Source organism: Plecotus auritus (genome assembly GCF_963455305.1).
Source record: "Plecotus auritus genome assembly, chromosome: 3".
Classification (NCBI taxonomy): Eukaryota; Metazoa; Chordata; class Mammalia; order Chiroptera; family Vespertilionidae; genus Plecotus; species Plecotus auritus.
The window spans coordinates 109,142,354-110,295,786 of NC_137772.1; the positions used below are offsets into that span (position 1 = coordinate 109,142,354).

The 1,153,433-nt window shown below is 40.0% G+C and overlaps 3 protein-coding genes and 4 pseudogenes across 12 annotated transcripts; 4 read left to right on the forward strand and 3 right to left on the reverse strand.

Moving 5' to 3' along the window:
* The first annotated feature begins 6,906 nt into the window (after positions 1 to 6,906).
* LOC308243798 (jun dimerization protein 2-like) lies at positions 6,907 to 7,376 on the forward strand (annotated as a pseudogene). Its single transcript has one exon. The product of its transcript is annotated as a jun dimerization protein 2-like (transcript).
* Positions 7,377 to 94,998: 87,622 nt separating this feature from the next.
* On the reverse strand, positions 94,999 to 96,489 carry LOC308244616 (nucleus accumbens-associated protein 1-like; annotated as a pseudogene). Its single transcript has one exon. The product of its transcript is annotated as a nucleus accumbens-associated protein 1-like (transcript).
* Positions 96,490 to 312,508: 216,019 nt separating this feature from the next.
* TRPC4 (transient receptor potential cation channel subfamily C member 4) lies at positions 312,509 to 809,586 on the forward strand. The gene is made up of 11 exons (XM_080659641.1): positions 312,509 to 312,635; positions 443,836 to 444,243; positions 503,126 to 503,644; positions 618,680 to 619,016; positions 649,173 to 649,312; positions 742,871 to 743,184; positions 751,539 to 751,734; positions 756,558 to 756,752; positions 806,844 to 806,885; positions 807,011 to 807,100; positions 808,560 to 809,586. The coding sequence occupies exons 2-11, from the start codon at positions 443,866 to 443,868 to the stop codon at positions 809,277 to 809,279; spliced, it is 2,931 nt and encodes a 976-aa protein (XP_080515767.1). The 5' UTR covers positions 312,509 to 312,635; positions 443,836 to 443,865; the 3' UTR covers positions 809,280 to 809,586.
* LOC308243297 (Y-box-binding protein 1-like) lies at positions 519,507 to 520,287 on the reverse strand (annotated as a pseudogene). Its single transcript has one exon. The product of its transcript is annotated as a Y-box-binding protein 1-like (transcript).
* On the forward strand, positions 565,154 to 566,182 carry LOC308244630 (riboflavin kinase-like; the record flags this gene model as incomplete). The annotated part of the gene is made up of 2 exons (XM_080660771.1): positions 565,154 to 565,294; positions 565,937 to 566,182. The coding sequence occupies 2 exons, from the start codon at positions 565,154 to 565,156 to the stop codon at positions 566,180 to 566,182; spliced, it is 387 nt and encodes a 128-aa protein (XP_080516897.1).
* Positions 809,587 to 902,808: 93,222 nt separating the features above from the next.
* On the reverse strand, positions 902,809 to 906,203 carry LOC308244538 (mitochondrial nicotinamide adenine dinucleotide transporter SLC25A51-like; annotated as a pseudogene). The gene is made up of 2 exons: positions 905,421 to 906,203; positions 902,809 to 902,913 (listed from the first exon to the last, which is right to left on the reverse strand). The product of its transcript is annotated as a mitochondrial nicotinamide adenine dinucleotide transporter SLC25A51-like (transcript).
* Positions 906,204 to 917,599: 11,396 nt separating this feature from the next.
* On the forward strand, positions 917,600 to 965,815 carry POSTN (periostin). Of its 6 annotated transcripts, XM_080661005.1 has the most exons (23): positions 917,600 to 917,794; positions 919,075 to 919,173; positions 921,551 to 921,615; positions 923,247 to 923,404; positions 925,736 to 925,900; positions 926,974 to 927,120; positions 927,641 to 927,782; positions 929,356 to 929,568; positions 930,166 to 930,300; positions 931,720 to 931,868; positions 941,277 to 941,413; positions 942,002 to 942,132; positions 942,506 to 942,636; positions 942,732 to 942,834; positions 942,937 to 943,004; positions 943,708 to 943,753; positions 949,334 to 949,414; positions 951,807 to 951,896; positions 954,338 to 954,427; positions 955,683 to 955,760; positions 956,134 to 956,208; positions 963,320 to 963,361; positions 965,012 to 965,815. In XM_080661005.1, the coding sequence occupies exons 1-23, from the start codon at positions 917,676 to 917,678 to the stop codon at positions 965,047 to 965,049; spliced, it is 2,502 nt and encodes an 833-aa protein (XP_080517131.1). In that variant the 5' UTR covers positions 917,600 to 917,675; the 3' UTR covers positions 965,050 to 965,815. The 6 variants fall into 6 exon arrangements, with proteins under 6 accessions (XP_080517131.1, XP_080517132.1, XP_080517133.1 ...); XM_080661006.1 differs by lacking the exon at positions 956,134 to 956,208 and having other exon boundaries at positions 965,012 to 965,190; XM_080661007.1 differs by lacking the exon at positions 949,334 to 949,414 and having other exon boundaries at positions 917,655 to 917,794; positions 965,012 to 965,787.
* The last annotated feature ends 187,618 nt before the right edge of the window (positions 965,816 to 1,153,433 follow it).

The following is a 1,153,433-nucleotide window of genomic DNA, read 5'->3' on the forward strand; positions in this document are numbered from 1 at the left end:
GACTTTAGGGAAACAATGAATGATCTCAGTGAGAACTTAAACAAAGAGATAGGAAACATTTAAGAGGACATAAACATCATTAAAAAGAATCAATAAAAAATGAAGAATATAATATGTGAAATGAAGAATACACTAGAAGAAATCAACAGCAGGCTAGATGAAGCAGAGAACTGAATAAGCAATTTAGAGAAAAAGATAACAATAAGCACCTAGACAGAACATCAAAAAGAATAGATTTTTTTTTTAATTGAGGAAAGTCTAAGGGCCCTCTGAAACAGAAAACATAACATCTACATAACAGGGATAATAGAAGGAGAAAAGAGTAAGGAAAGGATGAGATCCTGTTTGAAGAAATAATGGTTGAAAACTTCCCTAACCTTCAAAAGGAAAAGGCACAGAAGTTCAGAAAATACAGAGAGTTTAAATCAAGATGAACCCAAAGAGGCCCATACCAAGATACATCATACCTAAAATGTCAAAGGTAAAAGACAAACAGAGAATCTTAAAAGCAGCAAATTGGTTACTTACAACAGAGCTCACATAAAACTATCAGATGATTTGTCAACAGAAACATTTCAGGACAGAAGTGAATGGCGTAAAATATCCCAAGAGAGGAAAGCAAGGACCTACAACCTAGACTATTCTATGCAGCAAACTTATCATTTAAAACTGAAGGTGAGATCTTGAAGAGGGGAGCAGAGGAGGCCAGGAGCGTGACCAACCCAACACCCATACTGCCTTCGGACATCACCCTGAACCCGAGCAGTGATCCACTTACCATCCATAACTCATAAGGGACCACCACTGGGTCCTGTAGTGAGTGGCATCCTACCTTTCCACTGGCTCCAAGATACCCGCAGTGACCGCAGGCCAGAGAGACTTCTCACACTTCACCTCCCCACCCAGATCCTGGACCTTGCACTTCTAGACCCGGTGCTCCTCCACCCTGTGCTCCCAGACCTGGTGTAGTGAGTGCAAGTCAGAGAGACCCCACACACCACCTCACCCACCTCCAAGGTTTGGGCCCATGGTGCAGGTTGGGGACCTCCAGCCTGGAGCCCCACCCAGTTCCAAGGACTGTGTGAACAGTGATGTCTGGGGGCACTCAGCCTGGCACCCCACTCAGCTCCAAGGACTGTCTGACAGGGCAAGCCAGAGAGTGTTAGGGCACAACCTTGTCATAAGCACTGGGGCAGCACAGTGAGTTGCATGCCAGAGGGCTCTGGGACCTCACAAGGAGTCACACACCAGAGGATCTGTGCAGGTGACCTTGCCAACCCTGAGTACCTTCAGTGGGCAAAGGAGGAACCAGAAGTATGGAGGAAGGGAATACAAGTCAGAGCAGAGACATTAAAGGCATGAGACTCAAGGCAGACTCAGTCTCTGGGATATGCAGTACTGGACCATTAGACTACTAGAGGCTTCAGTTTCTCAGAACTCAAGCAGGTTGCCCAGACCTAGGAAGTTTCAGCAACTCACATTAAATAGAAACAAATACAAAGGGACAGCAATAAAGGAAGACAAAGGAACAATGTCCAAAGGAAAGAAGATGAGGAATCACTAGAGAGAAAATTAAATGAAATGGAGACAAGCAATTTACCAGAGAAAGAATTCAGAGTAGTGGTTATAAGGATGCTCAAACATCTGAATGAGAAATTCACCAACATGTGTAAGAATCAAGAGGAAATGAAGAATGACATAGCTGCAATAGAGAACAAAATGGAAATTTCAACAGTAAACTAGAAGAAGCTGAGGACCCAATCAGTAAGTTAGAAGACAAGGTAGAAAAAAACAAAAAACAAAAAAAAACCAAAAAACAACAACACTCAATCTGAACAGCAATAGGGAAAAATAAATAAAAAGCAGGGATAAAGTTTAAGGGAGATTTGGGACAACATGAAACAAAGTAACATCTGCATACTAGGGGTGGAAGAAGGAGTTGAAGCTGAGCAAGGAACAGAAAACCTATTTGAAGAAATATTGACAGAAAAATTCCCTGTTTTGTGGAAAACAATAGTCACACAAGCACTGAGAGTCCCAAACAAGAACCCAAAAAGACCCATAACAAGACAAGTTGTTATTGCAATGGCAAATGTTAATGAAGAAGAAATAATCTTAAGAGCTGCAAGAAAGAGACAGAAAGTTACCTAAGCCTTAGGTATCTCCCATTAGACTATCAAATACTTTTTCAACAGAAACACATCAGGTCAGAAGGGAATTGAATGAAGTATGCATAGTAATGAAAAGCAAGGTACTGAATCTAAGAATACTCTATCCAGCAAGGCTATCATTCAAAATTGAAGGGCAAATCAGGAGCTTCACAAACAACAAACAAACAAACAAACAAACAAACAAACAAACAAAAAAGGCTAAGGGAGATTATAACCATCAAGGCAGCAATGCAAGAAATCCTAAAGGAATTGATGTAAGAAATAGGAATAGAAAGAGATGGAGAAACACAGACATAAAGGATAAAAATGGCACAAACAATATTATCAATAATAACCCTAAATGTAAATAGATTAAATGCTCCAATCAAAAGACATAAGGGGCTGAATGGATAAAAATACATGACCCATATATATGCTGTCTACAAGAGACCCACCTCAGAACAAAGCACTCACAGACTGAAAGTGAAGGGATGTGAAAAATAGTTTCAAGAAAATGAAAAAAAAAAGCTAGGGTAGAGATACTTATATTGGACAAAACAGACCTCAAAGTGAAGACCATAACAAGAGATAAGGAAGGCCACTTCGTAATACTAAAGGGATTGACATACAAGAGACTATAACTCTGGTAAACATATATGCCCCCACTACAGGAGCACCCAAATGCATCGAAAAGCTTCTGGAAGATATCAAAGGAGTGATTGACAGCAATACAATCACAGTAGGGGACTTTAATACCACATTAACATCACTGGATAAATCTTCCAGACAAAAAAATCAGCAAAGAAACTGCAATACTAAGTGACTCAGTAGATCAGATGGACTTAATTGACATCTTCAGAATATTTCACCCCAAAGCCATGGAATATATATTCTTCTCAAGTTCACATGGTACATGTTCAAAGATAGACCTAATATTAGGACACAAGCTAAGTCTCTACAAATTCAAGAAGATTGAAATCATATCAAGCATCTTCTCAGATCACAATGGCATAAAGTTAGAAATCAACTACATTAAAAACAATCAAAAATTATAAAACACTTCAAGGATAAATAGCATGCTATTAAACAATGACTAGATTATAAAAGAGATAAAAGAAGAAATAGAAAACACCCTGGAAACAAATGACAATGAAAACACAACAATCCAAAATCTGTGGGACACAGTGAAAGCAATCCTGAGAGGAAAGTTATTAGCACTATAGGCCTACCTCAAAAAAAACAAAACAAAACAAAACACACACACACACACACACACAAAACAAAACAAAACAAAACAAAACAAAACAAAACAAAAAAACACCAAAAAAAACCCCACAAGAAAAACTAGTAATAAGTTATCCAAATATATGACTTAAAGAATTAAAAGGAGATCAAACAAAATAATAAAGATCAGAGCAGAAATAAATGACAGAGAGATTAAGAAAAAAAATACAAAAGACCAATGGACCCAAGAGCTGGTTCTTTGAAAGAATAAACAAGATTAATGAACCTTTAGCCAGGCTCACCAAGAAACAAAGAGGGAGGACCCAAATAAACAAAATCAGAAATGAAAGAGATTAAGTGAAAACGAACAAAGATTGTGAAATACAAAGGATTGTGAAAAAATAATTGAACAACTCTATTCCAACAAACTGGACAACCTACACAAAATGGACATATTCCTAGAAAAATATAATCATCCAAAACTCAATAAGGAAGAATCAGAAAATCTGAATACACTGATAACAACTAATGAAATTGAAGCAGTAACCAAAAAACTTCCAGCAACAAAAGCCCTGGTCTGTATGGCTTCATAGGGAAGTTTTACCAATCATTCAAAGAAGAAATAAAACCTACCCTTCTCAGACTATTCAAAAAAAAAATGCAAGAGGAAGAAAAACTTCTAAGCTCTTTTTATGAGGCCAGCATTATTCTAGTTCAAAAACAAGATAAAGACACTACAAAGAAAGAGAAACTCAGGGCAATATCACTGATGAATATAGGTGCTAAATTCCTCCACAAAATATTAGGAAATTGGATTCAGCAATACATTAAAAAGATCATATACCATGACCAAATGGAATTTATATCGAGGATACAAGGATGGTACAATATTCACAAATCAATCAATGTAGCACATCATGTAAACAAATTAAAAGACAAAAATCGTATGGTCAAATATATCACTTGATGCAGAAAAGACATTTGACAAAATCCAACACCCTTTTTAAAATAAAAACTCTCAGCAACGTAGAAATAGAGGAATCAAACCTCAAAATAATAAAAGCCTTATATGACAGACCTACAGCCAACATCATACTCAATGTGAAAATACCAAAACAATTTTACCTAAGAACAGGAACAAAACAGGGATTGTCACTTTCACCACTCCAGTTCGATATAGTACTAGAAATGCTAGCCATTGCAATTAGACAAGAAATAGAAATAAAAGGCATACAAATTGGAAAAGAAGAAATAAAACTGTAATTATTAAAGAAAGACATGACATTGTACATAGAAAACCATAAAGACTCCATCAAAAAACTAGTAAATTTAATAAATGAATTCAGTTTAATACCCAGAAAACTATGCCATTTTTATACACCAGCTAGAAGCCCGATGCATGAAATTCATGCAAGAGAAGCCCTTCCATGCCCCAGCTGCCAGCACCAGCCTTCCCTCTGGCATCCGGGACCCAGGCTTCCCTCACAGCCCCAGCTTCGTCCGGAAGCTCATCTGGAATATTTTCTGGAAGAACGTCTGGTCTAATTAGCATATTACACTTTAATTATTATAGGTAATGAGCTCACAGATGATAAACTAAAAAATACAATCCCATATACCATTGCCACAAAAAATTAAGATACCTAGGAATAAATTTAACTAAGGAAGTAAAAGACCTGTACTCTGAAAACTACAGGATTTTTAAAAGAGAGAGGGAAAGATATTAATAAGTGGAAGAATATACCTTGTTTATGGATTGGTAGAATCAACATCATTAAAATGGCCATACTACCCAAAGCAATCTGTAGATTCAATGCCATCCCCATTAACATACCAACTGCATATTTCACAGACCTAAAACAAACTCTCCAAAATAAAAAAAAAGACCCCAAGTAGCCACAGCAATACTGAGAAAGAAGAACAAAGTTAGAGGGATCACAATATCAGATATCAAGTTATATTACAAAGCCATTGTTATCAAAACAACCTGATACTGGCACAAGAACAGACATATAGATCAATGGAACAGAACAGAGAACCCAGAAATTGACCCAAGCCAGTATGCTCAATTAATATTTGACAAAGGCGGTAACAGCATACAACAGAGTCAAGACAGTCTCTTCAAAAAATGGTATTGGGAAAATTGAGCAGGTAGATGCAAAAAAATGAAACTAGACCAGAACAGAGAACCCAGATAATTGACCCACTGGAATATTACTCACCAGTAAAAAATAAAGGAAATCTTACTTTTTGTAACAGCATGAATAAACCTGAAGAATATTATGCTAAGTGAAATAAGCCAGTCTGAGAAAGACAAATACCTTATGATCCCACTTACATGTGGAATCTTAGGAGCAAAATAAACTGACTAACAAAATAGATGCAAAGGCATGGATACGTGGAACAGACTCACAGTTGTCAGAGAGGAGGTGGGGCTGGATGAATGAAGGTGAAGGGAGTAAGCAAACACACACACACACACACACACACACACACAACATATCTATACTAATAATAGCTTAGGTGGCATCACGCCCTCATGTCATCACAAGATAGCCGTCACAAGATGGCTGTCACAAGATGGCCTTCACAAGATGGCCATCACAAGATCACTAAAGAGGAGGCAGGTCGCAGCAGGGGAGGGCAGTTGGGGACAATCAGACCCTGGCAGGGGAGTGCAGTTGGGGGTCATCAGGCCAACAGGGGAGGGCAGTTGTGGGCCATTAGGCTGGCAGGGGAGGGCAGTTGGGGGCAATCAGGCCAGCAGGGGAGGGCAGTTGGGGGCGATCAGGCTGGCAGGGGAGCAGTTAGGCATCAATCAGGCCAGCATGGGAGCAGTTAGGGGGCAATCAGGCTGGCAGGGAGAAGCGGTTAGGGGCAATCAGGCAGGAAGGCAGGCGAGCGGTCAGGAGCCAATGGTTCTGGATTGTGAGAGGGATATCTGGCTGCTGGTTTAGGCCCGGTCCCTGTGGGGCCCCATATTGGAGAGAGTGCAGGCTGGGCTGAGGGACCCCTCCCGTGCACGAATTTCATGCACTGGGCCTCTAGTATATATATATATATATATATATATATATATATATATATATATATATATACACATACATACATACACACACACACATACACACACAGTAATAAAAGGATAATATGCTAATTAGACCAGATAGACCAGACATCTTCCAGAAGTCATTCCAGATGTCCTTCCAGACTAAGCTGTGGTGGCGGGGACTGAGGCAGAGGTGGTTAGGGGCAATCAGGCAGGCAGGCAAGCAGTTAGGGGCAATCAGGTAGGCAGGCGAGTGATAAGGGGTGATGAGGCAGGCAGGCAGAGCCCTGTAATCGATTGCCACAACGAGGGAGACCCAGGCCACCTGCCACAGCCTGTGGGAGGGATGTTTGGTGACTGGCGGCTGGGAGGCGATGGCTGCGATGGAAGGTACTGGCAGCAGTGGACACTGCAGGGTGGGTCTGGTGCCATGGCAGCTCCTGCCAACAGCTTCTGTAGGATTTGACTACCACTCCCTCTGCTATGATACCTGGGCAGATCCCCGACCCTTCCATGACTAATGGCTCCCTGCCAGAGCTTGGCCCCCTGACCGGATTCCCCAGCCTGGCCCTGACTGCAGAGGAGCTGAAATATGCTGACATCCACAACATTGAGGCCATGATCACCCGTTTTCACTTCCTGGAGGTGAAACTGGGCAAGAGGCCTCAACCTGTGAAAAGTGAGCTAGATGAGGAAGAGGAGCGGAGGAAAAGAACAAAGTGGTGGCAGCCCGATGCCAGTACAAGAAGAAGGAGCGGACAGAGTTTCTGCAGCGGGAATCTGAGTGGCTGGAGCTCATGAATGCGGAGCTGAAAACCCAGATGGAGGAGATGAAGCAGGAGTGGCAGCAGCTCATCCTGATGCTCAGCTGGCATCACCCCACATTCATCATCAGGACCGACAGCATTAAGACCCCCGACTCAGAAGGCAACCCACCACTGGAGCAGCTGTAGAAGAAATGACCATGGACTAGGAGGCAGGACAGAGGCTCTGGGCTGGAGAGATGCCCAACCAGGTAGCTGTGGGCACTTCTCTGGCCTCTCCGCCAGGGCACCCACCCAAAGGACCTCCGAGCAGCCAGGAAAAGCCATGAGTTTCAACCAAAATTAGGCTGAGTATAGAACTCAGAGTGAAACTGCAATCTGCCTGCCCCCAGCCCTGATCCTGACCCTGACCCTGATCCTGATGCAAGGGTGGAGAAAGGCACAATGCCAGGCCCTGCTGTACCCACCCACTGTGGTCCAGCTCAGTTCTGCCCAGAGTGGCAGTCAGGGCACACCCTCGCTGGCCCTGCTGGAGTTGCTGTGGGCATGAGGCACGGGCGCCCTTCCAAAGCACATACTCATTGAATGTTTACAGACTGGATGTCCTGGCAGGGCTTTCAACTGCACATGTTTTTTATATTTTCTTTTTTGTTTAATATTTTTTACCAAAAAAAAAGATTTTACACAAGAAATATATAAATGGATTTCTATAATCATTCAATGTGTTACATACAGTATAAATATGCTATAGTTTGTTTGTTATGAACAGATATTCAGCAGTTATGGCCATTGTGTGTAACTACTAAGTACTGTAGTCTCTTGGTATTGGGGGTGGCAGGGGCAGGGGTGCGGTGCATTTCCATCCTGGTAAACCCTTCATAGTACTCAGTTCTGTATCACTTAGTAAACATTACTCTTACTTAAAAAAAAAAAAAAAAAAAAAAAAAAAAAGGAAGAAAGAGGGAGGCCCAGGCTACCTGGCTGGTGGCACTGTAGCAGGTGGGTGAGGCCTCCCTCTGCAGGGTGATCGATCTGGGGGCCCCACCATCAATTGCCCCACAGTGGGAGGCCCAGGCCACCAGCCAGCGATGCTGTGGCAGGTGTGTGAGGCTGGCCAGAGATCGCCCCACAGAGGGAGACCCAGGCCAGCCAAGCAATCGCACCTCACACCTGTTGCCTGCAGAGGGAGGTGACTGGTGGCAGGGGAGGGGGAAGTGCTGCACAGATGGCAAGCAATGGCAGCAGGGGGGTGGGGACAGCTGCCAGCAGCCAGGGGAAGGAAAGCCCTGATAGGCCCTGATCTCAGGCCAGGCCTAGGGACCCTACTTGAGGGTCCTGGATTGGGAGGGGGTGCTGGCTGGGCTGAGGGGATGCCCCCCCCCCCCGAAGTGCACAAATTTTCATGCACTGAGCCTGTAATATATATATATATATCTCCAGAGGGAAATTGGTTGATAGGTTGGGAGCAGGTGGAGGTGGGCAAAGGGAGAATAAATGTATACAGAAAGAAACTGCTTTGGGTGATAGGTGCACAATGGAGTGTGCAGATAGTGTTTTATTGAGTTATACACTCAAAACCTGCATGGCATGCCAATGAGTTCAGTTAAAATTAATAGCTAAATAAAACTTACGAATTGTTAAAAAATTCTATGTCACATATCACAAGTATTACATTAAAATGATCTATCATAATTTGTCATCATTTATTAAGCCATCACTTATCAGCTATATAAAACAACTTTAGTATAAATTTACTAATAATATTCTTCAAAGAACCAAAGAAAAGAATATACTCTGAGGGGGACCAAAAATGTGAGAATATTTGCATATTTAGCAAGGAGGCCATTTCTTTTTTTTTTTTTTTTGTTTTGTTTTGTTTTGTTTTGTTTTGTTTTTTATTAAATAAATCTTTATTCAGATTATTACAATTATTTCTCCTTTTTTCCCCCATAGCTCCCCTCCACCCATTTCCCACCCCACCTTCTGCCCTTACCTACCCCCCACTGTCCTCATCCATAGGTGTATGATTTTTGTCCAGTCTCTTTATGAACCCCCCCATACCCCTTTCCCCCTGAGAATTATCAGTCCACTCCCTTTCTATGCCCCTGATTCTATTATATTCACCAGATTATTCTGTTCCTCAGGTTTTTAATTTACTTGATTTTTAGGTTCACTTGTTGATAGATATGTATTTGTTGTTCATAATTTTTATCTTTCCTTTTTTCTTCTTCCTCTTCTTTAAGAATACCTTTCAGCATTTCATATAATACAGGTTTGGTGGTGATGAACTCCTTTAGCTTTTTCTTGTCTGTGAAACTCTTTATCTGCCCTTCAATTCTGAATGATAGCTTTGCTGGGTAGAGTAATCTTGGTTGTAGGTTCTTGCTACTCATCACATTGAAAATTTCTTGCCACTCCCGTCTGGCCTGCATAGTTTCTGTTGAAAAGTCAGCTGACAGTCGTATGGGTGCTCCCTTGTAGGTAATTAACTGTTTTTCTCTTGCTGCTTTTAATATTCTCTCTTTGTCTTTTGCTCTTGGCATTTTAATTATGATGTGTCTTGGTGTAGTCCTCTTTGGATTCCTTTTGTTTGGGGTTCTGTGGGCTTCCTGGACTTGTAAGTCTATTTCTTTCACCAGGTGGGGGAAGTTTTCGGTCATTATTTCTTCAAATAGGTTTTCAGTATCTTGCTCTCTCTCTTCTTCTGGCACCCCCATAATTCTGATGTTGGTACGCTTGAAGTTGTCCCAGAGTCTTCTTAGATTATCTTCAACTTTTTGGATTTTTTTTTTTGCTTTTTGCTTTTTCGGTTGAGTGTTTTTTGCTTCTTTGTATTTCAATTCTTTGACTTGATTTTTGTGTTCCTCTTGTCTGTTTTTGGGTCTCTGTATAATATTTTTTATTTCAGTCAGTGTATGTTTAATTTCTAGTTGGTCCTTTTTCATCTCTTCGAGGGTCTCGTTATATTTATCGGCCTTTTCTAGGATATTCTTAAAAAGCCTTATAACTGTGGTTTTGAATTCTATGTCCAGTCGTTTGTTTTCCTCCATTTCTTTTGTTTGTGATCTGATTCTTAGACGCCGCATTTTCACTGCTTCCCTGGGTTGGTAGATTTGTGTGCTAGGTTTCCAATTTGGCCTAGTGGGTCTGCCTCCCCAGTTAACCTGAGGTGGACACTCTTGGTGCACCCCTTTGTGGACTGTGTGTACAGCCTTGTTGTAATTAAGTCTTGATTGTTGTTGGTGTAACTGGGAAGAATTGACCTCCAGGCCAGTTGGCTGTAAGGATCAGCTGTGTCTACGCTGGGAGAAGTCCGGTGCTGGAGACAGCCTTATAGGATTAGACTTGCCAAATTGCACTAGCCTCTGTGCTCAGCTTGGATGGGGTGGAGTCTCAGTCTTGGCTTCCCGACAGCCTTGCCCTTGCGCCTTCAGTCCTCTGCCTTCCCGGCTCCCGATTCTCCGCCCGAGAGTCCAGACTCCCCCCACAAGAGCGTGGGTCCCCAGGGGCTCGCCTGGAACTGGGGTTCACTGCAGTCAGAACTGGGGCTCACTACAGTCAGAACTGAGGTTCAGTGCCGTCAGGAGCCTCTCACTCCCTTCCGCTAGGGAAAGCCTGTGGCAGCCTCCGCAGCCTTTGTGCGCACTGGCGCGCGCGCGGACTTTCAGTCCTCCGCCTTCCCCGGCTCCTGAGTCTCCGCCCGAGAGTCCATACTCCCCCCACAAGAGCGTGGGTCCCCAGGGGCTCGCCTGGAACTGGGGTTCACTGCAGTCAGAACTGGGGCTCACTACAGTCAGAACTGAGGTTCAGTGCCGTCAGGAGCCTCTCACTCCCTTCCGCTAGGGAATGCCTGTGGCAGCCTCCGCAGCCTTTGTGCGCACTGGCGCAAGCGGACTTTCAGTCCTCCGCCTTCCCCGGCTCCTGAGTCTCCGCCCGAGAGTCCAGACTCCCCCCACAAGAGCGTGGGTCCCCAGGGGCTCGCCCGGAACAGGGTTTCAGTGCAGTCAGAACCGGGGTTCAGTTCGGTTGGGGGCTCCCTTCCCCCTTCCGCCAGAGAAAGTCAGCCAGGCTCTCAGCCGCCCTTCCTCTCTGCGCGCACAAAGACCCTTTGCCGTACCTCCAATTCTCTGTGAGCTTTTCTCTATCCTTCTAGTTGTAGAATTTTCACTCAGTCAGCTTTCCTGCGGTTCTGGATGGTGTCCGTTCTGTCTTTTAGTTGTAGTTTTGAAATTGTTGTGTGAGGCAGCAGTTTAGGTGTTTACCTATGCCGCCATCTTGGTTTTCCCAAGGAGGCCATTTCTTGAAAATACTAGCCCTTGTCTCTATTCTATCTAATAAAAGAGTAATATGCAAATGGACCATACCTCCACTACACCCACAGGCCACACCCACCAGCCAATCAGGAGTGAGTATGCAAATTAACCCAACCAAGATGGCTGCGGCCCCGGAGCTACAGCAAGCAGGAGGCTTGGGTTTCCCTGGCAATGGAGGAAGTCAAGCTTCCCTGCTGCCCTGGCCGGCCCAGGCCTCCACTCAAGGCTACAAAGTTTCAATTATAGAAGATAAATAAATCCCAACAAAAATGGCTGTGGTCATGGAGTGAGCAGGAGGCTTGGCTCCACTCCAGGCTACAAAGTTTCAATTGTAGAAGATAAATAAACCCCAGATACCAGGGCCTTCACTTGGGTCGCTGGGGGGCATGGCCAGCCTGCAAACCACCACAGGCCCCTCACCCAGGCCGCCCCATGCCCCAAGGGAACCCCCACCCTGATCCAGGACACCCTTCAGGGCAAACCAGCTGGCCCCCACCCATGCACCAGGTATCTCCTATCTAATAAAAGAGTAATATGCAAATTGACCATCATGTCAACACACAAGATGGCTGCCCCCATGTGGACACAAGATGGCTGTGACAAGATGGCCAGCAGGGGATGGCAGTTGGGAGGGACCAGGCCTGCAAGTGAGGGCAGTTGTGGGTGATCAGGCCAGCAGGGGAGGGCAGTTAGGGGTGACCAGGCTGGCAGAAGAGGGAAGTTGGGGGTGACCAGGCCTGCAGGGAAGGGCAGTTTTTTTGGGGGGGACCCAGGCCTGCAGGGGAGAGCAGTTGGGGGGGGGACCAGGCCTGCAGGGGAGGGCAGTTAGGGGCAATCAGGCTGGCAGGGGAGCAGTTAGGCATCAATCAGGCTGGCAGGGGAGTGGTTAGGGTGTGATCAGGCTGGCAGGCAGAAGCAGTTAGGGGCAAGCAGTTGGGAGTCAGCAGTCCTGGATTGTTAGAGGGATGTCCGACTGCCCGTTTAGGCCTGATCCCAGTAGGATCGGGCCTAAACGGGCAGTCGGACATCCCTTGAGGTGTCCCAGATTGGAGAGGGTGCAGGTTGGGCTGAGGGACATCCCCCCCCCCCCGTGCATTAATTTCATGCACCGGGCCTCTAGTATTAAAATAATAGCACTATAGCCTTAGGCATTCAACCTAAATGCAGACAGTTTTAATGCAAGTATTTTATTGCAAAATAAGTCAAAATGTGTAAGTTTCTCTCTCTTTGGAAATAATTCATGAAGAACTATCATTATTTGTGTAGTCTGTTGGGCAGCCAAGGTGTGTAAAAGTAGGCACCTTTATGTATCATCAATTGAGTGTATATTTTATCAGTCTGTATAGGAAGCAATTTGGCAAAGTACTTTAAATGCCTTACAAGGTCATTAATTTTCATTGAATTCAGTAATAAAATTTTAAGGCAACTTTCTAAAAAACGATATGTATAAGGAAAATCATCACAATTTTTAATTTTAAAAAATCTAAATTCTAACACTTGATCATTGATAAAGTTATGGCAAAAGTTAGCAATAAATACTCTGATGATATTCCAATATTAAAAATAATCATAGTGAGAAAAATACAAAATGACATGAAAGTGTTCATTATACAATTATAAGTGAAAAATAAAATATATGAAAAATATGATAAGAAAATACTGAAAATATAGATGTCAAGGTTTATGAGTAGATAATTTTCTGTGTTACTTTATCTTTGCATTATCTAAGTTATTCATACTGAATGTTTACTACTTCTGTATTTAAAAATGTTTTAAAGTTTTAAAAAGAACAATATTTATAAAGAGTTTAAATGACATAGAGGATACTTATGATGTAATGTCAAATGAAGAAAGCAGGTTTGCACAATTTATAGACACAACATTACAATGCTAAGAGTACCATTGTGGACCCCTATCTTGGTACAACTGAGCAACACATTCTTGTTCTCAGCCATTATTTCTCAGAGATAAGTGGGGTGCTTATAGGAAGACGTTGACCTGGCTCTTAATACCAACTATAGGGCAACTACAGGAAGTTGATAAAATGGAGGCACTAAAAGTAAAGAACACAGAATAAAAGTCTAAGAAATAAACCTGAAACCTCCAGTTGAGAATAAAAACTAAATGAGAAGCTCCCAAATTTTGTTACTTACAGATCTCTATAAAGATGATGTCTGCATGGAAAATTCAAAAATTAAAAAGGCAGGTTTGTGCTTAAGAACTTGGGGGATTATTATGTAATTTATTATGACTTCATTTTTTTAAAAAATGTATATAACTTGTGCATGGACAAATGCATTTTCCTAAGATCTGAATATCTACAATAGTTTCCTAATGAACATAGCTTCAAAATATGGGATTTGGGAATGGCACCAGATCTTGAGAATCTATTGAAGGCTACTAAGCTACTTGATGCATGACTCCTCAAAAAACTTATATAGCTTGTAACACACAACCCCTATAAAGTTATACATAAATACTGCATCTATGAGATGTGTATTTGGAACATGAGGTACTGTGTTTAGGAAATACTTATCTTCCTGTCAAATGTGCTGGCATCCAACTATCACATTGATACATGGCCCTGCTTTAGGTATTGCAAGTACCTTTCCCCTGAAGACTCACTCCTCACCTATCTCAAGCCACTGTTCATAAATCACCTTGAAAGCCTTCCCCAACCTCCTCCAATTTACCTTACCCTCACACTCCCTGCTGCAACCCCCATTCTACTGTTTTTATCAGTTTGACTTTTTTTTTTTTTTGAGATTTCACATATAAGTGATAATATGAAGTTCTTTCTCTGTCTAGCTTGTTATATTTAGCATAATGACCTCCAGGTCCATCCATATTTTCTTTTTTTAAGTATATATATATTTTTTATTTCAGAGGGGATGGGAGAGAGAGAGAGAGGTAGAAACATCAATGATGAGAGAGAACCATCAATTGGTTGTCTCTTGTATTCACACACTGGGGATAAAGACCGCAACCCAGGCATATGCTCTGACTGGGAATCAAACTGTGACCTCCTGGTTCATAGGACAATGCTCAACCACTGAGCCATACCAGCTGAGCCATTCATATTTTGCAAAGGGCAAGATTTTCTTTGTTTTTAAGGCTGATAATATTCCATTATATGTAATCACATTTTATTTTATACATTTACATTCCCACAAACAATGTACAAATATTCTCTTTCACCCATATCCTTGATAAATTTTATCTCTTTTCTTTTTGATAATGGCCATCCTGAAAAATGTGAGGTGATATTTAATTGTTTTGATTTACATTTTATTAATAATTGATAATTTTGAGCACTTTTTCATATACCTCTTTGCCATTGTACATGTTTTTAGAAAATGTCTATTCAAATATAACTAATGGACAGTCATCCTGAAAACCAACAAAAGACCAGCTGAAGAGGAGTCTTATAATCAAGGATTTACAGAAACTGCATCAAGACTATATTAAACTGAGGGTCAGGAACAGAAAGCATCTAACATGAGTCTGAACCAGATTCCCTCCCAAGGGTCCCAAACAAACCTATCAAGTGGCAAGCTTCAGAAAACATCAGAGCAGAATCCAGTAATTTCACAAATAGCATATCAAAAGAAAAATTGTAGCAGGCACTAAACTCTGCTGAGGCAAATTCTGCTTATTTATTTATTTATTTATTTATTTATTTATTTATTTATTTTCATTTTTTTCTTTCCCTTTTCTTTTTTCTCTTATTCTCCTTTCTTTGCATATTTATTTTCATTCTTTTTCTTTCCTATATTTTTTCTTATTATTTATTTTTTGGTCAGCACCTGCATAGCTATTTGCACACTGTTGTTGGGATTGAGCATCTGAGTCGAATAAAGTAAAAGCATACAATAAATGTTATTGGGGAAATTAGACAGGTACATTCAAAAAGAAAAATGAAACTAGACCACCAACTTATACCATACACAAGAATAATCTCCAAATGGATAAATACTTAAAAACCATAAAAAATCTTAGAAGAAGCCATAGGTAGTAAAATCTCAGATATCACTGGTAGCAAAATTTTTTGCTGATATATTTTGTAGGACAAGGGAAACAAAGGAAAATAAAAAAATGGTACTCCATCAAACTAAAATCTTCTGCACAGCTAAGGAAACCATCAACAAAATGAAATGGGAACCCATACTATGGGAGAACATATTTGCCACTGAGACATCTGATAATGAGTTAATTTTCAAAATATATAAAGAACTTATACAACTCAATACCAGGAAGAAAAACAATCCAATTAAAAAATGGGCAAAGGGAGAATGGGAAGATGGCTGCCAACAGGAAGGCAGATTGCAAGATAGTGCATAAGTGAGAGAACGAAAGGAGAGTGTGTGGTCACACGGGGAGTGTTTATTTGTGAGTTGAGGGACAGCTATACTCCAAGGGACTGTTGGGGATTGCCAGGCAAGCTTCCCCTGACTGAGGAGCCTCCAGTGCTGCTGAAATCCCTCCCGGAGCAAGCGGCTCTGACATGGAGACCATGCCATCTTGAAGGGGAGAGAGGCTGTTATTGGAAGCCTAAAAATCCTGGGAATCTACAACATCAACTCCCAGGGAACAATTGCGAACCCAGGAACACCAGACCCCAAGCAATGTGAATACGCGGACTCGGAGGAGCTCTGCACCTTCTCACGGAAAGGTCAGATTTTGCCTAGGAAAAGGTGAGGTCTGTGACCCAGGCAGGAGAGAGAAATGCACACAATGGGAGCTAGAGGATACAGGGATGTCTGCACCCCCCCCAAAATCCATGGCAGTTAGGGATAGCATGACCCACGAATGTGGAAGGGGATCTATAGGGCTGCTAACAGAAGGGAACTCTAAATAGCAAACCATAGCTGAACTGGGGAAAAAAGGGCAGCCTAAAAATTTTAACAGTGTGCTGGCAGCTTAGAGCCAGGGGGAAAAAAGACTGCACAGACTTGCACGCAGAACCGGAGGGTAAAAGCCACGAGTTCGCACACTTACTCTGGCTCTTTTTTTGTTTTTCTTTTTCTCTTTAAATCCTTGCTTTGGATTACTAAGCCCAGAACATAGGATCACCCAATTGGGGACACTCTAAGAGCCTGCAGGGGAAAGTTGTTTTTGTGGAACCTGGGGATCAGAGTGGGGAATAATGATCAGAGCAGGGAATAATGATCAGAGCAGGGAATAACAATCAGAGAACCAGCTCTGGGGCAGCCCATTCCCCAAAACCAGTATTAAGTATGACAGGGAAAACAAAATCTAAGCACTAGTTAGAGAGGACTTATAGACCTAGAGGTCAATCCAGAAACACTGCCACCCAGGGGTTGAAACACAAATTGACTCTTATGTAAACACAAATTAAGGAGTATAAGAAACAAAGAAATATTGGCTGCTGGAAAATCAGGACTGTGGTTTACAACATGTAAAGCAGTGGAACACAGTGAACTTCAATACTGTCCTGACTAGGAAACAGGCATGCCAAACAGTACAGTAGAGGAAGTGAATGACCTTCACTACTGCACATTTTTATTTTTATTTATTTTTTATCTTTTACTTGAAACTATTGTTTTTCTTTTTTCCTCACTCGATTTTACCTTTTTAATTATTACATTTTTATTTTTAATCAGTATTATTACTACTACTATTTTACTATTTTTTTTAAAAAATGTCATTTTATTTTCTCTTTATTTTATTTTGGGATTAGTGTTCTACATTCTATTTTCATCTTCCTTTGAGCATAATTTTACTCTATCTCAACTCTACCTTTATGCCAACACTCTCTTCCTCACTTCTCCCCTTGTGTTGTCTTGTTTCTCTTACCCTATTCCTGCTTTAGATTTTCCCTATTCCTTCTTTTTACACTGTTAAAAATTCATCCTACTTATATATCTAATTTCCATCCCCTGCTCTAAGTCCATACACACCTCTCTCTTCTCTTTCTTCACTATCCAAATTTTTTTCCTCTCTGTCCTTTTGTTGTTGTTTGCTTGATTACTGATTATATTGTTTTTTATACTTGTTTGTGAGATTGTTTTGATTCTTTTTGTTTATTTGTATTATTTTTGTTTGTTTTTTCCTTCTGTTTTTTCCTAGCCTCACTTGATATTAGTTGTTGTTTTTAGTTTGCATTCATCTCTAGGTATTTGTTGCTTGCATTTGTTGGGATTACTGGCTGTTCTATTGGAGTTTTCTCCCCATATAAATAGGTTTTTTTCCTCTTCTTTTTTATTCTCTTTCTTTTCTCCCTTACTTTTTTCCTTTTCTCAATTTCATTTTGGCACTCCCTTTTTTTCTTCTTTCTTTCTTATCATCTAATACTCTTTTCTCTGGTGGTCACCTTTATTTGGGGTTGTTAGTATCATGAATACATTTGTGCTCAGTGCCTTGTGCATTGTGCCTTGATGTTGTCTTTTGTGCCTTTAAACCAACACAGGAGAGATGGAACTACATAACCAAACACCCGGAGAAGAGATATCATGGGGAAACAAAGAAACAGCTGGCATATGAAAAAAAGGGAGGCGTCAACAGAAAAGGAAGAAAATGAAATAGAGGCAAGCAACGTGTCAGAGAAAGAATTCAGAAAAGTGGTCATAAGGTGGCTGAAAAGAATGCAAGACAAATTCAACAATGTGGTAAGAATCAAGAGGAAATGAAGAAGAATCAAAAAGAAATGAAAAATGACATCGCTGCTATAAAGAACTCAATAGAAAGCATCAACAGTAGACTAGAAGAAGCAGAGGACTGCACCAGTGAGCTAGAAGACAAGGTAGGAAAAAATACCCAAGCAGAGCAGCATCTAGAAAAAAACTTAAAAAACAGGAGGAGAGCCTAAGGGAACTTTGGGACAACACAAAATGAAAAAACATCTGCATAATAGGGGTGCCAGAAGGAGAGGAAAATGAGCAATAAATAGAAAAACTGTTTGAAGAAATAATGACAGAAAACTTCCCTAATATAGGGAAGAAAAAACTTACACAAACCCAAGAAGCTCACAGAGTCCCAAACAAAATGAACCCCAAAAGACCGACGCCAAGGCACATTATAATTAAATTGGCAAACACCAACGACAAAGTAAGAATCTTAAAAGCGGCCAGAGAGAGAAAGACAGAAAGTTACCTACAAAGGATCCCCCATCAGACTAGTGACTGATTTCTCAACAGAAACACATCAGGCCAGAAGGGAATGAAATGAAATATACAAAGTCATGCAAAGGAAGGGTCTGAATCGAAGAATACTGTACCCAGCAAGTATTTCACCCTCAAAATTGAGGGTGAAATCAGGAGCTTCACAGACAAAAAAGGACTAAAGGAGTTTATTACCACCAAACCAGCAATGCAAGAAATCCTAAAGGGACTGGTGTAAAAAGAAGAAATAGGAAGCGAAGAAGGAATACAGGCGTAAACATTAAAAATGGTGACAAACAAGTACCTATCAATAATAACTTCAAATGTAAATGGATTAAATGCCCCAATCAAAAGACTTAGGGTAAATGAGTGGATAAGAAAACATGACCCATATATCTGTTGTCTACAGAAAACCCAACTCAGAAAAAAAGATGCACACAGACTGATGGTGAAGGGATGGAAAAAGGTTTTTCAGGTGAATGGAAATGAAAAAAAAAGCTGGGGTAGCAATACTTATATCTGAAAACTTAGATCTCAGAGTGAAGGACATAAAAAGAGATAAGGAAGGCCACTTCATAATACTAAAGGGAGCAATCCAACGAGAAGAAATAACTCTGGTAAACATATACACACCCAATACAGGAGCACCCAAATACATAAAAAAAAAACTTCTGGAAGATATCAAGGAAGAGATTGACAGCAATACAATCATAGTAGGGGTCTTTAATACCCAACTATCACTATTGGACAAATCCTCTAAATAAAAAATCAGCAAAGAAACATCAATCCTAAATGACTCACTAGATCAGATGGAATTAATTGACATCTTCAGAACATTTCACCCCAAAGCCACAGAATATACATTCTTCTCAAGTGCACATGGGTCATTTTCAAAAGTAGACCATATATTGGGTCACAGGCAAAGTCTGTTCAAATTCAAGAAGGTAGAAATTATATTAAGCATCTTCTCAGATCACAATGGCATAAAAGTGGAAATCAACTAATATAAAAACTATCATTAATATAATACCTGTCATAATGACTACTATCAATAAATCAACAGACAACAAGTGCTGGTGAGGATGTGAAGAATTGGAAACACTAGTTCATTGTTGGTGGAAATGCAGACTGATGTAGCCACTATGGAAAGCAGTATGGGGTTTCCTCAAAAACAAAAAAAAGAGGGGGAACTGTCTTTTGAACCAGTGATATCACTTTGAGGAATATATCCTAAGGAGCCTGAAACACCAATTACAAAGAATATATGCACCCCTATGTTCACAGCAGTGTTATTTACAATAGATATGGAAACAGCCCAAGTGCCCATCAGTAGATGACTGGATAAGAAAAGCTCTGGTACATTTACACAATGGAACACTATGAGGCTGTAAAAAAAGAAGGAACTCAACTTTCGCCACAGCATGACTGGACCTGGAGATTATCATGAAATAAGTCAGACATAAAAAGACAAATACCATATTATCTCACTTATATGTGGAATCTAATGAACAAATTAAACTGATGAACAAAATAGAAACAGAGGCATGGATACATAGAGTAGACTGATACCAGTCAGAGGTGAGGTGGGAGGGGTGACTAGATGAAAGAAGGTAAAGTAATTAGCCAAAAGAACATATATACATAACCCATATACCCAGACAATAGTTTGGTGCTGGCTAGAACAAACTGGGGACAAGGGCCTGGTGGAGGTATGCAAAGGTACAAAAAAAAAAAATGGAGACATTTGTAATAGTGTCAACCATAAAAACAAGGGTTGAAAAATGTCTAAGTCCTTTGCCCATTTTTAATTGGATTATTTTTGTGGTGTTGAGCTTTAAAAATTCATTATATATATATATATATATATATATATATATATATATATATATTAAGATATGGAATACTTCACAAATTTGCGTGTCATCCTTGCGCAGGGGCCATGCTAATCTTTTCTGTATCGTTCCAATTTTAGTATACGTGCTGCTGAAGCGAGCACTCATTGTATATTTTTTATATTAACCCCTTATCCAATATATGGTTTGCAAACATTTTTCCCATTCCACAGATCACCTTTTTGTTTGGTTTGATCAAATAATTGAATCAATACCTCTCACCTGGGAACTGACCTTTAGGACACTTCACAACAGACATTCTCTTTCACATAGACCACATTCCACTTGATAAGACCATTGTCCTTCCCCTCCAAACCTTCCCAGGATCTGGGCCTGAACAGAGAATTCTCTGCCCAGAAAATAGCTCACCTAGAGTCCTTTAAAATCCCTGACTCCCCATCCCTGGGTGCTGGCACCATTTTGGGACAGCCCATCTGGTATTCAGATGACCTAATAAATTCATAATCATTCACCACTTCGGCTTCATGCATTCCTCTTTCGACAACCCTAACATTTGGTGCTGAAACCCGGGAGGGTTCCACAGAGAAGGGGAACCATCTCCTTGGCTTTGGTCACTCCAAGTTTGCTACTCAGAGATCAGTAGGCAGCGGCAGCTGGTCCTGGGCTTACCTCCGAATCCTACTCTGGTGACTTGATTGCCAGCCTCGATTAGACCTCCCTCCCTGACAGGCCCTCTCGAACCAGTCAACAGGGATTCCAGATCAGGAATCTCTCTTTCTCCTTTGCTGACCCTCCATCCCACACTGTCCAGTCTTCTCTAGGTGAGTGACATTCCACAATTTCCCTTGTCTTGAGTCTTCTGCCCACTCTCACTGACTTCTCGAAAGTCTCTCATCTTGAAAGTCCTAGCGCTAGGCTAAAAGACTCCTCAGACATTTGGCTTTGGGTCCTTCTGGATTGGGGATGCCCAGTCCAGAGGGTCACCTCTTCATTTCTCATGGTGATTTGTTTAGCAGTGAGAATGCCTGCCCTAAATAGTCACCTTTGGATTTGTGGTCTGTCACTCAACCTTTCTCTCTCATGGGCCACGTTACAACTTCCTCTGCACACTTACGGGGAGATCAGGCCCAAGCACCTCATTTTCTTTTGTAACACAGTTCGGTCACAATATAAACTAAATAATAAGTCTCAATAGCCTGAAAACTGAACTTTTCAATTTTAACAAATTGTGCAATTAAGATAATTGCTGTCACTGCAATGGAAAATGGTCAGATTACCTACATCCAGGCTTTTTTAACTTTTTTTAAAAAACAAAAATTAACATATTTATTGCCAGGCAAGGCTACCTGTGTGTCTCCTCTTTTTTTCCCCCATAGATCCCCTCCACCCGTTCCAACCTCAGTCTCTGCCCTTCCCCCCTCACTGTCCTCATCCATAGGTGTACGATTTTTGTCCAGTCTCTTCCTGCAACCCCCACATCCCTTTCCCCCCAAGAATTGTCAGTCCACTTCGTTTCTATGCCCCTGATTCTATTATATTCACCAGTTTATTCTGTTCGTCAGATTTTTTATTCACTTCATTTTTAGATTCGCTTGTTGGTAGATATGTTTTTTTGTTACTTTGTTGTTCATAATTTTTATCTTTACCTTTTTCTTCTTCCTCCTCTTCTTAAAGAATAACCCTTCAGTATTTCATATAATACTGGTTTGGTGGTGATGAACTCCTTTATCTTTTTCTTATCTGTGAAGCTCTTTATCTGACCTTCAATTCTGAATGATAGCTTTGCTGGGTAGAGTAACCTTGGTTGTAGGTTCTTGCTATTCATCACTTTGAATACTTTTTGCCACTCCCTTCTGGCCTGCATAGTTTCTGTTGAGAAATCAGCTGACAGTTGTATGGGTACTCCCTTGTAGGTAACTAACTGTTTTTCTCTTGCTGCTTTTAATATTCTCTTTGTCTTTTGCTTGGCATTTTAATTATGATGTGTCTTGGTGTGGTCCTCTTTGGATTCCTTTTGTTTGGGGTTCTTTCGTGTATTTGTAAGTCTATTTCTTTCACCAGGTAGGGGAAGTTTTCTGTCATTATTTTTTCAAACAGGTTTTCAATATCTTGCTCTGTCTCTTCTTCTGGCACCCCTATAATTCGGATGTTGGTACGCTTGAAGTTGTCACAGAGTCTCCTTGCACTATCTTCATATTTTTGGATTTTTTTTTTTTTTTTTTTTGCTTTTCCAGTTGGGTGTTTTTTGCTTCTTTGTATTTCAAATCTTTGGCTTCATTCTTGGGATCCTCCAGTCTCCTGTTGGATCTCTGTATATTATTCTTTATTTCAGTCAGTGTATGCTTAATTTCTAGTTGGTCCTTTTTCATATCCTTGAGGGTCTCACTATATTTCTCGGAGGTTTCTAGAAGATTCTTGAGTAACCTTATAACCGTGGTTTTGAACTCTATATCCAGTCATTTGTTTTCCTCCATTTCTTTCATTTGTGATCTGTTTCTTTGTCTCCGCATTTTGGCTGCTTCCCTGAGTTGATAGAGTGGCTTTGTGTGCTAGGTGTCCTATAGGGCCCAGTGGCTCAGCCTCCCTAATTACCTGAGGTGGACACTCTTGGTGTACCCCTTTGCGGGCTGTGTGCACAGTCTTGTTGTAGTTAAGCCTTGATTGTTGTTGGTCTGAGGACCGGTTGTGTCTATAATGGGAGAACCTCTGCACTGGAGACATGCTTATGGGGCAGGACTTGCTTCAGTGGGGCTTTGGTGCTCACTGAGTCTGCCCCCTGAGTGTGTCTCTTATGGATGTGAAGAGTTGTAATTTGGATGGTCTCACTCTGACCCCTGGGTACACTGGCTCTTGGATCTCCAAGGAGGTGCAAAGTCAGCCACTGCCTGAGGCCACCCAGCAGGAGCTACAGAGAGATCTGCAGATTCCTCCTCTTTGTTTGGGGTTTGGAGGTGCCCAGATGGGGCCCAGCTGTGAAGCAAAGCAAGCTGCTGTGGAGCCTTGGGCCTTCTTTTGGAAGCTGTGGGGCTCTCTGACCCAGCTGCAGTTTGTTAGGTAATTTTGGATTGCAAAAGGCCAAGCCATTCATATGCAAAAGCTGCTGCACACAGCTTGGGTGGGGTTGTCAATTGGGTGGGGTCGGGTCTCAGGGAATCACCAGGGTGGAGCAAACCACAATGGCTGGCCGTCAGCCTTGCCTCACAGAGGTCCCAGGGCCTCTGTGTCCCACAGCACTGTGCAGGAACAATGATCGCTGCAAGCACCTCTGAAAGAAAGCCACCCTTGCATTCCGGCCCAATGTCAGACAGTCCAGTTTCTCCTGGTATGAGTCTAGGTCCCCACAGTCTCTTCTGGAACTGGAGTTCAGAGCAATCGGGAGCTTGTATCTCCCTCGCAATTGAAAAGACAACAGTGTACTCAGTTGCCAGCCCTTTTCGCATGCGCCTCCATACCTCTGCACTTCACTCCCGCATCTCCTAGAGGACTCAATGCGCTTTTCTCTTTCCTTCTAGTTGTAGAATTTCCACTCAGCCAGCCTTCCCGTGGTTCTGGATGATATTTGTTTTGTCTTTTAGTTGTAGTTTTGATATGGTTGTACGTGGCAGCAAGTTCAGGTGTTTACCTATGCTTCCATCTTGGTTCTCCCTTTTTAACCTTTTGGTCCTGACCCTCTCTCAGTCAGTCCTGCTTTACCCATCAGATCCTTCTCCTTCATGCAAAACATCATACCCCCAATACTTCTGATTCTGCATTTACTTTTGACTCAGTAGACCACTGACTGCCATTCCCTTATGCACCCCTTCCCTCACCTGCAGTAGATTCCCAAAACCCAGTCCCTCCTAACTAGTCTCACAACCATTATCCACCTCACCTCACCTCACCACTGCATTTTACTAAACACCCCCTTTATACACTCTTTTATCATTCCACCTCAGTGCCCAACCGGAGCTACTGCACATCCCCTTATAAAGCCCAGTTTCCCCGAACCACTGTCACTTACCTCATTTTAACTCTCACCCCACAAAGCCGAGCCATTACCTTGGACCATAAATGCCTTATCTCCTCCATGACTGTCCCCTCATCTAGACAAGAAATATTCTCCTTTCTTGGGCTTGCTGGGTACTTTTGCCTTCTTATCCCCTTTAATGCTCTGAAAACTACTCTCACCTCAGCATCTTCTCACCATCCCTTCCCGAAGAACAACTCTCTTTACTACAAAACTGCAAACCTTTACTTACCAGTCCTGTTACTATCTGAAGCTAAACTCATTATCACCCAAACCTTAACATGTTATATCTAAGTGAAAATGTGGCAGTTTTAAATGCAAGAAGCTGCAGTCTTAGAACACGCTGCAGGGTCTGCTCCTTCCTCCCCCTGCCTTTTCTCCAGCCTTATAGGCCATTACATAATTTTCCAAAGTCTTTGATAACTTGGAGCATTGCTTGAAACATCTAAATGTTTTAAAATTACATAAAATACTGAAACATTGATAGCTAGACAAGTTTTAAATTTGCCTGCTTTTAGTTTTTATTACAGATGGTCTCTTGTACTTTGTTGAAGGTGTATTTTCTTGAAAGTAAGAGTGTGTTTATAAATGTAAATGCTGGTTGTTTACTAAACTGGTTATTTGTGATTGAATAGGTTTGTGGAAGTTGTATAAAATTTTGTCCTGTGAGTCAGGACCTGATCACCCCTGATGTCTGAAGGGACCCCTTCTCTCCTAGTAAGCTAAAGCAGCCCTGCCCAGGCTCTCTCCTGTTGCTTACATCCTTAGATTGGCGTCTAGACTTTCTTTATTTCCAATGCTCATTCACAGTCCTTGAGACTATCATCGAAAGCCTCAACAGGTCTTCTTGCTTGGTATTTAGAAACTTCTCTCACCTTTTCTATTCTAGCCTCCAAGTAGGGAAAGAGCCCATAATACAGGGATATAACAAAGCAGACCAGGAGGCCAAGGGAGTGACTCAGAGGAAACCTCCATCTCCCCAACTCTTAGCTCTGCCTTATATAACACCCAAATACACTCCAGAGGAACTTCAGTCCATATTAGCTCTTGGGGCCACTTGGGAAGATCCACTGTTAAAATTTCAGGGAAAATATATCCTTCCCCAAGGATAGGCCTGCAGTATCTTACAGGCTATTCACAATTCCCTACATATAGGATACAGACCACATTTACAACTCCTAAAACCCCTGATAATATGGCCTGGCCTAGCCTCCCTACTGCAAGATATATCAAAACCTGTACTACTTGTTACTCAATATCTCCTTAAGGACAGGTTAGACCTCCTTCTTTCCCCACTCCTCAGACAAGGGGCCAAAACCTTGGACAAGACTTCATTTTCCTGCCCTTTATCAAAAAACACAAATATCTCTCTTTTATTTTATTTTATTATTTTACTAGAGGCCCGGTGCATGAATTCATGCACCAGTGGGGTCCTTGGGCCTGGCCTGCAGAAATGGGCCAAAACCAGCTCTCCGACATCCCCTGAAGGGTCCCGGATTGTGAGAGGGTATAGGCCAGGCCGAGAGACCCCACCAGTGCATGATCGAGGCCAGGGAGGGATGCAGGAGGTTGGCCAGCAAGGAAGGGACCACGGGAGGGCTCCAGGGTGTGCCTGGCCCATCTAGCTCAGTCCCGATTGGCCGGACTCCAGCAGCAATCTAACATACAGGTTGGAGTATCTGTCCCCTGGTGGTCAGTGCATGTCATAGCGAGTGATTGAGCAACCTTAGCATATTATTAGCATATTACGCTTTGATTGGTTGAATGGCCAACCGGACGACCGGAACTTAGCATATTAGGTTTTTATTATATAGGATTTTTAATTATTTAAAGTATTACATACATCTCTTTTTTCCCTGATTGAACTCCCCCAACACTCCTACACCATAGGACAAGCCCTCTCCGACCCAGTGTCCATGTCCATTGGTTATGTTAATATGCATGCATACAAGTACTTTGGTTGATCTCCTACTCCCTGCTCCCGCCTTCTTTCTGAGGTTGGAAGGTTTATTCAGTGTTTCTTTGTCTCTGGATCTATTTTTCTTCATCAGTTTGTGTTGTTCATTAAATCCCACCTATGAGTGAGATCATGTGATATTTATCTTTCTCCAGCTGGCTTATTTCACTTAGCATAATGCTCTCCAGTTCCATCCATGCTGTTGCAAATGGTAAAAGTTCCGTCTTTTTTAAAGCAGTACTAGAGGCCTGGTGCATAAATTCGTGCACAGGTGGCGTCTGGCCAGCCTGCCCCGATTGGGGCCAATTGGGCCGGGCTGACCAGGCGGGGGGAAAGGGGGGGAATAGACAGTTAGCCAGCTGGCCCTGTCCCCTGGTCAAACTCAGATGCGAGGGGACAATTTGCATATTAGCTTTTTATTATATAGGATAGTATCCCATTGTGTAGCTGTACCACAATTTTTAATCCACTCATCTCCCGAAGGGTACTTAGGTTGTTTCCAAATTTTAGCTATTATAAATTGTGCTGCTATGGGCATAGGGGTGAATATGTCCTTTCTGATTGGTGTTTCTGATTTCTTGGGATATATTCATAGAAGTGGGATTACTAGGTTGAATGAGAATTCCATTTTCAATTTTTTGAGGAATCTCCATACAGTTTTCCACAGTGGATGTATCAGTCTGCATTCTAACCAGCAGTGCACAAAGGTTCCTTTTTTTCTTCACATCTTCTTCAGCACTTGTCATTTGTTGATTTGTTGATGATAGCTATTATGACAAGTGTGAGATGGTACCTCATTGTTGTTTTGATTTGCATCTCTTGGATGATTAGTGACTTTGAGCATGTTTTGATATGTCTCTGGGCCTTCTGTATGTCCTCTTTCAAAAAGTGTCTATTTAGGTCTTTTGCCAATTTTTTTTTATTGGATTGTTTATCTTCTTTTTCTTAGGTTGTATGAGTTCCCTGTAAATTTTGGAGATTAAACCCTTATCTGAGATAGCATTGGCAAATATGTTCTCCCATGCAGTGGGCTTTCTTGTTGTTTTGTTGGTGGTTTCTTTTGCTGTGCAGAAGTTTTTATTTTTATGTAGTCCCATTTGTTTATTTTCTCCTTAGTTTCCATTGCCCTAGGAGCAGTATTGGTAAAGATACTTCTATGAAATATGTCTGTTATTTTTCTGCCTATAGAGTCTTCTAAGATTTTTATGGTTTCCCGTCTTACATTTAAGTCCTTTAACCATTTCGAGTTTATTTTTATGTATGGTGTAAGGTGGCGATCTAGTTTCATTTTTTGCATATATCTGTCCAATTTTCTCAACACTATTTATTGAAGAGACTGTCTTGAACCCATTGTATGCTCTTGCCTTCTTTGTCAAATATTAATTAAACATAATGGCTTGGGTCTGTTTCTGGGTTCTCTGTTCTGTTCCATTGGTCTATATGTCTGTTTTTGTGCCAGTACCAGGCAGTTTTGAGAACAGTGGCTTTGTGATATAACTTGATATCTGGTATTGTGATCTCTCAAACTTCGTTCTTTTTCTGAATTGCTATGGCTATCCAGGGTCTTTTTTTATTCCAGATGAATTTTTGGATACTTTGTTTTAGGTCTGTGAAATATGCAGTTGGTATTTTAATGGGGATTACATTCATCTATAAGTTGCTTTGGGTATTATGGACATTTTAATTATGTTGCTTCTACCAATCCATAAACATGGTATGTTCTTCCATTTGTTTATGTCTTCTGCTATCTTTTTTTCAATGTCCTGTAGTTTTCTGAGTACAGGTCTTTTACTTCCTTAGTTAAGTTTATTCCTAGGTATATTAATTTTTTTGGTGTATGGGATTGTTTTTGTAGTGTCTGTTTATTTGAGTTTATTATTGGTGTATAAAAAAAGCCATAGGTTTCAGGGTGTTAATTTTGTATCCTACTGCATTGCCAAATTCATTTATTTAGTCTAGTTGTTTTAGATGGAGTTTTTAGGGTTTTCTATGTACAATATCATGCCATCTGCAAATAATGACAGTTTTATGTCTTCTTTTCCAATTTGGATGCCTTTTATTTCTTCTTCTGGTTCGATTGCTATGGCTGGCACTTCCAGTACTATGTTGAACAGGAGTGGTGAGAGTGGGCATCCCTGTCTTGTTCCTGTTCTTAGGGGAAATGGTTTTAGTTTTTGACCATTGAGTATGATGTTGGCTAATAAGGCTTTTCATAGAAGGCTTTTATTATGTTGAGGTATGATCCCTCTATTCACACTTTACTGAGAGTTTTTTTTAATCAAGAAAGGGTGTTGGATTTTGTCAAATGCTTTTTCTGAATCAATTGATATGATTAAGTGATTTTTGTCTCTCAAGTTGTTTATGTGATGTATCACATTTAATGATTTGTGGATATTGTACCATCCTTGCATCTCTGGAATAATATCCCACTTGGTCATAGTGTATGATACTAATCTAATGCTGGATCCCATTTGCTAGAATTTTGTTGAGGATTTTAGCATCTATGTTCATCAGGGATATTGGCCTGTAGTTCTCTTTCTTTGTGGTGTCTTTATCTGGTTTTGGAATTTGGGTAATGCTGGCTTCATAGAAAGAGCTTGGAAGTGTGCCTTCTTCATGAATTTTTTTGCAATAGTATGAGGAGGATAGGTTTTAGTTCTTCTTTGAATGTTTGGTAGAACTCCTCTGTAAAGCCTTACAGACCAGTGCTTTTCTTTGCTGGAAGATTTTTTTTTTTATTATAACTTCAATATCATCAGTAGTTATCACATGTTCATGTTTTTTTCTTCTTCCTGATTCTGTTTTGGGAGCTTGTATTTTTCTAAGAATATGTCTATTTCTCTAGTTTGTACAGTTTGTTGGAATAGAATTGTTCATAGTATTTTTTTTTAACTATCCTTTTTTATTTTTGTAAGGTCTGTTGTTACTTCACCTCTTTCATTTCTGATTTTGTTTATTTGGGTCCTCTCTCTTTATTCCTTGGTGAGCCTTGCTGGAGGTTCATCAATCTTTTTTTTTTTTTTTAAATATATATTTTATTGTTATTTTACAGAGAGGAAGGAAGAGGGATAGAGAGCTAGAAACATCGATGAGAGAGAAACATCGATCAGCTGCCTCCTGCACACCTCCCACTGGGGATGTGCCCGCAACCAAGGTACATGCCCTTGACCGGAATCGAACCCAGGACCCTTCAGTCCGCATGCCGACGCTCTATCCACTGAGCCAAACCGGTTTCGGCTGGAGGTTCATCAATCTTGTTTATCCTTTCAAAGAATCAGCTCTTGGTTTTGTTGATCTTTTGCATTTTTTTTTTTTTTTGGTCTCTATGTCATTTATCTCTGCTCTGATCTTTATTATTTCCTTCCTTCTACTTACGCTGAGCTTTTCTTGTTTCTCTCTAATTCTTTAAGTTGTAGTGTTAGATAATTATTACCAGTTTTTTTGTTTGTTTGTTTTTTGAGGTAGGCCTGTAGAGCTCTGAACTTTGCTCTCAGGACTGCTTTCACTGTGTACCATAGGTTTTAGTTTGTTGTGTTTTCACTGTCATTTGTTACCAGGATGCTTTTTATTTCCTCTTTGATCTCTTTGGTAACCCAATCATTCTTTAATAGCATGCTATTTAGACTCCAAGTGTTTGATTTTTTTCATTGATTTTATTGTAGTTGATTTCCAATTTTATGCCATTGTGATCTGAGAAGATGCTTGATATGAGTTTAATCTACTTGAATTTGAAGAGACTTTGCCTGTGTCCCAGTTTGTGGTCTACCTTTGAAAATGTCCTGTGTTCACTTGAGGACAATGTATATTCTGTAGCTTTGGGGTGAAATGTTCTTAATATATCAATTACATGGAATCTAGTGAGTCATTTAGCATTGCTGTCCATTTGCTGAACTTTTGTTTAGATGATTTATCAATGGTGTCAATGGGGTATTAAAGTCCCTGACTATGATTGTATTCCTGTTGATCCTTCCTTTGATATATTCCAGAAGATTTTTTTATTTATTTGTGCACTCCTGTATTGGGTGCATACAAGTTTACCAGAGTTATATCCTCCTGTTGAATTGCTCCCTTTAGTATTATGAAGTGGTCTTTCTTATCTCTTGTTATGGCCTTCACTTTGAGGTTTATTTTGTCTTATATAAGTATTGGTACCCCAGCTTTTTTTTTTTTTTACTTTCCATTCGATTGAAAATATTTTTCCCATCCCTTCACTATCAGTCTGTCTGAGTCCTTTGTTCTGAGGTGAGTCTCTTGTAGACTGCAGATAAATGGGTCATGTTTCCTTATTCATTCAGCTACCCTATGTCTTTTGTTTGGAGCATTTAATCCATTTACATTTAAGGTTATTATTGATAGGTACTTGTTTGTCACCATTTTTATTCTTTATGCCTGTGTTTCTTCTTCCCTTCTTATTTATTCTTTTTATATCAGTTTCTTTAGCATTTCTTGCTTTGTTGGCTTGGTGGTAATAAACTCCCTTAGCCCTTTTTTTGTCTGTGAAAATTCTGATTTGACCTTCAATTTTGAATGATAGTCTTGTTGGGTAAAGTAATCTTGGATTCAGTCCCTTGCTTTGCATCACTTGGTATATTTCATTCCATTCCCTTCTGGTTTGATGTGTTTCTGTTAAAAAATAAGTTGATAGTATAATTGGAGATTCCTTGTAGGTAACTTTCTGTCTCTTTCTGACAGCCTTTAAGATTTTTACTTTGTCATTTGTGTTTGCAATATAATAATGATGTGTCTTGGTGTTGGTCTTTTTGAGTTCATCTTTTTGGGACTCAGTGTGGTCCTTGAACTTGTGTGACATTTGTCTTTCCAATATCAGGGAAGTTTTCTGTCATTATTTCTTAAAACAGGTTTTCTATTCCTTGCTCAGATTCCTCTCCTTCTGGCACCCCTATTATATAGATGTTGCTCCAAAGCTCCCTTAGGCTCTCCTCCTTCTTTTTAAATTTTTGTTGTTATTGTTGCTGCTCTGCTTGCGTGTTTTCTTTGATCTTGTCTACTATCTTGCTGATGTGGTCCTCAGCTTCTTCTAGTCTACTGTTGATGCTTTTTATTGTGTTCTTTATTGCAGCTATGTCATTCTTCATTTCCTCCTGATTCTTCTTCATTTCTCTTTATATTGTTGACTTTGTCTTCCATCCTTTTCAGCATCCTTATGTCCATATCTCTGAATTTTTTCTCTGACATTGCTTACCTCCATTTCATTTACTTCCTTTTCTGGTGATTCCTCTTTTTCTTTCGTATAGGGGCTCCTTCTTTATCTTCCCATTTTTGCTCCTCTCGGGGTTTCTGGTTACGTGGTTCACTTTCTACCATGTTGACCAAAAGTCACAAAATAACACTCTATAAGACACAACGCAGAGGGAACAGAACACGAATGTATTCATGACACCAATAACCCCAATAAAGGTGACCACCAGAGAAAAGAGATTAGGGGAAAGAAAAGAGTGCAAAAATGATATTGAGAAAAGAAAAAATATAAGATATAAAAGAAAAAGAAGAAAAAAAGAAGGGGGGAAATATATGTATATTGGGAGAAAACTCCACAAAACCAACAAATAAACAAAAAAATGCAAACAACAAACACCCAGAAAAAAAAGGGGTGGGGAGTGAATCTTAAGAGGCAGAGGTTATTTCCAGAAAGTAAGGTAAAGGAATTGAATGAATGAGGGAATGGCCATTGCTGGGAACCAATTCCAACATGTTATAATTACAAGAGTTTCACCAAAAGGTTGGTGAAGCTTGGGCGGCTCAACAAGAGTGAGCCACATATGTAGTTTACCTGTTGCAAATGGCTAAAGAACACTTCCCCCAAACCTGAATAGGATTGTTAACTGCCAGACAGCTCAGGGCATTTTATTGCCTCCTGTTGGCCAAATACCTGAACAGCTGTAAGCTATTCCCCAAACTGACAATGCTTCTGTATACCCTTTCAAACCTTACCCTTTGAAGTGTATTATCTCCACCTTGCCTTAGGACAAATTGTGTTAATAAAAGCAGGGTCCTGAGTCAAGGAGGAGAGTCTTCAGTTCCTTTAGCTGAAGATTTTCTGACCCCCAATGCCTTTCAAAATTATCTTTCATCCTTGGACTCCTTCTTAATCATCTACGCATCAGCCCCTTTCTCCAGAATGCAGAATCCTTTGTAAGGCTGGGACAAGTACCCCGGCATTATGGCACCTGAACGAGGGACGCTAATGGAAAGCTTCTGGAGAAAGAAGGATTCGCCTGAGTGGAAAACACCAGAATGGTGGTAAAGGTAACTATGGATAGAGCCCATGTCAACTTTGGAATGCCATGGATCTGTAAGTGCTTGGGAAATACTTTGTGTTTAAGTCAGATTATAATGGTGAAAAATTTGGTCAAAAGGCAAAATTATAAAGAAATTGGAATATCAAAAGGTACTTTTTAAAATCAGGCTGAAAAAAGAGTGACGTGGTCATCTTTAATGTGGTTTCTTGTTCAAATTAAAATCTTAATTTGTATTTGAAATCTAAAATCTATAATAAGAAATGAAACCTCGATGCCAAAACCGCCTCTGGTGCGGAGAAATTCAAAGGCAGCAGGAGAGGGCAGAGCTATAAACTCTCCTGCAGAAAGTCTACTTAAAGTTTTGTTTAAAAATTATAGAAAAACATCTTATGATAACCAAATTTTGGCTAAGATAAGCTTAGGTGCTAGTAATTACTTTGGAAAGTGAAAAAGGAAAAAAAAATTAAGATCTGTCTTTATTAAGCATGAAAAGATACACAGCCAGGTCTGTTACTGAAAACTTCCCAGAAAGCAAGCAGGATGTGGGGGAAGGGAGACACGTGGCAAGCCAACATGGCTGCCCACTCTCCCAGCATGCTAATTTAAAGTATCCTTTTCGCCATGAAAACTTTTACAAGATTTAGAAATGCGTCTGGGATTTCTGTGCATGTGTAAAGAGAAAAGCTAGCTTAAGACAAAATGCGCACACAGTCCGATTTTGGATTTTAATAAAGTCTTGAACTAAGCTTAATTCTCTTTATGGATGGTGTAGAAAGACCAAGACTTTTTCCTAAGAAAGATGGCGTAAAGGAACCAAAAAAAAAAAAAAAAAAAAATTCAGGCTAGGTTCTAGCAGTGAGATTGGCATTTCCATAATAAAGAGTAGTTTTTAAAATGCTAATGAGGTGTATTAAAAAGTTAAATTTAAGGCCTTCAAGAAAATCAGTAAATTGTCTGTGTTACAAAAATTTGCCAAAGAAAATGCTTTAAAATAATTAAAATTGACTCTAAATCTCAAAGAAATTGTTGAAATATAGATAAATAATGTATTAATTATAAAGATCAAGTAGCCCAGGTAAAGACTGGATACACCCTTTGTTAATGGAGGAAGGGGCTGCTTGCCCTTCCCACAGCAGACAGGTAGGCCGGTTCCCGCCAGTAGCCATCTTTAAGGAATGTGGTAATTTGCATTTGAATACCTGCAAGCTTGCTACTCAACTTCCCTGGGCAGAAAAAACATGGTTGGTTTAAAGTTAATTATTATATTTTTGAAATTTATTCTTAAAAATAAAAGTGTTACTAATCCAAGAAATGCTAAATATTTGACTTGCCAGCTCTAAAACTTCAACGTTCAAATTAAATTAGGAGGAATTATATAGTTGTGGTAATTAAATGCCTAAAGTATAAAAACTTATTTTTGAGAAAATAAAATGTTGTGTTTTTCTGGTAATTAGGAATTCAAAATATGTTGTTTATTGGTCTAATTAAATAAGAAGGATTAATTCTGTGGTCTGAACCAAATTTTTAATATAAAAACTAGTTTAAATTTAATTGATATCTTAAGATAATGATAAAAAGTATTATAATCTTTAAATCATACACACACACACACACACACACACACACACACACACACACATATACATTTGATGTTTTTTTCCAAGTTAAAATTTCAAGGCTTTAACTGAGAGATGATTCTTGGAAGACTCCAAGGGCCTGGAGTGATTCAAAGAATTTGTACTCTCTTCTTGAAGGAAATATTTTAAATTTAACCAATTTAATGTACTTGAAATTGCATGGAAAACTTTATCAAGTAATAATTAATAACTATACTTTACTTATAAATGTTATGGAGGTTTTGACCTCTAAGGAGGGAAAAATATTTCTTAAAATCAAACAGGAAAATTTTAAGATGAATTTTAAAACAAAAGCCTCTAGCTGCCTGCATTTTTAAATAGGCTGGAGGTGGCGCAAACTTGGCACCTTGTGAATCAGACGTAAACATTTACTAAATTTACTTGCTTTGTTTTTTAATTAAAGATACCTGCTTAAATTACTTAATAAATTAGCTTTTTAAAATATAATCGAGGTCTCATATAAATTAAGTTAAATGAAAAGCCAATATTTTTATAAACAATTAAATTCTAATAAAGCCACCAGAAACAGCTAGTAAGATTTCTGTTTGTCTGCAATATAATTTTGACTGTCTATCTTTTAGGGATTTTGGTTTGCTCTTCCCTTGTTTATTGTGAGAATAAACAAACCATCTTTTCTGTCAAAGAACAATTTAGACAGCCACCATGTTGGCCACATGGCTTGCTGCTCCCCTGGGGGCCGCCATCTTGAAACAGCAAAGGCCAACCCCTCCCTTTGAATTAGCCAATGTTTTTGTAAGCAATTTGATTAAGTCTCCTAAGAAACTTACTGAGACCTTGCATGATCCCTCTGTATATGCAAATAAGCCTAAGGGGATACTCTCTAAAAATATAATTCTAAATTTAATAAAAAGGAGAAATTTGAAAATTTTGAAATCTCTTTCACTAATATTTACAGGGTAAACTAAGATTGTTCTTAAAGTATTAAATCTGACAGCAAATAGTAGTCAACCTTAATGTAAAGTTACTTGTAATATAGCTAGCCATTTGGCCGGATGCATAACCATTAAGCAGCGGCCTTGTAGGTTGTTTGGTGTAAAGAAAGATAAAGATTTTAAATGAAACTCTCTGTAACCTGAAAATTATTTTGGAAGGAAATAAAGAGAGGTTTCCTTCAAACATCTTGAGAATTGTAATTGAAAGTCAATATATTTGACCTCATAAACTAAAGTAAGTAATTTATGTTTTTGACTCCCTGGCAAAGTTTGTGTAAAGTTACTCAAAGACTAATTGCAGAAATTTAATTAATGTCATTTATTGTCCATAACCTAGGACAAATGAAGCTACAAAATAAACTTTATTTCAAATTACTTAAATTGGCTAATTGAAATAAGTGAATATTCATGAAAACTTAATTGTACTGGGCAGGAAACTGTTCCTGAAGTATTAACTAAAATTCTTATTGATGGTTCATCTCACAGTGGAATTGCTTAACATGCAATGAATCCAAAGCAGTCATATTTCTATGCAAAAAATTAAAATCAAAAGTTATCAGGACTGCATTGTAAAATTTCCAAAAGCCTCCTAATATTTAAATCAAAAAAGGGGGGATAGTAGAATAATATCCTGTAGGAAAAATATCCTGTAAGTAAATTACATCAATAAATTTTTTATTTTGAAAATTATTCTTCATTTATAATGCTAATAGCAAGGCACCCATGAAAGAAATCACATGGTGTCAAAATAAGCCAAAGGAAAATTGTTTTGGAAAAAATGAAAAAGGATCGCAAGTCCAATTTATAGAAAAAATTTCTTTATTAACATTTGGTTGAGAATATGTTTGTATATTTTCAGAAAACTCCAAGCCCATGTGGATTCCTGCAACAACGGATCCCAGAGAGGAATTGATAGGACTGCTCCAGCCACAGAAATAGCAGTGGACCCCAAGAACAGAGGAGAAACAGTCCAGAAATGAAGATGGTAAAGACGTCTTGCCATGCTAGCAGTCAGCAGCTGTGCATCGCTGCAGGTTTCCCAGGACCAAACCAGAGAGGGTCAAACCTGCATTGCCACTGTTTGTCCACCATCCAGAACTGAAATATCATTGCTGACATGTACACATAAGGAACTGTTGGATATTGGAATTGGGACTCAAAACTATTGGACATTGAAATTGGGACTCAATGAATTGTTAGCCCAAAAAGAAACTTACAGTAGGCTAATTCCTTTAATGCCTGACAGCAATTTAAAGGGGCTTGATAGAACTCTGTCCTTTCCATTGAATTTAAAAATCTTAAAACATACATTCTTGTTTAATTTAAAAAATCAAAAAGGGTGAGATACCGGGAACCAATTCCAACATGTTATAATTACAAGAGTTTCACCAAAAGGTTGGTGAAGCTTGGGTGGCTCAACAAGGGTGAGCCACATATGTAGTGTACCTGTTGCAAATGGCTAAACGGTACTTCCCACAAACTTGAATAGGATTGTTGCCAGACAGCTCAGGGCATTTTATTGCCTTCTCTTTGCCAAACACCTGAACAGCTGTAGGCTATTCCCCAAACTGACAATGCTTTTATATACCCTTTGAAACCTTACCCTTTGAAGTGTATTATTTCCACCTTGCCTTAGGACAAATTGTGTTAATAAAAGCAGGGTCCTGAGTCAAGGAGGGGAGTCTTCAGTTCCTTTAGCTGAAGCTTTTCTGACCCCCAATGCCTTTCAAAATTATCTTTCATCTTTGGACTCCTTCTTAGTCATCTATGCCTCAGCCCCTTTCTCCAGAATGCAGAATCCTTTGTAAGGCTGGGAAAAGAACCCTGGAAGCCATTGTTCAGTATACAGGAGGTATAAAGAGAATGAGTGAATAAGAAGAAAAGTAAAAAATGAAATAAAAAATCCACTTTCTTTAGTCTATCTATCTATATATTCATCTATTTTTAGAAAAGGAGAATAGAGTAGAGAGCAAATAGGTTTCAGTTTCGTGTGTGAGACTGATTAAGCAATTAGGAGAAGAGAACAAGCAAGGAGGGGCGGGGAGAAGCATAAAAAAGTGGCTAGTGAAGAAAGAGAAAAGAAAATGGTGCATGGACTTGGAACAGGGGAGAGGAAATTAGATATATGAGTAAGCCAACCAAGACTACTTTAATAGTAATGCATCAATAAAGCAGATAAAGAAGATCATTTTTTAACAAGGAGTAAACAAAAAAGGAGAGAGAAAAAACTAAAGCAAAAACAGAAGAAAAACAGGATGAAAAAGGGAGAAGTAAGGTAGAAAGGGTTGGCAAAAAGAATAAAATTACATAAAGTAAAATAATGATAACAAAAATAAAAATAGAATGTATAACACTAATCCAAGAAAAATAAAAGGTTAAAAATAATAAATAAAAAAATAAATAAAATAAAATTTTTCTTTTTGAAGTAAAAGATAAAAAATAAAAAAGTGAAGTAATGAAGTGTCATTCACTTCAGCTTTGTTTTAATGTCCCATGGGGGCTGGTTTAAGACCCCTCTCTACTGTTCTCTCTGCCACTTCTCAGTTTCCTGTTTGGTATTCAGCACCATGTTGAAGTTCCAAGCAATCCACCACTCCTCTATGTCTGTCTCCACAGCCTTGGTTTCTGGCAGGCAGGACCAATCTGCCCACTTTGTTTGCCTGCTTTCAGTCATATTTACACAAGTGTCTATTTCACACACGGGCTCTAGTCGGAGGTGTTGCTGTATTAGTTTCTGGGACCAAATGGCCCCTCAACCCAGTCCTTGAGGACTCCCTGGGGGTATTCAGAATGCTTCTTTCCCTGCAGAGTTCGAGGCTGGATGTGGCTGCGCTGCTAGAAGGGGCTGGTTCTTTAGGAGAAAAATGGCTATTTAGGGTTGGAGGGACTGAACTGTCCCTGAGCTGGATTCCTGGTCACCTCTCTCTGTTTTGCTCTCCAGCATCCACAAAACCACCTACACCTGCACCACAGCCTCAGTGAGTGTTTGTAATTGAAAGATCATATGTACTGGGTTTAGTGAGTAAAAGAAAGAAAAATATAAAGACAGGGCAACTTCACCACTGCGTGTTTCTCTCCCCCTGGCACTGCATGGCCAGTATAGAACTTCAGGCTGCCTTTCTGGGCGCAGCCTTCCACAGCTGTCGACTTAGATCTGGATTTCTGACTGCCAGAAGCCCTATGGACCCCATTCTACAGTCTAGTGTTAGGTGTGTCCCCAAGGGATGCAGACTTGGTGTAGTGTATTTTCCTTCTGACCTTCTAGTCCCAGTTGCATGCGTCTCTCTCTCCAGCCCAGATCCCTGATCCTGCCATTCTCCAGGCATCCTCTGTCCTTTCCAGCCATGGATTTTATCACCAGCTGTGTTTAATTTGCCAATTCCAGGTGGATGTTATTCCATTTAGTTGTTTCTTTGATCTGCTCCATGAGAAGGTGCAGGACATGTCCGCCTATTCAGCTGCCATTATATCTCCCTCCAGACAAACTTTAGGAGCCAGTGCCTGGGGAGGCTGGAGTCTCAGTGTTCATGGGTTCACAGCCAAGGCAGCAGGTCCCTGGCTGGTGTGGCTGTAGTGTCCTGGGTGGTGTCTGAGGGCTCCCCAAGTGGAGGTGAGGTTGGGCTCCCCATCACAGCAGCTCTCCCCTTCAAAATGGCGCAGCTTCTGCAGCAGAGCCAGCTGCCCCAAGAGAGATTGCAGCGGTAGCAGAGGCTGCCTGGCTAGGGGAGCCTGGTCCACCAGTCCCCAACAGTCCTGAGGAATATAACTCTCTCTCTCTCTCTCTCTCTCTCTCTCTCTCTCTCTCTCACACACACACACACACACACGTCTATTCACTCCCCTTTCACTCCCTCCCTCACTACTCACACTCTCTTCCTCACTGCCATTCTGTCAGCTGCCATCTTGGATCTCTCCTTATCCCTAATATCTTTTAACCCTAGTAGATACCTTCTCAGGCTGGGTAGAAGCATTCCCCGCTATGTCTGCAAAATCCTCTGAGGTCACTCAAACTCTCATTCAGCATTTCATTCCCAGATTCTACCTCCCCACCTCATTACAATCAGATAATGAACCTTCTTTCATATCTCAAATAACTCAACAAGTCTTCTCCACTCTGAACATCCAGTGAAACTTACCACCCCCCCCCCCCCATTTACTGGTCCTAACCTTCAGACAAGGTAGAAAAGACAAATTTATTAAGTCTCACCTAACTAAATTAACAGCTGAAACTAAAAATCTTTGAACTACTCTCCTACCTCTAGCCCTTATGAACATCAGAGCAACCCCTCCCCTCATGCACCCTCATTTCTTAGTCATTTTGAACTCATATATGGACGACCCTTCTTATTAGGAAATATTCTTTCCGTAGAGACCCCTCTAGGAGACTATGTCCCCATTTTTAAATCTCATCTGATAATTACTGAGAGAACATGCAGATCAGGTCCTCCCTCAACCTTTTTATGGGAGACATCCCCCTATTCTTCTCCAGCCAGGGGACTGGGTCCTCCTAAAGGAAATCCATCTGTCAAATAATTTATACCCCAATGGCAAAGCCCTTATCAGGTACTCCTAACTACCCCAACTGCAGCTAAACTATCAGAGCAAACTCCATGGTTCCACCTTTCCAAATTAAAAACTAACCCACGAATACCTCTATCACATGAGCTGGAGTCTCCTAAGTATTACAGCCACCAGATCAGGCTCATCAGACTCCTCTTTACCCGCAACCCAGAAAACCAGAATAAAATGAATGAGGATCCCTGCATGTGCTCCCTATGTGCTGACCCTATCAACCCTGACTTCCCTGAAAGCTCACTTCCTCTCCCAATACAAAACCTCAAGGTCGTAGATACTGCCCCCTCTCCCTCTGCATCAGGATTCTCACCTTTAGTCAAAAGTAAACAACCAGCATTTACATCTATGAACACACTTTAAACACATTCTTACTTTCAAGAAAATATATCTTCAACAAAGCACAAGAGACCATCTGTAATAAAAGCTAAGAGCAGAAAAATTTAAAACTTGTCTAGTTATCAATGTTTCAGTATTTTATGTTATTTAAGTCCCTTCTACAAGAGAACTTTGATTACCCATGGGACAAGATTTCCTTTTTTCTTTTTTCTTTTTTTTATTGCTTAATGTATTACATGTGTAAATATCTTCCCATTCCCCCTCACCCCACTCTCATACATGCCCTCAGCCCCCAGTGTCTTGCATCCATTGGTTATGCTTATATGCATGCATACTAATCCTTTGGTTGATCTCTTATCTCCCACACCCCTCCCCAAACTTCCTGCAGTAATTTGACAGTCTGTTTGATGCTTTACTGCCTCTGTATCTATCTTTCTGTTCATCAGGTTATAATGTTCTTTATTATCCATAAATGAGTGAGATCATGTGGTATTTTTCTTTCATTGACTGGCTTATTTCACTTAGCATAATGCTCTCCAGTTCCATCCAGGCTGCTGCAAATGGTAAGAATTCCTTCTTTTTTATAGCAGCATAGTATTCCATTGTGTAGATGTACCATAGTGTTCTGATCCAGTCATCTGCTGATGGGCATTTAAGCTGTTTCCAAATCTTAGCTATTATAAATTGTGCTACTATGAACATAGGGGTGCATATATCCTTTCTGATTGGTGTTTCTAGTTTCTTAGGATATATTCCTAGAAGTGGGATTACTGGGTCAAATGGGAGTTCCATTTTTAGTTTTTTGAGGAAACTCCATACTGTTCTCCACTGTGGCTGCACCAGTCTGCATTCCCACCAGCAGTGCACGAGGATTCCTTTTTCTCCGCATCCTCGCCAGCACTTGTCATTTGTTGATTTGTTGATGATAGCCATTCTGACAGGTGTGAGATGGTATTGCATTGTCGTTTTGATTTGCATCTCTCAGATAATTAGTGACTTTGAGCATGTTTTCATATGTCTCTTGGCCTTCCATCTGTCTTCTTTTAACAATATTCTATTTAGGTCCATTGCCCATTTTTTTTATTGGATCATTTATATACCTTTTATTAAGTTGTATAAGTTCCCTATAGATGTTGGAGATTAAACCTTTATCAGTGATAACATTTGCAAATATGTTATCCCATACAGTGAGCTTTCTTGTTTTTTTGTTGATTTTTTTTTTTTTTTGTGGTGCAAAGCTTTTCATTTTGATGTAGTCCCATTTGTTTATTTTCTCTTTAGTTTCCATTGCCCTAGGAGTGGTATCGGCGAAGAAATTGCTTAGGTATATGTCTGAGATTTTGCTGCCTGTGTATTCCTCAAGTATTTTTATGGTTTCCTGTATTATGTTTAAGTCCTTTATCTATTTTGAGTTTATTTTTGTGTGTGGTGTAAGTTGGTGATCTAGTTTCATTTTTTTTGCATGTATCTCTCCAATTTTCCCAACACCATTTATGGAAGAGACTGTCTTGACTCCACTGTATGTTCATGCCTCCTTTGTCAAATATTAATTGAGCATAGTGGTTTGGGTTGATATCTGGGTTCTCTATTCTATTCTATTGGTCTATATGTCTTTATTTTGGGCCAGTACCAAGCTATTTTGAGGACACTGGCCTTGTAATACAGCTTGAAATCGGGTATTGAGATCCCACCTACTTGGTTCTTCTTTCTCAGATTGGTGCAACTATTCAGGGTCTTTTTTATTGCAGATGAATTTTGGACAGTTCTTTCTAGGTCTGTGAAATATGGCGTTGGTATTTTAATGGGAAGTGCATTGAATCTATAGATTGCTTTGGCTAGTATAGACATTTTAATGATGTTGATTCTACCAATCCATGAACACGGTATGCTCTCGCATCTATTTATGTCTTCCTCTATCTCTTTTTTAAATGTCCCGTAGTTTTCTGATTAGAGGTCTTTTACCTCCTTAGTTAAGTTTATTCCCAGGTATCTTAATTTTTTTGGTATGATGGTAAATGGGATTGTTTTCTTAGTCTCTCTTTCTGTAAGTTCACTGTTGGTGTATAGAAATGCCATAGATTTCTTGGCATTAATTTTGTATCCTGCTACATTGCCAAATTCATTTATTAAGTCTAATAATTGTTTGATGGAGTCTTTGGGGTTTTCTATGTACAGTATCATGTCCTCTGCGAATAAGGAAAGTCTTACTTCTTCTTTTCCAGTGTGGATGCATTTTATTTCTTCTTCTTGTCTAATCGCAATGGCTAGTACTTCCAGCACTATGTTGAACAGGAAATGGAATTGAGTTTTGGAAGGTTATGTTTTTCTAAGAATATGTCCATTTCCTCCAGATTATGAAAGCAGGCATCCCTGTCTTGTTCCTGTTCTTAGGGGAAATGGTTTTAGTTTTTGCCCATTGAGTATGATGTTGGCTGTGGGTTTGTCATATATGGCTTTTATTATGTTGAGGTATGATCCTTCTATTCCCACCTTGCTGAGAGTTTTTTTTTTATTATTATAAAAAATGGGTGTTGAATTTTGTCAAATGCTTTTTCTGCATCAATTGGTAAGACTATGCGGTTTTTATCTCTCAATTTGTTTATGTGATGTATCACTTTTATTGATTTGCGGATATTGTACCATCCTTGCATTCTTGGTATAAATCCTACTTTGTCATGGTGTATGATCTTTCTGATGTACTGCTGGATGCGATTTGCTAGAATTTTGTTGAGGATTTTGGCATCTATGTTCATGAGGGATATTGGCCTGCAATTCTCTTTCATTGTGTTGTTTTTATCTGGTTTTGGTATTAGGGTGATGCTGGCTTCATAGAATGAGCTTGGAAGTGTTCCTTCCTCTTTAATTTTTTGGAATAGTCTGAGGAGGATAGGTTTTAGTTCTTCCTTGAATATTTGGTAAAACTCCCCTGTGAAGCCATCTGGTTCTGGGCTTTTGTTTGCTGGGAGCTTTTTAATGACTGCTTCAATTTCTTCCATAGTTATTGGCCTATTGAGATTTTTATTTTCTTCCTGATAGAGTTTTGGAAGGTTATATTTTTCTAGGAATATGTCCATTACCTCCAGGTTGTTCAGTTTGTTGGAATAGTGTTGTTCATAGTTATTTTTAATAATCCTTTGTATTTATGTGGGATCTGTCGTTATTTCACCTCTTTCATTTCTAATTTTGTTTATTTGGGTCCTCTCTCTTTGCTTCTTGGTGAGCCTGGAGAGAGGTTCATCAATCTTGTTTATCCTTTCAAAGAACCAGCTCTTGGTTTTGTTGATTTTTTGTATTGTTTCTTTGGTCTCTATGTTGTTTATCTCTGCTCTGATCTTTATTACTTACTTCCTTCTGCTTACACTGGGCTTTTCTTATTGCTCTCTTTCTAACTCTTTGAGTTGTAGGGTTACGTAATTTATTACCATTGTTTCTTGTTTTTTTTTGCAGTAGGCTTGTAGAGCCATGAACTTCCTTCTCAAGACTGCTTTCGTTGTGTCCCAGAGATTTTGGATTGTTGTATTTTCATTCTCATTTGTTGCCATGATGTTTTTTATTTCTTCTTTGATCTCTCTGGTCACCCAGTCATTGTTTAATAGCATGCTATTGAGATTCCAGTTGTTTGATTTTTTATATTGTTTTATTGTAGTTGATTTCCAGTTTTATGCCATTGTGATATGAGAAGGTGCTTGATATGAGTTCTATCTTCTTAAATTTGAAGAGACTTTTCCTGTGTCCTAATATGTGGTTTATCCTGGAAAATGTTCCGTGTGCACTGGAGAAGAATGTATATTCTGTAACTTTGGGGTGAAATGTTCTAAAGATGTCAATTACGTCCATCTGTTCTAGTGTGTCCTTTAGGATTGCTGTTTCTTTGCTGATTTTTCGTTTAGTTGGTTTATCCAGTGGTGTCCCCTACTATGACTGTATTGCTATCAATCTCTCCCTTGATATCTTCCAGAAGCTGTTTTATGTATTTGGGTGCTCCTGTATTGGGTGCATATATGTTTACCAGAGTTATATCTTCTTGTGGAATTGCTCCCTTTAGTATTATGTAGTGGCCTTCCTTATCTCTTGCTATGTTACTTTGAGGTCTATTTTATCAGATATAAGTATCGCAACCCCAGCTTTTTTTTCATTTCCATTTGCCTGAAAAATGTTTTTCCATTCCTTTGCTCTCAGTCTGTGTGAATCCTTTGCTCTGAGGTGGGTCTCTTGAAGAGAGCAAATATATGGGTCATGTTTTCTTTTCTTTTTTTTTTAATATATTTTATTGATATTTTACAGATAGGAAGGGTGAGGGATAGAGAGCTAGAAACATCGATGAGAGAGAAACATCGATCAGCTGCCTCCTGCACACCTCCCACTGGAGATGTGCCTGCAACCAAGGTACATGCCCTTGACCGGAATCGAACCCGGGACCCTTTAGTCCGCAGGCCGACGCTCTATCCACTGAGCCAAACCGGTTTCGGCTGGGTCATGTTTTCTTATCCATTCAGCTACCCTATGTCTTTTGATTGGTGCATTTAATCCATTTACGTTTAATGTTATTATTGACAAGCACATGTTTGTTTTCATATTTTTCCTTAATGTTTGCTTTTCTTCTTGCCTTTCTCTTTCTTCTTTTTACAGCAGTCCCTTTAGCATTTCTTGCATTGCTGGCTTGGTAGTGATAAACTCTCTTAGCCCTTTTTTTTTTTTGTCTGTGAAGCTCCTGATTCCACCTTCCATTTTGAATGATAGCCTTGCTAGGTATAGCATTCTTGGGTTCAGTCCCTTGCTTTGAATCACTTTGTAAATTTCATTCCATTCCCTTCTGACCTGGAGTGTTTCTGTTGAGAAATTTATTGATATTCTAATAGGAGAACCCTTGTAGGTAACTTTCTGTCACTCTCTGGCAGCCTTTAAGACTCTTACTTTGTCCTTGGTGTTTGCCAGTTTAATTATGATGTGTCTTGGTGTTGGTCTTTCAGGGTTCATCTTGTTTGGGACTATGTGCTTCTTGGACTTGCATAGTTTTTTTCTTGCCAATATCAGGGAAGTTTTCTGTCATTATTTCTTTGAACATGTTTTCTATTCCTTGCTTCTCTTCCTCTCCTCCTGGTATCCCTATTAAATGAATGTTGTTTCGTTTTGTGTTGTCCCAAAGCTCCCTTAGGCTCCCCTCTTGCTTTTTAAGTCTTCTTTCCAGTTGCTGCTGTGTTTGTGTGTTTTTTCCTACCTTGTTTTCTAATTCGCTGATGCGGTCCTCAGCCTCTTCTAATCAACTGTTTAGGCCTTCCATTGTGTTCTTTATTACAGCTATGTCGTTCTTCATCTCCTCTTGGTTCCTTTTCATGTTGGTGACATTCTCATTCAGCTCCTTATACTTCTCACTTAGTTGTGTTTATTTGTTATCTAGCCATTTAAACATCCTTATAACCATTACTCTGAATTCTTTCTATGATAAGCAGCTAGCCTCAATTTCATTTAACTCTCTTTCTGGTGATTCCTCTTTTTCTTTCCTTTGTGGATTGCTTTTTTGTCTTTCCATGTTTTCCTGTAAATTTTTAATTGTAGATCCAATTGCTTTGCTACCCAGGTTCCTTTGGGGATGGTGCTACTGGTGTAATCTCTCAGTTCTCCTGGGCTTGGTAATCTAGTGTAGCTCCCTAACTTGAGCTATTTGGGTTCTCTTGATGTAGGCCTGCGAGCTTGAGAGGCACAACTGCGGTGTCTAGAAGTCAGCCGCGTGGAGGGGAGTGTCCCAATTTTTTCTGTCTTGCACCCTTAATTGAAATCACACGTGCCCAGTGGGGACTCACTGTGGCACCCAGGAACCGTCTTCTGGGGTGATGGGGCTCAGGGGACCTGCACTCTAGAAAGGCATGATTGTGGTGTCCAGAGTTCTGTAGTTGTGGGGTGGGCCGACTCAGCTTTTGCTGTTGCACCTGTGGTGGATAGGTGCTCACTCCCAGTGGCGGCTCACAGGGGCTCCCGCAGTATGTTTGCCTGCGAGGCATACTGAAGCACTCTGAAGGGCCCTGGTAGTGTAGCTGAGTATTTGAGGTGTCTGTGGGCAGGTATCTAGGATGAGTGAATTCAGAATTTCTACTGCCTGGGGGGAGTGTGCCCTTTTCTGTGCAGAATCACACCCAGGGAGAGCTCACAGTGGCTCCCATGAGTGCCCTGTGGGTAGATGGGCTCAGGGTGCCTGCCTGTTGGAAATTCACATCTGTGGAGGTGTGTTTGCTGGCGCAGAGCTCTGAAGCACTCTGAGGGGCCCTGGCACTGAAGTTGCACAGCTGGGATGTCCATGGGCAGTTATTCAGGAAGAGGGAGTTCAGAATTTCTACTGCAGGGCCGCATGCCCTTGTCTGTACAAAATCACACCCGTGGGGGCTCCCAGTGGCTCCCAGGCGCTGCCTATGGAGTGGTGTGGCTTGGATGCCTGTGCGCTGGAAACGAGCTAATGTGGTGTCCTGAGTTCTGCTGTTGGGGAGGGGGAGGCTGCACTTACTGCTGCTGAGCAGTGCACCTTTGGATGTGGAGGTCCCAGGGTCTGCGGGTCTGTGGGTGGAGCAGCAGGATTTTGGCTGGAGTGGTTGCTGGGTCGCTGGGAGGTTCCAAGGCCTGTCTGGGTGGTGGTGCTGATGTGTTCCTAGAAAAGGCTGTTCTCCCCTTCAAGATGGCGTGGGCTCTATGCTGGAGTCCCGCAGTCTGTGGAGTGCCCACAGTGGTGGAAGTCTCTCCTTGTCCAAGAGAGCCTGGTCTGCCAGCCCCTGCTGCTCCTGTAAGATTTAACTGTCCCTTACTCACTCACACACACACCACACATCCATACACTCTCCTTTCATACCCTCACTCACTCACTTCCTCTCCCTCACCTCCATCCTGCCAGTCGCCATCTTCTCCAACAATCGAGATTTCCTTCTTTTTAGATTCCGAACATACCCTTTCTCCACTTGGAACAATCCCAACCCTAGAAGTTGGTATTAGCTCTCCTTCTCATCCTATTCCAACCCTCCTCTCCCACACCCATAAGCAACTTTCTCATCTCTACTCATCTCAAATGAACACTTAACCTCACCCATCCCCTCCTAAACCAGAAATTTCTGGCTCTGCCTTTACCCCACCTCTTCAGCACATATCACCATTCTTATACCAATCAAGAGATGGAATCAGGCAAAAATATCTCTAGCTTGTGAAAAGGGAACTATGTTTCTCAAAAAAGCAGACACACTTCTAGGTAATTATCTTACAGCAAAGGAAAATAAAGCTTCCCCTCTTTTTTGTACTTATATTCAATCTCTTACTAAGGTAGCTCCTTCCTCCATCCCAGTCACAGGTCCTATCACTCTACACACACCCCTAATCACCCAAGCCCTTTATGCTTTACAAGGTCACAGGGCAATATAACACTAGACCATATCCCATCATCAGCTTTCAACACCACAATTAACCTAGAACTACCACATGACTATTGGTCCCAAAGGGTTGACTACCAGATGTCCCCCAAAGCCAATAATTATTTCCTACAGCTGGTCCATTTTACTCTTTATCCAACTATCGAGGCCCAAGTCTTCAACTGCTCTTTTTCTTCCCTTTAACTTTTCCCTTAGATAACAGCCCATTCTAGCATTTCTACTCACTTTCACTGTAATAAAATCTCAACCACTCATCTGTCACCCCTTATCATTAGTGCCATGGTAACTACCCTCTCGATTTGGATTGCAGAACTGGGGAAAGGAACCTCATACTCTTTAGTCCACCTCTTCTCCCTACACCTTTCACCTTGTCTCCATGATCAGGGAATTTTCTTTCTCTGTGGGGAGAACACATATATCTTCCCCCTGATCATCTGGACAGCAGCCTGTACTCTTGTCTATCTCTCACCCAATAGCTATAACCTCTAATAATAAATCTTTACCTGTCCCCATAACCTATTATATCTGACACAAAAGGGAAGTCCAGATAATTCCTCTCCTAATAACCCTTGGCATCAAAACAAGGGTTGGAACAGGCATAGGGGGCCTAACCACTGCTCCATCCTATTTTAAAATCCTGTCTCAGTACCTACAATAAAGCTCCGGATGCCTAGCAAGGGGCAAAACTGGTTAAACAGGAACCTCACCCCCAGAGTGACCTATCCTCCCCTTTCATATCACTAGTCAGGTAACTCAGATCCCTGATATTTTTCTCCCTAAAGATAACATCTACAAGATCCAAGATGGTGGCCAATGGGATGGCAGTAAGCAAGATAGTGTGAGTGAGTGATAGAGCAAAGGAGACTGAGTGGATGTGTGTGGAGTGTGTATATTTGTGAGTGATGGACAGTTATATTCCACATGACTGTCAGGGACTGGCAGGCCAGCATCCCCTGGCAGGGCAGCCTCTACTACTACTGAAATCTCTCCTGGAGTGGCCAGCTCTGCCACAGAGACCACTCCATCTTGAAGGGGAGAGTGGCTGTAATCAGAAGCCCAGCCTTACCTTCACCTGGGGAAACCTTGGATACCTCCCAGGACCCTATAGCCACAATGCCCAGGGACCAGCTGCCTCAGCTGCGAACACACAAACACAGACTCTGCACAGTGGAAGGAATTAAATCCTTTCATGTCCTTTTTAAATTGCTGCCAGCCATTCAAAGAATTAGTTTGTAAGTTTGTTTGGGATAATTGTACATTATGCTGTTGTAATTCTAAAACATTAAGAGATGTGTTACCTTTGTCTCCAAGCACCAAAAAGATGATTTTTTATTGATTCCCAAGGGTGCGAGGTACTATTATAGGTAATGGGGAAAATTATAATGACATTGTAGAATAATATCATGTAAGGATCTTCTTTGCTCTAGGCCATGGCAATTCCATTTCAAACTGGTTGTCAATTTCTTTTTGTATAGACAAGGTCTTAGTTACATTTTCTGCACCTCTCCCAGGAGCAAGTAGTGATAGTCCCTTCCTTTGGTGTCCATGCAAGCCAGAAACCTCTCTTTAATTTTACACACAAAGGAGCAGTGGTTTGATTTTGTGTCATACAAAAGGGAAGCTAGGTGGCGACCCCTGTGTAATTATACTTCCTTGCCCCACCCATGGTCCTCCTGGATGAGCAAGGTGTTTGATATTATTGGTGACAACATTAGGCATTAGGCATTAGGTGGGGGATCCGCCCATGTAAGGGCTCTTACCCATGAAGGGTCAGGAACATAAGTCCAAAATACTTCCCCATTTTCCCCAAGTAATATTACCGTACAGTTGATGACTGCTAGCATGGCAAGAAGGACTTTCTCAGGCGTTCTTGGGGTTCTAGTTACCTCACAATTTCTTTTCTATTTTATTTTTATTTTTTAATTATTTTTATTATTATTTTTTTAATATGTGTCCATATTCCCCCATTACCCTCACCCCCCACTCATGCCCCACCCCCCTGTTGTCTGCGTCCATTGCTTAGGCTCATATGCATGCACACAAGTCCCTTGGTTGACCTCCCCCTTACTCCCACCGACCCCCTCCTTCCCTGAGGTTTGAGGTTCTGATCGACATTTCTCAGTCTCTGGATCTGTTCTTGTTCATCAGTCTATGCTGTTCATTATATTCTACAAATGAGTGAGATCATGTGATATTTATCTTAATCTGCCTGGTTTATTTCACTTAGCATAATGCTCTCCAGTTCCATCCATGTTGTTGCAAATGGTAGGAACTCCTTCTTTTTTACCGCAGCATAGTATGCCATCGTGTAGATGTACCACAGTTTTTTAATCCACTCATCTGCTGATGGGCATTTAAGCTGTTTCCAAATCTTAGCTATGGTGAATTGTGCTGCTATGAACATAGGGGTGCATATATCCTTTCTGATTCATGTTTCTAGTTTCTTGGGATATATTCCTAGAAGTGGGATCACTGGGTCAAATGGGAGTTCCATTTTCAGTTTTTTGAGGAAACTCCATACTGTACTCCACAGTGGCTGCACCAGTCTGCATTCCCACCAGCAGTGCAAAAAAGTTCCTTTTTCTCCGCATCCTTGCCAACACTTGTTGTTTGTTGATTTGTTGATGATAGCCATTCTGACAGGTGTAAGATGGTACAGCATTGTTGTTTTGATTTGCATCTCTCTGATGGTTAGTGACTTTGAGCATGTTTTCATATGTCTCTTGGCCTTCCTTCTGTCTTCTTTCGAAAAGTATCTATTTAGATCAGTTGCCCATTTTTTGATTGGGTTGTTTATCTTCTTTTTGTTAAGTTGTATGAGTTCCCTGTAAATGTTGGAGATTAAACCCTTATTGTTGATATCATTGGCAAATATGTACTCCCATGCAGTGGGCTTTCTTGTTGTTTTATTGATGGTTTCCTTTGCTTTGCAAAAGCTTTTGATTTTGATGTAGTCACATTTGTTTATCTTCTCTTTAGTTTCCATTGCCCTAGGAGCAGTATCAGTGAAGAAGTTCCTTCAGCATATGTCTGAGATTTTTCTGCCTGTGGATTCCTCTAGTATTTTTATGGTTTCCCGTCTTATGTTTAAGTCCTTTATCCATTTTGAGTTTATTTTTGTGTATGGTGAAAGTTGGTGATCTAGTTTCATTTTTTTGCATGTATCTGTCCAATTTTCCCAACACCATTTGTTGAAGAGACTGTCTTGACTCCATTTTATGTTCATGCCTCCTTTGTCAAATATTAATTGGGCATAGTGGTTTGGGTCGATTTCTGGGTTCTGTATTCTATTGCATTGATCTATATGTCTGTTCTTGTGCCAGTACCAGGCTGTTTTAAGAACAGTGGCTTTGTAATACAGCTTGATATCTGGTATTGATATCCCCCCTACTATGTTCTTCTCTCTCAGGATTGCTGCAGCTATTCGAGGTCTTTTTTTATTCCAGATGAATATTTTGAAGGTTTGTTCTAGGTCTGTGAAATATGCCATTGGTATTTTAATGGGAAGTGTATTGAATTTATAGATTGCTTTGGGTAGCATGGCAATTTTAATGATGTTGATTCTACCAATCAATGAACATGGTATTTTCTTTCATCTGTTTATGTCTTCCTCTATCTCTTATTTCAGTGTCCTGTAGTTTTCCACGTATAGGTCTTTTACCTCCTTAGTTAAGTTTATTCCTAGGTATCTTAATTTTTTTGGTGCGATGGTAAATGGGATTGCTTTTTTAGTCTCTCTTTCTGTAAGTTCATTATTGATGTATAGAAATGCCATGGATTTTTTGGCATTAATTTTGTATCCTGCTACATTGCCAAATTCATTTATTAAGTGTAATAATTTTTTGATGAAGTCTTTAGGGTTTTCTATGTACAGTATCATGTCATCTGCAAATAAGGACAGTTTTACTTGTTCTTTTCCAATTTGGATGCCTTTTATTTCTTTTTCTTGTCTGATCTCAATGGCTAGTACTTCCAGCACTATGTTGAACAGGAGTGGTGAGAGTGGGCATCTCTGTCTTGTTCCTGTTCTTGGGGAAATGGTTTTAGTTTTTGCCCATTGAGTATGATGTTGACTGTAGGTTTGTTATATATGGCTTTTATTATGTTGAGGTATGATCCTTCTATTCCCACCTTGCTGAGAGTTTTTATCAAGAAACGGTGTTGGATTTTGTCAAATGCTTTTTCTGCATCAATTGAGATGACTATATTATTTTTATCTCTCAATTTGTTTATGTGATGTATCAGGTTTATTGATTTGCAAATATTGTACCATCCTTGCATCCCTGGGATAAATCCTACTTGGTCATGGTGTATGATCTATCTGATGTATTGCTGGATTCAATTCACTAGAATTTTGTTGAGGATTTTGGCATCTATGTTCATGAGGGATATTGGCCTGTAATTCTCTTTCATTGTGTTATCTTTATCTGGTTTTTGTATTAGGGTGATGCTGGCTTCATAGAATGAGCTTGGAAGTGTTCCTTCCTCTTGAATTTTCTGGAATAGTCTAGGGAGGCTAGGTTTTACTTCTTCCTTTACTGTTTGGTAAAACTCCCCTCAAGCCGTCTGGCCCTGGGCTTTTGTCAGCTGGAAGCTTTTTGATGACTGCTTCAATTTCTTCCATAGTTATCAGCCTATTGAGATTTTTAGAATCTTCCTGAGTAAGTTTTGGAAGGTTGTATTTTTCTAGGAATGTGTCCCTTTCCTCCAGGTTGTCCAGTTTGTTAGAATAGAGTTGTTCATAGTATTTTTTAACAATCCTTTGTATTTCTGTGGGGTCTGTTGTTATTTCACCTCTTTCATTTCTGATTTTGTTTATTTGGGTCCTCTCTCTTTGCTTCTTGGTGAGTCTGGAGAAAGGTTCATCAATCTTGTTTATCCTTTCAAAGAACCAGCTCTTGATTTCATTGATCTTTTTTTTTGTTTTTTTGGTCTCTATGTCATTCATTTCTGCCCTGATCTTTATTATGTCCTTCCTTCTGCTCACTGTGGGCTTTTCTTGTTGCTTTCTTTCTAATTCTTTGAGTTGTTGAGTTAGATGATTTAGTACCATTTTTCCTTGTTTTTTTGTGGTAGGCCTGTGGAGCTATAAACTTCCCTCTCAGGACTGCTTTCATTGTTTCCAATAGTATTTGCAATGTTGTGTTTTTATTGTCATTAGTTTCCAGGACGTTTTTATTTTCTTCTTTGATCTCATTGATAACCCAATCATTGTTTAGTAGCATGCTATTCAGCTTCCAAGTGTTTGAATTTTTTGGAATGTTTTTACTATAATTTATTTCTAATATTATACCATTGTGGTCTGAGAAAATGTTTGATATGATTTCAATCTTTTTGAATTTGGGGAGACTTTGCTTGTGACCCAATATGTGGTCTATTTTTGAAAATGTCCCATGTGCACTTGAGAACGTATGTTCTGCGGCTTTGGGGTGAAATGCTCTGAAGATGTCAATTAGGTCCATCTGATCTAGTGCGTCATTTAGAATTGCTGTTTCTTTGCTGATTTTTTGTCTACAGGATTTATCCAGTGATGTCAGTGGTGTATTAAAGTCTCCTACTATGTTTGTATTGTTGTCGATCTCTCCCTTGATGTCTTTTAGGAGATTTTTTATGTATTTGGGTGCTCCTATGTTGGGTGCATATGTTTACCAGAGTTATATCTTCTTTTTGAATTGCTCCCTTTAGTATTATGTAGTGGCCTTCCTTATCTCTTATCATGGCCTTTACTTTGAGGTCTATTTTATCAGATATAAGTATCACAACCTCAGCTTTTTTCTCATTTCCATTTGCCTAAAAAATATTTTCCATCCCTTTGCTCTCAGTCTGTGTGAATCCTTTGCTCTGAGGTGGGTCTCTTGTAGAGAGCAAATATATGGGTCATGTTTTCTTATCCATTCAGCTACCCTATATCTTTTGATTGATGCATTTAATCCATGTACGTTTAATGTTATTATTGACAAGTACATGTCTGTTGTCATGTTTTTCCTTAGTGTTTGTGTTTCTTCTTGCCTTTCTCTTTCTTCTTTTTACAGCAGTCCCTTTAGCATTTCTTGCATTGCTGGCTTGGTAGTGATAAACTCTCTTAGCCCTTTTTTGTCTTTGAAGCTCCTGATTCCACCTTCAATTTTGAATGATAGCCTTACCAGGTATAGTATTCTTGGGTTCAGTCCCTTGCTTTGCATCACTTTGTATATTTCATTCCATTCCCTCTGGCCAGGTGTTTTTATGTTGAGAAATCAGTTGATATTCTGATAGGAGACCCCTTGTAAGTAATCTTCTGTCTGTCTTTGGCAGACTCTAGGATTCTTACTTTGTCATTGGTGTTCGCCAATCTAATTATGATGTGTCTTGGTGTCGGTCTTTTGGGGTTCAACTTGTTTGGGACTCTGTGTACTTCTTGGACTTGCATAGTTGTTGTTTTTTGCCAATATCAGGGAAGTTTTCTGTCATTATTTCTTCAAACAGGTTTTCTATTCCTTGCTTCTCTTCCTCTCCTTCTGGTAACCCTATTAAATGAATGTTGTTTCGTTTTGTGTTGTCCCAAAGCTCCCTTAGGCTCCCCTCTTGCTTTTTAAGTCTTCTTTCCAGTGGCTGCTGTGTTTGTGTGTTTTTTCCTACCTTGTTTTCTAATTCGCTGATGCGGTCCTCAACCTCTCCTAGTCAACTGTTTAGGCCTTCCATTTGTGTTCTTTATTACAGCTATGTCGTTCTTCATCTCCTCTTAGTTCCTTTTCATGTTGGTGACATTCTCATTCAGCTCCTTATAGTTCTCATTGAGTTGTGTGTATTTGTCATCCAGCAGTTTAAACATCCTTATAACCATTACTCTGAATTCTTTCTATGATAAGCTGCTAGCCTCGAATTAATTTAACTCCCTTTCTGGTGGTTCCTCTTTTCCTTTCCTTTTGGGATTGCTTTTTTGTCTTTCCATGTTTTCCTGTAACGTTTTAATTGTAGATCCAATTGCTTTGCTACCCAGGTTCCTTTGGGGATTGTGCTACTGACGCAATCTCTCAGTTCTCCTGGGCTTGGTAATCTAGTGTAGCTCCCTACTTGAGCTAGTTGGGTTCTCTTGATGTAGGCCTGCGAGCTTGAGAGGCACAACTGCGGTGTCTAGAAGTCAGCCGCGTGGAGGGGAGTGTCCCAATTTTTGCTGTCTTGCACCCTTAATTGAAATCACACGTGCCCAGCGGGGACTCACTATGGCACCCAGGAATCGTCTTTTGGGGTGATGGGGCTCAGGTGGCCTGCTCTCTGGAAATGCGTGACTGTGTTGCCCCTGGTTCTGCAGTATTGGGGTGGGCAGACTCAGCTTTTGCTGTTGCACCTGTGGTGGATAAGTGCTTACTCCCAGTGGTGGCTTCCAGGAGCACCTGCGGTACGTTTGCCAGCGAGGCACACTGAAGGACTCTGAAGGTCCCTGGCAGTGTACCAAGCAATTGAGGTGCCTGTGGGCCAGTATCCAGGATGAGTGAATTCAAAACTTCTACTGCTGGGGGGGAGTGCATCCCCGCTTGTTCTAGATAGCACCTAGGGAGAGCTCACAGTGGCTCCCATGAGTGCCCTGTGGGTAGATGGGCTCAGGGTGCCTGCCTGTTGGAACTTCACCTCTGTGGAGGTGTGCTTGCTGGGCGCACAGTTCTGATGCACTCTGAGGGGTCCTGGCACTGCGGTTGAGCCACTGGGGTGAATGTGGGCAGTTATCCAAAAAGGGGGAATTCAGAATTTCTACTGAGGGGCTGCGCGCCCTTGTCTGTGCAGAATCACACACTCGGGGGCTCTCAGTGGCTCCTAAGCTCTGCCTAAGGAGTGGAGTGCCCTGCGTGGCTGGAAACTGGATTCCGGATACTAGCGAATCTGGAGTTCTGCCGCTGGGGAGGGGGAGGTTTCACTTACTGCTGCAGAGTGGTGCTCCTTTGGAAGTGGAGGTTCCAGGGTCCGTGGGTCTGCAGCTGGGGTAGCAGGATTTTGGCTGGAGTGGCTGCTGGGTCACGGGGCAGTTCCAAGGCCTGTCTGGGTGGTGGTGCTGATAAGTTACTAAAAAAGGCCGTTCTCCCCTTCCCCTTCTATTTTCTTCTCTTTCTTTTCTCTCTTACGTTTTCCTCCTCTCAATATCAGTTTTGCACTCTTTTCTGTCCCCTAAAGACTTTTCTCTAGTGGTCACCTTTATTTGGGGTTATTGGTATAGTGAACACATTCATGTTTGGTGCCCTCTGTGTTGTGTCGTGTCATGTTGTATTTAGTGCCTTTAAGTCAATGCAGTAGAGAATGAGCTACAAAACCAGACACCCTGAGAGGAGTGAAAATGGGGAGACAAAGAAACAGCTTCTATATGCAAGAAAAGGAGGAATCACCAGAAAAGGAAGCAAACAAAATGGAGGTAAGAAATTTGTCAGAGAAATAATTCAGAGCAATGGTCATAAGGACACTGAAAAGGATAGATGACAAATTCAATAACATGTGTAAGAACCAAGCAGAAATGAAGAAGAACCAAAAAGAAATGAAGAATGACATAGATGCAATACAGGACACAATAGAAAGCATCAAGAGTAGACTATAAGAAGTAGAGGACCACATCAGTGAGGTAGAAGACAAGGTAGTAAAAAATACCCAAGCAGAGCAGCAACTGGGGGAAAAAAAAAACAACTTAAAAAACAGGTGGAGAACACAAGGGAGCTTTGGCTCAACACGAAACAAAAGAATATCTGCAAAATAGGGATTCCAGAAGGATACTAAACTGAGCAAGGAATAGAAAACCTGTTTGAATAAATAATGACAGAAAACTTCACTGATATTGGGAAGAAGACACTCAAACAAGTCCAAAGACCGACACCAAGACACATTATAATTAAATTGGCAAACATCAACAACAAAGTAAGAATCTTAAAGGCTTCCAGAGAGAGACAGAAACTTACCTACAAGGGATGTCCAATTAGACTATCAACTGATTTCTCAACAGAAACACATCAGACCAGAAGGGAATGGAATGAAATATACACAGTCATGCAAAACAAAGGTCTGAATCCAAGAATAATATACCCAGCAAGGCTATCATTCAAAATTAAAGGTGAAATCAGGAGCTTCACAGACAAAAAAGGGCTAAGAGAGTTTATTACAACCAAACCAGCAATGCAAGAAATCCTAAAGGGACTGCTGTAAAAAAAAAGAAAAGAAAAGAAATAGGAAGGGAAGAATGAACACAGGCATAAAAAATAAAAATGGTGATAAACATGTACCTATCAATAATAACTTTAATTGTAAATGGATTAAATGCCCCAATCAAAAGATATAGGGCAACTAAATGAATAAGAAAACATGACCTATATATCTGCTGTCTACAGAAGACCCACTTCAGAACAAAGTACTCACACTGACTGAAAATGAAGGGATGGAAAACAAAATTCAGGCGAATGGAAATGAAAATAAAGCTGGGGTAGCAATACCTATATCTGACAAATTAGACCTCAAAGTAAAGGCTATAACAAGAGATAGGAAAGGCCACTTCATAATACTAAAGGGATCGATACAATAAGATAATATAACCCTGATAAACATATATGCACCCAATGCAGGAGCACCCAAATACATAAATAAACTTCTGGAAGATATCAAGGAAGAGATCAATAGCAATATAGTCACGGTAGGGGACTTTAATACCCCACTAACACCACTGAATAAATCCTCTAATAAAAAAATCAGCAAATAAAGAGCAATCATAAATGGCACACTAAATGAGATGGAATTATCATCTTCAGAACATTTCTTCCCAAAGCCACAGAACATATATTCTTCTCAAGTGCAGATGGGTCATTTAAAAAGAATGACCACATATTAGGACATAGGTAAAGTCTCTTCAAATTCAAGAATATTGAAATCATATCAAGCATGTTCTCAGATCACAATGGCATAAATAAGAAATTAACAACAATAAGAACAATAAAAAATCAAGCACTTGGAGGGTAAATATCATGATATTAAACAATGACTGCGTTACCAAAGAGATTAAAGAAGAAATAAATAGCATCCTGGCAACAAATGACAATGAAAGCACAACAATCCAAAATCTGTGGGACTCGGTGAAAGCAGTCTTGAGAGCGAAGTTCATAGGTCTACAGGCTTACCTCAAAAAACAAGAAGCCCTAACTGGTTTAGCTCAGTGGATAGAGTGTCGGCCTGTGGACTGAAATGTCCTGTGTTTGATTCCGGTCAAGGGCATGTACCTTGGTTGCGGGCACATCCCCAGTGGGAGGTGTGCTAGCCATAGTGATCAGACAAGAAGAAGAAATAAAAGGCATCCAAATTGGAAAATAAGAAGTAAAAATGTCCTTATTCACAGATGACATGATACTATACATAGAAAACCTCAAAGACTCCATGAAAAAACTACTAGACCTAGTAAATGAACTTGGCAATGTAGGAGGATACAAAATTAACACCCAGAAATCTATGGTCTTTTTATACACCAATAATGAACTCACAGAAATAAAGACTAAAAAAAAATACCATTTACCATTGCACCAAAAAAATTAAGATACCTAGGAATAAATTGAACTAAGGATGTAAAAGACCTGTATTCAGAAAACTTCAGGACATTGAAAAAAGAGCTAGAGGAAGACATAAACAAATGGAAAAACATACCATGTTCATAAATTGGTAGAATCACCATCATTAAAATGTCCATACTACCCAAAGGAATCTACTACAGATTCAATGCAATCCCCATTAAAATACCAACAGGAAACTTTCCAAAAATTCATATGGAATAAAAAAAGGCCCAGAATAGCCACAGCAATCCTGAGAAAGAAGAACAAAGTTGGAGGGATCAAGTTATATTACCAAGCCACACTTCTCAAAACTGCCTGGTACTAGCACAAGAACAGACATATAGACCAATGGAACAGAAGAGAGATCCCAGTAATTGACCCAAGCCATTATGCTCAATTAATATTTGTCAAAGGAGGCAAGAGCATACAATGGAGTCAAAACAGTCTCTTCAATAAATGGTGCTGGGAAATTTGGACAGATACATGCAAAATAATGAAACTAGACCACCAACTTACACCATACACAAAAACAAACTCAAAATGGATAAAGGACTTAAACGTAAGATGGGAAACCATAAAAATCCTACAAGACTCCATAAACAGCAAAATAGCAGACATATGTTGTAGCAATATCTTTACAGACACAACTCCTAGTGCAATGGAGACTAAGGAGAAAATAAACAAATGGGACTACATCAAAATAAAAAGCATCTGCACAAAGAAAGAAACTGTCAACAAAACAACAAGAAAGCCCACTGCATGGGAGGAAATATTTGCCAATGATATTTCAGATAAGGGTTTAATCTCCAAAATTTACACAGCACTTATACAACTTAACAAAAGGAAGATAAACAATTCAATCAAAAAATGGTCAAAGGATGTAAATAGACACTTTGCAAAAAGGACATACAAAAGGCCCAGAGAGATATGAAATCATGCTCAAAGTCACTAATCTTCCTAGAGATGCAAATCAAAGCAACAATGAGATACTATCTCACACCTGTCATAATGGCTATCATCAACAAATCAACAAATGACAAGTGTTGGGGAGGATGTTGAGAAAAAGGAACCCTCTTGCACTGCTTGTGGGAATGCAGACTTGTGCAACCACTGTGGAAGACAGTATGGAGTTTCCTCCAAAAGTTGAAAATGAAACTCCCATTTGACCTAGTGATCCCACTTCTAGGACTATATCCCAAGAAACCAGAAACACTAATCCGAAAGGATATATTCACCCCTACATTCATAGCAGCAGAATTTACAATAGCTAAGATTTTAAAACAGCCTAACTGCCCATCAGCAGATGAGTGGATTGAAAAGCTATGGTACATCTACACAATGGAATACTATGTCACTATAAAAAAGAAGGAACTTTTACCATTTGCAACAACATAGATGGAACTGGATAGCATTATGCTAAGTGAAATAAGCAAGTCAGAGAAAAATAAATATCACATGATCTCACTCATATGTGGGATATAATGATCAACATAAATTGATGAACAAAAATAGATCGATCTAGAGACAAATGGTAGGGGAGGTGGGGTTAGAGAGCAACTAAAGGACTTGTATGCATGCATATTAGCATAACCAATGGACACAGAAACTGGAGCATTGGGGGCTTGCCCAGGGTTGGAATGGATGGGTTGGGGGGGTCAACTGGGGAAAAAGAAGACATATGTAAAACTTTAGACAATAAAAAAAGGAAAAAAACTAAATTGAAATAAAAGGGAGAAAGAGCAAGAATCATAAATAATGGTTGGGTGTAAAGATTATTTTACATTGTGTAACAGATGTAAGAGAATTAGGGGTGGTGGAGACAGAAGATACAAAAAAAACCCCACAGACCCATTTTGGGATAAAATATTCTTTGGAACTCATTAATGAGTTTGAGACAGGTTTGGGGGTAGTGACAACTATTTCTGTGGAGGATATAATGTGTGGCACAAATCTCAGTAAAAGATAAAATTGTGTGTTTTCCTGGAAATTATAAAAGCATGCTTCTCCCCTAGATTAAAAGTTGAATTTTCTCTACATTACATTATTTTTAGAAACAGTGTTCTCTCTTCAAATCCATAGTTTATAGGGATGATTACATATTTGAATCACATGCTCTATTAGTTATGCTCTATTTTAAATTCATATAAAAGAAAATATAGCAATATCAAAAGAAGTCAGGAAAGGGGATATGGGGTTAAAGTTCAGAGCACAGAAACACTTAATTCTCTGTTATGAAAAATAAGTCCAGAGGTATGCAGTCCTAAATGGTTTTGGAAAATCTAGATATATCAAGGATTGGATTGAGGCTGCTTCTTCCTCCCTCTTCTAGCATACTAGCAGTAACTGTAACTCCAGTCACAATAATCTCATTTCAGACAGAAGGAAGGGATAGACCTGGCATGCACCTTCCCTTTTAGGTAACCCTACTAGAATTCCTATTCAAAGCTTATGATATCATTTAATTGGAGAAATCTATTCAACATGAGTGCACTTCTGTAAGTAAAACTGAAGCATCTAGTCTTTATTCCAGGAGGCAAGATGCTCACCTAAGAATTAGGGTTCAGTTTCTAAGATAAGAGCTAACAGATCTTTAGTAGATAACAGGTTGATTCTGCTACAGATGGGCAAACCTGAATCATTATCTCTCCTATTCTCAAAGTGACTTTTCTAACTTTGGTCCTATCTTAAGAAACTACTCAATTGCTCATGGCAAAATCCCAGGAATTATCACTGGTTAACTTTGTATTATCCATCTTCATCACTCCTACATCCAATTAAGCAGTATGACTTATTCAATATCTCTCTCCATATTCATTCTTCATTATAATCATTAGGTCATAATACCTATTATCTCATCTAAATTTAGAATGTAAGCTTTGAAATTGAACTTTGTGTTTGTGGATTTGGCCTTCCTCTCTCCATGCTCAAATACATCGTAAATACCACAGACCCTGTGCCTTTATATAAAGCAAATCTGATCAATTCCTGATTGAGTTTTAGAAGGTTATATTTTTCTAGAAATATGTGCATTTCCTCCAGGTTGTCTAGTTTGTTAGACTAGAGTTGTTCATAGTATTTTTTAACAAACCTTTGTATTTCTGTGGGGTCTGCTGTTATTTTGCCTCTTTCATTTCTGATTTTGTTCATTTGGGTCCTAGCTCTTTGCTTCTTGGTGAGCCTGGCTAGAGGTTCATCAATCTTGTTTATCCTTCAAAGAACCAGCTCTTGGTTTCATTGATCTTTTGTATTGTTTTTTTGGTCTCTATGTCATTCATTTCTGTTCTAATCTTTATTATCTCCTTCCTTCTGCTCACTCTGGGCTTTTCTTGTTGCTCTCTTTCTAATTCTTTGAGTTGTAGAGTTAGATGATTTATTATCATTTTTTCTTGTTTTTTTTTTTTTTTTGAGATAGGCCAGTAGAGCTATAAACTTCCCTCTTAGGACTGCTTTCATTGTGTCCCTTAGATTTTGGATTGTTGTGTTTTTATTGTCATTAGTTTCCAGGATGTTTTTAACTTCTTCTTTGATCTCTTTGGTAACCCAATCATTGTTTAATAGAATGCTATTCAGCTTCCAAGTGTTTAATTTTTTTAAATTGTTTTTTTATTGTAGTTTATTTTTAATATTATGCCATTGTGGTCTGAGAAAATGCTTGATATGATTTCAATGTTCTTGAATTTGGGGAGACATTGCTTGTGACCCAATATGTGGTCTATTTTTGAAAATGTCATATGTGTACTTGAGAAGAACATATATTCCATGGTTTTGGGGTAAAATGTTATGAATATGTTAATTAAGTCCACCTGATCTAGTGTGTCATTTAGGATTGTTGTTTCTTTGCTGATTTTTTGTCTAGAGGTTTTATCAAGTGATGTCAGTGGGGTATTAAAGTCCCCTACTATGATTGTATTGTTGTCAATCTCTCCCTTGATATCTTCCAGGAGTTTTTTTTTTTAATGTATTTAGATACTCCTGCATTGGGTAAATCTATGTTTATCAGGGTTATATTATCTCATTGTATCGATCCCTTTAGGAGTATGAGGTGGCATTCCTTATCTCTTGTTAGGGCCTTCACTTTTTTTTTTTTTATATATTTTATTGATTTTTTACAGAGAGGAAAGGAGAGGGATAGAGAGTTAGAAACATCGATGAGAGAGAAACATCGATCAGCTGCCTCCTGCACACCTCCTACTGGGGATGTGCCCGCAACCAAGTTACATGCCCTTGACCGGAATTGAACCCGGGACCTTTCAGTCCGCAGGCCGACGCTCTATCCACTGAGCCAAACCGGTTCCGGCAAGGGCCTTCACTTTGAGGTCTATTTTGTAAGATATAAGTATTTCTACTCCATTTTTTTTTCATTCTCATTGGCCTGAAAGATATTTTTCCATCCCTTCACTTTTAGTCTGTGTGAGTCCCTTGTTCTGAGGTGGTTCTCTTGTACACAACATATTTATGGGTCATGTATTTTTATTCATTCAGTCACTTGATGTCTTTTGATTAGAGCATTTGGTCCATTTACATTTAAAGTTGTTATTGAAAGGTACTAGTTCATAGCCATTTTTATTTTTTGTGCCTGTGTTCATTCTTTCCTTTTATTTCTTCTTTTTACACCAGTCCCTTTAGCATTTCTTGCATTGCTGGCTTGGTAGTGATAAACTCCCTTAGCCTTTTTTTGTCTGTGAAGCTGAAGAAGATTCTAAAAATCTCAATAGGCTAATAACTAAGGAAGAAATTGAAGCAGTCATCAAAAGACTCCCAGCAAACAAAAGCCCGGGGCCAGATGGCTTCACAGGGTAGTTTTACCAAATATTCAAGATAGAACTAAAAGCTATCCTCCTCAGACTATTCCAAAAATTCAAGAGGAAGGAACACTCCCAAGCTCATTCTATGAATCCAGCATCACCCTAATACCAAAATGAGATAAAGATAACACAATAAAAGAGAATTACAGGCCAATATCCCTCATGAACATAGATGCCAAAATCCTCAACAAAATTCTAGCAAATCAGATCCAGCATTACTTCAGAAAGATCATATACCATGATCAAGTAGGATTTATCCTGGGAATGCAAGGATGGTACAATATCCACAAATCAATAAATGTGATACATCACATAAACAAATTGAGAGATAAAGATCAGAATAGTCATATCAATTGATGCAGAAAAAGCATTTGACAAAAATCCAACACGGTTTCTTGATAAAAATTTTCAGCAAGGTGGAAATAGAAGGATTATATCTCAAAATAATAAAAGCCATATATGACATACCCACAGCCAACATCATACTCAATGGGCAAAAAGTAAAACCATTTTCCCTAAGACCAGGAACAAGACAGGGATGGCCACTCTCACCACGCCTGTTGAACATAGTACTGGAAGTATTAGCCATTGCAATTAGACAAGAAGAAGAAATAAAGGCATCCAAATTGGAAAAAAAGAATTAAAACTGTCCTTATTTGCAGATGACATGATACTGTACATAGAAAACCCTAAATACTCCATCAAGAAATTATTAGACTTAATAAATTAATTTGGCAATGTAGCAGGATACAAAATTAACGCCAAGAAATCTATGGCATTTCTATACACCAATAGTGAACTTACAGAAAGGGAGACTAAAAAAGCAATCCGATTTACCAACACATCTAAATAAAATTAAGATACCTAGGAATTAACTTAACTAAGTAGGTAAATGACCTATACACAGAAAACTACAGGACACTGAAAAAAGAGATAGAGGAAGACATAAACAGATGGAAGAACATACTGTGCTCATGGATTGGTAGAATCAACATCATCAAAATGTCCATACTACCCAAAGCAATCTATAGATTCAATGCACTCCCCATTAAAATACCAACAGCATATTTCACAGACCTCGAACAAACTCTCCAAAAATTCATCTGGAATAATAATAATAATAAAACAACAACAAAAACCCGAATAGGGGCAGCAATTCTGAGAAAGAAGAACCAAGTAGGTGGGACCTCAATAACAGATATCAAGCTGTATTACAAAGCCACTGTTCTCTAAACAGCCTGGTACTGGCACAAGAACAGATATATAGACCTATGGAATAGAATAGAGAACCCAGAAATCAACCAAAAAACACTATGCTCAATTAATATTTGACAAAGAAGGCATGAACATAAAATGGAGGCAAGATAGTCTCTTCAATAAATGTTGTTGGAAAAATTGGACAGATACATGCAAAAAAATGAAACTAGACCACCAACTTACACCATACACAAAAATAAACTCAAAATGCATAAAGGACTTAAACATAAGATGGGAAACCATAAAAATACTAATGGAATCCACAGTTAGCAAAATCTCAGACATATGCCGTAGCAATTTCTTTACCGATACTGTTCCTAGGGCAATGTAAACTAAAGAGAAAATCAACAAATGAGACTATATCAAAATAAAAAGCTTCTGCACAGCTAAAGATATCATCAACAAAACAACAAGAAAGCCCACTGCAAGGGAAAACATATTTGCCAATGTTATCTCCAATAAGGGTTTAATCTCCAACATTTACAGGGAACTCATACAACTTAACAAAAGGAATATAAACAACCCAATCAAAAAATGGGCAACTGACCTAAATAGATACTTTTCTAAAGAAGACAGAGGGAAGGCCAAGGGACATGTGAAAACATGCTCCAAGTTGCTAATCATCCTAGAGATGCAAATCAAAACGACAATGTGGTACCACCTCACACCTGTCAGAATGGCTATCATCAACAAATCAACAAAAGACAAACGCTGGCAAGGATGTGGAGAAAAAGGAACCCTCATGCACTGCTAGTGGGAATGCAGACTGGTGCAGCCACTGTGGAGAACAATATGGAGTTTCCTCAAAAACCTAAAAATGGAACTCTCATTTGACCCACTGACCCCACTTCTAGGAATATAATCCAAGAAGCTAGAAACACCAATCAGAATAGATATATGCACCCCTATGTTCATAGCAGCACAATTCACCATAGCTAAGCTTTGGAAACAGCCTAAGGGTCTATCAGTTGATGAGTGGATTAAAAAACTGTGGTACATCTACACAATGGAATACTACTCTGGGGTAAAAAAGAAGGAGTTCTTACCATTTGCAACAGCATGGATGGACCTAAAGAACATTATGCTAAGTGAAATAAGCCAGTCAGAGAAAGATAAATATCACATGATCTCACTCATTTATGGAATATAATGAACAACATAAACTGATGAACAAAAACAGATCCAGAGACAGAGAAACATCGATCTGACCATCAAACCTCAGAGGGAAGGTATGGGAAGATTCGGGTAATGGGGAGAGATCAACCAAAGGACTTGTATGCATGCATATAAGCCTAACCAATGGACATAGACAACGGTGTTGAGGGCATGAATGGGAGGTTGGGGAAGTATTGGGGGCATTAGGACACATCTGTAATACCTTAATCAATAAAGAAATTTTTAAAAAAGAAGATTGAAATCATGTCAAGCATTTTTTAAGATCACAGTGGAATGAAATTAGAAATCAACTACAGTAAAAACAACTATCCCAAAATATTGAAACTCATGGAGGCTAAATATCATGCTATTAAATAATGAATTGGTTACCAAAGATATCAAGAAAGAAGTAAGAAACTTCCTGGGCACACCACCACCCACAATGTCTGGGACACAGCAAAAGTAATCCTGAGAGGCAAGTTCATAGCACTACAGGCTTACCTCAAAAAAAAAAAAAAAAAAAAAAAAAAAAAAAAAAAAAAAAAAGAGAGAGAGAGAGAGAGAGAGGGTGAGAGATTAAGAGAGAGAGAAATTAAGAATAAACTATTTCACTCTACAACTTAAAAAACTAGAAAGAGAAAAATAAGAAAAGCCTAGGGTAAGTAGAAGTAAAGAAATAATAAAGACTAGAGCAGAACTAAATGACGTAAAGTCTAAAAAAATTTATACAAAAAAATCAGTGAAACCAAGAGCTTGTTCTTTGGAAGGATAAACAAGATTGATGAACTGTTAGCCATACTCATTAAGAAACAAAAAGAGAGGACCCAAATAAATAAAATCAGAAATGAAAGTGAAGAAGTAATCACTGACATCACAGAAATACAAAGGATTGTTGAAAAATACTATGAACAACGATTTGCCAATGAGCTGGACAACTTGGATAAAATGAAAAAATTCCTAGAAATATACAATCTCCCAAAACTGAATCAGAAAGAATCAGAAAACCTGAATAGACCAATAAAAACTGATGAAATACAGGCAGTAATAAAATTTTAAAAATCTCCCGGCAAACAAAAGCCTGGATCTGGACGGCTTCACAAGGGAGTTTAACAAACATTCAAAAGAGAACTAACATCTCTACTCCTCAAATTATTCCAAACAATCCAAGAGGAAGGAATACTTCCAAGCTCCTTTTATGAGGCCAGCATTAACCTAATTCCCAAACCATATAAAGACACTACAAAGAAAGAGAATTGCAGGCCAGTATCCATGATGAACATAGACTTGAATTATGCATTGTGCTAAACGAAATAAGTCAGATGGAGAAAGATAAATATCACATGATCTTACTCATTTGTGGAATATAATGAACAACATAAATTGATGAAGAAAAACATCCAGAGACAGAGAAGCATCGATCAGACCATCAAACCTCAGAGAGAAGGTAGGAGAGGGTGGGGGGAAGGGAGAGAGATCAACTAAAGGACTTGTATGCATGCATATAAGCATAACCAATGGACACAGAGACTAAGGGGGTGAGGGCATGAAAGGGGGGATGGGGGGCAATGGGGGGGATAAGGACACATAAGTAACACCTTAATTAATAAGGAAAAAAAAGAAAATCCTCAACAAAATATTAGCAAATCAGATGCAGCAATGTATTAAAGAGATTGTACACCATGAACAAGTGGGATTTATTCTAGGGATGCAAGGCTGGTACAATACTGGTGAATCAATAAATGTGATATATCATATAAACAAATTGAAAGATAAAAATCACATGATCATGTCGATATAGGCAGAAAAAGCATTTGTAAAAATCCAACTTTTTGATAAAAAGTCTCAGGAATAGAGGGAGCATATCTCAACATGATAAAAGCCATATATGACAAATCTACAGCCAACATCATACTCAATATGCAATTAACTAAAACCATTTACCCTAAGTACAGGAACAAGACAGGGTTGTCTGTTCTCATCAGTCTTATTCAACATAGTACTGGAAGTTCTAGCCATAGCAATCAGACAAGAAGAAGAAATAAAAGGCATCCAACTTGTAAAGGAGAAAGTAAATCTCTAATTATTTGCACATGGTATGATATTGTACAGGGAAAATAGACCACACCAAGAAACTATTAGATTTAATAAATGAATTTGGCAATGTAGAAGGATACAAAATCAACACTCAAAAATTGATGGCTTTTTTATATACCAATAATGAATTCTCAGAAAGAGAAATGAAGAAAAAATCCCATCTACCATTGCAACAAAAAATTAAGATATTTAGTAATAAACTTAACCAAGGAGGTAAAAGACTTGTACTTGGAAAGTTACAAGATTTTGAAAAATAAGATAGAAGATGTGAACAAGTGAAAGAATATACCGTGTTCATGGAATGGTAGCATCAACATCATTAAAATGTCCATACTACCCAAGGCAATCTACAGATTCAATGCAATCCTTATTAAAATACCAACAGCATATTTCACAGATCTAGAACAAATACTCCTAAGATTCATATGGAACAAAAAGGACCCCAAATAGCTGCAGCAATCTTGAGAAAGAACAATGTTGGAGGAATCACAATGCCAGATACCAAGTTATACTACAAAGCCACTGTACTCAAACATCCTGGTACTGACAGAAGAACAGACATATAGATTAATGGAACAGAACAGAGACCCCAGAAATTGACCCAATCCATTATGCTCAATTAATATTTGACAAAGGAGGCAAGAGCATACAATGGAGTCAAAAAAGCCTCTTCAATAAATGGTATTGGGATAATTGGACAGATATATGCAAAAAAATTAAACTAGACCACCAACTTACACCATACACCAAAATAAACTCAAAATGGATAAAAGACTTAAATGTAAGTTGGGAAACCATAAAAATCCTAGAAGAAACCATAGACAGCAAAATTGCAGACATCTCTCATAGCAATATGTTTGTGGATACATCTCCTAGGGCAAAGGAAACTAAGAAGAAAATAAATTAATGGGGCTACATCAAAAGTAAAAGCTTCTGCACAACAAAAGAAACAATCAACAAAACAATAAGAGAGCACATAGTATGGGAAAACATATTTGGCAATGGTATATTTGATAAAGGGTGAATATCCAAAAATATAAGGAACCCATACAACTTAACAAAGGGAAGACAAACACTCCAATTTTTAAATGGGCAAAGGACCTAAATAGACACATCTCTAAAGTGGACACACAGATGACCAAGAGGCATATGAAAAAAATGCTTAAAGTCACTGACCATCAGATTGTTTAAAATTAAAATGACAATGAGCTATCACCTCTCACGTGCCAGAATGGCTACCATCAATAAGGTAACAAATGACAAGTGCTGGCGAGAATGTGGAGAAAAGGGGACCCACCCTAATACACTACTAGTGGGAATGCAGACTGGTGCAGCCATTTTGGAAAACAGTATGAAGTTTCCTCAAAAAATTAAACATGGAGCTGCCATTTGTCCCAGTGATCCCACTTCTAGGATTATATCTTAAGAAACCCAAAACACCAATCAGAAAGAATGCATGCACCCCTATATTCATAGCAGCACAATTTACAATAGCTAAGATCTGGAAACAACCCAAGATGAATGGCTAAAAAGCTGTGGTACATTCATAACATAGAATACTATGCGGCATTAAAAAAGAAGACTCCCTTATCCTTTGAGACAGCATGGACGGACCTGGAGAAGATTATGCTAAGTGAAATAAGTCAGTCAGAGAAAGACAAGTATCACATGTGTGGAATCTATTAACAAAATAACCTGATGAATGGAGTGGATCCAGAGACATGGAAGCATGAAACAGAGAGCAGAATCTTAGATGGAAAGTGGGGCAGGGTAGGTAGGTGGGAAGTAATCAACCAAAGACCTTGCATGCATATATACATAGCCCATGGACACAGACAGTGGGGTGGTGAGGGCCAGAGGTGGGCTGGAGGGGGGAAAAAAAGGTGACATATGTAATACTTTCAACAAAAAAGATTTTTTTAAAGAAAAAAGATAAACTATTAAAAACAAACAAACAAACAAAAGCAAATCTAGATGGGAAGCATTCAGTTTTTCAACATTAACTGTGATGTTAGCTGGAACTTTTATTTTTAATAGAGGATTTTTATCATATAAAGAAAGTTCCCATTTATGTATACCTTACTGAGAGTTTTTTTCATTAATGGATTTTTAATTTTCTCAAGTCCATTTTATTTTTGCATTTATCTAGATGATCTTATGTTTTTTTTTTCTTTTTTAACTTATTATTTTGGCAAATTACATTAATTATAATCCAGAATTTGGGTAAGCATTGCACTACCAAAATAAAAGCAACTTGGTCATGATGTGCTTTCATTAATTACTAGAGGCCTGGTACATGAATTTATGCATTCATGGGGTCTGGCTGGTCTGCCCCGATCAGCCCAATAGGGCTGGGGGGAGGGGATGCGGGAGGTTGGCAGGCTGGCCCTGCTCCGGATCCGGTGGAGCGGGCTGATCAGGCGTGGGGTTGGCCTGGGGAAAGGGGCAGTGGGTGGTTGGCCAGCTGGCCCCGCCCCCTGGTAGAACTCCTAGTCAAACTCTTGCCCGAACTCCCAGTCGAGGGGACAATTTGCATATTAGCCTTTTATTATATAGGATTAAATGAATTCAGTTCCTGGCTTAATTTACTCATATGTTTTTAAGTATTCTTATATGTGTGCTCTTGAAGGCTGTTGCTGTATTGTATTATTTTCTCTTTTTTTAATTAAAATTTTTGGGGTGGTATTGGTTAATATGATCATACATGTTTCAGGTGTAGATTTCTATGTTACAATATTTGTATATTATATGGTGTGCCCACCACCCAAAGTCAAATCTCCCATCACCATATATTAGGATCCCTTTCTACCCCTACCCCCTTCCCTTGGGCAATCACACTGCTGTTTGTGTTCATGAATTTTAGTTTTATGTCTCACATATGAGTGAAATCTTATGGTTCTTAGCTTTTCCTGACTGATTTATTTCACTTAGCATAACATTCTCCATTCATGCTGTGACAAATAGTAGAGTAGTATTCTATTGTGTGTATGTGCCACATCTTTTTTATCCAGCCCTTTATTGCAAGACACTTTGGTTATTTCCATGTTTTGGCCACCATGAATAATGCTTTATTGAACATAGGGGTGCATATATCTTTACAAATACATGTTTGTTTGTTTTTAGTTTTTTGGCTATATACCCAGGAAAGGGATTGCTGAATCATATGGTAGCATTATTCTTAATTTTTAAAGGAATTGCCAGGATGCTTTCCATAGTGGTTATGCCAGTATGCATTCCCACTAGCAGTAAATGAGGGTTCCCCTTTTTCCACAACCTCCCTAACACTTGTTATTGCTTGTCTTGTTGATAATGGACACCCTAACAGGTGTGAGGTAGTATCTCATTGTAGTTTTGATATGCATTTCCCTAATTGCTAGTGAGGTTGAACATCCTTTCATAGATCAATTGGCTTTTTGTGTCTTCTTGAGGGAGGTGTATTTTTAGGTCCTCTGCTGAATTTTTGATTGAGTTGTTTGTTTGGTGTTGAGTTTTGTGAGTTGTCTATATATTTTGGAAATTAAGACTTTTCAGAGCTTCTTTTTGCAAATATTATCCCCTATGTGGTTGGCTGCCTTTTTGTTTTGTTATCAGTTTCTTATGTTGTGCAGAAGCTTTATAGTTTGATATAGTCCCATTCATTTATTTTTGCCTTTACTTCCATTGCCTTTGGGGTCAAGTTCATAAAATGTTCTCTATGATCAAGGTCCATAAATTTGGTACCTGTATTTTCTTCTAAGTAACTTATTGTTTCAGGTCTTATATTTAGGTCTTTGATACATTTTGAATTAATTTTTGTACATGGGGACAAACTATAATCCAGTTTTATTTGTTTGCATGTGGCTTTTCAGTTTTCCCAGCACCATTTATTGAAGAGTCTATCTTTACTGCACTGTGTTTCTGGCTCCTATGTCAACAACTGTCCGTTCATATAGATATGGTTTTAAAATCTGTGTGTCTGTTTCTCTGCCAATATCATGCTGTTTTAATTATCATAGCTCTGTAGTAAAATTTGAAGTCAGGTAGTATGATACCTCCAGCTTCATTCTCTTTTATCAGTATTGCTTTGGCTATTTGGGGTCTTTCTGGTTCCATACAAATCTGATAATTTCTCATTCTATTTCTTTAAAAAATGACATTGGGATTTTGATGCGGATTCCATTAAAACTATCTATACTAATAAAAGGCTAATATGCAAACTGGTCATGATGCCCTCACAGTAACAACTGAACAGCAGGCTGCGTGGGGCGACCAGGCTGGCAGGGGTGGCAGTTGGGGGTGACCAGGACAGCAGGGGTTGTAGTTGTGGGCAACCAGGCCAGCAGAGGGAGCAGTTGGGGGCAACCAGGCCTGCAGGGGAGAGCAGTTAGGGGTGACCAGGTTGGCAAGGGAGGGCAGTTAGGGGTGACCAGGCTGGCAGGGAAGGGATGTTAGGGGCAATGGAGCCAGCAAGGGAGCAGTTAGGCATCAATCAGGCTGGCAGGGGAGTAGTTAGGGGGTGATCAGGCTGCCAGGCAGAAGCAGTTAGGGGCAATCAGGCAGGCAGGCAGGCAGGCGAGCGGTTGGGAGCCAGCAGTCCTGGATTGTGAGAGGAATGTCCAACTGCCTGTGGGATCGGGCCTAAATGGGCAGTCGGACATCCCTTGAGGGGTCCCAGATTGGAGAGGGTGCAGGCTGGGTTGAGGGGCACAGACCCCCTCCCCATGCACAAATTTCGTGCACTGGTCCTCTAGTATATATATAATTTTTAATCCTGGTCTTTTTTGTTTGTTTTACAATTTTTCTGTTTCCTCTTTCCTGTCTTCTTTTGAATTATTTGAATATCTTAGTATCCATTTAAATTAATCTATTGAGTTTTTAAAATCACTTTCCCTTTGTATTATTTTTAGTGGTTGAATTAGGGTATTATAATATACATACTAACTTATTCCAATCTATTTAGAATTATAATTCTCCTGTATGTAATATGTTATTTATTTATTTTCAATGCTGTTAATGTATTAGTGTTGTTGGTAATGTAGCTGGTCATGGTTTTCTTTGAGTTCATCATATTTAGGGTTTGCTGAACTTCTAAAGCCTAAAACTTTCAGTTTTTTAACAACTTCTGGAAATTTTTTTGTCATTATTTCCTCAAACATTTTTTTCTGACCAAATTCTATCTCCTTCACTTCTAAGCTTCAATTTAACAAATATTACACAGTTTGATATGGTCTCACAAATCTCTGTTTATTTTCCTCTTTCTGTTCTTCAGATCTCATTATTCCTCTTGATTTATGTTCAAGTTAACTGATTCTTTCCTCTCTTGCTTTTTATCCTGATAAACATCAAATAAATTTTTGTTTCAAATATTGCTTTTTTATTTCTAGTATGTTTGTTTGATTATTTGGTATAGTTTTTAATATCTAGGATGAAGAATTTTTGAGAGAATGAAATAATTGTCCAATAACTGGAAGCTACATGCCCTTGCTCCCAGCCTGAGACTGGATTTACAGCAAAAATACTGCATAATGAACTTGAAAAATCAAAAGAATTGTAGCTGATTAGACATTAGAATAATAAAAGGCCAGAGGCATCACGACCAAAACGACCAAACAACTGGTCACCATGAGATGCATGGAGCACCTCTCGGTCCCTCCACCCAGCTGGCAGGATCCCAGGAACCAGAGCCATTCTGCCATCGGACTGGCCTCTTGGTCCCTCCCCCAAGCCCACAGGCCCAGGGAACCAGAGCCATGCTGCAATCTGACTGGTTTCTTGGTCCCTTCCCCCGGCCCACAGATCCGGGGAACCAGAACCATACTGCCATCAGACTGGCCTCTTGGTTTCTCCCCCTGGCCCACAGGCCTCTGGGTCCCTCCCCCCGACCCCCAGGTTCCAGGGAACTGGAGCCATGTTGTAATCGGACTTGCCTCTGGGTCCCTCCTCCTGGCCCGCAGGCCCTAGGAAACCAAAGCCATGCTGTGATTGGACTGGTCTCTTGGTCCCTCCCCTTGGCCCCCAGGCTCCAGGGAACTGGATCCATGCTGTGATCCGACTGGCCTCTTGGTCCTTTCCCCTGGTCTACAGGCTTCAGGGAACCAATGAATGCATAAATAAGTGGAACAGCAAATCAGTGTTTCACTTTCTTTCTTCTTTCCGCTCTCTATCTAAAAATCAATTTTTAAAAAAGCTTTCATATATTGAATGGTAATTATAGTGTTTTTTTTAATGAATAGAGAACTAAAATCATATAATGAAGAGCTGAGAAGGAGTGGATGGGCACTAAATATTAAGACTTAAATCCCTGGATATATATTTGATATAACATTGACTCATCATGAAAATTTTATGTGATTGGCATTTTACAAGTAGTGTGGAGGAAAAGGTGCTGGGAAAAGAACAAAGTGGTGGCAGCCTGATGCTGGAACAAGAAGGAGTGGAAGGAGTTTCTGAAGTGGGAATCTGAGTGGCTCGAACTCATGAATGCAAAGCTGAAAACTCTAATGTATGAGCTGAAGCAGGAGTGGCAGGAGCTCATCCTGATGCTCAGCCAGCATGGCCTCACCTGCATCATCAGGACCGACAGTGTTAAGACCCCCACTCAGAAGGCAACCCACTGCTGGAGCAGTGGGAGAAGAAGTGACCATGGGCTGGGAGGAGGAAGAGGAGGAGGAGGAGATGAGGAGAGGGAGAAAGAGGACAGTCCCAGAGGGCTCTTCCTTGCTGCATGAAAAACTCTTCAAGGAGGCTCAGCAGAGCCAGCATTGGCCAGGCTTTTTTGTGAAACTCAGATCAGCCACACCAGGGGAAGAAACCCAGGCTGATGAAACCCAGGACCAAGCACTGAGACCATAGTCCTGAAGGTGGACTGTTCTGCCTGGGGCCAGGCTTGCAGGAGGCAGGGCAGAAGCTCTGGGCTGGAGAGATGCCCAACCAGGCAGCTGTGGTCACCTCTCCAGCTTCTCTGCCAGGGCACCCACCCTAAGGACCTCCGAGCAGCCAGGAAAAGCCATGAATTGCAACCAAAATTAGGCTGAGTATGGAACTCAGAGTGAAACTGCAATCTGCCTGCCCCCAGCCCTGCCCCTGCCCCTGCCCCTGCCCCTGATCCTGATGCAAAGCTAGAGAAGAGCACAGTGCCAGGCCCTGCTGTACCCACCCACCGTGGTCCAGCTCAGTTCTGCCCAGAGTGGCAGCCAGGGCACACCCTAACCAGCTCTGCTGGAGTTGCTGTGGGTATGAGGCACAGGTGCCCTTCCAAAGCACATACTCACTGAATGTTTACAGACTGGCTGTCCTGGCTGGGCTTTCAACTTAACATATTTTTTATACTTTCTTTTTTTTTAAATATATTTTACAAAAAAAGATTTTATACAACCAATATATAAATGAATTTCTATAATCACTCAATGTGATACAGTATAAATATGCTATGGTTTGTTTGTTACTAACAGATATTCAGCAGTTATGGCTATTGCATGCAACTTCTAAGTACTGTAGTCTCTGGGTGTTGGGGGTAGCAGGGGCAGGGTGTTGTGCATTTGCTTCCTGGTAAACCCTTCAGAGTACTCAGTTCTGTATCGCTCAGTAAATATTACTCTTACTTTTTTTAAAAAAAAAAAAAAGAAAGAGGGAGGCCCAGGCCACCAGCTGGTGATGCTGTGGTAGGTGTGCAACCAGCCAGCAATTACCCCACAGAGGGAGGCCAAGGCCAGCCAAGCCATCACACCCCATGCCTGTTGTAGAGGGAGGTGACTGGTGGCAGGGGAGGGGGGGCAGCACTGCACAGATGGCAAGCAGTGGCAACGGCGGGGGTTGGGCCAGCTGCCTGCAGCCAGGGGAAGGAAAGCCCCGATAAGCCCTGATCTCAGGCCAGGCCTAGGGACCCTACCCAAGGGGTCCCTGATTGTGAGAGGGTGCAGGCCGGGCTGAGAGATGCCCCCTGAGTGCACAAATTTTCATGTACTGGGCCTCTAGTATTATGTATAAGGATCATTGAGGAAACAATAATAGTATGGAAGTCATGGAAAGGCGGAGCTCCCCTGTAACAGTTTCTTGGCTAGGAGGCCTAGCGATATTGGTTGCAAATATCCCTTTGGTAAGGGGTCTAAACCCCATGCGGGGTCCCAAACACAGAGCAATAAACACTAGACAAAGACCTGGTGAAGCACTGGGCAGAGGGAACCAGGGGAATTCTATCTGCCTGGCAGACTAGGACTGCCCCTTCCCAGTGAAGGAGCACTCATATTGTTAGCTGCCTTAGAATAAGAAGTTCACTCTGAGGTCTGAGTACTGGAAAGGCTGTCCTGCTGTGTTTGGGTCCAACAAAGGGGCTCCATGGCAATACCCAGTAGTGACTTTGAAGGACCTTCTACTTTTTTTAGTTTATGTCATTTGTTTCTACTCCAATCTTTACTATTTCTGTTTTTCTATTTACTCAGGACTTTTCCTGCTGTTCTTTTTCCAATTATTTTAGGTGTAGGGTTATACTGTTTAAGAGAGATTTTTCTTGCTTTTTGATATAAACCTGTAAAGCTATAAAATTCCCTCTCAGGGCTGCTTTTACTCTGTTCCATGTATTTGGGGTGAGGAGTGCACACTCACAAATGGGAAAAAAAAAACAACCAATAAAGTCCCATTTACAATAGGAGAGCCCAAATAACCCACAGGAGTCACTCTTTGAGCATATACTTCAGTAGTACTGGGAGACTAGACAATTGGGTACTACAAGACATTTATTAGAAAAGCCCACACCACAAAGGCAGGATGTCATAACAAGTATATCTAAAATATAGTTACACAAAGAGGCAACTAAAATGGGTAGACAAAGAAATGACTTCCAAATTAAAGAAAAAGACTGAAATCAGATGGAGGTAAGCAATTTATAAAACAGAGTTTAGAGTAATTCTTACAAAGATGCTTAGGGAACTAAGTGAGAATTACAATGAATTTAATGGAAGCTACATTAGCATGAAAAAAGACCTAGAGATGATGAACATCAAGCAGAAATTAAGAATAGTATATCTGACATTAAGAAATATGCTGGAAAAAATTAAAAGCAAGATCAATGAAGCACAGGATTGAAAAAGTGAATTAGAAGACAAAGTAAAAAATAATTCAATAATAGCAGCAAAATGAAAAAAAAATACTTTGAATGCATGAGGAAAGCTTAAGGGAAATTTAGGACAACAGGAAATGGAACAACATCTCCATAATATGGGTACCAGAGGGAGAAGAAAGTGAGCAAGGGATAGAAAACCAGTTTGAAGAAATAATGACAGAAAACCTCCCTTACCTGGTAAAGCAAAAAGCCACTAAAAACACTAGGCCTTCTCACCAGCCCACTGGGATCCAGCGTCCCAAAAGCAGGCTCCAAGAACCCACAGTGAGTGCAAGCCAGGGGGAACCCTGTGCCCCATCCCACCCCAGATCCCAGAACCATGCTGCTAGCCTGACCCAGAGCCACCCAGCACTCGTTCCACCCCCAGCCTTAGGACCTGCTGTCAGGGAAGCAGGAGCAAACCAGAGCATGCCCCAGTCTTGGCCACAGGGGAGTTCTGACTGTGCAACCCAGAGCAACCTGTGCCTGACCCACTCTGCCCCCTGGGACAGTACTGTGGGTCCATTTGGAGCAACTCAATGTGCACCTCACCCAGGGAGAGAAGGGAGCACAGACTGAGCTAACCAGGGCAACCCTCCCCGCTCCAAACTGAGGAGGGGTGAACTGGAGCAACCAGCATACATCTCACTCCAAGCTACCAGAAAGCAGGGAATGTGTGACCCAGAGAAACCCATGCACACTCAACCCAAAGCCCAGGGTCTGCTTCCAGGGCAATCTGGAGTAACCCAGCATGTGCTCCACTAGGGCCACAGAGGAGTTATGACTATGAAACCCAAGCAACCTGCATCTGCTTCTCCCCAGCCCCTGGAACAATCCTGAAGGGGCTACCTGGAGCAACCCAGCACACACCTCACTCCAGGCCATAGGAAAGTGCTGATGGGGCAACCTGAAGCAAAACAGTGTGCCCATCCAGGGGCCACAGGACTGTGCCACAAGTGCACTTCCAGAGGGACCTAGGGTCCCAACCTGCCGTGGGTGTGGGGCCTCACAGCAAATTGCAAGCCAGAGGGCTCTGGGTCCTCACAGGGAGTCACACATCAGAGGAACTGTGCAAGTGCCCCCACCAACTCAAGCATATGAAGCAGAAAATTGAGGGACCAGATCCATGGTAGAAGGGGATACAACTAAGAGCAGAGACAATAAAGGCATGAGAATCAAGGAAGACACAGTCTCTTGGCTAATAATTTCTGTACCATTTCCTTGATAAGGTATTCAACCTCTCAAACCCAAGCAGGGTAACCAGGACCATAAATAGACAGCAAAAATGGGGAGACAAAGAAATAACCTCCAAGGAAAGGAGTCCCAAGAAATCTAACTAAATGAAATGCAGGCATGCAATATGTCAGAAAAAAGAATTCAGAGTAAGGATCATACAGTTCATAAACCAGATGGATGAGAAAGTCAAGAACTTACATAAAAATCAAAAGAAATTAAGAATGATATACATACATTAAAAAACAAAATGGAAAGTTTCAACAGTAGACTAGAATAGTGGTCACCAACTGGTGGTCCACAGACCACTGGTGGTCTTTGAGGTCTGAAAGGTTGGCAACTGCTGGACTTGAAGAAGGGGAGGACTGAATTAGTGAGTTAGAAGAGAAGGCAGAAAAACACATCCAATCTGAACAGCAATTGGGAAAATAGAAAGCAGGAGGAGAGCCTAATGGAGCTTTGGGACAACATGAAATGAAGTAACATACGTATAATAGGGGTGGCAGAAGCACAAGAGGAGCAAGGATTAGAAAACCTATTTGAAGAAATAATGACGGTAAACTTTCCTGATTTGGGGAAGGAAAAAAGTTACACAAGCATAGAGAGTCCCAGACAAGATGAAACCAAAAAGACCCACACCCAAACGCGTCATAATAACAATGGCAAACATTAAAGGCAAAGACAGAATCTTTAAGGCTGCAAAAGAGAGACAGAGAATTACCTAGAAAGGAATTCCCATTAGATTATCAAATGATTTATCAAGAGAAACTCATCAGGCCAGAAGGGAATGGAATGAAGTATACAAAGTGATGCAAAGTAAGGGACTGAATCCAAGAATACTCTATTCAGCAAGGCTATCATTCAAAATTGAAGGGGACATCAGGAGCTTTGCAGACAAAAAAAAAAAAAAAAAAAAAAAAAACTAGAGGAGTTTATCACTACCAAGACAGCAATTCTAGAAGTGCTAAAGGCACAGTTGTAAAAAGAAAAAAAATAGAAATAGACTAAGGAACACAGGCATAAAGAATAAAAATGGCTACAAACAAGTACATATCAATAATAACCTTAAATGTAAATTAACTAAGTACTCCAATCAAAAGACATAGAGTGGCGGATTGAATAAAAATAACATGACCCATATATATGCTGTCTACAAGAGACCCACCTCAGAAAAAGGGACTCACACAGACTGAAAGTGAAGGGATGGAAAAATATGTTTCAGGCAAATGGAAATGAAAATAAAGCTGGGGTAGCAATACTTATATCTGACAAAATAGACCTCAAAGTGAAGGCCATAAGAAGAGATAAGGAAGGCCAATCATAATACTAAAGGGATTGATCCAACAAGAGAATATAACTCTGGTGAACATGTATGCACCCAACACAGAAGTACCCATATACATAAAAAAAGCTTCTGGAAGATATGTAGGGCAATATCAACAGCAATACAATCATAGTAGGGGACTTAAATACCCCATTGACATCACTGGATAAATCCTCTAGACAAAAAATCAGCAAAGAAACAACAATCCTAAATGACTCACTAGATAAGACAGACTTAATCGACATTTTCAGAACAATTCACCCCAAAGTTACAGAATATACATTCTTCTCAAATGCACATGGGATATTTACAAAGACAGACCTCATATTAGGTCACAGGCAAAGTCTTTTCAAATTCAAGAAGATTGAAATCATATCAAGCATCTTCTTAGATCACAATGGCATAATATTAGATATCAACTACAATAAAAACTATCTTAAAAATTCAAACACTTGAAGGGTAAATAGCATGTTATTAAACAATGATTGGGTTGTCAAAGAGATCAAAGAAGAAATAAAAAAAAAACATCTTGAAAGAAATAACAATGAAAACACAACAATACAAAATCTATGGAACGCAGTGAAATCAGTCCTGAGAGGCAAGTTCATAACATTACAGGCCAACTTCACATAACAAGAAAAACTGGTAATAAATTATCTAACTCTACAACTTAAAGAATGAGAATGAGAGGAATAAGAAAATCCCAGAGTGAGCAGAAGGAAGAAAATAATAAATATCAGAGCAGAAATAAATGACATAGAGTCTAAAAATCAATACAAAAGTTCAATGAAACAAAGAACTAGTTCTTTGAAAGGATAAATAGGATTGATGAACCTCTAGCCAGGCTCACCAAGTAGCAAAGAGAGAGGATCCAAATAAACAAAATCAGAAATGAAAGAGGTGAAGTAACAACTGACCTAACAGAAATACAAAGTATTGTAATAAAAATACTATGAAAAACTCTATTCCAACAAACTGAATTACTCAGATGACATGGACATTTTCCTATAAAAATACAATCTTCCAAAACTCAATCAAGCCCTAACTGATTTGGCTCAGTGGATAGAGTGAATTTTAAGATATCTTGATTCAATGATTAGTTGACCACTAAACTAATGCACAGAGACTTCAGTGGTGAGAAAAGAAAAATAATACAGCCTTTACAAAATTGGTTTTTAAAAAAAACCTTGATAATCAGATAAACAGCTACAACTATAACAAGCAGCAAGAGAAAATCCTTGGAAGGGAAGAGCATATATTTTCAGAGTTCCTACATGGGACTGTTCAACTTTCAACAAAGAAATTGTGATGCAAAAATAAATTATGGCCTAGAAATAGGGGAAAGAAGCAATCAATAGAAACTGTACCTGAGAAAACCCAGATATTGGGCTTACCAAATAAATACTTTAATTTAGCTATAAGGATGTTCAAAGAATTAAAGGGAACTATGTCTAAAGAACTAAAGGAGCCCTGGCTGGGTGACTTAGCTGGTTGGAACATCATTCTGTACACCAAAAGGATGCAGGTTCGGTTCCCAGTCAGGGTACATACCTAAGCTGTGGGTTCTGTTCCCAGTTGGGTGAGTACAGGAGGCAACCGATCAAAGTTTCTCTCTCCCTTCCTCTATCTCTCTTTAAAATCAATAAAAATTTCTTCAGGTGATGATTTTTTAAAAGACTAAATGAAAATTGGGGTGGCAATGAATCAAAATAGAAAATATCAATAAAGATGAAGAAATTATTTTTAAAAGAAAAAATTAGAAGCCCTGGGGTTGAAAAATACAATAACTAAAAATAAAAAAAATAAAAAATAAATTAAATTACTGGAGTCACTCAATAGCATTTTTGAGCAGGTCAAAGAAAGAGTCAACGAACTTTGAAGTAGATTGATTGAAATTATACAGTCTAAGAAACAATAAAGAAATAATAAAAATTTAGAGAGTTTAAGAAACCTGTCAAGGATGTCATACAACTTAACAAAAGGAAGATAAATACTCCAATAAAACAATGGGCAAAAGACCTCAATAGACACTTTTCAAAAGAGGACATACAGAAGGCCCAGAAACCTATCAAAACATGCTCAAAGTCACTAATCATCCAAGAGATGAAAATCAAAACGAAAATGCGGTACCATCTCACTCCTGTCAGAATGACTATCATCAACAAATCAACAAATGACAAGTGCTGGCAAGGATGCAGAGAAAAAGGAACCGTTGTGCACTGCTGGTGGGAATGCAGACTGGTGCAGCCACTGTGGAGAACAGTATGGAGTTTCCTCAAAAAACTAAAAATGGAACTCCCATTTGACCCAGTAATCCCACTTCTAGGAATATATCATAAGAAACCAGAAACACCAATCAGAATAGATATATGCACCCCTATGTTCATAGCAGCACAATTCACCATAGCTAAGATTTGGAAACAGCCTAAGGGTCCATCAGTTGATGAGTGGATTAAAAAACTGTGGTACATCTACACAATGGAATACTACTCTGGGGTAAAAAAGAAGGAGTTCTTACCATTTGCAACAGAATGGATGGAACTGGAGAGCATTATGCTAAGTGAAATAAGCCAGTCAGAGAAAGATAAATATCACATGATCTCACTCATTTGTGGAATATAAAGAACATCATAAACTGATGAACAAAAATAGATACAGAGACAAAGAAGCATCAAACAGACTGTCAAACTTCAGTGGGAAGCAGAGGAGGTTTGCGGGGGGTTGGGGGGTAAGAGATTAACCAAAGGACTTGTATGCATGCTTATTACTAGTAACATAAAGAATGGATACAGACACTGGGGGCGGGGGGATGAGGGCATGTGCTGGGGTGTGGGGGAGGCTGGGGGGAAGTCAATGGGGGAAAAAGGAGACATATGTACTACTATTTGTAATGATTTAAACAATAAAAAAGACAAACCTTTCACATCAAGCATATCACTACACACATAATAAAAGTCACAGTAGGAGGGGACAAAGTTAAAAGGACAGAAAGAATATTTGAAGAAATAATGTTAAAAAAACCCCACAAATTTGATGTAGAACATTGATCTGTACACCCCAGAAGCTCAACAAACTCCAATTAAAAATAAAGAGATCACAGTAAGAAAAGACATAATCAAATTTTCACTTTGAGAACTGTCAGTTTGTGCCATGCTTCCATGCTTCTGGACCTATATTGTTTGTCAGTTAATTGTGTTCATTAGATTCCATATAGAAGTGAAATCATGTGATACTTGTATTTCTCTGACTGGCTTATTTCTTTAAGCATAATACACTCCAGATCCCTCCATTCTTTTTTACAGCTACAGTGTTCCATTGTATGAGTGTACCATAGCTTTTTGATCCACTCATATACTGATGGGCACTTGGGCTATTTCCACATCTTAACTATGCTAAATTGTGCTGCTATGAACATAGGGGTGCATATATTCTTTCAGATTGGTACTTTGGGCTTCTTAGGATATATTCCTAGAAGTAGGATCACTGGAGCAAAGCTTAGTTCTAGTTTTAATGTTTTTGAGCAAACTCCATACTGTTTTCCATAGTGGCTGCACTAGTATGCATTCCCACCAGCAGTGTACTAGGGTTTCTTTTTTCTCCACATCCTCACCAGCACTTATTTGTTGATTTATTGATGGTAGCCATTCTAACAGGTGTGAAGTGATAATTCATTGTGTTTCTAATTTGCAACTCTCCTATGATTAGTGACTTTGAGCATTTTTTCATGTCTCTTGTCCATTTGTATCTCCTCTTTGGAGAAGTGTCTATTCAGAACATCTGCCTATTTTTAATTGCATTGATTGTGTTTCTTTTGTTGAGTTGTATGAGTTTTTTATATATATTTTGGAGATTAACCCCCTATCAGATGTATCATTTGCAAATATGTTCTCCCATACAATGGGTTCCCTTTGCATTTTGAGGATGATTTCTTTTACTGTACAGAAGCTGTTTAGTTTGATGTAGTCCCATTTGTTTATTTTTTATTTTGTTTCTCTTGACTTAGAAGACACATCTCTGAAAATTTTGCTGCATAAGATGTCTAAGATTTTGCTGCCTATGTTTTCTTCTAAGATTTTCACGACTTACAATTATTTTTTATCCACTTTGAGTTTATGCTTGTGTGTGGTGAGTTTTCAGTCTAGTTTCGTTTTTTACATATACATGCCCAATTTTTCCAACACCATTTATTGAAGAGACTGTGTTGACTCCATTGTATGCTCTTTCCTCCTTTGTCAAATATTAATTGAGGGTAATGACTTGGGTCAATTTCTGGGTTCTCTGTTCTGTTCCATTGCTCTGTTTGCCTATTCTTGTGCCAGTACCAGGCTGTGCTGATTACAATAGCTTTGTAGTCTACCTTGATGTCTGATATTATGATCCCTCCTTTTTTTGTTCTTCTTTCTCAAGATTGCTGTGGCTATTTGTGGTCTTTTTTGTTCTATATAAATTTTTGGAGTATTTGTTCTAGGTCTGTGAAATATGCTGTTGGTATTATAATCAGGATTGTTTTGAATATATAGATTGCTTTTGGTAGTATGGATATTTTAATGATGTTAATTTCTCAAATCTATGAACATGGGATATGTTTCCATTTATTTGTATCTTCCTCTATTTCTTTTTTCAATGTCTTATCATTTTCCAGTTCAGGTTGTTTACCTCTTTGGTTAAGTTTATTCCCAGGTTTCTTTTTGTTATTATTATTACAATAGTAAAAGGTATCTACACTAATAAAAGAGAAACATGCAAATTGCCCATCACTCTGCTATGTCCACCAGCCAATCAGGAGGGACTATGCAAATTATAAGCACAAAGATGGCGGCCGCCCAGCTGCTCCAGGCATGGAGTGGCTGGACAGGGCAGGATGCCTGCTATGAGAGGGAAGGCGAGGGGCGAAAGGATCTATAAGAGTGGCTCTCTGGCCGCAGCGAAGACTGCAGACTCCAGAGTCTGCAGTGAAGATGAAGATGGCAGACTCCAGCCAGAGTCTGCAGCAAAGACGAAGACGGCAGTCTGCAGCGAAGATGGCAGACTCTAGCTGGAGTCTACAGTGAAGCAGCAAAGATGGAGATGGCAGACTCCAGCCAGAGTCTGCAGCGAAGACAAAGGTGGCAGACTCTGGCCAGAGCCTGCAGCAAAGATGAAGAAGGCAGACTCTGGCTGGAGTCTGCAGCAAAGGCGGCAGACTCAGGCAGGAGTGAAGGCCTGGGTCCCGGGTGAAGGAGGAAAAGAGGAAAACTGGTGCTGGAAGCCAAGGGAAGGAAGGCCTATTGCATGAATCTATTCATGCAATGGGCCTCTGGTATATATATATATATATATATATATATATATATATATATATATTCTAATAAAAGGGTAATATGCAAATTAATCATCACTCTGACATAAAGATGGTAGAGCCCATAGCAGCTGGGGTGGGACACTGGTGTCCTGAGCCCTGGCCATGGAGGGAGGGAGGGCTGCAGACACAACACAGCCCAGCGGACACAACACAGGGCTGCTGGGCTGGGGGCATGCTCCCAGCAGCCTCCGCGCAGCTCAGGACATGCCCCTAGCCCAGTGGACACAACACCTGGGGTCCTCTGTGCATGAGGTGCAGAGGAAATACCTTTTCTGACCTCTTATTGGCTAAGCTCCCTGTATGCCACCACTTACAGTGTTCTTGGTAATGTGGGTAATAAGAAGCCAAGAAGGTGATCTAGGGTATTTCCACCACACTCCTGGAGGAAAAAACTAAGGTCCGCTGCTGGAGGGGCTAAGAAATGTCATATCCTGCCCTAGCCAGTTTGGCTCAGTGGATAGAGCCTCGGCCTGCCAACCGAAGGGTCTGGGTTCGATTCTGGTCAAGGGCATGTACCTAGGTTGCAGGCTCCTCCCTGGACAGGGCCCAGGTCAGGGCTCATGCAGGAGGCAACCAATTGAAGTGTCCCTCTCACATTGATGTTTCTCTCTGTCATTCCCTCTCTCTTCCAAGCTCTCGAAAAATCAATGGAAACATATCCTCAGGTGAGGATAAAAAAAAAAAAAAAGAAAAAAAGAAATGTCATATCCTATGAAAGACTCATCTTGAAAATGCCTAAAGAAAGTTGTCATTTTTTCATGGTGAAGGGACTGGAGTCTGTGTTGATGAAAACACCTTGGCGACTGCGGCAGTGGCAGCAGCAGCAGGGTGATGGGGCTGGTGCCTACCTCTGATCAGCCCAGTCACCTCCTGCAGAGGGAGGCCAGATTGCAGCTTAGGCCCGCTTTAAGCCATCAGTAGGACATCCCCTGAGGGCTCCCAGTCTGTGAGAGGGGGCAGGCTGGGCTGAGGGAACACCCCACCCCCAGTGCACAAATTTTGTGCACCGGGCCTCTAGTATATACAGTATATATTAGATGTATCAGTTAATAATGCAGATTTTTTTCAATAGATGGAGTTACACATATGTTGATACATATGCGATTTAATATGTATGATATTTTGTTGCATTGACAGCAAGCTTCAAAACTTCATATGTCAAATTTGTTGAAGGTGTTAACATCATAGATATTTTTATGCTTAAAAATGTCAAATTTCATGCCAACAAAAGAGCATTTGTGGGAAGTTTTGATTCATTACTTTATTTTGAAGAAAAAGTTATCGTATACTTTGGGAAGCTTATGGTCAACATGCTCCATCTCAAGATACTTGTGAATGCTGGGTTAAATCCATTAAAAGTGATAATTTCAATGTGAAAGACAAAGAACGTCCAGGTCAACCGAAAAAGTTTGAAGACCAACAATTACAAGCATTATTAGATGAAGATGCGTGTCAAAGTAAAAAACAACCTGCAGAAAGATTAAATGTTGCTCAGCAAACAATTTCCAATTGTTTACAAGCAATGGAAAAGATTTTAAAGGAAGGAAAATGGGTGCCACGTCAACTGAATGAAAGACAAATGGAAAACCGAAAAGTCATCAGTAAAATGTTGCTTCAATAGCACGAAAGAAAGTCTTTTTTGCATTGAATTGTGACTGGCGATGAAAAGTGGATTTATTTTGAGAATCCAAAACTCACAAAATCATGGGTTGATACAGGTCAACCATAAACATCAACTGCAAGGCCAAATCACTTAGGAAAGAAGACAGCGCTCTGTGTTTGGTGGGATCAGGAAGGTGTGGTGTATTATGAGCTTCTAAAACCAGGTGAAACCATTAATTCTAATAGCTACTGACAACAAATAATCAATTTGAACCATGCTTTGGTCGTGAAATGACCAGAATGGGCCAGAAGACATGGCAAAGTAATTTTGCTTCATGATGATGCACCATCACACACTTCAAAATCAGTTAAAGACACGTTAAAATATCTTGACTAGGAAGTATTAACCCATCCGCTATATTTACCAGACCTTGCAACTTCAGATTACACTTGTTCCAATTGATGGCACACACACTTTCTGAGCAGCCCGTCAAAACATATGAAGAAGTGGAAAATTGGGTCTCTGAAAGATTTGACTCAAAACAAGAAAAGTTCTATTGGCACAGTATCCACAAATTACCTGAAAGATGGGGGAAATGTGTAGCTAGCGATAGACATTACTTTGAATAGAGCACTTTTTTTTTTAATTTAAGAAATTTTATTTTTTTATTTATTTTTATTTTATTTTCTTATTTTTTTATTAAGGTATTATATGTGTACATATCTTACCATTGCCCCCCCCCACCCCACTCCCATACATGCCCTCACCCCCCAATGTTTTGCATCCATTGGTTACTCTTATATGCATGCATGTAAGTCCTTTGGTTGATCTCTTATTTCCTCCACCTCTCCCTAACCTTACCTCTGTAATTTGACAGTCTGTTTGATGCTTTACTGCCTCTGTATCTATCTTTTTGTTCATCAGTTTATAATGTTTCTTATTATCCACAAATGAGTGAGTTCATGTGGTATTTTTCTTTCATTGACTGGCTTATTTCACTTAGCATAATGTTCTCCAATTCTAGCCAGGTTGCTACAAATGGTAAGAATTCCTTATTTTTTTACCACAGCATAGTATTCCATTGTGTAGATGTACCATAGTTTTCTGATCCAGTCATCTGCTGATGGGCACCTAGGCTGTTTCCAAATCTTAGGTATTGTAAATTGTGCTGCTATGAACATAGGGGTGCATATATCCTTTCTGATTGGTGTTTCTAGTTTCGTAGGATATATTCCTAGGAGTCGGATTATTAGGTCAAATGGGAGTTCCATTTTCAGTATTTTGAGGAAACTCCATACTGTTCTCCACAGTGGCTGCACCAGTCTGCATTCCCACCAGCAGTGCACGAAGGTTCCTTTTTTTCAGCATCCTCGCCAACATTTGTCGTTTGTTGATTTGTTGATGATAGCATTCTGACAGGTGTGAGATGGTATCTCATTGTTTTTTTGATTTGCATCTCTCGGATAATTAGTGACTTTGAGTATGATTTCATTCTGTTTTCTTTTGAAAAGATTCTATTTAGGTCCGTTGCCCATTTTTTTATTGGATCATTTATCTTCCTTTTATTAAGTTGTATAAGCTGCCTGTAGATGTTGGAGATTAAACCTTTATCAGTGATAACATTTGCAAATATGTTCTCACATACAGTGCGGTTTCTTGTTGTTTTGTTGATGGTTTCTTTTGCTGTGCGAAAGCTTTTTATTTTGATGTAGTCCCATTTGTTTATTTTCTCTTTGGCTTCCATTGCCCTAGGGGCAGTATCAGTGAAGAAGTTCTTTCGGCATATGTCTGAGGTTTTGCTGCCTGTGGATTCCTCTAGTATTTTTATGGTTTTCTGTCTTATGTTTAAGTCCTGTATCCATTTTGAGTTTATTTTTGTGTATGGTGTAAGATGGTGACATAGTTTCATTTTTTTGCATGTATCTGTCCAATTTTCCCAATACCATTTGTTGAAGAGACTTTCTTGACTCCCTTGTATGTTCATGCCTCCTTTGTCAAATATTAATTGAGCATAGTGGTTTGGGTCGATATCTGGATTCTCTATTCTATTCCATTGATCTATATGTCTGTTCTTGTGCCAGTACCAGGCTGTTTTGAGAACAGTAGCTTTGTAATACAGCTTGATATCTGGTATTGAGATCCCTCCTACTTTATTCTTCCTTCTCAGGATTGCTGTGGCTATTCAGGGTCTTTTTTTTATTCCAGATGAATTTTTGGAGAGTTCTTTCTAGGTCTGTGAAATATGTCATTGGTATTTTAATGGGGAGTGCATTGAATCTATAGATTGCTTTGGGTAGTATGGCCATTTTAATGATGTTGATTCTACCAATCCATGAACACGGTATGTTCTTCCATCTGTTTATGTCTTCCTCTCTTTTTTCAGTGTCCTGTAGTTTTTTGAGTATAGGTCTTTTACCTCCTTAGTTAAGTTTATTCCTAGGTATCTTCATTTTTTTGGTGCAATGGTAAATGGGATTGCTTTTTTTAGTCTCTCTTTCTGTAAGTTCACTATTGGTGTATAGAAATGCAATAGATTTCTTGGCGTTAATTTTGTATCCTGCTACATTTCCAAATTCATTTATTAAGTCTGTTAGTTTTTTGATGGAGTCTTTTGGGTTTTTTATGTACAATATCATGTCATCTGAAAATAAGGACAGCTCTACTTCTTTTTTTCCAATTTAGATGCCTTTTATTTCTTCTTCTTGTCTAATTGCAATGGCTAATACTTCCAGTACTATGTCAAACAGGAGTGGTGAGAGTGGGCATCCCTGTCTTTTTCCTGTTCTTAGGGGAAATGGTTTTAGTTTTTGCCCATTGATTATGATGTTAGCTGTGGGCTTATCATATATAGCTTTTATTATGTTGAGGTATGAACCTTCTATTCCCATCTTGTTGAAAGTTTTTATCAAGAAAGGGTGTTGGATTTTGTCAAATGCTTTTTCTGCATTAATTGATATGACTATGTGATTTTTATCTGTCAATTTGTTTATGTGATGTATCACGTTAATTTATTTGAGGATATTTTACCATCCTTGCATTCCTGGGATAAATCCTACTTGGTCATGGTGTATGATCTTTCTGATGTACTGCTGAATCTGATTTGCTAGAATTTTGTTGAGGATTTTGGCATCTACGTTCATGAGGGATATTGGCCTGTAATTCTCTTCCATTGTGTTATCTTTATCTGGTTTTGGTATTAGGTTGATGCTGGCTTCATAGAATGAGCTTGGAAGTGTTCCTTCCTCTTGAATTTGTTGAAATAGTATGAGGAGGATAGGTTTTAGTTCTTCCTTGAATGTTTGGTAAAACTCTCCTGTGAAGCCGTCTGGCCCTGGGCTTTTGTTTTACGGAAGCTTTTTGATGGCTGCTTCAATTTCTTCCATAGTTACTGGCATATTGAGCTGTTTAGATTCTTCCTGATTGTGTTTTGGAAGGTTATATTTTTCTAGGAATATGTCCATTTCCTCCAGGTTGTCCAGTTTGTTGGAATAGAGTTGTTCGTAGTATTTTTTTAACAATCCTTTGTATTTCAGCAGGATGTGTTGTTATTTCGCCTCTTTCATTTCTTATTTTGTTTATTTGGGTCTTCTCTCTTTGCTTCTTGGTGAGCCTGTCTAGAGGTTCATCAATCTTGTTTATCCTTTCAAAGAACCAGCTCTTGGTTTTGTTGATCTTTTGTATTGTTTCTTTGGTCTCTATGTTGTTTATCTCTGCTCTGATCTTTATTATTTCCTTCCTTCTGCTTACACTGGGCTTTTCTTGTTGCTCTTTTTCTAACTCTTTGAGTTGTAGGGTTATGTAATTTATTACCATTGTTTTTTGTTTTTTGCAGTGGGCTTGTAGAGCTATGAACTTCCCTCTCAAGACTGCTTTCGCTGTGTCCCATAGATTTTGGATGGTTGTGTTTTAATTGTCATTTGTTGCCATGATGTTTTTTAGTTCTTCCTTGATCTCTCTTGTAACCCATTCATTGTTTAATAGCATGCTGTTTGGTCTCCATGTGTTTGATTTCTTTGGATTGTTTTTATTGTAGTTGATTTCCAGTTTTATACCACTGTGGTCTGAGAAAATGCTTGATATGATTTCTATCTTCTTGAATTTGAAGAGACTTTGCCTATGTCCCAACATATGGTCTATCTTTAAAAATGACCCATGTGCACTTGAGAAGAATGTATATTCTGTGGCTTTAGGGTGAAATGTTCTGAAGATGTCAATTAATTCCATCTGGTCTAGTGAGTCATTTAGGATTAATGTTTCTTTGCTGCTTTTTTGTTTAGAGGATTTGTCCAATGGTGATAGTGGGGTATTAAAGTCTCCTACTATGATTGTATTGCTGTCAATCTCTCCCTTGATATATTCCAGGAGTTTTTTTTTAATGTATTTAAGTGCTCTTGTATTGGGTGCTTATATGTTTACCAGAGTTATTTCTTCTTGTTGGATTGCTCCCTTTAGTATTATGAAGTGGCCTTCCTTATCTCTTGTTATGTCCTTCACTTTGAGATCTAATTTGTCAGATATAAGTATTGCTACCCCAGCTTTTTTTTTAATTTTTTTTCGCCTGGAAAACCTTTTTCCATCCCTTCACCCTCAGTCTGTGTGTGTCTTTTTTTCTGAGGTGGGTTTCTTGTAGACAGCAGATATATGGGTCTTGTTTTCTTATCCAATCTGTTACCCTTTGTCTTTTGATTGGGGCATTTAATCCATTTGCATTTAAAGTTATTATTGATAGGTACTTACTTGTTGCCATTTTTGTTCTTTACCCCTGTGTTCCTTCTTTGCTTCCTATTTCTTTTTTTTACAGCAGACCCTTTAGCATTTTTGCATTGCTGGTTTGGTGGTAATAAATTCCCTTAGTCCCTTTTTGTCTGTGAAGCTCCTGATTTCACTTTCAATTTTGATTGATAGCCTTGCTGGGTACAGTATTCTTGGATTCATACCCTTCCTTTGCATGACTTTATATATTTCATTTCATTCCCTTCTGGCCTGATGAGTTCCTGTTGAGAAACAGTTGCTAGTCTGATAGGGGTTCCTTTGTATGTAACTTTCTGTCTCTCTCTTGCCACTTTTAAGATTCTTACTTTGTCGTTGGTTTTTGCCAATTTAATTATAATGTGCCTTGGCATTGGTCTTTTGGGGTTCCTTTTGCTTGGGGCTCTGTGAGCTTCTTGGATTTGTGTGGGTTTTTTCTTCCCTATATCAGGGAAGTTTTCTGTCATTATTTCTTCAAACAGGTTTTCTATTTCTTGCTCAGTTTCCTTTTTTTCTGGAACCCCTATTATGCGGATGTTGTTTTGTTTCGTGTTGTTCCAAAGTTCCCTTAGGCTCTCCTCCTGCTTTTTAATTTTTTTTTTCTAGAAGCTGCTCTACTTGGGTATTTTTTCCCATCTTGTCTTCTCGCTCGCTGATGCAGTCCTCTGCTTCTTCTAGTCTACTCTTGATGCTTTCCATTGAGTTCTTTACAGCAGTAATGTCATTTTTCATTTCTTCCTGGTTCTTCTTCATTTCCTCTTGGTTCTTACTCATATTGTCGAATTTGTCTTTCATTCTTTTCAGCCACCTTATGACCATTTCTCTGTATTCTTTCTCTGGAAGGTTGCTTGCCTCCATTTCGTTTACTTCCTTTTCTGGTGATGCCTGCTTTTCTTTCATATGCAGGCTGTTTCTTTGTCTCCCCATGGTCTCTCTTCTCCGGATATCTGGTTATGTAGTTCTCTCTCTCCTGCGTTGATTTAAAGGCACAAAATACAACACAACCAGGTACAACACACAAGGCAATGAACAGAAATGTATTCACAATATTAATAACCTCCAATAAAGGTTGCCACTAGAGAAAGGCAAATTAGGGGATAGAAGAGAAAGAAGAAGAGGAAAAAGAAAGAAAGAAAGAAAAGGAGTGTCAAAATGAAATTGGGAAAAGGAAAAAAAAAGTAAGAGAGACAAGAAAGATACTAAGAGAGGAAGGGGAACAAACTATATATATGGGGAGAAAACTCCAATAGAATAACCACTAATCCCAGCAAATGCCAGCAAGAAGTACCTGGGTATTAATACAAAGTACAACACCAACTAATATCAAGTGAGGCAAGGGAAAACAGAAGCAAAAAACAAACAAAAACAAATCAAACAAAAAAACAAACTAAAAAAAGAATAAGCAAAACAATCTCACAAAAAAAGCATAAAAATTTGATATAATCAACATTCATGCAAACAACAACAGTAGGTCAGAGAGAAAAACAGTTTTTTGGATAGGTAAGACAGTGAAGAGAGAGGTGTGTATGGACTTGGAGCAGGGGGTTGGGAATTAGATATATAAGTAGGGTGAAATTTAACAGGGGGTAAATAGAAAGAATAGGGAAAATATAAAGCATAAAAGGGGTAAGATAAACAGCACACCAAAAGGGGAAAGGTTAGGAAAAGAGTGATGGCATAAAGGTAGAGTTCAGATAGAGTAAAATGATGCTAAAGGAAAGATGAAAATAGAATGTAGAACACTAATCCCAAAGTAAAATAAAGATAAAATAAAATGATACTTAAAAAAAGGTAAAATAGTAGTAGTAATTATTCTGATTGAAAATAAAAATGTAATAATTAAAAAGGTAAAGTCAAGTTTGAAAAAAAGAAAAAAATTAGTTTCTTTAGTAAAAGATGCAATAAAATGAAAATAAAAAAATAAAAATAAAAAATAAAAAAATAAAATGTGCAGTAGTGAAGGTCATTCACTTCCTCTGTTGTTCTGTTTGGCACGCCTGTTTCTCAGTCCAGACAGTATTGCAATTCCCTGCGTTCCACTGCTCCTCTGTGTTATAAGCCAGTCTTGATTTTTAAGCAGGTGGTGTGTCTTAATTTCTCATATTCCTTTATTTTTGATTACACAAGAGTCACTTTGTGATTCAGCCCCTGGGTGGCAGTGTTTCTGGATTGACTTCTGGATCTCTTCGGCCTCTCTAGCCTGTATTTAGATCCTTCTTTCCCTGTGGCACTCAATACCGGTTTGTGGAAGTGGGCTGCCTCAGAGCTGGCTCTCCGATGGTCACTCCCTGCTCCGATCCCCAGGTTCCAGAAAAACAACTTTCCCCTGCAGTCTCCCAGGGTGTCCCCAACTGGGTGATCCTATGTATTGGGCTTAGTAATCAGAAGCAAGGATTTGAAGAGGAAAAAGTCCAATTGTGCGAACAATGCATCTGCACGAAAGTCTAAGCAGCCGGCACACCTTTGAAATTCTTAGGCTGTCCCTGCACGTCAGATCAAAATGGGTTGCTTTTTAGAGATCCCTTCTGTTAGCAGCTCTGAGGACCCCTTTCCACATTCACGGATCACGCCAGCCCCAACAGCCACAGATTTTTGTAGGCGCAGACTTCCCTGGTACTCCAGCTCCCACAAAACCTGTGTTTCTCTCTCCAGCCAGGACCAGAGACCTCACCTTATCCCAGGCAAAATCTGACCTTTCCGTGGTGGAGTGTAGAGCTCCTCTGAATCCGCGTGTTTGTGCCAATTGGGGGCCGGTGTTCTGGGGCTCGCAGCTGTTCGGTGGGTGCCACAGTTGTGGATTTTCAGGCTTTCGATAAGTTCCACTTTCCCTTTCAAGATGGTGCAAGCCCATAGCTCTGGGAGGGGACTCAGCTACAGTGGAGGCTGCCCAGTCAGGGGAACCCTGTCTAGCAGTCCCCCACCTTCTCCTGGAGTTTAGCTGTCCCTTAACTTGCGAACAAACACTCCTCGTGCGACCCTCAGCTGTTCTTTCTTTCTGCTCCGGGACAAGGCTCAGAACACGTCTGTCTATTCCGCAGCCATTTTTCTCCCTCTCTGAATAAAGCACTTTTGATGTTCCTCTTGAAATTATTGTGTTTTCTTTGGTTACAAAGTCCGCCATTATTAACCAGTACACTTAGTATATATTTATCATATATATTTATAATGTATTATATTTATATATTTAAAAATATTATATATATATATATATATATATATATATATATTAGTTTCTCTTCTGAGCATTCATTGTTAATATATAAAAATGCCATCAATTTTTGGATACATGTTTGTATCCTTCTACTTACACAATCCACCTCATAACTACCAGATTTAATAAGTGAATTTGTTCACATTCACACACACACGCACCTGTGAAACTCCAAAACCTCTCCTCCTATCCTCAGAAACTCTGGGTGTGTACCCTGACTCAGGACTTGCCCCACTCAGGTCTGAGGGGCCTGATAGGGCAAGAGAGGCTGAGTACAGGGTTGGGGAGAGAGAAAGGTGCTGGGCTCACCACCGCCTCCCACCTTAGGTCGGCTTAGGTCAGTCGTGTAATTTCTCTGAGCCTCAAATTTCCTCAGCTGTCACAAGAGCAGTCCCCACAGCCTCACCTACCCCAGCCCCAGATGCAGGGACAGACAAAGGAGACAGGAAGGCGCTTTTGTAAACATGGAAACACTGGGAGGTGGTGGCAGGAGGGGTCCTGAGCAACCGGGAGCCCCTGTGAGTCCCATGGGGCTGCAGTGAAGGGTGGAGCAGAGGACTGTCCCTAGACTGCCCCTCCCCTGCAAGGCCTGGTTGAGTGGAATGGGAAAACAATTGCTAGGGGTTAGGAGAGGGGGGAGCGAGTACTCCCTGACTGCACGAGTGTGTGTGTGTGTGTGTGTGTGTGTGTGTGTGTGTGTGAGAGAGAGAGAGAGAGAGAGAGAGAGAGAGAGAGAGAGAGAGAGAGAAAGAGAGAGAGAGAGAGAGAGAGAGAGAGAGAGAGAGAGAGAGAGAGAGAGAGAGAAGGCCACGCAGAGCTCGCACCACTGCCACCCTCTCCAAGCCCACTCGGATTGGGTTCAGGGACTGGAGGCCGAGGGGCTGGAGCATGCAGCACACCCTGCGGGTCCTGAGGAGGGAAAGACAGTAGTAGCTCTTGACCAAGATGGTGGGTGGGTGGGTGACAGGAGGGGGAGTGTGATAGCCTCATGGGGCTTGGTGGGGGTTACTGGAGGGCCTCGGCTGAGAGGCCAGCCTCACCATCATGGCTGGCTGTTTCAAAGCTGAGCTCCACACCCATCTTGTCCCGCTCCAGCTTGCCTGTGTCACTGATGAAGGTGGTGTAGGTATCATCCTCATGTGGCTTCCCCTTGGGAACCCAGCTCTTCTGCACGACGCGTCGGGCATTGGTGCACACGTCGGCCACAATGGCATTCATTTCGCTCTCCTTGAAGTTCGGAACAAAGTTCTGGCAGTAGTACTTGACAGCATGGAGGATGCGACTATCCAGCCGTTTGCGTCTGGGATCATTGGTGGAAAAGCGGATGACAGTGCCACAGCTGTTAGCCAGTGTGTTCCGGTCAAAGAAGGAGGCCAGGAGGGGCCGCAGCAGGACCTTGTACCGTGTGCCTGCACTGACATGGCAGTTCATGAGCTGTGTCCTTGTGATGTACACATTGGTGCCTGTCACCAGCTCTAGCTTCTCAGAGGGGTCGGCCTCATCATAGAGCTTGGAGTTGGCAGCGGTTACCGATCTGGTTGATGAGTTCGGCTGGGAGAGATGCCAAGTCTTGCCGCACTTGGACGCGATTCTGGGATTCAGGGGTCACTTGCTCAGGGAGGGCCTCCAACTTCTCGGCCAAAGACATTCATCATGCTATACATGGTGTACATGTTGCAGATCTGCCGGTATTGCTGGTCTGTGCCCTCCTCGTCCGCATCCTCCTCCTCATCCTCCTCTTTATGATAGGAGCCTGGGCTGCCGCTAGTATAGGTACCAGGGCTGGTCAGCTCCGACATGCTGGGCCCTCTCACCACGCCCCCTGCTGTGGCTGCTGCTGCAGCAGCCAAGGCCTGCTGAGGTGGCCGGCTGGCAGCCAGGTCTAATGTGGAGAACCTGGCCATTTTTTGGCTACCATTGCCACCACTGCTGCGGCCAACCCCAGCCTCCTTCTGGCTGCTGTCCCACAGCCGCTTGGCCACAGGCGTGCACTGCAGAGTCCGACTCCTTCTACTGTCTTGACATGGGACATCAGGGGCAACGGGGTGCTGCAGGCTGTCCAGCTCGATGTATGAGAAGATGGAGCCTCCTTGGCATGTAGGCCCTGGGAGTCACAGCTGGGAGAGCTCACCTTAAGGAAGAACTCAATGCCCTTCTCCATGATCTCCTGGATCTGCAGGAAGCCAGCCATGTACATGAGCAAGAACTGGTCACCCATATTAATGCTCAGCCAGCCTGTGTAGCAGAAGCTGAGGATTTGTTGGAAGGACTGGGACTGCACAGCCGCCAGCAGCTCTACCATAGTGCTCCGGCTGCTGCTGAACACATCCCAGAAGTAGGAGCTGCTAGCAGCAAGTTAGGCTTGGTGGGCCTTGAAGGCATAGCTTTTGACCACCACTGACACATCACAGTACAGGCCCTGAAGCCACTGCACATTCAGGCAATCCAGAATGCTATTGTGCAGTTTGGGATCTCCATCTGCAGGGTCTGGGCCATGGCCGCACTACGGGGGCTCCTGGCAAGCTCCATAGAGGTAGCTGGGGCCCAGGGCCCCAGGTGCAACCCCCTGCGCTGGGACCTCTGCCGCCCCTTCAGCAGCAGCAGCAGCTGCTGTGGCCATTCATTCTCTGTACCACAGTTTTCTAGTTCACTTATCTGCTGATGGGCACTAAGGCTGTTTCCAAATCTTGTCTATTGTAAATTGTGCTGCTTGAACATAGGGGTGCATATATCCTTTCTGATTGGTGTTTCTGGTTTCTTGGGATATAGTCCTAGAAGTGGTATTACTGGGTCAAATGGGAGTTCCATTTTTAACTTTGAGGAAGCTATACTATCTTCCACAGTGGCTGCACCAGTCTGCATTCCCAGCAGCAGTGCACAGGGTTCCTTTTTCTCCATATCCTTGCCAGCATATGTTTTGATTTGCATCTCTCAGATGATTAGTGACATGGAGCATGTTTTCATATGTCTCTGGGCCTTCTGTATGACCTCTTTCGAAAAGTGTCTATTCAGATCCTTTGCCCACTTTTTTGATTGGAACATTTATATTCCTTTTGTTAAGTTGTATGAGTTCTCTGTAAATTTTGGAGATTAAATTCTTATCAGAGATATCATTGGCAAATATGTTCTCTCATGCATTGGGCTTTCTTGTTGTTTTGTTGATGGTATTTTTGCTGTGCAAAAGCTTTTTATTTTGATGTAATCCCATTTGTTTATTTTCTCCTTAGTCTCCATTGCCCTAGGGGCTGGGTCTGTAAAGATATTGTAACAACATATGTCCGAGATTTTGGGGCCTATGGAGTCTTGTGGAATTTTTATAGTTTCCTGTCTTGCATGTAAGTTCTTTATCCATTTTGAGTTTGTTTTTGTGTATGGTGTAAGTTGGTGATATAGTTTCATTTTTTTGCATGTATCTGACAAAACTTCCCAACACAATTTATTGAAGAGACTGTCTTGATTCCATTGTATGCTTTTGCCCCCTTTGTCAAATATTAATTGAGCATAATGGCTTGGGTTGATTTCTGGGTTCTCTGTTCTGTTCCATTGGTCTATATGTCTGTTCTTGTGCTAGTACCAGGCAGTTTTGAGAACGGTGGCTTGGTAATATAGCTTGATATCTGGTAATGTGACCCCTCCAACTTTGTTCTTCTTTCTCAGGATTACTCTGGCTATTCCGGGTCTTTTTTTTTTTAATGTTATTTATTTATTTATTGTTTGAAGTATTACATCGGGTCCTTTTTTTATTCCAGATAAATTTTTGGAAAGTTTGTTCTAGATCTTTGAAGTATGCCATTGGTATATTAAAGGGGATTGCATTGAATCTTTAGATTGCTTTGGGTAGTATGGACATTTTAATGATGTTGATTCTACCAATTCATGAACATGGTATGTTCTTCTATTTGTTTATATCTTCCTCTATCTCTTTTTTCAATGTCCTGTAGTTTTCTGAGTATAGGTCTTTCATGTCCTTAGTTAAGTTTATTCCTAGGTATCTTAGTTTTTTTGGTGCAATGGTAAATTGTTTTGGTTTTTTTTTTTCTTTTTTTTCATTTCTCTTTCTGTGAGTTCATTATTGGTGTATAAAAAGGCCATAGATTTCTGGGTGTTAATTTTATATCCTGCTACATTGCCAAATTCATTCATTTATTTATTTATTTATTTATTTAAATATATTTTATTGATATTTTACAGAGAGGAAGGGAGAGGGATAGAGAGCTGGAAACATCGATGAGAGAGAAACATCGATCAGCTGCCTCCTGCACACCCCCCACTGGGGATGTGCCCGCAACCAAGGTACATGCCCTTGACCGAAATCGAACCCGGGACCCTTCAGTCCTCAGGCCGACGCTCTATCCACTGAGCCAAACCGGTTTCGGCCAAATTCATTTATTAAGTCTAGTAGTTTTTTGACGGAGTCTTTGTTGTTTTCTATGTATAGTATCATGTCATCTGCGAATAAAGACAGTTTTACTTCTTTTGGATGCCTTTCCATTTTGGATGCCTTTTATTTTTTCTTCTTGTCTGGTCACTCTGGCTAGCACTTCCAGTACTATATCAAACAGGAGTGGTGAAAGTGGGCATCCCTGTCTTGTTCCCATTCTCAGGGGAAGTGGTTTTACTTTTTGCCCATTGAGTATGATGTTAGCTGTAGGTTTGTCATATATGGCTTTTATTATGTTGAGGTATGATCCCTCTATTCCCACATTGTGAGAGTTTTTATCAAGAAAGGGTGTTGAATTTTGTCAAATGCTTTTTCTGCATCGATTGATATGATTATGTGATTTTTGTCTCTCAGTTTCTTTATGTGATGTATCACATTTATTGATTTGCAGATATTATACCATCCTTGCATCCCCAGAATAAGTCTCACTGGTCATGGTGTATGATATTTCTAATATAATGCTGGATTTGATTTGCTAGAATTTTGTTGAGGATTTTGGCATCTAGTTCCTGAGGGCCTTTAGTTCTCTTTTTTAGTAGTGTCTTTATCTGATTTTGGAATGAGGTTAATTTTGGCTTCATAGAAAGTGCTTGGAAATGATGCTTCCTCTTGAATTTTTTGGAAATGTCTGAGGAGGATAGGTTTTAGTTCTTCTTTGAATGCTTGGTAGAACTCCCCTGTAAAGCCATCCAGACTAGGTCTTTTGTTTGCAGGAAGATTTTTGATCACTGCTTCAATTTCTTTGGTAGTTATTGGCCTATTCAGGTTTTTTATTCTTCCTGATTGAGTTTTGGGAGATTGTGTTTTTCCAAGAATATGTCCATTTCATCTAAGTTGTCCAATTTGTTGGAATAGAGTTGTTCATAATATTTTTTCATAATCATTTATATTTCTGTGAGATCGGTTGTTATTTCTCCTCTTTCATTTCTGATTTTGTTTATTTGGGTCCTCTCTGCTTCTTGGTTCATCAATCTTGTTTATCTTTTTAGTAATTTTTTTACAGTGTTGAGAACTCACTTCCCCAAATACTTTTAGTTCATTGTTCCTAATTTCCCCACTGCCTCTGTGGTTTCTTTTTCAAGTACTTTCTTTCTCTACTTGTATGTCCTAGGTCCACTTATCATGCCACACACTCTGCCTAATAAATTTCACCTAGTCTAGATATAATATATTCAGAAAAACATTAATTATAGTCCTCATAAAAACATTGAAGAAAGTAATGTGTATAATTTCCTGAACTGAGGATCATGTTTTTCAATAAGATAAAATGCCTTTTTTTGTTTCTAATATAGTTTAATCTCCATATGAATTTCAAACAACTCTACCCACCAGTATGTTGTAAATATATTCAAATAGTAAGATATATAAAAGTTAAAAATTAAAGTTGTCTTCCTATTGTATTATCAATAGGTTAATAACAAAATTGTACCTAAGATCTTTTAGAACTGCCACACAATTAATTGTTTTTATTTGGTTTAAAACAGCTGGATTAAATGTATTGCATTACTTTTATTTTTTGACAATGACTATAATGTGACAATGTATTTTCCATTCCTATTATTGTTCTAAGTAATCTGCCTTCCAAATGATCACCGCTTTATTTGTTATGGAACTGATTCAAATTTTATCTTCTACTCAAAATTTTTCTTATTTTTCTCCTTTAGAATAACATATTTCTTATTTACCTATGAAAGAGAAAATAATACCCAAACACATGAATGAGATGTATGAGAGGAACAAAAGTGCAGCTTTCACATTTTTGAAAAAATGCAATGTAACTTTTATGAGAAAATAAATTAACAAAATTTCTTATTACTTTCATAATTTGGGGAGCTGAGAGGGAATGAAGGTTCATGCTATTGAGTGCATATTTTTAAGCAATTAGTGGGGGAATCTGAGGCCTACAAATATTTTAGAGTTCTCACTAAAATCTTACACTATTTTCAAAATTTTACCATTTAAATATCCAATAGAATATTGGAAAATTACTTTTTTAAATCATAAAGATGGTGGATATTGAGTGTAATTACCAATAGACATTTACCCTTAAGTGAACATTTTCAAGTGTATAATTAGTTGAAAGAGCAATTTCCATTCCATTTGGGTGAATTTAAGTAACTGAATCTTGATGGAAAGAAAAGATTCATTTTCCTAAAAGCAACTACTTAACAGCAGGCATGTCAATCATTTTCTTTGTATGTGTAGCTTGCAATCTTTACTAAAAACTCTGAAAGGAGGCAGTCTTACATGAACAACAAATTAACAGCAAGAAAATTCTGTTAAAGGCAATTGAACAATGTGAAGTGCAATCTAGACATGTATTGAAGGCATCTTTGGAATTCTGAAAAAAAAAACACAAAACACTTGACTTCATTTTTATAAAGAAACACAATAGTTTAATATAAGAAACCAGATCAATATATGTGCCCAAATCATAGGGTGATATATCAGTACTCATAAGCATTATGATAAAATGAGACAATTAAAATGTATGCTCTTTTCCCATGAAAAGTGCTTACTATAATGAAAGATAAAAAATAGGCTTTTCAACAGTGTTCCATAGACTATTATAGTAGCTACAAATTGTATTAAGCTGTTAGTAACAAAGATCAGAAACTAGACTGAATTTATTTTTTTCTCAATCAAATTTAAAGGTGAACAGTCTGAACTGGTATGGTAACACATGATTATGGTTATTGCTTCCTATCTTGACCAAATTACCTTTATTATAAAGTCATTTCATAGTCAAAGATAGCATCTGGATCTCCAGCCATTTGTATTAGGGAGCAAGAAAATAAGAAAATGAAACATAAAAAAACATGTGCCATTTTTTCCCCTTACTCTTAATGAGCTTCTCCAGAATCCACATTCAACAATTTCTTCATACATCTCACTGGCCAGATGTATTCTCATAACCACACCCAGCTACAAAAAGACTAGAAAATATAGTCCTTAAGCTGGAATATTTTTTCTCTAATAAAATCAGTTTTGTTTTGTTTTTGTTTTTTGCTTGAGAAAAAGAGAATAGATATCGAATGGCCAAACTTTTATTGATAATAACAAACTTCATCCAGCAGTCTCGGCCACAAAAAGAACAAGGAATGTTTCTGCAGTTATTCATTAACTCATCCATATATCCTTTCAAAAATGCATATTAGTTATTGAATAGCCCTAGCCAATGTGGCTTAGTGTTCAGAGCATCTGATTCCTGATCAAGGGCATGTACCTGGGTTGCAGGTTCAATTCCTGCCCCTGGTTGGGGCATTTGGGGGAGGCAACCAATCAATGTGACACATTGATTTCCTCTCTTTTTCTCTCTCCCTTTCTCTGCCTCTCCTTTACTCTCTCTCTCTTTCTCTCTCCCTCTCTCTCTTCCTTCCTAGTTTCCACTCTCTGTAAAAATCAATGGAAAAAATATCCTTGGTTGAAGATTAACAACAACAAAAAGTTAAATATATATAAAGTACTATGATAGAATCCTATATAATAAAAGGGTAATATGCAAATTGACCTTAAAGGTGGAATGACCAGGAATAACCGGTCACTATGATGTGCACTGACCACCAGGGAACAGACGCTCAATGCAGGAGCTGCCCCTGTGGTCAGTGCACTTCCACAGGGGGAGCGCTGCTCAGCCAGAAGCTGGCTCATGGTTGGCCAGTGCAGTAGCGGTGGCAGGAGCCTCTCCCGACTCTGCATCAGCACCAAGGATGTCCGACTAAGGGCTTAGGCGCCCTAAACCATTAGTCAGACATCCCCTGAGGGCTCCTGGGCTGCCAGAGGAATGTCTGACTGCCAGCTTAGGCCTGATCCCCCAGGAAGCTGGCAAGTGGACATCCCCTGAGGGGTCCTGGACTGCGAGAGGGCGTAGTCCGGGCTGAGTGACTACCCCGAGTGCACGAGTTTTCATGCACTGGGCATCTAGTGGAAATATAAAGACAAATTATTGCAAGGAGTGTATAACATAGAGATAATAAAAAAATAGAGAATGACAATAAAATGTGCAATCATGTGTGTGATATAGATAAGCACAGATAGCTAAATTTATTCATTTCATCATACCAAGATATTTAATAATTGTCCCCAAAGTGTCAGGTTTTATTATGTACTGGTAATAGTCCACAACTAAGATAGAGATCTTTCTTTTGTGATTAATACAAGCTAAGTGTATTTTTTCTTTTGTCTTATTCTTTATTTTGAATCCTGATCAAGTTTCATCTCAAACACAATCAATTGAAACAGACTCTCCTAAGACAGCATGATAGAGATTCATTTTTCTGTTGTAGTGATTTTCAACCAGGATCAATTTTCTCCCCAGAAATATTTGTCAATGACTAGGAATTGATTTGGATGTCATAATAAGGATGAAAGTAATTGCTTCCAGCATCTAATAGTTAGAAGCCAGGGATACTGCTGAATATCCTATAATGCACAGGCTAGTTCTCCTTTTACCTACACAAATTAAGATCCACCCAATCCAAAATGTCAATAGGGCTGAAATCACTGAAAATCACTGATCTAGGGAGTCAATCTGGCAAGTTAAATGCAATTACAAAATAGGGATTTATGTTCTAGTAGGGGAAGTATTTGATGCTGCTGGGCATTGTAGAGGTGCATGACCACAACAGGCTTCTTAGAAGACTTGAAATCTAGTTAATAGAAGTTAGCCATGCTAAAGTGTGAAGAGGACAAATGGAGAGAAATAAGTGTTAAAGGCCAGGTGCCAGTGTATTTATAGGACTAAAGGAGAAAGAAAGCAGCAAAGTAGTGCCATAGGAAAGATTACTTAAATGGATGGAGTAGGGTTACCTATGGAATGGTGACTTTGGAGGGAAAAATAGCTAGAATTGACAATGTTGTCATACTTATCTTAAACTTAGAGTTCGATAGTCCCTTTGATTTTGTTAATTATTGAATCAAAAGAATCCATCAGGATAAATAGAACACGAATACTTTAGCTTTAATAGATTTTCCTTGGAGTAAAAGCCAATAGGAGTTTCCTTTCAACAATTCATCTATGGCCATGTCTTTGTAAAAATTATATTTTATAGTCCATGGTATTCTGCTTTTCAAATATTCTATTTTAGAATTTTTACCACTTTGTTCATAATTCTAGTAATAATGTCATTAACATTAATACTTATAATGTCATTAACATATTTTTAGTATTATAATGTGATAAACTCTTCACTTGTATAATGCTATTTAATCTTCACCAAAAATAAATAAATAAAAAGGCAACAATAACAACATCAAAAAACAATAACTGCTAAGAGGGTTAAATAATTTGTCATGTTTATATAGTTAGTAGGTGATAAAGTCTAAATAAGAATGGCACCTCCAAAGTTTAAACATTTAGAGCCTGTGTTATATTGTTGCTGATTCAATAAAACATAACTATAAAGCAATTAACAAAATGTATTAAGGAATTTACTTAGACCCCATTTTATTTAGAGTCAACTCAAGGAATTCATAGCTATAATGTAGAGATTATATTGTTGTTCTCCTGCTGCTGTTTCTCTTAACTAAGCCCATATGGTTCTAATAGCTTGCAAGAGTTACATTTCAAAGAACCACATTCAGAGAATCTCTTATTCTCATCAGAGATATACAAATTGTGTTTATTTACCTCCTGCCAAATTCTATTATATTCTTATTTTTTACCCAATTTCCAAACCACAACAGTCATTCTATTCAAATATAATGGTTATATCAGACCAAATTTTATGCATTTGACTTTTATTTAAATACTAGAGGCCCAGTGCATGAAATTTGTGCACGGGGGTGTGTGTCCCTCAGCCCAGCCTGCACCTTCTCCAATCTGGGACCCCTCTCACAATCTAGGACTGCTGGCTCCAAACTGCTTGCCTGCCTGCCTTCTTGATTGTCCCTAACTACTTCTGTCTGCCAGCCTGATCAACCCCTAACCACTCCCCTGCCAGCCTAATTGATGCTTAACTGCTCCCCTGCCAGCCTGTTTGGTCCTAACTGCCCTCTCCTGCAGGCCTGGTCACCCCTAAATGCCCTCCCCTGCAGGCCTGGGTCCCCCACAACTGGCCTTCCCTGCAGGTCTGGTCGCCCCAACTTTCCTCCTCTGCCAGCCTGGTCACCCCTAACTGCCCTCCCTGCAGGCTTGATTGCCCCCAACTGCCCTCTCTTGCAGGCCTGGTCCCTCCCAACTGCCCTCCCCTGCTGGCCATCTTGTGGTGGCCATCTTGTGTCCACATGGGGGCAGCCATCTTTGACCACATGGGGGCAGCCATCTTGTGTGTTGACGTGATGGTCAATTTGCATATTACTCTTTTATCAGATAGGGTAGAGGCCTGGTGCTTGGGTGGGGGCCAGCTGGTTTGCCCTGAAGGGTGTCCTGGATCAAGGTGGGGGTTCCCTTGGAGCATGGGGGGGCCTGAGCAAGGAGCCTGTGGTGGTTTGCAGGCTGGCTATGCCCCTCAGCAACCCAAGCAGAGGCCCTGGTATCTGGGATTTATTTATCTTCTATAATTGAAACTTTGTAGCCTTGAGCAGAGGCCAAGGCAGGCCAGGGTTGCGGAAACTTGGCTTCCTCCATTGCCGGGGCAACTCAAGCCTCCTGCTCTCTCCAGCTCTGTGGCTGCCGCCTTTTTTGTTGGGATTTATTTATCTTCTATAATAGAAACTTTGCAGCCTTGAGTGGAGGCCTGGGCTGGCCAGGGCAGCAGGGAAGCTTGGCTTTCTCCATTGCCAGGGAAACCCAAACTCGCTCCATAGCTGCAGCCATCTTTGTTGGGTTAATTTGCATACTCACTCCTGATTGGCTGGTGGGCGTGGCTTGTGGGTGTAGTGGAGTGATGGTTAATTGCATGTTACCCTTTTATTAGATAGGATTTTAATAGATGCTGTCAATATCTATTTATATAAAGAGCCAGGGTCCTTAATGACCAAAGGCTCAACTAAGTGTGCAGGGACTGGCCAGCAGGCTGAACTCTGCGAGGTTCCTGGTGGCCCAGGGTGCAGAGTGGGAGTGCGGGCGTGTGGGTGTGTGCATGAGTGTGGTCCCGAGTGACACACACTCACACGCCCCCACCCACACAGGGCCCTCGGCAGTGCCACCCGCACCTCCCTGGACTTCACCCTCCATCTCGGATCCTCCAGGTGCTGTGCCCCCAGGTTGCTCAAGTTCAACAAGAGTTAGCAATTTGCCCAAGGCACATTGAACAGTTATCTCTTAACCCATTTTTGAGAGTGTAATCTGATTTAAAACCAATGAATTAAACAAACAAAAGCACTTTCTAGAAAGTCAATTTAGAAATGTGGATCAAAATTCAAATGAATTATCTTTGCGCCAGGCGTTCCATGTCTGTGAATGTGTCCTAAGTAAACAGTCAAATAAGCAATTATGTTTACTGTAGTTGTTGATGCCAGAGGAAACTGGAAAAAACCTGCCCCACAATAAAGGGTTAGTGAAGTAAACCATAGTAATGTCAAACAGTCAGGGATAACACTGTAACCATTAAAAATTATGTCTGTACATCCAATTCGTTGACATGAAAAGAAGGCCATAGCCATATATTAAGTGGAGGGCAGGGTAAGCTCAGAAGAGGGCATGTATATTTATATGTATGTATATTTTATATGTCAGGGAAATAATAGTTTTAAAAACAGTGATTCTAGGGCACGGAGACCACGCCATTTTGAGAAACAGAGCTGCTTGAGACTAGGATCCTGGTCTCAGACACAAACCAGGACCCTGCAGCCACTGAGGACAGAGAACTGTGACCACAGCTTCAGACCAAGGGACAACAAGAATCCAGACTTCCCGGCAGTAGATTTCTGTGAGTCAAAGAGCCTATCCCCCTCCCAGCAGGCTCGTGTATTGCGCCATAGTAACTGATAGACCCACCCCTCACTTGAGCCACAGCACCCCTATGGGAAATTGAGCTTGAGAGTGTGCAGGATGCAGCTTTGCAGGCCACAGCACCCCTATGAGGAATTTGAGCTTGAGAGTGCGAGCGTGGGACTCAGTGCCCCTACGGGGAATTTGAACTTGAGAGCGTACACGTGCAGACTGCAGTGCTGCTACTGGAATTTGAGAGACTGGAATCTTCTCCCCGCAACACAATCGGGTGAACAAAACTGAAGCCCACGCAGGACGGCAGTGCCACCTGATTTTGATTCTGGGCAAGCGCACACGGAAGTCAGGCACGCCACAGAGCTACTATGCAACCCAGTCCCCCATGGTGACCTGGACCCAAATTCTCCCAGCAAGAGGCAGCACTGAGCACCACCGACTTGACTCTGTTTCTTACCACGTGGGCCTGGGTTCCCTGACTCACAGAGCATTTACACTAAGAGCCAGTGACTCCAACTCTTGGCGCATGTGCACATGGGGACCCTGATTCTCAGCGAGAAGCTGCATGAGGCAACAGAGACTCTCATACTTGATTCTTGGTGCAGACACAGGGAAACTCAGATTTGTGGCATGCACCAGGGGACTCATTTTCAGCAAACGCCAACAGTGCGGTGCAGGCAGGGTCTCTGATTCTAGGTGCACACACGAGACCACACTGAATGCTGGTAACACTGACCCTGGGCAAGCCTGGTTCCCACCAACCCACGGAAGCCACACGTCCTAGTGTAGGAGCACTTCAGTGAAACTCGGGTGGTGCGAAGTTTCCACAGCACATGGCCCAGGTCCACGCAACTCGAAGTTTGAACCTTCTGGTGATAGTCAGAATGGGGAGATGACACAATCCCCAGAGGAAAGAAAATGAGGCGTCACCAAGAAAGGAAATTAGTGAAATTGAAACATGCAACATGCTCGAAAAAGAGTTCAGAGTAATGGTCATGGAATTTATACATTGGATGGATGAGAAAATCAACAACCTATGCAAGTAACAGGAAGAAATGAAAAGTGATATAGCTACAATCAAAAACACCATGGAAAGTTTCAACAGTAAACTAGAAGAAGCAGAGGACCGAATTAGTGAGTTAGAGATCAGGTACAGAAACAAGCTCAATCTGAACAGCAATTGGAGAAAAAAATTAAAAAGCAGGAGGAGAGCCTAAGGGAGCTTGGGGACAACATGAAACAAAGTAACATATGTATAATAGGGCTGCCAGAAGGACAAGAAGAGCAGCAAGGATTAGAAAATCTATTTGAAGAAATAATGACAGAAAACTTCCCGAATATGGGGAAGAAAAAAGTTACACAAGTACAGACAGTCCCAAGAAGGATCAACCCCAAAAGACCCACACCAAGACACGTCATAATTTCAATGGCAAATATTAACGAAAAAGAGAGAATCTTAAATGCAGCAAGAGAGAGACAGAAGGTTACCTACAAAGGATCCCCGATCAGATTATCAAATGATTTCTCAACAGAAACACATCATGCTACAAGGGAATGGAAGGAGGTATAAAAGTGTTGAAAAGCAAAGGACTGAATCCAAGAATACTCTATCCAGCAAGACTATCAATCAAAATTGAAGGGGAAATCAGGAGCTTTGCAGACAAAAAAAGGCTTAGAGAGTTTATCACTACCAAACCAGCAATGCAAGAAATGCTAAAGGGAATACTGTAAAAAGAAGAAATAAAAAGGTAAGAAGGAACACAGACACAAAAAAAGATATGACTACAAACAAGTACCTTTCAGTAAAAACTTTAAACGTAAATGGAATAAATGCTCCAATCAAAAGACATCAAGTGGCTGAATGGATAAAAAAAACACGACCCATATATATGCTGTCTACAAGAGACCCACCTCAGAACAAGGGACTCACACTGATTGAAAGTGAAGGGATGGAAAAATATCTTTCAGGCAAATGGAAATGAAAAAAAAAAAAAAAGCTGGGGTAGCAATACTTATATCTGACAAAATAGACCTCAAAGTGAAGGCCATCACAAGAGATAAGGAAGGCCACTTCCCTAAAGGGATCGATACAACAAGAGGATATAACCCTGATAAACATATATTCACCCAATGCAGGAGCACCCAAATACATAACAAAACTACTGGAAGATATCAAGGGAGAGATCGACAACAATACAATCATAGTAAGGGACTTTAATACACCACTGGATAAATCCTCTAGACAGAAAATCAGCAAAAACACAGCAATCCTAAATGACTCACTAGAACAGAAGGACTTAACTGACACCTTCAGAACATTTCACCAGAACGCCACGGAATATATGTTCTTCCCAAGTGCACATGGGACATTTTCAAAAATAGACCACATATTGGGTCACAAGCAAAGTCTCCCCAAATTCAAGAAGATTGAAATCATACCAAGCATCTTCTCAGAACACAATGCCATAAAATTAGAAATAAACTACAATAAAAACAATCCAAAAATCTCAAAAACTTGGAAGCTCAATAGCATGCTATTAAATAATGACTGGGTTACCAAAGAGATCAAAGAAGAAATTAAAAGCATCCTGGAAACTAATGACAACAAAAACACAGCAATCCAAAATCTATGGGACACAATGAAAGCAGTCCTGAGAGGGAAGTTTATAGCTCTACAAGCCTACCTCAAAAAAACAAGAAAAAATGGTAGTAAATCATCTAACTCTACAAATCAAAGAATTAGAAAGAGAGCAACAAGAAAGCCCAGGGTGAGCAGAAGGAAGGAGATAATAAAGATGAGAGCAAAATTAAATGACATAGAGACCAAAAAAACAATACAAATGATCAATGAAACCAAGAGCTGGTTCTTTGAAAGGATAAACAAGATTGATGAACCTTTAGCCAGGCTCACCAAGAAGCAAAGAAAGAGGACTCAAATAAACAAAATCAGAAATGAGAGAGGCAAAATAACAGCAGACAACACAGAAATACAAAGGATTGTTAAAAAATACTATGAACAACTCAACTCCAACAAACAAGACAACCTAGAGGAAATGGACATATTCCTAGAAAAATAACCATCTAACACTCAATCGGGAAGATTCTAATAATCTCAATAGGCTGATAACTATGGAAGAAATTGAAGCAGTCATCAAAAACCGCCCAGCAAACAAAAGCCCGGGGCCAGATGGCTTCACAGGGGAGTTATACCAAACATTCAGGGAAGAACTAAAACCTATCCTCCTCAGACTATTCCAAAAAATTCAAGAGGAAGGAACACTTCCAAGCTCATTCTATGAAGCCAGCATCACCCTAATACCAAAACCAGATAAAGACAACACAATGAAAGAGAATTACAGGCCAATATCCCTCATGAACATAGATGCCAAAATCCTCAACAAAATTCTAGCAAATCGGATCCAGCAGTACATCAGAAAGATCATACATTATGACCAAGTAGGATTTATTCCAGGGATGCAAGGATGGTACAATATCAGCAAATCAATAAACGTGATACATCACATAAACAAATTGAGAGAGAAAAATCACATAGTCATATCAATTAATGCAGAAAAAGCATTTGACAAAATCCAACACCCTTTCTTGATAAAAACTCTCAACAAGGTGGGAATAGAAGGATCATACCTCAACATAATAAAAGCCAAAAAAGAAAAACCCACAGCCAACATCATACTCAATGGACAAAATCTAAAACCATTTCCCCTAAGAACAGGAACAAGACAGGGATGCCCCCTTTCACCACTCCTGTTCAACATAGTACTGGAAGTACTAACCATTGAAATCAGACAAGAAGGAGAAATAAAAGGCATCCAAATTGGAAAAGAAGAAGTAAAACTGTCCTTATTTGCAGATGACATTATATTGTACATAGAAAACCCTAAAGACTCCATCAAAAAATTACTAGACTTAATAAATGAATTCGGCAATGTAGCAGGATACAAAATTAATGCCAAGAAATCTATGGCATTTCTGTACACCAATAGCAAACTTACAAAAAGAGAGACTAAAAAAGCAATCCCATTTACCATCGCACCAAAAAAAATAAGATACCTAGAAATAAATTTAACTGAGGAGGTAAAAGACCTATATGCAAAAAACTACAGGACACTGAAAAAAGAGATAGAGGAAGACATAAACAGATGGAAGAACATACCGTGTTCATGGATTGGTAGAATCAACATCATCAAAATGTCCATACTACCTAAAGCAATCTACAAATTCAATGCACTCCCCATTAAAATATCAATGGCATATTTCACAGACCTAGAAAGAACTCTCCAAAAATTCATCTGGAATAAAAAAAGACCCCGAATAGCTGCAGCAATCCTGAGAAAGAAGAACAAAGAAGGTGGGATCTCAATACCAGATATCAAGCTGTATTACAAAACCACTGTTCTTAAAACAGCCTGGTACTGGCACAAGAACAGACATATAGATCAATGGAATAGAATAGAGAACCCAGAAATCGACCCAAACCACTATGCCCAATTAATATTTGACAAAGGAGGCATGAACATAAAATGGAGTCAAGACAGTCTCTTCAACAAATGGTGTTGGGAAAATTGGACAGATACATGCAAAAAAATGAAACTAGATCACCAACTTTCACCATACACAAAAATAAACTCAAAATGGATAAAGGACTTAAACATAAGACGGGAAACCATAAAAATACTAGAGGAATCCACAGGCAGAAAAATCTCAGACATATGCTGAAGGAACTTCTTCACTGATACTGCTCCTAGGGCAATGGAAACTAAAGAGAGAAGATAAACAAATTGGACTACATCAAAATAAAAAGCTTTTGCACAGCAAAAGAAACCATCAACAAAACAACAAGAAAGCCCACTGTATGGGAGAACATATTTGCCAATGTCATCACTGATAAGGGTTCAATCTCCAACATTTACAGGGAACTCATAAAACTTAACAAAAGGAAGATAAACAATCCAATAAAAAAAATAATCAAAGGACCTAAATAGACACTTTTCGAAGGAGGACAGAAGGAAGGCTAAGAGACATATGAAAACGTGCTCAAAGTCACTAATTATCCAAGAGATGCAAATCAAAACAACAATGTGGTATCATCTCACACCAGTCAGAATGGCTATCATCAACAAATCAACAAGGGACAAGTGCTGGCGAGTTTGCGGAGAAAAAGGAACTCTTTTGCACTGCTGGTGGGAATGCAGACTGGTGCAGCCACTGTGGAGAACAGTATGGAGTTTCCTCAAAAAACTGAAAATGTAACTCCCATTTGACCCAGTGATCCCATTTCTAGGAATATATCCCAAGAAACTAGAAACACGAATCAGAAAGGATATATGCACCCCTATGTTCATAGCAGCACAATTCACCATAGCTAAGATTTGGAAACAGCCTAAGTGCCCATTAGCAGTTGAGTGGATCAAAAAATTGTGGTACATGTACACAATGGAATACTATGTTGCAGTGACAAAGAAGGAATTCCTACCATTTGCAACAGCATGGATGGAACTGGAGAGCATTATGCTAAGTGAAATAAGCCAGTCAGAGAAAGACAAATACCACATGATCTCACTCATTTCTGGAATATAATGAACAACATAAACTGATGAACAGGGACAGGTCCAGAGGCAGAGAAGCATGGATCAGTCTGCCAGACCTCAGAGGGAAGGTAAGGGAGGGTGGGGGAAAGGAGGAGAGATCAACCAAAAGACTTGTATGGATATAAGCCTAACCAATGGACATGAACACCAGGGGGGAGGGCATGAAAGGTGATTGGGTTTGGGGGGTTAATGGAGGGATGAGGACACATATGTAATACCTTAATCAATAAAAAAATTAAAAAGCCAAAAAAACCACATTGATTCTTCCTGAGCTCTGAAATTATGAGTGTTAGCAAATTGTGTTTCAGTTGTGACAGGTGTCCTTTGGTGTCCCATACACACAGACATCCTTGCCTATGGACAGCCTGAACCTTTGCCGCACTTGCCCATCTCTGCTGTGCAATGGCCCAATCAGACATTCCCTTTTATTGGGCTGATTTCCTTTTCTCCTTTGCCCAAACCACACCTTTCCAACAAAAGAATATTAACCAAGCAATCCTAACAACAAGTTTTGTTGCCCCACTGCAACTTATGCCCTTTTACAAAAATGTTGTTGCTTTCCAGCCTACCAGGTTGTATTTCAAACTTTTATTTTTGTGCAACTTGACCATTTTTATATTTGCTTAAAATATTCTGGAGTATTTTAATTACATATAGAAAAGTGGGGAATAATATGACAAATACTTATCTATACGAATAAAAGGGTAATATGCTAATTAGACCAGACATCTTTCCAAACATCCTTCAGGAAAAAGCCACGGTGGGGGTGGGGGGGTGCGAGGCAGAGGTGGTTAGGGGCAACCAGGCAGGCAGATAGGTGAGTGATTAGGAGCCAGCAGTCCCAGATTATGAGAGGGATATCCAAAATGAAGATGGTGAAGGCTGGGCTGAGGGACTCCCCCCTTGCACGAATTTTGTGCACCGGGCCTCTAGTATCTAACTAAATAAAGCAATGTTTTTATTTAATCGGCTTACTCAAATTATTTTAACATGATTAAATTAACAAAAAAGTATATCTTGGAAAATTAGAATATATTTCTTTAGTTTATTTGAAATAAATTTTAACTATTCTAAGGCCTTCTTTTCCCCTTCTTATGAAATGTGACCATGTGATGGGGGACATTAACCTGGATAATATGAATGGGCCTAATGTATTCACAAGGGTCCTTATAAGTGCAAAGGTAGTGGTAGAATAATGTGACGTAAGCAAGACCAGGTATTGTTTCCTTTGAATAGGAAAGGAGGTCATGTGCCAAGAAATGGACTCTGGAAAAGGTAAGGAAATGAATAATCTTATATAACCTCTAGAAGAAAACACAGCCAGGCCAATATTTCAGTTTTAGCCAATTCAGACCCATTTTGGACTTCTGACCTTTAGAACAATAAGATAATAAATGTATGTTGTTTAAACTTACTAAGTTTACAGTTATTTTTTTTTTACAGCAGCAATAAGATATAAATATGCTATACACATATATGTCCTTGTTTTTACAGCTGAGATGGCCTGAAAGCAACCACACTCCACTAACATACCTACTGCATAGATCTTGGTTTCTAATACCATTCTCCATTAAAAGGAACCAGGGCTCTTTGGAAAAAAAAAAAAAGCTAATCCTAGATCAGGAAATACACAAAATGAATCTGGGTGCATTTTATAGTGCCAGAAACTAAATAAGTGCTCTAACAAGTTTTAAAAATTCCACAATGTAGGGCATATGACAGAAACACCAAAGTGGAACAATTTGAGAAACAAAATAAATATGAAATATTTTATTATAATGTGAAATGTAAAATAATATCTATAAGTTCATATGTATAAAAATAAATGATTAAACAAAATAAATGGGAAATAAGGGACACAACCCTGGGTAGAAGAATTCCAAATAATTTGCATAGAAACTCCATTCTTGAGGTAGAGCATAACTGCCCAGTCCTTAAGTGTGGGATGTAGGTAGTAACTTTCCCCCCAGAGTACAGTATGGAAAGGGGCTAGGAGGAAGGGTAACTTTATAATGGAGGAGCACTGCATTAATATCAGCAATGATAGCATATTGATAGTATGTATCCTTGATATGATATGTTGAAAATTTACCTTATGTGGTCTTCCTATTGCAAAATCATAACTTCAGTCTAATTATGGGGAAAACATTATAAAAACCGTTATTGAGAGACATGCTACGAAATACTTAACCAGTACACTCTATAAATGTCAAGGCCAGGAAAAACAAGGTACCACTAAAGAGCTTAATAAAACATGATGAATAAGTATAATGTTGCATCATGGATGGTATCCTGAAACGGAAATAGATATTACATTAAAACTAAGGAAATATGAATATAGTATACCTTTATCTAATAATATTATATCAATATTGCTCCATTAATTGTGACAAATCTATCATAAGATTTTAACATTAGGGGAAAATGGACTTGAGGTATATTGGGAACCCTCTGAACTATCTTGGCAATTCTTTTGTAAATCTAAAAGTTTTGTGAAACAATAAATTAATTTAAGCAGATGTGTAATTAGTAAATTAGAAAGTGAAAGGGAAAATGGACATTATAGGCAAAGGTGATACTAATCATAATATGGCCAACACTGAGAGTTTTTGTATAAATAGAGTACAGAGTACAAACTGCTTAAAGTTTAGTGTGAGAACATAACAAATTTGTGGCTTGATTTTGAAAAGTGTCACATTAAAAAAAAAGTGCAATGATGTCAATAAAGGATTATCCTAAAAGGAGAAATGGGAGACACAACAAAGTGAACAGAATAACTAATCACGAATACTTCCATTATAGCCTAGAAAAGACTAGTGAGAGCCCAAATCAATGAAACAATATAAGGTGACTAGGAATTCAGAAGATATGCATTTTAATGTCTCTTTCAACATTTCTCAGGCTAATAGAGTTATGTTTAAGAATATTTAAGCTACTAAGTTTATGGTAATTTTATAACAGCAATAAGAAATTAATATAGTATACACAGTCAACTTGTTTTGACAGTTGAGATGACCTGAAAGCAGCCACACTCCACTAACATATTTAATGCAGAGATCTTGGTTTCTAATACTATTCTCCATCGGTTTTCAATTTTGGATGTACTCATCCCAGTTCTGAAATTTAATTGAAGCTCATAATGTACTATATTTCTGTCTTTAAAAAATTACTATATGAAGGTAGATGCAAGTTGTATTTGAACATGACTTCTAGCTTTTGAAAGTAGAATTATTTTGTGTTTATAGTAAAATAGAGTTTCTAAAAGGAATACATTTTTTATAAATCTAGGTTTCTAGTATTAAAAAATGAGCTCTGTAAAAATCTCATTCAAAAGAGAAAACACAGGGATCCAAATGACTGCAGAGTAGGTGGAAGCTATAGCCGCCTCCTTCTGACACCAAGCCAGATTTACAGCTAAATTATAAAGCTATTAACCTGAATGACCAACTGAAGGACAGTGGAACAGGAATATTACATCCAAGGATTTGCAGAAGTAGCTATACAGAGACTGGTAAGAAGGGCAGAGATGGACAGGGTTGGCCACTGCATCCACATGCAGTGGCGAAGAAGCTGGAGGTATAACTTGGCTGCAAACATCCACCCTGAGAAGTGTTTGCTTTCAACTCCATGACAAGACCCCCAAACCAGAGCAACATGGCTTGGAAGAGGAGCCTGTGTAGCATCTGGCTGAAAATATTAATAAGGACTCTGTCTGCTAATAAGAGGAGGAAGTCTGATAGAATCTCAGGTACTCTCCTAAAGGGTCATTGCACAGAATCTTGCTCTTGGACACTCACCTGGGGCTCTGATAGAGGGAAGGTGACTCAGAGCATTTGGAAGTCTAAAGAGAAGATCTGGGTGGTGTGGCTATGAAGAGAGATCTGGAGGGTTGGCTAGTGAGGTTCTGGTCCTGAGTAAACATCTCACACCACCTTCAGAGGCCATATTCTAGGGTGGAGCATTTTTATTCTTACAGCACCAGCTGGGGAAGTGAACTAACTTGGTCCTCCAAATACTGGTGACACCACCCTGCCAAGCTTGAGTCAACAGATAGGACTGTTGACTGTACACAACAGGAACATGTAGTGTGCACTTTTTCTGGAGAAAATATAGGCTGACTCTAAGACATTCATTGAATTGTATGACTTTGAACAAGAGCCAATTTTTCACCCACCTGTGGGTTTGACAGGCACTACTCCAAACTGAAGATTCCCTTGTCAGATTCTCAGATGGTATGGCTGCAGAGCTAGTGGGAGACATGCAGCTTTCTCCTTTCCCATGGGCCAGTATCAACCTCCAGTGGAAGATTGCCTTGATCTGTTTTTACAAGTCCTTTTGGTCCCATCCTACTGGGATCAGTTCCATGGGGATAAGGAATGCAGTGCTTAGTTTATATCTTCAGAGTGCAGCTCTGTAGGGGTTTCTGTTGGTGTGACAGCAGCACTAGTGGGAGGCGAACAGCTCCACCATCCAGAGGTCTAACTCGTGCCATCCCTAAAGGAAGACCTTCTTGATCTATTTTCCCAAATCTTGGTGGTCCTGCTAACTCGTGTCATCCCTAAAGGAAGACCTTCTTGATCTATTTTCCCAAATCTTGGTGGTCCTGACCTGCAGAGCTTGATCCTACAGTAAGGATAGCCAACTGCACCAAACCTAAACATGTGGTGCACTCCTCCTGCAGGAGCTACACTGAGTGGCCAGATTATTATGATCTCTGAACATATACATATATATGTGTGTGTGTGTGTGTATGTATATATATATATATATATATATATATATATATATATATATATATATATATATATATATGAAACATGCAAATGACCATCACTCCACTCCACTACCAGCCAATCAAGAGTGAGTATGCAAATTAACCCAACAAAGTTGATGATGCCCATAGCAGCCAGGCAATGCTGGAGCTGCTGGGGGCCGAATCGGAGACACAAACCTGCAGTCCGGGCACCCAGCAGCCCCAAGGCCCACCACCGCGGTGCTGGGCTGCTGGGGAGTGGGGGACAGTGGAGACACAAACCAGCAAGAAACCTGTGGAAAGGGAGATAAACTATCATAACTTTATCTCCCTTTCCACAAGATGAGAAAACTGACCCCGGTTTATTTAGTGATGTGGCCCACACCTTTCTACAAGCACAGGGTATGTTATGACCACTCCCAGGAAGGTCTGGTCAGAATACTGTCTCCAGGGAATAATGCTACTGTGGCAAATCATCTAAGAGAAGAAACAAGCTTTTGTTTGGTTTATTCTGAAGGTCAGAGAACATGCCACCCCAACATATGCTGTGTTGTTATATTGATGATCTTGAGCTGCAGATGCTTGAAAAACAGCAAATTCATGCAGAGGCTTTCACTGAAGTCTCCTGATCTGCCTAAAATCGGAGGCCCCAAAAGGAGCTTAAATGTCATAGCTCCCCTTGACGGGAGAAGTGTCATCAGGCAAAGAAGACTGACTCCTTTCACAGGACAGGAGAGTAGAAGTTGACATCACACCCAAACTTTGTTACAAACTATTTCCCCCACCCCCATTCATCTTTCCTAAGAATCATTTACTCTTCTCTAAGAGGCCTACATCTCCCATCCCCTTTCCCTAGGAAGAAGGTATTTAAAGCTGAATTCTAAGCCACCTTGGGGAGTTACTCATTTTTCCCTGGGATCTCCCACATATACATGAGGTACACATGTTAATGAACTTTTGTTTTTCTCTTGGTGATCTGTCTTTCATTACAAGGGCCTCCACGAAGAACTCAGAAAGGTAGAGGAAAACTATTTTTCCTCTTCCATAATTCTATCTCGGGAAATCAAGTCCCCAGCTGAACACTGAGGTTGGCCCAAGTACCAAGCAGTCCCAGCGGACAGGAGGGAAGCTTCTAGGGAGAAATCAATGATATTGGCATCAAAGTGGGACAGAGGACACACACATGGTTGTTGGTGGAAGTTAAAAATGGTTCAAAATTTTTGGAGGATGATTTGGCAAATTCGATAGAAATGTCCAAGGTACATCCAAGAATCTTCTTCTAGGAATCACATCTGCTGAGATAAAGCACAAGTGCGTAAGCCCTGGTCAGAACCCAGGATGCTACTGCGGGATCCCCTTCCACGATAAGAAAACTTGGGAACAACCTGCATTTTTAGGACAAGGTGGCATCTATACTAATAAAAAGGTAATATGCTAATGAGACTGAACATCTTCCGGATGACCTTCCAGACGTCCTTCCAGACAAAGCCATGTTGTCGGGGCCAAGGCAGAGGAGGTTAAAGGCGATCAGACAGGCAGGGGAGAGCAGTTAGGGGGATCAGGCTGGCAGGCAGGTGAGTGGTTAGGAGCCAGAGGTCCTGAGGGGTCTCAGATTGGAGAGAGTGCAGGCCAAGCTGAGGGGACGCTCTTCCTGTGCACAAATTTTAGGCACCGGGCCTCTAATATATATATATATATATATATATATATATATATATATATATATATATATATATATATATATTAGAGGCCCAGTGCATAAATTTGTGCATGGGTGGGGTCTGGCCAGCCTGGCCAGGGGGAGAGGACATGGGCAGTTGGCTGGCCTGCCTGCTGGTTGAACTCCTGGTCGAGGGGACAATTTGCATATTAGCCTTTTATTATATAGGATATACACTGAGTGGCCAGATTATTATGTGTTCAGAGATCATAATATTCTGGCCACTCAGTGTAGAGACTCTAGCAGAGACTGAGTGATATGACTCTGAAGTAGAGGCCACACTCTCCCCATTGAGTGCCTGACAATGCTGTCTCCAAGTAGGAGATAAACAAGCCCAACCTCCTGACCTGTGTTGCCCTGATCTATTGAGCCTGAGCCATGTGGAAGAGTCAGTTGGGCACTTCTAGCTTATGTCTACTCTACAGCCTTTCTTCAGTAGGCTCTGGAGAAAGTCCAGGCAACCTCAGGGAGGAGGGGCGGAGCAGACAACAAGTGGATGTGGACCTCAGGGAACATTGGACTTTAAGTGATCTCCCTCTAGCTCAGACCTTCAGGAAGCTCATCCTGGTATACAGCCTGTCCCCTCACACACACATGCAGACCCAGTAGACACAGTCACAAACAATGAATAGCATGGTAGCTTAGAAAAGTAGCCAAAAGTCAGTTACACACAATGTCTGAAATTGTCATGTCCCGGAACCTCAGCCAAGTAGACCCAGAACCAACACAACCAGTGGTGGGCTTCAAACTACATAAAATCTCAACCCAACTAGCCACACAAATGGCAAAGAAAAAGGAGGACTCTGGCAGACTCCAGACCCTGCCAGAAACAATTCTGCCTTGGGGATCAGCCCCTGAACAGCAAGTCATACAGAGTGAAAGAGGTCTATCCTTATAGTACACCAACCTGATGGTTAACTCTACCCACAAATGGGCCAAAAGCATTCAATACTAAATTGAATACAAAAGGAAAGGACACATAACCTACACAATAATAAACTTCAGGAACACCTAGTTCAAGTGATCTGGGAGATTGTGCCACTCAGACCTAAAGGCAACTACAGCAAAAAGCCCTTATAACAAGCTTGGGAGTCATAGCAGATCTATCTAATACACAGAGACAAAAACAAAAAAGGCTGACAAAATGGAGAGACAGAGAAATATTCCCCAAATGAAAGAACAAGAGAAATCCCCAGAAAAAAAATGAGTTAAATAAAATAGAAGCAACTTACATACCATATGCAGAGTTTAAAACAATGGTGAAGAGAATATTTATGGACCTTAAGGAAAGAATGGATGATCTCATTGAAAACTTAAAGAGATAATAAACATTAAAGGGGACATAGAACCATTAAAAAGATCCAGTCAGAAGTGAAGAATACAATGTCTGGAAAGAGAAATACACTAGAAGAAATAAGCAGCAGGTTAGATGATCAAAGCAGTGATTTTGAGGACAAGAGGACAGTAAGCATCCAAGCAGAACAACAAAAGAAAAAGAGAATCAATAAAATGAGGAAAGTCTTAGAGAAAGTCTTAGAGAAAGTCTGGGACAACATCAAATATAAGAACATCCACATTATAGGGGTACCAGGAATATAACTGTGTGAACACGGGATAGATAACCTGTTTGAAGACATAATGACTGGAAATGTTCCTAACCTGGTGAAGTAAAGTATTGCACAAGTTCAGGAAACTCAGAGAGTCCCAATCAAAATAAACCCAAAGAGGTCCACACCAAGACACATCATAATCAAAATATCAAATGTCAAAGACAAAGAGAGAAACTTAAAAGCAAGGGAGAAACAGTTACCTACAATGGAGCACCCATAAGGCTGTCAGCTGATTTCTCAACACAAACACTTCAGGGCAGAAGGGATTGGCATGCAATATTCAAAGTGCTATAAAATCAAGAAGCTACAGCCAACACTACTCTATCCACCGAGGCTAACACTTAAAATTGACAGCTAAAGAAAGAGCTACCCAGACAAAAAACAAAACAAACAAAAAAATGAACAAAAAATATTAAATTAGTTTATTACCAGCAAACTAGTATTTCCAAGAAAATTTAAAGGGCCTGCTTTAATAAGAAGAAAAAATGTATTAAGAGAGAGAAGAAGGTAGGTATAAAGAAATAAATGGCACTAAATAAGTACCTATAAATAATCATTTTAATTATAAATAGATTAAATGCTTCATATAGGGTACTCAAGCTCTGTCATAAACAGCATCTGACATTAACCTGCACCAGATCCCATGAAGAGGCCCAAAAGCAATAAACCCAGGGGCCAGCTTGAGACAACAGCAGAACAGGATCCAAAAAGATTCACAAGCGAGAAACCAAGATGGTGGCATAGGTAAGCACCTAAACTGCTGCCTCGCACAACAATTTCAAAACTACAACTAAAAGACAGAATGGACATCATCCAGAATCACAGGAAGGCTGGATGAGTGGAAATTCTACAACTAGAAGGAAAGAGGAAAGCTCACGGAAAATCAGAGGAGTGGCAAAGGAGGGCTGAGGTATGGAGACACGCGCAGAGAGGAAGGGCGACTGAGTGCCTGGCTGACTTTCTCTGGCAGGAGGGGGAAGGAAGCCCCTGACTGCACTGAACCCCAGTTCCTACTGTACTGAAACCCAGTTCCGGGTGAAACCCCTTGGACCCAGGCTCATACAGGGGGAGTCTGGACTGTCAGGTAGAGAGAAAGGCACATGGAGACTCAGAGACTCGGAGACCCAGGGGAGCCGCGATGGGTCTGGAGGCACGCGCGCGCACTTGGGAGTTCTCACAGAGAAAGCTGAATGTGGAGGTTGCCGCAGGCATTCCTTAGCAGAAGGGAGTCGGAAGCTCATGACTGCACTGAACCCTAATTCCAACTGCACTGAACCCCAGTTCCGGGCGAGCCCCTGGGGACCCATACTCTTACAGGGGGAATCTGGACTGTCAGGCGGAAACTCAGAGGAGTTGCTGAAGGCAGAGGACTGGAGGCACACGCACAAGGGCAGGGCTGATGGGAAGCCAAGACTGTCTGCTCCATCCTGAGACTTCGCCCCATCCAAGCTGAGCACAGAGGTTTTTGCAATTTTGCAATTCTAATCCTATAAGGCTGTCTCCAGCACTGAACTTCTCCCAGCATAGATACAGTTGATCCTCACAGCCAACTGGCCTGGAGGTCAATTCTTCCCAGTGATACCAACAACAATCAAGACTTAACTACAACAAGGCTGTATACACAGTCCACAAAGGGGTGCACCAAGAGTGTCCACCTCAAGTTAACTGGGGAGGCCGACCCACTGGGCCATATAGGAAACCTAGCACACAAAGCTACCCTACCAACTCAGGGAAGCAATGAAAATGCAGAGGCAAAGAAACAGATCACAAATGAAAGAAATGGAGGAAAACAAATGACTGGATATAGAATTAAAAACCACAGTTATAAGGCTTTTCAAGAATATCCTAGAAAAGGCTGATAAATTTAGCGAGACCCTTGAGGATATGAAAAAGGACCAACTAGAAATTAAACATACACTGACTGAAATAAAAAGAAATATTATACATAGACCCAACAGCAGAATAGAGGAACGCAAGAATCAAGTCAAAGATTTGAAAAACAAAGAAGCAAAAAACACTCAACCGGAAAAGGAAAAAGAAAAAAGAATCCAAAAAGTTGAAGATAGTGTAAGAAGCCTCTGGGACAACTTTAAGCATACCAACATCAGAATTATGGGGGTGCCAGAAGAAGACAGAGAGCAAGATACTGAAAACCTATTTGAAGAAATAATGACCGAAAACTTCCCCTACCTGGTGAAAGAAATAGACTTACAAGTCCAGGAAGCGCACAGAACCCCAAACAAGAGGAATCCAAAGAGGACCACGCCAAGACACATCATAATTAAAATGCCAAGGGCAAAAGACAAAGAGATAATATTAAAAGCAGCAAGAGAAAAACAGTTAATTACCTACAAGGGAGCACCCATACGATTGTCAGCTGATTTCTCAACAGAAACTATGCAGGCCAGACGGGAATGGCAAGAAATATTCAAAGTGATGAAAAGCAAGAACCTACAACCAAGATTACTCTACCCAGCAAAGTTATCATTCAGAATTGAAGGGCAGATAAAGAGCTTCACAGATAAGAAAAAGCTAAAGGAGTTCATCACCACCAAACCAGTATTATATGAAATGCTGAAGGGTATTCTTTAAGAAGAAGAAGAAGAAAAAAGTAAAGATAAAAATTATGAACAACAAATACATATCTATCAACAAGTGAACCTAAAAATCAAGTGAATTAAAAATCTGAGGAACAAAATAAACTGGTGAATATAATAGAATTAAGGGCATAGAAAGGGAGTGGACTGATAATCCTCAGGGGGAAAGGGTATGGGGGGTGCAGGAAGAGACTGGACAAAAATCGTACACCTATGGATGAGGACAGTGCGGGGTAGGTAAGGGCAAAGGGTGGGGTGGGAACCCAATGGAGGGGAGCTATGGGGGGAAAAATGAGAAACAATTGTAATAATCTGAACAATAAAGATTTATTAAACTAAAAAACAAAACAAAACAAAAAGATTCACAAGCAATAAAACCACAGAGATATAGTGACAGGTTCCAAAACCCCCTGAGGCAAAATCTGTTTCATGGCATCAGCACCTGCATAGCAGCCTACATGGTGCGTTGGGAATTGAACCTCACTGTAAGCCAGCCTGAAGGTAGAACCCATGCAGAGATGAGCCAATAGCAGTCAAAACTAAATTACAACATGAACACCCACATAAGGTACACAAGGCATATTAGTAAAGCACCCAGGTCAGGTGATCAGGGAGACTGTACTACTGGGTCCCACAGATTACCTACTATATAAGAACACTCTACCAAAATTGGTGGTGATAACAAATATACCTACTGCATAAATACAAGCCCAAACAGGTAGCCAAAATGGGAAGACAAAGAAACAAGACAAAAATGAAAAAACAAGGGAATTATCTAGAGCAGTGGTTCTCAACCTTTCTAATGCTGCAACTCTTTAATACAGTTCCTCATGTTGTGGTGACCCCCAACTATAAAATTATTTTCGTTGCTACTTCATAACTGTAGTTTTGCTACTGTTAATGAATCATAATGTAAATATCTGTGTTTTCCGATGGTCTTAGGCTCTATAGCAGTGGTTCTCAACCTGTGGGTCAAGACCCACAGGTTGAGAACAGCTAGCAGGGTCGTCTAAGACCATCGGAAAACACAGATATTTACAATACGATTCGTAACAGTAGCACAATTACAGTTATAAAGTAGCAACAAAAATAATTTTATGGTTGGGGGTCACTACAACATGAGGAACTGTATTAAAGGGTCGCATCATTAGAAAGGTTAAGAACACTGATCTAGAGGAAGAGCCAAATGACATGGAGATAAGCAATTTATCAGATATAGAGATCAGAGGAATGATTATAAGGATGCTCAACAGCATGAAAAAATATATAGAAACAATGAAAAGCAACCCGTCAGAAATGAAGAATGACATAGCAGAAATAAAGAATACACTGGAAGGAATAAAAAGCAGATTAGCAGAAGCTAAGTATTGGGTAAGTGAATTAGAAGACAGAATACCAAAAAAAAAAAAAGAATCACTCAATCAAAGAATCAAAAAGAAAAAAAAATAAACACAGGACAGCTTAAGGGAACTGTGGGTAAACAAGAAACTTAACAATATCCACATTATGGAAGTACCATAAGGAGAAGAAAGTGAGCAAGGGATACAGAACATTTTCAAAGTAATAATGGCAGAAAACTTCCCTAACCAATTGAAGGAAAAATTCACACAAGTTCAAAAAGCACAGAGAATCCCAAGCAAGAACCCAAAGAGACCCAGGCCCAGACACATCATAATTAAAATTCCAAAATTTACCTAGCTGGCATGGTTCAGTGGTTGAACCTCAACCTATGAACCAGAAGGTCACAATTTGATTCCCAATCAAAGCTTATGCCTAGGTTGTGGGACATGTAGGAGGCAGCCAATCAATGATTCTCTCTCATTGTTGATGTTTCTGTCTCTATCTCCCTCTCTCTTCCTTTCTGAAATCAATAAAAATATTTTTAAAAAATAAATAAAATAAAATGCCAAAATAAAAGACAGAGAATCTTAAAGGCAGAAAGAGAAAAGAAATTTGTCACCTACAAAGGACCTCCCATAAGGCTCTCAGTTGATTTATTGACAAAAACTCTACAGGCCTGAAGGGAATGGTGTGAAGTATTCAAGGCAAGGATCTGAAACCAATACTAATCTATCCAGCAAGGTTCTCACCTTTCCCTAGGTGATATCTGACCTGCGTTTAGTTTGCCAATTCCAGGTGGATATTAATTGATTCAGCTGTTCCTTCTCTCTGCTCTGTGCAGACTCATCCATGTATTTGCTCCGCTTTGTCTCCTTCTGGACAGATTTTTTGGAACCTGTGGTTGGAGAGGCTGGAGTGTTGGTGTTCCTGGGTTTTCAGCTGAGGCAGCTCATCCCTGGGGGTTGTGGTTGTAGGGTCCCAGGAGGTATCCAAGGTCCCCAGTTGAAGGTAAGGCAGGACTTCAGATAACCGCCACTCTCCCTTTCAAGATGGCGTGGTCTGTGTGGAAGAGTCAACCACTCTGGCAGATATTTCAGCAGCAGTAGAAATCCCGGTCCGGCAGTCCCCAACAATTCCTTGGAATATAACTGTCCCTCACTCACAAATACAGACACTCCACGCACATCCACACACTCTCCTTTCATTTTTTCACTCACACACTATCTTGCAACTTGCCATCCAGTTGGCAACCATCTTGGATCTCTATGCAATTGTTTTTAATCACATAAAACAGTGAGGTTTCTAGTTCACTTTCAGATTACAGATCATTTTATGATCTGTAATCATATATTTATTTTATTTATTTTCATTTATAACATCTAAGTGTTTACTGTTTAAAGGGATAATCAATAATTTAAAAGTGATATTTAGAAGAAAATTGGAAGATTTTTTTATAATATGACTTTAAAATTTTTATGCATTTAACACTAGAAATAATTCAGTAAGCTCCTCAGGGTAAGTTATTTAGGAATAGAAATGAAAGGAATTCCAACAATGCAAAGTGATTTAATAGATCAGAGCACAAAAATAAAAATAAAACAATGTTATGTAATTTCTTATCTTTAATTTTATTCTTTCTCTCACTCTCTAAGGGTTTTACGATCCTTTTCACATCTCAAATAATTTCTCCTGAGGCCCTTGAATGTAATAAGTTTTAAAATAATTACTGATAATTAGAAACTACTCAGCCTTACATTTTTTTTATTGAATTATTATTAACTAGAGACCTGATGCATGAAATTCATGCAAGAGTAGGCCTTCCTTTCCCCAGCTGCCGGCACTGGCTTCCCTCTGGCACCCAGTACCCAGGCTTCCCTCACAGCCCTGGCTTCATCTGGAAGGTAGTCCAGTGTAATTAGCATATTATGCTTTTATTATTATAGATTTTTGGCCATTTGATACATTTTCACTTCCTTCCATAGTCATTTTATTCCTTATAAAAGGAACAAATAGCATGCAGTGATTTATAAAAGATTTGACAATGAGACATTCTACCATCTACTAATTCATCTTTCAACATTGCAGAAAATGGATACATGTATTTCTTGATGATTATATAGGACTAGAGGCCTGGTGCACGAAATTTGTGCATGTGTGTGGGGGGGGTGTCCCTCAGCCCAGCCTGCACCCTCTCCAATCTGGGAACCTTCGAGGGATGTCTGACTGCCTGTTTAGGTCTGATCTTTGTAGGATCGGGCCTAAATGGGCAGTCGGACATCCCTCTCACAATCCAGGACTGCTGGCTCCCAACTGCTCGCCTGTCTGCCTTCCTGATTGCCCCTAACCACTTCTGCCTGCCAGCCTGATCACCCCCTAACCACTCCCCTGCCAGCCTGATTGATGCCTAACTGCTGCCCTGCCAGCCTGTTTGCCCCTAACTGCCCTCCCCTGCAGGCCTGGTCACCCCAGACTGCCCTCCCCTGCAGGCCTGGTCCCCCCCAACTGCTCTCCCCTGCAGGCCTGGGTCTCCCCCAACTGCCCTTCCTTGCAGGCTTGATTTCCCACAACTTCCCTCCTCTGCCGGCCTGGTCCCCCCCCCAACTGCCCTCCTCTGCCGGCCTGGTCCCTCCCAACTGCCCTCCCCTGCTGGCTTGATCGCCCACAACTGCCCTCCCTTGCAGGCCTCGTTCCTCCCATCTGCCCTCCCCTGCTGGCCATCTTGTGGTGGCCATCTTGTGTCCACGTGGGGGAAGCCATCTTGTGTGTTGGAGTGATTGTCAATTTACATATTATTCTTTTATTAGATAGGATAGAGGCCTGGTGCATGGGTGGGGGTGGGGGCCAACTGGTTTGCCCTGAAGGGTGTCCCGGATCAGGGTGGGGGTTCTCTTGGAGCGAGAGGCAGCCTGTGCGAGGGACCTGTGGTAGTTTGCAGGCTGGCCATGCCCCCCGACGACTCAAGCAGAGGCCCTGGTATCTGGGATTTATTTATCTTCTATAATTGAAACTTTGTAGCCTTAAGCAGAGGCCAAGGCAGGCCAGGGCTGCAGAAGCTTGGCTTCCTTCATTGCTGGGGGCAACCCAAGCCTCCTGCTCTCTCCAGCTCCGAGGCTGCCACCATTTTTGTTGAGATTTATTTATCTTCTATAACTGAAACTTTGAAGCTTTGAGCGGAGGAGGCCAAGGCAGACCAGGGCTGCGGGAGCTTGGCTTCCTCCATTGCCGGGAGCAACCCAAGCCTCCTGCTCGCTCTGTGGCTGCGCCATTTTTGTTGGGATTTATTTATCTTCTATAATTGAAACTTTGTAGCCTTGAGTGGAGACCTTTGCTGGCCAGGGTTTACGGAAAGCTTGGCTTCCTCCATTGCCGGGGAATCCTAAGCCTCCTGCTTGCTCCGTGGCTGCAGCCACCTTAGTTGGGTTAATTTGCATACTCACTTCTGATTGGCTGGTGGGCATGGCTTGTTGGTGTAGCGGAGTGATGGTTAATTTGCATATTACTCTTTTATTAGATAGGATAAGCCTCAGTTCTTGGTCACATATATTACCCAAGTTAATGATGATAGTTTAATTTTCTTGAGCTCTTACCACCTGTTAAATTCTACTCTAAGCATCTTTCATACTTTGCTTTTTAACATAACAAATGTAATGAAGTTGTGTTCTTACAGCACTCATTTTAAACGTGGTAACTGAAGCTCAGAATGCAAAACGCATGCAGCGGAAACTAAAGTCTCAGAGGAAGACTGCACCCTGTAGCACTTGAATGTGGAAGGGGGTCCACAGGGATGCTGGCAGAAAGGGACTATATAAATTAACCCACAGCGGGGCTGGGCCCAGAAATGCAACCTGAAGTTCTACTGGTATACCTGCTGTGGAGTGCCAGGTGAAAAAAGATGCGAGTCTGTGCGCATCCTGTGGCACTTTTTTTCTTCTTCTTCTTTTGCTTTTTAAATCCTTGCTTTTGATTGCTAAGTCCAGTACATAGGATCTTCCAATTAAAAAACACTCACTGAGACTGCAGGGAAAAGCTGTTTTTGTGGAACCTGGGGTTCAGAGTGGGGAGAGATGAGCAGAAAACCAGCTCTAGGGTGGTCTATGCCCCCAACTCAGTATTGAGTGCTTCAGGGAAAGCAATCTAAATACTGGTAGGGGAGGGGCCTTTTAGCACCGGATATCAATACAGAAACACTGACACCCAGGGGTTGTATCAGAAATTGACTCTTGTGTAAACACAACTAAAAGCAGGCTGAGAAACAAAGATCTCCCTACTGCTTGAAAATAGGACTGTGGCTTATGACACAGAGGAGAGGTGAAGTGCAGTGAACTTCAATACTGTGCTGTCTACCAGACAGAAAACAGATCTGCCAAGCAGAAAAGTAGAGAAAGTGAATGTCTTTCACAACTTCACATTTTTATTTCTTATCTTTTACTTGAGAAACTGAATTTTTTCTCACATAATTTTACCTTTTTATTATATTTTTATTTTTAATTATTATTATTATTACTATTATTTTACCTTTTCCTAAGTTTTATTATATTTTTTCTTTATTTTATTTTATATTATTTTGGGATTAATGTTCTACATTCTATTTTTATTTTTCCTTTAGCATTATTTTACTCTATCTCAATTTTTCCTTTATGCAAATGCTCTCTTCCTCACTTTCCCCTTTTGTCTTGTTTCCCTTACCGTGTTCCTGCATTAGTTTTTCTCTATCCTTTCTGTTTACTCCCTGTTAAAAATTGATCTTACTTATATATCTAATTTCTGCTCCCCTGCTCCAAGTACATACACACTTCTCTCTTCTCTTTCTTCACTATCCAAATTTTCTTTTTCTTCCTATCTGTCTTGTTGTTATTTGTTTGATTGTTGATTAGTTTGGTTTCTATTGCTTGTTTGTTTTTGTTCTTTTTGTTTTGTTGGTTTTTTTATTACTTCTGTTTTTCTTCTCCTCACTTGTTCTCTTCTCCTACTAATAGCTTAACTAATTCCAATCACAAACTCAGGCCTATCTACTCTCTATTCTCCTTGTCCAATAGTAAATGAAAACATAGATAGATATATTAAAGAAGTGGAAAAGTTATATATATAAATTTACTTTTGTATATATACTTTAATATATAGTATATAAAAACCATGGGCCACCAAAACCGGTTTGGCTCAGTGGATAGAGCGTCGGCCTGCGGACTGAAAGGTCCTGGGTTCGATTCCGGTCAAGGGCATGTACCTTGGTTGCGGGCACATCCTCAGTGGGAGGTGTGCAGGAGGCAGCTGATCGATGTTTCTCTCTCATCGATGTTTCTAGCTCTCTATCCCTTCCTCTCTGTGAAATATCAATAAAATATATTTAAAAAAAAACAAAAAAAAAACACAAAAAAAAAACATAGGCCTTGACCAGTAACGACTAAGGCTCGACCAACCAGAAGTCAGTACTGCAGGCGCGGTGCCCCAGCACTGACTGCTGAGCGGATGCAGATTAGGGCCAGAGAGAGGCCTGAAGAGAGAAGCAGGGAATGATCCATTGCCTCTGTGGAAGCTTTTGATCATCACTTGCTTCTCTCTTTCTCTCCCAGTCTGGCCAGCAGCTGCGCCTCCATTTCTCTCCAGGCCTCCACTGGGGCTGCTGATCAGCCCCTTTCTGATCAGGCCCCATTGACAGGCCTAGAGACACTGACTGGCATAGGATCCGACCAATCAGAACCAAATCTGGGTGCTGTGGGGAACCAATAGCTGCCTAGCAGACGGAGCTTTTGATGCTGACTGGCATAGAAACCAACCAATCAGAACCAAATTGTCCAGCAGAGGAGGGCAGTTGGGGGCGAGATCAGGCTATCAGGGAAGGGCAGTTGTGGGCAACCAGGCCAGGAGGGATGGGCAGTTGGGGGCAAGATCAGGCCGGCAGCTAAGGGCAGTTGGAGGCAACCAGGCAGGCAGGGGAGGGCAGTTAGGAATGATCAAGCTGGCAGGCAGAGGCAGTTAGGGGTGATCAGCGAGGCAGGCAAGTGAACAGTTAGGATACAGAGGTCCCAGATTGCGAGAGGGATGTCCAACTTCCAGTTTAGGGATCGGGCCTAAACCAGCAGTCAGACATCCCCCAAGGGGTCCACAATTGGAGACAGTGCAGGCTGGGCTGAGGGAGTCCCCCCTCCATGCATGAATTACATGCACTGGGCCTCTAGTATACATATTTCTTTTTTTTTTATTTAATTTTTTACTTTTCTTCTTATACACTCATTCTCTATCCACCTTCTCTATACTGAATTGTGGCTATATCCCCATTCATTCAATTCCTTGACCTTACATTCTGGAAATAAGCTTTGCCTCCTCAGATTTATCTGGGTGTTTGTTGTTTGGGGGTTTGTAGTTTACATATTTTTGATTAGTTTTTCCTTTATAGTTTTCATTCATCTCTGGGTGTTTGTTGTTTGCATTTTTGGGATTAGTTATTGTTTTGTTGGAGTTTCCTTTCCATATACATATATTTTCCCCCTTTCTTTTTTCTTCTCTTTCTTTCCTCTCTTACATTTTTTTTTCTTTGCTCAATATCATTTTTGCACTCTTTTTTATACCCTAACTATTTTCTCTGGTGGTCACATTTATTTTGGGTTATTCATATCATAAATACATTTGTGTTTGGTGCCCTGTGTGTTGTGTCTTGTTGTGTTGTATTTTGTGCCTTTAAGTCAATGCAGGAGAGAGAGCTACATAACCAGACATCCAGAGAGAAGTGATCATGGGAAGAAAAAGAAAGAGCCCACATACGAAAGAAAAGGAGGAATCATCAGAAAGGGAAGTAAATGAAATGGATGCAAGAAATATGTCAGAAAAAGATTTCAGAGCAATGGTCATAAGGTCACGGAAAGGATGGACAAAAAATTCAAAAACATGTGTAAGAACCAAGAAGAAATGAAAAATGACATTGCTGCAATAAAGAACTCAATAGAAAGCAACAACAGTAGACTAGAAGAAGCAGAGGACCACATCAGTGAGCTAGAAGACATAGAAGACAAGGTAGAAAAAAATACCCAAGCAGAGCAGCATTAAAAAAAAAAAACTTAAAAAAAGAGTAGAAGAGCCTAAGGGAACTTTCAGACAACACAAAAATGAAACAACATCCGCATAATAGGGATGCCAGAAGGAGAAGAAACTGAGCAAGGAATAGAAAACCTATTTGAAGACAGAAAACTTCCATGATATAGGGAAGAAAAAACTCACACAAATCCAAGATGCTCACAGAGTGCCAAACAAGATGAACCCCAAAAAGACCGACACCAAGGCACATTATAATTATATTGGCAAACAGCAACAACAAAGTGATAATCTTAAAGGCTGCCAGAGAGAGACAGAAAACAACTGTCATCTCAACAGAAACACATCAGGCCAGAAGGGAATAGAATGAAATATACAAAGTCATGCAAAGCAAGGGTCTGTATCCAAGAATACTGTACCCAACAAGGCTATCAATCAAAATTGACGGTGAAATAGGGAGCTTCACAGGCAAAAAAGGACTAAGGAAGTTTATTACCACCAAACCAGCAATGTAAGAAATGCTAAAGGGCCTGCTATAAAAAGTAGAAATATGAAGGGAAGAAGGAACACCAGCATAAAGAATAAAAATGGAAACAAACAAGTACCTATCAATAATAAATTTGAATGTAAATGGATTAAATGCCCCAATCAAAAGATGGTAGCTGAGTGGATAAGAAAACATGACCCATATATCTGCTGTCTACAGGAAACCCACCTCAGAACAAAGGACTCACACAGACTGATGGTGAAAGGATGGAAAAAGGTTTTTCAGGTGAATGGAAATGAAAAAAAAAAGCTGGGTTAGCAATATTAATATTTGACAAATTAGACCTCAAAATGAAGGCCATAACAAAAGATAAGAAAGGCCACTACATAATACTAAAGGGAGCAATTCAACGAGACAATATAACTCTGGTAAACATATATTCACCCAATATAGGAAAACCCAAATACATAAAAAAACTTCTGGAAGATATCAAGGGAGAGATTGATAGCAATACAGTCATAGTAGGGGACTTTAATACCCCACAAACACCACTGGAAAAATCCTCTAAACAAAAAAATCAGCAAAAAAAAATCAATTCTAAATGATTCACTAGATCAGAATGAATTGACATCTACAGATCATTTCACCCCAAAGCCACAGAATATATATTCTTCGCAAGTGTACATGGGTCTTTTTCAAAGATAGATCACATATTGGGACATAGGCAAAGTCCCTTCAAATTCAAGAAGATAGAAATCATATCAACCATCTTCTCAGATCACAATGGTATAAAACTAGAAATAAACTACAATAAAAACAATAAAAAAATCAAACACCTGGAGGCTAAATTGCATGCCACTAAACAATGATTGGGTTACCAAAGAGATCAAAGGTGAAATAAAAAACATCATGGCAACAAATGACAATGAAAACACAACAATCCAAAATCTATTGGACACAGTGAAAGTAGTCTTGAGAGGGAAGTTCATAGCTATCATATGCCTATCTCAAAAAATAAGAAAAAATGTAATAAATTATCAAACCCTACTGCTCAAAGAGTTAGAAAGAGAGCAACATGAAAAGCCCAGCGTAAGCAGAAGGAAGGAAATAATAAAGACCAGAGTGGAGATAAATGAAATAGAGACAAAAAAAAAAATACAAAAGATCCACAAAACCAAGAGCTGGTTCCTTGAAAGGATAAACAAGATTGATGAACATCTAGCCAGGCTCACCAGGAAGCAAAAAGAGAGGACCCAAATAAACAAAATCAGAAATGAAAGAGGAGAAATAACAACCGATCTCACAGAAACACGAATGATTATGAAAAAATACTATGAACAACTATATTTCAACAAAATGTACAACCTAGATGAAAAGGACAGATTCTTAGAAAAATACAAGCTCCCAAAACTCAATCAAGAAGGATAAAAAACCCTGAATAGGCCAATAACTACCAAAGAAATTGAAGCAGTGATAAAAAATTTTCCTGCAAACAAAAGCCCTGGCCTGGATGGCTTTACAGGGGAGTTCTACCAAGCATTCAAAGAAGAACCAAAACCTACCCTTTTCAGACTATTCCAAAAAATTCAAGAGGAAGGCACACTTCCAAACTCTTTGTATGAAGCCAGCATTACCCTAATCCCAAAACCAGATAAAGATACCACACAAAAAAGAGAACTACAGGCCAATATCCTTGATGAACATAGATGCTAAAATTCTCAACAAAATTTTACCAAATCAGATGCAGCATTACATTAGAAAGATCATACACCATGACCAAGTGGGATTTATTCCAGGGATACAAGGATGGTACAATATTCACAATTCAATAAATGTGATACATCACATAAACAAAGTGAGAGACAAAAATCACATAATCATATCAATCCATGCAGAAAAAGCACTTAACAAAATCCAACACCCTTTCTTGATAAAAACTCTCAGCAAAGTGGGAATAGAGGGATTATACTTCAACATAATAAAAGCCTTGTATGACAAACCTACAGCCAACATCATACTCAACGGGCAAACTAACCTCATCCCCTAAGTACATGAACAAGACTGGGATGCCCACTATCACCACGCCTGTTTGACATAGTACTAGTAGTGCTAGCCATATCAATCAGACAAAAAGAAGAAATAAAAGGCATCCAAATTAGAAGAGAAGAAGTAAAACTCTCCTTGTTCGCAGATGACATGATACTTTACAGAGAAAACAACAAAGGCTCCGTCAAAAAACTACTAGACCTAATAAATGAATTTGGCAATGTAGCAGGATACAAAATTAACATCCAGAATTCTATGGCCTTTTTATACACCAATAATGAACTCACAGAAAGAGAAATGAAAAAAAACAAAACACAACAATCCCATTTACCATTGCAACAAAAAAATTAAGATATCTAGGAGTAAACTTAACTAAGGACGTAAAAGACCTGTACTTGGAAAACTTCAAGATATTGAAAAAAAGAGATAGAGGAAGACATAAACAAATAGAAGAACATGCCATGTTCATAAATTGGTAGAATCAACATCATTAAAATGTCCATGATACCCAAAGCAATCTATAGATTCAATGCAATTCCCATTAAAATACCAACAGCATATTTCAAAGACCTAGAACAAACTCTCCAAAAATTCATCTGGAATTAAAAGAAGACCACTAATAGCCACAGCAATCCTGAGAAAGAAGAACATAGTTGGAGGAATCACAATAACAGATATCAAGCTATATTACCAAGCCACGGTTCTCAAAACTGCCTAGTACTGGCACAAGAACAGACATATAGACCAATGAAACAGAATAGAGAACCCAGAAATCGACCCAAGCCATTATGCTCAATTAATATATGACAATGTAGGCAAGAGCATACAATGGAGTCAACACAGTCTCTTCAATAAATGGTGCTGGGAAATTTGGACAGATACATGCAAAAAAATGAAGCTAGATCATCAACTTACACTATAAACAAAAACAAACTCAAAATGGCTAAAGGACTTGAATGTAATATGGGAAACTATAAAAATCCTACAAGACTCCATAGGCAGCAAAATAGCAGACATATATAGCAGCAATATCTTTATAGACACAGCTCCTAGGGCAACAGAGACTAAAGTGAAAATAAACAAATGGGACTACATCAAAATAAAAAGCTACTGCACAAGGAAAGAAACCATCAACAATACAACAAGAAAGCCCACTGCATGGAAGAATATATTTGCCAATGATATTTTTGATAAGGGCTTAATCTCCAAAATTTACAGAGAACTCATACAACTTAACAAAAGCAAGATAAATGATCCAATCAAAAAATGGTCAAAGGATATAAATAGACACTTTTCGAAAGAGGACATAAGGAAGGCCCAGAGACATATGAAAACATGCCCAAGGTCACTAATCATCTGAGAGATGCAAATCAAAATGAGATACCATCTCACACCTGTCAGAATTGCTATCATCAACAAATCAACAAAGGACAAGTGCTGGTGAGGATGTGGAGAAAAAAGGAACCCTTGTGCACTGCTGGTGGGAATGCAGACTGGTGCAGCCACTGTGGAAGACAGTACGGAGTTTCCTCAAAAAGTTAAAAATGTGCCCTAACTGGTTTGGCTCAGGGGATAGAGTGTTGGCCTGTGGACCAAAGGGTCCCGGGTTCAATTCCGGTCAAGGGCACATGCCTGGGTTGTGGGCTTGATCACCAGTGGGGGGCGTGCAAGAGGCAGCTGATTCATGATTCTCTCTCATCATGGATGTTTCTCTCTCTCCCTCTCCCTTCATATCTGAAATCAATAAAAATACATATTTTAAAAAAAGTTAAAAATGGAACTCCCATTTAACCCAGTAATCCCACTCCTAGAACTATATCCCAAGAAACCAGAAACACCAATCAGAAAGGATATATACATCCTTATGTTCATAGCAGTACAATTTGCAATAGCTAAGATTTGGAAACAGCCTAAGTGTCCATCAGCAGATGAGTGGATTAAAAACTGTGGTTCATCTACACAATGGAATACTATGCCACTATAAAAAAGAAGGAACATTTGCCATTTGCAACAACATGTATGGAACTGGACAGCATTATGCTAAGTGAAATAAGCAATCAGAGGAAGATAAATATCATATGATCTCACTCATATGTGGCATATAATAATCAACATGATTTGATGAACAAGAATAGATCGATCTAGAGACAAATGGGAGGGGAAGGGGGTTAGAGAGCAACTAAAGGACTTGTGTGCATTCATATTAGCATAACCAATGGACATAGACACTGGAGCAGTGGGGGCTTGCCCAGGGTGGAATGGCTGGGGGAGGGTCAATTGGGGAAAAAGGAGACATATGTAAAACTTTAAGCAATTAAAAATAACAATTGCATGTGTTTGTATTTTGAGAACATACATGCATATCCCTTGGACAGGGACAATAGAATGGTGAAGGCCAAAAAAGGGAGGCATGGGGAGGTGGAGGTCAGCAAATGGGGAGGGGTGGGAGAGAGTATGCAATACTGTTAACATTAAGAATTTTAATAAAAAATAAAGAAAGGATTTCAATCATACTGTAAAAAATTTACAATATGGAAGATTTCTATACTATCTGTTCTAATGATGGTATTCTGCTTAAGGCCACATTCATGCACTTTTAGTCAGAACTCAGAAAATACTCTTATCAATGAGGATTTTCAGAATACAATTGAAACTGACTTAGAGAATAAAATAATGACAAGAAATCTGTTTGACTTATGTTGTAAGTATCAATGTCAGAATGTTCTAGGCCATGATCAAATTACATTTAAACACTTCAACTCTAATGCTGTCGGAATTTAGAAGGCAGCCTATTGATCTTCAATATCCACCACATTGTACTTTTATTTTTTACATGATATATGTATATGAAACTAATATGTACTAATTTCACTAAGTTTTAAAAATCTTTTTCAGAACTAGGATGTCTTATCTAAATGTCATTTAACTTGAAATAATTATACTTATCAGAAGTCTATTACATTCATATTGCTATGAATTTTACAGACCAAAAATTTACAGATATATTTAAAGCAATGAAAGAAAGGAGCCTATAACCTAGAACAGTGCTCGTCAAACTCATTAGTCAACAGAGCCAAATATCAACAGTACAACAATTGAAATTTCTTTTGAGACCCGAATTTTTTAAACTTAAACTTATTCTAACACCACTTCTTCAAAATAGATTTGCCCAGGCCGTGATATTTTGTGGAAGAGCCACACTCAAGGGACAAAAGAGCCACATGTGGCTCACGAGGCACAATTTGCTGACCACAGACCTAGAATATTATGTTCAGCAAGATTATAATTCAGAAGTGAAGGAGTGATAAAGAGTTTCCCAGGCAATCAAAAACTAAACGCGTTCACAAACACCAAACCAGTTTTATAGGAAATATTAAAGGGTTTTTTTATGCATAAGTATAAAAGCTATACCTATAAATCAGAAAATGCAGGGAAGAAAAAGAAATCTTAGTGGTAAAGGCAAATATACAATAATCACAGTGAATCAACTACTTAAAAAGCCAATATGAAGGTTAAAAGACAATAGCAGCAAAATTAATTATAAATACAATAATTAATCAGGGATGCACAAAACAAAATGATGTAAAACATGATGTCAAAAACATAAAGAGGGGTGGAGAGCTGAAAATGTTCAGCTTTTAGAGTGCAATTGAACTTAAATGCCTATCAGCTTAAAATGACCACTATAGATATAGATGGATATATATGAACTGCATGGTAAACATAAACAAAAAAATTATAAAAAATAAAGAGTAAGGAATCAAATCAATGCACCTAAGAAAATAAACAAATCAAAAGGAAAGAGAGCAAAATAAGAACCAGCAAAAAACCCAAAAACAAACAAACAATAAAAACAACCAAAAAATTACCAAAATGACAATAATCACATACCTATCAGTAATTTCTCTAAATGTACATGGACTAAATTCTCCAATCAAATGACATGAGTTGGAAAAGTGGGTCAAAAATCAACAATAAAAACAACAAAATATGACCCATCTGTATGCTGTTTATAAGAGACTCACTTTAGATAGAAAGACACAGAGACTGAAAGTAGTTAATGTGCTAATAGAAACAAAAGAAAGCTGGGGAAGCAATAATAGCAGAAATAATAGACTTCAAAACAAAGAATATGAAAAGAGACAAAGAGAGATATTACATATTTTTAAATGTGTAAATCCAAGAAGAGGATATAACAATTGTAAATATCTACATACCCAAAATAAGACCACCCAAGTATAGAAAGCAAAGGATAATAAACATAAGCCAGAAATGAGCAATCCTATCTAATAAAAAAGTAATATGCAAATTGACCGTCGCTCCAACACACAAGATGGCTGCCCCATGTGGTCAAAGATGGCTGCCCCCATGTGGACACAAGATGGCTGCCGCAAGATGGCCAGCAGGGGAGGGCAGTTGGGAGGGATCAGGCCAGCAGGAGAGGGCAGTTTGGAGGGACCAGGCCTGCAAGGGAGGGCAGTTGGGGGTGATCAAGTGTGCAGGGGAGGGCAGTTAGGGGTGACCAGGCCGGCAGAAGAGGGAAGTTGGGGGCGACTGGGCCTGCAGGGAAGGGCAGTTGGGGGATCAGGCCTGAAAGGGAGGGCAGTTAGGGATCACCAGGCCTGCACGGGAAGGCAGTTAGGCATCAATCAGGCTGGCAGGGGAGTGGTTAGGGGTGATCAGGCTGGCAGGCAGAAGTGGTTAGGGGCAATCAGGAAGGCAGGCAGTTGAGCAGTTGGAAGCCAGCAGTCCTGGATTGTGAGAGGGATGTCCGACTGCCCATTTAGGCCCGATCCTACTGGGATCAGTCCTAAACAGGCAGTCGGACATCCCTTGAGGGTTCCCAGATTGGAGAGGGTGCAGGCTGGGCTGAGGGACACACCCCCAGTGCATTAATTCCATGCACTGGGCCTCTAGTAATTCTATAAGAGTTGGGGGCTTTAGTAATACACTTACCTCCATAAATAGATCATACAGATAGAAAGTTAATAAGAAAATAATGGCCTTAAATACCACCTTAGACTGGTTTGATTTAGTAGAAATTTAAGGATTATTTCACCCCAGACTGCACATGGAACATCTTTCAGGATAGATGGCATAGTAGGCCACAAATGAGCCTCCATAAATTCAAGAAGATTGAAGTCATATCAAGCATATTTTTGATCACAACAGCATGAAACTAGAAACCAATTACAGAAAGAAAAATTGGGGTTAAAAAAAAAACTCAACTTGAAAAAGGCTAAATATAACAACCCCACAGCTAACCTATTTAATGGTTAAAAGCTGAAAGCTTTTACTCTAAGATCAGGAATAAGATAAGAATATTCATTGTCACAACTATTATTCAATACAGTACTATAAGAGTCCTAGCCACAAACAATCAGCCCCCACACCCCCCCCAAAAAAAAGGAATGAAGGAAGGAAGGAAGGAAGGAAGGAAGGAAGGAAGGAAAGAAGGAACAAAAGGTATCCCACTGGAAAGGAAGAAGTAAAATTGTCACTCTTTAAAGATGACATGATACTATATATAGAAGAATTTTAGCTAATCCACTAAAAAGTTAATAGTTAAAAGTATTCAGCTAAGTAGCAAGATGCAATATTAAATATACAGTTATCCATTGTTTTCCTGTACACAAATAATGAACAAGCAGAAGGATAAATTAAGAAAACAATTCATAATTGCATAAAAAAGAATAAATAACTATGAATAAATTTAGCCCAGGAGGTGAAATAACTATACTCTGAAAACTATGAAGCATAGAAGAAAGAAAATGAAGAGGACACAAATAAATGAAAAGCTATATCATGCTTATGGATAGGTAGGATTAATATCATTAAAATGACTATATCACCCAAAGTAATTGACAGATTTAATGCAATTCCTATAAACATGCTTATGACATTATTTGCAGAACCAGGATAAATTATCCTAAAGTTTATACCGAACTACAAAAGACCACAATTAGGCAAAGCAATCTTGAGAAAGAACAAAGTTGAATGTATCATGCTCCCTGATTTCAAACTATACTACAAAGCTATAATAATCAAAACAGCATGATACTGGCATAAAAGCAAACCCATAGAGCAATGGAACAGAATAGAGTCTAGAAACAAACCTTCAGTGATATGGTAAACTAATCAACAACAAAGGAAGTAAGAATATACAATGGAGTAATGAAAGTTGCTTCAACAAGTGGTGTTGGGAAAACTGGACAGATACATACTAAAAATGAAACTCAACTACTGTCTTATATCATATACAAAAATAAATTCAAAATGAATTAAATATTTACATTGTAAGCCATGAAACCATAAAACTCCTAGAAGAAATCATAAGTATCATAGGTAGTAAACTATTTGACATCAGTCTGAGTGATACTCTTTTTTTATATAGCCCCTTGAGCAAGGGAAACAAAGGCAAAACAAATGAATAGGACTTCATCAAACTATAAACCTTCTGCACAGAGACACCCTACTGCAGGGGTCCTCAAACTTTTTAAACAGGAGGCCAGTTCACTGTTCCTCAGACCGTTGGAGGGCCGAACTATAGTTTAAAAAAAAAAAACTATGAACAAATTCCTATGCGCACTGAGGGCCTGGGACGAGTCAGCTGCTAAGCAGGACAGGCAGCGGCACCCGGCGGGCCGGATAAATGTCCTTGGCGGGCTGCATGTGGCCTGCGGGCTGTAGTTTGAGGACCCCTGCCCTACTGAATGAGAGAATATATTTGCAAATGATATATCTAATAAGCAGTTGGTATACAAAACATATTAAAACACTCATAGGATCTAATGACAAGTAAATAAGTAATCTGATAAAAAATGGATGGAGAACATGAGAAGACATTACTCCAAAGAAGACATACAGATCCCCAGTAGACATATGAAAAGATGTTCAATATTACTAATCATTAAGGAAGTACAAATCAAAAGCTCAAGTTTCCAGAAAATATGAAATACAAATGGAACTTGCACTCTCAGCACACAGTATCTTTAATGTGCAAGAAGGGGTCTTTGTTTTGCCCTTGATATTGATATTGAAAGGTTGTATTTTCAAATGCACAGAAAAGAAGCCCAATAAAGTATGTAGTCATGATATTCCAGATCAGATGAATTTAACTGATATTTACAGAACATTTCATCCAAAGCAGTAGAATATACATTCTTCTCAAGTGAACATGGAACATTCTCAATGATACACCACAACAGAGACTGAAAGAAGACCCTGTATAACATCAGGCAAAGGGAACCAGTGGAATTCTGTCTGCCTGAGAGACTGGGACTACAGCTTCCCAGTGAAGGATTTCTCCAATAGTTAGCATCCCAGGCTGAGAAGTTTGCTCTGGGCTCTGACTACTGGAAAGGTGGGACCACAGTGTTTGGGTCCAGCAGAGGGCTTGTGAACTTCACACAGTAATGAGTTTGTGGGACCCTCTACTTTTTCAAAAGGTATTTTGCAGAGTCCCAGTTAGTGACTAAACTGTTTGGCTTGGGGAAATGATTCTTCTACCCCTAGTGTGGTGTTGGAACCCCTCCCCTGACCTGTGAAGCCTCCTGGATTGCTCTGTCCTGTGGGGATAGCAACACAGAGGAGCAGAGCAGGTAGGGGCTTTTTGGCCCAAACTACAGAGAGTTGAGAACATGAGAAGAGCTGGAAATTTTGCTGGTACCAGCCACACAGAGAGATTTAAGTCTGGTGTGGGGATGATTTTGTATACCCTCCTACTAGGACCTGTGGCCTGAAGGTGCCGGTTCTGGGCAGAGCTGAGATGTTTAGACTGCATCCCCGGGAAGGTTTATATCAGAGAGACAGATGAGTGCTAGGCTTTGTGACTGAATTATGGAAGACTGATCTGAGTTCCCTGTGAGTTTAGCCAGGCAGCCATGGAAGGAGAGGTAGAGCCCAGATGCCCCTTCTGTAGGCTGATAACAGCACCATAAATAGGACACTGTTTGGTACAGCTCTGTGAAGTCCCAGATACCCCTTCCAGGCACAGTTCTGGGGGAGATGGAGAATGGTTCAGAGCAGGACATTCCAAGTATGAGACTTTTAGAGGCTATTTTATGGGACCAGGAGGAAGTGCCTAGCCCTTTCCTGAGGGCTGGGACAGCACATTCTCAACTGGAGATTTTTTTTTTTACCAATCCCATTGAGCCCAGGGTGGCTGAAACTGTTCCTGCAGAGAAGACTGCAGGCTGTACCCAACCTGAACTTGCAGCAGGCCACCTTAGGAGGAACTAAAGTTGGAGTCTCTGGTAAAGAATGAGGAGTTTGGCTTTGAAGCAGAGACCAATTTCCCCTCATTGAGTGCCTGACTGTGTAACCTCTATTAACGGAGCCTACTTGTCTGAGCTAGACTATCCTGGGTCTACCTCACCCTGGGGAGCCTCTGCACAATGCCTCATACATCGTGATAAAGGTTTATCTCTATAGATACCCCATCTGAATGGTTAACAGTTGTACCTCTGAGCCTCTAAAGACATCTCAAGAATGCACCTGCACAACAGTTTGCACACCATGATTGGGGTTAAGACTCATAGTACACCAGCCTGAGGGTCAATCCCAATTACTATAGGAAGGTCCAAATAAGGCACACAAGGGATCTTCCTAAAATATTCAGCTCATGAGATCAAAGAGACTGTACCACTGGGATCACCTATGACAGAAGGTCACTCCACCAAGATAGCAGCCCTATCTAATATATAGAAAAAAACACAAAGAGACAGCCAAATGGATATACAAATCAACAATGAAAGAACATAATAAAATGCCAGAAAAAGAGCTAAATGAAATGGAGGCAAGAAATCTATTAGATATTTTAAAGTAATGGTTATAAGAATGGTCAAGGAACTTAGTAAGAACAACAATACCAAGAAGAAGGATATAGAAACCATGAAAAATAATCAGGTGTAAATGAATAATACCATATCTAAAACAGAATGCACTGGAAGGAATTACCAGTTGACTGGACAAGGCAGATGATTTAATCAATAAATTATAAGACAAAATAGAAAAAAATTACTCATATTCCAAACATAAAATGACAAAATAATTAATAAATAGGGGGATAATTTAAGGGAACTTTGGGATAACATACAATGTAAATACATCCACATCATAAGGGTCACAGAAGGAGAAGAAAGTGAGCCAGAGATACAGAACCTGTTTGAAGAAATAGTGAGAGAAAACTTCCATAGCCTAGTGAAAGAAAATGTCACACAGTTCAGAAAGCACATGGAGTCCCAAACTAGATAAATACAAAAAGATCCACACCAAGACAAATCATAATTAAAATGGCTAAAGTTAAACACAAAGAAAATATATTTTAGGTAGCATTTTATTTTTTATTTTTAAAATTTCTTTATTTATTAGTGTATTATATGTGTGTCCTTATCCCCCCAATTACCTCCCCCCCCCCCGCCACTCATGCCCTCATGGCCCTGTTGTCTGTGTCCATTGGTTAGGATTATATGCATGCATACAAGTCCTTTGGTTGATCTCTCCCCCTTACCCCCACCCTCACCTACCTTTCCTCTGAGGTTTGATGATCTGATTAATGCTTCTCTGTCTAAGGATTTCATTTTGTTCATCAGTTTATGTTCATTATATTCCATAAATGAGTGAGATAGTGTGATATTTATCTTTCTCAGACTGGCTTATTTCACTTAGCATAATGCTCTCCAGTTCCATCCATACTGTTGCAAATGGTAAGAACTCCTTCTTTTTTACCACAGCCATAGCTAAGATTTGGAAACACAATGAAAATCTTAAAGTCAGCAATAAAGAAACTCAGTTACCTACAAGGGAGTCCCCATAAGGCTGTCAATTATCTCTCAACAGAAACACATCAAGCAAGATGGGTTTGGCATGAAGTAATCAAAGTAATAAAATGCAAGAAACTGCAACCACGACTGCTCTATCATTTAAATAGAAGGCAAAATGAAAAGATTCTCAGAAAAAAAACACACACAAAAAAAAGTCTACAGGAGTTCAGTACCACCAAATCAGTATTGCAAGAAATACTAAAGGAACTGCTTCAAGACAAAGAAGAAATATATAGAGAGAAACATAGGGAAAAAGAAAAAATTGCAATAAATAAATATCTATCAACAATAACCTTAAATGTAAGTGGATTAATTGCTCTAATCAAAAGATACAGGGTAGCCGAATGCATAAGAAAACATGACCCATATATATGATATATATAAGAAACTCACCTTAGAACAAAAGATAGACACAGATTGATAGTGAAGGGATGGAAAAAAATATGGTGGCTGGCAGGATGGAGGTGAGGAAGAGGATGTAAGTGAGTGAGGGTATGAAAGGAGAGTGTGTGGTGTGTGTGTGAGTGAGTGAGTGAGTTGAGGGATACTTAAATCTGGCAGGAGCAGCAGTGGCTGGCAGACCAAGCTCTCTTGGACAGGAAGAGACTACCACCACTGTGGGCACTCCCTGGACTGTGGGAATCAGGTACAGAGCCCATGCCATCTTAAAGGGGAAAGTGGCCTCTTCTAGGAACTCATCAGCACCACCACCCAGACAGGCCTTGGACACTGTCCGTGACCCGGCAGCCACTCCAGCCAAAATCCTGCTGCCCCACCTGCAGACCTGTGGACCTTGGGACCTCCACCTCCAAAGAAGCACGGCTCCTGTGGCAGTAAGTGCTACTTCCCCCTCCCAGTGGCAGACCTCCAGACACCAGAGTCACATGCATGTTTCTAGCATGCAGGTCTCCAGGGCACACCACTTCACAGGCTGCTTTTGAGAGCTACTGTGAGCCTCCGCTGGGTGTGATTCTGTACAGACAAGGGCATGCTGCCCCACAGTAGAAATTCTGAATTCCCTCTTCCTGAATAACTTCCCACAGACACCCCAGCTTTGCACTTCAGTGCCAGGGACCCTCAGAGTGCATCAGAGGTCTGTGCCAGCAAATGCACTGCCACAGTGGCGCATTTCTAACGAGCAGGCACCCTGAGCCCATCTATCCACAGGGCACTCTGGGGAGCCTTTGTGAGCCCCGGCTGGGTGCAATCTTGGACAAATAGGGTACACTCCCCCAACCGTAGAAATTCTGAATTCACTCATCTTGGACACCTGCCCACAAATGCCTCGATTACTCAGCTTCAGTGCCAGGGCCCTTCAGAATGCTTCAATGTGCTGCACTGGCAAATGCACCATGGGTGCCCCTGTGAGCTGCCACTGGGAATGTGCGCCTATCCAACCACAGGTGCGACAGGAAAAACTGAGACTTCCCAACCCACAGCTGCAGAACGCTGGACACTACAGTCACACACTTTTCTAGCGTGCAGGCCTCACAAGCCCACCACTCCACAGGCAGCCCATATGATGTTTTTACATTGTATGTTGTCCCAAATATACTGGGCATGCACTTATACAAACAGGAGCACACTGCTGGGCTGTAGAAACGCTGAATTCCCTCTTCTGTGATACATGCCCACAGACACTGCAATCTCGTGGCTTCAGCGCCAGGGCCCTTCAAAGTGAGTCAGTACACCCTGCTGGTAAATGCACCATAGGTGCCCCTGTGAGCCACCCTGGAGGCACGTGTATTCAACCATAGGAGCAGCAGCATAAGCTGAGTCTGCCCACCCCAAAACTACAGAACCCTGGACACAACAGTCATACATTTCCAGAGCACAGGCATCCTGAGACCCACCACAACAACAGACAGTTCCTGGGTGCCACTGTGAATCTCTGCTTGGTACGCGTGATTTCAACCAAGGGTGCAAGACATCAAAAATTGGGACAGCCCACTCCATGGCTGCTGACTTCTAGACACTGCAGTTGTGCCTTTCAGCTCTCAGGCCTACATCAAGAGAACCCAATAGGTCAAGTAGGGAGCTACGCTATATTACCAAGCCCAGGAGACTTGAGAGGTCACCCCAAAAGAACCTGGGTAGCAAAGCAAACGTATCTACAATTAAAATGTTACAGCAAAACATGGGGAGACAAAAAAGCAATCCCCAAAGGAAAGAAAAGAGGAATCACAAGAAAGGGAGTTAAATGAAATTGAAGCTAGTAACATATCAGAGAAAGAATTCAGAGTGATGGCTATAAGGATGCTCAAACGGCTGGATGACAAATACACACAACTCAATGACAAATTCACACACCTCAGTGAGAATTATAAGGAGCTGAATGAGAATGTCACCAACATGAAAAGGAACCAAGAGGAAGTGAAGAACGACATAACTGCAGTAAAGAACACAATGGAAGGCTTAAACAGTAGACTAGAAGAGGCTGAGGACCACATCAGTGAATTAGAAGACAAGGTAGGAAAAAAACACACAAACACAGCAGCAACTGGAAAAAAATTTAAAAAGCAAGAAGAGAGCCTAAGGGAGCTTTGGGACAACACAAAACAAAACAACATTTGCATAATAGGGACACCAGAAGGCGAGGAAGAAAAGCAAGGAATAGAAAACCTGTTTGAAGAAATAATAACGGAAAACTTCCCTGATATTGGCAAGAAAAAACTATGCAAGTCCAAGAAGCACAAAGAGTCCCAAACAAGATAAACACCAAAGGCCAACAACAAGACATCATAATTAAATAAGCAAACACCACCAACAAAGTAAGAATCTTAAAGGCTGCCAGAGAGAGACAGAAAGTTACTTACAAGGGATCTCCTATTAGAATATCAACTGATTTCTCAACAGAAAAACACCAGGCCAGAAGGGAATGGAATGAAATATACAAAGTGATGCAAAGCAAGAGACTGAATACAAGAATACTATACTCAGCAAGGCTATCATTCAAAATTGAAAGTGGAATCGGGAGCTTTACAGACAAAAAAGGGCTAAGAGAGTTTATTACCACTAAGCTAGCAATGCAAGAAATGCTAAAGGAACTGCTGTAAAAAGAAAAAAAACAGAAAGGCAAGAAGAAACACAAACATTAAGAAAAAATGGCAAAAAATAAGTACTTACCAATAATAATATTAAATATAAATGAATTAAATGCTCCAATCAAAAGACATAGGGTAGCTGAATGGATAAGAAAACCTGTACCATATATTTGCTGTCTGCAAGAGACACACCTCAGAACAAAGGATTCACACAGACTGATAGTGAAGGGATAGAAAAAAATTTTTTTCAGGCAAATGGAAATGAGAAAAAAGCTGGGGTTGCAATACTTATATCTGACAAAATAGACCTAAAAGTAAAGGCTATAACAAGAAATAAAGAAGGCCACCACATAATACTAAAGGGAGCAATTCAACAAGAAGACATAACTCTGATAGACATATATTCACCCAATACAGGAGTACCCAAATACATAAAACAACTTCTGGAAGATATCAAGGGAGAGATCAATAGCAATACAGTCATAGTAGGAGACTTTAATACTCACTGATACCACTGGATAAATCCTCTAAACAAAAAATCAGCAAAGCAACTGCAATATTAAATGACTCACTAGATAACATGGACTTAATTGACATCTTAAGAATATTTCACCCCAAAGCTACAGAATATACATTCTTATCCAGTGCACACAAGACATTTTCAAAGATAGACCAAATATTAGGACACTGACAAAGTATCTTCAAATTCAAGAGGATAGAAATCATAACAAGCATCTTCTCAGATCACGTTGGCATAAAACTAGAAATCAACTACAATAAAAATATCAAACACTTGGAGGCTAAATAGCATGCTATTAAACAATGATTGGGTTACCAAAGAGATCAAAGAAGAAATAAAAAGCATCCTGGAAACAAATGACAGTGAAAACATAACAATCCAAAATCTATAGGACACAATGAAAGCAGTCCTGAGAGGGAAGTTCATAGCTCTACAGGCCTACCTCAAAAAACAAGAAAAACTGGTAATAAATTATGTAACCTTGCAACCTAAAGAATTAGAAAGAGAGCAACAAGAAAAGCCCACAGTATCCAGAAGGAAGGAAATAATAAAGATCAGAGCAGAAATAAATGACTTAGAAACAAACAAACAACAACAACAACAAACATACACACACACACACACACACACACACACACACACACACACGCAATTCAAAAGATCAATGAAACCAAGAGCTGGATCTTTGAAAGGATAAACAAGATTGATGAACCTCTAGCCAGGCTCACCAAGAAACAAAGAGAGAGAACCCAAATAAACAAAATCAATAATGAAAGAGGCGAAATGACAACAGACCACACTGATGTACAATAGATTGTAAAAAAAATACTATGAACAACTCTATTCCAACGAACTAGACAATCTCAACGAAATGGACACATTCCTAGAAATATATAACCTTCCAAAATTCAATCAAGAAGAATAAAAAAACTTGAATATGCCAATAACTACTGATGAAATTGAAACAGTAGTCAAAAAGCTTCTAGCAAACAAACGCCCTGGACCAGATAGCTTCACAGGGGAGTTTTACTGAACATTCAAAGAAGAACTAAAACCAATCCTTCTCAGACTATTCCAAAAAATTCAAGAGGAAAGCACACTTGCAAGCTCTTTCTATGAAGCCAGCATTACCCTAATTCCAAAACCAGATAAAGACACCACAAAGAAAGAGAATTACTGGCCAAAATCCATGATGAACATATGTTCTACAATCTTCAACAAAATTCTAGCAGACCAGATCCAGCATTACAATCATACACCATGACCAAGTGGGATTTATTCCAGGGATGCAAGCTGGTACAATATCTGCAAATAATTTATTTTATTTTATTTTATTTTTAATTTTTATTTTTTTAATTGTTTGAAGTATTAAAAATAGTAGTACATATGTCTCTTTTTTCCCCCATTGACCTCCCCCACCCTCTCCTTCCCCCCAGTACATGCCTTTACCTGCCCACCCCCCAGTGTCTTTTATCCATTGGTTATGCTTATATGCATGCGTACAAGTCCTTCAGTTGATCTCTTACAGCCCCCCACTCCAAAACCTCCTCTGCCTTCCTGCTGTAGTTTGACAGTCTGTTCAATGCTTCTTTGCTTCTGTATCTATTTTTCCCCCTTTTCTTTCCTTTAAAAAATCTTGCCTCTGCAGACTAGAAATAAACATATAATAACAAAAAATGTTTGAGTCCCAATTTCAATGTCCAACAGTTCTGATTCCCCGTTTCAATGTCAAACAGTTCCTTATGTGTACATGTCAGCAATGATATCTGGATGGTGGGCACATGGTGGCAATGCAGGTCCAACCCTCTCTGGTTTGGTCCTAGGCACGCTGCTGCGTCACACAGCTTCTGACTGCTAGCGTGGCCAGGCGTCGTCAGTGTCTCCCATCTCTGGACTGTTTCTCCTCTTGTCTTCGTGGTTGGAGCAGACCTGTCAATTCCTCTCTGTTGCAGGAATCCACATGGTCTTGGAGTTGTTTTCTGAAAATATACAAACATATTCTCGACTGAAAGTTAATAAAGGAATCTTTTCTATATAATTGATTTGGGATCCTTTTTATTTTTGCCCAAATGATTTTCCTTTGTCTTATTTAGACACCATGTGTGTTTTTCATGGGTGTCTTGCTGTTAGCATTACACATAAAAATTAATTTTGTAAAGTAAAAGTTTTCTAGATGTAATTTACTTATAGGATATTTTTCCTTACATGATATTACCATACTATCCCCCTTTTTTGATTAATGGAGGCTTTTGTAAATTTTATAATGCAGTCTTGATAACTTTAAATTTTAATTTTTTGCACAAAAATATGACTGCTTTAGTTTCATTGCATGTTCAGGAATTTTACCATGAGATGAACTACCAATAGAAATTTTAGTTAACACTTTAGGAACAGCTTTTTGTCCAGTACAATTAAATTTTCTTGAATATTCACTTATTTGAATTAGCCTATTTAAATTAATCTGAAAACTTGATTATTATTTTACTGTCAAATTTAATACTCTACCAACAATCTTAGTTTACCCTGTAAATATTAGTGGAAAGGATTATTTGCATTCTTGAGTAGGCCCTGAGCATTCCTGGTGCTAGGCTGGATTTAGATATAGGGCAGCTGGTGTCAGCCAAGTCTCTGTCTGTTACCTGGGTCCCAATCTGAGCTGGGCCAAGTCACACTGTCTGTCACCTGTGTCCCGATCTGAGCTGGGCGTGGGAAGCAAAGCAGCCATGGGAGCAGGAGACCTCCCTCAGACGGGGCGAGGGTTCAGGCCCCTACAAGGTTGGGAGGGTGGGGGTCTGTGCCCCACCTCTGATGATCCCCAAGTTCTCTCCTGATGGCCCCTCTGCGACTGTGCCTGTCTTAGGTTGTTCCTTCCCTGAGGAATCTTACCCATCTCTGGCTAACCAGTCATCCTCCGGGGCCAAGCAGGGTGATGTGAGGTTCAGTTCTGTCTCCTTGGTAGCCTATGCCCCCGTGGCCTCCATGCCCAGCACCTGCCTTGGGATCCCCTGGCCTGCTGGCGGGGCCCCAGAACTGATCTCGGGGAACTCAGGTTTCTTCTCCAGGGAGGGCCCAGCTCACACAATTGGGCGAGAGACAGATCCATGGTACCAGCCACCACGAGGCTTCAGGCTCAGCATGAAAAGAAAGCTCAGGCAACAGCTGAGGGCAATTGGATTGTGAGAAGAGGGTCCCTCTTGGCACAAAAAGCAAGAGGGGCCAATATAGAATGCTCAAGTGCCTTCCCAGTGCCTTAATTCCTTCTGAAAGGGATTAAATCCTTTCATGTCCTCTTTTTTTTTTTTTTTAAATTGCCAAACATTCCAAGAATAGTTTGTAAGTTTGTTTGGGATAATTGTACAATATGCTGTTGTAAAATATCTAAAATTATAATGACATTGTAGAATAATATCATGTAAGGATATTCTTTGCTCTAGGCCATGGCAATTCAATTTCAAACTGGCTGACAATTTCTTTTTGTAACTTTATATAAACTTTGTCAGGGAGGCAAAAACACAAATTATTCCCCCATAACCCCCCACCCCCCACTTATGCCCCACCACCTTGTTGTCTGTGTCCACTGACTCGGCTCACATGCATGCACACAAGTCCCTTGGTTGATCTCTCCCCCTTATCCCCACCCTCCCCTACCTTCCCTGAGGTATGACGTGCTGTTCGACGTTTCTCAGTCTCTGGATCTGTTCTTGTTCATCAGTCTATGCCGTTCATTATATTCCACAAATGAGTGAGATCATGTGATATTTATCTTTCTCTGCCTGGCTTATTTCACTTAGCATAATACTCTCCATCTCCATCCATGTTGTTGCAAATGCTAGGAACTCCTTCTTTTTACCTGCAGCGTAGTATTCCATTGTGTAGATATACCACAGTTTTTTAATCCACTCATCTGCTGATGGGCATTTAGGCTGTTTCCAAATCTTAGCTATGGTGAATTGTGCTGCTATGAACATAGGGGTGCATATATCCTTTCTGATTCGTGTTTCTAGTTTCTTGGGATATATTCCTAGAAGTGGGATCACTGGGTCAAATGGGAGTTCCATTTTTAGTTTTTTGAGGAAACTCCATGCTGTTCTCCACAGTGGCTGCACCAGTCTGCATTCCCACCAGCAGTGCACGAGGGTTCCTTTTTCTCCACATCCTCGCCAGCACTTGTCATTTGTTGATTTGTTGATAATAGCCATTCTGACAGGTGTGAGATGGTACCGCATTGTCGTTTTGATTTGCATCTCTTGGATAATTAGTGACTTTGAGCAGGTTTTCATATGTCTCTTGGCCTTCCTTCTGTCTTCTTTCGAAAAGTGTCTATTTAGATCAGATGCCCATTTTTTGATTGGGTTGTTTATCTTCTTTTTGTTAAGCTGCATGAGTTCCCTGTAAATGTAGGAGATTAAACCCTTATCGTTGATATCATTGGCAAATATGTTCTCCCATGCAGTGGGCTTTCTTGTTGTTTTATTGATGGTTTCCTTTGCTGTGCAAAAGCTTTTTATTTTGATGTAGTCCCATTTGTTTATTTTCTCTTTAGTTTCCATTGCCCTAGGAGCAGTATCAGTGAAGAAGTTCCTTCAGCATATGTCTGAGATTTTTCTGCCTGTGGATTCCTCTAGTATTTTTATGGTTTCCCGTCTTATGTTTAAGTCCTTTATTCATTTTGAGTTTATTTTTGTGTATGGTGTAAGTTGGTGATCTAGCTTCATTTTTTTGCATGTATCTGTCCAATTTTCCCAACACCATTTGTTGAAGAGACTGTCTTGACGCCAATATATGTTCGTGCCTTCTTTGTCAAATATTAATTGAGCATAGTTATTTGGGTCAATTTCTGGGTTCTCTATTCTATTCTATTGATCAATATGTCTGTTCTTGTGCCAGTACCAGGCTGTTTTAAGAACAGTGGCTTTGTAATACAGCTTGATATCTGGTATTGAGATCCCACCTTCTTTGTTCTTCTTTGTCAGGATTGCTGCAGCTATTCGGGGTCTTTTTTTATTCCAGATAAATTTTTGGAAAGTTTGTTCTACGTCTGTGAAATATGTCGTCGGTATTTTAATGGGAAGTGCATTGAATTTATAGATTGCTTTGGGTAGTATGGACATTTTGATGATGTTGATTCTACCAATCCATGAACATGGTATGTTCTTCCATCTGTTTATGTCTTCCTCTATCTCTTTTTTCAGTGTCATGTAGTTTTCCAGGTATAGGTCTTTTATCTCCTTAGTTAAGTTTATTCCTAGGTATCTTAATTTTTTTGGTGCGATGGTAAATGGAATTGCTTTTTTAGTCTCTCTTTCTGTAAGTTCATTATTGGTGTATAGAAATGCCATAGATTTCTTGGCGTTAATTTTGTATCCTGCTACATTGCTGAATTTATTAAGTCTAGTAATTTTTTTATGGAGTCTTCAGGGTTTTCTATGTACAGTGAATAAGGACAGTTTTACTTCTCCTTTTCCAATTTGGATGCCTTTTACTTCTTCTTCTTTTCTGATCGCAATTGCTAATACTTCCAGCACTATATTGAACAGGAGTGGTGAGAGTGGGCATCCCTGTCTTGTTCCTTTTCTTAGGGGAAATGGTTTTAGTTTTTGCCCATTGAGTATGATGTTGGCTGTGGGTTTGTCATATATGGCTTTTATTATGTTCAGGTATGATCCTTCTATTCCCACCTTGCTGAGAGTTTTTATCAAGAAAGGGTGTTGGATTTTGTCAAATGCTTTTTCTGCGTCAATTGATATGACTATGTGGTTTTTATCTCTCAATTTGTTTATGTGATGTATCACGTTTATTGATTTGCGAATATTGTACCATCCTTGCATTCCTGGGATAAATCCTACTTGGTCATGGTGTATGATCTTTCTGATGTACTGCTGGATTCGATTTGCTAGAATTTTGTTGAGGATTTTGGCATCTATATTCATGAGGGATATTGGCCTAAAATTCTCTTTCATTGTGTTATCTTTATCTGGTTTTGGTATTAAGGTGATTCGGGCTTCATAGAAGGAGATTGGAAGTGTTCCTTCCTCTTGAATTTTCTGGAATAGTCTGAGGAGGATAGGTTTTAGTTCTTCCTTGAATGTTTGGTAAAACTCCCCTGTGAAGCCATCTGGCCCTGGGCTTTTGTTTCCTGAAGGTTTTTGATGACTGCTTCAATTTCTTCCATAGTTATAGGCCTATTGAGATGTTTAGATTCTTCTTGATTGAGTTTTGGAAGGTTATATTTTTCTAGGAATATGTCCATTTCCTCCAGGTTGTCCAGTTTGTTGGAATAGAGTTGTTCATAGTATTTTTTAACAATCCTTTTTATTTCTGTGGGGTCTGTTGTTATTTCTCCTCTTTCATTTCTGATTTTGTTTATTTGGGTCTTCTCTCTTTGCTTCTTGGTGAGTCTGGCTAGAGGTTCATCAATCTTGTTTATCCTTTCAAAGAACCAGCTCTTGGTTTTGTTGATCTTTTGTATTGTTTTTTTTTGGTCTCTATTTCATTCATTTCTGCTCTGATCTTTATTATGTCCTTCCTTCTGCTCACTGTGGGCTTTTCTTGTTGCTCTCTTTCTAATTCTTTGAGTTGTTGAGTTAGATCATTTATTAGCATTTTTTCTTGTTTTTTGAGGTAGGCCTGTAGAGCTATAAACTTCCCTCTCAGGACTGCTTTCATTGTGTTCCATAGCAATTGCATTGTTGTGTTTTTATTGTCATTAGTCTCCAGGATGTTTTTAATTTCTTCTTTGATCTCGTTGATCACCCAATCATTGTTTAATAGCATACTATTCAGCTTCCAAGTGTTTGAATTTTTTGGAATGTTTTTATTATAGTTTATTTCTAATATTATGCCATTGTGGTCTGAGAAAATGCTTGATATGATTTTAATCTTTTTGAATTTGGGGAGACTTTGCTTGTGACCCAGTATGTGGTCTATTTTTGAAAATGTCCCATGTGCACTTGAGAAGAACGTATATTCCGTGGCTTTGGGGTGAAATGCTCTGAAGATGTCAATTAGGTCCATTTGATCTAGTGTGTCATTTAGAATTGCTGTTTCTTTGCTGATTTTTTGTCTAGAGGATTTATCCAGTTATGTCAGTGGTGTATTAAAGTCTCCTACTATGATTGTATTGTTGTCGATCTCTCCCTTGATGTCTTCTAGGAGTTCTTTTATGTATTTGGGTGCTCCTGCATTGGGTGCATATATGTTTACCAGAGTTATATCTTCTTGTTGAATTGCTCCCTTCAGTATTATGTAGTAGCCTTCCTTATCTCTTGTTATGGCCTTTACTTTGAGGTCTATTTTATCAGAGATAAGTATCGCAACCCCAGCTTTTTTCTCATTTCCATTTGCCTGAAAAATGTTTTTCCATCCCTTCACTCTCAGTCTGTGTGAATCCTTTGCTCTGAGGTGGGTCTCTTCTAGACAGCAAATATATGGGTCATGTTTTCGTATCCATTCAGCTACCCTATGTCTTTTGATTGGTGCATTTAATCCATTTACATTTAATGTTATTATTGACAAGTACATGTTTGTTGTCATATTTTTCCTTAGTGTTTGTGTTTCTTCTTGCCTTTCTCTTTCTTCTTTTTACAGCAGTCCCTTTAGCATCTCTTGCATTGCTGCCTTGGTAGTGATAAACTCTCTTAGCCCTTTTTTGTCTGTGAAGCTCCTGATTCCACCATCAATTTTGAATGATAGCCTTGCTGGGTATAGTATTCTTGGATTCAGACCCTTGCTTTGCATCACTTTGTATATTTCATTCTATTCCCTTCTGGCCTGGTGTGTTTATGTTGAGAAATTAGTTGATATTCTAATTGGAGAGCCCTTGTAGATAACTTTCTGTCTCTCTCTGGCAGCCTTTAAGATTCTTACTTTGTCGTTAGTGTTCGCCAATTTAATTATGATGTGTCTTGGTGTTGGTCTTTTGGGGTTCAACCTGTTTGGGACTCTATGTAGTTCTTGGACTTGCATAGTTTTTTTCTTGCCAATATCAGGGAAGTTTTCTGTCATTATTTCTTCAAACAGGTTTTCTAGTCCTTGCTTCTCTTCTTCTCCTTCTGGTATCCCTATTATTCTAATATTGTTTTGTTTTGTGTTGTCCCAAAGCTCCCTTAGGCTCTCCTCTTGCTTTTTAAGTCTTCTTTCCAGTTGCTGCTGTGTTTGTGTGTTTTTTCCTACCTTGTCTTCTAATTCGCTGATGCGGTCCTCAGCCTCTTCTAGTCTACTGTTTAAGCCTTCCAATGTGTTCTTTATTGCAGCTATGTCGTTCTTCATCTCCTCTTGGTTCCTTTTCATGTTGGTGACATTCTCATTCAGCTCCTTATAGTTCTCACTGAGTTGTGTGTATTTGTCATTGAGTTGTGTGTATTTGTCATCCATCCATTTAAACATCCTTATAACCATTACTCTGAATTCTTTCTCTGTTAAGCTACTAGCCTCAATTTCATTTAACTCCCTCTCTGGTGATTCCTCTTTTTCTTTCCTTTGGGAGTTGCTTTTTTGTCTCCCCATGTTTTCCTGTAATATTTTAATTGTAGATCCAATTGCTTTGCTACCCAGGTTGTTTTGGTGGTGGTGCTACTGGTGTAATGTCTCAGTTCTCCTGGGCTTGGTAATCTAGTGTAGCTCCCTACTTGAGCTATTTGGGTTCTCTTCATGTAGGCCTGCAAGCTTGAGAGGCACAACTGCGGTATCTAGAAGTCAGCAGCAGTGGAGGGGAGTATCCCAATTTTTTCTGTCTTGCACCCTTAATTGAAATCACGCTTGCCCAGTGGGGACTCACAGTGGCACCAAGGAACTGTCTGTCGGGGTGATGTGGCTCAGGGGGCCTGCAGTCTGGAAAGGTGTGACTGTGATGCCCAGAGTTCTGTAGTTATGGGGTGGGCAGACTCAGCTTTCACTGCTGCACCTGTGGTGGATAGGCGCTTACTCCCAGTGGCTGCTCACAGGAGCACCCGCCGTAAGTTTGCCAGCGAGGCACACTGAAGCACTCTGAAGGGCTCTGGCAGTGTAGCTGTGTAATTGAGGTGCTTAACTTCTAAAGACTTCTCTTTAGGGCAGATCCTATGGCCTCAGGGAGTATTGAGATTCCATGGAGTTAATCAGGGTGGGATCTGGGTGTGGCTATATTGGTTGCCTGGAGACTGGAGGGAGGGGCTATCTCTCAAAGAAAATGGCGACAGGGCCTAGATATGACTCAGCACCAGACTCCCTTCCACCTCTCCTGGACCATCTGCTGCCTACTCTCCCCAGATTCCACAACCCCACTCCCTCTTCTGCACCTCAACCACAGGTAAGCATCTGTATCCTAAGGGTCCTATGAACCAGGTTTAGTGGAGAAAGGCGCAGGCCCCTGCGCGAGGAGGGACCGCGTCTCTGCAAGTTCCTTTCTTGTGGGCACTGTGTGGTCCGGCAGCTCTTCAGGGCTGCCTTAGAGCTCAGATCCCAAATCCAGACTCCAAGGTCTAAAATCCCCTACCTCCCGCAGTCCCGTGGACCCTTTTTTTTTTTTTTTTCAGTCAGACGCTTTGCCTGTCCTCAGGGACGCGGCTTGGCGCTGTGTAGTTTCTCCCTGACCTGGGCTCAGAGGTCCAGCAGATTCTACTGCCTAGATCTTTGACTTTACCTTTATCAGGGGATCTCTGCCCTTTCCAGCTGCAAACTGTCTCACCAGCTGCGCCTCCTTCGCCAATTCAGGCTGGATTCCACTCGTTTCAGCTGCTCCCTCTATCTGCTCCGGGACAAGGCTCAGGATGCGTCCGTCTATTCTGCCACCATTTTGTCTCCCTCATCTGCAAATAATTAAATGTGATATATCACATAAACAAATTGAGAGACAAAAATCACATAATCATATCAATTGATGCAGAAAAGGCATTTGACAAAGTCCAACCCCCTTTTCTGGTAAAAATGCACAGCAAAGTGGGAATAGAAGGATCATACCTCAACATAATAAAAGCCTTATATGACAAACCTACAGCCAACATCATACTCAATGTGCAAAAACTAAAACCATTTCCCTTAATAACAGGAACAAGACAAGGATGCCCACTCTCACCGCTCCTGTTCAACATAGTACTGGAAGTGCTAGCCATCGCCATCAGACAAGAAGAAGAAATAGAACGTGTCCAAACTGGAAAAAAAGCAGTAAAATAGTCATTATTTGCAGATGACATGATACTGTACATTGAAAACCCTAAAGACTCCTTCAAAAATTATTATCTATCTATATAAAAGCCTAAGTGACCATCGCAACTGAACGAACACTGAACAGGCTGCATTGGGCGATGAGGCCAGCAGGGGGATTAGTGAGGGCCAACCAAATGACTAAGCAGCAGGCTGCATGGGGCGACCAGGATGGTAGGGGAGGCAGTGAGGGGTGACCAAACGACTGAACAGCGGGCTGCATGGGGCGACCAGGAAGGTAGTTGGGGATGATCAGGCCAGCTGGCAGAGGCAGTTAGGAGGGTTCAGTCTGGCAAGGGGGCAGTTAGGGGCAACCAGGCTGGCAAGGGGGGCAGTAAGGAGCAATCAGGCCAGCAGGCAGAAGCAGTTAGTAGTGATCAGGCTGGCCGGGGGGGGGGGCAGTTAGGGGCGATCAGGCAGGCAGGCATGTGAGCGGTTAGGAGCCAGGGGTCCAGGATTGTGAGAGGGATGTCTGACTGCCAGTTTAGGCCTGATCCTCAGCCTAAACTGGCAGTCGGACTTCCCCTGAGGGGTCCTGGATTGGAGAGGGTGCTGGCTGGGCTGAGGGGACCCTTTCCTCCCACCCCCCAAGGGCACTAATTTCATGCACTGGGTCACTAGTACTTAATAAATAAATTCAGCAATGTAGCAGGACACAAAATTAATGCCAAGTAATCTATGACATTTTTATACACCAATAGTGAACTTACAGAAAGAAAGATTAAAAAAAACAATCCCATTTACCATTGCACAAAATTAAGATACCTAGGAATAAACTTAACTAAAGAGGTAAAATACCTCTATTCAGAAAACTACAGCAAGTTGAAAAAAGAGATGGAGGAAGACATAAACAGATGGAAGAACATACCATGTTCATGGATTGGTAGAATCAACATCATTAAAATGTCTATACTACCCAAAGCACTCCCCATTAAAACACCAATGGCATATTTCACAGACTAGAATAAACTCTCCAAAAATTCATCTGGAATAAAAGAAGACCCCAAATACCTGCAACAATCCTGAGAAAGAAGAACAAAGTAGGAGGGATCTCAATACCAGATATTAAGCTGTATTACAAAGCCACTGTTCTCAAAACATCCTGGTACTGGCACAAGAACAGACATATAGATCAATGTACTAGAGTAGAGAACTGAGAAATCTACTCAAACCACTATGCTCAGTTAATATTTGACAAAGGAGGCAAGAACATACAATGGAGTCAAGACAGTCTCTTCAATGAATGGTGCTGGGAAAATTGGATAGATACATGCAAAAAAAAAAAAAATGAAACTAGACCACCAACTTACACCATACACAAAAATACACTCAAAATGGATAAAGGATTTAAAGGTAACATGGGAAACTATAAAAAATATTAGAGGAATCCAAAGGCAACAAAATATTAGGCATATGCCAAAGCAATTTCTTCACTGATACAGCTCCTAGGGCAATGAAAACTAAGAGAAAATAAACAAATGGGACTACATCAAAATAAAAAGCTTTTGTACAGCAAAAGAAACCATCACAAAACAACAAGAAAGCCCACTGCATGGGAGAACATATTTTCCAATGTTATCTATCACCAATAAGGGTTTAATTTCTAACATTTACAGGGAACTCATACAATTTAACTAAAGGAAGATAATCAACCCAATCAATAAATGGGCAACAGACATAAATAGATACTTTTTGAAAGAAGACATAAGGAAAGCCAAGAGTCACATGAAAACATGCTCCCAGTAGTTGAAGTGGGTTGGAGCAGGGGAGGGCAGTTGGGGCAATAAGGCTGGCAGGCAGGCGAGCGGTTAGGAGTCAGCGGTCCTGGATTGTGAGAGGGATGTCTCACTGCCAGTTTAGGTCCAATTCCACAGGGATCAGCCCTTAACGGCAGTCATACATCCCCCGAGGGGTCCCAGATTGGAGAGTGTGCAGGCCGGGCTGAGGGACATCACCCCCCCACCCGTGCACAAATTTCATGCACCGGGCCACTAGTGTGTGTGTGTGTGTGTGTATATATATATATATATATATATGTATATATATATATATATATATATATATATATATAAATTTATATATGTATAAAAAATTTTCCCCTTTCTTTAATCTAGCTATCCATGTATTTGTTTATTTTTGGAAAAGGAGAATAGAGAGTAGATAGGACTGAGTTGGTGATTGGAATTAATTAAGCTATTAGTAGAAGAAGAGAACAAGCATGGAGAGGAAAAACAGAAGCAAAAAAAAAAAAACAGAAAAAAAATTAACAAACAATCAAACAAAAAACAACAAGACAGAAAAAAAGAAAAAGGAAAAATGGGAAAAAAAGCTTGGATAGTGAAGAAAGAGAGAAGTGTGCATGGACTTGGAGCAGGGGACAGGAAATTAGATATATGAGTAAGTCAATTTTTATCAGGGAGTAGAAAGGAGAGAGAAAAACTAAAGCAGGAACAGGGTAAGAGAAGCAGGACGAAAAAAGGACAAGTGAGGAAGAGTGTGTTGGCATAAAGGAAAAATTGAGATAGAGTAAAATAATGCTAAAAGAAAAGTAAAAATAGAATGTAGAACACTAATCCCAAAATAATATAAAATAAAGAATAAAATAAAATAAAACTTTTTAAAAAGGTAAAATAATAGTAGTAATAATAATAATTGAAAATAAAAATATAATAAAAAAGTAAGATCAAGTGAGAAAAAATTAGTTTCTTAAGTAAAAGATAAAAAATAAAATAGTGAAGTAATGAAGGTCGTTCACTTCCTCTACTGTTCTGCTTGGCACATCAGTTTCCTATCAGGTAGTCAGCACAGTATTGAAGTTCCCTGGGATCCACTGCTCCTCTGTGTCATAATCCACAACCTTGTTTTCAAGCATTTGGGATCTCTTTGCTCACTTTGTTTCTCAGGGTGGCCATCTTTGACCACATGCGGGCAGCCATCTTGTGTGTTGGAGTAATGGTCAATTTGCATATTACCTCTTTATTATATAGGATAACAATCTGATATAAACTATTTTTAATAAAAATGGATAGGTGTCATTTTGGGTTTCATTAACATTTAAGAAAGGGAGTATTTTGGGTTTTAAGAAACACAGGGATCTACCAGTGTGGAGCAAGCAGGGTTCAGGGGAGCTGGCTGTCACCAGATGTACAATAGAGGAACAAATCATAACCAAATGCCTATGATTTGTTATACTGGCTGAAAAATTTATGGAAAGCCTTGTACAAATGGCATGTGTACAGTATGCTAAAAATAAAATCTTCAATAACAGAATAGTAGTAATTGTAGAATAAGACCACCTGCAACTTCTGTCAGCTGTCTGTCTGAATAGTTACAGTTCAATGCATAGATGGCAATGTCCCAGAAGCTCAGTCAATGTTAGGCTCTACATATTCATCTATGCAGCCAAGCCCTATATCAATTCAGTCACTTTTATCAGAATCTATGGTGTCTTCCCAAGTGGACAGTACATCTATGGACAAAGCGGTATAGCAACCATCATAAAAGCAAAGCAAGGCTTTTGAAAAAAGCAAAACAGAAAAATAATTCCTTTCATGTGCAGAAAAGTGGGACTTACTCGGTTTGAATGCTGTCATGCAAATGTTTACTATAATGTACACCATTGCTCAGATGTACACAATTTGCTCTTACAATTACAAAGCCAATGCTGCTGAAAAAATCAAATGTTGCTGGTGAAAATACCCAGAAGGCTGGAACTCCTGCTGGAATACAAAGTCATTTTATCATCTGCAAACTAAAAATTGACTTGAGTTCTTTGTGTGTTTTTTCCCCTAGTAATTGGGAATAGAGAGCATTGCACCTTTTTATTGTTGTTAATCCTCATCCCAGGATATTTTTCCCATTGATTTTTAGAGAGATGGGAGAAGGGGTCGGGGAGAGAAACATCAATGTGAGAGAGTCACGTTGATTGTTTGCCTCCCACACATACCAGAGCTGGGATCAAATCTGTTACTCAAATACATGCCCTTAACCGGGAATCAAACTTGTGACTCTTCAGTGCATGGGAAGGCTCTCTCATTACTAAGGCAGTAGATATTTTTAATTGGATTTATTGGGGTGTCATTGGTTAATAAAATTATACAGGCTTCAAGTATACAATTCTATAGCACATCATCTGTATATTGAAATTTGTGTTCATCAAAGTCAAGTATCCTTTCATTGTTATTTATCCCCCCTTTACACTCTTCTATACTTCTACCTACCCCCCCACATCATCTTCCCTTTGGTAATCAATGTACTGTTGTCTCTATGAGTTTCTTTTTTAGTTTAATCCCTTCACATTTTTTAACTTGCACCCCAAAATGCCTATCATCTAGCAGCTGTCAGTCTGTTCTCTGTATCTATGAGTTTGTTTGTATTTGGTTTGTTTGCTGATTTGGGTTGTAGTGAAAATAAAATAAAATAATGTACTTAGTCTAAAACAAGAACAAAAAAATTCAAACACATTCATAGAAAGTGAACTGGTAATTGCCAGAGGGGATGGGGGTTAGGGCCTGGGTAAAAGTGGTGAAAAGATTATGTACAAATTGGTAGTTAAAAAATAGTCATGATGATGTAAGTAAAGCATAGGGAATATAGTCAATAATATTGCAATAACTATGTATAATGCCCAGTAAGGTATTAGAAATATCAAGGGAAACTCTATGTAAATGATTGTCTAACCACTAAGATGTACACCTAAAGCCAATACAAAAATAAAATGTAATAAACTGCCCTTACCTAAGAATTTCATATTCCAAATTCATTTCTTTGGCACTAGTATTAATATTCTTATCTGTACATCTGGGAAGGCAGATAACACAGTGGCCAAATATACAACCATAAATTGCTAATACAGAAATGGTCATTAGAGGTTACTTAGACAAAATCCTAAGTTTATAGATGAGACAATTGAAGGCCAAAGGAGAAACTGATTTATACTATGCTACAAAGGAAGTTAGTCACATCTTGAAATTCAACTCTTCAGAGCTTATTGCACTTCCTGCCACATTTTTCCTGAAAACAATCTATTATAGCAGATTTATTTCTGAAATAAAACCCTCCCACTGGCTGGCAATTTAAGACACATAAAAGATATTTAAATAATAAAACACTACTAAAGCCCTTAGTAATGTGGCATTATTTACACTAGATGACTAGAGCATTTGTCCATAAAGAGCAAGCCCTTGCTGCTTCACTTTATTCATGATTCTATTAGAGCATTTATCATGCTGTATATAATATTTCATCATATTATTTTTCTAAACTTGACTGCTATCATTAAAGGTATAAGTTATTAATTTATTAATATCTGATGTCTAACACAACAAGGGCATATGTATTCAATATATGTGAGTTACATAAATGAATTAATAGATACATGCATAAATGCATGAAGGGTTTGAGAAATGAAGTTGTATAAGGACATGGATTTATGTTATTAGCAGCAATAAAAATCACCCATGTGCTTGAATTTGATGTACCAAGACATATAATGTCACTGAGGTTTTGAAGTAATGAAAAGAGTTGATAAGGATAAGAAAATGGCAGCCAAAATGGTAGACGTGTCATGCACCTTGTCCTGGGGCCAGAATGGAAAAGCAACTAAATCAGAGAACATCCACCAGGAATTAACAAATTAGACACAACTGAATAGACAATTCACAAAACATGCCTGGAGAATGTTTTAAAGTTTCCATTCATTTTACTCCTTTTTAGAAATTGATTTTCTTTAATGGCTTTATTGATGTGCTATTATTATTGTACTCTCTGCTGCCTTATTCATATATCTAATTTTCTCTTCCCTGCTCTTACTCAATTTCCCCTTCTCTTTTCCCTTTCTTTGCTACTCAATTTTTTCCATTCCTCTCTTGCTCTTTGCTTTTCCTAATTTTTAAATTAGTTTCACTTCCTAAATTCAGAACTATCTGCTCTCTCCTCTATTGTCCTTTTCAAAAGTAAATAAATAAATAAATAAATAAATAATTTTTATTTTTTCTTCATATCCATTCATTCTCATTCTCCCTCCTCTATACTAAACCATGGTTCTTCTGAATTCATACAATTTCTTAACCTTATTTTCTGTATTTAAGCTCTGCCTCTATAGATTCTGTCCCTGTTTTTTGGGATGTTTTTGTTTGTACTTCTTGGTTTATTTGTTTGATTTCTTGTGTTTTTCTCCCCATATTCTTAAAAATTATTTTTTTTTCTTTTCTTGCTATCATTTTCTTTCTCTTTTCTCTCTCCTAATTCCCTTTTCTCTGCTGGTCATTTTTATTAGGGTTATAGGTGTCTTATGTACATTCTTATGCTATTCCCTTTGTGTCGTGTCTTGTCATGTTGTATTTTCTCTTGTTTGGTCAGCACCTCCACAATGGTTGGCACAACATGGTAGAGAACAAACCACATAACCAGACACCCTGAGAGGAGACTACATCCATGAATGGCACAATAATATTCAAGACCAAACTGCATCAAGAGAACCAAAATATCTTAACTAGGTGGCATCCCTAGAATACCCAACCAAAAACACCTGAGATCATACACCACTGGGTCCCACAAAACATTTACAAATTAAAAAAACCTGGATGATATAGCAGTTAGATTCAATGCATAAAAACAATCACAAAGGAATAGCAAAAATGGGGAGACAAAAAACAACCCCATATGAAAGAAAAGGAAGAATCACACAAAAAAATCTAAATGAAATGGAGGCAAGCAATTTGTCAGAGGAAGAATTCAGAGTAATGGTTATAAGGATGCTCAAACGTCTTGATGAGAAATTCACCAAAAAAGTGTAAGAATCAAGGTGAAATGAAGAATGGCATAGCTGCAATAAAGAACACAATGGAAGATTTCAACAATAGACTAGAAGACGCTGATGACCAAATCAGCAAGTTAGAAGACAGGTAGAAAAAAACACACAAGCAAAGTAGCAACTGAAAAAAAAAAAAGCAGGAGGAGGAGAATCTAAGGGAGCTTTGGGACAACACAAAGAAAACAACAACATCCTAATAATAGGGGTGCCAGAGGAGAGGAAACTGAGCAAGGAATAGAAAACCTGTTTGAAGAGATAATGACAAAACTTCCCTGAGTTTGGGAAGAAAAAAGGCACACAACTCCAAGAAGCACAGAGTCCCAAACAACACAAACCCAAAAAGACTGACAGCAAGACACATCTTAATTAAATTGGCAAACGTCAATGACAAAGTAAGAATCTTTTATTTTAATTCTTTATTGTTTAAAACAGTGGTCATAATGTTCTTCAGTTCCATCCATGCTGTCACAAATGGTAAGAATTCCTTCTTTTTTACAGCAGCATAGTATTCCATTGTGTAGATGTACCAATGTTTTCTAATCCACTCATCTGCTGGTAGTCACTGAGGCTGTTTCCAAATCTTAGCTATTGTAAATTGTGCTGCTATGAACATACAGGTGCATATATCCTTTCTGATTAGTGTTTCAGTTTTCTTGGGATATATTCCTAGAAGTGGGATTACTGGGTCAAATGGGATTTCCACTTTTAGTTCTTTGAGGAAATGCCATACTGTTCTCCACAGTAGCTGCACCAGTCTGCATTCCCACCAGCAGTGCACGAGGGTTCCATTTTCTCCACATTCTCTCAAGCATTTGTCGTTTGTTGATTTGTTGATGATAACCATTCTGACAGGTGTGAGATGGTACGTCATTGTTGTTTTGATTTGCATCTCTCAGATGATTAGTGACTTTGAGCATGTTTCCATATATCTCTTGGCCTTCCTTATGTCCTCTTTCGAAAAGTGTCTATTTAAGTTCTTTACCCATTTTTTTAATTGAGTTGTTTATCTTCCTTTTGTTAAGTTGTATGAGTTCCCTGTTAATTTTGGAAATTAAACCCTTATCGGAGATAACATTGGCAAATATGTTCTCCCATGCAATGGGCTTTCTTGTTTTGTGGATGGTTTCTTTTGCTGTGCAGAAGCTTTTTCTTTTATGTAGTCCCATTTGTTTATTTTCTCCTTAGTTTCCATTGCTCTAAGAGCTGTATCAGCAAAGATATTGCTATGACATACGTCTGCTATTTTGCTGTCCAAGATTTTCTAAGATTTTTATGGTTTCTCATCTTAGGCTTAAGTCCTTTATCCATTTGGAGTTTATTTTTTTGTGTGAATGGTGTAAGTTGATGTTCTAATTTTATTTTTTGCATGTATCTGACCAATTTTTCCAACACCATTTATTGAAGAGACTGTCTTGACTCCATTGTATGTTTTGCCTCCTTTGTCAAATATTAATTGAGCATAATGGCTTGGGTCAATTTCTGGGTTCTCTGTTCTCTTCCATTGGTCTATGTCTGTTCTTGTGCTAGTACCAGGCATTTTTAAGAACAGTGGCTTTATAGTATAGCTTGATATCTGGTATTGTGAACCCTCCAACTTTGTTCTTCTTTCTCAATATTGCTGCAGCTATTCAGGGTCTGTTTTTATTCCAATTGAATTTTTGGAGAGTTTTTTCTAGCTCTTTGAAGTATGCTGTTGGTATTTTAATGGGGATTGCACTGAATTTATAGATTGCTTTGGGAAGTATGGACATTTTAATGATGTTAATTATACCAATCAATGAACATGGTATATTCTTCCATTTGTTTATGTCTTCCTCTATCTCTTTCTCCAGTGTCGAGTAATTTTCTGAATACATGTACCTCTTTGGTTAAATTTATTCCTAGGTATCTTAATTTTTTGTTGCAATGGTAAATGTGTTTGATTTTTTAGTTTCTCTTTCTATGAGTTCACTAATGGTACATGAAAAAGCCATAGATTTCTGGGTATTAATTTTGTATCCTGCTATATTGCTGAATTCATTTATTAGTTCAAGTAGTTTTTTGATCGAGTCTATAGGGTTTTCTATGTACAATATCATGTCATCTGTAAATGATGGCAATTTTACCTACTTTTTTCCAATTTGGATGCCTTTTCTGTCTTGTTCTTGTCTGCTCACTATGGCTAGTACTTCCAGTACTATGTTGAACAGGAGTGGTGAAAGTGGGCATCCCTGTATTGTTCCTGTTCTTAGGGGAAATGGATTTAGTTTTTGCACATTGAGTATGATGTTGGCTGTAGGTTTGTCACATAAGGCTTTTATTATGTTGAGGTATGATTCCTCTTCCCATTTTGCTGAGAGTTTTTATCTGGAAAGGGTGTTGGATTTTGTCAAATGCCTTTTGTGCATCAATTGATGTGATTATGTGATTTCTTTTTGTCTCTCAGTTTGTTTATGTGATGTATTATGCTTATTGATTTGCGGATATTGTACCTTTCTTGCATCTCTGGAATAAATCCCACTTTGTCATGGTGTATGATCTTGCTAATGTAAGCTGGATCAGATTAGCTAGAATTTTGTTGAGGATTTTGGCATCTATGTTCATTAGGGATATTGGCCTGTAATTCTCTTTCTCTGTAGTGTCTTTATCTGGTTTTTGTGGTTTTTCGATTAAGATAATGCTGGCTTCATAGAAAGAGCTTGGAAGTGTGCCTTCCTCTTGAATATGTTGGAATAGTCTGATAATGATAGGTTTTATTTTTCTTTGAATGTTTGGTAAAACTACCTTGTGAAGCCATCTGGCCCCAGGTGTTTGTTTGCTGGGAGTTTTTTGATGAATGCTTCAATTTCCTCCTTAGTTATTTGCCTGTTGAGATTTTTTTATTCCTGTTGATGGAGTTTGGAAGGTTGTATTTTCTAGGAATATGTCCATTTCCCCTAGGTTGTTTAGTTTCTTGGGATAGCTTTGTTCATAGTATTTTTTTTTTTAACAATCCTTTGTATTTCTTTGAAGTCTGTTGTTATTTTACCTCTTTCATTTCTGATATTGTTTATTTGGGTCCTCTCTCTTTGTTTCTTGGTGAGCCTGGCTAGCAGTTCATCAATCTTGTTTATCCTTCCAAAGAACCATCTCTTGGTTTTGTTGATGTTTTGTATTGTTTTTTTTTTGTCTCTTTGTCATTTTTTTTCTGCTCTGATCTTTATTATCTCCTTCTTTTTGCTCACTCTGGGCTTTTATTGTAGCTCTTTTTCTAATACTTTAAGTTGTTTGTTTGTTTTGTTAGGCCTGTAATGCTATGAACTTCCCTCTTAGGTCTGTTTTTAGTGTGTCCAACTGGTTTTGGATTGTGTCATTTGTTGTCATTTTATTGTCATTTGTTTCCAGGATGTTTTTAATTTCTTATTTGATTTCTTTGATATCCCAATCTTTTTTTTATAGCATGCTATTTAGCCTCCAAGTATTTGCATTTTTTATTGTTTTTATTGTAGTTTATTTCTAATTTTATGCCATTGTGGTCTGAGAGGATTCTTGATATGATTTCAATCTTCTTGAATTTGGAGAGACTTTGCCTGTGACCCAATATGTGGTCTATCTTTGAAACTGTCCCATGTGCACTTGAGAAGAATGTATATTCTGTAGCTTTGTAGTGAAATGTTCTGAAGATGTCAGTTAAGTCCATCTGATCTAATGAGTCATTTATGATTGCTGTTTCTTTACTTATTTTTTTTTTCTAGAGGATTCATCCAGAGATTTCAGTGGAGTATTACAGTTCCCTACTATGAATTCATTGCTCTTGATCTTTCCCTTGATATCATCCAGAAGTATTTTTATGTATTTGGGTGCTTCTGCATTGGGTGCATATATGTTTACCAGAGTTATATCCTTTTTTTTTTTTTTTTTTTTTTACTGATCCCTTTAGTATTATGAAGTGGCCAACTTTATGTCTTGTTATGGCTTTCATTTTGAGGTCTATTTTGTCAGATATAAGTATTGTAACCTCAGCTTTTTCTTTTTCACTTTGTTTTGTCTGAAATATAATTTTTTATCCCTTCACTTTCTGTTTGTGTGAGTCTCTTGTTCTGAGGTGGGTCTCTTATAGACAGCATATATATGGGTCATGTTTTCTTATCCATTCAGCAACTCATTGCCTTTTGATTGGAACATTTAGTTCATTTACAGTTAAAGTTATTATTCATAGGTACTTGTTTGTAGCCACTTTTATTTTATGTGCCTGTGTTCTTTCTTTCCTTTTTTCCCCTTCTTTTTACAACAGCCCCTTTAGCATTTCTTGAATTTCTGTCTTGGTAATGATAAACTCCCTTAGCCTTCTTTGTCTGTGAAGCTCCTGATTTCCCCTTCAATTTTGAATGATAGCCTTGCTGGATAGAGTATTCTTGGATTCAGTCCCTTGTTTTGCATCCCTTTGTATACTTCCTTCCATTCCTTTCTAGCCTGATGTGTTTCTGTTGAGAAATCATTTGATAATCTACTGGGAGATCCTTTGTAGGTAACTTTCTCTCGCTCTCTCTTGCAGCCTTTAGGATTATCTCTTTGTCATTAACATTTGCCATTGTAATTATGATATGTCTTGGTTTGGGTCTTTTGGGGTTCATCTTGTTAGGGCTCTCTTTGCTTGTGTAATTTTTTTTTTTCTTCCCCAAATCAGGGATGTTTTCTGACATTATTTCTTCATATAGGTTTTCTAACCCTTGCTCCTCTTCTTGTCTTTTTGGCATGCTTATTGTACATATGCTGCTTAGTTTCATGTTGTTCCAAAGCTCCCTCAGGCTCTCCTCATGTCTTTTGATTTTTTTTCTCCAATTGCAGTTTAGATTGGGTGTGTTTTGCTTCCCTGTGTTCTAAATCACTAATTTGGTTCTCCGCTTCTCCTAGTCTACTGTTGAAAGCTTTTATTGTAGTTATATCACTCTTTATTTTTCCCTGATTTTTACATAGGTTGTTGATATTCTCATCCACTGGTTTAGGAATTGTCTAAAACTTATTCTAAATTTCTTTTCTGAGATATTGCATGCCTCTGTTACATTTAGTTCCTTTTCTGGTGGTGATTTCTCTTTTTCTTTCCTCTGCTTGCTTTGGTTTTTTTTTTTTTTTTTTTTTTTTTTTTTTTTTTTTTTTTGGTTCTTCCCATTTTTTGCTGTCTCATTCTGGCCCTGGGCTAACTGCTTTGGGTCCAAGGTTTTGAGGTCCCTTGCAGTCCTATGGTCCTGGACTCACTAGCCCTTGGGGCTGGTCTGCCTTGAGTTTCACACCTTTACTGCCTCTTCTCTGAATTGGACCCCCTTCTCTCACATTTCTGGTCCCTGAATTGTCCATTTCTTGGGGTTGGTGAGGGCAGGTGCACATTAACTCTAGTTTGCGACTCTCTGTGAGGGCCCAGAGCCCTCTGGCACACAGTTCACTGTGCTGCTTCAGCCCCTAAAGCAGGATGGTGCCCTAGGTCCCTCTGGCAGTGCACTTATAGCTTGGACCTGTTGTCTGTGGTTTGGGACACCAGATCACACCAGTAGCTGTGACCAGTGCTATGGGTAGGGCATGTGCCTGGTGACAGCTATGTCTGTGCTGGTGGCAGAGTGTGCTCTGTTTTTGTTGGGGTGCATTGTGCTCACCCAGCGAGATCTCTGTCTGCCTGTGGAGCACACTTAGTCTGTGCAAGGGGCTCTGCCTGAGCTAGTGGTGGAGCATGCTCAGCCTGTGCTAGAGGCGGGATTCTCACCCTGCAAGGGCTCTGCTTAAGCTGGCTGCAGAGTGCGCTCAAGTCTGTGCCAGGGGTGGGGAACTCGCCTGGGTAGGGCTCTGTCTGGACAGGAGTATAGAATACACCTGGTTGAGGTTCTGTATTGGGATCAAGGATGGATCGGGGAGTGGGGAAGCCATGGCTTGCACTCACAGCACGGGAATCTGAGCATGGGAGCCTAGGATGCTGGGTTTGGGCTTCAGTTAGGAGGCTCAGCTCTGGAGGTTTCTCACTGAAGACATAAGGGACCCATGTCTCAGTACTGTGTTACTCATTGCTGGAGCATGGTGGTGGTTCCACGCAGGTTATGGTTGGCAAGCAGCTCCCTGCACAGTTCTGGAGTTGCTGTCTGAGGTCAGTTCGGATGTTGGTGTGGCAGCACTCCTGGCCTTTTCTCCCCTCTACAAGATGGCGTGCTTTCCATGCCAAAGCTGAGCCAACGTGGGGGTGCCCATGGTGGTAGCAAGGGCTCCCCATCTAGGTGAGCCTGATCTTCCAGTACCTGGGACTCCTGAGATATCTATCTGTCCCTCACTCAGCCACACACACACCACACACATCCACACATGCTTCTCTCGCTTCTTTACTCTGTCACACTCTCTCCCTCCCTGCAATTCTGTTGTCCACCATCTTTCTCCCCAAAATAAGAATCTTAAAGGCTGACAGAGAGAGACAGAAAGTTACCTCCAAGGGATCTCCCATTAGACTATCAACTGATTTCCCAACAGAAACACATGAGGCCTAAGTCTCTACAAATTCAAACAGATTTAAATCATTTCAAGCATCTTCACAGATCACAATGGCATAAAATTAGAAATCAAATACAATAAAAACAATCAAACACATGGAGGCTAAATAGCACACTATTAAACAATTATTGGGATACCAAGGAGATCAAAGAAGAAGTAAAAAACATTCTGGAAACAAATGAAAATGAATACACAACAATCCAAAATCAGTAAGACACAGTGAAAGCAATTTTGAGAGAGAAGTTCATAGATCTACAGGCCTACCTCTTTGATTTTCTAAATAAATGTTCTCTTTTAGTTTGAAGGAAAAATGTCCATACTACCCAAAGCAATCTATATCTTCAACACAATCCATATTAAAATACCAATAGCATATCTCACATTGTTCTAGAACAATATTCCAAAAATTTGGTGTAAATGCAACTGATGCAGCCACATGAAAAATAGTATGGAACTTCCTCAAAAACTTAAAATTGGAATTGTCATTTGATGCAGTGATCCCATTTCTGGAAATATATCCTACAAATCCCCAGACATCAAAAAGAATATGTGCACTCCTATGTTCATACTAGTGTTATTTACAATAGCCAAGATCTGGAAACAGCCCTAGTGTCCATCAGTAGATGAATGAAAAAAAAAAAAAATGCTGTGGTGAATTTACACAATGGAATACTATGCCCTGTGAAAAGGAAGGGTGTCTTACATGTTGGTGCATCACAGGTGTATTGGTGGTGCTGGGGATCAGCAAGATTAGATTCTTGCTGTTTGGGCGAAGGATTTTAACATGAGAGACAGAAAATTGAAGCAAGCAGCAAAGTTTTATTTAAAAGCGAGAGTAGCCCTAGCTGGTTTGGCTCAGTGGATAGAGTGTCGGCCTGCAGATTGAAGGGTCCTGGATTCAATTCCAGTCAAGGGCACATGCTTGGGTTGTGGGCTTGATCCCCAGTAAGGGGGCATGCAGGAGGCAGCCAATCAGTGATTCTCTTTCATTATTGATGTTTCTATCTCTCTCTCCCTTTCTCTCTGAAATCAATAAAAATATTTAAAAAAATAAATAAAAGTGAGAGTACTTCTAAGGGACACTCAGATGGGCAGCTTGAGTAGGGTTCCAGGGCCTTAAATGGGTCTAGCTCCTGGTTTTTATAATATTTTTGTCTCTCCAATATTCTGTCTTAAACCTTTTGTACTATGCATCCTTTAGCTGGTGGGCTTCCTAGAACACTGTTTGTCTGCTTAACTGATGGGCTTGTAAGATTTGCCTTTTTGGTACTGAGTCTCTTTAACTGTATTTCTTTCTTCTTATTTTTTATCCAATTATGATGGTTGTTTTTAACTTCCCAGCCCTCTGGATTTTTAAATTTTTATTTTATTTTATTGTTGACAGAATTATAGGTGTCTCCCATTTTCTCCTCCTTTACTCCCCTCCACCAAGCCACTAACCCCCAGGTCTTCACTACCCTATTGCCAATGTCCATGGGCTATGCATATCCTAATATATAAAAACCCAGGGTCTGTAACATCCACAATGACCAGAGGCTCGACTAACTGGAAGTCAGTGCTGGGTTGCCACAGCCTTGGCTGCAGGAGCCCGGACCCAGCACTGACTGCCGAGGGGGCTGCGGATCAGGCCTGGAGAGAGAACTGGAGAGAGAGAAGCAGGGTCTGATCCTTAGCCTCCGTGGCAGCTGTTGATCAGTACTTGCCTCTCTTTTGCTCTGGGCCTGGCCAGCAGCCACACCTCTCTCTCTTTGCTGATCAGCCCCACCTCTCTGATCAGGCCCGTTGATAGGCCTGGAGATTTTGACTGGCATAGAAACCAACCAATCAGAACCAAATCTGGGTGAAGTGCAAGGAGCCAATGGCTGCCTAGGAGGCAGAGCTTTTGATGCTGACTGGCATAGAAACTGACCAATCAGAACTTAATCTGGGTGAACTGCAAAGGTAGAACCTAAGGTGGGGGCTGAGGAGGGATTTTAAGGGCAACAGCTGTTTGGTGTAAGGTGTAAGAAAGTGGTTCAATTTTTTTTTTTGGTATTTTTTTTCTATTTTATTTTATTTATTTTATTATTTTTTTATTATTTTTTAATTGTTTGAAGTATTACAAATGGTAGTACATATGTCTCCTTTTTTTTTTCCTTCCCCATTGACCTTCCCCTGGCCTCCCCTTCCACCCAGTACATGCCTTTACCTGCCCCCTCCCCCCAGTGTTTTTTATCCATTGGTTATGCTTATATGCATGCATACAAGTCCTTCAGTTGATCTCTTACAGCCCCCCCCCCACCTCCCCTGCCTTCCCACTGTAGTTTGACAGTCTTTTCAATGCTTCTTTGCCTCTGTATCTATTTTTTCCCCATTTCATTCCTTTAAAAAATCTTGCCTCTGCAGACTAGAAATAAACATATAATAACAAAAAATGTTTGAGTCCCAATTTCCATGTCCAATAGTTCTGAGTCCCCATTTCAATGTCAAACAGTTCCTTATGTGTACATGTCAGCAATGATATCTGGATGGTGGGCACATGGTGGCAATGCAGGTCCGACCCTCTCTGGTTTGGTCCTAGGCAACCTGCAGCGAGGCACAGCTGCTTTGGCAGTATAGTGCATATGGCTGGCTATCAGTCCAGATATAAGGATTATGTATTTTTGTCTACCAAGGGCATCTCTTCCTGATGAAAAAGGCTTTTCCTCCCCATTTAAGCAATCTTATCCTATATAATCTATCTATACTACTAAAAGGGTAATATGCTAATCAGACCAAGTTGACTGGCCATATTCCGGATGTCTAACTTCCTTCCAGAAAAAGCCATGGTGGTGAGGGCTGAGGCAGAGTCCATTAGGGGCAATCAGGCTGGCAGGGGAGGGCAGTTGGGAGCGAGATCAGGCTGGCAGGGTAGGGCAGTTGGGGGCAAATTCAGGCTGGCAAGGTAGGGCATTTGGGTACTAGATCAGGCCAGCAAGGGAGGGCAGTTAGGGGTGATCAGGCAGGCAGGCAGGCAGAGGCAGTTAGGGGTGATCAGGCAGGCAGGCAGGTGAGCAGTTAGGAGCCAGCGGTCCCAGATTGCAAGAGCAATGTCTGACTGCTGGTTTAGGCCTGAACTTGTGGGATCGGGCCTAAACTGGCAGTCGGACATCCCCCAAGGGGGTCTCTGATTGGAGAGGGTGCAGGCTGGGCTGAGGAAACCCCCGCTCCATGCACGAATTTCATGCACCGGGCCACTAGTAAGTATATAAGTTCTTTGGTTATCTCTCCCCACCCCCACACCCTCACATGGAGGTATGTCCTCTGTTCCATACCTCAATGCTTCTGGTCTTGTCTTATTGGTCAATTCATTTTGTTTATTAGATTCCACAAATAAGTGAGATGATATGATCTTTGTCTATCTCAGATTTCTTTATTTCTTTATTTCACTTAGCATAATAGTCTCCAGGTCCATCCATGCTGTCCCAAAGGTTAAGAAGACCCCTTATAGTTGCATAGTTTTATTGTGTAAATGTCCCACAGTTTTGTATCCATTCATCCATGGATGGGTACTTTGGCTCTTTACAAATCTTAGCTATTGTAAATACCACTGCTATGAACATAGGGGTGCAAATATTTTTTTTCTGATTGGTGTTTCAGGGGTTTTAGGATATTTTCCCAGAAGTGGGATCACTGGGTCAAATGGCAGATCCATGTTAAAAATTTTTAGGAAATGCCACACTGTTTTCCATAGTGGTTGCACCAGCAGGGAACTACTGTTCCCTTTTCTACACATTCTCTCCAGCACTGTTGTTTGTTAATTTATTGATGATAGCCATTCTGGCAGGTGTGAGGTGATACCTAATTGTGATTTAATTTGCATTTCTCTGATGTTGAGTGACCTTGAGCATTTTTTTATATATCCTCTTTGGAGAAGTGTCTATTCAGGTCCTTTGCCCATTTTTTAAATTGGATTGTTGTCTTTCTTTTGTTGATTTTCTGAGTAATTTATATATTTTGGAGTTCAACCCCTTATCAGATGTATCATAATTAGCAATTATGTTCTCACAGTGTGTTGGTTCGCTTTTCACTTTGATGGTGGTTTCCTTTGCTGTGCAGAAGCTTTTATTTTGATGCAGTCTCATTTGTTTATTTACTTGTTTGTTTGTTTCTCTTACAGTAGGAGATGTATCAGCAAAAATTCTGCTACAAGCTATCTCTGAGATATCATGGTTTCATGACGTACATTTAAGTATTTTATACATTTTGAGTTTATTCTGGTGTATAGTGGAAGCTGGAGGTCTAGTTTCATTTTTGTTTTTCACCTGTGCCTGCCCACTTTCCCAAGCACCATTTTCCGAAAAGACTGTCTTTACTCCATTGTATGTTCTTGCCTCTTTTGTCAAATATAAATTGACCATAATGGTGTAGGTCAACTTCTGGGGTCTCTGGTCTGTTCTGTAGGTTCTATATGCCTGTTCATGTGCCAGTACCAGGCTGTTTTGATTACAGTGGCTTTGTAGTATATTTTGATATCAGGTATTGTGATCCCTCCAACTTTGCTCTTCTTTCTCAGGATTGCTGACACTATTCAGGGTCTGTTTTTGTTCCATATAAATTTTTGGAGCATTTTTTCTAGTTCTGTGAATTATGCCATTGGTATTTTAAAATGGATTGCATTGAATCTATAGATTGCTTTGGGTAGTATGGCCATTTTAATGATGTTAGTTCTTCCAGTCCATAAACATGGTATTCTCTTCCATTTTTTTCTTTGTCTTCTTCTATTTTTTTTTCAATGTCCTATAGTTTTCCATGTACAGGTGTTATACCTCCTTGGTTAAATTTATCCCTAGACATCTTATATTTTTGTTGTTGCAATGGTAAATGGGATTGTTTTTTAAGTTTCTCTTTCTGAGTGTTTATTATTGGTAGATTAAAATGCCATCAATTTCTGGATGTTGATTTTGTATCCTGCTACCTTGCCAAATTCATTTATTAAGTCTAGCAATTTCCTGGTGGAATTTTTAGGATTTTCTATGTACAATATCATGTCCTCTGTGAATAATGACAGTTTTCCTTCCTCCTTTCCAATTTGGATGCCTCTTTTCTCTTCTTCTTATGGGGTTGCCATGACTAGGATTTCCAGTACTATGTTAAATAAGAGTAGTGAAAGTGGACATCCTTGTCTTGTTCCTGTCCTTAAACGCTTTTAGTTCTTCCCATTGAGTGTGACATTGGCTGTAGTTTTGTCATATATGGCCTTGTATGTTGAGGTACAGTCACTATATTCTCACATTGCTGAGACTTTTTATCAGTAGGGGTTCTAGATTTTGTTGAATGATTTTTCTACATCTATTGATATGATCATGTGATTTTTAACTTTGATTTTCTTTGTGTGATGTATCACATTTATTGATTTGCAAATATTATACCAGCCTTGCATACCTGGAATAAAACCCACTTGATCATGGTATATGATTTTTTAATATACTGCTGGATCATATTTACTAATACTTTGTTGAGGATTTTATTATCTGTGTTCATTTGGGATATTGACCTCTGGTTCTCTCTCTCTCTCTCTCTCTCTTTCTCTCTCTCTCTCTCTTTCTCTCTCATTCATATTGTCTTTTCTGATTTTGGAATTAGGATAATGCAGGCTTCTTAGGAACAGCTTGGATGTGTTCCTTTTGAAATTTTTTTGGAATAGTTTTTGGAGGATAGGTGTTAGTTCTTCTTTGAATGCTTGGTAGAATTCTCCTATAAATCTATTTGGTCCAGGACTTTTGTTTGCTAGAGGTTTTTAAATTATTGCTTCAATTCCACCATTGTTATTGGCCTATTCAAGTTTTCTGATTCTTCCTGATTAAGTTTTGGAATATTGTATGTTTATGGGTATTTTTTTCATTTTGCCCATGTTGTCCAGACTGTTGGCATAGTGTTTTTTACTATCCTTTGTATTTCTGAGGTTCAATTGTTACTTCCCTTCTTTTGTTTCTGATTTTATGTATTTGGGTCCCCTCTCTTTGCTTATTGATGATTCTATCTTTTCAAATAACCATCTCTTGGACTTATGGATCTTTTGTTTTGTTTTGTTTTTATTTTGTAGTCTCTATGTAATTTATTTCTGCTGTGATCTTTATAATTTTCTTCCTTCTATTTTCTTCCTTCTGGGCTTTTTGTCCCATTATATTTCTAATTCATTTAGTTGTAAGTTTAGATAGTTTATTAATGCTTTTTCTTGTTTCATGAGGTAGGACTGTAATGCCATGAACTTCCCTTTCAGGACTGCCTTCGCTGTGTCCCATTTGTTTGGGGTGGTTGTGTGATCATTTTCATTTGTTTCCAGGAAGTTTTAATTTCTTGCTTAATCTATTGGTAATTCACTGATTTTTAAAAATAATATGATAATTTGCCTCCATGTATTTGAGTGTTTTGGGGGGTTTTTTTTGTTTGTTTGTTTGTTTTTTTACTGTAATTGATTCCTAACTTCATGCCATTGTGATCTGAAAATATGCTTGGTATTATATCAATTTTGTTGACTTTGTATATATCTGATTTATGTCTTAACATATGGTCTATCTTTGAGAATGTTCATGTATGCTTGAGAAAAAGGTACATTCTGTTGCTTTGGGGTGAAATGTTCTGTAAATATCAGTTAGATCCATCTGATCTAGTGTGTTATTTGAGGCCTCTGTTTCCTAGTTATTTTTTTTTTCTGGAAGATCTATCCAGTGATGTCAGTGGGGTGTTCAAGTCCCCTGTTATGACAGTATTGCTGTCGATCTCTCTCTTAAGGTATACAAAGAGCTTTTTACATATTTGTGAACTACTTTATTAGGTGCATATATGTCTACAAGGATTATATTTTCTTGTTGAATCATTCCATTTAGTAATATGTACTGGCTTTCTTTGTCTCTTGTTATGTCCTTTGTTTTGAAGTCTATTTTGTCATATATGAGTAATGTCTCCCCAGCTTTTTTTTCTTTCTTTCCATTTTCCTGGAAAATGTTTTTCCATCTCTTTACTTTTATTCTGTGTGTATCTTTTGTTCTGAGGTAGTTTTCTTGTAGGCAGCATATATATGGGTCATGTTTTATTATCCATTCAGTCACCCTATGTCTTTTGATTGAAGCATTTAATCCATTTAAATTTAATGTTACTATTGATAGGTATTTATTTATTGCCATTATTATTTTCTCTATGCCTACGATTCTCTCTGTCTTTTTCTTCTTCTTAAAGCTGTCCCTTAAAATTTTTTTTTTGGTATATCTAGTTTAGTAGTAATGTTCTCCTTTAGCCATTTTTTTTGGGGGGGGTCTGAAAAGCTTTTCATTTCACCTTTAATTTTAAGTGATAGCCTTACTGGATATGGTGGTCTTGGGTTCAGGCTTTTGCTTTTCATTACTTGGAATATTTCATGCCATTCCTTTCTGGCTTGAAATGTTTCTATTGAGAAATCAGATGACACTCTAATGGGAACTCTTTTGTAGGTAACTTTATGTCTCTCTCTTGCTGCCTTTATGATTATTTTTTCGTCGTTATCATTTTTCCTTTTAATTATGATGTGTCTAGGTGTGTATTTCTTTGGGTTCATCCTGACTGAGATTCTCTGTGCCCTGGACCTACTAGAAACCGCTTCTGCCTGCCAGCCTGATCACCTCCTAACCACTCCCCTGCCAGCCTGATTGATGCCTAACTGCTCTCCTGCCAGCCTGTTTTTCCCTAACTGCCCTCCCCTGCAGGCCTGGTCACCCCTAACTGCCCTCCCCTGCAGGCCTTGTCACACTTAACTGCCCTCCCCTGCAGGCCCGGTCACCCTAACTGTCTTCCCCTGCAGGCCTGCCCACCCCCCAACTGCTCTCCCCTGCAGGCCTGGGTCCCCCCCAACTGCCCTCCCCTGCAGGCCTGGGTCCCTCCCAACTGCCTTTCTCTGCAGGCCTGGTTGCCCCCAACTTCCCTCCCCTGCAGGCTTGATCACCCCCAACTGCCCTCCCTTGCAGGCCTGGTCCCTCCCAACTGCCCTCCCCTGCTGGCCATCTTGTGGTGGCCATCTTGTGTCCACATGGGGGCAGGATCTTTGACCACATGGGGGCAGCCATCTTGTGTGTTGGAGTGATGGTCAATCTGCATATTACTCTTTTATTAGATAGGATAGAGGCCTGGTGCATGGGTGGGGCCAGCTGGTTTGCCCTGAAGGGTGTCCCAGATCAGGGTGGGGGTTCCCTTGGGGCATGGGGCGGCCTGGGCCAGGGGCCTGTGGTGGTTTGCAGGCGGGCCACGCCCCCTGGTGACCCAAGCAGAGGCCAAGGTATCTGGGGTATATTTATCTTCTACAATTGAAACTTTGTAGCCTGGAGCAGAGCCAAGCCTTCTTCTTGCTCGGTGGCGGCAGCCATTTCTATTGGAATTTATTTATCTTCTATAATTGAAACTTTGTAGCCTTAAGCGAGGCCTGGGCCGGCCAGGGTGTGAGGAAAGCTTGGCTTCCTCCATCACCGGGAGCAACCCTAGCCTCCTGCTCTTTCCAGCTCCGTGGCTGCCTACATTTCTGTTTGGTTTTATTTGTATCTTCTATCATTGAAACTTTGTAGCCTTGAGTGGAGGCCTAGGCCGGCAAGGGCAGGTGGAAAGCTTGGCTTCCTCCATTGGCAGGGAAACCCAAGCCTCCCTCTTGCTCTCTATGGCCGTAGCCATCTTGGTTGGGTTTATTTGCATATTTGCTCCTTATTGGCTGGTGGGCGTGGCTTGTGGGTGTAGCGGAGTGATGGTTAATTTGCATATCACTCTTTTATTAGATAGGATATATGTATATCACACTCAGTGGTCAGATTATTATGCGTTCAGAGATCATAATAATCTGGCCATTCAGTGTATGTCCTATATAATAAAGAAGTAATATGCAAATTGACCATCACTCCAACATACAAGATGGCTGCCCCCATGTGGACACAAGATGGCTGCCACAAGATGGCCAGCAGGAGAGGGCAGTTGGGAGCAACCAGGCCTGAAGGGGAGGGCAGTTGGGAGGGACAAGGCCTGCAGAGGAGGGCAGTTGGGGACATTTGAGCCAGCAGGGGAGCAGTTAGACATCAATCAGGCAGGCAGGCAGGCAAGCAGTTAGGGAGCCTGGATTGTTAGAGGGATGTCCCAGATTGGAGAGGGTCAGTCTGAGCTGAGGGACAGCGCCCCCCCCATGCACAAATTTCGTGCACCGGGCCTTAGTCCTCTAATACACACACACACACACACACACACACACACACACATATATATGTATGTATATATATATATATATATATATATATATATATATATATACACATATACATATACATATACATATACATATACATATACATACATATACATATACATATACATATATATATATATATATATATATATATATATATATATTCTTGATTTCAGAGAGGAAGATAGAGGGAGAGGGAGATAGAAATGTCAATGATGAGAGGGAATCATTGATTGGCTGCCTTCCTGCATACCCCCTACTGGGGATAGAGCCAGGAACCTAAGCATCGGACCATGACCTCCTGGTTCATATATTGCTGTGCAACCACTGAGCCTCACTGTCTGGGCCTCTCTATTTTATTTAAGTGTGGTCCATACATCCTGTCTCTTCCTAGTGTATACCTATCTAACTACCTTCTCTAATATCCCCCTTCAAGAGTTTGAGATCCAATGCTTTGGAGATTATGGACAATCACCTCCTGATAAGTGGGCAAAGTTGGGGATTTGGTTTCATTATCTTGTTATCTGCCTGGGCTGGTTTGATCAAAGGATCTGTTTATTTATGTAAGGAGAATAGGTTGAAAACCTTGGTGAACATCATCTGGAGGTGGAATTGCTGTACTCTAGAAGAAACAATTTTGAAAGTAGGTTAAATAAGTAGGGACCAAATAGCATTATTTCTAATATGATGAGGAGGGTGATTGCATGGGGTCCAAGGAGAGACCATAGGTGGTTTTTCCAATTCCAAGAAAGCAAGGTTTCCATGCTAGATGAAAGTTAGGTTTCTCTTAGGTTTTTGAACCAGGTTGCATGGTTTAGAATTTCATGTATTCTTATTTCTACCTTAGCAGAGTTATTATTGTAGGCACAGTATATACAGTTTTGGATAGCACCGACTCCTCCTTCTGCAACTAAGAGACAATCTCTGGCAACATGATTGTCTAAGACTATATTGGCTAATAAGTTGAGGGACTGTTGTATTTATTCAGGATTCTTCCTGTTTCATTTGAGAGTTTTTTTTTTTTTTTCTAATTCAGATGTGAGATTAGAAAGGATAAATTCATGTTCTATGTATCCTGCCCAAGGAATGAGGAAAGTAAAGGCTTTTCTTCCCCAAGTTAAGATGTTATCTCAGAGTCCTAATTTATTCCAGGGAAGTGTCGAAGTATCATTGTAGATGACCAGACTAGGAATTAAGTAGCTTAAGTTACATGTTCCATAAATAAAAAAGGGATTTAGGCATGAGGTAGCTTTATATCTGGTGGGGGGTAGAGTGTATTGGGCCTATTGTTTTATTAATGGAGGACCCACATATGTAAAACATTCCCTCAGATGCACTGGTATGTTAGAGATACTAGTTAAATCCATATGAACAATGGAATTACACAAGGAAATGTTTTCTGGCCACCATACAGAATCATATAAGGCTATAAGTTTATATAGAGTAGTCATAGTTTTGTCACAAACAAGAAATTCCTTTCCCTTGTGAGCAGGCTTATGTTTAGATGTAGCGGTGTATAGGTAGGTGGATGGAGATATAGTTATATTAACTAGAGTGAAAAGGGTCACATATGTACTAGGTTTAGAAATATATGCTAGCTCTGAGCGCCAGGTTTTATTATTGAATCTACTTTCTGGACCAGTTAAATATGGTGTGGGGCCTACAGATTGTGGGTCTTTATGACAGACCTAACAATTAGTAACCATTCCCGATGCTATAGCCTGGTTAATCTTAATTAATTAATTTTGATTCTCTGGTTGTGCTTTTAGAATGATATCTATTGTGCTTAATCCTGAAGGGATTTGTGAAGCCAGGAGTAGGAATAGAAGAAAATGATTAATTCTGTATGATTATAGAAAAGTTTTAAGCAAGCCTCATATGCAGTGCCAGCTGGTGCACAGGTAAATAAGTAAGCATGAAGAAGAGTTATACTGTTCTGATAAAGAGTAATTCTGAGAAAGGTTTCAACAGGGAGGAGGGAGGAATTTTAAGATAGCAGAGGAAAGGCAATCCAAAAGAATATTAAGAAATTTATAAACAACAACAGAAATTGAGACATACACTTCTGTTTTGTTGTTGTTGTTTTCTTGAAACTTCCGTTGACTTGCAGTCCCATTTGTTGCTCAATCCCTCAGGTTCAAATGGGTTGGTAGAGTTACAGAAAGGTTTTACTCATGTGTGATGTATCCAGCTAGAGATGCCAGCAACTTAGACTGCTGTGAGAGTGGAGAACAGGATAGTATATGGCCCTTTCTATGGGGGTGTTAATTGTGATCCTGTGGTCTCTTCTTTCTAGGTTTTAATTTATATTTGTGATCCTGGCAGATACAGAAATGGAAGGTAGTTTGTTCCATTCCTGGAGTTCTTTTATATCCAAAGTCTTGTTCTTTCTGGAATTTAGCTAGGTAGGTGACATATGATAGGAGTTTGGTAGATTTAGGATCTGTTATGAGATCAGAGTATAGAAATGACCACTAGTATAATGACTCAAAAGAGCTTAGTTATAGTTCAGTTGTGGGGTAGTTTGGATTTGGAGGAGGACTATAGGTAGTATATCTAACCACTTAAGGGCATTTTCTTGGCAAAGCTTGCTAAGGGTTTTCTTTATGGTTTGATTTGTCCTTTCAACCTTTTCAGAAGACTGTGAACTGGGCAGAGTGAAGGTGACATTTTATTCCCAGGATTTTGTTAATATGATGTGTGACCTGTGAAGTAAATGCAGATTCATTATTGCTTTGTAGGGATTGGGGGAGTCCAAATTGGGGAATTATTCAAGAATGTTTTTGCTACCTCTTGTGCCCTTTCAGTCCTGGTGAGGTAAGCCTCAATCTACTCAGTAAAGATATCTACAAAGTCTAGTAAGTATTTAGAGCTTTTGCATGGAGATAGTTGAGTAAAATCAATTTGCTAATCTTTCCTAGATAGGTGCCCCTTCTTTGTACAGGTTGGATTAGTGCTAGTGGAGATTTAGATATTTGAGGCTTATTTTGGGTGCATAGTGAAAAAGCCTAAAAGACCAGTACAATTTTCTTATTTAAGCCTTTAACAGTGAAGAGTTTCTTGCATATTAGTATCATATTATCTCTCCCTAAGTGACAAGAATCTTGGAGGTCTTTTATGATTTTCCTTTGTAAGACTGAGGTGACATAAAGAGGTTCCTCTGATTGGAATCTTCCTGTTGGTCCCTTGGTGTACCCATGTTGGTATGTCCATTGTATTTCTTCTTGGGTATATTTAGTATACCCAAGGCGTTGGTAGTTCTGTAGGTAAGAATGGAATTAGTGCTCCCAAGAATATATCCTCAGAGGTGGCGGCTGCCATTGTATTTGTTTTCTTGAGTTACTTTGTCTTGGCCTTCTTGATGTCTCTTGATGTATATAACTGCTATTTCTTTAAGTAAATGAACTGCCTGTAATAATTTAAAATTTGATACCCATAATTAATAGTTATCCTTTGCTATTAAGTATCCCCTTTCCTTCCAGATAGACACATGACCATGAAGTATTAGACAAACATATGTAGAGTCTGTATATATATTTAATCTTTTACCTTGTCTTAATTCTAGGGCCCTGGTGAATCTTATTAATTCAGCTAGTTGTGCAGAAGTTCCTGAAGGAAGAGTTTTGGCCTCTGTAATTTTATGTACAGAAACTGTAGTGTACCCCACATGATGGGTCCCATCTAGTACAAAATTGCTTCTATCTGTGAATCAATTTTCCTCTGGATTACCTAAAGTCTGTTCCTTAAGATCTTGTCTACTTGCATAAATTTGTTCAAGAGTTTCACAACAGGAATGTATAGGTTGATCCTTATTAGAGAGTGGCATCAAAGTAGTGGGATTTAGGGTGTTACATTTTTCTATTTTAACCGGGTGATTTTCTAGTAATAGTACCTGGTACTTGAGTATTTAACTATCTGTGAGCCAATTAGGTCCTTTGAGGTCTAGAACGGGACCTACTTGATGAGTAGTATAAAGGAAAAGCTGTTGGCCTAAGACATTTTAGAGGCTTCTTCTACTAGTAATGCTGTGACTGCAATTATTCTAAGACAATACAGTCATACCTCTGCTACTGAACTTAAATCTTTTGATAATAGCCTACTGGTCTTTTGGTTGGGCTGAGGACCTGTGTTAGGACTCCCAAGGCTATTCCTTTTTTCTCTGTTACATATAGTTGGAATGGCTTATCTAGTATTGGGATAGGGCCTGTTTTAGTTGCCTAAAGGCCTGTCTTTGTTCTTGGTCCCAGGGCAGGGGGTCAGTATATGCCCCTTCCCTTAGGGCAGAGTATAGGGGATTTGCAATTTCTCCATATTCTAAAATCCAGAGTCTGCAATACCTGGTTAACCCTAGAAAGGCCTGAAGTTTTTTCGGGTTGTCATGGTAAGTATTTGGGTAATTACTTTGATTTTCTCTCAAGGAGTAGCTATGTCCTCTCAGTGTCAAAATGAGTCCTAGATAGTTTACTTTTGATTAAGTAATTGAGCCTTGATCTTAGATATTTTGTATCCCCTGTCTACCAGAAACTTCAAAGTCCTAACAGCCAGTTGTATTCATTTTTCCTTGGAGGGGAAGTAAATGAGTAAATAGTCTACATATTCCACCCTCCTCAAGAGTCAGATCCCTGAGACATTTGGCTAGTGCCTATCCAAATAAGTGAGAGCTACTCTTAAAGCCCTGGGGTAGTATAGTCCAGGTTAGTTGTTGACTTGTATTGTCCTCATTGGTCCATTCAAAAGCAAATAAATATTGAGAGCAAAGGCTCAGAGGAATGCAAAAGAAAGCATCCTTCAGGTCTAATACTGAAAATCCTTGGTTCAGAGAAGCTATTTCTCCTAGGGTAGGATAGGGGTTAAAAAACTATAGGATGAATGGGAACAAAAGCCTCATTTACAATTTGTAAATCTTGGACTAATCTATATTCTTCATTTGACATTTTAACAGAAAGAATAGGGGTGTTGCAGAGCAAATTAGTAGGAATTAATAGTCCATGCTCTAGGCATTTATTAATTATTATTTGAAGTCCTTTTCCTCTTTAATAAGATATTGTTTCCTATGAGGAAAGTTTGTAGGGTCTTTTAGTTTTATATTTACAGGTATTGCTGTCCTAGCCTCTCCTGGTATTCCCTTGGCCCAGACCTCTGGGTTAATGGCCACATTTATGGAGTAATCTACAATTCCTCAGTTTCAGGGACCCTTTCAGAGAAAAAAAAATATTGCCTTTGCTTGGTATTGATATTTATGTTCCTACTTTACTGAGGATGTCCCTCCCTAAAAGCAGGATAGGGCATTCTAATATTACCTGGAACTGATGGGAAGAGACTAGTTGGTTCCAAAGGCTGCAAATGGGAGGAGTAAATCTCCTGATGGTGGATTGTCCACTAACCCCAATTACTTGGCAGGAGTTGGAAGTTAGAGGTTCAGAGAAATTATTTAGTGCAGAGTAGGCAGCTCCTGTATCTAAAAAAGAAAAAAAAATACATTCCTACCTTTCATATCTAGGGTGACCCTTGGCTCTGCCCCATTCTAGTGGATGGTCCTGTTGGGAGCTGGCCAGAGAGAAGGGCCTCCTCAATCAAGAATCATGAATGGTTATGGCTCATGTCCCTTGGGACCCAAGAAAGTTACTGGCCCAATGACCATGCTCCTTACATTTGGGACAAGGCGTTTTTAGCTTCACCTAACAGTCCCCTTTCTAATGGCCAGGCTTCCCACAGGATGACAATTGCCTTTCGATTCTTTCCTTTTTGAAAAAGCTGTGCCTGAAGTGTAGCAAGGAGTTAAGCCTGCCTTTTGTCTTTGCACTTTTCTTTCTCTTTTCATCCTTTATTTCTCTATTATAGTAAACTGAGGATGCTACCTTTAGGATCTCAATCATTGGTGTTCCTGGACTAAAGCTAGTTTTTGTAATCTGGGGCAGCCGGAGTCAGGAAGTGATTCTTTAAAATTAGTTGATTGTTTATTATAACTTACTAGAGGCCTGGTGCACGAAATTCGTGCACGGGGGGGGGGGGTGTCCCTCAGCCCAGCCTGCACCCTCTCCAATCTGGGACCCCTTGAGGAATGTCCGACCACCCGTTTAGGCCCGATCCCACGGGTGGTCGGACATCCCTCTCACAATCCAGGACTGCTGGCTCCCAACTGCCCTCCCCTGCAGGCCTGGTCCCCCCCAACTGCCCTCCCCTGCAGGTCTGGTAACCCCCAACTGCCCTCTCTTGCTGGCCTGTTCACCCCCAACTGCCCTCCTCTGCAGGCTATCTTGTGGCGGCCATCTTGTGTCCACATGGGGGCAGCCATCTTTGACCACATGGGGGCGGCCATGTTGTGTTTTGGTGTGATGGTCAATTTGCATATTACTCTTTTATTAGATGGGATGGGTTTTCTTTTAATTATTTTAATTCCTTCTATTAAGCAATGTAAAAAGTGTTCTCTAAGATTCCTTCTCATTGGTTGTGATCGTCTCAATAGGGGCCCACATTTGGGACTGCAATAGCTCCTACAGGAGCTATTTGGAGCTGAGCTAGGTGGGTGTCATTCCCAAATATTTGAATCACTTCAGTTATTTGGCTTGTTCTAGTGAGGGTATCTGTGCCATAATGTCTGCAGTGTCTTTCCATGTAAAATCAAAGGTCCAGTTTAGTTTTAGGAACTTGTTAATGTATGTCTTGGGATCATCTGAAAAGTTTTCAAGGTCTGATTTTACCTGCTTATGATCCTGAATGGAGAATGTGACCTGGGCAACCTCTTGTAATGGGCATAGTCAGGGAATTGAGGCTCCTATGTAAGGAGGGCAGTATCATGAGTAGGGTACTTGGAGTCATAGCCAGGGATCCCAGCATCTATTGGGGCTTAGAATCTAAAGTGTTCATTGCTTTAGATTGGGGGACCTGACTAATACTCTTAATGACAGCTGGATCTAATTTAAAAGAGCTGCAGAGTTTAGGATTGTCTCTGAGGGCCATAAAGGCTTGCATGTATGGGACCTCAGTCCATTTTCCTTTCTGGTGATGAAGCAGGTCTAATTGAATAATAGTAATATAATTTGTGCTTCATTATGGGGCCAGACTTCTTGGCCATCTAATGTATATTGTGGCCACAACATATTACAGAAAAAGATTAATCTTCTCTCTATGAGGGTTTGGGGGTCAAATTTATCTCAGTTCTTGAGAATACATCTTAGTGGTGAAGCCTGTGGTATAGAGGTGGTGTTGTTCATCGGGAAAATAGAAAAGAGAATTCTGGGCAATGAGGCTATGGAGGAGAATGTGGATGTGCCAGACTATCCTCATGACCTTGTTCAAATAACTAGCATGGGTCCTCAAACTATGGCCCACAGCCACATGCGGCCCGCCAAGGACATTTATCCAGCCTGCCGGGTGCCACTGCCTGTCCTGCTTAGCAGCCGGCTCGTCTGGGGCCCGCAGTGCGCATAGGAATTTGTTCATAGTTTTTTTTTAAAAAACTATAGTCCAGCCTTCTAACTGTCTGAGGGACAGTGAACTGGCCCCCTGTTTAAAAAGTTTGATTGCCGAAACCGGTTTGGCTCAGTGGATAGAGCGTCAGCCTGCGGACTGAAAGGTCCCAGGTTCGATTCTGGTCAAAGGCATGTACCTTGGTTGCAGGCACATCCCCAGTAGAGGGTGTGCAGAAGGCAGCTGATCGATGTTTCTCTCTCATCAATGTTTCTAACTCTCTATCCCTCTACCTTCCTCTCTGTAAAAAAAATCAATAAAATATATTAAAAAAAAATAAAAATAAAAAAAATAAAAAGTTTGAGGACCCCTGAACTAGAGAGTGTGGACAGGGTCAGGTGTCCCCTCTGCCATGTCCTATCTGTAGAATATTTCTGAAACTCTTTAGGAATTCTCTAAAGACTTGCTCTTAGTGCACCTTACCAAAGCTTCCTTAAGGACTCAAATTATCCAGGTTTTGGATTTTTGGGGCCTTATATTGTCATATCTCTAGTCACCAGTTCCCCTCCCTGGAGTGCCCATTTTTTAGCTAGTATATCTAACCACTGAAATATAGGCTCATGAGCTAAAAAGCAGGATAGCATTTTTAGGAGTCAAATTCCTGCTAACTCTTTAGGTATGAATGGCTTGCTGTGTCTTCTGATTTGTCTTTAATAAAGACATTTGAAAAATATGACCCAGTTTACTAATTCTCTGAGTCTATGTAGGATCCTCGTTGGTATATCCCAGTGGTCGGCAAACTCATTAGTCAACAGAGCCAAATATCAATAATACAACGACTGAAATTTCTTTTTAGAGCCAAATTTTTTAAACTTAAACTTCTTCTAACACCACTTCTTCAAAATAGACTCACCCAGGCCATGATATTTTGTGGAAGAGCCACACTCAAGGGGCCAAAGAGCCGCATGTGGCTCTCAAGCCGTGGTTTGCCAATCCCAATCTCAATAGGGTCTAAACCTGGACCTATGAAATGTTTAAGTAGGCAGGGGAGAGCCTTCCAGGTAAAGAAAGTCAGTGGGAAATTTGACTGATCCCAGTAGGGGTGGTGACAGAGACAGCAAAGTTGCTCTCAGGAGTTAAGGTCTGAAAATTATACATATTTTAAAATGAGGATTCTTGACTCTAAAGAGGAGCAGAGTTGGTTAATAAGCTGACTAAAAAAGGTACCCTGCCACTAATAAACAAAACGTCAACCCTGGGGGATGGTAGACCTGGCTGGATAGAAGTAGCCAAATGTGACTAATTGAGAAAAATCCTTCAGGAGTTATTGGTGTGATAAATGGAGCTCTATCAAGTCTCTGGGCAGTTATAAAACCAGAAATAAATAATGAGCCAACTCATCACAGAATTAGGCAAGTGTTCTCTCCTTATGTGGTATAACAGACAAGGAAAAGGAGGAACATCTCCCTTTGTCTGAGTAACTAGAAAGCCTGAGGGAAAATGCTGATCTGACTCTTGACATATACAGCAGGAACCTTGTCTGCAGATTAAAAACACTTGTGAGGGATGAGACACAAAAGAAAGAACATCAGATGGGTAAACAAGATTCAAGATATGAAATGTAGGGACTTCTGAAAGAGAATGTATAGAAGAAGCTGGTCATCTGGGTGGAGGCATGATTGAATGATAAATTTATTGAGTCTGAGCAAAGTCCCTCAGTCATGGGTCAGAGTGTGCTGCTTGTGGGAAGGTCCTCCAGGGGCCATTACCTCCCTTGCCATTCCAATCCCTTTCATATACATCAGTTTCTTCCTGGCATTTTTTTCCATTCTTTATTGATTAAGGTATTACATGTGTCCTTATCCCTCCATTGCCCCCCAAGTCACCCACCCCCCACTCATTCCCTAACCCCACTGGTGTTTGTGTCCATTGGTTATGCTTATATGCATGCATACAAGTCCTTTGGTTGATGTTTCCCCTTTACCCCATACTCCCCAACCTTCCCTCTGAGGTTTGAGCATCTGATCTATGTTTCTGTCTTTGGATCTGTTTTTGTTCATCAATTTATGTTGTTCATTGTATTTCACAAATGAGTGAGATCATGTGATATTTATCTTTCTCTGACTGGCTTATTTCACATAATGCTCTCCAGTTCCATCCATGCTGTTGCAAATGGTAGGAATTCCTTCTTTTTACCACAGTGTAGTATTCCATTGTGTAGATGTGCCACAGTTTTTTAATCCACTCATCTGCTGTTGGGCACTTAGGCTGTTGCCAAATCTTAGCTATGGTGAATTGTGCTGCTATGAACATAGGGGTGCATATATCCTTACTGATTGGTGTTTTTAGTTTCTTGGGATATATTTCTAGAAGTGGGATCAGAGTCAAATGGGAGTTCCATTGTTAGTTTTTTGAGGAAATTCCATACTGTTCTCCACAGTGGATGCACCAGTCTGCATTCCCACCAGCAGTGCATGAGGGTTCCTTTTTCTCCGCATCCTTGCCAGCGTTTGTCATTTGTTGATTTGTTGATGATAGCCATTCTGACAGGTGTGAGATGGTACCGCATTGTCGTTTTGATTTGCATCGCTAGGATGATTAGAGAATTTGAGCATGTTTTCACATGTCCATTGGCCTTCCCTCTGTCTTCTTTCGAAAAGTATCTGTTTAGGTCCATTGCCCATTTTTTGATTGGGCTGTTTATCTTTTGTTAAGTTGTATGAGTTCCCTGTAAATGTTGGAGATTAAAACTTCATTGGTGATAACATTGGCAAATATATTCTCCCATGCAGTGGGATTATGTGTTGTTTTGTTGATGGTTTCTTTTGCTATGCAAAAGCTTTTTATTTTGATGTAGTCCCATTTGTTTATTTTCACTTTAGTTTCCATTGCCCTAGGATCTGTATTGGTGAAGATATTGCTTCGGCATATGTCTGAGATTTTGCTGCCTGTGGATTCCTCTAGTATTTTTATGTTTTCCCTTATGTTTAAGTCCTTTATCCATTTTGAGTTTATTTTTGTGTATGGTGTAAGTAGGTGGTCTAGTTTCATTTTTTTGCATGTATCTGTCCAATTTTCCTAACACCAATTATTGAAGAGACTTTCTTGACTCCATTGTATGTTCTTGCCTCCTTTGTCAAATATTAATTGAGCATAGTGGTTTGGGTTGATTTCTGCATTCTCTATTCTATTCCATTGGTTGATATGTATGTTCTTGTGCCAGTATCAGGCAGATTTCAGAACAGTGGCTTTGTAATACAGCTTGATATCTGGAATTGAAATCCCACCTACTTTGTTCTTCTCAGGATTGATGGAGCTATTCAGGGTCTTTTTTATTCCAGATGAATTTTTGGAGAGTTCTTTCTAGATCTGTGAAAGATGCTGTTGGTATTTTAATGGGGCACATTGAATCTATAGATTGCCTTGGGTAGTATGGACATTTTGATGATGTTGATTCTACCAATCCATGAATACAGTATGTTCTTCCATCTGTGTATGTCTTCCTCTATCTCTTTTTTCAGTGTCCTGTAGTTTTCCTGAGTACAGGTCTTTTACCTCTGTAGTTAAGTTTATTCTTAGGTATCTTATTTTTTTTTGGTGCTGTGGTAAATGGGATAGTTTTTTTAGTCTCTCTTTCTGTAAGTTCACTATTGGTGTATAGAAATGCCATACATTTCTTGGTATTAACTTTGTACCCTGCTACATTGCTGAATTCATTTATTAAGTCTAATAATTTTTTGATGGAGTCTTTAGGGTTTTCTATGTACAGTATCATGTCATCTGCGAATAAGGACAGTTTTATTTATTTATTTATTTATTTATTTATTTATTTTGTAATTTAGCTGCCTTTTATTTCTTCTCCTTGTCACATCGGTATGGTTTGCACTTCCAGTACTATATCGAATAGCAGAGGTGAGAGTGGGCATCCCTGTCTTGTTCCTGTTCTTAGGGGAAATGGTTTTAGTTTTTGCCCATTGAGTACGATGTTGGCTGTGGGTTTGTCATACATGGCTTTTATGATGTTGAGGTATGATCCTTCTATTCCCATCTTACTGAGAGATTTTATCAAGAAAAGATGTTGGATTTTGTCAAATGCTTTTACTGCATCAATTGATATGACTATGTGATTTTTATCTATCAATTTTTATTTGATGTATCACGTTTATTGATTTGCAGATATTGTACCATCCTGGCATCCCAGGAATAAATCCCACTTCGTCATGGTGTGTGATCTTTCTGATGTAATGCTAGATCTGATTTGCTAGTATTTTGTTGAGGATTTTGGCATCTATGTTCATGAGGGATATTGGCCTGTAATTCTCTTTCATTGTATTGTCTTTATCTGGTTTTGGTATTAGGGTAATGCTAGCTTCATAGAATCAGCTTGGAAGTGTGCCTTCCTCTTGAATTTTTTGGAATAGTCTGAGGAGGATAGGTTTTAGTTCTTCCTTGAATGTTTGATAAAATTTCCCTGTGAAGCAATATGGCCCCAGGCTTTTGTTTGCTGGGAGCTTTTTGATGACTGCTTCAATTTCTCCCATAGTTATTGGCCTATTGAGATTTTTAGATTCTTCCTGATTGAGTTTTGGAAAGTTATATTTTTGTAGGAATATCTCCATTTTCTCCAGATTGTCTAGTTTGTTTTAATAGAGTTGTTCATAGTATTTTTAACAATCCTTTGTATTTCTGTGGGTTTTCTTGTTATTTCCCTTCTTTCATTTCTGATTTTGTTTATTTGGTCCCCTCTCTTTGCTTTCTTGGTGAGCCTGGCTAGAGGTTCATCAATCTTGTTTATCCTTTCAAAGAACCAGCTCTTGGTTTCATTGATCTTTTGTATTGTTATATTTTTTTTGGGGGGGGGAGGGGGTTCTATGTCATTTATTTCTGCTCTGATCTGTATTATCTCCTTCTCCTGCTCTTCATGGGCTTTTCTTGTTGCACTCTTCTAATTATTTAAGTTATAGAGTTACATGATTTACTACCATTTTTCCTTATTTATTTATTTATTTTTTTTTGTGGTAGGCCTATAGAGCTATTAACTTCCCTCTCAGGACTGCTTTCATTGTTTCCCATAGATTTTGGATTGTTGGGTTTTCATTGTCATTCATTTCCAGGATGTTTTTAATTTCTTCTTTGATCTATTTGGTAACCCAATAGTTGTTTAATAACATGCTATTCAGCTTCCAAGTGTTTAGATTTTTGATTGTTTTTATTGTAGTTTATTTCTAATATTATGCCATTCTGGTCTGAGGAAATGCTTGGTATGATTTCAATCTTCTTGAATTTGGAGAGACCTTGCTTGTGATCTAATATGTGATCTATCTTTGAAAATGTCTAATGTGCACTTGAGAAGAATGTATATTCCATGGCTTTGGGGTGAAATGTTCTGAGGATGTCAATTAAGTCCATCTGATCTAGTGAGTCATTTAGGATTGCTCTTTCTTTGCTGATTTTGTCTAGAGGATTTATCTGGTGTTATCAGTGGGATATTAAAGTCCCCTACTATGATTGTATTGTTGTCGATCTCACCCTTGATATCTTCCAGGAGTTTTTTTTTTTTTTAATGTATTTGGGTGCTCCTGCATTGGATACATCTATGTTTATCAGGGTTATATCCTCTTATTGTGTCAATCCCTTTAGTACTATGAAGTGGCCTTCCTTATCTCTTGTTATGGCCTTCACTTTGAAGTCTATTTTGTCAGATATAAGTATTGCTACCCCAGCTTTTTTTCATTTCCTTTTGCCTGAAATATATTTTCCATCCCTTCACTTTCATTCTGTGTGAGTCCCTTGTTCTGAGGTGGGTCTCTTGTAGGCAGCATATATATCAGTCATTTTTTTAATCCATTCATCCACTCAATGTCTTTTGATTCAAGTATTTAGTGCATTTACGTTTAAAGTTATTATTGATAGGTACTTGTTTTTAGCCATTTTTATTTTTTGTGCCTGTGTTTCTTCTTCCCTTTTTCTTTTTTTTTTTTACACCTTCATTTTAGCATTTCTTGCATTGCTGGCTTGGTAGTGATAAACTCCCTTAGCCTTTTTTGTCTGTGAAGCTCCTGATTTCCCCTTCAATTTTGAATGATAGCTTTGCTGGAGAGAGTATTATTGGATTCCGTCCCTTGCTTTGCATCGCTTTGTATATTTCCTTCCATTCCTTTCTAGCCTGATGTGTCTCTGTTGAGAAATCATTTGATAATCTAATGGGAGATCCCTTGTACATAACTTTCTGTCTCTGTCTTGTAGCCTTTTAGATTCTCTCTTTGTCCTAAACGTCTGCCATCATAATTATGAAATGTCTTGTTTTGTGTCTTTTCAGGTTCATCTTGTCTGGGACTCTCTGTGCTTGTGTGCATTTTTCTTCCCCACATTCATGAAGTTTTCTGACATTATTACTTCAAATAGGTTTTCTAACCCTGGTTCCTTTTCCTGTCATTCTGTCACCCCATAGTATTCGTATGTTGCTACGTTTTATGTTGTCCCAAAACTCCCTTAGGCTCTCCTCCTGTTTTTTAATTTTTTTTCTCCAATTTCAGTTCAGTTTGGGTGTGTTTTGCTTGCCTGTCTTCTAATTCACTAATTTGGTCCTCCGCTTCTCCTATTCTACTGTTAAAACTTTCCATAGTGTTTTTTATTGCAGCTATATCACTCTTTATTTTTTTCTTGATTCTTACATATGTTATTGATTTTTTCATCCATCCGGTTTATGAACTGTATGACCCTTATTATGAATTCTTTTTCTGACATATTGCATGCCTCTGTTTCACTTAGATCCTTTTCTGGTGATTCACCTTTTTCTTTCCTTTGGGGGTTTCTTTGTCTCCCCATTTTTGCTCTCACTGAAGGACATAGGTTTTGAGTCATGCCGGGGCTGCTCCTTGGGTGGCAGTGGCTCCTCAGGTGGTGGCTGCTCCTCAGTGGGCGTCTGCTCCTCTAGTTGGTGCTGCTCGCACAGCTGCTTGCTTCATTGGTTGCTTTTCTGGCTGTATGGGGTGGGCTGCACCCCCAGATGTTTCTCCTCAGATGTGGGCTGGCTGTGTGGGGCTGCTGCTCCTCGTGCTGTTGCTGCTTGGGTGGTTGTGGTGCTCTGAGCTAAAGCATTGGGCTGGCCAGAGGGAGCATGTTTCAGAACTCACAGAAGCCTGTGGCCTGGGTAGCTGAATTCTCGGTGACAATGGGACTGCAGCCAAGGCAGCAGGTTCCTCCTGGGGTAGCTGTAGAGTCCCAGGTCATTTCTGAGGGCACCCTGGGTGGAGGTGAGTCTGGGCTCCCAATCACAGCAGATCTCCCCTTCAAAAAGGTGTGGCCTCTGCGGTAGAGCCAGCTGCCCTGGGACTGTTTGCAATGGTAGCAGAGGCTGCCCAGCTAGGCGAGCCCAATCTTCCTGCCCCCAAATGTTTTGCAGGATCTAACTGTTCTTCACTCATGGACACACACACAAACACCCCACAGGTCCATACACTGAGAAAAGAGGGTGAGGGCAGAATCTGTAGAGGCCAAGCTTATATACAGAAAGAAAGGTTAAGAAATTGGATGAATAAGGAGAGGACCTCAGTTCAGTATAGAGGAAGTAGAAAGAGAATGAGTGGATAAGCAGAAAGAGAAAGAGAAAGAAGAAATTTAGAAATTAATTTTAAAATAGGATAAAATTAAAAATAAAATATAAAAAATAGAAATAGAATGATGAAAAATTAATGCAAGAAGAAGTAAACATACAGAAACAAACAAAAAAAGGAAATTCAGAGAAAAAGAATAAAAAAAAGAGAGATAGCAAAATAATAATAAAATAAAAATATAAATGAAAAAGTGAAGTGTTTGCCAAGTTTAATGCCCCATGGGGGCTCATTGAAGATCACACTCTTCTGTACTGTCTGCCACTTCTCAGTTTCTTGTTAGATTGTTGAAGTTCCAAGTGGCCCACCACTCCTCTGTTTGTGTCTATCTCCACAGCCTTGACTGACTACAGGCGGGATCAATTTTCCCACTTAGCTTATCTTCCCACTTTCAATCTTAATCTCTCAAGTGGTTGTTTCTGACAGGGCTATAGTTGGGGAGGTTTCTGGGGCTGAACAGCCTCTCTTCAGCCCAGTCCCTGAGGGCTATCAGAAACTATTCAGTTTTTGTTTTTTTGTTTTGTTTTTTTTTTTTTGTATCCTTTGTACCACTAAGGGTGTAGTCTGGGTGTGGCTGTATTGGTTGCCTGGAAACTGCAGAAAATGGTTGCCTAAATCCAGCTTGTCAGGTATGTCTCAGTGCCAGACACTCAGCCACCTCTTCCTGAGTTGCTCCTCTCCCCAGCCTCTCCCAGACTCCATAAGTCTGCACCTCTACCTCACCTCTGCCACGGGTAAGTGTTTGTATTTGAAAGGTCCTATAAACTGGGTTTAGCGAATAAAAGCAAAGAACAAAGAAGGGAAATAGCTGCACCACTGCGAGTTTATCTCTCCCCTAGCACAGCATGGCTTGGGCAGTTGTTCAGGCTGCCCACTCCGGGCTCAGCCTCTCATGGCTATGGGCTTATATATAGAATCCCCTGCCACCAGCCACCCTGTGGACTTCCTTTCCACAGTCAGATGATATGCCTGTCCCAAGGGATGCTGCCTTGGTGCCATGCAGCTTCCTTCTGACCCCCTGGGCTTGGAGGTTTTGTAATTCTCTCCAACCCAGATCCCTGATTTTACCATTCTCCAGGTGTCCTCTGCCCTTCCCGGCTGTGAATTGTCTCACAAGCTGTGTCTACTTCGCCAATTCAGGGTAGATGTTATTTGATCTAGTTGTTCCTTCTATCTGTTGCAGGACAAGGCTCAGGACACATCTGCCTGTTCTGCTGCCATTTTCTCTCTCTCTCTCTCTGGCCTTTTAAGATGGCTGGGAGGACAGAGTGCTGCATGACCTACTCTTATACCTGCATCCCTGGATTAGTCAAATTTTAATTACAGGTGACATTTAACTTTCTTGTTTGCCCTTAGGACCATTTCCAGAGCTTCAAATTGATGTTTTTAAAATAATCTTCATTTTTACTGGGGAGTTTCTCATACTTTCCTGACTCACTGACTTGCTATAAATTGATCACCAATGCATTATTTCTTACAACTGTATGTGAATTCATAATTATCTCAAAATAGAAGGTTTATTTAAAATATCACAGAATAACAAGTGTCAACTTAAGAAATGTCCAAACCTATAGAGAACTTTTATGATTTTATTTAAGCCAAACTGATGACAGTTGCTAGGAAACAAAATCTCAACAGGTTAAGAAAACTCAAGAATGGCAGTTTTGCAGCTTATTTTATACATTACAGTCAAAAGATGAGATGTAAGGAAAATTACATGAAATCTGTTGGTGGTAGAAAACAAAACTTGAAGCTGAGATTGGATAAAAAGTAAAATGGAGAGACACATACATTTTTTTTTAGGTTGGTGAGTATAGGATAGTTAACAATGAACACTTACAGCACATATTTTAGCAACAAGACAACAAAGGATTTGGGGGGCTATAGTGGGAAATTGTGCCCTGGAAGGTCTGGAAAAAAAGGGGGATTATACTGACATTCCAAAGATAATGTCATTGTAGATACAAAAAGATAATAGACAGGCTCATTTAAGGTAAATATTGATCTTTGTCACAGAAAATACCAACCTAGGACATGATTACCTGCCATGGCTTACTTTTAGTTAGGAAATTTCAATTTCAAACTATCCTATGTAGTTATTTTCTATTGTGAGCAATGGAGCATCCCTGAAAGAACTCACGCATATTTGTATCTTTCCACAATGCCAGTTTTATTAGGGGAAACTTCCTCAATAAGCCAATAGAGTCATATACAGGTTATACACAGAGAGGAGGAGTTGCACAATAGAAATGAGCAGAGTGAGCATCCACTGTGAAGTCCTGGTCACTGGCAGCATATGCAGGTAGAGAGGCAGGAATTGGTCTCAAGGCAGGTGGTTACAGTGGTGACATGTGTCTGGTGTAGTGGAAGTCCAGCAAGGCTCCACAAGTGATTTGCTTGAATGTTGGGTGATTGGAGCTCTGAGATTTATAGCCTATAAGCATGGAGGTCCCACTCATGTCATGTTTAGATAGAGTCCTTATCCAAATGTTCAGACCTGTGTTTTGGGATATTCCAGGCACTTCCTAAGGGCATTCTTTTTACATCCCATTATTTTAGTCTTGTCATAGCACTTGACATAACTGTCATGGCTGACATTAATTCCATTTTGGATTATCTAAGGCAGTGATTTTCAACCTTTTTCATCTCATGGCACACATAAACTAATTACTAAAAATTCTGCGACACACCGAAAATATATTATTTTTGCTAATTTGATGAAAAAAAAGATATATTTTTGATTAATTCACACAGACAGCTATTGTTGTGTTGGCTGTTGTCATTTTTTAAAAAATTTGACAATCTATTGGAAAAGAGGTCAGTGACCCTTGCTAAATAGACAGGTACTGCATATCTTAAAAATTCTTGCAGCACATCAGTTGAAAACCGTTGGATTAAGGTGTCTAAAACATCTGCTCTGCTGTTTCTCTATACACTTTCAGTCTCTGAGTTTGTAAGACCTGCCATGAAGGTCTCCACTGAACTTGTTTGTTCTAATATATGTATTTTGTTTACACAATACAAGTAGCTATGCAGAATAATTATTCAGTTGATTTTTCTGTTTCTAAGAAAGATTTACATAGCCAAGCGAACTAATTTTCCTCTTCTGGAATCTCAGCAGAGAAAGAAGGTATTGTTCCACTTTCTGCATCAACATATTGCAAAAAGCAAGTTACTTTTTTGGGGGTAGTGTAAATAGGATTAGTATTGTTACCATAGAAAACCATCAGTCAGAGCACAGGGCTGGCTGGCCACTTCAGAGGGGCAGACAGGGTGGGGGCTGCACAGAGATGCAGGGGCTCTGGGACCCATCAGTGCCCCACAGACTCTATCTGGCTCCCCTGGATGTACAGGTACTGTATCCAACATCAGGAGGTGAGATAGAGATTGGGGCATCTTCAGGTTTCCTGATGGGGAATCCTGCAGGTCTCCCCACCCCACTACTCTACACTATCAGGGACCTCTGGTGATTGTCCCCCATTGGCCAATATGGTGCAGAGGGTCTATACCCAGTGTGCTATAAGCAGGAAAGATGAATGGACAGGACCCAAATGCCCTGAAAGCTAGACAGTTAAGTGGATAGGACCCAAGCTTTTTAAAAGCAAGAGAGATGAATGCATAGGACCACAACATGCCAAAAGCTAGCAAGATAATTGGATAGAAAAAAAAGCCCTCCCCTCCCTATCCCTATAAAAGCAGTGGGCTTGAGCAGGAAGGGGGGTGGTGTCTCTGAGACATCCTCCCAGGTTGCCTGACACCTGAATAAATACTCTTTCCCTTTGTACCACCACCTGCCTCATGAGTTTGACTTTCATTGCAGCAGACAGCTGAACCTGAATTTTTTGGTTACAGTATGATAAAGCTTATTGATGACAGGTTAAAGGAGAAGATTAAAGTATATATACTGAATTGCAATATTTAATATTTTCATTATTTTTTAAAGTGAATAATAGTATGTGCAATTAAAGAAATAGAGTAAATCTAAGACAGTATAGGGCTAACACTGGACTTCATCTTGAATGAAACAACTTCATCTTAGAGGCCTGACTGTGACTCCTTGCTTTCAATAAAATTCTGTAGTTGAAATTAACCTAACTGCATCCTTAAAGGAAAGAATATATGATGATATCATTCTTATGTTTTGCAAAATATTTATTTTGTAACCAGACTAGTTTTGTGCTGGGGGATGGCTCTGCCCCAACTCCAGCCAGGATCTCCAGACTCTTGACTCACACAGGAAAGAATTCAAGAACAAATCCAACAAATGCCGAAGAGGAAGATGGCGACCAGCAGGAAGGTAGGGAGGGAGAGAATGTGAGAGAGTGAGGGAGCAATAGAGGAGTGTGTGGACATGTGTGGTGTGTGTGTGTATGAGCTAGGGACAGTTAGATTATGCAGGTCTTCCAAGGGGCTGCCAAACTGGGAAGTCTTAGACGGTGGAGCCCCGCTCCCACCATGGACACTTCAGGGCAGCCAGCGCAAGCACAGAGACCATGCCATTTTGAGAAACAGAGCTGCTTGAGACTAGGATCCTGGCCTCAGCACCACCCAGTCTGGTCTCAGACTCAAACCAGGACTTTGCAGCCACTGGGGACAGAGACCTGTGACCACAGCTGCAGACACACAGACAACAAGAATCCATACCATACATCCCCGCCGCAGATTTCTGTGAGTCACAGAGCCTATCCCCCTCCCCGCAGGCTTGTGGGCAGTGCCATAGTAACCGATAGACCCACCCCTCACACCAGCACCACTACAGGAGTTTGAGCCTGGGAGTGTGGACACTGGAAATCTGTTCTCCACAACGCAATTGGGCGACCAAACCTGAAGCCCACGCAGGGTGGCAGTGCCACCTGACTTTGATTCTGGGCAAGCGCACATGGAAGTCTGTTTTCTGCAGCGCAGGAATGGACCTCCTACCAACACAGTGCTACTGTGCAACCCAGCCCCCAAGCTGACCGGGACCCTGATTCTCCAGGTGGGAGGCAGGTCTGAGCACCAGTGACTTGACTCTGTTTCTTATCGCGTGTGCCTGGGATCCCTGACTCCTAGTGCATTCACATTAAGAGCCAGTGACTCCAATTCTTGGTGCATGCCCACACAGGGATTCTTATTCTTAGCACTAGGCCACATGAAGTAACAGAGACTCTGATACTCAATTCTTGGTGCAGGCAAGGAGAATTCTGACTCCTGGCATGCGCTAGGGGATTCTGATTTTCGGCACATGCCAGCAGAGTCTCTGTTTCAGCGTGGTGCTGGCGGGGTCCCTGATTCTAGGTGCGCACAGGAGGCCACACTGAGTGCTGGTAATGCTGACCCTGGGCGAGCCTGGTTCCCACCAACCCATGGCAGCCACACGTCTTAGTGTCGGAGCTCTTCAGTGACACTTGGGTGGTGTAAAGCTCCCGCTGCACATGGCCCAGGCCCATGGAACTCGATATTTGAACCTTCTGGTGATAGTCAAAATGGGGAGATGACACAATCCCCAGAGGAAAGAAAATGAGGAGTTGCCAAGAAAGGAAATTAGTGAAATTGAAGCATGTGACATGACAGAAAAAGAATTCAGAGTAATGATCATACAATTCATACCCCAGATGGATGAGAAAATCAGCCATCTCTGCAAGAATCAGGAAGAAATGAAAAGTGATATAGCTATAATCAAAAACACCATGGAAGGTTTCAACAGTAGACTAGAAAAAGCAGAGGACCAAATTAGTGAGTTAGAAGATAAGGTAGAGAAACAAGCTCCATCTGAACAGCAACTGGAGAAAAAAAAAATTAAAAAGCAGGAGGAGAGCTTAAGGGAGCTTTGGAACAACATGAAACGAAGTAACATATGTATAATAGAAATGCCAGAAGGACAAGAAGAGCAGCAAGGATTGGAAAATCTATTTGAAGAAATAATGACAGAAAACTTTTCAGATATGGGGAAGAAAAAGTACAGAGAGTACAGAGAGTCCAGAGCAATACAGAGAGTCCCAAGCATGATGAATCCCAAAAGACCCACACCCAAGACATGTCATAATTACAATAGCAACTGTTAGCAACAAAGAGAGAATCTTAAAGGCTGCAAGAGAGAGACAGAGGGTTACCTACAAAGGATCCCCCCATCAGATTATCAAATGACTTCACAACAGAAACACATCAAGCTAAAAGGGAATGAAAGGAGGTATAAAAAATATTGCAAAGCAAAGGATTGAATTCAAAAATACTCTATCCAGAAAGACTACCAATCAAAATTGAAGGGTAAATCAGGAGCTTTGCAGACAAAAATAAGGCTAAGGGAGTTTATCACTACCAAGACAGCAATGCAAGAAATGCTAAAAGGAATGTTGTAAAAAAAAAAAAAGAAATAAAAAGTTAAGAAGGAACACAGGAACAAAAATAGAAATGACTATAAACAAGTACCTATCAATAATAACTTTAAATGTAAATGGACTAAATGCTCCAAACAAAAGACATCGAGTGGCTGAATGGATCAAAAAACAAGACCCATATATATGCTGTCTACAAGAGACCCACCTCAGAACAAGGGACTCACACAGACTGAAAGTGAAGAGATGGAAAAATATCTTTCAGGCAAATGGAAATGAATAAAAAAGCTGGGGTAGCAATACTTATATCTGACAAAATAGACCTCAAAATGAAGGCCATAACAAGAGATAAGGAAGACCACTTCATAATAGAAAAGGGATTGATACAACAAGAGGATATAAGCCTGATAAACATATATGCACCCAATGCAGGAGCACTCAAATACAAAAAAAAACCACAAACACAACAACTCCTGGAAGATATCAAGGGCAAGATCGACAACAATAATATCAGAGTAGGGGACTTTGATATACAACTGATATCACTGGGTAAATCATCTAGACAAAAAATCAGTAAAGAAACAGCAATCCTAAATGACTCACTAGCTTAGATGGCCTTAATTGACAACTTCAGAACATTTCACCCCAAAGCCATGGATATACGTTCTTCTTAAGTGCACATGGGACATTTTCAAAAATAGACCACATATTGGGTCACAAGCAAAGTCTTCCCAAATTCAAGAAGATTAAAATCATACCAAGCATCTTCTCAGACCACAATGGCATAATATAAGAAATGAACTACAATAAAAACAAACCAAAAAACTCAAACACTTGGAAGCTGAATAGCATGCTATTGAATAATGATTGGGTTACAAATGAGATTAAAGAAGAAATTAAAAACATCCTGGAAATGAATGACAACAAAAATACAACAATCCAAAATCTATAGGACACAATGAAAGCAGTTCTGAAAGGGAATTTATAGCTCTACAGGCCTGCCTCAAAAAAGAAGAAAAAATGGTAGTAAATCATCTAACTCTGCAACTTGAAGAATTAGAAAGAGAGCAGCAGGAGAAGCCCAGAGTGAGCAGAAGGAAGGAGATAATAAAGATCAGAGCAGAAATAAATGACATAGAGACAAAAAAACAAACAAACAAACAAAAAAAAAAAAACAAAAAACAAAACACACACACACACACACACACACACACACAATATAAAAGATCAATGAAACCAAGAGCTGGTTCTTTGAAAGGATAAACAAGATTGATGAACATCTAGCCAGGCTCACAAAGAAGCAAAGAGAGAGGACCCAAATAAATGAAATCTGAAATGAAAGAGGCAAAATAACAACAGACCCCACAGAAATACAAAATATTGTTAAAAAATACTATGAACAACTCTACTCCAACAAACTAGATAACCTTGAGGAAATGGACATATTGCTAGAAAAATACAACCTTCCAAATCTCAATCAGGAAGATTCTAAAAATCTCAGTAGGCCGATAACTATGGAAGAAATTGAAGCAGTCATAAAAAAGCTCCCAGAAAACAAAAGCCCAGGGCCAGACAGCTTAACAGGGAAGTTATACCAAACACTCAAGGAAGAACTAAAACCTATCTTCCTCAGACTATTTCAAAAGATTCAAGACGAAGGAACACTTCCAAGCTCATTCTATGAAGCCAGCATTATCTTAATATCAAAACCAGATGAAGACAACACAATGAAAGAGAATTACAGTCCAATATCCCTTATGAACAGAGATGCCAAAATCCTCAACAAAATTCTAGCAAATAGGATCCAGCAATACATCAGATAGATCATACACCATGACCAAGTAGGATTTATCCTGGGGATGCAAGGATAAATCAATAAACGTGACACATCACATAAACAAATTGAGAGATAAAAACCACATAGTCATATTAATTGACGCAGAAAAAGCATTTGACAAAATCCAACACCCTTTCTTGATAAAAACTCTCAGCAAGGTGGGAATAGAAGGATCATACCTCAACATAATAAAAACCATAAATGACAAACCCACAGCCAACATCATATTCAATGGACAAAAACTAAAACCATTTCCCCTAAGAACAGAAACAAGACAGTGATGCCCACTCTCACCACTCCTGTTTGACATAGTGCTGGAAGTACTAGCCATTGCTATTAGACAAGAAGAAGAAATAAAAGGCATCCAAATTGGAAAAGAAGAAGTAAACTGTCCTTTTTCAAGGATGACATGATACTGTACATAGAAAACCCTAAAGACTCCATCAAAAATTATTAGACTTAATAAATGAATTTAGCAATGTAGCAGGAAACAAAATTAATGCCAAGAAATCTATGGCGTTTCTTTACACCAATAGTGAGCTTACAGAAAGAGAGACTAAACAAGCAATCCCATTTACCACAGCACCAAAAAAATTAAGATACTTAGGAATAAACTTAACTAAGGAGGTAAAAGACCTATATGCGAAAAACTGCAGGACACTGAGAAAAGAGATAGAGGAAGACATACACAGATGGAAGAACATACCGTATTCATGGATTGGTAGAATCAACATCATAAAAATGTCCATACTACCCAAAGCAATCTATAGATTCATTGCAATCCCCATTAAAATATCAACAGCATATTTCAAACAAACTTTCCAAAAATTCATCTGGAATAAAAAAAGACCCCGAACAGCTGCAACAATCCTGAGAAAGAAGAACAAAGTAGGTGGGATTTCAATACCAGATATCAAGCTGTATTAGAAAGCCACTATTCTTAAAACATCCTGGTGCTGGCACAAGAACAGACATATGGATCAATGGAATAGAATAGAGAACCCAGAAATCGACCCAAACCAGTATGCCCAATTAATATTTGACAAAGGAGGCATGAACATACAATGGAGTCAAGAGAGTCTCTTTAATAAATGTTGTTGGGAAAATTGGACAGATACATGAAAAAAATGAAACTAGACCACCAACTTACACCATACACAAAAATCAACTCAAAATGGGTAAAGGACATAAACATAAGATGGGAAACCGTAGAAATACTAGAGGAATCACAGGCAGCAAAATCTCAGACATATGCTGAAACAATATCTTCACCAATACAGCTCCTAGGGCAATGGAAACTAAAGTGAAAATAAACAAATGGGACTACATCAAAATAAAAAGCTTTTGCACAGCAAAAGAAACCATCAACAAAACAACACATAATCCCACTGCACGGGAGAATATATTTGCCAATGTTATCACCAATAAAGTTTTAATCTCCAACATTTACAGGGAACTCATACAACTTAACAAAAGGAAGATAAAGAACCCAATCAAAAAATGGGCAAAGGACCTAAATAGATACTTTTTGAAAGAAGACATAAGGAAGGCCAAGAGGCATATGAAAATATACTAAAAGTCACTAATTATCCTAGAAATGTAAATCAAAACAACAATGCATTATCATCTCACACCTGTCAGAATGGCTATCATCTACAAATCAACAAAGGACAAGTGTTGGAGAGGATGCGGAGAAAAAGGAACCCTCATGCATTGCTGGTGGGAATGCAGACTGGTGTAGTCACTGTGGAGAACAGTATGGAGTTTCCTCAAAAAACTAAAAATGAAACTCCCATTTGACCCTGTGATCCCACTTCTAGGTATATTATCCCAAGAAGCTAGAAATACCAATCAGAAAGGATATGTGCACCCCTATGTTCATAGCAGCACTATTCATCATAGCTAAGATTTGGAAACAGCCTAAGTGCCCATCAGCAGATGAGTGGATTAAAAACCTCTACACGATGAGTACTATGCTGAGGTAAAAAAAAAAAAAAAAAAAAAGGAATTCTTACCATTTGCAAGAGCATGGATGGAACTGGAGAGCATTATGCTAACTGAAATAAGCCAGTGAGAGAAAGATAAATACTACATGATCTCACTCATTTATGGAATATAATGAACAACATAAACTGATGAATAAAAACAGATCCAGAGACAGGGAAGCATTAATCAGACTGTCAAACCTCAGAGGGAAGGTAAGGGAGGGTGGGGGTAAAGGGGAGAGATCAACCAAAGGACTTGTATGCATGCATATAAGCCTAACCAATGAACACAGACAACAGGGGGTGAGGGCATGAGGGGGGGTGTTGGGGGGTTAGTGGGAGGATAAGGACAAGTATGTAATACCTTGATCAATAATGAAATTAAATAATAATAATAATAATAATAATAAATAAAAATATAAAAATAAATTTAAAAAATAAATTCAAAAATATAACAAAACAAAACAAAAAAGAACAAATCCAAGTGATGGTCCGAGTAAGAGCAAAAGTAAATTGCATTCAGGTAGAGGAAAAGACACTAGGACTGCTACTGTGAAAGAAGAGAAAGTACATGTCCTAGTGAATGCAGGCGACTGATTAGTGAGTTGGCTGATGGGTCAGTCAGTTCTTGGGATTTTATGATTTTTTCAGGTGTGGGTTGTTTCTGAACTTTGTGGTGCCAAATTCTGACTCCACCTTCTGTTTTGGGGAGGAGGGCACGTAGTGTCATGGCATTCATCCCCCTTTGACCCTCCTTCTACTTGTGGTGTTACTTTTCATTATAATGATGGTATAATCACCTTTGGGGTCATTCTGTGGTTAACTTTTCCTTTATCTCTGATTGATCTAGTTTTAGCCAGTCCTTGTTGTTTTTTACTTCTGTGACCACGACAGATGTTTCTTACCATAAACTGTTTCCTTTTGATCATGTGTGGAGGTGGGGCCTCTGGTGAGAAGACCTAGCAGCTTATTAGCCTGTGATGTCCATTGCTATTTCCTCATTCCACTTGTCAGGACTTTTCTCTAGCTTCTTTCTATCCTGCTTTAATTTTGTTAATTAAGTGGTAGCTAGATTATTTGTGCAAGCTTTATTTTACAGGCCCTTTGAGTGATCCAATGACCATGGAAAACATTCTCAGGTTTTCTTCACTACCACTATTTTACTCTTCCTAATTCCTCACCTCTATAATCATTTAAATATTATTTAAAATAACATAAATATGACATTGTGCTACAGTCACTCAGAAACATTCAGAGTTGATGTTGCTGAGAAGGTTGTCAAGGTCTGTTTTATAAACATACTATATGAAATGAGCATGAGAGAGGTGCTATTTTTTAGACTTTTATTCAATGCCTTTTGTGCCTGTGACAATCTGATTTTCAAAGATTTTTATTTTATGTTTTTTAATTTTTTTCCTCTGATAAGGAAGACAAGGGCTAAGCAGATGTGGAAAAGTGCAGAGGCATATTAGACACTGAATGTGACCTGAGAAGTCACTAAAGCAAGGAGGAGGAGCCTAGATATGATAAACACAAGAGAGTTTGGGACTTGCTAACTGTTGCCTAATCAGAATGTGAAGCCTTTGCAATGCCTCCTGTCCTTTTGCCTTTTTAAAATGTTGGGAAAAGCCTATTTTGCTTTTTAAAATAAAACATTAGCATTCTTAGGACATTACACCATAATACCACATGTGGATGGCATGGGAGGAGAGAGCAAACAAACAAGATACAAGACTAAATACTTTCTAACTCATAAGAGAAAGCTGATTTGAAAATGCAGACCACTAACACTGAATAATTTCATCTCCCTATAAATAGTACATTAACTGAGAAATCAAATCTGCCAGGCAATGACTAAGAAATGCTTTAGAGTGCTTGCTTTATCTCTTTTTATGGAAATATGTTCTTTGACTGCAGTAACTAGTGAATTAAATGAAGTACTGACTATGGAAATTCAGCACATATTGAAGATATTTCTTGGTTGCCTTATTTGTTTAGTACAAAAAATAAAGTTGGAAAATGCAGGTCAAACGTATTTTTGTCCTAAGACTCAAAAGAACTTCATTGGATATTCACATAAAATAAACTAGATAATCCCCAAATCTAATTTTGTTCTCCACAGACAAATCAAAAATCATTAGAAATAGTTTCAACTAGAACAGTAATACTTCAGTGTATTAGAAGTTTCTAGGAAATACTTTTTAGCTAACAAACATAAAAAATACTTTGTATATGAAACATTATGAGAATAAAAATGCATGAAACATAACAACATAAGATATTCTTATAAAATAAGAAAAGGTATAAAATTTAATGCCCTTATTATTTATTCTTAGGGTATTTTGCAAAGTTGAGATACAGATGTTAGTATAAATATGTACTAGCACTAATAAAACATTTTAAAATGTATATAATAATAAAATAATAATTAAAGAACTTGTTCTTTGGCATGAATAATTCAATTATTAAATCTTGGTTTAATTGTATGTTTTATATAGCACTGAGAAAAATTTTAGGTTATTTATTTATTTTTTTTTACATCATTTGCAGCTGACTTGAAACAAATGGGTCTGGTCACTTCTTTGCTATTTTTTCTCTTTTTCCTAAACTAAATTCCCAGGAATTCTAATATCCAGTAATTATTAACTATAATAATAAAAATAATAATACACATCCTAATATACAATATTAACAACAGTGATATCTCATTTATTTTGCACTTTAGTTTCATTAACTCATTTATATCCCATGACAACCTGATGAGGTAGCTGAAAATTTTTATCAAAAATGGATGCTGGGTTTTGTTTATAATTCTTTTTTATTTATAATGATTAGAAACTGAGTCACAAAGAGCCTTCTGAATGATTTATCATAGACTTGCTCTGTCTTTTAGACTTTCTCCTGCACTTGCTATGTCAGCTCCAGATCATCTGTCCCCACTCAATAGAACAAAAAAATGAAGTATGTAGGATTTGGACTCAGCACAGCAGCACTGTAATTCATGCTCTAACAGGTACTAGCTATCCTCATTCTAAAATGAGGAAAAAAATCAATACAATTGGGCCTTTGTGATAATTAAATAATCTATAATAATAAAAGCATAATATGCTAATTAGACCAGACAGCTGAATGATCTTTCAGACGTCATTCTGGATGTCCTTCCAGATGAAGTCACTGCAGCAGGGCGGGCTGAGGCCGAGGCTGTTAGGGGCAATCAGGCAGACAGGCAGAGTGATTAGGGGTGATCAGGCAGGCAGACAGAGTAGTTACGGGTGATCAGGCAGGCAGTCAAGTGGTTAGAGGCAATCAGGCAGGCAGGCAAGCAGTTAGAGGTGATCAGGCAGGCAGGTGAGTGGTTAGGGGTGATCAGGCAGGCAGGCAGGGAGCAGTTAGGAGCCAGTGGTTCCGGATTGCGAGAGGGATGTCTGAGGGGTCCTGGATTGCGAGAGGGTGCAGACTGGGCTGAGGGCTCTCCCCCGACCCATGCACTTATTTTATGCACTGGGCCTCTAGTATGATATATATTAAGCACTTAGCTCAGTGTCTGCCAAACACAAAATTCTCAATAATTTGCATCAATTATAAATTCTTACTTCTCAGCTATTAAGAATATTGAGGATATGATGAACTATGCTGATTGCTGCTATAGTAAACTACTACTATGTAATTACAACAAACTTTGTGCTATCCTCCATGTACTATTTAAGCTATTGGTTAAAGGTTAAATCAGTATTTCAAATGTTATTCATACTGAAGCCTATGTTAGATATTTAACTCAAAAGTCCAAAGTCATATAGCATGATATTTTTCATCTGCAACATATAAATTGATTGAGTTTACAAAAAGATAAGATGTAGAGGTCAAGAGCTCAGCTTTTGGAATCAGATTCCCCAGTTTAATCCAAGCCTTGCCACTCTCTATACTTATTTTCTCATTTCATAATCCTTGATAGGTTTGTTTTGAGTCTTGAATGCATAAATATATAGAAAGTAATTTGAAAAGTGCCTGCCTCACACTTAGTGTTTTATAAGTTTTACTAGTATCAATCAATCAATCTTTATTTGATATCAGCTATGACCTAATATGCTGATGCTTAGGATTTTAAAAAGGTTATAATCTATACATAAATTTTACTCTCAAATAATTTAAAGTCTTTTAGTTATGAAAAAGTTAGATATGCTAATATCTAGAATACCAGGTCATAGGTACAACAGAAAAAGATGTACAAAAAGTTCCAAGGAGGCAGTATAGTGTACTACGTATAATAGACAGTAATATTATTCCGATTTTCTGGAAAGAGAAATAAAAACTTAGGAGGATGAAGTAGTCATGCATTTACTGAGTATTATAGAAGAAACTTGAATCTAAACTTCTAACTTTGGACCCCAATGTTTCCACTATATCATACTCTCTAATTTCCCCCCTTTATTTCTCCTTTTTCACTTATAATTTTTTATCTGATTAGTCAGAAAAGAAATTCAAAGATAATTTTCTCATCTTGCCACCAAAGTAACCAACCTATTTATATTTGAAATCATTCATTCTATTAACAATTCATCCGCTATGTAAGGTCAGCTTCTTAGACATTTGATACTGTTTTTTTTCTGAACCACTTAAGTTTTTTAATCCTGAAATTCTACCCTTACTCCCCTGCACTATTGTTTTCTCTCTCTCTTTTTTTTTTTTTTTTGGTTGTTCTTATTGTCATATTAACATGCTACAAATTATATCCCCTCCAGTTTCTGCTCTATTTTATGGAACAATTAAAAAATATCGTCACTTCCCCCAATTCCTCATCTTCCATTTCCCACTGCTCTAATCAAAATGCTTGTTGATGTCATTTATGAACTCTATAGAGCCAAATCCATTGGTTACTTTCCAGTATTTATCTCAACAGAGTGGAATAAATTGATAAATGAATGAAGAGTCAGAAGCCCTGGAGGCTACTAAGACACCAGGGTTCACAAAACTTTATAAACAAAAGGAACATAATCTTAATGAGGTATTAGTATGACTCAAAAGGGGAATTTAGAAATGGGTACTTCTAGGGCTTGGGTTTTGAAGTTAAATGTAGGGTCTTCATAAAGTAGAAATTGGTTAAGTGTGGTGTAGATATGAAAGTCAGATCTGGGTGAGTTGAGGATCCAGGGGTAGGAGAAAGATAGTGGTCATATCTTTGGATCATAGGAGTTCTTTCAGAGTTTATCTCTGGTCTGGTTTGGAAAACATGTATCTCAAAGAGCTGCTGTTAAAACTTCTGACCTTAGATAGTTTTCTTTGCATTTATGCTTTAGTACAGGTTATCTCTTTTGAAAATCACAGTACAGCCGGAACCGGTTTGGCTCAGTGGATAGAGCGTCGGCCTGTGGACTGGAGGGTCCCGGGTTCGATTCCGGTCAAGGGCGTGTACCTTGGTTGCGGGCACATCCCCCGTGGGAGGTGTGCAGGAGGCAGCTGGTCGATGTTTCTCTCTCATCGATGTTTCTAGCTCTCTATCCCTCTCCCTTCCTCTCTGTAAAATATCAATAAAATATATTTAAAAAAAAAAAGAAAAGAAAATCACAGTACAATTTGTTTTGCAAGTTGGGGCTTCTATTTAATTTCTCAAAAGAATGCTTAGCTCAGTTAATAAAAACTAATAAAATTAAAGCAGTAATAATAAAAAAAAAAGCTCCCATCAAACAAAATTCCTGAACCAGATGACTTCACAGGCAGTTATTACCAAACATTCAAAGAAGAACACCCACCCTCCTCAAAATATTACAAAAAATTCAAGAGATTCAAGAGGAAGGAATACTTCCAAGCTTTTTTTTTTTTTATGAGGACAGCATTATCCTGATTCCAAAACCAGATAAAGACACTACACAAAAAATGTAAATTACAGGCCAATGTCCTTGACAAATATAGATGCTAAAATCTTCAACAAAATACTAGCAAATTAGATTGAGTAATATATTGAAAAGATTATACACCATGACCAAGTGGAATTTATTCTGGGGATGCAAGGTTGGTACAATATTTGAAAATCAATAAATGTGATATATAAATATAATGTGAAAGATAAAAATTCACATGATCATATCAGTGATGCAGAAAAAACATTGGACAAAATCCAGCATCCATTTTTGATAAAAACGTTCAGCAAAGCAGGAATAGAGGGATCATACCTTAAGATAATGAAGGCCATATATAACATACCTCAGCAAACATCATACTCAATGGGCAAAAACTAAAAGAGTTTCCTTAAGAACAGGTGTCAGGAACACAGTTCCTTGATCCTGTCCACCAGTTGTCAGAGCAAGGTCTAATTCTTGGAGTACTTACTCTTAAATCCTGCTCACAGTGCTAATTGTGAGAGCAAGTTCCTCCTTGAACCCTGTTCGCTGTACCACTGTTGGAAGCACAGGCCCTTCATCGTGCTCTACTACACCAACTGTCAGGTCTGAGCCCCTCTGCCAGGGGCTGGACCTTCTTGGACGCTGGATGGTAGATGGAGAAGCCATGAGACGTTGTAGGTGTATCAAAGAGTCTTTATTATAGAAGACAGTGGCCCTGTAGCCATTGCTAACAAGGTGCCATTAGACAAAGCAGTTCTCCAAAGTATAGTCCCATACAGTAGGTAGCTGCACACTGGCTAATTAACAATATATTTTTCCCACTAAGTAGCAGCAGCCTCTGTCTCTACAGCTGCTATTTGAGCAGCCATGTACTGCCTCTAGACCTATAGACTAACACAGTAATTGTAGCCCTTTCTCTGTAGCTGTAGTAACATACTTTAATACTACTTAGACAAAAAAAAGGCTTTCCATCAAATAGTGACTTCAATCATTTGGGTTTTGGAAGGGCACCATTGTGCAGTCTAAATTGCTGCATCATTGCACCTGCGTATAGCATCGCAACTTTGAACACTTTGATTAGGAGACCCACGCTCAGAGTGGCCTTGAACATCAGGCATATTCTAAACAAGGCCTCTACACTCAACTGGCTTTGGCCATCCAGCGTACTCTGTCATGGTTCCCACAATAGGAACAAGACAGAGATATCCACTTTCATCACTCTTATTCAACATAATACTGGAAGTCATAGCCACAGTAATCATACAAGAAAAATAAAAAAAATAGAAGCCATCCAAATTGGAAATGAGGAAGTAAAACTGTTATCATTCACAGATTCCACCAAAAATCTACTAGATATAATAAATGAATTTGGCAAAGTAGCAGGATACACAAATCAACATCCAGATATTGATGGCATTTTGAAACACCAGCAATGAACTCTCAAAAAAAGAAACTGAAAAACACCATCCCATTTACCATTGCAACAACAACAACAAAAGATACCTGAACAGTGATTACTAAATATCTATCAGCAGAGGATGATGGAAGAAAAACAAAAAATCTAAAATGCTAATAAAAACATATTTGCCTTTCTAACATGCATTACATATTTTATGACATAATTTATATGGTTGCATATAATGTAACTTAATATTATCTTGATGATTCACAGTTATCATTTTAATTGTTACAATACACTGAAGACTTCAGAATCTTGCTGAAAGTTTTACATGACCACAAATAACTATCTACCAAAGGAGTCACTGCACTGTGAGAGTGTAACAATAAACAAAAGTCATAGAAAAATGGGATGTATTTTAGAAATATTTTAATTATCTATATGTATAACAGGCTAAGCAACCATCCTACCGTCTGAACAGTAGCTATGGCATGCAATGACCACCAGGGGGAAGACACTGGGAATGGTAGCTATGACACGAACTGACCACTAGAGGGCAGATGCTGCCTAGATGCAGTGACTTGGCAACAGTGGTTCTTGGGTGATGCACCTCGGAACCAGAGGGGAGAGAGACCCATTCCAGGGTGCATCACCTAGGAACTACCCTCTTGCAATCCAGGACCTCTTGGGGGATGTTGGAGAGATGGTTTCAGCCCGATCCCTGCAGGCCAGGCAAAGGGACCTTACCTGCTGGAGAGAGGGACCCCCTCATTCTGCAGATGCCCATTGAGCCATGGTGCCACCCCAGGTGAGGTGGCCTGGGAGGGATCACGGGAGGTTGGCTTCAGGGCATGTCTGGCCCATCTTGCCCAGTCCTGCCCTGCCGGCCACCCTCTAATTAATTTACTTTCCATGTGCATGAATCTGTGCACTGGGGCACTCTTAATAAATATAATTTTAAAACAGACAAATATCAGGACTTAAAGAATCATTTACATTGGTTATCTGGAAACTTTTCTGGGGATTAAACCTTCATCTGCCTGTGGAGTCAGGAAACTGGCTCTCTGTCTAATTACTTAAATGCACAATGCAGAAAATAAAAAATGTAGTATTGGGTTATCGTCTTTTATTATAATCTATCTTGGTCTATCCAATAGGGCTGTTATCATCTTCCAGTACTTTGGATATTATTACACAGGTTCTACACATAAATAGCTATTATTTTAATGCAATTCTAATTGTAGCATTTGTCATCATGAGCTATGTAGGCTAGAATATTCTCAACAAAGATGCTAATAAGATGATTATAGTAACCACTTTGTTTTAAGATTTTTAACAGCTATTCTGCAAGTTAACAGACATGTGGCTGTCATGATCTTTTTTTGCCAGTGTACTCTCTGAAGGACAATAAATAACATGAAAAGAAGAGCTACACATCTTCTTTTGCTACAGCTGTGCTTTGTTTAAAGTTTACAAATTTATGCTGCTGCTTCACACTATTCTTCCCCTCTGTACCTGGTGGAAATACTGCTACTCCGAGTTAAATAGGATATCTTACTTTTCTTTCAACATTTCATAAGCATGCCCTGACATGCTATTTCATAACTTATTGCTAATACAAATTTTTCAAGCTCAACATTGAATTCATATTTTTCTGTGATAACCCTTTCTTTGTCTATAAACCATATTTTGACTGCATATTATTTTGATTCTTCACATATTTGTGATTTATCAAGTGGTCATTACCTGTAATTATACAACAATATAATTTTATCATCTACATGGAAGAATACTCTCAAGAACTGGCCTGATCTCTTTTACTAGCATCCATTAAGAAATATAAATATGGACAAAATAGCACTGATTCAAAATTATAAACATTCTTGTGCATTGTATTTGATAGGAGAAAAATTAACTGACAATTCATCCTTTAGAAATAAATTAGGCAGTATAAGAGAAACATTAATGAAATGAAATAAAAATTTATTCTTGTGGTATATATTAAAGCAGTGCTTTATTTAAGAAAAAATATTACATGTCAGGAAAAAATATTACATTTGTGAAAATATAAGTCTACAGTTATGTTTATATGCAATTACAAAATACGCTGTTTTTAAATAGGCATTTTTTTTTCCTGAGCAAAGTTAACAGTCATTCTCTGTATGATCAATTAGACAGATCTGTAGTGTGAGCAACTCTGCATTTATAGTGACAAATAAATGACACACTTTTTGGCTTGGTCATTAGATAAAGTCATAAATTAAGCTAAAATCTTCTTTGGAGATCTGAATAGTGTCTGCAGCTAGATTGTATCTAAATATTTCAATGTACATCATAAATATTAAATATATTTTCTTTGAAATCACATAAGCTATAGATTAAGAAGGCTCTACATATAGTCGAAACATAAACCCTGAGAAGTATGCCAAAACCTAAAAGAAATCCAGGGGTGAAAATGAAATTACAGAGCTTATCTAATAGGTAGTACTATATTGTGTCATGCCTAGATTTATCTGAATAGAAATTCTTGTCAGCTTCAACTGGGAGAAAAAGTATAGGCACCATAGCTTGGGCTTGACCTTTGACATCAGAGCCAGTAAATACAACTGTCTTCCAACTTCCCTCAGTGTGTCTGACCTTAAAGATCTTAACCATCCCACTATAAAGTTACAAAAACAATTATAAAGACAATCATAAAGACAAAGAATACATCCACTAGTCTCCATTCCCACTGCTTTCCTAGCATCAAAGTTTTTTATTTAATAGTATGTCTAAACAGCTATCTGTGGTGCAAATAAATGTTTGCAAGGTTGATTCTGAGGTACTGTAAGATCCTGAAGGATTTGGGAACATAACAACATGTAGGAATTTTTGTAAAATACACTGTATGCACCTCTCCTTTTAAATATAATTTCACACATGCCCAGTCAGCAAGGCTCAGTGTTTGAACTTCAACCTGTGGACCACAAGTCATGGTTCCATTCCAGGTCGGGGTGCATGCCTGGATTGCTGACTCCATCTCCAGTGTGGGGCGTGCAGGAGGCAGCCAATCAATGATTCTCTCTCATCATTGATATTTCTATCTCTCCCTCTCCCTTTCCTCTCTGAAATTAATAAAAACATAGTTTAAAAAATACAATTTCACATATAACTCAATTGTATAAAACAAACAAAAATAGATATTCCATGGTAGAATCACAGATGTCAGCTTTTGAATACCTCGGAGGAACTGCTGGGCTCCCTAAAACTATGCAAAAATAGCGCAAACGAGGTGACATGGTGCAGAGATTAGGAGAATAATCTCTGGAATTAGGTTGTCTGGTTTTGAACCCAAGCTCCACCATTTTCTAACCGTGTGAGGCCATTTAACGTTTGAATTCTCTGTCTTGGTTTTCTCAACTGTAATATAGAGTTATGAGAATTAAATAAGTTAACATTTGTAAAACATTTAGAGTAATCATATACAAGTGTGTTTTTTAAGTCTTCCTTCATTCATTTTAATTTTTTTTAATGAGCAGTATAAGCAATGTGGTTTTATAGGGAAAAGTTTTATTGCCTAGGATATTGTATTTTCTAACCAGATTATTACTCCTCAATCTACTGTTCCTTAGTTGGTGCTATCCTGGAGAGATCGATGACTGCAGCCATGTCAGCAATCTGTAGTGCAAATAAATGCTTGCACTCATGTTTTATGTATTCCTATTTGATCTTTCCCCAGGTGGGACATGCCACATTACATTTATTTTTGAGGGTTAATGAAATTTTCAAAATAATGATAAAAATAATTATTTATAATTTAAGATCAGCTTCCTCTATCTGCTCTTCTTTGACTTTCTCTACATATTAATTTAACTAACATCTAGACTAATATAGCTTCATAATCTCTCAAAAGAAAATCCCAAGACATTTTTAATGGCTCCAAAATTATTGTAGAATTTTCGTTTAGTCTGAAGTAGAATATGGCCAAGTAATAGTCCTTTACCAATGAAGCTGTTTTCCTATTTCTTTAAATAAAATCTGAAGAAAGCCATCATAAATCAGAAATGATTAAAATTTAGGAAGTGATCATAATACTAGTTTTCATTAGTTGTTTTTTTTGTGTGTTTTTTGTTTGTTTGTTTTGTGGTAACTTGTAAGCTATTTAGTTAAATCTAAAATTAAAACAACCAGATTCAACAGGAGAGATGAAGGATGACAATGCCAATCACAGAGAAATAGTTGCTTGCCACTACTAATTATTTGCTGCATACTGGAAGTCTCACTTATTCCTAGCTGACAACTTTGGCTACTTGGGGTTGTTATTTCTGGTTTACATGTAGGTTTTTAATTTTGAAAAAAATACAGCCAATGGTGGGGTACAAAGTTTCTGACAAAAGAGAGAGAAATAGGCCATTTAATAGCATTTATTTCTGGGGGAAATTACAAGTATTTGCATTCAATTGGAGAAAATGACTATAAAATAGAGAAAACACACTGTGCTACAGAAAGCAAATAGCACATTCAGTTCTTGTACATTCATTACCCACTGAGTTCAGATGGAATGCAATTCTTTCTACAGAGCCACCTCCATGATTAGGACTTTAAAGAATGGGGGCACAGTAAAATAAGAAGCTGATTGGGAAAATTGCTAGTTAGAAGAATGAACTTTTTTAGACACATTGCAGATAATGGGCTTATATAATGCCATCATTACCTGTGACTATAGCCACATATGTTTAGTTAGAAAAGGTCATTTAATTTGAATCTTCTATAAAAACTGGTTGAAAGAATAAGATATATGAATTGCTGAAATAATGTCACTAGCTTTTGAAAACTGCATGCTTTCAGTTACTTTAATATGTGCATTCTGGGCTCAAAACAAACATTTCCCATTTCATCCCATTTAAAAGAATATTTCATGTTGGAAATAAGCCAACAGGGAAAAAAAACACACAAATACAGAAAAATGTTACTTTTAAATTGTCATTTTATAAAATACTTTTCTGATTACTAAGTGGTGTATACATTGTATGAGACGTGAAAAAAAGTATAATCATTATGAAATAAAAGGGGGTCAACAGAGGTGGGGCACAGACCCTCACCGCCCCCAACTTTTCAGGGGCCTGAAACCTCACCCCTTCTGAGGGAGGTCTCCTGCCTCCATGGCTGCTTCGCTTCCCATGCCCACATCAAATCGGGACCCAAGCAACAGACAGAGACTTGGCCGACAACAGCTGCCCTCTCACTGCAACAAGACTTTTTGAGTTGTCTTGTACCCATGGTGTGGGGAAGTGGGTTTTCGATATCTAAATCCAGCCTAACACCAGGAATACTCAGGGCCTACTCAAGAAGGCAAATAATCCTTTCCACTAATATTTACAGGGTAAAATAAGATTGCTGTTAGAGTATTAAATTTGACAGTAAAATAGTAGTTAAGTTCTCAGACTAACTTAAATTGGCTAATTGAAACAAGTGAATATTCTAGAAAAATTAATGGTACTGGACAAAAAGCTGTTCCTAAAGTGTTAACTAAAAATTTTATTGGTAGTTCATCTCATGGTAAAATTGCGTAACATGTAATGAACCTAAAGCAGTCATATTTTAGTGCAAAAAATTAAAATTTAAAAGCTATCAAGACTACATTATAAAATTTCCAAAAGCCTCCTAATATTTAAATCAAAAAAGGGGTGTAGTAGAAGAATATCATGTAAGGAAAAATATCCTGTAAGTAAATTACATCTAGAAAATTTTTACTTTAGAAAATTAACTTTCATTTGTAATGCTAACAGTAAGACACCCATGAAAAACACACATGGTGTCAAAACAAGCCAAAGGAAAATCATTTGGGCAAAAAATGAAAAATGGTCCCAAGTAAAATTTATAGAAAGGATTCCTTTATTAACTTTTGGTCGAGAATATGTTTGTATATTTTCAGAAAACGCGTCCAAGACCATGTGGATTCCTGCAACAGAGAGGAATTGACAGGACTGCTCCAGCCATGAAGACAGAAGAGAAATAGTCCAGAGATGGAAAATGCTAATGTCGCCTTGCCATGCTAGCAGTCGCAGCTGTGCCTCACTGCAGGTTGCCCAGGACCAAACCAGAGAGGGTCGGACCTGCATTACCACCATTTGTCCACCATCCAGAACTGAAATATCACTGCTGACATGTACACATAAGGAACTGTTTGACATTGAAATTGGGACTCAAAAGATCTGTTGGCCCAGAAAGAAACTCACTACAAACTGATTCATTTGCCTCTCAGCATAACCATTATTGCTTGTCTCATTTTCGGTTCTTTTAAGTGTATTTCTAGTATCACATGATCTCACTCATCTAGGGGAAATAATGGACAACATGAACTGATGAACAAAAACAGACCCAGAGCCCTAACCAGTTTGGCTCAGTGGATAGAGCGTCGGCCTGCAGACTGAAAGGTCCCAGGTTCGATTCCGGTCAAGGGCATGTACCTTGGTTGCGGGCACATCCCCAGTAGGAGGTGTGCGGGAGGCAGCTGATTGATGTTTCTCTCTCATCGATGTTTCTAACTCTCTATCCCTCTCCCTTCCTCTCTGTAAAAAAACAATAAAAAAAAAACAAAAAAAAAACTGCTCAGAGACAGGGAAGCGTCGATCAGACTGTTAAACCTCAGAGGGAAGGTAGGGGAGGGTGGGGGTAAGGGGGAGAGATCAACCAAAGGACTTGTATGCATGCATATAAGCCTAACCAGTGGTCACGGACAACAGGGGGGTGGGGGCATGCTTGGGGAGGGGTTTGGGATGGGAATGGGGGATGAGGACAAATATGTGATACCTTAATCAATAAAGAAATTTATAAAAAAGAACTATTAATGTATTAGTGATATTTAAAGCAGATACTCTCCCCTTAATTTTTGTGTGTGCATGTTGTGTGTATGTATTGGGGGGATATGAGAACTAATATTTCTACATTTTTTTAAATTTTACTTAAATTATACCATAAGACATCCTCACAATATATACTGTATATTATACACACACATATATTTCATTATCTATTATATTTATGGACATACTAAGATTTATTTATTTAGCTTATTCTGCAATTATGAGCATATACATTAAAATAGTATTATAATAAATATTGATACACAACTCTTTTGTACATAATTTATTTCTCTAAGATACATTAAAGTGGTTGAGCACGTATAAGTCTCAATAACTTGATACCACTTTCCAGATATTGATCAATTTCTACTAGCACCAACAATGTATGCCACAATTTCACCATATAGGCCAACTATTATTAAAAATATATATTTTCTATAGGACATATTTATTTTCCATTTTGAATAAACAAAAGCCAATATCATCTTGTCTTAATTGGTACTTGATTTATATCCTGATCTTTATTTCTCAAGCTTAGGTACTATGAACTCTGGAGCTATCACAGGCAATCTGGTGAGTAACATGGAGTCTTTCTTGGTTCATGTAAGATCTTAGTAACCACTAGTGTCCATGACATAAAACTGCTCTATCTGAGGTGCATTTGACATACAATGGTGACATTGCATGGCTTTGTGGATGATATAGCTCAACTGAATGTACTTTCATTCACACAAGAATTACATTCTGAGAACTTGTACAGTGATTGCATATTTTTTAAGCACATCACATTTTAAGTCTCAAAGTAATGCCTAAAGTAAATAAACTTAGAAATAAAGCTTTTAAAATTTTTCAGAAAATCTAAGAAATAATAATGTTACACATAAGTAATCTAGTGTTAGCCTTACAAAAACATTATGAGCAACCACTTTAGAATATATTTCTATTATTTTCATTGTATAATGAGTAAACTGAGGCTTGTGATAAGGAATGATAAAATGATTGGGAAATTAATCATCTATTACTAACTTGTCCCACATCACACAGATACTGGGTACTGTGTTTCTCTCTCATACACACAAACACATACACACAGACACACATATGCAGCACATATACATATATATTAACTCAATTATATATACAAACATCTACACTAATAAAAGGGTAATATGCTAATTAGGGCAGATGTCTTCCGGATGTCCACCCGGACAGAGCCACAGTGGCTGCGAGGGCCTAGGGCCGGCGCCATGCGGAAGAGGCAGGCATGTCTGGCACTAGCACAGGAGGAGTGGGCCGGTCCGGAGCCATGGGTCCAGTGCCATGCCCCCTTCCGCAATGGTGGAGTGGGAGAGGCTGCACCGTGGCCCGGTCCCAGTGCTGCAAGCAGCCACAGAGGCAGCAGTATGGGCCTGGTCCGGGTGCCACGCCTCCACAGAGGCTGGACGGGATGCAACCTGCTGTGCCTCAACCTCCCACAGCCCCTCCCCCAACTGGCCTGGTCCCAGATTGCCCCCCCCCCACCAGTGGGCGGGGGCGGGGCCAGCACTAAGAAGCAAGGGCTGAGGGCCTGCAGCTGCAGTGGCCAGCAGTGGCAGCAGCAGAGGGGTGATGGGGGCAGTGCCTTCCCCTGATCAGCCCAGTCACCTCCTGCAGAGGAGGAAATCCCCTGAGGCCTCCTGGACTGTGAGAGGGGGCAGGCCAGGTTGAGAAACCCCCTCCCTCCCATGCACGAATTTCATGTACCAGGCCTCTAGTATGTATATATTTGACTTAAGTGTTTAATGAATTCAAATGTGTATGTGTTTGTGTATTATACGTGTGTATTTCTTAAAAAATAGTACTTCAGAGCTCCAGGATATTCAAGCATTCATTAAAGACTAGATATGATAAACAAAATTCACTGCTTTTTTATTCTGTCCAGTTTTCTAAGCTATCTGTGATTCATCTTCAAGATAAGTTTTCTTGTCCTTCATAAGTTCCAGAATAAATACGTATATCCAAATCCAAGAAAGTCTATCCTGATGTCTCCTTGCATGTTGGGGAATATACCAGGCAGATATTTATGCTTAGAGTCTATGCAGTTTAACTTCACTTTTAGTAGATCTAGACAATTGCATTTACATAATGAACTCTTTGTGCTGTCTTTAAAGCCTCTGCCAACAAAGGATTATTCCTATATCCATTTCAGTGAGCTCTCAGATGCTGTTCACTATGAGCTCAATTGCTGATCCCTAATTTGAGGCTAAATGAGTATGAGTGGTTTACTAAAAGATCTTAAATGTCCTAAGCTTTAGTTATCTCATTGACACATGAAGAATAGATGCCAGGAAAACAAGATGAATCAAACAGGTGAGGAATTGAACTACAATATTCTATAAATATTTTTAAATTCCGATATAAGAATAATTTTGCCAAGTAGATTTGAAAAGGAAAAATTAGTAGAGATTGACTAAAATCCCAATTTTTAATGCTATTAGAACTACTTTCATCATGTAATCTAATGATCCCAAAGATCATTTGAGTAACAAAGATACCAAGAGATATTTACAGGTAAATAAAATCTATTATTTAAAAAACTATTTGAGCTTTTAATGAATGTAAAGTATGTGTGTGTAAATACAAACAGATAGAGAACTATAAAATAGAAAGTCAAACTTTTCTTCCTTAGAGTAAAAACTTCCTTGACTATTTTTATTTTAATACTCCTAGTTGTAAATTCAGTAACTCTAAATAATGTATTAAGTCATTAATTTTTATTTATAACTATTTAGCAATATTTATTATCAATTATAAAAAATACACTATCTCTTGTAGTCATTTCTCCTCCCAATGTCTTTTAAAATACACATATTGTTTTAGTTTGTTAATTATTGTCTAAATTTTTAAAATAACCTTAATACTTATTTACTGGTTCCTCAGGACCTTTAGATAATATCTCAATTTCCCTCTGTGTAAGAAGAAATATTATATTTCTACTTTGATCTACCTCTTATGAGCCCATCACCCAATTTCTCTCACTTGTACCCCTACTGTAACATATTCAAAATTTATATAATTCCTTTGGATTAAAAAAATACATCCATGCTTTGTATAGAAAAGAGATTCTCAGCCAGGAGCAACTTTACCACTTTCCTGTGAAAAGACATGTAGTGATGACTGGAGACATTTGAGATGGTAATGACTGGAGTGCTAAAGACATATAGTGGGGGAAAACCAGAGATGCTGCTAAACATCCTGCAATGAACAAAATAGCAAAGAATTACCTAACACAAATGTCAATAGTGCTACATTTGAGAAACCATGGACTCTCTAGGTTTATTCTGAACAATTTTTAAAGTATCATGCAGTAGAACTAATTAAAAGTTCTGTGCTGTTTAAAGGAGAATCTTGAAGGTACCAAAGTTGAAAAACATCTATTAAAATTAATCACTCATTAGAAATCATACCTCATTGCTTCCTACTTGGGTCATGAATTTTTATACATTTTTGTAATTCATGGAATTTTTAACTGCTTACTTTAATCTCATCACAATAAGACATATATGCTTCTTTATCACTGCACTTATGATTATGCAGCTTCTTGATAAAAGGTCAGTTTTGGACAAACTAAATTTTATGACTAATGCATAATTGTCATTCAGGGATTTTATTTTCTCTCTCTCTTCCATATGCCTACTCAATCTTTCTTAGGTTTGACATCTTACATCTTAGAACTAGAAATATTTGAATACCTTTATAATTGACAGTTTAGAACAGCCTTGGGCAAACTACGGCCTGCGGGCCAGATCCGGCTGTTCTATCCGGTTCTCTTGCTCTCCCCTCCGCTCCTTTACTTTGAATTTATATTAGTTCACACAAACACTCCATCCATGCTTTTGTTCCGGCCCTCCAGTCCAGTTTAAGAACCCATTGTGGCCCTCGAGTCAAAAAGTTTGCCCACCCCTGGTTTAGAAGCTATAAAATCCCAGGTTTAAATAAATAAAAATTTATAATAATCAATTTTTAAACTTTAATAAAATTTATAAAAATAGTATTCTATGGTCATCAAGTATTTAGAAGTTTCATTTTCATTCTTTTGGGGATACTACCCTTTCAAAACTTTTGGAGCTTCTAAGTCTTGTTTGTGCTTATCTGGTTATTTTTGATGGCAGCTAAAAAATAAAATAACATGAGGTGTTTGTATTTGTAATGTAAAAGAAAATATAAAGATAGGTGCTTCTGGACTTGATTTGAGGGTTTTAAGTAAGTTTTTCTGAGAGCCTCTAGGCTGTATCCTATGGTTACAAGTCAACTGCAGCAACCATAAGCAACATGGCCTCCTGAGCATGCTTGAAAGCATGAAACACTTCTCTTCTTCATCCTTCTTTTCTCTTCCTTTTCCTCCTTTTTCTTCCTCATCTTCTTCATTTTCCATATCATCTTCCTTTATCCTCTTCTGTACCACCTCTCTCTTTCTTTTGATTAGAAAGAAATTTCCCCTCAAAGCTTCCCTTAGCCAACTCCCTCTTATTTTATTGGTCATAACTGGCAAACATCTACACTCAATCAGTGATCAAGTGGGCAGTATGTGGCTGATCTTATGTGGTTGGGAGATTTCAACCTTCTCTTATGATATTGCCTTCCAAGAAATATCTGAAGGTATTCAAATTCCAGTGAGTGAAAAGGAGCAGACTACCAAGTGAATAAATGGCAATGTCTGCTGCAAAATATTTTGTAATTTCACCAATAACATCATGAATGAACTAAGTGTTTTTGCTGTTTTGCCTTGGTTTTCCATTTAATCTAAAGAGATGTTTTTATTAGACTTGGAATTTTTTTTTTCTATAATCAACCTCCCTATAAGTTCTTTCTTCTCTTTTTCAGAAAAGACTAATAGAGAGATGTTGAACTTCTTAGCCTAATTATTTTTGACTGTTATTTTTTTTTCTCAAATTGTTTTTGTCTCTTTGGTTCTGAAAAAGTTTTAAAATTTTTTTCTTACTTTCTCAGATATTTATTTATTTATTTTCAATCCTTTATTGTTTAAAGTATTACATATGTCCCCTTTTTCCTCTATTGGCCTCTCCCATCCTGCCCCCACAGACCAGCCCAGGACATCACCCCCCTTTTGTCTCTGTCCTTTGGTTTTCATTATATGCATACAAGTTCATTGGTTGATCTCTTTCCTCCTGCCCACCCTACCCAGCCATCCCTCTAGGTTTGACAGTCTGTTTGATGCTCCTATAACTCTGGATCTATTTTTGTTCATCAGTTTATGCATTATATTCCACACCAGGGGCCCAGTGCATGAATCTGTGCACCTCAAGGCTGTGGTGAGCACAGGGACGGGCCTCAGCCCATCCCCTGTGCCCCCATCCGGCCCCTCCCACAGTGGCCCCTGGTCCCTGTCTGACAGCAGCCCCATTCCTGCCACCGCCACTCTCACCTGCTAATGGCGCAGAGCAATTGGGGCCGGTGCCATCAGCGGTTGCGAGTGGCATCTGCAGCCCAGATCACCTCTCAGGAGCAGGGGGAAATGGAAAAGCCCTCAGGGGTGATAGGGGCTGGCAGCCACCACTTGCACCCACTGACCTGATGGTGCTGAGTGATCAGGACCGGTGCTGGGCACCAGCTGCATGCAAGTGGGACTGGCAATGGGCACTGGCAGTGGGTGCAAGTTGGACCAGTGCCAGCAGCAGGTGTGAGCGCCCCTAGGGACCGTGGCATGCGAGAGCAAAGAATTTTTCAGTAACCACCAGAGGCTCACCCAGAGGACAGTGACCAGTGCCCCACCTTGGTCTGGCACCCCCACTCACCTGCTCCACCATCCCACAGCGGCAGATGCCCTCCATGTTCTGCGATCTGCCACCTGCTGCTGAGGCCATGTTCCACGTGCACCCCCTGGTGGTCAGCGCACATCATAGCAACCAGTTGTTTGGTTGTTCTGCCTGCCGTTCAGTCTATTTGCATATTAGGGTTTTATATATGGACTAGAGGTCCGGTGCACGGAATTCGTGCACAGGGTGTGTGTGTTCCTCAGACCAGCCTGTACCCTCTCCAATCTGGGACCCCTCGAAGGATGTTCGACTGCACGGGCAGTCAGACATCATCTCACACACCAGGACTGCTGGCTCCCAACCGTTTGCCTGCTTGCTTGCCTGATTGCCCCTAACCACTTCTGCCTGCCAGGGTGATCACCCCCTAACCACTCCCCTGCCAGCCTGATCAATGCCTAACTGCTCCCCTGCAGGCATGGTTCCCCCCAACTGCCCTCCACTGCCAGCCTGGTCGCCCCCAACTGCCCTCCCCTGCTGGCCCGGACACCCCTAATTGCCCTCCTCTGCAGGCCTGGTTTCCCCCAACTGCCCTCCCCCACCAGGCTGGTCCCCCCCAACTGTCCTCCCCTGCAGGCATGGTCACCACTAACTGCCCTCCCCCACCAGGCTGGACCCCCCCAACTGTCCTCCCCTGCAGGCCTGGTCCCCCCCAACAGCCATCCCCTGCAGGCGTGGTCACCACTAACTGCCCTCCTCTGCAGGCCTGGTCGCCCCCAACTGCCCTCCCTGCAGGCCTTGTCCCCCACAACAGCCATCCCCTGCAGGCGTGGTCACCACTAACTGCCCTCCTCTGCGGGCCTGGTCGCCCCCAACTGCCCTCCCTGCAGGCCTTGTCCCCCCCAACAGCCATCCCCTGCAGGCGTGGTCACCACTAACTGCCCTCCTCTGCAGGCCTGGTCGCCCCCAACCCCCCTCCCTGCAGGGCTTGTCCCCCCCAACTGTCCTCCCCTGCAGGCATGGTCCCCCCAACTGCCCTCCCCTGCTGGCCTGGTCACCCCTAACTGCCCTTCCCTGCAGGCCAGGTCACCCATATCTGCCCTCCCCTGCAGGCCTGGTCTCCCCCAACTAGCCTCCCCTGCAGGCCTGGACTCCTTCAACTGCCCTCCCCCACCAGCCTGGTTCCCCCCAACTGTCCTTCCCTGCAGGCCTGGTCTCCCCCAAATGCCCTACCCTGCAGGCCTGGGTACCCCCCCTAACTGCCCCCCCCACAGGCCTGATTGCCCCCAACTGCCCTCCCCTGCCGGCCATCTTGAGGTGGCCATCTTGTGTCCACATGGGGGCAGCCATCTTTGACCACATGGGGCGGCAATTTTCTTTGTTGGAGTGATGGTCAATTTGCATATTACTCTTTTGTTAGATAGGATATGAGTGAGATCATGTGATACTTATCTTTCTCTGACTGGCTTATTTCACCTAGCATAATGTTCTCCAGGTCCATCCACGCTGTTACAAATGGTAAGAGTTCTTTCTTGTTTTACAGCTGCATAGTATTCCATTGTTATGCTATACCACAGATTTTAATCCACTCATATGGTGATGGGCACTTAGAAGGTTTCCAAATATTAGCTATTGTAAATTGTCCTTCTAAGAACATAGGGTTGCATATATTATTTATGATTAGTGTTTCTGATTTCTTGGGATATATTTATAGAAATGGGATTACTGGGTCAAAAGGGAATTACATTTTTAATTTTTTTATATTTTTAATCTTTATTGTTCAGATTATTACAGTTGTTCCTCTTTTACCCCCCATAGCTCCCCTCCACCTGGTTCCCACCCCACACCATCTGCTTACCCCCTCCCCCACTGTCCTCATCCATAGATGAATGATTTTTGTCCAGTCTCTTCCCACACCGCCCACACCCCTTTCCCCCCAAGAATTGTCAGTCCACTCCCTTTCTATACCCCTGATTCTATTATATTCACCAGATTATTCTGTTCATCAGAATTTTTATTCACTTGATTTTTAGATTCACTTGTTGATAGATATGTATTTGTTGTTTATAATTTTTATCTTTACCTTTTTCTTCTTCCTTTTCTTAAAGAATACCTTTCAGCATTTCATGTAATACTGGTTTGGTGGTGATGAACTCCTTTAGCTTTTTCTTATCTCTGAAGCTCTTTATCTGACCTTCAATTCTGAATGATAGCTTTGCTGGGTAGAGTAATCATGGTTGTAGGTTCTTGCTATTCATCACTTTGTATATTTCTTGCCACTCCCATCTGGCCTGCATAGTTTCTGTTGAGAAATCAGCTGACAATCGTATGGGTGTTCCCTTGTAGGTAACTAACTGTTTTTCTCTTGCTGCTTTTAATATTCTCTCTTTGTCTTTTGCTCTTGGCATTTTAATTATGATGTGTCTTGGTGTGGTCCTCTTTGAATTCCCCTTTGGGGTTCTCTGTGCTTCCTGGACTTGTAAGTCTATTTCTTTCACCAGGTGGAGGAAGTTTTCTGTCATTATTTCTTCAAATAGGTTTTCAGTATCTTGTTCTCTCTCTCCTTCTGGCACCCCCATAATTCTGATGTTGGTACACTTGAAGTTGTCCCAGAGGCTCCTTACACTATCTTCATATTTTTGGATTCTTTTTCCTTTTTGCTTTTCTGGTTGGGTGTTTTTTTGTTTCTTTGTATTTCAAATCTTTGACGTGATTCTTGCGATCCTCTAGTCTGCTGTTAGATCTCTGTATATTATTTTTTTTATTTCAGTCAGTGTATGCTTAATTTCTAGTTGGTACTTTTTCATATCCTTGAGGGTCTCACTAAATTTATCGGCCTTTTCTAGAAAATTCTTGAAAAACCTTATAACTGTGGTTTTGAACTCTATATCCAGTAGTTTGCTTTCCTCCATTTCTTTCATTTGTGACCAGTTTCTTTGTCTCCACATTTTGGCTGCTTCCCTGTGTTGATAGAGTGGCTTTGTGTCCTAGGTGTCCTATAGGGCCCAGTGGCTCAGCCTCCCCAGTTACCTGAGGTGGACACTCTTGGTACACCCCTTTGTGGGCTGTGTGCACAGTCTTGTTGTAGTTAAGCCTTGATTGTTGTTGGTATCCCTGGGAGGAATTGACCTCCAGGCCAATTGGTTGTGAGGATCAGCTGTGTCTACGATGGGAGAACTTCTGTGCTGGAGACACCCTTATGGGGCAAGACTGCTTCAGTGGGGCTTTGGTGCTCACTGAGTCTGCCCCCTGTGTGTGTCCCTTATGGATCTGAGGAGTTGTAATCTGGATGGTCCTACTCTGACCCCTGGGTACACTGGCTCTTGGATCTCCAAGGAGGTGCTAACTTAGCCTCTGCCTGAGGCCACCCATCAGAAGCTATGGAGAGATATGCAGATTTTTCTTCTTTGCTTGGGTTTTGGAGGTGCCCAGATGAAGCCCAGCTGTGAAGCAATGCAAGCTGCTGTGGCGCCTTGGGCCTTCTTTTGGATGTTCTGGGTCTTTCTGACTCAGCTGCAGTTTGTTAGGTAAGTTTAGATTCCAAAGGACCAGGCCATTCATATGCAAAAGCCTCTGCACACAGCTTGGATGGGGCGGAGTCTAAGGGCAGAGCAAACAGCAATGGCTTCCTGTCAGCCCTGCCCTAAGAGGCCCCCGGGTGTCAGTGTCCCATGGTAGTTGCTACAAGCACCTCTGAGAGAAAGCCACCCTCAAGTTCCGCCCGCTGCCAGGCAGTCCAGTTTCTCACCGTATGAGTCTGGGTCCCCACAGTCTCGCCCGGAACTGGAGTTCAGAGCAATCGGGAGCTTGTGTCTCCCTCTGGCTTGAAAAAGCCAGCCAAGTATTCAGTTGCCAGCCCTCTGCGTGTGAGCCTCCATATCTCTGCACTTTACTTCCACAGCTCCTCTGAGTGTCAGTGTGCTTTTCTCTTCCCTTCTAGTTGTAGAATTTTCACTTAGCCAGCCTTCTTGTGGTCTGTTTTGTCTTTTAGTTGTAGTTTTGAAGTGGTTGTGTGTGGCAGCAAATTCAAGTGTTTACCTATGCCACCATCTTGGTTTCTCCACATTTTCAATTTTTTTGAGGAAACTCCATACTGTTTTCCACAGAGGCTACACCAGTCTGCATTCCCACCAGTAGTGTATGAGGGTTCCATTTTTACCAAAGGCTCACCAGAACTTGTCATTTATTGATTTGTTGATGATAGACATTCTGACAAGTGTGAGATAGTACCACATTGTTGTTTTGATTTGCATCTCTTGGATTATTAGTGACTTTGAGCATTTTGCCATATGCCGCTTAGTGTTCTGTATATCCACTTTGGAGAAGTGTCTATTTAGATCCTTTGCCCATTTTTTAATTACATTGTTTATCTTCCTTTTAAGTTTTATGAGTTCCCTATAAATTTTGTAACTCGTTGTTGGATGTACCATTGACAAATATGTTCTCCCATGCAGTGGGCTTTCTTGTTGTTTTGTTGATGGTTTCTTTTGCTATGCAGAAGCTTTTTATTTTGATATAGCCTCATTTGTTTAATTTCTAATTAGTTTCCATTGTCCTAGGAGATGTATCGGTAAACATACTAAGAGGGATGTCTATTATTTTGCTGCCTATGCATTCTACTAAGATTTTTATAGTTTCATTTATTACATTTAAGTCTTTTATCCATTTTGAGTTTACTCTTGTATATGTTGTAAGGTGATGGTCTAGTTTCATTTCTTTTGCATGTATCTGTCCAATTTTCCCAACACCATTTATTGAAGAGACGGTCTTGTTTCCATTGTATGTTCTTGCCTCATTTGTCAAGCATTATGGCGTAGGTTGATTTCTGGGCTCTGTTCTGTTCCATTAGTCTATATGTCTGTTCTTGTGCTACTACCATAAGAACAGTGGCTTTGTAGTATAACTTGATGTCTGGTATTGTGATTCCTAAAACGTTGCTCTTCTTCTTTCTCAAGATTGCTACAGCTATTCCATGTCTTTTTGTATTCCATATAAAGTTTTGGAGAGTTTGTCCTAGGTCTGGGAAATACGCTGTTGCTATTTTAATAGGGATTACATTGAGTTTGTAGATTACTTTGGGTAGTATAGACATTTTAATGATGTTAATTATACAATCCATGAACAAGGTATATTCTTCCACTTTTTTATATCTTCCTCTCTCTTTTTTCAATGTCCTGTAGTTTTCTGAGTACAGGTATTTTAACTCTGTGTTTAACTTTAATCCTAAGAATATTTTTTTTGTTGTTGTTACAATGGGACAGTTTTTTCAATTTCTCTTTCTGTGAGTTCATTATTGGTGTATAAAAAAGCCATAGATTTCCGGGTGTTAACTTTTTATCCTGCTACATTGTGCAATTCATTTATTAATTCTAGTAGTTTCTTGATGGTGCCTTCCGGGTTTTCAACGCAAAATATCATGTCATCTGCAAATAATGACAGTTTTATTTTCTCTTTTTCAATTTGGATGCCTTTTATTTCTTCTTTCTGATCCCTATTGCTAGCAGTTCCAGTACTATGTCAAGAACAAGTGGTGACAGCGGGAATCACTGTTTTGTTCCTGTTCTTGAGGGAAATAGTTTTAGTTTTTGACCACTGAGTATGATGTTGGCTATAGGTTTCTCATATAAGGCTTTTATTATGTTGAGGTATGATCCCTCTATTCCCACTTTGCTAAGAGTTTTTATCAAAAAAGTGTGTTGGATTTTGTCAAATGCGTTTTATACATCATTTGATATGATCATGTGATTTTTTTTCTTACAGTCTGTTAATGTGCTGTATTACATTTATTGATTTGCAGATATTGTACAAGCCTTGCATCCCACTTGGTCATGGTGTATGATCTTTCTAATGTATTGCTGGATCCAATTTGCTAATACTTGTTGAGGATGTTAGCATCTATGTTCATCAGTGATATTGGCCTGCAATTCTCTTTCTTTGTAGTGTGTTTATTTGCTTTTGGGATTATACTAATACTGGCCTCATAGAAAGAGCTTGGCAGTGTTCCTTACTCTTGAATTTTTTTGGAATTGTTTGAGGAGGATAGGTGTTAGTTCTTTGAATGTTTAGTAAAACTCCCCTGTGAAGCCATCTGGTCAGGGTTTTTGTTGGATGGAAGTTTTGTTATTACTGTTTCAATTTCATCAGTAGATATTGGTCTATTCAGGCTTTCTGATTCTTTCTGGTTGAGTTTTGGTAGATTGTATTTTTCTAGGAATATGTCCACTTCATCTAGGTTGTCCAGTTTGCTGAAATAGAGTTGTTTGTATTATTTTTAAAAATCCTTTATATATCTGTGGCGTTTGTTGTTATGTCACCTTTTCTGTTTCTCTCTGTTTCTTGGTGAGCCTGGCTAGAGGTTCATCAATCTTGTATAGTCATTTAAAGGACCAGCTCTTGGTTTTATTGATCTTTTGTATTATTTTTTGTTTGTTTATTTGTGTGTTTCTATGTCATTTATTTATACTCTGATCTTTATTATTTTCTTCCATATACTTACTCTGGGGTTTTCTTATTGCTCTCTTCATAATTCTTTAAGTTGAAGAGTTAATTGGCTTATTACCAGTTGTTCTTATTTTTTGAGGTAGGCCTGTATTGCTATGGACTTCCCTCTTAGGATTCCTTGCACTGGGTTCGATAGATTTTGGATTGTTGTGTTTTGTCATTTGTTTCCAGGATGTTTTTTATTGCTTTTTTTTTATCTCTTTGGTAGCCCATTCATTGTTTAATAGCATGTTTTTTAGTGTCCACGTGTTTGATTATTTTGGGGTGTTTTTATTGTAGCTGATTTCTAATTTTATAACACTGTGATTTGAGAAGATGCTTGATATTATTTCAATCTTGAATTTGTAAAGACATAGCCTATTTCCTAACATGTGGTCTATTTTTGAAAATGTCCCAAGAGCACATTAGAAGAATTTATATTTTATAACTTTGGGGTGAAATGTTCTGAAGATATTAATGAGTTCCATCTAATCTAGTAAGTCATTTAGGATCACTGTTTATTTTTTGTCTAGAAGATTTAACCAATGATGTCAATAGGGTATTTAAGTCTCCTACTATGATTGTATTGCTTTCAGTCTCTCCTTTGATATCTCCCAGAAGATCTTTATGTACTTGAGTACTCCTCTATTGGGTGAATATGTTTGTCAGAGTTATATCTTCTTATTTTATCAATCCCTTTAGTATTCCGATGTGGCCTTCATTATCTTTTGTTATGGCCTTCACTTTGAGGTCTATTTTTTCAGAAATAAATATTGCTACCCCAGCTTGTTTTTCATTTCTACTTGCCTGAAAGGTATTTTTCCATCCCTTCACTTCCAATCTGTATGGGGTCAGAAGGAAGCCACACGCTTGGGACAGACATTGCATCTGATTATGGAAAGGAGGTCCACTGGACTACTGGCAGCAGGGGATTCTAGATCTAAGTCAATAGCCAAGAGAGACTGAGCCAAGAAGGAGCAGCATGAATGGATGCCCAAGCCACACTGAGGGGAGAGGGGCTCGCAGTGGTGCAGCTCTTTCCCCTCTTTTTGGTCTTTGCTTTTATTTGCTAAACCCAGTTCATAGGACCTTTCAAATACAAATGCTCACCCATGGCTGAGTTGCAGGTGGAGGTGCAGACCTGTGGAGTCTGGGGACAGGCTGGGGAGAGGAGAAGGTCGGAGAGAGGTGGCCACGAGTCTGGTGCTGAGTCATACCTGACATTCCAGACCTAGGCAGCCATTTTATCCTGAAGAGATAGCCCCTCCCTGCAGTCTCCAGGCAACCAATACAGCCACACCCAGACTACACCCTGAGTGGTACAAAGGATACACAAAAAAGCTGAATACTCACTGAGAGTCCTCAGGGACTGGCCTAAAGAGAGGTCATTCAGTCCCAGAAAAAGGAAGCTGAGAAGTGGCAGACAGTACAGAAGAGTGGGATCTTCAACCATCCCCCATGGAGAATTAAAACACTGTGAAAAGGAACGACACTTCACTTTTTCATTTTTATTTTTATTTTATTTTATTATTATCTTATTATCTCTTCTTTTCTTTTTTCTTTATTTTAATTTTTATTTGTTTATTTATTTTCTATTTCTTTTCACCATATTTTTCATCATTCTAATTTTTTTATCCTATTTTTAAAATTTTATCATTTTTTCTTCTCTTTCTTTTTCTTCTTATCCACTCATCCTCTTTCTTCTTCCTCTATATGGATCTGAGGTCCTCCCCATATTCATCTAATTCCTTAACCTTACTACTATTTTCTGTATATAAGCTCGGCCTCTACAGATTCTGCCCCCACCCTTTTTACTGGGTATTTGATGTTTGTATGATTTGGTTTACTGTTTGTTGTCTGGTGTTTTCTCCATACACACACACACACACACACACACACACACACACACACACACATATATATATGTTTTCTAGTAGCCCTGCACATGAATCCGTGTGCCACTAGGTCACTGCTGCCCTCCTGTAGCTCTCTGCATGCTGCCCCACCCTCCTGTAGCTCCCCTTGCCCCCCCATAGCTTGCTGCCCTGCCCCATCTTGTAGCTATCCACCTCCCATTTGCTTGCTGCCCTGCCCCCTCCTGTAGCTCTTTGCCACCTGTTTATAGTTCACTGGCCCACCCTCCTACAGATCTGTGATCCAGTCGTTACATGGTCAGTTGTTACACCTCACAGCATAACGGAGGCATAACAACTGACCCTTTTCTTCCTTATTCTCCTTTTTCTTTTCTCTCATACCATTTTTTCTCTCTTCAATATCATTTGTGCTCTATTTTCTCTCTGCTAATTCTCTTTTCTCTGGTGGTCACTGATATTGGGGTCTTTGGTGTCATGAGTACATTCGTATTTTGTTCCCTTTGTGTTGTGTCTTGTCGAGTTGCATTTTGTCCTCTTTGGTCAATATAGTTGAGAGCAAGCCACATAACCAGACACCCAGAGAAGAGACTCCATCCACGAAGAGGTCAATAAAACTCCAGACCCAACTACAGAGGCAGGAAGATGGCAGCAGTGAGGGAGAAAGCATGAGTGAGTGAGGGAGTGAAAGTGGAGTGTGTGGACCTGTGGGGTGTGTGAGGGTATGTGTGAGTGAGGCACAGTTAGATCCCATAGGACATTCAGGGGCAGGCTGACTTGGGCTCGCCCAACCAGGCAGCCTCTGTTACCATGGCAAACAGTCCCAGAGTGGCTGGCTCTTCCACAGAGGCCATGCCTTTTTGAAGAGGAGAGCTGCTTGACTGGGAATCCAGCCTAACCTCCATCCAGGGTGTGCTCAGACAAAACCCAGAACACTACAGCCACCTGCACAAGGGACCTGCTGCCTCAGTTGTGGCCCCACAGTCACCAAGACTCCAGCCACCCTGGACTCAGGCCCCTATGAGTTCCAAAGCATGCTCCCCTCTGGCTAGCTCAACACTTTAGCCAAGGGCACGGCAACCACATGAGCAGCAGCCATGTGAGCAGCCTACCCCTGTCTGAGGAGCAGCAGAAGCCTGACCAGCCCGCCCCTATCGAAGGAGAAGCAGCTGCACACAGCCCACTACCATCTGAGGACCAACAGCCTTGTGAGCAGCCCACCCCTGTCCGAGAAGCAGCAGCTGTGCAAGCAGCCTGCCCCTGACAGCCAGAAGAGCAACCACTGCTATAAGCAGTGCCCACCAGAGGAGCTGGAGCCAAATGAGGAGCCACAGCTGCTCAAAGAGAAGCCACCCTCAGAGGAGCCACTGCTGCCAGAGGAGCAGCCCCCGCACAACTCTAGACTTAGATCCTTTAGGAAGAGCAAAAATGGGTAGACAAAGAAACCCCCAAAAGGAAAGAAAAGGACTCACCAGAAAAGCAGCATGGTGAAACGGAGGCATGCAATATGTCAGAAAAAGAATTCAGAATAAGGGTCATACAGTTCATAAACCAGATGGAGGAAAGAATCAACAATTTATGTAAGAATCAAGAAGAAATAAAGAGTGATATAGCTACAATAAAAAACACCATGGAAAGTTTCAACAGTAGACTAGGACAAGTGGAGGGCCTAATTAGTGAATTAGAAGACAGGGAAGCAAAACACACCCAAACTGAACTACAATTGGAAAAAATAAATAAAAGACAGGAGGAGAGCCTAAGGGAGCTTTGGGACAACATGAAATGGAGTAATATACAAACACTTGTGGTACCAGAACGACAAGAAGAAGAACAAGGTTTAGAAAACCTATTTGAAGAAATAATGTTAGAAAACTCTCTTGATTTGCAGAAGAAAAATCACACAAACACAGAGAGTCCCAAAAAAGATGAAACTGAAAAGACCCACATCAAGACACATTGTAATTACAATGGCAAATGTACAGGACAAAGAGAAAATCTTAAAGGCTGCAAGAGAGAGAGACAGAAAGTTACATAGAAGGGATCTCCCATTAGATTATCAAATGATTTTGCAACAGAGACACATCAGGCCAGAAAGGAATGGAAGAAAATTTACAAAGTGATGCAAAGCAAGGGACTGAATCCAAGAACACCCTATCCAGCAAGGCTATCATTCAAAAAAGAAGGGGACATAAGGAGCTTCACAGACAAAAAAAGGCTAAGAGAGTTTATCACTACCAAGACAGCAATGAAATAAATGCTAAAGGGACCGGTGTAAAAAGAAGAAACATAAGGGAGAAGGAACACAGGCACAAAAAATAAAAATGGCTACAAACAAGTATCTATCAATAATAAATTTAAATGTAAACTGACTAAATGCTACAATCAAAAGACATTGAGTGCCAGAAAGGATAAAAAAAAATGACAGATATATATGTTGTCCACAAGAGACCCACCTCAGAACAAGGGACTCACACAGACTGAAACTGAAGGAATGAAAAAATATATTTCAGGGAAATGGAAATTTTAAAAAAGCTGAGGTAGCAATACTTATATCTGACAAAATAGACTTCAAAGTAAAGCCCATAACAAGAAACAAGAAAGGCCACTTCATAATACAAAAGGGATTGATACAACAAGAGGATATAACTCTGGTAAATGCACCCAATTCAGGAGCACCCAAATACATAAAAAAACACCTCCTGGAAGGCATCAAGGGAGATATTGACAACAATACAATCATAGAAGGGGACTTTAATACCCCACTGAGATCACTGGATAAATCCTCTAGACAAAAAAAACAGCAAAGAAGCAGCAATGCTAAAGGACTCACTAGATCAGATGGATTTAATTGACATCTTCAGAACATTTCACCCCCAAAGCTACAGAATATACATTCTTCTCAAGTACACCTGGGACATTTCAAAGGTAGACCACATATTAGGTCACAGGGAAAGTCTCTCCAAATTCAAGAAGATTGAAATCATATTAAGCATCTTCTCAGACCACAATGGCATAATATTAGAAATAAATTACAATTAAAAAATCACACAAATTTAAACACTTGGAAGCTGAATAGCATGCTATTAAACAATGATTGTGTTACCAAAGACATCAAAGAAGAAATTAAAAATATCCTGGAAACAAATGACAATGAAAACACAACAACCCCAAATCTATGGGACACACTGAAAGCAGTCCTGAGAGGAAAGTTTATAGCTCTACAAAAAAACAAGAAAAGATGGTAATAAATCATCTAACTCAACAACTTAGGGAATTAGAAAGAGAGCAACAAGAAAAGCCCAGAGTCAGCAGAAGGAAGAAGACAATAAACATCAGATCAGAGCTGAAATAAATTATATAGAGACAAAAAACAAAAACAAAAACAAAAAAACACAAAAAACAACAACAAACAATACAAAAGATCAATAAAAACAAGAGCTGGTACTTTGAATGTATAAACAAGATTGATGAACCTCTAGCTGGGCTCACCAAGAAGCAAAGAGAGAGGATCCAAATAAACAAAATCAGAAATGAAATAGGTGAAATAACAGCAGACCCCCCAGAAATACAAAGGATTGTTAAAAAATACTATGAACAACTCTATTCTAACAAACTAAACAACCTAGAGGATATGGACATATTCCTAGAAAAATACAACCTTCCAAAACTCAATTAGGAAGAATAAAAAAATCTCAATAGGATGATAACTATGGAGGAAATTAAAGCAGTAATCAAAAAGCTTCCAGTAAACATAAGCACTGGGCCAGATGGCTTCACAGGGGAGTTTTACCAAATATTCAAAGAAGAACTAAAACCTATCTTCCTCAAACTATTCTAAAAAATTCAACAGTAAGGAACACTTCCTAGCTCATTCTGTGAAGCCAGCATTATCTAATACCAAAAATCAGATAAAGACAACACAATAAAGGAGAATTACAGGGCAATATTCCTCATGAACATAGATGCCAAAATCATCAACAAAATTCCAGCAAATTGGATCCAGCCTAACATCAGAAGGCTCATACAACATGACTAAGTAGGATTTATCCTGGGGATGCAAGGGTGATACAATATTTGCAAATCAATAAATGTGATATATCACATAAACAAATTGAGAGATAAAAATCACAGTCATATCAATTGATGCAGAAAAAGCATTTGACAAAATCCAACACCCATTCTTCATAAAAACCTTAGCAAAATGGGAATAGAGGGATCATACGTGAACATAATAAATGCCTTATATGACAACCTACAGACAACATCACCCTCAATGGGCTAAAAGGTAAACCATTTCACCTAAGAACAGGAACGAGACAGTGATGCCCTTTTTCACCACTCCTGTTTGACAGAGTACTGGAAGTGCTAGACATAGCAATTAGACAAGAAGAAGAAATAAAAGATATCCAAATTGGAAAAGAAGAAGTAAAACTGTCATGATTCACAGATTACATGACACTGTACACAGAAAACCCTAAAGACTCCATAAAAAAATGATTAGATTTAATAAATAAATTCGGCAATGTAGCAGGATACAAAGTTAATCCCAAGAAATCTATGCTATTTTATACACCAATAGTGAAATTAAAGAAAAAGAGATTTAAAAAACAATCCCAGCCTAACTAGTTTGGCTCAGTGGATAGAGTATCAGTCTGTGGACTGAAAGGTCTCAGGTTTGATTCCGGTCAAGGGCATATACCTTGGTTGTGGGCACATCCCCAGTAGGAGATGTGTAGGAGGCAGCTGATCAATGTTTCTCTCTTATCGATGTTTCTAACTTTCTCTCCCTCTCCCTTCCTCTCTGTAAAAAATCAATAAATTTTTTAAAAATAAGCAATCCCATTTATCAATGCAAAATAAAATTAAGATAGCTAGGAATAAACTTAACTAAGGAGGCAAAAGACCTGTACTTGGATATGTACAGGACACTGAAAAAACAGATAGAGGAAGACATAAACAGATGAAAGAACATACTGTGTTTATTGATTGGTAGAATCAACATCATTAAAATGTTCATACTACCCAAAGCAATCTATAGATTCAATGCACTCCCAATTAAAAGACCTATGGAATATTTCACATACTTAGTACACACTCTCCAAAAATTTATCTGAAGTAGAAAAAGACCAGGATTAGCTGCAGCAATCCTGAGAAAGGAGAACAAAGTAGGTGGGATCTGAATACCAGATAGCAAGCTGCATTACAAAGCCACTGTTTTCAAAACTGCCTGATACTGGCACAAGAACAGACATATCAACCAATGGAATAGAATAGAGAACCCAGAAATCGACCCAAACCACTATGCTCAATTAATATTTGACAGAGGAGGCAAGAACATACAATGGAGTCAAGACATTCTCTTCAATAATTGGTGCTGGGAAAATTGGACAGATACATGCAAAAAATGAAACTAGACCACCAACTTACACCATACACAAAAATAAACTCAAAATGGATAAAGGACTTAAACATAAGAAGGGAAACCATAAAAATATTAGAGCAATCCACAGGCAGCAAAATCTCAGACATATTCTGAAACAATTTCTTTACCAATACAGCTCCTAGAGCAATGGAAACTGAAGAGAAAATAAACAAATGGGACTACATGAAAATAAAAAGCTTCTTCACAGCAAAAGAAACCATCAACAAAACAACAAGAAAGCCCACTGCATGGGAGAAAATATTTGCCAATGTTATCTCTGATAAGGGTTAATCTCTACCATTTACAGGGAACTCATACAACTTAAATAAAGGAAGATAATCAACCCAATCAAAAAATGGCCAAAGGACCTAAATAGATATTTTTCAAAAAGGCATATAAGGAAGGCCAAGAGACATATGAAAATATGGTCCAAGTCACTAATCATCTGAGCGATGCAAATCAAAACAACAATGAGGTACCACCTCACAACTGTCAGAAAGACTATCATCAATAAAGCAACAAACAACAAGTGCTGGTGAGGATGTGGTGAAAAAGGAATCCTTGTGCACTGTTGGTGGGAATGCAGACTGGTGCAGACACTGTGGAGAACAGTATGGAGTTTCCTCAAAAAACTAAAAATAGAACTCCTATTTGACCCAGTGATCCTACTTCTAGGAATATATCCCAAGAAACTAGAAACACTTTCAGAAAGGATATATGCACCCCTATGTTCACAGCGGCACAATTTACCATAGCTAAGATTTGGCAACAGCCTAAGTGTCCATCAGCAGATGAGTGGATTAAAAAACTGTGGCACATCTACACAATGGAATACTACACTGAGGTAAAAAAAGGAGGAATTCTTACCATTTTCAACAGCATGGATGAAACTGGAGAGCATTATGATATGTGAAATAAGCCAGTCAGAGAAAAATAAGTATCACATAATCTCACTCTTTTGTGGAATATAATGAACAACATAAACTGATAAACCAAAACAGATCCAGAGACAGAGAAGCATTGATCAGACCATCAAACCTCAGAGGAAAGGTAGGGGAGGGTGCTGGTCAGGTGGAGAGATCAACCAAAGGACTTGTATGCATGCATATAAGCCTAACCAATGGACACAGACACCAGGGGGGTGAGCACATGAGTAGGGAGGTGGGGGGAAATTGGGGGGTAAGAACACATATGTAATACATTAATTAATAAAGAGAAAAGATCAGAAAAGAAATAAATGACATAGATACTAAAAAAAAAAAATACAAAAGATCAATGAACCAATAGCTGGTTCTTTGAAAAGATGAATAAGATTGATTAACCTTTTGCCAGACTGATCAGGAAACAAAGAGTGAGGACCCCCCAAAAAAATCAGAAATGAAATATGTGAGGGAACAATTGACATCACAGAAATACAAAGGACTGTAAGAAAATACTATGAACCACTATATCCCAACATATTGGACACCCTGGGTAAAAATGACAAATTCCCAAAAACATACAATCTTCCAAAATTCAATCAGAAAGAATCAGAAAACCTGAATAGACCAATAACAACTAATATAATCAAAGCAGTAATAAAAAAATACTCTCAGAAAACTAAAGCCCTGGACTGGATAGCTTTGCGGGAAAGTTTTATGACACATTCAAGGAAGAACTAACCCATCTTCTGCTCAAACTATTTTTAAAAATCAAGAGAAAGAAAGATGCCTTAGCTTCTTTTATGAGCTCAGCATTAACCTAATTCTAAATCCATATAAAGACACTACACAGAAAGAAAATTATAGGCCAATATCTCTGATGAACATAGGTGCAAAAATCCTCAACAAAATATTAGCAGATCAGATCCAGCAGTAAATTTAAAAATCATACACTATGAACAAGTGGGATTTATTTTGGGGATGCAAAGTTGGTAAAATATCCTCAAATCAATAAATGTAATACATCACATAAACAAATTGAAGGATAAAATCTCATGATCATATCAATAGACACAGAGAATGAGTTTGAAAAATTTCAGCACCATTTATGATAAAAACTCTAAGAGGGAAAAGATGGATCATACTTCACAATAATAAATGCGAAACATGCAAACCTAAAACCAACATCATATTCACGGGTCAAAAAGTAAAAGCATTTATCCTAAAAACAGAAACTGACAAGTCAAGGATACAAAATTAACATTCAAAAATCAATAGCATTTTTATATACCAACTAGAGGCCTGGTGCACGAAATTTGTGCATGGATATGTTCCCTAGGCCTGGCTGGCGATTGAAGTGTGAGTGTCTGGCATGGAAAGGCAGGTCCCAGCAGACTTCTGGGCCCTGGGCAGCACCTGGCCCTTGGGCCCCCACTTACCCCCCTCTGCCTGAGTCACAGTGCCCGAGTCCCCACACAGAAATGTGGTAAGCATGGCTAGACAACATGGGCTGGTGTGCAGCATGGACCTCTGTGTCGCCCAGTGATGCTGCATGGAAGCCAGGCAGACAGCGTGCTCTCTCCCATCTGGCCTTGGCCGATGGGATCCTGCCGAACCCATGGTGAGCCCAACCAGCCCCTGTGATCTCAGAAGACCATTGGGGCCAGCAGCACCTCCACTGCCATCCACTGCCAGTGCCTCGTCGCTGACGCCCAGCATGTTGTGCACTGCCCCCTGATGGTAGCGCATGTCATTGCAAGTGGTTGAATTCCCGGTCAAACTCCTGGTCGAAGGGACAATATGTATATTAGGCTTTTATTATATAGGATATCTTCCATTGATTTCAGAGAGGAAGGGAGAGGGCAAGAGAGAGAGAAACATCAATGATGAGAGAATCATGGATTGGCTGCCTCCTGCACACCCCACACTGGGGATCAGAACCACAACCTGGGCATATGCCCTGACAGGGAGTCAAACCTTGACCTCCTGAGTTATAGGTCCACTTTCAACCACTTATCCATGCCTGCCGGGCTCTTGTTCTTATTTTAAAGGAGAGATAATTAACACTCCAGAGGTTGACTTGCCCCAAACAGCCAAGTTTTGCAGTGACAGAGTCAGAAGGAGGGAGGTGAACTGGTTCTAAACATGCACTCATGAGACAATGTCTCTGGCTCTTCAAGTGGTGCTTCCTTGAGGCCCTCAGATTTGTTGCATCACCCCCCACCCTCCCTACTTGCCATCAGAGCTAAGGAGACTGGAGGATGGGAAGGGCCATCTGTGGTTCACCTGGGAGGGCTGTGGGAGGGGCAGAGCTGGGAGCACTTGGTCACATGCAGCTCTTTGGCCCCTTGAGTGTGGCTCTTCCACAAAATACCATGGCCTGGGCGAGTCTATTTGAAGAAGTGGTGTTAGAAGAAGTTTAAGTTTAAAAAATTTGGCTCTCAAAAGAAATTTCAGTCGTTGTATTGTTGATATTTGGCTCTGTTGACTAATGAGTTTGCCAACCACTGCTCTAGTATATATATATACACTAGAGGCCTGGTGCAGGAAATTCATGCACGAAGGGGGGGGGGGTTGGTCCTGCAGCCCAGCCTGCACCCTCTCCAATCTGGGACCCCTCAAAGGATGTCCTACTGCCAGTTTACAGGAATTGGGCCTAAACCAGCAATCGGACATCCATTTGCAATCCTGGACTGCTGGCTCCTAACTGCTCACCTGCCTGCCTGCCTGCCTGATTGCCCCTAACCACTCTGCCCCCAAATTCCCCCCTTGCCAGCCTGATCACCCTCAACTGCCACTTGTGCCAGTGTGCTCACCCCCAACTGCCTCCCCTGCCAGCCTGCTCACCCTCAACTGCCCCCCCTGCTGGCCTGATTGCCCCTACCTTCCCTCCCCACAACCCAAGCTCCCAGCCCTTTCTTGAGTGGAGGCCAGGGCCGGCTGGAAGCAGGTATCTGGGATTTATTTATCTTCTATAATTGAAACTTTGTAGTCGGACCGGCTGGAAGCCTGGGTTGCCCCTGGCAACCCAAGCTCCCAGCCCCTCCTTGAGCGGAGGCCAGGGCTGGCCAGGGTGGGCAGGAAGCTTGGCTTCCTCCATTGCCGGGGGCAACCCAAGCCTGCTGCTTGCTGCAGGTCCGTGGCTGCCACCATATTTGTTGGGTTAATTTGCATACTCGCTCCTGATTGGCTGGTGGTGTAGCAGAGTGATGGTTAATTTGCATGTTTCCTCTTTTATTAGTGTAGATATATACACTAATAAAAGAGGAAACATGCAAATTGACCGGACCTCCATAAGCAACACCCACCAGCAAATCAGGAGCGAGTATGCAAATTAACCCAACCAAGATAGTTGCGGCCATGGAGCGAGCAGGAGGCTTGGGTTTCCCCAGCAATGGAGGAAGCCAAGCTTCCCGCCCACTCTGGCTGGCCCTGGCCTCGGCTCAAGGCTACAAAGTTTCAATTATAGAAGATAAATAAATCCCAACTAAAAATGGCAGCAGCCATGGAGCTGGAGAGAGCAGGATGCTTTGGTTGCCCCTGGCAATGGAGGAAGCTAAGCTTCTCGCCCCCCCTTCCCTGCCCTGGCCTCCAATCAAAGCTACAAAGTTTCAATTATAGAAGATAAATAAATCCCAGATACCAGGGCCTCAGCTTGGGTAGCCAGGGGGCATGGCCGGCCTGCAAACCACCACAGGCCCCTCACCCAGGCTGCCCCATACCCCAAGGGAACCCCCACCCTGATCTGGGACACCCTTCAGGGTAAACCAGCCAGCCCCCACCCATGCACCAGGCCTCTATCCTATCTAATAAAAGAGTAATATGCAAATTGACAGTCACTCCAACACAGAAGATGGCTGCCCCCATGTGGACACAAGATGGCTGCCACAAGATGGCCAGAAGGGGAGGGCAGTTGGGATGAACCAGGTCTGCAAGGGAGCACAGTTGTGGGTGATCAGGCCCCAGGGGAGAGCAGTTGGGGGGGACCAGGCCTGCAGGGGAGGGCAATTAGGGGCAATCAGGTTGGCAGAGGAGCAGTTAGGCATCAATCAGGCTGGCAGGGGAGTGGTTAGGGGGTGATCAGGCTGGTAGGCAGAAGTGGTTAGGGGCAATCAGGAAGGCAGGCAGGTGAGCAGTTGGGAGCCAGCAGTCCTGCATTGGAAAGGGTGCAGGCTGGGCTGAGGGACACCCCCCATGCACGAATTTCGTGCACCAGGCCTCTAGTATATCTAAAATTAGTTCTCATAAAAGGAAACCAGAAAAAAATTACCATTGCAACAAAAATAGAAGGCACCTTGGAATAAACTTACCAAAGGAGGTAAAAGTCATATACCTGGAAAACTATAGGACATTGAAAAACAAAAATGGAGGAAGGTGTAAACAAGTAGAAATGTATAACATATTCATGGATTAGAAGAATTAACATAATTAAAATGTCTATATTACTCAAAGCAATCCATATATTCAAAGCAATCCACATTAAAATACCAATGGCATATTTCACAGATATAGAACAAATATTCCAAAAATTTGTGTGGAACCAAAAAAAAAAAAAAAAAAAAAAAAAAAAAAAGACCAAGAATAGCCTCAGCTATCTTGAGAAAGAAGAACATAGTTGGAGGGATCACAATATTGGATACCAAACTATACTACAAAGCCATTGTAATCAAAATAGCCTGGTACTGGCACAAGACTGGCATATAGATCAATGGAAGAGAAAAGTAACCACAGAAATTAATAAATAGTGTTGGGAAAACTGGACAGTTGCATGCAAAAGAATTAAATTGAAATACAATCTTACACCATATACAAAAGTAAATTCAAAATGAATTAAAGACTTCAGTGTGACTTCTGAAACCATAGAACTCGTAGAATAAAACATAGGCAGTACCCTTTTTGAAACAGGTTTTAGTGATATTTTTTGAATCAGTCTTCTCAGGCAAGGACAATAAAAATAAAAATAAACAAATGGGATTACATAAAATAAAAAAGTTTTTTTAGGGCTAAAGAAGCCATCAACATCAGCAAATGGACACCATCTAAATGGTAGAAAATATTTGCAAATTTTACATCCAATAAAAGTTAATATCCAAAATATATTAAGAATCTATACAATCCTATATAATAAAGAGGGAATACGAAAATTGACCGTCACTCTGCCACAAAGATGGTGGCGCCCACAGTGGAGGTGGGGGCAGGGGTTTCTGTAACACAAGATGGCTGCACCCACAGCTGAGGCCCAGTTCCCATAACGAGCCTTAACAAGCAATCAGCAGGGACCTGAAGCTATGCACCCCCTGCCCCTACCCCCATGGGGCTTGACAGGGGATCTCAGGCCATGCCCCTGCCCTGGCACCAGGCCAGGTGACCTCAGGCTACGCCCCCTGCCCCAGCACCAGGCTGGGAGACCTCAGACCGTGCCCCCTGCCTGGCGGGGCTTGACAGGGGACCTCTGGACACGCCCCCTGCTCCAGCACCAGGCCAGGGGACCTGAGGCTGCGCCCCCTGCCCAGGAGCTAGGCTGGGGACCTAAGGTCGTGTCCTCCGCCAGGCGGGGCTTGACGGGGGACCTCAAGTTGTGCTCCCCACCCCAGTGCTGGGCTGGGGGACCTCAGGCCATGCCCTCCACCCAGCGGGGCTTGACAGGGGACCTGAGGCTATGCCCCCCACCAGGTGGGACTTGACGGGGACCCTGAGGCTGCGGCCTCCACCCAGTGGGGCTTGACGGGGGATCTCTGGCTGTGTCCTCCACCCAGCAGGACTTGACGGCAGACCTCAAGGCATGCCCCCTGCCCCATCCCAGGCTGGGTAACCTCATGCCACACCCCCCACCCCAACGCTGGGCCAGGGGACCCAGCAGGGCTTGACAGGGGACCTCAGGCCATGTCTCCCACCCCAGTGCCAGGCCAGGGAACCTCCGGCCATGCCGCCCACCCTGGTGCCGGGCCAAGAGACCTCAGGCTGTACCCCCCGGCCCAGCACTGGGGGACCTGATGATGCGCTGGGGGACCTGAGGCTGCACCCCCCACCCCGCAGCGGGGCTTGATGGGGTTGTGGCCAGCCGGGACTGGGTCACGTATGATTTTGAGGCACAGCAGGTGGGCCGGGACTTGACTCTAGGTCCCACGGCACACCCCAGACTCTGACAGGAGGAAGATTTTCGTATACATTTTACTAATTTTCTTTCATCTCTGACACTTCTATTATAGAGAAAGGCCAAATAACAATATTAAAATATTTCCTTTAATTAATCCCCTTTTAATATGTACAAATTTTGTGCACTGGGCCACTAGTTTAATGTAAAAAAAAACAACCTAATTAAAAATGGACTGAGGATTTGAATAAATACTTTTCCAAAGAAGGCATACAGATTGCTAACAGGCACATGAAAAGATGTTCAACATCACTAATCATCAAGGAAATGCAAATCAAAAATAACACCTGTCAGAATGACTATTATCAAAAAGATAAAATTATTTAATATTTGTGAGAATGTGTAGAAAAGCCACTCATACACTTTTGGTGGAAATATAAATTGGTGCAACAAACAATTATGAAAACATATAGAGCTTCCTCAAAAATAAAACTACCATAAGATTCAGCAATTTCATTTATGGTATTTATCTGAAGAAAACAAAAAACATTAATTCAAAGAGATATATGCACCTCTATCTTCATTGCAGCATTATTTACAGCAGCCAAGATTTGGAAACAACTTGTGTCCATTGATAAATGAATAGATAAAGAAAAGGTGGTATGCACTCACTGTTTAATAAAACATTGAATTTATTCTAATTCCTAAGATTATACAAGTTTATTGCAGAACTTTATAAATACTGACTGTATTTATTTCCTACTGCTACTATAAAAACCCACCAACTTAGTGGCCTAAACTTAGGAGGTCAGAAATCTGAAATCAATCTTACTGAGCGAAAAATCATAAAATTATTTTTCTTTATTTCAGAAAATTATTTTTGAACTCTGTGTCCATTAGAGCTCTCCTACTATATTGGATTGATTGATTGAACACAATATGCCTCTTTTAAGTTGTATGATTTAAACAATTTTTCTCATTCTTTTTGAGTGATATCATAGAGTCTGGCCATTGCCTTGTTGTTGTTTTTTGTTTGTTTGTTTGTGGTTTTTTTTGCCTTTTTTTTTTTAATAATACCACATTTTAAAGCTTTTATTTTAAATGAGGTTCAGCCTCTACGGCAGACAACTTCCTCCCTTTCTTTCTCTAATAAGATAACACATCACTCCACTTGACAATTACAAACCTAAAAAAGTTTACTGTGTTTGTTTCTTTTTATTCATCTGAAAAAAATTATCATCAAGCCAAGCTCACAATTAATGAAATGTTCTCCTTTTAGTGAAATTACATTTTTAAAATATATTTTTAAAATTAATTTCAGAGAAGAGGGGAGAGGGAGAGAGGGATAGAAACATCACTGATGAGAGAGAACCATTGATTGGCTGCTTCCTGCACGCCCCCTACTGGAGATCAAGCCTGCAACCCGGGCATGTGCCCTTGACCCAAGTGGAACCTGGGACCCTTCAGTCTGCAGGTCGACGCTCTATCCACTGAGCCAAACTGGATAGGGCTGAAATTATATTTTGCACTGATGAGCAATTTTTTTTCTTGCTTAAAAAAAAGATAAAGAAGAGTAGGTTATCCTACTAAAATCTTTCTCTCTCATTCATCCTAACTGCTTGTTTCTGACACCTGCTTTTTTTTAAAAAAAAATCTTTATTGTTGAAAGTATTACACATGTCCCCTCTTTTCCCCCATTGAGCTCTTCTAGCCTGCCCGCATCCTCCACCCTAGGCATTCAACACACTATTGTCAGTAACCATGGGTTATGCATACATGCATACAATTTCTTTGGTTGGTCTGACACTTTCTTTTGATGCCAACCCCTGATATACAAAGCATCTGTCAACTACAGAAATTTCCTGAAAACTGACCTCACCATCTTCCCCTTTTATAAATTAGCACTGGTATAAACTATTGTTTTACATTTTAAATCTGAACTCTAAGTAGTAACAAACAGGCTCAAATTAACTTTCTTAGGGAGGTCTTTCTCAGACCATCAGATCTAAAATAGTTTTCTATTCACCTCAGTAACTCCCAATTCCATGGCCCCTTGTGACCTCCATAACACATACAATCTTTAAAAATAATTTTAAATTTTTGTTTACTTGAATATTTCTGTTCACCCCATGGGAAAGCAAGTATCTTATCTGTCTTATTCAACATGTGACTCTGGTGCTAGAATAGTGCCTGGTACACAATTAAATATTTAATACATATTTGTAAAATAAATTTTTAGCCACCTCCCCACACAGAGAATCTTCCATATAACTATTTTTTTTTATCCTCACCGGAGAGTATGTGATATGTTTATTGATTTTAGAGGGAGATGAACGTGGGTTGAAAGGAGAGAAATAGAGAGAGATTGATGTGAGAGAGAAACATTGATTGGTTGCCTCTTGTGCGAGCCCTGACAGGGATCGAACCCAGCAACCTTTTGGTGTAAAGGATGACACTCCAGCTACCTGAGCCACTTAGTCAGGGCTCATATAACTTTTAAAATGCCATTAATTTCCTTTCTTGCTAACGTATAAACAGTATAAATGTTCTTCATTATTTCTCCCACAAAGAAGTACTCGATTTCCATGTCTATTGCCCATATATTTCTTTCATTTTGGTTTACTTTCTTTATCACTGTTTCTTCCCAGAAATGGGCAAATTTCATTCCATGATGCTGTTTAATCTGACTCCAGTATTTCAAGGCCTCACTATTTAATTTATTTATTTTTCTAAAGGAATAGATTATTTGCTTGCTTGAATACCAATAATGTGAAGCTGTGACTTTCTTTTTGTTTGAGCTCATTGTGTGAACACCAGGTATATGGCATTAACTTAAATATTACAGCTGAAGCTTAAAATACAATTTAACTAAGGTTTGGATATTTTTGCTGGGAGGACTGTGCCTGGAGATATAACTGTTAGTGTCTCCTGAACTAAGAGGCAGGATTCTAACTAAGTTTGTGTGAAACAGATGTCCTGCAATAAATTCCTAATAGATTATTTGGTTTTAGCTATATTATTAATTTGTTCTTTAGGAGTCTGAGAAAGAACAATGTAAAGCCTAATGAAAATTTACTAGGTTCAGCAACAGAGACCAGATCTGCTGGTTTGTAATTGAATTGAACCGTTGAGAAAAAGGGAACAAACTATTCATTATTGCATCTATAAAAGGAGTTTTACTCTCTAGGCTTCAAAAACTAAAGTCACCGCTAATCTATTTACTTGTCCTCATCTATTTATCCAAGTTAAGGGAATTTTTAAAATGTTAACAAAATTTTTTTACAGGCCATTAGACATTTTCAAAATTTTCTATTGATTTTAAAGACTGCTTTGCTAGGTGTCAGAATCCAAATTCATCTTATTGTTTCACATAACCACTGAAAGTGAGGAATGCCTGTGTATATTTCTTGAACATAATTTTCATGTAACCAATCAATCAAATTATTGTCATCCATGTTAACTTCTTACACACTTCTCATTTACACATTAATAGTAAGGAGTTAAAAATACTTGCATATAAAATTATCCATACTTGGGATCAAGCAATTCAAAAGTCAAATTATATGATTCTGATATGTGTTTCTTTTTATTTTCTTTTTATTCTGTTTCTTTTATTTTCATTTTATTCTGATATGTTTTATTCTTTTCTTTCTTTTCTGCCTTTTTATTGAATTTATTGGGTGACACTGGTTAACACAATTATACACATTTCAGGACAATTCCACAGCACATCATCTATACTCTGTATTTACCACCCCAGGTAAAGATTCTTTCCATTACTATTAACCCCCCTATAACCTCCATCCCCTGGCAATAGCCACATTGTTGTCAGTGTCCATGATATTTTTCTTTTTTTCTGGATCCCTCCATCCCCCCACCCAGCCACCCAATGGCCTAGAATTCTAAAGTAAATACATTGCAAAACTGTATTAGAAATCCAGTGTTCTGCCTATTCAATCCATTCTAATAAATTGCTTGTTGTTTTAGTGTTTATTTTTATGTCAGTTTTTCTGTGTACCAGAGATTTTGTAAGCATTCATGTGTTCATTCATTGATTAATACATTTAATTCTCTCAAGAACACAATGAGATAGCTACTGCAGATGCATTTTGCAAATGAGAAAACCCAGTCACACAAATGTTAAGTAAATTACCAAAAAACATTCATCTAGTGAGCACAGTAACCCAGATTTAAATGCAAGCACACCTCAATTAAAGCCCTTGTGCTTGACTACCTCTCAAATATTCTATGTTAAATTATGTCTCTCTAATATCTTTTCTATGTTATGTCTGAGATTTGCCAGGTAGCAATATGATTATTTGAGACAGAAATAATTTCTTATTTAAAGGATTCATTTAATATTCACAAAAAATATGAAAAAAGACCTGATTATAATCCTCATAGATTTCAACTGCTATTTTAAACTAGCTTGTCACTGAAGTATATGTTGTTCTGCAGCTTATTAGCCATTATATAATTTTCTAACATATAAATATGATGAAGCATTTGAACATAGTAATTTCAAAATATATACAACATTCTGAACTTTCAAAATTATGTGCTATGTAGCTCTTAGAACATTATATTTCTCCACTTTTGGTATTCAGAATAGAATATATCTATATGTCAGTTTTATACTAAATTGATGAGGGTTTTCAGTTAACTAGAGAATAAATATATAACACTTTCATTGCTGTTTCAATTGTCTTAAGATTAATTTTTACTAGTTTACTCTAAGGTAAATTTTTAAAGAAATACATTTGTTTCCTAGACTGAATAATGAACTGGCCTTATTATGTGGCAGTCACCTAATTAAAAAAAAAAAAAAAAAAAACACAAAAAACAACTCATTAATGTGAAAACACCATGACCCACCTCCTTAAAATTGATTAAGGAAAGATGGCTCTCTCTCCAACATGCTACCATTCTTCCTGCTCTTCTTTAAGTTTGCATGTCCAGATTGTAACTCATAATCCATGCCCTGAAGATCCCCTAGCACCCAATGTTTTCCCCAGGTACCAGGATAATTGCATTGTGAGACCAATCCTCAGAGATAGATCTGGCTGGGTTGTTTTTGAGAAATGTCAATATTTCTATGCAAACTATAATAAAAAGCCTGATGTGTAGCTTTGAGTGCATTAGTCTAATGTCCTATATAATAAAAGCATAATATGCTAAGTGTCTGGTCGTCCGGTCTGCTGTGCAACCAATCAAAGCGTAATATGTTAATGATATGCTAAGGCCACTCAACTGCTCTATAACGTGCATTGACCACCAGGGGGCAGACGCTTGGAAGAGTAGGTTAGCTTGCTGCTGGGGTCTGGCCGATCAGGACTGAGCAAAACAGGCTGTACACACCCTGGAGCACTCCCATGGTCCCTCCCAAGCTGGCCAAGCTCTCATGACCCTCCCCAAACCCCATACATGCACTACTGGGGTCCCACGGCCTAGTCTGAGTCCTCTCACAATTTGGGACCCCTTGGGGAATGTCAGAGAGCCAGTTTCCGCCCATGACTAAATGACCAGTCGCTATGATGTGCACTGACCATCAGGGGCAGACGCTCAATACAGGAGCTGCCCCCTGGTGGTTAGTGCACTTCTCTGTCTCTGGATCTATTTTTGTTCATCAGTTTATGTTCCTCATTATAGTCCATAAATGAGTGAGATCATGTGATATTTATCTTTCTCTCACTGGTTTATTTCAATTAGCATAATGCTCTCCAGTTCCATCCATGCTGTTGCAAATGGTAAGAATTCCTTCTTTTTTACCGCAGGTAGTATTCCATTGTGTAGATGTGCCACAGGTTTTTAATCCACTTATCTGCTGATGGGCACTTACGCTGTTTCCAAATCTTAGCTATAGTAAGTTGTGCTGCTATGAACATAGGGGTGCATATATCCTTTCTGAAAGTGGTTCTAGTTTCTTGGGATATATTCCTAGAAGTGGGATCACTGAATCAAATGGGAGTTCCACTGTTAGTTTTCGAGGAAATTCCATACTGTTCTCCACAGTGGCTGCACCAGTCTGCATTCCCACCAGCAGTGCACGAGGGTTCCTTTTTCTCCGCATCCTTGCCAGCACTAGTCATTTGTTGAATTGTTGATGATAGCCACTCTGACAGGTGTGAGATGATACCGCATTGTTGTTTTGATTTGCATATCTCTGATGATTAGTGAATTTGAACATGTTTTCATATGTCTCTTGGCATTCCTTATGTCTTCTTTCAAAAAGTATCTATTTAGGTCCTTTGCCCATTTTTTGATTGGGTTGTTTATCTTTTGTTAAGTTGTATGAGTTCCCTGTAAATGTTGGAGATTAAAACTTTATTGGTGATAACATTGGCAAATATATTCTCCCATGCAGTGGGATTATGTATGGTTTTGTTAATGGTTTCTTTTGCTATGCAAAAACTTTTTATTTTGATGTAGTCCAATTTGTTTATTTTCACTTTAGTTTCCATTGCCCTAGGAGCTGTATTGGTGAAGATATTGCTTCGGTGTATGTCTGAGATTTTGCTGCCTGTGGATTCCTCTAGTATTTTTATGCTTTCCCTTCTTATGTTTAAGTTCTTTATCCAGTTTTAGTTGATTTTTGTGTACGGTGTAAGTAGGTGGTGTAGTTTCATTTTTTTGCATGTATATGTCCAATTTTCCCAACACCAATAATTGAAGAGAATGTCTTGACTCCATTGTATGTTCTTGCCTCCTTTGTCAAATATTAATTGAGCATAGTGGTTTGGATCGTTTTCTGGGTTCTCTATTCTATTCCTTGGTTGATATGTCTGTTCTTGTGCCAGTATCAGGCAGTTTTGAGAACTGTGGCTTTGTAATACAGCTTGAAATCTGGTATTGAGATCCCACCTACTTTGTTCTTCTTTCTCAGGATTGCTGCAGCTATTCAGGATCTTTTTTTTATTCCAGATGAATTTTTAGAAGGTTTTTTCTAGATCTGTGAAAGATGCTATTGGTATTTTAATGGGGAGCACATTGAATCTATAGATTGCCTTGGGTAGTATGGACATTTTGATGATGTTGATTCTACCAATCCATGAACATGGTATGTTCTTCCATCTGTGTATATCTTCCTGTATCTATTTTTTCAGTGTCTTGTAGTTTTTGGAGTACAGGTCTTTTACCTCCGTAGTTAAGTTTATTCCTAGGTATCTTAATTTTTTTGGTGCTATGGTAAATGGGATTTTTTTTTTTTAGTTTCTCTTTCTGTAAGTTCACTATTGGTGTATAGAAATGTCATACATTTCTTGGCATTAACTTTGTATCCTGCTATATTGCTGAATTCATTTATTAAGTCTAATAATTTTTTGATGGAGTCTTTAGGGTTTTCTATGTACAGTATCATGTCATCTGCAAATAAGGACAGATTTACCTATTTTTTTGCAATTTAGATGTCTTTTATTTCTTCTCCTTGTCAGATTGGTATGGCTTGCACTTCTAGTACTATGTTGAATAAGAAAGGTGAGAGTGGGCATCCTTGTCTTGTTCCTGTTCTTAGAGGAAATGGTTTTAGTTTTTGCCCATTGAGTATGATGTTGGCTGTGGGGTTGTCATAGATGGCTTTTAAGATGTTGAGGTATGATCCTTCTATTCCCATCTTGCTGAGAGATTTTATCAAGAAAGGATGCTGGATTTTGTGAAATGTTTTTTTTCTGCATCAATTGATATGACTATGTGATTTTTATCTATCAATTTTTTTTATGTGATGTATCATGTTTATTGATTTGTGGATATTTTACCATCCTTGCATCCCTGGAACAATCACACTTCGTCATGGTGTGTGATCTTTCTGATGTAATGCTAGATCTGATTTGCTAAAATTTTGTTGAGGATTTTGGCATCTATGTTCATGAGGGATATTGGACTGTAATTCTCTTTCATTGTGTTGTCTTTATCTGGTTTTGGTATTAGGGTAATGCTGGCTTTATAGGATCAGCTTGGAAGTGTGCCTCCCTCTTGAATTTTTGAAATAGTATGAGCAGCATAGGTTTTAGTTCTTCCTTGAATGTTTGGTGAAATTTCTCTGTGAAGCTGTCTGGCCCCAGGTTTTGGTTTGCTGGAAGCTTTTTGATGACTGCTTCAATTTCTCCCATATTTATTGGCCTATTGAGATTTTTAGATTCTTCCTGATTGAGTTTTGGAGGGTTGTATTTTTCTAGGAATATGTCCATTTCCTCCAGTTTGTCTAGTTCGTTGGAGTAGAGTTGTTCATAGTATTTTTTAACAATCCTTTGTATTTCTGTGGGTTCTCTTGTTATTTCACTTCTTTCATTTCTGATTGTGTTTATTTGAGTCCCCTCTCTTTGCTTTCTTGGTGAGCCTGGCTTATCCTTTCGAAGAACCAGCTCTTGCTTTCATTGATCTTTTGTATTGTTTTTTTGTTTGTTTTGTTTTGTTTTGTTTTTGGTCTCTACATCATTTTTTTTCTGCTCTGATCTTTATTATCTCCTTCCTTCTGCTCATCATGGGCTTTTCTTGTTGCACTCTTCTAATTCATTAAGTTGTAGAGTTACATGATTCACTACCATTTTTTTTTTTTTTTTTTTACGGTAGGCCTGTAGAGCTATAAACTTCCCTCTCAGGACTGCTTTCATTGTGTCCCATAGATTTTGGATTGTTGTATTTTCATTGTCATTCATTTCCAGGATGTTTTTAATTTCTTCTTTGATCTATTTGGTAACCCAATAATTGTTTAATAACATGCTATTCAGCTTTCAAGTGTTTAAATTTTTTTATTGTTTTTATTGTAGTTTATTTCTAATATTATGCCATTCTGGTCTGAGAAAATGCTTGATATGATTTCAATCTTCTTGAATTTGGCGATACTTTGCTTGTGACCCAATATGTGGTCTATCTTTGAAAATGTCCAATGTGCACTTGAGAAGAAGGTATAGTCCATGGCTTTGGGGTGAAATGTTTTGAGGATGTCAATTAAGTCCATTTGATCTAGTGAGTCATTTAGGATTGCTCTTTCTTTGCTGATTTTTTTGTCTAGAGGATTTATCAAGTGTTATCAGTGGGGTATTAAAGTCCCCTACTATGATTATATTGTTGTCGATCTCACCCTTGATATCTTCCAGGAGTTTTGTTGTTTTTTTAAATGTATTTGGGTGCTACTTCATTGGGTACATCTATGTTTATCAGGGTTATATCCTCTTGTTATATTGATCCCTTTAGTACTATGAAGTGGCCTTCCTTATCTCTTGTTATGGCCTTCACTTTGAAGTCTATTTGGCAGATGTAAGTATTGCTACCCCAGCTTTTTCTTCTTTTCTTTTTGCCTGAAATATATTTTCCATCCCTTAACTTTCAGTCTGTGTGAGTTTCTTGTTCTGAGGTGGGTCTCTTGTAGATAGCATATATATCAGTCATTTTTTTTATTCATTAATCCACTCAATGTCTTTTGATTCCAGTATTTGGTCCATTTACATTTAAAGTTATTATTGATAGGCACTTTTTTGTAGCCATTTTTATTTTTTTGTGCCTGTGTTTCTTCTTCCCTTTTTACTTCTTCTTTTTACACCAGTCCCTTTAGCATTTCTTGCATTGCTGGCTTGGTAGTGATAAACTCCTTTAGCCTTTTTTTTTTTTTTTCCTGTGACGCTCCTTATTTCCCTTTTAGTTTTTAATGATAGCCTTGCTAGATAGAGTATTCTTTAATTCAGTCCCTTGCTTTGCATCACTTTGTAAATTTCCTTCCATTCCTTTCAGGCCTGCTGTGTCTCTGTTGAGAAATCATTTGATAATCTAATGGGAGATCCTTTGTATGTAACTTTCTGACTGTATCTTGCAGCCTTTAAGATTCTCTCTTTGTCTTGAACATTTGCCATCATAATTATGACATGTCTTGGTGTGGGTCTTTTTGGGTTCATCTTGTTTGGGACTCTCTGTGCTTGTATGACTTTTTTCCTCCCCACATCAGGGAATTTTTCTGATACTATATCTTCTAATAGGTTTTCTAACCCTTGTTCTTCCTATTGTTCTGGCACCCCTATTATTCTTATGTTGCTTCATTTCATGTTGTCCTAAAGCTCCCTTAGGCTCTCCTCCTGTCTTTTGTTTTTTTTTATCCAATTGTAGTTCAGTTTGGGTGTGTTTTGCTTCCCTGTCTTCTAATTAGCTAATTTGGTCCTCCACTTCTCCTAGTCTACTGTTGAAATTTTCCGTGGTGTTTTTTATTGTAACTATATCACTCTTTATTTCTTCTTGATTCTTACATAAGTTGTTCATTTTTTCATCCATCAGTTTATGAACTGTATGATCCTTATTCTGAATCCTTTTCTGACATATTGCATTCCTTTGTTTTACTTAGCTGCTGTTCTGATGATTCCTCCTTTTCTTTCTTTCAGGGGTTTCTTTGTCTACACATTTTTGTTCTCACCAGAGGATCTAGTTGTCAAGTCATGCAGGGGTGCTCCTTTGGTGGCAGTGGCTCCTCAGGTGTTGGCTGCTCAGTTGGCAGCAGCTCCTCTGTTGGGTGCTGTTTGCAGCAGTGGTGGCTCCTCTGGCTGGTGCGGGGAGACTGCTCATGCAGTCTGCTCCTCGGATGGGGCTGGGCTGCTCACAAGGCTGCTGCTCCTTCATTGGGGGCTGCTGCTCACACGGCCACTGCTCTTTGCATGGCGGTAGGCTGCTCATAAGGCTGCTGCTCCTCGGATGGGGGTGGACTGTGCATGGCTGCTGCTCCTCAGACGGGGCATTATATCTGGTGTTATCTGAGGGTACCCTGGGTGGAGGTGAGGCGGGGCTCCCAGTCACAGCAGCTCTCCCCTTCAAAGAGGCGAGGCCTCTGAGGAAGAGCCGGCCACTCTGGAATTGTTTGCATTGGTAGCAGACGCTGCCTAGTAAGGCGAGCCCAGTGAGCCTTCCCCTGAAGGTCCTGAAGGATCTAACTGTACCTCACTCACACACCCCCACACACACCCCCACACATGACCACACACTCCTTCACTCACTCACGCTCTGTCCCGCACTGCTGCCATCTTTCTGCCTCGGTAGTTGGGTCAGGAGTGTTATTGACCTGTTTGTGGATGGAGTCTCCTCTCTGGGTGTCTGGTTATGTGGCTCACTCTCTAGCACATTGGCCAAACAGGATAAAATTCACCTCGACAAGACACGACATAAAGGGAACAAAATATGAATGTACTCACCACACCAATAACCCCAATATAAGTGACTATCAGAAAAAAAGAGAATTAGGGGAGAGAAAAGAGCACACATGATATCAAAGAGAGAGAAAAATGGTATGAGAGAAAAGAAAAAGAAGGAAAAGAAAGAAAAAGGGAAAAATATCTATACTAATAAAAGGCTAGTGGCCCTCGTGTCCTCACAATCATCACAAAATGACCGCCCCATGTTGTCACAAGATGGCTGCCCCACATCATCACAAGATGGCCACCACAAGATGGCTGTCCCCATGTCAATACAAGATGACCGCTTCCATGTCATCACAAGATGGCCACCCCTATGTCATCACAAGATGGCCACCACAAATGGCCACCAAAGATGGCCACCACAAGATGCCCACTACAAGATGGCTGCCACAAGATGGCCTCCACAAGATGGCCCGTAGAAGAGGGCAGTTGGGAGCAACCAGACATGCAGGGGAGGGCGGTTGGGGCCCATCAGGCCAGCAAAGGAGGGCAGTTGGGGGCGATCAGGCTGGCAGAGGAGAGCAGTTGTGAGTGATCGGGCTTGCAGGGGAGCGGTTAGGGGGCGATCAGGCTGGTAGTCAGAAGTGGTTAGGGGCAATCAGGCAGGTGAGTAGTTAGGAGCCAGCAGTCCCGGATTGTGAGAGGGATGTCTAACTGCTGATTTAGGCCCTGCAGGATCGGACCTAAACCGGCAGTTGGACATTCCCCTAGGGCTGTCATATTGGAGAGAGTGCAGGCTGGGCTGAGGGACAACCTCCGCCCAGTGCATGGATTTTGTGCACCGGGCCTCTAGTATATATATATCAAGAAAACACCAGAGAACAAACAGGTAAACCAAAACATACAAACACCAAATTCCCAGTAAAGAGGGTGGGGGCAAAATCTTATACACAGAAAGTAAGGTTAAGAATTAGATGAATATGGGGAGAACTTCAGTTCAGTATAGAGGAAGTAGAAAGAGGATAAGTGGATAAGAAGAAAGAGAAAGAGAAGAAAATAATAATAATAATAATAATAATAATAATAATAAATTTTAAAAAGTTGATTAAAATAGGATAAAAAATAAAATATATTAGAATGATGGAAAAATAATGCTAAAAGAAATAGAAAATAAAGAAACAAACCAAAAAAGGAAATAAAGAAAAAAAGAGATAACGAAATAAGAATAAAATAAAATAAAAATGAAAAAGCGAAGTGTCATTCCTTTGGTTTGTTTAAAGTCCCACTCTTCTGTACTGTCTGCAGCTTCTCAGTTTCCTGTTTCTGGGATTGAGGGTCTCTCTTTAGGCCAGTCCCTGTGGAGTCTCACGGACTATTCAGATTTTTATTTTTTCCTTTGTACCACTCAGGGCATAGTCTGGGTGTGGCTGTATTGGTTGCCTGGAGACTGCAGGGAGGGCCTATCTCTTTAGGAAAAAATGCCTACCTAGGTCCCACGCACATCAGGGATGACTCTGTGCCAGACTCGTGGCCACCTCTCCTCACCCCGGACTCTCCCCCAAATCCATAAATCTGCACCTCCACCTGCACCTCAGCCACAAGTGAGTGTCTGTATCCAAAAGGTCCTATGAACTAGGTTCAGCAAAGAAAAGCAAAGACCACAAAGAGGGGAAAGAGCTGCGCCTCTGCGAGTCCCTCTCCTCCTGGCACCACGCGGTCTGAACAGCCGTCCTGAATGCCCCCTCTGGGATCAGTCTGTTGTGACTGTGGACCCAGATCTAGAATCCCCTGCTACCAGCAGTCCTGCAGACATCCTTTCCACAATCAGACACTGTTCCTGACCAAAGGGACACGGCCTCAGTGCCGTGTGGTTTCCCTCTGACCCTCTGGGCTCAGAGGTCTTGCAATTCTCCCCAGCCCAGATCCCTGATTTTACCGTTCTTTAAGTGTCCTCTGCCCTTCCCGGCTACAAATTGTCTCACCAACTGTGTCTACTTTGCCAGTTCAGTGGAGGTGGATGTTATTCGATTTAGATGATCCTTCTGTCTGCTCTGGGACAAGGCTCTGGACACATCCGTCTATTCCACTGCCATTTTGTCTGTCTCTGCTCTTGGTTCTTATGTGGTCTTGGAGACTTTATCATTTAGTCTTTCAGAGTTTATTTATATATAATTTAAGAAATACGTTAGCTTCTATTTTTACTCTCTTTAATATTTCACAATTTGCCCCCATAGGTTTTGTTAATTTCTTTTTAATTGTATTTGTACATATTTCATCATTTTTGTTGGTACAGATGATCTTCAGCTTATGATAGGGTTACATCCTGATAAAACCATCATAAGTTGAAAAAATAATTAAGTTGGAAACATTATAGCTTAGGGAAGCCTTCTTTAAATGTGCTCAGAACAATTAACATTTGCCCACAGTTTGGCAAAATCATCTAACACAAAGCCTATAAACTGTTGGCTATATAATATAATTTATTATGCATATTTCTTTTGCACCATCATAAAGTTGAAAAATCATAAATTGAGCTATCAAAGGATGAAACTGCCTAATTTGAAATGGTCTTGTCTTTCATTATATGTTCTATATAGATGTTATTTATATGACTACTATAAATTACTGTATATCAATTCTGTACCTTACTAATTCACTGAATTGCTCTTTAAATAAGTCTTAATAATTCATTTTTATTATTTCTTATACAGCAATAATATTCTATGCAAATTAAAATATTGTGCCTTCTTATTTTCTAAACTTTTAAATGTTCTCTGGTAGAATAGTACCTACAAGTCTTATTGAGAGAACCAAATAAATTTAAATATACAATCTTACCTGGCAATAGTAAGTGCTATATAGCAGTTTGCTGTTATTTTTACCTTTGTCACTTGCTTCTATACTAGTTTAGGTATCTTCTGTCATCCATACTAGTAGTTGTCCTTCCTTTCTTATCAGGACTTTTACCATATTTATAGAAAATTCTCAGTATCTCCTTAGAATCATTTATTTAGTGTCTGTTATATACTAGTCACTATGTTAAATTCTTTGGATACATGTTATGGTGAGCAAAGATGGCCTTAATGGAATGTGCAACCTGGAAAAGATACAGAAAGGTGTGCAGATAATTGTTTTATTAATGCATCCATCTTTTTTATTACAAGATGGCTAGAAACATCGATGAGAGAGAAACATCGATCAGCTGCCTCCTGCACACCCTCTACTGGGGATGTGCCCGCAACCAAGGTACATGCCCTTGACCGAATCGAACCTGGGACCCTTCAGTTTGCAGGCCAACGCTCTATCCACTGAGCCAAACCAGTTAGGGCTGTATCCATCTTCTTAATCAGATACTAGACAAATCAATGTATTTATAGAATCTAAGAGTTTTTTGTCTTTTTCATCTATAAATACCCTGCCACTACAACTTATTACCCAGAAATACCTTTCTTATTTATGTGTAGTCAGGGTTGAAGTTAAATAGATTGCCCTTTGTTTTGGAGAATGAGTACAACTTCCAGGTTAAGTCATATCTAAAAAGTATTTGCTTGCTACATTGAGATGTAGTAGAATGGGGCTTTATTATTTTACTCTGTAATGCCCACATGGTGTTGGGCAATATTGGCAGATGGAGTATTCAATAGTGCAACTTAGATTGTTGTCTTGATGGACTCCTTTATGTGACTTGATAACAAAACACTAGATTATCTATAAAATTTTAAAATCATATAATTGAATAAACTCTCTCCCCTTACAGTTGGTGATTGTATTTTTCTGCTTTCCATTTTAATTTTATCCTTACTAGAATAAAAAGAGACATAGAGCAATAACCAAAGAAGCCTCTCTTGATTATCTTTGAGCAAAGGTTCACAAACCTGGGTGATCACTAGCATCATCTGTTGACACTTTGTGCCCAGACTTCACCAACAAAGATTCCAACTTAGTCATTGGTGGGGTCTTATCTGGAAGTTTTTGCATTTTATTTTAAGACTAGAGGCCCAGTGCAGTTTTCCTCCTTTTTCCCCCATAGCTCCCCTCCACCCAGTTCCCACCCCACCCCATGCCCTTACCCCCCCCCACTGTCCTCATCCATAGGTGTAAGATCTTTGTCCAATCGCTTCCCGCACCCCCCACACCCTCTTCCCCCAGAGAATTATCAGTCCACTCCCTTTCTATGCCCCTGATTCTATTATATTCACCAGTTTATTCTGTTCATCAGATTTTTTATTCACTTGATTTTTAGATTAACTTGTTGATAGATATGTATTTGTTGTCACTTTGTTGTTCATAATTTTTATCTTTATCTTTTTCTTCCTTTTCTTATAGAATACCCTTCAGCATTTCATGTAATACTGGTTTGGTGGTGATGAACTCCTTTAGCTTTTTCTTGCCTGTGAAGCTCTTTATCTGACCTTCAATTCTGAATGATAGCTTTACTGGGTAGAATAATCTTGGTTGTAGGTTCTTGCTATTCATCACTTTGTATATTTCTTGCCACTTCCGTCTGGCCTGCATAGTTTCTGTTGAGAAATCAGCTGACAGTTGTAAGGGTACTTCCTTGCAGTGCTTCATTTCTATGAGAGAATTGTAAAGATATTGTAGTTACTTGAGCAAGACGGATTCCCAATGCTTCCCAGGAGTGTTCATTCTTAAAAATGACTGGCATCTTTACCAAGGTAGCCAGTAGCATGTTAACAATCAATCAATTAATCCATTCTTTCTTGTCCTCCACTGTGCTTCATTTCTAGTTCAGTTTTCTGACTGAAAATTTAAAGTCTGGGTAGACTTTCCAGTTCAATTTAGAACAATTAGATTTCCCTCCCTCTTTTACAATTTAAAGAGGTTTTGGTAATAATTATATTAGCCTTTCTCTTCCCCCCTTATCACTCTATTCACACCATTATTTCTAATGTACCCTCTGTCTTTTATTATTCTCTCTAGATACTTTTAAATATACTTACCAAGTGTTCATCTGTCTTGCTTTTCCTGTGATATCTGAAGAGATTTAAGATCTCATGTGATTTATCCTGACTAAGACACAAGAGTCATTATGGATGATTTGGTAGACATTTATTTGAATCTAAATTTAAATTCCAAAAGAAATCTTTATACTTGTCTGGTTTCTTAGAGGGGAAAGAATATATGTTGAAGAATCTAGCTAAAATACTGTTTTGTTAGATTTCCCTGTTTGATACCCTTCATGTTGAAAGGGCTCATTAAAAATAAGGGAAAAAGTCTAGAGCAAGATGATTTTGGAAAATAGTAAAAGTCTGCAAACTGAATGAGGAAAGCATGAATAGTGTTTTGTTTTGAATATGAATAGAACACAAATTAGTAGATATGCCCTTTTAGGATTATCTCATGCACTTATGAATCACCATGCTGATAGAAAAGTCAGATAGATCATAAATTCTATAATGCTAACATGTCTCTCCTAAAACTTGTATAAAAGTAATTTGATAGTGGTAGGGAAAGCAGGAACGGAGATAGCAATTTAAAAAAATGAGCATATTATATTTTTTCCATTTTACTTTTCTTAAATTATTGTTGATATGGTCAAGGGAATCCACCTGTGCTATATAGAATGGTTCTCTGTATCTCAGCAATTTCCACATTACTCTTTCATTAATTACTAGTGGCCCGGTGCATGAAAATTCATGCACTGGAGGGGGGTCCCTCAGCCCTGCCTGCCCCCTCTCACAGTCCAGGAGCCCTCAGGGGTGGGAGGTGACCCAGCAATCAGGGGAAGGTGACACCCCATCACATTTCTGCTGCTGCCACTGCTGGCAGCGCAAGCCTTGGCCAACCCTGGTTATCTGAAGCTTGCCTGTACCTCGGGCCAGCTAGGGGACTCCAGAGCAAGGTGTGTGGCAAGGCCAGGCCTTCCTTGAGGGGACTGGGTGCCCCCATCTTGTGGTTGTGGGTGCTGCCATCTTTGAGGGTGTGGCTGTCAATTAGCATATTCCCTCCTTATTGGCTGTGGGTGCCACCATATTAGTGATGGTGTGAGGGTCAATTAGCATATTCCCTCTTTATTAGATAGGATATTTTGTAATTAAGTATTTCACACCAGCTTAACTTATTTGTTGCTACTTTTGCTCTCATATGTCTATCCATTCATAATTTGCCAGAGGAGTTTTTCCATTTCAGAATTTATCTTAGGACATTTTATAGCTGATATATTTTTAATTCAATGATTTCTATTACTTTTTGGGGTGTGTATGGAAGTGTGGTGTCAGGACATAAAGGACTAAATCTTACAAATTTTTTTCACAGCACCATTTATAGGCCTATTGAACCTATCCTCATGCCATGCTATTCCACTCCTTTTTCACAGTGTTAGTTAACTAGAAGAAATAATTTTTGTTTGCCATTAACATTTTTAATTTCCAATTTTGAAAATTAATAAAAGTATTGGACAAATAATAATGACATGATTTGAACTTCTCTATCTCACAGGAAAGCCAGGTATACAAACATGTGTATACCTCAAATGTATATCTCTCTTTTCCTGGTATTTCTTTCAATATATAGCATTGTTTTTTATTAGTTTCTATTTGAAACAACATTGTAACATTCAGTGTGAAAATAGAAAGATTTTCATACCTATATTCAATAATTTGACTCATTAAATTTCAATTGATTATTTTGATTGACTCCTACATATACATAAATATGTATATATGCATACAAATATATATGGTATCCCAAAAATGTATACACATGTTAAATGATTATGAAGTCAGTGTTATTAACATATAATTCATTTTCAAAACTTAAAAGATCTACAGAAATTAGTAATTATTTTTTGTCAACACGTTTTCAGAATGATGATCATTCTGAAACAGGCACTGCTGATGATGCAAACGAATGGAATTACAAACATCAATAATCATTTTGTGATTTTAGTCTTTGCCTGAACTAATTCAGGGCCTGGGGCTAGGAAAAGCAGACCCTGATGCACATATTTGTCCTTTCCAAAGGAACCCAGCTGAGTAGAGGGAGCCACAAGCTGAGGATTACTGGTACATCCAAACATGGTACTCAGGACCAGTCACACAAAAAATCTGAAATTGCCCAACACTAGAAATTGAGAGGCATAGCAGATCTATCTAATACAAAGACACAACCCCCAACAGGCAGCCAAAATGGGTAAACAAATGAAAAAGGAAGATAATTCTGGAGATGAGTTAAATGAAATGGAGATAAGAAATTTATCAGACATAGAGTGCAGAATAATGATAGTAAAGATGCTCAACTGCATGAGAAAAGATATAGAAACTATGCAGAATAACATAGCATTTATAAAGAGCACAGTGGAGCCTAGACAGCATAGCTAAGTGGTTGAGCGTTGACCTATGAAACATGAGGTCATGGTTTGAATCCTGGTCAAGGCATATGCCTGGGTTGTGGGTTCCATCCCCAATGTCAGGCATACAGGAGGCAGCTTATCAATGATTCTCTCTCATCATTGAGGTCTCTCTCTCTCTCTCTCTCTCTCTCTCTCTCTCTCTCTCTCTCTCTCTCCTCTTTCCTCTCTCCTCTCTCCCTCTCCCTCTCCCTTCCTCTCTGAAAGCAATAAAATTAAAAAAATAATAAAAAATAACACAGTGGAAGGAATATACAACAGATTAGGGGAAGCAAAGAATCTGATCAGTGAAATAAAAGACAGAGTAGAAAAAGCACTCAATTAGAGAACCAACAAGAAAAAAACAGGAGGACAGCTTAAGGGGGCTGTGGGACAATAGGAAACGTAATAATATTTGCAAAATGGGAGTGCCAGGAGAGGAAGAAAGTGAGCAAAATATAGAGAATGTGTATGAAGAAATAATGGCATAAAACTTCCCTAATTGGTTAAAGAAAAAGTCACACAAATTCAGGGAGCACAGAGAGGCCCAAGCAATAAGAACCAAATAGGTTCACAACCTGAAACATAATAAGTAAAATGACAAAATTAAAAGTAAAGAGATAGTTTTAAAAGCAGCAAGAGAAAAGCAATTAGTTACCTATAAAGGTGCTCACACAAAGATGTTATCTGATTTCTCATCAGAAACTCTACAAGCCAGAAGAAAATGGCAAGAAATACTCAAAGTAATAAAAAGCAAGGATCTGAAACAACATGAAACCATAAAAAGCTTAGAAGAAACCATAGGCAGCAAAATCTCAGACATCTCTTGTAGCAATATGTTTACAATAAAAATATTAAAAACATGCCAATGCAGAATTTGTGGATAGTATTAAATCTATATTGTGAAGGACACTACCACTTTTGAAGAACAACTCTTTTGGTTATTCATACATATACTCCATCCCTTTAAAAAAAAAAACAGCAAAAGTTTGTATTTTAATATATTCAACCAAGGTTATATTTTCTTTGAAAGAAAAAGATGCTTTTTCTTCATAATAAGAAGCAAAAAACATCAATATAACATTTCTCTTCCTAGAGAAGCTGAGATGCTTTTTTTTGCTGTCCACTATAGCAAAGATTTATTTCTCAACAACAAGCATTTCACTGATGACACCAGGCTGTGATAGGACATGACAGAGGTCATGTTTACAAAAACTAACTTGAATTCAACTCAAGGGACCTCTGGAACAAAGGTCCCATTGATATGAAACCACCATTACATGGTCAAAGAATAATAATATAGATCAATTCAGTGAAAACAAAGAATAGTTTTATCTATTATGTTGTTAAAGAGTTCAGGGAGTTAGACTCACTAGACAGGGGTAAACTATGTCTAGGACCTAAAGACCAGGTCTTTCCCTCCACCACCCCGCCCCACCTCCCTCTCTACCTTCTTTCCTCTCGCCTGTTTTCTTCTCTTCTGTTCCTTAGAGGCAACTAATAACTACTATATTTTCTTCCAAATGAAAGACTAGTACTATCAAAATAACTGAACTAACACTAGGAAGAGCTACTTTGGCATTTAATATAGCTTTCTGCACAACTACAATAGCATGTATTTCAATTGAATCTTTGTTTCATTTTCATTTGTATCTCTCAATTTATAACTTAGAAAAGAAATAAATATCTCACAGTCCTTATGTATCTTTAATATTATACATCGATGTTAAGAGTTTTCTTAATCCCAATTTATTAATTTTGATTAATAAAATAAAATATAGAATCTAGCAAATTAATCTTAACCTCAATCAATGCAGGACATGGGTGCTATAGAGTTCACCAGTTAGAGTCATCAGTAAAAATAAATAAATAAATAAATAAATAAATAAATAAATAAATAAATAAAGACAAAGAAATACAATACAAATGTCATTAGGAATATGTGCTTATAATTTGTGTACAATAACATTGTAAATTAGTCTTATATTATTAAAAACATGATATGTTGGAACCCAAGATGGTGGCCGATGGGATAGCAGTGTGGAAGAGAATGTGAGTGAAGGAGCAAAAAGGGAGTGTGTGGACGTGTGAAGCATGTTTGTGTGTCTGTGAGGGAGGGAATTTATATTCCGTAGAACTGTTGGGGACTGGCAGACCAGGCTCCCCTAGCCAGGCAGCCTCTGCTACTGCTGAAATCTCTCCCCAAGTGGCTGGCTCTGCTGCAGAGGCCACTCCATCTTGAAGGGGAGAGTGGCTGTGACAGGGAGCCCAGCCTCACCTCCACCTGGGGAGCCCTCGGACACCAGCTTGGACCCTACAGCCACACCAGCCAGGGACCTGCTACCTCGGCTGTGAACCCACAAACACTGAGTCTCCAGCCTCCTCGGCCATGGGCTCCTAAAAAGTTTGTCCAGGGGGAAACAAAATGGCGGCCAAATAGGTGGACATGTCTTGTGCCTTCTCACGGAGCATATAGAAGAAACAATTAAAAGGAATAGCATCCACTTGGATTTGGCGAATTAAACATAGCTGGTGAGACAATCCATGGCTGGAGAGGACAGAGGACACCTGGAGAATGGTAGGATTGGGGAACTGGGCTGGAAAGAGAGACACACTACCACAGGACTAGAGGGTCAGAAGGAAACTGCACTGCACCAAGTCTGCATCCCTTGGAGACACGCGTAACACTTGACTGTGGAAGGGTGTCCACAGGGATGCTGGCAGCCAGAGACTCTAGATCTAAGACCACAGCTGTGGGAGGCTGCACCCTGAAAGGCAGCCTGAAGTTCTGCACTGGTCGCACAGTGTCAGGGGGAGAGAAATAAGCAGTGGCATGGTTTTCCTGTCTTTGTATTTTCCTTGGTTTTCCTCACTAAACCCAGTACATAGTATCTTTCAATTACAAACACTCACGAGGCTGCTGTACAGGTGGAGGTGGTTTTGTGGAGGCTGGGGAGCAAAACAGGGAGAGGCAACCAGGAATCCAGCTCAGGGACAGCTCGGTCCTTCCAACCCTAAACAGCCATTTTTCTCCTGAAGAGCCAGCTCCTCCTAGCAGCACAACCACACCCAGCCTCAAACTCTGCAGGGAAACAAAGATTTTGAATACCCCATGGAGCCCTCAGGGACTTGGTTGAGGTGCCATTTGGTCCTGGAAACTAAAACAGCAACACCCTCACCTAGAGCCCATGTCAGAAATAGATGCTTGTGTAAATACAACTGAAAGCAGGCAGACAAACAAAGCTGGAAAATTGGTCCCTCCTGCCTGTAACTGAGGCTGTGAAGACAGACACAGAGGAGTGGTGGATCACTGGGAACTTCAACACAGTGCTGACTACATAACAGGAAACTGAGAAGTGGCAGACAGAACAGTAGAGAGGGGTCTTAAACCAGCCCTCATGGGACATTAAAACACAAGTGAAGTCAATGACCACTACTTCACTTTTTTATTTTATATCTTTTACTTAAGAAAGAAAAGGAAATTTTATTTTATTTATTTTTATTTATTTATTTATTTATTTATTTATTTATTTTAAACTTTTATTTTTTTGGATTAGTGTTCTACATTCTATTTTTATTTTTGTTACATTATTTTATTTTTTTTCCTTTTTGCCAATCTTTTCTTCCTCACTTCTCCCTTTTCATCCTGTTTTTCTTCTCCTGTTTCTGCTTTAGTTTTTCTCCCTCCTTTCTTTTTACTCCTTGTTAAAAATTGATCTTCTTTATCTGCTTTATTGACATGTCACTATTATCATAGTCTCTGTTGTCTTACTCATATATCTAATTTCCTCTCCCCAGCTCCAAGTCCATGCACCCTTCTCTTTTCTCTTTCTTTGCTAGCCATTTTTTTCTTTTTTAAAATGCTTTTGATTTTCCTCTCCTTGCTTGCTCTCTTCTCCTAATTTCTTAATTAGTTTCGCTCACCAAACTTAAGCCTATTTGCTCTCTATTCTCCTTTTCCCAAAATAGATGAATATATAGATACTAGTAGATAGATTAAAGAAAGGGGAGATTTTTTTACTGATTATTTCATTTTTTACTGTTCTTCTTATCAATTCATTCTCTTTCTATCTCCTCTATACTGAACTGTGACCATTCCCCCTTTCATTCAAATACTTTACCTTACTTTCTGGAAATAATCCCTGCCTCTTCAGCTCCCCACCCCTTTTTTTCCTGGGTGTTTGTTGTTTTCATTTTTTGGTTTATTTGTTTGTTTTGTGGAGTTTTCTCCCCAAACACATATTTTTTTTCCCTTCTTTTTTGTTCTTTTTCTTTTTCTCTACTACCTTTTTTTCCGTTTTTCAATAATATTTTTGCCCTCTTTACTCTCCCTTAATGATCTTTTCTTTGGTGGTCACCTTTATTGGGGTTGTTGGTGTTGTGAATACATTGGTGTTTTGTTCCCTCTGTATTGTGTCTTGTCTAGTTGTATTTTGTGCATTATGGTCAACATGGTAGAGAGTGAGCTACATAACCAGACACCCTGAGAGGAGCAAAAATAGGGAGAAGAAACAGTCCCCATACAAAAGAAAAGGAGGAATTACAAGAGAAGGAGGTAAATGAAACGGAAACAAGCAATTTTTCAGAGAAAGAATTCAGAGGAATGGTCATAAGAACACTGAAAAGGATGGAGGATAAATTCAACATGTTTAAGAATCAAGAGGAAATGAAGAAGAACCAGGAGGAAATGAAGAATGACAGAGCTGCAATAAAGAAAAAAATAGAAAACATCAAAGTAGACTAGAAGAAGTTGAGGACCACATCAGCATGCTATAAGACACAGTAGGAAAAAACACCCAAGCAGAGCAGCAACTGGGGGGAAAAACAAAACAAAACAAACAAACAAACAAACAAAAAAACTTAAAAAGCAGGAGTAGAGCCAAAGGGAGCTTTGGTAAAACACAAAACAAATCAACATCCACGTAATAGTGGTGCCAGAAAGAGAGGAAACTGAGCAAGGAATAGAAAACCTGTTTGAAGAAATAATGACAGAAAACTTCCCTGATATTGTTAAGAGAAAACTCACACAAGTTCAAGGAGCACACTGAGTCTCAAACAAAATGAACCCAAAAAGACCAACACCAAGACACATCATAATTAAATTGGCAAACACCAACGACAAAGTAAGAATCTTAAAGGATGCCAGTGAGAGATAGAAAGTTACCTGCAAAAAGTCACCTATTACAATATCAACTGATTTCTCAACAGAAACATAACAGGCCAGAAAGGAAAGAATGAAATATACAAAGTGATGGAAAGCAAAGGACTGAATGCAAGAATATTAGACCCAGAAAGGCTATCATTCAAAATTGAAGGTGAAATCAGGAACTTCACAGACTAAAAAACGTCTAAAATATTTTATCATGACCAAGCCAGCAATGCAAGAAATACTAAAGGGATTGCTGTGAAAAGAAGAAAGAAGAAGAGAAGAAGGAACACAGACATAAAGAATAAAAATGGTGACAAACAAGTACCTATTAATAATAACCTTAAGTATAAATAAATTAATTGTTCCAATCAAAAGACATAGGGTAGCTGCATGGATAAGAAAACATGAAATATATATCTCCTGTCTACAAGAGACCCACCTGAGAACAAAGGACTCACACAGACTGATAGTGAAGGGATGGAAAAAAAATTTTCAAATGAATGGAAATGAAACAAAAGCTGGGATAGTAATATTTATATCTGACAAATTAGCCCTCAAAGTGAAGACCATAACAAGAGATAAGGAAGGTCTCTACATAATACTAAAGGGAGCAATTCAACAAGAAGATATAACTCTGGTAAACATATATGCACCCAATGCAGAAGCATCAAAATACATAAAAAAACTCCTGGAGGATATCAAGGGAATGATTGACAGCTTTCCAGTCATAGTAGGGGACTTTAATACCCCATTGATAACACTGGATAAATCCTCTAAAAAAATCAGAAAACAAATATCAATCCTAAATGACTCACTAGATCAGTAGGAATTAATTGACATCTTCAAAACATTTCACCCCAAAGCTACAGAATATACATTCTTCTCAAGTCCACATGGGAGATATTCAAACATAGACCACATATTGTGACACAGGCAAAGCCCCTTCAAATTCAAGAAGATAGAAATCATATCAAGCAACTTCTCAGATCACAATGACATAAAATTAGAAATCAACTACAATAAAAACAATAAAAAAATCTAGCACTTGGAGGGTAAATAGCATTCTATTAAATAATGATTGTGTTATCAAGAATATAAAAAGACTGAAATTTATTGAAAAAAATCATCTTCACTTTGATAACTTTGGCATCATGTGGGAAAAATATCCTACTCTTAATTTTTTTCAATAAATTTCAGTATTTAACTCTAAAAAAAAAGAATATAAAAAATAATAAGCATCCTGGTAACAAATGACAATGAAATAACACCAATCCAGAATCTATGGAACATCATGGGACATTGTGAAAGCAGTCCTAAGAGGGAAGTTTATAGCTGTGCAGACCTACCTCAAAAAAAAAAAAAAAAAATGGCAATAAGGTATCTAACCCTAAAATTTAAAGAATTAGTAAAAGAACAACAAGAAAAGTCCAGAGTAAACAGAAGAAATTAAAATAAAGATCAGAGCAGACATAAATGACATAGAGACAAAAAAATATATACAAAAGATCAATAAAACCAAGAACTGGTTCTTTGAAAGGATAAAAAAGATTGATGAACCTCTAGCCAGGCTCACCAAGAAAAAAAGACAAAAGACCGAAATCAACAAAATCAGAAATAAAAGTGGTGAAGTAACAACAGACCCCACAGAAATACAAAGATTATTAAAAAAATACTATGAACAACTCTACTCCAACAAACTGGACAACTTAGATGAAATGGACATTTTTTTTCAAAACATACAAACTTCCAAAACTCACACAGGAACGAGAAAAAAACCTGAATAGGCTGATAACTACTGATGAAATTGAGCAGTAATCAAAAATCTTCCAGCAAACAAAAGCCCTGGTCGGGATGCTTTACTGGGGAATTCTCCTAAACATTTAAAGAAGAGCTAAAACCTATCCTCCTGAGACTATTCAAAAAAATTCAAGAGGAAGGCAGACTTCCAAGCTCTTTTTTCTATGAAGACAGCATTACCCTAATTCCAAAATCAGATAAAGACACCACAAAGAAAGAGAACTACAGGCCAATATTCTTGATGAACACAATGCTAAAATCTTCATCAATATTCTAGCAAATCAGATCCAGCATTACATTAGAAAGTTCATACACCATGACCAAATGGGATTTATTTTGGGGATGCAAGGATGGTATAATATCCACAAATCAATAAATGTGATACATCACATAACAGTGTGAGAGACAAAAATTACATAATATATCAATCAATGCAGAAAAAGCATTTGACAAAATCCAACACCCTTTCTTGATAAAAACTCTCAGAAAATTTGGAATAGAGGGATCATACCTCAACATAATAAAAGCCTTATATGGCAAACCTACAAGCCAACACCATACTCAATGGGCAAAAAGTAAATTAATTTCCCCTAAGAACACGAACAAGACAGGAATGCTCATTTTCACCACTCCTATTTGATATAGTACTGGAAGTCTAGCCATAGAGATCAGACAAGAAGAAAACATAAAAGGCATCAAAATTGGAAAAGAAGAAATAAAACTCTCCTTATTCCCAGATGACTTGATACTATACATAGAAAACCCCAAAGACTCCATAAAAAAAACTACTAGACCTAATAAATGAATTTGGCAATGTAGCAGGATACAAAATCAAGGCCCAGAAATCTGTGGCATTTTTATACACCAATAGTGAATTTACAGAAAGAGAGATTAAAATACAATCCCATTTACCATTGAACCAAAAAGATTAAGATACTTAGGAATAGACTTAACTAAGGACGTAACAAAACTGTACTCAGAAAACTTCAGGACCTTGAAAAAAGAGATAGAGGAAGATATAAACAAATGGAAACACATACCATGTTCCTGGATTGGTAGAATCACCGTTATTAAAATGTCCATACTACCCAAAGCAATCTACAGATTCAATGCAATCCCCATTAAAATACCAACTGCATATTTCACAGACCTACAACAAACTCTCCAAAAATTCATCTGGAATAAATAAAAGACCCGGAATAGCCACAGCAATCCTGAGAAAAAAGAACAAAGTTGGAGGGAACACAATACCAGATATCAAGCTATACTATAAAAACACCATTCTCAAAACTGCCTGGTACTGGCACAAGAACAGACATATCGACCAATGGAACAGAACAGAGATCCCAGAAATTGACCCTAGCCTTTATGCTCAATTAATATTTGACAGCCGAGGCTAGAGCATACAATGGAGTCAAGACAGTCTCTTCAATAAATGGAGATGGGAAAATTGGTCTGAAACATGCAAAAAAAATAAAACTAGATCACCAACTTACACCATTCACAAAAATAAACTCAAAATGGTTAAAGGACTTAAATGTAATGGGAAACCATAAGAATCTTAGAAGACACCATAGGCGGCAAAATATCAGACATATGTTGTAGCAATATCTTTACCTATAGAGCTTCTACGGCAATGAAAACTAAGGAGAAAATAAACAAATGGGACTACATCAAAATAAAAAGCTCCTGCACAGCAAAAGAAACCATCAACAAAACAACAATAAAGTCCATTGCATGGGAGAACATATTTGTCTGGGGTATCTCAGATAAGGGTTTAATCTCCAAAATTTACAGAGTACTCATTCAGCCTAACAAAAGGAAGATAAATAATCCAATCAAAAATGGGCAAAGGACCTAAATAGACACTTTTCTAAAGAGGACATACAGAAGGCAAAGAGATATATGAAAACATGCTCAAAGTCACTAATCATCTGAGAGATGCAAATTAAAACAACAATAAGGTACCATCTCACAACTGTCAGAATGGCTATCATCAACAAACAACAAGGGGGGCAGCCACTGAGAGCGGGAAGCGTGAGCAGGGGAGGAATGCTTGCCTCATCACCGTGGTGATGGCTTTTATTATGTTGAGGTATGATCCTTCTAGTCCCACCTTGCTGAGAGTTTTTATCAAGAAAGGATGTCGGATTTTGTGAAATGCTTTTTCTGCATCAATTGATATGACTATGTGATTTTTATCTCTCAATTTGTTTATGTGATGTATCACGTTTATTGACTTGCAGATATTGTACCATCCTTGCATCCCTGTGATAAATCCTACTTGGTCATGGTGTATTATCTTTCTGATGTACTGCTGAATCTGATTTGCTAGAATTTTGTTGAGGGTTTTGGCATCTATGTTCATGAGGGATATTGGACTGTAATTCTCTTTCATTGTGTTGTCTTTATCTGGTTTTGGTATTAGAGTGATGCTGGCTTCATAGAATGAGTTGGAAGTGTTCCCGCCTCTTGAATTTTTTGGAATAGTCTGAGGAGGATAGGTTTAAGTTCTTCCTTGAATGTTTGATAAAACTTCCCTGTGAAGCCATCTGGCCCTAGGCATTTGTTTGCTGGAAGCTTTTTGATGACTGCTTCAATTTCTTCCATAGTTATTGGCCTATTGAGATGTTTAGATTCTTCCTGATTGAGTTTTGGAAGGTTGTATTTTTCTAGGAATATGTCCAATTTCTGCAGGTTTTCCAGTTTGTTGGAATAGAGTTGTTCATTGTATTTTTTAACATTCCTTTGTATTTCTGTGGGGTCTGTTGTTATTTCTTCCCTTTCATTTCTGATTTTGTTTATTTGGATCCTCTCTATTTGCTTCTTGGTGAGCCTGGCTAGAGGTTCATCAATCTTGTTTATCCTTTCAAAGAACCAGCTCTTGGTTTTGTTGATCTTTTATATTGTTTTTTTTTTTTTTTTTGGTCTCTATGTTGTTTATCTCCACTCTGATCTTTATTATTTCCTTCCTTCTGCTTACACTGGGCTTTTTTTTGTTGCTCTCTTTCTAACTCTTTGAGTTGTAGGGTTAGGTAATTTATTACCATTGTTTCTTGTTTTTTGTAGTAGGCTTGTAGAGCTATGAACTTCCCTCTCAAGACTGCTTTCACTGTGTCCCATAGATTTTGTGTTTTCATTGTCGTTTGTTGTCATGATGTTTTTTATTTCTTCCTTGATCTCTCTGGTAACCCAGTCATTGTTTAATAGCATGCTATTTAGTCTTCATGTGTTTGCTTTTTCTGGATTGTTTTTATTGTAGTTGATTTCCAGTTTTATGCCATTGTGATCTGAGAAGATACTTGATATGATAAGATGCTTCTATCTTCTTGAATTTGAAGAAACTTTGCCTGTGCCCCAATATATGGTCAATCTTTGAAAATGACCCATGTGCACTTGAGAAGAATATATATTCTGTGGCTTTGGGATCAAATGTTCTGAAGATGTCAATTAATTCCATCTGGTTTGGTAAGTCATTTAGGATTGATGTTTCTTTGCTAATTTTTTGTTTAGAGGATTTGTCCAATGGTCATAGTGGGGTATTAAAGTCCCCTACTATGATTGTATTGCTGTCAGTCTCTCCCTTGATATCCTCCAGGAGTTTTTTTTAATGTATTTGGGTGCTCCTCTATTGGGTGCATATATGTTTACCAGAGTTATCTCTTCTTGTTTGATTGCTCCCTTTAGTATTATGAAGTGGCCTTCTTTATCTCTTTTTATGTCCTTCACTTTGAGATCTAATTTGTCAGATATAAGTATTGCTACCCCAGCTTTTTTTTTCATTTCCATTTGCCTGGAAAACCTTTTTCCATCCCTTTACTATCAGTCTGTGTGCATCTTTTTTTTTGAGGTGGGTGTCCTGTATACAGCAGATATATGGGCCATGTTTTCTCATCCACTCATTTACCCTGTGTCTTTTGTTTGGGGCATTTAATCCATTTACATTTAAAGTTATTATTGATAGGTACTTGTTTGTCACCATTTTTATTCTTTACCCCTGTGTTCCTTCTTCACTTCCTATTTCTTCTTTTTACAGCAGACCCCTCAGCATTTCTTGCATTGCTGGTTTGGTGGTAATAAACTCCCTTATTATTTTTTTGTCTGTGAAGCTCCTGATTCCACCTTCAATTTTGAATGATAGCCTTGCTGGGTATAGTATTCTTGGATTCAGTCCCTTGCTTTACATCACTTTGTATATTTCATTCCATTCTCTTCTGGCCTGATGAGTTTCTGTTGAGAAATCAGTTGATATTCTAATAGGAGATCCCTTGTAGGTAACTTTCTCTCTCTCTCAGGGAGCCTTTAAGATTCTTGCTTTGTTGTTGGAGTTTACCAATTTAATTATGATGTGTCTTGGTGTTGGTCTTTTTGGGTTCAACTTGTTTGGGACTCTATGTACTTCTTGGACTTGCATAGTTATTTTCTTGTCAATATCAGGGAAGTTTTCTGTCATTTCTTCAAACAGGTTTTCTATTCCTTGCTTCCCTTCCTCTCCTTCTGGTACCGCTATTATGTGAATGTTGTTTCATTTTGTGTTGTCCCAAAGCTCCCTTAGTCTCTCCTCTTACTTTTTAAGCCTTCTTTCCAGTTGCTGCTGTGTTTGTGTGTTTTTTCCTACCTTGTCTTCTAATCTGCTGATGCAGTCCTCAGTCTCTTCTTATCTACTGTTTAAACCTTCCATTGTGTTCTTTATTGCAGCTATGTCATTCTTCATCTCCTCTTGGTTCCTTTTCATGTTGGTGACATTCTCATTCAGCTCCTTATAGTTCTCATTGAGTTGTGTGTATTTGTCATTAAGTTGTGTGTATTTGTCATCCGACCGTTTAAACATCCTTATAACCATTACTCTGAATTCTTTCTCTGATATGCTGCTAGCCTCAATTTCATTTAATTTCCTTTCTGGTGATTCCTCTTTTTTTTTCCTTTGGGGATTGCTTTTTTGTCTTCCCATGTTTTGTTGTATCGTTTTAACTGTAGGTCTGATTTGTTTGATACTCAGTTTCTTTCGGGGATGGTGCTACTGGTGTGATCTCTCCGGTCTCCTGGGCTTGGTGATCTAATGTAGCTCCCTACTTAAACAATTTGGGTTCTCTTGATGTAGGCCTGTGAGCTAGAAAGATATAACTGCAGTGTCTAGAACTCAGCAGCCGTGGAGGGGGGTGTCCCAATTTTTGTTGTCTTGTGCCCTTGATTAAAATTGCATGTGTCCTTTAGGGACTCACAGTGGCACCCAGGAACCATCTGTTGGGTTGATGGGTCTCAGGAAGCCTGCGTTCTGGAAAGGTGTGACTGTGATGTCCAGAGTTCTGTAGTTGTGGGGTGGGCAGACTCAGCTTTTGCTGCTGCACCTGTGGTGGATATGCGCACGTTCCCAGTGGAGGATCACAGGGGCACCCTTGGTGCATTTGCCAGCGAGGGGCGCTGAAGTACTCTGACGGGCCCTGGCACTGAAACCTTGTAATTGAGGCGTTTGTGTGCAGGTATCCAAGATGAGTGAATTCAGAATTTCTACTGCCAGAGGGAGTGCATCCCTGTTTGTCTAATTTCACACCCAACCAGGACTCACAGCAGCTCCCACAAGCACCCTGTGGATAGATGTGCTCAGGGTGACTGCCTGTTGGAAATGTGTGCACAGATTGGTGATGCGTTTGCCTTCACAGAGCTGTGACACACTTTGAGGGACCCTGGCACTGAAGTTAAGCAGCTGGGGTGTATGTGGGCAGTTATTCAGGAGGAAGGATTTCAGAATTTCTACTGTGGGGCAGCTCGTCCTTGTCTGTACAGAATCATGCCCAGCAGGGGCTCAAAGCAGCTCCTCAGAGGACCCTGTGGGTATATAGGTTCAGGGTGTCTGCCCTTTGGAAATGTGCACGTCTGTGGCAGTGAGTTTGCTGGCACAGAGCTCTGACACACTTTGAGGGGCCCTGTCACTGAAGTTACACTGCTGGGGTGTCTGCGGGCCGTTATTCAGGCAGAGAAAATTCAGAATTTCTACTGTGGGGCAGTGCACCCTTGTCTGTAGAGAATCACACCAGCGGGGGCTCCCAGTGGCTCCCAGGTGCTGCCTATGGAGTGGTGTGCCCTGGATGCCTGAGGGGCTGGAAACGCTTGAAAGAAAGCGGTGTCCGGAGTTCTGCCACTGGGGAGGTGGAAGATGCACTTACTGCTGCGGGAACGGTGCACCTTTGGAGGTGGAGGTCCCAGGGTCCACGGGTCTGCAGCTGGGGTAGCAGGATTTTGGCTAGAGTGGCTGCTGGGTCACAGGCAGTGTCAAAGTCCTGACTGGGTGGTGGTGCTGATGAGTTCCTAAAAACAAAAAACAAAACAAAACAAAAACACATTTTTAAAATTGATTTTAGAGAGGGGAGGGAGGGAGGGAGGGAAAGAGGGGGAGGGAGAGAGAGAAGAGAAGAGAAAAATAGACAAATCCAGTTTATTCAACATGAAATTTGTCTTTCACTTCTGAGTTTCTTGAATTTGTTCTTTTTTTCTGCTTAATTCACTGACAAATTGATCATTTCTACTTTTTTTCTGCACTGACACATTGCAAGAATTTTATCAAAATAAGCCTTAACTTTCTTGAATACACCATATTTCTGTTATCATTTGGGAAACACCTTTACCCACTGTGTAAAATCAGAAAGTGAACATATTTCTATGCAAAGTAAAAAACAAAGCAATATGTAACACTTGTAATGGTAGGTACTATAAGTAATTTACAATTACTAATTTATATTTAAACACACGGGTTTCTAAAACAAATCTATGGAGGAAGTGCTAATATATTTTAGAAATAAATTAACTGAGTTAAAGAAGTTAATTGGTATACCCCAAATCATATGACTAGTAAGAGGCAGAGCTTGTGCTCAAACCTAGACAGTCTGGTTGAAGAATATATATCCTTGCCACTGTGTTATATTATCCATTTCACCTACATTTAAAAAATCTATATTGTTGAGGGTATTACTGATACCCCCTTCCCTCCCCCCATTGACTCTCTCCACTGGTTCCCATAACTCCCCAGGCCTTTGCCACCCTATTGTCTGTGCCCATGGGCAATTCATATACACGTATAAGTTCTTTGCGACCCCTTCCTCTGAGATTCTTCAGTCTGTTCCATGTTTCCATGCTTCTGGTTCTATTTTATTCATCAGTTTATTTTGTTCATTAGATTCAACACATAGGTGAGATCATGTGATATTTGTCTTTTTCTGACTGGCTTATTTCACTTAGCATAATCCTCTCCAGGTCCATCCATGCTATCTCAAAGGGTAAGAGATCCTTCCTTTTTGCAGCTGCATATTACATGGTATAAATGTACCACTGATTTCTTGTTCACTCATCTACTGATGGGCACTTAGGCTGTTTCCAGATCTTAGGTAGGTATACTATATAATAAAAGCATAGTATGCAAATTGTCCCCTCAGCCTGAGTTCTTCCAGGAGTTCCACCAGAGGGTGGAGGCATGGCCCGCCAGGGGAAGAGAGGGAGGCCCTGGCCAGCAGCTGGCAGCTGGCAGCTGCTAGGAACCCTACCAGGGTACTGGGCCTCTAGTTGTAAATAACACTGCTATGAACACTGGGGCGCATATATTTTCTCTGGTTGGTGCTTTGGGATTCTTGAGATTTATTCCTAGAAGTGGCATCTCTGGGTCAAAAGGTAGAGTTCCATTTTAACTTTTTGAGGAAACTCCACACTGTTTTCCACAGTAGCTGTACCAATCTGCATTTCCACCAGCAGTATATTAGGGTTCCTTTTTCTCCACATCATTGCCAGCACTTGTTTTTTGTTGATTTATTAATGGTAGCCATTCTGGCAGGTGTGAGGTGGTACCTCATTGTCATTTTAATTTGCATCTCATTGATGGTTAGTGACAGTGAGCATTTTTTTCACATGTCTCTTGGTCAATTGTATATCCTCTTTGGAGATTTGTCTATCCAAGTCCTCTACCCATAAAAAATCTTAGAAGAAAATGTAGCCAGTAAAATTTCAGACATCTCACATAGCAGAATTTTTACCAGTACATCTCCTAGGGCAAAGAAACAAAGGAAAAATAAACAAATGGGACATTAAACTAAAAAGTTTTTGCATAGCAAAAGAAACCATCATCAAAATGAAAATGGAACCCATTGTATGTAAGAACATAGTTGCCAATGATACATCTAATAAGGGGTTAATTTCCAAAATATATAAAGTACTCATTAAACTCAAAGAAAGGAAGACAAACAATCAAATTAAAAAATGGGCAGATGACCTGAATAGATACTTCTCCAAAAAGGAGATACAAAATGGCCATTTCACCTACTTTTAAAAGTTATTTGATTAATTGATGTATTCTATTTTTAAATTTTCTATTAAATGTATTCGTATGACATTGGTCAATAAAATTATATATGTTTCAAGTACACAATTCAACAGTACATTATGATGGGTAGAGAGAGATAGAAATATTGAGAGAAACATCATTGAATGGCTGCCTCCTAGAACCGTCTGCTGGGGATACAGCCAGCAACCTGGTGTATAGGTCAATGTTCAACCACTGATTAACACCAGCCAGACAAGATTTCATTCTTTTTAAGGAACAGTAATATTCCACTGTATACATATACTATAGATTTTTATCCACTCATCTATTGATGGGCACATGGTTTGTTTCTATATCTTGGTTATTGCAAATAATGCAGCAATAAACATAGAAGTGCATATACCTTTTCAAATTAGTATTCTAGGTTTCTTTGAATATATACCCAGAAGTGGAATTGTTGAGTTATAAGACAGATCTATTTTAAATTTTTTGAGGAACTTCCTTCCATTCTGTTTTGCACAGTGGCTGCACCAATCTGCATTCCCACCAACAATAGATGAGGGTTCCCTTTTATACACATCCTGGCCAACTTCTGGTGTTTGTTGATTTATTGATGATAGCCATTGAGACAGCTGTAAGGAGAAATTTTATTGTGGTTTTAATTTGCATTTCTCTGCTGATTAGTGACATTGAGCATCTTTTCATATGTCTATTGGCCATTTATATGTCCTCTTTGGAGAAGTGTGTAGTCAGGTGTGTTGTCCATTTTTTAAAAATATGTATTTTTAAATATATTTTTATTGATTTCAGAGAGGGAGAGAAAGATAGAAACATCAATGATGAGAGAGAACCATTGATTGGCTGCCTCCTGCAGGCCCCCTACTAGAGATTGAGCCTGAAACCTGGGCATGTGCCCTTGACCAGAATCAAAAGCGGGACTTTTCAGTCCACAGGCTGACACTCTATCCACTGAGCAAAACCGGCTAGGGCTGTTGTCCATTTTTTAACTGGATTGTTTGCTTTTGGTGTTGAGTTGTAAAAGTCTTTAAAATTTTGTATATTAACTCCTTATTAGATGTGTCATTGGTAAATTTGTTCTCCCATTCATTCAGAGAGATGTCTTTTCATTTTGTTGATGGCTTCCTTTGCTGTGCAAAATCTTTTTAGTTTGATGCAGTCCCATTTATTTATTTTTTCTTTTGTTTCCATTGCCTGAGGAATGTATTTCTATGATAAATGTCTGGGATTTTACTGTCTCAGACATTTATCATAGAATGCTATCTTCCAGAACTTTTATGTTTTCAAGTCTTATGTTGAAGTCTTTAGTCCAATTTGAGTTTCTTTTTTTTTTTTTTTTTTTTTGCTAATACCTATCCAATTTTCCCAACACCATTTGTTGAATAGACTTTCTTTACCCCATTGTATGTTCCTGTGTCTATTGTTAAATATTAATTGACCATAAAAGCATGGGTATACTTCCGGACTCTCTATTCTGTTCCATTGATTGATATGTCATTTTTATGCCATTATCATGCTGTTTGGATTACTATGTCCCTTGTAGTACAGTCTGATATCAGGTAGCATAAATCCTCCAACTTTGTTCTTCTTTCTCAGGTTTGTTGTGGCTATTTGGAGTATTTTTTGGTTTCATATAAATTTTTGGACTATTTGTTCTAGTTCTGTGAAATACACCATTGGTGTTTTGATAGGAATTATGTTGAATTTATAGATTTGGGTAGTATGGACATTTTTAATACATTGATTTTTCCATGAACATGGTATATGCTTCTACTTATTTTATTTTCTTTAATTTCTTTCTTCAGTGTCTTATGATACTCCAAGTATAGATTTTTTACATCCTTCATTAAATTTATTTATAGTTATTTTTTATAAATTATAAATACGATTGTTTTCTAATATTTTCTTTCTGATAGTTAATTTTTGGTCTATAAAAATGCAACTTATTTCTGTATATTTATTTTGTAATCTGCAACTTTACTGAGTTCATTTATCCACTCTGGTAGTTTTCTGGTGGATTGATTCTGTTTTCTACATACAGTATCATGTCATCTGCAAATAATGACAGTTTTACTTCTTCCTTGCCAATTTGGATACCTTTTTTTTCCTTCTTATTCCACTACTATGTTGATTAAGAGCAGTGAAAACAGACATCACTGTCTTGTTTCTGATCTTAAGGGAGACACTTTTAGCACTGCCTGTTGAGTATGATGTTGGCTGTAGGTTTGTCATATATGGCCTTTATTATATTGAAGTATGGTCCCTCTATTCCACTTTGCTGAGAGTTACATCATAAATGGGTGCTGGATTTTATCAAATTTTTTTACATCTATTAATATGATAACATAATTTCTATTCTGCAATTTTTAGGTGGTGTATTATATTAATTGATTTCCAAATAGTGTACTAGCTTAAATCCCAAGAATAAATCCTAGTTGATCATGGTGTATGATCTTTTCAATTTATTTCTGGAACGAATTTGCTAATATTTTGTTAAGGATTTTAGAATCTATGTTCATCAGGAATATTAGCCTATATTTTCTATCTTTGTAATGTCCTTGTCTGATTTTAAAATTAGAATAATGCTAGTCTTGTAAAAAAGCTTAGAATTCTTCCTGCCTCTTGAACTTTTTGGAATAGTTTGAGAAGGATAGATGTTAGTTCTTTGAATGGTTGGTAAAATTTGCCTGTGAAACCATCCAGTCCAGAGCTTTTGTTTGTTGGAATTATTTTTTATTGTTGCTTCAAATTCATTAGTTGTAATTAGTCTGTTTATATATTTTTTTGTTTGTTTTTTCTTGATTCAATTTTGTAAGACTGTATGTCTCTTGGAATTTATCATATTCTTCCAGATTTCCTAAAATTTTTGGCATATAGTTGTTAATTATATTTTTTCTAATCCTTTGTGTTTCTGAGGTGTTAGTTGTTACTTCTCCTCTTTCATTTCTGATTTTATTTATTTCGGTCCTCTCTCTCTCTTATTCTTGATGAGTCTGGTTAAAGGTTTGTCAATATTGTTTATCTTTTCAAAGAACCAGCTCTTGGTTTTATTGATATTTTGTATTTGTTTACACTATTTTATTTATTTCTGCTGTTATCTTTATTATTTCCTTTCTTCTACTTATTTTGAGCTTTGATTGGTGTTCTTTTAATAGTACATTTAAGTACAAAGTGAATTGTTTATTTGATATTTTTCTTGTTTCTTGAGGTATGCCTGTGATGCTATGAATTTGCCTTTTAGGACTGATTTTGCTCTGTTCCATAGATTTTGGGTGTTTGTGTTCTCATTTTTATTTGTTTCAAGTTATCTTTTGATTTATTCCTTAATCTCATTGTTTACCTCTTCATTGTTTAGTAACATGCTATTGAACATTCAGTGTGGGAAACTGCCCATTGTCTTCACTAGCAGAGAGGTGTGGACAAGGAACCCGGAAGGCTGAAGACCTTGAGCTCTGGCAAAGGTCAGAGCCATACACCCACTGTCTAGTTGAGACAAAGGTAGCTGAAGCAACTTCCACCTTTTAGTCTTATATAAATCCTTGCTGATAGGCTATCACCAAGCTATTACTGGAATTGCCTGCCTAAGGGTTATGGGTGTATCCCAAACCTGAATAAAAGGGATGGCAAGGCCAGAGCAAAGCAGAGTCCTTCCTTGGGCTTCCGCCTGGTCCCCAATTTCCAAATTATTATCTTGTCTTGTCTCTTTCATTTGCACATGGCCTCCTCCAGAGCCTGAACCCGAACCCTGAACCTGAACCCTGAACCTGAACCCTGAACCCTGCGGTACGTGGGACACTCGCAACTGGTGCCTTCGACATGGGACCTCTGAAGGGGATGGTTTCACCTAGAGCGAAGAAAGGAAGATTTCACTGAATAGGTGGGAAAGAATTCACCATATAGGTGAGGAAAATTCACTGCACACAAAGCCCACAATCAGCTGCAGAATTCACAATCTGTAAGTAGGGTGGGATCGTATCTTTCCTTTAACCAGGCTAATGGGGCAGAATTCGATTATAAAGTAAACTTTATTATAGACTTTTGGTTTGCATGCTTAAGGAATTAAAGTTTCATAAGGTATTCTCTTACAGTTTTTGCTTGATGTTATAGAATATAACCCTTGGTTTCCTGAAGAAGGTACATTAGATCTTGAATGTTTGGCAAAAAGTTGGTCAAAATTTGAAAAAAAGCTCAGCAGCAGAGGAAAAAACTTGCCTCCAAACTGTTTCTCCTGTGGAACACGGTATTGGTATTTCATATGCTAGAGCCTTTTAGAGAGGCTAAGGAGGATAAATCTCCTCCCCTTGCACCCTCCGCTCCTAGAGAAAAAAAAAAAATTGGAGGAATGGCCTTCATGGCCCTCTCCACCTCCATGTCCTAATCCTGAACTGTTTAATTCACCGTTAATAGTATCACCTGTGCAAAGAGCTATCCGAGAAGGATTACAGGAGAAATTATGAATAATATTTCTTAGCTCCTTATGATTGGTATTCTCTGGCTTGTGCAACTCTGGATGGAGGAGATCATTTACTATGGAAGGGAGAATTTTTGGAGAAATCATTAGAGGATGTCAGAATGTGGGGTCAGGTACTTTTCAAGCAAATTTACTCGCTGCCGCTATAACAGTGGGGAATAAAAGGTGTTATAATTGTGGAAAAACAGGACATTAAAAAAAATTACTACGTTTTTTGGTGATCTTGTAAAATAGGCGCCCACTCTCAAGAGTGTTATTAAGTCTCATTTTTGCCATGTTTTTATTTTGCAATCCATCATTTAAAATTTAGACAAATGAAACATTTCCCCAAATTTAGGGATGCATCTGGGATTTTTGTATCCGGGAATAGAAAAGCAAGCTTAAGAAAATGCTCACGCTCCGCCTGAATTTGGGTGACTTCTTGAGCCCCAATCTTTTCACAGATGCTACAGAATAAACCAGACTGTTTTTCCTTTAAAAAGATGGCAAAAATGACACAAGGAAAATATACAGGCTATATTTAGGCAATAGGACTAATGCTTCCATAATAATGATAGTTCTTGAATATGTATGCATTACAAGGTTGCCTCCCAAATCTTGGAGGCACTCCTGTTTTTATAAAATAAAATAATACTTTAGCATTGAAGCCACTAAAGATCAATAAGTTATCTCTGTTACAAAAATTTACCAAAGAAAATGCCTTAAGATAATTATAATTGGATTTAAATCTAAAAAAATTATTGAAACATAGATAAAAAATATATTAATTATAAAGGTCCAATGGCCCAGGGGGAAGGCTAGCTGTGCCTCTCTAATGGCGGAAGGGGCTAGTCGCCCTTCCCCCAGCAGAAAAAAAAAAAAAAAAAAAAGGCGTTTTAAAATCAAGCAGCTAGGCCCTCGCCAGCCAAAAACATAAGTTTCCTGCTGGTAGCAACTTCTAAAGATAAGCTTGCTTCCTGGCTTCCCTTCCTTGGGGCTGGTCACATTTCCCACAAAAAGAATGTAACTAATTTGCATTTGTATGGCTACCGAACTCTAGCAGCTTAATCTAAGAAATGCTAAATATTTGACTTGCCAGCTCTAAAAGTTTGAGGCTCAAATTAAATTGGGAGAAATTATGTAGTTTTGGTAACTAAATGCCTAAAGTATAGAAATTTATTTTACATATATTTGATGGTCTTTCCAAGTTAAATTTCAAAGCTATAACCAAGGGATAATTTTGGAGCATTTCACGGGCTCTGAAATGATTCAAAGAATTTGTTCTCTCTTCTTAAAGGAAATATTTTATATTTGGCTAATCTAATATACTTGAAATCACATGGAAAGCTTTATCAAATGAAAATTGATAGCTATATTTTACTTATATACATACATTTTAAATGTTATGAGGGTTTTGGCTTCTCAGAAGGGCAAAATAAAGTAACAAATATTTCTTAAATACACCCAAATTTTTCAACAGCAGAATTTTAAGATGGAATTTTAAAGACAAAAAGCCCATAGTAGCCTGCCTTGTAATTAGGCTGGAGGTGGGGCAACGTTTGTGCCTTGTGAATCAGATGTATAAGTTTACTAAAATTTACTTTCTTTGCCTTTTTAATAAAGATACCTACTTTAATTAATTTTAGCTTTTTAAATTATAATCAAGGTTTCATATAATTTCAGCTAAATGAAAAGCCAATTTTTTTATAAACAATTAAATTCTAATAAAGCTACCAGAAACAGCTAGTGAGATTTCTGTTTGTTGCAATATAATTTTGACTGTCTATCTTTTAGGGATTTTGGTTTGCTCTTCCCTTGTTTATTGTGAGAATAAACAAATCATCTTTTCTGTCAAAGAACAGTTTAGACAGCCGCCATTTTGGACACATGGCTTGCTGCTCCCCTCGGGGCTGCCATCTTGAGACAGCAAAGGCCAAGCCCTCCCTTTGCATTAGCTGATCAGGAAAGACCATGCACCTGAGCTCCAATCAAGAGCAAGGGACAGTTCATGTGCATTGTTAAGGCACTCTGCTTCAAAAAGGAACTTGCAAAGATTCAGAGCCAAGTTCAAACAGGAAACTTACAGGGGGTAGCATGTGTCCAGTCAGGAACACCGGGCAAGCCAAGAGTCATGATTACCTGTTGGGGGGTGGGGAGAGGGTCTGACAGTGATACTCTGGGTATTTGTGTTTCACAGTTTGGGAGTTTATGAGTTATTTTCAATGCTCAGTACACTGCTTGTAATAAGCCATGTGCCTCATTTTTAAATCTTACATATTATTTATTCTTTATATGCTGAAATTATAATTGAATCCAAGTAAAGTCTAGGAAAATTACTGAGACCTCCCATAATCCCTCTGTATATGCAAATAAGCCAAAGGGGATACTCTTTAAAAATAAAAGTCTAAGCTTAATAAAAAGGAGAAATTTTAAAAATTTGAAATTTCTTCCACTAATATTTTTTTTATATTTTCCATTCTATATTTACTTGTTAGTTATCTTTATTTTTTTAAATAAATCTTTATTCAGATTATTACAATCGTTTCTCCTTTTTCCCCCCATAGCTCCCCTCCACCCGGTTCCCACCCCACCTTCTGCCCTTACCTCCCCCCTACTGTCCTCATCCATAGGTGTATGATTTTTGTCCAGTCTCTTTCTGAACCCCCCCATACCTCTTTCCCCCTGAGAATTATCAGTCCACTCCCTTTCTATGCCCCTGATTCTATTATATTCACCAGATTATTCTGTTCCTCCGGTTTTAAATTCACTTGATTTTTAGGTTCACTTGTTGATAGATATGTATTTGTTGTTCATAATTTTTATCTTTACTTTTTTCTTCTTCCTCTTCTTTAAGAATACCTTTCAGCATTTCATATAATACTGGTTTGGTGGTGATGAACTCCTTTAGCTTTTTCTTATCTGTGAAGCTCTTTATCTGCCCTTCAATTCTGAATGATAGCTTTGCTGGGTAGAGTAATCTTGGTTGTAGGTTCTTGCTATTCATCACTTTGAAAATTTCTTGCCACTCCCGTCTGGCCTGCATAGTTTCTGTTGAGAAATCAGCTGACAATCGTATGGGTGCTTCCTTGTAGGTAATTAACTGTTTTTCTCTTGCTGCTTTTAATATTCTCTCTTTGTCTTTTGCTCTTGGCATTTTAATTATGATGTGTCTTGGTGTGGTCCTCTTTGGATTCCTTTTGTTTGGGATTCTGTGCACTTACTGGACTTGTAAGTCTATTTCTTTCACCAAGTCAGGGAAGTTTTCAGACATTATTTCTTCAAATAGGTTTTCAGTATCTTGCTCTCTCTCTTCTTCTGGCACCCCCATAATTCTGATGTTGGTACGCTTGAAGTTGTCTCAGATTCTTCTTACACTATCTTCAACTTTTTGGATTTTTTTTTTTCTTTTTGCTTTTTCGGTTGAGTGTTTTTTGCTTCTTTGTATTTCAATTCTTTGACTTGATTCTTGTGTTCCTTTAGTCTGTTGTTGGATCTCTGTATAATATTTTTTATTTCAGTCAGTGTATGTTTAATTTCTAGTTGGTCCTTTTTTATATCTTTGAGGGTCTCGTTATATTTATCAGCCTTTTCTAGGATATTCTTGAAAAGCCTTATAACCGTGGTTTTGAATTCTATATCCAGTCATTTGTTTTCCTCCATTTCTTTCGTTTGTGATCTGTTTCTTTGACGCCGCATTTTCATTGCTTCCCTGAGTTGGTAGGATAGATTTGTGTGCTAGGTTTCCTATATGCCCAGTGGGTCGACCTCCCCAGTTAACCTGAGGTGGACACTCTTGGTGCACCCCTTTGTGGACTGTGTGTACAGCCTTGTTGTAGTTAAGTCTTGATTGTTGTTGGTATCACTGGGAGGAATTGACCTCCAGGCCAGTTGGCTATAAGGATCAGCTGTGTCTACGCTGGGAGAAGTTTGGTGTTGGAGACAGCCTTATAGGATTAGACTTGCCAAATTGCAATAGCCTCTGTGCTCAGCTTGGATGGGGTGGAGTCTCAAGGTGGAGCAGACAGTCTTGGCTTCCAGTCAGCCTTGTCCTTGCGCGCGTGCGTGCCTGCAGACCTTTGCCTTCCCCGGTACCCGAGTCTCCGCCCGAGAGTCCAGATTCCCCCCACAAGAGCGTGGGTCCCCAGGGGCTCGCCTGGAACTTGGGTTCAGTGCAGTCAGAACTGGGGCTCAGTGCAGTCAGGAGCTTCTCACTCCCTTCCACTAGGGAAAGCCTGTGGCAACCTCCGCAGCCTTTGTGCGCACTGGCATGCACGCGCCTGCAGACCTTTGCCTTCCCCGGCTCCCGAGTCTCTGCCCAAGAGTCCAGATTCCTCCCCGTAAGAGCGCAGGTCCCCAGGGGCTCGCCTGGAACTGGGGTTCAGTGCAGTCAGAATTTGGGTTCAGTGCAGGAGCTTCGGACTGCCTTCTGCTAGGGAAAGCCTGTGGCAACCTCTTCAGCCTTTGTGCACACTTGCATGTGCACACCTCCGGAACCCTGCCCGCCGGGGCTCCCCCGGGTCTTCCCCGGGTCTCCGAGTCTCCGGGTGCCTTTCTCTCTACCTGACAGTCCAGACTCCCCCTGTATGAGCCTGGGTCCACGGAGTTTCGCCCGGGACTGGGGTTCAGTGCGGTCGGGGGCTTCCTTCCCCCTTCTGCCAGAGAAAGTCAGCCAGGCTCTCAGCCACCCTTCCCTCTGAGCGCACGAAGACCCTTTGCCCTACCTCCAATTCTCTGAGCTTTTCTCTTTCCTTCTAGTTGTAGAATTTTCACTCAGCCAGCTTCCCTGTGGTTCTGGATGGTGTCCGTTCTGTCTTTTAGTTGTAGTTTTGAAATTGTTGTGGGAGGCAGCAGTTTAGGTGCTTACCTATGCCACCATCTTGGTTTCTCCTTCTCTTCCACTAATATTTACAGGGTAAACTGAAAATTATTATTCAAGCCTTAAATCTGATCATAAATAGTCAACATAATGTAAAGAGAGTCATTGTAATATAGCTATTTGGCTGCATGACTCAGTATCCAATCAGCAGCCCTGTAGGCTGCTTGGTGAAAGAAAAAAAAAAAAAAAGACAAAAACTTTTAAGAGAAACTCTCTAAAAACTGGCCTGGAAATTATTCTGGAAGGAAATAAAGAGATTTCCTTCAAATGTCTGGGCAACAGTAATTAAAAAGTCAATGTATTAGGCTTTGAAAAATAAGTAATTTGTATTTTTGCCTCCCTAGACAAAGTTTATGTAAAGTTACTTAAAGACTAATAGCAGAAATTTAATTAATGTCATTTACTGTCCATAACTTAGGGCAAGTAAAGTTAAAAAATAAATCTTATTCAGATTGATTTAAATTGGCTAATTAAAATAAATGAATATTCATAAAAACTTTGTTGTACTGGGCAGGAAACTGTTCCTGAAGCATTAACTAATTTTTTTTTTACTAATGGTTTATCTCATAGTTCAAAAACTTGCTTAACATGCAATGAATCCAAAGCAGTCATATTTCTGTGCATAAAATTAAAATTAAAATGTTACCAAGACTGCATTGCAAAATTTCCAAAAGCCTCTTAATATTATTTAAATAAAAAAAACACACAAAAAAAGTGGGGATAGTGGAATAATCCCCTGTGAGTAAATCACATCAAGAAAATTTTTTATTTTTATAAAATTAATTTTTCACTTGTAATGCTGAAGACAAGACACCCATCAAAACACACATGGTTTCAAAATAAGTCAAAGGAAAATGGTTTGGGCACAATGAAAAGAAAGGATCCCAAGTCTAGTTTATAGAAAATATTCCTTTATTAACCTTTGGTCAAAAATATGTTTGTATATTTCCAGAAAACTCCTCCAAGCCTGTGTGGATTCCTGCAACAATGGATCCCAGAAAGAAACTGACCAGATTGCTCCAGCCATGAAGACAAGAGGAGAAACAGTCCAGAGATGGAAGATGGTGTAGTTGCCTTGCCATACTAACAGTCAGCAGCTGTGCATCACTGCAGCTTGCCCAGAACCAAGTCAGAAAAGATCGGACTTGCATTGCCACCATTTGCCCACTATCCAGAACTAGCATATGGTTGCTGGCATGTACACATAAGGAACTGTTGGACATTGAAATTGGGAATCAAAAAACTGTTGGCCCAGAAAGAAACTTACTACAGACTGATTCATTTGCCTCTCAGCATAACCACTATTGCTTGTCTCATTTTTGTTCTCAAATGTTTATTTCTAGTCTGCAGATTCAGAATGAGGAGTCTTAAAAGGACTCAAAACCTTTTAGGTGGCATTCACTTTTCAAGATTTTTTAAGGAAAAGAAAAGGAGGAGATGTGAGAAACCACCCATTGTCTTCACTAGCAGAGAGGTGTGGATGAGGAACCGGGAAGGCTGGAGACCTTGAGCTCTGGCAAAGGTCAGAGCTATGCACCCACTGTCTAGTTGAGACAAAGGTAGCTGAAGCAACTTCCACCTTTTAGTCTTATGTAAATCCTTGCTGATAGGCTATCACCGAGCTATTACTGGAATCACCTGCCTAAGGGCTGTGGGTGTATCCCAGACCTGAATAAAAGGGATGGCAAAGCCAGAGCAAAGCGAAGTCCTTCCTTGGGCTTCCACCTGGTCCCCAATTTCCAAATTTCCAAGACAAGTACTTATATCTTGTCTTGTCTCTTTCATTTGAATGCGGCCTCCTCCAGAGCCCGAACCCGAACCCTGAAACTGAACCCTGAACCATGCGGGACGTGGGACACACAATTTAATTCGTTTGAATGCTTCATAATTTTTTAAATTTTAATTGATTTTAAGTCTTATACCATGATGGTTAGAGAAGATGCTTGATATTATTGCAATCTTAATAAATTTATTGAGACTTATTTTGTGTTCTAACCTGTGTTATATTTTAGAAAATGTTTCATGTGCACTTGAATAGAATGCATATTCTGCTTCTTGTGGGAAAATGCTCTGAAGATATATCCATTGATGTCAACTGGGTGTTAAAATCCCCTACTATGACTGTCCATCTCTTCCATTATGTCTATCAAGATTTATTTATATATTTAGGTGCTCCTGCGTTGGGTGTATACATATTTACAAGGATTATGTCCTCATGGTGGATTGATCCCTTTATTATTATATTGTGTCTTTTTCCCTCTTATTTTAGCTTTTGTGTTTTTTAATAATTTATTGTATTGTTACAAGTATTACCAGAGGTCACTCATTTACCCCTCTTGCCCTCCTCCACCCATCTCCCACCACATGCTTGGCCTTTATCTGTCTATTGTCTGTATCCATGAGCTATGCATATATGGTGATAAGTTCTTCGGTTAATCTTTTCCCACCCTCCTTCCTGCCTTCACTTAGGTCTGTCCGTCTGTTTCAGACTTCAATGTCTGTGATCCTATCTTGTTTGTCAGTTTATGTTGTTCCTTAGATTCCACATATAAGTGACATCATGTGATATTTGTCTTTCTCTGACTGGCTTATTTCACTTAGCATAATATTCTCTGGGCATCTCTATGCTGTCTAAAATAGTAAGAGCTCCTTCTTTTTACTGCTACATAGTATTCCATGGTATAAATGTACTGCAGCTTATTTATCCACCCATCTACTGAAGGGCATTTGAGCTGTTTCCAGGTCTTAGCTATTGTAAATTGTGCTGCTATGAACATAGGAGTGCATATATTCTTTCTGATTGGTGTTTCGAGTTTCTTAGAATATATTCCTGGAAGGGGGATCATAAAGTCAAATGGCAGTTCCTTTTTTAATTTTTTGGGGAACATCCATACTATTTTCCATAATGGCTGCACCAATCTGCATTCCCACCAGTACTGTACTAAGGATCCCTTTTTTCCACAACCTCAGCAACACTTGTCATTTGTTGATTTGTTGATGGTAACCCCATTCTGTCATGTGTAAGGTGATGCTACAAAAAAAGAGAATGACAGGCTGATGAACATAGGTGCTAAAATCCTCAACAACATATTAGAAAATCAGATCCAGCAATATATTAAAAAGACCATACACCATGATCTAGTGAGATTTATTCTAGGGATGCAAGGCTGGTACAATATTTGCAAATCAATACATGTGATATATCACAGAAACAAAATGAAGAACAAAAGTCACGTGATCAGATCAATAGATGCAGAAAAAACATTAGATAAAATCAAGCACCCATTGTGGAGAAAAACTCTCAGTAAAGTGAAAATAGACAGGACATACCTCAAAATAATAAAGGCCATATATGACAAACCTATAGATTGCTTTGGGTAATATGGACATTTTAATGATTTTAAGTCTTCCATGAACATGGCATATTATTCCACTTGTTTGAATCTTTTTTTTTTTCAGGGTCCTGTATTATTCTGAGTTCAGGTCTTTTACTTCCTTGGTTAAGTTTATTACTAGGCGTCTTATTTATTTTTTGCAACGGTAAATTGTTTTTTCATTTTCTGTTTCTGAGAGTTCATTATTTGTATATAAAAATGCCATCAATTTTCTGATGCTAATTTTGTATCCTGCAATGTTGCCAAAGTCATTTGTTAAATCTAGTAGTATTTTGATGAAATGTTTAGGGTTTTCTGTGTACAATATCATGTCACCAATGAATAACAACAGTTTTACTAACTCCTTTCCAAGTTGGATGCCTTTTATTTTTCTTTTTGTCTGATCACTGTGGCAAGTACTTCTAGTACTATGTTGAGTAAGTGGGGAAAACAGACAAACCTGTCTTGTTCCTGTTTTTAAGGGAAATAATTGTATTTTTTGCACATTGAGTATGTTGGCTATTTATAGTTATTGTAATAGGAATATTGTGTTTTCTTTGTGGAGGCTAATAACTTTTTAGAGTATGAAACTAAATTACTTATATGAAGGATTAGAGTGGAATATTTAGGAAATTTATTACTATTTAAATTAATTTTTAGCATTTAATACAATAAGTGTAATATTTGTATATTTTGAGGGTATTATTGTTTAAATAAATTTGTAAATTTTTAGGTGAATGTAAAGAGTTACTGTTTCTTTGTTCTTGAAATGTTGAAAAAAGTCATTACATTAATTTATTTTTGAAAAATATTGTTATAGGTATGGTTGATAGTAAGGTATGTAGATTTGGAATCATTGGATTTCAAATCCTATGTTTTGGAATCATAGGATTTCAAGTCCTATGTTTTGGGATAATTAGTTTATCTATAGTTTTGAGATTTTGTATAAATTACCATTTTTATTTTTGTTTATTGAAAGGATAGGAGAATTACAGAGGTTTGTATATGGAATTATAAGATTTTAAATGGTAATTTTAATTTAAAAATATTAATAAGGAGAAGAGAAACATCTTTTTGTAGTCTTTAGTCCTATGTTTGCTTGTTTGTTTTTAAATTTTATTTTAGTTTTAGCTTTCTGTGAATTTTATTTAATAATTCTGTTGTTTTGTTTTTAGAACTTAGTACTTATATTAATTGGATTAGGTGAGAATAATCAGAATTATATGTATTAATAGTTAAATTTATTTTGTGGATGTATTTATTAGGTTTCCAGAGAAAACTGGGAATTCTTTTGGGTTTTAATTATATGTATGTATATGTATGTTTTATATTAGTTCTTTTTCAAAGAGAGTATTAGAATTATTACAAGTAAGTAGGGAATAGTAGTGGAAGGGATAAAGCAGAAGAATGAAAGGAGGAGAAGGGTAAATCTGGACAAGGAAGCTTACAGAGCAAAGGATATAGTGGAGGAGTTGTAGAAGGGGAGAGGAATGGGGTGCAGGCATTTATTAGTTTTAGAAGAGTTTAGAAATAGTCTTCATATTTTAAATCAATTTTGTAAAAAAGAATTTGCTTTTCTAGAAGTTTTTCATTTTAAATAAAGATATGCTTTTTTTTTACTCATTTAGTTTAATTTTAGAGTTGGTATTTTAAAAAATATTTATATGTAAAAAATAATTTACTTATTAATAGACAATTGCAATTTAGCGATTTAAGTTTATATAATTATTATTACTTTTTTTATTGTTTAAAGTATTATATCTGTCTTCTCTTTCCCGGCCACTCCTACCCCCCAGGACAAGCCCCCACTGCCCCAGTGTCTATGTCCATTGGTTATGCTAATATGCATGCATACAAGTCCTTTGGTTGATGCCTAACCCCCTGCCCCTCTCTACTCTCTGATGTTGGACAGTGTGTTCTGTGTTACCTTGTACCTGGATCTATTTTTGTTCAGTTTATGTTGTTCATTATATCCCACATATGAGTGAGATCATGTGATATTTATCTTTTTCCAACTGGCTTATTTCGCTTAACATAATGCTCTCCAGTTCAATCCATGCTGTTGCAAATGATAAAAGTTCTTTCTTTTTTATAACGCTATAGTATTCCATTGTGTAGATTTACCAGTTTTTTTAATCCACTCATCTGCTGATGGATACTTCAGCTGTTTCCAAATCTTAGCTTTGTAAATTGTGCTGCTATGAACATAGGGGTGCATATATCCTTTCTGCTTGGTGTTTCTGGTTTCTTGGGATATAGTCCTACAAGTGGAATTACTTGGGCAAATGGGAGTTCCATTTTTAAATTTTTGAGGAAACTCTATACTGTTTTCCACAGTGGCTGCACCAATCTGCATTCCCAAAAGAAGTGCATGACGGTTCCTTTTTTCTCCACATCCTCCCCAGCACTTGTCATTTGTTCATTTGTTGATGATAGCCATTCGGACAGGTGTGAGATGGTACGTCATTGTCGTTTTGATTTGCATCTCTTGGATAATTAGTGACTTTGAGCATGTTTTCATACGTCTCTCGGCCTTCTTGTAAGTCCTCTTTCAAAAAGTGTCAATTTAGGTCCATTGCCAATTTTTTTATTGGGTTGTTTATTTTCCTTTTGTTAAGTTGTATGAGTTCCCTATAAATTTTGGAGATTATCTGATATAGCATTGGCAAATATGTTCTCCCATGCAGTAGGCTGCCTGGTACTGGCACAAGAGCAGATATATAAACCAATAGAATATATAGAGAACCCAGAAATTGACCCAAGCCATTATGCTCAATTAATATTTGACAAAGGAGGCAAGAGCATACAATGGAGTTCAACACAGTCTCTTCAATAAATGGTGCTGGGAAAATTGGTCAGTTACATGCAAAAAAGTGAAACTAGATCATCAATTTATACCATACACAAAAATAAACTCAAAATGGTTAAAGACTTAAATGTAAGACAGGAAACCATAAAAATCTTAGAAGACTCCAAAGGCAGCAAAATATCAGACATATGTTTTAGCAATATCTTTACCAATACAGCTCTGAGGGCAATGGAAACTAAGGAGAAAATAAACAAATGGGACTACATCAAAATAAAAACCATCAATAAAACAAGAACTTGGTATTATTTTTAATTAATTTTTTAAAATTTTTTATATATTATTTACAGTTAAAGGCTTTTATTAAGAGTATAAAGGAGGGCTGAGGTTTGGGAGATAATGGCCTTTGAGGCATATTTTTATGTTAATCATATTATTATTTTTTTAGACATTTGTAGAGTCTGAATAAATTTTTTAGGGATGTTATACAGTGGATTAAAGTGTGTTGTTTATGATTTGAGTTTTATAAGGCTTTTATTCCTTGAGTTGTATTTAATTCTTTTATGTGTCTTTGTTTTTGTTGTTATTATTGTTTGATTGTTTTAAATATTTGGAAGGGCTTTCAAAAAATTAAAAATGGGACTGTTGTCTGAACCAGTGATCCCATTTCTAGGATTGTATCCTAAGAATCCTGAAACACTAACCAGAAAGAATATATGCACCTCTATGTTCATAGCAATGTTACTTACAATAGCTAAGATCTAGAAACAGCCCAGGTGCCCAACAGTAAGTTGTGGATAAAAACAAACAAACTGTGGTACAGAAATCTACTACAATAAAAACAATGAAAAAATCAAACACTTGGAGGCTAAATAGCATGCTATTAAACAATGATTGGTTTACCAAAGAAAACAAAGAAGATATAAAAATCATCCTGGCAACAAAAAACAATTAAAACACAACAATCCAAAATCTATGATACACAGTAAAAGCAGTCTTGAGAGGGAAGATCACAGCTTTATAGGCCTACCTCAAAAACAAGAAAAATGGTAATAAATTATTTAACCCTACAATTCAAAGAGTTAGAAAGAGAGCAACAAGAAAAGTCTAGCTTAAGCAGAAGGAAGGAAATAATAAAGATCAGAGTGAAAATAAATGACATAGAGACTAAAAAGATAATAAAAAATCAATAAAACCAAGAGCTGGTTCTTTGAAAGGATAAACAAGGTTGATTATTCTCTAGCCAGGCTCACCAAGAAGCAAAGAGAGAGGACCCAAATAAACAAAATCAGAAATGAAAGAAGTGAAGTAACAACCGATCTCACAGAAATACAAAGGATTATGAAAAAATACTATGAACAACTCTATTCCAACAAAATGGATAACCTAGATGATATGGAGATATTCTTAGAAAAATACAAGCTCCCAAAACTTAATAAGGAAGAATAAAAAAACCTGAATAAGCCAATAACTACCTAAGAAATTGAAGCAGTGATAAAAATCTTCCTGGAGAGCATTATGCTAAGCGAAATAAGTCAGTCAGAGAAAGATAAATATCACATGATCTCACTCATTTATGGAATATAATGAACAACATAAACTGCTGAACAAAAACAGATACAGAGACAGAGAAGCATCAATCAGACCATTAAACCTCAGAGGGAAAGAAGGGGAGGGTGGGGGTAAGGGGGAGAGACCAACCAAAGGACTTGTATGCATGCATATAAGCCTAACCAATGGACACAGACAACAGGGGGTGAGGGCATGAGTTGGGGGGGGGGGGTGCTGGGAGGGAATGAGGCGATAAGGACACATATGTAATAACTTAATCAATAAAGAAAAACATTTTTAAAAATCATCCAGCAAACAAAAGCCCTGGTCTGGTTGGCTTTACAGGGGAGTTCCAGCAAGTATTCAAAGAAAAAGTAAAACCTATCCTCCTCAGACTATCCCCAAAAATACAAGTGAAGGGACACTTCCAAGCTCTTTCTATGTAGCCAGCATTACACTAATTCCAAAACCAGATAAAGATACCACAAAAAAAAAAAAAAAAAAAAAAGAAGAAGAAGAAGAAGAAGAGAACTACAGGCCAATAGCCTTGATGAACATAGATGCAAAAATCCTCAATAAAATTTTATCAAATCGGATCCAGAATTCCATGACAAAGTGGGATTTATTCCGGGGATGCAAGGATGGTACAATATCCACAAATCAATAAATGTGATACATCACATAAACAACTTGAGAGACAAAAATCACATAATCATATCCATTGATGCAGAAAAAGCATTTGACAAAATCCAATGCCCTTCTTGATAAAAACTCTCATCAAAGTGGGAATAGAGAGATCATACTTCTATATAATAAAAGCCTTATATGAAAAACCTACAGCCAACATCATACTCAGTGGGCAAAAACTAAATCCATTTCCCCTAAGAACAGGAACAAGACAGGAATGCCCACTTTCACCACTCCTATTCGATATAGCACTGTAAGTGCTAGCCATAGCTATCAGACAATAAGAAGAAATAAAAGGCATGCAAATTGGAAAAGAAGAAGTAAAACTCTCCTTATTCACAGATGACATAATACTGTACATAGAAAACCCCAAAAACTCCATCAAAAAACTACTATCCCTAATGAATGAATTTGACAATGTAGCAGGATACAAAATTAACACCCAGAAATCTATGGCCTTTTTATACACCAATAATGAACTCACAGAAAGAGAAACAAACAAACCAAAAATCCCATTTACCACTGCAACAAAAAAATTAAGATACTTAGGAATAAACTTAGCTAAGGAGGTGAAAGACCTCTACTCATAAAACTACAGGATGTTGAAAAAAGAGATAGAGGAAGACATAAACAGATCAAAGAACATACCATGTTCATGGATTGGTAGAATCAACATCATTAAAATGTCCATAATACCCAAAGCAATCTACAGATTCAGTGCAATCCCCATTAAAATACCAAAGGCATATTTCAAAGACCTAGAACAAACTTTCCAAAAAATTCATCTGGAATAAAAAAAGAACCTGAATAGCCAAAGCAATCCTAAAAAAAGAAGAAGAAAGTTGGAGGGATCACAATACCAGATATCAAACTATATTACCAAGCCACTGTTCTCAAAACTGCCTGGTACTGGCACAAGAGCAGACATATTGACCAATGGAACAAAACAGAGAACTCAGAAATTGACCCAAGCTATTATGCTCAATTAATATTTGACAAAGGAGGCAAGAGCATACAATGGAGTCAAGACAGTCTCTTCAATAAATGGTGCTGGGAAATTTGGTCAGATACATGCAAAAAAAAAAAAAAATGAAACTAGATCACCACCTTACACCATACACGAAAACAAAATCAAAATGGCTAAAGGACTTAAATGTAAGACGGGATACCATAAAAATCCTACAAGACTCCATAGGCAGAAAAATATCAGACATATAGCAATATCTTTACTGACAGAGCTTCTAGGGCAATGGACACTAAGTAGAAAATAAACAAATGGGACTAGATCAAAATAAAAAGATTCTGCACAGCAAAAGAAACCATCAGCAAAATAACAAGAAAGCTCTCTGCATGGGAGAACATAATTGCCAATGCTATTTCAGATAAGGGTTTAATCTCCAAAATTTACAGAAAACACATACAACTTAACAAAAGGAAGATAACCCAATCAAAAAATGGGCAAAGGACCTAAATAGACACTTTTCAAAAGAGGATACACAGAAGTCTGATAGACATATGAAAACATGCTCAAAGTCACTAATCATACTCAATGGTGAAAAAACCGAAAGCTTTTCCTCTAAAATCAGGAACAAGAAAAGGATGTCTATTCTCACCCCCCTTATCCTATACTAGACGCCCAGTGCACGAAATTCGCTGATGCCCATTCTTCCTTAGTTTGATTTGCAATTACTCGTTGCACTGCTTCCGCTCCACGAGTACAACGACCTTGGTTTCATCTTCTGCGAGGCATTATTTGGATACTCACGAAATGAACGCTATGGTAAACGACACAGCTCAATTCCAACGCAATGTCACATGAAATAATTAAATCTAAATAAATAAAAATCTATGAAAATTCAATTTAATAATGCAATCGGAAACATTGAAATGGAATCGTAAAATATTTAGTATAGCGTGTGTTGCTTTTATGTCCAACAGATGGCACTGTTTTTCAAAAAAGCATGTTTTTGCCTGTCACAGGTGTGACATCTATATAATAGTAGGTATAAGGTATTTAAAAACACGTGCATATTCGAATGCAACGTTGTGTCAAAATTTCAAAGCAATTGGTGAAGAACTTTCGGAGATTTAAGATTTTGAACAAACGAACATTTACATTTTTATTTATATAGATTGCCTTTATTATGTTCAAGTACTTTCCTTTTATACCAATTTATTGTTTTTTAAAATCATAAATGGCTGCCTTATCTGCATCTATTGTTCTGATCATATAATTTTTATTATTTATTGTGTTAATATGGTATATTACATTAATCAATTTGCCTACATTGAAGCATCCTTGTGGCCCTGGGATGAACCCCATTTGATTGTGATATATTGTTTTTTTAATGTATTGTTATATTCAATATGTTAGTATTTTGTTTAGGAGTTTTGCAACTTTATTCATCTGAGATATTAGTAACATACCATATTAACACAATAAATAATAAAAATTATATGATCATAACACCAGGCCTCTATTTTAACATAATACTGGAAGTCCTAGCTAGAGCAATAAAGCAAGAGAAAAATAAAATATATCTAAATTGGGAAGGAAGAAGTTAAAGTGTCACTTTTTGCAGGTGACAAGATTCTTACATAAAAAAGCTAAATACCACAGCAAAAATCTATTAGAAAAAATAAATGCATATAGTAAAGTTTCAGGATATAAAAACAATGCACAAAGATCCTTTGTATTCCTATATACAAACAATAACATTTCAGAAAAAAAGTAGTGAAAAAAATTCTTTTGTAATTGTAAGAAAAAGGCTAAAACACCTAGGAATAAACTTAGCAAAGAATGTGAACAACCTATACATAAAAAAAGTACAGGACACTATTAAACAAAAATGAAACCCTGGGAGGGTGACTTGGTTGGTAGGAGCATCATCCCATGCACCAGTGGGTTGTGGGTTTGATTCTTGCTCAAGGCACCTTCCCAGGTTGTGGGTTCAATCCCCAGTTAGGTCACATACTGAATGTTTCCCTCTCACATCAGTGTTTCTCTCTCTCTCTGTCTCTGTCTCTCTCTGTCTCTCTCTCTCTCTCTCCTCACACCCTTGCTATGTCTTTAAAATAAAAGTTAAAAAAATAAAAGATTGCTGAGACTATCTGGGGCCCTAACAAAAAGAGAAAGAAAGAAAGAAAGAAAGAAAGAAAGAAAGAAAGAAAGAAAGAAAGAAAGAAAGAAAGAAAGAAAGGAAGGAAGGAAGGAGAAAGGAAGGAAGGAAGGAAGGAAGGAAGGAAGGAAGGAAGGAAGGGAGGAAGAAAGAAAGAAAGAGAGAGAAAGAGAGAGAAGAAAGGAAGGGAAGGAAGGAAGAAATTATGTATTCATGTATTACAAGACTCAACATAGCTAAAATGGATATATTACCAAAAGCAATATACAGATTCAAGGCAATCTTCACTAAAATACCAGTGGCATTTATTTTTAGATTAATAGAACCAAAAAAAAAAAATCATCAGATTTGTTTGGACCCACAAAAGGCCCCAAATAGCCAAAGCAATACTGAAGGGGTTAGGGAGAACTGGACATATCACCCTCCCTGACTTCAAATTACACTCCAAAGCTACAATAATCAAAACAGCCTGGTGTTGGCAGAAAAACAGGCACACAGACTAATCCTATATAATAAAAAGGTAATATGCAAATTGACCATCACTCCAACACACAAGATGGCTGCCCCATGTGGTCAAAGATGGCCGCCCCCATGTGGACACAAGATGGCCACCACAAGATGGCCAGCAGGGGAGGGCAGTTGTGGCCGATCAGGCCAGCAGGGGAGGGCAGTTGGAAGGGACCAGGCCTGCAAGGGAGGGCAGTTGGGGGTGATCAGGCCTGCAGGGGAGGACAGTTGTGGGGACCAGCCCTTCAGGGGAGGGCTGTAGGGGGCAACCAGGCCTGCAGGGGAGGGCAGATAGGGGTGACCAGGCCAGCAGGGGAGGGCAGTTGGGGGTGACCAGGCCTGCAGTAGAGGACAGTTAGGGGCGACCAGGCTGGCAGGGAAGGGCAGTTAAGGACAATCAGGCCAGCAGGGGAGCAGCTAGGTGTCAATCAGGCTGGCAGGGGAGTGGTTAGGGGGTGATCAGACTGGCAGGCAGAAGCAGTTAGGGGCAATCAGGCACGCAGGCAGGTGAGCGGTTGGGAACTAGCAGTCCTTCATTGTGAGAGGGATGTCCGACTGCCCTTTAGGCTTAATCCTACCGAGGGGTCCCAGATTGGAGAGGGTGCAGTTTGGGCTGAGGGACACACTGACCTGCCCCCTATGCACGAGTTTTGTGCACCGGGCCTCCAGTAGAACATAATTGACAATCCAGAAATCTATACTAATAAAAGCATAATATGGTAAATAGACTGGACATCTTCCGGATGTCATTCTGGACAAAGCCAAGGTGGCAGGGGCTGAGGCAGAGGTGGTTAGGGGCAATCAGGCCAACGGGGGCAGGGGGGCAGTTAGAGGTGACCAGGCTGGCTAGGGAGGGCAATTGGGGGCGATCAGGCTGGCAGGGGAGCATTTTAATAGTTGGCATGAGGTTAGCAATCAATAATTACATGAAACTTTTGAAAATGTGTCTCACTGTTCAATAGAACTTTCTTCTTCTCATGGAAACACAGCCTACTCAGAGGGTTCCCCTCACTGTTCCTTTCTCTTTTGTATTTATTGTAGATTCACAGGCTATTTCTTATGGTGAAAATAATAACTTATGGAAATAGACAAAAATGCCTCTCACCAACATCATGACAGAGATGGTGTTTGTTATAAAGAACATATCCTCAAAGAAGCAGGAAGGCATATATAATTTGGACAGATTCTAAGGTTGTAAAAAGTAAAGTTGTGTTTTGTTTTGTTTTTTTCTCTAAAGGGTGTGTATTGTCACTGTAGTATTTCCTTTTGAATGCATTGTAAAATGTATTATAAAGACATATATGCATCTCAGTATGTGGAATTCTCTTAGGGGTTTACTTTTAAAGGTACATTCAAACAGAATATGTAGAATATTGTTTATTAGAGTGAGACAAAACATTACATCAGTAAATGTTAGCTTTACATTTGCTTAATAGGCATTAAAATATTTCAGTTACTGATCACTAATTGGAATATGTTATTTCATGAAAAATACAAAAATATATTTGCATTGTATACAATAGATTTTCATATATATTGCACTCCTACCCTTGTTAGAAAGTGGACTTACAGCCTTAGCCAGTTTAGTTCAGTGGATAGAGCATTGGCCCACAGACTGAACGGTTCTGGTTCAATTCTGGTCAGGGGCACAAACCTGGGTTGCAGGCTCAATCCCTGGCGCTGGTCAGGATGTGTGTGTAAGGCAACCAATCAATGTGAGACATTGATTTTTCTCTCTTTGTGTCTCTCCTCCTCCCTTCCACTTTCTCTAAAAATCAATGGAAAAATATCTTTGGGTGAGGATTAACAAAACAGAACAGAACAGAACAGAACAAAACAAAAAATTAAAGGGCACTTACGTGCATTATAAACTTCATTACTATGTTTGCAGATAGATGTGTTCTCACATATTTTATAAAAGCCATTGTTTAACATTAAGAAAATCTGAAAAGAGTTTAGAGATGTTAATGTAATTTGTAGTGAAGAATAAAAAGAGATTCAGTGAAAAAAAGGAAATCATTTGTTCTCTTTTTGGTTGTTTTCTGGAGAGATATTATAGGAGCCAGCTTTACTTCAGTTTGCCTCAGCATTTTGGAGAAGATGATCTAAAAGTAGTGATCCTAGAAGTTTATAACCCAGCTCAAGGCTGGGCTTGAGATAAATCCATGAGAAAAGCAGTTGGCTAGATAGAAAGATAAATTTAGAAATAAGAAAAGTGGGGGGACATCAGAGGAATGTCTGTGAGAGAGCACCTTGTCCTCTCTTCCTGAAATTTCAATAAATTAACCAACCATAATTCAACAAAGAAATCACTGCTCAACACAGATGCATGCCTGAGAGACCCATACATTGAAACATCTAAACGTGGGCAACCAGGAATAAACAGGGAGACACAGAAGAGAGGGGAGTGCAGATGGCTCACAGACTCAGTCCTGTAGCCTGGAGCTCACAGCTCAGCTGGGAATGGGGAGAAAGCTGGTGGTAGCAGGTGCTTCCTTTGGCCAGGAGGAACAGAGAGCTGCTTAGAGGAGGAAGTAAGAGGAGGAGCAGCCCAGGAGAATGAGCAGTAAGTGGAGCAAACAGGGTCTGAGTTAGCAGACACCTGACAGAACACAGGGTTCTGCCATGCATCTCTCCGCTGTTGAGCAGGGCAGTGATGTTTCAGACAAAGAAATGGAACCACAGAGCACTGCCACTGCTTAGACTCCCAAAACTCACTTCCTTTGCCCTTGGAGTCAGGTTCAGGAACATATTATCTGTAAACCAAGATCTGTTGGTGATTCCCAGGAGGGGTACTTGGGGAGACACTCCACAGAGGTAGAATTCGCCATTACAGTGAGGCAAAACAAACCCCATGCCCAGGCAGCACAGTTGTACTTTCTTAGGAAGCCTTGGAGGTCAAGTCTGGGAAATCACATAGGTAAAAAAAAAAACCAACCTTGCAATTTTTCATCTACTGGAAAATAACAGAAAGACCTCTTCAGAGAAAGCTACATGCCTGGACAAAGAAGAATAGCAAATACCATAAGTAACCACAGTAATAAGGATGATCAGAAAGAAAATTAAAACTTCCCAGGAAACAAACTGGAACACATGGAAATATGATATATAAATGACAGGGATTTCAATATTGCAGTTCTGAAAATACTCAACAAGATGTGAGAAAATACAGACAGGCAATTCAATGTACTCAGAAAACAAATCAATGAATGAAACAAGTACTTTACCAAAGAGATTAAAACCTTAAAAAAGAACGAATCAGAAATTCTGGAAATGAAGTATGCAATTAAGAAGATTAGGAATGAACTACTGAACATGGAAAACAGAGCCAACCACATGGAGGAAAGAATTAGTGATAGTGAAGATAAGAATCAAGAAATGACACAGAGGGAAGAATAAAGAGCTCTGAATGTAAAGAAAAATAAGAGTTCTATGAGAACTATCTGATTCCATCAGAAAAAGCAATATTAGAATTATAGGCATTGCAGAGTAGCAAGAGAGGGAGCAGGGAAAGGAGAGTCTGTTCAAACAAATGGTGGATGAGAACTTAACCAACCTATGGAAAGAGCTAGATCCCTGAAACCAAAAAGCAAACAGAACATCTAGTTACCTAAATCCAAAGAGGCTCTCTTCAAGGCACTTGGTATTATGTAAAACTATAAAAAATTAATGACAAAGAAAAAATTCTCAAAGCAGCCAGGGAAAAGAAGGAAGTGATCTACAAAGGAAAACACATCAGAATTTCAACAGACTTTTTTTCAGCAGAAAGTCTACAAGCCAGAAGAGAGAAGAAACAAATATTCAAATGTCTGAAAGAGAAAAATAACCAGCCATAAGTAACATACCTGGCAAAAATTATCCTTTAAATATGAATGAGAAATAAAGATATTCCCAGGCAAACAGAAGCTGAGGATTTTATCACCAGAACACTTCAATTGCAGGAAATACTCAAGGGAGTTATTCTACATGAAACAAAGAATATAAGGCCACAACACTATGAGTAAAATCACCAAAACATTTACATCATAAATATGCATAATTTGTGACAATAAACACATAAAAGGGAGGGCTAAAAGTCTGAACTGGCAAAGAAGCATGAATATCAGATGCACTCCAAAGAAAAAAAAACAAACATTTTTTAATAAACCTAATGGTAACCACACACAAAAATTCCCAAACCAGGAACATAGCTTAATAAAAGAGGTAAAAAATGAAAAGAAGTATGGAATACCAACAGAAACACAAAAGAAAAGAACTAATGGAAGCACAAAGCTACCAGAAAACAAAAGATAAAATGGCTATAGGAAAGCCTCATATATCAATAATTACTCCAAATGTAAATGGTCTGAATTTACAATAAAGATACACAGAATAGCAGAGTGGATCAAAAAGCAAAACCCAACCATATGCTACCTACAAGAGACACATCTAAGCTGCAAAGACAAAGGTAGATAAAAAGTAAAAGGGTGAAAAATGATTATCCAAGAAAATAACATCCACAGAAAAGAAATGTAGCCATCCTTATATCTGACAAAATAGATTTCAAGATAACAAAAGACAAAGAAGCACACTTATAATAATGGGAACACTACATCAAGAAAACATAACACTTCTTAATGTACACTGAGTGGCCAGATTATTATGATCTCTGAATGCATAATAATCTGGCCACTCAGTGTATATTCTATATAATAAAAGGCTAATATGCAAATTGTCCCCTCAACCAGGAGTTTGACCAGGAGGCAGGCCGACCAACTGCCCATGTTCCCTCCCCTTGGCCAGGCTGGCCAGACCCCACCCATGCACAAATTCATGCACCAGGCCTCTAATATATATATATATATATATATATATATATATTCAGAGATCATAATAATCTGTCCACTTGTATATGCACCCAACCAAAATATATAAAACAACTACTCACAGCACTAACAGGAGAAACAGATATAAACACAATAATAGTTGGAGACCTTAATACTGTATTGACAGCTCTAGACAGATAACCAAACAGAAAATCAATGAAGAAATACCAACATTAAATGAACATAATTGACATGTATAGAATCTTTCACCCCAGAACATCAGATTATACACTCTTCTCCAGTGCACATGGAGCATTCTCAAGGATAGACCATATATTGGGTCACAAAATTAGTGTCAACAAATACAAAAGGATTGAAATCATACCAAGCATCTTCTCAGACCATGTTGCCTTGAAATTAGAAATAAACTACAAAAAGGAAGTAAAGAAACTCACAAATATATGGAGATTAAACTACATATTACTAAAAAGTGACTGGGTCAAAAAGGAAATAAAAGTTGAGATTAAAAAAAAATATAGACAAATGAGAATGACAATACAGCATTTCAGAACTTACAGTGAAAGCAGTAATAAAAGGGAAGTTTCTATCATTATAGGTCTACCTCAAGAAACAAGAGATATCCAAAGTAAACAACCTAACATCACATCTTAAAGAAGTAGGAGAAGAAGGACAAAAGAAACTCAAAATCAGCAGAAGAAAGGAAATAATAGCAATTAGATCAGAATTAAATGAAATATTGATGACAAAAAGACTATACAAAAATTAATAAAAAATACAACACAATCAAGTGGCGTCATTCCAGGGGCACAAGGATGGTTCAACATATGCAAATCAATCAATGTAATATGTCACATTAACAAAAAAAATGATAAAATGATATTATCAATATATGCAGAAAAAGCATTTGGTAAGATAAACATCGATTTATGATTAAAACACTCAATAAAATAGGAGGAGGAAAGTATCTCAACATAATAAAGGCCATCTATATATATAAAACCCTAATATGCAAATAGGCCAAATGACTGAACAACTGAACAACCGAAAAACCGGTCACTATGATGTGTGCTGACCACCAGAAGGTGCGCATGAAACATGGCAGATGTCAGCAGCAGGTGGCAGAGTGTGGAACATGGTGGGTGTCAGCCACAGTGGGATGGTGGAGCAAGAGAGCGGGGGTGCCAGACCAAGGCGGGGTGCCGGTCGCTGTCACGGGGGCGAGCCTCTGGTGTTTACTGAAAATTCTTTGCTCCCACGTGCCGCGATCCCGCCCGGTGCTTGCACTTGCTGCCAGGGCCAGCCCTGCTTGCACCCGCTGCTGGTGCCTGGTGCTGGCCCCAATTGCTCAGTGATGTCAGTGGATGCGAGTGGTGACTGCCGGCCCCAATTGCTCCTCAGGGCTTCTCCATCTCCCCCTGCTCCTGAGGGGCAATCAAGGCCGGCAGCTGCCTCTGGCACCTGCTGCCAGCAATAGCCCTGCTTGTACCTGCAGCTGGCACCAGAGACACCACTTGGCACTGTTAGCCAGTGTGAGAGGCAGCTGCTGGCCCTGATCGCCCCTGAGGGTTTCTCCACCTCCTCCTGCTCCTGAGGGGTGATCAGGGCAGCAGCCACCGCTCACACCCGCTGATGGTGCTGGCCCCACTTGCACCCACTGCTGACACCAACCCCAATCGCTCTGCACCATCAACGGGTGTGAGCAGGGCCGGCGTTGTCAGTGTGTGGGAGCAGCGGGAGTGGGGCTGCCAGCAGACAGGAAACCAGGGGCCATGGAGGGAGTGGCCAGGCAGGGTCACAGAGGATGTGCCAAGACCCACCCTTGTGCCCACTGCAGCCTTGTGGCCCACAGTTCCTTTCAAGGTGCACGAATTTGTGCACTGGGCCCCTAGTATATGATAAACCCTCAGCTAATATTATACTCAATGGTGAAAAACTGAAAGCTTTTCCTCTAAGATCAAGAATAAGACAAGAATGTCCACTCTCATCACTCTTGTTCAACATAATGCTGGAAGTCCTAGCCAGAGTAATAAAGCAAGAGAAAGAAATAAAATGCATCCAAACAGGGAAGGAAGAGGTCAAACTGTTACTTTTTGCAGACAACATGATTATCTATACTAATAAAAGCCTATGTGGCCCTCGTGCCTTTGTGTGACCCCCTCATGTCATCACAAGATGGCCACCCCCATGTTGTCACAAGATGGCCACCCCTACACCATCACAAGATGGCCACCCCCATGTCGCCACAAGATGGCCGGAAGGGGAGGGCAGTTGGGGGCAAGATCAGGCCAGCAGGGGAAGGCAGTTGAGGGTGACCAGGCTGGCAGAGGAGGGCAGTTGGGGGTGATCAGGCTGGCAGGGGAGGGCAGTTGGGGGCATTTGGGCTGGCAGTGAGCAGTTAGGCATCAATCAGGCCAGCAGGGGAGTGGTTAGCAGGGTGGGCAAACTTTTTGACTCGAGGGCCACAATGGGTTCTTAAGCTGGACCAGAGGGCCAGAACAAAAGCACGGATGGAGTGTTTGTGTGAACTAATATAAATTCAAAGTAAAGGAGCGGAGGGGAGAGCAAGAGAACCAGAAAGAATAGCCGGATCCGGCCCGCGGGCCATAGTTTGCCCATGGCTGGGTTAGGGGGTGATCAGGCTGGCAGGCAGAAGCAGTTAGGGGCAATCAGGCAGGAAGGCAGGAGAGTGGTTAGGAACCAGCAGTCCCAGATTGTGAGAGGGATGTCTGACTGATGGTTTAGGCCCCATCCGGCAGTTGGACATCCCCGGAGAGGTCTCAGATTGGAGAGGGTGCAGGCTGAGCTGAGGGACATCTTGCCAGTGCATGAATTTCATGCACCAGGCCTCTAGTCTATACTAATAATAGAGAAATATGCTAATTGGCCAGGACGCCATCATGCAACAACCAATCAGGATGGGGGCGGCGCCGTGGCAGAGAGCTTGCCTGCACCAGGGTCCAAAGGGTGTGAAGAGGAAGGGAGAGCCGATAGGCAGTTAGGGGGATCAGGACCAGGAAGAGAGAGCAGTTAGGTCCATCAGGCTGGCAGAGGAGCAGTTAGGGGCATCAGGCAAGCAGGCAGGTGAGTGGTTAGGAGCCAATAGTCCTGGATTGCTAGAGGGATCCCGGATTAGAGAGAGTGTGGGCAGAGTTGAGGAACCCCCCCCCCCCAAACCCCATGCATGAATTTAATGCACCGGGCCTCTAGTATATATAAAAGCCAAGTGACCATAATGACTGGAATGACCAGAATGACCTGTTGTTATGATGCACACTGTGCCTGGCCAACTGGCTCAATGGGGGGTGGGACCAGCCGGCCAATCTCCTGCATCCACTCCCCCTGGTCAGCCACTCCAATTGGCCCTGATTGGGGCGTGCCAGCCAGACCCCACCCAGACACAATTCATGCACCGGGCCTCTAGTGTATATAGAAAACCCTAAAGACTCTGCAACAAAATTTTAGAAACAATAAACAAATACAGTTAAGTTGCAAGATACAAAATCAATGTGCAAAAATTCATTGCCTTCCTGTATACTAAGAACAAAACTTTAGAAAAAGATATGAAAAAAATAATTCATTTTGCAATTGCAAACAAAAGAATAAAGTACCTAGAAATAAACTTAAGGAATGTGAAAGACCTATGTACTGAAAATTACAAAGCATTATTAAAAGGGATTGAAAAAGACACAACAAAATGGAAAAATATTCCATGTTTATGGATTGGAAGAATTAACATAGTTAAAATGACCATATTACCAAAAGCAATATACAGACTTAACCCAATCCTCATCAAAATCTCCCAATGTCATTTTTTAAAAAAACATAGAACAAAAAATCATCAGATTTTTATGGAACCACAAAAGACCCCAAAGAGCCAAAGCAAGCTTGAGAAAAAAAGAAGGACCTAGAGGTATCATAGTAACTGACTTCAAATTTTACTACACAGCTATTATAGTCAAAACAGCATGGTATTGGCAGGAAAACAGACACACCGATCAATGGAACAGAATAGAGACCCCAGCTATAAAATCACATGTATATGGACAGATAATTTTTGACAAAGGAGCCAGAAACATACAGTGGAGTAAAGATTGTCTCTTCAAAAAATGGTGCTGATAAAACTGGAAAGCCATATGCAAACAAATGAAATTATATTACAGTTTGTCCCCATATACAAAAATTTATTTAAAATGTATCTGAGATCTAAATATTAGACCTGAAACAATAAATTATACAGAAGAAAATATGGGGACCAAACTTATGGACCTTAGTCATAGAGGACATTTTATGAACTTGACCCCAAAGGCAAGGGAAGTAAAGGTAAAAATAATTATATCAAACTAAAAAGCTTCTACACAGCAAAAGAAACTGACAACAAAACAAAGAAGCAGCCAACCAGATGGGAGATGCTATTTGCAAACAGTAGCTCTGACAAAGGTTTAATTCCAAAATAGATAAAGAACTATAAAACTCAACACCAAACAAATTAACAACTCAATTAAAAAGTGGGCAGAAGACCTAAAAATACACCTCTCCCAAGAAGACATACAAACAGCCAATCCTATATAATAAAATCCTAATATGCAAATCTACCAAACTGCAGAACAACCCCGGTGCACACTGGTTCATGCACACTGACCACAGGGGGCAGACGTTCAATGCAGGAGCTGCCCTAAGCCTGCAGGCCCCAGGCCAGCCAAGGCGGGTGCCAGTGGGGGTCCTCTGATCACCCCACTGATTGCCCCACAGATCAACCCTGATCTCTGGCCAGGCTTAGGAACCCTACCCATGCATGGATTTCGTGCACTGGGCCTCTAGTAGATATATGAAAAGATGTTCAACCTCACTGGCAATTAGGAAAGCAGAAATCAAAACTAAGAGGTAACACCTCACACCTATTAGTGTTGCCATTATTAACCAGACAAGCGATAACTAGTGTTGGAGAGGTTGTGAAAAAAAGGGAACCCTCATTCCCTGTTGGTGAGAATGTAGACTTGTACAGCCGCTATGGAAAGCCATCCAGCAATTCCTCAAAAATTTAAGAATAGAACTACTTTACAACCCAGCAATCCCTCTCCTGGGTGTATACCTAAAAATCTTGAAATAATTTATTCTCAAAGATATATGCATCCCTATATTCATTGCAGCATTAATCATGGTGGTCAAGACATAGAAACAACCAAAGTGTCCTAAGAATTAAGACTGGATAAAGAAGATGTGGAACATATACTCAATGGAATACTACTCAGCCATAGGAAAGGATGAAATATTGCCATTTGCAGCAACATAGATGGACCTTGAAAATATTATACTAAGTGAAATTAAGTCAGTCAGAAAAAGCTAAGAACTGTATGATTTCACTCATATGTGGAATATAAAACTGAAACTTGTGAACACAAACAGCAGTGTGGTGGTTGCCAGAGGGAAGATGGTGGAGGGAGAAGGGGGTCCTAATATATGGTGTCAGGAGAAGATTTGATTGGGTAGTGGGCACAAGGTGCAATATACATCTTGTAACAGAAACCCTCACCTGAAACCTGTATACTCATGTTGACCAATATCACCCCAATAAATTTAAGTAATAAGAAAATAGATTTAATAGAACAAAAAAGCAGTGTGCACATCAAACCAGTAATTTCTAATGATATCTCCTTTATTCATGTAAAAACTCCCCTCCAAAACACACACACACACACACACACACACACACACACACACACACACACATCCTCGACCCATTAGAACAAAGAAGGAGAAAAAAAATAACCAAGAAGAAAATTCATTAATTTTGCACTTTGGAGTCTCTGTGTGGATGCGGGCTTACCACCTCCCTTGGGGAAATATTTTTAGGAAGAAATTGATCCCCCTCACACGCACCCCCTCCCCCCAACACATCACTGATTCCAGAAGGTGTAACAATGCCTTCCTGAGACCAGGAGAAAGGGTTGTCACTCTTCTGTTGCACAAGCAGGAAGCTGGAACAATAATCTGCTCAGATGCCATTGGCAACTAACTGCTTTCCAGGGCTTTAGGAAAATAAAGAAAATCAAGTAGAAACCAAAGATTCTTGAATCGGATACTCACTGACTAAGATTGCACATGGCCACCACTCTGGATTTTACAATGGTCTAGCAAGCCATAGGATCTAGACCAACCAAGCCTCTGTGAGTGACAAGCTGGGAATCATAGTGTTGCAGTTACTGCAAGTTAGTGCCAACTTTGCTATTATATAGATTTACCTCTCTGCACTTTAATCTTATTTTCATCTGTGAACACCAGAGATTGGCCAGGAGATCACTTTTATCCTGAAATTTCACTAGCTATGGGAGCATCTCTCTCTTTCACACACACACACACACACACACACACACACACACCAATTGACACAGAACGTCCAATTCCTAAGCTGGTGAGCGTTTTGCATTTTATTTAATAATTTAATATTTGGAAACTTACTGATTTCCTATGCCTGTTGGAAAGACCAAGCTGAGTGAGGGTGGGAGAAACGCTGTGCTTCATCATTTGTTCATTGCGGCTGTCTCCATTGTTGACTTTAGAGGCAAACCTTGTAATCCTGCTCTTGCAGGGGAAGTCTGACACCTTGAGGACTGGAGAGGGGGTGCGGGAGCCCAGAGGAGCAAGAGTGGGAGAAGCTTTGAGAGTTGCCAAGTGGGGGTGAGGTTACTCTTTCAAGTCTGGAGGCCTGCCTCCTGGATGCTTGTTTATTGGGGTAGGAGCAGGGATTCTGAAGCAGAGTCCTGGCACGAACTGAAGTCGGACATCTCAGCAGAGCTCGCCTAAGCCTGAAGGTGTGGCTTGCTTCCAGAACCACTGGCTGGATTCTGGCCACCAACTTGCTTGGATGAAGACTGGCCTGTGGTGAGCTCCCTACTCAACTGGCTGCCTCGAGGCCCCGTTGAGATAATTCCGGGCCAGTGGAGCTAGGAACCAGGCGTCAGCTTTTGCCAGTACGCTGGTGTCCTCCACAGACACGCAGTGCCGTGCGTGGGACGCGCATCTTCAGGGACTGTCCCTTCCAAGACAGTCTGTGTGGACGCGGAGTCAGAGCCCCCAGGCTCCGAAGGCGGGGTTCCTTCCTCTGTGCTCATCAGCTGTCTTTCGTGGGAACACTAATTCTGTCCCTAGGGATCGGTGGGGGCGGGGGTGGGCGAGTTCTGCTTCCCTGGTGCTCACCTACCGCTCCAGGGCCACCCCTCCCCCACCTCTCAAGGCGTCGCTCTGTGAGCATTCTCTCTCCGCCCAGTTCTGTGCCAGCTGCGAGGGCTCCAGCTTCCTGCGTCTTCCTTTAGAATGCTTTGAAACTCCGCAGAGACTAAGGAATTCCATTAGAATTTTCCCGGCGCTCGCCTTGGACTGAACCCCTTTCAGCCAGAAGATTGCAACTTTGCAGGTAAAGAGGGTGTCGCCTCATACAGCTCCATTTGACCTGAGTTGCACTTAGTCTCCTTTCTGGGATCTCGGTTAAGTTTCTCAAGCTGCCTGGGAAGCCAGCTCTTTCCTGGGAGGCGGATTGACATCTCTGGGGGATTAGGAGTTCAAAAGGCTCCCGCTGCATGGTTTCTCTTTAAAACTCTACTGGATTTGTGAAGCTTTCTGTGGCTGACCCGTGCTGAGCAGGAGTTTGGGGATGCTTCTTAGCCTCTCACCACACCCTGCTATAATGCAGGGGAGAGGGCTAAGAATGAACCCCCGGTGTGATTTATAAGGTAAACAAAGCAGCTGCAACCAAGCCTCGATGCTGGGAGGAAAGCTGTTTTGTTGTTTGTGTGTGTGTGTTTTTTTTTACCCTTTTATGCATTGGGAGAAAAGAAAGATCTTGGTGGCCACTGGGAGTATATAAGTGAGCCCTTCCTAGCCACTCTGGGTACCTAAACTGGGGGAATGAAGAAAGGATAGTGATCAATATCCTGTCGATCAGTTACACTCTGCGTCATTTTTAGTCTCTGCGTCATTTTTAGTCTCTATCAAGAAACAGAAACCCCTGTTGCTGGACCAAGTCTTGGGATTCCTAGTACGTTTGGCAACTGTAATTCCAATGACTCTGTTTACTACTTAGGTAAATCACTGAGCTTCACAGCACAACTTGTTCTAGCGGTGAACGCTCCTGCCTTTTGTTACTAGAGGATACTGGAAGAGAATAGAGTTTGAGAGAGTCAGAAAGGGAGCTCTTGTCTGTATCCACTATGTTGTATCCCTGTTCACAGGGTTTCTTATGGAACCTTCCCTATTAAATTCCCCACCTATAAAATGCAGCAGGTTGCTTATTGAGTAAGCACAAAGCCAAATGAGTGAGAGAAGGCAGAAGCAAGGTTTACTTGTTTTATTAAAAAGAATTTTAGAACATTCTTATAAAACGGAAAATAATTTCAGGTATCTTATCTTTTTTAACTCTCCTATCATATTATACATTACAAAATCTTTAATAGAAAAGGTTAACTAGAATTTTTAAAAAAGTAAACCTTTGAATTAAATAATGAGAGTGAGTGGGTGGATTTGTTAAAACATTGCAATCATTATCATAGTGGCATGGTTGTATTTACTCTTACATTTGTAATATTTGTTACACCTACTTCTATTCACCTGGACAGTAGTTCAGGAAATACTCCCCGTTCCCCTTAAGTATTTAAGGCAAAAAAATCAAGATATAGGGATAACTAGTACTTAGATATTAAGTCAAAATTTAATAAGACATAGTTAAAGAAACACTTAAAAACTATATGAATTAATGCAGTTAATGCAAATCAACACATCAGTAGACTTTAAATGGACTTTATCAAAGTAATATATGAAAATATCTTTGATTAATAAAGCTTAGCACAGACAGACAGAAAGAAAGTTCTTACATTGTTTATGTAAGGTTCAAGGTGCAGGAAATGGGAGTTGGAGACCAAGACATGTTAAAGAGGAAGTTTATTCTGCACTAATGAGTGAGATTCTGCACTAATGAGTGAAGAGGGTAGAAAGACCAGGATTAGAGGAGAGGGAGGAGAAGAAGGAGGACCTCAGCTGGGCGGGGAGAGACAGCAACACGTGTAGAGGTGGAGACGCCTTCTGAGGGGAGGAACAGGAAGGGGTGGGCCCCAGGGCACTCAGCATGCAATTATTGGTGGTTTAATGTCTCGGGGATGTCCTGGCAGATGCAGGTTACATCATACTCCACCTACCAGTTGGGGGAAGGGAGGATCTATCATTCCAGGCTTTTGGTGATATTAAAAAAAATTGAGAGTCCAGGCAAGGTCAGGGGGTGAAGGTCCATTTTCTGTAGCTACTTCCTGCTGAGAGGGGGCATCATTAGGGGCGTCTACCCGGGGTCTCAAGGATTTTGGTGAATTCAAGGCCAGATAGATCTCTCCCACCTTCTGGTTGGTGAATGCATGCATTCTGTTCTGCAAGAATCTAGTGAAACAGCACATGAGACAGGGGCCAAAGAGCAAGATTAAAGGAACAGATACCAGTGGGCCTAATGATGGGAGGAGCCATGGGGTTAGTGAGCGAAAAACAGGGAGTGTTTTCTGTGCTGGACGAGGGTGCAGCAGCATGGTTTCCCCAAGGGACTGGTTGGTAAAGTCTTGAGAGCGATCCTGTTGAGTCACTTGGGAGGTAAAAGCTGGTCCTGAGGCTGCCACAGCATCACTTGTCTGGTTTTGCTGCTCTTCTGGGCCTGGAGCTGAAATACAACCTGGGGGTAAGGTTCTTGAGGAGGACTGAGTCCCCCAGCTGGAGGGCTGGTCCTCAGGAGTCTTGGTTGGCTGGTTCTGGCCTGGGCAGAAACTTGTCAGCATGTTCCCGGAACTTAAGAAGGTGAGGCTCCTTGGTGTTGCCCGGATTCTGGTCAGGGCCATGGGCAGGAGGTCCAGCCAGGAGCTGCGAATTTCTAGAGAGAGTTTAGTTAGATGGCCTTTAAGGAGGCTGTTGATCCTCTTGATCTTACCCGATGATTGTGGGCGGTAGGGTATGTGCAGTTTAGTTAAGTCAGGGTTAGAGAGAGGAAAATCTGAGAGTCCTGCCCGAGGTTGAGTGAGGGCCTCTGATGACCTCGGGGCAGGAGTGCATTGCCGCAGGTTGGGTTGAGGCAGTGGGAAGGAGCGTGGCTGGGTTCAGGGCTGGGGACTGAGTTAGGGAGATGTCAGGACTCTCAAGGAACAGAAGATGGAGTTCTGCACGCGAGAGGAGGCAAGGAGAGATAAGGATCAGTGGGACAGAAGATCCTATAGTCTATGGGTGGAGAAGACCTGTAAGGGTTGCTGGAGGCAGATCTTCTGGGCCTCCTTGGTGAGAATGGTGGCTGCAGCCAGAGCCCGGAGGCAGGGCTGCCATCCCCGAACCATGGGATCAAGCTGTCTGTACAGGTAGGGTACAGGGGTTAAGGCTGACCCTAGAGGCTGGGTAAAGACCCCCATAACTATTCCTGTCTTTCATCAGTAAATAGTTGGAAAGGCCTAGACATGTCCAGGAAAGAGAGAGAGAGAGAGAGAGAGAGAGAGAGAGAGAGAGAGAGAGAGAGATGCCAGAAGGGTATCCCGGAGCTTAGAAAAAGCCAGGTGAACGAGGGAGGGTGAGGAGAGGGGGCCTACTGGTGTTTCTTTAGCGGCCTGGTATAGGGGCTTAGCTAGGAGAGCAAAGTTTGGGACCCAATGGTGGAAGAATCCTACCAGCGGAGGCCAGCTGTATGACTCTGAGACATGTCCAGGGAGGGGCTGCAGAGAAGGAGATCATCTACATACTGGAGAAGAGTGCTGGGTTCTAACGAGCATTGTCGGAGGTCTCTGAGTAAGGCCTGGCCAAACAGATGAGGACTGTCTCTGAACCCCTGGGGCAGGACCGTCCAGTTGAGTGGGTCCTTTTACAATTCTTGTCAACAGTTAACTTTAGAACTTCTTTCTTTCCCCTTCCTTCCTTCCTTCCTTCCTTCCTTCCTTCCTTCCTTCCTTCCTTCCTTCCTTTCTTTCTTACTTTCAACATACCTTCCATTAAATATTTCTAAACATGTCTAGCAATTAATGTTTCAGTATTGTATGCTATTTAAAATATTTAGAAAAGGCAGGGGGAGGAGGGAACAGGCCCTGAAGCCTGTTTCCAGGCCTCTAACCGCTTGAATTCAAAACTGCCACTTTTTCCTAGAGATAAAGATCTAAGTTTCTGATAAGCCTGTGCCAGCAAGAAAGTTGTTCTCTAGGAAGGGTGGATTTGGGGAGAGGGTGGGGTGAGAAGGCGCTGAGGCCAGAGCAGTTTTCAGAGCATTAAAAGGTGATTTGCCATCAATACCCATGACCGAGATTGTGGAAGGGAAGAGTGGCCCGGAAAAAGGAGGGCAGGACAGAAAAGGTAGCCCCAGTATCTACCAGAAAGGAGACCTGTTTACCCGCTACCTTGAGCATTACCCTGGGCTCGGCGAGGGTGATGGGGGTCGTTGAGTCCGGGCATCTTCAGTCTTCAGCCAGTCCCAGCATAGCCAGTGGCAGATCATGACCTGGAAGGGCGGCCCCTCTGTGCTGAGATGCAGAGGGCCCGTCACTTTTCCAGGGGCAGTCACTTTTACTGCATGCCAGGCAGGGCTTGGTTGGAGCCAGGGGCCTGGAAACTGCTTTGCCCAGTGGCCTTCATTTCCACACTTGAAGTATCTTCCAGGTGGCGTTCGTCCTCTCGTTGCATCCCCACCATGCACAGTCCCCTTTGGACCATGCATGGCTGCCGTCTGCCTCAGAGCTGCTACCAAGGCTTGGGTTCGCAGATTCACCTTTTGTCGAAGGTGGGCTTACTCTGCCTGCTCCTCACAGGCATTAAAACCTTAAATGCAGTATTCAGATCTCAGACTTGGGTCTGAGAAGGCATTAGGGGAGGGGTTGGTGGAGCAGGCGGTGGGCTGTGGCCGGAGGAGGAGGAGGAGTGAGGCAGCGGGTGGCCACACCAGGCAGGGCCTGCAGGGGCAGGCTGTGGGAGGTCTCAGTAACCATTTAAAGAGAGGGGTTGGACTTGTTATTTCAAGATGGCAGCCCCCATGGGAACACCAAGCCATGTGGCCAACATGGCGGCTGCTCACAATACACAAGGGAAGAACAACCCAAAACAGAAATCTGACTTAGCTGTTTGGAGCAGCTGGCGGGATGGCGGGCAGGTGTATCTTGCACTGCGTGGCAGCCTCTGCTTGGCTCACGGCCTGAGGCAGCGACGGCAGCTCCCGCAGCAGCGGCTGCCAGCCAGAAAAGGGGCAGCCGCTGCCAAGAAGGAGGAGGAAGAGAGGGAGCAGAAAGTGGGGCAGCAGGAGCAGGAGGGGTGGAAATGAAAGAGCAGCTGGGTCGAAAGAGTCAGAGACAGAGAGAGGGCCTGAGGACCAGTTTGAGTGGGTTTCTCATGAGCTAGAAGAACCTGGGCTGTGGAACAGAAGGAGCAGAGGGAGGGACGGGAGCGCAGATAGAAAAAAAGCCTGGACATATGGGACCTTGGGCCACTTCCCGGCTTTCCGGCAGAAATTACTGAGGTCAGTGAGGATGTTAAGTCCTGCTTTTGGGTCATCTGGACCCATTCCAGTTCATACTGAGGCCATGCCACGTTACAGAAGTAGCCAGATTGGTGAGGAGACCCCCTAGAGGTGTCTTTGGTGATTGCCCATTCCAATTCCTGGGGTCGGGTAGTGAAAGGCTAAGGACCAGCATCCCAGTCTTTGAGCCAAGGTTATGAACAGGGAACCCGAGGGACAGTAGAGGATGTCTCCTCTACTTCCTGGGGTCCGGACGGAGGCCAAAAGGCCAGAGAACCGAGGGGGGGCAGGAACGTCTTCGCTGCCTCCCCAGGTTCGGAACCCCTCCTGGAGGGGCCCGGAGGGCTATGCCCGGAAGGCAATCTCTGATGCAGGCTGCGGTTTACGGACAGAGATGCCAGAAAAACTGCCAGGAATTAGCACGGGCTGGGACTTACCACTGACACTGCCGAGCTGGGGGAAGGAGGCTGAGGGTCCCAAGCCATGAGGAGAGAAGAGGGGAGAAGTGGGGGGCACCCCGGACTGTGAAAGGTCAAATGGGATGCTCTCACCCACCCAGGTTTTTGGCACCAGATATAAGGTTTGAGGCGCAGGAAACGGGAGTTGGAGACCAAGACATGTTAAAGAGGAAGTTTATTCCACACTAACGAGTGAGATTCATTATGGAGGAGGGTAGAAAGACCAGGATTAGAGGAGAGGAAGGAGAAGAAGGAAGACCTCAGCTGGGCTGGGAGAGACAGCAACACGTGCAGAGGTGGAGACGCCTTCTGAGGGGAGGAACAGGAAGGGGTTGGGCCCAGGGTGGAACGGGAAGGGGTGGGCCCCAGGGCATTCGGCACGCACTGATTGGTGGTTCAATGTCTCGGAGATGTCCTGGCAGACTCATATTACGTCATACTCTGCCGACCAGTTGGGAGAAGGGAGGATCTATCAGTTTAAGAGTCTAGAGCAAGTAAAGGAGCGGAGGGGAGAGCAAGAGAACCCTCCGCTCTTTCGGCTCCGCGGGCCGGATAGAACAGCCAAACCGGCCGGATCCGGCCCATGGGCCGTAGTTTGCCCATGGCTGGTCTAGAGAGCTGGAGAGCCTTTCAATGTAACTGTTCAGAGCTCAACCAGTCTGCTAAGCTTGTGGGTGTGAAGACGTCACAGATTTATGCCAAGAAAATGATGCACAAAGAGAAATACAGGTCAAAGAGATTGATCCATAAGAGACGCTTAATATTCATTGAGTGAATAAATATATATGTTCAGATAGAGAGACAGATAGTTAAAATAAGGCATAATGAGAAGATGTGTAATTGCAAATTTAGAAAATTTCTTCCTCTTAGGTAAGAACTTGTATATGGGCATTCATCAAAACTCAGTATCTAAGCTCCACAGATACAAGAAACTTGTCTCTTTAGTAAAACCTGTCAAACATTAACAATGTTTCTAAAAAATCTTTGCTATTGAAAAGTAAAATAACTTTCAATTTACTTGCTTAATGGTCATTCTCAAAGATTTGTAAAGGGTGAATACATTTCCCTTATTTATAACCTTTAAAATTTTCCATTTTTATGTTGCTCATTTTTCTGTTATAGTTATTATTGGAAGGTCAAGATAAAATGGACAGAGAAAACTATGAAAAAATTAAAGTTCTCTATGAATTTCATGCCCATTTTGATTATTAAAATAGCAAGAGACCAAATAACTTTCCATATAAGATAACATTAATTAATTCATACTTTACATAAATAGGAAACACCAGAAACTTTGCTTTTATTTTTTCTCATTAGGGGAAATTTGAATATCTTGTTAAAGACACATATTTTAAACTTTTAAACCCTGTTATTAACATAATTAAATGTTTATCAAAGTATAATAATAGCCCATGTTTACTGATTTACCCTACAGAATTAAAAAAAAAATCCTTTTATAAATATATTGTTGAAAATATTGTCATATTTTTATCTGCATGTTTAACTGCCCAGATAAATGATGGCAATACAGATTATCAACATTACATTTAGCAGCTGAAAACTGAAATTATCTACATTTTCTAATTGATGCATATCTCAGAACAAAAATAAATATATGCACATATTTTTTCAGTATTTAATAATGTAAATATCAGTGCTTTAAAGAGATGAAGGATTTTGTTAATGAAGACAAATACATAAAAAATGCTAAACAGTACTAGGACAGTAAAACTGGGGACTGAAAATTTTCTCATAAAAATGTTATTGTTTCATTTTAAAAAATAAGCTCAAGCTTGGTAAAGAAAAATATAATAAACTCTTAAATTTTCTGTTCCCAAAATTATAATTGCTAAACATTATACAAGGTCAGATGTAAGGTGCATTTGACTTTCTACATTGTGTTGTATAGACTAAATTGATATCAGTGTGACTCAACTCTTTAAGATCTATGGAAAGCCCTCCATAAGCATTTTGGTTCTCATTAAAAATGGAGACAGATCAAAACAAAAAAGTTATCTTATCTCTTAATTTATGCCCTGTCACCTCCCATACCAAGTAAATATTAAAACTGGTTAATTCAACCAAACTTTAATTGGACATTTACTTCTATCTAGTTGTGACTTAAAAAAAAAAATGCTTTAGAACTCTTTCCTCTCCTCTCATCTGCATTTAGACCTCAATATTTGAAAAAATTTGAGAATATTTTGATCAGGGGTATAATTTCAGGAATATACCTTTTTAATCACCACAAATATAGACCTGGTCTCTGAGAACATTAGTACTACTAAATAACTCTATGATGAAAATGAGTTTAGGAAAATATGTCATTCATCTTTGAAAATGAAAATTAAAGACATTCATTAAAAATATCAATTTAAAACTACATTGTTCTATGAACAGTTTGGTAAATGAAGTTGTCTATTTAAATTTTTAAAAAGTCTAATGATCCTTCTGAAAGTTCAGTTTTACTTAAATAAGCTATGAAAGATAATAGTTTCAGTACTTGACCTGCTTTTTAAATTGAACTGTAGATGATATCCCACTAATATTAGTGTATGTTTTGTCTCCTTTTTAAAAAAAGCTTTCTTTGAAATACAGCATGATCTCACTCATACATGGAATCTAATGAACAACATACACTGATGAACAAAAATAGATCCAGAGATGTAGAAGCATCAAACAGACTGTCAAACCTCAGAGGGAAGGCAGGGGAGGGTAGGTGGGTGGGAAGAGATCAATCAATGAACTTGTATGCATGTATGCATAACCCATGGACACAGACAGCAGTAAGGTGGTGAAGGCCTAGGGTCGGGGACTGGGGCAGGCTGGGAGAGATCAATGGGGGAAATGAGGGAGGGCATATGTAATACTTTCAACAATAAAGATTAAAAAAAAGATGTCTGAAAAAAACAGCAGTGTCATAGAATCATTAAGAGGTAACAGATGACACATGGACATAGTTTTACATTTAAAAATCAGAAATGCTAATTAAAACATTAATTTAAAAATATGCCTTGATGGCTTTATCTAGCATACTGCATTCTTTTTTTGAGAAATGGCAGGTGCAGTGAGATGAATCAGATATGCATTTATTATATTCTGCTTGTAGTTTGCTCTTATATTTTTATATATGTTGAAAAATCAATATAAGTAATTTGCTTGAATAAGTAGAATTAAGAGTTAAAGTTTATTTAAGACAGGAAAACAGGAGCTAAGATGAAAAAAAAAGAAAAGAATAAAAGGAGGGACTCAATATTTGTAGGTACTTAATCTATGCTAGTCACTATGCTAGAAACTTAAAACATTTTTTTTCATGTTTATCTTCACATCTACCGTAAAACTGAAGTATTATTACCATCTTTTAAATAATCTGAAATATTAAATTTCTAAAAATTCACAAAGCAATTGGAGATTCAGGATTTGAACTTATATCTACTTCTACCTAAAGACAATACATGTTGTACTTAATTCTAATAGTTTCAAAGATAAAATTAGCAAACTTTTAACAAGATTTTTAATTCCATTGGATCCTTACAGCTATTCATTTCTTTAATTTTTAAGTTAATGTAACATTGGGACATAAATCCATTATGAGACTACAATTTAGAACAATATTCTGTTAACTAAAACTCCATAAGTTTTGAAACACAGCAGGAGATATACTACTCAATCAGAGGAAGGTTGTTTTCAAAATTCTCTCCTTTCTTATTCTTGAATATAAATGTAATATATGTGGGAAGGGAAACAAAGGTTTATTCTCATAGATAAGATTCAAGGCTATATATTTTTCTTTAAATAATTATGATATAATTTATAAATTGAAAGTTTTCATTCAAACTTTAGAACTTCTGTAGGCTGTTAATAAAATATCTTTGTTTATAAAAATAGCAGTCATGTTAAGACATGTTAGGTTAATACTGCATCTTAACAGTGTCATATAAATTTTCTCCTCATGTGCTTTTGTCTTAATTTTATCTGAATTTTCAATTGCTTATTTATTTTTAATGTATGTTGATATTTAATGAGAGTAGCTCTCATTCATATATTTCTGAAGTCATCTATTACCTGACAGCACATTTTTAGAAGTTTGCCATATTTTTTAAACCTATACCTGCAGTTGAAACTGATATGGTTATGTCCAAAAACCTATTGATATTGAAGTAGTATAGAATTGTTGGATATATGTAATACCATTACAAAAAAGAGCACTGAAGTGATAGCCATTCAGTAAATATTTGTTGAATAGTGTTAAATGAATAATTGAATATACGGATTAATGATATTTGAGTAAGATCTTCATTTTTGCATTTTTTGGCAAAGCGCCTTTTGCATTTTTTTCCTCTCAAAATGTTCTCCAAGCACTTAAGCCTAGCTCCAGGTGTCACAAGTAAAACAAGCAAAACCCTTGTTATATGCTGTCTGGCAGGTGGGTAGAGGACTATCTCCTGAACTAGGCAGTAACCCCCTTCAAGAAACCCAGAGGATGCTAAAAAATGCAGGAGTTTTTACCTGAATTTGAACATATTTATTTATATAATGAAGCCAGCTATAATAATAAAATTGCACTTTGGTGATGTATAGAGAACTATATTATTACCTATATTTCAAAAATAATTAACAGTTACTCAAAGGACTTAACTTCCAGTCAATTACTCCATAATGCTTATTTTTCACAGGATTTATAGAACCAGTTATTAATGTGTTTTAGTTAAGTGGTGCTGTGCTGGAAATCTTAGAGAAGAGGTTTTCTTCCATTACACTGTGAGAAGTGTGGGTAGAGTTAAAAGAGGACAGATACAAGTATTCTCAGAAATACCTACTGAAGTAAAGAAAGCCATAGACTTTTGTTGTTGTCATTGTTGTAATCCTCACCAGAGGATATTTTCTCCATTGCTTTTCAGAGAAAGTGGAAGGGAAAGAGGGAGGGCAAACCAGCAACCCAGGTACATGGCCTTGACTGAGGGAATCGAAACTGGGTTCCTTCGGTGCATGGGCCAATGCTCTGTCCACTGACCACTGAGCTACACAGGCAAGGGCAGCCATAGACTTCTTTTTTTAATTTTTTTTTTATTAAGCTATTATATGTGTACATATCTTACGATCCCCCCCCATACATGCCCTCACCCCCCAATGTTTTGCATCCGTTGGTTACTCTTATATGCATGCATATAAGTCCTTCAGTTGATCTCTTATTTCCCCTACCTCTCCCTAACCTTCCCGCTGTAATTTTACAGTCTGTTTGGTGCTTTACTGCCTCTGTATCTATCTTTTTGTTCATCAGTTTATAATGTTTTTCATTATCCCCAAATGAGTGAGATCATGTGGTATTTTTCTTTTATTGACTGGCTTATTTCACTTAGCATAATGTTCTCTAATTCCATCCAGGTGCCTACAAATGGTAATAATTCCTTCTTTTTTATGGCAGCATAGTATTCCATTGTGTAGATATACCATAGTTTTCTGATCCAGTCATCTGCTGACGGGCACCTAGGCTGTTTCCAAATCTTAGCTATTGCAAATTGTGCTGCTATGAACATAGGGGTGCATATATCCTTTCTGATTGGTGTTTCTAGTTTTGTAGGATATATTCCTAGGAGTGGGATTACTGGGTCAAATGGGAGTTCCATTTTCAGTTTTTTGAGGAAACTCCATACTGTTCTCCACAGTGGCTGCACCAGTCTGCATTACCACCAGCAGTGCACGAGGGTTCCTTTTTCTCCGCATCCTCGCCAACACTTGTCGTTTGTTGATTTGTTGATGATAGCCATTCTGACAGGTGTGAGATGGTATCGCATTGTCGTTTTGATTTGCATCTCTCGGATAATTAGTGACTTTGAGCATGTTTTCATGTGTCTCTTGGCCTTCCTTCTGTCTTCTTTCGAAAAGATTCTATTTAGGTCCGTTGCCCATTTTTTTATTGGATCATTTATCTTCCTTTTATTAAGTTGTATAAGCTGCCTGTAGATGTTGGAGATTAAACCTTTATCAGTGATAACATTTGCAAATACGTTCTCCCATACAGTGGGATTTCTTGTTGTTTTGTTGATGGTCTCTTTTGCTGTGAAAAAGCTTTTTATTTTGATGTAGTCCCATTTGTTTATTTTCTCTTTGGCTTCATTTGCCCTAGGGGCAGTATCAGTGAAGAAGTTCTTTCGGCATATGTCTCAGATTATGCTGCCTGTGTATTCCTCTAGTATTTTTATGGTTTCCCGTCTTATATTTAAGTCCTGTATCTATTTTGAGTTTATTTTTGTGTATGGTGTAAGTTGGTGATCTAGTTTCATTTTTTTGCATGTATCTGTCCAATTTTCCCAACACCATTTATTGAAGAGACTGTCTTGACTCCATTGTATGTTCATGCCTACTTTGTCAAATATTAATTGCGCATAGTGATTTGGGTCAATATCTGGATTCTCTGTTCTATTCCATTGATCTATATGTCTGTTCTTGTGACAGTACCAGGCTGTTTTGAGGACAGTGGCTTTGTAATACAGCTTGAAATCTGGTATTGAGATCCCTCCTACTTTATTCTTCTTTCTCAGGATTGCAGTGGCTATTCGGGGTCTTTTTTTATTCCAGATGAATTTTTGGAGAGTTCTTTCTAGGCCTGTGAAATATGCCATTGGTATTTTAATGGGGAGTGCATTGAATCTATAGATTGCTTTGGGTAGTATGGACATTTTAATGATGTTGATTCTACCAATCCATGAGCATGGTATGTTCTTCCATCTGTTTACATCTTCCTCTATCTCTTTTTTCAGTGTCCTATAGTTTTCCACGTATAGGTCTTTTACCTCCTTGGTTAGGTTTATTACTAAGTATCTTAATTTTTTTGGTGTGATGGTAAATGGGATTGCTTTTTTAGTCTCTCTTTCTGTAAGTTCACTATTGTTGTATAGAAATGCAATAGATTTCTTGGCATTAATTTTGTATCCTGCTACATTTCCGAATTCATTTATTAAGTCTGTTAGTTTTTTCATGGAGTCTTTTGGTTTTTTTATGTACAATATCATGTCATCTGCAAATAGGGACAGCTTTACTTCTTCTTTTCCAATTTGGATGCCTTTTATTTCTTCTTCTTGTCTAATTGCAATGGCTAATACTTCCAGTACTATATTGAACAGGAGTGGTGAGAGTGGGCATCCCTGTCTTGTTCCTGTTCTTAGGGGAAATGGTTTTAGTTTTTGACCATTGAGTATGATAGCTGTGGGTTTATCATATATAGCTTTCATTATGTTGAGGTATGATCCTTCTATTCCCACCTTGTTGAGAGTTTTTATCAAGAAAGGGTGTTGGATTTTGTAAAATGCTTTTTCTGCATCAATTGATATGACTATGTGATTTTTCTCTCTCAATTTGTCTATGTGATGTATCACCTTTATTGATTTACGGATATTGTACCATCCTTGCATTCCTGGGATAAACCCTACTTGGTCATGGTGTATGATCTTTCTGATGTAATGCTGGATCTGATTTGCTAGAATTTTGTTGAGAATTTTGTCATCTACGTTCATGAGGGATATTGGCCTGTAATTCTCTTTCATTGTGTTGTCTTTATCTGGTTTTGGTATTAGGGTGATGCTGGCTTCATAGAAGGAGCTTGGAATTGTTCCCGCCTCTTGAATTTTTTGGAATAGTCGAAGGAGAATAGGTTTTAGTTCTTTCTTGAATGTTGGGTAAAACTCCCCTGTGAAGTTGTCTGGCCCCAGGCTTTTGTTTGCCGGAAGCTTTTTGATGACTGCTTCAATTTCTTCCATAGTTACTGGCATATTGAGCTGTTTAGATTCTTCCTGATTGAGTTTTGGAAGGTTATATTTTTTCTAGGAATATGTCCATTTCTTCCAGGTTGTCCACTTTGTTAGAATAGAGTTGTTCATAGTATTTTTTAACAATCTTTTGTATTTCGGCGGGATATGTTGTTATTTAACCTCTTTCATTTCTGATTTTGTTTATTTGGGTCCTCTCTCTTTTCTTCTTGGTGAGCCTGGCTAGAGGTTCATCAATCTTGTTTATCCTTTCAAAGAACCAGCTTTTGGTTTTGTTGATCTTTTGTATTGTTTCTTTGGTCTCTATTTCATTCATTTCTGCCCTGATCTTTATTATTTCCTTCCTTCTGCTTACACTGGGCTTTTCTTGTTGCTCTTTTTCTAACTCTTTGAGTTGTTGGGTTAGGTAATTCATTACCATTGTTTCTTGTTTTTTGTAGTAGGCTTGTAGAGCTATGAACTTCACTCTCAAGACTGCTTTCGCTGTGTCCCATAGATTGTGGATTGCAGTGTTTTAATTGTCATTTGTTGCCATGATGTTTTTTATTTCTTCCTTGATCTCTCTGGTAACCCAGTCATTGTTTAATAGCATGCTGTTTAGTCTCCATGTGTTTGATTTCTTTGGGTTGTTTTTATTGTAGTTGATTTCCAGTTTTATGCCACTGTGGTCTGAGAAGATGCTTAATATAATTTCTACCTTCTTGAATTTGAATAGACTTTGCCTATATCGCAATATATGGTCTATCTTTGAAAATGACCCATGTGTACTTGAGAAGAATGTATATTCTGTGGCTTTCGGGTGAAATGTTCTGAAGATGTCAATTAATTCCATCTGGTCTAGTGAGTCATTTAGGATTGATGTTTCTTTGCTGCTTTTTTGTTTAGAGGATTTGTCTAATGGTAATAGTGGGGTATTAAAGTCTCCTACTATGACTGTATTGCTGTCAATCTCTCCCTTGATATCCTCCAGGAGTTTTTTTATGTATTTGGGTGCTCCTGTATTGGGTGCATATATGTTTACCAGAGTCATTTCTTCTTGTTGGATTTCTCCCTTTAATATTATGAACTGGCCTTCCTTATCTCTTGTTATGTCCTTCACTTTGAGATCTAATTTCTCAGATATAAGTATTGCTACCCCAGCTTCTTTTTCAGTTCCATTTGCCTGGTAAACCTTTTTCCATCCCTTCACCCTCAGTCTGTGTGCGTCTTTTTTTCTGAGGTGGGTTTCTTGTAGACAGCAGATATATGGGTCTTGTTTTCTTGTCCAATCCGTTATCCTATGTCTTTTGATTGGGGAATTTAATTCATTTACATTTAAAGTTATTATTGATAGGTACTTATTTGTCGCCATTTTTATTCTTTACCCCTGTGTTCCTTCTTCGCTTCCTATTTCTTCTTCTTCTTCTTTTTTTTTTTTTTTTTTTTTTTTTTTTTTTTTTTTTTTTTTTTTACAGTGGACCCTTTAGCATTTCTTGCATTGCTGGTTTGGTGGTAATAAATTCCCTTAGTCCTTTTTTGTCTGTGAAGCTCCTGATTTCACCTTCGCTTTTGGTTGATAGCCTTGCTGGGTACAGTCACCTTGGATTCAGACCCTTCCTTTGCATGACTTTGTATATTTCATTCCATTCCCTTCTGGCCTGATGAGTTTCTGTTGAGAAATCAGTTGCTAGTCTGATGGGGGTTCCTTTGTATGTAACTTTCTGTCTCTCTCTTGCCACTGTTAAGATTCTTACTTTGTCGTTGGTGTTTGCCAATTTAATTATGATGTGCCTTGGCGTCGGTCTTTTGGGGTTCCTTTTGCTTGGGACTCTGTGAACTTCTTGGATTTGTGTGGGGTTTTTCTTCCCTATATCAAGGAAATTTTCTGTCATTATTTCTTCAAACAGGTTTTCTATTCCTTGCTCAGCTTCCTTTCCTTCTGGAACCCCTATTATGAGGATGTTGTTTTGTTTCGTGTTGTCCCAAAGTTCCCTTAGGCTCTCCTCCTGCCTTTTAATTTTTTTTCTAGAAGTTGCTCTACTTGGGTATTTTTTCCCATCTTGTCTTCTAGCTCACTGATGCGGTCCTCTGCTTCTTCTAGTCTACTCTTGATGGTTTCTATTGAGTTCTTTACAGCAGCGATGTAATTTTTCATTTCTTCTTGGTTCTTCTTCATTTCCCCTTGGTTCTTGCTCATATTGTCGAATTTGTCTTCCATTCTTTTCAGCCACCTTATGGCTATTTCTCTGAATTCTTTCTCTGGAAGGTTGCTTGCTTCCATTTTGTTTACTTTCTTTTCTGGTGATGCCTGCTTTTCTTTCATTTGTGGGCTATTTCTTTGTCTCCCCATGGTCTCTCTTCTCTGGATGTCTGGTTATGTAGTTCTCTCTCTTCTTATTTCAGGCGAAATCTGACCTTTCCGTGGTGGAGTGTAGAGCTCCTCTGAATCCGCGTGTTTGCGCCAACTGGGGACCGGTGTTCTGGGGCTTGCAGCTGTTCCGTGGGTGCTGCACTTGTGGATTCTCAGGCTTCCGATAAGCTCCACTTTCCGTTCAAGATGGCGCAGACTCCGTGTCCAAGCCTGCAGCTCCGGGAAGGGACCCAGCCGCATTGGGGGCTGTCAGGTCAGGGGAACCCCATCTAGCAGTCCCCCATCTTCTTCTGGAATTTAGCTGTCCCTTCACTAGCCAACAAACACTCCTCGTGCGACCCTCAGCTGTTCTTTCTTTCTACTCTGGGACAAGGCTCGGAACATGTCTGTCTATTCCACCGCCATTTTTTCTCCTCAGCCATAGACTTCTTTGGAGTGATTATATTTGGCAAATTAAGTTGAAAATTTATGTCAAAGTCTTGGCAGTACAAGGTACACAATTGGAATTAAAACACAACAAAACATTGGTTCTTGTTGGAAGAAATTCACATGTATCCTCCTTGCCTCAAATTATTGTTTCCTATAAGAGTAGGATTTAGGTTTTCCAACTATAAATCAATGTTAAATTTAAATAGCATTATTGATGGTATTAATGATGCTGTTTTTGTATATATAGATATTACTAAATTACCTTTCAGAGGCAATGCATTTTAGGAGATAGGTTTTTTTCCTAAGTCTTGATGGATTTATATTGATACATTCACATTTTGCCCAATTCCCCTTGTAACCAATCAAGCAAACCTAAGAGAAGAAGCCTGTTTCAGAGCTAGGGATGTAGTGACTTGGATTCTACCCCCTACACCTTTTCCTTGGGATCTAAAAGATGTTGAATCTAGATATTGTTGGAAATATCCATTCTTCAGTCATCTAGGTATTCTCAGTATCCACTGTGTATGTTCTTTAGTCAGCTCTTCTGTCTAGAGCTAAGAATATTTTGAAGACTTAAAAATAGGCCATATTTTCATGATATTAAATATTGTGAACAAAAAGAGACTGAACTAGCTACATTGATCTTTGTAAAATCATTTTTTGGGACCTGTATCCCTAGGACTACCCATACTTTGCCAGAAGTTTTGCTTTCTGAGAGTTATGTGAAATAATTAGAATGCCTACTTCTAAGCCTCTGAGAACCTTTATAATTAAGAAGAAATAAATATTTCTAAATAAAACTCAAATTTTAGGGTTATTGTTGTTCTGTAGGATATTAAATAGCCTTGTATCTAAAAAAAAAAAAAAAAGTATGTCCCTCTGCATGTGCTATATAAGAAAAAAATGATGGCAGGGAGAAAGACGTATTTGCTTATTCAGGGGTCCTCAAACTTTTTAAACAGGGGGCCAGTTCACTGTCCCTCAGACCATTGGAGGGCCAGACTATAGTTTAAAAAAAAACTATGAACAAATTCCTATGCACACTGCAGGCCCGGGACGAGTCGGCCAGATAAATGTTCTCAGCGGGCTGCATGTGGCCCGCAGGCCGTAGTTTGAGGACGCCTGGCTGGTTCATTTTAACATCACAGCTTAACATTTTGATTTGTAATGAGCAAGTATAGAGAGCTGAACTGCATATTTTCATTTTCTTGCAACACAGTGAACCAGCAAATAATTTTGCCCTTTCATGAATAAAAGAAGATTTAATGAAAAAATATTTCATTATAATAGTAGTTATAAAAAAGAATTTTTCTAACATGTAAACTATCAACAACTTTAACTTGGAGAATAAAAATTGTTTTGTGTTCTGTTATACGTAGCAGTGAACCATTAATATCTGAACTTAAAGCACACTTTTTAACATGCTTAAATACTTTCTTACCAATTATCTCATAGTTGTAATTGAAATATTGGATACAATTAAATATTGAAAATTCACCCTTTCAGAATAATATTTAGTAGTATTTTTTTAACAACAAAAATGCAAAGGATTTTTTTATAATGTAATATTTTTAAAAATATCATAGATATTTACAATGTAAAACAGGGGCAAGAGACAAACTGATTGAGAAGATCTAAACAAATTAGGTATTTGAAATGACCTATCATTGACTAATCTAGATATATTTGAAACATAACTTTGATTCATTTCAGTTTATTCAATGAATGTTATATGAAAGATGAGCTACATTATTATAATGCTATTATTTGTTTTATTAGTCAAAATAAGATCTCATCTATAAAATATACGAGTATTATGTGTGAAAATTAATGTGATTAAAGTGAATCTCTACTCATAAAATGAATTGGTATTCATTAGCTTTCAGAGTGTGTCAGGATCTGTCAGATTTTATTTTGATTATTTTAACCATAATAAAATGAATATATACAAGTATAGTAAAAAGAGTGACTGCTCAAAGGCTTTCATTTCCAATGCAACATTAAAAAATATCTACTGCTTGCACTCTATTAGTCCTCTACTTACAGATGGATATATTCAATTGTCTACATTGGTCCTGGGTTTAAGGCTCTCCTCTCATGGACTGGAGGGAGGCTATGACAGGAGTTGCCATATATAAATCCACATTCGCTGATCCCTTCATCAGAGCAGGGCTCTTACACATGTAGATGGCAACAACGATGATAGTTTATTTTTTCTGAACATTGGTAAAATTGTGAGAAATTTAATAGAAAACTCTACTAAATTATGATTTCTGATAAAATACCATTACGAGTTTCTATTCTTTAGGTTACAAGTAGAAGTGTTTTGTTTTTTTTCCTAACATATTTAAGAAATTAAACCAATAATGGCTTAAGAAAAGAATTATAAGGAAGGTTATTTAGTCTATTGTATTAAAGAAAAATTATCACTTGCACTCTGCTTCATTAAAAGGAAAAAAATCATTACAGGGTCAATTGCTGGGATTTGGGGCCATTTTTGTATTTTAAACTAAAATGAATGCTCGCTATAATTGTAAGGTAAGTACTAAAAATATTCACTACATATATAATATTGTCAAATACCTTTCCTGAAACAGTATATTATTTATCATATATTACTGATTTATTAATCATAGGTAACTATTTTTAAAAGTTTAACATTTTAATTTTAAATACATTTTTCCTAAAAATTTTAGCAATGCACTGAAAGTGTTTGCCAATTATCCTATATAATGAAGATGTAATATGCAAATTGACCATCACTCCAACACACAAGATGGCCACTCCCATGTGGTTAAAGATGGCTGTCCCCATGTTGACACAAGATGGCCACCACAAGATGGCTGGCAGGGGAAGACAGTTGGGGGCGATCAGGCCTGCAGGGGAGGGCAGTTGGTGGGGACCAGGCCTGCAAGGGAGGGCAGTTGGGGGAGATCAGACCTGCAGGGGAGGGCAGTTGGGGGACCAGGCCTGCAGGGGAGGGGAGTTGGGGGCACCCAGGCCTGCAGGGAAGGACAGTTAGGGGCAACTAGGCCTGCAGGGGAGAGCAGTTAGGGGCAGCCAGGCCGGCAGAGGAGGGCAGTTAAGGGTGACCAGGCCATCAGGGGAGGGTAGTTAGGGGCAATTGGGCCAGCAGGGGAGCAGTTAGGCATTGATCAGGCTGGCAGAGGAGTGGTTAGGGGTGATCAGGCTGGCAGGCAGAAGCGGTTAGGGGCAATCAGGCAGGCAGGCAGGTGAGCAGTTGGGAGCCAGCAGTCCTGGATTGTAAGAGGGATGTCCGACTGCCCGTTTAGGCCCGATCCCATTTGGATTGGGCCTAAATGGGCAGTCGGAGATCCCTTGAGGGTCCCAGATTAGAGAGGGTGCAGGCTGGGCTGAAGGATACACCCTCCCCCCCTGTGCACGAATTTTGTGCACCAGGCCTCTAGTTTGAAATATAAATGTAAGACTAACTGATACAAAATATTTACCTAACTTTTGATTAGCTATTTTTACCTTTATTTCTTACACTAGAGTAGGCTGAATTAAAGTTGAGGGACAGTACATTCATCTTTAGAAAAATAAAATTGTATACATGTCCACACACATGCATTCTTGGGGACAGTAGACTGAAGTGAAAAAGTTAGGCAGAATGTTTTCTTTAAAGAGATTATACTCATATGGCACAGTATAGGTACATAATTATACCCATAGAGAAATAAAAATAGCAACTACAAAAGTGTTTTGGAATATATTTTAATTTTTAAAATATATTATTATTGATTTCAGAGAAAAGGGGAGAGGGAGAGAGAAGCACCAGCAATGAGAGAGAATCATTGATGAACTGGGTCCTGAACAACCCTGACTGGGGATCAGGCATGCGCCTTGACCAGAAATTGAACTGTGAACTCCTGGTTCATAGGTTGATGTTCAATCAGTGAACACCAGTTGGACAACCTAATTTTTTATTAGCATACTAATGGCCTGGTGCGCGAAATTCATGCATGGAAGGGGCACTCCCTCAGCCCAGCCTGCACCCTCTCCAATCGGGGACCCCTTGGGTGATGTCCAACTGCCGGTTTAGGCCTGATCCCTAAACTGGCAGTCGGACATCCCTCTCACAATCTGGTTCCTAACCACTCACCTGCCTGCCTGCCTGATCGCCCCTAATTGCCTCTGCCTGACTGCCTGATTGCCCCTAACCTCTTTGCTTGCCTGCCTGATCACCGCTAACTGCCCTCCCCTGCCGGCCTGATCTTGCCCCCAACTGCCCTCCCCTGCCAGCTTGATCTCGCCCCCAACTGCCCTCCCCTGCCGTCCTGATTTTGCCCCCAACTGCCCTCCCCTGTAGGCCTGGTTGCCCCCAAATGCCCTCCCCTGTCAGCTTGATCTCGCCCCCAACGACTCTCCCTTGCTGGCCTGATCTTGCCTTCAATGGCCCTCACTTGCTGACCTGATCTCATCCCCAACTGACCTCCCCTGCAAGCCTGGTTGCCCCCAACTGCCCTTCCCTGCTGGCGTGATCTTGCTCACAGCGGCCCTCCCCTGCCAGCCTGATCTCGCCCCCAACTGCTTTCCCCTGCTGGCCTGATCGCCCCAACTGCCCTCTCCTGCCAGCCTGATCACCTCTAACTGCCTCTGCCTGCCCGATCACCCCTAACTGCCTTCCCCTGCCAGGCCTGATCTTGCCCCCAACTGCCCTCCTCTGCTGGCCAATTTGGTTCTGATTGGTCAGTTTCTATGCCAGTCAGTGTCAAAAGCTCCGCCTCCTAGGCAGCCATTGGCTCCTCACAGTTGACCTAGATTTGGTTCTGATGGTCAGTTTCTATGCCAGTGTCAAAAGCTCCGCCTCTTAGGCAGCCATTGGATCCTGGCACTTCACCCAGATTTGGTTCAGATTGGTCAGTTTCTATGCCAGTCAGCATCTCTGGGACTATCATCAGGGCATGATCAGAAAGGCAGGGCTGATCAGCAGCCCTGGTGGAGGGCTGGAGAGAAATGGAGTCATGGCTGCTGGCCTGGCCTGGAGAGAAAGCAAGAGGCAAGTGCTGGTCAACAGCTGCTACACAGGCTAAGGATCAGACCCTACTTCTCTCCTCAGGCCTCTCTCTGGGCCTGATTCAAAGCCCCCTCAGCAGGCAGTGCTGGGTCACCATGCCTGCAGCCACAGCAGTCAATGCTGGGTTGTCATGGCAACCCAGCGCTGACTGCAGGACTGACTTCCAGTTGGTCGAGCCCCAGGTCGTGATGGACCCAGGATTTTTATATATTAAGACTAGAGGCCCAGTGCATGAAATTTGTGAATTGAGGGGGTGTCCCTCAGCCCAGTCTGCACTCTCTCCAATCTGGGACCCCACGAGGGATGTCCAACTGCCTGTTTAGGCCAGTGGGATCAGGCCTAAACGGGCAATCAGATATCCCTCTCACAATCCAGGACTGCTGGCTCCCAACCGCTCACCTGCCTGCATGCCTGAGTGCCCCTAACCGCTTCTGCCTGCCAGCCTGATCACCTCCCTATCTACTCTCCTGCCAGCCTGATCAATGCCTAACTGCTCTGCTGCCAGCCTGATTGCCCTTAACTGCCCTCCCCTGCAGGGCCGGTCCCCCCAACTGCCCTCCCCTGCAGGCTTGGTCACCCCCAACTGCCCTCCTCTGCAGGCCCGGTCCCCCCCACAACTGCCCTCCCCTGCATCTGAGAAACACCATAAAACACTGTAAAGTTCCAGTATGGTGATAAACTTGTCCATGTATTCTAAAACATCATGGCCCATATCCTGATGGTGATGCAATATTTGTACCCATGGAAACAAAATCAAAAGAACTATTTATGGAACAAATATTTTCCATTAAATTTTTACTGTCAGAATCTTCGTTTGTCATTAATCTTTTTAAATATGCTGAGTATTCTGGAAAATGTATATCATTTGGACAGATTTTACCTTTGCTACAACATCGAGTAAATTTCCCATCAGATGGGTTTTCATCAGAGAAATTTAGTGATAGGCAAAATTGATATCTGACAATCATTCCACCACAACTATGTTGGAGAATCGCATCCTAATGTACTCCATTTTTGCTGAGAAGGCAGTTCCTACCAGTATTGGTAGTACTTGTTGATGACTGTTCTTTAGACATATTCTGTCGTCACCACCGCCTGCTTTCAACTTCAAAGGCACATTGGTCTTTAGACATTTTCTGTTGATGATGCTGGCTTTTTTCAGCTTCAGAGCTACATTTTGCCAATGGTAGCTTTTCAGATACATTCTGTGGCAGGCTCCGCCTTCTTTCAACATCAGATGCATGTTGGTCTTCAGACATTTTCTGTTGATAACACCAGCTTCTTTTGGCTCCAGAGCTATGTTGTATCAATAGTTGCTCTTTAGACATAGTCCCACCTCCCTGTTGTCACGGTCTGAGATGCAGGTGAATGAGAGTCCTGGCTTTCAGGCAGCTGAGAGCTGTCTGACCAACGGCTGATTCTGGCTGATTCTGAGGGGGTGGGACTTCCTCCTCCCTGCTGTCAGAGTCTCCGGGGCATTGATGATGAAACAAACATTGCACCCTGCCTCTCTGGGCCCAGCCTGACCAGAGATCCTCTGCAGCCAGGAGGGAACACTTGCCTCATCGCCGGGGTGATGAAGCAAGTGTTTAGCTCTGGCCGCTCTGTGCCTTCTGGCCAGAGGCCCTCCATGGCCGGGGTGAAACGCTTGCCTAGTCGCTGCGGCAATGAAGCAAACATTCTGCCAGGCTGCTCATGTTTCCCCCCCTACCCCCCCGGGACTGGGAGACTCCAGTGGGGCTGAGAGGAGTGGGTGCCGCCATCTTGTGGCTACACGTGCTGCCATCTTTGTGATGGAGTGACAGTCAATTTGTATATTCCCTCTTTATTAGATAGGATAGGTAACATTATTCTTGATAAACTACCAACTCTTTGACATTGGAAACTAACCAACCACTTTAAAGCTATTTTATATCAAATAATAAATTCTAAATAAAACAATATTAATGTGGCACAAATCAATTGCAATTAAATTCCAACTAATAGCTCTTCCTTATTGAATAGTAAACACACTATTAATGAACAAAAAGTAGAGGCATTATAATGTGGTAGCAGTTTGACCTCTGTCATTGAGGTGAGATTTTTTTTTTCAGTCCTGTGGTTTTTCTGAGTAATCTTAATTTTTCCCATTTGAAGTACATTATACAGGGATGGAAAAGTGCTACCACGCACTGCTGTTTGTATTACACTTATAACTACTATTGCTAAACTTGCCTAAAGCTTGATAGAATGCATATCCTTAAAGTTTCTCTGCAGATGTGCCTAACACTATATTACACTAAATCATAACTTAAGACATCATCCAAACCTGTCAATGAGAGAGAAATCCTTTTTAATTTTATCATCTGTATCATTGCAGCATATGATTAATAGATCTGCTCATTGTTTTATGTAATCCAAATCAGACTTATTTATCTTGATATGTTCATTACTTGTCTTTTCAAATATATATAAACATTGTAGTTTTTAATCAATGCAAAAAGGATGTAGAAGTGGATGAGTGGTATACTATTTTCCCATTGCTGAACCTCATAAAAATCTATCCTAAAGCCATACTTCCCTTCCAGTGGAACATTTTGTCTACCAACCTCGAGATTCATCTAAGTATTGTGTGTATTAATAGCTTGTTCCTTTTTTTATTTCTCAGTAGTATTTCATGGTGTAGATGAAGTACAGTTTTTATATCACCGGGGACAGCAACATGGAAAAGCTGGAAGGCATAATGATACACAGTCTCACTTAACCCCGCCCAAAGCTTCCTTTCTATCAAGTACTTGGGCCTCTGTAGCTGCACACCCAGTCTCCAACCCAGGAAGCCCATAAATTTTATTTAATTATGCGAATCCAGGCCTTTGTAATAGGCTGTGAGCAAATCTCCTGGTACATCTGGATAGAGATAACTAGGCTTTCCCAAAATTTGTGAGGTGCCATCTAGGGAATTTTGAGGAATCCCACATACCCAAGTTAGTCCTTGAGGAAAAGAACAGATGTTTGGTGTTTCTCAATCCCATCCCAAACAGTCATCTCATTTCTACTCCAAATACTTTGTCCCTAATTCTTCCTGACTTGAGCACTTTTTTTTCTTTTTCACACATCATATAGATTTGCCAGAAAGCCATCATGCCACTTTTCTCTCACTAGTACTATTGACCAAGAGCACCTTTTCACAGATCTCCCTAATCCATTTGAAGGCATTCTTGGATAATGACTTCACTAAACTTTTAATTATCTCACAGCTAGATCTGTTTTTCCCCAAACGATGAGATGGGGAAGGGGGTATAACTGTCTAAACATTTTCCACTTTATTGAAAAATAATTTACAAAGAAAATTGTAAGATATCTAAGATGTACATTGTAGTAATTTGATATATGCATTGTGAAAAGATTACTCCCATCTAGTTAATTAACATATCTACATATATCATTTTTATGAGAACATTTATATTCTACTCTTTTAGCAAATTTCAATTATACAATACAATTTTATAAACTATATCCATCATTAGATCATCAGACCTTACACATCTTATAACTGAAAGTTTATACTTTTTTACCCACATCTTCCTATTTTCTCCACCCCTACTCAGCTCCTGGCAACCATTTTTATACTCTCTATTTCTATGAGTTTGACTTTTTTAGATTTCACATATAAGAGAGAACACATAGTATTCCCTTTGTTTTTATCTGTTGGGTTAATTTCACTTAAGCCCTCATGGTCCAACTGTATTATCTCAAATGGCAGAATTTCCTTCTTTCTCATGGCTAATATTCTGGTGTGTGTGTGTGTGTGTGTGTGTGTGTGTGTGTGTGTGTGCACGTGCACATGCACATGGATGCATGTGTGTATTATCTTAATTATCAATTGATTCATTAACAGATATTGGTAATTTCTATATCTGGGCTCTTGTGAAAAATGCTGCAATAAACATGAAAGTATAGATATATCTTTGAGATCCTCTTTTCATTTCCTTTAAACATGTATACCCAGAAGTGGTATCCTGGATCATATGATAGTTCTAGACTTCCGGTGTCTGTTTAGAATAGTAGTCCCATTAAATATTTTTAATTTTTAATAATCATCTTTATATAAAGCATTGTCTTTTAGAAAAAGGTCCATTGTCTGAAACAGCTGAAAATATATTTTTCTTATAGTAACAGATACCTGACAACAGTAGCAATGAAAAAGTAGAATTAAATAATTTATGTTTTTTCTGTAATCATCCTCTATTCTGTTGATTTGATTTATATTCCCAGCATCTTCACTGATATAACCTGTTAACAAAGTTGTACAGTGCAACATTAAAGCACAAGAAAATACATCTTATTTTCTGCTTGCAAAAATTCTGCTGAAGGTAAAATTTGTATCTGAAAACTAATTATTGATTATCTGACTAATAAAAAGGTCACATTTCAGACTCAAATGTAACGGTTTTTACAGTAAATTACCCTGGAAGTATGGAATATTATGGTTGATAGGATACTATGGTTAATCACATTTGAGAAAAATGATAGCATGATGATATACTTTCACGATGTCTGTCATTTGAATTGTATTAAATTAGTTAGGTGGGAGGCAATGATTAAAGTCTCAGATTTAGAAATTAACCCCTTATCAGATGTATTGTTGGCAAATATGTCCTCTCATACAGGGGTTTCCTTTTCATTTTCATGCTGATTTATTTTGCTGTGCAGAAACTTTTAGTTTCATGTAGTCCCATTGATTTAGTTTTTTCTTTGTTTCTCTTGCCCTAGGTGATGTTATCAGTGAAAATTCTGCTATATGATATGTTTGAGATTTTGTTGCCTATGTTTTCCTCTAGGATTTTTATGGTTTCAAAATTTTGGGCTTATTCTTATGTATGGTGTAAGTTGGTGGTCTAGTTTCATTTCTTTTTTTTGCATGTACCTGTCCAAGTTTCCCAACAACATTTATTGAAGAGACTAGCTTTACTCCATTGTATGTTCATGCTGCCTTTGAATATTAATTGACAGTAATGGCTTGTTTCAATTTCTGGGTTCACTGTTCTGTTCCACTGATCTACATGCTTGTTCTTGAGCCAGTACCAGGCTGTTTTGATTATAATGGCTTTGTAGTATATTTTAATAACTGGTATTATGATCTCTCCTATTTTGTTCCTTTTTCTCAAGATTGCTGTAGCTATTCAGGGTCTTTTCTTGGTTCATTTGGCACATTTCTGTAGTATTTGTACTAGATCTGTGAAATATGCTATTGGTATTTTAATAAGGATTTCATTGAATCTATCAATTGCTTTGAGTAGTATGCTCATTTTAATGATGTTAATTCTATCAGTCCATGAACACAGTATATTCTTTCACTTGTTTGTATCTTCACTTTTTTCAAAATCCTGTAGTTTTCTGAAGACTGGTTTTACCTCCTTGGTTAAGTTTATTTCTAAGTATCTTAATTTTTTTGTTGCAATGGTAAATGGAATATTTTATTTTTGTTTCTTTCTCTGAGTGTTTATTATTGATATATAAAAATGCCATCAATGTCTGGATGTTAATTTTGTCTCCTGCTACATTGCCAAATTCATTTATTAAATATAGTAATATTTTGGTGGAGTCGTTGGGGTTTTCTGTGTACAATATCATGTCATCTGTGAAATGACAGTTTTATTTCCTCCTTTCTAATTTGGATACCTTATATTTTTCTTCTTGTCTGAACATTGTGGCTAAGACTTCCAGTACTATGGTGTATAAAAGTGGTGAAAACAGACATTCCTATCTTATGCCTGTTCTTAAGGGAAATGCTTTTAATTTTTGCCAGTTGATTCTCATGTTGGCTGTAGGTTTGTCATATGTGGCTTTCATCATGTTGAGGTATGATCCCTCTATTCCCAATTTACTGAGAGTTTTTATTTAAAAATGGATTTCTATAATGTTTTTCTGTATCCATTGATATGATCAAGTGATTTTTGTCTTTTATTTATTTTATTTTTTTTTTCTGGTCTTAGAACCTGTGCTTTTATTTTATTTTTATTTTTTATTTTTATTTTTTTGAAATTTCTTTTGAGAGCCAAATTTTTTATTTTTTATTTTATTTTATTTTTTTGCTTTTTTATTTTTTTAAATAAATCTTTATTCAGATTATTACAATTGTTTCTCCTTTTTCCCCCCATAGCTCCCCTCCACCTGGTTCCCACCCCACCTTCTGCCCTTACCTCCCCTGCACTGTCCTCATCCATGGGTGTATGATTTTTGTCCAGTCTCTTCCTGAAACCCCCCCCATACCCCTTTCCCACTGAGAATTATCAGTCCACTCCCTTTCTATGCCCTTGATTCTATTATATTCACCAGATTATTCTGTTCCTCCGGTTTTTAATTCACTTGATTTTTAGGTTCACTTGTTGATAGATATGTATTTGTTGTTCATAATTTTTATCTTTACTTTTTTCTTCTTCCTCTTCTTTAAGAATACCTTTCAGCATTTCATATAATACTGGTTTGGTGGTGATGAACTCCTTTAGCTTTTTCTTATCTGTGAAGCTCTTTATCTGCCCTTCAATTCTGAATGATAGCTTTGCTGGGTAGAGTAATCTTGGTTGTAGGTTCTTGCTATTCATCACTTTGAAAATTTCTTGCCACTCCCGTCTGGCCTGCATAGTTTCTGTTGAGAAATCAGCTGACAATCGTATGGGTGCTTCCTTGTAGGTAATTAACTGTTTTTCTCTTGCTGCTTTTAATATTCTCTCTTTGTCTTTTGCTCTTGGCATTTAAATTATGATGTGTCTTGGTGTGGTCCTCTTTGGATTCCTTTTGTTTGGGGTTCTGTGCACTTACTGGACTTGTAAGTCTATTTCTTTCACCAGGTGGGGGAAGTTTTCAGACATTATTTCTTCAAATAGGTTTTCAGTATCTTGCTCTCTCTCTTCTTCTGGCACCCCCATAATTCTGATGTTGGTATGCTTGAGGTTGTCCCAGAGTCTTCTTACACTATCTTCAACTTTTTGGATTATTTTTTTTTTATTTTTACTTTTTCGGTTAAGTGTTTTTTGCTTCTTTGTATTTCAATTCTTTGACTTGATTCTTGTGTACCTCTAGTCTGCTGTTGGATCTCTGTATAATATTTTTTATTTCAGTCAGTGTATGTTTAATTTCTAGTTGGTCCTTTTTCATATCTTCGAGGGTCTCATTATATTTATCGGCCTTTTCTACGATATTCTTGAAAAGCCTTATAACTGTGGTTTTGAATTCTATATCCAGTTGTTTGTTTTCCTCCATTTCTTTCATTTGTGATCTGTTTCTTTGATGCCGCATTTTCACTGCTTCCCTGAGTTGGTAGGGTAGATTTGTGTGCTAGGTTTCCTATATGGCCCAGTGGGTAGGCCTCCCCAGTTAACCTGAGGTGGACACTCTTGATGCACCCCTTTGTGGACTGTGTGTACAGCCTTGTTGTAGTTAAGTCTTGATTGTTGTTGGTATCACTGGGAGGAATTGACCTCCAGGCCAGTTGGCTATAAGGATCAGCTGTGTCTACGCTGGGAGAAGTTCAGTGTTGGAGACAGCCTAATAGGATTAGACTTGCCAAATTGCAATAGCCTCTGTGCTCAGCTTAGATGGGGTGGAGTCACAGGGCGGAGCAGACAGTCTTGGCTTCCAGTCAGCCTTGCCCTTGTGCGTGTGTGCGCCTGCAGACCTCTGCCTTCCCCAGCTTCTGACTCCCTTCCACTAGGGAAAGCCTGTGGCAACCTCCGCAGCCTTTGTGCACACTGGCATGCGCATGCCTGCAGACCTTTGCCTTCCCCGGTTCCCGAGTCTCCGCCCGAGAGTCCAGATTCCCCCCACAAGAGCGTGTGTCCCCAGGGGCTCGCCTGGAACTGGGGTTCAGTGCAGTCAGAACTGGGGCTCAGTGCAGTCAGGAGCTTCGGACTCCCTTCTGCTAGGGAAAGCCTGTGGTAACCTCCACAGCCTTTGTGCACATTGGCATGAGCGCGCCTCAGGAACCCTGCCCACCAGGGCTCCCCCGGGTCTCCCCCGGGTCTCTGAGTCTCCGGGTGCCTTTCTCTCTACCTGACAGTCCAGACTCCCCCTGTATGAGCCTGGGTCCACGGGGTTTCGCCTGGGACTGGGGTTCAGTGCAGTCAGAACTGGGGTTCAGTGCTGTCGGGGGCTTCCTTCCCCCTTCCACCAGAGAAAATCAGCCAGGCTCTCAGCGCCCTTCCCTCTGCGCACATAAAGACCCTTTGCTGTACCTCCAATTCTCTGTGAGCTTTTCTATTTTCTTCTAGTTGTAGAATTTTCACTCAGCCAGCTTTCCTGTGGTTCTGGATGGTGTTCGTTCTGTCTTTTAGTTGTAGTTTTGAAATTGTTGTGCAAGGCAGCAGTTTAGGTGCTTACCTATGCCACCATCTTGGTTTCTCTCTGATTTTTGTCTTTTAATTTGTTTATGTGATTTATCACATTTATTGATTTTCAAATATTGTACTTACATCCCTAGAATAAACATGACTTGGTCATGGTGTATGATTTTTTAATATATTGTTGGATCCAATTTGCTAATATTTTGTTGAGGATTTCAGCATCTATGTTAATCAGGGATATTATCCTGTAATCCAAAATATATAAAGTACTCTTATGACTCAAGAATAGGAAGGCAAACAATCCAATTAAAAAATGGGCAGAAGATTTGAATAGACACTTTTTCCAAAGAGGAGATACAAATGGCCAAGAGACATATGAAAAAATGCTCAAGTCACTGATCATTAGAGAAATTCAAATTAAAATGACAATGAGATATCACCTCACACCTGTCAGAATGGCTACCATCAACAAATCAACAAATAACAAGTGCTGGAGAGGATGTGGAGAAAAGGGAACCCTAGTAAATTGCTGGTAGGAATGCATAGTGGTGCAGTCATTATGAAAAACGGTATTGAGTTCCCTCAAAAAATTAAATATGGAAATGCCATTTGACCCAATGATCCCACTTCTAGCAATATATCCTAAGAAATCTGAAACATCAATTAGAAAAAGTGTATGCACCCCTATGTTCATAGCAGCACAATTTACAGTAGCTAAAATCTGGAAACAACCAAAGTGCCCATCAGTAGATGAGTGGATAAAAAAGCAGTGGTGCATTTACACCATGGAATACTATGCAGCTTTAATAAAGAAGAATCTTTTACTCTTTGAGACAGCATGTAAGGACCTGGAGAGCATTATGCTAAGCAAAATAATCCAGCCAGAGAAAGACAAGTATCACATGATCTCACTCATATGTGCAATCTAATGAACAAAATAAACTGATGAACAAAATAGATCTAGAGACATAGAACCACAGTACAGACTATGGAATCTCAGAGGGAAGGTGGGGGTGGGTTGGTGGGTGGGAAGTGATCAACCAAAAAACTTGTATTCATATATGCATAGCCCATGGACACAGACAATAAGGTGGTGAAGGCCTGGGATAGTGGGTGGAGGGAACAAAAGGATATATGTAATATTTTCAAAAGTAAAGATTTATTTTTTTTAAAGAAGGGTAGTGGAACTGAATAAACATTTTTCCAAATAAGGCATCCAAATGACCAACATAACAGATTCTAACTTATGCTTAGGTCAGTAAGGACTTAATCTAAATATTACCAGAACTGAAAAACTATCCTATGTGGATCTTGTTCCCAACTCTGTACACTGCTAGTGTGATTATACCAATTCACCATTTAGAGTTAGAGAGAATTCAAAGCTAAAATATTATTCCCTTTGAAAAAAAGTGACATCAGAGGAATGGTGGCATGAGAGAGTGCATTGTTCTCTACCCTTGAAGCTTCAATAATTTGAATAACTATAACTCAATTACGAGTTCCCTGCTCAACATACCAGGATGCCTGGGAGTGTCCACATGTAGGAGCTTCTAAAGCTGAATAAGTGAGAACAAACAAAAGTGGTGAATAGGAAGAAAGGCTAACAGGAACAAGGAATGCAGCCCTGCATCTGGGAACTCATGGCTGGTGTCATCCTGGGGAGGAGAAAAATGCAGTTGTGGCTGGCACTCCTTTCAACCTGGAGGAGCAGAGAGATTCAGTGGGCATTCCTGCAGGAATGGGCAGTACAAACTGTGGCTAAGCTCAGAGACCGGGGCAAGGACTCTGCCCTGGGGTGCTGCTGCATTTGTAGGGCAGTGAGCATTCCAGAAAGAGCAACAAAGCCACAGAGCCCTGCCACCCTTTAGACTCCAGGAGCTCACCTCCCTTCACCATTGGAGTTGGGTTTCAGAGCACATTATCTGCAAACCTGAGAACTGGTACTATAGAATCACAGTTTTCTTATTACTGGTCCTGAGTTTGGGTGCAACAGGGACCACACAGAGGTCTAAAGTTGCTATTACTGGGAGGGGAAACAAAGAAGGTGACCAGGTTTCCCCAGCAACCCCAATCCCATGCATGCAGCTACACTGAAATTTAGCTAATTTCAGAGCTAAAAAACTTTTGATTCAGTGCCATCTACTGAATTATTATTATTATTTTCCAGAAAGCAGTTAGGGCCATCAGGCCAGCAGGGGAGAAGTTAGTATAGACTAGAGGAAAATATACTACTGGAAAATAATAGAAAGACCCCTTTTTATTAATCAGAGAAGTGCCACTCATATATAGATACCTAAACACAGAAGGCATCCATCAAATAGCATGAATAACCAAGGGAGCAAGGCAACTCAGAAAGAAAATTTAACATCTCCAGAAAGCACATATAAATACATATAAATAAATGATAAATATGGCATAAAATTCAAGATTTGTAGTTCTGAAAATACTCAATGAGATGTGAGAAAATACAGACTGGCAATGTAATGTGTTCAGAAAACAAATCAATAAACAAAATGAGTACTTTACCGAAGAGATGAAATTTTAAAAAGAAACCAAATGGAAATTATGAAGGTGAATAACTCAATAAAAGGCATCAAGAATGAAAACTAGTGAGCATAGGAATCAGAGAGGATCAGATGGAGTAAATAATTAGTGATATTAAAGATAGAAATCTAGAATTGTGCAGAGGAAAGGAAACAGTCTGATCATTAAAAAAAGAAAGAGCTCAACAAGAACTATTGGACTCGATTAGAAAAAGCAATCTATACTAATAAAAGCCTAGGCGGCCCTTGTGCACAACATTGTCACAAGATAGCTGCCACAAGATGGCCACCACTAGATGTCAGCCACAAAGATAGCTGCCACAAGATGGCCGCCACAAGAAGGCCACACACACAGTGGAGTTGGGGTCCGGTGGCCCGGTGGCAACTCCGTGTGGTGAAGCCTGGGGAGTCCCATGGCTCCGTGCAGCACAGAGGAGGCCGGTTATGACGTCTCTGCTGCCTCACGTGGAGGAGGTGGGTCCTGGCAGAGGAGGCAGGTCTCAGCAGGGGAGAGCAGTTGTGGGCGATCGGGCCAGCAGGCGAGGGCAGTTAGGGGTGATCGGGCTAGCGCGGGGGGGCGGTTGTGGGTGATTGGGCTGGCAGGGGAGGGCAATTGGGCCAGCAGGGGAGGGCAGTTAGGGGCAACTGGGCTGGCAGGGGAGTGCAGTTGTGGGTGATCGGGCTGGCAGGGGAGGGCAGTTGGGAGCAATCAGGCCAGCAGGGGAGTGGTTAGGGGGTGATCAGGCTGGCAGGCAGGTGAGCGGTTAGGAGCCAGTGGTCCCAGATTGTGAGAGGATGCAGGCTGGGCTGAGGGACAACCCCCCATGCATGAATTTCATTCACCGGGCCTCTAGTCTATACTAATAATAGAGGAATATGCAAATTGGCCGGGACACTGTCACATAATGACCAATCAGGACGGGGGTGGGGCCATGTTAGAGAGCTCTCAGCACGCTTGCGCCGGGGGTCCAAAGGGCATGGAGAGGAAGGGAGAGCAGATAAGCATTAGGGGGATCAGGCCAGGAGGGGAGAGCAGATAGGCAGTTAGGAGGATCAGGCCAGGAGGGGAGCACAGATAGGCAGTTAGGGGAATCAGGTAAGGAGGAGAGAGCAGATAGGTAGTTAGGGCCATCAGGCCAGCAGGGGAGCAGTTAGGGGCATCAGGCAGGCTGGGAGGTGAGCAGTTAGAAGCCAGTGGTTTCGTATTGTGAGAGGGATCCCAGATTGGAGAGGGTGCAGGCAGGGCTGAGGGCCCTCACTCTCCCCGCCCCCTGTGCATGAATTTCATGCACCAGGCCTCTAGTATAAGAATAATAAGCATACCAGAGGAAGAAGAAGAGAGGGAGAAGGGAATGCAGAGCCTTTTCAAACAAATTGTTGATGAGAACTTCCCAAACACATATAAAGAATTAGGTCCTTAAATCCAAAAACCAAGCAGAACATCTAGTTACCACATACCAAAAAGGCCTTCTCCAAAGCATATTGTATTAAACTTGTCAAAAATTAATGACAGAGAAAATTAATGATTAGAAAGAATTATCAAGGCAGCCAGTGAAAACAAGTAATTTTAAAGGAAAAACCATTAGGTTATCATCAGGCTTCTCAGTAAAATTCCACAAGTCAGAAGAGAATGGAACTAAATATCCAAACTACTGAAAGAGAGAAATTACCAGACAATCATAATATATCCAGCAAAGTTATCCTTTCAATATGAATGATAAATAAAGACTTTTCTATACATACGGAAGCTGAGAGAATTTAGCACCAGAAGACCTTCAGTAAATACTCAAAGGGTAATTCTACCTGAAACAAAGAACAAAAGGTCACAAATCTGGTCTATGTTACATCTCCAACAAACTTACAGCACAAACAGGGTAATTTGTGACAACAAAAATATAAAAGGGAAGGGGGTAAAGGTCTGAATTTGCAAACGACGATGGAGATTAGATACAGTAAAAAGAAAGAGGACTACTGTATACATAACACTTTGTTTTTCATAAAACTAATGACAACCACACATAAAAAGCCCCAAACTGAGATACATAACTTAAACAAGAGGAACCAGAAAAAAAGTATGGAATACCACCAAAAACAACAGACAGAAACATAAAGGAAAAGAACCAATGGAGGCACAGAGCTATCAGAAAACAAAAGATAAAATGGCTATAAGAAATCCTCATACATCAAATAACTACCTTAAATGTAAAAGGACTGAATTTACCAATAAAGAGGCACAGAGTAGCAGATTGGATTATAAACAAAACCCAATTATATGCTGCCTTCAGAAGATACATCTGAGCTGTAAAGAAAATGTCAGACTCAAAGTGAAAGGGTAGAAAATGTTTATTCAAGCAAATGTCCACAGAAAAGCAGTTGTAGCCATACTTATATCTGTCAAAATAGATTTTAAGATAACAAGGTTAACAAGAAACAAAAATGGACATTTTATGATGATAAAAGGGACACTACATCAAGAAGACATATATACACCCAATCAAGGAGCACCAACATATATAAAGCAACTACTAACAGACCTAATGGAAGAAACTGACAAAAACACAATCATAGCCTGGCCAAAGTGGCTAAGGTGGTTGAGCACGGCCCTGTGCATCCAAAGGTTGTGGGTCAATTTCCAGTTGGGGCATGTATGGAAGACCAAATGATACCTCTTTCTCACATTGATATTTGTTCTCTCTCTCTCTCTCTCTCTCTCTCTCTCTCTCTCTCTCTCTCTCTCTCTCCCCATTCCTCTCTCTAAGTATATCCTTTAGTGAAGATTTAAAAAAAAGAAATCAAAACTCAATCACAGTTGGGGGCCTTAATATTCCATGGAAATCTCTAGATATATAATCCAAACAGAAAATAAAGAAATGTTGACCTTAAATGACACATTAGACCCGTGGTTGGCAAACTGCAGTTCTTTGGCCCCTTGAGTGTGGCTCTTCCACAAAATACCACGGTCTGGGTGAATCTATTTTGAAGAAGTGGCATTAGAAGAAGTTTAAGTTTAACAAATTTGGCTCTCAAAAGAAATTTCAATTGTTGTATTGTTGATATTTGGCTCTGTTGACTAATGAGTTTGCCGACCACTGCATTAGACCAAATGGACATAATTGACATTCATAAAGACCTTTATCCCAGAACATCATATTATACATCTTCTCCAGTGCACATGGAACATTCTCAAGAATAGACCATATGTTGGGTCACAAAACTAGCCTCAACAAAGAATATTGAAACCATACCAAGCATATTCTCTGACCACAATACTTTGAAACTGGAAATCTACTGTAGAAAGGAAGTAAAGAAACCCATAAATATGGGGAGATTAAACCACGTACTAATAAAAAAATGACTGGATCAAAGAAGAAATAAAAGGTGATATCAAAAGATAAATATAGACAATATATATGAGAATGACAATACAATATATCAAAACTTCTGGGATGCAGCAAAAACAGTAATGAGAAGGAAGTTTATATCATTGCATGCCTTTTTCAAGAAACAAGAGAAATCTCTCTTAAACAACCTAACGTCACATCTTAAACAATAGAGAAGAACAAAAGCCACCCAAAGTCAGCAGAAGATGGGGAATAATAAAAATTAGAGCAGAATTGAATGAAATAGAGAACAAAAAGACTATACAAAAAAATCAATACAACAAAGAGCTGATTCTATGAAAAGATTGATAAAATTGACAAACCCCTGGCTAGACTCACTAGGGAGAAAGAGAAAAGACTCACATAAATAAAATCAGAAATAAAAGAAGAAAAGGTACCACAGACATCAGAGATATACAAAAGTTCATACTAGAATAGTATGAAAGGCTATATGCACCAAATTCAATAACCTAAAAGAAATCCATAAGCTCCTAAACTATATAACCTTCCTATACCGAATCATGAAGAACTGGAAAATCTAAATAGACCAATCAATAGTGAGGAAATTAAAACAAGCATAAAAAAACCTCCAAAAAATAAAATTCCAGGACCAGATGCCTTCACTTGTGAATTGTACCAAACATTGAAAGATTTGATACCTATCCCTCTCAAACTCTTCAAAAAGATTGAAGAAAAGGCAATACTTCCCAACACACTTTTGGAGGCCAACATACTAGTAACCCTGATACCTAAACCTGGCAAGGATAACACACAAAAATAAAACTACAGACCAATATCTCTGATGAATATTGATGCAAAAATCCTGAACAAAATACTAGCAAATCAAAAAGGGGGACATATGTGGTACTTTCAACAATAAAGAGTTAAAAAATAAAAAATATAGTACATTATGATCAAGTGTGATTCATGCTAAGGGCACAAGAATGGCTCAACATACACAAATTGATCAATGCAATACACACATTAACAAAACAGAGGATAAAAATCTTGATATTATCAATAGATACAGAAAAAGCATTTGATAAGCTACAACATCTACTTATGGTTAAAATACTAAATAAAATGGGTATAGAACAAAAGTACTTCAAAATAATAAACACCATATTTGACAAACCCTCAGCTAATATCATACTCCATGGTGTAAAACTTCAAGCTTTATCTCTAAAATCAGGAACAAGACAAGGATGCCCACTCTCACCACTCAAATTCAGTATAGTTCTGGAATTCCTAGCCAGAGCAATCAGGCAAGATAATAAATAAAAAGCATCCAAATTGGGAAGGAATAAATAAAAGTGTTAATCATACTTCTGTAGATAGAAAACCCTAAAGACTCCACAAAAAATATTATTAGAAACAAAAAACAAATACATAAAGTTACAAGATACATCAATGTTAAAAAATCCATTGCTTTTGTATATACTAACAATTAAACTGTAGAAAAAGAAATGGAAAAACACACACACGCAACACAAAACAGTCTCTTTTGCAGTTGCAACCAAAAAATAAAATACGTAGGGATAAACTTCACAAAGGATGTGAAGGACCTATACCCTGAAAAATACAAAACATTATTAAAAGAGATTGAAAAAAAAAAACAACAGAATTAAATGGAAAGCTATTTCATGTTCATGGGTTAGAAAATTCAACATACTTAAATGGCCATATTACACAAAGCAATATATAGATTTCATGCAATTTAAACCCCATCAAAATCACAATGTCTTTTTCAAAAGAAATAGAGTAGCACTGGACATGTGGCTCAGACAGTTGGAACATCATCCAGTACAACAGAAGGTTGTGAGTTTGATTCCAGGTCTGGTGGCTTATAGGAGTCAGCTGATTGATGTATCTTTCACATTGATGTTTCTCTCTCTCTCATCTCTATCTCTATCTATCTATCATCTATCTATCTATCTATCTATCTATCTATCTATCTATCTATCTATCTATTTATCTATCTATCATCTATCTCTATCTCTATCTCTCTCAAAATCAGTGGAAACATATCCTTAGGTGAGTATTTTTTTTTTTTAAAAAAAGAAGAAATAAAATTCTAAAAATTGTTAGATTTGTATGGAACCACAAAAGACCTTGAATAACCAAAGCAATCCCAAGGGAAAAAAAGAAGGAAGCCATAGGTATCACAAAACCTGGCTTCAGATTATACTACAGAGCTACAATAATCAAAGCAACATGGTGTTGGCAGAAAGAGACCAATGGAACAGAATTGAGAGCCTTAGAATTAAAACCACATGTATATGGATATATATATTTTTTTTTCCAAAGAAGCAAAGAATGCACAATGGAGAAGATAAAGCCTCTTCAATACATGGTGCTGGGAAAATTGGAAAGCCACATGCAAAAGACTGAAACTACATTACAGTTTTTCCCATGTACAGAAATCAATTCAAAGTGGATCAAAGTGGATCAAAGCATAAGATTTGAAACAGGAAATTCCATGGAGGAAAGCATTAAGTGCTATATTTATGGACCTTGGTCATACAGAACATTTTATGAATTTGACACCAATGGCAAGGGAAGTAAAGGCAAAAATAAATGAATGGGACTATATTAGTCTAAAGAGCTTTTGAACAGCAAAAAAAAACTGACCACAAAGGCAACCAACTAAATGGGAGATGATATTTGCAAGCATCAGTTCCCATAAGGGGTTAAATACCCAAAATATATCAAATCTCATACAACTCAAAACAAAACAAACAACCCAATTCAAAAATGGGCAGCTGACCTGAACAGACACCTCTCCCAAGAAGACATACAAAAGGCCAACAGATATATGAAAAGATTCTCAACTTCACTAGCTATGAGTAAATACAAATAAAAACTACAATGAGATACTACTTCACACCTGTTAGAGTGGCAATTTTCAAAAGACAAGTAATAACAGATATTGGAGAGGTTGTGGAGAAAAGGGAACCCTCATTCAGTGCTGATGGGAATGTAGATTGGTATAGCCACTTTGGACAATTGTCCTGCAGTTTCTAAAAAAAAAATAAAAATAGAATTCCCATGTGACCCAGCAATCCCTCTCCTAGTTATCTACCTGGAATGTTTAAAACATTTATTTGCAAAGATATATATACCCCTATGTTCATTGCAGCACTATTTGTGGTGGCAAAGATAATGAAGAGAACCAGTGTCCTTTGATAGAGAAATGGATAAAGAAGACATGGTACATATATACAATGGAATACTACTCAGCCATAAGAAATAGGTGAAATACTGCCACTTGCAATGACATGAATGGACCTTGAGAATATTATGCTAAGTGAAATAAGTCAGTCAGGAAAAGCTAAGAACCATATTAGTTCACTCATATGTGGGATATAACACTGAAACTCATAGACACAGACAACAATGGTGGGAAGTATAGGTCATATAGGGGGCCAAATATTTGGTGATGGATGATTATTTGACTGTAGGTGGTGGGCACACAATGTAATATATAAGTCATGTATCATAGAAATGTTCACTTGAAACCTATATGAACCTATTAACCAATATCACCCCAATAAATTTAAAAATATATATAAACTGAAGATTAAAACCTTTAACAAAGCTTTCTTATTATCTGACTTTAATTAAAATTGGATAAACCTATTATAAGAGAAACAAGTTATATGAATTATGAAACACTAGGGGCCCAGTGCATGAATTTCATGCACCTTGAAAGGAACTGTGGGCCGTGAGGCTGTAGTGAGCACAGGGGTGGGTCTTACCCCATCTTCCATGCCTCTGCCTGGCCCCTCACACCATGGCTTCTGGTCCCCTGTCTGCAGGCAGCCCCACTCCCACCACCACTGTTCCCATGCACTGATGGCACCGGCCCTTCTCACACCCGCTGATGGTGCAGAGCAATTGGGGGCAGTGCCAACAGTGGGTGCGAGCAGGGTTGGTGCCATTAGCAGGAGCAAACAGCGGCTGCTGCTCCAATTGCCCCTCAGGAACAGGGGGAGGTGGTGAAGCCCTCGGGGGTGATCAGGGCCAGCAGCTGCTGCTCACACCTGCTAGATGCTGAGCGATCAGGACCGGCACCAGGCGCTGGCAGCGGGTGCAAGCAGTGGCTCTGGCACTGGCTGCAGTGTGAGCGGGGCTGGCGTCGGCAGCGGGAGCAAACTCCCAGTGGGACTGCGGTGCACGGGAGCAAAGAATTTTCAGTAACCACCAGAGGCTCGCCCTGATGACAGCAAGTGGTGCCCCTCCTAGGTCTGGCACCCCCACTCACCAGCTCCACCATCCCGCCACAGCTGATGCCCACCATGTTCCACATTCTGCCACTTGCTGCCGATGCCCGCCATGTTTCGTGCGTGCCCCCTGGTGGTCAGCGCATATCATAGTGACCAGTTGTTCGGTTGTTCAGTTGTTCCACTGTTCCACTGTTTGGTCTATTTGCATATTAGGGTTTTATATATATAGACTAGAGGCCTGGTGCACACAGCCCGACCTGTACCGTCTCCAATGCGGGAGCCCTCGGGGGATGTCCAACTGCGGGATCAGGCCTAAACTGGCAGTTGGACATCCTTCTTGCAATCTGGGACCTCTGGCTCCTAACTGCTCACCTGCCTGCTTGCCCTAACCACTCTGCATGCTGGCCTGATCTCCCTAACTGCCCTCCCCTGCTGGCCTGGTTGCCCCTATTAACTTTTTTTTTTTTAAATCTTATCCCCTTCACACACATTGTATTTGACTTCCTTATTGGCTTCTCCCTGTCACACAATTTTTCTCTCTCCTTTATGTAACACTTTTTCCTACTGACTCATCATTTATAATCTTTTCTTTCCTCCTAATTTCCTACTTCTGTTCCATCATCCTTCTTCCCATCTTTCTCCTACCCTTGCTCCCTCCCTCCCCACACTCCTTCTTTCCTTTATCTTCACCCCCACCCTCCCTCCCCTTTTCCTTCCTTCCCACCTTAATTTTTTCTTCACTTCCTCCCTCGAATCTGCTTTGCTCCCTCCCCCATTTCTTCCTTCTTCCCATTCTCCTTTTAAGCTCTAAAAGCTCCCCTTTAAAACTTTTCTTCCCTCCCTCTTTCTCTTATTCTACATTTCCCATACATTCTTCTCTACATACTCCTACTCTTTTAATAACTATCTACCTGCCTAATTATTTACTATCATTTATCATTTTTCTTTTCTGACTCCTACTTTTAAAATCTGTCCCCAGTACACAACTATAATTGATTTTCATTATAGCTCCTACAGTTCACTCATACATCCTCTTTCTTTAACTCTGCTCTCTACTGATTCCTTTATAAAGTTCTTCCCTCCCTTCTTCCCCATCCTCCCCCCTCCTCCCTCACTCTTTTACTCTTTTTACAGGCTAATTAAAAATTCTATGCTTTTCGTCCTTAGTACTGACTGCTTTCCTCTCTGGGACCTGTAGCCACCTCTGTTTGGGCACTCGGGCTCCTCTCCAACCAGCTTTGAGGGGCCAAGCGATGATTCAGCTGTGTCTTGCTTACCATGGCCCATGCCTCCCCTCTGAGTTGGGGAAGGGTCCTGCCTGGCTGGGGCCAGCGTCCATTGCGGAACCACTGCATTACGTGCCCACGCTTGTGCATTCATGCACGTGCCAGGCTTTTCTCCAGTTGAGTGCCAAAGAGGGGGGATGCGGAGGCCTTTCCTGCCCCCTGGCGTGCCTGCTCCCATGCCTGGAGCAGCTCTCAGTCCACTCCCTTCCGGAATTCCCAGGCAACTGGCATGCTTGCACAGTCAGGGTTTGGGCCTGGCTTGTCCTCAGGGGGCTTTCTGCCCAGGATGCGAACCCCCTTCCGGGTTGGACAGGGCAGATGAATGGATGGACGGCTGAAGAAAGCCCCGGCAGCTTCCCTGTGGTGTGAGGGTCGCCTGTGGTCTCAATGGTGGCGGGGCCAGGTCAGCACCGTGGGAGAAGGCTTCGAGGCTGTGCACTTGGGAGGATCGTCCAGCATCCCAGGCATTGCGGGGCCACCCTGTGTGTCTGTGGCAGTGGGATCCCCGCGTTGTTTACCCCAGTGGCCTGTCCAGGTCCAGTGCCTTACCTCGACATCCAGTCTCTGTCGTCGCACCCGGGCCCTTCCTTCATGTTGGGTCCACAACCTCTCGATTTGCGTGCACGACCCCTCCTGATGGTCACTGCCGATGCGCGCACACCCCGGTTGGTGTCTTCTGACTGCCCGCCCCCCCCCCCCAGCCTTCTGCCATGCGGGTGTTGCCCCTCGCTCCCCCCCCCACCTCAGCAGGGGGGGTGTTGGTGGCATTCCCAGGCAGGGTGCTCTTGGATGGGGTGCAGTGTGGCAGGGATGTATTTTGGGCATGTGCACCCGAAAGAAAAGGAGGACTCCGGTGCTGGCGGCAAGGAAGCAAGCTTCTTGCAAGCCCCCCTGCTGCATGTGCAGCCTCCTGCTGGTCTGTCAATATGCAAATTGGTTACTGTGACACCATTAGGACCAATTTGCATATTACCTCTTTATTATATAGGTAAGTCACTCATCTTCACCATAATAAAAACTGTATAGGCTTATGGTAAAAGTTCCTCCTTTTTTATAGCAGTGTAGTATTCCATTGTGTAGAGGTACCACATTTTTTAATCCACTCATCTGCTGATGGGCACTTAGGTTGTTTCCAAATCTTAGCTATTATAAATTGTGCTGCCATGAACATAGGGGTGCATATATCCTTTCTGATTGGTGTTTCTGGTTTCTTGGGATATATTCCTAGAAGTGGTATTAATGGGTCAAATGGGAGTTTCATTTTTAACTTCTTGAGGAAACTTCATACTGTCTTTCACAGTGGCTGCACCAGTCTGCATTCCCACTGGCAGTGCACAAGGGTTCCTTTTTTCAGCATGGATGGAACTGGAGAGCATTAGCAAAATAAGCCAGTTGGAGAAAGACAAATATCACGTGATCTCACTCATGTGTGGGATATAATGATCAACATAATTTGACGAACAAGAATAGATCCAGAGACAAATGGCGTGGGGGAGGGGGTGGTGGTGGTGGTAGAGAGCAACCAAAGGACTTGTATGCATGCATATTAGCATAACCAAAGAAAACAGACACTGGGGTGGTGGGGGCTTGCCCGGGGTGGGAATGGCTAGGGAGTTGGTCAATTGGGGAAAAAGGATACATATGTAAAACTTTAGACAAGAAATAAAAAAAATAAAATAAAGTGTATAGGCTTAAAACCTTTGTTTTTAAAAAGGAAAGAACACTTCACATTCTACCTTTACAGTTATGAAGTAGCAACAAAAATAATTTTATGGTTGGGGGTCACCACAACATGAGGAACTGTATTAAAGGGTCGTGGCATTAGAAAGGTTGAGAACCACTGCTCTAACAGATACTTTTTTGAGAGTCTAACAACTCTGGTGGATGAAATTCACCCAACTTGAACAGCTCTTGTAGGTTGTGTTCTCTGAAAGGGAGGTTGTAGAGAACAGTGTAGGTTATGCATAGTATGAAATGGAGGTTATAGCATGGTAGATATTTACTAAGTCTCTTTGGAATCTACATCAGAGGAAGGAAGAGAACGGAAGCAGGATTAGCAAGAGCACCAAGCCTGTAGTGCAAGCAAAAATGTAACTTTGACTGATCCCATAGGGTACTGATGGGCTAGCCTGACTCCAGATGTACCTGACTCTGGACAGGATGACTGGACTTTCTACTTCTACTTTAATTAATCATTTGATGTGCCCCTACCACAATAGCTGTAACATTTGGTGAGGCAGTTCTCTGCAGCTGAGTCAATCCCTGAAGAGGTTGAAAACTGAATGCTGTCTCCTGTCTACATTATCAATAGCTGAGGAATAAAGCTGTTCAATAAAGGGGAATCTGGATGGTTCATTACAGTGCTGTCAAAATGTTTTACCCAAACTCTAGCTACATTTATGGTGATCTCTTAGAGTTATTTAATTGTTAATCTGGGACATCCCTTTTTTTCCTAAGTTGGTCATTGCACTAGAAACCATTTCCCCCACACCCCAAAATCCAAAAAGCAAATACTAATGTAATTCTCTGAGACAGGCCTGCCAATGTTTTCATATTCACTTCAGTGTCATTAAAAACATTTTAATTAATTTGTTTATTTTGTTAATCCTTACCAGAGAATATTTGTTCCCCTTGCTTTTCTGAGAGAGTGAAAAGGAGGAAGGGAGGGAAGGAGAGAGAGACAGAGAGAGAGAAAGAGAGAGAGAGAGAGACATTGAGTGGTTGCCTCCTGCATGCACCCGACCAGGAGCAGGGAGCAAACCTGCAACCCATGTATGTGGACTTGACCATGAGTTGAACCCTAGATCATTTGTTGCACAGGCCGACACTCTAACCCAGGGGTGGGCAAACTTTTTGACTCGAGGGCCACAATGGGTTCTTAAACTGGACTGGAGGGCCGGAACAAAAGCATGGATGGAGTGTTTGTGTGAACTAATATAAATTCAAAGTAAAGGAGCGGAGGGGAGAGCAAGAGAACCCTCCACTCTTTTGGCTCCGCGGGCCGGATAGAACAGCCGAAAGGGCCGGATCCGGCCCACGGGCCGTAGTTTGCCCACGGCTCCTCTAACCACTTAGTAACCTGACCAGGGCTTTTAATTTATTTTTGTAGTACAGTTGACATACAATATTATGATATACTAGAGGCCCGGTGCACGAAATTTGTGCACTGGGGGGGTTTCCCTCAGCCCAGCCTGCACCCTCTCCAATTGGGACATCCCTCTTACAATTCGAGACTGCTGGCTCCCAACCGCGCCTGCCTGCCTGATTGCCCCTAACTGCTTCCTCCTGCCAGCCTGATCACCCCCTAACCACACCCCTGCCAGCCTGATTGACACCTAACTGCTCCCCTGCTGGCCCAGTTGCCCCCAACTGCCCTCCCCTGCCAGCCTGGTTGCCCCTAACTGCCCTTCCTTGAAGGCCTGGTTCCCCCCAACTGCCCTCCCTCCCCTGCTGGCCCGGTCGCCCCCAACTGCCCTCCCCTGTTGGCCTGGTCGCCCCCAATTGCCCTCCCCTGCTGGCCTGGTCACCCCCCAACTGCACTCCCCTGCTGGCCTGGTCACCCACAACTGCCCTTCCCTGCCGGCCATCTTGTGGCGGCTATCTTGTGACCACATGGGGGTAGCCATCTTGTGCGAGGGTGTGGCAGTCAATTTGCATATTACCTCTTTATTATATAGGATTAGTTTTAGGTATACAACATAGTGATTAGACATTAACATACCTAATGGAGTGATCCTCTTGTTGACACTACACATAGTTATTAAATATTATTGACTATATCCCCTATCCTGTACTTTATATTTCTGTAATATTTTTAAGACTGCACATTTATACTTCTTAATGATTTTACTGTTTCATCCATCTCCTACTCCCATCTGGTAACTATCAATTTGTTTTCTTTATCTCTGAGATTGTTTCTGTTTTATATGTTCATTGATTTGTTTTTCAGATTCCACATATAAGTGAAATCATATACTATTTGTCTTACACTGTCTGACTTATTTCACTTAGCATAATACCCTCTAGGTTCATCTGTGTTGTTGCAAATGGCAAGATTTCATTTTTTTAAAAATATATTTTATTGATTTTTTTACAGAGAGGAAAGGAGAGGGATAGAGAGTTAGAAACATCAATGAGAGAAACATCGATTCAGCTGCCTCTTGCACACCCCCTACTGGGGATGTGCCCGCAACCAAGGTACATGCCCTTGACTGGAATCAAACCTGGGACCCTTCAGTCTGCAGGCCGACACTCTATCCACTGAGCCAAACCAGTTAGGGCAAGATTTCATTTTTATGGCTAATATTCTATTATATATTTGTACACATCATTTTCTATTCATCTATAGATGGGACACTTAGGTTGCTTCCATATCTTTGCTATCTATACATATAAAGAGGTAATATGCTAATTTGTCCGTGATGGTGTCCCCATAACGACCTATTGATGCGTGTGCAGCAGCGGGTGGGCAGTTGAAGCCAAGTTCCCAGGGGTTTGAGGAGATTGCCTGACAGGAGCCCGGACTGCAAAGAAGGAAGAGGAAGTGGCCATGGGGAGTTCTTCCAATCCTCCTGTACAGACACCCTACCCCAGCCCCACACTTCCGGGGGGATGGGGAGGCTGACACGATGGGGAGAAGACCCAGCCTCGGGGGTAGCTGCAGCCCTCACCTCTGACTCCCAATCTCTTCCCCTGCCACCCCTGCCAGGAGTGTCCATAACAATAGCATGCTGATGACCACCCGTCAGTGCCCCTGGGGCCTGCAGCCTGCCACTGCTGGACCCCCTCCACTGGGGCCGGGCACACCTCTCCTCCCTACAACTCCAGACCTGGGTAGCTTCCCCCAGGGTCAGACCCTTCCTCCCTCCCCCCCTCCCACTGACAGCAGCAGCGCTGTCTCGCAGAGGAAGCACACTGAACCTTGCTGGGGGCGTGGCTAAACCCATCCTCCTAGCCTGCCTGGCTCCACCCTGGCCCGGCCCCCACCCCAGTCCAGGAGATTGGAGCCCTGCCCTGAGCAGGTACAGCTGCAAAACAGCCACTTACAATTTAAAGAATGGCGCCAAGCAGGAAGGTTTGACAGTTACTTCCCCTTCAGCCTCACCGTCCCCCTAGCGCCTCCTAATGTCCCGCTCCCAGCCAGTGCCTCCAGGGACAACCACTGCTATAGGGCTGCTGGCCAGAACCCACCTCTCCGAGGCCTGCAGAACTCTCTGCAAAGCTTCCATAGCTACAGTGCTGGGAAATAATCATGCCCTCCTCCCCTAATCAACACCCGCTACCTGCAAGGGTACCCGTGGGCTTAAAAATAACAATCTCTTCAGGTTTAGACATCACTTACTTGATGAAACATTTCTTGGTGTATTAGCTCAAAACCTCCTCATGACAACCCAATGAGGTAGGCAGAGAAGAGATTACAATTCCCATGGTATATGTGTATGTATTCAGAAATGAAGCTCAGAGAGGAAAAGTGTCAAGCCCACTGGTTCCCAAGGTGCAACACATGCCCCACAGTGGGTGCAATTTGATTTTAAGTGGGGGAAATTCAAGAATGAGTTAACAGTGAATTTTTTGCATTTCTTATGGTTCTAGGTGGCCTCATTTACAGCATATCCTACATGATAGAAGGCTAATATACAAATGACCGAATGGTGGAATGACAGGTCTCTATGATGTGCGCTGACCACCAGGGGGCATACACTCAATGCAGGAGCTGCCCCCTGGTGGTAAGTGCACTCCCACAGGGGGAACGCCACTCAGCCAGAAGCCGGGTTTATGGCTGGCAAGCACAGCGGCAGTGGTGGGAGCCTCTCCCGCCTCCGTGGCAATGCTAAGGATGTCTGACTGATGGCTTAGGCCCACTAAGCTGTCAGTTGGACATCCCCCCAGGTCTCCCAGACTGCAAGAGGGCACAGGCCAGGCTGAGGAAACCCCACCCCCCCACAAGTGCACGAATTTCGTGCACTGGGCCTCTAGTCTATACTAATAAAAGAGTAATATGCTAATTAGACCGGGAGACCTTCCAGATGTCCTTCCGGAAAAAGCCATGGTGGCAGGGCCAAGGCAGAGGCAGTTAGGGGTGAGCAGGCTGGCAGGGGAGGCAGTGGGGGTGATTAGACTGGCAGGGGGGGCAGTTGGGGGTGATCAGGCCAGCAGGGGGGCAGTTAGGGGTGATCAGACCGGAATGGGGGCAATCAGGCCAGCAGGCAGAATGGTTAGGGGCAATCAGGCAGGCAGGCAGGTGAGCAGTTAGGAGCCAGTGGTCCTGAATTGTGAGAGAGATGTCCGACTGCTGGTTTAGGCCCTATCCAACAGGGACTGGGCCTAAACCAGCAGTCAGACATCTCCCAAGGGGTCCCTGATTGGAGAGGGTGCAGGCTGGGCTGAGGGACACTCCCCCCCCCCCATACATGAATTTTGTGCACCAGGCCACTAGTTGTAAATAATGCTGCAATGAACATAAAGGTGAAACTATTTTTTAAAATTACCTATTTAGATGTATTAGCTAAATACCCAAAAGTACAATTGCTGGGTCATATGTTAATTCCAATTTTTGGAGGAACCTCCATACTGTAATCCATCTGGTTGCATCAATTTAACATTCTACCAACATTTCTCTTTTCTCCACATTCTTGCCTTTTAAAGCAAAGAACACTTGTTTGTTGTTTTGTTGATGACTAGAGGCCCAGTGCACGAAATTCCTGCACTGGGGAAGGGGTACCCTCAGCCTGGCCTGTGCCCTCTCACAGTCCAGGACCCCTCACTCCTTACCGCAGTCAGACATCCCTCTCATAGTCCGGGGCTCTCACAGTCCAGAACCCCTTGCTCCTTACCGCCTTCCTGCAGTGGAGGCAGGAGAGGCTCCCACCACCACCGCTGCACTCACCAGCCTTGAGCCCGGCTTCTGGCTGAGCAGTCTCCCCCTGTGGGAGTGCACTGACCACCAGTGGGGGGAGTCTTCCCCCTGGTGGTCAGTGCAAATCATAGCTGCCAGTCGTTCTGCCTTTCGGTCACTTTGCATATTAGGGTTTTATTATATAGGATAGCCATTCTGACAGATCTGAGGTGATATCTCATGGTGATTTTAATTTGAAATCCCTTGATGATTAGGGTTGTTGAGCCTTGTTTCATATGTCTGTTGGCCATCTGTATGTCCTCTTTGGAGAAGTATCTATTCAGGTCTTATGTCAATTTTTTAAATTAATTTTTTATCTTTTTGATATTAAGTTATTGATTTCCTTATATATTTTGGAATTAATTCCTTATTGAATGCATCATTGGAGAATATCTTCTCTCAATAAATAAAATGTCTTTTTGCTTTGTTGTTAGTTTTCTTTACTGTGCGAATTTTTTTTTGTTGTTTGATATAGTCCCATTTGTTTACTATTATTTTTTTATTTTGCTTGCCCAAGGAGACATATCCAATATAGTGTAGATAATGGCAATGTCAGTTTATTGTTTAGGTTTTCTTCTAGGAGTTTTATGGTTTCAAGTCTTACATTTAGGTCTTCAATACCATTTTGAGGGTTTTTTAATATGGTGTAATGAAGTGGTCTAGTTTCTCTCTCTCTCTCTCTTTCTCTCTCTCTCTCTTTCTGCATGTATTTTAAACTTCATCATTTATGGAAGAGATCATCTTTACCCAATTGTGTATTCTTGCATCATTTGTCATGAGTTAATTGAGCACTGGGTTTCTTTTTGGGGCTCACTGTTTTGCTCCATTGATCTATGTGTCTGTTTTTATGCTAGTACCGTGATGTTTTGATTACCATACCCTTGTAATATAGTTTGATACTTCCACCTTATATTTTTTGATAGGAGAACCTACTTCATTTACACGTGAAGTAATTATTGACAGGTATGTAATTTTTGCCATTTCATTGTTTCCTTGTTGTTTTTGTAGTTATTTACTGTTCATTTTTTATTTTCTTGCTCTCTTTTCTTGTATGTTGATGACTTTCTGTATTGTCTTATTTGGATTCATTTCTCATAACTTTTTGTATATCTAACAGAATTTTGGTTTCTGATTACCATGTGCTTCATATATGACAAGATTTGTTTATAGCAGTGTATTTTAAGTTGATGGTCTAATGATGAACACATTCTTAAATACCTACTATTTGTATCCACCCCCTCCACATTTACGTTTTTATCTTTAATTTTTATTTCCTTTGTGTGTATGTGTGTTTGTAATTATTCCTGAATTAATTGTTGTAATTATACATTACTCTTCTTACCTTTCTTTCTTAACCTTTGTACTCACTACATAGCTGGTTGATCCACTGCTTTTACTAAGTGTTTGCCTTTGTCAGTGAGAATACTTTTTTTTTCTATAATTTCTTATTCATATTTTTCTTTGTACTCAAAGAAGTCCCTTTAACATTTCTCATAGTACTTGTTTAATGGTGATGAATTCTTTTAGGTTTATTTTTTTTTCTGGGAAACCCTTTATCCATCTTTCATTCTTCATGAAAGCCTTGAAGGTTTTGCCTTTCATCACTGAATATTTGGTGCCATTTTCTACTACCTTGCATAATTTCTTTTGAAAAACCAACCGATAATGTTATTGGAGCTCCCTTGTAGATAACTAACTGCTTTCTCTTGCTACTTTTAAGAACCAATTTTTATCTTTAACCTTTGCCATTTCCTTTCCTTTCCTTTCCTTTCCTTTCCTTTCCTTTCCTTTCCTTTCCTTTCCTTTCCTTTCCTTTCCTTTCCTTTCCTTTCCTTTCCTTTCCGTTCCCTTTCTCTTTCTTCTTCCTTCCTTCCTTCCTTCCTTCCTTCCTTCCTTCCTTCCTTCCTTCCTTTCTTTCTTTCTTTCTTTCTTTCTTTCTTTCTTCCTTTCTTTCTTTCAATTAAGGTATTGTATATGTGTTCTTATTCCCCTATTGTCCCCCACCCCCTTCTTATTCCCTCACTCCCTCAGTGTGCCCATTGGTTATGCTTATATGCATGCATATAAGTCCTTTGGTTGATCTCTCCCCCTACCCCCACCCTCCCCTTCCTTCCCTCTGAGGTTTGACGGTCTGATCAATGCTTCTCTGTCTCTGGATATGTTTTTGTTCATCAGTTTATGTTGTTCATTATATTCTACAAATGAGTGAGATCATGTGATATTTATCTTTCTCTGACTGGCTTATTTCGCTTACCATAATGCTCTCCAGGTCCATTCATGCTGTTGCAAATGGTAGGAGTTCCTTCCTTTTTACAGCAGCATAGTATTCCATTGTGTAGATGTACCACAGGTTTTTAATCCACTCATCTACTGATGGGCACTTAGGCTGTTTTCAAATATTAGCTATTATAAATTGTGCTGCTATGAACATAGAGGTGCATATATCCTTTCTTATTGGTGTTTCTAGTTTCTTGGGATATATTCCTAGAAGTGGGATCACTGGGTCAAATGGGCGTTCTATTTTTAGTTTTTTGAGGAAACTCCATACTGTTCTCCACAGTGGCTGCACCAGTCTGCATTCCCACCAGCAGTGCATGAGGGTTCCTTTTTCTCCGCAACCTTGCCAGCACCTATCATTTGTTGATTTGTTGATGATAGCCATTCTGACAGGTGTGAGATGATACCTCATTGTCATTTTGAGATGCATCTCTCGGATGATTAGTGACTTTGAGCATGTTTTCATATGTCTCTTGGCCTTCTGTAAGTGCTGTTTCTAAATGTATCTATTTAGGTCCATTGCCCATTTTTTGATTGGGGTGTTTATCTTCCTTTTGTTAAGTTGTATGAGTTCCCTGTAAATGTTGGAGATTAAACCCTTATTGGAGATAACATTGGCAAATATGTTCTCCCATGCAGGCCATTTTAAATATAACATGTCATGGTATGGGCCTCTTGGGTTCATCTTGTTTGGGACTCTCTAGACCTCCTGGACTGGAATATATGTTTCCTTTTTCAGCTTAGGGAATTTTTCAGACATTATGTATTCAAGTAGATTTTCATTTCTTTGTTCTCTCTCTTCTCCTTCTAGTACCCCCATGATGAGAATGTTGGTATACTCAGTGCTGTACCAGAGGTCACTTAAACTATCCTCATTTATTTTTATTCCCATTCTAATTGGGTATTTTCTCCTACCTTATTTTCCTGACCACTCATTCGATCCTCTGCTTCATCTGCTGTTTATTTTCTCTAATGTATTCTAAATGTAGTTATTGTATTTCTTAGTTTTGACTGATTCAATGTTTTTTTTTTTATATTCTTTCAATAAAAGTATTCCATATGTTCTCTTATTTTCTTCATTGACCTCTTCTAGCCTGCCCCCACTCCCAGTCCCAGTCCTTTACCACCCTATTGTCAGTGACCATGGCAATGCATATATTCATACAAGATCTTTGGTTGATCTCTTCCTACCCACCCTCCCATGCCTTCCTTCTGAAGTTCAGCAATCTGTTCATTGTTTCTATATCTCTGGATCTATTTTGTTCATCAGTTTATTTTATTCATTAGAGAGATCATGTGATACTTATCTTTCTCTGACTGGCTTATTTTGATTAGCATAATACTCTCCAGGTCCTGCCATGCTGTTGCAAATGGTAAGAGTTCTTTCTTTTTTACAGCTGCATAGTATTCCATTGTGTAAATGCATCACAGCTTTAAAATAAAACTTTGTTGTTGAAAGTATTACATATGTCCCTGTGGGAACCATACCAGGTCCCCAGATAGTCAAGGCCAGTGGGAGCACAAAGGCCTTGTTATCAATACACCAGAATGACCAAAGTCTGCTCTGGGCATGTACCTAAATGGGATATTCAAGGACTCTGAGCCTGGGAATCCTAATCAGGCCAAAATACCATGAGCGGGTGCAAGGACATAAAGTACACCGTGCCCTTCAGTAGCCAATATGGTTGATGTAACTATTGGCATGAAGCCTTCTTTGTCTAAATGGTATAAAAGTAGGTTACTGACCAGCAAGTTAGCTGGAGTAGGCTGAGGCGGGAATGAGAAGAAGTCTGTTGGAGTATGGAGAGAGAGCAGCTAGGATGAAGTGTGTAAAGAAGTTTGCTAGAGGGAGCAGCTGAGCAGGAGGGAAAGGAGAAACTGATGAGCCAGAGAACTAAGATACCACTACAATGTGAGGTGGTGAGTCTAGGAGGCAGCGTGAAACTGCTCAGATAATAGCTGTGGGTACAGAGACTGATGCTTCTTTGTGGGAAAGATATATGTTCACCAGCAGGTGTCTGGATGCCTGCCTGTATGGACTTCACTGTGAGGGCTGTTTTTGTCTGATGGCTATATGGCCACTGGTTTCTGCAATAAAGACTCATTCTTATATAATCACAACCTCTCATGGCTTCTCCATCTAAAACCCGGCATCCTAGGAGGTCCAGCCCCAGGCAGAGGGGCTCGGACCCAACACCTGTTACTAGTGAGCAGAGGATAAAGGAGGAACTTGGATTAAGTTCCCAACAGTTAGTACAGTGGGCAGGGTTCAAGAAAGAACCAGCCCTGGCATAGTCAGATAGGGGAATTTAGGAGAATACATGGACTCACAGCCACTCAGAGCCAGTCAGACCAGCGGAGCTGTGTGGTGCTCTTGCTGCTGGCTCTGACAGTCCCCTTCCCACCCCCTACATTGAACTTTCCCATCCCACTGCCGCCTCCCATCCCAGGTCTTCACCACTCTATTGTCTGTGTCCATGGGTTATGCACATACACATATGAGTTCATTGGTTGATCTCCCCCACCCCAACCCACCCTCCCTTGCCTTTCCTCTGAGATTTGACAGTATGTTTGATGCTTCTATGTCTTTGGTTCTATTTTTGTTCATCAGTGTATTTTGTTCATTAGATTCCACATATGAATGAGATCATTTGATACTTATTTTTCTCTGACTGGCTTATTTAGCTTAGCATAATGTTCTCTCTAGGTCCCTTCATACCCACTCATCTGTTGATGGGCACTTGGGCTATTTCCAAACCTTAGCTATTGTAAATTGCACTGATATGAACATAAGGATGCATGTATTCTTTCTGATTGGTGTTTCTAGTTTTCTTAGGATATATTCCTAGAAGTTGGATCACTGGGTCAAATGGGAGTTCCAGTTTTAAGTTTTTGAGGAAACTCCATACTGTTTTCCACAGAAGCTGTACGAGTCTGCATTCCCACCAGCAGTGTACTAGGGTTCCCTTTTCTCCACTCTATATTCTTTATCTGTTGAAGTTTTCACTAGTTCAGCTGTTCTCCCCTAAGTTTATTGAGCATCCTTATAACCAGTATTTTTAATTCTATGTCTGGTGGATTGTTTATCTCCATTTTGTTTAATTATTTTTCTGGAGTTTTGTCCTATTCTTTCATTTGGGACCTGTTTTTTTTTTGTTTTGTTTTGTTGTTGTTGTTGTTTTTTTTTCTCTATTGTGTTCTCATTTCGCTGCCTCCTTGTGTTTGTTTCTATCATTACATAGGTCTGCTATGTCTCCTGATTTTGGCAGATAGCCTTATGTAGTATCTGTCCTGTGGAGCCCCAATGTACAGTCTCCCAGGTCACATGAACTGGGTGCTACAGGGGTGTCCCATGTGTAGGCTGTGTGTGCTCTCTTCTTGTAGTTGGTTCTTGATTGCATGTCAGTGGGTGTGCTGACTGGCTGTGAAGACTGGCAGTGACTACAGGGGACAAGCTGCTTTTCGGGGACTAACTCCAGGGAACAGGATTATCTTTAATGGGGCTCAGGTGCAAGTTGACTCTGTCCTTGAGGTGCCATTTGTGAAGCTTGTTGGTTGGGTTGTGGTATGGTCTCATGTTAGCCAGTGGGTGTGTTGATTATAGGTTTCTTGGGAGGGGCTCTGGTATTGACCAATTTTAGCCACCACTTGTGCCAGGGTTGTGGCCAAATAGTAGAAACTACAAAGTGATCTGAAGTTGATTGCCTTTGTGCTAGATTTCAAGTTTCTTGAAAGAGGTTATGGCCCAGCCAGCATGGCTCAGTGATTGAGCATTGACCTATGGACCAAGAGGTCAAGGTTCAATTCCCAAACCTGCCCAGGTTGCAGCTCCCAATCAATGATTTTCTCTCCTCATTGATGTTTCGATCTATCTCTCCCTCTTCCTTTCTCTCTGATGTCAATAAATTTGGAAAAAAAAAAAGAAGGAGGCTATGCTACTAAGTGAGGCTTTTTGCTACTTGTGCTAGTTACCAGCCAAGACTGGTTTCTATTTATGCCAGGTTTGGGGCACTCTGATTGGAGTTACACCAGTTTAAATGGGTCACTACTTATAATGGGGTTGCAGCTGATTGGCAGGACCTACAGTGAGTGTCCAGACCAGTCACTAATTTTTTGGACTTGTGCACCTTTGGGAAAGTCTGCAGTGCAAGCCTAGAAAAGCCACCACTTGTATGGTGTTTGCCATCCTTTGAGTGAGTCTGTACCATGAGTGGAGGAACTATTGGAAGAGGCTTAAGTGAGGTAGGCACATTGGGTGGGGTGGGAGGTCTCAGGGAATCATCAGGGTGAGGAAACGGGGCTATCCAGATTAACTAGAAAGCACATAGTTATTGCTTGCCTATTCAGGGCCAGCTAAGTGGGAAGAGGATTACAACAAGGAAACAAATGGCATCCACCAGTACTTCCATCCCTGGAGAGAGTTGCCCCAACCCCTGCCCCTTCATCCCTTACCTTTAATTTAGTAAATTTATTTCCTCCTCATATGTCCCTGGTGATTTTTGAACTGATGCACCTGAGCTGAACTAAAAGTGACTAAGCTTGTGCATGTTTTTTAAGAGTAGCATCTCCGTCTCTAGCATACCTTTTTCTTTCTTGGACACAATCCTACTTGTTTTCACAGCCAGATGTTATGGGGATTCCTCTTCCTGAAACTGTCGCCCCTCATTAAAGACATTTTAAATGGCCATGGACTTTTGCTGTTTCAGTGAATATTTTAAACATAACATTGAGATTATAATTTGATAGAATAACTTTGAATTCAAAGAACTTAATTCCTTCAGAGTTATGTTCATTTCTGCTTTTGATTTCTGAGGAGAGAAATCAAATCTTAGAAATGTTCATATAAATAAAGAGTATAAGAAGAAAGGAGATAGATTCAAGAAGATCAAGGCTCTTTAGCACCCATGAGACTGAAAAGGGGCTGTAATCAGAGAATCTGTGGCTCTTTCTATGACCAAAAGTGTGTCAGAGTCTTCTTTGAAACATAAGTAAAATTCACATTTAAAATCAACAATTTATAAAACTAGATTTACAACATTTAATTGAAGATCTGAACATATGATATTTAAATTTTTTTTTAACATTTATGCTACGTGGTTTTTCCTACTTTAAAACAGTTTATCTCTTATTTCAGATATAGAATTGCAATCAATCTCAGGATTCATCATTGAAGGATAAAGGGATCTTTTTAGATTTCTATTTCTCCTTAGATATAGCAGTTCAGTGGACATCTATTGGGCTAGCATAAATTGATTAATTTCCTTTACACTGTACTTATATTTTATAGTGGGTTCAGAACAGAGCCTTTTTCACAGCAATATGGGTATGACAGAGGAAGAGGAACCCAAATGTCTTGTCCTCAAGTAGTTTGTAATATTTCACATTTTATATTGCTAATTTGTTTTTCTTAAAAAAATACCAAAAGTTATGATTATGACTCAGGTATAATTAGTTGCAGTTCTTAATTTTCAACAAATAAAAGCAACATTACTGCTAACATGATGATGATGATGATGATGATGATGATGATGACGACAATGATGACAATGATGCCTTCACTGACAGAGACTGTAAAGGGAGTGTGACACTTAAATATTCACATTTTAAGGGACTGTTTGCTTTTGATTGCACAAATGACATTTACATAAGGATCTTTAGTGCAGATACAGAAGCTGTTATGGTCATTGATGGCTATCGGGAAGAAAGTGTTTTGAGGACCTTGAGAAATTATTATAGCACATTGACAAACTTTACATGTAGAGAGAGAGAGAGAAAGGGAGAGGGAGAAGAAGTAACAGAAGTGTGTTTGGTTCAGTTTGAATTCTTAATCAAATATGAAGAAAAAGTATGGGAAGAAGTTGGCACATGCAATAATGATAATAGAGTATCCTATATAATAAAGAGACAATATGCAAATTGACCATCAAGCCATCACTAGATGGTGGTATCCACAGCAGGGGCAGGGCTGGCTGCTCTGTGCACCTGCCACTGGAGTCCCCTCAGCCCTTCTGGGGGCCTTGGGTCCTCCTGCACCCCGCACTGACTGACAGCTCATCCAGGCTCCTCCAATGAGCTGCCCATCCCTCTCTTCCTCCCTCCCCCGAAACTGAAGCCTGACTGTGGTGTCCAACAAATTGGAAGTTATAACTCATGTCATTGAGAGTATCCTCCATTCCTCAGCCAGGGCCAGCCATTCTGAGCACCTGCTACTGGAGTCCCCTCAGCCCTGCTGGGGGCCTCAGGTCCTCCTGAACCCCCCACTGACTGAGGTGCAAGCAAGCCTCGGATGTTGGCTGCCCACCTGCCCAGGGCTGGCCCAAGGCTCAGGTAACTAAGGCCGGCTGAGGCTTGCACTGCTGGCAATGGCAGCAGCAGAGGTGTGATGAGGGTGTTGCCTTCCCCTGATTGCCTGAGTTGCCTCCCACCCCTGAGGGCTCCCGGACTATGAGAGGGGGGCAGGCCAGGTTGAGGGACCCCCATATCCAGTGCATGAATTTTCATGCACCAGCCATCTAGTCTAAATATAAAAGGTGCCCTATAAGTAGTTTTTCTATGAACTGACTTATACAATTTTCTTTTGTTTTCTTCATGGACATTGCTAAAGTTGGAGTTTTGATTAGACTAGTGGTCGACAAACTCATTAGTCAACAGAGCCAAATATCAACAGTACAACGATTGAAATTTCTTTTGAGAGCCAAATTTTTTAAACTTAAACTTCTTCTAATGCCACTTCTTCAAAATAGACTCACCCAGGCCGTGGTATTTTGTGGAAGAGCCACACTCAAGGGGCCAAAGAGCAGTATGTGGCTTGCGAGCCGCAGTTTGCCGACCACTGGATTAGACAGTTCTTTGGGTATACAGACTTAAAATGCTAGCTCTCTTGCAGTTTAAGAGTAGTGTGTTGAAATGATCTGCTGCTCCAGAGTCAGAAGAGGTGAGCAGATACAGTAAAAAGGGTCCAGAGGCTGGTGGAGCAACATGTAAGAAAAAATGCCAAGGGTTTTTTAGACTCAGCACTAGTATAACTGAAGGACTTGTATGCATGCATATAAGCATAACCAATGGACACAAGACACTGGGGGTGTGTGAGAGCATGTGCTGGGGGGGAGGTAGGGGAGGCTGGGAGAAAGTCAATGGGGAAAAAAAAAGAGACATATGTAATACTATTTATAATACTTTAAACAACAACAACAAAAAACAGATTCCATTGTCTCCCTCTCCCTGATTAATCAAGAAAACGTGAGATGAGAGTAATGCTTACAATTATCTTGCTGACCTCACACTTTAACTCTGAATACCACTCAGTCTAAATAAATCTCATGTTACTTCCAAACACAAAATCTTTCATAGGTTAGGTGCACTGATTAGAGAGGTTAATAGAGAAAAGGGTAAGGTTTTTTTTAGTTACATGAATGTCATTACAGTTGCCCAAAGAATTGTTCACTAGTTGTGTTTTAAATGCCCAGCATATACAGTACTAGTGGCCTGGTGCACGAAATTTGTTCATGGGGGGTGGGGGTAGAGGGGTGTTCATCAGCCCAGCCTGCACCCTCTCCAATCTGGGACCCCTCGAAGGATGTCCTATTGCCAGTTTACAGGGATCGGGCCTGAACCGGCAGTCAGACATCCCTCTCACAATCTGGGACTGCTGGCTCCTAACCGCTCACCTTGCCTGCCTGCCTGCCTGATTGCCCCTAACCACTCTGCCTTCTGGCCTGCTCACCCCCAACTGCCTCCCCTGCCAGCCTGCTCACCCCCAACTGCCACCGCTGCTGGCCTGCTAACCCCCACCAGCCCCACCCCCACCAGCCTCATCACCCAAACTGCCATCCCATCCTGGCCTGATCACCCACAACTGCCCTCCCCTCTTGGCCTCTAACCACCTCTACCTCGGCCCCGCCACCATGGCTTTGTCCAGAAGAACATCCGGAAGGTCTCCTAGTCTAATTAACATATTACCCTTTTATTAGTATAAATAGAGGACTGGTGCATGGGTGGGGGCTGGCTGGTTTGCCCTGAAGGGTGTCCCAGATCAGGGTGGGGGTTCCCTTGGGGTGTGGGGAGGCCTGGATGAGGGGCCTGTGATGGTTTGCAGGCCAGCCATGCCCCCATGGGGTGAGGGTCCCCGCTGGGGGGACGTGGCCATCCTGGGTGAGGAGCTGAGGGCTGTTTTCAGGCTGGCCACACCCCTTTCAGGGTGGGGGTCCCCACTGGGGTCCCTGGCCAGCCTGGGTGAGGAGCTGATGGCTGTTTGCAGGCTGGCCATGCCCCCCAGGGACCCAAGCTCCCAGCCCCTCCTTTTTTTCTTTTCTTTTTGTGCCTCCTTGAGCGTAGGGGGGCCTGCTGGAAGCAGGTATCTGGTATTTATTTATCTCCTATAATTGAAACTTTGTAGTCTTGAGTGGAGGCCAGGGCAGGCCAGGGCAGGTGGGAAGCTTGGTTCCCTCAATCGCCGGGGGCAACCCAAGCCTCCTGCTTGCTCCAGCTCCGTGGCCACTGCCATCTTAGTTGGGTTAATTTGCATACTCGCTCTGATTGGCTGGTGGGTGTAGTGGAGGTGCAGTCAATTTGCATGTTTCTCTTTTATTAGATAGGATATCTCAGCTTCTTTGGTATCAATAAAGGTTTGGTGAAGTACCAATTGATCCATGGAATATGATAACAACAAACCTCCCAAATTTTACATTACAGTTTCTTTTGTCTTTAATTACACTCAACAAACACCTTGTTCTGTAAAGTAATATTAAGAGGCCACCTTTGGATTTGTACTAAAATTATAGTTAATATATAGAGATCACACTGCATAAAATATTGCTATCAGTGGTGAAAAATGCTCAGGAACTTAGTGAGAACTTCAACAAAGAAATAGAAAACATAAAAAAGCACATAGAAACCATACAAAAAGAACCAGCTAGAAATGAAGATTAAAATGTATGAAATGAAGAATATACTAGAAAAGAAAATCTTCTGCATAACAAAAGAAACCATCAACAAAATAACAAGAGAACCCACTGCATGGGAGAACATATTTGTCAAAGACACATCCAATAAGGTGTTAATCTCCAAAATTTATAGAAAACTCATACAATTTAACAAAAGGAAGATAAAAAATCCAATTAAAAAAAGGCAAAGGATCTAAATAGACACTTCTCCAAAGTGGACATACAGAAGGCCAAGAGGCATATGGAAAAAGGCTCAAAGTCACTAATCATCCAGAGTTGTAAATCAAAATGACAGTGAAGTACTACCTCAAACATGTCAGAATGGCTATTGTCAACAAATCAATAAATGGCAAGTGTTGACCAGGATGTGGAGAAAAGGCAACCCTCATACACTGCTGATAGGAATGCAGACTGGTGCAGCTTCTGTGGAAAACAGTACAGACTTTCCTCAAAAAATTAAAAATGGAACTACCATTTGACCCAGTGATCCCACTTCTAGAAATATATCATAAGATATAAGAAACACCAATCAGAAAGAATATATGCATCCCTATGTTCATAGCTGTGCAATTTACAATTGCTAAGATTTGGAAACAGCCTAAGTGCCCATAAGCAGATGAGTGGATAAAAAACTGTGGTGCATCTACATAGGGGGATACTACCTTAAAAAAAGGTCTAAAAGAAGAAAGAAATATTACCATTTACAACAGCATGGATGGACCTGAAAAGCATTATGATAAGAGAAAAAAGCCACTCAGAGAAAGATAAGTGTTGCATGATTTCACTCATATGTGGAATCTAATGAACAACATAAACTGATGAATAAAAATAGATCCAAAGACATAGTGGCACCGAATAGACTATAAAACCTCAGAGGGAAGGCAAGGGAGGGGGACAGGTCAGAAGAGATAAACCAATGAACTAGTATGCATATATGCATAAGCCAGGAACTCAGACAATAGGGTGGTGAAGACCTGGGGTAGGGGGTAGGGGCTGACTGGGAGAGGTCAATGGGGGAAAAAGGGGACACATGAATGCTTTCAATAATAAAGATTTTTTAAAAAAAGAAAAAAATAACAGGAGAAGCAGAGGATCAGATCAGTGATTTAAAACACAAGGTAACAGAAAACACCCAATCAAACAAGCAAAGAGAAAAAATAATTTTAAAAAAAAGAATAGTTTAAGGGACATCTGGGACATCAAGCATAACAACATCCACATCATAGGGTTACCAGAAGGAGAAGAGATAAGAAGAAATAGTAACTTAAAATTTTCCTAACCTGGTGACGGAAAAAGGCTATTTGAAGAAATAGTAACTTAAAATTTTCCTAACCTGGTGAAGGAAAAGGTACACAAGTCCATGAAACACAGAGATTTCCAAACAAGTTGAACCCAAAGAGGCCCACACCAAGACACATCATAATTAAAATGGCAAAGCTTAAAGAAAACTATTTTTAAGAGTAGCAAGAGAAACATAGTTAATTAGCTACAAGAGAGCTTCCATATGACTAACAGCTGATACCTCAACAGAACTTTGGATTGGCACAAAATATTCATAGTGATAAAAAGCAAGGAACTACAAACAAGACTACTCCAACCAGCAAGGCTATCCTATAAAATTGAAGGAGAGATAAATATCTTCTCAGATAAGTAAAAGCTAAAGTAATTCATCTCCATAAAACAACAGAAAAAAGAAAAAAAATGTATATGAATAAAAATGACAGTAACTACATACCTATCAATAATCACTTTAAATGTAAATGATGAAAATGCTCCAATCAAAATGGGGGGAAGAGGGTCATCTGTAATACTTTCAACAGTAAAGATAAAGTTTTTTTTTTAATGCATAAAGTAGCTGAATGGATAAGAAAACAAGACTCATATGTATGCTGTCTATAAGATACCCAATGGAAATCAATAGACACACAGACTAAAAGTAAAGATATGGGAAAAGAAAAAAAAAATCTGAGGTACAATACTAATGTCAGACAAAATAGACTTTAAAATCAAGGCTATAATAAAAAACAAAAAAAGGATATTACATAATGATAACAGTATCAATTCAACAAGAGAATACAAATCATAAGCATTTATGCACAAAGCCTCGGTGCAATGAAACATAAAAGTAAACATTGATTTACATAAAGGAAGATATTGATAGTAATACAATCAGAGCAGGGGACTTTAATTCCCCATTCATATCATTGGGCAGACAAAAAATCAATAAGGAAACAGCAGCTTTAAATGACACATTAGACCACATGGATTTAATTGATATTTATAGAGCATATCACTTCAAATTAACAGAATATTCATTTTTTTCAAGTGCACATGGGACATTTTCTGGGATGGACTACATGTTGGGCCACACAATAAGTCTCAATAAATTTAAGAAGACTGAAATTCTATCATGTATCTTCTCTTTTTACTCTCAAATGATCTTAATGGTAGAAATTAATTACAAGAAATAAAAACCTGAGAAACACATAAATATATTTGCCATAACCTTTTATGGTGGGGTTTCAGGATCTGAAGAAGGGGCCGCGCACAAATGAAAATGCTATACAAGAAATATGAATTTAGAAGGCATAGGGGGCCAGGTGAAAACCTCTCCCTTAGAGAGGCACACTGACTTCTTGCTGGTCTGCTTTTTATTTACTTGAATACACATTTGCCCTTAGCAATGCATACAGCATATCAAAGGTAAAGTTTGGTAAACAGTAAAAGGTTCATCAGATTAGGGAATTGCCTTCAACCATTGAGCCCACAGCAGGGCAATATTATGCCAATTTCCAGCCCTGCTGAATATCAAAGTCCATTGGTCTTTCAATGGGTCTTTTTGAATTAATATGCTAACTACTGTTGGTTTTAGCCTCCTGCATATATTGATGATAAATAACATGTTACTAAACAATGAATGGGTTAAACATGAGATCAACAAAGAAATCAAAAGTTATCTTGAGACAAATGAAAATAAAAACACAGCAACACCAAATATATGGGACACAGTGAAAGCAGTCCTAGAGGGAAATTCATAGCAATACAGGGCAATCTCATGAATCAAAAAAATTCTGAAATAAATAATCTAAATGTACCTAAGATAATTAGTAAAAGAGCAACAAACAAAGCCCAGAGTGAGTAGAAAGAAACAAACAATATAGATCAGAGTGGAAATAAACAAAACAGAGTCTAAAAAAAAATCAATGAAATCAAGTGCTAATTCTTTGAAAAGATAAACAACATTAGTATCCTTTAACTAGACTCATCTATTTAAAAAGTCAGAAATGAAATACATGTGACTACGAATACCACAGAAATACAAAGGATTATACAAAAGAAATACTACAGTAATATGCCAGCAAATTGGACAATCTGGAAGAAATGGATCATTTCCTAGAAACATACAATCTTCCTAAACTGAATAAAAAAGAAACTGAAAACATGAGTAGACCAATTAATTACAACCAACAAAAGTAAGTCAGTAATCAAAATACCCTAACAAACAAAAATCCTGAACCAAATGGCTTCACAGGTGAATTTTATCAAATGTTAAAGAAGACTTAATACCTGTTATTCTCAAACTATTCCAATAAATGCAAGAGGAGGGAAGATTCCAAAGCTCATTTTGGAATCTTCCCTCCTCTAATTTCAAAACCAGATAAAGACATTACAAAGAAAGAAAATGATAGGCTAATATTCCTGATGAAAATAGATATAAACCTGCTCAACAAAATAGCAGCAAACCAAATGCAGCAATACATTTTAAAAATCACACATTATGATCAAGTGTGATTTATTCCTGGAATACAAGGTTTTGTTCACTATACTTAAACCAATTAATATGATATTCCACATAAACAAAATGAAGGGTAAAAATTATATGACTACATCAGTAGATACAGAAAAAGGATTTGACAAACTATATATCCTATCTAATAAAAGAGTAATATGCAAATTAACCATCATTCTGCTACACCCACAAGCTATGCCCACCTGCCAATCAGGAGCAAGTATGCAAATTAACCCAACCAAGATGGCTGCAGCCATGAAGTGAGCAGGAGGCTTGCGTTTCCCCAGCAATGGAGGAAGCCAAGCTTTCCGCCTGCCCTGGCGGGCCCAGGCCTCTGCTCAAGGCTACAGAGTTTCAATTATAGAAGATAAATAAATCCCAACAAAAATGGCTGCAGCCACGGAGTGAGCAGGAGGCTTGGCTCCGCTCAAGGCTACAAAGTTTCAATTATAGAAGATAAATAAATCCCAGATACCAGGGCCTCCCCTTGGGTCTCCAGGGGGCATGGCTGGCCTGCAAACCACAGGACCCTCACCCAGGCTGACCCACGCCCCAAGAGAACCCCCACCCTGATCCAGGACACCCTTCAAGGCAACCAGCTGGCCCCCACCCTCACCCGTGCACCAGGCCTCTATCCTATCTAATAAAAAGAGTAATATGCAAATTGACCATCACTCCAACACACAAGATGGCTGCCCCCATGTGGTCAAAGATGGTTTCCCCCATGTGGACACAAGATGACCACCACAAGATTGCCAGCAGGGGAGGGCAGTTGGGAGGAACCAGGCCAGCAAGGGAGGGCAGTTGGGGGTGATCAAGACTGCAGGGGAGGGCAGTTGGGGGTGACCAGGCCTGCAGGGGAGAGCAGTTGCAGGTGGACCAGGCCTGCAGTGTAGGGCAGTTAGGGGTGACCAGGCCTGCAGGGGAGGGCAGTTAGGGGCAATCAGGCTGGCAGGAGAGTGGTTAGGGGGTGATCAGGCTGGCAGTCAGAAGCTGTTAGGGGCAATCAGGAAGGCAGGCAGGTGAGCAGTTGGGAGCCAGCAGTCCTGGATTGTGAGAGGGATCCCAGATTGGAGAGGGTGCAGGCTGGGCTGAGGGACACACAGGGGTGTGTGTGTTCCTCAGCCCAGCCTGCACCCTCTCCAATCTGGGACCCCTCAAGGGATGTCCAACTGCCCATTTAGGCCAGATCCCAATGGGCAGTCGGACATCCCTCTCACAGTCCAGGACTGCTGGCTCCCAACTGTTTGCATGCCTGCCTGCCTGATTGCCCTTAACTGCTTCTGCCTGACAGTCTGATACCCCCCTAACCATTCCCCTGCCAATCTGATTGATGCCTAACTGCTCCCCTGCCAGCCTGTTTTCCCCTAACGGCCCTCCCCTGCAGGCCTGGTCACCCCTAACTGCCCTCCCCTGCAGGCCTGGTTCCCCCCAACTGCTCTCCCCTGCAGACCTGGGTCCCTCCCAAGTGCCTTTCCCTGCAGGCCTGGTCTCCCCCAACTTCCCTCCTCTGCTGGCTTGGTCACCCCTAACTGCCCTCCCCTGCAGGCTTGATCACCCCCAACTGCCCTCCCTTGCAGTCCTGGTCCCTCCCAACTGCCCTCCCCTGCTGGCCATCTTGTGGTGGCCATCTGTGTCCACATGGGGGCAGGATCTTTGACCACATGGGGGAAGCCATCTTGTGTGTTGGAGTGTTGGTCAATCTGCATATTACTCTTTTATTAGATAGGATAGAGGCCTGGTGCACGGGTGGGGGCCAGCTGGTTTGCCCTGAAAGGTGTCCTGGATCAGGGTGGGGGTCCCCTTGGGGTGTGGGGTGGCCTGCGTGAGGGGCCTGTGGTGGTTTGCAGGCCGGCCATGCCCCCTGGCTACCCAAGCTGAGGCCCTGGGATCTGGGGTTTATTTATCTTCTATAATTGAAACTTTGTAGCTTGGAGCAGAGCCAAGCCTTCTGCTCGCTCCGTGGCAGCAGCCATTTCTGTTTGGATTCATGTATCTTCTATAATTGAAACTTTGTAGCCTTAAGCGGAGGCCTGGGCCAGCCAGGGCTGCAGAAGCTTGGTTTCCTCCATCGCCGAGGGCAACCCTAGCCTCCTGCTCTTTCCAGCTCCATGGCTGCTGCCATTTCTGTTTGGATTTATAAACTTTGTAGCCTTGAGTGGAGGCCTAGGCCGGCAAGGGCAGGCAGAAAGCTTGGCTTCCTCCATTGCCGGGGAAACCCAAGCCTCCCTCCTGCTCTCTGTGGCCGTAGCCATCTTGGTTGGGTTTATTTGCATATTTGCTCCTGATTGGCTGGTGGGCGTGGCTTGTGGGCGTAGTGGAGTGATGGTTAATTTGCATATTACTCTTTTATTAGATAGGATATCTCTCTCTCTCTCTCTCTCTATATATATATATATATATATATATATATATCTTATCTAATAAAAGAGTAATATATATATATATGTATATATATATATACACACACACACACACACACACACACACACACTGAGTGGCCAGATTATTCTGACCACCTGACGTTTGTAGGCAAATTAGGTATAATTTCGTGCTGAACTTGCTAGAGGGCCAGACCATTATAAATAAGGAAGCAGGTTGTTTATCTGAAGATATGGGCAAGCAACGCAATTTAACAGCCTTTGAACGTGGGATAATTCTTGGCACTAGGAGTTATGGAGTGAGCATCAGCAAAACAGCTGAATTGATTAAATGTTCAAGAGCAGCTGTTGTTAAAGTGTTTAAAGACTGGACTGTCAGCCGAATATCTGGGTCTGAACTTGCGAATCGTGGCCTTCAGCGACTAGTCAATGTTAGGGCAGAACAGAGAGTGGCAAGACTGGTACAAAACAACAGAAGGGCAACAATGCATCAAATTACTGCAGATCTTAATCAGGGATCCTCTCAAATGATCTCTGAATGCACTGTTCACCATACACGGCATCATATTGGTTATGGAAGCTGAAGGCCTGTTCAAACACCTTTGTTGTCTGTAGTTAACAAGATAAAATGTCTCCAATTTGCACAGGAACACAAGGATTGGACAGTGGAGCATTGGAAAAAAGTCACGTGGTCCGATGAATCACGTTTCCAGTTGCATCGTGCAGATGGTGGGGCAGAGTTATGGTTTGGGTCATGTTTTCCTGGCATGATTTGTGCCCTTTAATTCATGTGGAACAACATCTGAATAGCACAACATACCTAAATATCATTGCTGATCAAGGTCATCCTATCATGTTGATGGTGTATCCCAATGGAGATGGCTTCTTCCAACAAGACAATGCGCCATGCCATGGTGCTTGTATTGTGCAGGAGTGGTTTCAAGAACATGAGGTAGACTTTACCTTGCTTAGGTGGCCCCCACAATCACCAGATCTCAATCCAATTGAGCATTTGTGGGACGGAGTTAAAAGAGCCATCAGGCAACTGGTTCCACAACCATCAAATCTCACAGAAATGGACAGTGTTATTCATCAGGTGTCAGATTCCTCACATCAACATCTCGTGTAGTCAATGCCAAGAAGAATTGCTGCAGTATTGAAGGCAAAAGGTGGCCCAAATGAAGTACTGATGGAGTGGTCATAATAATCTGGCCACTCAGCTATATATATATTAGCAAATTGAGGGGACATAAGTCAACATAATAAAGGCCACATAAGACAAAAACACATCTCTCAGCTGAAAGCATTTTCCTTAAAATTGGGAAAACAAGGCTGTCCATTTTTACAACTCTCATTCAACATGGTATTGGAACTCCTAGCCACAGCAATCAGAAAAGAGGGAGAAATAAAAGACACCAAAATTATGGGGAAAACTAAACTATCATTTTTGTAGATGGCATGATACTATATAGAGAGAGCATTAAAGATTCCACCAAAAATCATGACAACTGATGAAGAAATTCAGTACTACATAATAAATATTGCTACATAATAAATACTCAGAAATCAATTGCTGTCCAGCTGGAGTGGATTAGTGGTTGAGTGTCCACCTATGAAACTGGAGGTCACAGTTCAATTTCAGGTTAAGGTACATGCCCAACTTATGGGCTTGATCCCCAGTTGGGGGGCATGCAGGGGGTAAATGATCACTGATTCTCTCTCATCATTGATGTTTCTATCTCTCTCTCCCCCTCCCTTCCTCTCTGAAATCAATTAAAAATATATTTTTTTAAAAAAAGAAAACATTTGAAAAAAAATAAATAAGAAATCATTTGCCTTTTTATACACCAATAATGAACTATTAGAAGGAGAAACTAAGAAAACAATCCTATGTACAGTTGCAGATTTGTACTCAGAAATTATCAGACACAAAATTTAGTAAGATACAAATAAGTAGAAGTGTATACCATGTTCATGGATAGGAAGAATTAACATTATTAAAATGTCTGTTCTACCCAAAGCAATCTACAGATTCAATGCAATTCCTATCAAGATACCAATGGCATATTTCACAGAACTAGAAGAAATGTTTCAAAAATTTATATGGAACCACAAAGACCTCAAATAGCAACAGTGATCTTGAGAAAGAAGAACAAAGTTAGAAGAATCACACTACCTGATAACAGATTATAATACAAGTCCATAGTAATCAAAACAGCATTGTGCTGTTATAAAAACAGACATATAAATTAATGGAACAGAATAGAGAGCCCAGAAATAAACCCATGCCTTTAGTCAATATTTAACAAAGGAGGCACAAACATACAATGAACAAAAGAGAGTCTATTCAATAAATGGTGTTGGAAAAATTGGACAGATACATGCAAAAAAAAAATTAAACTACAATTACATTTAAAAAAAATAAAACACCTAGGAATAAATTTAACCAAGAAGGTAAAATATCTGTACTCAGAAAATTATAAGACATTGAAGAAAGAAATTTAAGAAGATACAAATAAATGGGAGCATATACTGTGCTCATGGATAGGAAGAATCAACATCAATAAAATGTTCTTACTACCCAAAAGAATCTATCAAGTCAAGCAATCCTTAACAAAATCCTAATGGTATAGAACTAGAACAAAGAATCCAAAAATTTATAAGGAATCACAAAAGACTCTTAAAATCCACACAATTTTGAGAAAGAAGAACAAAGTTGGAGGTATCATGCTACCTGATATCGAACTATACTACAAGGCTCTAGTAATAAAAGCAGCATGGTCCTGGCATAAAAACAGATACATGAATCAATGGAACTAAATAGATAACCAGAAATAAACCAACACTGATATGGTCCTTAATCTGTGACAAGACAAAAATATACAATAGGGTAAGGATAGTGTATTTAATAAATGGAAAACTGAACAGATGCCTAAAAAAATTAAACTAGACCAATCACCTTAAACCATATACAAGAATAAACTCAAAATGCATTAAAGTCTAATATGTAAGCTTTAAAACCATAAAACTCCTAGAAGAAAATATAGGCAGTAAACTCTCAGACAATTCTCTTAGCAATATTTTTTTCTGATAGATCTCCTCCGGCAAAGGAAACAGAAGAAAAAATTAGCAAATAGGACTACATCAAACTAAAATATTTTTTTTGCACAGCAAAGGAAATTACCAACAAAACAAAACAAAAAAAAACATTCTATTGAATTGAAGAAGATATTCACCAATGATATATTCATTAAGGTGTTAATGTCATGAATTTATAAAGAACTCATACAACTAAAAATAATTACTTAGAAATAACTTACCTTACGTGTTTCTTTTAAATTAAAAAAAAAAAACACACACACCACACAATCCAATTAATAAATAGGCAGAGGACCTCAATAAACACATCTCCAAAAAGGTCATACAGAAGGTTAATAGATATATGAAAATATGTAAATTAAAACCACAATGAGATATCACCTCCCACCTGTCAGAATGATTATCATCAATAAATCAACAAACAAGGGCTAGCAAAGATGTGAAGAAAAGGGAACTCTTGTACACTGTTAGTGGGAATGTAGATTGGTGCAGCCTTGATGCAAAGTAGTAATGAGTTTCCTAAAAAATTAAAACTGGAACTGCCTTATGATCCAGCAATTTCACTTCTGAGTATACAAGGCAGCCTCCAAAAATGTATACATATTTTAAATAATTACTAATTCAAACGGGTTAAATCTGAAAAGAAAGAAACATCAATTGAACTATCAAAAATATATGTGTATACATTTTCGGGGGGACACCCTATATATTCAAAGAAACTGAGAACACTAATTCGAAAAGATATATGTACCTGTATATTCATTGTTGCATTATTTATAATAGCCAGGTATGGAAACAACTCATGTGCCCATCAGTAGATAAGTAAATACAAAATCTATGGTATATGTGTACGTGGAATATTACTGGTCCTTAAAAAGAATGAAATCTTACCATTTGGGACAGCACAGATGGTCCTAGAGTGTAGTAAGTGATATAAGTCAAGCAGAGAAAGATAAGTACCATATAATTTCACTTATATGTGGAATCTAAAGAACAAAGTAAGTGAACAAACAAAACAGAAACAGACGCGTAAGTGCAGAAAACAAACTATGGTTTCTAGAGCCAGGTGGGGTGTTAGGATCCGGGTGAAAAAGGTGAAGAGGGATTAAGAAGTACAAATTAGTAGTAACAAATAGTCATGGGCATGTAAGATATAGCACAGGGAATATAATAATATTGTACTAATTATGTATGTTGCCAGGTGGGTATTGAAATATCAGGAGGATCACTTTGTAAATGAAATGCGGTACACCTGAAACTAAGATAAAATCATTGAATATCAGCTATAATTTAAAAATTAACTTAAACATATTTCTATTGGCAACAGTAAAATATATCAAAGATGGAAGAAAAAGTAAACTTTTAAACTGAATTACAATATTCTTAATTGTTTGATATTCTCATATAATAGCAAAATTGTATGGTTTATTCCTCAGGTATCTTCTCCAGAATTTTTTCATATTTCCTATTTATAAGGTATTTTTTGTTTTGTTTTGTTTGTTTGTTTCTGTCCAGGTAAAATGTCCATTAGGCTTGTAACTGGATTCATTGAACCCAATAAATGTATCAATCTTTCTATCAAGCTTCTCTTATTTTTTTAATGTTATTCTTCTTCTACCCTTGTTTCAGTGACATTTCTCATTCTTGCCAATTTTACTTAGAAATAATTTACCTTATGTATTTCTTTTAAATTTTTAGAAAAAAAATTACTTTCTTTTCTCTTATTTATTTTTGTTGTTGTTGTTAACCCTCACCCGAGGATATTTTTCCATTGATTTTTAGGGAGAGGGAAAGACAGAAACATTAATTAATGTGAGAGAAACACATTGGTTGGTTGCCTCCTGCATGAGCCCTGACCAGGGCCCAGGATGAGTCTGAAATCAGGGTATGTGCCCTTGATGGGAATCAAACCCGGGACCCTTCAGTCCACAGGCTTTATCCTCTGAGCCATACTGGCTAGGGTGATATGCTTTCCTTTATATTTCTCAGTAAGACAGTGTTTAAACAATGGGATTTCTCACAACTAAGGACATCAAGATGAACTCTATATGTAGAAACTAACTGTAAAAGTTCATTCTTAGGGCATTTCAGCTGACATTTATTTTTATCATGATGTTCATTGTAAAATACAAAGTGAAATCTCTTGACAGCAAATTTTAAGTCATAGGTTTCAGAATTTAGGATGTATTTATAAATATCCAGATTACTTGACCAATATCAAGTCCCCCTCAAAGCATAATCTTCTAAAAAGTTGCTAAGCATACCCTACAGAATAAAGAACTTCAGGGTCATATACTATTGAGATACATGTTTCTCTCTCACAGGCAATAGAGCCTTGTGTCTGCTGGAGGTGTTTTATACTTAGGCATTCCTACTGTCAATGGAAAATAATTTTTTTTAATATATTTTATTAATTTTTTACAGAGAGGAAGAGAGAGGAGAGGGATAGAGAGCTAGAAACATCGATGAGAGAGAAACATCGATCAGCTGCCTCCTGCACACCCCCTACTGGGGATGTGCCCGCAACCAAGGTACGTGCCCTTGACCGAAATCGAACCTGGGACCTTTCAGTCCGCAGCCTGATGCTCTATCCACTGAGCCAAACCGGTTTCGGCGAAAATAAATTTTTAAGGAATAAATATACCAATTCAAGAATCTCCCAGTGCAGGCTTTACTGCAAGGAAATGCATGGTAGCAGCAGTAAAATCATGCTTAATTTATTGTATAAGTGGGTGTGTAATTAGCCATTGATGGAAATAGGTTGCCTATATATAGTGTATTTGTATTGCCAGAGTTCATAATATTAAGTTACACACAATCCAGAGACAATAACCTCCTGCCTGTAAAATAGAAATCAGTATATTTTAGGAGATACAAATATGCTTTGTATAATAAAAGTAATATAAAACATTTTCAGTAAGAGCTATATTAGGAATCTGAATTCTTTCCCACAGAATATTGTAAGGGGATTGGATATGTTAACTTCTAGATCAGAAATTCTATGATTTACTTATTATATCATAAAATATCAACACTTAGAGAATATTAAAGCATTTATTGAAAGAATCATGTAGTTGATTTCTCATTTATAATTTCTTAATATAATTCTTAGTTGTTAAGACATGTCCTTATGGAAATATTTTAATTATCTCTTATGTGTCTTTATCTGTGAAATCATTTGGACACATTACGCCCAAACCTTTTCCCTCACCTTTTTTTTTTTTTGAAGATAAACCTTTTTATTGAAAAAACAAAACAGACACAGAAAACCACACAAAATAAATGTATAACTTGATGAGTTATTAAGGCAAATACTTTTGTAACTACCATCAAGGCCAAGAAATAGAACTCTGCCAATCCCAATTCCCATACAGAAGCCCCTCCATAATACTGATTCCAAAGATAACCCCCACTTTCCCCAAAAGTAACCACTATTCTGAGTATTACACCAAGCTGGCTCTTTTTATAATATTAACACCCCAGTGTAACAAAACATCCAATTATGCAACCCTAGACCAGTGGTTGGCAAACTGCGGCTCGCGAACCATATGCGGCTCTTTGGCCCCTTGAGTGTGGCTCTTCCACAAAATACCACGTGCGGGCACGCACGTACAGTGCGATTGAAACTTCGTGGTCCATGCGCAGAAGTCGGTTTTCGGCTCTCAAAAGAAATTTCAATCGTTGTACTGTTGATATTTGGCTCTGTTGACTAAAGAGTTTGCCAACCACTGCCCTAGACTATTGTTTAATCTTATCTGTTTGTTAGGAAAGTTTTTCCTTTTAAATCTCTTTTAATCTATAGGTTCCTCCTCCAACTCTTTTCTTTACACCCTATCTGTTGAAGAATCCAGACCATTTAGCCTGTACATTCTCCTACACTCTGAATGTTGCTGACTGAACACACACAATGCAGTTCAAGTTTCTCTGTCCTCTTATTTTCTGCATATTGGCAGCTGGATTCAGAGGCATGATCAGATTCAAGTTTTTTTTGTTGTTGTTGTTTGTTTGTTTGTTTTTTTGTCTTTTTTTTTATTAAGGTATCATATGTGTACATATCTTACCATTGCCCCCCCCCCCACCCCACTCCCATACATGCCCTCACCCCCCGATGTCCTGCATCCATTGGTTATTCTTATATGCATGCATGCAAGGTTTAATCTCCAACATCTATAGGCAACTTATACAACTTAATAAAAGGAAGATAAATGATCCAGTAAAAAAATGGGCAACGGACCTAAATAGAATCTTTTCAAAAGAAGACAGAAGGAAGGCCAAGAGACACATGAAAACATGCTCAAAGTCACTAATTATCCGAGAGATGCAAATCAAAACGACAATGCGATACTATCTCACACCTGTCAGAATGGCTATCATCAACAAATCAACAAACTACAAGTGTTGGAGAGGATGCGGAGAAAAAGGAAACCTCGTGCACTGCTGGTGGGAATGCAGACTGGTGCAGTCACTGTGGAGAACAGTATGGAGTTTCCTCAAAAAGCTGAAAGTGGAACTCCCATTTGACCCAGTAATCCCACTCCTAGGAATATATCCTACGAAACTAGAAACACCAATCAGAAAGGATATATGCACCCCTATGTTCATAGCAGCACAATTTACAATAGCTAAGATTTGGAAACAGCCTAGGTGCCCGTCAGCAGATGACTGGATCAGAAAACTATGGTACATCTACACAATGGAATACTATGCTGCCATAAAAAAGAAGGAATTATTATCATTTGTAGGCACCTGGATGGAATTAGAGAACATTATGCTAAGTGAAATAAGCCAGACAATGAAAGAAAAATACCACATGATCTCACTCATTTGTGGATAATAAAAAACATTATAAACTGATGAACAAAAAGATAGATACAGAGGCAGTAAAGCATCAAACAGACTGTCAAATTACAGCGGGAAGGTTAGGGAGAGGTGGGGGAAATAAGAGATCAACCGAAGGACTTGCATGCATTCCCTCACCTCTTAATTGGACTTATTTCCTCCTGGATTGTTAGAAGAATTAACATATGTAAAAACACATTGAAAGAGTAAACCATAGTGCATATATTAGAATTATATCTTCATTTGTCATTCACTTGCTTATTATATCTTTTTTTCAAATTACCAAATATAATATTACATACTTTCAAAATACTAAAGCATTTCATTATTGTAGATTCACAAGATGATTTGAAGAAATGTAAAAATGCTTTTAACTTATAAAATACAATATAACTATTTTCTTAATAAAAATAATTATCAGTCATAATCTCTTTTTATTTTCAGAAGAAATGAGAGCCACTATTCATTAGTCTTTTCATTTTGTATTTAAAAACAGAGTGCAAAGGTAAATTGTATAGGGTCTGGAGCCAAACTGCCTGGGTTCATACTTCTTACTAGTTGTGTGATCTTAGGGAAATACCTTAATCTCACAGTGCTTCAGTTTTCTCATCTATAAAGTACTGATAATAATGTTTCTTCCTCTTAGATTTGTGAGAATTAAATGAGAAGTGAACATGAAAAACATGGAAGAGGTTCTAGAACATACTATGTACTCAGTGAATGTCAGCTTTCTTTACTGAGGTCGATCTCTGGAAGTTTCTAATCTGTTCCTCCTTCAGCATAATTCCTACTTCCTAATACAAAGAGGGTTCTTTAAACATATGGATCATCAGGAATCTTACTTTCTAGATTTCACCTTTCAGACAATTTTGCACCTGTCAATGATTTTGTGGCCCCTAGAGTACAGTCTTCAGGAGCCCAACTCAATTAGCTACATCTTGATGCATAATATCAACAAGTTGTACATCTTGGTGGCCTTTTTTTGTTTAATTCTTTATTGTTTAAAGTATCTATAATAAGAAAAGCGTAATATGCTAATTAGACCAGAAGACCTTCCGGATGAAGCAGGGGCTGTGAGGGAAGCCCAGGTCCCAGATGCTGGAGGGAAAGCAGTGCTGGCAGCCAGAGGAAGGGGGGCTACTCTTGCATGAATTTCATGCATTGGGCCTCTAGCTACATATGAAGCCCTTTCCCCCCATTGACCTCTACCCACTCGTGTCCTCCCCTCCTCCGGCACATACTCATATCCCCCATACTGGATGTGTCCATGGGTTATGCTTATATGCATGCATGCAAGTCCTTTGGTTGATCTCTGCCCTCCCTCCCCCCTCTCTCCCATCCCCCTGAAGTTAGATGGTCTGTTCGATGGTTCTATGCCTCTGGATCTATTTTAGTTCATCAGGTTATGCTGTTCATTATGTTCTACATATAAGTGAGATCATGTGATATTTATCTTTCTCCGACTAGCTTATTTCACTTAGCATAATGCTCTCTAGTTCCATCAATGCTGCTGCAAATGGTAAGAGTTCATCTTTTTTACAACAGCATAGTGTTCCATTGTGTAGATGTGCCAAAGTGTTTTAATCCACTCATCTGCTGATAGGCACTTAGGCTATTTCCAAATCTTAGCTATTGTAAATTGTGCTTCTATGAATATAGGAGTGCATCTGTCTTTTCTGATTGGTGTTTCTGTTTTCTTGGGATATATTCCTAGAAGTTGGATTACTGAGTCAAATGGGAAATCCATTTTTAATTTTTTGAGGAAACTCCATACTGTCTTCCACAGTCTGCCTTCCCACCAGCAGTGCACAGGGGTTCCTTTTTTTCCACATCCTCTCCAGCACTTGTTGTTTGTTGATTTGTTGATGATAGCCATTCTAACATGTGTGTGGTGATACCTCATTGTCATTTTGATTTGCATCTCTCAGATGATTAATGACTTTGAGCATGTTTTCAAATGTCTCTTGGCCTTCTGTATGTCCTCTTTCCTAAGGGGTCTATTTAGGTCCTTTGACCATTTTTTGATTGGATTGTTTATCTTCCTTTTGCTAAGTTGTATTAGTTCCCTATAAATTTTGGAAATTAAACTCTTATGGAATACAATACTGGCAAATATGTTCTCCCATGCAGTGGGCTTTCTTGTTGTTTTGCTGATGGTTTATTTTACTGTGCAGAAGCTTTTTATTTTGATGTAGTCCCATATGTTTATTTTCTTCTTAGTTTCCATAGTCCTAGGAGCTATATCAGTAAAAAAATGTGCTATGAGATATGTCTGATATTTTGCTGCCTATGGATCTTTCTAAGATTTTTATGGATTTCTGTCTTACATTAAAGTCATTTATCCATTTTGAGTTTATTTTTGTGAATGGTGTAAGTTGGTGGTCTAGTTTCATTTATTTGCATGTATCTGTCCAATTTTCTAAACACAATTTACTGAAGAGACTCTCTTGACTCCATTGTATGCTTTGCTCCTTTGTAAAATATTAATTGAGTATAATGGCTTGTGTCAATTTATGGGTTTTCTGTCCTGTTCCATTGGTCTATATGTCTGTTCTTGTACCAGTACCAGGCAGTTTTGAGAACAGTGGCTTTGTAATACAGCTTAATATCTGGTATTGTGATCCCTCCAACTTTGCTCTTCTTTCTCAGGACTGCTGTGGCTATTTGGGGTCTTTATTTTATTCCAGATGAATTTTTGGAGAGTTTTTTCTAGATATGTGAAGTATGCCATTGATATTTTAATGGGGATTGCATTGAATCTATAGATTGCTTTGGGTAGTATGGACATTTTAATGATGTTGATTCTACCTATCCATGAGCATGGTATATTCTTCCATTTGTTTATGTCTTCCTCTATCTCTTTTTTCAATGTCCAATAATTTTCTGAGTACAGGTCTTTTACCTCCTTAGTTAAGTTTATTCGTAGGTATCTTAATTTTTTTGTTGTTGTTGTAATGGTAAATGGAATTGTGTTTTTAGTTTCTCTTTCTGTGAGCTCATTGTTAGTGTATAAAAAAGCCATAGATTTTTGGGTGTTACTTTTATATTCTGCTACATTTCCAAATTCAATTATTAAATCTAATCATATTTTGATGTAGTCTATAGGGTTTTCTATGTACAATATCAGGTCATCTGCAAATAATGACAATTTTACTTCTTTTTTTCCCAATTTGGATGCCTTTTATTCCTTCTTCTTGTCTTATTGCTATGTCTAGCACTTCCAGTACTATGTCCACAGGAGTGGTAAAAGTGGGCATCCCTGTCTTGTTCCTGTTCTTAGGGGAAATGGTTTTAGTTTTTGCCCATTGAGTATGATGTTGGCTGTAGATTTGTCATATAAGGCTTTTATTGTATTGAGGTATGGTCCCTCTATTCCTACTTTTCTGAGAGTTTTTATCAAGAATGAGTGTTGGCTTTTGTCAAATGCTTTTTCTTCATCAATTGATATGATTATGTGATTTTTGTCTCTCAATTTGTTTATGTGATGTATCACGTTTATTGACTTGCAAATATGTACCAGCCTTGAATCCCCAGAATAAATCCCACTTTGTCATGGTGTATGATCTTTCTAATATAATGCTGGATTCTATTTGCTAGAATGTTGTTGAGGATTGTAGCATCTATGTTCATCAGGGATATTGTCTTGTAATTATCTTTCTTTGTAGTGTCTTTATCTGGTTTGGGGATTAAGGTGATGCCGGCTTCATAGAAAGAGCTTGGAAGTCTTCCTTCCTCTTTAATTTTTTGGAATAGTCTGAGGAGGATAGGTTTTAGTTCTTCTTTGAATGTTTGGTAAAACTCCCCTATGAAGCCATACAGATCAGGAATTTTGTTTGCTAGAAGTTTATTACTGCTTTAATTTCATTGGTAGTTATAGGTCTATTCAGGTTTTTTTATTCTTCTTGGTTGAGTTATGGAAGGTCATATTTTTCTAGGAATATGTCCATTTTTTCTAGGTTGTCCATTTTGTTGGAGTAGTGTTCCTCGTAGTATTTTTTTTACAATCCTTTGTATGTCTGTGGGGTCGGTTGTTACTTCACCTCTTTCATTTCTGATTTTGTTTATTTGGGTCCTCTCTCTTTGTTTTGTGGTGAGCCTGGCAAGGGTTTATCAATCTTGTTTATCTTTTCAAAGAACCATTTCCTGGTTTTATAGATTTTTTTTTTCTCTATGTCATTTATAGCAGCTTTAATCTTTACTATTTCCTTCCTTCTATTACTCTGGGCTTTTCTTGTGGCTCTCTTTCTAATTCTTTAAGTTGTAGGGTTATATAACTTATTACCATTTTTTTTCTTGTTTTTTTTAAGTAGGCCTGTAGAGCTATGAACTTCCCTCTCACGACTACTTTCACTGTGTCACATAGATTTTGGATTGTTGTGTTTGTATTGTCATTTGTTTCTAGCATGCTTTTTATTTATTCTTTGATCTCTTTGGTAACCTACTCATTGTTTAATAGCATGCTATTTTGCCTCCATGTGTTTGATTTTTTTTCATTGGTTTTATTGTAGTTGGTTTCTAAGTTTATGCCATTGTGGTCTGAAAAGATGCTTGTTATGATTTCTATCTTCTTGAATTTGAAGAGCCTTTGCCTGTGTCCCATAATGTGTTCTATCTTTGAAAATGTCCCATGTACACTTGAGAAGAATATATATTCTATAGCTTTGGTGTGAAATGTTCTGAAGATGTCAACTAGGTCCATCTGATCTAGTGAGTCATTTAACATAGCTGTTTCTTTGCTGATTTTTTTTTGTTTAGATGATTTATCCAGTGGTGTCAGTGGGGTATTAAAGTACCCTACCCTGATTGTATTGCTATCAATCTCTCCCTTGATATCCTCCAGAAGGGTTTTTTTTATGTATTTGGGTTCTTCTGTATTAAGGGCATACATGTTTACCAGAGTTAAATCCTCTTGTTGAATTGATCCTTTAGTATTATGAAGTGGCCCTCCTTATCTCTTGTTATGGCCTTCACTTTGAGGTCTATTTTGTCCAATATAAGTATTGTTACCCCAACTTTTTTCTCATTTCCATTTGCCTGAGAAATTTTTTTTATCATCCCTTCACTATCAGTCTGTGTGAATCCTTTATTCTGAGGTGGGTCTCTTGAAGACAACAGATATATGGGTCATGTTTGCTTATCTATTAAGCTACGGTATGTCTTTTGATTGGAGTCCATTTACATTTAAAGTTATTATTGATAGGTACTTGTTTGTAGCCATTTTTATTCTTTCTGCCTGTGTTCCTTCTTCCCTTTCTTTTTTTTGTTTTACAGCAGCAGTCCCTTCAGCATTTCTTGCATTGCAGGCTTGGTCATAATAAACTACTTTAATTTTTTTTTTTTTTTTTTTTTGTCTGTGAAGCCCCTGATTTCACCTTCAATTTTGAATGATAGCTTTGTTGGGTATAATATTCTTGCATTCAGTCCCTTGCTTTCCATTACTTTGTGTATTTCATTCCATTCCCTTCTGGCCTGATGTGATTCTGTGTATTTCATTCCATTCCCTTCTGGCCAGTTGTTAGTCTAATGGGGGATCACTTATAGTTAACCTTCTGTATCTCTCTGGCAGACTTTAAGATTCTTACTTTGTTGTTGCTGTTTGCCAATTTAATTATGATGTTTCTTGGTGTCGGTCTTTTGGGGTTTATCTTGTTTGGGACTCTGTGTGCTTCTTGAACTTGTGTGGATTTCTTCTTTCCAACATCAGGGAATTTTTCTGTCATTATTTCTTCAAACAGGTTTTCTATTCCTTCCTCAGTTTCCTCTCCTTCTGGCACCCTTATTATGCAGATGTTATTTCATTTTGTGTTGTCCCAGAGCTTTCTGAGCCTATCCTGCTTTTTAAGTTTTTTTTTTTTTTTTTCCAGTTGCCATTCTGCTTCAGTGTTTTTTCTACCTTGTCTTCTAACTTGCTGATGTGATGATCCCCAGCTTCTTCTGGTCTACTGTTGAAGCCTACTATTGTGTTCTTTATTGCAGCTATGTCATTCTTCATTTCTGCTTCATTCCTATTCATGTTGGTGACATTCTCATTCAGCTCATTACAATTTTCATTGAGTTCTGTGTATTTGTCATCCATACATTTGAGCATCCTTTTAACCATTACTCTGAATTCTTTCTCTGACAAGTTACTTGCCTCCATTTCATTTAATTCCCTTTTTGGTAATTCCTCTTTTTCTTTCCTTTGGGGATTGTTTTTTTGTCTCCCCATTTTTTGCTGTAGTGTTTTAATTGTTTCTATGTCTTAGATCTAACTGCTTTGCTACCCTGGTTCTTTTAGGGGTGGTGCTATGTAGTTGGACCTAGTGGTGCAGTCTCTCAGATCTCCTGAGTCTGGTGATCTAGTGGAGCCCTCTACTTGAGCTATTTGGGTTCTCCTGATGTAGTTGGGTCTTGAATGTTAGTTTCTCATTCATGGATGAAGTCTCACCATGGATTGTCTGGCAATGTGACTCACCCTCAGCCTCATTGTGCAAACTGTTTTGGATGTGATTGTGGTTCTGGCTCTTGTGGAAAGAGTTGCCTGTGGTCTCACTGATATGTGCTCACTGTGAGATCACGGAGTCCCCAGCCTGGGAGGAAGGGGTCTCAGTGCTTGAGGGTCAGGTACTGTGACTTTGGCCAGTTTTGTGTGACTCTTGCTTGGGTAGTGTCACTTTGTATCTCATTAAGAGGTTCCTGGAGCCTGTGATGGTGGGAGGCAGCTGTCCCATAGTCTTTGGTTGAGGCAGTGGTACTCTGACCAGTGTGATTTCCCTCAGTGAATCATGAGGGGGTCCAGGAGCCAGCAGCTGGGGATGTGGGGATCTCAGAGTCTGTGACTGAAACAACATGAACTTGTACAGGGAGGTGATTCCTCAGTAACTCACCAAGGTGTTCAGAAGGAGGCAGCCAGGAGGGGGAAGTCATGGATCCTGCTGAGGCAACCCTTTGCCCTTGGTTTGAGAGGTATGCACCCAGTGGCAGCTCACAGAGGGTCACAGGAGCTGTCTGCCAGGGCCCACACACTGGAGCAGCATGATCATGGTGTCCAGATGTCACCAGGAGGGGGAAGTCCCAGTTTCTGCTTCAGGAACTGTGTTCCCTTGGTTGGATACACACATGCCCTTTGGTGTCTCACAGAGGTACCCAAGAGTTGCCTTCTGGAGCAGTGGGCTCAGGGGGCCTGCATGATGGAGCAGCACATGCAGAGACTGGATGCCAAGCTTCTGCTGAGGGAACTGTGCACCCTTGGATGGGTACAATGCACCCAGCAGCAGCTGCCTGCTAGGGTGGCAGGCTCGGGGGTGGGGGTGGCCACCCACACACTGGAGCAGTGTGATTGCAGTGTCTGGAGGTCATCAGCTGGGGCAGGGGCAGTCCCAATTCTTGTTGCAAAAGCCATGCACCCAGCAGCGGCTCACAGAGGCACCCAGGTGTTGCCTGCCAGGGGGCTGGCTCAGGGGCCTGCGTGCTGGAGCAGCACAACCGTGATTTCTGGAGGTCAGCAGCCGGGGAGGGGGAAGTCCGAGTTTCTGCTTCAGGTGCTGTGCACCCTTGGTTGGATACTCATTCGCCCAACAGCAGCTCACAGAGGTGCCCAGGAGCTGCCTGCTGGGGCAGTGGGTACAACACTGGATTGCTGCGACTGTAGTGTCCAGAGGTTGGTAGCTGGGGAGAGTGAAGTCCTGGTTTCTGCTGGGGGAGCTGTGTGCCCTTGGAGATGGGTGTCCTGGGGTCTGCAGGTCTGCAGGTGAGGCAGCTAGGCTTTGGCTGGTGTGGCTGCAGTCCCGGGCAGTGTCCAAGGCCAGTCTGGGTGGTGATGATCATGGGTTCCTAGAGGAGGCCACTCTCCCCTTTAAGATCTTGTGGGCTCCAGGCTCCGTGCCCAAGTCCTGCAGCCTGGGGGTGCCTACAGCAGTGGCAGGGGCTCCCTGTTGAGGAGATACTGGTATGCCAGACCCTGATACTCCTGCAGAATCTAACTGTCCCTCCCTCACACACACACACAAACCACACACATCCACACACTCCCCTTTCACCTCCTCCTCACTTACATCCTCTCCCTCACCTCCATCCTGCTAGCCGCCATCCTTGGTGGCCTTTTTAATGTCCCCTACACATATCTCAGATCTTTCCACTGGTGCTGCTGTTTCCTTTGATCTTCTCAAGCTCCCTCCTTTTGTCATTCAGATTCCAACACAATAATGATACTAAAATAGCCACACAGGTCCTTGGTATCACATCACCAATTTTATTTCTTTAAACTTGTTCTTTTTATATCTCTTTATCATGAGATACAAGTTCCATAAAAGCAATGACCATATCATGACTTATCCACTTCCTGCACTATTTCTCTGCATATTATACAGTATCACCTACTAACTATTCAATGCATATTTATTGAATGCATAAATGAAAAATGAATCTTTTACTTCAAATGACATGGCTGAGCATTTTTCATATATCCAGAATATCTTTTCCACATTTCTTTATTTGTCAAAATTGCACTCTTCCCTTTTCTGTGAAGCTCTTTAAGGCTTATACAGAAAAAAAAAAAATTGTTTCTCCTATGTGCTCTTATAATGTGTATCTCCCCTAGACACAAAGGCCTTTGTAAAATATCTATAATAATAAAAACATAATATGCTAATTAGACTGGACAGCTGAATGACCTTCCGGACATCATTCCGGACATCGTTATGGATGAAACCGCAGTGGTGAGGGCCAAGGCAGAGGCAGTTAGGAGCAATCAGGCAAGCAGGCCAGCAGTTAGGGGTGATCAGGCAGGCAGGTGAGTGGTTAGGGGCAACCAGGCATGCAGGCAAAGTGGTTAGGGGTAATCAGACAGGCAGGCAGAGAGGTGATCAGGCAAGCAGGCAGAAGAGCAGTTAGGAGCTAGCAGTCCCAGATTGAGAGAGGGATGTCCAACTGCCAGTTTAGGCCCGATCTCGCAGGGATCTCTGCAGGATTGGCCTAAACTGGCAGTCGGACATCCCCCGAGGTGTCTCAGATTGCGAGAGGGTGCAGGCCGGGCTGAGGGACACCTCCCCCCAACCCTTTGCACAAATTTCATGCGGTAGGCCTCTAATAAATTTATAAGAGGAACTACTTATGTGCTTGGCCCATATTGGGCTCTAGAATTGATGACAATTTTCTGATAGAGTCCACCTTATACAGCTTGAGGGAGATTCTTTTTTTTAGATTTTTAAAAAGACAAGTTATGTATTACTATTTTCATGTTGTGGAAAAATGGCTGCAAACGTTTATTATATAGCTGATAAATATATTTATATATACAACTATTATAAAACAAAGTATATACTGGTTTATAACATTTAATTGCTTTTATATAAAAACTTGGGGGAAGCCTTTGATAAATATGACAGAATTCAATGTTTCTGATGAAGTGTAGATTCTGCTTCTGACAATCTACCATGTTTTGTTTATTCACCTTATTGTTCCATGCAATTCTGCTTGAAACAGTCTCTGTCTTATCTAGAGGTTTCTAACACAAATGGTATGCATATTTAATCTCCATCTGCCTCTTATAAACAGCTCTCATGTACAATCATCATTCACTCATTTCCTTGAAAATAAACCAAAACTGATTATTATAGGGTACATATCAGCAAAGCAGTCTCTGCTGTTTAGGAGAATATATTATAGTATGGTGATATACAAATATAGAAAGTTAGTGAATACAATGGAGATTTGAAAAGATCAGAGAAGCATGAGCCTCTAGCTACAGGGAATGGAAATGAAACACTTTCCCGAACCTGCCTTTACTGGGGTGAGCCAGAACAAGAAATGTTTTCAAGAGGAAGTGGTGGCTTGAGTTGTGTCTTAAAATTCAGGTGGTTATAACCATGTGGAGCAATTGCATTCTTATAGCCCTAACTATTGAACAGAGGTGTACAATGCTGGCACTTCCAGTGACTCTTTTTCCAGGTCCTCTTTCTCTTTACTGTCCCTTGTGAATACTCTCTTCCTCTCAACTTTGTTTCAATACTGATAAGATTTTAATGTTTTCTATCTTTGTCAGAACAATTTCTTACTAGATTCTACCCTGAAAACAGAATTCCCATTACAGAAAAGCTGTTGACACTGAGAGTTTATCTTATACACATAAAGGTTTCTTTTGTTTGTGTTTACAATATTGATTAATAAATTTGTAAGTGTTATTAAGTACTCCATGACTACTGGATGAGACCTCACAGCCACTGCCTTTTGTAAATGTTCCTAAAATAGCGCTAACGCACATAAAGATATTTTGTTGAAGAAGGATATATTAAATTTTACTTGCATTGTCAAATATATTTTAAACTCTCAATAATAGTCCTTGAGTGAATAAATACCTTATTATCTTACAACATGACAATTTTATGATATGTTATAACAAATATTATTGGTTTTCATGTACCAGGATACCAAATAATATTGACATGTTATGGTTTAGGTTAGGGGGTGTTTCTTCATCATTAACTCAAGCAAGATCACTTCACTTCCTTGATTTAAGGAATCTAGCATAAGCTTACTCTTTTTTTTTGTTCCACATGGTAATTTGTCAATCTCACCTTGGAGTGTGAAAATTAAAAAGCAATATAGTGGGGGAAGAAAAAGATGATCTAAATAACATTGGAAAATAACATTTATTTATATACTAGTGATCCCTCATGTGAAATTGCATGAAACCCAGGACCCCTCCATGGCCCCACCCTCTGCGCCATGGGACTGCCCGGAGTCCTGGTGTCCCAGCCCATGTGGCCAGCACACCACAAGACAGCCCTGAGTCCTGGAGTGCCACCCCGATGCCCCGCCTCTGGGCCATGTGCAGCAGCTGCTGGGCCCCACCCCCATAGCACGTGGGGCTGTGGAAACCTCGGCAGAAGCCAGCTGCTGGAACCCCAGTGCTCCTGCAGGGCTGCAGGAACCCTGGTGGAAGCTGCGTGGAGTGGCCATTGGCTCCGCCCCTGCTGCCCTGCCCCCACTGTGCATGCCGCCATCTTGTGATAGCATTATGGCATGAGGGTCAATTTGCATACTACCTCTTTATTATATAGGATTACAAGACTGAGACACAAGGAGCTATATTCTGGTTGGTAAATTTGTTTCTTATGGTCTTGCAATTCTGAAACTATTTTATGTCTATGCTAAGGTTCAACATTATTGTAGAAAAATGAGAGCCAGGTTTTCTTATTGTCAGGAAAAGAAGTTACAAATAAGCAAAGGTGAATAATAACATGAACACCAATGACACCTCAGTAATAACAAGCACACCTAGCACCAAGACATTAATTTCTAAATACCTCCTATAAAACAAGCTGGGGTTCTACTGAAAAATGGTGATTTTAGTACTGAGGCAGGAAAAGACAAGAAGAGCCTGGAGCATGTTGTAGTATCAGAAAGGAAAAAAGTGCTCAATAAATAAATAAAAGGAATGAGAGCATGTCAAAAGAACACAGATGCCAACCTAAAAATAGAACTCCTAATAACCAAGCTGAAACTGCACAACAAAAGAAATAATAAAAGAATTATAACTCGAAAATAAGATAAATATCCACAAATTCATGATTATATAAATAAATGATAGGATAAGTAGGAGTAAGAAAAAAACAAAATTTTTTAAAAGTAGAATTCCAAGTAATAAATGTAGAAGGGATGAGAAAAGTAGAAAATCATCACTGTACCCAGTTGTAATTTGAGTACAGTGAGTGAAAGATAATGTAATAGAACACCTTCTATGACCTTTTTATTCCTTCTATTTTCTGAGAAATTTCCCACTGTCTTTCAGGGTATTTTACATAGATCTTCTGCCCACTTTTTGAAATATTTGCCATTGTAAATGGCAAATTTACAGATAATTCTGTAAATCATCTTCTCCACTCAAGAAAGACAATTTTAGAAAATATTTTTTGTTACACTCCACAGTAAGAGTAAAATATGTTCACATTTAGGATATGTTGCTTTATTTATTGCACAAATGAGATGTGGACTACCTTTATGCTTAGACAAATGTCCTCCCAAATATTTTCTGTCAAAAGAAGAGATGATATAATGCTTGGTCAGTTGAAGTCTGTTGAAATCACTCACTAACCAATTAAAAATAATTTATTAGTATGTATTACTGTACTATTATATGTATTACTGTATCCATAAATTTAAAATTTAATTTTTAAAATGATTTTATTTTTAGATTAAAAAATCAAGCCATTAAATACAAGAAAAATAATCTTTTATGGGGATCTTTACTTGAAATATAGACCATATGAAATTCATATTAATTTATATCACAAAGTCTGAAGTATTAATATTGTATTATAATTTTACTAGAGGTCTGATGCATGAAATTCATGCAAGAATGGGCCTTCCTTCCCCTGGCTGCTGGCACTGGCTTCCCTCTGGCACTTAGGGCCCAAGCTTCCCTCACAGCCCCGGTTTTGTCTGGAAGGATGTCCGGTCTAATTAGCATATTACCCTTTTATTAGTATAGATGGTTTACATTGATTCATAATATCTATACTAATAAAAGGGTAATATGCTAATTAGACTGGGAGACCTTCCTGGAGACCTTCCGGACGTCTTTCTGGACAAAGCCATGGTGGCGGGGCCAAGGCAAAGGCAGTTAGGGGAGATCAGGCCCACAGAAGAAGGCAGTTGGGGTGAGCAAGCTGGCAGGGGGGGAAGTTGGGGGCGATCAGGCCAGCAGGGGGGGCAGTTGGGGGTGAGCCAACTGTTAGGGGGGGCAGTTAGGGGTAGGCAGGAAGGCAGGGGGGCAGTTGGGGGTGAGCAGGCTGGCAGGCAGAGTGGTTAGGGGTGATCAGGCAGGCAGGCAGGTGAGTGGTTAAGAGCCAGTGGTCCCAGATTGCGAATGGGATGTCCAACTGCGGTTTAGGCCCAATCCTTGTTGGATGGGGCCTAAACTGGCAGTCGGACATCCCTCAAGGGGTCCCAGATTGGAGAGGGTGCAGGCCGGGCTGAGGGACACCCCCACTCAGCCACCAGTAGTAATTATACTTATTTAATGCACTGCTAGTTCTCTGCTATTCATATATTAAGTGACTGATAAAAATTCATTTTTATGCAAATGTATATATCTTAGTAGCTCTTAAATCTATTTATATATCTAGTGTCTTAGTGAATACCTCTTATATAAGTTATTCACTAATATTTCCATTAATTTTATGAGAAACAGTTATATTTTCCAATCTGAGAACTGAAGATGACAGAGCTAATTATTAAATACATGGGATGGTAGTAGATTATTAGAAATTTTTTCTCTCATAGACTATGGTCCTAGCTGATTAACATATCTCCAATAGTGTAGAAATTAATTTCATAAATTTAATCTAAATGTGTCTTGCATTAAAAAAAAACTATTTAGAGTTATTACATTTTTATTATATATATACCATGGGATATGTGGGTCAATTTATATTTGTCTTAATAAAGGAATTTAAGCTTAGTTTAAACAAATAACTGGAAGACCCTCTGAGGGTGACTGGATGTAATTTCTGCCCAGTGCTCTAATAGTCAAAGTGTAGAAAATCAATGAAGACCAGTAAAGAGCAGGAGTCACTGATTATCTTAAGGCAACGAAATGTGTTATCTAATTAGTGATGAACATGAATGTCCCTACCTTCTGTCTAGGAAAACCACAGCCAAGGACACAGGCTTGGTGGATTCAACAGGAAAAGAAGACACTGTTGAGCTTGACTCTAGTCCAGGTGAAGAGACCTGAGAGTTGTTTAATAAGTGGGAGTTCCCTGGTGCTCTAGTCCCCATGTGGGACATGACAGGATCTTCCATTCCTGCTGGCCAAAATACCACTATTCTTGGCCTTTTTGTACTGATAGGGGTTGGGGTGGTGGCATATTAAGCTGGGAATGGCTTTGGCTTCTGGCAACATGTGCTTGCTGCACCGCACTCCAGTATCAGTGCCAGGTGGGGTGGGGAGTTTGACTGAGGCAGTACACCTGTTAGACAGTAATGCAGGTGTCCTAAGATGAGCTCAGGAGGACAGAAACCTTCCACAGTCAGGACAAAAGATAGATTGATCTTGATTTTCAGTAGAATACAGAATGTAAAAGGGGGACCTCATGATCTTTCTGACCTTTTATGTTTTAAGCAGGAGATGTCAGAATAGTTACCACAGGGGTAACTGGCTTCTAGCAGGCAAGTGTCCATAGCTTTTCCCCTTCAATGTAGATTCTTTCTATCATTATGAATCACTGAACATTGGATTGTTCACTCACTAAACAAATAAATAAACAAACAAACAATATTTTTTACAAATTATTTTTTTGAATTCACATCTTGAAATGTTGCCACTTAGAAATACAGTGAAACTGAATATAATCAGCACCAATTGAATACCTATATATCAGCCACTTTTGTATATCATATCACATTTGCATAGCAACAACCCTGCATGTAGGCAGCATTATTTACCTTGACATATAGGGAGAACACATCTCCAAGAAGAGAATAACTAACCTGAGGCTAAGTTGCAGAAGATTTAAAAAACCCAATACTTTTGGCTCCAAAACCAAAACACCTCTCATTGTCTGCTTATAAGACACAAGTAGTAAAGCTAGTTTTTTGTTTTTGTTTTTGTTTTTTAACTATGATAAGTGTAAAATTGCCTGAGTTACCGCAGACCAAAACTTACTGGGTTATAAATTTAAGTTATTGAATAAAAATGTGCTTGTAGTAAAGCTTGGGTTAATTCAACTCCTGAACTTTTAAAATTATAGGAAACAAAATGTTAAGGTTGAAGCTGCAGAAGCATTTATTACCTGTATTCTAAGATTCTAGCACCCTGGTTCACTTGCTATATTATCGCAACTCTTTAACACAAGGTTCGGAGATAGTTGTGTTATCCCTATTTTATACATAAGGATACATAACTTTGAGTTAAGTAATTCTGTCCAGAGCACAGTGGTTGGGGTACAAACTAGCTCTTGATGAGTACAAATCAAGGAGAAGTGTGGTAGTAGAGAACAAAGAGAGCAATGGGAGTCATATATATGATGATAGATGGAGATTAGACTCTGAAGGATAAGTACACAATGCAATATACAGATGATCTATACTAATAAAAGGGTAATATGCTAGATAGACCAGACATCTTCCAGACGTCATTCTGGACATCCTTCCTGACAAAGCCTGGGCCCAGGTGCCTGTGGCAGGCCTGGGCGGCACCACCCGGGATCCCAGGTGCCTGCCAGAGTGAGGCTGGCTGCAGGCACCCGTGACCCGGGCCAGCTGCAACTGGCCAGAGGGAGGGAAGCCTCGGTCTTGGTTGCCTGTGGCCTGCTGGAGGAGGGAAGTGTGGGTCCCAGTAGTGGGGACCGAGGCAGAGGTGTTTAGAGGTGATCAGGCAAGCAGGTAGGGTGGGAAGTGGTTAGGGGCGATCAGCTAGGCAGGCAGGAGAGTGATTAGGAGCCCGTGGTCCCAGATTGGGAGAGGGATGTCCGAATACCAGTTGAGACCCAATCTCTGCAGGACTGGGCCTAAACTAGCAGTTGGACATCCCCCCAAGGGGTCCTGGATTGTGAAAGGGTGCAGGCCAGGCTGAAGGATACCCACCCCCATGCACTAATTTTGTGCACCAGGCCTATCCTATTTAATAAAAGAGTAATATGCAAAATTGACTGTACCTCTGCTATACCCACAAGCCATGCCCACCAGCCAATCAGGAGTGAGTATGCAAATCAATGCAACCAAGATGGCTGCGGCCACGGAGAGAACAGGAGGCTTGGGTTTCCCCAGCAATGGAGGAAGCCAAGATTCCCGCACACCCTGGCTGGCCCAGGCCTCCACTAAAGGCTACAAAGTTTCAATTATAAAAGATAAATAAATCCCAGATACCAGGGCCTTCAGTTGGGTTGCTGGGGGACATGGCTGGCCTGCAAACCACCACAGGCCCCTCGCCCAGGCCATCCCATGCCCCAAGGGAACCCCCACCCTGATCCGGGACACCCTTCAGGGCAAACCAGCCAGCCCCCACCCATGCCCCAGGCCTCTATCCTATCTAATAAAAGAGTAATATGCAAATTGACCATCACTCCAACACACAAGATGGCTGCCACAAGATGGCCAGCAGGGGAGGGCAGTTGAGAGGGACCAGGCCTGCAAAGGAGGGCAGTTGTGGGTGATCAGGCCAGCAGGGGAGGGCAGTTGGGACGGACCAGGCCTGCAAGGGAGGGCAGTTGGGGGCAATCAAGTCTGCAGGGAAGGGCAGTTAGGGGTGACCAGGCCGGCAGAGGAGGGATGTTGGGGGTGACTGGTACTGTAGGGAAGGGCAGTTGGGGGTTGACCCAGGCCTGCAGGGGAGGGCAGTTAGGGGCAATCAGGCTGGCAGGGGAGTGGTTAGGGGGTGATCAGGCTGGCAGGCAAAAGTGGTTAGGGGCAATCAGGAAGGCAGGCAGGCTAGCAGTTGGGAGCCAGCAGTCCTGGATTGTGAGAGGGATGTCCGACTGCCCATTTAAGCCCAATCCTGGTATGATCGGGCCTAAATGGGCAATTGGACATCCCTCAAGGTGTCCCAGATTGGAGAGGGTGCAGGCTGGGCTGAGGGACACACACCCCTGTGCACGAATTTCATGCACCGGGCCTCTAGTCCTATCTAATAAAAGAATAATATGCAAATTGACCATCACTCCAACACACAAGATGGCTGCCCCCATGTGGTCAAAGATGACTGCCCCATCTGGACACAAGATGGCCACCACAAGATGGCCAGCAGGGGAGGGCATTTGGGAGAAACCAGGTCTTCAAGGGAGGTCAGTTGGGGGTGATCAAGCCTACAGGGGAGGGCAGTTAGGGGTGACCAGGCTGTCAGAGGAGGGAAGTTGGGGGCGACCAGGCCTGCAGGGAAAGGCAGTTGGGGGGGATCCAGGCCTGCAGGGGAAAACAGTTGTGGGGGGGGGGCAGGCCTGCAAGGGAGGACAGTTAGGGGTAACCAGGCCTGCAGGGGAAGGCAGTTAGGGGTGACCAGGCCTGCAGGGGAGGGCAGTTAGGGTCAAACAGGCTGGCAGGGGAGCAGTTAGGCATCAATCAGATTGGCAGGGGGGTGGTTAGGGTGTGATCAGGCTGGCAGGCAGAAGCGGTTAGGGGCAATCAGGAAGGCAGGCAGGCAAGCAGTTGGGAGCCAGCAGTCCTGGATTGTGAGAGGGATGTCCAACTGCCCATTTAGGCCCGATCCTACTTGGATCAGTCCTAAACGGGCAGTCAGATGTCCCTCGAGGGGTCCCAGATTGGAGAGGGTGCAGGCTGGGCTGCAGACACACACCCCTGTGCACGATTTTCATGCACCGTGCCTCTAGTAGTCTATAATAATGAAAGCATAATATGCTAATTAGACCAGACAACCTTCCAGACAAAGCCAGGGCTGCAAGGGAAGCCTGAGTCCTGGGGTCAGAGGGAAGCCAGTGCGGCAGCCAGGGGAAGGAAGGCCTACTCTTGCATGAATTTCATGCATCAGGCCTCTAGTATTTACATAATTGTACACCTGAAACTTATATAATGTTCTTAACCAAAGTTACCCCAATAAATTTAATTAAAAAATTAGTCAAGATGATTTCTAAAATTTGACAAAATAAGAGGTAACATATGGTACAGTGTATTACTCAGGGTTCTCCAGAGAAATAGAACCAAATATGAATATTTATTATTATAAGAAATTGACTCACACAATTATGGAGGCTTAGAAGTCCTGCAATGTGCCACCTGCAAGCTGGAGGCTTGTGAAAGCCAATGGTGTGAATTCTAGCCAGAAGAGTCCAAAGACTAAGAATTAGGACTGCAGATGATGTAAGACCCAGTCCAAGAGGAGAGAAGACCAATGTCTTGGCTCAACGGTCAGGCAGAGAGAGAGAGAGAGGATTCAACCTTCCTTTGCTTTTTGTTTTATTCAAACTCTTAATGAATTAAGGGCATGTAACTTATCCTTTATTATTTGATTGACAGATGAAAATATTTCTTCACTTTCCATCTAAATGTTCCATCAGTGCATATAGCAAACCTCTAAGGTTTTTAATATCATGGGACATTGGGATTTTAATTTTGAAATGAAAATGGAAAACTCACAACTAAAATTTCAACTCACAATTCCTGGCTTCACTTTTATGATAATCTTAATAAATCAGCAATTGTTTACAAAGCTAATAAACTGTTTTACCGAGGTGATTTGGGCTCATTTCAATTAGAATTAGAATTTAATTCCTCAATTCTCCTTAAGGCAATCGGATCCCCAAGAAGCAGAGAAAATTAACAGAAATCTAAGAATTGTTTGTAATGGAGCCAGATCCAGAATGGAGGATTCTAGTATAAAATCCATAACTCTTTCTTATTTCTTAAATCAATACTTGAGAAATTAGTTTATGCCAAGTCCTAGAATAACAAGAGAACTTTGACCTAAAGAAAGTTAATTTTATTTAGTTAAAACTTAAATGATGATTTTATGGAAAATAAACTTTTCCACTTATATGAATATTCTTATCATATATCTTTAAACATTTAAAGGCATAGATGGAGCTACCTGAATTTAAAAGAAAATGCAAAATGCCTGATAATAATAATATATTTTAAGTGTAGTCTTAAATCTTTCAATGTGAATATACCAAAGAGATAAACTTCTGGGATTAATATTTTAAAATCATAATACAACTTTATATCACTAAAATGATCACAATATCATAAGTCTAATAACTATATAGAATAACAAACTCTCTGGAAAGTTGCATCATGACATTCTTTTGAGTTTAAAAAACTATTATTTTTCCATACAAACAACTAGTTTAGCATTGGTGGATTTAGCAAAGTGAGAGTTCTGAAGAGTCTTGAGAAGTAAAGCTTTGCTTAATATAGGATCTATCTGTTTGACCAGGTGATCAGATGTTATCTCAGATAAACTGATATGCTAGAATTTCTTAATGTGAACTGTGAAATATTTATTAGTTTACAAACATCCCTGGGAAAAGTTTTTCTAGAACAAAAATTAACGTTGATACAGATATTCTTAACGATGTATGTGGCTGCAGTTCCCATAGGTGATATGATATATTTGTCCCTCATTTAGAGTTTTTCTATATGAAAGAGTCATTCTTACATATCCTATGTTGCAATATGAAGTCCTTCAATGTGTCTTATAAATTTTATAAATATGAAAATTCTTGGTCATTACTACTAAAATATTCTTACATTCCATTATTTTATGTTATATTTATGTAATCTCTTTAATATAGATTTTCACCCTATTATATCTATTTTTTTTCCTCTTAACTTTTGTATTTAAAAAAACTGGGAGAATCTTATGACCTGAACTTTCAATTCACTGATTCATTTGGTTTCCATTCTACCAGTGTTTTCCATTACTTCTTAATTATTTCTTATTCCCCAGTTTTTCTTCTGTCCTCTTTTATAACTGTGTATATATTAATATTCATAGTTTTATCATTATTTGGTAAATTTACTCTCCTGCTCCTATTAAAAGGAATTGAAATTGCTTTCCCAGACAGTCTTGTATTTTTCCCTCTTTGCTCCTTTTCCTCTGGAAGCATCAGCCAAGTGACTAAAGCCATATGCCCTTTTGATGACTTTAGGTAGGATTCCAAAGCTGTGAGCTATACATGTGTTGATATACACAATACAGTTGTAATTCTTCATATGGCTAACAAAAGCTTGGGGATAAAGATATGCAGAAAATAAAAGTGGGTAAAACTGAAAGCATTTGTGCAGACTATTTGATAGCTTAGTAACTATTGACTGGATGTTCAGTCAGTACACTCAGCAGGCTGACAGGTGCTAAACCAATTTTTGGCAAGTGATTAAAACAATTTGACCCTACTTATTTTATTACCAGAGGCCCAGTGCACAAAATTCATGCATGGGGGGGTCTCCTCAGCCCAGCCTGGACCCTCTCCAATCCGGGACCCCTTGGGGGATGTCCAACTGCCAGTTTAGGCCCAATTCTGATCGGGCCTAAACCGGCAGTTGGACATCCCTCTCACAATCCTGGACCGCTAGCTCCTAATTGCTTACCTGCCTTCCTGCCTGGTCGCTCCTAACTGCCCCCCGCCCCTTGCTGGCCTGATTCACCCTCACTGCCTCTGTGTGCTGGCCTGATTGCCCCTAACTGCCCCCCTGCTGGCCAGGTCGCCCCAAACTGCCCCCTCCCTGCTGGCCTGGTTGCTCCTAACTGCCCCCCCACCAGTCTGGTCACCCGCAACTGCCCCCCCCCACCAGCCTGGTCTCCCCTCATGGCCCCCCCACCAGCCTGGTTGCCCCATGCAGCCTGCTGTTCAGTCATTTGGTCGTCCCTCACTAACCTCCCTTGCCGGCCTGGTCACCCCACGCAGCCTGCTATTCAGTCGTTTGGTTGTCCCTCACTAACCCCTCTGCCAGCCTGGTCACCCCATGCAGCCTGCTTGTTCAGTTGTTTCGTCGTCCCTCACTAACCCCCTGCTCACCTGGTTACCCCACACAGCCTGCTTGTTAAGTCTTTTGGCCATTCCTCACTAAACCCCCCTGCCGACTTGGTCACTCCATGCAGCCTGCTTGTTCAGCCATTTGGTCATCCCTCACTAACCCCCCTGCCAGCCTGGTTGTAGGCAGCCATCTTGTGAGGGCTTGAGGGTTAATTTGCATATTAACTCTTTATTATATAGGATTTTATCTAAAATGACAGTGGAATAACTATAAAGGCATAGTAATCAATTCATTGATTCATGAACTTTAGGCACTTACTATTTGGTTAGCACTGTGGATGAAAAATTGTATGTCAGAATTACATGTATAGTAAGAAATATTCTAAATTTAAGAGATCCACAAAATGTATTAAGATGCTTTAAAAAGGTCATTTAACCCTGCCTTAAGAGGATGAAAAGAGAAATCCTTAGAGACAATGAAACTTCACAGAGGGTTTAAAAACATGGAAGGAATTTCTAGAGTGTTAAGGGATAGAAGGTTACTCCAGTTTAAAAAACAGTATAAGAAAATGCTGAGAGGGGATCCCAACATGGTGGCCAGCAGAATGGCAGTGAGGGAGAGAGTGAGTGAGCAAAGGAGTGGGGAGATTTTGGATATGTGTGGTGTGTGTGTGTGTGGGGGGGGGGTGAGTAAGGGAAGTTAGATCTCACAGGAGTCTTATGGAATGGCAGATCAGGTTCTCCTGAATGGGGAGCCTCTGTTATCTCCACAGGCACTCCCAGGCCAGGCACAGCTCTGGTGCAGACACCATGCCATCTTGAAGGGGGAAGCAGCAGAGGCCTGGAGCATAGCCACACCAACACCAAGAGTGGCATCAGACACAAACCCACATAGTGAGTAGCTTGCCAGCCATAACTTGCAAGGGACCACCACTCCACCCCTGCAGAGTGGCACACTACCTTGCTGAGGGCTCCCAGATGACCACAGTGAGTGCCTGTCAGAGAGACCTATTGTAATGCCCCTCCCATGCTCCAGGACCCTGTACTCCAGGACCTCGCACTGTCAGTGCATGCCAGAGGGACCCTTTGCCCCTCCCCACTCAGGCCCCTGGACCAGGCTGCGAGTTCATGACCCAGCACATTGCCCAGATCAGACCACAGGATGGCATAGCAAGTGCCCACCAGAGGGACCTAGATCACCACCTGGCTGAGGGTGCCAGGGCCACAGAGTGAGTTGCATGCCAGCGGGCTCTAGGACCTCATAGGGAATCACACACCAGAGGAACTGTGCACATATCCCACTGATCTTGAGCATGGCAAACAACTGAGGGAACAGATCTGTGGGGGAAGGGAATACAACTCAGAGCAGTGACAATATAGGTGTGAGACTCAAAGTAGACCCAAGCTCTGGATAAGGAGTCCTGGACTTTTGGACTGATAGAGCCTTCAACCTCTCAACTTCAATTAGGTTGCCCAGAGCCAAAAAGAGACAGCAAATCACATTACATAAAAACAAATACAAAATGATAGCAAAAATGAGGAGACAAAGAAACAATCCCAAGAGGAAAGAAAAGGAGGAATTGCCAGGAAAGTAAGTAAATGAAATGCAGTCAAGCAATTTGTCAGAGAAAAAAATCAGAGTAATGGTTAGAAGGATGCTCAAACATCTGGATGAGAAATTCACTAACATGTGTAAGAAACAAGAGAGAAATGAAGAATGACATAGCACCAATAAAGAGCAAAATGGAAGGATTCAACAATAGACTAGAAGAAGCTAATGATCAAATCAGCGAGTTAGAAGACAGGGTAGAAAAACACTTAATCTGAACAGCAATTGGGGAAAAAAGTTAATAAGCAGGAGGGGTTTTAGGGAGCTTTGGGAATAGATGAAACAAAGCAACATCCACATAACAGGGGTGCCAGAAGGAGAAGAAGCTGAGCAAGAAACAGAAAACCTTTTGAAAAAATAATGAAGGAAATCCTCCCTGACTTGGTGAAGAAAAAAGTCACACAAGCATAGAAAGTCCCAAAAAAGATGAACCCCAAAACATCCACACCAAGACATGTCATAATTAAAATAGCAAACGTTAACAACAAAGAAAGTATCTTATGGGCAGCAAGAGACAGACAGAAAGTTACCTACAAGAGATCTCCCATTAGACTATCAAGTGATTTTTCAGCAGAAATACATCAGGGCCCAAAGGGAAGGGAATGAAGTATACAAAGTAATGAAAAGCAAGGGACTAAATCTAAGAATACTCTATCACAGTGGTCACCAACTGGTGATCTGTGGACCACTGGTGGCCTGTGAGGTCCAAAAGGTTGGTGACTGCTGGTTTAAGGAAACTTTTGGAGCAGCAGTCGCCAACCAGTGGTCAAAGGACCACTGGTGGTCCATGAGGTCCTAAAGGCTGGTGACCACTGCTCCAGTAAGGCTTTCATTCAAAACCAAAGGTGAAATCAGGAGCTTTGCAGAAAACAACAGGCTAAGGGGGTTTATTACTACCAAACCAGCAATGGAAGAAATTCCAAAGGGACTGCTCTAAGAAGAAGGAATAGACAGGGAGAAAAACAAACATAAAGAATAAAAATGCCAACAAACAAGTATTATTCAATAATAACCTTAAACATAAATGGTTCAAATGCTCCAATCAAAAGATATAGGGTGGCTGAATAGATAAGAACACATGACCCATATGCTATCTATAAGAGATCTACCTCAGAACAAAGGACTCACACAGACTGAAAGTGAAGGGATGGAAAAATTTTTTTCAGGCAAGTGGAAATGAAAAAAAAAGAAGCTGGGGTAGCAATACTTATATCTGACAAATTAGATCTACAAGTGAAGGCCATAACAAGAGATAAGGAAGGCTACTTCATAATACGAAAGGGAGCAATTCAACAAGAGGATATAACTCTGGACAACATATATGCCCCCAATACAGGAGCACCCAAATATATAAAAATACTTCTGGAAGATATCAAGGAAAAGTTTGACAGCAATGCAATGATAGTAGGGAACTTTAAGACCCCATTGACATCACTGGATAAATCTTGTAGACAATAAATCAACAAGGAAACAGCAATCCTAAATGACTCACTAGATCAAATGGAACTAATTGATATCTTCAGAACATTTCACCCCAAAGCTATGGAATATATATTCTTCTCAAGTGTACACAGGATATTTTCAAAGATAGACCACATATTGGGACACAGGCAAAGTCTCATCAAATTCAAAAAGATTGAAATCAAAACAATCAAAACCAATTAAACACATAGAGACTAAATAGGATGCTGTTAAACAATGATTGGGTTACCAAAGAGATAAAAGAATAAATAAAAAAACATCCTGGGGAAAAAAATGACAATGAAAACACAACAAGCCAAAATCTATGGGACACAGTGAAAGCAAACCTGAGAGGGAGGTTCATAGCATTACAGGCCTACCTTAAAAATCAAGAAAAACTGGTAATTAGTTATCTAACCCTACAACTTAAAGAATTAGAAAGAGAGTAACAAGAAAAGCCCAGAGTAAATAGAGGGAAGGAAGCAATAAAGATCAGAGCAGAAATAAATGACACAGAGACAAAAAAACAAACAAACAAACAAACAAAAAAAACAAACAAAAGATCAATAGAACCAAGAGCTGGTTCTTTGAAAAGATAAACAAGACTGAAAAACTTATAGCCAGTCTCACCAAGAAACAAAGAGAGAGGGTGCAAATTAAAAAAAAAAAAATCAGAAATGAAAGAGGTGAACTAACAGTGACTCCACAGAAATACAAAGGATTGTAAAAAAATATATGAACAACTCTATTCCAATAACCTGGACAACGATGACCAAATGGACATATTCCTAGAAAAATATAGCCTTCCAAAACTTAATCAAGAAGAATCAGAAAATCTGAATAGGTCAATAACTACTGATGAAATTGAAGGTGTAATCAAAAAACTTCCAGCAAACAAGAAACCTGCTCTGGATGGCATCACTGGGGAGTTTCACAAAAAATTCAAAGAAGAACTAACACCTGTCATTTTCACTCTATTCCAAAAAATTCAAGAGGCAGGAACACTTCCAAGCTTTTTCTATGAAACCAGCATTACCCTAATCCCAAAACCAGATAAATACACGACAAAGAAAGAGAATTACAGGCCAATATCCCTGATGAACATAGATGCCAAAATCCTCAACAAAATTCTAGCTAATCTGATCCAGCATTACATTAGAAAGATCATACAACATGACTAAGTGGGATTTATTCCAGAGATGCAAGAAAGGTACAATATACGCAAATCAATACACGTGATACATCACATAAACAAATTGAAAGACAAAAATCACCTGATCATATCAATTGATGCAGAAAAAGCATTTGACAAAATCCAACACTTTTTTTTGGGGGGGTGGGGGGTGGGAGGGGAATTTATAAATAAATAAATAAATAATTTTTTTTTACTAATTCTTTATTGTTGAAAGTATTACATATGTTTCCATTTTCCCCCCATTGACCCCCTCCATCCCACCTCTGCCCCCAGGCCCTCACTGCTCCATTGTCTGTGTCCATGAACCATACATATATGCATACAAGATCTTTTGTTTGATTACCACATACCCTCCTTCCCTCAGAGATTCCCCACTCTGTTCCATGCTTCCATGTCTCTGGATTCAGTCTGCTCATCAGATTATTTTGTTACTTAGATTCCACATATGAGTGAGATCATGTGATAATTGTCCTTCTCTGACTGGCTTATTTCCCTTAGCTTGATACACTCCAGGTCCCACAATTCTGTCTGAAAGGGTAAGAGAGTCTTCTTTTTATTGCTGCATTGTATTCCATAGTATAAATGTACCACAGCATTTTTATCTACTTATATACTGATGAGCACTTGGGCTGTGTCAAGATCTTAGTTATTGTGAATTGTGATGCTATGGACATAGGGGTTCATACATGCTTTCTGATTGGTATTTACGGTTTCTTAGGATGTATTCCTAAAAGTGGGATCACTGGGTCAAATGTCATTTCCATATTTAATTTTTTGAGGAAACTCCATACTGTTTTCCATAATGGGTACACCAGTCTGCATTCCCGCCAGCAGTGTACTTGGGTCCCCTTTTCTCCACATCCTTACCAGCACTTGTCATTTTTTAATTTTTTTATGGTAGCCATTCTGACAAGTGTGAGGTGACACCTCATTGTCATTTTAATTTGCATCTCTCTGATGATCAGTGACTTTGAGCATTTTTTCATATGTCTCTTGGTCATTTGTATTTCCTCTTTGGAGAACTGTCTATTTAGGAGCTTTGCCCATTTTTAAATTGGATTGTTTGTCTTCCTTCTGTTAAGATGTATGAGTTCCTTATATATTTTGGATATTAACCCTTTATCATTAAATCATGGACAAATATTTTCTCCCATACAGTGGCTACCTTTTTGTTTTGTTGATGGTTTATTTTGCTGTGCAGAAACTCTTTATTTTGATGTAGTCCTATTTATTTATTTTCTCCTTAGTTTCCTTGGTCCTAGGTCATGAATCTGTGAACATATTGCTAAGAGAGTTGTCTGAGATTTTGCTGCCTATGGTTTTTTCTAGGATTTTTATGGTTTCATGACTTACATTTAAGTCTTTTATCCATTTTGATTTTATTCTTGTGTATGCTGTAAGTTGGTGGTCTAGATTCATTCTTTTTGCATGCGCCTATTCAATTTTCCCAACACCATTTATTGAAGAGACTGTATTGACTCGATTATATGCTCTTGCCTCTTTTGTTAAATATTAATTTAGCATAATGGCTTGGGTTGACTTGTGGGTTCTCTGCTCTGTTCCATTGATCTATATGCCAGTTCTTGTGTCAGTACCAGGCTTTGTAGTATAACTTGAAATCTGGTATTGTGATTTCTCCAACTTTGTTCTTCTTTCTCAAGATTGCTGCAGCTATTCTGGGTCTTTTTGGTTCCATATAAATTTTTGGAGTATTTGTTATAGATCTGTGAAATATGCTGTTGGTATTTTAATAGGGATTGCATCGAGTCTGTAGATTGCCTCAGATAGTATGGACATTTTAAAGATGTTGATTCTACCAATTCATGAACATCATATATTCTTCCACTTATTTATATCTTTCTCTATTTCTTTTTTCAATGCCTCCTAGTTTTCCAAGTACAGGTCTTTTTCCTCCATGGTTAAGTTTATTCTTAAGTATCTTATTTTTTTTGTTGCAATGGTAAATGTGATTGCTTGTTTAGTTCATTATTGGTTTATGAAAAATCCATCAATTTTGGGGTGTTGATTTTGCTTCCTGCTACATTGCCAAATTCATTTATTAAACATAGTAGTTTTATAGTGGAGTCTTTAGGGTTTCTATGTAAAATATCATGTCATCTGCAAATAATAAGAGTTTTACTTCCTCCATTCCAATTTGGATGACCTTTATTTCTTTTTCTTTTCTGATCACTGTGGCTAAGACCTCCAGTACTATGTTGACTAAGAGTGGTAAAAGCCAACATCCCTGTCTTGTTTCTGTTCTTAGGGGAAATGGTTTTACTTTTTGCCCATTGAGTATGATGTTTGCTCTAGGTTTGTCATATATGACCTTTATCATGTTGAGATGCTCCCTGTATTCTCACTTTGCTGAGAGTCTTTATTAAAAATTGGTGTTGGTTTTATCAAATGCTTTCTCTGAATCAATTGATATGATCATGTGATTTTTGTCTTTCAATTTGTTTATGAAATGTATCATGTTTATTGATTTGTAAATATTGTACGAGCCTTGCACCCCTGCAATAAATACCACTTGATCATGATATATGATCTTTTTAATATATTGCTGGATCTTATTTGCTAGTATTTTGTTGAGGATTATAGCATCTATGTTCATCATAGCATTCCCTTTCTTTGTGGTGTCTTTATCTGGTTTTGGAATTAGGTTAATGCTGGCCTCATAAAAAGAGTTTGGGAGGGTTCCTTCCTCTTTGATTTTTTTGAATAGTTTGAGGAGTATATGTGTTAGTTCTTTGAATGTTTGGTGAAGCTGTACAAACCCGGGATTTTGTTTGCTGGAAGTGTTTTGATTACAGCTTCTATTTCATCAGTTGTTATTGGCCTGTTCAGGTTTTCTGATTCATCCTGATTCAGTTGTGGGAGATTGTATTTTTCTAGGAATTTGTCCATTTCATCTTCATTGTCTAGTTTGTTGGTATATAGTTGTTCATAGTATTTCCTTACAATCCTTTGTATTTCTGTGGTGTTGGTGATTGCTTCTCCACTTTAGTTTCTGATTTTATTTATTTGCATTCTTTCTCTTTGTTTCTTGATGAGTTTGGCTAATGGTTAATCAATCTTTTTTAAATCTTTTCAGAGAACCAGCTCTTGGTTTCATTTATTATTTTTTTTTGTAATGTTGTTTTAGTCTCTATGTCTTTTATTTCTGCTCTAACATTTTTTATTTCCTTCCTCCTACTTACTCTGGGCTTTTCTTGTTGTTCTCTTTCTAGTTCTTTAAGTTGTAGGGTTAAATTTTTTATTGATTATTTTTCTTGTTGTTTTTTTTTTTAATTTAATTTTATTTTTATTTTTATTTAGGTAGGCCTATAGTGCTATGACCTTCCTTCTCAGGACTGTTTTTGTTGGGTACTAGAGATTTTGAGTTGTATGTTCATTTTCATTTGTTTCCAGTAAGTTTTAATTTCTTTCTTCATCTTCTGATAACCTATTCATTGTTTAATAACATGCTATTTAGTCTCCATGTGCTTGAATGGTTTTGATTGTTTTTACTGTAGTTGATGTCTAATTTCATTCCACTGTGATCTGAGAAGATGCTTGATATGATTTCAATTGTCTTGAACTTGTAGAGACTTGTGTCCTAACATATGGTCTATCTTTGTGAATGATCCATGTACACTTGAGAAGAATGTATATTCTGCAGCTTTGGAGTGAAATGTTGTTGTTTTTTTAATGTAAATTAAGTGCATCTGACCCAGAGTGTGCCTTAGAGTCACTGTTTCCTTGTTCAGTTTTTGTCTGGAAGATTTATCCAGTGAAGTGAGCAGGGTGTTAAAGTCCCCTACTATGACAGTATTGTTGTGTATATCTCCCTTAAAGTCCTCTTGAAGTTTTTTATTTATTTATTTATTTATTTATTTATTTATTTATTTATAGTTTTATTTTTAGCTGCTCCTATAATGAGTGCATATATGATTACCAGGGTTATATCCTCTTGTTGGATCAATCCCTTTAGTATTATGTAGTGACCTTTATTGTCTCCTGTGATGGCCCTCATTTTGAAGTCTATTTTGTCAGATAAGTATTGCTACTTCAGCTTTTTCTTTCTTTTCCATTTGCATGGAAAAGTTTTTTGCATCCCTTCACTTTCATCTTCTATGTATCTCTTGTTCTGAGGTGGGTCTCTGTTATACAGCATATAGTTGGGTCATGTTTTTGTATCCATTCAGCTACCCTATGCTTTTTTTTTTCTTTTTGTGTGGCATGCTGAAGCAACATGCAATTTTTTGAGAAATATTAGGCAAGTATGAAGCATGAGGCAAGACAGGTTGTTCTTATGAAAATGCTTGCGTGGGCCCAAAAGTTGGGTGGGGCATGGTCTAAGGGAATCTGTAGGGTGGGGCGAACAGTGGTGGCTAGATTGTTGGAGACTCAGATATGGTGTCAACCTTCTGTCTCTGTTGGAGGAGGGCTCAAAAAAAACAAAAAACAAAACAAAACAACAAAAAAAAAAAACAATTACCTCTGCCAGTACTTCTGTCTGGGAGAAAGTTGTCCCTCCCCCAGCTCTCACCCTAATACCAGACAATTCAGTTCCTCCCTGTAAGTCTCTAGTTCCTTTGGATCTGCTGGCCCAGTGTTGGAGCTCAGAGTAAGTGAGTCTGAGTAAGTCCATGTGCAGGCCCTTTACAAAGACTGTTGAGACATTAGCAGCCCTTTGTCTCACTTAGTCACAATCCCTACTATTTTTAAGAGCCAGAAGTTATGGGAGCTTTTCTCCTGAGTACTGGTACCCTGGGATGGGGCTTCTGATTTTGGTATGTGATACCCTATGCCTCTTGATTGGAACATTTAATCCATTTACTTTTTGAAAGGTTCGGAGTGGGCTGGGGTCGCACACCTATGACATGAGGTTATAATGTATCAAAAGAGATTTTTTAAAAATATATATATTTTATTGATTTTTTACAGAGAAGAAGGGAGAGGGATAGAGAATTAGAAACATCAATGAGAGAGAAACACAGATCAGCTGCCTCCTGCACACCCCCTACTGGGGATGTGCCCGCAACCAAAGTATATGCCCTTGACTGGAATCGAACCCAGGACCCTTCAGTCCACAGGCCGACACTCTATCCACTGAGCCAAACTGGTCAGGGCTCAAAAGAAATTTTATTCCAGGCACCTGGGTGCAGGTGGGCTGAGACCAAAGAAGGCATCAGCCAAGAGAGCAGGGAGAGATAGGTTTTTATTAATTTTTTGCTGACTGTAAGCTGCTCTGCTGAAGTAAGGGTCTGGTCCATCCTTGGTTCCTCCCATGCCAGGTGTCTTCTGGTTATCTGAGCTATGCTGTGCTCAAGGCTGCAAGCTTTCTGCAAGCTATCTGCTAAGCACAATAAATTTTTCTCTGCCCTGTTTTATTTTCTTTAACCCTTTCATTCCTGTCTTAAAGGGTATATATAAAGGAAAAGAAGGGGTGTGGGGTTACCATTTCTCTTTGTCTTCTTCATGCATGGGAGGGGTTATCGTGGATACCTAAGGAGTAAATTCAGATTATTTCCTGGAATATAGTCCTGTAGGGTCCCTTTACCTGGGTAAGGACAAAATGTCTTACTGTCTTAGCTAGGACTTGTAATCTTGTTCGTATAAATTTGGTAACCATCCTGAAAATGCAGGGCCTGAAGAGGAGGAGTAGGAGAAATAGTGTTAAGGGTCCCAAAAGGGGTAAAAGCCAGGTTAATTTGGGCAGAGCTGCTTGTAGGCTGGATCATGTGGACTGCTCTATGCTGTACTGACTGATCTCCTTGAGCCATTGAGTATTCTGTGAATGTGTTGTGTTTTTTCCCTTTATTCTACCTGTAGAGTTTAGATAAAAAAAAAAACAGGATGTGTTAGCAATTAAACAAACCCTTCCCTTTTTGGCTAAAAGATAGTCTAGGATGAATAGGGGGACCATTTTAGGGATATAAGAGACCTGCGAGATTTAGAAGCACTATGAAGGTAAACAAATAGATGTGATCTAAAGAGAAGTCCTTTAAATTACCTTGGAGACAGAGGTCTGTAATGAGCTCAAACATATCTTTCACTGTTCAGATGGGATAGTCTGTGCCAGGTGGGGGAGTGTTGTTACTAATAATCTGCAGGAATGTGGAAGTCTGGGTATATAATTTATTAGTCATTAGGCTGATATGTGAGAGGGGCTATTTTATCCCAGGAAGGCTAGTGGGAGGATAGGTTATTCTGGAGGTGAGGTTTTCGTGTGTGTGTGTTTTCTAGTTTTGTCCCTTGCTAGGCATCTGGAGCTTTTTGCCCTGGTGAGTTTTACATCTGTATCTGGCCTATTGTCCTTGCTCTGGGGGTCAGAGAGACGATGATGGCTGGGCACAAATGGAGGTTGTGATGGTATCTAGGGGTGGTATTTTCTGAGTACAAGTAGGGCTTGTAACCTAGTGGAGACAAACTGTTTATACATTTTAGTATTATTGGTGTAAAAGTTAGAACAATAAGAGTTATGATAAATGGTCTGGTGGAAGGAAAGAGACTAGTTTGTAGGGTTGTAGTCTAATATATTAAAATGAGGTTTATTTCTAAATTATTTATTTTTAAGTGTCCTTGGTTTAGGGAATATAGGATTTACTAGATGGCTGCAGACTGCTGTTTTATTATTTCAGTTTTTCTATTCTGCTTGTTCTGGCTAACTGGCCTGTGTCATTTACAATATTTAAACCTTAATTTTCTAACGATGTTTAAAAAGTAAACAGCCAACATTTCTTAGATTGACATTGATGAACATTCTCACTTTTAAGAAATATATCTTTAACAAAGCACAAGACATTATATTAACAGTTTTAAATTTACTTTATAGATTTTCTGTAATAAAAGCTAAAATTAGGTGAACTTAAAACTTGTTGAAATATTTAGATGTTTATCATTTAATATAGTAATGTTTTAAAGCTTTAAGTTGCCAAAGACTTTGGTAAATTATGTACAGGCATATGAGGCTGGAGAAAAGGTGGGGGAGGAGGAAGCAGGCCTAGCAGTCTGTTCCAAGGCCTCTAGCCACTTGGATTTAAAATTGCCATATTTTTTCCTTAGAGATAATATGCTAAGGTTTGGGTGTTAAGGAGTTCAGCTTTTGCTAATAGCCGGACTGTTAAGTTGTGGTCCAGTAGTTTTATTGCTAGCTTTACCCAGTGGTCAGATAGGTTTCTATTGAACGAGTACAAAAAACATTTTATATAAATGTTAAAGGCACACCTTAAAATTAAATACCCATTGCATTTTGAATTTATTTATTACATGGTCTTACAAGGTAATATCTTTTTAAAGTATGATACTTTGTAAAACACTGTGTAATATGAAAACACGAGAATTCTCATGATCCATTGCAATGTGTTAAGTAAGCATTTTAGTTTTGCAATAAAGCAAGTTATTCTTTGGGAAGGGGTGTGTGTGTGAGAAGGTGCTGAGGTCAGAGCAGTTTTCAGAGCATTAAAGGGGTGAAAATGCTGGCCTTGAGATCTAAAGGCTCAGTGAGGTGTCCCTTTGCCATGTTACATTATAGAGGAGCTTTGTAAGAAAACTGAAATTGGGAACTCAGAGGCGAGAGTACCTAGCGAGCCTGAGAAAAAAGAGTATTTCTTGTTTAGAGGAGGGTACAGTGATAGAAGAGATATGGCGTTACAGTCTAAGGAATGGTGTGACCTTGTGGGGTGAGAGTGAAACTGAAATAGGTTACTGTCATTTGGGGCAACTGGGCTTTATGAGGGGATGTCTGTACCGTTTTGGTCGGGCAAGAAGGGTGGATAAGGGATTATTTAGTAAGATGCATTGTAGAGGTGAGGTGGCTAATGGCTGTGAGACTAGTCTGTCAACCTCCATAATAGAGACTGAGAAGGGGACAAGGGCCCCAGCGAATTCAGAGAGGGCAGAATAAGTGATCCCCATTGTCAATTAAAAAGGAGATTGGCTAACCTGCCACCACAATTGTTACCTGAGGCTCTGTCCTGGTGATGGCCTGAGGAGCTTCAGTCTTTGGTGGCCAGTCCCAGGAGGTCTGGGAGCCCCAACCCAGATCCAGAGAGCAGCCTTGCTGAGGTCCGACCTGGAGGGGCCAGATTATAGTCTGATTTTCAGTGACCTTCCCTTATGCACCTTGGGCAGGGCCCAGGAGGGGGTCATGGGTTTGGGCAGGACTTGGTCCAGTGTCCTCTCATTACATTTGAAGCATGGGCCCAGAGGAGACTTAGCCCCTAACTTACTTTTGGTTGGAGGACTAGCACTTCATTTGGGATCATGAGAGTGGTGGCTAGGAGCTGAAAGGCCTTTGGGCTTTAGCCTTGGCCTGATCTCGCTTTTGTTTTTGGATATGGGTCTCCTTGTCTCTATTATTAAAGACCTTAAAGGTCATGTTTAAAAGGTCTTATTGGGGGGTTGTTCCTTCTGGGTTTGTAGGTTCTAGATTGGTGTATTTTCTCATGGCCTGTGTAAGGGGAGAGATGAAGACTGCCAGATATTTGTGTCTTTTCTGGGTGACCTTTGCTAATTTTTTATAATTAACTGCTTTGTGGGCTGTGTTTTTCAGTCCTTCTAGCAGGTAGAGAACTATGTGGTCCCAATACCTGTGACCTGCCTGCCCTTCCTGGTAGTTCCATTGTGGGTCCCTGTTAGGGACAGCATCCGCTTTGACTGGAGGAGGCACGGGGCCTGTCAGTGGAGGGTATCCGCTTGGCCCTGGGCATGAAGCCAGGTTTGCACCAGCAATCTCTCAAAGGGGGCACTTTAAGGCTAGTGCCAGAGTGGGAGGAGGAAGAGAGCCAAAAACTGCTCTGGAGCCGGTGTGAGATGGGATGGTGGTGGTGAGTTTCGCTAGGTAGGGTGGTAGGCTTTTAGGCTGCTGAGATGGAGGAGCCATAGACTAGGGGACCAGGGGATGGTCGGTGAGATAAAAAGTGGTGAAGGAAGAGGAAGATTTGAGATCCTCTGGGAATTTAGAGTAAAGAAGGAAAAATCTGTGAGGAAGCGCAGCTGTTACAGAGAGAAGGATGTGTACTTGAGTGTAAAGAAGCCTGGAAATACAGGATCTCAGACCACTTGCCTTGTGTGCAGCAGAATTGTCAAGGTCAGTTAGAATTTGGAAATTGAAAGTGCTGTTTTACTGAGGCCAGAAGTCCTGCACAAATTCTAGAGTCTAAAGGCTTTTAAGTAGACAGCCCAGGGGTGTGGTGCAGGGAATGGTCAACTGCGAATTCCCCATGGCAACTGGCAGTGGCTTAAGGTCTACTTTCCGTGAAGTTAAAGCCAAGAAAGTTATCCTCATCTCGTCCTAACATTCACCAGAAATGGACGGAGCCCTCCCTCCATGACAGGCATCCCTGTCAGGAAAGTGGGCGAAGGAACCTGACCAGCACTGGATTTCCATTAGGCTGGCTGAACAGTATCATCCTGGAGCCTGGCTCCAAACCCAAAATGACAGGACAGTCTGGATGGAGGAAAACAGACTAAAGCCACTAAAGCCACTTACTAAAGCCTGGTGTTGATGCAGAAGGAGGCAAGGCAAGGAGAGGTCCACTGTCCAGTCACAGGCACAACCCAGACCAGTCTGGAGGAAGGCTAGGGGGGCCCAAGTAAGTATCATGAGTTCAGCAGAAGTTCAGCCTTGCAGGAGTGTGGCTGGGGGCTTTCCCGGACACAAGGGGAGCTCATGAGCCGGACTATCATGAGTGCCAAGTGTCTGGTTGCTGGAACCCTGCGATGGCTCTTACCAGTCCCCACACTAGGCCTTCCCGGGTTTCAGCACCAAATGAAAGGTTTGAAGTGGGCCTGGGTCACACACCTATGACATGAGGCCATAATGTATCAAAAGAGATTTTATTCCAGACACCTGGGTGCAGGTGGGCTGAGACCAAGAAAGGCACCAGCCAAGAGAGCAGGGAGAGATAGGTTTTTATTAATTTTTTGCTGGCTATAAGCTACTCTGCTGATGTAAGGGTCTGAGCCGTCCTTGGTTCCTCCCATGCCAGGTGTCTTCTGGTTATCTGAGCTATGCTGTGCTCAAGGCTGCAAGCTTTTTGCAAGCCATCTGCTAAGCACTATAAGTTTTTCTCTGCCCCGTTTTATTCTCTTTAACCCTTTCACTTTTAAGGTTGTTACTGATAGGTACTTATTTATTTCCATCTTAATTCTGTATACCTAGGTTTCTCTCTGTATTTATTCTCATTACAGCAGTCCCTTTAGCAATTCTTGTAATGCTGGCTTGGTGGTGATATACTCCTTTAGCTTTTTTTTTTTTTTGTCCTGGAGGCTCTTTATTTGACCGTCTATTTTGAATGATAGTCTTACTGGATATAGTAATCTTGGTTTCAGATCCATGCTTTCCATTACCTTGAGAACTTCATGCAATTCCCTTATGGCCTGTAGAGATTCTGATGGGAAATCAGGTGTCAGCCTTATTGGAGCTCCTTTGTAGGTCACAGTTTGCTTTTCTATTGCTGCCTTTAAGATTCTCTCTTTGTTTTTAATTGTTGGCATTTTAATTATGATGTGTATGGGCATGGGCCTATTTGGGTTCTTATTACTTGGTACTCTCTGTGCCTCCTGAACTTATGTGACTTTTTCCTTCACCAGGTTAGGGAAGTTTTCTGCCATTGTTTCCTCAGCTACTTTCTCTATCCCTTTCTCCCTTTCTACCTCTTCTGGCACATCTGCTATTCGAATATTGTTATGTTTTCCCAGAGCTCCATTAAGCTGTCCTCCTGTTTTTTAATTGTTTCTTTTTTTTTCTTTTGGTTCTCTGATAGAGTGATTTTTTTCAACCCTGTCTTCTAATTCACTGATTCGATCCTCAGCTTCCCCTAATCTGCTGTGTATTCCTCCAATGTTTTGTTTATTTGTGCTATGTTATTCTTTATTTCTGTTTTCATAGTTATTATATCTTTTCTTATGCATTGAGCATTTTTACCATCATTACTCTGAACTCTGTACCAGATAAATTTCTTATTTCCATTTTATTCATCTCTTATTTCAGAGCATTCTCTTGTTTCATTTGGGGGTTTCTTTGTCTCCTCATTTTGGGTCCCTGTTTTGGTTTGTGACTATGTACTGGGTAGATCTACTTTGCCTCTTAAATGTCAAGTGCTGTTTCTTACTAATTTGATCAGGCAAAGATTCAAAGCCTCCAGAAATTGCCTCTGTCTACAGACTGATAGGATTTTGTCTTGAATTGTCCTCAGGCAATTGTCTATGGGTGTGCCAAGAGTTTTTTGTTTGTTTGTTTGTTTTTTCCCCAACAGGATGGGGGCAATTTCTTCTGCATGGAGGCTAATTGTTATTCTCCATCTCTTAATTGGCCTGAGAAACTCTGCACTTTGGGGCAAGGTTTTTTCCCAATAGGGTGGATCAAATGTCTTCCCCCCAGGCAAGGTCGCCAGTATGGGAAATGTCTGCCTGAGAAAGAAGACATCTGCAGTGTGAGGGAATGACTCAGCATAGGAAACTGGGATATCTGCTTTCTGCACTTGAACCTCAGAGCCCCCAATCCTGGATTCTGCTCTCAGAGCTCCAATACACTCTGCCTGTCCTCTGCTGGAGTACATGGTGGGTGGCTCCACAGGGAATTTTGTGCGTTGGCCCTATAATAGGGTGCCTGGATTTCCAGCAGTAAATTCCTGCAGGCAACAACCCCACTGTTTTTCACAGCCAGATGTTATGGGGCTACCCTTCTCAGTTCTGGTGCTCTCTGCTGGGGGTCCCAGCTTGGATATTAGACCCCAGAGTTCTCAGTGGCAACTCCCTATAGCTGATATATCTCTGTGGAACTTCAGTTGCCTGACCAGCCTTTTCACAATTCTGCCCCTCTTACCAGTCTCTATGTGGTCTCCACTTTTGGTCCTTGGTTATCAGGGTTCTCACCATTGAGTCTTCTGTTGTTTATTCAGGAAGATTTTCTGTATTTTAGTTGTAATTTCAGTTTGGTCCTAGGAGCATGTCCATGCAGCATCCACTTACATCTGCACCACTTTAAATCTGCTCCAACACCCTTCTTTTGATAAAAACCCTCAGCAAAGTGGAAATAGAGGGATAATACTTCAACATAATAAAAGGCTTATATGACAAACCTACAGCAAACATAATACTCAATGGGCAAAAACTAAAACCATTTCCCCTAAGAACAGTAATGCCCAGTTTAACCACTCCTATTGGACTTAGTACTAGAAGTACCAGCCACAGTGATCAGAAAAGAAGAAGAAATAAAATGCATCCAATTGGAAAAGAAGAAATAAAACTGTCATTATATACAAATGACATCTTATTGTACATAGAAAACCCTAAAGACTCCATCAAAAATAAAACTACATTTAATAAATGAATTCAGCAATGGAGTAGGATACAAAATTAACACCCAGAAATCTATGGCATTTTTATACACCAATAATGAATTTACAGAAAAAGACACTAAAAACATCCCATTTACCATTGAGATAAAAAAATTAAGCTACCTAGGAATAAAATGAACTAAGGAGGTAAAACACAAGTACTCAGAGAAAACTACCAGATGTTGGAAAAAGAGATAGAAAAAGATATAAAACAATTGGAAAAATATACCATGTTCATGGATTGGTACAATTAACAACATTAAAATATCCATTATACCCAAATCAATATATAGGTTCAATAAAATCCCTATTAAAATAGCAACAGCATATTTCACAGACCTAGAACAAACTCTCCAAAAATTCATATGGAATAAAAAAGACCCTGAATAGCCACAGAAATCCTGAGAAAGAAGAACAAATTTGGAGCGATCACAATACCAAATATCAAGTTATATTACAAAGCCACTGTTCTCAACACAGCCTGGTACTGGCACAAGAACAGACATAAAGACCAATAGAATAGAATAGAGAACCCAGAATTTGACCCAAGCCATTATGCTCAATTAGTATTTGACAAAGCAGGCAAGAGCATACAATAGAGTCAAGATAGTCTCTTCAATAAATGGTGTTGGGAAAATTAGATAGGCACATGCACATAAATTAAATAAGACTGAGGGGATTCCTAAGATGGCAGCTGGCAGAAGGGAGGTGAGGGAGAGGATATGAGTGAGTTAGGGGGTGAAAGGATAAAATGTCTTAAAAAGCAAGAGGAGTACCTAAGAGAGCTTTGGGACAACACAAAACAAAATGTGTGGATGTGTATGGTGTGTGTGTGAGTGAGTGAGTGACAGTCAAATCTGGTAGGAGCAGCAGGGGATGGCAGACCAGGCTCTCTTGGACAGGGAGAACTTACCACCAATGCAGACACTCCCCAGGCTGCGGGACTCTGGCATGGAGCCCACACCATCTTGAAGGGGAGAGCAACCTCTTATAGGAACTCATCAGCACCACCATCCAGATAGCTCTTCGACACTGCCTGTGACCCAGAAGCCACTCCAGCCAAAATTTTGCTGCCCCAACCACAGACCTGCATACCCTAGGACCTCCACTTCCAAAGATGCACCACTCCCGCAGCAGTAAGTGTGACTTCCCCCTTCTCTAGAGGCAGACCTCCATACACCACAGTCATGTGTTTCCAGCGCACAGGCCTCCTGAGCCTACCAACCCACAGGCAGCTCTTTGATTCTGCTGTGAGCCCCCGCTAGGTGCGATCTTATACAAACAAGGGTGCACTGCCTAGCAGTAGAAATTCTGAATTCCCTCTTCTGGGATAACAGCTCATAGACACCTCACTCATGTGGCTTCAGCACCAGGGCCCTTCAGAGTGCATCAGTGAGCCATGCTGGCAAATGCAACATTGATGCCCCTGTGAGCTGCCACTGGAAACGCACGTATCCAACCATGGGCGCAGCAGCAAAAACTGAGCCTTTCCACCCCACAGCTGCAGAACTCTGGACACTACAGTTGTACTTTTCCAGCACACAGGCCTCCGGAGCCCACCACTCCACAGGCAGCTCTTGGGTGCTGCTGTGAGCCCCTGCTGGGCACACATGATTTCAACCAATAGCGCAAGGCAGCAAAAATTAGGACATCCCTCTCTCCAGCTGCTGACTTCTGGACACCGCAGTTGCACTTTTCCAGCTCTCAGGCCTACATCAAAAGAACCCAAATAGCTCCAATAGGGAATACACTAGATTACCAAGCCCAGGAGACCTGAGAGATCACACCAGTAGCACCACCCCAAAAAGAACCTGAGTAGCAAAGCATTCGGATATAGGACACAGAAACAATTAAAACATTATAGCAAAATGTGGAAAGACAAAGAAAGCAATCCCCACAGGAAAGAAAAAGAGGAATCACCAGAAAGGGAGCTAAGTGAAATGGAGGCAAGTAACATGTCAGAGAAAGAACTCAGAGTAATGGTTATAAAGATGCTCAAATGGCTGGATGAGAAATACACATAACTCAATGACAAATACAAACAACACAATGAGAATTATAAGGAGCTGAATGAAAATGTCACCAACATGAAAAGGAACAAGAGGAAATGAATAATGACATAGCTGCAATAAAGAACACAATGGAAAGCTTAAACAGTATTCTAGAAGAGGCTGAGGACGGCATCAGCGAATTAGAAGACAGGGTAGGAAAAACACACAAACACAAGAGCAACTGGAATGAAAATTTAAAAAGCAAGAGGAGAGCTTAAGAAAGCTTTGGGACAACACAAAACAAAATGACATCCGCATAATAAGGGTACCAGAAGGAGAAGAAGAGAAGCAAGGAATAGAAAACCTGTTTGAAGAAATAATGACAGAAAACTTCCCTGATATTGGCAAGAAAAAAACTACGCATGTCCAAGAAGCATAGAGTCCCAATCAAGATAAACCCAAAAAGACCAACACCAAGACACATCATAATTAAATTGGCAAACATCAATGACAAAGTAAGAATCTTAAAGGCTGCCATAGAGAGACAAAAAGTTACCTACTAGGGATCTCCCATTAGAATATCAACTGATTTCTCAACAGAAACACACCAGGCCAGAAGGGAATGGAATGAAATATACAAAGTAATGCAAAGCAAGGGACTGAATCCAAGAATACTATATCCAGCAAGGCTATCTTTCAAAATTGAAGGTGGAATCAGGAGCTAAACAGACAAAAGGGCTAAGAGAGTTTATTACCACCAACTCAGCAATGAAAGAAATGCTAAAGGGACTGCTGTAAAAAGAAGAAACAGAAAGGCAAGAATAAACACAAACATTAAGAATAAAAATGACAACAAACAAGTACTTATCAATAATAACATTAAATGTAAATGGATTAAATGCTCCAATCAAAAAGCATAAGGTAGCTGAATGGATAAGAAAACATAACCTCATGACCTTATATTTGCTGTCTGCAAGAGACCCACCTCAAAACAAAGGATTCACACAGACTAATAATGAAAGGATGGAAAAAAATTTTCAAGCAAATGGAAATGAGAAAAAAGCTGGGGTTGCAATACTTATGTTGGACAAAATAGACCTCAAAGTAAAGTCCATAACAACAGATAAGGAAGGCCACTACATAATACTAAAGGGAGCAATTCAACAAGAAGATATAAGTCTGGTAAACATATATGCACCCAATACAAGAGCACCCAAATACATAAAACAACTTCTGGAAGATATCAATGGAGAAATAGATAGCAATACAATCATAGTAGGGAATTTTAATACCCCAATGACACCACTGGATAAATCTTCTAAACAAAAAATCAGCAAAGAAACAGCAATCCTAAATGACTCACTAGATCAGATGGACTTAATTGACATCTTCAGAATATTTCACCCCAAAGCTACAGATTATACATTCTTCTCCAGTGCACATGGAACATTTTAAAAGATAGACCACATATTAAGACACAGGCAAAGTTTCTTCAAATTCAAGATGATAGAAATCATAACAAGCATTTTCTCAAATCACAATGGCATAAAATTAGAAATATACTACAATAAGAACAATGACAAAAATCGAACACTTGAAGGCTAAATAGCATGCTATTAAACAATGATTGGGTTACCAAAGAGATCAAAGAAGAAATTAAAAGCATCCTGGAAACAAATGACAATGAAACACAACAATCCGAAATCTATGGGACACAATGAAAGCAGTCCTGAGAGGGAAGTTCATAGCTCTACAGGCCTACCTAAAAAAAAAAACAAAAAACAACCAAAAAAAAGTCCAAAAACAATACAAAAAAAAACAAACAAACAATAACAACAACAAAAAAAAAACAAAACAACAAGAAAAACTGGCAATAAAATTATCTACCATTGCAACTTAAATAATTAGAAAGAGAGCAACAAGAAAAGCCCCTGGTATCCAGAAGGGAGGAGATAATAAAGATCAGAGCAGAAATAAATGACATAGAGGGGAAAAAAAAACACAATATAAAAGATCAATGAAACCAAGAGCTGTTTTTTTGAAAGAATGAACAAGATTGATGAACCTCTGCCAGGCTCACCAAGAAACAAAGAGATGCCGAAACCGGTTTGGCTCAGTGGATAGAGCATCGGCCTGCGGACTGAAAGGTCCCAGGTTCGATTCTGGTTGAGGGCATGTACCTTGGTTGCGGGCACATCCCCAGTGGGGGGTGTGCAGGAGGCGGCTGATCGATGTTTCTCTCTCATCGATGTTTCTAGCTCTCTATCCCTCTCCCTTCCTCTCTGTAAAATATCAATAAAATGTATTAAAAAAAAAAGAAACAAAGAGAGAGGACCCAAGTAAACAAAATCAGAAATGAAAGAGGTGAAGTAACAACTGACCCCACTAATATACAAAGGGTTGTAAAAAAAATACAATGAACAACTTTACTCCAACAAACTGGACAACCTCTACAAAATGGATATATCCCTAGAAAAAGGAAAGCTCCCAAAACTCAATCAAGAAGAATAAAAAATCCTGATTAGGCTGATAACCATTGATGAAATTGAAACAGTAATTAAAAAGCTTCCAGCAAACAAAAGCCCTGGACCAGATGGCTTCACAGGGGAGTTTTACCAAACATTCAAAGAACTAAAACCAATCCTTCTCAGACTACTCCAAAAAATTCAAGAAGACACACTTCCAAGCTCTTTCTATGAAGCCAGCATTACCCTAATTCCAAAACCAGATAAAGACACCACAAAAAAAGAGAATTACAGGCCAATATCCCTGATAAACATAGATGCTAAAATCCTCAACAAAATTTTAGCAATCTGGATCCAGCATTATATTAGAAAGATCATACACCATGACCAAGTGGGATTTATTCCAGGAATTCAAGGCTGGTACAATATCCACAAATCAATAAACGTGATACATCACATAAACAAGTTGAGAGATAAAAATCACATAGTCATATCAATTGATGCAGAAAAGGCATTTGACAAAGTCCAACACCCTTTTCTGATAAAAATACTCAGCAAAGTAGGAATAGATGATCCTTCTATTCCTACTTTGCTGAGTATTATATGATAAACTTACAGCCAACATCATACTCAATGGGCAAAAACTAAAAACCATTTCCCTTAAGAACAGGAACAAGACAGGGATGCCTGCTTTTACCACTCCTGTTCAACATAGTACTGGAAGTGCTAGCCAAAGCGACCATACAAGAAGAAGAAATAAAAGGCATCCAAATTGGAAAAGAAAAAGTAAAATTGTTATTATTCACAGATGACATAATACTGTACATAGAAAACCCTAAATACTCCATCAAAAAATTTTAGACTTAATAAATGAATTAGGCAGTGTAGCAAGATACAAAATTAACTCCAAGAAATCTATGGCATTTTTATACACCAATAGAAAACTTACAGAAAGAGAAATTTAAAAATACCATTTATCACTGCACAAAAAAATTTTAAGATACCTTGGAATACAGTAGGTCCTCCTCTTACATCAGAGATCTGTTCCTACAGCGCTATGTAACGCATTTTTCACTATAAGTCGAAATCCACCTATATGAGCACCTATGTCACTCACATGGAGCACATACACAGCAATAATGAAGTGAAACAGTAAAAAAAAAAAAATTTAAAAGAAAGATAAAAATTCCTGACCTTTACTTGTGGTAAATAAATAAAAAATCATAGAGCACATATCACATGATCTCACTCGTGTATGGAAAATAAAGAACATTATAACCTGATGAACGAAGAGATAGATACAGAGGCAGTAAATTATGGACCAGACTGTCAAATTACAGCGCAAAGGCTGGGGAGTGTTGGGGACGGGGGGAAAGAGATCAATGGAAGGACTTGTATGCATGCATATAATAAGCACAACCAATGGACACGAGACACTGGGCGGGGGCGGGGGATGAGGGCATGCGACAGGGGTTAGGGGAGGCTAGGGGAAGGTCAGTGGGGGGGAAAAAGGAGATATATGTACTACTATCTGTAATACTTTAAACAATAAAATAAAATAAAACATAGAGCACATATGTACATACGTGCTTTCCTTTCATTCCGTTGAAATGACGGAAATTCTTATTTTCTATAAATAAATGGGAGATGGCGAGGTAACCATTAAACTACATACGTCGAATTCAACGTAACCCGAGGACTGCCTGTAAACTTAACAAAGAAGATAAGAGACGTCTATTCAGAATAATACAGGATGTTGAAAAAAGAGATAGAGGAAGACATAAACAGTTCATGGATTGGTAGAATCAACATCATTAAAATTTTCACACTGCCCAAAGTAATCTATAGATTCAATGCACTACCCATTAAAACACCAACAGCATATTTCACAGACCTAGAAAGAACTCTCCAAAAATTCATCTGGACTAAAAAAAAAAGACCCCGAATAGCTGCAATTATCCTGAGAAAGAAGAACAAAGTAGGAGGGATATCAATACCAGATATCAAGCTGTATTACAAAGCCACTGTTCTCAAAACTGCCTGGTACTGGCACAAGAATGGACATATAGATCAATGGAATAGAATAAAGAACTCAGAAATTGACCCAAACCACTATGCTCAATTAATATTCAACAAAAGAGGCAAGAGCATACAATGGAGTCAAGACAGTCTCTTCAATAAATGATGCTGGGAAAATTGGACAGATACATGCAAAAAAATGAAGCTAGATCACCAAATTACCATATACACAGAAATAAACTCAAAATGGATAAGTGACTTAAACATAAGATGGGAAATCATGAAAATATTAGAGGAATCTATAGGCAACAAATTCTCAGATATATATGGAAGCAATATCTTCACTAATATAGTTCCTAGGGCAATGGAAGCTAAAGAGAAAATAAACAAATGGGACTACATCAAAATAAAAAGCTTCTGCACAGCAAAAGAAACCATCAACAAAACAACAAGAAAGCCCACCTCAAGAGAGAACATATTTGCCAATGTTATCTCTGATAGGGATTTAATCTCCAACATTTACAGGGAACTCACACAACTTAATAAAAGGAAGATAAACAACCCAATCAAAAAATGGGCAAAGGACCTAAATAGACACTTTTTTAAAGAAGACATAAGGAAGGCCAAGAGACATATGAAAACATGCGCAAAGTCACTAATCACCCAAGAGATGCAAATCAAAACGACAATACGGTACCATCTCACACCTGTCAGAATGGCTAGTATCAAGAAATTAACCAATGACAGGTGCTGGCAAGGATGCAGAGAAAAAGGAACCCTCATGCACTGCTGGTGGTAATGTAGACTGGTGCAGCCACTGTGGAGAACAGTATGGAGTTTCCTCAAAAAACTAAAAATGGAACTCCCATTTGACCCAGTAATCCCACTTCTAGGAATATATCCCAAGAAACTAGAAACACCAATCAGAAAGGAAATATGCACCCCTATGTTCATAGCAGCAAAATTTACCATAGCTAAAATTTGGAAACAGCCTAAGTGCCCATCAGCAGATGAGTGTATTAGAAAACTGTGGTACATCTACACCAGTGGTCGGCAAACTGCGGCTCATGAGCCACATGCGGCTCTTTGGCCCCTTGAGTGTGGCTCTTCCACAAAATACCATGGCCTGGGTGAGTCTATTTTGAAGAAGTTACGTTAGAAGAAGTTTAAGTTTAAAAAATTTGGCTCTCAAAAGAAATTTCCATCGTTGTACTCTTGATATTTTGCTCTGTTGACTAATGAATTTGCCGACCACTGATCTACACAATGGAATATTATGCTGCTGTAAAAAGGAAGGAACTCCTACCATTTGCAACAGCATGGATGGACCTGGAGAGCATTATGCCAAGGCACATAAGCCAGTCAGAGGAAGATAAATATCACATGATCTCACTCATTTGTGGATTATAATGAACAACATTAACTGATGAATAAAAACAGATCCAGAGACAGAAAAGCATCGATCAGATGCTCAAACCTCAGAGGGAAGGTAGGTGAGGGTGGGGGTAAGGGGGAAAGATCAACCACAGAACTTGTATGCATGCATATAAGCCTAACCAATGGACGCAGGCAACAGGGAGTGAGGGTGAAGGCAGGATTGGGGGGTGGGGGACAATGGAGGGATAAGCACACATTTGTAATACCTTTATCAATAAAGTGGAAAAAATAAATTAGACCACTAACTTACACCATACACCAAAATAAACTCAAAATGGATAAAAGACTTAAATATAAGACAGGAAACCATAAAAGTCTTAGAAGAATCCATAGGCAGCAAATATCAGACATATCTTGTAATAATTTTTTTACTGATGTATCTCCTAGGGCAATGGAGATTAGGGAGAAAATAAATAAATGAGACTACATCATAATAAAAAGCTTCTGCCCAGCAAAGGAACCATAAACATAATAACAGGAGAGCCCACTACATGGGAGAATGTATTTTCCAATGTTACATCTCATAAGGGTTTAATCCCCAAAGTTTATGGAGAACTCATAAAACTTATCAAAAGAAAGATAAATAGTCCAATCAAAAAATGGTTAAAGCCACTAAATAGACATTTCTTCAAAGTAGACATACAGAAAGACAAGGGGCATATGAAAAAATGCTCAAAGTCACAAATTATTGGAGAAATTCAAAGCAATCGACAATGAAGTACCACTTCACACCTGTCAGAATGGCTAGCATCAAGAAATCAACAAAGGATAAGTGCTTGCAAGGATGTGGAGCAAAGGGAACACTCATACATTGTTGGTGAAAATGCAAACTGGTGCAGCCTCTTTGGAAAATAGTATGGAGTTTCCTTAAAAAATTAAAATTGAACTCCCATTTGATGCAGTAATCTCAGATTATATCCTAAGACATCAGAAAGAATATATGCATCCCTAAATTCACAGCAGTGCAATTTACAATAGCTAAGATTTGGAAATAGCTTAAGTGCCCATATACAGATGAGTGGATTAAAAAATTGTGATACATCTACACAATGGAATACTACACTGTTGTAAAAAAAAAGAACTTTTACCATTTGCAACAGCATGGATGGACCTGGTGAGCATTATGCTAAGTGAATAAGTTAGTTGGAGAAAGATTATTATCACTTGATCTCACTCATTTATGGAATATAATGAGCAGCATAAACTGATTAACAAAAATAGATCCAGAGACAGAAGCACTGAACAGAATGTCAAACCTCAGAGGGAAGTTAGGGGAGGGTGGACAGTGGGGTAGTTGGGGTGGCAGGACAAGAGATCAACCAAAGAACTTGTATGCAGATAAGCATAACCAATGGACCAGACAATAAAGTGTGAAGGCCTGCACTGTGGACAGGTGCGAGTAGGAAGAGGTCAATGGGGGAAAAAGGGGACATATGTAATACTTTCAACAACAAAAATTTTTTAAAAATGCTCAGAGTTATAGTGGTCAAGTAGTTTGATGTACTTGTCAGTGTAAAATAAAGACTTTTAAGGCTAGTTTTGGGACATACCGTATGTCGTTTTAGACATTTAGAAGCCAGATCATATAAGTTTCTATATTTTGTATTAGATTTGTATTTTCCTGTGAATGGCTATCAGTAATTTAAGAATTATAAGAGAAAGAGTGATTTGATCAGGTTTACATTTTAGAAAGTTTAGATATTGGCATTGTGGAGGCTAAAGAGGGAAGATCTATATATATAAAAGCCTAAGCGATCATCGCAACTGAACGGACGACTGAACAGGCTGCGTGGGATGACCAGGCCAGCAGGGAGGTTATTGAGAGGAGACCAAACAACTGAGCAGCAGGTTGTGTGGGGCAACCAGGCCAGCAGGGGGGGGGGGGCAGTTGGGGTGCAAAGGCCAGCAATCAGGCAGGCAGGCAGGTGAGCAGTTAGGAGCCAGTTGTCCCAGATTGTGAGAGGGATATCCAACTGCTGGTTTAGGCCCTATCACCAGAATTGGGCCCAAACCAGCAGTCAGACATCCCCCGAGGGGTCCCAGATTGGAGAGGGTGCAGGCTGGGCTGAGGGGAGCCCCCGCCCCTGTGCATGAATTTCATGCACCAGGCCTCTAGTGAAGAATAATATCAGTGAGACTTTTAAGAAGGATATTGCTATAGCTGTATCATAGGAAATAAAGTAAGTCAGCAATACAAAAAGGGAATGCATTGACCATTTCAAGTGTGGCCAATAAGTCTTAAAAAATTATTCTTAACATTATTTAATTTTGACTCATTTCCATTTAAGTAGTCAAATGTGAATAATAGCGACAAACTTGGACAGCACAGGTCTAGAACTTTAGAGAGAGGCATTGTCTGGCAACATGGATTTTAGAACATATTGAAAACATCTATATATATAAACGCCTAATATGCAAAGTGTTCCCTCAGGAGTTCGACCAACTGGGAGTTCAATCACTCACTATGACATGCGTTGACCACCAGGGGGCAGTGCAGAATGAAGGAAGGCCCCAGCCAGCAGCCAGCAGCTGGTGAAGGGAGGCCCCAGCCAGCAGTGGCAGTCTCTAGTGACCCTACCCATGCACAAATTTTGTGCACTGGGCCTCTAGTATAGTATATTTTAAAACATATATGTGGGTCCTATGGTACATCCTATCTAATAAAAGAGTAATATGCAAATTAACCCTCACTCTGCTACACCCACAAGCCACACCCACCAGCCATGCCCACCAGCCACGCCCACCAGCCAATCAGAGTGAATATGCAAATAAACCCGACCAAGATGGATATGGTCAGAGAGAGCACGAGGGAGGCTTGGGTTTCCCTGTCGATGGAGGAAGCCAAGCTTTCTGCCTGCCCTTGCCGGCCTAGGCCTCTACTCAAGGCTACAAAGTTTCAATGATAGAAGATACATAAACCCAAACAGAAATGGCGGCAGCCACGGAGCTGGAAAGAGCAGGAGGCTAGGGTTGCCCCCGGTGATGGAGGAAGCCAAGCTTTCCGCACACCCTGGCGGGCCCAGGCCTCCGCTTAAGGCTACAAAGTTTCAATTATAGAAGATACATAAATCCCCCCCCAAAATGGCTGCCTCCACGGAGCAAGCAGAAGGCTTGGCTCCGCTCCAGGCTACAAAGTTTCAATTGTAGAAGATAAATATACCCCAGATACCAGGGCCTCCGCTTGGGTCACCAGGGGGCGTGGCTGGCCTGCAAAACACCACAGGCCCCTCACCCAGGCTGCCCCACGCCCCAAGGGAACCCCCACCCTGATCCGGGACACTCTTCAGGGCAAACCAGCTGGCCCTCACCCGTGCACCAGGCCTCTATCCTATCTAATAAAAGAGTAATTAATATGCAGATTGACCATCACTCCAACACACAAGATGGCTGCCCCCATGTGGTCAAAGATCCTGCCCCCATGTAGACACAAGACACAAGATGGCCACCACAAGATGGCCAGCAGGGGAGGGCCGTTGGGAGGGACCAGGCCTTAAAGGGAGGGCAGTTGTGGGCGATCAGGCCAGCAGGGGAGAGCAGTTGGGGGAGACCAAGCCTGCAAGGGAGGGCAGTTGTGAGCGATCAGGCCAGCAGGGGAGGGCAGTTAGGAGGGACCCAGGCCTGCAGGAGAGAGCAGTTAGGGGTGACCAGGCCTGCAGGGGAGGGTAGTTAGGGGTGAAGAGGCTGGCAGGGGAGGGCAGTTAGGGTGACCAGGCTGGCAGGGGAGCAGTTAGGCATCAATCAGGCTGGCAGGGGAGTGGTTAGGGGGTGATCAGGCTGGCAGGCAGAATCGGTTAGGAGCAATCAGTAAGGTATGCAGGCGAGCAGTTGGGAGCCAGCAGTCCTAGGTTGTGAGGCCCAGTGGGATCGGGCCTAAATGGGCAGTCGGACATCCCTTAAGGGGTCCCAGATTGGAGAGGGTGCAGGCTGGGCTGAGGGACACACGCACCCCATGCACGAATTTTGTGCACCGGGCCTCTAGTTTTAAATAATGGATAATGGTGAAAAGAACTCATGAGAATGACAGAGAAAGGAGCCATGAGTTGCAACCTGGTAATAACAACATTTTAGCTTTGAATGGGAGAAAAGGAGTCTGGGTGAACTACTGAGAGGGAGATAAGAATGAGATGGTGTTAAGAGAAGAATGTCATAGAACTTAAAGCAAGATAAGTTTCATTTCAAAGGGTTCAGTCATTAGAGGCTTCTGAAAAGTTGAGTATTAATAGGTTTGAAAAGTGTCAAAATGTATCTGGCAACTAGCAGGACTATGACTGACCTGAAGGAAAAAAAAATTATTACATTGATGGAAATAAACACCATGTTAGAGTAAATGGGAGATGAGCTTAAAATTACAGAATAAAGAAAATCAGCCTGGCTGGTGTGGCTCAGTGGTTGGGCTTCTGCTCATGAGCCAAAAGGTCACAGTTCATTCCCAATCAGGGCACATGCCTGGGTTGTAGGCTCCATCCCCAGTTGGGGGGGGGGGCATGTGGGAGGCAGCCAATAGATGATGTTTCTCTCCCATTGATGTTTCTATCTCTCTATCCCTCTCCCTTCCTCTCCCTTTAAAAATAAAAATATATTTTAAAACAATTTTGACAAGGGAACTTATATAACAGTCTATATTTTATTTTTTAAATATAGTTTTACTTATTTCACTTAACTGTCAAATTTTTATTTTTTATGTGTTTTGTGTAGCACAATGAATTACTAAATTCACAAAACATTTCAGTCAATATGTGGCATTTTGAGTATAAAACATGCAACTACTGGAATGTTTGTATAATATCCTGCTTAAGGGAAGTTGAAAAGTCTGAAATTCAGAATGGTAACAAAAATCAGAGCATTATATTTTTATGCACAGTATATATATAATGACAAATATTATTGAACTAATATATCACACCAATAGAAAGAAAAAGTATTCAAATTGGAGTGTGAATAATTTATCCAGAAAAATGTTGTTTCATATCAGACTCCAGAAGAAGTAAAAATGTAACTGAAGATGTATAGTGATTTTTTGTACAGATGCTCCTCAACTTATAATGGGGTTACATCTCAATAAACTCCATCCTAAGTTGAAAATATTGACTGGAAAATGCACTTAATACACCTAACCTAGCAAACATCATATCTTAGCCTAGCCTACCTTAATTGTGCTCAAAATACTTACCTTAGCCTATAGTTATGCACTTATCTTGAGTTTCTTTCTTCATCAGAAGCAGGAAACACAGATGTGCGTTTTGTAGACATGGTGGGATGTGACACACAAAACACAATATCAAAAAAATAGCAATGCAGTACACTCTAGAGTATTGGTTGTTTAGCCTCATGTTGGAGTGGCTGACCCAGACTGAGGCTCACTGCCACTGCCTTGTATCATGCGAGAGTATTATACCATAGGGTTGCTATTGAATGTACCATTGTAAAGTTGAAAATCTTAAGTTCAATCAATCAGTCAGGGAACATCTGTGTGTTAATTAGATAATTGTCCATTCTCATATCTAATGACAATTAAAAAATATTCTTGGGATTGATGTGAAGATTAGGTTTCTCCACCGTTTTTTTTTTTAATTCTCTAACACATTTAGGGAAGATAACTTTCATATTAATTAAATATTCACATCATTTTTTTGCCATCACTTCCCATATCTCCTCTGGCTATGAAATTTAACTTGATGAAGCAGTCAGTTCACTTCTGGTGCATGTGTTATAAAGGGGGCATTAAATTATATTATTTCGTGGCAATAAACATCTTTCCCCTTCAGAAAGTTCATTCTGAAAGTGCAGGACTAGGAGCAGGCTTTTATTTCCACATTTTAGGTCAAGGTATTTTCTCAACTGAGTCCCCTGTTCTTTTACTGACTTTCAATTCAGTAGCAATTCCATTGTCACTGATAAGTATGTCAGTTTAGAAACTCTCTCAGCCTCTTTAGCACCTTCTCTCACTATTGCATTTGTATATCACAGTTTTAAAATGTTAAACTTTATTTTTGCCATCCTATTAAATGTATTTCTATATATCCAGAAAGACAAGTCTATGTATTGAAAAATAACCTTCTTTTCTCTTTTAAGGTTTTTTTTGCCATCTTGCTCTGTCTTCTCTCTCTCTCTTTCTCTCTCTTTTATTATTCCACTGTAAATATTTAAATTTTATTTACTTAATGTACTTAAAATTTAAATATATTTCAAAACCATCTAGCCTTCCCAATGTGAGTTTTATATTTTTCAAATTTACTGAATTGGAAGAGGGCAATACAGTTAATAAAAGATCCTTCTTGCCCTGGCTGGTTTGGGTTGGTGGATAGAGTATTGGCCTGTGGACTGAAGGGTCCCAGGTTCAATTCTAGTCAGGGGCACATGCCTGGGTTGCGGACTTGGTCCACAGTGGGGGGCATGCAGGAGGCAGCCAGTCAGTGATTCTCTCTCATCATTGATGTTTTTAGCACTCTCTCCCTCTCCCTTCCTCTCTGAAATCAATACATATATTTTTAAAAAGATCGTTCTTAGCACTAACTCTTTGGTTCATCCACTCATTCCTTTGTGGGTATTATTTACCTCACTTAATGGATGGATAAACAGTATCTAATTAATGTCTCATGCCCAGTTCACATCTTAACAGTCTTGATTAGAAATATGGTTTTTTTCAGTGTATCATTCTTTTAAAAATTTACTTATGAAATTTACTTTTGTGGCAGTTATATAGAATAAATTAAGTATATTTTAATAAATCTAATTTATCATTATCTGCTCCTTCCCCTCCCACAAGATCTCAGTAGCTTCTATGTTGTTCACCAATCCCTTCATTGTCACTGACATCCTGAACTTGGAAATGAGAAGTCAAATGCTGTTTATTACCTAATTCTTTATTTGATACTATTTTAATAAAATAAAATAAATGAAATAAAGTAGAATGAATATAACAGTTGCATCCTCTAGGTGACTCCTAATCTTGTTGGAGTCACAATTCACATGAAGTTCTGATACCGCATGTGTGTGTGTACAAACTTTCATTTTAACCTATAATTTGGGTAAGCTGTATTCAAGCATAAGTCTTACACAAAAGCATTGGTAAGAAACCTCAAATTCAACTCTAAAAAATGGTATATTCATATATTTTTCCAACAGCAATGGCTAAAAACAATGTGAGGTAGTGAATAAGAATGTATACTGCCAAGATCTATCTATATATATAAAAACCTAAGTGACCATTGCAACCGAACGGATGACTGAACAGGCTGCGTGGGGCTACCAGGCGGGCAGGGGGGTTAGTGAGGGACAAACAACCAAGCAGCAGGCTGTGTGGGGCGACCAGGCCGGCAGGGGGGTTAGTGAGGGGGGACCAAACGACTGAGCAACAGGCTGTGTGGGGCAACCAGGCCTGCAAGGGGGGAAGTTGGAGGCGACCAGGCTGGTGTGGGGGCAGTTGGGAGTGACCAGGCCAGCAGGGGGTGCATTAGGGGCGATCAGGCAGGCAGGCAGGTGAGCAATTAGGAGCCAGTGGTCCCAGATTGTGAGAGGGATGTCCTGGATTGGAGAGGGTGCATGCTGGGCTGAGGGGACCTCCTCCATGCACAAATTTTATGCACTGTGCCTCTAGTATATATATATATAAGCCTAAGCGACCCAACAACCGAACAACTGGTCAACCAGTTGCTATGATGCACGCTGACCACCAGGGGGCAGATGCTCAATGCAGGAGCTGCCCCCTGGTAGTGAGTGCACTCCCATAACCAACCTCCCATGGCTGGCCAACCTCCTGTGGTCCCTCCCCCGTGGCTGACAGGCCCTGATCGGCCCCAACTGGGACTGGGCAAGATGGCCCCAATCAGCTCTGAACACCAGCCTAGCTGAGGGACTCCACCCATGCACGAATTCGTGCACTGGGCCTCTTGTAGAATAAATGCTAGCTATTATCACTATTAAGTATGTACCATTGTACTCCTGATAAAAGTAGAAGTGAAGCCCAGAATGTTGATCTCATATACTCTTATGGATGCTGGCATAGAGTGGGAAAAGAAGACCTGGAGAAGCTGGTGACAGCTGTCACTTTAAGGCAAATATTTTAATGTTACCACTGATACATAAATGGGGCATCCAGGATCAGAAAATTAGAATGAGATATATGACATCATAATAATCTTGATTTATTGAAGTTTTAACTATACTAGAAGAAGAAGAAATTGTCATTTTCATCTAATAATATAAATTCTATTTCTATCATTCTAGGGAGTTAAAGCACTCCCAAAATAATAAAAATTATAATCACACTTCAAGCAAGTATTTTGCATATAAAAGTGAATACATTTAAACACCAGCATTACTGTTTACTTTCCTCTAAAATTTAATTTTTCTTTTTCTTTAAAATATTGGCATTTAAAGATTTCACAACACACCCTGTATGCAATTGTGAAAATAAGTTTATATCATGCTGTGTAGTTGGCCGTATTATACATTTAAAATACCAAGACTAATAAAATACTTGAAAAAAATTTTCAAGATTATTGGATTCCCACTTTTAGCTTAGTCTATAAAGTCACCTTAATAAAATAGTCAATCTCTTGCCCTGACCGGTTTGGCTCAGTGGATAGAGCGTCGGCCTGCGGACTGAAGGGTCCCCGGTTCGATTCCGGTCAAGGGCATGTACCTGGGTTGCGGGCACATCCCCAGTGGGAGGTGTGCAGGAGGCAGCTGATCGATGTTTCTCTCTCATCGATGTTTCTAACTATCTATCCCCTCCCTTTCCTCTCTGTAAGAAATCAATAAAATATTTAAAAAAAAATAGTCAATCTGATAGGCCAGAAAGGAACAAATTATAAAATAACAGTTTTGGATATTAGTTCTTGAACCTAGGCATTTGAGAAATCATGATGAATAATTTAGACATCAAAAGGTAAAACTTAACTGCTTGATAACAGAAATTACTATTAGAGTTACCATGTAAACAATGCATAATTTCCCAAATAAAAGCATTACATTAAATACAATCACATGTGTTAATGCAACATATGTTTAATCTATAGTTAAAGCATTATTAACCTTGTTAACTTACTCATAAAATATTTGATCTAAAAAGATCAGTTAAGATGAATATGCATGCTCAAGTACCTATAATGTTCCATTCATATTAATTTAATATGGTGTTTGTAAATAAACATGTGACTTGTATATAAATGACATAGAGTAATAAAATAGTTCAGTTCATGAGTATGAAATCAAGAACTAACAATAATAAAAAAGTATATTCAAAATATAATGCCTATTTCTGTAAATTTATGACACCAATGTAATATTAAATCAATATAGTTATCAGCAACTTTTTTTCTTATTACTCTCTCTTAAGGTGATCTTTTATTTTAAATAATTTTCTCATCTTCAACTATATTTTTGCTATCACTTTCAAATAATAATACATTTTATAATGAATATATTACTGCCTTGTGGTTTATTGTTTCATGATCTAGAGGTAATAGAATTTTTAAAAATAGCAAGTTCATAATGAATTATCTGTTTAATCCTTTTCTAAATTCTTCCTTTGAACATTGGATTGTCTGAGCTGATCTTGATCATTAATATATTGAGTACATATTCTTTCCCCTTCAATGAACTTACTTATAAAAATAAAAATGAAATTATGCTCGGTATAACATTTTATTGACATTGGTATCATTAATTTACTTTAACACTGATGTCAATACTTACTTATATTAAAAATAGATTACATGCCAAAAACAATGTATGGCCAAGATAGTGATATTCATACTCTCACCAGGATCCCCATGATTAGCAAAATTGACAGTGAATAATATATTTGAGTATCCCTGGTGAATCTCAAAGATATAGCCTCTGATTTTCAAGGTTTTCTGCTAAAATTATAAATATTTATTATAAATTTTATAAATAACTTCCAAAACTCTGTAGGCACATCCTTTGACAAATGTCACCTACAAAGTAACTTTTTCTTTTTTCTTTTTTTGTCTCAGCTTTATTGATATATAATTCACATACCATAAAAATCACCCATTAACGGGTACATTTCAGTGGTGTTTAGTATATTCCTAGAATTATTTAACTATCATTGAAATCAATTTTAGAACAGTTTTACCACCCCCAAAGAAACCTTGTACCCTTTAGCTGTGCCCCTTTCCCCTACCTTCCCTCACCCCCAGCCATAGGCAACCACTAACCTTTCTTTCTCTCTAGAATTGCTATAGATATGCTTTCTCTATAGATACAGTTCTAGATATCCTATATAATAAAGAGCTAATATGTGCCCTGGCTGGTTTTGCTCAGTGGATAGAGCGTCAGCCTGCAGACTGAAGGGTCCCAGGTTTGATTCTCGCCAAAGGGCACATGCCCAGGTTGCGGGCTCAATCCCCAGTAGGGGGTGTGCAGGAGGCAGCCGATCAATGATTCTCTCTCATCATTGATGTTTCTAACTCTCTATCCCTCTCCTTTCCTCTCTGAAATCAATAAAGAAATATATTTTTAAAAATCTACATTAATAAAAGAGAAACATGCAAATTAAGCACCATTCCGCTACGCCCACCAGCCAATCAGAGGGAATATGCAATTTAGAAGGAGAAAGATGGTGGCCGAGCAGCTGCTCCAGGCATAGAGTGGCCAGGCGGGACAGGATGCCTGCTATGAAAGGGAGGGCAGGGGGGTGAAGGGATCTACAGGAGGGGCACTCTGACCACAGCAAAGACAAAGACTGCAGACTTCAGCTGAGTCTGCAACAAAGATGAAGATGGCAATCTGCAGCAAAGATGGCAGACTCTGGCTGGAGTCTGCAGTGAAGATGGCAGGCTCCAGCCGGAGTCTGCAGAGAAGACAAAGAAGGCAGACTCTGGCTGGAGTCTGCAGCAAAGGCGGTGCCAGAGGAAAACCGGTGCTGGAAGCCAAGGGAAGGAAGGCCTATTGCACAAATCTCTTCGTGCAATGGGACTCTAGTAATAATAATAAAGAGCTAATATGCAAATGGTCATCATGCCCTCGCACCCTTGCGCCCTTGCTCCCTCTCGCACCAGGGCCAGGGGACCTGAGGCCAGACCTGGGGACCTGAGGCCGTGCCCTGAGGTGGCAAGGGGGATCTGAGGCTACACCCTCCGCCTGGTGGGGATTGATGGGGGACCTGAGGCTGCACCCCGTGCCCTGCGGGGCTTGACAGGGGTGGGGCCGGCTGAGTCTGGGTCTCGCATAATTTGAGGCATGTGCAGGTGTGGGGACTTGACTCTGGGGCCTGTGGTGCACCCTAGACTCTGACAGGAGGGAGATTTTCATATACATTTTACTAATTTTCTTTCATCTCTGACACTTCTATTATAGAGAAAGGGCAAATAGCATTATTAAAATATTTCCCCTAATCAATTCCCTTTTAATATGCACAAATTTTGTGTACCAAGCCACTAGTTTCATGTAAATGAAATCATACAGTATGTCGTCCATTATGACAGGCATCTTTCACTTGCAGTGTTTTCAAGATTATCCATGTTATAGTAGGTACCAGTACTACATTCCCTTTTATTATCAAACTAGAGGCCTGGTGCACAAAATTTGTGCACAGGGTGGGGGTGTGTCCCTCAGCCCAGCCTGCACCCTCTCCAATCTGGGACCCCTTGAGGTATGTCCAACTGCTCATTTAGGCCCGATCCCACTGGGATCGGGCCTAAACGGGCAGTCGGACATCCCTCTCACAATCCAGGACTGCTGGCTCCCAAGTCCTCGCCTGCCTGCCTTCCTGATTGCCCCTAACCACTTCTGCCTGCCAACCTGATCACCCCCTAACCACTCCCCTGCCAGCCTGATTGATGCCTAATTGCTCCCCTGCCAGCCTGTTTTCCCCTAACGGCCCTCCCCTGCAGGCCTGGTCACCCCTAACTGCCCTCCCCTGCAGGCCTGGTTCCCCCCAACTATTCTCCCCTGCAGGCCTGGGTCCCTCCCAACTGCCTTTCCCTGCAAGCCTGGTCTCCCCCAAGTTCCCTCCTCTGACAGCTTGGTCCACCCCTAACTGCCCCCCCCCCCCACTGCAGGCTTGATCACCCCCAACTGCCCTTTCTTGCAGGCCTGGTCCCTTCCAACTGCCCTCCCCTGCTGGCCATCTTGTGGTGGCCATCTTGTGTCTTGTGTCTACATGGGGGCAGGATCTTTGACCACATGGGGGCAGCCATCTTGTGTGTTGGAGTGACGGTCAATCTGCATATTACTCTTTTATTAGATAGGAAAGAGGTCTGGTGCATGGGTGGGGGCCAGCTGGTTTGCCCTGAAGGGTGTCCCGGATCAGGGTGGGGGTTCCCTTGGGGTGTGGGGTGGCCTGGGCAAGGGGCCTGTGATGGTTTGCAGGCCGGCCACACCCCCTGGTGACCCAAGCAGATGCCCTGGTATCTGGGGTTTATTTATCTTCTACAATTGAAACTTTGTAGCCTGGAGTGGAGCCAAGCCTTCTGCTTGCTCCGTGGTGGCAGTCATTTCTGTTTGGATTTATGTATCTTCTATAATTGAAACTTTGTAGCCTTAAGTGGAGGCCTCAGCCAGCCAGGGTGTGCAGAAAGCTTGGCTTCCTCCATCACCGGGGGCAACCCTAGCCTCCTGCTCTTTCCAGCTCTGTGGCTGCCACCATTTCTGTTTGGGTTTATGTATCTTCTATCATTGAAACTTTGTAGCCTTGAGTTGAGGCCTAGGCCGGCAAGGGCAGGCAGAAAGCTTGGCTTCCTCCATTGACAGGGAAACCCAAGCCTCCCTCCTGCTCTCTGTGGCTGTAGCCATCTTGGTTGGGTTTATTTACATATTCACTCCTGATTGGCTTGTGGGCATGGCTTGTGGGTGTAGCAGAGTGATGATTAATCTGCATATTACTCTTTTATTAGATAGGATAATATTCTGTTGTTAGGATTGCCACATGTCAAAGTAAATTTTTAAAATAACTTGCAAATACTTCTTTTTATTCCTCTTAGATTAGGACTTTGCAACTAGTGTTTGCAGATAGTTGAATACTTAGTAAATCCATTTCCATTGTTTATGGGGAAAAACTTCACTATTATTACTTAATAATAATGGCATCATTATTGTTATTAACATAATTGTGAGATAAGCCTTGATGCATAATAATTAAAAAGTGTATTAACACTAATTGTTGTGGGTTTTTTGTTTGTTTGTTTGTTTGTTTTTCTTTGCAATTTCAGAGACAAAAAAGAAATAGCATGGCATGAAACATGGCTCAGTTCTACTACAAAAGAAATGTTAATGTCCCTTACAGAGACCGCATCACTCTAAGGATAGTTCGAGCAGAATCAGAACTCTCACCATCCGAAAAAGCCTACTTAAATGCAGTGGAAAAGGGAGATTATGCAAGTGTCAAGAGAGCCCTAGAGGAAGCTGAAATTTATTTTAAAATAAATATTAATTGCATTGATCCTCTTGGAAGAACTGCTCTCCTAATTGCAATTGAAAATGAGAACTTGGAGCTCATTGAACTACTCTTAAGCTTTAATGTCTATGTTGGCGATGCTCTATTACATGCAATCAGGAAAGAAGTTGTTGGAGCTGTTGAGCTGTTATTGAACCACAAAAAGCCAAGTGGAGAAAAGCAGGTATGTGGAATAATATTGTTTCTAATTTATTTTACTTGCATAAGGTTTCTATGTGTGTTCACATGCCCTCAAATACTAATAGAAGCATTGAAATCAGAATTATTATGCTAGAAAACTGTTAAACACACATTTCATATCCTCCAACAGTTACTGCCACCACCAGTTGCACCACTTACCCTGGCAAATCAGACATTTAGTGAGAACCAAAGCAAAACAAAGTAACCTATGTTGGCTTTCTTTACATTGGAAACATTTCTATGTTGTGTTCAACACAGAATGTTGTTTGGGACTTATTGTGTCTCTCACATCAATGTTTCTCTTTTTCTGTGTCTTCCCCTCCCTCTCCACTCTCTCTAAAAATCAATGGAAAAATATCCTTTGGTGAGGAATAAGAAAACAAAACAAAAATCAATAAAACATTTTTTAAAGATAGCTAATTACAATTATTATTATCCTATCTAATAAAGAGGGAATATGCTAATTGACCATCACTCCGTCACAAAGATGGCTGCACCCACAGCTGAGGCCAAGTTCCCATAAGGACCCTTAACAAGCAATCAACAGGGACCTGAGGTTACGCCCTCCCCCGCCCCCATGGGGCTTGACACGGGACCTCAGGCCGTGTCCCCAACCCAGCAGGGCTTGACAGGGGACCACAAGGGTGCACTTCCTGTCCTGGTGTTGGGCTAGGGGACCTCAGACTGCTCTCCCTGCCCCAGCACCAGGCCAGACCTCAGACCACACCCCTTACCTGGATGGGGCTTGACAGGGGACCTCAGGCCATGCCCCCCACCCGGTGGGGCTTGACGGGGACCTCAGGCCTTGCCCCCTGCCTTGGCACCATGCCGGGGGACCTCAGGCCGCGACCCCCGCCCCAGCGCCAGGCCAGGGGACCTGAGGCCATGCCCCCCACCTGGCAGGACTTGATGGGGGACCTCAAGGTGCGCTTCCCATCCTGGTGCTGGGCTAGGGGACCTCAGGCTGCTCCCCTCACCACAGTGCCAGGCCGGAGGACCTCACGCCACACCCCCACCAGGTGCAGCTTGACAGGGGACGTCAAGCCATGCCTCCCACCCTGGCACCAGGCTGGAGGACCTCAGGCTGCACCCCCCACCCCAGCACTGGGCCAGGGGACCTGAGGCTACACCAACCTGCCTGGCGGGGCTTGATAGGGGACCTCAAGGTGCACCTCCAGTGCTGGGTCAGGGGAACTCAGGCCACACCCCCCCACCCAGCAGGGCTTGATGGGGGACCTCAAGGCATGCCCCACATCCTGGCGCTGGGCTAAGGGACCTGAGGTTATGTCCCCTGCCTGGTGGGGCTTGACAAGGGTGGGACTGGCCAGGTCTGGATCTAGCCCAATTTGGGGGGACAGCCGAGTCTGGGTCTCACGCAATTTTGAGGTACATGGGGGTGGGCAGGGACTTGACTCTGGGTCCTGTGGTGCGCCCCAGACTCTGACAGGAGGAAGGTTTTCATATACATTTTACTAATTTTCTTTCATCTCTGACACTTCTATTATAAAGGGCAAATAGCAATATTAAATTATTTCCTCTAATTAATCCCCTTTTAATGTGCACGAATTTCGTGCACCAGGCCACTGGTTTATTATAAATCAATCAAAATCATATATATCTTTATCAGATCGTCAAAATATATATTTTTTGGTTTGTCACAGAATTTTAGTAATTAGTTATGTATGCCATAAGATGAAAAAGTTTGAAAAAAATCACTGTTTTAAAGCAAGCTTTGCTATAACATCAGGCTCATTGCCATTATTAGAAAACATTTGTGGCTGGGTGTCTCCTGAAAAACTCACTATGTTCTCAGAAATCTGTGTTCTCTGGTCCAGTCTTATGCTTCACCTCCACTCACCCCTCCCCCTTACCTGAACCCAAACTTTGATAAAACAACATTCTACAATAACAATACATTTTTTTGTTGTTGCTTTGCTGGCTTTTTGTTGTTTGTTTCATATTCAGATGTTTGTGTATTACCTTTCTATCATATTGCTAAAATTTACTGATAGAAAATTTCCCTTGATTCATCTATCCTTTCAATTTTATATAAACCTTAACAGGTAATATCTAATGACATATCTGTGTAAGTTCAGGTGCTACTTCCTCAGTACCTTGTGATTCTGAAATTACTTCCATAATTACATCCCTACAATGTTTGTATTTTCTGATAACAATGACCTTAGAGTATACATACTCTTATATTATTTTATGTAGGCAACCATAAGATAGATGTTACGACTTTGGTCTAAATCATTTTAGATTTCAACAAGCCTACAGAATAAAATTGCTATTAAATGTGTTTTTCATGTTTACTACAAAATAGCCTTCTTAGTTTTAATCTCTAGAAAAAATTGGCCTCTACAGTTCAAGTCTCTTTAGTCAATGACATTTGTGCTGGCTAGAGTTATTTGGTGTCTGGAGATACCTGCTATTATGGAAGTGCTTGTAAGAAGATGTTAAACCTTCGAGCTAAACTCTTATCTCATAAGTAGGTCCCGGCTCCTTAGAGGTACTTGATCTAAACTTTGGTTGTTAATAAAAGGCAGTAAAGGTTTGAAATCTTCCAAGAGTCTGAAACATCCCAGGCCATGTGTTTCTGGAAGATTTATCTTATATCAATTTTCTGGCCAAATATTTTCCTCTTCAGTGAAGACACTGATAATATTTTTAATTGTATCTTTTTATTTGAACTCTATTTGAGCCTTATTAAAATAACAAACCTACCTACTTCTGATATCTTGGTATATTGCACAATGAAAGTGGGGTTGTTACAACATTAAATGTACATAGAATACAGCTCACAAAATATGTCCTCATGGCATGGAGATGCAGCTCTATTAAAGCTTGGCTGTTTATCTGTAATTTACTTAGGTAATATAGCTCCTAAGTATAGCCAACATCTTCTGAAATAGGTTTCCATAAGTCAGTGTGTTGTAGGTAGCAAATATGTAGACAGGAATTTTTCTCTCATAAATTGTAATTCCTTAGATGATTCTTTAGATTGTTGAAAGCCAATTTGGATATTACGATATGCCTAAACCTCAGCCCAAAGACTCTGGGACATATTGTCATTAATTTTGGTGATGTCATTGAAGCCAAGTGTTATAATCTAAAAACAAAAATATCCAAGTGGACAAAAATAAATATAATTTGTCTTAAAATGAGTTGAGAAAGAAAATCTAATACAAAAACCACGCAAACCTGACAAATATAGACTAGACTATATATTCTTCTTTTCCAAATTTGTCACATATTTATTTATCTGAAAAAAGATTCAGTGTTTGATGGCATCCTGAAATCATGAGGGCTTTGAGATTTCAGATTAGTTTGTGTTTTCATCCAGTACATTTACTTGAGAAAAACCTGAGGATGCTTATTGTGCCAAGGCCTTGTGCTGGGCTCTGGGGAGGAGACATTGCTCCTGTTCATCAGAGTCTTAAGGTCTAGTTATGAAGAAATAAAAAAAATATTATGGAAATACTAGAGGCCTGGTGCACAAAATTCATGCACAGGGGGACCTCCTCAGCCCAGCCTGCACCCTCTCCAATCTGGGACCCCTCAGGGGGTGTATGACTGCCAGTTTAGGCCCGATCCTGGGGATCGGGCCTAAACTGGCAGTCGGACATCGCTCTCACAATCCGGGACCACTGGCTCCTAACTGCTCACCTGCCTGCCTGCCTGATTGCACCCTTGCTGTACTGGTCACCCCCAACTGTCCCCCCCGATGGCCTGGTCACTCCCAACTGCCCTTCCCACTGGCCTGGTCACTCCTAACTGTCTCCTCCACCAGCCTGGTAGCTTCTTACAGCCCCCCCCCTGCTGGCCTGGTTGCCCTCAACTGCCCTCCCCGCCAGCCTGGTCGTCCCGCACTGCCCCCCTCTGCCAGCCAGGTTGCCCCTCACTGCCCCCACCCTGCTGGCCTGGTCACCTCACGCAGCCGCTGCTCAGTCGTTTGGTCATCCCTCACTAACACCCCTGCCACCCTGGTCGCCCCATGCAGCCTTTCGGTTGTCCGTTTGGTTGTTTTGGTTGCGATGGTCACTTAGGCTTTTATAAATATAGATGAATAAAAGTGATCACAGTGGAAAAGGGGAAGAGAACCAAATCCTCAGGTAACTGTGAATTCAAATAAACAATTTGGTAAATACAAAATGTTACTGGGTAGAGGGCATGAGGGAGCAGGAGAAGGGCCTGAAGAAGAAAGAAAAAAAAAAAAAGAAGGTGTGAGGGTTTACACCTGGAAAAGATTAACTCCTTTAACTGGGATAGACACTATGAGAAAAGGTTTCAGGGACCTGATTAGATATACTCAGTTCTTTATTTATTGAATTTCAATGAAGGTAATTATACATTTGGACTTAAGAAAGGATCTGAGATTGCTATATAAATGATAGTGAGGACATTGAAGCAAATTAAATCATTGTAAAATTTTATCTTCTTGCCCTTATATATTGTTTAAATGTTTGTGATTGCTAATATATTGAAAGATTTTTCTCAGTGAAGAATTTAATGAAGATACTTAGGTTTTTCCAGTTGGGCTTAGATCATTAAATATTTTCTTCCATATTTAATTTATACTTTAATATAAACCTTTAGATTAAAGTATTGAGCTCTTAGTGTTTATTTTTATTTTTATACCAAAAAAATGGGAAAAAATAATTAACTTATTTTATGTAATAGACAGCATAAAGAACATTTGTTTCTTAACACTAAGAAAATAAAACATTATGTGCTTTTAGTGCTCCCTTGCTAAAATCATTGCTCTGATATTCTATTATGATTTTACTGAGCTTTTCTTTAACATTTTCACTACCTTATTTCTCTACAGGAAATAAATGAGTGAGTTTTTAGCCCTGATTCAGTAAATTGATTAGTTACTTGACTTTTAATTATTTCTGGCAGACCTTTCTCTTTGTGGTCTTCTAAAGTCAGATCCAATTTCACTTTTAGCTGCTTCAGTAAATGCTTATCAGAAACAGAAATTTCTTTTCCATTCTTAACTTACATAAATGGTTCTCAGTCTTCACTGTCATTAGCATCTCTAGAAGGGCTTGTTAAAATACAGATCATTCTATCCCATAATGAGAGTCTAAACAGCAGGTTTGCAATGAGACCCTGGAACTTGTATTTCTAGCAATTACCCGGGTAATACTAATGCTGCTCTGACCTGGAGACAACACTTTGAGAACAGCTTCCTTAGAGAATGTTGAAAGTTATAAAATACATATGGTTGTATAGTGCTTGAACTCAGTGATCAACAAAAAGTAAACACTATGCTATCTGGTTCTAATCCATTGCACCAATTTAAATGGGAGTCATTTAAATCATTGATTAATTATCCTTACTTAGGATATGAGTTAAATCATTTTAAAAGAGCCTCTATATCTACATATTCAGGTTTTGCCTCTATCTGGAATATTATAATGCCACTTATAATTTAGTTGCTTAATACCAAGGAATACCAAGGAATAGCAACATCATTAGAAGCTATAAAGTGCTGCAAAAGAGCAGAGTTGAGTCATAGAAATACTGACTTCTAGCTTTCACCATTTCCTAACAGGACAAGTCTCTGAATCACTCTCAGCCTTTTTTTGTTGTTGTTTTGTTGTTGTTTGTTTGTTTGTTTGTTTGTTTGTTTTTGGCAGTTAATTGGGATTATAGTATGAATTTACTTGCTTTTTTGAATCTGGTGGTGGTCAAATTCTGAAAAAGTGCTTTATAAGATAATATAATAACAGCATAATATACTATTATTACTTTTTTATGCCACAATCTCTGTCCTCCTATTGACAAACATACTAATATAAGATATGCTGAAAAGATAAAGTTAAGCATTGACAATATACTGTCTAGAGTGGATGACTTTTTTTTTCATTTGAAAAAATGCAATAATTAGAAATAGAAACCCTGTTAAGAGAGAGTAAAGGATAATTTAATTCAGTTTACTCTTTTTTTTTTTTTTATCTCAGTGCCTATAGGGAAACCTTTTTTAAAAAATTTGCTAATAAAATTTGTGGCTTTAGAAACAGTACCTATTAAGTGATCAGAATATCAAATAGTCTAAAATAGGAAATTGACATTAGCATGTTAATGAAAATATGTTATTAACCTAAAATATACCCTGCTGACTCAAAATAAAGAACATTATCCAATTAGTATAGTTACTAATAAATATAGCTCTGGCTACTAGCAAATAACTGTGTTCTTTAGACAATCTAAAATTTCTATATTGAATCCAATTACTTTCTGCTTTAAAACTCAGATAACCCAAAAATAATTACTTTAACTTCTACATTCATTTGGTTTTTCTCATTGGGCTTCAGAAGAGATAATTTGCCTTTTGTAATTCTATTTTAGTTCTGTGGTGCTATTAAATTATAGTGTACTAGAGGCCCGATGCATGAAGATTCATGCAAGAATGGGCCTTCCTTCCCCTGGCTGCTGGCACTGCCTTCGCTCCAGCCTTTCTGCCTTCCCATGCTGCCCATAGGCCCAGAGCTGCTGAGGCGTTATGCCCCACCCCCGGCCACTCAGTGCCTGCATATGCAAATTAACCTTCCATCTTTGTTGGGTTAATTTGCATACTCACTCCTGATTGGCTGGTGGGAGTTGCAAAGGTATGGTCAATTTGCATGTTTCTCTTTTATTAGTGTAGATGCCAATACAGCCTATGTGCTCTAGGTATGAGAGCTGTCCCTTATGGAATGAAAACAATTCAGCTTTACTTAGTGGTTAACCGATTTTGATTACCCCTTTCTATTTGTTTTTATTACATCCTGGATATTTATAATAAGTACCTAAATATATGTGTAATCATAATCATATGTACTATAAAAATTCAGAGAGAGCAAGAGCGAGAGCAAGAATGTGAAAGAGGGAAAATTATAGTAAAATATTACAGATGTCCACCCTCCAAAATACTTATTCTCTCACGAGACATAACTACATAAATGTTATGTTATTTATATTTTTATGTAAACTATCAATAAAAGCTATAAATACTGTCTAAGTCTACCATTACATTGAAAAAGCTGAAAATTTCCCCAAATATAAACTTTATAACATAAAGTAATAACCAATTTAAAATATTTATTTTAATAAGTACTTTGAATGTCTAAAAATTAAATTATCCTAATATTTCACAACAGGGAGTTTAAAAGCTATTACAACATAGTATAGATTGTCTTTAGTTAGCAGGAAATTAGCAATCATAAGAGATCTGAATAATTCTGTCCTAAATGAAAGAATTTTTAAGATGTAGTATGCTGCACAATCCTATCTAATGAAGAGGGAATATGCTAATTGACCCTCCCACTGTTGCAAAGATGGGGGTGCCCACAGCCAATAAAAGGGAATATGCTAATTGACTGCCTCTCCCTCAAAGATGGCAGCACCCACAGCCAATAAGGAGGGAATATGCTAATTGATTGCCCCTCCCTCAAAGACAGCGGCACCCACAACCATGAGATAGCGGCGCCCAGTTCCCTCAGCCTCCCAGCCACCCAGGGCCAGCCCAAGGTGCAGGAAAGCCTCAGATGTTGGCTACCCAGCCACCCAGGGCCGGCCCAAGGGATGATCAAATGACTGAACAAGCAGGCTGCATGGGGCAACCAGGCCAGCAGCAGGGTTAGTGAGAGATGACCAAATGACTGAACAAGCAGGCTGTGTGGGGTGACCAGGCCAGCGGGGGGGCGGGGAGGGCAGTTGGGGGCAACCAGGCAGGCAGAAGGGCAGTTATGAGCAACTAGGTCGGCAGGGAGGGGGCAGTTGGGGGTGACCAGGCCGGCAGGGGTGGCAGTTAGGGGCGATCAGGCAGGCAGGCAGGCGGGATTGGGTCTAGACTGGCAGTTGGACATCCCCTGAGGGGTCCTGGACTGGAGAGGGTGCAGGCTGGGCTGAGGGGACCCCTCCCCCATGCATGAATTTCGTGCACCGGGCCTCTAGTGTAAATGATAAAATGGCTTAAGCTAACTGGTCATTCCAACTCATGAAATAATACTCCATTTAACCTCCTTAGTCACTTTGACATTGTATTATCTTCCCTTCCCCCACCTCTCCTGAATTTTTTGTGAGGAGAGGTTTTACCTTTTGTTCTCAAGATAAGATCCTGCTACAAGCAACCTTTTTGTTTAATCTCCCTGCCTCAGTTTCCCTATTCCACTTGTCCTGGAATTATCCTAGCTTTTTACTATCCTGTAACAATTCCAAACTGTGAGTTTTAAGCCTACATAGAATGTAGCCTTCTCATGGAATGTTCACACCCACTTGGAAGGAGTGGGTGGCTTTTGGAGGGTAAGAGATTATAGTTGCCAGTTTATCCACTGGATTTATAACCTCTTTTCCCTTAAATGAGATAATAATGGGTGAGTGGAGTGAGTTTAATTTTTCATTATCCTCACCCCCTCATGTGTGTAATCTAATTGTAACATTCTTTCTTGGTTTCTGGAATGTTCTAGGGAAAGTATATAGTTTTTTTGAACTGAACAAAAAGGATTAATTGTTAAGCAACATTAGTACCATCTATACTAATAAAAGGGTAATATGCAAAGTGGTCATGACACCCTCACAGTAACAACCAAACAGCAGGCTGCAGGGGGGTTAGTGAGGGATGACCAAATGACTGACCAGCAGGCTGCGTGGGGCGACCAGGCCAGCAAGGGTGGCAGTGAGGGGTGACGAGGCCATCAGGGGGGCAGTTGGGGGTGACCAGGCCAGTGGAGGGGCAGTTGGGGGCAACCAGGCCAGCAGGAGGGGCAGTTAGGGGTGACCAGGCTGGCAGGGAAGGCAGTGAGGGGTGACCAGTCTGGTGGGGGGGGGCAAGTTTGGGGTGACCAAGTGGGTCGGGGGGAAGTTGGGGGTGACCAGGCTGGTGGGGGGTGACAGTTAGGAGTGACCAGGCCAGCAGGGAGGGGGCAGTTGAGGGTGACCTGGCCAACAGTGGGGGGCAATTAGGGACAACAACCAGACCAGCACGCAGAGGCAGTTGGGGGCAACCAGGCTGGCAGGGGGGCAGTTCGGGGCAATCAGGCTGACAGGCAGAGGTGGTTAGGGGTGATCAGGCTGGCAGGGGGGGCAGTTAAGGGTGATCAGGCAGGCAGGTGAGCAGTTAGAAGCCAGTGGTCCAGGATTGTGAGAGGGATGTCCAACTTCTAATTGTGAGAGGGATGTCCAACGGCAGTTGGCCATCCCCTGAGTGGTCCCGGATTGGAGACGGTCCAGGCTGGGCTGAGGGGACACCGCCCCTCCCTGCCCCGTGCATGAATTTCATGCACCAGGCCTCTAGTCATATATATAAATGTGAATTTTTAATACAATAATATCATGAAAGATAAAGTTTAAATTAGAAATAATTATTAGGTTTCAAATATGCCAATAAAGAACACAAGAGGAAATCTACTTAAATTCTGGTGATGAAACCTCAGACAAAAGGCTTCCTAGATACCCACATATTGCTTGGGAAAGTTGTGAATCTATAAGAGGTTGGATGGAGCCAAGGAGCTTAACCATCATTAACTCAGAGATATCTAAAAGTCAGGAGAGAAGAAATGGACCACGCTTATAAGACTAAAGTGAATTCTAAATAACTATAATCTAAACATGTTATTAATTATCAAATGTAGTTTCACTCTGAATAAAGAGAAAGAGAAGAAAAATTTATTATAAAGAAAAATGGTTGAAGATGATCTCATAGAAGAATAAACACATTTTCTTTGGGTATTTTAGAAATCATGTTTTCAGAAGAGACAAGACATTAAAATTCAACATTGTCAGAATTATTGCAGGATATCAGCTCACCTAAGTCATAGTGTCTCTTTTAATAGATGAGGTAAAGAAGATCATTTGTTTTACCACACTTAAGGAAAAGAGTAACACCTGGTGAATATTTGAGACCTTTAAAAATTAATGTATTGACACAAGTGGCGAGACAACCCATGGACAGAAAGGACAGAGGATGCCTGGAGAACAGTAGGATCTGGGCGTGAGAGAGAGACACCCAACTACTGGGACAAGATGGTCAGAAGGAACCTGTGCTGCACCAAGTTCATGTCCCTTGGGGACACGTGTAACACTCAACTGTGGAAGGGGGTCAACAGGGCTGCTGGCAGCCAGGAAATCTAGACTTAATTCCATGGCTGTGAGAGGTGCATCCAGAAAGGCAGCCTGAAGAACTGCCCTAGCTGCACTGGGAGCGGGGAGAGAAACGTGCAGCCGCGCAGCTGTTTTGCTTTTATATTTTATTTGCTTTTGCTTGATAAACCCAGTTCATAGGACCTTTCAATTATAAGGCTGTGGTGCAGGTGGAGGTGCAGTTTTGTGGAGGCTGGGGGGAGAGGCTGTAGAGAGGAGCAGGACAGGGAGAGGTGACCAGGAATCCAGCACTGGGACATTCTGGTCCCTCCAACCCTAAGCAGACATTTTTCTCCTGAAAAGCCAGCCCCTTCCAGCACCTGGGGGCAGCTGCACCCAGCTTCGAGCTCTGCAGAGGAAACAGAGAATCTGAAAAGGCCCAGGGAGCCCTTGGGGACTGGGTTGAGGGGCCATTTGGTCCTGGAAACTAATACAGCAACATCCCCACCTAAAGCCCTTGTCAGAAATAGACACTTGTGTAAATACAACTAAAAGCAGGCAGGCAAACAAAGCGGGCAGATTGGCCCTGCTTGCCTGAAACCAAGGCGGTGGAGACAGACACAGAGGAGTGGTGGGTCGCTGGGAACTTCAGCACGGTGCTGACTACCTAATAGGAAACTGAGAAGTGGCAGACAGAACAATAGAGAGGGGTCTTAAACCAGCCCCTGTGGGACATTAAAAATTGGTTGAAGTGATTGACACTTCACTTTTTTATTTTTTATCTTTTACTTAAGTAAGAAATGTTTTCCTTTATTTTATTTTTTTAACCTTTTATTTTTTGGATTATTTTTCTTCATTCTATTTTTTATCATTATTTTACTTTATATTATTATTATTATTATTATTATTATTATTATTATTATTGCTAACCCTATCTTCCTCACTTCTCCCTTTTTCATCCTGTTTTCTCTTCTCCTGTTCCTGCTTTAGTTTTTCTCTCTTTTCTTTTTACCCCTTGTTAAAAAATTATCTTCTTTATCTGTTTTATTGACATGTTATTATTATTGTAGTCTCTGTTGGCTTATTCATATATCCAATTTCCTTTCCCCTGCTCTAAGTCCATGCACCCTTCTCTTTTCTCTTTCTTCACTAGCCAATTTTTTTAAGCTTTGTTTTTCTTCTCCTCTCTTGCTCTCTTCTTCTCCTAATTGCTTAAATAGATTCACTCACTAAACTCAAGCCTATATGCTCTCTCCTCTATTCTCCTTTTCCAAAAATAGATGAATATAAAGATAGGTAGATTAAAGAAAAAAATGTTTTATTTTTTAATTTGTTTATTATTTTGTATTTTGCTTTTATTCTTATCAACTCATTCTCTTTCTACCTCCTCTATACTGAACCATGGCTATTTCCCTGTCCATTCCCTTTACCTTACTTTCTGGAAATAAGCTCTGCCTATAAAGATTTTGTCCCCCCATTTTTTCTGTGTGTTTGTTGTGTGTATTTTTTGGTTTGTTTGTTTTGTGGAGTTTTCTACCCATATATGTATATTTTCCCCTTCTTTTTTCTTCTTTTTCTTTTCTCTCTTACCTTTTTCCTTTTCTCAATATCATTTTTGCTCTCTTTTCTCTCTCCTAATTCTCTTTTCTCTGGTGGTCACTTTTGTTCGGGTTATTGGTGTGAATACATTCGTGTTTTGTTTTCTCTGTTTCATGTCTTCTTGAGTTGTATTTTGTGCTTTTTGGTCAATATGGTAGAGAGTGAGCCACATAACCAGACACCTTGAGAGTAGACTCCACCCACAAGTGGAGAAATAACAATCAAGACCCAACTACCCCAAGAAAACCCAAATATCCCAAGTAAGGGGCATCCCTAGAATATCTAGCTCAGAAGACCTGAGAGATTGAGGTCCCACAAAATATCTACTATATAAGAGAAACTGAAAAAAAATCTGGGTGACATAGAAGTTTGATCTAATATGAGAAACAACCACAAAGGAACAGCAAAAATGGGGAGAAAAAGAAACAGCCCCAATATGAAAGAAATGGAGGAATCACCAGAAAAAGAAGTAAACTAAATGGGGCTGAGCAATTTGTCAGGGGAAGAATTCAGAGCAATGGTAATAAGGATGCTGAGGTGATGGAAGACAAATTCAACAACATGTGTAAAAATCAAAAAGAAATGAAGAACCAAGAGAAAATGAAGACTAACATAGCTGCAATAAAGAACACAATAGAAACCATCATCAGTAGACTAGAAGAAGCTGAGGACCGCATCAATGAGGTAGAAGACAAGGTAGGAAAAAACACCCAAGCAGAACAGCAAGTGGAAAAAATAAAAGCAGGAGGAGAACCTAAGGGAGCTTTGGGACAACATGAAATTAAACAACATCTGCATAATAGGGGTGCCAGAAGGAGAGGAAACTGAGGAAGGAATAGAAAACCTGTTTGAAGAAATAATGACAGAAAACTTCCCTGATTTTGGGAAGAAAACACTAACACAAGTTCAAGAAGCACACAGAGTCACAAACAAGATGAACCCAAAAAGACTGACACCAAGACACTTCATAATTAAATTGGCAAACACCAACAACAAAGTAAGAATCTTAAAGGCTGCCAGAGAGAGACAGAGAGTGACCTAGAAGGGATCTTCCATTAGACTATCAACTGATTTCTCAACAGAAACACATCAGGCCAGAAGTCAATGGAATGAAATATACAAAGTGAGGTAAAGCAAGGGACTGAATCCCAGAATACTATACCCAGCAAGACTACCATTCAAAATTGAAGGTGAAATCAGGAGCTTCACAGACAAAAGAAGTGCTAAGGTAGTTTACTACCACCAAGCCAGCAATGCAAGAAATGCTAAAGGGACTGCTATAAAAAGAAGAAATAGAAAGGGGAAAAGGAACACAGTTAGAAAGAATAAAATTGGCAACAAACAAGTACCTATCAATAATAACCATAAATGTAACTGGATTAAATGCTCCAATCAAAAGACATAAGATAGCTGAATGGGTAAGAAAAGATGACCCATATAGTATATGCTGTCTAAAAGAGACCAACCTCAGAACAAAGGACTCACACAGACTGAAAGTGAAGGGAAGGAAAAAGGTTTTTCAATCAAATGGAAATGAAAAAAAAAAAAGCTGGGGTAGCAATACTTATATCTGACAAAATACACCTCAAAGTGAAGACCATAATAAGAGATAAGGAAGGCCACTTTATAATACTAAAGGGAGAAATTCAACAAAAGGATATAACTCTGGTAAACATATATGCATCCAATATAGGAACACCGAAATACATAAAAATACTTCTGGAGGATATCAAAGTAGAGATCAACAGAAATACAATCACAGTAGGGGACTTTATTACCCCGTTGACACCACTAGATAAATAATCTAAACAACAAATTAGCAAAGAAACAGCAAGGTTAAATGACTCACTAGATCAGATGGACCTAATTGACATCTTCAGAACATTTTACCCCAAAGCTATAGAGTATACAGTACATTCTTCTCAAGTGCACACGGAACATTTTCAAAGATAGACCACATAATAGGACACAGGAAGTCTCTTCAAATTCAAGAAAATAGAAATCATACCAAGTATCTTCTCTGATCACAATGGCATAAAAATATAAATCAACTGCTATAGAAACAATGAAAAAAATTAAACACTGGAGGCTAAATAGCATGCTATTAAACAATGAGTGGGTTACCAAAGAGATCAAAGAAGAAATAAAAAACATCCTAGTAACAAATGACAATGAAAACACAACAATCCAAAATCAATGGGACACAGTGAAAGCAGTCTTGAGAGGCAAATTCATAGCTCTACAGGCTTACCTCAAAAAAAGAAAACACAAGAAAAATGATAATAAATTATCTAACCCTACAACTTAAATAATTTGAAAGAGAGCAACAAGAAGAGCCCAGAGTAAGCTCAAAGGAGGAAATAATAAAGATAAGAGCAGAAATAAATGTCATAGATACACAAAAATATATAAAATATCAATAAAACCTAGAGTTGGTATTTTAAAAAGATAAACAAAATTGATGAACTTGTAACCATGCTTGCCAAGAAACAAAGAGAGAGGACCCAAATAAATAAAAGCAGAAATGAAGGAGGTAAAGTAATAGCAGACCTAACAGAAGCGCAAATAATTGTAAAAAATAATATGAATGACTCTACTCCAACAAACTGGACAACTTAGAAGAAATGGACATCCTATTTAATAAAAGAGTAATATGCAAATTGACTATACCTCTGCTACATCCACAAGCCACACCCACCAGCCAATCAGGAGTGAGTATGCAAATTAACCCAACCAAGATGGCTGTGGCCATGGAGCAAGCAAGAGGCTTGGGTTTCTGCGGCAATGGAGGAAGCCAAGCTTCCTGCACACCCTGGCTGGCTCAGGACTCTGCTCAAGGCTACAAAGTTTCAATTATAGAAGATAAATAAATCCCAGATATCAGGGCCTACACTTGGGTCACCGGGGGGCATAGTCGTCCTGCAAACCACTACAGGCCCCTCACCCAGGCCGCCCCACACCTCAAGGGAACCCCAACCCTGATCTGGGACACCCTTCAGGGCAAACCAGCCTGCCCCTACCCTTGTACCAGGCCTCTATCCTATCTAATAAAAGAGTAATATGCAAATTGACTGTCACTCCAACACACAAGATGGCTGCCCCCATGTGGACACAAGATTGCCACCACAAGATGGCCAGAAGGGGAGGGCAGTTGGGAGGGACCAGGTCTGCAAGGGAGGGCAGTTAGGGGTGACCAGGCCTGCAGGGGTGGGCAGTTAGGGGTGACCAGGCCTGCAGGGGAGGGCAGTTAGGGGTAATCAGGCTGGCAGGGGAGCAGTTGGGCATCAATCAGGTTGGCATGGGAGTGGTTAGGGGGTGATCAGGCTGGCAGGCAGAAGCTGTTATAGGCAATCAGGAAGGCAGGCAGGCGAGCAGTTGGGAGCGAGCAGTACTGGATCGTGAGAGGGATGTCCGACTGCCTGTTTAGGCCCGATACTACTGGGATTGGGCCTAAATGGGCATTCTCACATCCCTCGAGGGGTCCCAGATTGGAGAGGATGCAGGCTGGGCTGAGGGACAACCCCCCCCCCCCCGTGCACAAATTTCGTGCACCAGGCCTCTAGTATTATTAGAAAAATAAAAGCTTCTAAAACTCATTCAGAAAGAATAATAATAATAATTAAAAAAAACTGAATAGGCCTATAACTACTGCAGTAATAGAAAATCTTCCAGCAAACAAAAGCCCTGGTCTGAAGGGCTTTACTGGGGAATTCTACCAAATATTCAAAGAAAAAATAAAACATATCCTCCGCATACTATTGCAAAATTTCAAGAGGAAAGCACACTTCCAAGCTCTTTCTTTGAAGCCAGCAATACAGGTTAATTCAAAAACCAGATAAAGACACCACAAAGAAAGAGAACTATAGACCAATATCCCTGATGAACATAGATGCTAAAATCCTCAAGAAAATTCTAGCAAATTGAATCCAGCATTACATTAGAAAGATTATTCTTCATGACAAAATGGGATTTATTCCGGTATGCAAGGCTGGTACTTTATCTGCAAATCAATACACGTGATACATCACATAAACAAATTGAGAGTTAAAAATCACATAGTCATATCAATTGATGCAGAAAAAGCATTTGAAAAAATCCAACACCCTTTCATGATAAAAACTCTCAACAAAGTGGGAATAGAGGGATCATACTTCAACATAATAAAAGCCCTATATGACAAATCTACAGCCAACATCATAGTCAATGAGCAAAAACTAAAACCATTTCCCTTAAGAACAGGAACAAGACAGGGATGCCCGCTTTCACCAGTCCTGTTCAACATAGTACTGGAAGTACTAGCCATAGTGCTCAGACAAGAAGAAATAAAAGGCATCCAAATTGGAAAAGAAGAGGTAATTTGTCATTATTTGCAGATGACATGATATTGTACTTAGTCAATAAGAATCAAGAATCTACTAGACTCAAAAAATGAACTTGGCAATGTAGCAGGATAGAAAATTAACACCTAGAAATCTATGGCTTTTTTTATACACCAATAATTAATTCACTAAAAGAGAACCTAAAAACACAATTCCAAAAAATACCATTGTACCAAAAAAATTAAGATACCTCCAGTAGGTATAAACTTAACTAAGAAAGTTAAAGACCTGTACTCGGAAACTACAGGACATTGAAAAAAAAGAGAAAGAGGAAGACATAAACAAATGAAGAACATACCATGCTCATGGATAGGTAGAATCAACATCATTAAAATGTGCATACTACCTGAAGCAATCTATAGATTCAATACAATCCCCATTAAAATTCCAATGGCATATTTCACAGACCTAGAACAAACTCTCCAAAAATTCATCTGGAATTTTAAAAAAAGACCCCGAAGAGCCACAGCAATCCTGAGAAAGAAGAATAAAGTTGGAGCAATCACAATATCAGATATTAAATTACATTATAAAGCCACTGTTCTCAATAATGCCTGGTATTGGCACAAGAACAGACATATAGACCAACAGAACAGAACAGAAGAGAGAAGCCACAAATTGACCCAAGCCATTATGCTCAATTAATATTTGACAAAGGAGGTAAGAGCATACAATGGAGTCAAGACAGTCTCTTCAATAAGTGGTGTTGGGAAAATTGGTCAGATACATGCAAAAAGCATGAAACTAGGTCACCAACTTACACTATACTCAAAAATAAACTCAAAATGGATAAGGGACTTGAACGTAAGAGAGGAAACCATAAGAATCTTAGAAGAATCCATAGGCAGCAAAATATCAGACTTTTGTCCTAGCAATATCTTTACTGATACAGCTCCTAAGGCAATGGAAACTAAGGAGAAAATAAACAAATTGGACTACATCAAAATAAAAATCTTCTGCACAGCAAAAGAAACCATCAACAAAACAACAAGAAAGCCCACTGCATGGGAGAACATATTTGCCAATGTTATCACTGATAAGGGTTTAATCTCCAACATTTACAGGGAACCCATACAACTTAACAAAAGAAAGATAAATGATCCAATCAAAAAATGGGCAAAGGACCTAAGTAGACACTTTTCAAAAGAGGACACACAGAAGGCCGAGAGACATAGGAAAACATGCTTAAAGTCACTAATGATATGAGAGATGCAAATGAAAACAACAATGCGGTATCATTTCACACCTGTCAGAATGGCTATCATCAACAAACCAACAAACGACAAGTGCTGGTGAAGATATGGTGAAAAAGGAACCTTTGTGCACTGCTGGTGGGAATGTAGACTGGTGCAACCACTGTGGAAGACAGTATGGGGTTTTCTCAAAAAGTTAAAAATGGAACTTTCATTTGACCCAGTAATCACACTTCTATGACTATATCCCAATAAACCAGAAACACCAGTCTAAAAGGATATATGCACCCCTATGTTCATAGCAGCACAATTTACAATAGTTAAGATTTGGAAACAACCTAAGTGCCCATCAGCAGATGAGTGGATTAAAAAACTGTGGTACATCTACACCATGGAATATTATGCTGCTATAAAAAAGAAGGAACTTTCAGCATTTCCAACAGCATGTATGGAACTGGAGAGCATTATGCTTAGCGAAATAAGGCAGCCGGAGAAAGATACATATCACATGATCTCACTCATATGTGGCATATAATGATCAACATAATTTGATGAACAAAAAATAGATCCAGAAAAAAATGGCATGAGAATTGGGGGGTTAGAGAGCAACCAAAAGACTTGTATGCATGCATATTAGCATAACCAATGAACATAGACACTGGGATCATGGAGGTTTGCCCGGGGTGGGAATAGCTGGGGGTGGGTGTCAATTAGAGAAAAAGAAGCTATATGTAAAACTTTAGACAATAAAAAAAAACCTACCTGCCGAAACCGGTTTGGCTCAGTGGATAGAGCGTCAGCCTGTGGACTGAAAGGTCCCAGGTTCGATTCCGATCAAGGGCACGTACTTTGGTTGCAGGCACATCCCCAGTGGGAGGTGTGCAGGAGGCAACTGATCGATGTTTCTCTCTCATCGATGTTTCTAACTCTCTATCCCTCTCCCTTCTTCTCTGTAAAATATCTGTAAAATATCAATAAAATATATGTAAAAAAAAAAAAAACCTACCAAAAAATGGGCATAGGACCTAAATAGACTCTTTTTGAAGAGGACATACAGAAGGCCCAGAGTCATATGAAAACATGCTCAAAGTCACTAATCATCTGAGAGATACAAATCAAAACAGCAATGAGGTACCATCTCACACTTGTCAGAATGGCTATCATCAACAAATTAACTAAGGACAAGTGCTGGTGAGGATGTAGAGAAAAAGGAACCCTCATGCACTACTGGTGGGAATGCAGACTGATGCAGCCACTGTGAAAAACTGTATGGAGATTCCTGAAAAAATTAAAATGGAACTCCCATTTGACCCAGTCATCCCACTTCTAGGAATATATCCCAAGAAATCAGAAACACCAATCAGGAAGGATATATGCATCCCTATCTTCATAGCAGTGCAATTTATAATAGCTAACATTTGGAAACAGCTTAAGTGCCCATCAGCCGATGAGTGGACAAGAAAACTGTGGTACATGTACACAATGGAATATTACGCTGCTATAAAAAAGAAGGAACATTTACTATTTGCAACAGCATGAATGGACTTGGAGAGCATTATGCTAAGTGAAATAAACCAGTTGATGAAGGATAAATATCACATGATCTCATTCATATGTGGGATATAATGAACAGCATAAACTGATGGACAAAAATAGATTCAGAGACAAAGAAACACCGAACACACCCTCCAACCTCAGAGGGAAGACAGGGAAGGGTGGGGGTGTGTAAGAGATCAACCAAAGGACTTGCATGCATGCATATTAGCAAAACCAATAGACACAGACACTGGGGTGGTGGGGGCTTTTCCAGAGGGGTCGGAGTGGACGGGGAGGGGTCAATGGGGGGAAAAGGAGACATGTAATACTCCAAACAATAAAAAAATAAAATTAGCCAAAACTGGTTTGGCTCAGTGAATAGAGCGTCGGCCTGCGGACTGAAGGGTCCCGGGTTCGATTCCGGTCAAGGGCATGTACCTTGCTTGCGGGCACATCCACAGTGGGAGGTGTGCAGGAGGCAGCTGATCGATGTTTCTCTCTCATCGATGTTTCTAGCTCTCTATCCCTCTCCCTTCCTCTCTGTAAAATATCAATAAAGTATATTTTAAAAAATAATAAAATAAAAAAATAAAAAAAAATAAAATTAATCAGTTGCTTTTAAACACCTGGCACAAACTTAAAAATAATAGTCTTATTTTTTTATTTTTTATTAGATCATAGTTTTTGCACTCCACAATATTAGCAGAGGATATGTTAGGCATCATATAATCACAAGTTTTCATGGAATTCGGTCATTTTTACATGGTTTTATTAATTGATACTAATACATATTTTATAGGTTACCTCATTCAAATGAAAAGTTACCTAAAAAAGCAATAACAATTTATGAATCACCATAATCTATATTTCTTTGTTTTCTCCTTTACTTAATTATATAACTAAGTGTTTAAAAAGATACTTTAGGATTACTATAATGCTAATATAGCCCATTCATTAGAAATATTTTCTACAAAGCAAAGAGGAGGGAAAAGTCATTTTTCATTCTGTAACTTGTTCTGTAGTGGGAATTATGTTATGATTTACCTGGGACTTTGCTCCTTCTGTATACTTTATCTGGGGCATGAAAGAGGAGAAATTAATCTCCAATGTGTTTTTTTTTCCTAGTAAAATTTGGTCCCTCCATGCCCTAACTGGTTTGGCTCAGTGGATAGAATGTTGGCCTGTGGACTGAAGGGTCCCAGGTTCGATTCCAGTCAAGGGCATGTTCCTTGGTTCTGGGCACATCCCCAGTAGGGGGTGTGCAGGAGGCAGCTGATCGATGTTTCTAACTCTATATCCCTCTCCCTTCCTCTCTGTAAAAATCAATAAAATATTTTTTAAAAAAAGAAAAGAAACCATAGCCCTAGTGAACTTAAAAAAAAAATTGGTCCCTCCATAGTATATCCTGCTATATATATTCTTGACATGTTAGAATAGAGGTTAAGAAGTCTCTTAGCTGGTTGCTACAGAACTCAAAAATTGCTAAAGTCTTTCATTCTTGTACCTAAAGATTCTTTTCACTGCTAAAGGAACTAAATGGAGGAAAGGGGGTAAAAATGATTCTCCTCCTATGTGCAGTTCTCAGCATCCAGTCAAAAATCTGTGTATTTTCCTTAGCTATAGCAAGAATAAAGCCACATTTCATTAGGAGAAGTGGGTCCCCATCACTTTTCTCTTGCCAAGGAAGCCCTGCTACATGGATGACGGGACAAACAACATGACTTTCCTGATTAGCTTCCCATTGTCAATTTCTAGAATGTCTTCAAGTGTTATTTCAGTTATTTTTATGCAATCTCAGAGAACAAGTTTTGAAAACAAGTTCTTTCAGTAGCACTCCTAAGTGTTATAGCTATGAATTTAATTCTGAAAGACAAAATTTTTGTGATCTCACCTTGCCTACATACTTACCAATATAGTACATCCTGTGATATTTATAGATAGTACTAGTGGCCCAGTGCACGAAATTCATGCGTGGGTGGGGGGTGTTCCTCAGCCTGGCCTGCACCCTCTCCAATCTGGGACCCCTCAAAGGATGACCTACTGTCAGTTTACAGGGATTGGGCCTAAACTGGCAGTCAGACATCCCTCTCACAATCCAGGACTGCTGGCTCTAGCGGCTCACCTGCCTGCCTGCCTGCCTGATTGCCCCTAACCACTCTGCCTACCAGCCTGCTCACCCCCAACTGCCCCCCTGCTGGCCTGCTCACTCCAAACTGTGCCCCCCGCTGTCCTGATCACCTCCAACTGACCCCCACTGACAGCCTGCTCACCTCCAACTGGCCCCCCTGCTGGTCTGCTTACCCCCAACAGCCCCTGCCATCCCATCCAGGCCTGATCACCCCCCGGCGACCCAAGGTCCCAGCCCCTCCTTTTTTCTTTTTCTTTTTCTTTTTCAGCACCTCCTTGAGCAGAGACCAGGGCCGGCTGGAAGCAAGTATCTAGGATTTATTTATCTTCTATAATTGAAACTTTGTAGCCTTGAGCAGAGGCCAGGGCTGGCCAGGGCGGGTGGGAAGCTTGGCTTCCTCCATTGCTGGGGCAACCCAAGCCTCCTGCTTGCTCCAGTTTCATGGCTGGCTGCCATCTTGGTTGGGTTAATTTGCATACTCACTCCTGATTGGCTGGTGGGTGTGGCTTTGCATAGTGGAGTGATGGTTAATTTGCATGTTTCTCTTTTATTAGTATAGATTGCTATCCTCATTTGCTTTAATTTGCTAATTATTTTAAATGACAATTTTATTTCCTTTAATTTGTTCCTTAATGTGATTACTAACATATAAATATAAAAACTCTTATTAGCTGTGTATGTAAATCATTTTTCAGTTTGTTTTACTGTGATTGTACGTTCACTTTCTTCTCAAGCTTATGAATACCATTATATTCATCGAGCATAAATTGTTCTTGAAACCAAATCAAATCTTTGTCTTGTTGCTTTCTGCATAATACTATGTACATCTTAGTTATTAAGTTTGTTGAAGAGAAGGTAGATGGGTAAATATGATGGATTAAAGATTCCTATCATTACCTATGAAAATAAATCATAGAAAGAACAATCTGGCTTGACAAAATCAAACATCAAAGAGCTTACAATTCTGGTTTAGATCATTATCAGAATGTACAAGATTATTAATACCTTTGTTATGAAATTTTCTAGGAATGAATATATATATATATATATATATATATATATATATATATATATATAAAAGCCTAAGCGACTGAATGTCCAAATGACCAAATGATCGAACAACTGGTCAATCAGTAGCTATGACATGCACTGACCACCAGGGGGCAGACACTCAACTCAGGAGCTGCCCGCAGTGGTCAGTGCACTCCCACAGCCAACCTCCCATGGCCAGCCAACCTCCCACAATCCCTCCCCGGGCCTCTACTATGTATATATTTTAAGTTTCCTCTCTATTTCACCATGATGCTGTGGTGTATGGTAAGTGAAGGATAGTGTTCTGAGCAGCCTCACTACATCTTGAAAATTATAAGTTCCACCTCAAGCATGAAAACTTCTTTGCAGCAATTACAGTATCTCCATAAGAGTCTATAATTGTTTAAAAAATATAAGGCACAGTCCTAACCGGTTTGGCTCAGTGGATAGAGCATCAGCCTGCAGACTGAAAGGTCCCAGGTTCAATTCCAGTCAAGGGCATGTACCTCTGTTGTGGGCACATCCCCAGTAGGAGGTGTGCAGGAGGCAGCTGATCAATGTTTCTCTCTCATCGATGTTTCTGACTCTCTATCCCTCTCCCTTCCCCTCTGTAAAAAATCAATAAAATATATTTTAAAAATATAGAAGGCACAGTCCAAATTTTCTGTATGAAATACATATATGTGTATATATACATTTATGTAAAGACAATGGATATCTCTGGGTAATGGAATTTAGGATGACATTTTTCTCCTTTTGTATTTTAAATAAAGATTTTTAAAAAATTAATTTTTAGATGGAGAGAGAGAGAAACATGGATTGGCAGGCCCTAGGTATGTCCTGACCAGGAATCGAGTCAGCCACCTTTTGGTGTATGGGATGATACTGCAACCAACTGAGCCACACGGACCAAGCTTCTTTTTGCACATTTTGACATTGAAAATATTTATAGGCAATAAGGAAATATTGCCTTTTTAATAAGAAAAAATCAGTGCTTGTCTCAAAGTTTATAATGCTAATGCATACCACAGAAGCAAAAGTCAATTGATGAGACGGAAATTATTAAATATATTGGCAGATTAGGCTTAAATATAAAGTTAGAGTTGTTTCTTTAGAATATTTAATTATACTATTATAGCAATCAATAAAAGGGACATAACATTTAGAAATATTATACTCTCACAATAGGCCAGTTCTTTTAGTATTCAAAAGTTAAGTCTAAAATGTTTAGTATTTTGATTTATTAATTTTTAATTAAATTTATTGGATCATATTGATTAATAAAATTAGTATTTTTATTAATCAAGCCATGATTATAATAATTATCTGTATCTTCAATTTTAATATCATGAAAGTAAAGTTTACTTTCTCCTCACATTTATAAATCATTCCATCTCTGTCAAAGATCACTTGATACTGTGAGTAAACAGGCAAGTGCTGTTATCTCTAAAAGTGAAGCTGGTGAAAGTTGTGCTGATAGTGGATGAGCAAAGATTACATGCCTCCTGAGGTTTATCTACTATCCTTTTTTGGCAAGAGATCCAATCACATGCCCAGCTCTAGGCAATTCAGAATAGTCATACACTCAAAATCTCTACCTTGAAAGGCTTTACTAATTTGCAGCCTTTCCTGTCTTTTTAGGTTCAACTACTGGTTACATATTTTCACTTTGCCTCTCTTTATTTTGATATCCTGGTTTTTGGACCAGCATGTTTTTCATTAGGACATACTATGGATGTAATTCTGCTGCATCTCTCATTGCCAAAAAAAGATCCGTATGGAGTTTTTATTATCTTACCTGTGTTAAACAGGTGCTATTACTGAGAAAAGCTCTTAGAATGAATTTTCCACTATAACAGAATTTTTAAAAGCAATTTAAGTATTAATAGCAGTATGTAAAAGTGTATTGTCAAATTAGAATGGTAAGACCTTGTACTATACTTCTATATTCCCCATATTTTGAGTGTTCTTCAATGAAAGTGGATTAAGATGTGAGGATTCATGTAATTTGTCCCTACATTCCTGCCACCCATACTCCATCCAATGTGGAGAACTTAATCAACTGTCCTAAGAGTCTCATGCCACTTGAAAATTACAGCCAAGCATGATAATATTTCTTTAAATTTAACATAAACTAAGATATTTTACTCTATGGAGCTATTGTTAGTGCCTCAAACCACAGAACTTGACAATTATATCAACTTTTTATTCATACATGAAAATATACATTCATTTACTTGCAGCACATTTTAAACAAACCTAATGAAGAAAAATAAAAGACAGAAACAATGAAGATTAACCTTGGTGTCACTTTTAACCCCTGAAAGAATTTATTAACTTCAAGATTATTTCTGTCATAATTTAATAGTATGTATTTATTTATGTGGTTATAATAAAATCATAACAGAAAAAAGTATATAGAAAAATGAATTTATAAAATTATAAACTTGATAAAGATAATTCTACTTAACATGGAATAATAAATCAGCAAATTATACTATCTTATTATTCTATATTCCATCAATATAGTGGAACTAACACTCTTAATTTTTGTTGGAACTGAATCCTTTTGGAAAAGTAATTTAGCAATGTTTAGCAAAAACAAACTAAAGAAAAAATGGCATTCATATTTAATCACTCATTCTTTTATGTATTCAAAATAGAGGTGATTATTTAATTTACAGTATAATTTTAATTAAAATATTGTATGATCACCACAATGATAAGACTTAAAATCTATCAAAGGATAAATAAGTATCAAGTAACTGAATTCAACATACATTAAATAAGTAATATTGTATTTAATTAAAAATATGTGAACACTAATTCTCTTTTGAGGGCTAGGGGTTTGCATGTGGACAAGACTTTCTGAGCTTAAATGTAAGGCAGATATTTAGCCTATAAAATATGATATGCATGTCATCATTCTAATAGATTGATGATCTATTTCAATGAATTGTTGCTTGGGTTACACTGAGCAAGATTGGGGGATGCAGATTGATAGATTTGATTATTGAGATGAAGAAAGTCAAGGATTCTGTCTATTCTGTTCATTGCTATATTACCCAACTTTGAAGAGTGACTGCCATAAAATGTGTGCTCCAAAGTATTATTGAATGGCTGGAAGACTACCACATTAGCACATAGAGACAATAATTAATGTAAACAGAAAAACTAATGTGAAGTCTTTATGCAGAATAAAAAGAACACTGGGCTTAAGTTTGACCCCTAGAAAAGAACACTGTTCCAGGCAAGAATAAATAGGATGAGGGGACCCAGTGAGTGAGACTGAGAAAGAATAACCAGAAAAAATAGTGATAATAGTGATGATGATAATTATCTATACTAATAAAAGCCTAGGTGGTGTCTCGCCCTCATGTCATCACAAGAAGGCTGCCCCAATGTCATCACAAGATGGCCACCACAAGATGGCTGCCCCATGTCATCACAAGATGGCCACCCCCATGACATCACAAGATGGCCACCACAAGATTTCCAGCAAGGGAAGGCAGTTATGGGAAATCAGGCCAGCAGTGGAGGGCAGTTAAGGGTGACCAGGATGGCAGGGGAGGGCAGTTGGGGGCGACCAGGCTGGCAGGGGAACAGTTAGTTGTTAATCAGTCAGGCAGGGGAGCGGTTAGGAGCCAGCAGTCCCGGATTGTGAGAGGGATGTCCAATTGCTGGTTTAGAAATGTAAACCAGCAGTTGGACATGCCCTGAGCGGTGCCAGATTGGAGAGGGTGCAGGCTGGGCTGAGGGACACCACCCAGTGCACAAATTTCATGCACCAGGACTCTAGTCCTATCTAATAAAAGAGTAATATGCAAATTAACAGTACCTCTGCTACACCCACCAGCCATGCCCACCAGCCACACCCACCAGCCACGCCCACCAGCCAATCAGGACAGAATATGCAAATAAAGCCAACCAAGATGGCTGCAGCCACAGAAAGCAGGAGGGAGGCTTGGGTTTTCCCAGCAATGGAGGAATCCAAGCTTTCCGCCTGCCCATACCAGCACAGGCCTCCACTCAATGCTACAAAGTTTCAATTATAGAAGATAAATAAATCCCAACAGAAATGGCGGCAGCCACGGAGCTGGAGAGAGCAGGAGGCTAGGGTTGCCCACGGCGATGGAGGAAGCAAAGATTCTGCAGCCCTGGCCTGCTTTGGCCTCCGCTTAAGGCTACAAAGTTCAATTATAGAAGATACATAAATCCCAACAGAAATGGCTGCAGCCACGGAGTGAGCAGGAGGTTTGGCTCCACCCCAGGCTACAAAGTTTCAATTGTAGAAGATAAATAAATCCCAGATCCCAGGGCCTCTGCTTGGGTCGCTGGGGGGCATGGCCAGCCTGCAAACCACCACAGGCTCCTCATCCAGGCTGCCCCACACCCCAAGGGAACCCCCATCCTGATCCGGGACATGCTTCAGGGCAAACCAGCTGGCCCCCACCCGTGCACCAGGCCTCTATCCTATCTAATAAAAGAGTAATATGCAGATTTTTTAATGTTTTTTTTTTTTTAAATATATTTTATTGGTTTTTTACAGAGAGGAAGGGAGAGGGATAGAGAGTTAGAAACATTGATGAGAGAGAAACATCGACCAGCTGCCTCCTGCACACCTCCTATTGGGGATAATGCCTGCAACCAAGGTACATGCCCTTGACCGGAATTGAACCTGGGACCTCTCAGTCCACAGGCCAACGCTCTATCCACTGAGCCAAACCAGTCAGGGCATAAAAGAGTAATATGCAGATTGACCATCACTCCAACACACAAGATGGCTGCCCCCATGTGGTCAAAGATCCTGCCCCCATGTGGACACAAGATGGCCACCACAAGATGGCCAGCAGTGGAGGGGTGGAGGGCAGTTGGGAGGAACCAGGCCTGCAAGGGAGGACAGTTGTGGGCGATCAGGCCAGAAGGGGAGGGCAGTTGGGAGGGACTAGGCCTGCAAGGGAGGGCAGTTGGGGGCAATCAAGCCTTCTGGGGAGGGCAGTTAGGGGTGACCAGGCCGGCAGAGGAGGGAAGTTGGGGGTGACTGGGTCTGCAGGGAAGGGCAGTTGGGGGGGACCCAGGCCTGCAGGGTAGAATAGTTGGGGGGTACCAGGCCTGTAGGGGAGAGCAGTTAGGGGTGACCATGCCTGCAGGGGAAGGCGGTTAGGGGCAAACAGGCTGGCAGGGGCACAGTTAGACATCAATCAGGCTGGCAGAGGAGTGGTTATGGGGTGATCAGGCTGGTAGGCAGAAGCAGTTAGGGGCAATCAGGAAGGCAAGCAGGTGAGCAGTTGGTAGCCAGCAGTCCTGGATTGTGAGAGGGATGTCAGACATCCCTTGAGGGGTCCCAGATTGGAGAGGGTGCAGGCTGGGCTGAGGGACACACCCCACCTCCGTGCACGAATTTCGTGCACCAGGCCTCTAGTATATAATAAAGAACTGATATGCAAATGGTTGTCATGCCCTCACACCCTCACGGCGGGGCTGGGGGACCTGAGGCCATACCTCCTGCCCCAGCACTGGGGCCGGGGGACCTGAGGCCATGCCCCCCACCCTGGTGCCAGGGTCAGGGGACTTGAGGCTGTGCCCCCCTGCCCAGTGGGGGCTTGATGGGGGACCTGAGGCTGTGTCCCCTCCACCCTGCGGGGCTTGAAGGGGTGTCACTGGCCGTGTCTGGATCTCATGTGATTTCGAGGTGCACACGGGTGGGCAGGGACTTAACTCTGGGTCCCCTGGCATGCCCCAGACTCTGACAGAAAGGAGATTTTCATATACATTTTACTAATTTTCTTTCATCTCTGACACTTCTATTATAGAGAAAGGACAAAGAGCAATATTAAAATATTTCCTCTAATTAATTCCCTTTTAATCTGCACGAATTTCATGTACCAGACCATTAGTAATATTCATAATAGATTATGTTTTAGCAAATGTACACAACACTTATATTCATCATTACTTTTATTGCATAAAAGAACCCTATGAGGTAAAGACTATAATTATCTCCATTTTATAGATGAGAAAATTGACATTTAGGGGGAGGTTAAAGAATGTTTCCAAAGCTACACATGGTTAATGAGACAGCCAATATTTGAGCCCATGTGTTATCACCCACAGAAAATGGAGTCATGGAAATTGACAGACAGGTGACTTTTAAAAAGGAGAGTGTGATAAACACGGGCAGGTCATATTAAAAATGGAATCACTGATCAGCATTGCTATCAGAAATGTCTGAGGTTTTTTTGTTTGTTTATTAATCCTCACCCAAGGATTTTTTCCCCTATTGATTTTTAGAAAGAATAGAAGGGCGGGGGAGAGACACAGAGAGAGAAACATCAATGTAAGAGAGACACATTGATTGGTTGCCTACACAGGAGCCCTAATAGGGCCAGGGGTGCAGCCTGAAACCAAGGCACATGCCCTTCACCTGAATCAAACCTGAGACCCTTGAGTCCTCGGGCGACACTCCAACCACTGAGCCAAACTGGCCAGGGTGAGATGTCTGAGATTTTGCTGCCTATGGTTTCTTCTAGGATGTATATGGTTTCATGACTTACATTAAGTCTTTCATTCATTTTGATGTATTCTTATGTATGGTGTAAGTTGGTGGTCTAGTTTCATTTTTTGGCATGTCCCTGTCCAGTTTTCCCAACACCATTTATTGAAGAAACTGTCTTTACCCCATTGTATGTTGCTGCCTCCTTTGTCAAATATTAATTCAGCATAATGGCTTGGGTCAATTTCTGGGTTCTCTGTTCTGTTCCTTTTCTTATACCAGTACCAGGTAATTTTTATTACAATGGCTTTGCAGAATAATTTGGTATCTGGTATTTTTATCCCTCCTACTTTGGTCTTTTTTCCTCAAGATTGCTGCAGCTCTTTGGAGTCTTTTTCTTGGTTCCATATAAATTTTTGAAATATCTGTTCTATATATGTGAAATATGCTGTTGATATACAGTGCACAATAAAAAGCACATGCCATCATAGGAGATACACAGCTTAAAATTACATTAACAAAAAGTACACGTCCGAACTTTGACATGTACACTTGTGAAGCTGGCCCACCAGGAAATTATTGTTCTACCTTTCAGATAATTCAGACTGTGTCTAATTGAGGACAAACATCTGAATCTGGCAAAACTGAACAAGGTAGTTTTCTGCTTTTTCTCCTAACAATCATAGGTTTGTCACATAACACTAGGTACCTCCATGTTATTTAGTTATTTAAAGATTACAACATACTTTCACATTTAATCTTCATCAAAATCCTGTGAAAATTTACCTTGAAAAGTCTTTGATATATATTTCTCCAGTTCTTATTCTATAATGAGAAATATCTTGAATAAATTTCCACATTTCAAAATGGAAAAGAAGAAAAAATTAACTGACTTTGTCTTTTTTTACACAAATAAAAATGGTTGAAAAAAATGTAGGATTTAATACATATGTCCTTACTCTTGTTACCTGAACTACTTCAGGATATCACAGTTGCCTTCCATACAAGACACAGTCTATTAATTAAGAATTTAGACTCTGGCATCAAGCTGCATGGCTTTCTCTGTGACCATGGGCAAGCAATTTAAGTTCTCTATTTTCCTCATTTGTAGAAAGGGGATGATAATAATACCTACTTCCAAAAATGATCCTGTGGATTAACTAAAATGAATTCGAGGATTAACTAAGGCACTTAAAGCTCCTAGCATGGGCGTGGCACATGGTAAATGTCACATGCATGTCAGTTACTGCTTGTGTCTCTATCATCAGAATCAATGTATATATTTGTATTAACAGTGTGTCAATGTGATGAAATAATTTTGCGAAATCCTTGTTTATTTGGCTCAAGTGTGTATCATAGTTCTAAAATAAATTTGTCATCCAAGTTATTGTAGAATTATATTTACTATGTACCTCATAACACCTACTGATATCAATACAGACTGTATTTGCTGCTATTTTTAATTCAAAGCAAATAAATAGGCTTACAAAAATTATTTACCTAATACAATTTAAAATGATTAAGATTTAAAAGTTTAAAATAGTTACTAGTACCGATATCCTATATAATAAAAGGCTAATATGAAAATCTACCAAACAGCAGAACAACCAGTAGCTTTGATGTACACTGACCACCAGGGGGCAGATGCTCAGTGCAGGAGCTGCCCCCTGGTGGTCAGTGCACTCCCACAGGGGGAGCACCACTCAGCCAGAAGCTGGGCTCATGGCTGGCGAGCGTAGTGGATGTGGCGGAAGCCTCTCCCATTTTCACAGCAGTGCTAAGGATGTCCAACTGCCGGCTTGGGCCCGCTCCCCATGTGGAGCAGGCCTAAGCTGTCAGTTGGACATCCCCTGAGGGATCCCAAGAGGGCACAGGCCGGGCTAAAGAGAACCCCCTGAGTGCACAGATTTTGTGCACCGGGCCTCTAGTATTCATATTTTTACTGGATATATCACTGACCAAGGTTTTAGTAAAATTATAAGTATTTTGTATTAAAAGCCTTCCAGGAGAAAAGAGAATCAGGAGTTGTGTAATATGCACTCTCTTTCATCACCTCTCTCTCTCGCTCTCTCTCTCTTTGAATGGATATTTCTCTATTCTTGTGTAAAAAAAAAATGTCTTCCCTTTGCCCTGCTTCCATTTGAAGAGAAAAGGGCAGCTTAATGACCATTAAACTGTATTAAAGCACATCATGAAAATGATCAGATTTGAGTTGGGTTCTGAATGTTTGTTATATTGGCCAAGTGGAAGGCAATAGGCATGTGATAAGAACAAAATTACCAATGAAAAGTGTGATGCTGGAATGATTGGGCCATAGGATGCATGTCAAGAGAGAGTACAAAGTAAATTTTAATATACAGGGTTGGACCTGAGTATAGAGGCCTTTGTTTATCAAATAAAGCAGTTTAAATATAATTGAATTATACCAAGGACAGTGCTGATACAGAGTAGATTGTCAACTAGTGTTTAATGAACTTCAATTAAGGAGACTTTATGTAAATAACTATAGTAAAACTCTCCAACAGGACAAAATGAAACCTCAGGTGCATTTCTAGAGATTGATATATACAGCATTCATTCTAATTCAAGTATTCAATAACACCATAATATTTTATATTAGTAATATACAACTATTTATTCAACTTTTCTCTTTTATAAAATGTTCAGATGATACCCATATTTCTATTATAATGAATATAACAATAATGAAAATAAGTAGAAAGAAATATTTTCACAGTACTTGCTTTTCTGTAGGAAGGGTTTACAGAAGTGAGACTGTGGTTCTCAGATTTGATGTAAGCATCAGATACTTTCCAGCAAGGCACTTATTCATATTCCTCTAGCTCTTGATAAATGAAAGGGCCTATCTCCACAGATTCTTAAATTTGACAATATGTTGAACCAAAATATTGTAGTACATTATTATTTTAATTTGCCTTTCCCTGATTAATAATGAGAAAAATCATGCTATGCTTCTGATTTTTCTTCTTCTTCTTTAATGCACTTATAATAGTCCATTTGTCCATTAGGTTGTTTATAATTTTATTTTCAATTTATAGGTTCCTTGTGTGATGTGAATATTAAGTATGTTTTGTATGCTGCAAATGTGTGTTTTACTGTAGTTTACTTATGACTTTATTGATGTTATCTTTGGACATTCTACTTAAGAATTACATAATCAAATATGTAGTCTTCTATTCTGTGTTTCCAACCTTTAAGAAGTTACCATACATAATAAGAAATAAGTCTGGTTAAAATTATATTCAACTGATTTATATTTATTGTTATATTCTTGAATTCTACTCTCCATTTCATAATTTTTGCAATTCTTGGATATGTAGTCCTCCATAGGCACTAGTAAAATGATTTCATCAAGTTATAAATAACAACATAAAACATTCTAGATAAAACAGTATTAAATACATATGTACATTTTTTGAGCATCTGTATTATTAAGATTAGATACTCTTATGTAGAAATATCTTTTCCCCATATTTTGGATCCATAAAATAATAAATAAATGCATAAATTCCTCTGATGTGTCACTATTTCTTCTTATAAGTTTTATTTTTCCTTTAAACTTCTCCTAAGTGTTGTATATTTTATTACCATTAATAATAGCAACCTTTTCATTCTATAAGTAATCAGTTCTGTTTATAACTTGTACTGTTACTATAGAGAAAAATATGGATTTTTGTATATGTATCTTGTATTAAGCTTTGTTAATGCTGTTACTATATCTTTCCTTTTCAAAATATATGGCCATGCAATCTGCCAGAGGTGCATTTTTTTTTTCTTAATATGTTATGGATATTTTGTTTCCATACAATTATGGATAATTATATTGCATTAGGTAGAAACATTAAAATAATAGTGAACACTATTGTGAAAATAAACATCTTAGTCTGATTTCTAATTTTAATAAGAAAAGATTTCAATCTTTATTATAAGGTTTGCTATTGGTGTTTGATAAATACTCCATCATATTTAGGAATAGCGATAGATTTTATCAAATACTAGAGGTCCAGTGCACGAATTTGTGCACCAGTAGGGTCCCTCAGTCTGGCCTGTGGGATTGGGCTGAAACCAGCTCTCCAACATCCCCCGAGGGGTCCCAGATTGCGAGAGGGTACAGGCCAGGCCGAGGGACCCCATCAGTGCATGATTGGGGACAGGGAGGGATGCAGGAGGTTGGTCAGCCAGGGAGGTACTGAGGGAGAGCTTCAGGATGTGTCCAGCCATCTCGCTCAGTCCCAATCGGCCAGAGCCCAGCAGCAAGCTAACCTACCAGTCAGAGCATCTGCCCGCTGGTGGTCATTGCACGTCATAGCAAGTGGTTGAGCAGCCTTAGCATATCATTAGCATATTAAGCTTTGATTGGTTGAATGGCTGATCGGACGACCAGGCACTTAGCATATTAGGCTTTTATTATATATGATTTGGTTACTTGTTGCTTATTTAAAATTCAAAAGTAAAGAAGAAAATGGCAACCAAGAAATATAAAACAATATAGAGGTCAAAACTAATAATATATATTATTACACTAATATAAATCAGCCAATTGCCCCTAATTAAAAGACAGAAGCCCATATACATATAAGCTAATTTTGGAAGATTTATGTTCTTTGTAAGAGATTCAGTAAAATAAAGTGCTATTTTGTTTCTTTTTTCTCCAACCTCAAACCCTACCCACCAGTTCCTAGGTTATAGTGAGATAGTTTAAAACTGAATCCCAAACTGTTTTTGGATATTCTCTTCACATTTCTCTCTTCTGAATGTTTGTTATATTGGCTAAGTGGAAGGCAATAGGCATGTGATAAGAACAAAATTACCAATGAAAAGTTTGATGCTGGAATGATTGGGCCATAGGGCTTCCAGTAACCTTACTTATCAACTATATTAATAAACCCCAGGCATAATAAATATAAACATTTATCTTAACTCTAGATATTGCAAGACTCATTCCTCAACCTATTTGTTTCTACTTATGTGGATGTGAATCACTTAATACTTGATAAAAATACTATTGAAATATTTGCTCCTGTAGGATATTTAGGTGATGTACATTCTGGATTCTAGTATTGCCATAAATACAGTTCTTTTTCTCTTAACAGGAGAGTGATAACTTGGCTAGAATCCTGAGTCACATTCTTTTTTTAAATTTATTTTTATTAATTAAGTTTTTTCAGGTGACTTGCTTAATAAAATCATATACGTTTCAGGTATACAATTCTATAATGTGTCATCTGAATATTGTATTGAAGTTTAGTCTTCTTATACCCCCCCTTGTCCTCTCTTTTACCTCCTCCACCTTTTTATTCTTTCACTAAAAATTGTCTATAGATGCAATTATAATATCTTGCATATTTTAATGAGGGAAGATAAAACAACTAATATTAGTTGCTTTTCCATTCTTACTCATTCTATACTAGAAGCCCAGTGCGCAAAATCGTGATGCTCGCAGCCCCCCCTCATGCGCACACCCTGCCAGGCTCACAGCCCTGCCCACCTGCGCGTGCCCCACCCACCCGCCCACCTGCTGGCCACGCCTTGCTGCGATCAGAGCCTGTAGGCTGCGGGGGAGGAACTGAGAGGTGCTCCATGCACTTCATGGTTATTGGTCATTTGGTCGTTTCAGTCATGATGCCTCTGGCCCTTTATTATTATGATAACTGGTAACTTTACATTCTTAATCTTTCTAAAAATTTTTGGTAATTTGGGATATCACCAGAAAGCCTTTATGTATATACCATTGTTTTCATTATTTCAAAGACCTTTTCAGTCTACAGACCCAACATTTTCTTAGAACAGGAAAATGTTGTCTGCTTTAAGAATCATTTATTTGCAAACATTTTCACTATCTGTTTTTTTATTTTCTTCTTAACTATAATTTGTTTACATAATAAGTCTTCTGGATCTTTCCCCAAATATCCAGAATTTTTCCTCATGAAGTAAATGTTTCTGTGTGTGTATGTGTTGTGATATATTTGTTCTACTTGATATCCTAAGAAATTTATAATTTTAGAAAATTCTAGCTTTGAATAAAGATGAAAGTATTTTTAAATTTCAAAAATAATACTATATATTTATTTTCCAGAAAGTCTTTGTAATTCCCTAGTTGTCTATCCTAGAAAACAAGCCTCTGCTTAGTGCTTTCTAGTTAAAATTCTCATATGAGTCTCCCAATTCCAATTTAATCAGACCTGAAGAATTTCTTAAATGTAATAGATAAAATTCAAAGAAATCTGTGAATGAGGATGGGAAAGTTACATCTTATTTTACTAAATTTTGAATTGAATATATGAGTTTATTTAATTCTGAACATAGGCAAAAAACAGTCTTGTTAGCAATTCTTATGTCTTTGTCAATAGTAGAAATCATAGATGTTTTAGTATCATAGCACTGTTTTACCATATATCTGATATATTTGTATATTTAAAATTACTTTAAAATTAGCCTAATTACTTGCAAGTAGATATTTTTATTTAATGCACTAATAGAGAAGAATATATGTTTACTGCTTCACGTTTTTTTTTAAAATATGTTTAAATACTTTTTTATTGTAATAGTATGCATTTATGTTTAGAAATATTCTTTCTAAATAAAGATCCACAGACTGCTTCATGTTTCCAAAGGCGTCTGTGGCACATGAAAATTTAAGGACCTCTGATTAGAGTCATATGCATTAAATGGTGGCTGATTTGCTTTGAGCTGCTTTTTACAATTATTTTCTGGATTAAGGTTTCATTGGATGTGAGATCAAACTATTAATATCTTTAAATATCAGCCCTTAGAGCAGTGAAAAGCACAGAAGTATTTGCTCTTATACATTAGCTATGATCATACTGGTAAATCATTAGCTCTAAGCTAAGACAAGAGGGTATTTCTTTTTCTGCACAAGTAGAATTTTGACTTCTATTTACTAGTAGTCTCTCCAGGCAACAGTTTAGGCCTAAAAGAATAAATTTGACTTTTCTGAGATAAGATTGTAACCTAATCATTTATTCACCCATCCAGTTGTTCGTTCATTCATTCATTCATTCATTCACATAGCAACCACTTGGTTTTTGTGGAAGTTCATTGTGCATGTGTATGTGTCTGTGTTAGTGTGTGCATGTGTGTGTATTTCAAGTTTTAAATAACTGATAAAAAGTGAATTTTAAAATATAATTCTAAGTTGAAACTTTCTTACGTTGGTTTGAATTAGAGAGTCAGTCTTATGTATAAGAGAGGAAAATTTGATATTTATAATGCTGAGTTTTTAAAAATGTAGGTTTTGGTACATTATATAACTAACATTGAAATTAAAAGCAAGCCAAGCTGGTGTAACTCAGTGGTTGAATGTCAACCTATGAACCAGGAAGTCACGGTTCTATTCCCATTCCGGGCACATGCCCAGGTTGCAGGCTCAATCCCTGGTAGGGGGTGGGGGTGTGCAGAAGGCAGCCAATTAATGATTCTCTCTCATCATTGATGTTTCTATCTCTCTCCTTTCCTATCTGAAATCAATAAAAATATTTTAAAAAATAAATTAAAAGCAAAATGAACGAACTCAACAATTTTTACTGAGACAATTAATAAAGGTCTCATAAATATTCTATTATTGTGCTATCAAGTGGTTTTTTGAATAATAAAAATTCCATGTTAGAAGGTATATTCTTTCTCATATAACAGAGATAATAAAAGACTTTCACATGGTAATAGAGCTAATTAAGAGTAAGGCCAGATTAGGTTATAAATCTACTTAGTCTTAAAAATTTAGGATATACTGTAAATAAATTTATTTTATTCAATTTATACAAACTCACTGTAATAAATGTTGAATTTAAGAGAATCAATACTCAAACTGAATGAATGTTATTCCAGCATGAATTTCTCTCTTAAAGTTTTTCAATATTTGAGTAAAATATCATACTCTAGATTTAAAATATATACAGCAGAATGGTACTGAGTCACTTCAAGGTAAAGCATTTGGATTAATTCTGAGAAAAGTAATCAGTTTTGAGTTAATATATTCCTTGTGTATGTCAGTCATTTTTAAGGTTATGTGACATGAAAATAATTTAGTTAGTAATACAACTAATATTATTGTAAAATTGAGAAAAATGCATTAAATAAATATTCATTCATACTGTTTGGGCAGAATAAAAGCCAGAACAAGTTTCCAGTTACAAAATATTAAAACCAGGAACACTTATTTGGCTTCAAGATCCTCTTTTAATTGCCTCTTCTACTTAGTTGTAGATTACTTAGTGAAATAAATATGTAACTCAATCACTTGAAATTTATTTTTTAAAAATAGTTGGGTGTGTGTTGCTTGTTTATTTGTAATGCTAGTATATATTTTCATGCATATCTGTTTGCCTGGGTATAAAGCTTTATTTATGTCTATAGATTTTACATCTGTTAAAATAAGTCAAGTATAGTGTTATTTTTAACTATACAGGGTTATGGTCATGACATTCACATCTGCCCTTAAATATACTAAATGAAAATTTTGGTAAACAAAATTTCTTATCAAAATCACTTTTATTTAATAGTTACTAAGAAGCTATTGTAACTTACTTATTTATTTTAATGTTAAAAATGTGTTCTTCACTTGTGAAATTGGAACAACAAAGAAAAGAGGATGAGTTGCATATCAAAGATATTGAATAAAGCAAATGAGAGGGATTAAGGTATGAAATACACTGGTTTGAAAATGAAACCTGAAAAAGGAGGAGAAAGTCCATTTTTCTGGATTTTCTAAATGTTTCTGAGGTCAAATGCCTTACATTTTAGACTTACTTAGATTTCTGGATAGTAAAATTTCTGAATAGGTAGTGAATTTGACAACAGGCTGAAAAAATATATCAGGTTCAGGAGTTGAGCAAACAAGACTCTCTGAGTTGTAGCTATTTGCTGCCCTATTAATGGCTTCAAGTATTGTCCATTTTCCATGGCAGGAGGTGGTTTGAGTTGGAACTCTCACCTACAAGTTTGGTAAGACATGACCCTTTACCAACCCTTATCATAGCCTTCTAAAGGACTGAAGAGAGAGGAAGGATAATTGGTCCTAAATGGATTTGGGACTTCTCTGAAAGTCTCCTTTTAGTGCTAGGCCTGGCAAATTGCCATTACAATCTTCTCCAATGTAACTTTGGATTTTTTAGTTTCATTAATGTTCAGTGTTTCTTCCCAGACAAGTGGACACTGAACTCCAAGATACCCCAGGGCATCTGAAGGGATCCTCTCAAGTTCTCTGACACTTTTGTTTTGAATTATTGTACTCCATACTTCTGCTTTCCCTCTTGATAGGGTGTGATCACATTTCCATTGCTATAACTCTAACTTTAGACTGCATTAGTTACTAGGCATTTTATCTGCCTCCAACCATTCTAATTTTTAATTGACTAATCAAAATATGCTAGGCTAATTCTAATACTTAAGAAGTATCTTATTACATTTGCTTAAATTCTTCTACAACTCCATCAATTTCTACAAAATAATGCTATGCAACTTTCCCTAATCTATATTGAGGTATTTTATAATTATTTACCTTTCTTTATATGACATATCATACTCTAAATAAAGTTTTCCTTTGAATCCATCTTTCATATTTTCTTCTTGTGGCTGTCATTTTCCTATAACTTTTCTATATCACTAATAGTTCCAACAAAGCTTAAATGTAAACTCTTACTCAAATCATTTTATAATTCTACCTAGGAAATATAATCTTTCCTCTCTAAATTAATTTCCCTTTTACTTTATTCATACTCTCTTTAGGGAATTCACTGAGTTCTAATGCTAAATTTCATTTCTATAATATTATACTATGCTGTGTATGAGTGTGTGTGTGTGTGTGTGTGTGTGTGTGTGTGTGTGTGAGAGAGAGAGAGAGAGAGAGAGAGAGAGAGAGAGAGAGAGAGAGAGAACAGATATTTTTATTTTATGCTCCTTGAGGGCAGAAAGCACATATTTTACCACATTTCCTTGCATATTGCTCATATTTAGTAATTATTTGTTGATTAAATGAAAGGCATTCATGTGACTTGATTATTATGTTATAAGACTTAGTGAATATTTTTTTTTCTAGTTTGTTTGAGTAGCTGCAAATCTGTAAACCTGGGACATTTACTTAGAATGAGCTAAATGTACCGGCCACCTAGGGAGAAAACTGGGGAATTTATGTCTATACTTAGAGGCCAGGTGCACGGATTCCTGCACATTGAAAGGAAATTAATTAGAAGGTAGCCAGCAGAGCAGGACTGGGAGAGATGAGCCGGACACACCTGGAGCCAACCTCCCTTGGTCCCTCCACGGCTGGCCACACCTGGGATGGTGCCATGGCTCAAAGGGCATCTGTGGAGTGAGCAGGATCCCTCCTGCAGGTGGGGTCCTTCAGACTGGCCTGTGGGGATCAAGCCAAAACCGGCAGTCCGACATCCCCTGAGGGGTCCCTAGTGCAAGAGGGCACTCTGCAAAATTGCTGTTGCTCAGCAGCTCCTGCATTGAGCGTCTGCCCCCTGGTGGTCAGTGCACATCATAGCTACCAGCCAGTCAACCGGTCAGCTGGTTGCTTAGCCTTTTATATATATACTAGAGGCCCAGTGCATGAGATATGTGCATGGGTACAGTCCCTAGGCCTGGCCGGCGATTGAAGTGTGAGTGTCTGGCATGGAAGGGCACATCCCAGCTGACCTCTGGGCCTTGAGCAGCACCTGGGATCCCGGACCCCACTTACCCCCCTCTGCCTACGTCACGGCGCACTAGTCCCCACTTGGAGATATGGTAAGCATGGCTAGACACTGTGGGTCGGGGTGCAGCATGAGCCTCTGGGTCACCCAGTGGCACTACACAGAAGCTGGGCGGGCAGCGCGCTCTCTCCCAGCCAACCTCAGCAGACTGGCTCCTGCGTGAACCCACGGTGAGCCCAACCGGCCCCTGTGGTCTCAGAAGCCCATGGGGGCCAGCAGCACCTCCACTGCTGTCCGCTGCCAGTGACTTGTTGCTGACGCCCACCATGTTCTGTGCCACCCCCTGGTGGTCAGCACACATCATAGCGAGTGGTCGAACTCCCAGTCGAACTCCTGGTCGAGGGGACAATATGCATATTAGGCTTTTATTATATAGGATATCTTCCATTGATTTCAGAGAGGAAGGAAGAGGGAGATAGAGAAACATCAATGATGAGAGAGAATCATGGATCTGCTGCCTCCTGCATGCCCCACACCGGGGATCAAGACCACAACCTGGGCATGTGCCCTGACAGGGAGTCAAACTTGGACCTTCTGAGTCATAGGTCTACTTTCAACCACCTAGCCACGCCTGCCAGACTCTTGTTCTTATTTTAAAGGAGAGATAATTAACACTCCAGAGGTCGACTTGCCCCAAACAGCCAAGTTTTGCAGTGACAGAGTCAAAAGGAAGGAGGATAGGGGGACCGGTTCTAAACATGCACTCATGAGACACTGTCTCTGGCTCTTCAAGCAGCATTCCTTGAGGCCCTCAGATTCCCTGCATGACCCACCACCCTCCCTACCTGCCATCAGAGCTGAGGAGACTGGAGGATGGGAAGGGCCATCTGTGGTTCACCTGGGAGGGCCATGGGAGGGGCAGAGCTGGGAGCACCACAGACCCCAAGTGGGAGTTAGAGGCAGTGATCGCTCTGTCCCAGTTTCTCAGGAGTGTTTCTTTCTCCAGAAGCACTGCAAGCATTGTCTTATGCTATGGGACTTGGGGCTGGCCTCCGCAGTTCTGTTCTATGGTATGGGATCCTCTCTGTCCTGGAAACTGGAGTCGGGGATTAGAGTTGGACCATCTGGGCAAGCCCTTTGCATTGGACCCTGAGACCTTTTGTGTCACCCATGACCCGGTTCTGGGCAGAGCTGATCTGTGTGTCCACAAGGGGGCTTCATTTTCCTAGTTTTCAACATTTGCTTTCCATAATACTGTACCTTCTGTTTTGTTGTATTTTGCACCAAAAATAAAACCACTTGCTTGTTTCCATAAGTACTTGTCATCACTGAAGAGAGCTTGGGGAGCGGGAGGAAGGAGGGATTAGGGCAGCCAGCCAGAAATGACCCGCCTCCTGGACCTCAGGGTGGGAGGCTGGTCGTGAACATTCCACGTCCCTCATGTGAAGCTCAAACTAAGGGCTGGGTTTTACGTCAGACCCTCAAAACGAACGGCCCCTGCCAACAGCTGCTGGAAATCCTGCCTTCCCAGGGGCTGAGCGGAGCATGGGGCCTCCTCTCCCCTCCCCCCCCCTCCCCCCCACATCGTTCCTCACACTCTGGCTTCCCTCCAGCACACCCCAAAGTGGCCACCTCGGCTGCCACAGTTTCCACTTTCTCCGCATTGCCCTTGGGGAGGGTGCTGTCTCCCTGCTTCCTCTTCCACCTCAGTCTGCTCCTGACACAGAAGCCAGCAGGTCCTCATCTACAGCCTTGGTGCATCTGCCTGTGCTCAGGGGATGCCAGGTTCTCAAGGGCCCTTGATCCCTGCAGGATGTGCCCCCTGACCCAGCCTTGACCCCCTTCCATTCAGCCTCTTGCTCGTACTGCTGCCCCTCCATAGGCTGTGCCCTCTGCCCGATGCTCTTCTCCAGGTGTCCGCCTATCTCTCCTTCATCCGTCCACTTTCCCTCAGTGAACCTCCCTTTGCCCCTCCCTCGTGGAACCCCTATGTGGCTTCATTCCCATGTTTTCATGGTGCCCATGCCCTTTAACAGCTGCACCTCATGTCTGTCCGAGGCTGTTTCCTCCCCGCAACCCTGCCCTCTCCTGGCAGAACACATGCTCATAGGACAGGGCGGCTGGCTCCCTGCTGCTCTGCGAGCACCTGGGCATCATAGGACATGGTGGGTGCTCAGTCAGTGATACGGGTTGAGTAAGATGCACAGGCAGTGGTGTTAGGTGTAAAGCCCATTGGAAGGCAGACTCACTTGGAGCTGAGGGCAGGTGAGCTCTCCACACAGCGCTCAGTGCGGGGCCTTGGGAGCCAGTTGGTCTTTTCTTGCAAGAAGGCGGGAGGAAGAGAATGAAAAAGAAGCAGTGTGTGTTTTCCCTCAACTACTTAAAAGCTGATAATCTCATTCTATTCTGAAAGCTATAAATAGAAACCCTTAGATCAACCCTGTGAGACAGGTTCTGGGAGTATCTGAGATTCTGAGGAGAGTACTCGGCCTTCACCTGCCACAAGGACGGTGCTTAGTAACTGCCAGCTTTTAGTGCTGTTATTCGTGCACTGGTGGGGGGTGGCCTGTGGGGGTCAGGCCAGTGGCTGTGGACCTGCCCTCTGAGAGGATGTTACCACTGTGGGAGGGCCACACACACACACTGACCACCAGGAGGCAGCTCCTGTGTTGAGCATCTGGTCGGTCCATCGGTCACTGCCTTTTTATATATATAGACTAGTGGCCCAGTGCACAATGTTCGTGCTCGGAAGGGTGTCCTTAAGCCTGGCCTGCACCCTCTCCAATCTGGGGCCCCCTGGTGGATGTCCGACTGCCGGTTTAGGCCCGATAAACCAGCAGTCGTACATCCTTCTCGCAATCTAGGACTGCTGGCTCCTAACCACTCACCCGCCTGCATATCTGATCGCCCCTAACCACTCTGCTTGCCTGCCTGATCAACCCCAACTGCCCCCCCTCTGGCCTGCTCACCCCCAACTGCCACCCCTGCCAGCCTACTTGCCCCCAACTGCCCCCCCCGCTGGCCTGTTTGACCCCAACTGCCCCCCCCCCGCCAGCCTACTTGCCCCCAACTGCCCCCCTGCAGCCTGCATGCCCACAACTGCCCCCCTGCCAGCCTGATTGCACTCACCTACCCTCCCCCGCCAGACTGCTTGCTCCATTTGACCTCCTGCCAGCCAGCTCGCCCCACCTGCCCCACCAATGCTGGCCTGCTCGCCCCCACCTGCCCCCCCACTGGCCTTCTTGCCCCCAACTGCCCCTCCCACCAGTCTGATCACCCCTAACTGCCCCACCCTGTTGGCCTGCTACCCCCAACTGCCCCCCCTGCTGGCCTGCTCGCCCCCAACTGCCCCCCTGCCCTCCTGCTCATCCCCAACTTCCCCCCTGTCAGCCTGCTCTCCCCCAACTGCTCCCCCCCCCCAGCTGGCCTTATCATCCCCAACTGCCCTCCCCTTCTGGCCTGATCCCCCCTCACCAACTCTGCCTTGCCCCCACCACCATAGCTTTGTCTGGAAGGACATCCAGAAGGTCTTCCAAAAGGTCTCCCTGTCTAATTAGCCTATTACCCTTTTATTCGCATAGATCAGGGTTGGGCAAACTTTTTGACTCGAGGGCCACAATGGGTTCTTAAACTGGACCGGAGGGCCAGAACAAAAGCATGGATGGAGTGTTTGTGTGAACTAATATAAATTCAAAGTAAACATCATTACATAAAAGGGTACGGTCTTTTTTTTTTTATTTCAATAGTTTTATTCATTTCAAACATTTTAACAAGAAGAATGTAAACACTAATTATTATAATTTGAAACTTCAAAAAATGGAGGAATCATAGCACAATAACATACCTTATATTGAAGATGGAAAAGGCAAAATAAAATTGCCTAACAAAGGAAAGGTACAAAAGCCTTTCAAATTAAACTTAAATATAATAAAATAATTTAAAACTAAAACAAATAAAAAAGAACAAAATGTGTAAACAGTAAGTTAAACATTTTCTTTAGTGCAACTTCCAAATTATGCCCGGGACGTAGATGTAGATGGTAATGTAGACTGGGTTGAAAGGTTTTTGGTCTTTAAAACATCAACTTCAGTGGGAACAGTGTTGTTGGTCTCCTTTTTAGCTAGTGCTCTGATACTGTGCTCTCCAGGGGCGTGTCTCCCTACATCACCAGATAACGTGTCTACGCATTCCCAGGGTGATGTTGGGGGACGCGTCCGCGGGCATTACAAGGAGCCTCTGGAAGATTGAGAGGTTGTTCCTTCTACTGAATGGGCGGATATAAATCCACCCACTCAGAAGAAGGAGCTGCGGCCGTGTTTCCGGACGTTGCCATGTTAACACTGCTGCTGGTGAAGGAGCGGAGGGGAGAGCAAGAGAACCCTCCGCTCTTTCTGCTCCGCGGGCCGGATAGAACAGCTGAACGGGCCGGATCCGGCCCGCGGGCCGTAGTTTGCCCACGGCTGGCATAGATAGATACACTCCAAAAATCACGTACTTGTATGTGGAAAGTTGTAACAATAGGATTATCGAAAAGGAGAGCCAGAGAAAGTTAATAAATTAAAACAGGGTAGTGGTGGGGATATGGGTGTGACATTTAAAAAATTTGTTTTGAGAAAGATTAGTTCTTAAGCACAAAAAACTAAAGGGTCTCTTTTTCCCACATTGTTTCACCTTCTTTGATTGTTTTTGTCATCTGAGCTTGATACAATCGCTAATTGGACAGCCCAGAACTCTGATTCCATGACTTTACCCTATAGAAAGGCATTCCCCTTTACACACAGTAAAAATTAATAGATTGTAGAATGAGACACACACTATTAGCTAGAGACTTTACTTAAGTGGAAAAAGAATATCGGCCCAAATATTCTAACATTTCCAAAAAAACTGTTTGAATTGGCAGTTTTTTACTCCCAATATGTCAACTGTTTGCTATTGTTAAAGAATGTAAAATGTTGCCGAATACCAAATTTCTTGTTAACACTGAAAAGAGTTGTAGTTAGTAAATAATTCTTATATTATATGGTCTATAGTAGATTTTTACAGTTAATACTTTATTCAAACTCTACTAATGCATTGTAGGGAATATAAAGCAGTAAAACTACCAAGATTTCAGCAAGTACAGTATTCCTCCATCTTATCCACAGGAATACCTTGCAAAACCTCCAGTGGATGCCTGAAACAACAGATAGTACAAACCGTATATATACTATGATTTACACACATATGTGTGTGTATATATATATATATATATATATATATATGTGTGTGTGTGTGTGTGTGTGTGTATAAAACCATATATAGGAAAAATATAGTATATACATTTTCATCTATATATATAAAAGCCTAATATGCAAATAGACCAAATGGTAGGACAACCAAACAACCAAACAACCAAACAACCAGTTGCTATGAAATGAGCTGACCACAATGGGACACGCGTGCAACATGGTAGGCGTCCACAGCAGGCAACAGAGCATGGAACATGGTGGGAGTTGGCTGTGGCAGGATGGTGGAGCAGTTGAGCGGGAGCGCCAGACCAAGGTGGGGTGTGGTCACTGTCATTGGGGCAAGCCTCTGGTGGTTACTGAAAATTCTTTGCTTCCATGTGCCATGGTCCTGCCCAGTGTTCACCCCTGCTGCCAGCACCAGCCCTCTCGCACCCGCTGCCGGTGCTGGAGCCAGTCCCGATCACTCCATGCTGTCAGCAGGTACAAGTGGCGGTTGCCAGCCCCAATTGCTCCTGGGGGCTTCTCCACCTCCCCCTGCTCCTGAGGGGTTTTCGGAGCAGCAGCTGCTGCTCACACCTGCTGTTGGTGCCAGCTCCAATCACTCCGTGCTGTCAGTAGTGGGAGCGGGGCCAGCACCATCAGTGCGTGTGAGTGGTGGTGGTGGCAGTGGGAGCAGGAGCAGGGCTACCAGAAAACAGGGGACCAAGGGCTGTGGTGGGAGGGGTCAGGTGGGTGCGTGGAGGATTGGCCGAGACATGCCCCTGTGCCCATCTCATCCTCAAGTCGCACAGTTCCTTTCAAGGAGCATGCATTCATGCACTGAGCCCCTAGTATACTATAGTAAAGTTTAATTTGTAAATTAGGCATGAAAGCAATTAACAACAATAGCTAATGATAAAATAGAATGATTACAACAATATACTATAATAAAAGTTATGTAAATGTGGTCTCACTCTATCCTAATACCTTATTAATATGTTTATACAGTGTGGATATGCTAGACTAGACAAAGGGATGATTTACTACTCTGATAGGAAGGAGCTGGACAGCTCAAGGTGTTGTTAAGCATCTGGTATGACATTTGTAAACACTTGTTTCTTATTTTTGTTGTTGTTAATCTTCACCTGAGGATATTTTTCCATTGATTTTTTAGAGGGTGAAAAGGAGGTGGAAAGACAGAGAGAGAAACATCAATGTGAAGAGACACATCAATTGGTTGCCTTCCACAGGAACACAGCCTGGCCAGGGCAGGGATCAAGCCTGAAATCAAGATATGTGCCCTTGACCAGAATTGGACCTGGGACCCTTCAGTCTGGGGGCTGATGCACTATCCACCGAGCCAAACTGTTTAGGGCTTGTTTCTTATTTTTCAGTGTATTTCACAGAGTATCTATTATGGTATTAGATTTATAGTAAACTAGAAGCCCAGTGCGTGAATTCGTGTGGCCCTGCCCACCCGCGCTGGTCTTTGGTAGTTATGGCATTAGGACCACAGGCCTTTTATAATATAGATTACTAAACATTTGAATTCATTTAATGGAGAGATACGGGAAATGTGTGTACTAGCTTTCTGTCAAAATGGCAGTCACCTCTTTGAGGATATGGACTGTTTCATCTTTATTTTTCTCAATTATGAGACTATAATACTTTGCTAGACAATAGATTCAATAAATATTTGTTGATTGAAGTATGAATGTATTGTTATTTTTTTAATATATTTTTATTGATATTTTACAGAGAGAAAGGGAGAGGGATAGAGAGCTAGAAACATCGATGAGAGAGAAACATCGATCAGCTGCCTCCTGCACACCTCCTACTGGGGATGTGCCCACAACCAAGGTACATGCCCTTGACCAGAATCGAACCCGGGACCCTTCAGTCCGCAGGCCGACGCTCTATCCACTGAGCCAAACCGGTTTCGGCTGAATGTATTATTGAATTACAAAGATTTTTAAGTCATGGTAGTATTTTTTAAAAAGAAGTTATTTGAAGAAGTTAATATTTTGGAACAATCACCTTTGCAGTAGTAGAGGGAAGAAATTGAAGACATATTTTTTTATTATTTAAAATTGTTCATATTTTATTTTACTAACTTTTATGAAACCCAATGGCCCCTTTTTATCTTGCTAAGGCTTTCATTCTATTAGCTGTTTAAGCATAAAGCCATTTATTCCTTTTATTGCAATATGCAGTAAAGACAGCATATAAATTATGTTAGAGTAAAAAGAAATGCTACAATGATTTAAATTATGTAATTTTAAAATTAGTTATTTATTGATCAATAAATCATTATTGAATATATTTTTGGTTGGTCCTATAAAATATTACCATTTAATAATTATTCAACAAAATTAAAGTTATAAAAATAAAATTAGAATTGTTCATGTATTAATAATTATAAATTCACAATGATTTATTTAGACTTAAAAATCATAAACAGAATATTTAGTCTTGGTATATTCTCATATATTTTAATCAATTACTTAATAATATCTCTAATATTATGACACTGACCTTTTTTCTGAAACTGTATTTCCTTCTTTAAAATCTATTTTTGACACTATTTCAGATGTCTTCCCCCACACACTTTCTACCAACCTCAACCCAAACCCCAAGCTCCCTTCCTCTGGTCTGTGTTTGTAGGGTATGCATATATGTCCTTTAGTTGATCTCTTCACCTTCTTTCATCCAGTACCCATCATCACACTCCCTTCTGACATCTGTCAGTTTGTTCCATATATCCATGCCTCTGGTTCTATTTTGTTTGTCAGTTTATTTTGTTCATTATATTACATATATAAGTGAGATGTTATGGTATTTATATTTTTCTGTCTGGCTTATTTTGCTTAACATAATAATCTTCAGGTCCACTGATGCTATCTCAAGAAGGTATGAGATCCTCCTTTTTCACAGTCACATAGCATTCCATTGTGTAAATGTACCACAGTTTTTTATCCACTCAACTACTGATGGGCATTTGGGTTGTTTTCAGATATTGGCTATTGTAAATAATGTTGCAATGAACATAATGGTGCATATATTCTTATGAATTGGTGTTTCAGAACTCTTAGGATATATTTCTAGAAGTGAGATTCCTAGAAGTGGGACAAAAGGCAGTTTCATTTTTAATTTTTTGAGGAAACTCCATACTGTTTTTTACGGTGGCTTAACCAGTCTGCATTCCCACCAATAGTACACAAGCACTTCTTTTTCTCCACATTTTTGCCAATACTTGTTTATTGATTTAATGATGGTAGCCATTCCAACAGGTGTGAGGTGATTTTTCATTGTGGTTCCAATTTGCATCTCTCTGATAACTAGTGACATTGAGCATTTATTCATATGTCTATTGGCTATCTGTATGTCCTCTTTGGAGAAGTGTCTATTCAGGTCATTTGCCCAATTTTTATTTGGATTGTTTGTTGTTTGGGTATTGGGTTTTATAAGTGCTTTATATATTTTGGAAATTAATCCCTTATCAGACATATAATTGGCAAATATATTCTCCCATACAGTGAGTCCCTTTTTCATTTGGTTGATGGTTACCTTAGTTGTGCAGGAGCTTTTTAGTTTGATGTGGTCCCATTTGTTTATTTGCCCTTGCCCTAGCAGTATATTGGCAAAAATATTGCTGTGAGAGATGTCTGAGATTTTACTGCCTATATTTTCTTCTAGGATTGTTATGGCTTTGCAACTTACATGTAAGTCTTTTATCCATTTTGAGTTTATTCTTGTATAGAGTGAAAGTTGGTGGTCTAGTTTCGTTTTTTTGCATGTACCTGTTCAATTTTCCCAACACCATTTATTGAAGAGTTTGTCTTTATTCCATTGTATGTTCTTGCCTACTTTGTCAAAATTAATTGACCATAAAAATGTGGGTTGGCCAACCTGGCATGGCTCAGTGGTTGAGTGTGGACCTATGAACTAGGAGGTTGCAGTTTGATTCCTGGTTAAGGCACATTCCCGGGTTACAGGCTTGATCCCCATTGTGGGGTGTGCAGGAGGCAGCCAATCAATGATTCTCTCTCATTATTGATGTCTCTATCACTCTCTCCCTCTCCCTTCCCCTCTGAAATCAATAAAAAATATATTTAAAAAATAAAAGAAATGTGGGTAGATTTCATCGCTCTCTGTTCTGTTCCATTGAACTATATTCCTGTTCTTATGCCAGTATCAGGCTGTTTTTATTACAATGACCTTGTTGTATAGTTTGATTATGTATTTTGATGCCTCCATCTTTTTCTTCTTTCTCAAGATTTCTGGTGCTCTTCAGGGTCTTTACGGTTCTATATAAATATTTGGAATATTTGCTCTACTTCTGTGTAATATACCATTGGTATTTTAATGGGGATTGCATTGAATCTATAGATTGCTTTGGGAACTATGAACATTTTAAAGATGTTAATTCTTCCAATCCATGAACACAGTATTGTTTCCACTTACTTGTGTCTTCCTCAGTTTCTTTCTCCAATGTCATACAGTTTTCTGAGTACAGGTTCTTTTACTTCCTTGTTACATTTATTCTTAGGTACCGTATTTTTTGTTGCAGTAGTACCCGTGATCGTTTTCTGTTTCTTTCTGATAATTCATTGTTGGTGTCTAAAAGTGTCACTGATTTCTGAATATTAATTTTGTATCCTGCTATTTTTAGTATTTTCTTACAATTCTTTGTATTTGCTGTAGTGTAAGTTATTACTTCTCCTCTTTTATTTCTGATTTTATTTATTTGGGTCCTCTCTCTTTTTTTCTTAATGATTCTGGTTAGAGGTTCATCAATTTTGTTTATCTTTTCAAAGAACCAACTTATAGTTTCCTTGATCTTTTGTATTATTACTATCATTTTTAGTCTTTAGGTCATTTATTTCCTTCCTTCTACTTACTCTGGGCTTTTCTTGTTTTTCTTTCTGTACTTCTTATAAGCGTAGAGTTAGATTGTTTATTTGAGATTTTTTTTTTTTGTTTCTTGAGCTAGGCCTATAATGCTATGAACTTCCCTCTCAGGACTGCTTTTGTGGTGTCCCATAGATTTTGGGTTGTTGTGTGTTAAAAATGTATGCTTTTCAATATGGTCATTTTATAATGTTTTTTGATAAAACATTTTATAAGTTTTTCAAAGTTACATTTTATGTTTTATGAATTGTTGACACTTTAAAAATGTATGGAAAACTATGATGAAAGTATACTGAATTCAGAAAATCCCATTAAATTATATCTGTCATTTAAATCTACATTTATTATAGGAACTTATTTACTTGAAGTTTTTAATGTTTTTGTTAATTTCAGTGAGAGAGGAAGGGAGAGGGATAGAGAAATAGAAGCATCAATGAGAGAGAGATGATGAGAGAGAAATATCAATCGACTGCTTCCTGCATGCCCCCTACAGGGTATTGAGCCCACAACTTGTGTGAGTGTTCTGACTGGGAGTTAAGCCATCAAACCAGAGATCTCTTGGTTCTTGTGTCGATGCTCAACCACTGAGCCACACCAGTGGGGCTACTTATAGTTTTGATTTTACTAAATGTCTGCCATAGCAAATACTTAGTGTATAGTTATAGATGATCTCTTGTTCAGTTTTGTTTAAAGGATTTCTCTCTCTTTGCAGTAAATATACAATTAAACTAGAGGCCCAGTGCATAAAATTCGTGCACAGGAGGGGGGTCCCCTCAGCCCAGCCTACACCCTCTCCAATCCTGGACGCCTTGGGGGGTGTCTGACTGCCAGTTTAGGATCAGTCCTAAACCGGCAGTAGGACATCCTTGTCACAATGCTGGACTGCTGGCTCCTAATCGCTCACCTGCCTGCCTGCCTGGTTGCCCATAACTGCCCACCCCCAGCCAGGCTGATTGCCCCTCACTGCTTCTGGGTGCCAACCTGATAGCCCCTAATTGCCCCCACTGTTGGCCTGGTTGCCCCTAACTGCCCCCCACTGCTGGCCAGCTCACCCCAAACTGCCCCCTCCTTGCCAGCCTGGTCCCTCTTAACTGCCCTCCTGTCGGCCTGGTCACCCCTAATTCCCCCCCCCTTGCCAGCCTGGTTGCCCCCAACTGCCCCCCTTCTGCAGGCCTGGTTGCCAATAACTGTCAAACAAGTTGCCCCTCACTGCCCTCCCTGCCAGCCTAATTGCCCCCAACTGCACCTCCTGCCAGCATGGTCATCTCTTACTGCTCCCCTGCCTGCCTGGTCACCCCTATTTGCCCCCCAGTGCCAGCCTGGTCACTCTAAAATGCCCCACTCTGCTGGCCTTGTTGCCCCCAACTGCCCCCCCCCTGCTGGCCTGGTCACCCCATGAATCCTGCTGTTCAGTCATTTGGACGTCCCTCACTAACCCCCCTGCCAGCCTGGACATAGGCAGCCATCTTGTGAGGGCACGATGGTCAATTTTCATATTACCTCTTTATTATAAAGGATTTTTTTAAAATTTCTTTTCTTAATTTCTTTATTAATTAAGGTATTACATATGTGTCTTCATCCCCTGTTTACCCCCTAAAGCCCCCCGTGCATGCCTTCAGCCCCCTGTTGTCTGTGTCCATTGGTTAGGCTTATACACATGCATACAAGTCCTTTGGTTGATCTCTCCTCCTTACCTCCACCCTCCCCAACCTTCCCTCTGAGGTTTGACAGTCTGATCGATGCTTCTCTGTCTCTGGATCTGTTTTTGTTCATCAGTTTATGTTGTTTATTATATTCTATAAATGAGTGAGATCATGTGATATTAATCTTTCTCTGAATGGCTTATTTCACTTAGCATAATGCTCTCCAGTTCCATCCATGCTGTTGCAAATGGTAAGAATTCCTTTTTTACTGCATCATAGTATTCGATTGTGTAGATGTACCACAGTTTTTTAATCCACTCATCTGCTGATGGGCACTTAGGCTGTTTCCAAATCTTAGCTATGGTGAATTCTGCTGCTATGAACATAGGGGTGCATATATCCTTTCTGATTGGTGTTTCTAGTTTCTTGGGATATATTCCTAGAAGTGGGATCACAGGGTCAAATGGGAGTTCCATTATTAGTTTTTTTGAGGAAACTCCATACTATTCTCCACAGTGGCTGCACCATTCTGCATTCCCACCAGCAGTGCACGAGGGTTCCTTTTTCTCCACATCCTCAACAACACTTTTCGTTTGTTGATTTGTTGATGATAGCCATTCTGACAGGTGTGAGATGATACCTCATTGTTGTTTTGATTTGCATCTCTCAGATAATTAGTGACTTTGAGTATGTTTTCATATGTCTCTTGGCCTTCCTTTTGTATTCTTTCAAAAAGTATCTATTTAGGTCCATTGCCCATTTTTTGATGGGATTGTTTATCTTCCTTTTATTAAGTTGTATGAGTTCCCTGTAAATGTTGGAGATTAAACCCTTATCAGTTATAACATTGGCAAATATGTTCTCCAATGCAGTGGGCTTTCTTGTTGTTTTGTTGATGATTTCCTTTGCTGTGCAAAAGCTTTTTATTTTGATGCAGTCCCATTTGTTTATTTTCTCTTTAGTTTCCATTGCCTTAGGAGCAGTATCAGTGAAGAAATTGCTTTGGCATATGTCAGGGATTTCACTGCCTGTGGATTCCTCTAGTGTTTTTATGGTTCTCCATCTTATGTTTAAGTCCTCTATCCAATTTTGAGTTTATTTTTGTGTATGGTGTAAGTTGGTGGTCTAGTTTCACTTTTTTGCATATATCTGTCCAATTTTCCCAACACCACTTATTGAAGAGACGGTCTTGACTCCATTGTATGTTCATGCCTCCTTTGTTGAATATTAATTGGGCATAGTGGTTTGGGTCAATATCTGGGTACTCTATTCTATTCCATTGATCTATATGTCTGTTCTTGTGCCAGTACAAGGCTGTTTTGAAAACAGTTGCTTTGTAGTATAACTTGATATCAGGTATTGGGATCCCACCTGCTTTGTTCTTCTTTCTCAGGATTGCTGCAGCTATTGAGGTCTTTTTTTATTCCAGATGAATTTTTGGAGAGTTCATTCTAGGTCTGTGAAATATGCCGTTGGTATTTTAATGGGGATTGCATTGAATCTGTAGATTGCTTTTGGTAGTATGGATATATTGATGATGTTGATTCTACCAATCCAAGAACACGGTATGTTCTTCCATCTGTTTATGTCTTCCACTATCTCTTTTTTCAGTGTCCTGTAGTTTTTCGCATATAGGACTTTTACCTCCTTAAATAAGTTTATTCCTAGGTATCTTAAATTTTTTGGTGCGATGGTAAATGGGATTGCTTTTTTAGTCTCTCTTTCTGTAAGCTCACTATTGGTGTAAAGAAATGCCATAGATTTCTTGGCGTTAATTTTGTATCCTGCTATATTGCCGAATTCATTTATTAAGTCTAATAATGTTTTTTGATGAAGTCTTTAGGGTTTTCTATGTACAGAATCATGTCATCTGTGAATAAGGACAGTTTTACTTCTTCTTTTCCAATTTAGATGCCCTTTATTTCTTCTTCTTGTCTGATCACTATGGCTAGTACTTCCAGTACTATGTTGAATAGGAGTGGTCAGAGTGGGCATCCATGTCTTGTTCCTGTTCTTAGGGGAAATGGTTTCAGTTTTTGTCAATTGAGTATGATATTGGCTGTGGGTTTGTCATATATGGCTTTTATTATGTTGAGGTATGATCCTTCTGTTTCCATCTTGCTGAGAGTTTTTATCAAGAAAGGGTGTTGGATATTGTCAAATGCTTTTTCTGCATCAATTGATATGACTATGTGATTTTTAACTCTCAATTTGTTTATGTGAGGTATCATGTTTATTGATTTGCAGATATTGTACCATCCTTGTATCCCTGGAATAAATCCTGCTTGGTCATGGTGTATGATCTTTCTGATATACTGCTGAATCCAATTTGCTAGAATTTTGTTGAGGATTTTGGCATGTATGTTCATGAGGGATATTGGCCTGTAATTCTCTTTCATTGTGTTGTCCTTATCTGGTGTTGGTATTAGGGTAATGCTGGATTCATAGAATGAGCTTGGAAGTGTTTCTTCCTCTTGAATTATTTGGAATAGTTTGAGGAAGCAGGTTTTAGTTCTTCCTTGAATATTTGTTATAACTCCCCTGTGAAGCCATCTGGCCCTGGGCTTTTGTTTGCTGGGAGATTTTTGATGACTGCTTCAATTTCTTCCATAGTTATCAGCCTATTGAGATTTTTAGAATCTTCCTGATTGAGTTTTGGAAGGTTGTACTTTTCTAGGAATATGTCCATTTCCTCCAGTTTGTCTAGTTCGTTGGAGTAGAGTTGTTCATAGTATTTTTTAACAATCCTTTGTATTTCTGTGGGGTCTGTTCTTATTTCACCTCTTTCATTTCTGATTTTATTTATTTGGGTCCTCTCTCTTTGCTTCTTGGTGAGCCTGGCTAGAGGTTCATCAATCTTGTTTATCCTTTCAAAGAACCAGCTCTTGGTTTCATTGATCTTTTGTATTGTTTTTTTGGTCTCTATGTCATTTATTTTTGCTCTTATCTTTATTATCTCCTTCCTTCTGCTCATTCTGGGCTTTTCCTGTTGCTCTCTTTCTAATTCTTTGAGTTGTAGAGTTAGATGATTTACTACCATTTTTTCTTGTTTTTTGAGGTAGGGCTGCAGAGCTATAAACTTCCCTTTCAGGACTGCTTTCATTGTGTCCCATAGATTTTGGATTGTTTTGTTTTTATTGTCATTAGTTTCCAAGATGTTTTTTAATTTATTCTTTGATCTCATTAGTAACCCAATCATTATTTAATAGCATGTTATTCAGATTCCAAGTGTTTGAGTTTTTTGGATTGTTTTTATTGTAGTTTATTTCTAATATTATGCCATTGTGGTCTGAGAAGATGCTTGGTATGACTTCAATCTTTTTAATTTGGGAGACTTTGCTTTTGACCCAATATGTGGTCTATTTTTGAAAATGTCTCATGTGCACATGAGAAGAACGTATATTCCGTGACTTTGGAGTGAAATGTTCTGAAGATGTCAATTAAGTCCTTCTGATCTATTGAGTCATTTAGGATTGCTGTTTCTTTGCTGATTTTTTGTCTAGAGGATTTATCCAGTGATGTCAGTGGTGTATTAAAGTCCCTTACTATAATTGTATTGTTCTCCATCTCTCCCTTGATATCTTCCAGGAGTTCTTTTGTTTTGTTTTGTTTTTATGTATTTGGGTGCTCCTGTATTGGTTGCATATATGTTTATCAGAGTTATATCCTCTTGTTGTATTGATCCCTTTATTATTACGAAGTGGCCTTCCTTATCTCTTGTTATGGCCTTCACTTTGAGGTCTATTTTGTCAGATATAAGTATTGCTACCCCAGGTTTTATTTGTCATTTTTATTTGCCTGAAAGATATTTTTCCATCCCTTCACTTTCAGTCTGTGTGAGTACCTTGTTCTGAGGTGGGTCTCTTGTAGACAGCATATATACAGGTCATGTGTTTTTATCCATTCAGCCAATTTATGTCTTTTGATTGGAGCATTTATTGCATTTATGTTTAAAGTTATTACTGAAAGGTATTTGTTTGTAGTCATTTCTATTTTTGTGCCTGTGTTCCTTCTTACCTTTTTTATTTCTTCTTTTTTACAGCATTCCCTTTAGCATTTATTGCATTGCTGGATTGGTAGTTATAAACTCCCTTAGCCTTTTTTTTTTGTCTGGGAAGCTCCTGATTTCCCCTGCAATTTTGATTGATAGTCTTGCTGGGTAGAGTATTCTTGGATTCAGTCCTTTACCTTGCAACACTTTGTATACCTCCTTCCATTCCCTTCTAGCTTGATGTGTTTCTGTTGAGAAATCTTTTGATAATCTTATGCGGGATCATTTCTAGGTAACTCTCTGTCTCTCTCTTGCCGCCTTTAAGATTCTCTCTTTTTCGTTAAAATTTGCCATTGTAATTATGACATGTCTTGGTGTGTGTCTTTTTGGATTCATCTTGCTTGGGACTCTCTGTACTTATGTAACTTTTTCTTCCCCATATCCGGGAAGTTTTCTGTCATTATTTCTTCAAATAGATTTCCTAATTCTTGCTACTCTTCTTGTCCTTCTCACAGCCCTATTATACATATGTTACTTCATTTTGTGTTGTCCCAAAGCTCCCTTAGGCGCTCCTCCTGCTTTTTAATTTTTTTCTCCAGTTGCTGTTCAGATTGGGCTTTTTTCTCTACCTTATCTTCTAACTCACTAATTCGGTCCTCTGTTTCTTCTAGTCTACTGTTGAAACCTTCCATGGTGTTTTTGATTGTAGGTATATCACTTTTCATTTCTTCCAGATTCTTGCATAGGTTGTTGATTTTCTCATTAATCCAGTCAATGAATTGTACCACCATTATTCTGAATTCTTTTTCTGTCATATTGCATGCTTCAATTTCACTAATTTCCTTTCTTGGTGACTCCTCATTTTCTTTCTTCTGGGATTGTGTCATCTCCCCATTCTGACTATCACCAGAAGGTTCAAACATAGAGTTGCATGGGCCTGGGCCCTATCCTGTGGGAGCTTCACACCAACTGAGCATCACTGAAGAGCTCTGACCCCAAGACTTGTGGTTGTCGTGGGTTTGTGGGAACCAGGCTTGCCCAGGGTCAGCATTACCAGTTTTCAGTGTGGCCTCATGTGTGCACCTAGAATCAGGGTCTTTGTCTGCACCACGATGAAACAGAAACCCTGCTGGCAAGTGCCGAAAATCAGAGTCTCCTAGCATGTGCCAGGAGTCAGAGTTCCCCTGTGCCTGAACCAAGAATCGAGTATCAGAGTATCTGTTGCTTTGTGTGGCCTCGTGCTGAGAATCAGGGTCCCTGTGTGCTCATGCACCAAGAATTGTAGTCACTGGCATTTAGTGTGAATGCACTGGGAGTCAGGGATCCCAGGTGCACGTGATAAGAAAGAGTCAAGTCACTGGTGCTCAGTGCTGCCTTCTGCCTGGATAATCCAGGTCCTGGTCAGCTTGGGGGACTGGGTTACCCAGTAGTACTGTGTCGGCAGGAGGTGCACTCTTGCACTGCAGAAAACAGACTTCTGTGTGCACTTGCCCAGAATCAAAGTCAGGTGGCACTGCCGCCCTGCATGGGCTTCGGGTTTGGTCACCCATTTGTGTTGTGGGGAACAGATTTCCAGTGTCCACACTCCCAGGCTCAAACTCCTGTAGCGAAGCTGTGGCAGTGTGAGGGATGGGTCTATCAGTTACTATGGTGCTGCCCGCGACTGTGACTCACAGAAATCTGCAGTGGGGATGTCTGGATTCATGGTGTCTGTGGGTCTGCAGCTGTGGTCACAGGTCTCTGTCCCCAGTGGCTGCAGGGTCCTGGTTTGCATCTGAGACAATACTGGGTTGTACTGAGGCCAGGATCCTAGTCTCAAGCAGCTCTGTTTCTCAAAATGGCTTGGTCTCTGTGCCCGCACTGGCCACCCTGGAGTGTCCACAGTGGGAGCGGGGCTCCGTCATCTAAGACTGCCCAGTTTGGCACCCCTTGGAAGACCTGCAGAATCTAACTGTCCCTAGCTCATACACACACACACCACACACGTCCACACACTCCTCTATCACTCCCTCACTCTCTCACATTCTCTCCATCCCTACCTTCCTTCTGGTCACCATCTTCCTTATATATGTTTATTAGTTAATGTTATCTTTAAAATAAAAGATTACTTAAAAATAATGCAATATGTATTGACCCTATTTAAATGTAACATACTATCTCAAAATGCAATATGGTTTCCTTAGTTAGTGCATTTTAAAAATTGTGGTTGTTGCTATTTTTATCAACTAATTGCATATATTTCAAATAGGTAATTTCATCTTTTTAATCTTTATATAGTATTTCTTACAAAACAAATTGATATTCTAAATGGCCAAATGAAATAAAAGCATGTAGGTTTAATTATTCACATGTAAAGCCTACACCTCTACTTAAAAGTAGTAGAATTGAAGTTTCATATCAGTGTTTTTTTCTGCATACTTCTTTTCCTTTTGATCCTATTTCCTTCATATTTTACCAGCAGCATATTTTAATGTGACATGTGTTGTTTTTTTCTGCTATTCCTGCTTAACTTATCCTTATGTAGCTTTGATTTTCATAGATGCCACTGGGACTTTTTGCCAGCAGGGAGAAATATTAAACTAAAAATTGTACAGCAGCATGGTGTAATGCAAGACATACAGACTTGGGTGTCAGACAAGTGGACCTGGGTTCAAAGAGCAGGCCTTTCACTTACTTTCTGAGTAAAAACATCTATAATCCTATATAATAAAGAGCTAATATGCAAATTGTCATCACACCCTTGTATACTTATGCCCTCATGGCCTCATACTCAGGCCAGGGGACCTGAGGCCGGGCTGGGGGACCTGAGTCTGCACCCCCTACCCTGGCGCCGTGGCCGGGGGACCTTAGGCTGGGCCAGAGGTCCTGAGGCTGGGCCCCCCACCCCACATCAGGGCTGGGGGACCTGAGGCCATGCCCCCTCTGCCCAGTGGGGCTTGACGGGGACCTGAGGCCTCTCCCTCTGCCCAGTGGGGCTTGACAGGGGACCTGAGGCTGTGTCCCCTACCCCGGAGCCAGGACTAGGGACCTGAGGCCACATCCCCCACCCGGAGGGGCTTGACAGTGGACCTGAGTCTGCACCCCCTGCCTGACGCTGGGCCAGGGGAACTGAGGCTGTGCCCCCCACCCTGTGGGGTTTGACAGGGGTGGGGCCAGCCGGATCTGGGTCTCGCGTGATTTTGAGGCACTCTCGGGTGGGCAGGGATTTGACTCTAGGTCCCGCAGCATGCCCCAGACTCTGACAGGAGGGAGATTTTCATATACATTTTACTAATTTTCTTTCATCTCTGACATTTCTATTATGGAGAAAGGGCAAATAGCAATATTAGAATATTTCCTCTAATTAATTCCCTTTTAATGTGTATGAATTTTGTGCACCGGGCCACTAGTATGTGAATAACTAATGGAGAGGTTTAATGTATGTAGCAAATGTTTACTAAATAGTACCTATTAAATTATTTTCCTCATTATCATTTCTAGAGTATATATAACCCAAAGGAAATTATGCATAAACACACTAGTGACCTGATTTACTAGGGAGCAATGTTTATTTTTAATAAAACAATGGTATTAGCAATATAGCACATCTTGTCATCTGGAAAATATACCATAAAGCAGTGGTTCTCAACCTTTCTAATGCCTCAACCCTCTAATACAGTTCCTCATGTTGTGGTAACCCCCAGCCATAAAATTATTTTCGTTGCTACTTCATAACTAATTTTGCTACTGTTATGAATTGTAATGTAAATATCTGTGTTTTCCAATGGTCTTAGGCAACCCTGCTAGGTGACCCACAGGTTGAGAACCGCTGCTGTAGAGCCTAACTCAGAGAGTTATTTTTCTGTAATTCACTCTTAATTTTTTGGAAAAACAGCCATATCCCTTCACATAAAACAGGCAAAAGATTTATGAACGCTGTTCAACATTCTATGGCATGCTGTCTGAAATTCACAGGCTTGAACAAATGAATAAATATTCATTACCTCTGCTTTCCTCTTTTTCCTAGGTACCTCCCATACTCCTTGATAAGCAGTTCTCTGAATTCACTCCGGACATTACACCAATCATCTTGGCAGCCCACACAAATAATTATGAAATAATAAAACTTTTAGTTCAGAAAGGAGTCTCAGTGCCCAGACCACATGAGGTCCGCTGTAACTGTGTTGAATGTGTCTCCAGTACAGATGTGGATAGCCTTCGCCACTCACGCTCCAGACTCAACATCTACAAGGCCTTGGCTAGCCCTTCTCTCATTGCACTGTCAAGTGAAGATCCTTTTCTCACAGCCTTTCAACTAAGTTGGGAGCTTCAGGAATTGAGCAAGGTGGAAAATGAATTCAAGTCAGAGTATGAGGAACTGTCACGACAGTGCAAACAGTTTGCTAAGGACCTACTGGATCAGACAAGAAGCTCCAGAGAACTAGAAATCATTCTTAATTACCGAGATGATAAAAGTCTCATAGAAGATCAAAGTGGAAATGATCTTGCAAGACTAAAATTGGCCATTAAGTACCGTCAAAAAGAGGTGAGTGTTGCCAGACTATACCCATCAAAACACCATAAAATTTAATCACAGTGCAAGAAACTGGTACTCCAAAATTAGATATGAGCATTTTATTTATTTATTTATTTATTTATTTATTTAATCTTTTCCATTACCATTTATCCCCTTTGTGTATGAGCATTTTTCTATTTAACTGTTACGTGATTTTTTTCATTTTGTTTTATTTATTTTTTCATTTTAATTTCTTTATTGATTAAGGTATTACATATGTTTGTTGTTTGATTGATATTTATTTGTAAGATTAATAATTATGAAATACATTGAAGAGTGATAAATGATTTCATAATTGGTGATGGTTTTGGTATCCATTAGATGAACGTATGTACTTTGGCATAATGCAAAAAATGAATGAATTTTAAAATTTTCAGACTGAGAGTTTTGGTTCTCTCATGTGTAAGTCTTGTTACTTTAGTAAGTCATGCATCTTTCTCCAAGCTTCTGTTTTCTCATCTGCTTAATGGACTTCATATTTATAACATTTGATTATACATTTGTTTATACATATAAAAGGTGTCTCTCACAGATTAATAGAAAGTGTAAAATGTTTGGATATATTTGAAGGCTCTTGTGAATTATAAGGTGTTATATTAATAAAATACATTATTAGAAGTTATTAATAAAGAAAAAGCCTTTGCCCCAATGGCAGATAAAAGTACTAAAATCTTTCTCATGTCTGGATTAGTTTCTTGATTTTTCAGAAATAAGAGGTTAAGAGGAAACTCCAAACTGTTTTCCACAGAGGCTGCACTAGTTCGCATTCCCACCAGTAGTGTACAAGGGTTCCCTTTTTTCCACATCCTCACCAATACTTTGTTGATTTGTGGAAGATAGCCATTCTAACAAGTGTGAGGTGGTACCTCATTGTCATTTTGATTTGCATCTCTGGAATGATTAGTGACTTTGAGCATTTTTTCATATGACTTTTGCATGTCCATTTTAGAGAAGTGTCTATTTAGGTACTTTGCCCATTTTTAATTGGATTGTTTATCTTTCTTTTGCTAAGTTGTATGAATTCCTTATAGATTTTGGAGGTTAACCCCTTATTAGAGACTAGTGGTCCGGTGCATGAAATTCGTGCACAGGGCGGCGGGCGGGGAGGGAGGTGTCCCTCAGCCTGGCCTGCACCCTCTCCAATCTGGGACCCCTTGGCAGATGTCCAACTGCTGGTTCAGGCCTGATCCATGTCCTAAACCAGCAGTCAGACATCCCTATTGCAATCTGGGACTGCTGGCTCCTAACCATTCACCTGCCTGCCTGCCTGATCACCCCTAACCACTCTGCCTGCCGGCCTGATCAACCTTAACTGCCCCCCCCTTCCAGCCTGATCACCGTTAACTGCCTGTCCCTGCTGGACTGATTGCCTCCAACTGCCCCTCCCACTGGCTTGATCGCCCCCAACTGCCACCCCTCTGCTGACTTGCTTGCCCCACCTGCCCCCCCTTGCCAGCCTGCTCACCCCAACCCACACCCCCTGCCGGCCTGCTCACCCCCAACTACCCCTCCCGCCAGCCTGCTCGCCCTCAACTACCCCCCGTGCTGGCCTGATCACCCCCAACTGCCCTCCCCACACCGGCCTGCTCACCCCCAACTGCCCTCCCCTGCCAGCCTAATCGCCCATAACTGTCTCTGCCTCAGCCCCACCACCATGGCTTTGTTGGAAAGGTCTCCAGGAAGGTCTCCCCATCTAATTAGCATATTACCCTTTTATTAGCATAGATATCATTGGCAAATATGTTCTCCCATGGAGTGGGCTCTCTTGTTATTTTATTGATGGTTTATTTTGCTGTGCAGAAGCCTTTTATGTTGATGTAGTCCCATTTACTTATTTTCTCCTTAATTTCTATTGTCCTAAGAGATATATCCATAAACATATTGCTACAAGTATGTCTGAGATTTTGCTGCCAATGTTTCTTTCTAGGATTTTTATGGTTTCACATCTTACATTTAAGTCTTTTATCCATTTTGAGTTTATTTTTATCTATGGTATAAATTGGTGGTCTAATTTCATTTTTTTACAAGTATCTGTCCAATTTTCCCAATACCATTTACTGAAGAGATTTTCTTGATTCCATTGTGTGCTCTTGCCTCCTTTGTCAAATATTAATTGAGCATATTGGCTTGGGTCAATTTCTGGGTTCTCTATTCTGTTCCATTGGTCTATGTGTCTGTTCTTATGCCAGTACCAGGCTGTTTTGAGTATAGTGGCTTTGTAGTATAACTTGATATCTGGTATTGTAATCCCCCCATCCTTGTTCTTCTTTCTCAAGATTGCTGTGGCTGTTCGGGGCCTTTTTTGATTCCATATAAATTTTTGAAATATTTGTCCATTGGTATTTTGATAGGGATAGCATTGAATCTATAGATTGCTTTGGATAGTATGGACATTTTAATGATGTTGATTCTACCAATCCATGAACATAGTATATTCTTCCACTTTCACATATCTTCCTCTATCACTTTTTTCAATGTCCTGTAGTTTTCCAAGTACAGGTCTTTTACCTCCTTAGTTAAGTTTATTCCTAAGTATCTAATTTTTTTGTTGTTGTTGCAATGGTAAATGGGGTTGTTTCTTTAATTTCCCTTTCTGAGAGTTCATTTTTGATGTATAAAAATGCCATTGATTTCTGGGTATTAATTTTATATCCTGCTATGTTGTCCAATTCATCTAGTAAATCTAGTAGTTTTCTGATGGAGTATTTAGGGTTTTCTATGTACAGTATCATGTCATCTGTGAATAATGACAGTTTTATTTCCTCCTTTTATTTCTTCTTTTTGTCTGATAGTTGCAGCTAGTACTTCTAGTACTATGTTGAACAGCAGTGGTAAAATTAAAAATGGAGCTACCATTTGACCCAGTGATCCCACTTCTAGGAATATATCTCAAGAAATCAGAAATACCCACCAGAAATAATATATACACCCCTATTTTCTTAGGAGCACTATTTACAGTAGCTAAGATTTGGAAGCAGCCTAAGTGCTCATCAGCAGATGAAAGGATTAAAAAGCTGTGTTACATCTATGTAATGGAATACTATGCAGCTCTAAAAAATAAAGAACTCTTACCATTTGCAACATCATGGATGGACCTAGGGAACATTATGCTATGTGAAATAAGCCAGTCAGAGAAAGATAAGTATCTTATGATCTCATTCATGTAAAGTCTTAACCCATAGTCACACACAATAGGGTGGTGAAGGCTTGCGGGGGGTGGGGGGGCGAGTGGGAGGAGAGAGCAATGGGGAGGGGAAGGGACATATGTAACACTTTCAACAATAAAGATTTATTAAAAATAAATAAATAAATAGAATAAAGTTAACAGCAAGAGAGTAATACATTTCTCATGAAAAAATTCATGGATTTGAAGTATCATAAAAGGAAATTCAGATCTATACTTATTATCCAGTAAAATTGTGTTTTTTGTTTCCATCACTATTTGAGCTGTCAGTTCTCAAGTAACTGTTTACTTCTATCTCAAGAAAATATAGATTCTCTGTTTACTTTTGAATTATAGTAATTATTTATTCCAGAACAATAATTTGGAAAAAATTATGTAAGATGAAAAAGAAAGGAAATGAGATTTTGGAGGAAAAAAACAAAATTGTATTCAATTTCTTTTGAACTTAGCCCTGAATTATCCCTAGTTACTTTGCCAATTATTACAAAACTAGAGGCCTGGTGCATGAATTTGTGCACTTGAGGGGTCCCTCAGCCTGGCCTGCTCCCTCTCACAATCCGGGACCCCTCGGGAGATGTAGCAGTGTGCCAAGCTCCTTAGGAAAGGAGCTTTTCCTAACAAGGACTAAAACAACTTTTTTGTGTGCATTGCCTCTGATTCTAAAATCATACACACTACTTTGAACCATTTCAAAAATATCAACTCATTTTCTTATATTATAATGTTTAAGACTCAGAGATCTGATATATATACACTAGAGGCCCAGTGCACGAAGTTCATGCACGGGGAAGGGGGGGTTGTCCCTCAGCCCAGCCTGCACCCTTTCCAATCTGGTACATCCCTCTCACAATCCAGGACTGCTGGCTCTCAACCACTTGCCTGCCTGCCTGCCTGATTGCCCCTAACCGCTTCTGCCTGGCAGCCTGATCACCCCCTAATCACTCCCCTGCCAGCCTGATTGCCCCTGACTGCCCTCCCCTGCCGGCCTGGTCATCAAACTGCCCTCCCCTACAGGCCTGGTCCCCTCCCAACTTCTCCCCCCTGCAGGCCTGGTCACCCCTAACTGCCTTCCCCTGCTGGCCTGGTCATCCCCAACTGCCCTCCCCTGCTGGCCTGTTCCCCCCACAACTGCCCTCCCCTGCTGGCCCAGTCACCCCTAACTGCCTTCTCCTGCAGGCCTGGTCCCCTCCAACTGCCCGCCCCTGCAGGTCTTGTCCCTCCCAATTGCTCTTTCCTGCAGGTCTGGTCTCCCCCAACTGCCCTCCCCTGCAGGCCTGATCCCCCCCAACTGCCCTCCCCTGCTGGCCTGGTCATCCCAAACTGCCCTCCCCTGCTGGCCTGTTCCCCCCCAACTGCCCTCCCCTGCTGGCCCAGTCACCCCTAACTGCCCTCCCCTGCAGGCCTGGTCCCCCCCCCCCCCCAACTGCCCTCCCCTGCAGGCCCAGTCCCTCCCAACTGCCCTCCCCTGCAGGCCTGGTCCCCCCAACTGCCCTTCCCTGTAGGCCTGGTTCCCCCCAACTGACCTCCCATGCTGGCCTGATTGCCCACAACTGCCATCCTGTGGCGGCCAACTTGTGACCACATGGGGGCAGCCATGTTTGACCACATGGGGGTGGCCATCTTGTGTGTTGGAGTCATGGTCAATTTGCATATTACTCTTTTATTAGATAGAATACTAGTGGCCTGGTGCATGAAATTTGTGCATGGAGGGGGGGTTTCTTCAGCCAATCCTGCACCCTCTCCAATTGGGGATCACCTTGGGGGATAACTGGCAGTCGTACATCCCTCTCACAATCTGGGACCACTGGCTCCTAACCACTCACCTGCCTGCCTGCATGATTGCTCCTAACTCCTCTGCCTGCCTGCCTCATCACCCCTAACCTCTTTGTCTGCCTGCCTGATCACCCCTAACTGCTCTCCCCTGCCAACCTGATCTCGCCCCCAACTGCTGTCCCTGCTGGCCTGATCTCGCCCCAAACTACCTCTGTGTGCCTGCCTGATTGCCTCTAACTGCCCTTCCCTGCCAACCTGATCTCGCCCCCAACAGCCCTCCCCTGCTGGCCTGATCTTGCCCCCAATGGCCCTCCCCTACTGGCCTGATCTTGCCCCCCACTGCCCTCACCTGCTGATCAACTTGGTTCTGATTGGTCGGTTTCTATGCCAGTCAGAGTCAAAAGCTCCACCTCCTAGGCAGCCATTGGCTCCTCACAGTTCACCCAGATTTGGTTCTGATTGGTCGGTTCCTATGCCAGTCAGCGTCTCCGGGCCTATCTCCGGGCCTGATCAGAGTGGCGGGGCTGATCAGCAGCCCCTGCAGAAGCCAGGAGAGAAACAGAGATGCAGCTGCTGGCGAAGCCTGGAGAGAAAGAGAGAGGCAATGGTTGATCAACAGCTGCCACAGAGGCTGTGGATCAGACCCTGCCTCTCTCTCTGGGCCTCTCTCTGAGCCTGATCCACAGCCTCCTCAGCAGTCAGTGATGGGTCGCCACGGCAACCCAGCACTGACTGCAGGACTGACTTCCGGTGTTCGGTCAGTTGTTATGGACCTTAGGTTTTTATATATTAGCATATATATATATATATATATATATATATATATATATATATATATTCTTTTTTTTCAGAGACAAAGGGAGAGGAAGAAATAGAAACATCAATGATGAGAGAGAATCATTGATCAGCTGACTTCTTCCTGCAGGCCCCTCACTGGGAATGGAGCCAGCAATCCAAGCATGTGCCCTGCCCAGGATTCAAACCCTGACCTCTTGGTGCATGGGTCAATGCTCAACCACTGAACTACACTGACCTGGCAGGAATCTTATATTTTAAAGTGGCTAGAATAATTTTAATATACAACTATAAGATACTGATGAAAACCTTTATTTGATTAAAGTTTTTAAAGTATAACATGTGAAAATTAAAAGTAATTCTATGCATTAGATCTGATAAAATGAGGTTAAATATTTATGTCTCCTCAGCAATTGGGCCAGGCATTCTTAAATATATTTTATTAATACAATATTATGATTTACTTTATTTAGTTTTTTGGGGGAATGAGTATTTAAAGGATTGACACAATGATTACAAAGGTCTTCTATGATATCTGTTCAGTTTTGATATTATCCTGTAAATGATGAGTAGATTAAAATTTCCAGATGCTCTATCCATGAAATGAAACAAAGAACACAGTACAGCTGGTTGTGCTCACTTGTTTCATTTTTGTTCTCTCTGATGACTACAGTGATTTTGGTTCTGATATCATAACTGATTTAACTTTGTCTTTGGCCATAATGACTTGTGTGAAGGCACTGAAACAAAACACTCTGACTCTCTTACCATACCCTCATGATGAAATACTACAGTGATATTTAGTCAACTGAAGCTGCCAAATTCTTGTCAAGAGTTGTCCAACACAGCCGTGGTTGGTTTGGCTTAATGGATAGAGCATTGGCCTGTGGACTGAGGGATCCCAGGTTTGATTCTGGTCAAGGGAAAATGCTCAGGTTGTGGGCTTGATCCCCAGTAGGGGGCATACAGGATGCAGTCAATCAATGATTCCCTCTCATCATTGATGTTTCTATATCTCTCTTCCTTTCTGAAATTAATAAAAAATATCAATACTAATAAAAGGGTAATATGCTAATTAAACTGGATAGACTGGACATCTTCTGGACATCCTTCTGGACAAAGCCACGGTGGTGGGGATGAGGCAGAGGTGGTTAAGGGTGATCAGGCCGGCAGGGGAGAGTGGTTAGGTGCAATCAGGCAGACAGCAGAGGTGTTAGGGGCAATCAGGCAGGCAGGCAGAGTGGTGAGGGGTGATCAGGCAGGCAGGCAGGTGAGCAGTTAGGAGCCAGCAGTCCCGGATTGTGAGAGGGATGTCTGACTGTGGGGTCAGGCCTAAACTGGCAGTCAGACATCCCCTGAGGGATCCCGGATTGGAGAGGGTGCAGGCCGGGCTGAGGGATGCCCTCCCCTTCTGTGCACAAATTTCATGCACTGGCCCTCTAGTCTACACTAATAAAAAAGAAACATGCAAATTGACCATCACTCCACTACATCCACCAGCCACGCCCACCAGCTAATCAGGAGTGAGTATGCAAATTAGCCCAACCAAGATGTCTGTGGCCATGGAGCGGGAGTGAGCAAGAGGCTTGGGTTGACCCCAGCAATGGAGGAAGCCAAGCTTCCTGCCCACCCTGGCAGGCCCTGGCTTTTGCTCAAGGCTACAAAGTTTCAATTATAGAAGATAAATAAATCCCAACAAAATGGTCACAGCCACTGGGCCGGAGAGAGCGGGAGGCTTGAGTTGCCCCCAGCGATGGAGGAAGCCAAGCTTCTGCATCCCTGGTCTGCCTTGGCCTCTGCTCCAGGCTACAAAGTTTCAAATATAGAAGATAAATAAATCCCAAATACCAGGGCCTCTGCTTAGGTAGCCGGGGGGCATGGCCAGCCTGCAAACCACCACAGGCCTCTCATCCAGGCCACCCCATGCCCCAAGGGAACCCCTACCCTGATCCAGGACACCCTTCAGGGCAAACCAGCTGGCCCCCACCCATGCACCAGGCCTCTAATAAAAGAATAATATGCAAATTGACCATCACTCCAACACACAAAATGGCTGCCCCCATGTGGACATAAGATGGCCACCACAAGGTGGCCAGCAGGGGAGGGCAGTTGAGAGGGACCAGGCCTGCAAGGGAGGGCAGTTAGGGGCAATCAAGCCTGAGGGGAGGGCAATTAGGGGTGACCAGGCTGGCAGAGGAGGAAAGTTGGGGGCGACCAGGCCTGCAGGGGAGAGTAGTTGGGGGGGACCAGGCCTGCAGGGGAGAGTAGTTAGGGGTGACCAGGCCTGTAGGGGAGTGCAGTTAGGGGTGACCAGGTCTGCAGGGCAGTTAGGGGCAAACAGGCTGGCAGGGAAGCAGTTAGGCATCAATCAGGCTGGCAGGAGATTGGTTAGGGGGTGATCAGGCTAGCAGGCAGAAGCGGTTAGGGGCAATCAGGAAGGCAGGCAGGCGAGCAGTTGGGAGCCAGCAGTCCTGGATTATGAGAGGGATGTCCAACTGCCCATTTAGGCCCGATCCTACCAGGATCGGGCCTAAACGGGCAGTTGGACATCCCATGAGGAGTCCCAGATTGGAGAGGGTACAGGCTGGACTGAGGGACACACACCCCTGTGCATGAATTTCATGCACTGGGCATCTAGCATATGAATAAACAATCAGAAACCAACCAGCCAGTGGCTTAGAATGTCCATTAGTATAAGGAAGGGTGAAATTATCAAAACAGTTCATATTTTAGTTATTAGATACTATAAAACAATAATTAGATCAACTGGTAAAAGTCAGACATTTTTCACAGGAAGCTACTGCAGCCACCTTTAGAGAAAATATGCCTTCATCATTTTTTTGGACAATGGGTCCCAATGCATAAAGGTCCCTCTATGTGACTTTCTTCCCAAAATGAATAAAATGAGTATAATTCTATATATTAGCAATAGGTGTCCCAACTCCTACTAGACAGGATGTAAAGGTCTATTCTACATATGTTCCTCCTAAAAGGCAAAAGTCAGATATATTAAGAACATTTTTTACTGAATGCACCCAAATATTTTTGTCTCTTCTGAATGGCATTAATTTTTCAGCCAAACCAGCAATGGTCAAGAGCATGATTATAGTAAATGTTGTCTTGTATAGTAAAAGATGACCTTGAGGTGTTTCTTGGGCTCGGTTACCCATTCTTCCATTTCTGGCACCCTCTTTACTCTGGTGTAATGGATCTAGGGCTTAATCCCTGACAGCTTCAGAGCAGTTTGTATGGTGAGAAGGATGTTTCAGGTTCCCATCCATGTTGATTGTCTGGTGATCTGATTTTTCCATGTTTTGAGTAGAACTCTGTCTCCTGGTAAAAAGGAATGCAGCATACCTGTGACAGAAAAATCCCTAGCACATGCCAAATTATTAATAACAGTAACTGTTTGATAAAGATGCTGCATATAATTCTTAATTTTAACATTATATCTACATATACATCTGTTCCTATAGCTGCCTGAAAGGGTCTCCCATATATTATTTCATAGGGCCTCAAACCAATCCCACTTCAGGGAGCTACTCTAATCCTGAGCAGGAAAATTGGCAACACCTGATTGTAATGCAGATGAGTCTCCTCACATAGTTTGGCTATATTATTTTTCAGGGTATGGTTAATTTTCCCAACCTTTCCTGAGGCCTAGATGATATCTCTAGGGACAAAAGGTCAGAAGGCCTAAATGTATAACTAGCAATATGCTAGGGGAGGAGAGACCACCCTTAGGGCAAGGTCCCTACAATTATCCCTTGTTAGGCACTTGGGGCTTTCCACTCCAGTGACCTTCTGTACCTGGCCTATCATACTTGCTCAGCTCATATCTGTATAACATTCTCCCCCTCAAGGAATTTTGGCACTGAATTCTTTCAGAGAAAAGGGGCATAGAATCTCTTCTGTATGTGCTTTCTGCTGAAAGGGAGTGATGTTTTCCTTCTGCGCCAAAAGATCCTTGCTCTCTGTCAGAGGGATGATGAGGCCTGGGCACAAAAGGAAGTTGTAATGATGTAAAGGGGTGGTATTTCCTGAGTAAAAACAGGGTTTGTAACCCAGTGGAGAAAATTTCTTTTATAAATTTCAGTATCACTGGGGTAAAAGCTAGAATGACAATAATTAAGATAAATAGTCTGATAAGAGGAAAAAGTTCTGGTTGTTAATAATTACAAGTCAAAGGATGAGAAAAAAATGAAACATTAGTTTGGATGGTTGTAGTCAAATATTTAAGAAAACTAGATAAAAATTTAGGATCCAGTTTAGCACATGGGTGAAAAAAATAAAACTTTGAACATAATGAACTGAATTAGAGTCTAGTATTTAAAACTATGTATATGGAGAATTTTCCCCCTAAAATTACCCTCATTTTTATTAAAGAACCAAATTAAGACCAATTTATTTACTGTATTAAGTCTAGTTTCAATTTGTCCTGATTATTTGCATGAACACAATAAGTATAGCAATTGATCATATAGGCTTTTAAAAAAATCTGCTATGCTGGAATTTCAACATTGAGCCTTAATTAGCCCGTCAGGGCAAATAATCTGAGTGACTTAGCTGCCATCAGGTTTTCCTGCAATATCTGTAGACTTGGGTGAATTCCTCAAGTTATTGAGGTCCCCAAAGATGTCTTGAGGTTCCTTCCTTGCCATCTCCCAGGAAAGCAACCTCATTCCTTACCTCGAAAGACTGCCATGAACCATTTGACCAAGTAAGATAGCAGACTTTTTCCAAGGGGCCCATATTGGCTTCATAATCAATCTTCACTCCTTAAGACTTTTTGGTGACATCCGGAGTCCAGGCATGTCTCTCTCAGACATGAAATTCCAGTCAAAGTCTTGGTTAATAAAATCACAATTGGAAACTGGTATTATTGAATTCATGCAAAGAACCATGTTGCCATGACTCATTCATTAAGAATTGACAAATTTTGGAGGGATTAGTAGGAAGAAAAATAAAAAGGCTTTCATATTGCTTAAGAAGGTATAATTTATCAAATTGTTCTAGAAAAATAAAAACAAATTTTCTTATATTTGGAAGACAGAAAGATTTTCAAATAACTAATATTTTGTTTGTCCTAATTACTTGCTAGTGTTTATCTTTTAAATATATTTATTTTTTAATACATTTGTATTGATTTCAGAGAGGAAGAAAGAGGGAGAAGGAGATAGAAACATCAATGATGAGAGAGAATCATTGATTGGCTGCCTCCTGCATGCCCCACACTGGGGATCCAACCCACAACCCAGGCATGTGCCCTAACTGGGAATCAAACCATGACCTCCTGGTTCATAGGTTGATGCTCAACCACTGAGCCAGGCCGGTTAGGCAATTTGCTAGTATTTCATGTTTTCAATTATTCTTTTTTTTTCTTTATTGATTAAGGTATTACATATGTGTCCATATCGCCCCATTGCCCCCCCCCACTATGCCCTCACCCCCCTGTTGTCTGTGTCCATTGGTTAGGCTTATATGCATGCATACAAGTCCTTTGGTTGATCTCTCCCCCTTACCATTGCCATCCCCTGCCTTCCCTCTGAGGTTTGACAGTCTGATCGATGCTTCTCTGTCTCTGGATCTGTTTTTGTTCATCAGTTTATGTTGTTCATTATATTCCACAATGGGTGATATCATGTGATATTTATCTTTCTCTGACTGGCTTATTTTGCTTAGCATAATGCTCTCCAGTTCCATCCATGCTGTTGTAAATGGTAAGAATTACTTCTTTTTTACTGCAGCATAGTATTCCATTGTGTAGATGTACCACAGTTTTCTAATCCACTCATCTGCTGATGGGCACTTAGGCTGTTTCCTAATCTTAGCTGTTGTAAATTGTGCTGCTATGAACATAGGGGTGCATATATCCTTTCTAGGAAATATATTCCTAGAAGTGGGATCACTGTGTCAAATGGGAGTTCCATTTTTAGTTTTCTGAGGAAACTCCATACTGTTTTCTACAGTGGCTGCACAGTCTGCATTCCCACCAGCAGTGTACTATGGTACCCTTTTCTCCACATCCTCACCAACGCTTGTCCTTTGTTGATTTGTTGATAATAGCCATTCTGCAATGTGTGAGGTGTTACCTCATTTTTTTAATTTGCATCTCTTCAATGATTAATGACTTTGAGTCTTTTTTCATATGTCTCTTGTCCTTCTGTATGAGAAGTGTCTACTTAGGTCCTTTGCCCGTTTTTTAATTGGATTAACCTGTCTTTCTTTTGTTAAGGTGTATGAGTTCTTTATATATTTTGGAAATTAACCCCTTTTCAGATGTATCATTGGCAAATATGTTCTCCAGTGTAGTGGGCTCCCTTTTCATTTTGTTGATGCTTTCTTTTGCTGTGAAGAATCCTTTTATTTTGATGTAGTCCCATATCTTTATTTTCTCCTTAGTATCCCTTGCCCCAGGAGATGTATATTGCTATGAGAGTTATCTGAGATTTTGCTGCCTATGGTTACTTCTAGGATTTTATGCGTTCATGACCTACAGCTAGGTCTTTTAGCCCTGGCTGGTTTGGCTCAGTGAATAGAGCACCAGCCTGTGGACTGAAGGTCCCAGGTTCGATTCTAGTCAAGGGCACATGCCTGGGTTGTGGGCTCAATCCCCAGTAGGGGGCTTACATGAGGCAGCTGATCAATGATTCTCTCTTATCATTGATGTTTCTCTCTCTCTCTCTCATACCTCCTCCCTTCCCCTCAGAAATCAATAAAGATATATTTTAAAAAATAAAAAAATAAAAAAAAATTAAAAAGCATTTTTATCCATTTTGAGTTTATTCTTGTGTATGGTGTAATTTGGTGATCTAGTTTCATTATTTTTTCATGTACCTGTCCAATTTTCCAACACTATTGATTGAAGAGAATATCTTTACTCCATTGTATGCTCTTGCCTCTTTTGTCAAATATTAATTCAGCATAATGGCTTGGGTCAATTTCTGGATTCTCTATTCTGTTACATTGATCTATCTGGCTGTTCTTGTGCCACTACCAGACTGTTTTGCCTATAGTGGCATTGTAGCATAACTTGATATCTGGCATTGTAATCCCTCCATCTTTGTTCTTCTTTCTCAAGATGGATGCAGCTATTTGGGGTCTTTTTTGGTTACTTATAAATTTTTGGATTGTTTGTTCTAGATCTGGGAAATATGCCATTGATATTTTAATAGGGGTTGCATTGAATCTATAGATTGCTTTAGGTAGTATGTACATTTTAATGATGTTGATTCTACCAATCCATGAACACGGTATATTCTTCCACTTGTTTATATCATCCCCTATCCCATATTTCATCATCCTATAGTTTTCCAAGTACAGGGTTTTTACCACCTTGGTCAAGTTTATTCCTAAGTATCTTAATTTTTTTTGTTGTTGTTGTTGCAATGGTAAATGGATTTTTTTTTTTTTTTTTTTTAGTTTCTCTTTCTGAGAGTTCATTATTGTTGTATAAAAATGCCATTAATTTATGGGTGTTAATCCTGCTACATTGCCAAATTCCTTTATTAAATTTAGTAGTTTATTTGTGGAGTCTTTAGGATTTTCTATGTATAATAGCATGTCATCTGCAAATAGTGAAAGTTTAACTTTCTCTTTCCAATTTGGATGACTTTTATTTATTTTATCTTGTCTGATCACTGTGGCTAGTGTTTCCAGTCCTATCTATACTAATAAAAGGGTAATGTGCTAATTAGGCTGGGTAGACTGGACACCTTCTGGACATCCTTCCAGACAAAGCCACAGTGGCAGGGGCCAAGGCAGAGGTGGTTAGGGGCAATCAGACCAGCAGGGGAGAGCAGTTAGGGACGATCAGGCCAGCAGGGGAGAGAAGTTAAGGATGATCAAGCAGGCAGGCAAAGGTGGTTAGGTGCGATCAGGCAGGCAGGCAGAAGCAGTTAGGGGCAATCAGGCAGGCAGGCAGATGAGCAGTTAGGAGGCAGCAGTCCTGGATTGCGAGAGGGTACAGGCCCTACCCCTCTGTGCATGGATTTCGTGCACCAGGTCTCAAGTGTTGAATAAGAGTGGTGAAAGCAGACATCCCTGTCCTGTTCCTTTTCTTTGAGGAAATTAGTTTAGTTTTTGGCCATTGAGTATGATGTTGGCTGTAGGTTTTCATATTTGGTCATTATAATATTGAGGTATGATCACTCTGTGACCACTTTGCTGAGAGATTTTATCAAAACAGGGTGTTGAATTTTGTTGAATGATTAATCTGCATCAGATGATATGATCATGTGATTTTTGTCTTCCAATTTGCTTATGTGATATGTCACATTTATTGATTTGTGAATATTGTACCAGCCTTGCATTCCTGAAATAAATTCCACGTGGTCATGGTATATGATCTTTTTATGTATAAAGGGAAGTTCATAGCATTACAGGCCAACCTCAAATATTTATTAGAAGAAAATCTTCTAATAAATTATCTATCCCTACAACTTAAAGAATTATAAAGAGGACAACAATAAAAGCCCAGAGAAAATAGAAGGAACAAAATAATAAAGATTATAGCAGAAATAAATGACCTAGAGACTAAAAAACAATACAATAGATCAATAAAACCAAGAGCTGATTCTTTGAAAAGATAAACAAGATAGATGCACCTTTAGTCAGACTCATTATGAAACAAAGAGAGAGTACTCAATTAAATAAAATAAAAAACGGAAAAGGCAAAGTGACAACTGACCTAAGAGAAATACAAATGATCACAAAATAAGTACTATGAACAACTAAATTTCAGCAAGTTGAACAACCTGGATGAAGTGGACATATTCCTAGAAAAATACAATCTTCCAAAACTGAATCAGGAAGTATCAAAAAACCTGAATAGCCAATAACTACTGATGAAATTGAAGCAGTAATAAAAACAACAACACAACTCCCAACAAACAAAAGCCCTGGTCCAGATGGCTTCACAGGGGAGTTTTATCAAACATTCAGAGAACTAACATGTATCCTCCTCAAACTATTCCAAAAAATTCAAGAGCAAGGGAGGTTTCCAAGCGTTTCTTTACAAGGTTAGCATTAGCCTAATTCCTTAACACTAGGATTTTAAAGTGTGGAATCTAATTCCCTTGAGTTTCTTTACAACTAATTAAGTAACACGTAAACACTTTCTCCTAATTCATTTTTTTCTTCCATAATTAAATATGAAATTGTATGTTCAAAACATTATATAAATTTATCATTTTAAATTATGTTGATTATAATATGATAAATTTATCTTATAAAACAAAATAGAAAATCTTAACTTTAAATCAGACATAGATATAGTTTTTATTTGATACTGCTTTAAATAAAAGGAATAGATTAAGCATTTTTTTTCAAAGAGGCATATTATTCTATTCATTTCACAAAATGTGTATCCACAGGATAAGCAATCCTTACCAATGTAGCTTTTGCCCTACACAAAATCATTAGCGATATAATTTTTAAATTTTTATTGTATATTGGACACCTTTTCTTGGTTCTCAAATGAATTACTTTTATGCTTAAAACTGGCACTTCTGACTCCATGATGACTATAAAATCTGCTATTTTCCATTAGATGCAATCACTTAGGTTTCAATAATGAAAAACCATTTATTTTGTTTCTGTTGCACTAATGCTTACATTTAAATTTCAGTGTTATCTTTTCCAGAATTGTTTTTTTTTTAATTATTTAAGACCTTGATTAATAGGTGCCTGAAGTTTGTTGACTTTTTTGAAAAAAGCAAATTGTAAACTTTTATTACAAATTAAAAATTCAGTTCTTAAAAATCTCAACTTGACCAGATATGAAGTAATTTAAAAACCTTTAAAGATGTATTGAGAAAAACCAGGTGTTTTTGTTTTTTCCTTTCTTAAAAAACACATTTGTCATTACCAAAAAACAGATGTCTTTTGATAAAAATAATAAAAACCACATATTGCATAGATAATGCAGATAGTTTCAGCTATCTGGTCAACGGGCAAAAATCAAGCATTTAAGGTCTTTAGCTCCAATCTTTTGTTCATTTCTTATTGCTGAAATTTCATATTCATTTATTCTTGTTGGATGACTAAACCGATGACGGTAGAGATGGAAACCGGCATTTTTTACTCAGCTTCTAGAGTGGACAAATTCTCAGCTGGTGGACCAGCTGCTTTTGTATCTTTGTCATATTGTGGTTCAGGGTTTTCTGGGCATCTGTGTCAGTAATTGAAGTTGTGGCGGTACCAACGTTGAAGTGGCTGCTGATCTTGGGTCTCATCTCCTTGATTTTCCTTATCTTCTTCATTGCTGTCTTCTCTAGGCTGTCTTTGGCGAGGAGGGCCCCTGCGGAATTGTGGTCTATAGCCCCAAAACATATTCTGTCTCACTGGTCTACCCGGTTCTACTGAACCCTGGTTGTCAGCACCCTCCTTCACTTCTTCCTACACAGGAGGGTTGCAATACTGTGGTCGAAGCTCATAGGGTCTCCCAATGTAGTAAGGTGGGAACCATCTCCTGCTATAGAGCCTGGTCTTTGGGATCACTCTCCCATCCCTCATTGTTTTCCCCATTCTCACTATTCTGGTAATTCTTCTGGTAATTGCGTGAAAGACCCCTGCCACGTGGATAGCATCTATAATGGTTCCGGTCTGCTGCAGTCACTGCCTTGCACAGGAACTCCACTAGGGCCTGTAACATTTGCAGCCTCCACAACCTTTTCTTCTTCAACAACATCAGACTCCATAGTATCTCCATCTCCTACACTGCGAAGGGACTTCCTGGGGTTATTCTTCTTTATGGAGTCTGGTGTACAAATACATCTTCCTTGGTGTGATTCTAGTTGATGAAACCATATCCCTTTCTTACATTGAACCATTTTACTGTTCCACAAACCTTCTTTGCCATGACCTACTTGTCCCCCCCAACTCCTAACCCTAACCAATCCCCAAGGCGCTGCTGATGAAGGGTGGCCCCGACCGCTGCTCCCTGAGCAGCAACCTGTGGTGTGGGGCTTGGTGGGGGCTGCAGGTGGCTGCTGGGTCTCAGCCAAGCTGCTCATAGTTGTGGTGGTGACTGGGGCCGGGTGCAGTAGTTCCTCACAGGGTGTGATGGTACTAGGCCAGCGGTGGTTGTGGGGCTGCTTAGGGCTCTCTGGGGTCCGCTCTCAACTCCCACTACCTATCAAACTCTAGCATTATTATTTAATGGTTCACATTTTCTCTATCACTCATCGCTAAACAAAACTAAGAATTACCAGTTTCTGAAATTATGGATTTAATAGCTTATCATAACCCACATATTCTTGAAAAAATACAAAAATGTTAGACTCAAAACCATAAAAATCCTAGAAGAAAATCCTAGAAGAAGCTGTAAAATCTCACGCATTTCTCATCACAATATTTTTTTTCTGATATATCTCCTCAGACAAGGGAAACAAAAGAAAAAGTAAGTAAATGGGACCACATCAAACTAAAAAGTTTTTCACAGCAAAGGAAACCATCAATAAAATGAAAAGACAACCCACTGAATGGGAGAACATAATCACTGATATATCTGATAAGGGGCTAATATAAAAAAATTAAAAGGATCTTATAAAATTCAACACCAAAAAAACAAAACAAAACACCGATCCAATTTAATAATGGGCAAAGGACCTGGGTAGACACTTTTCTGAAGAGGACATACAGGTGTCCAATAGACATATGAAAAGATGCTCAATGTCACTAATTATCAGAGAATTGCAAATTAAAACCACAATGGGATATCATTTCACATCTGTCAGAATGGCTATCATCAATAAGTCAACAAACAACAAGTGCTGGAAAGGACACGGAGAAAAACAAGTACCACAGGATTTCATTCATATGTAAAATGTAATGAACATTCTGAACTGACAAGCAAAATAGAGACACACTCAAACAGACAGTTCTGGTGGTGGGGGAGAGGGTATTGAGCAAAATAAAAAGAAAGAACTCATAGATATGGACAACAGTGTAGTGATTGTGGGTGGGGAGAAGGTATAGAGGTTCAAGAGGATATAGGGGAGATAAATGATGAGAAAAAATAAAATAAAGAAAAAAACATAGGTTATCTTTTGGATATATATGAAACAGAACATTGTTGTTCTTGAGAGATAATATAACCTTCTGTTTGTGTTTCCTTATATTATATGCAGGTGGGGCAAAATATGTTTATAGTTGTGAATACAAGTAACAAAGGGTTAATTCTTGTATTTTTATTTATTAATTATTTTATTATTTTCCACACAAACAACTGAAGATCTATTTTTACCCTACCCTGATTATGATAGGAAACTTTGGAACTTATCCCCACACCCATTTTTGACCCTATGAGGCATATTCACAGGTTTTCTAAATAGAGGTCAATTGTCTTTTATATGAATTCTTGGGGGAAAAAAACATATGGTAAAAGTCTCTAGTATTTACATTGCCTGTGCTATAATTTGACGATTTGTAATTCTGAAGCTGGATTCTGAAGTTGTGTGTTTATAGTACTTTGTTATAGTAGCCTGAACTAAGACAGCCACAAAATTGTGAAATATCATGAATTGTTAAATCAGTAAGTTTTGGAACATATATACGTGTCCACCACCAAAGCCTGGCAACTGTATTTCCAGTTATATTTCTTAATATTTCCCAAATAATTTTCCTCATTTCCAGCCTTACCTTTCCTGCTTTTTTAGAAGTAGTTTTAGACTAGTGTGCCTCACCCAGTTTTCCTGTGTCCATAGCTCCAATCTTGTTTCATTCAAATTCACACTACACTCTAGGATATTTAATATGTAAATATTTCCCATATTTAAATTATTCTATTAAAATATAAGAAACATTACTATGTTAGTTTTTATTGTGGCAAAATACACATAACATTAAATATGCCATCTTAACCATTTTTAAGTATATAGTTCAGTAACATTAAGGACATTCATATTGTTGTGTAACCAGCACCATCATCCATCTACAAAACTTTTTCATCTTTCTAAACTGAAACTCCATACCCATTAAACAATAATTCTCCCTTCCCTCATGTCTCAGTCCCTGGAAACTACTATTCTACTTTCTGTTTCTATAATTTTGACTATTCTGGGTACCTTATATAAGTGGAATCATATAATATCTGTTCTTTTGTGTTTGCCTTATATCTCTTAGCAAAATGTCTTAAAGGTTCATCCATATTATAACATGTATCAAAATTTCATTCCTATTTAACATTGAATAATATTTCATTATATGTATATACCACATTTTGCTTATCCCTTCATCTATTGGTGGGCATTTAGGTTGTTTACACTTTTAGCTATCTATAATAATAAAAGGGTAATATGCTAATTAGACTGGACATCCTTCCGTTCATCAATCTGGACATCCTTCCCCATGAAACTGAGGTTGGAGGGAAGCCAGCTTGGGTCCCAGGAGCCTGTGGGTGGCCAGAGCAAAGCCCAGGTCCCGGTGCCTGCAGGCAGCCAGAGGGAAGCCAACCCAGGTCCCAGGTGCCTGCCGGTGGCCGGAAGGAAGCTAGCCCAGATCCTGGGTACCAGCGGGAGGCTGGAGGGAAGCAAGCCCAGGTCCTAGGTGCAGAGGGAAGCCAGTGCCTGCAGCCGGGGGAAGGAAGGACTACTCTTGCATGAATTTCATTCATCGGGCCTCCAGTCTATATATATAAAAGTGTAAGTGACCGAACGAATGAATGACTGGTGGACTGGTCGCTATGACACACACACTTACCACCAGGGGGCAGATGCTCAACACAGGAGTTTCCTCCTGGTGGTCAGTGTGCTCCCACAGCTAACCTTCCATGGCCAGCCAGCCCTGATCAGGACTGCGCGAGATGGCCCTAATCGGCCCCAAATGCTGGTCAGGCTGAGGGAACCCACCTGTGCACAAATTCATGCACCAGGCCTCTAGTTGTAAATAATGCTGCTATATTACATTATTTTAAAACCCTAACGCAGTTCTCTATTGCTTATTTTATAGATCCTATGAAATAAAACTCAAGCTTCTTAACAAGATATCTGAACCTGAATTTCTGACTAGCTTCATCTCTCATCACTTCCTGACTTCCATTCTGTGCTCAGCAATTCCAGTTTACTAGTATTTCTTCTTCTGTGCTGTGCTCTGTGAACATTACATCTGTACATTTTCTTATTACTTTATTAACTTGAAATATAATCATTACCTAAGGCTAGATCATATGACTCTTTAAGACATTAACACTCTCCCGATTGGTGTGGCTCAGTGATTGAGTATTGACTTATGAACCAGGAGGTCACATGCCTGAGTCTCAGGCTCAATCCCCACTGGGGGAGGAGTGCAGGAGGTAGCCAATAAATTATTCCTAAACGGTGATGTTTCGATCTCCCTCTCGCTTTCTCTCTGAAATCAATAAAAATATATTTTTAATAAAGATATTAGAACTGAAGCTTCAGAAAAGTTCCCACATGATCTCCCTGTTTTATATCTGCAACATGTACATTTACCACATCTACACTAATAAAAGAGAAACATGCAAATTGACCGTACCTCTGCTACGCCCACAAGCCATGCCCATTAGCCAATCAGGAGCGAGTATGCAAATTAACCCAACCAAGATGGCTGCGGCCATGGAGTGAGCAGGAGGCTTGGGTTTCCCCAGCAATAGAGGAAGCCAATCTTCCCACCCACTCTGGCTGGTCCTGGCCTCCGCTCAAGGCTACAAAGTTTCAATTATAGAAGATAAATAAATCCCAACAAAAATGGCAGCAGCCATGGAGCTGGAGAGAGCAGGAGGCTTGGGTTGCCCCTGGTGGTGGAGGAAACCAGGCTTCCCACCCACCCTGGCCAGCCGTGGCCTCTGCTTAAGGCTACAAAATTTCAATTATAGAAGATAAATAAATCCCAGATACCAGGGCCTCTACTTGGGTCACCGGGGGGTATGGTCAGCCTGCAAACCACCACAGGCCCCTTGCCCAGGCTGCTCCATGTCCCAAGGGAACCCCCACCCTGATCCAGGACACCCTTCAGGGCAAACCAGCCAGCCCCCACCCGTGCACCAGGCCTCTATCCTATCTAATAAAAAAGTAATATGCAAATTGACTATCACTCCAACACACAAGGTGGCTGCCCCTATGTGGTCAAAGATGGATGCCCCCATGTGGACACAAGATGGCTGCCACAGATGGCCAGCAGAGGAGGAAAGTTGGGAGCGACCAGGCCTGCAGGGAAGGGCAGTTGGGGGGGGACCCAGGCCTGCAGGAGAGAGCAGTTGGGGGTGACCAGGCCTGCAGGGGAGGGCAGTTAGAGGCAATCAGGCTGGCAGGGGAGCAGTTAGCATCAATCAGGCTGGCAGGGGAGTGGTTAGGGAGTAATCATGCTGGCAGGCAGAAGTGGTTAGGAGCAATCAGGAAGGGAGGCGGGCGAGCAGTTGGGAGCCAGCAGTCCTGGATTGTGAGAGGGATGTCCAACTGCCCGTTTAGGCCCGATCCCAGTAGTTAATTATATTATAATTAACTAGAGCACCAGTGCATGAAATTCATGCACAGGAGGTGTCCCTCAGCCTGGCCTGAACCCTCTCCAATCTGGGACCCCTTGGGGGATGTCCGACTGCCACAGGGACCGGGCCTAAACTGGAAGTCAGACATCCCTCTCACAATCCGGGACTACTGGCTCCTAACAGTTTGCCTGCCTGCCTGCCTGCTTGATTGCCCCTAACCGCTTCTGCCTGCCAGCCTGATTGCCTGCTAACTGCTCCCCTGCTGGCCAGATTGATGCCTAACTGCTCCCTGCCAGCCCAATCACCCCCAACTGCCCTCTCCTGCTGGCCTGGTCACACCCAACTGCCCTCCCCTGCAGGCCTGGTTGTCCCTAACTGCCCTCCCCTGCAGGCCTGGTAATCCCCAGCTGCCCTCCCCTGCTGGCCTGGTCACCCCCAAATGCCCTCCCTTGAAGGCCTGGTCGACCCCCACTGCCCTCTCCTGCAAGCCTTGTCACAATCAACTGCCCTCCCCTGCAGGCCTGGTCACCCCCAACTGCCCTTCCCTACCGACCTGGTTGCCCCCAACTTCTCTCCCCTGACAGCCTGGTCACCCCAACTGCCCTCCCCTGCTGGTCTGATTGCCCTCAACTGCCCCCCTGCTTGCCTGTTCGCCCCCAACTGCCCTCCCCTGGCAGCCATCTTGAGGCAGCCATCTTGTGGAGGCCATCTTGTGATGACATCCTGTGAGGGCATCGGGCCACATAGGCTTTAATTATATGGGTTTGTATATATGTCTTTCCCCTTTAAGGAACTGAGCTCCTTGAAGCAAAGAACTTATATTTATTTTTTAATCTTTATTGTTGAGGGTATTACAATTTTATCCCCCCATTGTCTCCTCCACATGGTTTCCAGCCTGCTCCAGGCCTTCATCACCTATTGTCTATGTCTATAGGTAATTCATGTGTGCATATAAGATCTTTGTTTAATCTCTTCCTGCTCCCAACCCCTTTTCCTCTGAGAATTATCAGTCTTTTCCATACCCATGCCTCTGATTCTATTATATTCACCAGTTTATTCAATTCATTACATTTCTTACTCATTTATTTTGATTTTTAGATTAAATTGTTGTTATATATGTGTTTATTGCCATTTTATTGTTCATATTTTTATCTCTTCTCCTTCTCTTTCTCCTTTTTCCTCTTCTTTTCCCCTTCCTTCTCCTCTTCCTCTTCCTCTTCATAAAGAATACCCTCCAACATTTAATGTAATTCTGGTTTGATGGTAATGTACTCCTTTAGCTTTTTCTTGTCTGTGAAGCTCTTTATCTGACCTTCAATTCTAAATTATAGCTTTGCTAGGTAGAGTAATTTTCGTTGTAGGTTTTTGCTATTCATCACTTTGAATATTTCTTGCCATTCCATTCTGACCTGAATATTTTCTGTTGAGAAATCAGCTGACAGTTGTATGGGTGCTCTCTTGTAGGTTTTCTCTTGCTGCTTTTAAGATTATCTCTTTGTATTTAATCATTGGCATTTTAATTATGATGTGTCTTGGTGTGAGTCTCTTTGGATTCCTCTTGTTTGGAACTCTCTGAACTTCCAAGACTTGCTTGTAAGTCTATTTCTTTCGCTAGGTAGGGGAAGTTTTTCATCATTATTTCTTCAAATACATTTTCAAGATCTTGTTATCTATCATTTCTCTTTCAGGAAGCCCCATAATGTGAATGTTGGTGTGCTTGAAGTTGTCCCAGAGGCTCCTTACACTATCTTCATATTTTTGGATTCTTTTTTCTTTTTGCTCTTCTGATTGGGTGTTTTTTGCTTCCTCATACTCCAAGTTGTTTATTTCATTCTCAGAATCCTCTACTCTACTGTTGAATGCCTGTAAATTATTCTTTATTTCAGTTAGTGCTTAATTTATGACTGGTCCTTTTTAATGTATTTGGTGTTCTCACTAATATCCTCCTTGAAAGTCTCTCTAAGTCCCTTGATGTTCTCTTTGAGTCCTTTAAAGCTCTCATTAATATCATTGAGCAACCTTATAACCATTGTTTTGAACTCTGTATCTAGTTGTTTGCTTGCTTCCATTTCATTTATTTCTCTTTCTGGATATTTCTTCTGTTATTCATTTGTGACATGTTTTCTTGTCCTCACATTTTGGCTGCTTCCAGGTATTTCTTTCTTTATATTAGGTAGAGATACTATGTCTCCTGGAATTGATAGAGTGGCCTCATGTAGCAGGTGTCCTGTAGGGCCCAGTAGCTTAGCCTTCACAATCATCTGAGCTGGGCACTGTAGGTGTGCCTCTGTGTGGACTGTGTGCAAAGTCTTATTGTAGTTGAACCTTGAGTGCTGTTAAAGTCACTGGGAGGAATTGACCTCCAAGTAGTGAGGACCTGCTGCAATGACAGTGGAAGAGCTGTTATATAAAAGACACCCCTATGAAGCAGAACTTGCTTTAATGGGGCTTTCATGATCACTGAGTGTACCCCTTAAGTGTGTTCTTAGAGCTGTAATCTCGTATGGTCTGAAGCTGTCCACCAGGTGCACTGGCTCTGGGGCTTACCTGGAAGTGCAAAATCAGCCACTGCATGGGGCCACCTGGCAGGAGCTACTGAGTGATCTGTAAATGGCTACTATTTGCATTGGGCTTGCAAATTCCCAGCCAATGCCAAGCTGTGAAGCAAGGCATGCTGGTGCTAGTGCCAGGTATTGGGCCTCTTATTGATTGATATGGCACATGCTTATGTCAACTGATGCTTGTTTAAGATATTTTAGTGAAGCCTGTGTCAGGACAGGCCATACATATGGAAAAGCTGCTGCAAAAAGCTTGTGTGGGGCTGCCAGTTGAATGGGGTGGGGTCTCAGGGAATCTCCACGGTGGAGCAAAGAGTGTGAGGCACAATGATGAAAACTCAGATATGGCTGTCAGCATAGGAACAATGACCCTGTGAGCACCTTCATCTGGGAGAAAGCCACCCAGAGTTCTTGCTCCAATGCCAGACAATCCAGTTCCTCCCCATATGTGCCTTGTTGCCCCAATGCCCCTGCCCAGTGCTGGAGCTCTTTAAGAGGGACTGCCTCTGTGTCACTCAGCCACAATCCCTGCTGGTTTCTACAGCCTGAAGTTACAGGGACTTCTCTTCTCAGATCTGGAACCCTGGTCTGGGGGTCTGGTGTGAGGCTGGGATCCCTTGCTTCCCAAAGGAGGCCTCTGTAGTAGAGATGTCCCTCCTGATTAACAACACATCATGCCTGGGTGTCAGACCAGCCAGTTATGCAACTCCATATCTCCACCCCTCATAACAGTCTTGATAAACTTTCTTCTTTACTTCTCTAGTTGTAGAACTTCTATTCAGCCAGTTTTCAGGAGGTTCTGAATGATAGATAGTTCTGTATTTTAGTTGTAATTTTTATGTTGTTGTGGGAGGCAGTGAGTACCAGCATTTACCTACTCCACCATCTTGGTTCTCCTTGGGGCATGTTTTCTTATCCATTCAGCTACCGTATATCTTTTTGACTGGAGCATTTAATCCATTTACATTTAAGGTAATTATTGATAGGTACTTATATATTGCCTTTTTTTCTTTATACCTACGTTTTTCTCTCTTCATATATTTATTCTTAGAGTAGACCCTTTAAAATGTCTTGTCACGCTGGCTTGGTGGTACAGTAAACATTTGATTTTGTAGACCTTGACTTAATGAACTTTGAATATAATGGACAAAATTTGTTTTGTATGTCATATGAGAAAATTAACATCCTGTTACTTTTAAAATGCTTTTAAACAATATTTGCTTATAATTAAGTTAACAGGTTATGTTTTGTTATCAATTCACTGTAATTGTTAGCAAATTTTATTTTATTTTATTATAAATCTTTATTGTTGAATGCATTACATCTGTCCACTTTTATTCCCCATTGACGATTTCTAGCCTGTCCCAGCCTTCCACCCCAGACCTTCACCACCCTATTGTCTGTCCATGGGTAATACACATATTCAAACAAGTTCTTTGATTGAGCTCTTCCTACCCATATCTGCCTTCCCTCTGAGACTCAACTGTCTGTTCCATGCTTCTGTGTCTCTGGATCTATTTTGTTCATTAGATTCCATATATAAGTGAGATTATGTGATACTTTCTCTAATTGGCTTATTGCACTTAGCATAATATCCTCCAGGTCCCTCCATGTTGTCTCAAGGGTAAGAGATCCTTCTTTTTTACTGCTGCATAGTATTCCATTGTGTAAATGTACAACAGCTTTTTTATCCACTAACCTACTGATGGGCACTTGTGCTTTATAGATCTTAGCTATTGTAAATTGTGCTGCTATGAACATAGGGATACATACATTTTTTTTTATTGGTATTTGGTATTGGTATTTTGATTGGTATTTTTTTATTGGTATTTCAGATTTCTTAGGATATATTCCTAAAAGTGGGATCACTGGGTCAAATGGCAGTTCCATAATTTGCTTATAATTAAATTAACAGGTTATTCTTTGGTTATCAATTCAGTTATTTTTAGCAAATTTTAGTGAGTACCCAAAATGTTGGAAAAAATACTGTAGTATTTAGCCAACATAAATAAATATTATGTATCTACAACTATCGTCTACATATTTAAATCCAAGAGTCATCACTTATAAAAATGTTCTGTGATAGATTAGCACATGATCACTTCACATTGCATATTGTAATTCATCTGTTGTCCCATGTCATGACTTTCTGCAGCTGTTTTAACACATGCAGGCCAATGTTCCAATATAAGCTAAACCACACCCCAGCCATGTGCATTTGTTTGCTTGCAGTGATTGATGAATGCACATATTTACTAGATGTATTCAATATAAATTTAAAAGTATAGTAATACATGCCAAAACTGGTTTGGCTCAGTGGCTAGAGCGTCAGCCTGCGGACTGAAAGGTCCCAGGTTCGATTCCGGTCAAGGGCACGTACCTTGGTTGCGGGCACATCCCCAGTGGGAGGTGTGCAGGAGGCAGCTGATCAATGTTTCTCTCTCATCGATGTTTCTGACTATCTATCCCTCTTCCTTCCTCTCTGTAAAAAATCAATAAAATATATTTAAAAAAATAAAAAAAATAAAAGTATAGTAATACACATAGAAAACTTTTATGTGGAATTAAACTTTTCATACATAGTTAATTTTAATTACACAAACATGTTTACCTAAGTAAAAACAGGTAAACTAATTTGTCAATTTTTTTAACTATGCATTCAGAGAGCGTACTTTATTATATAACTGACTTTCAGCTTTAATGGACACCCCCTCACCTGAATAATCCATTATATCAAGGTTTTACTGTAAGAACCCTTTTAGCCTTTTCTGTCTGGGAAGCCCTTTATTTTTCCTTCAATTTTAAATCATAGGTTTACTGGACAAAGTAGTCTTTGATTCATATCCTTTCTTTTCCTCACTTTGAATAATTCATGCCAATCCTTTCTTGTCTGAAGTTTTTCTTTTGAAAAATCAGCTGATAGACTTATGGGAACTCCCTTGTAGATAACAAACTGTCTCTCTCCTGCTGCCTTTAAGATTCTCTCTTTGTGAAGGCCTGGGGCAGGGGCAGGCTAGAAGGAGTCAAAAGGTAGAAAAAGGGGACATACGTAATATTTTCAAGAATAAAGATTTTTTAAAAATGTTCTTTTTCTTTAGCCTTTGCTATTTTAATTATGATGTGTCTTGGTGTGGGTCTCTTTTGAATTCATCTTGATTATGACTCTCTGTGCTTCCTGAACTTGTGTGACTTTTTCCTTCACTAGGATAGAGTAGTTTTCTGTCACTATTTCTTCACAGATGTTCTCTATTTCTTGCTCACATTATTCTCCTTCTGGAACTCCTATGATGTGAATGTTGTTATGTTTCATGTTGTCCCAATGCTTCCTTAAGCTATCCTTATGTTTTTTTATTCTTTATTCTTTTTGCTGTTGTTATTGTGTGGGGTTTTTTTTTACTTCTTTCAAGTCACTGATTCAATGCTCTGCTTCATCTAACCTACTTTTTATTTCCTCCAGTTTATTCTTGATGTCATTCTTCATTTCCTATTAGTTATTTTTTATGGTTTCTTATGTCCTTTCTTGCAGGAAGCCAATTCCAGCATCTCATAATTACAAGAGTTTCATGAAACTTGGGAACTCAACAAGGGCTGAGTCACATATGTAATCACCTGTTGGAATGGCTGAAAGGCACTACCCCCAAACCTGAATAAGATGATTGTTTGCTGCCAGACAGCTCAGGGTATCTTAATCTACATGTTATTGCCTCCTGTTGGCCAAACACCTGAACAGCTGTAGGCTATTCCCCAATCTGACAATGCTTCTGTACCCTACCCTTTGATTGAAGTGTATTAGCTCCACCTTGCCTTAGGACAAATTGTGTGAATAAAAAGCAAGGGTCCTGAGACAAGGAGAACTTTAGCTCCTTTAGCTGAAGCTCCTCTGACCCCCCAATGCCTTTCAAAATTATCTTTTGTCTTTGGACTCTTATTTAATCTACGCACAGCCTTTCTCCAGATTGCTGAACCCTTTGTAATGGTGGAACAAGATCCCTGGCACTTTCTGATGCTGTTATAATTCTAAGTGCCTGGTGCATTTTTATAACTGTTACTTTGAACTCTATATCTGATAATTTGCTTGCCTCCATTTTATTTAGCTTTTTTTCTGGAAATTCTTCCTTTTATTTAAATTTGTATTTGTTTCTTTGTCTCCCCATTTTGGCAGTTTTCTGTTTGTTTCTATGTATTAAATAGAACTGCTATGACTGCCAGTCCTCATGGGGTGGTTTTATGTAATAAATGTCCTGTGGGAACCAGTGGTGCAGTTTTTTATTTTATTTTCTGAGCTTGGTGCTCTAAAAATGTCCCTTGTATGGGTTATTTAAGGGCCTCCTCTTGAAATTGGATCTCAATTGCAGTTGGCCCATTCATAGGTGGGATCAACCTTCCAGCTGCCTTACTGTGAGGCTTAACCCTGACAACAGTGTGAAAGTTACTGTGGAGGTGCAGTATTGAGGTGTTTCTTGGGGCTCATTGGAACATTCTTCCAGCTCATATGAACTCCCTGCTTCAGGAATGTCTCTTGTGGGTTATGTGCACCCCTTGTTGTAGTTGATGCTTGATTGCTATTGGCCCTTTTGTGAGTACAGTTAACCCTTCAGGTTGGGTCATTATATGGCCAAACCTCTATCATCCTGAATGAGAAGTTGTTCAGGGGCTGTTCCTTATAGCAGGGTTGTTTCCAGCAGGTTCTGGTGCCTTCGGGGATCCCCCTTTGGGTGTGCTGCTCATCTGGCTAGTTGATTCAAGCTCTGGTGTGGTGTGAAGCTCACCACTTATTTTGTTTGTTTTTGGTCCATTGGGATGGGTTGTAGATTCAGGTCACTGTCAGACATTGAATGTAACTATCTTTCAGCTACCTGTCTGTAGCCACCACACTGTTCCCTATTTGTGTCTGTGACTATTAAACCTGTGTGTGCAAGGGAAGGTCAATCTGTGTAAAAGGGTCAGCTTTTTCCAGCATAGAGCTGGGGGCAGTTCTGTGAGAGGTATGAGGCTCACTGAGGTCCACTTCCACCTTTAAGCTACTCCATCACCCTGAGATTTTTAGGTCTTACTCCAGAGTCTTCTGAAGAGAGACTATAGGATGAAGCCCGGTTAGCCAAAATAAGTCCCCTATTTGGGAATCACAGTCATGCATGAGGGGAAATTAGTCCCTGCTTCAAAGCTAAACCCCTCAATCTCTGCCAGAGTATCCAAATCTAGTTCCCCCTAGCAGGGCTCCCTGCAGGTTCACATACACCTAGCTGTCTCCTCAGCAGGTGTGAGTTCAGCCTTCCTGGGCTCAGGGGGATAGGTCAAAGTCTCCCTTTGAGGATGTTGACCCAGACTAAGCACCTCCTCCTATTCCCAAACAGTAACCTCTGAGGGTCTTATATTTTGAATGTCCCCAATCTGAGCCTCTCTTTCTTCCCCCATAGAACTATGCCCAGTGGGGTATCTGGGGCTTGGTGGGGCTGATTCAAGTAGTCTTTATTTTAGAGTGGTGCACACAACCTGAGCAGGGGGGTAGGGGGCAAGTACTCCCTTTCCTTCACAGTGCAGCACGAGCTGACCTTGCAGTGCAGCTCAGATCTGCCTTCCCACAATGTAGCTGCTGAGGCATGAACTCACCTGTCTGACTCCCAGACAGAGGCCTCCCCAGGAGATACAGTCTGAAAAACCCACCTCTGCACAGCTCCCCGGTATTTCCCATGTTGTCACACCAAGCAGGAGGGGACCAAGAATCAGCCTTGCATGGCACTCTGATCTCTTGTGTGGCAGTCTCAGCAGTGGGGGAATGAAATTCCCAGTTTTGCTCAAGCTCTGATCCCAGCAAGACAGGTGGAAAAATTGGCTCACCCGTGTCATCAAACCAAGCAGAATGGGCCAAAAATCACCTCCCTGCACCATTCTCCTGTGCCACCAAATTTAGCAAGATGTGGCAGAGTAAGTTGTTCAGCAGGTGCAGGGGAGGGGCAGTGACTGTGCACTTGACATGGGCAAGGTCCATTCTTTTTCCCAAGCCACACAGTTTAGTCACTGACTGGCTCTCTGCCCAAATACTTTTCAGAGAATAGAGGGCACCTCAAAGTCACTGAGCAGTGAGTGGGGCCCTCCTCAGGGTCCGACAGCAGTGTCTCCAGCATTCAGAGACTAGAGTGAACTCTCTAGGTTGGTGCTGTAACAATAGAAACACTCTTTCCCTGGAATAATGCAGTCTGAGTCTCCCAGATAAATGGAATCTCAACTGATTCCTATCACCCGATGATACCTGGGTTCTTCTTCCTGCCCTGTTGCTCTGGGCTGGAAATCACTACCTGTAATTGAGGCCCAATGCTTCTAGTGAGAGGGAGATTTTGCAACCTCGATATCCCTCAGGCTTCTCAGCTACCACCCCTGCATGAGGGGACTCACCCTTTCTGTGTCTCCACCCCTCTAATCAGTCTCTTCTTGGATTCTTCTCTGCTCCTTGGTTGTAATATTTCCAATCAGCTATGCTTCCAGTGGTTTTTCAAGTTGATTGCTCTGTAATTGAACTGTAAGATCAATTTGGTTCTGGGAACAAGTAAATGGAGCTTTAAGCTACTCTGCAGCCATATTGGAATCTAGGCTATTATTTCTTAAAATAAATTTTTATTTACCCAGTCTTTTTCTCTACTTCATCTGAAACTTCAGTTATGACTTTTAATTTTGTTTCAAAGATTTTTGAGGTCCTATTAATTTTTCAAATTTTTTTTAACTTTTTTCTTCATACAGAGTAATTTTTATTGATCTGTCTTCAAGTTGACTTACTCTTTTCTCTATCTCCATTATACTTTAAAGTTCATTCAGTATTTTTTCAATTGAATACCTTTGCTCATTCTCATAGTAACATTTTAAATTTTAGATGTTTTATTCTCACTTCTAGACTTTCAATTTGGCTTTTTTCCTATGGTTTCTATTTCTTTGCTGAGATTTCTAATGTGTTTGTTTTTTTTTTTTTTTTAATTTATTATGACCATAATTTTCTTTGTCTTCTTGAGCATAGTTATAATAGCTATTCTAAAGTCTGAATTTATAATCTGAATCATTTATGAGTCAGCTTTCATTGATTGTCTTTTCTCTTGAGAATGGATGATATTTCTCTGGTTCTATGAAGAAATTTTGCATTACAGCCTGGATATTGTAAAAGTTATGTTGTGGCAACTCTAGATTCTGTTATAATCATCTCAAGTATTTTCTTTATTTAAATTTGAAACCAAGTTCCTTAAAATCTCAATTTAGTTCTTCCCCATTTCCTATTTAGTCAGTCTGCCCAACAATTGCCTGAGTCAGGGCTCTACACGAAATTTGAGAATTATGATCTCTGGTTCTTCCCTTCTGGAATTCTCTCTTCACTTTCCAACAGCTCTTATAGCCCTAAATGTTCTCCAGACCAGAACTATTTAGATTCTTGAGTCTTTACCACTCCATATTACAATATAGTAGAGATAGATTAGACAGATAGATGATAGATAGATAGATAGATAGATAGATAGATAGATGATAGATGATAGATAGATAATAGATAGATAATGAAACTTACTCTCCTGATCTTCTCTTCCAGGTTTTTGCTCTTTTCCAGATTCTGCCTATAATTTTATTTTTCAGTTTTACAATTGCATAATAGTTTTTCATTTTCTTTTACATAAAGTTATAGTTGTTATTTTCAAGAAAATTGGTCTATTATCAGTCTGGCTATGGCTGCCATAACAAAGTACCCACTAGGTAAAAACATAAATTGAATTTCCCTCAATGCTTGAGGCTAAAAGTCTGAGAGCAAAATGTCAACAAGATTATATTTTCTGAAACGACTCTCCTCAGCTTGTAGATGACTTTTTTCCTCGTTATTCACATGGTCTTTCCTCTATAACTGATTTAACTTTATTACCCCTTTAAAAACCTAATCAACAAACAGCCACATTTTGAAATAGCAGGGGTTTAGGACTTTATAACATATGAATCTTGAGAGAATACAATTTAATCCATAACAATACATAAGGAAATTTTAAGCCATACTATACTGAAACTCAGCCATGAAAATTAGAAATATTGGACAGGATAAATTATTCCTTTGAATTCTAATTTAAGGTAGTCTCAGACTTCTCTTTAGTGTATGTTCCCAGCAGCTATTACTAATAAACTCATGTTGGCATGCAAGATAAATGTATTTTCCATCTCTTTTCCTGTATGTTAGCAATATCTATAATGTCAAGTACAATGTTAATTTCTAAAATTAACTCTATTTTGCTGTCTAAATGCAATCTACCCTCAATAAATTTCAATATAAAAATATGAGTGTATGCTCTCCATTATGTCTTATGTCCAATAACCAACTTTTGTTGAATTTATCTTCACAATATCACTTAGGACTATCCTGCTTCCGAACTGAAGCATAAAACATATAATGCCATTGCTCATTGTTCTCTTAACTAAAAATTCCCAGTTTTACTCTGATTAAAGCCAAAATCCTTACAGTGTTCAAATTTATAAACACATGCTACACTATTTTATTAACTATATCAAATACTCATGTATTTTTAATTTTATTTTGTTGCCTATCACCCCCAAATGAAAAGTAAACTACACAAACACGTGTTGTTGTTTTTTTCTGTTCATTGCAAAGTCTGAGAATCTAGAATACAATATAAAACCTGATAGATGGTTAAACATACTTGTTGAATTAATGTAAATGAGCACATTATTTAGCTTTCCCATTGTTCTTCTCTTACTGAAATAATGTTATTGGAAAACAATATTTTTTAAAAACATTAATAAAAAAACTAGCAATTTTTAAAGAGTATCAATCATATCTTTAGAAACCCTTTGTAAAGCATTTATGAGTCTTTATATTAGTGGCACTGCTTTAAATTTCATGATTATGAGCAACATTTTAACTCTGAACTATTTTATCATATTTTAATAGAATATTAATGAACCAATAGTATTTAAAATTTAGACTAACTACTTTAAGTTTGTAAACTAAATGTAGTACTCTGTTCTAAAACTATTTTCTAAACTCTTCATTTTTAGCTATTCATCTTTTGTAAAAGACTCCAATATAAACCATCTTAAATTTATAAATCATGATAATTCATTGATGAAGAGATAATTCTATTATCAATTTGGAAAATTGTATTTAAATCTATTTCTTCCTCTTATAGCTCCTTGGAAAACATTACGAATATAAACTATTGCCATGGAAATAAGCTGTTATCTTCTGGGCAGCCTTAGTTCTGATATTTTAGTTTTCTACCCATATCTATTATTATACTATCATCATAAGTCTCCACATCAAAGAGTTAAACAGGTGCACATGTGTGCATATATATATATATATATTCATTCTGGGATATTTTACCATTTTCTCTCATTGTATTCTGTATGAACCAATACCCCACCCCCCGACACACACACACAATCTAAGAGAAGCAGCTATGAGGAAAATAAACTCACAGAGAACAGTTTAAAAATAAAATTTCCAGCTTCCTAGTTTAAAAATATCATGCTTGTTGAGATTAAAAATCTCAATGATTAAAAATAGACCTTAAGTAGAGAGATTGTGTATGTTTTAAGATCTGTTTATTTGAGATTTTATGTCAAAGATATTCAAGAATCAAAGTTTATGTTTCATCTGTAATGTCTTGAGTCTACAGAGTAAACCACCTCCATTTTTACCCCCACATATACACAATATTAACCACTTCCTGAAGATGATATGTAAGTTCAGAGTTCAACTTTATTTTGAAAAGGAATAACTCACTTAGAAGCTTTCTGTAAAACACTTGGCTAGAAACTCATATGTGGTGTTGTCTTCCTGAACTATCCCTTATTGTTCAATGTATGGTAAATAAATATTGCTCATGAAATGCTGGTATGAAATAGAAGTGAAAATTTAAATGAATAGTTTTAAGGTTAATTGATTTGTTAACTTTATAATTAAATTTTTCATTTAAAATTTAATTTAAATTCAGTAAGTTGAGGCTTCACTAGTAATTTTTAATAGTATGATAGAGATGTATCTCTACACTCCTTCTTAGTAAGACCCATACTTAATCAAATACATTTACCACTTTAAATGTTTCCTAGTTATTTTTCTCCTTTACTAGAAAGTACCCCCTCTATAATGAACTTGTTTAACATTCCTAGATATAATACTTATAGTTTTTAAATATGTAAAATCTCTTTAAACCTTGAGGGTAAAGTATATACTGAATCATTACTAGATCTAAAAGATTGTGCAGGAAGTTACAGCAACCACAGAAGATAGGGGAAAATATATATATCCACAATAGTTGTTCTCTGCTTCTGATTTGTAGCCTTTAAAATAGAAAAAAAGTTATCATGTTCTTCTGAGTCTTTAAAATACACATGAAAACAATATATTTAATTCTAGCAAATGTTCATCAAGTTTAGAGTTTCATAAGGACATGCCAAAAGTTTATATGTAAAAATATATAATAATAATCAGAAGCCTAAGGCTTACCCTTGGCTCCTGAGGAGTGGGGCACAGAGGCACATTCCCACAGCTTATCTGAGTCAGTTTGCTGTTTCTCTCATAGATTGGCAGTGATAGTTCCTAACCAGGAACTCACTTCTGACCGCAATCAAACCTCCATATACAGTTACTAGAGGCCCAGTGCATGAAATCTGTGCACCGGGTCGGGGGGGTGTCCCTCAGCCCAGCCTGCACCCTTTCCAATTTGGGACCCATCAGGGGATGTCCCACTGCCAGTTTAGTCTCACAATCCGGGACTGCTGGCTCCTAACCACTTGCCTGCCTGGCTGCCTGATTGCCCCTAACCACTCTGCCTGCCAGCCTGATAGCCCCCAAAATGCTCCCCTGCTGGCATGATTGACACCTAACTGCTCCCCTGCCAGCCCAGTCACCTCCAACTGCCCTCCCCTGCAGGCCTGGTCACCCCCAACAGCCCTCCCCTGCCGGCCATCTTGTGACAATGTGGGGGCGGCCATCATGTGATGATGTGGAGGAGACCATCATGTGACAATGTGTGGGTGGCCATGTGTGGTGGCCATTTTGTGATGACATGGGGCAGCCATCTTGTGATGATGTGGGGGTGGCCATCTTGTGGTGGCCATCTTGTGACAACATGGGGGCAACCCTCTTGTGGTGATGTGGGGGTGGCCATCTTGTGACAACATGGGGCAGCCATCTTGTGATGACATAGAGGCGGCCATCTTGTGATGACATGGGCACGGCCATCTTGTGACAACATGGGCCTGGTCATCTTGTAACACGAGGGTGTGAGGGTCAAGTTGCATATTGCTTCTTTATTATACTAGGACAGGGGAAAATAGATAGATGTTTTTCATATTTACAAATTTGGATGATTACCAAGATCACATTGCAATTCCAATAGGCAAATTTTCCAAGTGTCTTGTGTGAAAAAAAATGCTTATAAAGTTATGATCCAGTGAATAATAATTTCTAATAAAGTCATATGCAATACCTGGAGTAAGTAACATGATTGAGCTCAGTAAACGTGCTTCTCATTACAGAGCTGCAAGTAAATACAGAAATTTTTACAAATTGTTTTTAGTTGCTTAATTTCTCAATGGTGATATGCACATTAGGAAAAGAGAGTGGGAAGATATTTTTACACCTGGTATTATGGTAAGCATTTATTTTTGGAATGTTACTGATTTTATTGAAGCTAAAATCATTGCCTTATTGTCTCCCTTTACCCTGACAGCATTCAAAGCTTTTTTACTTTACCTGGATTCTCAGATTTTGTACTTCCATACCCATCATTTAACAATGTGGTTCCTCCCCGGCTAGCCAACCTCCCAAGTCCCTCCCTGGCCTCGATCTTGCACTGGTGGGGTCCCTCTGCCTGGCTTGAACCCTCTCGTAATCCAGGACCCCTCAGGGGATGTTGGAGAGCCAGTTTCAGCCCAACAGCGGAACAACTGGTCACTATGATGCACACTGACTACCAGGGGCAGATGCTCAACGCAGGAGCTGCCCCCTGGTGGTCATTGTGTTCCCACAGGGGGAGTGCCACTCAGCCAGAAGCTGGGCTCCTGGCTGGAGAGCACAGCAGTGGTGGTGGGAGCCTCTCCTGCCTCTGTGGCAGCACTAAGGATGTCTGACTGATAGCTTAGGCCCACTGCCTGTGGGAAGCGGGCCTAAGCCATCAGTTGGACATCCCCTGAGGGCTCCTGGACTGCAAGAGGGTGCAGGCCAGGCTGAGGCATCCCCCAAGGGCACAAATTTTGTGCACTGGACCTCTAGTGTTGAATATGAGTGGTGAAATTGGACATCCCTGTCTTCTTCCTGTTCATAGGGGAAATGCTTTTAGCTGTTGCCCATTGAGTATGATGTTGGCTTCAGGTTTGTCATATATGGCCTTTATTATGTTGAGATATCCCTCTATTCCCACTTTGCTGAGAGCTTTTATCAAAATTGTGTGTTGGATTTTGTCAAATGCTTTTTCTGCATCAATTGATATGATCATGTGATTTTTCTTTCAATTTGTTTATGTGATGCATCATATTTATTTATTTTGTACCAGTCTTGCATCCCTAGAATAAATCCCACTTGGTCATAGTGTGTGATCTTTTTAATGTTGGCTGAATCCAATTTGCTAATGTTTTGTTGAGGATTTTAGCATCTGTGTTCATCAGGGTTATTGTCCTATGATTCTTTTTCTTTGTAGTTTCTTTATCTAGTTTTGGAATTAGGATAATACTGGCCTCATAAAAAGGGTCTAGATGTGTTCCTTCCTCTTGGATTTTTTTGAACCGTTTGAAAAGTATAGGTGTTAGTTCTTTGAAAGTTTGGTAATCTCCACTCAGAAGCCATCTAGACCAGGGCTTTTGTTTGCTGGGAGATTTTTATTAATGATTCTATTTCCTTATTTATTATTGGCTTATTCAGGTTTTCTGATTCTTCCTGATTCAGTTTTGGGTGCTTGTATATTTCTAGAATTTGTCCACTTCATCCACATTGTACAGCTTGTTGGTATATAGTTGTTCACAGTATTTTCTTACAACCCTTTGTATTTCTGTAGTGTCAGTTGTTACCTCTTTCATTTCTGATTTTATTATTTGGGTCCTCTCTCTTTGTTTCTTGATGTGTCTGGCTAATAGTTCATCAATTTTTTTATCTTTTCAAAGAACCAACTGGTGGATTCATAGAACTTTTTGTGTGAGTGTGTTTTATATTCTGTATGTCATTTATTTCCATTCTGATCTTTATTATTTCCCTACTTCTCAAGGTTGTTCCTGTTGTTCTCTTTTTTTATTCCTTTAGTTGTAATATTAAAAATTAGAGCTTTTTCTTATTTTTGAAGTAGGCTTGTAATGCTATGAATTTCTTTTTCAGCACTGCTTTTGCTATGTCCCATAGATTTTGGGTTGTTGTGTATTCATTGTTTGTTTGTTTGTTTCTGTAAGTTTTTTTTTCTTCATGGATTTCATTGGACACCCATACATTGTTAAATAACATGCTATTTAGCTCCTATATCTTTGAGTGTATTTAAGTGTGTTTTTCTTTTTTTTTTTTTTTTTGGAAGTTGATTTCTAGTTTCATGCCACTGTGACAAGAAGAGGCTTGATATGCTTTATTCTCTGGAATATGTAGAACCTTATTTTATGTTCTCACATGTGGTCTATGTTTGATAATGTCCTGTGCACTTGAGAAGAATGCATATTCTGAAGCTTTAATGTGGTTTATTCTGTAAATATCAACTAAATCCATAGTGTATCATTTAAGGTTCCTGTTTCCTTTTATTTATTTTTTTCTGGATGATGTATCCATTGATGTCAGTGGGATATTAAAGTCCTCTACTATAACTGTATTCCTCTCTATTTAACTTTTAAAGTCCTCCAAGGGCTTTTTTTTTGGGGGGGGGGGTTTGGTCCCTCAGCCCAGCCTGCCCCACCTCACAGACTGGGAGCCCTCAGGTGATGTCCTACTGATGTCTTAGGCCCCTGGGGAATGGGCCTAAGCCGTAGTCTAGCCTACCTCTGTGGGAGGAGACCGGGCTGATCAGGGGAAGGCGCCAGCCCCAACACCCTGCTTCTGCAGCCACTGCCAGCCACTGCAGTTGCCAAGGTGTTTTCATCAACACGGACTCCAGTCCCTTCACCATGAAAAAATGACAACTTTCTTTAGGCATTTTCAAGATGTGTCTTTCATAGGATATGACCTTTCTTTCTTTCTTTCTTTCTTTCTTTCTTTCTTTCTTTCTTTCTTTCTTTCTTTCTTTCTTCCTTCCTTCCTTCCTTCCTTCCTTCCTTCCTTCCTTCCTTCCTTCCTTCCTTCCTTCCTTCCTTCCTTCCTGAGGATATGTTTCCATAGATTTTTAGAGAGTGTGGAAGAGAGAGGGAAAGACAGAGAGAAACATCAATGTGAGAGGGACACTTTGATTGGTTGCCTCCTGCATAAGACCAAATCTGGGCACTGGCTAGGGAGGAGCCTGCAACCTAGGTACATGCCCTTGATCAGAATCGAACCTGGACCCTGCGGTCAGCAGGCTGAGGCATTATCCACTGAGTCAAACCCGCTAGGGCAGGATATGACATTTCTTAGCCCTCCAGCAGCGGACCTTCATTTTTTCCTCCAGGAGTGTGGTGGAAAAACCATAGATCACCTTTTTGGATTCTTATTACCCAAGTTACCAAGAACATTACCAGTGGTGTACTGGGAGCTTAGCCAATGAGTGGTCAGAAAAGGTGTTTCCTCTGCAGCCCCGGCTCTGCTCTGGCCCTGCTCAAGCCTCCACTGGGCTTGGGCAGGGCCCCCCGGCTCTAATCAAGCCTCTGCCATGGCTTGGGCAGAGCCCCCTAGCTCTGCTCAGGCCCTGCTCAAGCCTCTGCTGCCCCGCCCCCAGCCACTTGGCTCCAGGAGTGTCCTGGGGCGTTCTGGGACCCTGGCAGCTCAGAGTCTACGTGCAGGCCTACAGGCTTGGAGCGGCCTGGGTCCCAAGGATGTTCCCTGGACCCAGGCCACTGGGACCCTGCATATGCAAATTAACTTTCCATCTTTGTTGAGTTAATTTGCATACTCACTCCTGATTGGCTGGTGGGCGTCTCAGAGGTACGGTCAATTTGCATCTTTCTCTTTTATTGGTGTAGATGTTTACCAGGGTTATATCCTCTTATTGTATTTATCCCTTTAGTATTATATGCTGGCCTTCTTTGTCCCTTGTTATGGCCTTTGCTTTGAAGTCTATTTTGTCAGATATATGTATTGCTGCACCTTCTTTTTTTTCATTTCCATTTGCATGGAAAATTATTTTTCATCCCATCACTTTCATCCTGTGTGAGTCTTTTGGTCTGAGGAGGGTCTCTTCTGTACAGTCTATACATGGGTTATGTTTTCTTATCCATTTAGTTACCCTAAGTCTCTTGATTGAGCATTTAACCATTTACATTTAAGTTTATTATTGATAGGTAGATATTTATTGCCATTTTTATTATTTATTAGAGGCCCAATGCACGTAATTCTGCAAGGCACTCAGCCCTCACAACCACAGTGGCTTGCCTCAGTCCTTGCATCCCTGGCTTCCTCTGGAAGGTCATCCAGAAGGATGTCCGGAAGGTCGTTTTGCTGCCCAGTCTAATTAGCATAATACACTTTTATTATTATAGATGCCTATATTTATCTCTCTCTCTCTCTCTCTCTCTCTCTCTCTCTCTCTCTCTCTCTCCATACACACACACACACACACACACACACATATATATATATGTATATATATTTCATTATTATTACAGCAGCACATGTAACATTTCTTGCAATGCTGGTTTGGTGGTAATAAACTCCTTTAGCCATTTTCTGTCTGGGGAGCTCTTTATTTCACCATCTATCTATAATAATAAAAGAGTAATATGCTAATTAGACCGTATAGCCAAATGACCTTCTGGCCAAAGCCGGGGCTGAAAGGGCCAAAGCAGTCACCACAGCTGTGAGGGCTCAGGCCCTTGCATGAATTTCATGCATCAGGCCTTGCTAGATAGAGTAGTCTTGGTTTCAGATTCCTGCTTTTCATTACATTGACTACTTCATGCTATTCCCTTTCACCTGTAGATTTTCTGTTAAGAAATCATATGACAGCCTTTTGGGAACTCCCTTTTATGACATCGACTGTCTTTCTCTTGCAGTCTAAGTTTCTGCCTTTGTCCTTATATTTGCCATTTTAATTATGATATGTCTTGGATTGGGTCACTTTGTGTTTACCTTGATTTGTACCCATATTTTTTTTTTTTCCTTCACCAGGTTAGGGAAGTTTTCTGTCATTATTTCTTCCAACATGTTCTCATTCCATGCTCTCTTGATTCTCCCTCTGGTACCCTATGATGGGGATGTTGTTCTGTTTCATATTGTCAAAAAGTTCCCTTAAACTGCCCTCATGGTTCTTCACTATCTTTTCTTTTTGTCGCTCTGATTGAGTGGTTTTTTCCTACTTTATCTTTTAATTCTCTTATTCAGTCTTCTGTTTCATGATGCCTGCTTTTAATTCCTTCCATTCTATTCTAGATGTCAGATATTGTATTTATAATTTCTGCCTGGCTCATATTAAACATTCCTACATATTTTATCATGCCGATGTAGCTTCCATTAAGTTCCTTGTAGTTGCCACTACGTTTCTGGTAGTTCTCATTATGTTTCCCGTAATTCTCCCTAAGTTCCTTGAGCATCTTTATGACCAGTCCTGAACTCTATGTCTGGTAACTTGTTTACCTCCATCTCATTTAGGTCTTTTTTTCTGGTGATATCTTCTTCTTCTTCTTTTTTTTTTTTTTCATTTGGGGGTTGTTTCTTATCTCCCCATTTTAGTTGTCTCTTTGCATGTATCTATGTATTAGACATAATTGCTATGATTCCCAGTCTTTGAAAGGTGGGCTTCTATAGTAAATGTTCTATGGGACCCAGTGGTACATTGTCCTTGTACTAGTGAACTGTATGCTTTAGGAATTACCATTTGTGGGTTGTTTGGTCTTTCCTGTTGTAATGGGGCCTTGATTGTTGTTGTCCCATTTGTGGGAGAACTCTACTCGCTGGCTGGCTAACTGTGAGGCTCACCCACTACCATGTCATGCGGACACAGCAAAACAAACCAAAACAGACAGGAAACAAACAGGAACATACAAAATATACTGACAACAACAATGAAAGCTACACAAGAGAAAATGGAATTAGGAAAGAGGAGAGAGAACATGAGTACTAAGGCAAAGAGAGAGAGAGAGAGAGAGAGAAGGGTAATAGGGTAATATTACTAATCCTATTTAATAAAAGGCTAATATGCATATAGACTGAACAGCAGAACAACCGAACAATCGAAAAACCGAACAACCCGTCACTATGATGTGTGCTGACCACCAGGGGGCACACGCGAAACATGGTGGGCAATGGTAGCAGGCGGCAGAGCATGGAACGTGGGGGGCATTGGTCATGGTGGAATGGTGGAGCAGGTGAGCGGGGGCACCAGACCAAGGTGGGGCTCTGGTCGCTATTATCAGGATGAGCCTCTGGTGGGTACTGAAAATTATTTGCTCCTGTGCACCATGGTCCTGCCTGGCATTCGCAACTGCTGCTGGCGCTGACCCCACTTGCACCCACTGCCAGCGCCAGAGCCACCGCTCACACCCGCTGCCGGCACCCGGCACTGGCCCTGATCACTTGGAGCCATCAGTGGATACGAGCAGCAGCTGCCAGCCCTGATTGCCCCTCAGGGCTTCTCCACCTCCCCCTGATCCTGAGAGGTGATCAGGGCAGTAGCCGACACTCACACCCACTGATGGTGCCAGTCCAGTTGCACCCGCTGCTGGTGCTGGATCTGCTGCTTGCACCCAGTGCCAGCCCCGCTCACACTCACAGCTGGTGCTGGAGCCACCACTCACACCTGCTGCCAGCACCCCGCACTGGTCCCAATCGCTCTGTGCCATCAGCAGGTGTGAGTGGTGGTTGCTGGCCCAGATTGCCCCTGAGGGCTCCTCCACCTCCCCCTGCTCCTGAGGGGTGATCAGGGCAGCAGTAGCCACTTGCACCCACTGAGAGTACCAGCCCACTCAGACCCACTCACACCCACTGACAGCACCATCCCACTCAGACCTGCTGCTGGCACTGGCCCCAATCACTCCGGGCTATCAGCAGGTGTGAACAGGGCAAGCACTGTCAGCATGTGGGAGTGGTGGTGGTGGGAGCAGGGCTGCCAGCAGACAGGTGACCACCGGGGCTGCAGTGGGAGGGGCCAGGTGCAGGTGCAGAGGATGGGCCGAGACCAGCCCCTGTGCCCATCGCAGCCTTGTGGCCCACAGTTCCTTTCAAGGTGCATGAATTCGTGCACTGGGGTCATAGTAGTAAAATAAAAAATAAAGAAAATACTGGAAGATAAAAGCGGCAGAAAAAAAGATTCTAAAAGGAAAGAAGGAAGAACAAAATATAAGAGTAGAAAGTAGAAAAAAGAAAATCATAAACAAAAGGCAAGACAGAAAAAGAGAAAAAAAGTTATGCAATATACTAAAAAGAGAGAGAAAGGTAAAGTAAAATAAAGAATGGAAAATAAAAAGAGAGAATAAAGATAGAGTAAATAAGGGAAGTAGGTCAGTCAATAAGAAATATAAAAGAAACAAGGGAGAAAAAAAACAAAATCTTGACAATTTAAATAATAATATCAAACCAATAAAGCAGAAGAAAATAAAGAAAATATTGACAAAAGGACCAAAAACAAAACAAACAAACAAACAAAAAAACAACAACAAAAAAAAAAAACAAGCAAAGCCAAGCAAAGCAAAACAAGCAACAATAGCAACAACAACAACAAAAAACCCAACCAAGTGAAGTTTATCTAGGCAGCTTATCTTTTCTGAGGCTCACTGTTTTGTATACTGATATCAGACCTCCTGGTAGGTACTTTTCCTTCAGCCAATGTCAGGGACTGTGCAAATTTGGCGCTGTGTCATGTTTTAGTTGGCCTGTCTGAGCTCTCTGAGGATTGCTTCTACCTGTCAGCTACTTCTCCCCACCACCCCCGCCCCTGAGGTTGCCTGGTCTTTCTTCAGTGTCTTCTGAGGAGAGTGTTTAGGGTGGAGGTAGGCTAGCATTGCTAGGGCTACTGGACCCCTTACTTGGGAGTTTTGCCATCAGGCACTCACTGAGGGGAAATAAATATCTGTTTCAAAGTCAAACTCCTCAGTCTCTACCATATCCTCCAACTCTAGTTCCCCCTAAAATGGCCTGATACAGATTCAGATTGTATACAGACTTTTTCCTTTTCTGTATGGGGAGTTTCAGTTGTCCTGGGTTCAATGGGGCTTCGGTGAGCATGTTGCCTTCCCAGCCCCATAGCCCCTGAGAGTCTTACTCTTGGAATATCCTACTCAGAGCTGTTTTCCTTACCCCTAGCAAACTGCACCCCATGTGGGGTTTCTGAGAACTGATACAAGCCCTTTTCTGTTGGCAAAGGTGCTCCCAGCCTGCAAGAGAGGTAGACATACTCCACCCTTTCTTTTCCAGTACTGGTTGGCTGAACTCACAAGGCTGAACTCACAAGATTAGCCTCTCCATAATGCAGTCACAAAGCCCAGCTCTTGCTGGTCAGTCTTCCCAATATAAGCCTTCCCAGCAGATGCCATTAAAAAACTAAAACAAATAAAACAAAAACCCCACTTTGCAAGGACTTGATGACCTTGTGCCTCAGTCTAAGCAGGAAGTGTTATAAGATCAGCCTCATGTGGGACTCCTGTCTCTCCGCACAGCGGATCTCAGTAAAGCTGGTACCTGGAATCCCAGCTTCACTCACGATCCAGATTGTATACAGACTGCTTCCTTTTCTGTATGGGGAGCAGTGAGGGTCAAAAATCCCCAATTTGCCCTGCTGCCAGCTCCAATACCACTGTGGTGGTGGAAGAGCTCTCTTACCTTTTCCCACCCAACACAGTTTAGATGCTTTCTGGGGCTCTGTACAATGCCATTCAGGAAAGTAGATGGTTCCTTTAAGTCAGTGCTGGGTGCAATCCACAAGCCCCTTTCTATTCTGGAGCCACATACTGTGGAGCTATCTTTCCAGTAGTCAGAGCTTAGGGTGAATCTTTCCCTCTGTAACTGCCAATATTAGGCACATTCTTTGAATGGAAAGGTATGGACTCAGCCTCCCTGGCAGACAGTTTCCCCTTAAGTCTTTTGCCCAATGCTGCAAGTGCTCTCCTTGCTGTCTCTGTGGTTCAGAGTTTGGGATCCCTGTGCATATATGCCAGGCCACACTCCCAAGGAGAGGGAGCTTTGTAGCCATTATCACTCAGGCTTCTCATCAAGTGCCAGCTACATGGGTGGCTCCCCCTTACCATGACTCCCCTTCTCTTAATAGTCTCTATGTTGTTTCTCAGACAAACTATGTCCAAACAACTACACTTCTCTTGTTTTTTCAAGTTGACTATGCAGTATTTTAGCTGTAAGTCCAGTCTAAGGCTGGGAGCAAGGGCACTTACCCCTTGTTAGAGCGCAGCCACCTTAGGTACCTTCTGTGTATGAGATCTTTTTAATGTGTTGCTGCATTTGGTTTGGTAATATTAGTTGAGGACAAAAAGTTTGCTAACAGTCTTATGGGAGATCATTAGTATGTAACTAACTGTTCTTTTCTTGCTGCTTTTAAGATTCTCTCTTTGACTTTAACCTTTGCCATTTTAATTATGGTGTGTCTTGATGTGGGCCTCTTTGGGATTATCTTGTTTGGGACTCTGTGCTTCTTGGACTTGTGTGTCTTTTTCCTTCACCAGGTAAGGGAAGTTTTCAGTCATTATTTCTTCAAATACGTTCTTGATTCTTTGCACACATGGTTCTCCTTCTGGTATCTATATGATGCAGATATTGTTATGCTTCATGTTGTCCCAAAGGTCCCTTAAATTATCCTTATTTTTAAAACTAGAGGCCCAGTGCACGAAATTTGTGCACGGGGGTGTGTGTGTCCCTCAGCCCAGGCTGCACCCTCTCCAATTTGGGATCCCTCAAGGGATGTCCTACTGCCTGTTTAGGCCCGATACTGAACGGGCAGTCAGATATCACGCTCACAATCCAGGACTGCTGGCTCCCAATTGCTTGCCTGCCTGCCTTCCTCATTGCCCCTAACTGCTTCTGCCTGCCAGCCTGATCACCTTCTAACCACTCCCCTGCCAGCCTGATTGATGCCTAACTGCTCCCTTGCCAGCCTGATTGCCCCTAACTGCCCTCCCCTGCAGGCCTGGTCACCCCTAACTGCCCTCCCCTGCTGGACTGGTCCCCCCCAACTGTTCTCCCCTGCAGGCCTGCCCCCCCCAACTGTTCTCCCCTGCAGGCCTGATTGCCCACAACTGCCCTCCCTTGCAGACCTGGTCCCTCCCAACTGCCCTCCCCTGCTGGCCATCTTGTGGTGGCCATCTTGTGTCCATATGGGGCCAGCCATCTTTGACCACATAGGGGCAGCCATCTTGTGTGTTGGAGTGATGGTAAATTTGCATATTACTCTTTTATTAGATAGGATAGAGGCCTGGTGCATGGGTAAGGGCCAGCAGGTTTGCCCTGAAGGGTGTCCTGGATCAGGGTGGGGGTTACCTTGGTGTGTGGGGTGGCATGGATGAGGGGACTGTGGTGGTTTGCATGCTGGCAACATCCCCCGGCAACCCAATCAGAGGCCCTGGTATCTGGGATTTATTTATCTTCTATAATTAAAACTTTGTAGCCTTGAGCGGAGGCCAGGGCAGGCCATGGGGGGCAGGAAGCTTGGCTTCCTCCCTCACCAGGGAAACCCAAGCCTCCTGCTCGCTCCATGGCTGCTGCCATTTTTGTTGGGATTTATTTATCTTCTATAATTGAAACTTTGTAGCTTTGAGCGGAGGCCAGGTCCGGCCAGGGTGTGCGGGGAGCTTGGCTTCCTCCATTGCTGGGGAAATCCAAGCCTCCTGCTGGCTACATGGCTGCGGACATCTTGTTTGGGTTAATTTGCATACTCGCTCCTGATTGGCTGGTGGGCGTGTCTTGTGGGAGTAGTGGAGGTACGGTCAATTTGCATGTTTCTCTTTTATTAGTGTAGCTTCTTTTTCCTTTTGCTGCTCTGATTGGATGTTTTCTGCTACCTTACCTTCCAAATCACTAATATGACTCTCTGCTTCATCTATCCTATTGTTTATTCCTTCTATTCATTTAAAATATATAGGATGTCCACCCCCAAATTTATTCACATTTACCAGCTAATAAATAGCTCAATTGATGTTTCTTATTTTTCAGATTTAACCCACTGGAATTAGTAATTATTCAAAGTGTGTATCCATTTTTTTTAAGACACCTTTATTCTTCATTTCTGACTGATTCTTTTTATGGTTTCTATATCCTTTTTCATGTTGTTGAAGTTCTAAGTTCCTTTAGTATTTTGTAAACATTTTTTTGAACTCTACATCTATTATTTTTTTTTGCCTCCCTTTCATTTTTCTCTTTTTCTGGTGATTTTTCTTGTTCTCTCATTTGGGGCATGTTTCTTTATCTTTCCATTTTGGCTGCCTCTTTGAGTTTCTTTCTGTGTATTAGGTAGATGTGCTATACCTATTAGTCTTGCAGGATGGCTTTATGCCATAAGTGCCCTGTGGGACCCAAAGGTGTTGTCTCCTTGATTGCCTGAGCTGGTGCTCCAAGAATTTTCTTAAGGGATTATGTGAATCTTCCTATAGTAATTGAGTCTTGATTGCTATTGGCCCATTCATGCATTTGGATGACCTTCATGCTGGCTGATTCTTAGGATTGATCATGACCACAGTGTACAAGCTGTTGTATGGGTGTTGCTCACACAAAACAGAATTCACCTCAGCAGAGTCTGATGCATGCAGAGATCTTCCTTTAGATGTGCCACTTGTGAAACTAATAGTATATTGCTCTAATGTTGTCCAAAGCTTGTCACCTGGTGTGTTGGCTTTAGGCCTCTTGGGAGGGACCAGACTCTTTTGCAGGTCAATGTCAGAGGCTACCTGTTATTGTTCCTGAACAATCTGTTCAGAGCTACAATGCAATCCACCATGTACAGGTGACTTTTTTGGGCCTGGGTGTGTGTGTGGGAAGAACCATACTACACACCAAAGCCTACTTCCGTGAACACGGAGCCTGGGGGCAGGTCAGCAAAAGGCCCAATGCATTTTGAGATCTGTCTTCACCTGCCTCCACCTACCAGCTCCCTGTTAGGCTCAGTCACTGAAAGAATCTCTGGTGGTATTTGAGTTGCTTGCAAGTGGTTAGTGGAGTAGAGGACTTGGGACTTTATCTGCTAAGGATTAATTCCAACAGGGACAGAAAAATTCCTTTTTTGGAAGAGAAGGCTCAGTGTATTGACAGGCTAGTAGAAAGAGTGCCAGAAATATGAAAAAGACAACTGTATTAAAGTCCAGTTATTACTTATCTGTTTTTGTTTTGGTTTTTTGAAGAGGAGCTTTAAGTCCCCAGTGGGTTCAGAAGAGTAGGTCTCCAGTTGTGGTTCCTGTGAGGACTCATAAGAAACAGGTTTAATTAAAGATAAATAGACCAAATTTATTATCCCCATGAGTTTTATTGTAGTTAGAGTGCTAACAGGATTAGATTTGGGCACTTCCATCTGGGTTGTAGTTGAGACCCAGGCTAATTGTCCCTCCAGGTTTTTAAATAGACTATGTCCCATGGTTTAACTTGTTTATGTTGGTAGTCTTTATCAAGGGGCAGATAGAATTTTGTATCTATAGTTTTGTAATGCTTTTTGTACCTAACCCAGATTAATGGTGTAAGGCAATAGCTGAAGGGTTTCCTTATATACTAGTATTAGCAGGTCTGATATGAGAAAGAGCCTGCCATAAGTGAGTTCAAAGGGGTCATTTGTATGTTTTCTTTAGGTGTAGCTCTCATTCTTTTTTTTAAAAAATTTCTTTATTGATTAAGGTATTACATATGTGTCCTCATCCCTCCATTGACCGCCCAACCCCCCACCCACTCATGCTCTCACCCCCCTGGTGTTCGTGTCCATTGCTTAAGCTTATATTCATGCATACAAGTCCTTTGGTTGATCTCTCCTCCTTTCCCCCACCCTCCCCTATCTTCCCTCTGAGGTTTGGCAGTCTGATCGATGCTTCTCTGTCTCTGGACCTATCCCTGTTCATCAGTTTATGTTGTTCATTATACTCCACAAATGAGTGAGATCATGCAGTATTTATCTTTTGCTGACTGGCTTATTTCACTTAACATAATGCTCTCCAGTTCCATCCATGCTGTCACAAATGGTAAGAACTCCTTTTTTTTACTGCAGAGTAGTATTCCATTGTGTAGATTTACCACAATTTTTTAATCCACTCATCTGCTGATGTGCACTTAGGCTGTTTCCAAATCGTAGCTATGGTAAATTGTGCTGCTGTGAACATAGAGGTGCATTTATCTTTTATGATTGGTGTTTCTAGTTTCTTGGGATATATTCCTAGAAGTGGGATCACTGGGTCAAATGGGAGTTCCATTTTTAGTTTTTTAAGGAAACTCTATACTGTTCTCCACAGTGGCTGGACCAGTCTGCATTCCCACCAGCAGTGCAAAAGAGTTCCTTTTTCTCCGCATCCTAGCCAACACTTCTTTTTGTTGATTTGTTGATGATAGCCATTCTGACAGGTGTGAGATGACACCGCATTGTTGTTTTGATTTGCATCTCTCTGATGATTAGTGATTTTGAACATGTTTTCATATGTCTCTTGGCCTTACTTCTGTCCTCCTTCGAAAAGGGTCTATTTAGATCCATTGCCCATTTTTTGATTGGATTGTTTATCTTTCTTTTGTTAAGTTGTATGAGTTCCCTGTAAATGTTGGATATTAAACCCTTATCGGTGATGACATTGGCAAATATGTTCTCCAATGCAGTGGGCTTTCTTGTTGTTTTGTTGATGGTTTTGTTTGCTGTGCAAAAGCTTTTTATTTTGATGCAGTCCCATTTGTTTATTTTCTCTTTAGCTTCCATTGCCCTAGGAGCAGTATCGGTGAAGAAGTTCCTTCGGCATATGTCTGAGATATTTCTGCCTGTGGATTCCTCTAGTATTTTTATGGTTACCCGTCTTATGTTTAAGTCCTTTATCCATTTTGAGTTTATTTTTGTGTATGGTGTAATTTGGTGGTCTAGTTTCATTTTTTTGCATGTATCTGTCCAATTTTCCCAACACCATTTGTTGAAGAGACTGTCTTGAGTCCATTTTATGTTCATACCTCTTTTGTCAAAGATTAATTTGGCATAGTGGTTTGGGTTGATTTCTGGGTTCTCTATTCTATTCCATTGATCTATATGTCTGTTCTTGTGCCAGTACTAGGCTGTTTTAAGATCAGTGGCTTTGTAATACAGCTTGATATCTGGTATTGAGATCCCATCTACTTTGTTCTTCTCTCTCAGGATTGCTGCAGCTATTAGGGGTCTTTTTTTATTCCAGATGCATTTTTAGAGTTCATTGTAGGTCTGTGAAATATGCCGTTGGTATTTTAATGGGGATTGCATTGAATCTGTAGATTGCTTTGGGTAGTATGGATATATTGATGATGTTGATTCTAGCAATCCATGAACACGGTATGTTCTTCCATCTGTTTATGTCCTCCTCTCTCTCATTTTTCAGTGTCCTGTAGTTTTTCACATATAAGTCTTTTACATCCTTAGTTAAGTTTATTCCTAGGTATCATAATTTTTTTGGTGCGATGATAAATGGGATTACTTTTTTAGTCTCTCTTTCTATAAGTTCACTATTGGTGTAAAGAAATGCCATAGATTTCTTGGCATTAATTTTGTATCCTGCTACATTGCCAAATTCATTTATTAAGTCTAATAATTTTTTGATGGAGTCTTTAGGGTTTTCTATGTACAATATCATGTCATCTGTGAATAAGGACTGTTTTACTTCTTCTTTTCCAATTTAGATGCCTTTTATTTCTTCTTCTTGTCTGATCACTATGGCTAGTACTTCCAGTACTATGTTGAATAGGAGTGGTAAGAGTGGTCATCCCCATCTTGTTCTTGTTCTTAGGGGAAATGGTTTTAGTTTTTGTCCATTGAGTATGATGTTGGCTGTGGGTTTTTCATATATGGCTTTTATTATGTTGAGGTATGATCCTTCTATTCCCACCTTGCTGTGAGTTTTTATCAAGAAGGGGTGTTAGATTTTGTCAAATGCTTGTTCTACATCAATTGAAATAATTATGTGATTTTTATCTCTCAATTTGTTTATGTGATGTATCACGTTTATTGATTTGTGGATATTGTACCATCCTTGCATCCCCAAGATAAATCCTACTTGGTCATGGTGTATGATCTTTCTGATGTATTGCTGGATCCGATTTGGCAGAATTTTGTTGAGGATTTTAGCATCTATGTTCATGAGGGATATTGGTCTGTAATTCTCTTTCATTGTTTTGTCTTTATTTGGTTTTGGTATTAGGGTAATGCTGGATTCATAGAATGAGCTTGGAAGTGTTCCATCCTCCTGAATTTTTTGGAATAGTCTGAAGAGGATAGGTTTTAGTTCTTCCCTGAATGTTTGGTATAACTCCTCTGTGAAGCCATCTGGTCCCGGGCTTTTGTTTGCCTGGAGTTTTTTGATGACTGCTTCAATTTCATCCATAGTTATCGGCCTATTGAGATTTTTAGAATCTTCCTGATTGAGTATTGGAAGATTGTATTTTTCTAGAAATATGTCCATTTCCTCCACATTGTCTAGTTTGTTGGAGTAGAGTTGTTCATAGTATTTTTTAACGATCCTTTGTATTTCTGTGGGGTCTGTTTTTATTTCACCTCTCTCATTTCTGATTTTGTTTATTTGAGTCCTCTCCCTTTGCTTCTTGGTGAGCCTGGCTAGAGGTTCATAAATCTTGTTTATCCTTTCAAATAACCAGCTCTTGGTTTCATTGATCGTTTGTATTGCTTTTTTGGTCTCTATGTAATTTATTTTTCCTGTGATCTTTATTATCTCCTTCCTTCTGCTCACTCTGGGCTTTTCTTGTTGCTCTCTTCCTAATTGTTTGAGTTGTAGAGTTAGATGATTTACTACCATTTTTTCTTGCTTTTTGAGGTAGGCTGGTAGAGCTATGAACTTCCCTTTCATGACTGCTTTCATTGTGTCCCATAGATTTTGGATTGTTGTGTTTTTGTTGTCATTAGTTTCCAGGATGCTTTTAATTTCATCTTTGTTCTCATTGGTAACCCAGTCATTTTTTAATATCATGCTGTTCAGCTTCCAAGTGTTTGAGATTTTTGGATTGTTTTTATTGTAGTAGAATTCTAATTTTATGCCATTGTGGTCTGAGAAGATGCTTGGTGTGATTTCAGTCTTTTTGAATTTGGGGAGACTTTGCTTGTGACCCAATATGTGGTCTATTTTTGAAAATGTCCCATGTGCACTTGAGAAGAACATATATTCCGTGGCTTTGGGATGCAATGTTCTGAAGATGTCAGTTAAGTCCATCTGATCTAGTGAGTCATTTAGGATTGCTGTGTCTCTGCTGATTTTTTGTCTAGAGGATTTATTCAGTGATGTCAGTGGTGTATTAAAGTCCACTACTTTGATTGTACTGTTGTCGATCTCTCCCTTGATATCTTCCAGGAGTTTTGTTATGTATTTGGGTGCTCCTGCGTTGGGTGCATATATGTTTATCAGGGTTATATCCTCTTGTTGTATCGAGCCCTTTAGTATTATGAAGTGGCCTTCCTTATCTCTCGTTATGGCCTTCACTTTGAGGTCTATTTTGTCAGATATAAGTATTGCTACCTCAGCTTTTTTTTTTTTTTTCATTTCCATTTGCCTGAAAGATATTTTTCCATCACTTCACTTTCATTCTGTGTGAGTCCCTTGTTCTGAGGTGGGTCTCTTGTAGACAGCATATATATGGGTCGTGTTTTTTTATCCATTCAGCCACTTGATGTCTTTTGATTGGAGCATTTATGTTTAAAATTATTACTGAAAGGTACTCGTTTGTAGTCATATCTTTTTTTGTGTCTGTGTTCCTTCTTACCTTTTTATTTCTTCTTTTTACAGTATTCCCTTTAGCATTTCTTGCATTGCTGGTTTGGTAGTGATAAACTCTCTAAGCCTTTTTTTGTCTGCAAAGCTCCTGATTTCCCCTTTAATTTTGATTGATAGTCTTGCTAGATAAAGTATTCTTGGATTCAGTCTTTTGTTTTGCAACACTTTGTATACTTCTTTCCATTCCCTTGTAGCTTGATGTGTTTCTGTTAAGAAATCATTTGATAATCTGATGGGGGACCCTTTGTAGGTAACTCTCTGTCTCTCTCTTGCCACCTTTAAGATTCTTTCTTGGTCATTAATATTTGCCACTGAAATTATGATGTGTCTTGGTGTGGGTCTTTTGGGATTCATCTTGCTTGGGACTCTCTGTACTTGTGTAACTTTTTTCTTCCCCATACCCGGGAAGTTTTCTGTCATTTCTTCAAAGAGATTTTCTAATCCTTGCTGCTCTTCTTGTCCTTCTGGCAGCCCTTTTATACATATGTTACTTCATTTCATGTTGTCCCAAAGCTCCCTTAGGCGCTCCTCCTGCTTTTTAATTTTTTTCTCCAGTTGCTGTTCAGATTGGGCTTGTTTCTGAACCTGATCTTCTAACTCACTAATCTGGTCCTCTGCTTCTTCTAGTCTACTGTTGAAACTTTCCATGGTGTTTTTGATTGTAGGTATATCACTTTTCATTTCTTCCTGATTCTTGCATAGGTTGTTGATTTTCTCATCCATCCGATGTATGAATTCCATTACCATTACTCTGAATTCTTTTTCAGTCATGTCGCATGCTTCAGTTTCACTAATTTCCTTTCTTGGCGACTCCTCATTTTCTTTCCTCTGGGGATTGTGTCGTCTCCCCATTCTGACTATCACCAGAAGGTTCGAGTTGCGTGGACCTGGGCCATGTCCCGTGGGAGCTTCGCACCACCCAAGTGTCACTGAAATGCTCTGATACTAGGACATGTGGTTGCCATGGGTTTGTGGGAACCAGGCTCACCCAGGGTCAGTGTTATCAGCATTCAGTGTGGTCTCATGTGCACACCTAGAATCATGGACTCTGCGTGCACTGCGCTGTTGGTGTGTGCCGAAAATGAGTCCCCTAGCGCATGCCAGGAGTCAGAGTTTCCCTGTGTCTACACCAAGAATCGAGTATCAGAGTCTCTGTTGCTTTGTGCGGCTTCTCACTGGGAATCAGGGTCCCTGTGTGTGAATTTACCAAGAATTGGAGTCACTGGCTTTTAGTGTGAATGCGCTGTGAGTCAGGGATCCCAGGCACACACGGTAAGAAACAGAGTCAAGTCAGTGGTGCCCAGTGCTGCCTCTGGCTGGAGAATCTGGGTCCTGGTCACCATGGGGGACTGGGTTGCACAGTAGCACTGTGGCATGCCTGAGCTGCGGAAAACAGACTTCTGTGTGCACTTGCCCAGAATTAAAGTCAGGTGGCACTGCCGCCCTGTGTGGGCTTCGGCTTTGGTTGCCCGATTGCATTGCGGGCAGCAGATTCCAATCTCTGTGTGTGCACAGGCTCAAATTCTCGTAGCAGTGCTGCGGTCCATGCGTGTGCTCCCCAACTGAAATTCCCAGAGGGGCACTGTGGCCCGAGCGAGGGGTGGGTCTATTAGTTACTATGGTGTTATACGCGATCCTGCGGGGAGCGGGATAGGATCTTTGACTCACAGAAATCTGCAACCAGGAAGTTTAGATTCTTGTTGTCTGTTGGTCTGAAGCTGTGGTAGCAGTTCTCTGTCCCCAGTGGCTTCAGGGTCCTGGTTTGCATCTGAGACGCGGCTGGGTGGTGCCGATGCCAGGACCCTAGTCTCAAGCAGCTCTGTTTCTCAAGATGGCGTCGTCTCTGTGCCTGCACTGGCCACCCAAAAGTGTCCGCTTTGTGCACGGGGCTCCACTGTCTAAGACTGCCCAGTTTGGCAGCCCCTTGGAGGACCTGCAGAATCTAACTGTCCCTAGCTCATACACACATACACCACACACGTCTACACTCTCCTCTATGGTTCCCTCTCTCTCACACTCTTTCCCTCCCTACCTTCCTGGTGGTCGCCATCTTCCCAATCTGTAGCTCTCATTCTTATGAGACCTATAGGAACATAGACACACACAATATTCTCAGGCTTTTTGGTGTAGCTTAGCTAGAGTTCTTTTTTGGGTTTGATTAGTTTTTGTTTGTTTTTTTGTTTTTTACTTTACTTGAGGACTGAGGTTTCTATGATGAGTGTAAGTGATAGTTGATTTGTAAAGTTTGAGCTAGCTGTTGTGTAATTGTGGCTACAAAGAGGGTCTGTAAGCTTTTTGGTAATTGAAACCTAGGTAAGATTTCTTTCAGTAAGTATTTGGCCACCTCAGTAGATTTTTTTTTCTGTTCCTGTAGGAAAGGCTTTAATTTATTCCATGAAAGTGTCTACGAATACTAGCAAGTAATTAAATCTTGTTTAAAGAGGTATCTGAGTGAAATTAATTTGCCAATCCTCCCCAGGATGTGTGCCCTATATTGTATTGGCAAGAGGGGAGGAGGAGGAGGTAACTTTGGGGGTTATATAGTAGTTCCCAGACTAGATGAAATGTCCCTCCATAATAAGGGAATGGGGCACCCCAGAACTATAAGACAGGCATGACTAAAAGTGAGATTCCCCAGGCTGCAGACTACATGTGATGGTCAAATGGTTAGTGGGGACAGTGAGAGGCCTCAGGCACCATCAATTCTCAGGTTTTTGACCATCATTGGTTTGGAAGCATTAGGTTTTATAATGGCCTTCTCTCTTGCAGAATGGGCATGGCCCTGGAGGCGGTGGTATTCAAGTTTGTTGTGGTCACTCCGTTTTCCAGTGTCCTTCTGGCCCACAAGAATAGTATTGCCCTTTTGTTGTTCCTCACAGCCCAGACCTTAAAGCTGTAGCTAAGGTGGCTTTTTGCTTTCCTCTGCCCTGACTCAGTTGTTAAAAACACTGAAATTTATCTCTACCAATTACTCATGGGAGTCTGGGGTCCCAAGGCTAATTTTGTAATTTTTTTTCGTAATGCCTTGGGCTGCCTGCTGGATAAAATGTATCCCTAGATGGGCTCTGCCTCAACAAAATTGGGATGGATGTTTGTGTACTTTTATAAAGCTTCTGTTAATGCCCCTCCCCCAAAGGAGTGGGTTTTTTTTTTAAAGGTTCTGGGTGGGTCGCGATTGCGCACCTATGACATGAGTCTGTAATGTATCAAAAGAGATTTTATTTCAAGCACCTGAGTGCAGATAGGCTGAGTCCAAAAAAGGAGTCATCCCTGACTGAAGGGGGAGGCAAAGCTTTTATCAGCTTCTGTTGGCTGTGGGTGGTTTCTGATGAAGCACAGAGCTTGACTGGCCAGTCCAGTCCTCCCTTTCTCCAGGCGCCAGATGTCCCCTGGTTATCTAGGTTATGCAGAGCCCAAGGCTGCAAGCTTTCTGCAAGACATCTGCTAAGGACAGTAAGTTTCCTCTGCCCCATTTTATTCTCTTTAACCCTTTCATTCCCATCTTAAAGGGTATATACACTGAGTGGTCAGATTATTATGATCTCTGAATGCATAGTAATCTGGCCACTCAGTGTATATTCTATATAATAAAAGCCTCATATGCAAATTGCCCCCTCGACCAGGAGTTCAACCAGCATCCAGGCCCCCTCCCCCTGGCCAGGCTGGCTGGACCCCACCCATGCACGAATTCATGCACCGGGCCTCAAATATACATATGTGTGTGCGTATACACACACACACACACACACACACACACACACACACTGAGTGGCCAGATTATTATGCATTCAGAGATCATAATAATCTGGCCACTCAGTGTATATAAAGGAAAAGAAAGGGGATGAGGTCATCATTTCTCTTTGGCTGCTTCATGCATGGGAGGGGGCAGCATGGAAGCCTAAGGAGTAAATTTAAATTATTTCCTGGGGTATAGGCCTGTAGGGTCCCTTTACCTGGGTAAGGACAAACTGTCCTACTGTCTGGTTAACTAGGATTTGTAATCTTGTATGTACAAATTTGGTAACTATCTTCAAAATGCAGGACCCAAAGAAGAGGAGTAGGAGAAATAGTGTCAGGGGGCCCAAAAGGGGTAAAAGCCAGGTTAATTTGGGCAGAGCTGCTTGAAGGCTGGACCACATGGACTGCTCTATGCTATCCTGACTGATCTCCTTGAGCCATTGAGTATTCTGTAGAATGTGTTGTGTTCTTTCCTCTATTTGACCTGTAGAGTTTAGAAAATAACAACAGGAGGTGTTAGCAACTAAACAAACCCTTCCCTCCTTAGCTAAGTGATAGTCTAGGGCTAATAGGGGGACCATTTTAGGGATATAAGAGATCTTCAAGATTCAGAAGCACTATGAAGGTAAACAAATAGATGTGATCTGTAGAGAAATCCTGTAAATCTCCCTGGAGCCAGAGGTCTGCAATGAGTTTGAAAATATCTTGCACTGTTTGGATGGGATAGTCTGCACCAGGTGGGAGAATGTTGTTACTAACAATCTGCAGGAATGTGGAAGCCTGGGTATATAACCTATTAGTCATTTGGCTGATATGCAAGAGGGGCTATTTTTTCTCCAGGAAGGCTAATGGGAGGGTAGGTTACCCTGGGGGCAAAGTTTTTGTTTTCCAAGTTTTGCCTTTTGCTAGGCATCTGGAGCTTTCTTCCCTGGTGAGTTTCTACACCTTTAGCTGGCCCATTGTCCTTGCTCTTGGGGTCAGAGAGATGATGAAGCCTGGGCACAAAAGGAGGTTGTGATGGTATCTAGAGGTGGTATTTTCTGAGTACAAGTAGGGCTTGTAACCTAGTGGAGACAAACTGTTTTATACATTTTAATATTACTGGGGCAAAAGCTAGAGCAATAAGAGTTATGACAAATGGTGTGGTGGAAGGAAAGGGACATTAGTTTGAGGGTTGTAGTCTAATATACCAAAATGAGGTTTGTTCTCAAATCATTTACTCTTAAGTGTCATTGGTTTAGGGGAGATAGGATTTTTTAGATGGTTGTAAACTGCTGTTTTATGATCTCAGTTTCCCTATTCTCCTTGACTTGGCTTACTAGCCTGTGTCATTTATATAACTTCCTTTTAACATTTCTCCCTACAAACCTTCTATAACTTTTAAGAACCTTCTCACAACTTTCACAAACTTTCTTATAACTTTTACAAACATTCTTTTCCTTTAAAATGTATGCCTATGCCTCATACCTTCTATTATCAAAACCATATAAATTCTTTCTAATTTAATTAGAATTCTTAACTTTTAGAAACCTTAATTTTATAATGATAACCAAAAAATGAACAGCCATCATTTCTCAGACTGACATTTATGAACATTCTCACTTTCAAGAAACGTACCTTTAACAAAGCACAAGACATTACATTAACAGTTCTTTAACAAAGCATAAGACATTACATTAACAGTTCTGAATCTACTTTATAGATTTTTTGTAACAAAAAATAAAATCAGGTGAATTTAAAACTTGTTGAAATATTTAAATGTTTATCATTTAACCCAGCAATGCTCCAAAGCTTTTAAGCTGCCAAAGACTTTGGAAAATTATGAGGCTGGAGAAAAGGTGGGGGAGAAGGGAGCAGGCCCTGCAGCCTGTTCCCAGGGCTCTAGCCACTTGGATTTAAAACTGCCACATTTTAGCACTGACTGGTTTGGCTCAGTGGATAGAGCATCAGCCTGCATACTGAAGGGTCCCAGGTTTGATTCCAGTCAAGGGCATGTACCTTGGTTGTGGGCACATCCCCAGTAGGGGGTGTGTATAAGGCAGCTGATCGATGTTTCTAACTTTCTATCCCTCTCCCTTCCTCTCTTTAAAAATAAAAATAAAACTGCCACATTTTTCCTTAGAAATAATATGCTAAGGTTTGGGTAATAAAGAGTTCAGCTTCTGATAGTAGCCGGACTGTTAAGTAAGCTTTTGTAGTTTTACGGTAAAGAAAGTTGTTCTTTGGGAAAGGGGGTGTATATGAGAAGGCACTGAGGTCAGAGTAGTTTTTATTTTTATTTTTTAAAATATATTTTATTGATTTTTTACAGAGACGAAGGGAGAGGGAGAGAGAGTTAGAACCATTGATGAGAGAGAAACATCAATCAGCTGCCTCCTGGACACCCCCTACTGGGTATGTGCCCACAACCAGGGTACATACCCTTGACTGGAATCGAACCTAGGACCCTTGAATCCGCAGGCCGACGCTCTATCCACTGAGCCAAACCAATTAGGGCCAGAGTAGTTTTTAGACCATTAAACGAGTGAGATTACTGGGCCTTCTGGAGGAAGGTTTAGGGTTTTGAAAGACATTATTATTTTTAATCTAATTACCCAGTACAAAGACTTAGTTAGACTCTCAATGAAAGTTTAAAAGGCCATGAATGAGCTGTGGAAACAAAGAAAATCTTGGCCTAATTTCAGGAATTACACATGAAACATCCTAAAGAGAGTTCAAATGGGGGAAAGAGAAACCCAGTGTCAGAAGATGAGATGTGGAATGTCAAAAGTGAAGTTGTCAAAATTGGTGTACTAAATGCTTTAGTTAGAGGACCTGTCATTATATTATGAGTCAGAGAGAGGGATACAAAGGGAAAGTTCATTTGACTTGTCTCATGGACTTGTCTAACCAGTGTCCTGAGGATGATGGCCTTACGAACAATTGGGACATTACCCAGATGCCCCAGGGATGGGTTTACCTCACTCAGACAGGGGACTCAACTCCACAGCGGCAGAAAAAGAGAACTAGAAAGAGAAAGCTCATTTGACCTGTGGATGTATCTATCCGATGCCCTAAGGATGGCTTTACCAATGATCAGACATTGGCTAACTGCCCTGGGAATGAATTTACCTCTCTCAGACAGCGGACTCATGTCCATGCTGGCCAAACAAAGGGGAAGAAAGAAGTTCCTTCAGATGTCAGGAGTGATCAATCAGGTCCTGACTCACTGGATCCCATCACCCAGGTGTCACCTGGGCACAGTCGTTGGACAGGTGACTCCATGTCCAAGGAGCATGCTTACCATCCATCTCAGTCTTGACAAGGTGCTTTGATGAAGGATTTACTCTGCAGTTGACTAATAGGTTTCCCCACACCATGATGGTAAATGACAGGAAGATGAATTAGAGAGAGTGTAAGGAAGAGAAAATAACTCCAGTGCCCTACGATGGGCACCAGAATGCTATTGGACAGGGCCTGGCCCATAGCAGGTCTACCTCAGGCCAGCCTGTAGTGTGTGGGTCCTTGACTTCATGTAGGAAAGATTTTACAATCTGAGTCTAGATGGGTTTGAGAGTATATTTATTAACGTTGGGGACAATAAAACAAAGGAAGAAATTAGGATAGAAGAAACAACAGGGGAGAGCCTAGGCAGTGCTCTGCTTTGACACTCTAAAAATGTTATAGGAAACTAGAGGCCCAGTTCACAATATTCGTGCACCGATCAAGGCCAATTGGGGCCTTCCAGCTGCTGGCTGATGGCCAGGGCCTTCCATCATTCCATGCTGCCCCCTTGTGGTTAGCGCATGTCATAGCGAGCAATGGAACTCCTGATCTCCTGGTCAAACTCCAGAGGGGTTACTTTGCATATTGGGCAGGGCTGCTTTAGTTTACTGGGGAAGTCAGAGAAAAATGGGGCCTTAGAGACAGGATTAGAGAGTGAGCCCCGGTCAAGCTGCTGCTGCTCATCACTCCCATGGCTGCAAGTCTCCTGGGAACATTAGAATGTAGGAATAAATAAAAAGTTCATGCCCAGGTAGGGGCATGAGCATGCTCTAAAGTGAGCCCACCTGAGAGCTTTTTATGTTTTTGGTGTTTTTGTTTTGTTTTGTTTTGTTTTGTTTTGTTTTGTCTTGTCTTCTGTGGGCAAGAATCTTAGGGGAGGGTTTCAGCTTTCCAGGTACATTTTTATTATGCTGATGCATTAAAATGAGTGTATAGGTGAGTTTTAGATTATTATTTGGTCTGTTTTACTGTTTTATCTTAAGTCTGTCTGGCTTTAATGTTTGGTGGGATTTTTTTGTTTGTTTGTATTATTTGTTGCCTGACTTCATCTGTCCTTGAATTTAGTTGGCAAAAATAATATTAATTGGGTCTTTGTTCTCTATTTTCCCAGGCCAGGGTGATTTAAGCTATGTATTTTTTTGGTTAGGGAGGAGGTTATAAACCATTTGCTCTCAAGTGTCCTTGGTTAGAGAAGATAAAGTCTTGCAATTCACAAGCTTGCTATAAGCTGCCCAAACTGTTTGGCCTTGTTCAATTTTCTTTTTCTTTCCTCACTTCTTACTATCCTGCTACATAACCACTAGGCTGTATACCAAAACTAGTACCAAATAATACTGAATGTAAACTGCAATAAGAAAATAAAATTAAAATTTTTAAATAAAAGGCTTTAAGCAGGAAATAGCCATGATTAAATTTGTGTTTTGAAAAGGTCACTGCAGGTGCAGTGTTTATTATAGAGCAGAGAAAATAACTGATGAGTTTCAGATAAGAAATAATGGTACCTTGGACTAGAATGATGATAATAATGATAAATTAAAAATACAGGAAAAAGTATACTCCGCAGTGATGATTAAATATGTGGAGTGAGGGAAAAGAATGCATAGGGATGAACCCAAATACTTCCTATGTGAGTTGAAATTAAAGTGATAAATGCAGATTTTTATTGAATGTGGTCACTGCTTAGTAAGTGCATTTATCTTCCCACCTTCCTAAGTGCATCTCTCTTTTAGAAAGAAAAATTGCTGCATAATCCTTAGCATCAATAAAAGATTCCTCTAATTGACCATCTAGAATTTCTGCCTTGTCTAGGAAGTTCAAGAAAAGTTAAGCTGCAAAACAAAGCACCCAAAGATTTTTTTTTTTTTCTGTCTGGATCATCTTTTGTCACCTTGACATATGTCCAAGCCTTTACATCTCATCCCACATAAAATTACACTTCTCTATCAATCCTTTCAGCTTGAAACATTCTTTTAATTTCCTTTAGAAAACACCAAGACTTAGAGGATAAGCAGTGTAAATATTTATTTTTTTTTTTTGGAGGAACTATTTTTTCATTCAAGGTTGTGAGTTATCTAGATCATGAGAAACAAAGTCTACAATAATCTCAGGTACTCATAAAATCAGGAGAATGAAAAGAAAGGCCCCCTTAACTACAAAATCAAAACTTTAAAACTGAATGCTTAGCTTTTATTTCTGCTAAATTTTAGAGCTCTATTACACTAGTATTATTGATTTTATGTCTTTAATTTTCTATATGCAAGATGTTACAAGATGATTTTCATGATACTGCCATGCCGCAACCTTTTACAGTGGGGGTTCAGGATCTGAAGAAGGGGCTGATGCACAAATGAAAACACTATACAAGACATATGAATTATTAAGGGTGGGGGCCAGGTGGAGACCTCTCTCTCAGAGAGGCACACCGAAATCTGGCCTTGTCCACTTTTTATTCAATTTTAAATATACATCTTGCCCTCAGTAAAGCACGGCAAACAGGTAGCAGACAGACCATCTCTAAGGTCAATAAAGATCAGTAGAGAGACACAGAGTCCCAGTCGCCAGACAGCTTCTGTTGGATCAGCAGTAGGAGGGACTTGCCTGATGTGCTCCCGCCCGGCCCGCCGGCCGAGCTCCCGCCCGTGTCCCCTGGCTGGTCCAGGGGTCCGGGCACCACCTCCACTGCAGCTCCTCTGGACCTGAGGACTGGGCCACAGCCCGAGTCCTGAGCAGACGTCATCATGAAGAACCTGCCATACTTCTGCCACAGTGAAGTCATGTGGGGCTTTGGCCATGGCTCCAAGCAGGTGGGCATCCCCACCACTAACTTTCCTGAACAAGTGGTAGATAGTCTTCCCGCTGATGTATCCACTGGCATTTATTATGGACTAGAGGCCTGGTGCATGAAATTTGTGCACAAGGGGGGGGGGAGGGTGTCCCTTAGCCTAGCCTGTACCCTCTCCAATCTAGGACCCCTTCGAAGGATATTCAACGGGCAGTCGGACATCCCTTTCACAATCCAGGACTGTTGGCTCCCAACCGCTCGCCTGCCTGCCTACCTGATTGCCCCTAACCACTTCTGCTTGCTGGCCCAGTCACCGCTAACTTCCCTCCCCTGCCAGCCTGGTCATCCCTAACTGCCCTCCCCTGCCAGCCTGGTCACCCCTAACTTCCCTCCCTTGCCAGCCTGGTCACCCCTAACTGCCCTCCCCTGCTGGCCTCGCTGTCACCAACTGCCATCCCCTGCAGGCCTGGTTCCCCCCAACTGTCCTTCCCTGCAGGCCCAGTTGCCCCCAACTTCCCTCCTCTGCTGGCCTGGTCACCTCTAACTGCTCTCCCTTGCAGGCCTGGTCCCTCCCAACTGCCCTCCCCTGCTGGCCTGATTGCCCACAACTGCCCTCCCTTGCCAGCCATCTTGTGGAGGCCATCTTGTGTCTACATGGAGGCAGCCATCTTTGACCACATGGGGGTGGCCATCTTGTGTGTTGGAGTTACGGTCAATTTGCATATTGCTCTTTTATTAGATAGGATGGGCCAGTGTGGGTACTGGAGAAGTCCATAAGATGGTGGTGAGCATAGGATGGAACCCATACTACAAGAACACGAAAAAGTCCATGGAAACTCATATCATGCATACTTTCAAAGAGGACTTCTATGGGGAAATCCTCAATGTGGCCATTGCTGGCTACATCAGACCAGAAAAGAATTTTGATTCTTTAGAGTCGCTTATTTCAGCAATTCAAGGTGATATTGAGGATGCTAAGAAATAACTAGATTTACCAGAACATTTGAAACTCAAACAAGACAATTTCTTCCAGATTTTGCAAAGCAAAATAATGAATGGCCACTGATGAAAAATCATCTTGCTTATTCATTCATTGTTCTCTAATATTTTACTGCTCATAACCCTGCAGTCTCATCTTGGTTACATTTGAAAAACCAAAAATTTTCCTACAGTTGTGACTTAGTTTAAACAGTACAATGTAGTTATTATTATGCTTCATGTTCAATTAAACCCATCATGCTACAGTACTAAAATATTCATTTTAGAAATCCAGATTATTTCTATGTAATATGTTGATTAAAATTTACCACTAGAAATATCAAGTGTTTTATAAGGGAAATGAAATGTATAAAGCTATGGGTAAAAAGGCAAGTCACTAGTTTGAAATGAAAACTAATTATAGTAAAAGACTAGCATGTATGTATTTGTATAGCATGTGCTGCTAAACAGAGAAGGCTTATAAAAGTAAATTATTAAAACAGGTTTGATAGCTTAATATAAACCTAAGAGGGAAAATTTATATATCATATTTTTTTATATTTTGTGCATTAAAATATTACTACAAACATGAATACTCGTGAAATTTTAGTCATGACTAATTTCCTTTATGAAAAATTAGAGGTCAAATCATTATATCATGTTCTTCTTTAAAAAAATCTGCCTCAGTTATGATTGGTCTGGACTCTCTCTGCCTATAATTTTTTTGGTCTGTCTTTTAAAACATTAAAATTAGTGTGTTTTGCATTTGTAGGTTTCATTTTTGTATTGTATAGATAGCACTGTTCTCTTAAGAGTATATATTCAACATTTTTTCTTGACTTTCATTATTTTTTTTCCTTTAAACAATCACGTCAAGTTTTTTTTTTCCATTTAGAATATCCTCTGACTTACAAAGGATTGCATCTATCGCCACCATTCCATCCTTCACTTATTGAAAACCCCCAAAAGCTTCATCTTTAGGTTTACTCAAAGTTTAATGAACCCGTATTACTTCATTTATATATGCCAGTTTCTTAAAGAACACAAAACACTTGTTTTTCCTCATAAGGAAACTGTTTATGAGCCAATTAAGCTATGAAATAGAAAATTATTGATATTATATTTAATGTGATTGTATGTTCCTGAGCAAATAAACTGTTGTAATTGTGTATGCACAATGTAATTTAATGATAAGAGTGCTTGTAGCTTGGGGGTAAAGTATAAATAATAAAGTCTTAGTTACATTAAAAAAAGATCAGTAAAGATCAGTAAGGATCAGTAAACATTTACTTTGAGGCTATTAGGTCAGGAAATTGCTTTGAGCCATCTCTATCTCTACAGAACAATGGTGCTTAGCATTTGCCTTGCCAATGCTCAAGGTCCATCAGCCTTCTGTGTTCCTTGATGCACCCTTATGATAGTATCAACAGTGGATGGCTTCCCACAGTGCCAGAATCTGTAATTACTGACTTGTGATTATAGCTGTACAACTTTGACTTCATTTGTGGGTTGACTTCAGTCCTGACCTCCCATCATTCACCAAACACACACAATCATCATCACACCTGCCTTTGCTGTTAACTAGTTTTGTGGTCCTGAAAAGTTCATCTGACCTCCATGGACCTCAGTTTCCTGATTATAAAATGAAGAGGTGAGGCTTGATGATTTTTGAAGTACTTTCCACCATAATTTCTAAGGAAGATAAATCTTGGTAAATCTGACACAGAGTATCAGATGAAAATGTGAGCATGTTTTTTACTTCATTTTTCTCAATCATGTGCATCACCAACATTAGAAAAAAAATCGTTTATTTCTTTTTCCTTTGAGGGATAAAAGCAGATAAACAATAAGCCAAGCATTTACAATTTTAAGATCCTAATCATTTGAGATGTTTGCTAATATTCAGGTCATATCTTTTAGCCTCCTCTCATTCATTTCAGTCCCTCACTCATTTCCACACTCACCTCTTCCAGGACCAGTAGGTTTTCCAAATGTCCCTTTGGCAAAAACTCTCAGGAAACCCACTGATGAAGCTTCCAAATCAAAGCTGAACAGCCCTCTCATGCTCTTAAAAGTAGCCTTAGCAAGGAGGAAAGTAATCTTATTTCCTGTTCAAAATATTACACACAGAGATGTCACTGACAGATTGAACTACTACAGAGTTATTGTTACTTTAAAATAATAACTATTAACACCAGGAGATTGCTTACTGATTGGGTCACAAGTGGGAAGAGGTCTTATTATCTAGACAGGGATATCTGCCTCCAAGGTACATCCTAAGAAAAAAGGTCTGTGACTGGACACTCCATTTCTGAAATCTAACAGATCCCCATTTTTTAATGTTCTTTTAGCATTATAAGGAAGGGACACTAAAAAGGGATGAAAAGAGTGCAAATCTGCTGCACCAAGTGGTATTGGGGTTGGGGATAGGAAGTAATGTGGAAGTCATCTATATATACAAAAGCGTAACTGACCATTATGACTGAATGACCAGTCGACCAGTCACTATGATGTGCACTGACTACCAGGGGGCAGACGCTCAATGCAGGAGCTGCACCTGGTGGTCAGTGTGCTCCCATAGCCAACCTCCCACAGCCAGCTGGTGGCCTCTGCGTCTGGCATCTGTTCCTTCTGCGCCTGCCCTGGCAATCATCTCCTCCTCTCCCAACCCCACCAGGGCTTTCAGGCCCTGGGCTGGGATGGGGAACCAGGGATGGGTGGCAGTAGACACAGCTCCTTTCCCAGGGGGGCTGAGGGCTGGTTTCCTCCCCCTGGCTGGCAGGCCCCAATCAGCCCATGGTCCCTCTCCCTGTCCCTCCTCCTGGCCAGCAGGCCCCAATCAGCCAGGTCCTGATCAGCCCTGATTGCTGGCAAGGCCTATGCACCCCACCCATGCATGAATTCGTGCACCGGGCCTCTAGTTAAATATAATTGACTGTACTTGACACCAGTTAAAGAAAAGGGCAGATAGGGAAATAGATACAGTCAATCGCTCCCTTCTGGAATAGCCACTGAACACAACAAAATTACTCTTCTCTACAATCAGCATTCAGTGACAATCTTAGAGATTCCTTTAAAAATTTTGAATGATATCTATTAGTCTATAATTTGTAAAACACTAGAGCTGTGTTATCAACAATAGCCACCAGCTACATGAGGCAGTTAAACAAATGAAATGCAGCTTGTCCAAACTGAGGTATAATCTAAGTGTCAAATATATACGGCTTTCAAAGCCTTGGTACAAACAAAATGAAAAATATCTCATTAATAAATTTTAAATTGCTTATATCTCAAAATTATGTATCTTAGATAAAATGAAGTCTTCTATGAAAATTAATTTTATCTTTTTTCCTTTTTTAAAAATACGTTTATTAGAAAAATTTAAATTACACATATGGCTCACCTTTGTATTTCTTGAGGCAACACTAAATTGCATTAAAGAAAATAAATGTGTGTAAAAAAAAAGTAAATGGCAAGTTAAATAAGCCAAGCATCTAAGGTGAAACATACATAAAGAAATACAGAAATTTTCTCAGTTTAAATCTCTTGACAAACTACCAATTTCGTTCTTAAATATGTTTACTATAACTTACAGTGAGAATCATATCTTGAATGGTAGAGAAAAAATGAAAGTAGAGTTTGAATTTGCCAACGCTTGGGTGATCAACTTATTCTGAGAATGTAATTCTCAGGGGGAACAAAATAAAATATTATAGAATTTAGTAATATTTAAGCTAGAATCAGGAACTTGTTATTTTCATAACTAATTAATGAATTAAAATTGAATAAAGCTGATATAATTGTTACTGCAACCGAACATTTTCAAAGTATTGTTGCTTACATTATAAACTCAGATTATGCTGCAACGAAGTTCTTCTGTTTGAAATACCTATTACTATAATCATCCATTTAATAGACATTACAATAATTAATGTAATATATTATCTTTATTTGTGAATTTTCATAATACATCAAAAGAAGTTTTAGAAATTGAACACCAGTAATAGACCTCTAGTAAAAAGCACATATATTTTATCTAAATTGATTCTATGTGATATTTCAGAAACTGACTTGAGAATTCATATATTCACAATGGACTTTGTTTTATGGTTATTTTGTGAAGAAAATTGTTAAATAAAATCTTATTTTAGAGTATAAAATCTATTTTGCTTGGTATAAAAGAGAATAGATAATTACATATTTGAGAGCATTGTACAGACCCTAGAAATTTAATTTTCAATACCTTGATATAAAAGTCATAGTCTATCTTTCTCTTAAAAAATTATTTGTCTTTGTTTACTTGTTTTCCTCCTATACACTAAATGTTTTCGCCAACCCCACCACCCTGACAATTCAAATGTGGAAACACAATGTGATGCTGTTTGGTGGTGGGTTCTTTGGGAGGTGATTAGGACAAAAGGATGGAGCCCTGAAGAATGAGATTAGTGCCCTTATTAAAAGAGACCCCTTCTGCCATGTGAGTATACAGGGAAAAGCTTGCTGTCTATGTATCAGAAACTAGGGCCTCAAATATGCTTGTATCTTGATCTTGGACTTAGCCTCCAGACTGTAAAAAATAAATGTTTGATGTTTATGTCATGCGATCTATGGTATTCTGTTATAGCAGCCCAAGTGAACTAACACAATCCCCTTGATAACTGAAAATCTATAACTTACACATGAAACCTATATAATTTTATTAACCAATGTAACACAATAAATTCTATTTAAAATTAAAAAGGAAAAACAATCCATAACTAAAGAAATCCATAGCCAGATATCTCCAGTTATACAGAAATAAGAGAAATTCAAGACCCATGAATAAGGTTAGTCATCAGCTGAAGATTTTTTTCTAACAAGAGAAAGGATAAATAATGTGATTAGTAAGTAGAATATATACTTTAGTGGTATATTTAGCTAAGAAACAATAATCTGATGTTTATAGTTCGAAGTTGTTTAATTTCTATACCAAAGTTATGAAATTAATTTTGCCATAGTTGAAAAGTAGAAATGAGAAAGTTTTATGAACTACATTTTCTTGATAGCAGGAGTAATAACTTATCCTCTCAAAATCTTAAAAACATAAATAAGCACTTCTTTTAAAACTAAAACCAGTAACAGAAAAAGGTGCATTTTTTGTTTACTTTATTGTTTGAGCATTGCCTATTAAAACATAATGACAATCAATACTTATTTTGTTGATACTACAAGTCTTATACATAGCTGGGAATTAGTATTTTATCTCAATGTTTACATAAATCAGGATAATAGAGTCTAATCCAGTAAGAGTAAGAAATCAGTATTAAATTTGCAACAAAATTAAAGTGTTTCTCCACATGTAATAGTCATGTTTATTTATTGAGAAAACAAATTTCTTCCCAATTCTTAAGACAGAGTAGTAAACCCAGTTACATATCTTTGGCTTTCTTCAGTAAGAGTATCTCATTGTTAATGCTTCTTTCTTTAGTCTTCAGCCATTTGTTTAGACTTGGCCTCTTTTCTATGCTACATAGCAGTATTGAAGCCATAAAGTAATGTAGACACAATTTTAAATGTAGTAAAATGTGGATTTCTGATGTTGCTATTCATATATTTATTTATTCATTCTAAAAATATTTTCAAGAATCTTTTTGTAATCGAAACTATGCAAAGCATTATAGATGCAGAGATAAATAATATCAAATTAGTATGGAGGTATACAGAGATAAATATATCAGTAGAGTTAACTATAATGTTATATATTATAAGTTATTCTGATATAAGTTTATATAGAGAAAACCTATCATTGTAAAAGGTTTTTCTTTCTCATAATGAAAGCTGGCCAGAGAGGAAGATAGCGTGGTGATTAGAGTGGTTAAATGAGGAGGCAGTGTTTGGGACAGAGGACTACTGGAGCTCAAAATGTGTGCATGAAGGGAGGAAGGGTAAATGATGAAAACAGATATAATTTTTCATTTTCTATTTGCTTCACATACAAAGTTTGGCCTTCCTCACTTAATTAGGAATTCTACAGTGGTTAATAGTGTTATTTTAAATATTAAATTATATACTCTTCACAGAACAAGGCTATCTGTATTTTGTACTGATTTGACTTCTCTCCAATGTAACTGACAGATCCTTAAGATATTTTATATTCTCTTCAAATATGGGCATTGGGTAGCATTTTGTTGGTGACATTTATACCAAAAAGTATTATTACCTCTTGGATAAAAAGTGAGTGAATGTTCCAAATTCTTAACCTTTAAACATTTACCCACATTTTGAAGTCAATATTGCAATGAAACTGTGTTGTCTGCCTTCACAATATCCGAGGTAGAAATTTTTGTCTTGGATTTAGCTCCAGTTGGAAGAAGATATTTCTTATTCTATGGAGACTTGTAACTTGCATAGATATGACAGAAGACTATTGTAAAATTGAAATAGAGAGAATATGTCAATCCCAAGAAATTTTAATATAAAGCCTTCTCCAGCCATTTACTAAATGAGCTATTTTCAGCATGCTGAGAAGGTAGAGATTATTTAGTTGACATTTATTTATATGGAGAAAGAAAAGGAAATTTATTTGCCACTGTTTTGACCCTTGGCTTTTTACTTTTCAGCCAGCTAAATAAATGAAATGATGTACTGGAAATTAGGACTTTCAATTTAAATATGATACATTTTTATAACCTTAGTATTCTTAAATTCTGGAAATACATATGGAAATATCTCCTTTTTGAATTTCTATTGTGACTTTTGAATTCCTTTGGAATTAGGGAATGATGTACCTTTATCAGTGTTAAAAATAGTATGATGGTATTACTGAATTTAGAAAAAGGAAAACAATTCAAACTGTTTTCAGCTTTCAACAATGTTTTAGGCAAAGTAAACTTATTCTGACTAGTAAATATTTTGACTATATTTCTCATATGTATGATGTACCAAAAATTACATTATGAATGTTTGGAGGTGGTTAAAAAACTGCTCAAAGTTGGCCATAATATGTCTAGATGATATGAAGCAGATAGGTACTGTTTGCTATCAAATTGACTTTCCACCACTAGAGAAGAATTTAGCAAGAAATTCTTGAGTATTTGTAAATGTCCTCAGAGCTTTCATTTATTTCTACTGAAAGTCTAGGTACTAAAAAAAAAGGTCATTCTATCTAATTATTATTAACTTCATTATGCTAAGATTGTAACTTTGTTTACCATCAGGTGTGGTTTTCTCTTACATTTTTCATCAGACATGTACCTCTCTGATTGCACAAAAAGCAAGACAGAGGGAAGAATGTTATTGTATTCATTTAAAGCAATATTAGTAACATTAAAAGTAAGTACTGAAGACCATTTTGCCACTTCCAGGTCTTATCTCTCTTTCATTGATTCTTGTGGAATTGGACTACATTTCTTCGAAATGTTTTTCGCTGGCAGCTACTTGAAATACTCTGCCTCTGTGCTCCTTGTAAAGATGTATTTTCTAAGACAAACTTGATTTTTCATAGCTTCTAAGGCACTAACATCTAACCTGAACTGAGGCAGCCTTCTTAGCCTACACTCAAAAACAACACAGTGAAGCTCCTAGGAACCTGCCTGAACTATTTCACATTACATTAAGACAGCAATTTTCAACCATTGTGCCACAAGAATTTTAAAATATGCAAAACCTATTTAGTCAGGGGCACTGACTTCTTTTTCCTTAGATTGTTTAATAAAAAAATGACAACAGCCCACACAATAGCCATTGGTGTGAATGAATCAAAAGTACACCTTTTTCTATTTTTGTCAGATAGGTATAAAATATAATATATTTTATGATGAGTTGCAGATTTTTAAAAAATAATTTATTTGTATCATGAGATGAAAAAAAGTTGAAAATTGCTGCATTAAGAAGAAACAGAAGCAGCTAATTTTGTAATTTCTGGAAATAAGGACAAGAATGTAAAGTGTCCTTATTGTTGAGGTTAATGACTTCAGCTCAGGCTTTTCTGTGGAACTTACATGAGTAAATAGTGCCTGATTAAATGGGTCTATAAGCCTTAAGAATGTTCAACAGTTAATGAAATTGAGTAAACATTCATTGACATCTCAGTACCAAGTACTGATGCTAGGGATTGAGTGCTGAAAAAAGATAAACCCTTCTAAAATAGTTCACTGTAACCCATAATTAAAATGCAGGAGTAAGTGTAATTATAAATGTATATTCAAAGTACAACACCAGTACTGAGAAAAACAATAATTGACTATAGGAATGACCAAGATAATTAGAAACTGAATTGGAAGACCAAGGAAAATTCACTGTGAGAAAATGAGAAGTGGATAATTACAGGCAACATTATCAGCAAACACAAATCTACAACAGTAAGAAAGGCACAGACATGGTCAGAACATTCTGAATAGTTTGTATGCTTGAAGTGTATGTGTGGCTGGGGAAAGGAAGATCATGGTAAAGTATCTTAGGGCTTCATAGGTCTTGCATAAACCTGCAAGACCTTTTTGCTGGAGACTATGAAATACTAGTACAGACTTTTAAGTCAGAAGAAGACACAGTTAAATTTGCATTTTGCATGGCCTATCATTTCAACGTTATGGTATATAAATTAGAAAGACTTAGGCTAATAACTTTGTCAGAAAATAGACCTATTTTTTCTAGTATAGGCCTGTGATCATGACATCTGATATTATGATAATATTTCATGTTAATCTGAATAAGAAATGGTATTGCAATGAAATAAGGAGAGGGATATGAGAGAAAGAAGCTGACTTGATTACAGATTGAGGTAAATCATAGTGAATATGCTTGTGACACCAGCAAAATAAGGACATTTTAAAACAGCTTTATTGAGGTATAATTGACATACAACAAACTGTACATACTTAAAGTGAATACTTTGGTAACTTTTTATATGTGTGTATCTTAAAAATATCACCACACTTAATATAGTGAATATATCTGTCACCCCCACAAGTTTCCTTTGCCCTTTAATATGCTTTCTATGCACACCCTGCTCTTTCCCAGACAACTGCTGGTCTGCTTTCTGTCACTGTAGATCAGTTTGCAGTTTCTAGAGTTTATATAAATTGAATTATACAACATGTACTCTTTTTACCTCTGGCTTTTTTTATTCATAATTACTTTGAGATTCCACCATGTGTGTCTACTAATAGTTCCTTATTTTTTCATTGCTGAGCAATTTTTCATGGTATATCCATTCACTGTTTGATGGAAATTTGAATTTTTCTTGTTTTTGGCTGTCACATCAAACCTATTATTACATTTGCATGCAAGTCTTTGAATAGACATATGCCATCTTTTCTTTTGGACAAATGCCTGTATTAAAATGAGTCTATTTTATGATAAGTATAGGTTTAATTTAAAATACATATACTGCAGGCCTAGCTGGTTTGGCTCAGTGGATAGAGCATCAGCCTGCGGACTGAAGGGTCCCGGGTTTGATTCCAGTCAAGAGCATGTACCTTGGTTGCAGGCATATCCCCAGTGGGGGGTGTGCAGGAGGCAGCTGATCGATGTTTCTCTCTCATGGATGTTTCTGATTCTCTATCCCTCTCCTTTCCTCTCTGTAAAAAATCAATAAAATATATTTAAAAAACATATATATATATACACTGCAAATTGTTTACAAACTGATTGAATGTTATAGGCACCTCTCACTGGCACCAGAGAGGTGTTATCACACAGCCCCCTGAGCCAGTAGAAGAGGGCTGTCCCAAACCTCGATCCTTGTCTTCTCATATAAATGCATTTATATGAAAGACCTTGACTGTGTTGTGAAAAGCCAATCTATTAAAGCAATTAAAGCATGCACCTTTATTGAAAAAAGCAAAGCAAGCAAACCTATACATCTGGATTTTGAAGCACAGATGGGCTCTCAGCTAATCTGAAGAGCAAGCTGGGTGGAGGTTTGAGGCGTTATATATCCTCCTATCTATAGGACTCAAAATTCCTATGCTGAATATTTTGGTGCAGATTAATTCTCAAGGTCCCCCCCCCTTTTTTTTTTTAACTTTGTTGTGGCTTTCCCAGAAATCATGAGAAGCACCTGGCAACTTTTTCTTGTCAAGCCTTGAGACTGCTGGTTTCTCTGCTTAGGAGAGAAAACTCTCCCTTTTTCTTTTCCCTTTTCCCTCTCCCATTCTGCATTCTCTCATTCGGCAGTTGTTGTTTTTTAACAATTTGCTCTCATGTCCTTGCTGGGGAAGATAATGGCTTCTTAGTAACAAGCTGGCTGCAAATCGCCCATACTGTTTGGCCTTGTTTTAACTTTCCTGTCTCAGTTTTCCTGTCCCTGGAATCCTGTAATATTGACCGTTTACATTTTGATGGGCAATGTATGAGCATTCAAGTTTCTCAGAATTCCCACCAATACATATCATGGTTAGTCCTTTTTATTTTAGCCATTCTAATAGGTGTGAAGTGATATCTCATTGTGGTCTTAATTTGCATTTCCCTAATGACAAATTATATTGAGCATCTTTCACATTCTTATTTGACATTGGTATATCTTTTGATGGTATATGTTCAAATCTTGAGCCCATTTTTTAAACTTTGGGTTGTTTTCTTATTATTGTGTTTGAATAGTTGAAGTACATATGGTTAGAGAGAATTAAACAACCAACATAGTTTTGTGATGCTAGGGACTCTCTAGATCTTAACTGAGACTATGAGTGGATGAAGAGGAGTTCATATCTCATCTAGGTAGATGTCATCACTCAGCTATATATGCATACAGGTAGATAAGCAATGTTTTGGTCCAAAATAATTAATTATAAACTTATTGAGTTATTTGTATCTGTATGACTTTCAAGTGATAATTTTCTGATAGAAAAATATATCTGTTGGTAATTTAAATTTAGGATATGGTCAAACCAGGCAAACATCTAGGAAGTCAAAGTTTTACTTATGTTGGAGATTTCTATTACATACCCCATCCCAGATTTTTTTTCTTTCTCAGATCAGTATCTGTATATTTCCCCCATATGCTTATAGTTCTTCACTAAGGTTATAGTACTGAACCAGATCAAGTTTTCATGCCTCTTCTTTTTCCAGCCACTAAAGTTTTATGTTCTTAATCCCATAACATGGAAGCCCCATTTCAACTATGTAACCATTGTGTAGTGCTTAATGCCTTGTTTGCCTTAGCAGTTTAATAATTTATGCCAGTAAAAATATATACTTTTCTAGAAAGTCCTTATGAAAAAGTTTTAATTATAGTAACAGAACAATATGGGAGATGGTATTATGTATAGGACTTTTCTTTTCAGAAAAATCTTAAATTTGTATCATATTGATAGCTCACTACCTATATGTAGAGTTCCATCATTTCATAATGTTATGGATAATTTGATCTTTATTTCTTCTTACTCATCACATTTATCACCAATCTTTGTGAGAAAATAAGGAAATAGAAAATAGGGAGAGGAATATAAATTTAACATGGAGTAGAAGGCAGGATTTTTATTTTTTATTATTATTATTTTTTTATTTTTTTAAATTGTTTGAAGTATTACAAATAGTAGTACATATGTCTCCTTTTTTTCCCCCATTGACCTTCCCCCAGCCTCCCCTTCCCCCCAGTACATACCTTTACCTGCCCCCCCCCAGTGTTTTTTATCCATTGGTTATGCTTATATGCATGCGTACAAGTCTTTTGGTTGATCTCCTACCGCACCCCCCCCCCAACCGCAACCTCCTCTGCCTTCCCGCTGTAGTTTGACAGTCTGTTCAATGCTTCTTTGCCTCTGTATCTATTTTTTTCCCCATTTCATTCCTTTAAAAAATCTTGCCTCTGCAGACTAGAAATAAACATATAATAACAAAAAATGTTTGAGTCCCAATTTCCATGTCCAACAGTTCTGAGTCCCCGTTTCAATGTCAAACAGTTCCTTAAGCGTACATGTCAGCAATGATATCTGGATGGTGGGCACATGGTGGCAATGCAGGTCCGATCCTCTCTGGTTTGGTCCTAGGCAACTTGCTGCGTCGCACAGCTGCTGACTGCTAGCGTGACAAGGCGTCGTCAGCGTCTTCCATCTCTGGACTGTTTCTTCTCTTGTCTTTGTGGTTGGAGCAGACCTGTCAATTCCTCTCTGTTGCAGGAATCCACATGGTCTTGGAGTTGTTTTCTGAAAATATACAAACATATTCTCGACCAAAAGTTAATAAAGGAATCTGTTCTATATAATTGATTTGGGATCCTTTTTATTTTTGCCCAAACGATTTTCCTTTGTCTTATTTAGACACCATGTGTGTTTTTCATGGGTGTCTTGCTGTTAGCATTACAAATGAAAACTAATTTTGTAAAGTAAAAATTTTCTAGATGTAATTTACTTATAGGATATTTTTCCTTACATGATATTACCCTTCTATCCCCCCTTTTTTGATTAATGGAGGCTTTTGTAACTTTTATAATGCAGTCTTGATAACTTTAAATTTTAATTTTTTGCACAAAAATATGACTGCTTTAGTTTCATTGCATGTTTAGGAATTTTACCATGAGATGAACTACCAATAGAAATTTTAGTTACTACATTAGGAACAGCTTTTTGTCCAGTACAATTAATGACTGGTTAGCCAGAGATGGGTAAGATTCCTCAGGGAAGGAACAACCTAAGACAGGCACAGTCGCAGAGGGGCCATCAGGAGAGAACTTGGGGATCAACAGAGGTGGGGCACAGACCCTCACCCCTCCAACCTTGCAGGGGCCTGAAACCTCACCCCGTCTAAGGGAGGTCTCCTGCCCCCATGGCTGCTTTGCTTCCCACGCCCAGCTCAGATCGGGACACAGGTGCCAGACAGTGACTTGGCTCAGCTCAGATTGGGACCCAGGTAACAGACAGAGACTTGGCCAACAGCAGCTGCCCTATATCTAAATCCAGCCTAGCACCAGGAATGCTCAGGGCCTACTCAAGAATGCAAATAATCCTTTCCACTAATATTTACAGGGTAAATTACGATTGTTGGTGGAGTATTAAATTTGACAGTAAAATAATAATCAAGTTTTCAGATTAATTTAAATAGGCTAATTGAAATAAGTGAATATTCAAGAAAATTTAATTGTACTGGACAAAAAGCTGTTCCTAATGTAGTAACTAAAATTTCTATTGGTAGTTCATCTAAGGCAGGATTTTTAAAATTATTTATGGACTTAAAATATATTTGGAGCATTTGAAATAGCAATATTTGTGTATACTATAGTATAAAAACCTAAACATAGGGCACTGCTAGAAAATGAGTAATTATCAATGTTATGGTTTGAATTATATCCCCCAAAATGATACATTAAACTTTAAACCCCAGTACCTTAGAATTCTACCATATTGGGAAAAAGAGTTATAGCAAAGACTGGTGATAAATGACAATGGGTAAGAAGGAATAAAGATCAAATTATGGAGTAGGATAAGCTCATAATTCAATATGACTGGTGCCCTTACAAGAAGAGAGAAGATATTGTAAAGTGAGGCACATGGGGAGAATGTCATGCAGCAACAGAAACAGAGATGAAATAATGTGGCTGCCAAGGAATGTTACTACCAGAAATTAAGAAGGGGCAAGGAATGAGTCTATCCAGAGTCTGAAAGTGAGCATGATGTTGTCAACACCTTGATTTTGGACTTCAAGCCTCCAGAACTGTTAGATAATATGTTTCTTTAGTTTTAAGCCACCAAGTTTATGGCACTTTATTATGACAGCCTTAGGAAACTAAGACAATGAGCAAATGTACTTTATTAAAATCTAAGAGATCAGATGGAGATATAGTTTATATACAAAAATCTTTCAGTATTCACAAGGATAACAGTACCTTGGTTTAGAAAAAATATCAGTGAATTTTACATCTGCACTCCAATGCTTTTTGTTGTAGGTTGAGTTCCTTTGAAGAATTCCTACTGATGGTTGCAGGTCCAATTTTTCACATACAAATTCCTCATGTACATAGAATATTCCTTATTTTTAAGTCATTCTTCACACATGCTTATGATCTGGCCTTACACATTGAGATGTATATTAACTCAGTGAGCTATCATAAGGATATACTGACCAGGATGTTAACAAGCAAACACTTGTACTCATGGCAAGTGGCAATCCTGAAATTTATGATGAGAGAGAGGAAATGATACATCCCTCCTTTTGAAGCACATAAGATAGATCAGTTTTTTAAACAAGAGAAAAGGAAGACCATTACTCAGTAATCCTTGTGAGAAATTAAGGCAAAGAGGAGGAGAGAAAGGCCAGCATGGGAGAAACACTGCAGACAAACAAGCATTGTTGACAATTAGATGAGTTAGGGAGGGAGAAGGAATGAAAAGTGACACCAAAGAATATTGCCTTTTAACAGGTACATTTATTCTTATTATTCTCCATGTTAAGCAAGTAATGGTAAAGATTGGCAGAGATATATGAAAATGTTTTCGCCTTTGGCTCTACTATTTATTTTTCTATTCAGCTCTCCCACTGTTGTTGTACAAGTTGGAGCAGCTGTGTGGGCTCTGCTATTTCCAAAACAGATAATTTTTCTCACTCCATCATAGACTAGTTAATTTTATTTCAATTTCAATAAACAGATGATGAACAACCTAGTATTAATTTTTAGCCCAGAAATGTGTTAGTCTAAGGAACTATTGTCAGGGAAGCGAAGAGTTTAGAGAGCATACAAGAAAATGACCTTATTCTTGACCTTGAGACTAGAGTTAAAAACTCATCTATACTAATAAAAGGGTAATAGGCTAATTAGACTGGACATCTTCCGGATGTCCTTCCTGACAAAACCACAGTGGCAGGGGCCGAGACAGAGGAAGTTAGAGGCGATCAGGCAGGCAGGCAGAATGGTTATGAGCGATCAGGCTGGCAGGGGAGAAGAGCAGTTAGGGGCGATCAGGCCAGCAGGGGAGAGTGGTTAGGGGCAATCAGGCCAGCATACAGAATGGTTAGGGGTGATCAGGCAGGCAGGCAGGCAGTTGAGTGGTTAGGAGCCAGCTGTCCTGGATTGTGAGAGGGATAGCTGACTGCTGGAAGTTGGACATCCCCCAAGGGGTCCCAGATTGGAAAGGCTGCAGGCCAGGCTGAGGGGCCCCCAACCCCCATGCACGAATTTTGTGCACTGGGCCTATAGTCTGTATATATGGTCTAACATGATCTCTTCACTTAAATTATTTATGTGCATAAATTTACAGGGTAGAGGAAAGATTTTATTCTGTGATATCAACTGTTGATTCTGGAAAAGGGTATAAAGAAGACCCTGTTTTACAGGGTCTTGTAAAATGTAATATTTTCAGAAATAATTGACATTACATAGAAAGAAATAGGGAAGAAAAAGAAGAATAACTATATCCTTTCAACTCATAAGAATAACTTGTATTTGTTCCCATTGTGTCTTTTTTTCTCTTCTGGATATTTGTCCTAATGAAAGATAATAGTTTAGTTCTCTAAACCAGGAGTCTTTCCAGGAGACTCTAAGTGAGAGTGAACACCCTTTCTGAACATGCCACTCCTATGTGCAGAAACTGTTGGTGGCTCATCAGGGGACTCAGCACATTTGCGGGGGAGGGGATCAAGATTATGACCAAATTTTATTTTTTTGTTAATCCTCATCCAAGAATATTTTTTTCCATTGAATTTTTTTTTTAGAGAGTTGAAGGGAGGAAGAGAGAGGGGAGACAGAGAAAGAAACATCAATATGAGAGAGACAACATTGATTGATTACTTCTGCACATGCCCTGATCAAACTTGATCAAACCTGCAACCCAGGTATTTGCCCTTGACTGGGAATTGAACCCTCAACCATTCAGTGTACAGGCCAATGCTCTAACCATTTAGCCACCAGCAAGAACAAGCTTTCTTCATTTTTCCATCTACCATTTTCATCTATATTCACTTACATCCAACAATTCATATTGTAGTTATTAGGTACTGAAAGATAATAATTAAAACACCTGGTAAAAGTCAGATATTTGCCTCAGGAAGCCCATGCAGCAACCTTTAGAGAAAGCATCCCTGCATCCTTTTCCTAGACACTGAGTCCCAAAGCATAAAGGTCCCCATATGTGACTTTCTTCCCAAAATGAACAGAATGAGTATAATTCTGTATATTAGCAATATGTGTCCCAAATCCTACTAGGCAAGATGTAAAGGTCTATTCTCATAAGTTCCTCCTAAAAATCATAACCCTTTTTTGCTAAATGCACCCAAATATTTTTATCTCTTCTGAACGGAATTAGTTCTCCTTCAGCCAGACCAGCAGTGATCAAGAGCAAATACTGCCTTCAAAGAAGACCTTGAGTTGTTCCTTGGGTTCACTCACTCATTCTTCCCCTTGTGGCACGCCCTTCATTCTGGTGTGATGGATCTAGAGCTTTATCTTTACCAGATTCAGGGTGGTTGGAGTGGTGAGAAGCATGTCCCAGGGAGCTGCCTGTTTTTCCTCCAGTTGATTGTCTGGCAATCCAGTTTTTCATGTCTTGAGTAGAACTCTGCCCCTTGCTTCTAAGGGATGTAGGGGACCTGGCCCATCATCTTTGCTTTGTTCATGTCTGTCTAACTGCCTACCACATCCCCCCTCAAGGATCTTGGCTCTGGATCCTTTCAGAGAAAACAGGTGCAGGGTCTCTTCTGTAGCTGCTTCATGCTGATAAGGGACAAAGTTTTCCTTCAGAGCCAAGAGATCCTTGCTCTCTGTCAGAGGACAATGAGGTCTGGGCATGGAAAGAGCACCGTAATATCTAGAGGTGGTATTCCCTGAGTATGAATAAGTGGAAACAAACTATGTTTTACATTTTAGTATTAGTGGGGCAAAGCTAGAACAATAAAAATTATGACAAATAATTTGGTGGAAGGAAAAAACATTTCAGTTCTAATAATTCCCTATTGGAACACAATTTGTCCCAATAAAATCACCCTCATTTTTATTAAAGAGCCAAATTAAGACCAATTTATTTACTGTACTAAGTCTAGTTACAATTTGGCCTGGTTGTTTGCATGAACACAATAAGAAAAACAACTAATTGTATAGTATTTTAAATACCTGCCTTGCTGGAGAAACCAAGATGGTGGCATAGGTAAGCACCTAAACTGCTGCCCCGCACAACAATTTCAAAACTAAAACTAAGAGACAGAACGGACATCATCCAGAACCACAGGAAAGCTGGCTGAGTGGAAATTCTACAACTATAAGGAAAGAGAAAAGCTCACAGAGAATTGGAGGTATGGCAAAGGGTCTTTGTGCACGCAGAGAGGAAGGGCGGCTGAGAGCCTGGCTGACTTTCTCTGGCAGAAGGGGGAAGGAAGCCCCTGACTGCACTGAACCCCAGTTCTGACTGCACTGAACCCCAGTCCCGGGCGAAACCCCGTGGACCCAGGCTCATACAGGGGGAGTCTGGACTATCAGGTAGAGAGAAAGGCACCCGGAGACTCAGAGACCCGGGGGAGCCCTGGGGGAGCCCCAGTGGGCAGGGGTCTAGAGGTGCGCTCACCAGTGTGCACAAAGACTGCGGAGGTTGCCACAGGCTTTCCCTAGCAGAAGGGAGTTGGAAGTTCCTGACTGCACTGAACCCCAGTTCTGACTGCACTGAACAGGTGAGCCCCTGGGGACCCACGCTCTTACAGGGGGTAATTTGGATTCTCGGGCGGAGACTCGGGAGCCGGGGAAGACAGAGGTCTGGAGGCGCGCGCGCACGCAATGGCAAGGCTGATGGGAAGCCAAGACTGTCTGCTCTGCCCTCAGACTCCACCCCATCCAAGTTGAGCACAGAGGCTTTTGCAATTTGGCAAGTCTAATCCTATAAGGCTGTCTCCAGCACCGAACTTCTCCCAGCGTAGACACAGCTGATCCTCACAGCCAACTGGCCTGGAGGTCAATTCCTCCCAGTGATACCAACAACAATCAAGACTTAACTACAACAAGGCGGTACACACAGTCCACAAAGGGGTGCACTAAGAGTGTCCACCTCAGGTTAACTGGGGAGGCCGACCCACTGGGCCATATAGGAAACCTAGCACACAAATCTACCCTACCAACTCAGGGAATCAATGAAAATGCGGCGACAAAGAAACAGATTACAAACGAAAGAAATAGAGAAAAACAAAAGGCTGGATATAGAATTCAAAACCACGGTTATAAGGCTTTTCAAGAATATCCTAGAAAAGGCCGATAAATATAACGGGACCCTCAAAGATATGAAAAAGGACCAACTAGAAATTATACACTGACTGAAATAAAAAATATTATACAGAGACCCAACAACAGACTAGAGGAACACAAGAATCAAGTCAAAGAATTGAAATACAAAGAAGCAAAAAACACTCAACCAAAAAAACAAAAAGAAAAAAAAAAATCCAAAAAGTTGAAGATAGTGTAAGAAGCCTCTGGAACAATTTCAAGCGTACCAACATCAGAATTATGGGGGTGCCAGAAGAAGAGAGAGAGCAAGATACTGAAAACCTATTGGAAGAAATAATGACCAAAAACTTCCCTGACCTGGTGAAAGAAATAGACTTACAAGTCCAGGAAGCGCACAGAACCCCAAACAAAAGGAATCCAAAGAGGACCACACCAAGACACATCATAATTAAAATGCCAAGAGCAAAAGACAAAGAGAGAATCTTAAAAGCAGCAAGAGAAAAACAGTTAATTACCTACAAGGAAGCACCCATACGATTGTCAGCTGATTTCTCAACAGAAACTATGCAGGCCAGACGGGAGTGGCAAAAAATTCTCAAAGTGATGAATAGCAAGAACCTACAACCAAGATTACTCTACCCAGCAAAGCTATCATTCAGAATTGAAGGGCAGATAAAGAGCTTCACAGATAAGAAAAAGCTAAAGGAGTTCATCACCACCAAACCAGTATTATATGAAATGCTGAAAGGTATTCTTAAAGAAGAGGAAGAAGAAAAAAGTAAAGATAAAAATTATGAACAACAAATACATATCTATCAACAAGTGAATCTAAAAATCAAGTGAATTAAAAACCTAAGGAACAGAATAATCTGGTGAATATAATAGAATCAGGGGCATAGAAAGGGAGTGGACTGATAATTCTCAGGGGGAAAGGGGTATCGGGGGGTTCAGGAAGAGACTGGACAAAAATCATACACCTATGGATGAGGACAGTAGGGGGGAGGTAAGGGCAGAAGGTGGGGTGGGAACCGGGTGGAGGGGAGCTATGGGGGGAAAAAGGAGAAACAATTGTAATAATCTGAATAAAGATTTATAAATAAATAAATAAATAAATAAATAAATAAATAAATAAATAATACCTGCCTTGCTGAAATCTCATGATTGAGCTTAATTAGCCCCTCAGGGAAAAGCAGCTGAGCCATCTAGCTGTCATCAGGATTGCCTGAAATACCTATAGATTTGGGTAAATTCCTCAAGTTATTGAGGTCCCGCTCCAGGCTTTCTCCAAGGGGCTCTTATTGGCTTTTTAAGGTTTTCTGTTTTAGTTTTTCTTTTTTAAGTGTCTTTTATGAATGCAATGGACAAATGTGAATTTGAAAGTTTACAGTTTTTAATTATCTATTTTAATATAATGGCTGGAGTTGTGCTGGACTTGGTCAACTTTAGAGAGAGAACTGACTTTCATACAGTGAGCCTGAAAAGAAACCCCACTCTTCCCAGTCAGAGAATGTTGCAAAAGATGGTAATCCCTGGGGCTCAAAGATGGAACAGAGGAGGCAGGAGCTATAGGGTCCAAGCATGCTGCAGGCAATATAATGGCCCTAGAGAGGAATTTCTGGAAAAGACCAGTGGCAGGTGTCAAAGAGAGGGTGGTTGCCTTTGCTGATGGTTCCCTTCAGAAGGGACTTGGATCAGGCAGAGTAGACCTAGAAGTAATCCAAATAAACCAAGAGACAGATATGGGTAAGGAGAAAGAAAGGAAGGAAGAAAGGAAGAAAATAAGAAAAAATAAAATAAAAAGAGAAAGCATGGATAATAAAAACAAAGAACAGAAAGAAGAATGGACAGAAAACATGAAATCATTGAAAGTTTATGCAATTAAATATGAAAATTTCTATTTTAGCAATTAAAGAGTGGCAAAATATTTTTAGCAATTAAAGACTGAAAATTCTGTAATATAAAGGTATATTTTTTTTCATCCTTAACTTGGTAACTAATTTAAACATGAAACCCATTTTTATGGGAAATCCATTCATTAATGGAATATCCTTTGGGGAATGCTGGTGTAGATATGTAGTGATCAGCTGTAATAGCAAAATAAAAAGTAAAGACATTGTGAGAATATTCAGATTAATGGTGATTCTTAGGAATACTTTTTTGGGTTATTTCAATCCTATGATTAGAACAAATTTATAGCCCAATGTTTACATTTTGAAAGACTTGTGTATTACACCCACTCCTGTTCTACTTATATAGTCTTGTCTCGATTATTTACCTATACATGAACCTACTGTGTCTATATTTAATAAAAAAATTGTACTTGTTAATTTATTAAGCACATGTGTATACTTTTCAATAATAAAAAAAAATATTTTATGAAAAAGTGTTAGTAAAAAATTAAAGCCAACCTTGTGCTTGGCAAAGGCAGGTGTTCCAAGAGGATTAAATGTTTTGTTTCTTTCTTCTAGGTAACTTAATATAGTCTATATGTGTGTATTAGAACAACAAGAAATATTTATCTAAGAAAACCTTGAGTGCTTCCAATAAATTTGTTTGCCCCAGTGTTCCATGCCTAAATGAGATTATGGCCAGGATGTGCAGTTTGTTCCAGAATTCACTTAGACTATGTGGACCACAGTACATGTTTTTACTTTTTCTGTACTTATTAAATGTGTTATTCATACTTAATCCCTTGTAGTTTTTCTTCAATTTGTGAAGACTAATAAGAATATAGCAACTGCTCATTGTCTGTATTTTGCATTTCCCATTAGTTTCTTTAACTCCCTTCTATCAAGGCCTCTCAACTACACTAAATTCTAATACTATGAAGAATATTTTATATGAAAAATAGAAATAAGATGGTAGGATATGATTTATTCATAATGTGCTGATGAGAGAAGGAGAGAGGGATTGCATGTGAGAGGAAGGACCAACTCTTAAACAGAACAGAGCTTATTAAGGATCTAAATACACTTAGCCAGTAAACTCTGCAGATATATCAGGAAGAACTCAATTTTGACTTTCAAATACCTGACTTTGAAAAGAATAATATGCAAGTAGTGTGTTAAGAAAAGTTCTTCTTTGAATTATAAAATTTAACTTATTTACAAAGCTTAAATTTTACTTTAATAAATTACTTAAAAAGTAATAGAGAGCCTTCATAATCCTAGTTTGAAGAAATACAGTGTCATTTTGTTGTATCTGTATTTACTTAACCAATTATTACCAACTTAATTCAATTTATTACATTTCTTTGCAATTATATCTCTTGAAAATTAGGGTATCCAAGGCAAGATAAAGAGAAACAGTTGCATGAGAAATCATTATATCTTCAGTCTGTTTTGTGGCACACATTAACTATCGAATTGGTCTTTTAAGGAATCACTCATCTGTACTTTGACTCTCAAATAGATTTTAGCTTACGATAAACAAGATCCTTTCTGAGTACCTAGAAATTGTTTGCTTACCTACTATCAAGAAGCAGTGAGAACAAAGCCTTGCTTTAAAAATATCCGCATAGGCTAACTCTGAAGAAGAAATATTAGGGTGACCAAGTTTTCTGCTTCTAGGATAGGCCTATTTTTTATATTGTAGTATTTTATAATTTTTTAAAACCATACCATTTTTTTAATTATTAACAGTATTACAGATTCCCCCATTTCTCACTACTTTGCATCTGACCTCCCAACCGACACCTCACTCAAGGTATTCACCACGTTATTGTCAGAGTCCATGGGCTATGCATATAGGTTCTTTGGTTAATCTCTTCCCTCCCCCACTCTCCACTCCCCTCTGATATCTGTCAGTCTGTTTCAGTTATCCGTGACTCTGAAACTATTTTGTTTGTTAGTTTATTTTGTTCATTAGATTCCACATATGAGTGAGATCATGTGATATTTGTCTTTCTCTTACTGGCTGACTTCGCTTAGCATAACTATCTCCAGGTCCATACATGCTGTCATAAAGAGTAAGACATCTTTTTTATAGTTGCATGGTATACCATTGTGTAAATGTACCACAGCTTTTTTATCCACTCATCTACTGATGAGCACTTAGGCTGTTTTCAGATCTTAGCTATTATAATTAACACTGCTGTGAACATAGGGATGCATATATTCTTTCTGATTGGTGTTGTAGGATTCTTAGGATATATTTCAAGAAGTGAGATCACTGGGTCAAAAGGCAGTTTCATTTTTAATTTTTTGAGGAAACTCCATAATGTTTTCCACAGTGGCTGTACCAGTCTGCATACCCACCAGCTATAAATTAGGGTTCCCTTTTCTCCACATTCTCACCAGCACTTGCTTGTTGATTTATTGATGGTAGCCATTCTTGCAGGTGTGAGGTGATACCTCAATGTAGTTTTAATTTGCATCTCTCTGATAATTAGTGAAGTTGAGCATTTTTTCTTATGTTATTTGGACATCTGTATTCCTCTTTGGGGAAGTGTTTATCCAGGTCTGTTGCCCATTTTATATAGGATTGTTTGTCTTGCTGGTGTTGAGTTGTGGTAAGTTCTTTAAATACTTTGGAAATTAACCTCTTATCAGATGTATAATTGCCAAATATGTTCTCCCATACAGTGGGTCTCCTTTTCATTTTGCTGATTGTTTTTCCATACACAGAAACTTTTAGTTTGATGTAGTCCCATTTGTTTATTTTTTCCTTAGTTTCTCTTGCTTCAGGACATGTATCAGTAAAAATACTGGTATGTGAGATGTCTGAGATTTTACTGCCAATGTTGTAGGATTTTTATGGGTTGGTGATTTACAGTTAAGTTTTCTATCCATTTTGAGTTTATTCTTGTTTATGGTGTAAGTTGGTAGTCTAATTTCAATTTTTTTGCATGCACCTGTTCAATTTCCCAAGCACCATTTATTGAAGAGACCAACTTTACTCCATTGTATTCTCTTGCCTTCATTGTCAAATATTAATTGACCATAATGGCGTCGTTTGATTTCTGGGATCTCATTTCTGTTCCATTGATCTATATGCCTGCTCTTGTGCCAGAACCATGCTGTTTTGATTACAATGGTTTTGTAGTATAGACTAATATTGTGATCTCTCCAACTTTGTTCTTCTTTCTCAAGATTGCTGAGGTTATTTGGTGTGATTTTTGGAATGTTTGTTGTAGATCTGTGAAATATACTGTTGGTATTTTTTTATTGTTTAAAATATTACATATATTAGTACATATATCTCCTTTTTTCCCCCATTGACCTTCCCCCAGCCTCCCCTACCCCCTGTCGCATGCCCTCATCCCATCCCCCCAGTGTCTACCAAAGGACTTGTATGCATGCATATAAGCACACCAATGAACACAAGATACTGTTGGTATTTTAATAGAGATTTCATAAAATCTATAAATTGTTTAGGTAGTATGGGCATTTTAATTATGTTAATTTTTCCACTTCATGAACAAGGTATATGTCTTTACTTATTGTATGTTCCTTAATTTCTTTCAGTGTCCTATAGTTTTCTGAATATAGGTATTTTATTTTTAATTTAAATTATTTATTGTTTAAAGTATTACATAAGTCTCCTTTCCCCCCCATTGACCGAAGCCCCAGCACATGCCCTCACCCTCCAGTCACCCACTCATGCCCTCACCCCCCTGGTCTCTGTGTCCATTTGTTATGCTAATATGCATACATACAAGTCCTTTGGTTGATCTCTTACCCCTTCATCCCCTGCCTTCCCTCCTAGGTTAGAAAGTCTGCTCGATGATTCTATGCCTCTGGTTCTATTTTTGTTCATCAGTTATGTTGTTCATAGTATTCCACAAATGAGTGAGATCATGTGATCTTTATCTTTCCCCAACTGGCTTATTTCACTTAGCATAATGCTCTCCAGTTCTATCTATGCTGTTGCAAATGGTAAGAATGCCTTCTTTTTTTACAGCAGCATAGTATTCCATTGTGTAGATGTACCACAGTTTTCTAATCCACTCGTCTGCTGATGGGCACTTAGGCTGTTTCCAAATCTTAGCTATTGTAAATTGTGCTGCTATGAACATAGGGGTGCATATATCCTTTCTGATTGGTGTTTTTGTTTTCTTGGGATATATTCCTAGAAGTGGTATTACTGGATCAAATGAAAGTTCCCTTTTTAATTTCTTTTTTTCTTTATTGATTAAGGTATTACATATGTGTCCTTATCCCCCCTTTGCCCCCACGACCCCACTCATGCCCTCACCCCCCTGGTGTCTGTGTCCATTGGTTATGCTTATATGCATGCATACAAGTTCTATGATTGATCTCTCCCCCTTACACCCACCCTCCCCTACCTTCCCTCTGAGGTTTGATGGTCTAATTGATGCTTCTCTGTCTCTGGATCTGTTTTTGTTCATCAGTTTATGTTGTTCATTATATTCCACAAATGAGTGATATTATATGATATTTATCTTTCTCTGACTGGATTATTTCCCTTAGCATAATGCTCTCCAGTTCCATCCATGCTGTTGCAAATGATAATAATCCCTTCTTTTTTACCACAACATAGTATTCCATTGTGTAGATGTACCACAGTTTTTAAATCTACTCATCTTTTGATGGGCACTCAGGCTGTTTCCAATCTTAGCCATGGTAAATTGTGCTGCTATGAACATAGGGGTGCACATATCCTTTCTGACTGGTGTTTTTGGTTTTTTTTGGGGGGGGATATAGTCCTAGAAGTGCGATCAATGGACCAAATAAGAGTTCCATTTTTAGTTTTTTGAGGAAAGTCCATACCATTCTCCACAGTAGCTGCATCAGTCTGCATTCCCACCAGCAGTGCACGAGGCTTCCTTTTTCTCCACATCCTCACCAGCAGTCATCATTTTTTGATTTGTTGATTATAGCCATTCTGACAGGTGTGAGATGGTACCTCGTTGTCATTTTGATTTGCATCTCTCATATGATTAGTGACTTTGAGCATGTTTTCATATGTCTCTTGGCTATCCATATGTCCTCTTTCAAAACATGTCTATTTAGGTCCTTTGCCCATTTTTTGATTGGATCATTTATCTTCCTTTTGTTAACTTGTATGAGTTATCTGTAAATTTTGGAGATTAAACCTTTGCTTGAAATAGCATTGGCAAATATGTTCTCCCATGCAGTGGGTTTTCTTGTTGTTTTGTTGATGGTTTCTTTTTGCTGTGCAGAAGCTTTTCATTTTGATGTAGTTCCATTTGTTTATTTTAACCTTACTCTCTATTGCCCTAGGAGCTGTGTCAGTACAGATATTGCTACTACGACATATGTCTACTGTTTTGCTGCCTATGGAATCTTGTAGGATTTTTATGGTGTTCTGTCTTACATTTAAGTCCTTTAGCTATTTTGAGGTTGTGTGTGTGTGTGTGCACACGTGTGTGTGTGTGTATGGTGTAAGTTGTTGATCTAATTTCTTTTTTTTTTTTGCATGTATCCGACCAAATTTCCCAGTACCACTTATTGAAGAGACTATCTTGACTCCATTGTATGGTCTTGCCTCCTATGTCAAATATTAATTGAGCATAATGGCTTGGGTCCATTTCTGGGTTCCCTGTACCATTCCACTGCTCTATATGTCTGTTCTTGTGCCAGTACCAGGAAGTTTTGAGAACCATGGCTTGGTGATATAGTAGCTTGATATCTGATATTATTATCCCTCCAACTTTGTTCTTCTTTCTCAGGATTGCTGTTGTTATTTGGGATCTTTTTTTATTCCAGATGAATTTTTGGAGAGTTTGTTCTAGATCTTTGAAATGTGCCTTTGGTATTTTATTGGGGATTGCATTGAATGTGTAGATTGCTTTGGGTAGTATGGACATTTTAATTATGTTGTTTCTACCAATCCATGAACATGGTAAGTTCTTCCACTTGTTTATGTCTCCCTCTATCTCTTTTTTCATTGTCCTGTAGTTTTCTGAGTGCAGGTTTTTTACCTTCTTAGTTAAGCTTATTCCTAGGTATCTTATTTATTATTTATTTATTTATTTATTTATTTACTTATTGGTGCAATGGTAAATGGGATTGTTCTTTTTCATTTCTCTTTCTGTGAATTTATTAGCTATATATATAAAAGCCTAAGTGATCATTACTACCAAACGTCCAGAACGACAGGTCGACCAGTTGCTATGATGCCCAGTGAACACAAGGGGGGAGAGACTCAATGCAGAAGCTGCCCAGTGTGCTCCTACAGCCAACCTCCCGCAGTCCCTTCCCCTGGCTGGTCCTTCCCTGCAGGCTAAGGCTCCAGGCAACAGAGAATCTGTCTCTGGGAAGCCTGTAGGAGGAGAGTGTCCCTGATGCCAATCAAGACAGAGTAGCAGCTTGGAGGGGGCAGAAGGGGCAAGGCAGCAGACTAACTGCAAAGATGTAAAGTAAGCACCACCACCATCTTACCTCTGCCACTGAACTGCGTGCACCGCTCACCCTTCTGCCCTTATCAGCTACTTCTATCTTGGCCTGCACCTTTCTGGGCTGCCAACCGCTGATTGGCTAGTGCTCCTAAGGTTGGTGCAAAGTCAGCTACCTATCATGCTTGGGTGCAGAGCCCTGAGAAAATGTGCAGCTGAAGTTGGAGAGACGACCTATCTGTCTGTTAGTAACTCTGCCTTGGGGGAGTGAGGTGGCTCTAGCGCAGGCAGGGAAGTAGAGCTGTGTTTCCACCTCAGAGCTAGCTGGTGTTCAGGATGTTTTGGGGCTCTCTTTTGTGGTCTTTGTTTGCCACTACCTCAGCACATCTACACAACTAGATCTAGGCCTGTTGGCAAAACTCCTGTGGTCCCTCCCCACAGCCCGCAGGCCCCAATCACCCCCCCCCCCATGTACAAATTTGTGCACCTGGCCTCTAGTTGCTGCATAAAAAGGCCATAGATTTCTGGGTGTTAATTTTGTATCCTGCTACATTGCCAAATTCATTTGTTAGGTCTATTAGTTTTTTTATAGAGTCTTTAGGGTTATCTATAGATAGTATCATGTCATCTGCAAATAAGGACAGTTTTACTTCTTCTTTTCCAATTTGGATGCCTTTTATTTCTTCTTCTTGTCTGATCCATTTGGCTAGCACTTCCAGTACTATATCGAGCAGGACTGGTGAAAGTGGGCATCCCTTTCTTGTTCCTGTTCTTAAGGGAAATGAGTTTAATTTTTGCCCATTGAGTATAATGCTGGCGGTAGGTTTGTCATATAAGGCTTTTATTATGTTGGGGTATGATCTCTCTGTTCACAATTTGCTGAGAGTTTTTATCAAGAAAGGGTGTTGAATTTTGTCAATGCTTTTTCTGCATCAATTGATATGATTATGTGATTTTTGTCTCTCATTTGTTTATGTGATGTATCACATTTATTGATTTGCAGATATTGTACCATCCCTGCATCCCTGGAATAAATCCTACTTGGTCTATGATCTATCTATTGTAATGCTGAATCTGATTTGCTGGAATTTTGTTGAGGATTTTAGCATCTATGTTCATCAAGGATATTGGCCTGTGGTTCTCTCTCTTTTTCTTTTTTTTTTTTTTTGTATCTTTATCTGGTTTTGGAATTAGGGTAATGATGGCTTCATAGAAAGAGCTTGTACGCATGCATATGAGCATAAATAATGGATACAAGACACAGAGGGGGGCAGGTAAAAGCATGTACTGGGGGGACGGGGAGGCCGGGGGGAGGTCAATGAGGTGGGAAAAAAAGGAGACATATGTACTACTATTTGTAATAGTTCAAACAATTAAAAAAATAAAAATTAAATAATAAAATAAAAATAAAAGAAAGAGCTTGGAAGTGTGCCTTCCTCTTGAATTATTTGGAATAGTATGAGGAGGATAGGTTTTAGTTCTTCTTTGAATGGTTGGTAGAACTCCCCTGTAGAGCCATCTGGACTAGGGCTTTTGTTTACTGGAAGATTTTTATCACTGCATCAATTTCTTCAGTAGTTATCGGCCTTTTCAGGTTTTTTAAATCTTCCTGATTGAGTTTTGGGAGCTTGTATTTTTCTAAGAATATGTCCATTTTGTCTAAGTTGTCCATTTTGTTGGAATAGACCTGTTCATAGTATTTTTTCATAATTGTTTGTATTTCTGTGGTATCGGTTGTTACTTAACCTCTTTCATTTCTGATTTTGTTTATTTGGGTCCTCTCTCTTTGCTTTTTGGTTAGCCTGGATAAAGGTTAATCAATCTTTTTTACTCTTTCAAAGAATCAGCTCTTGGCTTTGTTGATCTTTTGTATTTTTTTTTTTTTTTTGTCTCTATGTCATTTATTTCCACTCTGATCTTTATTATCTCCTTCCTTCTGCTTACACTGGGTTTTCCTTGTTGCTCTCTTTCTAACCCTTTGACTTGTAGGGTTAGATAATTTATTACCATTTTTTTCTTGTTTTTGAGGTAGGCCTGAAGAGCTATGAACTTCCCTCTCAAGACTGCTTTCACTGTGTCCCATAGATTTTGGATTGTTGTGTTTTCATTGTCATTTGTTGCCATGATGCTTTTTATTTCTTCTTTTATCTCTTTGGTAACCCAATCATTGTTTAATAGCATGCATTTAGCCTCCATGTGCTTGATTTTTTCATTGTTTTTATTATAGTTGATTTCTAATTTTATGCCATTGTGATCTGAGAAGATGCTTGATATGATTTCTATCTTAGTGAATTTGAAGAGAGTTTGCCTATGTCCCAATATGTGGTCTATCTTTGAAAATGTCCCAGGTGCACTGGAGAAGAATGTATATTCTGTGGCTTTGGGGTGAAATGTTCTGAAGATGTCAATTAATTCCATCTGATCTAGTGAGTCATTTAGGATTGATTTTTTTTATGATTTTTTGTTTAGAGGATTTATCCAGCAGTGTTAGTGGGCTATTAAAGTCCCCTACTATGACTGTATTGTTGTCAATCTCTTCCTTGATATCTTCTAGAAGTTTTTTATGTATTTGGATGCTCCAATATTGGGTGCATATATGTTTCCCAGAGTTACATCTTCTTATTGAATTGCTCCCTTTAGTATTATGAAGTGGCCTTCCTTATCTCTTGTTATGGCCTTTACTTTAAGGTCTAATTTGTCAGATATATGTATTGCTACACTAGCTTTTTTTCATTTCCATTCGCCTTAGAAATCTTTTTTCATCCTTTAACCATCAGTCTGTGTGAGTCCTTTGTTCTGAGGTGGGTCTCCTGGAGACAGCATATATATGGGTCATGTTTTCTTATCCATTCACCTACCCTATGTCTTTTGATTGGGGAATTTAATCCATTTCTATTTAAAGTTATTATTGATTGGTACTTGTTTGTCACCATTTTTGTTCTTTATGCCTGTGTTCCCTCCTCCCTTCCTATTTCTTCTTTTTACAGCAGATCCTTTAGCATTTATTGCATTGCTCGTTTGGTGGTAATAAACTCCCTTAGTCCTTTTTTTGTCTGTGAAGCTCCTGATTTCAACCTCAACTTTGATTGATAACCTTGCTGAGTACAGTATTCTTAAATTCAGACCTTTGCTTTGCATGACTTTGAATATTTCATTCCATTCCCTTCTGGGCTGATGTATTTCTTAGAGAAATCAGTCAATAGTCTGATGGGAAATCCCTTGTATGTAACTTTCTGTCTCTCTCTGGCAGCCTTTAAGATTCTTACATTGTAGTTGATGTTTGCCAATTTAATTATGCTGTGTCTTGGTGTTGTTCTTTTTTGGTTTATCTTGTTTGGGACTCTGTGAGCTTCTAGGACTTGTGTGAGTTTTTTCTTCTTCCCAATATCAGGGAAGTTTTCTGACATTATTTCTTCAAATAAGTTTTCTAACCCTTGTTCCTTTTCCTGTAGTTCTGGCACCCCTATTATTCATATGTTGCTTCATTTCATGTGGTCCCAAAGCTCCCTTAGGCTCTCCTCCTCTCTTTTAATTTTAAAAAAAAAATAAATATTGAGCTTTTTGTTTCTTTTTTAAATATACTTTTATTGATTTCAGAGAGGAGGGGATATGGAGAGAGAGATGGAAATATCAATGATAAGAGAGAATCATTGATCGGCCACCTCCTGCCCACCCCGTACTAGGGATCGAGCCTGCAACCTGGACATGTACCCTTGACTGGAATCAAACCTGGGACCCTTCAGTCCACAGACTGACACTCTATCCACTGAGCCAAAACAGCTAGGGCCTTCTTTTAATTTTTTCCTCCAGTTGCATTTCAGTCTTGGGTGTTTTTTCTTCCCTGTCTTCTAGTTCATTAATTTGGTCCCTTGATTCTTCTAGTCTACTGTTGAAACGTTCCATGGTGTTTTTTATTTCAGCTATATCACTCCTTATTTCTTGATTCTTACATAAGTTGTTGATATTTTCATCCATCTGTTTTATGAACTGTATGACCCTTATTCCAAATTATTTTTCTGGCATATTGCATGCCTCTGTTTCCCTTAGCTGCTTTTCTGATGATTCCTCATTTTCTTTCCTTTGAGGATTTTTTTTGTCTCCCCATTTTTTTATCTCACCAATGGATCTAGGTGTTGAGTCATGAGGGGGCAGCTCCTTGGGCAGCAGAGGCTCCTTGGGCAGTGGCTGCTCCACAGGCAGTTGTGGCAGCAGCTGCTCCTCAGTTGGCAGCAGCTCCTCTGATGGGCACTGCTTGCAGCAGTGGTGGCTCCTCTGGCTGGTGGGAGCAGGCTGTTCATGCAGCTGCTGCTCCTCGGATGTGGACAGGCTACTTGTGTGGCTGTTGCTTCTCAGATGAGAGTGGGCCGATTGTGGGGCTGCTGCTCCTTGGACGGTAGCAGGCCGTGTTAGACTGCTGCTCCTCAAACTAGGGAAGGCTGCTTGTGGGGCTGCTGCTACTCAAACTGGGGAGGGCTGCCCACATGGCTGCTGCTCATGTGGTTGTGGTGCTCTGGGCTAAAGTATTGGGCCAGCCAGAGGGGAGCATGCTTTAGAACTCACAGGATCCTGCGCCCGGGGTGGCTAGAGTCTCGGTGACTGTGGGACCACAGCCGAGGCAGCAGGTCCCTGGCAGCAGTGGCTGTAGAGTCCCAGGCATTGTCTGAGGGCACCCTGGGTGGAGGTGAGCCTGGGCTCCCAGTCACAGCAGCTCTCCCCTTCCAAAAGGCATGGCCTTTGTGGAAGAGCCAGATGCTCCGGGACTGTTTGCAATGGTAGCAGAAGCTGCCTGGTTAGGCAAGCCTGGTCTGCCTGCCTCCATAGGTCCTGCAGGATCAAACTGTTCCTCACTCACACACACACACATACCCCACACTGCCACACACTCCTCTTTTGCTCCCTCACTCACTCACGCTCTCTCCCTCACTGAAGCTTTCTTCCTGCCTCTGTAGTTGGGTCTGGAGTGTTATTGTCCCATTTGTGGATGGAGTCTTCTCTCTGGGTTTCTGATTATCTGGCTCACTCTCTACCACATTGGCCAAACAGGACAAAGTGCAATTCGACAAGACACGACACAAAGGGAACAAAACATGAATGTACTCACAACACCGATAACCCCAATATAAGTGACCACCAGAGAAAAGAGAATTAGGGGAGAGAAAAGAAAGCACAAATGATATCGAAGAGAGAAAAAATGGTATGAGAGAAAATAAAAAGAAGAAAAAGGAGGAAAAATGGAAATATATATATATATATATATATATATATATATATATATATATAGAGAGAGAGAGAGAGAGAGAGAGAGAGAGAGAGAGAGAGAAAACACCAGAGGAAAACAGATAAATCAAAACATACAAATACCCAGTAAAGAGGATGGGGGCAGAATCTGTAGAGGTCAAGCTTATATTAAAAAAGTAAGATTAAAGAATTGGATGAATATGGGGAGGACCTCACTTCAGTATAGAGGAAGTAGAAAGAGAATGAGTGGATAAGAAGAAGGAGAAAAAGAAGAAAAAAATACTAAACATTTTTTAAAAATTAATTAAAAACATAAAATAAAAAATTAGAATGATGAAAAATAATGTGAAAAGAAATAGAAAATAAAGAAACAAATGAAAAAAGGAAAATAAAGAAAAAAGAAGAAAGAGGTAACAAAATAATAATAAAATAAAATAAAATAAAATAAAAATGAAAAAGTGAAGTGTTCCTTTCCGCTGAGTTTTAATTCCCCATGAGGGTGGGTTTAAGATCCCATTCTCCTGTACTGTGTGCTGCTTCTCAGTTTCCTGTTGCTGGGCCTGAACAGCCTCTCTTTAAGCAATTCCCTGAGGGCTCTCAGGGACTACTCAGATTTTTGTTTGTATCCTTTGTACCACTCAGAATGTAGTCTGGGTGTGGCTGTATTGGTTGCCTGTAGATTGCAGGGAGTGGCTATCTCTTCAGGAGAAAATGGCTTCCTAGGTCCAGTAGGTCAGGTATGACTCAGTGCCAGACTTGTGGTGACTTCTCCCTGACCCTCTCCTCTCCCCAGCCTCTCCCGAGACTCCACAAGTCTGCACCTCCACCTGCACCTCAGCCACAGGTGCATGTTTGTATTTGAAAGGTCCTATGAACTAGGTTTATTGAATAAAAGCAAAAACCAAAAAGAGGGGAAAGAGCTGTGCCCCTCTGAGCTCCTCTCCCCCCCGCCCCTGGCATGGCATGGCTTGGGCAGCCATCCACGCTGACCCCCTATGGGCTCAGACTCTTGTGGCTGTGGACTTAGATCTAGAATACCCTGCCACCAGCATTCCTGCAGACCTCTTTCCACAGTGAGATGCTATGTCTGTCCCAAGGGTGCAGCTTTCTTCTGACCCTCTGGGCTTGGAGGTCTCGCAGTCTCTCCAGTCTAGATCCCTGATTTTACCATTCTCCAGGCATCCTCTGCCCTTCTCAGCTGTGAATTGTCTCACCAGCTGTGTCTACTTCACCAATTCTGGGTGGATGTTATTCAATTTAGTTGCTTGTTCTATCTGCTCTGGGACAAGGCTCAGGACACGTCCACCTATTCCACCCCCATTTTACCTCCTCTCCCTCTGATATTTGATGGTCTGATTGATGCTTCTCTGTCTCTGGATCTGTTTTTGTTCATCAGATTATGTTGTTCATTATATTCCACAAATGAGTGAGATCATGTGATATTTATCTTTCTCTGACTAACTTATTTCACTTAGCATAATGCTCTCCAGGTCCGTCCATGTTGTTGCAAATGATAGGGATTCCTTCCTTTTTACAGCAGCTTAGTATTCCATTGTATAGATGTACCACAGTTTTTTAATCCATTCATCTGAAGATGGGCACTGAGGCTGTTTCAAAATCTTAGCTATTGTAAATTGTGCTGCTATGAACATAGGGATGCATTTATCCTTTCTGATTAATTTTTGAGAAAATTCCATACTATTTTCCACAGTGGGTGCACCAGTCTGCATTCCCACCAGCAGTGTACAATATGCATCCACTACAGCACTTGTCGTTTGTTGATTTGTTGATGATAGCCATTCTGACAGGTGTGAGATGGTACCTCATTGTTGTTTTGATTTGCATATCTCATATGATTAGTGACTTTGAGCATGTTTTCATATGTCTCTTGGCCTCATGTATGTCCTCTTTTGAAAAGTGTGTATGTAGTTCTTTGCCTATTTTTTAATTGGATTGTTTATCTTCCTTTTGTTAAGTTGAATGAGTTTCCTGTAAATTTTGGAGATTAAAGCCTTATCAATATAACATTCGCAAATATGTTCTCCCATGCAGTAGGCTTTCTTATTGTTTTGTTGATGGTTTCTTTTGCTGTGCAAAAGCTTTTTATTTTGATATAGTCCCATTTGTTTATTTTCTCCTTAGTCTCGATTGCCCTAGGAGCTGTATCAGTAAAGAAGTTGCTACAACAGATGTCTGCTATTTTGCTGCCTATGGCTTCTTCTAGGATTTTTATGATTTCCCATTGTGCATTTAAGTCTTTAATCCATTTTGAGTTTATTTTTGTGTATGGTGTAAGTTAGTGGTCTAGTTTCATTTTTTTTGCATGTATCTGTCCAATTTTCTCAACACCATTTATTGAATAGACTGTCTTGACTCCATAGTATGCTCTTGCCTCCTTTGTCAAATATTAATTGAGCATAATGTCTTGGGTCAATCTCTGGGTTCTCTGTTCTGTTCCATCGGTCTATATGTCTGTTCTTGTGCCAGTACCAGGAAGTTTTGACTAAGATCTGGTTCTTTGAAAAGATACACAAGATTGATGAACCTCTACCCAGGCTCACCAAGAAGAAAGAGAGAAGACCCAAATAAACAAAATTAGAAATGAGGTGAAATAACAACAGACCCCACAGAAATACAATGATTATTAAAAAAATACTATGAACAACTCTACTCCGATAAACTAAACAACTTAGAGGAAATGGGCATATTGATAGAAAAGTACAACCTTACAAAACACAATCAAGAAGAATAAAGGAATCTCAACAGGTTGATAACTAAGGAGGAAATTGAAGCAGTCATCAAAAAGCTTGCAGGAAACAAAAGCTCAGGGCTAGACAGCTTCACAGGTGAGTTTTTCCAAACATTCAAAGAAGAACTAAAACCTATTCTTCTCAGACTATTCCAAAAATTTTAGGAGGAAGGTACATTTCCAAGCTCTTTCCATGAAGCCAGCATTATCCTAATCCCAAAACCAGGTAAAGACACTACAAAGAAAGAGAATTACAGGCCAATATCCCTTATGAACATAGATGCTAAAATCCTCAACAAAATTCCAAATGACCAAGTGGTATTTATTACAGGGATGCAATGCTGATACAATATTAGCAAATCAATAAATGTGATATAGCACATAAACCGACTGAAAGACAAAAATCACATAATTATTTCAATTGACGCAAAAGAAGCATTTGACAATATCCAACACCCTTTCCTGATAAACACTCTCAACAAAGTGGGAATAAAGGGATCATACCTCAACATTATAAAATCATTGTATGACAAACCTACAGCCAACATCACACTCACTGGGCAAAAACTAAAACCATTTCCCCTAAGAACAGGAACAAGACAGGGATACCCACTTTCATCACTCCTGTTCAACACAGTAATGGAAGTGCTAGCCATAGCGATCAGGCAAGGAAAAGAAACAAAAGGCATCCAAATTGGAAAAGAAAAATTAAAATTATCATTATTCACAAATGACATAATATTGTACATAGAAAACCTGAAAGACTCCATCAAAAAACTACTAGAACTAATAAATGAATTCAGCAATGTAGCAGGATACAAAATTAACACCTAGAATTCTATGTCTTTTTTATACACCAACTAGAGGCCTGGTGCATGAAATTTGTGCATGTCAGAGGTATGTCCCTGAGCCCAGCCTGCGCCCTCCCGCAATCCAGGACCCCTTGGGTAGGGTTCCTAGGCCTGGCTGGTGATCAGAGCCTATCGGGGCTTTTCTTCTGTTGGCTGCCAGCAGCTGACCCCACCCCCACCGCTGCCAGCGCTTGGCATTGTGCAGTGTTATCCCCTCCTCTCCCACCACCGGTCACCTCCTTCTGTGAGCGACATGTGTGGGGTGTGTTAACTTGCCTGGCCTGGACCTCCCTCTGCGGGGTGATCACTGGCTGGCCCTGCACACTCTCCACAGCATCACTGGCTGGTTGCCTGGGCCTCCTTCTGTGGGGTGATCGGTTACAGGGCTTCCAGTTCAATCGGCCCGCAGAGGGAGGCCTCGCCTACCCACTGCAGTTTCATTGGCCAGGTAGCCTGGGCCTCCCTTTTTGGGGTGATTGATCGTGGGACTTTGTGATTGATCACCCAGCAGATGGAGTTCCTGCCCTCCTGGCTAGGGTCTGCAATTGATTGCTGCACAGTTTGGCCTGGCCCTCTCTCTTTGGAGTGATTGCAGAGCCCCCACCCCATCAATTGCCCAGCCAGCCAGTTGCCTGGGCCTCCTTCTGCAGGGCAGTCATGGGGCGATGGTGGGGCCCCCAACCAATTGCATTGCACCCTCCTTGGCTGGGCTGGTGCCAGTGCATGTCATAGCATGGTTGTCTGGATGGTTGTTCTGCTATTCAGTCGGTCAGTCAATTTGCATATTATGCTCTTATTATTATAGATAATGAACTCACAGAAAGTAATGCTGAAAAAACAATTCCATTACCATTACAACAAAAAATTATACCTGGGAATAAATTTAACCAATGAGGTAAAGGACTTATACTCAGAAAATTACACAATGCTGAAAAAAGAGATAGAGGAAGATATAAACAAATGGAAGAATATACTGTGTTCATGGATTGGTAGAATCAACATCATTAAAATCTCCATACTACCCAAAGCAATCCATAGATTCAATGTACTCCCCATTAAAATACCAACGGCATATTTCAAAGATTGATAACAAACTCCAAAAATTCATCTGAAATTTTAAAAAAAGACCCTGAATAGCTGCAGCAATCTTGAGAAAGAATAACAAAGTTGGAAAGATCACAATACCAGATATCAACCTATACTACAAAGCCACATAGAACTTTTAACTCCTTGGTTAAATTTATTGCTAGGTACCTTATATTTTGTGGAAATAGTAAATTTTCTTGTTTTATTAGTTTCTCTTTCTGAGAGTTCATTATTAGTGTATAAAAATGCCATCACTATCTGGATATTGATTTTGTATCCTGCAAACTTGCTAAATTCATTGATTAGATCTACCGGGTTTTGTGTGGAGTCTAGGGTTTTCTATATACAATACCATGTCATCTACAAATAATGACATTTTTACTTTCTCTTTACAAAGTTGGATGCCTTTTATTTATTCTTCTTTTCTGACCACTGTGGCTAGAACTTCCAGTACTAAATTGAATAAGAGTGGTAAAAGCAGCATCCCTGTCCTATTCCTGAACTTAAGGAAAACAATTTTAGTTGTAGAACATTGAATATGATGTTGACTTTAGTTTTGACATATAGTGCCTTTATTATATTGATGTATGATCCCTCTATTCCTACTTTGTTGAGAATTTTTATCACAAATTACTTTTGTTGAATGCTTTTTGTGAATCTATTGATATGATCATGCCATTTTTTTCATTCATTTTGTTTACTAGTATGTGATGTGTCACATTTATTTATTTATGGATATTGAACAATATTCCCAGAATAAATCCTATTTGGTCCTAGTGTATGATCTTTTTAATGTATTGTTGGATCTAATTTGCTAATATTTTGTTGAGGATATTAGCTTCTATGTTCATAGTAATATTGGCCTATAATTTTATTTTTTGTGTAGTGACTTTATCTGGTTTTGGAGTTAGAATAATGATGTCCTCATAAAAAGAGCTTGGGAGTCTTCCTTCCTCTTGAATTTTTGTAATAGTGTGAAGAGGATAGATCTTTGTTCTTTGAATGTTTTGTTAAATAAGCCTGTGATGACATCCATTCCAGGAATTTTTATTTTCTGGGAGATTTTTTTTATTACTGTTTCAGTTTTAATTTCATTAGTTGTTATTCTGGTTTTATGATTCTTTCTGATTGAGATTTAGAAGATAGTATGTTTCTAGGAATTTTTCCATTTCACCAAGGTTGTCCAATTTGTTGGCAGATAGTTCATAGTATTTTCTTACAATCCTCTGTATTTCTTTGATGTCAGTTTTTATTTCTCCTCTTTCATTACTGATTTTATTTATTTGGGTCCTTTCTCTTCTTTTATTAGTAACTAGTGACCCAGCACATAAAATTCATACACAGGTAGGGTCCCTAGGCCTGGCCTGCAATCAGGGCCAATCTTCCCCAGCTACCAACAGCCGGCCCCGCCCCCTGCCACCGCCACTGCTGGTCACCCTCTGTGTGGGGGGCAAACGGCAGGGTGATAGGGACTCCAGCACCACCCGCATTCACCACCACCCACCCCCAGTTCCTGGTTCCCCATCAGGCGATTGGAGCCTGCTGGCCGGGGGAGAGGGACCAAGAGGTTGGCTGTTCCCACCCACTCACTGACCCTGCCCCTTGCCACCACTGGTCACCCTCTGTGCATGCGGCGACCAGTGGGCCGATTGGGGCCCCAGCGTCACCCACATCAGCCACCACCCACTCCCAGTTCCCAGTCGGGCGATCGGAGCCTGCTGGCCAGGGGGAAGGGACCAAGAGGTTGGCTGGCAGGCCCCAATCACCGGATCAGGGCCTGCTGGCTGGGGGCAGCTCCTGCGTTGAGCATTTGCCCCCTGGTGGTTAGTACACGTCATAGTCATTCCACCTTCCAGGTTGATTTGCAGATTACGCTTTTTTATCTATACTAATAAAAGCCTAGGTGGTCCTTGTGCCCTTGTACACAATGTCATCACAAGATGGCCACCACAAGAATGCCACCACAAAGATGGTTGCCACAGATAGCTGCCACAAGATCACCACCACAAGATGGCCATCACAAGATGGTCACACACACAGCAGAGGTGGGGCCCAGCGGCTGCTCTGCACGGTGAGGCCTGGGGTTCCCGTGGCTCTGTGTGGCGTGGAGGAGGCCGATACCGTCGTCTCCACCACCTTGTGCGGAGATGGCGGGTCCTGGCGGAGGAGGTGGGTGGCAGCAGGGGAGGGCAGTTGGGGGTGATCAGGCTGGCAGGCATAAGGGTTAGGGGCAATCAGGCAGGCAGGCAGGCGAGCGGTTAGGAGCCAACAGTCCCGGATTGTGAGAGGGATGTCCTAAACCAGCAGGGATCGGACCTAAACGGCAGTTGGACATCACCCAAGGGGTCCCAGAATGGAGAGGGTGCAGGCCCAGCTGAGGGACACCTCCACATGAATGAATTTCATTCACTGGTCCTCTAGTATATAAATAACAGTTTGTCAGTCTTGTTGATCTTTTTCAAAGAACCAGCTCTTAGTTTCATTGATCTTCTATATTGTTTTTTTGTGTGTTCTTTTGTGTTTGTTTGTTTTTGTTAGTATCTATGTCCTTTATTTCTGCTATGATCTTTATTATTTCCTTCCTTCTACTTTCTCTGGGCTTTTCTTGTTGCTTTACTAGTTCTTTTAGTTGTAGAGTTAGATTGTTTATTTGAGATTTTTCTTGTTTCTTGAGGTAACTGCTTTCACTGTATCTCATAGATTTTTGGTTTCTTGTGTATTCATTTTCATTTAAAGTTTTTTTTTAATTTCTTCCTTAATCTCATTGTGAACCCATTCATTGTTTAATATGATAATATTTAGTCTCCATGTATTTGAATGTCATTGAATTTTTTAAAAATTGTAATTGATTTCTAGCATCATGCCATTTTGATCTTACAATATGCGTGATATGAGTTCAATCTCATTAAATTTGTTAAGACTTATTTTGTCCTTAGATGTGGTCTATGTTTGAAAATGTTCCATATGCACTTGAGAAGAATATACATTCTTCAGCTTTGGGATGAAATTTTCTGTAAATATCAATTAAATCCATCTGATCTGATGTCATTTAGGGTCACATTTACGGTCACTGTTTCTGTGTTGATTTTTTTTTTGTCTGAAAGATCTATCCAGTGATGTTAGTTGAGTGTTAAAGTCCCCTACTATAACTCTATTGTTGTCCATCTCTCTCCTAAATTCTCTCTCATATATATATATACTGTGTTCATGGATTGATCACCCAGCAGATGGAGTTCCTGCCCTCCTGGCTAGGGTCTGCAATTGATTGCTGCACAGTTTGGACTGGCCCTCTCTCTTTGGAGTGATTGCAGAGCCCCCACCCCATCAATTGCCCAGCCAGCCAGTTGCCTGGGCCTCCTTCTGCAGGGCAGTCATGGGGCGATGGTGGGGCCCCATATATATATATACTGCCAATTTGGCTGCGTGTTTGTTTACCAGGATTATATCATCTTGTTGGATTGATCCCTTTAGTTTTATGTAGGGGCCTTCCTAGTCTCTTTTATGGCCTTTGTTTTGTAATCTATTTTGTCAAATATAAGTATTGCTACCCTGGCTTTGTTTTCATTTTCATTTCCATGGTATATATATTTTCCATCCCTACACTGGCATCCTGTGTGAGTATTTTGTTCTGAGATTGGTATCATGTAGACAGCATATATGTGGGTTATGTTTTCTTATCAATTCAGCTAGCCTATATCTTTTAATTGTATTTAAGCCATTTACATTTAAGGTTATTATTGATATGTATTTATGTATTGCTATTTTTATTCTTTTTTAATTTTTTAAATAATATATTTTATTGACTTTTTACAGAGAGGAAGGGAGAGGTATAGAGAGTTAGAAACATCAATGAGAGAGAAACATTGATCAGCTGCCTCCTGCACACTCCCTACTTGGTATGTGCCCACAACCAAGGTACATGCCCTTGACCGGAATCGAACCTGAGACCCTTGAGTCTGCAGGCTGATGCTCTATCCACTGAGCCAAACTGATGAGGGCTTTTTTTAAAATATATTTTTATTGATTTTAGAGAGGAAGGGAGAGGGATAGAGAGATAGAAACATCAATGATAGAGAGAATCATTGATCAGCTGCCTCCTGCACGCCCCCCACTGGGGATTGAGCCTGCAACCCAGGCACATGCCCTTGGCTGGAATCAAAGCTAGGACCCCTCAGTCCTCAGGCCAACGCTCTATCCACTGAGCCAAACCACCCAGGGCTTTATTAATTATTATCTACATTCTTAGCTCTCTATTTCTTCTTTCTTACAGCAGTCTCTTTAACATTTTTGCAATGCTGTTTTGGTGGTTATATTAGTAAACCCCTTTAGCCTTTTAATTTATGGGAAGCTCTTTATTTCACATTCAATTTTTTAAAATATCCTTGATAGATAGAGGAATCTGGACTTAAGATCCTTGCTTTTCATTATCTTGAATACCTTATGATATTCCTATTTTACATGAAATATTTCTGCTGAAAAACTGACAGCCTTATGAAAACTCACTTGTAAGTATCTGTCTCTCTCATGCAGCCCTTAATATTCTCTCTTTGTCTTTAATCTTTGCCATTTTAATTATGATGTGTCTTGGTTTGGGTCTCTGGGTTTATTTTGATTAGGAATCTCTGTGCTTCTTGAATTTTTGTGACTTTTCTGTCACCAGATTACCGTATTTTTCTGTCATTATTTCTTCACAGGTTCTCTATCTTTTGTTCATTTTATTTCCCTCTGGTATCCCTAAGTTGTGGATATTTTTATGTCTCATGTCCCAATGTTCCTTTATACTATATTCAAGCTTTTTACTTTTTTCAATTTGCTCCTCTGACTGGATGATTCTTTGTACTTTGTCTTCTAATTTCTTATTTGATTCTTTGCTTTCTCTAACCTACTTTCTATTCTTTCAAGTTTATTCTTCATTTCAGATATGACGTTCTTCATATTATTTCATCATTTCTATGATCTTTTTCATGCTGTTGAGTATTTTTTAATCCATTACTTTATACACTGTGTCTGATAAACTGCTTACCTCCATTTCATTCAGCTTTTTCTCTGGAAATTATTTCTGTTCTTTCATTTGAGACCTGTTTCTTTGTTTCCTGATTCTTGCTGTTTCTTTGTGTTTGTTTCTATGTATTGGTTACAACTTCTATGACTCCCAGTTTTGGTGGGGTAGCCTTCTGTAGTGGGTGTCTTATGGGGCCCAATCGTGTAGTTTCCTTGATCTTCTGATCTTGGTATTCTAAGAATACCCCATGTTTGGGTTATTTGGGTCCTCCTATTATAAATTGATCTTGATTACTCTTGTCCCATTCATGGATTGGCTCAACCCTAGGTCTGGTTCATTACAAGGTTCAATCCCATCCACATTGTGCCAATTGTTGTACAGGTACTGACAGAACAAAACAAAGCAAAACAAGATCAAACTGAAAACAAAACTAATAACAACAAAAAGAACAACAACAAAAAGAATTTTAAAGAAAGAATATTATAAGACAAGAGACCAAAACAATTAGAGAAGAAACAAAGGACAAAAAAAGAGAATAGGAAAGAAAATAAAAGAAAAATAAGAATTAAAAAGAAAATTAAAATAATAAAGAAATAATAGTTACAAATAATAATGAATAAAGTTAAATATAGAATAGGAAAAGAGAAACAGAAAGAAAAATAAAAAGGAACAAAGACAATAAAAAGAGAAAAATAGAATAAGGAAAGGAAAGAGAAATAAGATATATAAAAGAAGATAGAGATGAAATAAAGCAATTTTTAAAATGAAATATAAAAAGCTAAAGATAATATTTTTAAAAAATATAAATTCATGGCATTTTCCTCTGCAGATTTTTTTGCCAGCTGCAATTACCCTTTGGATCTCTTATTTGTGGAGCTTGCTGGATTTTACCCTGATGTATCCCAATCTTGCTACTTAGTGTGTCAGTCTGGAGCCTCCAGGGAGGTTCTCTGGTTCAAGCCAATGTCATTCACTGTCGCTTGCTGGCCCTTAGCAATCTGACTGAAATTGGGCTGGGCATAGTCCCAATTAGACCAGGGGCAGGGCCTCTGGAGCCCAGAGTCTGGGTCTGACTTGCGTCTCCAGTGTTGAATATCCTTACTCTGAGATGTTCTACCTTCCCCCACAAAACTGCACTCTGAAAGGGAATCTGGGACCTCGTCAGGGTGGTTTAAACATAAATCACAGGAGAAGTGAAGATGACGGCTGGCAGGATGGAGGTGAGGGAGAGGAAGTGAGTGAGTGAGTGAGGAGGTGAAAAGAGAGTGTGTGGATGTGTGGTGTGTGTGTGTGAGTGAGTGAGGGACAGTTAAATCCAGCAAGAGCACCAGGGGCTGGCAGACCAGGCTCTCTTGGACAGGGAGAAACTACCACCACAGTGGACACTCCCCAGGCTGCAGGACTCGAGCATGGCACCCACACCATCTTGAAGGGGACAGTGACCTCTTTTAGGAACTCATCAACACCACCACCCAGACAGCCCTTCAACACTGCCTGCGACCCAGCAGCCACTCCAGCCAAATCCTGCTGTCCCACCCACAGACCTGCAAACCATAGGACCTCCACCTCCAAAAGTGTACCATTCCTGCAGCACTAAGTGCAACTTCCCCCTTCTCCAGCAATAGACGTCTGGACACCACAGTCGTGCACTTCCATCATGCAGGCCTCCTGAGCCCACCACTCCACAGGCAGCTCTTGGATGCTGCTGTGAGCCCCCACCGGGTGCGATCTTGTACAGTCAGGATGCACTGCCCTGGCAGTGGAAATTCTGAATTCACTCTAACTGGATACCTGCCCACAGATACCTCGGTCACACAACTTCAGCACCAGGGCCCCTCAGAGTGCATCAGAGCTCTGCGCCTACAAACACACCGCCACAGTTGCAAGTTTCCAGTGTGCAGGCCTTCTGAGCCCATTGTTCCACAGGCTGCTCTTGGGAGCCACTGTGAGCCCCCACTGGGTGAGATATTGTACAGATAGGGGAACACTGCCCCGGCAGTGGAAATTCTGAATCCAGTCATCCTGCATATCCGCCCACAGAAATCTTGGTTGAGCAACTTCAGTGCCAGGGCCCCTCAGAGTGCATCAGAGCTCCACGTCAGCAAAAGCACCCCAGGTGCCCCTGTGAGTCACCACTTGGAGCGTGCATATCCAACCACGGATGCAGCAGCAAAAACTGAGTCTTCTGACCCCACAGCTGCAGAACTCTAGACACTACAGTTCTGCTTTTCCAGTGCATAGGCCTACCAAGCCCACTGCTCCACAGGCAGCTTTTGGATGCCACTGTAAGCCCCCGCAGTAGAAATTCTGAATTCCCTCTTCCTGGATACCTGCCCACAGACACCTCAACCATGTGGCTTCAGTGCCAGGGCCCTTCAGAGTGTGTCAGTGCACTGTGCTGGCAAACGCACCATGGGTGCCCCTGTGAGCCACCACTGGGTGCGCGTGTATCCGAACACGAGGGAAACGGCAAAAACTGAGTCTTCCCAACCCATAGCTACAGAATTCTGGACACCACAGTCGCACCTTTCCAGAGCACAGGTCTCCTGAGCCGCATCACCCCAAAAGACGGTTCCTGTGTGCCTCTGTGAGCCCCCACTGGGCACAAGCAATTTCAAGCAAGGGCACAAGGCAGGAAAAATTGGGACATCCCCCTCCCTGGCTGCTGACTTCAGGACACTGCAGTTGTGCCTTTCCAGCTCGCAAGCCTACATCAAGAGAAGCCAAATAGCTCAAATAGGAAGCTATGTTAGATTACCAAACCTAGGAGATCTGAGAGATCACATCAGTGGCACCATACCCAAAAGAGCCTGGGTAACAAAGCAGTCAGATCTAGGACACAGAAACAATTAAAATGTTACAGAAAAACATGGGGAGACAAAAAAGCAATCCCCAAAGGGACATAAAAGAGGAATCACCAGAAAGGTAGTTAAATGAAAAGGAGGCAAGTAACATGTCAGAGAAATAATTCAGAGTAATGGCTATAAGGATGCTCAAACGGCTGGATGACAAATACACACAACTCAATGAGAATTATAAGGAGCTGAATGAGAATGTCACCAACATGAAAAGGAACAAGATGAAATGAAGAACGACATAATTGCAACAAAGAACACAATGGAAGGCTTAAACAGTTGACTAGAAGAGGCTGAGGACCACTTAAGTGAATTAGAAGACAAGGAAGGAAAAAAACACACAAACACAGCAGCAACTGGAAAGAAAATTTAAAAAGCAGGAGGAGAGCCTAAGGGACCTATGGGACAACACAAAATGAAACAACATCTACATACTACAGGTACCAGAAGGAGAAGAAGAGAAGCAAGGAATAGAAAACCTGTTTGAAGAAATAATGACAGAAAACTTCCCTGATATTGGCAAAACAAAAACAAAAAACTACACAAGTCCAAGAAGCACATAGAGTCTCAAACAAGATGAATGTAAAAAAGACCAACACCAAAATACATCATAATTAAATTGGCAAACATCAACAACAAAGTAAGAATTTTAAAGGCTGCCAGAGAGAGACAGAAAGGGATCTCCCATTAGAATATCAACTGATTTCTCAACAGAAACACACCAGGCCAGAAGGGAATAGAATGAAATATATAAAGTGATGCAAAGCAAGGGACTGAATCCAAGACTACTATGCCCAGCAAAACTTTCATTCAAATTTGAAGGTGAAATCAGGAACTTCACAGACAAAAAAGAGCTAAGAGAATTTATTACCACCAAGCCAGCAATGCAAGAAGTGCTAAAGGGACTGCTGTAAAAAGAAGAAACAGAAAGGCATGAAGAAACACAAACATTGAAAATAAAAATGATGACAAACAAGTACTTATCAATAATAACATTAAATGTAAATGGATTAAATGCTCCAATCAAAAAACATAGGGAAGGTGAATGCATAAGAAAACATGACCCATATTTTTGCTGTCTGCAAGAGAGCCACCTCAAAACAAAGGATTCACACAGACAGATAGTGAAGGAATGGAAAAAATTTTTTCAAGCAAATGGAAATGAGAAAAAAGCTGGGGTTGCAATATTATATCTGACAAAATAAATCTCAAAGTAAAGGCCATACCAAGAGATAAGTAAGGCCACACCAAGAGATAAGTAAGGCCACTACATAATACTGAAGGAAGCAATTCAACAAGAAGATATATCTCTGATAAACATATATGCACCCAATACTGGAGCACCCAACTACATGAAATAACTTCTGAAAGATATCAAGAGAGTATTCAATAGCAATATAGTAACAGTAGGGGACATTAATACCCTACTGACACCACTGAATAAATCTTCTAAACAAAAATCAGCAAAGAAACAGCAATCCTAAGTGACTCACTAGATCAGATGGACTTAATTGACATCTTCAGAATATTTCACGGCAAAGTTATAGAATATACATTCTTCTCCAGTGAGCCTGGGACATTTTCAAAGATAGACCACATATTAGGACACAGGAAAAGTCTCTTCAAATTCAAGAGGATAGAAATCATAACAAGCATCTTCTCAGATCACAATGGCATAAAACTAAAAATTAACTACAATAAAAACAATGAAAAAAATCAAACACTTGGAGGCTAAATAGCATGCTATTAAACAATGATTGGGTTACCAAAGAGATCAAAGAAGAAATTAAAAGCATCCTGGAAACAAATGACAATGAAAGCACAACAATCCAAAATCTATGGGACACAATGAAAGTAGTCCTTAGAGAGAAGTTTGTAGCTCTACAGGCCTACCTCAAAAACAAGAAAAACTGGCAATAAATTATCTACCATTGCAACTTAAAGAATTAGAAAGAGAGCAGCAAGAAAAGCCCACAGTATCCAGAAGGTAGGAGACAATAAAGATCAGAGCAGAAATAAATGACATAGAGACCAAAAAAACAATACAAAAGATCCATGAAACCAAGAGCTGGTTCTTTGAAAGGATAAACAAGATTAATGAACCTCTAGCCAGGCTCACCAAAAAGCAAAGAGAGAAGACCCAAATAAACAAAATCAGAAATGAAAGAGGTGAAGTAACAACTGACCCCACTGATATACAAAGAATTGTAAAAAAAAAATACTGTGAACAACTTTACTCCAACAAACTGGACAACTAAATCAACAAAATGGACACATTCCTAGAAAAATAAAAGCTCCAAAAACTCAATCTGGAAGAATTAAAAAACCTGAATAGGCTGATAACCACCGATGAAATTGAAACAGTAATCAAAAAGCTTCCAGTAAACAAAAGCCCTGGTCCAGATGGCTCTACAGGGGAGTTCTACCAAGTATTCAAAGAAGAACTAAAACCTATCCTTCTCATACTATTCCAAAAAATTCAAGAGGAAGGCACACTTCCAAGCTCTTTCTATGAAACCATCATTACCCTAATTCCAAAACCAGATAAAGATACCAAAAAAAGAGAACCACAGGCCAGTATCCTTGATGAACATAGATGCTAAAATTCTCAACAAACTTCTAGCAAATCAGATTCAGCATTAAAATAGATAGATCATAGACCAAGTGGGATTTATTCCAAAGATGCAAAGATGGTACAATATCTGCAAATCAACAAATGTGATACATCACATAAACAAATTGAGAGACAAAAATCACATAATCATATCAATTGATGCAGAAAACGCATTTGACAAATGCATTTCTGATAAAAACACTCAGCAAGGTGGGAATTGAGGGATCATACCTCAACATAATAAAAGCCTTATATGACAAACCTACAGCCAACATCATACTCCATGGGCAAAAACTAAACCATTTCCCTTAAGAAAAAGAACAAGACAGGGATGCCCGCTATCACCACTCCTGTTCAACATAGCACTGGTAGTGCTAGCCAAAGCGATCATACAAGAAGAAGAAATAAAAGGCATCCAAACTGGAAAAGAAGAAGTAAAATTGTCATTATTTGCAGATGAGATGACACTGTACATAGAAAACCCTAAAGACTCCATCAAAAAAAAATTTAGACCTAATAAATGAATTGGGCAATGCAGCAGGATACAAAATTAAAGCCAAGAAATCAATGGCATTTTTATACACCAATAGTGAACTTATAGAGAGATTAAAAAAACAATTCCATTTACCATCGCAAAAAAAAATAAAATAAAATACCTAGGAATAAACGTAACTAAAGAGGTAAAAGACTTTTACTCATAAAACTACAGGACATTGAAAAAAAGAGATAGAAGAAGACATAAACAAATGGAAGAACATACCATGTTCATGGATTGGTAGAACCAACATCATTAAAATGTCCATACTACCCAAAGCAATCTATAGATTCAATGCACTCCCCATTAAAATACGAACAGCATATTTCACAGACCTAGAAAGAACTCTCCAAAAACTCATCTGGAATAAAAAAAAGAGCCTGAATAGCTGCAGTGATCCTGAGAAAGAAGAACAACGTAGGAGGGATCACAATACCAGATATCAAGCTATATTACCAAGCCACTGTTCTCAAAACTGTCTGGTACTGTCACAAGAACAGACATATAGACCAATGGAACAGAACAGAGAACCCAGAAATTGACCCAAGCCATTATGCTCAATTAATATTTGACAAAGGAGGCAAGAACATACAATGGAGTCAATACAGTCTCTTCAATGAATGGTGCTTGGAAATTTGGTCAGACACATGTAGAAAAATGAAACTAGACCACCAACTTACACCATAAGACATAAGGAAGGCCAAGAGACATATGAATACATGCTCAAAGTCACTAATCATATGAGAAATGCAAATCAAAATGACAATGAGGTACCATCTCACACCTGTCAGAATGGCTATCATCAACAAATTAACAAATAACAAATTCTGATGAAGATGCGGTGAAAAAAGGAACCCTTGTATACTGCTGGTGGGAATGCAGACTGGTGCAGCCACTGTGAAGAACATTATGGAGTTTCCTCAAAAATCTAAAAATGGAAATTCATTTTACTCAGTGATCCCACTTCTAGGAATATATCCCAAGAAACTAGAAACACCAATCAGAAAGGATATATGCACCCCTATGTTCATAGCAGCACAATTTACAATAGCTAAGATTTGGAATTAGCCTAAGTGCCCATTAGCAGATGAGTGGATTAAAAAACTTTGGTACATCTACACAATGGAATACGATGCTGCTGTAAAAAGAAAGGAACTCCTGCCATTTGCAACAGCATGGATGGAGTTGGAGAGCATTATGCTAAGTGAAATAAGTTAGTCAGAGAAAGATTAATATCACATGATCTCACTTATCTGTGGATTATAATGAACAACATAAACAGATGAACAAAAACAGATCCAGAGACAGAGAAGCATCAATCAGATGCTCAAACCTCAGAGGGCAGGTAGGGGAGGGTGGGGGTAAGAGGGAGAGATCAACCTAAGGACTTGTATGCATGCATATAAGCATAACAAATGGATGCAGAAAACAGGGGGTGAGGTTGAGAGCAGGATTGGGATAGTGGGGAGGGGGGGGCAATGGGGAGATAAGCATACATTTGTAATACCTTACTTAATAAAGGGAAAAAACAAACAGGCAAAAAAACAGTATATTGAAGAGATTTCTACAGTCCCATATTTATTGTTTCACTAGAGGCCCAGTGAACAAAATTCGTGCACGGGGTGGGGGGGTGTCCCTCAGGCCAGTCTGCACCCTCTCCAATCTGGGACCCCTCGAGGGATGTCCGACTGCCCATTTAGGCCCAATCCTACTGGGATTGGGCCTAAAAGGGCAGTCGGATATCCCTCTTACAATCCAGGACTGCTGGCTCCCATCTGCTCGCCTGCCTCTGCCTTCCTGATTGCCCCTAAGCACTTCTGCCTGTCAGCCTGATCACCCCCTAACCACTCTCCTGCCAGCCTGATTGATGCCTAACTGCTCCCCTGCCAGCCTGTTTGCTCCTAACTGCCCTCGTCTGCAGGCCTGGTCACCCCTAACTGCCCTCCCCTGTAGGCCTGGTCACCCCCAACTTCCCTCCTCTGTTGGCCTGGTCACTTCTAACTGCCCTCCCCTGCTGGCCTGATCACCCACAACTGCCCCCCCTTGCAGGCCTGGTCCCTCCCTACTTCCCTCCCCTGCTGGCCATCTTGTGGTGGCCATCTTGTGTCCACATGGGGCAGCCATCTTTGACCACATGGGGGCAGCCATCTTGTGTGTTGGAGTTATGGTCAATTTGCACATTACTCTTTTATTAGATAGGATAGAGGCCTGGTGCACAGGTGGGAGCCGGCTGGTTTGCCCTGAAGGATGTCCAGGATTATGGTGGGGGTTCACTTGGGGTGTGGGGCGGCCTGGGCGAGGGGCCTGTGGTGGTTTGCAGGCTGGCCACACGCCCTGGTGACCCAAGTGCAGGCCCTGGTATCTGGGATTTATTTATCTTCTATAATTGAAACTTTGTAGCCTTGAGTGGAGGCCTGGGCCTGCCAGGGTGTATGGAAAGCTTGACTTCCTCCATTGTCCGGGAAACCCAAGCCTCCTGCTCGCCCCGGGCTACAGCCATCTTGGTTAGGTTAATTTGCATACTCGCTCCTGATTGTTTGGTGGGCGTGGCTTGTGGTGTAGCGGGGTGATGGTTAATTTGCATATTACTCTTTTAGTAGATAGGATTATTTACAATTGCCAAGATATGGAAAAAGCCTAAGTGTCCATCAACAAATAAATGGATAAAGAAGGTGTGGTAAAACAAACAAACAAACAACAAACCTAATCAAATAGTGTTGGTGCCCTAACCTGTAGGAGGGGGAGTGGGCATTGCCTCTTCTTCCCAGGGCTGTGCTGGCTGAATTCACTGGGAATCTCCTCTGCTTGTCCATAATGCAGCTGAAGGGCCCAGCACATACCGGTCTGTCTCCCAGACAGAAGCCCACCCAGAGGAAACAGTCGCAATGCCTCAGCTCTGCCAGGTTCCAAGTAGGAGGTGATAAAAAAAATCAGCCCCACTTTGCACACTTTCTGTGTGTTCATCTCCTGCTGGATGGGGCCTCCCAGGTTCCAACCAGACCAAGAGTCTGAATCCTCCTTGCTGTCAGACCAAACACTGAGTATAGATATCAAGCCCAGTACCATTCCCATTTGCCTTGGGTCTCAGAGGCACAGTAATGACCTAGTATGTAGGGACTGGCACTGCCTGTGTGTTCAAGGTGGGCAAGACCAATCCTTTTTCCTAAGCCACACTGTCCAGCCCCCATCCATATCTTTGACCAAAATTCTTTCAGGGAATAAAGGGCCCCTCAGAGTCACTGCTGGGTGTATTGATCAGACCTTCCACCAGCCCAAACTTTTCCACGCGGCCTCTCCTGCAGACACAGATTGGAGCGAACTTCCCAGACTGGTGTTGTAACAAAGAAATTGCTCTTTGCCTGGGATGGTCAGGTCTGAGTCTCCCAGATGGACTGAATCCCCACTGATTCCCATCACCTGATGCTACCTGGTCTCCCCTTCTCTTCCCTGGTGCTATGGGTTGGGGATAGCTGCATGGGGCTGAGACCCCATGCTCCTAGGGGCAGGTAATCTACACCCACAATATGCCTCTGGCTTTCCAGCCCACACATGCACAAGTTGGTTCACCTTCTTCCCATCTCCTCCTGTCCTTCCTCCATGGTCCCTGCTCTCAATATTTTAGATCAGCTACACTTCAACTGTTTTATTTTAAGCTGATTGCTCTGCAGTTTTGCCGCATGGCTGATCCAGTGTTGGAAGCCAGCAGACAGAGTTTCCAGCTACTCCGTAGCCATCTTGTAATCTCTTTCTGTTTTTCCTAAGCTGTACAACCTCTTTTTTCCCCACTTTTTCTTTCTCCTATTTGTCTAGTAGATGATATAGAACATAATGCCCAGGAGGATTAGATAATCCTGTTAAACACTATAACCTCAAAAAGACATGTGGTCATCTTTTTACCTATCTCCAAATTTTGAAAAATTTTCTTAACATCTGAAAATTAGAAATGATGATGTCTACATTCCGATTTGTTATGAAGTATATGAAAAGTGTACATAAAAGTGTTTAATTTTTAAAAGCATAGGTCAGGCTTATTTTTTTTATGCTAACAGAACTTTCCTACAGTCCTAACAAAGGACTTAAGCTTCTGCTACAGTCAAAACTACCCATGGGCATCCCTTAAGCACACTATACACTTTTTCACTAGGATATGCTCTCTCTCCCACTTATGTTGCCTTAAATTGCCTTCCCTTCTCTTTTCTGTTTAACAGCTCTACCCGATAGGAAGTGTTCTCAGACATTTCCATCCAAAAGAGAAAAACTTATCTGAATTTATATAATGCTTAGTTGTCAGTTCCAATGAGAAATGTAGTGTACAGAGAAAAAAAAAATTCCTGGACCAGGTCGTCAAACATTTCATCATTTGCTAGGTATGGAATCTTGAATAAATTTGCTGACCTCTTAAAACTTCCTCTATTCTCAGTCTTAAAATAAAATAAGCTCCATGCTACATCTCAAACATGGTACCAGGATAAAAAAAAATGTCATGTTTGTGAAATGTTTTGTTTATGGTAATTGATTATACTTAGGTAAAGAATTTGCTTTATTTCCACCAAGTTCAGCTATGATGATTTACATTCTGGTAATCCCAAAATGATTTCATGTATGTTTTTCTTATTGCCTCAATTCAAATAAAAGTATATTTATTTTTTCTAAATGATAAAAGTACTTAAGAGCTTATTATAGAAAATGTTAAAAGTACATGCAAGTAAAAAATGAAATATAAGTGTATGTCATAGCTGGAAAATAACCACTAAACCAAGAAATAACCACTATTAACATTTATATTTTATGCCATACTAGAGGCCCGGTGCATGAATTTGTGCATGGGTGGGGTCCAGCTGGCCTGCCCCGATGAGGGTTTGATTCTGCAGCTCACCCCAGAAGGGGACATGCAGGAGGCAGCCAATCAATGATTCTCTCTCACCATTGATGTCTCTATCTCTCCCTCTCCCTTCCTCTCTGAAATCAATTAAAATATATATATTTAAAAAAGTAAAATAGAACTTCTGACTTTAAAGATAATTCAGTGTTCTTTTAAAAATTTTTAACTAAATTTATTGGATTGACTTATTAATAAGCTTATTAATGAACTGAAGCCTTTACATGTAACACTGAATCTTTCTTTTCCACTTCCTTTCCATTTAGTTTGTTGCCCAGCCCAATTGTCAACAACTGCTTGCATCTCGCTGGTACGACGAGTTCCCAGGGTGGAGGAGAAGACACTGGGCAGTGAAGATGGCGACATGTTTCATAATAGGACTTCTTTTTCCCGTCTTCTCTGTATGCTACCTTATAGCTCCTAAAAGCCCTCTTGGACTGTTTATCCGAAAACCATTTATCAAGTTTATCTGCCATACAGCATCCTACTTGACTTTTTTGTTTCTGCTGTTGCTTGCCTCTCAACACATCGACAGGTCTGATTTGAACAGACAAGGTCCACCACCAACCATCGTCGAGTGGATGATATTACCATGGGTCCTGGGTAAATGTGTTACTATAGAAAATATAACAATGTGATACTGCCATGAAATTTTGTTGCTCAGAAAAGAATATTAATCAAAGTGTAAGACATAGAGTGTTTAAAACACCTTCTCACCATCATAGCTCTAAGGCCTAATCCCTAATGCGAAATAATTATTTTACAGCTGGGTTGACTTGCTCTTAAATACAGCCTATGAAATGTAACTTTAGGTTTTAGAATTCCATGTTTTAATGATTTAATGTCCCATGAATGCTTCTCTAGGGTATTGTTTGTATTTTTGACTTCTAAAGCCTTTCAACATGTGTCATTGTCCATATATAAATAATTATTCTAATTTTCTAATAGATATGCCTTCTGCAGAATTATTAATTTCATACATAAAATAACTATAAATATTCTTTAAAATCCATTTATGTTTATATTTGAAATTATATATTAAATCAAAATAATAGTAAATTTAACAATAGGGCATTCTTTAATTTCTATCTGTTCATTTTATGAAAAGAGAAATGTTTTGGATCTGGAGCAAATTATGGTAAGGTAGTAAACCTTAAAATAGCTAGTAGAAACCATGTTTTCCTTTTCTGTTGTTATTATAGACATGGTTAAAATTTACAGTTTAATCATTCTTTCCTCCATCCCACTATGGTTTTCTGAGAAATCACATTTTTTTCTATTTTGCTAATTTTAAACCTCTCTGGTATTATATCAGCATTGTTATTTATTTATTAGAAAGTATGAGACAATTTTCATGACTTACAATCCCAGAAGTTCAGTTTGGGTTAACTGTCAAAACTGCTGCCAGGATTGTGAAATGAGGAAAAAGCAGTGGATGTACAGGACAGAACAGTGTCTGAATATGAGATAGATACAATTTTCAATTTTGAAGATTATAAATACTCTCAGTAAATAAGCCCTGGTCAGGTGTCTCAGTTGATTAGAATGTCACCCTGTACACCAAAAGGTTGCAGGTTCAATTACTGGACAGGGCACATACCTAGTGGGTTCAATCCCAAGTGTCTCTCTTACATTGATGTTTCTCTCTCTCTCTCTCTCTACCTCGTTCTCTCTCACAATATCCCTTTTTCCTCTCGCAAAAATCAAATATATTTCCTCAGGTGAGGTGTTTTGTTTTTTTTAAGTTCATAGGAACAAGATATGTTTTAGATCTTACTGGAAAGAAACTCCGTCTTAAGTGAATTTTAAAATAGAGCATCAAGTATGACCAAAGATCTTTCTTAAATTAGAAGGAGTTCAGATAATCTGTCTTTTTTTAATAGTTTAATTTTCTTTTTATATACATTCAGCTACATTATGTCTTTTTATTGAAGCACTTAAACCATTTACATTTATGGTTATTATTAATGGGCACTTATTTATTGCCATTTTAATTCTGTATGCCTGTGTCTCTCTCTCAATATATATATTACAGCAGTCCCTTTATCATTTCTTGCAGTGCTGGTTTGGTGGTAATAAACTCTTTTACCTGTTTTTGTTGTTGTTGTTGTTGTTGTTGTGTGTGTGTGTGTGTGTGTGTGTTTTGTTTTGTTTTGTTGTTTGTTTTGTTTTTTGTCTGAGAAGCTCTTTATTTCACCATCTATTTTGAATGATAGCCTTTCTGGATATAGTAATCTTGGCTTCAGATACTTGCTTTTCATTACCTTGAATACTTCATGTCATATCTGTCTGGCCTGTAGAGTTTCTGATGAGATATCAACTGACAACCTTATGGGAGCTCCTTTGTAGATAACAAATTGCTTTTCTTTTGCTGCCTTTAATATTTTCTCTTTGCCTTCAATATTTGGCATTTTAATTATAATTAAGCAATTGCTTGCATCTGGGCATGGGCCTGTTTAGATTCTTCTTGCTTGGGACTCTCTGTGCCCGTGAACTTGTGTGACTTTTTCCTTCATCAGGTTAGGGAAGTTTTCTGCCACTATTTCTTTAAGCAGGTTCTCTATACCTGGCTCATTTTCTTTACTTTTTAGTACTCCTATGATGTGAATATTGTTACATTTCATGTTGTCCCACAGCTCCTTAAGCTATCCTCTGGCTTTTTATTGTTTTTCTTTTTTGGTTCCCTGATTGAGTGATTTTTTTCTACCCTGTCTTCAATTTATTGATCTGATCCTTGGCTTCCCCCAATCTGTTGTGCATTCCTTCCACTGTGTTGTTTCTTTGTGTTGTATCATACTTCACAGTTACTCTATCTTTTCTCATCCTGTTGATCATCTTTTCCATCATTATTCTGATGTCTATATCTGATAAATTTCTTATCTCTATTGCTTTTCACTCTTCTGTAGAATTCTCTTGATTTTTTCGTTTGGGGGATGTTCTTTTTGTTTGTTTGTTTATTTGTTTGTTTGTTTGTTTTTTGGTCTCTCATTTTGGTTGCCTGTTTGGGTCTGTGACTATATATTAGGAAGATTTGCTATGTCTCCCAATCTCTAGTGAAGGATAATGTCAAAGGCTTTGACTGTTTCTGACTAATCAGATCAGACAAAGACTCAAAGCCTCCAGACACTTTCCTCTGCCTGCAGATTGGTTGTATTGAGTAGCCTCAGGCTATTGTCCACATGTGAGGTGAGAGGTTTTCCAATAGGGTGGGGCAATTGTTTCTGCATGGATGGTACTTTTTATTCTCAGTCTCTTAATGGGCCTCAGAAACTCCACAGGTTGGGGCAAGGGATTTTCCAATGGAGTGGGGCAACTGCCTCTTTGTGCCCGCCCCCCAGGCAAAAAGTGCCTGGATTGCAAAGGTCTGCCTGGGAAAGATGACCTATGCCCCATGACTCAGCACAAAAAACCATTAGAGCACCTTCAGAGCTCTAACCCCAACCCTGGCTTCTGCTCACACAGCTCCAGTCTACTCTGCCCTCCCTCAGCTGGAACCCACGGAATGACTGCACATGAAATTTTGTGCATTGGCTCTTTAGGAGGATACCTGCATTTCTAGCCATCTCTGGCTAGCAGCCAGCAATCCTGCTGCTTTTCACAGCAAGGTGTTATGCGGGAACCTTTCTCAGTTCTGGTGATCTGGGCTGGGGAGCCCAGCTTGGGGTTTAGAATCCAGAATTCTAAGTGGGAACCCTCTATAGCTGAGATATCCCTCCAGAACGTCAGCTGCTGTCTGTGGGAGTCTGTTCTGCCAATTCACACCTCTACCCTTCCTACTAGTCTCTATGTGGTCTCCACTTTCTATCCTTGGTTATCAGGGATCTCTTCAGCTAGTCTTCAATTGATTATTCAGAATGTTTTTTTTTTTCATATTTTAGTTGTAATTTCAGTTTGTTTCTAGAAGCATGTCAGTGTAGCATCCATTTGCTCTGCTGCCATATTTAATCTCCTTTAACTTTCTTTTTAATTTTTACATTATAATTGGCATACATTATTATATTAATTTCAGGTGTACAACATAGTGATTCAACATTTATATACCTTAATAAAATGCTACAATACATAGTTATTACAGTATACCCCCCACACTGTTTTGGGGCAAATGAGTGTAGTTAGTTCTCTTAGGTCTCCATGAATCCTAATTATGAAGCAACATTTTACTGTTCAGAGTATAGTCACTGCATCTAAACTTACTGAATCTGAATCCCAGGTTCACTGAATATGTATGCTTGACACAGCTATGGAAATAAATTGAGCACAGAACTTCATTTCTGGTTTTAGTTTCCTCATCTCTACAGCTGAAATGATAGTAATAATGCCTACATTATAGGATCATTGGAAGATTAAAGGAGTTACTGCATGTAAAGTGCTTAAAACTATTTCAGCTACAGATAATATTCAATAATTTTTAGCAGTATTTACTTATGTCTACATTTTCTCAGTGGTTTTATTTTTTTAATTACATTTTATTGAGATATAATTGACATGTAACATTGTGGTAAGTTTTTTTAAAAAAATCTTTATTGTTGAAAGTACTACATATGACCCCATTTTTCCTCATTGACCCCATCTAACCCACCCCACCCCACCCCAGACCTTCACCACACTATTGCCTGTGTCCATGGGATATATATATATATATATATATATATATATATATATATATATATATACCTACAAGTTCTTTGGTTGATCTCTTCCCACCCACCTACCCCCACCTTCCCTCTGATATTTGACATTGACAGTCTGTTCCACGCTTCTATATCTCTGGATGTATTTTGTTCAACAGTTTATTTTGTTCAGTAGATTCCACATATGACTGAGATCATGCTATACATGTATTTCTCTGTTTGGCTTATTTCACTTAGCATAATACTCTCCAAGTCCCTCCATGCTGTCTCAAAGGGTAAGATATCCTTTTTTACTACTGCATAGTATTCCACAGTGTAAATGTACCACAACTTTTTTAGCCACTCATCTGTTGTTGAGTACTTGGGCTATTTCCAGATCTTGGCTATTGTAAATAGCACTGAACATAAGGGTGCATATGTTCTTTCTGATTATTGTTTCAGGCTTCTCAGGATATATTTCTAAAAGTTGAATCATTGGGTAAAATGGCAGTTCCATTTTTAATTTTTTTAAAAAAATATATCTTATTGATTTTTTTACAGAGAGGAAGGGAGAGGGATAGAGAGTTAGAAACATGGATGAGAGAGAAACTTCGATCAGCTGCCTCCTGCACACCCCCCACTGGGGATGTGCCCACAACCAAGGTGCACGCCCTTGACTGGAATCGAACCTGGGACACTTGAGTCTGCAGGCTGACACTCTATCCACTGAGCTAAACTGGTCAGGGCCCATTTTTAATTTTTGAGGACACTCCAAACTGATTTCCATAGTGGCTGTACAAGTCGGCATTCCACCAGCAGTGTATTAGGGTTCTTTTTACTCCACATTCTCACAAGCACTTGTTTATTGATTTATTGATAGTAGCCATTCTGACATGGGTGAGGTGATACCTCAGTGATGTTTTAATGTGCATCTTTCTGCTGATTAGTGAGGAGCATTTTTTTATGTGTCTCTTGGACATTTGTATGTCTGCCTTGGAGAAGTTTCTATTTAGGTCTTCTGCCCATTTTTTTATTGTGTTGTTTGTTTTCCTTTTGTTGATTTGTATGAGTACTTTATATATTTTGGATATTAACCCCTTATCAGATGTATCATTGGCTGTGCTGTGCCCGCACAGCCAAGGGTTCAGCGAGCCTTAGGGAGGGCCGGTGAAGGATGAAGAAAAGACAGACAAAGAGAATAAGCTGGGTCTTGGATCTTCTGTGCCTGGCTGAGACCACAGAACAGATCCAGACTACAAGCTGATGCTTTATTTTATAGTCAGAGGTAAACAAGGTAGTGGTCACCATAGTTACAATGTTCTTGTGAGTTTCACTTGTTTTGGCAGCACCTTCCACAGCCCATTAGCTACCCAGGAAAGATCTAGGGAGCATCACAGGATCAAGCTTAATTATGCTAAGAGGGCTGTGCCCTCTAAACTGGGACTTGTTTGCAGCTTTGCTAGCAGGCCAGTCCGAGGCTTAACCCTATAACCGCCCCCTACAATTGGCAAATTTGCTCTCTCATACAGTGGATTCCCATTTAATTTACATGTTGTTTTATTTTGCTGTGCAGAAGCTTTTTATTTTGATGTAGTCCCATTTGTTTATTTTTTCCTTTGTTTCTCTTGTGCTAGGAGTTGTATCATTTGCTGCTTATGTTTTCTTCAAGGATTTTTATGATTCTATGATTTACATTTAAATCTTTTATCCATTTTAAGTTTGTCCTTGTGTATGGTTTAAGTTTGTGGTCTAGTTTCATTTTTTTTTTTTTTTTTGCATGTATCTGTCCAATTATCCCAACACCATTTATTGAAGAGACTATCTTTATTGTATGCTCTTGCCTCTTTTATTGAAAATTAATTGAGCATAATGGCTTGGATCGATTTCTGGGTTTTCTGTTCTGTTCCATTAATCTATATGTTTGTTCTTGTGCCAGTACTAGGCTGTTTTGATTACAGTAGCTTTGTAATATAGCTTGATATCTGGTCTTGTGATCCCTCCACCTTTGTTCTTCTTTCTCAGGACTGCTGCAGCTACTTGGTGTCTTTTTGTTTCCATATACATATTTGGATTTTTTTTATTTCTTTATTGATTAAGGTATTACATATGTGCCCTCAGCCCCCCATAACCCTCCTCCAATCCCCTAGAACACTTCACCATAGCTAAGATTTGGAAACAGCCTAAGTGCCCATCAGCAGATGAGTGGTATGCCCTAACCGGTTTGGCTCAGTGGATAGAGCGTCGGCCTGTGAACTGAAGGGTCCCAGGTTCGACTCCAGTCAAGGGCATGTATCTTGGTTGCAGGCACATCCCCAGTAGGGGGTGTTGCAGGAGGCAGCTGATTGATGTTTCCCTCTCATCGATGTTTCTAGCTCTCTATCCCTCTCGCTTCCTCTCTGTAAAAAAATCAATAAAATATATTAATAAAAATAAATAAATAAATAAATAAATAATAACTGTGGTACAACCACACAATGGTAAAAAAGAAGGAATTCTTACCATTTACAACAGCATGGATGGAACTGGAGAGCATTATGCTAAGTGAAATAAGCCAGTTAGAGAAGGAATGTTTGTTTTTGATCTGTGAAATATGCCATTTTGGGATTTTAGTAGGGATTGCATTGAATATATAGGAGTATTAAAGACAACAGGGTAGCAATGACTTAACCTTTTATCAAAAGTATGATATAGACAAAAAGGTATAGTATGATTTGATGATTATATTAATGAGCCTTCTATATTTTCTCACTCATTCTTACTATCTGGTAAAGTAAGTGATCCCTCTATTGTAAGGATTTAGCTTTATAACAGGACCAAACAATTTATGGAGAAGAGTGTGGCTTATTAATGTGTCCCTCATCATGTTAATTTTACTGATGATAGATTGAAGCTCTGTGCAAGGGTTTTTATTAAGTTTTCTTGAAACAACTTAGATCTTAACTCATGTCAAAGTCATCAGCTACTTGTTGTTTAAATAAATATTTTTTATTTCTTCAAAATTTACTTTCCTTCTGCCGAAACCGGTTTGGCTCAGTGGATAGAGCGTCGGCCTGTGGACTGAAGGGTCCCGGGTTCGATTCCGGTCAGGGGCATGTGCCTTGGTTGTGGGCACATCCCCAGTGGGAGGTGTGCAGGAGGCAGCTGATCGATGTTTCTCTCTCATCGATGTTTCTAGCTCTCTGTCCTCTCCCTTCCTCTCTGTGAAATATCAATAAAATATATTAAAAAATATTATAAAAAAAAATTTACTTTCCTTCTACATTCAGAGAATATTTCCCAGAACTATGATACCTTATTTGATAAGAAATTACTTTTACACCTCCCATTTTGTTTATCCTGACAAAAGACTTTTGTCTGTTTTATCTATTTATATTATGAATTTTCACTTTGTCTGAGTATAAAAATTTTATCTCTTTAAAGCCTATCCTCTCAAATCAATACCTTTATCTCCTTAAGATGTGTGGTTTTGCTTGGGGATTTCTTTCATTTTATATACTTTTTCCCTGTTTCTCAACAATAAGAAGTTATTCTACGTTTCAGATACAAATATCTTGTGATTTATTACAATGGCAGAATAATGTTTCTATGTTATTTTTAATATTTTTCCTGCTAAAGTTCAAGTACTTATATTGAAGTCTATTGAGTTTTATATCTTTAAGTCTATAATGACTCATATCCTTTCACTCTGGTGTAATTGATAAATTGTAACTCATCTCCTACCAAACGTTTTCTTTATATATTTTTATATTTAAACATTTTTATCTTTATATTAAATTTGGCATTCAGCATCATTTTTTATTAGTTTTAGATATGCAGCATAGGGAATATAGTCAATAATTTTGCAAACCTTTTTGAATTATTTTTTTTCTTCAGACTTTGCTATACAGAGTGGGCCAAAAACAGCTACAATTGTTTGTATGGAAAATAATACAGCAAATAATAAATAATTAATAGAAGAAATAAATAATACAATAATCCTATATAATAAAGAGCTAATATGCTAATTAGACCTGACCACAGAACAACCAGTGGGCAAGGGGTGGGGCTGCAGGGGCCCAGAGGCAGCCACGGCTGTGAGGGCCTACTCTTGCATGATTTTTTGTGCACCAGGACTCTAGTTAATAAATAAAAATACAAGAATAAACCGTTTCGCATACTCACAACTGTAAACCTACTTTTGCCCCACCTTGTATTGAAATTTATTGACACTTCTTTTTTTCCTATCAAAGAGTCTTAAGAGTTCTTGCAGATGTTTGCTGTCAGAGTGAACTTTAGCATATAAGCAAAGAAATCTAAAAGCCTTATACAGAAACCAAACTTATGATTTTGCTCATCTTGAGATAACCAACATAAAAATCCATGGACACAGACAATAATGTGGTGAAGGCCTTGGGGTGGGCTGGTGCCTGTATGGAAGGGGGCAGACTGGAAGGTAAATGGGGGACATTTGTAATACTGTTAACAATTAAAAAATAAAAATAAATTTAAAAAATCAATTAGAGATTATTCAGTTGTAACTAAATGGATAGGTAGATAATAGGCAGACACAAATATACCTCTCAGGCTGTCAAATTACCTATTTAAATTAGAGTAATATATATATATATATATATATACATATATATATATATATATATATATATATAAAAGCCAAGTGACCCAAATGACCAAAACAACTGGTCGCTATGACTTGCACTGCAGCCAGCCAACCGGCTGGATGGGGGTGGGGCCGGCCGGCCAACTTCCCATGACCCCTTCCCACCTGGCCGACTGGCCCCAATTGGTCCCGATCAAGGTGGGCTGGCCAGAACCCACCCATGCACGAATTCATGCACTGGGCCTCTAGTAAGTAAAATAATAGCTCTAACAAGCATGCTTATGGGCCTGGTAACAGCTATACTTTTAAAGTGATCAGAGGGAGTCATTAGAAACACTAAATGATGGATTAAAAGGAGCCTGGTGCCAGAGTAGAGACCTAGTTACAGCTATGTTCTACTAGACAATGATCCTAAGGCTTTCAATTTATTTAGGGTTTGGTTTTTAACATAAAAAACTAGGGGTAAAAGATGGCTAAAGTATTCATATGAGAAATTCCTTTTTACATAGGATTTACATGCAAACTAAATAAAGCATGTATATGCATAATATATACTACTAGAGGCCTGATGCATGAAGATTCATACAAGAATGGGCCTTCCTTCCCCTGGCTTCTGGCACCGCCTTTGCTCCAGCTGGAGCCACCTTTTTGCTCTGGCCCGGAGCCGCCTTTCCACCTTCCCATGCTTCCCAGAGGCCCAGAGCAGCTGGGGCGGTGCGGAACGCCCCCGGCCACTCCAAACCTGTGTATGCAAATTAAGCCACCATCTTTGTTGGGTTAATTTGCATACTCACTCCTGATTGGCAGGTGGGCATCCTGAAGGTACAGTCAATTTGCATCTTACTCCTTTATTAGTGTAGATGAGAATTCATCTAAATTATAGTAGCAGTTTTATCTCAAACAGATGTCATTTGTTTCTGGAGATAATGTGGAGTTAAACATGAAAAACAAAAACACTTTTGGACGCTAATTTGTTGACTCTATTACAGGTGTCCACATTTCTACCCCCCCTCCCATTTGCCTCCCTCCACCCTGATGCCACAACCACCTAGGCCTTCAACACATTATTGTCTGTGTCTATGTTTATGCATATAGGCATACAAATTCTTTGGCTTATCTCTTCCTGTCCTCCCCACACTCTTCCTATCTGAGATCTGTCATTCTGTTATCCATACTTTATAGGTCCTATTTTGTTTGTTCATTTGTTTAGTTCTTTAGATTACATATATAAGTGAGATCATGTAATATTTGTCTTTCTTGGACTAGCTTATTTTGCTTAGCATAATAATCTCCAGGTCCATCCAATGCTGTCTCAAAGAGTAAGAGTTCCTTCTTTTTTACAGTGATGTCATATTTCATTGTGTAAATGTGCCACAGCTTTTTAATCCATTCATTTACTGATGTTCAGTTGGGCTGAATCCAGATCTTGGCTATTGTAAATAATGCCGCTATGAACATAGGGATGCATATATTCTTCCCAATTAGTGTTTCAGAGTTCTTAGGATATATACAAAGAAGTGGGATTGCTGAGTCAAAAGGCAGTTCCATTTTTAATTTTTTTCAGGAAACCCCATATTGTTTTCCACATTGGATTCAAAAGACTGCATTCCCACCAACAGTGCACTATGGTTCCCATTTCTCCCCTTCTTTTCCAGCACTTGTTGATTTATTGACAGCTGCCATTCTTGCAGATGCGAGGTGATACTTCATTGTAGTTATTATTTTCAACTCTGATGAATGAGCATTTTTTCATATGTATATGTCCTCTTTAAAGAAGTGTTTATTCAGGTCCTTTGCCCACTTTTTAATAGAATTGTTTGTCTTCCTGCTGTTGAGTTGTATAAGTTCTTTTTATATTTTGGAGATTAACCCCTTATCTGATTAATCATTGGCAGATATGTTCTCCATACAGTGGGTTCCCTTTTTGTTTTGTTGCTGTTTTTCTTTGGTGTGCAAAAGCTTTTTAATCCCCATTTTGCTTATTCTTCTCCTGTGTTTCCCTTTCCCTCAGAGATGTATTTGCAAAAATATTGCTCTGAGAGATGTCTGAGATTATATAACCTATATTTATTTTTAAGGGTTTATGACTTACACTTAATTCTTCTTTTTCCATTTTGAGTTTAATTTTGTGTATGGTGTAAGTTGGTAGTTTAGTTGTTTTTTGTTTGTTTGGTTCTAGGAAAAGTGGACACAAACATGCAAAACAAACAGTTATTGAAGATACTGTCTTTATTCCACTGTATTCTCTTGCCTCCTTTGTCAAATATTAATGGGTTAACTTCTGGGCTCTTTTTCCATTCCATTGATCAATATGTCTATTCTTATGCTAGTAACACACTGTTTTGATTACCATCATTTTGCAGTATAGTTTGATATCTGGTATTGTGATCAATCCAACTATGTTCTATTTTCTCAAGTTTGATGTGGCTATTTAGCATCTTTTCTGGTTCCATGTAAAACTTTGGAATATTCATTCTAGACCTGTGAAATATGCCATTGGTGATTTAATAAGGATTGCATTGAATCTATAGATTTTTGGGGGTAGTTATGGACATTTTAATGTTAATTTTTTCAATCCATGAACACAGTAAATGTTTTTACTCATTTGTATCTATCTAGTATTTCTTTTTCTGTGACCTATAGTTTTCTGAATATAGATCTTTTACCTCCTTGCTTAAGTTTATTCCTGGGTACCTTATTTTTTTTACAGTGATAACTGGGATTGTTTTCTTGGTTTCTCTTTCTGATAATTCATTATCAGTGTTTAAAAATTCCACACATTTCTGGATATTAATTTTGTATCCTACTGCTTTGCCAGATTTATTTATTAAATCTAGTAGTTTCTTTGGTGGGTTCTTTTGGGTTTTTTATATGCAATATTATGTCATCTGTGAATAGTGAAAATTTTACTTCCTCCTTCCAATTTAGGTACCTTTTTATTTCTTCTTCTTTGATTTTAGGGGCTAGGACATCCAGCATTCCTGTCCTGTTCCTGATCTTAAATGAAATGCTTTTAGAGTTGCCCATTAAGTATGATCTTAGTTGTAGTTATTTCTTAGATGGCTTTTATTATGTTAAAGTATGATCCCTCTATTCTCACTTTCTTGGGAGTTTTTATCATATACTAGAGACCCAGTGCACGGAATTCATGCACAGGGGTGGGGGTGGGGGGACGGTCCCTCAGCCTGTCCTGCATCCTCTTGCAATCCGGGATCCCTTAGGGGATGTCAGGCCTAAACCAGCAGTTGGACATCCCTCTCGCAATCTAGGATGCTGCATACACCTGTGACCATACTTTTCATGCAGGTGAAAGTCATCTTGCTGTTGTATTTGCCCTGGTTATAAAAAGTAGTACATAACATGATCCTTCTGAGGCAGTAGTACCATTTTCCCTGTCTTATGGGTGGAAAAACTGAAGCAGAGAGAAGTTAAGTAATTGGCTTTGTCACACAGTTATAAGTGTCAGAATCAGGGCTGACCACCAAATGTGCAAGCCAGTTTCCATGCATGTCAACACTGCATCATCCTGTTTTTTCAGTGTTAGAGTTGCCTCACCAGGCTTTAATTTTTAAATCTAAGAGACTGTTCCCAATATATAGGGTAGGGTCCCTAGGCCTGGCTGGTGCTTAGGGCCATCTGTGGGGCGACTGGCAGATGGGGTGATCGGGTCCCCGTTGGCACCTGCCTTGGCTGGTGGCCTAGCAGCACCCATTGGCCAGCCCCTGGCCCTGATCACTGCTGCCAGTCGCCTCCCTCTTGGGGGGCACTATGATGAGCAATGACCACCAGGGGGCAGACGTTTAATGCAGGAGCTGTCACCACTCCGACTGGGGACAGCTCCTGCATTAAACGTCTGCCCCCTGGTGGTCATTGCTCATCATAGTGACCGGTCATTCTGCCAGTCATTCTGCCATTCAGTCAATTTGAATATTAGGGTTTTATTGTATAGGATGGATGCTGGATTTTGTCAAATACTTTTTCTGCATCTATTGATATGATCATGTCATGTTTATCTTCCATTTTGTTTATGTGGTGTGTCACATTTATTTATTTGTGAATATTGAAAAATACTTGCATCCCTGGAATAAATCCCATTTGGTCCAGGTATATGATCTTTTTAATGTATTGCTAGATCTGATTTAATAATATTTTGTTGAAGATATTAGCATCTATGTGCATCAGAGATATTGGCCTGTAATTTTAAATTGTTCACAGATATGTATTTGCTGTCATTTTATTGTCCATATTTTTATTTCTTCTTCTTCTTCTTCTTCTTCTTCTTCTTCTTCTTCTTCTTCTTCTTCTTCTTCTTCTTCTTCTTCTTTTTCTTCTTCTCCTCCTCCTCCTCCTCCTCCTTCATCATCATCATCATCATCACCATCTTCTTTTTCTTCTCCTTCTTTCTCTTCTGAAAGAATACCCTCAATATTTCATGTAATATTTGTTTGGTGGTGATGAACTCCTTTAGCTTTATCTTGTTTGAGAAGCTCTTTATCTGACTTTCAATTCTAATGAGAGCTTTGCTGGGTAGAGTAATCTTAGTTGTAGGTCCTTACTATTCACCACTTTAAATATTTCTTGCCACTCCCTTCTGGCCTGCAAAGTTTCTTTTGAGAAATCAGCTGACAGTTATATGGGTGTTCCCTTGTAGATAACTAACTGCTTTTCTCTTGCAGCTTTTAAGATGTTCTCTTTGTCTTTAACACTTGGAATTTTAATTATGATGTGTCTTGGTCTGGTCCTCCTTGGTTTCCTCTTGTTTTTGACTCTCTGGGCTTCCTTGACTTGTAAGTCTATTTCTTTCACCAGGTAGGGGAAATTTTCTGTCCTTATTTTTTCAGATAGGTTTCAATTTTTGCTTTCTCTCTTCTTCTGGCAGCCCCATAATGCAAATGCTGGTATGCTTGAAGCTGTCCCAGATGCTACTTATGCTATCTTCATATTTTTGGATTCTTTTTCCTTTTTGCTCTTCTGACAGTGTGTTATTTTGCTTCCTTGTATTCTAAATCGTTGATTTGATTTTTAGAATCCTCTATTCTACTGTTGAATCCCTATAAATTAATCTTTATTTCAGTTAGTATATGCTTAATTGCTGACTGGTCCTTTCTCATGTCTTTGACATTCTCAGTAAGAATCTTGAAATTCTCATGAAGATCCTTGTGTAACCTTATGATCATGGTTTTGAACTCTGTATCCAGTAGTGTTCTTGCTTCTATTTCTTTCATTTGTGACTTGTTTCTTTGTCTCCACATTTTGGCTGCTTCCTGCTCTTGTTTCTATGTATTAGGTAGAGTTCCTATGTTTCCTGGAATAGGTAGAGTGGCCTTGTGTATTAGGTGTCCTGTAGGGCCCAGTGACTCAGCCTCCCCAGTTATCTGAGCTGGGCACTCTAAGTGTATCCCTGTATGGGTTGTGTGCACAGTTGTTGTAGTTGAGCCTTGATTGCTGTTGGAAACACTGGAAGGAGTTGACCTCTAGGCAAATTGGTGGTGAGAACCTGTTGTGACTACAATAAAGGAGCTGCTGTTCAGGAAACACCACTATGGAGTAGGACTTGCTTTAGTGGGGCTTTCGTGCTCACTGAGTCTGCCTCTTGAGTGTGTCACTTGTGGATGTGTAGAGTTGTAATTTGGTATGTCTGAAGCTGTCCACCTGGTGCACTGGCTCTGGGGCCTCCTGGGAGGTGCTTAGTCAGCCACTGCCTGGGGCCACCCAGCAGGAGCTACTCAACAATCTGCAGATGGCTGATATTTGTTATTTGTATTGGGCTTGGAGGTGCCCAAGCAAGGCCCATCTGTGAAGAATGTAGGATGGTGCTAGTGCCTGGTCTTGAACCTTTTATTGATAGGTTTGGGGCACACTGTCACCATCTGCAGCTTGTTTTAGAGGTTTTAGCAAAGTTTGAAGCCTGAGCCAGGACAGGCCATTCATATGGAAAAGCTGCTACAAACAGCTTGGGAGGGGCTGAAAAATGGATGGGATGCAGTCTCAGGGAATCCCCAGTGTGGAACGAAGAGTGTGCTCCAGGCTGATTGAGACTCAGATATGGCTGCCAGTTAGCCCTGTTACAGGGGAGTTTCCTGTCACAGGGCTGACTGTGACAGTGACCCATGCAATCACCCCCATTTGCAAGAAAGTCACCCCCTGAGTTCCTGCCCCATTGCCAGACAATCAAGATCCTCCATGTATATGTCTGGGTCCCCCAGCACTGGAGTTCAGAAGAAGTGGGATCCCGTCATTTTGTGTGGAGGTCCTTTAAGAGGAACATGTGGGATTCCAGCAACTTCCATATCACTCAGCCACAATCCCAGCTGGTTTTTAAATATCCAGATGTAGACTTATGTTGTTACCTTAGCATGAATTATGAAAGTTATAACATTTTATATAAAATAAGTAGACTATTAATGAAGGATATTATATTAATAAAGCAGGAAGTACTTTGTTCCCCCAAAAAATGTAGCTGCTGAAGTGACTTCTGTGTGTCTAAGGATATATCATAATTATTTGGTATATGTAAATCTATGCACACTGAGAATGATGAGAAGGAGGGTGAACTCAGGAAAAGCTTTATCATAGGAAGACATCTAAGTGTTGTGAAAACTAACCTCCAGTGAATTCCTAGGCATAGGCCAAGAATTGCTCATATCTGGATTATACATCTTGCCTATAACACATACTTATTTGACAACTTTTCTCTAATGAAACTTGCTTCTCATTTCCATGGTTTATTTTATATTTTTATCCTTTATCTTTATTTATTTTTTGTTAATCCTCACCTAAGGATATTTTTCCATTGATTTTTAGAGAGTGTAGAAGGGAAGGGGAGAGACAGAGAGAAAGAAACATTGATATGAGAGAGACATTGATTTGTTGCCTCCTGTATGAACTCCGACTAGGGCCAGGTATCAAACCTGCAACTGAGGTGCCCTTGACTGGAATCAAACCCAGGACCCTTCAGTCTGCAGGCTGACGCTCTATCCATTGAGCAAAACTGGCTAGGGCTATATTTTTTATCTTTTAAAAGGTTGATATTAAAAAACCTGAAATTTTCAACCAGGCCTTCCAAATAGAAAATGTAAAATGAAAAAGGGTGATATCACATTCTTATGTAGATAAAGCCTCATTGAGACAAACAATCATATATATATATATATATATACACATACACACACACATATATATATATGCATATATATATATATGCATAGATATATATATTTACATATTTATACATATACTAGAGGCCCGGTGCATGAAATGCACTGCAGGGGGGTGGATGTCTTTCAGCCCAGCCTGCACCCTCTCCAATCCTGGACCCCTCGGGGGAGGTCCGTCTACCGTTTAGGGGCATTAACTACAGCCATTAGGAAAATCACACAGAATGTCCTTGACATACAAACAGTGTGGGTTTATGAGTTGTTTTAATAATAATGGCCATTCCTTTAAATAATATCTGCTTACATACAATACAGCTGGTACTATGTGAATTCAGAATGTTAATATCACAAAATCATAGAAGGTTTTAGTGGAAATAACTTTGAATTGTCTAGTCCAAACTTTTATAAATATTGGAATTCCCTTTTCAAAGATTTTGAATGCTTTTTGTCCTAAAAAGCTTAACCAACTTTTGAGGCAACCCATTTTCTGTGAAAGGACTGGGGGACTCTGGCGGCAGGCATGCGGAGGAGCTGGACCCACCTGCCGGACTCACCTGAGGGCGGATCCGGGCACACTGTGCGTCTGCCATTGCACCCCTGGCAGACCTGAAAGGACAAGGGGACTCCTGTGGCAGGCAAGCGGCATGGCCAGACCCACCTAGGAGCGGCTCCAGCCATGCCACATGCCTGCTGCCCCCGAGGACTGGGGGACTCTGGTGGGCTGAGGGGATTGGGCGCCACCATCTTGTGGCCATGGACACCGCCATCTTTTTGATGGCGTGATGGTCAATTTGCATATTCCCTCTTTATTAGATAAGATGACGGGATAATCGTATATGTATATATATTCATTCTTCCTTTTTGGTGACAATTTATTCATCTTTTGTCTAATAGGCATTAAGACATATGGCTTAGATACTACTACTTTCAGCCTTACCCCTGAATTATCTATCTTCTCAAACATCCCCAAAAGACATTCTTGCAATTATAAGTAACTAGTGGCCCAGTGCACAAAATTCATGCATGGGGGGGTTTCCTTCAGCCCAGCCTGCACTCTCTCCAATCAGGGATCCCTTGGGGGATGTCCGACTACCAGTTGAGGTCTGATCCCTGGGATCAGCCCTAACTGCCCTTCCCTGCTGGCCTGATCTCGCCTCCAACTGCCTCTGCCTGCCTGTTCACCCTTAACTGCCCTCCCCTGCTGGCCTGATCTTGCACCCAATTGCCCTCCCCTTCCAGCCTGATCTTGCCCCCAACTGCTTTCCCCTGCTGGCCTGATCACCCCTAACTGCCTCTGCCTGCCTGATTGCCCCTAACTGCCCTCCCCTGCAGGCCTGATCTCACCCCCAACTGCCCTCCCCTCCCGGCCTGATCTTTCCCCCAACTTCTTTCCCTGCCTTGGCCCCCACCACCATGGCTTTGTCTGGAAGGAAGCTGGACATTCAGAAGCTGGCCAGTTGACCTGGTCTAATTAGCATATTACCCTTTTATTAGTATAGGTAGATTATATAGGATAGGATTGCTTAAATGGCGGGGGGAGAGCTTTTTTCAGCAGGAGGAGATGCTCTTGGTAGACAAAAATACAACAACCATATGCATTATACTGCCAAACCGGTCATTAAAAAATTTAACCGCTTTCTTACACCTTACACCAAACAGTTGTTGCTCTTAAAACCCCTCCTCAGCCCCCATGTTTGGCAACAGGGTTCAGATGGTTTGCAGTTCTCCCAGATTAGGTTCTGATTAGTCAGTTCCTATGCCAGTCAGCGTCAAAAGCTCCTCCTCCTAGGCAGCCATTGGCTCCTCACAGTTCACCCAGATTTGGTTCTGATTGATTGTTTTCTATGCCACTCAGTGTCTCCAGGCCTATATCTTGGCCTGATTAGAGAGGATGGGCTGATCAGCAGCCCCCACAGAGGCCCAGAGAGAAAGAGAGGTGTGGCTGCTGGTCAGGCCCAGAGAGAAAGAGAGAGACAAGGGCTCATCAACAGCTGCACTGAGGCTGTGGATCAGACCCTGCTTCTTTCTCCAGGCCTCTCTCCAGGCCTAATCCGCAGCACCCTCGGCAGTCAGTGCTCGTCACTGTGCCCGCAGCACTGACTGCAGGACTGACTTCTGGTCGGTCGAGTCTTCAGTCATTATGGACCCTGGGTTTTTATATATTAGGATAAGTCTATAGTTTTTTCCTACTCTCTCACTTGGCAAGGTACTCTAACTAGACACTCAAATGTAGTGCAAAACATCCATTTATTAATTTAAAGGGATATTTTAATTTTTAAAAATCAAATAATTATTATATTATGACATATATATGCCTCATTTTCCTGTTTATATGTTGGTAAAAAACACTTTTAAAGTCACCTTTATAGATTTATCAAGATGAAGACATTAAAATCTCAAACAAAATATGTATATAGGTTTAAATTGTTGATCTTGCACATTCTATTGCTGATAAAATGAATTTTTTATTAGAGAGGAAATTAAGTCTTTTAAGTTAGGACAATGCAATACAAATCTGATACACTGCAAGTCAAATCAACAGGCCTTGAGAGAATGTTTGGCAACAGGGTTCAGATGGTTCAAGAGAAGGGGAAGAGGTAGGAAAAGAAGAGAAGATACCAAATGAGAAAGAGTCAAAGTAAAAGACTGCAGGAATAGTTGAAATGGCTTTTATTAGTTAAGAATAGCAATAGTAGTAGTTGTTGTAGTAGTGATAGAGGTAATAGTGGTGGAAACTAAAGAGTTAGGCACTATGCTAAGTGATTGAAATGTATGGTTTCATTTGAACTTCACAGCAATTCTATTTCATCTATACTAATGAAAACCTAGGTGGCCCTCACACCCTCGCACCCTCACATCAAAACAAGATGGCTGCCCCATGTCCAAGATGGCTGCCTCCACATTATCACAAGATGGCCACCTCCACGTCATCACAAGATGGCCACCCCCATGCCATCACAAGATGGCCGCCACAAAATGGCCACCACAAGATGGCTAGCAGGGGAGGGCAGTTGTGGGTGATCAGGCCAGCAGGGGAGGGCAGTTGGGGGCAAACAAACCAACAGGGGAGGGCAGTTGGGGGTGATCGGGCCAGCAGGGGAGCAGTTGGGTGTTAATTAGGCTGGCAGGGGAGCAGTTAGGGGGTGATCAGGCTGGCAGGCAGAAGCAGTTAGGGGCAATCAGGCAGGCAGGTAGGCGAGTGGTTAGGAGCCAGCAGTCCCAGATTGTGAGAGGGATGTCTGACTGTCGGTTTAGGCCTGATCCCACAGGGGTCGGACATGCCCCAAAGGGTCCCAGATTGGAGAGGGTGCAGGCTAGGCTGAGGGACACCCCTCCAGTGCATGAATTTCTTATATCAGGCCTCTAGTTTAATCATAATAAATGATACTAGTATCTCATTTTACAGAGAATGGACTTAGACAAGTGAGATCACTTGCCCAGAATCAATGAACAAATGGTAGTTATTAAATTCTAACTCCAGTAAGTGCAATGCAGAGGTAGAGCTTTCATCCTCTATAAATACTGCCCCAGAAATGTGAGAAGTAAAACTCAAGGAGGCACAAACATCCCAGTAACCCAAGTCTCCAAACAAAAATGTATTTCCTATTTTCTCTGCCTCTTTGCCAACTTTGATCTTTACTGAGGTCAAATGTAAATGGGCCATGTTTACAATTCATTAATATGTAACAGACTTTAAGATGCACACTTGATATAATTTGCTATTGCATATCATGTTTACTAATATACCAAATTTATCACTATCATCACCATCACATCACACTATCTCCACCGTTATCCCTGTCTCCAGTCTAAAAGACATGCATTATACAGTATGTGGCTCCCTAATACTGAAAGAATCAATCTTTCCTTTTAGCTCAAGACTCTCTTGTCACCTATCCCCAGTCTTTTTTTCTGTATAAACTGTAGGGTTAGGGTGGCAGGTGATTGGTAACAGATATTGTCCTCATACCTCTTAGTAAGCCCTAGAAGAAAGATGTGGCCAACATTTTCTGTGCACTCTCTTTAAAGAATGGTTACTTGGGAGCTTTTGTCTTTATCTTCATTTGAGTTGTAAGTCTAACATTGAGACAATAGGAGTTACCCTTTAACCCAGTGCCTCTTATGGTCCAACATAATGTCTTTACTGAGTAACTATTTAGATTTCTCTTTGACCAGAAGCAGAATTTTGACTACAGACTACTTTTATGTTCCCTGATTTGAAAACAAACAAACAAACACTTCAGCAAGGGGGAATTATTTATCTTGTTTTTATCTTCACTCATTTGGTACCACATCATGGAACTCAGTGTTCTGTTAAGAAATTCCCCGATTTAGATCCCTCAGATAGCTTTTGGGTTGCCATGACAGGCCCTTGGAGGTTGCCATAGGTGGAAAGGTGGCTTGCCCTTTGTTTGGGATTATTTACCCTTTGTGTAAGTACTAACAGCAAAAATGGACAAGACAAGATATCTTTTTGCAGTATTACTGGTACACATTTCTTATGTTAAACTAGAGGCCCAGTGCATGAAAATTGATGCATTGGAGTGGGGGAGTCCCTCAGCCTGGCCTGCCCCTTCTCACAGTCTGGGAGCCTTTAGGGGCAGTAGGTGACCTGGCGATCAGGGGAAGGCAATGCCCCATCACCCCTCTGCTGCTGCCACTGCTGGCAGTGCAAGCCTTAGCCGGCCCTGGTTACCAGAGCCTCGGGCAGCCCTGGGCAGCTGGGCAGCCAACATCTGAGGCTTGCCTATGCCTCAGGCCAGCCCTGGGTGGTTGGGGGGCTGAGGGGACTGGGGGACTCTGGAGGTAGGCGCATGCCTGCCGCCCCAGCGGGGCTGAAGGGAATGGGCTCTGCCATCTTGTGGCTGTGGGCACTGCCATCTTTGAGGGCATGGCAGTCAATTAGCATATTCCTTCCTTATTGGCTGGTCACTGCCATCTTTGTGATGGCATGAGGGTCAATTAGCATATTCCCTCTTTATTAGTTAGGATTGGAGATGTTAAATGTGACATCTCAGGTCTGCCTACTTCATCTGATCCTCACAGCCAGCTTCACATGATAACAGAATACTCAAATAGCCCTGATGAAAACTCTGATGGGAAAGCTAGAAAAACATATAGTAAAAACTTCCAGGCATCCACATATATATTTAAAAGGAAGTTCTCTGACTCATTTACACTGTGGCTTTTCTTTGTTGCACCCCACAGTTGACATCAATGCTTGTAATTAGATGATTCTGAGAAATCATGTCATACTTTTGTAAACAGCAGAGAGCAATTTTGCAAAGTTCTCATTGTGGTGACTCAAACAGATATGTGGTGACGAAAGCTACAAGAAGTGCTTAATCTGGTGCTTTAAAAATAAAAGATTACAAACTTTATTAGTTGATTATCACTGACCTACAGTATAATATATAACTCAAATTTTTAAAAAATGATGATGTGACTTTTCAGTTTGATCAAGATCTCTGTTTTTCCCATAGAATTGTGCCTTACAAAGGTCAGAAGTAAATTTATTTTTATGCTGTCAGGAAAGTCAGATTTAAAGTCTCCTCTCTCAACTCCAAAGGCAGTGTAATATATTCAAATTTTGAGTTTTTGTTGTTACCCTCCTTATGAAACCTCATGGGTCTTCTAGGCCAGACTTCCAACAAAAATGTCATCTCTGCGAGCCCATCTAATAAGCACAGAGTCTGTTTGGATATTAAGGAGCCATAGGTTAAAATATTGCCTTATCATAAGCTTCATAATTGCTTCTCTGTAACTTCTTCCCAATAGTCCTCATTTTGCCCTCTAAAGCAATTAGCCTTAATGTTTTATTCCTCTATATAATCACCTACAAAATATTTGTGAAGTTATCTGTTTTGGTGACTGTTAATAATAATATTTGGCTTTCCAGTTTGATGGGAGCAGGAAGAGAGACACAATTTATTTGTACAGGGAAATAAAATATAATCACTTTGGGTTGTTAGCAGGTATTGAAAATATATTTCATTTTATGATACATGCAAATTTGAAAACAACAGAATAACAGATTCAGAGTTGGAACTAACTTTAGAGATCAGACAGGCCAGGTTTCCACTTATTCCTAGAATATCTTTGGAGTTTGACTGATGGAAGATATTCCAGCTCTGGATTAGAATCCTGACTCCATAGAGTGATACATTCCAGTTAGAACAACTTGGATTGCCTTTCAACTTGGGTTGGGCAAGAAGCTTCCTTTCTGTGATTTTTATATAAAAAATACAACTGCTGTTTTCTGAGACAAACCTAAGCAAGTCTATGTCTTCAACAGGATCATTTTTAATCTTTCATGGCAGCTATTATGATGGCTATTTTTAGTAAAATTTTGATAAACAGGAAGAAGCAATATCTGGCTATTTATATTACTGTGGTAGAATAACAGTTCTTGTATGACTCTATATACAGAATTGTATATATATATACAATTGTATATATATATACAGAATTATATATATATATTCCAAACCTCTTTTTCTTTGAAATAAGATAACTGAAACCTAGAGAGATGAGACTACTGGTTAAGAATACAAAGCTGATTGCTGGCTGAAATGAACCTGACACCTCACCAGACATTCCAGTGCTTATTATTGTGTTTTCAGAGGAAAGTTAGTTTGAAATGCATTTGTTCAATCAATAATTGCATGCACACATCAAATCTCTGGGAACTAGCACAGATTCAAGCAAAACAAAACAAACTGCATTGTCAAATCTCAAGTAAAAGAAAATCTTGTATAAGAGCACTGCATTAAGGAGATTGAGCTCCAGTCCTTGTTTCTCCATTAACTAGTAGCATAATATAGTCACACTGCCACTCTGGGCCTTAGTTTTCTTTTCTACATTGTGCTTGTGTGCTGTTTTCTGAGACTGTGTGGAGGCCCAGTAGCAAAACATACTACAGAAGTACTGAACAATTTTTCTCATTGATAAATAAATTCTAAATTTCCCACAAGCTCTAAAATCCAGTGCATGCATCATATTTTATTCAGTTCTGATATATTCATTTCTTCAAAATGGAGGTGGTGGCCATTATCAACTCCCCAATCTTATATAAGCTCTCAAAAGGTATTTATTTATGAAAGAAACTTCAAAGGGAAGCTAGGATGTAAACACCAAATCTAGAACAAAGCAGTGGTCTACAGCAGACTTTATTTTTTCTCTCTCTCTTTATATTCAACTGAATCAGTCTTCATTTGTGTTATTCATTTATATGTAACTTAAAATTAATAAATAAAACTTTATTTAAAATATTAAATAGCCATTGTTACTTTACAATAATTAATGATAAACTGTGATGTCTAATATACTTTTATTTATTCCAAAGTTTGATTGTGAAACTTTTCAAACCTACAGAAAATGTAAATGACATGTACATTAGTGATATATTACCTGTCACCATTATATTACAATTAATATTTTATTTCCCTATTTTTAAACTATCCCTATTTTCAATCATCCATGAACATCAATCTCTCATAAACTTTACTGCCTTCAAATTAAGTTGTAGTATCCTTTTTTAAAATATCTAAAATGTTGATAAATACTTAAGTATCACAAAAATCAAGATATAGGACAGAAGTTGGCAAACTGTGGCCTACAGGCCAAATCTGGCCCATTGACAGCTCTTCTAGTTTCATTGTAACACAGTGTTACCCGATCATCAATTGAAAACCCTAAATTATTTATTCTCTGACACTTTACAGAATACATATGATGGTAGTTGTAGATTTTAATAGATGTTCTTTATCAAATCAAGAAATTTCCCTTCTGCTTATGCTTTGCTGAACATTTTTATCATGATAAATAAATTCTAAAGTTCCCACAAGCTCTAAAATCCAGTATATGCATCATATTTTACATGTTAAATTTTGTCAAATGCATTTTCTGCATGTACTGTGAAGATATTTTCATTTTTCAATAATCTGCTGATGATATATTGATTAATTCTTAAATTTTGAAACAACCTTTTATTCCTAGGAAAACCAGCACTTGGTCATGATTTTTTATCAATGTATATATTACAGTATTTAATGTACTTATGTTTGTTGAGGATTTTTGTGCATATTCATAAGGTTTATGAGTGTGTAGTTCAGTTTTCTTTGTGTTATTTTTGTCTGAATTTTATCAGAATAATACTTGCCTCTTAAATGTTTCTTCACCTTGTATTTTTGTGTTTGATTCACACTGATATTTCTTTCTTAAATGCACAGTAGAATTCAGCACGAAGCAACTGTACCTAAAACTTGGTTAGAAGACTTTTAACTATAAATTCACATTCTTAAATAACTATAGTACAACTCTACATTGTCTTGAATCACTTTAGAAGTTTGTGTCTTTCAGGAAAAATGTCCAATTCATTTAAGTTGCAAAATTTATGAGTACCAAGCTGTTTATTGTATTATCTTTATAAAATCTATATAATCTTTATTGATGGCACTTTTTTTCATTTCTGAAATTGATCATGTATATTTCTCTATTTCTTGACCATCATTCTAGCTAGAGTGTTAACAACTTTGACTATTTCAAATATCTAGATTCAGTTTTTATTGTGTTTTTTTTTTCTCAAGTTCTACATTTTAAAAATCATTGATTAGTGCTGTTATCTTTTTTATTTTCTTTCTTCTGAATGTTTTGGGCTTAATTTCTTCTTTTTTTCACAGCATCATAGTTAAAACTGAGATCACTATTTGAGACACTTATTGTTTTCTAGTAAAGCATTTAGACTTACAAATTTCATTCTAAATACAACAATAGCTACATCATAAATTTATTTGGTTGTATTTTATTTTCAATCAATTCACAACATTTTATTTTTTCATTATCATTTATCCACGCGATGCCCTTTCCCACCTCCACCAATTTCTCTTTGACCAAGAGTTATTAAAGGTGTGTTGTTTAATTGAAAAATACTTGGGCATTTTCCAGATACATTTCATTATTGATTTGTTGTTTATTATGTTGTCATAAAACACACTTTGTATGGTTCCAACTTATATAAGTAGTTGAGGTTTGTCTATAGTCAATAACATAGTCTATCTTTGTAAATGTTCCACATGTAGTTGAAAAAAATATGTGTATTCTGCTGTTGTCAAGTTGTTAATAGTGTTATTTAGGGCTTTTATATCCTTACTAAATTTCTGCCTACTGCTTCCATTGGTTACAGAGAGAAATAAAGTCTCTACCTGTAACTGTACTTTTAGTTTTTATTTCAGTTCTACTAATTATAGTATCTTGCATTATAAGATTATTTGATTAGTTGTATCCATATTTAGGATTGTTCTATCTTCTTAGTGAGTTGACCTTTTTATCCTTACTTTATATCCCTTTACATACCTAGTAACATTTCTTCTGAAATATGTCTACACATATTAATATAGCCCCTGGAGCTTTCTTTTGATTAGTATTTTATGGTATCTTGTTATTTCTTTACATTTAACTTATTGATAAATTGTGGTATAGTTGTAATTTGCATTTTTATCTTCTACAACCATCTGTCTTTTAATAATTATGTTTAAAGCATACATTTCATTCAATATAATTATTGATGAGGATGGATTTAAAACCCACTACAGTACTATCATTTTTCTTATTTGTTACATATGATTTTTGTTGCATTAAAATTTTCTTTTTCTGCCTGTTCATGGATTAATTGAGTAGTTTTTATAACTCCATGTTTATTTACATATCTGGCTCTTTATTAATACACTTAAAATATTTAAAGAGGATTTCCTAGTATTATGAAATTTTAATTTATCACATTCTAAATTCAAATACTATTATTTTGTTTGTATAAGAACTTTATGATAGTATGTTACAAATTCTGCTTTCTCATCTTCTTTGTTAATGTTATATATTTTAGTTTTACATATGTTGTATATGTTATAAAACACAATAAATTGCTACTATTTTTTCTTTAGGTAGTCGATTACATGTTAGAACAATACAAAGTTTTTAAAAATATATTTTATATTTATTTTTACATTAGCGATTTATGGATATAGATTCTCATTTATTTTTATAAACTTAAGCTTCTGTTTAGTATCAAATACCTTTTGCCCAAAATACTGTATATCCCTTAAGCCAGTGGTTCTCAACCTTTCTAATGCCGTGACCCTTTAATATAGTTCCTCATGTTGTGGTGACCCCCAACCATAAAGTTATTTTCATTGCTACTTCATAACTGTAATTTTGCTACTGTTATGAATTGTAATGTAAATATCTGTGTTTTCTGATGTTCTTAGGCTCTACAGCAGCAGGTCTCAACCTGTGGGTCTCAACCTGTCACAACCCACAGGTTGAGAACTGCTGCTGTAGAGCCTAAGACCATCAGAAAACACAGATATTTACATTACAATTCATTAACAGTAGCAAAATTACAGTTATGAAGTAGCAACAAAAATAATTTTATGGTTGGGGGTTAAGCATTTCTTGTAGCATAGGTCTTATGGTAATACACTTGAGTTTTTCATTGTCTAAAAAATGTCTTTTGTTTACCTTCATTTATTAGAACTATTCATTTTGTGTATAGGACTCTGGGTTAATATTTTCCTTTTAGTAATTTAGTGATGTCACTCTGTCCTACATAGTTTCAGACAAGTTTGATATTAGTCTTATTCCTTTGTATGCTGTGTGTCTTTTATTTCCATGCCGTCCCACCCCAATGCCTTCAGTACTTTTTCTTATCTTTTTAAAAACAGTATGACATGATGGATCATGCTGTATGAATGTGTTTGTGTTTTGAGTGTATTGATTCTACCTGTGCAGAAGACTAAACAGAAGTGCATAGCATTTATGCTTGAAAATATAAATGAATCTTCTGCTATAACATTAATGCAGAAATTTGAAGCAAGATAGTCAGGAAATGAGCTGGGTTTGGGTTCTTTGCTGCTACAATTTCAATGCACCATATACTTCTGCTTAGGGTAGTGTATGGACTACATGTCTGTGTCCCCCTCAAATTCATATGTTGAAATCTTGGCTACCATTGTGCATGTATTTGGGGGTAGGGTCTTTGGGAAGCAATATATTATATATATATATATATATATATATATATATATATATATATATATATAGATATGTATTACACACACACACACACACATACACACACACACACACACACACACACTAGAGGCCCGGTGCACGAAATTTGTGCACAGGGGTGTGTGTCCCTCAGCCCAGCCTGCACCCTCTCCAATCTGGGATCCCTCTCACAATCCAGGACTGCTGGCTCCCAACTGCTCGCCTGCCTGCCTTCCTGATTGCCCCTAACCGCTTCTGCCTGCCAGCCTGATCACCCCCTAACCACTCCCCTGCCAGCCTGATTGATGCCTAACTGCTCCCCTGCCAGCCTGTTTTCCCCTAACTGCCCTCCCCTGCAGCCTGGGTCCCTCCCAACTGCCTTTCCCTGCAGGCCTGGTTGCCCCCAACTTCCCTCCACTGCCAGTTTGGTCACCCCTAACTGCCCTCCCCTGCAGACTTGATGGCCCCCAACTGCCCTCCCTTGCAGGCCTGGTCCCTCCCAACTGCCCTCCCCTGCTGGCCATCTTGTGGTGGCCATCTTGTGTCCACATGGGGGCAGGATCTTTGACCACATGGGGGCAGCCATCTTGTGTGTTGGAGTGATGGTCAATCTGCATATTACTCTTTTATTAGATAGGATAGAGGCCTGGTGCACGGGTGGGGGCCAGCTGGTTTGCCCTGAAGGGTGTCCCGGATCAGGGTGGGGGTTCCCTTGGGGCTTGGGGCGGCCTGGGCGAGGGGCCTGTGGTAGTTTGCAGGCCGGCCAGGCCCCCTGGAGACCCAAGCGGAGGCCCTGGTATCTGGGGTTTATTTATCTTTTACAATTGAAACTTTGTAGCCTGGAGCGGAGAGAAGCCTTCTGCTTGCTTCGTGGTGGCAGTCATTTCTGTTGGGATTTATGTATCTTCTATAATTGAAACTTTGTAGCCTTAAGTGGAGGCCTGGGCCAGCCAGGGTGTGCAGAAAGCTTGGCTTCCTCCATCACCAGGGGCAACCCTAGCCTCCTGCTCTTTCCAGCTCCATGGCTGCCGCCATTTCTGTTTGGGTTTATGTATATCCTATCATTGAAACTTTGTAGCCTTGAGTGGAGGCCTAGGCTGGCAAGGGCAGGCGGAAAGCTTGGCTTCCTCCATTGCCAGGGAAACCCAAGCCTCCCTCCTGCTCTTGTGGAGGTAGCCATCTTGGTTGGGTTTATTTGCATATTTGCTCTTGATTGGCTGGTGGGCGTGGCTGGTGGTGTAGCAGAGTGATGGTTAATTTGCATATCACTCTTTTATTAGATAGGATAAGACTAATATACAAAGTGTCCCCTTGGGAGACCCATCGGGAGACTGGGAGTTCGATCTCTTGCTATGATGTGTGCTGACCACCAGGGGGCGGTGTGGAACAAAGGAAGGCCCTGGCCAGCAGCTGGAAGGCCCAGATCAGCCCTGATCACCAGCCAGGCCTAGGGACACTACCCATGCCTGAATTTTGTGCACTGGGCCTCTAGTTAGGTTATGAGAGTGAAGCTATCATAAATAGGATTTGTGCTCTTATAAGAAGAGTCACAGTTCTGGCTTACTCTTTTTCTTCTATGTGAAGATACAAAGAAGAGTCAGCCGTCTGCAATATGGAAAAGGGCTTTCACCAGTGCTGGACCAGGTTAATACCCTGATCTTAGACTTGTAACCTCCAGAACATGATAAATAAATGTCTGCTTTTTATAAGACACCCATTCAATGATAATTTGTTATAGCAGTCTGAAATGTTATAGCAGGTGGGGAAGAGGAATATTAGAATTCCTGTTCCACCAACAGCTTTTGGCTGCTCTGGGTACACCTATTCTTCGAGGGTATGGGTCTCTATCCATACTCTTGCCACTCTTCCAGTGGTTATCAGCTTTTGCACATTGCCTGGTGTCTGTTGACCTGGTGAAGGAGGAGGGGGACAGAAAGGTTTTCTGTTGTCCCAGTCAAGGGAGACTTATGTAGGCCTATACCTGGGCATTGGGGATGGAGTTTCTCAATGATCCACACCTTTCTTCTCATGGCAGTAATCTTTCCAGGTCATGTGCAGAAGTAGGTTTCTTGACCTTCACACTTTGGTAGAAAACCTTTAATAATATTGGTGTAAACCTTAGTCTCAAGGCTGTTTCCTACTTTTCCAGTAGGGCTAATGTGTTTTGTTCCTTAGGGGACAGGAGCATGCCCTTCCCTTAGAATCAGCCTCCTGGGTGCAAATTCCCTTGTGTCTGTGTCCCAGGGGTTCTATCTTATTAAGCTAGCTCACATGTAGCCTTTAGTTTGTTTAAAACATCTTTCTGAAATCTTCTTACTCCTTTGTATAATGCCAGTGTCTCTTACCCCTCCACTCTGCCACAGGTAACCTAATACTCACATTGTGGCTCTTTTTGGAAGAACCTGCTTTTCCTCCAAGTATAGGCCCCTTGGTGTCTTATCTCTTTAGTAGGTTCATGAAAAGATATGTTTTTATAGTTAATGTGACTTTTCTTGCTTTTAGTGTCAAACAGATGTGAAGCTCTGTGCTACACATTTGACTTTCCAAGCTATCATTTTTTTAAAGAATCTCATTGTTTGCTTGTATTACTGTACTTATGAAATTATATTTATTCTTTTAATATTTCCTGATTATAGATACTTTGATATATCCTTCTCATTTTTAGGCTATAAAAACAGATTTACAAAATTTTATTAAGATTATGAAAATAGAGTAATGACATATAGTGATATTTTACAAGTACTTCTTAGATTGAAATAAACAAAACACATTTCCTATACAAAATATGACCATAATAAAGAAAAGTGATTTTTATTTTTTCTGGTTGTAGCTTTAAAGCTATCACACATTTTAATGAAGTACCACGAATGTTATAGTTACCTTTTGTCTACACCTGAAATCAGATCTTCAAGGTGCTAATTGCTTACAAAAGCACAACAAAGTAACCTTTTAATGGTATTAAGCTGGATATGTGTAGTAGATACACTCTTTTTTACTTGGGATGAAGAATGTCTTAAAATATTTGTTTACAAATAAATGTTATATTTTCTGTAAAAATATATAATTAAAGAGAAATTACAGTTTGATTAAAAATGTCACATTCTTATGAATTTTTCAAATACTATGTAAAAGAAAGTGAAGCTTCCCTAACAGCATTTTTTTTACAATTAGCTGAGAGTCCTGAAATCTGTCTGGGATTCAATATTATTACCTCTAGTAATAGATGCTGTATCTAGTATAACTACATGGTCTCTTATAGCTCCAAGATTTTATACTTCCTAAATTGTAAATCTTTTTTTAGTAATTTGATTGAAAATTACACTGACAATAAACCTCTTTACAATTGCAGGTTTCATATGGGGAGAAATAAAACAAATGTGGGATGGCGGACTTCAAGATTATATCCATGATTGGTGGAATCTAATGGATTTTGTGATGAACTCCTTATATTTAGCAACAATCTCCTTGAAAATTGTTGCATTTGTAAAGGTAACTATTGTTTATGTTGTTGTAATGCATAAATTCTGATAAATATTGAATTTATACCTTCAATCGCTATAAATTTTATTAATATTGTTACTTAGAGCAGTGGTCGGCAAACTCATTAGTCAACAGAGCCAAATATCAACAGTACAACAACCAAAATTTTTTTGATAGCCAAATTTTTTAAACTTAAACTTCTTCTAACGCCACTTCTTCAAAATAGACTCACCCAGGCCATGGTATTTTGTGGCAGAGCCACACTCACGGAGCCAAAGAGCCGTATGTGGCTCACGAGCCACAGTTTGCCGACCACGGACTTAGAGTATCATTTATCTGTATGTGATATTCATCACCATATGACATAAATGATAGATAAGTATAAACTACATAGATAATGCATAATTTATAATCATAGAAAAAATTTAAAGAGCAGTTAGAAGTTGTCACACAATTTTCTTGTATCTAAATTGAATGATGCCTCAAAATTATTCACAGTAATTTCTCTTGTTTCTAATCCTATCAATTTCTAATGAAATTCTATCTCAAGCACTTTAAATTTTGGCAAAAATATCTATTTTTATCAGTTATAACTAACTGATAAAATTACATAGACAAATCAAAATATTACTCTTTCAAACCACTGAAATTAGTATTTCACTTTAAACTAACATAGCTTTATATTATTAGAGCAGAATGTATATATTTTTCTCCTCATGCCATTCAACATGACAGTGCTTGAAATCTCACAAACTCATTACTCCCCCAGAATCTATACAACATCAATATTATCCCAAATTACATAACTTATGTAAAACAATTTTTGTTCTGCAATGACAATTGGGATTATTTTGTATTTGAGGGGTTGTTTTTCAAACCAAAGTATTGTCATCTCCTTTTTGCTGCCTTTCTTTTTTCCTCTTTTCTCTCTCTGTTTTTAAAATTTTATTTTATTTTATTTTTGACAGTAATACAGATATCCCCCAACCTCCTCCTCTTACCCTCTCCTCCCAGCCTCTGCTCCACCATAGGCCTTCATCACACTATTGTTTGTGTCCATTGGTTATGCATATATATGTATATAGTATTTTGTTAATCTCTCCCTGTCTCTCCCACTCCACTCTGAGATATGTCAATCTGTTCCATGCCTCTATGTCTCTAAAATTATTTTGTTTGTCAGTTTATTATGTTCATTAGACTCCACGTATAAGTGAGATCATGTGATATTTGTCTTTCTCTGACTGGCTTATTACACTCAGCATAATACTCTCCAGGTTCATCCATGCTGACACAAGAGGTAAAAATCCTTTTATTTTACAGCTGCATAGTATTCCATATTGTAAATGTACCACTGCTTTTATATCCATTCATATACTGGTGGGCACTTGGGCTGTTTCCAGATCTTAGCTATTATAAATAATGCTGTTATAAACATAGGGGTGCATATATTTTTTCTGATTGGTGTTTCAAGATTCTTAGGATATATTCCAAGAAGTGGGACCACTGAGTCAAATGGCAGTTCTATTTTTAATTTTTTAATTTAAAAATATATTTTTTATTGATTTCAGAGAGGAAAAGAGAGGGAAATATAGAAACAACAATGATGAGAGAGAATCATTGATCACTGCTTCCTGAACGCCCCCTACCAGGGATCAAGCCTACACCTTAGGCATGTGCCCTGGCCGGGAATCGAACCCTGACCTCCTGGTTCATAGGTCAACGCTCAACCACTGAGCCACACTGGCAAGGCCCATTTTTATTTTTTTGATGAAACTCCATAAGAAGAGTCAGAGTTCTGGGTACACCTATTCTTCCACAGTGGCTGCATCAGTCTGCATTCCCACCATCGGAGAACTAAATGCTCAACACCACTAATCATCAGAGAGATGCAAATTAAAGCAATCTATATTTTAAGAATGGAGACATTATTTGGTCATTTTTCTATTAGTATTGAGGTTAATGCCCTTGAAAACTTTAAGAGAGCAGAAGGTGGTATCTTAACTAAGGAGGTTATGAATCTATCTAGGAAATGGCCAGTCTGTTTTTAAGTGCATATCTGTCCAACCCCTCTTTTCTCTGTAATGATCCTTAAGTAAGTATATCTATAAAATTGTTTGTGACATTGCTACTAAAATATAACATGTCCACTTTATGTGGCCCCATGCAGTTATAAAATTCTGGTATTATATGACTATAGCAGTTTTTCTAAAACTTTCAGGTACATAAGGATAACCTGGAGAGCTTGCAAAAACACAGAATTCTTTCCTTCATCCCCAGAAATTCTATGTAGGAGTATTAAGGAGGGGCCTAAATTTTCATTTCTAGCAAACTCACCAGGTGATGCTGATATAGCTGGTATAAGGGAGACACTTTGAATAGTACTGGGTTGTATAAGTCTATTCAACAGCTCATAGCAGTATGACATTGATTTCAAAATGGATCTCTCTCATATATTTATTAATATAATATTTATACAAATATATTAATATATTTTATATATTACTATAGTGCATATATTTCCACATGTAAGAATTCTGTATATTACAAATACATAAATTAATGCATACTTGTGAGTTTTTTGCCTCAATGCTTTTAGATATGAGATTTTAATTTTATTTTAAATGTAAATTCTTCATGTGCAACATCTATTTTAATATTAAAATATAAACATTGTTTTTAATACTATGCCAAAGGAAATTTATGTTTAAAATTTAACTCAACCACCCCAACTGATGAAGAAGGGGAAGAGGTGGGAAAAGGGGAAATGGAAAAATACACAGAAATTACCTCAGATGATGATGATACAAATAACTTGGAATCTTCAGAAATATGTAGTTTATTACTTTGGTCATAAGAGTTCAGCTATAATTTTAAATATAAGTAATGAATTGTTCTTTCTTAATGGTTAATTTCTTCATCAGTTTATAATGTTCTTTATATTCCACAAATGAGTGAGATCAAGTGGTATTTGTCTTTCACTAACGGGCTTATTTCACTTAGCATAATGCTCTCCATGCTGTTGCAAATGGTAAGAAATCCTTCTTTTTTACAGCAGTGTAGTATCCCATTGTGTAGATGTACAACGGTTTTCTATCCACTCATCTGCTGATGGGCATGTAGGCTGTTTCCAAATCTTAGCTATTGTAAATTGTGCTGCTATGAACATGGGGGTGCATATATCCTTTCTGATTGGTGTTTCTGTTTTCTTGAGATATATTCCTAGAAGTGGTATTACTGGGTCAAATGTGAGTCCCATTTTTAATTTTTTGAGAAAACACCATATTGTTTTCCACCAGTGGTTGCACCAGTTTGCATTCCCACCAGCAGTGAAGGAGGGTTCCTCTTTCTCCTCACCCTCTCCAGCACTTGTCATTTGTTGATTTGTTGATAATAGCCATTCTAACAGGTGTGAGATGGTACCTCATTGTTGTTTTGATTTGCATCTCTCAGATGATTAGTGACTTTGAGCATGTTTTCATATGTCTCTTGGCTATCTGTATGTCCTCCTTCAAAAAGTGTCTATTTAGATCCTTTGCCCATTTTTTGATTGGATCATTTATCTTCCTTTTGTTAACTTGTATGAGTTCCCTGTAAATTTTGGAGATTAAACCCTTATCAGAGTTTATGGTTATGGATTCTTTTGCTCTACAGAAGCATTTTATTTTGATGTACTCTCATTTGTTTATTTTCTTCTTAGTTTCCATTGCCCTAGGAGCTGTATCAGTAAAGATATTGCTACATCAGATGTCTGCTATTTTGGTGCCTATGGCTTCTTCGAAGATTTTTATGGTTTCCTCTCTTACCTATAAGTCCTTTATGCATTTTGAGTTTATTTCTGTGTATGGTGTAAGTTGGTGGTCTAGTTTCATATTTTTGCAAGTATCTGTCCAATTTTCCCAACACCATTTATTGAAGAGACTGTCTTGACTCCATTGTATGCTCTTACCTTCTTTTTCAAATATTAATTGAGCATAATGGCTTGTGTCAATTTCTGGATTCTCTGTTCTTTTCCACTGTCCTATATGTCTGTTCTTGTGCCAGCACCAGACAGTTTTGAGAACAGTGGCTTTGTAGTTTAGCTTGATATCTGGTATTGTGATCCCTCCAACATTGTTCTTCTTTCTCAGGATTGCTGCAGCTATTTTGGGTCTTTTTTATTCCAGATGAATTTTTGGAGAGTTTGTTCTAGGTCTTTGAAGTATGCCATTAGTATTTTAATGGGGATTGCACTGAATTTATAGATTGCGTTGAGTAGAATGGACAATTTAATGATGTTGCTTCTACCACTCCATGAACTTGGTTTATTCTTCCATTTGTTCATGACTTCTTCTATTTCTTTTTTCAGCATCCTGAAATTTTCTGAGTACAGTTCCTTTATCTCCTTGGTTAAATTTATTCCTAAGTATTTTAATGTTTTTGTTGCAATTGTAAATGGGATTGGTTTTTTAGAGTCTCTTTCTGTAAGTTCATTATTGGTGGATAGAAAAGCCATAGACTTCTGGGTGTTAATTTTGTATCCTGCTACATTATCAAATTCATTTAATAAGTCTAGTAGTGTTCTGATGGAGTCTTTGGGGTTTTCTATGTTCAATATCATGTCATCTGCAAATAAGGACAATTTTAATCCTTCTTTTCCCATTTGGATGCCTTTTATTTCTTCTTCTTGTCTGATTGCAATGGCTGGTACTTCCAGTACTATGTCGAACAGGAGTGGTGAGAGTGGGCATTCTGTCTTGTTCCTGTTCTTAGGGGAATGGTTTTAGATTTTGCCCATTGAGTTTAATGTTGGCTGTGGGTTTGTTACATATGGCTTTTATTATGTCGAGGTATGATCCTTCTATTCCCACCTGTCTGAGAGTTTTTATCAAGAAAAGGTGTTGGATTTTGTCAAATAATTTTTCTGCATCAATGGATATGATTATATTGTTTTTATCTCTCAGTTTGTTCATGTGGTGTATCACATTTATTGATTTGCGGATATTGTAACTTTCTTGCATCCTCAAAATAAATCCCACTTGGTCATGGTGTATGATCTTTCTAATATAATGCTGGATTCAATTTGCTAGAATTTTGTTGATAATTTTGGTGTCTATGTTCATGAGGGATGTTGTCCTGTAATTCTCTTTCACAGTATTGTCTTTATTTGATTTTGGGATTAGGGTAATGCTGGCTTTGTAGAACGAGCTTGGAAGTGTCCATTCCTCTTGAATTTTTTGGAATAGTGTGAAGAAGATAAGTTTTATTTCTTCTTTGAATGTTTGATAAAACTCCCTCATAAAGCCATCTGGTCCAGGGCTTTTGTTTGTTGGAAGTTTTTTGACTACTGCTTCAATTTCCTCAATAGTTATTGGCCTATTCAGATTTTTTTTTATTCCTCCTGGTTATGTTTTGGAAGGTCGTAATTTTCTAGGAATAGGTCCATTTCTTCTAGGTTGACCAATTTGTTGGAATAGAGTCGCTCATAGTATTTTTTTACAATTCTTTATATATCTGTAGGGTCTGTTGTTATTTTGCCTCTTTCGTTTCTGATTTTGTTTATTTCGGTTCTCTCCCTTTGCTTCTTGGTGAGCCTGGTTAGAGGTTCATCAATCTTGTTTTTCCTTTCAAAGAAGCAGCTCTTGGTTTCATTGAACTTTTGGGTGTTTGTTTTGTTTTGTTTTGTTTGTGTGTGTGTGTGTGTGTGTGTTTGTCTCTATGTCATTTATTTCCACTCTGATCTTTATTATTTCCTTCCTTCTGCTCACTCTGGGCTTTTCTTCTTGCTCTCTTTCCAGTTCTTCAGGTTGCAGAGTTAGATGGTTTATTACCAGTTTTTCTTGTTTTTTGAGGTAGGCCTGTAATGCTATAAACTTCCCTCTCAGGACTGCTTTCACTGTGTCCCATTGATTTTGGATTGTCATGTTTTCATTGTCGATTGTTTTCAGGATTTAAAAAAAAAATCTTTATTGTTCAGATTATTATAGATGTTCCTCTTCTCCCACCATAACTCCCCTCCACCTGGTTTCCACCCCACTCCAGGCCTCCCCCTGCACTGACCTCGTCCATAGGTGTAAGCTCTTTGTCCAATCTCTTCCCACACCCCCCACATCCCTTTCCCCCTGAGAATTGTCAGTCTGCTCCTTTTCCATGCCCCTGATTCTATTACATTCACCAGTCTGTTCTGTTCATCGGGTTTTTTATTCATTTGATTTTTAGGTTCACTTGCTGATAGACATGTATTTGTTGTCACTTTGTTGTTCATAATTTTTTTATCTTTACCTTTTTCTTCTTCTTCCTCTTCTTAGAGAATACCCTTCAGCATTTCATATAATACTGGTTTGGTAGTGATGAACTCCTTTTGCTTTTTCTTGTCTGTGAAGCTCTTTATCTGACCTTCAATTCTAAATGATAGCTTTGCTGGGTAGAGTAATATTGGTGGTAGATTCTTGTTATTCATCACTTTGAATATTTCTTGCCACTCCCTTCTGGCCTGCATAGTTTCTGTTGAGAAATCAGCTGACAGTCATATGGGTACTCCCTTGTAGGTAACTAACTGTTTTTCTCTTGCTGCTTTTAAGATTCTCTCTTTGTATTTTTCCCTTGGCATTTTAATTATGATGTGACTTGGTGTGGTCCTCTTTGGATTCCTCCTGTTTGGGGTTCTCTGCACTTCCTGGACTTGTAAGTCTTTTTCTTTCACCAGGTTGGGGAACATATCTATCATTATTTCTTCAAATAGGTTTTCAATATCTTGCTCTCGCTCTTCTTCTGGCACCCCCATAATTTGGATGTTGGTACACTTGAAGTTGTTCCAGAGGCTCCTTACACTATAATCATATTTTTGGATTCTTTTTTCTTTTTGCTTTTCCAGTTGGGTGTTTTTTGCTTCTTTGTATTTCAAAACTTTGACTTGATTCTTGGGATCCTCTAGTCTGCTGTTGAATCTCTGTATATTATTCTTTATTTCAGTCAGCATATGCTTAATTTCTGATTGGTCCTTTTCCATATCATTGAAGGTCTCACTAAATTTCTCAGAGGTTTCTAAAAGATTCTTGAGTAACCTTATAACCGTGGTTTTGAACTCTATATCCAGTATTTTGCTTTCCTCCATTTCTTTCATTTGTGACTTGTTTCTTTGTCTTCACATTTTGGCTGCTTCCCTGTGTTTGTTTCTATGTACTGGGTAGCTGCTCAGTCTCCTTGAGTTGATAGAGTGGCCTGGTGTGGTAGGTGTCCTATAGGGCCCAGGGGCTCAGCCTTCCCAATCACCTGAGATAGATGCTCTTGGTGCACCCCTTTGTGGGCTGTTTGCACAGTCTTGTAGTTAACCCTTGATTGCTGTTGGTATCACTGGGAGGAACTGATCTCCAGGCCAATTGGCTGTGATGACCAGCTGTGTCTACATTGGAAGATCTGTTGTGCAGGAGACACCCTTATGGAGCAGGACTTTGGTGCTCACTGAGTCTGCCCCTTGCATGTGTCTCTTATGGATGTGAAGAGTTGTAATCCAGTATCGTCTTACTCTGACCACTGGGTGCACTGGCTCTTGGATCTCCAAGGAGGAGCAAGGTCAGCCACTGTCTGGGGCCATCCAGCAGGAGCTACAGAAAGATCTTCAGATTCCTCCTCTTTGTTTGGGGTTTAAAAGTGCCCAGACAAGGCCCAGCTGTGAAGCAAGGCAGGCTGCTGCTGCCTAGCCTTGGGCCTTCTTTTGGAAGCTCTGGGGCTCTCTGACCCAGCTGCAGTTTGACAGGTTTTAGGTGGAGAAAGGATAGGACATTCACATGCAAAAGCCTCTGCACACAGCTTGGGTAGGGTTGTAAATTGGGTGGGGAGGGGTCTCTGGGAATCACCAGGGTGTAGCAAACAACAATGGCTGCCAGTCAGCCCTGCACCAGTGAGGTCCCTGGGTTTCCGTATCCTGCACCCCCGTGCAGGAACAATGATTGCTGCAAGCACCTCTGAGAGAAAGCCACCCTCATGTTCTGGCCCAATGCCAGACAGTCCAGTTTCTCCCCATATGTGTCTGGGTCCCCCAGAGTCTTGCCCGGAATTGGAGTTCAGAGCAAGTGGGAGCTTATGTCTCCCTCCCAATTAAAAGAGCAGCACATCCAGTGCCTCTTACCAGTCTTAATGCACTTTCTTCACCACTCTAGTTGTGGAACTTCCACACAGCCAGCTTTCCTGCGGTTCTGGGTAGTAGTTGTTCTGCCTTTTAGTTGTAATTTTGATGTGGTTGTGAGAGACAGCAAGTATAGGTGTTTACCTATGCCGCCATCTTGGTTCTCCCTGCCAGGATGTCTTTAATTTCTTCTTTGATCTCTTTGGTAACCCACTCATTGTTTAATAGTATGCTATTCAGCCTCCAAGTGTTTGAATTTTTGTGATTGTTTTTATTGTAGTTGATTTCCAATTTTATGCCATTGTGATCTGAGAAGATGCTTGATATGATTTTAATCATCTTGAATTTGGAGACCCAATATGTGGTCTATCTTTGAAAATGTCCCATGTGTGCTTGAGAAGAATGTATATTTTGTAGTTTTGGGGTGGAATGTTCTAAAGATGTGGATTAAGTCCACCTGATCTAGTGAGTTGTTTAGGATTGCTGTTTCTTTGCTAATTTTAGTCTAGAGGATTTATCCAGTGATGTTAATGGGATATTAAAGTCTCCTACTATAATTGTATTGCTGTCAATCTCTCCCCTGATATCTTACAGAAGGTGTTGTTTTTTTTAATATATATTTGGGTGCTCCTGTATTAGGTGCCTATATGTTTACCAGAGTTATATCCTCTTGTTGTATTGATCCCTTTAGAATTATGAATTGGCCTTCCTTATTTCTTGTTATGGTCTTCACTTTGAGGTCTATTTTGTCAGATATAAGTAATGCTACCCCAGATTTTTTTTTTTTTCATTTCAATTTGCCTGATAGATATTTTTCCATCCCTCCACTTCCAGTCTGTGTGAGTCCCTTGTTCTGAGGTGGGTCTCCTGTAGACAACGTATGTATGGGTCATGTTTTCTTACCCATTCAGTCACTCGATGTCTTTTGATTGGATCATTTACATTTAATGTTATTATTGATAGGAACTTGTTTGTAGCCATTTCTGTACTTTATCCCTGTGTTCCTTCCTCACATTCTATTTCTCCTTTTTACAGCATTCCCTTTAGCATTTCTTGCATTACTGGCTTGGTAGTGATAAACTCCCTTAGCATATTTTTTCTTTTTTTTTTTTTTTTTTTTGCGAATCTTCCAATTTCCCCCTCAATTTTGATTGATAGACTTGCTGGATAGAGTATTCTTGGATTCAGTCCTTTGCTTTGCATCACTTTGTATACGTCATTCCATTGCCTTCTAGCTTGGTGTATTTCTAATTGAGAAATCATTTGATAATCTGATGGGGGATCCTTATAGGCAACTCTCCATCTTTCTCTTGCAGCCTTTAAGATTCTCTCTTTGTTGTTAACCTTTGCCATTGTAATTATGACATGTCTTGGTGTGGATCTTTTGGGATTCATCTTGCTTTGGACTCTCTGTACTTGTGTGACTTTTTTCTTCCCCATATCTGGAAAGTTTTCTGTCATTATTTCTTCAAATAGATTACCTAATCCTTGCTACTCTTCTTGTCCTTCTGGCACCCTTATTATACGTATGTTACTTCATTCTATGTTTCCCAAAGCTCCCTTAGGTTCTCCTCCTGCTTTTTAATTTTTTTCTCCAGTTGGTGTTCAGATTGGGCTTGTTTCTCTACCTTATCTTCTAACTCACTAATTCGGTCTTCCACTTCTTCTAGTCTACTGTTGAAACCTTCCATAGCATTTTTCATTGTAGCTATATCACTTTTGATTTCTTCCTGATTTTTGCATAGGTTGTTGATTTTCTCATCCATCTGTTTTATGAACTGTGACCATTACAGGCATTCCTCAGGTTACATTGGACTTGGCGTATGTTGTTTTGTGGTTATGTCGCCATCTCCCATTTATTTATAAAAAAAAAAATGTTCTGTCATTTTGACGTAGGTACATATGTGCTTTATGTTTTTTATTATTTATTTACCACAAGTAAAGGTCAGGAATTGTTATCTTTCTTTTAATTTTTTTTTTTTTTTTTTACTGTTTCACTTCATTACTGCTGTGAATGTGCTCCATGTGAGTGACGTAGGTGCTTATGTAGGTGGGTTCTGATTTGCAGCTAAAATCACGTTACATCGCCCCGTAGGAACAGATCTTCAATATAACCCAAGGACCTACTGTACTCTCAATTCTTTTTCTGTCATACTGCATGCTTCTATTTCATTTATTTCTTTTCTTGGTGATTCCTCTTTTTTTTAATATATTTTATTGATTTTTTACAGAGATGCAGGGAGAGGAATAGAGAGTTAGAAACATCGATGAGAGAGAAACATCGGTCAACTGCCTCCTGCACACCTCCTACTTGGGATGTGCTCACAGCCAAGGTACATGCCCTTGACTGGAATCGAACATGAGACCTTTCAGTCCTCAGGCTGATGCTCTATCAGCCAAACCGGTTAGGTTGGTGATTCCTTTTTCTTTCCTCTGGGAATTGTTTCGTTGTCTCCCCATGCTAACTATCACCAGAAGGTCCAAACGCCGAGTTGCAGGGGCCTGAGCCATGTGCAGTGGGAGCATTGCACCACCCAAGTGTCACTGAAGAGCTCCAACTGGAGATGTGTGGCTGCTGTGGGTCAGTGAGTGCCACGTGTGCTGAGAATTAGAGTCACCAACACTCAGTGTGGCCTCATGCATTCACCTAGAATCAGGGACCCAACAGGCGCTGTGCTGAAAAAGTATTTGTAGGCATGCACTGAAAATCAGAGTCCCCTAGCACACACCAGGAGTCAGAGTCCCAGTGTGCATGCACCAAGAATCGAGTATCAGAGTCTCTGTCCCTTGGTACAGCCTCACACTGAGAATCAGGGTCCCTGTGTGCACCTGCACTGAGAATCAGATATCCTGTGTGCGCATGATGAGAAACAGTCTCGGCATGTGCACACTGAGAGTCAAATCACTGGTGCTCAGTGCTGCCTTTTGGGGCAGTGGGTTCAGGAGGCATGTGCGCTGCAAAGGTGCCACTGTGGTGTCCGGCGATTGGCAGCTTTGGACTGGGAAGACTCAGTTTTTGCTGCTGGACCTTGCGCCCTTGGTTGGATTCACACATACCCAGCAGTGGCTCACAGTTTGCCAGGGCAGAGCACTCAGAGGAGCCCTCAAGCTGAAGCTGCATGACCTGTGGTGTTTGTGGTCAGGCAGCCAGGAAGGGGGTAGTCCAATTTCTACTGCCAGGGCCATGTGCCCTTTTTTGGATATGAGCACACCCAGTGGGGGTTCACAGAAGCACCCAAGAGCCACCTTTGGGGCAGTGGGATCAGGAGGCCTTCACACTGGAAAGGCATGACTGTGGTGTCTGGAGGTCAGCAGCCAGCAAGGGGGAAGTCCCTCTCATTGCTGTGGGAGCTGTGCACCCTTGGAGGTGGAAGTACTAGGGTCTGCAGGTCTGCAGGTGGGACAGCAGGATTTTGGCTGGAGTGGCTGCATGGTCATGGACAGTGTCCAAGGCCAGTCTGGATGGTGGTGCTGATGAGTTCCTAGAAGAGGCTGCTCTCCCCTTCAAGATGGTGAGGGCTCCATGCCTGAGCCCCATGGCCCAGGTAGTGCTCACAGCAGTGGTAGGTGCTCCCTGTCCAGGAGAGCTTGGTCTGCCAGCCTCTGATACTCCTGCTGGATTTAACTGTCCCTCACTCACTCATACACACACCACACACATCCACACACTCTCCTTTTACCCCCTCACTCACTCACATCCTCTCCCTCACTTCCATCCTGTCAGCCGCCCTGTAAAATGTTTTAAATCGCTTTATAAAACAAAGCCTATATTTTAAAACCTAGGCTAAAGGTATATATAAATAACAGGAGAAACATTAAAAAGCAAAATTTAAAACGATGAAATCAAGAGATAATTACTAAATGTTTATATCTCTACTTATAATAGTCCCCCTTATCTGCAGTTTTGCTTTCTGTGGTTTTAGTTACCCACTGTCAGCCACAGTCTGAAAATATTAAATGAATAATTCCAGAAAGAAACAGTTTATGTTATAAATTGTGTGCTGTTCTGAGTAGCATGATAAAATATCACACTGTCCAGCTCCATCCTGCCTACATATGAATTACTCCTTTGTCCAGGAGTGTCTCCGCATTGTATGTGCTCCCCACCATTAGTCACTTAGTAAAAATCTTGGTTATCAGATCTGTTGTCATGGTATCACAGCACTTGTATTCAGGTAACCCTTATTTTACTTAATAATGACCCCAAAATCATTCATATAGTTTTCATTATAGTATACTGTTATAATGGTTCTCATTTGTAATTGTTGTTTATCTCTTACTGTGCCTAATTTATAAATTAAACTTTATCATAGGTATACATGTGTATAGCAAAAAAATATATAGTATATATAGGTTTGGGTACTATCTGTGGTTTCTAGCATCTACTGAGTACCTTGAAACATCTCCCTGGTGGATAAGGAGGAAGTGCTATATTCCTGACAAAAAACAAGGTTTTTGGATCAGGGAACAAACAAGTTATTTACTTACATGACAATCTTAGTGTTGGTTCCCTATGCTTCATTCCCTCAAAGGGCAGACATACCCTTTGTATACAAGAGTTTGTGATGTGGGAGAGGAACTAGAAAATTATGAATCTCATACTATAGCTGTGCCAGCTGCCCACCTTAACTTCAAAACTAAACATATTCTTTCTGGAGTGTCAAAGGTTTATTATCGTTAGAATGTAAGCAGTTGGTTCCGGGGGGGAGGTTTCTAAATCTCTCAGGAGGTCTCTATTTTTAATTTACAAAGCTTGTTTGCCACTAAAACATTCTTTTTTAAAAATATTTTTTAATGATTTTTTTTTTTTTTTTTTTTTTTTTTTTTTTTTTTTTTTTACAGAGAGGGAGGGAGAGGGATAGAGTGTTAGAAACATCGATAAGAGAGGAACATCAGTCAGCTGCCCCCTGCATGCCTCCTACTGGGGATCGAGCCTGCAACCAAGGTACATGCCCTCGACTAGAATCGAACCCAGGACCTTTCAGTCCATGGCTTGATGCTCTATACACTGAGCCAAACCGGTCAGGACTAAATCGTTCTTTAACTCTGAGGCCAGCAATGTTTTGCGCAGGAAGCCCTGACCATACATAAATGTGAACATACTTATGTAGCATTGTTTCCCAACAATTACCAGAAGTCCTAGACTTTGAAGCAGGCTTTAAGTAAATATACTGAGGCAGAATCTAGCATTTCATGATTTGTTAAGTAGAAAAGTTTCCTCGTATAATTTTGCAAATACTAGCTGAGATAGTCCCTCACCATGTGATGATGATTTCACATTGAACTGCCTTGAACTGGCTGTAAAACCTAGAACAAGGTCTAGCATCTCTACTGGACTTAACAATTGGAGGATCCTTAAACTGTAAACAACATGTATTCCTCTGTTTTCATAAAACACTTTATGTCAATCTCTTAAATCATTTTTATTACAATTAGTTGTCCCTGTCATCCTCACTGGTATATGAATACTTGGTGGCACAAAATGTTTCTTGAGCAGCTATTATATGTTAAATGTTGTGAGAAATTTGAAGAAAACAATCACATTCTTAAGAATGCTTGTTGTTTGTTTGTTTTGTACATTTTGAGATGTAGTCATAAGCCATATTAGTGTGTGTGAGAGAGAGAAATATAAAATTAGCATCAATAGAGGGGAACAATGTTCTCTACTTAAACTGTGTGTGTTTCAAGAAAAGTGAGAAAAGGAGGTAATTGTGATCCTAGCTTTGAAGGGAAAAAAGACATAATATGTGGGGGAACAAGTGGAGATAATTTGGTAATGTTTGATACCATGAACCCTTACTATACTTGTTATAATGAATTTTAAAAATCTTAAATATTTAATTATTTCTGTCTTCAGTCATTAGCTCTTTCATGTTAAAACTATATCTGGGAATGTTTAATAATAGTTAATAGTATTTAAATATATAAAATAACATTCCTTTAGTTCATTTGTTCAGTATTTTATTTTTTAAATTTATCTTTATTATTGAAAATATTACAGATGCCCCCTTTTTCCCCCTATTGACGCTCTCCACTGTGCTCTTGCCCCTACCACAGGCCTTCACCACACTACTGTCTGTGTCCATGGGATATGCATATATGCATATAAGTTATTTTGTTAATCTCTTCCTGCCCACCCATCCAACCTTCCCTCTGAGATTTATCAGTCTGTTCCATGACTCTGGATATATTTTATTCATCAGTTTATTTTGTTCATTATATCCCACATAGTGAGATCATGTGATACTTTTCTTTCTCTGATTGGCTTATTTCAGTTAGCATAATACTTTCCAAGTCCCTCCATGCTGTCTCAAATGGTAGCAGATCTTTTCTTTTTATAACTGCATAGTATTCCATTGTGTAAATGTACCACAAATATATATATGGTTGTGGTACATTTACACAATGGAATATATATATATATTATGATATATATATATATATATATATATATTTATTTATTTATTTTGAAAGTATTATGATGTCCCTTTTGTTTTGTTTTGTTTTTCCCATTGATCTTCTCCATTCTGCTCTTGCCCCCAACACAGGCCTTCATCACACTATTATCTATGTCTATGGGCTATGCATACAAGTATATAAGTTTCCTAGTTAATCTCTTCTCTCCCATGCCCCCATCCCTACTTTCCCTCTGTAATTCCTCAGCTCCATGCTTCTATGTCTCTGGCTCTATTTTATTCATCAGTTTATTTTGTACATTAGATTCCACATATGAATGAGATCATGTGATACTTTTCTTTCTCTGGCTTACTTCACTAAGCATAATACTCTGCAGGTCCATCCATGTTGCTGCAAATGATGCATCACAACTTTTTTATCTACTGATGCATACTTGGGCTATTTCTGATCCTTAGCTATTGACAATAGTGCTACTATGAACATAGGGGTGCATATATCCTTTCAGATTGGTGTTTCAAGATTTTTAGGATATGTTTCCAGAAATGGGGTCACTGGGTCAAATGGCAGTTCAATTTTTGAGAATTGGAGGACACTCCATACTGTTTCCCATAGTAGCTGCACCAGTATGCATTCCCTCTAGCAGGTACTAGGGTTTTTTTTCTCTACATCCTCTACAGCATTTGTTTGTTGATTTGTTGATGGTAGCCATTCTGGCAGGTGAGAGGTGATACTGCATTGTAGCTTGAATTTGCATCACTCTGATAATTAGTGACTTTGAGCATTTTATCATGTTTCACTTGGCCATTTGTATGTTGAATTTGGAGAAGTGTCTATTAGGTCCTTTTCCCATTTTGATTGTATTGTTTGTCTTCCTTTTGATAAATTACATGAGTTTTTATTGTATTGTTTGTCTTCCTTTTGATAAATTACATGAGTCTGTATATATTTTGGAAATTAACCAATTATCAGATGTGTCATTGTTAAATATGTTCTCCCATACAGTAGGGTCCCTTTTTATTTTGTTGATGGTTTCTTTTGCTGCGCAAAAGCTTTTTATTTTGATATAGTTCCATTCGTTTATTTTTTCCTTTGTTTCCTTGCCCTAGGAGATTTATTGGCAAACATCCTATCTAATAAAAGAGTAATATGCAAATTGACCATCACTCCAACACACAAGATGGCCACCCCCATGTGGTCAAAGATGGCTGACCCCCTGTGGACACAAGATGGCTTGCAAGGGAGGGCAGTTGGGGCGATCAGGCTGGCAGAGGAGGACAGTTGGGGTTGACCAGGCCTGTAGGGGAGGACAGTTGGGGGGACCCAGGCCTTCAGGGGAAGGCAGTTGGGGGGGACCAGGCCTGCAGGGGATGACAGTTAAGGGTGACCAGGCCTGCAGAGGAGGGCATTTAGTGGCCATCGGGCCAGCAGGGGAGTAGTTAGGCATCGATCAGGCTGGCAGGGTAGTGGTTAGGGGGTGATCAGGCTGACAGGCAGAAGCAGTTAGGGGCAACCAGGAAGGCAGGAAGGCAAGCAATTGGGAGCCAGCAGTCCTGGACTGTGAGAGGGATCTGTTGTGGAGCGAACGCGAGTGAACGACCACTGGAGTCCAGACCAAATTAAAATTTAGGGAGCCTTTATTAGCCGGCTGGTGACTGCTCTGCCTTTCTCCATGCAGGGAATCCAGAGAGCAGCCCAGACCCTTTGTGCAGGACCGCTTTTAAGCACATTTACCACATCTTGTTTTTGCAGAGCAAGCAATTTAAGACAAAACAGTTTTTCTTAAGTAATGTCAGAGTCATGTTATTGATGATCATGTTATTTACAGGGTCATCCTGTTCTTCAGAAAGCTGACAGTATTCTATCTTGCAAGGTTATTTTGTGAGGTGCAGCTGGGATTCAAGGCTAAGTCGACTAGGAGGAAGCATGCTCAAAAATTTCTACTCTCTAACATTCCCCACTGGTTTTTATGGGAGAATCAAATCATTGTTTCTTCATCATCAGTGCAGGCATGATGATAGTGAGTGTGCAGGACCATCAGCTTTACTGCCTGTATTTGCCTTTGTACACAGTTGGTGAGACTATTTATAAGACAGGGTCCAAATGTTGTGGCTATTAACAATAAGATTAAAGGTCCTACTAGAGATGTTAGGAGCGTTGTTAGCCATGGGGACCAAGACAATAGATTTTCATACCCGTTTTCCTCAGTTCTTTGCCTTTCCTCTCTATCTTGGAGTCTTTTTCTGAGTTGACTTAGGCTTTCTCTGATGACCCCGGAACGGTTGGTATAAAAACAGCAAGTTTCTCCTAAGGCCATACAGAGTCCTCCTTGCTTCAGGAATAATAAGTCTAAACCCCTTCTATTTAGTAAGACTACTTCTGCTAACGAACTAAGGGAATCCTCTAGGCGGTTTACATTCTCCTCTAGGGTGCTTAAGTATAAATCTACTTGGCTGCTAAGTTCCTTAAAGTTTTTGTCCCCGTGACCAGTGCTGCAGTGCCTACTGCCGCTGATCCCGCTATTCCCAGACCGACAAGCAGGGGGACAATTACCGGGGCTCTACAAACTCGCCCAGGGCCTAGATCCAGGTGGTCACGCCCTCCCTCCCCAGAATAGTAGTATACCTGGGGTAGGATATGAGCTAAGATGCATAAGGAAGGCTTGTGTGGATGCATCAGTGTCAGAGGAGAGACACAAGGGTTGATTCCTATGGTGCACACGAACCAGGTGCCTTCAGGGGCCACTAGGTACCAGTCTGTCTCCTTTTCATTGTCCTGACCAAACCTCAGTATGAAGGAACAGGATTCACCATAGGGGGATTTTGATAAATCAAACTCTGAGGACATAACACAAGTACCTCGTCCCTGGAAATCCCCAAGGGTTAATTTTGGGGTGTGCCCCCATCTGCACATCCCTTGTGGGGGGGTTTGCAATTGAAACATTTCTAATGTCTGATGAATCTGAACCAACAGTGGCATTTGCCCCTATTCCAATGTAGTAGGGGGGTTCTGGGTTTCAACACAACCAACAGTCTCTGGTGGCATTTGGGGAGTTCTGATTTAAAAAGTTAAAGACCGCATCTAGAGTGTCCAGGATAGGTCTCCAGCCTGGTTTGGTAGTATGAGTCTTAGGAACAAGGGCCACTGTCACCTTGGTCAGAAGAGTTAACTCAGTATTGTTCCGGATAGGAGGTGGTGGTATGGGACAGGGCCTAAGTGGCTGTACTGGAGGCAGCCCCTGGTCTAAGGGTCTTAAAGGCCCAATGGGGTTTTTCCCTGGGGTCTGCTGGGTTCTCTGGAGGGTGAAGAGGACCCCGGGATCCCTCCCAGCTATATACAGTCTCAGTCCCCAAGTTTTTCCCACATCCCAGTAACTCTCCTGCCAGTTTAGGGGCATAATAACAATGGGATTGCAGTCTCCTACCATACAGTTTTTGGAAGGGGCCCCCGGGTGGACTATTCTCTTGAACCGGATGGTGGGATCTCTGTTAGTCCACAGTGCCATAGTCTCACAACCCTATTGGGCACAGTAATAGTCCCCGTCAGTTCCACATTCAGGGCTACCTTCGGCTGGGCAGACATAATGCTGAGTTCGCCAAAGTCCTCGTTCTAAGTGGAGGGTGCCACACCCATAACCTGTCCCTACATGATATGTTCCATGTGCTGCTGGAGAAATGTAGGGGGTATTGCTTTCTGGCTTTCTCCAAGTTTTCCCAAATAATTGGCATAAGTCAGTCTCTATTGAGGGGGGCATCCCATCCACAGTCCGGGTCAGTTCCCATGTGTAATTAGCCCTCAGGTGGGGATTATTCGCCTTGACGGGCCACAGGCATATCAGGATCAGGAGGACTGCCTTCGGAATCGGATTTTCAGAAGGTCCTTGGTGCGCTGGATGGTCCATCTCCCCAGCTGGTCCTCTGATTCTGCCTTCTTGATTTGAGTTCGTTGTATCCAGTACTTTTTCCCCTTAACCTTCACCGCTGATAGGGTGCTGAGGACAACAGTGAAGGGTTCAGTCCACCTGGCCTCCAAGGATGATGGCTCATGCACCCACACTAGGTCTCCTGGTTGAAATGCAGGTGGTGCCGGTGTAGTCCCAGGGGATGGGTCTCGGTGAGTCTCTCGGACCAGCTGGTGGTTAAGTCTGGAACTCAACTGTAAGGCCTGTAGGGACTTTAGGAGGTTGTGATTAGAAAGGGATGCCAACACTTCTTCCCCTAGCTTTGGAAGCAGCAGTGGGGGTCGGCCAAACAGAATCTCAAAGGGGGTAAGGCCCTTTACGTAAGGGGTACAATGGGCCTGGAGTAGGGCAAAAGGAAGGAGGCTTACCCAGTTTTCGCCAGTCTCCAGTTTTAATTTTGTTAAGGTTTCCTTTAGGGTCTGATTCATCCTCTCTACCTGCCCTGAACTCTAAGGTCTATAGATACAGTGTAATTTCCAACTTACGCCTAACATTTTTGCCAATAGTTGAGTGATGTGGGCAATGAATGCCGGGCCATTGTCAGACACCATCGCAACAGGTAGGCCAAACCTGGGGATAATTTCTGAGACTAATTTCTTAACTACTATCTGTGCTGCTTCAGACTTGGTAGGGTAAGCTTCTGGCCAGCCGAAGAATGTGACAATAAAAACCAGCAGGTATCTATATCCTCCCTGCCCTGTAAAGTCTACTTCCCAATGTTCTCCAGGACTTCTTCCTCTGAGTATGGTTCCTTGGGCCAAGGGGGAGTGTTTTCCAGGGTTTACCTGTGCATAGACGTGGCATCTCCTTGCAATGTCCTTCGAGACCTGGAAGAGCTTAGGGATATAATAGTCTCATTTAAGCAATTCTACCAGCTTGGTTCCCCCTAGATGGGTGCTCTGATGAACCTGAGAAATGAATTCCCTTCCCAGGGCCTCCGGAATGAACAGTCAGGTAATTCTCTCCATCCTCCAGATACCTCCTTAACCTGGAGTCTCTTTCCCAGTTCGTTATCAGTCTCCGAATAGATGGGGGTCTCTTCGAAGACCTTTGTCGGGAGAGCGGGCAGGATATATAGAGGCCCCACTGGTTTTTGGGCTGCCTCTTTTGCTATTTTATCTGCAAATGTGTTTCCTCGTGCCTCCGGAGTGTCAGCTGATTGGTGTCCCTTGCAGTGTATGCCTGCTACTGCCTTTGGCAGCCAGAGGATCTCCAGGACGTTTTTTATTTCCTTTCTCCCCCGATGTCAGGAGTCCTCTTTCCTGATATAGGGCCCCACGGATATGAACCGTAGCAAAAGTATATCAGCTGTCAGTATATATGTTTACTGTTTTTCCTTTTGCCCATCACAATGTTTGGGTAAGGGCAATTAATTCTGCCTTCTGAGCCAATGTCCCGTGCCCCAACGCCTGCACCCAGAATACCTTATCGGCTGTCACGACCGCTGCTCCCGCGTGCCTGGTCCTTCCATCCAAGAAGCTGCTCCCATCCGTGTACAAGTCTCATCCAGGTCTCGGAGGGGTTGGTCAGTCAGGTCCTCCCGAAGATTTTTCAATGAGGACAGGGTTTCAGCACAGTTGTGGATGGGCTGTTCAGGATCATCATCCGGCAGCAAGGTTGCAGGGTTTAGAGCTGCTGTTTTAAGAAAACTCACCCGCGGAGGGTCGAGCAGGAGCACTTGGTACTAGGTAATACGGGCATTTGAAAGCCAATGCTCAGGTGGGCTTTGCAGAAGGATTTCCAGGACATGGGGGGCCACCACCTGCAAGTCCTGCCCAAGGGTAAGTTTTGAGGCTTCTTTGACCAGTATGGCTGTGTCCGCTATCACCCTCAGGCAGCCTGGCCAATCTGCAGCTGCAGGATCTAGTCTCTTGGATAAATATGCCACAGGTCTTTTCCATGGCCCTAAGAGCTGGGTTAGCACCCCCTTGGCAATTCCCCGGGCCTCTGCCACATGCAACTGGAATGGCTTAGTGAGGTCTGGCAGCACCAATGCTGGTGCACTGACTAAGTCTTGTTTAAGGTCCTGAAAAGCCTTAGTTTCATTTTCAGGCCAGTTTAGTTTTACCATCTTCCCCCCGGTGCAGGTGTATAGGGGTTTTTCCATCTCTGCAAAACCTAATATCCAAAGGTGGCAATACCTTAATGCCCCTAGAAATTCCCGCACCTGCTTCTTTGTTTTGGGGACCAGGATTTTCAAAATAGCCTGTATTCGGCTAGCAGATAAAGTTCTTTTTCCTTCGCTGAGTTCATACCCCAGGTAAGTGGCTTTCGGGGTGCAAAGTTGGGCTTTCTTAGCAGGCACCCGGTATCCCAATTTGTTTAAAGTCCTCAACAGGGTCTCAGTGGCCTCCCGGCACTCACTCTGGGTCACCGTAGCAAGGAGGAGGTCGTCTACATATTGGAGTAGGGTGACCTCTGGATGTTCTTTCTGGAACATGCCTAAGTCCTGGCTGAAAGCCTCATCACACAGAGTAGGAGAGTTTTTAAATCCCTGGGGCAACTGGGTCCATGTCAGCTGTCCCGATTCCCCTTCTTCAGGGTCCGTCCACCCAAATGCAAAAATGAGCTGGCTGGATGGGGCCAGCGGCAAGGGAAAAAAGGCATCCTTTAAGTCTAGGACTGTATATATTTGATGACTCGGCAGTAACAGGCTCAGGCGGGTATAAGGGTTGGATACTGTTGGGTGTATAGTCTCTACCCTCTTGTTGACTTCTCTGAAATCCTGAACTGGCCTGAAATCCTCCGTCCCAGGTTTTTGTACAGGGAGCAAAGGGGTATTCCACGGGGAATGACAAGGCACCAAGATCCCAGCCTCCTTCAGTCTTTTTATATGTACTGCGATGCCCTTCCTGGCCTTCTGGCTTTTTGGGTATTGCTTAACCCGTATTGGAACAGCAGTACTAGTGAGCTGTACTACAATTGGGGTCCTGTGAGTCGCCATTCCAGGGGGATTGCTTTCAGCCCATACTCCTGGTATCTTTTGCTGTAGTTCTTGGAGCAGTGAGGCGCTTTGAGCCGACATAGTCTCCCCAGGATCCTCGGTGAGGAGGTATTCCTCACTTAACGGACACGTCAGGAGCACGGTGTCAGGTCTGACATTAAGGGCTTCTTTTGCTCCCTCCCCCTGGAATGAGATGGTGGCTTGTAATTTGCTGAGGAGGTCCCGTCCTAGTAAGGGGTAAGGACATTCTGGCATCACTAGGAACGAGTGGGTCACCGTCCCAGCCCCTAAATTGGTTATTCGGGCCTGAGTCCACAAATAGGATTTTGTCCTCCCGGTAGCTCCTTGAATAGGGGTTTGCTCCTTAGACACCGGACCTTCTGCTTGTTGTAAGATGGAGAACGTGGCTCCGGTATCAATAAAGAAATCTACTGGTTTGCCCCCAACTTGCAAAGTGACCCTGCACTCCTGGGGGCTAGTAAAGACGGAGCCCTGGCCCCATCAGTCCACTTCTTCGACTAACACCGGAGCCCTGAGGGCGCTGGGGGCATTCATTTTTCCAGTGGCCTTCTCCTTTACAGAAGGCACACTGGTTCTTCCCCAGCCCCGATCGCCAAGGGCGCTTGTCCCCGGGCCTTGCTCCTCTTCCTTTCTGGTTTCCTTTCCTCCCGTCTCCTTTTCCCCTGTTCATGGTTAATAAAACCTGTTCCATCTTTTTGGTTAGCTCACCGGGGTCTTCTCTGTTGTTGAATGTCTTCTGTGCTACCTCTACCAATTCCGACAACATCTTTCCCTCAAAGCCTTCTAACTTTTGTAATTTTTTTCTTATGTTTGGGGCCAACTGGGACACGAAAGCAATGTTAACTGCCCGCCTGTTTTCTGGTGCCTCTGGATCTATGGGGTTGTAGAGCCTGTAGGCTTCACACAAGCGCTCTAGAAAAGCGGCTGGGGATTCATTCAGTCCCTGTACAGTTTCAGTTATCTTAGACAGATTGGTGGGCTTCTGCGCTGCTGCTCGGATTCTCCTCAACAGAGTCTGGCGATACCCATCGAGAGTCTCCTTACCTCGATCCGAGTTGGGGTCCCACGGGGGTCGGGAGAGCGGAAAAACGGCCTCCAGCCATGCCGGGTCCGACACTGACTGACCATCTGGTCTGAGGACCAGTTTTCTCGCCTCCGGTCTCACTCTCTCTCTTCCGAAGTAAACAGCGTCTGAAGGAGTTGCTGACAGTTGTCCCAGGTGGGCTGATGGGTAAAAAATACAGACTCCAAAAGAGAGATGAGTCCCTGGGGATTGAGAGAGAACGAGGGGTTCTGATTCTTCCAGTTATACAGGTCGCTAGTCGTGAAAAGGACATAAACCATAAACGGCCTGCTATCCTCTGCTACCAGAGTTATCTGATGCAGGGGTAGCATCAGGACCTCCGAGGAATCAGGGGTAGGGTCCGAATGATGGGGTCTATACTCAGTCCCACTGCAGGTGTGGAGCAGACTCATTGGGCCTTCAGGGGGACCTGCAATCAGGGAAGACGGATATGGGGGAGGTTCCGTCAAGAGGGGGTCCTCCGGGGGTGGTGGAAGGACAGGAGGCTGTTTCTCAGTCTCAGGGCGGCGGCGGCTCGGACCTCCAGGCCAGCACGCAGCGGCGCTCCGCCAGCACTTCCCCATTCCCATCCCGCTCCTCCGCCCCCTCGCTCGCTCCTTCCCATCCTCCCCGCAGAGCTGGCGCAGCCAGCTTCCCCTCGGTCTCTCTGGGAGGAGGTTTAGTGATGGGAGGTTTAGTGAGGAGGATAGTCCGCCTCCATCTCTGTCCCAATTTTTCCTTCTTCTGGGGAGGTTTTTGGCAGTCCCGGAGCCACTTGGGATTGTCAGTCAAGATGTCTATCCAAATTTGGATAAAAGGAATTTAATCTGGGTGGCCGGGATTGTCGAAAACGGCATTTTGGACGTTATATGCCAGCCCTAGATTGGTGGACCCCTCCGGGACCACTCACTGGGATATAGGAGAGTCAGCCATTCCCGCTCACAGAATTTCTGTAAATCAAAAGTGTTAACGGAGGCTCCATAGTCATCTGCTCGCCACTTGAATTCCTGAAAATTTTTCAGAAAACATTGCAGGGGAGTACAGACAGAACATGAAGCAGACTGACCCATTCTAATTATAGAGACAATTAGACCACAATAACACAGAATAACAAAGACAATGACAACCAACTGAGGATCGCCAGGCACCATCGTGCGCAGGGATCTGGTCTTGGAAGTAGCGCTGCATCCTGCCTTCCAGGGACCCTAGATGGGCACCCACAGAACTAGAAATAAGTTTCTTACCAGTAAGAACCAGATCCAGGCAGCTCCGATCAGAGTCAATCAGGAAATTTAGCAGGCAGGGTCTCTGACCTCAACCAGTCCCAGGGCTGAGAAATGTCTCTCAGAGATCTCCCCCTGGGTCAGAGAGTCCAGAGACCCCAGTGGGCTCTGGTCACAGGACCAGTCAAAGGCTGGTTATCTTGCTGGGGCCTCCAAATGTTGTGGAGTGAATGCAAGTGAATGACCACTGGAGTCCAGACCAAATTAAAATTTAGAGAGCCTTTATTAGCTGGCCGGCGACTGCTCTGCCTTTCTCCATACAGGGAGTCCAGAGAGCAGCCCAGACCCTTTGTGCAGGACCGCTTTTAAGCACATTTACCACATCTTGTTTTTGCAGAGCAAGCAAATTAAGACAAAACAGTTTTTTTTAAGTAATGTCAGAGTCATGTTATTGATGATCATGTTATTTACAGGGTCATCCTGTTCTTCAGAAAGCTGACAGTGTTCTATCTTGCAAGGCTATTTTGTGAGGTGCAACTAGGATTCAAGGCTAAGTCGACTAGGAGGAAGCATGCTCAAAAATTTCTACTCTCTAACAGATCCCAGATTGGAGAGGGTGCAGGCTGGGCTGAGGGACACCCCGCCCCATCACGAATTTCATGCACTGGGCCTCTAGTCCTATATAATAAAGAGGTAATATGCAAATTGACCATCACTCCAACACACAAGATGGCCGCCCCCCATGTGGTCAAAGATGGCTGCCCCATGTGAACACAAGATGGCTGCCACATGATGGCTGGCAGAGGAGGGCAGTTGTGGGCTATCAGGCCTGCAGGGGAGGACAGTTGGGGGGAACCAGTCCAGCAGGGGAGGGCACTTGGGGGGACCAGACCTGCAGGGGAGGGCAGTTGGGGGTGACCAGGCCTGCAGGGGAGGGCAGTTGGGGGGGGGGGCAACCAGGCCTGCAGGAGAGGGAAGTTAGGGGCAATCAGGCCAGCAGGGAGGGCAGTTAGGGGTGACCAGGCCAGCAGGGGAGGGCAGTTAGTGGCCATCGGGTCAGCAGGGGAGCAGTTAGGTGTCAATCAGGCTGGCAAGGGAGTGGTTAGGGGCAATCAGGCAGGCAGGCAGGCAAGCGGTTAGGAGCCAGCAGTCCTGGATTGTGAGAGGGATGTCTGACTGCCCGTTTAGGCCTGATCCCTAAATGGACAGTTGGACATACCTCGAGGGGTTCCAGATTGGGAAGGATGCAGGCTGGGCTGAGAGACATCCCTCGCCTGTGCACAAATTTCGTCCACTGGCCCTGTAGTCTATAATAATAAAAATGTAATATGCTAATTAGACCGAACGACCTTCTGGACGACCACACTATGACGCTACTGGCGCCAGGCCAGCCAAGGTGGGTGTGATGTGATTTGTCGGGGGCAGGGCCATCGCCCCATGATCTCCCAGCAGAGGGAAGCCCAGGCCACAGACCGACAGGTTTGGCAGGTGAGCAGGGCCTCCCTCTGCCAGAGAAGCCTGGGTCCCAGGTGCCTGCTGGTGGCTAGAGAGAAGCCTGTGTCCCGGGTGCCAGAGGGAAGCCAGTGCCAGCAGCAGGGGGAAGGAAGGCCTACTCTTGCATGAATTTTTTGCATTGGGCCTCTAGTATTGCTACAAGAGATGTCGGAGATTTTGCTGCCTCTAGTTTATTTAGTATTTTTATGGTTTCATGACTTACATTTAAGTATTTTATCCATTTTGAGTGTAGTCTTGTGTACTGTCTAAATTGGTAGTCTAGTTTCATTTTTATGTACCTGTCCAATTTTCCAAACACCATATATTGAAAGGACAGTCTTTACTCCATTGTATGCTCTTGCCTTTGACAAATATTAATTGAGCATAATGGTTTGGATTGATTTCTGGGTTTTCTGTTCTGTTCCATTGATGTATTGCCTGTTCTTGTGCCAGTACCAGGCTGTTTTGAGTACAGTGGCTTTGTAGTATAATTTAATATCCAGTGTTGTGATAGCTTATACTTTACTGTTCTTTCTCAAGATTTCTGTGGCTATTTTGAGTCTTTTATTAGTTTCATATAAATTTTTGGAGCATTTACTCTACATCAGTGAAATATGATGTTGGCATTTTTTAAAATCTTTATTGTTGAGATTATTACAGATGTCCCTCTTTTTTCCTCCATTGCCCCCATCCACCCGGGTTCCCACCCTGCCCCAGGCCTCCGCCACCCAATTGGTTGTGTCCATAGGTAAGGCATATATGCATATAAGATCTTTGTTTAATCTCTTCCCACCCCCACCACCCTTCCCTCTGAGAATTGTCAGTCTGTTCCATCCCATGCATCTAATTCTATTTTATTCATCAGTTTATTCTGATCATTAGATTTCTTATGCACTTATCTTTTATTTTTAGATTCAATTGCTATTAGAAAATGTATTTGCTGTCATTTTGTTGTTCATATTTCTTATCTTTTTCTTCTTCTTTTTCTTCTTAAAGAATGCCCTTCAACATTTCATATAATACTGGTTTGGTGGTAATGAACTCATTTAGCTTTTTTGTGTCTGTGAATCTCTTCATCTGACCTTCAATTCTAAATGATAGCTTTGCTGGGTAGAGCAATCTTGGTTGTAGATCCTTGCTATTCATCACTTTGAATATTTCTTTCCGCTCACTTCTGGCCTGCATAGTTTCTGTTGCAAAATCAGTTGGCAATCGTATGGGCATTCCCTTGTAGGTAACTAACTGCTCTTCTCTTGCTTCTTTTAAGATTCTCTCTTTGTCTTTAACACTTGGAATTTTAATTATGATGTGTCTCAGTGTGGTCCTTTTTGGGTTCCTCATGTTTGGGACTCTCTGTGCTTCCTAGACTTATATTTCTCTTTCTTTCACCAGGTAGAGGAAGTTTTCTGTCATTATTTCTTTAAATAGGTTTTCAATATCTTGCTCTCTCTCTTCTTCTGGCACCCCCAAATGTGAAAGTTGGTACACTTGAAGTTGTCACAGAGTCTCCTTATACAATCTTCATATTTTTGAATTATTTTTTCTTTTTGCACTTCTGCCTGGGTGTTTTCTGCTTTCTCATATTTCAAATCATTGATTTGATTCTCAGAATCCTCTACTCTACTCTTGAATCCCTACATATTATTCTTCATTTCAGTCAGTGTATGCTTAATTTCCAACTGGTCTTTTTCCATTTTTTAGAGGTTTCTAGAAGATTCTTGGGTAACATTATAACTGTGGTTTTGAACTCTATATCCAGTGGTTTGCTCTCTTCAATTTCTTTCATTTGTGACATGTTTCTTTGTCTCTGCATTATGGATGCTTCCCTGTGTTTGTTTCTATGTATTGGGTAAGACTGCTATGTCTCCTTAAGTTGGTAGAGTGGCCTTGTGTAGTAGGTGTCCTATAAGGCCCAGTGGCTCAGCATCCCCAGTCACCTGAGCTGAGCACACTAGGTGCACCCCTTTGTGGGCTGTGAGCATAGTCTTACTGTAGTTAATACTTGATTGCTGTTGGTGTCCCTGGGAGGAATTGACCTCCAAGCCAATTGGCTGTGAGGACCTGCTGCGACCACATGGGAGAGCTGCTGTGCTGGACATACCCCTGTGGAGCAGGACTTGCTTCAGTGGGTGCAGGAACCCCTTTCATGTTCCACATTGTTCAGGGTTCAGGTACAGGGTTCAGGTTCTGGAGGAGGCCGCACACAAATGAAAGAGACTAGAAAAGTATTAATTTGGGAATATTGGGGGCCAGGTGGGAGCCCACCTCTAGGGGGAGGACTATACCCCACTCTGACCTTGCTATCCCTTTTATTAAGATTATGGGATACACCCATAGCCTTTAGGCAGGCAATTCCAATAATAGCCAATCAGCAAGAATTTACATAAGACTAACAGGTGGAGGCTGCTTCAGCTACCAATGTCTCAACTAAACAGTGAGTGATTAGCTCTGACCTTTCAGAGTATTTAAGGTTGACCAGCCTTCCAGGTTCCCTGTCCACATCTCTCTATTTGTGAGGACAATGTGGCTTCCAACATCTCCCCCGTTTCTTTTCTTTAAAAAATCTTGCATCTGCAGACTAGAAATAAACATATAAGAACAAAAAATGAGACAAGCAATAATGGTTATGCTGAGAGGCAAATGAATCAGTCTGTAGTAAGTTTCTTTCTGGGCCAACAGTTTTTTGAGTCCCAAATTCAATGTCAAACAGTTTCTTATGTGTACATGTCAGCAATGATATCTGGATGGTGGACAAATGGTGGCAATGCAGGTCCGACCCTCTCTGGTTTGGTCCTGGGAAACCTGCAGTGACGCACAACTGCTGACTGCTAGTATGGCAAGGTGTCGTCAGTGTCTTCCATCTCTGGACTGTTTCTCCTCTTGTCTTCATGGTTGGAGCAGTCCTGTCAATTCCTCTCTGTTGCAGGAATCCATATGGTCTTGGAGTTGTTTTCTGAAAATATACAAACATATTCTTGACCAAAAGTTAGTAAAGGAATCTTTTCTATAAATTTGACTTGGGATCCCTTTTATTTTTGCCCAAACGATTTTCCTTTGGCTTATTTTGACACCATGTGTGTTTTTCATGGGTGTCTTGCTGTTAGCATTACAAATGAAAGTTAATTTTCTAAAGTAAAAATTTTCTAGATGTAATTTACTTACAGGATATTTTTCCTTACATGATATTACCCTACTATCCCCCCTCTTTTGATTAATGGAGGATTTTGGAAATTTTATAATGTAGTATTGATAGCTTTTAAATTTTAAATTTTTGCACAAAAATATGACTGCTTTAGGTTCATTGCATGTTAAGCAATTTTACCATGAGATGAACTACCAATAGAAATTTTTGTTAATACTTTAGGAACAGCTTTTTGTCCAGTACAATTAAATTTTCTTGAATATTCACTTATTTCAATTTAAATTAATCTGAAAACTTGATTACTATTTTACTGTCAAATATAATTCTCTAACAACAATCTTAGTTTACCCTGTAAATATTAGTGAAAAGGATTATTTGCATTCTTGAGTAGGTCCTGAGCATTCCTGGTGCTAGGCTGGATTTAGATATAGGGCAGCTGCAGTTGGCCAAGTCTCTGTCTGTTACCTGGGTCCCGATCTGAGCTGGGCTTGGGAAGCGAAGCAGCCATGGGGGCAGGAGACGTCCCTCAGAATGGGTGAGGGTTCAGGCCCCTGCAAGGTTGGGGGGATGAGGGTCTGTGCCCCACCTCTGTTGACCCCCAAGTTCTCTCCTGATGGCCCCTCTGCGACTGTGCCTGTCTTAGGTTGTTCCTTCCTTGAGGAATCTTACCCGTCTCTGGCTAACCAGCCATCCTCCAGGGCCAAGTAGGGTGATGTGAGGTTCAGTTCTGTCTCCTTGGTAGCCTATGCCCCGGTGGCCTCCACGCCCAGCACCTGCCTTGGGATCCCCTCACCTGCTGGCGGAGACCCGGCACTAATCACATATCTTGGGGAACCCAGGTTTCTTCTCCAGGGAGGGCCCAGCTCACACCATTGGGTGAGAGACAGATCCATGGTACCAGCCACTACGAGGCTTCAACCTCAGCATGAACAGAAAGCTCAGGCAACAGCTGTGGGCAATTGGATTGTGAGAAGAGGGGCCCTCTTGGCAAAAAGGGCAAGAGGGGCCAATATAGAATGTTCAAATGCCTTCCCAGGGGCCCTCTACACAGTGGAAGGGATTAAATCCTTTCATGTCCTTTTTAAATTGCTGCCAAACATTCAAAGAATTAGTTTGTAAGTTTGTTTGGGATAATTGTACAATATGCTGTTGTAAATATCAAAAATTATAATGACATTGTAGAATAATACCATGTAAGGATATTCTTTGCTCTAGGCCATGGCAACTCAATTTACATTTTCTGCACCTCTCCCAGGAGCAAGCAGCGATAGTAGATGTATTTTTGCTTTTGCCTCCCCTCCTTTGGTGTCCACGCAAGCCAGAAGCCTCTCTTTAATTTTACACACAAAGGAACAGTGGTTTGATTTTGTGTCATACAAAAGGGAAGCTGGGTGTCGACACCTGTGTAATTATACTTCCTTGCCCCACCCATGTTCCTCCTGGATGACCAAGGTGTTTGGTATTATTGGTGACTACATTAGGTGGGGGATCAGCCCACATAAGGGGTCTTACCCATGAAGGGTCAGGAACATAAGTCCAAAATACTTCCCCATTTGCCCCAGGTAATATTACCGTACAGCTGATGACTACTAGCATGGCAAGAAAGACATTCTCAGGCATCTGTACCGTCTTCTTTACCATGCCCCAGGTGGTCTCCAGGTTGTTTGTTGTCTGGCTCGTCCTCCTCCTGCTCCTCATCTTCAGAGGATTGCTTAGAGTTGCTACTCTCTGTGGCTGAGGTAGTTGATTGTCTGCAGCTGCATGGTGTGGCTCCAGGTGCAAGGTCCTCATAAGTCTGGCTAGTTTCTCTCTTGGATCCCTGTTGCAGTTTAATATTTCTAGCAGGAATCCACATGGGTTTGGAAAAATTCTCTGGAAATATACAAGCATACCCTCTGCCAAAGGTTAATAATGGATCGGGTCTCTTCCATAGACCAGATTCGGGATCTTTCCATTTAACTAGACCATTTTCTTTCTTTCTTTTTTTTTTTAAATATATTTTATTGATTTTTTTACAGAGAGGAAGGAAGAGGGATAGAGAGTTAGAAACATCGATGAGAGAGAAACATCGATCAGCTGCCTCCTGCACACCTCCTACTGGGGATGTGCCCGCAACCAAGTTACGTGCCCTTGACCGGAATCGAACCTGGGACCTTTCAGTCTGCAGGCTGACGCTCTATCCACTGAGCCAAACCGGTTTTGGCTAGACCATTTTCTTTTGTTTCATTCTGACACCAGTGTAGCTCCATAGGTGTCGTTCCATCAGCATCACAAGTGAAAAAAATTTAAAGTAATTAAGGCTTGGTGCAGCCTACCCACAGGTGATTTCTCCATCATCCCCCCTTTTTGTTTTTCAAGTTGGGATTTAAGCTGCTGATGCTGCCGTTCAATAATGGCCTGTCCTTGGGAATTATATGGTATTCCTGTAATGTGCTGAATTTTCCACCTTTTACAAAATTCCTGGAATTGACAGCTTGTGTAAGCAGGCCCATTATCAGTTTTAATAATTTTTGGAACTCCCATGATGGCAAAAGCAGCTAGGCTTTTTAATAACCTGTTTTGCCATTTCTCCTGTAGATGCAGTAGCCCACATTACTTTTGAAAAGGTGTCTACAGAGACATGTAATGCCCCAAGGTGTCCAAAGGAAGTATAATGTGTAACTTCCATTTGCCAGATATGGTCTCTTAGCAAATCTCTAGGGTTGACTCCTGTGTTAGGCCCTTGAGGCAGATGTAACATGCAAGTGGGACATTCCTTAATAATCTGTTTTAGTGATTGAGAATTGTTTAGACAGCATTTTGGCAGGCTGATGTAAAAGCTGATGAGATTCTAAGGCTTCTTTTAATAAAGCAACCAATTTGATCAGCATGTGCATTTCCTTTTGTTAAATGACCAGGTAAGACACTATGAGCCCTGATGTGAGTGATATAAAAAGGATATTGTCTCTGTTGTACAATCTGCTGAACTTGTTTAAATAGTAAAAATCAACTTTGGTCACTAAGCCATTTCAACTGGGCAGTTTCAATTCTATTCACTAAGTTCGCAGCGTAAAAGGAATCAGAGACGATATTAAGAGGCTCTTGGAAATCCTGCAATGCAGCCTTAATAGTTTCTAGTTCAATACTTTGTACAGAAGTATGGCTGGTCAGTATGACCCGGTCTGAATTTACTGTATGATAGGCAGCTTTCCCATTAGATTATCCATCAGTAAAAACAGTTAAAGCTCCAGGAATAGGTTCCTGCCTAGTATTTTTTGGTATAATGATGGAGGTATTATATAAAAATTGTAGTAATTTATCTTTTAATAGGTGACAGCTAAGTTCCCCTGAATATCCACTTAACCCAATTTGCCAATTTATATCAGTCTGAAATAACATTTCTAATTGCTTCCCAGTGAGGGGGAGGTAGATACACTGGGACTCTTCCCCTCTAAGCTGTTTACAACATTTTCTAATTTGAAATATTAACTGGGCCAATAGTTCTACATATGTAACTGCAGTTTTAGAGGATTGATGCCCTAGGTGGACCCATTCAATAATGGCAGGAGAGTTTTTATTTTGAAAGATGACTCCAGTGGGACTATTTGCAGTAGGGTTAATTTGTCCCAATAAAGGTAATTCAGGCTGTACCCATGCTACTTGGGCTGAGGAAATTGCCTGATCAATTCTTAGCAACTCATTCCTAGCTTTATCTGTTAATGTTTGGGGAGAGGAAAGATTAGAGTCACCTCTAAGTAAATTAAATAAATTTGTCATTTTTCCTGTAGAGACCTTCAGATAAGGTCTTAACCAGTTAATGCCCCTAATAATTTCTGAAAGTCATTTAAAGTTGTAAGACAATCTTTTCTTATCTCCACCTTCTGAGGCCTAATGCTTTGGTTTTCAATTACAATCCTTAGGATATTTGAAGGAAACCTCTCTTTATTTCCTTCCAAAATAATTTTCCGTCTACAGAGAGTTTCATTTAAAAATCTTTGTCACATGAAACAATTTTTCTTAAGGTTATGGTGACCACTAGTATGGATTAGATTTAATATTTTAATAACAATCCTCAGTTTATCCTGTAAATACCAGTGAAAGAGATTTCAAAACTTTCAAATTTTCTCCTTTTATAATTTTAAAAAGCTAATGTATTTAAGTAATTAAAGTAGGTATCTTTATTTAAAAGGCAAAGCAAATTTAGTAAATGTTTACATCTGTATCACAAGCTGCAAATGTTGCCCCACCTCTAGCTTAATTAAGAATGCAGGAGGCTACGGGCTTTTTGTCATTTTAAATTCTGCTGTTGGATTTTAGGAAATATTTAGTTACTTCATTTTGCCCTTCTTAGAGGCCAAAACCTTCATAACATTTAAAATATAGTTATTAATTTTTATTTGATAAGGCTTTCTATGCAATTTCAAGTATACTGGATTGGTTAAATTTCAAAAATATTTCCTTTAAGAAGAGAGAATAAATTTCTTGTATTACTCCGGGCACCCTTGGAGCTTTCCAAGAATCATCTCTCGGTTACAGCCTTGAAATTTTAACATGGAAAATAACATCAAATATATATATATATACATATATGATTTAAAGATTACAATACTTTTTATAGTTATCTTAAGATATCAATCAGATTTTAAACTGGTGTTTATATTAAAAATTTTCAGTTGGGAATCACAGAATTAATCCTTCTTTTTTTAATTAGACCAATAGCAGCTTATTTTGAATTCCTAATTAGTTTCAGAGAAAACACAACATTTTTTCAACAATTTTTATACTTTAGGCATTTAATTACCACAACTATATAATTTCTCCCAATTTAATTAACAGGCCCAGCCTAGCCACTTGACCTTTTAAAAGGGCCATGATTTTCCTTTACCCGGGGGAATTGAGTAGCAAGCCTGCAAGTATTCAAATGCAAAAATTGTCCTTAAAGAATGACTACTGGCTGGAAACTGATTTCAAAGACTTTAAGAGTTTGCCGCCTTGGGAAAAACTTTTAGGCTAGCGAAACAGGTTTTTTGGCCCCAGCCGCTTGAGTCTTCAAAACGACCAAGATTTTTCTGCTCAGGGGAAGGGCAACTAGCCTTCTCCCTCCATTAACAAAGGGTGTAGCCAGCCTTTACCTGGGTTATTTAGATTTTTTATAATTAATACATTATTTCAACAATTTCTTTGAGATTCTAGAGTCAACTCTAATTATTTTAAAGCGTAGCCAGCCTTTACCTGGGTTATTTAGATTTTTATAATTAATACATTATTTCAACAATTTCTTTGAGATTCTAGAGTCAACTCTAATTATTTTAAAGCATTTACTTTGGATAAATTTCTATGACAGAGACAATTTTACTCATTTTCTTGAAGGCCTTAAAAGTTTATTTTGACCGAGGTTCATTAGCATTTTAAAAACTACTCTTTGTTATGGAAATGCAAATCCTGTTGCTGGAACTAGCTTGAATTTTTTTGGAGAAGACTTTTTCACCGTTTTTATTAGGAAAAAAGAACCGGTTCTGGGTTTCTCATTTTCTATAGCTTTTGCAGAGACATTCCAGCTTAAAACCCTATATAATATGTCCAAAAAGTGGACAGTTGCACGCATTTGTTTTTAAGCCAGGCTTCTCTCCCCACGAGCACAGAAATTCCAGACACATTTCTAAATTTTTAAGACTTTTTCATGGCAAGAAAGGAAACTTTAAATTAGCATATTGGGAGAGTGGGCATCCATATTGACTCTCCATGTGTCTCTCCCTTCCCCCACATCCTGCTTGCTCTGGGGGAAGCATCAGCAACAGATCTGGCCACACATTTTTTCATGCTTAATAGATAAAGACAGATCTTAAATTTTTTCTTTCTTTTTTAATTTCTGAAGTAATAACTAGCACCCAATTTGGCCAAGATTTGCATTTCCCTGCAAGTTCTTTTATAATTTTTAAACAAAACATTGAGTAATCTCATTATGGGAGAGCAGATAGCCTTGCCCTCTCCTGCCACCTTTGAATTTCTTTGCACCAGAGGCAGTTTCAGCAGTGGAGTTTCACTTATTACAGATTTTAAATTCCAAATACCAATTAAGATTTTAATTTGAACAAGAAACCACATTATTTTATAATCTAATTCTTTCCCATTAGCCTGGCTGAAAAAGACGTTCCCATCCTACTTACAGATCCGGTTTCCATAGCTGTCTGTGGGCTTTGAGTGCGGTGAATTTTCCTCACCTTTTTTCAGTGAATTTTCCACACCTTTTCTTGGTGTATTTTTCCTCCTTCGCTCTAGGCAAAAAATATCATCTCCTCCAGACGCCCCACGTTTGAGCGCCAGTTGCGGGAACCTCTTTCACGTCCTGTGTGGTTCAGGGTTCAGGTTCAGGGTTCGGGTTCTGGAGGAGGCTGCACACAAATGAAAGAGACTAGAAAAGTATTAATTTGGGAATATTGGGGGCCAGGCAGGAGCCCACCTCTAAGGGGAGGACTACACCCCGCTCTGGCCTTGCTATCCCTTTTATTAAGATTACTAATGGCCCGGTGCATGAAATTTGTGCACATTAAAAGGGGATTAATTAGAGGAAACAATTTAATATTGCTATTTGCCTTTTCTCTATAATAGAAGTGTCAGAGATGAAAGAAAATTAGTAAAATGTATATGAAAACCTTTCTCCTCTCAGAGTCTGGGGCACACCATGGGACCCAGAGTCAAGTCCCTGCCCACCCACATGCGCCTCAAAATCTTGTAAGACCCAGACCCGGCCACCCCCGCCCCTCATTGGGAGAGATCCAGACCTGGCTAGTCCCACCCTTGTCAAGCCCCACCAGGCAGGGAACATAGCCTCAGGTCCCCTGGCCCGGCACCAGGACGGAGGGCATGGCCTGAGGTCCCCCAGCCCAGACTGAGGTGAGGGGCATGCTTTGAGGTCCCCCGTCAAGCCCCACCAGGTGTGGGACATGGCCTGAGATCCCCTGTCAAGCCCCACTGGGTGGGGGGCATGAGCTGAGGTCCCCTGTCAAGCCCCGCCAGGCAGGGAGGCTCAGCTTTGGGTCCCCTGGCTCGGTGCTGGGGCGAGGGTGCGGCCTGAGGTCCTCTGGCCTGGTGCCGGGGTTGGGGGAGCAGCCTGAAGTCCCCTGTCCAGCCCCACCTGGTGGGGGGCGTGGCCTGAGGTCCCCTGTCAAGCCCCACCGGTTGGGGGGCGCGGCCTAAAATCCCCTGTCAAGCCCCACAGGGTTGGGGGAGGGCATAGCCTCAGGTCCCTGCTGATTGCTTGTTAAGGCTCCTTATGGGAACTTGGCCTCAGCTGTGGGTGCAGCCATCTTTGTGATGGAGTGATGGTTAATTAGCATATTCCCTCTTTATTATATAGGATGGGATACACCCATAGCCTTTAGGCAGGCAATTCCAATAATAGCCAATCAGCAAGAATTTACATAAGACTAACAGGTGGAGGCTGCTTCAGCTACCAATGTCTCAACTAAACAGTGAGTGATTAGCTCTGACCTTTCAGAGCATTTAAGGTTGACCAGCCTTCCGGGTTCCCTGTCCACATCTCTCTATTAGTGAGAACAATGGGCGGCTTCCAGCAAGTGGGGCTTTGGCGCTGACTGAGTCTGCCCCATGAGTGTGTTTCTTATGGATGTGTAGAGTTGTAATCTGGCATGGTCTGACACTGACCTCTGGGAACATTGGCTCTTGGGTATCCAGGTAGGTGAAAAGTCAGCCACTGTCTAGGGACACCCAGCAGGAACTGCAGATTCTTCCTCTTTGTATTGAGTTTGGGAGTGCCCATATGCAGACCAGCTATGAAGCAAGGCAGGCTAGTGCTGGTACTGGGTCTTGGGCCTTTTTTTTTTTTATAGGTTTGGGGCTCCCTGACCCAGCTGAAGCTTGAGTGATTTTAACCTGAGCAAGGAGAGGCCATTCATATGCAAAAGCCACTGCACACAGCTTGGGTGGGGTTGTAAATTGGATGAAGTGGGGTTTAAGGGAATCACCAGGGCAGATCAAACAGAAATGGCTCCAGTCAGCCCTGCGACCTACCAGGGAGGTCCCAGCATAGGAACAATGATCCCTATGAGCACCTCCATCTGGAAGAAAGCCTCTCCCGAGTTCATGCCCCGATGCCAGATAAGCCAGTCCCTCCTCATATGTGTCTGGTGTCTCCCAGAGCCTTGCCCTGGTGCTGGAGCTCAGAGGAAGCAGTACCTTGTAAGTTCAGTTTGTGCTGCCAGTCTTTTAAGAGGAACAGCTGGGTCTCCAGCAGCCTCTGTATCACTGAGCCCCAATCTACACTGTTTTTTTTACAGCCCATAGTTCTCACTGCTCTTAGGGACTTCTTTTCCCAGCTCTGGGACCTTGGGCTAGGCAGGCAGGCGAGCTGTTAGGAGCAATCAGGTGGGCAGGCAATCTGTTAGGGTTGATCAGGCAGGCAGGCAAGTGGTTAGGGGCAATCAGGCAAGAAAGCAGTCAGACATCCCCCAAGGGGGTCTCAAATTGTGAGAGGGTTTAGGCCGGGCTGAGCACCCCACCCCCATGCATGAATTTCATGCACTGGGCCTCTAGTTGTAAATAATGCTACTATGAAAATTGGGGTGCATATATTTTTTCTGATTGGTGTTTCAGGGTTTTTAGGATAAAATCTCAGAAGTGGGATCAATGGATCAAAAGGAAGTTCCATTTTTTTTTTTTTTGAGTAAACTTCATACTCCACCTTGATTTATTTGACTTTCCCTCTCCCTCCTTATAAAAACCTTGACCAGGTGTAGCCATCTGGCAGACTCAGGGGATTATTAGGATGCATAATAATCTGGCCACTCAGTGTGTGTGTGTGCTCCCACAGGGGGAGTTCCGCTCTGCAAACTCCCAGGTGAACAACCACCCAAGGGGACAATTTGCATAGTAGGCTTTTATTATATAGGATGGGAAAGCCTACTATGCAAATTGTCCCCTCAGGCAGTCATTTGACCTGGAGTTTGACCTCTCGCTATAACATGCATTGACCACCAGGGGGCAGTGCAGAACATGACAGGCATTGGCGATGCGGCACTGGCAGCAGGTGGTAGTGGAGGTGCTGCTGGCCCTAATGGGCCCTGATGAGAGTGGAACCGCAGCAGGATGGTGAAACAGGTGAGTGGGTGGCGCCAGGTCAAAGCAGGTGTGAATGGGGAACTGATAGCCCTGCCAATCACCCTTCAGACTGAGACCAGTGGCGGTGGTGGGGGGCAGGGCCACCGCCTAGCTCCCAGGTGCTGAGGGAGCCCTGTGGGAGCCTGGCCCCAATCAATTGCCCTGCAGGTGGGATAGTGGAGCAGGTGAGGGGGCGGTGCCAGGCCAAGGTGGGATGCCAGGTGGGGCTGCGGGTGTGCAAGTCTGGGGGCATGAGCGGTGGCCCAATCTCCCCAGGCCACCCTGAGGGACCCCACCCATGCACAAATTTGTGCACCAGACCTCAGTATATATGTATTCTAGAGGCCCAGTGCACAGATTAGTGCATATTCAGAGGAAATTGATTAGAAGGTGGTTGGCAGATGGAACTGAGTGAGATGGGCTGGACACACCATGGATCCAAGCTCCCATGTCCCCTCCCCAGCCAGCTGCACCTGGTACAGCACTAGGGATTGAAGGGTGTCTGCAGAGAAAGTATGGTCCCTCCAGCAGATGGGATCCCTTGGCCAGGCCTGCAGGGATCAGGCCAAAACTGGCAGTCTGACATCGCCCAAGGGGTCACGGAGTGTGAGAGGGCACTCTGCAAAGTTGCTGTCACTCGGCAGCTCCTGTGCTGAGCATCTGCCCCCTGGTGGTAAATGCATGTCATACCTACCAGCTGGTCAGCAGGTCGGCTGGTTGGCCGGGCACCCAAGCGTTTAGCCATATATATACACACACACACACACACACACACACACACACACACACACACACACACACACTAGAGGCCCGGTGCACGAAATTCGTGCACGGGGGGTGTGTCCCTCAGCCCAGCCTGCACCCTCTCCAATCTGGGACCCCTCGAGGGATGTCCCACTGCCCATTTTGGCCCCATCATGGTAGGATAGAGCCTAAACAGGCAGTCGGACATCTCTCTCACAATCCAGGACTGCTGGCACCCAACTGCTCACCTGCCTGCCTTCCTAATTGCCCCTAACTGCTTCTGCCTGCCAGCCTGATCACCCCCTAACCACTCCCCTGCCAGCCTGATTGCCCCTAACTGCCCTTCCCAGCAGGCCTGGTCACCCTAACTGCCCTCCCTTGCAAGCTTGATCACCCCCAACTGCCCTCCCTTGCAGGTCTGGGCCCTTCCAACTGCCCTCCCCTGCTGGCAATCTTGTGTCCACATGGGGGCAGCCATCTTTGACCACATGGGGGTAGCCATCTTATGTGTTGGAGTGACTGTCAATTTGCATATTAGTCTTTTATTAGATAGGATAGAGGCCTGGTGCATGGGTGGAGCCTGGCTGGTTTGCCCTGAAGGGTGTCCTGGATCAGTTTGGGGGTTCCCTTGGGGCATGGGGTGGCCTGGGTGAGGAGCCTGTGGTGGTTTTCAGGCCAGCCACGCCCCCTGGCAACCCAAGCAGAGGTCCTGGTATGTGGGATTTATTTATCTTCTATAATTGAAACTTTGTAGCCCTGAGCAGAGGCCAGGGCCTGCCAGGGCTGGGCAGGAAGCTTGGCTTCCTCCATCACTGGGGGCAACCCAAGCCTCCTGCTCTCTCTGTGGCTGCAACCATCTTGGTTGGGTTAATTTGCATACTTGCTCCTGATTGGCTGTTTGGCATGGCTTGTGGGCACAGCAGAGGTATGGTCAATTTGCATGTTTCTCTTTTATTAATGTAGACTAGAGGCCCATTGCATGAAGAGATTCGTGCAATAGGCCTTCCTTCCCTTGGCTTCCAGCACCAGTTTTCCTCTGGCACCCAGGACCCAGGCCTTCACTCCGGCCAGAATCTGCCATCTTCATCTTTGCTGCAGACTCTGGCTGGAGTCTGCCATCTTCATCTTCGCTTCAGACTCTGGAGTCTGCAGTCTTTTCTTCACTGCGGCACTCTGCTCTTGTAGATCCCTTCGCGCCCTGCCCTCCCTCTCATAGCAGGCGTCCTGCCCCGCCTGGCCACTCCATGCCTGGAGCAGCTGAGCGGCCACCATCTTTGGCCTTCTAATTTACATACTCACTCTGATTTGCTGTGGGCGTAGCAGAGGTACAGTCAATTTACATGTTTGTCTATTATTAGATAAGATATATATATATATATATATATATATATATATATATATACACACACATATAGAGAGAGAGAGAGAGAGAAGTAATATGCAAATTAGCTGGGATGCCATAACAGTCATGACCGCTCAGGAAGAGACTGTGCGTGCAGGTGGGGGTGGGTGGGAGGGGACTGCTGCGTGGTGAGGCAAGCCTCGGATGGCGCAGGCCTGCAGAGAGCAGGGCCTGCCAACCAGGATGCACCAGCAGTCCTGCCTCTGTGCATGAATCACTGTGGTGAGCAGGCTGGCAGCGAACAGGCCCGCAGAGAGTCGGGCCTGCCAGCCACCATGGCAGCAAGGAGGCCAGCGAGCAGGCCTGCAGAGAGCAGGGCCTGCCAGCTGGGGCACGCTGGCAATCCTGCCTCTGTGCATGAGCTGTAGAGGAAACACCTTTTCTGACTGCTCATTGGCTAAGCTCCTAGTATACCACTCACAGTGTTCTTGGTAACTCAGGTAATAAGAATCCAAGAAGGTGATCTAGGGTTTTTCCACCTCAGTCCTGGAGGAAAACACGAAGGTCCGCTGCTGGAGGGGCTAAGAAATGTCATATCCTGCCCTAGCCAGTTTGGCTCAGTGGATAGAGCCTCGGCCTGCTGACCACAGGGTATGGGTTCAATTCTGGTCAAGGGTATGTACCTAGGTTGCAGGCTCCTCCCTGGCTGGGGCCCAGGTCAGGGCTCATGCAGGAGGCAACCAATAGAAGTGTTCCTCTCACATTGATGTTTCTCTCTGTCTTTCCCTCTCTTCCACACTCTCTAAAAATCAATGGAAAATTATCTTCAGATGAGGATTTAAAAAAAGGGAAGAAAGAAATGTCATATCCTATGAAAGAGACATCTTGAAAATGCCTAAATAAAGTTGTCATTTTTTCATAGTGAAGGGACTGGAGTCCGTGTTGATGAAAACACCTTGGCAGCTATGGTGGCTGGCAGTGGCAGCAGCAGCAGGGTGATGGGGGCGGTGCCTTCCCCTGATCAGCCTGGTTGCCTCCTGCAGAGGGAGGCCAGACTGCAGCTTATGCCCACTCCCCACAGGGAATGGGCCTAAGTCATCAGTAGGACATCCCCTGAGGTCTCTCAGATTGGAGAGGGTGCAGGTTGGGCTGAGGGACACCCCCCCCCCCCCCGCCCATGCACAAATTTCGTGCACCGGGCCTCTAATATATATATAAGTATATATATATTAGACATGCAAATTATATATTACATGTAAATTATATATATAATATAATACTAATATATATAATATACATATAATACTATCAATAATAAAACATATATACATATACAGTATGTATATATGTTTTATTATTGATAGTATTACAGATATCTCCCATGCCCCCCCCCCCTTTACACCCCTCATCCCAGCCCTTACCCATCTCCCCAAGTCTTAACAGCCTATTGCACATGCCCATAGGCTATCATATAAATATATAAGTCCTTTGGTTTATCTCTTCTTATCCCCACAACACCACATCAAGGTATATCAGTCTGTTCCATGATACAGGTCTTATTTTATTGGTTAATTCATTTTGTTCATTGCATTCAGCAAATAAGTGAGGTCATGTGATATTTGTCTTTTCAAGATTTGCTTATTTCACTTAGCATAATATTCTCCAAGTCCATCCATGTTGTCTCAAAGGGTAAGAGACTCCTCTTCTTTACTGCTGCATAGTACTCCATTGTGTGAATGTCCCTCAGCTTTTTTATCCACTCATCTGCTGATGGGCATTGGGCTTTTTCCAAATCTTAGCTCTCTATAATAATAAAAGCATAATATGCTAATTAGACCAGACAGCCAAACGACCTCCCAGACGTCCTTCCAGACAAAGCTGCAGCAGCAGGAACCAAGGCAGAGGCAGTTAGGGGCAATCAGGCAGGCAGGCAAGCTGTTAGGAGCAATCAGGTAAGCAGGTGAGCTGTTAGGGGTGATCAGACAGGCAGGCGAGCAGTTAGGGGCAATCAGGCAAGAAAGCAGTCAGACATCTCCCGAGGGGGTCTCAAATTGTGAGAGGGTTTAGGTCAGGCTGAGGCGCCCCCTCTCCCCCAATGCATGAATTTCATGCACTGGGCCTCTAGTTGTAAATAATGCTACTATGAAAATTGGAGTGCATATATTTTTTCTGATTGGTGTTTCAGGGTTTTTAGGATAAAATCTCAGAAGTGGGATCAATGGATCAAAAGGAAGTTCCATTTTTTTTTTTTTTTTTTTTAGTAAACTCCATACTGTTTTCCATAGTGGCTGCACCAATATGAATTTCCACCAGCAGAGAATCAGTGTTCCCTTTATCCTGCATCCTTGCCAGTTGTTTGTTGATTTTTTTTAATGATAATAATTCTGACAAGTGTGAGGTGATAATCTCATTGTGCTTTTAATTTTCATTTCTCTGAGGAGTAGTGAATTTGAGTATTTTTTTCATGTGTCTCTTGGCCATTTTTATGGCCTCTTTGGAGCAATGCCTATTCAGGTCTTCTGCCCAATTTTTAATTGGATTGTTTGTCTTCCTTTGTTTACTTGTATGAGTGCTTTATATATTTTGGATATTAACCCCTTATCAGATGTATCATTGACAAATATATTCCCCCATACAGTGCATTTCCTTTTCATTTTGGTGGTGGCTTCTTTTGCTGCACAAAAGCTTTTTATTTTGATGTAGTCCCATTTATTTATTATCTCCTTAATTTTCTTTGCCCTAAGAGATGTATCAGCAAAAATTCTGCTACATGAAATGTCTGAGATTTTACTGCCTATGTTTTCTTCTAAAATTTTTATGGTTTCATGACTTACATCTAAGTCTTTTATCCATTTTGAGTTTATTCTTCTGAATGGTATATGTTGGTGGTCTAGTTTCTTTTTTTTTTTCATGTGTCTGTGCAGTTTTCAAACACCATTTGCTGAAGAGGCTATCTTTACTCCATTGTATGTTCTTGCTTCCTCTACCAGATATTAATTGACCATAATGGTGTCAGTCAATTTCTAGGGTGTCTGCTCTGATCCATTGGTCTGTATGCCTGTTCCTGTGCCAGTACCAGGCTGTTTTGGGTATAAGGACTTAGTAGTATAGTTTGATTTTCAGTATTGTGATCACTCCAACTTCATACTTCCTTCTTAAAATTGCTGCAGCTATTCAGGGTCTTTGTTGGCTCCATATACAGTTTTGGAGTATTTGTTAATAGATCTGTGAAATATGTTGTTGGTATTTTAATAGGGATTGCATTGTATGTATAGGTTGCTTTGTGTAGTATAGACATTTTAATGATGTTAATTCTTCCAATCCATGTACATACTATAGGTTACCATTTTTTGTCTCTTTCTCTATTTCTTTTTTCAATGCCCTGTAGTTCTCTAAGAACAGGTCTTTTACATACTTGGTAACTTTATTCTTAGGTATCTTATTTTTTGTTGTTGCAATGGTAAGTGGGATTGTATTTTTTATTTCTTTTTCAGAGAGTTCATTATTGGTGTATAAAAATATTATCAATTTCTGGATATTGATTTTGTATCCTGCTACCTTGCAGAATACATTTATTAAGTCTAGTAGTTTCTTGGTGGAGTCTTTCGTTTTCTTTGTGTTTTTTATTTTTATTTTTATGTACAATACCAGAGGCCCAATGCATGCAATTCATGCAAGAGTAGGCCTTCCTTCCCCCAGCTGCCAGCACTGACTTCCCTCTGGCACTCGGGACCCGGGCTTCCCTCTGGCACCCAGGACCTGGGCTTCCCTCCAGCTTCCAGCAGGCACCCGAGTCCTGGGCTTCCCTCGCAGCCCCAGCTTTGTCCAGAAGGTTGTCCAGTCTAATTAGCATATTGTGCTTTTATTATTATAGATCATGTCATCTGCGAATAGTGAGAGTTTTACTTCCTCCTTTCTAATCTGAATTTTTTTACTCCTCACCCAAGGATATTTTTCTATTGATTTTTTTGTGAGAGAGTGCAAGAGAGAGGGAAAGACAGAGAGAAACATTGATGTGAGAGAAACACATTGATAGGCTGCCTCCTACACACACCTTGACCAGAGCCCAGGCCAGGAAGGAGCCTGCAACTGAGGTACATGTTCTTGACCAGAATCAAACTTGGGACCCTTTGGTCTGCAAGCCAACACTCTATCCACTGAACCAAACTGGCAAGGGCCTAATCTGGATGTTTTTATTTCTTCATCTTGTCTGATTGTGATTAGAACTTCTAGTATTATCCAGAGGGAAGCCAGTGCTGGCACCCAGGGAAAGGAAGGCCTACTCTTGCACGAATTTTATGCATTAGGCCTCTAGTTTTGAATAATATTGGTAAAAGTGGACATCTTGTTCTTCTTCTTAAGGGAAAAACTTGTTGTTTTTACCCATTAGGTATTACATTGGCTATCAGTCTGTCATATATGGCCTTTATTTATGTTGAGGTATGATTCCTCTACTCACACTTTCTTGAGAGTTTTTATCAAAAAAAAAAAGGTGCTGGATTTTGTCAAATGCTTTGTCTGCATCTATTGATATAATCATGTGTTTTTTATCTTTCAATTTGTTTATGTGACGTATCACTTTGTTACTTTGCAGATATTATACCAGCCTTGCACTCCCAGAATAAATTCCACTGGATCATGTTGTATTATCTTTTTAATATTGCTGGATCCATTTTGCTAGTATTTTGTTGAGGATTTTAGCATCTGTGTTCATCAGGGATATTGGTCTATAACTCTCTTTTTTTTTACTGTCTTTATCTGGTTTTGGAATTAGGATAATACTGGCTTCATAAAAAGAGCCTGGAAGTTTTCCTTCCTCTTGATTTTTTTTGAATAGTTTGATGAGGGTAGATGTTAGTTCTTCTTTGAATGTTTGGTAAAATTCTCTAAATCCATCTGATCTAGCACTTTTGTTGTTGGGAGGTTTTTGATTACTGCTTTTATTTCCTCACTTGTTATTGGACTATTCAGGTTTTCTGATTCATCTTGAGTGTTAGAAGATTGTATATTTCTAAAAATGTTTCCATTTCACCCAGATTGTACCGTTTGTTGGCATATAAATGTTCATACTATTTGCTTAAAATCCTTTGTGTTTCTGTGGAGACTATTATATTGTCCCTTTCACTTTATTTATTTGGGTCCTCTATCTTTGTTTCTTGATGAGTCTGGCTAGGGGTTCATCAACCTTGTTTATCTTTTCAAAGAACCAGCTCTTGGATTGTTTTTGTACTTTTTTTGTCTATGTCATTTATTTCCGCTCTGATCTTTATTTCCTTCCATCTGCTTACTTGGGCTCTCCTTCTAATTCATTTAGTTATAGGGTTAGGTAGTTTATTAGTGCTTTTTCTTGTTTCTTGAGGTAGGCTTATAGTGCTATGAAATTCCCTCTCAGGGCTGCTTTCACCATGTGCCATAGTTTTTGCATGTTTGTGTGTTCATTTTCATTTGTTTCTGGAAAGTTTTTATTTCTTGCTAGATCTCACTGGTAACCCACTCATTGTTTCATTGTTTAATAACATCCTATTAAGCCTCCATGTATTTGAGTGCTTTTGAGGTTTTCTTGTGTGTTTTTTAATTGTAGTTGATTTCTAACTTCATGCTATTATGATTTGAGAAGATATTTGGTATTATATCTATCTTATTTAATTTGTATAGGCTTGTTTTGTATCTGAACATGTGTTCTATCTTTGAGAATGTTCCATGCACACTTTAAAAGAATATATATTCTGTTCCTTTGGGGTGAAATGTTCCATAAATATCAGTTAGATCCATCTGATCTAGTATGTCATTTAAGGCCTCTGTTCCCTTGTTGATTTTTTTTTTTCCCCCTGGGAGATATATCCAGTGGTATCAGTAGGGTATTTGGAGTCCTCTAGTATGACTGTAATGTTGTTAATCTCTCTCTTAAAGTTCATCAAGAGTCTTTTTATGAACTTGTGTGCTCCTATATTGGGTGTATATATGTTTACAAGGCTTATTCTTTTTGTTGAATCATTCCCTTTAGTATTATGTAGTGGCCTTCTTTGTCTTTGGTTATGGCCTTTGTTTTGAAGTCTATTTTGTCTGATATGAGTATTGTTACTCCAGCTTCTTTTTCCTTTCCATTTGAATGGAATATATTTTTTCATCCCTTCACTCTCAGTTTGTGTGTATCTTTTGTTAAGAGGTGAGTCTCTTGTACATAGCATATATATGGGTCATGTTTTCTTATCCACTCAGTCACCCTATGTCTTTTGACTGAAGCATTTCATCCATTTACATTTAAGGCTAATATTGATAGGTATGTATTTATGGCCATTGTTATTTTCTTTGTGCCTATGATCTTCTTTCTATTCTTTTCTTCTTCTTAAAGCAGTCCTGTTAACATTTCTTGCATTGCTGGTTTGGTAGTAATGTACTCCTTTAACTTTTTTTTTTGTCTGGAAAGCTTTTTATTTCACCATTGATTTTAAATGATAGCCTTGATGTTTACAGTTGTCTTTTCATTAATTTGAATACTTCATGCCACTCCCTTCTGTCCTGAAGTGTTTCCATTGAGAATTCATCTAACATTCTAATAGGAAATCCTTTGTAGGCAATTTTCTGTTTCTCTCTTGCTACCTTTAATATTATTTCTTTCTTTTTGACATTTACCATTTTGATTATGATGTGTCTAGGTGTGGGTCTCTTTGGGTTTACCTTTATTGGCACTCTCTGAGCCTCCTGAACTTGTGTGACATTTTCCTTCACCTGGTTGGGGAAGTTTTCTGTCATTATTTGTTTAAACAGGGTCTCTGTTCCTTGCTTACCCTCCTCCCCTTCTGGCATTCCTATAATGTGGATGTTACATTTCATGTTTTCCCTGAGCTCCTTTATGCTATCTTCCTGCTTTTTAATTCTTTTTTTTTTTTTCTATTTGTTGGTCTAATTGGGTATTTATTTTTATGTAGTTTTCCAACTTGCTGATTCAGTCTTCTGCTTCTTCCAATCTACTTTTAATTTGTTCCAAGGTGTTATTGATATCAGTATATCATTCTTCATTTCTTTCTGGTTCTTGTTCATAGCCTCTATTTTCTTTTTAATGTTGTAATTTTCTTAAACATCTTTATAACCATTGCTTTGAACTCTGTCTGATAGGTTGCTTGCCTCCATTTCATTTCATTCTTTTTCTGTAGATTCCTTCTTTTCTCTCATTTGGGGGTTGTTTTTTGTCTCCCTATTTTATCTGTCTCTCTGTATTTGCTTCTATGTATTAGATAGAACTGTTATGCCTCCCAGTCTTTGTGGGATGGCCATATGTAGAAAGAATCTTAAAGGGTCCAGTGGTGCAGTCTCTTTGTTCACCTGAGCTGGATGCTCTAGGAATGCCCTTGTGTGCCTTACTTGGGCTCTCCTGTTGTAATTTGGACTTTATTGTTCATGTCCCATTTGTGAGAGGGATCTCCCTTCTGACTTGCTGCCAGTGAGGTTCAACCCCAATTGTGTGTCAGTTATTATACAGGCACTGACAGAATAGAACAAGACACAACAGGACCAAACCAAAAATACCACAATAATCAAGCTACTCAATGCAACAATAGTAGGAAAGACTAAGAAGGAAAAGGAAGAGAAAGCAAAAAAAATAAAAAATAAAAAGAATACTATACTAAAAGGCATGCAATCAAATTCTTAGAGGAGATATAAAGAAAAGGGGAAAAAGAAGAAGATGAAAAATGGCTATATGGACGCAAGAAGGAAACTGAAAGAAATAGTATAGGAGGAAAAAAGAAAAGTAAACAGAAAATAAATGAAATAATAATGAATTTAAAATGTATTGATAATGGACTTTAGATATAGATAGAAAAAATAAAGCTAAAAGAAAGGATAATAAAATAAAAACAAAAGAAAAATTAGTAATAACAATAAGAATAGACAAAGTAGAATGCAATCAAAGGGAACAAATGAATTAGAGATATGCAAGAAAAGGGACGAAAGAAAAAAAGGAGCAGACACACAAAAAAACAACAACAAAAATCCAATCACACATATATAGCCCAATAAACAAAACCACTCACACTCTTATGCTAAAAAACCTTTGGGTCCACTATTTGTAGAGCTCACTGGATTTTGCTCTGATGTTGTTGTAGCTGGCCCCTTGGTATATCTATCCTGGCCACCCTGGAAGCTTCTCTGGTGCAGGTCAATGTGAGTCACTGTCTTTTCTGGCCCTGGGGAACCTGATTGAGGTCCAAGAGGTTGAAGACTCCTTGGGCCAAAGACTAGGTCTGCCTTGTCAAGTCTCTCACCTTGATTATCCCTGTTCTGAGCTGTACTCCCTTCCCCCATGGAGCTGGGCTCTGCCGGGGTATCCTGTTCTTGGCCAGGATGGTTTGAGAAGACTTGTGTTGAGGGAGGTGCCAGTAGCCTTTAAATGGGGGTGGGGGTGGGGGGGCTGCCTCTTTTTCTAATGCAAGCATGTCAAACTCAAAGGCTAACATGGGGCAAATAAACAAGGTTTAAGTTTATGTGGGCCACAAAAAAAACAAAAGCTTCAATTTTCATAGAAATGTAGGTTTATTTAGATAGAGACATGCTGAATACAAAGGGCTGAAATAAATGAGTAATCATTAACATAAAATAATAGAACATTTTAATAAAAATTAATATTTTTCTTAAACATTAACTTACCAGACACTGAATAACTGTACAAATTAATAAGCGTAACACAAATAAACCTATTTTTCTTGTTTTCCAAAAGTGAAATATTTCCTTTTGTGCACACCAAACAAGTCAGTACAAGACTAATGATGTGGCAATTGGCTGCTAAAATATTTGCTGCTAGTATTGGTGGAGAGAAATGGTGTGCCTGCACGTAAGGCTTGTCAGGGAAATGAATGCAACACAATTATAGTAATCAGTCATTAGTGAACATTGTAGTTCATGATTAATAATTATGTATAACAGGATATTGTAAAAATTAAGTTGAGAAATTTTTATTAAAATGTTTCTTACATACCGTTATATTGACTGGGCTGCAAAAATATTTGTTGTGGGCTGCATGTAGCCTGTGGGCCGCGAGTTTGACATGCTTGTTCTAGTGCCTCAGCTCTTTCAGGTTTGCTGGCACTTCTGCTCTGTTACCTACAGGGGCACATATTTCCTGCTGCAGGCTGTTCCCCCTTGCCTCAGGTCACTGCAGGTTGGGTCAGAAGCAAATTTTTTGCTGGCGGGAAAGAGGGTATCTCCCCTGCATTCCAGGTGGGCAGGGATGACCTTCCTGGACCTATTGTCTAGCCCCCTTTCTCCCCTTTCTCCTCACCATCATGAGTTCTTCCAAGAAATAGAAGGCCCCTCAGATTCAATCTTAAATGTATCCTTCAGACCCCTCCAGTGTAGACTGGCCCTGAGATCCACTGTGTGACCCTTCTCACTGGTCAGAGGACCTTCCCAGGCTTCAGGATGATGGCGTGCTAGCACTGCTTTATCCAGGGACTTCAGCCCCAGGCTTCCACTGCTGCACCCACTCCACAGTCTCCACAGCCAGTGCTCTCAGGCCTCTTCTCTCAGACTCAGGCCCTCCTGTCTCACCTATAGATCTGCAGCCTCTTCAGTCTCCTCGTGTCCTCAGTTCAATAGGTCCATGTTAGGGTAGTCTACATCAACATCTTGGCCTTAAGTGCAGTTCCTGCCCCTGATTCCTGGTGGTGGAGCTAAGCTGCTGAGCTCTCGGGTGGCAGTGACAGCACAGTAGCAGTGGCAGTGGGTAAGTATAAGGCCAGGGAAGAGCCCTGCCAGGTCAGTGGTTGTCACACAGAGGTGGCACAATGTCCAGACTGGGTCCTATCAGGCACATGGTGCAGACTGGATACATGCCAGGCATGTAGAGGTTTCTAGTATGTTGCAGGCATATTGGTTTGAGTTGTGACCTCTGTGGGTGCACGTAGGTTCAGGCCCAGGCTACCTAGCCACAGCTGCTCCCCACAGCCTCCTCCCAAGGAGGACCCTGTCAAGCCTTCAAGATGGCTCTTTAAGCTGGAGCTATATGCCCTGGGAGTGGCTGTGGAGGTAGCGATAGTGTGGAGTCCCACAGCTTTCAGCTACAGGCACATGGGGTCTCACTTCTCTTCACTTAGGTGTTGGCAGGGCTTTGTCTATGGCAGGTGCGAACAAGGTCTTGCTGTTGCTGCTGCTGCTATTAACATAGGTGCACAAACCAGGCATTGTCTGCAGTGGATGTATGCAGAGTCTGGGTTGTGTCCTTGTGCACACAAGCATGTGAGGTCCAGGGAGGGGTGCCTATGGTTTCTGGCCTTGGCTGTGGCTAGTGTGGGTGGTAGCGAGGCTGGGCACCTAGCTGCTGCTGCTCCTCACCTCCTCCTCCCAAGGACCTTCTAAACTGCTTGTCCCCAAGTCTCCCCATGATTGGACTGTCCCTGCCACACACACACACACACCCATGTATGTCCACATACTCTCCCTCTCACTCCTTCATTCACTCAAACTCTCTCCCTAACTCCAGTTCTTATGTACTTATGGGGATTTATGTTCCTCTTCAATCTTTTGATTGGAGCATTTAATCCATTTACATTTAAAGTTATTATTTATTGCCATTTTAATTCTGTATGCCTGTGTTTCTCTCTCTCTCTCTCTCTCTCTCTCTCTCTCTCTTTTATTATTACAGCAATTTCTTTAACATTTCCTGCAATGCTGATTTGGTAGTAATAAACTCCTTTAGCCTTTTATTTTTGTCTGGGAAATTCTTTATTTTTCCAACTGTTTTGAATGATAGCCTTGCTTGATAGAGTAGTCTTGGATTTAGATGCTTACTTTCATTTCATTGTATACTTCATGCTTATCCCTTCTGGGCTGGAGAGTTTCTGTTGAGAAAGCAGCTGACAGTCAAATTGGAGCTCCTTTATAGGTAACACATTGCTTTTCCCTTGCTGCCTTTAAGATTCTCTCTTTGTCTTTAATTTTCAACATTTTAATTGTGATGTGTCTGTGTGTGGTCCTCTTTGGGTTCTTCTTGTTTGGGACTCTGTGCTTCATGAACTTGTGAGACTTTTTCCTACACCAAGTTAGGGATGTTTTCTGTCATTATTTCTTCAAACAGGTTCTCTTTTGCTTTCTCAATTTATTCTCCTTTGGGCACTCCTCTGATGCAGATATTATAATGTTTCATGTTGTCCCACAGCTTTCTTAAACTGTCTTCCTGTTTTGTCCCCCAATGTCTGATTGAGTGATTTTTTTACCCTGTCTTCTAATTCACTGATCTAATCCTCATCTTCCTCTAGTCTGTTGTTTATTCCTTCCATTGCTTTCTTTATTTCTGTTATGTCATTCTTTATTTCCAACTGTTTTTTCATAGTTCTATATCTTTTCTCATTCTGGTAAGCATCCTTATAATCATTATTCTGATTATATTTCATTTATCCCTTCTCCTGGATAATTCTCTTGTCCTTGTATTTGGAGCATGTTTCTTTGCTTCCCCATTTTTGTTGCCTTGTTTGAGTTTGCTTCTATGTATTAGGTGCATCTCCTCTGACTCCCAGTCTTGGTGGCCTCATGTAGTAGGTGACCTGTGGGGCCCAGTGCTGCAGTATTCCTGATCACCAGACCTGGGTGCTCTAATAATGCCCATTGTGCACATTGTGTGGACCCTCCTGTTGTAATTGAGTCTTGATTGCTATTGGCCCACTCATGTGTGGGCTTGACCATCAGGCTGCCAATAAGGCTCAACTCCAATAAAGTGTGCAGGCTGCTATGCAGATGCTTATTACAGAAAGTGGAATTCACCTCTGTAAGTTTTATAGCCTGTCAATATCTTCCTTTTGATATACTGCTTATGAAGGTTATTGGATCCTATTCTGTGCTTGTCTAAAGCTGACCACTGGGCTTACTAGTTTTGGGTCTCCTTGGAGGGTGTCTGGCACAGGTCAATATAAGGTGCTGTTTTGACTGGCCCGGAGTACCCTGTTTGGAGCTATTAGCAATCCACAAATTGTGGCTCCCTCTGCTGGGGCTGGGTGCATGCAGAAAGGACCAAAATGCACATAAAGGTCTGCTTTTCCTAGTCCCAGTCCCAGAAGCAGGTTAGGCAAATACTCAAAGCATCCCGAGATCTGCCTGTGCATACAGGCTGACTGTTAGTCTCAGTCACTTAATGAACCTCTCTCTCCTGAGCCATCAGCCCCATGTTCTCCTTATGCAGCTCTAGTCCACTCTTTTATCCCTCTGTTGGAGCCCAAAGTGAGTGGCTGCAAATGAAATTTAGTGTTTTGGCCCTTTAAGTGATTGTCTGTGTTTCTAGCCATCTCTCTCTGCCTGACAAAACCCCCAGTGCTTTTTACAGCCAGATGTTATGTGGGCCACTTTCCCAGTTCTGTTACTCTGGAGGGGAATCCCAGCTTGGGGTTTAGAACCAAGACTTCTCAAGGAAACCCCCAGCAGCTAAGATATCCCTCCAGAACTTCAGCTGCTGCCTGTGAGGGCCTACTCATCCCTCTCATGCCTCTGCACTTTCTACCAGTCTTGATGTGGCCTTTTCTTTATGTTCTTGGTTATAAGGATTCTCTACTAGTCTTGAGTTGTTTATTCAGGATGATTTTTCCACATTTTAGTTGTTATTTCATTTTGGTCCTAGGTGAATGCCCGTGTAGCTTCCACTATATTCTTGACAGCTTCAAGAGCTATCTTTATTTATTTTTTTTTAATTTTATTGAATTTATTGGGGAGACATTGGTTAATAAAATTATATAGGTTTCAGGTGTATAATTCTATAATACATCATCTGTACATTGTATTGTGTGCTCATGACTCCAAGTCAAGTCTCCTTTTACAATCATTTATCTTCACTTTACCCTCTTCTACCTCCCTCCATCCCCCCTTTTTCTCTGCTAATCATCATAATATTGTCTATGTCTTTGAGGTTTTTCTTTTCTTTCTTAATCCCTTCACCTTTTTCACCAACACCCCCTAACTTAAACTGGACCACAAAATCAAGTCCATCACTGCCTGTCACTACTGAGCCATTAAGCAGAGACAAGATTGAATCATTGATGTGTGTTTATTTCATATTGCCAACAATGTGGAGTGAGCAACAGTGATGATTCCCTGAAAAAAAAAAAAAAAAAAAAACCTGCTCCCTGATGATTGATTTTAAACAAAATCTTATATAGGGTGAGTGGGTAGAACAAAATCTAAAGTTAGTGAGTTCTCAGGATCTGCCTTTTTTCATTGTCCCTGCAAAGATTAGCTCTGGAACACTTCAAAGATTAGCATGAAGTGCTGTCTCCCTTCATATAGGTTCTGTCAGTTACCTGGGTTCTGGGCTGCCTTATTTCCAGAACCCATTCTCCTTGTAACATGTCCTTCCTTTTCCCAGGATCTATAAGAAAATCTCGTCTTTATAGTGACTAGCTATTAAAGAACTGTGATTATATTTCTTTTATGTGATCCTCTCCTATTATCCCCACCCTGTGTTAGTTTTAAATCTTACCATATATCTATGAGATTAATTTCATATGGAAAGCATCTTGCTGCTTAAGTGGGTCGGAGTCCTGCCTATCCCAAGGTATCACATTTAGCTTATAGATGGCCTTCATTATATTTTCCACAGGTGAGAGGGGGAGTTGAAGCATGGGATAGGGCCCATGCTACTATTTGTTATACCACTACCATAATATGGGAATTTTTCTTTTCCACTCCCATACAATCTGCCTGCTATATCTTCCACATGTATTTTGGGGAGTGAGGAGAATGGGTCAGACATTGCATTTATACTTTATAGTAATAATATAACAGACAGTAAAAGAATAACAGACTTATACATGTTAGTATCACAATATATAAAGCAGATTTCCCAGGAAAACTTTTCAAATCATGTTGAGATTGGACTATTCTGTCAGGTTAACTGGATTTGTTTTCCAAGGCAGCCCAGCAGTAGCAGAGAGGGGCATCTTTGAACATACCCAACAATCTGAAACATTGGACTGGAGAGCCATTTCATCAGCTCATCTTGTAAAGATATCAACCTGTACTGAACTAAGGAGAATAAGAAATGTTTTGTAGGCACCAACAGGCAAATCAGGACCAGTGGGTAGTATACAAGCCATTGCTCTATCCTGTGTAATAATAGTGGCCTGTTCAAGAGGTCTTCCTGGTCTTCTATACTAAACCTTTTGACCGGTGATGTCCCCTCCAGTCTAGAATACTAGCTAGAAGAGGAGGAATATAAATCTACCAGATAGAATAGTGGTTGGCCACTTACTGATTATGGTAGATTTTGAGAAAGTCCTGGGAAAGACCTTCCCCACATGTGGCTGAGAGAGTGCAATAGTAGGTACCACTTTGAGTTTTTGAGAGCCAGGTTAATACAGTAGCAACAGGAGATTATTCTCCACACCCCAACAAGGTCTTATCTTAGCAACTGTTGCTTGAACCTGCATTCTCAGTGGGGATGTCCACATCTGCTACTGTATTTGGTTGGGGCTTTTCATTCATGGTTGGTAGTAAATCAGAGAGTCTTATGGTCTATCCTTGTAACAACCCTCCTTCAGTTTTCAGGGAATTTTTCAAAAGTCGATTATGTTCTATCAGTCCAGCTCTAGCTGAATTATAACAGAGGTGTAAATGCCATTCAATGTTGTGGCTTTCAGCCTAGCCTTGCACATAGTGTTCTGTAATTGCCAGCAAGGGACACAAATGCTGCTCTGCACATACAGAACACTGTTGACAAACTGTGATGATATCTGTCATTTTAAGTGGCAGGTCCAGGCTTTAGCTATTGCTTATAGGATGTTCTGCCTTGTATCTTTAATTTTCCTGTGTATCCAGGTCTTCTTCTGAGGCCTCTTCTAGCCACTGAATACAAGCACATGCATTCCCTTCATCATTCCCTGGACATTGTAATGACTGATGTCTTGAAACATGATAGAAGGTTGTTTCCTTAGTCTATACAACTGTCCATATGTCAGCCTATGCAGTTTGTCCCCACAAGGGTCTGTTGTTGATAGTCCAGTCCTAAAAATGCTATTTAGGGGCTTGTCCTTTGCATGGGCCATCAGTATACCATGCTTCAGGTGACACTGGAACTGTACCTGCTTTCACTGCCAAAGGAACAAGGCTTCTCCTCAAGTGTCTTTTTAGCATCTTCTTCTGACACAAAGATGACCTGTTTCAACAGTGTCTGCAATTCTTAGGTAAGAGGGGATTGAGTGGACATGTCTCTGCTGCAGGTAAACACTCTATCTCATTATAGTTTGTACCTATCTGAAACAGATTTGGGGGTGTGAGATACATCATGTAGCCACCCCATGATGGGATAGGTGGTCTGCACCATTAGACAGAGCTTCCAGTAGCAGGCTCTATTGCTTGCTGGACATGGTATGTGGCATAAAGCTGTTTCTCTATTGGACTGTATCTTTTTTCAACCCTTTTCCATACCTGGTACCAAAACCTTTTTGGGATGTAAAGTCTTTCCTGTCTCTACCAGAAACCCCCATGACATCCCCTCCTTGGGTACATGTACATCCAACTCCTCAGGTAGGACTGGATTATAGATACCAAGATACCAAGCACCTGTACTTGTTCGATTGCTCTTTTGCCTCCTCATGAACCAGCTGTTGATTTTCCTGCCAAACCTGCTATTGTCCCTTCCTTATAAGAGCATACAAAGGTTTTAGGTGCACAGTTCTACAACACATACTGCATTGTGTGTTCACCACACCAAGTCAAGTCTCCTATTACAATTTATTCCCTCTATACCATTTTCTCCCACCCACCCCCATCCTTTTCCCTCTGGTAATCTCCATAGTGTTGATTGTGAATTTTTCATTTACAACAGTCAATATTTAGACTCAGTCAAAGCCAATCTTAATTCCTTAAAATTTTCTGGTGCCATTCAGAGTCTGTTCATGCCTCTCTCAAAATGACAGGCCACTCCAAGTCTTCATTAATAAAATAAGTTTTAAATTACATCCTGTTATAAAGAGAACAGATTCTCTTTGAATTCATACAAACAACCATATTGCCATGAAAATTAAATAGTACTCACTCATTAAAATTTTTCAAATTCTAGAGAGATCAGATAGAGAGGAAAATATAAGTGCTTTAATACTGCTTATCCTATCTAATAAAAGAGTAATATGCAAATTGACCATACCTCCGCTACACCCACAAGCCACACCCACCAGCCAATCAGGAGCGAGTATGCAAATTAACCCAACCAAGATGGTTGCGGCCATGGAGAGAGCAGGAGGCTTGGATTTCCCTGGCAATGGAGGAAGCCAAGCTTTCCGCACACTCCGGCAGGCCCAGGCCTCCACTCAAGGCTACAACATTTCAATTATAGAAGATAAATAAATCCCAACAAAATGGCGGCAACCACGGAGCTGGAGAGAGCAGGAGGCTTGGGTTTCCCTGGCAATGGAGGAAGCCAAGCTCCCACAGCCCTGGCCTGCCTTGGCCTCCGCTTAAGGCTATAAAGTTTCAATTACAGAAGATAAATAAATCCCAACAAAAATGGCTGTGGCCACGGAGCAAGCAGGAGGCTTGGCTCCGCTCAAGGCTACAAAGTTTCAATTATAGAAGATAAATAAATCCCAGATTCCAGGGCCTCTGCTTGGGTCGCCGGGGGTGTGGCCAGCCTGCAAACCACCACAGGCCCCTCGCCCAGGCCACCCCATGCCCCAAGGGAACCCCCACCCTGATCCGGGACCCCCTCAGGGCAAACCAGCTAGCCCTCACCCATGCACCAGGCCTCTATCCTATCTAATAAAAGAGTAATATGCAAATTGACCATCACTCCAACACACAAGGTGGCTGCCCCCATGTGGTCAAAGATGGCCACCACAAGATGGCCAGCAGGGGAGGGCAGTTGGGAGAGACCAGGACTGCAAGGGAGGGCAGTTGGGGGCAATCAAGCTTGCAGGGGAGGGCAGTTAGGGGTGACCAGGCCAGCAGAGGAGGGAAGTTGGGGGTGACCGGGCCTGCAGGGAAGGGCAGTTGGGGGGGACTCAGACCTGCAGGGGAGAGCAGTTGGGGGGGACCAGGCCTGCAGCGAAGGGCAGTTAGGAGTGACCAGGCCTGCAGGGGAGGGTAGTTAGGGACAAACAGGCTGGCAGGGGAGCAGTTAGGCATCAATCAGGCTGGCAGGGGAGTGGTTAGGGCGTGATCAGGATGGCAGGCAGAAGCAGTTAGGGACAATCAGGAAGGCAGGCAGGCGAGCAGTTGGGAGCCAGCAGTCCTGGATTGAGGCAGGCAGTCGGACATCCCTCAAGGGGTCCCAGATTGGAGAGGGTGCAGGCTGGGCTGAGGGACACCACCCCCCATACACGAATTTCATGCACCGGACACCCCCCCCCCCATACACGAATTTCATATACCTCTAGTTAAGGTATAACTTACTAATCTGCTTTAATATTTAAGTTTAATTATGTCTGAGAAACAGAAAAATTAAATAAATAATCAGCAATACTTTCAACAAAAAGTTACAAAAACTACAGTAATCTTCAGTTTATTCAGTCTCACAATCAATTTTTGTTTCCCTGCTCATTCATCAATACTTCCATACATTCAGATGTTCCCCAGAGTTCTAGTAATCTTCACCCAGTTCAAGGAGATGATCTGAAAATTTATTCTCAAAGGCATGTAATTTAAAGTAAATCAGAGTCCTTTCCATGGATCGCTCAGAAGATGTAACATTTTTGAAAATGTATTATAATAAAATAGTGACTGTCTCTAAATGACAAAAAAAAACTTAAAATAACATAGTTATAGATTTGATTATAATGTGATTGACATGAAACCCTGCCCTTTCTTCAAGACACAACATTTCAAAATAACAATCAAAGTTATAAATAAAAGTATATCAGAATTTTGTAGACTCTTAGAGATTTTTATATTATCTTTAGAATATATTTTTAAATATTGTATATAGTAATTGTTTCTTCATTTGACAAAGCTTTCCATGTACATTAAGTATAAATTTTTCCTTCATAAGGAGAGAAAAGAAATCCTGGAGGCATTCTATGGGCCCATTGGAATAACCCAAATCCAATTCTAGGTCAACAAAAAGTCTCTTCAAATCCAAACCCTGGGAGGTTTTCAAACATATTTAACCAAAAATCATATATCATTATGAAATAATATTAAATTATTTATTAATCCAAAATGAGAACAAATGTATTAAACACACACAGGTTAGCAAAACTTCAGTTATTATGATTAAGATGGGTTTTTAAGTAATCAAGTACCTGATTATAATAACATAACATATTACCATTTTAATAATGTATAGACCTTTTGCTTTCCAGGCAGATACAGGAAAAACCTTTTTTTCTCTTTTCTATATCCTTCTTGAGTATTCCTTTTCACTTTTTTTATTTTTTCAATTTTTAGAAAACTTAATTTTTAGTGACAACTAAAAGCAAGCAAATAGCATTCTTTTGGCAAATTTATGAAAACATTTCATAACTTTCAGAAACAGGCTTTTTTGTCCATTGGAAAATTCATTTACATTTTAAGAGGCATAACAGAGATAACATAACCTTGGCAACACTTAGGAGGCTGGAGAAAAGGCAGGGGGAGAAGCAAGACATTAGGCTCCACAGCTTGTTATCAGGACTGCAAGCAACTACTGGATCTCCAGGGGTTTTAATGTAAAAATACTTTTTTTCCCCCCTTACAGGTAGAAAGTGTCCCCCACCCCCTTGCTTCTGCAGCCTCATAATGACACCTCTGCAGCTCCAGCCCTCCAGGAGGAAAACATGAAGTGTTTAAAATATTTAGTTCCCTATATATTTTTTCTGAGTAAAATTCTTATAATGTAACAACATGAAAACTGGTACATAGAGATCTTATCCCATTTCAAAACAGAAACAAGAACAACATCTAAAGCAAACAAATGAACCAAGCCATGGCTCAGTGGATGAGCGTTGACCTATGAACCAGGAGGTCACAGTTCGATTCCCAGTCAGGGAACACGCCCGGGTTGTGGGCCCGATCCCCAGTATGGGGCATGCAGGAGGCAGCCGATCAATGATTCTCTCCTATCACTAATGTTTCTCTCTCTATCTCTATCTCTATTTCTATCTCTATCTCTCTCCCTTCCTCTCTGAAATCAATAAAAATATATTTTTAAAAGATAAAACAAACAAACGAGCACTCTCAAAAGGAGGGACTGGGACACTAGCCTTCTAATCCCACACCAACTGGTACAGAAAATGCCTTTCACAATGTCTAAATAGCACCAAGCCCAAATGGCAAAGACAGAGAATTCCCTTGGTTCATGAAACAGCAAAGAGCAAACCAAGTCCCCAAAAGATAAGAAAGCAAGCAAAGAACATCTGTAACCAAACCAAAACTGACTTCCTCCCACAGAGGAAGTGGGATTAAACTGACTTCCTCCCACAGTGGAAGTGGGATTAAAGTCACAGAGTCTTTCCCCTACCAGAAGAGTACTGCAGATGACTCATTGTCAAGTCCCAGATGGCTAAAAAGTCCAGATGGCATTGATAGAGGACTCCCAGCATAGACACTGGTTTGACTTAGTCAAACTTGAAGTCCGTTGACTCCCCAGAGACCTGTTTACTTTCAGTAGCTAAGCTTTTCAGGCAGTGGATGCTTTGGAAGGGAGAGCAAGGAGAGTCCGCAAAATAAAGAATTCTTGGCAGCTACTGGGAAGTTCCTGCAAACCTTGACATGGGGTCAGTCGGCCACAAGCAGCTGGTGCCCCAAGCTAAGTGGGATATGCCCCCATCTTCAAACAAATTAAACCAAGTAACAAAGAGACACAAAACAATTATCAACAGAGACAATATTTTCAAGTATGCACAACAGACAGATGAGAGTTTGATGGCTGACCATGCCCTCTTATCTGGATAGTCACAGAATAAAAAAGAATGCCCTGAATTAGGAAGCCAACTGAAGCAGAGCAATATCTCAACCCATAGCCAGTCAGGTTCAGAGACTAAGCAAGACCCCTGGGAGTTGGGGTGTGTTTTGCAACCTGGAACTGATCGGGCTCAACCCGATCAGGGACCAGCAGATGCTTCCCATATCCATACACACAAAAAATACTCTATTCAACTTAAGTGAAATGATGGAGATTGCTGTGAAAGTGGAACTCAACAGGAAAATTCCTGGCAGCACTGCAAATAAGAAAAAGAGTCCCAATTTCAGCCCTATAAGCCCCCAGTCCAGGCAGACAGCAGGATCTCTGGTACTTACCTGGGGAAAAGTCCCACTTTTCAGTCCTGCCACAGTCACCAAATTTTAAACTGGACCCCAAAATCAAATCCGTCACTGCCTATCACTACTGAGCTAATAAGCAGAGGCAAGGTTGAATCATTTATGAACATTTATTTCATATTGTTACCAATATGGAGAGAGCAGCAGGGATGATTCCCTGGCAAAACATACCTGCTCCCTTCCCTGACATTTCATTTTAAACTCTTATATAGGGTTAATGGGTTGGAAAAAAATTTAAAGTTAGTGAATTCACAAGATCTGCCCTTAAAAAAAACATCTTTATTGTTGAAAGTATTACATAGGTCCCCTTTTTGCTGCCATTCACCTTTTCCAGAGCCCTCCTGTTACTCTTCCTCCCCCCCCCCAACCCAGGACCACACCACACCACCTCATTGTCTGTATTCATGGGTATTCATACAAGTTCATTGGTTGATCTGTTCCCGCACACCCTCCCTTGCCTTCCTCTGAGGTTCAACAGTCTGTTCATGTTTCTATGTCTCTGGCTCTCTTTTTGTTCATCAATTTATTTGGTTCATTAGATTCCACATATGAATGAGATCATGTGATACTTATCTTTCTCTGACTTAGCATAATACTCTCCAGGTCTATCCATGCTGTTGCAAATGGTAAGAGTTCTTTCTTTTTTATTGCCGTGTAGCATTCCATTGTGTATATGTAGCACAGTTTGTTTTTTTGTTTTTTGTTTTGTCTACTCATCTGCTGAGGACACATAGGCTGTTTCCAAATCTTAACTATTGTAAATTTCGCTGCTGTGAACATAGGGGTGCATATATTCTTTCTGATGAGTGTTTCGAGTTTCTTAGAATATACTCCTAAAAGTGGGATCACTGGGTCAAATGGGATTTCCATTTTTAAGTTTTTGAGAAAACTCCACACTGTTTTTCACAGTGGTTGCACCAGACCTCATTCCCACCAGCAGGGTTTCCTTTTCTCAACATCCTCACCAACACTTGTCTTTTGTTGGTTTGTTGATGACAGCCATTCTGACAGGTGTGTGCTAATATCTCATTGTCATTTTGATTTGCATCTTTCAGATAATTAGTGACTTTGACCATTTTTTATATGTCTCTTGGCTTTCTGAGTTTCCACTTTAAAGAAGTGTATATTTAAGTCCTTTGCCCACTTTTTAATTGAAATTTTTTCATCCTTTTGTTAACTTTGTAAGTTCCCTATATATTTTTGAGATTAAACCCTTAAAGAATATATAATTGGCAAATATGTAGTAGTCTCTCGTTATATTGTTGTGCAGCTATTTATTTTAATGTTGTCCCTTTTATTTTCTCAGTTTCCATTATACTAGGAGATGTATCACAAGAGATGACTGAGATTTTGCTGCCTATATTTTCTTCTAAGATTTTTATGGTTTCACAACTTAAACTTAAGTATTTTATCCATTTTGAGTTTAGTCTTCTGTATGGTGTAAGTTGGTGGTCTAATTTCATTTTTGTTTTTTTGCATGTACCTGTCCAATTGTCCCAACACTATTTATTGAAGGGATTGTTTCTGCTCCATTGTATGCTCTTGCCTTCTTTGTCAAATACTAATTGATCATAGTGGCTTGGGTCGATTTCTGGGGTCTCTGTTCTGCCCCATTGATCTATATGCCTGCTAATTTGCCAGTACCCAGTTGTTTTGATTACAGTGGCTTTGAAGTATAACTTGATATCTGGTATTGTGATCCCTCCAACATTATTCTTCTTTTTCAAGATTGCTGTGCCTATTCAGGGTCTTTTGTTCTATATAAATTTTTGGAGTGTTTGTTCTAGATCTGTGAAATAAGCCATGGGTATTTTAATATGGATTGCATTGAATCTGTAGATTGCTTTTGGTAGAATGGACATTTTAATTATGTTGATTCTACCAATCAATGAACATGGTATATTCTTCCATATATTTGTGTCTTCCTCTATCCCTTTTTTTCAATAGCCTATAGTTTTTGGAGTACAGGTCTTTTACCTCCTTGGTTAAGTTTATTTCTAAGTATCTTCATTGTGTTTTTTTTGTTGGTGTTGCAATGGTAAATAGGATTTTTTTTTGTTAGTTTATCCTTCTGAAAGTCCATTATTGGTATCTAAAATAAAATAGATTTTTAGGTGTTACTTTTTAAAAATTTCTTTATTGATTAAGGTATTACATATGTTTCTTTATCCCCCCACTACCCACCCTTCACGCCCACTCATGCTCTCACCCACCTGTTGTCTGTGTCCATTGGTTAGGCTTATATGCATGCACACAAGTCCTTTGGTTGATCTCTCGCCCTTACCCACCCCCCTTCAGACATTCCCTCTAAGGTTTGATGGTCTGATCAATGCTACTCTGTCTCTGGATTTTGTTCATCAGTTTATGTTGTTCATTATATTCCATAAATGAGTGAGATCATGTGACATATATTTTTCTCTAACTGGCTTATTTCACTTAGCATAATGCTTTCCAGTTCCATCCATGCTGTTGCAAATGATAAGAACTCCTTTTTTACTGCAGAGTAGTATTCCATTGTGTAGATGTACACAGTTTTTTAATACACTCATCTGCTGATGGGCACTTAGGCTGTTTCCAGATCTTAGCTATGGTGAATTGTGCTGATATGAACATAGGGGTGCATATATACTTTCTAATTGGTATTTCTAGTTTCTTGGGATATATTCTTAGAAGTGGGATCACTGGGTCAAATGGGAGTTCCATTTTTAGTTTTTTGAGGAAACTCCATACTGTTCTCCACAGTGGCTGCACCAGTCTGCATTCCCACCAGCAGTGCACCAGGGTTCCTTTTTCTCCACATCCTGGCCAGCACTTGTTGTTTGTTGATTTGTTGATGATAGTCATTCTGACAGGTGTGAGATGGTACCGCATTGTTGTTTTGATTTGCATATCTTGGATAATTAGAGACTTTGAGCATGTTTTCATATGTCTCTTGGCCTTCCTTCTGTCTTCTTTCGAAAAGTAACTATTTAGGTCCATTGCCCATTTTTTAATTGGGTTGTTTATCTTCCTTTTGTTGAGTTGTATGAGTTCCCTGTAAATGTTGGAGATTAAACCCTTATCGGTGATAACATTGGCAAATATGTTCTCCCATGCAGTGGGCTTTCTTGTTGTTGTGTTGATGGTTTCTTTGCTGTACAAAAGCTTTTATTTTGATGTAGTCCCATTAGTTTATTTTCTCTTTAGTTTCCATTGCCCTAGGAGCAGTATCAGTGAAGAAATTCCTTCGGCATATGTCTGAGAATTTGCTGCCTGTGGATTCCTCTAGTATTTTTATGGTTTCCCTTCTTATGTTTAAATCCTTTATCCATTTTGAGTCTATTTTTGAGCATGATGTAAGTTGGTGGACTAGTTTCATTTTTTTGCATGTATCTGTCCAATTTTCCCAACACCATTTATTGAAGAGAATGTCTTGACTCCATTGTATGTTCATGCCTGCTTTGGGTCAATTTGACCCAAAGTGATTTGGGTCAATTTCTGGGTTCCATTGATCTATATGTCTCTTCTTGTGCCAGTACCAGGCTGTTTTGAGAACAGTGGCTTTGTAATACAGCTTAACATCTGGTATTGAGATCCCACCTACTTTGTTCTTCTTTCTCAGGATTGCTGCAGCTATTCGGGGTCTTTTTTTATTCCAGATTAATTTTTGGAAAGTTCGTTCTAGGTCTGTGAAATATACCGTTGGTATTTTAATGGGGAGTGCATTGAATCTATAGATTGTGTTGGGTAGTATAGACATTTTAATGATGTTGATTCTACCAATCCATGAACACCGTATGTTCTTTCATCTGTTTATGTCTTCCTCTATCTCTTTTTTTTCCAGTGTCCTGTATTTTTCCTAATATAGGTCTTTTACCTCCTTAGATAAGTTTATTTCTACGTATCTTAATTTTTTTGTTGTTTTTGTGATGGTAAATGGGATTGCTTTTTTAGTCTCTCTTTCTGTAAGTTCATTATTGGTGTATAGAAATGCCATAGATTTCTTGGCATTAATTTTGTATCCAGCTACATTGCCAAATTCATTTATTAAGTCTAATAATTTTTTGAAGGAGTCTTTAGGGTTTTCTATATACAGTATTATGTTATCTGTGAATAAGGACAGTTTAAATTCTTCTTTTCCAATTTGGATGCCTTTTATTTCTTCTTCTTGTCTGATCACAATGGCTAGTACTTCCAGCACTATGTCGAACAGGAGTGGTGAGAGTGGGCATCCCTGTCTTGTTCCTGTTCTTAGGAGAAATGGTTTTAGTTTTTGCCCATTGAGTATGGTGTTGGCTGAGGATTTGTCATATATGGCTTTTATTATGTTGAGGTATGATTCTTCTATTCCCACCTTACTGAGAGTTTTTATCAAGAAAGGGTGCTGGATTTGTCAAATGCTTTTTCTGCATCAATTGATATGACTCTGTGATTTTTATCTCTCAATTTGTTTATGTGATGTATCACATTTATTGATTTAAAGATATTGTACCATCCTTGCATCCCCGGGATAAATCCTACTTGGTCACGGTGTATGATCTTTCTGATGTACTGCTGGATCCGATTTGCTAGAATTTTGTTGAGGATTTTGGCATCTATGTTCATGAGGGATATTGGCCTGTAATTCTCTTTCATTGTGTTGTCTTTATCTGCTTTTGGTATTAGGGTAATGCTGGCTTCATAGAATGAGATTGGAAGTGTGCCTTCCTCTTGAATTTTTTGGGATAGTCTGAGGAGGATAGTTTTTATTTCTTCCTTGAATGTTTCATAAAATTACCATGTGAAGCTGTCTGGTCCCGGGCTTTTGTTTGCTAGAAGCTTTTGAATGACTGCTTCAATTTCTTCCATAGTTATTGGCCTATTGAGATTTTTAGAATCTTCCTGATTGAGTATTGGAAGGTTGTATTTTTCTAGAATTATGTCCATTTCCTCCACATTGTCTAGTTTGTTAGAATAGAGTTGTCCATGGTATTTTTTAACAATCCTTTGTATTTCTGTGGGGACTGTTGTTATTTCTCCTCTTTCATATCTGATTTTGTTTATTTGGGTCCTCTCTCTTAGCTTCTTGGTGAGCTTGGCTAGAGTTTCATCAATCTTGTTTATCCTATCAAAGAACCAGCTCTTGGTTTCATTGATCTTTTGTATAGTTTTTTTGTCTCTATGTCATTAATTTCTACCCTGATCTTTATTATCTCCTTCCTTCTGCTCACTCTGGGCTTTTCTTGTTGCTCTCTTTCAAATTCTTTGAGATGTAGAGTTAGATGATTTATTACCATTTTTTCTTGTTCTCTTGAGGTAGGCCTGTACGTTGTTTTCTTGAGGTAGGCTGTATAAACTTCTCTCTCAGGACTGCTTTCATTGTGTCCCATAGATTTTGTATTGTTGTGTTTTTATTGTCATTAGTTTCCAGGATGTTTTTAATTTCTTCTTTGATCTCTATGGTAACCCAATCATTGTTTAACAGATTATTATTCAGATTCCAAGTGTCTGAATTTTTTGGATTATTTTTATTGTAGTTTAGTTCTAATATTATGCCATTGTGGTCTGAGAAAATGCTTGATATGATTTCAATCTTCTTGAATTTGAGGAGACTTTGCTTATGACCTAATATGTGGTCTATTTTTGAAAATGTCCCATGTGCACTTGAGAAGAACATATATTCCGTGGCTTTGGAGTGAAATGTTCTGAAGATGTCAATTAAGTCCATCTGATCTATTGAGTCATTTAGGATTGCTGTTTCTTTGCTGATTTTTTGTCTAGATGATTTATCCAGTGATGTCAGTGGTGTACTAAAGTCCCCTACTATAATTGTATTGTTGTAGATTTATCCCTTGATATCTTCCTAGAGTTTTTTTTTTTTAATGTATTTGAGTGTTCCTGCATTGGGTGCATATATGTTTATCAGGGTTATATCCTCTTGTTGTATCGATCCCTTTAGTATTATGAAGTGGTCTTCCTTATCTCTTGTTATGGCCTTCACTTTGAGATCTATTTTGTCAGATATATTGCTACCCCAGCTTTTCCATTTCCATTTGCCTGAAAGATATTTTTCCATCCCTTCACTTTCAGTCTGTGTCAGTCCCTTATTCTGTGGTGGGTGTCTTGTAGACAGCATATATATGGGTCATGTTTTTTATCCATTCAGCCACTTGATGTCTTTTAATTGGAGCATTTAGTCCATTTACATTTAAAGTTATAATTGAAAGGTACTTGTTTGTATCCATTTTTATTTTTTGTGCCTGTGTTCTTTCTTACCCATGTATTTCTTCTTTTTACACCAGTCCCTTTAGTATTTCTTGCATTGCTGTCTTGGCAGTGATAAACTCCCTTAGCCTTTTTTTGTCTGTGAAGCTCCTGATTTCCCCTTCAATTCTGAATGATAGCCTTGCTTGATAGAGTATTCTTGGATTCAGTCACTTGCTTTGCATCACTTTGTAAATTTCCTTCCATTCTTTTCTGTCCTGATGTGTTTCTGTTGAGAAATCATTTGATAATCTAATGGGAGATCCCTTGAATGTAATTTTCTATCTTTCTCTTGCAGCCTTTAAGATTCTCTCTTTGTCCTGAACATTTGCCATTGTAATTATGATGTGTCTTTGTGTGGGTCTTTCCAGGTTCATCTTGTTTGGGACTCTCTGTGCTTTTGTGACTTTTTTCTTCCTTACATCAGGGAAGTTTTCTGACATTATTTCTTCAAATATGTTTTCTAACCCTTGTTCCTCTTCCTGTTGTTCTGCCACCCTTATTATTCGTATGTTGCTTCGTTTCATGTTGTCCCATAGCTCCCTTAGGCTCTCCTCCTGTCTTTTAATTTTTTTTTCTCCAATTGCAGTTCAGTTTGGGTGTGTTTTGCTTCTCTGTCTTCTAACTCGCTAATTCAGTCCTCTGTTTCTCCTAGTCTACTGTTGAAACTTCCCATGGTGTTTTTTATTGTAGCTATTTCACTCTTCATTTCTTTTTGATTCTTACTGTTTTTTTTTCCATCCATTTCTTCTTGATTCTTACATAAGTTGTTGATTTTTTCATCCATCTGGTTTATGAACTGTATGACCCTTATTCTGAATTCTTTTTCTGACATATTGTATGCCTCTGCTTCACTTAGCTACTTTTCTGGTGATTCCTCCTTTTCTTTGGGGGTTTCTTTTTCTACCCATTTTTTATCTTACCGACTGATCTAGATGTTGAGTTGTGCAGGGGCTGCTCCTTGGGTGGCAGTGGCTCCTCGAGTTGCAGTTGCTCCTTGGGCAGTTGCAGAAGTGGCTACTCCTCAGTTGGCAGTGGCTCCTTTTGTGGGTGCTGTTCACAGCAGTGGTGTCTCCTCTGGCTGGTGGGGGAGGCTGCTCACACAGCTGCTGTTCCTTGGATGGGCCGGACTGCTCACAAGGCTGCTGCTCCTCAGATGGGGGCAGGTTGCTCATGCAGCTGCTGCTCCTCAGACAGGTGCATAGTGCGGGCTGCATGCAGCTGCTGCTCCTCAGACGGGGCAGTCTGCATGGGGCTGTGCTCCTTAATCGTGAGTGTGCTGCTCGTGCAGCTTCTGTTCCTCAGACAGGGCAGGCTGCTCGCATGGTTGCTGCTCCTCAGACAGGGAAGTGGGCCTCTCACACAGCTGCTGCTCCTTGGACAGCAGCAGGCCACGTGAGGCTGCTGCTCTTAGGCCTGGGGCAGGCTGCTCGTGGGGCTGCTGCTCCTTGGACAGGAGCAAGCTGCTCATGTGTCTGATGCTCACATGGTTGCAGTGCCCTGGGCTAAAGCGTTGGGCCAGTCAGAGGGGAGTGCACTTCAGAACTCACAGGAGCCTGCACCTGGAGTAGCTGGAGACTTTTTGATCATAGGACCACAGCTGAGGTAGCAGGTCCCTGGCAGGGATGGCTTTAGAGTCCCAGGTGTTATTTGAGGGCACCCTGGGTGGAGGTGAGGCTGGGCTCTCAGTTACAGCAGCTCTCCCCTTCAAAAGGCTAGTCCTCTGAGGGCAAGCCGGCCTCCTGGTACTGTTTACAACAGTAGCAGAGGCTGCCTAGTTAGGCAAGCCTGATTAGCCTGCCTGCGAAGGTCCTGCGGGATCTAACTGTGCCTCACTCACACACACACACACACACACACACACACACACACACCCACACACACACACCACATGACCACACACTCCTCTTTTGCTCCCTCACTCACTCACGCTCTCTCCCTCACTGCCATCTTCTTTCTGCCTCTATAGTTGGGTCTGGGGTGTTATTGACCTGTTCATGGATGGAGTTTCCTCTCCAGGTGTCTGATTATGTGGCTTGCTCTCTAGCACCTGCCAGACAGGATAAAATTTACCTCAACAAGACACAACACAAAGGAAACAAAGCAAGAATGTATTCATGACACCAATAACTCCGTATAAGTGACCACCTGAGAAAAGAGAATTAGGGGAGAGAAAAGAGAGCACAAATATGTATTCATGACACCAATAACTTTGTATAAGTGACCACCTGAGAAAAGAGAATTAGGGGAGAGAAAAGAGAGCACAAATGATATCAAAGAGAGAGAAAAAGATAAGAGAAAAAAGAAAAGGGAAGGAAAAGGAGAATATATATATATATATATATATATATATATATATATATATATATACTTTTATATATATATATATATATATATATATATATATATATATATATATATTTGGGGAAAACACTACAGAACCAATAGATAAACAACAACAACAACAAAAAATACAAACACCAAACACCCAGCAAAGAGGGTGGGGGCAGAATCTGTAGAGGCTGAGCTTATATACAGAAAATAAGGTTAAGAATTGGATGAATATGGAGAAGACCTCAGTTCAGTATAGAGGAAGTAGAATGGGGGTGGGTGGATAAGAAGAAAGAGAACAAGAAGAAAATAATAAATTTACAAAAATATTGATTTCAAAATGGTATAAAAAGTAAAAAATAGCAAATAAAAATAAAATAGAGTGATGGAAAAATAATGTGAAAAGAAATAGAAAACAAAGCAACAAACAAAAACAGGAAAACAAAGAAAAAAGAAGAAGAAAAAAGAGCTAACAAAATAATAATAAAAAAAATAAAAATGAAAAAGTGAAGTGTCGTTCCTTTGGCTGGCTTAAGATCCCAGTCTTAAAAAAAAAAAAAAAGATCCCAGTCTTCTGTACTGTACTGTTTCTCATTTCCTGTGGCTGGGACTGAAGGGCTCTCTTTAGTCCAGTCCCTTCAGACTCTCAGGGACTATTTAGATTTTTTTAATCCTTTGTACTATTCAGGGTGGAATCTGGCTGTGGCTGTATTGGTTGCCTGGAAACTGGAGGAAGGGGCTATCTCTTCAGGACAAAATGGTGCCCTATCCTGGGCTCAGGTAAGATTCAGCACTAGACTTGCTGTCACTTCTCCTGGACCTCCTTCTCTTCCCCAGATTCCACAGGTCCTCACCTTGTCCCACACCTCAGCCATGGGTAAGTGCCTGTGTCCGAAAGGTCCTATGGACTAGGTTCAATAAAGAAAGGCACAGGTCACAGAGAGGGGAAAGACTGGGCCTCTGCGTGCTCCTCTCATGCCAGCACTGCACGTTCTGGTCAGCCCTTCAGGCTGCCCCCTCTGGGTTCAGCCTTTTGTGACTATGGACCCAGATCTAGAATCCCCTGCCATCCAGCAGTCCTGTGGACCTTCTTCCCACAGTCAGACACTGTGCCTGTCCCCAGGGACATGGCTTAGTGCTGTGCAGTTTCCCTCTGACACTTTGGGCTCAGAGGTGTGGCAGACTCTCCTGCCCAGACCCTTGATTTTTCCTTTCCACTGCCCTTCCATGCTACAAACTGTCTCACCAGCTGAGTCTCCTTTGCCAATTTGGGTTGAATGTTATTCATTTCAGCTGCTCATTCTATTTGCTCCGGGACAAGGCTCGGGACACGTCCATCTATTCCACTGCCATTTTGTCTCCTCCTGGGTGTTACTTTTGTATCCTGCTATGTTTCTGATTTCATTTATTAAATCTGATAGTTTTTATGGAGTTTTTATGGTTTTATAAGTACAGTATCATGTCTTCTGCAAATAATGAGAGTTTTACTTCTTTCCTATTTGGATGCCTTTTATTTCTTCTTCTCTGATTGTTATGGCTAGGATTTCCAGTACTATGTTGAACAAGAATGGTGAAAGAGGGCATTCCTATCTTGTTTTTAGGGGAAATGGTTTTAGTTTTTGCCCAGTGAGTTTGATGTTGGCTGTAGGTTTATAAAAAATGGTTTTTACTGTGTTTAGGTATAATCCTTCTATTCCCATTTTGCTGAGAGTTTTTATCAAAAAAGGGTGTTGGATATTGTCAAATTCTTTTCCGGCACCAATTGATATGATCATGTGATTTTGGTCTTACAATCTGTTTATGTGGTGTATCACATTTATTGATTTGCAAATATTGTACCAGCCTTGCATCCCAGGAATAAATCCTACTTGGTCATGGTGTATTATCTTTTTAATGTATTGCAGCATCCGGTTTGCTAACATTTTCTGGAGGATTTTAGCTTCTATGTTCATCAGGGTTATTGGCCTATAGTTCTCTTTCACTGTCGTGTCTTTATCTGTTTGGGAATTAAAGTAATGCTGGCCTTTTAGAAAGAGATTGGAAGTGTTCCTTCTTTTTGAATTTTTTGGAATAGTTTGAGGGGGATAGGTGTTAGTTCTTTGAATATTTGGTAAGACTCCCCTGTGAAATTGTCTGGACCAGGGCTTTTATTTGCTGGGATTTTTTTTGATTACTGCTTCAATTTCATTGGTAGTTATCAGCCAATTCATGTGTTCTGATTCCTTCTGATTGAGTTCTGGAAGGTTAAATTTTAATAGGAACCTGTCCATTTTGTCCAGATTGTCTCATTTGTTGGAATAAAGTCATCCATAGTATTTTATTACAATCCTTTGTATTTCTGTTACTTCACCTCTTTGGTTTTTGATTTTGTTTACTTAGGTCCCCTCTGTTGTTTTGTTTTGTTTTGTTTTGTTTCTGGTGAGTCTGGCTAGAGTTTCATACATCCTGTTTATACTTTCTAAGAATCAGCTCTTGCTTTTATTGATCTTTTCTATTTTTTATTTTTTGTCTCTATGTCATTTATTTCCACTCTGATCATTATTATTTCATTCCATCTACTTACTCTGGCTTTCCTTATTGTTCTCTTTCTGATTCTTTAAGTTGAAGTATTAGATAATTTATTACCGATTTTTCTTGCTTTTGAGGTAGGCCTGTAATGCTAAGAACTTCCCTCTCAGGACTTTGGCTGTGTCCCATAGATTTTGGATCGTTGTGTGTTCATTTTCACTTGTTTTCAATCTTCTTTGATCTCTTTGGTAACCTACTCATAGTTTAATAGCATGCTATTTAGCCTCCACATGTTCGATTGCCTTATGAGCATTTTTATTGTAGTTGATTTCTAATTGCATGCCATTGTGGTCTGAGAAGATGCTTGATATGATTTCAATCTTCTTGAATTTGTAGAGAATTAGCTTGTGACATAATATGTGGTCTATCTTTGAAAATGTCCATGTACACTTGAGAAGAAATTTTATTTGTAGCCTTGGGGTGAAATGTTCTGAAGGTGTCAATTAGTTCCAACTGATCTAGTGTGTCATTTAGGATTGTTGTTTCCTTGTTGACTTTTGTGTCTAGAAGTTTTATTCAGTGATCCCCCTGGGGTATTCAAGTCCTCTACTATGATTTTATTGCTGTTGATATCTCCCTTGATATCCTCCAGAAGATTTTTTAAAGATTCTTTATTGTTTAAAGTATTACACATAATATTACATATGTCTCCTTTTTCCCGCATTGAGCTCTCCCTGGCCACCCTCACCCCCCAGCACATGCCCTCACCCCATAGTGTTAGTGTCCATTGGTTATGATTACATGCATAGATACAAGGCCATTGGTTAATCTCTTAACCCCACCACCCTCTGCTGTCTTCCCTCTGAAGTTTGACAGCCTCTTCAGTGCTTCTCTGTCTCTGGATGTTTTTTTATTAGTTCATGTTGTTCATTATATTCTACAAATGAGTGAGATAATGTGATATTTATCTTTCTCTGACTGGCTTATTTCACTTAGCATAATGCTCTCCATGTCCATCCATGCTAATGGTAAGAGTTCTTTCTTTTTATACAGCAGCATAGTATTCCATTGTGCAGATGTACCACCGTTTTTTAATCCACTCATCTGCTCATGGGGATTTAAGCTGTTTCCAAATGTCAGCTATTGTAAATTATGTTGCTGTGAACATAGGGGTGCCTATGTCCTTTCTGATTGCTGTTTATAGCTTCTTAGGATACATTCCTAGAAGTGGGATTATTGAGTAAAATGGGAGTTCCATTTTTAATTTTTTTGAGAAAACTCCATACTGTTTTCCACAGTGGCTGCACCAGTCTGCATTCCCACAGGCAGTGCACAAGGGTTCCTTTTTCTCTACATTCTCAGCAGCACTTACAGTTTGTTGATTTGTTGATGATAGCCGTTCTGACAGGTGTGAGATACTATCTCATTGTTGTTTTGATTTGCATTTCCCAGATGAGTAGTGACTTTGAGCATGTGTTCATATGTCTTTTGGCCTTCCTTATGTCTTCTTTCGAAAAGTATCTATTTAGGTCCATTGCTTATTTGTGTGTGTGTGTGTGTGTGTGTGTGTGTGTGTTTTATCTTCCTTTTGTTAAGTTGCATGAGTTCCCTTTAAATGGTGGAGATTAAACCCTTATTGATGATAACATTGGCAAATATGTTCTTCCATGCAGTGGGCTCTCTTGTTGTTGTGTTGATGGTTTCTTTTGCTGTGCAGAAGCTTTTTATTTTGATGTAGTCCCATTTGTTTGTTTTTCCTTTAATTTCCATTACCCTAAGAGCTGTGTCAGTGAAGAAATTGCTTCAGCATATATCTGAAATATTGCTGCCTGTGGATTCCTCTAATATTTTTACGGTTTCCCATCTTACGTTTAAGTCCTTTATCCATTTTGAGTTTATTTTTGTATATGGTGTAAGTTTGTGGTCTGGTTTCATTTTTTTGCATGCGTCTGACCAAATTTCCCAACACCATTTATTGAAGAGACTGTCTTGACTCCATTGTATGTCATGCCTCCTTTGTCAAATATTAATTGAGCATAGTGGTTTGGGTCGATTTCTGGGTTCTCTATTCTATTCCATTGGCTGATATGTCTGTTCTTGTGCCAGTACTAGGCAGTTTTGAGAACAGTGGCTTTGTAATATATCTTGATATCTGGTATTGAGATCCCTCCTACTTTGTTCCTCTTTCTCAGGATTGCTGCAACTCTTCAGGGTTGTTTTTTATTCCAGATGAATTTTTGGAGAGTTCTTTCTAGATCTGTGAAATATGCCGTTGGTATTTTAATGGGGAGTGAATTGAATCTATGGATTGCTTTGGGTAGTATGGACATTTTAATGATGTTGATTCTACCAATCCTTGAACACAGTATGTTCTTCCATCTGTTTATGTCATCCTCTATCTCTTTTTTCAAAGTCCTGTAGTTTTCTGAGTAGAGGTCTTTTACCTCCTTAGTTAAGTTTATTCCTAGGTATCTTAATTTCTTTTGTGCAATGGTAAATGAGATCTTTTTTTTTTTATTAATTTCTCTTTCTGTAAGTTCACTATTGGTGTATAAAAATGCCATAGATTTCTTGGCGTTAATTTTTTATCCTTCTACATTGCCAAATTCATTTATTAAGTCTAATAATTTTTATGGGGTCTTTAGGGTTTTATATGTACAGTATCATGTCATCTGCAAATAATGAGAGTTTTACTTCTTCTTTTCCAATTTGGATGCCTTTTATTTCTTCTTCTTCTTCTTCTATGATCGCTATGGCTAGTACTTCTAGTACTATATTGAATAGGAGTGGTGAAAGTGGGCATCCCTGTCTTGTTCTTAAGGGAAATGGTTTTAATTTTTGCCCATGGAGTATGATGTTGGCTGTAGGTTTGTCATTTAGGCTTTTATTATGTTGATGTATGATCCTTCTATTCCTACTTTGCTGAGTGTTTTTATCTGAAAAGGGTGTTGGACTTTGTCAAATGCCTTTTCTGCATCAATCAATATGATTATGTGATTTTTGTCTCTCAATTTGTTTATGTAATGTATCACGTTTATTGATTTGCAGATATCGTACCAGCCTTGCATCCCTGTAATAAATCCCACTTGGTCATGGTGTATGATTTTTCTAATGTACTGCTGGATCCGTTTTTCTAGAATTTTGTTGAGGATTTTAGCATCTATGTTCATCAGTGATACTGGCCTGTAAATCTCTTTCTTTGTGGTGTCTTTATATGATTTTGGTATTAGGGTAATGCTGGCTTCATAGAAAGAGTTTGGAAGTGTGCCTATCTCTTGAATTTTTTGGAATAGTCTGAGAAGGATTGGTTTTAGTTCTTCTTTGAATGTTTGGTAAAACTCCCCTGTGAAGACATCTGGTCTAGGGCTTTTGTTTGCTGGAAGCTTTTTGATTACTGTTTCAATTTCATCAATAGTTATCAGCCTATTCAGGTTTTTTGATGCTTCCTGATTGAATTTTGGAATCTTGTATTTTTCAGGAATGTATCCATTTTGTCATGGTTGTCCGGTTTTTTGGAGTAGACTTATTCATAATATTTTTTTACAATCCTTTGTATATCAGTAGGGTTAGTTGTTACTTAACCTCTTTCATTTCTGATTTTGCTTATTTGGGTCCCCTCTCTTTGTTTCTTGGTTAGCCTGGCGAGAGCTTCATCAATCTTGTTTATCCTTTCAAAGATCCAGCTCTTGGTTTCATTGAACTTTTATATTGTTTTTTGTTTGTTTGTTTGTTGTGGGTTTTTTTTGTGTGTGTGTGTTTTGTTTTGTTTTGTTTATTTGTTTGTTTTTTTGGTGTCTATGTCGTTTATTTCTGCTCTGATCTTTATTATTTCCTTCCTTCTGGATACTGTGGGCTTTTCTTGTTGCTCTCTTTCTAATCCTTTAAGTTGCAAGATTAGATAATTTATTACCACTTTTTCTTATTTTTTGAGGTAGGCCTGTAGAGCTATGAACTTCCCTCTCAGAACTGATTTCATTGTGTCCCATAGATTTTGGATTGTTGTGTTTTCATTGTCATTTGTTTCCAGGATGCTTTTAATTTCTTCTTTGATCTCTTTGGTAACCTAATCATTGTTTAATAGCATGATATTTAGCCTCCAAGTGTTTGATTTTTTTTTATTGTTTTTAATTGTAGTTGATTTCTAGTTTTATGTCATTGTGATCTGAGAAGATGCTTGTTATGATTTCTATCCTCTTGAATTTGAAGAGACTTTGCCTGTGTCCTAATATGTGGTCTATCTATGAAAATGTTCCATGTGCACGGGAGAAGAATGTATATTCTGTAGCTTTGGGGTAAAATATTCTGAAGATGTCAATTAAATCCATCTGATCTAGTGAGTTACTTAGGATTGCTGTTTCTTTGCTCATTTTTTGTTTAGAGGATTTATCCAGTGGTGTCAGTGGGGTATTAAAGTCCCCTACTATGACTATTGCTATCAATCTCTCCCTCAATATCTTCCAGAAGTTGTTTTATGTATTTGGGTGCTCCTGTATTAGGTGCATATAGGTTTACCAGAGTTATATCTTCTTGTTGAATTGCTCCCCTTAGTATTATGTAGTGGCCTTCCTCATCTCTTGTTATGGCCTTTACTTTGAGGTCTATTTTGTTAGACATAAGTATTGCAACCCCAGCTTTTTTTTCATTTCCATTTGCCTGAAAAATGTTTTTCCATCCCTTCACTCTCAGTCTGTGTGAATCCTTTGTTCTGAGGTAGGTCTTTTGCAGACAGCAAATTTATGGGTCATGTTTTCTTACCCATTCAGCTACCCTATGTCTTTTTATTGGAGCATTTAATTCATTTACATTTAATGTTATTATTGATAAGCACTTGTTTGTTGTCATTTTTTTTTTAATGTTTGTGTTTCTTCTTGCCTTCCATTTCTTCTTTTTACAACAGTCCCTTTAGCATTTCTTGCATTGCTGGTTTGGTAGTAACAAACTCTCTTAGCCCTTTTTTTGTCAGTTTTGAATGATAGCCTTGCTGGGTATAGTATTCTTGGATTCAGTCCCTTGCTTTGCATCACTTTGTATATTTCATTCCATTCCCTTCTGGCCTGGTGTGTTTCTGTTGAGAAATCAGTTGATATTCTAATAGGAGATCCCTTGTAGGTAACTTTCTGCCTCTCTCTGGCAGCCATTAAGTATCTTACTTTGTCTTTGGTGTTTACCAATTTAATTATGATGTGTCTTAGTGTCGGTCCTTTGGGGTTCATCTTGTCTGGGACTCTATGTGCTTCTTGGACTTGCATAGTTCTTTTTCTTGCCAATATCTGGGAAGTTTTCTGTCATTATTTCTTCAAACAGGTTTTCTATTCCTTGCTTCTCTTCCTCTCCTTCTGGTACCCCTATTATGCGAATGTTGTTTCATTTTGTGTTGTCCCAAAGCTCCCTTAGGCTCTCCTCTTGCTTTTTAAGTCTTCTTTCCAGTTGCTGCTGTGTTTGTGTGTTTTTTCCTACTTTGTCTTCTAATTCGCTTATGAGGTCCTCAGCCTCTTCTAGTCAACTGTTTAAGCCTTCCATTGTGTTCTTTATTGCAGCTATGTCATTCTTCATCTCCTCTTGGTTCCTTTTCATGTTGGTGACATTCTTATTCAGCTTCTTATATTTGTCGTTGAGTTGTGTGTATTTGTCATCCAGCCATTTGAGCATCCTTATAACCATTACTCTGAATTCTTTCTCTGATATGTTGCTAGCTTCAATTTCATTTAACTCCCTTTCTGGTGATTCCTCATTTTCTTTCCTTTGGAGATTGCTTTTTTGTCTTCCCATGTTTTGCTGTAACGTTTAAATTGTAGATCCGATTGCTTTGCTACCCAGCATCTTTTGGTGATGTTGCTACTGGTGTGATCTCTTGGGTCTCCTGGGCTTAGTAATCTACCATAGCTCCTTACTTGAGCTATTTGGGTTCTCTTGATGTAGGCTTGTGAGCTGGAAAGGTGCAACTGTGGTTTCTAGAAGTCAGCAGCCGTGGAGGGGGTGTCCCAATTCTTGCTGTCTTGCGCCCTTGGTTGAAATCACCTGTGCCCAACAGGGACTCACAGTGGCAACCAGGAACCATCTGTTAGTGTGATGGGGCTCAGGAGGCCTGCGCTCTAGAAAGGTGTGACTGTGGTGTCCAGAATTCTGTAGTTGTGGAGTGGACAGACTCAGCTTTTGCTGCTGCTCCCAAGGTTGGATACACGTGACCCCAGTTGCGACTCACAGGGGCACCCAAGGGCTACCTGTGGAGTGGTGGGCTTAGGAGGCCTGTGTGCTGTAAAGTGTGCAACTGTAGTGTCCAGAGTTCTGCAGCTGTGGTGTGGGAAGACTTAGTTTTTGCTGCTGCACCTGTGGTGGATAGGCACACAGGGGCACCCATGGTGCATTTGCCAGCATGGTGCACTGAAGCACTGTGAAGGGCCCTGGCACTAAAGCTGCATAATTGAGGCGTCTGTGAACAGGATGAGTGAATTCAGAATTTCTACTGCCAGGAGGAGTGCATAATTATTGTTCAGATAATTACAGTTGTTCCTCTTCTTTTCCCCCCATAGCTCCCCTCCACCCCCACTGTCCTCATCCATAGGTGTAAGATTTTTGTCCAGTCTCTTCCTGCACCCCCACACCCCTTTCCCCCTGAGAATTGTCAGTCCACTCCCTTTCTATGCCCCTGATTCTATTATATTCACTAGTTTATTCTGTTCATCAAATTTTTTATTCACTTGCTTTTTAGAGTTACTTGTTGATAGATATGTATTTGTTGTCACTTTGTTGTTCATAATTTTTATCTTTACCTATTTTTTCTTCTTCCTCTTCTTAAAGAATACCCTTCAGCACTTCATATAATGCTGGTTTGGCGGTGATGAACTCCTTTAGCTTTTTCTTATCTGTGAAGCTCTTTATCTGACCTTCAATTCTAAATGATAGCTTTGCTGGATAGAGTAATCTTGCTTGCAGGTTCTTGCTATTCGTCACTTTGAATATTTCTTACCACTCCCTTCTGGCCTGCATAGTTTCTGTTGAGAAATCAGCTGACAGTAGTATGAATACTCCCTTGTAGGTAACTAAATGTTTTTCTCTTGCTGCTTTTAATATTCTCTCTTTGTCTGTTGCCCTTGGCATTTTAATTATGATGTGTCTTGGTGTGGTCCTCTTTGGATTCCTTTTGTTTGGGGTTCTCTCCACTTCCTGGACTCATAGGTCAATTTCTTTCACCAGGTTGGGGAAGTTTTCTGTCATTATTTTTTTTAATAGGTTTTCAATATCTTGCTCTCTCTCTTCTTCTGGCACCCCCATAATTCGGATGTTGGTACGCTTGAAGTTGTCCCAGAGGCTCCTTGCTCTATCTTCATATTTTTGGATTCTTTTTTCTTTTTGCTTTTCCAGTTGGGTGTTTTTTGCTTCTTTGTATTTCAAAACTTTGACTTGATTCTTGGGATCCTCAAGTCTGCTGTTGGATCTCTGTATAATATTCTTTGTTTCAGTCAGTGTATGCTTAATTTATAATTGGTCCTTTTTCATATCCTTGAGGATCCCACTAAATTTCTCGGATGTTTCTAGAAGATTCTTGAGTAACCTTATAACCGTGGTTTTTAAGTCTATATCCAGTATTTTGCTTTCCGCCATTTCCTTCATTTGTGACCTGTTTCTTTGTCTCCGTGTTTTGGCTGCTTCCCTGTGTTGATAGAGTGGCTTTATGTGCTAGATGTTCTATAGGACCCAGTGGCTCAGCCTCCTAATTACCTGAGGTGGACATTCTTGGTGCACCTCTTTGTGGGCTGTGTGCACAGTCTTGTTTTAGTTAAGCCTTGATTGCTGTGGGTATCACTGGGAGGAATTGACTGCCAGGCCAATTGGCTGTGAGGACCAGTTGTGTCTACAATGGGAGAACATCTGTGCTGGAGACACCCTTATGGGGCAGGACTTGCTTCAGTGGGGCTTTGGTGCTCACTGAGTCTGCCCCCAAGTGTGTCTCTTATGGATGTGAAGAGTTGTAATCTGGATGGTTTCACTCTGACCACTGGGTAAACTGGCTCTTGGATCTCCAAGGAGGTGCAAAGTCAGCCACTGCCTGAGGCCACCAAGCAGGAGCTACAGAGAGATCTGCAGATTCCTCCTCTTTGTATGTGGTTTGTAGGTATCCAGATGAGGCCCAGCTGTGAATCAATGCAGGCTGCTGCTGCTGGGCCTTAGGCCTTCTTTTGGAAGCTTTGGAGCTCTCTGACCCAGCTGCAGTTTGTTAGGTTTTAGATTTCAAAAGGCCAGTTCATTCATATGCAAAAGCCTCTGTGCACAGCTTGAGTGGGGTTGTAAATTGGGTGGGGTGGAGTCTCAGGGGATCACCAGGGTGGAGCAAACAGCAATGGCTGCCTGTGAGCCCTGCCCTGAAGAGGCCCCTGGGTCTCTGTGTCCCGCTGCACCATGCAGGAACAATGATTGCTGCAAGCACCTCTGAGAGAAAGCTGCCCTCGTGTTCTGGCCCAATGCCAGACAGTCCAGTTTCTCTTCATATGAGTCTGGGTCCCCAGTGTCTCACCCAGAACTGGAGTTCAGAGCAGACAGGAGCTTGTATCTCCCTCCCAATTGAAAAAGACAACAGCATACCCAGTTGCCAGCCCCTATCACGCATGCCCCCATACCTCCACACTTCCACACCTCTGCACCTCCTACCAGACTCAATACGCTTTTCTCTTTCTTTCTAGATGTAGAATTTCCACTCAGCCTGCCTTCCCGTGGCTCTGGATGATATTCGTTTTGTCTTTTAGTTGTAGTTTTGATATAGTTGTGTGCAGCAGCAAGTTCAGGTGTTTACCTATGCTGCCATCTTGGTTGTCTCCACTCTATGTCTTTTCATTGAAGCATTTAGTCTATTTATGTTTAAGGTTATTATTGATAGGTACTTTTTTGTTGCCATTTATACTCTACCAGAGACCTGGTGCATGAAATTTGTGCATGGTACAGTCCCTAGGCCTGGCCTGCGATCAGAGCCACCTTCCCCAGCTGCCCTCAGCTGGACCTGCCCTCGCTGCCACCTACCCCTGGTTTTCCATTAGCCATTGGGTGATTGGTGCCTGTCGGCCAAGGGATAGGACTGAGAGGTCAACTGTTCCTGCCCATTCACTGGCCCTGCCACTGCCATGGGTGGCCATTAAGTGATCAGAGCCTGCCGGCTGGGGAAAGGGACCAAGAGGTGGTCAGTTTGCCTCATAGTGACTGGTCCAGTGGTCATTCTGGTTATTCTGCCATTAGGGTCAATTTTCATATTACATTTTCATTATATAGGATAGAGACCTGGTGCATGGGTGGAGGCCCGCTGGACTGCCCTGAAGAGGGCCCCAGATTGGGGTGGGCAGTCCCAGCTGGGAGGGCTGGGCCAGCCCGGGCAAGGGACTGGCGGGGGTTTGCAGGCTTGCCATGCCCCCAATCAGGGTTGGGGTTCCCACTGGGGGCCAGGCCTGGCCTGGACAAGGGGCAGCCAGGGATTTGCAGGCTGGCCATGCCCCTGACCTGGGTTAGGGTTCCAGCTGGGAGGTGGGGCCGGTCTGGGTGAGGGGTCGTGGGTGGTTTGCAGGCAGGCCACACCCCCAGCTTTGTCAGGAAGGATGTCCAGATTGACATCCAGAAGATGTCTGGTCTATATGGTCTAATTAACATATTTCCCCTTTTATTAGTATAGATGCCTGTGTCCCTTATTTCCTTTCTATTTTTTTCTTTTTACAGCTGTCCCTTTAGCATTTCTTGCATTGCTGGCTTTGTAGTGATAACCTGACTTAGCCTTTTTTTTTTTTTTTTTTTTTTTTTTTTTTGTCTGTGAAGCTCCTGATTTTCCCTTCAGTTTTCAATTTTTCAATGATAGCATTGCTGGATAGAGTGTTCTTGGATTCAGTCCTTTGTTTGGCATCACTCTGTATATTTCATTCCATTCCCTTCTGGCCTGATGTGCTTCTATTGAGAAATCATTTGATAATCAATTGGGAGATCGTTTGAAGGTAACACTCTGCCTCTCCCTTGCAGTCTTTAAGATTCTCTCTTTGTCATTAATGTTTACTATTGTAATTATGATGTGTCTTAGTGTGGGTCTTTTGGGGTTCTTCTTGTTTGGGACTCTCTGTGCTTATGTGACTTTCTTCCCCAAATCAGGGAAGTTTTCTGTCATTATTTATTCAAAAAAAATTTTCTAATCCTTGCTCTTCTTGTCCTTCTGGCACCCCTTTTGTACATATGTTAATGTGTTTCATGTTGTCCCAAATCTCCCTTAGGCTCTCCTCCTGCTTTCTATTTTTTTTTTCTCCAATTGCTGTTCAGATTGGGTGTGTTTTGCTGCCCTATCTTCTAATTAACTAATTCAGTCCTCCACTTCTCCTAGTCTACTGTTGAAACCTTCCATCATGTTTTGTATTGTAGCTATATCATTTTTTATTTCCTCTTGATTCTTACATAATTTGTTGATTTTCTCATCCATCTGGTTGATGAACTGTATGACCCTTACTCTGAATTTTTTTTTTTTTTTTACATATTGCTTGCCTCTGTTTTATTTAGTGCCTTTTCTGATCATTCCTCTTTTTCTTTCCTTGGGGGGGTTGTTTCTTTGTCTCCCCATTTTTGCTGTCTCTTTCTGGCCTTTGGCAACCAAACAGGTTTGAGAAGTTGAAGACCCTATCAGGGCAATGGTCTGGAAATCGTTAGCCCAGAGGTTGGGTCTGTGTTGAGTCTCACACCTTCATATTCTCTTCTCTGAGTTGTGTCCCCTTCTTTCATGGATCTGGTTTCTTGGTTGTCTGCTTCAGATGTTCAGGGTGGTGGGAGCACTTGCACACTTCCTCTGGTTTGTGAATTCCTGTGAGGACCCAGAGCCTTCTGCCATGTCATTTGTTTTGTGGCCCCAGCACCCATGGCTGGCTCACACCATAGGTCCCTTTGGCAGTGCACTTACAGTGGCGTCCTGTGTCACCTGGCTGGGCACACTGGCTTACTCCAGGACACCCCAGCAGTGTTCTCCTGTGGCCCATAGTGAGGCATGTGTTGGAGTTCTCTGGGTAGTCCCTGCAGGACTGTTCCAGGGACCAGAGAGAAGTGGATACAGGTTGCTTTTGGTTGCACAGTCTGAGCTCCCCTGTGGCCTGAGTGGGGCATGCACTGGGTTAACTCCAGGTTGCCCCTGCAGCAAGAACCTGGGGTCAGGGTTGAGTTGGCATGGGTTGCTTTGGGTTGCACAATCCTTACTTTCTTGTAGCCTGGAGTGAGATGTGCACTAGGTTGCTCCAGTTTGCCCCTCCTCGTATGGAGCTGGGGTCAGTTGCCTTGGGTCACTCAGTCCATGCTGTCCTGTCCACTAGAGTCAGGTAACCTTTGGGTTGCTCTGGATGGCCCCAGCAAGATTGTCCAGGGGGCCATGGTGTATCAGGCACAGATTGCTATGGGTTTCACATTCTGCACTCTCCTGTGGCCTGGAGTGGGGTGTGGTCTTGGTTATGGTGTTACCCTGGCAGCAGGTTCCAGAGCTCGGGGTTGAGTGGGTGCTGGGTGGCTTTCAGTCAGGTTAGCAGCATGGTTCTGTGGTCTGGGGAAGGGGTAGGGCACAGGGTTTCCCCTGGCTTGCACTCACTGCAAGGTCTTGGAGCCGGATCCTAGGATTCTGGGTCCCAGTGGGCTGGTGAGGAGGCCTGGTGTGGGAGCTCACTCTGGCATCATGCGCTCCTTACAGACATCTGGGAGCCTGTCAGGAAGTACTTCACCACTCACTGCCAGGGCATGGTGGTGGTTATGGCTGGCAAACAGCATTCTCTAGGCATCCTCTGCCCTTCCTTATTGAAAATTGTCTCCTCAGCTGTGTCTAATTTGTTAATTCAGGGTTAATGTTCTCTGATTTAGTTGCTTTTCTGGCCTGGCCCTGGAAGGATGTGCATGACACTGCTGCCTATTTAGCTGCCATTTTCTATCCTACCAGAAGATTTTAAAATATATATTTGGATCCTCCTGTATTGGGTGCATATATCTTTACCAGAGTTAGAGCCTCTTTTTGTATCAATCCCTTTAATATTATGATGTGTCCTTCCTTATCTCTTGTTATGGACTTCACTTTGAGGTTTATTTTGTCAGATATAAGTATTGTTACCCCAGCTTTTTTTTTTCATTTACATTTGCCTGAAAAATATTTTTTTCCACCCCTATAATTTCAGTCTGTGTGAGTCCCTTGTTCTGAGGTGGGTCTCCTGTAGACAGCATATATCTATTTCTTATCCATTCAGCCACTCTATGTCTTTTGATTGGAGCATTTAGTCCATTTACATTTAACATTATTATTAATAGGTACTTGTTTGTAGCCATTTTTACTCTTTATGCCTGTGTTCCTTATTCTCTATTTTTTTCTTTTTACAACATTCCCTTCAGGATTTCTTGCATTGCTGGCTTATTAGTATTAAGCTCCCTTGAACTTTATTTTGCTCCTGCAAAGCTCTTAATTTCATCTTCAGTTTTGAATGATAACCTTTTTGGATAGAGAATTCTTATATTCATTCCCTTGCTTATCATCACTTTGTATACTTCTGTTCTGATGTGTTTCTGTTGAGAAATCAGTTGACAGTCTAGTGGGAGATCCTTTGTGGGTAACATTCCATCTCTCTTTTGCAGTCTTTAAGATTCTTTCTTGGTCTTTAATGTTTGCCAATTTATGATGTGTCTTGGTGTAGGTCTTTTTGGGTTCATCTTGATTGGGACTCTCTGGGCCTATTGTACTTGTGTGACTTTTTTATTCCTCAGAGGTCACTGTGTGGAGACTAATGGGGTCAGCTGGTACTCAAGTTTTTATCAATCTGGTACCTAGAATAGTAGGGCAGATGGCCCCTCCTTTACTCTGATCACTGAGGGACCCTTGAGACTGTTCAGATCTGTAAGCTTGGCCTCTGCCTTTGTTTCCTCAGTAAAGCTCAAAATGCAGGGTGTGGCAGGCTGTTACACCTAGGGCAGAGTTTTGTTTTTTTTTCCCCTTTACCTGCCCTCTGGATGTTTGGTGCAGATAGCTTCTCCCAAGGAAAATGATCATTTTGGTTTGGAAGTGTATAAACGACCCAATGCAGGATTCCTGGCTACTGCTTTTCCAAGTCTCCCTGCCCTGCTTCCCACCCTTGCCTGTCCTCAAGCACCTGAAGTCCTCAGCCTCCCTCCCTGTGCCAATGTTTGGGGTGTGTAGTTGTAACTGAAAACTCCTGTGCTCTGAGTTTAGAGATAAAACAAAAAAAGGCAATTTAAACTGTGGGTCTCTTCCCCACTGGCACTGGCCTGCTGGGTCTAGACTTGGCTGCCACCAGCAGTCCTGCTACTTTTCACAGCTGCTTGGATGATACAGGTGCTGCAGGTCACCCTGCTACTGCTGGTCAGGAAGCACTGCCTGTTTGGTTGCTGCCACCACTGTAGCCTTGGGAGAGTGTGTGAGCCCTGCCTGTGCTCCCGGAACAGTTCTCTCTATAGCTCAGATTCCTCCACTCTGGACTCCCCACCTCTCCTGATCTCGCCCTTCATACTGGTCTCCAGGTGCCTTCTGATCTTCCTTGTTAGAAGTCAACTCCTCAACCAGACCACAGTTGGAAATTCCAGGTGAATGTTCTCCAATTTAGTTGTATTCCCAGCCCAGCCCTGGAAGAAGGTGCCTGACAGGTCTGACTATTCAGCTGCCATTTTCTCTTCTCCTACCTTTTTTTATTGTCCTTGCAAAGATTAGCCCTGGAACACTGCAAAGATTAGTCCAGAACACTGTCTCCCTTCAGATAGATTCTGTCTGTTAACTGGGCTCCTGGCTGCCTTATCTCCAGGGCCTAGTCTCCTTCTTGTAACATGTCCTTCAGTTTCCCAGGGTCTGTAAGAAAATCTCTTCTTTACAGTGAATAGCTATTAAATAACTCTAATTCTACTATGTGCCCCTCCCCTATCACAGCCACCTTCCCCTTTGACAGCTTCCAGTTTGTTCATTGTATCTATAAATGTTTCTGTTTTGTTTGTTAGTTTACTTTTTTCATTAGATTCCACATATAAGTGAAATCATATGATACTTGTCTTTCTCTAATTGGCTTATTTCACCTACATTGATCCATCCACATTGTTACAAATGGTAAGAGTCCTTTCTTTTTTATGACCAAGTGACTGTTGAATAGTATTCCACTGTAATGTACCACAGTGTTTTTATCTACTTACCTATTAACTAGGGGCCCAGTGCACAAATTCATGCATCTTGAAAGGAACTGTGGGCCACAAGGCTGCACTGGGCACAGGGATAGGTCTCAGCCCATCCTCTGTGACCCCACCCAGGCCCTCCTGCCATGGCCCCCAGTCCCCAGTCTGCTGACAGCCCTGCTCCCACTGTCGCCGCTCCCATGTGCTGATGGTGCTGGCCCCACTCATATGTGCTGACAGTGTGGAGTGATTGAGGCTGGCACCAGCAGCAGGTGTGAGTGGCAGCTACTGCCCTGATTGCCCCTCAGGAGCAGGGAGGGGTGGAGAAGCCCTTAGGGTTGATCAGAGCCAGCAGCCAGCACTCACACCTGCTGATGATGCCGATCGATAAGGACTGGCACTGGTTGCCAGCAGCAGGTACAAGGAGTGGCTCTGGTACTGGCAGTGGGTATAAGTGGGGCCATCACTGGCAGCAGGTGCAAGAGGTGGCTGCTGGCCCCGATCGCCCTTCAGGAGCAAAGAATTTTCAGTAACCACCAGAGACTCACCCCGATGACAGCGACAGGCACCCCAACTTGGTCTGGCACCCTCAATCACCTGTTCCACCATCCCGCCGTGGCCAACGCCCGCCATGTTCTGTCACGCCCCTTGGTGGTCAGCGCACATCATAGCAACCAGTTGTTCAGTTGTTCTGCTGTTTGGTCTATTAGCATATTAGGGTTTTATATATATAATGGGCACTTGGGCTGCTTCCAAATCTTGGCTATTAGAAATAATGCTGCATTGAACTTAGGGGTGTATATATTCTTTCAAATCAGTGTTTCAGGTTTCTTTAGATATATTCCCAGAAGTGGAATCACTGGATCATATGGCAGTTCCAATTTTAATTTTTTGAGAAAAATCCTGTCATCAATGAATCAACAAACAACCAGTGTTGGCAAGGATATGGAAAAAAGGGAACCCTCGTGCACTATTGATGGAAATGCAGATTGATACAGGCACTGTGGCAAACTTGATTGTTTTAAATTGTCACCCAAGCAAGAGTATGTTGAACAAAATCAGTTTCTTGTAATGTGTTTTTTCCTCAGGGAGATTACAAAAATACTATCTATTATTTTTAGGAGAATGAACATTTGTAAAGTCATTGGTATAAAATAAAATATAAAGAGAAGGAAAATATTCTGATTGGACTCATACACATGCAGAAAGTTTGTTCTGACAGAAAAAAAGATACAGTTGTCTAGACATATTTTTTAGTGAAATATATGGAGAAGAAAATTCAATTTATTATTCACTTCCTATACATGTATACTTATAGGTTTTCATAATGGAATATTTCAAAGAGTGCATTTGACCTCCCTTTAAAAAAATGCACAGCAAATTTATTTTAATACTACAAGGAACAAATTATATTGTGCTCTTTATATAGCTTAATACTAGTATGAAGATAATCCAAAGCTGACATTTATTTAACACAAAATAATTGTTGGTCAAAGTTTAACCTAGCAAATATTTTTCTCAAATCACATGTTATATAATTAAGGAATGTTAAAATAAATATCACATTATCAACACATTAAATATTTTTAAAATAGCAATTCATTGATATCCAGGATGATTCCTAGATTTTATCTACATCCTATCTAATAAAAAAGTAATATGCAAATTGACAGTCACTCCAACACACAAGATGGCTGCCTCCATGTGGTCAAAGATGGCTGCCCCCATGTGGACACAAGATGGCCACCACAAGATGGCCAGCAAGGGAGGGCTGTTGAGGGAGACCAGGCCAGCAGGGAGGGCAGTTGGGAGGGACCAGGCCAGCAGGGGAGAGCAGTTGGGGGGGACCAGGCCAGCAGGGGAGGGCAGTTAGGGGAGACCAGGCCAGCAGGGGAGGGCAGTTGGGAGGGACCGGGCCTGCAGGGGAGAGCAGTTAGGGGCAATCGGGCTGGCAGGGGAGCAGTTCAGTGTCTATCAGGCTGGCAGGGGAGTGTTTAGGGGTGATCAGGCTGGCAGGCAGAAGCAGTTAGGGGCAATTAGGCAGCCAGGCAGGCGAGTGGTTGGGAGCCAGCAGTCCTGGATTGTGAGAGGGATCCCAGATTGGAGAGGGTGCAGGCTGGGCTGAGGGACACACACACACACACACACACACACACACACACACACCTGTGCATGAATTTTGTGCACCGGGGCTCTAGTTTAGGATATAACAGATACAAAGTACTAACTATTATGCCCATATTGGCCATTACTATTTCCAAGGCAATAAGACCACTACTTCCACTCATTTATATGTAATTTGTATCATACATGCATTTCTCTAGGATAGCCAAGTATTTCAAACATGGTAAGTAAAGTCATTGTTATTTTGTTAAAAATTTAGTGCCTTTCATATATAATGTACTAGAGGCCTGGTGCACGAAATTTGTGCATGGGGGGGGGTGTCCCTCAGCCCAGCCTGCACCCTCTCCAATCTCGGACATCCCCCTCACAATCCAGGACTGCTGGCTCCCAACTGCTTACCTGCCTGCCTTCCTGATTGCCCCTAACTGCTTCTGCCTGCCAGCCTGATCACCCCCTAACCACTCCCCTGCCAGCCTGATTGATGCCTAACTGCTCACCTGCCAGCCTGATTGCCCCTAACTGCCCTTCTCTGCAGGCCCAGTCGCCCCCAACTGCCCTCCCCTGCTGGCCGTCTTGTGGCAGCCATCTTGTGTCCACATGGGGGCAGCCATCTTGTGTGTTGGAGTGACTGTCAATTTGCATATTACTCGTTTTTTTTTTTTAATTGTGAGGTTCATTTTATTTTATTTTTTTTGGTGTAACATTTTTTTTTATTAAGGTATTATATGTGTACATATCTTACCATTGCCCCCCCCACCCCACTCCCATACATGCCCTCACCCCCCAATGTTTTGCATCCGTTGGTTACTCTTATATGCATGCATATAAGTCCTTCAGGTGATCTCTTATTTCCCCCACCTCTCCCTAACCGTACCACTGTAATTTGACAGTCTGTTTGATGCTTTACTGCCTCTGTATCTATCTTTTTGTTCATCAGTTTATAATGTTTTTCATTATCCCCAAATGAGTGAGATCATGTGGTATTTTTCTTTCATTGACTGGCTTATTTCACTTAGCATAATGTTCTCTAATTCCATCCAGGTGCCTACAAATAGTAGTAATTCCTTCTTTTTTATGGCAGCATAGTATTCCATTGTGTAGATGTACCATAGGTTTCTGATCCAGTCATCTGCTGACGGGCACCTAGGCTGTTTCCAAATCTTAGCTATTGTAAATTGTGCTGCTATGAACATAGGGGTGCATATATTCTTTCTGATTGGTGTTTCTACTTTCTTAGGATATATTCCTAGGAGTGGGATTACTGGGTCAAATGGGAGTTCCATTTTCAGTTTTTTGAGGAAACTCCATACTGTTCTCCACAGTGGCTGCACTAGTCTGCATTCCCACCAGCAGTGCACGAGGGTTCCTTTTTCTCTGCATCCTCGCCAACACTTGTCGTTTGTTGATTTGTTGATGATAGCCATTCTGACAGGTGTGAGATGGTATTGCATTGTCGTTTTGATTTGCATCTCTTGGATAATTAGTGACTTTGAGCATGTTTTCGTGTGTCTCTTGGCCTTCCTTCTGTCTTCTTTCGAAAAGATTCTATTTAGGTCCGTTGCCCATTTTTTTATTGGATCATTTATCTTCCTTTTATTAAGTTGTATAAGCTGCCTGTAGATGTTGGAGATTTAACCTTTATCAGTGAGATAACATTTGCAAATATGTTCTCCCATACAGTGGGGTTTCTTGTTGTTTTGTTGATGGTTTCCTTTGCTGTGAAAAAGCTTTTTATTTTGATGTAGTCCCATTTGTTTATTTTCTCTTTGGCTTCCATTGCCCTAGGGGCAGTATGAGTGAAAAAGTTCTTTTGGCATATGTCTGAGATTTTGCTGCCTGTGGATTCCTCTAGTATTTTTATGGTTTCCCGTCTTATATTTAAGTCATGTATCCATTTTGAGTTTATTTTTGTGTATGGTGTAAGTTGGTGATCTAGTTTCATTTTTTTTGCATGTATCTGTCCAATTTTCCCAACACCATTTATTGAAGAGACTGTCTTGACTCCATTGTATGCTCATGCCTCCTTTGTCAAATATTAATTGCGCATACTGGTTTCGGTCGATAAGTGGATTCTCTATTCTATTCCATTGATCTATATGTCTGTTCTTGTGACAGTACCAGGCTGTTTTGAGGACAGTGGCTTTGTAATACAGCTTGAAATCTGGTATTGAGATCCCTCCTACTTTATTCTTCTTTCTCAGGATTGCTGTGGCTATTCGGGGTCTTTTTTTATTCCAGATGAACTTTTGGAGAGTTCTTTCTAGGTCTGTGAAATATGCCGTTGGTATTTTAATGGGGAGTGCATTGAATCTATAGATTGCTTTGGGTAGTATGGACTTTTTAATGATGTTGATTCTACCAATCCATGAGCATGGTATGTTCTTCCATCTGTTTACATCTTCCTCTATCTCTTTTTTCAGTGTCCTATAGTTTTCCGCGTATAGGTCTTTTACCTCCTTGGTTAGGTTTATTCCTAAGTATCTTAATTTTTTTGGTGAGATGGAAAATGGGATTGCTTTTTTAGTCTCTCTTTCTGTAAGTTCACTGTTGGTGTATAGAAATGCCATAGATTTCTTTGCATTAATTTCGTATCCTGCTACATTGCTGAATTCATTTATTAAGTCTGTTAATTTTTTTGATGGAGTCTTTCGGGTTTTTTATGTGCAATATCATGTCATCTGCAAATAATGACAGCTTTACTTCTTCTTTTCCAATTTGGATGCCTTTTATTTCTTCTTCTTGTCCAATTGCAATGGCTAATACTTCCAGGACTATGTCAAACATGAGTGGTGAGAGTGGGCATCCCTGTCTTGTTCCTGTTCTTAGGGGAAATGGTTTTAGTTTTTGCCCATTGAGTATGATGTTAGCTGTGGGTTTATCATATATAGCTTTTATTATGTTGAGGTATGATCCTTCTATTCCCACCTTGCTGAGAGTTTTTATCAAGAAAGGGTGTTGGATTTTGTCAAATGCTTTTTCTGCATCAATTGATATGACTATGTGATTTTTATCTCTCAATTTGTTTATGTGATGTATCACATTTATTGATTTGTGGATATTGTACCATCCTTGCATTCCTGGGATAAACCCTACTTGGTCATGGTGTATGATCTTTCTGATGTAGTGCTGCATCTGATTTGCTAGAATTTTGTTGAGGATTTTGGCATCTACATTCATGAGGGATACTGGCCTGTAATTCTCCTTCATTGTGTTGTCTTTATCTGGTTTTGGTATTAGGGTGATGCTGGCTTCATGGAATGAGCTTGGAAGTGTTCCTTCCTCTTGAATTTTTTGGAATAGTCTGAGGAGGATAGGTTTTAGTTCTTCCTTGAATGTTTGGTAAAACTCTCCTGTGAAGTCGTCTGGCCCGGGGCTTTTGTTTGCCGGAAGCTCTTTGATGACTGCTTCAATTTCTTCCATAGTTACTGGCATGTTGAGCTGTTTAGATTCTTCCTGATTGAGTTTTGGAAGGTTATATTTTTCTAGGAATATGTCCATCTCCTCCAGGTTGTCCAGTTTGTTGGAATAGAGTTGTTCGTAGTATTTTTTAACAATCCTTTGTATTTCAGCGGGATCTGTTGTTATTTCTCCTCTTTCATTTCTGATTTTGTTTATTTGGGTCCTCTCTCTTTGCTTCTTGGTGAGCCTGTCTAGAGGTTCATCAATCTTGTTTATCCTTTCAAAGAACCAGCTCTTGGTTTTGTTGATCTTTTGTATTGTTTCTTTGGTCTCTATGTTGTTTATCTCTGCTCTGATCTCTATTATTTCCTTCCTTCTGCTTACACTGGGCTTTTCTTGTTGCTCTTTTTCTAACTCTTTGAGTTGTTGGTTTAGGTAATTTATTACCCTTGTTTCTTGTTTTTTGCAGTAGGCTTGTAGAGCTATGAACTTCCCTCTCAAGACTGCTTTCACTGTGTCCCATAGATTTTGGATTGTAGTGTTTTAATTGTCATTTGTTGCCATGATGTTTTTTATTTCTTCTTTGATCTCTCTGGTAACCCAGTCATGGTTTAATAGCATGCTGTTTAGTCTCCATGTGTTTGATTTCTTTGGGTTGTTTTTATTGTAGTTGATTTCCAGTTTTATGCCACTGTGGTCTGAGAAGATGCTTGATATGATTTCTATCTTCTTGAATTTGAAGAGACGTTGCCTTTGTCCCAACATATGGTCTATCTTTGAAAATGACCCATGTGCACTTGAGAAGAATGTATATTTGGTGGCTTTGGGTGAAATGTTCTGAAGATGTCAATTAATTCCATCTGGTCTAGTGAGTCATTTATGATTGATGTTTCTTTGCAGATTTTTTTTTAGAGGATTTGTCCAATGGTGATAGTGGGGTATTAAAGTCTCCTACTATGATTGTATTGCTGTAAATCTCTCCCTTGATATCCTCCAGGAGTTTTTTTATGTATTTGGGTGCTCCTGTATTGGGTGCATATATGTTTACCAGTGTTATTTCTTCTTGTTGGATTGCTCTCTTTAGTATTATGAAGTGGCCTTCCTTATCTCTTGTTACGTCCTTCACTTCAGCAGATATATGGGTCGTGTTTTCTTATCCAATCTGTTACCCTATGTCTTTTGATTGGGGCATTTAATCCATTTACATTTAAAGTTTTTATTGATAGGTACTTATTTGTTGCCATTTTTATTCTTTACCCCTGTGTTCCTTCTTCGCTTCCTATTTCCTTTTTTTTTTTTTTTTTTTTTTTTTTTTTTTTTTTTTTTTTTTTTTTCACAGCAGACCCTTTAGCATTTCTTGCATTGCTGGTTTGGTGGTAATAAATTCCCTTAGTCCTTTTTTGTCTGTGAAGCTCCTGATTTCACCTTCAATTTTGATTGATAGCCTTGCTGGGTACAGTATTCTTGGATTCAGACCCTTCCTTTGCATGACTTTGTATATTTCATTCCATTCCCTTCTGGCCTGATGAGTTTATGTTGAGAAATCAGTTGCTAGTCTGATGGGGGTTCCTTTGTAGGTAACTTTCTGTCTCTCTCTTGCCGCTTTTAAGATTCTTACTTTGTCGTTGGTGTTTGCCAATTTAATTATAATGTGCCTTGGCGTTGGTCTTTTGGGTTTCATTTTGCTTGGAACTCTGTGAGCTTCTTGGATTTGTGTGGGTTTTTTCTTACCTATATCAGGGAAATTTTCTGTCATTATTTCTTCAAATAGGTTTTCTATTCCTTCCTCAGCTTCCTTTCCTTCTGGAACCCCTATTACGCAGATGTTGTTTTCTTTCGTGTTGTCCCAAAGTTCCCTTAGGCTCTCCTCCTGCCTTTTAATTTTTTTTTTCTAGAAGTTGCTCTACTTGGGTATTTTTTCCCATCTTGTCTTCTAGCTCACTGATGTGGTCCTCTGCTTCTTCTAGTCTACCCTTGATGCTTTCTATTGAGTTCTTTACAGCAGCAATGTCATTTTTTATTTCTTCTTGGTTCTTCTTCATTTCCTCTTGGTTCTTGCTCATATTGTCAAATTTGTCTTCCATTCTTTTCAGCCACCTTATGACCATTTCTCTGAATTCTTTTTCTGGAAGGTTGCTTGCCTCCATTTTGTTTACTTCCTTTTCTGGTGATGCCTGCTTTTCTTTCATATGCGGGCTGTTTCTTTGTCTCCCCATGGTCTCTCTTCTCTGGGTGTCTGGTTATGTAGTTCTCTCTCTCCTTATCCCAGGCGAAATCTGACCTTTCTGTGGTGGAGTGTAGAGCTCCTCTGAACCCGTGTGTTTGCTCCAATTGGGGAGCGTTGTTCTGGGGCTCGCAGCTGTTCCATGGGTGCCACAGTTGTGGATTCATATTACTTTTATTAGATAGGATTTTTCTTTGTTACAATGATATTGCTGTATTTTCCTAATGTAAAATCAGATTACCCCCCCCTATGTAATACTTCTTTTTTTGAAATTCCATTGGAAAGGCAAGAGGAGATGTAATTCACATATTAATAAATACTACAAATGAAAAGGACAGATCAGGAAGGCATTTTAATTGAAGTTTATAAATTATAAATTAACTAGAAGCCCAGTGCACGAATTCATACACCAGTAGGGTGCTTTGGCCTGGCCTTCAGGATTGGGCTGAAACCGGCTCTCCGACACCCCCTGAGGGGTCCCAGATTATGAGAGGGCACAGGCCAGGCAGATGGACCCCACTGGTGCACGATCGGGGCTGGGGAGGGATGCGGGAGGTTGGGCAGCTGGGGAGGGATCACAAGAGGGCTCCAGGGCATGTCCGGCCCATCTTGTTCAGTCCCGATCGGTTGGACCCCAGCAGCAAGCTAACATACTGGTCGACTGTCTGCCCCCTGGGGGTCAGTGCACGTTATAGTGAGCGAACACTTAGCATATTAGGCTTTTATTATATAGGATACTTTTTTTTTCAGGTTAGTGTTGCTGCCATTGTTGTGGGAGACATCAGCTTCTCAAAAAAATATCCTGGCCTGACATATTCATATGTATACGTTTGTTTTACTTTTTTGTTTTTCTCTTTTCTTCAGTACAGTGCTCTTAATCCTCGAGAATCTTGGGACATGTGGCATCCCACTCTGGTGGCTGAAGCTTTATTTGCGATTGCAAACATCTTCAGTTCCCTACGCCTGATCTCACTGTTTACTGCAAATTCTCACCTGGGTCCTCTGCAGATATCTTTGGGAAGAATGCTCCTGGACATTTTGAAGTTTCTATTCATATACTGCCTTGTGTTGTTAGCATTTGCTAATGGCCTAAATCAATTATATTTCTACTATGAAGAAACAAAAGGTTTAAACTGCAAAGGCATACGATGCGAAAAGCAGAATAATGCATTTTCAACGTAAGTCCAAACATTTCTATCAATAACGTGCAGAAATTTAGATTGCAATACATTATGAATTTGAAAAATCATTGACAAGTGGTTGTAAAGAAAAGTATACTTAATGCAAAGAACAGAGTTAACATGCCTTTAAATATTTAATTCATTCACTCATTCATTTTGCTTTTCTCAGTGCTTCATATAAATGATGTCACATAGTATGTGAAAAGAAAAAATAATAAAATTATAGTTTATTCTGTTATCTTCATGGTATTCAAACTAAATAGTCCTTTTCTTGTAACTTTATTTTTATAATTGTCACTATTACAGATGTCCGCATTTCCCCCTTCCTTTGCCCACCTCTCCCCAGTCCCTGTTCCCTCCTCCCTCTGGCTATCACTATATTGTTGGTTGTGAATATATGTTCTTTAGCTAAGTTTTAGTAAAATGGTAATTTCTTTCAAAATGACCTCATTAAAGACACCTCTATATAATTTTTTTGAATTATTAAATGTATTGGGGTGACATTGGTTAAAAGGATTATATAGGTTTCAAGTATACATTTCTGTGATACATAATCTGTACTTGTGCCCACAGTCAGTCATTTTCCATCACCATATATTTGGCCTCCTTTACCTATTACTACCTCCACACCCCCTTCACTACCTTACTGTTGTCTGTGTTTATGAATTTCAGTTTTATATCCCACATATGGGTGAAATCATATGGTCCTTAGCTTTTTCTGACTGACTTATTTTGTTTAGCATAATATTCTCAAGGTCCATGTATACGCTTTTAAAATGTGAAATAAGCCCACCAGATTGGCTCAGTGGTTGAGTGTTGACCTATGAACCAGGAGGATACAGCTCAATTCCCGGTCATGGCACATGCCCGGGTTGTGGGCTTAATCCCCAGTGTGAGGCATGCAGGAGGCCGCCGGTCAATGATTCTCTCTCATCATTGATGTTTCTCTCTTTCTCCCTCTCCCTTCCTCTCTAAAATCAATAAAAATATAATTAAAAATAAGTAAATAAATACATAAATAAAATGTGGAATAAAATGGAAATCTGTGTCCTATTAATAGCTTACACACCCATTAAAAAATAGAATGTATACATGTAAAAGCAATCATATAAGAAAATCCAAGTGCTTTTCAGTTCTTTTTCAGGTGTTTTCCAGATGTTAAAGTCCTTTCACATATCTCTTTGATTCTCTAGTTTTCCATATGAAAATCTAAGCATATAGAAATAATCCAAACCGTATTATGCACACAAAACTTTCTGTGCCCTTCCACCTGAGAAGCAATAGGCCTTGTGTAGTATCACCATCTATATCTTAAAATCAGATTTGCTGGACAGCACAGGTTCATGATCACTATGTTTGATGTTCACATAGTCCTCACAGAATACACCTCTACATATCTGTCCATTTCCTTCCCACTCTGGTAAACAGTTAATTAGCAGATTAATGGAGAAGTTGGGTAATTTTCATCTACACAGTAACCATATGTGAATACATGGTCTTTTGCAGTTGAGTTTTAAAAGTCAGACCCTATTTATGGGCCATTACAGAATTTTATGTAATATAAGAGAGTACAGTAATTTTTCAAGTATAAGGAAATTAGTAACTTCACATGAACTAAGTCACTTATGGTTAAAAAATTGTTGATTAAATTCTGTCTGTTTTATCTTTGATTCCAGTACTAAAACTCCATTTTAATCAAGATCTGATTATTTGCACATAAAATTTTAAGTGCTGCCTTAGTTGCTTTAAATATTTTCATAAATAGATTTGCTACAAACCATGAATCACAAATAAAAAGTCATTCCAGCCTCTCCTTGCCTTGTGAACCCCTGCTCCCAGCCTCTTCTGGGCATAAGCAGCATTTCTTCAGCTGAACAGCTTACTTGGCTTTGTTGTCTTCCTTATATTCTTTTCTGACTCTGGACAGGGCAGGTTCAATGAATCCCTTGCAACAACATCCTTATGACTAACATGGTTTTGGACTGTGTCTCAGTTTTGATACCTGAACCTATCTTTCCCCACTCATTTGTGATCCTTGTCTTGGGATTTGCCCCTAGCAACTAGGTCCAGGGATTTACAATGGCCAGATCCTACCACCTTCCCCTAGAATTCTACCTCCAACAAGCTTCCTGTATATTGTCTGTCTGCTTCCTGGACTGCTGGATTTCTGATGGAGAGCTCTTATGCACGCTGTGTCTTGCACAACTCCTTTGCTACTTTGTACTGCATGCCCTAATGCAAACTGCTTGCTAAGACCACTCCATCTATATTTGTTGCTATATCCTTCTGATTCCATGCTTTGTCGTCCAGAATGAACTTCTATACAGCACCTGGAAGTGAGTAAACTCCCATGTCTTTTTTAAATTCAGGGAACAGCTCTGGTTCCAAGACCCCAACCCCTTCTCAGAAATCTGATTCATCTGCAGCCAACAGAATTATACTTAACCCCATCCTAATTTATGTTCCCTAAGATTTCCAGGAATCCCTTTACCCTATTAGTAGCTTCATGGTAAATGATTAAATATTATTAACCAATGTAAATCTCCATCCAAGAATGTATGGCTAGAAAATTCTGATGTAAGATACCTAATATAAATTGTATTTTAAAAGCAACTGTATTGAATTTTTGAATTATGTATTATTTTACTGTGTCCATACTGATGGTTTCCTCTGTTATAATAAAAAACAAAAGATAATTGCATACCTCAAATATTGTAGACCCAAATCATTCAACCTAAATAAATCAAGTGTTCTACCTGAAATTTTTCCAAGGTAAACTTTCAAGGAACAAATTATTTTTGTTCAAAGTTATTCAAAAGCAAAAAAATATAATCACAACTTCTCATTTTTTAATATACTAGAATAAATAGGATGTACTAGGCAGGCATGCATCACTTATCCCTTAATGACCCTGTTTGGCTAAATGGGTATCAATCACTGTGAGTGGATAACTAGTAATGCCCTCAGGGCTCCTGCTATACATCTTATTTCTGTGCTTTTGTTGTCTTCAGTTTTCTTTTCATAGTTATATAACTGCTATAAATATTAAGCTTTCACCCTAGCCAATTTGGCTCAGTGAATAAAGTGTTGGCCTGAAGGGTCCCAAGTTCGATTCTGGTTAAGGGCACATGTGGAGGTAACCAATCAATATGTTTCTCTCACATAGATGTTTCTCTCATTCTGTCTCTCCCCATCCTTCCACTCTCTCTAAAAATCAATGGCAAAATATCGTCGGGTGAGGATTATTAAAATTTTTTTTCAAACTTTCTTATACTAACCACTCTTTCAGAGATTTTATTCCATGTGAGGATTTAAAGAAACATAATAATTCATGTAAAGTACCTGAATACAGCAGCTGTCATATAATATGATAAAATATTAGCTACTCTACTTCTTTTTATCATTAGTGGTAGTAGTACAGTTTATCTCTCACCTATATCTCAAATGGTTACTCTCTTTTACTCCTTTCACTCAGGGTAAATATGGATGCTGAAACTTTAGAACCTTGTGTTTCTCATTAGTTACCACTCCTGTCTCTCTTCTTTCTTTCATCCAAACAACCCTAAAATAAAGCCTGAACATGATATCTGGTTTTCTTGCTTCTTATTCATTCTTCACCCAATTGCAATTTGGCTGTTGCTTCCACAACTCCATCAGAACTACTCTAGAAAATATCTAGAGCCTTCATATCACCACTATCAATGGATTTTATTTCTTTATATTATCTTCAAAATGTCTGAATCATTTGACCCTGTTTAACACTTTCATGTTTTAACATTATTTTAATTTTTTCAATTATAGTTTATATTCAACATTTTTATTAGTAACACCTTCACTTTTGAAATCTTGTCCTTTATAAATATGTTATCTGCTTTTATAGTTCATCTCTTACTTTAGTCTTTTTCATTTTCTTCTGATAATTATATTTCAACTATTGCTTTTATTTATTTATTTTTAATTTAAATTCTTTATTGTTTAAAGTATTACATAAGTCTCCTTTTCTTCCCATTGACCTCTCCCCAGCTGCCCCAACCCCCAAAAGTGGTCTGCCTTAGTAACTATCCTCAAATCCTATTGCAATATCTCTGTGAAAACTCAGCTATGATTATAGATTTGGCCCAATGCCTTTGAGATGATTTCTATATTCATGTCACTAGCACAGATCCCCAAGATTTGTAGGCCCAACTGTCTATTAGCTACCTCTCCATGTATATCTCCTAAAAATGTAAACCTAATCAAAGAAAATTCATCAGAGTTTCTCCCTCAAAAGTTGTTCCTCCTCCTCCCCATTGTTAAACAGCTCTAGCAAAATACACCAATAGACACATAATTAAATTTCACATCCCATGATTAAAATGTAATTATACAATTAAAAATATAAAATACTTTACTTTTTTAAAAAAGCAATCAATTTGAGAAAAGAAGTCCTGAACTCTAATTAAGGCACCTTAGTTAGATTCTTCTGGTTATACAGACCAGTAACTCATGAATTGTTTCAAGTAACAGGAGTTTTGTTATAACAATGATACATAGAATTACAGTCCTTTGATCCTCTGAGCAAACTTAGAGCAAAACCTGGCTTTGGGAAAAGCAGAAGTTGACATAGTGCTGGACCACAGGACTTTTTTACTATGAGAACCAACATTAACATGATTTAGCTAGTCCATGTGTATTCTCTTTGATGTTACCAGCTTTTTCATCCTCAGTTCTCTGCTTCTTAGTTTGTGCTGTCTCAAACTTTTGACTTCTCATAAGTCCAGTGATCCTGACCCTAGATCATAACTGCTGCCATTTCAGTCACTTTGACAACTACCACATTCTCTTGATATTTCTCAGATAAACTCTTTTACAGAACAAATCTAATTGTTTAGGCTCATCTTCACATTAGGCCATGTCCCTGCTTAGGTCATTTGATCTTGACCAATCTAATCCATGTGGCTTTGGGTGGGGAGGGTCAGAGACCTACATAAACACCACCCTTGTGTGAAAGGGTACACATGGAGTAATGTCACTGGGGCTGGGAGCTGCCAGAAAACATTATTGACTTGGTGCTACATTATGATTCCAAACTAATGCCAATCTCACTAAAGATTGAAATCCTAACTACTTGTTATGTATGAGATATTTTTTGTTTTTATTTTTACAATATAATTTAAGTAACGTCTTATTGTAACCATTTATCAAAGAGTATAAGACTTTTTTTTTTTTACGGCATTATATTAAGCTATTAAAATGGTCCTCTTGAAACAAACAATTCTTCATTAAGTTCAGACATTCTTCCTCTTATTCCATTTCTTGCAGTAAGTGAAAGAAACTTAACTTTTAATTAAATCACCTAATTCATTCATTGACAGGAGTAAGTGTTCCCTGAGATATTAAAAAAATAACAAATTTTATTATCTCAGCATTCTTAGACACTATGCTATCTTATAGCATTCATTATGTGCAATTTAAATAGCCAATGTGGAAATTAATATTGGTAACTTTATTTTTTTTAAATACATTTTTATTGATTTCAGATAGGGAGGGAGAGAGAGATATAGAAACATCAATGATGAGAATCATTAATCAGCCACCTGCCGCATGGCCCCTACCAGAGACCAAGCCACACCCTGGGCATATGCCCTGACTGGGAATTGAACAATGACTTTCTGGTTCATAGGTTTCTGCTCAACCACTGTGCCATGCAGACCAGCTGATAAATTTATTCTTAATCTTCTTACAACTAAAAGCAAAGTCAGGTAAAAGAAATGACATTTTTCAAAGACTAGGCTTGAAGGTCAATTATTTGTTAACTATTACTAATTGCCCTAAGATGGGACAAACTTTCTATGGAAAAGACACATAGTAAATATTTTCGGCTTTTGTGGGCCATATGTTTTCTGTTACAGTTACCTCTGCCATTGTAATACAAAATAAATAATAGGTAATGCATAAATAAATGACTATGGTTGTGTTTCAATAAAACTTTGTTCATGCAGTATGAAGTTTCCTCAAAAAAATTAAATATGGAACTACCATTTGATCCAGTGATTCCACTTCTAAGAATATATCCTAAGAAACCCAAAACACTGATCAGAAAGAATGTACGTAACCCTATGTTCATAGCTAAGATCTGGAAACAGCCCAAGTGCCCAGCGGTAGATGAGTGGGTAAAAAAGCAGTGGTACATTTATACCATGGAATACTATGCAGCAGTAGAAAGAAGAATCTCTTACCCTTTGAGACAGCATGGAGGCACCTGGAGAGTATTATCCTAAGTGAAATAAGCCAGTCAGAGAAAGACAAGTATCACATTTTCACACTCATATGTGGAATCTAATGAACAAAATGAACTGTTAAACAAAATAGATCCAGAAACATAGAAGCATGGAACAAACTGTGGAATCCCAGAAAGAAGGTTGGTGTGGGTCAGGGGCAGGGTGGGAGGGAAGAGGGGGTGGGGAAGAGATCAACCAAACCCATGGACACAGACAATAGGTGGCCTGGGGCAGGGGTGAGCAATAAGGGTTCAATGGGAGAAAAAAGGGGACATACATATATATATATATATATATATATATATATATATATATATATATATATACTTTCAACAATAAAGATTTTAAAAAATAAAAATAAACTCTAAAAAAAACTCTTTTTATGGACATTAAATTGTGAATTCATTCAATTTCATGTGTCATAAAATATCACTCTTCTTTCTATGTTTTTTCCAACTATTTGCAAAAGCAAAACTCATTTTTAACTCAGCAGTCATACAAAAACAGATTGTGGGTCAGATTTTTCATCTTTGACCTAGAAAACTAAATATAGCTTTCAAAGCTCTTAGAAAAATCAAGTACACCATTCATACTAGTATTATTAAAACAATTTTTAAATTCTTTTTATTAAGTTTAATTTTATAATTACCCTAAATTTTATTTTACTACTGACCTGTACTTTTTCTTTTGTCATTCATTCATTTATTTATTTTTCTTTTTAATTAAATTTATTGGTGTGATATTTGTTAATAAAATTATATAGAATTTTAAATGTACATTTCTATGATACATAATCTGTATATTGCATTGTGTGCCCTCCACCCAAAGTCAAATCTTCCACCACCACATATTTGACCACCTTTAGCCTTTACTACCCCCTTATCGTTCTAGTAACCACCATACTGTTATCTGTGTTTATGACTTTTGTTTGTTTTGCTTGTTTGTTCATTTGTTGCTTTCAGTTTTATATCATACTAGAAGCCCGATGCACGAAGATTCGTGCCAGAATGGGCCTTCCTTTCCCTGGCTGCTAGCACCGCTTTCGCTCTGGCTGGAGCCACCTTTCCGCTCCGGCCCGGAGCCACCTTTCTGCCTTCCTACGCTGCTCAGAGGCCCCAGGGTGCTTGGTGGCCATATATGCAAATTAATCCGCCATATTTGTTGTGTTAATTTGCATACTCACTCCTGATTGGCTGGTGGGCATCACGAAGGTCCAGTCAATTAGCATGTTTGTCTATTATTAGGTAAGATGGTTCTTGATTTTTTCTGACTGACTTATTTTGCTTAGTATGATATTCTGAAGATCAATCTTGTTGCAAATAGCAGTATTTCATCTTTTCTTATGACTGAGTAGTATTTCATAATATCTATAATAATAAAAGCAATATGCAAATTGACCAAATGACCAAATAGCAGAAAGACCATCCTGACAACCTTCCAGACAACGACACTATGACACGCACTGGCACCAGGCCAGCCAAGGTGGGTGCAATGCGATTGGTCGGGCCTGGCCATCGCCCCATGATCGCCCTGCAGAGAAAGGCCTAGGCCACTGGCCAGTGGGCTGTGATGGGTGGGAGGGGCCTCCCTCTGCAGGGCACAATCGATCACCCCTGCAGAGGGAGGCCCAGGCTACCCAGCTGGCTGCACTGAGGCGGGTAACCTGGGCCTCCCTCTGCAGGGGTGATCCATTGCAGAGCCTTGTCCAGGTAGGCAGGGCCTACCTCTTTGGGGTGATTGTGAGAGGGCATAGGCCAGGCTGGGCCTCTAGTATATATATATATATATATATATATATATATATATATATATATATATATGTATATCATATCATATGTTCTTTTTCCAATCATCTACCAAATGACCCTTCTGTGTTTCCATATCTTGGCCACCATAAATAATGCTACAATGAACATAGGGATACATATATTTTGTGATTAAATGTTTTCAAATTTTTTGTATAGATACCCAGTGGAGGACATGTATTTTTAAATTAATTTTATGTACATAATAGTATTCCAGTTTTACTGTTATGTCTTTGTATACTGGTTCTATTAACATAGTTATTAGTTCATTTTATCTTTATTCCAGGTTATTTGAGACACTCCAGTCCCTGTTTTGGTCAATATTTGGGCTCATCAATTTATACGTGACCAATGTTAAAGCAAAGCATGAATTCACTGAGTTTGTTGGTGCCACCATGTTTGGGACATACAATGTCATCTCTCTGGTTGTCCTACTCAACATGTTAATAGCTATGATGAATAATTCTTACCAACTTATTGCTGTAAGTTGAATAATTTTATTTTAATACAATATTTTACCCTAGAATGCATTGTTCCTAGGTATACTCCATTCTATCATCATTGTAAATAAGGTCTGGAATTGGCTATTGAGAAGACAAAAGTATAATATAAATGGTTAATTTGAAGTTTCTAAGCAGTATTCATCATATTTAACTAGATACTAATTTAGTGTTTTACACATGATTATAAAATAAACTAGATTTATCCTTTCAGATAGTCATAAGCTATGGCAAGCAACAGGTAAGTGCCCTTTAGACTTTGCATTGTGTCTTTTCATTTAACCTACAATCTTGATATAAGAAAACTCAGGCCAGCTTGGCAAGATACAAAAAATAGTCCACAGGAGAATCTGAGGGGAAAAAGTCACAGGATTTTTAGTTTCTTAAAGCCAAGCAAAAGCAATATAAGTGTAAGCCTGAATTCTGTAGCAGAATATTGTATATTCTGCATACATTGTATATTCAATATTGTATATTGTATATTGAATCTGGAACCCAAACAATTTAACTTATTTATTCATTCATTCTACAAATTCTTATTGAATACTTATTCTGCTGTCAGGTACTGTTCTAGGAACTAGAAATACAGCAACGAACAAAGAACATAAAGCATTTTATCCCCTAGAGCTTACATGTTAGTGATGTATATCTATAGCCAATCACAATCATAATAAAGTAAATAATGCTGGAATGAAATATGTTTTAAGTCTTTAACATTTAGACTTTAGACAAGTATCATTTTATAAGGATAATTATAGGCTTCTCAGTTTTTCCATAAATAACTACAATTATATTGCATTTTGGAATCTATTGCTAAAACTCTGAAATGTCATTATTTTTTGAGAGGCAACATTCTGAATTTTACTTAAACCTGTCACAGATGAAAAACTGCATAAATATAAGAAAAATACTTTCATTTACTGATTCACAGTCTAACATATTCCCATCTGGATATACCTAGGTCCTGGAATTTACATGTTAATAGCTAAATTTGTGGAGCTTCATTTAAGCATCTTGCAAATCTGAAAATTTTTAGATACTCCCTATATATTTGTATCAGAACTTCTGTATTCTTCTAGTCAACACATTTCCCTAATGTGAATTCTATTTTCCAAACTACCCCTTCAAAAACATTAGGAAGCCTCTAAATATAAAGCCATAGACAAATTGTATATAAAATTGTATATACAATTTGGATTCTATAAAACATGTATTGTGTATAAAGTTTATGAAGAGAACACTATTCAAGAATAGTATGACATTTTCTTTTTGCTGCTTTGTACGGAGTATTAATTCTTACAGAGATGAGAATAAGCTTCAAATCTCTATTTTTGTTTAACCCAAATACTAAAACTACTTGAGAGGAGACCAGGCCCTCAGAAGCTGAACCAGGTGTCCTTCCCAGGATCCTGCATATGATGCCTCCTTGGAGCATGAACATGCCAAGTATTTTATTTCCTCCTGTCCTAAAATACCAGAATTTACCCTGAGGGCTTTTCTTTTGTCCTGCTAGTCCTAACTCAGAGCTTTAGGATAAAGTATTTAAAAAAGAGTAAAGTTTAATGGTTAAAAGGCAAAAGCAATCATTCAGTCCATATCTAAAGCCTGTTTCTCATTCACTCATGTATTCTTTAAACAAATATTTATTGTGCATCTAATATATGCCAAGTATATGCTTGCTTTTAGGGATACACAGAATAAGGAAGTCTCTGCCCTCAAGAAAAATGTGATGTAGTAGGGATAAAATAAGTAAATGATTTCAATATTGAGAAAAAGGATTTGCTAATATGATGAAAGTACAGAAGAGAAGGACCGTACATGCTGGGGTGGGAGGTAGCTGAGATTGATAGTGGTTGGGGCAGGCTTCCTATGAGAGCAAATAGCTAGCTAAGTGAAGCTTTAAATATTGACTAAGTTAGAAGATGGGTAGCAGAAGGTGATTTTTAGTCATCATCATAGTTCAGTTCCAGTCTTTCTTTTTCATTTACAGTTTACATGTATCATTAAATTAGTTGCAGGTATACACCCCAGTGACAAGACATTACATAATTTAATAAGTGATCATCCTAATAAATCCCATACTCATTCAGCACCACACCTCGTTATTAAAGTATTATTGACTATATTCCCTATGCTGTACTTTGCATCCCCATGGCTACTCTGTAACAACTAATTTGTACATCTTAATCCCTTAACCTTTTTTGCCCAGTCCCTCACACCCTCCCATCTAGCAACCAACAAAAATTTTGCGGTATCTATGAGTCTGTTTCTGTTCTGCTTATTCATTTTGTTTGTAGATTAAATTGTTGATAGATATGCATTTATTGCCATTGGGACAACTTTAAGTGTACTGATATTCACATCATGGGGGAGTGGAAGGAGAAGAATGAGAGCAAGAAATTGAAAACCTATTTGAATGACAGAAAACTTCCTTAACTTGGAGAAGAAAACATACATATAAATCCAGGAAGTGCAGAGAGTCTCAAACAAGATGAACCTAAAGAAGCCCACACCAAGACACACTGTAATTAAAATGCAAAAAGTTAAAGATAAAGGTAGAATCCTAAAGCAGCAAGAGAAAACAGTTACCTATAAGTAAGCCCCATAAGACTTTCAGCTGATTTCTCAAAAGAAACTTTTCAGGCCAGAAGGGAGTGGCAACTAATATTCAAAGTGATAAAAGAAAGGGCCTACAACCAAGATTACTCTATCCTGCAAATCTATCATTTAAATTGATGGACATATACATAGTTTCCCAAACAAGAAAAAGCTAAAGAAGTTCATCACCACCAAACCAGTATTGTATGAAAGGTTGAAGGGTCTTCTTGAAGAAGATGATGATCAATAATATGAACAATAAAATGGCAATAAATACATATCTATCAACTGTTCCAGTTTTTCTAACCGCTGGAAACTTTGTTTAGACTCTTTCAGAATCACAGGCTTTGTTTAGTAGTAAAATAGAATAATGAAATCAAGATAACACTTAATATATGACTCCTTGAGAATCAGGAGGATCAGAAGCTACTCATAGGACAATACTTTATCACTTATTTATTTATTTATTTATTTATTTATTTATTTATTTATTTTTAAAATATGTTTTTATTGAAGGGAGGAAGGGAGAGGAATAGAAACATAAATGACTGATCAGCTGCCTCTTGCACGATCCCTACTGGGAATTGAGCCCACAACTGGGGCATGTGCCCTGGCCAGGAATTGAACTGGTGACCTCTTGGTCCATGGGTCGATGCTCATCACTGAGCCACATTGACCAGGCTAAACCAATACTTTAGGTGACTACCTTTTTATTATCTTAAGCTGATTCTACTGAATCTCATTCTCCATAACTGCAGCAAACAAATATACTTTTCTTCATTAAGTTAGAATCTGTAAGCTTGTTTAGAAAGAAAGTAAACAAGAGGGAACTAGAGAGGAACAGGAGAGAAAATGGGTGGGAAACTGTAGCTTCTGTGCTTCCATCTAATGATTGAAGCCTCCAATCAGACATTTGCTAAGCAACCATGGAGGCCATGCATTTTTCTAAATATAGTGATTCCTATTGAAAATACAATTTATCCAGTGCCTAGACTAAAATATATATTGTTCATAGTAGAAAGATATATACAATCTATGCATTCATTGGCACACAGAAATTTAGTAATATTAGAATGATGTATAGTCTAATATTATCCTACTCTAAAATCTGAGTTCTTTTTTATAATAGTAATGGATTAAAAAGAATTATTTTGAATTATTTAACTGTATGTGTGCCTAGTTTCTAGCACTTCCTACTTCCCAGATTGTCTACTTAATTCAATTTATGGCTAATTCAAGAGGAGAATGGCTGCTCTCTAACTAAATGCCATAAATGTTCCTAAGTTTTCCCAGGAGATAAATAAAATCCTATATAATAAAAGCTAATATGCAAATTGATCAAATGGCGGAATGACTGGTGGAATGACCAGTAGCTATGACGTACACTGACCACCAGGGACCAGACTCTCGATGAAGGAGCTGCTTCCAGCCTGCAGGCCCCAGTTCAGCCAAGGCAGGTGCCAGTGGGGCCCTCCCGATCGCCCCGCTGGTTGCCCTGCAGATTGGCCCTGATCGCTGGCTAGGCCGAGGGACGCTACACATGCACAAATTTCATGCACCGGGCCTCTAGTAGAATGATAAATAAGTGACGATGAAGGATAACCTCAGGCTGTGGGTAACCACCAGTCATACTCCTATATGGTGCCATTTGGGCAGGATTATGTCAAGGTTCATAGTCCCAACTCTACATTTGTTAGAGGAACTTCTCTCTGAGCTTATGTCCATTCCCTAAAGGTGTTCACTAATTATTCACGTGGAAATGTATCAAGTAAGACTTTTCCTGGAAATACCAGGAGGCTAAGCCATGAGCAGCCATGAGGGTGACATTCAGATAAGCAGGGGTTCAAAGTCTTGGATAATACATAAAGCCCTGTTTGTGGCCAGAATCTAATGAAACTGAGCTGATGGAAACCTACAATTCATCCTTGAGGCATAAGTAATCACTGCGAGTCTCTTTAACATGGAATTATTTTAGATGTCTGTTTCATGGAAGAGGGAAAGATGAAAAGTTACAAGAAAGCTGTGACTCTTACCAGGATAAGCCACCATCTGAAATGTTTAGATGACTATCTCCAAGAGTCAGCAGTGTTTTCGTGAGTAATTAATGTTCCAAGAGCTACACAAGTCAGGTTACAGGCTCTCTGTAATGTTTATCTGACATTAATAATTAAGAAACCTGTCAGCAGTTATCATGTTCTTCTCTTCAGGACCATGCTGATATAGAATGGAAATTTGCTCGAACAAAGCTTTGGATGAGTTATTTTGAAGAAGGAGGTACCCTGCCTACTCCCTTCAATGTTATTCCGAGCCCCAAATCTCTTTGGTACCTGATCAAATGGATATGGACACACCTGTGCAAGAAAAAGATAAGAAGAAAGCCAGAAAGCTTTGGAACAATAGGGGTAAGAGCATAACACGTTAGTATTACTTTATTTTAATTGTTTTTTAACCAAAGAACTTGTAAGCATATATACATAACTCACAGACACAGACAATAGTGTGCTGAAGGCCTGGGGTCAGGGGCAGGTGTGGGCTAAAAGAGGACAATGAGGAAAAAAAGAAGACATATGTAATACCTTCAACAATAAAAGTAAAACAGCAACAGAAACCTACATGACTATAATTCATTTCTAGTAAAGCATCATCAAAGAATAATTTAAAAAATAATTGTATATTTAAATATATTTGTATTTCATATTGAATATTTTCTGATATTCTTAGTGTGTAACATGGGCTCCTTTAAGAGCATATTATGCTTGATAAAATGTTCTCAATTAAATGGTTAGATAAGTATTATAACTAGAAAATACTGTGCCATATTCAAGCACAGTGATTTTGTAACTGGACAATCAAAGAGTCCAGACTGCCTGTTGCTACTTCAGCCAGTTAAGCAGAGACAGGGTTGAATCATATATGAGCAATTATTCCAATAATGCTCACAGTATGGGAGAGCAGCAGGTCATCCACAAAAAATCTACTCTTCAACCCACCATAAGCAAGCTGCTTATATTGGGTAGAAGGACGAAGATTATGTGGGGAAGTAGGAATTACAGGCATGGAAAAGTAGGCACGGGATAATCATTACAGGTTACAAGTCATGCAGGCATGGAGCAGGGGGAGGGGAGTCACAAGAAGGCAGGCACCTCCGCGCACTCTGGGACCAGAGTATAAGTAATAGAAACTGGGGGTTGGAAAGAGCAGGTTCCTCCCAGACTAGATTGTTTCAGCCACGAGGTTGTAAATATTTCCATAATGACAGGCAGTTCTTGGGAAGGAAGATGAACTGAATTCCAATGTTAGCTCCCATCTCCCAGGGTGTACAATTCCCAGCCAGGTTAGAATGTGCTTTCTTTAATCAGAACAAAACAATCATGGTTTACAGAGCATGATTAACATTTCTTATTTTATTTCTTAAAACGAATAGCTAGTCCCCAATATTATGTTTCTACCCCTAACATTCCCCACTGCTTTTTTTTAATCATCTACCCAATAAAAGAGTAACATGCTAACTGACCATACCTTCGCGACACTCACCAGCCAATCAGAAGTGAGTATGCAAATTAACCCAACAAAGCTGTTGCGTTAATTTGCATACACAGGCACCAAGCACAGGGCAGGACGCAGGTATTCCGCACCACCCCAGCCGCTCCAGGCCTCTGGGCAGTGTGGGAAGGCAGAAAGGCAGCTCTGGGCTGGAGCAGAAAGGCTGCTCTGGCCAGAGTGAAGGTGGTACCAGCAGCCAGGAGAACAAAGGCCCATTCTTGCATGAAGCTTCATTCATGCATCGGGCCACTAGTCTCATATATATGAGATTAGGTTTAGATGAAAAATCTCATCCTGCTGGACTATATTTGCTTTTGCCTTGAAAGCAGTTCCCAGGGATAGAATACAGCGAATGTACAATCTTGACGATGGTTTCCCTAATTTGATGAATGTTGTTTTCTATCAACTGAGAATTGTCAGAAAGGTTAAAACAGAACATTTATTTCAATTCCTCACAACTGTGTTTATGCTGCAACAACAAATAATCTATTGCTGCCCAATTCTCTAGAACTGCTCCCCGACATTTCTCAACTCTTAATGTATCCCTTGAATAGCCCTGGAAGTGGCATTTGGGGCTTTTACCATGCTACAAGCCAGCCAGGTCACTTCTACATTAAGATAGCCTACCATTACCAGCATAACAAAAATGTTTAAAGCAATATATTCAGCAGGACTCCACAGATGGAGATCATTGTTGCAGTCTGGTGCTATGGCCATGAGAAGGCCTTTTTGGTTGGGACCCTGGGATGTTTCTGAGACATAAAGACAGTCAGTCGTCCTAAGAAACAGGTGATATTAGCAAGGATATATAAATAGACAGTTACCCCACATATCAGAAACCAACCAGCTGGTAGCTTAGTATGTCCATTATTATAAGGGATGGTATAATTATCAGAACAATTCATATTTTAGTTATTAGATACTAAAAGACAATAAGCACTCCCAGTAAAATGTCTGATATTCGCCTCAGGTAACTACTGCGGTGACCTTTAGAGAAAACATCCCTGCATCTTTTTCCCAAACAATGGGTCCCAATAAATAAAGGTGCCAGTATATGACTTTCCTCCCAAAATGAATAGGATGAGTATAATTCAATATATTAGCAATAGGTATCCCAACTCCTACTAGGCAAGATGTCAAGTTCCTTTCTACATAGGTTCCACAATTGCCAGCTTCAGAGCAGTTGGAGTGGTGAGACATGTCTCAGGGTCCCATCCATTTCTGCCCCAGTTGGCCTATCGTCTTTGCTCTGCTCATGTCTGTCTGACTACCACATCCCCCTTCAAGGATCCTGCTCTGAATTCTTTCAGAGAAAAGGGGTACAGGGTTTCTTCTGTAGCTGCTTCAAGCTGAAGAGGGATGAAGTTTTCTTTCAGAGCCAAGAGATCCTTCCTCTCTGTCAGAGGGACAATGAAGCCTGGGCATGGAAAGAGGTGGCAATGGTGTCTAGAGGTGGTATTGCTTGAGTACAAGTAGGACTTGTAACCTGGTGGAGACAAACTTTGTTATAATTTTTTATTATTGGGGTAAAAGCTAGAGATAAATTCAGGATCCAGTTCAATTCATAGGTAAAAAATAAAGCTTTGAGTCTAATATTCACAATTGTGTCTTATAGAATCTACTGAAACACAATTACTCCCCCTAAAATCACCCTCATCTTTATTAAGGAGCCAAATTAAGACCAATTGACTTATTGTATTAAATCTAGTTTTAATTTGGCCTGATCACTTAAATGAACACAATAAGAATAGCAATTGATCATATAGGCCTTTAAAATGTTTTCTTTGCTGGAGTTTCATGATTGAGCTTTAATTAGCTCATCAGGGCAAAGAAGGTGAGCCACTTAGGTGCCATCAGGTTTTCCTGCAGTACCTGCAGACTTGGGTGAATTTCATCATATTCTTGAGGTTCCCAATATGCCTTGAGGTTCCTTCCTTGCCATCTCTCAGGAAAGCAACCTTTGTTTCTTACCTGGAAAGACTGCCATGAACCACTGACCAAGCAAGGTACCAAGCTATTTCTCCAAAGCTCACTTATTGACTTCAAAGTCAGTCTTCATTCCTTAAAGCTTTCTGGTGACATCCAGAGTCCAGGCATTTCTCTTTCAGACATGACATTCCATTCAAAGTCTTGGTTCATAAAACAACAATTGGAAACAGGTCTTATAGAATTCATGCAATGAAGCATTTTGCCATGACTCACTTAGAAAGAATTGCCAAATTCTGGAGGGATAAGGTAGGGAGAAAAGTACATAATTTACCAAATTGCTTTAAGAAAAGAAGAAAGTTTCCTTATGTCTGAAAAACAAAAAAGATAAAAAATCAGCAATATTTTCCACAAAAGTTACAAAAACTATATAATGCTTTTCAGTTCATTCAGTCCCACAATCATTTTTTTTTGTTGCTCCTGATTTTTTTCTGCCAATACTTCTATAAATCTATATACTCTATAGAGTTCCAATAATTTTCATCCAGTTCGAAGGGGTTGATCTGAAAAAGTCAGTCCTTTCCATCGATTCCTCAGAAGATGTAACATCTTTCCAAATGCATTATAACAAAACAGTGACTGTCTCTAAATGACAAGAAGAAATTTAAAATGACACAATATTACAGCCTGGCTGGCGTGGCTCAGTGGTTGAGTGTCGACCTATGAACCAGGAGGTTGTGGTTCAATTCCCAGTCAGGGCACATGCCCAGGTTGTGGGCTTGATCACCAGTGTGAGGGCATGCAGGAGGAAGCCAATCAATGATTCTCTCTCATCATTGATGTCTCTCTCTCTCTCTCTCTCTCTGTCTCTTTTCCTCTCTAAAATCAATAAAAATATATATCTTTAAAAAGGATAAATAAATAAATAAAATGACACAATATTCCAGAATAACAATTAAGTTATAAATGAAATTATACCAGAGTTATTATTTTTTTATTTGACAAAGTTTCCCATGTACCTTAAGCAGAAAATATTCCTACATAAGATGAAAAATCAAATCCTTAAGGCATTCCAAGGCCAATTGGAATGACCTAAAGCCAATTCTAGGTTAAGAAAAGTTTCTTAAAATTCAAACCCTGGGAAAGTTGTCAAACTTATTTTGCCAAAAGGTTATATATCATCCTTATTATTATGAAACAGTATTAGATTATTCAATCGAAGTGACAAAAAGTATTAAACATAACCATAGGCTAGCAAAACTTCAGTTCCCACAATTAAAAAGGTGGACTTTTTAAGCAATCATGTACCTGATTAATCCTATATAATAGTTAATATGCAAATTAACCATCACACCCTCACAAGATGGCTGCCTATGACCAGGCCAGCAGGGGTGTTAGTGAAGGATGACCAAATGACTAAACAAGCAGACTGCATGGGGCAACCAGGCCAGCAGGGAGGGGGGGCAGTTGGGGCGACCAGGCTGGCAGGGGAGGTGCAGTTGGGGGCGAACAGGCCGGCAGGGGGGGCAGTAAGAGGCAACCAGACTGGCGGGGGGGGGGCAGTGAGGGTGACTAGGCCAGCGGGGGGCAGGGGGCAGTTGGGGGTGACCTGGCCAGCAGTGGGGGCAGTAAGAGGCGACCAGGTTGGCAGGGGAGGGCAGTGAGGGGTGACTAGGCCAGCAGGGGGGGCCAATTGGGGATGACCTGGCTGACAGTGGGAGGCAGTTAGGGGTGACCAGACCAGCAGGGGGGGGCAGTTGGGGGCAACCAGGCCAGCAGGGGGGGTAGTTAGGGGTGACCAGGCAGGCAGGTAAGCAATTAGGAGCCAGTGGTCCAGGATTGTGAGAGGGATGTGTGACTGCCGGCTTAGGCCTGATAAACCGTCAGTCACACACCCCCCGAGGGGTCTTGGATTGGAGATGGTGCAGGCTGGGCTGAGGGGACCCCCCCATGCGTGAATTTCATGCACCAGGCCTCTAGTATAACATAATATATAACCATTTACATAATTTATAGAACTTTTGCTTTTTGGGCAAAAACAGGAAAGGCTTTTTCTTTTTTTACCTTTTAGCAGACTAGAAAAGATTAAACAAATTCTGTATTAGCTTACTTTAGACTCATTTATGACATTAAATTTATTATTCAGATTATCTATAATTTCCTTTTAATATTTTTCTTCATAACCCTTCCATAACTTTCACAAACCTTTCTACAACTTTCACAAACCTTCTTATGCATTCAGAAATAACCAGCTTTAGAACTCACTTTCCTTTTTTTCTTCAAAATGTATCTCCATGCCTCATTCCTTCTATTACCAAAACTATATAATTTCTTTCCAATTGGTTAGAATTCTTAATTCTCAGAAACCTTAATTTTTAGGTGACCACTAAAAAGTAAACAGCATTCTTTAGATTGGCAAATATATTTACACTTTTGAGAGACATATTTCTATTATAAAACATTCACTAACAGTTTTAAGTGTATTTTCTAGCTTTTCTGTAATAAGAGGTCAAAAGTAGGCAAACTCAGATTAATTAATATATCAGTATCCTGTTATTTCAAAATACCCAGATATTTAATAATTTCTACTATTTAAACCAGCAGAACCAAAGTTTAAAGTTACCAAAGACTTTACTATTTTTTTTTCCTTACAAAGTGAGAGTGCCCCCCTTGCTTGAGAGTATTTCTGCGGTTCAGGTCCTTCTAGGAGAAAAACTTGGGGAGTATAGAAGTTTTATTTCCCATAATTTTCTTTCTGAGTAGACTGTAACAATATGAAATCTTGCATATAAGAAGAGATCTTATCCTATTTCAAAATAGAAACAAAAACAACCCCTAAAGTAAATAGATGAGTATGCCCAATAGGAGAGACTGGGACATTGGCTTTAGACTATCATCTCACACTAATCCAGCACAGCAAATGACCTTTTGTTCTGCTTGCAAGCCTGAACAGCAGATGCAGATGATTCCCAGTGTTCATAAAACAACAAAGAGTAAACTAAGTCCCCAAAAGATAAGAAAGTAAACAAAGAACATCCTTAACCAAAGTTACATTACAGACAGACAAAACTCTCACTAGCAAAGCATTTAGATTGCTTGATGTCTTGAGAAGGAGAGCAGGGAGGGTCCCCAATATTAAGAATTCTTAGCAGCTGCTGGGAAGTTCCTGTAATCCATGACACGGGTTCAGCCTGCCACAAGCAACTGGGGCCCCCAGAAAAGTGGGATGTGCCCCATCTTTAAACAAATAAACCAAACAACAAAGTAATGTCACAAAATAACAATCAACAGAGACCCTCTATGCACCATACTTACAGGCACACACAACCCCCAGACAAGAGCTTCACACCATGCTTCTTGTCTGTCTAGCCACAGAAACTTCAGAATGCCCTGCATTAAAAAAAAAAAAAAAAAAAAAAAAAAAAAAAAAAAAAAGCAACAAAAACAAAACAAAACACTGAAGCAGAGCAATGTCTCTAGTCCCAGAATGGATCAGACTAAGGGCTCGAATACTAGGCAAGTACCACTAGAGGTCTCTTGCTACCAGGACCTGGTCAGGCTCACCCGGTAAATGCATACCTTAAAACCAGATGAGAGGCAGCAAACGCTTCTCGTGTCATACAGAAATACTTGATTCAACTTACATCTTTTGTGAGATGATGGAGATTGCTGAGGCTGGGGCTAGGACTCAAAACAGGAAAATTCCTGGCAGTGCTGCAAATAAAAGAGTCCAGACCTCAGCCCCAGGAAATCCCAGTCCAGGCAGCAAGTGGGATCTCCAGTGTTCACCCCAGAGGAGTCGCTCGCTTACATCCCCATTATGTAACCTGACAACCAAGGGTTCCAGGCTTTCTGTCACTACTTCAGCCAATTAAGCAGAGGCAGGGTTGGATCATATATGAGTGTTTATTCCAATAATGCTAGCAGTATGGGAGAGCAGCAGGTCATCCACAAAAAATCTGCTCTGCACCCAATCATAAGCCAGCTGTTTTATATTGGGTAAAAGGACAAAGATTACATGGGGAAGTAGGAATTACAGGCATGGGAAAGTAGACATGGGATAATCATTACAGGTTACAAGTCATGCGAGCTCAGGGTGGGCAAGGGTCGCAAGAGGGCGGGCACCTCTGGGCACTCTGGGACCAGATTACAGGTAATAGGGGTTGGAGGTTGTAAAGAGCAGGTACCTCCCGGACTAGATTGTTTCAGCCATGAAGTTGTAAATCTTTCCATAATAATAGGCAGTTCTTGGGAAGAAGGATGGACTGCATTCCGATGTTAGCTCTCATGTCCCAGGGAGTACAACTCCCAGCCAGGTTAGAATGTGCTTTCTCTAATTAGAACAAAACATTCATGGTTAACAGAGCATGATTAATGTTTATTATTTTATTTCTTATAACTAATAGCTAGGAGAATATTATGTTTCTTCCTCTAACAATTTCAGAATATGTTTAATTGTCCAACATTTTGTTTCTACTCTCAATCATATTAAATGCCAAGAAGTTGTGTTTGTAAAAAAACATTAGGACTGCTCAGAACCATGTTTCTCTTATACTGGAAAATTGTACTTCCTTTGAAAAATGTTACTGGGAAGCAGAATGTGCTTTCTTTAATCAGAACAAAACATCATGGTTAACAGAACATGATTAATATTACTCATAATTACAGTTGGTCCCCAATATTCTATTTCTGCCCCAAACACACAGAAAGATCATTAAAGATTAACTGTGATGTCAAACCATTTCTTTTCCTTATCCGTGTTAATTTTACTAACCTTTGGATATCTTTATGCTTTGGGAATTTATGACAAACTAAGTAAATATTGTGAGTCATGTCTCTCTTCTTCAGCCTCATCCCACTCTCAATCCTGCCTCTTCTCTACCAAGCTATGGTTTGGGGCAAGCACCAGCTTAATCTAACTCAATGAATGTTATATGTTTACTCTTTATCTAGACTCTATTTCCAGAATGAGATTATATTATTTTGGTTTGCATACTCATAGTTGAGTTTTATATATTTATATTTTAGATGAAAATAAATAGTACATATTATTTGTAAGAAAAAATATAAGATAAATGAAAGCCAAATTAAGAAGATACTAATAATAACAGGAGTTAAATGAGAATCAAAAAGTAATTGCTTTTGCTCTGAATTCCTTTCAGTTTGAATAATCTTTCTGATAGTTATTTGTATAAACATGAAGACAATGGGATATACACATATTCATTAAGAAAAAGGTGGAAGTCACTTTGTATAACCAAGATATGGCTTAGAATATCAAATCACACTTCAAAGGGACTTTAGAAATCATTTAACTCAACCATTTCCTTTAAAAGAGAACTTATTTACCTTGCTCAGCATTTCATGATCCCTTGATGACAGAGCTGGGGAAAAAACTGGATGATTGTTTCCCAGTCTAATGTGCTTTTCACTGCCTTTCCTTGTTTCCCTGAAAAGTCTTGATGAGCATGCAACAATACCCTCCATGTTGTGTATTTATCTTTTAAGTTTTGTCAACAGGGCTTACAGATCCTATCACTGTTTTCAATTTCCTCTTAGATTCCTGTGTCTCAAAGTTCTCATTTAACAAGATGGCATGCCTTCTGCTCTCATCCTAACTTGCTTATATTTAAGCCACATTTTTGAAACAGAAATTTGAAACTAAACTCTAGGTAGAGTTTATGCATTTTTTGAGTCAATTTTCTCTAGCCTTCCTATTTGTCATTCACTTATTGACTCTTGTCACCTAGAAGATGCTCATTCTCTTCCCTGCCCTTCAGGGTTACCACCATTGGTCCTCTCTAGATTCCATCACTAGTGATTTTATCTTGCTATTTATAATCACTGGGTAACAACTAACCCTGAAGAATTAAATAACTCTTTAAAAAAAAAAAAAAAAAAAAAAAAAAAAACTTTGGACTTGTTAGGGTCGCTGAAGGAGTAATGCACAAGGCCAAAAGTGGTAAAGAGTTATACATTTATTAGGTCATCTGGTAACCAGATGGGCTGAGCCCCCAAATAGCACCAGCAGCCAGGGACAAGGAGTCAGAGATTTTATTTTATTTTTTATTTTATTACTAGGGGCCCGGTGCACAAAATTCGTGCACTGGGGTAGGGGGGGTCCCTCAGCCCAGCCTTCCCCCTCTCATAGACTGGGAGCCCTCCATGGGGAGCGGGCCTAAGCCGCAGTCTGGCCTCCCTCTGCGGGAGGCAATGGGCTGATCAGGGGAAGGCACCAGCCCCATCACCCGGCCGCTGCAGCCACTGCCAGCCACTGCAGCTGCCAAGGTGTTTTCATCAACACGGACTCCAGTCCCCTCACCACGAAAAAATGATAACTTTCTTTAGGCATTTTCAAGATGTCTCTTTCATAGGATATGATATTTCTTTCTTTCTTTTTTAGCCTCACCTGGGGATATGTTTCCATTGATTTTTAGAGAGTGTGGAAGAGAGAGGGAAAGACAGAGAGAAACATCAGTGTGAGAGGGACAATTTGATTGGTTACCTCCTGCATGAGCCCCGACCTGGGCACTGGCTAGGGAGGAGCCTGCAACCTAGGTACATGCCCTTGACAAGAATCAAACCCATACCCTGTGGTCAGCAGGCCGAGGCATTATCCACTGAGCCAAACACACTAGGGCAGGATATGACATTTCTTAGCCCTCCAGCAGCAGACCTTCGTTTTTCCCTCCAGGAGTGAGGTGTAAAAACCCTAGATCACCTTTTTGGAGTTTTATTACCCAAGTTACCAAGAACATTACCAGTGGCGTACAGGGAGCTTAGCCAATGAGCAGTCAGAAAAGGTGTTTCCTCTGCAGCTCACGTGCAGAGGCAGGACTGCTGGCAAGCCGAGGCTAGCACACCCCACTGTCTCCGGGCCTGCTCAAGCCTCCACTGGGCTTGGGCAGGCCCCCCGCCCCCCAGCTCTGCTTAAGCCTCTGCTGTAACTTAGGCAGGGCCCCCCAGATCTGCTCAAGCCTCTGCTCGGGCAGGGCCCACCAACTCTGCTCTGGCCCTGCTCAAGCCTCTGCCGCAGCTTGGGCAGGGCCCCCAGCTCCTCTCAGGCTCTGCTCAAGCCTCTGCCATGGCTTGGGCAGGGCCCCCCGATTCTGATCAAGCCTGTGCCATGGCTTCAGCAGGGCCCCCCCAGCTCCGCTCAGGCCCTGCTCAAACCTCTGCCGCCCCACCCCCGGCCATTTGGCGCCAAGGCCTGTGGGCCAGGAGTGGCCAGGGGTGTTCTGGGACCCCGGCTGCTCAGGGCCTATGTGCGGGCCTACAGGCTCTGAGTGGCCTGGGTCCTGAGCATGTTCCCAGGACAGGCTGCTGGGCGCCTGTGTATGCGAATTAACCTGCCATCTTTGTTGGGTTAATTTGTATACTACTGATTGGCTGGTGGGTGTTGCAGAGGTACGGTCAATTTGCATATTTCTCTTTTATTAGTATAGATTTCTTTTTTTTATTAAATTTTATTGGGGTGACATTAGTCATCATGAACATATAGGTTTCATGTGTGGATTACTAATTTACAAAATCTGTATATAGGACCATGTGCCCACAACCCAAAGTCAAATCTTCTCCTGTCACCTCATATTAGGACCCCTTTCTCTCCTCACCCCCCTCACTCTGGCAACCACCACACTGCTGTTTGTGTTCATAAGTTTCAGTTTTATATTCCACATATGAGTGAAATCATATAGTTCTTAGCTTTTTCAGTCTGACTTATTTCACTTTGCATAATGTTCTCAAGGTCCATCCATGTTGTTGTAAATGATGCTATTTCATCCTTTCTTATGGCTGTGTAGTACTTCATTGTGTATACGTACCACATCTTCTTTATCCAGTCCTCTATCACAGGGCACTTTGGCTGTTTCCAAGTCTTGGCCACTGTGAATAATGCTGCAATGAACATAGGGGTGCACATATCTTTGCATATAAATGATTTTGAGATTTTTGGGTATATACTTTGGTTTGGGGTTGTTGGGTCATATTGTAGCTCTATTTTTAATTTTTTGAGGCAATGCCAGACTGCTTTCCATAGTGGTTGTACCAGTCTACATTCCTACCAGCAGTGAATGAGAGTTCCCTGTTTTCTACAATCTCTCCAAAACTTGCTGTTGTTTGTTTTGTTGATAATGGCCACTCTAACTGGTATAAGGTGGTATCTCATTGTAGTTTTCATTTGCATTTCCCTGATTGGCAGTGAGGTTGAACATCTTTTCATATATAGGACTCTAGGCAATCTTTTTTGGCAGGGAATTCTCTGGGCAGGTCCATATCCTGGGCAAGTCCTGAGGTGAAAGATACTGGTCTTAGCAAATGGAATGTGGTCTAAGCAAAAGAAAATGGCTGTGAAGTAGTCTACAGGTCAGTTCCCAGGGGAGGGGGTGTCAATTCAATTATTTGATCAGATCTAACAGGACTTTCTTATATGGATAATTAGGTATTCCAGGTAAATTAACCTTTCATTTGGAATACTTTCTGGGGGAAAGCATAAATGAAGCAGAAATGTTTTATTGATCAAAACCTTTACTATAGGAGGAAAACTCATTGGGAAATGGCTTCTCTCTGGGAAATTATAAAAATCCTACCAAAGAAGCAACCTATTTGGGAATTTTTTGCTTAATCTCATTTTATCAGCAAAACCCTCTTAGTATTAAAACACTGGTTCTCAAACTTTAATGTGTACTAGAATAATAGGGAATCTTCATTTTAACAAGCACTTACAGCTTGTAGCTTTAATTAGAAACTCCTGTTTACAAAATCACTGGTGTCTAGATCAGCTATTTAAACTAAAACAAAACTAGTGTTTCTACTTGTGGCTCCAGAGTTTGGATCACTTAATTAAAGTAAAAAGATGTTATGCAATACTTCACCAAAGTGTTTAATTAATATAAAACATTACCTATATCTATATCTATATCTATATCTATATCTATATCTATATCTATATATCTATATATCTATATATCTATATATCTATATATCTATATATATATATCTGCACACACACACACACTAGAGGCCCAGTGCATGAATTTGTGCATGGGTGGGGTGCCTTGGCCTGGCCTGCGACCAGGGTCAATCAGGGGGGCCGGCACGCAGGGGGATAAGGACCACAGGAGGTTGGCCAGCCAGCCCCCCCATCAGGGTCCATCAGGGGGACCGGCCGGTGGGGGAGAGGGACTGCAGGAAGTTGGCCAGCTGGACCCGACCCCCCAATCAGGGCCAATCAGGGAGGCTAGCCTGCCAGTGGGAGGGACCAACTGCCAATTCTGCAAGGAATTGGGCTCTCTCCTACCTCCTGTCTGGGTTCGGGGTACGGGTGAATGAGCTTCGGGGCTGTCAGGGCCCCAGCAGCAACCTAAGGCATGGTTGACTCCATGAGGAATCGGGCTCCCTCCTCCCTCCTGTCGGGGTCCCGGGTGTGGGTGAACCAGTTTCAGGGCTGTCAGGGCCCCAGCAGGAAGCTAAGGCACAGCCAACTCTATGAGAAATCGGGCTCCCTCCTCCCTCCTGTCTGGGTCCGGGGTGCGGGTGAACCAGATTTGGGGCTGACAGGGCCCCAGCAGCAAGGTCTATATATAAATATATATAAATTTTTAAATTATAATTGACATTCAATCTTATTCTGTATTAGTTTCAGATATACAGCAAAGTGGTTAGAAAATCATGAACTTTGCAGAATGTTATCCCCACTGCTTTAAGTACCCACCTGGCCCCAAACATATTTATCATAATACTAGAGGCCCGGTGCAAAAAATTCATGCACTGGGGAGGGGTGTTCCTTAGTCCAGCCTGCATGCTCTCTAATCTGGGACCCCTCAGGGGATGTCTGACTGCCTGTAGGATCGGGCCTAAACCAGCAGTTGGACATCCCTCTCACAATCTGGGACTGCTGGCTCCCAACCACTCGCCTGCCTGCCTGCCCTGCCTGATTGCCCCTAACCACTTTTTCCTACCAGCCTGATCACCCCCTAACCACTCCCCTGCCAACCCGATCAATGCCTAACTGCTCCCCTGCCGGCGTAATTGCCCCCAACTAACCGCCCCTGCTGGCCTGATTGCCCCCAACTGCCCTCCCCTGCCTTCCCAGTCACCCTGAACTGCCCTCCCCTGCCAGCCTGGTCACCCCCAACTGCCCTCCCCTGCCAGCCTGGCTGCCCCTAACTGCCTTCCCCTGCTGGCCTGGTCACCCCCAACTGCCCTCCCCTGCAGGCCTGGTCCCCCCATCTGCCCTCCCCTGCAAGCCCAGTCACCCCTAACAGCCCTCCCCTGCCAGCCCAGTTGCCCCCAACTGCCCTCCCCTGCAGGCCCAGTCCCCCCAAACTGCCCTCCCCTGCCAGCCCAGTCACCCCTAACTGCCCTCCCCTACAGGCCTGGTCACCCCAACTGCCTTCCCCTTCTGGCCATCTTGTGAACACATGGTGGCAGCCATCTTGTGCGAGGGCGTGATCATCAATTTGCATATTACCTCTTTATTATATAGGATTATTTTATTGACTATATTCCCTATTCTATAATCTATACCTCTGTGAACATTCTGCAACTAACAATTTTTACTGCTCAATCCCTTTACCTTTTTCACCCAGCCCCCAATATCCCTCCCCTCTGACAACTATAAGTCTGTTCTATGTATGTATGAGTCTATTTTTATTTTATTTGTTGGTTTATTTTGTTAATTAGATTCCAAATATAAATGAAATCGTATGGCACTTATCTTTCTCTGTATGCCTTATTTCACTAAGCATAATACCCTTTAGGTCCATTTATGCTATTGCAAAGTGTAAGATTTCATCTTTTTTATGGTCCAATAGTATTCCATTGTGTAAAAACATTTTATTCACTCATCTATTGAGGCGCACTTGGGTTGCTTCCATATCTTGGCTATTCTAAATAATGCTGCAATGAACATAGGATGCATATATTTTTTTGAATTAGTGTTTTGGTTTTATTTGGATACTAGAGGCCTGGTGCACAAAATTTGTGCCCAGGGAAGTGGGAGTCCCTCAGCCCAGCCTGCACCCTCTTGCAATCTGGGACTCCTTGGCAAACCAGCAGTTGGACATCCCTCTCGCAATCTGGGACCACTGGCTCCTAACTGCTCGCCTGCCTGATCACCCCTAACTACTCTGCCTGCCTGCCTCATCACCCCTAACCACTCGCCGGCCTGCCTAATCACCCCTAATTGCCCCTGCCTCAGCCCCCGCCACCATGGCTTCATTTGTCCAGAAGGTCGTTTGGCTGTCCAGTCTAATTAGCATATTAAGCTTTTATTATTATAGATATCCTCAGAAGTGGCATCCCTGGATCGTAAGAAGTTCCATTTTAAAAAATTTTAAAAACCTCCACACTGCTTTTCATAGTGGCTTCATCAATCTGCATTCCCACCAACAATGTACAAGGGTTCCCTTTTCTCCGCATCCTCACCAACATTTGTTTGTTGATTCGCTGATGATGATAACCATTCTGACAGGAGTGGCGTTGTATCTCATTGTGGTTTTGATTTGCATTTCTCTGATGATTAGTGATTTTGAGCAACTTTTTATGTCTATTGGCCATCTATATGTCTTCCTTGGAGAAGTGTCTCTTCAGGTCTTCTGCCTAGTTAGGGTTTTTTGTGTTTTTTGTTTTTGTTTTTGTTTTTTGTTTTGTTTTGTTTTGTTTGTGTGTGTGTGTATGTGTGTTTGCTGTTGTTAACTTGTCTGAGTTCATCATAGATTTTGAATATTAACCCCTTATCACATGTATCATTGGTGAATATGCTCTTCCATTCAGTAGATTGTCTTTTTGTTTTGTTGATGGTTTCCTTTGCTGTGCAAAATCATTTTAGTTTGATTTTAGTTAGTTGATGTAGTCACATTTGTTTACTTTTTCTTTTGTTTCCCTTGCCCTAGAGATATATCAGAAAAAAAAATATTGCTAAGTGAAATGCCAAAGAGTTTACTGCTAATGTATTCTTCTAGAATTTTTATGGTTTCAAGTCATAAATTTAAGTCTTTAATCCATTTTGAGTTTATTCTTATTTATGGTGTGAGAAGGTGCTCAGGTTTCATTTTTGAATGTATCTGTCCAATTTCCCCAACACCATTTATTGAATAAACTGTCTTTGCCCCATTGTGTTCTTGCCTCCTTTGTCAAATATTAATTGACCATATAGGCATAGGTTTATTTATGGGCTTCCTATTCTGTTCCATTTATCTATATGTTGTTTTTTTCCCAGTAGCATACTATTTTGATTACTATGGCCTTATAGTATAAGTTGATATCAAGTAGTGTGACACCTCATACTTAGTTTTACTTTCTCAAGATTTCTGAGGCTATTTGGGGTCTTTGGTGGATTTATATAACTTTTTGAATTATTTTTTCTGACTCTGTAAAAAATGCCATTGGTATTTTGATAGGAATTGCAGTGAATCTATAGATTGCTTTGAGTAGTATGGACATTTTAATGATGTTAATTCTTTCTACCTATGAGCACAGTATACACTTCCACTTATTTGTATCTTCTTCAGTTTCTTTCTTAAATATCTTATAATATTTTAAGTACAAGTATTTTATCTTCTTGGCTAAATTTATTCTTAGGTACCTTCTTTTTTATGCAATTATAAATAGCATTGACTTCTTATTTTCTTTTTCTTTTTTTTATTGTTGACTCTATTACAGATGTCCCACTTTTTCTTCCACTTTGCTTCTCTCCACCCTGCACCTGCCTTCCCTAGGCCTTCCCCACAGTATTTTCTGTGTCCATGGACTAAGAATATCTATACTAATAATAAAGGAATATGCAAATTAGCCAGATGCCATAACGTCATGACTGTTCAGCAGGGTGGGTGGGGCTGCGGGGCCACAGGACGGGACTCCAGGTCTGGCACGATTTCGTCCCACTCAGACAGACTCCCCAGCCCTGCAGCTGAATCCCGACATGGACCCGGGGTTTACTAACCTTTACTGGAGCTGGTCCCCACACCCCCACCCCCTACCCCAGGACCACGCTGCCTGCAGCCTCCTGACAGGTGGGCAGCTGGGGAGAGCTGAGTGGGGTAGGGGCAGCAGGGAGCCACAGAGGGGAAGGGCAACCAAAATCAAGTTCCCAGGGGTCTGAGGAGAGCGCTTAACAGGAACCTGGACTGCAAAGAAGGAAGAGGAAGCAGCCACAGGGAGCTCTTCCAATCCCCCTGCATGGATACCCTACCCTAGCCCCTGCACTCCTGGGGGGACAGGGAGGCTGACCGGACAGGGACAAGATCCAGCCTGGGGAGTAGCTGCAGCCTGCACCTCCGACTCCTGATCTCTTATCCCGCCACCCCCACCAGGGGTGCCCACAACAATAGCACGCCGGCAACAACCCATCAGTGTCCCTGGGGCACCTGGGGCCCATGGCCTGCCACTGCCAGGCCCCCTTGGCTGGAGCCAGGCATGCCTCTCCTTTCTACAACTCCAGAACTGGGTGGAGGCAGGCCCGAGAGGTCCCCCAGAGTCAGACCCATGCCCCCAACAGCAATGGCACCATCTCCACAGTGGAAGCACACTCCGTAACAGAAGCACTCTGATCCTCGCTGGGGGCTGTGGCTAAACCTGTCCTCTTAGCCTGCCTGGCCTGGCCCCACTCCCCCTTCATCTCCCTGGCCCCCGCCCCATTCCAGGAGATTGGAGCCCTGCCCTGAGCACATACAGCTGTGAAATGGCCACATACAATTTAAAGAATGGCACCAAGCAGGGAGGTTTGACAGTTACTACCCCTTCAGCCTTGCCGCCCCTCTAGTGCCCCCCTACCATCCCCCTGGTCAACACCTCCAGAGATGACCATCGCTATAGGGCTGCTGGCCAGAGCCCGCCCCTCTGAGGCCTGCAGAACCCTCTGCAAAGCTTTGATAGCTACAGTCCCAGGAAACAATCATGCCCTCCTCCCCTAGTCAGCACTTGCTACTTGTGAGGGTACACGTGGGCTTAAAAATAGCAATCCCTTCCTATTTAGACATCACTTACTTGATGAAATATTTCTAGGTTTATTAGCTCAGAACCTCCTCATGACAACCCAGTGAGGTAGGCAGAGAAGAGATTACAATTCCCATGGTATATGTGTATGTATTCAGAAACGAAGCTCAGAGAGGAAAAGTGTCAAGCCCAGTGGTTCCCAAGGTGCAGCACATGCCCCACAGGGGAGCAATTTGATTTTAAGTAAGGGCAATTCGAGAATGAGTTAACAGTGAATTTTTTGCATTTCTTATGGTTCTAGGATGCCTTATCTACAGCATATCCTATATAATAAAAGGCTAATATGCAAATGACTGAATGGTGGAATGACTGGTCACTATGATGCACATTGACCACCAGGGGACAGACACTCAATGCAGTGTGCTCCCACAGAGGGAGCGCCATTCAGCCAGAAGCCAGGCTCACAGCTGGCGAGCACAGCAGCAGTGGTGGGAGCCTCTCCCGCATCCATGGCAATGCTAAGAATGTCCGACTGATGGCTTAGTGGGCCTAAGCCATCAGTCAAACATCCCCCCAGAGCTCCCGGATTGCAAGAAGGCACAGGCCAGGTTGAGGTACCCCCACCAAGTGCACGAATTTTGTGCACTGGGCCTCTAGTATGTATATAAATTCTTTGATTGATCTATTCCCGTCTTCCCCACCCACCTTCTCTCTGAGATCAGTCAGGCTGTTCCATTTTTTCATACCTCTGGTCCTATTTTATTTGTCAGGTTTTTTTTGTTTTGTTTTTTAGATTCCACATATGAGTGAGATCATGTTATACTTATCTTTCTCTGACTGGCTTATTTCGCTTAGCATAATGTTCTCCAGGTCTATCCATGCTGTTGCAAATGGTAAGAGTTCCTTCTTTTTTGCAGCCATGTAGTATTCCATTGTGCAAATATATTACAACTTTTTTATCCACTCATCTACTGATGGGCACTTGTGCTGTCTCCAGATCTTGGTTATTGTAAATAATGCTGCTATGAACATAGAGGTATATATATTATTTCTGATTGGTGTTTCAGGATTCTTAGAATATATAACCAGGAGCTAGGTCAAAATGTGGTTCCATTTTTCATTTTTTGAGGCAACTCGATACTGTGTTCCATAGTGGCTGCACCAGTCCACATTCCCACCAACAGTGCCCTAGTTTCCGTTTTCTCTGCCTCCTCAGCAGCACTTGTTGTTTGTTGATTTATTGATAGTTGCCATTCTGATCTGTGTGAGGTGATACCTCATGGTAATTTTTATTTGCATCTCTCTCTTGATTAGTGACCTTGAGCATTTTTTTTCATATCTATTGGCCATCTCTATGTCCTCTTTGGAGAAGTATCTATTCAGGTCTTTTGGCCATGTCTTTAATGGGATTGTTTGTCTTCCTCATGTTGGGTTGTATAAGTTCTGTGTATATTTTGGAGATTAACCCCTTATCTGATGCATCATTTGCAAATATGTTCTCCCATATGGTGGGTTCTCTTTTTCTTTTGTTGATGGTTTGTTTTGCTGTGCAGTAGTTTCTTTTTCTCAGAGTTTATTATATATAATAATAAAAGCATAATATGCTAATTAGACCAGACAGCCAAATGACCTTCCAGATATCATTTTGGACGTCCTTCCGGACTAAGCCATGGTGGCGGGGGCCAAGGCAGAGGTGGTTAGGGGCGATCAGGCAGGCAGACAGGCAGGCAAGCGATTAGGAGCCAGCGGTCCCAGATTATGAGAGCGATGTCTGACTGCCAGTTTAGGCCCAATCCCGCAGGGATCTCTGTGGGATCAGGGCTAAACCGGCAGTCAGACAATCCCCTGAGGGGTCCTGTATTGCAAGAGGTTGCAGGCCGGGCTGAGGGACACCCCCACTTAAATGAATTTCATGCACCAGGACTCTAGTTGCTGTATAAAAATGCAACCAATTTCTGAATATTAATGTTATATCCTGCTACTTTACTAAATTTATTTATCAGTTCCTGTAGTTGTTTGGTGGAATCTTTAGAGTTCTCTAAACACAATATCATGTCTTCTGCAAATAATGACAGTTTTACTTCTTTCTTTCCAGTTTATCACTTCTTATTTGATTGTTGTGGCTAGGATTTCCACTATTATGTAGAATAGGAGTGGTGAAAGTGGACATACCTGTCTTGCTCCTGATTTAAGGAAAACACTTTTAGTTGTAGCCAATTGAGTATGATATTGGATGTAGTTTTGTCATATGGGGCCTTTATTGTATTAAGGTATGATCCTTCTATTTCCACTTTGCTGAGCGTTTTTATCAGAAAAGGGTGTTGGACTTTTCTGCATCAATCGGTATGATTATGTGATAGACACTTCTCCAAAACGGACATACAGATGGTCAAAAGGCATATGAAAATGTGCTCAAAGTCACTGATCATCTGTCATATGCAAATCAAAATGACAATGAGATACCACCTCACACCTGTAAGAACGGCTATCATCAACAAATCAACAAATGACAAGTGTTGGCATGGATGTGGAGAAAAGGGAACTCTTGTGCACCGCTGGTGGAAATGCAGACTTGTGCAGCCACTGTGGAAAACAGTATGGAGTTTCCTCAAAAAAATAAATATGGAACTACCATTTGACCTAGTGATCTTACTTCTAGGAATATATTCCAAGAACTCAGAAACACCCTTCAGAAAGAATGTATGCACCCCTATGTTCATAGCAGCACAATTTATAATAGCTAAGATTTGGAAACAGCCTAAGTGCCCATCAGCAGATGAGTGGGTTAAAAGACTGTTTTACATCTATACAATAGAATACTACACAGCTGTAAAAAAGAAATAACTCTTACCATTTGCATGGATGGACCTAGAGAGCATTATGCTAAGCGAAATAAGCCAGTCAGAGAAAGACAAGTATCACATGATCTCACTCATATGTGGAATCTAATGACCAACATACACTGATGAACAAAAATAGACCCAGAGACAGAATCATCTAACAGACTGTCAAAACTCAGAGGAAAGACAGGGAAGGGTGGAGGGGGGGGTGCGGGGGGGCGGGGAGATAAACCAATGAACTCATATGCATATATGCGTAACCCAAGGACACAGATAGTGGGTGCTGAAGGCTTGGGAGGCAAGAACGGGGAAAGGGCAATTGGGGAAAAAAAGGAACATATGTAATACTTTCAACAATAAAGATTTATTAAAAAATAAAAAGAAACAAACAAATAACAAAAACAAACATGAAAGAAATAAAAACTTACCAAAAGCAAGACATTTCCAGATTTAATTTTCTATTGTTATTTACATATGCCAAAATATCAGAGAATCTCAAAAGAGCTGGGATATTTCATTTCATCTAGTTCAGCAATTCTCAAAATTGTTTTTTGTTGCAGGACCACTTTACAGTCTTAAAAATTATTGAGGACCTCTAAAGGACATTTGTCTATGTCAGTTATATCTATTGGTATTTACCATATTTGAGATTATAAATTGAAAAATATGTATTTGTGAATTTTTTAAAGATAATAAATAACAAAAAAAGTGTGATGGATTTTGTCAAATGCTTTTTCTTTAACTATTGATATGATCATATGTTTCTTGTTTTTCATTTTGTTTATGTGGTATATCATGTTAATTGATTTGTGCATATTATACCAACATTGTATCCCAGGAATAAGTTCAATTTGATCAGAGTTATGAGCTTTTTAATGTATTGCTGAATTCAGTTTTCTAATATTTTGCTGAGAATGTTTGCATCTATATTCATCAGGGATGTTGGCCTATATTTTATTTCTTTGTAGTTTCTTTATCTGGTTTTGTAATTAGAATAATGAGCTTGTGATTTTTCCCTTCTCTTGAATTTTTTGGAATAGTTTTCAAAGAATTGGTGTTAATTCTTCTTTGAATGTTTGGTAAAATTCACTTGTGAAGCCATCTGGTCTAGGATTTTATTGCCTTTGAGGCTTTTGATTACTGCTTTGATTCATTAGTTGTAATCTCCCTATTTAGATTTTCTGTTTCTTCTTGATTCTGTTTTGGATGATTATATGTTTCTAGGAATTTATCTATCTCTTCTAGATTGTCCAATTTATTGGCATATTATTATTAGCTCATATTATTCCTTAAAATTGTTTGTATTTGTTGTTAGTCATTACTTCTCCTCTTTCATTTCTGGTTTTATGTATTTGGGTCCTCTCTCCTTTTTTCTTGATGAGTCTGGTTAAAAGTTTATCAGTCTTGTTTTTTTTGTTTGTTGTTTTTTGTGTTTTTTGTTTGTTTGTTTTAGAAAACTAGCTCTTGGTTTCATGGATCTTTTTCATTTTTTAGACTCAATTTCATTTATTTCTACTCTAACCTTTATTATTTACTTTATTTTACTCACTTTGGTCTTTGTTTCTTGTTCTTTTTCTAGTTCCTTTAGGTGTAAGGTTAGATTGTTTATTTGAGAGTTTTCTTGCTTTTGAGGTAAGCCTGTATTGTACTTTCAAAGTGTTTCATAGTTTTTGTGTTGTTGTGTGTTCATTTTCATTTGTCTCAAGGTAACTTTTGATTTCTTCCTCAATATCATTGTTGACCCATTCATTTATCATATTATTTAGCCTTAATGTGCTTGTGTATTTTTTTTTTTTTAGTTTGGTTTTTTTATACTTGATTTCTGGTTTCATACCATTGTGGTTGGAGAAGATTCCTTATATTATTTCAATCTTCTTGAAATTATTGAAACTTTTTTGTGACCTAACATTTGGTCTGTCCTAGAGACTGTTCTATGTGCACTTTTAAAAAATTTATATTATGCTACTTTGCAGTGAAATTGTCTGAAAAATATCAATTAAATCCATCTGGTATAGAGTGTCATCTAAGATTGTTGTTTTCTTGTCCACTTTCTTGTCCATTTTTTGTCTGGAAAATCTACCTATTGATGTCAATGGGATGGTAAAATCTCCTGCTATAACTGTATTACTATTGATCTCTCCCTTTTATGTCCACCAAGATTTTCTTTATATATTGAGGTGCTTCTATGTTGGGTACATATATCTTGTTGGATCAATCCCTTTAGTATTATACTAGAGACCCGATGCATAAAATTCTTGCAAGAGTAGGCCCTCGCAGCACCGGCTTCATTGGGAAGGTCATCCAGACAGTCATTCCACTGTTCGGCCTTTCAGTTGACTAGCATATTATGCTTTTATTATTATAGATAATGTCTTTCTTTGTCTTTTGTTATGGTCTTTGTTTAAGTCTATTTTGTATGATATAAATACTGCTACCCCACATGTTTTTGTTTGCTTTTTTCCATTTGTATGAAAAATTATTTGCTATCGCATTACTTTCAGTCTGTGTGTATATTTTGTTCTCAGGTGATTCTCTTATGGACAACACAGATATGGGTCTTGTTTTCTTCTCCATTCAGCTACCCTATTTCTTTTGATTGGAGCATTTAATCCACTTACATTTAAAGTAATTCATTATAGGTATATATTTATTGCCATTTATTCTTTTTATCTAATTCTCTCTTTATTATCATTTTTTAATTTCTTCTTTTTAAAGATCCTATAACATACCTGATTATACCGGCTTTGTGGTAATTAACTCCTTTAGCTTTTTATGTTTTTGTCAGTACTTTATTTATCCTCTCATTTTATATATTTTTTAATTTTTTTATTGATTAAGTGTTACATATGTATCCTTATTCCCCCATTACCCTCCCATCCCCCCCACTCATGCCCTCACTCCCCTGTTGTCTGTGTCCATTGGTTAGGCCTATATGCATGCATACAAGTCCTTTGGTTGACCTCTCCCTCTTACCCCCACCTTCCCCTATCTTCCCTTTGAGGTTTGATGGTCCGATAGATGTTTCTGTCTCTGGTACTGTTTTTGTTTTTGTTCATCAGTTTATGTTGTTCATTATATTCCACAATTGAGTGAGATCATGTGATATTTATCTTTCTCTGACTGGCTTATTTCACTTAGCATAATGCTCTCCAGTTCCATCCATGTTATTGCAAATGGTAGGAATGCCTTCTTTTTTAGTGCAGCGTAGTATTCCCCTGTGTAGATGAACCACAGTTTTTAATCCACTTATCTGCTGATGGGCACTTAGGCTGTTTCCAAATCTTAGCTATGGTGTATTGTGCTGCTATGAACATAGGGGTGCATATATCCTTTCTGATTAATGTTTCTAGCTTCTTGGGATATATTCCTAGAAGTGGGATTACTGGGTCAAATGGGAGTTCCATTTTTAGTTTTTTGAGGAAACTCCATACTGTTCTCCACAGTGGCTGCACCAATCTATATTCCCACCAGCAGTGCACCAGGGTTCCTTTTTCTCCACATCCTCGCCAACATTTGTCATTTATTGATTTGTTGATGATAGCCATTCTGACAGGTGTGTGATGGTACTGCATTGTCGTTTTGATTTTTATCTCTCGGATAATTAGTGACTTTGAGCATGTTTTTATATGTCTCTTGGCCTATCTTCTGTCTTCTTTTGAAAAGTTTCTATTTAGGTCCATTGCTCATTTCTTGATTGGATTGTTTATCTTCCTTTTGTTGAGTTGTATAAGTTCCCTGTAAATGTTGCAGATTAAGCCCTTATCAGTGATAACATTGGCAAATATGTTCTCCCATGTAGTGGTCTTTCTTGTTTTGTTGATGGTTTGCTGTGCAGAAGCTTTTTATTTTGATGTAGTCCCATTTGTTTATTTTCTCTTTATTTTCCATTGCCCTAGGAACAGTATCAGTGAAGAAGTTCCTTCGGCATATGTATGATATTTTGCTGCCTGTGGATTCCTCTAGTATTTTTATGGTTTCCCATCTTATGTTTAAGTCCTTTATCTACTTTGAGTTTATTTTTGTGTATGGTGTAAGTTGGTGGTCTACTTTCATTTTTTTGCATGTATCTGTCCAATTTTCCCAACACCATTTATTGAAGAGATGGCCTTGATTCCATTGTATGTTCATGCCTCCTTTGTCAAATATTAATTGGGCATAGTGGTTTGGGTCGATTTCTGGGTTCCCTATTCTATTCCATTGATCTATATGTCTGTTTTTGTGCCAGTACCAGGCTGTTTTGAGAACAATGGCTTTGTAATACAGCTTGATATCTGGTATTGAGATCCCATCTACTTTGTTCTTCTTTCTCAGGATTGCTGCAGCTGGTCAGGGTCGTTTTTTATTCCAGATGAATTTTTGGAGAGTTCCTTATAGGTCTGTGAAATATGCCGTTGGTATTTTAATGGGGATTGCATTGAGTCTATAGATTGCTTTGGGTAGTATGGACATTTTGATGATATTGATTCTACCAATCCATGAACACAGTATGTTCTTCCATCTGTTTATGTCTTCTTCTATCTCTTTTTTCAGTGTCCTGTAGTTTGTTGCATATAGGTCTTTTACCTCTCTAGTTAAGTTTATTCCTAGGTATATTATTTTTTTTTTTTGGTACGATGGTAAATGGGATTGCTTTTTTAGTCTCTCTTTCTGTAAGTTCACTATTGGTGTATAGAAATGCCATAGATTCCTTGGCGTTAATTTTGTATCCTGCTACCTTGCCGAATTCATTTATTAAGTCTAATAATTTTTTGATGGAGTCTTTAGTGTTTTCTATGTACAGTATAATGTCCTCTGCGAATAAGGACAGTTTTAATTCTTCTTTTCCAATTTGGATGCCTTTTATTTCTTCTTCTTGTCTGATAGCAATGGCTAGTACTTCCAGCACTATGTCGAACAGGAGTGGTGAGAGAGGGCATACCTGTCTTGTTCCTGTTCTTATGGGAAATGGTTTTAGTTTTTGTCCATTGAGTGTGATGCTGGCTGTGGGTTTATCATATATGGCTTTTATGGTGTGAGGTATGATCCTTCTATTCCCACCTTGCTGAGAGTTTTTATCAAGAAAAGGTGTTGGATTTTGTCAAATGTTTTTTCTGCATCAATTGATATGACTGTGATTTTTCTCCCTCAATTTGTTTATGTGATGTATCACATTTATTGATTTGCAGATATTGTACCATCCTTGCATCCCTGGTATAAATCCTGCTTGGTCACGGTGTATGATCTTCCTGATGTACTGCTGGATCCGATTTGCTAGAATTTTGTTGAGGATTTTGGCATCTATGTTTATGAGGTATATTGGCCAGTAATTCTCCTTCATTGTGTTGTCTTTATCTGGTTTTGGTATTAGGGTGATGCTGGCTTCATAGAATGAGTTTGGAAGTGTCCCTTCCTCTTGAATTTTTTGGAATAGTCTGAGGAGGATAGGTTTTAGTTTTTTCTTGAATGTTTGGTATAACTCTCCTGTGAAGCCGTCTGGGCCTAGGCTTTTGTTTGCTGGATGCTCTTTGATGACTGCTTCAATTTCTTCCATAGTTATTGGCCTATTGAGATTTTTAGAATCTTCCTGATTGAGTTTTGGAAGATTGTATTTTTCTAGGAATATTTCCATTTCTTCCAGCTTGTCTAGTTTGTTGGAATAGAGTTGCTCATAATATTTTTTAACAATCCTTTGTATTTCTGTGGGGTCTGTTGTTATTTTGCCTCTCTCATTTTTTATTTTATTTATTTGAGTCCTCTCTCTTTGCTTCTTGGTGAGCCTGGCTAGTGTTTCACCAATCTTGTTTATCCTTTCAAAGAACCAGCTCTTGGTTTCATTGATCTTTTGTATTGTTTTTTTTTTTTTTTTCGGGGGGGGGAGGTGTTTGGTCTCTATGTCATTTATTTCTGCTCTAATCTTTATTATCTTCTTCCTTCTGCTCACCCTGGGCTTTTCTTTTTGCTCTCTTTCTAATTCTTTGAGCTGTAGCAGTAGATGATTTACTACCACTTTTTCTTGTTTTTTGAGGTAGGCCTGTAGAGCAATAAACTTCCCTCTCAGGACTGCTTTCATTGTGTCCCATAGGTTTTGGATTGTTGTGTTTTTATTGTCATTAGTTTCCAGAAGGTTTTTAATCTCTTCTTTGATCTCATTGGTAACCCAATCAATATTTAATAACATGCCATTCAGCTTCCAAGTGTTTGAGTGTTTTGGATTGTTTTTATTGTAGTTTATTTCTAATATTATGCCATTGTGGTCTGAAAAGATGCTTGGTATGATTTCAATCTTCATGAATTTGGGGAGACTTTGCTTGTGACCCAGTATGTGGTCTATTTTTGAAAATGTCCCATGTGCACTTGAGAACAATGTATATTCCACAGCTTTGGGGTGAAATGTTCTGAAGGTGTCAATTAAGTCCATCTGATCAAGTGAGTCATTTAGGATTGCTGTTTCTTTGCTGATTTTTTGTCTAGAGGATTTATCCAGTGATGTCAGTGGTGTATTAAAGTCCCCTACTAGATTGTATTGTTGTCTATCTCTCTCTTGATATCTTCCAGGAGATTTTTTATGTATTTGGATGCTCCTACATTACGTGCATATATATTTACCAGGGTTATATCCTCTGTTGTATCGATCTCTTTAGTATTATGAAGTAGCCTTCCTTATCTCTTGTTATGGCCTTTACTTTGAGGTCTATTTTGTCAGATATAAGTATTGCTCCCCAGCTTTTTTTCCATTTCCATTTGCCTGAAAGATATTTTTCCATCCCTTCACTTTCATTCTGTGTGAGTCCCTTGTTCTGAGGTGGGTCACTTGTAGACAGCATATATATGGGTCATGTTTTTTTTTTTTTTTTTTAATCCATTTCAGCCACTCGACATCTTTTGATTGGAGCATTTAGTCTGTTTACATTTAAAGTTATTATTGAAAGGTACTTGTTTGTAGCCATTTTTATTTTTTGAGGCTATGTTCCTTCTTACTTTTTTGTTTCTTCTTTTTACAGCATTCCCTTTAGCATTTCTTGCATTGCTGGTTTGGTAGTGTTATACTCCCTTAGCCTTTTTTTGTCTGTGAAGCTCCTGATTTTCTCTTCAATTTTGATTGTTAGTCTTGCTGGATAGAGTATTCTTGGATTGAGTCCCTTGCTTTGCATCACTTTGTATATCTTCTTCCATTCCCTTCTAGCTTGATGTGTTTCTGTTGAGAAATCACTTGATAATCTGATGGGGGATCCTTTGTAGGTAACTCTCTGTCTCTCTCTTGCAGCCTTTAAGATTCTCTCTTTGCCGATAACATTTGCCATTGTAATTATGGCATGTCTTAGTGTGGGTCTTTTGGTATTCATCTTGCTTGGGACTCTTTGTACTTGAGTAACATTTTTCTTCCCCATATCAGGGAAGTTTTCTGTCATTATTTCTTCAAATAAATTTTCTAATCCTTGCTGCTCTTCTTGTCCTTCTGGCAGCCCTATTATGCGTATGTTATTTCGTTTTGCATTGTCCCAAAGCTCCCTTAGGCTCTCTTCCTGCTTTTTAATTTTTTTCTCTAGTTGCTGTTCAGATTGGGCTTGTTTCTGTACCTGATCTTCTAACTCACTGATTCTGTCTCCTGCTTCTTCTAGTCTACTGTTGAAGCTTTCAATGGTGTTTTTGATTGTAGCTATATCATTTTTCATTTCTTCCTGATTTTTGCATAGGTGGTTGATTTTCTCGTCCATCTTGTGTATGAACTGTATGACCATTACTCTGAATTCTTTTTCTGTCATGTTGCATGCTTCTGTTTCACTCATTTCCTTACCTGGCGATTCCTCCTTTTCTTTCCTCTGGGGATTGCTTCATTGTCTCCCCATTCTGACTATCACAGAAGGGTCCCTGATCTGCCTGGGAGACCAGGTTGCCCAGTCTCGCTTTGTTGGCAGGAGGTCCACTTCTGCCGTGCCGTAAACAGCCTCTGTGTGTGCTTACCCTGAATCAAAGTCAGGCGGCACTGTCACTTAGTATGGGTGTGGGGTCTGGTCACACAGGTGTGCACTGTGGAAAACAAACTCCCTGTGTGCATGTACCCAAGCTCAAATTCAGCGCTGCCTTCCTGTGTGGGCACAGGATATGGTCGTGGGAAACAAACTCCCTGGGTTTGCACCCCCAGGCTTAAATTCAGTGCTGTCTTCCTGTGTGGGCATAGGATCTGGTCACAGAAAACAATCTCCCCAAGGTCATGCACCTATGCACAAATTCAGGACTGCCTCACTGCCTAGGCGTGGAGACGAGTCGTGGGAAACAAATTCCCTGAGTTCGCAAGTCCGGGCTCAAGTTCAATGCTGTCTTCCTGCCCTGCATGAGCGTGGGATCTGGTCACAGAAAACCACCTCCCTAAGGATGAGCAGCTAGGCTCGAATTCAGTTCAGTCTTCCTGCCTGGGTGCAGAGACAGTCACGGGAACAAATTTCGCAAGTTCACAAGTCCAGACTCAAGTTCAGCACTGTCTCCCTGCCCTGCGTGGGCGCGGGATCTGGTCGCAGAAACTGCCTCCCTAGGGATGAGCGGCTAGGCTCGAATTCCACTCAGTCTCCCTGCCTGGGCGTGGAGATGAGTCATGGGAAACAAATTCCCTGAGTTCACAAGTCCGGGCTCAAGTTCAGCGCTGTCTCCCTGCCCTATGTGGGCGCGGGATCTAGTCGCAGAAACTGCCTCCCTAGGGATGAGCGGCTAGGCCAGCCATAAGCAAACTACGGCCCGTGGGCCCGATACGGCTCGTTCGGCTGTTCTATCCGGCCCATGGAGCCAAAAGAGCGGAGGGTTCTCTTGCTCTCCCCTCTGCTCCTTCGCCAGCAGCAGTGTTAACATGGCAACGTCAGGAAACATGGCTGCAGCTCCTTCTTCTGAGTGGGCAGATTTATATCTGCCCATTCAGTAGAAGGAACAACCTCTCAATCTTCCAGAGGCTCCTTGTAATGCCCACGGACGCGTCTCCCGACATCACCCTGGGAATGCGTAGACAAGTTATCATGTTGATGTAAGGAGACACACCCCTGGAGAGCACAGTATCAGAGCCTTTCTGAGGTAAGATTAAGAGCTCTACTCAAACACAATTTTTTCCTGTTCCCACATTCTGTACATCACAATGACTTGTTAATAAAACAACAAAGACTTTCAGCTTTTAGGGCTTGTATCCACTGCAGTTTTTTTTCCCACTGCACGCGCGCAGCAGGGAAAAAGACACACAGAGGACATGTCACACTAGCCATGCTGCAGCTGCATTTTTTTGCTGATACAGATGCGGTATCAGTAACGCTACTGTGGCCACTAACCGCATGTGTTAGCGGAAAAACAAATGCATTTTGCGCTGCGTTTGCTTCTCCCCCTTGCGCCTGTAAAAATGCGTGCTACAGGGCATTTGTGTTAACATGCACCACTGCACATTAGCATCAATGCAAACATGATGGAAACCTGTGTACCCTGCATTAACCCTAACTGCGCTGCATTGCAGTACTGCACCACACTGCAACAGCAGCATGGCTAGTGTGAACGAACCCTAATTCAGTGGGTTGAACAAAAAGATTGTATAGAAATGTGATGAACTAAAGATTTTATTACAAAGTCGCTTAATTTCAGGGTTTCAGAAGTAATTGGACAAATGAAAAACTGAAAATCAAATGTTCATATCTAATACTTTGATGAAACCCTTTTCTGGTAATGACAGCCTGAAGTCTTGTACTTATGGACATCACCAGATGCTGGGTTTTCTCCTTTGTAATGCTCTGCCAGGCTGTCACAGTAGGGGTATATCTCTAAATATCCTGCAATTTCCAGCTTTTAATAAGAAAAACTGTTGCAATGGGCATTTAAAAGTGGCACTTGGTTGTTTTTATAGAGTCCAGTGGATGCAATCTGACATTGATAATGGGCTCTTTCACACTATGTGCACTGCGGCTGTTTTTTGCCAGTAACAGAAGTGCTAGTGGTAACTACTGGTTACCCATGTTTTGCACTGCTCTAGCACCTCCCATACAAGTGTGTCTGGAAGACACAGCAATGTGCAGCTATGTGTGTTACCATAAACAAAGGGCCTGTGTGAAAGATACACAGGTTTCCTATGGAGGAAAGGGGTTGTTCTCTATGGTCAGGGTGTGCCTCTGTCCCATGTCTGAACTTTTTCAGATGATTTTGTTACATATATATATTTTTAGAAGACCAAAAATGTTATAGTAGAGTAAATTTAATCACTTGTTTTTATACTTTACTGTCTTATTTTAGTAAAGAATTTAATAAGAGAACGGTACTGTTAGTTTTAGCCCAATATTAAACATGAGTGGACCAAAGAAAAGGAAAGTGGACAGTGAATGCCGAGTGTTTAAGAGGGAGTGGACAACAAAATATTTTTTCACCGAAGTCCGATCAATGCCGGTATGTCTGATATGCCAGGAAACACTTGCAGTCTTCAAAGAGTACAATCTCAGCCGTCACTTTGCCACAAAGCATGGCAACTATGCTAGCAAGCAGTCACCTCAAGAACGGGAGGCTACTGCACAGAGGTTGATGGCTAAATTACAGGCTCAGCAAAATGTCTTTCACAGACAAACTGCAATTCAAGAGACAACTACCAAAGCAAGTTTTATGCTATCATTCAAATTAGCAAAAGCTAGCAAACCTCTCTCTGAAGGCGAGTTTTTGAAAGAATGTATGATAGAGAGAGCAGGTCTCTTGTGTCCAGAGAGCAAAGGCAAGTTTGAAAAACTCAGCTTATCGCGCAGGACAGTGACTCGTCGAGTGGAACTGATTGATGAAGACTTGGCCAGCAAGTTAAATAGTAAGGCAGAGTTCTTTAAGTTTTATTTACTAGCATTGGATGAAAGTAATGACGTAAAGGACACTGCTCAGCTCTTAATTTTTATCCGAAGGATTAGTGACAATTTTGAAATTACGGAGGAGTTTTTAGCCATGGAGCCACTGAAAGGAAAATCACGGGGAGTGGACTTGTATGACCGGGTGTCTACTGTCATCGATAAAATGAAGCTACCATGGAGTAAACTTGCTAATGTCATGACAGATGGATCTCCAAATTTAACTGGAAAAAATGTTGGACTGCTAAAAAGAATTCAGGATAAAGTGAAAGAGGAGAACCCTAACCAATATGTTATTTTTCTTCACTGTATTATTCACCAGGAATCATTGTGCAAGTCTATATTACAACTTAATCATGTTGTTAATCCAGTTGTAAAGCTTGTTAATTTCATTTGAGCAAAGGAACTTCAGCACCGTCAGTTTATTAAGTTTCTGGAGGAAACTGATGCGGATCACCACAACTTACTTTACCACTCTTGTGTCCGCTGGTTGAGTTTGGGCAAAGTTTTCCAACGAGTGTTGGAGCTCAAAGAAGAGATTGGTGCATTTTTGAAATTAAAGGGGAAGTCTGACGAATTTACTGAGCTGAGTGACAAGAATTGACTGTGTGTCTTTGCATTTGCTGTAGATATATTTTCACATTTGAATGAGCTAAATGTGAAGCTACAGGGAAAAGATCAGTATGTACATGACATGTACACTAATGTGAAAGCCTTTAAATCGAAGCTGATTTTCTTTTCCAGACAAATTTCAGATAAAGTCTTCACTCATTTTGCCACGCTAGCCACACAGAAGGAGACCATCCAAAACATGAAGAAATACAGCAAATCACTGGATGACCTGCATGCAGAATTCTGTCGTCGGTTTTCTGATGTTGAAAAAATTGACCAGTCACTTCAACTGGTGGCCTGTCCTTTGTCACAAAACCCTGAAACAGCACCAGAAGAGGTGCAACTGGATCTCATCGATCTTAAGTCTGACTTTGTTCTAAAGGAGATATTCAGCTCTCTTGAACTAAGAGACTTTTATGCTTCACTTAATGAAGCCACTTTTCCAAACATCCAGAGGATGGCACAGAAGATACTGGTGCTGTTTGGGTCAACCTATGTTTGTGAGCAGACATTTAGCGTCATGAACATCAACAAAGCCCCTCACAGATCCAGCTTTACTGACGAACACCTCAGATCTATCCTGAGAATAGCCTCAACAAAACTAACTCCAGACTTTGATGCATTAGCTAAAAAAGGAGACCAACAACACTGTTCCCACTGAAGTTGATGTTTTAAAGACCAAAAACCTTTCAACCCAGTCTACATTGCCATCTACATCTACATCCTGGGCATAATTTGGAAGTTGCACTAAAGAAAATGTTTAATTTACTGTTTACACATTTTGTTCTTTTCTATTTGTTTTAGTTTTAAATTATTTTATTATATTTAAGTTTAATTTGAAAGGCTTTTGTACCTTTCCTTTGTTAGGCAATTTTATTTTGCCTTTGCCATCTTCAATATAAGGTATGTTATTGTGCTATGATTCCTCCATTTTTTGAAGTTTCAAATTATAATAATTAGTGTTTACATTCTTCTTGTTAAAATGTTTGAAATGAATAAAACTATTGAAATAAAAAAAAAAGACCGTACCCTTTTATGTAATGATGTTTACTTTGAATTTATATTAGTTCACACAAACACTCCATTCATGCTTTTGTTCCGGCCCACCGGTCCAGTTTAAGAACCCATTGTGGCCCTCGAGTCAAAAACTTTGCCCACCCCTGGGCTATGCTCAAATTCCGCTCAGTCTCCCTGCCTGGGCGCAGAGACTAGTCACAGGAAACAAACTTCCCGTGTCCAACACCAAGACTCAAAGTCAGGCAGAGACGCCACTGCTCTGTGTGTGCAGAAAGCCTTATTGTGTGGCTGGGGTCTGGTAGTTTCTATGTCACTGCCGCGGGGGCGGCGGGGGAGGAAGATTGTCTTTGTGACTCACAGAAATCTGTGGCCGGGTGCCTGGAGTCTTGGTGTCCCTGGGTCTGCAGCTGTGGTGGCAGGTCTTCTACCAGAGTGGCTGTAGGGTCATGGTTTGCTTCTGAGTCCAGACTGGGTGGTGGCGAGGCTAGGATCCCAGTCTCAAGCAGTTCTGTTCTTCAAGATGGTGTGGTCTCTGTGCCGCCGGTGTCCTCCCCGGAGTGTTTGTGGTGGCCATGGGGTTTTGCCATCTAAGACTGCCCAGATTGGCAACCCCCTGGAAGAACTGCAGGGTCTAACTGTCCCTATTTCACTCAGGCACACACCCACACACGTCCACACACACCTCTATCGCTCTCTCACTCTCCCACACACTCTCCCTCTCTACCTTCCTGCTGGTCGCCATCTTGCCTCCCCCTCTTATCCTCTCATTTTAAATGATAGCCTTGCTGGGTAGAGTAGTTTTTGTTTTAGGTCATTGCTTTATATATTTCATGTCAATCCTTTCTGGCCTGAAGTGTTTCTTTTGAGAAATCAGCTAACAGCCTCATGGGAGCTCCCTTGTAGGCAACTAAATGTCTTTCTATTGCTGCTCTTAAGATTATCTGTTTATCTTTAACACTAGAGGCCCAGTGCATGAAATTCATGCATGGGGGGGAGGGGGCCCTCGGCCCAGCCTGCACCCTCTCTAATCTGGGATCCCTCTCACAATCCAGGACTGCTGGCTCCCAACTGCTCGCCTGCCTGCTTGCCTGATCACCCCCTAACCACTCCCCTTCCAGCCTGATTGATGCCTAACTGCTCCCCTGCTGGCCCGATTGCCCCTAACTGTCCTCCCCTGCTGGCTTGGTCACCCCGAATTGCCTAATTGCCCTCCCCTGCTTGCCTGGTCACCCCTAACTGCCCTCATTTGCAGGCCTGGTCCCTCCCAACTGCCCTCCCCTCCTGGCTTGATCACCCACAACTGCCCTCCCCTGCAGGCCATCTTGAGGTAGCCATCTTAGACCACATGGGGGCAGCCATCTTGTGTGATGGTCAATTTGCATATTACCTTTTTATTATATAGGATTTGTCATTTTAATTATGGCATATCTTGGTGTGGACCTCTTTGAATTAATCTTGATTGGGATTCTCTTTGCTTCCTGAACAACCTTCACCAGGTTATGGAAATTTTCAGCCATTAATTCTTCAAATAGGTTTTTGATCCCTTGTTCTTCCTCTGGTAACCCTCTGATGTGGATGTTGTTAAACATGATGTTGCCCCAGAGTCCCTTAGACCCTGTTCCTTTACATTTTTGTTGTTGTTGCTCTGATTGGGTGTTTTCTGCTACCTTGTCCTCTAATTTGCTGATTTAGTCCTCTGCTTCATCTAACCTGCTGTTGATTTCTTCTAATGAATTATTCATTTTATATGTTGTATTCTACATTTCTAACTGATTATCTTTTATGGTTTCTATGTTCTTTTAATGGTTCCTATATTTTTAAATTCTCCCTGAGAACATCCATTTTTTTCCTAAGTACATTGTGCATCCTATAACCACTGTTTTGAACTCTGCATCTGGTGGTTTGATTGCCTTCATTCCATTTGTTATTTTTTTGCATATTTCTCTTGTACTTTCATTTGGGGCATTTTTTTTGTCTCCCCATTTTGTCTGCCTTTTTGTGTTTGTCTATTGTTATCTTATATAGTAGGCTTCTTCTGAGGTTCAGTGGTGCAATCTTTATGATCACCTGAGTTAGTTACTCTAGGAACATCTCTTGTGTGTGTAATATGAGCAGTTGCTCCAGGATTATTCTTGTGTGAGTTATGTTAGCCCTCCTATTGTAGTTGAGTCTAGAATAAATATTGTTGGCCTGTCTGTAAGAGGGGTTTACCTTCAGTCTGGCTGACTATGAAAATCAAACCCAACCACAGTGTATGAGTGACAATGCAGAAGCTTCCCTCTTAAGTGGAATTTGTCCCAGAAGAGACTTAATGCCTACTGGGATTTCCCTTTGGGTGTGCCACTTTTGTGGCTAGCTGGGTCATGCTCTTGTGTGGTCTGAAGCACATCACTGGTTATGTTGTGTCTGAGTTGACTTGGTGCAGGTCCATTTAAGACTCTGGGTGTAACTTGTCTTGGGCTAGTTGTCTACAGCTACCTAGAAATCCACAGTTTGTGGCTACCTGTAATGGGCCTGGGTGTGCATGGGAGGATCCAAGCTATGTGCAAAGATGAGCTTCCACCAGCTCTTAGCTGAGACAGTAAAAGGCCAAGATCTGTGAATCCCAAGATCTGCTCCACCTGTCTGCTGCTCTACCACCCCCTGATGTTACCTGGACTATCTCAAAGTTTTCTAAATAAAGTCTGTAGAGTGACCCCAGCCTGGCTGTCTCTTCCACAAGGTGCAAGTTTGATAGGACGGGGATACTAGGGTCAGGAGGAAGGACCTAGAGGATCTCCTGTTTAGAAGCTCAGTGTCAGGCACTCAGTGGTGAGAAAATGGCTCCTACTCCAGAGCCATACCACTTACTCTCTCTCTGAGTCTCTACACCAGAGCTTCCCAAAAAGAGCACAACACAGGTTCTGTACTGGGTGCAGCCAGCCAAGCTTTCTTTGGGACAGGAACTTAGCAAGATAAGGCCACCTAGGAGTTGGAAGGCTAGAATAAGTGCGTCTCTTATTGGGGAACTGCTGTTGGTGTCTAACAGTGTGGGGAAAATGGCCACTGCTCTGTAGCCGCTCAAGTAGGTGTCTGTCTGAGTTCCCAACTAGAGCTCCTCAAAAAGAAAAGTACATCAAAGATCTCAGTTAGACACAGCCAGCCAACCCCTCTGGAGGACTCGAGCTCAGCAAGGCAGGGTCACTGGAAGTTGGAAGAACTAGACAGGTGGTTCTCCTGTTAAGGGACAGGTGCTGATGGCACAAAATGGGGAACAAATGCTCCCTGCTCTGGAGCCACACAACTGTTTGAGTCTCTGACAAGAGCTTCCCAAGAAAATGAGGACTCCAAACGTCCTGGTTGGGTTCAGCCAGCAGACTTTCTGTGGAATAGAGTCAGCAGGATGGTGTTGCTGCTAGTTAGAGTACTGGGCTAGTGCACTCCTCAGGCTGGTGCTTTAAGGATAGGAGTGCTTGACTCAAGGAAGATGGCATCTGTGGATGGTGTGAGAGAAAGAATCAGGACAGAGATCTCTGTGTCTGACTCTCCAGATTTATTTTGGGGGCCATGCAACCCAGATCTTCTCTGTATGACTCTAGTTTGTGCTGAGTCACCATTCCTCTATCAGAGTCCCGGGTGCATGGCAAAGGGAGACTCCCATGTCTCCCTGGCAGGCAGAACCTACACTGATTTTTACAGCCAGATGTTATTTAGACTCCTGTTTCTAATTCTGGCACTCTGGTTGGGGATCCCAAAATAGGGTTGAAATACCTCTCTTGGAAGTGAGGACCATTGCAGGCAAGATACCCTTCTGGATTCCCAACTGCTGTATGTGCATGTGGGAACCGCCATTTCTATATTTCTGCCCTTTTTACAGTCTCTATGTGGCTCCTTCTGTAGATTCTTGGTTATAATATTTCAGTTCAGCTAGCCTTCAGTTGGTTATTCAGATTGATTTATCTATAATTTAGTTGTTAATAGGTTAGGTGCTGGGAGGATATGAGTATAGTTTCTACTTACTCCACAGCCATTTTGGCTCCTTCTCAATATGAAATGTGTTTAATGCCATAGACTGATTTTCCAAATCGAATGCTCAAGTTAATAAATAGGTCAGTATACTGAAACAAAAAATATTAGGACTTCTCAAAATATAATTAAAAATGACTTCTACTTCTTTAATTTAGTGTTTTCCACTTTCTAGTTTTCTCTGAAGTACATAGTGAGGATCATATGAAACACTATACTTTTTGGGTAACTTAGAACCCCACAGTTCTGGAGCTATAGGTGGAATACAAACGCCAGAGGAGTTGCCACAAAAATGCTCAGTTAAGTCACTGCAAAAGAATTAGAAACTTGTGAATGGGTTGGTGCCACCTATAATCACTGAAGGGAAAAAATGCTAATAGTGCATGCCTTTCAGACTTTATTTTAGTGGAAATTTATCAAATTGTATTGTTCCTTAATTGTCCTCATTTTCAGTAGGCCTACCTACAAATCTTACAGATTTGAAAGTATACATCTGTAAGTAACTTAATTACAGCTGGAAGATTTGCTGAGCGGGCCTTTTACTTATATTTTCTTTCCCAAGTGGGGATATAGAGGAATGAATTTCTTTATATTCTTGGTATTTTAAGAATGAGATCTCAAATACTTGTTTTGACAAGATCACATTCAAAATTTTTATCTTATTTATTTTATATGCTTAGAGAACAATATGTAGAGCCACTTATAAATGTTAGGTTGTCAAAGGAGAAACACATGAGGCCAGAATGGTGAGGGATCACAAATTTATTCGATCACCCACACACCAGGTGGCTGAGCCTGGATGGCTCCAGCACCCAGTGATGGGAGTCAGCAGCTTTTAAAGGACTTTTGGCGGGTTTTTTTCTGGGCAGAGACTTCTTTATGCATACCTGGAGGGGAGATAATGGACTGTAGTCACTGCAAATGAAATGTGGTCTCAGCAAAGGGAATGTCCATAGTGAAATGACCTGAAAAGCCAGTTCCCAGGAGAAAGGTATCAACTCAATTGCTTGATCAAACCTAACAGTAAATAAGCAAAACTACAATTTTTAAAAAGAGATCACATCTTGGAATGGCCCCTCACATTTTTACTTATTTTAAAAAAGAGAAGAACACAGTAAGCTGCATCTCTTAAGGGACTCACTGAGGAAAACAAAGAATAAAAGGCATAATGTATGGGCTTTAAATTAGTGATCAACCAACACTAGAGTGGAAAAGAGAGAAAAGGACACTGACAATTGACTGCAGGGAACCAGCTACATGAAGTAAGCCTGATATCCCACATGGTAGACCTGGAGAGAACTCAGAAAAAGAGTAATAAAAAGGTCATGGCTGATTGCCCAGAGACCTTTCTTTCAGGGTTGCAAAAACCTTCATGTTCCAAAGCAACTTAACAACATCTTTACTGAAATGTGGAATTACCTCACAGCAGCAGAGGTTTCTCACTAGTTGGTATTTTCCTTTATCATTAGCTCAGCGATACAAACACTACCTTTGTCTTACATTAACAATTCAGGAGAAATCTGCAAACTGAGAGTTATGCTAATGTGGCACATAGATGTGAGTTGGCATTTCTGAAGTTACCCAGCTAGGGAAGATTCTGTTCACAGTGCTAAACTTCTGGTATAATTTACAAAGAAAGCTGCCAATTTAAAAGGCTCATCTTCCTCTGAAACATTCTTCCTAGACACCAAGTTAATTGGTCATGTGGTACATTTTTTTTCTGTCTTAAACATAACGAACAACCTATTTAATTTTTTAAAAAAGCTGAAAAATGCAAAAATTTCAGTAACATTGTATTCATTAACTCATTCATGGAGAAACTAATTCTAGCCTAGGTCTCTCATGCTATAATTCCACCTAGTTTATTATCTATATACTAGAGACCCATTGCACGAAATTCATGTGGCGGGGGGGGGGGGGGTGGAGTGGGGGCAGGGGCGGGGAATCCCTCAGCCTGGCCTGCACTCTCTCACAATTTGGGACCCCTTGGGGGATGTCTGACTGCCAGTTTAGGCCGGTTTTAAACCCTAATATGCAAATCAACCAAATGGCAGAATGACCAGCAGAACAACCGATCACTATGACACACACTGACCACCAGGGGCCAGACACTCAACACAGGAACTGTACCCTGGTGGTCAGGGCACTCCTACAGCTGGAGTGCCGCTCAGCCAGAAGGTGGGCTCATGGCTGGCAAGCATAGCATCAGTGGCAGGAGCCTCTCCTGCCTCCACAGCAGCACTAAAGACCCCTCGGGGAATGCCCGACTGCCAGCTTAGACCTGCTCCCCAGGGGAGTGTGCCTAAGCCGGCAAGCAGACATCCCCCAAGCCGTCCCTGACTGCAAGAGAGCATAGGCCGGGCTGAGGAACCCACCCTCCCAGTGCATGAATGTCATGCACCGGGCCTTTAGTCTATATTAATAAAAGGGTAATATGCTAATTAAACCGGGAGACCTTCCAGACAAAGCCATGGTGGCAGGGCCGAGGCAGAGGTGGCTAGGGGCGATCAGGCCAGAAGAGGAGGGCAGTTGGGGGTGAGCAGTCCGGCAGGGGGGGTGCAGTTGGGGGCGAGCAGGCTGCAGGCAAAGTGGTTAGGGGTGATCAGGCAGGCAAGCAGGTGAGCGGTTAGGAGCCAGTGGTCCTGGATTGCAAGAGGGATGTCCAACTGCCAGTTTAGACCCTATCCCACAGGGATTGGGTCTAAACTGGCAGTTGGACATCCCCCGAGGGGTCCCAGATTGGAGAGGGTGCAGGCCAGGGTGCAGGCCAGGCTGAGGGGACCCCCCTCCCATGCATGAATTTTATGCAATGGGCCACTACTATAGGATATAAAAGGCCAAGCGACTGGCTGACTGACCGGTAGGTATGACAGGTATGACATGCACTGACCACCAGGGGACAGATGCTCAATGAAGGAGCTGCCAAGCTGGGGTGACTTGGCAGCTGTGGTTCTCTGGTGACACACCCAGAACCAGAGAGGAGGGAGCCTGATTCTGGGATGTGTCACCTGAGAACCACCCTCTCGCAATACAGGACTCCTTGGGGAATGTCAGAGAGCCAGTTTCGGCCCAATCCCCACAGGCCAGGCCGAGGGACCCCACCAGTGCACGAAACCATGCATCGGGCCTCTAGTTTCTTAATAAAGATACAGAACATAAAATCATTGCAGATTACTTCATTAATAAAAATTTAACATGTGAGTGGCTTGAAAAATTAAATACCCTTTACCCACTTAGGTAATTTTTAAAGAAATATCATTTATTATGTTACTTTCATAAACACAAGTTTGTCAATTCTGTTCTTGGTTATTCCCAGTGATAATTATAAGCTGTAACGATGGCTTCCCTTATAAGTGTAAATCCCTTTGAAGCCCAGCTGGTCTTTACCTAATAAAAATTTTGTAAACATACTAGGTACTATTGGTAGTTCTTTTTAGGGTCACTGAAGGAGAAATGCATGAGGCCAAAAGGGGTGAAGAATTATGAATTTATTAGGTCATCTGGATTCCAAATGGGCTGATCCCCAAAATAGCGCCAGCACCCAATGATGAGGAGATAGAGGTTTTTAAAGGACTCTAGGCGGCCTTTTTCTGGGCAGGTCCAGATTCTGGGAAAGTCCAGAGGGGAGAGATAGTGGTCTTAGCAAGTAGAATGTGGTCTAAGCAAGTGGAATGTTTATTGTGAAGTGGTCTAAAGGTCAGTTCCCAGGGGAGGGAGTATTGATTCAATTATTTGATCAGACCTAACAGTTCTAGTATAGAATATTTAAGGATGCCACTAATTGTCAAAAATTATCATCATGTTTATTGCAAAATAGTATAGGTAGAATTGTCTCCCAAAAAAGATATGTTAAAGTCCTAATCCCCAATACCTCAGAATGTGATCTTATTTGGCAATAGGATCTTTGCAGATGTAATTAGTTAAGATGAGATCTTATTGGAGTAGAGTCCTTATAGGAATATGACCAGGTGAAGACACAGAGACACAGAGAGAATACCATATGAATGAGAATGGAAGCAGAGATTGGAATTATGCAGCTGAAAACTAAGAAACACCAAGGATTGACAGCACAGCCAGAAACTGGGAAGAGTAAAGGAAGAATTCTATCCATTATCAGAGTAAACATATTCCTGACAACCTCTTGATTTGAGACTTCTGGTCTCCAGAGGTACGATATAATTATTTTTGTTGTTTTAAACCTCCTGGTTCGAAGTACTTTGTGGAAGCCTTAAGAAAATAATACAATATATACCATGTATTTTGTGGTTATCAATTTTTATTAAAATAAATATAGATCCAGTATGGTAACAATGCTGATTCTCAAATTAAGATGTGTTGGGAGAGGGATGTGTTCAGATGTCTCTTAGTGTCTTTTTGGTAGAAAGAGCATAGAATAATGGGTGAGTTCTAGCCCAGGATTCTAGAACTGGCACTGCCATGAGAACATTAGGGTATTTTACTTATTCAACTCTGTGGACCTTGTTTTCCTTTCTTATAAATGAGGCGATGAGACTGGAAAAACTCAATGGTTCTTATAAGTAATATATCTATTCTTAATGCCTATGTGTCAATTGTCATGTATTGAAATTTAAATCCCAGTCTTTTTTTTTACCTTAGGAAATTAGAGAATTAACTTTAGTGTTAGTCTGATAAAGCTTATTTAAAAAGAAAGAGGATCATTTTATATATTCTTAATAGATATATTCACAATTTAGCAATGATTTTATTATCCATCATCGTTTCCTTTTGTTCATGTCAAGAAATGTGGATTAGTGATCTTATCCACTATTGTATCTGTGAATATAATCCTCAAATCTTCTTTAGTCCTAACCCTCTCCTAATTATGTAAACTAGACAGTGGCATTTCTACCTTAATGTAATCTATCAACATCTCCAAAATTGAATTCTTTGTTATGTTTTTTTAAGTGTCTGTAACATCTCAGTAGCCAAGCTAAAAATCTTTGCCATCATGGTCCCAGCCCAGCATCAAAGCCCCTCAACATTTCCTGTCCCCTCCTTTCTATTCATATTTCTATCATTTTAGCTCACTTTTACTATATCCTTTAGCTACATCATGGTTAATGCCATCATCAAATGATTCTCTCCCACATATCTTTCTGCCTTATACTGCAGCCAGATGACTATCACAAAAATTGAACTTTCATCATATGTAACTCAATTAGTCAAAAATCCCAGGTGTCTACCTTAGCTCAATAGTATCTCTTCCTTCCCAGCACTCAAATAACAATCTTATAGCACTTCCCATGTTTTCTTTTGTATTTTGCATTCATCTATAGACTTTCACTGAGTGGCCAGATTATTATGATCTCTGAACGTATAATAATGTGGCCACTCAGTGTGTGTGTGTGTGTGTGTGTGTGTGTGTGTGTGTGTGTGTGTATGTGTGTGTGTGTGTGTGTGTGTGTGTGTGTGTGTGTATTTTAGAGGCCCAGTGCATGAATTCGTGCATGTGCATGGGTGGGGTCCGGCCAGCCTGGCCAGGGGGAGGGGACATGGGCGGTTGGCCGGCCTGCCTGCTGGTCGAACTCCTGGTCAAGGGTACAATTTGCATATTAGCCTTTTATTATATAGGATGTACACTGAGTGGCCAGATTATTTTGTGTTCGAGATCATAATAATCTGGCCACTCAGTGTATGTGTTCTTAGCATTCCATCTAATATACTATAAGCCATTTAAGGCAAAAAAAGTATGCTTTATTCATCTCTGGTTTCTTGCAGCCCACTGCCGTGACCACATAGTTGCTTATTATACATATCTTAAATTGGCCCTGTGAGCTAAGATTCATGATATAGAAACCCACAAAGGAAAACTTACAGAGGTCATAACAAAAATCCAATATTATGTATTGTGAAAGATGTGACAGCCACGACCTGCATGGCTAGAGTTCAGGACCTGGATCAGGGCCATGCATAAATGACAAGACTAGATGGCTAAAAACAGGAGCACTAATACCAACAAATGCTGACGGGGATGTGAAATAACAGTAAGTGTCATTCATTGCTGGTGGGAATGCAAAATGGTTCATCCACTTTGGAAGACAGTTTGATGTGTGTTTTTTTTACAAAACTAAATATAATTTTACCCTACAATCCAGCAATCACACTCCTTGGCATTTATAGAAAGGAGTGGAAAACTGATATCCACAAAAATCTTTCACAAGGATGCATATAACAGCTTTACTCTTAGTTACCAAAATGTGAAAAAAACCAATGTGTCATTCAGTAGGTGAATGTTTAAATAAACTGTGGCATATCCAAACAATAAGATATTCTCCAGAACTAAAAAGCAATGAATTATCAAGGCATGGAAAGACATGGAGGAACCTTAAATGAATATTACTAAGTAAAAGAAGACAATCTGAAAAGGCAACATACTATATGACATTCTGGAAAAGACAGTAAAAAGGTGAATGTTTTACAAAGGTTGAGATGGAAGGAGGGGTAAATAGGCAGAGTTTAGGGTGATAAAAATACTATGTATGATATCACAAAAATCATGTCACTAGAGTATACATTTTTCCAAACCCATGGAAAATATACCACTAAGAGTGAACCATAATATAAGCTATGGACTTCGGGTGATTATGATATGTCAATGTTGGTTTATCAATTGTAACCAATGTACCACTCTGGTAGAGGATGTTGATAATGGAGCAGCCTAAGCATGTGTTGGGGTAGGAGGCATATGAGGAATCTCTGCCCCTCCCTCTTAATTTTGCCATGAACCTTAAATTGCTCTAAAAGATAAAGTTTTAATAAAACAAAAATGACTACCTATAGAAATGTGTTAAATCTACCCATATTTACCAGAACCATCCCCTCACCCTATTGCTTAAATGCACATTTCTTACTTCCAAACCTGGGTTAAAAGCATCCAGCTGCCTGGGTTAAAAGCATCCAGCTCCATAACTAAAGAAAATGCTCTCCTCAAGTATGAAATGCCATGCTAACCACACAGTAGCACTCTGGCTGAGAGACAATTACATCTAAATATATCCTTTTACTTCCTCAGAAGTAATCTTGATATATGTCAAACTATCCACAAAATTTTTGGTTCAAGAATAATTTTTAAAAACAATTAAATCATGCTACTAATCCAGAAAATCAAAAGAAAGAAAGATGATGGGAACTAACATTAGTTAGTAATAATGCTTTCAATCTATTATCTCATTTAATTTTCAAAATCACCCAGGGGGCTTACCTTCACCTTGCAAAATAAAACATGGGGAAGAGAGAGGACCTCAGAGATAAATTATTTGTTCAGGCTCAGTCAACTTCAAACCCAGGTGTGAACCCCAAGTCCATGTTTTTAATATTATACCACTCTACCACCAAAAAAGTAGAAAACATATAGGCACAATAGCAATGGTCAATAAGACAAGAATCAATTGTGGAGATATTAAATAGACATGAGGAATATCTGAGCTGCATAATTTAGTATTTACCATTGGTAAATTTCTTGGATTCATTTTAATAAAATATTCAGAAGGTGGTTAATGTCATCCACTCTTATATTCTTAGAATATTGAAGTTCAGTTGACTGAAATCTTAAAGACTAAGAATAGTTTTGTAGTATTATCATGTAAGTTGGGAAACAATTATCAAGTAAGCTTGTTTTGTTATTTCTCTCAGACAATTTGGGTTTAAAAATTTTTCCCCATAAAAATAAACTTAAAGTTATTTTTTTTTTAATATGATCTTTGATCTTTTTATATCTGTTTGCCCCATGATCGTGGAGTGAAGAAATAGAAAAAGGTTTTTCAGGCAAATGGAAATGAAAAGAAATCTGGGGTAGCAATACTTATATTTGACAAATTAGACCTCAAAGTGAAGGCCATAACAAGAGATAAGGAAGGCCACTTCATAATACTAAAGGGAGCAATTCTGATAAACATATATGCACTGAATAAAGAAGCACACAAATACATTAAAAAAAAACTTCTGGAAGATATCAAGGGAGAGATTGACAGCAATACAGTCATAGTAGGGGACTTTAATATCCCACTAACACCACTGGACAAGTCCTCTAAACAAAAATCAGCAAAGAAACATCAATCGTAAATGACTCACTAGATCAGATGGAATTAATTGACATCTTCAGAACATTCCACCCCAAAGCCAAAGAATATACATTCTTCTCAAGTGCACAAGGGTTATTTTTAAAGATAGACCACATATTGGGATACAGGCAAAGTCTCTTCAAATTCAAGTAGATTAAAATCATATCAAGCATCTTCTCAAATCACAATGGTATACAATTAGAAATCAACTACATTAAAAACAATGGAAAAAAATCAAACACCTGGAGGCTAAAAAGAATGTTATTAAACAATGATTGGGTTACCAAAGAGATCAAAGAAGAAATAAAAAGCATCATGGCAACAAGTGACAATGAAAGCACATCAATCCAAAATCATTGAGACGCAGTGAAAACAATCTTGAGAGGGAAGTTCACAGCTCTACAGGCCTACCTCAAAAAACAAGAAAAAATGGTAATAAATTTTCTATCCCTATAACTCAAATAATTAGAAAGAGAGCAAAAAGAAAAGTCCAGCGTAAGCAGAAGGAAGCAAATAATAAAGAACAGAGAGGAAATAAATGACATAGAGACAAAACAAAACAAAACAAACAAAAAGAAAAACAATACAAAAGATTAAAAAAAAAAAAACAAGAGCTGGCTCTTTGAAAGGATAGACAACAATGATTAATGTCTAGCCAGGCTTACCAAGAAGCAAAGAGAGAGGACCCAAATAAACAAAATCAGAAATGAAAGGGGTGAAGTAACAACCAATCCCACAGAAATACAAAGGATTATGAGAAAATACTATGAACAACTCTATTCCAACACAATGGACAACCTAGATGAAATGGACATATTCTTAGAAAAATATAAGCTCCCAAAACTCAATCAGGAAGAATAAAAATAAAAAAAAAAAACTGAATAAGCCGATAACTACCAAAAAATTAAAGCAGTGATCAAAAATCTTTCAGCAAACAAAAGCCCTGGTCTGGAAGACTTTACAGGGGAGTTCTACCAAGCATTTAAATATGAACTAAAACCTATTCTCCTCAGACTATTCAAAAAAATTCAAGAGGAAGGCACACTTCCAAGCTCTTTCTATGAAGCCAGCATTAGTCTAATACCAAAATAAAGACAGCACAAAGAAAGAGAACTACAGGCCAATATCCTTGATGAACATACATGCTAAAATCCTCAACAAAATTCTGATAAATCAGATTCAGGATTACATTAGAAAAATCATACACCATGACCAAGTGGAATTTATTACGGGGATGCAAGGGTGGTACAATATCAGCAAATAAATAAATGTGACACATCACATACACAAATTGAGAGAAAAAAATCACATAATCATATCAATTAATGCAGAAAAAGCATTTGACAAAATCCAACACCTTTTCTTGATAAAAACTCTCAACAAAGTGGGAATAGAGGCATCATACCTTAACATAATAAAAGCCTTATATGACAAACCTACAGCCAACATCATACTCAATGCACAAAAACTAAAATCATTTCCCTTAGACAGGATGCTCACTTTCACCACTCCTATTCAATGTAGTACTGGAAGTGCTAGCCATAGCAATCAGACAACAAAAAGAAATAAAAGGCATCCAATAGATGACATGATACTATACATAAAAAACCCCAAAGATTCCACCAAAAAACTACTAGACCTAATAAATGAATTCAGCAATGTAGCAGGATACAAAATTAACACCCAGAAATCTATGACCTTTTTATACACCAATAATGAACTCACAGAAAGCGAAACTAAAAATACAATGCTATTTACCATTGCACAAAAAAAATTAAGATACCTAGGAATAAATTTAAGTACGTAAAAGACCTATACTCGGAAAACTACAGGAGATTGAAAAAAGAGATATAGGAAGACATAAACAATTGGAAGAACATACCATGTTCATGGATTGGTAGAATCAACATCATTAAAATGCTCATAATACCCAAAGCAATCTACAGATTCAATGCAATCCCCATTAAAATACCAACAGCATATTTCAAAGACCTAGAACAAACTCTCTAAAAATTCATCTGGAATAAAAAAAAATGACCCCAAATATCCACAGCAGTCCTGAGAAAGAAGAACAAAGTTGGAGGGATCACAATATCAGATATGAAGCTATATTACCAAGCCACTGTTCTCAAAACTGTCTGGTACTGTCACAAGAACAGACATATAGACCAATGAAACAGAACAGAGAAACCAGAAATCGACCCAAGCCATTATGCTCAATTAATATTTGACAAAGGAGGCAAGAACATACAATGGAGTCAAGACAGTCTCTTCAATAAATGGTGCTGGGATATTTGGTCAGATACATGCAAAAAAATTAAACTAGATCACCAACCTACACCATACACAAAAACAAACTCAAAATGGCTAAAGGACTTAAGTGTCAGATGGGAAACCATAAAAATCCTACAAGACTCCATAGGCAGCAAAATAGCAGACATATGTCATAGCAATATCTTTATGGACACAGCTCCTAGGGCAATGGAGACTAAGGAAAAAATAAACAAATGGGTCTACATCAAAATAAAAAGCTTCTACATAGCAAAAGAAACCATCAAAAAAAAAACAAGAAATCCACTGCATAGGAGAACATACTTGCCAATGCTATTTCTCATAAGTGTTTAATCTCCAAAATTTACAGAGAACTCATACAACTTAACAAAAGGAAGATAAATGATCCAATCAAAAAATGGGCAAAGGACCTAAATAGACACTTTTTGAAAGAGGACATACAGAACACTGAGAGGCTTATGAAAACATGCTCAAAGTCACTAATCATCTGAGATATGCAAATCAAACAACATTGAGATACCATCTCACAAGTGTCTGAATGGCTATCATCAACAATTCAACAAAGGACAAGTGCTGGCGAGGATGCAGAGAAAAAGGAAACCTGGTGCACTGCTGGTGGGAATGCAGACTGGTGCAGCCAGTGTGGATGGAGTTTCCTCAAAAAGTTAAAAATGGTACTTCCATTTGACCCAGTAATCCCACTTCTAGGACTCTATCCTAAGAAATCAGAAACACCAATCAGAAAGGATAAATGCACCCCTATGTTCATAGCACCACAATTTACAATAGCTAAGATTTGGAAACAACCTAAGTGGCCATCAGCAGATGAGTGGATTAAAAAACTGTGGTACATCTACACAATGGAATACTACACCTCTATAAAAAAGGAACTTTTACCATTTGCAGCAGCATGGATGGACCTGGAGAGTATTATGTTAAGTGAAATAAGCCAGTCAGAGAAAGATAAATATCACATGATCTCACTCATATGTGGGATATAATTATCAACATAATTTGATGAACAAAAATAGATCCGGAGACAAATGGCAGTGGAGAGGGTTTAGAGAGCAACCAAAGGACTTGTATGCATGCATATTAGCATATACAATGGACACAGACACTGGGGCAGTGGGGGCCTGCCGGGTGTGAGAATGGCTGGGGGGTGGGTGGGGGTGAGGGTGAATTGGGGGAAAAAGGAGATATATGTCAAATTTTAGACAACAAATTTAAAAAGAAACACATAAGATATGTTATTTCTTTATTTTCCTCACAATTTACCAAATTCATTCCTTTATTTCAGAAATAATTTTATTTTAGATTATTTTGGACAGTGTTCTTCTTTATGATATTTATTTAACAAACATAAAATAGAAATTTTGATAGCTTTATTCCTAGTATCTTTAGATTAGTTGTGAATCTGCAAATTCATAATTTTAATATAATTTATTATTTAACTCAATTTTTAATGGACTTTTTTCAATTGTTAAACATCTCTCTCCATTCTGCACTCCAGAGTCACTGTTTTGTACTAACCTTAGTTTTGCTTCCAAATATTTCTTATCTCTTCAAAATGATATCTGCAGTCATATTTATGTAAAAAATAAGTATAAAATAAGTAACCCTATGTTTGAACAGAATCTGTTATTTATTTATTTTGGTTAAATCCAACCATATAATTAAGCCATATTTTGGTTAAATACAAACACATAATTAAAACAGCAATTCCCTCTTAATGTGCATCTGATTGAAATTATTGTTGAAGTGTTTATTGTGTAACAATGTTTCTTATTGCATGTTAGATATCATGGTTAAATACTTAATCTTGCTATGTTGATATTTATGAAGAACTTTATATTATTACTAGAGGCCCGGTGCACAAAATTTGTGTACGGGGGTGTGTGTCCCTCAGTCCAGCCTGCACCCTATCCAATTGGGCCTAAAGGGGCAGTCGGATATCCCTCTCACAATCCAGGACTGCTGGCTCCCAACTGCTCACCTGCCTGCCTTCCTGATTGCCCCTAACTGCTTCTGCCTGCCAGCCTGATCACCCCCTAACCACTCCCCTGCCAGCCTGATTGATCCCTAACTGCTCCCCTGCCAGCCTGATTGCCCCTAACTGCCCTCCCCTGCAGGCCTGAGTCCCCCCCCAACTGCCCTTCCCTGCAGGCTCTATCACCCCCAACTTCCCTCCTCTTCCAGCCTAGTCACCCCTAACTGCCCTCCCCTGCAGGCTTGACTGCCCCAAACTGTCCTCCCTTGCAGGCCTGGTCCCTCCCAACTGCCCTCCCCTGCTGGCCTGATCGCCCCCAACTGCCCTCCCTTGCAGACCTGGTCCCTCTCAACTGCCCTCCCCTGCTGGCCATCTTGTAGTGGCCATCTGTGTCCACATGGGGGCAGCCATCTTTGACCACATGGGGGCAGCCATCTTTGACCACATGGGGGCAGCCATCTTATGTGTTGGAGTGATGGTCAATTTGCATATTACTCTTTTATTAGATAGGATAGAAGCCTGGTGCACAGGTGGGGGCCGGCTTGACCTGAAGGGTGTCCCAGATCAGGGTGGGGGTTCCCTTGGGGCATGGGGTGGCCTGGGCAAGGGGCCTGTGGTGGTTTGCAGGCCAGCCATGCCCTCCCCTGTCAACCCTAGCAGAGGCCCTGGTATCTGGGATTTATTTATCTTCTATAATTGAAACTTTGTAGCCTTGAGCGGATTCCTGGGCAGGCCAGGAAGCTTGGCTTCCTCCATCGCCAGGGAACCCCAAGCCTCCTGCTCACTCCATGGCCGCAGCCATTTTTGTTGGGATTTATTTATCTTCTATAATTGAAACTTTGTAGCCTTGAGCGGAGGCCAGGGCTGGCCAGAGCGGGTGGGAAGCTTGACTTCCTCCATTGCCGGGGAAACCCAAGCCTCCTGCTCGCTCCGTGGCCACAGCCATCTTGGTTGGGTTAATTTGCATACTCGCTCCTGATTGGCTGGTGGGTGTGGCTTGTGGGTGTAGCGGAGGTACAGTCAATTTGCATGTTTCTCTTTTATTAGTGTAGATAATAATAGCTATTATTCTATTGAATTTTTATTTGACATTTTTTCTATTTTTCAATTTGATATGGCCCATCTATTTCTCTTAGCATCATTTCAAGCGATTTCAGATGTGTGTCAACTATAATTACTGATTTCCCTATCCCCTTATATTAGAAAAGCAACATTTAAATTATTTTAAACTTATTTTGTATATCAAATTTCATACAAGTTATAACCTTGCACTTTGCTCTTTTGGTTCACTCATTCTTTTGATTCATGTAAAGCACTTTCTGGCATTTGTCCACTGTCTAATTAAATTCTCCCTCTGAAAAAGTTAAAAAATATTCTTCATTAAAAGAACAAATTAATTATTTTATAGAATGGTAAACATCCTTTCCCTTTTCAGAGGCGAGCTGCTGATAATTTGAGAAGACATCACCAGTATCAAGTAAGTTGATCATATATTATATCTTGAAATTTGCATTAAAATACAGTCCCGTCTTCAGAACTAACCAAAGAAAGAAATCGTATATATGCACTGAATAACAATTGTGTTATTTTTAAATACCTCAGGAAGTTATGAGGAACCTGGTGAAGCGATATGTTGCTGCAATGATTAGAGATGCCAAAACTGAAGAAGGCCTGACTGAAGAGAACTTTAAGGTACCTATTTTTACTTTAATGATGAAATCACCAAGAAGCTGATTCTGCAGAGTATGGAATCTGACATAGTACATTGACAATCAAAACTGGAAACAGCTGTGTGTTCCAGCTCGATTTTGTGTCTTCTAAATTAAAGCACTATTGTATTATCCAAAAGAGTGATGACATTTCTTCTCAAAATGCATTGTTTTCAAACATACTTACTCTCAAATGTCGAGATGACTTATTGAAGGCAGAGAAAATCCTGGCATTCTGACTGCCTATCCTACTACTGAGTGAGCTTTAGTTTTTGAAATTTCAGGCTGATTTCTAATCCTGAAATGTTTAGTAACCAACTTGCTAAAAACAAAAACAAAACCTTTGTGTTTTGCACAGCTTTGATAGAAGAAAATTTTGCACTTAATTGTAACTTATAAACTTAGTGTTTTTCCCTGACTTTTATTTTTATTGTAACCAGAGGAAATAGGTGGAATACATGAAATATATAAATAAATATAAATATATCATGTGTGTAAAATACCTCTGTTATTCTGCCTGAGTTTTTTGATATTTTGGAGGAATGATTAAAGTCAATAAGATCTTATAGGCAAAATAAAAAAACATCCTACAGGAGACCTTTAACAGAGAAAAGTAGCAAGTTCGACAGAGAACAAATATAACCAGCCACTTAGGTAAGAAGATAGGTAAACTGCAAAACTTCAAGCACATTTATAGTTGGCTAGGATCCAAAATGTTCTTTACAGGCACAACATCCAAATTTTAAAATTAAATGGTCCTTGGTACTTTGGGAGATAGGTTGGAGGCAGCGGCCCACCTTAAAGGCCACCATTAGATTAGAGCTGAGAATTCAGATGTCCAAAAAGAGAAGAAAAAGGATGAATCTCAGAAATGCTATCTGATTGAATGAACCAATTTGCAAGATTTAGTAGCTAACCAAGATGCTGGAGTAAAAATCAACTTTAAGGTAATAAATAATGGAAAGTTACTGCCAACCCTAAAAAGGGCAGGCTTCACTTTGTTTTGCTATATATGTCCCTTTGGACAGCAAAATATACCTATGTTAAAAAATATTTGCAAAACGTATCCCTGAGAGAGTGTGAAGTGATTTGAAAGGAGATGGGTATTTGAAGAGGAAGTATTTGAAAGTGTTGCCCCTCCCCCCCATAAAAAAACAATACTTGACTATGCAGCAGTGAAAAAGAAAAGTCTTCCTGTTTCTTTTCACATGAACCTTAGGAAATCTCCTTATTACTACAGACCTTGAATAGGAAATTAATAGTTATCACAATGACACAAGTACCAGGAAGAAAACTAGAAATTCTAGATAGAACCACAGCAGAGTGGAATCCTAGTTCTTAAAAATGTGTGAAAACACATCAGCCCCATGTATGAAATGAACAAATGATGTTTACTAATGTTTATTTAAGTCACAAATTTCATCATTTTAAATTTCACTTAGGAACTAAAGCAAGACATTTCTAGTTTCCGCTTTGAAGTCCTGGGGTTACTAAGAGGAAGCAAACTCTCTACAGTACAATCTGCTCAGACCACGAAGGACACTTCTAATTCAGCAGACTCAGATGAAAAGAGTGATAACGAAGGTACCAGCAAAGACAAGAAGAACTTCAGCCTTTTCGATTTAACCACCCTGATTCATCCTCCATCAGCAGCAATTACCGCAGAAAGACACAACATAAGCAATGGTTCTGCACTGGTGGTGCAGGAACGCCTGCGGGAGAAACAGAGAAAAATGAATTTTGTGACTGATATAAAAAACTTTGGGTTATTTTATAGACGATCAAAGCAAAATGCTGCCAAGCTAAATGCAAACCAAATCTTCTCTGTTTCAGAAGAGGTTGCTCATCAACAGGTTGAGGTATCACTGGAGAGAAATATTCAACTGGAATCTCCAGGATTATCTTCAAGGGGTGACCTGGGCATCCCCGGTCTCAGTGAACAATGCATATTAGTAGACCACCGAGAAAGGAATATGGACAGTCTAGGTTTACAAGTTGGAAAGAGAATGTGTGCCTTCAAATCAGAGAAGGTGATGGTGGAAGACACTGTTCCAATAATACCAAAGGAGAAGCATGCAAGGAAAGAGGACTCTAGTACAGACTATGATGCAACCCTCACAAACACAGTCATTCATGAAGATTATGTGACTACAAGATTGTGATACTTGAAGGAAGGAGGAAGTGTTTATCAGACATATATATCTTTTCTATAGTGCTCTGAGTTGGGGGGAGTGTTTAAAAGTAAATAAGCAAATTCTAACTTACACTCTATAGCATTTATCAACTGTAGCATAATAACGTGTAACGTTTAAATAAGGCAAAAGCTATCAAAAACCCTTGTTTTGCAGCCCACTTTTGCTTTCACAATTTGGTTTACATTTTTTGTTGTTAATAAATAAACTCACCTTGTATCTTGCACTGTTGCAATAACATGGGCAATTTTTAGCTATCTTTTTCAATTAAAACAAATTCAATGTCATGATTTAGTTTATTCCTGTAATAGATATTTTTATATACAAAAATTAATGTAGCTAAAATATTAGAGCTTTTCATAAACGTTTAGGGCCTCTAGAGATGGGTACTTATTAAGGACTTTTTCACTCAAGCCCTACAGTTTAGCTTTAAAACACAAATAGCAAATTATTTCTTAAGAAAAAATGAATAATTATAGTATACAATTAAAGCAAGGAAGGCTTCTCATGAGGTCATGATCAAACTCTCTCTTTAAAATGAAAGTTGGGCCCTGGCTAGTGTGGTTCAGTTGGTTGGAGTGTCCTCCTGTGCACAGAAAGTTGGCAGGTTTGATTCCCATCAGGGGACATACCCTGATTATGGGGCTTCTATGTTTCTCTCTCTATTTCTCTCTCTCTCGTCCTCTCTTTCTCGCCTCCTCCCTTTTTTTCTCTCTAAAATCAATAAAGGTATCCTCGGGTAAGGATTAAAAAAAAATTAAAAATGTAAGTGTATATTTCATAGAGTTTTAGTATGACCAGTTTTTTCTTTCAGAAAGTAAAAAATGTCCTAATAAATTTGGATGACTGGTGATTTTTAACATTTTACCAAAAAAAAGTTTTACTTAAGTTTTATTTTTAAACAGCCTTTTTCAGGTACAGTATTAATATGAGGCTTTATGAATAGAACTGAATTTCAAAAAGGTGACAAAAGTTGTTGGTGCCAGAAAAGAATCACAGTCAATAAGAATAGTTTAAGTACCTTAAACAGAGCAAGGTGGTTGGTTGTGTTTTCATAATATTCAGATGAAAATTAATTCTAATAATTATTAAGCAAAACTAAATTCTACCTTTAATTAGTGCAACATTGTTGTCAATTCTAAAGATATTTATAAACCTAGTAGTTTCATCTTCTTTCCTCCAGTTACTGTTATACATTTTGTAGTAATTAAATTTTGTGGTAATCTATTGTTTTCAAGGCAATTTAGCAATATTTCATTCCTTCAATGAACTACTAAAAGGAAAGTATAGTATTTCACCTGAGGTACTGGAAATTTTTTAAAGTTTAAGTTGTATAACTTGTGTCTATTTAAGCCATCATGGAAATGCAATGCAAGTTCCCTCACCACATGCAATTAGCATTTATTTCAAATCAATAGAAAAATGCTGAGTTTGTTTTACTTTAAAAATTACCTCCATGGACTAGACAAATTATATATGATTTAGCATTAACCAAAAACTGCATAGTGCTACAAATTCTAGTTTCTGATTATAATACATCAAAAATAATGAATAACAGCAATAACAATGCCAGACAGTTTTATGTACTATGTATGTATTAACATATGCACTGCTCATAACAACACTCTGAGGTAGCTACTATTCTTATCCCCACTTAATAGATTAAGAAAATGAGGCAAATACTAATAAGACTGGGTTCATAATAAGTGATGGAACAAGCAAAAACATGTGCACATAATAATACTGGGATTTAAATGAGTGAATGATTCTCTAGGCCCATGACTTTTTGTGTTATTTTTACCACTTCTGAAATGCTATATTTTGAGAGAAAATGAGTAAACTCCATACATCTGTGACTCTTATTGTAAAGCAAGAGGCACAAAATTAACAATGTAATATATATGATTCTTTAGACTCAATTTTAATCTAGATTTAAAAAATTTGGTATGTAATATCAGAATTCAACTTGATATATTAGATTTTAGTTTTCAGAAAAGCTATGGGCACTGATAACTGCTTATTCCTAAACCTGGTTTTGTCCTATGGATTTAAGAATGGGACAGGTAGGTTTAGAGAAAACAATAATGCTAATGAATGTTCTTCTTGCTTCAAGCTTACCTTTATCTCAAGTATGTTAGGACTCAAAATAAGCCCTGGGGATAGTGAAATATCTAAATTGTTCTAAATGAGACAGACAGTAATAGGGGAATTGTAGACCTATTCTCAATACTTGGTGTATTTTCCAATGATTTCTTTTTTGCTGCTATTTTTTGTTTTGCTTTGTTTTGTTCCCCAAAATAAATATCATATACATCACTATTATATATAAACTATAAGAACGTAATTTCAATTTTTTTTTTGTTCTTTCAAATGACACCAACAACAATGCAGGCAACAATAATTTTTTTCCCAGTAGTTTACTTATATTCAGGGTTAGGGAGATAATATTTTACAGGTGAAGATGGTGATCATAGAGGAATTTATTTGGAGTCATTAACATCTTACTTTTCAATGTTCCAGAAAAGATGGTTTCTAACAGCCCCTGAGGTCACTGAGAATTTAAACAAAATGTTGGATATTGTTAGTACCAGAAGTTCTAGAATTAAATATTATTCTAAATATATGATGATATTAGTTAATATTAAGGAAGATGAACAGTAGGGGGAAAAATAAGAAAACATAAAACAACAGCATGATTGCAAGTTAAGGATGATGTTTCTGAGGTCTTTAAATGATAAATTTGGGGTTTCTTTTCATTTCTACTCAGATTCCAATCAACAGAAAATCCTAAACACACCTTCATTTGTATACTATTTTTTGTATTTCACACCCTCTTGATCATGCCATGGCTCACATACATTTATTTAATTATTTATTTATTTATTGCCAGGGTTGAGTGGAAGAGTGTTTAGAAAACTTAGTTTAATTTTAATAAAATAAAATTTCAAAGCCCTTCAATTATCTTTGATATAGTTTGAAAAACTCATTTACAAGAAAGAATGCTATACCCCTAGCCAGTTTGGCTCAATGGATAGAGCATCAGCCGGAGAACTGAAGGATTCTATTTCCAGTCAAAGGCATGTACCTGGTTTGCAGGTTCCATCCCCAGCCCTGGTCAGGGGGGTGTGCAGGAGGCAACCAATCAATGTGTCTCTCTCACATCAATGTTTCTCTCTGTCTCTCCCCCTCCTTTCCACGCTCTCCAAAAATCAATGGAAAAATATCCTCAGGTGAGAATTAACGAACGAAAATCAATACATAATTTTAAAATAGAAAGAATGCTATAAAGATGTATCTCACTGTTTGTGATTGATGTATTCCTGAAAATACCCATGTAAATAAATGTATATTAACTTTAGTAAGTAAACTATGTAAAAGCAAAAAAATAAAGAAATAAAGGTAGTGAATTATTTTGTAAAATGATAAATTATTTTTCAAAGTGATAATTATCCTCAAAATGTTAACTATTTCATAAGTTAGACATTTTATATCAAATTTTCTTAAGTTAGATATTTTATTTACTGGCTGGTAATTAAAATACTCCAAAATCATTTTCACTTTTTTTCCCTTGACCCAGATAGCAAATTGACACAGTAATAAAACACATAGACCCATATGATGAAATTTCTTGGGATAAAATTTCTCTTGGGATGTAAAAAACATAATGATGAAGAGTAGCACAAAACCCAAATGATTCATGACTGTGATGGTGTTGAGAAAATTGTCTTTGAAAATATTGCTAGTTACTAATAAGTTGTCTACATACTGTAGAAGAATTCCCAATTTCAGTGGCGTATCCCTTAAATCTTTTGCTAATATTTCTCAAAATATGGTCAGGGAATTTCTTGTGGCGATACAATCTAACAGTATTGGAGCATGGTTTTAGTTTCTGGACCTTCTATTCAAAGGGAAATAATTATTGAACCTGTTCATCTATTGGGATGCAGAAAAAGGCATCCTTCAAGTCTATGTCTGAAAACCATTTGCTACTTCCAAGCATGGTGGTCAACAAAGTATAAGGGTTGGGCACTGTAGGATGAATGTCTTAGACAACATCATTTATGGTCCTGAGATCCTATACAAATTTATATTGATCAGAGTGAGGCTTTTTGACTGGAAAAATGGGGTGTTATAGGGAAACTGGCATGGCTGAATTAATCCTGATTTTAAGAATTTCTGCAATACTGATTGAATTCCCTCTAAAGAGTTCTTTGTAAGGGGGTATTGTTTCTTCCATGGAATCCATGCCACTTCTTTACAGGCAATTTAGAAAATAAATCTTAGCCCAATCTTGAAATGAGGCAGTCTGGCATGTAAAGAAAATTGCATATATTTTGATCACCAAAGTGACATTCTAGAGGTTAAAGGAATGCCCTATTTTTTTTAATTGTCTGGTCACTCCAGTAATTGAGATCACAGCTGAACTTTTTTTGGTTAGTTTTGTATTTTGCACTGAGTATGTATCTATGAGGAAGTCAGTTAACTTGTACCCCATAGTCAATTGTACCTGGGGCTCCTATGGGGAAATAGTAATAAGTCGTCAATTGTCTAGGAAAGTCCCTGGGCCGCCTAATTTTTATCAGATTTGTCATTCCTTTCTTTTTTTTTACATTTTTTTCTTTATTGATTAAGGTATTACGTGTCGTTATTCCCCCATTGCTCCCCCACCCCCACCCCCACTCAGGCTCTCACCCCCCTGGTGTCTGTGTCCATTGGTTGTGCTTATATGCATGCATAAAAGTCCTTTGGTTGATCTCTCCCACTTACCCACACCCTCTCCTATCTTCCCTCTGAGGTTTGATGGTCTGATCGATGATTCTCTGTCTCTGGATCTGTTTTTGTCATTCCTTTCTAACATTTTGGCAAGGGATTCTAGCCTTTTTATGTTTCTCTTTTAGTTTTGGGCAATCTTTTTTCCAATGACCTTCCTCTTTGCAATAGGTGTATTAATTGGGCCTAGTGGGTCTTTCCCTTTTCCTTTTGGGTCTGTCCTCTCCTTCTGGGTTCCCCACACTGTTTCTAAGAAAATGGTGGCCTGCTTCAACTTCCTTGTTTCCCAGGCATTGTAAACTTTAATGGCAATGTACACCAATACCCCATCTAAACAATAACACTTCCTTCTGATATCTGTGCACTTTGTCCAATAAAAGTCATGTTTACTATCCAGACATTTTCTGTATCAGCATCAGTGTTCTTTCTATAGGCCTGATAAATCCTTTCTAAAAATTCAGAATAATCCTCATTTGGTTTTTGCTGAATGGACTGTATCGTATTCAATTTCTTTTGTTTAGGCATCCACTTTTTAAGCCCTTCCAATATGCATCTTTTGTGATGTTCTAGGAATCCTAGGTCCCCACCATTAGGGTCCCAGTTGGGCTCTATCAAGGGCATCACCCCAGCTAGGTTGTAGGTCCCTTTGGGATTCTCTTGATGAAGGTGATGAGCCCTTTATTAGCCTTATCTAAAACTAGGCACCTTTCATCTGTCATTAGCAAGATGTTAAGAATAGTCTCTTCACCTGACCAGTTTGAATGGTAAGTAGCAAAAATAAAGGTGATAAGATATGCCATTTTCTGAGGATCCTTCCTGTATGAGAGATTGAAATTCTTCCAATTCAGTAAATCTGAAGTAGAAAATGGACTATGGGCCCAGTATTGTCCAGCAGGCTAACGTTCCTGGTTTATTCTGCCTATAACCTATTGCCTCAAAGGGCATTGTCCTACTCAGTATATGGGTATTCCCTAGCTAAATTGGGTGCCCTGCCAGGTTTCAAGAGGGAGATAGATAATTCCTTTCTCATACGGTGGTGCACTGTTGCCCCTCTAGCAGTAGGGGTGTGGCAGGGGAAATTTTTCTTCTACTAATCCTGGGTCCCCTAGGTTCAGGACCTTAAAGAAACTCATCTCCTCATTTTCCTTTTCTTCCTGTTTCTTACCATAAGGCAGGAGTTTTGAAGCCAGTTCTTTTCTCTTCATCATTAGGTTGTTCCCTTTCATTGCCAAATCCTTATTGTTTAAAGACATAAACACTTAGACATAAGGGATTTTGTCCCATGTCCCTGATCATTGACAAAACGATTCCAACTGTATGATGGTGTAGTAATTTAGGGAACCATTTAAGGGCAATTTTCCCCATAGTCTAAAGTATGCACATGCCAAGCAGAGTTACAATAGAAAAAAAAATTCTTCTTAGTCATTGGATCATAGATGTACATGGACCAATCTGCTAAATTTCAGCCCATTGTGCTCCCATGGGAGTCAAAACAGCACAACCCCTCAAGGCATGAAAGTACAAACCTGAAGCCATAAACATAGAAAGATCCAAGACAAAGTGGGAACAGATGAGTAAAACTTGGATCCATAATTCCATTATTGCAAACAAGTGCTCACAAGAAAGTCCTAGTCTTATATCCTGCCAACTATTACCACAAAAGGTCCTGTCCAGACCCAAGTGGCACAAAGCCCAGGTAGCACAAAGCCCAAGTGGCACAAAATTCAAGTTGTATGAAGACCAAGTGGCACGAAGCCCAAGTGGAATGAAACAGTAGGGATAGAGGCCTTCTGGTGTGTATGCTGGTTAAATTAACCAAGTTTTGAATTGTGTCTACTCCCCAGAAACCCATTTCCTTTCACCAGCTAAGCATTTCAGGTGGCTAATGCCTTGGGAAGGAGGGCTGGGAAATTCCCAGAAAAAAATATCTCAACAGTGCTAGAAAGTCCCCACAGTCTGACTAACAAGGTCTGCCTGCCACAGGGAGGTAGGACCCCAGCTTGGGCACTTTGGGACTTACTGAAGTCCATGTTGTCCCACCAGAATTGCTAAAACCTATAACTGAAATGCAGGTTCGGCTGCCTGCTGCAATGAAAGCCAAACTTGTGAGATAGGTGCTGATTTAAAAGGAAAGTGGTTTATACAGGTACCACAACATGGGAGAATGGTAGACTCTCATTTCAAAGACTATTCCCTCTCCTTGTTCAAGCCTGCAGTTCTTATAGGGATAGGGAAGGGAGGGCTCTTTTTCTATCTAATTATCTTGCTAGATTTTGGTACTCTTGGCCCTGTCCATTCATCTTTCTAGCTTTTAACACTCTCAGTGTAAAACTTCCCCTTGTGCCATCTTGACAAATGGGGGAGAATCGCTGGCATGTCCTGTCTATAGTATCAGACTCAGTTTGTGGGGGAGGTGCTGCAGGATCTACCCTTATGAAGCCCGAATATGCCACAGTCTTCACCCTCCTGCCAACACTTCACCTCCTGCACATCAGGGTGAGCCAGTTTGAATGCACCCCTGGATTCTGACACACCCATAACCTCTGGCAGACCTGACCCTCTAGGGTGGCCAGCCAGTCCAGTACTCACCTTGCCTCTGGCTGCCCATGCTCCAACTGTCTATGGTAATAGTACTAGCATCATTTATCAGCATCATTCTTTCACATACACTTAACTTCTGCCAATATTTCTCTTTCCCCCCAAATTTGTAAATACTGTTCCTCCAAGCTTGGGACATAATTGGACCAAAATGTTATTACTTTAAAGTATTTTATTTAATACAGTATTTTAATTAATTCCAATTGATCTGTGTTTAGGGTTTACTTTATATCTCATTGTTTAACCAAATCTTTTTCATAAAGATTATGTTTTAGTAATTCTGCAGGTTTCCTCATGCTGGGAATAAGAGGTTATCTGTATTGACCTACTTTCTGGCCATCAATGTACTTATGAAGCAGTCAACCTAAATAGAAGTGCCAGGTCCTTCTCCCTCCCCTTACTAAGAAAACATACTTGCAAGAGGAAACAAGTTTACTTTAGGAAGCAAGTCACAGAGATAAACAAGGACCAATTCTATCCAGTTGGGCCAGGCACCCTTGCTGAAAAGTGACTATAGCCAATTATTATGCCACTAGAGGCCTGGTGCACAAAATTCATGCACTGGGGGGAGGGGAGCTCCCTCAGCCCAGACTGCCCCCTCTTCCAGTCTGGGAGTCCTCAGGGGGAGCGGGCCTAAGCCGCAGTCTGGCTTCCCTCTGCGAGAAGTGACCAGGCTAATCAGGGGAAGGCACAACCCCCATCACCCCGCTGCTGCTGCCACTGCTGGCCACTGCAGCCACTGCAGCCGCCAAGGTGTTTTCATCAACAAGGACTCTAGTCCCTTCACCACGAAAAAATGACAACTTTCTTTAGGCATTTTCAAGATGTCTCTTTCATAGGATATGACCTTTCTTTCTTTCTTTCTTTCTTTCTTTCTTTCTTTCTTTCTCTCTCTCTCTCTCTCTCTCTCTCTCTCTCTCTCTCTTTCTTTCTTTCTTTCTTTCTTTCTTTCTTTCTTTCTTTCTCCTCACCTGAAGATATTTTTCCATTGATTTTTAGAGAGTGTGGAAGAGAGAGAGAAAGATAGAAACATCAGTGTAAGAGGGACACTTCAATTGGTTGCTTCCTGCATGAGCCCTGACCTGGGCCCCATCCAGGAAGGAGCCTGCAACCTAGGTACATGCCCTTGACCAGAAACAAACCCGGACCCTGCAGTTGGCAGGCCAAGGCTCTATCCACTGAGCCAAACTGGCTAGGGCAGGATATGACATTTCTTAGCCCCTCCAGCAGTGGACCTTCATTTTTTCCTGCAGGAGTGAGATAGAAAAACCCTAGATCACCTTCTTTTTTTTTTTTTTTTTAATATCTTTATTGATTAAGGTATTACATATGTGTCCTTATCTCCCACTAACCCCCACCTTCTTGAATTCGTATTACCTAAGTTACCAAGAACACTGTAAGTGGTGTACCGGAAGCTTAGCCAATGAGTGGTCAGATAAGGTGTTTACTCTGCAACTCACACACAGAGGTGGGACTGCTAGTGCGCGGCAGTTGGCAGGCCCCTGTCTCTACTCCAGGCCTATTCAAGCCACCGCAGCCGGCGCTGGCATGCCCCCCTGTCTGCCTCCACTCTGGGCCTGCTCAAGCCACCATGGCATCCATGGCTTGCCTCACCTCCCACACAATCCCCTCCCGCCCACCTGCACACGCAGCCTCCTCCTGGGCAGTCGTGATGTTATGGTGTCCTGGACAATTTGCATATTACCACTTTATATATATATATAGATTATAACATCATTAACATTTCAGATAGACCAGTATTCCTCATGCCCTGAGGCCATGATAGTTCTAGACCAAATAAGGACATAACATCTCCCTCCATTGGAAAAGCGGTCCCTTTCCTGCTTCACCTCAGCTCTACCTATATCCACTCCTTCATGAGTTCCTCCCCACTAGTCCAAAATATAATCCTAGCCCTTGAAACCCTTGGGGTGACTAATTCTTGAGTCTTCCTGCACTCTCCAAGTGTGCACTTTCACTTTAATAAGTCCTCTAAACTTCACTGAATTTTTCTGTCTCTCTCTCTAATCCTTTCTTTTGCAATAACAAGAACCTGGACACTGCACTGGGTTGAGGCCTCACTATGGGTCTCCAACATCACTTAGAGAGGTTTAATTTGATCCCAGGATATAACTCATTGTGTTCAGAATGCAAAATGTCCTGTGATCTGGAGGAAGGCAGGAAGCCTGCATTTTTTCATAGCTCCTATGGGTGACTGTACATTGGGCATTTCACTCATTTAGACCTCATCAGCTGAAAGAAAAATAATAAAACAAAGTCACTGAAGTAAAAATAAAGAAAAAGGTAAAACTTCTGGAAATAACAATTTAGCATGATAAGAATGATGTCCTTGGTGAGCATCTAGGAGATGTACCTAACCCCATTTGTGTATCCTATCTAATAAAAGAGTAACATGCAAATTGGCCATACCTCCGCCACACCCACAAGCCATGCCCACCAGCAAATCAGGAGTGAGTATGCAAATTAACCCAACCAAGATGGCTGTGGCCACAGAGCTGCAGCAAGCAGGAGGTTTGGGTTTCCCCGGCGATGGAGGAAGCCAAGCTTCATGCCACCCTGGCCGGCCCAGGCCTACACTCAAGGCTACAAAGTTTTAATTATAGAAGATAAATAAATCCCAACAAAAATGGAGGCAGCCACGGAGCTGGAGAGAGCAGGAGGCTTGAGTTGCCCCCTGCAATGGAGGAAGCCAAGTTCCCGCAGCCCTGGCCTGCCTTGGCCTCCACTACAAAGTTTCAATTATAGAAGATAAATCCCAACAAAAATGGCTGCAGCCACAGAGGGAGCAGGAAGCTTGGCTCCTCTCAAGGCTACAAAGTTTCAATTATAGAAGATAAATAAACTCCAGATACCAGGGCCTTCACTTGGGTCGCTGGGGGGCATGGCCGGCCTGCAAACCACCACAGGCCCCTTGCCCAGGCCGCCCCACACCCCAAGGGAACCCCCACCCTGATTCAGGACACCCTTCAGGGCAAACCAGCTGGCCCCCACCTGTGCACCAGGCCTCTATCCTATCTAATAAAAGAGTAATATGCAAATTGACCATCACTACAACACATAAGATGGCTGCCCCCATATGGTCAAAGATGGCTGCCCCCATGTGTACACAAGATGGCCACCACAAGATGGCCAGCAAAGGAGGGCAACTGGGAGGGACCAGGTCTGCAAAGGAGGGCAGTTGTGGGTGATCAGGCCAGCAGGGGAGGACAGCTGGGAGGGACCAGGCCTGCAAGGGAGGGCAGTTGGGGGCGATCATGCCTGCAGGGGAGGGCAGTTAGGGGTGACTAGGCTGGAAGAGGAGGGAAGTTGGGAGTGATCGGGCCTGCAGGGAAGGGCAGTTGGGGGGGACCCAGGCCTGCAGGAGAGGGCAGTTAGGGGTGACCAGGCCTTCAGGGGAGGGCAGTTAGGGGCAATCAGGCTGGCAGGGGAGCAGTTAGGCATCAATCAGGCTGGCAGGGGAGTGGTTAGGGGGTGATCAGGCTGGCAGACAGAAGCGGTTAGCGGCAATCAGGAAGGCAGGCAGGTGAGCAGTTGGGAGCCAGCAGTCCTGGATTGTGTGAGGGATGTCCGACTGCCCGTTTAGGCCCGATCCTACCTGGATCGGGCCTAAACGGGCAGTCGGACATCCCTTGAGGGGTCCCAGATTGGAGAGGGTGCAGGCTGGGCTGCACCGGGCCTCTAGTAGAGGAAAATAAATGTCTAGATCACTTCTTAACGATGAGTAATAGTTATTTGGAAGTTGGTCTTTATCCTGTGCACAACTGGGAGCCATTAAAGAATTTAATGTAGGGATTTGCCTTGACAAAATTTTCTTGAAGTAGAGATAGAAAGAGATGTGAAAATCACCACATTTACACAACAAAATAAAATAGAAGTGAGTCCTTTCATTTATGAAAAGAGGTATTTTAGGATTTCACCCAATGATTTTAAATAGACTAAATGCAAGTCTGCAGATGATAAATGGATAATCAATTTTATAAAGCAAAACAAACAGATATAATTCTAATTAGCTTTACATTTTATCTTTTTAAAAAGCCAAATATATTTTATACTCAATCATAATGACTTTTCTGGCCACTCTTAATCGTGGAATTAACAATTATCTTTTTAAACAATTTTATTGAGAGTATAATCCATGTACCATTCAATCAAATCATTTAAAGTATAAAAATCAGTGGGTTTTTTGTATATTCACAATCACCACTATATTGAATTTTAGAACATTTCATTGCCTCACAGAGAAAACCTGTATCCTTTAGCTATCATTATCCTATCTTCCCATTTCACACATCTCCAGCCTTAACCAACTATTATTTCCTTTCATTTTTTATAAATATATTTTTATTGATTTCAGAAAGGAAGGGAGAGGGCGAGAGAAATAGAAACATTAAAGATGAGAGAGAATCATTGATCAGCTACCTCCTGCAAGCCCCACACTTTGGTTTGAGCCTGCAACCTGGGCATGTGCTCTGACTGGGAATCAAACCGTAACCTCTTGGTTCATAGATCCAGGTTCTACCACTGAACCCTGCTAGCCGGGCTATTAATTTCCTTTCTATCACTATAGATTTCCTATACTAGATTTTTATATGAATCAATTCATGTATATGGTGTATTGTGACTGAATTCTTCCACTTGTCATAATTTTTCCAAGGTTTATCCATGTTGTAACACGTATGAATGTTTCATTTCTTATTATGGCCAAGTAACATGCCATTGTATGTATGTATATACCACATTTTGCATTAGTATATCCATTCCCTTGATGATCGTTTAGGTTGCTTCTACATTTTGGCTACTATAAATAATGCTGCTAAAAACTTTCATATTCTAGGTTTTGTTTGGACATCTGTGTTCTTTTATCTTGAATAAATAGGTGGAGTGCAATTATTAGGTCAAATGGTACTTCTGTGTTTAATTGTTTGACAAACTTCCAGATTGTTTTCTGCAGTGGCTGAACCATTTTACATTCTCAACAGCAGCAGTGTACGAAATTTCTGTACACTCACATTAATACTTTCTCTCTCAGTTTTTTATTCTAGCCATCCCAGTGAGTGTATAAAAGTATCCATGTGGCTTTGATTTACATTTACCTGATATTTATTTGGGTAATTTGTCTTTATTATTTAAATTTAAGAGTTATTTTTTATATATTTTATTGATTTTTTTACAGAAAGAAAGAGAGAGGGACAGAGAGTTAGAAACATTGATGAGAGAGAAACATCGATCAGTCACCTCCTGCACACCCCCTACTGGGGATGTGCCACAACCAAGGTACATGCCCGTGACCAGAATCGAACCTGGGATGTTTCAGTCCACAGGCCGATGCTCTATCCACTGAGCCAAACCAGTTAGGGCAAGAGTTCCTAATATATTGTAGATACAAATCCCTTACCAGATATATAATTTGCAAATACTTTTCTCTCTCTGTTGTTTATATCTAAAAGTTATATTGTATTTTTTTATTGTTACCATTATTAGAGATGTCCACCATTCCCTGCTCTTTTAATCCTCTACCCAGACCTCACCATCCCTCCCACTGGCCCTCACCCCATTGTTGTCTGTGTCCAATCAATTCTCCATTGTATGCTCTTGCTTCCTTTGTCAAATATTAATTCAGCTTAATGGCTTGGGTTGATTTATGGGTCTTTGTTCTGTTCCATTGATCTATATGCCTATTCTTGTGCCAGTACCAGGCTATTTTGATTATAGTGACTTTGTAATACAACTTGAAATCTGGTATTGTGATCCCACCAACATTGTCCTTCTTTCTCAATATGGCTGTAGCTATTCAGGGTCTTTTTTGGTTTCATATAAATTTTGGAGTATTTGTTCTGGATATGTGAAATATGATGTTGGTATTTTAATATGGATTACATTGACTCTGTAGATCAATTTGAGTAGTGTGGAAATTTTAATGAAGTTAATTCTATCAATCCATGAACATGGTATATTTTTCCATTTGTTTATATATGCCCCTATGTTCAATTAATATTTGACAGTGGAGGCAAGAGCATACAATGGAGTAAAAACAGTCTCTTCCTTAAATGGCATTGGTAAAATTGGACAGGTACATGCAAAAAATGAAACTAGACCACCAACTTACACCATACACAAGAATAAACTCAAAATGGATAAAAGATTTAAATGTAAGTCATGAAACCATAAAAATCCTAGAAGAAAATGTAGGCAGCAAAAGGTCAGACATCTCACATAACAGAATTTTCAGATACATCTCCTTGGGCAAGGGAAACAAAGGAGAAAATAAACAAATGGGACTACATCAAAACAGAAAACTTCTCCACAGCAAAAGAAACTAGTGTCAAAATGAAAAGGGAACTCATTGTATGAGAGAATATATTTGCCAATAACACATCTGATAAGGGGTTAGTTTCTAAAATATATAAAGTATGCATACATCTCAACAAAAGGAAGACAAACAACCCAATTAAAAAATGGGCAGAGGACCTGAATAGACACTTATTAAAAGAGGACATACATATGGCCAAGAGACATATGAAAAAGTGCTCAACATCACTAATTATCAGAGAGTTGTAAATTGAAATGATGATGAGGTATCACCTTCCACCTGCCAAAATGGCTACCATCAATAAATCAACAATCAACAAATGCAGCCAAGGATGTGGGGGGCGGGGGAAGCAACCCTAGTACATTACTGATGGGAATGCAGACTGGTGCAGCCACTATGGAAAACAGTATAGAGTTTCCTCAAAAAATTAAATATAAAACTGCCATTTGACCCAATGATCCCACTTCTAGGAATATATCCTCAGTAACTCAAAACACCCATCAGAAAGAATATATGAACTCCTATGTTCACAACAGTGCAATTTATAATAGCTAGGATCTGGAAACAGCCCAAATGCCCATCAGTAGATGAGTGGGTAAAAAAAAAAAAAGTGGTACATTTACCCAATGGGATACTATGCAGCAGTAAAAAAAGAAGGATCTCTTACCCTTTAAATTAGCATGGAGGGACCTGGAAAGTATTATGCTAAGCGAAGAAAGCCAGTTAGAGAAAGGTAAGTATCACATGATCTCACTCATATGTGGAATCTAATGAACAAAATAAACTTATTAACAAAATAGAGCCAGAGACAAAAAATGGAACAGACTGTCGAATCTCAGAGGTATGGTGGGGTGAGTGGGTAGGTGGGAAGAGATTAACCAAAGAACTTGTATACATATATGCATAACCCATGGACACAGACAATAGTGTGGTGAAGGCCTGGGCCTGGGGGCAGGGACAGGTTAGAAGGGAACATATGTAATATTTTCAACAATAAAGATTTACTAATAAAGAAATAAATACAATTGAAACATCAAAAAAAAAGAAAATAAGAATAAAGAAGAGAGGAAGGAAAATAGTATTAAAAGAAAAAGGAAGAAAATAATTATGAAAAGGAAAGTAGAGGAGAAAACAGACAAAAATAAGAAAAGGAAAACAAAGAGAAAGAAGGAGAAAGAACAAAAAAAAACTGTAAGAAAAGGGAAGGGAAAAATTAGATCTATGAAAGAGAAAAAGAGAGACTAAAATAATAAATCAGTAAAGAAGGAAGATAAAGGGGAAAAAAATGTAGTGGTGTTCATCTCAGTCTCAGCAGAGTTTCGTGCCTCCTGGAGCTCCCTTTTGATTCTGCTCTTCTGATGACTGAGGCTGACTGTTCTGTCTGCCAATTCTGGACCTCCCTGGAGCTACTTAGGAACTAACCACTGTCAGAAACTGTCCTTCTTTGGCTCTCATCAACCTGTTTGAAGCTTCAAGTGATCTACAGTTTATGTCTTTTCCCACAGGACGTTCTGTGTATGGGAGGGGCCAAGTTGCACTCTGAGGCCAGTTTGTTAGCAACACAGGCCCACGGTGGGTCCATAAACTTCCCCAGGTTCCCCAGGCTCCGCCTCCACCTGCCTTTGCCTCCACCTGCCTTTGCCTCCACCCGCCAGCTGTCAATCTTAATAACTCAGAAGTCTGTTTCTGAAAGGGTTTTACCCGGAATTGGAGTCTAGACCTCTGGTTCTCCTGTGAGGGGGAGGTGCTGCTCAGATTTCATGGAAAGCGATGGGTGTGTTTCCCCATCCTAGAGCTACTCCTCTTCTAGAATATTTCCCTGCCTAGGCTGGGCAGAGATCCTCATATGTAGTCCAGACGGATCAGCTGGAAACCTGGAGTTTTTATTAGCTCTCCCACGACGGAGAAGCACCAGTTAGCTTCCCGGGTTAGTGGAGCGAAAGGTCCCACCCCACGCCAGTGACTGATGCTTCCTGAGACTGTTCAAACCCATAAGCATGGCCTCAGCTGCTGTCTCCTCTGCAAATGTCGAGATGCAGGGTGTGGCAGGCAGAGCTCCTGAGGGTGGGCTGTATCACCTAGAGCACGTTTTTCTTTTTCCTTTTTTTGAACTGTGGCTCCTGGATGGGGCCAGCATCTCTCAGGAAAAATAGCCATTTGGTTTGGGGTGGTGTGATCAAATGCAAGTCTTCTGGCCACCTCCCCCCAATGCTTCCTACTCCAGCCTCTCCTCAGGTATCTTCAGTCTGCACTGCCCTCCCTCCACTGAAGCCTTGGTTGAATAACTGCAAATTAAAATCCTGTGCTCTGTTTTCTTCTTGTTTCCTTTAAAAAAAAAAAAAAACACAAAACACCAAATAAACAGCCAAATAAGCAAGAAAAGTCTGTGGCTTTATCTTTGACCAGTTCCCTGGCAGCTAGAAGCCCTGCCTGCTTTTCATGGCTGGATGTTATGTGGGCCACTGGTCTTGGCTCTGGTGCTCCAGACCTTGATCTTCTCAGGTAAAAGATCCTCCCATAACCAAGAGATCCTTCTTCACTCTTGGCCTGCCACCAGTGGAAGCTGGGTCAGCCCCCCTCATAACCTTGCCCTCCCTATTAGTCTCCAGGTGTTTTCTGTCCTTCCTGTATATACTTCTCCTCAGCTGGACCTCAATTGGGTAATTGTGGTTGAATGTTCCCCAATTGAATTGTATTTCGTTTGGCCCTGGGAGGAGATGCAAGAAAGGTCTGCCTATTCGGCTGACATCTTCTCCCTCTTTTTCTCATGTTCTTGAGATAGACCTGTAATGCTATGAATTTACCCTCTCATAACTGCTTTCCTTGTGTCCCACAGGTTTTTGGTTGTTGTGTGTTTATTTTTGTTTTCAGGTAATTTTTATTTCTTCCTGGATTTTATTGGTAACCCATTCATTGTTTAATAACATGTGTTTGAATGTTTTGAGATTTTTTTTATTGTGATCTGAGAATATGCTTGATATGATTTCAATATTCTTGAATTCGTTAAGACTTATTTTTGTGTTCTAACATGTGGTCTATCTTTGAGAATGTCCATATGCACTTGAGAAAAATGTGTATTTTGCTGCTTTGGGATGAAATGTTCTGTAAATATAATTAAGTCCATCTGACCTAATGTGTTATTTAAGTTCTCTATTTTCTTATTGACTTTTTCTTCTGGAAGATCTATCCATTGATGACTGTGAGATATTAATGTCCCCTACTATGACTATATTGCTGTCAATCTCTCCCTTAGAGCACACCAAGGATATCTATAATAATAAAAACGTAATATGCAAATTGACCGAACAACTGAACAGCAGAATGACCGTCCGGATGTCCTTCCAGATGACCACGCTATGACATGCACTGGTGCCAGGCCATCCAAGGCAGGTGCAATGCAATTGGTCAGGGGCCCTGCCGTTGTCCCATGATTGCCCTGCAGAGGAAGGCCCAGGCCACCCTCTGTGGGGCTATCGACGCAGGGGGATCCGCAATTGATCTCCCCAAAGAGGGAGTCCCAGGCCCTCCGGTTGGCAGACACAGAGGGAGGGCCAGGCCACCAGCAAGTGACACTGTGGCAGGTGTGCGGGGCCAGCCAGCGATCACCCTGCAGAGCAGTGGTTCTCAACCTTTCTGATGCTGCAACCCTTTAATAGTTCCTCATGTTGTGGTGACCCTCAACCATAAAATGATTTTCGTTGCTACTTCATAACTAATTTTGCTACTGTTATGAATCGTAATGTAAATATCTGTGTTTTCCGATGGTCTTAAGCAACGCTGCTAGCGGTTCTCAACCTGTGGGTTGCGACCCACAGGTTGAGAACCGCTGCTGTAGAGCCTAAGACCATCGGAAAACACAGATGGGTCCCCAACTGCAAGAGGGCGCAGACCGGGCTGAGAGACACCCCCCTGTGCACAAATTTTTATATATTTAGGTGCTCCTATATTGGCTGCATATATGTTTGTAAGGGTTATATCCTTTTGTTGGATTAAGCACTTTAGTATTATGTAGCGACCTTCTATGTATCTTTCATGGCCTTTGTTTAAAGTATATTTTGTCAGAAATAAATTTTGCTACCCCAGCATTTTTGTTTGTGTGTTTCCATTTGCATAAAATATTTTCTCCATTCTTTCACTTTCAGTTGTGTGAATCTTTTGTTCTGACTGTGGGTCTCTTGGTAGAAAGCATATATATGGGTCGTCTTTTCTTATTGATTCAACTACCCTATATCTTTTTTGTTGCTGTTGTTGATCCTCTTGTGAGGATATTTTTGCCATTGATTTTCAGAGAGGGTGGAAGGTAGGAGGAGAAGCAGAGAGAGAGAGAAAAAAACATCAATGTGAGAGAGACACATTGATTGGTTGCCTCCCACACCAGCCCTAACCGGAGCTGGGGATCAAGCCTGCAAATCAGGCATGTGCCCTTGACAGGAATCGAACCCATGACCATTCAGTCTGTGGGCCAATGCTCTAACCACTGAGAAACTGCCAAGGGATCAACTACCCCATATCTTTTGATTGAAGCATTTAATCTATTTACATTTAAGATTGTTATTGATGGATATTTATTTTTGCCATTTTTTTCTTTTTTTTAATATATTTTATTGATTTTTTACAGAGAGGAAGGGAGAGGGATAGAAAGTTAGAAACATCCATGAGAGAGAAACATCCATCAGCTGCCTCCTGCACACTCCCCACTGGGTATGTGCCCACAACCAAGGTACATGCCCTTGACCGGAATTGAACCTGGGACTGCAGGCCGACGCTCTATCCACTGAGCCAAACCAGTTAGGGAGTCATTTTTTTCTTTATGCCCATGTTCCTCTCTCTCTCTCTCTGTTTCTTCTCCTTCTTAAAGCATTGCCTTTAGCATTTCTTACAATGATGGTTTTGTGGTATTGAACTCCTTTGGCCTTCTTTTGCATGGGAAGCTCTTTATTTTGTCTTTGACTTTAAATTATAGTCTTGCTTGACAGTCTGTTCGGTGCTTTACTTTGTCTATATCTACCTTTTGTTCATCAGGTTATAATATTCTTTATTTTCCATAAATGAGTGAGATCATGTGGTATTTTTCTTTTGTTGCCTGGCTTATTTTACTTAACATAATACTCTCCAGGTCCATCCATACTGCTGCAAATGGTAAGAGTTCCTTCTTTTTTATAGCAGTGTAGTATTCCATTGTGTAGATATACCACAGTTTTCTAATCCACTCATCTGCTGATGGGCATTTAGGCTGTTTCCAAATCTTAGCTATGGTGAATTGTGCTACTATGAACATAAGGGTGCATATATCCTTTCTGATTGGTGTTTCTAGTCCCTTGGGATATATTCCTAGAAGTGGGATTACTGGGTCAAATGGGAGTTCCATTTTTAGTTTTTTGAGGAAACTCCATATTGTTCTCCACAGTGGTTGCACCAGTCTGCATTCCCACCAGCAGTGCACGAGGGTTCCTTTTTCTCCGCATCTCGCCAGGACGTGTCATTTGTTGATTTGTTGATGATTGCCATCCTGACAGGTGTGAGATGGTACCACATTATCGTTTTGATTTGCATCTCTCGGATAATTAGTGACTTTGAGCATGTTTTCATATGTCTCTTGGCCTTCTTTTTTAAAATTTTTTTTATTAAGGTATTATATGTGTACATATCTTACCATTGCCCCTCCTACCCCACTCCCATACATGCCCTCACCCCCCAATGTTTTGCATCTGTTGGTTACTCTTATATGCATGCATATAAGTCCTTCAGATGATATCTTATTTCCCCCACCTCTCCCTAACCTTCCTGCTGTAATTTGACAGTCTGTTTGATGCTTTACTGCCTCTGTATCTATCTTTTTGTTCATCAGTTTATACTGTTTTTCATTATCCCCAAATGAGTGAGATCATGTGGTATTTTTCTTTCATTGACTGGCTTATTTCACTTAGCATAATGTTCTCTAATTCCATCCAGGTGCCTACAAATGGTAATAATTCCTTCTTTTTTATGGCAGCATAGTATTCCATTGTGTAGATGTACCATAGTTTTCTGATCCAGTCATCTGCTCACGGGCACCTAGGCTGTTTCCAAATCTTAGCTATTGCAAATTGTGCTGCTATGAACATAGGGGTGCATATATCCTTTCTGATTGGTGTTTCTAGTTTCTTAGGATATATTCCTAGGTGTGGGATTACTGGGTCAAATGGGAGTTCCATTTTCAGTTTTTTGAGGAAACTCCATACTGTTCTCCACAGTGGCTGCACCAGTCTGCATTCACACCAGCAGTGCACGAGGGTTCCTTTTTCTCCGCATCCTCGCCAACACTTGTCATTTGTTGATTTGTTGATGATAGCCATTCTGACAGGTGTGAGATGGTATCGCATTGTCGTTTTGATTTGCATCTCTCGGATAATTAGTGACTTTGAGCATGTTTTCATGTGTCTCTTGGCCTTCCTTCTGTCTTCTTTCGAAAAGATTCTATTTAGGTCTGTTGCCCATTTTTTTATTGGATCATTTATCTTCCTTTGATTAAGTTGTATAAGTTCCTGTAGATGTTGGAGATTAAACCTTTATCAGTGATAACATTTGCAAATATGTTCTCCCATACAGTGAACTTTCTTGTTGTTTTGTTGATGGTTTCTTTTGCTGTGCAAAAGCTTTTTATTTTGATGTAGTCCCATTTGTTTATTTTCTCTTTAGCTTCCATTGTCCTAGGAGCGGTATCGGTGAAGAAATTTCTTGGGCATATGTCTGAGATTTCTCTGCCTGGTGGATTCCTCTAGAATTTTTATGGTTTCCCATCTTATGTTTAAGTCCTTTACCCATTTTAAGTTTATTTTTGTGTATGGTGTAAGTTGGTGATCTAGTTTCTTTTTTTTGCATGTATCTGTCCAATTTTCCCAACACCATTTATTGAAGAGACTGTCTTGACTCCATTGTATGTTCATGCCTGCTTTGTCTAATATTAATTGAGCACAGTGGTTTGGGTCGATATCTGGGTTCACTATTCTATTCCATTGGTCTTGCTGGTAGAACAGTCTTGGTTGCAGGTTCTTGGTTTTCATTACTTTGAATATTTTATGACACCTCTTCTGGACTGGCGAAACCCACTGACAGTCTTATTGGAACTTCCTTGTAGGTTGTTATCTCTCTCTTACTGCCTTTAAGGATTCTCCTTTTCAGTAACTTTTGCCCTTTTAACTATGATGTGTCTTGATGTGGGTCCTTTTGGGCTCATCTCGATTAGGACTCTCTGTGCTTCCTGAACCAGTGTCACTTTTTTTCACCAGGTTAGGGAAGTTTTCTCTCATTATTTCTTCAAACAGGTTCTCTATCCCTTTCTTGCTTTCTTCTCCATCTTGCATGCCTGTGATGCAAATGTTGATACATTTTAGGTTTTCCCAAAGTTCCCTTAAATTATTCTCTTTCTTTTTAATTCTTACTTTTTTTCTGTTTTGATTGATTTTTTTCTACCTTGTCTTCAATTCACTGATTTGCCCCTCTGCTTTGTCAAACCTACTCTTTTTTCCTTCCAATGTATGCTTATATCTGCTATTGGATTCTTCATTTCAGCTTGATTATTTTTTCATGGATTGTATGTCCTTTTTCATGATTTTGAGCATCCTTGTAAACATTACTTTGAGCTCTGTTTCTGATAAATAGCTTGCCTCCATTTCATTAAGCTTTTTATCTGGAGATTCCTCTTGTTCTTTCATTTAGGACCTGTTACTTTTTTTCCCCATTTGGGCTGTCTCTTTGTGTTTGTTTCTATGTTTTAGACAAAATTGCTATGACTCCAAGTCTTGATAGGGTGGTCTTCTGAGATAGGGGTCCTGTGGGACCCAGAGGTGCATTCTACTTGATCTCCTGAGTTGGTTGCTCTAGGAATGTCTGTTTTGTGGGTCATTTGGTATCTTACTTTATAATTGGGTTTTGATTGCTATTGGCCCATTTGTGGGTGAGATCAACACTCAGACTGGCTGACTGAAGCTCAGTCCCAACCATGGCATCCAAGCTGCTGTGTAGGGGCAGTTTTGAAGTTCTTGTTGGGCTCAGTGTCACATTCTTTCTGATCATGTGTGCTCCATGTTCCAAAAGAGTGGGTTAAGTACATTCTGTTTTTATTTTGTTTTGTTTATTAAATATATTTTATTGATTTTAGAGAGGAAGGGAGAGGGAGGTAAAAACATCAATGATGAGGGAAAATCATTGATTGGCTGCCTCCTGCATGCCCCACACTGGGGATCAAGTCAGCAACCCAGGCATATGCCCTGAATGGGAATCAAACCGTGACCTCCTGGTTCATAGGTCAACGCTCAACCACTGAACCACACTATTTTAATTGCATCTTGATATATGCTGTTGGCCCTTTTGTGGGTGAAGTTAACCTTTTATGCTGGGTGATCTGTATATATAAAAGGCTAAGCGACCATCGCATCTAAAACAACCAAACGGATGACCAAACAGGCTGTGTGGGGCAACCAGGCCGGCAGGAGGGTTAGTGAGGGGCGACCAAACGACTGAGCAGCAGGCTGCGTGGGGCTACCAGGCCCGCAGGGGGGGGGGCAGTTGGGGGCAACCAGACTGGTGGGGGGGGGCAGTGAAGGGCAACCAGGCTGGCGGGGGGGGGGGGGGGAGGGTAGTTTGGGTGACCAGGCAGGCAGGCAGGTGAGCAGTTAGGAGCCAGTGGTCCCGGATTGTGAGAGGGATGTCCCGGATTGGAGAGGGTGCAGGCTGGGCTGAGGGGACCCCCCCCCAACTGTGCACAAATTTAGTGCACCGGGCCCTAGTTATAAGATAAATCTCTATCATCCTGTATGAGACACTATGCAGGGGCTGTTCTCCAGGGTTGGATTGTTCCTAGCAGGGTCTGGTGCCTGCTGGAATCTTCCTTTGGGTGTATCCCTTGTGTGGCTGGTTGGGTTGAGCTCTGGTTCGGTCTGAAGTCTACCACTGGTTGTGTTGGTTCTGGGTCCATTTGGGTGTGGTTCAGGTACATGTCACTATCGGATGTTTGTAACTAGTTTTGGACTACCTGTCTGGAGCTACCACACTATTCACTGTCTGTGTCTGCCTTTTCAGGACCTGTGTGTTGTGGGGGAAAGAGGCCAATCTGTATAGATGAGTTGGCTTCCTGGAGTCCTGAACTGAGGTCAGATAAATAAAAGATCAAGACTCCCTGATGTTGGTATCTGTTGATTACTCTGCTTCTTCTCAAGGTTTCCTGAACTTCCTCTTGAGTCTTATACAGAAAGGCTGTAGAGTGGGCCCAAGCTGGACATATCCCACTGACCCTTCCACAGGGCTCAAGCTTGGTATGTTGTAGTGACCAGGTTGAGCAGACAGGGTGAGTGGGTCACCTAGTTTTAGGCATCATGGTCTGGCATTCAATGGGGAGAATGTTGCCCCTACTCCAGAGCCATAACATTCGATCTCTGGCAGAGTCTCCAACTCTAGACCCCCCAGGAGGAGTGCAACACAGGTTCAGGTTGTGTGTAGCCAGCTATCCTCACTGTAGTAATGATCTCAGCTGGAAAGGACTGGGTCACTGGGACTTGGACAAACAAATCAGGAAAGCCTTCTTTTGGGGTTGGTACCAACTGTGCTTTGGGAGAGGGGACAAACTGCACTACTTCTGTAGCCATGCCTGCTCAAGACCTGCACTGTAGCCTCTGAGATAGATGCATTCTGAATATCCCAGCTCTGAGCAGAGCCTCCTTCCCCCTCAAAGCTATACCTAGCAAGATGGGGCCAGGGGGACTTATGAAAACAAATCAAGGCAGTCTTCCATTGGTGGTGGTGCTGGCCTACTTGAGGGGAGAAAGCTGCATGCCTCCTGCCCCTATCTCTGCATCCATGCCTTCTGGGCTGCATTTCAAAGCTCCTGGCTCCAAGTTGTGCTTCCTGCTTCCTTTCCCTGTGCTGGACTTGCAGGAACAGATCAAGGCAGCCCTCTGCTGGGTGTTGTGCTGGCCCTCAGCCCTTGGCCCACAGGAGGGAAAAGAGCTAGCCTTCTCCTAGCTTGACGTGCACCTCCAGAGACCCTGAATGGTGGCTCCTAAAGGGTTGTGTCAAATGTCCCTGTTCTGAGTTTATCCCTTTTCTCCTGCCATGTGCTAGCAGGGCTTAAAGGAACAGATCAAAGCAGCCCTCCATTGGGTGTGGTGCCAGCCCTTGGGAGGGGTGAGAGCTACTTGCCTCCATAGTAGGCTGTCAAATACCTTGACAGAGGGCTCTGAAGGGATCGTGTTAAATGTCCCAGTTCTGAGTTGCACCTCTTACCCCTTGCAGAACTGTGCTTTACAGGCTGGTGCCAGCATAATTTTGGAATGCAAATCAAGGCAGCATTTTCTTGGAAGTGGCACAAGGCTATGGGAATGGTGCAAGTGCATGTCTTCCCCTAGCACCACAGCTGCCTGCTGTCTGAGACCCTGACAAGGGAGTCTTTCATTGTGGCTGGTGCCTGCATAACCCATGGGGTCAGGGGGTCGTGGTGGCAGCAAAATTTGGACCTTGTTCCAAAGCCACTTGGTTCAATGATAATATGAGAGTCAGTCTATAATTTCTCCAGAAATAGAGTGCAATCAGGTCCCTGTATGGTGCTGCCAACAGTCCCTTATGCCAGACTCAATCTTGGCAGGGTGGTGTTACCAATATTTAGAGGACAGGATTGGTGCAGTTTCTCCAGCTGGTGCTGTAAGAATAGAAGTGCACCATCTTCCAGGGTCAAGCACTTCCATTCTTACAGCTGCTGTACGTGGGTGCAAGGTCCAGCCCTCTCCATGTCTCCACCTTTCTTACCAGTTTCTGTGTAGCTTCTTTATTCAATCTTTGGATGTAATACTCCTGTTCAGGTGTTCTTCAGTTGTTTATTCAGGTTGAATGCTCTAAATTTAAGCTGTAAATCTGATTTGGTGCCCAGAGGAGGTGTATGTTGCTTTTACCTACTCTGCAGCCATCTTGGAACCCCTGTGGGGGTTAATTCTTGTACTATGTTAATTCCTGTACTATTATCACAATTTCTTGATTACTACTTTGTAGTAATTTTGAAATCAGAAAGTGTGAGTTCTTGGACTTTAATCTTCTTTTTCAACATTGTTTTAGCTTATTATGGGTCCCTGCAATTCTATGAATTTTAGAATCAGCTTCTCAATTTCTACAAAGAAATTAGCTAAGATTTTCTTAGGGATTTTGTTGAAGCATAGGTTAGTCTGAAGAGTATTTAACCTATTAATGGTGTTAAATCTTCTGATCCACGAACATGGGATTTTTCCCCCATTTATTTAGATCTACTTTAATTTCTTTCATCAATGTTATATAGTTTTTCAGAATATAAATTTTATACTTTTTTTTGTTAAATTTATTTCTAAGTATTTTATTCTTTTTGATGCTATTATAATTTAAATTTTAATTATGATGTAAAATTCTCAAATCAGAAGACAGAGAAAAACAGGTACCACATGATTTCAATTAAATGTGGAATTTAATGAACAAAATAAACTAACAAAATAGAAACAGACTCATAGATACAAAGAACAGACTGACAGCTGTCAGAGGGAAAGGGGGGAATTTTGGGGCTGGGTGAAAAAGGTGAAGGAATTAATTTAAGCAAAAACTCATAGACACAGACAACAGTATGGTGATTACCAAAGGGAAAGTAAGTGTAGGGAGGTAGAAGAGAGTAAAGCGGGGATAAATGGTGATGGAAGGAGACTTGACTTGGAGTAGTGAACACAAAATACAATATGCAGATGATGTACTAGTATTAGAGAATTGTAGACCTGGAACCTATATAATTTTATTAACCAACTAGAGGCTTGGTACATGAAACTTGTGGAAGCGGGGGGGTGGTAATCCCTCAGCCCAGCCTGCACCCTCTCCATTCTGGGATGCCTCGGAGATATCCGACTGCCAGTTTAGGCCTGATCCAGTTTGACATCCCTCTCACAATCCGGGACTGCTGGCTCCTAACCACTCGCCTGCCTGCCTATCTGATATAACAACTTACTATTCCTGACCAAGGAGCTCAATTGTCATAACTTAAAAAAAAAAATAGAAAGACATTAAAACATTTTGTCAAGAATAAGGAACTATATGTGCATGATTTTCCTTTCATTACACATATATAACACTATACAATAACAAATAATTTAGAGTTAAATGATATGAGAAATGGGGCCGTACAAGACCAAAGTTATTCAACACCAAAAAAGTAAAAGGATCATGGATGCTATCCACTTTGGTGTATATCTGATTCTAAAATTGACAGAAATAAAATAAAACATACATGCTAATAAAACTTATATGTACTCTATTGTTTGATTTTAAAGACCAACTTAAGCTGGTGGTAAGAAAGATGGATGTCAAGAAGCATGCTCACATCTCTGGCATAGGCAGATGAAAAGTTTAAGGGATGGGCAGAATGAAAGGAAATGACTGAACAACCAGAATGACAGTGGAAAATCAGAAGTCATAAGAATGAAAAGCATTTTTTAGAAGAAAATGTCTTACATTGACAAGAGCTTCAAGAAGTCAAATACTGTGAAGATAGAATTTCTCTGGGAACAACAAAATTGAAGAACAGAATAGGATAGAGTAAGTTAACATGAGAATTACAGGGTAGAGGAACAATATTCTGAAAGGTGCATAACAAATAAAAAAAAAATTCAGACTTCCAACTTTCTGCTGTTAAGATAAAAAGATACTAGTCCAAAGTCTATCAAATATTAAATGCATTTTAGCCAAATTCATTATCTGTATAAAGTTATAAAAGTAGCCATAGATGCCTAGGCATTATGTCATTTGTATTAAACCCAGATCTATTTCTGAGTATGTGCTGAATGCTGTTATGAAAAGTGTTTTAACTTTTACCGTTGTCAGTTTGTAATTAGAGGATTTCCGTTTACCTTTTGTAGCTCAAAGAACAACTGATATATCATCTCAAATATAATAAACATGATCCTGTAAAAAAAAAATACATGGGATATGGAAAATGAAGCACACACTCCCATGACAGAGTGACATGTGGAGATTATTGCCTCAGGTGAGAACCAAGCAGTCTGAAATGGAAAATTCATGCAAATTATTTTTAAAGTAAAGGGTGATTGTTTTAAAGTGAAGGTTGATTGTTTTCCAAGTTCCTGGTGGATTTGGGAAGAGAATGGGAATGGGAACATTACAAATAATTTCCTTGCTGAGAATAATAAACCTCATCTTTGATTAATTGTATCTCTAAATGGACTTTAGCCTAGCAGGTATCCTATGAGTTCAATTAGAGAGTAAAAGTTTAAACAGGAGTCCCAAATAGCTGTATGTTTATTCATTTGAATTAACTGAATGAAAGCAGCAACTGCAACCCACATTTTTTGTACCTTGAGAACTGTTGCTGAAAAACAAGGAAAGAAAAAAAAATAGGTTTGTTTCTCCTGTGACATAAGCTTATTCAAAGGGGATTAAAGGATCCAAATTTTTTCCAATTTTTTTATTAAGGTATTACATGTGTCCATATCTCCCCATTGTCCCCCCACTCCACTACCATACATACCCTCACCCCCAGAGTCTTGAGTCCATTGGTTATGCTTATATGCATGCAAACAAGTCCTTCCATTGATCTCTTACCTCCCTCAACCTCCTCCCCAGCCTTCCTGCTGTAATTTGACAGTCTCTTCAATGTTTCTCTGCCTCTGTATCTATCTTTTTGTTCATCAGGTTATAATGTTCTTTATTATCCATAAATGAGTGAGATCATGTGATATTTTTCTTTCACTGACTGGCTTATTTCACTTAGCATAATGCTCTCCAGTTCCATCCATGCTGCTGCAAATGGTAAGAATTCCTTCTTTTTTATTTTTTTTTTCAAATTTTTATTAAGGTATTATATGTGTACATATCTTACCATTGCCCCCCACCCCCACCCCACTCCCATACATGCCCTCACCCCCCAATGTTTTGCATCCGTTGGTTACTCTTATATACATGCATATAAGTCCTTCAGTTGATCTCTTATTTCCCCCACCTCTCCCTAACCTTACCACTGTAATTTGACAGTCTGTTTGATGCTTTACTGCCTCTGTAACTATCTTTTTGTTCATCAGTTTATAATGTTTTTCATTATCCCCAAATGAGTGGGATCATGTGGTATTTTTCTTTCATTGACTGGCTTATTTCACTTAGCATAATGTTCTCTAATTCCATCCAAGTGCCTACAAATGGTAGTAATTCCTTCTTTTTTATGGCAGCATAGTATTCCATTGTGTAGATGTACCATAGTTTTCTGATCCAGTCATCTGCTCACGGGCACCTAGGCTGTTTCCAAATCTTAGCTATTGTAAATTGTGCTGCTATGAACATAGGGGTGCATATATCCTTTCTGATTGGTGTTTCTGGTTTCTTAGGATATATTACTAGGAGTGGGATTACTGGGTCAAATGGGAGTTCCATTTTCAGTTTTTTGAGGAAACTCCATACTGTTCTCCACAGTGGCTGCACCAGTCTGCATTCCCACCAGCAGTGCACGAGGGTTCCTTTTTCTCCGCATCCTCGCCAACACTTGTCATTAGTTGATTTGTTGATGATAGCCATTCTGACAGGTGTGAGATGGTATCGCATTGTTGTTTTGATTTGCATCTCTCGGATAATTAGTGACTTTGAGCATGTTTTCATGTGTCTATTGGCCTTCCTTCTGTCTTCTTTCGAAAAGCTTCTATTTAGGTCCGTTGCCCATTTTTTTATTGGATCATTTATCTTCCTTTTATTAAGTTGTATAAGCTGCTTGTAGATGTTGGAAATTAAACCTTTATCAGTGATACCATTTGCAAATATGTTCTCCCATACAGTGGGGTTTCTTGTTGTTTTGTTGATGGTTTCTTTTGCTGTGCAAAAGCTTTTTATTTTGATGTAGTCCCATTTGTTTATTTTCTGTTTGGCTTCCATTGCCCTAGGGGCAGTATCACTGAAAAAGTTCTTTTGGCATATGTCTGAGATTTTGCTGCCTGTGGATTCCTCTAGTATTTTTATGGTTTCCCGTCTTATATTTAAGTCCTGTACCCATTTTGAGTTTATTTTCGTGTATGGTGTAAGTTGGTGATCTAGTTTCATTTTTTTGCATGTATCTGTCCAATTTTCCCAACACCATTTATTGAAGAGACTGTCTTGACTCCATTGTATGCTCATGCCTCCTTTGTCAAATATTAAATGCGCATATTGGTTTGGGTCGATATCTGGATTCTCTATTCTGTTCCATTGATCTATATGTCTGTTCTTGTGCCAGTACCAGGCTGTTTTGATGACAGTGGCTTTGTAATACAGCTTGAAATCTGGTATTTAGATCCCTCCTACTTTATTCTTCTTTCTCAGGATTGCTGTGGCTATTCGGGGTCTTTTTTTATTCCAGATGAATTTTTGGAGAGTTCTTTCTAGGTCTGTGAAATACGCCGTTGGTATTTTAATGGGGAGTGCATTGAATCTATAGATTGCTTTGGGTAGTATGGACATTTTAATGATGTTGATTCTACCAATCCATGAACATGGTATGTTCTTCCATCTGTTTACATCTTCCTCTATCTCTTTTTTCAGTGTCCTGTAGTTTTCCGCATAAAGGTCTTTTACCTCCTTGGTTAGGTTTATTCCTAAGTATCTTAATTTTTTTGGTGCAATGGAAAATGGGATTGCTTTTTTAGTCTCTCTTTCTGTAAGTTCATTGTTGGTGTATAGAAATGCCATAGATTTCTTGGTGTTAATTTTGTATCCTGCTACATTGCCGAATTCATTTATTAAGTCTGTTAGTTTTTTGATGGAGTCTTTCGGGTTTTTTATGTACAATATCATGTCATCTGCAAATAAGGACAGCTTTACTTCTTCTTTTCCAATTTGGATGCCTTTTATTTCTTCTTCTTGTCTAATTGCAGTGGCTAATACTTCCAGTACTATGTCAAACAGGAGTGGAGAGAGTGGGCATCCCTGTCTTGTTCCTGTTCTTAGGGGAAATGGTTTTAGTTTTTGCCCATTGAGTATGATGTTAGCTGTGGGTTTATCATATATAGCTTTTAAGATGTTGAGGTATGATCCTTCTATTCCCACCTTGTTGAGAGTTTTTATCAAGAAAGGGTGTTGGATTTTGTCAAATGCTTTTTCTGCATCAATTGATATGACTATGTGATTTTTATCTCTCAATTTGTTTATGTGATGTATCACATTTATTGATTTGCGGATATTGAACCATCCTTGCATTCCTGGGATAAACCCTACTTGGTCATGGTGTATGATCTTTCTGATGTACTGCTGGATCCTATTTGCTAGAATTTTTTTGAGGATTTTGGCATCTACATTCATGAGGGATATTGGCCTGTAATTCTCTTTCATTGTGTTGTCTTTATCTGGTTTTGGTATTAGGGTGATGCTGGCTTCATAGAAGGAGCTTGGAAGTGTTCCTTCCTCTTGAATTTTTTGGAATAGTCTGAGGAGGATAGGTTTTAGTTCTTCCTTGAATGTTTGGTAGAACTCTCCTGTGAAGCCGTCTGGCCCCGGGCTTTTGTTTGCCGGAAGCTCTTTGATGACTGCTTCAATTTCTTCCATAGTTACTGGCATGTTGAGCTGTTTAGATTCTTCCTGATTGAGTTTTGGAAGGTTATATTTTTCTAGGAATATTTCCATTTCTTCCAGCTTGTCTAGTTTGTTGGAATAGAGTTGTTCGTAGTATTTTTTAACAATCCTTTGTATTTCGGCGGGATCTGTTCTTATTTCACCTCTTTCATTTCTGATCTTGTTTATTTGGGTCCTCTCCCTTTGCTTCTTGGTGAGCCTGGCTAGAGGTTCATCAATCTTGTTTATCCTTTCAAAGAACCAGCTCTTGGTTTTGTTGATCTTTTGTATTGTTTCTTTGGTCTCTATGTCGTTTATCTGTGCTCTGATCTTTATTATTTCCTTCCTTCTGCTTACACTGGGCTTTTCTTGTTGCTCTTTTTCTAACTCTTTGAGTTGTTGGGTTAGGTAATTTATTACCCCTGTTTCTTGTTTTTTGCAGTAGGCTTGTAGAGCTATGAACTTCCCTCTCAAGACTGCTTTCTCTGTGTCCCATAGATTTTGGATTGTAGTGTTTTCATTGTCATTTGTTGTCATGATGTTTTTTATTTCTTCTTTGATCTCTCTGGTAACCCAGTCATGGTTTAATAGCATGCTGTTTAGTCTCCATGTGTTTGATTTCTTTGGGTTGTTTTTATTGTAGTTGATTTCCAGTTTTATGCCACTGTGGTCTGAGAAGATGCTTGATATGATTTCTATCTTCTTGAATTTGAAGAGACTTTGCCTATGTCCCAACATATGGTCTATCTTTGAAAATGACCCATGTGCGCTTGAGAAGAATGTATATTCTGTGGCTTTGGGGTGAAATGTTCTGAAGATGTCAATTAATTCCATCTGGTCTAGTGAGTCATTTAGGATTGATGTTTCTTTGCTGATGTTTTGTTTAGAGGATTTGTCCAATGGTGATAGTGGGGTATTAAAGTCTCCTACTATGATTGTATTGCTGTCAATGTCTTTCTTGATATCCTCCAGGAGTTTTTTTATGTATTTGGGTGCTCCTGTATTGGGTGCATATATGTTTACCAGAGTTATTTCTTCTTGTTGGATTGCTCCCTTTAGTATTATGAAATGGCCTTCCTTATCTCTTGTTATGTCCTTCAGTTTGAGATCTAATTTGTCAGAAATAAGTATTGCTACCCCAGCTTTTTTTTCAGTTCTATTTGCCTGGAAAACCTTTTTCCATCCCTTCACCCTCAGTCTGTGTGCGTCTTTTTTTCTGAGGTGGGTTTCTTGTAGACAGCAGATATATGGGTCGTGTTTTCTTATCCAATCTGTTACCCTATGTCTTTTGATTGGGGCATTTAATCCATTTACATTTAAAGTTATTATTGATAGGTACTTATTTGTCGCCATTCCTATTCTTTACCCCTGTGTTACTTCTTCGCTTCCTGTTTCTTTCTTTCTTTCTTTCTTTTTTTTTTTTTTTTTTTTTTTTTTTACAGCAGACCCTTTAGCATTTCTTGCATTGCTGGTTTGGTGGTAATAAATTCCCTTAGTCCTTTTTTGTCTGTGAAGCTCCTGATTTCACCTTCAATTTTGATTGACAGCCTTGCTGGGTACAGTATTCTTGGATTCAGCCCCTTCCTTTGCATGACTTTGTATATTTCATTCCATTCCCTTCTGGCCTGATGAGTTTCTGTTGAGAAATCAGTTGCTAGTCTGATGGGGGTTCCTTTGTAAGTAACTTTCTGTCTCTCTCTTGCTGCTTTTAAGATTCTTACTTTGTCGTTGGTGTTTGCCAATTTAATTATAATGTGCCTTGGTGTCGGTCTTTTGGGGTTCATTTTGCTTGGGACTCTGTGAGCTTCTTGGATTTGTGTGGGTTTTTTCTTCCCTATATCTGGGAAATTTTCTGTCATTATTTCTTCAAAGAGGTTTTCTATTCCTTGCTCAGCTTCCTTTCCTTCTGGAACCCCTATTATGCGGATGTTGTTTTGTTTCGTGTTGTCCCAAAGTTCCCTTAGACTCTCCTCCTGCCTTTTAATTTTTTTTTCTAGAAGTTGCTTTTCTTGGGTATTTTTTTCCATCTTGTCTTCTAGCTCACTGATGCGGTCCTCTGCTTCTTCTAGTCTACTCTTGATGCTTTCTATTGAGTTCTTTACAGCAGCGATGTCATTTTTCATTTCTTCTTGGTTCTTCTTCATTTCCTCTTGGTTCTTGCTCATATTGTCGAATTTGTCTTCCATTCTTTTCAGCCACCTTATGACCATTTCTCTGAATTCTTTTTATGGAAGGTTGCTTGCCTCCATTTCGTTTACTTCCTTTTCTGGTGATGCCTGCTTTTCTTTCATATGCGGGCTGCTTCTTTGTCTCCCCATGGTCTCTCTTCTCTGGGTGTCTGGTTATGTAGTTCTCTCTCTCCTTATCCCAGGCGAAATCTGACCTTTCCGTGGTGGAGTGTAGAGCTTCTCTGAACCCGTGTGCTTGCGCCAGTTGGGGAGCGTTGTTCTGGGGCTCGCAGCTGTTCCTGGGGTGCCGCAGTTGTGGATTCTCAGGCTTCAGATAAGCTCCACTTTCCGGATCAAGATGGCGCAGACCCTTCCTTAAGACTGTTTCCAGGAATCTAGCGGCTTCGTGGTGCAGGCACAGCCCTCCAACTTTGCTGTGCACCTCCGGAGACCTTCCCGAGTTTAAACCAGGCAAAAGCGGTCTGACACTTACAAATGTCAGAATGGGGAAAGAGGAAGAGAGTGAAATCGCTTTTCTTCTCAGTATCAGCACCCTGGAAAAATCCAATCGTTCTTCAGTAGAGAATTCTCAATTCCTTCTTTTTTAAAGCAGCATAGTATTCCATCATGTGGATGTACCATAGTTTTCTAATCCAGACATTTGCTGATGGGCACTTAGGCTGTTTCCAAATCTTAGCTATGGTAAATTGTGCTGCTATGAACATAGGGGTGCATATATCCTTTCTGAATGGTGTTTCTAGTCTCTTGGGATATATTCCTAGAAGTGGGATCACTGGGTCAAATGGGAGTTTCATTTTTAGTTTTTTGAGTAAACTCCATACTGTTCTCCACAGTGGCTGCACCAGTCTGCATTCCCACCAGCAGTGCACCAGGGTTCCTTTTTTCGCCAGCACGTGTCATTTGTTGATTTGTTGATGATAGCCATTCTGACAGGTGTGAGATGGTACCTCATTTTCATGTTGATTTGCATCTCTCAGATGATTAGTGACTTTGAGCATGTTTTCATATGCTTCTTGGCCTTCCTTCTGTCCTCTGTCAAAAAGAATCTATTTAGGTCTATTGCCCATTTTTTGATTGGGTTGTTTATCTTCCTTTTGTTGAGTTGTATGAGTTCCCTATAAATGCTGGAGATTAAACCCTTATCAGAGATTACATTGGCAACTATGTTCTCCCAAGCAGTGGGCTTTCTTATTGTTTTGTTGATAGTTTCTTTTGCTGTGCAGAAGCTTTTTATTTTGATGTAGTCCCATTTGTTAATTTTCTCTTTAGTTTCCATTGCCCTGGGAGCAGTATCAGTGAAGAAATTGCTTTGGCATATGTCCGAGATTTTGCTGCCTGTGGATTCCTCTAATATTTTTATGGTTTCTCATCTTATATTTAAGTCCTTTATTCATTTTGAGTTTATTTTTGTGTATGGTGTAAGTTGGTGGTCCAGTTTCATTTTTGCATGTATCTGTCCAATTTTCCAAACACCATTTATTGAAGAGACTGTCTTGACTCCATTGTATGTTCATGCCTCCTTTGTCAAATCTTAATTGAGCATAGTGTTTTGGGTCCATTTCTGGGTTCTCTATTCTATTCCATTGGTATATATGTCTGTTCTTATGCCAGTGCCAGGCTGTTTTGAGAACAGTGTCTTTGTAATACAGCTTGACATCTGGTATGAGATCCCACCTACCTTGCTCTTCTTTCTCAGGATTGCTGCAGCTATTTGAGGTCTTTTTTTATTCCAGATGAATTTTTGGAGAGTTTATTCTATGTCTGTGAAATATGCCATTGGTATTTTAATGGGCAGTGCATTGAATCTGTAGATTGCTTTGGGTAGTATGGACATTTTAATGATGTTGATTCTACCAATCCATGAACATAGTATGCTCTTCCATCTATTTATGTCTCCCTCTATCTCTGTTTTTCAATGTCCTATAGTTTTCTGAGTAGAGGTCTTTTACCTCCTTAGTTAAGTTTATGCCTATGTATCTTAATTTTTTTGGTGCGATGGTAAATGGGATTGTTTTCTTAGTCTCTCTTTCTGTAAGTTCACTGTTGGTGTATAGAAATGCCATAGATTTCTTGGCGTTAATTTTGTATCCTTCTACATTGCCAAATTCATTTATTAAGTCTAATAATTTTTTGATGGAGTCATTAGGGTTTTCTATGTACAGTATCATGTCATCTGCAAATAATGACAATTTTACTTCGTCTTTTCCAATTTGGATGCCTTTATTTCTTCTTGCTGTCTGAGCACCATCCTTGTCTTGTTCCTATTCTTAGTGGACATGGTTTTAGTTTTTGCCCATTGAGTATGATGTTGGCTGCAGGTTTGTCATGTAAAGCTTTTATTATGTTGAGGTATGATTTCTCTATTCCAACTTTGTTGCGCGTTTTTATCAGAAAAGGGTGATGGATTTTGTCAAATGCCTTTTCTGCATCAATTGATATGATTATATGATTTTTGTCTCTCACTTGGTTTCTGTGATGTATTTATTGATTTGCATATATTGTACCAGCCTTGCATTCCTGGAATAAATTCCACTTGGTCATGGTGTATGATCTTTTTAATGTAATGCTGTATCCGGTTTGCTAGAATTTTGTTGAGGATTTTAGCATCTATGTTCATTAGGGATATTGGCCTGTAATTCTCTTTCTTTGTGGTATCTTTATCTGTTTTTGGGATTAAGGTAATGCTGGCTTCATAGAAAGAGTTTGGAAATGTGCCTTTCTCTTGAATTTTTTGGAATAGTCTGAGAAGGATTGGTTTTAGTTCTTCTTTGAATGTTTGGTAAAACTCCCCTGTGAAGCCATCTGTTCCAGGGCTTTTGTTTGCTGGAAGCTTTTTGATTACTGTTTCAATTTCATCAGTAGTTATTGGCCTATTCAGGTTTTTTTATTCTTCCTGGTTGAGTTTTGGAAGCTTGAATTTATCTAGGAATGTGTCCATTTTGTCGAGGTTGTCCAGTTTGTTGGAGTACAGTTGTTCATAATATTTTTTTACAATCCTTTGTATATCTGTGTGGTCAGTTCCATTTGCATCACCTCTTTCATTTCTGATTTTTTTTATTTGGGCCCTCTCTCTTTGCTTCTCAGTGAGTCTGGCTAGAGGTTCATCAATCTTGTTTATTCTTTCAAAGAACCAGTTCTTGGTTTCATTGATCTTATGTATTGTTTTTTTGGTCTCCATGTCATTTATTTCTGCTCTGATCTTTATTATCTCCTTCTTTCTGGTTACTGTGGGCTTTTCTTGTTGCTCACTTTCTAGTTCTTTAAGTTGCGAGGTTAGATAATTTATTACCATTCTTTTTCTTATTTTTTGAGGTAGGCCTGTAGAGCTATGAACTTCCCTCTCAGGACTGCTTTCATTATGTCCTATAGATTTTGGATTGTTGTGTTTTCATTGTCAAATTTGTCCAAGATGCTTTTAATTTCTTCTTTGATCTCTATGGTAACCCAATCATTGCTTAATAGCAAGCTATTTAGCCTCCAAGGGTTTGATTTTTTTTCATTGTTTTATTGAAATTGATTTGTAGTTTTATGCCATTATGGTCTGAGAAGATGCTTGTTATGATTTCTATCTTCTTGAATTTGAAGAGACTTTGCCTGTGCCCTAATATGTGGTCTATCTTTGAAAATGTTCCATGTGCACTGGAGAAAAATGTATATTCTGTAGCTTTGGGGTGAAATGTTCTAAATATATCAATTAAGTCCATCTGATCTAGTGAGTCATTTAGGATTGTTGTTTCTTTGCTAATTTTTTGTTTAGAGGATTTGTCCAGTGGTGTCAGTGGGGTATTAAAGTCCCCTACTATGAGTGTATTGCTATCAATCTCTCCCTTGATATCTTCCAGAAGTTTTTTTATGTATTTGGGTGCTCCCTTGTTGGGTGCATATATGTTTACCAGAGTTATATCTTCTTGTTGAATTGCTCCCTTTAGTATTATGTAGTGGCCTTCCTTATCTCTTTTTATGGCCTTTACTTTGAGGTCTATTTTATCAGATATAAGTATTGCAACCCCAACTTTTTTCTCATTGCCATTTGCCTGAAAAATGTTTTTCCATCCCTTCACTCTCAGTCTGTGTGAATCCTTTGTTCTGAGGTGGGTCTCTTGCAAACAGCAAATATATGGGTCATGTTTTCTTATTCATTCAGCTACCCTATGTCTTTTGATTGGTGCATTTAATCCATTTAAGTTTAATGTTATCGATAAGTACTTGTTTGTTGTCATATTTATTCTTAATGTTTGTGTTTCTTCTTGCCTTTCTCTTTCTTCTTTTTACAGCAGTCCCTTTAGCATTTCTTGCATTGCTGGCTTGGTAGTGATAAACTCTCTTAGCCCTTTTTTTGTCTGGGAAGCTCCTGATTCCACCTTCAATTTTGAATGATAGCCTTGCTGGGTATAGTATTCTTGGGTTCAGTCCCTTGCTTTGCATCACTTTGTATATTTTATTCCATTCCCTTCTGGCCTGGTGTGTTTCTGTTGAGAAATCCATTGATATTCTAATAGGAGATCCCTGGTAGTTAACTTTCTGTCTTTCTCTTACAGCCTTTAAGATTCTTACGTTGTCGCCCTAACCGGTTTGGCTCAGTGGATAGAGCGTCGGCCTGCGGACTGAAGGGTCCCGGGTTCGATTCCGGTCAAGGGCATGTACCTGGGTTGCGGGCACATCCCCAGTAGGGGGCGTGCAGGAGGCAGCTGATCGATGTCTCTCTCTCATCGATGTTTCTAACTCTCTATCTCTCTCTCTTCCTCTCTGTAAAAAATCAATAAAATATATTTAAAAAAAAAAAAGATTCTTACGTTGTCTTTTGTGTTTGCCAATTTAATTATGATGTGTCTTGGTTTCGGTCTTTTGGGGTTCATCTTGTTTGAGACTCTATGTGCTTCTTGGACTTGCATAGTTTTTTTGTTTTGTTTTGTTTTTGTTTTTGCCAATATCAGGGAAGTTTTCTGTCATTATTTCTTCAAACAGGTTTTCTATTCTTTGCTTCTCTTCCTCTCCTTCTGGTACCCCTATTATGTGAATGTTGTTTCGTTTTGTGTTGTCCCAAAGCTCCCTTAGGCTCTCCTCTTGCTTTTTAAATCTTCTTTCCAGTTGCTGCTGTGTTTGTGTGTTTTTTCCTATGTTGTCTTCTAATTCCCTGATCTGGTCCTCAGCATCTTCTAGTCTACTGTTTAAGCCTTCCATTGTGTTCTTTATTGCAGCTATATCGTTCTTCATGTCCTCTTGGTTCCTTTTTATGTTGGTGACATTCTCATTCAGCTCTGTGTAATTCTCATTGACTTGTGTGTATTGTCATTCAGCCATTTTAGCATCCTTATAACAATTACTCTGAATTCTTTCTCTGGTATGTTGCTAGCCTTAATTTCATTTAACTCCCTTTCTGGTGATTCCTCTTTTTCTTTCCTTTGGGGATTACTTTTTTGTCTTCCCATGTTTTGCTGTAATGTTTTAATTATAGATCCAATTGCTTTGCTACCCAGGTTTTTTCAGAATGGTGCTACTAGTGTGATTTCTCAGGTCTCCTTGGCTTGGTAACCTAGTATAGTTCCCTGCTTGAGCTATTTGGGTTCTCTTGATGTAGGCCTGTGAGTTGGAAAGGTGCAACTGTGGTGTCTAGAAGTCAGCAGCTGTGGAGAGGGGTGTCCCAATTTTTGCTGTCTTGTGCCCTTGATTGAAATCATGCGTGCCCAGCAGGGACTCACAGTGGCCCCCAGGAACCATCTGTTGGGGTGGTGGGGCTCAGGCGGCTTGTGCTCTGGAAAGGCGTGACTGTGGTGTCCAGAGTTCTGCAGTAGTGGGGTGGGCAGACTCAGCTTTTGCTGCTGCACCTATGGTGGATAGGCATGTACTCCCAGTGGTGGCTCACAGGGGCACCTGTGGTGCATTTTCCAGTGAGGCACACTGAAGCACTCTGAAGGGCCCTAACTGAAGCCACGTAATTGAGGCATCTGTGGGCAGGTATCCAGCATGAGTGAGTTCAGAATTTCTACTGCCAGGGAAGGAGGGGGTTTGTAGTGCATCCCTGTTTGTCCAAGATCACACCCAGGAAGAGCTCACAGCGGCTTCCACAAGCGCCCTATGGATAGATGGGCTCAGGGTGCCTGCCTGTTGGAAATGCATGACTGTGGAGGTGCATTTTCCAGTGCAGAGCTCTGGTGCACTCTTGAGGGGCCCTGGCACTGAGGTTGAGCAGCTGGAATGACTGTGGGCAGTTATTCAGGAAGAGGGAATTCAGAATTTCTACTCTGGGGCAGCGCGCCCTTGTCTGTGCAGAATCACACCCAGCAGAGTCTCACAGCTACTCCCCAGAGTACCCTGTGGATAGATGGGTTCAGGGGGCCTGCTGGTTGGAAATGTGCGACTGTGGATGTGTGTTTGCCAGCGCAGAGCTCTGACGCACTCTGAGGGGCCCTGGCACTGAAGTTGCACAGCTGGGGTGTCTGTGGGCAGTTATTCAGGAAGAGGAAATTCAGAATTTCTACTGCGGGGCAAAATCACGCCCAGCCGGGCCTTCCAGTGGCTCCCAGGTGCTGCCTACAGAGTGCTGTGCCCTGGATGCCTGTGCGCTGGAAACGCGTGAATGTGGTGTCCAGAGTTCTGCCACTGAGAAGGGGGCATTGATTATCTTACTGCTGCAGGAGCCTTTGCACCTTTGGAGGTGGAGGTCGCAGGGTTCGCGGGTCTGCAGGTGGGGCAGCAGGATTTTGGCTGGAGTGGCTGCTGGGTCGTGGGCAGTTCCAAGGCCCGTCTGGGTGGTGGTGCTGATGAGTTCCTAGAAAAGGCTGTTCTCCCCTTCTTCAATGATTTTTTAAAGAGAAGATTGGATAAGTTAATTTGTAGCTCTTAATTTTATGACAGTTTTCAAATATTACCATACTAATTTTTTTTTTCTATCCAGAAACTTGTTTATTCATTTCTTCTGTTTGTATTTTCTGCCTCTTTGTCTCTAAAATACTATTCCATAAAGGCAGGGGCTTTATTCATTCATCTTGTTCAATCTTATATTTCTAGTGCATAGAATAGTGCTTGGGATATCAAGGTACATCTAATATAGAATTTTAAATAAAGTTTTCAAATGTTCCCTCACGCTATCAGGTTCATTTACCACCTCAATTTCCTCTATCGATAAATCAACAAAATTAAAAGAGTAAAATGTATATAAACTTAATGGTGTTCTGAAATTACATTTTTATAGAAAATATAACAAAGAAATAAAGGAAGGAAAAGAAATATATTTTTGAATACTTACTTATTCTAGAAAACTTTCATACATATTTTATTTAATAAAACTCACAAAGGTTGTTAAAATAAGCTTTGTAGATGAAGAAAAAAATAGAAAATTTAGTACTTTGCCCTGTTTTTAAATGGCTTGTTTGTGGAATAAAATAGATTTTAACATATGCACCTCAGTTCAAAAATACATAAAAGGAAGAAAAAGAAGAAAAGAGAGGAGGAGAAGGAAGGGAGAGGGAAGAAGAAAGGAGAAAAATTAAACACAAAAAATTAATTCTTTTTGGGATAACATTTGCCTCATTACCTCACAGGAATTACGTATAATAAATTCCATTCCCCTCTCATTGAAAACTGATGGTCATAGCATTTTTGTGTGTGTGTGATTTTCCCAAGTGATTTATAGCTAAAAGGTGGTGGAGCTAGGATTTGAACTAGGATATTTTTAATCCCAAAGTCCATGTTCTTGTAATTATATCAGTCTTTGCCAGTAAGAGGGGAAAAAAGACAATGTATATTCAGTTTTATTTAGAACCCAAACTGATTTTGCAGAATACTATATTTGTAATATTTATACCATATCCTATGCAGAATGATTTCAGCTATTGAACAGAATTGACTATTCCCTGATTGGAAGAGAATGAATAGGGACACAAATGCTCTTTGTCTACTTCTCACCTGTCACTCACACAAGTCACTAGTTCTTGGGATCAATAATGCCTTTTTCTCATGTCAAAATGCTCTGTTGGCCTGACTCAATGAAAGAAATAATGGCAATTGCCATAGTTTTAACTTTTCTAACACAGACTAATGCAATAGCAATCTATTTCCAATCTTTTCACTCCTTGTCAAGAACCAGGTGACACCTTTGAGGGAATTGTTTCACAGAAGAGACACAATGTAATGTGTTCAAGTCCCAAAACCTTTGTTCATGAATATGGGAGGAAAAACTGTGAACTCCCATGATGCAGAAAGTATTACAAGGATGACTTTAAAATGATTTTGATCTCCAAACATATATTTGAGTGTGAGTTTGTGCAATGGACAAGCATGTCTGTATTATAGGTAGGGAGTAATCACAGCATGGCTTTCAGTTCAGGGGAAATTATTTTTTTTAAATAAATCTTTATTCAGATTATTACAATTATTTCGCCTTTTTCCCCCCATAGCTCCCCTCCACCCATTTTCCACCCCACCTTCTGCCCTTACCTCCCCCCCACTGTCCTCATCCATAGGTGTATGATTTTTGTCCAGTCTCTTCATGAACCCCCCATACCACTTTCCCCCTGAGAATTATCAGTCCACTCCCTTTCTATGCCCCTGATTCTATTATATTCACCAGATTATTCTGTCCCTCAGGTTTTTAATTCACTTGATTTTTAGGTTCACTTATTGATAGATATGTATTTGTTGTTCATAATTTTTCTCTTTATTTTTTCTTCTTCCTCTTCTTTAAGAATACCTTTCAGCATTTCATATAATACTGGTTTGGTGGTGATGAACTCCTTTAGCTTTTTCTTGTCTGTGAAACTCTTTATCTGCCCTTCAATTCTGAATGATAGCTTTGCTGGGTAGAGTAATCTTGGTTGTAGGTTCTTGCTATTCATCACATTGAAAATTTCTTGCCACTCCCGTCTGGCCTGCATAGTTTCTGTTGAAAAGTCAGCTGACAGTCATATAGGTGCTCCCTTGTAGGTAACTAACTGTTTTTCTCTTGCTGCCTTTAATATTCTCTCTTTGTCTTTTGCTCTTGGCATTTTAATGATGATGTGTCTTGGTGTAGTCCTCTTTGGATTCCTTTTGTTTGGGGTTCTGTGGGATTCCTGGACTTGTAAGTCTATTTCTTTCACCAGGTGGGGGAAGTTTTCGGTCATTATTTCTTCCAATAGGTTTTCAGTATCTTGCTCTCTCTCTTCTTCTGGCACCCGCATAATTCTGATGTTGGTACGCTTGAAGTTGTCCCAGAGTCTTCTTACATTATCTTCAACTTTTTGGATTTTTTTTTTTGCTTTTTGCTTTTTCGGTTGAGTGTTTTTTGCTTCTTTGTAATTCAATTCTTTGATTTGATTTTTGTGTTCCTCTTGTCTGTTTTTGGGTCTCTGTATAATATTTTTTATTTCAGTCAGTGTATGTTTAATTTCTAGTTGGTCCTTTTTCATATCTTCGAGGGTCTCGTTATATTTATCGGCCTTTTCTAGGATGTTCTTAAAAAGCCTTATAACCGTGGTTTTGAATTCTATATCCAGTCGTTTGTTTTCCTCCATTTCTTTTGTTTGTGATCTGATTCTTCGACGCCGCATTTTCACTGATCCCCTGAGTTGGTAAGGTAGATTTGTGTGCTAGGTTTCCAAGATGGCCCAATGAGTCTGCCTCCCCAGTTAACCTGAGGTGGACACTCTTGGTGCACCCCTTTGTGGACTGTGTGTACAGCCTTGTTGTAATTAAGTCTTGATTGTTGTTGGTATCACTGGGAAGAATTGACCTCCAGGCCAGTTGGCTGTAAGGATCAACTGTGTCTATGCTGGGAGAAGTTCGGTGCTGGAGACAGCCTTATAGGATTAGACTTGCCAAATTGCAATAGCCTCTGTGCTCAGCTTGGATGGGGTGGAGTCTCAGTCTTGGCTTCCCGTCAGCCTTGCCCTTGCGCGCACGTGCGTGCCTTCAGACCTCTGCCTTCCCGGCTCCTGAGTCTCTGCCCGAGAGTCCAGACTCCCCCCACAAGAGCGTGGGTCCCCAGGGGCTCACCTGGAACTGGGGTTCACTGCAGTCAAAACTGGTGCTCAGTGCAGTCAGGAGCCTCTGACTCCCTTCCACTAGGGAAAGCCTGTGGGAACCTCCGCAGCCTTTGTGCGCACTGGTGCGCGCGCGCACTTTCAGTCCTCCGCCTTCCCAGGCTCCCGAGTCTCCGCCCGAGAGTCCAGACTCCCCCCACAAGAGCGTGGGTCCCCAGGGGCTCGACTGGAACTGGGGTTCACTGCAGTCAGAACTGGGGCTCAGTGCATTCAGGAGCCTCTGACTCCCTTCCACTAGGGAAAGCCTGTGGCAACCTCCGCTGCCTTCGTGTGCACTGGCGCGCGCGCGCTTTCAGTCCTCCGCCTTCCCTGGCTCCCGAGTCTCCGCCCGAGAGTCCAGACTCCCCCCGTAAGAGCGTGGGTCCCCAGGGGCTCGCCCGGAACTGGGGTTCAGTGCAGTCAGAACTGGGGTTCAGTGCGTTCGGGGGCTTCCTTCCCCCTTCCACCAGAGAAAGTCAGCCAGGCTCCCAGCCGCCCTTCCTCTCTGCATGCACAAAGACCCTTTGCCGTACCTCCAATTCTCTGTGAGCTTCTCTCTTTCCTTCTAGTTGTAGAATTTTCACTCAGCCAGCTTTCCTGTGGTTCTGGATGGTGTCCGTTCTGTCTTGTAGTTGTAGTTTTGAAATTGTTGTGCGAGGTAGCAGTTTAGGTGTTTACCTACGCCGCCATCTTGGTTTCTCCTTCAGGGGAAATTATTAAAGTTAACTAGAAGCCTGGTGCACAATATTCATGCTTCGGGCAGGTCCCTCAGCCCAGCCGGCACCCTCTCCAATCTGGGACCCCTCGGGGGATGTCTGGGGCCTAAACCAGCAGTTGGACAAGGCTCTCACAATCTGGAAGCACTGGCTTCTAACTGCTCACCTGCCTGCCTGCCTGATGGCCCCTAAACACTCTGCCTGCCAGCCTGGTTGCTCCCTAACTGCTCTCCCCTACCGGCCTTATCACTCCTAACTGCCTCTGCCTTGACCCCCGCCACTGTGGCTTTGTCCGGAAGGATGTCCAGGAGATGTTCGGTCTAATTAGCATATTACCCTTTTATTAGTATAAATTCTTTCCAGTGGGGAAAAGTTTGCCAATGTCAAAAACTTAGGTGTTGTATAAGCTTACAGTAGTGGACTTGAGTTTTCCATTTTTTTGGTCTAGTAGTACCATGAAATTCCCTATAAGAGATATCAATACTAAATATAATAAGAAAAGCTTGAAAAATTTGAGTCAGGCACAGCAGATCTTTTAAAAATACTCACTCAAATATCTTCTATAATAATGAAAGCATAATATGCAAATTGACCGAACAACCGAACAGCAGAATGACCTTCTGGATGACCTTCCAGATGACCATGCTATGACATGCACTGGCACCAGGCTAGCCAAGGCAGGTGTGAGGCAATTGGTTGGGGGGCCCCCGCCATCACCCCATGATTGTCCTGCAGAGGGAGGCCCAGGCCACCAGAGGGGTGATCGATTTGGGGGGGCACTCCACAATCTCCCCAAAGAGGGAGGCCCAGGCCACCCTCTGTGTGGCAATTGATCACAGATCCCTGGCTGGGTGGGCGAGGCCTCTGTCTGCTGGGCAATCGATTGCAAAGCCCTGTCATTGATTGCCCCAAAGAGGCAGGCCCAGGCCACCACGCAGTGACACTATGGTGGGTCTGCAGAGTAAACCAGTAATCACCTCACAGAGGGAGGTCCACGCCAGCCAAGGGATTACACCTCACCCCTGTTGCCTGCAGAGGGAGGTGACTGGTGGCAGGGGAGGGGGGGCAGCGCTGCACAGATGGCAAGTAGTAGCAGCAGCAGGGGTGGGGCCAGCTAGCAGCAGCCAGGGGAAGGAATGTCCTGATAGGCCCTGATCACTGGCCAGTCCTAGGGACCCTACCTGAGGGGTCCTGGATTGCAAGAGGGCACAGGCCGGGCTGAGGGACACTGCCCCCCCCGGTGCATGAATTTTGTGCACTGGGACACTAGTTTCTAAATAATATTTATTATTCCCATTTTTTTAAAAAATATATTTTATTGATATTTCACAGAGAGGAAGGGAGATGGATAGAGAGCTAGAAACATCGATGAGAGAGAAACATCGATCAGCCGCCTCCTGCACACCTCCCACTGAGGATGTGCCTGCAACCAAGGTACATGCCCTTGACCAGAATCGAACCTGGGACCTTTCAGTCTGCAGGCTGACGCTCTATCCACTGAGCCAAACTGGTTTCAGCTATTATTCCCATTTTAAAGATGATGAAACTGGGAGTCTTCCAAAATTAAATAGCCAGTAGAACTGTGCCAGGATTCTGATTATTTGTTTCATGAAATATCTGATTATTATAGAAAAATGCCACATAATCCATATTGTTAAAAACAAACTACCATTTTTCCTTTACATATGCATGCTTTGAGCTTCTCAATCCTGCTCTCATGTCCATGGTTACTAATGGGAATCCAGAGTTTGAATGTGCCGATTCTTCTAGTGAAAGAAATCTCAGAAATGTCTGAGGAGCAGATGAAACTTCTTCTCCCACAGCTTCAATGGAGACACATTATTGAGTCATAAAAATAATTCAGAGTCTCTCTTAACAGGTGGTGAATCTATATCAAACTTTTTCCCTGCTCCAGTATGAAGACTTTTGTGAAACTGTATAACCATTAACTTTTTGTTTCTTTTCTGGTATTATAAAACTACTAGAGGCCCAGTGCAGGAAAATTCATGCACTGGAGCGGGGTCCCTTAGCCCGGCCTGCCCACTCTCACAGTTAGGGAGCCCTCAGGGGTGGGAGGGGACCCAGTGATCATGGGAAGGCAACGCCCCCATCACACCTCTGCTGCTGCCACTGCCGGGAGCGCAAGCCTCAGCTGGCCCTGGTTACCTGCTCCTTGGGCTGGCCCTGGGTGTCTGGGCAGCCACCACCCGAGGCTTGCCTGTGCCTTGGGCCAGCCCTGGGCAACTGGGCAGCTGACATCCAAGGTTTGCCTGCACCTCGGGCTGGCTCTGGGCAGCTGGGGGGACTGAGGGGACTGGGGGACTCTGGTGGCAGGCATGCAGAGCAGCCAGACCCACCTGGGGGCGGGCCCAGCCATGCCATGTGCCTGCCACCTTGGCAAGGCTGAGGGGACTGGCCAATGCCATCTTGTGGCTGTGGGCACCACCACCTTTGAGGGCATGGCAGTCAATTAGCATATTCCCTCTTTATTAGCTGTGGGTGCTACCATCTTTGTGATGGCATGATGGTCAATTAGCATATTCCCTCTTTATTAGATAGGATCCTTTAATGTGAAATTTATATACAATTCTCTAAAAATCATAAATGATTGCTTTGATCCATAGAGAAATACCTTTTATCTCTAAAACTTATCATCATAATTGATTATCTTACCTAATACATCATAGTGGAGTGATATTAATTTGATCAATACTAGTATATCCTAAAATGCACAAATTTTATAAAAAAATTTGTTAAAACAATTGAGCATTATCAGCACTTTTATCTTGTACCAACATGAATGAAAATATAAATTATTTTTTTAAAATTCCTTATTCAGAGTAATATTTGAAGAAACTGTAGCTATGAAATTTCAAATTATAGAGAATTTTAAAAATCATCTACTCTAACACTAATTTCAACAGAGTTTTTGTGAAATGAAAATGTATTTACAAGGTTACACAGTCAGTCAGAGATGGAAGCAAGACTGGAATCCAAGTTTCCTGATTCATAAGCCAGCATCTTAAGTCCTAGCTACATGACCAGCACTGAGAAATTATCATAACAAATGGTACATACCACTGACTGAATGCTATGTTTTAGAGTTTTCTGTGTAAACCTCTCATTCTACATGAAATCTGATTGGGTTTGCTCATTTGCTGTGATCCTGTGGTAGACTATAAACCTCAGAGTTATAGCTAAGTCATGCTTTTGTGGTATGAAAGACATGATATTTACACCAAGTCATATTCAGGAAGTTTAAGAATGAAATTGTATACTATAGTAATTTATAGTATTTCATTTTATTGTAGAACTTGTTCTGGGCACTACTGAGTACCAGTTACCATGCTAAAAAGTTTATCACAATCTGTGGCTCATTTGTCACAGTTTGGTTTGTAGTAGCTTATTTTGGCTAATCTAACGAGTAATATGGGGAAGACAATAGGATTACTTCAGAATCCATTATTTAGGCCTTATTCTAACTTACCTTCACAAGAGCTAGTTGCCTTACCAATAAATGCAATTAATCACAGCACTTGACTTACAGTTATGAGAATCAAATGAAGAAAGGTGTTTCAAAATTCTTTAAGATGCAAAAATGTGGTAATCAAACATAAGCTAAACTCAACTTATAGATGCCACAGAAGCAAGAAAGATATTGAAAAATGCCAGAATATATTTCTCTCTCTCTCTCTCTCTCTCTCTCTCTCTCTCTCTCTCTCTCTCTCTTTCTCTGAGAGAAATAGACTAAATGAGGTTTCTAGATGTCAATCACTAAGGGAATAGATATATATAATATCCTAAAAGCATAAGATTGATTGAATGTTGTGCAGTAGTCAAAACTAAATCTGCATAGCTAATATGGATTGATTTTTTAAACATATTGAATGAAAATATACATATATATAGGAAAATTCTATTTGCATAAATTCATAATGTGTACATACACTAAACAAAATATTTTTGCTTACAACACACAAATACTTAAAATCAATTGAGTATCTATAGGAGTAATATTAATGCTATTTGGGATGAGTTTTAAAAATGAAAGACAACAATAAAACAGAACAAGGGAAGAGCTATAAACTTCCCTACTATAATGTTTCATGAACAAAGGGATATTGTTATCTTTGACCCACCGATTCAATGAAGAAAAAGAAAAGAGGAGCCTGAAAGTTGAAAGGAGTAGGAAAGTAGGGATTGCTACTTAAATACATAAAAGTAATACATTTCTAGAGAAGAAAAATGGCGGCTGGCAAGACAGCAGTGAGGGAGAGAGTGTGAGTGAGTGAGTGAGGGAATGAAAGGGGAATGCGTGGACGTGTGGGGCATGTGTGTGTGTAAGGGAGGGACAGTTACATTCCACAGGACTGTTGGGGCTGGCAGACCAGGCTCCCCTAGCCAGGCAGCCTCTACTACTGCTGCATCCTTTCCCAGGGAAGCCAGCTCTGCTGCAGAGGCTGAGCCATCTTGAAGGGGAGAGCTTCCGTGACTGGGAGCCCAACCTCACCTCCACACAGGGGGCCCTTGGACACCACCGGGACCCTACAGCCACTCTGGCCAGGACTTGCTGCCTCGGCGGCAGACCCACGGACACCAAAACTACAGCCTCCCTGGCTGTGGGCTCCTGTGAGTTCTGGAGCACAGTCCCCTCCCACCAGCAAGATGCTTTAGCCCTGGCTGTAGGCTCCTGTGAGTTCTGGAGCACAGTCTCCTCCCACTAGCCAGATGCTTTAGCCTTGTCCACACACAAAGAGCCAAGCCTTACACAGCCACCCCAGGTTCCAAAGCCATGCACGAAAAACCAAGCCTTATGAAGCAACCCCAGGCTCCACAACCATGCATAAACAGCCAAGCCTTGCACTGCAACTCTGGATGCCACAACCATGCTAGCCGCTGCCAAACCCGACACAATAGCCCCGGGCGCCACAACCGAGAGTGAATAGCAAAGCCCAATGCAGCAACACTGGGTGCCTCACACAGTGACCCCAGGCAACACAACCACGCAAATCACCGCCTAGCCTGATGTATCGACCTCAGGCCGGGTGACTGTGCAACCCAACATCAAGCCCACTGCTGCAGACACAGGCCCATTGCAACCAGATGCCTAGATCCTTCAGAGAGAGAAAAAATGGGGAGACAAAAAACAACCACCAAAGGGAAGAAAAGGAGAAATCACCAGAAAAGGAATTAAATGAAACAGAGGCATGGAATTCGTCAGAAAAGTAATTCAGAGTAAGGGTCATACAGTTCATAAACCAGATGACTGAGAAATTCAACAACTTATGTAAGAATCAAGAGGAAATAAAGAGTGATATAGCTACAATAAAAAACACCATGGAAGGTTTCAACAGTAGACTAGAAGAAGTGGAGGACCAAATTAGTGAATTAGAAGACAGGGCAACAAAACATATCCAATCCGAACTGCAATTAGAGAAAAAAATTAAAAGGCAGGAGGAAAGCCTAAGGGATCTTTGGGACAACATGAAATGAAGAAACATATGTATAATAGGGGTGCCAGAATGACAAAAAGAAGAACACGGGTTAGAAAACATACTTAAAGAAATAATGTCAGAAAACTTCCCTAATTTTGGGGAAGAATAAAGTCACACAAGCACAGAGAGTCCCAAAAAGATGAACCCAAAACACCCACACCGAGAAACATCATCATTATGAGGATACACATTAAGGACAAAGAGAGAATCTTAAAGGCTGCAAGAGAGAGACAGAGAGTTACCTACAAGGGAATCTCCCATTAGATTATCAAATGATTTCTCAACAGAAACACATCAGGCCAGAAAAGAATGGAATAAAGTATAAAAAGTGATGCTTGGCAGGGGAGTCCAAGAATACTCTGTCCAGCAAGGCTATCATTCCAAATTGAAGGGGAAATCAGATGCTTCACAAACAAAAAAAGCCTAAGGGAGTTTATCACTACCAAGCCAGCAATGCAAAAAATGCTAAAGGTACCATTGTAAAAATAAGAAATAAAAAGGAAAGAAGGAACACAGGCACAAAAAAATAAAAATGGCTACAAACAAGTACCTATCAATAATAACCTTGAATGTAAATGGATTTAATGCTCCAATCAAAAGACATTGAGTAGCTGAATGGATAAGACAACATGATCCATATGTATGCTACATGCAGGAGACCTGCCTCAGAACAAGGGACGCACACAGATGAGAGTGAAAGGATGGAAAAATATCATTCAGGCAAATGGAAAAAAAAAAAAGTTGGGGTAGCAATACATACTAGGTATACTAGACAAAATAGACCTCAAAGTGAAGGCCATAACAAGAGATAAGGAAGGCCACTTCATCATACTAAAGGTATCAATACAAGAAGATATAACTCAGGTAAACATATATGTACTGGATGCAGGAGCACCCAAATATATAAAAAGAACTTCTGGAAGATATCAAGGGTGAGATCGACAGCCATACTGTCGTAATAGGGGACTTTAATACCCCACTGACACCACTGGATAAATCCTCTAAACAAAAAATCAGCAAAGGAATAGCAATGCTAAAAGACTCACGAGATCAGATGGAATTAATTAATATCTTCAGAACATTTCACCCCAAAGCTACAGAATATACATTCTCCTCAAGTGCACATGGGACATTTTCAAAGATAGACCACAATTGGGACACAGGCAAAGTCTCTTCAAATTCAAGTACATTAAAATTATATCCAACATATTCTCAGATCACAATGGTATAAAATTAGAAATCAACTGCAATGAAAAAAAATCAAACATTTTAAGGCTAAATAGAATGGAATAAAAGTAGAAATGAACTACTGATGATTGGGTTAGAGAAACCAAGATGGCGGCATAGGTAAACACCTAAACTGCTGCCTCGCACAACAATTTCAAAACTACAACTAAAAGACAGAACGGACACCATCCAGAACCACAAGAAAGCTGGCTGAGTGAAAATTCTACAACTAGAAGGAAAGAGAAAAGCTCACAGAGAATTGGAGGTACGGCAAAGGGTCTTTGTGCGCACAGAGAGGAAGGGCGGCTGGGAGCCTGGCTGACTTTCTCTGGCGGAAGGGGGAAGGAAGCCCCCGAACGCACTGAACCCCAGTTCTGACTGCACTGAACCCCAGTTCCGGGCGAGCCCCTGGGTACCCACGCTCTTACGGGGGGAGTCTGGACTCTCGGGCGGAGACTCGGGAGCCAGGGAAGGTGGAGGACTGAAAACGCGCGCGCGCACCAGTGCACACAAAGGCTGCGGAGGTTGCCACAGGCTTTCCCTAGTGGAAGGGAATCAGAGGCTCCTGAATGCACTGAGCCCCAGTTCTGACGGCAGTGAACCCAAGTTCCAGGCGAGCCCCTGGGGACCCACGCTCTTGTGGGGGGAGTCTGGACTCTCGGGCGGAGACTCGGCAGCCGGGAAGGCAGAGGTCTGAAGGCACTCACGTGCGCGCAAGGGCAAGGCTGACGGGAAGCCAAGACTGAGACTCCACCCCATCCAAGCTGAGCACAGAGGCTATTGCAATTTGGCAAGTCTAATCCTATAAGGCTGTCTCCAGCACCGAACTTCTCCCAGCGTAGACACAGCTGATCCTTACAGCCAACTGGCCTGGAGGACAATTCTTCCCAGTGATACCAACAACAATCAAGACTTAATTACAACAAGGCTGTACACACAGTCCACAAAGGTGTGCACCAAGACTGTCCACCTCAGGTTAACTGGGGAGGCAGACCCACTGGGCCATCTTGGAAACCTAGCACACAAATCTACCTTACCAACTCAGGGAAGCAGTGAAAATGCGGCGTCAAAGAATCAGATCACAAACGAAAGAAATGGAGGAAAACAAACGACTGGATATAGAATTCAAAACCACGGTTATAAGGCTTTTTAAGAATATCCTAGAAAAGGCCGATAAATATAACGAGACCCTCAAAGATATGAAAAAGGACCAACTAGAAATTAAACATACACTGACTGAAATAAAAAATATTATACAGAGACCTAAAAACAGACAAGAAGAACACAAAAATCAAGTCAAAGAATTAAATTACAAAGAAGCAAAAAACACTCAACCGAAAAAGCAAAAAGCAAAAAAAAAAATCCAAAAAGTTGAAGATAATGTAAGAAGACTCTGGGACAACTTCAAGCATACCAACATCAGAATTATGGGGGTGCCAGAAGAAGAGAGAGAGCAAGATACTGAAAACCTATTGGAAGAAATAATGACCGAAAACTTCCCCCACCTGGTGAAAGAAATAGACTTACAAGTCCAGGAATCCCACAGAACCCCAAACAAAAGGAATCCAAAGAGGACCACACCAAGACACATCATCATTAAAATGCCAAGAGCAAAAGACAAAGAGAGAATATTAAAGGCAGCAAGAGAAAAACAGTTAGTTACCTACAAGGGAGCACCCATACGACTGTCAGCTGACTTTTCAACAGAAACTATGCAGGCCAGACGGGAGTGGCAAGAAATTTTCAATGTGATGAATAGCAAGAACCTACAACCAAGATTACTCTACCCAGCAAAGCTATCATTCAGAATTGAAGGGCAGATAAAGAGTTTCACAGACAAGAAAAAGCTAAAGGAGTTCATCACCACCAAACCAGTATTATATGAAATGCTGAAAGGTATTCTTAAAGAAGAGGAAGAAGAAAAAAGTAAAGAGAAAAATTATGAACAACAAATACATATCTATCAACAAGTGAACCTAAAAATCAAGTGAATTAAAAACCTGAGGGACAGAATAATCTGGTGAATATAATAGAATCAGGGGCATAGAAAGGGAGTGGACTGATAATTCTCAGGGGGAAAGGGGTATGGGGGATTCATGAAGAGACGACAAAAATCATACACCTATGGATGAGGACAGTGGGGGGGAGGTAAGGGCAGAAGGTGGGGTGTGAACTGGGTGGAGGGGAGCTATGGGGGGAAAAAGGAGAAATAATTGTAATAATCTGAATAAAGATTTATTAAAAAAAAACAATGATTGGGTTAGCAAAGAGATCAAAGAAGAAATAAAAAAAAAAAAGAAAAAATGGTAATAAATTATCTAACCCTCCAACTAAAAGAATTAGAAAGAGAGCAACAAGAAAGGCCCAGGGTGAACAGAAGGAAAGAAATAATAAAGATCAGAGAGGAAATAAATGACACAGATACCAAAAAACAACAGAAAAGATTTTTTTTTTTAAAAAAGAGCTGATTCTTTGAAAGGACAAACAAGATTGATGAACCTCTAGCCAGGCTCATTAAAAAGCTAAGAGAAAGGACCCAAATAAACAAAATCAGAAATGAAAGAGGTAAAGTAACAACTGATCCCACAGAAATACAAAGGATTATGAGAAAATATTATGAACAACTTTATTCCAAAAACTGGACAACCTAGACAAAATGACAATATTCTTAGAAAAATGCAAACTCCCAAAACTCAATCAGGAAGAATCAAAAAACCTGAAAAAGCCAATAACTACTGAAGAAATTGAAGCAGTAATCAAAAATCTTCCAGCAAACAAAATCTCTTGCCTGGACAGCTTACAGGGGAGTTCTAATGAGTATTCAAAAAAGAACTAAAACCTATCCTCCTCAGATTATTCCAAAAAATTCAAGAGGAAGGAACACTTCCAAGCTCTTTCTATGAGCCAGCATTACTCTAATTGCAAAAACAGATAAAGACATCACAAAGAAAGAGACCTACAGGCCAATATCCTTGATGAACATAGATGCTACACTCCTCAACAAAATTCTAGCAAATCAGACCCAGCATTACATTAGAAAGATCATATACCATGATCAGGTGGGATTTATCTCAGGGGTGTAAGGGTGGTACAATATCCACAAATCAATAAATGTGATACATCACATACACAAATTGAGAGACAAGAATCACATAATCATGTCAATCAATGCATAAAAGCATTTGACAAAAATCCAACACCCTTTCTTGATAAAAAAAAAAAAAATTATCAACAAAGTGGGAATAGAGGTATCATACCTCAACATAATAAAAGCCTTATATGACAAACCCACAGCCAATATTATACTCAATGGGCAAAAACTAAATTCATTTCCCCTGATAACAGGAACAAGACAGGGTTGTCCACTTTCACAACCCCTTTTCGATATAGTACTGGAAGTGCTAGCCATAGCGATCAGACAAGAAGAAGAAATAAAAGGCATACAAATTGGAAAAGAAGAAGTAAAACTGTCCTTATCCCCAGAGGACATGATACTGTACATAGAAAACCCCAAAGACTCCATCAAAAAACTGCTAGACTTAATAAATGAATTTGGCAATGTAGCAAGATATAAAATTAACAGCCATAAATCTATGGCCTTTTTATACACCAATAATGAACTCACAGAAAGAGAAACTAAAAAAATAATTCTGTATACCATTGCACCAAAAAAATTATGGTACTTTGGAATAAAATTAAGTAAGGAGGTAAAAGACCTGTCCTCTGAAAACTACAGGACATTGAAAAAAGAGTTAGAGGGAGACATAAACAAATGGAAGAACATACCGTGTTCATGGATTGGTAGACTCAACATCTTTAAAATGTCCACAGCAATTTATAAATTCAATGCAATCACTATTAAAATACCAACAGCATATTTCATAGACCTAGAACAAGCTGTCTAAAAATTCATCTGGAATAAAAAAAAGACCCCAAATATCCATAGCAATCCTGAGAAAGAAAAACAAAGTTGAAAGGATCACAATACCAGATATCAAGCTGTATTACAAAGCCACAGTTCTCAAAATTGCCTGCTACTGGCACAAGAACAGACATATAGACCAACGGAACAGAACAGAGAACCCAGAAATAGACTCAAGCCACTATGCTCAATTAATATTTGACAAAGGAGGCAAGAGCATACAATGGAGTCAAAACCATCTCTTCAATAAATGGTGCTGGGAAGTTCCCTCAGATACATGCAAAAAAAAATGAAACTAGACCACCAACTTACATCATACACATAAACAAACTCAAAATGCCTAAAGGACTTAAATGTAAGACAGAAAACCATAAAAATCTTAGAAGACTTCATAGGCAGCAAAATGTCAGACATATGTCATAGCAATTAAGATACCTAGGAATAAATTTAACCAAGGAGGTAAAGGACCTGTACTCAGAAAATTACAAGATGGTGAAAAAATAGAAGAAGACATAAACAAATGGAAGAATATATCATGTTCATGGATTGGTAGAATCAACATCATATAAATGTCCATACAACCCAAAGCAATCTATAGATTTGCCGGGGGCCATAAAAGAAGAATTTGGTCTTACTTCCTGGTCAGCCCTACTTCCTGATTGAGCAAGGACAAAGCAAGGACAAAGAAAGCCCGAGCGCCCAAGGGCCAGAAGAACCCCCATATCAGAATAACCGATCAGCTAGGACAGATACCCAGTCCCCAACCAATCATCCCATGGCAACTCCTTATCCTACCCCTCCCCTCTTGAGTGCTTATATACCGCAACACTCGAATAAAAAAACGAGGCTTGATCAGGAACCTTGTCTTGCCTCCGTTCTTCGCGTTCCTTGTTTGTTTCATTCTCTTAGGTGGTTCCTGCGTGCCCTCGTTGCTGCCCCGCGGGCCGGGGCATCTGGCGCCCAACGTGGGGCACCCTGGGGACCCCCGACGAGAACGTCTACCGGAGAAGCCCTGGCCAGGCACCCCCCAGAGTCGCCGCGAGGACCCGCGAGTGAAGACTCAGCATTAGATCGCCACGGTCCCACCTGCCGTGAGACAGATCGGAGGAAGGTAGGTAGACGATTTTTCAAACAAGATTTCAGAACATTTCACCCCTTTTTGCTCGACTGCTATTATTGGCTCTCTTGGTCGATTCTTTCCTGCCCACTAATAAGCACTCACTTGCCGATTTGGGGAAGAGTGAAGGGTACCCATCTCCGGCTGTGAGAACTCTGATTGACTTGAATTAGTACCGTCGCCCGGCTTTCTTGTCCCGAATTCTCTCCAATTAGATCTACTCTTAAAACCTTGAGCTTGCTTTGAACAAAAGGTCGTTCACCTCACAGACTCAACAAAGGGAATTCCTACTCCCTGAAAAGGGCAAAAGGGGTCTTCCCGTCTGTGTGGATCCGTGTAGGCGGATTATACCTACCGACTGTTTCACGCAAGCAAGGGAGTAAAGGGTAGAGTCGAAAGAGAGTAATTCTGCCTGAATCCCTGGTTTGACGGGAAAATTCAGGCTGACCTGGAACGGGGGTTATACGTCCCCGAGGCTTACGTGGGGAAAGGAGTCACTCGGAGAGCCATCCAGTCGACCAATAATGGGGAATTCTTTGAGTGCCCATGAAATGTTCCTTGACGGTGTCAAGATATCCCTCAGAGCGCGAGGAATAAGGGTTAAAAGAAAAGACCTTAGGCAGTTCTTTGAGTTTGTTCATGATACCTGCCCTTGGTTCCCCCTAGAAGGAACTATTAATCAAAAACGCTGGGAACGGGTAGGAGATGCCCTACAGGATTTTTATCGGGCCCTTGGCCCTGAGAAGATTCCAGTTACTGCCTTTTCTTATTGAAACTTAATTCATGACATTTTAAAAATCCATTCTCAAGACCCTGATGTTAAAGAGGTCATCAAAACAGGAGAGGAGATTCTTAAGGAAAACTCCCGTCCCCCCTCAACATGCCCTTCAGTCGTTATAGATCTTCCAGGAGAACCCCCAGAGACCCCTAAAGCCCAAAAACCTTTAAATATTAAAAAAGAACCAGAAAAGCCACAAGAAAAAATCCCCAATATCTACCCCTCGCTTACCTTTAAAAAAAAAGATTACTCGGATCACCTAACCCCCGAAGGACAAGAAACCTTAGATGAGGAGGCGGCTCGCTATCATGATGACCCTTGGCGCCTAACTGCCCCGGCGCTTCATAGACCCCCCCCCCCATAATCCCAATTCCCTAGTTCATCCTTCTCCTCTTCCAGATTTTAACTCCCGTCCATCTGACCCCATCAGACAAGCTAAAATAACCCTTGCTCGAGAAGTTTCTTCTTTAAAGGAAATTTTACAGCAGAAACGAGAGCATGTCCAACTTATTAAAGAAATTCAAGCCCTTGAGGCTGAGCTTTCCACCCTAAGTCCTACCCAACAGAATACTCCTCCCTCAACAAAATCACCCCCTAACAGACGAAAAACTAAAACTAAAGCCCTGCCCCAGGCCCTATCGGCTAAAATACAATGCTAATGAACCTTGTTAAAAAAATTAACTTTTAAGGCCTACGAAAAAATAAATAAATTTGTCTCTGTTATAGAATTTATCCAAAGTGAATGCTTGAAAATAATTATAATTGACTCTAGAATCTCAAAGAAATTGTTGAAATATAGATAAATAATGTATTAATTATAAAGAGCTAAGTAGCCCAGGTAACTGGCTACGCCCTTTGTTAATGGAGGAAGGGGTAGACACCCTTCCCCCAGAAAAACAGGTAGACCAGTTCCCGCCAGCAGCCATCTTTAAAGAATGATAATTTGCATTTAAATGGCTACAGGTTTGCTAGCCGCCCTTCCCTGAAAAGGTCAAGCGGCTAGGCCAAAAAACCTGTTTTGGTAGCCTAAAAGTTTTTCCTTTAGTGGCAAACTCTTAAATAAAAAGTGGCTCCTTTGAAATCAGCTTTCCGCCAGTAGCCATTCTTTAAAGGCCATTTTACATTTGAATACCTACAAGTTTGCTTCTCAATTGCCCCGGGCAGAAAAAACATGGTCCATTTAAAGTTAATTATTGGATTTTGAAATATATTCTTAAAAGTATAAAGGGTTATTAATAAAGAACTACTAAATATTTGACTTGCCAGCTCTAAAATTTCAAGGTTCAAATTAAATTGGGAGAAATTATATAAATGTGGTAATTAAATGCCTAAAATATAAAAACGTGTTTTTGAGAAAATAAAACACTGTTTTCTCTGATAATTAGGAATTCAAAAAATATTATTTATTGATCTGATTTTAAAAAGAGGATTAATTCTGTGATTCAGTATAGATTTAATTGATATTCTTTAAGATAATTTAAGTATATAATCTTTAAAACATATATAAAAAAATATATATTTGATCTTTCCAAGTATATTTCAAGGTTTTGAGAGTAACTTTTGGACATTTCATGGGCCCTGAAATGTTTTTCAAAAGTCTGTTCTCTCTTAAAAGAAATATTTTTAAATTTAACCGATCTAATATACTTGAAATCACATGGAAAGCGTTATCAAATAAAAATTAAGTAATATATTTTACACACATATATATATATTAAGTGTTATGAAGGTTTTCGCCTCTGAGAAGGGCAAAATCAATATAATTCTTAAATATAACAAAAATTTCAACAGCAGTAGAATTTCAAGAAAGACAAAAGTTACAAGCAGCCTGCATTTTGAATGGGCTGGGGTAGAACAGTGTTTATGCTTTTGGATCAGACCAATAAGTATCAGACTTATAATTTTTACTGAATAAGTTTCTTTGCTTTTTAATTAAAGATACCTACTTAAGTTAACTTATAAATTAGCTTTTATATTATAATCAAGGTCTCATATAAATTAAGTTACATAAGAAGCCAATGTTTTTATAAGTAATTGAATCCAAGTAAAATTTAAGAACAGATTAGAAGCCACCATTTACTGCCTGACTGGTAGCCGCCTGCATTCTTAATTAAGCTAGAGGCGGGGCAACATTTGCTGCTTGTGAATCAGACAAAAACATTTACTAAATTTGCTTTGCTTTTTAAATGAAGATACCTACTTTAATTACTTAAATAAATTAGCTTTTTAAATTATAATCAAGGTTTTCAGCTAAATAAAAAGCCAATATTTTTATAAACAATTCTAATAAAGACCAGAAACAGCTAGTGAGATTTTTATTTGTCTGCAATATAAATTTGACTGTCTTTTAAAAGAACGGATTAGACAGCCACCATGATGGCCACATGTCTTGCCGCTCCCCCTGGGACCGCCATCTTGGAAGCCGTAGGGGCCAACCCTTTCCTTTGGAATAAGCCAATGTCTTTGTAAGCAATTTGATTAAGTATTCTAAGAAAGTTACTGAAGGCTTCCCATGATCCCTCTGTATATGCAAATTAGCTAATGGGGATACTCTTAAAAAATAAAATTCCAGCTTAATAAAAAAGGAGAAATTTGAGAGGTGCAGAAATGTAACTAGACCTTGTCTATACAAAAAGAAATTGACAGCCAGTTTGAAATTGAATTGTCATGGCTTAGAGCAAAGAATATCCTTACATGATATTATTCTACAATGTCATTATAATTTTCGATGCTTTATAACAGCATGTTGTACAATTGTTCCAAACAAACTTACAAACTAATTCTTTGAATGATTGGCAGTAATATAAAAAGGACATAAAAGGATTTAATCCCTTCCACTGTGTGGAAGGCCTCTTGGGAAGGTACTTGAGCATTCTATATTGGCCCTTTTTGTCAAAAGGAACCCTCTTCTCACAATTCAATTGCCCACAGCTGTTGCTTGAGTTTTCAGTTCATTCTGAGGTTGAAACCTCATGTTGGATGGTACCATAGATCTGTCTCTCGCACAATGGTGTGAGCTGGGCCCTCCCTGGAGAAGAAACCTGAGTTCCCCAAGATATATGATCAATGCCAGGGCCCCCCACCAGTGGGGGGATCCCAAGGCAGGTGCTGGGCATGGAGGCCATAGGGGCATAGGCTACCAAGGAGACAGAACTGAACCTTACATCACCCTGCTTGGCCCCGGAGGATGGCTGGTTAGTCAATGACGGGTAAGACTCCTCAAGGGAGGGGCAACCTAAGACAGGCACAGTCGCAGGGGGCCATCAGGAGAGAACTTGGGGGTCAACAGAGGTGTGGCACAGATCCTCACCCCCACAACATTACAGGGGTTTGAACACTCGCCCCTTCTGAGGGAGGTCTCCTGCCCCATGGCTGCTTCGTGCTTCCCATGCCCAGCTCAGTTTGGGACCCAGGCAACAAACAGATTTGGCCCAGCTAAGACTGAGACCCAGGCAACAGAGAAGTGGTTGATGGCAGCTGCCCTATACCTAAATCTAGCCTAAATCCAGGAGTGCTCAGGGCTTTCTCAAGGATGCATATAATCCTTTCCATTAACTAAAATTGTTGTTAAAGTATTAAATTTGACAGTAAAATGGTCAAGTTTTCAGATTAATTTAAATTGGCTAAATGAAATAAGGGAATATTCAAGAAAATCTAATTGTACAAAAGGCTGTTCCTAAAGTATTAACCAAAATTTCTATTTGTAGTTCATTTCATGGTAAAATTGCTTAACATGCAATGAACCTAAAGCAGTCATATTTTTGTGCAAAAAATTAAAATTTAAAGTTATCAAGGCTGCATTATATTTTCCAAAAGCCTCCTAATAATTAAATAAAAAAAAGGGGGATAGTGGAGTAATATTATGTAAGGAAAAATACCTTGTAAGTAAATTACATCTAGAAAAATTTTTACTTTGAAAATTAATTTTCATTTGTTATGCTAACAGCAAGACACCCATGAAAAACACACATGGTGTCAAAATAAGCCAAAGGAAAATTAGTTGGGCAAAAATAAAAAGGATCCCAAGTCAAATTTATAGAAAAGACACCTTTATTAACTTTGGTCGAGAATATGTTTGTATATTTTCAGAAAAAAACTCCAGGACCATGTGGATTCCTGCAACAGAGAGGAATTAGCAGGAAATAATTCAGCCATGAAGACAAGAGGAGACAGTCGTTACCTGTGGGCTTGGGAAACCCACGGGAGGAGTCGTGTCACTACTCCCTTGCTTGGTTAAAGCCCACTCCCGCTTAAAAACAGAAAGGGAGGAGAAGCCGGGGGCCATAAAAGAAGAATTTGGTCTTACTTCCTGGTCAGCCCTACTTCCTGATTGAGCAAGGACAAAGCAAGGACAAAGAAAGCCCGAGCGCCCAAGGGCCAGAAGAACCCCCCATATCAGAATAACCGATCAGCTAGGACAGATACCCAGTCCCCAACCAATCATCCCATGGCAACTCCTTATCCTACCCCTCCCCTCTTGAGTGCTTATATACCGCAACACTCGAATAAAAAAACGAGGCTTGATCAGGAACCTTGTCTTGCCTCCGTTCTTCGCGTTCCTTGTTTGTTTCATTCTCTTAGGTGGTTCCTGCGTGCCCTCGTTGCTGCCCCGCGGGCCGGGGCATAGATTCAATGCAATCCCCATTAAAATACCAACGGCATACTTCAAAGACCCAGAAAAAACTCTCCAAAAATTCATCTGGAATTAAAAAAGACCCCAATTCTTGAGAGAGACGCAAATCAAAACCATAATGAGATACCATCTCAAACCTGTCAAAATGGCTATCATCAACAAATCATCAAACGACAAGTGCTGGTGAGGATGTGGAGTTCATGCACTGCTGGTGGGAATGCAGACTGGTGCAGCCACTGTGGAAAACAGTATGGAGCTTCATCAAAAAATTAAAAATGGAACACCCATTTGACCAGTAATCCCACTTCTAGGAACATATCCCAAGAAACCAGAAACACAAATCAGAAAGGATATATGCACCCCTATTTTCATAGCAGCACAATTCACCCTAGCTAAGATTTGGAAACAGCCTAAGTGCCCATCAGCAGATGAGTGGATTAGAAAACTGTGGTACATATATACAATGGAATACTGTGCTGCTATAAAAAAGGAATTCTTACCATTTGCAACAGCATGGATGGAACTGGAGAGCATTATGCTAAGTGAAATAAGCCAGTCAGAGAAAAATAAATATCACATGATCTCACTCATTTGTGGAATATAATGAACAACATAACTGATGAACAAAAATAGAACCAGAGTCATAGAAGCATCAAACATACTGTCCAACCTATGAGGGAAAGCAGGGGTGAGTGGGTAAGAGATCAACCAAAGGAGTTGTATACATGCATATGAGCATAACCAATGGACACAGACAGGGGTGGGGTGGTGAGGGCATATGCTTGGGGCTGGGGGCAGACAGCGAGAGGTCAGGGGCGGGGGGGAATTGAGACTTATGTAATACTTTAAACAATAAAGAATTTAAATGAAAAAAAAAGACCTATCCTCAGAAAACTATAGGACATTGAAAGAAATTAAGGAACATACAATAAGTGAAGACATATACCTTGTTCATGGAGTGGAAGAGTTAACATAATTAAAATGCCCATACTACCCTAAACAATTTATAGATTTCATGCAATTCCTATTAAAATACCAACAGCATATTTCACAGATCTACAACAAATATTCCAAAAATTTATATGGAACCAAAAATCACACTGAATAACCTCAGCAATCTTGAGAAAGAATAACAAAGTTGGAGAGATCACAATATCAATCTATACTACAAAGCATTATGCTAAGTAAAATAAGCTAGTCAAGGAAAGATAAACATCACATTATATCACTCATTTGTGGAGTATAATGTACAACATAAACTGATGAACAAAAATAGAACCAGAGTCATAGAAGCATCGAATATACTGTCCAACCTATGAAGGAAGGCAGGGGGTGAGGGGGTAAGAGATCAACCAAAGGACTTGTATGCATGCATATGAGCATAACCAATGGCCACAGACAGTAGTGGGGTGAGGGCATGTGCTGGGGGGTGGGGTGGCCGGGTAGAGATCAATGGGGGAAAAAGGAGACTTATGTAAAACTTTAAACAATAAATAATTTTTTTAAAAAAAGTAATACATTTCTTTAGACTTCAAAGATGTATGACATCATCAATCTTGACATCCAAATTTGGTAGCAGAATCATTTATGCCCCTGCTCAAGAGTAATCACAAATGAAAGAGAAGATAAAATATAAACAGGCACTAATTTCCATTTACATGGTCATTCTAATGATGATGCTGGCCTGAGGAGCCAGCACATGGTATAAGAAAGTTGCTAAAAAGAGATACATTGATTACTTTTATCCTTCTACCTGAATTACTATTAAGGCTAAAGACAAAATAAAAACATTTAAAATGTTTATCCTCTATTTCATTCTGAATAATATAAAAGTAGCACTTAAACAACGTAAGTCCTATCTAAGCCACAGGGAATATATTACTATTAGTGGCCCAGTACACGAAATTCATGCATGGGGGGGTTGCCCCTCAGCCTGGCCTGCACCCTCTCCAATCTGGGACCCCTCAGGGGATATCCAACTTCCAATTTAAGCCCGATCCCACAATCCGGGAATGATGTTCCTAACCGCTCACCTGCCTACCTGCCTGATTGTCCCTAACTGCTTCTGCTGCCAGCCTGATTGCCCCCTAACCACTCCTCTGCTGGCCTGATTGACGCCTAACTGCTCCCTTGCCAGCCTGATCGCCCCCAACTGCCCTCCCCTGCCGGCACCCGGAGAGTTTCTTAAGTGGAGGCATAGCTACTTCAGCTAAGTGTGTAATGTGAATTAGGCCAACCAGAGTCCAGATGCATAAGTTACTTCAAATAAACATTTTTGAGGTGTGTGTGAAAATTTAGGTCTCTGATGTTGAGAGGAAAAAACTATCACTTTAAAATAATGACACCTATTTCAAATATTATAATGAAAGTATGAAAATAAAATTCCTCACATAAAAAGGCTGCAAAAATGTTATTTTACTTTGAAGAGAGTAATAACTGAAAATAACAGATTTCTTTTAGGCCACATCTTAAAAAGTTAGCTGCTTTTTTATGTCTTAGACCTATACAAAGGTCTTAAAAGACCCCTCACCCTGCCTTCTGAAGATTTTAGGTTAACACGTTTGTCTAAAAAACTGTTAGGTGCCTAATTTTTTTAAAAAACGTCCACACCCCTTCCTTAACCATATTGTCACATTATCCAAGTTATCCTATCTAATAAAAGAGTAATATGCAAATTAACCATCACTGCACTAAACCCACAAGCCACGCCCACAAGCCAATCAGAAGCGAATATGCAAATAAACCCAACCAAGATGGCTACAGCCACAGAGAGCAGGAGGGAGGCTTGGTTTCCCCCACAATGGAGGAAGCCAAGTTTTCCACCTGCCCTTGCCGGCCTAGGCCTCCACTCAAGGCTACAAAGTTTCAATGATAGAAGATACATAAACCCAAACAGAAATGGTGGCAGCCACGGAGCTGGAAAGAGCAGGAGGCTAGCGTTGCCCCCAGCGATGGAGGAAGCCAAGCTTTCCGCACACCCTGGCTGGCCCAGGCCTCAGCTTAAGGCTACAAAGTTTCAATTATAGAATCACAACAGAAATGGCTGCCGCCATGGAGCGAGCAGAAGGCTTGGCTCTGCTCCAGGCTACAAAGTTTCAATTGTAGAAGATAAATAAACCCCAGATACCAGGGCCTCCGCTTGGGTCGCCAGGGGGCGTGGCCGGCCTGCAAACCACCACAGGCCCCTTGCCCAGGCTGCCCCAAGCCCTAAGGGAACCCCCACCCTGATCCGGGACACCCTTCAGGGCAAACCAGCTGGCCCCCACCCATGCACCAGGCCTCTATCCTATCTAATAAAAGAGTAATATGCAGATTGACCATCACTCCAACACACAAGATGGCTGCCCCCATGTGGTCAAAGATGGCTGCTCCCATGTGGACACAAGATGGTCACCTAGATGACCAGCAGGGGAGGGCAGTTGGGTGATCAAGCCTGTAGGGGAGGGCAGTTAGGGGTGACCAAGCCAGCAGATGATGGAAGTTGGGGGCAACCAGGCCTGCAGGGAAAGGCAGTTGGGAGGGACCCAGGCCTACAGGGGAGGGCAGTTGGGGGGAACCAGGCCTGCAGGGGAGGGCAGTTAGGGGTGACCAGGCCTTCAGGGGAGGGCAGTTGGGGGCAATCAGGCTGGCAGGGGAGCAGTTAGGCATCAATCAGGCTGGCAGGGGAGTGGTTAGGGGGTGATCAGGCTGGCAGGCAGAAGCAGTTAGCGGCAATCAGGAAGGCAGGCAGGTGAGCAGTTGGGAGCCAGCAGTCCTGGATTGTGAGAGGGATGTCCGACTGCCTGTGGGATCAGGCCTAAACAGGCAGTCGGACATCCCTCGAGGTGTCCCAAATTGGAGAAGGTGCAGGCTTGTCTAAGGGACACCCCCCCCCATTGCACGAATTTCGTGCACCGGGCCTCTAGTACTTTATAAACTGCCTTGATGTGCTACACACATGCAAAAAGTACACAAAGTGGGTAAACTACTTTGCCTTAGAAGTATATATTTAGTAATCACTTAGTTACATTATTTTATTTTTGTGAAATGAGAACTGATCAACCAAACCTTTCATACAGACCTATCAGACTATAAATATCACCATATGTTTGATTCACAGTACATTTGGGCATAAACACTTTAATTACAGCTTTGTGTTTAGTATCAAAAACCTTTTCTTGTGTGCGTGTTTTTGCTACAGATCCCTTGCTCCCGATTACATTTTGAAAACTGCCTATTACCGATAAAGCACCTTTCCAGGTACGCTTCTGAGAAAACAGCTGTATTTATGCACACAAAGGTGTGTGCACACCTTTTCACACACAAATGTCCATATGATGCCTGGGCTGAGCTCCCAGCACATGCCCACAGCATGTGTGAGGCCGCACACCAGGGTCCCAGCATAAACAAGCTGCCCCCGAACACACCAGAGCCCCACAGGCCCCCCCACCAGCAAAGTTTTTTGTTTTGTTTTGTTTTGTTTTACTTTGAAATAGTTTTTTTGGCTCATAAGACCTTTGCATATAAAAAAATACCACAGAACACTATGCAGTATTAAATCACAATTGCATTTTTTTTTACCAATTAAAACTACCCAGAATATACATTTTTTAAAGGGAAAGAATCTACAGAACTGAATTCTGAAATGACATTATGATTTAAATACTATGACAAAATAGATAATTCCTTATAACATTAATTAATTGCACAAAGCTGCCAGACACTTCCATACGCATAACCATTGCAGAGTGCAAATGAACACAATTCAGCATTACACACTTAGCTGAAGTAGCTGTGCCTCCACTTAAGAAGCTCTCAAATTTCTGGCACAAAAAGTTGGGCTGTTTTAACTTTTACCAGGAAACCAACTTCACAATCCATTTATTCTCTTTCTGGCCATTCCTATGAAAAAAAAAGAAGAAAAAAAGAAAAGAAAAGAAGGTAACATCCTTCTGCTGTCAGAGCCTCAAAGAGTCAGCATCGCCTCTACTTGAAGAAATCCACTCCTCTCAATTCTTCGGGCAGGTATTCCTGGTCCACAGGCTCGCTGTACATGGGGTTGTATTTGCAGACCTTGCCATAGCCCAGGTCCTTCATTAGCTGGTTAAGTGCATTCCTCAGGTGCAGCGGGATGGGGGCAGAGGCCCCTGCTGGTTCCTCAGGCAGGCTTTGACGTTGTTGTAGGGGCTGTACACCTCAATAGACTTTGGGCCTCTCAAAATAGACTACACACTGGGCCAGAAGCATCTCACATTCCGGCATGCCTATGAAGTGACAGCCCTGGTAGGCAGCCACTGCTTGTGGTAATGCGAATGGGTCTGCCAGACCTATGTCTACATTGGCAAACCTCACCAGCCTCCTTGCCACATACAGCGGGTCCTCTCCTCCTTGGAGCACGCGTGCCAGCCAGCAGAGGGAGGCGCTCAGGTCTGAGCCCCGCATCGACTTATGAGGAGCAGAGACTTGAAGTGAGACTTTTGGAGGCCTCCCTTCACATCATTCTCAGTGATCAGAACTCTACTGGGAGAATAGGCTTGCCCACTCTTCTTACAAAACATCTTCCTGGAGCTTAACATGGCCAGCACTGCCAGCTGCAGTCCATTCAGTCCAATTCGGACTCCCCAGCAAAGTTAACTGGCATCGCTATACTAGCTGCGGTGTGAACCTCTCCACACCAACTGGGCCTGGGGCCTGGGGCCACACAGCCCACACCCACCCCAGCCGCTCAGCCTGGGGCTCCATGCAGGGTGGGGGTGGGGGTGGGGCAGCCAGTGCTGGAAGGCACCTCAGAGCTCCAGTAGGTCTTTCTTTATTTTTATTTATTTAATTATTTTTTAGGGCAAAAGTCTATAATTTTTAATTAAAACGGGAAAACTGTCAGGGACAGGAATGACAGAGGACCTGTCCTAGGTGGATGGGATCCTGGGGGTGGGGAGTGGGGAAAATAGTTGACAGAGTTGTCAGAATTCAAATGGGGTCTGTGGATTGAACCTTAATAACGTTTGAATGGAGATTTTCCTCACGTGGTTGGGTGGAGAATTGTTATGTAGGAGTGTCTGCTTTTGGGAAATACACAGGGGAGTATCCGAGCATCCTGTCATGTGTAGAGGATGCTCTTAAACAGCTCAGAAAAAGACTGGGGAAATGGGCATATCCTATCTAATAAAAGAGTAATATACAAATTGACCGTACCTCCGCTACACCCACAAGCCACGCCCATCAGCCAATCAGAAGCGAGTATGCAAATTAACCCAAACAAGATGGCTGAGGCCACGGAGCAAGCAGGAGGCTTGGGTTTCCCCTGCAATGGAGGAAGCCAAGCTTCCCGCACACCCTGGCTGGCCATGGACTCCACTCAAGGCTACAAAGTTTCAATTATAGAAGATAAATAAATCCCAGATACCAGGGCCTCCACTTGGGTAGCCGGGAGTTATGGCTGGCCTGCAAACCACCACAGGCCCCTTGCCCAGGCCACCCCACACCCCAAGGGAACTGCCACCCTGATCCAGGACACCCTTCAGGGCAAACCAGCCGGCCCCCACCTGTGCACCATGCCTCTATCCTAGCTAATAAAAGAGTAATATGCAAATTGACTGTCACTCCAACACACAAGATGGACACAACATGGCCACCACTAGATGGCCAGCAGGGGAGGGACCAGGTCTGCAGGGGAGGGCAGTTGTGGGTGATCAGGTCAGCAGGAGAAGGCAGTTGGGAGGGACCAGGCCTGCAAAGGAGGGCAGGTGGGGACGATCAAGCCTGCAGAGGAGGGCAGTTAGGGGTGACCAGGCCGGTAGAGGAAGGAAGTTGGGGGTGACCGGGCCTGCAGGGAAGGGCAGTTGGGGGGGACCAGGCCTGCAGGGGAGGGCAGTTAAGGGTGACCAGGCCTGCAGGGGAGGGCAGTTAGGGGCAATCAGGCTGGCAGGGGAGCAGTTAGGCATCAATCAGGCTGGCAGGGGAGTGGTTAGGGGGTGATCAGGCTGGCAGGCAGAAGCGCTTAGGGGCAATCAGGAAGGCAGGCAGGCGAGCAGTTGGGAGCCAGCAGTCCTAGATTGTGAGAGGGATGTCTGACTGCCCCTTTAGGCCCGATCCAAATAGGAGGATCGGGCCTAAATGGGCAGTCGGACATCCCTCGAGGGGTCCCTGATTGGAGAGTGTTCAGGCTGGGCTGAGGGACACACACCCCCCGTGCACGAATTTCGTACACCGGGCCTCTAGTATGTGTATAAATGCACATACTCACACACAGTCATATTTTGCTATTTTCGACTCCACCTTTGTGCACCTGCCTACTTGCTAAGATCTGTAACTCCAGAATCAAGGCTTGCAGAGCTTCCTTGGCCATTGGGCCACAGCCAGGGTGCAGGAACCCTGCAGACAGACCCATGGGCACAGTCCCAGCTGAGGTCCAACAGGTGCCACTCTTTTCTTGTTTCCGCTCCAGTATGTGAACTGGGTCTGTTTCACGACAGGTTCTGTTGGGGCTTTGGCATTTCTGTGCTTCCTGGTGGCATCTGGCTGTGTGGGATGGCCAAGCTGGAGCTCCAGTGGCTGCTGGTTCCCTGAGAAGAAGACTGTGCAGTAAAATACAGAAAAAAGATCGTGTAAGCAAGTTCAGGCTGCCCCATTTCAACCTTGAGGAATCAACAACACCCATCACATACGGTGTCCTTTCAATGGAAACACAGAGAGCACTGCCCTGAGCATGCACGGTGCTGGCTCACCGGGGACCACAGACCAGCAGCGATGGCCACTTGCAGATAATGTCATGAAATTGTGACACAAGGAGATGCCGGGGGTGAGTCCGACTGCCAAGGCCACGTCCTGGCCCACGACCGGGCCTATGCCCCACAGTGAAGCCTAAGGTTGGGCACTGACAAGAAGCTCGGGGAACTGACATAGCCATTTTGGTACCGCTGCAGTTCTCTATGCACGTTTAAACCATCACGTTCTTCCAGAAAAAAGGGCTTTCTCTCCCACTCTGAATGGCCACGCTCCCCGGTGGCACCCAAGGACCTGGGGCCTACCAGGAACCCCAGCCTCACTGACCCTGCGGGCCACTGCCCTAACAGCTCTGTACCTCTGTGGCCCTCCACGCAGCCCACCATCGCCATCCAGTGTGGTCTGTCCAGCAAGGTCCATCCATCTGCACGGCCCCTGAGGCCACCTGGCCACTCCCAGCCAGACTCAGCTTTCCCGCGCCTGGCGGTGGGCCCAGTGTGCCTGTGTGGAGCTGTGCTTCGGTGACTGCACTTAGAGAAGCTGCCCTTTCTTTATTTTTAAAAGACTGCACCACACACACCCAGCCCCCAGTGCCACCCCAGCCTGGGCAAGGGGTCACCAGCAGTTTGCAAGCCCGCAGCGCCCCTGATCATGGTGGAGATACCCTCTGGGGTGCTGGGCAGGCCTGGGCTAGAGGCCACTGGTGGTTTGAAGGCCAGTCACGCCCTCGATCAAGGTGGGGTCCCCTCATGGTGACCGGTCATCTGTCTGGTCATGATGGCCCTAGTCTATTATTAGTATAGAGGATGGTAACATTATCCCCAACAGAATGAACAACACTGATCCTGATATACTCATAGAATTAGTTTTCTCTTGATATGCCACAGTAGCATACAGATACAATCTGTAGAGACCTTAGGCACAACACCTAAGCTACAATTTAATGTCATCTCATAATAAGGTTATATAAAGCTTTGCCTTTATAGTCACCCTACAAAATAATCAGAAAACATTCTATGGATTATTCATTTTACAGGTTAATAAGTAAAACAAAGCACAGTTGCCTTTTCAGAGCACAGTGACAGAAAAGATACCCCATCAGTCCCATCAGGTACTCCTTATCTTGTTGTTTTTGTTGTTAATCCTCACCCTTTCCATTAATTTTTAGAGAGAGTGGAAGGGAGGGAAAGAGACAGAGAGAGAGAAACATTGATGTGAGAAAGACACATCGATTGGTTGCCTCCCACTTATACCCCAACTAGAGCTGGAAATGGAGCTTGCAACCAAGGTATGTGCCCTTGACCGAAATCAACCCAAGACCTTTCACTCCTCAGGCTGGGTGCTCTAATCACTGAGAAAAACTAGCTAGGGCACCTTTTTAAAGTCAATGGCAGCTATCTATGTCTCTTGGAGCCCAAAAAAATAACAAAACAAAAAACAAAACAAAACAAAAATCACCTTTCTAGACAAAAATATTAAAAAGGGATTTTTGAAACTCAATTTACATTTATTTACAAACAAATATGAAAAACTATTGTATATCATTCTGATACACTTAAATAATATTCACATCCTATATAATAAAGGCTAAAATGCAAATTGTCCCCTCAACCAGGAATTCAACTGGGAGTTCAACTGGGAATTGGACTAGGGGGCTGGGCCGGCTGGCCAACCACCCACAGTCCCTCCCCTCAACTGGCCCAGCCCCTGATGGCCCCTCCCCACCCTAATGGGGACAGGCCGGCTGGACCCCACCCATGCACGAATTTGTGCACCAAGCCTCTAGTTTATTTGCATATGTCTTTTTAATTTGGATATATTTCATTTTGAAGACTTGTTAGCTTAAAATTTCAATGTCACCATGACCTAATCTTGAAAACTGTCAGAGTAAAATTATTTAGCAAGTAATTTTCTTTTGTCCTTTCAGCCTGCCCTTTCTCCTGTACAGCTGGGTTTTCTCTTTGTATCTCCAAGAGTTGATTTCCTGAGTAGGTTGAATAAGTACCTTTACATATTTTCCTCCCCCCGCCCCACTGAGAAGTCTTAATTCTAAAACTCCAAATCTTCCTTTACCTGCTTTACAGTTTAAAAAGCACTTTTATATACAGTCCATCCTAGTTATCATCAACAAAAAACACTAGTCATTTTCACTGTTATTTTTGGTGCTATTGCACAATTCCTTAAATTAATTACCATGGCTCTGAAGGCTGAGAAACTGGTATTGGTTAGTGCCTTTTGAGGGTCTCATTTGAGATAAATATGGAGTTGGCAATTTTGAGAGTACTCTTCATTTCTGTCAACTTTAAAAAGATGAAGAACTTATTCCATTTAGGCATTTATTTAAAAACTCACCCCTTCACACATACTTTAAAAATAACTCTAAAAACATCTCTAAAGGGTTGAAAGGGCAGATAGTTTAAGCTGATTATTCAGCTAAGGAAATTGAGGCACAGGGATATTAATTGAATATTCCCAATGATCTTACAACTAATGACTGGATAAGCTAGGGTTCAACCCAGGTCACCTGACTTCCCAGGAGCAGCCACTTTAAAATATATAGTACACTCCCTCTTTCCCTAAAGTTTTTAAAAAATATTTTTTATTGATTTCAGAGAGAGGAAAGGAGAGGGAGAGAGGGATAGAAACATCAATGATGAGACAGTATCATTGATTGGCTGCCTCCTTCACACCCCCTAATGGGGATTGAGTCTACAACCTGGGAATGTGTCCTGACTGAGAATTGAACTATGACCTCCTGGTTCATGGGTTGATGCTCAATCACTGAGTCACATCATCCAGGCTCCCTTAAGTGTTTAAGTTTTAATATTTTACTCTGTCTTTTTATTTTTATTACTATCCAAATCTCCTTTTAAAATTTAACAATACATGTGAGTTATTTGATCTAATATAAAGGCTATAGAGGAAAATGAAAGAAGATAAATGAAGAGAAAATGATCTTTATTAAGGGACAGACGTGATATGAATTTCTTAAGTTTACTTAGAGTTTTTCCTAATTTATCTTATCAGAATCTGAGCTCAAACAAAAAGAGCTAAGTTCACTTTCTTTTTTAATCTTTAATGTTGAGAGTGTTACAAATGTTCCTCTCCCCACCCCACCATTGTTCCTCTCCACCCAGTTCCTGCCCCATCCAAGGCCTTCATCACCCTATTGTGTATGTCCATAGGTAATGCATATCCTATATAATAAAAGCCCAGTGACTGAAACAGCGGAACGACCAGAGACCAGAACAACCATGGCCCCTCACCTTGGATGGCAGCCCCCCAGCAAGCGGTTAGCGGCGAACAGACAGGCAGGTGAGCACTTAGGGGCAATTAGGGAGGCAGACAGAGTGCTTAGAGGTGATCAGGCAGGCAGAGTGCTTAGGGGCAATCAGGCAGGCAGACAGAGGTGGTTAAAGTGTTAAGGCAAGCAGGAGAGTGGTTAGGAGTGATCAGGCAGGCAGGCAGAGTGATTAGGGGTGATCAGGCAGCAGGTGAGCAGTTAGGGGCCAGCAGTCCCAGATTGCGAGACAGATGTCCAACTGCCAGTTTAGGCCCGATCCCTGTGGATTGGGCCTAAACTGGCAGCTGGACATCCCCTGAGGGGTCCTGGATTTTGAGAGGGTGCAGGCCAGGCTGAGGGACCTCCCCCCATACACAAATTTCATGCACTGGGCCTCTAGTCTATCTATATAAAAGGCTAAATGACCAGCCAGCAAGCCTACCACCCAGTAGGTAAGACACTCACTGACCACCAGAGGCAGACACTCAACGCAGGAGCAGTCAAGTGACAGCAACTTTGCAGAGTGCCCTCTTGCACTCCGGGACCCCTTGGGGGATGTTGAACTGCTGGTTTTTGCCCGATCCCCACAGGACAGGCCAAGGGACCCCACATGCTGGAGGGATCCTGCTCACTCCACAGAAGCCCTTCAAGCCCCGGCGCCACGCCAAGTGCAGCCAGCCGGGGAGGGACTGCAGGAGGTTGGCTCCATGGTGTGTCCAGCCCATCTCACCTAGTCCCACCCTACTGGCCACCTTCTAATTAATTTCCTTTCAATGTGCATGAATCAGTGCACCAGGCCTCTAGTATGAACATAAGATCTCTGGTTAATCTCTTCCCACCCCCACCCCCATTCCTTCTGAGTTTGTCAATCTGTTACATGTCTTCATGCATCTGATTCTATTTTATTCATCAGTTTATTTTGTTTATTAGACTTCTTGTTCATTTATTTTTAGATCCAATTATTGATAGATATGTATTTATTGCATTTTAGTGTTCATAATTTTTTATCTTTTTTTTCTTCTTTTTCTTCTTCACCTTCTTAAAAAATACCTTTCAATATTTTATGTTATTGATGTGGTGGTGATGAACTCTGCTGGGATTCTATTGTCTGTGAAGCTCTTTATCTTACATTCAGTTCTAAATGATAGCTTTGTGGGTATAGTAGTCTTGGTTGTAGGTCCTTGCTATTCATCACTTTGAGTATTTCTTGCCACTCACTTCTGGCCTGCAAAGTTTCTATTGGTAAATCAGCTAACAGTCATATGGGCACTCCATTGTAGGTAACAAATTGGTTTTCTCTTGCTGCTTTTAAGATTCTCTCTTTGTATTTAACCCTTGGCATTTTAATTATGATGTGTCTTGTTGTGGGCTTCTTTGGGTTCCTCTTGTTTGGGACTTTCTGTGCTTTCTGGACTTGTAAGTCTATTTCTTTCACCAGGTAGGAGAAGTTTTCTGTTATTATTTCTTCAAATAGGTTTTCAATATCTTGCTCTCTCTTCTTCTTCTGGCAACCCATAATGTGAATGTTAGTATGCTTGACATTGTCCCAGAGGCTCCTTACACTGTGTTCTTATTTTTTTTATTCTTTTTTGTTTTTGCTTTTCTGATTTGGGTGTTTTTTTCTTCCTCATATTCCATATCATTGATTTGATTCTTGGAATCCTCTACTCTAGTGATGAATCCTTGTAAATTATTCTTTATTTCAGTTAGTTCATGCTTAATTTCTGACTGCTCTTTTTTTATGTCTTTGACATTCTCACCAAGATCCTGGAAAGTCTCACTAAGTCCCTCAAAGCTCTCCTTAAGTACCTTTAAGCCTTCATCAAGATCTTTGAGTAACCTTATAATTATTGTTTTGAACTCTGTATCTAATAGCTTGCTTGTTTCCATTTCTTTCATTGTACCAAGTTTGGTTGCTTCCCTGTGTTTGTTTTTATATATTAGATAGAGCTGTTATGTCTCCTGGAATTGGTAGAATGGCCTTGTGTAGTAGATTTCTTATAGGGGCCAGTAGCTCAGCCTCTCCAGTCACCTGAAATGGACACTCAAAGTGCACCCCTGTGTGGGCTGTGTGCATTGTCCTATTGTAGTTGAGCCATGATTGCTGTTGGCATCACTGGGAGGAATTGACCTCCAGGCCAATTGGCTGTGAGGACCAGCTACATTTACAATGGAAGAACTGCTATGCAAAAGACACCCTTATGGAAAAGGACTTGCTTCAGTAGGGCTTTTTATTTTTTCTAATATATTTTTATTGAGTTCAGATAGGAATGGAGAAGGAGATAGAAACATCAATGATAAGAGAGAATCATTGATTGGCTGCCTCCAGCATGACCCATACTGGGGATTAAGCCTGCAACCTGGGCATGTGCTCTGACTGGAAATTGAACCCATGACCTCCTGGGTTATAGTTCAACACTTAACCACTGTGCAACACTAGCCAGGCCAGTGGGGCTTTGATGCTTCCTGAGTCTTCTCCTTGAGTGTGTTGCTTGTGGATGTGTAGAATTTTAAACTGGTATGGTTTGAAGCTGTCCACTGTGTACACTGGCTCTGGGGCCTTCTGGGAGGTTCAAAGTCAGTCACTGCTTAGCGATACCCAGCAGGAGCTACAGAGAGATCTACAGATAGCTATGACTTGTATTAGGCTAGGAAGTGCACAAGCAAGGCCCAGCTGTGAAGCAAGGTATGCTTGTGCTAGTGCCTGGTTTTGAGCCTTTTATTGATAGGTTTGGGGCACTCTGACTCCAGTTAATGCTTGTTTAACAGATTTAGCAAAGTCTGAAGCCTGAGCCAGGACAGGCCATTCATGTAGAAAAGCAACTTCAAGCTTGGGTGGAGGTGCAAATTCTGTGGGGTGGAGTCTCAGGGAATCACCAGGGTGGAACAAACAGTGCAGGCCAAGCTGTTGGAGACTCAGATATGGCTTCCAGTCAGCTCTGTGATAGAAAGGTCCCAGCACAGGAACAATGACCCCTGTGAGCCCCTCTGCCTTGGAGAAAGCTGCCCATGACTTCTTGCCCCAATGCCAGACAGTCCAGTTCCTCCCTGTATGTCCCTGGAATCCCCCAAAGCTGCCTTCTGGTGCTGGAGGTAAGAGAAAACAGGACTGTGTAAGTCTTGTATGGTCCTTTTAAGAGGAATATCTGGGACTCCAGCAGCATCCATGTCACTCAGTCACAATCCCCACTAGTTTTTACCACCCAAAATTACGGTGACTTCTCTTCCAAGTTCTGGAACCCTGAGCTGGGGGGGGCGGGGGGGCGCGGTCTGGTGTGGAGTTGGACTCCCTGCTTCTCACTGAAAACTTTGGAGATATCCCTCCCAATTAAAAAAACACTACATGTGGGTGTCAGACCAGACCTTTCCAGGCCTCCGCCCCTGCTTTCTTCTTTACTTCTTTAGTTGTAGGACTTCCATTCAGCCAGATTTCAGGTTGTTCTATATTTTTGTTTTAATTTTGATGTGGTTGTGGGAGGCAGTGAGCACTGGCATTTACCTATGATGCCATATTGGTTCTCCAGTTCACTTTTACCTTAAAAAAATTAACAGGTGAGTCCAGCTGGTGTTGCTCAGTGGTTAATCATCAACCCATGAACAAGAGATCAAGGTTCAATTCCCAGTCAGGGCACATGCCCGGGTTGCAGACTTGATCCCCAGTAGGGGAAGTGCAGGAGGCATCCAATCAATGATTCTTTCTCATCATTGATGTGTTTATCTCTCTCATGCCCTCTCCCTTCCTCTCTGAAATCAATAAAAATATATATTTTTTAAAACAGCTGATAACAGATTAAAGTTTTACTCCTGCTTCTCAGAGAAAGTATAGTTTAACATATATATATATATATATATATATATATATATATATATATATATATATAAACCTAATATGCAAATAAACCGAACAGCGGAACAACCAAACAATCAAACAACTGGTCACTATGACATGCACTGACCACCAGGGGATGCATGAGGAACATGGTGGGCATCAGCAGCAGGTGGCAGAGTGCAGAACATGGCAGGCTTCGGCCGCAGCGGGATGGTGAAGCAGGTGAGTGGGGGTGCCAGACTAAGGCGGGACACCAATTGCTGTCATCAGGACAAGCTTCTAGTGGTTACTGAAAATTCACTGGGTGCTCGCACCTGCTGCCAGTGCCCGCACCTGCTGCTGGCATCCAGCGTCAGCCCAGATCACTGGCTTCAATCACCCCTGAGGACTTCTCCACCTCCCCCTGCTCCTGAGGGGCGATCGGGGCAGCAGCCGCCACTTGCACCCACTGATGGCATCAGCCCCACTTGCACCTGCTGCTGGTGCCGGCCCCAATTGCTCTGCCCAGTCAGCAGTGCGAGTGGGGCCAGTGCTGTCAGTGCATGGGAGCAGTGGCGGTGGGAGTGGGGCTGCCGGCAGACAGAGGACCGGGGCTGCAGCAGGAGGGGCTGGGCCAGGGTGTGGAGGAAAATGTGCCAAGACCTGCCCCTATTCCCACCCAGCCTCGCAGCCCACAATTCCTTTTAAGGTGCATGAATTCATGCAATGGACCCCTAATGTAAAATAATTAAAAAGAAAGAATTTCATACAGTGTAGTTTTATGCTACATCACTATACATCAGGTAAATGCAAATGAAAGCCACAATGCAATATCACCTCACAACTCTTATAATGGCTATTATAAAAAAGATGAGTGAGTGATTAAAAGTGCTGTTGAGGATGTGGAGAAAAAGAGAACCTTAATGTTCTGTTGGTGGGAATGTACATTGGTACAGCTATATAGAAAACAATATGGAGGGTACTCAAAAATTAAAAATAGAACCACCATATGATCCAAAAATCCCAGACCTAGATGTAGAAATGAAATCACTTTCTCAAAAAGATTAATGTATCTCCATTTTTATTGCAGTACTATTCCATTATTCACAATATCCTAAATATAGAAAGAACCTAAGTATCTATAGCCTGGTGAATGGATAAAGAGTATATCTAATGGAATATTATTCAGTTATAAAAAGAATAAATCATTTGCAACAATATGGATGGCCCTTGAGGGCATTGTGCTAAGTGAAATAAGTCAGGTAGAGAAAGATAAATATTGTATGATATCATACGTATGGAATCTAAAAACATCAAACTCATAGTAACGGAGAGTATAATGATGGTTTCCAGGGGATGAAAGGTGCAGTCAATGGGAAGATGTTGGTCACATCATAGTAACAACAGAATGGTAATCATGTGAGGTGAAGGATGTGTTAACTAACCTTATTGTGGTACTACTTAACAACTTATGTTAAATCATTGTAATGTTTTATGTCAATTATGTCTAAATAGAGCTGGAAATAAAAAATATATATATAAAGAGATAGAAGAGAAAATTATATACTGTTTAAGCACAAAACTACAGAAAGCTGATTAGCTAATTTAATAATGAGAAGGCAAAATTCAAAACGAGGATAATTGTAAGAGTTAAAGATTTAAAATTCATAATTATCAAAAGGTCAGTTTAGAAAGTAGACATAAAAATCCTAAAAAAGGATACTCAATATCAGATCTTCAAAATACATGAAGCAAAATTGAGAGAAATGAATTGAGGAGTAAACACATCCAAATAGTTAAAATTTTGCAGTCAAGAAGAGGCTTGCCCAGCAGGCATGACTCAGTGATTGATGGTAAACCTATGAACTAGGAGGTAAAAATTTGATTCCTTGTCAGGGCACATGCTCCAGTTGTAGTATTATTCCTTTTTTAATTTTTGAAATTATATTTATTGTATATATTATACATATTGTATAATTATATTGATTATAGATATTATACGTATTTTATTCTATTAGAACAGAGGAAAGGGAAGGCCACAGAGTAGGAGTACAAGAGGCAGCTGATCGATGATTCTCTCTCATCATTGATGATATTCTCTCTCTCTCTCTCTCTCTCTCTCTCTCTCTCTCTTAAAATCAATTTAAAAATGTTTTAAAAAAAGAAGAGGTTTATCTCTCCTTCTTCCCAACCAAGACCACCTGTGTGACCTGTCAAGAAAAAGCCAAGGTAGGCTCTCTGTCTTGCTGGGATTTCAAATAGGGCAGCTTCTTGGGGAACCTCCCACCTCATGGCCCTTCCTTCTAAACACAGTAAACACACACACACACACACACACACACAAAAAAAAAAAAAAAAAAACATTTGCTCACCATCAGATCCCCAATGAGCCCTTTTTCTACTAGAATCTACTCATGTTGTGAGTACTAAGTAATTTTTTTTTATTAGTAATGGTATGTGTCATCAGTTTCAACATCCAAATAAATTCCTGAGTGGACAGCTATACCTGCCTCTGTGGAAACTGAGCAGAACGTTTTTCAACACTACTTCTCAAGAACGATTAAAAATATGGTCTCACACAGTTAATAAGGATATTGAAGACTTAACTCTATCCACCAATTTGATTTCATTGACATTTAACATTTATTGACATGACACATTTACCAAGCTAGATCATACGTTGGGCCATAAAAAGTCACAGTTAATATCAAAAGATTAAAATTATACATAGTATGTTCTATAGCCAGATGAAATAAGATAAAAATCAATAACAATAAGACATATAGAAAATATCCAAAGTTGCATAATATAATACCAACATATAAAATCAATTATATTCATATACGCTAGCAATGAACAATTGAAAAATTAAAAAATATACTATTTGTTATAGCATCAAACAGCATAAAATACTTTGTGAAGATGCATCTTTAAAAAATGCTTAATGTACAGCTGAAAAATTTAGTTGTGACCAATAGAGGTCAGATATTTAAGTGCAATATGATGCTCCAATGCTAAAGTCATCCAATCTAGAATTCTGTATCCTAATTTTCAAATATTTTCTAAATGTTATTACATCATTAAAGTTTTTTTTTTTTTTAAAAAAAGCTCAAAGCATTCCCTGCCTGTTTGGATAGTTGTGTTATACTATATATAATCCAACTTGCAAAATTCAAAAGAGCAATGTAATCCAGAAACACAGAAGTAAAGCACTATCAGCATGGTGATTTTTTGAAAATAAAGTAAAATTAAAGTAACAATTAATAGTGTCATAGTTCCACATACAATATCTAATAATGATAGATTAGAGGACTCTTTAGGCATTTCCAAACCTAAATACCATTGGGAGCATAACCACAAGTATGTGCTCTCTTCCTATATTTGAGCTGACTTGTGACAGCATATGTAGCAGCAGATCACCAAGAATGCTCTGAGGCCAGCTCATAATAGATCAGGCATATTCTGCTTGTTAGATGATCACTGAGCTATAGTATACAAAATCCAATTACTCTGAAGCCACCATGCTGGAGAAGCCACATGAAGATGCTCTAGCTGACAATTCAATGTGAACTCAGCCTTGCAGTATCCTTGCCAATGTGCTAGACATGCCAGTGAAGACACCATTTTGGAAGTGGAGCCTCCTCCAGTCTGCAGTGGAATCTGGCAGTCATTGGAATTGCTCTAGCCATTCTGGTCATCCCAGCTGAAGCCACAGACATCACAGAAAAGGAGAGTTTATAAGCAATCTCCATTGAGCACTGTCACAATCCCTGACCCATAGGAACCATGTTCCTATTTTATGCCAATAAGTTTGGAGTGATGCTTTAGGCAGCACTGGAATACACGGTGAAATTTACTGGGCTTTTGTAAAGCAGAAATACCTAAAATGTGGCTCAACCTGGGCAAATACTTTGTCTGTTTTTATCAATTATCCCCTGCTTATGTAAGAGCAGGGGGAAGAAAAAACTGCTGCATGGTAAAAATATGTGGTGGTAGTTGTTTAAATACAACTGAAAAATTAAAATAATATCTTTCAAATTCAAAATTCCCAAAATGTTCTCTTATGCTGAAGAAATACTAATTTACAACCTCAATGATTTTGGTTATTAAAGTTCTTTTTGTACCCACACTATCAATTCCCACCCAAAATATTAGATTTTCTACCACATTTTACTTTGTGTATAAACTGATAATATACATATATATATCCATCAAAATGAATTCCTCTTGTTGTTTTTATTTTAAAACTAGTCTACATAATTAAGAGTTTATTTTACTTAAACTTAAAATGATTTGCTAAAGGCAAAAATGTACAACTGTGTGTTTGTTTCTATGAGATTTTAAAACTGACTTAAAGAATCAAAGATTCTTTTCTCACTTATTTTTTTTTTCTTATTGAAATCTTTTATTCTGAATTTGTTGGTGTTTAATGAAAACATCATTGTCCATAATTCATTGTGCTTTGTGTTAAGCATATTCTGAACCCTTCCCCTGTGCTTGCTGGAAACTATCCATTGTCTACACTATCAGGAAAGTGCAAATAAGGAACCCAAAAGGCTGATGGACCTTGAGCTTTGGCAAGGGCTAAAGCTAGCACCAATTGTTTTGTTGAGACAATGGTGACTCAAGCAATTTCTTGACCTAATAGTCTCAGAGTGCATCTTTACTAATATTTACTGACTTTCAAGATAGTCTGTCTACTACCAGAATTGCCTGCCTTACTAAGGGCAATATGTGTATATAAAATTGAATAAAAAGCTAGCAGGGCCTGGGCACCAGTGAAGCCTTTCCTCTTGAAAAAGACTCTCTGCCTGGCTCCCTGTAATCTCCAAATTCATATTTCTTGTCTAGTTTCTTCATTTGTGTGAAGCCCTTTTCCAGGTCCTGAACCCTAGCCATGCAGGCTGAGGCTTTCACATCTGGCTCCTCGAACAATGGACACCTGGAAAAGAAGATTTGCTGGAGCAAAAAACGAAGTTCACTAGAAAGGTGGGAGGAATCACCAAAAAAGTGGGGGAAAATTCGCTGTACAAAGCCTATACCAGCAGCAGAAGTCAAGATCTGTAAGTGGGTGGGAACATCGTTTTTAGCCAAGCTAATGGGGCAGAATTCGAGTAAAGAGAAGATTTATTGTAGACTTTTGGTTTGCATGCTAAAGGATAAAGGAATTAAAGTGTCAGAAGGTATTCTCTTACAGTTTTTGCATATTATTATAGAACATAATCCTTGGTTTCCTGGAGAGGGTACATTAGATGTTGAATGTTGGGAAAGAGTGGGTCAGAACTTAAGAAAAGCTCAGCAGCAGGGGAAAAACTTGCCTCCAAATTGTTTCTCCTTTTGGAACACAGTATTGCATTTGCTAGAACCTTTTAGAGAGGCAAAAGTGGATAAACCTCCTCACCTTGCACCCTCCACTCCTAAGAGGAGCAGAAAGAAAAATTGGAGGAGTGGCCTTCATGCCCCCCTCCACCTCCATGTCCTGATCCTGAAACATTTAATTTGCCACTAATAGAATCACCTATGAAAAGAGCTATCCAAGAAGGATTAACAGACATGACAGTGGAGGAGAGACTTGCTTTTCCTATTATACAGGTAGCTATCCCACATCTCCAAAATCAAATAATAAGACAGCATGAAAAATTTGACTTTAAAATTATAAAGGCCTTGTGTGAGAGCATAGTACAAAATGGTCCTACCACTCCTTTTACTGGAGAAATTATGACTAACATTTCTGAAGCATTCTTATATCCTTATGATTGGTACTCTCTGGCTCGTGCAACTCTGGGTGGAGGAGATTATTTATTATGAAACGGAGAATTTTTAGAGAAATTTCAGGAGCAAGCTCATGCAAACCGTGGGCTGAATGATCAAATAACTTATGAAATGTTAGCAGGGCTAGGACAATATAGTGACGTGCAGAATCAGCTACATTATGCACAACAAGCTTATGAGCAAATTAGCCTTTGTGGAAGAAGAGTCTGGTGGGCTTTACCAGCAAAAGGTGGCCCTGAGGGAGTTTTTAGTAAATGTATGCAGGGGCCTACAGAGTCATTTTCTGACTTTATGGCTTGCCTCACTTGACCAGTGAGACAACAGATTCAATGTGAGACAGCAAGAGACATTTTAATTCAGCAATTAGCTTATGAAAATGCCAATGCTGATTGTAAGAAATGTCTAACGCCTCTGAGAAAAAATAGTACCATTACAGAAATGATTCAAGCATGTCAGAATGTGGGATCAGGCACTTTTCAAGCAAACTTGCTAGCTGCTGCTGTAACAGTGGGGAATAAAATATGCATTAATTGTGGAAAAACAGGACATTTCAAAAAAGAATGTAGGCAACCAAGAAGGACACAAGGTGGCGCCCAAGGGAAAGGCATGAGCATTCCTCCTCCGATTCAAACAATGCAGATTCAACCTCTTTATGTCCTAGATGTCAGAAAGGAAATCATTGAGCCTGTCAGTGTAGATTGAAACTTCATAAAAATGGGCAGCCGTTAGATCAAGACATAGGGAATGGCCAACCGCAGGGAAATGGCCAGAAGGACTACCCCTTGCCCCATCATCAATAGGGGATTTTTGCCCTGCAAGGCCCACAGTGGATTCCCTCATCAGAGCCACTCCAGGGAGCATAGGCCTAGATCTCAACAGTACAATAGCAGTCACTCTGACCCCCAATATGGCTCGGCAAGCTATTCCTACAGGAATTTGGGGACCTGTGCCACTGGGAATATTAGGACTAGTCTTAGGGAGAAGTGGAAACACTCTGAATGGACTAACTGTTTTGCCTAGAGTCATAGATTCAGACTATGAGGGAGAAATCAAGGTGATACTAGAATGCAAACATATTATGCAAATTATTCCAGGACAAAGAATTGCTCAGATCCTACTTCTACCTTATATTCAGCAGGGCAAAGTTATAAATAGGAAATAAAGGAACACAGGAATTTGGAAGCTCAGATATCTATTGGATACATGAAATTAGCAAAACCCGTCCTATGATTAACTTAAGAATAGAGGTTAAACCAGCCGTGGGCAAACTACGGCCCACGGGCCGGATCCGGCTGTTCTATCCGGTTCTCTTGCTCTCCCCTCCGCTCCTTTACTTTGAATTTATATTAGTTCACACAAACACTCCATCCATGCTTTTGTTCCGGCCCTCTGGTCCAGTTTAAGAACCCATTGTGGCCCTCGAGTCAAAAAGTTTGCCCACCCCTGGAACTGTTTAAAGGTTTAGTATACACTGTAGAGGATGTCAGCCTTATCAGTAAAGAATTCTAGCCTCCAAGTTGGTCCATGGTAGAAGCTATGAGCTCTATTAGGGGGGTTGTAGTTCCTGATAATACACAACATAGTGCTGCAGTGTTAAGGTGGCAAGATGAGGAAGGACAGACAGGATGGTTACAGCCCTACATAGTCTCTGGAATTGCAGTCAACTTATGGGGCCGGGATGTTTTAGAAGGTTTACAAGCTTGTATTATTACCGGCAAGGGACAACAGTTAATAACTCAGATGGGATATCAGACTGGTCAAGGCTTAGGAAAAAATAATCATGCAATTAAAAAGCCCATCCTAGCCAAAGAAAATCCAGGAAGATGAGTATTAGGATATCAGCCTTTTTAGGAATGGTCACTGCTCAGTCTCCTCATCCCATGCTGATCCTATACAATGGAAAGATGATAGACCTATATGGGTGGATCAGTGGCTATTAACCAAGGAGAAATTAGGTCATATTCATGAATTAATACAGGAACAATTAGAGGCTGGCAAATAGAGCCTTCCAATAGTCCTTGGAATACCCTTATATTTATAATACCTAAGAAGGCGACAGGAAAGTGGCGATTGTTACATGATCTTAGAGCTGTTAACACTACTATGTATACCATAGGAGCTTTACAGCCTGGACTCCCAGCACCTTCACAAATCCCTCTAGATTGGTCTCTTATAGTAGTACATCTTAAGGATTGTTTTTTCACCATTCCCTTGGCACCTCAAGATAAACAAAGATTTGCCTTTCAGTGCCATCTATTAATAATATAGAATCTATGAAAAGATATCAATAGAAAGTTTTGCCTCAAGGAATTGCCAATAGCCCTACTTTATGTCAAAAATATGTAGCTCAAGCTGTTCAGCCTTTAAGGGAAAAATATTCCCAATGTTATATTATTCATTACACGGATGACTTGCTCTTAGCAAGTCCACGGGAAGAGCAGACTTTAGCAATGTTTTCCCAATTAGAAAAGGAACTCCCTAAATGGGGCTTAAAAATTGCTTCAGAAAAGGTACAAAAAGAAACACCTTTCAAATATCTAGGAACCATAATTGAAAACCAATGTATTAGACCTCAAAAGGTAGAAATACGAAAATATTGCCTTAAAACTTTAAATGACTTTCAAAAATTATTAGGGAGCATTAACTGGTTAAGACTTTATCTGAAAGTCTCTATGGGAGAAATGACAAATTTATTTAATATACTTAGGGGTGACTAATCTTTCCTCACCCAGAACATTAACAAATGAAGCTAGGAAGGAGTTACTAAGAATTGAACAGAAAATCTCCTCAGCCCAAGTAGCATGGGTATAGCCTGAATTGCCTTTATTGGGACAGATTAACCCTGCTGCAAATAGTCCTACTGGAGTCATGTTCCAAAATAAAAGCTCTCCTGTTATTATTGAATGGGTCCACCTAAGGCATCAATCTTCTAAAACTGTGGTCACATATATAGAGCTCATGGCTCAGTTAATATCTCAACTCAGAAAGTGCTGCAGGCAGCTTAAAGGAGAAGAACCCCAATGCATCTATCTTCCCTTCACTGGGAAGCATTTAGAAATGTTATTACAAACTGATTTGAATTGGCAAATTGGACTAAGTGGATATTCAGGGGAACTTAGTTGTCACCTACTAAAAAACAAATTACTACAATTTTTATATTATACCCCTATTATTATACCAAAAAATACTAAGCAGGAACCTATTCCTGGAGCATTAACTGTTTTTACTGATGGATTATCTAATGGTAAAGCTGCTTATCATACGATGAATTCAGACAGAGTCATCCTGACCAGTCATACTTCTGTGCAAAGAATTGAATTAGAGGCTATCAAGGCTGCATTGCAGGATTTCCAAGAGCCTCTTAATATTATATCTGACTCTGATTATGCTGCAGGCCTGGTGAATAGAATTGAAACTGCTTGATTAAAATAGCTCAGTGACCAAAGTCTATTTATACTATTTAAACACGTTTAGCAGATTGCACAACAGAGACAATACCCTTTCTATATTACTCATATCAGGGCTCACAGCATATTACCTGGCCCTTTAACAAAAGGAAATGCACATGCTAATCAAGTGGTTGCTTTAATAAAACAGGCCACAGAATCTCGTCAGCTTTTTTTTTTTTTTCAGCATTTTTTTTATTAAGGTATTATATGTGTACATATCTTACCATTGCCCCCCCCCACCCCACTCCCATACATGCCTCACCCCCCAATGTTTTGCATCCGTTGGTTACTCTTATATACATGCATATAAGTCCTTCAGTTGATCTCTTATTTCCTCCACCTCTCCCTAACCTTACTGCTGTAATTTGACAGTCTGTTTGATGCTTTACTGCCTCTGTAACTATCTTTTTGTTCATCAGTTTATAATGTTCTTTATTATCCCCAAATGAGTGAGATCATGTGGTATTTTTCTTTCATTGACTGGCTTATTTCACTTAGCATAATGTTCTCTAATTCCATCCAGGTGCCTACAAATGGTAGTAATTCCTTCTTTTTTATGGCAGCATAGTATTCCATTGTGTAGATGTACCATAGTTTTCTGATCCAGTCATCTGCTGACGGGCACTTAGGCTGTTTCCAAATCTTAGCTATGGTAAATTGTGCTGCTATGAACATAGGGGTGCATATATCCTTTCTGATTGGTGTTTCTAGTTTCTTAGGATATATTCCCAGGAGTGGGATTACTGGGTCAAATGGGAGTTCCATTTTCAGTTTTTTGAGGAAACTCCATACTGTTCTCCACAGTGGCTGCACCAGTCTGCATTCCCACCAGCAGTGCACGAGGGTTCCTTTTTCTCCGCATCCTCGCCAACACTTGTCATTTGTTGATTTGTTGATGATAGCCATTCTGAGAGGTGTGAGATGGTATCGCATTGTCGTTTTGATTTGCATCTCTCGGATAATTAGTGACTTTGAGCATGTTTTCATGTGTCTCTTGGCCCTCCTTCTGTCTTCTTTCGAAAAGATTCTATTTAGGTCTGTTGCCCATTTTTTTATTGGATCATTTATCTTCCTTTTATTAAGTTGTATAAGCTGCCTGTAGATGTTGGAGATTAAACCTTTATCAGTGATAACATTTGCAAATATGTTCTCCCATACAGTGGGGTTTCTTGTTGTTTTGTTGATGGTTTCTTTTGCTGTGAAAAAGCTTTTTATTTTGATGTAGTCCCATTTGTTTATTTTCTCTTTGGCTTCCATTGCCCTAGGGGCAGTATCAGTGAAAAAGTTCTTTTGGCATATGTCTGAGATTTTGCTGCCTGTGGATTCCTCCAGTATTTTTATGGTTTCCCGTCTTATATTTAAGTCCTGTACCCATTTTGAGTTTATTTTTGTGTATGGTGTAAGTTGGTGATCTAGTTTCATTTTTTTGCATGTATCTGTCCAATTTTCCCAACACCATTTATTAGACTGTCTTGACTCCATTGTATGCTCATGCCTCCTTTGTCAAATATTAAATGCGCATATTGGTTTGGGTCGATATCTGGATTCTCTATTCTGTTCCATTGATCTATATGTCTGTTCTTGTGCCAGTACCAGGCTGTTTTGAGGACTCGTCAGCTTTTATATAAGCCTGCCAAAATGTTGTCTGAGCAATTTTCAATCACTGGACAGCAGGCAAAACAGATTATCAAGGCATATCCACTTGCATGTTACATCTGCCTCAAGGGCCTAATACAGGAATTAACCCTCGAGGATTGATAAGGGACTATATTTGTTAAATGGATGTAACACACTATACTCCTTTTGGACTCCTTGGGGCATTGCATGTCTCTCTCTTTAGACACCTTTTCAAAGGTCCTATGGGCTACTGCATCTACAGGGGAAATGACAAAACAGGTTATTAATCATTGCCTAGCTGCTTTTGCCATCATGGGAATTCCAAAAATTATTAAAACTGATACCCGCTTACACAAGCATCATTTTCAGCAATTTTGTAAAAAATGGAAAATTCAGCACATTACAGGAATACCATAAAATTCCCAAGACAGGCAATTATAGAACACCAACATCAAAGGCTAAAATCCCAACTTAAAAAACAAAAAGGGGGGATTATGGAGAAATCACCTGTAAGTAGACTACACCAAGCCTTAATTACTTTAAATTTTTTCATTTGTAATGCCGATGGCAAGACACCCATGGAAATAAACTGGTGTCAGAATAAGCCAAAGGAAAATGGTCTGGTTAAATGGAAAGATCCAGAGTCTGGTTTATGGAAGGGACCCAATCCCCTGTTAACATTTGGTTGAGGATATGCTTGTGTATTTCCAGAAAACTTCTCCAAGCCTGTGTGGATTCCCTCAAGAAATATTAAACTTCAACATGGATCCGAGGGAGGAACTGACCAGGTTAATGAGGACCCTGCACCTGGAGCTGCACCTTGCAGCTGGAAGCAATCAGCTACCCCAGCTACAAACAGCAGCAGCCCCAAGCCACACAATGAAGATAAGGAGGAGGAGGAGAACAAGGCAGACGACAAACAGCCTGGAGGTGACCTAGGGGATGGTGAAGAAGACGTTCTAGAAAGCTGAGCAAATCTGTGAGGAAACTAAAACCCCAAGAACACCTGAGAACGTCTTTCTTGCCATGCTAGTAGTCATCAGCTATGTGGTAATACTACCAGGGGCAAATGGGGAAGTATAATAAAATTATGTTCCTGACCCTCCATGGGTAAGACCACTTATGTGGGCTGGTCCCCCACCTAATGTAGTCACCAATAATACCAAACACCTTGATCATCCAGGAGGACCACAGGTGGGACAAGGAAGTATATGGGCAAAGTATAATTACATGGGTGTCGCCACCCAGCTTCCCTTTTGTATGACACAGAATCCAACTACTGCTCCTATGTGTGTAGAATTAAAGAGAGGCTTCTGGCTAGCATGGACACAAAAGGAGGGGGAAGCAAAAGCCCAAATACATCTACTATCACTACTTGCTCCTGAGAGAGGTACAGAAAATATAACTTTACTGACACTCCCCCACACACTAAGCCGTTATGTAAAAAGTCTTATGAATGGCACCCCACCGAGGAAGAAATTAATTAGCAAGACTGTTATAGTGACCATCCCACCAGCAGCAAACTTAATAACAGTTTTTCCTTTGTGGATTGGAGCCCCTATGGGTCTGCGTATAGTAACAATTGCACCCTAAAATGGAAGGGGACCACATCCTATCTATATGTTGAAGCTCCATCTCATGGTATGGAGGAGGATTTGTTGGATCTCAATTACAACATGAAAATTGGCCCCTACAAAATATGCAATGGAAGTTAGCTACTGCACTTGCACCTATTAAATGGTATAGTTTTAACTATAGCTCAGATAATTCCATTTGTACCTTTTGGGGAACTCCCAATAAGACAGTATTTGCCACCACCTGTGTATTTGATCCTTTTGTACTCCTCTCAGGCCCCATCCAGATGTGCCTTAAGGCAACAAGCCATCTGTATGAGGTGTCTTGCACAGGCTGCACACTATCCCATTGTATTAATTCTACATTCCAAAAGGATTCCCTCATGATTTTAAAACAACCTGCTTTCGCTTGGGTTCCTACTAACCCAGTGGTTCTCAACCTTTCTAATGCCGTGACCCTTTAATACAGTTCCTCATGTTGTGGTGACCCCCAACCATAAAATTATTTTCGTTGCTACTTCATAACTGTAATTTTGCTACTGTTATGAACCGTAATGCAAATATCTGTGTTTTCCGATGGTCTTAGGCGACCCTGTTAGCGGTTCCCAACCTGTAACCGCTAGCAGGGTCGCCTAAGACCATCGGAAAACACAGATATTTACATTACAATTCATTAACAGAGTAAAATTACAGTTATGAAGTAGCAACAAAAATAATTTTATGGTTGGGGCTCACCACAACATGAGGAACTGTATTAAAGGGTCTCGGCATTAGAACCTAACCGAGCTTTGGGAATCTCATCAAACTGTTACATGATCTGGTAAAAATCTTAAAACGACAAACAAGATTTCTTGGAATGTTAATTGCAGGAATCTTTGCCCTCATAATGTTACTTAATTCTGTAGGTATTGCTGCTTCACCCATGGTACAAACTGTTCAAACTTCTCAGTTTGTACAACAAGTTAAGGAAAATGTAACTAAGACCTTGTCTATACAAAAAAAGAATTGACAGCCAGTTTGAGATAGAATTATCAGCACTAAAGTACTCTACAGTCTTGTGGATGGGTGATAAAATCCACAGCTTAGAGCAGGGGTGGGCAAACTTTTTGACTCGAGGGCCACAGTGGGTTCTTAAACTGGACCAGAGGGCTGGAACAAAAGCATGGATGGAGTGTTTGTGTGAACTAATATAAATTCAAAGTAAACATCATTACATAAATGTCTGCTCACAAACATAGGTTGACCCAAACAGCACCAGTATCTTCTGTGCCATCCTCCAGATGTTTGGAAAAATGGCTTCATTAAGTGAAGCATAAAAGTCTCTTAGTTCAAAAGAGCTGAATTTCTCCTTTAGAACAAAGTCAGACTGAAGATCGATGAGTTCCAGTTGCACCTCTTCTGGTGCTGTTTCAGGGTTTTGTGACAAAGGACAGGCCACCAGTTGAAGTGACTGGTCAATTTCTTCAACATCAGAAAACCGACGACAGAATTCTGCATGCAGGTCATCCAGTTATTTGCTGTATTTCTTCACGTTTTGGATGGTCTCCTTCTGTGTGGCTAGCGTGGCAAAATGAGTGAAGACTTTGTCTGAAATTTGTCTGGAAAAGAAAATCAGCTTCGATTTAAATCTTTCACATTAGTGTACATGTCATGTACATACTGATCTTTTCCCTGTAGCTTCACATTTAGCTCATTCAAATGTGAAAATATATCTACAGCAAATGCAAAGTCACACAGCCAATTCTTGTCACTCAGCTCAGTAAATTCGTCAGACTTCCCCTTTAATTTAAAAAATGCACCGATCTCTTCTTTGAGCTCCCACACTCGTTGGAAAACTTTGCCCAAACTCAAACAGCGGACACAAGAGTGGTAAAGTAAGTTGTGGTGATCCGAATCAGTTTCCTCCAGAAACTTAATAAACTGACGGTGCTGAAGTCCCTTTGCTCGAATGAAATTAACAAGCTTTACAACTGGATTAACAACATGATTAAGTTGTAATATAGACTTGCACAATGATTCCTGGTGAACAATACAGTGAAGAAAAATAACATCTTGGTTAGGGTTCTCCTCTTTCACTTTATCCTGAATTCTTTTTAGCAGTCCAACATTTTTTCCAGTTAAATTTGGAGATCCATCTGTCGTGACATTAGCAAGTTTACTCCATGGTAGCTTCATTTTATCGATGACAGTAGACACCCGGTCATACAAGTCCTCTCCCCCTGATTTTCCTTTCAGTGGCTCCATGGCTAAAAACTCCTCCGTAATTTCAAAATTGTCACTAATCCTTTGGATAAAAATTAAGAGCTGAGCAGTGTCCTTTACGTCATTACTTTCATCCAATGCTAGTGAATAAAACTTAAAGAACTCTGCCTTACTATTTAACTTGCTGGCCAAGTCTTCATCAATCAGTTCCACTCGACGAGTCACTGTCCTGCGCGATAAGCTGAGTTTTTCAAACTTGCCTTTGCTCTCTGGACACAAGAGACCTGCTGTCTCTATCATACATTCTTTCAAAAACTCGCCTTCAGAGAGAGGTTTGCTAGCTTTTGCTAATTTGAATAATAGCATAAAACTTGCTTTGGTAGTTGTCTCTTGAATTGCAGTTTGTCTGTGAAAGACATTTTGCTGAGCCTGTAATTTAGCCATCAACCTCTGTGCAGTAGCTTCCCGTTCTTGAGGTGACTGCTTGCTAGCATAGTTGCCATGCTTTGTGGCAAAGTGACGGCTGAGATTGTACTCTTTGAAGACTGCAAGTGTTTCCTGGCATATCAGACATACCGGCATTGATCGGACTTCGGTGAAAAAATATTTTGTTGTCCACTCCCTCTTAAACACTCGGCATTCACTGTCCACTTTCCTTTTCTTTGGTCCACTCATGTTTAATATTGGGCTAAAACCAACAGTACCGTTCTCTTATTAAATTCTTTACTAAAATAAGACAGTAAAGTATAAAAACAAGTGATTAAATTTGCTCTACTATAACATTTTTGGTCTTCTAAAAATATATATATGTAACAAAATCATCTGAAAAAGTTCAGACATGGGACAGAGGCACACCCTGACCATAGAGAACAACCCCTTTCCTCCATAGGAAACCTGTGTATCTTTCACACAGGCCCTTTGTTTATGGTAACACACATAGCTGCACATTGCTGTGTCTTCCAGACACACTTGTATGGGAGGTGCTAGAGCAGTGCAAAACATGGGTAACCAGTAGTTACCACTAGCACTTCTGTTACTGGCAAAAAACAGCCGCAGTGCACATAGTGTGAAAGAGCCCATTATCAATGTCAGATTGCATCCACTGGACTCTATAAAAACAACCAAGTGCCACTTTTAAATGCCCATTGCAACAGTTTTTCTTATTAAAAGCTGGAAATGGCAGGATATTTAGAGATATACCCCTACTGTGACAGCCTGGCAGAGCATTACAAAGGAGAAAACCCAGCATCTGGTGATGTCCATAAGTACAAGACTTCAGGCTGTCATTACCAGGAAAGGGTTTCATCAAAGTATTAGATATGAACATTTGATTTTCAGTTTTTCATTTGTCCAATTACTTCTGAAACCCTGAAATTAAGCGACTTTGTAATAAAATCTTTAGTTCATCACATTTCTATACAATCTTTTTGTTCAACCCACTGAATTAGGGTCCGTTCACACTAGCCGTGCTGCCGTTGCAGTGTGGTGCAGTACTGCAATGCAGCGCAGCTAGGGTTAATGCAGGGTACACAGGTTTCCATCATGTTTGCGTTGATGCTAATGTGCAGTGGTGCATGTTAACACAAATGCCCTGTAGCACGCATTTTTACAGGTGCAAGGGGGAGAAGCAAACGCAGCGCAAAATGCATTTGTTTTTCCGCTAACACATGCGGTTAGTGGCCACGGTAGCGTTACTGATACCGCATCTGTATCAGCAAAAAAATGCAGCCGCAGCATGGCTAGTGTGACATGTCCTCTGTGTGTCTTTTTCCCTGCTGCGTGCGTGCAGTGGGAAAAAAAACTGCAGTGGATACAAGCCCTAAAAGCTGAAAGTCTTTGTTGTTTTATTAACAAGTCATTGTGATGTACAGAATGTGGGAACAGGAAAAAATTGTGTTTGAGTAGAGCTCTTAATCTTACCTCAGAAAGGCTCTGATACTGTGCTCTCCAGGGGTGTGTCTCCTTACATCAACATGATAACTTGTCTACGCATTCCCAGGGTAATGTCGGGAGACGCGTCCGTGGGCATTACAAGGAGCCTCTGGAAGATTGAGAGGTTGTTCCTTCTACTGAATGGGCGGATATAAATCCGCCCACTCAGAAGAAGGAGCTGCGGCCGTGTTTCCCAACGTTGCCATGTTAACACTGCTGCTGGTGAAGGAGCGGAGGGGAGAGCAAGAGAACCCTCCACTCTTTTGGCTTTGCGGGCTGGATAGAACAGCCAAATGGGCCGGATCCAGCCCGCGGGCCGCAGTTTGCCCACGGCTGGCTTAGAGCAAAGAATATCCTTGCAGTGTCATGAAAATTTTTCCCAGATTTGCGTTACCCCTGTTCCCTATAATAGTACCTTACACCCTTGGGAATCAATAAAAAATCACATTCTTCGTGCTTGGGGTAAAGGTAAAACAACAATTGATATTTTAGAATTATAATAGCATATTGTACAATTATCCCAGGCAAACTTACAAACTAATTCCTTAGATGCTTGGCAACAATTTAAAAAGGACATGAAAGAATTTATTCCCTTCCACTGGATCTCCTTACATCTGCCTCTCAGGATAACCTCTATTGCCTGTCTCATTCTTGTTCTTATATGTTTATTTCTAGTCTGCAGATGCGGAATGAAGAGTCTTGAAAGGACTCGAACCCTTCAGGCGGCATTCACTTTTCAAGATTTATTAAGGAAACAAAAAGGGGGAGATGCTGAAAACTATCCATTGTCTACACACGTGGTCAGCAAACTCCAGCTCGTGAGCCACATGCGGCTCTTTGGCCCCTTGAATGTGGCTCTTCCACAAAATACCATGGCCTGAGCGAGTCTGTTTTGAAGAAGTGGCATTAGAAGAAGATTAAGTTTAAAAAATTTGGTTCTCAAAAGCAATTTCAATCATTGTACTGTTGATATTTGGCTCTGTTGACTAAAGAGTTTGCCGACCACTGGTCTACACTATCAGGAAAGTGTAAACAAGGAACCCAGAAGGCTGATGGACCTTGAGCTTTGGCAAGGGCTAAAGCTATGCACTGATTATTCTGTCAAGACAATGGTGGCTCAAGCAATTTCTTGACCTAATAGTCTCAAAGTGAATCTTTACTGACCTTTAAGATAGTCTGTTTGTTACTGGAATTGCCTGCCTAACTAAGGGCAAGATCTGTATCTAAAACTGAATAAAAAGCTAGCAGGGCCTGGGCACCAGTGAAGCATTTCCTCTTGAGAAAGACTCTCTGCCTGCCCCCTGTAATTTCCAAATTCATATTTCTTGTCTAGTCTCTTCTTTTGTGCACAGCCTTTTTCCAGGTCCTGAACCCTAGCCATGCAGGTCACAGCTTTCACATGTGCTCAGTATTTTTCCATTTTGCCCCACTTGGGGTTCCTCCCTTCTTTGAGGTTTTCCTGTTATTCTCATTTCTGGTGTCACAAGAGACAGCTGAATGGCTGAGAAAAAATAGCTTAGACCTGGATTCTTGCAACCGGCTGCACCTGTATCTGGCTTAACTGTTAGCCCTGACCTTCAAAAGAGACATATAAATATCCCATACTCCCTACTCTTGCTTGCTGACACCAATATACAGGTCTCAGCTTGCGGTGCATGAATGTAAAAAAAAAATCTTAAACTATCACAATGTCTCTTGGCCTGGTTCCTGTTGGCTCAAACCCAACACCCTGAATTTATGACACCAACTTATATTTGGCCAAAAAGGAACCAGGTCAAACTGCATTCTTCTTTGAAGTTCTAGTCAGTTGGTAAGTGACAATTATTTCTTTCATGTAACCTTTAACAGAAATTCTTAAGTTTCATTGATTATACCCCAAAAGACAAGGGACCCATGGTAATTCAGATGGGCACCTCTGAAATTTTTGTCACTCTCCTGTCCAGTTCTAACCAGATTATTTTTATTTTTTTTTAATTTAATAAATCTTTATTGTTCAGATTATTACAATTGTTTCTCCTTTTTCCCCCCATAGCTCCCCTCCACCAGGTTCCCACCCCACCCTTTGCCCTTACCTCACCCCACACTGTCCTCATCCATAGGTGTATGATTTTTGTCCAGTCTCTTTCTGCACCCTCCATACCCCTTTCCCCCTGAGAATTATCAGTCCACTCCCTTTATATGCCCCTGATTCTATTATATTCACCAGATTATTCTGTCCCTCAGGTTTTTAATTCACTTGATTTTTAGGTTCACTTGTTGATAGATATGTATTTATTGTTCATAATTTTTATCTTTACTTTTTTCTTCTTCCTCTTCTTTAAGAATACCTTTCAGCATTTCATATAATACTGGTTTGGTGGTGATGAACTCCTTTAGCTTTTTCTTATCTGTGAAACTCTTTATCTGCCCTTCAATTCTGAATGAAAGCTTTGCTGGGTAGAGTAGTCTTGGTTGTAGGTTCTTGCTATTCATCCCTTTGAAAATTTCTTGCCACTGTCATCTGGCCTGCATAGTTTCTGTTGAGAAGTCAGCTGACAATCGTATGGGTGCTCCCTTGTAGGTAACTAACTGTTTTTCTCTTGCTGCTTTTAATATTCTCTCTTTGTCTTTTGCTCTTGGCATTTTAATTATGATGTCTCTTGGTATGGTCCTCTTTGGATTCCTTTTGTTTGGGGTTCTGTGCGCTTCCTGGACTTGTAAGTCTATTTCTTTCACCAGGTGGGGGAAGTTTTTGGTCATTATTTCTTCCAATAGGTTTTCAGTATCTTGCTCTCTCTCTTCTTCTGGCACCCGCATAATTCTGATGTTGGTACGCTTGAAGTTGTCCCAGAGGCTTCTTACACTATCTTCAACTTTTTGGATTCCTTTTTCTTTTTTTTGCTTTTTTGGTTGAGTGCTTTTTGCTTATTTGTATTTCAAATCTTTGACTTGATTCTTGCGTTCCTCTAGTCTGCTGTTGGGTCTCTCTATAATATTTTTTATTTCAGTCAGTGTATGTTTAATTTCTAGTTGGTCCTTTTTCAATTATTCAAGGGTCTCGTTATATTTATCGGCCTTTTCTAGGATATTCTTGAAGAGCCTTATAACCGTGGTTTTGAATTCTATATCCAGTCGTTTGTTTTCCTCCATTTCTTTCGTTTGTGATCTGTTTCTTCGTCTCCCCATTTTTCACTGCTTCCCTGAGTTGTGCGCTAGGTTTCCTATATGGCCCAGTGGATCGGCCTCCCCAGTTAACCTGAGGTGGACACTCTTGGTGCACCCCTTTGTGGACTGTGTGTACAGCCTTGTTGTAGTTAAGTCTTGATTGTTGTTGGTATCACTGGGAGGAATTGACCTGCAGGCCAGTTAGCTGTGAGATTGACCTGCAGGCCAGTTGGCTGTGAGGATCAGCTGTGTCTACACTGGGAGATTTTCGGTGCTGGAGACAGCCTTATAGGATTAGCCTTGCCAGATTGCAAAAGCCTCTGTGCTCAGCTTGGAAGGGGTGGAGTCTCAGGGCGGGGCAGACAGTCTTGGCTTCCCGTCAACCCTGCCCTTGCGTGCGAGTCTCCAGACCTCTGCCTTCTACAGTTCCCGAGTTTCCGCCTTATAGTCCAGATTTCCCCCGTAAGAGCATGGGTCCCCAGGGGCTCGCCCGGAACTGCAGTTCAGTGCAGTCGGAACTGGGGTTCAGTGCCGTCAGGAGCTTCTGACTCCCTTCCGCTAGGGAGAGCCTGTGGTAACCTCTGCAGTCAGTCTTTGTGCACACTCAAGCCTCCAGACCCCTGCCGCCACCACTCCCCTGAGTCTCCGAGTCTCTGTGTGCCTTTCTCTCTACCTGACAGTCCAAACTCCCCCTGTATGAGCCCACAGGGTTTCACCCGGAACTGAGGTTCAGTGCAGTTGGAACTGGGGTTCAGTGCAGTCGGGGGCTTCTTTCCCCCTCCCGCCAGAGAAAGCCAGCCAGGCACTGCGCAGCCCTTCCTCTCTACATGCGTGTCTCCGTACCTCAGCTCTTTGCCGCTCCTTCTCCGTGAGCTTTCCTCTTTCCTTCTAGTTGTAGAATTTCCACTCAGCCAGCTTTCCTGTGGTTCTGGATGGTGTCCATTCTATCTTTTAGTTGTAGTTTTGAAATTGTTGTGTGGGGCAGCAGTTTAGGTGCTTACCTATGCCACCATCTTGGTTTCTCCCCTTAACTATTAAGTCTTAACTGTCTATGACACAACTGAGATCCTTTTCGGTGTATTCTTCCTTTCTTCGCTTTAGGCGAAAATATCATCCCCTCCAGAGGTCCCAGGTCGAAGGCACCAGTTTGTAGTGAACCCCTTTCACGTTCCATGAGGTTCAGGATTCAGGTTCAGGGTTTGGGCTCTGGACGAGGCCGCATGCAAATGAAAGAGACTGGAAAATATTAATTTGGAAATATTGGGGGCCAGGCGGGAGCCCAACTCAAGGGGAAGGACTCCTAACCAGATTATTTTTAAAACCATAGGAAAAGACTGAAATTCCCCTTCAATCTGAAATTGCATGCAAGTTTTTACAACATTAACTGGGAAAAACAAGATTCCCAACATGGAATCCAATAGACCTCCATAGATAAAATCATTGATCAATGAGTAGTTGCAGTAGGCAGATGCTCTTTAATGGGACCCTCAATGCCAAAAACAAAAACAAAAAAAGGACATTGCTAAACCCATTATGGAAAAGAACAGGTATCAAGACTCAATAATACTCTCTAATTCTATGTCATTTCAGTCCCTTGAAAGCCTGATAAAAGTATTTGTAAATTTGTTATGATGCTTGTGGTCTTGAAGCAATGTTTGAACTCTTTCCAATGGAATGAAAATTGCTTCTGTTGTCCCTGCAAGTAATGCTGCCATGCTATGGGTTGCAAAATCTGGGTTACTGATATGCTGATTGAGAAGGCAAGATAAAACCTCATACAGACTAAATGTAAGTGCCAGTGTAGTTGTTTTCTGCATTAATGGGGGAAGGATTCTGCCACACAAGTTTTGAAATACATTAATTCTAAACTGAAGCACTACATTCCTGTTTTTGATTACATACAGCTGTTGCCAAAAGAGGACCTTCTGAATGGGAAATGTGATCACTATATTGCTGAAAGTTACACAGCATCCATACAAATGATGTTTCATTTCACCAAAATCTGTAATATAAAGTGATATATTTTATGTTGAAGATGTTATGATGGACAAACTCTTTTCATGAACTTCTGAATCCATCATGTGGCTTAAGGTCTGTCTTCTTCATGAAGGATTTTTTTTAACCCTTATTTGTGAAGAATTATGACTGGATACTACTGTAGGCCCAAAGTCTGCCCTGTAACACCATCTGGACCAGGTGTTTTGAGGAATGGTAACTTTTTGGTAACATTCTCAATATTTTTCCATTGTTAATGGTCTGTTAGTTTCTCTCTTCTAGAGTCAATTTTGATAACTGAATTTCCTGCTTCTCTCACTCACCAGTTGGGTGCCGGGCTCCATTCCAGGTAGCCACCTGCAGGTGGGTCAGTGAGCAATCCCTCTCAGGCAGGCACAGACCTTTTATGACTGCAGTTCTCTTTTCTCATTCAAATGCCAAAGAGGTCATGATAGGTGTTTAGTCAGCAACATGGTGACCAGTAGGATGGGAGTGAGGGAGAGAGTGTGAGTGAGCAAGGGAATAAGAGGGGAGTATGCGGATGTGCCTGGTGCATGTGTGTGTGAGTGTGTGAGTGAGAGACAGATCTTGCAGGAGTCTCAGGGGCTGATGGATCAGCCCCAGCTACTGTGCTACCGACACTTCCCAGGTAGAAAAAAACACCCAATCAGAGCAGCACTTGGGAAAAAAATTAAAAAGCAGGAGGAGAGTTTAAGGGAGCTTTGTAACAACATGAAATGAAGCAACATCCACATAATAGGGCTCCCAGAAGGAGAAGAAGCTGAACAAGGAATAGAAAGCCTGTTTAAAGAGATGACAGAAAACTTTCCTAACTTGGGGAAGAAAAAAGTCATACAAGTCCAGGAGGCACAGAGAGTCCCAAACAAGATGAACCCAAAAGACCTACTTCAAGACACATCATAATTAAAATGGCAAAAGTTAAAGACAAAGAAAGAATCTTAAAGGCTGTAAGAGAAAGAAACAAAATTACCTACATCCCTTGTATTATTAGATTATCTGCTGATTTCTCAACAGAAAAACATCAGGCCAGAAGGGAGTGGCATAAAGTATGCAAAGTAATGAAGATCAAGAGAATGAATACAAGAATATTCTATCCAGCAAGGCTATAATTCAAAATTAAAGGTGAAATCAGGAGCTTTGAAGACAAAAAAAGGCTAAAGGAGTTTGTTACTACCAAACCAGCAATGCAAGAAATCTTAACGGGACAGTTGTAAGAAGAAGAAATAGAAAGAGAGGGAGGAATACAGGAATAAAAAAAAAATGGCAACACACGAGTACCTATCAATGGATTAAATGTTCTAATTAAAAGACATAAGGTAGCTAAATGGAGAAGAAAACATGACCCGTATATACGCTGTCTACAAGAGACCCACCTCAGAACAAAGGACTCACACAGACAGAAAGTGAAGGAATGGGGAAAAAAATTTTTCAGGCACATAGAAATGAAAAAAAGCTGAGATAGCAATACTTATATCTGATAAAATAGACCTCAAAGTAAAAGCCATAACAAGAGATAAGGAAAGCCACTTAATAATGGTAAAGGGATCTATATAACAAAAGGATTTAACTCTGGTAAACATATATGCACCCAACACAGAAACAACCACATATATAAAAAACATCTGGAAGATATCAAGGGAGAGATAGACAGCAATATAATCATAGTAGGGGACTTCAATACCCCACTTTCATCACTTGATAAATCTTCAGGGGAAAAAATCGACAAGGAAACAGCAATCCTAAATGACACACTAGATCAAATGAAACTAATAGACATCTTCAGAACATTTCACCCCAAAGCTACGGAATATACCTTCTTCTCAAGTGCACATGGGACATTTTCAAAGAGAGACCACATGTTAAGTCACAATCTAAGTATCCACAAAGTCAAGAAAATTGAAATTATATCAAGCATCTTCTTAGATCACTATGACATGAAATTAGAAATCAGCTACAGTAAAAATGCTCAAAAACAATCAAATACATGGAGGCTAAATAGCATGCTATTAAACAATGAATGGGTTACCAAACATATCAAAGAAGAAATAGAAAATATCCTGAAAAGAAATGAAAATGAACACACAACAATCCAAAATCTATGGGACACAGTGAAAGCAGTCCTAAGAGGGAAGTTCATAGCCCTACAGGCCTACCTCAAAAAATAAGAAAAAATGGTAATAAGTTATTTAACACTACAACTTAAAGAATTAGTAAGAAATGAACAAAAAATAGCCCAGAGTAAATAGGAGGAAGGAAATAATAAAAATCAGAGCAGAAATAAATGACATAGAGGCCAAGAAATCAATAAAAAACATTAATACAAAAGATCTGGTCCTTTGAAAGGATAAACACGATTGATGAACCCATAGCCAGACTCAGCAAGAAACAAAGAAAGAGGACCAAAATAAACAAAATCAGAAATGAAAGAGGTGAAGTAACAACTGACCCCACAGAAATACAAAGGATCATAAAAAAAAAAAAATACTACAAACAACCCTATTCCAACAAACTGGAAAATCTTGACAAAATGGAGATATTCCTAGAAAAATACACTCTTCTAAAACTCAATCAGGAGGAATCAGAAAACCTGAATAGGTCGATAACTAGTGATGAAATTGAAGCAGTAATAATAATAATAACAATAATAATAATAATAAACCTTTCAGCAAACAAAAGCCTTGGTCTGGATGGTTTCACAGGGGAGTTTTATCAAACATACAAAGAACATCTACCCCCTCAAACTATTTAAAAAAATTCAAGAGGAAGGAACACTTCCAAACTCTTTCTATGAGGCCAGCATTACCCTAAATCCAAAATCAGTTAAAGACATGACAAAGAAAGATGATTACAGGCCAATATCCCTGATGAATATTGATGCTACAATCCTCAACAAAATATTAACAAATCTGATCCAGTAATACATTAAATAGATCATACACCATGACCAAGTGTGATTTATTCCAGTGATGCAAGGCTGGAATAATATCCGCAAATCAATAAATGTGATACAGCTTATTAACAAATTGCAAGACAAAAATCACATGAGCATATCAATTGATGTAGAAAAAGCATTTGACAAAATCCAATACCCTTTCTTGATAAAAATGTTCAGCAAACTGAGACTAGAGGGATTATACCTCAACATAATAAAAACCATATATGACAAACCTACAGGCAACATCATACTCAATGGGCAAAAACTAAAATTATTTCCCAAAGGATCAGGAACAAGACAGTGATGCCCACTTTTATCACTCTTGTTCGACATACTACTGGAAATGCTAGCCATAGTGATAAGACAAGAAGAAGAAATAAAATGCATCTAAATTAGAAAGGAGGAAGTAAAACTGTCATTATTCACAGGTGAAATGATATTGTATATAGAAGATCCTAAGACTCCATCAAAAAACTACTAGATTTAATAAATGAATGTGGCAATGTAGCAGGATACAAAATTAACACCCAGAAATCTATTGCATTTTTATATCCCAACTAAAGGCCCAGTACACAAAATTCTTGCACAGGTATGGTCCCTAGGCCTGGCCTGCAATCAGGGCCATCTTCCCTGGCTGCCTGCAGCCAGCTCTGCCCCCAACCCCAAGTTCCCTGTTTGCCATCGGGTGATCAGGGCCTGCAGCTTGGGGGAGGAACCAAGAGGTCAGCTGTTCCACCCACTCACTGGCCCTGCCCCTGCCATGGGTTGCCTCTGTATGTGGGATGACCGGTGGGGCAGGGGACTTGGCCTGGCACCACCTGCATCCCCCACCATCCACCCCTGGCTCCCCATTTGCCATTGGGCGATCAGAGCCTGACTGCCAGGAAAAGGGACTGAGAAGTGGTCAGTGCACCTCATAGTGACTGGTCGAGTGGTCCTTCTGGTCACTCTGCCATTAGGGTCAATTTGCATATTACCCTTTTGTTATATAGGATAGAGGGTTGGTGCATGGGTGGGGGCTGGCTGGCCTGCCCTGATGGGGTCCCTGGATCTGGGTGGGGGTTCCCACTGGAGGGTGGAGCCAGCTGGCATGAGGGGTCACTGGTGGTTTTCAGGCTGGCCATGCCCCTGATCAGAGTCGGGGTCCCCACTGGGTGGCAGGGCCAGCAGGGGTGAGGTGCGGCAGTCGTTCTGGTCTCTGGTCATTCTGGTTGTTCCGCCATTTCAGTTGCTGGGCTTTTATCCTATATATCCAGTGACCAAAATGGTGGAATGACCAGAATGACCAGAGACCAGAACGACCATGGTCCTTCGCCCAGGCTGAACCCGCCCCCCAGAGAACAGTTAGGGGAGATCAGGCAGGCAGGTGAGCAGTTAGGGGTGATCAATCAGGCAAGCAGTGGTGGTTGGGGCAATCAAGCAGGCGAGTGGTTAGGGGCAATCAGGCAGGCAGAGGCAGTTAGGGGCAATCTGGCAGGCAGGTGAGTGGTTAGGACCCAGCAGTCCCAGATTGCGAGAGATAGGTCTGACTGCCTCAGACATCCCCAAAAGGTCCCAGATTGCAAGAGGGTGCAGGCCGGGTTGAGGGACACCCCACTTTGTGCATGAATTTTGTGCACTGGGCCTCTAGTATAGGATAAGGAGCTATCATAAATAGAAATTAAAAAATTAATCCCATTTACCACTGCAACAAAAAAAATTTAAGATACTTAAGAATAAACTTAAACAAGGAGGTAAAGACCTGTACTTGGAAAACCACAGGACATTGAATAAAGAGAGAAAGGAAGATATAAACAAGTGGAATAATATACTGTTTTCATGGTTTGATAGAAACAACAGCATTAAAATGTCCATACTACCTAAAGCAACCTATAGACTCAATACAGTCCTATTAAAATACCAATGGCATATTTCACAGACCTAGAACAAACTCTCCAAAAATTCATCTGGAATTTAAAAAAACCCAGAATAGCCACAGAAATCCTGAGAAAGAAGAACAAAGTTGGAGGGATCACAATACTACAAAGTTGGAGGGAACACAATACTACAAAGCTACTGTACTCAAAACAGCCTGGTACTGGCACAAGAACAGACATATAGACCAATGGAACAGAACAGAGACTCCAGAAATCAACCCAAACAATTACCCTCAATTAATATTTGACAAAGAAGGTAAGAACATACAATGGAGTCAAGACAGTCTCCTCAATAAATGTTGTTTGGAAAATTGGACAGATACATGCAAAAAGAAAAATGAAACTAGACCACCAACTTACACCATATACAAGAATAAACTCAAAATGGATAAAAGACTTAAATGTAAATTGCTAAATCATAAAAATCTTAGCAGAAACCATAGGCTGCAAAATCTGGGACATTTCTGGTAGCAATATGTTTATATCTTCTAGGACAATGGAAACTACTGAGAAAATAAACAAATGGAACTACATCAAAATAAAAAAAAAAAAAACTTCTGCACAGAAAAAGAAACCATAAAAAAAAAAACAAAAACAAGAGAGCCCACTGCATGGGAGAACATATTTGCCTATGATACATTTGATAGACACTTCTCCAAAGTGGACATACAGAAGGCCAAAAGGCATGTGAAAAAATGCTCAGTCATTAATCATTTGAGAGGTACAAATCAAAACGACAATGAGGTATCACCTCACACTTGTCAGAATGGCTACCGTCAACAAATCAGCCAATGACAAGTGTTGGCAAGGATGTGGAGAAAAGGGAACCCTAGTACCCTGCTGGTGGAAATGGAGATTGGTGCATCCTCTGTGGAAAACAGTATGGCATTTCCTCAAAAACTTAAAACTAGAACTCCCATTGACCTAGTCATCCCACTTTTAGGAATATATCCTAAGAAACCAGAAACACCAATCAGAAAGAGTATATGCACCCCTCTGTTCATCGCAGTGCAATTTACAATAGCTAAGATTTGGAAACAGCCTAAGTGCCCATTCTCAGATGAGTGGATTAAAAAACTGTGGTACATCTATGCAATGGAATATGACACAACTGTAAAAAAGAAAGAACTCTTACCATTTGAAACAACATCATGGCCCTGGAGAGCATTATGTTAAGTGAAATAAGCCAGTCAGAGAAAGATAAATACCACATGATCTCACTCATAATGTGGCATCTAATGAACAACATAAAGTGATGGACAAAAATAGATCTAGATAGAAGCATGGAACAGACTGTCAAATCTCAGAGGGAAGGCAGGGGAGAGTGCATGGTTGGGAGTAGAACAACCAATGAACTTGTTGTATGCTTATAAGCACAACCAATAGGGTGGTGAAGGCCTGCAGTGGGGTGGTGGGAACAGGCTAGGAGAGGTCAATGGGGAAAAAAAGGATGTACATAATACTTTCAACAATAAATATTTTAAAATGATAAAAAATAAATTCCAAAGAATTTATTAGCTATTATAGGTCTTTCACTTTTCTGAATAAGAACCATATAATTAGTTCGTATGCCCAATGGAATAATTTCCTTCCCAGAACTTTTTCTAATATGATCATCTTCTCTTTTGTTTTTCATTAACTACTGGGAACCTATGAAAACCCTGTGCAGGTAACGCATGCAGGCATGACCTGAGGTCCCATGACTTGTCTAATTCTACTTTTTCCACAAGCATTGGTGTCTCTTGGAATAAGAATACTAATATAAAAATGTTACACATTTGTTAACATAAAAAGAACAGGAGATATTTTTTTTTTGTTTTTGCTTTCCCACAGTACTAACAAAGAACCCTGATATTGGTTTGCATGTAAGAAAATTGTAGTGAATAACAAACTTAATCGGTTGCAGTATTTAGAGAAGAAATTACATTTTTTAGCAAATTTGAGCAAGGAAAGCAGGAACCCTCATCATATATGGAGTGAGCAAGAAGAATAAATCTCTAGCAGTTATGATGCTGAATAGCTGCAATTATTAATTAATCATATATGATCAATATCTGTAGAAGTGGAGAAACACAGTTTATTTTGGAGCACAATATCTTTGGTTGGCATTTTTCCTGGGAAGAAGTAAAAGAAGCTTTTCAGATATGGAGAGAGAAGATATAGACAATGCAGTATAAACATTGAAAAAAGAAGATTAAGAGAATTTGAGGACAATGTTAACATGGAAAAATAAACAAAGGAAATATAAGCAGATAGCCATCTAAATATGGGACCTAAGAATGTTGCTATTTCAGATGGACAGGGTCTCAGGAGGGTAATAAATGAGCGATTATGAATTATAGAGTTATCAAAATTCAGACTATTGTTTCACCAGACCAACTGTGCCAGATGGTATGTTGAAATTCCAGTACTATAAAGGCTGAATGTCTACAAAATTTTGTAAATTGCAGTAATTATCCATCCCCTCATTTTAAAGTCTGATCTGAAAGAATACTGGAAGTTATCTGTAAGTTAGAGACAGATGATGATCAGAGTATTAATTAGATCTGAAACAAAATTGTTCAAATGTGAAGGAAAGAAAAGATGAAAGGCACAATGTTAGCAGTATCAAGCATACCAACAATGACAAATACGTGGTGTATAAATGTGATGGGAACCAATGATGAAAATAGACTACAGAAGTGATTATTTCCAATCATTGAGTTGAAGTAGAAAAACCTGTCACAGTTTCTTATTCACAATTTTCTATTCCTGTCTCCAGTCTATGTAAGTGTAGAGCAACAATAACAAAAACTCAGGTAAAAAGTAAAGCAATTTATTCTTCAGTCACATACATACAAAAACCAAAGTAAATTTTTCACTTTTTGTCTAGAGTTGAGATCATTTATTTTGGTCAATCTAAATCAGCTTTAAAATATTTTATATAAAAGGTAATTATTAATGTTTAGTTTTTTTGGAATGTATATATGTCTGTAAAGTATTTGAGATTATTTTATATTGATCTCATATTTATATTTTAATCAAAATATAAATAGATGGTTTCTGTGCTTCTAGAAATGTATACTGTATTTCTCCACTAGATGTCTCCAGAGAGATACAAGTAAATACTGCTAAAAAGAAATTCTTATATACACTCAATTTTAAGATTTCAAAATCACAACTAGGGACAAATAGTTACAATGGTTACTTAGGATGAGAGTAAGATCTGTCAGCTGAGTGCATATTATTGAAGAATTCCTTCTGCTCTGCTTCTTAATGAATTAGCATTAAAGACATATCATTTAATAATTACTTTGGGGTCAAGTTAGTCATTTCTATCTCTCGATATAAGTTTATTATCTTAGATATGTTAGGCCAGAAGATAACTGGAAGATCTATGGGAGTAGAGGAGGAAATTCTCTAGAAATATATTGGGAGGAGAACTCAAGAAGTCCCACCTTTTCTAAGCTCTACAATGTGTCAGGGAAAAAAATCTGAGCTTATATATTACCCTTTTGACTTAAGTCAGACATTGATATTTAATTTTATTTTGGCTGTATGAGTGTTTTATGAAGAAAAAAGATAACAAAATTTAATTTTTATTTAATTTGAATTCCTGTTGTCTTATATAAACTGCTAGTTAAAATCCCAGAAGAGGAAGAACTCTCTCACTCTCTCTCTTATGGGTGACCTGCACTTGCCCTGTTCATTGTGCCCTGTTCCTGCCCAGAGCATGCAACCATGTGGGTCTAGTGGCCACCTGGGTTCCACAGTAGATTGAGGGGGCTCTGAAGGACTCTGAAGCAGAAACTCTGGACACTGGCCTTTGCCTTGGCCTTGTTGAAGACATGTTGTACATGGAAGGAGATGGCACATTAGAAACCCAGGGGTAAAGGCAGCTATCACAAATAAACCATGCCACCATACCACAATCTCCTATGTGTGAATCCTTGAAATGCTTTTCTTGCGATCCCATGGAAGAGCCTGATTTCCACCAACACCACCACTATTTCTTTGCTGAGCTCAGCTTTTAAGGTGCAGTGCTTTAATGTTTTTATATTTACTCTAAACTTTTCCTTCCTTGGAATGTTCTCCAACCTCTAAACTTACATGCAGTTTATATACACAATCTGTCTATCATTTTCAAGATCCTCCTTGACTTCATTACTCATCTTGAGTGTAAATATTTGTTGAGCTAGTATTTGTTGACTTCCATGGGACTTAAGTTCCAAATATGATTCTCATGGATATATTTAAGACTCCATTGTTAGAAACTCCAAAAAGAAAAATGTAGGAAATATTTTTCTACTGGTTGAGCATATCTCATCTTTTTGTTTTGTTTTTTTATAGAAAGGAAACGTATTTGTCCTTTCAGAAAGGGAACAGTCCTCTTGAATTACAAATACATTTCCATTTTCACTACTCATCTTATGCAATTATTTGTTTATTCAGACCACTGGAAGATAAAACTGTGGTCTCAAGGAACAACTAGGTGCTTTGGTGTTTTGTTTTGTTTTTAAGAATCAATATATTTTCAATTTATTACAGGCACTATTAAGAAAGTGGGTGACATAGCAGGAAATTATTGATTCTTTCTTCACTGTTATAATCATAATCAAGTTTATCTGTTATTATTCTGGACTATATTTAAAGAGCTCTTTTACTCTTAATATAAATTATCCAAGTCTATATCTCTTTCTCTCTACACCCCATTACTTCCTCTTCAATAGCCACATTAGATTTGAGCAGATTTGAGCTTTATTACAGAAAAACTTATAAATAGTTACAGTTATCTAAAATTTAAAAAGTTGCATCAATAATAGTGAGCATCCCAGTAAAGAGTAAATTACTATTTATTGTGATGATGTTAGAGAGATTTCTGTATTTTAAGTTTGATTTATTTTTCTATAATTCCAAGTCTCTATTGTTATGTTTTAAGAAAGTAAATAATCTATACTATAATGTCTAAACAATAATGTCTGGAATTGAAGATTTTTATAACTATGTTATCAATAATGTTCTAACAGCTAATTTGCTGATATTAAATAGAAATTATTTTCATAAAAGTTTTTTTCATCCTACTCAATAAGCAAATTGCACAACATAAGAGGAATAGAAATCTATTATATAACACATGCCAGCAACATACAGATGAAATTAGAATAATTTCATTCACAGAAATATAAAAAATAGGCTACAGTAATTCTCTTCTTCCCACAAGGGACTAGGGAAAGAATATAATTTACATTTTATGCCATCTTCTCTTCATCTCTCCTTTTAAATAGCTCTTTTATTTTCTATATGTGACTACCAATATTTTTAAATTGAAAAAAATCCTTTGAATCATACTTCAGAATTTATTTTTTCATTTTATACTTTCTTAATAATCTGACAGCAAGGTGAAAAATTATGTATTGCCCCAAGACAAAATCCTGTAACAAACTTAATATAACTATCCTGACACTTGGAATTCTCACTGGTCCAATCCAGATTCCCCAACAGCACTTCCAATTGAACAACATGGAGATTCATAGTATAATTTCTTTATATTACCAGTAGGGAAGCAGAACTAATGTGCCATTGCAGCAGAAGCAATTTGCCACAAGAAAGATTTGAATTGCACTTTGACGTTAGAATAGTGTGTAACATGTTTATTCAAGGAGAGTCACTGAACTTATTATTTTAGCTTATTGTATACTTCTAAAATTCAGATTTCTTTTATCCAAAATATTCCCTTTGCTAGGAATTACATGTAGCATTAAGAGACTTTAGTTACTCTTGATAAAATCAGAAGACTAATTATGGCAACATCTCTGATTCATAATATGAATTTAATTATTCTGTTATGGTTATATTAGTAATACTGTTTTCTGACATGGGATACTTTTGCCCAGTGCTTATCAGTAGATTTACTACCTAGAGATTTTCAATATCATGTGAAGTATGTAATGAATAAACAATAAAGCTAAAATGTTTTCCTTTTCTACTTTGTTTCAAGACTTAGGGAAACGTGACAGAAGTAGATCTATGTTAATACCATCTATCCCTTGATATTTAAAGAGAGGAGTGAAATGGGAGGGATCTCCTCAGGATTGCAAGGAAAATGTAGCCTCTTCTACACTTCTGTCAGCAAGTTAGAATTCTTGTTTCAGATTTCATGCAAGTTTTAAATCCACATTTGTTTTTAATTAACAGCCACTACTCCTTTGTGATTATCAAACTTACATCTTCTTCAGTTTTCTGGTGAAAAAAAAATAGAAACTTTTCACTTTTGATGTGAAATGAATGTGACAAGATATGATAGGGTAAAATAATGATTGCATGAAGCACAGGGACATGTACTCTGAAAGGAATGGATTGAAGAATATTCCTTAAACCCAAACAAAATTATTTTCCATTAAAAGGCCCCTCTAAATTACCAAAGAATAAAATTGAAATATGAACATGAAATGAGCCAGGTATTAAAAATAAAGAGAATATAAATAATATAAAAACAATTATCTTCATATGAGTAAAAATGAGGCTCAATCTGTTCAGGAAACCTAACTAACAAAAGTGGATTTTAGCTAGCAATTTGAAGCTGCTGATGTTTTTTGCAGATTCCCAAGGTGCTCCCTCCCACAACTCTGGCATGTATATAAACTCTGAGCTCTCCAAAGCCTACTGCCAGTTCTCTTCCTGGACGAACGGCAACGGAGAGGCTAAAGATGATTCCTTTCTTGTCCATATTTTCTCTGCTCTTGCTGGTTGTTGTTAACCCTGCAAATGCCAATGGTTATTATGACAAAATTTTGGCTCATAGCCGTATCAGAGGACGAGATCAGGGGTAAGTCAAGTTATAACCGCCCCCCTCCCCACCTTAGCTTATTGTACGTACAATGATGCATATTTTTCTACTTATTACAAAGTAATAAGAAAAAAAATGAGTAGTCTGTGATTTTATGTTTTAAACTTTAAGAATTACTTTCAAAATAATTGTGTGTAATTGCTTTTTATGTAATGTTATATAATTCTAATCTAATTAACATTCAACAGGGCATTTCTTTATGATGTAATTTATTCGTGTTTTTATTTTCTTACCAAAATCTGGAATAAGATTTTCAAAGTAAAGAATTTGTGGTTAGAGATTCTCATTATGTAAACAGCTATGAAATATCTCACATGATGTTAGGAAAATTTTTACTAAAGTTTTGTATAAAAATTAAATAATGGGTAACGTAACAAGGTCTCTGAATTTTTTGAAGCATTTAAGATGCTTTTAAATTTTAGATTCAGTAAAATTTCAGACAATTTATATTTCTTAGAATAAATTCAGCTACAAGTTAGCATTTTGAAAGTTATGTCATAATTTAATATCTTAACCAACCATTTAGAATTTTTTTGAAAGGGATCTTGGCACTTCTTCCTGTGTCTTAGAGGGACTTTCATAATGCTCAAAAGCTCCATGCCTTACAGTGCAAATAAGACTTCCATCTATTTAAGAGAGAAAAACACTTAAAATTATGGCAAAAGATATTCTAATCTATTACCTCAATTCAAAGAAATAAATTTTCCTTTGTGTAGCAATATTATTTAAGTTAATTCTAGCCTTTATTTCATTTTATGTTGGCTTACCTAGAAATTTGCAGAATATAGTGTCTGTGGACATAGTAAAACTTGTATCTTTTATTTTCTAATCTCTCATTGTTTCAGAGAGCCCTAAAGGCTTCCCTATACCTAAAATGATCACATGTTTAGCTTAAAAGGAGTCAATGGATTATTTACAATTAAAAGTAATGAGATATGTGAAAACAAAATTGCATTAAACCTAATGCTGCTTTTATAATGCTATTAGATTAACTTTTGGTACACTGACATTTTATTCTCAGAGATGTATCATTTCTTTTCTCTTTCCCAGAGATTTTAGTTTTTCCAATGACTTAGTAAGATTGAATAAAATTCAGATTTGTGCAAGCCTTTAATTAAATCCTTGAAAATAAATCCACATGTTAACTCTTTTTGTAACCATTTTACCTGCAGATATTAAAAAAAAAAAAAAAAAAAAAAAAAAACACCACTAGATATCTTTATGACATTAATTCTCTTTCTTTTCTTCTATCTTTCAAGCCCAAATGTCTGTGCCCTTCAACAGATTTTAGGCACCAAAAAGAAATACTTCAGCACTTGTAGAAACTGGTATCAAGGTGCCATCTGTGGAAAGAAAACGTAAGTCTCATCTTTTTCTTAATGTGCCATCTCCAAAGACAACACCATAATGTCTATGTCTTTGCTTGGGCATACCTCCTCCACTTTTCTTGAAAAACCTCTCCCCAATTGTGAGCTTTCTAAAAAAAGGAATGGGTCACATACATGAATGAAGACATTCTCCCTGCATTTCTCCATATAATAGTGGAATTCTCATTCCTGAACCTATGTGTCATATAGGTTCAAAGGAGGCAAGTACATGGCAATGCGGTTTGGTATAGAATCTGTGTAAGAGGTTGACTATGTAATTTTTACTCCCTCTTTTCTCTTAGGCAAGTCATTTAACCTTTATGCCTCAAATTTTTTATTTTATATTTAAAAAATGGGCTAAAAGAGCAAAATGACCTGAAATATTAGGGGTTTTGAGTCACAAATTAATGCTTACCTACAGTTATTTGGAAATTATCTAAAGTACTCTAACTGACCTCAGAGTTTTTATCAAAGCTAAAGTTAAAAGAATTTGAATTCTTTCATCTCTTCATTTAATTCCAAACCACTGGATTCTCAGTCCACCACTATAGCCAAAAAGCCCACCACTATAGCCAAAAAGACAATTACTCTTTTAGTTATATTTTTCACTGATTAACTTAAAATTGGAAAGCATGTCTTATTGCTTGATAAACCTGCTTATTTGTTTAATCTTTTACTAACTATTAATAAAAATACACTATTGGGCATATAAATGTTGAAAACCATTCATGTGCTCCAAAATCTTCATTTTAAAATTAAGGAGCTGAATCATAGATAGGATAAGTTACTAAGTCAAAATTATTAGAGATTTTATCCTTGGTCAAGAAACAGTGGAAATGACTTCTTGTTTCTTATTAATTTGGAACCCATCCTCAGTGAGAGACACCTTAAGAAGCAGAGTATCCAACGGAGGACCTGCTTAGCACATCATCATTAAACGTCAGTTACCCTAAATTGTGTGGAAGGATTGGATGATTGTTAAAAACTTATTCCTAAATTTAAAATATGAGTACAAATAATAAATGTGAAATCATTTAACCTCCTGGAGTCTTCATTGTTGTTTTTTTAACCTGTGAAATGTGGATTTAATATTTACAGAGTTTCTGAAGGTAAATTGAATGGATGAATGTGAAATAAGTAACTAACACAATATCAACTGTCCTTTTATTTTAACTATTTTAAACAAATGGATATATGCAGATGGGAACAAGAGTTGTACATAGGATTATTTTTATTTCCAAATAAGAATCCTGTATTCAAGGCTGGACTGTACCACCCAGGGTAACCAAGTGTAGGACACCAGAGGACATTGCTGTCCATTCCCACTCATTGGCTTAATAGATTCTCAACTGGTGTTACTTTTTGACTAAGACATTATTTCTGTTAGTTTGCAGACATTTGGTAGGCTTGTGAGTCATTGAGTCATTCACACATTTACAATTACAATCACAAGTCAGTAGTGATAATGATCTTGGCCATGATGCAGGCCAGGCCCCAGCTGGGAATTCCAAAGCTCTGGATTAAAAATCTCTGTTCTTTATATTTTTGACTAGAGGCCCAGTGCATGAAAATTCATGCATTGGAGTGGGGGGTCCCTCAGCCCGGCCTACCCCCTCTCATAGTCCGGGAACCCTCAGGGGCAGGAGGCAACCTGGCGATCAGGAAAAGGCGATGCTCCCATCACACCTCTGCTGCTGCCACTGCCGGCAGAGCAAGCCTCAGCCAGCCCTGGTTACCTGAGCCTTGGGCGGCCCTGGGCGGCTGGGCAACTGCCATCCAATGTTTGCCTGCACCTTGGGCCAGCCCTGGGTGACTGGACACCCAACATCTGAGGCTTGCCTGTGCCTCGGGCCGGACCTGGGTGACTTGGGGGCTGAGAGGACTGGGGGACTCTGGAGGCAAGCGTGTGGAGCAGCCAGACCTGCCTGGGGGCAGGCCCAGCTGTGCCATGTGCCTGCCACCCCAGCTGGGCTGAGGGGACTGGGCGCCATCATCTTGTGGATGTGGGTGCTGCCATCTTTGAGAGCATGGAAGTCAATTAGCATATTCCCTCCTTGTTGGCTGTGTGTGCCGCCATCTTTGTGAGGGTGTGATGGTCAATTAGCATATTCCCTCTTTATTAGATAAGATTACCATGAGGCATATTTGGAATGCACACTAAGTATATAAGAAAGGACCTGTTTTCTGACATATTTAGGGGAAATCTTTACTATATCTTCAAACTAATGTAAATACCTTACTGTTGAAAATAAACAAATGACTGATTTCTGGATTCTAAAAATTTTATAGCATATGCTTTACAAAGTTTATGTCAAAATGTATTCTCTGTATTTCCCCATTTTAATATTGATTTTCTTCTAATGCACAGAACTGTGTTATATGAATGTTGCCCTGGTTATATGAGAATGGAAGGAGTGAAAGGCTGCCCAGCAGGTAAAATTTTAGTTACTGAATTAAATGAGGAATTTGTATTGTTTGAAGAAAAAGGTTGAAGTAGCTTGTAGAGAAGTCAAATGTGTGTGTGTGCATGTGTGTGTGTGTGTGTGTGTGTTTAGCATCATGATACATCCCAACTATGCCCCCATATATTTGTGTTAATCACTAATTTATCATGGCGGTAAAGTATTACAATGTAATTTGGATACATTCAATGCTGTACAATGCAACAGATGCTTAAATTAAGTTAGTACAACTTTCCTTCATGAACAAAAATTTCCTCTACAAAATCTCTTTCTTTGAACATGTCTAGAAATATGTAGCTATTTAGCAAGGCATCATCTTTTCTAATTGGACAGCTCTGGTTTTATAATGTTCCTCATATTGAAAGTTGGTTTCCTAAAACCCTGCCTACTAGAGGAAAAAAACAGTTAATCTATTTCCTCTTTGAAATGGTAGCTATTCTGATATTCAGCACCAACCATCACAACATTTCTCCAGCTACCCTCTCTTCTCCAACACAATCTTCTCTTTTCTGGGGGAAGTGGGAACCAACCCTACTTTCTCTAATGTTGCATAGAGTTTGGATGTCTCACCATCATGGACATCAACCCATAAAAAGCACCCAGTCCAGTCATCTTTTTTCTGATTGTGATCCCAGACTGGTATTTACAATTCATGTGGTTCCAAGAAGCTGAGAGAATATCAAGACAAATATCTCACTTTTGGGTGCCCCTGAACTTGGGTTAATATAATTGGTTACCATGTCATATCATTAGCTCATATTGAATTTGCAAATCAATTAAAATTTATGACAGGCCTTGTTAATATGAGCACTATCCAGTTGGGTCATTCTCAGGATTTTTGTTTTCAACTTAAGCATAGAACTTGCATGAAACCATGCTATATTTAATGTTAATTTTGACTAATTTTCTCCATCCTGTTAGAGTATTTTTAAATTCTGATTTATCATTTAATATATTAATTATATCACCTACTCTTATTATAGTCACAACTGTAATAATCATTTACCCAATGAGATTGTCCAAAGTAGTAATTTTCAAATAGTTATAAAAAATAAGTTTCTGCACCAAGCTTAAGTTTGACATTGATTTATTAATCTTTCTTCTGGAAGTCAAAGAGAGCTATTCTGGACATGTGAGATACTTTGATCTATTTCAGAAAGGACCCAAATCTATCAAAATTTTATTTCTATACACAACAATAACATACTATTTAAGAACTTTAAGCCAACATGAGAGAAAATATCACTTTTGCAATGAAATAATCAGAGATATTTACTGATGATTATAATTGAGCTATTATTGACATAGAAAGATTGACACCTAAACAGACTATATGTTAAACTAGAATGATAATTTAAAATTTATTTTTTCTCACAAGTATATACATAAAGGGTATATGAAATAATAGTTTTCAATAGTATTTTATTATTTAGCACTCAAAAGGCAGTTTTCATATAAAACTGATGAGTCATAGAGTTTTATTGCTAAAATTATCAATTCATTGTATTGGGGAACTTACCAATAGTGTAAAGTTTAAATGCTTGAAAAATAATATTCTTGAAATAATATCCTAAATTCTTATTTATTTCTTTATTATTTCAGTTTTGCCTATTGACAATATTTATGGTACTCTGGGCATTGTGGGAGCCACCACAACACAACACTATTCTGATGTCTCAAAATTGAGAGAAGAGATCGAAGGAAAAGGATCATTCACTTACTTTGCACCGAGTAATGAGGCTTGGGACAACTTGGATTCTGTAATTCATTATTTTTTTAATATAATTACTTTTGTTGCCATTATTATTTTATTTTTAATTGCTTTATTAACTTGGAAATTAATAGGAGCTTACTAGTATATCTTTCAATTATACATATATGAAGATACATAAAAGGATGAGTTATTGAGGGTAAGGAATAAGTCATTTTCATATATCCATAAATAAAATTCAGCATCCTCATAGCCTAATAAAGAAAAGGCAAACTGAAAATGGACTACTGAACAAGCACTTATTATTATTCTATTTTACTCTTTCTTTTTTGGTTGTGAGAAAATATATGTAATTTAAAATTTTTTAAATATATTTTTATTGATTTCAGAGAGGAAGGGACAGGGAGAGAGAGATAGAAACATCAATGATGAGAGAGAATCATTGATTGGCTGCCTCCTGCATGCCCCCTACTGGGGATCAAGCTGCAACCCAGACATATGCCTTAACTGGGAATGGAAACTTTTGGTTCCTGGGTTGATATTTAACTGCTGAGCCACACCCAGCCAAGCAATATATGTAATTTTGACATATCTAATAGAAAGGTAAGAAGGTTAGTGAAATTTGAAATTTATTATATTTTATAGATATACTTTATTATTTGAAATATATGTAAATATATATATGGCTATTTAGAGATTGACAGATTTACAAATATATGTATGAATATTTAAATGAAGTGTAAACAATGCATTCTATTTTCAGACTTTTTGTGAATAGTCTGACTTACACACACCAAATTATGACTCAGTTCCCAAATCTGTAAAAATGGTATAAAAATGTACCATAACAATAACATATTATTTAAGAAATTTAAGCCAACATGAGAGAAAATATCACTTTTGATGATAATAATCTACTTTCTACTTGATGAATTGATAATTGCTACTACAGTAAAACATATTTAGTAAAATTTAGGCAGATTCCTCTGGATAGTATCTTGTAACTATGCGGTAAATTGCTTGCATTATAGAACTCTCTCTTCTGGTTGTCTTTAACCACATTTCTTTTGCTGACTCTTCTTCTTCCTTGCCTTAAGAATGGGTGTTATTAAAGTCTGTGCAGTAGACTTTCCTCTTTATATACACTTCTGATGACTTCAGCTATTACTTTAGTGCAAATAACATGATATCTGTTTCTTGTACTTGCTCTTTTTGGAACTCCAGGAGAATATTTCTAATGTCCATCTTAATATTGTTCTTTGGATACATCATCTGTATCTTTAAACAAAAGTTATCTACAACATATACATAAACAATTGTTTTTCTCTGTCTTTTTTCCACAATTGGCAGTAGCAGTCTCAGTGTTTAGACTTGGATATTGTAAGTCATCCTTACCTCCTTTCTCTCCAGTTCTTACAAATAGTTAGTCACCCATATCCCATGTTTCATATTCTTAATACCCTCATGTTTGCTATGCATTACCACCATATTAACCTTTCTAAAGCCCATTCTAATTATTATAATCCAATGCCACAAAATCTTCAGTGGCTTCCCATTGTCAGTTTAATTTACACTTTACTCAGTCATTAAAAATTTATATGTTATTGTCCCACATACTTTTCTTAATATTATCAGAGAAACTCAAATATGTGCTAACCCCACTAGATAACTTCTGTTCTCTTAATATTTATCAACTGGACTCAGAATAATCATTGCACCATTCCTATCCTATCTACCCTTCAATGCCTATCTGCAAACCTTGAAAAGTTGGCTTTCCTCATTTGATCACTGAAATATTTTTTCCTCCTTCTGTCCTCTATCTTATTGTGCTTATTTTTGCATGCTGTTATGTGATAAATAAAAGTAGAAACTTCACCTTACCTATCATTTTGTACTTCCCATAGCACCATGTACACCATGATATCATAAATAATTTTGGATAAATAAAAAGGTACAGAATGTTTGAATTCTTAAACTTGTTTTTGAATAAACATAAAATCATTTATTAAATTAAAATATTGTATGCAATATAATGTTTTTGTTTTATTACTCAAAAAAATGTAAATGTCTGATAATTGTATATCCCCGTAAGCCTTTACTTTATATCAAGATTGTCACTTTATCAATATATACATTTAAAATATTGTTTTGTCTCTAAAAATTCCCAAGCACTCTACCAGATTCAGGACCTTAACTGAATACCTGTACTTACAAAATTCCTTAATTAATTTAAATAATAAAAAATTGGTTATTTATGTCAGTTTGGTTTGCTCAGCTGGACAATGCAAAGATAAATAATGAGAGAAGTGATAGTATAATTATAATAATATTAATAATGAATCACAATAAAATAAACTTCTATAATTTTAATTTTTCCTAGGATATCCGTAGAGGTTTGGAGAGCAATGTAAATGTTGAATTATTGAATGCTTTACATAGCCACATGGTTAATAAGAGAATGTTAACCAAAGACTTAAAAAATGGCATGATTGTTCCTTCGATGTATAACAATTTGGGGCTTTTCATTAACCATTATCCTAATGGGGTAAGTTTCACTAGTAAACAGTACATTTCTAAGTACTGTTGCCCTTAATTTTTTCTGTACTATTTATATAATGTTCACAGAGCTAATAAAAGTTAGTAAATATAGGTGCCATATCATGACTTTGCCCCATGTTTAGGGCAGGTACATTATTGATTCAGTGACTGATTTCTACTAAAGAATGATTGTGAGGAAAAATTAAATTAACAATAGACTTAGATGTTCTAAAAGAGTTCATCTTAGTAGTTGATGAGTTTAAAAAATAGTAATCAGAGAAAAATAATAAATAAGAATTTATCAGAGAATGTGTCAAAGAATAATCAGAGAATGAGAATTCTATTCAGCCTCTGGCTACTATATTGATTTAGGTTCTTGTGTATTTAGATAAGAGCCTTTGTGTAAAACTTACAACAATTTCATAGGGCTCTTTCAACAGTCAAAAAGTGTCACTGAAGAGGAAATATTTAGGACATTATTAGAATCAAACTGAGTATATTTATACAATAATTGTTTTTCACTCTTAGAACTTATTTTAGGACTGTTTAGACTTTTTATGTAAGTTCCTAGAGGCCCGATGCACGAAATTCATGCAAGAGTAGGCCTTCTTTCCCCCAGCTGCTGGCACCAGCTTCCCTCTGGCACCCGGGACCCGGGCTTTCCTTGCAGCCTCGGCTTCATCCAGAAGGATGGAAGGATGTCCAGAAGGACATCCAGTCTAATTAGCATATTACGCTTTTATTATTATATATTGCTCTACATTAGAAATAGTTGATTAATGTATCTATAAAAGAAAAAAAGAATCAAAGTAATAATTCAAATGAAAAAATGCTTTTTTCTTATGATTTATGATATGTTAAGTGTAACTGTATTTGAGTTCTCTACTGGCTCTGTTTTCTCTTATTTCTTTTTTATGTATAGCAATATGCAAGTTTTCATTCTCAGAATTTATATTCAGAATATCTCTTTCTTTATGTTAATTTTATTAGTATAAATTAAAAATAGGGAATGAGCTTGCTGTCTCAGTAGTCAATGGATAGCTCTGATTCTTGCACTTTGATTTTCCCAAATAATTTTAGGTTGTCACCGTTAATTGTGCTCGAATCATCCATGGGAACCAGATTGCAACAAATGGTGTTGTACATGTCATTGACCGTGTCCTTACACAAATTGGTAACTCAATTCAAGACTTCATTGAAGCAGAAGATGACCTCTCATCTTTTAGGGTAAGAACAAGAAGCAACAGCAGATTGTCATGGATCATTGCAATTCCTTTTCTTTCTATGTCAGAATCTAAAAACAATAAAATGCTGTTAAACAAATCTGGCATAAACACAACAAATACATTTTTTGAAATGAAAAGTTTTCATTTTACATAGAATAAATCATCTCATATGAAATAATATTTAGGTGGACAACATAGATAAAATGATTAGTTATGTGACTGCAGTATATTTAGTACATTTAGAATGTGTATATCTTAGTTATTTTCTGTCCTGCTGGATATTGCTACTGTCATACAAACAATGGCAGAATTGTCATTTTTATAGACATACTTTGAAAAAAGATGGAAAGGACATAGTTGGTGTGCCAAAAAGTACTATAATGTTTCTATAAAGTATATAGAGCAAATTTCTATGGTTTTCTATAGAATTAGCTCATTCTTGTCAGCCTAGGCTAAGTGTCTTGTAATTTTCTTTTGGATTTATAATGTGCAAGCATCTAAAAAGCACATTTGTGTTTTAGGCAGCAGCCATCACATCTGATATATTGGAAGCCCTGGGAAGAAATGGTCACTTCACACTCTTTGCTCCCACCAATGAGGCCTTTGAGAAACTTCCACGAGGTGTCTTAGAAAGGATCATAGGAGACAAAGTGGCTTCTGAAGGTACAAAAATGTTTTCCTATATGGGAAGCTTCTCAGAATTTCCAGAATAAAATAAAATAAAAAAGAGATTGCCATGCTAATGTTATCAGCTTTGATAAGCAAAGACAAAGAAAAAAATTTAGGTGAACTATAAAAATTGTAAAAAACAAAGTCTTTGAAAATGTATGCAGAGTAATTTAATAATTAATTTAACAATTAAAGTAATTAAAATAATAATATTCTAAAGATTACATTACACTTTTGTATTACTTTCAAGTAAGTAAATAGCAACATTAAAAGAATCAGCAAGTATAGACAAGATATCTTAGACCATCAAATTTTAATATTACATACATATTATTAAATGCTCTTAATTATAAACTTATGCTAAAAGATATGATTGAGTTGAATAAATTGCATGGTTCTCTTGGGCCATTACTTATTGATGTACAAAATTTGGCTTCTTTCCAGTCTCCTTTTCTATTTTCAAATAGATTTGACATTGTGACTAATACATTTCACTTAGCCTCTTCCAAAATACATTTAACCAATTTAAAATGAGAATTTTGAAAATTCAGATATAAATATAATATAGTTTGTGAATATCCCTCCCACGTCCCACATGGTTCAGGGTTCAGGTTCATGGTTTGGGTTCTGGAGGAGGCCACACGCAAATGAAAGAGACTAGAAAATATTAATTTGGAAATATTGGGGGCCAGGCGGGAGCCCAGCTCAAGAGGAAGGACTCCGCTTTGCTCTGGCCTTGCCATCCCTTTTTTTCAGGTTTTGGGATACACCCATAGCCCTTAGGCAGGCAATTCCAATGACAGCCCATCAGCAAGGATTTACATAAGACTAAAAGGTGGAAGTTGCTTCAGTTCCCTTTGTCTCAACTAGACAGTGGGTGCTTGGCTCTGACCCTTGCCAGAGCCTTTAAGGTTAACCAGCCTTCCGGACTCCTTGTCCACCTCTCTGTGCTAGTGAAGGCAATGGGCATCTTCCAACAATAGTTGAAGCATTGATCCCTTGAGATATCTTTCAAAAATAATCTTTACTTTAGATACTTTCTATATGTTCTCATAAAGGAATTCTTTGTCTTGCCTTCAGCTTCTATTAATTGCTTTATAAATTTATGTACAGATATTCTGTTATGAGTGGCTAATGCAAAATACTGCTCAGGTGTTTTGGGACTAATACCAGTGAACAAGTAACTTTACAGGCCTTCTGAGTGGAATAAATTTATTTTTTTTGCTTTCACAACAAAAAGTGCTTTCTTATGATAGTGGGGACTTGATCCAATACTAACATTTTGTTAGTATTATACAAATTATTTCATGCAACTGATCTTCTTTTCTTCTTCCTACTGAGCTGAGTTATATAGTTGATGAAAAAAACAGTACAAGAACTTCAACAGACTTTGAAAACATTTAGTTGATCCTTAGATAAGATATATATATATATATATATATATATATATATATATATATATATATATTTCTTAGGAATACTTAGTTTCATAGTGAAACAAGTTTTTTAAGGATCAACTTCTATTTCCCTTGATATGAATACTTTCTCTTTTTATCCTGTCCTTCAGCTCTCATGAAATACCACATTTTAAACACTCTCCAGTGTTCTGAGGCTATTATGGGAGGAGCAGTCTTTGAGACTCTGGAAGGAAACACAATTGAGATAGGATGTGATGGTGACAGCATAACAGTCAATGGAATCAAAATGGTGAACAAAAAAGATATTGTGACAAACAATGGTGTTATTCATTTGATTGATCAGGTCCTAATTCCTGATTCTGGTGAGTAACAGTTTTATATTCTTCTAATTACTATTGTTTATCAATTATGATGCCTCAAGAGTAAGTCCATGAAAGATGAATATGTAGTATAAGGAATGGCATGTGAAACACAAACACAAAATAAATAGTGAGTGAACTGAGTGCTAAATAGTTAACCTGTGGAATCATGGGCACTCCATGCATGGAAACTTGGTTTTCTAGGATTTCTAATACCTAATACTTACAAAGGTTCTTATAGTGTCAAATGTGTCTTAAAAACACAAAGGAAAGATATAACTAAATGGTCATCTTTTTATAGTTAAAATGAATAAATGAAAGAGCTATGGTACTCACAAGAGTAGAGTATAGAGGTAAGCAATAGAGAATTAAATAACATTAAAAGCAAGAAGACAGAAAGATACTTGCCTTCTGAAATGTTTTGATGTTATTAATTCCCTAAAAGGGAAGCTGAAATTATTACTAAGAAAAAACAGGATGTCTTATTAAATTGTCAGTGCAGCAAATAGCTTATAGGAAACAGCCAAGAATTGTTCAACTAATTTCATGATGATGATAACACTGATGACATTTTGGGAATTGTGATGGTTTATTTTACAGCCAAACAAGTTATTGAGCTGGCTGGAAATCAACAAACCACTTTTGCAGACCTCATAGCCCAATTAGGTTTGGCATCTGATCTGAGGCCAGATGGAGAATATACTTTGCTGGCACCTGTGAATAATGCATTTTCTGGTATGTACTACTGGACAATGCCATTCCTGCTCTTCAGCCCCCAACCCATACACACCATTTTTCTTCACCATGACTGCTTGCAAAAATAAATAATATATGTTTTACAAGTTGTTGATTAGTTTTTGTATTGGATACCCATACAGTGTGTTAGCACTGCATAGCCTCTATTGAAATGTTCTTTACTTCAAATATTTTATTTTAATAGGTAATAACATAAAGAGAGTGAAAGTTTATGATAAGATGCATTCAGTTGTTTTCTGAATATAACCATATTACCAGCACACATAATGAATCTTAAGAAAAATAAGTCTGATTTTTTTATTTAACACCAACATAATATTTAGGAATAAACAGGTATATTTTGTATCTCAAAATTTGACAGTAACATGTTAAATTGTAAATAAATAAAAACAAGAGAATATTATATACTTCTATATTAAGTTATAAACTATTGTTATAAATATTTTGCCTAGTAGCTGCTATTCAGTGACAGTCTTAGATTAATGCAACCTGCCATTTTTTTTCTAGAAAAGTGATTTTTAAAGACATATTTAAATTGTTAGACATAATTTAATAATTATATAAACAAACTAGAGGCCTGGTGCACAAATTCATGCACTGGTGGGGTCCCCTAGCCTGGCTGGTGATTGAGGCCTATTGGAGGGATGGGCCAAACAGCTGAAAGGAGGGACCACCTGAGGATGGCTGGTGGGGGGAGGGGCCGTGGGAGGTTGGCTGTAGGAGTGCAGTGACCACCAGGGGGCAGCTCCTGCATTGAACGTGGTGGTCAGTGCGCATCATAGCGACTGGTTGACCAGTCTTTCTGGTCGTTCAGTCATAATCGTCACTTAGGCTTTTATATATATAAATAAGTGCCACCGATTTTACAATTTTCCAAATACCAAATTATGACAGAAGCTATCAATAAAAATTTTACATTCCTAGAAATGTTTTTCTTCTTTGTAATAATGATGTCCATATGCATTAATATTAACCTACCTTTAAGATGTTACGTGCTTTGATTTTCTCTTCAGTAACAATGGTAAATTTACAAATGATTCATCAGTAGTCTTTCATATGGATATTTGATATCAAATTCTCAGAAAAAATCTTGGCCAGCACTAGAGTTTAACTTTTTCCAATGACTACATAAAACTACGTAGCCCTCACAGAAATGAAACCCATTGTTTGGACTGCTTGGAAACATGTTATAGTCACTTGATGAAATAGCTCATAGAGCTTCTGTTGGTCCATGAAATCCATTGCCTTGAGCATTTAATTGAGTTATATACATTATGAGTGTAGGATCCATAATATCAATGATAAGAATGATACATTTTCATTATTTTTTCATACCAACAGAAACTTCAGTGCTTTCTAAATACCATCATATTTTTTCCCTTTAAAATTTATTTATAGATAATACTCTGAGCATGGATCAGCGCCTTCTTAAATTAATTCTGCAGAATCATATATTGAAAGTAAAAGTTGGACTTAATGAGCTTTACAATGGACAAAAACTTGAGACCATTGGAGGCAAACAGCTCAGAGTCTTTGTGTATCGAACAGTAAGTGAATAAAACAGTATAAAATATCTACATTGGTCTAAATGTTAAATAACATGCACTTGTCAAAAGATGTTGTTACAACATATGTTTCCCAGAATTTTATTTATGCAGTTTTAACAATAAATATGCATCAGAAGATCAGGGAATGTCCTGGCCAGTGTGGCTAAGTTGTTTGGAGCTTTGTCCCTTTGACCAGGTTGATTCCTGGTCAGGGCACATACCCAGGTTGTGGGCTCTATCTCATCTCTCTCTCTCTCTCTCTCTCTCTCTCTCTCTCTCTCTCTCTCCCTCCCTTCTTCTCTCTAAATATCAATTAAAAAAGAAAAGAAAAGATCATGGAACTGAGTAACATGTGTGAAGACAGAAAGTTACACAAAAAGTGCTATGTGTTAATAATTCTTAAATTTACAATTGTTTAATTATAAATAACATTATAATCTAAAGCATTATTTCAATTCCACAAATCACTACAACTTCTCTAAAATAAGTTTTTAATTACTAGTTTTATTTAAGTATAGTTGGTATACAAATTAGTTTCAGGCATGCAATAATAGTGATTGGACATTTATAAATCTTACAATGTGATCACCACACTAAGTCTAATAATCATCCATCACTGTGAAAACTGATCACAATATTATTGGCCATATTCACCTTCACCTTTTTCAACCACCCTCCCAACTCTTGTCTACTCTGGAAACCATGTTTCAATAAGTCTGTTTTTGTTTTACTTCATATTTCACATATAAGTGAAATCATATGGTATTTGTCTTTCTCTGACATACTTCACTTAGCATAATACCATCCTTGTTCTCACAAATGGTAAAATTTCATTTTTTATGGCTGAATAACATTCCATTGCAAAATTAGACCACATACTTTTTATCCATTCATCTATCAATGAAAATCTAGGTTGCTTCTATATCTTGGTTATTGTAAGTAATGCTGCCATGAACATAGGAATGTATACATCTTTTTAAATTAGTGTTTTGTTTCCTTTGATAAATACCTAGAACTAGAATTGCTGGATCATATGGTAGTTCTATTTTTAATTTTTTGAGGAGTCTCCACACTGCTTTCCATATTGGCTGCAACAATTTGCAGTCCCACCAAAAGTGCACAAGGGCTCCCTTTCTCTACATTCTTGCCAACACAAGTTATTTGTTGAATATATGTGATTTATTTATTTTTAAAATAAACTTAATTGGGTGACAATGGCATATAGGTTCCAAGTATATAATTTTGTGATTAATCATCTGTATATTGTATTGTTTGCCAACCACACTAAGTCAAATATCCTGTCACCATATATTTGACCCCTTTTACCTTTTACTACCTCCCACCCCCAATCCCTCTGGTAAGTATTCCATAGTTGTCTGTGTCTATGAGTTTTTGTTTGTTTTTCCTGTTTGTTCATTTGTTGCTTTCAGTTTTGTATCCTACATATAAGTGAAATCATATGGTTCTTGAGTATTTCTGTATGATTTATTTTGCTAAGCAAGATCCATCCATGTAGTCATATGGCAGTATTTCTTTATTTTTTTTATTAAATCTTTATTATTGAAAGTATTACATATGTCCCCCTTTTCCCCATATTGACCCCTTCCAGCCCACCCCAACCCCCACGCCTTCACTACTCTATTGTCTGTGTCTATGGGTTAAAGAATATATGCATACAAGTTGTTTGATTGATCTCTTCCCACCTAGTCATCCTCCCCCGCTTACTCTCTGAGATTCCACAGTCTGTTCTATGTTTCTATGTGTCTGGATCTATTTTGTTCATCAGTTTATTTTTTTCATTAGATTCCACAAATGAGTGAGGTCATGTGATATTTGTCTTTGTCTGACTGGCTTATTTCAATTAGCATAATATTCTCCAGGTCCCTCCATGGTATTGCAAATGTTGAGTTCTTTCTTTTTTACTGCTGTACAGTATCTCATGGTGTAAATGTACCACTGTTTTTTTATTTACTTGGGTTATTTTCAGGTGTTAGCTATTATAAATTGTGCTGCTCTGAACATAGGGATGCATGCATTCTTTCTGATTGGTGTTTCAGGTTTCTTAGGATATATTCCCAGAAATGGGATCACTAGGTCAAAAGGCAACTGATATTTAATTTTTTGAGGAAACTCCATAATAACTGCACCACTTTGCATCCCCACCAGCAGTGTACTAGGGTTCCCTTTTCTCCACATCCACATCAGCACTTGTAATTTGTTGACAGTAGCCATTCTGACAGGTATAAGGTGATACCTCATTGTTGTTTAATTTGCATCTCACTGATGATCAGTAACTTTGAACATTTTTTCATGTGCCTTTTGGCCATCTGTATATCTTCTTTGGAGAAATGTCTATTCAGGTATTCTGCCCATTTTTAAACTGGATTGTTTGTCTTCCTTTTGTTAAACTGTATTTGTTCCTTATATATTTTGAATATTAAACCTTTATCAGAAATATCATTGCCAAATATATTATACAGTGGGCTCCCTTTTGATTTGTTAATGGTTACTTTTATTATGAAGAAGCGTTTTATTTTTATGTAGTCCCATTTGTTTATTTCCTCCTTAGTTTCCTTTGCCCTAGGAGATGTATCTGTAAACATATTGCTAGGAGAGATGTCTAAGATTTTCCTGCTTATGGTTTCTTCCAGAATTTTAATGGCCTGACAACTTACATTTAAGTCTTGTATCCATTTTGATTTATTCTTATGTATGGTGTAAGTTGGTGGTCTAGTTTCATTTTTTTGCATGTGTCTGTCCAATTTTCCCAACATTTATTGAGGAGACTGTCTTGACTACATTGCATGTTCTTACCTTCTTTGTCAAATATTGAGGGTAATTGCTTGGGTTGATTTCTGGAGTCTCTGTTCTGTTCCATTGAACTATATGTCTGTTCTTGTGCCAGTAACAGGCTGCTTTGATTTACAGTGGCTTTGTAGTATAACTTGATATCGGGTATTTTGATTCCTCTAACATTGTCCTTCTTTCTCAAGATTGCTGCGACTATTCGGGGTCTTTATTGATTCCATATACATTTGGAGTAATATTTTCTAGATCTATGAAATATGCTGCTAATTTTTTAATAGTGATTGCATTGAATCTGTAGATTTCTTTGGGTAGTATGGACATTTTAATGATGTAAATATTACCAATCCATGAACATGGTATATTCTTCCACTTGTTTATATCTTCCTTTCTCTCTTTTTTTAACATCCTGTAGTTTTCCAAGTACAAGTCTTTTACCTCTTTGGTTACGTTTATTCCCAAGAATCTTATTTTTTTGTTGCCATGGTAAATTGGATTACTTGTTTAATTTCTCTTTCTGACAATTCAATTATTGGTGTATAAAAATGCCATCAGTTTCAGATGTTAATTTAGTATCCTGCTACATTGCCAAATTCATTGATTATATCTAGTAATTTTTTGGTGGAGACTTCAGAATTTTCATGTCATTTGGGAATAATGAGAGTTTTATTTCTTCCCTTTTGATTTGGATGTCTTTTACTTCTTCTTCTTGTCTGACTGCTGTGGCTAGGACTTCCAGTACTATGTTGAATAAGAGTGGTGAAATCGGACATCACTGACTTGTTCCTGTTCTTAGGGGAAAAGGTTTTAGTTATTGCCTATTGAGTATGATGTTCGCTATAGGTTTGTCATATATGACCTTTATCATGTTGAGATATTGTCCCTCTATTCCCACTTTGCTGAGAGTTTTTAATAAAAAATAGGTTTTAGGTTTTGTTGAATGCTTTTTCTGTGTATATTGATATGTACATGTGATTTTTTTTCCTTTTAATTTGTTTATGTGATGCATCACATTTACTGATTTGCGAATATCCTTCATCCCCATAATAAATCCCACTTGGTCATGGAGTATGATCTTTTTGATATATTGCTATATCCAATTTGCTAATATTTTGTTAAAGGTTTTAGCATATATGTTTATCATATATATTGGACTATAGTTCTATTTCTTTGCAGTTTCTTTATCTGGTTTTGGAATTAGTTCTCTTTATTGGACTCATGAAAAGACCTTGGAAGTTTTATTCCTCTTGGATTTTTTGGAGTAGTTTGAGGATGATAGGTCTCAGTTGTTCTTTGAAGGTTTGGTAAAACTCCCCTGTGAAGCTGTCCAGACCAGGACTTTTGTTTGCGGGAAGTTTTTGATTACTGCTTCTATTTCATCAGTTGTTATTGGCTTATTTAGGTTTTCTGATTCTTCCTGATTCGGTTTTGGGAGATTTTATTTTTCTAGGAATTTGTCCATTTTATCCACATTGTCCAGCTTGTTGGCATATAGTTGTTCACAGTATTTTCTTACAACCCTTTGTATTTCCATGCTGTCAGTTGTTAACTTCACCACTTTCATTTCTGATTTTATTTATTTTGGTCCTTTCTCTTTATTTTCTGACTAGAGGCCCAGTGCACAAAATTCATGCATGGGTAGGGTCCCTAGGCCTGGCCGGCGATCAGGGCTGATCTGTGGGGCGACTGGCAGGGCAATCAGGGGTGCCCCACTGGCACCTGCCTTGGCTGGACTGGGGCCTGTGGGCTGGGGGAAGCTCCTGCATTGAGCATCTGTCCCCTGGTGGTCAGTGGATATCATAGCAGCCGGGCTTTCCACTAGTCATTCCGCTGTTCATTCGATTTGCATATTAGGCTTTTATTATATAGGATAAGACTTGCTGAAGGTCCATAAATCTTGTTTATCTTTTCAAAGAATGAACTCTTAGTTTCAATGAATTTTGTATGATTTTTTTCATTTCAATGTAATTTATTTCTGCTCTAATCTTTATTATTTCTTTCATTCTACTTCCTCTGGGCTTTTCTTATTGTTCTTTTTCTAGTTATTTAAGGTGTAGTGTTAAATATTTTATTATTAATTTTTCTTTTGAGATAGGCCTGAAGTGCTATGAACCTCCCTCTTAGGACTGCTTTTGCTGGGTCACAGAGATTTTAGATTGTTTTAGGTTCATTTACATTTGTTTCCAGAACATTTTTTATTTCTTCCTGAATCTCATTGGGAACCCTGTCATCCTATATAATAAAAACCTACTATGCTAAGTGTCTGGTTGTCCGGTCGGGCGTTCAACCAATCAAAGCGTAATATTCTAATGATATGCTAAGGCTGCTCAACTGTTCACTATGATGTGCACTGACCACCAGTGAGCAGATGCTTTGACCATTAGGTTAGTTTGCTTCTGGGGTCCGGCCAATTGGGACTGAGCAAGATGGGCCGGACATGCCCTGGAGTTCTTTTGTGGTCCCTCCTGGGCTGGCCAACCTCCTGCATCCTTCCTTGGCCTCAATTGTGCACCAGTGGGGTCCCTCAGCCTGGCCTGTGCCCTCTAGCAATCTGGGACCCCTTGGGGTATGTTGGAGAATGGGTTTCAGCCCAATCCCACAGGCCAGGCCAAGGGACGCCACTGGTGCACAAATTCGTGCACTGGGACTCTAGTTGTTTAATAACATGTTATTTAGCCTCTTTGTGTTTGAATGTTTTGGAGTATTTTTAATGTAGTTGATTTCTAATTTCATTCCATTGTGGTCTAAGAAGATGCTTGATATGAATTCAATTTTCTTGAAATTGTAGAAACTTGTTTTGTATCCTAGCATGTGGTTTATCTTTGAGAATGGTCCATGTACACTTGAGAAGAATGTATATTCTGCAACTTTGGGATGAAATGTTCTATAAATGTCAATTAAATCCATCTGATCCAGTGGGTCATTTAGAGTGATTCTTTCCTTGGTAATTTTTTATCTGGAAGATCTATCCAGTGAAGTCAGTGGGGTGTTAAAGTCCCCTACTATAACTGTATTGCTTTTGATATCTCCCTTAAAGTCCTCAAGAAGTTATATATATATATATATATATATATATATATATATATATGCTCCAATATTGGATACATATATGTTTACCAGGGTTATATCCTCTTGTATTGATACCTTTAGTATTATGTAGTGACCCTTATTGTCTCTTGTGATGAAATTCATTTTGAATTTGAAGTCTATTTTGTCAGATATGAGGATTGCTACCCTAGCATTGTTTTGTTTTGTTTTTTTCCTTTCCATTTTCATGGAAAATGTTTTTCCATCCCGTCATCCTCAGCCTGTGTGAATCTTCTGTTCTGAGGTTGGTCTCTTGTAGACAGCTTATAATTGGGTCATGTTTTTGTATCCATTCCTGTACCCTATATCTTTTGTTTGGAGCATTTAATCCATTTGCATTTAAGGTTCTTATTGATAGGAACTTATTTCTTTACATTTAAGATCTATATATCTATGTTTCTCTCTATATATTTCTTCTCATTACAGCAGTCCCTTTAGCATTTCTTGCAGTGCTGGTTTGGTGGTGATAAAGCCTTTTTGTCTGGTAAGCTTTTTATTTCACCATCTATTTTGAATGATAGCCTTTCTGGATATAGTAATCTTGGTTTCAGATACTTGCTTTTCATTACCTTGAATACTTCATGCCATTCCCTTCTGGCCTATTGAGTTTCTGATGAAAAATCAACCTTTTTGTAGGTAACACATTGCTTTTCTCTTGCTGCCTTTAAGATTCTCTCTTTAGTCTTAATTTTTGGCATTTTAATTATGATGTGTCTGGGCATGGGCTTGTTTGGGTTCTTCTTTCTTTTGACTCTATGTGTCTTCTGGACTTATATGACTTTTTCCTTCAGCAGGTTGGGGAAGTATTCTGCCATTATTTCTTCAAATATGTTCTCTATCCCTTGCTCACTTTCACCTCCTTCTGGCACTCTGATTATGCAAATATTTTTATGTTTCACTTTGTCCCACGGCTCCCTTAAACTGTCCTCCTGTTTTTAAATTGTTTTTTGTTTCTCTGATTGAGTGATTTTTTTCTACACTGTCTTCTAATTCACTGATCCAGTCCTCTGCTTCCCCTAATCTGTTGTGTATTCCTTCCACAGTGTTATTAGTGGTATGTCATTCTTTATTTCCAACTGGTCTTTTTTTTATAGTTACTATATTTTTCTTATGCTGTTGAGCATCTTTGCCATTATTATTCTGAACTCTATATCTGATAAATTTCTTGTCTCCATTTTATTTAGTTCTTCTTCTGGTGAATTCTCTTCTTCTTTCATTTGATCGTTGTTTTCTTTTCTTCCCATTTTGGCTGCCTGTCTGGGTTTGTGTTTATATATTAGGTAGATCTACTGTGACTCCCAATCTCTAATGCAGGATAATGTCACATGCTGCTTCTGACTGGCATTTAGTACCCTGTTTGGGGCTATCAGCAATCCACAGCTTGTGGCTCCCTCTGCTGGGGTCAGGTGCCTTAAGGAAAGGACCACGATGTGCACCAAGGTCTACTTTTACTAGATCAGGGCCTGAGATTAGATCAGCACAGACTCAAAGCCTCCAGAGATACACCTCTGCCTGCAGTTTGATTTTATTCATGCTTGATTAGCCTTATGCTGACCACAGGGTGGGAAGAGATGACTTCCATTAGGGTGTGCAATTGCCTTCCCCCACAGCCAAAACTGCCTGGATAGCAAATGTCAATCAGAGAAAGATGTCCTCCACACAGTGAGGGAATGACTCAGCACAAGAGACCAGGAGATTGCCCTCCAAGCTCCAACTTCCACCCCCCAAACCTGGACTCTCCTCACATAGCTCCAGTCTACTCTGCCCTCCCTCTGCTGGAGCCAAAGGTGAATGGCTGCACACGAAATTTTGTGCCTTGGTCCTTTAAGTGGGTGCCTGCATTTCCAGCCATCTCTCACTGGCAGATAGCAACCTTAATGCTTTTCACAGTCAGGTATTATGTGGACACCTTTCTCAGTTCTGGTGCTCTGGGCTGGGGAGGCCAGCTTGAAGTTTAGACCCCAGAGTTCTCAGTGGGAACCCCCTAACAGCTGTGATAACTCTTTGAAACTTCAGCTGCTGACTGTGGGAGCCCAGCCACCCCTTTCTTGTCTTCACACTTCCTACCAGTCTCTATGCAGCCTCCACTTTCCATCTTTTGTTATCAGGGTTCTCTCCAGCTAGTCTTTAGTTGATTTATCAAGGTGATTTTTTTCTGTATTTTAGTTGTATTTCCAGTTTGGTCCTTGGAGAGTGTCAATGTAGCTTCCACTTACTCTGCTGCCATTTTTAATCTCCCCACAGGGTAGTGTTTCATCTTTTTTTTTTTTTATGGCTGATTAGTATTCCATTATATATATGTACCAAATTTTCTTTACCCAATCATCTATGGAAGGAAACTTTGGTTGTTTCCATGTCTTGGCCACTGTGAATAATGCTGCAATGAACAAAGTGGTGAATATATCTTTGTGAATAAATGTTTTCAGAAATTTTTGTTAGATACACAGAAGAGGAGTTTCTGGATCTAACTCTATTCTTAATTCTTTGAGTTTTGTATAATTGCCACTCTGACTGGTCTGAGGTGGTATTTCATTTTGGTTTTGTCTTGCATTTACTGATGATTAATGATGTTAAACATCTTTTCATCTGTCCATTGGCCATTTGTTTATCAGTTTATAGGGTCTATTATAATTTACAAGATAATTTTATATGTAATCAAATATGTAGAATGAACTTTTACTGTGAGATCACAATTCAGCAATTGAATCTTTTTTGAATGACTTTCAAGATAAACTTTCATAAACACAGAAATATTTTTGAATTCTATAAAATAGTTCTAATGTACTTTATCTGAGGAAAACATTTTAGAAAATATTGCTTATCAAAATCACAGTGCAACTAGTGGTGCTGTTTGGTTCCTGTCCAGGAAACACATATAGCTATAGCTAAAATATTTCACAGAAAGTAAAGCATTTCCTAGAATTGAATTTGACATAGTATCTGTTCATTATAGTTCCACAATTCCATGACAAACATTACAAAGGAAGCAGAAAATGGGCTGTTCTCAAAATTATACATACACCTTTATTTGTTTAAAAGTACTATAACTAAATCAATACTTTCATTTATAAATTGATGGAATATTACAGTTAAGAAAATATAGAAACTATTTCTGAAGATCACAAGAGGCACTGATGTCAGGAAACTGACATTTAAAAAGGTCCTAAAGAGTTAAAAGGTTAAAGTTTCTTAAGAAGGTTGGAAAAATGGTTGGAACATGAAGAGGAATGGTAGAAAATGTTAACAATGGGATCCTATGGAACTTTTGTTACTCATAAAACTACCTGCCTGACACCTACGGTAGCTTGAGTAGTAGCAGAAAACCTGGTTGAATAAAAAAGGTGATGTCAGATTTTGCAAGGAATTAAAAACAGAAGAGAGAAGCTGTTTCCACTAGCCGTATAGGTCAGGGTACCTCTTAGGAGAGTCAGTCTAAAAATTTAATTGTGCAATTATTTCCACATAGGAAAGTTCAAATAAGGAAATGGAGAGCTGTATCTTTTCTTCCTTTGCTAGGCTGTCTGCATTGAAAATTCCTGCATGGTGAGAGGAAGCAAACAAGGGAGAAATGGTGCTATTCACATATTCCGAGAGATCATCAAACCAGCAGAGAAATCCCTCCATGAAAAGTTAAAACAAGATAAACGCTTTAGGTAAACTTAATTAGTTTCACCTCCACTGCAAAAGAATGAGAGGTATTGGCATATTTTTGTTTCACAGTTAGAATTCTAAACAACATTTAATATTCAGTATTGCTGATCATAAAATTTAGAATAATAAGTCTATGAAACTGCTTTCAAAATTAAAATATATTCTCAACATTATTTTGCTTCCTGGTGCAACATAATATAATTTGGTGAGTGAAAAAAAAAAACAATCTTATAAACTGAACTACTCTTTGCAAGTTTCTTATAATTAAATTTTTAAATGACAATATTTAATAGCAAAGGCTATTTTGTAGAATATTAAATTAAAAATGTTTATTTGCTGTAAAGTGTGACCTTCTCAAGTTTTATAGGAGAAAAACAGTGTTTAGGAAATTTAAAAACCACATGTACATTTAAATAATTTCCCTGTGATAAAACTTTCTTAACAGGTACATTGTATTTGAAACCTATGAAAATGTATGAACAATTTTCTCACGCTTTCTGAAATACATGGGTTATATTCTATTCCATGCATTGTAGGTGAGCATACTATATCTAAATCTAACAAAATGAACGTATGTCTTTTCTGTTTAGCATCTTCCTTAGCTTTCTAGAAGCTGCAGACTTGAAAGAGCTCCTAACACAACCTGGGGATTGGACTTTATTTGTTCCAACCAATGATGCCTTTAAGGGAATGACTAATGAAGAAAAGGAAATTCTGATTCGTAAGTAAAAGTGAATATGGAATATTTGCCCTTTGATATCAGGACCTAATTTCTTCCTCAGGGGTTTCTGCCCAGATATCAGCCTCAAATATATTTTCTTTTTAAAAATTCTTGTAGAGTCTTAGTTATTTTTATTTTCATTTGAGATATGTGAAGGGTCACTCATTAATATTCTTAGTTAGCTGCTTACTGTCATGTGTTTGGGCTACATGTTCATTTATGTTATTTATCAATAGCAACTTGAGAGAACAATGACATAAGAAAATACAGTGTGGAAATATGAAGACAAATTTTTTTCTCTTTAGTATTCCTAGCATCAAAATGCCAAAACAAGATGACATGTTATTAAATAAATATATATCTTTCCTTCTAGGCAACAAAAATGCTCTTCAAAACATTATCCTTTATCACCTGACACCAGGAGTTTTCATTGGAAAGGGGTTTGAACCTGGTGTTACTAACATTTTAAAGACCATACAAGGAAGCAAAATCTATCTGAAAGGAGTAAGTTCTCTGGAATGAACTTCTGATAGTGTTCATAAATTGTAACATTCATTTTTCATTAAATTTCTCATCGACATTATCTCTTGTTTTGATAGGTAAATGACACACTTCTGGTAAATGAATTAAAATCAAAAGAATCTGACATCATGACAACAAATGGTGTCATTCATGTTGTAGATAAACTTCTCTATCCAGCAGGTTGGTAATTATTGAATTCATTAATATGCTAAATCTTTTTTTATAAAAACCTAGATTTTTCATACATTCTTGCCAACATTTATTTAATATTCCTCTTCATAGATACGCCTATTGGAAGTGATCAGCTGCTGGAAATACTTAATAAACTGATCAAATATATCCAAATTAAGGTACAGAATATTATTGGATTTATTTATAATGTGTTGAACATTAGAAACTATAAATGTAGACATTAATGAGTAGATGGACACTAGGCTTGGATTGCTCTCTGTTGATTATGCATCACTAGCATAAAAAAATGTCATAAATTCTTTATGGCTTTATTCAACAACAAGCCATTAAAATCTACTTGAGGCCAAGCAGTGTATTAAGTGTTATGTGAAATATTAAGTTGAATCAGATATGGCTCTTTATGCAAAAAGTTTACCATCCAATAGGGAAAATAAGACATGGAAAAAAAAAAGAACTATATTTTTTTTTATCTTCAAATATCTTTGCTTCTTAATATAAGAAAAAGTATTTACTTATAAAAAGTTGTCATTAATCATAATAGTTAAAGGCAAAGAATATTTTGCTTCTTTATTACTATAGAGTCAATGTGTCAGAAAACACATGACTTCGGATTAACTATTCTATAATTCTCAAGACTGAGTTACAAATCCATAAATTTTAAGCTATCAGCCTCATAGCAGGAAACTGGAATTTGATTCATATGAAGACTTCATTTCTGTTAAGTGTAATGATAGCTTCATTTTATTTACCTTAGTAAGAAATACAGTGGTTCCATATTTTTTAATACAACTAGCCTTAGTTTTATGTTACTAAGTATACATATCATGTTACTACACTTCATGTATAAACATTTATTTTCAGTTTGTTCGTGGTAGCACCTTCAAAGAAATCCCCATGACTGTCTATAGTAAGTACATAATGGGTATTAATCACATGAAAATGGCAAAATTAAAAAAAATTAATAATCTATATATATAAAGAGGTAATATGCAAATTAGCCAGGATGCCATAACATTCACAACTGCTCAGGAGGAGGCTGTGCATGCACGTGGGCGGGAGGGGGCTGCGGTGTGGTGAGGCAAGCCACGGATGGCACAGGCCCACAGAAAGCAGGGCTTGCCAGCTGCAGTGTCAGTGAGCAGGCCTGCAGAGAGCAGGAAGCAGGGCCTGCAAGCAGGCAGGTGCGCAGAGAACAAGGCCTGACAGCTGGGGCATGCTGGCAGTCCTGCCTCTGCATGTGAGCTGCAGAGGAAACACCTTTTCTGATTGCTCATTGGCTAAGCTCTCAGAATGCCACTCACAGTGTTCTTGGTAACTTGCATAATAAGAATCCAAGAAGGTGATCTAGGGTTTTTCCACCACAATCCTGGAGGAAAAAATGAAGGTCCGCTGCTAGAGGGGCTAAGAAATGTCATATCCTGCCCTAGCTGGTTTGGTTCAGTGGATAGAGCCTCGGCCTGCCAACTGCAGGGTCCAAGTTTGATTCTGGTCAAGGGCATGTACCTAGGTTGCAGGCTCCTCCCTGGCCAGGGCCCAGGTCAGGGCTCATGCAGGAGGCAACCAATCGAAGTGTCCCTCTCACATTGATGTTTCTCTCTGTCTTCCCCTCTCTCTTCCACACTCTCTAAAAATCAATGGAAAAATATCCTCAAGTGAGGAGAAAGAAAGAAAGAAGAAAGAAAAAGAAAGAAAGAAAGAAAGAAAGAAAGAAAGAAAGAAAGAAAGAAAGAAAGAAAGGGGAAGGGAGGGAGGGAGGGAGGGAGGGAGGGAGGGAGGGAGGGAGGGAGGAAGGGAAGGAGGGAGGAAGAAATGAAGGAGACATCTTGAAAATGCCTGAAGAAAGATATCATTTTTTCATGATGAAAGGACTGGAGTCCATGTTGATGAAAACACCTTGGTGGCTGCAGCTGCTGGCAGTGGCGGCAGCAGCAGGGTGATGGGGGCAGCGCCTTCCCCAATCAGTCCAGTCACCTAAGCCATCAGGACGACATCCCCTGAGGGCTCCCAAATTGGAGAGGGTGCAGGTTGGGATGAGGGAGACCCCCCTGCACGAATTTCATGCACCAGGCCTCTCGTATTTTTTATATTTACAAACAGAGACTACTGATAATCTGGTATTTAGAATTGTAAACAATGGCAAATTGAATCCCACTTTAAATAAGGCTTGAGCTTAGAATGAGACCTTTCAGCCTTAACCATACCCTCCAACTCTAAGAAACCACTTCCCCACTCAACCAAAAATATATAAGAACTAGAGGCCTGGTGCATGAAATTCATGCACAAGGGGGGGGGGTGTATCCTCAACCCAGCTTGCACCCTCTCCAATCTGGGACCCCTCAAGAGGTGTCCGACTGCCTGTTTAGTCCCGATCCCGGTAGGACTGCTGGCTCCCAACTGCTTGCCTGCCTGCCTTCCTGATTGCCCCTAACTGCTTCTGCCTGCCAGCCTGATCACCCCCTAACCACTCCCCTGACAGCCTGATTGATGCCTAACTGCTCCCCTGCCAGCCTGATTGCCCCCAACTGCCCTTCCCTGCAGGCCCAGTCGCCCCCAACTTCCCTCCTCTGCTGGCCTGGTCACTTCTAACTGCCCTCCCCTGCAGGCTTGATCACCCCCAACTGCCCTCCCCTGCTGGCCTGATCACCCACAACTGCCCTTCCTTACAGGCCTGGCCCCTCCCAACTGCCCTCCCCTGCTGGCCATCTTGTGGCAGCCATCTTGTGTTCACATGGAGGCAGCCATCTTGTGTGTTGGAGTGACAGTCAATTTGCATATTACTCTTTTATTAGATAGGATAGAGGCCTGGTGCACGGGTGGGGGCCGGCTGGTTTGCCCTGAAGTGTATCCCAGATAAGAGTGGGGGTTCCCTTGGGGCGTGGGGTGGCCTGGGTGAGGGGCCTGTGGGGGTTTGCAAGCCAGCCACACCCCCCGGCAACCCAAGTGGAGGCCCTGGGATCTGGGATTCATTTATCTTCTATAATTGAAATTTTGTAGCCTGGAGCGGAGGCCTAGGCCGGCCAGGGTGTGTGGAAAGCTTGGCTTCCTCCATTGCCAGGGCAACTCAAGCCTCCTGCTCTCTCCAGCTCTGTGGCTGCCACCATTTTTGTTGGGATTTATTTATCTTCTATAACTGAAACTTTGTAGCCTTTAGTGGAGGCCAGGGCTGGCCAGAGCGGGTAGGAAGCGGCTTCTTCCATTGCCGGGGAAACCCAAGCATCCTGCTCACTCCATGGCCACAAACGTCTGGGTTGGGTTAATTTGCATACTTGCTCCTCATTGGCTGGTGGGTGTGGCTTGTGGGCATAGCAGAGGTACGGTCAATTTGCATGTTTCTCTTTTATTAGTGTAGATAATAGTAAAATATAATAGCTAGTATGGCAAAGAAGCAGAAAAAAAGACATACAAACCTTAAAGGGAAGGTATACGTAAAAAGCACTCCAGAGCTATCTGAAAATGCAGATGTGTGGACACACATTTTGTTACTATAGATAATATATGCAAATCCAATATCAAGCCAGCTCAGCATTGTTTTAAAGATTTAGTTGTAATACTTTTGTTTAAACCTGGTATACATTTCATTATGAAAGTATACAATGTTTTAAAGATGTATTTCATAAAAAACTAAAGAATCCTTATGGGCTCTATTCATCATAAATATTATGTCATCTTTCTCTACTAAAGATGTATATGTGCATTGCTTTTTTAAAAAATGTTCCTATTTAATCCATAATAAATTCAACTAAGGATTGCCGAAGGATTTGTCACTTACTATACCCTCAAGTCCTCAATCTGCTCAATGTAGGGTGGGACACAAAGAATCCTAATGTTTATGACTTGGTGGTCAAAAACTCTCTCTATCCAAAACTGTACAAAGAAATAAAAGTTTTGCCAGGTGATAAACATAAAGTTTCTAGATCCCAAGGTTCTTTTATCCCTGGTTCTACCAGATTATCAAAATTAAACCCCTACTATTTAACATTGGTAAAGGATAAGTCATTCTCGTAAACATAACTTGTGGTATGTCTTTTTCAATGTGACTTTTCTTCCTTTGTATTTTTTCTTTCTTTCTCATAACTTTCAAAGCAGAAATTCTTTTAATTTTGTTTTGACTCTACAATAAACACTCAATATGCAGTATAATAGTAGCTAAAGAATTATTTCAATTCCCACATTTATTCTGACTAGAAAATTATTCTATTTTTTACCATTAGCATCTGTTATTTAATTAAGAAAATTTTCTTTGAGATTTACACTGGGTATGGAAAAGAAGTAAAGACAATATAAGGAGCAAAACAAAATGCCTGCTGCTCTTACTAACTTCAATTATGTAGTAACTAGAGGCCCAATGCACAAAATTAGTGCAAGAGTAGGCCTTCCTTCCCCTGGCTGCCAGCACTGACTTCCCTCTGGCACCCAGGACCCAGGCTTCCCTTGCAGCCCCAGCTTCATCCAGAAGGTTGTCCGGAAGGATGTCCGGAAGGATGTCCAGTCTAAATTAGCATATTATGCTATTATTATTTAGATAATATATGCAAATCCAATACCAAGCCAGCTCAGCATTGTTTTAAAGATTTAGTTGTAATACTTTTGTTTAAACCCGGTATACATTTCATTATGAAAGAATACAATGTTTTAAAGATATATTTCATAAAAAACTAAAGAATCCTTATGGGCTGTATTCATCAGAAATATTATGTCATCTTTCTCTACTAAAGATGTATATGTGCATTACTTTTTAAAAAAATTTTCCTATTTAATCCATAATAAATTCACCACTTTCCATATATGTCAATGTAATATTTTGCTTACAATGAGCCACCGTCTATTATTCCTTTATTTTCCTTTACTGAAATTAGATCCTCAATCACAGAGAATGTTATACTTTACGAAATTATGCAAGTCTAGTAAATCTCACCTTCCTATTCAAAGCTCTTGAAACAGCTTTGAGATTTACATTCTGATGTTAAATGTTTAACTCCTCCTTAACAACAGATGGGTAGGCTGTTATTTAGAAGCATACGTCAAAAAAAAGGTAGAGACTAATTAAACCAAAAATTTAATTTTTATGTTTCTTTATTGACTGGTATATAAAATTTATTTAATATGCTTGCTACATATTATTCTGGTCCCCAAAATACCATACATTCTAATTTTTTGTGGGGACTGTTGTTTAGCAATTTTGTCAAATATGTAACATTGAGTAATAAAATCAGTATTAAATCCTTGGCTGGTGACCTGTCAGAACTATTTGCCTTCAGGAAAGTGTGATTGAAACAAAACTAACAATCAACTAAACACCCTAAACTTCAAGTTCCTTAGTATGAAGTAAAAATTTGAGATAAAAGTAATTAACTCATTTGAAAGTAGCAGTGGATATGACCTCTGTATTTGACCTTCATGGAAAGGTTTCTCTATGGTAGGACCACCTGTGAAACCAATAATTGGACACAGATTTATTATGCCTTAGAACTTCATAATTTGAGATCTCAAGACATAAAATCTTGATATGACTTAAACATGGTCACAATTAGGGCCTCGAAGCCATCTTATTTCAAAAGTGGATACAACTAAACATCTCATAAAACTGAGGTGAGAATGTTGCAGAAACCCAAACTATGCTAACACCTCACCTTTAAAATGTCAATATATCTGATATGAATGCACAGCTAGCTTTAGTGCAGCATGTTATCTAATGGAGCCATCTTTTAAGGACTCTAATTACAAGTGACAAAAAGCCAGTAACTCTGCTTATATGGCTCCAGAGGCTCATTTTTAGCTAATCTGTACAAAAAAAAAAAGCCAACCAAAAAGTTGGCTACTATCTTAAATAAATTTTACACATTATTATCTTAGTTGGGTGGATGACATGCATTCAAAATGCATACCTTTAAATTTTAAAAAAGATGATGAGGATAAAAATTAATGATATTGTAGCCTGTAGCTTAAATAATGATCATATAATGTTTGTTGCATAGAGCTCATCTGGCTGGCTGAGATTTATTTTTACTTTTAAGTATGCTGAGCTATTTTTCTATTTTCCTCTCTAATGTTATAAAATGCATGAAAAATATTTTGCCTTTTTTTTCTAATTGAGAAAGAATTCAACAATGCAATTTGAGATATTATGAATTGCATGAAATTAATCCTATTTATTGTCTTCTGTTGCTATGCAGCCAATATTTTCAAGAAGTATAAAAGAAGGTAAAGAGCTTTAGTGGTGCAGTTCAAAATTATAGATTTCTAGATAGAATTCTCCACTTAGTGAGTCTATATTTCACTGGAAAAAAATCCAAGTCCCTGGACTTCAGAGTATAACATCTGGCCATAAGAAGATACTACTAGATAATGTGCAATGAATATTTCCTGCATCTTCTGTATGAACATATTACTATATCTGATACCTCAGTACCTAGCAAAAAACAAAAACTGTTTTATTCAGGTTGTTGATATATAAGCATCATTTATGTTCCACTTTCTATACTTTCAGCTACTAAAATTATAACCAAAGTTGTAGAACCAAAAATTAAAGTGATTGAAGGCAGTCTTCAGCCTATTATCAAAACTGAAGGTAAAAATCAATGTTATACATGTTTCCTTTTACTGTGAAAAAAGCCCATATAATAGACTGATTTCTATGAATGTATCTACATTCTTTTTTAAACTAACATTCTAAATATTTCTATAAAAATGGCATGCTTATGTTATTGAAAAATAGGGAATGCAAATTATTTCACAGAGTGGATTGTGCAGTTTTAATACTTTCAGTACATTTGCTTGTTCTGGACTGAGAAAACATAGTAGTTTCACATGAACCTAATGGGCTATTGCATTAGCACTAGTACCAAGATAGTCACTAAACAAATTAATGCTGAGCATTTTTGCTACAGTTCAATTCCTTCAGAGAATATACTCTTTTTTTGTTTTGTTTTGTTTTGTTTTTTGTTTTGTTTTGTTTTGTAGCTTCATTTCCAATCTCCCCACATGGATCTCTTTTATACTATTACAAAAAACTCTTCCAAAAAGTGCAGGCATGCCGAAACCGGTTTGGCTCAGTGGATAGAGTGTCGGCCTGTGGACTGAAGGGTCCCGGGTTCGATTCCGGTCAAGGGCATGTACCTTGGTTGCGGGCACATCCCCAGTGGGAGGTGTGCAGGAGGCAGCTGATCGATGTTTCTCTCTCATCGATGTTTCTAGCTCTCTATCCCTCTCCCTTCCTCTCTGTAAAATATCAATAAAATATATTTAAAAAAAAAAAAGTGCAGGCATTTTTCACCCAACAACTTAAGAGAGTACAGAAGCTGTATGTTGACGAAAACTTAAAATTACAACCATATGTAGTATATTTTGAAATAGAAGAAGGAATAAATAGCTGGTGCAGTGAGTCAAATCTTAGAAACCTTAGTTCTAACTCTGAACTCATATGTATGAGTTAAACATTTCCCCTGACGTTTCAGACTAGAACATTAGCACTCACTTTTCTTTTTAACCTTACTGTCTATGTTAGCCAGCTTCAATATCTTTGTGCCACCTTTATCTCATGTATTTTAATTGTTACTAAGAGTCAGACCTCAATAAAATTTTATTTCCGTGTCTAAACATCTTAATGTGGTGACTTGACAAATGCTTATCTTGGCAGCCATTTATGATTGTCTTGCTCTAAAATGATACTGATGCAGATTTATTGATGATTATTGAATTCTCACTAAATAAATTAGACTCCAAGATGTTTCTTATTTTAAAAAAAGATACTTAATCAAATTTCAGGATAAAGAATAAGTCAATGGAAATTCAATTCAGTACATATTTATTAAGCATTTATTGTGTTGGCTACTCTCCTAAATGCTGGAAGTAAATATGAAAAAGAAATATTTTTTATGAAAACCTTGCCTTCATAGAGCTTCACTCTAAAGGATATTTCTGAAATATCAGTTTAAGTTCCTTTAAAGAAATGTCAAGTCACATAATTTATTAACTAATTTCCTATGCTTAAACACCTTAAGTGTACTTTTCTTTTGAAATATCTATACCTTAAAAATCTGGCCTTATATTTTGATACTCAGTATCCCTTAGTTTTATAGATCAAATATCATTGTGTGAAATATTTATTGTTTAAAATAACTATACTTTTGTTTTTCTGATTTTATTTTGTTCTAGATTATTTAATTCTGGGTAATTGAAAATTTCTGGACAAAGCAAATAAATCCTCTCAAAGATAAGCAAATTTAGTTACCCTCAGCTGTTGAAGGTTGTTACAGAATAAGTTAAATGTACTGAACTTTATTTTTCTTCTCCTCTATAAATAGTCTTGATTAACTAATGTAGTAATCAACTTTCTAACATTCAAAATTATTTTCTACGGAAGCAAATTCATTTTGCAAGTCAAATACAACATATTTAACTTTTGCATTTGAAGGACTGTTTATTACTTAGCAAATTTTTGCAGCATTCACATATAGAAGGTAAGTACTCAAATTCATTTAGCCATAAAACCTGAATTCAGTATCTTAAAAGTAGGCATACATTTGGGATTTTTGAATGTTCAATCTTATGCTCATTAGATTAAAGAGTCTAAGATAGTAATTAAAATTTAATAAGGAAGTAGCAATAGACAATCTCAGAATGGTAAAATAAGACTAGCAATAATTAGAACAACTCAAATTTATATATACTGTATGATTCACAAAATATAGTCACATATTTCATGTGATCATATTTTTTAACTACTAATGAATGGATGTATTTACAAATCAATTTAAGCCCTCTTGCAGATGAAAGTAATTTTAATAGAATACCAAATACTTCTTAATTTGAAGAAAATGGGAATTGTTTAAAACTGAATTCATAAAGCCTGAGATCACTTTCATGTTTGAGTAACACCAAATGTTGAAATAAATTTATCGTCCTGGTAAATTTAAAGGACTACTTAACTTGATAATTTGTTTCCTAAAACAATGTTTCAGGACCCAAAGTAACAAAGATGAAAATTGAAGGTGAACCTGAATTCAGACTGATTAAAGAAGGTGAAGCAGTAACTGAAATAATCCATGGAGGTGCGTTATGTATGTTTCCTAGCGCCCCGTTGGGATCTCTATGACTATTTTAATCATAGGAATTGGTTTAAATATATTGAACATCTGATGTTTTCTCTTGGCTTTTGTTTTATGTAAATCATGGGAATATTTTTCTCAGTTATGGGTTCTTATTAGCCTGTCAAATAAAATATAGATGACCTTTAATTGATCTAGTTAGAGTTAATTTAACCTTAAGCCACCAGGTTCAACAAAACTGTCATTATTTCTCTACATGCAGTGATGATTATGAAATACTAGAGGCTTGGTGCACAAAATTTGTGCATGGGGGGGGATGTCCCTCAGCCCAGCGTGCACCCTCTCCAATCTGGGACCCCTCGAGGGATGTCCGACTGCCTATTTTGGCCTGGGATCAGGCCTAAATGGGCAGTCAGACATCCCTCTCACAATCCAGGACTGCAGGCTCCCAAATGTTCGCCTGCCTGCCAGCCTGATCACCCCCTAACCACTTCCTGCCAGCCTGATCAATGCCTAACTGCTCCCCTGCCAGCCCGATTGCTCCTAACTGCCCTCCCTTGCTGGCCTGGTCACCCCTAACTGTCCTCCCCTGCTGGCCTGGTCACCCCTAACTGCCCTCCCTTGCCAGGCTGGTCACCCCTAACTGTCCTCCCCTGCTGGCCTGGTCACCCCTAACTGCCCTCCCTTGCCAGGCTGGTCACCCCTAACTGCCCTCCCCTGCTGGCCTGGTCACCCCTAACTGCCCTTCCCTGCAAGCCTGGTCATCCCTAACTGTCTCCACTGCAGGCCTGGTCGCCTACAACTGCCCTCCTATGTCGCCCTGGATCCCCCAACAGCCCTTCCCTGAAGGCCTGATCACCCCCAACTGCCCTCCCCTGCAGGCCTGGGTCCCCCCCAACTGCCCTCTCCTGCTGGCTTGATCACCCACAACTGCCCTCCCTGCTGGCCATCTTGTGGTGGCCATCTTTGACCACATGGGGGCAGCCATCTTGTGTGTTGGAGTGACGGTCAATTTGCATATTGCCTATTTATTATATAGAATAATGATGACAATAATTTCAACAAAAGGACATATTGGACTTAGAAGAAAAACAATCCCATTGTTTTAGACTGACTAATAAGCCACTGTCAAGATTATCATAGAGTTCTCATTCTAATAATGTAGAACTCTCTGGATTCTCACTAAATACTCATTCCACAGTCAGAAAACAAATATGACATGGAGAGTTAGCTTACTAGATGCCCTTTGCCCTTACCCAAGATTCAGGACACAATTATGAATTTTCAAACATCTGTTGATCTGAATTTATTTGAGTTGTGTCCCCACAATCATTGCAGTGGAACCTCGATTCTCAAATTTAATTCATTCCAGAAGGCTGTTCGAGAAGCAATTTGTTTGAAAACAGAATCATTTTTTTATTAGAAATAATTAAATTGAATTAATTTATTCTAGGCCCCCAAATAATTCCTTGTTGTATCCTTTATTATATAGAGTACATGTCTAATGTACTGTTTATTCTATAAATAAACACTTCTTTTCTTAAATTTATCGAACCACTCCCTACTAGCCTTAAAGAAATCACTTTCAGCACTCATTCCAGGGGTGTCTTTCAGGTCAGTATACAGCATCTTCCCTTTTTCACGTATCATTGTCTCTGAAATGCTAGTACCAGCTAACTGCTTTTTTTTTTATCCAAATCAACAAAAATTTTTCTACCTTTTCAATTGCCTGAGATCATTGTTTCATGAGTACTTTCACACCTTTAGCAACACTTGATGGCCTCTTTATATTTTAAAATTGTGCTAATTGTCCATCTAGCCAGCAACAAAACAACAACAATAATGCCAAAAAAATATTCCCAGCACAATTTCCTGAGATGTTAACAACAGGAGGTTTCGAGGTAAACTGACTCATACTCTTACAGTCTCTCATTTGTTTGTGACTTGAGAGATGTTTTTTTTTAATATATTTTTATTGATTTCAGAGAGGAAGGGAGAGGAAGAGAGCGATAGAAACATCAATGATGAGAGAGAATCATTTATTGGCTGTCTCCTGCACACCCCACACTGGGGATTGAGCTGCATCTGGGCATATGGCCTGACTACTAATCAAACTGTGACCTCCTGGTCCATAGGTCAATGCTTAACCACTGAGCCACTCTGGCAGGGTGGTGAGATATGCTTTTTTTCATGCTGATATATCAGCATGAAAGAGTTGTTAGGTCAAAAACTGAAGTTTTGTTTCACAATCAAGACATTTTTCTGTGAACTAATTGGTCAAGAACAAAATTGTTTGAGATAGGAGATGTCGGAGAACCGACTTTTGATTGTATAATTAAGTTATAAATGGTATTGTTTTGAGAAATACATTTACTCATTAAAATGTCTAGCTTTTGACATCATGAGGTGACAAATCAAATGCATTTTTCTACCCCTAATTTCAGAGCCAATTATTAAAAAATACACCAAAATCATTGATGGAGTGCCTGTGGAAATAACTGAAAAAGAGACAAGGGAAGAACGAATAATTACAGGTAATCTTTAATTCCATAGATGGAACTGTTCCTTAGATTATCAAGATCCAACTACAGTTAATCTTAAAATATCTCTATAGGAATTATTATATCCTGAAAACCCCCAAAATAACAATCATAAAGATTATATGGACCCCTATGTTCATAGCAGCATTATTTACAATAGCTAAGATTTGGAAATAGACCATGTGCCAGTTAGTAGATTAATGGGTAAAAAAGTTTGGGACATTTACATAATGGAATACTATGCAGCAGTACAAAAGAGGGATCTCTTATCCTTTGGGACAGCATGGAGGGACCTGGATAGTATTGTATTAAGCAAAATAAGACAAACTGAGAAAGACAAATATCACATTATCTCACTTATTTGTAGAATCTCAGGAACAAAATAAATTGACCAATAATATAAGACCTGATGCATGGAGGCATGGAACAGACTGACATACCTTGGTGTGGGGATTAGGGACATGAGAAGAGATAAACCAAAGAACTTATATATACTTACATGCATAGCCCATGGACAGGGGCAATAGTGAGGTGAAGACCCTGAGAGGCAGGTAGGGGCTGGAAGGACAGAGGTAAATGGGGGGAAAGTGGAAGACATCTGTAATACTGCCAACAATAAAAATATATCTTAAAAAAATAATTCTTAGAGAAACTAAGTCATTTTCATGGTGGTTATTGAAGTAACTTTATTTTTTTGGCAGACATAATATTATTCTAAATGTGTAATCTATGTTTTTCTCTGAGTTGGAAATTTGTAGACAAATCTATAAGCATTTGTTTTTGTTATGTGCTTCATACACATTATATAATGTACTAGTATATCCTAGAACCAAAACCATTCCCTCTTTAGGTTTTCCATTAATCTTAAGGTCTACTCATATACATACCAGAATATAGGCAAGTATATATAAAACAATAAGTAATCTCAGTAAACCTCTGTATCAGTCTCCCACCAATAAATTAGCCTAAAATTCTGAATACAACTATTCTATAAATATTTGTTTAAATGAGTGATTAGGAACTATAGCCCATGCCACCTACTTATGTAATAAAGTTTTATTGGAATGCAGTGTCAATTCACTTATATAATGTCCATGGATATTTTCACACTATAGCTACTAAGTTGAATAGTTGCAATACAGGCCATATAACCTACAAAGTTTAAAATGTTTACTATCTGGCCCTTTACAGAGGAAGTTTACCTACCCCTGTATTAGTCCTATTTTTTTTTTAATTGTCTTTCCTTTAGGTCCTGAAATAAAATATACTAGGATTACTACTGGTGGTGGAGAAACAGAAGAAACTCTGAAGAAATTGTTGCAAGAAGGTCAGCATACTAAAAAAAATAAGAATATGACTTTACTTAAGCTGTCTGTAAAGACTAATCTGGGAGGCTTCATATATTTTTTTATTTATTTTATATCATTTCTTTGTTTAAGTTCTATACCAACATAAGAGAAAAAAATCCAAACATATAGAATGAAACTTAAATGACAGTCACATTGATTGTTATGTTACATATTTGTTATATATTGTTCAACAGATTTATAAGGAAACAGGCTTATTGAGAAACAGCACTAAAATCTGAGAAAGAACAAAGTGTTGGTCTGGAATTCATTGTTGGGCAGATGTGTTTATATCAGGTCTCCTGTCTTCTTGTTACATAAACCAATTTCTGTTATAAACATGTACCCTCTCAGAGGTCACCAAAGTCACCAAACTCATTGATGGTCATTTACTTGAAGATGAAGAAATTAAAAGACTGCTTCAGGGAGGTTAGTAAAAGAGAAACAACTAACCCGCTAACAGGTGTGGTGACTGAATTCTTCAACTTTTTAAAGACTGAGCGTTCACAGTTTTTTTAAAGATGGCATCATGTGTTATCTTAACAGATTGATTTGTTCAATTAAAGTTTATTTACTATCTATAAAGAAATTATAACTAGTTTAAGCAGTCTTTAAAAAGTATGGTATAAAGCTTGAGGAGCACTGAATATCTTTTTGCTTTGATACACATAATTATAAGGGTATTTTAAGTATGTGAAAAGGGAAAACTTTTAAAATTGGTAGTTATTTGAACAAACCCAAATTGACATACATTTTATATTTTAAAAAATGTATTCACTGCTCCCACAACAATAATACAAGGCATGTTTATGGAATCTTTAAGTTCATAGATCTAGAAAAAAACAGTGCATTTAGTCATTTTCTTTCCTAAAACTGCATTCTTGGGAATATGTATCTGTTTCTTCTAGCAGTCTGAGTGATAATCTATACCTGGGAATGTAAATTATTTTGCATATAATATTAATCTTAATCTTTAAAGTATGGACTGTTCTCTGTCTGTGCCATTAAAGGGACCTGCTTTTAAAGGCAAAAGAGAAAAAAAGAATTAAAAATCTTATGCAAACTCTAAACAGTAATTATTTGAAGAAATAGTAATGTCATAAATATAATGCAGATAATTTTTATTTGAATAAATTAATTTCTAGTTCCTTTTATTAAAGATAAAATGTTGACAGGTTGTCTTAGAGAAACAAGTATTTAAACTATATAGAAATATCAAATAGTCTCCTTGAAATATACCATGAATTGAGAATGTTTGAGAATGCCTAGCCAAAGTATGGTCCAGATGGTTTTTCCTGCTTAAATTTTTATAAATTATATCACTCTACCCAAGAAAATATAAATTATCTTGGGACCATGTATAATCATTGCTTTTTTATTTCTTATTTTAATACAGATAAAAATATCTTATATAGTATTAAAACTGTTCAGCAATAGTAAAAATAATTTTTATTCAAACAGTAATTGAATTTCCCCTCAATAGAAAGATATGTATCTGAAATATATAAGATTTCCTTTCAGACTGCAGGGGATATGTTACACAGCCAAAGCTCTAAAGGAATCAAAGGTTTCTGTACGATCTAATACAGACTTCACTCATCCACCTCCAAAATCTTAATAATCTGCAAAGAAAATATATTAATTTGAGTCAAGCGGCAAAGACATTATGAAGATTAAATTAAATTCTTTTTTTAATTTTTTAGTCCTTGCCACATTAAATAGCATTGTAGAATGGCAGTACTTCTTATTTTTATTTTATTTTTTGAATGTATCTTTAGAGAATGAATCAGTTAGTACCTGTACCTGTGTATATTGCTTTAATTTATTTAAGCTTAAACTTTATGTTAGTATGTTTTCTTTCCTTTAATAAAGTTCCATTAACAAGTCTATTATAAACAATGAATTACATTCTCAAGAATGGCTTTACTCAAGAAAAGAAGATAACCTGCTTCAAGTTAATAATATTCTATTTTTAGTTAACAGACTCTTTCTTAACTCCTGTTTCTGTTAATTGCAGAGGTTGATTCCTTGAGTTTCCACTATATGGTTTTTCTGCATATCTATAAAGCATCAGCTTCCACTATTCCACACCATAAATTTTATTAAAACACTAGAGGCCCAGTGCACAAAATTTGTACACCGGGGGGGGAGGGGGGGGTCACTCAGCCCAGCCTGTACCCTCTCCAATCTGGGACCCCTCAAGGGATGTCTGACTGCCCATTTAGGCCTGATCCCACCTGGGACAGAATCACTTGCAAGGCAAGTGGTTGGGCCCCACCTTAGAATTTCAGACATCCCTCTCACAATCCAGGACTACTGGCTCCCAACTGCTCACCTGCTTGCCTGCCTGATTGCCCCTAACTGCTTCTGCCTGTCAGCCTGATCACCTCCTAACCATTCCCCTGCCAGCCTGATTGATGCCTAACTGCTCCCCTGCCGGCCCAATTGCCCCTAACTGCCCTCCCCTGCTGGCCTGGTCACCCCTAACTGCCCTCCCTTGCCAGTCTGGTTACCCCTAACTGCCCTCCCCTGCCAGCCTGGTTGCCCCTAACTGCCCTCCCTTGCCAGTCTGGTTGCCACTAACTGCCCTCCCTTGCCAGTCTGATCGCCCCTAACTGCCCTCCCCTGCAGGCCTTGTGCCTCCCAACTGCCCTCCCTTGCCAGCCTAGTTGTCCCTAACTGCCCTCCCCTGCCAGCCTGGTCACCCCTAACTGCCCTCCCCTGCAGGCCTGGGTCCCCCCCAACTGTCCTCCCCTGCAGGCCTGGTCACCTCCAACTGCCCTCCTCTGTTGGTCCAGTCACCCCTAACTGCCCTCCCCTGTTGGCCTGGTTGCCCCCAACTTCCCTCCCTTGCAGGCCTGGTCCCTCCCAAATGCCCTGGCCTGCTGGCCTGATTGCCCACAACTGCCCTCCTCTACCGGCCATCTTGTGTTCACATGGGGGTGGCCATTTTTGACCACATGGGGGTGGCCATCTTGTATGTTGGAGTGATGGTCAATTTGCATATTACCTCTTTATTATATAGGATTGCCAAGGTTTTTCTTTTTATCAGTATAATCAGTATAGCTATTAGTACATATCTGGATATTGATTGGATATGCTAGTTATTTTTCCATTCCTGTAAAATCATTAGGTCATCCCTGAGTCACAGTATCCTCTTACCTAGATCTTAAGAGATGCTGTTTTATAAACACACTGGTATTAATGGCAATTAGGTCATGCCCAACCAGTGTGGCTCATTGGTTGAGCACTGACCTATGAACCAGGAAATCATAGTTCGACTTCTGGTCAGGGTGCATGCCTGGGTCTGGCTCAGTCCCCCAGTAGGCAGCATGCAGGAGGTAGCCGATTAATGATTCTTTCTCGTCATGAATGTTTCTATCTCTCTCTCCCTTTCCCTTCCTCTCTGAAATTAAAAGAAAAAAAATAGGTCATGGAAGATTGGCTTTTTTTCTTTGAGAGTCTAGATAATTGATCTATATCCAAACTCTGGTCCTTATCTCTAAGCTTGGAGTTTTCTATCTGAATTGCTCATATTGTGGTACATTTAGATGAATTGGGTATCAATCACTGAAGTCATGACTAAGTGGTCCCCTTGGTACTAATATTATGATTTTTCACTAAAATACATTAGATCCCTTAACTAAAAAAAATGTTCTCACAAAATGCATAAAGTTTTTCATTCTTATCTTAGGCAGAACTGCATTTACCAAAAATACTAAAGTAATTAAGGAAGAATATCAAAATATGGAGAAAGAAACCAAAAAGGTCATGGAAGGTTTTGACAAATCTGACTATAACCCGTAAAGATTTATGGCCTTTTTTAGACAATAGGGGATCAGGTTGTAGATCTGACTCCCAATCTGGTATCCAACTCAAACTAACTTAAGTAAGCTGATTCTTTTTTTTTTTTTTTGGCCTTGGTTCCTTCTTCTGAAAAGTGGGGCTAGTAATGTTACCTACATCTAAATGAGTTAATGTATGAAAAGTGCTTGGAATAATGTGCAGCACATATGAGCTCCCAGTAATGCTAACTACTATCAGTATTTTGGTCAGTGAACATTAACCTGGTCAATGTAGTAATATTTTACACCTTATTTTAAATTTCCAAAGTAATAGTCACATACAAATGCAAAAATCTCACAAATATTTGAACTGACATGCTTTGCATTTTTCACAAAACACGTGGTAGAGAAAGGGCCTTTGTTGGTACCATTTTGTTTCTCTAAACATGCCTTGTTACAACTCTTATTCAGTTTGAGATAGCAGAGTGCCCCTGGGAGGAACTCTGATTTTGTGCACTATTCACACTTTTTTCTAAAGATGTTTGTTTGCCACGATGAACATTTATTTTGATGTTATCATACCAAAATGGTAATGAATTAGCAAATTAGCTAACTGGATACTCAATTAGATACTATCAAGTGATTGGAGAAAATATTCAAGTGTTAGTGCTAATTATTAAAAGTAATGTTGTAAACATTTCTCTGATCTTGTTATAAATTGTACAATAACTTATTTAGAATTTAACAAGTCCATTATAAAAATGGTCTTATTCACTATTTAAAGGTTGGATCCCATTTTTTTCTTGACAATATTTTACAAGCCATATTTTGTTATCAAATAATTCTAAAGTTAAGAAATTTATCAATTGGAACATATTCTGTAATTCAGATTTTCCTATCTCACATAAACTTTAGCCCACTATTCAATTTAATGAAGTTTTCCACAGTTCTGTATGTTATTATAGCACTAATATGATGTTAAGTCATATACATCATATATTCTGTGGAGAGAAAAGACATGTTGGAAATCTGCCACATAGAAATAAAATTCATAAAAAGAAATTTAAAATATTTCTCTTTCACATGGTGCCATATAGCCAAAATTACTGTTGGTGACAGGTTCATTCCTTACCTTTTATGGAATACTAGAGGCCTCATGCATGAATCCTGTGCAAGGGTAGGCCCTCGCAGCCACCCCAACGGCTGTTGCCTCAGCCCTGGCAGCCCTAGCTTCGTCTGAAAGGTCGTCCAGAAGGTCATTCTGCTGTTAGGCCTTTCAGTCGATTTGCATATTACACTTTTATTATTATAGACTAGAGGTCCAGTGCACGAAATCCATGCACTTGGAGGGGGGGGCGTCCCTCAGCCTGGCCTGCACCCTCTTGAAGTCCAGGAGCCCTGGAGAGTTGTCCAACTGACAGCTCAGTGGGACATCCTTAGCACGGCCACGGAGGCAGGAGAGGCTCCCACCACTGCCGCTGTGCTCGCCAGCCGTGAGCCCAGCTTCTGGCTGAGCAGCACTCCCCCTGTGGGAGCACACTGACCACCAGGGGGCAGCTCCTATGTTGAGTGTATGCCCCTTGGTGGTCAGCGCACATCATAGTGACCAGTCATTCCACCATTGGGTCATTTGCATATTAGCCTTTTATTATGTAGGATACGCTATAGATGAGGCCCCCTAGAACCATAAGAAATGCAAAAAATTCACTGTTAACTCATTCTCGAATTGCCCCCACTTAAAATCAAATTGCCCCCCCTGTGGTGTGTGTGCTGCACCTTGGGAACCAGTGGGCTTGACACTTTTCCTCTGAGCTTCATTTCTGAATACATACGCATATACCATGAGAATTGTAATCTCTTCTCCACCTACCTCACTGGGTTGTCATGAGGAGGTTCTGAGCTAATAAACCTAGAAATGTTTCATCAAGTAAGTGATGTCTAAACCGGAAGAGATTGTTATTTTTAAGCCCACGGGTACCATTGCAGGTAGCGGGTGTTGATTAGGGGAGGAGGGCATGATTATTTCCCAGGACTGTAGCTATGGAAGCTTTGCAGAGGGTGGCGGTAAGGTCAAGGGGGGTAACGGTCAAACCTCCCCGCTTGGCACCATTCTTTAAATTGTAAATGGCTGTTTTGCAGTTGTACCTGCTCAGGGCGGGGCTCCAATCTCCTGGAGCGGGGTGGGGGCCACACCAGGGTGGAGCCAGGCGAGTTAGGAGGGCAGGTTTAGCTGCACCCCCATCGAGGTTCAGTGTGCTTCCACTGCGGACATGGCACTGCTGCTGTTGTGGGGAAGGGTCTGACTCTGCGGGGCCACTCAGGCTTGCCTCCACCCGGTCTGGAGTTGCAGAGAGGAGAGGAGTGCCCGGCACCAGTGGAGGTAGCCCCGGGTGCCTTGGGGGCCCTGACGGGTGGTCGCTGGCATGTTATTGTTGTGGGTGCCCTTGGCAGGGGTGGTGGGGAAGAGATCGGGAGTCGGAGGTTCGGGCTGCAGCTAGCCCCGAGGCTGGGTCTTCTCCCTATCGGGTCAGCCTCCCTGTCCTGCCGGGGTTCGGGGGCTGGGGTAGTGTGTCTACCCATCCCCCTGGGGATGCGGGGGCTGGGATAGGGTGTCCATGTAGGGGGATTGGAAGAGCTCCCCGTGGCCGCTTCCTCTTCCTTCTTTGCAGTCCCGGCTCCTGTCAGGCACTCTCCTCAGACCCCCAGGAACTTGGCTCTGGCCACCCACCCCCCTGCTGCATGCACAGCCTCCTGCTGGTCTATCAATATGCAAATTGGTCATTACTGTGACAACGCAAGGATCAATTAGCATATTATCTCTTTATATATATATATTAGAAACTTCATATATGTATATATATTAGAAAAAGTTTGACTTAATTATCTAATATAGATTATTTATAAAAATCAAGAAGTCAAAATTTGAACAAAAAATAAAGGTCAGCCAAAATATGAAGTCGCTGTAGGAACCTCTTCAATGTCAAATGATCAACAACAAAGTGAAAATGGGATGTTATGCCTCCCAGGTTGAGCTTATGGATGAATTACAAGAAAAACAATGGAATTTAGAAATATTTTACAACTGAAACAGCCTAAAACTACAATTATAGACACTTGAAATTCTTAAAAATATTTTTTATTATTTTTAACTAGGTATTTTTTTAATGGCCTTGTAGGATTAGAAGTAAATCTGGAGATAGATATGTAAGCACACATTTTCTGAATTGCTTATTTTCTTATTTCTAGAGTCATTAGGCAAATGATATTTTGTTGTCCTCATGTACTAAAAGGTAATCATGGATTAATTTACAATGATAATTCACAGAGGCAGAAGTCTGATAACATTACAAATAGAAAGAGTGGATATCTTTGGGGAGATACTTCTGCTAAACTTTACATAATGTGAAATATCCCTTCATCATAAAGTCATGCTTTGTACAAAAAAAGTGAAAAAAATCATGTAAGTGATGTACTCTTTGCAGAAGTGGTACATTATACAGAGCTCCAAATGCAATAATGAAACAAAATATTTTGCAAATGGTGAAAATTCATTATGATACGTGGAAAATAAGTTTCTGTTTTGTCTGTTGCCAATGCAAAAGTCTCATGTTTGTGAAATTCACTACTACAAAAGAAAATCTACACACTTAAGTGCTGTTTATTTAAAACTTTATGCTTTTCTGCTTAACTGTGGTCTTCTGTCTGATGCTGGTCATAATTTCAAATTTTTTTTAACTACAACTATTTAATTTTAGACACACCTGTGAAGAAGATACAAGACAACAAAAGAGTTCAAGGTAAATGTATTTACTATAGTAATATACATATGTAACACATGTGTTGTTAAAAGAAACCAAAGAAAAGGAGAGTGCTTTCATATATTTTATTGGACTTTGTTGTCTGTTAGAGAGAACAGTTAGCCAATATGGGGGCAAAGTATTTTGAAGGCAAGAAGATAAATTGTTTATGTTCTGCACTATTAGTAAAATCTAAGCATAACAAATATTAAGGGAAAAGCAATTATACTCATCTAAAGTGCTAGATACATTGAACCCTTTAGGAAAACTCAAATAGAGTTAATATGGAAAGAAATCCTTAAATATAAAAACTTAACAAAAGTAAGTACAAGACTGAACTCTGTAAAATGTTATTTTTTGAGATGAGACTAGAGTTGAAGTATAAACACTGTCCACATACAGGAAATTGTTAATATAACTGTACAAAATTTTGATATGTGTAGATTACATATACATAATTTACTCATATACAGTGAGTGGCCAGATTATTATGATCTCTGAATGCATAATAATCTGGCCACTCAGTATATATATATATATATATATATATATTTTAGAGGCCCGGTGCATGAATTCGTGCATGGGTGGGATCCAGCCAGCCTGGCTAGGGGGAGGGGACATGGGTGGTTGGCCTGCTGGTCGAACTCCTGGTCGAGGGGACAATTTGCATATTAGCCTTTTATTATATAGGATAAACACTAAGTGGCCAGATTATTATGCATTCAGAGATCATAATAATCTGGCTACTCAGTGTTTATACCCCCATTCAATATAATATTCTTTATAACTATGTTTATGTGCACTTTCTAATCTTCCACTTAGGTTACCTTACATTCTGATACATTAAAAAATCAAAGATTCCCCTTATGGAACTTGGAATAAATTATAAATTTGGAATTTCTAAAATAATTACATACTGGTAGTTAAAAGAAGTTACAAGTCTTATAAATGCATTATGGGCATATATGATTTTAAGTTAATCCAATAAAGACATTTGAAATTAAATAATCAATGATACATGTAATTTTTAATTAAAATTTATCAGGGATTTCTTCTGAACTTTCAAATTCAATCAAATTTTCTAGAGAACTAAAATCACCACTTTAAATTATCATTTTCATATACCTTTATACAAAGTATAACCTTGATTTTTTCATCATAAATGAAGGATATTATTAAGAAACTAGAGGCCCAATGCACGAAATTTGTGCACTCAGTGAGGGGGGTCACTCAGCCTGGCCTGTGCCTTCTCGCAGTCTGGGAGCCCTCAGGAGATGTCCAACTGAGGCTTAGGCCTAAGCCACAGTCAGACATCCTTAGCACTGCTACAGAGGTGCGAGAAGCTCCCGCCACCACTGCTGTGCTCTCCAGCATGAGCCCAGATTCTGGGCTGAGTGGTGTTCCCCCTGTGGGAGTGCACTGACCACGGGGGGAAGCTCCTGCGTTGTGTCTTCCCCCTGGTGGTTAGTGCACGTCACAGCAACCAGTCATTCTGCTGGTCATTCCGCCATTCAGTTGATTTGCATATTAGCCTTTTATTATATAGGATATGGTCTTTTATAGATATAGTTATACATAGAATATCATATTTTTAAACTCTAACGTTTCATTATATTTACTATCTATGTGTTCTCCCTTCTTCCTAATCAGGATCTAGAAGACGATCAAAAGAAGGTCGTTCTCAGTGAAAATCCAGACCAGACGACAAAGTTTATATAACCCTAAACCCTGACATTAAAGAAATATTATGAGGACCATTTGATTTCAGGAAATAAACCATCACCACACACAAAAAAAACAATCATTGAACAATTCTGAATGCAAATTTAATTCTTTTGAATTAGGAAAATGAAGGAAATTGTGGACTTTACAATCTCAATTGTGAGATGGGAACTGAGGGAATTCAAACACCTTACAGACTTTTACATCTTGACATTAAACATTCTGACCAACTTGGGGATCCATCAAAGAAAATCCTTATCACTGGATTTATTACAATTTAAATCTTAGTGCTGAGCCATTATCCTATTCAGAAAATTAAGCTTTGAATTTATTTAGTGGATAGACAAAATGGATGCAATCAGTTACTTCTCCATGAAAAACTAACTTATAGAAAAGGGTGCTCAATTAAGAAAAAAAAAAAGTTTTACATCAAAAGGTTTTGCACATTTCTAATGCAATGTGGGTTTACTGGTAAATTATGTATTTCTACAACTAATTTTATACTCTTTAAATATTTGTCATATGCTGTTTTCAGTACATATTTTTATCTCAAATATTTCAATAGAACCATCAATTTTTCACGTATAAAGAGATTTACTTCAAATTGGGTAATTCAAAAAACTCAAGATTTAAATTAATAAGTGGTTTGGACATGGATTTTTATACCTCCCTTTTTTATAACAAATACTCATTAAAAGAAGCTGAATAAATTTAGTGTTTCTTGAATTTTTAAAACTATTGCTTTGAAAAAGAATCATTATAGAATAAATCAATTATTAAACAGGAACTAAGTACCTAATGTAACCCCAGAACTGTACTAAATTATGAGGAGCAAATGATGAATTACACAGTCAGTGTCCTCAAAGGGTAGAGACAAATCACCAATAACCCATAATGCACCATGACCTTTAATCAGCACTATACAAACACAAATACATCAATTAATTTTTTTCCATGATTGGGCTAGAGATAAGAGTAACCACAGAGAGCTCTGAACTGAGACTGGAGTAATATTAGAGTCCATTGCATGGCAATGGAGGGAAGAAAAATATTTGTTTGTTGAGAATGATAAAGGTATCAGATTGATCTATCTAGATCTCAGAAAGTATCACCCTTGCTTGGACTAGTTAATATAAGAGCATTTAAGAAATAGAATGTATACTCATAAGAAAGTGATTAGTGATTGTGTAATAAAATTATATCATGCATTGGAAGTCAGTCATTGGCAAATTATAAAACTAAGGAGGGCCAAACTAAAGATACCAGTCTTGACTATACTTACCCAGCTTGGATCAGAGGTTCAGTTCTAAAGTACCACTACAGGACCTGGAAACTTTTGGGGTAGCTGAGAAGCAATTTGGGTGAGGAAGTAAGATATAAAATTTTGATAGTATTGCTTAGTTGAAGAAGTGTTTGATAGCCTTGGTTTTCCAGGATGCTTTCTAGTTTAGGCCAGTGGTGAGATTAATGTCTAGTATTTAGAGCCCTTGCCAGGAAATAAAATGTTGTACCAATTCAGTACTCATGTAGTGAATCTTGGGACTTTAATGTCAATTGGATGGGGTGTGGCTATTATCTCAAAATGATTCAGAGGAGGTGGACTTAAGGTGGTAATGGTAGAAAATACTAAACTATCATTAACACAGGTGGCTATAATCCAAACACATAGCATGTTGGTCAAGTTCCCCTAGAAGCTCATGAGTTAATTAAATAGACAAATGGTAAATATATTTATTCTGTTAGCCCTCTTCAGGGTTTTCATTTGATGATGAGCCAAGTGTTCCAGAGTTGGAATTTGAAAATCGTAATCCAGGACAATAAGAATGAGGTTGAAAGGTTGAGGTCTTTTCAAAGATTTCTAACTTAAAGACCTTTTTTAACCACAGAAGAAGAAAATAATGAGTATTGGCTCATACACATATAAAATCTAGCACATCTCTCTGGTAAAGTATAGTCTTTCAAGGGACACATGTAAATATAATTAAAGAAAAAGTAAATGGATTATTAATAAAATATAAATTAATTAATAATACAAATAATAATATTAAAATATATGAAAATAGAGAATAATTTAAAACCACAGAAAAAGAATTTTAAAAAGATATATACACAAATATCAATCCCTCACTTTCCACAAATTGAAGAGGCAGAATTGTATGAGCTTTTACACACAATATTTAATCCTTTAAAAATTTGAAGAGTTTTATTATCTCTAGTTTTATATGAAAAAAATGAGTCTCAATGAGTTTACATAACTTTCTTTCTTGTTTTGCTCTGTATTCTTAAATCAGGCCAACTACTGACCACACGTTGATTATCCAACAAGTGCAAACCTGGACATGACAAACACATTTGTTTTCACAATTGTGCTGACTCTATACTAATTCATTTCAGCTCTTTTTTTAACTATCCTCTGCATAATTAGCATATAGTAGGTTTGAGCACAATGAACTTAAGTCTGTATTTTAAAACTAGAGGTCTGGTGCACAAAATTCATGCACTAGGGGTGGGGGGGCCTCAGCCCAGCCTGTGCCCTCTTGCAGCCTGGGACCCCTTGCTCCTTACCGCCTGCCTGCTTGCTTCTTACCACTCGGCTTGCTGCTCCTTAGAGCTGCCACAGAGGTGGGTGAGGCTCCTGCCACCACTACTGCACTCGCTAGCCATGAGCCCAGCTTCTGACTGAGTGGTGCTCCCCCTGTGGGAGCGCACTGACCATAAGAGTGCAGCTCCTGCATTAATCATCTTCCCCCTGGTGGTCAGTGCCATCATAGTGACCGGTCATTCTGGTTGTTCCACCATATGGTCACTTAGGCACTTATTATATAGATGGAAGTACCTGACAGTCAATGTGCACCCCTGAGAGGTCCCAGATTGCAAGAGATCGCAGGCCAGGCCAAGGGACTCCACAGGTGCACAATAGGGACTGGGAAGGAATGCGGGAGGTTGGGCAGCTGGAGAGGGACCGTGGAAGCACTCCAGGGCATGTCCAGCACATCTTGCTCAATCCCGATTGGCCAGACCCCAGCAGCAAGCTAAGCTACCAGTCAGATCATCTGCCCCCTGGTCGTCAGTGCACATTATAGCAAGCAGTTGAGCAACCTTAGTATATCATTAGCATATTACGTTTTGATTGGTTGAACGGACGACCAGATGACAAGACACTTAGCATCTTAGGCTTTTATTATATAGGACTAGAGGCCCAGTGCACGAAATTTGTGCATGAGGGGTGGTCCCTCAGCCCAACCTGCACCCTCTCCAATCCGGGATCCCTCAGGGGATGTCACACTCCATATTTAGGCCCAATCCCGCACCAGCAGTCGGATATCCCTCTCGCAATCTGGGACCACTGGCTCCTAACTGCTCACCTGCCTGCCTGATCACCCCTAACCACTCTTACTGGGGGACCAATTAGGGGCCGGGCGGAGCCAGCCATGGGGAGAGACTGTGGTCGGTGGGCTGGCCGGCCACTTCCCGGAATGGGGTGGGGGTGCCCATCAGGGGCCAGCGGCCTGGGGTAGGAGCCATGGGTGGTTGGCCAGCCAGCCCTGCCCCTGATTGGGGTGGAGGGGCTGATCTGGGGTGGGGCCAGGCAGGGGGAGGGGCTGCAGTAGATTGGCTGGCCAGCCTTGCCCCCTATTGGGTTGGAGGGGTGGGATCAGAGGCAAGCAGCCACCGGGAGGGGATGCGGGCCTATTGTGGTGGGGCACGCTGATTAAGGGTGGGGCTGGCGCGGGGAAGGGAGGGGGCATTTGGCCAGCCGGCTAGCTCTTTTTTTTTTTTTTTTTTTTTTTTTGGCAATTTCATAACTTTTATTTGTGGTGCCTGTGCTATGTCTCAAAAATACCTTCTTCCCCTGCCTGGGACACCATTGGGGAGGGTGCAGCAAAAAATAGAAGACATTTTTCCCTATTGCACACAGACCCTATATACAGGCCCATCTAACCCAGGCCTGCGGGATGCTTGGCACATTCTCCAATCCCTGCTCAGCACACGTGAGAAGGGACCTCTGAGTGGCCACTCTGGTCCTGGCACTTCCTGGCCCTCGGTTCCTTCCTGGTCCTGCCTGCAGCCCTAGTCTCCCTACTTGGCTCAACCTCCCATCTCCATCTTGGCCTCAGATGGCTCCCTTGGCTCCTGGGGGCTCTGTCCTCCCCTCCCAGCCTGGAGGTCCAAAGGGGAGGTTATGGCTTCTCAGAGACTCCCCGGCAGCCCTGTCACTCATGTTCACACAGGGGAAGGGGTATGTGTGACAGAAGTACCTGTATAAATGCGGGCGCAGGGGCAAGTCCTCCGGGATACTTGGACAGTTTGCTGATGACGTGGATCAGGGCCGCATTCTCGTCCTTGAGGCGCTGGCTGTCAGCCCGGAGGTTGGACAGGCCCTTCAGCTCCTCTTCCAGCTCAGCGGCCTTGCGCTCCAGGGCCCTGCGCACAAATCTCTCCAGCTCCAGGAGGGCTGGCCTCTCTGCAAAGTGCTCTGCCTCTGCGTGGTGTATTCCAGCTCCACCTTGAGCTGCACCAGCCGCAGCGTGGTATGGGTCAGGGCCTCAGGAAGTCTCTCATTCTCAATGCGCAGCTTTGCATAGAGTTTCCTGAAGCCTCCTTCAGGCTCTTCCAATTTGGGCTGGGGTTCTGGGTTTAGGTCCTGCTGCCTCCAGAGGAAAAGGGCTGGATTCTGGGCTGATGTCCACTGGCTTCACCTCCTCCCCCTTCTCAGGCCCTCTCCTCTCCTTGCCAGTTCTGCGGAGCTCCCTGGAGGCCTGTGGTCCCTGTCCCTGCTCATCAGGCACCTCTAGTCTCTGGGCAGGGCCATCAGAATTCTCAACACCAAGGACTTGGAGCTGCCAGGAAGGGTCCAGGCTTTGTGCAGCCTGCTCTTGATCGGGATGGGAGAGTACAAGGCAGGCCAGCAGGGGGGAGGGGCTGTGAGGTTGGCCGCAAGCCCCACCCCCAGATCAGGCCGGTTTGTTGGCTACAGTGGGCGTCATAGTGACCAGACCAATCAGGGCCATCAGAATTCTCAACCCCATGGACTTGGGGCTGCCAGGAAGGGTACAGGCTCTGTGTGCAGTGCTCTTTTTTTTTTTTTTTTTTTTTTTTATGGTACCACAATTTAAATTACACTTTTTTTTGGATTTTAAATATATATATTTTTTATATTTATTTTTATTTTAATTTAATAAATCTTTATTGTTCAGATTATTACAATTGTTTCTCCTTTTTCCCCCCATAGCTCCCCTGCACCCGGTTCCCACCCCACCCTTTGCCCTTACCTCACCCCACACTGTCCTCATCCATAGGTGTACGATTTTTGTCCAGTCTCTTCCTGCACCCCCCATACCCCTTTCCCCCTGAGAATTATCAGTCCACTCCCTTTATATGCCCCTGATTCTATTATATTCACCAGTTTATTCTGTTCCTCAGATTTATAATTCACTTGATTTTTAGGTTCACTTGTTGATAGATATGTATTTGTTGTTCATAATTTTTATCTTTACCTTTTTCTTCTTCTTCCTCTTCTTAAAGAATACCTTTCAGCATTTCATATAATACTGGTTTGGTGGTGATGAACTCCTTTAGCTTTTTCTTATCTGTGAAGCTCTATATCTGACCTTCAATTCTGAATGATAGCTTTGCTGGGTAGAGTAGTCTTGGTTGTAGGTTCTTACTATTCATCACTTCGAATATTTCTTGCCACTCCCATCTGGCCTGCATAGTTTCTGTTGAGAAGTCAGCTGACAATCGTATGGGTGCTCCCTTGTAGGTAATTGACTGTTTTTCTCTTGCTGCTTTTAATATTCTCTCTTTGTCTTTTGCTCTTGGCATTTTAATGATGATGTGTCTTGGTGTAGTCCTCTTTGGATTCCTTTTGTTTGGGGTTCTGTGGGCTTCCTGGACTTGTAAGTCTATTTCTTTCACCACGTGGGGGAAGTTTTCGGTCATTGTTTCTTCCAATAGGTTTTCAGTATCTTGCTCTCTCTCTTCTTCTGGCACCCCCATAATTCTGATGTTGGTACGCTTGAAGTTGTCCCAGAGGCTTCTTACACTATCTTCAACTTTTTGGATTCTTTTTTCTTTTTTCTTTTCTGGTTGAGTGTTTTTTGCTTTTTTGTATTTCAAATCTTTGACTTTATTCTTACGTTCCTCTAGTCTGCTGTTGGGTCTCTGTATAATATTTTTTATGTCAGTCAGTGTATGTTTAATTTCTAGTTGGTCCTTTTTCAATTATTCAAGGGTCTCGTTATATTTATCGGCCTTTTCTAGGATATTCTTGAAAAGCCTTATAACCGTGGTTTTGAATTCTATATCCAGTCATTTGTTTTCCTCCATTTCTTTCATTTGTGATCTGTTTCTTCGTCTCCCCATTTTTCACTGCTTCCCTGAGTTGGTAGGGTAGATTTGTGTGATAGGTTTCCTATATTGCCCAGTGGGTCAGCCTCCCCAGTTAACCTGAGGTGGACACTCTTGGTGCACCCCTTTGCGGACTGTGTGTACAGCCTTGTTGTAGTTAAGTCTTGATTGTTGTTGGTATCACTGGGAGGAATTGACCTGCAGGCCAGTTGGCTGTGAGGATCAGCTGTGTCTACACTGGGAGATTTTCGGCGCTGGAGACAGCCTTATAGGGTTAGCCTTGACAAATTGCAAAAGCCTCTGTGCTCAGCTTGGAAGGGGTGGAGTCTCAGGGTGGGGCAGACAGTCTTGGCTTCCCATCAGCCCTGCCCTTGCGCACAAGTCTCCAGACCTCTGCCTTCCATGGTTCCCGAGTTTCCACCTTACAGTTCAGATTTCCCCCTAAGAGCGTGGGTCTCCAGGGGCTCGCCCGGAACTGTGGTTCAGTGCATTCAGGAGCTTCCGACTCCCTTCTGCTAGGGATAGCCTGTGGTAACTCCGCAGTCAGTCTTTGTGCGCACTCACTCCTCCAGACCCCTGCTGCCGTGGCTCCCCTGAGTCTCCGAGTCTCCGAGTCCCCATGTGCCTTTCTCTCTACCTGACAGTCCAAACTCCCCCTGTATGAGCCTGGGTCCACAGGGTTTCACCCGGAACTGAGGTTCAGTGCAGTTGGGGGCTTCCTTCCCCCTCCTGCCAGAGAAAGCCAGCCAGGCACTCCGCAACCCTTCCTCTCTGGGCGCATGTGTCTCTGTACCTCAGCCCTTTGCCGCTCCTTCTCCGTGAGCTTTCCTCTTTCCTTCTAGTTGTAGAATTTCCACTCAGCCAGCTTTCCTGTGGTTCTGGATGGTGTCTGTTCTGTCTTTTAGTTGTAGTTTTGAAATTGTTTTGCGGGGCCGCAATTTAGGTGCTTACCTATGCCGCCATATTGGTTTCTCCTGTGCACCGTGCTCTTTATTGGGATGGGAGAGTCTGATCAGGGGAAGGCCAGCAGGGGGGAGGAGCCTTGAGGTTAGCCAAGGGCTCCACCCCCTGATCAGTGGTTTGCTGGCTACAGTGGGCGTCATAGCAACCAGTCCAATCAGGGCCATCTTCTGCCCATTTGCCAGTCCCCAGGCCCAATGCCACCTCCACTGCTGGCTGTCAGGCTGTTGGGATCACCAGCTCATCCCCAGCTGCTTGGGGACTCAGGCCTGCGGGAAAGCCAGCGAAGGTGACCTCACCTGCATGCGCATGTGCAGGGCAGGCTGCTGATGGAACGCACTGCCTGCTCAGGACGCTCATGCCGGGTTGGGTGGTTGCTGCCGCAAGTCCCTGCCCACCATGTCTGCTGTGTGTGCAACCTCCTCATGTCCGGTCATGACTCTTACAGCATCCCAGCCTAATTTGCATTCTCTCTCTCTCTCTCTCTCTCTCTCTCTATATATATATATATATATATATATATATATATATATATATATATATACTAGAGGCCCAGTGCACGAAATTCGTACACGGGAGGGGGGTGTCCCTCAGCCCAGCCTGCACCTTTTCCAATATGGGACCCCTCGAGGGATGTCTGACTGCCCGTTTAAGCACGATACTGGTGGGATAGGGCCTAAACAGTCAGTCGGACATCCCTCTCACAATCCAGGACTGCTGGCTCCCAACTGCTCGCCTGCCTACCTTCCTGATTACCCCTAACTGCTTCTGCCTGCCAGCCTGATCACCCCCTAACCACTCCCCTGCCAGCCTGATTGATGCCAAACTGCTCCCCTGCCAGCCTGTTTTCCCCTAACTGCCCTCCCCTGCAGGCCTGGTCACCCATAACTGCCCTCCTCTGCTGACCTGGTCACCCCTAACTGCCCTCCCCTGCAGGCCTGGGTCCCTCCCAATTGCCTTTCCCTGCAGGTCTGGTTGCCCCAAACTTCCCTCTTCTGCCGGCTTCGTCACCCCTAACTGCCCTCCCCTGCAGGCTTGATTGCCCCCAACTGCCCTCCCTTGCAGGCCTGATCCCTCCCAGCTGCCCTTCCTTGATGGCCATCTTGTGGTGGCCATCTTGTGTCCACATGGGGGCAGAATCTTTGACCACATGGGGAAGCCATCTTGTGTATTGGAGTGATGGTCAATCTGCATATTACTCTTTTATTAGATAGGATAGAGGCCTGGTGCACTGGTGGGGGCCAGCTGGTTTGGCCTGAAGGGTGTCCCGGATCAGGGTGGGGGTTCCCTTGGGGCATGGGGCGGCCTGGGCGAGGTGCCTGTGGTGGTTTGCAGGCTGGCCACGCCCCCTGGCGACCCAAGCGGAGGCCCTGGTATCTGGGGTTTATTTATCTTCTACAATTGAAACTTTGTAGCCTAGAGTGGAGCCAAGCCTTCTGCTTGCTCCATGGTGACAGCCATTTCTGTTGAGTTTTATGTATCTTCTATAATTGAAACTTTGTAACCTTAAGCGGAGGCCTGGGCTGGCCAGGGCTGCAGAAGCTTGGCTTCCTCCATTGCCATGGGAAACCCTATCCTCCTGCTCTTTCCATCTCCAAGGCTGCCACCATTCCTGTTTGGATTTATGTATCTTCTATCATTGAAACTTTGTAGCCTTGAGTGGAGGCCTAGGCCGTCAAGGGCAGCCGGCAGCTTGGCTTCCTCCATTGCCGGGGAAACCCAAGCCTCCATCCTGCTCTCTGTGGCTGTAGCCATCTTGGTTGGGTTTATTTGCATATTTGCTCCTGATTGGCTGGTGGGCGTGGCTGGTGGGCATGGCTGGTGGGTGTAGCAGAGTGATGGTTAATTTGCATATTACTCTTTTATTAGATAGGATATACCCCTTTAACCTGGCTGGTGTGGCTCAGTGTTTGACGGTCAACTCATGAACCAGGTCACGGTTCAATTCCCAGTCAGGGCACATGTCTGGATTTAGGGTTAGTCCCCAGAAGGGAGCATGCAGGAGGCAGCTGATGGATAATTCTCTCTCATCAAGGATGTTTCTCTCTCCCCATCTCTTCCTCTCTGGAAAAAAAAATTAAAAACAGGGTAGCAAAAATTTAAAAAATAAAAGGAAAAAGGAATGATTCTGTTTGTAAAAATAATAAGTAAGTAAATAAATAAATAAATAAAATAAGCCCTGTTAGTTGATACTGATGCACAAGAGCTATAGCCCTAACTATGATAAATATTTCTTTATAGAGATTTCTGCTGATACCACAATTCTCCATGCAACCACTTATCTGCTTTCTGTCACTATAGATAATGGCAATATCTAAACTATTATATAAGTTGAATCACACAGTATGCATGACTTTATCTGACTTGCTTTCTCTTGGATTAATATGTAGACAGGTATACAATTAAAATTTTGGAAACTGTCAAATTATATTACAAAGGAGTTATATTTTGTATTTCCAGCAGAATTATATGAAAGTTACAATTTCTCTTGCCAACACTTGACATGGTCAATCTTTTGATACTAGCTATTCTAATAAGTGTGTAGTGATATCTCATTATAATATTTAAGTTGCATTTCCCTAATATATGATGTTCATGTTCTTTTTGATTATCTTTGGTAAAGTGTCTGTTCAAATATTTTGCCAATTTTTAATTGGGGTGGTTTTAAAAATTATCATTGAGTTTTCAGATTCATTTTACATAATGGATTCAAGTTGTTTATCAGCTATATAAGGTGCAAATATTTTCTCCTAGTGACTTCTCGTTTAATTCTCTTAGCAGTGTTTTTCAAAATACCAAAGTCAAATTTATCATATTTTACCTTTTATGAATTTAGCTTTTGGTGTCATATCCAAGAAATCTTTTCTTAATGAAAGGTCAAAAACATTCTAAAATGTTTTCTTTTTGAAGTTTTATTAGAATTTAAGTTTTAGATTGAAGTATATGATTCATTTTGAATTATTTTTTTATTATGATACAGGTATAAACCAAGGTTTTTTCCCCCTTAGATTGTCAGTTATTCCAGCACCATTTTCTGAGAAGACTCTCCTTTGTCAATTGATTTCCCTTTACACCTTTGTTAAAAATCCCTGTATTTGTGTACCTATCTCTGTTTCTTTTTTAATTTCTTTTTATTCTGCTGTATTAATCTATTTGCCTATCTTAATTGAAATACCATACTGACTGGATTAGTGTAGGTTTAAAATAAGTCGTGATATAAGGTACAGTTAGTCCTTCAGCTTTGCTCATATCTAAGTTATTTGCATTTCCATATACATTTTTTTACAATCAGCTTGGCCAATTCTTAAAAAAATAAGATATATGTTGGATTTTTAATTGAGATTATATTGAACCTATAAATTAATTTAGGGATAATTAAGATCTTTACAATATTGAAACTCCAAATCATTAACAAAACATATCTCTCAGTTTACATAGGTCTCCTTTTATTATTTACCAGTGTTTTATGATTTTTTGTATACAGGTCTTGCACATCTTCTGTAGATTCCTCATAAACTCTTAATATTTTAATTTTTTATAAATGGCATTGTTTTTATTTCAATTGTTGTTTAATTTCTGTGAACCAATCTTGTATTCTGCAGCCTTGTAAAAATGACTTATTACTTTTTAGTAATTTTAATAGTACCTTTTCCTTTTTACCACAGAGTAGTATTCCATGGTCTATATGTACCACAGTTTTTTATCCAAGCATCTACTGATGGATATTTGATGCTGCTTCCAAATTTGGGCCATCCTATATAATAAAGAGGTAATATGCAAATTGACCATCACTCCAACACACAAGATGACCACCCCCATATGGTTAAAGATGGCCACCAAAAGATGGCAAGCAGGGGAGGGCAGTTGGGGGGAACCAGGCCTGAAGGGGAGGACACTTGGGGGGAACCAGGCCTACAGGGGAGGGCAGTTAGGGGTGACTGGGCCAGCAGGGGAGAGCAGTTAGGGGTGACCAAGCTGGCAGGGGAGTGGTTAGGGGGTGATCAGGCTGGAAGGCAAAAGCATTTAGGGGCAATCAGGCAGGCAAGCAGGTGAGCGGTTGGGAGCCAGCAGTCCTGGATTGTGAGAGGGATGTCCGACTGCCCATTTAAGCCCACCAGGAATGGGCCTAAATAGGCAGTCAGACATCCCTTGAGGGGTCCCAGACTGGAAAGGGTGCAGGCTGGGCTGAGGGACATCCCCCATGCACGAATTTCATGCACTGGGCCTCTAGTTGTAAATAAAGCTACAATGAACATAGGGGTACATATATTTTTTTTTCAAATTAGTGTTTCAGGTTTCTTCAGATAAATTCCCAGAAATGGAATCCCTGGGTCATAAGGCAGTTCCATTTTTAATTTTTTGAGGTAACTCAATACAGCTTTCCACAGTGGCTGCACCAATCTGCATTTCCTCCAACAACGCACAAGGGTTTCCTTTTCTCCGCATCCTGGCCAACACTTGTTTGTTGAATTGCTGATGATAGCTATTCTGACAGGTGTGAGGTGATATCTCACTGAAGTTTTAATTTGCATTTCTCTGTTGGTTTAGTGGCTTTGAGCATCTTTTCATATGTCTGCTGGTCATCTGTATATCCTCTTTGGAGAAGTGTCTATTTAGGTATTTTGCCTATTTTCAATCGGATTGTTTGCTGTTTTGGGTATTGAGTTTTATATGTTCTTTATATATTTTGGATATTAACCCCTTTCAGATGTATCATTGGCAAATATGTTCTCCCATTCAGTGGGTTGTCTTTTCATTTTGGTGATGGTTTCCTTTGCTGTGCAAAAACTCTTTAGTTTGATGTAGTCCCATTTGTTTATTTTTTCTTTTGTTTCCCTTGCCTGAGGAGATATATCAGAAATATATTGCTGTGAGAAATAACTGACATTTTACTGCCTATATTTTCTTTTAGATTTTTTATGGTTTTGAGTTTACCCTTTACAACAGCATGGACAGACCTGAAGACCATTACGCTAAGTGAAATAAGCCAGTCAGAGAAAGAGAAGTACCATATGATTTCACTCATATGTGGTATTTAATGAAAAAAACTGATCTACCAAGCAAAATAGAGACAAACTCATAAATAGAGAGCAGGCAGACAGCTCTTGTGTGCATGTTGCGAGAGTGGAGGATGGAGGGATTTGAGCAAAAAAGAAAAAAGAGAGAGAGAACTCATAGACATGGACAACAGAGTGAAGATTACAGAGGTGGATTGGAGGTGGAAGAGGGCATAGAGGGGATAAATTGTGATGGGAATAAAATTTAAAAATAGTAACTTTTAGCAGCTCCAATAGGAATTTTAAATAAATTTTACCATATTTTCTACATTAACAATCAAGTTGTCTGCAAATAAAGACAAATTTTCTTCTACCTTTTAAATCTCAATGCCTTTTATATTTTCTTGCCCTATTTCATTGGTTGATGTTTAATAGTAGTATAATGTTGAATAGAAGTGGCAAGAGTGGGCATTCTTTTTCTTCATGATCTTAGAGGAAAAGCATTTATTCAGTCTTTTAGCCATAATTATGATGCTTAATTTGATGTTAGCATCACTGCTTTTTTCATAATCTAGTATACATTTTCAAGTTGAAGAAAGTGTCTTCTATTACGAATTTGCTGAGAATTTTAAAACCAAGAATAAATGTTAAATTTTACCAAATACTTTTCAACATCTACTGAAAATATCTTGTGGGTTTCCTTCATTAGATTTTTTATTGTGGGGAATTACATGAATTTAATTTTGAATATTAAATCCTTCATTACTTTTATCACGTTTATTCTAGGATGAATTTTACTTAGTCATAGTATTTTCAACTTGCAAAAGATTTTTTAAGAATTATGACATGTGCCCTGGCTGGTTTGGCTCAGTGGATAGAGCATCGGCCTGTGGGCTGAAGGGCCCTGGGTTTGATTCCCAGTCAAGGGCACATGCCCCATATGGGCTCCATCCCAGTAGCGGGCATGCAGGCAGCAGCTGATCAATGATTCTCTCTCATTGATGTTTCAATCTCTCTCTCCCTCTCCCTTCCGCTCTGAAATCAATAAAAATATTAAAAAAAAGAATTATGACATGTATGTTTATGAAGGATATTGGTCTATAGTTTATTTTCTTGTAATCTCTTTGTCTTAGTTTAGTATTTTGGCAATGCAGGTGTCACAAGATTATTTGGGAACAATTATTTTGTCCTTATAAAAAAAGTTTTTATAAAAAGTTTTTGTAGGACTGAATTTTTTTCCTTTTTAAATGTTCCATAAAATTCATGAATAAAGTTATTTATTCTTGGAGTATTATTTGAAGTAATGTTTTCAACTACAAATTTAATTTATTTAATAGATATGAAGCTATTAGGATTTTTTTTTTTGTATGAAATTTGGTAGTTTGTGAAACTAGTTCATTTTACACAATTTTCAAGTTTATTGGCATAATGCTTTAAAAGTATTCCATTATTATCCTTTAAATATCTCTAAAGATGTCACCTCTCTCATGCCAGATTTTGGCAATTTGTGTTTTCTCTCTTTTTCTCCTAACCAATCTAGGTAATCATCAATCAATCTTTGAAAATTTTTCAAAGAATAAGTTTTGGCTTCATTAATTTTCTGTTTTGTGTTTCTTTTTGCTTGCTACTCTTATCTTTATTATTATCTTCTGCTTTATTTAGTTTTATTTTTTAATCTATATATAACTAATATACAATATCCTATTAGCCTAAGGAATGCATAATAATGAATCAATGTTTATATACATTATAAATTATCATAATAATAATTTTAGTTACCATGTGTCCCCAGAGTTATTAAAATATTATTGACTATATCTATATACTATATTTTATGTCCTCATGACTTATTTCATTTATAATTAAAGTGTGTACTTCTAATCCTCTGAAATTATTTCATCTGCCCCACCCAACCTTTTCTCACTCTGGTAAGCATCAGTTTCCTGAATCTATGAGTTTGTTTCTGTTTTCTTTTGTTTTTTCACTTGTTTTGTTTTATTGTTTTAGATTGCATATATCAGTGAAATCACATAGTATTTGTTTTTGTCTTATTTCACCTAGCATAATACCCTGAAGGTCCATCCATGTTGTTGCATATAGCAAGATTTTTTATTTCATTCTTGTTTTGTGGCTGAATAATATGCCACTGGATACATATATACCATATCTTCTTTATCCATTTATCTATTGATGGGTACTTAGTTTGCTTCCATGTCTTGGTTATTGTTAACTAGAATTTTGTGGATTGTGGGGGGAGGTCCCTTAGCCCGGCCTGCGCTCTCTCGCATTCTGGGGACCCCTCACTTTTACATCCTCACCAACGCTTGTGGGTTTTTGTTTGTTTGTTGTTGTTTTTCTTTGTTTTGTAGTGTGATAATAGTCATTATAATAGGTGTGAGGTGACATCTCATTGTATTTTTGATTTGCATTTTCCTAATGATTAGTGACATCAAACATCTTTCCATGTGCCTGTTGGCCATCTATGTGCTGTCTTTGCAAAAGTGTCTATTCAGGTCCTCTGCCCAACTTTTAATCAGATTGTATATTTTATTAATATTAAGCTGAGTAAGTTCTTTATGTGTTTTGGATATTAGCCTCTTATTCTTTATATGATTTGCAGATGTGTTTTCCCATTCAGTAAGTTGTCTTTTTGTGTGCAAAGGCTTTTATTTATTTTTTAATGTTAATATTTATTATTTTTGTACTCAATGACCTTTAAGATAGATTAATTTTCCACACCTCTGCATGGCTCCAAAAATAATTTTTTAAAATAATCTAATAGCTTACTTTTTTTTTTTCAAAGTTTATTTGGGATTCTTCTTTCATTTTAAATCTTTATTGTTTAAAGTATTACATATGTCCCCTTTTTCCCCCATTGACCTCTCCCCAGACACTCCCACCCCCCAGCATATGTGCTTACCCCCATAGTGTCTGAGTCCATTGGTTATGCTTATGTGCATGCATACAAGTACTTTGATTGATATTCTACCCCCATGCCTTCCCTTGGAGGTGTGACAGTCTGTTCCATGCTTCTGTGTCTCTGGATATATTTTTGTTCATTAGTTTATATTGTTCATTACATTCCACAAATGAGTGAGATCATGTGATATTTATTTTTCTCTGGCTGGCTTATTTCACTTAACATAATGCTCTCCATGTCCATCCATGCTGTTGCGAATGTTAAGAGTTCGTTCTTTTATACAGCAGTGTAGTATTCCATTGTGTAGATGTACCACAGTTTTTTAATCCACTCATCTGCTGATGGGCACTTAGGCTGTTTCCAAATCTTAGCTATGGTGAATTGTGCTACTATGAACATAGGGGTGCATATATCCTTTCTCATTGGCATTCTGATTTCTTGGGAAATATTCCTAGAAGTGGGATTACTGGGTCAAAAGGGAGTTCCATTTTGAATTTTTTTAGGAAATCCATACTGCTTTCCACAGTGGCTGCATCAGTCTGCATTCCCACCAGCAGTGCATGAGGGTTCCTTTTTCTCCACATCCTCGCCAGCAGTTGTAGTTTGTTGATTTGTTGATGATAGCAATTCTGACAGGTGTGAGGTAGTAGTACCTCATTGTCCTTTTGATTTGCATCTCTTGAATGATTAGTGACTTTGAGCATGTTTTCATATGTCTCTTGGCCTTCTGTATGTCCACTTTTGAAGCACAAACTTATTACTTTGATGTAGTCTCATTTGTTTATCTTTGCTTTTGTTGCCCTTGCCTGTGAAGGCTAGTCCAAAAAAAATAAAAAGCTAAGATCAATGTCAAAGAGCTTACTGCTTATATTTATTCTAGGAGTTTTATGATTTTAGGTCTCAAATTTACATATGTAATCCATTTTGAATTTATTTTTTATATGGTATAAGACTGGAGTTCAGTTTTATTCTTTTGCATGTAGCTGTTCAGTGTTTCCAATACCATTTAATGAGAAGGCTGTCTTTTCCTTGTTGTATATTCTTGTCTTCTTTGTCATAGATTATTTGACCATATATGTTTAGATTTATTCTTAGCTTTTTATTCTATTTACTAGAGGCCTGGTGCACTCAGCCCAGCCTGCACCCTCTCCAATATAGGGTCCCATATTGGAGAGGGTGCAGGCTGGGCTGAGTGCACCGGATCAGGCCTAAATGGGCAGTCGGACATCCCTCTCACGATCCAGGACTACTGGCTCCCAACTGCTCGCCTGCCTGCCTTCCTGATTGCCCCTAACCGCTTCTGCCTGCCAGCCTGATCACCCCCTAACCACTCCCCTACCAGCCTGATTACCCCTAACTGCCTTCCCCTGCAGGCCTGGTCCCTCCCATCTGCCTTCCCTGCTGGCCTGATCACCCACAACTGCCCTCCCTTGCAGGCCTGGGTCCCTCCCAACTGCCCTCCCCTGCTGGCCATCTTATGGTGGCCATCTTGTGTCCACATGGGGGCAGCCATCTTGTGTGTTGGAGTGATGGTCAATCTGCATATTACTTTTTTATTAGACAGGATAGAGGCCTGTGCATGGGTCAGGGGGGTGGCTGGTTTGCCCTGAAGGGTGTCCCGGATCAGGGTGGGGGTTCCCTTGGGGCAAGAGGTGGCCTGCACGAGGGGCCTGTGGTGGTTTGCAGGTTGGCCACGCCCCCCGGTGACCCAAGCGGAGGCCCTGGGATCTGGGATTTATTTATCTTCTACAATTGAAACTTTGTAGCCTTGAGCAGAACCAAGCCTCCTGCTTGCTCTGTGGCAGCAGCCATTTTTGTTGGGATTTATTTATCTTCTATAATTGAAACTATGTAGCCTTAAGTGGAGGCCAAGGCAGGCCAGGGCTGCAGAAGCTTGGCTTCCTCCAGCGTCGGGGGCAACTCAAGCCTCCTGCTCTCTCTAGCTCTGTGGCTGCCGCCTTTGTTGGGATTTATTTATCTTCTATAATTGAAACTTTGTAGCCTTGAGTGGAGTTCAGACCAGCCAGGGTGTGCGGGAAGCCTGGCTTCCTCCATTTCTGGGGAAACCCAAGCCTCCTGCTTGCTCTGTGGCTTCAGCCATCTTGGTTGGGTTAATTTGCATACTTGCTCCTGATTGGCTGGTGGGCATGGTTTGTGGGTGTAGCAGAGTGATGGTTAATTTGCACATTACTCTTTTATTAGATAGGATTTGTCTATGTGTCTATTTTTGTGCTAGTACCATACTGTTTTAAATATTATATCTTTGTAGTTTGGTTTGAAATCAGGGAATGTGATACTGCCAATTTTGTTTTTCTTTCTCACAATTGCTTTTTGTAGTAGGGATCTGTAATGGTTCCATACAAATTTTAGAATATTTTGTTCTAGCTTTTTAAAATATATATATATATTTTTATTGACTTCAGAGAGGAAGGGAGAGGGAGAGAGAGAAAGATAGAAAGATCAATGATGAGAGAGAATCATTGATCAGCTGCCTCCTGTATGTCCCCTACTGGGAATCAAGCCTGAAACCAGGGCATGTGACCTGACCAGGAATCAAACTGAGACCTCCTATTCATAGGTCAGTGCTCAACCACTGAGCCACACCAGCTGGGCTGTAAAAGAAAAAGCCATTGATATATTGATGGGGGTGGCATAAAATCTGTAGATTGCTTTGGATTCTATAGAAATTTGAATATGAATTCTTCTAATCCATGAACATGCTATACCTTTCCATTTATTTGCATCCTCTCCAATTTATTTAATCACTGTCTTTTGGAGGACAGGTATTTCACCTCCTTCTAGTTTCTTTTTTTCTTTAGTTTAAATTCTTTATTTTTTAAAGTATTACTTGAGTCTCCTTTTTCCCCCATTGACCTCTACCCTCCTTCCTGCCCTCCCAGCACATGCCTTCACCCCCTTACTCTCTGTGCCCATTGTTTATGCTCATATGCATGCATATAAGTCCTTTGCTTGATCTCTTACCCCTTCCTCCCCCTTCCCTCATAGGTTGGACAGTCTGTTCGATGCTTCTATGTCTCTGATTCTAAGAAATAGCTAATGGGTGAGTTTATGCCTCTAATTTATGCATGTCTCTAGTTTCTTAAGATAAAAAGTGAAGTCATTGACTTAAAAACTTCTTTTTTCTAATACCATAAATTAGAGGCATAACTCACCCATTAAGTATTTCTTAGCAATATCTGACTAAATAATAATTTTAATTTTCATTCAATTCCAAGTAGTTTCTAATTTTCTTTATAAATATGTTTAAAAAGCAGTTTTCTTTTTAAGAAATTAAAATAATAAGACAATATTATCTATTTACATATGTAGTGACTGTTTCTTGTGCTCTTTGTTCTTTTGTGCAGATCCACATTTCCATCTGGTATATTTTTTCCTAAAATTTATTTTAGTGAAAATCTGCTGATAATTAATTGCCTGAATTTCTGTCTGTAAAAGATCTTTATTTTACCTTTGTTTTTTGAAATATATATTTGCTGGATGTGCAATTCTAGGTAGACAATTTTTTTTATTTTTTATTTTTCTTATTTGTCTTGTTTCTTATTTCTTTGTGTAATATATCCTTTTTTTCCCCTTTTTTATTGCTGGTTTAAGTTATTTTTTTCTTTATCACAGGTTTTTAAAAATTTGGTTATGATGTGCATTGCGGGGATCCTCCTTGTGTTGCCTGTTCCTAGAGAGTGCTGAGTTTCATATATCTATTGTTTTAGAAGTTTTAACCTTTTAGTCATCAATGATTTCTTCTGTCTCTTCATATCTGAGATTCAAAATGCACAAATATTAAGCTGCTTTTAAGTTGCCATAGAGATCACTGTTGCTCTTTTCATTTTTTATTATTTTTTGCTCTGTTTGCTTTATTTATATGTCTTCTGGATGCTGAATATTTTATATTTCTATGAATATTCTTGAACTTAGTTCTAGGATATAGTGAAGTTACTGAGAACAGTTTGATCTATAGGGGTCTTACTTTTAAGATTTGTTGGGGAGGGCTAGATTCAGCCGTGGGCAAACTATGACCCGCGGGCTGGATCCGGCCCATTCGGCTGTTCTATCCGGCCCGCGGAGCCGAAAGAGCGGAGGGTTCCCTTGCTCTCCCCTCTGCTCCTTTACTTTGAATTTATATTAGTTCACACAAACACTCCTCCATCCATGCTTTTGTTCCGGCCCTCTGGTCCAGTTTAAGAACCCATTGTGGCCTTCGAGTCAAAAAGTTTGCCCACCCCTGACTCTAGTTTCTTCTTAGTAATATTCTCTATGCCAAATGAATTATGAGTTTTCTAACCTGACTAGTGGGAACAGGTGCTATATCAGGTCCTGTGTGAATGTGAAGTACTATACCCTCTAATCTTTTCTGGTAGTTCTTTCTCTTGTCTTACATTTTTCTCAAATTCATGTGCTGGTCAGTACTCTTCAGAATACTGAAAGGGGGCCCTTGGCAGTTATCTGGAATTCTCTTGGGTCCCCTGTTCTGTAAACTCTAGCCTTCTGAGTCTCCCTCTACACTCATCTCCATCGCACAACCTCCATGAATTGGCCAGGCTCCAGTTGGATTCTGTCTCCCTGCTCTGCAGCCTGAAGAGTTTCTCAGAACTGAATGTTGAGACCATCATAGAGCTTATCTCATTTCTTTTCTATTCCCAGAAATCACTGTTATTTGTTGCCAGATGTCTGGTATCTGGAAAAATATTCTTTAGATAGTTTTTATATTGTTGTTTTTTAATTGTTTCAGTAAGGAGAATAAATCTGCTCTGACCATTCCATTTTTCCAGCAAGTACCAGATCCTCTCTCATTTAATTTACATTACTCCATTTCATAATCATGAGTTGTAGCTTTAAAAAGGAGAAGCTAACAGGACAATGCTAATCATAAGAAGAGCCAGATGGAAAAATGTTGATGAATGCACACAGATTTATCATAGGTACAGAAAAAGAATTCAAAATGAAATAATATTGTAGAGCTAGAATTACTGCTATACACTGTGCACATGCACTCACACATAAATAAATGAGAAACTGTCAGAAAGAAAATGGTGGTGAATTTTATTTATTGAGATGCTTTTTATATTTGTCTGAACAGATATTTTATCTATAAACACTGAAAAACAAGTTCCTTAAAATATTAAGCTTTTATTACAATTAAGCTCATAGTCTTCACTTCTATTGGGTCTTTGGAAGGCCTTACATAACATCTGATAACAAATCACTGATGACATTTCTACACAATATGATAAAACCGGTATATTTTTAGCCAACCTAAGGTTTCAAAACAATAGTTGGAAAGTTATGTTAGATGTAAGACTTTAGATGACTTTCATCTCTAGTCTTAGAGACTTTCATCAATTAGTTAATGCATTTCTTAAACTTTTATAAAGTCTCACAAAAAGTTATAGAAACACAGCAAATCTGAGAGATAAAGGGTAACTATGGAACTTCATCAAAGATAAACAATTTCATAATTACAACTTTCAAGTGATTGATAAGAACTTGAAAATATAATAAATATTTCATAAATAGGATCAATAAGCAATGTGTAAATTAAGGATTTATCTCAATTGAAGGATTTTAATATGTACTTTTAAAATACATTATTCTTAAAAAATTGTCCCAACTTAATTTGGTTAAATTTTAGAAATTGTTTATTAGGCTAAGGGTTAATTACATAAATCAATCTAGATATGTTTCTTCATATGGCAGAATAATAAAGTATTCTGGTTAAAAAAACCACTAATTTATCCTGCTCTAGGAGATTTTAATTATTTTTTTTTCTAAAGTACATTATATACCATCAATACCTGATTTCAAATATTTAAGCCATAATTTCTATTTGATTCTCTTTTACCACAATAAAATGATCATCTCTTACGTCCTTTAGATCGATGATGTCCTTGTACAAAGCCATCAAAGATAGCAGACAACCTACAAGAAACTTTCACGTAGGGGAGGGTGGGGATAAAGGGGAGAGATAAACCAAAGGACTTGTATGCATGCATATAAGCCTAACCAATGAACACAGACACCAGGGGCTGAGGGCATAAGTGGGGGAGTGGCAGGGGGGCAATGGGAGGATAAAGACACACATGTAATACCTTAATCAATAAAGAAAAAAAATTAAAAAAGGAACTTTCATAACTACGTTGTTATCTCCCTGGATCCCAAGCTGCCTTTTTTGTCATTAGAAAGGTTTTTAATGATATGGGAAATTAATGTAATAGTAACATGCAACACTAACTGGAAAACAGATGCACAATGTTTTATATAGGTTGACCTCAACAATGTAAAACAGTTGAAAACTGTTAACAATAGTCATATCCTATATAATAAAGAGCTAATATGCAAATGGTCATCACACCCTCGTGCCCTCACTCCCTTGCGCCGGGGCTGGGGGACCTGAGGCCAGGCCAGGAGACCCGAGGCTGCACCCCCCACCCCGGCACCAGGGCTGGGGAACCTGAGGCTGTGCCCCCCACCCTGGCACCAGATTGGGGGACCTGAGGCCATGCTCCCCACCCAACAGGGCTTGACGGGGGACCTGAGGCTGCACCCCCTGCTTTGCGGGGCTTGACGGGGGTGTGGCCAGCTGGGTCTGGGGGTGTGCAAGGATGGGTGGGGACTTGACTCTTGGTCCCACAGCGTGCCCCAGACTCTGACAGGAGGGAGATTTTCATATACATTTTACTAATTTTCTTTCATCTCTAACACTTCTATTATAGAGAAAGGGCAAATAGCAATATTAAAATATTTCCTCTAATTAATTCCCTTTTAATGTGCATGATTTCATGCACCAGGCCACTAGTGTGTGTGTGTGTGTGTGTGTGTGTATGTTAGTCATATACTGTGTGTGTGTATATATATGTGTGTGTGTGTGTGTGTGTGTGTATGTTAGTCATATACTGTGTGTGTGTATATATATGTGTGTGTGTGTGTGTGTATGTTAGTCATATACTGTGTGTGTATATATATATGTGTGTGTGTGTGTGTGTGTGTGTATAATATATATATATATAATATATATATATATTATATATATATATAAAACATATATATTTGCCTTTCTGTATTTTTATATAATTACTAGATGCCCAGTGCATGAAACTGGTGCATGGAGTGGGGGTTCCCTTAGCCCAGCCTGCACCCACTCCAATTGGGGATCCCTCAGAGGATGTCCGGACACAGTCGGACACCCCTCTCAAAATCTGGGACCGCTGGCTCCTAACCACTCACCTGTCTGCCTGCCTGCCTGATTGCCCCTAACCCCTCTGCCTGCTGCCTGATTGCCCCTAATCTCTTTGCCTACCTGCCTGATCACCCCTAACCTCTCTACCTGCCTGCCCGATCATCCCTAACTGCCTCTGCCTGCTCGCCTGATCACCCCCAACTGCCCTCCCCTGCCAGCCTGGTTGCCCCCAAATGCTCTCCCCTGCAGGCCTGATCACCCCTAACTGCCTCTGCCTGCCTAATCACCCTCAACTGCCCTCCCGTGCTGACCATATCCCCCCCCACTACCCTCCTTTGCCTGCCAATTTGGTTCTGATTGGTCAGTTTCTATGCCAGTCAGCATCTCTGGGCCTATTAACAGGGCCTGATCAGAAAGGCGGGGCTGATCAGCAGCCCTGGTGGAGGCCTGGAGAGAAATGGAGGCATGGCTGTTGGCCAGGCAAGGAAAGAAAGAGAGGCAAGTTCTGATCAATAGCTGCCACAGAGGCTATGGATCAAACCCTGCCTCTCTCTCTGCAGGCCTCTATCTGGGCCTGATCCGCAGCCCCCTAGGCAGTCAGTGCTGGGTCGGGGAGCTGGCAGCAGCCCCAGTCAGTGGTGGGTCACCACAGCAACCCAGCACTGACTTCCGGTCTGGCTGTGGGTGCCGCCATCTTTGAGGGTGGGGAAGTCAATTAGCATATTCCCTCTTTATTGGCTTGGGCACTGCCATCTTTGTGATGGCGTGGGGGTTAATCAGCATATTCCCTCTTTATTAGATAGGATGTTTAGTATTTCATTGTATAAATGTATATTTTTATCCACTCATCAACCAATGGGCACTTAGACTGCTTCCAAATAGTAGCTATTGTAAATAGGGCTGCTATGAACATAAGGGTATATCTGTTCTTTCTAATTTTGTGTTTTGGGATTCTTAGGATATATTCCTAGAAGAGGGATCACTGGGTCAAATGGCAGTTCAACATTTTTAAAAAAGTATATTTGTATAGATTTCAGAGAGGTAGAGAGAGATAGAAACATCAATCATGAGCAAAAATCACTGATTGGCTGCCTCCTGCATGCTCCCCACTGGGGACTGAGCCCACAACCTGAGCATGTGCCCCTACCTCCTGGTTCATAGTTCAGTGCTCAACCTCTGAGCAATGCCAGCCAGGTCGAGTTCACTTTTTAAGTTTTTGAGGAAACTCCATACTGTTTTCCATAGTGACTGCACCAGTCTACATTCCCACCAACAATATACTAGGGTTCCCTTTTCCCCACAGCCTCAGAAGCACTTCTCCTATTTTAAGTTGTTGATGGTAGCCATTCTTGCAGGTGTAAAATGCAATGGTAAATGGTATTTTTTTAGTTTCTCTTTCTGAGAATTCATTATTGGTGTATACAAAAGCCATCAATATTTGAGTGTCAATTTTGTATCCTGCTACATTGCCAAATTCATTGATTAAATCTAGCAGTGTTTTGGTGGAGTCTTTAGGATTTTCTATGTACACTATCATGTCATCTGCAAATAATGACAGTTACACTCCTTTCTGATTTGAATGCCTTTTATTTATTCTTCTTGTCTGATTGCTATAGCTAGCACTTCCGGTACTATATCAGACAGTAGTGGTGAAAGCAGACATCTCTGTCTTATTCCTGTTCTTAGGGAAAATGGTTTTAGTTTTTTCCCATTGAGTATGATGTTTGCTGTTCATTTGTGATACATGGCCTTTATTATATGGATATATGGTCCCTCTATTCCCACTTTGCTGTGAGTTTTTATCTAAAATGGGTGTTGGATTTTGTCAAATGCTTTTTCTGTGTCTATTGATATGATCATGTGATATTTATCTATTTATTTGTGTGATGTATCATGTTTGATGATTTGTGCATATTGTACCAGCTTTGCATCCCTGGAATAAATCCCACTTGGTCATGGTGTATGATATTTAATATATTGCTGGATCCAATTTGATAATATTTTGTTGAGGATTTTAGCATCTATTTTCATCAAGGATATTGGCCTGTAATTCTCTTTCTTTGTAGTGTCTTTATCTGGTTTTGGGATTAGGATAATGCTGGCCTCATAAAAAGAGCTTGGAAATGTGCCTTCCTCTTGGATTTTATGGAACAGTTTGAGAAGTATTAAGTGTTACTTCTTTGAATGTTTTGTAAAATATCCCTGTGAAGCCATCTGGAGCAGGGCTTTTGTTTGCTGGGGGTGATTTGATTACTGCTTCTGTTTCCTCAGTTGTCATTGGCCTATTCATGATTGCTGATTCTTCCTAATTCCGTCTTGAGAGATCATATTTTTCTGGGAATTTTATCCACATTCTCCAGCTAGTTTGAATATAGTTGCTCATAGTATTTTCTTACAACCCTTTGCATTTCTTTGGTGTCAGTTGTTACTTCTCCGCTTTTGTTTCTGATTTTATTTATTTGGGTCCTCTCTCATTGTTTCTTGATGAGTCTGGCTAACAGTTCATCAATCTTGCTTATCTTTTCAAAGAACCAGCTCTTGGTTTCACTGATTTTTTTTTTGTGTGTGTGTGTTTTTAGTCTCTATGTCATTTATTTCTGCTCTAATCCTTAATATTTCCTTCCTTCTATTTACCCTGGACTTTTCGTTTTGTTCTCTTTCTAATTCTTTAAGTTGTAGGTTTAAATAGTTTATTACTAATATTTCTTGTTTTTTTGAGGTAGGCTTGCGGTGCCATGAATTTCCATCTCAGGACTGCTTGATATGATTTCAGTCTTCTTGAACTTGTAGAGATTTGTTTTGTGTCCTAACATGTGGTCTATCTTTGTGAGTAGCCCATGTACACTTGAGAAGAATGTATATTCTACAGCTTTGGGGTGAAATGTCAATTAAATTTTTTTCTAGAAGATCCATCCAGTGAAGTCAGCAGGATGTTAAATTCCCCTACTATGACTGTATTGCTTTCAATCTCTCCTTTAAAGTTCTCCAGAAGTTTACATATATATATTTAGATGCTCCTATATTGGATGTATATATGTTTACCAGGTTATATCCTCTTGTTGGATAGATCACTTTAGTATTATGTAGTGACCTTTATTGTCTCTTGTGATGGACTTCATTTTAAAGTCTATTTTGTCAGATATGAGTATTGCTTTTTTTAAATTCCATTTGAATGGAATAATTTTTTCCATCCCTTCATCCTCATCCTGTGTGAGTCGTTTGATCTGAGGTGGGTATCTTGTAGACAGCATATAATTGGGTCATGTTTTTGTTTCCATTCAGCTACCCTATTTTTATTTCCATTCAGCATTTAATCCATTTACATTTAATGTTGTTATTGATAGGTACTTATGTATTGCCATTTTAATTCTGTATGCCTATGTTTCTCTTTCTCTCTATTTCTTCTCGTTATAGATATCCCTTTAGCATTTCTTGCAGTGCTGGTTTGGTGGTGATAAACTCCATTAGCTTTTCGTTGACTCTGGAGCTCTTTATTTCACTATCTATTTTGAATGATAGCCTTTCTGGATATAGTAATCTTGGTTTTTGGTCCTTGTGTCATTACCTTGGATACTTTGTGCCATTCCCTTTTGTCCTGTAGAATTTCTGATGAAAAGTATCAGCTGACAGCCTTATGAGAGCCCCTCTGTAGGTAACAAAGTGCTTTTTTCTTGCTGCCTCTATGATTCTCTCCTTGTCTTTAATTTTGGCATTGTAATTATGATGTGTCTGGGTGTGGGCCTGTTCGGGTTCTTCTTGCTGGGGACTCTCTGTGCTTCCTGGACTTGTGTGACTTTTTCTTCACCAGGTTAGGGAAGTTTTCTGCCACCATTTCTTCAAACATGTTCTCTATCCCTTGCTCACTTTTTTCTCCTTCTTTTCTTCATCTCCTATAATGCAAATATTTTTCCATTTCATTTTGTCACACAGCTTAAGCTGTCCTCCTGTTTTTTGTGTTTTTCTTTTTGCTTCTCTGATTGAGTGATTTTTTTATACCCTGTCTTCTAATTCACTGATCCAGTTCTCAGCTTCCCCTTAATCTGCTGTCTATTCCTTCCACTGTGTTCTTTATTAGTGCTATGTCATTCTTCAAGGTTACTGTATCCTTTCTCATACTATTGAGCATCTTTGCCAACATTATTCTGAACTCTATGTCTCATAAATTTCTTATCTCCATTTCATTTAGCCCTTCTTCTGGAGAATTCTTTTGTTCTTTCATTTGGGGCTTTTTCATTTAAAAATATCTTAGTATTTCCATGGGTCCTAATCAGGTGTGTTTTTATAGATTTATATATTATAATTATGTATGTCTATATATATAAAAGCCTAAGCAAACATCCAAAAGTTAGAACGTCTGACCAGTAGCTATGATGAGCACTGACCACCAGGGGCAGACACTCAATGCAGGAGCTGCCAAGTAATAGCAAATTTGCAGAGTTCCCTCTCACACTCCAGGACCCCTCAGGGGATGTTGTTCTACCAGTTTTGAACCGATCCCTGCAAGCCAGGCCAAAGGACGCCACCTGCCGAAGGGACCCTGCTCACTCCACAGACACCCTTTGAGCCCCGGCACCACCGCAGGTGAGGGTGGCCTGGGAGGGACCGCAAGAGGTTGGCTCCAGGGTATGTCTGGCCCATCTCACCCAGTCCCACCCTGCCGGTCACCTTCTAATTAATTTCCTTTCCATGTGCATGAATCTGTGCACCTGGCCTCTAATATTTAATAAATCATGTTTATAATAAATACACTTACTTGTTTAAAATTTTATTGAATGTTTTTCAACTGTATCTTCTAAATCAAACTTTAGTGTTTCCAATATGAATCGGTCTAATTTTTCTTCATCTTTAATAGTCATTCCTATACAACAAGTTGTAAACAAGCCATTTAAAAAAAAATAAGTGGTCTCAGAATCTTTTCAAGCATGCATCTATACACATTTGTTGGTCATTATTAGCCCCAATGTCTAAAAGTCTACAAGTTTTATTTAATTTTTCCTTTAAAGCCTGTTTATATTTGTCAGCTATCATTATGTCCTGAGTATACTAGCCCTGTCTATGTACAAGAACTTGGCTTCCTGATCTGAATATTCCTGCTCATTTTTTATAATGGTAAAGTGAAAAAGTCCATATTTAATATCAGGTTGAACAGTTTTCTGGGAACTCCAGATGCACTTCTTCTTTTCTTCAGAAAGAAGAACATTCCACATAGAAGTATTGCTTTAAGGGGGAGCGGAGATAAATCAAAGAACTTACATGCATATATGCATAACCAATGGACACAAGCAATAGTCTGGTGAAGGCATGGGGAGGGGATGGGAATGGGAAGGAGGGGGTCAACAGGGGAAAACAAGTGGGGATATCTGTAATCGACAATGAAGATTAAATTTTTAAAAAGTATTACTTTGGTTTGTGGGATTATTTGGTACTTAATATTGTGTTGTTAATGAACAATTACTTGCATTTGGCAAAAATGATGTTCTCATTATGAAGCCAATCTCACTAACTAGACACAATTATAAATATACTAGAGGCCTGGTGCACAAAATTCGTGCATGGGGGGGTGTCCCTCAGCCCAGCCTGTACCCTCTCCAATCTAGGACCCCTCGAGAGATGTCCGACTGCCCGTTTAGGTCCTATCCCACCACCGGGATCGGACCTAAACGGGCAGTCGGACATCCCTCTCACAATCCAGGACTGCTGGCTCCCAACTGCTCGCCTGCCTGCCTTCCTGATTGCTCCTAACCGCTTCTGCCTGCCAGCCTGATCATCCCCTAACCACTCCCCTGCCAGCCTGATTGATGCCAAACTGCTCCCCTGCCAGCCTGTTTTCCCCTAACTGCCCTCCCCTGAAGGCCTGGTCCCCCCCAAATGCCCTCCCCTGCAGGCCGGGTCGCCCCCAACTGCCCTCCCTTGCAGGCCTGGTCCTCCCTTGCTGGCCTGATTGCCCACAACTGCCCTCCCTTGCAGGCCTGGTCTCTCCCAACTGCCCTCCCTTGATGGCCATCTTGTGGTGGCCATCTTGTGTCCACATGGGGGCAGGATCTTTGACCACATGGGGCAGCCATCTTGTGTGTTGGAGTGATGGTCAATCTGCATATTACTCTATTATTAGATAGGATAGAGGCCTGGTGCACGGGTGGGGGCCAGCTGGTTTAGCCTGAAGGGTGTCCTGGATCAGGGTGGGGGTTCCCTTGGGGCATGGGGTGGCCTGGGCAAGGGGCTTGTGGTGGTTTGCAGGCTGGCCACGCCCCCCGGCGACCCAAGCGGAGGCCCTGGTATCTGGGATTTACTTATCTTCTACAATTGAAACTTTGTAGCCTGGAGCAGAGCCAAGCCTTCTGCTTGCTCTGTGGCGGCAGCCATTTTTGGGGGGGATTTATGTATCTTCTATAATTGAAACTTTGTAGCCTTGAGTGGAGGCCTAGGCCAGCAAGGGCAGGCGGAAAGCTTGGCTTCCTCCATTGCCAGGGAAACCCAAGCCTCCCTCTTGCTCTCTGTGGCTGTAGCCATCTTGGTTGGGTTTATTTGCATATTCGCTCCTGACTTGCCAGCGGGCGTTGCTTGTGGGTGTAGCAGAGTGATGGTTAATTTGCATATTATTCTTTTATTAGATAGGACTAGAGGCCCAGTGTATGAATTCATGCACCAGTGGGGTCCCTCAGCCTGGCCTGCGGGATCAGGCCAAAACTGGCTCTCTGACATCCCCCAAAGGATCCCAAATTGTGAGATGGCACAGGCCAGGCCAAGGGACCCCACTGGTTCACGATCAGGGATGAAGAGGGACGCGGTAGGTTCACCAGCCAGGAAGGGACCACAGGAGGGCTCCAGGGAGTGTCTGGTCTGTCTCGCTCAGTCTCAATTGGCCGGAACACAGCAGCAAGCTAACCTACCCATGGTGGTCAGTGCACATCATAGCAACTGGTTGACCTGTCGACTGTCTGCCCCCTGGTGGTCAGTGCATGTCATAACGAGTGGTTGAGCGGCCTTAGCATATCATTAGCATATTATGCTTTGATTGGTTGAATGGATGACCTGACAACAGGACACTTAGCATATTAAGCTTTTATTATATCAGATGCTCCTGAAAATTCATAAACCTATAGAATTTTAGTCTACAAATGCCAGTTTTTATTTATTCATAAGCATATTGATAAATAATTGTCAGGTCTATGCACAAATCCCATACAAATGCATGGACACAGAATTCAAAAAGATACTAAATTTAATGCAGTATGTCATTTCTCTCAATTTGATGAATCACTACAAACAGAAGATAAAAATTAATTAAAATGTTATGTTCTCATTATCTAACTGACTAAACATTAGTTTCTAAATCAAATTTGTTAGTTTTTATATTTATGTGTTTATTATTCAGGACAGAAAATAAACTTATAATTAGTTGAACAAAACAATATAATTACTAGTTTATATATTTGAAAAAACTCCTAAGTTAAAAATAAAAAACCTACAGACAAGAACCATAAGAACTGGAACTGGAAATTCAATTCAAATAAACACTGTCTCAGGAATTTTGGGGTTTGTCTCTAGGTGTTTCCACGGTATGAAACACGGTTACTAATAATTCCTGTTGGTACTCAAGAACTCAATTTTACCTAACCATACATGTTAAAATGATGTCATACCATTAAGTTTTCATGCTGCTCATTCAAGTCTTACTCTCTTCGTTAAAAATAGATTATCTTTATTTCTCTGTTATTTTGCACTTTCTCTGCTGATTTGAGTTGAGAAATCCCCAACATGTTACATGTTGTTGTACATTGTGGTAACTTTCCTTAGGAGATGTCTGGGTCTTCATAAAGTTCTGTGCATTCTTATCACCACATTTTCTAACCCTGAGTGCCTCATCAGATGAGTAAACACATAACTCATGGAAGATCAATTAGTCTCCATTCTGAGGACTAAAATATAAAATCATTCTTTCTTCTGGGATTTTTGGATAGAGTTATCAGTAACCATGTCCCATCTATATCTACAACTCAAAACAAGATATGAAATGTACAGATGGTTTCTGTAACAGCTTCCTCATCTGTTGCTACAGATGTTGCTTCCATCTTATGCAGCAATAGTGCTTTTACCTAATGTCCCTTGTATCTGCCTTCATTGCTTTTTCTAAACAAATATTCTTGATCCAGGTAAGAGAAAGTGAGCCATGAAATCTTTTATTGTAATTTTTTATTCTTATAGTAATTTAATCTCTTAGAACACAAATCACTTCCAAAATATAAGAAGCATGTGAAGATATACATTAACTGTATTTAAGTGTCCTTTATTTATACCTGGGTGTTCTAAAAATCACTACCAACTTCATTTATCCTTCCAACTATAAAATATTTTAATAGAGTGTATCATAATTTGAAGAAAAAATTATCTTTCAAACTTTAGATAATATTTGACAGAATTTATTTTTCATACTCACCACCAAAAACATAAGATCTAACTTTTTAGCCAAAGGCAAATTTTCAAAGAACTATCAAATCTATATTGTCACAAACTGAGATTTACACAAGCTATTGTCTTTTTAGTAGAATATTATTATTTTTCTTATGAATTTTAGACATTTGCCCTAATACTTGTCACTGAAATTTATGGGTTTGTGGCCACCACACACCTAATACAACAGGCAACAACTTTCTGATATTTTGGTATTAAGAGTAGAAGAATTATCCATATAACAGAAGTTACAAAATCCTATCTAATAAAAGAGTAATATGCAAATTAACCATCACAAATATGGCAGTGCCCATAGCCACAAGATGGTGGCGCCAGTCCTCTCAGCCCCGCCGCTGGAGTGTTTGGGCCTGTCGGCCCGGCCAGGGGTCACGGAGACCAAGTGGAGAGGTGGGATCTGTCCACTCCGGTAGCAGATCCAGCCTCACTGCTCCCCAGCCTCTGGAAGTGTCTGGGCTTGTCAGCCCCTCCCTGAGGCTGGATGCTGCATCCAGGGGGCACATGCAAGTGGGCGGGGAGTTGACTCTGGGTCTTCTGGCACAGGGGGACTTGATGCTGTGTCCCAGTTTGTGCTGGCCCAGACTCTGATAGCAGAGAGGAGGAAGTCCCACCCCTAGAGAATCAGCCATTGGTCAGACAGCTCTCTGCCACCTGACAGCCAGGACTCTCATTCACCTGACAGCAGGGAGGTGGGACTATGTCTAAACATCTACTATTGATACAAGGTAGCTCTGCAGCCAGAAGAAGCCGGCATTATCGACAGAAAATGTTTGAAGACCAACGTGCTTCTGATCTTGAAAGAAGGCGGCACCTGCGACAGAATGTATCTGAAAAGCAGCTATTGGAAAAATGTTGCTCTGAAGCTAAAAGAAGCCAGTGTCATCGACAGAAAATGTCTAAAGACCAATGTGCCTCTGAACTTGAAAGAAGGTGGCAGTGTCAACAGAATATGTCTAAAGAACAGTCATCAACAAGTACTACCAATACTGGTAGAAACTGCCTTCTCAGCGAAAATGGAGTACATGAGGATGCAATTCTCGAACATAGTTGTGATGGAATGACTGTTAGATGTCAATTTTGCCTATCATTAAATTTCTCCAATGAAAAACCATCTGATGGAAAATTTACTCGATGTTGTAGCAAAGGTAAAGTCTTTCTAAATGATATACATTTTCCAGAATATCCAGCATATTTAAAAAGGTTAATGACAAACGAAGATTCTGACAGTAAGTATTTCATGGAAAATATTCCTTCCATAAATAGTTCTTTTGCTTTGGCTTCCATGGGTGCAAATATTGCATCGCCATCAGGGTATGGGCCATAGTGTTTTAGAATACACGGACAAGTTTATCACCGTACTGGAACTTTACATCCTTCAGATGGTGTTTCTCAGAAGTTTGCTCAACTCTATATTTTGGATACAGCCAAAGCTACAAGTAAAAGATTAGCAATGCCAGAAAAGCAGGGCTGCTCAGAACGACTCATGATCAACATCAACAACCTCATGCATGAAATAAATGAATTAACAAAATCATATAAGATGCTACATGAGGTAGAAAAGGAAGCCCAATCTGAAGCAGCAGCAAAAGGTGTAGCTCCCACGGAAGTAACAATGGCAATTAAATACAATCTTAACAGTGACCCAGGTAGATATAATTATCCCCGTGTAACTGAGGTTGCTGTCATATTCAGAAATGAAGATGGAGAACCTCCTTTTGAAAGGGACTTGCTCATTCACTGTAAACCAGATCCCAATAATCCGAATGCCACTTAAATGAAACAAATCAGTATCCTGTTTCCTACATTAGATGCAATGACATATCCTATTCTTTTTCCACATGGTGAAAAAGGCTTTGGAACAGATATTGCATTAAGACTCAGAGACAACAGTGTACTCAACAATAATACTAGACAAAATGTAAGGAGACGAGTCACACAAATGCAGTATTATGGATTTCATCTCTCTGTGAGGGACACGTTCAATCTTATTTTAAATGCAGGAAAGTTAACTCAAGAGTTTACTGTGGATTCATATTCAAAAATGGAGGCCAATCAGATAAATTTCATTAAAGCAAACCAATCTAAGTTGAGAGTTTAAAAATATAGTGGTTTGATGGATTATCTCAAATCTAGATCTAAAAATGACAATGTGTCCATTGGTAAAATGATAATACTTCCATTATCTTTTGGGGGTAGTCCCAGAAATATGCAGCAGCGATATCAGAATGCTATGGCAATTGTAATGAAGTATGGCAAGCCCGATTTATTCATAACCATGAAATGCAACCCCCAATGGGCAGATATTACAAACAATTTACAATGCTGGCAAAAAGTTGAAAACAGACCTGACTTGGTAGCCAGAGTTTTTAGTATTAAGCTGAATGCTCTTTTAAATGATATATGTAAGTTCCATTTATTTGGCAAAGTAAGAGCTAAAATTCATGTCATTGACTTTCAGAAACGTGGACTGCCTCACGCTCACATATTATTGATATTAGATAGTGAATCCAAATTACGAACGGAAGATGACATTGACTGTATAGTTAAGGCAGAAATTCCGGATGAAGACCAGTATCCTCGAATTTTTCAAATTGTAAAATCAAATATGGTACATGAACCATGTTGAATACAAAATCCAAATAGTCCATGTATGGAAAATGTTCAAAGGGATATCCAAAAGAATTTCAAAATGCGACCATTGGAAATATTGATGGATATTCCAAATACAAACGAAGATCTGGTAGCACCATGTCTATTGGAAATAAAGTTGTCAATAACACTTGAATTGTCCCTTATAACCCATATTTGTGCCTTAAATATAACTGTCATATAAATGTTGAAGTCTGTGCATCAATTAAAAGTGTCAAATATTTATTTAACTACATCTATAAAGGGCTCGATTGTGCAAATATTCAAATTTCTGAAAAAAATATTATCAATCATGACAAAGTACAGGACTTCATTGACTCCAAGTATGTGAGCGCTCCTGAGGCTGTTTGGAGACTTTTTGCAATGCGAATGCATGACCAATCTCATGCAATCACAAGATTAGCTATTCATTTGCCAAATGAACAAAATTTGTATTTTCATACTGATGATTTTGCTGAAGTTTTAGATAGGGCTAAAAGGCATAACTCAATGTTGATGGCTTGGTTCTTATTAAATAGTGAAGATTCTGATGCACATAATTATTATTATTGGTAGATTCCACAGCATTATGTGTTTAATAATTCTTTGTGGACAAAACGCCAAAAGGGTGGGAATAAAATATTAGGTAGACTGTTCACTGTCAGCTTTAAAGAACTAGAACGATATTACCTTAGACTTTTGCTTCTGCATGTAAAAAGTGCGATAAGTTTTGATGATCTGCGAACTGTAGGAGGTGTAGCTTTTGATACATTTTATGAAGCTGCTAAACACCGAGGATTATTACTTGACGACACTATCTGGAAAGATACGATTGATGATGCAATCATCCTTAATATGCCCAAACAACTATGGCAACTTTTTGCATACATATGTGTTTGGATGTCCTTCTGCTGCAGACAAATTATGGGATGAGAATAAATCTCATTTTATTGAAGATTTCTGTTGGAAATTGCACCAAAGAGAAGGTGCCTGTGTGAACTGTGAAATGCATGCCCTTAACGAAATTCAGGAGGTATTCACATTGCATGGAATGAAATGTTCACATTTCAAACTTCCGGACTATCCTTTATTAATGAATACAAATGCATATGATGAATCGTATGAGCGACAACAGGCAGAGGTTTTGATAAATTCTCTGACTGATGAACAGTTGGCAGCCTTTCAGACTATAACTTCAGCCATCAAAGATCAAACTGTACACCCCAAATGCTTTTTCTTTGATAGTCCAGGTGGTAGTGGAAAAACATATGTGTATAAAGTTTTAATACATTATATTAGAGGTCGTGGTGGTACTGTTTTACCCACAGCATCTACAGAAATTGCTGCAAATTTACTTCTTGGTGGAAGAACCTTTCATTCCCAATATAAATTACCAATTCCGTTAAATGAAACTTCAATTTCTAGACTCGATGTAAAGAGCGAAGTTGCAAAAACCATTAAAAAGGCCCAACTTCTTATAATTGATGAATGCACCATGGCATCCAATCATGCTATAAACACCATAGACAGATTACTAAGAGAAATTATGAATTTGAATGTTGCATTTGGTGGGAAAGTTCTCCTTCTCAGAGGGGATTTTCAACAATGCCTCAGTATTGTGCCACATGCTATGCGATTAGCCATAGTACAAATGAGTTTAAAGTACTGTGATGTTTGGGGAGATTTCAGAAAGTTGTCTCTTAAAACAAATATGAGATCAGAGGATTCTGCTTATAGTGAATGGTTAGTAAAACTTGGAGATGGCAAACTTGATAGCAGTTTTCATTTAGGAATGGATATTATTGAAATCCCCCATGAAATGATTTGTAATGGATCTATTATTGAAGCTACCTTTGGAAATAGTATATCTATAGGTAATATTAAAAATATATCTAAATGTGTGATTCTTTGTCCAAAAAATGAGCATGTTCAAAATTAAATGAAGAAATTTTGATATACTAGATGGAGATTTTCACACATAGTTGAGTGATGATTCCATTGACTCAACAGATGATGCCGAAAAGAAAAATTTTCCCATTGAATTTCTTAATAGTATTACTCCTTCGGGAATGCTGTGTCATAAATTAAAATTGAAAGTAGGTGCAATCATCATGTTATTGAGAAATCTTAATAGTAAATGGGGTCTTTGTAATGGTACCAGATTTATTATCAAAAGATTGCGATCTAACATAATCGAAGTTGAAGTATTAACAGGATCTGCAGAGGGAGAGGTTGTTCTGATTCCAAGAATTGATTTGTCCCCATCTGACACTGGCCTCCCATTTAAATTAATTCGACTACAGTTTCCCGTGATGCCAACATTTGCGATGACTATTAATAAATCACAAGGACAAACTCTAGACAGAGTAGGAATATAACTACCTGAACCCGTTTTTTCACATGGCCAGTTATATGTTGCTTTCTCTCGAGTTCGAAGAGCATGTGACTTTAAAGTTAAAGTTGTAAATACTTCATGCCAAGGGAAATTAGTCAAGCACTCTGAAAGTGTTTTCACTCTTAATGTGGTATACAGGGAGATATTAGAATAAGTTTAATCACTTTATCAGTCATTGTTTGCATCAATGTTTTTTTATATCATATTTTTGCTGTTTTCATATGATGTTTTTGTTATTTTTATATGTCTTTGTTGTTCTTATATCATTTTGTTATTGTTTATTAATAAATTCATATATTATTTTCATATACATTTTACTAATTTCCTTTCATCTCTCATACTTCTTTTATAGAGAAAGGGCCAATAGCAATATTAACATATTTCCTCTAATTAATTCCCTTTTAATGTGCACGAATTTCATACACCAGGCCACTGTGGGATCCTTGTGGGATTGGGCCTAAACAGGCAGTCAGACATCCCCCGAGGGGTCCCAGATTGGAGAGGGTGTAGGTTGGGCTGAGGGACACCCCCCCCCCCAGTGCACGAATTTCATGTACGGGCCTCTAATATATATATATATATATATATATATATATATATATATATATATATATATACACACACACACACACACAGTACATATATATTAAAAGCATAATATGCTAATTAGAATGGACAACTGAACGACCTTCCGGACGTCATTCCGGATGTCTTTCCAGATGAAGCCATGGCGGTGGGGGCCAAGGCAGAGGTGGTTAGGGGCGATCAGGCAGGCAGGAGAGTGGTTAGGGGTGATCAGGTAGGCAGGCAGAGAGGTTAGGGACAATCAGGCAGGCAGGCAGAGGCAGTTAGGGGCGACCAGGCAGACAGGTAGGACAGTGGTTAGGGGCGATGAGGCAGGCAGGCAAGTGGTTAGGGGCGATCAGGCAGGCAGACAGGCAGGCAAGCAGTTAGGAGCCAGCAGTCCTGGATTGTGAGAAAGTGCAGGCCAGGCTGAGGGACACCCCCCCCCCTCTAGTATATATATTTATACTCTTGGAGGATAGCAAGGGATAGATAAACAACAATATAGTCAAGATAGGGTAATTTAATATCCCACTGACATCATCACTGGATACATCTTTCCAGACCAAAAAAAAAAAAAAAAATCAGAAAACTTGAATAAGCTGATAGCAACTTATGAAATTGAAGAAGAAAAAAAAAATGAAAAAAAAGCCTCTCAGAAAATGAAAGTTCTGGACTGGATGGCTTCACAGGCAAGTTTTATCAAACACTTACAGAAGAACTAACACCTATCCTCCTCAAACTATCCCAAAATTTCAAGAAGAAAGAAGACTTCCAAGCTCTTTTTACAAGGCCATCATTATCCTAATTTCAAAACAAGATAAAGACACTACAAAAGAAAAGAAAAGGAAATTATAGGCTAATATACCTGATGTACATAGATGCTAAAATCCTCAACAAAATGTTACCAAATCAGATCCAGCAATACATTAAAAAGATCATACACCATGACCAAGTGGAATTCATTCTGAGAATGCAAGGCTATACAATATTTGCAAATCAATGAATGTGATATATCACATAAACAAGATGAAGGGGAAAAAAATCACATGATCATATCAATAGATGCAGAAAAAAATATTCAACAAAATGTAGCATCCATTTATGATAAAAAAAAAAAAAATCCAGCGAAGTTGGAATAGAGAGAACATACCTCAATGTAATAAAGGCCATATAGGACAAACCCACTGCCAACATCATTTTCAATGGGCAGAAACTGAAAATATTTCTCTTAAAAACTGGAACAAGCAAGGATGTCTGCTTTTGCCACTCTTGTTCAGCATAGTGCTGGAAGTCCCAGTCAAAGGCATCATACAAAAAGAAAAAAGAAGGCATTTTATTTTGAAAGGAGGATGTAAAACTGTCATTATTCACAAATGACATGATATTGTACGTAGAAAACCCTAAAGACTACAAAAAAACTACTATATTTAATAAATGAATTTAGCAAATTAGCAAAATTAACATCCATATATTGATAGCATTTTTATACATCAACTAAGGCCTGATGCACAAAATTTGTGCAAGAATAGGCCTTCCTTCCCACAGCTGCCAGCACCAGCTTCCCTCTGGCACCCGGGACCCAGGCTTCCCTCTGGCCACCACCAGGCACGTGGGACCCAGGCTTCCCTCCGGATGCCGGCAGGTACCCGGGACCCAGGAAGCCCCGGCTTCGTCCAGAAGGTCGTCCGGAAGGACATCTGGTCTAATTAGCATATTATGCCTTTATTATTATAGATAATAAACTCTCAGAAAGAAAAACTAAAAAAATAAGCCCATTACCACTGAAACAACAACAACAACAACAAAATAAGGTACCTGGGTATAAACTTAATCAAGGAGGTAAAAAGACCTGTACTCAAAAAACTGCAGGACATTGAAAAAAGAAATATAGGACATAACAAACAAGTGGAAGTATGTACCCTATTCATGGGTTGATAGAATTAAAATCACTAAAATGTCTATACTACCCAAAGTAATCTATAGATTCAATACAATCCCTATTAAAATACAAACAGCGTATTTCACAGATCTAGATCAAATATACTGAATAGCCTCAGCAATCTTGAGAAAGGATAAAGTTGGAAGGATCACAATACAAAGATCAAACTATACTATAAATCCATACTATAAATCAAACAGCCTTGTACTAGTACAAGAACAGGCATATAGACCAATGGAACAGATCAGAGTCCCTAAAAATTGACACACACAATTATAGTCATTAATATTTGACAAAGGAGGCAAGCATATCCAGTGGAGTAAGATAATCTCTTCAATAAATGGTATTGGGAAAAGAAAAACAAATGAAACTAGACCACCGTTTATACCACACACAAGAATAAACTCAAAATGGGTAAAAGACTTAAATATATGTTCTGAAACCATAAAAAATCCTAGATGAAAACATAGGCAGTGAAGCTCAGACATCTCATTTAGCAGTATTCTCACCGATATGTCTTCTCAGGAAAGTGAAACAAACAAAATAAATAAATGGGACTATAACAAACTAAAAGATTCTGCATAGAAAAAGAAACCATCAACAAAATGAAAAAGGAACCTACGCTGTAGGAGAACATATTCGTCAATGATAAATCTGATACTGGGTTAATCTCCAAAATGTACAAAGAACTCATACAACTCAACACCGGAAATAAAATCCAATTAAAAAGTAGGAAAAAGGTAGAAATGACAGGTCTTAGTGATGGATTGGGTTTAAGGTAGAAGGAGAGAAAGAAATGAAAAATTATCTTGATCCTCAGGTTTCTGGCTTGAGCAAATACCTGAATGATAGTGCCATTTTATAAAATAGGAAAGCCTGGGAGAAAAAGAAAAAAAAACACACACACAGAAACCAAGAGAACAATTTTTTAAAATGTGTGTTTTTATTGATTTGGAGACAGAGGGAAAGGGAGTGGGGAGAAAGATAGAAACATCAATGATGAAAGAGAATCATTAATCAGCTGCCTCCTGCATGCCCCTACTGGGGATCAAGCCCACAACTTGGGAATCAAACTGGTGACCTCTTGGTTCATGGGTCATGTTCAACCACTAAGCCACACTGATGGGCCCACAGAACAATTTTGAATGTGATAACTCTTGAGTTCTCTATAAATGTACAAGTGGATATATAAAATAGGTTTTTAGACACCAAATTTAGAATTCAGATAAGATATCCTAATTAGAGTAGATATAAATTACACATGCATTGCCACAGTGATTTTTATTATTATTGTAAAATGGATTAGAGTTAAGTTAAGGGAAAGAAAAAAGTTAGATCCATCCTGAATAACTTAATTAGCTACAGATTGGTTGAAAGAAGAGGAGATAGGAAAGGAGATTGAGACAGAGTGGCAACAGAGATGGGACAGAAACCATGATCATAGTTACAAGGGAGCAGATATCTCAAAAAGAACAGAGTGAACTGATATGTTGAGCAATGGTAGGAAAATAAAAAGGAGAATAGCAGAAAGGTGCTCTTTGAGGATTTCAATGTAGATGTCAGTGTGGGCCCTAGCAAGGTTAGTATTGGGATCAGAAGCCAAAAGTGAATTGATAAGAAGATCAAAAGTAAGATAATGAAGACATCAGTAATACACCACTTTTTTGACAAATTTGTCTTTGGAAGAAACAAAAAAAAAATGAAGTAGAAATTGTAGAGGACCGAGAAAACAAGAGAAGTGATTTCTTAAGGAAAAAGCTACTACTATTATTATTTTATTGAAATGATTCAGTAGAAGGATCCTATATAATAAAGATGTAATATGCAAATGGTTGTTACACTGTGAAGCATAACAACTGACCATGTAACTAACGACCGGATCACAGATCAGCAGGAGGGTGGGGCAGGGAGCTACAAGTGGGCGGTGAAGAGCTACAGGAGGGGGCAGGGCAGCAAGCTATGAGGGGGTGCCGGGGGAGGGGGGCAGGGAGAGCTACAGGAGGGTGGGGGAGCGGTCAGAGAGCTACTGGAGGGCGGCAGAGTGCTACTGGCGAGCTACTGATGCATGGATTCGTGAGCAGGACTACTAGTATAAATATAAAAAGAAATATGCTTTGTATCGCAAACCGTCAATGAAAAACTTCTGGGAACTAGAGAACTTAATAAGGTGTACACTGAATGGCCAGATTATTATGACCACCTGACGTTTGTAGGCAAATTAGCCGTACACTGCATCGTATGGGATATGGAAGCTGAAGGCCTATTCAAACACCTTTGCTATCTGCAGTTACCAAGATAAAATGTCTCCAATTTGCACAGGAACACAAGGATTGGACAGTAGAGCATTGGAAAAAAAGTCATGTGTTCCGATGAATCATGTTCCCAGTTGCATTATGTAGATGGCAGAGTGAGAATTTGGAGGAAACAGCATGAAAGCATGCACCCCACATGCATGAGTACAACCCTTCAAGCTGGTGAAGGCACTGTTATGGTTTGGAGCATGTTTTCCTGGCATGATTTGGGCCCTTTAATTCATGTGGAACAACATCTGAATAGCACAACATACCTAAGTATCATTGCTGATCAAGTTCATCCTATCATGTTGATGGCATATCCCAGTGGAGATGGCTTCTTCCAACAAGACAATGCTCCATGCCATGGTGCTTGTATTGTGCAGGAGTAGTTTCAAGAGCATGAGGGAGACTTGATCTTGCTTAGGTGGCCCCACAATCATCAGATCTCAATCCAATTGAGCATTTGTGGGATGACGTTAAAAGAGCCATCAGGCAGCTGGTTCCACAACCATCAAATCTCACAGAACTGGACAGTGCTATTCCTCAGGCATGGTGTTAGCTTCCTCGCATCACCTTTAAACATCTCGTGGAGTCAATGCCAAGAACAGCCTCAGTATTGAAGGCAAAAGGTGCCCCAACAAAGTACTGATGGTGTGGTCATAATAATCTGGCCACTCAGTGTATAAAAGAAGTCTTTAAAACACTTTATACATCCAGTTGAGGTAAATATGGATTCAATATTTTGTTTTCATAATCTTTTCTTCATTACTATTCTTATGGTATTAAATTTTTCTACCATAATTTCTCATTTGGATTACTTACTACATTATTAGCCTCTCACTTCCCCTAGTGTTATTTCTGTATTATCAGTAATCTTTCAAAATTCCAAATACAGTTATACCATTGCTTAAATTCATCCCTAAGCTTTCAGGATAAAGGCTAAACTCCTTACTTAAGCTATTCACAATAGTCTCTACCTCCTGAACATCTTCCATTTCATTAATCATGCACCACTTCCCCAAACTATAATGACATCCTATATAATAAAAGGCTAATATGCAAATAGACCGAACAGCAGAACAACTGGAACAACCGAACAACCGAACAACCAAACAACCTGTCGCTATGACATGCACTGACCACCAGGAGGCATGTGTGGAATATGGCAGGCATTGGCCGCGGTGGGATGGTAGAGCAGGTGAGTGGGTACATCAGACCAAGGCGTGGCACTGGTCACTATCATCGGGGCAAGCCTCTGGTGGTTACTGAAAATTCTTTGCTCCCACATGCCATGGTCCTGCCCAGTGCTTGTACCTGCTGCAGGCGCCAGCCCCACTCACACCTGCTGCCAGCACTGGAGCCACCACTCTCACCCACTGCCAGTTCTGACCACACTTGCACCCACAGCCGGCACTGGAGCTGCTGCTTGATCTCACTGCTGGTGCCTGGTGCCGATCCCAATTGTTTGGTGCCATCAGCGGGTGCAAGCAGCAGCTGCTGGCCCTGATCGCCCCTGAGGACTTCTCCATCTCCCTCTGCTCCTGAGGGTCAATCGGGGCAGCAACAACCGCTTGCACCTGCTGATGGAGTGGAGCGATTGGGGCTGGAGCCATCAGCGTGTGGGAGTGGGGGCAGCTTGAGTGGGGCTGCTGGCAGACAGGCAACAAGGGGCCCCAGTGGGAGGGGTAGGGCGGGGGCACAGAGGCTGAGCCGAGACCCGCCCCTGTGCCTACCAAACCTCACGTCACACAGTTCCTTTCAAGGTGTATGAATTCGTGCACTGGGCCCCTGGTCTATATATATAAAAGCCCAGCAACCATTATGGTGGAACGACCAGAATACCCAGTTGCTATGACACACACTGAAGACCAGGGGGCAGACACTCAACACAGGAGCTGCCCTCTGGTAGTCAGTGCGCTCCCACAGCAGAATTGCCACTCAGCCAGAAGCCAGGCTCACACTGGCGAGCACAGCAGCAGTGGTGGGAGACTCTCCTGCCCCTGCAGAAGCACTAAGGAGTGGCGAGCCAAGTGGTAAGGAGTAAGCAGGCAGGCGGTAAGGAGCAGCAAGCCAAGTGGTAAGGAGTAAGCAGGCAGGCGGTTAGGAGCGAGTAGGCGGGCGGTAAGGAGTGATGGGTCCTGGATTGTGAGAGGGTGCAGGCTGGGCTGAGGAAACCCCTCCCCCACCACATGAATATTGTGCATCGGGCCTCTAGTATTCAATATATTCTGACTCTCTCTTTCACACTTTTGCATATGCTTAGAATACACATTTGTTTTTAATGTTCTCTGCAATAATCCCAATTCTCAAACCATACCCATAAGTACATACACTCTCATGCATAAAAACCCCTTGTATATCTAGTTTACATCCAGTCATCTTTCAATTTTGAACTCAAATGTCAGCTCTTCTGGTAAGCTTTTGTTATTCTATTAGCTTGTTTTAGATCAATCATAGCACTAATCCTACTATATCATATCATTGGTGTTCTTGTCAGAATTAGGAGAAAATAGAAGGTTCTTGAAGGCAAGAGCAAAGCATTGCATAACACCTGTCAATTGTTCTTAACACAGGATATAACAAAGAGCTGGAATGAACCCTGAAAGTGTAGTGAGAAGAGGAAAGAGGATTTACAATCTATAGATATTTCCCAGCTGAATCTTAGTTTCAATATGATAACTTCTGTGAGAGCTACTGATCTGGGTGAACATACTTTCCTGAGAAGCAAAGGAAAAAATTACTTCATTATTTTGTCTGTGGATCTGAAATCATACCTAATTAAAAGAACGCTTTGTTTTTCTTAACAGAGCATATACTAAGAGCTGCAGATGTCAAATTTTGGCATATTTGTGATAAGCTTACCAAACAAAAATTTAAAATTCATTACTTGAACCAGATAGACGATTGGAGGAAAATAAAAAATAACATTTAATGATAACCATATTTTCTTCAAAATAGGTTGCATGTATTTTGAAGAAAACTTCTATTTCTTATTGTTTCACTAATCACTACAAGTTTTGCCTTGGCATGTTTTTTGATATTACTATTAAAAATAAAAAATTTAAAAGCTCTTCACCTTCTAAAAAATGGCAAAATAACAAAAATATCCTTGGGAGCAATCTTATGTATACATTTTTAAAACTGATTAGGCCTTCAAAATAGCTATTCTATTCATCTTTGTTTCCCTACTGAAGATATCTATTTATATCTTTTGTTCTCTTCAAATGAACACCAGATAACAAAACAATTTGCCTGCTGCAAATAAATTCAGAATTTTTTTTCTCACTCTCAGATTGCCATGAAAGGGGAAGGGAGAAGAAAGATTATATTTTAGTTCTTATTCTGTTTTCTGATTAGTTTATAGACTTCAGACTTACAATATTTGATTGTCATTTTCAAAATTATTTTATCATGATATATGCATGCTGATAGTTGATTTTTAAAAGGATGTGCCATCTTGCTATACAAAATCTTAAAATGAAACCACAGTAAAAAAACAAACAAACAAACAAAAAACAACTTAGAAGTTTGGTGCTCTCAGACAATATAATTCTAGAGCTACAGTTCTTAAAGTCTATTGACTTTAGTCTCCTGCCTTTCCACTTCTGAAATGTCTGGATGAATTTATTTCTGATCTTTTCTGAATCCTTGAGGCCATCTGTTTTATTTGCTTGTGTTTCCCTTTGCCTTGCCTCATGATATCTAAGCCTTCCTGCATCTGACCTGATAATCATATCACATATTCAGTTTTTATCCTATTCCTAAGCTAGGTTCATGGCTAAATGAGAAAATATTTGAGAAACCTAATTTCTGATTGTTCTCAAAACAGCTATGTCATTTTGGTCATATTCAAGACAGAATTATCAAGTTCCACAACAATTAGATTACACTATTTCATAAACAACAACAAATAAAGCTTCCTTCTAAGAATGTAATTTGCATGTTAAGAAATACAGTAAACATATGAATTTATTTTTTTTGTAATTACTAGAAAAAATTAGGGAAATAAAAATCATTAAATTAAATTGAGAAAATAATTTTCCTAAACAATTTAATCTAACCATGCATGCATTTTGAAATATTTGTTTTAGATATGTGGCTTTTGAGGCAAGTTAGGAAGAAACAAAGAAAATTCCCTGGCAAGTGGAATGAGGAAACTGAGACAAATGGTTGAACAAAAAGCAGGAAAGGCTGAACAATTAACATCCAGCTAATAAATCACAAGATCCTATTCTCCCTAACTGACGATGCCTAAGAACAGATGGTTTAAATAATCAGTTAGGGAAGTAGATAACAAAAAACAAGTAGAGCCAAACTAATCCAGATCATAGATGAAACTAACCAAAAAAGGGCCCAAAGCTCATTGTACCATCATTATAATAAAAATTGACACCATAAGTAGAAGGAGACCTCAGAGGATAAACACCATGATTTCTGGAAGGGATCATATTAAGAACAAAACCCCCCTTTCAACCAGAAGTTGGATTCAGAATTTGGTGCCACAAAGCTTGAAAACAACCCCCTACACACACAACCTGGAAACATAAAATCCAAAGAACTAGCTAACCATGGGAGCAACTCACTGGTGAATTGGCCCTCATCCACTCAGGCATGTACTCATTGCTTCTATCACAGTGGAGCCTGCACACTGGCCTCTTTCTTTTCCTTTTTTTGTTTTGTTGTTGTTGTTGTTGTTGTTGTTCTTCATTACTGAAGGCAATCCTTAATTTTCCTTTTTTTGAAAATTAATTTTTAGTTTTGAAAGTATTATAGATATCCCTCTACTTTTTCCCCATTGACCCACTCCACCTGGCACCCCTGACCAGGCCTTCACCACACTATTTTCTGTGTCCAGGTTCTTTGGTTAATCTCTTCCCACCCCCATCTCCACCCCTGCCTTCCCTCTGAAATTCATCAGTCTATTCCATGCTTCTATGTCTCTGGATCTATTTTGTCCTTCAGTTTATTTTGTTCATGTGAGTGAGATCATGTGATACTTGTCTTTTTCTGACTGGCTTGTTTTGCTTAGCATAATACTATGCAGGTCCCTCCATGTTGCCTCAAAGCGTAAGAGATCTTTCTTTTTTATAGCTGCATCGTATTCCATTGTGTAAATGTACCACAATGAGGTATCACCTCACACCTGCCAGAATGGCTACCATCAATAAATCAACAAACAAGTGCTGGTGAGGATGTGGAGAAAAGGGAACCCTAGTACACTGTTGGTGGGAATGCAGACTGGTGCAGCCACTATGGAAAACAGTATGGAGTTTCCTCAAAAAAATTAAAAATGTAATTGCCTTTTGACCCAGCAACCCCACTTCTAGGAATATATTCCAAGAATTCTGAAGCACCAATCAGGAAAAATATATGCACCTCTGTGTTCATAGCATCATTATTTACAATAATTAAGATGCTAAAATTCTCAACAAAATTCTAACAAACCAGGTCCAGCAATACATTAGAAAGATCATACACCATGACCAAGTGGGATTTATTCCAGGAATGCAAGGCTGATACAATATCTGCAAATCAATAAATGTGATACATCACAGAAACAAAGTGAGAGACAAAAATCACATAATTATATCAATTGATACAGAAAATGCATTTGACAAAATCCAACACCCTTTACTGATAAAAATGCTCAGCAAAGTGGGAATAGAGGGATCATACCTCAACATAATAAAAGCCTTATATGACAAACACACAACCAACATCATACTCAATGGGCAAAAACTAACACCATTTCCACTAAGAACAGGAACAAGACAAGCATGCCCGCTTTCACCACTCCTGTTCAACTTAGTACTGGAAGTGATAGCCACAGCAATCAGACAAGAAAAAATAAAGGGCATCCAAATTGGAAAAGAAGAAGTAAAATTGTCATTATTTGCAGATGACATGATACTGTACATAGAAAACCCTAAAGACTCCATCAAAAAATTATTAGACTTAATAAATGAATTGGGCAATGTAGCAGGATACAAAATTAACACCAAGAAATCTATGGCATTTCTATACACCAACAGTGAACTTACAGAAAGAGAGACTAAGAAAACAATCCCATTTACCATCGCACCAAAAAAATTAAGATACCTAGGAATAAACTTAACTAAGGAGGTAAAAGACCACTACTCAGAAAACTACAGGACATTGAAAAAAGAGATAGAGGAAGACGTAAACAGATGGAAGAACATACTGTGTTCATGGATCGGTAGAATCAATGTCATTAAAATGTCCATACTACCCAAAGCAATCTATAGATTCAATGCAATCCTCATTAAAATACCAATGGCATATTTCACAGACCTACAACTAACTTTCCAAAAATTCATCTGGAATAAAAAAAGACCTCAAATAGCTGCAGCAATCCTGAGAAAGAAGAACTAAGTAGGTGGCATCTCAATACCAGATATCAAGCTGTATTACAAAGCCACTGTTTTTAAAACAGCCTGGTACTGGCACAAGAACAGACATAGACCAATGGAATAGAATAGAGAACCCAGAAGCCAAAACCGGTTTGGCTCAGTGGATAGAGCGTCCGCCTGCGGACTCAAGGGTCCCAGGTTCGATTCCGGTCAAGGGCATGTACCTTGGTTGCGGGCACATCCCCAGTAGGGGGCGTGCAAGAGGCAGCTGATCGATGTTTCTCTCTCATCGATGTTTCTAACTCTCTATCCCTCCTCTCCCTTCCGCTCTGTAAAAAATCAATAAAATATATTAAAAAAAAAAAAAAAAAGAATAGAGAACCCAGAAATCGACCCAAAACACTATGCTCAATTAATATTTGACAAAGGAGGCAAGAACATACAATGGAGTCAAGACAGTCTCTTCAATAAATGACGTTGGGAACATTGTACAGATACATGCAAAAAAATGAAACTGGACCACCAACTTACACCATACACAAAAATAAACTCAAAATGGATACAGGACTTAAATGTAAGACAGGAAACCATAAAAATACTAGAGGAATCCACAGGCAGCAAAATCTCAGACATAGGCTGAAGCAATTTCTTCACTGATACTGCGCCTAGGGCAATGGAAGCCAAAGAGAAAATAAACAAATGGGACTACATCAAAATAAAAAGCTTCTGCACAGCAAAAGAAACCATCAACAAAACAACAAGAAAGCCCACTGCATGGGAGAACATATTTGCCAATGTAATCTCCAATAAGGGTTTAATCTCCAACATTTACAGGGAACTCATACAACTTAAGAAAAGGAAGATAAACAACCCAATCAAAAAGGACATAAGGAAGGCCAAGAGGCATATGAAAACATGCTCAAAGTCATTAATCATCCGAGAGATGTACATCAAAACAACAATGCGGTATCATCTCACACCTGTCAGAATGGCTATCATCAACAAATCAACAAATGACAAGTGCTGGCGAGGATGTGGAGAAAAAGGAACCCTCGTGCACTGCTGGTGTGAATGCAGACTGGTGCAGCCACTGTGGAGAACAGTATGGAGTTTCCTCAAAAAACTAAAAATGGAACTCCCATTTGACCCAGTGATTCCACTTCTAGGAATATATCCCAAGAAAACAGAAACACCAATCAGAAAGGATATATGCACCCCTATGTTCATAGCAGCACAATTTACAATAGCTAAGATTTGGAAACAGCCTAAATGCCCATCAGCAGATGAGTGGATTAGAAAACTATGGTACATCTACACAATGGAATACTATGCTGCTTTAAAAAAGAAGGAATTCTTACCATTCGCAGCAGCATGGATGGAACTGGAGAGCATTATTCTAAGCAAAATAAGCCAGTCAGTGAAGGAGAAATACCACATGATCTCACTCATTTATGGATAATGAAGAATATTATAACCTAATGAACAAAAGATTGATACAGAGGCAGAGAAGCATCAGACGGACTCTCAAATTACAGCTGGAAGGCTGGGGAGGTGGGAGGGAGGTAAGAGATCAACTGAAGGATGTGTATGCATGCATATAAGCATAACCAATGGACACAAGACACTGGGGGGTGAGGGTATATATGGGAGCAGGGTGGAGGGGCAATGGGGGGATATGGACATATGTAATACCTTAATCAATAAAAAATTTAAAAAGGGAAAAACATAAATAAATAAAGTTTTCGGCTTTTAAAAAAAAATTAAAAATGGAATTGCCTTTTGACCCAGCAACCCCACTTCTAGGAATATATTCTAAGAATTCTGAAGCACCAATCAGGAAAAATATTTGCATCCCTATGTTCATAGCATCATTATTTACAATAATTAGTATCTAAAAACAGCCCATCAATAGATGAGTAGATTTAAAAAAAAGCTGTGGTACATTTATATAATGGAATACTATGCAGCTGTTAAAAAGAGGCCTCTTTCTTTTTCTCTATTTGAATAAAACTTGCTTTGTTCTCACTTTCACCTAAACTTGGGTCTTCAAAATTTTCCTCCATGAGTCAAGAACCTAGAGGTTTCCTGACATGCAAAAGGGCCAGCCACTGCCAAAGAAGTGGTCAGGTAACATACTTATTTTTTCCTCTTTTTATATGCTTTATATTTATTTTTCAACATTATTCTATTTATGGTCAGAGTCACTTGGGACAGACAAAATCTGTATTTGGATAACTGAGGTAAATTCAAAATTTTTTAACTATATTATTGAAACAGACTGATTTTTATAAAAATATTTTCTGATTAAAATTATACTAAATCTTTATGTCATTTAATGTAATAATGTAAATTGATAATTTGCATAATTATTTTAAAGTTTAATACTACATCAGTTTTATATTTCATTGGTTCTAGAAGAGAAAAGAATAAACAAAAAGCAGAGGAAACTGCTCTAAAGAATACATTTATCTCCATTCTTGTGATAAGCTCTTTAAAGTGTTTTCTAGATGTGATAAATATATATAAATCAAACTCTTGACCCTTGGTCTGCAGGACGATGCTCTAACTAACCACTAAGAAAAACCACCCAGGGCTATCTTATTGTTCAGTAGTTTCCATGCTTCTATTCAGATATATTCTGTGGTCTCTTTTTCGCTTTACCTACCTTGTCATCTAATGCATCCAATCTGCTGGTTCATTACTTGGGTTGTTAATTTTAGCTATCACATTTTTTCTCATTATGGAATATTGATTTGATATTTTACAATACTATTTTATACTTTCATATACTTTGTCTAAATTTTTAAAAATTCTTGAACATATTAATCATAGTTATTTAAGAATTCTTTACTGCTAACTATAGCTTCTAGATTAACCATGTCTTTATGATTGGTTCTTTTCTTAAATGTGTTTTTATTGATTTCAGAGAGGAAGGGAGAGGAAGAGAGATAGAAACATCAATGACGAGAGAATCATTGCTCAGCTGCCTCCTGCACACCCCCCACAGGGATGAGCCCACAACCCGGCATGTGCCCTTGACTGGAATCGAACCTTGGACCCTTCAGTCCACAGGCTGACACTCTATCCACTGAGCCAAACCAGCCAGGGCTAATTGGTTATTTTTTATTTTTATTTATAGTTGTGTTTTTGTAACTCTCGTTGTTAAATATTTGATTGAAGGCTAACCACTGTACAATAGAACGTGAGACTCCAGATGATGTCATCTTCCACTAGACTGTTTTTATTTTCCTCTGTTTGGCAAATACTCTGAGTTGATGATCATATCAATTAAATCTGAGAATAAGCTTGTTCTGAATTCCCTTAAAGATTTAGTTTGAATCTATCTACTCCTGGGTCAACTCTGTCATTTTAGTATATGCCATTTTGCCTTTGGATAAAAAAACATAGTAGGTATCTATCTCACCAGTCTTGAAATTCTGCACAAGATTTAACTTTTAATATTAAAAATGTCCAGCCCAGATTTCCAATTTCTTGCCAATATCACTTCAGAATCTGAAAAATGTCTTAAGACGGGAATTGGTAATTAGTTTCAGGCTGGTTTCCTCCTCCTTCCTAAGTTGATATAATTGCTAGAGATTTCATTATGCCTTTTTAGAAGTCTAGTCCCAACTCTCCAGACTTCTACAGAGCCCCAGAATCAAGAAACAGCCCCTGAAAATCAGTCTCAATTTTCAGTGTAGCTTAGCATAAGCACTAAAATGACTAATTTAGCTTCCTGCACCCCACCAAGCTTTGTTAAGACTAAGCTCAATAATTAGCTTTCCCACAAAATCAACAAATGTCTCCAAGTTTGGTGAAACAGGTCCTCCACTCTCTAGAACGTTATTTCATCTAGTACTCATTCTTTCTAAGCTTTCATGAAATATGATGTATGTAATTTATCTAGCTTTTCTTATTTTAATGGAAACATTTGTCCACCATTAACTGTTTCTCACCCAGAAGTAAAAATTTTCTGTTTTTTTAAGCTTTAACATTTTGTGGCAATTGACTCTGATGTGTATTACCAAAACAAACTAATATGAATTTGTGATTTTATTTTAGTCTTCTAAATATTGAAAAACTTTATCAAATACTAGAGGCCTGATGCTTGAAAATTTGTGCAAGAGTAGGCCTTCCTTCCCCCGACTGCTGGCACTGGCTTCCCTCTGGCACCCAGGACCCAGGCTTCCCTCCTCCAGCCACCTGCAGGCACCCGGGACCCGGGCTGGCTGCCCTCGGGCTCTGGCTTCCTCAGGAAGGATGTCAGGAATGACATCCAGAAGACTTCCAGTCTAATTAGCATATTACCATTTTATTTTTATAGATGCCACACCAGCCTTCTTGATTCTTATATGTTTGCCTTATAAGAGTGCCCCTATACCTTCTGCTCTTGGTAATCACTTTCCAGTTTAGACCACATATTTATCCTGGAAATGATCCCTTGCTATTGTGATATACTTGTTTAGCTATTGGTCAGTATCTTAAATCTTCCCATAACTGACTTCCTTTTATGTTTACCATATATAACAAATGACATTTTCAAAATCAGCATAATTTACTTTAGTTGTACTTTATTAATTCAAAAGTTTGAGAAACATAATTTTGAATAATGTGTGAATGTCTTCCAGTTTTGAAAATACTCTGCTGTTAGAAGAATTGGGAGAAATCTGGAGAAATAATTACTGGGCTAAAACTGAAATCCATCCAGAAGGCAAGTTCCCCAGCTAATAGGCTGTTATAAATTTCACAGCCATTAACTCTGAGAGATTTTACAAATATTGTTTACATGTGTGCACGGTCTCATGGGGGTTTGGTTTCTGACTTGACCGTTTTGGGAAGCTGACAAGTACAGATTTTTTTTAAGAGAAGAGCTTCCAAACTAAACTGTAATCCTTCCAGGCTAGTCATCCACTTAAATAAAAATAGCCAAGTATCCTGTAACTGTTGGAACAGGAAAAAAAATCATCATATAAAGAACACTGAGTTGCATTCTGCTAGATTCTGTGAACTACATGATCAACCTAAATTATGCAATTAAAGTATTAACTGATAAAAAACTAAGAAAGAAAATCATTAGTAATGCCAGTTTATGGTCTTTGTTCATCAGGTCAATGAAGAGTAAAATAATAATTACTAGTATTTCCAATATGTATTTTAGGTTTACAAAATACTTTCACAAATATGGATTCAATAAAATATTTGGAAGTTTGTGTACTTCAAACATATGTGTAAACTCACAAAGAGAATTCAGTGATTTGCACATTAACATAATACCATATATTCATACAAACCTCTACCCAAGAGATAATACCTTTAAGAAAATGGGGGATTCCTGGAGGGATACAAAGTAGGTGGAAGCTGCACTCACCTGCTCCTAGTGCCAAACTAGATTTACAGTTAACTTATAGAGCAATCAACCTAAATATTTGAAGATTAGATAAACTAAAATATTATAATGAAGAATTTACAGCAGAAGCCACATAGAAATGGTTAAGATGGTGGAGACACAGAAAGAACTGGCCCTAACATCCATGTGCAGCAGCCGAGAAGCTGAGGGGTATTCTTAACTGCAAAACTATCTCCGCCTAGGAATGCGGGATCTCAACCGCACACAGGTATTCCCAACTCAGAGCAGAAGAAATGGAAAGAAGAGTCTGACGCGCATCTGGTGGTGTAAATCAGTGAAGATTTAGTTGGCCTGGAGGAGAAGGGAATCTGCTAGAGATCCATATGTCTCTTTCCCAGGAATGAGCACTTTTACTGTTACAGCACCAACCTGGGGAGTGCATTGCCTAGTTTCCCAGTTATTGGAAATACCATCCTGTTGTGCTCAGGTTCTGTGGATGGGTCTGCTGTCTGCACCCAGTAGTGACCATTTGGGTGCTCTTATTCTAGAGAAGCTCTTGGTGTTTACCATATGTAACAAATGACATTATTATCAAGTGGGCCAATCTTGAGTTCACAGCTGGAGCCCCCTCCCACACCCATTGAATAACTTGGCTGGCCCTGCCCTGCTGAGTTCAGTCAGGCAGGGACTTCAGAGTATCGCACAGAGTTGGAAGTTTTTGTGCTTGTCTCCCAAGGAGGCTTTTGTGTGGGATTTAGATGGGCTGGTTCTGAGCTGTGTGGGTACATCACTGGGTAGCCACTCCTATCTCTCCTGCAAGCTCAGCCCATGCTACCCTGGAAGGAGAAGTTCCTGACCCTGTCCTACAGCCTTGCAGGCACCAACCCCAAAGAGAGACTGTTTGGATCTGCCCTTCTAAGTACCAGATATCCTGCTCTGCTTAGTTCAGTTACACAGGGGGAAAGGTAGTGCTACTTAAAGCTGGGGCATTCGAAGTGTGGGTCCCTCAAAAGCTATAGTCTGAGATCAGGACAAAGTGTTTGTCCCCCTCCTATATGCTTGACTGGCACCATCCTCAATGGGCAACTTTTTAAATCTGTCTTCATGCGACCAGAGGGCTCCACTCTGTTGAGCTTGCTCCTGCAGAGGGAATAACTGGCTACACCCAACATGAACCTGAGGTGTACTCTTCTGAGGAAGCTAGAGTTAGAAACTCTGACAGACATTTAGTGGTTTGCCTCCAGAGTAGGGACCACATTCCTCTCATTCAGTGCCTGACCACGTGGCTCTCAAGGTAGAGACCCACTAGGCTTATACTCCTGATTCCAGTTGCTATGCCCTACCAAGTTTGTGACCTGCGGAAGGGTCAGTGGGTCACACCCAGCCTGGGCCCATTCTACAATTTTACTTTGGAAGATTCTGGAAGAAGACCAGGCAACCTCTGGGGAGAAGGAAATTAAGGCAACCTCTGATAGGAGAAGGAAAACCTCAGGGAGCCTTGGACATTTTAAACATCTGCCCCCAGCTCTAAGCTGGAGGAAACCAATTATTGCACAATGATTGGCCTCTCCCAGGCACACCCAGGCCCGGTAAATTCAGCCACAAACAGTGAACAGCATAGTTGCTTCAGACAAGTAGCCCAAGGCTGGTTACACACAATGTCTGACATTGACTGGTACCTGAACCTTGCCAAAGAAGACCCAAAACAAAAACAAGTGGTGATTATCAGACCACACCAGAACTGGATCCAAATAGCCACACAAGAAGCATACCTAGAGGGGGATTATGGCAGGCATCAGATCCTGCTTGGAACAACTTCACCTTGAGAGGTAGTCCTTGCACAGTGTCTCAGACACAGTGATCTAGATTTATCCTTATAGTCAACCAACTAGAAATATTAACTCCACCCAAGAAAGGGCCAACAGTATTCAAGATTCACTAAAACAGGAAGGTGCACAAAAACCATAAGAAACCATCCCTGAAGCACTGAGCTCAGGTGACCTAACAGATTGTGCCACTGAGTCCAACAAGACATCCATAATAACAAGTTTGGAAGTAATAGCAGATCTACCTAATACACAGAGACAAAATAGGGAGACAAAGACATATGTTTCAACTGAAAGAACAAGAGAAATCTCCAGAAAAAAATAAATAAATAAAATGGAAGCAACTGAAATATAAGATGCAGAGTTTAAAACAATGGTCATGAGGATGCTCAAGGACCTTAAGGGGAGAATGAATGATCTCAGTGAGAACTTAAACAAATAGATAGTAGAATTTAAAAAAAAAGACACAGAAATCATAAAAAAAGAACAGTCAGAAATGAAGGATAGAATATCTGAAATGAAAAAATCAGTAGCAGGTTAGATGAAGCAGAATGTCAAATCAGCAATTTAGAGGACACGATAAAAGTAAGCATTCAAGCATAGTATTAGAAAGAAAAGAGAATTTAAAAAAATGAGGAATGTCTAAGGAACCTTTGGGACAACATCAAGTGTAACAATATACACATCATAGGGATATCACAGGAGAGGAAAGTTAGCAAGGGATGAGAACTTGTTTGAAGAAATAGTGAGAGAAAACTTTCCTAACCCAGTGAAGAAAAAAGTCACACAAGTTCAGGGAGCACAGAGAGTCAAATCAAGATGAACAACAACAAACAAAAAACACACCAAGACATACTTTAATTAAAATGGCAAAAGTGAAAGACAAAAAGAGAATCTTAAGGGCTACAAGAGAAAATCAATTAGTTACCTATGAGGGAGCTCCTATAGCACTGTCAGGTGATTTCTCAAAAGACACACTTCAGACCAGAGGGTTGACATGAAATATTCAAAGTGATGAAAAACAAGAAACTACAACGAAGACTAATTTATCTAGCAAGGCTAAATCCTTTAAAACTGAAGGCAAAATAAATAAATAAATAAATAAGTTCGGTAACACCACACCAGGAAATGTTAAAAGGCCTGCTTTAAAAAGAGAAAAGAAAATAAATAGAGAGAAAGAAAGATAGGTATAATGAAGAAATTGGCAATAAATAACTACTTATCAGTAATAAGTTTAAATGTAAGCAGAATAAATGCTCCAATGAAAAAAAGAGGGTACCTGAATTGATAAAAATACAGGACCCATATACATGCTGTTTACCTCATAACAAAAGATACACAGAGACTGAAAGTAAAGGGATGGGAAAGAATATTACATGCAAATATAAACAAAAAAGAGGAAGGGTTGCAATACTTAGACAAAATAGACTTCAAAACGAAGGCTATAACAAGAGACAAAGAAGGTCATGGCATAACACAAAGGAGTTAATCCAATAAGAAAATATCTCCTTTGTAAGCATATATGCACCTAACATAAAAACACTTAACTATATTAAAAATTTTTGGTGGACATTAAGGAAGAGATCGAAAGCAATGCAGTCATAGTAGGGGATTTTTAACACCCAATTAAAATCAATGTGTATATCTTTCAGACTAAAATGAACAAGACAAGAACAAACTTAAACAATACACTGGATCAGATGGATTTAATTGATATTTACAGAGCATTTCATCCCAAAGCAGCAGCATATACATTCTTCTCAAGTGCACATAGAACATTCTCAAAGATAGACTACATTTTAGGACACAAAATAAGTCAATGAATTCAGGAAGATTGAAATCACATTAAGCATTTTCTCTAGTCACAATGGTATGAAACTAGAAATCAATTACAATTTAAAAAGTGAAAAAAACATTCAAACACATGGAGGCTAAATAACATGCCATTAACCAGCCAATAGGTCAACAATGAGATCAAAGAAGAAAATCAAAAGTTACTTGGAAACAAATGAAAATGAACACACAACAATTCAAAATCTATGGGGCACAGTGAAAGTAGTCCAGAAAAGGAAGTTCATAGCATTACAGGCCTACCTCAAAAAGCAAGAAAAATATGAAATAATCTAACCATACACCTAAGAGAACTATTTAAAAAAAGAATCAAAGCCCATAGTAAGTAGAAGGAAGGAAAAAATAAACATCAGAGTGGAAATGAGTGACATAGAGACAAAAATAAAACACCAAACAATAAAAAAGATAAATGAAACCAAGAGCTGGTTCTTTGAAAAGATAAACAAAATTGATAAACCTTTAACCAGACCCATAAAAAAAAAATAGAAGACCTAAATAAATAAAATCAGAAATTAAAGAGAAGGAACAACTGCCATAACAAAAATACAAAAAGACTGTAAGAAAATACTATGAACCACGATATGCCAACAAATTGGACAACCTAAGTGAAATAAATAAATTGCTAGAAACACACAATCTTCCAAAACTGAATGACCAATTACAATTAATATAATCAAAGCAGTAATAAAAAGACTCCCAGCAAACAAAAGTCCTGGACCAGGTGGCTTCTCAGTCAAATTTCTCATAACATTTGAAGAATTAACATCTATCCTTAAACTATTTCAAAAATTTCAAGAGGAGGAAAGACTTCCAAGCTTTTTTCTTTTTCTTTTTAGAAAGCCAGCATTATCCTAATTCCAAAACCAGATAAAGACACTGCAATGAAAAAAATTATAAGCCAATGTCTCTGATAAACATAGATGCTAAAATTCTCAAAAAAATATTAGCAAATTGGATGCAGCAATACATTAAAATGGTCATATACCATGATCAAGGGAAATTTATTCCAGGGATGCAAGGATGGTACAATATTCACAAACCAATAAATGTGATATATCACATAAACAAAATGAAGGATAAAAATCAAATGATCATATCCAAAGGTGCAGAAAAAGCATTCTATCAAATCCAATACACATCTATACTAATAAAAGGGTAATATGCAAATGGTCAGGATGCCCTCACATGTAACAACTGATCAGCAGGCTGTGTGCACAGCAGGTGCAGGTGGTTGGGGACTTGCATCGTCGGGGACTTGCATCAAGCTATCACAATCCATCACCAGGAGGCCTGGGGCCCGGCAGAGGCCTCTGTGCGTCTGTGTTTGGGGTCCAGAGGCCTCCACGCAGCCAGGCCCAGAGGCAGGGCCCAGAAGAGGCCTCTGTGCAGCAAGGCCTGGGGGTCCCACAGCTATGTGTGGCATGGAGGCGGGTCCCCCGGCTTTGGCCTACCTCTTTGGGGCAATCCATCGAGGAGCCTCAGATGGGTGGGCAGGGCCTACCTCTTTGGGGTGTTGCATTGTGGGGCTCCCACACTATGACAGGGCACAGGCCAGGCTGGGGGACCCTCCCCCAATTTCATGCACCGGGCCACTCATTTATGATAAAAACTCTCAGCAAGAGGAAAAAAAATGGCGGCGGAATAGACAGACGTGTCCAGAGCCTTGTCCCGGAGCAGATAGAAAGAACAGCTGAGGGTCGCACAGGGAGTGTCTGTTGGTGAGTTAAGGGACAGCTATACTCCAGGAGAAGGTGGGGGACTGTTGGACGGGGCTCCCCTGACCGGGCAGCCCCCACTGCTGCTGGGTTCCCTCCCAGAGCCACTGGATCAGATGCGGAAACCGCACCATCTTGAAGGGGAAAGTGGATGTTATCAGAAGCCTGAAAATCCACAACTGCGGCACCCACCAAACAGCTGCGAACCCCAGAGCACCGGTCCCCAATTGACGCAAACATGGGGATTCAGAGGAGCTCTACACTCCACCACGGAGAGGTCAGATTTCACCTGGGATAAGGTGAGGTCTCTGGTCCCTGCAGGACAGAGAAACGCGAGCACTGCGGGAGCTGGAGGACTGGGGGAAGTCTGTGCCTAGAAAAATCAGTGGCTGTTAGGGCTGGCGTGATCCGTGAATGTGGAAGGGGGTCCTCAGAGCTGCTAACAGAGGAGATCTCTAAAAAGCAAACCATTTTGATCTGATGCAGAAGAACAGCCTAAAAATTTTAAAAGTGTGCTGGCAGCTTGGACACTGGGCGGCGGGTGGGGGGGCGAGGGGAAGGACTGCGCAGACTTGCGCACAGCCCTGGAGTTCACACACTTGCACTTTCTCCTCTTTAAATCCTTGCTTCTGATTGCTGAGCCCAGTGCATGGGATCACCCAGTTGGAAACACCCTAGGAGAATGCAGGGGAAAGTTGTTTTTCTGGAACCTGGGGATCAGAGCAGGGAGTGACCATCGGAGAACCAGCTCTGGGGCAGCCCACTCCCACAAACCCGTATTGAGTGCCTCAGGGAAAGCAGGATATAAGCACAGGCTAGAGAGGACCTATGGACCCGGAGGTCAATCCAGAAACACTGCCACCAAGGGGTTGAATCACAAATTGACTCTTGTGTAATCACAAATAAAGGAATACAAGAGAGTAAGACACACTGCCTGCTTAAAAATCAGGACCAGTTTACAACACTGAGGAGCAGTGGAACGCAGGGAACTACAATAATGTCCTGACTGGGAAACAGGTGTGCAAAACAGAACAACAGAGGAAGTGAATGACCTTCACTACCGCACATTTTATTTTTATTTTTTATTTATTTTTTATTTTTTTTCATCTTTTACTTAAGAAACTAATTTTTTTTCTTTTTTCCTCACTTGATTTTACCTTCTTAATTATTACATTTTTATTTTAAATCAGTATTATTACTACTACTATTTTACCTTTTTTAAAAAAAGTGTCATTTTATTTTCTCTTTATTTGACATTGAGATTAGTGTTCTACATTCCATTTTCATCTTTCTTTAGCATCATTCTACTCTATCTCAACTCTACCTTTATGTCATCACACTCTTCCTAACTTTTCCCCTTTTGTTGTCCTGTTTCTCTTACCCTTCTCCTGCTTTAGATCCTCCCTATTCTTTCATTTAACCCCCTGTTAAAATTTCACCCTACTTATATGTCTAATTTCCAATGCCCTGCTCTGAGTTAATACACACCACTCTCTTCTCTGACTTCACTAACCAAAAAATTGTTTTTGTCTCTGTCCTTTTGTTATTCGTTGCTTGAATGTTGATTATATCAATTTATTAGGCTTCTTTGTGAGATTGTTTGACTTATTCTTTTTGTTTTGTTTGTTTTTTGCTTCTTTTTTCCCTCGCCTTGCTTAACATTAGTTGTTGTTTGTAGTTTGTATTCATTTCCAGGTACTTGTCAGCATTTGCTGGGATTAGTGGCTGTTCTATTGGAGTTTTCTTCATATATATATATATATTGTTCCCCTTTTCTTTCTTATTCTCTTTCTTTTCTCTCTTACTTTTTTTTTCCTTTTCCCAATTTCATTTTGGCACTCCTTTCTTTCTTTTTTTTTTTCTTCTCTTCTTCTTTCTCTCCTATCACCTAATTTGCCTTTCTCTGGTGGTCACCTTTATTGGAGGTTATTAATATCGTGAATACATTTCTGTTCAGTGCCTTGTGAGTTGTACCTGGTAGTGCTGTATTTTGTGCCTTTAAATCAACGCAGGAGAGAGAGAACTACATAACCAGACACCCAGAGAAGAGAGACCATGAGAGACAAAGAAACAGCCCACATATGAAAGAAAAGCAGACATCACCAGAAAAGGAAGTAAACGAAATGGAGGCAAGCAACCTTCCAGAGAAAGAATTCAGAGAAATGGTCATAAGGTGGCTGAAAAGAATGGAAGACAAATTCGACAATATGAGTAAGAACCAAGAGAAAATGAAGAAGAACCAAGAAGAAATAAAAAATGACATCGCTGCTGTAAAGAACTCAATAGAAAGCATCAAGAGTAGACTAGAAGAAGCAGAGGACCACATCAGTGAGCTAGAAGACAAGATGGGAAAAAATACCCAAGTAGAGCAACTTCTGGAAAAAAAAATTAAAAAGCAGGAGGAGAGCCTAAGGGAACTTTGGGACAACACAAAACAACATCCGCATAATAGCGGTGCCAAAAGGAGAGGAAACTGAGCAAAGAATAGAAAACCTGTTTGAAGAAATAAGGACATAAAACATCCCTGAGATAGGGAAGAAAAAACCCACACAAATCCAAGAAGCTCACAGAGTCCCAAGCAAAATGAACCCCAAAGGACAGATGCCAAGGCACATTATAATTAAATTGGCAAACAAGTAAGAATCTTAAATGCGGCCAGAGAGAGACATAAAGTTACCAACAAATGAACCCCCATCAGACTAGCAACTGATTTCTCAACAGAAACTCATCAGGCCAGAAGGAAATAGAATGAAATATACAAAGTCATGAAAGGAAGGGTCTGAATCCAAGAATACTGAACCCAGCAAGGCTATCAATCAAAACTGAAGGTGAAATCAGGAGCTTCACAGACAAAAAAGGACTAAGGGAATTTGTTACCACCAAACCAGCAATGCAAGAAATGCTAAAGGAGCTGCTGTGGAAAAAAAAAAATAGGAAGCAAAGAAGGAACACAGGGGTAAAGAATAAAAATGGGAACAAATAAGTACCTATCAATAATAACTTTAAATGTAAATGGATTAAATGCCCCAATCAAAAAACATAGGGTAACGGATTGGATAAGAAAACACGACCCATATATCTGCTGTCTACAAGAAACCCACCTCAGAAAAAGAAGACTCACACAGACTGAGGGTGAAAGGATGGAAAAAGGTTATTCAGGCGAATGGAACTGAAAAAAAAGCTGGAGTAGCAATACTTATATCTGACAAATTAGATCTCAAAGTGAAGGACATAAAAAGAGATACGGAAGGCCACCTCATAATACTAAAGGGATCAATCCAACAAGAAGAAATAACTCTGGTAAACATATAAGCACCCAATACAGGAGAACCTAAATACATGAAAAAACTCCTGGAGGATATCAAAGGAGAGACTGACAGCAATACAATCATAGTAGGAGATTTTAATATTCCACTATCACCATTGGACAAATCCTCTAAACAAAAAAGCAGCAAAGAAACATCAATCCTAAATGACTCACAAGACCAGATAAAATTAATTGACATCTTCAAAACATTTCATCCCAAAGCCACAGAATATACATTCTTCTCAAGTGCACATGGGTTTTTTTCAAAGATAAACCATTTGTTGGGACATAGGCAAAGTCTCTTCAAATTCAAGAAGATAGAAATCATATCAAGCATCTTCTCAGACCACAGTGGCATAAAACTGGAAATCAACTACAATAAAAACAATTCAAAAAGATCAAATACATGGAGACTAAACAGTATGCTATTAAACAATGACTGGGTTACCAGAGAGATCAAAGAAGAAATAAAAAACATCATGGCAACAAATGACAATGAAAACACAACAATCCAAAATCTATGGGACACAGTAAAAGCAGTCTTGAGAGGGAAGTTCATAGCTCTACAAGCCTACTGCAAAAAACAAGAAACAATGGTAATAAATTACCTAACCCTACAACTCAAATAGTTAAAAAGAGAGCAACAAGAAAAGCAGGAGAAAGGAAATAATAAAGATCAGAGCAGAGATAAAAGACATAGAGACCAAAAAAAAAAAAAAAAGTACAAAAGGTCAGCAAAACCAAGAGCTGGTTCTTTAAAAGGATAAACAAGATTGATGAACGTCTAGCCAGGCTCACCAAGAAGCAAAGAGAGAGGAGCCAAATAAACAAAATCAGAAATGAAAGAGGTGAAATAACAACAGACTCCACCAAAATACAAAGGATTGTTAAAAAATACTATGAACAACTCTATTCCAACAAATTGGACAACTTGGAGGAAATGGACATATACCTAGAAAAATATAACCTTCCAAAACTCAATCAGGAAGAATCTAAACAGCTCAATAGGCCAATAACTATGGAAGAAATTGAAGCAGTCATCAAAAACGCTTCCAGCAAAGAAAACCCTGGGGGCCAGATGGCTTCACAGGGGAGTTTTACCAAACGTTCAAGGAAGAATTAAAACATATCTTCCTCAGACTATTCCAAAAAATTCAAGAGGAAGGAACACTTCCAAGCTCATTCTATGAAACCAGCATCACCCTAATACCAAAACCAGATAAAGACAACACAATGAAAGAGAATTACAGGACAAAATCCCTCATGAATATAGATGCCAAAATCCTAAACAAAATTCTAGCAAATCGGATGCAGCACTACATCAGAAAGAACATACACCATGACCAAGTAGGATTTATCCCAGGAATGCAAGGATGGTACAATATCCGCAAATCAATAAACGTGATACATCACATAAACAAACTGAGAGATAAAAATCACGTAGTCATATCAATTGATGCAGAAAAAGCATTGGACAAAATCCAACACCCTTTCTTGATAAACACTCTCAACAAGGTGGGAATACAAGGATCATACCTCAACATAGTAAAAGCTATATATGATAAACCCACAGCTAACATCATACTCAATGGGCAAAAACTAAAACCATTTCCCCTAAGAACAGGAACAAGACAGAGATGTCGACTCTCACCACTCCTGTTTGTCATAATAGAGGAAGTACTAGCCATTGCGATCAGACAAGAAGAAGAAATAAAAGGCATCCAAATTGGAAAAGAAGAAGTAAAGCTGTCCTTATTTGCAGATGACATGATATTGTACATAGAAACCCCAAAAGACTCCATTAAAAAACTATTAGACTTAATAAATGAATTCGGCAGTACAGCAGGATACAAAATTAACGCCAAGAAATCTATGGCATTTCTATACACCAATAGTGAACTTTTAGAGAGACTAAAAAAGCAATCCCATTTACCATTGCACCAAAAAAATTAAGATACCTAGGAATAAACTTAACTAAGGAGGTAAGAGAACTCTACTCAGAAAACTACAGGACACTGAAAAAAGAGATAGAGGAAGATGTAAACAGATGGAAGAACATGCCATGTTCATGGATTGGGAGAATCAACATCATTAAAATGTCCATACTACCCAAAGCAATCTATAGATTCAATGCACTCCCCATTAAAGTACCAACGGCATATTTCACAGACCTAGAAGGAACTCTCCAAAAATTCATCTGGAATAAAAAAAGACCCCGAATAGCCTCAGCAATCCTGAGAAAGAAAAACAAAGTAGGTGGGATCTCAATACCAGATTTCAAGCTGTGTTACAAAGCCACTGTTCTCAAAACTGCCTGGTACTGGCACAAGAACAGACATATAGATCAATGAAATAGAATAGAGAACCCAGAAATTGATCCAAATCACTATGCTCAATTAATATTTGACAAAGGAGGCATGAACGCACAATGGAGTCAAGACAGTCTCTTCGATAAATGGTGTTGGGAAAATTGGACAGATACATGCAAAAAAATGAAACTAGACCACCAACTTACACCATACACAAAAATAAAATCAAAATGGATCAAGGATTTAAACATACGAAGAGAAACCATAAAAATACTAGAGGAATCCACTGCCAGAAAAATCTCTGACATATGTTGAAGCAATTTCTTCACTGATACTGCTCCTAGGGCATTGAAAACTAAAGAGAAAATAAACAAATGGGACTACATCAAAATAAAAAGCTTTTGCACAGCAAAGGAGACCATCAATAAAACAACAAGAAAGGCCACTGCTTGGGAGAACATATTTGCCAATGATATCAACGATAAGGGTTTAATCTCCAACATTTACAGGGAACTCATGCAGCTTAACAAAAAGAAGATAAACAATCCAATCAAAAAATGGGAACTGATCTAAATAGACACTTTTCAAAAGAAGACAGAAGGAAGGCCAAGAGACATATGAAAACCTGCTCAAAGTCACTAATCATCAGAGAGATGCAAATCAAAACAACAATGCGGTACCATCTCACACCTGTCAGAATGGCTATTATCAACAAATCAACAAATGACAAGTGCTGGCTAGGATGCGGAGAAAAAGGAACCCTCGTGCATTCCTGGTAGGAATGCAGACTGGTGCAGCCACTTTGGAGAACAGTATGGAGTTTCCTCAAAAAACTAAAAATGGAACTCCCATGTGACCCAGTGATTCTACTTTTTGGAATATATCCCAAGAAACTAGAAACAACAATCAGAAAGGATATATGCACCCCTATGTTCATAGCAGCACAATTCACCATAGCTAAGATTTGGAAACAGCCTAAGTGCCCATCAGAAGATGAGTGGAGAGAGAAACCAAGATGGTGATATAGGTAAGCACCTAAACTGCTGCCTCGCACAACAATTTCAAAACTACAACTAAAAGACAGAACGGACACCATCCAGAACCACAGGAAAGCTGGCTGAGTGAAAATTCTACAACTAGAAGGAAAGAGAAAAGCTCACAGAGAATTGGAGGTACGGCAAAGGGTCTTTGTGCATGCAGAGAGGAAGGGCGGCTGAGAGCGTGGCTGACTTTCTCTGGCGGAAGGGGGAAGGAAGCCCCCGACTGCACTGAACCCCAGTTCTGACTGCACTGAACCCCAGTTCCAGGCGAGCCCCTGGGGACCCACGCCCTTGTGGGGGGAATCTGGACTCTTGGGCGGAGACTCGGGATCCAGGAAAGGCAGAGGTCTGAAGGCGCGCGCATGCCAGTGCGCACAAAGGCTGCAGAGGTTGCCACAGGCTTTCCCTAGTGGAAGGGAGTCAGAAGCTCCTGACTACACTGAGCGCCAGTTCTGACTGCACTGAACCTCAGTTCCAGGCGAGCCCCTGGGGACCCACGCTCTTGTGGGGGGAATCTGGACTCTCGGGCGGAGACTCAGGAGCCGGGGAAGGCAGAGGTCTGAAGGCGCTCGCGTGCACGCAAGGGCAAGGCTGACAGGAAGCCAAGACTGTCTGCTCCGCCCTGAGACTCCACCCCATCCAAACTGAGCACAGAGGCTATTGCAATTTGGCAAGTCTAATCCTATAAGGCTGTCTCCAGCACTGAACTTCTCCCAGCGTAGACACAGCTGATCCTTACAACCAACTGGCCTGCAGGTCAATTCCCCCCAGTGATACCAACAACAATCAAGACTTAATTACAACAAGGCTGTACACACAGTCCACACAGGGGTGCACCAAGAGTGTCCACCTCAGGTGAACTGGGGAGGCCGACCCACTGGGCCATATAGGAAACCTAGCACACAAATCTACCCTACCAACTCAGGGAAGCAGTGAAAATGCGGCGTCAAAAAAAAAACAGATCACAAACGAAAGAAATGGAGGAAAACAAACGACTGGATATAGAATTCAAAACCACGGTTATAAGACTTTTCAAGAATATCCTAGAAAAGGCCGATAAATATAGCGAGACCCTCGAAGATATGAAAAAGGACCAACTAGAAATTAAACATACACTGACTGAAATAAAAAATATTATACGGAGACCCAAAAACAGACTAGAGGAACACAAGAATCAAGTCAAAGAATTGAAATACAAAGAAGCAAAAAACACTCAACCGAAAAAGCAAAAAGAAAAAAAAAATCCAAAAAGTTGAAGATAGTGTAAGAAGACTCTGGGACAACTTCAAGCGTACCAACATCAGAATTATGGGGGTGCCAGAAGAAGAGAGAGAGCAAGATACTGAAAACCTATTGGAAGAAATAATGATAGAAAACTTCCCCCACCTGGTGAAAGAAATAGACTTACAAGTCCAGGAAGCGCACAGAACCCCAAACAAAAGGAACCCAAAGAGGACCACACCAAGACACATCATAATTAAAATGCCAAGAGCAAAAGACAAAGAGAGAATCTTAAAAGCAGCAAGAGAAAAACAGTTAATTACCTACAAGGGAGCACCCATAAGACGGTCAGCTGATTTCTCAACAGAAACTATGCAGGCCAGACGGGAGTGGCAAGAAATTTTCAATGTGATGAATAGCAAGAACCTACAACCAAGATTACTCTACCCAGCAAAGCTATCATTCAGAATTGAAGGGCAGATAAAGAGCTTCACAGATAAGAAAAAGCTAAAGGAGTTCATCACCACCAAACCAGTAATATATGAAATGCTGAAAGGTATTCTTAAAGAAGAGGAAGAAGAAAAAAGTAAAGATAAAAATTATGAACAACAAATACATATCTATCAACAAGTGAACCTAAAAATCAAGTGAATTAAAAACCTGAGGAACAGAATAATCAGGTGAATATAATAGAATCAGGGGCATAGAAAGGGAGTGGACTGATAATTCTCAGGGGAAAAGGGGTATGGGGGGTTCAGGAAGAGACTGGACAAAAATCATACACCTATGGATGAGGACAGTGTGGGGGAGGTAAGGGCAGAAGGTGGGGTGGGAACCGGGTGGAGGGGAGCTATGGGGCAAAAAAGGAGAAACAATTGTAATAATCTGAATAAAGATTTATTTTAAAAAAAAAGAAGATGAGTGGATTAAAAAACTGTGGTACATCTACACAGTGGAATACTACGCTGTGGTAAAAAAGAAGGAGTTCTTACCATATTCAACAACATGGATGGAGATGGAGAGCATTATGCTAAGTGAAATAAGCCAGTTAGAGAAAGATAAATATCACATGATCTCACTCATTTGTGGAATATAATGAACAACATAAACTGATGAACAAAAATAGATCCAGAGACAGAGAAAAATCAATGTGAATGTGAAACATCAGGGAAGGTAGCGGAGGGTGGGTGTATGGGGAAGAGATCAACCAAAGAACTTTTATGCATGCATATAAGCCTAATCAATGGACACAGACAACAGGGGGGTGGGGTCATGAATGGTAAGTGGGGGGTAATGAGGGAATAAGGACACATATGTAATACCTTAATCAATAAAGAAATTTAAAAAAAGAGTTTATAAACAAAACAAAACAAAAAAACTCTCAGCAAAATGGGAATAGAGGGATTGCACCTCAACATAATAAAGGCCATTTATGACAAATTGACAGCCAACATCATACCCAATGGACAAAATCTAAAAGTGTTTCTTTCCCTTCATATTGGAAACAAGGCATGCATGTTCGTTTTTACCACTCTTATTCATTATAGTACTGGGAGTTCTAGCTACAGCAATTAGAGTAGAAGTAGAAATAAAAGGTTTCCAAAGTTTAAAGGAGGAAGTTTAAACTGTCATTATTCATAGATGACATGAATATGTATATAGAAAAAGCTAAAAACTCCGCCAAAAATTACTAAATCTAATAAATGTATTCGGAAAAGTATCAGGATACAAAATTAATATTCAGAAATTTGTGGCATTTTTATACACCAATAATGAACTATCAGAAAAAGAAATTGAGAAAACAATCCCGCCTGGCTTGTATGGCTCAGTTGTTGAGCGTCGACCTATGAACTAGGAGGTGACTCTTTGATTCCAAGTCAGGATACATGCCTGGGTTACAGGCTCCCAGTGGGAGATGTGCAGGAGGCAACCAATCAATGATTCTCTACCATCATTTACGTTTCTATCTCTCTCTCCCTCTCCCTTCCTCCCTGAAATGAATAGAAAGAAAGAAAGAAAGAAAGAAAGAAAGAAAGAAAACAATTCCATTTCCTATTTCAACAGCAACAACAATTAGGTACCTAAGAATAAATTTAATCAAGAAGGAAAAAAGCCTGTACTCAAAAAATTATGATCTACACTAATAAAAGAGAAAGATGCAAATTGACCATACCTCTGTGACTCCCACCAGCCAATCAGGAGGGAATATGCAAATTAGGACAAAGATGGTGGTGGCGGGGCGGGGCAGGACGCCTGCTATGAGAGGGAGGGCGGGGGGTGAAGGGATCTACAGGAGCGGTACTCCAGCTGCATCAATGACAAAGACTGCAGACTCCGGCTGGAGTCTGCAGCAAAGACAAAGACGACAGACTTCAGACGGAGTCTGCAGAGAAGACAAAGATGGCAGACTCCAGCTGGAGTCAACAGCAAAAGCGGCAGACTCCAGCGGGAGTGAAGGCGGAAGGTGGCAGCCAGAGCGAAGGCCTGGTTCCTGGGTGCCAGAAGAAAACCGGTGCCGGAAGCCAGGGGAAGGAAGGCCTATTGCACGAATCTTCGTGCAATGGGCCTCTAGTGTTGAATAAAAAAGTTGATGAAGGTACTCCCCCAAAAATATGCAATTCCTATTAAAATACAAATCGCATATCTCTCAGATATAGAACAAATATTCCATAAATTTATATGGAACCACAAAGACCCCAAATAGCCTCAGCATCTTGAGAAAGAACAATGTTGAAGGTGTCACACTACCTGATATCTAACTATACTACAAGGTCATAGTAATCAAAGCAGCATAATATTGGTACAAAAACAAGCATACAAATTAATGGAACAGAAAAGAGAGACCAAAAATAAACCTATACCTTTATGGAAAATTAATATTTAACAAAAGAGTCAAGAGCATATAATGGAGTAAATACAGTCTCTTCAATAAAGGTTGTTGAAAGAATTGGACAGGCACATGCCAAAAAATGAAACTAGACCACCAACTTACACCAAAACAAGAATAAACTAAACATGCAATATAAGTCAAAAAATTCATTAAAATCCTAGAAGAAAGCATGGGTAGCAAAATTTAGACACTCCTTGTGGCAATAATTTTGCTAATATAGCTCCTTGGGCAAGGGAAACAAAGGAGAAATAACAAAATAGGGCTAGATTAAACTAAAAAGCTTTTGCATAGCAAAATAAACATCAACTAAATGAAAAGGGAACCCATTGAATGAGAGAACATATTTGCTGATGATACATTTGATAAGGGGTTAATTTAAAATATATATGTGTAAAGAAATTATACTAGTCAACACTAAGAAGATAAACAACTCACTAAAAAATGGGCAAAATCCCTGGCCAGTGTTTCCCAGTGGTTAGAGTGCTGGCCCACATGCCAAAAGGTTGTGGGTTCAATTTCTGGTTCAAGGGCATGTACCTGAGCTGTAGGTTCACTCCCTACCACCTCTTGGGGTATGTGCAGGAGGCAACCAGTCAGTGTGTTACTCTTACATCAATTTTTCTCTCCCTCACCCTTCCACTCTCTCTGAAAAGCAATGGAAAAAATATCCTCTGGTGAGGATTAACAAAAACAAAATGGGCAAAGGACATAAATAGACACTTCTTCTAAGAGGCCATACAGATGGCCAACAGACATATGAAAAAATGCTCAAAGTCACTAATCATCAGAGAGATGCAAATTAAAACTACAATGAGATATCATCTCATGCCCTTCAGAATGTCTGTCATCAAGAAATCAGCAAATAACAGATACTGGCAGGGATGTGGAGAAAAGGGAACCCTCATACACAGCTGGTGGGAATTCAGACTGGTGCAACCACTGTGGAAAGAAGTTTGGAGTTTCCTTAAAAATTAAAAATGGATCTGCCTTTTGACCCAGTGATTCCATTTTTGGGAATATAGCCTAAGAAACCTGAAACACTAATTTGAAGAATATATACGCCCATATACTCATTCCAGCATTATTTACAACTAGAGGCCCATTGTACAAAGAGATTCATGCAATAGGCCTTCCTTCCCTTGGCTTCCAGCACCAGTTTTCCTCTGGCACCCGGGACCCAGGCCTTCGCTCTGGCCAGAGTCTGCCTTCTTTGTCTTTGCTGCAGACTCCAGCTGGAGTCTGCCATCTTCGTCTTTGCTGCAGACTCCGAGTCTGTAGTCTTGTCTTCGCTGCGGCACTCTGCTCCTGTAGATCCTTTTGACCCCCCCCCCCCCGCCCTCCCTCTCATAGCAGGCGTCCTGACCCGCCTGGCCACTCCGCACCTGGAGCAGCTGGGTGGCCGCCATCTTTGGCCTTCTAATTTGCATACTCACTCTGATTGGCTGTGGGCGTAGTGGAGGTACAGTCAATTTACATGTTTGTCTATTATTAGGTAATACTAGTAGCGCTGCGCATGAATCCATGTACCAGTAGCTCACCAGTAGCTCACTGCCACCCTCCAATAGCTCTCCACCCACTGCCCCGTCCTCCTGTAACTCCCTCTGCCCTCCTCTCCTTGCCCCCCCTCATGGCTTGCTGCCCTGCCCCCACTTGTAGCTCTCAGCTGCCCACTTGTAGCTCACTGCCCCACCCTCCTGCTGATCCGTAATCTGGTCATTACACAGTTGGTCATTACGCTTCATGGCCGTAACGACCATTTGCATATTATATCTTTATTATATAGGACTAGAGGCCTGATGCATGAAGATTTATGCAAGAATGGGCCTTCCTTCCCCTGGCTGCCACACCGCCTTCGCTCCAGCTGGAGCCGCCTTTTTGCTCTGGCCCAGAGCCACCTTTCCTCCTTCCCATGCTGCCCAGAGGCCTGCAGTGGCTGGGGTGGTGCAGAATGCCTGTATCCCACCCCGCCCCCAGCCGCTCGGCACCTGTATATGCAAATCAACCCACCATTTTGGTGGGTTGATTTGCATATTTACTCCTGATTGGCTGGTGGGCGTCATGAGGGTATGGTCAATTGGCATCTTACTCTTTTATTAGTGTAGATAGCCAAGATCTGGAAACATCCCCAAGGACCCATCAGTAGATGAGTGGCTAAAATAACTCTGGTACATTACACAATGGAATATTTTGTAATCCATATCTCAGGGCAGTGGAATTGAACTGAACCATTGTTGGTCCCTCAATGCAAGGACCTATCTTGTTCGTATTGTGAATCTCTCCCAAGCAGATTGTGAAATATTACTTGTTAATAAATATGATTTATTTATTTCCTTTTTATTCCTAACACCTAGAACAGAACATGACAGGTTGCGAATGCTCAGTAAATTTTGGAATAATAAATAAATGAATAATTAGGTGAGTATATGTCTTAATGGATTAATAAATAAACTAGAGGACCAGTGCACTAAATTCATTCATGGGGGTTGTGTGTCCCTCAGCACAGCCTGCACCCTCTCCAATCTGGGACCCCCTCAAAGGATGTCTGACTGCCCGTTTAGGCCCGATCCTGGTGGGCCTAAACGGGCAGTCAGACATCCCACTCACAATCCAGGACTGCTGGCTTCCAATTGCTCGCCTGCCTGCCTGCTTGATTGCCCCTAACCACTCCCCTGCCAGCCTGATTGATGCCTAACTGCTCTCTCCTGCCAGCCTGGTCATCCCTAACTGCCCTCCCCTGTAGGCCTGGTTTCCCCTAACTGCCCTCCCCTGCCAGCCCGGTCACCCCTGACTGTCCTCTCCTGCAGGCCTGGCCTCCCTCAATTGCCCTCCTCTGCCGGACTGGTCACCCCTAATTGCCCTTCCTTGAGGGCCTGATTGCCCCCAACTACCCTCCCCTGCTGGCCATCTTGTGGCAGCAATCTTGTGTCCACATGGGGGAGGCCATCTTGTGTGCTGGAGTGATGGTCAATTTGCATATTACCTCTTTATTATATAGGATACCTCACTCTTTCCAATATGTCTTTGGTCCATTCTCACTCATAATGTAATAGTGTAGTAAAGACAATATTTTTTCCTCTATAATTGTGGTTTCTTATGAACTAAATTTAAACTCAAAGTCAACATGGCAAATATACTGAAATATTTTATTTTACCATTATGGGAGGTAGTAGTTTACACAGATTCCTACTGCTATTTATCTTAAAATGTTAAGCTGCTAGCTTCTCATTTTCTTATTTTGTCTGTATTTGCTACCTTATTCCTGACCCCTTTTTAACTAATTTCACTTTGAAGGCAGAGAGCACCATCTTTATTTTAACCTTTGTTTGCTACTTCCCAGTGCCTACCACAGTTGTTTGAAATTATGGTTCTTTATTAAATATCTACACTAATAAAAGAGAAATATGCAAATTGACTGTCACGTCATGATACCCACCAGCCAATCAGGAGTGAGTATGCAAATTAACCTGACAAATATGGCGGCGGCTCTATCCCCCAGCCTCTCAGGGCCTCTGGGCAGCATGCATTCAGGTGCGGTGTGGCCGGGCAGGGAGGGACACCTGCTATGAGGGGAAGGGCGGGGGGCAGAGGGAGCTACAGGAGTGGTGCTCCAGCTGGAGCAAAGACTGAAGGCCTGGTTGCCCCTAACTGCCCACCCCTGCCAGCCCGGTCACCCCTGGCCGGAGAGAAGATGGAAGGCGGAGGCCAGAGTGAAGGCCTGGGTCCCGGGTGTTGGAGGAAAACCGCTGCTAGCAGCCAAGGGAATGAAGGCCTATTGGATGAATCTTCGTGCAATGGTCTCTAGTGTGTAATATGTACCTGACAAAAGCATCTGGTATACTCAGTTTTGGGTATACTGAGAAACTCTCATAAAATGAAATATTAGAAACTCTTATAAAATGAAAACATAATGTACCAAATCAATATTCCCACATATTTAGGTTTGTGTCTTACATGACAAAGCAACTACAGTACACTCATTTCTATATCCAGACTAGATTCTTATAAGTGATTCAAAATAAAGAGAAAAAAGTTGTCTCTGCTCTCATGTGTATCTAACTGGGGAAAGAAAGACCTGCTTTTTGAATCTTTAGAAAGATCTAAACAATATACAAACACTGATAAGATGAGATAATGAAGAAATGTTCACGGAATTTGGAGGTGATTGAATAAACTTTAGAGAAGGTTAATTTTAAAGGTGCTTTCTATACTGTGGATTAAAATCTAATACTGTGGGATAGAAAGTTATAATTATAATTGTAGCTATAATGTAATTATAATTATACTAGAGGCCCAGTGCACGAAATTTGTGCAGGGAGGGGTGTCCCTCAACCCAGCCTGCACCCTCTCCAATTTGGGACCCCTCGAGGGATATCCGACTGCCCAGTAGGATCAGGCCTAAATGGGCAGTCGGACATCCCTCTCACAATCCAGGACTGCTGGCTCCCAACTGCTCGCCTGCCTGCCTTCCTGATTGCCCCTAAGCGCTTCTGCCTGCTACCCTGATCACCCCCTAACCACTCCCCTGCCAGCCTGATTAATGCCTAACTGCTCCCCTGCCAGCCTGTTTGCCCCTAACTGCCCTCCCCTGAAGGCCTGGTCACCCCTAACTGCCCTCCCCTGCAGGCCTGGTCACCCCTAACTGCCCTCCCCTGCAGGCCTGGTCCCCCCCCCAACTGTCCTTCCCTGCAGGCCCAGTTGCCCCCAACTTCCCTCCTCTGCCAGCCTGGTCACCCCTAACTGCCCTCCCCTGCAGGCTTGATTGCCCCCAACTGCCCTCTCTTGCAGGCCTGGTCCCTCCCAACTGCCTTCCCCTGCTGACCATCTTGTGGCGACCATCTTGTGTCCACATGGGGGCAGTCATCTTTGACCACATGGGGGCAGCCATCTTGTGTATTGGAGTGATGGTCAATTTGCATATTATTCTTTTATTAGATAGGATTCACTGAATATAGAAACTATCATTCATAGTCCTTTCCCATTAGCCGTATATATGATTCATGATTTTAATGCAGACTAGTAAATATTGCCACATATTAGATCTTGCAAGCCTCCAATTGTTTCAGTGGAAATTTTTTTTATAAGAGAGAGATTTTTAGATAACTTTATATATTGAGTCAGGAATCTGGGCAACGTTGCAATTTAGAATTATTTAAATTGAAGGCTAAGAATTGAAGGGAAATATTTTAAACACATTTTTTATAAATATTTATATATGTGAGACCCATGTTAAAGTAAAAGACCTGGTTGGGAGATTTACATTTCTATTATAGTTATGATGCTACTCTTATTTTTATTTAATTATAATCAAGGGTTTAATGTTCTGATTTAAGACTTTGACTTATAGTCTTCTGAATTCCAAATATTTCATGTTACTCTTGTAGAATGTGACCATCAATCTCTAATCCATGTCAAATTATTGTTTTTAAAAGGAGTCCAATCTTGAACTGTTTCAATTATATAAATATCTAAATTTTATTATAGTACTAGAGGCCCAGCACACAAAATCATGCATAGTTAGGGTCCCTAGGCCTAGCCTGTGATCAGGGCCATGTTCTGCCCATTTGCCAGTCCCCAGGTCCACCCTCCCACTGCCACCCATCTATTGGAGCCTGAGGGCCAGGAGGAGGGACCAAGAGCTCTACCTTCCGCCCACTCGCCAGTCCCCGCCACACCACTCACCCATCCCCTGATCAATCAGAGCCTGATTAATCAGAGCCTGCAGGCTGGGGGTAAGGACCAAGTAGTTTGCCTTCCTCCTGCTCTCCAGTCCCCAGTTCTGCCCCACCACCACCATGAATCAGTCAGAGCCTGAGGGCCAGCGGGAGGGACCAAGAGGTCTGCCTTCCACCTGCTCTCCAGTCACCGCTGCCACTGATTTATTGGAGCCTGGCCACCCTGATCAGTGTGTTGGGGGCAATCCAACCCAGATGGATGGCCAATTCACTGGTGGCATTGGGTGTCATATTGACCAGTCGTTAGGTTGTTATGGTCGTGGCAGCATTATGGTCTCTGGCTTTTTATATATATAGATAGTTTTCAGATTCATAGTATTTATTTCTTCTCCCTTTAACCAATGATAAAATAATAAATAATAAAATAAATGTAATATATAATTAAATATAAAATATAAATAAATACAAATGTAATATAAAATATAAATAAAATACACTAAAATAACTTTCATTTTAAAATTAATAATACAGTCCTATATAATAAAAGGCTAATATGCAAATTGTCTCCTGGACCGGGAGTTCCACCCTGAGTTCAACCGGGAATTAGACCAGAGGGCGGAGCCAACCGGCCAACCACTGAGGCCCCTCTCCCTGGCCAGCCTGGCCCAATTAACCCAGATTGAGGCAGGCCAGCCAGACCCCACCCATGCACGAATTCGTGCACTGGGCCTCTAGTTTTAATTATAAGCAATAATTTTGATAAGATTACATTATATTTTTAAAACAGGAAAATACAATAAATAACTGAGCAATTATTCTGAATATTTAACTTTTTAGAAACCAAACCACTTGAAATAGTCAAATATTTAAATATTAAAGCCATTCTAGACCTGTCCTATAAAAAACTTAAAATCAAAACTCAGAAAGATAAAATTGATCTGTGATAACTTAACTCTCTGCTAGAGCAACCTCAAAAATTCTTTACAAAAATCCAGATACTCAAGTACATGACATTTACAATATAAAGCACTGAATCGAAAATTGCTAGTTATACTAAGAAGCAGGAAAAAGCAACTTGTCATCAGGAAAATAATCAGTCAATAGAATCAGACCCAAAGGTGAAAGTAATTAAATAATTAGTACAATATACTTTCTTCTCTCGCTATAAATTAATTTGCATTTGTAGCAAATAGAATTAGATAATACACTCTTTTAAAAAAAAATCTGGCTTCTTTCACTCAGTTTAATACTTGAGATTTATTTATATTGTTGCAAGTCTGTGCCTTTAATTACTAAGTAGTGTTTCATTGTATAGATATACCATATTTTCTTTACTGATTCATTGATGAATATTATTAGGTTGGTTTTTTTTTTTTTAATCCAAATCAAGTTGCTATGAATCTTTATGTGCATGTCTTTGTGTGAACATGTTTTTATTTCTTTTGGGAGAATGCCTTAGAATGAAATAGTTGAGTTGTATGGTAGGTGCATCCAGCTTTTTAAGTTGCCAAAGAATTTTTCAAAGTCATTTTACTACTTTACGTTCCCAATAGCAATATACAAGAGTTCTAGTTCTTTATACACCCCCACTGTTGGTTATAGGATTTGTACATTACATCTTTAACATGTAACTGTATAACTCCACATAAGAGTAAATACATATGTTGTAAGAACCTTTCAATAGTACACTTCTGTTTCCTCCTCCCATCCTTCATGTTCTTTTTATCATGTTACCAACATGTTATAAACAGCACAATACAATATTTTTGTTTTTCTCTAAGCTATCTATATTTTTAACATTTTTAAGGTGAGAAAATATAGCAAGTCCTTGGATAATGTTGTTGTTTTTGCAACTTTGTTTCCATATACTGTTGATGAGAAAAAAATAATGATTCCCAGCCAGGACCACTGTCTGTGTGGAGTTTGCATGGTTCTCCTCATGTCTGCATGGGTTTACCAGTATTCAGGGTACTCTGGTTTACTCCCACATCCTAAAGATTTGCACATTAGGTGAATTCAAGTTTTGTTTAATAATAAAGTTTGGTATCTTTGCACATTACCCTGGGAAAAATTCTTAAACCAAGCTCCAGAGCAAGTTGACTTATACCTCTGTGAAAGAAGTGAAACTTCCCAGGTATAAATGCTCTATCATCTCTGTGACCAGTGTTTCTACATCTATATGGGCTAAAATAAGTGTCCAAAAGTGGGAAAACACATAAATTAAAGAGTAACTTTTTATGGGCCATGGTTATAGCTTACATTTAACTGCATAATTTGACCAAATAGGAATTGCATTTTAGGGATTTTTTTATTGAGACATAATTGACATATGACATCTTACTACTTTCAGGTATATGACATAATGATTTGATATATACTGTGAAATGGCCACACCAGAAATCTGTATCCATTACCAGACATAGTTTTTTTTTTTTTTTCTTGTGAAGAAAACTATTAAGATTTACTTTTAGCAAATTTCAAATATACAGTACAGTATTATTAATTATAGTCACCATGCTAAACATAACATCCACATGACATTTATTTTACTACTGAAAGTTTGTGCCTTTTGACCCTCTTCAGCCATTTCTTTCACCTCGTATGCTCACCTCTGGCAACCACCCATCTGTTCTCTGTATCTACAAATTTGTTTTGTTTTTCTTAGATTCCACATATTAGTGAGATAATCAGGAATTTGTCTCTATCTGATTTATTTTACAGGGTATAATGCTCTTAAAATTCATCTATATTGTCACAAATGTCAAGATTTCCTTCTTTTTATGGCTGAATAACACATTTCATTGTGTATAAATATCACATTTTCTTTATTCATTCATCCATCAGTGGACACTTAGGCTGCTTTCATCTGTCAGCTACAATGAATATGGGGATGTAGATATCTTTTCAAGTAAGTGTTTTCATTTTCTTCAGATAAATACTCAGAAGTGGATTGCTTGAGATGTAAAATAGAAGTTGTGTTAATAAAATACCAAAACATTTTTAAAGCCTCATGGAATAGTGAAATACATTGGATGTTAAAACCTGATTACTTTATTCAAATTCTTTTTTTATCTTTATTTTTGACACTATTACATACATACCCCCCTTATTTTCCCCATTGTCCTCCTCCACCCAGATCCCACCCTGCCACAGGTTTTCACCACTCTATTTTCTGTGTCCATGGGTAACGCATATATGCATATAAGTTCTTTGGTTAATCTCCCCCCCATATTCCCCTCTTCACTATGAGATTTGTCAGTCTGTTCCAAGTTTCCATGCCTCTGGTTCTATTTTGTTCATCAATTTATTTTGTTCATTAGACTTCTTGCTCATTTATTTTTATTTTTAGATTCAATTATTGATTGATATGTATTAATTGCCATGTTATTGTTCATTTTATTTATTCTTCTTAAAGAATACCCTTCAACATTTCATGTAATACTGGTTTTGTGTTGGTGAACTCCTTTAGCTTTTTCTTGTCTGTGAAGCTCTTTATCTGACCTTAAATTCTAAATTAGAGCCTTGCTGGGTAGAGTAATCTTGGTTTAGGTCCTTACTATTCATCACTTTGAATATTTCTTGCCATTCCCTTCTGGCCTGCAAAGTTTCTATTAAGAAACCAACTGACAGTCATATGTTAACTAACTGCTTTTCTCACGCTGCTTTTAAGATTTTCTCTTTGTCTTTAACCTTTGGAATTTTAATTATGATGTGTCTTGGTGTGGGCCTCTTTGGGTTCCTCTTCTTTGGGACTATCTTCACTTCCTGGACTTGTATGTCTATTTTTCTCACCAGGTAGGGGAAGTTTTCTGTCATTATTTTTTCAAACAGGGTTTCAATTTCTTGCTCCCTCTCTTCTCCTCCCAGTACCGCCATGATGTGAATGTTGCTACTCTTGAAGTTGTCACAGAGGCTTCTTACACTATCATCATTTTTTAAGATTTTTTTTTGCTTTTTGCTTTTCTGATTGGGTGTTTTATGCTTCCTCATACTCCATATCACTGATTTGATTCTTGGCATCCTCTACTCTACTGTTGATTCTCTGTAAATTATTCTTCACTTCAGTTAGTGTAGCCTTCATTTTTGCCTGGTCCTTTTTCATGTCTTTGATGTTCTCACTAATTTCCTTGAAATTTTCACTAAGTTCCTTGGAGCTCTCATTAAGATAATTGAGCATTCTTAAAACCATTGTTATGAACTCTATCTAGTAGTTTGCTTGTTTCCATTTCATTTAGCTCTTTTTCTGGAGATTTTTTCTGTACTTTCATTTGTCTCCACATTTTGGCTGCTTTCCTGTGTTTGTTTCTATGTATTAGGTAGAGCTACTATGTCTCCTGGAATTGGTAAAGTGGCCTTGTGTAATAGGTGTCCTGTAGGGCCCAGTAACTCAGCCTCCCCAGTCACCTGAGCTGGGCACTCTAGGTGTATCCCTGTGTGGAATGTGTATACTGTCTTTTCATAGTTGAGCCTTGATTGCTGTTGGCATCATTGGGAGGAATTAACCCCCAGGCCAATTAGCTGTAAGAACCAGGTACAACTACAGTGGAAGAGCTGCTGTGCATGAGACACCCATATAGAAGAGGACTTCCTTCAGTGGGGCTTCGTATAGAAGAGGACTTCCTTCAGTGGGGCTTTGGTGCTCACTGAGTCCACCCCTTGAGTGTCTCATTCATGGATGTGGTAGAGTTATAGTCTGGTATGGTCTGAAGCTATCCACCCAGTCCCCTGGCTCTGGGGTCACCAAGGATGTGCAAAGTCAGCCATCTTCCACTGCCTATGCCCTGCCTGAGGCCACCAGTCATGAGCTACAGAGTGATCTTCAGATGGCTGCTACTAATATTGGGCTTAGAGGTGTCCAGGAGAGGCCAAGCTGTGAACCTTGGCAAGCCGCTGTTAGTGCCAGACCTGTGGCCACGTATTGAGAGATATGGGGAACACTGAGTCCAGCTGCTGCTTATTTGAGAGATTTTAGGAAAGTTTGAAGCCTGAGCCAGGATAGGCCATTCATATGAAAAAGACACTGCAAACAGTGTTTTTTGGGGGTGGGGCTGAAAATTAGATGCAGCAGGATCTCAGGGAATCACTGAGGTGGAGCAAACAGTGTAGGCCAGGTTGATGGAGACTCGGATACGGCAACTGCCAGTCTTCTTTGTGGGGGAGAGGTCCCAGCACTTTTGTCTTGGAAAAAGCTGCCCCTGAATTCTTGCCCTGATGCCAGAAAACTTAGTCCATCCCCATATGTTCTTGAAATTGAGAAAAAAAGACTGTATCAAGAATTTCAAGCTATTGCTTCAGCACTGAAGAGGGAGTAATTCCTTGTAAGGGGACTTAAAGAGGAACTTCCTGGTACTCCTGCAGCCTCCTTGTCATTCAGGCACAATTCCCACTTGTTTTTACAGCCCGGAAATATGGGGACTTCTCTTCTTGTCACTGGAACTCTGGGCTGGGGGCCTGGTTTAGGGCTGGGACTTCTTGCTCCTCAAGGGAGGCCGCCTCAGTCAAGCAATCCCTCCTGATTAAAAACACATCACACATGGCACCAGCCCATTATGCACCTTCACCCCTCCTAGCAGTCTCACAGTGCTTTCTTTTTTAATTCTCTAACTGTAGGACTTCCATTCAGCCAGATTTCAGGTGGTTCTGTATATGGTTGTTCTGTATTTTAGTTATAATTTTGAAGTGGTTGTGAGAGGATCTGAATACTAGTATTAACTTATGCTGCCACCTTGGTACTTTCTGGTTCAAGTTCTTAATACCAAGTATCCCTGTCTTGGTTTCTTCTATTTTGATCATATTTTATGGGCTGTGTTTCTTCTTATTTTTTCCTTTTATTTATATAACATTCTCTATCTAACGTTTATCTTTATTGTTTGAAATATTTCATATGACCCCATTTTTCTCCTTTGACTCCCCCTACACCCTGCACCCACACCCAGAACCATTGCACTATTGTCTTTGTCCATGGGGGTGCAGAATGGAGGGGGGTAAAAGAGAGGGGGAAAGGGACATATATAATAATTTAAACAATAAAAATAAATTAAGAATAAAAGAATGTTATATAAATGATAAGAAAAAAGAATGTGAGCCCATAAAATATGACCAAAATAGAAGAAATTGAGAAAAAAGGATACACTGTATCAAGAATTAGAACCAGGTAAGCAAGTTTCAATGTTCAATGTATTCCACTAAGCCATGAGGCTTTTAAAAAGTCTTTTTACTTTGTTTTATAACACAACTTCTATTCTACAATTATTTTTTATTTGAGGCTAGTAGCCTGGTGCACGAAATTTGTGCACATTAAAAGGGAATTAATTAGAGGAAATATTTTTTTTATTAAGGTATTATATGTGTACATATCTTACCATTGCCCCCCCCACCCCACTCCCATACATGCCCTCACCCCCAATGTTTTTCATCCATTGGTTACTCTTATATACATGCATATAAGACCTTCAGTTGATCTCTTATTTCTCCCACCTCTCCCTAACCTTCCCGCTGTAATTTGACAGTCTGTTTGATGCTTTACTGCCTCTGTATCTATCTTTTTGTTCATCAGTTTATAATGTTTTTCATTATCCCCAAATGAGTGAGATCATGTGGTATTTTTCTTTCATTGACTGGCTTATTTCACTTAGTATAATGTTCTCTAATTCCACCCAGGTGCCTACAAATGGTACTAATTCCTTCTTTTTTATGGCAGCATAGTATTCCATTGTGTAGATGTAAAATAGTTTTCTGATCCAGTCATCTGCTGACGGGCATCTAGGCTGTTTCCAAATCTTAGCTATTGTAAATTGTGCTGCTATGAACATAAGGGTGCACATATCCTTTCTGATTGGTGTTTCTAGTTTCTTAGGATATATTCCTAGGAGTGGGATTACTGGGTCAAATGGGAGTTCCATTTTTAGTTTTTTGAGGAAACTCCATACTGTTCTCCACAGTGTCTGCACCAGTCTGCATTCCCACCAGCAGTGCACGAGGGTTCCTTTTTCTCCGCATCATCGCCAACACTTGTTGTTTGTTGATTTGTTGATGAAAGCCATTCTGACAGGTGTGAGATGGTATCGCATTGTCGTTTTGATTTGCATCTCTCGGATAATTAGTGACTTTGAGCATGTTTTCATGTGTCTCTTGGCCTTCCTTTGTCTTCTTTAAAAAAGATTCTATTTAGGTCCGTTGCCCATTTTTTTATTGGATCATTTATCTTCCTTTTATTAAGTGGTATAATCTGCCTGTAGATGTTGGAGATTAAACCTTTATCAGTGATAACATTTGCAAATATGTTCTCCCATACAGTGGGGTTTCTTGTTGTTTTGTTGATGGTTTCTTTTGCTGTGCAAAAGCTTTTTATTTTGATGTAGTCCCATTTGTTTATTTTCTCTTTGGCTTCCATTGCCCTAGGGGCAGTATCAGTGAAAGAGTTCTTTTGGCATATGTCTGAGATTTTGCTGCCTGTGGATTCCTCTAGTATTTTTATGGTTTCCCGTCTTATATTTAAGTCCTGTAACCATTTTGGGTTTATTTTTGTGTATGGTGTAAGTTGGTGATCTAGTTTCACTTTTTTTTTGCATGTATCTGTCCAATTTTCCCAACACCATTTATTGAAGAGAATGTCTTGACTCCATTGTATGCTCATGCCTCCTTTGTCAAATATTAATTGCGCATATTGGTTTGGGTCATTATCTGGATTCTCTATTCTATTCCATTGATCTATCTGTCTGTTCTTGTGACAGTACCAGGCTGTTTTGAGGACAGTGGCTTTGTAATACAGCTTCAATCTGGTATTGAGATCCCTCCTACTTTATTCTTCTTTATCAGGATTGCTGTGGCTATTCGGGGTCTTTTTTTATTCCAGATGAATTTTTGGAGAGTTCTTTCTAGGTCTGTGAAATATGCCGTTGGTATTTTAATGGGGAGTGCATTGAATCTATAGATTGCTTTGGGTAGTATGGACATTTTAATCATGTTGATTCTACCAATCCATGAACATGGTATGTTCTTCCATCTGTTTACATCTTCCTCTATCTCTTTTTTCAGTGTCCTGTAGTTTTCCGCGTATAGGTCTTTTACCTCCTTGGTTAGGTTTATTCCTAAGTATCTTAATTTTTTTGGTGGGATGGAAAATGGGATTGCTTTTTTAGTCTCTCTTTCTGTAAGTTCACTGTTGGTGTATAGAAATGCCATAGATTTATTGGCGTTAACTTTGTATCCTGCTACATTGCTGAATTTATTTATTAAGTCTGTCAGTTTTCTGTTGGAGTCTTTCGGGTTTTTTATGTACAATATCATGCCATCTGCAAATAAGGACAGCTTTACTTCTTCTTTTCCAATTTAGATGCCTTTTATTTCTTCTTCTTGTCTAATTGCAATGGCTAATACTTCCAGTACTATGTCAAACAGGAGTGGTGAGAGTGGGCATCCCTGTCTTGTTCCTGTTCTTAGGGGAAATGGTTTTAGTTTTTGCCCATTGAGTATGATGTTAGCTGTGGGTTTATCATATATAGCTTTTATTATGTTGAGGTATGATCCTTCTATTCCCACCTTGCTGAGAGTTTTTATCAAGAAAGGGTGTTGGATTTTGTCAAATGCTTTTTCTGCATCAATTGATATGACTATGTGATTTTTATCTCTCAATTTGTTTATGTGATGTATTGATTTGTGGATATTGTACCATCCTTGCATTCCTGGGATAAACCCTACTTCGTCATGGTGTATGATCTTTCTGATGTAGTGCTGCATCCGATTTGCTAGAATTTTGTTGATGATTTTGGCATCTATGTTCATGAGGGATATTGGCCTGTAATTCTACTTCATTGTGTTGTCTTTATCTGGTTTTGGTATTAGGGTGATGCTGGCTTCATAGAACGAGCTTGGAAGTGTTCCTTCCTCTTGAATTTTTTGGAATAGTCTGAGGAGGATAGGTTTTAGTTCTTCCTTGAATGTTTGGTAAAACTCTCCTGTGAAGCCGTCTGGCCCCGGGCTTTTGTTTGCCAGAAGCTCTTTGATGACTGCTTCAATTTCTTCCATAGTTACTGGCATGTTGAGCTGTTTAGATTCTTCATGATTGAATTTTGGAAGGTTATATTTTTCTAGGAATATGTCCATTTCCTCCAGGTTGTCCAGTTTGTTGGAATAGAGTTGTTCGTAGTATTTTTTAACAATCCTTTGTATTTCGGCGGGATCTGTTGTTTTTTCACCTCTTTCATTTCTGATTTTGTTTATTTGGGTCCTCTCTCTTTGCTTCTTGGTGAGCCTGGCTAGAGGTTCATCAATCTTGTTTATCCTTTCAAACAACCAGCTCTTGGTTTTGTTGATCTTTTGTATTGTTTCTTTGGTCTCTATGTCTTTTATCTCCACTCTGATCTTTATTATTTCCTTCCTTCTGCTTACACTGGGCTTTTCTTGTTGCTCTTTTTCTAACTCTTTGAGTTGTTGGGTAAGGTAACTTATTACCATTGTTTCTTGTTTTTTTCAGTAGGCTTGTAGAGCTATGAACTTCCCTCTCAAGACTGCTTTCGCTGGGTCCCAAAGATTTTGGATTGTTGTGTTTTCATTGTCATTTGTTGCCATGATGTTTTTTTTTTATTTCTTCTTTGATCTCTCTGGTAACCCAGTCATGGTTTAATAGCACGCTGTTTAGTCTCCATGTGTTTGATTTCTTTGGTTTTTTTTTTATTGTAGTTGATTTCCAGTTTTATGCCACTGTGGTCTGAGAAGATGCTTGATATGATTTCTATCTTCTTGAATTTGAAGAGACTTTGCCTATGTCCCAACATATGGTCTATCTTTGAAAATGACCCATGTGCACTTGAGAAGACTGTATATTCTGTGGCTGTGGGCTGAAATGTTCTGAAGATGTCAATTAATTCCATCTGGTCTAGTGAGTCATTTAGGATTGATGTTTCTTTGCTGATTTTTTGTTTAGAGGATTTGTCCAATGGTGATAGTGGGGTATTAAAGACTCCTACTATGATTGTTTTGTTGTCAACCTCTCCCTTGATATCCTCCAGGAGTTTTTTATGTATTTGGGTGCTCCTGTATTGGGTGCATATATGTTTACCAGAGTTATTTCTTCTTGTTGGATTGCTCCCTTTAGTATTATGAAGTGGCCTTCCTTATCTCTTGTTATGTCCTTCACTTTGAAATCTAATTTGTCAGATATAAGTATTGCTACCCCAGCTTTTTTTTCAGTTCCATTTGCCTGGAAAACCTTTTTCCATCCCTTCACCCTCAGTCTGTGTGCGTCTTTTTTTCTGAGGTGGGTTTCTTGTAGACAGCAGATATATGGGTCTTGTTTTCTTATCCAATCCGTTACCCTATGTCTTTTGATTGGGGTATTTAATCCATTTACATTTAAAGTTATTATTGATAGGTACTTATTTGTCGCCATTCCTATTCTTTACGCCTGTGTTCCTTCTTTGCTTCCTATTTCTTTTTTTTTTTTTTTTTTTTACAGCAGACCCTTTAGCATTTCTTGCATTGCTCGTTTGGTGGTGCTAAATTCCCTTAGTTCTTTTTTGTCTGTGAAGCTCCTGATTTCACCTTCAATTTTGATTGACAGCCTTGCTGGGTACAGTATTCTTGGATTCAGACCCTTCCTTTGCATGACTTTGTATATTTCATTTCATTCCCTTCTGGCCTGATGAGTTTCTGTTGAGATATCAGTTGCTAGTCTGATGGGGGTTCCTTTGTATGTAACCTTCTGTCTCTCTCTTGCCGCTTTTAAGATTCTTACTTTGTCGTTGGTGTTTGCCAATTTAATTATAATGTGCCTTGGCATCGATCTTTTGGGGTTCATTTTGCTTGGGCCTCTGTGAGCTTCTTGGATTTGTGTGGGTTTTTTCTTCCCCATATCAGGGAAATTTTCTGTCATTATTTCTTCAAACAGGCTTTCCATTCCTTGCTCAGCTTCCATTCCTTCTGGAACCCCTATTACGCGGATGTTGTTTTGTTTCATGTTGTCCCAAAGTTCCCTTAGGCTCTCCTCCTGCTTTTTAATTTTTTTTTCTAGAAGTTGCTCTACTTGGGTATTTTTTCCCATCTTGTCTTCTAGCTCACTGATGCGGTCCTCTGCTTCTTCTAGTCTACTCTTGATGCTTTCTATTGAGTTCTTTACAGCAGCGATGTCATTTTTTATTTCTTCTTGGTTCTTCTTCATTTTCTCTTGGTTCTTACTCATATTGTCGAATTTGTCTTCCATTCTTTTCAGCCACCTTATGACCATTTCTCTGAATTCTTTCTCTGGAAGGTTGCTTGCCTCCATTTCGTTTACTTCCTTTTCTGGTGATGTCTGCTTTTCTTTCATATGTGGGCTGTTTCTTTGTCTCTCATGGTCTCTCTTCTCTGGGTGTCTGGTTATGTAGTTCTCTCTCTCCTGCGTTGATTTAAAGGCACAAAATACAGCACTACCAGGTACAACTCACAAGGCACTGAACAGAAATGTATTCACGATATTAATAACCTCCAATAAAGGTGACCACCAGAGAAAGGCAAATTAGGTGATAGGAGAGAAAGAAGAAGAGGAAAAAGAAAGAAAGAAGAAAAAAAAAAAAGAGTGTCAAAATGAAATTGGGAAAAGGGAAAGAAAAAAAAAGTAAGAGAGACAAGAAAGACACTAAGAGAGAAAGGGGAACAGACTATATATATTGGGGATAAAACTCCAATAGAACAATCACTAATCCCAGCAAATGCCAGCAACAAGTGCCTGGGGATAAATACGAACTACAACACCAACTAATATTGAGTGAGGCAAGGGAAAGCTGAAGCACAAAAAACAAAAACAAAAAAATAAACAAAGAAAAGAAGAATAAGCAAAACAATCTCACAAAAAAAGCATATAAATTAGATAATATAATCTACATTCAAGCGAACAACAACAAAAGGACAGAGAGAAAAACAATTTTTTGGATAGTTAAGACAGCGAAGAGAGAGGTGTGTATGGACTTGGAGCAGGGGATTGGAGATTAGATATGTAAGTAGGGTGAAATTATAACAAGAGGTAAACAGAAAGAATAGGGAAAATCTAAAGCAGGAAAGGGGTAAGATAAACAGGACACTGAAAAGGGGAAGGTTAGGAAGAGAGCGATGGCATAAAGGTAGAGTTGAGATAGAATAAAATGATGCTAAAGGAAAGATAAAAATAGAATGTAGAACACTAATCCCAAAATAAAATGAAGAGAAAATAAAATGACCCTTTAAAAAAAAAGAAGATAAAATAGCAGTAGTAATAATACCGATTGAAAATAAAAATGTAATAATTAAAAAGGTAAAATCAAGTGATGTAAAAAGAAAAAAAAGTTAGTTTCTTGAGTAAAAGATGCAAAAAATGAAAATAAAAAATAAAAAAATAAAAAATAAAAATAAAATGTGGAGTAGTGAAGGTCATTCACTTCCTCTGTTGTTCTGTTTGGCACGCCTGTTTCTCAGTCTGGACAGTATTGCAGTTCCCTGCTTTACACTGCTCTTCAGTGTTGTAAGCCAGTCCTGATTTTAAGCATGCGGTGTGTCTTAATTTCTTGTGTTCCTTTATTTTTGATTACACAAGAGTCAATTTGTGATTCAGCCCCTGGGTGGCAGTGTTTCTGGATTGACTTCCGGGTCTATCTATGGCCTCTCTAGGCAGTGTTAGAGCCTTCTTTCCCTGTGGCACTCACTACCGGTTTTTGGGAGTGGGCTGCCTCAGAGCTGGCTCTCCGATGGTCACTCCCCGCTCTGATCCCAAGGTTCCAGAAAAACACTTTCCCCTGCAGTCTCCCAGGGTGTCCCCAACTGGGTGATCCTATGTATTGGGCTTAGTAATCAGAAGCAAGAATTTCAAGAGGAAAAAGCCCAAGTGTGCGAACTCCGGGGCTGCGCGTAAGTCTAGGCACCCGGCGAACTTTGGGGCTGCGCGTAAGGCTAGGCAGCCTAAAATTCTTGGGGTGTCCCTGCACTTCAGATCAAAATGGGTTGCTTTTTAGAGAGCCCTTCTGTTAGCAGCTCTGAGGACCCCTTTCTACATTCACAGATCACGCTAGCCCCAACAGCCACGGATTTTTCTAGGCACAGACTTCCCTTGTCCTCCAGCTCCCGCAAAACGCACGTTCCTCTCTCCCGCCGGGACCAGAGACCTAACCTTATCCCAGGCGAAATCTGACCTTTCTGTGGTGGAGTGTAGAGCTCCTCTAAACCCGTGTGTTTGTGCCAATTGGGGAGCGTTGTTCTGGGGCTCGCAGCTGTTCCGTGGGTGCCACTGTTGTGGATTCTTAGGCTTCCGATAAGCTCCACTTTCCAGTTCAAGATGGCGCAGACTCCTTCAAGCCCGCAGCTCCGGGAGGGGACCCAGCCGTAGTTGGTGCTGCCCGGTCATGGGAACCCTTCTAGCAGTCCCCCACCTTCTTCTGGAGTTCAGCTGTCTCCCAACTTGCCAACAAACACTCTTTGTGCGACCCTCAGCTGTTCTTCCTTTCTGCTCCGGGACAAGGCTCAGAACACGTCTGTCTATTCTGCCGCCATTATTCCCTCTCCCAAAGAAATATTTTTATATTGCTATTTTTCCTTTCTCCATAATAGAAGTGTCAGAGATGAAAGAAAATTAGGAAAATGTATATGAAAATCTCCCTCCTGTCAGAGTCTGAGCCATGCCATGGGACCCAGAGTCAAGTCCTCACCCTTCCGCACATGCCTCAAAATTGCACAAGACCCAGACCCTGTCAGAGCCACTTAAGTCAAGCCCCACAGGGTGGAGGGAGCAGCCTCAGGTCCCCCATCAAGCCCCGCCAGGAGGGGGACACGGCCTTAGGTCCCCCGGCCTGGCATCGGGCAGGGGGCACAGTCTCAGGGCCCCGGCCCACCTTCAGGTCCTCCAGCCCCGGTGCAAGAGTGCAAGGGCGTGAGGGCATGAGGGCGTGATGACCATTTGCATATTAGCTCTTTCTTATATGGGATAATGCCACTGATCTTAGGAATGTTGTATGCGTTAAATCAGACACTGTACATAAAGTGTTAAACATATTCTCTGATATATACTAGCTTTTCAGAAATATTAACTTAGTTTTATCCTAGATGAAATTAGACTACTAATGTACAGAAGACATTAATGATATACTATATAATAAAAGTCTAATATGCAAATCAACTGAACAGCAGAATGACTGGTTGCTATGACACGCACTGAACACCAGGGGGAAGACACTCAATGCAAGAGCTGTCCACTGGTGGTCAGTGTGCTCCCACAGGGGGAGCACAGCTCAGCCAGAAGGTCTGAGCAAGGCTCACAGCTGGCAAGCACAGCAGTGGTGGCAGAAGCCTCTCCTGCCTCCGTGGCAGCACTAAGGATCTCTGACTGCCAGCTTAGTCCTGCTTCCCACAGAAATACTAAGAATAATAAAAAGATAGTATGAGCAACTCTATTCCAACAAACTGGTCAACCTAGAAGAAATGGACATATTCCCAGAAAAATACAACCTTCCAAAACTCAACCAGGAAGAATAAAAAATCTGAATAGGTCGATAACTATGGAAAATATTGAAGCAAAGATCAAAAATCTTAGAGCAAACAAAAGCTCTGGTCCAGACAGATTTACAGGGGAGTTCTACTAAGCATTCAAAGAAGAACTAAAACCAATCCTCCTCAGACTATTCCAAAAAATTCAAGAGGAAGAAACACTCCCAAGCTTTTTCTACAAAACCAGCATTACTCTACTCCCAAAAACATATAAAGACCCGAAAAAGAAAGAGAATTACAGGCCAATATCTGTCATGAACATTGACACCAAAATTCTTAACAAAATTCTAGCTAATTGAATCCAGCATTACATTACAAAGATCATACACCATGACCAAGTGGGATTTATTCTGGGGTGCATGGATAGTACAATATCCACAAATCAATAAACATGATACACCACATAAACAAACTGAGAGATTAAAACCATATAGTCAAATCTATTGATTCAGAAAAAGCATTTGACAAAATCCAACACCCTTTCTTGATAAAAACTCTCAGCAAGGTGGGAATAGAAGGATCATACCTCAACATAATAAAAGCCATATATGACAAACCCACAGCCAACATCATACTCAATGGACAAAAACTAAAAACAATTCCCCTAAGAACAGGAACTAGACAGGGAAACCCACTCTCACCACTCCTGTTCGACAGAGTACTGGAAATACTAGCCATTGTGATCAGACAAGTAGAAGAAATGAAAAGCATCCAAATTGGAAAAGAAGAAGTAAAACTGTCCTTATTTGTATATGATATGAGAGTATACATAGAAAACCCCAAATACTCCATCAAAAAATTACTAGACTTATTAAATGAATTCAGCAATGTAGCAAGATACAAAATTAACACCCAGAAGTCTATGGCTTTTCTATACACCAGTAATGAACTCACAGAAAGAGAAACTAAAAAGTAATCCCATTTACCATTACAACAAAAAAATTAAGATACCCTGGAATAATTTTAACCAAGGAGATAAAGGACCTGTACTCAGAAAATTTCAGGACACTGAAAAAAGAGATAGAGGAAGACATGAACAAAAGGAAGAATATACCATGTTCATGGATTGGTAGAATCAACATCATTAAATTGTCCATTCTACCCAAAGCAATCTATAAATTCAATGCAATCCCCATTGAAATACCAATATCATACTTCAAAGACCTAGAACAAAGTCTCCAAAAATTTATCTGGAATTTAAATAAAGGCCCCAAATAGCTGCAACAATCTTGAGAAAGAAGAGCAAAGTTGGAGGGATCACAATACCAGATATCAAGCTATACTACAAAGCAACTATTCTCAAAACTGCCTGGTACTGTCACAAGAACAGACTTATAGACCAATGGAACAGAACAGAGAACCCAGAAATTGACACAAGCTCACTTAATATTTGACAAAGGAGGCAAGAGCACACAATGGAGTCAAGACAGTCTCTTCAGTAAATTGTGTTGGGAAAATAAGACAGATACTTGCAAAAAAAATGAAACTAGACCACCAACTAACACCATTCGCAAAAATAAACTCAAAATGGAGGAAGGACTTAAACGTAAGATGGGAAACCATATAAATCTTAAAAGAAGCCATAGGCACCAAAATAGCAGACAATTGTCATAGCCATATATTTACCAATAAATATCCAAGGCCAATAGAAACTAAGGAGAAAATAAACAAATGAGACTTCATCAAAATTAAAAGCTTCTGCACAGCAAAAGAAACAATCAATAAAACAACAAGAAAGCCCACTGCATGGGAGAACATATTTGCTAATGTTATCTCCGATAAGGGTTTAATCTCCAAAATTTACAGGAAACTCATACAACTTAACAAAAGGAAGATAAACAATCCAATAAAAAACATAGGCAAAAGACCTAAATAGACACTTTTCAGAAGAGGACATACAGAAAGCCAAGAGACATATGAAAAAATGCTCGAAGTCACTAATCATCTGAGAGATGCAAATCAACAAATGACAAGTGCTGGAGAGGATTCGGAGAAAAAGGAACCCTACTGCGCTGCTGGTGGGAATGCAGACTGGTGCAGCCACTGTGGAAAACAGTATGGTGTTTCCTCAAAAAATTAAAAATGGAACTCCCATTTGACCCAATAATCCCACTTCTAGGAATATATCCCAAGAAAACAGAAACACCAATCAGAAAGGATATATGCACCCCTATGTTCATAGCAGCACAATTTACAATAGCTAAGATTTGGAAACAGCCTAAATGCCCATCAGCAAATGAGTGTATTAGAAAACTGTGGCACATCTGCACAATGGAATACTACGCTGCTATAAAAAAGAAGAAATTCTTACCATTTGCAACAGCATGGATGGAACTGGAGAACATTATGCTAAGTTAAATAAGCCAGTCAGTGAAAGATAAATATCACATGATCTCACTCATTTGTGGAATGTAAAGAACATTTTAAACTGATGAACAAAAATAGAACCAGAGTCATAGAAGCATCAAACAGACTGTCCAACATATGAGGCAAGGCGGGTGGTGAGGGAGTAAGAGAACAACCAAAGTAGTTGTATGCATTCAGAGGAGCATAACTAATGGACACAGACAGGTGGGGGAGGTAAGTGGGCATGTGCTGGGGGGTGGGGACAGCTGGAGAGAGGTAGTCAATAGGGGAAAAAGGAGACTTATGTAATACTTTAAAACCTAAAGAATTTAAATTTTAAAAAAAGAAAAGTTTAATAAATCAAATCCATTAAAGTTAGACGTGAAAAGGGGAAAAAAAAAAAGAAAGAAAACATGACCCATATACATACTGTTTACCAGACACCCACCTCAGGACAAAAGACACACCATGAAATTGAAGGGATGAAAAAAATATTTTCCATGCCAATGGAAAGAAAAATAATCATGTGTAGCAATATTTATATATGACAAAATAGACTTCAAAGCCAGGGCATAACTAGAGACAAAGAGGTCCTACATAATTCTAAATGGATCAATCCAACAAGAGGTTGTAACACTGGTAAACATATATGCACCAAATTTAGGAGCACCAAAATATTTATAATAGGTCTTGCAGGACTTTGAGGGAGAGATCAAAAGCAATACAGTCTTTGCAGGGGACTTTAACATCCCACTGACATAACTGGATAGATCTTCCAGTCATAAACAACAACAAGGACACAGAGACCTTAAGTGACACACTAGACCACATATAATTAATTGACATTTACAGAACATTCCACCCTAAAGTTGCAGAATGTATATTCTTCTTTAGTACACACAGGACATTTTGAAAGATAGACCAGATGATAGGACACAAAATAAGTATCTAAAAGTTCAAGAGGATTGAAATCATATCAAGCATCTTCTTTGGTCACAATGACATGAAACTAGAAATTAACCACAATAAAATTACTCAAAACAAAAGGGAGGCTAAATAGTATGTTATTAAACAATGAATGAGGTCCCAATTTAATCAATGAAGAAAACATCATGGAAAAAAATGAACACACAAGAAACCTAAATCTATGGAACACAGCAAAAGCAGTCCTGAGAGGGCAGTTCATAGCACTAGAGGCCTATCTCAAATAACAAGAAAAATTAATAATAAACTAGTTAATCCTACAACTTAAAGAATTAGAAAGAAAACAATAAGAAAAGCCCAAACTAAACAGAGAAGGGAAATAATAAAGATCAGAGCAGAATTAAATGACATAGAGATGAAAAAAAAAAAAAAGCAAGATCAATGAATTCAAGAGGTGGTCCTTTGAAAAGATACACTGAGTGGTCAGATTATTATGATCTCTGAACACATAATAATCTGGCCACTCAGAGTGTGTATATATATATATATATATATATATATATATATATACATACACACACACACACACATATATATATTCTATCTAATAAAAGCATAATATGCAAATGGACCGTACCTCTGCTACACCCACAAGCCACGCCCACCAGCCAATCAGGAGCAAGTATGCAAATTAACCCAACCAAGATGCCTGCGGCCACGGAGCAAGCAGGAGGCTTGGGTTTCCCCGGCAATGGAGGAAGCCAAGCTTCCTGCACACCCTGGCCAGCCCAGGCCTCTGCTCAAGGCTACAAAATTTCAATTACAGAAGATAAATAAATCCCAGATACTTCCAGCTGACCCTGGCTTCCGCTTGGGTCGCCGGGGGTGTGGCTAGCCTGCAAACCACCACAGGCCCCTTGCCCAGGCCACCCCATGCCCCAAGGGAACCCCCACCCTGATCCAGGACACCCTCCAGGGCAAACCAGCCACCCCCACCCATGTACCAGGCCTCTATCCTATCTAATAAAAGAGTAATATGCAAATTGACCGTCACTCCAACACACAAGATGACTGCCCCCATGTGGACACAAGATGGCCACCACAAGATGGCCAGCAGGGGATGGAAGTTGGGAGGGATCAGACCAGCAGGGGAGGGCAATTGTAGGCTATCAGGCCAGAAGGGAAGGGCAGTTGGGAGGGACCAGGCCTGCAAGGGAGGGCAGTTGGGGGTGATCAAGCCTGCAGGGTAGGGCAGTTAGGGGTGACCAGGCCTGCAGGGGAGTACAGTTAGGGGTGACTAGGCCTGCAGGGGAGGGCAGTTAGGGGCAAACAGGCTGGCAGGGGAGCAGTTAGGCATCAATCAGGATGGCAGGGGAGTGGTTAGGGGGTGATCAGGCTGGCAGGCAGAAGCGCTTAGGGGCAATCAGGAAGGCAGGCAGGCAAGCAGTTGTGAGCCAGCAGTCCTGGATTGTGAGAGGGATGTCCAACTGCCCATTTAGGCCCAATCTTACCAGGATCGGGCCTAACCCTCAAGGGGTCCCAGATTGATTCTACCATTTATGAAATCTGGTAGTTTTTTGGTGGAGTCTTTAGAGTTTTCTATGTACAATATCGTATCAACTGCTGAGGGACACACACCCCCATGAATGAATTTCTTGCACCGGGCCTCTAGTATATATATATTAGAGGCCCGGTGCATGAATTCATGCATGGGTGGGGTCTGGCCAGGAGAAGGGGACATGGGCAGTTGGCCGGCCTGCTTGCTGGTCGAACTCCTGGTCGAGGGGACAATTTGCATATTAGCCTTTTATTATATAGGATATACACTGAGTGGCCAGATTATTATGCATTCAGAGATCATAATGATATGGCCACTCAGTGTAAATAAGATTGATGAACTGTTAGACTCATCAAAATAACAAAAAGACAGGACTCCAAAAATAAAATTAGAAATGAAAGAGGTGAGGTAACAACTGACACCACAGAAATACAAAGGATTGTAAGAAAATACTGTGAACAAGTATATTCCAACAAACTGGACAATCTGGAAAAATGAACAAATTCCTAGAAAAATACAATCTTCCAAAATTCAATCAGGATGAATCAGAAAATGTGAATAGGCCAAATTAGAAAAAAGAGGAAGTAAAAGTATAGTTATTTGCAGATGATATGATATTGTACATAGAAAACTCTAAAGACTCCACCAAAAAACTACCAGATTTCATAAATATAATCAACAATGTAGCAGGATACAAAATGAACACCCAGATATTGATGGCATTTTTATACTCCAGTAATTAATTTTCAGAAAGAAATTAACAAACAATCCCATTAACATTGCAAAAAATATTAAGAAACTTAGGAATAAACTTAACCAAAAAGATAAAAGACTTGTACTCACAAAACTACAGGATGTTGAAAAAAAAAAGATAGAGGAAGATATAAACAAGTGGAAGAATATACCATATTCATGGAATGGTAGAATCAACATCATTAAAATGTTCATACTACCCAAAGCAATCTACAAATTCAATGTAATCCCTATTAAAATATGAATAGCATATTTCACAGATTTAGAACAAATACTCCAAAAATTTATTTGGAACCAAAAAAGACCCAGAATAGCCACAGAAATGTTGATAAATAATAAATTTGGGAATCCAAGATAGCTGCTGATGGGACAGCAGGCTGAAAGATAGTGTGTGAGTGAGAGAGCAAAAGGAGAGTGCGTGGACATACAAGGAGTGTCTGTATTTGTGATGGAGGGACCGCTATATTCCAAAGGACACTTGGGGACTGGCAGACCAGGCTCCCCTGGCTAGGCAGCCTCTACTACTGCTGAAATCTCTCCTGGAGCAGCCGGCTCTGCTGCAGAGACCACGCCATCTTAAAGGGGAGAGCAGCTGTGATTGGAAGCCCAGCCTTACCTTCAACCAGGGAGACCTTGGATACCCCCCAGGACACTACAACCACAAGGCCCAGGGACCAGCTGCCTCAACTGCAAACCCATGAACACCGGGACTCCAGGCTCCCTGACCACAAGTGCCTAAAAAGTCTGTCCAGGGGAATACAAAGCAGCACCAAATACGTGGACAGGCCCTGTGCCTTCTCACATAGCAGATAGAAGGAACAGCTGAATCAAATGACAGCCACCCGAAACTAACAAATTAAACACAGCTGGTGAGGCAATCTGTGGATGGAAAGGTCAGATATCACCTAGTGAAGGTGAGATCTGGGATCCAGACTGGAAGGAGAAATGCATGCAGTGGGGATTAGAGTCTCAGAGGAAGACTGTGCCCCACAAAATCCACAACTGTTGGGGTCAGTGTAGCCCTCAAAAGTGGAAGAGGGTCCACAGGGCTGCTGGCAGAGGGGGACTCTAGATCTAAGCCCACATCTGTGAGACTCTGTGCTCAGAAAGGCAACCTAAAGTTCTATACCAGCCGCGCAGTGCCAGAAGAAAAAGACAAGAGTTGGCGTGATTCCATTTGTCTTTCTTTTCTTTCTTTTTTTTAATCTCCTTCCTTTTGCTTGCTACCAGTAAGTCCAGTACATAAGATCTTCCAATTGAAAACACTCACTGAGACTGCAGGGGAAAGTTGTTTTTGTGGAAGCTGGGGATCAGAGTGGTGAGAGACAAGTGGAAACCAGCTGTGGGTCAGTCCATCCCTCCAACCCAGTATTAAGTGAGGCAGAAAAAGTAGAGTCTAAACCAGCCGTGGGCAAACTACGGCCTGCGGGCTGGAACCGGCTGTTCTATCCGGTTCTCTTGCTCTCCCCTCCGCTCCTTTACTTTGAATTTATATTAGTTCACACAAACACTCCATCCATGCTTTTGTTCCAGCCCTCCGGTCCAGTTTAAGAACCCATTGTGGCCCTCGAGTCAAAAAGTTTGCCCACCCCTGGTCTAAACACTGCATAGAAGGGCCATTTAGTCCCGGTATTAATACAGAAACACTGCCACTGAGGGGTTGTGTCAGAAATTGACTCTTGTGTAAATACAACTGAAGGAAGAGAGAAACAAAGTGAACAGAGAGATCCCGCCTGCTTGAAAACAAGGTTGTGGCTTATGACACAGAGGAGCGGTGGATCCCAGGGAACTTCAACACTGTGCTGACTACCTGACAGGAAACAGACGTGCCAAGCAGAACAGTAGAGGAAGTGAAAGACCTTCACTACTTAACTTTTTTTATTCTTCATCTTTTACGTAAGAAACTAAATTTTTTTCACACTTGATTTTACTTTGTTATTTTTATATTTTTATTTTTAATCATTATTATTACTACTATTATTTTACCATTTTTTAAGTTTTATTTTTCTCTATTTTATTTTTATTTTATTCTGGAATTAGTGTTCTATATTCTATTTTTATTTTTCTTTAGCATTATTTTACTCTCTCTCAATTTTTCCTTTATGCCAACACTCTCCTCCTCACCTTTCCCCTTTTTCATCATGTTTTTCTTACCTTGCTCCTGCTTTAGTTTTTCTCTATCCTTTCTTTTTACACCCCATTAAAAATTGACCTTATTCATATATCTAATTTCATCTTCCCTGCTCCAAGTCCATTCACACTTCTCTCTTCTCTTTCTTCACGATCCAAAATTTTTTTCTTCCTTTTCTTCCTTTTTCTTTCTTTCTGTCTTATTGTTGTTGTTTGATTGTTTGTTAGTGTGTTTTTTCTTATTTTTTTGCTTCTATTTTTCCTCTCCATGCTTGTTCTCTTCTGCTACTAAAAGCTTAATTAATTCCAATCCCCAAATCAAGCCTATCTACTCTCTATTCTCTTTTTTCAATAATAGACAAATTCATAGATAGATAGGTTAAAGAAAAGGTAAATTTATATATATATATATATATATATATATATATATATATATATATAATTTCTTTTTTATATATTCTTAATATATATATATTTTTTCTTATTTTGTATTTTGTTTTTTATTTTTCTTCTTATACACTCATTCTCTTTCTACCTCCTATATACTGAATTGTGGTTATTTGCCCATTCATTCAATTACTTGACCTTACCTTTGGGAAATAAGCTTTATCTCCTCAGATTCATCTGGGTGTTTGCTGTTTGCATTTTTTGGATTAGTCATTGTTTATGGTTTGCATTCATCTCTGGGTGTTTGTTTGTGGTTTTTTTTTTTTTTTTTTTTGCATTTTTTGGATTAGTTGTTATTTTAGAGTTTTTGCCCCATATACTTAAATCTCCCCCCCTTCTTTTGTCTTCTCTTTATTTTCTCTTACATTTTTTTCCTTTTCTCAAATCACTTGTGCACTTTTTTCTCTCCCATAAATCTCTTTTCTCTGGCAGTCACCTTTAATTGGGGTTATTTGTATTGTGATTACATTTGGGGTTGGTGCCCTGTGCATTGTGTCTTCTCATGTTGTATTTTGTGCCTTTAAGTCAACTCAGGAGAGAGAGAGCTACATAACCAGACACCCTGAGAGGAGTGATCATGGGGACACAAATAAACAGCCCACATATGAAAGAAAAGGAGGAATCACTGGAAAAGGAAATAAATGAAATTGAGGCAAGCAATATGTCATAGAAAGAATTCAGAGCAATGGTCTGAAGGATGCTGAAAAGAATGGAAGACAAATTCAACAATATGTGTAAGAACCAAGAGGAAATAAAGAAGAACAAATAAGAAATGAAAAATGACATCACAACAATCAAGAAAGCATCAACAGTAGTATAGAAGAAGCAGAGGACTGCATCAATGAACTAGAAGACAAGGTAGAAAAATATACCAAAGCAGAGCAGCAACTAGAAAAAAAAAAAAACTTAAAAAAATAGGAGGGGAGCCTAAGGGAACTTTGGGACAACACAAAACAAAACAACATCTGCATAATAGGGGTGCCAGAAGGAGAGGAAACTGAGCAAGGAATAGAAAATCTGTATAAAGAAATAATAACAGATAACTTCCCTGATATAGAGAAGAAAAAACTCACACAAGTCCAAGAAGCACACAGAGTCCCAGACAAGCTGAACCCCAAAAGACTGAGTCCAAAACACATTATAATTAAATTGGCAAACACCAATGATAAAGTAAGAATCTTAAAGGCTGCCAGAGAGAGACAGAAAGTTTCCTACAAAGGATTCCCCATCAGTCTAGCGACTGATTTCTCAACAGGAACACATCAGGCCAGAAGGGAATGGAATGAAATATACAAAGTCATGCAAAGGAAGGGTCTGAATCCAAGAATACTGTACTCAGCAAGGCTATCAATCAAAATTGAGGGTGAGATCAGGAGCTTCACAGACAAAAAAGGACTAAGGGAGTTTATTACCACCAAACCAGCAATGCAAGAAATGCTAAAGGGTCTGCTGTAAAAAAAAAAAAAAAAAAAAAAAAGAAATAGAAAGCGAAGAAGGAACACAGGGGTAAAGAATAAAAATGGCGACAAACAAGTACCTATCAATAATAACTTTAAATGTAAATGGATTAAATGACCCAATCAAAAGACATAGGGTAACGGATTGGATAAGAAAACACGACCCATATATCTGCTGTCTACAAGAAACCCACCTCAGAAAGAAAGATGCACACAGACTGAGGGTGAAGCGATGGAAAATGGTTTTTCAGGCAAATGGAAATAAAATTTTAAAAAAGCTGGGTAGCAATACTTATATCTGACAAATTAGATCTCAAACTGAAGGACATAACAAGAGATAAGGAAGGCCACTTCATAATACTAAAGGGAGCAATCCAACAAGAAGAAATAACTCTGGTAAACATATATGCACCCAATACAGGAGCACCCAAATACATAAAAAAACTCCTGGAGGATATCAAGGGAGAGATTGACAGCAATACAATCATCGTAGGGGACATTAATACACTACTAACACCACTGGACAAATCCTCTAAACAAAAAATCAGCAAAGAAACATCAAACACTAGATCAGATGGAACTAATTGACATCTTCAGAACATTTCACCCCAAATCCACAGAATATACATTCTTCTCAAATGCAAATGGGTCATTTTCAAAGATAGACCACATATTGGGACACAGACAAAGTCTCTTCAAATACAAGAAGATAGAAATCAAATCAAGCATCTTCTCAGATCACAATGGCATAAAATTAGAAATCAACTATAATAAAAACAATTAAAAAATCAAACACCTGGAGGCTAAATAGCATGCTATTAAACAATGACTGGGTTACCAAAGAGATCAAAGAAGAAATAAAAAGCATCATGGCAACTAATGACAATGAAATCACAACAAACCAAAATCTATGGGACACAGTGAAAGCAGTCTTGAGAGGGAAGTTCATAGCTCTACAGGCCTACCTCAGAAAAACAAGAAAAAATGGTAATAAATGATCTAACCCTACAACTCAAAGAATTAAAAAGAAACAACAAGAAAAAAAAAAACAGTGCAAGCAGAAGGAAGGGAATAATAAAGATCAGAGTGGAAATAAACAACATAAAGACCAAAAAACAATACAAAAGATCAATAAAACCAAGAGCTGGTTCTTTGAAAGGATAAACAAGATTGATGAACCTCTAGCCAGGCTCACCAAGAAGCAAAGAGAAAGGACCCAAATAAATAAAATCAGAAATGTAAGAGGTGAAATAACTACAGCTCCCACAGAAATACGAAGGATTATAAAATAATACTATGAACAACCGTATTCCAACAAAATCTACAACCTAGATGAAATAGACATATTCTTAGAAAAATACAAGCTCCCAAAACTCAATCAGGAAGAATCAAAAAGCTGAATAGGCTGATAACTACAGAAGAAATTGAAGCAGTGATTCAAAATCTTCCAGCAAACAAAAATCCTGGTCCAGATGGCTTTATAGGGGAGTTCTACCAAGCATTCAAGGAAGAACTAAAACCTATCGTCCTAAGACTATTCCAAAAAATTCAAGAGGAAGGCACACCACACTTTCAAGCTCTTTCTATGAAGCCAGCATTACCCTAATCCCAAAACCAGGTAAAGACACCACAAAAAAAGGCTAATATAGGCTAATATCCTTGATGAACATAGATACTAAAATCCTCAACAAAATTCTAGAAAATAGGATTCAGCATTACATTAGAAAGATCACACACCATGATCAAGTGGGATTTATTCCAGGGATGCAAGGATGGTACAATATCTGCAAATCAATAAATGTGATACATCACATAAACAAATTGAGAGATGAAAATCACATAATCATATCAATTAATGCAGAAAAAGCATTGGACAAAATCCAACACCCTTTCTTGATAAAAACTATCAGCAAAGTGGGAATAGAGGGATTATACCTCAACATAATAAAAGCCATATATGACAAACCTACAGCCAACATCATACTCAATGGGCAAAAATTAAACTCATTTCCCCTAAGACAGGGATGCCCACTTTCACTACTTCTGTTCGATATAGTACTGGAAGTGCCAGCCATAGTGATCAGACAAGAAGAAGAAATAAAAGGCATTCAAATAGGAAAAGAAGAAGTAAAACTGTCCTTATTCACAGATGACATTATAGTATACATAGAAAAGCCCAAAGACTCCCTCAAAAATTACTAGACCTAATAAATGAATTCGGCAACGTAGCAGAATACAAAATTAACACCCAGAAATCTATGGCCTTTTTATACATCAATAATGAATTCACAGAAAGAGAAACGAAAAAACAATCCCATTTACTATTGCAAGAAAAAAATGAAGATACCTAGGAATAAACTTAACTAAGGAGGTAAAAGACTTATACTCAGTAAACTACAGGACACTGAAAAAAGAGATGGAGGAAGACATAAACAAATGGAAGAACATACGATGTTTACGGATTGGTAGAATCAACATCATGAAAATGTCCATACTACCCAAAGCAATCTACAGATTCAATGCAATCCCCATTAAAATACCAACGGCATATTTCAAAGATCTAGAACAAACACTCCAAAAATTCATCTGGAATAAAAAATAAATTAAAAAAATGAATGGACACAGCAATCCTGAGAAAGAAGAACAAAGGTGGAGGGATCACAATACCAGATATCAAACTATATTACCAAGCAAAGGTTCTCAGAAATGCCTCGTACTGGCACTTGAAGAGACATATAGACCAATGGAACAGAGCAGAGAACCCAGAAATCGGCCCAAGCCATTATCCTCAATTAATATTGGATAAAGCAGGCAAGAGCATACAATGGAGTCAAGACAGTCTCTTCAATAAATGGTGCTAGGAAATTTGGTGAGATACATGCCAAAAAAGGAAACTAGATCACCAGCTTACACCATACATGAAAAAAACTCACAATGGCTAAAGGACTTGAATGTAAAAAGGGAAACCATAAAAATCCTACAGGACTCCATAGGCAGCAAAATAGCAGTCATTTGTCATAGCAATTATCTTTACTGCTACATCTCCTAGGGCAGTGGTCAGCAAAATCATTAGTCAACAGAGCCAAATATCAACAGTACAACGATTGAAATTTCTTTTGAAAGCCAAATTTTTTTAAACTTAAACTTCTTTTAACACCACTTCTTCAAAATAGACTCGCCCAGGCCGTGGTATTTTGTGGAAGAGCCACACTCAAGCGGCCAAAGAGCCACATTTGGCTCGTGAGCCGCAGTTTGCCGACCATGGTCCTAGGGCAATGGAAACTAAAGGAGAAAATAAACAAATGGGCCTACATCAAAATAAAAAGCTTCTGCACAGCAAAAGATACCATCAACAAAACAACAAGAAAGCCCACTGCATGGGAGAACATATTTGCCAATGATATTTCCATAAAGCGTTTAATCGCCAAAATTTACAGGGAACTCATACAACAAACAAAAGGAAGATAAATGATCCAATCAAAAAATGGGCAAAGGATCTAAATAGACACTTTTTGAAAGAGGACATACAGAAGGCCCAGAGACATATGAAAACATTCTCAAAGTCACTAATCATCCTAGAGATGCAAATCAAACAATAATGAGATACCATCTCAGACCTGTCAGAATGGCTATCATCAACAAATCACCAAATGACAAGTGCTGGTGAGGATGTGGAGAAAAAGGAACTCTTGTGCACTGCTAGTGGGAATGCAGACTGGTGGAGCCACTGTGGAAGACAGTATGGCATTTCCTCAAAAAGTTAAAAATGAAACTCCCATTTGACCCAGTAATCCCACTTCTAGGACTATATCCCAAGAAACCAGAAACACCAATCAGAAAGGATATATGCACCCCTATGTTCATAGCAGCACAATTTACAATAGCTAAGATTTGGAATCAGCTTAAGTGCCCATCCACAGATGAGTGGATTAAAAACCTGTGGTATATCTACACAATGAAATACTATGTTGCTATAAAAAGGAATGAACTTTTACCATTTGCTACAGCATGAATGGAACTGGAAAGCATTATGCTAAGTGAAATAAGCAAGTCAAGAAAGATAAATATCACATGATCTCACTCGGATGTGGGATATAATGATCAGCTTAATTTGATGAACAGGAATAGATCCAGAGACAAATGACAGGGTGGGGGGGTTACAGAACAACCAAAGGACTTGTACGCATGCATATTAACATAACCAATGGACACAGGCACTGGGGCAGTGGGGGTTGCCTGGGATAGGAATGGCTTCGGGGCAATCGGGGAAAAAGGAGACTTATGTAAAACTTTAGACAATAAAAAAAAAAGAATAAATTTGGAGGGACCACAATACCAGATATCAAGTTATAATACAAAGCCACTGTAATCAAAACAGCCTGGTTCTGGCACAAAAACAGGCATGTAGATCAAGGGAACAGAACAGAGACCTCAGAAATCATCACAAGCCATTATGCTAGATTAATATTTGACAAAGGAGGCAAGAATATACAATGGAGTCAAGACAGTCTCTTCAACAAATGGTTTTGGGAAAGTTGGACAGATACATGCAAAAAAATGAATCTAGACCATCAACTTACACCATGCACAAGAATAAACTCAAAATGGATAAAAGACTTAAATGTAAGTTGTGAAACTATAAAAATCCTAGAAGAAACAATAGGCAGCAAAATCTCAGATGTCTCTCCTAACAATATTTTGTGGATACATCTCCTAGAGCCATGGTCAGCAAACTGCAGCTCGCGAGCCACATGTGGCTCTTTGGTCCCTTGAGTGTGGCTCTTCCACAAAATACCATGGCCTGGGTGAGTCTATTTTGAAGAAGTGGCGTTAGAAGAAGTTTAAGTTTAAAAAATTTGGCTTTCAAAAGAAATTTCAATCATTGTACTGTTAATATTTGGCTCTGTTGACTAATGAGTTTGCCGACCACTGTCCTAGAGCAAGGGAAACTAAGCAAAAAATAAACAAATGGGACGACATAAAAGTATAAAGCTTCTGAACAGCAAAAGAAATCATCAACAAAATGAAAAGAGAGCCCACTATGTGGGAGGACATATTTGATAATGATACAACTGATAAAGGGTTAATATCCAAAATATCTAAGGAACTCATATAACTTAACAAAAGGAAGACAAAAAATCCAATTAAAAAATGGGCAAAGGACCTTCAAAGACATTTCTCCAGAGTGGACATACAGATGGCTAAGAGACATATAAAAAATGCTCAAAGTCACAGATAATGAGAGAGATACAAATTAAAATGACAATGAGGTGTCACCTCACACTTGTCAGAATGGCTACCATCAACAAATGAACAAATGACAAGTGCTGACAAGGATATGGAGAAAAGGAAACCCTTGTACACTGCTGGTGGGAATGCAGTCTGGTATATCCATTATAGAAAACAGTATGGAGTTTCATCAAAAAATTAAAAATGGAACTGCCTTTTGACCCAGTGATCCCACTTCTAGGAATATATCCTAAGAAACCCGACACACAAATGAGAAAGAATATATGTCCCTCTATGTTCATAGCATTGAAATTAACAATAGCTACACTATGGAAACAGTTCAAGTGCCCATCAATAGTTGAGTGGATAAAAAAGCTGTGGTACATTTACACCATGGAATACCATGCAGCAATAAAAAAGAAGGATCTCTTACTCTCTGAGACAGCATGGAGGAACCTGGAGTGTATTATGCTGAATGAAATAAGCCAGTCAGAGAAAGGCTAGTATCACATAATCTCACATATGTTGAATGTAATGTACAAAATAAACTGATGGCCACAATAGATTCAGAGACATAGAAGCATGAAACAGACCGTGAAATCAGAGGGAAGGCAGGAGTGGGTAGATGGGTAGGAAGAAATCAACCAAAGAACTTGTATGCATATATGCATAACCTATAGACACAGACCATAGAGTGGTGAAGGCCTGGGCCAGGGACTGGGACTGGGCTAGAAGGGGTTAATGGTGGAAAAAATGGGACATATGTAATACTTTCAACAATAAAGAATAAAAAAATATTTTTGTGAAACCAAAAAAATTTTATTATAATTGTTTTTATACTTTTAAAAAGTTTCTTATTTAATATGCAATGTTTAATCCTAATATTTTTAATTCAATCACATTTTTGTATACAATAGTCAAGATGGTATATGATACCTGGTTTAAGAAAATGCTTTTCTTTTTATTTCTTACTTATATGCATGAATTAATCATGTTTTTGAGGGATTTTCAAAAACTACATGAATGTTTATAGTAATTTTTGCTGAAGCATTTATAGGTAATTTTCTCCTTCTTAATCTGAGGTCAAACTTTTTTTCATTACCAACCCTTCCACTGTACCACCTCCAAAAGACAAAACAAAACAAAGAAGACACAGGACTAACTATATCAAGATAAAATGGCCAAAAGCTATGTTTTGGCTGTTGAATCAAAATATATGTAATCTACATCTATATGACCATTGGAAATCATATTTTATTTTTCATATTAACATCATAGTGAAAAATCTCTAAATAAAAAAGGAAAATAAGAATATACCTGGTCAAATAACCCATAGACTGAGAGTAATAATCAGAAATAACTTATCATTAAAGAACTTGAGGAAGTGGAATTTTTCAGGACTTTATTTATTTAACATAATGTGCAGGAAGAAAATAAAACAACAAAAATTAATACACCTTATATACTTACTGATGGTTATATTTAATAACTCAGTCCTTTTGCTTATGATTTTGTTCCTGTAGAGTCACCAAAATGTTGTGGGACAAAACTTGAAACCTAAAAGGAAGAGGAATCACATGTTGGCATAAACTCTGGAGTGTCTCACTCAGTGATGAAATACCTCTCATTCAGCCAGAAGTGTATACCAAATGACTGTGAGTGTCTAATGACAGTCCATGGTTAGCTCATCCCAGGATTTATTGCTTATATATAGAGTATTTTATTCAACGACTGCACTTTTTCCAAAATTCTCCACCTATAATAAAGATTTTGTTATTCTATTCCTCAAACTTCATCTTTATCCACAATGAGAATGTGGGTTTTTGCTGCTTTGCTCTTCTGATTATCTTATATTTTGTGATTTTTATTTTCCTACTGCATAAAAGTTTCTTTCAAGAAACATCGCTTACGTGGTTGATGGCTGATAATGGGGATTTAGTTCCATGTCCAGTGATTTGAGGAGATAAGGAATAGTAATAACATGTTATCCAATGGACACGTTCCCTAGCCTGACACTATTTGTGCCAGAAAATATTACTGTAGTAAATAAAAAGTGAATATTTATTGAGGACTTTAATAAAAAAGACAAGTCCATAGAATAGAAATGAGTTTATTCTATGAAGCTGAGGAGAAAGAAATATGTGGTGTTTACAAACTCTCAATTAACTAAAACAATGGATAAAGGTAAAAAGTGGCTAATAAGAGGAAACCAAGAAGATAAGAGTGAGAGGCAATATGTGATTTCAGAAGCAGATGAGACAAGGATACAAGGCCACAAGCCAAAAATGAAATCTTCAATCTAGAAGATTGAAATACAAGGAAAAGATTCACCCCTACAGTCTTCAGAAGGAACACAGACCTGGCAACAAGTTTTAGACTTCTAAACTCCAGAATCATAAGATGATAAATATGTGTGGATTGAAGCCACTAAGTTTGTGACGTTTTATTATATAGCAATAAAAAATCAATACACCACAAAACCTGAGAGTTAAAGCATAAGTCACAAGGGGAGATAGCAGTTGTAAACCACATGTGTGAAATAAAAAAAAAATAAGAAGGAAATTTGGAAAAACAAGATGATGAAGCCTTTTCTTCACATAAGGAGAGACTTAAGTATGTTCCAAAAGAAAAAGAAAAAGTGAAGAGACAATTATGGAAAATGTTGAAGAGAAACTGTGTGTGAGGAAGGCAAGTTTCTAATTGAAACAGAAAAAAATACTGTAATAACTACAGCCACCACCTACTCGCTTAATGGTGATCATAGTTAGTCATGGTCCTTCTTACTTTACAGAACCATCTTAGTAAATATTTAGAGTAACTCATTTACTGATGAGAAAACTACAGTTGAGGGACATTAAAAAATTTGTCCAGGCTGCATAAATCATGGAGTAGGACCTGAATCCAAATCTGCCTGATAAAGTCCATGAACTTAACCCCTCAAAAGAAAGAAAAGGTTGGCACTGATGTCCAGAGCTGACTCCTGTCTTTTAAGATGGAAGGGGAATAAGTGAAAATGAGTGAAGAAATAGATATGCTTTGGATATAAAAAAAGGAAGATGAAAATATATACACTACAATAAGAAAAAAGTTTAATGTTTTCAGTGAGCCAATTTTTAAAATGTGAGGTCAAGACCAAAATATTTTCTACTGAATCACAATATTCAATCAATATGTTATTATTTTATGCACATTTTTTTATTTTTTTTTTATTTTTGAAAGTATTACAGATGTCCCCATTTTCCCCCAATGACTTCATCCATCCCACACCTACCTCCTCTTTATGCACAATTGTAATAACTACTAAATGGTCATGAGTTTCAGTTCAACTAAATTTTTATGTTTTCTCATTAAAAGAGGAAAGAAAAAGTTAGGAAAGAATATAAACATACCAGAGTGTTCATGTTGAGTCTAAATTAAAATAAATTACATTTATAGTGAGTTTCAAATATGCAAGATATTTTCCCACATCTCTAAGTGATAGATTTTACTGAGTGTAAGAAAGTCCAACCTACTTGGCAGACCACAATATAAATTGACTTACCTGAATGGTATTTTGTGCTTCTAATTTGGGAAGGTGCTTGGCTTGACAATTTATTTGCATGCAGAAATGGAAAGAAAACTACAGTTAAAATTTGAGTCAGTGCAGATAATCAGTTATTAGTGATACGGAATTTTTGGACTGGAATCCAGATTCTTTGTCCACTGGAACCGAAGAATGAATCCACGGACAGAAAGTGGTATAGCAAAGGAGGAGATTTATTGAAGAACAAGTACAGACTCCCACATGGGGAGAGGGAAGAGTCCCACAGAATGGACTCCCAAGTAGGGAGGGGGAAAAGGGTCCCACTGAGTTCCTTTTCCCTATGGCTTATAAAGGCTGTAGATCCTGGTGCCTTGATATCCCCTCTGATTGGTCACTATTCCCTTAGACTGGTTACTATAGTAACTCCTGGGCTCAAAGGTTGAAACTCACATGGACATATGAGGTTCTCTCCCCCACCTTCCTTATTGTTTTTCTATTCCCTTTGGGCTTTCCTCCTCTCCTTCTGGATGAAGGACTTCCTTCTCTTTATTTTTTAAATATAGACCTTTTGCTGTTCCCAGCTTCCTCATTCCATGGAAATATACCTTCTGCTGTTCTACAGCCCTGTGCTTTCCTCCATGGTCCCCTTAATTTGCAAAATTTCTAAAATTTCCTAAACCTGTCCGATCTTACCCCTAAAATTCCTGTTTTATTAATATGCAGATATTTTCACTAAGAGCTTTTTTAATGTTTAAATTTTATACTTTCTTAAATATCTACCAATCATTCTGTGTTTTTTAAATTTTATTTATTTGTTTATTTTCTATCCCCATTTATGTCCCCTATATCTTTCTCCAACTCTACCCATCCCTTTCCCCCTGCAATTATCACACTTTGTCCCTGATCATGTGTTCTTTCTCCTTTTTTCTCTTTTACTCAATCCCTCCACCTACTTCCACACACACCCCACAGCTGTCAGCCTGCTCTCTATGAGCTTGTCTCTTATTTTTCTTATTGGTTCCTCTTGTTCATTAGATTCCACATACAAGTGAAATCATATAGTACTTGTCTTCTTCTGACTGGTTAATTTCACTTAGCATAATGTTCTCCAGGTCTATCCATGCTATTGCAAAGGGATTTGGCCTGTTTTAAATATAATTTAAAATACAAATCAATAACAAAGATGATGTAAGTTGGGAAAACATTTCAAATGAGTGAGCCAGTTTAAGCAGTTGCAGAGAAGTAATGAAAAAAAAAGATAAATTAAGGATTTCAAGAGAACTGTTACACAGCTAAATAAAAATTTGTGATGAAATAGAAAGAATTGTCATTTTGAAGAAATAAAATTTTGATATAAAAACAAACAAAAGGATGCACTAGAATCTATTTTCAAAAGGTTTTAAAAAGTGGTTGCAGACTGGAAAAGCAATTAAATTAAAGAATATACACCCAGAATTAACAAGTTAAACACAGCTGAGGAGACAATCCTATCTAATAAAAAAGTAATATGCAAATTGACCATCACTCCAACACACAAGATGGCTGTCCCCATGTGGTCAAAGATGACTGCCCCCATGTGGACACAAGATGGCCACCACAAGATAGCCAGCAGGGGAGGGCAGATGGGAGGGACCAGGCCAGCAGGGGCGGGCCGATGGGAGGGACCAGGCCTGCAAGGGAGGGCAGTTGGGGGTGATCAGGCCAGCAGGGGAGTGCAGTTAGGGGTGACCAAGCCTGCAGGGGAGGGTAGTTAGGGGCAAACAGGCTGGCAGGGGAGTGGTTAGGGGGTGATCAGGCTGGCAGACAGAAGCGGTTAGGGGCAATCAGGAAGGCAGGCAGGCAAGCAGTTGGGAGCCAGCAGTCCTGGATTCTACCAGTAGGATCGGGCCTAAACAGGCAGTTGGACATCCCTCGAGGGGTCCCAGATTGGAGAGGGTGCAGGCTGGGCTGAGGGACATCCCCCCCCCCACCCCCCCCCGTGCACGAGTTTCGTGCACCTGGCCTCTAGACTATAATAAGAAAGGGAAGCCCTGACTGGTTTGGCTCAGTGGATGGAGCATCAGCCTGCGGACTGAAGGGTCCCGGGTTCGATTCTGGTCAAGGGCATGTACCTTGGTTGCGGGCACATCCCCAATGGGAGGTGTGCAAGAGGCAGATGATCAATGTTTCTCTCTCATCAATGTTTCTAACTTTCTATCCCTCTCCCTTCTTCTCTGTAAAAAAAATCAATAAAATATATTAAAAAAAAAAAAAGAAAGAAAGAAAGAAAGAAAGAAAGAAAGAAAGAAAGAAAGAAAGAAAGAAAGAAAGAAAGAAAGAAAGGGAAGAGGATGACTAGAGACAGGTAGAAGTGGGGATTTGGGCTTAAAAGTGACAGCAGGCCCAGAGGGTGAAGAGGAAGCTGCAATGCACCAAAGCCACATCCCTTAGAGACAGGTGTTAACAACCATGGAAAGAAAAAGCCATAGGGCTAGTGGTGGCCAGTGGTGGCCGTAGCCACAAAAGGCTGCACTGAGGCAGCCCAAAGGGTAGCCTGAACTGAGCAGTGCTGGAGGGAGAGAAACCCACAGTTTCATGGTTGTTTTGTCTTTGCTTTTATGGGCTAAACCCAGAACATAGTGAAACAGGAATTTTAGGGGCATATAGGCAGGCTTAAGGAATTTTTAGAATTGGGGTCCAAGGAAAAGCACAGGGCTACAGATTGGAAGAAGGTACATCTCCATAACACAAGGAAGCCAGGTGCAGTTTCATTTACATAAGATAAGGAAGCTGAAAGTAGCCAAAAAGGACTACATTTACAAAATAAAGAAGAAGGAAGAAAGTCAGACAGAAAGAACAATGTGGGAAGAGGGCATTACACATCCCATGTGGTGTTTGACCTTTGAGTTCAGGAGTTACTATAGTAACCAGTCTAAGGGAATAGTGACCAATCAGAGGGGATATCAAGGCACCAGGATCTGCAGCCTTTATAAGACAGAGGGAAAAAGAATTCAGTGGGACCCTTTCCCCTTCCCACGTGGGAGTCCATTCTGTGGAACTCTTCCCTCTCCCCATGTGGAAGTCTGTACTTGTTCTTTAATAAATTTCCACCTTTGCTATACTACCCTCTGTCTGTGGATTCATTCTTTGATTCTGGTGGATAAAGAATCTGGGTTCCAGTCCAAAAATTCCATTTCAATAGGACCTTTTAATTGTACTCATTCACCTGAGGCTTTGGCACAGGGAGAGAGGCACCAATTTGGGGTGCCTGAGGAGAGGCTGGGAGGGAAGCAGGTCAGGGAGACTGACCAGGGCTTCTGCATTGGGACATTCCTAAGCTTCCAAACCTAAATGGCCACTTCTCCCCTAAAAAGCTAGACCCTCCCAGTAGCCTCAAGACAGGTAATACAGGCTGCCACACCCTGCCTGCATTTTGAGCTATACAAAAGAAACAAAGGCAGAGGCCAAGTTATGGATATGAATAAGCCCAAAGAGCCTCAGTGACTGGTTTGGAAGAGGGGCAGGTCCAAACCGCTATTCTGGGAACCAGACTGATAAAAACTCCAGGTTGCCAGCCAACCCCATTGGTCTCCATACAAGGATCTCTGACCAACCAAGGCCAGAGTTTTGGGCCACTCATAGAGGAATAGCTCTGGGACAGGAAAAAACACTCATTTTATTCCCTGAAAGCAAAACAGCACCAACCCCACCTAAAGCCTTTTCAGAAACAGATGCTTGAGTGATTAAGACTGATAGCTGGCAGACAGGCAAAGAGGACATATGGGTTCTGCCTGCTTGTAGCCAAGGCCTGTGGAGACAGACACAAGCAGAGGAATTGTGGATTGCTTGGAGTTTCAAGTAGAGTGCTACAGCCAAAGACAAAGCTTAACAGTGGCCAGCACCTAAGTACCTAACAGGAAACACAGAAGTAGCAAACAAAACAGAAGAGTGGGGTAATAAACCAGCATCCCTGGGGCATTAAAACTTGGCTGAAATGAACAACACTTTGCTTATTTATTTATTTTTTTTATTTTATTATTTTAAATTTCTTTTATTATTTTTTTATTTTTCATTTTATCTTATTTGTATTTTTTTACCTTTTTTACACCTTTTTCTTCCTCACTTCTCTTTCTTTTCTCCTGTATTTCTTCTCCTTTCCCTATTTTAGTTTTTCTATTTCCTTTCATTTTTCCCCTTTTTAAAAAATGGATCAGTTTTATCTGCTATATTGATGTGTTATTATTCTAGTCTCTAGTGGTTTATTCATATATGTAATTCCCTCTTCCCTGATACTACCCCTTCTCTTTTCTTTCTATTAACTACTCATTTTTTTTCCTTTTTTCTCTTGCTCTTTTTTTCTCCTAATTTTTTAACTTGTTTCACTTCCTAAATGTAGGCTTATCTGCTCTCTCCTCTACTCTCTTTTTAAAATATATATATATTTTTTTAATTTTAATTATTTTTTTTATTTTTTATTCTTGTCTTACCGTTTCTTTTCACCTTACTACATTCTTCCACTATTCATCCAATTCCTCAACCTTATTTTCTCTATGTGAGCTCTGTATCTACAGATTCTTCCCCCCTCGCTTTTTTTTCTGGGTATTTTTTGCTTGTGCTTTTTGGTTTATTTGTGTCATTTCTTGTGTTTGTGCCACATAGTATTTCTTTCATATTTTCTTTTATTTTTTTTTATTTTTTGCTAATATTCTTGTTCTCCTTTCTCTTTCCCAGTTCTCTTATCTCTGGTGGTCACATTTATTGGGGTGGTAGGTTTCTTGTGTACATTTGTGTTTTGTTGCTTCTGTGTCATGTCTTGTCGTGTTGTATTTTGTGCTGTTCAGTCAGCACCTCAACAATGGTTGGCACAATGTGATAGGGAGCAAGCTATATATATAATCAGACACTGTGAGAAAAGACTCCATCCATGAAAGGGACAATAACACTCAAGACCCAACTACATCAGGAGAACCCATATATCTCAAGTAGGAGGCATCTTTAGAACTCCCATCTGAAGAGACCTGAAGGAATACACAACTAGGACCCACAAAACATCTACTACATAAGACCAATTCAAATAATCTTGGTGGCATAGCAGTTTGATCTAATACATAGAAATAATTACAAAGGAACAGCAAAAATGGGGATTCAAAGAAATAATCTCCAAATGAAAGAAAAAAGGAATCACCAGAAAAGGTCCTAAATTAAATGAAGACAAGCAATTTTTCAGAGAAATAATTCAGAGGAATGGTTATAAGAATACTCAAACATCTGGAGGAAAAATTCACTAACATGTAAGAAACAAAAGGAAATGAAGAATGATATACCTGCAATAAAAAAAAAAACACACAATAGAAGGTTTCAACAGTAGACTAGAAGAAACCTAGGATCAAGTCAGAGAATTAGAAGACAGGTAGAAAAAACCAACAACACCCAAGCAGAGCAGCAACTGGAAAAAAATATTAAAAGCAGGAGGAGGTGTAGAGATTCTACCTAATACATAATCAGAAACCAAATCAGTAGCCAAAATGAAGAGACAAAAAAAAACAAGCACCAAATAAAAGAACTAGAGAATTCTCAAGAAGAAGAGATAAATGAAACAGAGATAAAAAAAAAATTTGTCTGAAACAGAGTTCAGAGTAATGTTGGTAAAGTTACTCAACAGCATTAAAAAATATATAGTAACTGTAAAAACAGAAATAAAGAATGACATAGCACAAAAAAAAAAAAAAAAAAACATTGGAAGGAATACACAGCAGATTAGGGAAAGCTGAGGATTGAATCCATGAATTAGAAGGCAGAGTTGAGAGAAAAAAAGATGGCGACCGGCACAAAGGTAGGGAGGGAGAGAGTGTGAGAGAGTGAGGGAGCGATAGAGGAGTGTGTAGACGTGTGTGGTGTGTGTGTGTATGAGCTAGGGACAGTTAGATTCTGTAGGTCTTCCAAGGGGCTGCCAAATCAGGCAATCTTAGATGGCAGAGCCCCACACACAAAACGAACACTTCTTGGTGGCCAGTGTGGGCAAAGAGACCATGCCATCTTGAGAAACGGAGCTGCTTGAGACTAGGATCCTGGCCTCAGCACCACCCAGTTGCATCTCACATGCAAACCAGGATCCTGCAGCCACTGGGGACAGAGACCTGCAACCACAGCTGCAGACCAACAGACAACAAGAATCCAGACATCCCAGCCACAGATTTATGTGAGTCAAGGAGCCTATCCCCCTCCCTGCAGGCTCACGAATAGCACTATAGTAACTGATAGACCCTCCCCTCGCACGGGCCACAGTGCCCCTACAGGAATTTGAGCTTGGGAGCACATGCACAGGCTGCAGCACCACTACTGGAATTTGAGCCTGGCAGGGTGCGCACACGGGCCACAGTATTGCTATGGGAATTTGAGTCTGCACACGCACAGAGACAGGGAATCTGCTCCCCGCAACACAATCTGGCAAGCAAACCCAAAGCCCATGTAGGGTGGCAGTGCCACCTGACTTCGATTCTGGGCAAGAGCACAAGGAAGTCTGTTTTCCACAGCACACACAGTACTACTGTGCAACCCAACCCCCCTTGGTGACCAGGACCCAGATTCTCCTGGCAGGAGGCAGCACTGAGCACCCCTGACATGACTCTGTTTCTTATCGCGTGCGCCTGGGATCCCTGACTCACAGTGCATTCACACTAAGAGCCAGTGACTCCAATTCTTGGTGCATGCGCACACAGGGACCCTGATTCTCAGCGAGAAGCCGCATGAAGCAACAGAGACTCTGATACTCGATTCTTGGTGCAGATACAGGGGAACTCTGATTTTCGGCAAATGGCAACAGGGCAGTGCAGGCAGGGTCCCTGATTCTAGGTGCACACACGACACCACACTGTGAGCCAGTAACACCAACTCTGGGCAAGGCTGGTTCCCACCAAACCGGAGCAGCCACATGTCTTAGTGTGGGAGCACATCAGTGACACTGGGGTGGTGCACAGCTCCCACAGCACACAGCCCAGGTCCACTCAACTCGAAGTATGAACCTTCTGGTGATAGTCAGAATGGGGAGACAACACAATCCCCAGAGGAAAGAAAATGAGGAGTCACCAAGAAAGGAAATTAGTGAAATTAAAGCATGCAACATAACCGAAAAATAATTCAGAGTAATGGTCGTGCAATTCATACATTGGATGGATAAAAAAATCAACAACCTATGCAAGAATCAGGAAGAAATCGAAAGTGATATATCTACAATCAAAAACACCATGGAAAGTTTCAACAATAGATTAGAAGAAGCAGAGGACGAAATTAGTGAGTTAGAAGATCAGGTACAGAAATAAGCTCAATCTAAACAGCAACTGGAGAAAAAAATTAAAAAGCAGGAGAAGAGCCTAAGGGAGCTTTGGGACAACACAAAACAAAGTAACATACATATAATAGGGCTGCCAGAAGGATAAGAAGAGCAGCAAGGATTAGAAAATTTATTTAAAGAAATAATGACAGAAAAATATCCGGATATGGGAAAGGAAAAAGTTACACAAATACAGAGAGTCCCAAGCAAGATCAATCCCAAAAGATCCACACCAAGACACGTCATAATTTCAATGGCAAATATTAATGACAAAGAGAGAATCTTAAAGGCAGCAAGAGAGAGACAGAGGGTTACCTACAAAGGATCCTCAATCAGATTATCAAATGATTATTCAACAGAAACACATCAAGCTAGAAGGGAATGGAAGGAGATATACAAAGTGATGCAAAGCAAAGGACTGAATCCAAGAATACTCTAACTAGCAAGACTATCAATCAAAATTGAAGGGGCAATCAGGAGCTTTGCAGACAAAAAAAGGCTAAGGGAGTTTATCACCACCAAACCAACAATGCAAGAAATGCTAAAGGAAATGCTATAAAAAGAAGAAATAAAAAGGTAAGAAGGAACACAGGCACAAACATAGAAAGGACTACGAACAAGTACCTTTCAGTAATAACTTCAAACGTAAACAGACTAAATGCTCCAATCAAAAGACATCAAGTGGCTGAATGAATAAAAAAACAAGACCCATATATGTGCTGTCTACAAAAGACATACCTCAGAAAAAGGGACTCACACAGACTGAAAGTGAAGGGATGGAAAAATATATTTCAGGCAAATGGAAATGAAAAAGAAGCTGAGGTAGCAATACTTCTATCTGACAAAATAGACATCAAAGTGAAGGCCATAACAAGAGATAAGGAAGGCCACTTCATAATACTAAAGGGATCAATACAACAACAGTATATAACCCAGATAAACATATATGCACCCAATGCAGGAGCACCCAAATACATAAAAAAAATCTCCTGGAAGATATAAAGAGAGAGATAGATGACAATACAATCATAGTAGGGGACTTTAATACACCACTGACATCACTGGATAAATCTTCTAGACAAAAAAACATCAGCAAAGAAACAGCAATCCTAAATTACTCACTAGATCAGATGGACTTAATTGACATCTTCAGAATATTTCACCCCAAAGCCGCAGAATATATGTTCTTCTCAAGTGCACATGGGACATTTTCAAAAATAGACCACATACTGGGTCACAAGCAAACTCTCCCCAAATTCAAGAAGATTGAAACCATACCAAGCATCTTCTCAGACCACAATGCTATAAAATTATAAATAAACTACAATAAAACAATCCAAAAATCTCAAATACTTGGAAGCTGGATAGCATGCTTTAAATAATGACTGGGTTACCAATGAGATCAAAGAAGAAATTAAAAACATGCTGGAAACTAATGACAACAAAAACACAACAATCCAAAATCTATGGGACACAATGACACCAGTTCTGAGAGGGAAGTTTATAGCTCTACAGGCCTAACTCAAAAAACAAGAAAAAATGGTAGTAAATCATTTAATTCTACAACTCAAAGAATTAGAAAGAGAGCAACAAGAAAAGCCCAGAGTGAGCAGAAGGAAGGAAATAATACAGATCAGGGCAGAAATAAATGACATAGAGATGAAAAACAAAATACAAAAGATCAATGAAACCAAGAGCTGATTCTTTGAAAGGATAAAGAAGATAGATGAACCTCTAGCCAGGCTCCCCAAGAAGCAAAGAGAGGTCTCAAATAAACTAAATCAGAAATGAGAGAGGCTAAATAACAACAGACTCCACAGAAATACAAAGGATTGTTCAAAAATACTATGAACAACTCTATTCCAACAAACTGGACAACCTGGAGGAAATGGACATATTCCTAGAAAAATACAACCTTCCAAAACTCAATCAGGAAGATTCTGAAAATCAAAATAACTATAAAAGAAATTGAAGCAGTCATCAAAAAGCTCCCAGCAAACAAAAGCCTGGGGCCAAATGGCTTCAGAGGGGAGTTATACCAAACATTCAAGGGAAAACGAAAACCTATCCTCCTCAGACTATTCCAAAAAATTCAAGAGGAAGGAACAATTCCAAGCTCCTTCTATGAAGCCAGCATCACCCTAATACCAAAACAAGATAAAGACAACACAATGAAAGAGAATTATAGGCCAATATCCCTCATGAACATAGATGCCAAAATCCTCAACAAAATTCTAGCAAATCAGATCCAGTAATACATCAGAAAGATCAAACACCATGACCAAGTAGGATTTATCCCAGGGATGCAAGGATGGTACAATATCCACAAATCAATAAAGGTGATACATCACATAAACAAATTGAGAGATAAAAATCACATAGTCTTTTCAATTGATGCAGAAAAAGCATTTTACAAAATCCAACACCCCTTCTTGATAAAAACTCTCAGTAAGGTGGGAATAGAAGGATCATACCTCAACATAATAAAAGCCATATATGAGAAACCCACAGCCAACATCATACTCAATGGGCAAAAACTAAAACCATTTTCCCTAAGAACAGGAATAAAACAGGGATGCCCACTGTCACCACTCCTGTTTGTCATAGTAGTGGAAGTACTAGCCATTGTGATCAGACAAGAAGAAGAAATAAAAGGCATCCAAATAGGAAAAGAAGAAGTAAAACTGTCCTTATTTGCAGATGACATGATATTGTACATAGAAAACCCTAAAGACTCCATCCAAAAATTATTAGACTTAAAAATAAATGAATTCGGCAATGTAGCAGGATACAAAATTAACGCCAAGAAATATATGACATTTCTTTACAACAATAGTGAACTTACAGAAAGAGAGACAAAAAAATCAATCCCATTTACCATCGCACCAAAAAAATTAAGATACCTAGGAATAAACTTAACTAAGGAGGTAAAAGACCTATATGAGAAAAACTACAGGACACTGAAAAAAGTGATAGAGGAAGACATAAACAGATGGAAAAACATACCGTGTTCATGGATCGGTAGAATCAACATCATCAAAATGTCCGTACTACCCAAAGCAATCTATAGATTCAATGCAATCCCCATTAAAATACCAACGGTATATTTCACAGACGTACAACTAACTTTCCAAAAATTCATCTGGAATAAAAAAAGACCTCAAATAGCTGCATCAATCCTGAGAAAGAAGAACAAAGTAGGTGGGATCTCAATACCAGATATCAAACTGCATTACAAAGCCACTGTCCTTAAAACAGCCTGATACTGGCACAAGAACAGACATATAGATCAATGGAATAGAATAGAGAACCCAGAAATCAACCTAAACCATTATTGCCAATTAATATTTGACAAAGGAGGCATGAACATAAAATGGAGTCAAGACAGTCTGTTCAAGCAATGGTGTTGTGAAAATTGGACAGATACATGCAAGAAAATGAAACTAGACCACCAAATTACACCATACACAAAAATAAACTCAAAAAGGATAAAGGACTTAAACATAAGATGGGAAACCATAAAAATACTAGAGGAATCCACAGGCAGAGAACTCTCATACATATGCTGAAGCAATTTCTTCACCAATATCACTCTTAGGGCAATGGAAGTTAAAGAGAAAATGAACAAATGGGACTACATCAAAATAAAAAGCTTTTGCACAGCAAAAGAAACCATCAACAATACAACAAGAAAGCCCACTGTATGGGAGAACATATTTGCCAATGTCATCACCGATAAGGGTTTATTCTCCAACATTTACAGGGAACTCATACAACTTAAGAAAGATAAACAATCCAATCAAAAAATGGGCAATGGACCTAAATAGAATCTTTTTGAAAGAAGACAGAAGGAAGGCCAAGAGACACATGAAAACATGCTCAAAGTCACTAATTATCCAAGAGATGCAAATCAAAACAACAATGCGGTATCATCTCATAGCTGTCAGAATGGCTATCATCAACAAATCAACAAATGACAAGTGCTGGCGAGGATGTGGAGAAAAAGGAACTCTTTTTGCACTGCTGGTGGGAATGCAGAATGGTGCAGCTACTGTGGAGAACAGTATGGAGTTTCCTTAAAAAACTAAAAATGGAACTCCCATTTGACCCTGCGATCCCACTTCTAGGAATATACCCCAAGAAGCTAGAAACACCAATCAGAAAGGATATATGCACCCCTATGTTCATAGCAGCACAATTCACCATAGCTAAGATTTGGAAACAGCCTAAGTGCCCATCAGCAGATGAGTGGATTAAAAAACCGTGGTACATCTACACAATGGAATACTATGCTGCTTTAAAAAAGAAGGAATTCTTACCATTTGCAACAGCATGGATGGAACTGGAGAGCATTATGCTATGTGAAATAAGCCAGTCAGAGAAAGATAAATACCACATGATCTCACTCATTTATGGAATATAATGAACAACATAAACTGATGAACAGGGACAGATCCAGAGACAGAGAAGCATAGATCAGACTGTCAAACCTCAGAGGGAAGGTAGGGGAGTGTGGGGGTAAGGGGGACAGATCAACCAAAGGACTTGAATGCATGCATATAAGCCTAACCAATGGACACGAACACCAGGGGGGTGAGGGCATGAAGGGAAGGGGGGTTAGGGGTTAATGGAGGTATGAGGACACATATGTAATACCTTAATCAATAAAGAAATTAAAAAAAAATCTTTAAAAAAAGAAAAGAAAAGAAGTCAGAGTTGAAAATATCATTCAATCAGAGAACAAAAAATTAAAAAACAGGAGGACAGCTTAAGGGAGCCTTGGGATGATGTGAAATGTAATGATATTAGAATAGCAGGTGTGCCAGAATAGGCAGAAAGGGAGAAAGGGATAGAGAACGCGTTTGAAGAAATAATGGCAGAAAACTTCCCTAATTTGATAAAGGAAAAATCACACAAGATCAGCAGGCACAGAGAACCCCAAGCAGAAAGAACCCAAACAGGCCCATGCCCAGAAACATCATAATTAAAATGACAAATAATAAAGACAAAGAGAGAATCTTAAAGGCAGCAAGAGAACAGAAAACCATTACCTATAAAGAAGTTCTCATAAGGCTGACAATTGATTTCTCATCTGAAATTCTACAGGCCAAAAGAGAATGGTATGAAGTATTCAAGGTAAAGGAGATCAAGGATCTGAAACCAAGATTATATATCCAGCATGATATCATTCATAATAGATAGTCCAATAAAGAGCTTCCCAGACCAAAAAAAAAGGCTAAAGGAGTACATCACCACCAAGCCAGCATTGCTAGAAATGCTAACGGGAGTGCTGTAATGAGAAGAAGAAACAGAAAGAGAAACCTAGTGATACAGAATTAAAATGGCAATAAATAAGTACCTATCAATACTAACCCTCAATATAAATGGATTAAATGCTCCAATCAAAAGGCGTAGGGTAGCTGAATGGATACAAAAACATGACCCAACTATATGCTGGCTACAAGAGACCCACCTCAGAACAAAAGACTAACACAGGATAAGAGTGAAGGGATGGAAAAAATTTTCCATGCAAATGAAAAAGAAAAGCTGGAGTGGCAATACTCATATCCAACAAAACAGACTTCAAAATGAAGGCCATCACAAGAGATAATACAAAACAAACAAAAAAAACCCCAGCTGTTTCTTTGAAAGGATAAACAAAATTGGCAATATGATAGCCATACTCATCCACAAACAAAGAGAGAGGACCCAAATTAATAAAATCAAAAACGAAAGTGGAGAAGGAACCACTGACACCACAGAAATACAAAAGATTGTAAGAAAATACTATGAACAAATATATGCCAATAAGTTGGCCAATGTGGATGAAATAGACAAATTCCTAGAAAGATATAATCAGCCAAAACTGAATCAGGAGGAATCAGAAAACCTGAATAGGCCAATAACAACTAATGAAATAGAAGCAGTAATAAAAAACTCTCACCAAATAAAAGCCCAGATCCAGATGGCTTCACAGGTGAGTTTTACCAAACATTAAAAGAGGAACTAACACCTATACTCCTCAAACTATTTCAGAAAACTCAAGAGAAAGGAATACTTCCAAATCCTTTTTATGAAGCCAGCATTATCCTAATTCCAAAACCAGATAAAGACACTACAAAGAAAGAGAATTACAGTCCAATATCCCTGATGAACATAAGATGCTAAAATCCACAACAAAATATTAGCAAATCACACCCAGCAATATATTAAAAGATCATACACCGTGATCAAGTGGGATTTATTCCAGGGATGCAATGCTGGTACAATATTCACAAATCAATAATCATGATACATCACATAAACAAAATGAAAGACAAAAAACATATGATCATACCCATAGATGCTCAAAAAGCATTTGATAAAATCCAACACCCATCCTATATAATAGAGATATAATATGCAAATGGTAGTCATACCCTCACACTGTCAGGCAGTAACAGCTCAGACATTCAACACTGGGGAGAGAGGAATGAGGACCAGCCAGGCTGCGGCCCAGGAGAGAGACAAGTTGCCCACTCCACAGTCCTGGGCGCCAGCACCTGAAGCCTGAGTGAAGCTGCCTGCCCACAGTCCCCTGTGGTTGCAGCCAGCCCGGGCAAAGCCAGCACAGGTCCTGGGTGCCTGAGGTGGGCCAGAGGGAGGGAAGCCTAGATCCTGGGTGCCTGCGACCAGCTGGAGGAGGAAATCCTGGGTCCTGGGTGCAAGACAAGGCAGAGATAGTTAGGGGCGATCAGGCAGGCAGGCAAACAGTTAGGAACCATTGGTCCCAGATTGCAAGAGGCAGTCGGACATCCCCTGAGGGGTCCTGATTGGAGAGGGAGCAGGCCGGGCTGAGGCCCCTCTGCTCCATGTATGAATTTTGTGCACCAGGACTCTAGTTTTTAATAAAAATTCTCAGCAAAGTAGGAATAGAGAGAGCATAACTCAACATGATAAAGTCCATATATGACAAACCTATGGCCAACATCACACTCAATGGGCAAAAACTAAAACCATTTCCCCTAAGAACAGGAACAAGACAGGGATGCTCACATTCCCTACTCCTGTTCAACATAGGATTGGAAGTGCTAGCCATAGTGATCAGACAAGAAGGAGAAATAAAAGGCATCCAAATTGGAAAAGAAAAAGTAAAACTGTCATTATTCACAGATTACATCATATTGTACATAGAAAGCCCTAAAGGCTCCATCTAAAAACTGCTACACTTAATAAATGAATTCAGCAATGTATCAGGATACAAAATTAACACCCAGAAATCTATGGCTCTTTTATACACAAATCATGAACTCACAGAAAGAGAGAAAAACAAAAAAGACAAATCCCATTTACCATTGCACCAAAAAATTTAAGATACCTAGGAATAAGCCTAACTAAGGAGATAAAAGACCTGTACTTGGAAAACTACAGGACATTGAAAAAAGAGATAAAGAAAGACATAAACAAATGGAAGAATATGCCATCTTCATGGATTGATAGAATCAACATTATTAAAATGTCCATACTACCCAAAGCAGTCTATAGATTCAATGCAATCCCTATTAAGATACCAACAACATATTTCATAGACCTAGAACAAACTCTCCAAAAATTCATTTGGAATAAGAAAAGACCCTGAATACCTGCAGCAATCCTGAGAAAGAAGAACAAAGTTGGAGGAATAACTATACCAAATATCAAGCTATATTACAAAACCACTTTTCTCAAAACTGTCTGGTACTGACACAAGAACAGACATATAAAACAATAAAACAGAACAGAGAATCCAGAAATCAACCCAAGTCATTATGCTCAATTAATATTTGACAAAGGAGGCAAGAACATACAATGGAGTCAAGACAGTCTCTTCAATAAATGGTGCTGGGAAATTTGGTCAGATACATGCAAAAAAGGAAACTAAATCACCAACTTATACCATACCCAAAAATAAACTCAAAATGGATAAAGGACTTAAACATAAGATGGGAACCCATAAATATCATAGAGGAATCAATAAGCAGCAAAATAGCAGACATATGTCATAGCAATATCTTTACCGATACAGCTCCTAGAGCCATGGTCGGCAAACTGCAGCTCGAGAGCCACATGTGGCTCTTTGGCCCCTTGAGTGTGGCTCTTCCATAAAATACCATGGCCTGGGCGAGTCTATTTTGAAGAAGTGGCATTAGAAGAAGTTTAAGTTTAAAAAAATTGGCTCTCAAAAGAAATTTCAGTCGTTGTACTGTTGATATTTGGCTCTGTTGAATGAGTTTGCCAACCGCTGTCCTAGAGCAATGGAAATGAAAAAATAAATAAATAAATAAATAAATAAATAAATAAATAAATAAGACTAAATCAAAATAAAAATCTTCTACACCGCAAAAGAAACCATCAACAAAACAACAAGAAACCCAATGCATGAGAGAACATATTTGCAAATGTTATCTCCGATAAGGGCTTAATCTCCAATATTTAGAGGGAACTCATATAATTTAACAAAAGGAAGATAAACAATCCAGTCAAAAAAATGGGCAAAGGACCTAACTAGTTACTTTTTGAAAGAGGACATACAGCCAGACAAGGGACACCTGACATGCCCCTGCATTCTTTTGGAATCACCAGAAAGAAAGCCTCCGGAGGTGAGTGAATTCAAATTCAATTAAGGAATTTTGAGTTTACTTTTCTGTCTGTTTGATTAGTCTTCTTGTACCGGGAGAAGGGCTGGATGCAGTTGTAACTTCTCCGGTGAGGTTCTCACTGAAACATTGGTTGAGAATCCTGTCTTGGGGCGTGCGTGCCAGGAGTGCCCCCAAGTCCATCAGGGGAGTTAGGCAGTGTTCCAGTTATCTATTTAACCTCCAAGAGTGCTTGTCCATTGAGTGTGAGTGCAGATGTTTTTCTGTCTGTCTCGGCATAATTATCTGTTCATTAACTGGTCTATAAATGTAAGTGTAAGAGCTGCTTTGTATTGTCCTGTACTTTTGTGTGCTTTTGTTAACTGAGAGAGATGTCTGGCTAAAAACATAAGAGTATTTGTTGATGTTTTTGTCTCTTTGTTTAATTTGTTTGGGGCAAGCCAGCCCCACTTTGGTGGGGGAGCCCAGTAGGGTGAACTGTAAAAGAGATTGCAGGATGACATTAACTGTCCTTCTCTTTCTTTTTAAGTATTAGCTCACCAGAGAACTCTTAGCTAGGGAGGTTTCTATCTGTAAAGTAGATACTTTAATTTGTTCTTCCCTGATTTATGATTTTGCTGTTTTGGGTTAAATTTTAAATTCTAAGATTAATTTAAAAGTACAAAATTTGTAAAGATTACAACCCAGGCATGTTTACTACTTGGAAGAAAAAAAAGAGAGAGAGAGTTCTAAAGTTAACTATTTGCAAAAGAGTGTAAAGTCATAAAAATCTCAAAGAGAAGTTTAAAACAAAGGGCTAATTTATTGCTAGCCTTTTAGTTATTGGCTCTTATCTCTTCCTGCCAGGAGAGGGGAAGAGGGGAAAAGATAAAAACTAAGAAAAAAAATACCAAGTTTTGCAGGCACAGTGGGGGCATGGAGCGAGTAGATGGACAAAGGGGCTTTCAGAGAAGCCAGCAAAAATAAATGAAACCTATCTCTCCCTACTCTCTTCACCAACGCCCCCCTTAGTCTCAGCCCACCTGCACCCAGGTAAACAAAATAAGAAAGGCAAAAACAGAAAACTAACATGATATTCACAATTGTAGAACAAGTGGCCTAGGGAAGGGCTGGCCCAGAGGGTCAGAAATAGAAGCTGCAGTAGTAACCTTAGATGTTATCTCTAAGGAAGAATGTAGTAGTTTAAATCCAAGCCTGCTCCTATAATAATTTTCTTAATTAACTTAAAGGCTTTGGAGCATTGCTGGGTTAAATGGTAAACATCTAAATATTAAAAAAAAAAAAAAAAAAAACAAAACTGAAACATTAACTGCTAGATAAGTTTTAATTTACCTGCTCTTAGTTTTATTACAGGAAGAAGGTCTCTTGTACTTTATTAAAGGTATATTTTCTTGAAAGTAAAAGTACATTTAAAGTTTGTTCATAAATGTTAATCTAAAAAATGCTGGCTCTTTACTTATTGGTAATCATTAAAGAATTAAGGTTTCTAAGAATAAAGAATTCTAATACATTTTTAAAATCCCATCTAATTAAAAAGGAATATGCTAATTGACCCTCAGGCCATTGCAAAGATGGCGGCACCCACAGCATTTAAGGAGGGAATATGCTAATTGACTGCCACGCCCTCAAAGATGGCGGCGCCCACAGCCACAAGATGGCGGTGCCCAGTCCCCTCGGCCCCCCAGCCGCCCAGGGCTGTCCCGAGGTGCAGGTAAGCCTCGCATGGTGGCTGTCCAGCTGCCCAGGGCTGGCCAAGGCTCAGTTAACCAGGGAGGGCTGAGGCTTGCACTGCCGGCAATGGCAGCAGCAGAGGTATAATGGGGCGTTGCCTTCCCCTGATTGCTGGGTCACCTCCCGCCCCTGAGGGATCCCAGACTGTGAGAGGGGGCAGGCCAGGCTGAGGGACTCTCCGCCTCCAGTGCATGAATTTTCATGCACCAGGCCTCTAGTATTAAAATAAAAATACTTAATAAAAGGTCTAAGGCATAGTTATGCATTTTTAAAGGACATAAAAAAGTTTGAAGGCTAATTTGAAAGTATAAAGGTTATGTATATAATAAAAAAAGACAGAGTAAGGTTTCAGCAACAGGCAGAAAAATAAAACAGTTAGGACAGGAGCAGGCATAGCTGAGGAAAAACAGAACTCCCAGAAGCCAGGTAGTGGAGAGGTAGAGCTGGAGCCCACAGCCACCCTGGTGATTTAGAGCTGGTTACTAGACAGATTAAAGACTCAGCCTCCGAGAGCCAGGTGAAGGAAGAGGGGAGGGGGCTGGATGCCCTAGACACCTGCAGCCACCAGAAGAAAGAGCAGCAACAGCAATTAGAAAAGTGGAGAATGCCAGACAGTAACCTGACACCTGAGCTGTTGCCCAGTGAATTATAAATATTTTACACTGTACAATAAAGGACTTAAGCATTTGGCTTACTAGCTAAAAGGTTAAAACTGCAAAAAAAAAACTAATAAAAGTAAAAAACATTATAGAAACTCAAAACAACTCAGAGCAGCTGTGCCCTTGATGCTCTGACACTTGGCTTTGCTGGCAGGATCTGGAAGATATATGGGTCCCAGCAGGAGCCAGTGCTCCCAACACTAGGTGTCAGGACAGGACTTTAGGGGTAAGTGCCCTATCAGGAGATCATGTTGACTCCCCAACCCTTGAGGACTTTGAACCAGATCTCCAAAGAGCGAGCGTGAGGGGTGGTCAGACACCCAGAGCCAACCAGCAGCAACAGTGACAAGCGGGAGACAGCAGACATTTACCTGACACTAGAGCTACCCCGCTGCCGTCCAGTGAGTAATGACCGTTTTACAACAAGCAATTCAAGACTTAGGCCTTTGGCTTGCTGGCTACAGCAGTTAAACCAGAAGCCAATAACTGCTACTAGCCTTCCAGCAGCCCCAGGAATAGAGCAGCAAGACCGGGATCTGTGAAAGCAGCAGATAAAGCTAGTGAAATCTCCCTGTTTGCAAATATGCTGAAAGGGTTCAGAACTACAAAAACAATTGCCAGTACCTGCTGCTGCTGGGAGCAGAGGGGTTGATATCCCCTTTCAGTGCACCCCCTTCCCCTTGGGAGAGGCCTGGTTGCTGCTCTGCCACAAAGAAGACAGGTGGGAAGGCAGGGGCCTGATGCAGCCTCCAGAGTACTTTGCAATATGCAAAGTTGTTTCTACTTGCAGCCCTGCAGTTTTGGGCTGGCAGCTTAGAGCCAAAGGGCAGCAAGAGACAGTTGGCAGCCTGTGACCTGCCTTGCAGGCCTGTGTGACCATGCCCATATCAGGGGTAGCAAAAACCTCATCTTTAGAAAAGTAAAGGAGGCCTGTTAGAACAGAGGAAAGCGGTGAGTACCAGTCCTCAAAAGATATCCTGTAACATATAAGGCCCTGTAAAGGAATAAAAACTCATGTAGAGGAGCTACTCCCTTAGTCCGTTCTGAGAGGGTGTGTCACCCCACCCAAGAGATCACATATGGTTTAAGGACAAGTCAAATAGAGGGAACCCTACTACAGGGACAGCTGTAACTGTTTATTTGAATATAGACACATTTTAAATTTCTTCTTGTCACTTAAAGACAGTTACTTTTTTAATACATTTGAAAAAATATTACTCTAAAGAGTCCATAAAAAAGATTGGCAAGGAAAAATAAAAAAATCTTGCAGCGCCATCTTGAAAGGGAAAGTGGAGCTTATCGGAAGCCTGAAAATTGACAACTGCAGCACCCACGGAACAGCTACGAGCCCCAGAACACTGGTCACCAATTGGCGCAAACATGCAGATTCAGAGGAGCTCTACAATCCACCATGGAAAGGTCAGATTTCGCCTTGGATAAGGAGAGAGAGAACTACATAACCAGACATCCAGAGAAGAGAAACCATGGGGAGACAAAGAAGCAGCCCGCATATGAAAGAAAAGCAGGCATCACCAGAAAAGGAAGTAAACGAAATGGAGGCAAGCAACCTTCCAGAGAAAGAATTCAGAGAAATGGTCATAAGGTGGCTGAAAAGAATGGAAGACAAATTCGACAATATGAGTAAGAACCAAAAGAAAATGAAGAAGAACCAAGAAGAAATAAAAAATGACATCGCTGCTGTAAAGAACTCAATAGAAAGCATCAAGAGTAGACTAGAAGAAGCAGAGGACCACATCAGTGAGCTAGAAGACAAGATGGGAAAAAATACCCAAGTAGAGCAACTTCTAGAAAAAAAAAATAAAAAGCAGGAGGAGAGCCTAAGGGAACTTTGGGACAACATGAAACAAAACAACATCCGCGTAATAGGGGTTCCAGAAGGAAAGGAAGCTCAGCAAGGAATGGAAAGCCTGTTTGAAGAAATAATGACAGAAAATTTCCCTGATATTGGGAAGAAAAAACCCACACAAATCCAAGAAGCTCACAGAGACCCAAGCAAAATGAACCCCAAAAGATCGATGCCAAGGCACATTATAATTAAATTGGCAAACACCAACGACAAAGTAAGAATCTTAAAAGCGGCAAGAGAGAGACAGAAAGTTACCTACAAAGGAACCCCCATCAGACTAGCAACTGATTTCTCAACAGAAACTCATCAGGCCAAAAGGGAATGGAATGAAATATACAAAGTCATGAAAGGAAGGGTCTGAATCCAAGAATACTGTACCCAGCAAGGCTATCAATAAAAATTGAAGGTGAAATCAGGAGCTTCACAGACAAAAAAGGACTAAGGGAATTTATTACCACCAAACCAGCAATGCAAGAAATGCTAAAGGAGCTGTGGTAAAAAAAAAAAAAAAAAAAAGAAAAGAAAAAAGAAATAGGAACCGAAGAAGGAACACAGGGGTAAAGAATAAAAATGGCGACAAACAAGTACTTATCAATAATAACTTTAAATGTAAATGGATTAAATGCCCCAATCAAAAGACATAGGGTAACAGATTGGATAAGAAAACAAGACCCATATATCTGCTGTCTACAAGAAACCCACCTCAGAAAAAAAGACGCACCCAGACTAAGGGTGAAGGAATGGAAAAAGGTTTACCAGGCAAATGGAACTGAAAAATAGCTGGGGTAGCAATACTTATATTTGACAAATTAGATCTCAAAGTGAAGGAAATAACAAGAGATAAGGAAGGCCACTTCATAATACTAAAGGGATCAATCTAACAAGAAGAAATAACTCTGGTAAACATATATGCACCTAATACAGGAGCACCCAAATACATAAAAGAACTCCTGGAAGATATCAAGGGAGAGATTGGACAGCAATACAATCATAGTAGGAGACTTTAATACCCCACTATCACCATTGGACAAATCCTCTAAAAAAAAATCTGCAAAGAAACATCAATCATAAATGACTCACTAGACCAGATGGAATTAATTGACATCTTCAGAACATTTCACCCCAAAGCCACAGAATATACGTTCTTCTCAAGTGCACTTGGGTTTTTTTCAAAGATAAACCATTTGTTGGGACATAGGAAAAGTCTCTTCAAATTCAAGAAGATAGAAATCATATCAAGCATCTTCTCAGACCACAGTGGCATAAAACTGGAAATCAACTACAATAAAAACAACCCAAAGAAATCAAACACATGGAGACTAAACAGCATGCTATTAAACAATGACTGGGTTACCAGAGAGATCAAGGAAGAAATAAAAAAACATCATGGCAACAAATGACAATGAAAATACAACAATCCAAAATCTATGGGACACAGCGAAAGCATTCTTGAGAGGGAAATTCATAGCTCTACAAGCCTACTGAAAAAAACAAGAAACAATGGTAATAAATTACCTAACCCTAGAACTCAAAGAGTTAGAAAAAGAGCAACAAGAAAAGCCCAGTGTAAGCAGAAGGAAGGAAATAATAAAGATCAGGGCAGAGATAAAAGACATAAAAGATCAACAAAACCAAGAGCTGGTTCTTTGAAAGGATAAACAAGATTGATGAACCTCTAGCCAGGCTCACCAAGAAGCAAAGAGAGAGGACCCAAATAAACAAAATCAGAAATGAAAGAGGTGAAATAACAACAGATCCCTCTGAAATACAAAGGATTGTTAAAAAATACTACGCACAACTCTATTCCAACAAACCTGACAAACTGGAGGAAATGGACATATTCCTAGAAAAATATAACCTTCCAAAACTCAATCAGAAAGAATCTAAACAGCTCAATATGCCAGTAACTATGCAAGAAATTGAAGCAGTCATCAAAAAGCTCCCAGCAAACAAAAGCCCGGGACCAGACGGCTTCACAGGAGAGTTTTACCAAACATTCAAGGAAGAACTAAAACCTATCCTCCTCAGACTATTCCAAAAAATTCAAGAGGAAGGAACACTTCCAAGCTCGTTCTATGAAGCCAGCATCACCCTAATACCAAAACCAGATAAAGACAACACAATGAAGTAGAATTACAGGCCAATATCCCTCATGAACATAGATGCCAAAATCATCAACAAAATTCTAGCAAATCGGATGCAGCACTACATCAGAAAGATCATACACCATGACCAAGTAGGATTTATCCCAAGAATGCAAGGATGGTACAATATCCACAAATCAATAAATGTGATACATCACATAAACAAATTGAGAGATAAAAATCACATAGTCATATCAATTGATGCAGAAAAAGCATTTGACAAAATCCAACACCCTTTCTTGATAAAAACTCTCAGTAAGGTGGCAATATAAGGATCACACCTCAACATAATAAAAGATATATATGATAAACCCACAGCCAACATTATACTCAATGGGCAAAAACTAAAACCATTTCCCCTAAGTATAGGAACAAGACAGGGATGCCCACTGTCACCACTCCTGTTTGACATAGTACTGGAAGTATTAGCCATTGCAATTAGACAAGAAGAAGAAATAAAAGGCATCCAAATTGGAAAAGAAGAAGTAAAGCTGTCCTTATTTGCATATGACATGATATTGTAGTTAAAAACCCCGAAATACTCCATCAAAAAACTAACAGACTTAATAAATGAATTCAGCAATGTAGCAGGATACAAAATTAACACCAAGAAATCTATGGCATTTCTATATACCAATAGTGAACTTACAGAAAGAGAGACTAAAAATGCAATCCCATTTACCATCGCACCTAAAAAATTAAGATACCTAGGAATAAACTTAACCGAGGAGGTAAAAGACCTACACGTGGAAAACTATAGGACACTGAAAAAAGAGATAGAGGAAGATGTAAACAGATGGAAGAACATACCATGATCATGGATTGGTAGAATCAACATGATTAAAATGTCCATACTTCCCAAAGCAATCTATAGATTCAATGCACTCCCCATTAAAATACCAATGGCATATTTCACAGACCTAGAAAGAACTCTCCAAAAATTCATCTGGAATAAAAAAAGACCCCGAATAGCTGTAGCAATCCTGAGAAAGAAGAATAAAGTAGGAGGGATCTCAATACCAGATTGAAGCTGTATTACAAAGCCACTGTCCTCAAAACAGCCTTGTACTGGCACAAGAACAGACATATAGATCAATGGAATAGAATAGAGAATCCAGTTATCGACCAAAACCACTATGCTCAGCAATCTTGAGAAAGAAGAATAAGGTAGGAGGGATCTCAATACCAGATTTCAAGCTATATTACAAAGCCACTGTCCTCAAAACAGCCTGGTACTGGTACAAGAACAGACATATAGATCAATGGAATGGAATAGAGAATCCAGATAACGACCCAAACCACTATGCACAATTAATATTTGACAAAGGAGGCATGAACATACAATGGAATCAAGACAGTCTCTTCAATAAACGGTGTTGGGAAAATTCAACAGATACATGCAAAAATGAAGCTAGATCCCCAACTTACACCATACACAAAAATAAACTCAAAATGGATACAGGACTTAAACATAAGACAGAAAACCATAAAAATACTAGAGGAATCCACAGGCAGCAAAACCTCAGACATATGCCGAAAGAACTTCTTCACTGATACTGCCCCTAGGGCAATAGAAGCCAAAGAGAAAATAAACAAATGGGACTACATCAAAATAAAAAGCTTTTGCACAGCAAAAGAAACCATGAACAAAACAACAAGAAACCCCACTGTATGGGAGAACATATTTGCAAATGTTATCACTAATGAAGGTTTAATCTCCAACATCTACAGTCAGCTTTTACAACTTAATAAAAGGAAGATAAATGATCCAATAAAAAAAATGGGCAACGGACCTAAATAGAATGTTTTTGAAAGAAGACAGAAGGAAGGCCAAGAGACACATGAAAACATGCTCAAAGTCACTAATTATCCGAGAGGTGCAAATCAAAACGACAATGCGATACCATCTCACACCTGTCAGAATGGCTATCATCAACAAATCAACAAACAACAAGTGTTGGCGAGGATGCGGAGAAAATGGAACCCTCGTGCACTGCTGGTGGGAATGCAGACTGGTGCAGCTGCTGTGGAGAACAGTATGGAGTTTCCTGAAAAAACTGGAAATGGAACTCCCATTTGAACCAGTAATCCCACTCCTAAGAATATATCCTAAGAAACTAGAAACACCAATCAGAAAGGATATATGCACCCCTATGTTCATAGCAGCACAATTTACAATAGCCAAGATTTGGAAACTGCCTAGGTGCCCATCAGCAGATGACTGGATCAGAAAACTATGGTACATCTACACAATGGAATACTATGCTGCCATAAAAAAGAAGGAATTATTACCATTTGTAGGCACCTAGATGGAATTAGAGAACATTATGCTAAGTGAAATAAGCCAGTCAATGAAAGAAAAATACCACATGATCTCACTCATTTGGGGATAATGAAAAACATTATAAACTGATGAACAAAAAGATAGATACAGAGGCAGTAAAGCATCAAACAGACTGTCTAATTACAGTGGTAAGGTTAGGGAGAGGTGGGGTAAATAAGAGATCAACTGAAGGACTTGTATGCATGCATATAAGAGTAACCAACAGATGCAAAACATTGAGGGGTGAGTGCATGTATGGGAGTGGGGTGGGGGGGGGCAATGGTAAGATATGTACACATATAATACCTTAATAGAAAAATTAAAAAAAGAAAACACAACAATCCAAAATCTATCAGATACAGTGAAAGCAGTCCTGAGAGTGAAGTTCAAAGCACTACAGGCATACCCCAAAAAAGAAAAACTGGTAATAAGTTATCTAATCCTACCGCTTAGAGAACTAGAAAGAGAGCAACAAGAAAACCCCAGAGTAAGTGGAAGGATGGAAATAACAAAGATCAGAGTGGAACTAAATGACATAGAGACCAAAAACAAATATACAAAACAAAAACAATAAAAAAGATCAATAGAACCAAGAGCTGATTCTTTGGAAGGATAAACAAGATTGATGAAACTGTAGCCAGGCTCTCCAAGAAACAAAGAGAGAGAACCCAAATAAACATAAGCAGAAATTAAAGAGATGAAGTAACAACTGAACACAAAGTAATGTTAAAAAAAAAAAATACAAGAAACAAGCCTATTCCAACAAACCGGATAACCTAGATGAAATGAACATATCCCTAGAAAAATATAATCTTCCAAAATTTCATCAGGAAGAATCAGAAAACCTGAATAGGCCTATAACTACCAATGAAATTGAAGCAGTAATCAAAATACTCCCAGCAAATAAGAGCCCTGGTCCAGACGGCTTCACAAGGGAGTTTTACCAAACATTAGAAGAACTAACTCTGATCCTCCTCAGTATTCAAAAAAATTCAAGAGAAAGGAATACTTCCAAGCTCTTTCCATGAACCAGCATTACCCTAACCCAGTGGTCGGCTCGAGAGCCACATGCTGCTCTTTGGCCCCTTGAGTGTGGCTCTTCCAAAAAATACCATGGCCTGGGTGAGTCTATTTTGAAGAAGTGGCCTTAGAAGAAGTTTAAGTTTTAAAAAATTGGCTCTCAAAAGAAATTTCAATTGTTTTACTGTTGATATTTGGCTCTGTTGACTAATGAGTTTGCCGACCACTGCCCTAACCCAAAACAAGATAAAGACACTAAAAAGAAAGAGAATTAAGTCCAATATCCCTGATGAACATAGAGGCTAAAATTCTCAACAAAATATTAGCAAATCACATCCAGCAATACATTAAAAAGATCATACACCATGATAAATTGGGATTTGCTCCAGGGATGCAAGGCTGGTACAATATCCACAAATCAATAAACATGATACATCACTATTCCAGGGATGCAAGGCTGGTACAATATCCACAAATCAATAAATATGATACACCACATAAACAAATTGAAAGACAAAAAGAAAAAAAAAATGATCATATAAATTGATGCAGAAGAAGTATTTGAAAAAATCCATCACCCTTTCTTGATAAAAACTCTTGTCAAAGTAAGAATAAAGGGATCATACCTCAACATAATAAAAGTCATATATGACAAACCTACAGCCAACATCATGCTCAATGGGCAAATAATAAAACCATTTCCCCTAAGAACAGGAACAAGACAGGGATGCCCACTCTCACCACTCCTGTTCAACATAGTACTGGAAGTGCTAGCCATAGTGATCAGACAAGAAGAATAATTAAAAGGTATCAAAATTGGAAAGGAAGAAGTAAAATTTTCATTATTTGCAGAGGACATGATATTATACATAGAAAACCTTAAAGACTCCATCAAAAAAAACAGTAGACTTTAATAAATGAATTGGGAAACATAGCAGGATACAAAGGTAATACCCAGAAATAGATGGCATTTTTATACACCAATAATGAACTCACAGAAAGAGAAACTAAAAATACAATCTCATTTACCATTGCAACAATAACAACAACAAATTAAGATACCTAGAAATAGACTTAACTACGGCTGGAAGAGACCTGTACTTGGAAAACTACAGGAAGGTGAAAAAACAGATAGAGGATGATATAAACACATGGAAGAATATACCGTGTTCATGGATTGGTAGCATCAACATCATTAAAATCTCCATACAACTCAAAGCAATCTATAGATTCAGTGCAATCACCATTAAAATACCAAGGGCATATTTCACAGACCTAGAACAAACTCTCCAAAAATTTATATGGAATAGAATAATACCCCAAATAGCTGCAGCAATCCTGAGAAAGAACAAATTTGGAGGGATCACAATACCAGATATCAAGTAATATTACAAAGCCAGTGTTCTCAAAAGTGTCTGGTACTGTCACAAGAACAGACATATAGACCAATGGAAAAGACAGAGAACCTAGAAATCGACCCAATCCATTATGCTCAATGAATATTTGATAAAGAATTTAAATAAATAAATAAATAAATGTCAAATCCTACCTAATAAAAGGGCAATATGCAAATTAACCATCACTCCATCACAAAGATGGCAGTGCCCATAGCTACAAGATGGCAGTGCCCAGCCCTCTCAGCCCCACCGGAATCCCCCAGTCCCAGGGGGGCGGCCGCTGATAGCGGGCAGCATGAGCAGCCTGGTGGAATGCCGTGGCGACAAGGCAAGTGTTCTACGCTCGGTCATGGATGGACCTCTGGCCAGGCCAGCACACAGAATGCTTGTTTTATTGCCCCGGCGATGAGGCAAGTGCCCGGCTGCAGATGGGTCGCTAGGCTGCAGAGAGCCTCTGAGCAGCGGGTGTGGAGAGGCCAGGCCCCGCAGAGAGCTACTGGCGCATGGATTCGTGTGCAGGGCTACTAGTTCTAACATAAAGGGAGAATAGAGAACAAAGAGCAAAATAAGAATTACAGGTGTTCCTATTGAAAAATAGAACAGTTGAACCAAAAAATCAAAGATACAATGAGTTTTTTTAAAAATTACCAAGGCATACAGATTAAAATATTTTATTATTTTCTGAGGTAGGAGAAATTTTAAAAAACACATTTCAAATTAGACACATCCTGGAATTATAACCTACCTAATATGATTAAAAATATACCTCCAATCATCCATGCAAAAAATTAACATACAAAAAAGTGAGAATGTATTAAAAAACAAAACTTAAGGTCAATTTAGACAGTTATTCAAAATTGCAGATATGAGAAAGCTTTAGCCCCAATATATACTTTTTAAAAATTTAATATTTCTCAATGAAAGTATTACCTATGTCTAATTTTTCTACCATTGACCATTTCTAGCCTGCTTCCATCCCCCACCACAGGCCCTTCACCACACTATTCCCTGTGTCCAGGGTGTGTGTATATATATACATATACATATATATGTGTATATATATATATATATATATATATATATATATATATCCTCCTAATATATAAAAATCCTAGGTTGTAACGACTGGTAACAACTGAGGCTTGACCAACTGGAAGTCAGTGCTGTAGTAAGCTCTCGGTTGCCATGGCAACCCAGAGCTGACTGCTTCTGCTGCAGGCACGGTGCCCCAGCACTGACTACTGAGGGGTCTGCGAATCAGGGCCAGAGAGAGGCCTAAAGAGAGAAGCAGGGACTGATCTGTTGCCCCTGTGGCAGCTTTTGATCAGCACTTGCCTCTCTCTTTATCTCCCAGTCTGGCCAGCAGCCACACCTCCATTTCTCTCCAAGCCTCCACCAGGGCTGCTTATCTGCTCTGCCTTTCTGATCAGGCCCCATTGATAGGCTCAGAGACGCTGACTGGCTCAGAAACCAACCAATCAGAAGCAAATCTGGGTGAAATGTGAGGAACCAATTGGCTGCCTAGGAGGCAGAGCTTTTGACAATGACTGGCATAAAAACTGACCAATCAGAAACAAATCTGGGTCAACTGTGAGGAGCCAATGGATGCCTAGGAGGCAGAGCTTTTGACACTGACTGGCATAGAAACTAACCAATCAGTACCAAATCTGGGTCAACTGAGAGGAGCCAATGGCTGCCTAGGAGGAGGAGCTTTTGACAATGATTGGCATAGAAACTGACCAATCAGAACTAAATCTGAGTGAAGTGTGAGGAGCCAATGGCTGCCTAGGAGGTGAAGCTTTTGACGATGACTGGCATAGAAACTGACCAATCAGAAGCAAATCTGGGTCAACTGTGTGGAGCCATGGCTGCTTAGGAGATGGAGCTTTTGACACTGACTGGCATAGAAACCGACAAATCAGAACCAAATTGGCCGTTAGAGGAGGTCAGTTAGGGGTGATATCAGGCCTGCAGGGGAGGGCAGTTGGGGGCAACCAGGCCAGCAGGGGAGGGCAGTTGGGTGTGAGATCAAGCCACAAGGGGAGGGCAGTTGGGGGTGAGATCAGGTCGGCAGGGGAGGGCAGTTGGGGGCGAGATCAGGCAGGCAGAGGCAGTTAGGGGTGATCAGGCAGGCAGGCAGAGGGGTTAGGGGCAATCAGGCAGACAGGAAGAGGCAGTTAGGGGCGATCAGGCAGGCAGACAGTGAGAAGTTAGGAGCCAGCAGTCCCAGATTGTGAGAGGGATGTCCAACTGTCAGTTTAGGCCCGATCACACATAAACTGGCAGTTGGACATCCCCAAAGGGGTCCCCGATTGGAGAGGGTGTGGGCTGGGCTGAGGGAACCCCCCTCCATTCACAAATTTCATACACCGGGCCACTAGTATATATAATAAAAGTGTAATATGCTAATTAGACCAGACAGCTGAACAACCTTCAGGACATCATTCCGGATGTACTTCTGGACAAAGCTGCTGTGGGGAGGGCTGAGGCAGAGGCGGTTAGGGGTGATCAGGCAGGCAGGCTAGTGGTTAGGGGCAATGAGGCAGGTAGGCGAGTGTTAGGGGTGATCATACAGGCAGGCGAGCGGTTAGTAGCCAGTGGTCCCAGATTGCGAGATGGTGCAGGCCGGGCTGAGCCCCTCCCCCCCTTCATGAATTTCATGCACTGGGCCACTGGGCCTCATATATATATATACACTAGAGGACCAAAGAACTGGTGGTGTGTGTGTGTGTGTATATATATATATATATATATATATATATATATGTATACATATATACATATATATATATACACACATCACCAGTTCTTTGGTCCTTTAGTGTATATATATATATATATATATATATATATATATAATACTAGAGGCCCAGTGCACGAATTCATGCACTGGTGGGGTCCCTTGGCCTGGCCAGCAAGCGGGGCTGACCAGGGGGAGGGACTGCCAGAGATTGGCTAGCCATGGGAAGTTGGCTATGGGAGTGCCCTGACCACCAGGAGGCAGCTCCTGCATTGAGCATCTGCCCCCTGGTGGTCAATGTGTGTCATAGCGACTGGTTGACCAGTCATAACGGTAGCTTAGGGTTTTATATATATAGATATGCATCACCAGTTCTTTGGTTGATCTCTTCCCACCCATCTACCCATCTCTACCTTCCATCTGAGATTCCACAGTCTATTCCATGCTTCTGTTTCACTGGATCTATTTTGTTCATCAATTTATTTTGTTCATTAGATTATACATATGAGTGAGATCATGTGATACTTGTCTTTCTCTGACTGGCTTACTTCACTTAGCATAATATTCTTCAGGCCCCTCCATGCTGTCTCAAATATTAAGAGATACTTCATCTTTACAGTTGCATAGTATTCCATGGTGTAGATATACCAGTTTTTTGTTTTGTTTTGTTTTTTTATCTACTCATCATCTCCTGATGATAACTTGGGCTGTTTCCACATGTTATATATTGTAAATTTTGATGCTATTAACATAGGGATGTATACATTCTTTCTGATTGTTTTTTGGGAGGTTTCTTAGGATACATTCCTAGAAGTTGAATCTCTGGGTAAAATGGCAGTTCCATATTTATTTGAGGAAACTCATACTGTTTACCATAATGGCTGCACCAGTCTGCATTCCAACCAGCAGTGTATTGGGATTCCCTTTTCTCCACAACTTCATCGGCACTTATCATTTGTTGGTGTTTTGATGGTACACATCTGACAGGTGTGATTTTAATTTACAACTCTCTGATAATCAGTGACTTTGAGCATCTTTTCATATGTCTCTTAGCCATCTGTATGTCCACTTTGGAGCAGATTCTACTTAGGTCCTTTGCCCACTTTGTAATTGGACTATTTGTCTTCCTTTTGTTAAGTTGTATGAGTTCCTTACATATTTTGGATCTTTAATCTTTTCCCACATAGTGGGCTTCTTTTTCATTGTGTTGATTCTTTTGCTGTGTAGAAGCTTTTTATATGGATGTAGTCCCATTTGTTTATTTTATCCTTAGTTTCCTTTGCCCTAGGAAATGTATCTGTGAACTTATTGCTATGAAACATGTCTGATATTTTGCTGCCAATGATTTCTTCCAGGATTTTTATGGTTTCACAACTTATGTTTAAGTCTTCTACCCATTTTGAGTTTATTCTTGTGTATCGTGTTCATTGGTCATCTAGTTTCTTTTTTTTTTTTTGCATGTATATGCCCAATTTTCCCAGCATCATTTATTGAAAATACTGTCTTGGTTCCATTGTATGTTCTTGACTCCTTTGTCAAACATTGATTTGGTGTAATGGCTTGGGTCGATTTCTGGGATCTCCATTCTATTCCACTGATATATATGCCTGTTCTTGTGCCAGTACCAGGCTGTTTTGATTACAATGGCTTTGTAGTATAACTTGATATCTGATATTTTGATCCCTTCAAATTTATACTTATTTCTCAATATTGCTGTGGCTATTCAGTCTTTTTTGGTTTCATATAAATTTTTGAAATATTTGTTCTAAATCTGTGAAATGTGCCATTCATATTTTAATAGAGTTCATTGAATCTGTAGATTGCTTTGGGTAGTATGAACATTTTAATGATGTTGATTCTACCAATCCATGAACACAGTATATTCTTACACTTGTGCATATCTTCCTCTATCTTTTTTTTTTCAACATCCCATAGTTTTCTAAGTACAAGTCTTTCACCTCCTTAAGTTTATTCCTAAGTATCTTAATTTTTTTGTTAGTTTCTCTTTCTGATAATTTTTTGTTGATATATAAAAATGCTATCAATTTCTGGGTGTTCATTTTGTATCCTGCTACATTGCCAAATTAATTTATTAAATCTAGTAGTTTTTTGGTGGAGTCTTTAAGGTTTTCTATGTACAATATCATCTCATCAGCAAATAATGAGTTTTACTTCCTCCTTTACAATTTGGATGCCTTTTGTTTCTTCCTGTTTTTTTTATTGTTGTAGCTGGGACTTCCAGTATTATCTATGTATAGAATGGTGGAATGACCAGAATGACCAGTGGCTATGATACATACTGTGGCAGCCAACCAGCCTGATTTGGGCCCCAATTGCCCCCTCAACACCCCAATCAGGGGCAGGGCCAGCTGCCAACTGCCTATGGCCCCACCCCCCAGCTGGCCAACCACCCACAGCCTCTTCCCCTGGCCAGCCTCCATCAGGGCAGGCTGGCTGGACCCCACCCATGCATGAATTCGTGCACCAGCCTCTAGTGTTGAATAAGAGTGGTGAAAGTGGATATCCTTGTCTTGTTCCTTTTCTTAGGGGAAATGGTTTTTTGTTTTTACCCATTGAGTGTGATGTTTGCTGTATATTTGTCATATATGGCCTTTATTATTTAGATATGATCTCTCTATTCCCACTTTGCTTAGAGTTTTTATCAAAAATGGGTGTTGTACTTTTTAATGCTTTTTCTGTGTCCACTGATATGATCAAGTGATTTTTGTATTTTAATTTATGTGATGTATTACATTTATTGATTTGCAAATATTGTATCAATCTTGCATCCCTAGAATACATCCCACTTGGTCATCGTGTATGATCTTTTTAATATATAGCTGGATGGGATTTGCTAATATTTTGTTGAGGATTTTACGATATATGTTCATCAGGTATACTGGCCTCTAACTCTCTTTCTTTGCAGTGTCTTTATCTGGTTTTGGAATTAGGATAATGCTGGCCTCATAAAAAGAGCTTGGAAGTGTTTCCTCCTCTTGGATTTTTTGGAATAATTTGAGGAGGATAGGTGTTAGTTGTTCTTTGAAGGTTTGGTAAATCTCCCATGTGAATCTGTCAGGCCAGGACTTTTGTTTGCTGGGAGTTTTTTCAATACTGCTTCTATTTCATCAGTTGTTATTGGCCTATTCAGGTTTTCTTTTTTTTTTTTATTCATTATTGGAAGATTGTATTTTTTCTAGGAATCTGTCCATTTCATCCACATTGTCCAGTTTGTTAGCATATAGCTGTTGATAGTATTTTCTTATAACCTTACTAGAGACCCGATGCATGAAGATTTGTGCAAGAATGGGCCTTCCTTCCCCTGGCTGCTGTCTTTCCACCTTCCCATGCTGCCCAGAGGCCCAGAGCGGCTGGGACGGTGCAAAACGCCTGTGTCATTACCATGGTGATGATGCAAGCGTCCTGCCCCTGGCTACTCGGTGCCTGTGTATGCAAATTAACCCACCATATTTGTTGGGTTAATTTGCATACTCACTCCTGATTGGCTGGTGTGTGTCACGAAGGTACAGTAATTTGCATCTTTCTCTTTTATTAGTGTAGATGTATTTCTGAGGTGTCAGTTGTTATCACCACTTTCGTTTCTGATTTTATTTACTTGGGTCCTCTCTTTTTTTATGGATGAGTATGTCTAATGGTTCATCAATCTTGTTTATCTTTTCAAGGAACCAGCTCTTCGTTTCATTTATTTATTTTTGTATTATTTTTTTAGCCTTTGTGTCATTTATTTCTGCTCTAATATTTATTATTCCCTTCCTTGTACTTACTCTGGGCTTTTCTTGTTGTTCTTTTTTTAATTGTTTAAGTTGTAAGGTTAAATAATTTATTACTAATATTTTTTGTTTTCTGAGGCCTCTCAGGACTGCCTTCCATGTGTCCCAAAGATTTTGGGTTGGTTTGTGCTCATTTTCATTTTTTTCCAGGAAGTTCTTTATTTCTTTCTTGACCTCATTGGTAACCTATTTATTGTTTAATAACCTGCTACTTAGCCTCCATGTGTTTGAATACTTTGGAGTATTTATACTGTAGTTGATTTCTAATTTTATTCCATTTTTATCTGAGAAGATGTTTGATATGATTTCAATCTTCTTGAACTTGTAGAGACTTGTTTTGTGTTTTAGCATGTGGTCTCTCTTGTGCACTTGAGAAGAATATATATTCTGAAGCTTTGGTATGAAATATTCTATAAATGTCAATTAAATCCATCTGACCCAGTGTGTCATTTAGAGTCTCTGTTTTCTTGTTAATTTTTTTGTCTGGAATATCTATCCAGTAAAGTCAGCAGGATGTTAAAGTCCCCTACTATGACTGTATTGCTGTCGATCTCTCCCTGACAGTCCCCTAGAAATTTTAATATATTTAGGTACTCCTATATTTGATACATATATGTTTACCAGGGTTATATCCTTTTTCTGTATTGATCCCTTTAGTATTATTTAGTGACCTTTATTGTATTCTGTGATGGCCTTTATTTTGAAGCCTATTTTGTTAAATATGAGTATTGCTACCCCAGCTTATTTTTCATTTCCATTTGCATGGAAATTTTTCTGTGTTAGTCCTTTGTTCTGAGGTGGGTCTCTTGTAGACAGCATATAATTGAGTCATGTCTTTGTATCCATTCAGCTACCCTATGCTTTTTGATTGGAGCATTTAATCCTTTAAATTTATGGTTATTATTGATAGGTACTTATTTATTGCCATTTTAATTCTGTATGCCTGTGTTTCTCTCATTATCTATTTCTTCTTCTCTTTACAGCAGTTCCTTTAGGATTTCTTGCAGTGTTGGTTTGATGGCAACATGTTTACATAGCCTTTTTTTGTCTCAGAAGCTCTTTATTTCACCATCTATTTTGATTGATAGCCTTGGTAGATGTAGTAATCTTGGTTTCAGATCCTTGCTATTCATTTACCTGGAATACTTCATGCTATTCCCTTCTGGCCTGTAGAGTTTCTGATGAAAAATAAGATCATAGCCTTATGGGAGCCCCTTTGTAGGTAACAAATTGCTTTTCTCTTTCTGCCTTTAAGATTCTCATTTTAGCCCTAGCCGGTTTGGCTCAGTGGATAGAGCATTGGCCTGCAGACTAAAGGGTCCCAGGTTCGATTCTGGCCAAGGGCTCATGCCTGGGTTTCAGGCTCAAACCCCAGTGCGAGTCGTGCAGGAGGCCGCCAAACAATGATTCTCTCTCATCATTGTTTCTATCTCTCCCTCTCCCTTGCTCTCTGAAATCAATAAAAATATATTTTTTAAAAGGATTCTCTCTTTATCTTTAATTTTTGGCATTGTGAATATGATGTGTCTAAGTGTGGGCCTGTTTGGGTTCTTCTTGCTTGGGATTCTCTGTGCCTCCTGGACTTGTGTGACTTTTTCTTCACCAAGTTAGGGAAGTTTTCTGCCATTATTTCTTCAAACATGTTCTCTATCTCTTGTTCACTTTCTTCCCCTTCTGGAATACCTTTATGCGAACATTGTTATGTTTCATGATGTCCCACTCCTCTCTTAAGCTGTCCTCTTGTGTTTTTTTTTAATTATTTTCTTTTTGCTTCCTGATTGAGTGATTTTTTCTATCCTGTCTTCTAATTAGATCTGATCCTCACCTTCCCCTAATCTGCTGTGCCTTTCTTCCAGTCTCCTTTATTAGTGCTATGTCATTCTTCATAGTTACTGTATCTTTTCTCATGCTGTTGAGCATTTTTTCCATCATTGTTCTGAACTCTTTGTCTGATAAATTTCTTATCTACATGTCATTTAGCTCTTCTTCTGGAGAATTCTCTTGTTCATTCATTTGGGGCTTGTTTTTTGTCTCTCCATTTTGGCTGCCTGATTGGATTTGTGTCTGTGTATTAGATAGATCTGCTATGCCACCCAATCTCTAGTGCAGGACAATGTCAGACCCTGATTGTGATGGCCCTGTGTGCTAGTACACTGTTTGGAGCTACCAGCAATCCATAGATTGTGGCTCTCTCTGCTGGGATTGGGTGCCTTAGGAAAGGACCAAGATATGCACTAGCATCTGCTTTTCCTACCCCAGGCTCAGGATTAGATCAGGCAAAGACTTAAAGCCTCCAGAGACCTGCCTATGCCTGCAATCCCATTGATCTTCAGACATGATTAGCCTCAGGCTCTCAACCACAGGGTGGGATGAGAAGGCTTCCAATAGTGTGGAACAACTGCCTTCCCTCCAGGCAAATATGCCTGGATAGCAAAGGTCCTCAGGAGAAATATTTCTTCCACAGCATGAGGTAATAACTCAACTTTGGAAACTGGAGTGGCTGCCCTTCTAGCTCCAGCCCTGGAGCCCTCAATCTTTGCTTCTGCTCACACAGCTATAATCTACTCTACCCTCTTTCTGCCAAAGCCCAAGGTAAATGGCTGCACCTTAAATTTTGTGCTTGGCCCTGCATTTCTAGCTGTCTCTCCCTATCAGATAGCAATACTGCTACTTTTCACAGCCAGATGTTATGTGGGCACCTTTCTCAGTTCTGGTCCTCTAGGATGGGTACCCCCGCTTAGGATTTAAACCCCAGAGTTCTAGTGCCAAACCGCATAGCTGAGGTATCCTTCCAGATCTCCAGTTGTTGCCTGTAGGAGCCTGGACATCCCTTTCGTATCTCTGCACTTCCTATAGTCTCTATGCATTCTTCACTTTCCACCCTCAGGGTGGTCTCTTAGTTGTATTTCCAGTTTGATCCTGGGAGAATGTCAGTGTAGCTTTCACTATGCTGCTACCGTGTTGGAATCCCAAAATATATAGTTCTAAATTCACATAATTTTGGTCACCAAGTCCAATTAAATTTTGTCTAAGATAATAACAGAAATTTTCAGATAAAATGGACTCTGGAAATAAATCTCAACTGTATTTTTTTTAAAGTATTTTTTGAGAGAGAGAGAGAGAGAGAGAGAGAGAGAGAGAGAGAGAGAGAGAGGAAGGAAAGGAAAGGAGAGAGAAACATTGATGTGATACCAAAACACTGATCAGCTGCCTCCTGCCCACCCCCTAGCAGGGATCAGAGCCTGCAATCTGGGCATATTCCCTGACTGAGAATCAAATCAGTAACATTAATGTAATGAGCTACATTTGCCAGGGTTCAACTGTATCTTTCTTCATTAAAGGATACCAAGAGATATACCCCAACCAAACAAGATTGACATTACTCTCTTGCACAGTCTTTCATAGCCTTTCTTTTATTTTTAATTTTATTTTTCAAATACAGTTTACATTCAATATTATTTTGTATTATCTTCAGATGTACAGCATAGTGGTTAGACAATCATATACTTCACACAGTGTTCCCCAAGATGTTTACAGTACCCACCTAGCACCATACATGTTGTTACAATATTATTGACTATATTCTTTATATCATATTTTACACTCTGTGACTATTTTGTAACTACCAATTTGTTCTTCTTAATCCCTTCACCTTTTTTATCCTATCCCCCAAACTATTCCCTTCTAGTAACCATCAGTCTGTTCTCTGTATCTATGAGTCTGTTTCAATTTTGTTTATTCATTTATTTTCTTCTTTAGATTCCACAAATAAGTGAAATAATGTGGTTTTTGTGTTTCTCTGATTGAGTTATTTCACTTAGCATTATACACTCTAGGTCCATCCATGCTTATGCAAATACTAAGATTTTTATTTTTATATAGCTGAGTAATATTTCATTGTATATATACCAGTAATTTTTATACACTTGTCTATTGATAGCACTTGGGTTGCTTCCATATTTTGGCTATTGTAAATAAGGCTGCAATCAATATAGGGGTACATATATTCTTTAAAATAAGTTTTTCAAATATATACCCAGAGGTGGAATTGCTGGGTCATAAGGCAGTTCCATTTTTAATTATTTGAGGACCCACCCCCCATACTTTTTGTCCATAGTGGTTGCACCAATCTGCATTCTCACCAAAAGTTCATGAGGGTTCACTATTCTTCACATCCCTGCCAATGGTGTTGTTTTGTTGATGTTATTCATTCTGTGAGGTATGAGGTAGTATCTCATTGTGGTTTTCATTACAATTTCTCTGAAGATTAGTGAAATTGAGCATATTTTCATATGTCTATTAATGATTAGTATGTCCTCTATGGAGAAGTATCAGTTCAGGTCCTCTGCCTACATTTTTTTTAATTCTCACCTAAATATATATTTTTATTGATTTTTAGAGACAGTGGAAGGGAGAGGGAGAGTCAGAGGGAAAGAAACATTGATGTGAGAGAGACATATCAATTGGCTGCCTCCCGCATGCTTCCTGAACAGGGCCAGAAATGGAGCCTGCAACCAAGGTATGTGCCCTTGACCGGAATTGAACCTGTGACCCTTCAGTTCACGGGCTGATGCTCTATCCACTGAGGAAAAAACAGCCAGGGCCTCTGCCCACTTTTTAACTGAATTGGTTTTTGTGTTTTGTTTTTTTATTTTTATTTTTTTTGGTGTTGAGTTCTTTATAAATTTGGGATTTTAACCCCTTATTAAATATGTAGTTGGTGAATATCTTCTGTCATTCAATAGGTTGACTTTTTTTTTTTTTTGATGGTTTCCTTTACTGTGCAAAAGGTTTTTAGCTTGATGTAATCCCATTTATTTATTTTTCATTTCCCTTGCCCAAGGAGATATATCAGAAAAAATATTGTTAATAGAAATTTCAGAGATTTTACTGCCTATGTTTTCTTCTAGAAGTTTTACGTTTCAAGTCTTAACACTTCCGTCTTTCATACATTTTGAGTTTATTCTTGTATATGATATAAGAAAGCGGTCTAATTTCATTTTTTTTTTTTGCATGTCTGACCAACCTCCCAAACACCATTTATTGAATATATTGTCTTTACAGATTACACGTTCTTGCCTCTTTTGTCAAATATTGATTGACTACAGAGGCATGGATTTATTTATGAGCTCTCTATTCTGTTTTGTTGGTCTATATGTCTTTTTTTTAATGCTAGTACTATGCTGATTTGAATACTATGGCCTTGTAGTGCAGTTTGATAACAGGTAGTGTGATTCCTTTAACTTTGTCCTTCTTTCTCAAGATTGTTGTTGCTATTCAAGGTTTTTCTTAGTTTCATATAGAGTTTTGGATTATATATTCTAGTCCTGTAAACTATACCATTGGTAGCTTGAAAAAAATTGTGCTGAATCTATAAATTGCTTTAGGTAGTATGCACATTTTAATTATGTTAATTCTTCCTATCCATGGGTATGGTAGATGCTTCTATTTATTTGTACCTTCTTTGTAAGTTCTTTCTTTAGTGTCTTATAATTTTCAGAGTACAGAATTTTTACTGCCTTTGTTAAATTTATTCCTAGGTGTATTTTTTGATGGGATTGTAAATGAGATTGTTTTATTAGTTTCTCTTTCTGATAGTATATTATTGATGTATAAAAGTGCAACCCATGTCTGAATATTTACTTTGTATTCTGCTATTTTACTGAATTCATTTATTAGTTCTAATAGTTTTCTGGTGGAATCTTTAGGGTTCTCTATAATAATATGTCATCTGCAAATAATGAGAGTTTTACTTCTTTCTTTCCAATTTGGAAGCCTTTTATTTCTTAACTAGAGGCCTAGTACACAAAATTCATGCACTTGGGGGGGGGGTCCCTCAGCCCAGTCTGTGCCCTCTTGCAGTCCAGGAGCCCTTGGGGGATGTCCAACTGCAGGCTTAGGCCAGCTCCCCATGGGCCTAAGCCTGCAGTTGTATATCCTTAATGCTGCCATGGAGGTGGGAGAAGCTCCCGCCACTGCTGCTGGGCTCGCCAGCCGTGATCCCAACTTCTGGCTGAGCAGCACTCCCACTGTGGGAGCACACTGATAACCAGGGGGCAGCTCCTGCATTGAGTGGGATCGGGCCAAAACAGGCTCTCCAACATCCCCTGAGGGGTTCCAGATTGTGAGAGGACACAGGCCAGGCAGAGGGACCCCACTGTACACAATTGGGGTCAGGGAGATTGGCCAGCCGGGGAGGGACAGTGGGAGGGCTCCAGGGCATGTACAGCCCATCTCATTCAGTCCCAATTGGCTGGAACCCAGCAGCAAACTAACCTACCGGTTGGAGTGTCTACCCCCTGGTGGCCAGTGCACGTCATAATGACTGGTTGACCGGTCGACTGTCTGCCTCCTGGTGGTCAGTAAACATCATAGCAAGTGGTTGAGTGGCCTTAGCATATCATTAGCATATTACACTTTGATTGGTTGAATGGAAGACTGGATGACTGGACACTTAGCACAATAAGCTTTTATTATATAAGATTCTTTTGGATTGCTTTGGCTAGGACTTCCAGTAGTATCTATATCTATAAAAGGCTAATATGTTAAGTGTCCCTCTGACCGGTTGCTATGACATGCACTGACCTTCAGGGGGTAGGCGCTCAACGCAGGGGCTGCCATGACACACACTGGCCATTTACAAAGAGACGGCACTGCGGACCTGATGCCAACAAAGCAATACCAGTCTTCCCCCAAGTGGGACACAGGCCCCGCCACCACCCCAGAGTGATAGCCCACCAAATTGCAGCCAATGCTGCCAAGATCCCATGGCACAAAATGTGGCCCACAGCCCAGCCCAGCCCAGAAACGGTGGCTGTGGGCAATGGGTAATGATATCATGTAGCAACACATGACTTCCTCTCCCTAGTGACAGGCCATCTATACTAATAAAAGGGTAACATGCTAATTAGACTGGGTTGACTGGACATCTTCCGGTATTCCTGCCTTCCTTCCGGACAAAGCCACAATGGCAGGGGTCGAGGCAGAGGTGGTTAGGGGCAATCTGGTCGGCAGGGCAGCAAGCAATTAGGGCTGAGATCAGGCCAGCACAGGGGAGCAAGCACTTAGGGGGTGATCAGGCCAGCAGGGGAGGGCAGTTGGGGGTGATCAGGCCAGCAGGGGAGCAGTTAGGGGGTGATCAGGTCAGCAGGCAGAGGCAGTTAGGGGCGATCAGGCAGGCAAGCAGAGGCAATTAGGGGTGATCAGGCAGGCAGGCAGAGGCAGTTAGGGGCAATTAGGCAGGCAGGCAGGTGAGTGGTTAGGAGCCAGTGGTCCCGGATTGTGAGAGGGTTGTCTGACTGCCCCTGTGGGATCGGGCCTAAACCGGCAGTCAGACATCCCCAAGGGGTCCCAGATTGGAGAGGGTGCAGGCCGGGCTGAGGGACACCCACCCCTCTGTGCACAAATTTCGTGCACCAGACTTCTAGTTTAACAATAACCACCACCACAGACCTGGAGACCACAAAGCAACACTTGGCTTCCCCCAACTGGGACACAGGCCCCACCACCACCCTGGAGTGACACCCCACCAAATCGCAGCCAAAGCTGCTGAGACCCCATGATCCAAAATGAAGCCCACAGCCCAACCCAGCTAAGAAATGGTCTCTGGGGGCACTGGATAATGACATCATGTAGAATGCCTGGCTTACTCTCCCTAGCAACTAGCCTCCTTGCAGTTTCTTTAGCCCAGGAATATGACTTCCTTAATAGCCAGGTGGAAATATTTCACACTTTGACCAAATGTCTGTGAAGTGTTTTCCCATGCCTCATCTCATTTGATTTTCACAGAAGTCCTGGAGTAGGTAGATAGGAGGCTCAGTGGAATCCTATTTTCTTTTAATTAACCTGAAAATGGAGATTTAGAAAGCTTAGAAACTTGACCTGACTGAAAAGAAGTAAGAAATGGTGAACCTTAAAAATGACTTCAGGTTTTCTCACTATACAGAATATAGTCAAACACTGCTGCAATTAAATATTTTTCCCTTTGTTCTCCCTGCATGATCTACAACAATAATCTGCTTTGTGTTGATATTTACTGCTGTGTTGCTGACAATTATCTGAAAGAGAAGTTGGAGAGCTTCTGTGGGCTGGAACAAGTTAAAAGCACATCTAATGAAGCAAGTTTATTCTATATATATAAAAGGCTAAGTTGACTTGTGCATGTGCACTACAGATAAAGCTCTCACTGGTGCCAATTGCACACGTGTGTTTCGATCTGTCATTGTCGATCGTGAATTTGATTGACATTTCTATCCTATCTAATAAAAGAGTAATATGCAAATTGACCATTACTCCAACATACCAGATGGCTGCCCCCATGTGAACACAAGATGGCCACCACAAGATAGCCAGCATGGGAGGACAGTTGGGAGGGACCAGGCCTGCAAGGGATGGCAGTTGGGAGAGATAAAGCCTGCAGGGGAGGGCAGTTAGGGGTGACCAGGCCTGCAGAGGAGGGAAGTTGGGGGTGACCGGGCCTGCAGGAAAGGGCAGTTGGGGGGGATCAGGTCTGCAGGGGAGGGCAGTTAGGGCAATCAGGCTGGCAGGGGAGGGCACTTAGGGGCAATCAGGCTGGCAAGGGAGGGCACTTAGGGGCAATTGGGCCAGCAGGGGAGTGGTTAAGGGGTGATCAGGCTGGCAGGCAGAAGCGGTTAGGGGCAATCAGGAAGGCAGGCAGGCGAGCAGTTGGGAGCCAGCAGTCCTGGATTGTGAGAGGGATCCCAGATTGGAGAGGGTGCAGGCTAGGCTGAGGGACACATACCCCCTGTGCATGAATTTTGTGCACCGGGCCTCTAGTTATAGATAAAGGGCAAATAGTGATATTAAAATATTTCTTCTAATTAATTTCCTTTCAATGTGCATGAAGTCATGCACTGGGACACTAGTGTTGAATATGAGTGGTGAAAGTGAACAACCTTGTCTTGTTCCTGATCTTAAGAAAAATGCTTTTAGTTTTTCCCCATTGACTATGATGTTAGCTGTAGGTTTGTCATATATGGCCTTTATTATGTGGAGGTATGTTTTCTCTGTTCCCACTGTGCTGAGAGTTTTAACATAAATGGGTGCTGGATTTTGTCAAATGCCTTCTGCATCTATTAACCTGATCACATTATTTGATCCTTCATTTTTGTTTATATGGTGTATCATATTAATTGGTTTGCAAGTATTTTGACAACTTTGCATCCAAAGAATTAATTTCACTTGATCATGGTGTATATCCCTTTTAATGTATTGCTGGATTTGGTTTACTTTTATTTTATTGAGGATTTTTGCATCTATGTTCATCAAGGATATTGGCCTACAATGTCCTTTCTTTGTAGTGTCTTTACACAGTTTAGGAATTAAGATAAAGCTAGCCTCATAAAATGAGTTTGAGAATTTTCCCTCCTTTTGGACATTTTTAAATATTTTAAGAAAAATAGGTGATTGTTCTTCTTTGAAGGTGTGGTAAAATTACCTGTGGAGCCATCTGGTCCAGGACTTTTGTTAGTTTAAATTATTTTGATTACTGCTTCAATTTTATTTGTTAATTAGTCTTTACAGATTTTTTTGTTTCTTCTTGATTCAGTTTTATAAAATTGTACGTTTCTTAAAATTTATCCATTTCTTGCAGATTGTCCAATTATTTTGACATATATTTTGACATATATTCATAATATTTTCTTATAATCTTTTGTATTTCTATGGTATCAGTTGTTACTTGTCCTGTTTTATTTCTGATTTTATTTATTTGGGACTTTTCTTTTTCTGGATGAGTCTTGTTAAATGTTTGTCAATTTTGGTTATCTTTTCAAAGAACCAACTCTTGGTTTCATTGTTCTTTTGTACTGTATTTTTAGTTTCTATATTATTGATTTCAGTTCTAGTCTTTATCATTTCCTTCCTTTTACTTACTCTGGGTTTTGTTGTTATTTTTCTAGTTTTTTAGATTTAGGGTTAGATTGTTTATTTGAGATTTTTCTTGATTCTTGAGGTAGGCCTGTATTTTTATGAATTTCCCTTTCAGTCCTGATTTGCTATGTCCAATAGATATTGGATTTTTGTGTTTTCATTTTCATTTGTCTCAAGGTATCTTTTGATTTTTTTCCCCCTTAATCTCATTGTTAACCCATGCATTGTAACATGTTATTTAGCATCCATGTTTTTGTTTGCTAGTTTGTTTTATAGGTTTTTTTGTAATTGATTTTAATTTCATACCATTGTGTTCAAAGATGCTTGATATAATTTCAATCTTCTTAAATTTATTAAAACTTATTTTGTGTCTTAACATGTGGTCTATCCCAGAAAATGTTCCATGTGCACATGAAAAGAATGTATATTCTGCTGCCGTGGGGTTGAAGTGTTTTTAAAATATCAATTAAATTCATCTAATATAGTGTGTCAATTAAACCGCTGGCTCCTTGTTTACTTTCTGTCTGGAAGATCTATCCATTAATGTCAACGGTGTGTTGAAGTCCCCTACTATGACTGTATTACTGTCTAAGTCTCCCTTTATATCCATCAATACTTACTTCATATATTTAGGTGCTGCTATGTTGAGTGCATAAATGCTTACAAGAATCATATCCTCTCGTAGAATTGATCCCTTTATCATTATGTATATCCTTTTAGGTTCTTATTGTAACTACTAGAGGCCTGGTGCACAAAATTCATGCACTGGGGATGTCCCTCAGCTCAGTCTGCACCCTCTCCCATCTGGGACTCCTCAGAGGATGTCCGACTGCCGGCAATCGGACATCCCTCTAACAATTAGGGACTGCTGGATCCTAACTGCTCGCCTGCCTGCCTGCCTGATTGCCCCTAACCACTTCTGCCTGCCAGCCTGATCACCCCCTAACCAATCCCCTGCAAGCTTGATCAACGCCTAACTGCTCCCCTGCCAGCCCGATTGCCCCCAACTGCCCTCCCCTGCCAGCCCAGTCACCCCCACCTACCCTCCCCTGCTGGCCTGGTCACCCCTAACTGCCCTCCCCTGCTGGCCTGATTGCCCACAACTGCCCTCCCCTGCTGGCCATCTTGTGATGGCCATCTTGTGACCACATGGGGGCGGCCATCTTGTGCGAGGGTATGATGATCAATTTGTATATTACCTCTTTATTATATAGGACTAGAGGCCCAGTGCACTAATTCGTGCACAGGTGGGGTCCCTCGGACTGGCCGGCAATAGTGGCCTATTGGGGGGCTGGCCAGCTGGGGGGAGGGACTGTGGGAGGTTGGCTGGCCAGCCGTTGGGGGGCAGGGGCCACAGGAGTTTGGCCAGCTGGGGGGAGGGGCTGCAGAAGGTTGGCTATGGCAGTGCACTGACCACCAGGGGGCAGCTCCTGCATTGAGCGTCTGCCCCCTGTTGGTCAGTGAGTATCATAGTGACTGATCAACCAGTGGTTCTGGTCATTCAGTCATAATGGTCACTTAGGCTTTTACAAAGTTTATTTTGTCTAATAAAGGTATTGCTACCCTAGCTTTTTGTTGTTGTTGCTATTTGCATAAAGTATCTTTTTCTAACTTCTTACTTTAATTCTGTGTGTGTTTTTCATTCTGAGATGGGTCCCTTGTCTTTTATAGTCCTTCTTGATAGAGCCTGTGGTTTTGGATATGTTTCCTCACTCATCCATCATCAAGCAAGCAAAGCAGTACTCTACCAAAGCTTTTTTCAGTCAGTCACCACTGACTCTAGATCACTTTCTGCTGACATACAGTGGAATGCTTGCTAAGATCTACTATTGGAGGGCATTTTATGCCTGGTCTCAACTGAATCCCTGTTTACTTGAAGTGCTTTCATTTCTCTTGCTTATGAGCTGACTCTGCTATTCTGGTCTTATTCTAACCATAAGCTTTAAAAAGCTGGTATTAATGTCAGGGTTGAATCTGTGGTGCTTATTAAATGTTTCCTATTTCTCTTATTACATTCATACAATCCTTATAAAACAGTTCAAAGCAGAGTACTTGATATATAGTTCATATTTTTAAAATTTTCAATAAATGAATGAAAATGACCTGTAAGCCAGATGTTATTTTATATTTTATTTTCAGTTGACACTTTAATAGTTCATGGGTGATATTACAGAATCTGTCCTTCTGTTGCTACTAATATATTAAACAACGTCCGGATTTGTGGGCCCAACTGTGGCTAGTCTGTTACTTTAATGTGCAGTGCCAGCACAGCCAAGGGTTCGGAGAGCCTGAGGGAGGGCCGGCGAAGGTTGACTGAGACCACAGAACAGATCCAGACTGCAAGCTGATGCTTTATTTTATAGTCAGAGGTAAACAAGGTAATTTACAATGTTCTTGTAAATTTCACTTGTTTTGGCAGCACTTGCTGGGCCTCCCACAGCCCATTAGCTACCCAGGAAAGATCTAGGGAGCAGTCACAAGATCAAGCTTAATTATGCTAAGAGGGCTGTGCCCTCTAAGCTGGGACTTGTTTGCGGCTTTGCCAGCAGGTCAGTCTGAGGCTTAACCCTATAACGGCTCCCTACACTTTAATTTATTTATACAGATATCTTTTTGAAAAATATTGAATTCTTAATATAATTAGGCCCCTGCATGTCTCTTACATGTAGTATTCAAGTTATGCAGTTTAAAAGGTTTCATAACGTAATCAATTCTGAGCATATTAAATCTAAAGGACTTATTAACCATTTTAATAATCCATAATCAGTAAGAACACAAAAGTAGATAGTGACAAGGGCATACTAGAGCTGGCTCATAACAACTGATGTGAACCAACTGTTAAGTTTTCAAGAATTTTAAGAGCTTATTTAAAATGCATATATTAATAAAAGTAAATTATATAAACTTAAAATTAAATAAGTTATATTAAAAATAAGAACTAAAACTCATCCCTCTTTAATTTTTACTACATTTTACTATTATCTAAGCTCTTGATTTTATTTAGTTTTATTATAACTTTATGTTGAACATACTATATAAAATACTGCTAAACATATCTTCCCCATCCATCATTGCTGCCTGTTTTCATCTTTGTTCATATCTTCAGGACTCATATGTTGAATTTCAGCATATTAATTTGAAGTTTTTCATTTTCTTAGTCAATGTGTTTATTCACAGCAAAATTTTAACTTCCTAGAGAACCAGACTGAACCTCATTTTTACTTGGTATAACATCCATCACACAGAACAAATAATAAATGCTGTTAGCCTTTCTGCTACCCAGATATCTTGAGGATCAAAATGTATAAAGTACCTTTTTAGCAAAAAGAATCAAAGTTGACTACTCAGAATAAAGAGCCTGATAAAGTTTAATCTTTTATTCTTCATCTTAAGGGCTGCTTAAACCACCCTCATTTTCTTGCTATCTGGTTCTGCTATGGTCTGTGATTTCATGGTTAGCATGAGCATGACAAGAGGAAGAATCACAATAAAGAACTATTAATGATGAGAAGAAAGAAAATATTACTGGAAGAAATGCAAAAAGAGCATACCTACATGATTCAAAACAAAAACGGCAAATTAGAAACTTTAAAGGAAAAATATTGGAAATCAAGAAAGGGGCATACATTTTAAATTATACACATACCTCCAGATTATGTCATTCCACAAAAGGAAAGAGTATTGGGTGCATATGCCTATTTAATCCACTGCCTTCCCCCTCCAAAGTTTAAGCCTATTACAGGAGGCTGTTTCTTATCTATTTTTATGAAAATAAAATAGTCCTTGTATCATATTTTTATTTTTATCTAAAAGTGTGCATATCTAACTTATTTCCTGTGGTCTCAGATTTTTTTTTATGTTTCCCGTTTCTCCTCAGAGTCTTCTAATACACCACACAGATTTCTGTGTAGTTTAGTCTAAAATATGGATACTTCCTCTTGCTCTTTCCTTGCTTGTCAGAAAATAAATTAAAAAATAGAATTTTACTATTGTTTTTAAGCAAATTGAGAGAAAATAAAATTAAAACAAATTGGGATAAACAAAAAGAATGAAATACCAGAGATGCATTTATAATTTGTTTATAATTTTAACATATAATTTTAAAACAAAAGATTTTGACTTCCTATAGGTTGATGGGATATGGGAATTCTTGCATATGCTGGATGTGAGAAAGAAGTTTTCTTCATGTATAGACTGTAGCTACTATATGAAATTCTTCTATTTTTCATCTCTCTACAGTAATATTTATGGGTACACAAGTCAGTACTATTGAATTTTTTGTGTTAGTGTTACTGGATTTTTTCCTCTCAAACTTCTGCTTATAACAGCCTGTGTATAGTATATTTGCTTTTATACCTGTAACACCATATGCAACAATCTTTAGATCTTGATAAATGAAGGATATTTCCAAGGCTTCAGGTTTTCCATGCTCAATTAAATTTTAATTTTCCATGAACCAACTACACATTCAGTGGTGGTGCTAGGCATTCAAGAATAATCTACACTAATAAAAGAGAAACATGAAAATTGACCATCACTCCACTACACCCACCAGCCAATCATAGTGAGTATGCAAATTACCCAAACAAGATGTCGGCCACCATGGAGCTGGAGTGAACAGCAGGCTTGGGTTGCCCCCGGCGATGGAGGAAGCCAAGCTTCCCACCTGCCCTGGCCTGCCCTGGCCTCCGCTCAAGGCTACAAAGTTTCAATTATAGAAGATAAATAAATCCCAGATAGCTGCTTCTAGCCAGCCCTGGCCTATGCTTGGGTCTCAGGGTGGTGTGGCCAGCCTGCAAACCACCACAGGCCCCTCACTCAGGCCACCCCATGCCCCAAGGGAACCCCCACCATGATCCGGGACACCCTTCAGGGCAAACCAACTGGCCCCCACCCATGCACCAGGCCTCTATGCTATCTAATAAAACAGTAATATGCAAATTGACTGTCACTCCAACACACAAGATGGCTGCTCCCATGTGGTCAAAGATGGATGCTCCCATCTGGACACAAGATGGCTGCCACAAGATGTTCAGCAGGGGAGGACAGTTAGGAGGGACCAGGCCTGCAAGGGAGGGCAGTTGTGGGTGATCAAACCTGCAGGGGAGGGAAGTTAGTGGTGACAAGGCCTGCAGGGGAGGGCAATTGGGGGGGACACAGACCTTCAGGGGAGGGCAGTTGCGGGGGGGACCAGAACAGCAGGGGAGAGCAGTTAGGGGCAATGAGGCTGGCAGGGGAGGGCAGTTAGGGGTGACTGGGTCAGCAGGGGAGGGCAGTTGGGAGGGACCAGGCCGGCAGGGGAGGGCATTTAGGGGTGATCAGGCTGGCAGGGGAGGGCAGTTAGGGGCAATTGGGCTGGAAGGGAAGTGGTTAGGGGGTGATCAGGCTGGAAGGCAGAAGCAGTTGGGGCAATCAGGAAGGCAAGCAGGAGAGCAGTTGGGAGTCAGCAGTCCTGGATTGTGAGGAAGATGTCCGACTGCCCGTTTAGGCCTGATCCCGGTAGGATCGGACTTAAACGGGCAGTCGGACATCCCTCGAGGGGTCCCAGATTGGAGAGGGTGCAGGCTGGACTGAGGGACACACACACACACCCCCCCCCCCCATGCACAAATTTCGTGCAATGGGCCTCTAGTATTAATAATAATAGGAAAAAGTGTTTACTCTTAAGGTGATAAAAATTACATCAATAATTGCAATATTAAACAGAATTGTTCATTTAAAGTTGAAATAGTTCACTAAGAAAAAAATACTTATGGCTCAGAAAATCAACAAACTGTGTACATAAATGAAGTTTTCCATCACTAGTTCAAGAATGGGGGCATCAATTTTTTTTAAAAAAAAATGTAGACATCAGTGATTTGGTTACATGAGGCTATGAGTCCTCCACTCTCTGTGTTAAAATTATGCATAAAAAAGTTAAAGTAATGTTTCCCAAGTACTTTTGGCTGCCAAATATGAACTGAGAAGAATCTCCAAAACCAAAAGAGGCACACCAAATACAACGGAACATGAAAAACAAGAAGCAATGCAAAATTTTCATGCTCATCACTTTATGCTGGGAAGAACTGAGATTAGGAAAATATGTCTGGAAAACATGGTCTATCTATAAAGAAGTATTTCTGTGTGACTATACTTTTTTTTTCATTTTAATCTCTCTATTGACTGAGGTATTACATATTTGTCCTCATCCCCCCATTACCTTCAAACCCCGCCCACTCATGCCTTCACCCACCTGTTGTCTTTGTCCACTGGTTAGGCTTATAAGCATGCATACAAGTCCTTTGGTTGATTTCTCCCCCGTACTCCACCCTCCACTATCTTCCCTCTGAGGTTTGACAGTCTGATTGATGCTTCCCTGTCTCTGGATCTGCTTTTGTTCATCAGTTTATGTTGTTCATTATTTCCCATAGATGAGTAAGATCATGTGATATGTATCTTTCCTGCCTGGCTTATTTCACTTAGCATAATGCTCTCCATCTCCATCCATGTTGTTGCAAATGGTAAGAACTCCTTCTTTTTTACCTCAGCGTAGTATTCCATTGTGTAGATGTACCACAGTTTTTTAATCCACTCATCTGCTGATGGGCACTTAGGCTATTTCCAAATCTTAGCTATGGTAAATTGTGCTGCTATGAACATAGGGGTGTATATATCCTTTCTGATTGATGTTTCTAGCATCTTGGGATATATTCCTAGAAGTGGGATCACTGGGTCAAATGGGAGTTCCATTTTTAGTTTTTGAGAAAACTCCACACTGTTCTACAAAGTGGCTGCACCAATCTGCATTCCAACCTTACAGTGCATGAGGGTTCCTTTTTCTCCACATCCTTGCCAACATTTGTTGTTTATTGACTTGTTGATGATAGCCATTCTGACAGGTGTGAGATGGTACCGCATTGTCATTTTGATTTGCATCTCTCAGACAATTAGTGACTTTGAGCATGTTTTCATATGTTTCTTGGCCTTCCTTCAATCTTCTTTCAAAAAGTTCATTACCCATTTCTTGATTGGTTTATCTTCCTTTTGTTAAGTTGTATGAGTTCCCTGTAAATGTTGGAGATTAAACCCTTATCGGTGATAACATTGGCAAATATGTTCTCTCATGTAGTGGGCTTTCTTGTTGTTTTCTTGACGGTTTCTTTTGCTGTGCAAAAGCTTTTTATTTTGATGTAGTCCCATTTGTTTATTTTTTCTTTAGTTCCATTGCCCTAGGAGCAGTATCAGTGAAGAAGTTCCTTCGGCATATGTCTGAGATTTTGCTGCCTGTGGATTCCTCTAGTATTTTTATGGTTTCTGGACTTACATTTAAGTCTTTTATCCATCTTGAATTTATTCTTGTGTATGGTGTAAGTTGGTGGTCTAGTTTCATTTTTTTTTTTTGCATATATCTGTCCAATTTTTCCAACACCATTTATTGAAGAGACTGTCTTGACTCCATTGTATGTTCATGCCTCCTTTGTCAAACATTAATTGGGCATAGTGGTTTGGGTCGATTTCTGGGTTCTCTGTTCTATTCCATTGATCTATATGTCTGTTCTTGTGCCAGTACTAGACTGTTTTGAGAACAGTGGCTTTGTAATACAGCTTGATATCTGGTATTGAGATGCCACCTACTTAGTTCTTCTTTCTCAGGATTATTTCAGCTATTCGGGGTCTTTTTTTTATTCCAGATAAATTTTTGGAAAGTTCATTCTATGTCTGTGATTTATGCTGTTGGTATTTTAATGGGGATTGCATTGAATCTATAGATTGCTTTGGATAGTATGGACATTTTAATGATGTTGATTCTACCAATCCATGAACACGGTATGCTCTTCCATCTGTTTATATCTTACTCTATCTCTTTTTTCAGTGTCCTGTAGTTTTTTGCATATAGGTCTTTCTCCTCTTTAGTTAAGTTTATTCTTAGATATCTTAATTTTTTTTTATATGATGGTAAATGGGATTGCTTTTTTAGTCTCTCTTTCTGTAAGTTCACTATTGGTGTACAGAAATGCCATGAATTTCTTGGCTTTAATTTTGTATCCTGCTACCTTGTTGAATTCATTTATTAAGTATAATAATTTTTTATGGTGTCTGTAGGATTTTCTATGTACAGTATCATGTCATCTTCGAATAAGGACAGTTTTACATCTTCTTTTCCTATTTGGATGCCTTTTATTTCTTCTTCTTGTCTGATAGCAATGGCTAGTACTTCCAGTACTATGTCAAACAGGAGTGGTGACAGTGGGCATCCCTGTCTTGTTCCTGTTCTTAGGGGAAATGGTTTTAGTTTTTGCCCATTGAGTATGATGTTGGCTGTGGGTTTATCATATATAGCTTTTATTATGTTGAGGTATGATCCTTCTATTCCCACCTTGCTGAGAGTTTTTATAAAGAAAGGGTGTTGGATTTTGTCAAATGCTTTTTCTGCATCAATTGATATGACTATGTGATTTTTATCTCTCAATTTGTTTATTTGATGTATCATGTTTATTGATTTGCGGATATTTACCATCCTTGCATCCCTGGGATAAATCCTGCTTGGTCATGTTGTATGATCTTTCTGATGTACTGCTGGATTCGATTTGCTAGAATTTTGTTGAGGATTTTGGCATCTATGTTCATAAGGGATATTGGCCTATAATTCTCTTTCATTGTGTTGTCTTTATCTGGCTTTGGAATTAGGGTGATGCTGGCTTCATAGAATGAGCTTGGAAGTGTTCCTTCCTCTTGAATTTTTTGGAATATTCTGAGGGGGACAGGTTTTAGTCCTTCCTTGAATGTTTGATATAATTCTCCTGTGAAGCCATCTGGCCCTGGGTTTTTGTTTGCTGGAAGCTTTTTGATGACTGCTTCCATTTCTTCCATAGTTATCGGCCTATTGAGATTTTTAGAATCTTCCTGATTGAGTTTTGGAAGGTTGTCTTTTTTAGGAATATGTCCATTTCCTCCAGGTTGTCTAGTTTGTTGGAGTAGAGCTGTTCATAATATTTTTTAACAATCCTTTGTATTTCTGTGGGGTCTGTTGTTATTTCGCCTCTCTCATTTCTGATTTTATTTATTTGAGTCCTCTCTCTTTGCTTCTTGGTGAGCCTGGCTAGTGGTTCATCAATCTTGTTTAGCCTTTCAAAGAACCAACTCTTGGTTTCACTGATCTTTTGTATTGTTTTTTTGGTCTCTATGTCATTTATTTCTGCCCTAATCTTTATTATCTCATTCCTTCTGCTCACTCTGGGCTTTTCTTGTTGCTCTCTTTCTAATTCTTTGAGTTGTAGCATTAGATGATTTACTACCATTTTTTCTTGTTTTTTTTGAGTTAGGCCTGTAAAGCTATAAACTTCCCTCTCAGGACTGCTTCCATTGTGTCCCATAGGTTTTGGATTGTTGTGTTTTTATTGTCATTAGTCTCCAGGATGTTTTTAATTTCTTCTTTGATCTCATTGGTAACCCAATCAATATTTAATAACATGCTATTCAGCTTCCAAGTGTTTGAGATTTTTGGATTGTTTTTATTGTAGTTTTTTTCTAATATTATGCCATTGTGCTCTGAGAAGTTACTTGGTATGATTTCAATCTTCTTGAATTTGTGGAAACTTTGCTTATGACCTAGTATGTGGTCTATTTTTGAAAATGTCCCATGTGCACTTGAGAAGAACATATATTCTGCGGCTTTGGGGTGAAATATTCTGAAGATGTCAATTAAGTCCATCTGATCTAGTGAGTAATTTAGGATTGCTGTTTCTTTGCTGATTTTTTTGTCTAGAAGATTTATCCAGTGATGTCAGTGGTGTATTAAAGTCCCCTACTATGTGTGTATTGTTGTCGATCTCTCTCTTGATATCTTCCAGAAGATTTTTTATGTATTTGGGTGCTCCTGCATTGGGTGCATATATGTTTACCAGGGTTATATCCTCTTGTTGTATTGATCCCTTTAGTATTATGAAGTGGCCTTCCTTATCTCTTGTTATGGCCTTCACTTTGAGGTCTATTTTGTCAGATATAAGTATTGCTACCCCAGCTTTTTTTTTTTTTTTTCATTTCCATTTGCCTGAAAGATATTTTTCCATCCTTTCACTTTCAGCCTGTGTGAGTCCCTTGTTCTGAGGTGGGTCTCTTGTAGACAGCATATATATGGGTCATGTTTTTTTATCCATTCAGCCACTCGATATCTTTTGATTGGAGCATTTAGTCCATTTACATTTAGTTATTATTGAAAGGTACTTGTTTGTAGCCATTTTTATTTTTTGTGACTGTGTTCCTTCTTACCTTTTTGTTTCTTCTTTTTACAGCATTCCCTTTAGCATTTCTTGCATTGCTAGCTTGGTAGTGATAAACTCCCTTAGCCTTTTTTTGTCTGCGAAGCTCCTGATTTCCCCTTCAATTTTAATTGATAGTCTTGCTGGATAGAAGTTTCTTGGATTCATTCCCTTGCTTTGCATCACTTTGTATATCTCCTTCCATTCCCTTCTAGCTTGATGTGTTTCTGTTGAGAAATCATTTGATAATATGATGGAGGATCCTTTGAAGGTAACTCTCTGTCTCTCTCTTGCAGCCTTTAAGATTCTCTCTTTGTCAATAACATTTGCCATTGTAATTATGGTGTGTGTTGGTGTGGGTCTTTTGGTCTTCATCTTGCTTGCGACTCTCTGTACTTGTGTAACTTTTTTCTTCACCATATCAGGGAAGTTTTTTGTCATTATTTCTTCAAATAGTTTTTCTAATCTTTGCTGCTCTTCTTGTCCTTCTGGCAGCCCTACTATACATATGTTATTTCATTTTGCATCGACCCAAAGCTCCCTTAGGCTCTTCTCCTGCTTTTTAATTTTTTTCTCTAGTTGCTGTTCAGATTGGGCTTGTTTCTTTACTTTATCTTCTAACTCACTAATTTGGTCCTCTCCTTCTTCTAGTCTACTGTTGAAGCCTTCCATGGTGTTTTTGATTGTAGCTATATCATTTTTCATTTCTTCCTAATTTTTGCATAGGTTGTTGATTTTCTCGTCCATCCGTTTTATGAACTGTATGACCATTACTCTGAATTCTTTTTCTGTCATGTTGCATGTTTTAGTTTCACTTATTTCCTTACTTGGCAATTCCTCCTTTTCTTTCCTCTTGGGATTGTTTGTTGTCTCCCCATTCAGACTATCACCAGAAGGTTCAAATGTCGAGTTGCAGGGGCCTGGGCCATGTGTAGTGGGAGTTTTGCACCCCCCAAGTGTCACTGAAGAGCTCTGACACCAAGACGTGAGGCTGCTCTGGGTTGGTGGGAGCCATGCTCGCCCTGGGTCAGAGTCACAGGCAGTTAGTGTGGCCTCGTGTGTGCACCTAGAATCAGAGACTCTGCCTGTGCCATGTTGAAACAGAGAACCCATTGTTGTGTGCCAAAAATCGAAGTCCCCTAGTGCATGTCAGGGTTCAGAGTCTCCCTGTGTTGGTGCCAAGAATCAAGTATCAGAGTCTCTGTTGCTTGGTGCTACCTCGCACTGAGAATCAGGGTCCCTGTGTGTGCATGTGCCAAGAATTGGAGTCGCTGGCTCTTAGTGTGAATGTACTGGGAATCAGGCATCCCAGGCCCACAAAATGAGGAACAGAGTCTAGTCACTGGTGCTCATTGCTGCCTCTTGCATGGAGATTTAGGGTCTCCAATTTGCTTGTGAGACCGGGTTGCACAGTCGCACTGTGTTTGCAGGAGATTCACTTCTGCCCTGTAGTAAACAGCCTTCTGTGTGTGCTTGCCCTGAATCAAAGTTAGGTGGCACTGCCGCTTAGTGTGGGTGTCAAGTCTGGTCATACAGGTGTGTACTGATGAAAATAAACTCCCTGTGTCCATGCACCCAGGCTCAAATTCAGCGCTGCCCTCCTGTGTGGGCATGGGGTCTGGTTGTGGGGAACAAACTCCCCAGGTTCGCACATTCAGGTTCAAATTCAGAGCAGTTTCCCTGCTTGGGTGCAGGGTCTGGTTATGGGAAACAAACTCCCTGGGTTCGCGCCCCCAGTCTCAAATCAGTACTGTCTCCCCACCTGGGCACAGGATTTGGTCACAGAAAACAATCTCCTCAAGGTCACGTACCTAGGCTCAAATTCAGCACAGCCTCCCTGCCTGGGCGTGGATCCTGAGTGAGGGAAACAAACTCCCTGAGTTTGCACGTCCAGATTCAAATTCAGCACAGCCTCTCTACTAGGGTGCAGGGTCTGGTCATGGGAAACAAACTCCCCGGGTTTGCACCCCCAGACTCAGATTCATCACTGCCTCCCTGCCCTGTGTGGGCATGGGATCTGGTCACAGAAAACAATCTTCCCAGGGATGCGCAGCTAGGCTCAAATTCAGGACTGCCTCCCTGCCTGGGCGCAGAGACTAGTCACAGCATACAAATTCCCCGATTTCGCAAGTCCAGGCTCAAATTCAGTGATGTCTCCCTGCCCTGCGTGGGCGAGGGATCTGGTCACAGAAAACAACCTCCCTGAGGGTGTGCAGATAGGCTCAAATTCAGCTCAGTCTCCCTGCCTAGGCGTGGAGCCTAGTCACAGGGAACAAATTCCCTGAGTTTGCAAGTCCAAGCTCAAATTCAGTGCTATCTCCCTGCCCTGCGTGGGCACGGGATCTGGTCGCAGAAAACTATATCCCCAAAGATGTGCACTTAGGGTCAAATTCAGCAGTTTCCCTGCTTGGGCGCAGAGCCTGGGCACGAGAAACAAACTTCCCATGTCCTACACCAAGGTTCAAAGTCAGGTCAAGCTGCTGCTGCTGTGTGTGTGCAGGAAGCCCTATTATGCAGCCAGGGTCTGGCAGATCCTATGCTGCTGCCACGGGGGTGGCAGGGGAGGGGGATTGGCTTTGTGACTCACAGAAATCTGCAGCCGGGTGCCTGGAGTCTTGGTGTCCCTGGGACTGCAGCTGTGGTGGCAGGTCTTCTACCAGAGCGGCTGTAGCGACCCGGTTTGCTTCCAAGACCAGACTGGGTGGTGGCGAGACTAGGATCCTAGTCTCAAGCAGTTCTGTTCTTCAAGATGGCGTGGTCTCTGTGCCGCTGGTGTCCTCCCCATAGTGTTTGCGGTGGCAGCGGGGTTCTGCCATCTAATACTGCCCAGATTGGCAGCCCCTTGGAAGACCTGCAGGATATAACTGTCCCTATTTCACTCTCTCACACACACACACACTTATCCACACACACCTCTATCGCTCCCTTACTCTCTCACACACTCTCTACCTTCCTGCTGGTCGCCATCTTGCCCCTGGTGACTATACTTTTTTTTTTTTTGACTATACTTTTTATTACAATGTCACTAGAGGGGAAAAACATAAAAGAAAAGAAACCTAATTATTTAGTTTACGTGGGAGTAGCAATAATACCCAACACTATTTACCAACTGAGCATCCACTATGATCCAAATACAATGCTTTACTTAAGCAAATTGATAACCCTAAGATTAAGGTATAGTTAGCTAATTTTACATATAGGAATACTATAAGTTGCTTAAAGTCACATTCAATAAATGACAGAACCAAAGTTCTGAACCAAGTCTGATTTGCTGCTCTTTAATCTACTTAAAGTAAAGATGTGTTTGATCCATTTTGCTTTCTATTTTTAATTCTCACAGAATTAACCAGTTATTTTAATTTATAGCTTAAGTATAAATGATGTTTACTTCTCTAGAATAAGAAAAATAAGTCATAACATTTTTGCAATACCAATGTTCAATAATTCACATTCTTGGGTTAAAATTTATGAATCAGAGCTAACAACAAACACAATTTATCACTGGTTTTCAGGTGTAGCTACATCAATTTTGCACCAATGAACTAAATAAAAAGATCATTCCAATAATTATTTGTGCATTAGTGTTCTTGCAGATTTTATTCTGTTATTTCCATTATAGAGTGTGGGGTAAATGTAGGTTTACAGTTGTAAGTATGTGAAAAATGGTAAATGGTTTATTCTTGTATTATTTTTATTAATTACTAGAGGCCCAGTGCACAAAATTCATGCATGGGGGGGTGTCCCTCAGTCCATCCTGCACCCTCCAATCTGGGACCCCTCTGGGGAATCAGGCCCAAACTGGCAGTCAGACATACCTCTCACAATCCAGGACTGCTGGCTCCTAACTGCTCGCCTCCCTGCCTGCCTGATTGCCCCAACAGCTTCTGTCTGCCAGCCTGATCACCCCCTAACTGCTCCCCTGCCAGCTTGATTAACACCTAACTCCTCCCCTGCCAGCCCAATCACCCCCAACTGCCCTCCCCTGACAGCCTGATCTTTCCTCCAATTGCCCTCCCTTGCCACCCTGATCTCACCCACAACTGCCCTCCCTGAAGGCCTGATCTTGCCCCCAACTGCCCTCTCTGCCAGCCAATTTGGTTCTAATTGATCAGTTTCTATGCCAGTCAGTGTCAAAAGCTCCACCTCCTAGGCAGCCATTGGCTCCTTACATTCACCCAGATTTGGTTCTGATTGGTCAGTTTCTATGCCAGTCAGCATCTCTGGGCCTATCAACGGGGTCTGATCAGAAAGGCAGGGCTGATCAACAGCCCCAGTGGAGGCCTGGAGAGAAATGGAGGCACCACTGTTGGCCAGGCCGGGAAAGAGAGTCAAGTTCTGATCAACAGCTGCCACAGAGGCTACAGATCAGACCCTGCCTCTCTCTCTGCAGGCCTCTCTCTGGGCCTGATCCACAGCCCCCTAGGCAGTCAGTGCTGGGTTGGGGCACTGGCAGACGTAGCAGTCAGTGCTGGGTGGCAACCCAGTGCTGACGGCAGGACTGACTTCCATTTGGTCAAGCCTCCTTTGTTACTGGTCATCATGACCCAGGGTTTTTATATATTAGGATTGTATTATTTTCCATACCAACAACTATAAACATACTTTTGTCTCACAATATAATAATAAATAATTTTGATTTATCAAATTTTAAGGAATCAGAGAACATTTTTAAAGAAATTAATGCCATTATAATAACCTGGTATTATTTAAGAGAGAAAGGGAAGACCAGATCGATGCCCAGTAAGCTCTGAATGACTTGGGAAGGTTCTTGCCCATCAATCACACCTGGAAAACAAGTCAGTTGCCAGAATAGGTGTGGTCTCGGAAAGCATGTGAAACCTGAATATTTAAAACTTACAAATAAAGGAAGTTCTCTCTCCAAACTTTTTATAACTAAAAAGCCAAGTATTACTGAGAATTTTGTCTGTATTAACATACCACAAACTTTATTTAGAAAACAAATTGAACTTTGAGAGAGATAATGAGGTTCACAATAAATACAATGTTCTCTGCATGTTCATTATCTAACTGTAATATCTTAAAGAAATAAGAGAAAATGGACAACCATTAACAGTATTTTTGTTCTTAAAAGAGAAATAGTGTTTTCTATAGAATGAATTAATTTAGGAAGTCTGTTTTATGCAATTTTCACATGCCTAGTTAGCAAGCAAAAAGTTTCAAACAATGAGCATTAACATTTTTACTTTGATTTAGAATATAAACCCTAATTTAGATATGAAAGCACTTGTTAGCCATTTCCATCTTTCAAAGATGTGGGTAAAATTTTGAAATTTAGCTATCAATTTAAAAAATAAATGATTGATTGAAAATTTTATTAAATTATAATTTCGTATAAACTTTAAAATAAAGAAACATCAGTTTAATAACCTATTTTGTTTCAAACTAAATAAAATTAATGGAAGATAAAATAAACATTAAATATGGCTCCTTTTCTAAGTAATGGCAATAGGAAAGGGACCACTTTGATAAATAATAGGACAATAACACAATATTTAAATATTGTTTAGATGCATTGGAAATGTGTGCCACCTACCCAATTTAAAATATAGAGAATAAAGGTTTTATTTTTAACACTTAAGAATAATTCTACTTTTAGGTATAATAATTATGTGTACATACTACAAAATAGGGGTATGATTTGTCATACAACATAGAAAGTTAAAATTAATAATTCAGATACAAAATTGGATATGCAATTATTATAAATGCAACAAAATGTATAGAAGACTTACATATAGAATACTACAATACTTATGAAATAAATTTTAAAAAGATATAAATAAATGGAGAGACATATTGTGTTCATAGACTGAAAAATTCAGCATTTAATGCAACTGTTATAAAAAATCTTATAAGCTCAATTACTCTAAAATTTATATGGAAAACCAAAAAAAAAACTAGAATACTTAATTTCTTTGAAGAAGTAAATTCCTTAAAGTGAGAGGTATTAGTCAACTCAATTTCAAGACATTATATAGCTATGATATTCAAAAATATGTGTGCTCTGGCTGGTGGCTCACATCATCCATATACCAAGAGGTTTGTGGGTTTGATTCTGGGTTGGAGCATGTGCCTGGGTTGCAGGTTCCATTCTTGGTAGGGGAGTGTATAGGAGGCAACAGATCCATGTGCCCTGAGCAGGAATTCAACCCGCAAGCTATTTGGTGCACAGGAAGATGCTCCAACTGGCTGAACCTCCCAGCTAGGGTTCACATCCTATCTAATAAAAGAGTAATATACAAATTAACCATCACTCCGCTACACCCACAAGCCATGCCCACCAGCCACACCCACCAGCCAATCAGGAGCGAATATGCAAATAAACCCAACCAAGATGGCTACGGCCACAGAGAACAGGAGGGAGGCTTGGGTTTCCCCCGCAATGGAGGAAGCCAAGCTTTCCGCCTGCCCTTGCCAGCCTAGGCCTCCACTCAAGGCTACAAAGTTTCAATGATAGAAGATACATAAGTCCAAACAGAAATGGCAGCAGCCACAGAGCTGGAGAGAGTAGGAGGCTAGGGTTGCCCCCAGCGATGGAGGAAGCCAAGCTTTCTGCATACCCTGACTGGCCCAGGCCTCTGCTTAAGGCTACAAAGTTTCAATTATAGAAGATACATAAATCCAAAAAAAAAAAAAAATGGCTGCTGCCACGGAGCAAGCAGAAGGCTTGGCTCCGCTCCAGGATACAAAGTTTCAATTGTAGAAGATAAATATACCCCAGATACCAGGGCTTCCACTTGGGTCGCCAGGGGGTGTGGCTGGCCTGCAAACCACCACAGGCCCCTCGCCCAGGCTGCCCCATGCCCCAAGGGAACCCCCACCCTGATTCAGGACACCAGTCAGAGCAAACCAGCTGGCCCCCACCAGTGCACCAGGCCTCTATCCTATCTAATAAAATAGTAATATGCAGATTGACCATCACTCCAACACACAAGATGGCTGCCCCCATGTGGTCAAAGATCCTGCCCCCATGTGGACACAAGATGGCAACCACAAGATGGCCAGCAAGGGAGCGCAGTTGGGAGGGACCAGGCCTGCAAGGAAGGGCAGTTGTGGATGATCAGGCCAGCAGGGGAGGGCAGTTGGGAGGGACCAGGCCTGCAAGGGAGGGCAGTTGGGGGCTATCAAGCCTACAGGGGAGGGCAGTTAGGGGTGACCAAGCCGGCAGAGGAGGGAAGTTGGGGGCGACCAGGCCTGCAGGGAAAGGCAGTTGGGAGGGACCCAGGCCTGCAGGGGAGGACAGTTAGGGGTGACCAAGCCTGCAGGGGAGGGCAGTTAGGGGCAAACAGGCTGGCAGGGGAGTGGTTAGGGGGTGATCAGGCTGGCAGGGGAGTGGTTAGGGGGTGATCAGGCTGGCAGGCAGAAGAGGTTAGGGGCAATCAGGAAGGCAGGCAAGTGAGCAGTTGGCAGCCAGCAGTCCTGGATTGTGAGAGGGATCCCAGATTGGAGAGGGTGCAGGCTGGGCTGAGGGAGACCCCCCTCCCCCGTGCACGAATTTCGTGCACCAGGCCTGTAGTATTATATGAAATTAACTTCAGATTGATGATGGAATTAAATGTGAAATGTAAAAATTAAAAGTAAATAAACTATAATGTTTCTTGGAAGATCTTAGGAGAAAATCTTCTAGATCTAGAACTAGGCAAGGTGTTTCAGACTTTACAACAAAAGCATGATCCATAAACATAAAAATTGATAAACTATTCTTCATCAAAATTTTAAACTTTTGTTCTAAGAAAGATTTTATTAAAACGCTAAAAAGACAAGCTATATAGAGAAAATATTTTCAAACCACATATCTGACCAATAGTAAGTAAAATATATAAATAACTCTCAGAAATCAATAGCAGAAAAACAAACATTCAAATTATAAAATAGGCAAAAGACATAGAGACATTTCAACCAAGAGGATATACATATGGCAAATGAGCACATGAGAAATGTCATCATCAGACATTGTGGAAATGGAAATTAAAACCTTAATGAGCTATTACTACACACCTATCAGAATGGCTAAATAAAAAATAGTGAAACAACAAAGGCTGCAAGATTTCAGAAAAACTGCATCACTCATATATTCCTGGTGGGAGGTAGAATGGTTATAGGAACTCTGGATATCTTTGATGAAATCTATACTCAGTTATTGTCTAATAATCATATAGCCTTTGCACATACACTCAAAAATGGATTCCATTTGGCCCTTGTTCTGAGGGTCCTGGGATCAATATTGGAATTCTATCCAGTTAAGGGTACATGCTAGGGTTGTGGTCCCAGTAGGGAGTGCAGGAGGCAGCCAATCAATGATCTCTCTCACCATTGATGTTTCTCTCTCTGTCTCCCTCTCTTTTCCTCTCTGAAATAAATTAAAATATATTAAAAAATAATAACACAATCACATCAGTAGATGCAAAAAAAAAAAGCATTTGATAAAATCCAGCACTCATTTATGATAAAAACTCTCAGCAAAGTGGGAATAGAGGAATCATACACCAACTAATAGAGGCCATATATGATAAACCTACCACCAACATCATACTCAATGGACAAAAACAAAAAGTGTTTCTCTTAAAATCAGAAATGAGACAGGGGTATCTGCTTTTCACCACTACTATTCATCATAGTACTGAAAGTCCTAGCCACAGCAATCAGACAAGAAGAAGAAATAAAAAACATTCAAATAGGAAAAAAAGAAAATAAAACTCATTATTCACAGATGACATGATATTGTACATAGAAAACCCTAAGAACTCCACCAAAAACCTATTAGATGTAGTAAATGAATTTGGCTAAGTAACAGGATGCAAATTAATATTCAGAAATTGGTGGCATTTTTATAGACCAATAATGAACTATCAGAAAAAGAAACTAAGAAAACAGTATAATTTACTATCACAACAACAACAAAAAATAAGATACCTAGGAATAAATTTAACCAAGGAGGTAAAAGAACCGTACTCGATAGACTATCAGACATTAAAGAAAGAAACAGAGGAAGATACAAATAAGTAGAAGTGTATATTGTGTTCATGGATTGGAAGAATTAACATTTTTAAAATGTCCATATTACTCAAAGCAATCTGTAGATTCAATGAAATTCATATTAAAATACCAATGTCATACTTCACAGATCTAGAACCAATATTCTAAAAATTTATATGGAACTAAACAAGATCTCCAAATAGCTACAGTAATCTTGAGAAAGTACAAAGTTGGAGATATTGCACTACCTAATATAAAATTATACTGCGAGGCCATACTGGCATAAGAACAGGCATATAGATAACTGGAACACAACAGAAAACCCAGAAATAAATCCATGCCTTTATGGTCAATTAATATTTGACAAAAGAGGCAGGAGCATACAATGAAGTAAAGTCTCTTCAATAAAGAATGTTAAGAATATTAGAAAGATACATGCAAAAAAATAAAACTAGAACAACAATTTATACTGTACACAAGAATAAACTTAAAATGGATGACAGACTTAAATGTAAGTCACAACATCATAAAAAATTCTAGAAGAAAGAGTCAGCAAAATCTTAGACATCTCTTGTATCAATATTTTTGCTGATAGATCTCTTGGGGCAAGGGAAACAAAGGAAAAATAACAAATGTGAATACATCAAACTAAAAAGCTTCTGCACAGCAAAAGAAACCATCAACAAAATAAAAAGGGAACTCACTTTATGGGAAAACATATTTGCAAATGATACACTTGATAAGAGATTAATTTCAAAATGTATAAAGAATTTATACAGCTCAACATCAGGAAGATAATCTAATTTAAAAATGGGCAAAGGACCTGAATATACACTTCTCCAAAGAGGATATACAGATAGCCAATAGACATTTGAAAAAATGCTCAACTTCATTAATCATCAAAGAGATGCAAACTAAAACCATAATGAGATGTCACCTCACACCTGCCAGAATGACAATTATTAATAAATCAACAAACAACAAATACTGACAAGGATGTCAAGAAAAAGGAACCTTAATGCACTGTTGGTGGGAATGCAGACTGGTGCTGCCACTGTGGAAAACAGTATGGAGTTTCCTCAAAAAAATAAAAATGGAACTGCCTTTTGACACAACAATCCCACTTTTGGGAATATATCATAAGAATCCCAAAATACTCATTTGAAATAATATATGCACCCTATGTTCATTGCAGTGTAATTTACAATAGTCAAGGTCTGGAAACAAGTGCCCATCAATAGATTAATGGATAAAAAAGCTGTGGTACATTTACACAATGTCATAAAAAAGAAACTTGTATCTTTTGTGACAACATGGATGGACCTGGAGATTATTATCTAAGTGAAATAAGCCAGTCAATGAAAGACAAATACCATATGATTTCACTTATATATGGAATTTAATGACAAAATAGAATCAGAGGCATGGATACATGGAAGAGACTGACAACTGTCATAGGGGAAGGGGTTGGGGACAGGGGACTGGATGAAAAAGATGAAGGGATTAGGCAAAGAACATATATGTGTAACCCATAGACACAGCCAACAGTGCGGTGATGGCCAGAAGGAAGGGGAGGCAAGGGTAGGAGAGGGTGGACAAAGAGTAGCAAAATGTGGACATCTGTAATAATGTAATCAATAAAATAAAGTGCAAATAAGTAAATAAAATAAATAAATACAGTAGAGAAACGTTGTCAGCATCATGATGAACTGAGAAGATGCCTTTGTTTCTACCCTTAAGTTTACATGTTTTACCTGACCAAGGAATCCATGTTCAGCATTCAAACATGCCTAAAAATATTATGTAATAGTATATATGAAGGTGGGTAGATTCTAATGAGTAGGACAGTAGTACAGATGGAATGACAGGTTGTCACAGATGTAGTATGACATAAACCATGGTTCCAGTGAGCATGGTAGCACAAGGACATTTGGCCTGCAGTCTTCATACTACAGCCTGGATTGTAAAAGACACAGTAGCAGCTCCCTTCCCCTCTACCTATCATGGCAGACCCCTGGTAGCACAGTTGATACACATTGCTGGTGGAGGAGGGTAGCCACAAAATCATGAACCTGCCTCCCGTGCTCCACCTAACCTGTCAGAGCCAGTTAGAGATAACTAAGATTTCTTAGACATTACAGCAGGTCTACAAAATTGAGAACTTGCTCCCCCACCATCACCTCACTCATCTCAACACATCTTGGGAGAGGCAGTTAAGACACCTTCAAAAACACAATGGGGTCAGCACCATTAGTAAAAAGGAGATAGTGCTGGTAGCTTGAAAAACCAGTTCTTCCTCCAGAGTGGTGGTACCTTGTAACTAGATCAAGCTGGTCAAAGAGAAGAAAACCACCATCTCAGTAGGTATGCAACATTTTCCTGAACCTAAATGACACAAATTCACCAGGATCCCAAAGGTGCAAATACTTAATAACTTATAATTAATCTAGTTATTAATAACAAAAAAGGAGCAAAGGAAAGGCCATTTGTGCAGCTTTGCCAGGAAGCTGCAGTTTAACACTCCCCAGGAACTCAACCACCTGTGCACTGTGGAGGAGGAAATGTCAGTGATACTGAAGGAACTGATTGAAATGCATGCTGCGGGTGTCTCAGGTGGCTGGAACAATCTACTTGCTGTGATCCCCTGTGGCTTGACCACCGCACTTGTGAGAGTGAACCAGTGATCTTTTCTGTCAAAGAAAGAAGCTCCCCACTATCATAGGTTCCACCATTTTGATTTGACCTTCAGAGTCTCAGGGGGCCGCCATCTTGGGCCCTGCCTTACCTGCCCCTCCCTCTGAATTAGCCAATTGCACAATAGTATGAATCCAAGCTCTGAGCTCTGATCAATCAAGTCAGAGTCAGAGTGAGGGACAGGGCAGAAGGCATCAGGGAATAAAACCCAAACAGACTTCCCATTTAGTGTGCTTTGCCCATGATTTTCAGCCAGCAACTGCATCCTCCTGCAGAAGTAAATTTGCCTTGCCAATCCAGTTTCAAATGTTTGCCTCATTCCTGCAACATCTGTTGACAAGCACTTCTAACACACTGATCCCCAAGTCCCTGTGTGAAACAGTGTTGATGGACTTCGACGTGTTGGTGCAGGCACAGATGGGTCTGGGCATGGCTGTGGTGATCATTATGGATTGCTAGATGGACATTGTGAAAGCCATAGCTGACCTTGTTGAGTTCTGTAAGTATGAGAGCTATGGCCAGTGCACCCCATGCCACTGGGGTGTGGACTAGATGAACAAGGTGATGGCCTGCTTTGTGAGGGGGACTTCTTGTGGGAGATCAGCAAGCAGATAGAGGGTCACACCATCTGTGCCCAGGACAACAAGGCCACCTGGCCTGTGCAGGTCCTAATCCTACAGTTCCAGCAGGAGCTCAAAGACCAGATGCAGTGGTTTGTCCAGCAGCACCAGGTCAGGAAAGTTGCCTCCTGAGCCTGCTGCCTTAGGCCAGCATTCATCTGTCCAGATGATAGGACAATAAATTAAGTGCTGCCCACTAAAAAAAAAAAAAAAAAAAAAAAGTCCAAATCCTTGGGAGAAGTGATTGATCATGAGATAATAGACACATTCCCAGTAAAGTCTGGGTGAAATAGGGAAGATACTTTCTCATCAGTCACCCCTGAGAATAGGTCATTGGCCAGAGTAGGCATGGCCATTGCAAGGGCAGGAAGATTTGAGATTATTAATCCCCTAAAAAAAGTAGTTTGATCTCTCTCTTGGCTCCTGGTACTCTTGTCTTCTTGGCTCTTGGCTCTTTTGGGTGCTCTTCTTCTTCTGCACTCCTACATTTGCCACATGGCCTATAGCCATGTGGACCCCACAGGCAAATGACTAATAGACTGCAACTAGCTTGATGCTGTACCAGAACCATGGAACAGAAACTCTGGACACTGGCTTTGCTTTTAGCTCTACTGAATCCCCAGCTGTATTTCTTACAGGACTGGATAAAAGGAAATGGGACTTGGAAACCCAGAGATGTAATTCTACACAAGTAAAAATCATTCTTCCTCCTGTGCCAATCTCAGAAAATTCTTTTTCTAGAGATATCATAAGGGCCCCACCCCCAGCCCGGTCAGGAAGAGGACACCCCACTTCTACCAATAACACACCTAACAATTCAACCTCCTGAATAGTTGGGAGGAAAACAAAAAAAGACCTCACTACCTCAAATGAACAGGTAGAGAAATAATCTATCGAACACCATGAAGAACCAAGGAACATGGGAACACAGAAGGAAAAGTCATGAAAGACTATGAAATAAATGACAGAGAATTTAAAATTGCAGTTATAAAGAAATCCAACGAACTGGGAAAAAAATCTCAGAAAGACACTTAAATGAAATAAAGGTAACAAACTAATAAATTAAAAAGGTACTTTACCAAATAAGATATATATATAAAATAATAAAGGTGTACTATGCAAATTGACTGAATGACCAAACAGCAGAATGACCATCCAAATGACTTTCCAGACAACCATGCTATGACACGCACTGACGCCAGGCCAGCCAAGGCAGGTGTGATGTGATTGGTTGAGGGTTGGAGGGCCCTGCCATCACCCCACATTGCCCCACAGAGGGTGGCCCAGGCTACCTAACCAGCAGTGCTGCAGCAGGTGGGCAGGGCCTCTCTCTGCAGGGCAATTTATCTGGGGGCCCTGTGATCAATCACCCCACAGAGGGAGGCCCAGGCCACCGGCCAGCAAAGCTGTGGCAGATGGGTGGGCCGGCCAGCAATCACCCTGGAGAGAGAGGCCCAGGCCACCCAAGCAATTGTACCCCATGCCTGTCGACCGCAGAGGGAGGTAACCAGTGGCAGGGGAGGGGGCAGCATTGCACAAATGGCAAGTAGTGGCAGTGGTGGGGGCGGGACCAGCTGCCAGCACGTGGGGGAAGGAAAGCCCCAATAAGCCCTGATCACCAGCCAGGCCTAGGGACCCTATCCAAGGGGTCCCGGATTGTGAGAGGGCACAGGCTGGGCTGAGGGACATCCTCCCCACCCCCACCTCCTGTGCACGAATTCCATGCATCTGGCCTCTAGTATGTGTATATATATATATATATGATAGATGATTATAGATAGATATAGATAATATAGATATAGATATAGATATAGATATAGATATAGATATAGATATAGATATAGATATAGATAAAACAAAACAGAAATTCTAAAACAGATGAACTCAATAAATGAGATGAGGATTGGAAAGAGAGAAGACCAGATGAAAGAGAATATTAGTGAGCTGAAAGAAACCTAGAATGACCCAGGAGAAAGAAAAAAAAAAAAAACTAAAAGTTTTTTAAGAAATGGAAAACTCTATGAAATACCTTAATCCAGTGGTCGGCAAACTCATTAGTCAAAAGAGCCAAATATCAACAGTACAACGATTGAAATTTCTTTTGAGAGCCAAAAACCAACTTCTGCGCATGGACCACAAAGTTTCAATCGCACTGTACGTGCGCGCCCGCACGTGGTATTTTGTGGAAGAGCCACACTCAAGGGGCCAAAGATCCGCATGTGGTTCGTGAGCCGCAGTTTGCCGACCACTGCCTTAATCTATTAAAAGGGGCAAAATAATAAGAAGAGTATGAGAAAGAAACAGAGACCCTACTCAAAGAAATAATTGATGAGAACTTCCAAAGTCTACAAAAAGAACTGTACTTTTAGAATAGAAGAAGCTAACAAAGCACCTAATTATTCACACACACACACACACACACACACACACACACACACACATTTCCAAGACACATTTTATCCATACTGTCAAAAGTTAATGACAGAATTTAGGAGACTTCCAGTGAAGGTGTGAACAGAGTAGTAAATCCTATGCGTGGGTATTTCCATGACTGTCTCAAAATTACAACTAAATTATAGAACAATCACTTTTGAGAACTAGCCCAACAGAACTCCTCTAAGGATATAAAGAAAAAGCCATATCAAGTCTGGTAGTAGGGGCAAAGACACGAAAGGGGCTGGTTACAAATACACTTGTGACCATTAACAATTTGGAGGGATATCTTGGTCATGAAGATCTCCACTGAGGAGCAAAGGGGTCCAAGCCCCACACCAGGCTTCCCAACCCATACCTCAGTGCAGGGAAGATGATTCCCAACAACAAGGATTTCATCAAAATCTGCAGGGATGCCCTAACTGGTTTGGTTCAGTGGATATAGCGTTGACCTGTGGACTGAAGGGTCCTGGGTTTGATTCTGGTCAAGGGCACATGCATAGGTTGCAGGGTCGATCCCAAGTAGGGGTTGTGCAGGAGGCAGCTGATCAATGATTCCCTCTCATCATTGATTTTTCTATCTCTCCCTCTCCTTTCCTCTCCGAAATCAATAAAAATATATATTTTTTAAAAATCAGCAGGGATTTCATCTGGGTAAGACAAAGTTACTCCTAAAGAGCCTATACTTTACCAACTCATTTGATCTGAGTTCCAAGCTGGTGCAGCAGCTCAATAAGCATCAGTGACCCATGGGAGGAGGTGGGGGAATGAATTGTCTGACTCCAGGGCAAGGAGTGAAGGGGAAGTTCTCTCTAGGACAGTTGTGTGCAAACTACGGCCCGCGGGCCGGATCTGGCCCATTCGGCTCTTCTATCAGGCCCGCGGAGCCGAAAGAGCAGAGGGTTCTCTTGCTCTCCCCTCCGCTCCTTTACTTTGAATTTATATTAGTTCACACAAACACTCCATCCATGCTTTTGTTCCGGCCCTCCGGTCCAGTTTAAGAACCCATTGTGGCCCTCGAGTCAAAAAGTTTGCCCACCCCGCTCTAGGACAAAGTGCTGAGAGTTTGGAGTCACACTTTATTCACCAATGGGCTTAGAGAAAATGAATTCAAATTCAAAGCAAGGCTACAAACAGAAATTCCCTTTTTATTAAAGAGCCAGCCCTATGTGCGCTTAGTGGTTATCTCGCTGCTGGCCTTTAAAACAACACAGTTCTATCCAATTAAAAAATGCACCTGGCATGGCATTGAAATTATGGGCATATCTAGTCTCTGGCCTACAAGGTCAGACAGCTAAGTTTATCTTCCTCATTATTCAAGTAGGCCAAAGCAGGCTAGAAAGCAAAGTTATTTTTTTTAGAGTAAGAGTCCGTCTAAAGAACAGCAGAGAATTCCAAACAGTAGTTTTACAAAATAGGGGTTTGCCTTCTCATCCCCACCCCCACCCGCTTGTCCCACAAGCTTTTCAACCTTGTGGTACAATAACCATGGGATGTTACAGTGAACAGGGGTGACAAAATTCTTTTTTTTTTAAATAAATCTTTATTCAGATTATTACAATTATTTCTCCTTTTTCCCCCCATAGCTCCCCTCCACCCATTTCCCACCCCACCTTCTGCCCTTACCTCCCCCCCACTGTCCTCATCCATAGGTGTATGATTTTTGTCCAGTATCTTCCTGAACCCCCCATACCCCTTTCACCCTGAGAATTATCACTCCACTCCCTTTCTATGCCCCTGATTCTATTATATTCACCAGATTATTCTGTTCCTCAGGTTTTTAATTCACTTGATTTTTAGGTTCGCTTGTTGATAGATATGTATTTGTTGTTCATAATTTTTCTCTTTACTTTTTTCTTCTTCCTCTTCTTTAAGAATACCTTTCAGCATTTCATATAATACTGGTTTGGTGGTGATGAACTCCTTCAGCTTTTTCTTATCTGTGAAGCTCTTTATCTGCCCTTCAATTCTGAATGATAGCTTTGCTGGGTAGAGTAATCTTGGTTGTAGGTTCTTGCTATTCATCACATTGAAAATTTCTTGCCACTCCCGTCTGGCCTGCATAGTTTCTGTTGAGAAGTCAGCTGACAGTCGTATGGGTGCTCCCTTGTAGGTAATTAACTGTTTTTCTCTTGCTGCTTTTAATATTCTCTCTTTGTCTTTTGCTCTTGGCATTTTAATGATGATGTGTCTTGGTGTGGTCCTCTTTGGATTCCTTTTGTTTGGGGTTCTGTGCGCTTCCTGGACTTGTAAGTCTATTTCTTTCACCAGGTGGGGGAAGTTTTCGGTATTTATTTCTTCAAATAGGTTTTCAGTATCTTGCTCTCTCTCTTCTTCTGGCACCCCCATAATTCTGATGTTGGTACGCTTGAAGTTGTCCCAGAGTCTTCTTACATTATCTTCAACTTTTTGGATTTTTTTTTTTGCTTTTTGCTTTTTCGGTTGAGTGTTTTTTGCTTCTTTGTATTTCAATTCTTAGACTTGATTCTTGTGTTCCTCTATTCTGTTTCTGGGTCTCTGTATAATATTTTTTATTTCAGTCAGTGTATGTTTAATTTCTAGTTGGTCCTTTTTCATATCTTCGAGGGTCTCGTTATATTTATCGGCCTTTTCTAGGATATTCTTAAAAAGTCTTATAACGGTGGTTTTGAATTCTATATCCAGTCGTTTGTTTTCCTCCATTTCTTTCGTTTGTGATCTGATTCTTTGACCCTGCATTTTCATTGATTCCCTGAGTTGGTAAGGTAGATATTTGTGCTAGGTTTCCAATATGGCCCAGTGGGTCTGCTTCCCCAGTTTACCTGAGGTGGACACTCTTGGTGCACCCCTTTGTGGACTGTGTGTACAGCCTTGTTGTAATTAAGTCTTTATTGTTGTTGGTATCACTGGGAAGAATTGACCTCCGGGCCAGTTGGCTATAAGGATCAGCTGTGTCTATGCTGGGAGAAGTTCGGTGCTGGAGACAGCCTTATAGGATTAGACTTGCCAAATTGCAATAGGCTCTGTGCTCAGCTTGGATGGGGTGGAGTCTCAGTCTTGGCTTCCTGTCAGCCTTGCCCTTGCGCGCATGTGCGCTTTCAGTCCTCCGCCTTCCCCAGCTCGAGTCTCCGCCTGAGAGTCCAGATTCCCCCCACAAGAGTGTGGGTCCCCAGGGGCTCGCCTGGAATTGGGGTTCACTGCAGTCAGAACTGGGGCTCAGTGCCGTCAGGAGCCTCTGACTCCCTTCCACTAGGGAAAGCCTGTGGCAACCTCCGCAGCCTTTGTGCACACTGGCACGTGCGCGCGCTTTCAGTCCTCCGCCTCCCCCGGCTCCCGAGTCTCCGCCCAAGAGTCCAGACTCCCCCCACAAGAGCGTGGGTCCCCAGGGGCTCGCCTGGAACTGGGGTTCACTGCAGTCAGAACTGGGGCTCAGTGCAGTCAGGATCCTCTGACTCCCTTCCACTAGGGAAAGCCTGTGGCAACCTCCGCAGCCTTTGTGCGCACTGGCCTGCGTGCGCCTTCAGACTTCTGCCTTTCCCAGCTCGAGTCTCCGCCCGAGAGTCCAGACTCCCCCCGTAAGAGCGTGGGTCCCCAGGGGTTCGCCCGGAACTGGGGTTCAGTGCAGTCAGAACTGGGGTTCAGTGCGGTTGGAGGCTTCCTTCCCCCTTCCGCCAGAGAAAGTCAGCCAGGCTCTTAGCCGCCCTTCCTCTCTGCACGCACAAAGCCCCTTTGCCGTACCTCCAATTCTCTGTGAGCTTTTCTTTTTCCTTCTAGTTGTAGAATTTTCACTTAGCCAGCTTTCCTGTGGTTCTGGATGTTGTCCGTTCTGTCTTGTAGTTGTAGTTTTGAAATTGTTGTGCAAGGCAGCAGTTTAGGTGTTTACCTATGCCACCATCTTGGTTTCTCCCTCCAAAACTCTTTTACTACTTCCTGCTGGAAAGGGGTGATGTCCAAGGGGTTAACATCCCATTTCTTCCTCTTGGAGAGGTTTGTAGGGAATTCTTCTGGCTTGTAGGACCATTTGAAGTTTAAAGGCATCTAGATGGGATGAGATAAAGTGAGTTAACAGATTTAGAAGACATGGTCCTAGGGTTATTGCTATGAGTAGCATTAACAGTGGTCCTGTCAATAGAAGGAGCCATTTCCAGACTCTCCCCCATGCAGCCCAGGTCTCAGATAACTCCTGTCTTATTTTTGAAGCTCGATCAGCTAGTTTCTTGGCCCCATCCCTTACAATAGCAGACTGGTTAGCATAAAAACAGCATTCTTCCTCAAGGAACAGGCACAGCCCCCCTTTCTCCGCTGTGAGAAGGTCTAGTCCTCTTCGATTCTGGAGAGTAACAGCTGCCAGTGAGTCAATCTGATCTTGTACTGCCACACTACTTTGAGCTATTTCTTCTAAACTGTCAGCAAGGTCTTTGGATAGACTCTGATAGTAGGAGAGGAAAGTTGCCAGTCCCCCTATTCCAGTGCTAACCCCTGCTGCAATGCAAGTGTTATAAGGAGAGGGATTAACTGGACTGCTCTTTTGTATTGGATGTGGTGTGTTACCGGAACAGACAAGGATTGATTGTTGGGGGCAATGTCTATTTCGGGGGCTAGGTAAACCAGAGTGCAGGTCCCAGTCCAGTTGGCAGGTAGACAGAGATAGGTATTGGTGCCACAGAGGAAGAAAATTCCCTGGGTCTCCAAACAGAAGGTATTCTCAATGGTATAGAGGTGTGTGAGCTTGCTATTCTCCTGTTCCCAGACAGAGAGAGTTCCTGCCAAGGTTGTTCCTGTTAGGAGCTGAAAGGGGCCTTGAGGATTATTTTGTGTAGCCCCAGAGATGGTGTTTTCAAAGAAAATAAATTTCCTGTCAGTCTCCACCCAGAATTTAGAGTGTGTGAGCCCATGGGAAGGGAGGTGATGGTATGAGGCCTGTCGGTTCAATGTGCAATCCTGCCATGGGTGAAACCTTGAGCAGGTGCAGGGTCGACCTGAGCAGAACTGAGAGGTGTCAGTGGTTGGGAAGGCCGCTGAAATGGTGGGCCCTGCTGAAAATCGAACGGGGTTCCGAAAAGGAGCTGTTTGGGTGACAACATAGTTAACCCAATTAGAGGCAGGTTTTAGGTTGAGAGTAAAATTGCAGAGGTGTTGATCAAGATGTCCCAAAGCATCTCCTCCAGGGAGTTCCCTTTTGATGCAGAGGGGTGACTGAAATGTTAAGGCAGTGTTAGTGGTTACCAGTCCAAAGGTAGGAACCTTGTTGGATCGGTGTGGTGCTATATCATTTAGATAAGTTTAGAGTAGCTGAACGGCCCTTCCTGTAAGTGTCCCTTTTGTCATCTCCATGATTTGGAAGTTATAAAGTTCATTGAGGTGCATAAGTTGGAATGGAGGTCCTCCATGTATTTTATAATGGAAGGACAGACTAGAATCAGACCATGCATGCAGGGAGGTGGGGGCTGCTGTGTAGCTTGTAGATGAGAGGGGAAGACAGAGCCAGCACTCCCTGGCTAAGGCTGGGTTGGTCTGATTTAAGAGGGAGAGGGTAAGGTTAAGTGTTCGGTCGAGATAGTGAGGACTTCGGAAGCTCTCAAGAAGCAGAGTGTAGACCTGAGAGTGGTCGAGATTAAGAGAGTTCAGTAACAGTAAAAGAATTAGCCTTAGCTTTGCTGTGTAGGAAGCAGTAATTTTATGGTGCTTCTGTGTTCCAGTAAGGGCAGAAGAGTTCTCCTCATGGGACTAGCCTCGGGTTCCAGCGACACTCATAAAAAGACAAAATGAGAATTATTAGAAAGATAAAAACAATAATTATCCGGAAATACCAGAGCATTTTGCATTTAAGAGAAGATAAGAAAGAAAGATTAGGAAGAATTCAGCAGGGCATTTCTGAATTCTTGGAGCAGGTTGATCAGCCAGGTCTGTTGTCTTCTTGAGGGAGATTCGCAGGGGGTGTTTCTGGTCAGAGATCACCTTCCACTCAGGCTGGGCGTCGCTCGGCTGGTGGGCTGCTTTCACCCAAGAGTGGTGAATCCAGTTGTTCAGTCCTGCAACCTTGAGAGCCGTGGGAGTGGTTAGTATGACTGGATAAGGTCCCTTCCAAATTGGCTTAAGGGGCTCTTTTTTCCAGTCTTTTACCCAAACCTGGTCTCCAGGTTTATAAGGATGTACAGCTGTTCCTAGAGAGATGGGTAGTCGGTCAGTAACCCATCTGTGGACCTCAAAGACAGTTTTTCCAAGTCTTTGTAGTTGCTTCTGGATTTCTAAGTTTCCTATTTTCCCCAAATCTCCCTTTGGCCGAATTAAAGGAGGGGGTCTACCATATAGAATATCAAAGGGAGAGAAACCTACCCTAGCCCTCAGGGCACAGCATATCCGCAGGAGTACAAGAGGCAAGATATCTGTCCAGGGTAGGGTTGTCTCTTGGCATAGCTTAGCCATAGCCTGCTTTAGAGTCTGGTTCATACGCTCTACTTTCCCTGAACTCTGAGGCCTGTAAGCTGTATGTAGGTTCCATCTAATTCCTAAAGCCTTAGTTACCTGTTGTACTATTTCTGCTACAAAGGCTGGGCCATTATCAGACCCTATGGTCAGGGGCATTCCATACTGCGGAATTATGTCCTTTAGCAATGCCTTAGTGACTTCTCTCGCCTTTTCTGTGCGAGTGGGATATGCCTCGACCCAACCTGAAAATGTGCAAACAAAGACTAGTAGGTATTTATTTCCTCTGCTAGGCCCTACTTCTGTAAAGTCTACTACTAAGTCCTGAAAGGGAGTTTGCCCGCAGCACTGAACTCCTATCGGTCCCACAGGACCCTGTTTGGCATTGTTCTACACACAGAGGAGGCAACGCTGAGAAACTGAGGCACACAAGGAGGGAAGATGGGCAATTAGGTAGTATCTGCATAACAAAGCTTCTAGAGCAGTCTTTCCTAAATGAGTAAGTTCATGCTGCTGGAGGACTACCTTATGGGCTAACTGTTCTGGGACATAGACCCTACAATCTGGGAGTATCCACGGGCCTTCTTTTGTTCTTTTGCCCCCTTCTTGCTGAGCCCATTCTTCCTCCTGCAGAGTGTACTTTGGAGGTTCAGGTAATTCGGGGGCCAACATGATCCGTGCCGGTGCTGCTTATTCTTTGGCAGCCTGCTTTGCTGCGGCATCAGCACACTGGTTTCCTTCTGACACTGAGTCTTTCCCTTTCTGGTGACCTTTGCAATGAATGACAGCTATTTCTTTAGGCTCCCAAACTGCTTCTAGTAACTTTAAAATCTCATTTGATTTTTGATTCCTTTTCCTCCCGCCGTCAGAAGCCCCCTTTCCTTGTATATAGTCCCATGAATATGCAGGGTAGCGAAGGCATAGCGTGAATCAGTTGGCATGCTTATCCTTACTGAGTTCTAAAGCTCTGGCGAGGGCCCAAAGTTCTGCCTTCTGCGCTGACCATCCTTCAGGCAGGGCCTGTGCTTCAATTGTCTCAAGGTCTGATACCACTGCTTACCCGGCTTGTCTTTTTCCTTCATCTAAGAAGCTACTGCCATCTGTGAACAACACTAAGTCTGGATTCTTTAGGGGCTTACCTGTTAGATCTGGCCGGCTAGAGTAAACCTCCTTTAGGACTTCCAGGCAATCATGTTCAGGGGCCCCCTCAGCAACAGGTAGAAAGGTGGCAGGATTAAGAGTTCTTACTGCTTCTAATTGTACCCGAGGGTTCTCACTTACCAGTCCTTGGTATTGAGTCATCCGAGCATGAGTTAGCCAGTGCTGCCCCCTAGCTTCCATTAGGGTAATAACAGGATGAGATACTTTAACATTTAAGTTTTGTCCCAGGGTAAGCTTATCTGCTCCTTTGACTAATAATGCTGTGGCTGCAAGGGCCCTGAGACACGGGGGCCACCCGGAAGCAACTGGGTCAATCTGCTTGGAGAGATAGGCTATTGGTCTTTGCCAAGGTCCAAATTCCTGGGTTAGAACTCCTAGGACTACCCTGCTGTTCTCATGGATGAAGAGATTAAAGTCCAGTGTCACATCTGGTAGCCCTAGTGCTGGGGCCTCAGTGAGCTTTGCCTTTAATGCTGATGAAGGCTTTCTCCTGCTTGAGGCCCCATACAACGGGTGCCTTCTCTTTCCCTTTTAAAGCTTCATAGAGAGGCTTGGCCAGATCTGAAAACCCTGGGATCCAGATTCAACAGAACCCAGCTGCTCCCAGGAATTCCCAACTCTGCCACTGGGTGCTAGGGACTGGGATGGCACATACTGCCTGCTTTCTTTCAGTCCCTAGCCTTCATTTCCCTTGGATGATTCAGAAGCCTAGATACTTGACTTCCTTCTGACAAATCTGTGCTTTTTCTTGGACACTCTATAACCTGTTTCAGTTAACAGTCTCAGGAGGGCTCGTGTCCCTTCCCAGCACTGAGCTCGTGTGGAGCTGGCTAGTAGGAGGTCGTCTACATACTGGAGTAGAACACATCCCGAGTCCTGTTCTGGGAACTTAGATAAATCAGATATAGTGCTCCACTAAAGAGAGTAGGGGAGTTTTTAAATCCTTGTGGAAGTCTGGTCCAGGTGAACTGCTCCTTGACTCCCGTATTTGGGTTTTCCCACTCAAAAGCAAAAAGCGGCTGGCTGATGGGGGCTAATCGGAGGCAGAAAAAGGCATCTTTCAGATCTAGGCATGTAAACCATTCAGCTTCTGATGGATTGAGTCCTAGAAGTGTGTAGGGGTTTGGCAGCACCACATGCAAGGTTATTACAGCCTCATTAATAGCCCGTAAATCCTGTACTGGGCGGTAATCATTAGTCCCAGGCTTTTTGACAGGCAAGAGGGGAGTATTCTTGGCTCCGGCCCTGATGCCCTGGAGGAAAGCCAGCTGATATCTTTCTAGCCTGGTCTTTCTGTCTTCTGAGTTCGGGGACCAATCAGGTTCCTCATCAGGGAGGGCCTCCCTTGCCCATCTGTCTATGTCTAATGTCCCTGCCGGGGCCTGGGTCTGGAGCCACTTCCGAGCCTCTGTCATTACTCTCAGGTGCTCCTCAGTGTTAAAGAATGCAAAAAGGAGCTGCTTGCAGTCCACCCAGGTGGGCTTCTGGGTCTGGAAGATCATTTCTAGGAGATCTACCATGGCCTGAGGTTTTTCAGAATAAGCTGAGGTGTGTTGCTTCCAATTCAAAATGTCACTTGTGGTAAAGGGCTGATAATAATAGACCGGCCTTCCTTCCTGTAAGGTCCCATCTTCACCAAGCACTTGGGCCCCCCAAATCTCCCTGAGAAGCATCTGATGTGCTGGCTGTTGTTTGGGCCCTTGATCAGCTGAATGCAAGCGCCGCCCAACCGGCTCTGGAGAGCCTGGTGGAGGGGAGATGGAGGGAAGCGGTGTTCCCAGACTTTCTGGACCTTCCAGGCTAGCAGGGGGGGCACTTGGTGCTGCCTGTGGCTCATATGGAGGTGGTAACACTGGTGGGACTTCCTCGGGGGGGATCCTGTAGAATAGGGGGTTGAACTTCCTTCTGAGGGACCTGCTCCTGCCCTGCCTGCCTCTGCTTAGCCTGCTCCTGCCCTGCCTGCCTCTCCTTAGCCTGCTCCTGCCCTGCCCTCCTCTTCACTCCTACTACTAAAACCTTACTCTGTCCCTTCTTACACACGCAGAACCAGACCCAAGGCAGCAAGGTTTGAGCAATTTCTAACCAGCTGTCTATGTAGGGAAACTGATCTGGGTGTCCAGGGTCTTCTGTGACTACATTCCACACCGCCCTGACCAATCCTTCATCTAAAGAGCCTTCCAAGGGCCAGCCAACCCCAAAGACTGGCCATTCTACTTCACAGAATTTCCTCAATGTTTCAGAATTCATTTTAATTCCATAATCTCCATCAAATCCCTTTTTAAAAATTTTCAACCTGCAATTGAGAACAGTGGGTTTACTCTGTCCCGACCCCATGATGATCGGTGCCGTGAGACAGACAAGGGAGGGGGTGACTTGTTTTCACAGATCCTCAGTCAGATGCCTGCCTGGCCACGTCCCGTGGGAACTTAGATTCGTCTTAGCTAAGGTGCACCCGTATAAACCCTGGGCCTGGTCACCTCCACGTGGGGGTGAGTCACCATTATGCCATATGATGAATCGCGGAACCGCAGGTTGGGGCCCACTCGGACTCTGTAACTGAAGTCGTGGAGCCACAAAAAGGAGAGGAGAGGGCAGGCCCTCTCCCTCCACACACACTTTCACCAGACATTCACCCAGAGTTTAAACAACAATCCACCCAATTCCTGATTCCTGATTAATTTGCCTGAGGAAGCCGTATGGCTTCCGGGGAGGTGATCAAGCTCCCCCTTCCACTCACTTGGGGTGGGCTGAACTGATGGGGCCCCTTGCTTACCGATTCTGTCGACAGGTCCAGAAGTGTCCATCCGCTCTCTCCAGATGCCGGCTGGGTCCTGGGCTGAGGTCCAGGAGCGCCCAGAGACCCCCGGTTTAATTCTGCTAATTCAGCAGAGCGGCACCTCCCTGAGGCATGTCCAATGTCCCCAGGCCCCAAACCTGGTCCACTCACCAGAGGCTAAAAAGCCAAGCATGTGTTGGTTTTCTCGGTCAGGGAAGCAATAATATTACAGAGAACCGGAATAATCAAACAATGCCAGAGAGTTTGGAGTCACACTTTATTCACTGGTGGGCTTAGAGAAAATGAATTCAAATTCTAAGCAAGGCTACAAACAGAACTTTCCTTTTTATTATGTGCGCTTAGTGGTTATCTCGCTGCTGGCCTTGAAAACAACACAGTTCTATCCAATTAAAAAATGCACCTGGCATGGCATTGAAATTATGGGCATATCTAGTCTCTGGCGTATAAGGTCAGACAGCTAAGTTTATCTTCCTCATTATTCAAGCAGGCTAAAGCAGGCTAGAAAGCAAAGTTATTTTTTTTAGAGTAAGAGTCTGTCTAAAGAACAGCAGAGAATTCCAAACAGTAGTTTTACAAAATAGGGGTTAGCCTTCTCAAGAGGTGCCATCCTTTCTTTGTTGAGCCCTTCCCCCACAGAGCCAGCAGGTGGATGCCATTGATCCTAGTCTGAGGCATCCCTCAACTCAGTCTATAGCCACAGGTAGGAACCAAATCTGAGTTACCATCAACCTTGCAGCATCTGGTGATTCTTTGAAAACCTGCTTCACCCAACACTTGCACACACCAGAAACTCTTTCAGCAACTGTTATTCAAAAGCAGCTGGCCTCGGCTCATGCTGTGGACTTCCCTAAAATCTCTGAAAGGTCCATAAACACCACCTCATTGAAGCAGGCCTCATTGTGCCCTGTACCTCTTACTAAGCAGCCCTCAGCATAGCATTTTCAAAAATCAGCCTGGGTTCACTGCATAGATTCTCCTAGGCACCTTCAAGCCCAACATAGACAACTATCAAACTCAAATCATTTTGTATTTTCTACCAGATGATGCAAGCTGGGCACAGGCAGAAATGGCCTGCACTGGAGCCTATTCTAAGAAACTGCACTGGAGCCTCTCCCAAGGACCTGAAACTAATATCTAGTGTCCAGCTTCAGACCACACCAGAGCACCACCCAATTAGATCCATGAACAACACAAAGGGTGGGATCAGGAGGTACCAGAGCCCTGCTATAGTGAATTTTATTTTGTGGAGTCATCTGCCACATACACCACATTTGCAGTAGTAACAGTGAGTCCTCACAGCTGGTCAGCCTAAGGTTCAATTACACCCTCTCCAATCTGGGACCCTTCAGGGATGTCCGACTGTGCACTGGGATCGGGCCTAAATGGGCAGTTGGATACCCCTCTCACAATCCAGGACTGCTGGCTCCCAACTGCTCACCTGCCTGCCTGTCTGATTGCCCCTAACCGCTTCTGCCTGCCAGCCTGATCACCCCCTAACCACTCCCTTGCCAGCCTGATCGATGCCTAACTGTTCCCATGCCAGCCCGAATGCCCCAAACTTACCTCCCCTGCCAGCCTGATCACCCCTAACTGCCCTCCCCTGCCTGCCTGGTCTCTCCTAACTATCCTCCCCTGGAGGCCTGGTGGCCCCCAACTGCCCTCCCCTGCTGGCCCAGTCACCCCTAACTTTCCTCCCCTGCCACCGTGGTTGCCCCTAACTGCCCTCCCCTGCTAGCCCGATTACCCCTAACTGCCCTCCCCTGCAGGCCTGGTTGCCCCCAACTGCCCTCCCCTGCCAGCCTGGTCATCCCCAATTGCCCTCCTCTGTAGGCCTGGTCCCCCCAACCACCCTCCCCTGCAGGCCTGGTCCCCCCCAACTGCCCTCCCCTGCAGGCCTGGTTCCCTGTAACTGCTCTCCCCTACAGGCCTGGTCACCCCCAACTGCCCTCCTCTGCTGGCCCAGTCACCCCTAATTGCCCTCCCTTGCAGGCCTGGTTGCCCTCAACTGCCCTCCCTTGCAGGCTTGGTCCCTCCCAACTGCCCTCCCCTGCTGGCCTGATTGCCCACAACTGCCCTCCCCTGCTGGTCATCTTGTGGTGGCCATCTTGTATCCACATGGGGCCGGCTATCTTTGACCACATAGGGGTGGCCATCTTGTGTGTTGGAGTGATGGTCAATTTGCATATTACCTCTTTATTATATAGGATACCACATGTAATAGAACAAAAACAAGTCTCAATAAGTTTCAGAAGATTGAAAAATATTAAGCAACTTCTCCAGCAATTATGGTATGAAACTAGAAATCAATTACAAGAGAAAAAAAAACTAAAAAAAACACCCAAACAAATAAAAAAAACAGTCCTAGCAAGTTTGGCTCAGAGGATAGAGCATCAGCCTGCACACTGA

Bases quoted from the DNA above. Each gene is read 5' to 3' on its own strand.
- TRPC4 (XM_080659641.1), top strand. From the start codon at position 443,866: ATGGCTCAGTTCTACTACAAAAGAAATGTTAATGTCCCTTACAGAGAC. The intron at 619,017-649,172 runs GTAAATGTGTTA...TTACAATTGCAG, and splicing joins GATATTACCATGGGTCCTGG to GTTTCATATGGGGAGAAATA. The intron at 756,753-806,843 runs GTAAGAGCATAA...TTCCCTTTTCAG, and splicing joins AAAGCTTTGGAACAATAGGG to AGGCGAGCTGCTGATAATTT.
- POSTN (XM_080661005.1), top strand. From the start codon at position 917,676: ATGATTCCTTTCTTGTCCATATTTTCTCTGCTCTTGCTGGTTGTTGTT. The intron at 925,901-926,973 runs GTAAGTTTCACT...AAATAATTTTAG, and splicing joins TTAACCATTATCCTAATGGG to GTTGTCACCGTTAATTGTGC. The intron at 943,005-943,707 runs GTACAGAATATT...ATTTATTTTCAG, and splicing joins TCAAATATATCCAAATTAAG to TTTGTTCGTGGTAGCACCTT.